The sequence below is a fragment of the Pieris rapae genome, chromosome 11, assembly GCF_905147795.1.
Source record: "Pieris rapae chromosome 11, ilPieRapa1.1, whole genome shotgun sequence".
NCBI lineage: Eukaryota > Metazoa > Arthropoda > Insecta > Lepidoptera > Pieridae > Pieris > Pieris rapae.
In genome coordinates this window covers 2577274-3535888 of record NC_059519.1, presented here as the reverse complement: position 1 = coordinate 3535888, position 958615 = coordinate 2577274, and the positions used below count along the sequence as shown (strand labels likewise).

General features: G+C 33.3%; 49 protein-coding genes, 3 long non-coding RNA genes and 8 other non-coding genes across 100 annotated transcripts; 31 read left to right on the top strand and 29 right to left on the bottom strand.

Moving 5' to 3' along the window:
- Positions 1–1117: 1117 nt before the first annotated feature.
- On the bottom strand, positions 1118–29079 carry LOC110997398 (protein KIAA0100). Its single transcript, XM_022265544.2, has 38 exons — positions 28892–29079; positions 28565–28691; positions 28178–28474; positions 27764–28015; positions 27235–27393; positions 26867–26956; positions 25804–25965; positions 25074–25221; positions 24558–24722; positions 24073–24245; positions 23438–23741; positions 22800–23138; positions 22094–22283; positions 21390–21558; positions 20902–21024; positions 20428–20666; positions 19704–19876; positions 19417–19581; positions 18726–18926; positions 17906–18099; positions 17563–17678; positions 16833–16980; positions 11264–11491; positions 10195–10395; positions 9820–9933; positions 9146–9341; positions 8735–8923; positions 8071–8231; positions 7744–7905; positions 7232–7384; positions 6988–7104; positions 6030–6250; positions 5590–5689; positions 4937–5078; positions 4483–4703; positions 3245–3441; positions 2672–2783; positions 1118–2354 (listed from the first exon to the last, which is right to left on the bottom strand). Exons 1-38 carry the CDS (start codon positions 28948–28950, stop codon positions 2292–2294), a joined length of 6570 nt encoding a protein of 2189 aa, XP_022121236.2. The 5' UTR covers positions 28951–29079; the 3' UTR covers positions 1118–2291.
- On the top strand, positions 4806–4877 carry Trnad-guc. The gene has a single exon. It is a non-coding gene; the product is annotated as a tRNA-Asp (tRNA).
- On the top strand, positions 5441–5512 carry Trnad-guc. Its single transcript has one exon. It is a non-coding gene; the product is annotated as a tRNA-Asp (tRNA).
- A 1863-nt stretch (positions 29080–30942) lies between the features above and the next one.
- LOC110997396 (39S ribosomal protein L50, mitochondrial) lies at positions 30943–32291 on the bottom strand. Its single transcript, XM_022265541.2, has 5 exons — positions 32122–32291; positions 31928–32013; positions 31652–31848; positions 31382–31501; positions 30943–31120 (listed from the first exon to the last, which is right to left on the bottom strand). Exons 1-5 carry the CDS (start codon positions 32164–32166, stop codon positions 31005–31007), a joined length of 564 nt encoding a protein of 187 aa, XP_022121233.1. The 5' UTR covers positions 32167–32291; the 3' UTR covers positions 30943–31004.
- A 320-nt stretch (positions 32292–32611) lies between these two features.
- Positions 32612–81509, top strand: LOC110997410 (mediator of RNA polymerase II transcription subunit 13). 3 transcript variants are annotated; one of them, XM_022265562.2, is made up of 28 exons: positions 32612–32822; positions 44818–45118; positions 62483–62567; positions 64055–64138; positions 64530–64690; positions 65003–65136; positions 65312–65455; positions 66705–66793; positions 67599–67712; positions 68981–69104; positions 69310–69417; positions 69691–69893; positions 70555–70714; positions 71219–71332; positions 71613–71810; positions 72065–72263; positions 72431–72693; positions 72816–72965; positions 73347–73546; positions 74371–74535; positions 74686–75117; positions 75231–75370; positions 75523–75803; positions 75904–76113; positions 76644–76870; positions 77293–77438; positions 78052–78835; positions 78989–81509. In XM_022265562.2, exons 1-28 carry the CDS (start codon positions 32754–32756, stop codon positions 79119–79121), a joined length of 5418 nt encoding a protein of 1805 aa, XP_022121254.2. In that variant the 5' UTR covers positions 32612–32753; the 3' UTR covers positions 79122–81509. The 3 variants fall into 3 exon arrangements, with proteins under 3 accessions (XP_022121254.2, XP_022121253.2, XP_022121255.2); XM_022265561.2 differs by having other exon boundaries at positions 71219–71341; XM_022265563.2 differs by lacking the exon at positions 67599–67712 and having other exon boundaries at positions 71219–71341.
- Positions 81510–82484: 975 nt separating this feature from the next.
- LOC110997417 (sesquipedalian-1) lies at positions 82485–84342 on the top strand. The gene is made up of 4 exons (XM_022265575.2): positions 82485–82853; positions 82995–83180; positions 83297–83437; positions 83749–84342. The coding sequence occupies exons 1-4, from the start codon at positions 82649–82651 to the stop codon at positions 83901–83903; spliced, it is 687 nt and encodes a 228-aa protein (XP_022121267.2). The 5' UTR covers positions 82485–82648; the 3' UTR covers positions 83904–84342.
- Positions 84338–305179, bottom strand: LOC110997415 (protein outspread). Of its 3 annotated transcripts, none has more exons than XM_022265571.2 (18): positions 304705–305179; positions 199054–199134; positions 131034–131099; positions 110121–110309; positions 103505–103577; positions 102967–103134; positions 94277–94402; positions 93460–93614; positions 92808–92982; positions 92331–92509; positions 88677–92219; positions 88379–88548; positions 87738–87905; positions 87363–87515; positions 87033–87129; positions 86536–86605; positions 85682–85795; positions 84338–85421 (listed from the first exon to the last, which is right to left on the bottom strand). In XM_022265571.2, exons 1-18 carry the CDS (start codon positions 304819–304821, stop codon positions 85333–85335), a joined length of 5733 nt encoding a protein of 1910 aa, XP_022121263.2. In that variant the 5' UTR covers positions 304822–305179; the 3' UTR covers positions 84338–85332. The 3 variants fall into 3 exon arrangements, with proteins under 3 accessions (XP_022121263.2, XP_022121264.2, XP_022121265.2); XM_022265572.2 differs by having other exon boundaries at positions 102967–103119; XM_022265573.2 differs by lacking the exon at positions 86536–86605.
- Trnad-guc lies at positions 93863–93934 on the top strand. Its single transcript has one exon. It is a non-coding gene; the product is annotated as a tRNA-Asp (tRNA).
- Positions 94136–94207, bottom strand: Trnad-guc. Its single transcript has one exon. It is a non-coding gene; the product is annotated as a tRNA-Asp (tRNA).
- Positions 121494–123958, top strand: LOC110997418. Its single transcript, XM_022265576.2, has 2 exons — positions 121494–121669; positions 122138–123958. Exons 1-2 carry the CDS (start codon positions 121537–121539, stop codon positions 122656–122658), a joined length of 654 nt encoding a protein of 217 aa, XP_022121268.1. The 5' UTR covers positions 121494–121536; the 3' UTR covers positions 122659–123958.
- On the bottom strand, positions 243416–244686 carry LOC123689543. The gene is made up of 3 exons (XR_006750488.1): positions 244657–244686; positions 244146–244252; positions 243416–243614 (listed from the first exon to the last, which is right to left on the bottom strand). It is a non-coding gene; the product is annotated as an uncharacterized LOC123689543 (long non-coding RNA).
- On the bottom strand, positions 247226–249037 carry LOC123689542. The gene is made up of 3 exons (XR_006750487.1): positions 249008–249037; positions 248497–248603; positions 247226–247965 (listed from the first exon to the last, which is right to left on the bottom strand). It is a non-coding gene; the product is annotated as an uncharacterized LOC123689542 (long non-coding RNA).
- On the bottom strand, positions 251578–253389 carry LOC123689541. The gene is made up of 3 exons (XR_006750486.1): positions 253360–253389; positions 252849–252955; positions 251578–252317 (listed from the first exon to the last, which is right to left on the bottom strand). It is a non-coding gene; the product is annotated as an uncharacterized LOC123689541 (long non-coding RNA).
- A 2909-nt stretch (positions 305180–308088) lies between the features above and the next one.
- Positions 308089–327686, top strand: LOC110997393 (peroxisomal acyl-coenzyme A oxidase 3). Of its 2 annotated transcripts, none has more exons than XM_022265534.2 (13): positions 308089–308432; positions 308786–308920; positions 310148–310309; positions 310421–310579; positions 313919–314066; positions 318265–318439; positions 319252–319394; positions 320133–320266; positions 321196–321318; positions 322935–323054; positions 323968–324202; positions 324627–325066; positions 325254–327686. In XM_022265534.2, the coding sequence occupies exons 1-13, from the start codon at positions 308412–308414 to the stop codon at positions 325344–325346; spliced, it is 2088 nt and encodes a 695-aa protein (XP_022121226.2). In that variant the 5' UTR covers positions 308089–308411; the 3' UTR covers positions 325347–327686. The 2 variants fall into 2 exon arrangements, with proteins under 2 accessions (XP_022121226.2, XP_022121227.2); XM_022265535.2 differs by having other exon boundaries at positions 308092–308635; positions 325254–327685.
- A 191-nt stretch (positions 327687–327877) lies between these two features.
- Positions 327878–344526, bottom strand: LOC110997412 (SH3 domain-binding protein 5 homolog). 2 transcript variants are annotated; one of them, XM_022265565.2, is made up of 6 exons: positions 344211–344526; positions 339917–339979; positions 334049–334226; positions 330658–330776; positions 330501–330584; positions 327878–330419 (listed from the first exon to the last, which is right to left on the bottom strand). In XM_022265565.2, the coding sequence occupies exons 1-6, from the start codon at positions 344277–344279 to the stop codon at positions 329559–329561; spliced, it is 1374 nt and encodes a 457-aa protein (XP_022121257.2). In that variant the 5' UTR covers positions 344280–344526; the 3' UTR covers positions 327878–329558. The 2 variants fall into 2 exon arrangements, with proteins under 2 accessions (XP_022121257.2, XP_045485908.1); XM_045629952.1 differs by lacking the exon at positions 344211–344526 and having other exon boundaries at positions 339917–340237.
- Positions 340278–344212, bottom strand: LOC110997411 (F-BAR domain only protein 2). The gene has a single exon (XM_022265564.2). It carries the CDS (start codon positions 344145–344147, stop codon positions 341478–341480), a length of 2670 nt encoding a protein of 889 aa, XP_022121256.2. The 5' UTR covers positions 344148–344212; the 3' UTR covers positions 340278–341477.
- A 1608-nt stretch (positions 344527–346134) lies between the features above and the next one.
- On the top strand, positions 346135–350889 carry LOC110997407 (sin3 histone deacetylase corepressor complex component SDS3). The gene is made up of 7 exons (XM_022265554.2): positions 346135–346513; positions 346666–346729; positions 346910–347047; positions 347596–347773; positions 348109–348319; positions 348704–348876; positions 349417–350889. Exons 1-7 carry the CDS (start codon positions 346351–346353, stop codon positions 349507–349509), a joined length of 1020 nt encoding a protein of 339 aa, XP_022121246.2. The 5' UTR covers positions 346135–346350; the 3' UTR covers positions 349510–350889.
- Positions 350890–357278: 6389 nt separating this feature from the next.
- On the top strand, positions 357279–389732 carry LOC110997413. Of its 3 annotated transcripts, XM_022265566.2 has the most exons (11): positions 357279–357565; positions 384606–384665; positions 384903–385041; positions 386188–386318; positions 386639–386748; positions 386813–386958; positions 387260–387467; positions 387791–387832; positions 387904–387954; positions 388502–388618; positions 388975–389731. In XM_022265566.2, exons 1-11 carry the CDS (start codon positions 357557–357559, stop codon positions 389090–389092), a joined length of 1131 nt encoding a protein of 376 aa, XP_022121258.1. In that variant the 5' UTR covers positions 357279–357556; the 3' UTR covers positions 389093–389731. The 3 variants fall into 3 exon arrangements, with proteins under 3 accessions (XP_022121258.1, XP_022121259.1, XP_022121261.1); XM_022265567.2 differs by lacking the exons at positions 387791–387832; positions 387904–387954 and having other exon boundaries at positions 357282–357565; positions 388975–389727; XM_022265569.2 differs by lacking the exons at positions 357279–357565; positions 384606–384665 and having other exon boundaries at positions 384910–385041; positions 386193–386318; positions 388975–389732.
- A 1470-nt stretch (positions 389733–391202) lies between these two features.
- On the top strand, positions 391203–396349 carry LOC110997397 (tumor protein p63-regulated gene 1-like protein). 2 transcript variants are annotated; one of them, XM_022265543.2, is made up of 6 exons: positions 391203–391502; positions 391752–391956; positions 392214–392390; positions 392767–392895; positions 393473–393606; positions 393879–396349. In XM_022265543.2, the coding sequence occupies exons 1-6, from the start codon at positions 391304–391306 to the stop codon at positions 394079–394081; spliced, it is 1047 nt and encodes a 348-aa protein (XP_022121235.2). In that variant the 5' UTR covers positions 391203–391303; the 3' UTR covers positions 394082–396349. The 2 variants fall into 2 exon arrangements, with proteins under 2 accessions (XP_022121235.2, XP_045485978.1); XM_045630022.1 differs by lacking the exon at positions 392767–392895 and having other exon boundaries at positions 391204–391502.
- A 55-nt stretch (positions 396350–396404) lies between these two features.
- LOC123689535 lies at positions 396405–398309 on the bottom strand. Its single transcript, XM_045629958.1, has 3 exons — positions 398184–398309; positions 397847–398002; positions 396405–397031 (listed from the first exon to the last, which is right to left on the bottom strand). The coding sequence occupies exons 1-3, from the start codon at positions 398226–398228 to the stop codon at positions 396405–396407; spliced, it is 828 nt and encodes a 275-aa protein (XP_045485914.1). The 5' UTR covers positions 398229–398309.
- A 324-nt stretch (positions 398310–398633) lies between these two features.
- Positions 398634–450722, top strand: LOC110997392 (hemocytin). Its single transcript, XM_022265532.2, has 74 exons — positions 398634–398790; positions 399193–399381; positions 399577–399623; positions 403501–403660; positions 404549–404772; positions 405558–405749; positions 406057–406100; positions 406326–406486; positions 407008–407162; positions 407682–407824; positions 408504–408666; positions 409285–409409; positions 409760–409826; positions 410404–410505; positions 411055–411289; positions 411642–411837; positions 412362–412554; positions 413067–413155; positions 413262–413481; positions 413748–413918; positions 414362–414498; positions 415270–415388; positions 415820–415970; positions 417613–417791; positions 419020–419200; positions 421073–421206; positions 421542–421662; positions 421956–422102; positions 422369–422618; positions 423087–423215; positions 423965–424182; positions 424825–424983; positions 425474–425660; positions 426088–426303; positions 427158–427193; positions 427297–427448; positions 427835–427966; positions 428233–428564; positions 428993–429117; positions 429234–429427; positions 429596–429922; positions 430089–430247; positions 430569–430857; positions 431644–431821; positions 432003–432108; positions 432815–433076; positions 433485–433706; positions 433826–434054; positions 434609–434757; positions 435719–435972; positions 436390–436607; positions 436861–437078; positions 437384–437572; positions 437761–437888; positions 438321–438437; positions 438553–438672; positions 439285–439434; positions 439659–439817; positions 440755–440918; positions 441349–441478; positions 442115–442201; positions 442386–442548; positions 442891–443007; positions 443368–443586; positions 444107–444204; positions 444783–444983; positions 445310–445429; positions 445854–446012; positions 448123–448269; positions 448386–448593; positions 448905–449078; positions 449356–449508; positions 450011–450184; positions 450562–450722. Exons 1-74 carry the CDS (start codon positions 398702–398704, stop codon positions 450657–450659), a joined length of 12150 nt encoding a protein of 4049 aa, XP_022121224.2. The 5' UTR covers positions 398634–398701; the 3' UTR covers positions 450660–450722.
- On the bottom strand, positions 418028–418100 carry Trnaa-agc. Its single transcript has one exon. It is a non-coding gene; the product is annotated as a tRNA-Ala (tRNA).
- On the bottom strand, positions 419591–419663 carry Trnaa-agc. The gene has a single exon. It is a non-coding gene; the product is annotated as a tRNA-Ala (tRNA).
- Positions 450723–451173: 451 nt separating the features above from the next.
- Positions 451174–455257, bottom strand: LOC110997404 (dnaJ homolog subfamily C member 1). The gene is made up of 8 exons (XM_022265551.2): positions 454986–455257; positions 454736–454884; positions 454421–454592; positions 453915–454138; positions 453567–453735; positions 453001–453231; positions 452521–452679; positions 451174–451784 (listed from the first exon to the last, which is right to left on the bottom strand). Exons 1-8 carry the CDS (start codon positions 455112–455114, stop codon positions 451635–451637), a joined length of 1383 nt encoding a protein of 460 aa, XP_022121243.2. The 5' UTR covers positions 455115–455257; the 3' UTR covers positions 451174–451634.
- A 1572-nt stretch (positions 455258–456829) lies between these two features.
- Positions 456830–465315, top strand: LOC111000845. 2 transcript variants are annotated; one of them, XM_045630096.1, is made up of 8 exons: positions 456830–457056; positions 457482–457530; positions 458141–458280; positions 459021–459234; positions 460271–460388; positions 461735–461802; positions 462316–462489; positions 462936–465315. In XM_045630096.1, the coding sequence occupies exons 2-8, from the start codon at positions 457528–457530 to the stop codon at positions 463488–463490; spliced, it is 1272 nt and encodes a 423-aa protein (XP_045486052.1). In that variant the 5' UTR covers positions 456830–457056; positions 457482–457527; the 3' UTR covers positions 463491–465315. The 2 variants fall into 2 exon arrangements, with proteins under 2 accessions (XP_045486052.1, XP_045486051.1); XM_045630095.1 differs by lacking the exon at positions 457482–457530.
- A 249-nt stretch (positions 465316–465564) lies between these two features.
- LOC111000847 lies at positions 465565–470267 on the top strand. The gene is made up of 3 exons (XM_022270434.2): positions 465565–467918; positions 468101–468213; positions 468722–470267. The coding sequence occupies exons 1-3, from the start codon at positions 465608–465610 to the stop codon at positions 470219–470221; spliced, it is 3924 nt and encodes a 1307-aa protein (XP_022126126.2). The 5' UTR covers positions 465565–465607; the 3' UTR covers positions 470222–470267.
- A 3147-nt stretch (positions 470268–473414) lies between these two features.
- Positions 473415–476330, top strand: LOC111000854. The gene is made up of 3 exons (XM_045630137.1): positions 473415–473582; positions 473671–473780; positions 475723–476330. Exons 1-3 carry the CDS (start codon positions 473420–473422, stop codon positions 476284–476286), a joined length of 837 nt encoding a protein of 278 aa, XP_045486093.1. The 5' UTR covers positions 473415–473419; the 3' UTR covers positions 476287–476330.
- On the bottom strand, positions 476328–481564 carry LOC111000848 (solute carrier family 25 member 35). 6 transcript variants are annotated; one of them, XM_022270436.2, is made up of 6 exons: positions 481331–481564; positions 480153–480397; positions 479591–479790; positions 478108–478231; positions 477158–477300; positions 476328–476524 (listed from the first exon to the last, which is right to left on the bottom strand). In XM_022270436.2, the coding sequence occupies exons 2-6, from the start codon at positions 480389–480391 to the stop codon at positions 476337–476339; spliced, it is 894 nt and encodes a 297-aa protein (XP_022126128.2). In that variant the 5' UTR covers positions 480392–480397; positions 481331–481564; the 3' UTR covers positions 476328–476336. The 6 variants fall into 6 exon arrangements, with proteins under 6 accessions (XP_022126128.2, XP_045486089.1, XP_022126127.2 ...); XM_045630133.1 differs by lacking the exon at positions 477158–477300 and adding an exon at positions 476888–477030 and having other exon boundaries at positions 481379–481563; XM_022270435.2 differs by lacking the exon at positions 477158–477300 and adding an exon at positions 476888–477030 and having other exon boundaries at positions 481331–481561.
- Positions 478432–478503, bottom strand: Trnad-guc. The gene has a single exon. It is a non-coding gene; the product is annotated as a tRNA-Asp (tRNA).
- Positions 481565–485012: 3448 nt separating the features above from the next.
- LOC123689567 lies at positions 485013–485803 on the top strand. The gene has a single exon (XM_045630235.1). The coding sequence runs from the start codon at positions 485013–485015 to the stop codon at positions 485697–485699; it is 687 nt and encodes a 228-aa protein (XP_045486191.1). The 3' UTR covers positions 485700–485803.
- Positions 485804–488280: 2477 nt separating this feature from the next.
- LOC111000846 (YEATS domain-containing protein 4) lies at positions 488281–490446 on the bottom strand. Its single transcript, XM_022270433.2, has 5 exons — positions 490321–490446; positions 490199–490253; positions 489832–490113; positions 489289–489475; positions 488281–488623 (listed from the first exon to the last, which is right to left on the bottom strand). Exons 2-5 carry the CDS (start codon positions 490244–490246, stop codon positions 488445–488447), a joined length of 696 nt encoding a protein of 231 aa, XP_022126125.1. The 5' UTR covers positions 490247–490253; positions 490321–490446; the 3' UTR covers positions 488281–488444.
- A 2207-nt stretch (positions 490447–492653) lies between these two features.
- On the top strand, positions 492654–495391 carry LOC111000853 (solute carrier family 25 member 35). Of its 4 annotated transcripts, none has more exons than XM_045630013.1 (5): positions 492654–492772; positions 492959–493071; positions 493689–493764; positions 494381–494523; positions 494765–495391. In XM_045630013.1, exons 2-5 carry the CDS (start codon positions 492963–492965, stop codon positions 494965–494967), a joined length of 531 nt encoding a protein of 176 aa, XP_045485969.1. In that variant the 5' UTR covers positions 492654–492772; positions 492959–492962; the 3' UTR covers positions 494968–495391. The 4 variants fall into 4 exon arrangements, with proteins under 4 accessions (XP_045485969.1, XP_022126138.2, XP_045485968.1 ...); XM_022270446.2 differs by having other exon boundaries at positions 492959–493201; positions 493438–493764; positions 494765–495389; XM_045630012.1 differs by lacking the exon at positions 492654–492772 and having other exon boundaries at positions 492967–493071; positions 493438–493764; positions 494765–495389.
- Positions 495392–495542: 151 nt separating this feature from the next.
- Positions 495543–497354, top strand: LOC111000851 (solute carrier family 25 member 35). The gene is made up of 4 exons (XM_022270444.2): positions 495543–496027; positions 496194–496444; positions 496597–496812; positions 496883–497354. The coding sequence occupies exons 1-4, from the start codon at positions 495753–495755 to the stop codon at positions 497071–497073; spliced, it is 933 nt and encodes a 310-aa protein (XP_022126136.2). The 5' UTR covers positions 495543–495752; the 3' UTR covers positions 497074–497354.
- A 399-nt stretch (positions 497355–497753) lies between these two features.
- On the bottom strand, positions 497754–514499 carry LOC111000849 (solute carrier family 2, facilitated glucose transporter member 5). 5 transcript variants are annotated; one of them, XM_045630008.1, is made up of 13 exons: positions 514207–514497; positions 510325–510425; positions 507260–507522; positions 506522–506668; positions 506130–506290; positions 504813–504937; positions 504072–504212; positions 503553–503690; positions 502869–503062; positions 501871–502083; positions 501166–501268; positions 500370–500538; positions 497755–498880 (listed from the first exon to the last, which is right to left on the bottom strand). In XM_045630008.1, exons 5-13 carry the CDS (start codon positions 506222–506224, stop codon positions 498775–498777), a joined length of 1284 nt encoding a protein of 427 aa, XP_045485964.1. In that variant the 5' UTR covers positions 506225–506290; positions 506522–506668; positions 507260–507522; positions 510325–510425; positions 514207–514497; the 3' UTR covers positions 497755–498774. The 5 variants fall into 5 exon arrangements, with proteins under 5 accessions (XP_045485962.1, XP_045485963.1, XP_045485964.1 ...); XM_045630009.1 differs by lacking the exon at positions 514207–514497 and adding an exon at positions 512795–512830; XM_045630006.1 differs by lacking the exons at positions 507260–507522; positions 510325–510425 and having other exon boundaries at positions 497754–498880; positions 514207–514499.
- Positions 514500–514990: 491 nt separating this feature from the next.
- LOC110997912 (protein HIRA homolog) lies at positions 514991–527964 on the top strand. The gene is made up of 20 exons (XM_045630159.1): positions 514991–515143; positions 515253–515426; positions 515675–515833; positions 516053–516210; positions 516647–516755; positions 517138–517298; positions 517679–517847; positions 518547–518641; positions 519003–519173; positions 519827–519975; positions 520340–520486; positions 521241–521442; positions 522269–522371; positions 522943–523062; positions 523318–523464; positions 523859–523952; positions 524392–524499; positions 525382–525506; positions 527132–527223; positions 527431–527964. Exons 1-20 carry the CDS (start codon positions 515107–515109, stop codon positions 527569–527571), a joined length of 2661 nt encoding a protein of 886 aa, XP_045486115.1. The 5' UTR covers positions 514991–515106; the 3' UTR covers positions 527572–527964.
- Positions 527965–530032: 2068 nt separating this feature from the next.
- On the bottom strand, positions 530033–684744 carry LOC110997926 (death-associated protein kinase related). Of its 2 annotated transcripts, none has more exons than XM_022266314.2 (7): positions 684190–684744; positions 535473–535644; positions 534089–534389; positions 533630–533858; positions 533198–533463; positions 532441–532559; positions 530033–531875 (listed from the first exon to the last, which is right to left on the bottom strand). In XM_022266314.2, exons 1-7 carry the CDS (start codon positions 684333–684335, stop codon positions 531693–531695), a joined length of 1416 nt encoding a protein of 471 aa, XP_022122006.1. In that variant the 5' UTR covers positions 684336–684744; the 3' UTR covers positions 530033–531692. The 2 variants fall into 2 exon arrangements, with proteins under 2 accessions (XP_022122006.1, XP_022122007.1); XM_022266315.2 differs by having other exon boundaries at positions 530033–531863; positions 684190–684743.
- Positions 684745–688744: 4000 nt separating this feature from the next.
- LOC110997908 lies at positions 688745–689146 on the bottom strand. Its single transcript, XR_006750512.1, has 2 exons — positions 688996–689146; positions 688745–688819 (listed from the first exon to the last, which is right to left on the bottom strand). It is a non-coding gene; the product is annotated as an uncharacterized LOC110997908 (transcript).
- Positions 689147–690993: 1847 nt separating this feature from the next.
- Positions 690994–692217, top strand: LOC110997915 (glutamine synthetase 1, mitochondrial). Its single transcript, XM_045630104.1, has one exon. It carries the CDS (start codon positions 691066–691068, stop codon positions 692215–692217), a length of 1152 nt encoding a protein of 383 aa, XP_045486060.1. The 5' UTR covers positions 690994–691065.
- A 90-nt stretch (positions 692218–692307) lies between these two features.
- LOC110997914 (glutamine synthetase 1, mitochondrial-like) lies at positions 692308–693706 on the top strand. Its single transcript, XM_022266292.2, has one exon. The coding sequence runs from the start codon at positions 692421–692423 to the stop codon at positions 693636–693638; it is 1218 nt and encodes a 405-aa protein (XP_022121984.2). The 5' UTR covers positions 692308–692420; the 3' UTR covers positions 693639–693706.
- Positions 693707–694792: 1086 nt separating this feature from the next.
- LOC110997921 (plasminogen activator inhibitor 1 RNA-binding protein-like) lies at positions 694793–696675 on the top strand. Its single transcript, XM_022266300.2, has one exon. It carries the CDS (start codon positions 694965–694967, stop codon positions 696132–696134), a length of 1170 nt encoding a protein of 389 aa, XP_022121992.1. The 5' UTR covers positions 694793–694964; the 3' UTR covers positions 696135–696675.
- A 313-nt stretch (positions 696676–696988) lies between these two features.
- On the bottom strand, positions 696989–768546 carry LOC110997920 (E3 ubiquitin-protein ligase HECW2). Of its 4 annotated transcripts, XM_045630246.1 has the most exons (16): positions 768376–768546; positions 766888–767174; positions 733796–733897; positions 731607–733712; positions 731384–731528; positions 730949–731117; positions 730058–730243; positions 729644–729769; positions 728149–728238; positions 727567–727727; positions 703985–704185; positions 703360–703626; positions 700765–700930; positions 700105–700317; positions 699359–699525; positions 696989–698112 (listed from the first exon to the last, which is right to left on the bottom strand). In XM_045630246.1, exons 2-16 carry the CDS (start codon positions 767129–767131, stop codon positions 697854–697856), a joined length of 4602 nt encoding a protein of 1533 aa, XP_045486202.1. In that variant the 5' UTR covers positions 767132–767174; positions 768376–768546; the 3' UTR covers positions 696989–697853. The 4 variants fall into 4 exon arrangements, with proteins under 4 accessions (XP_045486202.1, XP_045486203.1, XP_045486204.1 ...); XM_045630247.1 differs by lacking the exon at positions 729644–729769; XM_045630248.1 differs by lacking the exons at positions 766888–767174; positions 768376–768546 and adding an exon at positions 764191–764391.
- Positions 768547–770633: 2087 nt separating this feature from the next.
- Positions 770634–773021, top strand: LOC110997910. Its single transcript, XM_022266287.2, has 4 exons — positions 770634–771489; positions 771695–771834; positions 772487–772660; positions 772770–773021. Exons 1-4 carry the CDS (start codon positions 771390–771392, stop codon positions 772926–772928), a joined length of 573 nt encoding a protein of 190 aa, XP_022121979.2. The 5' UTR covers positions 770634–771389; the 3' UTR covers positions 772929–773021.
- A 242-nt stretch (positions 773022–773263) lies between these two features.
- Positions 773264–776717, bottom strand: LOC110997909. 2 transcript variants are annotated; one of them, XM_022266284.2, is made up of 5 exons: positions 776522–776717; positions 776326–776443; positions 776003–776193; positions 774988–775591; positions 773264–774898 (listed from the first exon to the last, which is right to left on the bottom strand). In XM_022266284.2, the coding sequence occupies exons 1-5, from the start codon at positions 776593–776595 to the stop codon at positions 773900–773902; spliced, it is 1986 nt and encodes a 661-aa protein (XP_022121976.2). In that variant the 5' UTR covers positions 776596–776717; the 3' UTR covers positions 773264–773899. The 2 variants fall into 2 exon arrangements, with proteins under 2 accessions (XP_022121976.2, XP_022121977.2); XM_022266285.2 differs by having other exon boundaries at positions 776326–776459; positions 776559–776713.
- A 279-nt stretch (positions 776718–776996) lies between these two features.
- On the top strand, positions 776997–784800 carry LOC110997911 (tetratricopeptide repeat protein 27). 2 transcript variants are annotated; one of them, XM_045630016.1, is made up of 13 exons: positions 776997–777141; positions 778817–778963; positions 779299–779681; positions 779877–780135; positions 780226–780460; positions 780776–781000; positions 781276–781447; positions 781855–781930; positions 782454–782628; positions 782902–783088; positions 783600–783775; positions 784250–784397; positions 784519–784800. In XM_045630016.1, exons 2-13 carry the CDS (start codon positions 778900–778902, stop codon positions 784783–784785), a joined length of 2367 nt encoding a protein of 788 aa, XP_045485972.1. In that variant the 5' UTR covers positions 776997–777141; positions 778817–778899; the 3' UTR covers positions 784786–784800. The 2 variants fall into 2 exon arrangements, with proteins under 2 accessions (XP_045485972.1, XP_022121980.2); XM_022266288.2 differs by lacking the exon at positions 776997–777141 and having other exon boundaries at positions 778732–778963.
- Positions 784801–785166: 366 nt separating this feature from the next.
- LOC110997918 (rabenosyn-5) lies at positions 785167–788219 on the top strand. The gene is made up of 6 exons (XM_022266296.2): positions 785167–785751; positions 785831–785978; positions 786371–786585; positions 786668–786862; positions 787191–787454; positions 788028–788219. The coding sequence occupies exons 1-6, from the start codon at positions 785329–785331 to the stop codon at positions 788100–788102; spliced, it is 1320 nt and encodes a 439-aa protein (XP_022121988.2). The 5' UTR covers positions 785167–785328; the 3' UTR covers positions 788103–788219.
- Positions 788220–788257: 38 nt separating this feature from the next.
- LOC110997927 (dynein axonemal intermediate chain 4) lies at positions 788258–790446 on the bottom strand. The gene has a single exon (XM_022266316.2). It carries the CDS (start codon positions 790444–790446, stop codon positions 788266–788268), a length of 2181 nt encoding a protein of 726 aa, XP_022122008.1. The 3' UTR covers positions 788258–788265.
- Positions 790447–791244: 798 nt separating this feature from the next.
- On the top strand, positions 791245–803541 carry LOC110997916. Its single transcript, XM_022266294.2, has 5 exons — positions 791245–791341; positions 799829–799905; positions 800313–800759; positions 801563–801783; positions 802494–803541. Exons 1-5 carry the CDS (start codon positions 791311–791313, stop codon positions 802921–802923), a joined length of 1206 nt encoding a protein of 401 aa, XP_022121986.2. The 5' UTR covers positions 791245–791310; the 3' UTR covers positions 802924–803541.
- Positions 803542–804148: 607 nt separating this feature from the next.
- Positions 804149–806597, bottom strand: LOC110997919 (THO complex subunit 6). Its single transcript, XM_022266297.2, has 4 exons — positions 805897–806597; positions 805235–805621; positions 804664–804829; positions 804149–804486 (listed from the first exon to the last, which is right to left on the bottom strand). Exons 1-4 carry the CDS (start codon positions 805998–806000, stop codon positions 804166–804168), a joined length of 978 nt encoding a protein of 325 aa, XP_022121989.2. The 5' UTR covers positions 806001–806597; the 3' UTR covers positions 804149–804165.
- Positions 806598–806803: 206 nt separating this feature from the next.
- On the top strand, positions 806804–823126 carry LOC110997922 (peptidyl-prolyl cis-trans isomerase G). Of its 12 annotated transcripts, none has more exons than XM_022266302.2 (12): positions 806804–806974; positions 807152–807406; positions 809485–809589; positions 813997–814209; positions 814729–814788; positions 815558–815678; positions 817264–817313; positions 817439–819592; positions 820108–820194; positions 820798–820887; positions 822629–822645; positions 822754–823124. In XM_022266302.2, the coding sequence occupies exons 2-12, from the start codon at positions 807168–807170 to the stop codon at positions 822891–822893; spliced, it is 3276 nt and encodes a 1091-aa protein (XP_022121994.2). In that variant the 5' UTR covers positions 806804–806974; positions 807152–807167; the 3' UTR covers positions 822894–823124. The 12 variants fall into 12 exon arrangements, with proteins under 12 accessions (XP_022121994.2, XP_022121993.2, XP_022121996.2 ...); XM_022266301.2 differs by having other exon boundaries at positions 820765–820887; XM_022266304.2 differs by lacking the exon at positions 822629–822645 and having other exon boundaries at positions 806805–806974.
- Positions 823127–823744: 618 nt separating this feature from the next.
- Positions 823745–825516, bottom strand: LOC110997924 (peroxisomal membrane protein 2). Its single transcript, XM_022266311.2, has 4 exons — positions 825374–825516; positions 825142–825234; positions 824625–824910; positions 823745–824183 (listed from the first exon to the last, which is right to left on the bottom strand). Exons 1-4 carry the CDS (start codon positions 825460–825462, stop codon positions 824091–824093), a joined length of 561 nt encoding a protein of 186 aa, XP_022122003.2. The 5' UTR covers positions 825463–825516; the 3' UTR covers positions 823745–824090.
- Positions 825390–828611, bottom strand: LOC110997925. The gene is made up of 5 exons (XM_022266313.2): positions 828372–828611; positions 828169–828291; positions 827906–828066; positions 827562–827649; positions 825390–827423 (listed from the first exon to the last, which is right to left on the bottom strand). The coding sequence occupies exons 1-5, from the start codon at positions 828427–828429 to the stop codon at positions 826585–826587; spliced, it is 1269 nt and encodes a 422-aa protein (XP_022122005.2). The 5' UTR covers positions 828430–828611; the 3' UTR covers positions 825390–826584.
- Positions 828612–829773: 1162 nt separating this feature from the next.
- LOC110997906 (thioredoxin domain-containing protein 17) lies at positions 829774–831600 on the top strand. The gene is made up of 3 exons (XM_022266276.2): positions 829774–830115; positions 830549–830630; positions 831076–831600. Exons 1-3 carry the CDS (start codon positions 829971–829973, stop codon positions 831230–831232), a joined length of 384 nt encoding a protein of 127 aa, XP_022121968.1. The 5' UTR covers positions 829774–829970; the 3' UTR covers positions 831233–831600.
- Positions 831601–831867: 267 nt separating this feature from the next.
- On the bottom strand, positions 831868–854609 carry LOC111001963 (SEC14-like protein 2). The gene is made up of 10 exons (XM_045629979.1): positions 854446–854609; positions 842990–843059; positions 841194–841237; positions 840905–841025; positions 839625–839776; positions 837865–838003; positions 834378–834577; positions 833900–834051; positions 832757–832905; positions 831868–832676 (listed from the first exon to the last, which is right to left on the bottom strand). Exons 1-10 carry the CDS (start codon positions 854506–854508, stop codon positions 832525–832527), a joined length of 1242 nt encoding a protein of 413 aa, XP_045485935.1. The 5' UTR covers positions 854509–854609; the 3' UTR covers positions 831868–832524.
- On the top strand, positions 843112–846752 carry LOC111001961 (armadillo repeat-containing protein gudu). The gene is made up of 6 exons (XM_022272044.2): positions 843112–843911; positions 843974–844280; positions 844394–844739; positions 844810–845193; positions 845849–846063; positions 846569–846752. The coding sequence occupies exons 1-6, from the start codon at positions 843313–843315 to the stop codon at positions 846698–846700; spliced, it is 1983 nt and encodes a 660-aa protein (XP_022127736.1). The 5' UTR covers positions 843112–843312; the 3' UTR covers positions 846701–846752.
- Positions 854610–855150: 541 nt separating the features above from the next.
- LOC111001962 lies at positions 855151–856380 on the bottom strand. The gene has a single exon (XM_022272045.2). It carries the CDS (start codon positions 856247–856249, stop codon positions 855287–855289), a length of 963 nt encoding a protein of 320 aa, XP_022127737.2. The 5' UTR covers positions 856250–856380; the 3' UTR covers positions 855151–855286.
- A 3179-nt stretch (positions 856381–859559) lies between these two features.
- Positions 859560–860101, bottom strand: LOC123689534. Its single transcript, XM_045629957.1, has 2 exons — positions 859784–860101; positions 859560–859673 (listed from the first exon to the last, which is right to left on the bottom strand). Exons 1-2 carry the CDS (start codon positions 859994–859996, stop codon positions 859560–859562), a joined length of 327 nt encoding a protein of 108 aa, XP_045485913.1. The 5' UTR covers positions 859997–860101.
- Positions 860102–862865: 2764 nt separating this feature from the next.
- LOC111001960 (probable RNA-binding protein 18) lies at positions 862866–865150 on the top strand. The gene is made up of 5 exons (XM_022272043.2): positions 862866–862974; positions 863094–863159; positions 863363–863452; positions 863679–863885; positions 864259–865150. Exons 2-5 carry the CDS (start codon positions 863145–863147, stop codon positions 864526–864528), a joined length of 582 nt encoding a protein of 193 aa, XP_022127735.1. The 5' UTR covers positions 862866–862974; positions 863094–863144; the 3' UTR covers positions 864529–865150.
- Positions 865151–865293: 143 nt separating this feature from the next.
- On the bottom strand, positions 865294–870398 carry LOC111001959 (RNA polymerase I-specific transcription initiation factor RRN3). 2 transcript variants are annotated; one of them, XR_006750506.1, is made up of 9 exons: positions 869462–870398; positions 869094–869193; positions 868625–868777; positions 867983–868189; positions 867357–867587; positions 867044–867174; positions 866091–866313; positions 865585–865884; positions 865294–865535 (listed from the first exon to the last, which is right to left on the bottom strand). XR_006750506.1 is itself a non-coding variant. In XM_045630138.1 (8 exons), the coding sequence occupies exons 1-8, from the start codon at positions 869868–869870 to the stop codon at positions 865671–865673; spliced, it is 1668 nt and encodes a 555-aa protein (XP_045486094.1). In that variant the 5' UTR covers positions 869871–870398; the 3' UTR covers positions 865543–865670. The 2 variants fall into 2 exon arrangements, 1 of the variants encoding a protein (XP_045486094.1); XM_045630138.1 differs by lacking the exon at positions 865294–865535 and having other exon boundaries at positions 865543–865884.
- Positions 870399–870683: 285 nt separating this feature from the next.
- On the top strand, positions 870684–892444 carry LOC111001958 (guanine nucleotide-binding protein subunit alpha homolog). The gene is made up of 3 exons (XM_045630035.1): positions 870684–871389; positions 879476–879744; positions 887789–892444. Exons 1-3 carry the CDS (start codon positions 870889–870891, stop codon positions 888144–888146), a joined length of 1128 nt encoding a protein of 375 aa, XP_045485991.1. The 5' UTR covers positions 870684–870888; the 3' UTR covers positions 888147–892444.
- A 30128-nt stretch (positions 892445–922572) lies between these two features.
- Positions 922573–928384, top strand: LOC110999373. Its single transcript, XM_045630160.1, has one exon. The coding sequence runs from the start codon at positions 923144–923146 to the stop codon at positions 928070–928072; it is 4929 nt and encodes a 1642-aa protein (XP_045486116.1). The 5' UTR covers positions 922573–923143; the 3' UTR covers positions 928073–928384.
- Positions 928385–958615: the final 30231 nt, after the last annotated feature.

Below are 958615 nucleotides of genomic sequence, written 5' to 3'. Positions count from 1 at the left end.
CTTAAGGATAATGACATTTGTGTCTACATGAATGTTGTTATCCCATTTCTAAGATATAGGACTAAGACTTCTAAGATTGAATAAGCCAGTGCGTAATCTAATTGTCTGAATTTATTACGTCATCGTGACGAATATATAATAAATTGATTTACATTTTGACGAATGAAAAATGATTAATTTATTCATATATATTAATATTGAAGGCTGAGGATACTGACTACGTTTTCTTGAGATCATAATTCATACATAATTTATTCGATTCATACGATTCTATATCAGTAATAATATTCTCAACTATCAATATATTTATATGTCTCCTGATTTCTATTTTTCACCTTTGGTCATAAATATCTTAAATATTAGTAGAGACGCATGAAAAATATACATCAAATGCATACTATTCTAGTAATTTATTAAAAAATACTAATAGTAGATAAAATTTATTTATTTAACTTCCCCAATGGCTGGTTTATTATAAAACCAATGAGATGACAATGGCACATTTTCTGATTGTGTTTTAACCAAGCATCGCAAGAAAACCAGGTATCTTTTCGCCATCATCTTTCGCTTTTTTACAATACACCAAATTAAATTTTATAGAATAAAAAAAAACCATTTATTTCATCACTATTTATTTCCAATCACAACAATAATTTATAAAAATACTAAGTGAATACAAAATTCTTCTTACGGCTAAATATTGATCAACAGTAATTACGTAATATTAATATATTAGATATGAAAATAACATGAAATATACGATTTCGCTATTATAATATTGCATAAACGCTACCTATATCTATTTAGGTAATAGTGTCTTTGATAAGTCTTAATTACACATTTCAACCTTAATTTACTAATGTTAATGTATATATTTGACACTGATCATACCGCTATATAAGAATCGGTAACATTAAAAAAAACAAATATAATTTAATTTCATGTATACATTTTCTTATAATACGAAATAGCAGTATCACACACTGTTGCTTTCTTTAGTTATCTGCCTTTAAAGGAATGTCCAACTGTCTTGTGTCTACCAATTACCTAACCATCTTCCGAAGTCATCACTTACACACTGACATTGTTCGGAACTTCAGACATCAGACTAATTTCATGACGAAGTGATCTGATCTCTTTCTACCACAATAAACACATTTGTAAGAGATACATAAATTAATTGGAACTTGATTTGTCATAAGATCGACTTATTTATTATAACAGCATCTACAAAACAAATATATAAGATTATACATATGAGTATCGGGGATACACTGTATTGAAATTATTAATACCTATACGTGCACGTTACACCAGCGTATACGCACGCAATGAGAACATTGCGTGCGTATATGCGAATATTAATTATTAGCTGAATTTTAAATAAAATAATACTGACATCAATACATTTCTTAAATCATGATTTTACATTCAAAATATTAACCCATTGACTAAAGACATCCTCAATTAATATTTTAACATATTAATGAGAATCAATTCCATTAATACAGTATAATTATTTCATTATTAATTAACCTTATCATTAGAGCCTCCGAGGGTATTTGTGCGTCACCTTAATATGATATTTATAATTAGCAAATTAATAATCATTAAGTATATGAGGCGTATATAAAAATAAATAAATAATAAATATATCCCAAGGTGCTACCGATTCATAATTATTATTTCAAAATACAATACGATTGATATATTTTGTTATAAATCACAAAAAGCATATCGATTGAAATATATTGCGAGATTCCTCAGGTTTTTATTCCCTTCCTTATTTATCATGTGCATTAGAATCACAGTCAAGGCTTTTGGCTGTACCATTTTATGAGAGATCTCTATACAATTCTAATTTGAAAAGGTAAATTTTCGTTGCATTGGTAGTATATTAAAAAAGAAACATTACACTTATTCTGACAGCGCGCTAAAGTTATAAATGTAATCTATTTAAAACACCTAAAGCTGTCTGTAAAATGGATATTAAACGCAGTGTTCAGGCACTGTGATAGCACCTAGCATAATTATTCGTTACGAAACATAAAACCAATAAGCAAACGCTATATGTAATGTTCTATCTAGTTCTGGAAGTCATTTTTGTCTCATATGTTTCGTGATCAATAGCTTTTTCCTAGGCAAAAAGATCTAATTTATATACTCAATGGTACCAGCGACTTATCTTCACATAAGAATTAAGTAAACTTATACTTTATTTTAATAACTTAATGTATAATGCAGTCATCGTACATGGAATTAAGTGAATGGGGTAATTTTTTACCCCTTAGCTATGATTTGGAGAACTTAAACACGCTCGGAACACTTTTCTTCTGAGGCTTGTTTTCAGCTACCTTCAAAGAAATATTGAATAAATTCTAACTCTGATAACATTTATCAACCATTATATCATTCCATGCACATATTGTTTATAGTTTTAATTTCACTAAAAGCAATAAATCTTGAAGAAAATAATATATTTTAGGCTTTCAAATACAACAACTGTCATAAAAATCGCTTCATTAGTTTTTATGGTATCCACTTGTTTTTAGATACGTATAATATTCTGCTAGGTAGAAATTTATTTGGATAGATCATCTACTATGTACTTGAAGTCTTAATTTAAATGCTGCTTTAAATCTCATAAGGAGCTTCATTTGTGTGTACTTACAGTTCTATCTCCTAGAAGTAATCTGGCCTTATCTTCTTCCAGAGGTTCAGGAGCAGCAGGAGCGCGTCGGTGGAGCTGTAACTTCTGTCTAATCGCTTGTGATAGCAGAACTCTGGTAACAAAACATTCGTTTCATAGTGGCACACGTAAATTTAAACCGTCATTTTGATCGGCCTGTAACCTCGAAAAATTTGTTTATTCGGATATCAAACACACGGGTTCTGTTAACCCAACACTCTGCATCGAGAAATCTACTCGAAGAATTAACGACAAATATGTAAATTTTAAAATCCTTGTTTTTATATAAGGCGGCAAACGGAAAGGATGTTCATCTCGTGTTAATGGCTCAGAAATACGTTGCCGGCCTTTTACGTATTGGTATCTTTTCTCGATGGACTTAAATATTAAAAAAAGCAATAGGAACTACAATGTTTTAGGCCTGGGCCTCAGGTTTCTGTTTCGTTATAGGTCATAGGTCATCATAGGTTGACATAGTACTGCTGACTTATTTGCATGTTATACATGAAACAATTTCATAGTAAAAACAAAAATAATTTAATTTCTAGGTCTAACCGGCGTGTGTCGTTCTTCGTAGCCAACAAGAGATCAAGCCAGGTCCAGGTGACGTTGTGGTACTCCAGCGTGGGCAGTAGCAGTGGCAGGTCCCGTACGTCTTCTAAGTTCTTCTCCTTGCTGCCCTTGTATGACACACGTACGGGCACTTCGGGAATCTTAATGTAGATGAACAGTTTGTTCTTCTCTGCGCGCTCCTATTTAAAAAGTCAATTTAGTAAGTACAACGACAGTCACTTGTCAGTGGAATCTTATCTATGACAAAAGACTACAAAGCTAGATATATTAAAAATATATATAAAACGTATTATAAACGTATATAATATAGTAAAAACATATTATGACTTGATATGTCAAATGTAAAAAAATAATTTAAAATTTTAGCAGATAGACAAAAAATTTTGTGTAATAATTAAAACGAATAAAGAGGTCTTTACTGCATGTAAAGAATTTAATAATAATTCAAATATTCATGAAAAACCCCTCCCCATATGTTAATAGAAGATTGATTTTCAGGAGAGGCAGGCAGACATAAGTTAGTGTACAGATCTGTATCTGCAATGCATTACGAGACCGTCCGCCGTTTTAATGCAAAAAAGTCTAAAACCTCAGCTGAAAGTAAAAAGTCTAAAACCTCAGCTGAAAGTAAAAAGTCTAAAACCTCAGCTAAAAGTAAAAAGTCTAAAACCTCAGCTGAAAGTAATAAGTCTAAAACCTCATCCGAAAGTAAAAAGTCTAAAACCTCAGCTGAAAGTAAAAAGTCTAAAACCTCAACCGAAAGTAAAAAGTCTAAAACCTCAGCTGAAAGTAAAAAGTCTAAAACCTCAGCTGAAAGTAAAAAGTCTAAAACCTCAGCTAAAAGTAAAAAGTCTAAAACCTCAGCTGAAAGTAATAAGTCTAAAACCTCATCCGAAAGTAAAAAGTCTAAAACCTCAGCTGAAAGTAAAAAGTCTAAAACCTCAACCGAAAGTAAAAAGTCTAAAACCTCAGCTGAAAGTAAAAAGTCTAAAACCTCAACCGAAAGTAAAAAGTCTAAAACCTCAGCTGAAAGTAAAAAGTCTAAAACCTCAACCGAAAGTAAAAAGTCTAAAACCTCAACCGAAAGTAAAAAGTCTAAAACCTCAGCTGAAAGTAAAGAAAAGGTCGAGAACCTCAAGATTCTACATTTTAGTAGACCAGCTTTTGAATTTATTTAGTGCCTCATATAAACGATGGCAATGAAACATCAAACAACATACCTTCATCTTCTCAACATCGTCTTTATCCTTCTTATCCCGCTTGACGTAGAAGTTAGAGTTGGAATCCTTGTTCTTTTTTCGCGACTTCTTCGAGACAAGCGTTCCGCTATTTCTGCCTGATGCACCTTCCCCAGCCTCTTCTTCTCCTTCCTCCATGGCGTCTGGATCTCGTTCCGGGAAGCAAAACTTCAACATTGTGTTGAAGAACTTCTTTGTCATACCTATGGACGTGTTAAATATGTTTGAGATAGACATTCTACCTTTCCGTGCGTAATTTTCGAATTAACCACAACAAAATTGACAATTTCGCAAGTGCTTTCACATCTTCGGTAGTATAGTGGTAAGTATCCCCGCCTGTCACGCGGGAGACCGGGGTTCGATTCCCCGCCGGAGAGATCTTTTTTAATTTTGAGAAACATAATAATCTAAATTCATCTAAGTAATAAAAACATACCAATCCGAATGGGCACAATATTGACTTCAAAATGTTCTTTCACAGATATTCCGCCTACGGGTGGTCGGTCTCGGCAGAACACGCGTAACGCCGCGCGACGAGCCAATGGTGCCCGTCCGGACGCTGCTTGAGGTACTAAGACCTAAAATATAAAATACCTTCTTTATATGAATAGTATTTTACCTATAATAACATAATACATATATATTACGTATTTGCGTTATTTTAATACTTATCGACTGTTACTATGTGATATAAGCACTGCAAAGTTCAAATAAGATAATTTTCAATTCAATACTAAATACATAATTCTGAGACTAAGCAAAATAATTAATGATAATAATAAACATACAACTAAACACACGTCATGAATACTGATACTAATAAAATAAATGAAATGAAATGAAACATTTAAAGATTATTCTACTTTCAAAAATGTATTCGAAATTCAGATAAACGTCTATACGGAGTACCCAACTCCTAATTTTGCAAACCCTTACGCAATCTTCGGTAGTATAGTGGTAAGTATCCCCGCCTGTCACGCGGGAGACCGGGGTTCGATTCCCCGCCGGAGAGAAACTTTTTTTTTCTTAAAATTTACGTCACATAATAAGTTATATTGAAAAGTGTGTGTAGTGTATTGAAAAGCATACCTCGGGGAATGGTTCATTAGGCAGAAGGTTTGTAACTCGCACATAACCCAACTCTAGTTGATGTTCCACTGAATCATCTGATCGGGAAGTTTTCGTATATCTGAGATAAATAATAAGATAAAATTAATCATAATATTAACATGAATTATAAAAGAAGTGTTGACAAAAATATGTTTATCCTCCTCAATTTTTTTTAAATTATGGTATATTTGATTACATAAAATATTCATAATTTATAAACAAATTATTTTAGATTATCTCATGATCTAAGAGAAAAGAAAACACTACTATTTTTTAAAACAAAAAAAGGGTTAATGTTTGCTTAATTTTTTTGCCTTAAGTGTATTTTAAAATATATTTATATATAATATATATTTTTTTATCTTAATAAGTATATACATATTTTTAAATGGCGTAAACTTATGATAACTTTTACTTACAAGAAGTTGGTAAGCAGCAGATCAGCAATGCCAAGCTGCCCATCTGCATCAGTGAGTCTCCAACGGGCAGACTTAAAGCATATCTCATTATAGCGATGGGGCGGCGCGTGCGGCGATCGCGGCGCAGGCGCACGTGTAGCGCAACCCGCTTCGCGCCACGCGCGTACCATTGCATCTAGCTCTTCGCCTAGGGACCATGCTGTTTCTTTGCATTCATTTACCTACAAAAGATTTTTTTTTATTTTATCAAGTGAGACACTAAATCTCTTAATATATCGCGGCATGACCCCGCTTCTTTTAAATATATTTAAAATAAATATACACTCTGGCATAATTTAGTATTCTATGGGGAAAGAATATTGAAATCAGTCCTGTTTTTAAGTTAATTCATTAAAAGCTGAATAACATAAATAAAACGAACACATAACAGACACCTACAGCCAGCACACAACATAATAATAACACAATACATGCATATGCATCAATAACAAGTGTGCATTGTGCACACTTGTTATTGAAGGTAGACATTACAATTATAAAAGAGATAAGTTACAATACAAAAAAATGAATACACATCTTATGTAAAAAAACTTAACCAATTTCTTAATGACACTGGAAGAAACTAGCGTTTAATATATAGGCTAGGCCTAGTTTAAAGTGCTTATAAAAGTATATTATGTATAAGGTTAACCACAATGAATATGTAAATGTTATTGATGACGGAACAATGGCTGCAACATTTTACAGCTGAAGACATGGAGACTGCCATAAAATGGATCAACCACGCAAATGTTTACAGCGTCGTTTACTGCAGATAGAGAAGTGTTTAGAGGATCATTAGAACCAACTAGAAGTATACATAGAGATATAACCTTACCTCATCACCAATATTTTATCTGCTCAAGTGGTACGCTATGGCGCTATTAATCCCCGAGTCCCAAGATATATATATTCTTACCTGATCGTCCAAACTCTTCAACTCAGCCAGGGCTATATGATCGTTGCCAGTGATGGATCGATTCTTCAAATAATACTCCTTTTCTAACCGACGGAGACGGGCCAGTGTCTCTCTCACCTAATTAAAACAAAATCTAATTAAAAAATCAAGAAAGATATCGTCAAAGATACTAAATTTGACCACAGAACAAAAATAATGTTTGGGCACTATAATAACGAGTCGTTGTATATTGTAACGACATTACCTGAGTCTGCAACTTGTGTATGAGATGTCTAGGATCTGTGTCGCGATGCAACTGTAGTTGGAAACGCATGCGCGCGCGCCGTTCCAACGCTCGACGTCTTTCAGGCTCCACGTGTAGTACTACATTATTTATCACGTCCAACAACATTGCGTACTAAAAATTATAGAATACCTTTAGAAACGGCTTTTATAAGTCGCCGATAAAAGTCTATTTAGATCTACCACACAAACAACTTTATTATTTATTTTTTCCATCCTTTAAAATATTTGAAATAATAGTTTATAGTGATTTTATTTACTCTTTTATTTGCTATGTAGTATAAATGATATATACAATTTTTCTATCAACGTCTAATAGAACTCCTCCAAAACGGCTGGACATAACAACCTTTGTAACTAGTAAATATGGACGAACTCCATTTATAAGATATTATGTGTAAAATCCATGATTACTATTCTCTTGACACAATTACTCTTTTACGTTTCATAATACGGAAAAAGAAATTAAAATACCTGTAACGAATTAGTGCAGACATCAAGATCGTGATGCATGAGGGTGAAGGAGTCGTATGGCTCAGGCGCAGACGCCCATCCAGCTCCCGTGTTAGTACTGCTTTCACTTTCTTGGGACACGTAGTAGAACTCGCAAGCACAGCGAGATACTATCCTTTGTAACTAAATTAAAAAAATATTTAAAAAAGAAGTATAACGGGCTCGCGAGTGCGTCGCCACCCTTAAAGAAGTCAGTACGCTCGCAGTTATATACGTACGTAATTTACGTAAAATTATTTTACGATATGAATAAAATTCAAAAATACTATTCAAAAATTGACAGTATACCTGAGCTAAACCAGTGTCAGCAGAAGGTCCGACGGTCCTGCCAATAACACCGCCGGCCGAGTGGCCGCTGCCAACGAGTCGCGGAACGTCCGGCAACGTACTAATCTCCGCACCTGACCATCTCTCTTCAATCTCCTCTACCGACACCCATTGAATGTTTTCTGTAATATAATATTTTTTATTAATATTCAGAAGTCGTTTAACTAAGACAAATAAGTTGTTGGACAAGCTAGTCTAAAATTATTTTTCTTTATGGTATTATACATAATAATCCCAAAATTTTAAATTATTTCAACGAATACATAGGAACACGAAGATTTAGTATTCAAAAGTGAAATAAAGAAAGTTAGCCATCATTCGGAAGTACAAATTTAATGGTATATTAATACATTAATAATCATTTTAATTATTTTTAATTACAAGTACACCTTACATAGACTAAAACGGATTATATTAAAATTTAATTGAATAAACATGAAAAAACTGTCACATGGTGTACATTTTCTGGAATAAAAGGAAAATTTCCATAACTTCAAAAATACATTACTTAATTTTTTTTTGAATTTTTCTGATAACTGGTGTGACATTACCTATGAGAAAATTTCGACTTGACGTCGACTTTTGGGACAACCTGTATATAAAAAAATAAAAGACTATCAAATACCATCAAGCTGATCACGATCCGCTGCGCTGACCGTAGCGTAATACTGCATAGCGGATAGTGCGCCGCTCCAGGCCGTTGCTGCGGGCGCGCGACGTACACGTTGGCGTACTTCCGCTCGTGCCGCACAAAGTATCACGTATCCACGCGTCTCACAACCTTTCAGCACCACCTGGGAGTTCACTAATTCAACTGAAACACAATTATTGGCTCTTTTAAGTGTTCTTATTCAGGTTTGTAACAATTTCGTAAAACATAGTTTTTCGTTGGGTAATATTTTTTTTTTCAAATCGCTTGACGTGCATTGTGTGAATTAAGAAATAGAAATCGTTTCAAACTTCTGGATATAGAAAATGTAGTTACAGCGTGTTGTAAGATGACAAGATGTGTACTGCTTAACAATTGTGAACTTACTGAGACACGCAGTATGCGCAGTATCGTCATCTAGCACATGCCTCAAATGAGGTGGATGTGGGGGCGGAGCGTCTCCCTCAGCCCCAGCCAACTCGTCACTGAACACGACGGGTGCTTCACCGCCCGCCTCACCTGCCTCTGCCACTAATGCCGCTAACATGCCTTCCGCGCACGATCCGCTACCACCACTACCTCCCTATAAGTAAACAAATGTTTACTCATAATACAACAACATATAATATAGTTTCCTACATACGCTCACAGTCCTTATCCTATAACCTGCATAGATACCGAAATATAATTTCGAAAAGTTTAAATGAATTTTCACAATGAAATGTGCTTAAATGAGCTTAATAATAGACGTAGGAAAATTAGTGGTTGTTGATCGTACTACATCGTATCGATTGTACAAGTGAATAAGTGACAAATATAAATCCTGTGATACATTATCAAACATCCAATAATCATATTATAAAACAAAAAAATACTATCCTTTTTAAAGATGCTTTCTAATTTCGCTGTATTCATTGATAAAAACTATTTTAAAAATCAACTCTAAACAAAACTCAAAACTCTCTTTCCTATTATTTACACTGTAAAGAAGATAGACCAAATAAATTGTACGGGTTTTCTTAGACTTTTTGTTTGATAAAAATCTCGATTATAAAAATTACCTGTGTCGAAGCAGGTGGAGGAGATACTACGTCGGATTCTCGCTGATGTTTTGGCGATGTTGTCGGCTTTTCTTCTTCCTTCAATGCTTTGGTTGATAGATTTTTCTTTAATTGCTGTAAAGATCACATAGCAAAGTTTTTTTGTATTTTTATTTAAACCCCTATATAAAAATTCAATCTGATCTAGTTAACACTTATTCACTTATTGAATTATTGATCGTTTCGTCCCTAAGCGTAAACATAATTCGATACGAATGAAAATTGAATGAAATTGCTTATCCCGTTAGGCAAATACGTCTGATGTTATAAGAATACCGAAATATTTTCAGAAAATGCATTATTTTTTGCAATGAAATACTATTTATTAACACTTACCTGCGTCTTGATATACGTATCGATAAGCGCAAATGCAAGATCCCGGTTAAGTTTAGTCCAGGCTCCGCGTAGATCGTGCACTGCAAGACGGTGCGTAGGCGCAGGTGTCGAACCCGCCCCGCTAGCTTCGCGCCCATACGACACACGCCGTACAGACAGGCAATAACATTTCTCCATAGCAGGAGGACAGAGCATATCTCTCTGAAAAGTAAACTAACCTCGTGAAAACTAGTACGTGAATGATATACGTCACACGCAACGTCACGCACACAAAAATTTAAAGTAAAATAAATCCATAAAGTACAGAAATTGGAAAGCTAACCTAAAATATTTTCAAACCGTTAAGAAGTATTCATAATCTTTTATTTCTTCATGTTTCTTCTTTTATTTTATATTTAACTACTCTAAGTCAAGTTTAAAGTTACCCTGTACGTCAACACTTGGCACGGGCGCCACAATAAAAAATAATTACAGTCGTACTTAAAATGCTATGATTTTTTAAATATCTTTATTTAAACTTACAGGCTTATTGAAAAAAAAATGTGAAATTGCACTGTTATTACTTCAATAAATAAAAATTATAAGACACTCACTAAAATAAATCAAATTCAAAAGCGCAGTTCACGACGTCCTCATAATTTAATTCTACCTAAGTATAGAACCAATTACGGCAAAAAAACATTGAGCGTTGGAGGAGTACTGCGGTATATAGACTCCCAAAAAATGTAAAAAGTGCAGGCAGCCTAGCAATATTTATATTAAGATTCAAAGACCGAGAATCTACGGAAATGAAAGTTTATCCAAGTTCTACCAAGTTTCTTTGTTTTTTTTTTCAAATTCTAACGTTAGCATATAAGTGTTCTCAAAACCTAAGACACACAAGTTCTATAACAAGTTAAAAGGCCGGCAACGCACTGGCGAGCCCTCTGGCATTGGGACTGTCCATGGGCGGCGGTCTCACTTAACATCAGGTGAGCCTCCTGCCCGTTTGCCCCCTGTTCTATAAAAAAAAATAACGAGTTACATAAAATCATTTGCTAATAATTTCATTATGTTACATGTTACATACCTCTTCTCCAGCCTTTTCCTCGTAAGCCTGTTGCGCTGGTGTTTTGAGCCATATCTCTACGTCGTTAAGGTCGCAATTCATGTACAACGTTGCCCAGACTGCACGTGCACGTCGAATCAGCGAATCAGAGCCAGGAACAAGTGACAAGCGGTGACGAGAACCGCACGTCACACGTACACCTAACATCTCTATACCACGCTGCATTGACGATGATGACCAGTAAAAAACCTAAAATGTTAGTTTAGTAAGTTTAATATACATGATAAAACACAACCAGTTTACAAAGACGTACGCACAAACGCACTAAATCCTATGATCTTATATATAAAATTCTTGTGTCACGGTGTTAGTAACCGAACTCCTCCGAAACGGCACGACCGATTCTCATGAAATTTTGTGTGCGTATTGGGTAGGTCTGAGAATCGAACAACATCTATTTTTCATCCCCCTAAATGTTAAGGGTGGTCCACACCTAAATGTTTTTACCTATTTATTTTTTAGACAAAATTTTTCGTTTTTATTTTTTTTACGATACACCATACAAAAATACATGCAACCCTAAATTTTCACCCCTCTACAATCATCCCTTATATATTTTTTGTTAATTATAAACTTTAATTTTTTTGGCACAAAAACATGGCAATACAACGTTTGCCGGGTCAGCTAGTTTTTATATATAATTTTTCATGAATCGATTTCATTATTATCATTATGCAAGTGATATTATCTATTTAATCTTCCAAACGTGTGCAAATTTTTGTAAGGAATAATAGTAACTTTATAACATAGTTGCAAGTGAATATACTGTTACGAAGACGGGTCAACTGCAATGTTTTTAGATTTTTCCACTACTTAGAGAACTTTTCAGCAGGCTGAAATATGATTTATGACCGTTTCAGGAGAGGGTCAATCACATATTAGAAAATCAAAATTTACATAATGTTGCCGTAGTTTTCAGGAGGCTGAAACATTTTTTCAGTCGGTTTCAGAACACGTATAGATGAATGGTACACTTTTCAGCAGACCCGTTTTCAGGCGTTTTCAGGCCTGGTTATACCCCTTTGAAGAAGGAATATTCTAGAACGAATTTTCTAGGTGTGGGACAAGCACTGTTTGATACGCGAAAGAGAGAAAAGATAAGAACCTTCTCGAAGCTAGACCGAGAATTCTAGAACGTCGTACGACAAGCACGTAGCAGTGTGCGAAAGAGATAGCGCTATACGCGCGTTCTAGAATTAGGCGATCGCTACTCAGTAGCGCTCCCGCCTAGAAAGTTCTCGTAAACATCGGAAACATCGTTCGAGATTCTTCCCAGGGATATATAAGCGAGCCAAAACGCGACCACTCAGTTCAGTTTTGAATGCGATTCCAAGCGATAAACAGCGAAGAGAAAAAGTGCGATTAAGTGATACCAGTGATAAAGTACTGAGTGATTTAAGTGATTAGTGACAGTGTTTCATTGTGTTTGTTATTAGTGCGTTTCTGTGCGTAATTTCCAGATACTAGTGTAAACGAACTCCTCGTAGATTTTATTGAAATAAACCCTTGAATAAATCGAAGGCAGTTTCTATCCGATCCCCTAGCTCGTAACATTTTGGTGTCAGAATTGGGGATAGAAAAATGCCAATTACTCCAAGGGAGAGTCAAGAGGAGTTTGTAGCAGAGTCTTCAGCTGCGGAGGGAGTGCAGACCAGGGCACAAGCAGCACGCGACGCCGCCCGGAGACAGAGTTTCGATGCGAACCGCGGAATGGGCGAAAGCAGCGACGCCAACATCCTTCTTGCTCTGCGCCAAATGATGGAAGAACAGGCACGCCGTCAGGAGGAGCAGGCACGCCGTCAGGAGGAACAGGCCCGGCATCAGGAGGAACAAGTTCGACAAATGATGGAAGAACAGGCACGACGTCAAGAGGAACAGACACGCCAAATGGTGGAAGAACAGGCTCAGACACGTCGTATGATGGAGGAACAGGCTCGTCATATAGGAGAAAAATTAGGAGATCTTAAACAAGAAGTTGATAAAAAAATTGAAAATTTGGAATCTGACGTGGATAGCAAGCTAGCGAAACAGAACAAACGGATTCTCGGATTGGAACATGAAATGCAGTGCTTGAAGACCACGGGTGTCGTAACGTCTGTAGCACCATCTGGAAATCTAAAAGTGCCTCCCTTTGATGGTAAATCTTCTTGGGGCGCGTACAAGGTACAGTTTGAGACTGTAGTAGAGTCAAACGGGTGGAATGACGATCAAGCTGTCACCGCCCTTATTATGGGACTGCGAGATGAAGCCCTCACCATACTAGATACCAAGACAGGTAAAGTGACGTTGAAGCAACTGCTGGATGCCCTGGAATCACGGTACGGAGATGCACACTTAGAGCACGTCTATAGGGCTCAATTAAAGGATAGGATACAGCAATCAAATGAAAGCTTGCAAAAATGGGGAGTAGAAATAGAGACGCTGGTTAGGAAAGCCTACGCATCCTCACCAGACGTTGCAGACAAGATGCTGGTTCAAGCTTTCGTCGACGGTATTCGTGACCGTGAAATTCGAATGGCAGTGAACCTTGGTCACCACAAGAACCTGAAGGACGCTCTAGCCCATGCGTTGGAGGTAGAGGCGATTCAGAAAGATCCTCAACCTTACCGCATTAGGGCTGTTACGGAAAGAGCTACTGGTCAACGAGGGCCAACCTGTTACATCTGTGGGGAAGTAGGGCACATGAGGTTTTCGTGCCCTAAGAAAGACTTTCGAGGCGATGTAAAGGCTAGACGTGGAAATACCTTAGTCATCGACGGAGAAGTCAATGGAACTAAGTGTGATGTGACACTTGATACTGGAGCTTCACGAACAGTAATCAGACACCAACTTCTGAAGACATTTTCTAGAAGCCCTTCTAGAGGAATTGCACATCTTGTTACAGCTACGGGTCAACGCATAGCCGATCGGGGAGAAGGTATCGCGACCTTCAAGATTGGTGAACGTTTTTACAGACACAAGGTAGTTCTTGCTGACATAGTAGATGACTGTATAATCGGGTTAGACTTTATGAAGTTTTACAAATGTAAAATAGATCTGGAAAAAGGGATCTTCAAGTGTGGAGAACAGGAAGTCTCCTTAAAAGGCAATTCTTCAAATTGTGGTTATGACATCTGTAGAGTAATCGATGTGGATGGACAGACCAGTAAACAACAAGAGTTGAACGCAGTTCGAACATTTCTGGATAACTATGAGGAAGCCTTGTCAATACATCTAGCAAAGGCAGAGGAACAATTAAATAAATTTTCTGATATGTTATCGACCCATGAAAGAGAGCTAAGAAGGTGTTCAGAGGATGCGTCTCAAAGGCCAAGTGAAAAAGTCACCAAACAGGACGGAAGGGATGGTAACGTGAGGATGCTTCGAACAGCTACCATTCATTCAGATTTCGGTGGGAGATTGATGCAGATAGCACAGCAAGAGGATTGTGACATTAAACCAATTCTGGACTGGATGAAATCTTCAGCTGTCAAGCCACAATGGAGTGAAGTTGCATCTACAAGTAACACTACTAAGAGTTACTGGGCTGAATGGGACAGTTTAGTTCTACATAATGGAGTGTTATGTCGCAAATTGAAAAATGCTCAAGGCGATCATTTGCAGTTAGTGGTGCCAAGATCCAAGGTTCGCGACATACTAGAAATGTGTCATATTGAGTTATCTAGTGGACATTTAGGAGTAAAAGGGACTCTTAGGAAGGTTAAAGAAATATTTTACTGGATTAATTATCGTGAAGATGTAGAAGACTGGATCAAGAAATGTAAAGCTTGTGCAGGCGATAAGGATTCGCAGACTCGGTCGCGATAGAAAAGGATAATGATGAAAAGAAGTGATGATGCTCGGGACGAGCATGTCTAAGGAGAGGGTAGTGTTACGAAGACGGGTCAACTGCAATGTTTTTAGATTTTTCCACTACTTAGAGAACTTTTCAGCAGGCTGAAATATGATTTATGACCGTTTCAGGAGAGGGTCAATCACATATTAGAAAATCAAAATTTACATAATGTTGCCGTAGTTTTCAGGAGGCTGAAACATTTTTTCAGTCGGTTTCAGAACACGTATAGATGAATGGTACACTTTTCAGCAGACCCGTTTTCAGGCGTTTTCAGGCCTGGTTATACCCCTTTGAAGAAGGAATATTCTAGAACGAATTTTCTAGGTGTGGGACAAGCACTGTTTGATACGCGAAAGAGAGAAAAGATAAGAACCTTCTCGAAGCTAGACCGAGAATTCTAGAACGTCGTACGACAAGCACGTAGCAGTGTGCGAAAGAGATAGCGCTATACGCGCGTTCTAGAATTAGGCGATCGCTACTCAGTAGCGCTCCCGCCTAGAAAGTTCTCGTAAACATCGGAAACATCGTTCGAGATTCTTCCCAGGGATATATAAGCGAGCCAAAACGCGACCACTCAGTTCAGTTTTGAATGCGATTCCAAGCGATAAACAGCGAAGAGAAAAAGTGCGATTAAGTGATACCAGTGATAAAGTACTGAGTGATTTAAGTGATTAGTGACAGTGTTTCATTGTGTTTGTTATTAGTGCGTTTCTGTGCGTAATTTCCAGATACTAGTGTAAACGAACTCCTCGTAGATTTTATTGAAATAAACCCTTGAATAAATCGACGGCAGTTTCTATCCGATCCCCTAGCTCGTAACAATACGTTTTGCGTATTTGCCGAATTGAGTAACTAAGTCATATCGATTACTCCTATTGATTTAAATCGTATTCAAACCGAGGAAACAGTTTTAGGGCTATTTAGATATTATAAAAATATATAACGGTATTGGTTGAGGTATTCGTTTACTAGTTTCATATTAGAACTGTAGATGGCAATTCTGTCGCATAACGTCTTGTGCAGTAAACGCAGTTTTTATTTATTTATATTATCACTAGTGACCCGCCCCGGCTTCGCACGCGTGCAATGCTGATACTAAATACACTACAGAAAATCTGTGAACGTTGTATATAACTTAAATATGTGGGTTATCCATAAGAGATAGACATATACGATCACGGACTTTTCTGTAGACCTTTTCAATGTGTACAATACTGTACAGTATTTTGATAAAACTCGTAGGGTTCAGCCTGCGTTTGAAATGTAAGCGGAAAAAATGTAATTATTTACGACATCACATTAGAAACCTCAAAAATAACAGTACTTCTCCACTATTTAATGGATGTTATTATACATATTAACCTTCCTCTTGCTCCTCCACTCTATCTATTAAAAAAAACCGCATCAAAATCCGTTGCGTAGTTTCAAAGATTACAAAGGGACATAGGGACAGAGAAAGCGACTTTGTTTTATACTATGTAGTGATTAGCACGTTTACAGGAAGTAAACAGTGTGGATATAGATAAACAAATACATGGAGTGATCATAATATACATATACATGATCCTCTATCGGGGCTTTAACCTTAGTAATAATAATTATTTTACAAAGTCCGACATGTATACTTTGTATGTACGTACGTTGTTTAAAATGTATTTTTACCAATATTAATTAAGGCAATGAGACTTTGCATACCTGTAAGTTGTGTAAAGTGAGAGAGACGGCAACGTTTCGATAATGTCTCGACAACTGAGGTTTCCTCGGCTTCATGTTTTTGAACACACGTCCACGGCGGGTCGGTCGAGTTGTTCCAGACAAAATCAGTTTTAGGCTTTCAAACCACCTGTTCAAATTTATTAAAAAGTGCTTTTTTTTATCTTAATATATATATTTCTTGTGTGCGTGTGTATGTGACTGAACTCCTCCTAAACGACTGGGCCAATTTTGATGAAATTTTTTGTGTGTGTTCGTGGAGATTCGAGAATGGTTTAGATTCACATTTTTGTCCGCTGGACAATGTTTTTTTTAATTAATTAGTAGTTGTTGATTTTGGAATGTTTTACATTGGATCCGACAGACGGCGCTACCATCGCACTGTCAAATTTTATTCGAATTTTAATTTTAGTCTGTCCCGACAGTTAGCGCTGCGATCAAATTAAAAAAAAGTTTTGTTATCATTGTGTTATTGTAGACCATGTGCTGGATCGTTAGATATTGTCATAACATTTGAATAATAATTTTCATCAAAATGGTCCAGAATGTTTTAGCTTATTAAAAATGGTTTGAAATTTTCAAATTAAAGACGTATAGACAGGACAACGTCTGTCGGATCCGCTAGTATTTCATATATTTTTTAAATATTTTTTTTCGTATAAGATAAATATCATTGACAGACAAAAGGGAGTAATTTGTGTATTCAACATACCTAAGTGTGCTGCCATATAAAAGTAAAACCGGTCCATCATCGTCCATCGGCTTCGTGTCCATACTTAAGTGCAGATCCAAACCTTGTGAGCGAAATGCTCTATATGAGTCATGTTCCTGAAAAAAACACATAATATTTGTACATAAAGCGGGAACTCACGTTGTATAAATTACATGTAATGACTATAATCTTCTATCTTCTATAATCTAGAACTTAAAAGGAAATGAAGGTAATTGCTTCTTGAACGAGGCAAGAGAATAAAGACAGTACAAATTAATGAATACTTATAGAAAAGCAATCGCAGTGTAATATGAGTATTTTCTAGTAAAAAACTAGTTTCAACCTGGTTACTAGAATATTCTGGTAGTCTTGTTGGGGCACAAGGGGCAACGGCGTGATGATCCCGTGGGTCACCCACACACTGCCATCCCAGTTTGATACTGAGCCGCAATCCGGGAACACGTAATACACGACAATCGTCATATTTGCTCGCGGTGCGAACGAAAACCTTCAGCTCACCCAGGAATCCCAACTTGCCTGTAACCATAGACAATAACTTTAATAACAATTAAATTATGGGGCACCTTAGTTCATGAAGTACCCATGCCCGTAGTAGAAGTAAAACCTTCAATAATTTCGGTTTCAAAATAATAAGATGAATGTAATTTCAATTTTTCAGTTTAATATCAATTATCAATTTTGATAAAAACTACAGTGATTACAAAAATTGTATAATAATATGTAAATTAAACTTTTGTATTACCTAATTTCGCTATTGAGTATTAGACTTTTCTTTCTTTCTTCTTCTTTTAAGTTTAATATCAATCCTTAATATTCATAAACACTAAAATATTTAAAGATTGAAAGTCGATGAAACGAATGAAAAACTACAGTAAAACCTTTTAATTAGTGTTTAGAAGTTTTTACTTCAAAAAGTTTTTAACATAAATCATATGAAATTAAAATTTATAATCGAATTAAATTAATCTCTTATTTAATTATATAAATCTATCTCAATGTTTAAGATCTTGTATCCAATTCCAGTAAATAAATTAAAAAAAAAACTTGTAATAAGTAATAGTACATACATACATACATATAAATGATTGAACGAATTTAAGTTATTAAACTAAGTAAAAGAATGTATAAAAAAATATACGTACCGTTGGTCCAATCTAACACCAAGTCACTCCAAGTAACCTCCATCTCTTCTGTAGTGTTATAAGGGTCTAAGGAAACGTGGAGTAGACACGTAAATTTACTGCAGTTGAGAGTGAGTCGCCCGTGGAAAAGAAGTCGCACTTTGTCCCACCAAGTCAAAGGTGCCGATGGATCCAAGGACGGACGAGATACTTGGTCGAAGGCTATCAATAAAAAAATATTTATTAAATTCCTAGTCGTTCTGTCTAAAATCCCTTTCCTAAACGGAATAATGTAAGCATTCTTTTAACATAACTAGCAAAATAAATTCAATCACAATTAGTTAAATGTATTAAATACTTTTTGTTTGTTCCCTTTTCTAAATCTTTTTATAGTAAAATGTATCATGTATTCCATCTTTGGCTATATTTTCAGTGTATTTGTTTGTAATTAAATATAATTTATGTTAGCTGTAGGATTACTAAATAAATAAATAAAATAAAAATTATCAGGTCTCTCATTTTGTAATATCAATAAATATCTTAAATAAACGTGTTTCGTAAGTATATTAGAATCAAAATACTAGATTTTTTTTATTTACTATCTTTTTAATGACTAAACAGGTTTTCACAAACTCTTTTATTCACTATCTATTTTCGCGTTTTATACAAAGAAATGAAATAGATAGTAATTATTAAGTGAAAGTAACTTTACCTAAATTACAATGGGCAATAACAGGCTCCCAGCAAGGTCCGAAAGCGTAGCTATATTCCGTCATCTCGCAGCACAGATCATAATACCACTTCAGCGGCATCATGCTACGTTCTAGTTCAAACTCCCCCCACGGGGCACCTTGTTCTATCACTACTGTGCGAACAGCTAGAAAAAATTAAATATATTTAAATTTATGTACCTAACATTGTGAGCATCATTTCTCAGCATCATCATCACAATTACACATAATTTGAACGAATTTGTGAACTTTCATATGTCTTTTTTACCTCTTGGAGGAGCAGATTCCTCTGCGGCCAACATGGTACCCCAAAGCCGCATTTCACTCATACTAAGCAATGGCTGCGGGAAGTCGCGCAGACGCAGTTGCCATAGCACCACAGATACGTTTATCATTCGGCACCAGAGAGTACTGAACTCTATGCCCTCTTCCGGCCAGGGGCTGCAATTATTTTATGGATATTTTTTGTTTATTGGAATTAGATAAATGACTTTAAAAATTGGTTTCCTGTAAAGTCGGTATACGGGCGAAAGTTTTACGTGACAACGACTTTGAGTGGTAAAATAATTTTAATGTGAATATTCATTCGTATAGTAGGAAGAAGGATGAATCACTTTTTATGTCTGTCTCTCTCGCTCTTAGGCGGGCTGACCAAGCCCGAGTGGAAGGGACGCGTGCCTCTCACTCGCTCTCATTGTGAGCGCATAACGTGAGCGGAGCGTAACGCAGTTTCTTGAAGTGTCACCCGACAAACCAATTTATAAGACGTTGTCACGTCAAAATGATAATAAAATTAAAAATTTCAAAGTATGTCCATGATGACTATAAGAAACAAATAAGTCATGTTGCATTGTTTTAAAAGTTGTCATCAGTTTGAAAATAAGCTATATGTTTTTTTACCTGAAGAAAAATAAGCCGACTGTACCAGGGCAGTCGCCGAAAAAAAGAAAAAAGTGCTGTATCTCATACACCTACAGTTCCTGCATTCTTACCTATCAGCGTCGATCTCCCTTAGCTTCTGGGTGGCATTCTGCGCTCCATGCATCGATGGGTCAGCGAGGGCCAACAACGAGAAGCCTGATAAACAGCAGGCGACGAGGCGACTGCGGGGCGGGGGCGCAGCCCTACATCTTTGCACGTAAATCTGAGCGTCCTTTTGCCGAAGCGCGGAGTATAGTTCCTCCACTTTTCCGGCTGGGAGAAACAGGTGAGGCTTGCATAGCTCTTGCACCTAGGAAATTGGAAACATATTGCTTGTAGGTATCATATAATTTGATGGATTAATTGGAAGTGATTTTTTTAATTTGTAACATTGTTGAAGAATCTGACAGAAATTCTTCATTTAATATTAGAAATAAACAGAGTCATCGACTATTGTCACGATTTATTAGTACGAGTTAATGTAAATGGTAAATTTTTAATTTATTTCAGAAGTATCAAATAATTTTTAGAACAATTTTTACTACCTTTGCATCCAACATGGTTCGACGCTTCTGACTTTCTTTATATTCATCTTCAAGTAACTCGTAGTTGTCGCGAAGTTTGACTTCGAATGGGTCATCACTCATTTCAATAAGTATTTCATCGATCTAAAATATAGTGCGTGATAGAAGTTTGAACATTAACCTTTAAACGTCTAAAATGATTTCAATTATTTTTTTTCGCATATACACTCTAATCCTGTATATCTAATCTAATCGTACAACGCGATATCCAGACTCCATATACCGCGGTACTTTCCGCCTATAACGCTGAGATTTCTCAAGTGAAATTTCTGTAGTGTGAAATTTATAATGATTTGTCAAGTCCATAGATAAGTAGGTGTTTCTAGTTTTTTAATGGAAAAATCCGTTTTCCAAAATTAATCCTACAACGCGGTAGACCCGGATCTGAGGATTACTGTACTACATTCGAGCTTCTAAATCGTCAAATTATCTCAATTCATAAAATATACCTTTATATGAAGATCACTTGGCAATGGACTATCCAGCGTAAAGGGCTTCTTTTTAATGCCGTGTACGTGTTTCAACCATTTAAAGAGAGACACAAAGTCTCCTTGAACAGCTTCAGCAAATCGGTGCTTGTATGGGAATATAACACGGATTGATTCTATATTGACAGCCCTGCAAACCCATTATTACAATTGTACTAATGGTTACATTTCATTTAAAAAAATGTAATAATTATTACATTTTTGGTACAACTGGACCTACAAATATATAAGTATGAAAATTTGATATTGGCCTCAGGTTTTGTGTTTTTTTTTTTAATAGTCAAGTAAGTGAACCTTTTATACCCTGTGAGGGTATAGAAGCTGTCGAAGTTTTCATATCTAAGGCATGCTAATTTCCTAATGATGTTTTTCTTTGCCGTAGAAGGGAGTGTTATATAATATGAGCAATATTGAAAGAAAAGTTAACTTCTTATCAAAATAACTAAGAGGACAACATCTTACAATACACTACCGTGTATAACTTGCGCGATTAATTCGCGATTCATATTCTACTTCATATGGGTCTAATATGTCAATACTACCAATACCACTATTCAGTAGATAGTGAGATTACTACCACCAAACAAACAAGCTCTCATAACTATATACCCCCCCCCCCCCGAGTTCATACGTTATTGCTGTTAAAATAGGTTAAAATTTCTCACCAAACTTTATTCCACGAAAGTACGAATCCATCATTTGCCTTCCTCTCAATCCTTATATCAGGATCATCAGATACACGTTCCTGGGAGTATCCCTCTACTGCTACTATTTCGTCCCCATTCAAAATCACCTTCAAGTGACTCCAGACTATTGACAGGCCTATTTCGTGGTCATATGATACCGTCATATCATCTAAAATTGCATATAAAACTTAGCTTTAGAATTAAATCAGGTGTTGACGGGATTTCATTTGGTTCCTGTCTTGTAGGCTTCTTTTTAGCAAAACACTCAGTATTGGCCTCAGGTTTCTGAATCTGTTTCATGATCATTTTTAAATCTAATAGGTAAGTAGGTGATCAATCTACTGTGCCTAACACGCTGTCGACTTTTTGGGTCTAAAACATATCGATTTCCTCACGATGTTTTCCATCACCGTTCGAGCGAATGTTAAATGCGCACATAAAAAGAAAGTCTATTGGTGCACAACCCAAGATCGAACATACGACCTCAGTGATAAGCGTCGCACGCTGAAACCACTAGGCCAACACTGCATTTAAAAACAAAACACTATCAAATTGCAATATTTAAATGTTATACAGGTCGTCCCATAAGTCCTGCCGAAGTAGGGTGATATGGCACGTAGTAGCCGACCTAAGATTTAATAATTACCAAAATAATCAGTTCCAAAGCTTAGTGAAAATTACGCACCTGTTGAAAACACCATACTATTATCCTTAGACAGCGCTAAACCTAAATTAGTTTCAGTCTTAAACGACACTCTCCAATCCTTCGCCATCTCTTTCTTACGCGAAACATCAATGCTCTCTCTTCTGTCTTTAATTTCATTTCTGAACCCTCTAAACGCTCTAATAAATGTTAATATCTTCAGATGTAAATTAGGGCTCCATTCAAACTCAACATTTTCTAAGAATTGGAAATCTAGGAGAAGAGAATTTCGTTCGATGTTCGGTACGCGTTCAATCCTTGCTAACTTTACGTGGAAGAACGATGATGGTATTTCATCACATCGATGACAGTGTACGTTGCCTGCAAAACACTTTATATTTGCAGGATTTGGTATAAAAATAAGTTGTCAGACGCGCAGTAGTTTTTAAATTTTCCTAACAAAAGAACATGTGCGAACTTAGAGACCAATATTGCCAAACATATTTATAAATATGTATAAATTTGTGTAGAGAGAGCTGAAAATATATAATTACATCTAATATACCAGAGATAGACTTTTCTTAAATTACATATAATTGTGTTCACTGGTAAAATATTAAGCCAGCGAAAATGGTAGAATTAAAATATTTTTACAAAATTTAATATATAATTTATTATACCTTGAAACGGAACGATTTCCACCATTTTCAGTCCAGAAACCACGGCTCCCGTTTTATTTTTGCTTTTCTCAAAAGTAACCGCATCAATTCTCGTCATTAAGCAAACTGTATCACTGACTATGAGGAACAGGTTAATGTGCGATAGAGCCACATTCATAGTGATTTCATGGGAAGTCTGTGTAGGGTTTGTAGGTGATTGCTCTGTAGAACCTCTATATTCGTTCATACAGTCTACGAAAGTTAGAATAGATTGCGCGAGCGACGGGCTCCATTCTAATCGCAGACAGTCCATCATTGCTTCCACCTGGTAAATAAATTGAATAAGTATAATGAGTATGGAAATCTTTAATGTCAGCATTTACCAAAATTACTTTTACCACAATTAGGTCAGAATATGATAAGTCATACTGAGAAACAGTGTACTGGTCATAGATCAGACAATCATAAGGTAAAATAGGCATCAACATTTGTGTGTTAAAAAAATACATTAAATGTATCTTAAAGTAAGGTATAATCAAGAAGAGCATAGTTGCCTAGAATTGAGTAAAGTTATTTGTGTAATACATTCTCAAACTTATTTTTGTATTGGAAGCCTATAGGCGCAAGACACAACAAGCTATCTTATATTTGTATACCTTTGATTGTCTAGACGCATGCGAGGCCCACTTAACAAGCGCAACAGCAAGCACGTGCGAGCCCCAATGGTGGGCTCGTCTCGTCGGCCCCGCCCCTCGTCCCGCCCCCGCCCACCCACCATCCACTAACAGTTCCGCGCTCCACTGACGACCGCAACACGCATACGTTTCTTCTAAATGTAGACGTTTTTTTTTATTTATTAAACGTTAATTAAATACGTTTATTTTTGGAACATAAGATCATCTAGGTATCACTTTGTTTAATTACAATCGCATTTATTTGTTTGTTTGTTATATATAGTTGACCTTTTAATACTGTAATAATGCCTTAAAATAAAAACGGTTTTAAAATAACCAAATTTTAAATTTTACCGATATGCTGAATAGTGACTGAATTCATTACTTAAATATAATTTTTAAAGATACCGGCTCATTTTCAATAATTTTACACATCAATTTGAGGGTTGAGTAAAAATCTCGCTTACCAGTTGTATCCAGCAGCTGATCAAACTTGACTTTTAGCCCACTACATCCAACTCCAAAGGCAGCAATATCGCGGCCACACCTTATTAATACACTTCGCAACTCCGCACAACCTTGTAACGCGCAGCTTCGTGACATACGGGACCACCACGCTTCAGCATTCCATGCTGTTTGTAAATAATATATTTTTACGTAAAAAGTTATAACCGAATAAAAATAACATAGAACGAACTCACAGTATGCGGCCTCGAAACCAACCACCATTCTTGTCAACGTCCGAGCACAAAAGAGCCCTTGACGCACCGAGGCATTTCTATTATAGAAAACTGGTGGGGATCGAAACCCCCTACTGTGGTTTCTACTTATAATAGCAAACGATGCCAGAAGGCATTTCATCCCAGTTTCATAATACATTAATATATTTACACCAGTATTTGGTAAATCATCATTAATTACCTGTTAAAAGTAAATTTGATCTCTATATAGAAATAACAATAAATGTATGAAAAATAACTTACTTTTTTGTGTAAATTGTGTTAACTTCATGGCCTTAGTTTTTTTTACTCTTTGCAACATACTAGAGTACCATAAAAACACGTTGCTATGCTCGTATGTGACGTTCAAAGTACTAATTATGAGGTAAAGATTTAGTGTGCCTTTTTCAAGCTGCAATAAATTTTACTTTTATTAATGAGACAAATATAAATAAAAATTCACGTATACGGCAGATAAAAATAAAATGGAAATACGCCTGAACCCAATAATTAAAAACTCAGATTAAATCAGACCGTGACAGTCGATCGATTTCCTATCTGCATCCCAATAACCAATCCCTACGAAGACAATTCATTTTTGGTGACGGATAGACTGCAATCTCCTCCCTTTTTGTCGTTCCATTTTATAGAGTTTACACTCATATTTGATGATCAATATAAACCAACTAAAGCAAATAAAATATACGTCGATATGTATAAAATATATACATAAGCTTTTTAATTATTTTAAAACTGGTGTAAGTTAAAATCCTACAATATATTGGCTCAGTTGAAGTTACATAGGTCTCTACATACACCGATCCGACGGATTACTTCTATCGACAGATGGCTAATACAATCCGTCGATTGGTTATTGGCACACTTTTATCAACATTTTATCAAGATTAAGATGTCAGATGGTCAAAAATGGATTGAGATAGGTAATTGCGTTTGGGAAATATAGACTTTGAATAGATAATCAAATTTCACTTACCTTAGCATCAAGCTTGACTTTATTTAAAAATATTAATGTACTGTCTTTGGCAGACAATCGTAAACCGTCCGCCTGCAGAGCGACGTATACTTGGGGTAGTCTCATAACCTCTGCACCGACAGCACTAACCGCTACTGATGCTGCACTAAATCGGGAGTTTACCTAACAAATATATCTTATATCTTTAAACGAGCAATTCTTGTATATATATAATTGGAATCTCGGGATCGGCTCCAACGATTTTCATGAAATTTAGTATACGGAGATTTCGGGGGCGATAAATGATCTAGCTAGGAATAAATGATAGAAAATAACAAAAAGGTGGTGTTTGAGTGGTCCCAATTTAAACTGAAAAATGAATCTTCCTGACATCTATCGGCGAATAATAATACTATTTTTTTTAAATTGCTTTAACGACACAACAACACTAAAGCTATTCCAGCATATATAATCTATATTGTTCATATTTCATCATTTTATTAGTATGTAATTCGTACTTATATATAAATTCCAAAAACACAATTTATAAAAAAATAAAAATACCAAGCAAAGCTCGGCCATCCATGTACTTTATTTATTACAAGAGACATTCTTAAAGATTTTAAGAAAAATAGTGCAGTTAAGTAAAAGTTTTTTTTAATTTGACCAGTGTTGGCTTAGTGGCTCTCATATCTGAGTTCGTAGGTTTGATCTCCGGCTGTGCACCAATGGACTTTCTATCTATGTGCCCATTTAACATTCACTCAAACAGTGAACACATCGTGAGGAAACCGACATGTCTTAAGATCTAAAAAGTGCGCTATTTTATATACATGATCTTTCAGCTGTTGCCCTCTGAAGTATTTCCAAATCAATTTGACTAAGGGTCCTTCAAGAAAAGAGCGTACAAATTCTTGAAAGGCCGGCAACGCGCCTGCGTGCTTTCTGGCAATGTAAGTGTCCATGGACAATGGACATATCACTTAACATCAGGTGAGCCTGCCCATTTGCCTTTCCTTCTTTCAAAGTTATTTTATCTATATTTTTCACAGATATACAATATGTAATATAACTTCCCACTCACTTGCAAACTTTGTAAAGATACTTCAAACTTAGTCTTGGTGAGATTATCCACACATCCAATACTTGTAGGTCCAATTTTGAGGCTTAGTATCTGTAAAAATAAAATTAACATAAATCCCATACAAAACAGATATTTAAAAATTACTACTGATTGCATAAAATCCAGAGAATTCATAGTTAACAAATTGTTGCAACAGCCTGGATGGCTTAGGTGATAAAAATTACTTCTATTTGGGACAGCTGTATCACTTTAATCTTTGCCCAAAAAAAAAATTACAAACGAGACAGAAATGCATCTTACAGAGTAACTCTACTCCTGCTTTTCAGCCAAACAGCTATTCATAGGACTACAATATTAAAGGTTCAAACCTTTGGAATAACAGGAGAGAGTCTAGGTATTAGTGTAGCCAGGTGATCTTCACTGGCAGCTGACGGAGCAACTAACTTTATTTTTTTATTTTTTTGTAAAAAGTCATATAGATCATCTTGTAGCACCACTGCAGGATTACTAATCACTGTATGTATTTTCTGGAAAAAAAAGAGATGTAAAACTAAAATTTATGAAGGCTTTAGCTAATCTCTAGGTAAGACTGATGCTATGATTACAGACCCAAATCAATGCTTATGGATCTATAGTCAAAATCTGTTATAAGGACATTGAAGAGAATACTCATATTCGTCATAAAAACCAATAGTTGTAACAGCATGCCGCTATAACTATTGTAAAAGTACATAATACCTTTGATATTTGACAATGTAACTGGCATGTTGTTGTATACAGTATATGTTTAAAATACTAACAATAACATATTGGGTTTTGTTTTGTCAATTAATACACTTTTCAATTGATATTAGAAGCATTTTCCTACAACCTTAGTATTTATTAATAATACTCTACCTCTACATTTAATGGACTGTCGGCTTTAACAGTGCCTTCCACAAGAATACTACAAGCAGCCTCTGCTAAAGGATTTCTACCCGAAATTATTCTAGCCTTAGCATCACTTATATTAGCTGAGAAGACCAGGGCTCGAGCTGGGCCTCCAGCTGCTCCATCTGCATGAACTTCTGATGCTGTTGTATGGAGGTACCAGTCATTTCCACAGTCATGTATTGTAATAGATGCATTAAAAATATGTACACCCATAAACTAAAAAAATAAGATTTTGTAGTTTTATATCAGCAATGAAAATATTTTTTTTATAATATATATCTAATTTTTTTAGCAATCTCATTTTAAGTAGTTATAGTTAACTGGTCCAATTATTGATTGTGTGGAAGTAATAAAATAAATAGTAGACACAAAGTATACCTGCGCAAACATGATTAAACTTGGAGGCAGTTTTTTATCTCGGAAATCCAATAACTTTTGGTGTTTAAGTGAATAATGCTGATGATCTTCTATCTGTCCAGACACTTCTGTTTCCGAATTCTCTACTCTTGAGTAAGAATTTTGTTTTGAAAGAAGAGGCTTTAAAATGGTCTCTACAACTGCATTTCTTTTCTCTTCTGCATTATTTGTTACTTTTAGAGATTTTATTACAACTGAGACAAGTTTGTTGATCTCTGAATTAAAACAACTACTACGGAATGATATTTCATCTATATGCTAAAAACAAAATTCAATTAATAAAAAAATAATATATATATGTAAATACTAAGAAATTCTTAAAACATTCTCTATGCCATAAATGCTTACAACAGAGTACCCATCCTTAGATAAGCTCACATCTCGCAAAATTAATTTTAGTACAGCTATTCTTCCAATCTTAAGTTTAATATGATATTTTCGTTTGAATAGCCATGATAGAAGTGTTGGTAGCAACCTAGAAACCATAATATATTTTTATAAAATTTATGAAGAGTATTCAGGGGAAACAAGTCAACTTTATATAAGAAAAATAAAAAAGAAAAACTAAGAAAGAAACTTATACAGCGAAGTATTTAGGTGAAGACTAAAGAAGAATATGTAGTTCTAAATTTTTTCGGAATATAGAAAAATCAACACACTTAGACCGATACTTACCACGAAACACAAGAGTAAATTATTATAAACCCCAGACATAAGATCAAAATAAAATTCATTGTACTAGAATTGTTTAAAATATATCATTTATATATTGGGAAATTATATAAAAAATAAATCATTGCAATAAATTAGCATCTCGCCAATCGGCACTTTCTCATATACACATTACTATTACTAATGTTTTCTGTTTTTCATTATAATTCCAACAACATTAGTGTTAATTGTCAATTGACATTTAACAAATACATATTGGTAGAGGGAAACGTGTCTATGTTTTAAGATGAGGATCTTTTATCTTTTTTTTTTTTTTTGGAGTTTACGGCCTGGTATCTAGACCTTTAGGCCAAGTCTTGAGTACTTTTATTTGGTTTGGATCTTTTATCTTTTAGTCTTTCCCACAGTATATTAAAAATACTGTGGGATTTAAAAAAAGAAGTGGAACGCTTAATGAAGTATATTTTAGATATTAATATTGCCAATTTCTGATATATTACCTTCCCATTTAATTGCAAAACTAAAATTTTATTTTATGTAAAAATTTAGATACATAATATCTTAAAATATTAAATTTTTATTTATAATTGCGTATTCCATAATATACCTTTAGTCAACTAGGTACGTTGCAAATTTATTTCCCGTTAGGAGTTAATGTTTGAGAACGACTGAGTTTTTGTATGACACTTATATATGACACTAGGAATGGAAAAGATCGAAACTTTTGTATATTTATCTTACCCCTTCACTTTTTTTGGATAAAAATGGAATATTGAGATATATTCTAAATTACTAAAAACAGCCGTATTTTGATGCGATTTCGTAACTAGGAATAAAAAAACTATAACTTAATATTTTTATAAAACAGTCGCACCTCACTTGTAATTAAAGTTACAGTAAACAGGGTAAGAATTTATCCAAATTTATGAAATCCACGCACTCTGGGCGGCTAAGTTCTAATATGGTTTGGAACGTTAGAAGCTGGCGGTTTTAATAAAAATGCCAGCACTCCAAAAAGCCCATTTTTAATCTTGCCCCTACTTACCGTAATTTTCGAAAGTTGTATGATCCGACCCGAAGGACCAATGTTCGTGGTTGGGTAAAATTATAAAGATATTTAAAGGGCTAACTATTTATTTTAAAAACAATGGAATAAACTAGTGGGGTGAGATGAGATTGGGATAATAGTCGCGCTCGGTACGTCTGAAAGCGAACTAACTAAATATAATTAAGTATAATGAAACTGAACACACTGGCAAATCGTATTGCATGTTAGTACGGTTGTATATATTATTGGTCTCCAGCCAAGCGACCACGAATCTACCCCGTAATGATCACTAATCAGTTAGTGCTTAGTGTCTTTAGATATAGAGCTGGTTTAATATCGATTTCTATTATATTGAAAAACATTAGTACACAGGGGTCAATAATTGGGTGGCCAAGTTTTGGTACGGGAAAAGTCCCGTTAGAGCCAGCTCTAACTCAGGAGCACGCAGAACTATCGGGGGAATACCATCAGCCCCGCTGATTTCATTCTAAATTTCCTATGTCATTGTTATGCGTGCCTATGAGAGAATCCTATACTAATGAACACAAGGTCTTGAGAAATTGATCATTGAATTCTGTCGGTGAATTGCGACTTGCGAGTGTATCGGACGAAAGGGATTTCATATAATACCACCATATTCAATATAACTGATCACTAGAGTGTTATACAAAATTGTTTTATTTTAAGAATCTTAATAATCTGTATTCTGTTAAAAAAATCCAAGAGTTTGTGAGGATATGATGAGTGTTATATTAACATGAGCTATGCAAACATTTATTTTATATCAATAATTACACTCACATCACAAATTGCCTGAACATGTTTTCATGGTCCACCGTCATAAAATCTGTAATTTTTGTGGTGTACATGAGAGCACTTGGTTACATTGCGAATCATACCCTTTAATAACCACCGGTCTTAATCACATACTATTGTGATGACATATCACCTAACCTTAAAGTATTAATGGATTTTGTGTCAATCTATTGTATTCAAACAAAACAAAAAGGGTGTTCCTTATTTTAATACTACAACATCACTCTTGCTTCTACAATAAAACCAAAATTTTCAAGGCCATGATCTCTTTGCTGTGTGTCCTTCATATTTCTTCCGTGTTTTTAAACCAGAAACTATAGTTGAACTTTTTGGAAAAGCTGTTGCACCATTAAATAATGCATCTTTTTCTGAAAAAAATAATATTATTTCTAAGACAAACTTATAATAGAATGAGATCCAGCTGCAGTATTAGTGCACTCATCGTTATTTGCAATTTTATAGGCAACTTGGTAGATATACATTATCCTAATTATAAATATACATAAAGCCTTCAGCCATGATAAAATGAGAGAAGAGATTTCTTTTTCTTGAAATGGTTTTGTCATAGACTCAATAGTCATTAAATAGTGTAATTAACAACTAGATCTGATTGCAACTATAATAAATACCTGGATGAAATCTAACATAGTCTTCTTGTACATGCAGATTTTTAGGCAGGTCCATCTTTTTGAGAGCATCAAATGGTGTCAAGACATTGACAGGAGTTTCATAAAACTCTTGCAAATCATCTGTTATCAGAAAATTATGAAATTATTTTATAAAAATTAAATAGAAATCCTTTTTAAATCTTTTTATATTATAATATCCATATTATTAACATTTATGTTATCTTTAATATATTTTATATTAAGGTAAGTAGCTTATAGTTAAACACACACCTACTGTTTCAATAGTGTGAAGCAAAGAGTTTGGTACACCATGACCAGTTTCTTCAAAGCAGGACTTCAGAACTTTGTATTTGATTTCAAGAGAATCAAATTCAGATTTAGCATGGAGACCATTATTAGAACAGATTTTATAAACTACATTTTGAATATCAACTGGTGGGTCCCAAGGTTTATTGGGTCGAAGAAACCTTTAATAACAAATATTAATTAAAATACCTATAACAAAATTAAAATATAAATATAGCGATATTATGGTTGAATTGGTACCCTCTTGATGCAAGAGATTCAGCAGCTGCTTGTATTTTTTTGTCTATCTTTGGAAATTTCTTCTTTTTATGCCTTATTAAAGTTACCTGTCACAAGATGATCAGAATTTAAATACATATTTATATATATATTATACATAATAATGCCATTACAGTCATAATACACAAATTATAACATAATGGTTTACGATTTACCTGGAAATTGGTACGAGTTGCTGTGATAATTAAATTACGCAACATAATAGCTGAATATAGTAAACCAGTATATATTTTTTCTTCTATATTATTGAAGTTGTATTAATATTTTGAATTGGATTAAGATATTTTTCTAACCTAACTGATTATCAATTGGGTAAATCTTATATTTAAGTAAGACAGGATTGTCAATTGTCAATTGACTGCTGACATATTTTTGAAGTAATAAAATATGGCGTTCTGTTTCGTAAACAATACGTTCTAAAATACGAAAAATATGCCCTAATTAAAAATATTTTTTCTATATAATATGGAAAAGTAAGTATGAAAACAAATATTCAAATTTTATAGTTATAAATCAAATGATAGTTGAATAATATTACGATTTTATACAGTACATAAAAAAAGATATGTAGATAGAATACATTTCTGGACGAATGTTGACGTTTTTTGTCGCTATGAGCGCTAGTGTCGGCTTGGGTTGTTGTTTCTCCATCCGCCATTTTCCAGTCGCCATTGAAAGGTGAAAACTTCACTAAATGTCGGTGATGATTTTAAGATTTTGAGTGGTTTCTTTTAGTTTGAACCTGTTTTTAGTGTTGTGATATGAAAATGAAGTGCCCTGGACTACCATGACGCATCAAAATCACCAAACAAACGGTGCTAGTCTCGAGGATTGCCACACAAACTTCTTCGCCTTGGTAAGTCACTTTTACATTGAGAAAGAAGTTGTAGGTATATTACTTTTCTTTTGAAATTATTACGTTTGCATATTAGTATTTATCGTAACGGTATTGTTATGTATTATCGCCTTAGTGAAAGGAGTGAGTTGTACATAAAATCATCAATATTATTCACGTCAAGCAAACGGTCCAATTATCGTTAAGTGATGATGTTACACAAAATTCACCTTAATTGCTATACGGCAATGAAATCGATCAAGTGTTTCAAAGCCTTCGAATGGAAGAATACAAGCATAGTTAGTAAATGACGGTCGCATGTTAGTCATCCTGGCATCGTTCTTCGAGCTGAGGAGTCATGTCGTGTTGCTAACCCATAAAATATCACCGCTATCGGCGAGCGAGGCCACTAGAAGCCCCTAGCTCATAGAGGTCATTTTGAATTCACCTGGCCCTAACGCGGACCGTAATGCGTTCGCAAGACTAGTTTCGCCAGGTCGAGGAAATAACTTTCTTACACTTACATTCTTAGTGCTGCGTTCATTCCGATACTGCGACTTAAATTATGATACTGGGAATGTTTATATCGAAGAACGGTAGTCATTCATTATCGTGGTTTTGTAGTGTGGAGTCGCTTTGCGTAACGTTGATGTAGCTGTCGCGAATGTTATCAGGTTGTATTCTGTGGTGGATTAGCGGGTGTGCGTGCGGGTAGTGGGGCGGGCCGGGGTGTGGTGGTCGCTCCTCGCTCGTCCTCGGAGTCCGTAGCAGCCCTCCGCCCGGCGCCGCTTACACCTGACGCGTTGCTACATTTCACTGCTGCGGCGCGCGCCTGCACCCGTCTCCCTCCGCGACGCCTATGAACTAGCAAACAAATTACTGATTTCTCAGCCTCTCTACTTATTGTCTTATTTATATTTTTCTTCAAGCGATTTTCCACCAAATAGCATCGGCCGGTGGCGGGTTGGTTGGTGACGCATTGACTTACACTAGCCTGACGACAATGCGCCGGGTTCAATACACTCACCACTTTTGTAGATTACATTTTCGCATTTTATTGTCATACGTGCATTCATTGACCATTGACCATTGAAATACTTACTATTACATATAAAAAAATTGGAAAAAATAGAACTCTGATTTAATAGTTATTTAAGTTAATAAAACTTAAACATTTTTAAAATTGGAGTATTATTTATAACGTATATAATACAAATATATTAAAAAAACAGGAATCTTAAAAGCAAACGCACTTTTGGCGTGGACGTCTACATTCATTCACCCGTTCATAAATGGTCAGATCCAGCACTTTCCCATGCCGCCCAAACGACAACACGCGTAAAAGTGCAATTTATAATAAATTAGCGACCGCGTCTTAACTCTCGTAACGTGCTTATTACGTTTTTTGGTCATGTTTTCAAGATGCTCTGAGTATTAAATGCTCAATTCCCTGTCCCATTTCATTAGTTAGATATTGCAGGCTGCCAATCTTGAATATTTTAGTTTACCTGAGCAGTGGCGGTGATATTGTTCATAGAATGGCCAAACTCTACCGAGTTATTCATGCTATTTGGCAACCAAGTCCAATCTTGGTAGTATCTTTCTAGGTAGTGAATAATTAGTTGCACCAAGTATGACATTAAAATATAGTGTGGACTTACACTATGTATATACATAATATTTATACTTATATAGTGTGTATAGACAAAAAAAAATTAAATTACTTAAATTCTAAAGTTCACGGACATCTATGTATCATGGACATCTTTGAAATAAAACTCTGCATTTCTGCAAATTTGACTGAATTTTCATAAATATGCTTCATATTATTTTGTAATGAAGGTCATAGTGACCAACAAATATGCCTCTTGAATATATATACTACCTTAATGTAATCTTGAGTTGCTGATGGAAAACTTGTTCCTTATTTAGACAAGGTAATTGTAAATGCCTGATTACTTAATGATTATAATAAATAAGCTTATTTTATTCCACTATAAGTTAGGTGTAATTCTTTTAATTTTTTCACACAAATACAATTGGAGTAAGAAATTAAATATAGACAAACCTATATAATTTGCTTTGGAGAAGAAACTAAAAACTATTGTAACAACAAAAAGCAAAGTACTACTCATATTATTCTAGCACACAGCTTATATGACTATATATTGTATTATATATACTATTTTGTAACAAATAACAATATAAATACATCTTAGTTTTCTAAAATAATGTATTCACTGTTACTCCATACTACAAGTAGAATCACACATTTCTAGGTTACTTAGCAATAAGGCTTTATATTGCATTAAGCATTAAGATTTAAGACTTTAATGATAACAGCTTAGGTAAAGTAAAAGTATGTAAATAAATAAATTTTGCGTACCTTTTAAGAAAATGATGAGAAAATTATTGTTTAAAACATAAACTTATTGGTCTGTGTGTGACTGATAAAATTGATGATAATAATTCAAATGGTGGCAGTTATATCTAACAGTAAGCAGTTGAATCAATACCATGACTCTCCAGCCTTTCAATTTTTTAACTTGTTATTTTATTTAAATTGTCTTATCTTAAGTTACTGGGTCAAGATTAAGATATATGTGTTAGTTTTAGCTAACAATGAGTATTTTATCACTGTTTATATGAGAACTACCTAGTAGCTTTTCTTGACGTTAAACCATAAAATTAACTAACAGATAACAAAATTGCCATGTGAAATAGATTAAGATACATTGAAAATGTTTTTACACTACATATTTATTTTTTACACAATTAGTTGGTAAGGAATAATTATTTTATGGAAATAAATATCTTTTAAGAAATTTTATTTTTTAAAGTACTTATCTCATGTTCCAGACATTTGCCTTATTGTAAAAAATAAAGTAATACTGACTTGTAAATTGAAAGCTGAAGGTTTGTGCAAAAGGAATTCAGCAAATTACGATTTGCAAACAGTTACTAATCAAAGCGATAGTGATGTTATCATAGTGTCTTTGATCCCGTGTAGCTAGTAACAGGAATAGTTAAATGTTATCTGTATACAACAATTTCAATAACACCCAGAATTGAAACCATTATGACTTATTCGTTTAGGATTGTTTTTTATCCCGTGAAGCATAGACCTTATTAATTTCGAACGTATTTTATTATGCCCTTTATTTATAGACAAAAAATAAGTTAATGCCACTATTCAAACAAAAGTACTCATATTTTTTTAATGACAGAATAAACATAATTTAATTTAAATAAATTACTTAGTTTGAACAGTAGTTTTTCTACTAGGACGCATTTCTTGTTAATGTTAGTAATTTTAGTTAATTAACAATTATCACTATCTTACAACAATGCAGTTCTATTCTTGTAAACCACTTTTTCTATTTGCTTTGAAGGATCGCAAAAGTACTCGTTTCACTCAGTTAGGACCGTCCTTCACCTACATTCTGTCCTCGCGCTTTCATAACAAACTTATTGTAAGCATTTCTGGATCAAAGTGAAACTTTCTCGAAGCTTGGAAAGCTTGGGGTGCATATGTTCATAGTATTGCTTGTTTAACATTGTACCATTGAAGTATAATTGTGTTATTCTTATCTATATTAAAGACTGTGAAATATGTAAATTCAAAATTTTATTTTGCGTTGTATTTTAAATATACAGTAGAGTTTATTTATTATTACACAGAGCTCCTATACTGAATTTTACGGGTATGATTTGTGCGCACATTTTCGTTCGTTTATAACATAGTTTTTTGTTAATATTCGATTTAAATTCCCTAACAGGAAAAGTTAAACCCTAATCATTAGTAAATAACGCGTTATTAGGGGTCATACCAGCGCGTTAGTAATTATACTCCTACAACGCGGAACCAAACGTGTTATAAGAGGGAATACTGTACCTTATAATATGGCTATTAAATCTTGACATATTCTCTTTTATTTTAAATATCTTCTCATACCTTTTTTTATTAAACTTTTATGTTTTCGAAGCGCATACAGATGCATTACTCATATTATGTCATGTCCTTGACCTGGTATTGGTCCTTTCAGGTCAAGGTATAAGGATCTCAAAGTGCCAATCATAAGTGCCATACATGCATTATCCTCAAAAAGAAGTATAACCATCATGATTTGCATAATGCTAAGATGTTTTAACATAAAACTTTGCCTTTCGAACTGTATTTCTTCAAGAAAGCTACGATCGTATTATAAATTATTTTGTTATTTGTGGCGTCAATTAGCAACCTTAGTTTTCCTTCTAAATTCAAGTATTTATTTATAGAAGATTTCTTATTATTGTTCTTCGTTTACCGAAAATGTGTATTTTCTTATCATATCAAATTTAAAAGAATTTATAGCGTAGCTGCGATCCGATGAGCAAATATACTTGGTGTATATCATAAATGTACGTTGTATATCTAGTTAATTTTGCGATCAGCATATTTGTAATAATAAACATATACGTTAGTTAGGAGTGGTTTAAGGGTTGTACCTACTCAGTAGATTAGTAACGAGAGTGCAAACGAGAACGCTCTATGTGGGTCAAGATAACTGAGGAGCCCTGCTTCGTTACAGTGTTATTATTGCTCTTGATTTTATATCAACAACGTTGTCGATGATCTTGAAACAGTTTTTACGTATGACTTTTATTGGTTTCATTTACATTAAACAAATATCCTTATGCTTTGTGGCTTTAGTTGTTTAGGGCTATTATTATGTAAATACATGTAGTTTTCTAGCAGCAATCTTTATGGAACTGTCTTTGGTATTTAAAGTTTTACTTTGGCTTACTTTAGTATGGTTACAATATATTATATTTGTTGTATAGATTATATTTTAAGACAGCACGTATAGATGTGTTTAAAAGTGTTTCTGTTAAACTGTTTTTGAGACCTTGTTTCCTTTTACTAAACTAAGTAATATTATTAGTAACATTTATTATTCTTATAATAAAGTTTTATGTGAAGTACATGACTGGTAGCAATTGATACGAAAACGCACTGCGTTTAGCCTCGAAGTTGTTTTGTAAATAATGTTACAAAGCTTGGCATGACTACGCGTCTCATAAGAAAGTGAGCGTTAAATTTTCCTAACCTGTAACACAAAATGCACACCAATGAATATTTAAAATTGTTAAATACGAATGATAATCAAAAGTAATAAAAAGCAAATAATTTTACAACAAGATAACACGTTTGCATCTGTAATTGAAAATTAAGCATTTAGATTGATTTAAGTGGTTTGCTAGTAACAATTAGTGCCTCATGTTATTGTTGTGTTTAAAACGCTTAGTTTAAACTACTGTGTTTATCTCCTCTATGTAAATAGGTGTGTTAAGTACATAATTATCTTTGAATTGTTCACCTTGGCCCTTCATTTTGGCCATCAGCTCACGGAAAACCAGTTTTCTCTTAACTCCTGTTATTGTACTCTGCACATGCGTAATGAAATAGTTATGTATAATCCAAATTATGACAATATATTTTTGTATTAAATTCATTTTAAAACACACGTTACCGTCCACGCCCACAATGTCTTATGTTATTTTCTTTACTAACGCATCTGTCAGCGGCTTTGTATAATAGAATGTGTATGTGTATCTTTCAGATGACTTACTTTTGATTTACATTAGTAGTTGTATCTAAAGCGGCAGTCTTATGTGCAAGAGTTCTTCTTCTATGTTCACTTTTCCATTTATTTAACTGAGTGATTCTTACTTTTTATTAACATTGCGCCATAAAGTTCTTGAATCAATCCATGTTGGATTTGAAATAAACATGCTATGTATATTCGTGTTTGATATCTGTGACTGTCCCTGTACACATATAATTTATATAAGAAATTCTTCACAAGTATTGTAACTGGGTTACCGTAACGTAAGATTGTCAGTTGTGCAATATGGTATTATGTATATTCAAAGGGCCTTCGGGCCTTCTATCAGTGTCTTACCGAAATTAAGTCAGGAACTCATACTTTCACTTTGCCGTCTTAACTTTGTTAACTTGTGCAGTTCCAAGGTAATTAAACAGATTTAATTCAATCCAAATTAAAAATTTTAGATGTCTGCGTTGTAATGTACCTTATGGTTTTTCTAGTTTGGAGGGGATGAATATTTAGTACGGATTAAAATCCAAACGAACTTCGTAAGCCTATAAAACAGACCACTTTTACATAGGTACTTTTCATTTCTATAAATCTGTACTAATGTTGTTCCTTAAAGAATTGACCATCTCGGTACAGAATTACTTTAAGACAGGGTGGCACGCTTACTCTGTCAAAAGAATATTGAATTTTCGTATCAAGTTATCAGGATTATTTTGCTATAAAGTCGTGTAGCACTAGTGCCGTTGAGCGCGGATGATTGCATAAATTACTACGTATTACTCGTTCTTGACGAGGAGCGTCGTTGTTTAACTGACTTGACTATTAAGATTTATGATCTTGTAATCCCAAGTCATTTCTCATATTACACGATTTTTGCTACCTGAAATTTTTAAATAGTTGCTTATTTATGATCATAATAAAGTGAAATTAAATCATTATAACGAATTCACATCGATGCATTTTACTCGAACCTAAGGTTTACACATTTCCGGTTGTAAAAAAGGTTGTTTGTCACAGCCCTCTCTTTTCCGGCTTGAGTGGTATTGATGTGTATATTATGTTATTGAATGAGAACTACAAGTATTGGGAATTTCCAATTTAAACTCCACGGCACCTTTGACCTTCATCTTTGGGTACTGAACGACAATGCATCTAGACTCTAGAGGTTATTTTTATTCATGATCTAATATTCAATTAGTCCTTATGTCCTTGTACTTAGCGGAACAAATCTGTAATGAATTCTAAGTTTATTCTAATGAATACAGCCTTCGATACGCTTTACATCCAGTCGCCTCCAAAGTACTTGCCGTGTGCCACTTACTAAACAGTGCATAAAACAAGATTTCGTGTTACCATTGAACCGGCAGTAACTATACTCTTGTTATTTACAATTCACAATACGCATAGAAAATATATTTAATTTTGACCTAAAAGGGTTTAATTATTATTGTAAGTTAGTTTATTAGAAGAAATACAATACAAATCGTGACAGTTTTACTCGTTGTATTAACGCTATTGCCCAAATATACTTAATGAACAAATACATTTTTATGTAAAAGCTTTACTCTGAAATGACAATTCTATGTAAAATAAAATATAACCTACATTATTGTAAAAGCACTCAAAAAAGCATTGTTTAAAATGATCACGATGCTTTACGGTAGGTAGGCGGTAGTGCTCGGCTTGTACGATATTATAAGCTTTCAAGTTCCTCTTTTGTATTCATGTAAGCACGGCTTGCGCACGGTGTCCGCTCTCCGCATTATTTTGTCGCAGTAGCTTTACAAGAAACATCGCGTTGTAATATTTAAAACAGCGTGCTACATCAGACACTAAATCTTATTGAATTGCATATACAAAACCTTTATTATATACGTTTTATACTTATATGATTGTAGCTTGTGTCTTCAAGCACAAAGCCTTTAATAAGAATAAATCTAAGCTATCATAATATCATTTTTGAAATATTAATTAGTTAAAGCATGTTGCAAATAACGTTCGTTTAGTGAAGTAGCAATGTTCATAAATAACGTATTAATAAACAGCGAAATAATTATGTCCGATGTTCTCGATACATAACGTATTTTATTACACCAATAAAAGCCATAAACCGGCAAGCCTTATACCCTTACGTAATAGCCGTCCCAAAAAACTGGGGCAAATACTCAAAATTCTAGATGTACAGCGGATCGAGGTTCGTTGACCGCACGCGGATACCTTTACCGTTAGCTGGGTAGTGCACTCGCCGCCTCATCTACCTGCGCCCTGCATATGCACCCTTCATGCTTGCACCCCGTTCTCATATTTTTTGTTTCCATTTCCATTCGCCTTCAGCAAAGAGAAATGAAAAATTCTTATCTTACATCGCGAGTGTATGAGGCGTTCCTTCACGTTCCTTTAATTGGTAGGTTTGATGTTGATGTTCCGCTGTTTATTACAATAAAACATTTCGAATTGGTCAATTATAATTAAGATATGATATTATGGTCTCTTTGCATTTAGAATTATATTTACTAATTTGAATATTAATTTTGCTAATAAAATAAAGTAAATTTAGGGATAGAAAATATTTTTTTATATATTATTTTCAGTCAAACAGTACTGGGTTAATTATCAAAAAAGACACTTGTTCCTCTTTGATTTCACCGCAGTTCGCTGACCCCACCACGAAACGATTACCAACTTATTAATTCTACGCGATTACGACATTGCGAATGCGTGCAAACAATGGAGTGATCACAATTCACAATGTAACAAGACATACCTAATCGAAATATTTATTAATGAGCTTTATTTGGAGAGTACTTTTTGGGAAGTTAATTGTAGTTTTAGGGGTCGTTACATTAATATTAAGGTTCGGAATAGGTAGGTACGTTAAAAAAGTTTCATTTCAATAAGATTAGTTTACAATACCATCTATAAATATTATTGTGGATGTTAGGTCGTTCGATGTAATGAGATTCATAATAGTATTGTTGAAGGATCGGCAAGTTTGTGCCGATTGTATGCGCCCGCGCAGCGCGCTTGACCTCACCGATTCGCGGCGCGTGCCTCATAGCGCACTCAACGCATAGCAATTTCAATTTATACTCCTATTGTACTTGTCTTAGGTTTTATTCATATCTACCCTATCTTAAGCGATATATAAGTTGTTAATAAAAACGAAGTAAACAATAAATTTGCTTTCACGGTTCTTGATAAATCGATAACGAAACCGAAATCGGAACGTCATAATCATGGATTCTTTAAAAGCAATATAATCTGACAGCATTAAGTATCTTCAGGTCAGAGGTAATTGTTTTATCATCTTAACATTGCAGATAACCGGAGTTGATACACGGCTCATTGTGGTACCGTATTATTCGTCTCGCTCGCACACGTTTTTGTTGAGACTAAAATCTGAGAAGGAAATAACGGTAATTGGTTCGTTGTCGCCACCCACACCACCCCATTGTGCTTTTAGATGTCGAAAGAATGTTGTTCATAGGTAACCCTGAACTCTAAAGTCAAAATTTTAATCACAGATTCCGAGTGCGATTTCAACAATAAATTTGAGGAAGTGAAATAAGGATCTTGGTTTTCGTATATTTCCCTGCAATTATTGTTACTATTGTAATATTAAACTAAAAACTGCTCGAAAGTTGCTTAGCTTTCTAAATTCAATTGAATTTCGTGTCTACCAAAAATTGTAATCTTAAAGGCCATAACGCTGTTTAGCACGTAGTAATAATATACGTGAAGTGAAGACATACCGAATTAGTCTTTATTTTTTCATTTGCGAAGTCTTATATTGCCTGTTTGGGGGACGTGTAATTGCTGGTGAAATGCAACATGCTGCACATAATGATGATCGCGGAAGTGCTCGACATACGGTGCTTATGTCACGCACTATGTCGCTGTTCCAGATTGTATATATTCTTGTGACGTAGTATTTTTTTTTGTTTAGTTCTCCATTTAAATCTTTTGTTTTTTAAATATTTTTATCTAAGGTCATCTAGCTTTCTTTGTTCGGAAATTATTTACGAAGATCTTATTCTTACTGTGTAGTTTTATATAATATAGTGCTTGAAAAAAATAACATGGATGGCTTGCGCATACTTTTTTAGAAAATTATGTGGTGATTTAATTTAAATAAAGTAATTCGTGTCATAAGTGTTTGTTGTCCCTGAATACGGGTGACGTCACAAAACAAAAATGCAGTAAACGAAGTGCATGGCCGGGGCGCACGCGCATCTTGCCGTCACATCACCTCGATTGTTTACCCCGCAACTAACGTAACCGGCACCGGTGCGAGGTTGCCGCACCGCATCTCGGTTGCCTCCTCTCACTTTCGCGATGTCGCTTCTCGCTCACGATGATACATCTGTCTCCCTCGTGTCTAGCGGTGTTCGACTTTTTTGGCTGTGCAGTTTTGCCGTTCATGGTTACGGATTGTAGGGTATTTTTGCTACCTTAAAAGGCAGGATGCGACATCAATTTTTAAATAATATATTGATGGCCATTAAATAGAAATTAACAAATACTTCCGCGGACAGACGCTGTGAGGTCAGTAGATCGCACCAATTCATTTTAAATTCAAATAACCTCACTTGACAAGATAAACTTATGCAAAAGCTCGGGCTTTGGCGGATGTGCCTCTTAATATCCGCCTCATTCTCTCTTCAAGAATACATCCTCATTCCTTGCAGACTATTTTTGTAGTAGATCTTTGTGATTATGTTCATTGATTATTATTATCATTTATTTATTTCGTACTTGTTGCATTTTACATAGATTTTAGCAGTCACCCGTATCACCCTAGGTTGTTAAATTTTTATTACTTAGATCCGTGTTTCGGTGAAGACGCGTGATCGCGTCACACAATAGAAAGTGAAGCAGAGCAAGCGGGCGCATCGGGCGTTAGAAAGCGGCCTCCGCGTCTACCGAAGCGAACTCGAATTCTTTCACACCCTACCACTTGATACTTATATAAGTTAATTTATCTTTAGCCCAATCTAAATATTACCAAATATAATTAGATAAAGAGGCCCAAGTATAAGCAAAAATAGCAAGGCTTAGTAGTATATTTTCTATATCTAATTTGTGAACTTATGTTTTAATATTTCCCCGACTGTTCGTAATGATCTGTGCTTTGTAATTAAGTCTATTTAACCAAGAGATTACTAGTATACCTTAAGTCGAGCACTTGAACGAGAGACGCCTTATCGCAGCCGATGCGACCCCACGCGCGTCTGCCAGGTGTACTCAAGGGCCCCTTCCGCCGCAGATGCCAGCGGAATTTAGTACAATGACCTTAGGATTATGGGCTTTGAACAACTACGCGGTTTAAGACCGCAGCTCTATGCGCTAATTGTGATTAAAGGCCTCAAAATATTGTAGAAATGCTAAGTACAACTGGCAACGCAATCGCGAGCCCTCTGGCATTGGATTTGTCCATGGGCGGTAGATTACTTATCGTCAGATGTGCCTCCTGCCAATTTTTCCCCTTTTATATTTATTCATTCAAATTTTCTACCAATGAAAATATATCAGAAGGTAGTTAGAATAGTTTAGTTAAAATTTGTGTTTTTTAAGTATTTTAGAAGTTAATATTTGTTACTAGTCTGGTGTATTATATACTTATATGTTAGGCATTTAGTATAAGCATATTACCGGATTGCATAGCGACCCGACCCACATCACCTTCTAATCACAAGCGGTTGACAGGTTGTTAACTTATGAGTTACATCATTTTACAAATTAACTCGAAGCTTGCACATCAACTGTATTCTGTTGACCTAAAGTTTACATTGCAAAGGTCACATTTAGACGTTCACCTTTTCATTATGACCATACAACAATAAAACGCGTCTAATTTTATATTTTATTTTACTGTATGTTTGAGTGTCAGAATCAAGTAACAAGGCCACAAATATAGGAAACAAAAACATAATTTAATCACTCATTTGAATACATGCAGATTTATCCATGCCCCACGATTACACGTTTTATTTTCTTGTATGGAAATTATAACACAAACAATACTTGTTTGAAGCGCGTTGGTTATTGTTTAATTTATTAATCTCTTCACGACTCGTTAACGCTATTCAACCAGGTATTTTAGCTTTGTTATGTGGAGAATTTAAGACGTCTAGACTTGCAGGGTCAGTTTCGGAATGTTAACCGAAAATGTTGTATTTAGTGCCTTATTATTATGTAAATACACTCGGTCGCTGTTCTAACGATTGTTAGTATTGTATAATACAAAAAATTTTGATTTATTGTATTATACTAATGTGTGTGTGTAACGGTGTTCCTTTTGTTTTTTTTAATACAGTTGCGATGTAGGAGAATTTAATAATAATAAGATATTTTAAATAGTAAATGTATAAGAAATTAGAAATCGCCTGTTTCAATTCTATCGTGTATTCTTTCAGACTGAACTTCACGGCATAAAATGGCGTAAGCTAGTATGGGGCGAGACAAGCGGCGGCGGCGAGACCGAAGATGGGGCGGCGCCTCTGGCGGATCCTGTGATCAGCAGCTATGCGCGGTGTCTTGCTGGAGACATACTGTGCGTATGGCGACGTGTGCCGGACCCGCAACCACTCGACTTAGATATGAGTACGCCAGCGCCGCCGCCGCTTTCCCTGCGAGCCTCCAAGGAACTGTGGATTTTCTGGTACGGCGAGGAGCCCGACCTCACAGGACTCGTCGCTTCCGAACTGCTGGAGAGTCGTAAGTTTATTTTAAAATTTATATATTATATCTAACTAGCACATAATCTGTTTTTTTTTTCATAACAGGACTTAGATCGCAAAAAGAAATTTTGCGATCATTAATACTAGGTATTATTAATGTATCGTTTAAAATACATAACCTATAAAATCGTAATAAAATATTCAAAGACTAAAATATTATCAATCTAATAACAATAGTTGTGACATAACATTATCGCGCGCCGAAAATATCATAGTAGTGTCATGATAACGATAATATTCCGCTATAATACCGATAAACGTTGAAGTTGATTGCTGAAAGCGCTCGATAGCTGCCTCTGTTGGACAGATAATCACCGCTTTATAGATTAATGGCTGTAACAGCCCGTTTAACAAAACCCCGGGATGTTGTAGCATTCGCGATAATTAAGCTAAAGATTAAGATCGTAAAGTCATCATTCAATCGCGACAAACTTGGATAGCGATTAAGTGGAATCATTACGTTAATCTGTGACAAATTTTTCTTAAACTTCTTAATGGCGTATCCCGGTTAAGCACTGTCAAAATCAAATAATAATCAGCCTTAAATCTAAATTTTAGTATATCCCATTTAAGTTCGAGAACCTGTGTTAGAGATGACCGCTCTTTCCTATATGAATGTTGGAATAATATATTTAGGAATTAAAAATGACCCGTTACTTTGAGGTAATAAAGCATAGGGTCTTTTTGAAATTGGTCCAGCAGTTTTTGAGTTTATTCGTTGCTTTGCGTTGTTCTCTGTTGTACTATATTGAAACTGTAGGTTCCGGATTATTTGAGTATCTTACTCCCTTCGATAACTAAAATATTTGATATTAGTTCATGTTGCCAGACTACCCATAAAGATGTAAAAATCAGTACATTAAAAGTGAAAGTAATTACCCGTCTGGCAAGTTACGCCAGTGCCTTACAAAGTTTTATATAAATTGCCATTATTCTGTATACCTATGGAATTAAATATACCTGATACATGTAAACGCTGGCAAATAGTCGTAGCCTGTCCCACATTTTTACAGCGGAGAGAAACTTAATTGTTATTGAGTAATAAAATAATTGTAGACACGATATATTGTGGTTATTTTTGAACAATTGACCGCGAAACTTTCTTACAAAATAAGTTATAGATTTGACACCATTATGCGAATTCCTTAGACGCCATAACTAATACTTGAATCGAAAATTAAATACGCTTTCACGAATACACAAAACAAATATATGTATGTATAAAAAGGCCCATGTATTCATTCATCCCTAACATAGGAAGGAAGGCAGGGAAAGTTTTGTTTAAATATTTGTTTCACTGAATCTGTTTATTTAAATAATATCGGTTGTATTTGAGTGCAAGTTCACCCGACTGCAACGTGGTCTTAAAATAGAATCTGACATAAATCTACATAAACGGTTTGTATTTTTGTCACTGTCGACGCTCCTCTCGCCCTCAATACCGCGCTGTATAGTCTTTTGACTTATTTATTGTTATTATCATTACATAAAATGTAATTTATATCTTATGTCAAACGGTATCAACGCGATTATGTCAAATTGTATCGGGAAGTTGTTAGCGGTGTTTCTGTTGCGTAATATCGCACCTAGGCGCGAAGTGGGCGTAACGTTACGCGTGCGCGCTGCTAAGTGCACCGTCGTAAAGGGCAATATCGAAAATGTGATCGATTTCGTTTCCATTTACCGAAAATGCTGAAAACTGAAATTTTATTTAAGTTTTTGGAGTTTTTTAGATTGTTTAACCATTACAACAGCACTTACACTAAACTGTATTTTCGAAAATAAATATCTAATGTAAGTGAACCAGCAGTTAAATAACGAGATCAGGTGCGTAAGCCTTTACTGTGAATTGTCTTTTTTACATGATTTTTAATAACAACTAGCCAAATTCAAATGTTACTATTCTTGATCCTTATTAGTTTTAACACCGATCTGACGAAATTTAATCGTAAATTCAGTGATAATTGCTTCATAAACTTGGACGGAAAATGGCTGCATTCGATCGAAGGTCGCCGCCGGTTCAACTGCGAACGGAAATAACCGTACCTACAGCAATTTCCCGTCCTGTAGAAGCTACCAGAACTGGACACAAGGCTATTTGAACTTGATAAACACTCGCCACATTATATAAATTTTATATACATAACAAACGTCTTACAATATTATGTTATCTAGTTATAAAGGTTTCAAACAATGAAACTTCAGTAATATGAACAGCAGCCAATAGCTCCTGGTAACAATTTGCGAGGAATCTGACCGAGCCGGCTTTCTACGTGAGCCTATTTGCTCGGAGATTAACAGCTGACCCGGCGGACTCGACAAGGGATAATCGGTTTATCCCATCCCGAGTGGATGGTGTAGAGAGCAGGAAGCTTAAAGTTATTCGACATAAAAACTTATAGAATGTGCTAGAATTTCTAACAATAGTAGAAGCGTAATTTGAAACATCTTATATTGTATCTCGTTAACTTATTAATTCATGAAGTGGTTAATGAATCGTTTATATGATCAATTATGTAGATATTGGTTATTGGAACAGAAGAATCTTAGATTTTTATTTTTATTGATAATTTCCCCCCTGCAAATGTTATAATAGCAAGCTTATAGCGTAATAAAACCGGAGTGAAAATTAAAATCAGATGCATTATAATCCATATTTTAAATTGAATGATTTCATTAGAAGTGGTGTTATGTAGGACATGGTAGGAAATTCGATGGACGTAGGGAATAGAAGGGATGAGGGCGGTAAATGTCAAACGCTCCGAAGAGTGTGCTTAACCTTTGTCATTCAATAAAATGCCTGGAACAGAACTCATCGTGTTTCAAGCACGATTTTTATTTACTACACCTATTCCAACTTCCAATACCAAAGATATTTCTAAGTGTTACATAATCAGTAACGGTTCTGTTTCCGTCCTCAAAAAGAATTTTTTACTATTTGAACGCACGACTCTATTGTTAATCACTTCATAAATTGTGTCACAATTCGTAATTTCTATCTGTTTAACCTTTAAATTCTCTGTGACCGCTTAACAATTAGGGGTTCGCCCATATCTCGGCACCTGGTAACCGGCGGGCGTCGGGGGAGGATCGTTTGTGGGGTGGCATGTTCGCGTTTTATTCTACCGCATTTATTTATTATGCACACCGTTTGTCGATAAGCTGTACTTTAAACGCATCAATTAAGCCAATAGTGTCTAGGTAATTTGTGTATAACAAAATATTCACGTTAAATACCCTTTGTTAAATCAACTGGTATATATCCCGCAAAAGGTTTTCTAATCGAGTCCCAAGTGTTTGTTTAAAGGTCACTTTGGGTCAGTCAATCTGTTTGAGTGTGGGTGAGTTTGACCTAATGGATACTGATGATCTACGCCTACCTGTGTAGCTGATTTATATATATATGTAGTACAGTAATATAATAAAATTTCCTACTTCATGTTACGGATTTTACTCGGATGACATGTAAGATCAGGTATCGCGTATGAGATAGCAATAGCGTTATAAATAAGTTTTTACAGAGTTACAAAATTGATGAATTATCAATAATCATGAAAATGCGGAAACAATTTCGAATACTTATAACCTTTATTTACTTGCTGCGATAGTTATCTTTAATATACTTGTAATTATAATCATAAATTTTATTTACATTTTCAAAATATTGCTTTTTACGGGATTACAGGATGACATGACATCTTCGAACGGTTGTTTCGTTAAATTAATTTATTATTACGTCATACAAATATTCTTCGTCATAATGTAATGGGTTTAAGACTTTTTACATATAAACAAGTTAGTTACAATTAAGTTAGTTTAATAAAATTATGACGCGATCTTACACCAGGCAGATTGTTGTACTTAATTCATTTTTACATATGCGGAGTTGCTACACGTTCTAACACTAAATCTGGCTGGTTAACTATAGTACCCAAGTTATTAATGTTAGTTATAAGCTAAATGATAGCTATTTAAGTTAATGATTAAATTTTAATAAGTGGTACGAGGAACATCTTTGCGCAAGTTGGCTAGCATGATAAGCCATTATTGAGATATTATGCGGTATGCCGGCTGTTTGGCGCCCTCGCCATTTATACGCTCCTATTACAATCATATTGCAGTAGGCATCGGTCATCTTTAACAAATATTCTTCTGTAATTGTTGTTTGTATAGGATCTTAAACAGATATAAAGTATTCTTACATTATCTAAAGTATTGGCATTAGTTTCATGCCTGTTACCAGAAATAATCTGTAATACATAAGCACACATTTCATTGACAACAATCGCGTAAGTCTGATGAAATATGAATCATAGCGAAAGTTACTTCACGTTATGATTCTTCAAGTACGAGAAACTTTAGATAACGACGAGTTAATATCGGTCAGAAAGTTGGAGGATAAAAGTTATATCTCATGAACTTGCTGTAAGTGGCTGTAATATCAATAACTGAACCGTGTAAAACTTGGATTATTCGCTACCGCTGGTGTTATCGGAATCTTAAATTGTTATTTATGTCAACAGAATAATTTAATGTTAGTAAAAAAAATTCAAGACTTCGCGAACTTTGAAAGCTAATAAAAGACAAGCGATACTGTAAAAACAGCTACCTCAAAATTCGATGGGTGCTCATAAACGTTTAAACCGCACCGCATTATATGGACGCTTTAAAAATAACGCGGCATCATAACCGCTGTATACATTATACAAACATCGCGATAAATTAGGTGCGAAGTGGCGCGAAGACGGCGATAAGTGGCGCTGTGGCTGGCACACGGCGCTCAGCCGCACGCTGATCGATACCGGTCACATCGCCGTACCCGGTCCCCGCCTGCATGCATCACAATACAATCTTCGCAAGACACCCGACGGCTCTACGGCTTCGCAACTCCGTTTCTTCGATTTTCTAATGTCACATTTAGAATTCATTCGGAACAAACACGCGAACGTGTGACTATCTGTTTCTAATCAAACGAGATACGACACACTCGTGAAATGAAAATTTCCACTTATCTCAACCTTTATCACATTTTTGATACGTGCTGTATTGAGTTAATTGTTTTAAGAATTGTCTCTATTCTTTTGCTAATTATACTTAAAATATATTTTAATTTTAATTATCCAAAGTATTTAATACTTCCTAATAATTTTAACTATAGCTGATTCCTGTTGGTACTATTAACAAAACCGGAATATGTCTAGACAGAGAAACTCAGTCATAATAAGTTAATTAGACGATTAATGTGCGATTCTAGCTCGTGGGAGATCTACAACATATTGCGTAATTTGACTGACTCGTCGCTGACAGCTGAAAATGTTTAACAAAAGTATTTGAAACAGTGGGTTTTACTTTCTGATCTCTAGAGGTTGGTAACAACTGGTTTGATAACCCGTTTCACCAGGTTTGCCCGCGGTCAGTGCGACACCTGATCCTTACTGCACATGTCCTGTATACGAAATCGTTATGTAGATTGTAGACGCATGCCCTTCGCTGACTTCGGGGCCCCGACACTTCACATTCCGTGACGAACCTCGGGACCAACGGTCGACATGAAATAATGACCGCCTGTGGTGTTTTTTTCAAATAAAACGATGCCATTTTGATTTGAGATACGATTGCAAATTAAACGTTTCGATTTCTTAGTATTCTTGAAACGCGGCAATGATTTAAATTGCCAGATTCTTTATGCGCATGTGCCTATCATTCGCCCAAATTCCTACAAAGAACCCCTTTCCGTCGGTGTATCAATCCCCTTCCCTTGCATTGTTAAGAAATGCAATGTCTACGTATCAGACACTTTCGGGTGTTGTGAAATGTGGTAACTAATACCTACGGATGTAATGCCGTGTCAAATTTTAGACTACTGAAATATTCAATGGCAGCTATTGGTTGCCAGGCTGCGCAGTCGTTGACCCACACCCAGCTCACTCCACAACCAATCCATGTTACATACGCCCTCTCCAGTTTGTGCACTCCTAAATTAAACGTACTGTCTTTAAACAGCATTCTGTAAATGTTTGAAAGTTGTTTCTGCTTTATCGACATCAACAATTTGATTATCTAAATATCTCACGTCCAGCCAAAGGAAATGTTATTTGTTAGTCACGAATTAAATATAAATACTTAGCTATTATTTTTAAACAGCAAATTCCTATTAGTTTGACATAGACCATATTATTATAGACCAGTGCCAATAATTTTTGAAACCAAAAAAAATTACAGTAGGATGAAACCCATTAGAAATGCAGGGGAATATGATAAAAATGACAGGAAAAATAAATTACGGTCGATCCGAGTTCGGGAAGTGGGAGGGGGGTGGCTTTTAAGGGGGAAAAATTGTTAATCTTGATTTCCGGCGAAACTACCAGTCCTATGGAAAAAAGTTGAATGGCAACGTTGTAGGTCATAAAAAGATCTACAACTTTTGTATTTACAATTTTTTCACATAACCTCAAAATTTAGGTGAAAAATTCAAAAAACCATGTTTTTGGTTTTTTATTTATATCTTTTTTTAAAAGTTTTTTTTTTTCTACGAAATTTGGTGAAAACTTACCTTATTATGTCCCAAATATACTGTAATTTATTTGATTAAAAATATTTATTTTTTCGCCTCATTTTAACTTAATATCAAAAAATCACCCTAATTTTCAATCGAAAATTCTGACGTCAAAATTTCAGCTTTTTTCAAAAAGTTTTGGGGCTTTTTGTTCGTTGAAATGTCTACTTTCTGATGGTGTAAAAAAAAAATTACATTACTATAGGAAATATTATTAGAAAATGCAAAACATTGAAAAAACCTCAAATTCGAAAATTTTCTTTTAATTGTTTACAATTGTGAGGTATTTATTAAAATTTACACTTTAATTACTCAAAAAACGTAAGATTTCATGCTTCATTGATAAACGAAAAATTTGCTAATTAAAATATACTTCTATAATTAACAAACAAATAAGTTAATAAAGTTAATATTTAATAATACATATACAATATTTTGAAAAAGTTGTAGAATCTTCTGTAAATAATATTTGTAGATGCCTATTTATTGCTGTTTTAAGATAATTTATATACCTGAGTGACCTTCGGTGAATTTTAGCCCAGTGTAAGTTATTTCATTGAGAAGTGGGGATGGACCTAGGAGGGTCTGGGCCTTACTGCTACCTGCTATTTCGTAGCAGCTGTAAAAACCGTTAGCCAGTATTCGAGATACAGAGTAGTGTACAACATCGTTTTTAAAAATACACCTGCAGGCTGAGTTACTCTAAGTGATTTGTGAGAAATTTACTTTATTCAAAGAAAAATTCAAAATTCACCGAAGGTCACTCAGGTATATAAATTATCTTAAAACAGCAGTAAATAGGCATCTACAAATATTATTTACAGAAGATTCTACAACTTTTTCAAAATATTGTAGATGTCTTATTAAATATTAACTTTATTAACTTATTTGCTTGTTAATTATAGAAGTATATTTTAATTTGCAATTTTTTCGTTTATCAATGAAGCATGAAATCTTACGTTTTTTGAGTAATTAAAGTGTAAATTTTAATAAATACCTCAAAATTGTACATAATTAAAAGAAAATTTTCGAATTTGAGATTTTTTCAATTTTTTGCATTTTCTAATAATATTTCCTATAGTAATGTAATTTTTTTTTTACACCATCAGAAAGTAGACATTTCAACGAACAAAAAGCCCCAAAACTTTTTGAAAAAAGCTGAAATTTTGACGTCAGAATTTTCGATTGAAAATTAGGGTGATTTTTTGATATTAAGTTAAAATGAGGCGAAAAAATAAATATTTTTAATCAAATAAATTACAGTATATTTGGGACATAATAAGGTAAGTTTTCACCAAATTTCGTAGAAAAAAAAAAACTTTTAAAAAAAGATATAAATAAAAAACCAAAAACATGGTTTTTTGAATTTTTCACCTAAATTTTGAGGTTATGTGAAAAAATTGTAAATACAAAAGTTGTAGATCTTTTTATGACCTACAACGTTGCCATTCAACTTTTTTCCATAGGACTGGTAGTTTCGCCGGAAATCAAGATTAACAATTTTTCCCCCTTAAAAGCCACCCCCCTCCCACTTCCCGAACTCGGATCGACCGTAATTTATTTTTCCTGTCATTTTTATCATATTCCCCTGCATTTCTAATGGGTTTCATCCTACTGTAATTTTTTTTCTGTTTTTACCATTTTTGAAGGCTTCGGCACTGGTCTATTATCTAATACAAACATTATCTCACCGTAGACAATCCGTATGAGAAAAGATAACGTCTTCCGTTGAACGTTGTCACTGGAAATATGATAAATTTAACTGCCCTCATAATTATTTAAAACATATTAAAAGTTAAACAAGTCTTAGCGTTAATAACTTTTATATAACAACAGCCCTATTTTAAAATTAATATTGTTACGAGCTAGGGGATCGGATGGAAAACGCCGTCGAATTATTCAAGGGTTTATTTCAATAAAATCTATGAGGAATTCGTTTACACTAATATCTTGAAATTACGCACAGAAAAGCACTAATAACACACACAATGAAACACTGTCACTAATCACTTAAATCACTCAGTACTTTATCACTGGTATCACTTAAACGCACTTTTTCTCTTCGCTGTTTATCGCTTGGAATCGCATTCAAAACTGAACTGAGTGGTCGCGTTTTGGCTCGCTTATATATCCCTGGGAAGAATCTCGAACGATGTTTCCGATGTTTACGAGAACTTTCTAGGCGGGAGCGCTACTGAGTAGCGATCGCCTTATTCTAGAACGCGCGTACTTGCTATCTCTTTCGCACACTGCTACGTGCTCGTCGTACGGCGTTCTAGAGTTCTCGGTCTAGCTTCGAGAAGGTTCTTATCTTTCCTCTCTTTCGTGTATCAAACAATGCTTCTCCCACACCTAGAGAATTCGTTCTAGAATATTCCTTCTTCAAAGGGGTATAACCAGGCCTGAAAACGCCTGAAAACGGGTCTGCTGAAAAGTGTACCATTCATCTATACGTGTTCTGAAACCGACTGAAAAAATGTTTCAGCCTCCTGAAAACTACGGCAACATTATGTAAATTTTGATTTTCTAATATGTGATTGACCCTCTCCTGAAACGGTCATAAATCATATTTCAGCCTGCTGAAAAGTTCTCTAAGTAGTGGAAAAATCTAAAAACATTGCAGTTGACCCGTCTTCGTAACACTACCCTCTCCTTAGACATGCTCGTCCCGAGCATCATCACTTCCTTTCATCATTATCCTTTTCCCTCGCGACCGAGTCTGCGAATCCTTATCGCCTGCACAAGCTTTACATTTCTTGATCCAGTCTTCTAAATCTTCACGATAATTAATCCAGTAAAATATTTCTTTAACCTTCCTAAGAGTCCCTTTTACTCCTAAATGTCCACTAGATAACTCAATATGACACATTTCTAGTATGTCGCGAACCTTGGATCTTGGCACCACTAACTGCAAATGATCGCCTTGAGCATTTTTCAATTTGCGACATAACACTCCATTATGTAGAACTAAACTGTCCCATTCAGCCCAGTAACTCTTAGTAGTGTTACTTGTACATGCAACTTCACTCCATTGTGGCTTGACAGCTGAAGATTTCATCCAATCCAGAATTGGTTTAATGTCACAATCCTCTTGCTGTGCTATCTGCATCAATCTACCACCGAAATCTGAACGAATGGTATCTGCTCTAAGCATCCTCGCGTGACCATCCCTTCCGTTCTGTTTGGTGACTTTTTCACTTGGCCTTTGAGACGCATCATCTGAACTCCTTATTAGCTCTCTTTCATGGATCGATAACATATCAGAAAATTTCTTTAATTGTTCCTCTGTCTTTGATAGGTGTATTGACAAGGCTTCCTCATAGTTATCCGGAAATGTTCGAACTGCGTTCCACTCTTGTTGCTTACTGGCCTGTCCGTCCACATCGATTACTCTACAGACGTCATAACCACAATTTGAAGAGTTGCCTTTTAAGGAGACTTCCTGTTCTCCGCACTTGAAGATCCCTTTTTCCAGATCTATCTTACATTTGTAAAACTTCATAAAGTCTAACCCGATTATACAGTCATCTACTATGTCAGCAAGAACAACCTTGTGTCTGTAAAAACGTTCACCAATCTTGAAGGTCGCGATACCTTCTCCCCGATCGGCTATGCGTTGACCTGTAGCTGTAACAAGATGTGCAATTCCTCTAGAAGGGCTTCTAGAAAATGTCTTCAGAAGTTGGTGTCTGATTACTGTTCGTGAAGCTCCAGTATCAAGTGTCACATCACACTTAGTTCCATTGACTTCTCCGTTGATGACTAAGGTATTTCCACGTCTAGCCTTTACATCGCCTCGAAAGTCTTTCTTAGGGCACGAAAACCTCATGTGCCCTACTTCCCCACAGATGTAACAGGTTGGCCCACGTTGACCAGTAGCTCTTTCCGTGATAGCCCTAATGCGGTAAGGTCGAGGATCTTTCTGAATTGCCTCTACCTCCAACGCATGGGCTAGAGCGTCCTTCAGGTTCTTGTGGTGACCAAGGTTCACTCTCAGCCTCACTTCACGATCTCTTATTCCATCTATGAAAGTTTGAACCAGCATCTTGTCTGCAACGTCTGGTGAGGATGCGTAGGCTTTCCTAACCAGCGTCTCTATTTCTACTCCCCATTTTTGCAAGCTTTCATTTGATTGCTGTATCCTATCCTTTAATTGAGCCCTGTAGACTGGCTCTAAATGTGAGTCTCCATAACGTAACTCCAAGGCATCCAGCAGTTGCTTCAACGTCACTTTACCTGTCTTGGTATCTAGTATGGTGAGGGCTTCATCTCGCAGTCCCATAATAAGGGCGGTGACAGCTTGATCGTCATTCCACCCGTTTGACTCTACTACAGTCTCAAACTGTACCTTGTACGCGCCCCAAGAAGATTTACCATCAAAGGGAGGCACTTTTAGATTTGCAGATGGTGCTACAGACGTTACGACACCCGTGGTCTTCAAGCACTGCATTTCATGTTCCAATCCGAGAATCCGTTTGTCCTGTTTCGCTAGCTTGCTATCCACGTCAGATTCCAAATTTTCAATTTTTTTATCAACTTCTTGTTTCAGATCTCCTAATTTTTCCTCTATACGACGAGCCTGTTCTTCCATCAAACGACGTGTCTGAGCCTGTTCTTCAACCATTTGGCGTGCCTGTTCTTCTTGACGGCGAGCCTGTTCCTCTTGACGGCGAGCCTGTTCCTCTTGACGGCGAGCCTGTTCCTCCATCAAGCGCCGAACTTGTTCTTCCTGATGACGGGCCTGTTCCTCTTGACGTCGTGCCTGTTCCTCTTGTCGTGCCTGTTCTTCCATCATTTGTCGCAGAGCAAGGAGGATGTTAGCATCGTTGCTTTCGCCTATCCCGCGGTTCGCATCGAAACTCTGTCTCCGGGCGGCGTCGCGTGCTGCTTGTGCCCTGGTCTGCACTCCCTCCGCAGCTGAAGACTCTGTTACAAACTCCTCTTGACTCTCCCTTGGAGTAATTGGCACTTTTCTATCCCACTTCTGACACCAAAATGTTACGAGCTAGGGGATCGGATAGAAAACGCCGTCGAATTATTCAAGGGTTTATTTCAATAAAATCTATGAGGAATTCGTTTACACTAATATCTTGAAATTACGCACAGAAAAGCACTAATAACACACACAATGAAACACTGTCACTAATCACTTAAATCACTCAGTACTTTATCACTGGTATCACTTAAACGCACTTTTTCTCTTCGCTGTTTATCGCTTGGAATCGCATTCAAAACTGAACTGAGTGGTCGCGTTTTGGCTCGCTTATATATCCCTGGGAAGAATCTCGAACGATGTTTCCGATGTTTACGAGAACTTTCTAGGCGGGAGCGCTACTGAGTAGCGATCGCCTTATTCTAGAACGCGCGTACTTGCTATCTCTTTCGCACACTGCTACGTGCTCGTCGTACGGCGTTCTAGAGTTCTCGGTCTAGCTTCGAGAAGGTTCTTATCTTTCCTCTCTTTCGTGTATCAAACAATGCTTCTCCCACACCTAGAGAATTCGTTCTAGAATATTCCTTCTTCAAAGGGGTATAACCAGGCCTGAAAACGGGTCTGCTGAAAAGTGTACCATTCATCTATACGTGTTCTGAAACCGACTGAAAAAATGTTTCAGCCTCCTGAAAACTACGGCAACATTATGTAAATTTTGATTTTCTAATATGTGATTGACCCTCTCCTGAAACGGTCATAAATCATATTTCAGCCTGCTGAAAAGTTCTCTAAGTAGTGGAAAAATCTAAAAACATTGCAGTTGACCCGTCTTCGTAACAATATGTTCAAAATTCACATATAGATACTAAAGTTGCTTGTAAATGAGCCTGAATACTAAAATTGGTTTTGTAGTGATAACAGAATACACGGTGATTTGTAATCAATAGTTTCGCTTGGGTTAAAACGTTAAGAGAGTGTAGAGAGGAGCCGTTAACTTATTAATTAGAAGGTAGGGCTTGAGAATGTGTGGGTTGAATGCGCGCGCGCAAACCGCGCTATTATTGTGAGAATGTACTTGAGACTAAGCGTAAGGAACGCATACCAATCCCAACGCATTAAGTTGAATTGTATTAAACTTTACCATTGGTTAATAATAATTATGATTTTTATACATCATTTTTCACTTGACCTTATAGGTTATATACATTTATAAAATCTGTAACACTATACTGTATATTGTGTTTAATTCATAAAATAATATATTAATATAGTTTAATTATTTTTTAACGTAATTTGATTTTTATTCGAGAAAAATGATTGTCCTTCTTCGTCAATTGATTAGGTGTAACTGTATAAAATTAAAATTTACTCACAGAGCCTAGTTAAAACTTTGTAGTACGATCTCGTACCGTGGGAAAGGTGTCGGTCTCTGCGCCGGCGCAGGCTTGTAGTTAACGGTGCTACTGTGGACGCAGATGGTAACTTTTATCTTCTACTATTGAAGATTGTAGTTCGTTTGTTTGCGACTTGTTTTCTATTGAAGTTAATTGAATTGATTTTTATATCAGTTTTCTAAAACAATGAAACTTCGATCGAATGTTATGTAATCGTAATGCAAATGTTGTCGTAAGCGATCCCCTTCCGCGAGGTTGTTGAACGTTAACTGCGTTTGTGTTCGGTGTTTTATTAATAAAAGCTTTACAGTGACGTGTATCGGCCGCCCGCCCGATTGGGCTATTTATTGATGCGCACGCGCAACACTGATCGACTGGTTATCGATCGCTGCATGGTATTCAAAATCTATATACCTACTTTTAGCGTTAGATTTTACCTCTAATGTTTTGTAACATAACGAAAACATTACACAAAACAAAAGAAAATGTTTGACAAATTTAATCTCTGTGGTTTTTTATCACACGACCAAACCGCAGATAGTGACATTATTATTATTAATAAATAAAAAAAGACTAGGCTTGGCAAGTTTAACTATGTCTTATGCTAGTATAATACATTCGATGACGATATAGCGGTACATCCTGTTACCATTACCGACGACCGCCACCGACCACCGTACCGTTACTGCCTTGATAGGCTATTTCACACTGTTCTGTTATGCGGCACTATTATTAATAAGTTAATTTGGTGCAAATTTAAATATGTATACCAAAGTAATTGTATGAACTTCATAATCATTTTTTTTAAAACGTTTTATATACCATTAATTCCATTGTTTGCCTTATGAATAAGAATATAAAGCTTGTGGAAAAAAGAAAGTCTATGAAAAGTCAGGTTAGCCTAAGACTAGTTTATCGGAAGGTGGTTGATGAGGTTCACATAATGATTAGGTGCGGTGTAGAAACAAAGCGAAGGGTGGGCCGGTAAACAGCTGCGTGACTCGGGCCGCGCAGATGGCTCGACCTCGCCGCCTGCCCACTCCGAGACATAACCTCCATCACGACACCATACGTGTCGCAACTCAAACCTATCCTTTACCGTTTCTGTAGTTCAATAAACTGTTAACTTTGTAAGTCTCTATAAGTATCATATCATTTATCAGTACTGTAAGCTTTACTTTTTGTAATTTTGTTCCTATAATTCAAAAATCTTTGATGTCCCTTAGCTGCACATAAAAATACTCTTGTAATTAAGACGTATAAGAAAAGTAAAGAAAGTTATCAACGGGGTAGGGCATTTCGCCCGCATCGGGTTGTTCGCGGGCGGTCCGTGACGTCGTCGGAGAGACGCGAGCGTGACGTCACGTGCACGTGGGCGTGTGCAAGCGAGACGGGCTTAGGGCCGCCAGAGGGACGAGGCCGGCCCTCTGCGGAGGGCGCGCGCGAATTGACAGATTTCTACACGCTCGATACCATCTTGAATCGCATTACCACCCGTTCGCCACGGCATGTAATACCAGTTCAATATCATTCTAGTATAGGTTATGAAATATTCAATATTTTATGAAAGGCTTTATTTAAATTGTATGACTTAATAAATACTGTATTGCAGTACAGTGATAAATGACACCATTGTACACAGTTTAAGCGGTTTCGCCGTGATAAGCTGATGTTTGGAAGCCTCCGGTAGGCGGCATGAGGTAAACAAAACGCGTTTGGATTGTGAGCCCGTAAGCGACGTTGCCTCACCGCGGCTAGCTTTATACAAGTAGCTGTCACGCGCTGTTTACTAGTTTTCTCTATCTTCATGATTCTTTTGATCTCAAAACAATTGTTTAGTAAGCTAAGTAGGGTTTGTCTAATAATCGCATTTAGGTGTGTTAATAAGTAGATATATTTTAGAGTACAAAATACATCGTTTTATTTCCAAAGCACCTCCTACGATGAATAGAGATATATTTTGTAATAGATTTTGCGCTTAGCAAAAAGATGCCTTCAACAGGTATCGAATAAGGGGGGGCGATTGGGGTGGTTTAACGGAGTTTTGCCGAGTGCTGCAGTGTGGGCGGATCTGAATATTGGCGACGCAAATTGATGTATCCACCTTGTATTGGTAGAATGCACGATCTAACTTTTACTTCCAATACATATATATCAATTTCAGATATATAACTTTCCGACGACGAACGACGGACGAATATTTAACAATGGTTCAATTCAAACAGACAGTTAATGCTTAATAGCGTATAGTAATGTAAAATTATATTATTAACTGTGCAAAATTTTAAAAAATAATATCAGTAAAATTATATAAAATCGATTTTGTTTGGCATTTTTAGGATACTTTTCGTAAACATATTTTGTCTCATTTCCTTAGTAATATTTTTTTTCTCTTAAAACTTGTATTTATGTCTGCAATTTAATACCCCACATAATCGTGTAAGCTTAGTAGCCTATCCAAACCCCCTTTTTATATGTCTATTTAATTGTATTTCTTTTCTGGCCACAAACAATGTGACAAGGAGATTATTAAATGGTCCGTGTTACTATAGACTCCCTTTTCATTAAATACTGACATTTTGTAACCTAATTTAGGGTATTGGTGTCTGGTCATAATTGTTCGTCGGTTGTAACAAGCAGCGCGGCGGCGCGCATCTGTCCCGCTATCGATCCCGCCGCTAGGTGGTTCCCACCGCCACAACACCGATAGAGCACAACTATTCGACCTTGAACCTTTGACAATCCTTATAATTGCATGACAATGCAACTAATCACTGTCATTCATCTGTCACTAACATTTTTAAGCCATTTTCTGTGTATGATTCGAGACAATCAGCGCTCAAATGACGTGGTCCGCACTAGGTTGCAACTCCCAAGAGGGACGATCTAATATTTTAAAGGTAGTCAAATGTAGGTCAATGGTTGTAATGTATGTTTGGGAATACCTGTTTCTAGAATCGGTAGATCGATAGTAACTGAACTTATCGCACCGAGTCGTGACTGGCCAAGAGTCAAGACTAACTGATGGCGTAGGTACAGTTCTAAACGTTCGCTTTAATAGCCTTGGGAAGCAATGGGCCGAATAGGCGATGCTGTAATTATTGCAGCGGCACACTCATGTAGGATAAATTCCTCATGACTAAAACGTGTTTTGTACAACTACCGTGTAACAGCTATACCAGTTTATTAGAACACGGATTGTGGTATGAAGTCTTTCGGCATTATTCAAATAGTATTAGAAAACATATTAAAATCCTATAGTTGTATGTATTTTTAATATTTATTAATAACCTAAGTCTGCCATTAACACAAACTAAATAAATCTAATATTTAGCTAAATGACCAATAATTAAAACATGAAATGTGTCAACTAATACGAAATAGATACTGGAAAAACTAGTTCAGTGACTAGAGATGGCGCGCAGTGTGCACACCTGGAGCGCGAATGTCAAGGCTGCGCGCGCGCTTGGAACTGCTCCAGCTGTGTTCACGCAGAAAATACTATTACATTATAAGTTACGCCTATTTCCACCATTAATCACCATACAAAAACTATAATAAACCCTTTATAAACTAATTATTAAAACCATAACAAAAACCAATAAATTCATAAAAGAGTATTGTTTACAAAATCTAAACGTTCTGTGCATAATGTTTAACAATTTCTTAAGGACTTGTAATAAAAATATTTCCATATTCGTAACCTTATTAAAAGGTTAGTAAGGTTGAAAATTAGATATTAATTAGGAGTGAGCAAGTAGCGGTCGCTGACGTTCGCATGTGTGTCGCGCGACAAACACAAGCACGTGCGATCGGGCGTCTGACGTCACAGGGGTCGCCCCCGCTCCGCCTCTTAGAGAGAGAGAGATAGGAGATCTAAGCGCGGCAACGGCGCACGGCCCGTTTGTTTTCGCATGGAACGCCAGTGATAGTTGGTGATAGGCCGGTTTATCTCACAAATAAGAATGCAACAACACCGTGATGCATTTCTCAACTGCAATACGGCCTTATATGCAGTTGCAATATTTACTATATATAAATGTGTTTGTATTTATTTGAATGCAGTGGAAATTGACTCACAATCAATAGACAATACACAGATGACACGAATAACAAAAGTAATAGTTAACCAACAACAGCAGCGATTTACATTTTAAAAATAGAACACGTACATCATATATTAGTAAATACTAAATAAGAAAGCTATTTATATCTATTTAATTAATTTTACTTTAGTTGATATACTATAATCAGTTATAATAAGTTGCGTGTCTAAAAAATACACGTGTGCATATACAACGCCTAGGTATATCATTCAATTATTCGATATCTGATGGATATCTGATAACATTTGTTTTGCGATTAGCCTGGGTCAATGCCGTAGCTTTTACTCGAGGTTAACAATAATTTATTCTGTTACTGGAATATAGATTTTATAACATTTTGTTTTTGTTTCAGAGGGTGACCAGGGTTCCTGGGAAAGTGGACTATCGTACGAGTGTCGGTCTCTTCTATTCAAAGCTCTCCATAATCTCATTGAAAGGTACTTATAAAACTTGTTTATATCCACGATCAAACAAAACTCTTGTGTGTCGCCGAAATCGATAGTGTACAAGCGAGCGGAAGTTCGTGAGTTTTTAATTTTAAGTCAAAGCCGTATTAATACATGTGACGTGACATACTTGTAGGCAATGGTAATTTTTTTAAAAAGGTCAAACGCATCTCAGCGTCATATTAATGAGTATTTCAATATTTGCGATACCGATAATAGCTAATACGATTAACATATATTTTTAAATAGCCATTTATAGCTTGTTAACATAGTTTGTATGGAAATTTAACATCGGTTAGTTAATCTACATGTAATTCAGATTGCAATCGATAATGATCATACATTGTGTTCGTACGTAACGCTTCGTGCAAATGCACCTGGCGCGGCGTGGGGCGGCGCGGGCGCAACGCTCCGCCTCATTGTTACGAAGGTCGTTGCATCGAGACGTTCTAAACGCTTTTTTGCCAAAACACCGTTTTAAGCCACAGATTAGACCAAAAGCGAAAGTATTCGCTGCTATACTTATTACTTGTGATTAATGACCTCTCCGATAGGTTTACGACACGGCCCATCTAACGATGCACGAGTGGTCCGTTGGATTTGAAATAAAATCGGCAACTGCGCGGACGTTTTTATTGCTCCTCAAGGTCATCGTTTGTAGCCTGTTTGTAAACGAAGATAATAAGGCTCGTTTTAAGTAGTTGGAGCGGTTTTGAACATCCCGGGCCGGTGCGCGGTGGAATCCGTGATATGAACGAAATCCAGACGAGTCGTTGACCCCGGCTGCGGCACGTCAAAGTAACAATGCGTGCGTCGAGACGTACTTATCGCGACGACAGTGTATGCTTTAAAGGAAGCACACTCCGCTTTTTCCCACTTAATAATTTTATACCCAATAATTACCTCACGCGCTCACTTCAATGGGTCGGTGAAACGAGACATCTTTTTATAATTTTGGATATCGCTACCGTTTAAAAGATATCTCGAACGCGACATGTTATGATTATTATGGCCAATATCATGAGTAATAATGCTAATGATCGTGTTTTTGATGTGTGATTGTTCAATCGTTCTTCTACATAAAGCAAATGTTTTATGATATGACACTACATGAGCGAACTATTCAACGATGTTGAAGACAAAGAGTTTTGTTACGGCCGCATATCGATCAAGGTGCGCAATCACAAGTTGCAACACACACATCTACATAAAAATATAGCTCCTATTGCGCGTAGATTAAGTACAGACGTCGCATACTTTATGATAGAACCTGACGATAGGTGACATTGATTGGTTAAGTCGTATAATCATTATCTACTCAAGTAGGTATTTAAACGTATATCGACACTGGTTTTGCAATTGTAAAGATTATCGCTTTTGTACGTGTTTGTTTATAAAAATATTGATAGCGATTTCAACATGTAAAGCTTTTAGTAAATATGATATAATCTCATTTATATTGTTATTTAATTTTTCAGATGTTTGCTATCGCGGGACTTTGTGAGGCTTGGAAAGTGGTTTGTGCAACCGTACGATGGAGACGAAGAGGACGTTGGCAAAAGGTACTACTATCCAAACGTGTCGAAAATAAATTACTTTAATTGTTATGTTACAAATTTAATAAAGTATGGAAGTTATATTTGAAGCAATTGTTTTAATGGGTTGTTTTCAAATACACGAACGTGACACTTCCCAAAGAAACATGGAGATTTCTGTGTTGCACTTGTTAAGTAAAGAGTGTAACTTCGTTCCTCTTCACACACTTTATTAAGATATAAACAGTATGGCCTTATAATGCCGTTTTAGCATATATTAATTAGTAATTCAGACTAAACAAATTACCAAGTAAATAGTGTAAACTCGATGTTTTTATTACTTATTTTTTAAATGAAGTAAATAAAGTTCAAGTTTTGGTCCTTCGATCCGGCTAACTTTTACAATCCTCACTCGCAGCCCGTGGCACCTGTCATTCTCGTTCGCGTTCTTTCTGCACGGCGAGAGTACTGTGTGCGCGTCAGTTGATGTTCGCCAGCATCCGCCAGTTCGTACGCTCACGGCTAAGAGGCTTGCGCGGTTGCACGCACCGCCCGCTCATTCACCAAAGGATAACAAGGGTGAGATATTCTTAAGTAAAACCTTTGTATCTGTTTTCGTATATAAAATGAAATGTACTCCACATATCGCAATTAACACAATCCAGTAAATCTATTATAGATTTACTGATGATATTTCTGCTTATCTACATTTGATTAATCTAGTGTATGTCCTGTATCAATAGCGAAAAATTCGATTTTTTTTTATAAGTTTGTTCGTAATCCTGTAACAATCTTGCACACACTGGTCATGTTATATTTACAAAGCTCAGAATTTACAAATCTATTTTTTAAATATTATAAATAATCATACCCATATGTATAATATCGCAGTGATCCTGGCGCCATTCGGACTGGAAGGCCGCGTGACGGGCAGGGAGTGGACCGACTCAGATCCCGCTACTGCCCGTTTGCTCGACGCCTGGAGGCATCTCTATCCTTTGGAGCAAGCTACAGCTGCTGTAGAGGTAAGAGGGTGCTATAGTTTTACTCTACAACAATCTTGAAACTGAAGATGCAGCTGATTTGTACTCATTTTTGCAGTTTTCTTTAGTTTTTTCAATTTAATCAATTTTTTTGTTATTTTTACTCTAAATATTTAGTTTAAATATGGTGCTTTATGAATTTTTATAATGGTCGCAGGTGGAATGTGGCGGCGTGCGCATGCGTTACCCGGTTCCGTACGTGCTCGTGACGGAGATGGAAGCGCATCCGGGTACGCCCCCACCCGCAGCGGAGCTTGCTGCACGCACACTTCGCTCGCTCACTACGCCTATAGCCCATCAGGTACATATGACATAATATACTACGAACATAAATCTTTAATTTAGGTAAGACTAGTATATTTAAGTATATAAAAATTCAAATACGAATCATTAAGAAACCTAGTCTCACTATAATAAAAATAAAATTAATGTATGTTTTTTTTTAATATTACTAGATATATATTGAATACATATTGTAAAAACACTACCGAATTAAAACGTGTTGCATTATCACAAGGTAAACTCGTGATTGTTGATATTAACTCGAAATAGGGTTACAGTAGTTCTCCGAACAATTAGCGACAGCGGAAACCTTAACAGCGTCCTCGTATTTATAATTTACAAAATTGCATTTCCAATAATATCAATCATGGTAAATTTTAAAAAGCAGTGGGTTTTAGTACCATTATTACATTGTAAATTAATTAATTCATTCTTAGAGAAGAAAATCAACCCCAGACAGTGATAGTATATTTAATAATGCTTTTGTTTAATTGATAGCGAACTGTGCCTTTATTAATTAACATAGCCTTTAGGCGTGACAGATGATTGTGTCATGGAATTACACAGCGGAAATAGTATTGCAAAAAATAATCTAATTGATATTCTCGCAGATCCTTATACAACATATGTTAACGAACTAACAACGTGGAAGTTGGAAACAAAGCTTTTTATTAAGATATTAGAAGTTTTGAGTATACTTCCTACATTAAATAAAGATACTAAAAAAATTACAAATCGAAGTCTCAGTTTGCATAATCGTAGGTCTTTGACAATATCATTACGATTGATTTATTAGTGTTACAATTAAATAGTTAGACAAAACTAATTGGTCCTAATCATACTCCTCCTTCTCCGTTATTTATATAATGTTATCACCATTTAAGTTTGATGGCGGTTGTTGAAGCTGGGTAACAACTGGATTGTTTAAAACACGAGATTATAACTGAGGTAACATTAGCTTGCTAGGTAAAGCTGAATTAAGAAAAAAATTACTTGACTTGTTGAAGAGTTGGTAAATCTAAGTGACACTCAAATTACAATTTATGAGAAGTAAAAACTAAAGGGCTCAGTTTGGCTTCAAGTGTTCTATGATTGCTTACATTTTATTTACGCTTCTTTACTTATATACTAAAATATATATTTGTAACTTAACTAATCTTAGATTACATAACTCACTTATCTATCACATTTGTAGGTTATGTTAATGAAAAATTAGCCGTATATTTTATGTCTAACATACAATTTTTAACCATTTTTCGATTTTTCAGACTCCTGAGTTAAGCTTCGCCGAGACATCCGGGGACCCAAGTGACGACTTCGTAGACCCAACACGCAAAACTGGTTGCGCCTGCGCAAAGTGAGTACAAACAAGTTGCATAATTATGCTACCCAATTATCGCTATATTCTTATTTTTATTATTATTTTATTACTTTGGAAGTTAACTATTTATTCAATTAAATCGTTCACTTCCAATCCTTATATACAGTAGTTAGGAGCAGTATAGTAGTTGTATGAAAATTGTGTGTAATGCATTTTATATATAAAATAATATTATATTTATGACGCCTATGAGCTCCGCCATTTTAGCCTTCCGAGCTCTGTTTGGCAGCGTTGCCGGGTGTAGTTGTAGATAGGTAGATGTTATGTATGTGAATGTTCTAGTATATATGTAGTATAAGCCTTAGAGGGATACTGCATGAACCTATCGATGCATTACTGTGTTAACTCTTGACGTTTGACTCTTTAACTCGAGATTAACGGACGTGCGTCGATATCTTCACAGTAGAACGACGCGCGCGCAAGCTTTTGTCACACTTTGCGTGTAGATACGTCTTTCGCTTAAAAATACAGTTACAACAGTTCCGCTTTTCTACCCGACTATGGTGGGGTGTCGAGGGTGTGATAACGGGTTTGATTGCTCACCTGATTAATGGCTATCAATGTCACCATGTCAACAGTAAACAAAATTAGCATGCAACGTAAACCGTAGTCGGGTCGGCGTTAGCTTGCGAACCGCTTGCGGTGTCCGCCAAAGTTGCGCCGCGGGGCTGTAATCGGGCGGCAGTAGGGTATTAGTTGAGCAGGCGGTGAGGCCAAAGTGTGATAAGGTTGCGTGTGGGGCGGCCGGAGTGGAGGCCGGCACTAGCGTTGTGTGATGCAGGTGGCGGCGGCGCCGAGCCCCGCGCCCGACGCCCTTCCACCGCCGCGCGCCGCCCCGCCCGCCCCGCTCGCCACGCTCTCCTCGCGCCGCAAGGCATCACGCGCCCATCCCGCAGTGAGTACACGCCCCACACACACGACACACAACACACAGGACGAGATAAGCTGTCAATAAAGTACTTGGCTCATTAACACGATCACAATCGCCGTATGTAAGTCAATTCTGCTAGAAAGACAAGCAAATAAGTTCTCTAGAGAGGCGTTTATTACGCAGTATGTGTACTGCGAACTTTCCTCAAAATTGGGGAAAATAAAAGCTTATAAAAAAAAACAAAAAATATAAAGCTATAGACGGTTGTGATTGATGTTACGTTACTCCTTTAACCATCACTCCTAGTGCGGCACGAACGATACACAATGCTTTCGCTATCGCATCAACAGATACTCTTCTTACGGCCTGGAACAGCCAGTTAACGCTTAAAAAGGTTAAAAACGCTAATATTGTGATTCGATCGTGACGTAACAAGGACTTTCATCTCGAAGTTTCTTTGCATCTCACGGGTCTGGAGCGTTTTCATAAGTACGTAAGGTTCTTCATTTATTGTTAGACGATCTATCATTACTAACAACACAAGATGCACCTAATTTGTACTAGATCAGGTAAGTGCGAACAACATACACATGTAATGCAATGCCATATATGCATGACGTCTGCCCCTTAATATATTTACATATTGCATTTTATGCATGACCAAATAATCTTTATAAATTGCATGTTTTGTGTTATTGGTATAATAAAAATCATAATAATATACATGTAATTATCCAGTACCTTTGAGAGTGATAACGATTATCATCTGTCTAAACTCACTGATAGCATTATTCGTTATCACTGTAATCTTTTTGGATATTGGCACTTTGCGGCATCTAAAGTAATTTTATGTTAATCTTATTGGTTCGTTGTTGCTTCTTTTCAAACAATTGTTTTATTTGTAAATTAATAAACTATTCATATTAAAATGGTAATTTAACATAAATAATGGATTTTGTTGAACAAGAGGCGTATGAACGTTGAAGGGATTCATGGATGGACAAAATAACATCTACCTCATCTCGGTACATTTAACTCGCTTAAATGTCATTTCATTATTATGCATTTTGTTATTTTCATTTGGTTTGAGTCAAATGTAAAACCATAGTCGAGATTGTCTAGTAGGCATTCAAGAATTTTGGTCAACAAAATATATTACATTGGTCTTAATGATATAAACCATCAGTTCATCATGTTCGCCTATGTTAGTGTAAAGTTGCTCCTCATAACATCACATAAACACTGTATAATGATAGTAAAGATATATCTTCATAATTTTGATTATATTGTAGAGCGAATAACTGCAGTGGCGGTAATGGTCGCGGGACGTGTTCGCCGGCGAGTTGTGGTGGGGCTTCGCCCGCTGCGCCCGGCTCGGCGCCTTCTCCCCATCACACCACGTTACCTTCACATCAGGTAATATTTTTTTGTGTACATATAAGATTAAATACTTAAGAAACCAATCAATTTATATAAGCTTTTTGAACTGAACACTATTTATGAACAATTAAAATATTCTTTGTTATTATATTAATTTACATTGTAAAAGGTAGTTCAGTATAATTGATATTTTTTACTTAGAAGAATGTGAAAATTAATTCACATATATCGGATATTTCAGGGTCCAAACGTACCCACGACGCTGCATACGCCAGCTCCAACGCCCGACCCGCTGGCTCCACCCACACCCGCTCCGCCTTCACATCATAATCATAAGCTGTTTACTCAGGTACACGTCTATAGCCACGGCATTATATAAACGTAAATAAGTATTTTTAAGGTTAAATTAAGAAATATTTTTCTTTTTCTTTTAAGTAAATAGTTCAATAAGTAAATAGTCAAATTATGGAAATTGAAAATATTGTGGTAAAGCTAGTTTAAAAAAAAGTAGATATGATTTTACAACGTTAACATACAAATAAATAGTTGGTTATGTACATTATTATATAAACGGTATATATGATGCGAATTACTTAAGGCACGTCTATTGATTTATTTTCAGGGCGACTCTCCGCCGGCGGGAAGCACGTTAAGTACAACGGGAGGGCAGTCGCCGAGTGCGGCGGGGGCGGGGGCGGGCACTGGGACAGCCCCGGTGCCCTTGCCGCGGCGACCGCTCCTACCCGCTGCTGAGAAGCGGCTAGACCCGCTAGAGGATGAACACTCGCTGCATATGCTCTACGATTATACCACCGTGCACGCCTGGTTAGTTCTTTTATTTGAAAATTCAAAACTTGCAAAAACCATAAACAAAATTCGTAAACAATCTGTCCCACAGACAAATAGATATGTGTGAATGTCTTATGCAACGAAATTTGCTAAATGTATTTATTTAAATTAAAAAGACAGAGTTATGTTTTTTTATTATTTTTACTATGTATATTTTACAAAGTTATATATTTCTTCGTCAAAGTATGTACAAGTACTCATAAAGCGAGAATCACGGTCACATTGAAATGGGAGTAAGTCAATGGGAATTACAATCTCGCAAAAGTATTATGTCCAAAATGCGCATCAACTTTGTGTAAGCTTACAATGGATGTGTTCAATGTTTGGTTACAATTATTACGCCTTTTTAACTTACTCAAATTTAATTTTAAACCTAGCCATTTTGATTGTGGAGTTGGTGTTTCTATTTGAAGTAATTGCACAATTGTATATATACATATTAATTTTATGTAAAAGAAATCATTTTTTTTGTAATGAGAAAGAATGTTATTTAAACATTAATTATCATATTTACGTTTACAGAATAAATATTATAATTACAGAGAGAAACATTAATTAGCATGGCAGAAAATATTTTCCATTTATAATTATTATTAAATACTTTCTCAAGATCGATTCCTTATCTTAATTCACATAGGCTGGAGCACCCAGTGAAGCGATTCAAAAGTGACGAGAACAAGTTCCGTGAGGAGTTGGTGCTGGGTACGACCGGCGTTGATTTGTACGCGGGACAAGAGTATACACGCCCACCGGACTACATACACAGAGTAGATATCAAACAGGAGAAAGTCGAACAGGTATTTATCTTCATATCCTGTAAGCGAAAGTGACTGAGTTAATAAAACGCTGCGTTATTGTAATCTTTGACTCAGGTAACTTTGCTCATGTAGATGGAAATAATATTATATAATCTCCGCCTATTCTACTGATATTTTTAAATTTAAGCCCCTAATCTTTTTATATTTTTGTGTAGTGGCCACTCAAGTTAATAGAAAATATTTATTAAGCCGCGGACAATTTATTTGAGGAAGTCTATTAAGTATGAGGGTGCGCAATTATTGAACCAATTAGTCTAAAATTCGTAGTATTAGCGTCTTTAACCAATTCAAAAGGGCATTAAAGATGTGTATATTTAATGCCTTTAACTAAATTAGGACGGCTGATGGCTACGTGTATCTGGTTTGTTATTAAGTTTCCATTGTGAATATATTTTTTTTGTAATGAGAAATTAAGTTCTTTAAACATTATAATGAACTATGCTTTGAAAGTGTTATAGAATAATTTTGTGATTAAATTTTCAGGAGGATGTAAAGGACTACAAAAATCTATTTAGATTGGACGGTCTGTGTCCGACTTACAAAGATTTGGAACAGATTTTTGACAATTCAGACGACGCCGCTAGCGGCGATGAGACGGTAAGACTTGTGAGTGTTAATTTCGTTTACTATGTCCTATACTGTCCATAGTTTGCATGTTATGTGCTTTGTGCTCTGTTTATATTATAATGTTTGGGGTAAATAACTCATCATTACAATATTAGAAAAAAGAGTTCATGTTCCTTTTTCGCTTTATTGATACATGACTACATGAGTGTTTTTTTAATATTTTAACTTCTGCAGAAAAACTAATACCTTTTTGCTTATTTGTATGTTCCTCAACAGTTAAAACCTATATTAATGTTGCAATAATTGTCAGTTACAAGTGCAAACGCCACCGGACTCGAATAAGTCATCAGAAGTGCGATGCGTACGTGCAGAAGAGCTGAGTAAGATGTTTCCGACGCCGCCAAGTATGGAGGCGCACGCGCAGTCCTCACCAGGATTTTGTGCTGACGAGACCATAACTGCCGGAACGCTTACACGTCATGGAAGTCCGCCTAGAGACCCCATCGAAGTATGTATTCTTCCTTTATCATTATTACATTTAAAAATGCAAAATATAGCTAAATAGAATTAGTATATATATATATTATTTTATTATTTCATAATATTTTGTAACCAGCTGTGTATGATTTACATACATACATATGAAATATATTTTAAAAGCACATTATGTTGGCTGACAATTCATGAAACATATCTACAAATCTGTATGAAGGTTTGTTTTAAAATAAACTCTTATTGATGATATAAATAATTTTTTCTCAGGATTGGTCGTATGTATTCAAGCCAGCAACCGTATACAAGTACGTGGGGTCATCCAAATACGCCCCCTTGACTACGTTACCCAGTCAGCTGTTACCGCCCGTGGTATTGCCACCTCACGCCGTGTACCGCCCGCGATGGCAGCACGACTCTAACACGACAGAACATGATGCGACGCATGCGCATGCAACGACGGAAGCAGGTATATTTATTTCCTTTTAATGTTAAAAAATATTTTAGTGTATGTCCGTGGTTTTTACATGATGTTATAGATAAACGACAGATAAGTTCTGTGATAGTAGACAAGTACTTAAAACCCTGTTTTCAACGATGTTCGTTGAAATTATAGTAATTACCAAACAATTTCAGGCACAACAAGTACAAGCAATACCACAACAACCACCGGTGGGGTGAAGCGAGCTCTATCGACGACGTCAAGTACGGGACGAGCTCGGGCCCTCGCCTCCCCTCGCCGCGCTGCACCCCCACCGCCCTCTCCCGTCTCACCTCGTACCCCTGCACCCGCCTGCCCCTTACTTCTGAACGTGCTTCTCGCGGATACGGTGCTCAATGTCTTCAGAGATCACAACTTTGACAGTTGCACAGTGTGTGTCTGTAACGCTAGTGGACGGGTGAGTTTTATATAACAAATAAAGTTGTGTTTAAGATATCAAAACCAATTAAATTAATGTTTAATTCTTGTTCTACTTGATTAATTTAATGTATATTTATGTAATGTTTATAAACTATATAGAGCGTGGGAAACATTCGAGGCGCGGATGCATCTACTTACTTGTGTGGCGTGGAATGGGGAGGCGCAGACGAAGAGCCAACTCGATGTTCGTGTGGTTTTAGCGCTGTCGTTAATAGACGACTTGCACATCGCGCTGGACTATTTTACGAGGTACCATTACCATAATTCAAGTAATTGAATATTCAATATAAAGACATAAAATCAGGTGATTAACCCTTATTATGCGTAAGTTAACTTTGAATTTTTTTGAATGAAGTTTATTCTCAGTTGTTTTCATTCGTTCTATGCTTTCATTTTAGTACAAGTAAATGTAAATTGGAAGTATTCCATTTTTTATTTTATTGACTTTCGTTACATTATGTTACATACCTATACGAATGAATGATATTTTGATTGTTTTCTTAATTTTGTAATACCTATGTAAAAAATTAAATTTGTAAAAAATAAGTTATATAACGTTATCTATTCCTCGTATACTACCTGATTTGTCTTCACCTTAAATATATCTTATTAATATACGTATGTGCACAGGACGAATTAGAGATAACTGGCGTAGCGGAAGAGCCGCGGCGTCGCGGTGCGGGAGATGCGTTAGGCGAAGTGGCTAGCGTGGTGGTGGCGCTGTGCGCCGCACCCGCTGCCTCCGCCGCCTCTGCGCTGTCCCGCGCCGCGAGGAGGGCCGCCGCGGCCCTTGCCCCCACTCACACCGACACGCGGCTCAACCTGCTCGAGTATGTATAACCCGTCTTTTTCGTTACAAATTGAATGTAAGAAGTAGATATAGTTAGAGGCTAATTAAAAATTACATAAAGTTCGCCCAAAAGTTATGGGCAAACAATAAAATATCGATACTTACTTAATTTTGATTTTCTTCTGTGATGACGAATCAACTTAATCAATGTTATTCTTTAACTTAATCTTTTCAGAATAACGAAACAATTCCTTTTTTTTTACTATAGAGTTACTAAAAACAGAGCAACTATATATGAATTACCATCTAGCCTGTACTATATATAAGGCTAATAATACTATGTAAATTAAAATTTACAAAGTAATGTTAATTAGGTTAGCATCTTTCTACATTAATTGCTGAGCAGGATATCTATCTAATATAGATATATATTTTATTATAAGTTACTAGCTGACCCGGCAAACGTTGTTTTGCCATGTTTTTGGGGCAAAAAAGTTTATAATTAACAAAAAAAACATAAGGGATGATTGTAGAGGGGTGAAAATTTAGGGTTGCATGTATTATTGAATGGTGTATTATTATATTTGTATGGTATAGGTGTATCGTAAAAAAATAAAAACGAAAAAATTTTGTCTAAAAAATAAATAAAAAATTTTAGGGGTGGACCACCCTTAACATTTAGGGGGATGAAAAATAGATGATGTTCGATTCTCAGACCTACCCAATACGCACACAAAATTTCATGAGAATCGGTCGAGCCGTTTCGGAGGAGTTCGGTTACTAACCCCGTGACACAAGAATTTTATATATAAGATTATGTATTGATAATTTAGGTAGGCTAAATAATATGCGCGAATGTAACAGATACTCAGATGGCGGTGCGGCAGCAATGTGTGCGCTACGTGCGGCAGCCGGCGGCGCTTTGTCCATCACGGCCACTAAGAACAAGAATGGAATCACGATGGGAGCGGTGCATCGATGGCCCTTCATTGGTGCGCGTGCGCCGCGGTCTTCAAGGGATGTTGTGAGGTATAACACCTTGGAATGTATAAAGAAAATGACTTCTTTGTGTAAATATATCCTTGTATACTCGGACTAAATGTATCGTTAAATAACTTTAACGATCCCTATATCTTATCACATTCGCTTTACTGTGACACAGATAAATTATATTTACAGATTAATGCGCCGCCTCCGACCATTACTACAAGACGCGATACAGAAGCGTTGCGCGGGCGCTCGTATGTGGGACGGGGTGACTGGGCCGCTCACGTGGCGACAGTTCCACCTTTTAGCCGGCCGAGGCAACGAAGACCGCTGCGAGCCACAACCCGTCCCTCCGCTACTTGTAGGCCACGATCGCGACTGGGTTTCTCTATCTCCCTACGCGCTTCGGCATTGGGAGCGGTTGGCATTAGAACCTTATTCGTATAGCCGGGATGTCGCGTACGTTGTACTCGCTGCAGACGGTGAGGCACTGACGGAGCCGGTGCGAACGTTCTTTAGAGAGCTCTCGGCTGCCTATGAAGCGGCGAAGCTGGGAAGGCATCAACCGATATCCAGGATAGCGAGGGATGGTATTGTGAGGACTGCACCAGCTGAAATTGATAGGTATAGTTCACTTTTATATTATTTTAGCTAAGGTTTTACAAATTACGACGAAAAAGGTAGTCGAAATCGATAATTTTTAAACAACGTCTTTAATATATCATTAAATATTCCAGGGATACAAATTGCGAGGAATGGACGGGCGAGTTACCACCGGGGCGTTTGGGAGAATACGTGCGCGCATACGCCGAGACCTTGCGGGCGAACCTAGTACCGCAACTAGCCGCTTTAAACGTCGATAAGACGTTATTCGAATGTGAGTCTCACCTCTCAATGTTTTGTTTTTGTAAGTCTCTATTTTTGAAGTTTAAATGCATTATATTAGCAATTTGCTATTCCTGCTAAAACGTAAGTAATTGAATTAATCTAAAATAAATCACTAATTTCTATTTTCTTCTTAAATTTTAGCACCAAATAGTACGGGAGCAATGCGACCGCCAGCTGCACCTGACAGACCGGATACTCCGGGAGGGGCGGGTGGAACTGAGCCGGAAATAGATACCGGAACGGGCGGATTGGGCACGGCTAGCAGCGCCTGGGAAGAAGAAGAGGGCGGTCCGCCCGCCCTCGTGCTCTATGTCGTCGAGCCACCTGCAGCACATGCGCATCGCCCACGAGCATTGCACGCCCTTTTACGACTTGTTGCGCAGGCGCATCATCATCTTCATCACCACAATCCTCTTATCAAGGTATGTAAAAGTTCTACGTATTGACCTAAATGTTAACATTTTATGGTTCTATTTCCCATTCCGTTTATGTATATGCTATATATGCAATATGTTGTTACAGATCATATCCCTGGAGGGTGTTTGCGAGACGTGGTGTGGGGCGGGCGGTGGGGGGGCGACGAGTGAGCCGGGTCTCGTAGCAGAACTTCGTGCACTCGCCTTTAGTGTGTTCGCGAGTGCACGCCGCAATCTAGCGCACACGCCCAACGGGAAATCGCTCACGGGCTTTGGCACTGCTGCAGATGCTAATCTCTTCGTTTCTAATAAAGACGTGAGTACAACGGCTATTGATTAAAAAAAACTTAAAATTTACCTTTGCTTCAAAAAATTGCTGTTTCTACAACGTGATATGTACAGTATTGCAATAGTATTACAGAATTATTAATAAACGGCGTTTAAAATCTTTGTCTTAGATCTGATTCTATGTATATATTTATCTTTTAATACTTCAGACACTTTTACATTGAAACACAGTGATATTTCTAACTCCTTTAGCGTATCTGTATGCCCAGTTTTAGTAAAGGCCTCCTACAAACTCCGCCATTCCTCTCTGCACTGTGCCACTCTCTGCCTTGTACAACTCTTTCCCTAATTTGTTCTATCCTCCTTCTTATTTGTCTTCCTCTTTTGTTTTTATTGTACTTTGGGCAATAGTTTATTTCTTGCTCCACTTTCCATGTGGGGCCCATTAACGCTTTTGTTTATTTTTTTTACGTTAAGACAAATAACGGTGGTATACACATACAAAGCTTTTAGGCATATAGCTTAAAATATATTAAGAAATAAAATATTGCATTCCAGGAGAAAAACCGCGCGCCGTACCGTCTCTTTTCACCGGCGTGGGTGCTGGCTCCACCTCGCGCACCCAAGGAGGTGGCAGAGACATGGGGCCAGGCGGGCGAACATGGCGCCGTACTTTACGTGGCCTACTGCCTCTCACACGACCAACGCTGGTTGCTAGCTTCTGCCACTGATGCACGCGGGGAGCTACTCGACACAGCCGCTATTAATATCTATGTACCTGCCAGGTAAAGCAGCAAATATGGATTAGATTTATTTTTTTCTCGAGCAACTGTAAACAAACCAAGTGATGAGTGGAAGAATTTAAGCAGCAGTTGTAAATATTCGAATGGATTTCCATGTTACAATTACAAGCCAATAAATATATGTACTGTTGGTATTGTATTTTATTAATGGAGACTGTGAGCAATTTCTGCAGTAACCCTTCATCTTTTAGTCAATACCAACTCCGGGGAAATAAATATGGTTAATGCAACTTTTTCTACGTGCGTCGGATAAATTTAAAATTATGTTAAATAATTATAAGTTTACAATAAATACATAGCTTCAATCCGGTAAAAAAGTGTTTTCTATAAATATATGTACTGTTGTAATATTCAGAAAGCTGAGATGTCCAATCGAAAACTTTAATAAAATAAATTTTATTTAGATCGCGCCGAAAACGTGGTGGTCCTGCACGAAGGCATGGGCTGACGAAGCTGATGGATTTCGCGCTAGGCGTAATGTCACAGGCCGCTCAACCCTGGAGGCTGGTAGTGGGACGAGTCGGGCGGATAGGACATGGCGAGCTCAAAGGTTTGTACTTATTTGTAAAATACACAATATATGAATATGTATTCATTTTCTAATCTAAGCGTTTTGTTGGTTACGTTTATTAACGTTTAACGTTAACAAATTGGAAGAACTTAATATTTTTGTTTATAAACAATGACAAAGACAATATTTTTATACTCTGTTTTTTCATTTCATAGAATTCTGACATTTTATAACTGCTACTAAAAAAGGCCTCTACCAAAAAAGGGACATTTTTGACCCACTTGGGTCAATAAAAAAAAACGTATTTTTTATGTTTTACCTACTGGTATATCTTTATATTTAATTGCTCTAGTGACCTCATACAAAAATAACAGATATTTCAATATCACAAACAATATATCGAATAAACTTTAATTACTTTATTATTTTTTATTATTATTATTTGAGCACTTAATAAAATGGAATCATTTACTAACAAACAAAAGTATGTATAGAGTGTATATATATGTTCAGACTCGTATTGAAATTGAAAAATGTGCCAATTGTAATTGCAATCGCTTTCATGCCAAAAAATGATAGCTGTCAGAATTCTACGGAATTAAAAATCAGAGTATAGACATCAATATTAAAATGATATCACTTGTGTTTGTAGGTTGGAGTTGGCTGCTGTCCAGGCCGAATCTGTCTCGCCTGTCGACCACACTGCGCGAGATGTGCGGCAGCTGCTCGCTTCTATATCCCACGGGGGCACCCTGCATCCTTTCCGCCTGCCTCGTGTCCACCGAGCCCGACCCCTGTCTACGACTCATGGCCGACCGCTTCACGCCCGACGAGCGCTTTTCGAAGGCCTCCATCCAATCCCACCTGCACACGCCACGCGACGTCACCGCCACGCACATTCTCGTCTTCCCCACGTCGGCCACCACGCAGTCCAACCAGATGCCCTACGAACAGCCCGCCGCCAACGGCGAGGAGAACGACATGCTGCTCATCGGACTCGAGATGGTCGACGAAGACATCGGCGAGGATCAGATGGCTGACTTACTCATCACCGACATGTTCCAATGCTGGCAAGGCGGGGGATCCCCGCGCCGAGACGATGAACCGGGTAGCCGCGAGGGAAGTCCGCCCGGTGGGCCGGCTGCCGCAGCCGTCGGGGCTTACGCCCGCGACCACGAGCCGCAACCCGAGCAAGTGGGCACGGTGCTCCAACAGCCGCTGGCGCTGGGCTACCTTGTGTCGACGGCTCCGCTTGGTTCCATGCCTGCCTGGTGGTGGGCAGGGTGCGCACACCTGCGCGACGCATGCCCCGCCTTCCTCAAGAATGCGCTGCACCTACAGTGCAGCCTTTTGCCTAACGATGACTACGCCTTCACACAGCGCCGCGATCACAACGCGCATCCTCTCGATTCCACCACCACCACAGATGTACTCAGGTACCTAACTCGTTTATTTATTTTTAACAAACTATTATAATAATTATCTATCTATTATAATATATATTATGCGTAATCTTATTTAGCAAGCAAGCGAGTTATGGTGCATCTTTTTTTTTCTGCAATCTTATAGAAAACTTTTAATATTTGCAGATACGTATTAGAGGGATACAACGCCTTATCTTGGCTAGCACTGGACGGAACCACTCACGACCGGATGTCCTGTCTCCCGCTGCACGTGCAGGTCCTTATGCAGCTTTATCACACCGCAGCCGCGCTCGGCTGAAGATGAAATAGGGACCGTGTGTGCCACCTAACCCACGCAACTAGGGACATCAGGGACTATAGCGGACACTCACTGCCAGTGATTGATTCTTCAATGTACAATTCGTAGGACCCCGATCTCTAAGATTAGGCAAGACGTTACGAACTTAAGAAGTCGTATTAATCCAGAATTAGAGAATTATGCGAATAGCATATAACAGATGTAATTTAAAAAACTGATCAATTCAAATCGATTTATATTATTGAATATTTTTAACAACAGTAAACATTAGGTCCTAATCCAATGTATGGCTTTAAATGCTTGTCTTTTATGACCACAAAACAAATTAAAACATCAAGGTTCTTGCAGGCTGGTGTATTTGATAGCTAGCTCTGTATTATACTTTAACATTGAAACTAAAGAATTTTGTAAAGAAACAAATCCAAAAAGCTTAATCCTCAGTTGTCTTCAATTATTTTATGTATTGTGCCAATTTTACTTCTAAAATATTACCAAAATAGATTTTTTTATTTCGTGTTAAATATGGTGTAAGTATTGTATTATAAAAGAGATTAAGCTCGGTTTAACCAAATACAACACAAACGACTAGAGAATATATCTTTATATAAGCCATGTTCTAGAATGTTCTAGTAAATAATCTCGAAGGTCCAATTTGCTAATTAACACCTGCGTCGTGTTAGTCGTAAGGGCATTTTATACGTGCGATAATAATTACTCTTCCATTTGTGTCTTTCTGTTACATTCTTCCATATTGATTCCGTTCAACAGTTTCCGAAACGTACCTCATTTTCATCAATTCAACATTTATTCCTTCGAATATTGTTAGTAATATTTCTAAGTATGTTTGATTCGTAAAATATATCCATAGTCGAGTGCTTAATTTACTATAAAGTACACTTAGGTCCGTAACTCAAAACGTGAATCAAACTTAAATCTAGTTTTAAGATCTGTGTCATATCTGAGAGTTGACACATTTCTCAAGACTAGATTGTAACTTGGGATATGGTTTGAAATATGGAATTTAGTATCACGTCACAATAGATATAGATGATTTCGTGTTTCCCTCCCTTCGTCTTCTCATTAGTTTAATTATAACTCCACGAACTTAGAAATTGTAAATGTGTTGTTGTATTGTACTGTATATATTTGCAATGTTTTATTTATCAAACCGGTATCAATTACCAAAGTTAGATATTTCTTTTAAGGAGTTTTTAGATATTTTTAAACATTTTTAGAGATTGCATCACAGGGTTATTTTTTATGAATTTAAATCAAAATTGTGTTATATCCTTTCCAAATGTGTAAACAATATTTATTTGGTTATTTTATGTTCCAATGATGAAATTCGTAGTCTTAGTGACCGTTTTAGGTCAAATCCGTTTATAAATTGGGAGCAAATGGCAATTTTCAAAAGTGTTATGACAAGATTTTTACTAGGAAAATTTTTGCTACAATAATATATAATATAACCAACTGCCAAGCGTGAGCGAACTCGGGTGGATGAAACCTTTTAACCACCGTCAACACTGTTTTCTTATGTACATGTACCTCTTGGGTTTTAAGTAATTAGGAACACCAATAGTTAGATTTACAATAGATAATACATGAGTTAGGGTCACATTTGAATTAGCATTTGTATATTTAGAAATCGTTTTATATAAAATATTTAAATGTAATGATGATGAGAAAATGTTGGTTCGTCGAATCTCGGGCAGTTTGGTAGTTATATGAAATTTTCTATTTTAATATATTTAATGTTAAAGTCAATATTGTAGAGGTGTGAAGTTGTTATACATGTATAAGTTGAGAGTGATGTGAATAACGCTTTTAAAAAATGTTTTGGGCCTTTAGAATGAAATCATTTATAATCATTTAATTTATTGAAGACAAAATAAAATCAATTTTTATTTAAGCATGACATTATCTAATCAATTACAAAATGTTTTAATAGTATCACTAGCGGCGATACTGGTATTAGACAAATTGTACAGTCTTTGCATGGGTCGGCGGCTGTGTGTCGTTTTTACATAATTTATTATCTGTAGTGTCGCCTCAATGGCGACTTAATTGAATTATGCCTAGTTGAATATGTATGAAATGTTTTAAATGTGTTACAGCATTTGAGAATATTTTATGATGTTGTATATAGTTTATATTTTGTTTTGTAAAAGGACATTCTGTAAATATGCGACGTAACGATGTACCGTTAATTATTTGCCCACTTTGCCATTGTGTAATGGAGCACATTTTAAAGAAACCACTCTGAATATTTTGTACAGTTGTTAAGCGAGATTTGTAGTTGAATGAATTATTTTTAAGATTTCGTTTTTGACCTTTTTTGTTATTGTGAATTGTCAATTTTTTTAGGGAATTGGGATTATACTGTAAATAGACCTCACCATACTAGTTTTAAGATCAAATCCAATGATTGATGTGGAAATCAAATTTTCTAAATGGAGCAATCATTAGGATTCGTAAACAAAATGTTAGTATAATACTTGATATTAATATAACTTTATAAATAACTGAAAATAGGTAATAATAATTATGAATAAAATATTACATATTTAAAATATCTTTCTTTCATATGATGCCCCATTTTTCTTCTCAAATGAAGAGAAAAACTTTTAGGATGTTCCTAATTCATTAACAAAAGGTGAAGGAAAACATTGTGAGGAAACCAGCTTGTCCCTAAAAGTCTGCAGCAGGTGTCACGCACAGGAGGCTGATCACCTACTTATTAGATTAGCAAATGATTATATAACAGCTAAATAAATTTAAGGCCCAGACCTAAAAAGGTTGTAGCGCCACTGTTTTATTTATTTTGATCCTGTTTTGTAAGAACTTACTTCAGAGTTGAAGAAATAGTTTAGATAAATGCCTTTTGCATTTCCATTTACCTATAAGTTATAATTTCAGTATCGATTCGCTTTTTAAACTTTTTCCGAGATCCCGTGATAAGTTTTACTTTTATCTGAAAATATTAAACTAATTGACGACTACCATCATCTTTAATATAGGCGAATTCACTGGCAGCAGTTAATTTATAGGGTAATTACTCATAATTATTATTAAGTAAGTATTTGATCCCAAATTTGTATTGGTTTAGATATATTCTATAGTCTAAGTCTAATTCCCATTTCCCAACAGTAGCATAATTAGAAGATTATTATGAGCCTGCCGTAGATAGAGTATAGTGTATACTGTATACCATACTTGGCTCTACGGAGCCTCCATATTTTTATTGAAATTGATGACCTTTTTCTTTACCTGTATCATCTGTGGATAAGCTCCTGCCAAATTGTATCTCCTAAAGTAAGCTGAGGAAATTTTAACTGTCAAATTATATTTTATTATTTGTTTTGTTTTCAATAATACAAGAATAGTTACTTCTACGTATACGAAATCTACAAAAAAATTAATTTTAATTACATAACATGCTTATTATCAATTAATATTCAGCGTTGCAAGTACTAAAATTATGCAAATATTTTATTAATTTTTGTTATTGATGTTAAAATTTCGCTATGAAGATAAATGAGAAGAATTTGTGTGCATTCGCTTCGTCCGCTACACCAGTGGATCGCGAAGGATGGCTGGATCTACGGGCCGAAGTAGGCAAAAACTATCAGCGACGTTGGTTTACTCTTAAGGGTAATCTTTTGTTCTACTTTGATAAGAAAGGAGATAAGGAACCTGTTGGCGTAATAATTTTAGAGGGTTGCACAATAGGTAAGTTATATCAAGCGAATTATTCGTAGTTTATTATTGATGTTTGCATAATTACATCACTGTCGAAAACAAATACAGAGAAGTTCTTGATGAGATTTTGTTTCTCTAAATTTTCAATATTAATTAGGCAATTTGTTACAGAATTAACAGAAGAGGAGTCTTATAGCTTCAAAATAGTATTCCCTTGTGAAGGAAGTAGAACTTACTTTCTATGTACCAACTCACAGGTGTCTATGGAGGCTTGGATGAAAGCTTTAGCATGTGCAAGTTATGATTATATGAAACTTATGGTTTCAGAATTGCAGAGGCAGCTTGATGAAGCTCAGGGTTTGTATTTCGAGTTTTCAATTACATTATAATTTATCAAATAAAACAATTTATTACTGATTAATTTAATTAAATTAATTTTAAAGATTAATATATATTGCTTTAAAAACTTGCAGCTGAAGACGCAGCAGCACTAGTTACAATTACACCGCCAGAAGGTGAAGAAGAACCTAAGGTACCCCCACGTGGTCAACGACACAACCCATTTAATAAAATGGCAGATGGGGAGCCAAAAACTGTAACAGGCAGTAGGCATTGTAAGTAATTGATGCTGAACAAGGATATTTTTGCATACATTTTGTCTTTTTTTAGGCAATTAAAAATTAACAGAATTGTGCTGAAACCTCTTGTTAGCCAATTTTAGCTTTTGTGTTGTTCTTCTTCCTACTGTTTGCAAATAACTAGTTGATGAAAATTATTGTAGGAATTACAGCATGTAATAAACATTCACCAACAAGTAGGATTATAATTAAAAATCAAGAATAAAAACAGACTCAGAAGTGTGTATGATATTAACTGAAGCAATTTAAATCATAATTATAATTTGAAGTATTGTTGTGAATTGCAGATAAGGAAACTTTAAGAGCTGAAGTGGTGCGTAAGAAGGTACCATTCCGTGACATTCATACTGCCTTTGGACGCAGTATACTGGCTGATCGTAGCGAGTGGCGTGCTAAGTTAAGAGCTAGAGAAGAGCCTGCTCCACCTTTAATCCAGCTTTAAATTTGTAGGACTCAAGGCTAAAATAGATCCATTAATGGACAAAATATCAAGTCAGCTGAATAATAATAATTTGGATTTTTCAATGTCGCCATATGGTCAGACATGCTTGTATGTATTATTTATTATATTAACGTAACAACATTCAAACTGATGACTATGCAAAGTTTAGAGAATTTCATTTTGTAAATACTCTATACATTAATCCACCAAACGTTTTGGTGTTTGGGTTTAATCTATCTCTCATCTCTTGTGTGAAGAATGTTGCCGTTCACATTATTTTGTCTATTTATTGGCCTATAGCAGTATATTAAATAAGGATAGACTAGTACATATTTATTAACTTTTCTATTGTTTATAAATAGTGTAAATTGATTAGAACTTTAATTACGAATATGTTATTGCACTTGCCTTAATAAGATTAAATAAAAGAAATGTTGTATTAAGTAGTTTATTTAAAAATCTTTGTTATATAAACCAACACTTTACAATCAACTACGACAGTTTAAGGGAGATAACATTAATATTTTCGACTTCAGCGCAAAAATTATTTAAATTCGTTGTAAATATGTAAAATAAAATTATGAAAATTTAATTTAAAAAATCTTTGCGCCGACAAAAGATTTTGGTTTGACGCCACTAGAAACAATTGAGCAATCTCACACATACATCCGTGCGTCTGTGTGTCTGTACACAACAAGGTGCTGGAAGACCCTTCGCGGTAACAACACGACTTACAATGGCTGTTATAACAATAGCTATGTTTATAAAAATATTGTTTATAATGAGGCCACATATATTTGAAAATTTATAACAGCCGCTAAACTATACTTAATGTTCCAAAACGAATATCTCCCACATCTGAATATATAAGTATATTAATAAATCTACAAAAAAATAAACAAGGCTATACTACTAAAGCGACACTAATCAATTTCATGTCGAAAACTAAGTGTCATAAAACTCATAAATAAGAAAATATTTGGTAACAAACTCCTTAAGATAAGTGCTAAGGGATAGGCGTAGTTAGTATTTACAATGTTACAAGTTTACAAATCACTAACCAATACTAAAATATACTGAACACGCTACAAGTAACAAGATATACAATTGACTGGATATTGAAACACATCTTCACACTAAGTTTCAATATTCAGACATAATAAAATTAAAAAACAATATACAATGTGGTGGGTGGGAGTGTTCTGGCCACTTGATCCTTTTGATCATATATCGAATATTATAATTACTATATGTTGTAATAACTTAACCAAATACATTTTTTAAATGAAAAGTATTAACAAAAAAGTTCATCAAATTCTAGTACTTTACATAAGTTTTAAGCAAAGTGGCCAGGTGCTAGCGTGGTGGGAGAGGCGTATCAGATAAATATTACAATAATGAATACTGTAATAATCTGTATAAAGATAATCTACAGCTCAAATCGTTTCTTTCTCTCGGCGACCATACCAACGAGCAGGTTGCGACCGCTGTCAGAGCAACGCTGCTTAGATTTCAATTCTGAAAAAGAAAATACATCTTTAGTGTGACTGCATTTTAAATAACTTATTAAATGTTTTTATGTCTTTATTTCCATATAATTTAAGAGAAGACCATTCACGACAATTCAAAGCAAGAAATGAAACGATCTATGTATTTATTATATTGCTATACGCCGATACGCGGTCTTTTTAACGTGACAGTATAACAAAACCTTTATTCAAAGCCTAAACTGTGCGACGCCAATTCGATAATCAAATAATTAGATAAAATGGCTGAACCTGAACGGGAGACAGCTGTAGGTTTCTGGTGGTCTCTGTTTTGGCGTACTGGATCTTCGCTGGACGGTTCGGACGAGCCGCTTCCAGTAGAGGACTTGAACGAGTCGGCCTCGTCTACACATACATTCAATTATTCTAGATGGTATGCTTTTAGATATTTGTACCTAAGTATTAACTGCTAATAGTAGGTAATAGTTCCACTAGTAGGAGTTAAACTCACGTTTCAAGTTATTAGTATGCAATCAAAATGAATGAAAGAAAATTGTGCTATAAGTCGCCAACAAACACTCGAAATATTTGTTAGTTAACTATCAACTAATAAAATAATATATAAAAACTAGTATTTGCTTGGTTAAATCATGCAGTGCAGTGTTAGTTGGATGAAATAGTTTTAATAAACGCTGTATCATTTGAATTTTTAAGCCAAGCCTTATATTGGAAAATCAAGATCAGAAATAAGTCTCGAACTAACTTACTAGCAAAAAATCATTTGACAAGTGTGTTTGTTTATTCGAGCTTATTTTATCATTAAATTTAGTACATTAATCGAAAATCGAAATTTACAATATAATCCCGCTACCCAAAGTAATAATAAGCTTTATATGATTTTTGTATCGAGCACGAGTCCTTGTATCAAATAAATTTTTTTAACGGGCAACAATTTAAAGCTATTTCAAAATGTTGCCCATTATATAAAGCTATTTTTTATTTACAGCATCTCGTCATGTACCAGAACATAACTTCAAAGATAGGGGAGAAAGAGATGAAAATTTAAATATAACATAACAAACACAATATAATATGAATAATATTATTTTTTTAATACTAGGGCTCATGGACAAGTGAAAGATTACCTGCAGCATTGTTCTGCCAGACGGCCGCCAACTGCCTCAAGTGGTCCCAGAGCGGCGCCTCCCGCGCATGCTGTTAGTGCACCCGACAACCGACGATGCAATTATGATACTATATACTACTGCGATCGCATTCATTGAGTACTATTTAGAATTATAAGGCTACTTCGATATAACCACCACTTGCGTTCCAAAAGAAAGTATTTCGTTTTCCCAAACTTTTTACGAAATTATTTAATTGTGAAGAAATAAGCTAAAATAGTGTTTGTAAGGAGAATGACAAAAGGAAGTAGTTTTGAGTAAGCTCAATTTGTGCGATCTTATATGCTTAGTATAGAATATAAATTTTACATAGAATGTCTGTGCATGGACGTTTGTGGATGTTGGCGTGTATGAAATAATTGACTTAGAACTACGACGTTGAATGTCATGCAAGCATTTAGCTACAAGATACTAGCTAAGTTAAGCGATGTTGGTTAAATGCATTACAGGGTACATACCGGCGCAGTGTCTTCTATGAGCTGCGAGAGAGTAGACGCTTCTGAAGCCTTCAGGTCATTCGCTTCAGAGATGAGATGAGCTCGGAGTTGTTTGTTTCTAGAGTGTCCAATTAAAAAAGTTAAAAGTAATATTCCAAACATTTGTTCAAGAGTTTGTTACTTGGAAAAGTATTTTTAATTAGGTTTGCTTCTAGTTTTAAGTCAAAATCATCAAAATCAGAATTCAGTGCAGGATATATAATATATACGTTAACATCTGATGGAATATAAAAAGAGGAAAATATTAATTATTTAATAAAAATCGATTTCAAAGTAAAATTTTGTGCATACCTGGAGTCGAGCTGCATGATGTGATTGTGCGCATGCGCAAGTTGGGCGTTGGCGTTGGCCAGACGCTCTTCCAGCGCTGCGCTTTCCACGCACTTAATAGAATACTTCTCCGATAAGGATAGTATCTCTCGCTTTATCTCGTCCATCTCTTGCCTGCAACGTCGACATTGTATTAACCCATATTTTTCATTTTATTTCAAACAAGAAGAAATCAGAACAAAATAATAACATCAAAGTAAATTTAGGGTTTATCTTGACTATGAGGCAGAAACTTACTGCACCAAAAGACTCTTTTAGTGTAATGGAAAGATTATTATTTACTTAGAATAAATAATATTGAATAATCTAAAGGATATTTTTACTAAATATACTGACTGGTGCCTAGTGCTGATTTGCGAGAGGTCTGGGGCGCCTCGAGCCAGCAATTCCTGCTTGAACTTATCGACTTCTCTTCGGACCTCACTCTCGTGGGCTTTTCTCATGGCATCCAGCGCTGCCAACGTTGCTCGTGTTTCTTCTGCTAGCGCCTGTTCCTTCTCCAACCTGAATAAATAATGAATATTTTTTAATTTATAATAAGCCTTATAAAAAAGTGTGTGTGTGATAGAGAGAGCGCGAGCGATGAATATTAAAAACGAAGAAATGGAAATCCAAGCAATATTTATTTATTTATAATATTGTTAATTTAAAAACAAACGATATTCTTTGTTAATATCGGCAATATACAGTCCATATAATACCATCCTATATGAAAAATGAAAGTACCCACAAGGATCTTAATGTGGATACAGGCTTAAATACGGTGAAACGGTTTTCCTTAGACCACTTAAACGGGCTATATAATCTGGGGCAATCTAAATTCTTGATACATCGGGAAAGAGACGCCTAAAGATATCTGAACATTTTATTTAATAAACTTAGTGTAGTGAATATAAGTGCAAGTGTGATATCTCAAAACACACGAATATAGTGTCAAAACCTTAAAATACAATTACATTAATTCAATGAAAGCAAACCTGAGTTGTTCTCTCTCTGCACGGTGTTTGTCCTCCATCTCTCTGACTATACGACGATGCGAGCTTTCCATAGCCATGAGCCCTTTCTCACAAAGTGCGCGTAGCTGTTCGATCTCCTGCTGGTAACGCGCACGTAGACCATCACCGTGCGTATCTGCCGACACCGCGCTCTGGAAAAAAAGCAAAAACTTCGAATTCTCGTATAAAACCTGGCTCCTTTCCTATGACTCCAACAGTCTAGTCTACTATTTTTATCGAATAACGGAGAATATTAAAGAAAAAATATTACAGGTCATACCTGATAAGCGGCTCGTAAGCTCTCCAACTGAGCGGAGTACTCCGAGTCTAGCGCGGCAAGGCGACGCTGCAAAGTGCGAGCGCGGTCCCTTAGCGTGGCTCTTTCGCGGTCGTGTTGGGCCTGAAGCTGCGCTCTCGCCCGTCTTGCCGCCGCCAACGCCCCCGCCTGTTGGGCCAACGCACACTCGCCTCGCGCGCGTTCTGCCTTCAACCGCTCCAGCGCGTCCTGCAAGCGCGCACAGTGCTGGCACGCCGCCAGCGCCTCGACACGCAGACGTAGCGCCTCCAAGCGCTGTCCCACTCCGACGCCGGGCCCCTCGGACACCTCTAGACCCTCTCCTTCGCTTCCGAGTCGTCGCTGCGCCTCCGCGACCGCCGCCTCTACCCGCTCGAGGCCCTCGCAGATCTTCATCGAGTCTTCACTGTTGCCGGAACAGTCACTGGAGAAGAGCGCGCGGCACTCGGTCGAGAAATGTTGAAACAGGTAGACGAACTCCGCCTCGGCGGCGGGGTCGGCCTCCAAGGAGGTGACGGCGTCGTCAGCTCGGGCTACAGCGCGAGGCGGCGCGGAGGCTCGGTACGTTCCCTCCACGACGGCCACGCGAGCGTCAACGAGCGCCTTGTGCGCTAGGACGTCGGCCAGCCGCTGCAGCAACGCGCGGCTGTCGAGCCCCGGAGAGCCCTCGCGGCGGGCAGGCCTGGCGTGACGATATCGCGCGGCTAGCTCTCGTCCGGCGGCGTCCACTTCGCAGCGGAGGTGGTCGTGCGCGGCCTGCCACCAGAGTTCGAGGTCGGCGCGGTCCTGTGCGGTGAGTGTGAGTCGCAGCGCTCTCGCCTCGTCAAGGCGACGCTCACAGGTCTGTGCGGCGCGACTAAGCGCCCTCGCCACCTCGGCCTGTACTAGTTCCGCCCCCAAGGTATCCCTCGCGGAGGCCCAAGCCTCGCGCACTCGAGCAGCTTCTGTGTTGGCCCGCTGCTGCTCAAAGTCGCTATCGTTCGAATTTGTGTAAGACAGCGCTTCACCAGCGAGCGCAGAACACAACTCGTTCAGTTTGTCCGCTTTAAAGTTTTCAACAGCTTCGGCCACTTCTTTCTGGGACGCTTTCAGGGCCTCTAAATCTGCGCTATGCACTATCAGCTCGGACCGACCGGAGTCCCGATCTCGAGAGCCGTTGATGACGTCAATGTTCCTCGACAAAATTTTCGCAAGGTAATCGAGAGAGCTCTTTGTCGCGTCGCAGTTCTTCCCGCTCTCCCCGTTTAACTTACATTTAAGGTTATCGATTAATTGACTAGTTTCGGTGATTTCTGACTTGATCAATCTTGCAAAAAATCTGCTACCGTTCGAGGACTCCAGAGCTTCTTGGATTCTACCGACGAGAACGGCCTCGTATGCAAGTTTTTCCGCTAAAAGTTCTAAGCTTTTCCTATGGGTCAGCTCGCCGGCCTCGTACAGCGCAGCTTTTCGTTTTGATATATCCAATAGTTTAATCTTTAACTGTTCTTCTAATTGTATCACGACCTGAGTGACACTGTCGTGTTCCTCATCATTTTTAGCTTCCTCGCAGGAATCCAATACACATTTATCGAAACAATCTTGGAGCCTCTTACTGACTTCGGACAAACACTTTTCCATTGACTTCAGACTATAGTTCTTTTCTAAACTGGGTGAAGGTGATCTTTTCGACTTAGCTGCTCGCATTGCACTCATTTGACATAGACAATCGTTAACTTTATTTCTCGAATGTATAACTACACTTTCAAGACTCTGTAACCTGTCTAATAGATGCCTTTGGGATTGGGTGCCGATCGAAGACTTTTCTTGGTCATCATTTGAAATAGTTTTCTCTGTTTGACTAAGCGATTCACTGGAGTTAGCGATCTCGCGACGATGTTCAAGAACAGACGCCACTTTGGTTTCTAACGAGCTTAACCTGACCAACATCTTCATGGGTTCAGAACTTGTAGCACTATCGAGAGACTTCCTTCTGAGACGTGCTGCTAACCGTTTCATTCTTTTCTCATCTGCCACACCATCAGATTTCGTGACTTTCTCTTTAACAGGAGATCCGCTCTTTGATGGTGAATTTATAATAGGCACTGGTTCACCGGTCTCTAACTGAGTTATTTTATTTTCAAGCTCTGTCAGCTTCTCTTCTACTTCTTTGCCGATGGTAAAAGATTCTCTGCCTTTAAGCGATAAACTTCGTCGCTTTTCTCTAGACTCAGTCTTCTGAATTTTATGTTTCAAAGTTCTTACTTGTTTGTCAGATGCAGTAAGTTTTTGTGTCAAGTCCAAAATTCGAGCAGCCATCAGATCTATCTCTGATCTACTGCACTGTTCCCTTAACTTCATTTCATTAACTAATTTCATATTTGTGATCTCCAATTCATCGTACATGTTGTGTGATTCACGAAGTTCTTTCTTCATAACTTTAATTTCTTGTATTGCTCTTAAGAATCTACTTCTTAATTCTACATATTCTTCGATCAGTCTATTTTTCTCAAAAGACTCTAAATTTACATTCTCATTGATATTGCCAAGTTCATGAAGAGAACCAACACTTTTTCTCTTCTCCTTGGTTGGTGATTCCACGATAACTTTACTTTCAAGTTCTCTTATTCTGCCGTACAAATAATCATTATCTTTAACGCTCTTAAGAAGTTTCTCGTTTAAATCAGTGAGCTCTTTTTGAAGCTGCTTGACGGTATCTTGAGCCGAGGCAAGCTGTTTCGTTAACAACTCACAATGTTCTGTAGACTCTTTTAAGAAATTTTGTGTCTCTGTCAATTTGCTCTCCCACATATTTTTGTCCTGAATATAAAGTTGTTTTATAGCGTCTAAGTTTTCAGCATCCTTAGTTCTGATAGATAACTCTTCCTCTTTCTTTTGTAGAGCAATAACTAGTTCTTCCATCTTTTTCTCTCTCAACACAGCATCTGCTTTTATTTTCTTCAGTCGCGCTAACTCAGCCTCGGCGGCATCAACGTCGCTAAGTGCCATCTTCAACTGCTTGCGCAGGTCGTCTATTTCAATAGATTGCTTATCTATTGTCGATATATAGCTACGTTTTCTGGGTTCATTTGGCTTTTCGTTTTCATCGATAATATTATCTGCCGGGCGCTCATTTTCTTTGGCAGCATCGATTTCGTCTCTCTCGCACTTGATATCGACTTTGGCAGGGGCAGTGTTCCTTGCGCGAACCTTTTCTTTAACTTTAGATATTGGCGTCCGGTTGAGTATAGGAGAGGGAGGGGGTTGTGGGGCGACGTCTCCCCAGTCCGCGCTGTCCCTTCGCCCGCCTTCTGAAGCGGTGCGATACTCTTCATCCGAGGAGAATGGCGCCGTTTTCATCGTATTCGGGGTGACAGGCGTGACAGGAGATGTAGACGCTTCGGACGTTTGGTCGACCGAATCTTCTCGTAGAATCAGTGAGAGCGGGCCAGATTCCGGCAAGCCTGCCGTTCGTCTAATGGCCGATATCCAATTCGACCTGATTCCCGCAGTTACTGCTGACAGCACTATGTGTTTGCCGTCCCACGTCTGAAAACCATATAAAATTCGGGTAAAAACTTAGTACTAAGAGTCTGTTTTTTAATGTAACATTTTGTTTTAATAAAATATTTTAGAAATTTAGTATATTGTCTATTTTACCTCAGTTTCAAACGCGTATCCATTTGTAGATGCAGAGGTGGGAAGTTCGACAACGCGTGCGACCCCACTTAAATCGATTACACCGTCCATGAGGCCGCGGTGTTCTGCATGAGGATCTCTAAAGTAAAGCAGAGCTGCACCCCGAAGCACGAACCAGTGTCTTGACCATCCAGAGGGACCTTTAAAAATGAATTAACTAAACTATCATCTATTTAATGATATGTAATCGCTCAGAAATTGAAATAAGGACTGAAAAGTTTCATAATTATAAATCGTTTATACCTTTGAGTAAAAAATTTCTCTATTTTAACCCAGTCTTTTCAAACATTTTTATTTTCTACTAATAATGCATTTTATTTGCAAGAGTATCACTTCAAAAAAAGCATTAAGATATTTCATTTAATATCGAAACTCAATCAAACATTGATTAATAACTGCGACTAACTAGTGGAATAATCATAATTCAAAAAGAAATACCTCTTCGCTGCATCCATCCTGCCCTGGCATGAAGAAGACGTTCAGCTGGCAATTCTACTCGAACTCCGTCAACACTTTCTGCTGCTTCTGCAGCATCAGTTGGCTCGCTTCCTTCACTCGCTGAGCTGGTTAAGCCTTCTTCTGTTGGAGCACCACCGTCTGGTGAACCTCTAGCCTGAAATTTATTAACACTGTATCTATATGGTTATAATAAATAGTTCCATTCCGAGTAGAACAATAATTGTCTTGGAAGTATAACCATTTTTATTGATTCTTGCATATTGGTCAACATTAAACTTATAATTAAAAGTCCTTTCACTACTTATTTGTTTCTATATAGAATCCTTTAAATATATAAACAACAAAAGATATCCTAACAATTTTTATTTCAGTAGGAAAAAAAATTACAATCACTATTTAACAAACGAGGTTTTAATTAAATACCTAAATATAAATATAAGTATCTTTTTAATTGATACATATTAGTATCAAATATATTTGTTCATTGCACCTGTTATTATTATTAAAGAACTCATTTGTTTCATTTGATCTTTCAAAATGCCTAACAAACTAAAAATATACACCCTTAGGTTACAAAGTATATTTTGCTTTGAATAAACACAATTTTAAATGAACCAATGTTTATAATTACCGGTAGTCTGTCTGGCGGTGGTAACCGGGTGGGTCTTTCCAAGGTTGGCGGCAGCGCACGGCGTGACCTGGGCTTCGTTAAGGAAGCCGCGATGTCCCTTAACTGTTCATCATATTGCTGGTGCTGCTGCTGTAGAAGAGGGGATCGGACGTTGGCTGAAAATATAGAAGTCTTTATAAATGTTTGTTTAAATGTTAGTATTATTCGATACGTAAGCGAATAAGAATATATTAAGCTAGGTACAGTATAACTGTTATCAGTTATTTATCTACTGAGTTATCATTATTTAAATAATAAGTAATGTTTTATCGATTGTGCATGAGCAGATAAAAGTTTTTGGATATACCACGACTATTGTATTTTAATTTATTTTAAGATTTATAATTTCGCAATTCACTACACGTCTTCGGTAGTATAGTGGTAAGTATCCCCGCCTGTCACGCGGGAGACCGGGGTTCGATTCCCCGCCGGAGAGATTATTTTTATTATTTTAGATTGAATGTCTTTGACGAAGGATACAATTTTTTTGCGTGCTTTTATTATAGACTTTGTAATTTACATCACGTTATTTTGTAATTGTTTTGATAATTCTGTAAAAATATATTGTTCATATTTATGGTTACTACATATTACTGAATTAAGAAAAAATAAAATAATAAAAAGGAAAAACGTAATTCTCTCCGGCGGGGAATCGAACCCCGGTCTCCCGCGTGACAGGCGGGGATACTTACCACTATACTACCGAAGACTTAGGATCAGAATCGAAATAGGTTATCTAGAAGCGAGGTTTAGATTCCATATAGATGTGTTGTCATACCGTCATCGTTAGAAGCTTGAACTGGTTCTGGCCAAGTGTCCCTGCGTCGTGAGCGAGCCTTTTCATCTCCGTTGATTTTGTCCCGAGTAGGAGGAGACGCTGATGATACAGGCTGGTCTGTGTACACTGAAATAAGTATAAAATTTATAAAAATAAAGTTTCTTTGACTACGTTAATTTTGGAAGTACAAATACATCTGCATTGGTTAATCCAATAATTCTCCAGTAGATATAACAATACGTGATGACAAAATTTACCCCGGATTAAACGGTAATATAATACACAAATCTACAAAATAATTTTATAAACAGCTAGTTAACGATACCATAAAAGAGTAATTTAAAATGTTATGACAAACAAAAGGAAATGCTAACAACCTATAATTTTCAATATAGTGTTCGTTCCTTATTTTTCAATATACACAAGTTCTCAAGTGTATAATTCAAAGTAATAAATCCCCGAGCCGCCAGACATTGTAATCTGCAAGAGTCGAGGAGCTGTTGACAACATTGTCAGCTGATTAAAGACTACATCAAACTAACAACAACTCCATATTTCATCGCACTAGTCGAGGAGCTAGCATAAAACTTAAATAAATTGTCATGAAAAGTCCACTGCTTACAAACCTTTCTCCTATGATAAAATGCACGTTGCTGCGTCTTCAATTTACAATTAATTTTTAAATTAATATAATCAATGTTACGTTGAAAATAAATAAATCCATCTAAACCAAACAGTTTTATCATTAATATCCACAATTCAACATCGTTATGTCTGCCTTGTTTTGGCGGTTTTTTTAACTGTCAGCTGACTAAGACCGTTGCCTAGCAACACAATGGCATCCCAACGAGGGAATCGCGTGCCAAGGTCGACAACAAGAGCACGAATAAGCACCCTTTACGCGATAATTTACTGTTAAGCTTTGTTTACACTTCGTTTCATAAGGGATTGTGTTTCATAAACTGTGTGTGCTGTTTTTAAATAACGAACCATGTATTCGTATACGGTCAAGATTATAATATTTATAAACATTTAATATTGGAGGTTATGGTACGTACGAATCAAACGACACTACATATTTTTTATGTATAGTTTAATACCGATTCTCATGCAAAACATTATAGGCTAAAATCATTTATGTAGCTGATACATTACCTGAAGTGGGAGCACCGACTTTCGAATTGAAACAAATTCTGTTAAACATATTTTGTTTAGAAGAACGTATCTTTTATTCAAACTATTATGTACCAGCCTAATACTGCAATCTCAAGACTGACGATCAATGATATATATGAACCCGTCATTATGCGAAATTGTAGTGCCCTTCCTTCCACCTTTAAGGCTCTAAATGGCGCCGGCGCAACACGCAACGGTCATGAATTATTTTTAACGAAATAGGTTAAATTGCAAATGATCTTTTAATATATGTGCAACAGTTGTTTGAATTTAGAACGAAAATTATTGTTCATTTGGTGTTAGTTTGTTCGTTTTAGGATTCCATATTGTTATTAAAACCGAAATTTATAATTTTACTAAAGTATTTCTCATGGCATTCATCTTTATAATTACTATCAAGCGATTAATAATTTAATTCTGTAAAAAACTACTAATTGGAGCCTAACGTATTAAACTTACGTTAGAAATAAGCTTAAAAATAGTAGTACTATTATTTTTATTTCCTTTACATAACAGTAAGGAATTTTTACCAAGTCAATACCTGTACCGGTTCATTTTTATAAGAATACAAGAATTTTAAATATTCAATGCGAGACACGTTCTTTAGAATATTAAATAACGGTTTTCAACCATCCATGACATGGATACAAATTTGGCCCCATTTTCAAATTAAATCGCCACAGAGGTCGTATCAATAGACAAAATAAACAAAAATGACGTCAACTCAGATGGAAATAGTGCAACCTCTATGAAGATCTATTATCTCTGCACTGTAAATCATAATTATGAGGTGCGTTTATATTCATACAGTCGAGAGCATATTTGCATATTTATTATTTTATGATGCATTAAAATCTAATATCATTTTTAATGTATGAAATTAGTATTTTAACTATATTGTCTACAAACTAGCAGTAATAATAACGTTATTTTTATTTTTATTAAACAGTTAAGTGATTACGACAGATTTTGGAAATAGATAATGGAAGCTGATCGTAAAGCTTATCATTTTATAGTCTATAGTATGATTGCTCATTTTTAAATTTTAGAATTTCGCATCCACCTTTTTCTGAAAATGTTGTATTTTAATAAACAATGAACCCCCTACTTAAATGCGAACAGAGATTCTATGTAGCGAAAGAATATTCATGAGTTATCTCAAAAAACGATGTAAAAACCATCTCGAACGCTAATAGGACCATGTCGGGGTGTCATTCGTGTCATTCAGTGCGATTTATGGCGGAAAAAATGGCCAACTAATAAATATGAATGGTTGCAATGGTGTAAATCATTGACACCCACTGGCACAGGTTAAATACGACGCCATGTGAATAAGAACTCATTATTGCTTCTGCATTTATTTTGTATGCGAGCAAGTTACTATAAAAAAATCTTTAATTGAATATTTACTGTGGCTGATTTTAATTAAATGTTTTATCATATAGAACTTAACGCCAATGTTATTGACACATTAGGAGACAAATTTAAGATAGATACAAAAGTAAAAAGAAGTATTGAGTAAATTATTTTTCTATTGCATTGGCGGTTGATATGAAAAATAGATATGAGATTGTTAAACATAATCTGTTGCAAAGTTCTGAAGATGCATTATATGTGATATTAAGTTGTACTAAAGGCATTGACCTGTGATTACTCATCAATATTCGACGACGGTTAATGGTCGGAAAGTCCTTACTTTTTGCCTTAATTCAATAGCGTCACGATTCCCAAAAATCATTAGTTACTCATCGCTTTATACGCTAGAGGTCGCTTATCGAAGAATGTCGGAAGAATGATAAATGTTTATTTTTATGTCGAATTTAATATGTAAAATTATATAAATTCTGAATGAGGCAGACACTGATCATTTTTATTTATACATGCCATTCTAGAATCTTAAATACCTATATACATAATTATATAGAAATTGTAACCCCAGTTTTTTGATCAGATTTGCGAACGTTTTATTGCAATGTTTATTCACATTTGTCTTCTATCTTGACATTTACCCCGAATTAGCTTTAGGCATGAGACGTTAAAAAAGTCTACAGATTACATACCTTTTCAACACCATCGAAAATATGATTAAATTCGAAGATGAATTTGTAAATAACGGAATAAAAACACGTTCTTGAAGGCCTGATTGCAAAAACCATTTGCATCATTTGCCATGGTGTTTAGATGTTGCCAAGGGCTATCTACGCAAACGTCTTAATCAATTTTGCAACAGAGAAAGTAAGGTTGTGGATATTATTTCTTACTCATTTCTTATTAATTATTCGATATACACAAGTATGTCAAATACATAAATAGCCTCCCAATTTCCAGTTTCCTTTATTGAATATAATAGCAACAATGGTGTTGGAAATCATAGGGAGAAATTTGTAAGCGAATTATGTTCTAAGTGATTCGTTAGTGTGACACTCTCAACTCTGAATCTTGCTCTTAAAATATAACTAGTGTTGCCATTTCGATTTTATACATACAAAATTTATGGTATCCGATTGTTTTTTTTTTTTATAGAACAGGGGGTAAACCGGCACCGCCGACCGATGGACACAATGCCAGAGAGCTAACGAATCGAATTGGTACGCTTTCCTGAAGGTCCCTAAGTCGAATTGTTTCGGAATTAAGTGAACTCTTGGTATTCATGGACGCCAATGTAATGTGTTAATATTAAGTAGGCTATTTTCTCTTGTTAATGATACATTAAAGCACTACTACGTGGCGCAAAGTGCTTCTCGCGATAACACAAAAACGGCGAGATCTTACCAGCGATCTGTCACAATCGTCACGCATCGGCGCAAGCGCATACACTAAGAGATATTTTAGAGGTTTTCAACTTTAATAATTGTGATATAAATAATTTTGTTTAAAAAATGAATGTTTGTATTTGTATTTTTCTATTTTATTATAGTAATTGTTATAGGTTATTTATTGCTTGAATTGTTATGTGACAAAATCTCTAATAATCTTAGTTTATCTGAGTTTCTTCACCGTTTGCGATAATAATGAATTTGTTTCATAAAATCACGGAGCGGAGGGATTTATTGATATATCACGCTCCGTGATTAGTGATAGTGTTATTACACTAAGCTATTTTTTTACAAAATAAACTTAAAGTTATGTATAAAATATTCAGTGTCTCTTCGACTAGAAATGAAAGTGAAATGCGCCAGCACGTGTCACCTGGTTTGTATCGACGCGGCCCCCTTCATGTATTTTGTCTTTTAAATTGGACATATTTTTGTGATTCAATAAAAAGTGCGTGAAAGTTTTCTAATAACTTCACTTACAATTTATTCAATTCATGAAGTTATTATTTTTTTTCATGCAAGTATTGTAAAGAAATTATGTAGCTGTGTTAAACAGTTGTAGGCAATATTTGGCTCTAAAAGATTGACGTTAAAATCAAATTTTATGAAATATTTTATGAGGTGTTTACGGTTTGTTAGTTTGGTTTGGTTTGGTTGCTCGCTCAGGCTTTATTAGTTTTATAAGCGTGGCATTTCATTATTTTGCTTATATTCTGTCGCTGTACGCGAGTGGTTAATATATAGTAAAACTAAAATCCTCTATTATTTAAAACGGTGACGCAGGAACCCTACATTTTGGTCCTTCGAGCCGTATATAAGGAAAGGCTATGTGTTAAACGATATTTAATAAGCTCATAATACAGATAATGTGTGATAAAATGTTACAGGTAAAGGACATCCCAAGACATCCACTGAGTCTTTAAGCAATATAGGAATAATTAGGTTCCCACAGATTTCTCAATACGAGAGAAAAAGATACAATGACAAATAAATTGGTTTAGCGTTATTGTTAAAATATCGGCGAACAGCTATCACGTAGTATTGTAACGACCTAAGTAATTATTCACGTCGCACTACGAATAAATTACTCCATTATAATAACAATATAAATCCCCTGACCTGGCTGCAACCAAAGTGAAACGTTGGCATAAGTTTTTCGATTTGGTTTCATATTTCAATAATGTGTTTTATTACTATGATTCATTCAATCAGAAGAAAGGTTTCAGGTTCCATTAGTTTCAGTTTTTCAAAGTAATCTTGTATTTATATATACTTAGGGTAAGTGATTAAACAGAGGTTCTCTTACCAGTTCTCTTCGTAACCCACAAAAAGAGCTAGGTAGTAAATATTACTTTCACATTGTTGAGAAATTATTTGATTGTTTTTCTTGGGGCATACATCGGTAATTGATACATAAACACTATCAATGCCAGAAGGCTTGCGAATGCGTTGTCAGCCTTATAAGAATTGGTACGCTCTTTAAAAAAATCCTAAAACGATTGATGTCGATACGATAATTTGAAATAAATATTACATTACACAGACTAATAAAACGAACTATTATTATATACATAGAAACACAAGTGAATGAATGTGCCAATTATTAAGACTCGTAGTATCTTGATTTGTAATCTGTAATTAAAGGTTAGCCCTAACGCCGTTAGATCAGTAATTAGGATCAGCCAGGTGCGCACACGCATGCCTTTGCCAACTTAATGTAGATAATCTAAGCGAGCGATAGAGTGCTTAAAATGCATATTAGATTATCGTTTTCGCTAATTAAGATGTGAAGGGATTTATTTTGTATTTAATCAATTAACTTGAGATTTTTACACGGGCCAATTAAAGTGAGAACTCCAATCGAGCGCGTTTTTTCGTATTAAAATATTTTATTTAATATTTGTCAAAAAATATAATTGATTAAAGATATATTATCTTTGATAAGTAAACGTTATGTATAAACTCTGAAAAGAAAATAACCAACTAAAAATTGCATTAACAAGTAATTATATTTATTTATTGGTATTGTTTTAAATGTTTAATACAATTAATTAATTTATATAATGTTTATTCTCAATTTTTAATTTTAGAGGCGATATCTCTGTAGTCTCTGATCAATAGTAATCAATTGTGATATTGAATTAAACAACGAAATGTATGTGCGCGTTAGGTCGAATAAAAATTCAAGTAGTAGTGGTGTACTAGCAATATACAAATTAAAAAAAGCGGTCAAGAAGTTTTTTTGGAGAATTTTTACAAAGTCAATTAGTGGTTTGTCTGCGGTTGCGTTTCCAAATATTGATCTTATGAGCTTTCAAATCTCGATATACGAAGATCGTCAGATAAGTCAGATTTACGCCGTTTGCACATGTACTTTTAGTAGGTACGCGTAAAATTATTATTCGGCGACCCTTAATCACGAAAAGCTGGCAACGCACTCGCGAACCCTCTAGCATTGCGTGATGGACACGTCGTCGCCAGTACTCCTTAACTCCAGACGAGCCTCATGCCAGTTTGCCCCCTGTTCCATATAAAATAATTTAAATTAAAAAAAAAAACAGACGAATAAAAGAGTCTTGAATATTTGTCAATTTACTCGACGGACATAGAAAAGGCTTATCTATGTAATTCATTAACTAAAAATGCACTGTATGATTCAATTTTCAAAAACCTCTGATGAAAGTAAAGTACCAAACTACTTACAGAGACTTATATTTATTTTAGTTGAAATAACTAAACCTTCATTAGCTCAGTAGAAAACGGTAAATGCAAATATATGCAGAACGTGTATTAATCAATTAATAGTGGTGATAACGGTGCAGTAATTGACGCGATGTCTAGCGCATAGACGGATGTTTGCTGTACTTAATATAAACATCGGCAAAAACGTTACTTACTACATTTTGAGAAAGTTACTTGTTTTTTTATGTTATAAGTAATAAACTCAAAGAAACGAATATACAATAACAACAACAACATTTTTTTGGTTGTTTAATAACGTTAAAGAAATATCTACGACTCTCATTGATCGGGCAGTCAACAAAGAATCGTAAGTGATACTTAAGACGAATAGGCTCAGGACTGGGTGGATACTGGAGAAGGATCTGATGCAGCTGAATGCTAGTAATTAGCACAGGGTACACATCCATTTGGGGCAGAATCAGTAGAATTTAAATGATAATGAAGAAAATATAATTACAACGGAATAGCGACACAAAACTACTTTTTCTTCGATTGTAGAATGTCGTGTAGAATAGCTGTAATTTAAACTACACGTCCGTTTATTTACTCAAAGATATTCTCCGCTAATTGACAAATATTTGAATACTTCAGACGTTTCTCAATTATTTAGGTTGCACTAATAAGGCTTGCAATTATAAACTCATGGGACAAAATTTGAAATGCAAATCTACACGAACACCATGAAGTGGGTAGGACTTTAACGGGACGCTTTACGTTTAACCGCCCGTAAACATTATTGTTTTTATTACAACGTGTAAGCGCATTAATAAAAACCAATTTAAGAATTGTCAGTATGACAAGGTAAAATTTTAAAAGGGGTTAAATGTTCTTTAGCACGTTAAACATATAATAGTTTTGTAAGGTATTGCAAACTATTTAAACCATGATTTATTTGCTTAAAATGGCTTATGTTAGTCATAAAAACTACGTCTACGTCGATTTAGGACGAATTAGTTATGATGATGTAGGAATGATTTGCTAATAATTTAACTTTATGTAGTGATTTATTATTGTATATTATTGTTGTAAAATTAATGTTTGCCATAATTGTCATCTAGTCCATGGTAGCATTTACTAAATAAATAAAATAGTGTGGACTCAGTTGCCGCCCATTTGGTCCGTTATGCGTTAAGTTCTGGATAATTTAACCAGCCTAGATCCTTCCAGAAGTTCAGAAGTTTCCCGGGCTCTTTGCAGGTTTCACAGGGCAACCCCAGTACTCCGCGGATTTAAATTTTTGGGGAACCATAACCACACAGTCAGTAACCGCTAAATAAGAGACTGTCTGTCGCTCCAATGACAAATATATTTATTAAGAAGACCCGTAATTGTCCCTAACATAATGTTGTAGCATTGTCTTCTGTTGTACGATTCGTTACGATACATTATGAAGAGTCCCTCATCTATTGCCAAAGCTTGTATCAGATGCATGCACGGTGCTGACGTCACGGTGGGAGTGCCGACTCAATGAAAAGCTACTTCAGGTTATCAAGGACGTGAATTTATATGCAAATAACTGTCAAACGAAATGCGCGGATGTTATTTATTTCTCTCTACTAACGCAATAGTTTATAGCTAGTAGGTAGCACATTTAGTTAATTAATCCATTATACATAGGATATTCGGGTTGAATTCAGATCAATGTTCATATAACTCTCGATATAATAAGGTTTAAGCAAACATATACTCAGCGGTCACAGCATGTTTCGGATATTCGAATCATATTTGGTTTCTAAAAGCATTATTAGCCTAGTGACTTCAGCGTGCGACCCTCATCTCTGAGGTCGAAGATTCGATCTCCAGCGGTGCACAAAGGAACTTTCTGGCTATGCGTATCTATCACTCGGTGGTGAAGATCTCATAGGAATAAACCTTGGCCTTAGACCCAAAAAATTCTATGAAATAAAAATTATCAAGGGAGCATATAGGTTTGTAGCGCCACTGATTTTTTTTTACCTTTGGTGTCGACATTGGTTGGTGTAAGACTCGGTATCTCGGGCTGCGGTGGCTGTACCCTCGGACCAGGCCAGGTGGTGGTTCCCCCACAGTTGTACCGGGGCCTGCTACAGTCTGCAGCATCACGCAGAGTTGATGCATCTGCTGAGTACTCTGCAATCACAGGAGCTTTATGGAAGGTGATACGTTTGTTACTTAGAGATTGAGCCTCGACGTATACCAAGAATATTATAATTGAAAGTGATAAAGACAATTTTTTATAAGGAAGTAATCTGTAATACTACTTAATCAATTTTATTTTTTTTACCACAAATCGATAGGTGGCTAGATTATTTTTTGCGTTGATAAAATACATCAATTGCGTAAAATTCTAGAAAAAGAAAACCCAGAATTCGGCTGTTTCGAAAGTGAAACACATATTTTTTGGGAAAGGCTAAATCAATTTAGTTAATTTAAAAATTATTACATATTAATTTTAATATTAAACTAATTTTATTATCTAGAATGTAGAATATTTTTTTAAAGTAACTGAACTTACTTCTCGTGGTAGTAGACTGCAATAAGCTTGCCGTTTGACCCCCGGGAAACGTTGCATTGCGCTTGTGTCTTCCCTGAATGAGAAATAGATATCGTCATTATATATATTCTTTACATATAAATTAATACTTGGGCGTCGCCAGCTAGAGACGCCAGAGAATCGATAAGCCCTTTTTGAAATACATAATAAATTAGTTTAAATGTATATAGCAAATATATCAAATTAGTATGTTTATGTGTTTCAGTGTACAGTTAAAACCAGTTTTCACTTGTATACAGAATCTGTCATCATACAAACATAAAAAATTGTTACAAAAATTAAAATAATTTATTTCATAATAATTATATTACAGAAAAACAGTCCAGGTCCACCCATGTAAACTGAGCTATGAAACGGAAACATCTAGAATAAGATAATCGTTCGAAAGCGCATTCTTCGATAAATGTGAGCGATATTATGTCAATCGACATTTCAGATTGAATAATTGGCTGCAAATTGATTCTAATAATTGCTTAACAACCTGCCAACATGTATCCAATTTTGCAACAAGAGTGAAATGTTAAACTTCAATTACTCATTGAAGACTCATGCAACGCTTATAATATTTTAGCTTTTGCTTACTGGAAACGAAAATATTAATATAGTAATTACGTAGAAAGTTGAATAATTTTGTTTTTTTTAGAACAGGGACCTAACCTTGGACATGGAATGCCAGAAATAAATGATTATATTTATTCCTGTTTAGGAATCTAAAAGACCAGCGTCGTATTTAAGGGTAGGTATCTACCTAGGGTTAGACCCGAATTGGTTCGGAAACACTTCAGTGGGCAGCTTCCACATAAAGATGGTGCGAGGCAAAAACTGATTTAAAAACGCTCAGTTGTGGAATGACGGACGTCGAGGTAAAACGGTTGGAATTTCGTATTCTACCTTCACGTACGATGATGAAACTTAGCTGCAGGTATTAATACGAAACACTCATCTGAACACTCCGTAGTAAATGTGGTAGAAGATGCAGAGTGAAGCCCAAATCATGACGCAATATCTTGAGTATTTACAGTTATTATTATAAGTTCGCCGTAGGATCATCTAGCAACTAAAGAAATGTGTTTGACATGGGTCGCTTAACCGTGTGTAGTAACCAGTATGGGCCCTATGTATTTCGCTTATGAATTACAGATTTATATTAATTCCTACTATATATAAAATTACAAAATATATATCTAGTAAATTTAAACTTAACTTATTTGCTTTAATATCTTAGGTTTAAATTATTTAAAAGCAATATGGAGTAATAGATACCGACAGCTATGATTCATTGGGATAATAAAATTAATTGGTAAAACATCGAGCTTTGCCGGCGCCGAGTCGTTATCGTTTTGGCCGAGAGGTGAACGCACTGATATCTGTTTATGTGAATTTTTGTTTCATAACAGCGAACAATACAAACGTTTGTCTTATCTGATATTTTTAACAAGTTTAAGGTGTACTGTGCTTTTGTTTATTCGTGATTTTAGTCGGAAGATAAAAGGTTCTCTTACACTTTTTTGATACCAGATGAACGTAATGTTGCCATCTTAAGATTTTATTTTACACCAGTTTTTAAAATAATTAAAAAGCTATTTCATATGTTTTAAACATAGACATGTATGTATTTTAATATTATATGTACGGCATTATTTACTTTATTTGATTTATATTGTAACTGGTTGTAAATGTAAATTTACAGTTAATTTAATTTGTTTTTCTTGACGTTCATAAGTGTACATGTTTACCTTTATGAATAAAGATATTTTGATTTGATTTATTGTTTATCAAATATGAGTGTAAAGAGCGAAGAGATTGCAATCTATCCGTGGCCAAAAATGGATTGTCTTCGTAGGGTTTGGATTGCATTGCATTTGGATGCAGGTAGGATATCGATCAACTGTCACGGTCGGATCTCAGATTGGTTTCAATCTGAGATTGTGGATTAATTATTGTGTTTGGCCGTTAGGCGTCAACTTGCGCCCTTCGGTTGGTTAAAACAAGTTGGAACAGTGAAATAAGACTAATTAAATAACTATCAATTCATTGATTCTAAAATTCAACCCATAAACAATTATCTAACTGAAGTACAAAGTACGATGCACATTAATTAGTCCTCATGGAATCTTTTTCTCTTTAAATTAATTCCGGCCACACTAAATCTGGCCGCGCTAATTGCTTTTCTATCTGGCTTCCTCATCTATATACGGATGTTATGTCCGTTAGTGTTTTCCACTAAGTAATTACACGAAGGCTATAATCAGACATTCCTCTTTCTATTTCGACCAATTAGCTACATGCCGTTTCGATAATTGATGATTTTTCCGTATCTCATGTTTTGAATTTGCATAACAGTATTGCTAATAATCTTTATTTAAAAATACATTTGTCAAGTGTTCGGTCTATACCAGTATGGGCCCACTCCCCACAAGTAATTTAATTTTTCGAAAATTTATTAAAATTAAATGGAAATTGATATTAAGTTTTGAAAATTTACTTACTGTATTTCGTTAACAATTTCCATGTTGTTAAAAACTATGTATTTATTTATATTAGTATAGTATCCTTATAGCTACACAATGAATTGTGATTATCTTGTAGTATATGGATGTATCACAATTAACACGGCTAACCTTCCATCTTGATTGATAGGTATATTGCGCATGCGCAGTACATTTCTAACATACTATAAGTACGAAATCGAAAGTTTATTTTCATCTGAAAAGTCCTTTATATAGAACCTTGAAATCAAGAGCGCGACATAAGGTTATGAAAACAATAACCGCATGCGCCTGAGTCACGCGTAAGACGATCCTGCGCTAATTACAGCGCACCATTTATTGTAACTAGGACAGTCAGGGTTATAAACAGATATAATACATATATATACGCAACATAAGGTTATGTAAAGAACTCACAGGACAGTTTTTACAAAAAATATGTGAATTTCTGTTTATTAAACATGTTCAAAATCAAAATCAAAAATATCTTTATTCATATAGATATATATATTCATAAACAAGTACACTTATGAACGTCAATTAATTAAATTAATTGTAAATTTACGTTTACTACCAGTTCGCAAGTCAAGGGCGTAGAGCGGGCAAGAAAATGTTCAATCGGCAAAGTGTTTTTATCTGTCAAAATATGAGTATATTAAGGACATATGTAGTTAGTTATGTAGTGAGTTATGTAGTGGCCTTTTTAAGTCTGGGCTTCAGATTTCTGATCCTTATCAATTGCTTCACCGTACGAGCGAATGTTAAATGCGAACATAAGAAAGTCCATTGGTGCACAGCCGTGGCTTCAACCTACGACCAGGGGTCAGATAAAGCCAATACTTCTACAGTATTTTATGAATTATTATATACATAAATTTTCTATAACCTCAAAGTAACAAAACGTATTTATGTCAAAGTTGATTCAGCGGCAGCCCTAAGATTCGTTACATTCGTTTGAAGCAATCGACAGAGGATTACCACTAATATAGAAAATGGGTCATCGTTTGATGTTACTTTGAAGTTGCGCTCATTGAAGTAATAATAGCTGGAACTGACCACTTCGGATAATTACATACAAGTGTTCGTCAGTATTTAAATGTCAGAATACACTTGGAAATTTAGTTTTGCGTCTTTAGCTATTTCTATGTAAAAATGAAATTAAGGTAAGGTTCAATGCCACAGTGAGACAGCGTGTTTTTAAGGGCGTTAAATGAAAATTGCTCCCTAGGCACTCTGAAAAATCATTTCAGGCTTTTAGTATTTAGCAGACTAGATCCTTCTCTGTGTACTTTTTGTTTTGCCAATATTACAAATAGATCCACCAAAACTTTTCCATGCCTAAAGTTTCCACCTGTCTGACACCTGCGCAGGTGACAATTAAGTACATCTGTAGCATTGTACTGTTTTTTGAGCTGGTGATTAACAGATCTTGTTTTTAAATAGTTGGGACACGTGTCTACTGCTATATTTTTGGTTTATGGACTAAATAATGTTAATGCCTCCTATGCCAGCCGTTATGCTGAAAGCAGATTGGTGCGATGTTTTTTTTAATTTTAGGCTTGGTTAAAAATAAATAAATAACTCAGTGGCGCTACAACTTCTTGAGGTCTTGGCCTCATTCAGATTTCTGAATCTGTCATTTTTAAATCTAATAGGCAAGTAGGTGATCAGCCTTCAGTGCTTGACACACGTCGTCGAATTTTTAGGTCTGAGAAATGTCGGTTTCCTCACGATGTTTTCCAAAGTCAAAAATCAAAAAGAAAGTCCATTGGTGCGCAGCCGGGGATCGAACCTACGACCTCAGGTATAAGAGTCGCACGCTGAAGCCACTAGGCCAACACTGCTCACACTTTTAGGCTTGGTAGTGTAGCTTTTTATATGTCTCTGTGTCGCACAGTCGAAACTGACGATAAGATTCAGTAACGAGGCCCCCGTATGACATAATCTAATACATTTTTCATGTTTCTGAGTAACTTTAAGAAACAGAGATAAAACTTATTCTTATTAACAGTTATTGTGAGACATTCAATGCCAGGATATGTAATGTCGGTTTTCAACGCAAGGGGAAAGTGTATCACGATCGTTACTGGATCGATTCTGATTTGCGTTATCTTGAGTCGGACTTTTATTATCAACAAATTCATCTAAAATTACTTAAAGGGCTAAATTAAAAAATGAAAGTTTGTCACGACTTTCCAAAAAAATCATTTTCATATTACGTTTTGAACATGTTTATATAATATTGTTGCTAGTATTTTTTAAGCGAAAACAATATGTATTTAGAAGTTATATATTAGGCAGTGCTGCCTGCCTATGTAAGTATATAAAGGCTCATATGTTACCGCCCGTGGACACACACTGCCAGAGGGCTCGAAAGGGCGTCGCCGGCCTTTCAAGAATTGGTACGCTCTTTTCCTGAAGAACCCTAAGTCGAATTGGTTCGAAAATACTTCAGTGGGCAATTGGTTCTACATAGTGGTGGTGCGGGGCAAAAACTGCGATAAGAAACGCTCAGTTGTGGTACTACCGATGTCGACGTGATAGTGATGGTATTTTGTATGCTGCCTTGACATCCGATATATACTGAACCTAAGGCGGAGTGTATACCTTATCATGTATATTATTACTATTAATTTGATTATTCTACTGTACTTAGTTTAGTGTTAATTTACGTTGAAATTTCTTGTAAATAATTTCAAGTTTGCTTGGTGTATATTACTTTAGTACTATGGTCCCAATTGGTCCTGCAGGGGCCTCAGACGTTCACTACATCTAATTTGTATAGTTATTTACGATACAAATTTGTCCTGCTCTTTTCTAGAACAACTAATATAGGAACGTAAGAAAAGTACATGGAGTAGTCAATAAACACAATATAGAATTTTGTCTTGCATATGCTAAACTGGCTCCCAAGACTTTATGAGTCAACTGTGACCGGATCTGAGTAAGGCTTTCGAGGAAATGTTCGTTTAAATAAGCGATTTCTTGTATCGCAAAATTAATATCTGAACGAGCACGACTCATTACGCCGGATTGCGCTTTCATTCATGACTCCATTCACTACTTTGTATGGATAGTGTTTTTTTTTTAATATACTATATTATACTATGAAAATGGCGCTATAACCTTTCTAGATTTGGGCCTCAGATTTCTCTTTATGTTTCATGATCATTTGTCAGTATAATATGAAAGTAGGTGATCAGCCTCCTCTGTGTGGCGTATTCTAAAGAAATTAAGAAAGAAAAGAGAAGAACTGAAGCCGGATTTACAAAATAACTTTTGAGCCTATATAGCAAACTAAACTGTATTCTTAATTAATTTTAACATTGATTTATTACGCGTATCAATCATATAACAAATGACCAACTTGTAATTCAAAGTTAATTAAATCCCACGGAATATTGCATCAGCGTCGACCTGCAATTTGCGCACGCGCCGCTCTCGAAGCAAACGTCTTATTATCCACCGCTTTGCCACCACTTAGATCGTTGAAGACCATATTTTGGACTTCCGCGGAATCAGATATTGCCCGATAAATTGCCCATGAGTCAATAATTACGTTAGTAATAGTCACATTCACGATTATATCATTTCAGTTCCGGTCAATATTTCAATGTAGGCTTCGATAACTGTTTCTTATTTTTAATTATGTTAAGTGGAATAACAGGTGGATTACGTGAGTACTTCAACACCACCTATATATATTGGTATATGATATCTAGACCAAAAATTTCTGCTTATTAAATACTTAGGTGTGTAATTCATGGATAACGACTTGACTTTAATGTAATAAATGTGTAAGTGTGTGTGTAAATCATTAATCTTGTTTATATAAAACCTCTGTGCGTATATATCCGGTACGCAAAATAATTATTTACATTACTCAAGTTTCTGACGTTTCGAGTGCTTTTCAGCAAACATGGTAGCGCTGTCTTGAAAGAAGATAACTTTTCATTAAAGCATACACACACATAAAAGAAATGAGTACACTGATTTTCAGTGGACCCATACTATTCTTGAAACTAACGCGCGTACAGCTCTTAATATAATCTCTTGCTACTCTGCCTTTAAAAGAATATTTTGCTTACCTTGCTTCTGGGATAGACACTCAAAACATCCGCCCACCAGCGCGCCTCTTCTCTGCACGTGCCTTTTACAAAAGTCACTCGTTCTGGCGCAGTAACCGCCAAACTGTGCGCATGTCCTGTCACGCTGTCTGCCTCACTAACTTCTAAGACCGTCGTCATGTCGATGCTCGCCTGTGGGACTGTATCTGGCTGAAACAAGGAATATTTCTATTAGTATATTTTGTTACGGATTTCTTAGGATGCTTCACAAACAGATAAAGAAGAGGACATACGGAAACTTAAACATAATTAGATTTCTCATCTCTAATCTCTATTTATATAAAATTCTCGTGTCACAATGTTAATTCCCATACTCCTCCAAAACGGCTCGACCGATTCTTATGAAATTTATTTTGCATATTCAGTAGGTCTGAGAATTGGCTACTATCTTTTGAACTCGTAAGGGGTGGGGTGCCCAGCCCAATAATTTATTTTTTATTTTTTTAGACAATTTATTTTGGTTTTATTGTTTTATGATACGGCATACAAAAATACAAACAACCCTTAATCTTCACACCTTTACAATTCCTCCTTCTACAATTCTCCTATTTTTTATTTGTTAATTAAAAGCTTATGGCATGAACTCTGAGGTTCATATAGAGAAAAATTCACAGAACAACCTAAAACGTTTTCATTCCAGAAAACCGAACTGTCTCTGGGGTAGCATAGCAAAATTATCCATGTTGGTATGTACTAAAAAGATAGGCTAGGCATTAAGGAGAAACGAAGTTCGCGGGGGCAGCTAGTAACACGATATAATTCATATCATTGATGGATAGCTACATTATTAAGCCGATTTAAAAGCCTTTGAGTATAACGATTCTGTTATTTTTGGTGCAATAGCCTTCCAGGTATCAAAGGCGTAATCCGTTCTCAATGAATCGAATGGAAACTTCAACGAAAATCATGAATATGCAGATGTTTAGAAAGTCTGTATGTTAATAAACCTTTGGATATCCTATTTAGCAATTACTATACAGAATTATTTCCGATTCAGAATGAAACCGCGAACTCTTATGGATTATTGAAAGGGCTGTGGCACCGTTATGTGAAAATTTCGCTTACTATCTATCGTTATTTATTAGACGGTATGATTAATTCATTGTTTAATTTAACGAACAAACAATATAAAAACTATGTAGTACATATCACTGTTTTAGCTTTTGAAGGATGTTTTTTTGTAACTGGTGTGTTTTTATAAATTAGTCTATATATTTTTTAAATAATAGTTGTATGCAAAAACGTTGTATTGTATGTTTTAATTTTTATGCACGTCATTATTAAGAATCAATTCGCGGCTTAATTAACATAACTTATAATTATTCTACCCCGATTTAAAATATTAATTTCGGGCTAATGAAACTGACGCAAAAATGTCTACCACGAGTCTTGAAGCATTACGGGATTTACAAAGGGTTACAATTTGGCGGAAAGTATTCGAAAGGTTAAATTAACAGTAGTCGTAATTAAAACTAAAGAACTCAATTTGTACGTGTTATTTTGGAGACGTAAATTTAAATTAACATAATTTACAAGGAATATTTTAAACATTCATTCGAGTTAAATGCATTTACATAATTTAGCTTAATGTTTGTTTCGTATACAGCAATATTCGAAGTACATTATCAGAAGACATATCTTACATAATAATCTAAGTATATTGTGCAAGAAATTAGACAACATACAATTATTTTGTTTGGCATAAACAAAACAAAGCATCTTCATCCACAGCCTTCACATATATCGTAGACTTTATAAAATCTAAAAATATCTTTACTTAAGATAAATAATATGTAGTTATCTCGACAATTACCGTATCGCAAACACAGGCCTATACCAGATTGTATAGCAGCTAAATGTTATTGAAATGATTATCGCTTTACGACGGACATAAACTGCAGAGTGTATGAAATGGAGGCCCACTGAACCCTGCCTGGGACCTGTTTAATCGTTGGTAATAAGTAATTTAATATTTATCACCACGTTTGACCCGATGCGCCTGCTCAATGCAACTAGGCTCGGTTAAGATATTTTAAGAACGTGTTGAATAAACAAACGCGGTTTTAATTATTAGAAAGCTTCCAAAAACTCATTGTACTCTCAACGTTACTTTCGTTCGGGTTATCGATAGAAACGTTATCGCCAATATCGATCGGGCCCATACTCGCACGACTGCACAGATCCCCACACATTAATCGCAACGGGAGCCGCGGTGAAAGCCCGCCAAAAATAACGAAGCAGAAAAAGTGAAAATAAATTTCACGTAAAACACGTTAACGAAACCAATTAAATTGAGTCGGCATGTTCGTTTCATAAGCGTATATCAAACTTTATTAATCACAGCCAATGCGACGTAAAGACAAACCAGATTTATTGTACGGCTTTCCCGTCCAGAAATGGTCTAATTTGACATTGGATCGCGAGCGATGATATTACGCAACCCTGCCTTTGCGTATGGTAATATCGAATGCAGTACACTGCTCGCATTATTTGCAATGCATGTAAAGTAGCGTGCGTTAGTAGCGTAATGTAGAGAAATGCGGCAATGCAAACGATGCAATTTTGTTTTATGCCCATTAACGATTATGTAATGTTCCCATACGACAGTCTTGCAATAATTTCGGAGTAGCGGGACACAGGCATTCAAGCGTACTGTGAATGGGATGGAATGCCCTCTCTAGCCGAGGACAACGCCTGTTCCGATAGGTTTATGTGTTCTCCGTAGATTGTAAATGTACGTAAGTGTAAAGACAGCTAAGCAGATTTATTATCATAACCTAAATATTAGCGGATTGCTCGTAGGCGTTGTTAAGGAGTGTTCGATATAGCGGGGAATTGTATCTTTATAAAAGGATTTGGTCGACATTGATTTAAAGCAAGGATAGTTTCCGTAATAATAGCTTAGTTATTTTTTATGTGTATGTGTATTGACATTGAGAAGGTACCCTCTTTGAATAACTAAGCCATATTTTGCCTGGTAGGAAATATGTGAGTTCAAAGGGTGGTAGGGTAGAACCAAAAAATTACTCTGGCAACATTCCGGACACTATAACCTAAAAACTTTTCCTGATGTTTAACTAGTAGATAAAATAAACAAATGATAATAAAATAGCTACTAAAACGGTAGATATAGTTAAAATTATTTATTCAACGATTTCACAGCAGAGCGTGAACATAAAAGTAATTTTTATCATCGTGTTTAGTGTTTACCAAGTTGTCGTAAAATTAATGCGAATGCTAATTATAACCGCTGATTTCATACAAACCGTTAGGGTGACCGTAAAAGGACGATTAGTCGCTAGGCAACCAGGATCTCACCTAATTTGTATAAGGCAGTGCATATGGCAGGTTACTAATAAATATATCTGTCAATAACCTCTAATGTTTTAAAATATATAAAACAAAGTCATGTTAGTTCCACTTAAAAGATCGGCTGGGCTAATCTTAGATATCTCCTTTTTAACAGCAGAATAAGTAATAAATGTATATATTAATGTGTGCCATCTGATGACAAAACTACGCATCATTTTACATCGAATTTGTCAGTTCAAGAAATTCCGATCTTGAGGTGAATGCATAACCAGGCTCTCATCTTAAACGAAGACATGTGTTATCAAAAAATATATATCAGACGTGCTTTAACACGCAGTATCGCAATATTGGCGCTAGAGAGAAGAGGACTTATGTGTAAAACTCCCATTCTACTTTCGCAATAGCAAGCAATAAAACATTTCTTTATTTGCAATAAAGTTGTTAACCTTCATGAAATCTTAAATTAAGTTTAACTAAAGATAACACGATATTATTAGACCGTTAGGCAGAACAAAGTATGGCAGGTCAGCTGCTTTAAACATAAGAATATTAAAGATATTGCTTAATAGCTTAAATTTACTTTAAGATCGAAAAAACCCACTCATATCAAAGAAGCCAAGTCAATTCGATACCTCTAACAATTACGAAAATTTACAAACAAAAAAATTACGCTGTCTGCAAACGCTCGTGTGTGACCACTGTAAGGGCTATTAACTTTTACAGATGCCAGGTCCTTAATGCAAATTGATGGTAAACTGTCCCGTACAGGTATTAAACAGGACTGTACTTAGAGAAATTCTATTCCTAATGGCTTAGATAAGAGTATTAAATGCCCCCAGATATTAACCGTTGTTTAGAAATTTTAATCAGATGCTGAAACCTTGAATTCTCTATGTTAATTATATAAATATTGCAGCGTATAGGAAATCTGTATTTAGTGTCTTTAAATACCGATATAATTAAATACGGTTTAATTCAAAACTATTTATTTTGTGAATTTAAGCTAGACGACTTATACAAGACTCGTAGTTGTGTTTTGTTTGATGTTCCTCACACCAATACTAACTTTGCAAAAAACTTAGTTTTGTATCGTGCAGCCCAGACATACAACGACCAATATTTAAGCCTTGACTTGTTAAGCTATCGCGGAATGTGGTTAAAAGAAGTATTATGAATATCCATATCGCGAAATCACCTGCATCATGAGCGTACCCCACATACACACCATCTCGTACATACCCTTACTTACACACATCACAGCCAAATTAGGTTTACACAGATGTATTGAATATTTTTTATTATTTTTTCCATCTTTGGCTACAATTTAAGTGTAATTCTTTGTTTTTGCATGTATATTTTAAATAAATATTTTACATTTTTTTTATTTGTGTAAACATTTTATATTTGTTTTCTTCTATTAGTATTTAAATATAATTAAATTTATTTACGAATTTGAACCTAGCTTTATTTAATTGACATATAGCCTCATCTATATAAATAAAAATGAATGGCAAAATAAGTTGCTAAGCGCAAAACCCTACTTTTGTAGAACTAACTCTGAGGAAGGTTTCTATGAAATGAAAAAATATATATTTTGTTTGATCCAAATAGCGTAGCAAAATGTTTAATGTATTGGTATGTCGCTACTAAAAAGGGTAGGCTAAGAAAAAACCATATGAAGGCGAAACTAAATTCGCGGGGTAAGCTAAAAATGTCTACGTGGATAACGTTAACCTAGTTTCAAATAAAAGACACCGGTGTGACCAAACATTTTTTAACTAATATAGGCTAATAGTGTGTTTAGAAATTCCTATATGTGTATATCATACTTTAATAGTGCAAATCGTAATTGATCCAGTTAAAATCTTCCTTTGCTATAATACCCATAGATATATCGTCACTTAGATAAGCAAAAGCAATCACATAAACAAGTCAGTGGTGCCGTTAACGGTTGCGCCTACGCAGTGGTGCCGATAGCCAAGAGTTAAGGACCCCACGCACTGACTGGGTCAAGGGGCTGGCAGGCACAGGCTAATATTTACGTTTCTGGACATCCAAGTGGGCTCTGGTTATGCAATAATATGACGCACGCAGTCTATGGCGTAGTGGTTACGTACTACCGGAAGTACCGGGTTGTCGGCGACACCGTATCAAACTACCTTAATATTAAGGCAGGTTGATACACTCGGCTGATACCTAGTGTCTTATTTCATTGGGGACCTTTCAGATATGCGACCTCATCTACGTAGATTTAAAAAAAAGGTACTGGAATTACATAGAGTATAGACTAACGTCAGCTGGGAAGCATGTTACACTGTGAACTTTATATGTATACTTAGTGACCATTTATTTTTTGAAAATGTCAAAACGGGACATTGGTTAAATTTTGGTCCGATACCAGTATAAAAAGTTAGTTGCCTTGAAACGAAATTGTTTTTACGAATCACAAGATATAAGTAAATAGTATTTATATATTTCAGTAGGATATTTTTTTTATAGAGATGGTGAAGTTTTTAAATAGGAATGAAACACGTTTTTTTATATTCTGCTGCAAAAATTTTAGAACGGTTTCGGAAAACGGGACAATTTTGCGTCCCATAGTTCATTTCGGGGACACTGGGACTCTTAATTAGAAAAAGGGTGACGTTAGGTATACTCCATATGAGTTAGGGAAATAGAGCATTCTATTTATATACAGTCAAAATCTACTAAAACGTACATCGAAGGGACTACTCAAATTTAGTCGTAAAAACCGATAGTCGTAACAGCCGATGACGTCGTTATTAAGTAATAATAATTCCGGTGCGCCATGACTTTTTTAAATTTAGAATAAAACGTGCCAAACGTTTGGATAGAGTGAAGTACAACTAGCTAAGGAAAATGTATCATATTTTCGTTCCTTAGCAATTAGATCAACAAGCAAACTGCATGTTTCTCAGAGCAAATCACCCATAATTGGTGGTGTCCCATATTCGCTGATGTGTTGCCGGGCGAGTAATGACAGACGACACGGTATCATTTGAATAGGCTATCAGGATATCGGAAGGTTTTCATGTTTGATGTATAAAATGGCTTCGTATTTCCTAAGTATAGATTTTGTGTTTTGTACGGGATTTTAAGAGCAGCATTTTCCTAGTAGCTTGAAGATACGTAGGTTCGAACCCCGGCTGTATACGAATGGACTTTCTATGAGAGCTTTTAACACTCGCTTATACGGCGAAGGATAACTAGGTGATGAAACCAGAAAGTCTTAGACCTAAAAGCGTATGTCTGGCCTACATTAAAAAAAATACCACAAAATAGATATTTGAGGTTAAAGGCGCCACTATTTGTTTTATTGCATCTTTAGAATGTTTGTTGGAAATGTTTTTGTCGTTAATCTTACTATGATATTTTAATTATTAAACAAGGCGGTTTCATCAACCTATGCTCGTAGAAGACACAAGTCACAGTTAGTATTAATTACCCAACTTATCCTTTTATCTGATATATATTGAAATTTCATAAATTTATATACAGTACTTTTGCCAACAGGGTAAAGAGCACGGGTACATACTTTACCTGTCATACATCACTCGCTTCATACACTTTCATGACAATTATCATACCGTTATAACTCGTCTACTTCCTGGTATTTCCAACAAGGTCTACCCGACCAATCTTCACCCCCTTCTCAGTCATCCGTTCTAGGCCAAACCACCTTCCCTTACGTATACTGTCACTAAGTCCTCTTTAAAAAAAATAATACAAGTCTTATAAATATTTTTTGTCATTGTAAAAACCACTGCGGTTAGAAGAAGGCCCATCGTAATATATTTAAGTGATTTCTATTTAGCTCGCATTGAAGTAGTGTTATTTGTTGTGCATATAATGAGAGAGATTTGCGTGAAAGTGCAATAATAACAAAATATACATCAGCGCCGGAATCACAGGCTGTGACGGAGTGATTGGTTGGCATGCTATGTGGTAAGTGGTAGGTGACGAGCGATTTGCTTTCAGACTAAAAGGGGTACAAACTTATTTAGTAATATCTATTCTTGGACCAGGTCCTGATATGATGATGGCGAATATACGGTATGGACTAGAGAGGAATATGATTTGAGATTTTCCAATTGTCAACTGTCTTACGTATGAAAATATAGGACAAAGGGTATTTAATGAAATCTATTCAAATAAAAAATTAATCGAAGAAGGTTTTAGTATGTTTTTTTAACACATTAAGTACTATTTTCTCGGATCCGAGTGGAGCGGGGCCATAGTAGCGGTGCCGCCCACTCGGATCCGTGCGAGCGTTGCTTTCACTTTTTAAAGCATTGCCATCCCTAGCTCACGGATCCGAGTATTCGACACTCAACATGCTGTATGCCGACCACTCGGATCCGAAAATTGTTTTTTTTTTATAAAAATAATAATATACCTTTATAAAAATGTTTAAACATTCATGATTACTTAATCAATATTCCCATAAAAAGTTTTGGTTTACGGCTTTACTTTGTATCCATTGTTTAGGCATTCAATGTGGTTATAACTTATTTTCCAATGTCATGAAATGTAAACTTCAATTTGCGCTAAAATGTCTAACATTCAGTCATTTATTTGAAGCGATTTTTTGTTTGTATAGGATTTTGTTTGTTTTCTTGAGCACGGGCACAGCAAGGCACTTGCTTCGTTGAATTTTTTTTAAAATATATCTTTCATAAATAATGGCGAATATGGACATTAAAACGCTTTAACTTACAACTTGAGGCAATTGCAATTGGCCGTCTACTTCCTACCTGCGGCTTTGTCTGCTATTAGGGCAATATCTATGTTTTTGTATCGACAGCCGGTGACTAGCGGTGATGTGGTTAGCGTCTCCTAGATACTGTTTTTCTTCCTCATGCTAAATAGACTATGAAGTACCAGTGCACGTACATGCATAAACAATTAATGTACGTAAGTAACGGGCTCTTTTTATTATATACCTGGAACCCCACGGTGAATTAATTAATGTTTTTAATTTTTTCGGAAAAAAATACAGCATTGTTTTTATGTTTAATTACCTAAATTTGAACCAGGCTTTCTTAACAAATGTATTATTATTATACTAATACTACTTCGTTTCCTTTTATTTCTAGCCTAACTTTTCACATACCAATATGGAACATTTTGCTATGCGGCCCCAGTGACTGTTGGGTTTTCCGGAATGAAAATTCTGTACGTTTATCTGTGATTTTTCTCTATATAAACCTCAGAGTTCAAGTAATAAGTTCTTAACAAACAAATAAAAAATAGGGGTTGATCTTAGAGGCTAGATGAAAATTTGTATGCTGAATGTATTTTTGTATGCTGTATCATAAAAAAATTATCTAAAAAATAAAAATATATTTTTGGGATGGACACATCTTATCACTTATAAGCCGATTCTCAGACTAGCTGAAGAGAGGACAGAGAAGTATAGAAACGAACATTGTGACACGAAAATTGTGTGTACATATGTATATATTTAATTGAATTAGCTTTCTATAGAGTAAATTATATTTGTCGAAATGTTAATTAAGGATTCGAAATCGAAATGTTAATTCGAAATTTACATGCTAATGGAGCCTTTTTTATTTGTATTTTTAAACTCAAAACAACTAGATTGCAGATTCTTCACATCCAAAATATATTAGTGAGCGACTGGAAGTAACATTTATTGTAATCTACAATTATATAAAGCGCTTTTGACACCATCGTAAATATGATATTAGGTATTTATGGTAATTTGTTTCCGTTATAACTGTAATTACTTTTTAAAATATCGCCCATGCGCGCCGGGCAGGATGCTCTCACCGGAAGTGTCTCCGCAGACAATGCTCTATTGTGGAGTAATTACCGAGACATTCCTCCTCATTGTCATTTGACCCACTTTCATATGTCCCATATGTATACCACAGGTAAACTGCATAAGGTGTGGATACAGTGGGAGGAAGTAAAGTTGTCATTAAAGATTTTCCTTTGAATTGTTATTGTAAATTTTAAGTACACACGTTAAAAGAGTTATTTTACAGATGTGACGCAAATCATTATATTAGAAGCAAATCAAAATTAATTTAATCATATTGGTATGTATACAATATTAAAATTACTTCCATTTCCCAAATCAGGTGTCTTGTTTTTAAATCGTTTAGTATTTGTGTATCATATTTATCGCACCATTCTTTTACTTTCATAACTAACGTTTTAAGCAATCATGGTCAGGCATGACAATTGACTGCGTATCACTGACCACGATAACAGCGAAGGCATAAAGGAAACAGTTTTTGTTTTGATAATAGATACCTTTTTAGATAATAGATTTTTTCCAACTCTTTTTTCTACTCACAAAACGATATTTATATACTCTTAAAATGGCTGGACAGATTTTGAATGACTGTTTCTGAATGGGTTTGGGTAGCGCTCTGGATGGTACTAATGATCCCGGCAGATGGCGTTGCAGTCGGTATCTGTTATGTTGATTATCAGCAAATAAACAGCTGGTATATATATATATATATATATATATATATATATATATATATATATATATATATATAAATATATATCTTCCATGTGTTCGTGATTAAACTCCTAAATGGCTGGAGATAGTGCTGACCAGATAGTGATGAAACTGTTTGTGTGTTACATTATTAGGTTATTTATTGTTCTCTGTATGTAAGACAACACAACGTCTGTTGGATCCGCTAGTGTAATAAATAACGAAGTAATTTCCATGAAGAGTAGGCCGACCCTAGTAAAATATAATTCTTATAATAAAGCACTTACGAAAACCTAAATCTTTACGCGTTGTTGGAAATTATTCATGCAAATAACTGATGCAGGGTATGGGTTCAGTGTATAGCGACCTTCTGTCAGCCCATTTGTAATCATACGTCCCATTACAATACAATGTGCAATCAAGAATCGAATAAATAATGTCCTTACATGAACGTTTCAAACCAACGAAGATTTACAATATTCTTAGCTATCAAAATATTGAATCGCCTTCCCCGGAGTAATAGACTAATGATTTCAAGGGGACGGTAATTTAATGTTTAAATACAATGCGCCTGTACCATTTTCTCAGATGTCAATATAATATTGTGTCGTACCATAAATAGTAAAAAATCCATTGGTTACTCAAAAATGTTTCTCAAAAATATTTGATAAACATACAACAATTATGCAAGCGTGCCGTATATAAATATCCTACTGCATATACGTTATAAATTTAAATATGTGGAAGCGTAAACGTCCTATTTGATAAATACTAGAAATGTACAGCTGTAGGTACAGACGTGTTCCCTTCTAGCAGGTCATAATCAAAGTCCGTTAGCTGCAACAGCTATGACGTTTAAGGCAAATCACTATTTATTATGTTTTCAGCGCACTTTGTATGAATGGACGTTTCGTGTCTATTCACACAACCGCTTATCAACGGTGGTCTCGATTCGATGGTCCATTTATACCAAGGCAAACATACTGCATTATTCTGGCAAGTACAGGAAGAAGAGAAGGTAGAATCTAAAACATTTGAAATCTAATCTTTAATTTTATTAAGCAATAATATTACATTTTGTATGTCGTTTTATATTTTAACCTACATATTTATGATAACTAAATACATTAAATAAATAAGTACCTTTTAAAGGTCACCTTCAGTGTACGTTCCTCGATTTCATACATTAATTGTTTTATATTATTGACTCTTGAGCCCGTGATCTTTTAAAAATGATTATTACCTTCTATATCGAAATATATTTTTGATATGAGATGGTACTTTATAAAAGAAGTTACATATAAGTTTTATTATCGCAATGCATATTACAATAGGCATAAACGATGCATTATGTCAATTCACGCTCAGTCAATCATGAATATATAAAATGGCGTAGCTGTCGTCGGCGGAGGGAGCGTGAGCGGGCGCGGGGCGAGGGAGGGGCGTAGCGGTTGCGACGACTAACGGTTAAGGGGGAAAGGGACAGAGTGATGCAGCGGACGCGGCGGAGCGTCTCAGCGGGGAGCGGGCAGTTCGCCGCGGCGCCCTGACTCGAGCGGTAGCGTCATGTCGTTCGAGGAGATTCTCAACAAAGTGAAGCAGCACCCAGTGCTTTGGGACCCTACGCATAAGTTTTACCGCCAGAAATCCGTTCAAGCAGAGTCGTGGGCTATAATCGCCGCCGAACTTGAATCCGAGGGTGAGTGTTTGATAACTTACGAGATGCCAACGTCCGACGCGTCGGACGCTTTCAATGTTGAATGTGAACGGGCGCGAGCTGTGACGTAGGCGAATGACAGCTCGGACATGTTAGCGTAGTCGGTAAATACCGCGTGGCGCTGTTTATTACCGATATTCAGTTAGATTTGTTAAAGTATATGGTATATATTTGCTTTAATGATAATTATACTATGGTATTTTAACTTTTACACTGTCCTTTACAGCTATTGTGAAATAGTTTTTACTTTTATTAAATGATTATAGAACAAGACAAACATGTTCGATTAAATGTTTACATAGTTTAGTTGTCAGTAAATATATTCTGTTGAAACGGCACTTATTAAACGGCGCAGAGTATTGTGTACAATAAAATATTTCTACTAAAAATTTTCCAACTGACACATACGTAATATATAAGTGAAATTATTAAATAATAAATTTGTTACAGAGAAACTTGTGAGGAGTAGATGGAAGTACCTAAAGGATCAGTGTCGAAAAGAACTTAAGAAAATTGCATCGGGTGAAATAGACAAGTCGAGGTGGCATTATTTCAACCGACTACAGTTTATTAAGAAGGAGCTCCTAACCGAAGGAAAACCTAAACCATACAAAGATGTCAAATTCGAAGCCGAGTCCGAAGAACCGCCAACAAAAAAAGCTAAAAGCGCAAGTCCCGAACCATGCACTTCATATTCAGGCCAGGAATCATGGAAACTGCAGCAAATCACAACTAAATTAAACGAGTTAACCAAGAAGATAGACAACCAGAACCCATTTGACGACGAGTTGAGAAATAATCCCGACTTCATGTTCCTCATGAGTATTTTGCCAACTATACGCGATTTGACTGATGTTCAGAAATTTACGTTTAGAGGGAAAGTGAATGAGTGGTTATTGGAGGCGTTGGCGCAAAATCAATTCCTTTTGAGTGAACAATATCAGTGTAAAATTGAAGACCCGGATTCGTAGTATTCAAAGCTAGGCTAGAGTTGCCAAACAAAACTGCAAAACTGCACAGTATACCCAGTAAACAGTAGTAAGTATAACGCGGTAAGCCCGGACTACGTTATTGGAAATTGCGTTGTAATATTCTCGTAAAAGCGTATTTAGAGCAAAACTAGAAACACGAATTCAATAATGTTATTTCGTTTAATTTTGTAACAACACAATAAAAAGGTGCAATACGCAAAACTAGTTATGACTTGACAAATCATTGAACTTTACGGTACAGATATATACCTTGAGAAATCTCCGCATTATTACTGTATAATACTGTTTTTCACTACATTATACATTTTTTTTTGAACTGTTGAATAACAATAGAGTATTAAAACACATCAGCAATATGCTGTGGCCTACTTAGGCGCAAACATATTTTTTTCAGAAGGAGCTCAGTACAGCGTGACATCACAGTTAATAAAATAATAAGCTAATTTATTTTCATTTTAATTTCTAAAAAAAGGTGTATATTAATAAGTTTTGCGAGAAGCTCTATACAATTTACATATATTTTTAAAACATAACATAAATTTTTCTAAAGTATTGTTAAATATTCATCTTAAAGTTGGCAACCCTAGTATAGACTAAATTACTTCGACATCGTATTGGAATGGGTTAAATTATATACTAAAATTAGATAGACATTTCAGCGACCCATGTGATATATAAAGATATTTATAAGAAATCGTTTTATGTGTAGTATTGCTTAGGTTATACAAATTTAAAAAGAGATAGAAAAGACAAATTTTAATACAGATCTCATAATTGTAAGAGATATCTTAGTTAAGATTTTTTATATATTCTAAAGTAAAGTAAGTAAATACTGTATGGTTGGTTGACTCAGTTTCCGCACTTACTGACTCTCATTAGGTATTGTATGGTACTCTGTTATTTGAATGCATTGTATATATTTACCTAACTTTACGATTAGGATAAGAACTTTTCCGAGTATTATATATTTTTGGACTGTAACGTACAAATATTTCCAAGTATATGCTATGCTTTGTATGACTTGAAATATATAAATATCTGCCGAACGATTTAAGTGTAACAATGATTCAGTAGCACAAACTATACATTCATATTAATTACTCGTACTAGCTTGTACATAATATGGAATATTTAATAAGTCAAAGTTTAATTTTGTACCGTACTTATAAATATATTTTTATACGATTTTGTTGTCTTTATTTACACACAATTTCCTCATCATAGCGTAGTGACCATGTAGGTAACATTATACGATACGAATACCCACAGAGTTACAAAAAAGGAATATTCAGTCCAGGAATAGCGCCATCAAAGGTATACATTATTATTGTTACAAAGTATTAGTCATACTTTACGTTAATATTTTTTAATTAATATTATAAATATTGATGTAATTAAATCTCTCATATGTTCAATGTCATGTTGTTTCCACTTCGTCGCTCAATGACGATGTATCAACCTGTCATTAATTTAATCATTCTTCTGCTTCTCATTAATTAACAATTTACCGTTTTGGTTTACCCGTTTGTATAAGGAAGGTAGACAACTATAAAGGCAATTTTTCCAGTGGAACCTTGCTGAAATATATTTTTAATATATCACTGCCCGATCTTAGAGAAAAGCCGTTATGCCTAAATGATTTAACATGTTTACCTATGCGGCAAACGATATCAAGAAAATTTCAGATTTCAGAATTTATATATAAGCTACATAGGACCACTGATTGCTAAACATTTGTATGCTGTGAAACAAATAATTTACATAGAATATTGTCTATTCCAGATTTGACTTTTACTGTTAGTGCAGTAGAGTAAAAAGAACAAATATACCTTTTTCAAAAAACATAACCGCTACAAGTTATTTGAAGTAATTTGTTTGCTAAGTAATTAAGGTGGCATAATTTCACATGAGTACGTTCAAAAACAAACATGATTGCAATAGACGTGTCCACGGTGTGTAGGAATGCGGCCGTGTTGGGTAAGATGCGCTTGCGCACCTTCCTAGTATCGTACAATACAATACAATCTAAAGAAATACGTAACAGGCTTTAGCGGCTGTATTTACATAAATGGATAAAGAATAAACTATTTGGTAAAAAGAACATATGATTATACGAATTCTCTAAGACATAAGAAGAGAGCCTACACATGGTATATTACTAGATGTGGTATTACCACCAGTTTTGTCAAGCCAACAAAATAATTAAGATTCTTAAGTGGTGATGGCTTAAGGGCGAAACTCCTAATATATTATGTTTAAAATATCGCGCAATATTAATGCTTGAGAATATCAGGTAATTAATATCTCCTTATTTTAATAAACTAAAAGAAACCATGTACTCATTGACCATTACTTAAAGGCTACGGCGATATGTATAACACGTCTAACACAAGGTATCCTCTCAGAGAGACGGGCGGGCAAACCCCACTAAAACATTGTGCATCTTCTTCCCCTGAAGGGGACTCTTGGGCCGCCTTGGTTTTTTTTTCAGAGCCACCGAAATCACCTGGCATATCACCTATTTGCCTTAAATGGTGTCGTCAGTTCTTCTCCATGTACCACTCTATTACTAAAGGTGATGTGATGCCGGTCCACTCCCGTAAGGTCCGCAACCACTTCTTCCTTCTACCAGCCCGTCTCTGCCTTGAATTTTCCAACATTATCGTTTATAGACGAAGATTGCATAGTTATAATTCTTGTGAGTTCTCACCGTTTTGTTTTGTAAATAAAACAAGAAGATTACATGTAAATTGCAATTAGATCATTAGCCAACAAAATTAATGAGTACGTAATCAAATGTAAAGTAGGCTAAATTAACAATACAAGCCTTTTGAAATTGCTTGGAATAATTTGAAATTAATTGTAATGTTTTACTCTAATTTGCACTTAAACTTGCTTTCTTAATATTTTTTTCATGAACCGTACATTTATTACATTATATACAGACTTCTCATTTATATTCTCCGCGAATAAAAGCGAATAAACACTACTTATCCTTATATAACATGACGATTCGAGTAAGAGTAGTTGTATTCAATGAGTTAAGAAAAGAGTGTTTTTAAAAGGCCGGCATTGCACTGGCGAACCCTCTGGCTTTTAGTGTCCATGGGCGGTTAACATCGGGTGAGACTCCTGGCCTTTTCTCCCCTGTTCTATAATGAAGCAGATAACTATTTGAGGTTATTTACACGTTGGCATATAAATGGCATATATACGCGTTATATGAAACCTTGAATTAGTAGAAAAAGTACAATATAATTTGTATTTTTATACTGTTCCATATTAATTAAGCTTACATTTATCTTCAGACTATTACCTCCTGTCATAATCCAATACGATTTTGACGTTCGGAAGTCATACTTAGGACAAGGAGCTCTCATTAGAATCTTACCCGATAATTTTGTTACATTTATTACACACATTACCGGCAAAAATAAAACAATTTAGTTAGGTCAGTACAGAAGGCTAATTCTTGCCTTAGATAAAACAAACAAGCGAGAATTAAAAGGCCGGCAACGCACTCGCGACCTCTCTGTCCATTAAGATCAGGTAAGCCTACCCGTTTGCCCCCTGTTCTATAAAAAAAAAACTTAGTCTAGTTTGCAAATGAGTTAAAAAAGAATTTACTTGATCATACATTCAATTGCTTTATGTACGTAATGCAAAGTATGTAGCTGGACAAAACTCTTAAATATTTATCGGATTGATAGCTCCGTGAAGGAACCAATAAGCCCCAGGCTTAACACAAAGTATCCTCAAGGCTCGCTATTGAATAAATTAAACAATCAATTGACAGTTTAATATCAATTATAACCAGTCTCGAGGGAATTGTCTGCGCGTGATCCATGCTGGTGATTTAAAGACTGCAATTTAAAGTATACAAAGTTTACGTATAAAATCAAATCGTAAAAAAACGCCTTTTAATAGAATTTCTTTTAACTTATTTGGAGAAATATTAGCTAAACGGTCGTGAGAAGGTTTCAATTAGGCGTTTCCGAATAGGTCAGAAGTCGGTTTTTATTTTTTAAATGACAAGGAGAGGTCATTAATTTAACATAGATAATGTTTCAGTGTGCAGATCTCACGATTCGAAGAATAATTAATATCGAAATAATCTTTTGATTTAAGTAAGGTTTGGGAAAATCTTTCGTTAACTTGGGACCCAAAATTTTATAGCATTCGAGGTGAAAAATATTTTGTAGAAATATTGTTAATTACACAATCATCACTTGCCAGATACCTCGTATGAATGATAAATTGTTTTTAAACTATTAGGCTGGAGGCGATTTCGGATTTAATTTTAATTGTGTGCTTGGCATTTGACTGAAACTACGGTAAATAGCACCACTTAGCAGTGATGTAAGCGATCGTTATTTTAATTGCAACGGAATGTTAAGTTATATCGTTGTAATGTCCTTTTAATAGTAGGAATCGCCAAGCTAAATAATACTATGATGTTTATGTTGAATTATTAACATTGAGGGTTGTCTGGAAGAATGTTTAGTAGCGATATAGCTGCCCGTTGCGCTAAGATTTGTATGTACATATATATATATATATAAACGTTTTTTGATAAAATTATAATCAAGTTTGTAGTAAATTTTGAGTACTAGGTACAAATAAAGTAGAAATTGCGCAATTATCGTGTGTAGGACGACACGTCATGAAGCCCCGGCTATATTGAATTAAAAGAGGCCTTACAACGCACTAATACAAGTATTCGCAAGATACATACCAATGTCTTATTCAATCGTTCTATTGAGGCTACGTAACTAGTAAACTCAAGTACGAAGTATGAAAGATTTCATACAGTACTAAATAATCCTGGTTATAGTCATGTTAAAAACATCTCGACTTAGTTTTTAATGAAAGAATGTATTTGATATTAGTCAAATACGAAATTTGTGCAAACGTCTTCAGGCATATACTAAATCATAATATAGTTAGAATAGCTATTATTACAAAATAATTATGTTTGATTAATACAGTACTTTATCTGTGTACCTATATAAAAATGAATTGTCTCGCTAAAACTCGAGAATGGCTGGATTGGCTAATTTTGATGTCGAAATATTTGTGGAAGTTCAGGGAAGGTTTAATCCGTGGGGAATAAATAATAAGTGAACGATAATTGAATGTTACAGTAGTAATTTGGCTGTCATAGACTTTAGAAATTAGTGTTTATATCTGTAGTATGAGTTCTGACCTCTTTGGGTCATCTAGTTTCTTAGTAAGTGTAAGTTAATAACTTAATAAGCCTAGATAATTTGCGTTTAGTACTTTCGTAAAAAGAGCGAAAGAAAATAACGAATAAGAAAGTTAAGTTGCTAGTGAAAAATAAAAACAAATACATCATAAATAATATGCTAATAATGGCATAGTGAGAGTGCGGAAGCCAGCCACATGTGGGTGACAGTTATGAATACAATTATACCGAGGCTTATGGAAATCTGATTTCTACCTACGTGAAATGAATCAACACGTCAAGGAGTGGCGAATATATACGTATATGCATTAGAAAACATATGCCCAACATATTCATGATCTGTTCCGCGTTATATGGCACGCGTTGTAAATGTATTCGCGCTTGTATGATCTCATATAACGCGTTGCATAAAAATAATTAACGTTTAACTTTTCTTGTTAATAGGGATTTCAATTGAATATTAACGAAACACTTTTAAAACGAAATAAATCATTATACATATGACAGTACAGAGATATAACGTGTGCAATCGCGTAGTATGGGGAAATACCCTTTTCATACGGGGGTCCGAAATCGCGTAATATGGAAATGCGTTATAAGAGTACGTTTTATTATGTGGAATACATAATATATACAAAAAGATTCAAACATTTTTGAAATAAAAACCTTAAACTTATTCTGCGGTGTTGTATGATGGCGAGGGTATGTATGTGGATGTAAAATGTTCGTGTGTGTGAATTTATGCAATTGTATTTGTTTTATTAAATAATTATTATTAAAAGATTTTTAAAAACGATTGATACAATGATTACTAACCCAATTTTGAAATTCGTGGTCGTGTATTATTGCTGTTAAAATAATTTCGTTAAAATCACTTAATTTTATTTTTATACAGAACTGAAGACTGTTGTTTGAAAGGGGATGACAGAATCAGATTGTATGCGTGGAGCATTCTTCGGAGTGTAATCTAAAAAAGACTGACAGCGGCGGTCAAGACTCAAGACTCATAAGTTGATATTCAACGAATTAATCGTTCATGAAGAATAGAACCATGAGGCATTTGAGGAAAACCAGCAAGAGTAGATTAGATAGATAGACTAGTAGTAGATGTTCATTACATACAAAATGCACTGGCTGTTGACGTATGTTTGAATGTTTGAGAGCGCTGGTATGTTCGGTTCCCAGCACATGTCGGGGTGAACGTCTGGAGCGATATCGCTAACAAGTCAATTACGCGATGCCCTATACTGGTTTCAATTTGTTGTTACAGGGCTGTCACGTTTAATAGCTTAGCTTTTTTCAGTGAAGTAGCTTTTGAAGGGAAATTCATTTGGAATTTTTAAAAAAACCTATAATTTTGTCTAAGTTTGTATAAAAGTATAAATGTAACATAGTGCCTAGATAATATACTTACAAATAAAATAAACTTAATTACATAATTATTGAGAGGTGTTTTATCTAAGAACTTAAAATAAATATGTATATATTGCAACTCATTAATTACATTTAATTACAGTATAAATCAATTACATCCAATTCGGTTTTTAAAAAAGTCACACGTTTTTTTTAAATATCCAATGTCATGTTTAGAAATAAAAAAATATAATAATAAAATTAAACGATTGGTCAGTGGACAGCCCTTCGAGTACTCTATTATCTACAAAGAGCAAATGTAAAAAATGCTAATTTTGGAATAATAAAATGGTATTGACAACCCTCATCCGACGGTAATGGACTGGATGGATATCGTGCGAGATATATACTATACCTAATGTAAGGAGTTTGCGGAAGTACTCCTTGCTAAGATGCTTGAACGAACAATGGGTTTACGTCAATAGGAAAATAATTATAATAACTGTCTTCGTCATAATCTTAGACTATGTGTCCTTATAAGTCTTGTCTTTAATACATAATAATTTAAACATACAGTACATCCCTTTTCACACCCTCACACAACACTTAGTTAAATGTATTTAATATTTTATTGTTGATTTTTTCCTTTTTGTACATATGTATTCCAACTTTAGCTATATCTTTAGTATAATTGTTTACATATTATACATTATTATATTACATATGATTTACGTTAGTCCATGGACTACGAAATATATACATATTAAAAAAACAAAACATTATGAACATACATATCTATAAATAACATTCACATATCGTTTCAAATGAATAATATTAAATACTAGCGGATCCGACAGACGTTGTCCTGTCTACACGTCTTTAATTTCAAAATTTCAATTTTTAATAAGCCATTTTGATGAAAATTAGATACTATTCAAATATTATGACAATATCTAACGATCCAGCACATGGTCACACACGATATAACACAATGATAACAAAACTTTTTTTAAATTTCGGGACAGACTAAAATTAAAATTCGAATATTATTTAAAATTTGACACTGCGATGGTAGCGCCGTCTGTCGGATCCAATGTAAAACATTCCAAAATCAACAACAACTAATAAATTGAAAATTAATTAAAAAAAACATTGTCCAGCGGACAAAATTGTGAATCTAAACCATTCCCAGATCCCCTTGAACACACACAAAAAATTTCGTCTAAATCGGTCCAGTCGTTTAGGAGGAGTTCAGTCACATACACACGCACACAAGAAATATATATATTAAGATTAGGCCTGGCCTCAGATTGCATCTGTAGATGGTGAGTCCTGTCTGATATATGGATTTTGGATTTGAGCCCTGCCATGATGTTTTTCATCCCCGTACGAGCGAGTGTGAGATGTACAGATGTCTATTGACACAGCCGCGGTTCCAACCTATGACCTCAGACCTTAGTCCTAGCCTCTCGCCTAACACTGCGTTTCGCCTGCTGCTGCTAATTATAATTGTATGTTCTCTTATATTTGATGTGACTTGTCGATGTTACTTTTCTTGAAACAATGTTTAAGCTAAGCATTCGCAGTTTAGCCAGAATTACAAAAATATATAATATACACTTTGTTTTAAAATAAGTGTTGTTTGAGACTACTCTTTTAAAAGAGTATGGGAGTTTTTTATGCCGGCTTTTTCTCTCTCGTAGAATAGGTGATACCTGTATCTTATGTACCATAATAAACATATTTTATTTTAAACCTAAGTCTAAGTTATAAGTGTGTGTTGAAGAAAACTTACGTGTTCATCCAATGAATAGGTAAGTTCGCCATCATCATACAGGACGAACCACCTCCGCTGCCATCTCTGTAACAAAATAACATACATCAGAAAAAACTTCATAATATAACTTATTATAACAAAGTAAAAATATGTAACCGACCATAGCACATTATTAGTCTATTGGCACTGGAGGCAAACAACGTGAGTTTTAAAACCCAGAAATCTATACGTATGCACAGAAAGCTGATCACCTAATCTATAGAAATGAACAAAGAAACGGATGCTATGGGATTTATCGCCACGGTATATTTTACAAATCATCAATAAATAAATAAAAGTGAATCCTAATGATAACTAAAAAGATATTTTATTCAGCCCTAGGTAACGACGGACGTTGTTCTATCCTGACTTTAATACTCGTAGAATAAATTTAAAAAACAATAAAACATATCTTTACAATTAAGTTTTTTTTGTTCTGAATTACACTCAAAGCGACTTGAATAAAAATCGGCCCAGAGGAGTTTATTTACAATCATAGAATTTTTATATAAATAAAAAAAAACACAAGATTGAAATGTTTCGAAGCTAGAAATGATTTGCATTCGAATTATTTATATATTTTTTATTGTAATATACGTTTCTCACCGTTTAAACCTTCCCGGATCTTTTACAAATGAAATGACATAATGCCTACATAAGAGTATCCTAAAGTAACGCTTGGACCTCTCGTTTAGAAAGAAAGTAACTAATTGATACCATTACCTCTTCCAAGCTAAGTGCTTAATTGTCTCGATAAAGGAACAAACAGTGAATGTGATAGCGTGGGCGGTCTTCTGTTCCCACGTCATCCCTGATTGATCACATTATCATCCTTAACAGTTATCCTTAACAGTTAATAAAGACCTTTTGTACTTTGTTATATAACATCAAAGCTATTACAATTGAATTAAAATCAATAAATTAAAATTTAAAGAATATTGTCTATGATGGCGTAATAAACAATACTTTCTAGACTATATGCTGTGTTTTTAATACATATTTAAGTTGCAGGGTGGGAAAACAGGCATAATCGTTAACATATACTTAACTTGTTTGCAAGTTTGTAAAGGTTTTCTTAATCTTAATGGTTAGTTGCTGCGGTTAAGTGTGTCGTATCGTAAACATATCTGGCGATATCTGAAAGCAACTGATATGTGTATTTAAAACGTCAAGATGTATTTAAGTTAGTGCTCGGTTCAGGGAAAAGCTTTGTCAAAAGGTTTGTAAAACCCCGGTGACTGGATTTTAGTCCATGAATTAAATTTGAATCGCTGTCTCACCTCTTCAAAAGTGGAAATAGAAATTGCAACCTAAATAAGAATGGTTGAATGTGTTTAGGGGTAAAACCCTTCAATGAATTCCGCGGCTCAAGAACACAAAATGTTAAATTCATTCGCTATTTCTCTCAGTGAATTTCCATAGATAATTCCTGATTGATCTCTGACACTTCATTAGTATAGACTACAGAACAAATTGTCCGTGACATCGCGTGACTGACACTTTGCGATCTCTATCCGCACGACACATGGACCTACTGTCACTCCAATTAGCCACAGCAAACCGTAACAATACTCGTACTGATTACAAAACGCTAATTTTACTCCCTTTTAGGATTGTAGGCCGTCTTATCTTTGTCGTACTAACGGTTTGGGTGGAGTACAGTTTAAAATAAGTTAAATAGCACCTTTGAACAGTTTTTGTTATATTTAACAATGCTTTGAGGTGTCAGAAATTTAGGAATAAAATGAGGTATTTTTTTAAATCACGTTATTCATGTTAAATAACTGTTTTAATATAACGCGCCCATTAGTTATATTTTACATATAACTGTACTAAATCCCGAGTTCCCAGCTTTTATTATATCATAACAATTCGACGATAGTTTCCCGAAGTCTGATAGTTTTAGAATAAACCTAACATCAGCATCAGCGAGATATTTTTCAGAATTGCTAGTTTATGTTTGTATAAAGCTACTTACCTCTAAGCAATGGACTTATAGATAGAAAAAGACAAGCTTTAAGGATATATTAGTAGCTTATAGACAATCGCTAAGAATCTGCGTTCAAATTCCTAGGGAAAGTCGGTCATGCGTTAATAGGACTGGGCTGGCCCGGTACTTGCCAGATAAGATTGTCATTATCTTCACTGAACTCGCCGGCAAACGGGATTATTCTAATTTCATTTGAGCTCAACTCGTTGTAAAGCATAAAGTGACAGGCAACATACATATACCGTTGTTATATTTAAAAAATTAAGGAATTAATATCAGAAACTGCATTTAAACTATTAAATTTAATATAGAATTCAATTAAGATAAGAAAACTTATTCAAAAACCTTTAAACATATAAATATTAATTTCGACGTATTCAGTAATTTCTAAATACGTGGTCACAGACTGAAAATAGAATAAGCTATTGAAAAATGAAAACCAAAGATAAACTAAGTCTTAATTTTTCGATTTAACGGTAAAGGTTTACGCAAACAGGTTATTGTTAGATTAAAGACAACTGAATATATATAAAAAGGTAGTATTTCATTTAGTTTACATAAATAAAAAACAGGGTAGGTACGTAAATTGCAATAAGTGGAACAGACCGATCGGATAGCTCGGCATTTCTAGCCGATAAAATTCCTATTCAATTAGCATAAATATAACAAATGAAGACAACAATAAATCATCTTTATCTACCACAGGATGCTAAATTCCTTTCAATGAAAGAGCGCGGATCATCGGTGCGCACGCGCCGGTATCGGTCGATCGACCGTTTCGCACTCGCCGACTTCGATCGAGATCCGATCAAAAACTGCTAATGATGCGTATAGCATTCCTTTTAAATCGCTATTTAGATATATCCGCCGTTTGATAGTCAATAAGCCGGCATGATTGTAGGAAATTCTCGTTGTTAATCCTAAATACAAGTACGCTAATACATAATGATAGCAAATAAAGCGAAAGTTCTTGTATCATTATCGTATTGTTTGACAGCAGAACACGTGTAGCAAACAACGATTTCAATTACTCATATTGAAATGAATAATAAATAAAACAATTGATAATAACTGAGTAGCCAATCTTATTCGTTATTAGCACGGCCCTACTCCATTGTACAGAGGCTGTTTCAGCGCAGCGGAATCAGTCCAGTAGTCTGGAATGCGTGGCTGTGGCTTTTCAACAAACAGAAATCCTAGGACGTCGCTCCGTGAAGCCTGCAAAGTGCTCAGGAAATTTCTGAGCTGGAAGGAACCAGGCTGGCGTTATTAGCCAGGATTTAACGTACAATGTGTTGGGCGTCTAAGTGCAGTAACTTAGTCCACACTACAGTCATACGTCATACATACTAGGACATGGAAAATATTTCTATATTTCATGCAAATAGCGTACTCCTTTCTCAAAAGCAACAATAAAAAAACTATAAAAATATATAAAGATACCAGAGGAAAAATTATATTGTTTCTGTGCAAACATAAGTAAATCTCACAATGTTATAAGGCTAGAAAAACACTTTGAATCAAGTTGTTAAGTTAATATACATTTAATAAGCGATGATAAGGCCCATTGTTAAGTAATTCACACAGAACAGCTGCGATTAAATGTGAATAACAAATCAGTTGAACAATGCGGTACGTAAAATCGAAAGTGAATTCTTTGTTAGTGAAAACGATAGATTTCACATAGTAGGTAATTATATGCTAGTGTTTAACTCATGTGAAAGAACGCCAGACTATGTTTGATATATTTATATTTTAACAGTCCTTACGTTATGAGATACGATTTATTTATGATATAAAATGGTGTCTCTCAGTATCGAACATGTGATCTATGAGATCATATGAATGTGTATTATTATTGTTTTTAAAAAATAAACATTTTTCGGATTCGAGTGACAGCACATTGAGTGCCGAATACTCGGATCCGAGGGCTAGGGATGGCAATGGTTTTAAAAAAATGAAGTGGGACGCTAGCAAGGATCCATGTAAAGCGCACTTAATGTGTTAATAAATACGCTTTGTTATTTACTAATAACAGATAATGTTAATTAAAAAAAAAATAGATTAATGTTTTTTTTTAGAAAATTGATATTGAAAAATGATTATAGTATCTCTTTGTGTTACGATAATGTTGAACTAAAACAATGAAACACGTTCTGTAATCGTTTTCAATCTGATGTAATATTGTTATAAATTGATGGCGAATCGGGAACGTTGACCGATACGACATAACGTACATGCATTATTCAATGGTTCTATTTTTTTATGTTGTAATATTATACATATACAGTGATATATTTATACTTAAAATTTTATATTATTTAAATATATATTTTATTATTTCCATATTTATATAAATAATTATATTATTTATATAAATATGGAAATTCAAACAGTCTCTATGGAGTAGGAAAATGTTCTATATATTATAATACAAACTAAATTTATTAAGGCGAAACGAAATTCAGCTAGTGCTTAATAATGATCATACTTTAGCATTACTAGACGTAACACGAAAACTTTTAGACAGACGAAATTTTATACTAAAGAAACAATACGATGGACGTCTGTCTATCACAAGGTTATATCAGCGGGGCGCAGACACGTAATTGTAAATCAATTTTATTGTATCTATGTTATGCAAGGTGATAATTCGATTTGCCATTTTTGTTACGATTGGCTAATAGCACACGCCTTAATATTTTGACTGAGTCTTTAAAACTAATAAACATTGCGTTAAAAATATTTATATTATAAATAACAGAGATTTTTGTATGTTTGTAAGTCACAATCTCGTCTGTCAAATATAAAGAAATTACAGAAATAATGGTTTGACAGATTTAAATTTGATTGACGTTTTAGAATGCAGGCCCATATTTAATAGGCTGTATTTATTTCCAAAATAATATCAAGACATGTCCCGTTGCTAAGTTTTCTATTCTAACTCCCGAGATTTTTTTTTTTTCGTTAACATTTTTTGGTATTAATAAGTGAAATGCGAGGCTAATAATAAGACGAAAAAAATACTGTTTAGGAAAAACTAAAATGAAGTTACAAAGCAATGTCACGCCATTTGACAAACTCGAACGACATACGTCGGTTGCGCAAGCGCAGAACACTTGATTGATTAAAAAGTTCAGTCTATTATTTTCGATCTCAATACTATTGTAACTTAAAGTAAGGTACAGTTCACTAAATAGTCGTAACAACAAAAACCATTTTCTAAGAACATACCTAAGAGAATAGTTTGTGGTCTCTATACATAGTCTTTTTTAATAGTAAATATCTTATGGTAATAAAATATGCCTTCATGAGAGAGTTGTCTAACAAAATGGATATAGACGTGATGGCTGGAAGTCTTCCACAATCTGCTTCAGACAGTTTCTTTTTTGAACTAAGTATGGAATCGACTCCCGGTCTTCCCTGAGAGATACGACCTGCAATAGTTTATTGAACTACACTCCTCTCTGAAAGGCATTTTTGTGGATACCAAAAATGGGCGTACACTAAAAGTAGACCCACCGTTTAATACATTTAATTCTCCAATTAAGAATTAATAGTTTTTAGTGTATTTTAGAGACGGTGGTAATATTTTAATAGAAACGTTTTAGGTAAAATTCTACTAACTACGACGCGAATGTGGATGTACCGTCCTTGTAAACAACGAAGATAATGAAAACTAATGAATAGATGTCGCGATTATTTTGGTTCTGGTCAAATTGAATATTGTATGTCTGCAACTGGACTAGAAGTTGTTAATGTAAAGCAATCGTTACATTTTTTCGACTTTTGTTTTAAATGAAGTGTTTAAAATCATTACAAAATAAGGGCAAAAACATAGACATAACAGCCACCTATGAATTACTAATAAAATATACGAGACAGGATAGCAAGCGGCCGGATGGGATGCCTTTGATCCGAGCTTTAGTATGGAATGTTACTGGTGTGGACACATTAGCCCCGTATCACCTCTTTTGGACAAGCAGAAAAATTTGCGGGCGCAAATAATAAACGGCCCAAATATAAGAGTCTTTCCTCCAACTTTGAAATTCTTGAGCTTCAAGTGCACTGGCGCTAATTAAATATTTAAGTAGGCTCCTGGTAGATAGTACCCTCAGACCCCAGAGCTGGTGCTCATCAAGTAATAACAAATAAGTATCGCAACACGGCAATACTGCCAGCATTAAAGGTACACAGGGACCAAACTTTTTAAATTTGTTTTATTTTTTTATCAATTATTAATTATTGTTATTCCTACTGTATATTGAATATTGTATAACTAAAGTAATAAGAAACCTTAAAAATGTTTTGTTATTTTCTTTCATATAAATTTTATTTAACTTAGTATAATTTTTATGAATAAAAACGTAACACGATTATTGCATTCCGTAATTGTACATTAACCTCCGCAAATCCCAAGTCAAGGTAACCTTAAATAATAAAACGCTGGTAATATGAGTATGGTACAGAATGAACAAAGCAGCAGTAGTACGAGATTAAAAAAAGCCATGAATGATTGAACGTAGATTATGATAAATTTACCTTTAAAGTTAAATTAATTAACGGTTTTAATTGTAGATAGCTTTTCAAACAATTTAAAATCCTTATTAAAATATTTTTTTGGATTTAAGCTGTGAAACAGAAACAGTGTCATTAACATTTATTTATATATATTACTAACCTGACATTTGCTATTTCTGTTTTTAAATTTCGAATATTAGCTTTACCAAACATAATTTTAAGTTTTTTAACGTTCGCACGTTCTTACTGTTCACATACTTAACATAACTTTTTTTGGTAGTGATATTGTCAGGTTTTTACCATAGAAATTGATACGGGACAGGTTTGGCTCGAGCATACGGTTATTCAACAAACATTTGGCTTTTGACCAGAATACGATTTGGCACTTAATTCTACATGTCTTTACAATAAATGTGCTCTCTGTATTATTTGTAGATTTTAACAGTACCAAAGGTATGGAATTTAGAGTAAGTTTTATGCCTATTTTGGCAATAACAATATTGAAAACGCTAACTAAAATAATAATTATTTTAATTAAAACTGAATTTATTTTACGATGTTTCCTGTGACCACGCTAATTATATTATAATTTGAAATTTACAATGGTTTTATTTTGTTTTTGTAATTGCGAAGTTATTGTCATCTGTTTTTTTAAATTAGTATTTCTTTTTCCTTACTAGGGGTGCCTGGAAGAAATCTCTTTTAAGGCCGCCCGTTGCCCCCTTAATTTATGTTATTTAAATGTATTTGTGACACATATTTAATTATTTATAAATAAAATATAATGTTAATGTTTATTTTTAATCGATAAAAGCGCGTTTATTACGAAGAAATTTAATCCAACATCAATCTGTAACATATCGAAACTGGATAATAGTAGTAAAATGATATATTAAATATTGTTCTTTAAGAATTTACACCTTTATTAGTTACATTTGAAAGGTCACAGAACTTTTGGCAAACTGTATGAGTTCTCGGAATTTCAATGCTAACAACCACCTGTCAAGTGCAAAGGTACTGGCTTCAAATTGCGGGATGGTTTCATAAGTGCAAAGAAACCCATTATTTCGGCAGAAAAAACTTATTAAGCATACGAAATTGCATCAAGGGGTAATTTTAAATTGCATTTTTGACAGTTATATTGAATACCTTAAGCTTCACTCGTTTTAAGTGGTTAATACAACAAGACGGAGTGGAACGATTTTGTATCTACCTCGCTTAAAACATCTCTCAGACTCTAAAATACACTCTTACGCACACATTCTCGTACACGCGTACTTAAGGACGGACTTCTTAGTTAATTAACCTTAATAATAATTTTTCTGACAAATAAATTTTAATACATAATTTTTATTCCTTTTGTTTACAAAAAGAGAAGAGAAAACTTCTTAACTTTTTTCTTTTTACCATGCACGAAAAAGCTGCCGTCTTATGTATATGTCACAACTATATTTTGTTCTTAATAAAGTTAATTATTATTTATTGTAATCGAAAATAAAACAACGCGTGACACGCGTGAGTATTGGGTGTGTATGAATGTGAGTTAATGAGTGTGAAAATACTAATAATATATTTTAAAAGGTAAGGTCTTAGAAGTATTTCCAATTCTGCGTAATATGCGTTCAGCATCCATCTTTTTATCGTTATCACTGTCTTATTCAAATAATTAAAAGTAAGTAAACCTATTTTTATTCTAATAAAAGATTTATAAATAAATACAGAAACCGAATACATAACACACAAAAAACTGTCTGATATTAAAGACCTAAAATTATAATATGGAGATAAATAATTATAAAGTATTTCAAATATTTTTACCTACATAATAATAATGCAAAATAATTTTGTTATATAACGTAAAAAGATTTCAACCGATTAAATGAATCAACCTGTGATTCTATTTCATTGTGAATATACCCATGTGGTCAAAATACCTCATCTAAGTAATTTTATGGTACAAAATTATGCATTAAACAAAATACATTATGATTCTCATACGTTACGTAATTCACAATATGTAGACCCGAAATAATCATAGTATCAGATCCCTAATGAAGGGTTTATTGAATCAACGTCAGAGAGCCATTAGACTCCGGAGAGGTTCACCATCAATCAAGTAGACAGAAGTTTATAATGTAGTTTTTTGAACTCTAGTTACTACTTACAGATACTTTAATTAAAACTTACCGAAAATCTCTTTCTCCCTTTTGATGATTATTGAGTTAAAATCATAATTCTTTACGGCTGTTAAGAGTTTTAAGTTTAGTATCTAATAGGGTAGGTCAAAACTGTTTTCTGGACTATTAATACTCATATGTATATCGTAAGAATAAAAAAGTTTTATCTACTTCTTTATTTAAATAGTTGCCAAGGGGCATTACAATGAACCGCCAACCGTTTCTGGATATTATCGACCCCCTTATATTTTATTTGTAGATAGACAAACTAGAAGACTGTATTAAATAGTCTAAGGTAAGTGATACCGTCGCATGTTGACACTCACATTGCCAGAAGGCTGTCAAATTCGTTACCAGCCGTTGAAGAATTGGTATGCACTTTTTTCTTTTGTTTTTTTACAAGATGCATATCATTGTTTCCTTAGCAAACATTGTTTTTACTATAATAATTGGACCATAGACATTTTTAAGACTATTACAAGGTGATCGGCACAATCTTAGAACGAAAAACATTTAAAAGCATCAAACCTCGAATATTTTAGATAATTTTTTTGTTATCATAGAGCTTCGTGAGTCCTTTTAAGCACGCTTCCCTTATCTCGACGTGATTAACAAAAAACCGGTGGCTTTGAAAAGGATCCCAAAATAGCTCCATGCTTCTAGTTGATTATTTTGAATTATGCATTTTTTAAGTCGTACAATCTTTTTAACTGGACAAACTGTATATGATTTGAAAAGTTTAGAATAACTTATATTTATAATTGATTAAAATAATAGAAAAACTATGATGTTGAGTAATAAATAAAAGAATTGTAAAATATTTTGACTGCACAGCGAAAACGTGGCCTTGATTTCTGCTCGTCTACTTGACAACAGATAGTCCAAATTCACCCCATTTAAAAAAGTCATAGAAGTACAAAGTATATTATATTAAAAAAAAACTATACAATTGCTTAACTATTTTCAATTCTGGAATCCTGATAACATTATATTGTAATAATGACAATAGCAGGCAACTTTACGATTTACTTTCACCAATAAACCATTCTTAACTGAGTAAACAAATTCAATTATAAAGACCGAAATTAACGCCGTTAATGTTTCGTCAATTCAACTATGGAGCTGATTCTTTGACATTATGTAAAATGCGATCATTGAGGTAATAAATATAGCACAAGACTTTCTTTATAACAACGATCTTTTGTCTTTATGTTGTGGAATTCAATATATTTCGCAGCATAAAATAAACGTTAGGTTTTTAATATATATTATAACAATAATTACTATATATGTTAATAATATATTATTAACAATAATTACTATGTATGTTAAGAACAGACTGTATATTTGTGTTGGAAATAACTTATATAAATAGTAAAAAAGGAATTCATATCATTAAACGTGGAAAAGCTATGCAGCACTGGTGGTCATTGATCTTAAAAAATTACCCAGCATGTTGGTATTTCGAGATAGGATCGTGAAGTGACGTACCACACAAATGGGTGTGCTTAGAAAAATGATGATTCTATTTTAAAACAACCTGATTCAGGTAGTATTGTGCATGGAACATAGATGCTTTAGAATGCTTTAGGGCTATGAGGACTCTTTGCCTCTAAAATTGGACATTTCAATTTCATCGGTGTACAGATACGCAAATCATACCTCAAATTGAAAATATCTATTGGGAATTTCAATGTTTCTTATAAGTCAATGTAGCATGTAGTAGAACGTTATCTGACTTGTAAATACTGAAATAGTTAAAAAGATATTGTCGTCAAAAAAAGTAAGTACTTTATTGTGCTAAATGAAATAGTGGAGTCGCAAAGATCCCTTGATCAATACCTTCCATTAGACAACATTTTAGAAATATTACGAAATTTCATTTATTACATATGCCTCGTACGAATACGATTATCTGCATAATTCGCCAATCTATCAGGTTTTACTTACTTACGTTCTCTGTTTCGTATATTTGTTCAACAATGTAATCTGTTTTGGCTTCGTTTACTGTCTGTTTTCTTTTATAATATGTATATATATATATATATATATAATCATTTATAAAATAAAGAAATATTGCATCTCTCTGTATTGATACGTATAATCTTATAAGTTTGCTTTAAATTTTTATATCTGAAATACTTGTTTAGACTTCATAAAGTTCTTTATACTTACATAAAAAAACGTTGTACACGCTTCCGTAAACATCACGACCAACATTTCGCAATCAATTGATTGATTTCAGCAAACATTTGATCGTATCGTATGTCGTCGGTTCATAGTGCATGCGTGCGCATATGTCTGCGCGTGCGCCGCGTCACGCCATCAGATAAGTCCTTACATCAATCAACTTGTGATATTTTTATGACGTGGATAATTGGCCGGTTAAATTGGATTTTTGAGTTATGGTCTCTCAAGTAACGAGGCGTGACTCCTATATGAGTTGTATAAACGATATATGTATAGATTATAACAACGTGCTTAGTCAGCACATACATATAATACAGAGCTACAATATAAGTCTATAATCGACAATAGATTACGTTTTTTGACAGGATGCTCACGTGATGTTAAGCAATACCTACCCATACATAATGCCAGAAGGCTCGCGAGTGCGTTACCAGTTTTTGAAGAATTGGTACGCTCTGAAGGACCCTAAGTCGAATTGGTTGTCCTAAGTTTATTTGGTTTTTGGAAAATTGAAGTTAAAGAAGGACGCTAATCATCCAAGGGAAGATGAATTATAAGAGAATGGAAAATAGTAGCGATGGGAGACAAATGGAAGAATATGGAGGAGGACTTTCTTTGGAGGTCCCGTAGGTACTAAAATAAAATATAATACCATAAACTTACTGTAATCCTTATTATAGTCGAATATATGCTAATTTTGTATTATTTTACTTATACAGCTGTCCAAGCGTAGATCTTAGCTTTTATTTTAGAATATATTGAATTAATTATATTGGTTTATTGTGTCTAAATATAGTCAAGGTTTCAACATTATACACACACAAGAAACCACTTGCTCACATTCTCGTAAACCTATACATGTAACGAGGAAATACCGCTAAAATCATATTTTTTATACAGTCAAAATCTATTATTACGACATCGAAGGGTTTTATAGTTTTACCTTGATTTTGGTCAATACAACCGGTATGTTGGTATATAAGTGTTGAACGGTTTTCACTGTATTTCATGAACCCCATGTCGCCAGTAACAGTCTGCCAGTAATTTAGATTTTATTTTAATAGTATGGGAACGAATAGAAACCACATAATGTTCCCATTTAAAACTTCCTCTGGTCACCGCAAGGAGAAATAAAAACAATGACTCGCGGTTGGATTATATTACCCCTTGTTAGCTTTTTACTTGTTTTGTTGTTTCTATTAGTCGACTAGGTAAGTGCTTCGGTTTTACTTAAAAATTGCCTGCGTAAGATTGAACCAAATTATTACCAACACACAAAATAATGTGTTTTGTAATTGAAAATGAAATTCTAATAGTCAAATAAAAGAAAAGAGATTTTTTTTATATGATACGGGGACGCCCAAAAAGGACAGTCATCGCAGCCTATAGAAACCCATTTTATTGTGTGGGTTGCCGGCCATTGAAGGACTCCTTCCGTATATTATTCCGTTTATCTTTAAACACAAGGAGGTCTTATCTCCCAGGGTAGGCCCCCACAGGGAATCGTTTCCACAGTTGGCTAGTTCGCAGAAGAAAATGTCTCGTGAAGCGGACTATGGAAGACTTCCAGCCATCAAACTGATGCGGTTATAATACTTCTAAGAATTAACATAACATGTATAGGCTAAATTGAATTCTATGGAATGAGTTTATAAAAAACTAATTTCTCATACTTATCCTACAGGTTTCCGGGAGAAATGGGAGGAAGAAGAGATTCAAATGGGAAGTTCAGGAGGGTATTTACCCAAAAGATATACAGTAGATCAAGAAGCAATTGGAATAACAATAACTAACGTAGATCCATTTGATATGATTTTTTTATAGCATGAAATTATGGTTTGGTTATTTTTTACTCATATATATAAGGTTAGCAAGTATTTCAATTATACTCATCTATGGTCATAATGGAAACTATAGACAATGGCTTGGGAATCAATTCTAATAAATTTTGAATCACGCTTAAGAATCTTGTGTCCCAAGCTGTTTTTACGCAGTATCCCTAAAATAAAAAACGTAAACAAGGAACCTGATCCGTCACTTGTGGTTCTAACCGCATACGATGAGATGGAGGTGAGGGAGGGGAGACTTTAAGCCGTGATCATAATAGTCACCGTGCTCTCAGAACTCAAATAAAAAAAAATCTGTCGTTCGATATTTAGTTCCATACCATCAATCGTTTTTAATACCATGATGCACATTGAATCTATGACGTTCTTACAATCATTATATTTCTTAATAATGATTTTAAGAACACAGACAAGGATGGAAGATATAGTTCTTCCATAAGGTTATAAATCCAGCGACAATATTTAAGAAGAAATTAATTTTGAAAATCTTTTTACTATAATTACATCATCGTAGTTAGTGCAACATGCTCCCTCGCGAGGGGGATGTTAAGGCTCGTACGGGGCATATGCCCCCTTCAGGTGGTGTTTGGGTTCGCACCCTGCTGAACCTACCCTGCTAACCCTGCTGACAGGGCGTAACGGGGGCGGGCACTATAATTGCGCGAAACGCGAAAGGTTTAATTCGTTACGTTAGCACGAAATGGTGTAGGCGTAACCCAAGAAAATAAAAAATCTTCCATCAATTTTTGTACAGAAAACTTGAACAGCGCTCCGTGGGCGTACTTGGAACAGTCATACAAATCAGTGGTGCTATAACATTTTTAGGTCGGTTTCATGATCATTTGTAAATATATGGCATGGCATCGTCTAAATTCCCGTATATTATACATATCAGTAAAACTATCGCGAAACATACAACAAATTCTACCCCTTTTTTCATAACTATGAACGCATATATTGATCTGTCTTTTTCATCAGAGCTAACATGACATTTGATGAAAAGAGACAGAAGAGTATTTATGTTAAATTATTGAGTTTTTATAACTAAAGACTTAGACCCTTTGTAGACAACACCTTAGCGCCCAGTCAACCTCATCGTGAGGATAACACCTGCATTATATAACATGCGTTCAGACCTCTTTAGGGATAATATTATGGCGATACACTTAATACTGTTATGTGATATGATTTAGTCAAACGATAAAATTCAAGAATATTATTTATGCAAGGAATAACGTAAGAATGTATTACTTAGCGTATTAGCGTAAATGTTCTGGGTATATATAAGGAAGTAGTGCTTCTCTGGTGGCTTAGAAACGATCCCTGAGGTTATAGGTTCGATCCCTGGACCAATGGAGTTTCTATCTATGATCGTGTTAAGACTAGCTCGTATGGTCAAGTAAAACATGTGAGGACCCCGGCAACACTTAAATAGCATGTCAGGTAGAGAATTATTAATATTATTAATTAGATTATTATTAGAAATTTGAGGCTCAGAGGTAAAAATTTCTAGCGCCACTGTTTTTTTTTTGTTTAAATTCCTTGCAGTAACATAAAATTGCATACAAAAACATATGATTAGGAAAAGAAATCTCTTGAACTTGACTTTGAACGTATACAAAATTGAAAATTAGCTTAAAAAAGAATAAAACAACCGCACAATTACGGGCGAGTCGAAAGTTAGTTATGACCGATAATGCAGCCATTTTCCTTTCGAATGCGCGAGCGCGGCACTTATATGCAAATTTATTAATTAAATGCCTCCACGATGCACGAAACTGTTCGTTTCTTATGGGTTTTTTTGTTAGTACTCCAACACCTGAGGTGAGTTAATTTTAATATTCAATACTAAGTGATGCCATGGCTTCATTTGCTTTTTAGTGTTTTGTTCTTGTTGGTATAGTTATGTACCTACCTAAGACTCACTTTAAAGTAAGACTATGAATTGCATTAATATTCTTTATATATTATTACAGGGGGAAAACAGGCAGGAGGCTCACCTGATGTTAAGTGATACCGCCCATGGACACTCTCGATGCTAGAGAGCTCGTGAGTGCGTTACCGGCCTTTTATATCTAAAACATCTACCTATTGTTGGAGCGGCAATCAAACGCGGAACATCCATACACGCATGTACAAAGTCACAGAGTCCGTTATTTAACCATGACATCAAATTTGATACCAAATAATACAGAAATCAAATTCAATAAATTATATTCATTAATTTCACAAAAAAATCGTAGCAATAACGACTTGATTTGGCTACAAATTCCACCGTTAATAGTAGTTATTATCCAGTAGGTAGTCACACAAATCAGAGCACTTGTCTAGTGGTACTAAAGAAGAAACTAAGATAATTCTTATTTCTAAACTAACTATTGCATAATTTGCGTAAACAGCCACTTCTGGATACCTTTTAAAAACTAAATCAATCCATTTACACCGTTTTAACAGATGTCTCTCTTCATCATAGCGTAATTATACAATTTGAGAGAGAGATATAAAATAGTAGATTTGTAACATTATATAAATCTTGTAAGCAAAATAATTATCGTTATGACAGATTACAAGTTCATTTAGTGAAGCTCTTTATTACAATATATTAAGATGCCTTACGGTTATAGAAACAATGGAAGAGGTTGTATGAACGTTAGCGATTGTGAAAAATGATGTCATTTATAACCTTCGCGTATGTTAATGAGACCCAGTTTATATATAACGACTGATTAAGCGTTTTTTAAAATCAATTTCGTTTTTTTCTAAACAAATCTAACCATAAACAAAATACCTGCTAAATTTTTATGAAAGTATGTAAAGTGAATGTAAATAAACAAAGAAAATAAATATACAATTTAAATAAAGAAAACTACTACACTATACTAGGAAATGTTAAATGTTAAGTAAATGTGAATGCATAAAGCTGCTGTAAGAAACACAATATAATATAACATAACAATATTAAAATAAAAATAAAAAATTGAATGAACAAAATAAATACAGCAAAAAAGGACCCTGATAAGCAAAAGTCAGGGGTGGGTTCGCAGCTCCATTAAAAAAAAAAAAAAAACCATAAACAAAATACCAAGTTTAGAAGATTTTAAGTTGTTGACTATAGATAGTGTTTTAGATTGTCATTAATTTTATAAAATCTTTTAACATATACTGTAGATATAGCATTATATTTATGGTATAATATAATGGCACAATATTTTATATTCTGAAGCATATAAGACGGAATTTCATAAAACACCTAATACTATCTTTCTTTACAAAGTGTATTTACATTTTACTCTGTGGTCTTCGGTATTTCAGTAATAATACAGAAATAAATGAGCTGAAAGGGAAGCTGAGGGAATATTTAAGTGTATTAAAAAAACAACAATAAAAGTTACGTTATATAGAAATATTACATTTTATTATTTCAGGGAAACACATTTCACAGAACAGTCGTTTTGAATTTCCAATAGAAAGTTAATTTCGTTTTGAAAACATAGCTGTACTATAAAATTAATCTTTGTCTATTCCCAGTAATAACAGAGTTGACCGTGTCGAATTCAGTTGGATTCCGTTACCATTAGGATTAGTCCCTACTGCAGGAGACAATTAACTGTGGAATGTTGGACGCATTAACCTTCATTTGAGTGGGTGCGATTAGGGATGTCAGAATAATAATAAAACCTACTTTCAAGTCTCGCAAGTTTCGTGTATTTACTTTTACAGCTCTTATTTTTAGGAACTAAATATTTTTGATAGCCCTATATGGGGATGCACGCACGCATGAACACGCAGAGGTTTTAGAAAAACTCATCGTTACTGGCAGCGGCGAGGGCGCCAGACACCTAGGCCGATTCTCTACTCGCTGCATTACAGTTCTTACCATTACCTTTAGAACTGAAGAGTGCGACTGAAGAATGAGATATATGTATGATACATACGACTCTTTGTATTTACATAAACGGTATATTAGACCTCAATGCCAGGAACTGACATGAAATTTTGAGCTTAAGACTAAGCGTTTACTTCACTTTTCTTATTGGTAAGAAGGTTAATTTTTCTACTTATACAGTAAAATGCATAGGTCAAAGGCTAAAGTTCAAAAGCAAGACCTACGAAACAATTATCTATTAGGTAGACCCTTAGACTCAAAGCTCAGACAGGGCACTCTTCAAAAACAAATTTGACATAAATTTTACCCTAACACTAATATTCACGTTGGCAGCCCTAACAGCCCAATTTGATTGAAAACTATCCCTATGGGAGAGTAGGAAATTTTTCTCAGTAAATTTCAATGTGATTGCTCGAATTTGAATGGCCCATTTGTCTTGCGCTATTTTAAAATTTTGAATAAGTATTCGTTAACTTCCTATTGTATTTAGTGTAATTGTGTTTGATGGCGTTCATTAGTAAACTTTATTTATTTATTTATTTATTTAGTACTCCTACAGCTTACATAAATTATATATAATTACAAACAAATATACTGAGAATATAGCCAAAGATGGAATACATGATACATTTAACAGCAAAAATATTTAAAAAAGGGAACAAACAAACAAAAATTATTTAATACATTTGACTAATTGTGATTTAATTTATTTAACTAAGCCTAAATTAGTTGTATTGTGTGATGATGTAAAAGTGTGGGTGTGTACGTGATGGTGTGTATATATTATTTTTATTATAATTGCCATAGCCTAAATAGGCCAGCTCGTGAGCCCTCTGGCATCGATTGTCCATGGGCGGCATTGAATGAGCCCTGCCCATTTTCCCCCAGTTCTATAAAAAATATTGAGAGAGAAAACACGGTTATTTAATTAATTTAACATAATAACTTTATCTGTTTAATATATGTATAATTCTTACTATGTACTTTAAAACAAATGGAAATATCGTATACATATTTGATTATTATGTTATAACTAAATGTTTTCGTAGATATATAATGGTTCGTAAATAATTCTACAGCTGTTATGACACTAAATCCAATCCATTTCACTCCAGTGAGACCCCCGAGTGCTATATTAGGTATGATACGTCTGACAGTACAATATACGTAACATACTGACAGATTAACATCAAATAATTAATTTAGGAGGCCATGAACCCGCGACTTGTAGGATCGTATCAAATATTTACAATATCGTGATCGACCTTCGGCGACGCGTGGGAAAGTGCTTGTGAATTATATCTTATCTGCGCCCGCGCCGTATTGTGTGTTTAGTGTGGGATGCTGCGGTTTCACTTATCTGCGTAATACATACCTATGTCTAGCGAACATATAGACATGCGATGAAGGCAAACATCTTCATTGCTATTAATGATAAATGATTTTTGTCGATTTAAATAAATGAACCTCACTGACACACGACGTCGAATTTTTGGGTTTTTCGCATTTAACGTTCGAGCGAATGTTAAATGCACAAAGAAAGAAAGTCCATTGGATAATTTTATTTACATTTTTGTATTCATAGTAGGCCTTATCGCTGACAAACGATCTCTTCCGGGAAGAAAAATCAAATACTAAGGGCAGTGCATTACTAAATCAAAAAAATGCATATAGCGATGTGGATGTGCACAATTAAAACTAACATGTAAAATGAAAAATAAAAATCTAAAACCTAATCTTAGTCACGATAACAATTAATGCTATGTTTTAAAATTCATAAAAAATACAATAACAAAAGAATTATAATTACAATAGTCATGATACTGATCATACATACATACATCTGTTTAAGTAAAGGCAAGGGATATTTACGTAGACCTATCCCGAAGTTTATAAAAAGCCTTCATCGTATTGACATTATCTGTGGGTACAACAGAACTGACCTATAAACAAGTCCAATAAAGGACAGACCAAGAAAAAGTACACAGTTATCTCCGGAGAAAAAATACGCGATCCACGCGCGATGACATTTCGAGCGCACCTGCGCTTGCGCAAGACATCCCAAACTCGCTATTATCCACAATTAGTGCATTGGCAAATACCTTGTAATCGATTCATTGCATCGTATGTGCGAGACTTATTTTGTGTGCGTATTGGATGTTTCTCGTGGCATGATTGTGCGCAGAATTACACGCACTTCGCTGGTGGGAAATTGTCAGATTATTTGTTAATTGTTTCGAAACTTATACGGGTGTTTATCGCCGCAATTTTAATATATGCATTTTTTATCCACTGTAATCAATTTTCTAATTATAGTCTAAATATAGTCCGTCTTACTTATATATTTTTTAGGAAACTGTTTATCTAGCAATGCTCCTCTAAGCAGAGCTCTTTCAAACGACGCTTTGAGGACATGCGAGGCTGATGCATTTGATGACAGTCTCCATATCTTCAGGCGCTGCTGCAGTCATTGTTCCGTCCAATAACAATAAGCAAAGAAGATATATGTTAAATTTTTTAATTCGTGTCGTGTAAACAATTCATGCACATGCATGTATTGTGTTTTTGTATGCCGTGTGCGTGTTAGTGTGCATTTTTAAAATAAATAATTCAAGCTGCCTCGTTTTTCTTTCACGATAATTACAAATAAAACTATCGGTATACATTGTTTTGATTGTGTTTTTTGTCACCGTAATTTCCATAGTTTGTATAATAAATTAGAATGCTCAGTCCCCCGTGGGAGACGCCTCAATGGGTGGTGTAGGGTGTCCATGTTTTAAATAATTTTCAGTCATAAAAGTATACATAAACTAGATCTTAATGTAGAATTTTCCCGAAATTTTCCCCTTTGGAAATTTATATTATTCTTAAATATTATAAGCATCTTAAATAATTACCAATGTATGGTTCCGATGTTCAGCGTATTGTGTATATGTCACCAGAGGATAATCAAATACGAAAGATTATATTTTTCAAATGAGTACGATTGAAATTAGATTAGTGACTTATCAATCAGAGCGCATACGTCGTTGGGTTATCACTTACTTATTATTTTCGCGTGAGTTCTGTAAGTTTATCAATTCGCGAAATAAAATAATACAATCTATCTCTCGTTTTGTTATATAGGTATAGGTATATATAAAATTTCCTAGCTATTATATATCAAGAATGGATGGAATTCACTACTACATATTAGCCAAGAAAATTATTTAAATGAAGTCGTTATTAAAAAAAAAATTAGTCCCATAGATCCTAGACGGTATGGTGACAGTCAAAGGATTAGATCACCGGTACCTTTGTGCGGTGCTCACGCGCATCCTAATAGTGGAAATAATCAGACTGGTAATGGCTTTTGGATGGGGCTCGGTGTTGGGAACGGATAATTCAAACCTTACTTAAGGTAAACTAGACAGGGTGTGTGAAATGGTTTACTATTTATTCTAAATTATATCTTTTAAACGTTTTACAGAATTTTGAATATAAAATAGCTTATTGCAACAGTAGTGTTAGTTTACTGGCTTCAGTGACTCACATCCCTCAGGTCGTAGGTTCGATCCCCGGCTGTACATCAATGGGCTTTCTATGTGCCACACCGAGTTCTATATTTAATTTGATTTATTTCGGTTATAGCTTCGCAGGGGCGATAAGAAAGCCCGCAAAGGATCACGTGGCCAAGCAGAAGGATCGATCAAGGAAAAGACTCATGGTCCACAAAACTATACACTGTTATAAAAGTGCCGCTGCACAGAAACCGGTAGAAACAGATTGTCAGCTCCAGAAGTTTCCATCCTGACAACAACGCTCAGACATGAACTCAGGAGACAGAGTTAATAGGCTGATTTGTGATGTTATAATAACTTTAAAAAAATTATTCTTAACCTCCATCTTCCCAATAAAGCAGTTCAATTTAGCAATAAAGACGTTAAAAATAAACCTTTTTAAGTAGTCAAACAGGACTGGTTCGAATTCTTATCTCGAAAAATCAAAAGGCGAATTCAAAGTAGCAAATTAAATGAAACCAAAAGTCGGCCCAAAACAATAAATCAGTCTGGTCAATACAGCGTTCAATTCAATTTCTTATCCGATCGACTATACCCGAAATGATGGCTGGTACAGAAAAGAAAAAAAAGAAATCGAGAGTATATATGTGTAAATAAAAATAACATTGAAAGTTTATGTATTTAGTTATTCTTATTATAAAAGCTTAGTTAATTAACATACAATACAAGTTTTATTTTTGACTGTAAGTATTGTTGATAGTAGTAGTAAAATTAATGTTAGTTATTTGAGTGTTCTAGTATATGTATGGCCCTTTACGGCAAAAGCCTCCTCCATATTTTCCATTTCTATTTGTATTGAGCAACATTCATACAGTATTTCTCCGTTAGTATTAAGTTATTGATTGGTAATTAAAATATTATATGATTGCATATTCAGGTGATATTCTAATTCATATTAATTTGATAATATGTTTTAAAAGTGGGATGATATAGACATAAATTGATAAGAATTGACTATCATGATATTATTATCTGATAATATAATCTTATATGTACGTAACTACTATATAAAATTCTACCTTTTAAGACAAATTTGCACGCCATTATGTATGGAAGAATATACGAAGAATAGATTGTACCACCATAGTATTCTTGTTCTTTGAAATAAATAAATAATTTTATTTTTAACAATTTTTGTAATTAATGTCAAAACTTTTAACATCGTTTGTCGTTGGAAATATGCTTTCGAATAATGGTGCACACACATTTATGATTCAATGTCTAATTAGCTAGTAAAACGCTCCAAACAAAAAAGCCAATATTATTAATAATACCACTAATTAATGTAAACATATTTAAATATTCAAGCAACCACCAAACCTTATGCAAGTATATGCAAGGTTAAACAAAGAGAAAAGTCGTATAAAAGTAAAAGTTCACATGTGAGTGCGCAAGCGCAGACCTGTCCCGAATTCCTAATCAACGAAAGACGCATCTTTGCGCTAAACACTTTCTATTCACAAATATAATTTGTACAGATAAGTCATAAATTATAGGTATCGTGAGAAATCTCTAAGCATAAATCACAAGTTGTCCAGGCACAATACTTTAAAATATTAGAAAATAATTTAATTACTACTACTAGTACTCAAATTTCTAATTTACCTCATATGATAATGATTTCAAATAACCCAAACATATTGTGCAGAGCAACCTTGGCCTAATGGCTACATCGTGCGACACTCATCCTTGAGGTCATAGGTTCGATTCTCGGCTTTACACCAATGGACATTCTATCTATATGCGTATTTAACAATGTGAAGGAAAACATCGTCAGGAAATCGGCTTGACTTTGACCTAGAAAGTCGATGACCTGTGTCAGGATCAGGAGCCTAATAACCTACTTATTACATTGACAAATGGTCATGAAACAGACATAGAAATCTAAGGCCTAAATAGGTTTTAGCGCCACTCATAAAAACTCAGTGTGCATACCAAAAAACAGAAGGTATTTTATAATACTAATCCGAGGATTATTTGAATTTTTTGAAAAGTTTTCTTTTGATATGATCAGGCGTTTGGAGTCTTAAGATTGTAATAAATAATAATAAGAAGACAGGAGCTCGCGTGACGCACGCTACTGTGCGCATCTCCGTGTACACGGTACTGTGGTGTTCGGCCTAATCGGGGCACATCGGCAACCATTGGATTTATTACATACTAAGTATTTAGATGTTACAGATTATGTAATACTTTAAGAAAAACTATCTAATTTAAATATAATAAATTTGAAATGACTTATAAATATTTTTTGTTTTATAAATTCACGGTCCTAAAATTAAGATCAGGGTGTATCGGAAGATACACGCCATAAAGAACTAATGATTCGTAAGCTACGAAATAACCGGCTAATAGTGGAAACATATTTTTCATGAATAACGCAATTTATAAATTACTTCAATTTAGGATGAATTCAAGAATATAAATTAACATGTAAATCGTGGATATATATTCCAACAAGCGAATAGAATACATTGGAATTAGCATGCGTCTAAATGCACGCCGTGACATTCAACAATGAAGACAAATTACGCGTTTGCTCAAATGCAAATGCCATAAAAGAAACATGGAACATATACGCACGTATTGGAAATTCTTTGTTTTAAGATTCAGTGGAGATTCCAATTGAGAGTCGATATTGTCTGAAACGCTCCAAACCAGGTGGCCGTTAATTGATGTTAGAACAGGAACTTAAATATTTATTCGAAATAAGTTGATAGTGCTTTGTCCGGTTATTTATTAATAAACATAATTACAACTAAGTATTATCAAATATAAAACAACAAACTTATCAAAGCAAATTAAAACATATAAAAACTACTTTTTCTTCTTACTCTTTGGAACTGGTTCAGGCTCTGGTTCTGGAGGCGGTGTTGGAGGTAGTTTCCTGTCCGGCCATTTACGAGACAAGTAGTCGACCAAATCTGCCAAGTGTATATTTTTAGACTTCGCTAGTACAGCACCTGGGAATAAAATTGTCAACGCGTCTACGATATCTTCATCCAACGGTGCCCCATTGGTTTTTATGGCTCGGGCAAACATTTTAGTATCCATTTGCGCCCCAAATTCTTTATGTATGCCAAGCAATATCAAAGCAATATCTTTTTTTTTCTTTTTACATAAGAAATCTGCCCTGTTAAATAAGATTTCTCGAATATCAACGCCTTTAGGCACAAATACAGGTATAACTTCTCCATGTGTTATAATAGTATCTTTTCGGAATGGCTGTTGCAATATTTCTTTACGAAGAACATCAAATTCTTCTTTCACAATTATATTGTCGAGAAGTAAATATTTTAACTTCACTTTCCTATTTTTCAAGCAACTTAACAATAACAAAGCGTCATCGGGCATTAATTTATTGTAAGATAAATCTAAAGTTTTTAATTTAGGGCCACAATTTACTAATCCTGCGCAAATGGTTTTAACAACCTCTGATGACAATCTATTATTATTGAAATATATACTATGTAAGTTTGGGCATCTCGCTATCAATATTCTAATAGAATTACCAATTCGCGCCCCACTCAATGAATTCCAAGATAAATTTATATACTCAAATGCTTCATTTTGAGCAAACTTTTGACAAAGGCTAAAAACAGAATTAGCCGACATTATATTGTTCCAAGATAAATCTATGCGTTTCAATTTGTTATGAGTTTCAAAAGCGTCACATAATGAAGTTAATGAATTCGGACCTAGTTCATTATAGCTTAAATTTATATCAACGATATCTGCGCCCAAAAATATGGATCTGGCTAAATATTCTAAACCTTTATCGCCAAGTTTATTCTTACATAGATTAAGCCTACGAAGACTTTTGTTTAAGTGAAGATTCGCGATGAGTCGCTTTAAGCCTTCCGGTCCAATACGGCATCCATGGAGATTTAATTCCTCTAAAGTAATATTTTCGATTAAAATCTCACCAAGGTGATAACAACCATCTTCATCTAAGAAATTATCTGTTAAATCAACGACTGTCACAAATCGATTATATTTTAAGGCACACGCAATAGGCCGGACACCTTTTGAACTAATACCATAGTATTTTAAGTCTATTTTTGATGTTAATAATTCACGATAAAATTGGCGTATCGGGTATAGATTACTTTCGTCGCATAAGGCCATATAAAGCTTTTGACCATCCTCTGGATATATGGTTTTAGGTTCAGGTTTAAGAAGAGCGTCTTTAATACCAGGATCAACTATTCCAGGATAGTTATAGTAAGGATGACGCAAAACAGAGCTTGCAGAGAGTGGTAAGTATTTTGTACATATTTCACCACTGCCCGGATCATACAAACCTTCTTCATATCGTATTTTCTTAAAGTTTTCTTCAGGAACTTCGAATTGAAGAGATGACCATTCTGATTTTGGAGGCTCTTGGGAGGAGTCATCAATACTACGCTTATAAATAACTTTTACCACGGGTTCTTTTTCTTTAGACTGGATAGAACTCTCACTTAAAGACATAATATTATAAAATAAAAAGATTTAAGAATATTAAGTAATGTTCAATAACTGTTACAAAAGATATGCAAAACTTGTTTGAAAAAACAATGACAACACTTTGTCATAATGTAAAAAGTATGAATATTGGTACCGTAAAAACTGTCATCTCATAAAAAATGTTAAGTTTCTTCGTTTTAAAAACACTTAGAATATTTCAGTCATATAGCACTATCCAATTCTTAAACATTTATATTACGCTCACTTAGATACATTTGCAATTATTTATATAAGACCTGTATAACTATAATTAGCTATCTTTAAATGCTTTTAAATATTTAGAGAATTTTAATCAAAACAAACGCAGACGTTCTTGACCTATACATTAGTAGTGTTAATATTTGCAAACATGCCTGTTTGCAAAAAAATAATAGTTTTCTGTATAGGATTAGTATATTTTTATTAAAAAGTAAACAGTTAAAAGTTATATAGCCAATTAAAACACATTGAAATAATAATATAACAAATCCATTCAAATATATAATACACAATAATAACTAAAAATAAAACTTATCAAAAGATAAAAGCGTAAATTTATAAAATCTTGTTAATTTTTCTTCTTCGATTTCGACTTTTTAGATTGTGGTTCTTGAGGTGGTTCTGGTTCAGGTTCCGGTTCAGGTTCCGGAGGTGGAGTGGGTGGTAATTTTCGTTCAGGCCACTTCCTATTTATAAAGTCAATTAGTTGACCTAGATTAATTAATTTTGATTTACCCTTTGGTCCAGGAAAAGCATTGACAATTTCATCAATAAGATCACTATCAATCGGGGCATCAGTTCCTTCAATGGCTTCTTGAAAAGCCTTGGCTTGAATTATTTCTTTACATTCAAAATCTTTATATATTTGCAAAATAATTAGAGCGATATCAGTTCGTTTTTTTGGCTTTTTAGTTAAATACTCAGCTCGATTAAGGACTAGATCTCTCATATCAGGACCTTTAAGTTTAAAAGCTGAAACAACACCCCCATACGCAACCACTAGATTTTTTTTCGATTTCATAGCTTTGATTTGTTCCAATAGCACAAGAAAAGCACCATTGACAAAGATGTTGTCCAACATGACATTTTGTACTTTAACTGCATTTGATTTTAATTTGTTTAAAATTAGAAGTGCATCTTCCGGAGTCAAAGGATTATAAGATAGATTATAGGTTATTAACTTTTTAGCTCGTGTGAGATTTCCAACAAGATTTTCTGTAGCTTCACCAGTAAATCGGTTATTACTTAAGTTTAAAATCTTTAAATTAGGTGCCCTCATTGCAGATTTAATAGCTCCAGCAATCCGAACCCCAGAAAGGGCATTCCATGACAAATTTAATTCTTGAAGTAATTTATTCCCACTTAGTTGTCCTAGAAAATTAACGATACCATTTGGTGGGGAATATAGATTATTTTTTGATAGATCTATATGAGTAAATTTATTGTGAGTTTCCAGTGATTCCGATAGAGTCAACAAAGATTTGCCAGAGATATTGTTTTTGCTAAGTGAAATTTGCAATAATCCAATACCACGAAAGACAATATTCGCGAAATGTTCGAGGCCTGCATCACCGATTTCATTTTGATTTAAATTTAAAATACGTAAATTCTTATTTAAAATCAACCCAACACATAGCTGTTTCGCGCCCATAGGTCCGATCCGACACCCAGACAAATTTAACTCATGAAGAGTAGAATTACAAATTAACATTTCACCAAGATGAAAACAAGCATCTTCATTAAGAAAATTATCCGTAAAATTTATAGACGTTACATGTTTGTTGTATTGCAGGGCCATTGCCATAGGGCGTATGCCAAATGGATTCACGCAATAGTATCTTAAGTCTATGCTGCTTGTACGAAGTCCGCGATGAAACGATCTGACGGGGCATTGACCCATTTCGTCGCAAAGAGCAAGGTATAATTCTTGTCCATCATCAGGATATATCAGTTGTGCTTCTGGTGCTAAAAGAGCCGTTGTAATACCTGGGTCTAAGACAGCTGGATAGTTATAGTATGGATGCCTCAGAACAGAGCTTTGAGACATTGAAATGTACTTAGCGCAAACTTCTCCACTTCCCGGGTCGTATAAACCTTTTTCATGGAGTACTTTCTTTTTATTCTCTTCAGGAGCTTTTAAAATAAGTGAAGACCACTGCTCCATGGGTGGATCTTCTTCGGAACTTTGGTCTATATTTGTCTCGAATATAACTTCAGTTTTATCTTCTTCATCGGAAACTTCTGACGACATTTTGATAAAAATAAACAAAACGTACTAAAATTAAAATATTTATAAAATATATAAAACAACAAATTATTTCAACAGTAAAAGTAATGTCAAAAATGATGAGATATTTTTTTTAGCTTATTTATGGACAACGTGATCCTTGTTCTTTTATCTGTGCTTATTATTATATTGCAAGTTATCTATTATCTTGTCAATTGTGAGTATTCTAATAGTAAAATGTTTATCGTAATCTTTAATCAGACTAAGGCTACTTCAGTGTGTACGAATTGGTAATAAGCCCACCCAAAACACAATAATAGAAATATTAATTAATAATAACAGGGTTTTAATTGCAACAGAGGAGCGAGCACGCAATTGTTGGAATTAACATTCTATGATCGTAATTGCTATCGTGTTAGCTCAATAAATAGTTTGCTTTCGCTGTGCAATCTTGGAAGTGAATTATTACAGTGAGGAAATGCGCCTGAGTAGTAATTTAAAACAATTTTCATTTTTATCTTTTGTAGACGTTCATTGCACTAAGTCATATTCTTCTAGATTTTTATGTATTCATTGCAATATTTTTTACACACATTTTTTTATTTTTTTTATTTACATTTTTTATTACAGTACTTTTTTACGTTTTTAAATTTTACTAAAAGTGTTAAGGAAAAAAATTACGTACCACTTTTTTATCAATTTCAGGTTCAGAAATTCTTTTCTAAATAGTAATAATGTTCCATTAGCAAAAAATAATTAATACGCCAATAAAATGTTTAATTTCATTAATTAAACCATAAAAAGATTAATTTATTAGAATGTCTTGTGACCTTCAATTTTGCAACCTGTCCGCGTCAGTGGGTCAGGCAGAGCCCAGGGCAAGAACCTCTTTATTCGAGACCTCTGAGTCGTCTTGTCATAGAGTAATGTAATGAAGACTTATATTATAATTATATAAATGAGTTATATGAAAAAATATATGTCCAATATTGTTTACGTAATATTTGTTTAAAGGCTGATAATAATAAATTAAGTAACATATGCATTTGACAAGGTCAAGACGTAATAGTACGTATTATTATTTTATTAGTAATTTTAAAAGAATTTTAAAATGTAGTCGTAAATAATACACATTTATTTAGGTAGGTCAAATTATAGACTCGTAAAGTCAAAATTGGTGTTGTGACATGTTTGTCATATGACATTTTATACGTAAACTTTATTTTTACTAAATCTCTGAGTAAAGTTAATCTATGTTAATGCCTAGAAATAGCTTGGTGTTTGGGCGGGGCGAGTGAAAGTTAGCTGGAGGATACGGAAACCGCGCGGTTTCTTTGAAAACGTCTCTTTATCTATGCTCATTCATCATGTCTTAAACAGGCTGAACTTTAGGCAACGAACTTTGTAGTACGATGCAGTTAATATACTTGAAACTTTTTTTTAAATTTAATGGCGACGGAGTTTGACGTATTGACGTATTTTTTTTAATTCTATGGCAATAGTTATAACTTTATGCCAGACGTATATTGTAAACTGAAGTAAAAATTTTGGAAAAAAAAGATTAATAAATAAATATAGCGTAAATAGTTATATATATGTATATATATATATATATATATATAAATATTTTTATTTGTACATTAAAATTTCACCGTACCTACTGTACAATAGATAACATGTTATCAATAGATCCGGATCACGGAATCGTGTTTACCCAAAAATAGCTGAAGTAAATCATAGCAAACTTATTTGATAAACGAGAAAACGTTATTCCCTTTTGTACCGATAAATTGTATTTGCTTTTATAATGACTGCCACAGTATGCAGCACATCCACAGTGAGTCATTTTTTTTAAAATTAAAATTCGGTCAGATTTAACAATTTTTTTGAAGTAATGTATAAGTGTGTATAAGATAATTTAAATACAAAAATGTTTTATTGTACACATTTTTGGTATAGAAGGCAAAGATTAAGACTATACAGGACAGGTCTCAGGGACTTACTAAAATGTTAGTGAAATAGCTAATTAGGTTATAATATACAAATACAATACACTGAAAAAATTCATCAAGCAATGTTAAGCTACAGTTAGGCAACCACTGGTTAAACTGTGGCAAACCTGTGGAAAGCTGGCTGATAATGAAACAATGAAAGTGCCTTGTACCGTGTGTTGACTAATTTGCTAGGTCTTATCTATGTCCTATATTACTCTCGCCTCCAATCTGTTTCTAAGACTAGAAAGATTTTAATCGTTATCTAGTGATCCAGTCGAAGTTTGCATTTGCCTTAAAAAACAAAATCATTATAATTAGCGATAAAAAATTCACACCTTGCTCTTTGTCTATACGCTGTATTCAGTATTATTTATTATCTGTATAAAGCCATAGAGTACTGCACCTATACAAAAATATTCTATAATTGAAGTTATAAGTAACTTAAATTTAGATGTCACTTGGTCAACTCGCGGCTAAAATTATAATAAAATAATTCATTAGCGTTTAGTATTTTTAATCGGCTAGTATTTTTATTCATCGCCGTGGCTCGAATAATCCATTTACGGTGTTGTTTTTTGTTTGCGTATGCGCAGTACGCACGAGCTTTAAGGGACCACACACATTTGTCTAACGGATTTATTAATAAGTAATGATAATATTTACACATTTTCTTCTACAAAACATTATACATAAATAATAAGGAGAAATTTGTATTTTTTGAAAAGTTTGTATGTAAATTATTTCTAACTATATATATAGTACCTAAAAAAATAGCCAGCCGTGCGTTGTATAATTTTTAAACCGTCAAAAAAAAAAATATATATATATGTAAAAATTTAAGTTAGTTTTTTGAGGCCTAGTGCTGTCTGTGCCTAGTGTTTAGAGGGAAAAATCCTCCTCCCATTTCTCTTTCTTTTTTTTAAATTGCACTTTCAAGCGTATACATATTAATTATTGTGACGTTATTGTTATTATTTTTCTGTTCCTTGTTTTTCACATGCAATCGAGGGTGGAGCCGGATTACCGCACAAGCCTTGATTCAGATTTAGTATATAATAATATATAGGCCCTTGCCCGTGGGCACACAGAATCAAATCAAATCAAATCAAAATATCTTTATTCATTTAGGTAAACATGTACACTTATGGACGTCAAGAAAAACAAATTAAATTAATCGTAAATTTACATTTACCACCAGTTCGCAAGTCAAGGGCGTACAGCGGGTAAGAAGAACTGGCAAGAAACTTTCCGCCACTCTTTTCAATCGCCAAGTTTTTAATACAAATTGTCTGAACTGGAGCAAATCAATCACAAGGATTAGGATCATTTAAGTATTCGTCACATTTATAAAAGGCTTTATTAATTAATTTACTTTTAACAAGGGCTTTGAATTTATTTAGGGACAGTTCTCTAATTAAGTTAAGTGTTAATCAGTTAAGTATTATGGAAAACAATATTTATAATGCATATATTTTATATTCTAGTAAAAGGCTATAAATAAATAAAATATCTACTAAATCATTTGTTTTTCGTACAATCAAAGTAGTAATAATAATAATAATAAAAAGTCTTTATTCATTTTAAGCACATTTTCTTTTAATAGTGTAAGATTTGGAAACCCTTTTAAGTAGGTTCTGTCGTGATTGGATTGGTTCGCATTATAACTTAGAGGGTAATTTGACGAATAGTTATGAGGAGTCCCCATTCATCCCGAGCAATTAGCATCATTGTTTTGCCCTTTAAATCTTTCCGTTCCCGATCGGAATACACCGTGTAAGCACTTAAGCGTTTTTGCGCTTTGTCTTTGAGATTTTTCAAGACCGCTTTTATTTATGGTAAAGGTGAGTTGCGGTGGCAATATTAAGTGTTTAGATGTGTTTTATATTAGGATACGCACGATTTTGTGTAACCAAGCCTTTATAGCAACTAAATGCACAAGTTTTCTTTACGTAAAGGAACAAGATAGTATTATTGAAAACTCAATCTTAATAATAACAGCCAAATAAAAAATACACTAATAAGCCGGTAGCACACTTGCGAACATTTTGTTGTTGCGTGTGTCTATGGGCGACGGTAAACATTTATCTTTGAATCCTACTCGTTTGCCTTCTGTCTCATAAAAAGACACGACACAATAAAAAGGCAAGTCAGAAAACTTTTTGGAATAAATAAAAAAGAAAATAAAAATAGTCTTTTAAATTTTACCTGGAAGAGATCGCTCGAAATTAAATTTCTAGTAAATCGCTTACCTTTCTTTATTTAATTTTTCAGTTAAACCTGAGAACTGTAAGTCATTTATTATGAAATAACTAATATTTAAATATTACTGGACTTAATAAATAATACACGTATATTTATTTACATAAACCTAACATCAGGTAAAACAAAATAGAAGAATGGTATGTATAAATACAACGAGCAAAATCTTTAGAGTTATTAAGAAAAGAAAGCGTGATCGCAAACCGTACTAAATCATAACCATAACGATTCGTTATTATCGTGAAGTGTATCGATAAAACAATAGGTAATTACATCTCGATGAATTGCTATAACAATATGTTTCTATATCGCGACTTTAAACTATTTATATGTATATCGAAATATATTAATAAAAATTCATCGCAAAATATGTTGGTTTGATAAAAACTTGGACGACTGAAGCGAGCAATATTTTCGATATATTTCCTCAACTCTGAGGAAAATATTCATTTATTCATTTATAAAAACACTCCTGCCTTACAACAATAAGTAAACAAAAAAACAAACTTGAAATTAATATACATGTATAAGGTATGTATATTTATATTGTCATTATAATGCCGCATCTAGGTACATTAAGCCGTAGTGAGTCGCGATACTTATGACTAAGTATCGGTTTACACACTCGTCCTGCCCCCTTCCCTGCTTAAAAGAAAACCACCAGAATAGGTTATGAGAATTACTGATTTTTGGGTCTGTTGTCCTACCCACTATCCTGCTCACTACGGCTGATGTAAATGCGGTATAAGAAAGTCTAAATTTAAATTTCAAAAGCTTAATTGCCAATCTACAAATGATACGATTAATCTTGCAAATGTAAAGCTAATTAATAACTTCATTGCTATTATACAATAGCTAGCCATAAATTACATTTCAAATATTTATTAATTACTCAATAGGTTAATTCGGCAATTTAATTACCTCACAACTTTTTTTATTATCAAAGGTTATTCGACGGTAATTACAGAATAATGATTGCGCCATTTATGGATTGAACAACATATGTCTCGGAGTTTATTTCGTTTTCCCGTAAATAAAGCGTTCTTCCAAGTTAATTTTAAGAGATTTTCACTAAGGTCAGTCTGTCAATACATCCAAAACGTTTTATCAATATAAGTTGGGATAATTCAACTTGTAGCGATGATAATTTTCATATGATTTCGTAAAGTGTTAGCTGAAAATATTGTCAACAGTTAAGGAGTGGAAACGATTAATTCAGGCGCCAAAGTATTAGGCTTTTGCAACTCCAAAGAAAACACAGGGTCGCACTTGCTAACTGGAGCAAGGTGAAAATGTTAATTATTAATCCATATTGGTTTAATTCGAAAAAAGTATATTTTAATCTTTATGTAATTGAAATAGAGTTAAGTTTCGAATGGCAATGATGCGGGTGTGGGACACTATACTGCGAGGTTAATATTGTGTACTGAACAAACAGTTGTTATTTTAAACCCTTTTAAGCCGATATTTTTTTTGACTAGTATATCGAAAAAATCATTATTTTGTATTTGCCCATTCGGGTTACACGCACTGTTATAAATAAAAACATTGCCACTATTGGTGCGTATACTGTATTCTAGTAATTCATTACCGATGCGTACGAGTATCGATTAAATCGAAGCAAGAAAAAAATATGAATGGTTGGTATTTCGCTCCAAATAGCTTTGCTTTAGAAACGCGTAACAAAACGCTTGGAGGCCTACAATTTATATGTACTTTTAAATGTTCTTTTTGTACTATGACATAGTTTATATCACTTACATTGTCGGCTTCTGGCTATGGATAGATTAAAAAGATCATTTCTTTATTTATTTATAATTAGAATAGTACTGTATTCTGAACACGTTTAATTAAAATAATTTCATACGAAGAAATTAGTTCAAATTAATGTTTCCAGCAATAAAGGTGACAAGAAATTTTAAATGTGTTTTAGATTTTTTTAATCAATTTTTAATTTTGATTATGTATGTTAAGAATATTGTATATACTGTTGTTTTGTGTATTATGAATAAATTAGGTAAATTCTAATTTATATTAGCTTATTGCTGATATTTGAAAGCATAATGGTATAACCGTCTCCAATTGAACCTTTATAGTTCGACAAGTATTTTATATACGCAGATGTGCTATTAAATCAAACCACAAAAGCGGCAGTTGGCTTACTTCTGTTTGCGTACGGCTTGCAAATCAATTATAATAAAACCAAAAACCCCAGCCCGATACGAATCACCTCTAATAATACGTCCCTAACCGCTAAATATTTCGTCTTTTTGGTAATCGATTATGATCGAAAAGATGAAAGAGCCGGCCCTGGATTTTGCGGGTAATTACGTTTTTGTTTTCTTTTGTATAAAATTGAAATATGAATTATGGTTAATTCCGGAAAGGAGTTTAAATATGGTAATTTTGATGTGTGGCCTTCTGTGTGCTGATATAGATATGTAAAATTGTTGATGTTCACTTTTTGTATGCTACTGTGCACATACTATATTTGCATGGTTAGATGCGAAGCCAAAGCTCCAGTCGGATCCTCACGTAACTTAAGTGATATACTTTATAGACAGAATATAATAGGATGATAAACAGGCGCAGATTTTTTTCCTTCATCTTTAGTTTAATATCGGTAGAGACTGAATCTTCAGTGCTATATATATATATAAGATATATAATCATTTACCTACAAACATTCTACGAACACTTTAAAAACCAACTTAACAATTTTTAGAATAAAACATAATTCTATAAATTTTTGTAATATTAATTTGATATGTTAATATGTATTTTTATAATTTGATGACGTAGTAAGGATATAAAGTGTCATCTAATATGTAATCTAAAATTCTACTATATATATAAGGCAAATTTTCACGACAATTTATATATCTGATTATGCGAAAAAACTCAAATTATTACTGTAACACAATAAAAGATATACTATTATTATTAAATTTTGACGGGTGTAAGGGTTACAATACGTCATCGAAAATAAAACATCATAAAAGATACACGTGTAAAAGATTTTCTTCGTACTGAATGATAATTTTACAAACTGGATAACTCATACAGAGGATCATATTAAATATACCAAGTGTATAAAACTTATCAAGCATGACACCATAACGAGTAAATTATTGCATACCAAATGTCATAATTCGCACATAACCGTTTCGATATCTTTGTGAGGTAATAAAAAAATTATTTATTTGTCCAATAACATCTCTACTCTCGACACCGTTCCCTTCCAAGAATAATATAATCGTGTATCTGATCGCTATACCGTTTGATTTTAACCAGATAATTCGTATTTTTATTAAAAGTTAAATTTCGTACATTTAACACAAAAGTAATACTCTCATAACTATAATATCCATAGGAAAACTTGATCGTTATGTGGCGAAATATGGCGTTAAAAAAACTACTAAGGAAATGCTGCAGATTTAAATAGTACAGGGATCAAACAATTTTTAATTTATTTTAATTTTATAAATTATTTTTACTATGTAGCTTAAAAATATTGTGAATTTATTTTATATGTGTGTGTTGATAATAAATTATTATTAAAAATAAAACGACGCTTTTAGGTCATTTTTGGATCTGGTTCATGATCATATTTTGTTCTATAAGCAAGCAGGTGATTAGCCTACTGTGCTTGACAGATGCCGTGGAGTTTTTGGGTCTAAGGCAAGCCGATTTCCTCACGATGTTTCCTGTTACCTTTCGAGCGAATGTTAAATGCGTACATAGAAAGAAAGTCCATTGGTACGCAGCCGGGGATCAAACTCACGACCTCAGGGCAGGGCCAACACTGCTCTTAACTTTTATTAGGTATTAATTCGATATTTTTTGTTGAAGGCTATCGTTAAGGATGCAGTTAATCTATATCGATATCACATTTCCAACCAAGTTCAACATTAGATTGTCTAGTGCTAGATTAACTATCAATTGCTTTCCTTAAATCTGATCCCAAAATGAAAATCAAATCGTCATTAAAGATCATTTTAAAGCCGCGTAATTTAGATTAATTAAAATAGGCAATCTTACATCCAGCCCACCCATAGCATAATATATACATTATACATTGCCTATGAATTATTGGATGTTACAAATTGTGCGTATAATCGACATAATTGGCGTATAATTGGAGCATCCGAGCGCGCGGGCACGAACCCATTGACCTTGTGCATCTCATGTCACAAACATCGGCCTATTGCGGCCTGTGCCGGCGCAGGATAATCACAGCTGACACAGATTAACGCATATATCGATTTAAGATACTAAAGAAATGTTTTAAGTTAGATTTTTAGAAAGCTTATATTACAATGAAATAAGTAATAATTATTAATAACCTGTACTTCATAATAGTTAAACACTAAGAAGGTTTTATGTTGGTGTTACCTGAAACAAAAAACATTCAAATAAGTTTTACAACATTCAAATATTATTATTAAATTGCGACGGGTTTATGGGCACAACACGCTATCGAAAATAAAATATCATAAAACAGTCTGTACATGTAAAAGATTTTATGAATGATAATTTTACAAACTGGATAACTCATCAAGAGCATCATATTAAACATACCAAGTGTATACCAACCAACTTATCAAGCGTGACACCATAACGCGAAAATATAAAAATTAATAAAAAAATTAAACTGATTCATAGTACGTATTACTATATACTATCTTTTTTATTTGATTCTTGATACAAGGAAGAATTTGGGCAGGCATTTCCAGGAATGAAAAGCGTGAATAATGATGAAGTAATGTTATAGAGGTGCAAAGTGAAAGTCATAGTTATGCACGATTTTTACAGGTTTCGCGATTTAAGTATAATCGATTACGTTGATATTTTATAACAAGTTTGTAGAACGGAAGTTATTGCGTAACTTAAATCATGTATAGTTCTTATATCCGTAACACTAATTAAGGTATTTGTAAATGGGCGTAGTTATATCCGGTCAAAATTTTAATGATATTTAAAGTAATAAACTCAAAGACAGAAACTCACTGATTTATTTACTTCATTAACCTTTGTAACCAAATCGTTAGTATTTGCTAAAATCTGATGGATTTCAGATGAGATACGATTCCAAGATTTTTTTGAAAGAACAGGGGGCAAACGGGAGGCACACCTAGTATCAAATGATGCCATGATCTCAAAGCCAGAGGATTCGGGAGGTGACGACTTTTTAAGAATTGGAATACTCTATTCTTGAAGGACCCTAAGTCGAACTGATAGTGAGCACATAATGGTGGTGGGCGGCAAAAACTGCCTTACAAATCGCTAATTCAACGAAATTTGGTTGAGACTAGCAACATTACTGGTGCTTCATGTATTATATAAAGTATATATATTGCAAACCGTACCTCCGATACTCACTATTTGATTCTCATTCAGATAATGCTTTGTTCTAAACGGTGACTGATCGGTTGTCGGCGTACGATCGATTCGATACAATTGCTAATTCGATTGTTGCTACTCCACGTTTCACGCCGGCCGACCCTATTTGTCTCACTGTCTTTGCATTGGTCATTTGTCATGGTAATTTTTATTTTCTTTAATCGATAAGGAAATTTATTTTGACACTTGATGAATGGTTTAAGTTGAACTTTGTAATTTGATTAACAAATGATTCAATGATTGAGGATGGAGCTGTATTAAGCACATTTTGGTCCGACCGTACATATAGTAAATTTAAATACAATGTGTACAGTACGCTACACCCTCTGTCTTCTTTGTATGAATTAACACACCCTGTGTTCGCTGACTTGACCAGATATGCTGTAAAAGGGGTTCAGAAACCTCGTTTACCGATCCAATAACAAGAGGAAACAATAAATCCCGGTTCGCGAGCCATTCGTCTCTGATCTGTCAAACCGCATTATGGCGAAAATAAAACGCGCTCAACTATTTCCCATAATTTATGGTCGCAGCTCGTAATAATTTTCAATTTTAGGTCATGTTCTGTGTTAAATGTAATACTTGGGACGTGAGCTTTAAGATTTGCAAGACAAATAAATTTGTTCACAATAGGACTGTTATATGCGCTTTAACCTTAAAATTAAACCTTAACTTTATTAATTAATCACTGTGGTTTTTATATAGAACAGGGGGCAAACGGGAAGGAGATACCGATACTTCTACCATTTATTTATATCTGTGAACGAGTGTCTAAAAATTATTACTATTCATTAGTCACACAGTGCGTGTTGTAACATCGATTCAACCTAAGAGCGAATGTTAAATGCGCACAATGCAAGTCCATTGGTGCACAACCGGGAATCGAACCTACGAGATTCGACGGCTGAAGCCATTAGGGTTTTTATTTTATAGCTACTCAAACTACGGAGAACAAAAGGGTTATTAAAAAATTATAAACAGTGGGAAAAAACTTTATACCTCCTATGTTTGTATTTAATTATTCCACTGCGCGCAACATATAATTTACACTTTAAATTAAACTTGTTGAATATTGTGTAACATTGCATAGATTTTCTATTTCTCTACTTAACAAATATGGTAAACGAGGAAGACGACAGGTCATCAGCTCATCTGTAAAGAATACCGCGTTCACACAGCGCGGAAGGCACGACCCGGCATTTGGATGCGCTTGCGCCGTTTGACGTAATACTTTCTTGTGAAATGTGATCAATTACTCGAACACTTACACCACTTGATGCAATGTATATTGAGAAACATTACAATTACATTACAAGCGTGAATTAATATAAATGAAATACATTGTTAATTTTATAAAAGAACAGTATTTTTAATATGACAGGGGAGGTTCATCTTGCCATTGATACCGCCGCCCATTGACACTCAATGCCAGAAGGCATGTGCGTTGCCGGCCATTTAAAAATTGGTATACAGATTAACTTAGTTGAAGATTGCTTATAAGTAACATCTCTATTCAATTTAACAGCAAAAGGCGAGTACGTTAAGTGCAAGATTTGTTGAAATAAGACAGTGTGTACGGAACGATAAAGTGACGCGAATTCAGCCCGCCGATAAATATTGTGAAGATATTTCTGGAGTAGTCTTCCGTACCCGGCGGGTGACGCCAAGAAACTTAGTTTAAGCAAATAAAGTCCCTTTTTAGGGGTTGGAAAAGGGGTGATTTGACACTCCCCTGCTGCCTGGCTTTCGACCACAGATCTGCCTGATAGTCTAGTAGAAGCCATATGTACCAATAACCTTTAAACGTATTGCTGAAACGTAGATAGGAATAAATGTAATTTACATGAACGAAACAGTTTTACAACATTCCGTATAAAATCAACACGCAGCTTACACAATCGTCTATTGTTTGGAGCCGAAGTTTGTGAGAATTCACTATTTGTTGTATTAACGGATTTTGAGAATCGAGGTCGTTGCGGTCATGAAAAGATGTTACTATGACCTACTAGGGTATGTATATCGCTGTTTGTTTGATTTATTAATAGCATTTCTTAATATATGTATGCCAAGTTTAGAAAAGGAACAAGTAACGCGCAATTACACGAAACCATTCGAGATACTTCTGACCCCATCACAACTTTAAAAAAAAGTGACGCTACAACATTTTTAAGTCTGGGACTGAGAGTTCTGTATCAGTTTCATCACGACTTCATAATTAGTCAACTTACTCAATTTACGTGTAATTTGGTAATCAATTAAATTCACCTAGTTCTGTATATAATTATTGGTAATTAATTTTAGAAAGAATGGGAAAGGGCCAGAAAGCTTATCTGATGTTAAGGTATATCCGCCGCCCATCAACACTCTTAATGCCACGCGAGTGCGTTGCCGGCCTAAAAATTGGTAGGCTATTATAGTTGTATGAGCAAATCTTGAGCTTGGAATACATTCCAAGTGATTACAAAATTTAGCATCTATATACATAAATCTTGAATTTTTGGGCGGTGAAGTCGAGTACGACACATTTAATCCAAAATTGGACTCTCATATTGAATGAATCTGATTTGAACCAACATTAGATAAATGATGGCATAAAAGCGTACCTATATGAAAATAATTCACCTCAAATTTAATCCCCAATATGAGATTCTGAAGTCTATGACAGCGCAGCTATTACTTTCACCAAGATCGCAAAGCCAAATATCAGGTAATATTACGTCATTCACGGTGATTAGATGCACTGAAGTGTTGAGATAAGACAACCTGACCACTGACCTACGTGTCAGTCTACGAATATTAAAAGATTAAAACCTATTCAACAATAATCATAGTTACTTGTTTCGGCAACATAAAGTATGTAATTTTAATATGGCTTTTTTGTGTAACGTAGAAGAATTAAAAAAGGATCAAACATAACAAATACGTTTTATTTCATAATCTAACTTTTGTATGAGTTTAGTATTTTTTATCATAATTAAAACAATGGAATTAAAACACGAAGCCTGAAGTTCTTACGAAACAAGGCCCCCCAAATTCTCCCATCTCCTGTATGTATGTGTGCCTAGCTCCTTTCATCGAGGCACTTCGCAGGCTTTACGGAGCGACCAAGCATTACAGGACTACGTGAGTGACTAACTCTTCAGCGCTGACATAAACTCTGTACAAGGAACTGTCTGTTGCGCCATCTACTCTTGCATATGAATGAGGATAAGCGACACTTTGATGTGTTAGTTCAGTGAAGCTACCACTGGCCCAGCCGTTTGCTGCCGTGAAGTTAGGAATAAAAAGAAAAATCATTAATTAAACCTAATGGACTCAAGTCTTGTAAAGGTTAAAAGGTTCACGATAACTTGACAATTTACGGCTTTGTCTTCAGTGCAAAGAGAAATTAATGAAGCATTAGAAACTTTTACAGAACTTGTAGATAAATTCATAGCTGATAAGTGGAAAGTAAGAGCCTCCAAATAAATCGGAGTGATAGGTATTAAATCAAAGATAAGGAGACAATAGAGAGAGTGGGACATTTATCTTGGTTGGGTGCGTCTGCGCACGTTTGAGTTAGTAGAAAAAGTTTACGTAGTATCATATTACGAAAGTGATGCTCAATTATATAATATTAATTTTTCGAATTACATTTTAATCTAACTTGGCTAATGGTATCATTTTATTTATTGTCAGAGTCATTATGGTAAGATGATAGTTAATATCTAAACAGTTATTGATCAAATGTAAAATTAATAACTATAACAAAATAACAGTCGTTCCAAAATCTTTAGCGCGTCTGAAGTTGCTTCTCGAAATCTATACATAGCAACCATCAATCAGAAAGCTATAATATTCATTTCTTACGACATTTTTACTTCAATAAAAACGACAACGACCTCACCGCCTTCATTACAACAAATCGTATAAAGTAATTGAATTAGGTTTAAAAAATCTGCTGCAAAGGACGAATGCTGTTACTCAATCCTCTGCTTTATTGGCTTGCAAAAAGGTTCAAAATGTGATAACATAACCCATGCACTTGTCGGCCCTGACTCACATTATGATCATTATGTAGTTAACGTTAATTACAGACGATGTTTAAATCATAACGACATATGTCATGACGAATTAATTCTACTAAAATTTAATTTAGTCCATTTGAATCATAATTTATATAATTTCGGATCCTTAAAAATCATAAACCTATTATGATACAGGGAATTTGTAACAGGGTAACTAAAATATCTTATTGTTATCTATATAACAATCTTACTTTACTTCATCACACATAAAGTATACAGTCAGAAGTCAGAACTGTTAAAACGACATCGAAGGCACTATATTTGGTCGTAAAAACCGATAGTCGTAACAGCCGATGATGTTATTAAGTACCTAATACACTAGGATTCAGCCGGGACCTTTGATTTTAGTCAATATAGTCTGTATATTTTTCTAAATATTGTCGTCTTAAACGGTTTTGAATGTAAATGTTTTATCGCAGAGACAAAACACCCTGGGCGTTCAGGATAACTAAACAGGCATATATTATATTAAAATATGTAAATTCAATGAGCCAAACATGAATTACAATACTCGCTTTTCCTTCACATTTAACTTAATGGAAATTTTCAATACATCGTTCATATAATTACGCTTTTGTTTATGAGTTGCAATTTATTAAATTTCTTGAGCCAAAGATAAGTGCAAAAGTTCCATCATTAACACATACGTGTTGTTTAAGACAATTATAGCATCTATTACGATGGCAATAAAGAAGAAATTCCCATTGAATTTATTGACAGTGGTAATGACAATACGATTTGCCAAGGAACCGTGTGACAGTTTTAAAATTACTCTCGCGATGTGAAAAATGACTTCGATCGAAATGATATTTTTAAAAACAAAACGCGCTCTCTATGCAAATTAAGTGTGGATCCAAGGAGTTGATAACGCAAAGGCTTGAGAAATGCACAAGTTTAAGGTTCCTATTATAATTATATATATTCAGAATTTTAAATCAGATACTACAAAGTGTCCAAATATAAGAAAATCAATACAAACACGAATTTATTACATAATCAACACGTTCTTTGAAGTCTTAGTTAATATATAAGGCAAAATTAAATTCAATAATGTACATAATTTAAAATGACAATATATTAGAATAATATAATCTAAAACATGATAGGTTACAGACAAATATAATATAAAATAAAATTATATTTCTTCATTATAAAAATGCATTTAAATCTATAAGATAAAAATACCTGAAAAATAACTGTGTCTTATTAAAATAGCTCTTCCATAACAAACTTAATAAGTATTTGTTATTTTAAAGTACAATTTTGTTTTTTTTTTAACTGTTTACAGCTACTTCTCCTCCTACTTCATCTGTGTAATCAATCGAGCTTCCTTCATCTTCCATTCGTTGTTCTTCTCTGGGTTACCGCAAATTGACAGAAGGATAGTATCAAAGGCCTACCTGTCCTTTCCATTTGACATTACTTCAGCATGTATTATTAAAACCTAAGGGGTTATAACATACATTCTTGTACTCGTGACGCATCGAATAATTTAAATCGTGAACGCATTGGCCTTGACTGGTTAATCCTCGCGACCGATGGGTCAAGATCGTTTTAATACCGCCTGCGCTTGCGTACTGATACCATTTAATGACTTAAGGTGTTTATATGAAGATACTGCAATTATTTGTATATTATGATTCAGTTGTTCGGTATGCTTTGCCTCGTTTCACAACGGTTTCCATAAGGCAGTTTTTGCATCTGCAATACTTCAACCGTTTTAGGCCAGGGCCTCAGATTTCTGTATCATTCTGGTTTCATTATCATTTGTCAATAGACGAGTTGGTGATCACTCTTATGTGTCTGTCAACCACCGGCTACTTTTGGGTCTAAGGCAAGCCTGGCTTCTGACGATTATGCTTCACCGTGCGAGCGAATATTCAATACGTACATAAGGAGAAAGTCCACTATTGCCCATCCGGAAATCGAACCTACGACCGCAGGGATAAGAGTCGCACCCTAAAACCACTAGGCCAGCACTGCTCTGGTGATTACGAACAAAAAAGCTTAGTTTACACCAATACGAGCAACAACAATTTTTGTTTAGTATTTAATCTTGCTACGTACGAAAAATAAGCCCACTTACATTGGCCGAGTCAACCGAATATAAACGAATTTTTTATTGGTTCATTAGATGTTAGGCGGAGGTCAGATGTCTGTGGGCGGTGAAAGTAGATGTTAATTTTGTCATATTTTCTTTTTGTTACGTAATTTGCGAACTTACGTAGTGTTAAATTATTTCTATAAAGTGATTGTTGTTAACATGCTTTGATTAAAAGCTTTCATTAGCTTTCAAAAGCAGTTGGCATTACTTCCCTGGATGCCAACGCTCATTATTATATTAGTATTAAAATATGCTCAATCCTGAATAAAATTTAAATAAAAATAATATTTTAAATACACGAACCCTAAGGAATTTAACCATACCTGGGATAGACTGACACATCCCTTTCCCATAGCGATGTAAGACGTTAATAAGTGAAAGCGATTTATGTATTATAATATTAAAATATATTAACGAATTATAATTATAAATTGTTTTTAACAAAAGCATGAGTAACACAACTTATAAAACACACGATACATACATACATACACAAAATACATCAATTTCAACAACGATTTTCAAATGTTTAATACATTAAGGATTTTGTTTAGTCGTAGATACAACCTCTTGGAACAGTTATTAATACCATTTATTTTATTTCATTTGATCCGCTCTCGCTAAGCTTTAAGTTCAAACTACGCGTGTTATAGCATAATTTTTCGAATAGTAACAGCAATTTATTAATGCATCGCATTAATAGATGAATTTTACCTTTACGTTTTACGTTAGTTTTCATGATAATCCAATACCGGTACAACATATTTTTTTGTGCAAATATACATTTATTACTAATATCAACGCATTCATCTTAGCGGATTGTTTCCCGCTATCGCTTTTATCATAACAAACCCCCTTCTTCACCCGTCAGTATTGTGATGCAACTCGCGCATCGGTTCAACAAACGCTCTTCATTGGCATGCGGGCGCAGGCGCACGATTCAATCGCGTTGTCTTAGCAAATGCCCTTGTATGCCGTTGTAATTTGTATTTCAATCATAGATATGTCTAAATATTTGTACACTTAGACAACATAAAGGTCAAAACCCCAATATTGATAACGCGTATGCGATTTTGGTATTTTAATTCACGAGATCCTTATAACGTTATGTCAAGCAAGTAGCAACGTAGTAGGTATTATACTTTGCCTGACTAGCTAAATATGATTCTAACATCAGACTGAAGAAAAAGTAAAATGTATTTGATTTACAAATCCAATCTTCTTATAAATAATTTCTCATATTCAAAATTCAACAAAAAGTGAATTTATTTAGACCGATTTAGCCACAGTACTAATCTGTGCCATAACGTTATAACAATTTGAAAGGACGAGACGAGAAATACTCATTTTGTGTTTATGCCAAAGTGGTATATATATTGTATATGCCAGACTTAAGGTTCATAACACTCACATTCGTACATGTCGACGTCGACTGTCAAATCCACCGAAGTTTTGACAGACTAGTTCTAAATGATTTGGATTAAGATTTATCTGTAATTATTCATTATTTAAATTCTTACCTCTGCTAGCAATAATAAAAAAAGCTTCATTCAAATTTCAAGACAACGTGACTTAAGTAATCAATATAACTGTTCGAAAAATCATTCAAAATTGTGTGTCCGTTATGTATATGTAATTGCACCAATCATTGTCACTGTCATTGTCATTTCATGGTTTGGCATACCTAGGCAGTGACTAATACATCATATTATATTTTTTACTTGCTTGCTCAATCGAAATAATTGCTTCGGTAATGTGTATTTTTTATGATATCAAAAAAGCTGTTAAGCAAAAACAATCTTTATTTTGTGGGAATACATTTCAATTTATTATTTGGTAACTTCTTCGAATGTGTGGAATTTAAGGCTTTTTATATCAGAGCGCTTTTAAAACGTGCGTTTACCATCCAAGTCGATCATTTAGAGTTAATATTGTCAAACTATTTTGTTTCTTTTTATATACGAGCCTGTGGGACGCCCAGAAAGGTTTGGGCGTCTTTTGGCTAATGCTGTCATTAAAACGGTCGGCAATGTTGGATCATGTCGGTGATATGGTGTTAGAAGATAAAATTCATCTTTTTCTTAATAATTATTGCAATTCTAACAAAAAGTATGAATGTGTCACATTGCGCCCTGGTATCGTAATGAAGATATAACATCTTTATTTTCAGCAGTTTTATGTATTTTTATTTTGATGAGGCTGACTTGACTACAATGTCTTTTGTATATAAAAATACCCAAATCGATCCTTAAATACCCAAAAATGCCATTAAAATATTCGTATCACCTACCCTTAGGACATATAATTACGTCCGTCACCCTGCTCCGCGTGTGGATAATTCGTTTTTACCTGTATCTCATTTTTTGTTTACCTGGTAATTACTGTGCTTCAAAGATAAAAACATTTCGACTGTTTAACTTAATTACTAAATATTATATCCTACGGTCGGTAAAGTTGGTGATTTTTATCTGATTTGAAATACTTAATTCAATATTTATTTTTAATATATTATATATTAGACCCACCATTCTAAGCCATTTTAGAAACTAAGTCTGTATTACTTATAAAATAGCTTGTGTTTATACCATAAAACATGCTATTCATAAATACGTACACTAATCTAGACTTCTCTTGTGGCACAGATTTATTTAAGTGTTAACCAGCTAATTCAGTTACAGTTACTATGATAGAGGCTCGTTGGCACGCGAGGCGCAATTTTGACAATTGACACAGTGGCTAATGCTGTCATTAAAACGGTCGGTAATGTTGGCTCATGTTGGTGATATGGTGTTAGAAGATTACGCGCTATAAAATATTATATGGCTATGCATTTGTACCACAGACATGTTTGATAAAAAAGTGAAAAACTAGAAAATCTTTTAATATTCTATTAGTTTTAGTATAACATCGCTTCATACGTTTTCTCGTTAGATTATTTTTTCGGAGATGATGCGGGTAAAATATCATGGCTCCACGCCACTAAGACCATCTTTAAGGGAATCGTATATGATCATAATTGTTTTAAAAATATAAGTTTTAAAAGATCTGACCGAAGACATCCACAACAATTAGCAGTTTTCATTTTAGGGACAGCAATTTAAGATATTAACAAAAAAGATCGTATAAGGCCTTTCTTCTAATATTTATTAGAAAAAAGCAAAGCCTTTGAAGACTCCAGCTCAAAATCTCCATATAAAACTCCGATGACTTGCAAAAATCACCCGGACGCAGGCGAAGTCGTGACACTAAGCTAATTTGTTTACAAGCTCAACTACAGCCGGTTCGATTCAAGTTCATGATAGCATCAAAGTAATAAATCATTTTCTAAATGCTAAGTAGAGGCTGTATCGGTGCTAATTAGGTGACACTGGGGAAAGTTTGAAACAGGATAGAAATAGGTTTATACTGACTCGTCTAAAAGTATAATGTAATAATAATAAAAATATGTTATATGTAAGTATGTATTACAATGTATATTTGAGGGTTCCCAGCTCTTCTTCTTCCCATATATATTTTTTAATATTATTTCAATGATTTGTTTAAAACTGTTTATATTATTTTCTTTTTATGACAAACAGCATCACGCGCATAACACCCGTAAGTGCATGAATGTGTGGGTGTATGTGACTGAGTGTAATGTGTATGAATGTATAATTACAGGTCTTAGTAGCATTTAAAAATAACACGATATAAATTTTTATTATAAGTATATTCCTACTGACTTATTTTGGTTATTACGCTCGTATTAAGGTTTCGATTTAGTTTTAGTTTCTGCCTGTTTTATTTCTTGCTTGTTTGTAATTTCTGTGTTCCAATATAATTGATGTGTGTGTGTGTGTAAATGTGACGCCATATTTTCATGTATTTGCTAAGCATGCATGGTTTTTTACATATAAAAAAATAAAGTAAGACAACTCGTTCTACAGTTATGATACGCAGTATGACAAATTAACCAACCTTTACATATAAAAATAACTTATTATAATTTACCTTAACAATTTATTATAATAATAAATGTAGTCTTAGCAAAAATCTAATCTTAAAGAAATGTGAATCATCCGTTATTGAGAGTAATCCGAATAAAACATGGCTTAAAAAAGCGTAATGGAGTAAAATAATACGAAACGGATACTGATTAGTCGAATCGACACTGAAGTATCATGTCTTTGTCTATCTGCTAAACATTTTCTTTGTATTTAAATATGTAAAACATACTGTCTTCTTACAAATATAGTAAGTTTAATGATATGTAATTAAGAAATGACAAAAAATGGTTAACCTTGACGTTTGTTTACATGTTTTCTGGCAAAGTGCGTCGTAGGGACTAGTGCGACGCCATCTTGTCTAGGGAAGCGTTTTGGCGGGTTCTTGAATTTATTAATGTTTGATTCAAAAATTTAAGCCATTTCGTACCACAATATTCGCGGTCAATACTTGCGAATAATCTGAAATGGCTTTTTATAATCTTAAATAGCCCATTATAGAAAGTCATATCGTCGCTGTAGAATTATAACCTACTACTAAAAATGATTTAATTTCGTAAATTTATCAAAATATTATTATGTGCTCCATAGTTCTGGATGGTAGAAACGACTTATTTATAAATAAGTCCTTATTACATTAGAGTATACGGTATACCAGTTAAATTGCATAATATCTAGAATAAAAAAATAAATGTTTTTTTTGACATACGAGGTTATTTTTATACGATGACGATATGAAATCCACATTTTACCTACATTCATTGATTGGAAATGAATGATATAGCCCTGTCATGTAGACATGTTGAAAACATGTCATTATAGCACAAGCTTAAGGAAAAACAGTGATTTAATGATTCCAACACTGTATTTCTCATTTTTAGAAACCCTAAAATAAATTCCTCGAACTTCAAGTTCGCTTATAGTAAATCGATTATCATTTACGTTAGTAAATAATCGAAACGATAGTATCGATGTTGAATAAATCACGATCGGACTCAAGACCCGGTTTCACTTCCGATTAAACTGATTTATTTTTAACTTTGCAATTTAACTTAAGCATTTTTACTTTCATCTGCTCATATTTGCTTACTTTAGATTTACCTAAATAATTAATACGACTATGGATGGTCTGCAAGCCTTCCTGTATAAATGAAGTATGCAACACAAATATAATTTTCCTATCCGCGTTTTTTCAGTTGATTCAAATCGACTATCTACCGGTCTTAAAAATATCAGTAAAATAGACGCAAAAACACAATAACTAATGTAAGATTTTTACCGATTCTTAATTTAAATCATCGTAATTAAAATTTCCCGTCTTAATAGAATATTTTTGTCAATGCTTTTAGATGGTTCTCTCGCTCTCGGAGGCCCTCTCTCTCACACTGTTCGCCCTCGTTATTGCCAACTATTTAAAAAAAAGATCAATAATATTATCTTAAGTGCAACTAAAGCACAAATGTGGAAGTTTTACTACGGATATTCGAAAGCGAAACCGATGTACAGCGGAAGTCTGCTTCATAATGACGCTAAGAGAACGCTTATTACACTTTTTCCTGAAAAATTAACTGCAGGCATCAATGTCTGCGAATTACACGTCATTAAGCTGTTAGTCGCATCCGAGACGAAAGTGGAAATTAAAAGTAATTAGACATAACGAGATGGAAAGTGGTATAATTTTCACGACGCTTAGGGATGTCATACGTTTGAAATATACACTTCTGTTACACTCTTTAAAGAGATAGCTTTATAATTGATTGAAGTAAACAATCACAAGTCTGATATTCTTGTGTTGGTTACAATACTGTCCTAAAAATTATATTAGTTGGTTAGCTTTAATTTAAGTAGGTCATGGTGCCCATATTATTAAAGTTATGTTTGTCGTTAAAAATATTTATTTTCATAATCTTAGTATACAATTAAGTTATTTTTATAAAATAACAGAAAACCTTAGCTATGCGTTAATATTTTCTAAGAACATTAGTAATTACGTACGCCTCACGAATAGGTTGCTTCCCGGGGAAGAGTTCCGAAAACTATTGTAACCTATGAGGAACTTCCAGGAATTTCAGTTACATAAACACGTATTAAAGATACAAACATAAAGATGTAAAAAACTGTTTATTTAAGATTTAAAATGTGGATTTATAAAACTTAGCTTGCATAAGACTAAAGTTGCATTATCTGTGTAAGTTTACGTTCCAAAACTCTCATAAATTTTTTATTAACCACAGTCCAACCATGAACGACAAACGCATGTTCCGAATAGCTGTGGAGTATAATTTGCACAACATTACCTCCAAAATATTTAGAAAATTCAGACATTAAGACAACATTTCTTTGAAATGGATCTCCATCATTTGTTTTGAATTAAACGTTTTCACGCAAGACGACGTCAAACTTAAAGATTAGATACAGGCCACAACCCGACGACAGAACTTCGCTAACCTTCTCCGTTTGTTTCCATCCAAGCCGGGAAGAGCAGCTCTCGATTAAACTTTATGGTTAATTTTTGTACGTGCCGCAACTGCCCATCAGCATTTAGTTACTTAATTAAAAAAGTACCTTAATATTAACTTGCATCTCAAATTATAAAACGCGCAAAAAAATAATAATATTTTTGTTATGTAACAATAGGCAAACGAGCAGTCGGCTCATCTGATGTTAAGTGAGCGGCCGCCCATGGACACTCACATTGTCAGAAAGCTCGCAAATACGTTGCCAGCCTTTTTAGAGTTGGTACACTTTTTTGCTTTAATTTGAATTATTACTATTACCCTAAGTCAAAGCTTTTCCACTAAAATGTATTTAATATTTGTATAATTTGTAAATGTAAGTTTGCTTTGTTTTCTAATAGATGTTGGATAGTAGCTGGATTTTCAGCAAACACCGTTACCACGGTAACTATCCATCATAATCAGCTCTTAAAGGACAGATCGATCGAATGAGCACAATAGCAGCAATCCTTTGACACGCAGTGCGCAGGCGCACTCAATGAGCTATAAATCATGCACTGTAATATAACGGTTCGCGAACATTTCGAGAAACTGTTGCCTCTATTATATTGCATTATGACATCATCAAAGCTATAGAATTGTGTTCTGACTTATGTCATAATGACCTGACATTGTTATGAAAGGCATTGGCAGACCATAGGATGTGTACATCTAAGGGTCATAGTACTATAAAAAATCATACTACTACGATAGATCATAGAAAAGAGTCGCAACATGAACATCTGTCATCTGTCATCTATTGGAATTACCCACTAATTAAAGCAAGTATAAAAACAAATTTTCTAAGTAATGATTCTATCTTTCGTAACGCGTTTGATAGCAAGCAATGCAGCAAGCTAATGCTGCCAGCATTATAGGTACACTGTCACAGGAACTAAACTTTTTAAATTTGTTTTATATATATCTGTTTATCAATTTCTAATTAAAATTATTCCTAACTTACATGGTTAGGAATATTGTTAATACTATATATTTGTGTGTAGGAAATAAATATAGTAAAATATTATAGTAAGCTATATAATATGTATAATAAAATAACAATCCAAGAAGGCGCTTACTATACATGAGTCAGGAGAAATGCTAAATCAATTATCCATGGTTTAAAATAGTTGCACTACACGTACGGCATTCGAAAGTGAAATTGAATTTAATCGTATTGATGACCGCGTCGCTTTATTTTATACATAAGCTATTGTGTGGGTTATATAAGTGTTCAATCAAATTAGACATACTTTTGAATATCTTACGACTTTCTTCACATGAATTTTTACCTGCAACAAAATAGTTTTATTAATAATTTATTTTATATAGAATACTAACCTAGCGAAAGAATTGATAGCTTCGTAAAATTGTTGAATTACAATCGTTTTAGTATCGCTAAATTTTTTTTTATAACAATTATCTAAATTATAGTTAGGTTTTGTAAATGTAATGGGTACAGTAAATAGTTTTTGTACTACGTTTAAGTATACAAAATAATCATCATTCTTCTTTGGGTTTTTATTTAACTCGTATTTGGCCAAAAGGGAATCTGTCGTGCTAACGACAGCACCTAAAGCAGATTTTGGCCCATTTATTGCTAAGGTTTCTATATACTTAATAATTTTACAAGAATTAAATTTTTACGACTCTTCCACTCTAAAATGAGAGAGAATTCGTGATGCTGATGAAAGCAACTTACAGCAGACTTATTTCTATATATTTTATTTATTTTTAATGTCTACTAATAAAAAAAAATATATAAAACCTTTATGCTTTTCTACTCCTATTAATATTACACTCGTGACAAAATCGCTCCATGTTTAAGGAACTTATCAAGATGAAAGCCTAGATGATAAAACCTAAGAATGTAATTTAAGACAAAGTTAATGGGCAGTTAATCAAGGTAATTCTCACTAGTTACAATAACTTATTGGATGTTGCCACGGAATGAACCCACTTTCCCCGTCTCGGTGGGCGCGGCTCGCTTCACTTTGTAAATCAACTCTGAATTATGGACAAAACCATTTAGGCATTCTTTGTTCTAAGGGCTTTAGTTTCGATAAGCCCCATGCTCTAAAAGGTAACTCGTTTCTAGAGCTGTCAGAGTGTAACTTTATGAAGGTCTATATTGTTTATTATGCGCTTTGTTTTTTTATAGAAACAGGGGGCAAATGGGCAAGAGCTCACTCGATGTTATGTGATACCGCCGCCCATGGATACTCTCAATGCCTGAGAGCTCGCGAGTGCATTGTCGACCTTTTAAGAATTGGTACGCACTTTGTTTAATCATCTTTTATGATATAAGCTTATTAATGTATTTGCTGTATTAGAATACCCATCAAAACTTGCGCAGACAAATATAACACAATGTTAGCAGCAACTTGTTATAAAACGTGTATTTTAATGTTCATTCAAAATAAAAGGCCGGCAACGCATGAGTGTTCATAGGCAGCGTTTTCACTTTACATCAGGTTAGCCTCCTGTCAGTTTGCCCCCCGGTTCCATAAAGTGTCTGTTATCACAATTATTAATAATTTCCATCACAATTTTACAAAAAGCTCGCTTTTGAGTAACAAATTCCAATGTATTGTATGAACAACATTACAGATTTCCCTTATAAAACAATGTATTAAACACAAAAAAAAACAAAAACATTGTATTCGGCTGTTTCGTTGGCTTGGTTACGTGATAGTTGTTGACAAATTACAACTTTCGCCGACAGGTGGCCGCCACTTGTCCACTTTCGTTGCACGTTTACTAACTTGGACATTAACTAGCTGTAATTCACCTGGAAGGTTGATTTGTCACAATTTATCAGCTTAGGATGTAACTTACGTAAGCTAAAGACGTGAAAGATGCCAGCCATCATTTAAAAAAATAATGTTATAAAGTTAAAAAAAATATTAAATCAAATGTTATATGTTCTATAGGTGTTTACTCAGGTCCCAGTGTAATCGGTTCAAAAAATTTTTTATTCATACTATGTACTATTGATCGAATGTCAATATTTTAGGAAGATCCTACTGACTAGTTCTTAAATGAATGGTGTAGCAAGACACTCCGCCACTCTCAATCGCCAACTTTTTAGTTTACAAAGAATTGCAACCATTAAAACAGAATACGAATTTCTCCCGCGCAGTTTATTCTTAAACGACCGGCAACTTCAAAAGCCGGCAACACACTCGCGAGCCCTCTGGCATTGAGACTTGAGAGCGTCCAAGGGCGGTATTAGTTACCATCAGATGAGCCTAATGGCTGTTTGACCCCAGTTGTATAAAAAAATAAACGATTACAAGATCAATGTGCTTCATTGCCAAATAGAAAATATAATAAAGAAAGGTTAGAAGTAACGGATCGTTTTACCGTCACACACAGTGGTATATACATAAGTATATACTAGATTACCGTTATCAATCACTACTGACAATATGTCTTTGACTATGCTAATTTCTATAATTAAATTTTTGCTAATTATTCCTGCTCGCTGACTTTCATCGTTACACAATATACGGGTTTATTAACATAATGCTGACATACGTCCGTCAGTATCGTTCAAATTAAGTTGCGGAAATAAACTTGTTTCATACGTAATGTTAGGTAATTACGATTTAACCTACATAAGGGGAATCATTTACAGGTTTTGGGAAGTATGGTTATTTATTAACACAATCGAAAAGGTACTTTAAAAATTATAAAATTGCTGTTTTAAATTATGAAACTAACGATTTAATTACGAACCTTGGCACCTGGTACCTGTGACCCCACAGCTAGTGCTTTCCTCGCTCAATAAATAGCAATACATGGAGGAAATGCTGCCAGGTACAAGGTTTTACTTAATTTTAAAAATTATTATTATTAATATATAGGTTAGGAATATTGTTAATATTGTATATTGAGTGCTGGAAATATTTATAAATTCATATATTTCAAATCTTATAAATATTATCCGTAACATATCAAACAAAATTAATTATATCTGTAACAAGGAAGCTTATAAAGAAAGTAATCAATTACTTTCGAGCTTACTTCCCGAGAAAACCCGCCAGAGGAGACTATATGATATTTTTAGCAAGCTTCCGTGAACAACTATGAAAGCGACACTTGTACAGTCACAGCCATAAGTTTCCATTTAAGTGATTGACGAAGAATTCATTAGAAATTACTTATTACGTCTATACTACAATCGGTAAGAAAATACAATTTCAAAATATATATACATATGTTTAATTTCAATTCTCGATCATGAAATTTATTGTTGAATTTATATTATGAAAACGGTTATTGAAAGATTGATTTGATTGCAATATCTTAGGTGTTAAACTATTTTAACTGTCACAAAAAGTTCAGATTAATACCCGCAGCAGAGTTTCATCATCGGACATCGAGGTGATGCGGGTGAAATTTCGTATTCTGCCTCGTCGTTCTGAAGTTTCATGACTACTACAATTAATCTAAGACTTACAGCATCAAGAAAATACCGTATTTTCTACTCGACTATACATTTAAGGTTACATCAGCTTTCCTAAAGAACTCGTTTGAAAAATTTACGCGCGGATATGTATTGACAACTCTTGCGCACCCGTTTGGACTAACAAGGAATGTATTAGAAAAGACTGAACAAGATATGTAGCTAATAAGTTTTTTAGTGGAAAATCAAGTGAAAACTTATAGTGAGTCTAATTCAACTTACTCGTTGGAAAGAGGCACAAAAAGTATGTTTTCTTTATAAAAAGCCATTTTATTACTTATAAAAGCTGAGCCTATATTGTATCTGCCTATTTACTTACAAAGTACTCTTTCGAATTGTAATTTTTTCGACAATATCGCTTGCGTAAATGGAATGGCCCATCTCAGTGCCATTCCCGGCGTAAATATTATCAAGTGAAATTACTTCTTAAACCAGCTCTATCCATGATACTCAATGAGAGAACTGCCACATCGGTTTACTAAATTACACTCCATTATAAAAATATTGATTCGAAATTTACATTTACCTGCAGTTCTCAAATCCAGGACATACAACGGATGAGAGAATCTCGCAACTCTCCATCACTTTAAAAAAATATTTGGAAGGAGCTACATCGTGCTCATCACATCTCAAAGCGATTAATTATAATATTAATTTAGCTTTATATCTTATGTAGTTTTTCTTAACTTTAGCACAGTGTTTACCTGCTACGACGTGTAAATAAACAAATACATAATAATTCAATGATCTGTAATTTTGCAGACTCCACACACCAAATCCTACTCCCAAGTCCATTAAATGTAGGGAGTAAATATTGACCGAAAACCATTCCGGATCGCTAACAAGCAGACATAAAAACAACTCAATAAGTATAAGTGGGCACTAATTGTCTCAGTTAACACAACCTCAACTAACGGTGATGCAAGTAAATGTTTGAACACTCCAATATGATATCCATATGGGCCTATAAAGTACTTTTTGAGCAATTATACAAAATGATGTAAATTGAGTCTGTCTTGGGTAAAGTAGCAGATATGTATCTATGTATATATGTATTCTTTACTGGACGAATTAAGGAAGATGTGATGTTGTGCAGCGAAAGGAAGTAAGGTAGCAGTAGCAAGGTCTGGTAGACAGGAAGAACTTCCTAAATTAAAAACATCGGTTCGAATTTATAACTATAACCTAATTTGTGTTTACAACAAAATCCATATTAGACAAGAGAATTATTTTTATTTCATTAAAGAGAAAGAGAAAAAACACTCATTAAAAGTAAATCAATCAATAAGCTTTTTATAAATTTTACGATTATTTAAACATTGTAATTCTTAAGATAGATTTGCTCCAGTTCAAACAATTTTTATAACTCTCTGAAACTTGGCGATTAAATATTGTGGTGGAGAGTTTCTAGACAGTTCTTCTTATTCGCTCTACCTTTGGCGTAGTAAATGTAAATTAAGCATTTAATTTAACATATTTTCTGTTCACGTTCATAAGTGTATACCATGTACTTGATGCCTTTATTTATAAAGTTATTTTGAGTTTGAGTTTGAATTGTTATTGTTTAATTCAACTCGTACATAATACACCGCGTAAGTGAATATATAATAGGGCAAAATAATTAAATATTACAAATCTAATATACTTTTTGTTGGCATGTACGTGCGTACATCCGTACGTGATCGTTGAACGATATATTAACTTACACGCAAATAGAAAGTTCAGTGACCCCACTTCGGTTGAGGATTTGGAGATCTATTGTAAAGTAGGTATTTTGAAGACTAACTACGAAGAACGTAAAATTAACTTAAGTAGCTATGCTATTTGTACGCAATGGTTTATAAATTAAAATTTAGATAAAAAAATCTAATTTAGATGCAATGCAAACTTAATATTACTGTTATTATTTTAGCCGTTAAAAATGTCTTGGTTAATTGGCCACAACAACATATTATATATGTAATCTATTACTTAAGGAGGTGCAAGAAGCGTCCTAAGATACATAGCAATATTTTTCACAAACGTTGTTCTTGAATACTTTCTTAAAGTCTGTACAGACATCGTAGATTTAGTAACTTTTCTGGTTCCTTATTCCAAAATTAAAATTAAACTAATAGTAGTACTGTGTACCTTTTTTTCAACCATTTGATCGACGTAGGTCGTTCAAGTAGACTGAACAAATTTAGGACGATTTCATTTAATGCATTTCTCATGTCCGGCAATCATATCGTCTATGCAATTTCTATATCGTAAGAGTGTGGAATTAGGGTCACTCGTTAGTGTACTTATTATAATTATTATTTTATTTAACAATATGTTTAACAAATATTTCTAAATATGTAATTATCCCTATTTATACAAAAATATCGTTTAGTTACGTCACATTATAAATGTAACACTATAATTTGTAGGATAAAAATGAGTACATATTTACTTTATATAAGCACAGAACATTAATAAATAATAATAAAAACCTAAGTGGAAGTTGGCGGGTCATGGGCCTTACAGATCACATGTGGACGAAAACAGTAACTACATGAAGAGGCCCACCAGGCAAACGGTACAGAGGCATACCTTACGCTCAATGTGATGATGACGTCAAAAAAATCGCGGGTCTCCAATGGATGCAAATTGTTCGGGATAGATAAAGATGGCAAACCTTGAAGGAGGCCTTTACCGGAGAGGTGTCCTGATATATATTAACTGTTAAAAAAATTACAAACACATAGGATAACCAGTTACTACTGTATCTGGGAATTATTTAAGGAAAAAATAAAATAAATGACATAATTAAAAAGTCATTGAACAATATCCAATCAATTACATTATGCAGAAAGTCAAAAACGGAATGAACATTCTAACAAAAGCAAAAAGCACAGGTTTACTTATTTATACAAAAAATATAACAAAGGATATATTTCATATAAAGGAAGAATAACAAAGCCGTTATTAATAGGTAGCAGAGATTTTTAAATATTATTTTAGTATCTATTTGCTGGTAATTTGTGTTAGAATCTGAAGGTATACGATACATGTCTGAGTTACTTAAATAGTTTGTATTAGACCGAGGAATTTGGGAACTATTCATGTTGATACTGCTTGCAGCATTGAAAAAATGCAACGTTTTCAAAGGCATTATTATGTGAGGATAAAACAAGTTTACAGGTATGAAAGTAATTTTGAGCCTAGCATTACAAATTATAGGTCTGCGGGGCTGTCAGACCGCAGTCTTCCGCATTCTGAACGAAAACAATTTGTTTTGTGAATCTTTATTGTTATGCAAATCCTGTAAAAAAGATTTGTAAATTATAACCCAGAAGATTAATATTGTTTTATCGTATTAGCTTTCTATTTCTTGGCTAGTCATAGTTAAACAATTGTTTTGAGTTGAAAAGTTATTACTACTGGGGACTTCGTAAAATGTTTTCGTATAATTATATAAATACTATTCACATCTAAACTGTAACAGTTTACTAAGTCTAAAATTAAAAAAAATACTTTTGATTTGATTGCTTTAGTATAAATAAAACTGGCCAATTTTTTATCGAATAGCATTTGAAATGTTTTGTTAATATAGTTAATAACTTGGAAAATCATAGTTACCTGGCCAAAACAGTGATTGTAATAATCTTCAATAAATAATACGTATTCTTTATAGATATTCAACATTTAGTCAGAAAACTACTGAATGAAACAAATATATTCCTAACACTACTATAAACTCCAGTTGTTTATTAATTTTAAGTTGTACCTACGTGACTCGGCATTCGGCGAGTAAAAAGTTAATTTACACCTAACAGGTCCCAATAGATAAGCAATTTATTACACTCGACCCGAATATTTGTGTTTCACCGTTAATCCGCTATTACGTGAGTGTACGTTGATTATTGATGTTGTGAGTTATAAAAAGTTATGCTACAATAGAATCATAAGTTTTCATAATTATTTTGATTCATTTACGAATTTGGGTGTTTAAATATTATATTGTGATATAATAGTTATTTAGAATAAAAATGCGTGCTGCATCGTATATATTTAATATTTTTTAAATTTATATATTTAAGGAACTAAATCGAAACATTCAGGGCGTAAACTGGATAACCGCTTATTGACACTCGCAGTGCCTCGAATTCGATATGCGTTGCCGTTCTTTTAAGAACTGGTACGCCTTTTTCTTGATTCAAATTCAAAAATCATTAATCAATATACATTTTTATAGATAACAAAATCTACCCTTATGAACATCAAAAAATAAATATGTATAGGAACGAAATGCTTCTAATTTTACATTTACTGCGGAAGAGAAGGAAGAGAAGAACTGGCAATAAACTCTCCAACACCGTTTTTTGAAGGACCCTAAGTCGGATTGGTTCGAAAATACTTCAGTTGGAAGGTGGTTTCACATAGTAGTGCACGGGAAAACTTCCCTAAGAAACGCTAGTCGTGGAAGGACTATTTATTTTATTGACGATAATATTTTGTATGCAAATGATGAAATTTAGCTTCTGATATCAATGCGAACAACTCCACTAAACACCGAGAAAATCTCAGTCATGAAGTGGCATCTGAGGAGTTTTCAGCAGCATCGCAAAATCATTGTCAGACTTTTCCGTGCACATACAAAGAAATGAGTAAATAATGCTATAAAAACTTATGGCGTTATTAGGGTAGAACGCATTTCTATAATTTCACAGAGCAATGCTAATTGTGGCACACTTTCTACCTCACATCAATCGCATGCTGTAATCTGACGCGACAGTTAACAGGTAAACAACGATACTTTTTGACAGCAATTTGTCGACACCTGCCTTTAACGACTACAATTTGTAACAGTTATTAGTTCTACAGATATATAAGTGTAACAGAGCATTGTCTTTAAATAATATCGATTTTGAAACTACTTGTAGTAAATATGGTTTTTGGCAATTTATGTGAATAGGTCAAGCTAAAGGTGGTGACTGGCATCGAATTTTTGCTCCATGTGAACGTTCTCATGAATATTTGTTCGTTGCTAGCTGTGTTGTGAGCATGCTCACACGCGAATATTTCGCGATTCGCCTGTGCTCCATCTCATCAACAGTTGCAGTCAAAATGGCGGAGTTAGTGGTTCATTCAAAGAGATTTGCCAAAAAACCGACAGCCGAGTGGAACGCGTTCGGGCGCTGGTATCGAGCTGCTGGGCTCAATGTACTGACATGCCGAATATTTATTGTAACGTGCTCACATCGACCGAATATTCAATGTCAGTCGCCACCTTAAAAATGCAATCAGAAAGCTGGGTTCCTCAATCCTAAGATCCTAGGCATTTTTTTTGCGAACTAGCGAACTGTGGAATCCACTCCCGGTGGGGGTATTCCCTGAGATAAATGACCGAATAGACGACAGGAGAGCACCCACTAAAAATGGATGTCTATGGGCTGCGATGACTGCCCCTTTTTGGGCGTCACGCAGTTTGCATATTATATAAAAAAAAATAGAAGAGCAGTGAGCAAATATGAGGACAAAAACGATCCGCATTGGTTTTATATGGGACGAAGTAATTTCTAATGAAACTATGTTTATATGAATGATGAAGGATTTTTACTATTCATACAAACATTCTAATTCCTATAGTCTATATTGTGTAAAGCTCTCCTGCGGGTAAAAATGTCCTGTTTGCTGACGAGTTTTTAATGACACTAATGCATAAATAATGTATACTCTGCGTCTCTGTCATGTAAACAGTGATGTAATATCCTTATTCTGTATATGTTCATTTCAAATGTTAGATGCATTCTGATTTGTATAAATATTAATCGAAGCCCTTTAAGATAACGAAAATTACCACACATTATTAATCATATTATTAGACCGTATAATCGTATAAAGAATGTCCCACTAAATGCAATGTTAAATTAATGGTAACAAAGATTAGTGTATTTATCGATTCTATGACCAATCAAAAACAAATAGTTTTTACAAATTGGGGAAACGCAAATATTAAAGTGTATTATTATTTCCTTACATAGCACTGTCGCTGTCCATTATTGGTTGTAAAAATGAGAAAAAATCTGTAACAGGAAGTCATAGTTATACGCCGAAAGAATCCGCGATCACTATCTTCAATCTTAACTGTCATTAATACGGTGAATTATCGAACCCGCCCTTCCACATTAGGTATTAAATTGCTCAGGGGAAAGCGAGCTATCATCCAATCAGTTTAGTTAAAAAGATCTACATCGCACAGGTAATTGTACGAGCTATCGATTTCTAAGCTTAATAACTTGTGACTAATGTTTGTAAAAAGTAGAATTTTGTGATACGTAGACGGAAGGCTAATGTGAAATCCATGACATCCGCTAAAATATAGGATTTATTGCTTTATTAATTTATATTAATATACACTTACATTGATTTTTTAAAGATAGGGTAGTGATTAGTACATGAGACCTTTAGTAATCAGAATATCCTTATAGTCTTTAACAATCTGCCACATTATAATCGAATATAAGCTCATATTTTATTACATTTTTATTCCTATCGTCGGCAATCAAACTTAGGATCTCTAGGTGCAAACTAAGATATAATGATCAGAATATTAATAAACGTAACTATTGTATTGTAAATTTTGTATTACAATAAAGTTTGAGTCGTGTTGGCCCCAGCCTTTAAAGTGCGAGCCCCATCCCTGAGATCTTAGGTTCGATCCCCGGCTGTGCACCAATGGACTTACTATCTATGTGCAAACCGCATTATACGATGATGGAAAATATCGTCAGGAATCCGGCATTACGACCCAAATTTGACGGTGTGTGTCAGGCACATAAGGATTACCTATTAGACAAAAAATATTACGAATACAGAAATATGAGGCCCAGACCAAAGAGTTGCAGCGCCACTGACTTAATCTTCTAGAATACTAAATAATACCTTAAACTAAGGTAATGTTCAGTAAGTCAGTATTATAATACTCTGACAGGATATTCGTTTGTCAGTCCGCAATTGCACTTTATACACATGTTTTTTAGTAACTCACAAGTCTTTATATTTCTGTTGCATCATGTTTGTATATTGAAAAAGCAAATATGTAATAATAGTATTTTGAATAAGCAACAAAAACTAGAAAAGCTAATCGTGATTCCTGTTTCACCTTATAACCTCTTAACCTTTCTGTTGGTTTTAATATAACCAAATAATAAATTGGCGCGATCTGGCAATATTGACTGAGTACCTTGATTATTTGCAAACAAACCGGACTTGCACAACACGTTGCTTCATATCGTAAAATACACAAAGTAAACACAAGTTTTCATTTAAGTTTTTCTATGTACAGTAAAAGAATATCAAAAAAAATATCGATAGAAAATAGATGTATCTTCGTAATCGTAGTAAAGTATGATATGTTTTGTGCTTCTCACCGTGGTCTTTAGAACTGCTTGGATTTTGCTTAAATATGTACTGAGTTTAAAATTCAATAAATCCCATTTTATTTTAAGCATGAAAAATTTAAATAACATCTTACGTGGCACTGTTTTTTTTTTTGTTTTATTTGTGGATGTACTTGTTGAAAGAATAATAAGTAATGAAGTAGGTACATACATATATACATATCTACATACGATATTTTTTTCTAATTGTAAACACACATATATTTTATTTTTATATAGAACTTAGCATTGTGATTTATATATGATTATCTTTTTTATGGAACATGGGGCAGACATGCAGGAGTCTCATCTGATGTTAAGTAATACCGCAGCCCATGGGATGTCCATAGTCCATGGACACTCTTAATTCCAGAGGGCTCGCGAGTACAATGCTGTTCTTTTACCTTTTTAGCATTTCGCTGTTATTGTACTTGTATAAGTCTACATTGTTATTTGTAATTTTATTTCTTCTCTTAATTTTTCTTTTTCCTTACTAGAGTTTCCTGGAAGAGTTCGATGCAAGGCTGTCTCTTTGATTTAAGTAACCGGAGTAGGTTAAAAAATAAATACTTGTATATCCCTGAATAGGGCTAAAAATATGTACATCGTAACAATGCGTCTTAAGCAAAAAATTCTTAGTAAAAACTTACATTGGAAGTTTAACATTTTTTGTGTATTTTATAATATTTTTTGTAAAATTTATGCTCACAGTATTTTCATGTATTTTAGAATAGCGTTATAAATAATGTGGTGTAATTTAATAAATAATTACTTATTAATTTTGGTTATTTTATTTCACTTACCACTTAACAGTACTAGCCACGAAAGTGACCACTTATTTATAATAAATAGTAAAAAAACATAATAATTAACGTTTATAAGCAACCTTTGTTTTTGTTATTTAGCAATGGACCACTCCTCAAAACAATTTTAATATCATAACCCGGCGTGACTCGCCGAGACAGGTATGGGAATCGATATTTTAGCATCGATTACTTTGTAAACAAACGGTTTATTGACGAGATTGTAAGAATTTATGATTACGATCAATTGTTTATTTAATAAACCTGCGTATGACTTGTTCATGAACATTTGGCTGTATTTTAATCTTAATTTAACTACTTCAAGTTTATTAAATGTTTTGTCACTATCTTTTCATATTCTTCTTCTTTTTCAGGTGCCACTTTCTTTCTAAAGGCTGACAACTTGAACATCTTGCGCTAGTCTAAACAGTTCCTCGGCGGATGTGATGCCGATCCACTTCCGTACTTTTCCCAACCACGACTTCCTTCTACCAGCCCGTCTCTTTCCTTGAATTTTGTCGTATCGATGATAACGCCAAATGTGGCCGAGATATGCGGCTTTAGCAAACAATTGTTATCGATTAATCTAGCGTTGCCTTTACAAAATCGTATCAAGATATTAATTATTTTACAACGATTGTCAAATGTGGAAGGTCACTAACGACATCTCGCACCAGCTCCAAGTTTTCGGTGTCTTCGGTGTATTTTGGGTTTTCTACTGGCCCTTGTCTCTAACGAATACCTTTGGGAGCGCTGCCTAGAAACCCGGATTAAACGTCTAAGCGACGTTGATAGAAGTGGATAGAATCACTCCGAATAGTTTGGAATAAATCCCTAAGCAGGTACTTGATTGGAACCGGCAAGGAAAGCGGAAGCGTGGCCGGCAGATGAGGTAAAAAGAGCCAGAAAGACTTACAGCGAGGTGAAATACGAGGATTATTTACACATTAAAAATAGCATGAGCCAATAGTCCAAATGGAATATGGGAAATTATTTTATTCTTTTCTAATAAAAAAAGTGCATTTCAAAGCAATAATCATTCTGGATTCGAAGCGACAGGTAATCAGTATTCAATTTCCTCATATCTATATTATTTTTAAAAATAAATTATCAGTGCGATAATCTTAAGAATGACATTTTAATTAAATCCCTTGCATTTATCTTTTATCGTAATGCGTGAGATTAGTTATCATTATCTACAAAAGACTCTAAAGTTATGTTAGTTCTATAAAAACATTTTTAATTGTTTTAAAGCGAAAGAAAAGATGACATAGATTATTTGATAGCCAGTAGGTTCCTGGTTGATTATAGCGGAAATAAAAATCATTAATAAGGGACATTATTTATATTTTACATTAAGAGTTTTCAGGGTATTTGTTATATATGTACTATTTAATGCTTATAATAATAATAATAAATAAATTATTATTATTATAAGCATTAAATAGTACTTAGAATATTCTAGAAAATTTCATATGATATTTCAGTTCATTGTGCTTTATTTACATAAAACTTGTTCAAATTAGAAGCAAAATACACTTCTGTTTTATTTTACATTGCCTATATACATGTAAAGTTCTTATGTTTTCTTCTTGAATCAATAAAAAAACCCAAAGCGATCTAGCATCTGAGTTCCTTCATGAGAACTCAGAACAATATCTAATTATAAGTTATATTATAATATATCAAGTCCAAACTTCTTAACTGCATACTTAAGTTAATTTGAATGAAAATTTGTTTATAATGATAAAAGGTAATGAACCTAGGTTGGTAAATCACGAATGCCTATTCGATAAATCTAAATTCCATAGGCTAGGAGTATACTTAGCGATTTTAGATCACAAATCAAATCATTTATTATTTTTAAATAAAACTTAATAAGGGGCATTGTGCCAGATAGTAAAAACAGGTAAAACGTAATCGGAAGAATATATTATTGTAGATTTTTATTCCGTCTTCCAATGGCTTAGAATTTGTATTCTGTGGTGCTAAGAGATAATGTAGCAATATATTGGTGAAATTATTATTGAAATCGCTCCAGTAGTTTGTGTGTCTCATTGTAACAAGATACATCTTCATCTTTATATATATGTGTATATATGTGTATAGGTAGTATTAAAATATTCACTTAGCGAGCTCGTTTTATATTTAATAACATAAATTGGATAATTAAAAAAAATATCACATATTTGAAACAATATTTTCTTTTTTTACGTTGCTTTTACAGTTGTGAAAATCTTAAAATATTTAAGTTGGATCTAATTAAGATTTAAGTATCATTTCAATATTTGCTTATTAGAAATCCTATGTGTTGCGTAGTATAACCCTTAACGTTTAACATTTCAAGCGATATTTATCAGCTAACAAGTTCTAAATTGTAATAATACAAGACAATACCTCGATCGAGCTGATTATGAATACTTAAGGTTAAATTAGATAACATTTAAAATCTTAATGTTACTTAAACTACGGCTATTTATTTTGATTATAATAATTTCTTCTAATTTGGCACTTCATTAATCGCATTGCAAAAATAATAATTTTAATGTAAATTATTGTTAATATTAAAACTGCGTTTCTTAAATAGTAATAAATTGATTATGTAATGTTTATATCGTTATATTTAAGATACAGATATCTGATATTTAAATATAATAAAATATACGTACTTATTATACTCAACGAATAACTATCACCATACAGCCAGGAAATGTTGCCACATTTAATACACAACCATAGGGACTAAACTTTTTTTTTAAATTTTCTGTTTATTAACTTTAAAACCTTTAAAACCGGAAACATCAGAAAGTAAACTCTGCACGTCCTTAAGCGTTTAGAGATAAACGTACCTATATGACCTATGAAAATTGTTCCCGTTTCTCACTCACCCACAGACCCAATAACCCCTATGAATGGTGGGTGGCGACAACTCCGTCACGATTCACTCCACATTTTATTTCTGGTATGTGACATGGATTCTTGATCTTTTTGCTTATTTATAATACAATATGGAAATGATTACACGATTTACCCCAGTTTCTATGTGTGAAAGAGTTTTGATGTAAGTCACGAACAATTTAATACCTTATCAAAGTCACGCACAACGGACCTGCTAAGAGTCTAAGTGCGGAAAAGGAGTCTCTACATTCTACATTCTACCTTATCAAAGCTATTATGTTTTTAGACAAGTCGGCACTGAAACAGCATTTTAACCGTTTTAAAACTCGCTTTGAGTGTGATAACACTATTTATGTCTGTCATCACCTTGATCGCTATAAGTCTTCCACGGCCCGTTTCACATTTGGCATTTTCCTTTGCAAATTGTGGAATCGACTCCCGCTGGGGGGTCTTCCCTGAGAGATACGACCTCTAACTGTTCAAAATTCGAGTGTACTCCTCCCTCAAATGCCGTCAACTCACCCACTAAAACTGGGTGTCTATGGGCTGCGATGACTGCCCTTTTTGAGCGTCCCGGCTCGTTTGTTTTATACATTTACATAGCTTCAAAACAAAAACATTTATTATTTGGTGCAGTAAAATAAAAACGTTTCCAATTGAAAATAAAGAAATAGTGTACTTACAGTACAATATATGAAAAGTATTTAAATATAGAATGCTCCTTGCATTTGCAACAAAGAAAAATCATGATCTGAGATTGTGTATAACAATTTTCCGAATACTGCCTGGGCCGTCACAGGGACGGCATACACAGTTCTGCAATATTTTTTGTAACTCCCAGACATGAAATAAACGAAAAGTAAGCCGTGAGTGTTGCACGAGGCAAACAATTCAACCCAGCAAACAAACCCAAAAAGGAAAAAAACATCCCCTGTTCCCGAAGACCGAATTGATAAAGTCCTGCAATTGTTGTGATTAATAATTCAAGTTAAATTCGCGCCTGAGGTCTTTTTTGACACTTTTTGGCGCCGTATCGACCCCCGTCGGGCTTTATCGCGATCGAGCAGTTTTGATATAGACTGAGAGATGGGATATTGAATTCAACATCAATGTAATATTTCGACTTTTATTAAAAATACATATGAGACAAGAACATCGTTGTTGTGTTATAACTAATTTAAGAAGAAACGTACAAAATATTATATTTTTGTAAAATATTTAAATTTCAGCGAAATATTGCATATGTTAATAATTCGTGGCAATAGATGGCGTTGACAGGCTAAATGATGTTTAATGTTGCCAAGATTTCAATAAACTCTAATCTTAACGCCAAGTTATCTGTCAAGTTGAAGTGGGAGACCATGATTGCTGAAAAGCACTCGAAACGTCGAATAATGTAAATAATGTAATAAATTCGCTGTTGTATTCGTTTAGTAGTACTATCGTCCAACCGGAGACAATGTTAAATAATTATCTTTAGAATAATATTTTATGTAGGCAAAAATGCCCACGCCAGTTCTATTCAAATATGATTCGTAAAATAGTTCTTTGCGGTTTCTTTGTCAACACTTCTTGAACATGCTTTTCCCACTTAATAAAGGTCGTATTTCATGGATATAACTTATTGTTAGACCTTACTGTTTTAATCATACCTTAAGACATTGTTCCTAAACAGAAGAAAATTACCGAAAGAAGTATGAAATATTCATAATTTATTTTATTCAAAATAAGAACTAGAACTAATTGCCAAGTACTCACAAATCGGAAAGGTTGTGGAACTCTTAAAAAACCTATAAGAGTCAAGTGAATTGACTTTTGATAGCTGATTTTATGAGTTTAAAGACCTTAAAGTGCAATATTACCTTATCGAAGTTTTATCATTTTAAAAATATTGACAATAGTTTTAATGAAATAAGTAAAATTATGTGTGATTGCAAAAAGGCGAAAGTTTTCCGTAATTGTGATAAAATTCAATGTTATCATTATAAATTATGATAAAATGACGTCTTGAACTAAATTCGCAAAAAGAATGCATTATTTCGCTACTTTATTATTAATTTTTTATCAGATAATATTACGATAAGTGGCTGCGTGACACTTTCATTTTCGTAATTGGATTTTAAATTCGATTAAAATTATTATTTTCCTGTCAATGAAATTTATAAATAAGGAGTTATTATAGAAGACTCTGAGTAAGGATCAGAGAACGCAATATCACTACCATAAGACATAATTAATTACGTTTTTGACATATGGCAGTCATCATAGTCGACTTCGATCTATGAATCGATTTTCCTGGGGTAACAAGGGTCGAGAATTACCTTCAGACATCCCAGCCTTAGCCATAGTTATTGTTTTTTTTTTAATCTACGGAAATAGAGTTTGTGTGCCTACAAGCATTTCTCATTATCCTCAATTTTTTTTTATTGTATACCAATCTCGTCCATGTCTTAGTCTTTCTAGCCATTTCCATGATTTCATCGGGCCGCCTTTTAAATTTCCTATCTCTATTTCTTTTAAGGATGTCCAAAATTTACGAAGCACGAAGTTTCGTTACATGGTTCCTGATCATGTCAGATTTCCTGCTAAAGGTCATTTCAAAAGTTATTCTTGAAATTGGCAATTCATTCAATGTTTGTTTTTCATATCTCAAAGTAAAAAGGCGAGTTAGATTTCGAGGAAGGCTAATACAAAATTATCTTTTGTTTCGTTGAATCAGACATATTTATTATCGACGATAATGTTTTTGTTTTATACTTTTTTGCTTAAGACAGTACCTAAAATTGTTACCTGCTTCCCCTCAACAATAAACGTGACGGAATCAAGTATCAACGTTCATTAGGGGTACTGTAGGAATCTAATGGTGATTTTTTTGCTAATTTTACTAGTACCATTAGAGCCTTAAAAATCAACAAAATTTAAATATTCAATAAATAAATCTACCGCATTTGCGACTGGGAGCTTACCTTTTTTAAGCTATTATTAGAATTATGTGTGTAAATTTATTTATACCTACATACGATACACAAAATTTTTGGTCAAATTTTGCTATATTCCCACTTTTGACGCAACAATATTCACATATCCGAATAAAAATTTGTCAATGAGACAAATGAAATGTCACTCCAAACGTGGTTATGTGATAAAAAATACACAACATTTTTATATTATTTCTTTCATAAGTCGTGAAAGATTTTGCTGTGAACATATAATATATAATATATACAAACCTTTGTCCTGTAAAGCGGATTGGAGAAGTCCCAGCCCGGCGCGACGAAGAGGTACCCGCATTTTGATATCTTTCGACTTGCCTGAAACAAGACAATTTTATATTAAACAGTGTTAATGAGTATGGTAACTAAATTCTTCTATTACACAGTTTTTAGTACAAAAAAATCGTCAAGCACAGTCGAGTGACACTGGTACAGAACCAAAATTCGACAATCCTTCGAAGTATATTTTTATATTGGTATCATTCACATTATTAAGTTCCGGTCATTTAGCTCGTAAAAGGTTGTAAACTTCGCAAGCTAATAAAGAATTAACAAAACATCAACAATACTGGCTGTTTAATAATTAAGTTCATTGTCAATTGCAAAATCGTGTCCAACCTGTTTTATTAATTCTTTGACCTAACACATGAAAGGTCAAATTATTCGTTTTTATCAGGTGTTTTTGGTTATCAATGCAAATTACCGTATATTTACGATTATGGATTTCTTGTTATTTGTCCCCAATACGACATGCGATTGTTTCAATCATATTTTTTTATAAATATGTGTGTACCAGTAACAATATTATAATTGTTCAAGAATCTTCTTTTTGAGCATTTCTCATTTCTCATTCATTAACCCTATTTAAGCATATAGCATTTAAGTTTAGTATTGTATATTCTAGTGTAACATGTTACTATTTTTGTTAATTTAGTAAGGCATTTCTTTTACTTTACCCTTAGTAGGGTTTTCTTTCATTTTTCCATGCTTGGGTTGCCTGGAAGAAATATATATTGAATTTTTTTAATGCATATTTGACTTTTGACGTGTCATTTGAATTAAACATAGTATATAACAAACCAGTTGTATACAAAGATCGTAGATACAGCATCCATCACAAACGGTAACTGTACACTTTTTGCGGACAGTACGTCGACACTGGCATGTCATTAAATAATGAGAGGGTTCAATGAACTGCCTATAGTAAACTTTGACCCGCAATTCTTGAACATCAATCATATATTTTAATATGTGACAGACTACAAATAAATATTGTGATATATTTGCTATAGAAATGAGAATCGTGGTTCTGTATTTTAGGAAAACTTTAAATAATATTTTGCCTTTTTGCGGCACAATATTATTTAAAGTTTTCCGGGACAAAATATCACATTCGCTTAGGAATTGACTAGAATTATCATGTTTCGCTGTTATTTTCATTGCTTCATACTTTCAGTGTCACAAACATCATTTGTCAATTGAAATGATTTTTTTATGATCGCAAAATATTTATGTAATTAAGCTATAATGATTTGGCGCGAAATCCTGTTACTCGGTGGTTAATACGCAGAATAGGATATAGATAAAGATAAAGATCTTAAAATTAAAGCCTTTTCATTGGTAAAATAAGTTTCTTAATCGGTTTAGTACATCAGAAGATATCCCCTCACAAACAGTTTCTTTTTAAAATATTAGTAGTGATGTGACAAATTTGGGGGATTATTCATAATGCCTTGTAGAGCTTTAGGAGCTGATTAGTCTAGTACTTAAAAATGGCTCATTGGTATATTAGCTAGCAGTTTATTTATTTATATTAGCAGTTTTGATAGCTAGGCTAGATCTCTGATCTCGGGTACGCAATCAGGAATTTCCCTAGACGTTTCCTTCAATAGTACCAGCGTTATAGAACAGTCAATGGCCAATGACAATATCAACAAATCCGTCGTTCTATAAAAAAAACTCATCATTATTATTTGGATACTACGTATTACCATTGATATATGTACATTGAAATTATTTAAATAACATAAATTGTTCATACATTCCACTCAATGTAACACAAAAAAACTACCCACCTCTATTAAAGTCAACCGGACAAAGATACCTCATAAACATTTCAAATTTGGAATTCCTGACTACCGTCTTACCATAGAGCACGAGAGCTTAACGCTAAATCTGGGAGTTATTTCCCTAACAATCGTAAATTCACTGTGGACAGGCGTAAAACCGTCCTGGGATTGGTGCGGTTTGGTTATTTATTTATGCTTGGTCTAAGTTATTAGAGATGGCTTTTTAATTAGAAAATTACTCCATAACATTAAATTATTAGGGATTTAAATAATTAAAGCACTTCAACTATAGTGATAGCTACTCATAAACAGTGACACACTAGTTTGTAAGATAATTCGATTTTACAAAATATAATTTCCTATATGTTTTTCATATACGAGTCACACTTATCAGTGGTATCATTTTTAGCGTGCGTATCCCTTAGGCAGGTTCTATGACAATCTGTGCACCAATGAACATTCATTGAATCAAAGAAACGATAAAAGTCTATTAGAAACAAATGATAACACGGTCATGCGCTCAGACATTAAAGATCTATCTAAGAATAGCGCTGATTCTATCGAATAGCCAGTCTATTTTCTTCTACGGCCGCTTGTAACTCAAACCACACGTCATAATGATATCCACCTCGCATTGACATAATTTATTCTCCCTAACTCCATATAAAGCTGTATTAAGATGACGTATCACTTCATCAATTATACCCTTTTGATTTACTGTTTTTATACATTGCTTCGTCTTTTGATGGAAATTAATAGCCGCTGCATTAACGCCTTCGAGATAATGCCTGTCCGGTCCGAAATCTTTTGAATAAATTACATTACAGATAAAAAACTTATATACAATGTTCTTATGACAATTCGGGATCCTTATTTGCCGACCGATTTTGAATAAGCATTTAAAATATAAATAAAAAATGATTTCTAATGTGAATTCTACATATATCCGAGGTCTTTTTATGTGTAATAAATTAGGATAATTTCAAATGATATATTAATTAGGATATATAATTAATATATCATTTGAAATATTCTTAAAGGTTTTGTAAAGACACAAAAAAGTTATTAATAGTTTTAATTTGCTTCGTTGAATGATGCAAACAAAATATAAAACATTTATTTTAAGTGCCTTTAAAATAAATGTTTTATATTTTTTATATATTTAAAAACGAATTATTAATAAGGTAGCTTATCGTACACACGCTAGTCCCTAGATACATCTCGGGCAACCATAACCTACACAAATTTTTGTACATGTAATATATAAAAATATATATATTTATACTTTTATTAAGCAAGCGTCCTCTCATTTACTATATTATGTATCTACCATAGGTATATTTCGACTAAAGCCTGTCACTTTTGGCTTTGAAATAACTAAATCAGCATAGAAGTCATAGCAGAGTTGGTTTTTAAGAAATGCGGTGTATGAAACAGATCAAAGGCAATTGCCAAATACGCAAAACTATCAAAAATTACCGGCGAAGACGTCAAAGATATCATCTAAAAATCAAAGGAGTCGGACGGCGAAGATAAATCGATCAAAACCTTGATTACACGCATTACTTAATTCCGTAGGGATCTGACATTATATTATTAGATATGTACTTCACGCTTAAATTGCAATCACTTTCTTTTTTTTACATACCTTGCCTCATAAAGAACATTGGTCATAGATCTTTTTTCACACACATTCGATACTTTCGTATGAGTTGATTTCGCGAAAGTGTAAACTATGCGATTAAATATCGATTGAAGAGGCCGTGAGAACTGGAAGACTTGCACTTTCAACGGCGCATGCTATAACTAGGGCAACCATATTGTTCATAATTTTCAGGATATTTGACAATGGTAGAATAATTACGGTTTTTTAATTTAAACATTTAAATAACGATTTAGATGGAGAGATGAAACAGCAATGTTTTTTTTTAATTGAACTATGTTGCTCTATTTATGTACTTAGGATAAGAATCGGAGTCAAGCTCTGGCTCTAAACTCTGAATTTGTCTCCCAAATTTTTAAAACGGAATTAAGAGAGATTTTAGCACTAAGTATGACTTTCATATGTCAACAACAGATTTGAGAGAGACCTTCGTTAAGTCTCTATCTACGATCTCATAAATTAAAACTAGAATGTGTGTTGTGCTACAATTTGGGTGTTAACAGTATACTTAATGAATAGAAGTCAAAATGTATCATATCATTATTTTAATCCTTATCCGAGTGTCATCGAAATTATAAGCAAGTTTAGTGTGCGCGCCTTTAAGTCTGCGCACGAGTCACTAGATTAATTATTTGGCTAACATGCGAGGATTTGTGAAAGTCGGAGAAATGCTCCTACAATGAGTTACTGACAAGTGACACTTCGGCGCTATTTTATGATCCGATATCATTTTAATATTGACGTTTATTATATAACAAATATCCACAGATATTTATTTAATAAAAACCCATGAATAAAAAAATATGCTCAATAATAAAAGGAAAAGTGTTCATACAATTATGAGTTCAAAATTTTTGCAGCTTAAAGATTCAAGTCACGATCAATATACACTTCAGTAGATAAAAAAGTCAAAGAGAATAATGGGAAAATCAACAAAGTGTCACTTTCACATTGAGAGAACAACAAAGCGATGTCAAGTTTGAAGAACCATAACAATAGTGTAAATATCGATTGAATCACGACTTTTGTTAATGAATTTTCGCACTATTGACATTGGAATAATAGATCTATTAATTTGATATTACACAGCAATTAAATGCTCTAAATGGAAATGGAAAGTTTTTAAACTTCGCGTCATGAATCCCTTTAGTACATAGGAACAGCAGCTTTCTTTTTCCAAAATCTAATGTTTTTATTCAATCTAACAGTTAAATACATTTTATCTGGCAGCAGGATAGTGGTTTCGGCATGCGACTCTCAACCCTGAGGTTGCAGCTTCGTTCCCCGGCTGTGCATCAATGGACTTTCTGTCAATGTGCGCATTTAACATTCGCTCGAACGGTGAAGAAAATGATCGCCGGATTTTTCTCTCGGCCTACACCATCTGTCTTCTTTGTCGATGAGTAGGAATGCCTTTAGATTTTGAATCTTTAATGAATGACGTGGAATGAGTCATCAATCTTATGTTTCATAATAAACATGTTTTTTTTACCGACTTGCCTTAGACCCAAAAAGTAAGTAAACGGTGTGGGGCAGGCACAGGAGGCTGATCACGTACTTGCTTATTAGATTGACAAATGATTATGAAACAGTAACGGAAATCTAAGGAGCGGACCTATTGAAAAATATTAAATACTAAATGTTTCTAGCCGTGTTTTGTTTATTTGTATTTCTACAGATTCTTAGTCGTGTTGCCAAGTGGTTACCGACGGGCAGAGCTCGTCACGGATTCGCTACCGGCGCAATTATCGCATCTAGACCACTCTCACTGAATCAAAAAGAGCAATGTAAAGAATCAGGTGCGCGCCCATTTCACTTTCCAAATACATGTGCTTGATGAATATAGGCTCAAAAATTATTAAATAAGGTTCACTTTACACTGGACGAAGCAAAGCGAACAATTATCAAGATCTGCACGGAACCCCCATAAAGATTAATAAGCCTTCATTCTAGTAATGTTTAAAAAATTAATAGTTTTGTAACTAGAATGGTTTTACGTGTTAATTTCGGGTGGATCATAAAATTTCTTAAACCTTTTTTTTTTTTTTTTTTTTTTTTTTTCGAGGTGGAAATGCATTTGCGCATCCCCTGCCCTAGGAAGTTGCAGGGGTATGTGGGACTCGACCCACACCAAAATCTCTGCTATTCAGAGACTGGGTGAACAATACCCACTAAAAACACCTCGACAAATACCTACAAAGCCGCGTTACAGAGGCTCCGGGGTCGCTATCGCATTCTACCGGGACCTCAACGGCATAATACACTCAAAAAGCTTCGGTGCAATACACTACATAGGAGGTAAGAGATGGGCATATCTTCTCCTATTTCCTCCCCGTCTTCTACCCCTAGGATTCGTCCTAAAGCGCTCCCTTTCTCGTTCTGCTGACTCCTTCTGTAGCATTACATGCTCACAGAAGGATACCACTGCATTCCATACCTCGTCACTGCCGAGCATTTTATTTACAACACAAGGTAAAGCAAGATTATAACCCACCACAGAACAAAGATTATGACGCAACTGAGACCACTGTGGACAATCCTCCAACGTATGCTCTGCAGTGTCATCATTTGCGCCACAGTCCAAGCAGCTAGTTGTTGGTTCCCGCTGCACTATGTCATGCAGGTACCGCCCAAAACATCCATGTCCTGTCATTACCTGCACAAGACGAAAGGTAAGGGTACCACTTTTTCTGTTTGCCCAGTCACTAAGTACTGGACGAATAGCCTCTACCGTTCTATGCCCTGCTATTGGATCAGCTAAGTTTTGGTACCACTTCTGCATTGTAGCTGTTCGCGCCAATCGTCTCAGATCCTCAACTTCCCCAACACCAGTGTAAACACCTTCAGCCCTCAGCTCCATCCGGTAATGGTACACAGCAGTGAGAACCTCAGCCTCTAACTCCCAAGGTGGAGTGCCAGCTAATACACAAGCAGCGGTGAAAGACACTGTTCGGTAACAACGAATAATTCTTCTTGCCATAACTCTTTGCGGTCTCCTAAGAAGGATTTTATTGTTCAAAGTAAGGGAGTCTTGCCACACTGGGGCTCCGTAAAGTGCCATGCTAGAAATGACCCCACAGTACAGCCTCCGACACCGTTCGTCAGGTCCTCCTATATTCGGAAGCAGACGACTCAGTGCCCCTGCTGCACCAACCAGTCTCGAACCAAGGGCCTTAAAATGATCCTCAAACTTCCACCTACCATCAAGAATGAGCCCTAAATATTTCATATTACGACCCACCGACACTCTAACTTGATTAACAATAATTGATGCCCTTTTAGGTGGGCCACCTCTTGGCCCGTGAAATAAAAGCGCGTTAGTCTTTTCAAGAGCAACCTTAAGTCCTAGTAGGCCAATCCTATCAACTACTAATGAAGTCCCAACTTCTACTAGACGTACCACTTCCTGGAAGTCTCTGCCTTGCGCTACAATAAGAGTATCGTCTGCATAGCAAATCATTTTTAACTTAGGTAGCAACGTACCCCTAAGCACCCAATCGTATCCCATGTTCCACAGAAGAGGGCCCAATACTGAGCCCTGAGGAACCCCGCATTTCATTGGCCACCGAATCAGCTGTCCTAAATCATTTACATACAGAATCTTACGATCTTCTAAATAACTTCTAACAAGATTCTGAAGATAGAGGGGCACCCTATAGAAACGCCTCCATTATGACTGTAAACGGCAAGCTATTAAAAGCATTGGAAATATCCAGAGAAACTGCCAGGGCCTTCCCTCCACTACGGACAGCCTCCATAGTAAAATCTTTCAAAGCGCCAATGGCTTCTATTGTTGACCGTCCAACTCTAAATCCATACTGAGCGTCTGCTAAGTCTGGACCAACTCCAGATATATGTTGACTTAGGCGCAAAACTATTATCCTTTCTAACAGTTTACCCACCTCATTTAGTAAAACTATTGGCCGATATGCTGAAGAAATGTCTTGCGGACGGCCAGGCTTGCGCAATAAACATAGACGGCCCTCCTTCCATAGTTGCGGAAATTGTCCAGTAAGAAAACAAGCATTAAATGCTTCCCGCATTTCATCCTCTAGATATTCAACAGCAATTGCCAATACACGCCCGTGTATACCATCTGGACCTGGGGCTCTCCTACGTTTTTTTATACGATCGACTACATCTGAAAATTCCACATCACTAACCAAGGGAATATCTCCTTCTATTACTGGTCTCATATCAGATGTCATGCGAGGAGGAACTATGTTGGGGTCAGCGGGAAATAGCTCAGATACAATTCTGGCAACAAAGTCTAAACGGAGTGTCTCAGTTAGTGGAGGACCTCCTGTCTGCAATTTATTTCGTACAAGACGGTATGGCCGCCCCCAAGGATCCCGATTGAGACTTTCAAGAAATTCATTATGTGCTCTATCCTTAGCCTGACTAATAGCTAGTTGGAGAGCCTTCTTATGTTCTACAAATTGAGAGTGAAGTCGTTGCTCTTCAGTAGAATCACGCAAATGTCTACGGCGATTGCGGAGATATGCTCTCCTAGCACTGTTGCACACTTGACGTAAGTGGGCAATATTCTCGTTCCACCAATGAACCATTTTACGCGGTGGCTGGCGCCTCCATTTTGACATGGCGGCGTTAGAAATCGCTTTTGCCGCATGACGAAGATGACTAGCTGCTTCATTAACATCCGTAGGCCGAATAGCAGGCGAACACCAGGCTTGTACAATTGCCGCCTCTTCTGCTAGATCCTTATTTAGACTGCTCAGAACCCATCGTGGGAAGACCTGTCTATTTACATCCGATTCATATATCTGGGATTTAAAAATATTGAACCTAATATAGCGATGGTCCGAGAGAGTCTCTATATCTTCCACAACCCTCCAATTTTGCACAGAGGATCCTATACTTGGTGAAGCAAATGTTAAATCGACCAAGGATTGCCCTTGCGACCGTACGCAAGTTGGAATGTTCCCTCTATTAAGCAGAAAAAGTCCCAATTCTATATACCATTCTTCTACAGCCTTACCTCTATCATTAGTAAGAGTATCACCCCATGTTTGAGATCGGGCATTAAAATCGCCTAATACTATCACTGGCAATTGTGCTCGTTGAATTGGGAGACATAAGTTGTCAAGAAAAGTAAGAAACTCTGATAGTTCTCTATTAGGAGAGAAATACACTGCAACTATTAAGAGGCTGTTCCACTCAGCCACTACATAACCAATTCCCTGATCTTTTAAAATAAGAGGATATCCACCAGGACGAGCAATTATACTGACGAGGCCAGTCAAATCTTCTAACCAATGAGATAGTGAAGGTACAAAATATGGCTCCGAGACAACAGTAATGTCGATATCCCATTCAGCCCTAGTCTGTAGGAGAAGGTCCTGTGCCCTAGCGCAGTGGTTTATATTCGCCTGAAGAAAGTTTATATTTGCCCTATTAACCATTATTGAGACATAATATCATCCTCCCGAGGCAAAGCCTGATTTACAGTGCTGAGCCCTCTAGCCAAAAGCGCCATCTTTGCCTTCACAACCGGAGGATTACATTTTCTTCCCCTCATTATGTGGTCCGCTGGTTTACCAGCATCGCCACAGACAGCACAGTGCGCTATAGCAGCTGTACATGTTGCAGAGTGATGTCCATTCTTTCCACATCTAAAACATAAAGTGCTACGATCTACACCTGACGGACATTTCACACTAATATGGCCTAAACCAAGACATTTATAGCATCGTAGAGGGCCATCTTCTACCACCTGAATGTGAGCTGAACTCCAACCTACAAGCAATCTACCTTCAGTAACTTTTTTTGCCGCAGTGACTGGGCATTGCACAAAAACTACATTGTTTCCACCTTGGCCCCTTACAAGAGTGCTCGCCTTAATCAAGTCCGCCTCACATTCACCCTTTGCAGCTATTGCTGCAATGACTTCTTGGACAGACACGGAATCATCCAGCCCCCCAATACGAAGAGCTGCACGCTTCACCGGCGTATCTACCCTCACATCTTCTGAAAGAACGCTGCGGAGTTTCTCAGCAAGTTGGTTAGCCTTTTCCGCACTTTGAGTTCCAGGTATCTCAATGATTCGGGCTCCTGTTGCAGTCTCTCTAATTCTGACTTCACTTACGCCTAATTCAGCTAATACGACATTGTCTCTAGCCTTCTTTAAGATACCCGCATATGTTACACCTTTATCTACTGCCTCCTGCTGCAATTTAATGACAACCGCAGCAGATCGCGGTGCAGAAAGTTTAACTTTTTTTGGGGCTTCCATCACCTTCGCCTTTGTCGTCTTATTTGAATTGTTCTGTGCTAGATAAGGGTTTTGCACAGTTGCAATGTCCGCAGGAGTAGTCGATATATCCATCTTACTTTTGCGCTTAGAATGCGCAACAACTGACGTCCAGGCACCATCTTGCTCCTGGGAGCAACTTGGAGTAGGGCAAAGACCCTCAAGCACCTGAACTGGATTACCAGTGACCCTTTTTTTAATAGACGGACCCAACTTCGAACCTGCATCAGGTAGCACATTGACGGATGACCCAACGGGTCTCTCTTGCTCTCTTTCTTTTGAAGCTGCAAGGGGTGGACGAATGACAGTTCTTGGTAATAACCGGTCCTCCATTCCCGCCAATTTGGCATCAATCATTGCTCCCACCGAGCGCATAACCCCACCTTGTATCTCATCTATTAGGGTCTTCATAAAATTTGGATCCTGTGAGGTGTTAGTTATGGAAGAAGAAAGAGCTGATCTTTCAGAGAACTCCCTGCGCAGTGACTTTAAAGATCCTTCCAGATCAGCCACATGAGATCGCAGTCGTTTATTATCGGCCTGCAGGCGGCGAGTCTCCTCTGCGACTGAACGAGACGTTAAACATTTCACTATCTCCTGCAGGTCTGCAGCCACCTTTTGCAGATCGTCAGAGTTAGTTTCAATAAGACTCCCTGGATTTTTAGCAAACTCCAGGAGCTTAGCTGTGCTTATCTCCGCTCTCTGTCGTATTTCTTCTGCTCCCAGAGATTCAATGTCTCCATCAAGAAGAAAATTCTGTTTAATCACAGACTTCTTTCCGACATCCTTGCGAAAGGTCTTACTTCGTAAGTGCCTCTCAAAAGCAACTTCCTCCGCTTCTTCCTTAGCCTCCTTTAATGCTTTCCTGGCCTTACCAATACCGACACAATGAGAACTCGTCTTTTTCTTCACAGTTTCCCTCCTTGAGACCGATTCTTCTGTCTCAGTATCGGAAGCAGATATACCGTCGACAGCCAGAGGAGACTTGAAGAAAGACCGTTTACGCGTCTTTGCCACCCCAGATATGCTTGATTCCGAGCTACAGTCATCCATTTTGAAATGACTAAAAACTAATTATCAAGCCAAAATATCATTACAAAAACAAAGGAGAAAAAGTAATAATAATCTCGGACAACAACAACAGACAGACAACGACACAAAAGACAACAAATATTAACTAATTACAAGACGAAAATAACGTCAAGTGGTTAGATAGTTTCACCAGATCTATAAGAATTAATTATTTGTACTTATAGTTATTAGGTTTACTATACAATAAGCTGTAAAAAGTCAAGTGACGTGTAGCAGTGGGGTATACTGGACTAAACTGGTTTTCAGGCTATATAAGCACGGCGCGCTGTATGGTCGGGCGCACTTCTTCGACGCTCGCACTAGATATAGGACGTTACTATTGTTGTTAAATTTGTGGTTATTCGTTGTGTAATTTAATTTGGTTATTTTTAGTAATTTTATTTGTTAATTTCTAACTTCAGTAGTGGGATTCGTTCTCATTTCTGATTAGTTTAAATTAACGCCCACGTGGTTTTATTTTAGTCAGTTTGAAACGCGAGTGTTATACGTTTAATAAAAATAATGGAGGGTAGGCGGTGAACACGTAAAAAAATGACGGTGTGCCCGTCTCTGGGCTTGAAGAAACGTTACAGTCGATATTAAACCGTCAACCGACGCAAGCGACTGAGCTATGTCCACCAGTGGTGTCACCACAACAGTGCTCAGCAACACCACCGCGAGGGGATCGGCCCTTTGCACCGACATGCGCAACACCATCGGATTTGCTGCTTTCTTCCTTAAGTGACACTCGTTACCACCTGGTACTGACGGTTCGCACAATGGTACTGAGAACGCTCCGGTGCCAAGTTCAAGCAGCGCATGCGAGTCAAGCACTGATCTGGTACTTAATCAGGTGACCGACAAACTAGTAAGTGCGTTGAGCACAATTCTGGTAAGATCTAACTCCATTTATATTTCTAATTTTGATCCGTCTTTCAAATATTTCGATATATGGTGTGAGGAGGAAGACTGCGCGGTTGTCTAATTATTGGGATGACCGTGAGTGTGTATCTCTGATTGGATACTGTTTGAAAGTGGATGCTAAAGTGTGGCTAAATGAGTGGCTTAGTAATGATCATAGTTGAGAGAATTTAAATAGCTTTTTCCGTAGCGAGTAGACTTAGCAAATATTTTATTCGACGTAATGACAACAGACTCTGATAGTTATCTCACGTATTGCGTGTTGTACGAGGAATGAGTGAAGAGTTAATTGTCGCAGTAGTTATTTGGGGTATTAAGGACCCACAAGTTCGCGCCGCCGCGACTTGTGCTAATTTATCATCGGAAGGCTTAGTTAAATTCCTCTCATTATATACCAAGCCCCTAGAACCGCGCTCTATAATACAAAATCACGTTAAAAGGCCAAATTTTCGAGATAATTTCTGAAAACGAGATAATTTTCAGTCTAATATTAACTGTTCATGATTCATGTAGGGAAATTGGTCATATACAAATTTTGTGTCCTAAAAAAACTAAGTATGAAACCGCACCAGAGACTCAATCTACAAACAATTCAAGTTTAGAAAAAAGGCAGTTTTCTAATATCAAAATTATTTGCACATTTTGTAAGAAGGTAGGACATAAAACGGAGGACTGTTTTGTTCGACAGCGTTCCGAGTCGAGCGGTAGGCTAAATTAGTTATAGTTTACCGCCCTTATAAAATGTCGTATGATGAAAAATTACGCGTTAGAGATATCATAAAAGATGTGTTAAATCAATAAATAATTAGAGATAGAGATTTGTAAAGAAAAAAAGCGATTCAGATAGGCTTTGTGCCGACTTTAAACTTAAAACTCAAAGACACTTAAAATACCCGCTTCCGTTAATTGAGGACCATATTGTTTGGCTAGGTAAAGCTACCTATTATATTTACCTTGATATGGCTACTGGCTTTCACCAGATAAAATTAAATAAAAAACATCGACACCACTCCGAGATTCGTAACACCTGAGGGTCACTATGAGTACATAAAGATGCCATAAGAATTAGGTAATGCACAGGTTGTATATCAACGAATTATATCAAATACGTTACGATTTTACATAGATTCAGGCAGAGCCCTTGTGTGTTGTAATTGTGTATATGACGTATTATTACCTAGTAAAACAATAGAAGAGGGTTTAGGTACATTACATGATGTGTCAGAGATGGGGGTAAGGGTAAGGGACCCAGACAGGCTTTTCCATTAATTTAAAAAAAAAAATGTAACTTTCAGACTACGGAGATCGAGTATCTATGCCGAGTCATTAGCAATGGTCAAGATATGAAGACATCGTGCATTGCGAGGTTGACTCGCAAGGGTGTGCATTTCAATGGCGGCGATTTTGTATTTGTGCCAAGCTGTTGGTAAGCTAGACTCCTGTATGCGCGGACCATATGTGGTTTTAGCGACGTTGTCGCAGGACAGATATGAACTAAAATTAGTCGCTGGTTCTTATGGTAAAGCTGCCGCGGAATACATGTTGCCCTGGCGCGGGGAATGGACCCCTGATGTGTGTGCCGCATTCTTTGAGAGTAAGTAATTTTTACTTGCCTTTTCAAAACTTATGTATGTTGATAAATGTTTGTGAGAACTGTAATTTTATTAGGACTGCTTATCATATAGGTAGTACCTATTTTGGTAAAGACCTGCGGGAGTCTTGTGTGATAGTAATGGAGTCGCTCTTACTATCAATAGCAATGGATTCGCTCTTGCTTAGTGTGATGTACAGTAATGGAGTCGCTCTTACTGTTAAAGCAATGGAGTCGCTCTTGCTTAGTGTGATGTACAGTAATGGAGTCACTCTTACTGTTGATAGCAATGGAGACGCTCTTGCTATGTAAAAAAAAAAATGAACTAATGTTGTGTCGAGAGTAATGGATGCGCTCTTACTTTCGATGAAGTTATGTTAATTTAACGTTATAATAACAAAAATCATGTAATTTTTAGGTGGCGCTGATGATGACGATAGTCCTTCACCACAACCTCCGCACGTGATACAAGAGTCATCAGCAGGTCAAGTTTCAACATGCCAACCTGCCTATCATCACACGGGCGAGGACGCACCGTCGTCAGGAGAGGCCGAATAAGCTGTAAAAAGTCAAGTGACGTGTAGCAGTGGGGTATACTGGACTAAACTGGTTTTCAGGCTATATAAGCACGGCGCGCTGTATGGTCGGGCGCACTTCTTCGACGCTCGCACTAGATATAGGACGTTACTATTGTTGTTAAATTTGTGGTTATTCGTTGTGTAATTTAATTTGGTTATTTTTAGTAATTTTATTTGTTAATTTCTAACTATACATTAACGAATTTCATACACCAAATATATAAATTAAGAACTACGAATACTTCTAGACCTAATATCCAAAGACTGCGCAAATGAATCCAAAATTTCTTAAACCTGAGAACGGGAAAGGCGTGACATATTTTAAAACTACTGCATCGGTTTTGACGAAACTTGACCCTTAAACTACTTGAATAAATTTTTATAAATGTCGATAGAATTTTAGCTTTGGAGGAACTACATACAAACTGATCCCTTTTTGAAGTCAATTAAAAATAAAGCCGTCAATCGCAATTGGAATAGTACTTTCATTTCAATATTATTATTCGCACAAAAAGTGAATGAAAGCGTTCACAAAGCGTAAACGCAAATATTTTGTAAGGTTATCGTAGATCATAGATCTTGGCATTGTGCGCGCGCACCTAATGACAGACCATTTAGTTCATGTTTAGTATCGATTGAGCTGTCCGCATCAAATTTGACACATCATTACTTTATTTCATGTCGAAGTAGATCGTTTTGAAAGTGCTTGATTTATTTAGGCAGCGATGGTACTCGCACGGGGCTCTTGGTTTTTAGGTCATAACTTATGAGTTATAGCGAAGTTAAGTCCTTCCTGATATTGAAAAATAAGTTTGCTAAAGAGAATCAAATAGCTATTATAAGTATATAATTAAATCAAAGCAACTCAAAATTATTTATTCATTTGGATACGAGAATGTACACGTATGACCGTCAAAAAGAAATACATAAATGCTTCTAGTACATTTACTGCCAGTTCCAAAATCAAGGGCATAGAACAGAAGAGAACTGCCAATAAACTCTCCGCTACTCTTTAAACCCAACCCAACATCATCATTACATTACAAATGGGTTAATATTTCTTAATAAAATGAATTAATTTAAGGAATGACAGTAAACTACTAATTTTATTTACGAAAATAACCATATTCATATTATATACACAAAACTCAAATCAATGTGAACAATACAATTTATGTGCGAAGTATATCAATCAAAAAGTTAATACTACTGTCAAGGTAAATTGTCTTAATTTATTCTTAAGTTTGACATTCTAATTGTATTTTTTTTTATATATCACCTTGATGTTAACGTCTTTATCGGCGAATGCATTATGAATCGTATAGCACAATTTGTTTTATTGTTATATTTTTTTATAAGAATAAAAATATGTATATGAATAAAAATGTTAAGTAGGTACAATTCCAAGACAGTACAATTTTACTAAAGCTCTTGTGTGTTCGATTTATCTTTAAACCAAAAAAGAATACAACAATAAGCTAGATTGCTTATTGTTCATTACACGATTTGTTAATGATTTCTAAATTTTTCGTTATCTGTATAACGCCGAGTTAATTAACAACTATCAATAAATTTAATCAATTCCTTATCAATTGTTACAGACAAAGCTGCATTCCGATCGGTAAATGTTCAAGTTTACCTTCCAACTGAATTAGATCAGTTTAATGAGGCATAATTAATGTGACATTCATTTTACGCCTGGCAGTAGCCAGAGACAAACTAATATGTCAACCAATAACAGACAAAATGGTCTGTTGCCGCTCCGCCAAAGTCGAATGTATTAAAAAGATGAACGAATCGAGAATGTTTTTACTTTCTACAATGCGAATAGTCAAGTTACTCAGGCAAACATACATTTATAAATCATATTCTTACGTACAGTTTTTTTCATCAGTCTTCCTCCTGGAGTCGAGGATATATGCTTATTATTATTATTAGTTACAACTGCATGATCTAATGAAAGGGTTCTAACATTAACAATAGCTTAATTAATTAGATTTTCAACAAGCCGTTTTCCAGACGCCGACACGTGACCGACACCCACTTGACTTTCCACACACAATAGTTAGGAATCACTTTCTACGTCAATAGAAATCATCGGTGATTAATGTGCTTAAATATAAACCCTCTGACGTGGCGAGAAGGTTGCTTTTGGGTTATCTTAATTGTTATTGACAATTTCTTTAGTTTTTGTCAACCTGTTAGCACCGCCATTCAAACATCTCATGTTTCGAATTTAGTCAAGATTTACGACCTTAAATTCTGCCAGAAGTTTTGATGTACATAAATACTATATTCTGATCCTCGCTGATATATAAAAGATTGAACGAATAAGTTTTAAGCTAACAAGCGTTGTTTTAAGACCTTTTACAACGCGATAGGTACTCAATCACTAGTCCCAATGCCTAATACATTACTATTTGTGGGCCGTGTTTTGACCCACTCCATCCATGATAATCTATTAAAACGTCAGATGCAATCAGAGCTGGCATGAAAATCGACGGTGTGACACAGACTAATGTCTTACATTTTATCATTCAAAGGTTAGTCAGGTTGAGAGTTAAAATATTTGTATTAGTTACAGTTTATGGAGAGAAGGTTAACGATTACAAATCTATATAAAAGTACCTGATTTAATCGTAAGAAACACTCTTAACTAGCTCTTCACAGTTGAGTAGTTAAGAGTTAACTGCCACGTGTAATTGCTCTACATAAAAATCAAGTTACAAAACAATTCGCGCAAACGAGACCATTTCATAAAAATAACACAGTTCACAAGCGAAAATAAGAGTAATGTCTGTTACATAAGACGAAATGTAAAACGTGGGACACAAAGCAAATAGGTGTGACGGACCATGTTAGACAATGATTACTTTATAATCACAGACCTCCTGATTCTCACACGGTAATACAAATAGGAAAGGGAATCGGCAGGGATAAAAACGGATTATCTGTTGTAAAAAAGAATGTTGATTTTGATGAAGGAAGCAATCTTGCTTTTACTTTGTAAGGAAATTGTCATTCTAGATCGTGATGTTCGGTGATTGTGAAGAGACTGTATTTAAAAAAATATGTACATAATCTATGAAAATGTTTAAAATTTTTGTTTTGAAGGTAGGACATAATAATTTATTAATTAAAGTTTGTCGAAGGTCGTTACCTCATTGCTCTAAATAGACAGTGGAGCAGGCGGGAATTTTAATGGGGGCATCTTGCGAGGTGCGCAATTCTGCCGATGTATGCGTACCTTTTTTACCGAACAAATTGTTGTGGTTAGGGCTACTTAAACTTATCTTTTAGACGGAATTGTATTTATATTAACTTAAATGTTAGAAACATTATATTTTATAAACTGTTGTTGTGTAATTATTCTGTATGGGTGTCCTTGATTCCTTCACGGTATGAACAAGTATAAATTGCGTAATTAGATAATACAAACCTATTTCTGGTATACAATTACGATAATATTTACGGCAAAGATATATAGTGTAAGGCTGTCGTGGTATACATGAAATGACAGTGTTCAATACGAATCCAAAAATGTCGATTGGCAACCCTAACCTCGAAGTACCTTAAAATTACTAGGCAGTTATAATTTATAAATTACTATTTTATAAAAACTAACAGAGTGGTACGTGCCTTTGGCTATAAATATCTAAAGGACAAGATGCGTTTTCATGTTGATCGCGGTATGTACCTTATATGGACAAATATTTAATAATAATATCGATATACATCGACTTCTGTTAATTAGCTTAAATATAATAAAGTTTTATGAGGAACGCTTAAATTACTTAAATGAAACTTATAGGATACCTAAATACAGCTTTGATATTATGAAGCTCCGTTTGCTTGAATGTGCAGTAACAGATTCGAATTTAAATAAGTATTCTTGAATTGGATTAAAAAATGCATCGATGAAGACCGTATAATACAAAAGAGCGTACCAATTCTTAAAAGGCCGGCAACGCACTCGCGAACCACCTGGCATTGAAGGCCCATGTATCACTTAACATCAGATGCAGCCTCCATTCGAAAAAACCCGCTAAGATCGAATTACCGTTGATAAAGAATACGTTGCACATACGTACCGTAAATAAAGCGTACGTTTGATAAAGATTAAGCAGATGATCTTGTGCAACGAATCGTAGAAAACCCATATATATTATGTAAATTCCAATATTAGCTATAACTTTCACCTGAAGATGAGGCATTACGTAAAGTAATATATATTTATAGTTATCTATAAAACTAATTGGCGCGATAACCTTCCATGTTCAAACTTTTATACAATCTTTTCCCAGCAAAATTATAAATTAAAATCGTATAATACATATAACATTTACATAACATTGGTTTTTGAATATCATTTGTGCTATAATAAATCTAATACTTGTAAACCAATTTAATACACTCATATAAGTTTATATTCTGGTCTTTAATGTGAAATCGTTTTATAATCTCGATTTAGAACTTATATTTGTCAATATTTCAGCTTTAGCCCGTTTACAATTTAAAGCATAATCTATACTAATAACACATTTGTAAAAAAGCTTATTTTTCTCGGTGTGTAAACAATTTATAATATTTTTTTTATTTAGTTAAATCTAATAATATTAATAACAAATTTCTTGAATAATAATAGTAACACAAGAAATTTGTTTAAACCACGCTTTTAATTCGTTGTACGAGACTTTTAAAATCAGTGGCTACAACCTATATAGGTCTGGGTATCAGAGATCTATTTCAAGATACTCAATTAGGTGATCAGCCTGACACACGCCGTGAACTGTTTGGGTCTAAGGCAAGCCGGTTTCCTTACAATGTCTTCCTTGACCAGTCAAGCGAATGTTAAGCGCACACATAGAAAGAGAGTCCATGGTTGCACAGCCAGGGATAGCACCTATTTACACATGAGTCAACGGTGAATTTCGTGACTATAAATACGAAAGAAACAATTAGGTCAGGTTTCGGGAACAGACAGACGCAATGGCATGCGATCTATAAACACCTTCATGAGTGACGTGAGTAAAATTTTAACGCGCGGACGCATATTATTGAAGTGGTTTTGGCATTTTACTCCCGTTTGAAACCCGGCTTGCACATCACACGTTTAATTTATTTAAATATGTAGTGAGTCAATCTTTGGCAGTAAAAAATATTACCCGCCAGCGCTTAGCAGCATTTGAGATGTGGTGTTATTATCGCATGATTCTTATAGGCTGGATCCAGAAGGTCTCTAATGAGAAAATTCTTAATCGAGTTGGAATGTCGAAACAACTTATGCAGAAGGTTAAACAACAGAAAGCTTGAAAGGTTGATTAAACAACAAAACCCTGGGCCACGTATTGCGCGGTGACCGCTACCACCTTAATTTGTTAATTAACTAAAATGGGTAAAATCTAGGGTAAACGGCGTGTTGATAGAAGGTAGAAATAATGTTAGTAGTTAGGGAGTGGATATTGTGACTGCGGAAAAGTAGCTGCAACTGGCACAGGACAAGACACACATGACAAGACTGACGGCCAACCTCCAGTAATGGAAAGGCATCGAAAGAAGAGATCCTAAAATATACACTTTACTGTCACGGGCTTTAGTATTAATTCAGTCATAGCAAGAAACTCATAAGCAATCATTTTTCCAGATTTCATTGCCATTAATATGGACCTTAATTTCGGCAGTTTGACAGATTAAATATCTATAATACAGTAGAGTCAGTAGGCTTAAGTATGTAGTAGACTAAATCCTCTTCATGTAGTAACAGAAATTATTAAAAAAAAGGTATAACCTATATAATTGATGACACATTATTCATAGCACAGCAATGTGTCAAAACCACAAACTTAAAATGTATGTCGCATGCCAATCGTACTTATTTTTATGCGTTACGCACATTCTAAAATACATTGATAATTATCTGTGGATGGCACCAGTTAACCGAGACCTCTATAAGCAACAGACCATTAAGCGCGTCTCCATTCTTTAGGGAAATTTGGAGGTCTTTTATTTCAGTGGCGTTCGGGCACGTTCTATGGCGCCGTGTGTTCACGAAAAACAATGGTCATGAATACAATGGTGTATTTTGTGTAAAATATCATAACAAAGGGAAAGGGATACATTCATGTGCGTATTCAATGATATTTTTCCCTCTAGAACATGCAATTTATCAGCCATGCCTCCCTCGTCACAGGATCTAAGCCCTAAATGCCGGATTCCTTACGATATCTTCACATATTAACGCAAGGTTGGAGCACACTAAAAAACTATAGAAATAAAAACCGATTTTTTATGGACTGTTCTGAATAATTTTGTATATCTATATCGCATTGTTTACTAGCCCAATATCGGCGTATATAACAGTAGGAACTAATAATTTAGCCGATAGTGAAATTGCCCAATGTATGTTCCCTCTGTTGTCTTCCAGCAACTATTTTTTATACTAGACTATATATGTTAATATGTTTGTAACGAAATGGCTCAAAAAGTACTGGACTGATTTTAAGAATTCTTTCACTATTTGAATGCTACATTATCACTGAATAATATTTTAATTGCAAGCTACTAAAACTACAATAATGTTACCCAAGATGAAAACACTGCCTATAAAATATCTTTCATGTGCTGCGAAAACTATTGATGATAGAACAAAAAAAAATCCGCAATATTAAAGAACATATCAATATCTACAAAGATTATTTAAAAAATGTCTACCAGTGGGAATCCAGGACGGGCTACTAGTACTAGATATTTGAAGCGGAATATTTTGGGCACACCTCACCGATTTGAGCATGCCCATAAACCTATTCGGGCATGAACACATGCACTGGCCTACTCACTACTGTTCGGTTGCTCACCACGTTGTATATGAAAGCGTAGTTTTTATAACGGTTGTTGACATATAAATTTATTCTTGTGTATGAAGAATGGTAGTGTCAGTATTCATAGGCATTTGGACTATGTTATGTGGTTTGTGAACACATCTCTACTAATCTACTACGAATGACTGTTTAGTTTGTTAAACGGGTTGAATTCATCTTTGCTTTTATTGGCAATAGTTTTAGAGTAGAAACACAAAAAATATAAACTTCAGTCCTTTGGAGTAGCTCCAATGCTCATTGTGAGGGATTCACAAACGTCTTAGAGAGATATTGGGACAAAAACTATATGATAACCCAATTTAAAACCTTTTCCTTCGGTTCTTCACATTTGTTGGACAGAGGTGAGTAAAATATGGTATGCATATTTATTCCTTAATAACCTAGAAAAAATTTAGTACACATTTCCGTATCCGTAACCGCAAATATAGATACATTCTGTTTTGAAGTAACTTCTGTGGTGATACTGATTAATCTCAATACTTGGAATTAATTGGTCACATTTAATTTTCCTGTATTTTACATTCTGCGAAATATTTATTAAGTTACATATAACATTGATATAATGTAATTAAAATCATAGCAAAATGCGTGTTTTTTATTACAAAAAAGCTCAAATATCTTTTATACGTAATATAACAATTATTATTAGCCATCAGAGATTATTACCAGTTTTTATAAGACGACCCTATACAGTGCGACTAATTCAGTAAATATATAGAGAAAAATATGATATAACGCATGGGATTAAGTACTGGATTTCTATAAACCAATTTCGTTAAAGAACTCGTTAAGCCATACAAGAAAGGCTTAGATAAAAAAGGTAATGCGTTTTATGCAATTATAATCTTAATATTACATAAATCTGATCTTATGTAAACAGCTTATTTTTATAAATTCAGTTTATATTTTTAATATAAATTATATTTTATAATTAACCAGCAACGACCTACTTTGCTCAATATTTATTTACACCTCCAAAAAAATTTTTTTTATTGATATAGGCTCTTCTATCAACGCACAGAAATCCTCGGAGCATTGTCACTCCGTGAAGCCTGCAACTAACCTGCCATCACAACAACCATTTTAACTATTCTCTCTTCCTGTCAATTTGAATTGATGAGATGGAAAAAGAAAAAATAGAGGTGAAACGTCAACATTTTAATTATCAATTTTGCAGTCAGAACAGACAACGGATAAATTCTTCCACCTTAATAATAACCACCTGTAAATTATTTGTTGTCAAGTACAAATTGGACCCTGTTCACCTGACAGTGAAACAAAACAAACGTTTATGAGTTTCACTTAAAGTCGGCCAACCGCTTTTATATTTCCATTTTATGTGAAAGCCTTTGACACATCACAGCGACAGCTCTTACCTGAAACAAGCATAAATTAATATTAAGTTTCTTTCAAGTGTTAAGTATTTTTTTGTTTAGACATTAATGTATAAATTATAAAGAATCGAAGGTATAATGAGTAAATGTTCGAAATCCAGCACCAAGGGACTTTTGACTGACGGCTTAGAGAAAAAAAGTAATGGTTCCAAAAAAACATTGCTTTTTCTTTAATCAAAATAATAAGTAGTTTAGGTATCAGTTCTCAAATAAAGTGCGTTGAACGAACATGAAGTAAATGTTTTTCAGAAAAATTAAATAAATATAAATTTGAAGGAATGAGAATTGAATGCATGCTACAAACCTTGACAGAAAAAACTATGAAACATGACAGCAGACAGAAAACCCAAGCAGGTAATGCAAATCAACAGTAAAATAACAAAAAAGTTTTGGAAAGGAAGTTGTACATTTTCATCGATCAAATTTAATAATTCGCACAATCAGCCAATATAAGAGTAGGCATTCAAAAGTCATATCACTTTTCATTAAGAAAGAAACTGATCATAATGTCATAATAATAAGTTTATATCGCTCATATATATATATTGTCTGCTGTATAAATGCCGTAAAAAATCAGGTAAGTATTCATATCTAAATTGCATAATCTAACTCAAATGAGAGATTAATAAAATTACGTAAATTACTTCCGTTATTAATTACTTTGTACTTTATGACATGTTAACGTATGTAAGTTTATGTTAATAAAATCCGTTGTATAATCATATACTTCCTTTAACAGGTGTTAAGACTTAATTTACCCGATTTATATAGAACATTTGCGTGTGTTTTAAATTAATATCATTTACCTTTGTTTTTATTATGTATTATTTTTAAAAATGCAGACTAATTTATTACGGAGAATGTTCTGAATTATTTGGGCCAGCCTGCCTTAATTCTCTACCGTATTAGCCGAAATATTTTCAAGTTTTATCCTTACCACGACGTAGGCTGGAAGTCTTTCAAGATTCGCTTTATAAGGCTTTTTCGAATTAGCGAGCTGTTGAATTAGCTTCCAGAGGTCTTCTCCGGGAGATGCGACTTCCAAATTCAAATAAAGAGCATAACCACTAACTATAGACAGCGGTAGCTGCCGTATACCCTCTGTCTTCTTTGCCGATGAGTAGGGATTCCAACAGGTTCGAATTTAATGACGTGGAATAAGTGATACCATGATGATCTTATGTTTCAAAATAAACGTATTTTATTTTATATGGCTCGTTTCGTATTGCCTATCATAAAAGTATTTATTTATTTATTTATCCTTTATTGCCTTATACAAAAACACACAACAAAAATAAAAAATAAAAAAAAACAGTTACAAAAGATATAAGGCAAAATACATTATTTATTAAATATAAGTATATTTTATTCTACCAAAATATATGATTTCATAACCATGCTTCATTTTACTGACAATAAAAACCTTATCGCACATCTGTGTGAATAAAACTTTTGTTATGAATTCAGTGGCTAAATTTAACGGTCATTCACCATGAAAACATTGTTCATTAGCAACACATAAAGAAATACATTCAGTGGCGGAGTGGCGAATAATCACCGCATCTGGCTGAGGATAGGTTATGACTGGTTCTGTCGCAATACGGGTTTCGTATACCTTTGATGGTAATAAGATAATAAATGAGGATACATGATATTCAAAGATTATCCGTTGGTATAAGAAAACCTAAGCAACTAGAAAATATCTAAAGTACGAAATAAGCTAACTAGATGACTGTATATTTATTATTATATCCAGGAAAATTAAGCTTAACTTAAATTAATCAATAAGGAAACATATAACACATTGCATATACAATATATGTAAAAAAAATATATATATACTTAATTAATATATAATAATAATTGAATAAGATTTTTTATAAAAAAGGATGATCACAACCTAAAATTAAATTTTATTATAACGAATGACGAAATAACTAATGAAACAGTATTTATAATATTTTAACCTACATAGTAATTAAACCAGGGAGTTGTTCTTTGAATCATTGATAATCAAATCTAATCGTGTAGTCACTTTCAGTAAGTCAAAGAGTATTTATGTAAAAACATTATGTAAGTTTTTCGTTATTCCAAAAATTACAACATTATGATTTGTTTATAATACAATAAAATTATAAACCGCTAACAACCGGGCTAAAGAAACAGATCGACAATATGATTTGCAATGCCGTATCTTCGGTTAACATTTCGTAATAGCTGCTGACAAATCGCCACTTGTCCGGTTTAATATTACCTTCTAGATATGCTAATTCTACTAATGCACAGTTTGAAGGGTGTAATTGTTATAATACTTTGAAGCGACATTCCTTGTGTTGTGAAATTATTAAATACAGCTGTCCAGTCTGGATATTTGGAAAATTACGTAAAATAAAATACTGACTTGATATCCGAAGCATACACAGTGGAAATCTGTGATTTGAATAAAGAACTGTTTGCACAGTAAGATACAATAAAAAAAGTTTTGACAGACGTCTTTTTTTCCTGTGACTGTAATCTGAAGGTCATGAACGCGCACTTGGAACATCACAGAATACTCATCTATAAAAAGTATTTATGTGTCGGAAAAATTTTCTACCTCATATCCCGTTGGGAGGTTAAGGTACATAAAACACACAAGTGTTATCTAAATTCGTTTAACGCCCGATCCTTTAAATTGGCTATAACATTTATTTCTAATAGTATAAAGGGTCTCAGTGCCATGTCGTGGCCATGTTACAGAAAATTAAATCTAGCTATTGTAATTTTATTGCGTTGATGTCGTGACGAGGTGACGGCTCGCATCACGAGGTCTGTTGGTTGTCTTTATTTCGCTTTACTGGCTAAGTAGTTCTATAAAATTGCGAAATATCTAATACAAGAACATTGCTCCCTTACCAGCGAACGACAGAATAGTTTTAGTTAAAAGGAAAAATGGTTTAAAACGTACGTGATGTAGGCTTAGTGAGTCATGGTAGTTTTAAAATTTATATTACTCGTAGAATAATATTTACTTCGTTAGAGACGTTGAAGTTTGATAATATACAGAAATATCACTGTATTATACTGTTCTAATAAGATATCAGTGGAACGCCAATGTCAAAATGAGTGCGACTGAGCGGTCATTTTAACTTAAACTTATAATAACTATTTATCAGTATTAGTTGATAATACAATTAAACTGAATAAAGAATGACATTTCGGAGACAAATGGTTCGGTTCTAGGAACCACAAGTGACAAAATTAGATTGAACTTATCGAACTCTTTTATGCAAACGGATAAACAAGGTGATTGGGAAAGACAAAATGTTACGGCAAACCCTAAAGTTGATAAACAACTATGAAAGTATTTATTTTATTTATTTACACTTCGTTAGGTACCATATACAAAATCCTACATATAAAAAAGAAGGTACTATTCAATCACACACACACAGGATATATACAAAAAAATGTTTGAGTTTAGGTAACTTAATAGAACAGACTATTGCTTTAAAAACATATTATAAGATAGAACAAAATCTTTATTTTATCACAATCTTCAGAGATGCTTAGTTTATATACAAAAAAGTCTGAACCATTTTTTATGAAAAGGCTCAAGTTACTAAGGAGCCGAATATTGACAGGAGACAGCAGAACATTAAATCTGGAATGCCAAGCATTGAGGTGGACAGTGTCATCTCCAATTACAGTTAACATAAGCTTCAGAAATCCTTGAATCTTTTCACAATAGGTGTTCGCCGGAGGTGATGGTAAATAAAAATGGATGGTCATTTAATTAAAAATATCTTAATATTTAAAAAAATAGTAGTTACCTATTTACTATCTACATACAAACATAAATAGATTGTCAAGATCAATTGGTTGCTGACAAAAACAAAAATATGTAAAATTATATTTTACATATTTTTGTTTTTTAAATACTATAAACTTTAATTATTTTATTTTTGTCTCACAAATATCATATCAAAAATAACTGTTTCATTGTTTCTTTTTATTACTCTTTAATGTATAATATTCTACGGTTTCGATATTTGTAAATATGTGAGGAACATGTATACTAACAATGCAATAATAGACCTGCATAAAAGTTTTATTCTAGTACATTGTCTTCACATACAATTATTTAACCAATGCAAACAAATACTACTATTAATAAAACTTTTGGAAGGGGCAACATGAATCATCTATATATTTTATTTAACGTTCAAAAGTGCGTTTTAGGCAGATCTAATTGGTATAAATGATTTTACTTTGACTTTATTGTAATATCTGAAAAATATGGACAAAATAATATTAAGAATACAATTGTTATAAAAAAATATTTTTCCAAGAAGTTTGACATCTTTTATTAACTGGATATGAATTGATATAAACTGTATCTCGTAGTGTACTTTCTTTGGACAAATCTGCGTATAAAATATGGTCATGTCGAATTCGTTATCAATATATGAAATCGAATCAATAAAAACCGCTGTGAACTAAAGGGAGCCAATGAAACGGTCATAACACGCCAAATATGATTTCGAAACCTTGGTGTCACGTAAAATACCACCGACCTGTTCCCTGACCTACTGAGTTTTTGCAAATATAGTATCGCCTTGCGACATGGCTCGACATCGGCACTGTATGATATCCGTAAATGACGTATTGATTACAAGTTAACTGAAAAGTCATGTGATGAATGAGTGAAATTTGCCATTTTTTATTGGAAGCAAAAATTCTTTCCTGTAAAGGTTTCGTTACTTCCGTAAGTATTACATTATCATGACCGATATTATATCATTATGTCTAACACTGTGTACTAAATTATTGTTTATAAACCAACAAAGTGGAATCTTACTATATGCATAAAATTGGTACAAAATGGTGGTACAATCTAGACATCCCAAACATAGCATATCATCATAGTAAATTCTTATATTATTTTAACTCTACACACACATTATTAAAACATAGTTTCAAATAATAAGAAAAAGGTGTCTCGGTTGAGATATTTCCTGCTAATGTTGGAAAAAGGTCCCTTAAGCTACTATAAACACACACCTGTTTAAAAAACTCATTTGTAACATAGCAAATAAAAATAAAATGAATGCAAGTAGTTATTGGCTACTTTACCTCGCAAAAACCGACATCCGTTCTTGTATTAGAATAAACTGCCATTTCTAATTACCAACCCTATACGTAATCAATATGGAGTTTTATACCATATTCCTTTAATATAAGGACGGAATTAGCTTACATTTAAAATACATTATTTAAGTATTAGTAATTAGAGACACGCCCTCACAGTTGTCTCCTATAATTACAGTAGTCCATACATTATATCCTTTGCTGCGAACGAAGAACGCTGGTATTGTATCGAATGTGCTACAATGATGCCGATATAATAAACTTTGTCGAAAAAAATAAGTCAAAATGTTTGCTTTCTCTCATCTCAACCCTATTACTCGTTTTGTAACAGTGAGTCGAATTGTTAAATGAACAGGTGATCACGTGCAAGTGCGTGGGTTAGACAAATGTCAATTTTATGAGCGAGCGAGCCAGGGCTGTCACTCAAGACAAAATAGCGGTCATGTCCGATATAAGGAAGTGCTTAACACAAGCCATATTAGACCTTCAATGTCTCGTGGTTAGGCGGTCGATTTCACGCTGTCAAAGTCATTTATTATCACTTCAAAGGATTATGACATGGTAAAGATTTTTAAATGTGCTTAGATTTTTACTTAAGAGCAGCGTTATCTTGGTGGCATTAATTTGAATCACGCCATCAATAGACTTTTTTTTCTAAATGTGTGTTTAACACTCGCTCTTACGGTGAAAGAAGCCGTGAAGAAACCGGCTTAATACACAAAAAACGGCGTCTCTAGCGGTAGAATAATATAATATAATCAATCATAAATTAATCACTGGCCTATTTAAAAAAAATATCACGAAACTATAACAGAAATCTGATGCCGAGACAAATTCGCCACTAGTTTTTTTATGATATATATGTCTAACACTCAAAATATTACGAGATCAATAAATTTCATTCCTCAGAACGGAAATTAAATAACAGTTAAACTGAATTATTAAGAGCCATTACAGGCTATCGATTTCAAAGCATTTATCACAACAATTATCATAAACAAAAGATCTAAACGTTTAATTTTAATGGCACTGCAATAAGTCGATGCGATTTCGAATGAGCAGAATCCGAGGCATAAATTGAAACGGGATAACCGACACCACTGGCCCGTTAGACGGGAGTTATTGTTTATCGAAACCACAAAACAACACTTTAAATTCATATAATTCAATGAAAATATCAATAATTGTAATATCATTTTGTAAACATATATTTTTAAGTGCATGGAGCCTATAACTAATGAACACTTATTCAACTGTTACAATGGTTAGCAAATATCTGCTCAAAGTTTTAAAATCAGCCATGAGCACAATTTCCTTAAAATGATTTAATTGTCATTAGATGGCGCTTTAATAAAGTTTTTCAAATAAACTTTTACAAAATATTTGAAGCGCGAATTTTCCTATTGAAGTTCTCGTAAGAAGCAGACCCGAACTTCACGGATAGAAAAAAGTTACCTTAAAAATAATATTAGACAACATACATTAACTAACAGTAGTTAATTTAATATAAAAAGCCTTGTGGTAACCCTGATCTGAATATTGAATACGTCCGAATTGTGCACCAGTCATGTTTATATTATTCATTCAAGATTAACTTGAAATATGTATGATTTTATTTTTGACCATCGAAGTATATTTTACATATTTGAGTAATGTGTGCTTACGTAAAATATTATGTAATTTTTTAACAGATATTTTAATCGCCCATTTAAGGTATTAGGAGCAGTCAAAAAAGATTCTCTTCAAACTATGTTACTCTTTATATTACGCTAAACCTTCCTCAAGAAAGAGTAAGAAACATTGTGTCTATGACCATTTTGTTTTGCAAGTAGCTAATCATATTTTCATACAAATGAAAACGAAGATTTACTGGCCTTTAGACTATGCAGCACAAAGACTTTACGTTTACACTGTTTTTCTTAATTATTAATCACACTGTATCTATGTGGATTTATGTAATCTATACTGAAAAGAGACAGAAAATGTTTTAAGACCTTTTTTATAGAACAGAAGGCAAACGGGCAGTCCTCAATACCCTTTCATTATCGGTACGCTATTTTGTAAATGACCCAAAGTAGAATTAGTTAATAAAATATTTCATTGATCTCCCATGTTTTATTTAAACATTGAAGCCCCTATATATGATACTTATATGCTGTAAAACGATTTCTATATAATTTATATTCATCAAGAACATTCATACGTGCAATAATGTATGTTTGTATGCGTTGACCCGTCACGTATGATCTAACGTCGAACTGCGGTTCACTGCGCATGCGACCGCACTAATTGTCTAGATCTAGACTCAAATCTAACGGTAAACCTAATTTACAGTCAAAATAGACATGACATATTCCTTCCGTTGCAAGCAGTCTCTTGGGAATATTTATATTCAATTATTTTTATATTTAATTAAAGGATATTTAAATATTGAGTGTATTACGTTAAATATTATGTATTTAAATGATCACTAAAGTTAGTAGTGTATTTGAAGTGATAGTGATTTTATAAATATTTAGACAGACCATATTATGTTACACAATTGTAAAAAAAAGGTTTATCATTGTTTCTTCTTCTATGGTTTTAAATAACCTCAACATTTTGTTAAGTTCCTATAAACTATATACAGCTCATCTCTTTATGGTATTATGAACACATTACTTATTGAAGTGAAACTTCTTTATCGACGCGGCGTTGGGAAAACATTATTCCCGTCACATTTTTCCGTTACGCGCCATCTTTTTCTTGTCCCTAACACGGTTGATTCGCAGAGATTCGAAGCCATTAATACCAAAAATATATATTAAAAATAACTATAGTAATAATTCTATTACATTTTTTTTTAAATTCTGTATAACGTTAGGTAATATGAAATAATTGTCTTATTTGTATTTATGTCTAAGATAATAAGAGCCTTTTGTTAATCTTTATCTTATTTAACTTTATTTAACCAATTTCTATAAAGTTGCATATAGTAACTATATTCAACTTTACAGAAATTGGAATTTGAAAATCTAAAATTTGAAAAACTAGAGACTAGATTATAGTAGATAATTTTTCGTAAAATAAGGTCATGAAGAAGTTTCAATTCTTCCGTGTGTACACTAGTACCCGCGCACCGACATTACAGACAACTGTTTTTTAAAATTATTATTAGTATTTCTAGAATATTATAAATACTGTATATTTGTGTGTTGTAACGTAAAAATAAAATTATTTATTTTAAGACAATATCAAACTAAAATTGGTTACTACTTGATAACAATGTGGCATTAATAAGAATATACAAAACATGTTTGGTGTGTATTATATAACTCGGATGTTACATTAACCATAGTTATGAATAATGTGTAGGAACAAGGAAGCGCCGGAAGTTGTTATCTATGTGAATTGTGCGAAATCTACGCGCATTTTTTGTATTTACACAATGAATTGTGATTAATTGTTACATTTCCTAACATAATTCATGAGAATATCTTAGATAAATTAAGAATGGGCATGCAGTAAGACTGTCAGACAAGTAGATGAGTGAGGGACCATAATGGCGACCTGGAAAATGAAAACAGCTCACGAGATGGGTGGATGACATTATGAAAACGACTAGAGCTGGATGCAGCTTGCAGAGACACCTGGAGGAGGAGGCGTTTACCTGCTGACAGGAACTTGCAAACTAATTTAAAAAAAAAATACTTAATACAACTAAAAGTTAGTAAAAATTTAGAGTAATTTATTTTCTTTAAAAAATATTAATAGTATTAAAATAACGTTAATTTTGCAAGAAATAAAAGGCTTTTTACTTTATTATTATTTATAAATGTAGCCTATTTCTAAATGTGTAAATTAGTATTTGCGTTAAGCAAAGTTCGGTAGAACAATTCGGCGAGGAACAAATTAAAAGTGCTATGAAAAACGTTTAAACAGTTTAAGCTTGTAAAGTTAGATCGACAGTATAAATTTTCAGCTTATCTACTTGTCACTTGTGCAAAGCATAGAAAAATCTGTATTAATATAACACATTTAAGTCTGCGTGAAGTACATTTCGCATTAGAGTAAGCTACAGCTATTTGTCTGGCGCGGGCGCACGCGTAATTATTGGCAATGGTGATCGATGTTGTCTAATGACGGCTCGCGGCCGAGAGACACCTCATGTCGCTCAAGATTGATACCAAGCATTTAGAATAGAGAATAGCAAGCTTTTTATTTAGTCTTAGGCCTGTTTTAAATCTCCAACTGGATGTATAAGAAATAAATGTTGATGACGGTAAAAGATGAAGATATTTTCTGAAACTGGTCGGAGCACGAACTCGGTTTTCGAATAGAAATTCGAACTAATTTTAACGTGGGCTTATGACACAGATATCACCCAATCTACTATTCTTATGTAAGTAATTGTCTGTTATTTCAATGCCTTCAGATTTAAGTTCGTTGGTAGATAGTAACTGAAACCCTAGAAGCACTGCCATAGGAACCAAAGTTAAAATTAAATGTATTTTAATTTTTAATTTAACTTTTTTAATTATTATAATATATGTTACTAACTGCCCCCGCGAACTTCGTTTCTAATTTGGGAACGAACATTGTTACTTGAGAATTTTATATTGAGTATATATTAACAATATATTTAGATTATATGATATTATTCCTCAGTATACATAAAATAATTTATTATTGTAAAATTTTATTTCATAAATAACTAGTGTCGGTGAATAAAGATCTTTCCTAATTGGCGCGTTATCGTTCGTCCAATCGATTCGATTTAAATGAAATGAAACGAGTAATCCCCATTAAATGGACGCATTAAAGCAATCTGTTTTATTAAGCGATGAGCTCTCAGCTGGTATTTTATATTATTAAGTGGAGAATACTCTTGAACTTTTTAATACAATTCCAGGGGGCATAGTAATCAAAACTGTCTTCGTTCTGATATGTTCGTCGTTCTTCGACCGTACGTGATGCTACTGGTATTTTTGATTTATTGATTTTGTACTTAAGAGAACTAAAAATATACAAATTAAAATAAAATAGGAATAAAAATTAGTGCAACAAATGGCGATATCACAAAGAAGTGATCTCATCAAACCAACCCAAAAATTAAAACTGATGAAAATATGAAACTGCGTAAAAGACAGAAAAATATATGCAATAAGCTATCTATTTTTATGTTTATTAAAGACTGACATTTTACTCAATATTACTACAGTGGTCGGTTTTTATTTAAGATCAATTTATAAGTTGTTTTGGCTACGTTTGTTACAATTTAGCGCCAAATACAATAACTATAAACACATTAAATATTTTAATAAACGACAAATAATTTAATTAAATTATTTACGGTTCAAGTCAACATTCCATGTCCATGGGTGGCATACTAATTGCTTGTTTCGGTTTGCGAACAAATGTCTACAGTCCCTCGGGCGATTTTAACGTGTTGTGGGCAGATAAGGATAACAAACTAGTTAGCGCCGCTGGCGTTTCACGCATCGACTCAGCCCCTGGTATTTGAAAGAGTAATGCGATGGAATAAGATGATGAAGAGCAGTGGCCACTAGATTTAGCATGCGACTCTTATCTCTGAGATCCTAGGTTCTATCCCCGGGTGTGCACTATTGGACTTTTTAACGCGGTGGAGTAAATCAAATGCTCTGTATATACTATTAATAACATACTTTATCCCCCAATCAACTAAATACGTCCGATAAGATTTTTCAAGACAAAGTACATAATATTAAAGTAAAAAACTAAAAGTATAGGAAGGCTTAGTTGTATATTTCTGCGTAGTATAAAAAATGCTTTCTCAATTTTGTATTCTATCTTTGAAAAAATCATCTTCTGTTTACACGAAGTATCAGCAATTTTTACTATACACGATTTTATAAAGCGTAAATGCTCCCGTATCACATTTGTGAAAACTTTTGAAACTTTCTTTTAAATGTCTTGTTTGTATTTTACGATATTATAACGACGTATTGACCTTTACATATAAACCTTATTTAATACCTTTCACTTAAAGCAGCTACCTACACGATCAAAATCGACTTTAGGCTAAATTATCTTGTATAACGTGAAAAATATGTAAATGGTGCAACCATTTAGTGTTATAATTAAGAAGATAATGACCACTGTCGACTGATTTCTCCGTTTTTAATCTTTGCATGGATATCACAGAATAACGCGATCAAACCCTTTTTAGGCATGGGGCTCAGATTTCTAAAACTGTTTCAAGTAGCTGATCAGCCTCCTCTGCCTGATACACGTCATGGATTTTTGCGAAAATCCATTATTGAACAGCCGGGGATCGAACCTAATACTACCGGGATAACAGTCGCAGGCTGGAGCCACTGAGTAGTGAGATCCTTTGTCTGCGAAGTGCCCAGGAAACTTCTGAGCTTCTAGAAGGAGCAAGTCTGGCTTAAATTAGCCAGAGCTTTACGTACAACGGACCAAAACAAAAACAAAAAAAATGCTGAACGAGATCATTGCAAAGAAACTGAAAATTCTCAAATCAATTTAACATGGTGTCAGATAGAAGACTCATCGCTTACTTGTCTATGAAATAAAAATTATCAAAGAAACGGGTGCAATCTGAAGCCAAGTAGCGACACTGGATTATTATTAGTAACTGGACTTCAAGTATTGTTTTCTACGGTAACAAGTGAGTGTACCAGTAAAGTTCCGATAACGGGAGATATCATTAGCGTCCAAGCGGCGCTAGTATCCATTCTTTACACCCTGCGCCTGCGCCTATTGTGCGGTAATAACCAATTTATTGATTTACTGCGTGCGTTTGGTTTATAACTAGCTTTCACCTGTAACAAGTGTCTCTTGAAATCGTTTATTAAATTTGAATAAATAGAAAAACATACAATGCTACGTATTCATTGTAGTGTATGAAATTATTGCAGAATTGAAATTATATTATATATTTATTCGGATGTCATGAAAGCGTACTTCATGTTTGGATTGAACCTAATAAATCAAAGGCCAATGTGACTTCAAGTATGGAACTACTCAGTCAGCGTCCGCCCTGCCCTTCAGGAAAATGACGGCGGCCCAAGGAAAACTTTTGTTTGTCATATAGACTATTAGCGGCCCGTTCTGCCTTTCCACGGGTGGAAATTTATTTTTCAAACAATTAGTGATAATGTAGCATCCAAATGGTTAAAGAATTTTTAGAATTGGTCAAATACTTTTTGAGCCAATTCGTTACAAACATCAAAATCTTTCCTCTTTATAATATTATAGTAAATATAATATTGCGCACATATAATTAACAAGACTAAAGTATCATAATTTATTATAATAAACTTTAAACAATTATTATTCGCAAAGAATACTTTTGATGACATTTTACAATTCAACCTTAAGAATTATTAACATCTAAATGCTGAAAATAAGTTCCCGTGAACGCCAGGATCTTACCCAACTCCACATAATTAACAATAATACCAATGGTATAAATAAACAATAATTGACAAGAGTTTCCTCCAAGATACAAATAGATAATATAACGGTGCACGGTATTTAATGCGTCTGCGCAACGTGGTTGCGTTACACTTGTGAAACTGACTGGATTACTAACTACTGTGCAATATGTCTGCAAAAATATGTCGTGTATTGTGATTAAATAAGTTTGTGATTTTATCAACCTTAATATTCATAACTCTTATCATAGATCAATCATGTATTTTCAAGCAAATCGTTGGCACCAATAATGAATTAGTTACAATATTTGAATTCTGGGTCTCAAATTTCTGTATCGGACTGACTCGCTGGTAGGGAATGCAGGGGTAATCACGATTATTTCATTCACTGTAGTACAGATACCGGCAAACATCTTGAACAAATGTCCTTGGCTGCGAAAAAGCCATTTTTAGGTATCACTTGAGAGTGACGTGTAGACTGCGTGATTGGTAAATCAGTTGACGTTTGGGTCCTGCGCTTCAATACGATGCGCAAACTTTCCCCCACTCCCTTGTTTATTGCTCAGGTAGTTTGCCGGTATCTGTAGCGGTTGATAAGTGCGCACATCCACAGCACAACCGTGATTCGAATGTATTGCGGTTTAACGCAATCGCAAATTTAACATTTTTGTGTCTTTTGCAATGTGTTTTAAATTCACCGCAGTGCTTTAAAATCTAGTTAATACAAAAGATCCCTAGATTATGGGGCTTTCTAGACCCACTTTGCCCGTATTACATTGACATTCCTATACTATCTTTGACTTTGACAAACGCCGGCAAATGCTAATTAAATACTTTTAATTTCATTACATTTAATTGTATTTGTATCTGTACTGAATACCGAGGTACTGAAAGTTCGCGTGTAACACGAAACTGCGGCCTATCAGACCGTGGCGCTTGGTTTACCTGTGTGGCTTAAGTTTGAGGCTGAAGCGAGGAGGACGAACTTTGATTTATATACCAATCACATGTTTACTCTCTTGTTTAGGTGACACTTTTTTATTAATAAGCAACAAGTAACAATTATTGCAAGATACCGGTCAATTCAAGTATCTAGCTCTCAACAGTTCCTCCGCGGATGTGATGCCGGTCCACCTTCGAATATTCGGAAGATATTCCAACGAAGACTCGTTACTTCTACCAGTCCATCTCTTGCCTTCAATTTTGCACATCGTTATAAGTTGCTACAAGCCAGATCGATACAATCCCCTTCAATATAAGTAAATTCTTAATTTTATTTTGCAAATACTTTTTGGTCTATGAAGCTGACAGTTATCAGCACTGTGTTATTGATTATTCAATATTTTGGTTTAGCTTAAAATTGATAAGGATTATTCACACATCCATATAATCCAAGACACTTTTGGCTACGGTTATGTTTTAATAAGCTTTGGAACAGCCAATTAACAACTGTTATATTCTACCATAGTTGAACTACCATATTAGTTAAATAGACCATAATCGCTTCCGCCAATGCCTGTGATTTGTGGCAGTTGATACGTCTACTAGAGTGTGAAGTGGAGAGCTAGTAACAAGTACTATAGCGGACGACCGGTAGCCGCTATCCATACAATATACAATTACGGTTATCTACTGTATTTTACCTTACGACCATTGGACTATGCTATAAAAATAAACAATTAACACGTGTTTTAGCAAAATATAACTTCGTACAACTACATTAAATTTTCCTAAAAGCTTCCATTTTGAAGTTACATTTTAATTTCACGTTGTCTAGTAAAATTGTGTTACATTTTTTTAAACTTAGAAATCTAATATTGCTTTCTTTATTCGAATGTTATCACAAGATTAAAGTACGTTTTTATAAAAGATAGGTAAGGTGTTTGGCCACAATCCCACTTGATGTTAAGTGGCCTATTGTAGAAATTTATGCCTGCTTTGTTTGCAAGTCTGTTTTCTAATCGCGATCTTTTATTTGTGTTATGCAAAATATATAATACGGGCGTTTGAAAAAAGGAAAGTCAACAACCTGGAACACAGTACCATCTGGTCTGAAACTCAATGAAAGCTTTTCCGTCATCATTAGTAGTTTACGTAAATAAAACAAAATAAATCAGTGGTGCTACAAGCTTGTCAGGAGTGGGCCTCAGATTTCTGTTTCATACTATATGATAGTCTAATAGGCAAGTAGGTAGTCAGCCTGTCTTTATAGTCCGAGCGAATGTTTAATGCGCACAAAGAAAGAAAGTACATTGGGGCCAGCGATAGAACCTAGGACCTCAGGAGTCAGGAATTGTCTGTCTTAATGCTATTGCTAAATACGATTTTTAATTAACAAAAACTTTTGAGATGCAGTTTACTGATTGTTTTGGTATCCCAAGTTATGTGTTATAATATCAAAAGCTTATAGTAAATTACTAGTTATGACAAACCTATTTTAAGTTTGGCCGCAATACACAGATACCGCAAACCTCCCACGACATAATATACATAATATTATAATTATAATGTATGAGAATTTAAGTCAAAGGTTAAGCTTTTACTAGGTCAAAAAGAAACAACAATAAATTTTGAGATTATAGCTTACACGTATTTTACTAATGTTTACATTTTTATCGAATTACTTCACACATATGAATAATCCAAATTTGAAGATTTCCTACTTTTAATCTCTATTTTCTATATCTTAAATCATATAATATATTTTCTGAAATTATAAATATTCATATAATTACAGTTATATAAATAAATATTCTACATGGAATATTATTCAATTATAGATATAAAATATGAACTGCTATATGCATGGATTTCGATCACGATCGAATCGATTTCCCGCCGTCACTCGATACATGATTTATTCGATTCACACATCGATTTGCCACGTAACAATCGCTTTGGTATGTACCGCGATTTCATGTGTGTATATAAATTATGAATATACAGACCACACACAGTTTTATGAATAGGAAATCGGAGCCATGCAATGCACTTCGCAATAAAATAGTATTTATGTATTTAGCCAACTGTTCAAGGAATGTGCTTCTAAAACTATTTTCAGGATCTAGTCTCTGTTTTTCACCATTCGTTCTTACTCCCCAAGTCAAGGTGTGTAAAGCAGTTTCACTTCAATAAAGTACTCAAATCTCCCATATTTAAAACCAGACCAATGTTAGGCTTAACGGCCAAATACGATAGATAAGAACAAAATACCAAACAGCCAACTGTCAGATTTTCTAATGTATGCAATCGCGTCTCTGTTAGCGCAAGATCATCACGCGCTTTTCATCTGACGGTCGGTAAAGCTCTTTGTCAAAAGGCGCTCATACACTTTTGCCCTTGCCAGTCGATGTTGAAAGCCAAAAACATCTATTCTAATCCTAATCAAGAGTTCACGAACACACCTGAATACCAAAGGCATGAAGCGTTAATTATGAGCTCTGAATATCCAGCAGCTAACATGACAGCTTACAAACAGTTAGTACGGTATTTTCAAGCCATTAGTCAACCGATGTTTAGACTTTGGATCCGTCACCTTATGACACTTTATCGATGCGAGAATTCGTAAAAAAACAGAACCAGTTGAGATTTGTGCTAGTTGACTGCCGACAGTTACTCGGCTCAGTGATTTAAATATTTAGGAGCTCAGATGCTTATCAACGATTGATGTTTAAGGCATGGAAGTTTTAAGCGAGAGAATTGTGACCTATATAAAACTGACTGAACTATCCGATCGGCCAAATCAGCTAATTTATATTAAAAAGGTCATAAGAGTGCATAAACATAAGCAGAAAACTGTAAATGTCTTGGTAAATAAAAAGAAGACAGATTCAGTCTCCTCATGGTAGAAATTCAGACAGGACATGGTGCGATTCCTTGCATGTGTGACTAAAACGATACACACAAACAAAGCGAGACACCTTAGAATGTCTAATGTTCGCAGCTGCCTGGAGCAACAAACCGATAGAAGAATAACACTGGAACAGTAAGCTAACTAATTGAAGATTAGATACAAAAAAAAATATTTATAGAATATTATCGAATAAATGTTGTGTCTTCCCGCAAATACCATACCGTATATATATGTACCGCAAGTAACATACCGCGTACCATCAAATATTCTAGACGTTAACATATCCTGGACTTGGGCCAAAGTAAAACGATACTAATAGCTTTAGCGTATTTTTCAGACCAAACAGATTTGAACCCAGGAACGTCTGCTGATCGTGCAACTTCTAGACCAATATAGTAATTGGAATATATATTTACATACATGTTGTACTAAACCCGCGCCTAAAAAAGGCGACCTACATATTAACAACACTACTTAATATTCATGATTATTCGTATTAAAACCTAAAACCATTTGTAACTATTTTGCGGTTGATTAATGGCGTAACAATTTTTTATTTCAATGTAGAAAAAAAATTAAAAGTTTCTGTATTATTGAACCACCATGGTTTCTTAACAGTTTTTATGTCGCGACCCAAGAAAAAGTTATGTAAAACAGTATTGCGACCCCGTTAAATTATAATAATATGTACATAGCTATTTTTAACGAATCTTTTTTACCTATATGTAGTTTTAACAGACTGCGAGCCCCTGATAGTCTCCCGACCCCCTACTTAGAAACGATGAACAGAAGGATTTTATGGCAACGATGGGAGCTAGTCGATTCATGGTGGTTTTCACCAGCAAAAAAACAAGACTGCACACACTAACGAAAACATTAAATATATTTTTTTGAAACTTTGGATACTAAAATGTTTATTTTCATCTAGCAAAACAACTCTTAGTTTTAATCTCCGATTACTTTATGCTATCGTTTAATTTTATTACTATGTAAGTAGGTGACCAACCTTTTGTGTCTGACGCCTGTGATTTAAGTCTGAATATGCCGGTTTCCTCGCGATATTTTCCATCGCCTCATGAGTGTTAAGCATATAGACGGGGTTTGAACCTACGACCTCAGGTATGACAGTTGTTCTAGGCTAACTAAAGGCTAAAATCACATAGGTATCTCCTGTCAATTCAATTCAATAAATCTATTTGCCGTTATTGGAAGAGTTAAAAATTTACTCAATTAGGTGAATACGAAAAATAAAAAATCCACTGAGATGACGTCGGCCTTTGTAACATCCATCATTCACCGTTTCCAATCTCAACTCTTTTAGACTTCAATTTTGTACAATAAATCAATCGATTCGCACTGAAAAAACTTGTAATTCATCAAACATCGTTCCAACCACAGTATACAGACAAAAATAACTTTAAACAAGGCGTTTATATCTTTAATTTTAAGACGCCACATTGAATTAAACATTAAATAAATTAATATAAAAACGCCTATTTATTCTGTACCAACTGTAACGATACAGCTACAATTAATATTTTCAATTAAAATGTAACTGATTTAAGAAAACACTATAGAATAATAAAACTTTATCCTAGTCAATTATTAGTTGTGAAGACCTCTTCACGAGTAAAATTCTCCTTTGAACCACCCTATTTCTGTCCCCGCCAAGTCTAGCCATGAATTTTCTTAATAATTCCAGTAGACCACGTTTGCATTGGCCTATCTCTATTTATTTTTCAAGGAGGACCAAACTATTTTTTTGTCCAAATGGCAACGCTACGACGAACTGTCGAAGTGTCGATAAACACAGTTTACTTTAATTCATTTTTTTAATAATGAGTATTTTGTTATTACTGATTAGCAGATATTTCAATTATCCTTCAACTTATATATTGAATAAGCTTCAAAACATCTGTTACAACACGTAATTAACCGTACTTCAACGTTCGTATACTGTGGACGTACCACTGACCCATATATAACATTGGGGACAGAAATCAAGTTTTTTCAAAACCTGCCCAGTTTTTTACAATAATTAGATATTTTTTCATGCGAGTTTACATTTATTACTTGAAGCTCTATTCTAAATTGTATATTTATTGAAATTAACCGGTTTATAGCAATTGACATTTAACTACGATATTAATGTATGGATTTCCGCACTGACAGTAATTACCAATATAAAGATTTGAACACAGAATAATTACTAAAAATCAAAGATTTTTAACGCTTTATTATCTCAACACGAAACAAAACTAACTTATACTGAAACAGATTATGATACTATTAAGCAACGGTTAAGTTTCCTTCTGTGCGAGATTCACGTACTTTCAACAGCGCGTTCTAATCCCACATAGTAACGGAAATTTCGTGTGAATATCTAATAAATATCTTGTTAATGCGCTCGCATGTAAGGGAGAGTTTATTGATGGTTCAATAAAACATAACAAACTCGTAATAATATCGGTTTCATCGAGTTGGAACCGAATACCGCGCGTCAATCATGACACGAATCTATAGAAACTAATAAATAAATTACCAATTATCTCCACTAAAACACAGGATTCTCAAAACAATTCGCAAAGATAATTACGAATGCTAAAGTGAACACATTAACGGTTCGAATCTCAAGGTCTTGATAAACCTAGGCTTCAGGCATTCCAAGTAACGCCTAGGTCATAAAGAAGGAAGCGAGTTTAAGGTCGACGAGTTAATTCCTTAAACCAGTTTAAATATGAAGATTTAAAAAAGTTTATAAAGGGTTTTACATGCTATTTTGCACGTATGTTACTTACGATACGATAAAGTACTTTGTGCTGACAAATAATAGAATATTTTACGCCTAATCAAAGGTACTAAATGATGGTTAGTTACTAATGGCTTTTAAGGGAAAATCTGCCCAGGATATCCAGTATACAGTAAGTAAAGTCTTGGGAAGATAATAGACGGCTTTAATTTTTTAATTATATTTTTTTGTTGTCTGTGTTCGTCATGATCGGTATTGTATCGGTTCGATGTAGAAATACTGTGTCCCCAAGTACTTTTCAATTATTCTTTAATTTAGTATGGTATCATGTATAGCTTTGGTTAAGATACTAAAAAAAATATCAATAACCCCAATATTGATAATTTCCCCCTCACCAAAGAAGCTGTGATATTTATTTGAAGATGCGGGCAATGTTACATTTCAGTTTCTTTTATTTTTTTTTATTACTCACTTCAGATGTCTGTTTCATATAATATATTGTTTCTCTATATACTCTATTTTGTTTTATATAATTTATATTAGCTGTAAGATTACTAATAAATAAATATTAATAAATGATTACCCGTTTCATTTATTTTTATATTATAATTTTTTGAGCAATTACTTCATCTAAAAATACTAATATAATTAATTAAATATCCTTATCTAAATATTATAATGGTATGTAACATATTGTATTACAAATTCATCGGTTATCACTGTGCTAGACAAAACACGAATTAATAGATAACAGTCCTATAAACCAGACATATAGAATAACAATATATACTTATTAAATACACATACATTGAAAATATGTTATGTCGGCATAATAAGGTAGACATTTTTCTTCTTGTGGTGCACTACTGGAGGTTGACCGCTAGTGTTGTTATGCGAGATTTTTTCGTATGATTTAATTTTAAAATTTGAATTTGAGTTGAGATTTACTTTAAGACATGCCGGTTTCCTCACGATGCCTTCACCCTATCGGGGATAGACCCTACGACCTTAAGGATGAGAGTCACTCGTTGCAACCTCAAGGCCAAGAGTGCTTCATTATTTAACACATAAAGGTTAACAATACTAAATTAAGTAGGAAGCGAAAAACGCAGGCAATATATTTTATTAAGTGTACCTCATTTCTAAAAACCTCAAAAGAGTAAGAGAGTAAGTTCGTAAGCAAACAGTTCCAAGTAATATATGTAATTACGGACATTATATGTTCCTGTCAACACTTTTAACTTAACAATCCAAGTAAAAACAATAATACACAAATAATACACATTATTACACAAAGTTCACAGAAAAACCATAGAAGGTATCAAATGGAATTTATTCTGACCTTTTGTAAACTGTAACCTTAAATGTCAAAAGATCATCAAATAATTAAAACAACTGCCTTATAAGGTTCATACTAGAAACAACCTACCCACTGTGCGCAACAGGAAAATGCAATGCGAAAAAATTTAGAAAATTAATAAAAATAATATATCTGGAACATAATACACATTGTACAGTATTTACAATATAGCCTACAAGCTTATAATAATAATAGAAAAATATAAAAAGGAAAATTAAATTTTTTTTTTCTTAACTGCTCCCTGTGGCTTATCGTTTAATGCTGGCAGCATTGCCTCGTTGATCGAGTGCTGCTGATGTATTTTGTGTGGTTTAAGTTTCATTTATGTGTTATAATTTGCCTTTTAAGTCTATTTCTTGGTTAGCTTGTTAGTTGTCTGTATTAATATTTAATTTAGTTCGCCGTTTATTTCCATATAATTATTGTATACGTCTCTATTCGCTCAATAGTCCGCCAAGTCCAAGTATTTTTATGACCAAAACCGCATCAATAATTTTTATTTGAAAAATTGAAATTATGACGCTTAAGCAGGAAAGTTCTCATTAAAACCATATTCTCAGAATAACGTGCATAAATCATTAATCAATTAGGAAGTCTTTTTTGAAGTTTAAGACTGTCTAAATTTGCGTCATAATTATACAACGTATCGATTTTTATATGTTTGAAAAACTTTATATTTTTTACCTTGTGTAGTTGTTTAATAATTTATAACACGTCTTCGAATACCGCACAGTTGGCTAAAAAATCTGGCTTCTCTGAACTCTGAAGCAAAAACGACTGGCAAGATCTGTCACTTTTGATAGGCGTTCGTTTCATCACTTGTTTCTGTATAATCACCTCAAAGAATTTTAAACACTGACAATCTGTCTTTACAAGAATCGTTTTAACGGCAATGATTTTCCTGGATTTTTGTACTGATAAATTCAAAGCGCAGTATAATTTTAATTAGCTATAAAATGCATTAAATCAGAAATGATAAGATTTATATAGAATAGAAAATAAGACTTATTTAAAAGATTTCTTAAAGAATATTACTTTTTTTTTAAATTAGACTTTTTTTATAAGATTTATACAAAAATCAGACATGTGTGTGTTTTTTTTTAATGTTTTTTTTTCGCATGTATACAGACAACGGATTGCGCAGTGTGTTAACAAGGGCACGTTTGGTGTAAGGCGAACCAGCTCCCTTACGTATCGATGAAGGTAATTTGACACCTCAATGCGAAGCGGAAATTGATTTTTTGTCGAGGATATCATGTAATTATTCATGAAAGGACACTCGTTATGTAATTAATATTCTTCGATAATCAGAAGAGATGCAGCAAACAAAAATATTAAACTAGATTAAAAAAGAAAATCATAAAACACAAACTCTGTTTAAATGTTTAATTAAAATTGATTTGTTAAAGATCAGGCGTACGTGCTAACATACAAAACTTTAGCTTTCGTATATATGTGTACACTTAGCCATATACAAGTAATAAGAATTTCTGTTTATTTCCAATCAGTTAAAAAAAATCCATTTATTTTACTTATATTTTTTCTATGATATTACACGCTGTCTTTGCTTCCTTCAGTATCATTGATCGAAACCACATCGCGGGTCTCCAAACCTCTGAACAAACAAATGATTGTGATATGTGTCAGATTCATAGGTTACTCACAATTCGTATACATTTTAAATAATAAATATGGATTCCTGGTGTGTGATTAAAAAATCGGTAAATGCGTTTATTGGTCCGATAGATTGTAATGAAACATTTCCATCCCGCGGCCATAGTAAATTGGGCCCGAAGACCACAGCTAAGTTGCTGCTTGTCATCTTATTTAGGCAGCTACGATCTTGTACCTATAAATATTATCTCTAGTAGGACATAAAACTTAACAATTTGAATCTAGGATTTATTTAACTATGAGAATGTGTGTATATGTTCCTGGCATTTCATAAGTAGTTGTTCAGTGCTTTCCAAAACTTTTGCTGGAAGTATGTACGAAATTTGTCTAAGTAATTTACTTTTTGAGGGATTCGTTATTTACTGATAAAATTTCTTCCAAATATTTAGAAGAAATCTTTGTATTGTAGGTAGTAAAAAAACTTAATGTATTGAAGCATATAAAAATAATACTAATTCTTTTGTGAAATCCTTCAGTGTATATATTTCAAATTATTTTAACTTTATTGAAAGGTGTATGTATTATATGTATAACAATCTAAAAATAATCAAAGAAATACAAACAATTATTTCATTTAGGTTTGAAGTGCCACAAATATTAATCATCATTTTTTTAAATATATAGCAAACGAGCCTGCGGAACGTCCAGTCAGGGACGACTCGATTTATTTTTATATGTTATAGTAAAATTAAAAAAAGACAAATACCTTCCACAAAAACTGCATAATATACTTTAAAATCTTGTAATTGTCTAGAGGTAGCTTTTCGAGAATCAATATTTTCACCTTTCTTGCCTTCCTAGGTATTACCCAGGCTGAAAATATAAATTAAATACATTCCTTTAATTATAACCAACTTCATTAAAATTAGATTAACAATTCTACTCGTGTTTTGTACATATATTTTCTGTTAAGAAAAACTAATATTTTTATGCCTAGACAGAAATAGTTGTTTCCTAGAACTTTAGGACGGAACACGAGGGTAGTTTATTATTTTATATGAGTAAATATATTTTAGGGATTAACCTTAGCTTTATAGTATATACAAGTAAATACACAAATATACTAAACATGTATTTAGTAAAATCTGTAGTACATTTTAATCACATATTATTGAATTTTCCATCTATGAGTTTTATTCACTAATTGATTTAAATAAACTCGGTTATCATGTTATAAAAATGTAACAGATTTTAATGTATTGAAAACATTTACTAACCTTCATATTTGCTAACTACGTCATATAAATATTGGTTTTTTATGTTATTTATTTCTGAAATAATAAAATTTGTTTTTTGTATTATGAACATACTATCATAATTGTACTTAGTGGGTATAAGAATTTGCGGGTTATCTATGCATATTTTAAGTAAATTTATTTGTAGTTTTCAATACATTAAAATCTGTTACATTTTTATAACATGATAACCGAGTTTATTTAAATCAATTAGTGAATAAAACTCATAGATGGAAAATTCAATAATATGTGATTAAAATGTACTACAGATTTTACTAAATACATGTTTAGTATATTTGTGTATTTACTGTAGTAGGGATTCACGGGTTCTGCCTCACTCGCTGCCTCAGTCAACCTAACCCCCCGTGCCGGGGACTGCCTCACTCGCTGCCTCAGTCAACCTAACCCCCCGTGTGTTTCTGGCTCAGCGGCAGTCCCCGCCTAAAAAAAAAAAAAAAAAAAAAAAGTTTGGTCTCTTTCCCCACTAAACAGACCGTGCTGAGTCGATAGCACTCACTCCCGAAGCGATATTTCTCTCTGTTTCGAAGTTAGGTTTTGCTATACGTTGCAAATTAATCGATTTACTAATCACCTCATAATAAGAATGTAACGTCTCGTCCAAATCCTCATTTACTAATCACCGAGTCAGTTTCGTATGCATAATTAGCAAATTACCATGCGCATTTACCTGCAAATGCACCAGGACAGATGGGAAAAGGATTTACTGAACATTAAAAATATGATTTCCGTGTTTTATGTGTTTATTTGCATTATGTTACAATACAACTTTACTAGTGTCATGTCATTTCTTGGTGAGTCATACGAAAAATTTCTGAGGTAATCTTCCAAGCTGAAACCCCAGAACTTGTAGTACAAATATACTACACAATACTCCTTTATAGCTCCATACCCGACAATTTCTTCTTAAAAAATCCGCTATTACTCTAATAGGTTTACGTCCAAATGAATCAAAATATTCTCCAACTTTTTCGTGGTTGATATGAATAGCTACCCAATGAGATCCTGGTTGTGAGTCAGGGTCAAGATTGCATATAATAAATGTGGGTAAGTGTACGTGCATTGGTAGGCGATTCGAGGGGTACACGCTATACTGGATGCTAGGATGTATTTTATGGAGACTCATTTGCAGTATATTATTGTATCATTTGCAGTTTGCAGCATTTAATGTATTCATTTTTACTCCAACGCGTTTGACCTTCTACTCTTTGTATTTAACAAAAACGGAAAGGACCCTTGAGAATCACGTTGTGCTTACTTAGCAATTTAATACTGTCTTCGAAAACTATCGGAAGTTTATCAGAGCGAATTCGCAAAAGCGACATTAAATCCATAACTGTTAAGATACTTGTATATTTAGAAATAAATAGATCTGCTTACGTTCAATATTTATTCATGATTTGACAAACTTACAATATTTAAAAATTACACAAACACGGATAAAATCATTACATTACTTATTGTACATACGTTATATGACTGTTGTATTATTAACAAGTTTGGTATAAAAAAATAAAAACATTTTGATTACAATACACTATGATAAGAAATAACAATTATTTTAGTATTCAGAGAAACTTATTTTATATCAAAACATGACTTAAAATGAGTAGACATACTTTTATGATTGCATTAATTATGACAGATTCACATAATACTTTCTCTTTTCATAAAATACAAAAGTAGAAAAGTTGCAACGGAATGTAACAAAAATGAGATTCTGTAGTTGAAATATTATTATATTATCCCATACATTTTGAGATAATGAATCAGTCATACATAATAAAAACTTACAAAATGTGATGTATCCTAACTTTAGTGACAAAAAATAGCATTTTTTCTTTTAAACATTATGTTTGGCGGTTAAATAGAAGCAACATTTACTAATAAAATGTATTAAAATAGACAGAAATTATAATAACATAGGGCAGGAGAAAGTAAATTAGATATTTAATTATAAACTATAAAGTCTTGTTAAACAGTAAAAATATTAACAGGATTAATGAAGATCTAAAACAATAACAATACTTGTCTTTTTGTAATAAAAAATCAAAATTGTTATACAATTATAAGAAGAAACTAAAAAAAATTAAATACTATTACCTATTTTAACACCAACAATAAGATTTAAAATTTACATGTTGTAAATTAATAAATATTTATCCTAACTATAATTTTTTCAGAACTTTACAATTACTTATTTTACAATTTAAAGCTAGTCATTTGTCAGGTTATAATTTTTATGATACATTGAATTCCTAATTACCCTAAGACCATAACTTTGATTACACTACTTATTTATTAAAATTATGATACATTTATATATAATACAATTATAAATCTTAAATAATCCATAATACTAGTATTGGAATCTGTAATTAATTATTAACCATAAATATATTTATGTTGTGTTGTATAGATCTCTCAAAATCCTATAAGTAATTAAAATGTCATAGAACATAGACAAATCGAAAAGTGTATGTAGATAAAACTCATGTGCGTATTCTAAAATATTTTATCTGAATTTTTTGGAGTTTAAATTATATAGGTACTGGTTTCGAATAAGCCTCTTAGACCTTTAATGTGAATAGCAGAAAAATAATAGCAATAGGTGAACAAACAGTCTACTAGTAATAAATAAGACGCAAATGTTGACGATTTCTTAACACAAAAATAATCACATAATCTGGAGTTCCTCTTAGAGTGGAATAATATAGTTTTATACACTTAATTAGTTCTTATAGTGTTTTAATGTCATCCACCAAATTAAAACTTACACAAACTACAAGGTACATACGCGAATGTAAATACAGATATTAGTTTTATAAACTGTTCTATTAAACTGGCATTATTACAAGAGTTACGTTTAATTTTGATACAGTGACGTTAAATATAAGTGGGTTATTTGTTTTAGTCTTTCAACGTCACATATTAATTTTATTAAAAGTTATTTATTTTTTCACATAACTGGCCGATAATAACAATGGAACACAACGGTAGTTTACCAGGTCACGTAACAATAAATAAATCAAAAAATAAAAGAACAAACAAATGATTGTGATATGTGTCAGATTCATAGGTTACTCACAATTCGTATACATTTTAAATAATAAATATGGATTCCTGGTGTGTGATTAAAAAATCGGTAAATGCGTTTATTGGTCCGATAGATTGTAATGAAACATTTCCATCCCGCGGCCATAGTAAATTGGGCCCGAAGACCACAGCTAAGTTGCTGCTTGTCATCTTATTTAGGCAGCTACGATCTTGTACCTATAAATATTATCTCTAGTAGGACATAAAACTTAACAATTTGAATCTAGGATTTATTTAACTATGAGAATGTGTGTATATGTTCCTGGCATTTCATAAGTAGTTGTTCAGTGCTTTCCAAAACTTTTGCTGGAAGTATGTACGAAATTTGTCTAAGTAATTTACTTTTTGAGGGATTCGTTATTTACTGATAAAATTTCTTCCAAATATTTAGAAGAAATCTTTGTATTGTAGGTAGTAAAAAAACTTAATGTATTGAAGCATATAAAAATAATACTAATTCTTTTGTGAAATCCTTCAGTGTATATATTTCAAATTATTTTAACTTTATTGAAAGGTGTATGTATTATATGTATAACAATCTAAAAATAATCAAAGAAATACAAACAATTATTTCATTTAGGTTTGAAGTGCCACAAATATTAATCATCATTTTTTTAAATATATAGCAAACGAGCCTGCGGAACGTCCAGTCAGGGACGACTCGATTTATTTTTATATGTTATAGTAAAATTAAAAAAAGACAAATACCTTCCACAAAAACTGCATAATATACTTTAAAATCTTGTAATTGTCTAGAGGTAGCTTTTCGAGAATCAATATTTTCACCTTTCTTGCCTTCCTAGGTATTACCCAGGCTGAAAATATAAATTAAATACATTCCTTTAATTATAACCAACTTCATTAAAATTAGATTAACAATTCTACTCGTGTTTTGTACATATATTTTCTGTTAAGAAAAACTAATATTTTTATGCCTAGACAGAAATAGTTGTTTCCTAGAACTTTAGGACGGAACACGAGGGTAGTTTATTATTTTATATGAGTAAATATATTTTAGGGATTAACCTTAGCTTTATAGTATATACAAGTAAATACACAAATATACTAAACATGTATTTAGTAAAATCTGTAGTACATTTTAATCACATATTATTGAATTTTCCATCTATGAGTTTTATTCACTAATTGATTTAAATAAACTCGGTTATCATGTTATAAAAATGTAACAGATTTTAATGTATTGAAAACATTTACTAACCTTCATATTTGCTAACTACGTCATATAAATATTGGTTTTTTATGTTATTTATTTCTGAAATAATAAAATTTGTTTTTTGTATTATGAACATACTATCATAATTGTACTTAGTGGGTATAAGAATTTGCGGGTTATCTATGCATATTTTAAGTAAATTTATTTGTAGTTTTCAATACATTAAAATCTGTTACATTTTTATAACATGATAACCGAGTTTATTTAAATCAATTAGTGAATAAAACTCATAGATGGAAAATTCAATAATATGTGATTAAAATGTACTACAGATTTTACTAAATACATGTTTAGTATATTTGTGTATTTACTGTAGTAGGGATTCACGGGTTCTGCCTCACTCGCTGCCTCAGTCAACCTAACCCCCCGTGCCGGGGACTGCCTCACTCGCTGCCTCAGTCAACCTAACCCCCCGTGTGTTTCTGGCTCAGCGGCAGTCCCCGCCTAAAAAAAAAAAAAAAAAAAAAAAAGTTTGGTCTCTTTCCCCACTAAACAGACCGTGCTGAGTCGATAGCACTCACTCCCGAAGCGATATTTCTCTCTGTTTCGAAGTTAGGTTTTGCTATACGTTGCAAATTAATCGATTTACTAATCACCTCATAATAAGAATGTAACGTCTCGTCCAAATCCTCATTTACTAATCACCGAGTCAGTTTCGTATGCATAATTAGCAAATTACCATGCGCATTTACCTGCAAATGCACCAGGACAGATGGGAAAAGGATTTACTGAACATTAAAAATATGATTTCCGTGTTTTATGTGTTTATTTGCATTATGTTACAATACAACTTTACTAGTGTCATGTCATTTCTTGGTGAGTCATACGAAAAATTTCTGAGGTAATCTTCCAAGCTGAAACCCCAGAACTTGTAGTACAAATATACTACACAATACTCCTTTATAGCTCCATACCCGACAATTTCTTCTTAAAAAATCCGCTATTACTCTAATAGGTTTACGTCCAAATGAATCAAAATATTCTCCAACTTTTTCGTGGTTGATATGAATAGCTACCCAATGAGATCCTGGTTGTGAGTCAGGGTCAAGATTGCATATAATAAATGTGGGTAAGTGTACGTGCATTGGTAGGCGATTCGAGGGGTACACGCTATACTGGATGCTAGGATGTATTTTATGGAGACTCATTTGCAGTATATTATTGTATCATTTGCAGTTTGCAGCATTTAATGTATTCATTTTTACTCCAACGCGTTTGACCTTCTACTCTTTGTATTTAACAAAAACGGAAAGGACCCTTGAGAATCACGTTGTGCTTACTTAGCAATTTAATACTGTCTTCGAAAACTATCGGAAGTTTATCAGAGCGAATTCGCAAAAGCGACATTAAATCCATAACTGTTAAGATACTTGTATATTTAGAAATAAATAGATCTGCATACGTTCAATATTTATTCATGATTTGACAAACTTACAATATTTAAAAATTACACAAACACGGATAAAATCATTACATTACTTATTGTACATACGTTATATGACTGTTGTATTATTAACAAGTTTGGTATAAAAAAATAAAAACATTTTGATTACAATACACTATGATAAGAAATAACAATTATTTTAGTATTCAGAGAAACTTATTTTATATCAAAACATGACTTAAAATGAGTAGACATACTTTTATGATTGCATTAATTATGACAGATTCACATAATACTTTCTCTTTTCATAAAATACAAAAGTAGAAAAGTTGCAACGGAATGTAACAAAAATGAGATTCTGTAGTTGAAATATTATTATATTATCCCATACATTTTGAGATAATGAATCAGTCATACATAATAAAAACTTACAAAATGTGATGTATCCTAACTTTAGTGACAAAAAATAGCATTTTTTCTTTTAAACATTATGTTTGGCGGTTAAATAGAAGCAACATTTACTAATAAAATGTATTAAAATAGACAGAAATTATAATAACATAGGGCAGGAGAAAGTAAATTAGATATTTAATTATAAACTATAAAGTCTTGTTAAACAGTAAAAATATTAACAGGATTAATGAAGATCTAAAACAATAACAATACTTGTCTTTTTGTAATAAAAAATCAAAATTGTTATACAATTATAAGAAGAAACTAAAAAAAATTAAATACTATTACCTATTTTAACACCAACAATAAGATTTAAAATTTACATGTTGTAAATTAATAAATATTTATCCTAACTATAATTTTTTCAGAACTTTACAATTACTTATTTTACAATTTAAAGCTAGTCATTTGTCAGGTTATAATTTTTATGATACATTGAATTCCTAATTACCCTAAGACCATAACTTTGATTACACTACTTATTTATTAAAATTATGATACATTTATATATAATACAATTATAAATCTTAAATAATCCATAATACTAGTATTGGAATCTGTAATTAATTATTAACCATAAATATATTTATGTTGTGTTGTATAGATCTCTCAAAATCCTATAAGTAATTAAAATGTCATAGAACATAGACAAATCGAAAAGTGTATGTAGATAAAACTCATGTGCGTATTCTAAAATATTTTATCTGAATTTTTTGGAGTTTAAATTATATAGGTACTGGTTTCGAATAAGCCTCTTAGACCTTTAATGTGAATAGCAGAAAAATAATAGCAATAGGTGAACAAACAGTCTACTAGTAATAAATAAGACGCAAATGTTGACGATTTCTTAACACAAAAATAATCACATAATCTGGAGTTCCTCTTAGAGTGGAATAATATAGTTTTATACACTTAATTAGTTCTTATAGTGTTTTAATGTCATCCACCAAATTAAAACTTACACAAACTACAAGGTACATACGCGAATGTAAATACAGATATTAGTTTTATAAACTGTTCTATTAAACTGGCATTATTACAAGAGTTACGTTTAATTTTGATACAGTGACGTTAAATATAAGTGGGTTATTTGTTTTAGTCTTTCAACGTCACATATTAATTTTATTAAAAGTTATTTATTTTTTCACATAACTGGCCGATAATAACAATGGAACACAACGGTAGTTTACCAGGTCACGTAACAATAAATAAATCAAAAAATAAAAGAACAAACAAATGATTGTGATATGTGTCAGATTCATAGGTTACTCACAATTCGTATACATTTTAAATAATAAATATGGATTCCTGGTGTGTGATTAAAAAATCGGTAAATGCGTTTATTGGTCCGATAGATTGTAATGAAACATTTCCATCCCGCGGCCATAGTAAATTGGGCCCGAAGACCACAGCTAAGTTGCTGCTTGTCATCTTATTTAGGCAGCTACGATCTTGTACCTATAAATATTATCTCTAGTAGGACATAAAACTTAACAATTTGAATCTAGGATTTATTTAACTATGAGAATGTGTGTATATGTTCCTGGCATTTCATAAGTAGTTGTTCAGTGCTTTCCAAAACTTTTGCTGGAAGTATGTACGAAATTTGTCTAAGTAATTTACTTTTTGAGGGATTCGTTATTTACTGATAAAATTTCTTCCAAATATTTAGAAGAAATCTTTGTATTGTAGGTAGTAAAAAAACTTAATGTATTGAAGCATATAAAAATAATACTAATTCTTTTGTGAAATCCTTCAGTGTATATATTTCAAATTATTTTAACTTTATTGAAAGGTGTATGTATTATATGTATAACAATCTAAAAATAATCAAAGAAATACAAACAATTATTTCATTTAGGTTTGAAGTGCCACAAATATTAATCATCATTTTTTTAAATATATAGCAAACGAGCCTGCGGAACGTCCAGTCAGGGACGACTCGATTTATTTTTATATGTTATAGTAAAATTAAAAAAAGACAAATACCTTCCACAAAAACTGCATAATATACTTTAAAATCTTGTAATTGTCTAGAGGTAGCTTTTCGAGAATCAATATTTTCACCTTTCTTGCCTTCCTAGGTATTACCCAGGCTGAAAATATAAATTAAATACATTCCTTTAATTATAACCAACTTCATTAAAATTAGATTAACAATTCTACTCGTGTTTTGTACATATATTTTCTGTTAAGAAAAACTAATATTTTTATGCCTAGACAGAAATAGTTGTTTCCTAGAACTTTAGGACGGAACACGAGGGTAGTTTATTATTTTATATGAGTAAATATATTTTAGGGATTAACCTTAGCTTTATAGTATATACAAGTAAATACACAAATATACTAAACATGTATTTAGTAAAATCTGTAGTACATTTTAATCACATATTATTGAATTTTCCATCTATGAGTTTTATTCACTAATTGATTTAAATAAACTCGGTTATCATGTTATAAAAATGTAACAGATTTTAATGTATTGAAAACATTTACTAACCTTCATATTTGCTAACTACGTCATATAAATATTGGTTTTTTATGTTATTTATTTCTGAAATAATAAAATTTGTTTTTTGTATTATGAACATACTATCATAATTGTACTTAGTGGGTATAAGAATTTGCGGGTTATCTATGCATATTTTAAGTAAATTTATTTGTAGTTTTCAATACATTAAAATCTGTTACATTTTTATAACATGATAACCGAGTTTATTTAAATCAATTAGTGAATAAAACTCATAGATGGAAAATTCAATAATATGTGATTAAAATGTACTACAGATTTTACTAAATACATGTTTAGTATATTTGTGTATTTACTGTAGTAGGGATTCACGGGTTCTGCCTCACTCGCTGCCTCAGTCAACCTAACCCCCCGTGCCGGGGACTGCCTCACTCGCTGCCTCAGTCAACCTAACCCCCCGTGTGTTTCTGGCTCAGCGGCAGTCCCCGCCTAAAAAAAAAAAAAAAAAAAAAAAGTTTGGTCTCTTTCCCCACTAAACAGACCGTGCTGAGTCGATAGCACTCACTCCCGAAGCGATATTTCTCTCTGTTTCGAAGTTAGGTTTTGCTATACGTTGCAAATTAATCGATTTACTAATCACCTCATAATAAGAATGTAACGTCTCGTCCAAATCCTCATTTACTAATCACCGAGTCAGTTTCGTATGCATAATTAGCAAATTACCATGCGCATTTACCTGCAAATGCACCAGGACAGATGGGAAAAGGATTTACTGAACATTAAAAATATGATTTCCGTGTTTTATGTGTTTATTTGCATTATGTTACAATACAACTTTACTAGTGTCATGTCATTTCTTGGTGAGTCATACGAAAAATTTCTGAGGTAATCTTCCAAGCTGAAACCCCAGAACTTGTAGTACAAATATACTACACAATACTCCTTTATAGCTCCATACCCGACAATTTCTTCTTAAAAAATCCGCTATTACTCTAATAGGTTTACGTCCAAATGAATCAAAATATTCTCCAACTTTTTCGTGGTTGATATGAATAGCTACCCAATGAGATCCTGGTTGTGAGTCAGGGTCAAGATTGCATATAATAAATGTGGGTAAGTGTACGTGCATTGGTAGGCGATTCGAGGGGTACACGCTATACTGGATGCTAGGATGTATTTTATGGAGACTCATTTGCAGTATATTATTGTATCATTTGCAGTTTGCAGCATTTAATGTATTCATTTTTACTCCAACGCGTTTGACCTTCTACTCTTTGTATTTAACAAAAACGGAAAGGACCCTTGAGAATCACGTTGTGCTTACTTAGCAATTTAATACTGTCTTCGAAAACTATCGGAAGTTTATCAGAGCGAATTCGCAAAAGCGACATTAAATCCATAACTGTTAAGATACTTGTATATTTAGAAATAAATAGATCTGCTTACGTTCAATATTTATTCATGATTTGACAAACTTACAATATTTAAAAATTACACAAACACGGATAAAATCATTACATTACTTATTGTACATACGTTATATGACTGTTGTATTATTAACAAGTTTGGTATAAAAAAATAAAAACATTTTGATTACAATACACTATGATAAGAAATAACAATTATTTTAGTATTCAGAGAAACTTATTTTATATCAAAACATGACTTAAAATGAGTAGACATACTTTTATGATTGCATTAATTATGACAGATTCACATAATACTTTCTCTTTTCATAAAATACAAAAGTAGAAAAGTTGCAACGGAATGTAACAAAAATGAGATTCTGTAGTTGAAATATTATTATATTATCCCATACATTTTGAGATAATGAATCAGTCATACATAATAAAAACTTACAAAATGTGATGTATCCTAACTTTAGTGACAAAAAATAGCATTTTTTCTTTTAAACATTATGTTTGGCGGTTAAATAGAAGCAACATTTACTAATAAAATGTATTAAAATAGACAGAAATTATAATAACATAGGGCAGGAGAAAGTAAATTAGATATTTAATTATAAACTATAAAGTCTTGTTAAACAGTAAAAATATTAACAGGATTAATGAAGATCTAAAACAATAACAATACTTGTCTTTTTGTAATAAAAAATCAAAATTGTTATACAATTATAAGAAGAAACTAAAAAAAATTAAATACTATTACCTATTTTAACACCAACAATAAGATTTAAAATTTACATGTTGTAAATTAATAAATATTTATCCTAACTATAATTTTTTCAGAACTTTACAATTACTTATTTTACAATTTAAAGCTAGTCATTTGTCAGGTTATAATTTTTATGATACATTGAATTCCTAATTACCCTAAGACCATAACTTTGATTACACTACTTATTTATTAAAATTATGATACATTTATATATAATACAATTATAAATCTTAAATAATCCATAATACTAGTATTGGAATCTGTAATTAATTATTAACCATAAATATATTTATGTTGTGTTGTATAGATCTCTCAAAATCCTATAAGTAATTAAAATGTCATAGAACATAGACAAATCGAAAAGTGTATGTAGATAAAACTCATGTGCGTATTCTAAAATATTTTATCTGAATTTTTTGGAGTTTAAATTATATAGGTACTGGTTTCGAATAAGCCTCTTAGACCTTTAATGTGAATAGCAGAAAAATAATAGCAATAGGTGAACAAACAGTCTACTAGTAATAAATAAGACGCAAATGTTGACGATTTCTTAACACAAAAATAATCACATAATCTGGAGTTCCTCTTAGAGTGGAATAATATAGTTTTATACACTTAATTAGTTCTTATAGTGTTTTAATGTCATCCACCAAATTAAAACTTACACAAACTACAAGGTACATACGCGAATGTAAATACAGATATTAGTTTTATAAACTGTTCTATTAAACTGGCATTATTACAAGAGTTACGTTTAATTTTGATACAGTGACGTTAAATATAAGTGGGTTATTTGTTTTAGTCTTTCAACGTCACATATTAATTTTATTAAAAGTTATTTATTTTTTCACATAACTGGCCGATAATAACAATGGAACACAACGGTAGTTTACCAGGTCACGTAACAATAAATAAATCAAAAAATAAAAGAACAAACAAATGATTGTGATATGTGTCAGATTCATAGGTTACTCACAATTCGTATACATTTTAAATAATAAATATGGATTCCTGGTGTGTGATTAAAAAATCGGTAAATGCGTTTATTGGTCCGATAGATTGTAATGAAACATTTCCATCCCGCGGCCATAGTAAATTGGGCCCGAAGACCACAGCTAAGTTGCTGCTTGTCATCTTATTTAGGCAGCTACGATCTTGTACCTATAAATATTATCTCTAGTAGGACATAAAACTTAACAATTTGAATCTAGGATTTATTTAACTATGAGAATGTGTGTATATGTTCCTGGCATTTCATAAGTAGTTGTTCAGTGCTTTCCAAAACTTTTGCTGGAAGTATGTACGAAATTTGTCTAAGTAATTTACTTTTTGAGGGATTCGTTATTTACTGATAAAATTTCTTCCAAATATTTAGAAGAAATCTTTGTATTGTAGGTAGTAAAAAAACTTAATGTATTGAAGCATATAAAAATAATACTAATTCTTTTGTGAAATCCTTCAGTGTATATATTTCAAATTATTTTAACTTTATTGAAAGGTGTATGTATTATATGTATAACAATCTAAAAATAATCAAAGAAATACAAACAATTATTTCATTTAGGTTTGAAGTGCCACAAATATTAATCATCATTTTTTTAAATATATAGCAAACGAGCCTGCGGAACGTCCAGTCAGGGACGACTCGATTTATTTTTATATGTTATAGTAAAATTAAAAAAAGACAAATACCTTCCACAAAAACTGCATAATATACTTTAAAATCTTGTAATTGTCTAGAGGTAGCTTTTCGAGAATCAATATTTTCACCTTTCTTGCCTTCCTAGGTATTACCCAGGCTGAAAATATAAATTAAATACATTCCTTTAATTATATGTTATAAAAATGTAACAGATTTTAATTTATTAAAATCTGTTACATTTTTATAACATGATAACCGAGTTTATTTAAATCAATTAGTGAATAAAACTCATAGATGGAAAATTCAATAATATGTGATTAAAATGTACTACAGATTTTACTAAATACATGTTTAGTATATTTGTGTATTTACTTGTATATACTATAAAGCTAAGGTTAATCCCTAAAATATATTTACTCATATAAAATAATAAACTACCCTCGTGTTCCGTCCTAAAGTTCTAGGAAACAACTATTTCTGTCTAGGCATAAAAATATTAGTTTTTCTTAACAGAAAATATATGTACAAAACACGAGTAGAATTGTTAATCTAATTTTAATGAAGTTGGTTATAATTAAAGGAATGTATTTAATTTATATTTTCAGCCTGGGTAATACCTAGGAAGGCAAGAAAGGTGAAAATATTGATTCTCGAAAAGCTACCTCTAGACAATTACAAGATTTTAAAGTATATTATGCAGTTTTTGTGGAAGGTATTTGTCTTTTTTTAATTTTACTATAACATATAAAAATAAATCGAGTCGTCCCTGACTGGACGTTCCGCAGGCTCGTTTGCTATATATTTAAAAAAATGATGATTAATATTTGTGGCACTTCAAACCTAAATGAAATAATTGTTTGTATTTCTTTGATTATTTTTAGATTGTTATACATATAATACATACACCTTTCAATAAAGTTAAAATAATTTGAAATATATACACTGAAGGATTTCACAAAAGAATTAGTATTATTTTTATATGCTTCAATACATTAAGTTTTTTTACTACCTACAATACAAAGATTTCTTCTAAATATTTGGAAGAAATTTTATCAGTAAATAACGAATCCCTCAAAAAGTAAATTACTTAGACAAATTTCGTACATACTTCCAGCAAAAGTTTTGGAAAGCACTGAACAACTACTTATGAAATGCCAGGAACATATACACACATTCTCATAGTTAAATAAATCCTAGATTCAAATTGTTAAGTTTTATGTCCTACTAGAGATAATATTTATAGGTACAAGATCGTAGCTGCCTAAATAAGATGACAAGCAGCAACTTAGCTGTGGTCTTCGGGCCCAATTTACTATGGCCGCGGGATGGAAATGTTTCATTACAATCTATCGGACCAATAAACGCATTTACCGATTTTTTAATCACACACCAGGAATCCATATTTATTATTTAAAATGTATACGAATTGTGAGTAACCTATGAATCTGACACATATCACAATCATTTGTTTGTTCTTTTATTTTTTGATTTATTTATTGTTACGTGACCTGGTAAACTACCGTTGTGTTCCATTGTTATTATCGGCCAGTTATGTGAAAAAATAAATAACTTTTAATAAAATTAATATGTGACGTTGAAAGACTAAAACAAATAACCCACTTATATTTAACGTCACTGTATCAAAATTAAACGTAACTCTTGTAATAATGCCAGTTTAATAGAACAGTTTATAAAACTAATATCTGTATTTACATTCGCGTATGTACCTTGTAGTTTGTGTAAGTTTTAATTTGGTGGATGACATTAAAACACTATAAGAACTAATTAAGTGTATAAAACTATATTATTCCACTCTAAGAGGAACTCCAGATTATGTGATTATTTTTGTGTTAAGAAATCGTCAACATTTGCGTCTTATTTATTACTAGTAGACTGTTTGTTCACCTATTGCTATTATTTTTCTGCTATTCACATTAAAGGTCTAAGAGGCTTATTCGAAACCAGTACCTATATAATTTAAACTCCAAAAAATTCAGATAAAATATTTTAGAATACGCACATGAGTTTTATCTACATACACTTTTCGATTTGTCTATGTTCTATGACATTTTAATTACTTATAGGATTTTGAGAGATCTATACAACACAACATAAATATATTTATGGTTAATAATTAATTACAGATTCCAATACTAGTATTATGGATTATTTAAGATTTATAATTGTATTATATATAAATGTATCATAATTTTAATAAATAAGTAGTGTAATCAAAGTTATGGTCTTAGGGTAATTAGGAATTCAATGTATCATAAAAATTATAACCTGACAAATGACTAGCTTTAAATTGTAAAATAAGTAATTGTAAAGTTCTGAAAAAATTATAGTTAGGATAAATATTTATTAATTTACAACATGTAAATTTTAAATCTTATTGTTGGTGTTAAAATAGGTAATAGTATTTAATTTTTTTTAGTTTCTTCTTATAATTGTATAACAATTTTGATTTTTTATTACAAAAAGACAAGTATTGTTATTGTTTTAGATCTTCATTAATCCTGTTAATATTTTTACTGTTTAACAAGACTTTATAGTTTATAATTAAATATCTAATTTACTTTCTCCTGCCCTATGTTATTATAATTTCTGTCTATTTTAATACATTTTATTAGTAAATGTTGCTTCTATTTAACCGCCAAACATAATGTTTAAAAGAAAAAATGCTATTTTTTGTCACTAAAGTTAGGATACATCACATTTTGTAAGTTTTTATTATGTATGACTGATTCATTATCTCAAAATGTATGGGATAATATAATAATATTTCAACTACAGAATCTCATTTTTGTTACATTCCGTTGCAACTTTTCTACTTTTGTATTTTATGAAAAGAGAAAGTATTATGTGAATCTGTCATAATTAATGCAATCATAAAAGTATGTCTACTCATTTTAAGTCATGTTTTGATATAAAATAAGTTTCTCTGAATACTAAAATAATTGTTATTTCTTATCATAGTGTATTGTAATCAAAATGTTTTTATTTTTTTATACCAAACTTGTTAATAATACAACAGTCATATAACGTATGTACAATAAGTAATGTAATGATTTTATCCGTGTTTGTGTAATTTTTAAATATTGTAAGTTTGTCAAATCATGAATAAATATTGAACGTAAGCAGATCTATTTATTTCTAAATATACAAGTATCTTAACAGTTATGGATTTAATGTCGCTTTTGCGAATTCGCTCTGATAAACTTCCGATAGTTTTCGAAGACAGTATTAAATTGCTAAGTAAGCACAACGTGATTCTCAAGGGTCCTTTCCGTTTTTGTTAAATACAAAGAGTAGAAGGTCAAACGCGTTGGAGTAAAAATGAATACATTAAATGCTGCAAACTGCAAATGATACAATAATATACTGCAAATGAGTCTCCATAAAATACATCCTAGCATCCAGTATAGCGTGTACCCCTCGAATCGCCTACCAATGCACGTACACTTACCCACATTTATTATATGCAATCTTGACCCTGACTCACAACCAGGATCTCATTGGGTAGCTATTCATATCAACCACGAAAAAGTTGGAGAATATTTTGATTCATTTGGACGTAAACCTATTAGAGTAATAGCGGATTTTTTAAGAAGAAATTGTCGGGTATGGAGCTATAAAGGAGTATTGTGTAGTATATTTGTACTACAAGTTCTGGGGTTTCAGCTTGGAAGATTACCTCAGAAATTTTTCGTATGACTCACCAAGAAATGACATGACACTAGTAAAGTTGTATTGTAACATAATGCAAATAAACACATAAAACACGGAAATCATATTTTTAATGTTCAGTAAATCCTTTTCCCATCTGTCCTGGTGCATTTGCAGGTAAATGCGCATGGTAATTTGCTAATTATGCATACGAAACTGACTCGGTGATTAGTAAATGAGGATTTGGACGAGACGTTACATTCTTATTATGAGGTGATTAGTAAATCGATTAATTTGCAACGTATAGCAAAACCTAACTTCGAAACAGAGAGAAATATCGCTTCGGGAGTGAGTGCTATCGACTCAGCACGGTCTGTTTAGTGGGGAAAGAGACCAAACTTTTTTTTTTTTTTTTTTTTTTTAGGCGGGGACTGCCGCTGAGCCAGAAACACACGGGGGGTTAGGTTGACTGAGGCAGCGAGTGAGGCAGTCCCCGGCACGGGGGGTTAGGTTGACTGAGGCAGCGAGTGAGGCAGAACCCGTGAATCCCTACTACTTCCATATTGTATGATAGGACGAACGAAATATTTCGTTAGAATTAACTTCGACACATTTTTCGTTGGCCTTTCTAGTTGAAAAACTTTTACTTGATGTGTAAATTATAATACGAAAACAAGGACCACATTCCTAACTGTTTGATAATAAATTGACACCTGATGTTTATATTTTTCATATTCGTCAATAATCATAATTTTTGTATTGTCGTTCGAATCAACAATTTATACAGTTACACCATAACCTCGATGCTTGAAGAAAATATATTTTGATAGTTTTATTATTTAATTATAAAAAGAAATTTATTTTCAATAAGAATCTCTGTGGGAAGTAAATTAAGTGGTTTAATCAAACATTAATAGACGATGTGACAGCATCACACTTTGATATTGTAATTAACATATTTTAAAATTTAATGATTAATAAAATTCTAGAACTTTACAGAACATGTTCGAGTATTGAATTTTATTCTCTCATAAAGTCATATATTGTCATTTATAACGTACTTATTTGATAGTTGCAAGGTATGTATAATAAACATAGGAACATAGTATATATGAAATAAATGACTCTAAGCAATAGTCTATGTCGCGGAAAAGAATCTCGTGTTCCATATTCAAAATTTCAACTTCCTAACCGTAGCTGTTAGGATGATAGTAGTTGATTTTTCTAAAAATATGATATACTCGGGCAAATATATGTAACACACATAATAAAACCATACACAATGTTGGAACTAGATAAAGTACTTAGCGGCGTGTCGTTAGACATGTATTAGCAGTGTCGCAACTTGCGATGTCTTGTGAAAGAGGAAATGCTTTGGTGCCAACCGACAAACACCAATGTAAAATATTATATAACATTTATCATATATTTAAAGTTTTGATGGTGAGTGAGTTTAGTGGTTTTTGTTTTTATTTTATTTCTTTGGTTTTCGCCTTTCAATTGCGACTATTTTTCTCGTTGAATTTAAATAATATTTACTTTCGTTTCTATCATTTGACTGTATTAAGTGATATCTTCTTATATTAATTTCTAAAACTAGACTAGACTTAAAAAAACTAGTTTTGATAGTATGATGTCGTTTATGACTGATTAGAGATTTATACAGTTTTTCATAAAAAAACTGTGACACGTGACAAATGTTATATTTAATGAAATCCAACATAAAGTAATAATATTATAAAATCGCGACATATATGACTGCAACATACAAAAAAAAATGTTCGTTGATTTGAAGAAAAACAGAAACTAATCAACGAAGCCGGTATAGCGTCAATAACGTGAAATCACGTTACGCGGGCGCATAACAAAATGTCCAAACTCCAAAGGCTAGATCAGTTGTATCAAAACCTGTCGCGGTAAAAAACATATTGACCCACTTCGGAGACACAAATAACTATGAATTTTACACAGTCCACTATCAAAGACCCGTTATCGTTTTGTATAGAAAACCGTTTAGGGCACTTGATGAGAATATTAATAACTTGAAATAACTTTGTCGATAAATAATTACTGTTTTGCCGGCTTTTGTGTTGGCTTTCACATCCGACTTCACTTGTTGGACATGCTTATAGGGTTAAGTTTGGATTCTAATAATAATCTAGTAGCGTTAAAATCCTAGTCTCAGCTACACTATTGAATCAGCTGATGACAGATGGCTCACCTGTCATTATGGGTTTTTGAGACATGCCGGTTTATTGCCTCTACCATAGAAGCAAGTGTTAATTGCTTATATAGATATAGCTATTGCTTCAAAGCAATTTTTTATTTAAAGGCATAAACTTTATGCTTAATACGCCTAAGCCACTAGGCCAACACTGCATTGATTTTAATATAAGTTTAAAGTTGGTTCACGTGCTTTCACCTACTAAACGTCATTTATGTTTAGTGAACAGAATATCCAAATATTTGTGTTTCTTCACATAGATTTGTTTACTTTTTAATTAAATAGTAAACAATAAATGTATTTTTAACGGATTAGCGCTGTGTGTTGCTACTAAATGTAGCAGATTACATGCGGGAGTGATAGTTCGCGCTATTTTTTTCACCTTCAGGCCATCCTGCTTTTATGAAAAGATTACGTTTAATAGGCCAATTTCTTAACCGCCTAATGGGCTTGAACCCACAGAATACCGCTATTCTACATATTTTCGATTTACATTTACGTTTTAGTAATTTTAAAAAATTTGGGCATTAATTATACCCAAATTGGCTAAATCCCAATTTAGTTTACCGGTATTTTGTTGCGGTTGATAAATGCAACCAAATTAAAGATGACCAAGTTTGTTTGCGTAGGCGTTGATTTTATATCATAGAGGAAAACGATTAAACAATTTCTTGATTAATAATGACAGTTAATTTAACTAGACAGGTAAGATGACTATGGGAAAACTTCAAAGACAATTGAAATGACCGCAATTTGAACTCAACATGACATACATATATTTTTTCATCCGTTTGATTTTTGTTTCAATGAAGATACACGAAGTTTCATACCAATAACCTACTATGACCTAACAAACAACAATAACTATTTAACAGGAATAATTTTATTTAAAACATCTCACGTAGACCAATTATCCACATGTCATATTTGCGGTTAAGTTAGGTTAGGTATGCTTTAAATTATTATTATTATTTTTTATAGCATATGGCACAGCTATCCAGCCTACGGCACGCCCAAAAAGGAGTGTCGTCGCAGCAGAAGACTTATTTAAGTGGATGCTTTGCCAGTCTTTAAGGGAGCAGTATGGTCATTTTTTTAATACAAATTAATCAGCTAATATAGGCAACCGTTTTGCTAACACATAGTAAAACATACAGCAACTTCTAGCTGCCAACAGCATGTTAATAAATAATGGGATGACGCTCCATCATTTCCCACAAATATTACAAGGTTTTGGTGTTGGAATAAGTTTAACTTTCTACATTAACATACACATACCTCGTTTACATATCTTCGACATCTTAAAACATTTCACACGCATTGAGCCACATAAGGTATGTCAACGTTCAGTGGCGGGTTAACACCCATACAAAGTAATTGATAGGAGTTTTTGTTCTACGTTCGCCCTATCACCTCCAATTGAATAGTCGTTGAATAATTCAAAGCGTAGAAGATGCTGTCTTGTTGATATTTCAATGCTTTGAACTTTGTTGTCTTCTATGGATTTTTTATATAGCAAGGTAGCCTACTGCAGCCAATGGAGTGTTTGTAATATAACTGGCCTTTTAAAACCTTCACTGGAAACCAATTCCACAGCTCGCAAGTTCGCAGAAGGAGATACGTAGAGAACTGTACAAGACTTCCAGCCATCGAAGTGTGGATGAAATATGGAATTATTTCGGAGGTTGGTAGGTAGGACCGGTGAACCCAAACCTGGTGGTTTGTTTGGCAGGGACCAAACGTTTTAAATTTGTTTTTTTTAATTATATTTCATTTCATATACATATTTTTTAATTTATTATTATTATTGCTATGGATTTAATTTATTATTATTATGAATAGGAACATTATAAATAATCTATGTATGTTGAAAATAAATAAATATATAACTGTTTTTATTTAATACATCTCACACCCACGAATAATTCGCAATAAACTGTTTACACATCACTAATATGTAACGAACAAATGGGATGTTCTCACAACATCCCGAATCGAGAACAATACAATTACAATCGAATTAATCGCTCGCTATCTGATGAGGGCGATCTGTACTTTCTCGTTTGCCAGCGATTATCGATTGGTGGAATCGATTAAACTATCGAAACCGTTTACAAATATTTCGACATCAAGATACAGATCTGAGGCGTTGAAACGGGTTTAATATTAATATTAATCCGCCCGCGGTTTCGTTTACCTAGACACGATATATCAACATTTCTCTTAATTTAATTATAAACCATAATATGCATATTGTATTACAATCTTTAATAATACGTATAAATAGGGGTTTTTGTTTATATAACGCAAACATAATTATTAATCGCACTGTATCTGTATAACAGTTGTATGTTTTAAAACCTTTTTTTATCGAATAGGAGGCAAACGGTCAGAAGGCTCACCAGATAATAATAATTTATTTTCTCCCATATAACATTCACAACAATAAAGAATAAGTAATGCCCCCCATGGATACTCTTAACCAGAAGGTTTGACTGCGTAGCCTTTAAATAATTGGTACGCTCTATTCTTGAAGGAATCTAAGTCGAATTGGTCGCAAATACTTCAGTGTACTGTCGTGGTAGTGGTGCGCGGCGAAAACTGCCTTAAATAACGCTAAGTTCCGGAACGACAGACGTCGAGTTAATACGAGTGCGATTTCCTATTCTGCCTCGATAAAATTCATCAGCATTTGCAGCGTACAAGGGATCTACAAAATTTTATTTAACACGTTCTACATTTGGCTTAAACCACTTTTGTAATTTACAAATTAAAAAAAACTGATATTTTAACTTGATTTTTAACTATTGAAGTAACAATTAGTTTTTAAATTTGTAAAATTTATGATTTATGAAGCTACAATATCAGGTTTTTAAGTTAAAACAATTTTATTTTAATTTTTTTTTAAATCTTAAGAATTTTATAAAAAAAATTTTAAAAATCCTAAATAAATCGGTGGCGCTACAACCTTTTTAGGTTAAGGCCTCAGATTTCAAATATGTTTCACGATCATTTAGTCAATCAATAGGCAAGCTATCAGCCTCCTGTGGCTGACATACGCCGTCGTCTTTTTCTGTCTAAGGCAAGGCGGTTGCCTCACGTAGTTTTCCTTCACCGTTCTTAGGTTTAAATGCGCACATAGAAAGGAAGTCTATTGGTGCCCAGCCGGGAATCGAACATACGACAACAGGATGAGAGTCGCACGCTGAAACTACTAGGACAACACCGTTCTTAAAGAAATTTAAAGTGTCGTAAAATAAATTAACTTTTAATATATGAGACGTATGCGAAGATCATAATAAATACAACTTTTTTCTTTGCGTATACAATGAACTTTATCAATTACATATATAATTAAATCTTATAAACAAAAAGTATCGAATGTACAGTTTTACGAGCGTCCAGTGATTTATTGGGACCCGATGAAATGCCCGATTTATTGAGCCATTAAAATTTTTGATTAATCTGAACCGACAATAAAACTACCACGGCTTTAATTTTATAATAAATTGTGTGATTTTCGGTCATCAATTTTGTAGTGGAACTTACGGAATCTTCATTTATTATGTAAAAATGTGGAACAACCAACTCCTAAAAATCTGATGGAGGAGATTTACGATTTTATGCGCCAGTTTTGTTGCTTAGTATGAACGATTAAAGGTAGTCCATAACTATTAATTGAAGATTATGTTAATTGATTGAAACAAGAGAATAACTGGCATCGTCTTAGCTAGAAGCCGATGATTATACATTACAACTAAAAAAAATAAACTTCAGTTGCATATAACAATTTACTTTAAACAGTATAATAATAATATATAGGTACATGATAAACCAAGTGGTGGTCTTAAATTAAACAAAAAAATATTGGCGTTTTTTAGGTCTGGGCCTCAGATTTCTGTATATTTCCTACACTGTAATACCGAGTGTCAATCTCTGGCGAGGGTGGTCCAAGGGCAGCGGGCTTAATATCAGATGAGCCCTTTTCCGTTCTGTTATATAAAAAATATAGTAATTACTGACAGCTGTAAGCTATATCACTATACGTAATGTTGTGAGTTTGTAAACGAGCTTAATACACACATTTTTAAGTTATTCATGAAAACAAACTGGTCAAGGTAAAAAGTGGAACAATCGTAAATTGAATCGTAAACAATAAAAATGATTTATTGATAGAGCAATATCGATCCGTTTTCGGTGGATTCAGCTTTAATATATCTTAACGACATCTGTCATTAATTAGTATGGATCTTGACCGATATAACTGTTTCTATGTTTTAATTAATTATGAATCAAATAATTTACAAACTGGCTGTTTCTATTTAAAGTACTTTTTGTCACGTGTATTGATGATTTTTTAATTTGCACACATATTAAAATCCCTTTAATTTTTATAATAATCTGTTTTCATAAAAGTACATCCAGTCATTGTTGTTAAAAATAATAATAATGCATGATGAGAGGGAATTCAAAATAGCATATTCTGTTTGATGTACAGATGGATATATAAATCGACTCTCATATGTTTTAAAAGGCAAACATACATATAGCAATAGCTTACAATTTAACAAATCTTGAAATTTCCGTGACAGGCATTAGACACTTCTGCGTCACTTTTAGGCAAGTGTCTATAACAGAAATGCGGAAACAAACATTGTATCAAGGGTTCACTCAGTTGGCTTTTAAATGTAATTTAAGTCGTTTTTATAGATTAGTCTGATGTCTAGTTCAAAGCTCATTCAATGCTGAATATTGATGTATGATGTACGCGTGAGAGCGTTGTATAATGGTAAAAGTAATTAAATCAATATCTCGAGTGAGTATCGCGAATTTTCTCTCACCTGCAGACACTGTTGGAAAGTGAGTTTCACTGCGCACGTAACGCAAGGTTAATCGCATGATTTGCGATTTTCCATTAATTTATAACGACCTGCCTGACTCTACTTCCATGGTCTATGTTAAATGTGACCTTCCGCAAAGCGGATCGACAAAAGTGGCTTGTTCCGTGAGGTTTATTAAGTAAGTACTGTTCAACAATATTTGTTTTATTTTTGTACAAATTTAAAAAATCATTTATTCATATAGGTACTGTACACTTATGAATGTCAATAAAGACACATGCAAGCAATAGCAAAGTACGAGAATACATTTAAGCATTGGCAATAAACTCTCCGCTCCTTTTAATCGCCAAGTTTTTCTTGAGCTGAAACCATTACACCATGTTCCACATGACATATTTAAGTAATTAACAATAATAATAAAAACATATATATACGAAAAAAAAACAAAGATTTGTCCTCTATCCGCAATAGTGGTATAAGAGCACGCACTTACATTGTCGATAAGACTATATGGGCCATTTATAAAACTAGATATTCAGTCAGTTACATTTGATTTTTGGGTCTAGTAACGAGGAAAATCGACCATGGATCGATGAATGCATCGATCCATTCACTGCTAGGATCCACCTTAGAGTTAAGAATCGCTCGCGTAAATCATTTATAATTTTAATTTAATGAAATTTATTTAAATTTTTGCGCTACCTGATTATTATTATTATACTTAAAATGCAAATATTACTTATGTTAGCTTAATATCCTTTGCAATCCCACCTTAATTAACGCATTAGATAGAAATCTCTGATCATGGATAGGGATTCCTGTCAATATTACCTCTTGTATGGTAAACTGAACGCAAACCGGTATTCATAATCTCCACATAATATAAATTTGTAACTGGAATTTATTAAGAAATTAAAAATCACGCGAGTCTTATAATGTACGGATTTTTAATGCACTTGTTCCAATAAGTCAAGTAATCTTAAGTTTTAAGGTGGTTTTGCATATTTTTTGGCAAGTTTAAATAAATGTTATCTTTAAATGTAGCATTTAAACATTATATAATTGATTAAATTTAGTATATATTTGTTATAGAATATATAGAAATATGCTTTCACTTCGGTCCTAATACCCACAGTCCTTTTTTAACTGTACTATAATTAATTTTAAGTTTCTGCTACTTAGTAGCAAATTAACTTAAGTTAATCTTGTAGTTTAATAATGTAATTCTAAACAAAGGTGCGAAGCAATATCAAGTCCGTAGTTATTATTATACAGGGCATGTTTACTTATCCCCAGGATGTACTGAAGCCCTCACTTCCTTTACTTGTTTATAAAACCACGTTGTCTGTATGAAAGATTTGCTTAAGATCCGATGGCAAATAATATAAATATATCATTATTTTATACATCTAATTTATTGGTTTACGCATAATGGCTTTATCTACATTGATATTGAATTTGTCACTTTGAAATACAATTCAAAAAATTTTGGGAAATATCAAAAAAGTCAGTCGATATCACAGGATCCGAAGAGCTGGCACTACCTCGGACAAAGAATTAGTCTAGCTATTCAAAGGAGGAACGCTGCCAGTATCTACGGAACCTTGCCTAAAGGGACTCCTTTTAATAATATAATTTTAAGCTTAGTTTGAGGTATATTATTAGAATTAACTACAATCATATTTTTTATTGATAATTTAGGCATTTGAAATATTGTCCCTATCATTAAACTGACACATCTTTATTAACCTTATATATGTATATCATGTAAACATATAAAAATAAATTGCTGTTCGTAGGTATGTCTCGCTTAAACTCAAGAATGGTTGGACGATCGAAAAAAAATAATTGAAAATTTAAGGAAAAATCACATTCTATTATTTGTGAATCAATCGATATACTTGACATTTGCCGACATTAACTTACGGTAGATTTTGACTTATGCTTGATTATTCTACCAATAAGTAGGAATAATATGGCAATATTTTTTATAGGTTAAATAGAAGATATCCGTCCTCATACGCGAATTAGTGGGCAGTATTTTTAATAAAGAGTAAGTACTTGATTCTGGTCAAAAGGGTTTGGAACCATTTTCCAATACTAATAAAATTCTCTGCCTTTTTGCGAAGCCTTTACGACGGGCTATTGAGTTTCAAATCAATTGCATTTAATACCTTTGTTGGCGCCATTCATGAAATAAACCTTCGAAGGACAAACAAATGAAGTTTTGCACTATAAATTGCTTGAGTTAAAATAGGTTTAAAAGGATATTTTATTTCCTTTCTATTTAAACGTATAATGCGTATAGTTGCATTATACGTTTTGGTTGAATGCTTTTAATTTTAAATTCACAGCCAGTTCTCAAATGTTTATATAAAATAAAATACAGGATATTCTATTAGGATCTTTAGAACGTCAGTATACGTGGCACAAAAGTGTCGACCCTTTCAGGGAATGGTAGCATTCCCTGAAAGGGTCGGCAACACATCCGCTAGCCTCCGACGTTGCGGGTGTCCATGGCGGTTACCACAGTATTCAAAGTGTCTGTTCGTTTACCTCCTTTCCCATAAAAAATACGAATAAACATAACGAGTTTGTAGTGGTTAATTGAACAAACATTTTTGTGCATTATCGTTATAGTAACAAGGTTTATTTTCCTAACCGAAGACGAAGTCACCAGTACAGGTAAAATAAACAATGTAGGCAAACAGAATACTACAAGCTTTCAAACGTAGGTCTCAACAATGCATGAATATTATTTGCGAGTGTAAACACTGCCTTATGCACTAACGAATGTTTGATTTGGTACAAGTGGTGAGAAAATACGAATCCATAGTTATATTTATGTTTTAGTTTCAGCAGTGTTGACTCTTATCCCTGAGGTTGTAGGTTCGGTCCGGAGGAGCTAGGTTCGGTCCACAGTCGCGCCAATGGACTTTATATATGTGCTTATACGGTGAAGGAAAATATCGTGTGTCACACTGAAGGTTGATCACCTATTTGTCTATGAAAAATTAGCAAAACGGATGCAATCTGAGGCCAAGACCCATATTGGGTGGCAGCTGCATTATTACTTCATTTATGTATAGTTTATAAATGATTATTCTTAATCATGTCCATATTTAAAGTTAATTAGTTCCTCCCTGTAAGATTTAAATAATATTTATTTAAAGTTTTCGGAATATGAATATATTTTTAAAAGCCGTAGTCATACAAATTATTTTTTAAATATAAACCTTGAGCTTTTGCCTTCATGTGAGCCCACCCCGTAGACAAATATACTAACGTAAACATACGCAAGTGTTAAAAAAAAAATTGAACAAAACTTTATGCAACACGAAGGAAGCAATTTGCAACGGAAATGCTTTTAAATATTTTCAATTTATTTCATATTAGGAAGAATAAAAAGGAGCGAATTTCTTACATTATTTACGTAGTTCGTTGAGCATCTCAGATAATGGTGCGCAACTTTCTAATTTGGTTGGATTATTTGGTGCGCACCATATTGGTTGGATTATATTAAAATATAAATGATAATTGTCAGATAATAATAATTACATAATTTATCAACATTCCTAATGAAGTATTTGTGCACATCTGAAATTGACTATAGTGAAAAGTTTAATGTAAAATATTTCGCCGATTAGTTATAATAAATGTATATAAAATGAATAAGTATATATTTATAAATATATAGTTATATATTATTTTCATTAATTTGTTAATTTACCCTTTCATATGGTATTAATCTTATTTTTAGTTGGATAAATTCTTTTTGCGAATGTTTAGACAATCGTACTTAAGGAGTAAACTCCAGTCGTGCGTCGGAGCTGACACACACAATTTTTTAATATTATTGTTTTTTATTTATTACGACAGTTGCAGCAGTCTTGTGAAAGCGTTGTGTTACAGTTTCTGTGTCAATTCCACACTACTGTACTAAGTACTGTTACCTGTCAATTGTCAACTTTAAGCTTCAGCTTTGGACCGAATGTGGACCACATATAGACTTACCTGAAAAACAAGAAACATTTCGTTAATAATTGATAAAGTGCTAGTTAATTATTAATTTATACAACTACATATTTGCATAGTTATCAAATATTGTAAGTTTTCGGAATATGATAACATTGGATAAATGATATCAATTTTTGTTTCGTCTATTTGTCCATTATATTAGTGAACACATACTGTATACAACTAGAAGCATTAAAAAAAATTATGTACATAAACTGACACAATTTTCGCTTGGTTCAGAACTGTGGAAACACCACAGCCGTAAATGCGATGAGGTCAGTTCGTGAACTCCATTAAGATGCTTTCCCGTCTTGTAGCAACTCAGACATCATACAGCCTGAGCGCCTGGAGCATACTGTCTTTTCCACAATTGAGAAAAAGGTTACGGAAAATATACTTAAAGTTCTTTGTCCCCCAACTGGGACAATGGGCATTCAGCGACGAAAACCAGCCTGCTCGGGCCTAGGTTATTAATCGCACTTCACGTCATTCCAGCTTCTCTCGCCTCTGAAATGATGCTTCGTTGCCAGAAATGTTTTGGGCAGCCATTTTCCTTTTGCTTTGAGGGTTCCAGTCAAGGGCTTGCTTGGCAATGTGACTTGGATCCGGAGCATATGGTACCCACACTTTTGGCGTCAAATAAATTTTAAACGGCGTTCAGTAAATATTGATGAATATAAATTAAATGTAACAATATAGAAACGACTTTTTATCATAATTAAAATAATCTATCGACTTTGTCTATCTATAAATTCATCGAACGCTTGACAACTCTGATAACAGTTGCCGATAGCCGTAGAAAGATCGATACTAACGTGAATAAATTACCGTTTCCTTTAAAAGGCTCAAAATCACGTTACCTTTAGCTTATCCGTAATGCGTCAAGTGGCTTTAGTGATAATAAGACCTAGATTTCCATTTCCCATACATGGCGTTTATACGTAATTTATAAATAGATACTTAAAGAAAGGAATTATTAAAGTATATACTACTATAATTTATCTAACTCTAGCTTATCAGCTACAGACGTTTAATCTATATATATCTATATATATATATCTACTGTTAGCAATTATTCTTTATTATGATACCAGATTGATATTTACTTTTTATTTTAAGTTCGAGGTAACTTTTTCCTCTTTCTTTAACAAAACTTGGACTAATATTATGCAAAATTTTATTTTCCATAGCTCGACTATAGGACCCAAAATATACTCTAGAAACGAATCTACACTAGACAGACGTAACGTAGGCAAAAAATCTCCGTCGTAACAACCGACTCGTTGCCAACATCTAATCTGCTCTTTTCTGTGCATTTCCGTTCCAACAATGCAGTCTTAATTCCACACTGTACTTATCACAGCCATTACATCGTCAATCGCGCCACATAACACTAATTAGTTGCCAACGGTATCAGCAATCGCCACTTAAATATATGTTTTACAGTGCAATGCTATGATCTTGATACTTGAACTATCACCGAACCTGCGTAATTAAGAGTAACTATATAAATTTGGAATTGATCGACGGTATAAATATAACGCCAGAATAATTAATAGTCGACTAACAAATTATGACTTGTTATTTAAATTTCAGTATTGGGTATTATTATGTTTAATAATGATATATAGATAAAGACAACACTAGCAAGGGATCACCTGGGAAAATATTATGGGCAGGCCATAAGTAGCTGATAACTTGATAGAAATAGCATACTGGTGGCAAAGATAAAGGCCTGTTTAGCGTTGGAAGAAGGGAGAAATGGAAATTAAGGATATTTAATTAATGATGCATTATTAAAGCTGATAAGATATATCTTCTAATCCGCTCAACAAACAAAAAATATGTACCATGTAGTTAAATGCATTGAATAGTTTTATTGTTTGTTTCCTTTTGTAAATTTTTTAACCTTCTTGTGGTTAAATATTATGTATTGCATCTGTGGCTATATTTTAGTGCAATTATTTGTTATGACAAATTTTTGTTTAAATAAATAATAATGAATTTTGTTGCCTCTTTCTGTAACTTGCAACTTCTAGTTTTATTGCACTTAAACAAAATATATATCAGAATGCTTTTAGTCGAGTCTTGCCCAGCTTGAGAGTAGTATGAATTGTTGTATTATTTTATATACTTACAATTCTTTATATAAATTAGTATCGGGATACTAAACCAAGATACAAGTATAAATAGTTTAACCACAATCTTGAAGTCAACAAATCACCTATATTAATTAGATATCAAGTGTCAGTAGTGTGCAGTAGCTCGGATCTTGATACTGAATCAGTAACCTCGAAGGTCAGATACAATCGCAGTGACAATTTAATATAATAGATGTGCGCTATTGTGCGTTATCGTATTCAGGTACGAATATCTACTTTAAATCAATTTGATATAAGAGAAATTTCTTAATATTAGTTTTTCATTACATTACTTAGTTACTAAGTAAGTAAGTACTAAGTCTTAGTAGTAACATCTAAGTATATGGCTGTAAATCTTCAGCCAAAAAGCCGGTGTTTAGGCATTTAATTACAACCACCACGAAGAGAGTATTTGGTTAGTCAAGAAAGAACTTGTCCCATACATTGACTAAATGGATGTCTATGGACTACGGTAGTTAATTTTTATGACCGTATGCACACTCATATTGTTGTCGCTTTACGCGAGTAATACACAGTAAACCTTATTTCATGGATGGATGGATTTGCGTTATATTAATTGCAAAACTGATGTTTCAGTTGCATTTCCGCAATAATGGATGGCGTATTCGTTGGAATAAAAAAGCCGATTTGTTTTTTATGAATTGTCTTTATAAATTTTAACATAACGATCTAGCCTAAACTTTAATTTACTAAATTTAACATAAGATAGATAAGACACTCATAGTTGTGTAATATTTAAGAACAGAAAATGACATTCTAACTATTTACGGTATACATTTATCTATATTATTGACGTTGTAATTATAAGGTTACATTCAAAGTACTTGGTCATATCCTATGACCCTTATGGAATTCAATTTAATGTGTTATAAGTACCTCGACGCTGCATAGTTGCGATGAAAAACATGTTAGATACGACCAGCTATATAAGTCGCGAAGAGCCAACTGGGAGGCATCTAACGGAGTGCGTGACCTTCTATTAATTACCGTTCAGGACCGGACCCCTTCCTCGCTTTCCATAACAGTAGAAACAGTTTTTCTGAATATTGAATAGCTCTTAAATGCCCAAGAGTACCAGCAGTCTATGCAAAACTAGACAATGGTCACTATTAAACTGAAAAAAATTAAGTGTGTATGTCTATAGTAATTACTTGTAAAAATTTATTCGAAAACTCCATTTCTCTTTTAATAAATTCATATTTGTTTGGTTTTATTGTGTGTAAATAAAAATAGAATATCAGGTAATTTATACACATATAAACTGCGAGCACAAATAATTAAAACTGTCTTTGAAACTTTCATTCATCTTACAATAGCACATTATTGGAATTTTAAAATGCCACTGTTTGAGCTACACGCACTTGGCAATGAAATAGCCCAGGAGATATACAAATTACATAGAAGGAATGTACCTTTTGGAAGGGGCAACTAGAGTAACTTTTTTTTTATTTTATCTTTTAATTTTGACTTTCAAAAGTTCCTTCATAAATAGGTCTGAAGTAAATAATTAGACTTTTCACTTTATTAATAAAATGTATAAAAAATATATCTATTCTCTATGTGTGTACATCAAACTCTATGATTCATAATCATGTAACTTCTTAATAGACAACACAATTCTAACAATAGATTATACGATAATCTGTGGTAAATAGAAACCAAAAATAAATCCTACCCAATGATAATATTTTAAATAAAAACACATATATAACATACACATATATAACAGAAAAGCCAACACATGGGATACAGGAGTTAACCATTTTATCGAGAGTTCATCAAGGAGTATTTATGTGATTGGATACGGGAGAAATCCAGTGATAACTGTCACCATTACGTAGGTATATTGTGATGTACTATGGTCATTTTCTCTTCCGGTGATCCTTAGGCCATTATCTCCTATATAAAACGTTGGGGATAATCTAATTATAAACGGGTTTTACATTTGAAAACATTATTCTGTGATGTCCTAAGCTTCGTAAAAATACCTTATGCATCTATATCAATCATGAAATATATATTTAGGATTGGATAAGGATGGCTGCCCCAATTAAACATAACAGACTTTAAAAAATAAGCTGATATCCATACTATCACATATTGTGTATTTATTAGTTAATACAACGGAGATTCAAAATTCGAATTCGTGATTGGTACTTGTATAAATATCGACTTTAAAGATTATTGCGACTAATATAATGTATGAAATGATTTCTAAATTTCACAACTTTTTTTTGCTTTTTTGCAATTTTTTTTTTTACAAAAACGGTGACATTAGAAGAGATATTACCCATGGCAAGGCGCTTGGACTATAGTTTCTTTTATTCAGAAGCCGAGTTATTTCGAAAGTCAGCATTTGCATGGTCCACAATGGCCTGCAATTACTCGCAATTAGCTGTTGGCTTTAATTTATGGCTTTGTAATGGTGCGTCAGCCTCCCGAGGGTCTAGTTTTGTATTTATTTTAACACAAGCTAATACAATGGCGTAAATCGTTTCGAACTCACTGTTTGTTCAGGAGAGTTCTTATGTAAAGATTATCGACGGTGAGGTTTTGAAATTATTTTTCAGGAGAGTTAACAAATAATCAGTAATAACGCGATATATGAAATGATGTAAACATATATAGTGTAGTATTGGCATGGAGCCTTCAGTGAGCGACTATGAGAGTCGTAGGTTCGATCCGGCTGTACACAAATGGACTTCTTTCTATGTGCGTGTTTAACATTCGCTCGAACGGCAAAGGAAAACGACGTGAGGAAACCGGCTTCCCTTAGGCCCAAAAAGTCAACGGCGTGTGTCAGGCATAGGAGGCTGATCACCTACTTGCGTATTAGATTGACAAATTATCACGAAACAGATACAGAAATATGAGGCCTACACATAAAAAGTTTGTAACGCCACTGATTTATTATTATGTTATGTTGGCATGTCAATATTATCTATGAAGACATTAACGCAGTGGATACGTCCGGATTGCGATGAATTCGGAAATATCAAATGCCCGGATAGCCAAGTTTTCTTTTTCTGTGACTATATTGTTCCCTTGTTTGCGAACATGAATGTAGACGGGAATTTATACTTAACACAATTTACCCATTGATTTATGCAAATATTTTCTCATGTTTATGCATCTATAAATCAATATAAAACTTCTTTAACGGTCAAAGTACAAATTTGATGGCACACGAGGATCTTTGTTAAAAGAAAGCAACTCTTAGATGTCGTAAATATGGAAAATAAAAATATTAGGGATGCAACAACCTTTCCGCTAACAAACGATATTTTTCTCGCAACCCTACTAAGGAAAAAAATAACTACTAAGCCTACAGTGCAAGTGCATAATAAACAAGAATAAGATTACAAGTAACACTAATTATAAAAAAAAATATGTAATAAAGTCGCGTTTACATCCAAAAACCGCGTAAACCAAAAACAAAATCATAACCTTTCATTCAAGTTCTATTTTATATATCAAGTTATATTTCTGCAGCCTTCACTTAATGATTTCGTCGAACGCTTATAGTAATGCCACATGGCTCGATTAAAGCATGTTTCATAATTTTTCCGTAACTCCGCGATTCCAGTGATTTAGTGTTACGAAGCTGAGCTTTTTGCTCGACTTACGGAACTCGGGGGAATGTGGGTTAGAGTGTTTAATAAATAGTGACAGAATAGCTGTATGCCTGGCACAGTAGCTGGTCGTGATGTCGGTTACCTCACCACAGCCCGTTTGTAATTTGCGTGAGTTACGTGGACTGTTGGAACTTGGACGTGTATAGTTGAGCGCATATGATTCTTGAATTAAAATATATTTTAGTTTTTCTGCCATTTTGATTCGAATAATTCGTATAAGGAGTTGGGTTGATAGACACAAAGACTGTCTTATTTTCAAAATTATTCACCAAACATACACCTTGATTGTTTGTTTTGCTAGTATCTGACTAGAAAGAAATCGGACCCAGATGTGGACGAACTATGAGAGCTCGCAAAATAGATTATATTATTGAATTATTAAACTGGGATAAGGATCAATCACTTAGTTAACAAGAAGAAAGAATAAATAAAACAAACGGGGTGAGCTAAATAAAACCGTTTAATAAGCGTAGTAGTTCAAAGTTCATACAAATAATTAACTAACGATATTTTTTAGTAAATGTCTGGATAAGATAACCACATACATTGTTCTTTTATTTAAAATCGTAAATAAGGTCGCAACGTTTTCATAATCGCCTATTCAATATATAAGCTATAATGTCATTTAAGCTGTTTTTTACATCACCTACTTAAAATCTTAATCAATTAAATATAAAACAAACTCGTTATTTATGTCGCTCTTGCAAGGTCCATTATAACGTGTCATACGAAAAATAACTTATAAAATTTAGTATTTTATTAGACTACGTTACCAATTAAAATCGCAAAAAATATATTTATTTTCTAATTAAATTATGACCGAATATTTACACAAAATATATCTCTTACCTAAATTTGTAAAATTGCAGAAATTATCGTATTTTCATCATCATCTCGTATATCATCAACAAGGAAGTTTTTGAGTTTTTAGTAATTTCTATTTAAATATATGACTTGGTATTACCAAGAAACACGGAAAGATTTTACTACATCGACGCCTACCTTGTCTATACTATCGCTTAGGTCACCGACTATTTTTGCTCCAGGCTTCATATAAATGTTGCCGTAAACAAATAACATTATTTTTTAATCAAGTACTGATTAAATACACAGTACAAAGATCTTTCGAGTTACTAATTTGCTGTAAAGTTCATTGTATGTCTGGACGTCTGATTTAATAGTCTAGCCGGCATAAATCTAAATCCGTTCGTGGAGCTTCACCCTATTTGCTTTTGTACAAGATTTATGTTATAAGCAGGTCATTTAAATAGTTTTTTTCATCTTCTCCGTCTTGTAGGGCTATTTTTGATTAGCAGTTTATTTGTTAAACGTATACAATTTATTTATTTATTTATGTGCTATCGTTACTACAGGTTACATTATTTTACAGTTTCTACATAGCTACGTATATAAATTAATGAATGGTAGTAACGAATCTCATCACCATTTTTCGGTCACGTATCTCGGCGTGGCGATCAGTCCTTAGAACGCCTTGTCGTCCAGGGGAAGGTGGAAGGCGCTAGACCGCGCGGCAGGTCACCTACACGCTGGACTGATCAGATTAAGTCCGCCGTAGGAGAAACACTGAATCAGTGCAGCAGGATGACCTCCAATAGGCAGCGGTGGCGGAGCGTCGTTGAAGCGCATCACATCTGCGCCTTCTACTTCTACTACATAGCGATCACGACCGCTCTGCCAAGAGCGAAACGAATGAGAAGAAGTAACGAATCATTACATGTGTGTGTAAGTTATTAGTTATTTTCAATTTGTTTTAAAAGTGATGATCACCCTTTAATGTACCAACTAGAAACAATAATTTTGTTATCAAGAAACGAAACCTACCTAAGTACCTTCCTATAAACTTTACACCGTTATAGAGGGTTCTCTAGACGCTGTTAATCTCTCCATGAAAATGCACACACATTGCTGGATATCGAGATTCCATGGTAATATAAGTCCCCTGGTAAATAAATCAAAATTTGAAATTTTTCGTGTAATTAGTTAAATAAAACCATCGTTTATTAAATAACAAAGCCAAAAGTTAAGAAAAACATTCCTCCGAACCGTCACTGAAAAATTTTAATAATATGTACATAGCGAGCTATTTTTAACGAATCTTTTGTTTAAATTTATTATTCTTCAAAACTTCCACCCCCTTTTAAAACCTCAGAAAATTTTGAATTAAACATTTTAGATTATAATGAAAAAACATATTTTCAAATACAATTTATTTTAAACAGAATGTAACATTTAAAAATAATCGCATAAAGATTCATCTTAGCATTCAATTAAACGGGTCGAGTTTCGTAAAATAAGAACTATTTATATAATCTCGATAAATTAAACCCGATAAAAACCAATTCCGAATTTAATTACACGAAATATTTACGCGGGCATTATAAATCTTTAATCATCATTTGTATGAAATGCTTACACAAAATTAGTTGCATCATCAAAATTAATTTGTGCCAAGTTATTTTCTGTCAAATGACATTTTTGTTAAGGTTAATTTATAATGCAGCCATTCTAATAGGCTTTTGATTGACATGTGATTTATATAACGTCATTTTTGTAATATTGTTAATGACGCACGAGCAAATTTACATTATTATTAATAATTAAATTATTATAATTATTTCAAGATTAGAAGGATTTAAGCCTAATACATTACAGAAAGTTCCAAAAACACATACATTATATTTCTAAAAAGATTAATTTGAATAGGGAAAATATGCATAACGAAGGTGTCATCAGAATTCACGTGGACGACACTTAATGGCAATAAATAAAGGATTATAAAACTACAATATACCAAGAATTCGTTTACGATCAACCATCAAGACTCGCATAAAATTAATGCTTCATCGGGCCACGATTTATTTTGAATCGTTGAATGTAAAGTTAAAACGTCCTTGAATGCATTTCAATGTGTAATTCGTATAAATATTACATAGTTTTTTTATAGAACAGGAGCAAACGGGACAGAAGCTTCTGGTGTTAAGCGACACCGCCGCCCACAGACACTCAGAAAGCTCGCATGTTGCCGTGCTTCGAAAAGGTACCCTGAAATATTGCTTATATTATGTACAGTTTATACTACTAGTTACGGCTTGGAAAAATGAAAAATAATCCATCCATGAATTCTAAGTTTATAGGATTTGAATGGAAGATTTAATGAAACAGTTAAAATAATATGTACACTACTCCCCCGTGCTAGATACGAGAAAAAGTTACTCTTCTGAATAAAATTTTGTAAATAGGCGCCAGACATTTAACGGCTACATGATACACATTCATCAAAATCTAATACCAAATTAGCCACGGTAAAGCTAGCAAAGTTGCCTATAAATACTTGGAAACACAAAGTAAACAACAAAATGTGATCAAAGTGACAAGCGCGAAGCTGGCATGCGCACGATTTATTTCGGTAAACGGGTCGGGTCGATGCCCGGCGTCGCGACGTCTAATAATACGGATGCGTCGCAGGTGCAAGGGTGCTCCTAGGGATGCCCCATACAAATTTCTGGATGATTCCATCGGACTATGGAAATCCTAGTAAAAGAGATCGATTATTGAAATAGCAATGTCGCCGTGCTACCCTACATACACTCGAACCCTGAACTGAACCGTTCTTTCCATGTAAGCAGTTAAGTTAAAACTTACTCATAGATAAAGTAAGGAGACAGAGAAGGAAAATTTGTGTTGAGCACAGACGTTTAATCAGCCAGCTTCATGTCTATAATGAATACCAATGAAGTAAATACAGAAATTAGCCATAATGAGTTGTTGCGCCACGTTGTGGATGGATAGAAACTCCTGTATACAAATATTTACTATAAAACCTTTCTATGCTTAAAATTAAGAAATTATCAGGCCATACGTGTTGCAGCCCTAGCCATGTTAATCTAATAAATCAATTTGGCATCCCTTGTTGCGACTGTAGTTGGGCACAAATAGACAAGTGATAGAAGACGCCGACATTTAATTGGAACTTGGAGGTTTTGGGAACGCTTAGCATCTTAATTAACCAAAATGTTTCATTATACCGAATTAGAATTTTAATGAAGACAAATATAAAACGTTTATACATTCGATTTTTTGTAGCTTTAAATCTAATTAGAATTGATATCTTTAATTATAAATAATTCTTAATGTTTAAACCCAAATTTATTTTTAAATTAATACAAGGTTTACTAAAATAAATATTTAAATTGAATAGAATAGTAATAGAACAGATTTATGTGCTCAAATGGTTCACCTCAAAGTCAAATAAAAAGTTAGTTGTCGTGTAACCAAGTACACTTATGAACGTCAACAGAAAAGATGTTAAATTGATTCTAAATTAACATTTACTACCAGTTCGCAAATCAAGGACGTAGAGCGGGCAAGAAGAACTGGCAAGCAACTCTCCGCCATTATATTATATGATATGCCTGATAGAATAAACTAAGTAAGGCACCGCATTATGTACTATTTTTTTGCAATAAATATTTACAAATATAGTATATTGCAATGCTTTATTCTTAATTTATTTCATAATCTATAGCTTTTTGTTCTATCAGTTCTTATCTTTCAATGTTAGGTAAGCAGTATTAGTGATGTTATCAAAGACTACTGTTCAGACAACAAATAGATCTAGTTTACGTAACAGATCTGTATCAAAAATGATGACGATATTATTTCATAATATCTTACTATATTACGACGTAAGTTTTGGTGAAATACTTTGATTAAACAAATCATGTTGAAGGCTCTTCTTTCCACCACCAGCCACCACGTCATAAATCCATAGAGCCGCAATATTCATGAAAATGCTAAGTTTTTTTTAGAGATACAAGCCTACCAGAAGCCCAAAAAGGACAGTTGTCGCAGCCCATGGACACCCATTTTTAAGGGAAGAGCCCCAATGGCAATCGTTTCCTAAATTCGCCAGTTCGCAAAATTTTTTGTGAAGCGGACTGATGTAGACTTCCAGCCATCAAGGTGGTGCTGATGATACTTTGAATAATTATTCTTGCCAATAATCTTAATGCCACGAATTCTTGTCATTTTCCAACCGTAGGTCCCGTGATTATATATCAGTTCAATCTTAAAAAATATTATTAAATTTTAGTACTGCAAACATTACGATAGAGGTAGAAATCATATAATTTATGTACCGAATCAAAACTTGAAAGACCATAAACAAGAAAATGCAATAAAATCTCTATGCCTATAAATTAATAAAACATTAACATGTACTAAAGACCATAATAATCGTAATTATTAATTGAAATATGTTTCAAATAAGCAATCAATTCTGAACTATTAGGATTGCAAAAATGATATTTTAATTAACGAACTTAAGTCATCTTATTTTTTAGTAGGTAATTTTGTTGAGCGTAATGCAAAATTATTCAGACGGCTTTTTAATTTGTTTTTTTTTTCTTTGTTGTATTGTGCGTTTTGTATTTGTTTTGATATTTGCCAATTTTATTATTAATTACGCTCTCAGTAATATATTATTTCGTGTTTTTTGAATACTGTGAAGTTTACGATACCGTATGGCTTAGTATGTATATTAATATCAGTTTACCCGCACTTCGTTTCCAAATCTTTTTCATTGGTACCACGCGTCCTCTCCAGCGTACATAGAGTCACCACATATCGTTGTGGGCAGCTGGCAGCTTCAAGGAACCAGTCATATGAGCTTTATAAGTGATAACAAATCATATGGCATGTTGGCTAATGTATAAAATATATTTCAATTACAATATTTATCAGCTAATCGGATTTTACGTAAAAAATTACAAAACGATGCAATATTAATATATTTTAAGCACGACAGCGGAACCAATACTCAATAACGTTACATTGCTAAAATTGGTATGGAACTATCAAAATTGAATAGCAAGTAGCAAGATCGAAAGTGAACGTAGGCACCTGCGCCGGCGCAGACGTGACCGGTCGCTGCGTTTTTTGCCGGGTCACTGTTACACTGATATACCGTTACAGTTTCAAATTTACAATCAAATCATTCTGGATGAAAAATCTATTTGTCAATCATACTACAAATTCATTATAGACATATAATTCAAAATATATATTTTTATATTAATACTAGCGGATCCGACAGACGTTGTCCTGTCTACACGTCTTTAATTTCAAAATTTCAATTTTTAATAAGCCATTTTGATGAAAATTATTATTCAAATGTTATGACAATATCTAACGATCCAGCACATGGTCACACACGATATAACACAATGATAACAAAACTTTTTTTAAATTTCGGGACAGACTAAAATTAAAATTCGAATATTATTTAAAATTTGACACTGCGATGGTAGCGCCGTCTGTCGGATCCAATGTAAAACATTCCAAAATCAACAACAACTAATAAATTGAAAATTACTTAATTAAAAAAACATTGTCCAGCGGACAAAATTGTGAATCTAAACCATTCCCAGATCCCCTTGAACACAAACAAAAAATTTCGTCTAAATCGGTCCAGTCGTTTAGGAGGAGTTCAGTCACATACACACGCACACAAGAAATATATATATTAAGATATTAATATTATATATTCTTTTAAATCAATTGTTTTCTAGTCTAGCCTGTGCCAAGGTCTAGTTTATAAAAAGATATATATTGACATTTGTTATCTATCCATTAATAGCAGAATTGAGTCACCAACTCCCGCGCTTTTCGTTCCAATTTCAAAATCTATGACATGACGGCAGCCATGTGACCATGCGTTCAAAATCGGCGTGGTTAAAAAGCCGAAAACTCGCCGTTATAGCCACAAACATGATTAAGTAATATTACATGAATTATTTACGATGTGGTAACTTCTCGGTCAGCCTTTTTAGGCGTTTCACGGCGCAGTTTGAAAGATATACGGGTTGAAACAGAATATTTACTTTTGAACGGGAATTTTAAAACCTCGCATTTTGGATAAATGTACGTTGTCAAGCCATATTCGATTTCGGAATGCTATAAACAGAGAATCGGTTCTTTTTTGATCCTTCAATGAGGTTTTTATTTGGCTTAGTGAATATTGACAATAAAAGCAATGTTTTTCTTTGTGCGACACACAATAACTTCTATACATTTTCTAAGATATGAGACCAGAGACAGACTGTTTATAGCAGAATCGTTACTTGATGAAATGATGATATGTACCTATGCAATTTTTTTCCTTGCTGCCTCCGCGAGTATCGTTTTGACTTTTGATTACCTTTTTTTCAAAATTTTCTCTCCATATAAACCCGAATCAAGGAATGAATTAAAAAAATATCGAAATGGTCCAGCCATCTCGACTTTTGCGATTAGCAATATATTTTTATTTATTTATTACCTAGCTTTTACTTACTCTCTTTTACGTTCCTACCCTTGTATAAATAACTACATCGGTATAGTTGCTTTGTTTTCAACGCCGTCTCTAAGTCGAATTGAGAGACTTATATAAGTAGTTACTTGAACTATTATTATTTTTTTATAGAACAGGGAGTAAATGGGCATGAGGCTTTGTCCTTTATTTAAGACTTTATTTAAAATGTCCTTTAGTTAAGACAATTTTCACATCTATTTTTAATAAAAAATCAAGTACATGGAGATACAATTCGGTATCTGTAATACGTTCCAAAATTCATTTCACTTCTGTAGAAATCGACTAACTTTATAACAAATGAACAATAAACTTGTTAAATGACATTAATATCAGTAAGCTTACAGTCAACTACGATAAAGTAACATTTCGTGACGTTGTTTCCAATAAAATCTGCGGTTCGCCTCGTAAAACGCTAAACATCTCCATTGGAAGTAATGTCTAGTTAACCAAACGCGGTATACTGACCCACTCTGTGTATTTAATGGTTTATCTTTTCATAGATAACATCTCAATAGAAGGATTTTCTACTTCTATACGAACTACTTATATTATTAACCGTCTCACTCCCATTATTGTTAATACATACTACGTCGTCCATATGTATGCATTCACTTCGACTTGCGCCATTGGACAAACTGTTTTTAATAATAACTAGTATTTTGGTAAAAGTCTCTTGCAAAACTAGATTTTGTAGAAATATAAGGAATATTAAGTAAAGGTCTTTAATACCTTAAATTGTTTATTATATTTTGGACAAGGCCAACTTAAAGATCGTAGGTACATTAGGACATATTATATTGATCAAATTTAAAATTTAATTTATTAATAAATTGTTGTTTTATGTATACACAAAACAGGTAACAAACACCTACACACGTCCCTAAAATCAAAGGCAATATGGGAGACACCAATGAAGGAAGTGGTGGGGAACAAATCCCTATTATTATTAGTATTTACCTAGAGTGCCTTATATCGCCTTGTGTGTAGGCAAATCGTACCCTAATAATTGTCACGATATCGCCACTGATTTTAGAGCAGTGTGCTTTTAGTTGTAGCAGTTATCATAATTTGGTACAGCAGACACTCATGATGGAGACCCGGATTAAGGAAAACCATTACCGCCCCACTCGTCCGTAGTGAACAGTTGGGGCTGTTAGGTCTTAGGGGGTAGGGGTCCAGTTCACCACACGGACCGACCCCCACATTCGTTGCGTCACTTTTAAACGTTGCCCGGGCGCGGTCAGTCCTTTTTTCATATTATTTACTTCATTAAATCAAGATTTGAGACAAGAAATTGCTAGCACCTTAGTGGTTTTTAACCATAGCCTTTAAGAACCATACATAAATAAGAATACTTAAAAAATAATCTACGTTATTTACAACTTTACAGCTGTAAACGTCATTGCGCTTAAAAATACGAGTTTTTAATATTCTATCTTTCGTATGACCCGATAAAGGGACAATCATTAAAAGTGTTTTAATATTTATGTATACGATAACGATCAGATTATATAATACAGCATTTATATTTATATAACCTGTAGTCTGCGCATGTGCAACTTTTAGTTTAGCCTGTAAGTAAATGCTTTTCATACAAATATATTTTCACGTTTCATACTTTTTCGAACATGGAAGAGATAAAGCCTAAAATATTTTTGGATATCCCTTATTACTTAAGGTTTGGAAAGATAAATAGTAGTCGATTCTCAGACCTACTGAATATTTATAATAAATTTCATAAGAATAGATCGAGCCCCTTCAGAGGAGAATGGGAACTAACATTGTGACACGAGAATTTCATATATATATATAGAGATAACCATAAAAATTATGCTAAGGCTAAATACCTATTCTAGAAACATATGTTACATTTCATTGAAACTTTTTGCTTCATAAAATGCAGTAAAAACAAGCAATTACCTGGCAATTACATTTTTTCAATTCAAGTACATGTGAGATATCGGAAGAACAAGATTGTTTTTACCTTGATATGCGGAAGTAATGAAATAAAAAGAATAGTAACAACTAATCCTTATATAGCAGTAATTAACATTATGTAAACCCATCTAAAGACTTTAATAAAAATGGGACTTTTAGTAGTTACTGGAGTATTCATCTCTTTTTGTCAAACAGTGTTCAGGCTGTGTGAAAAAGAGTCAACAATAATTTTAAAATTTAATTAAATCTTAAATAAGGAAAAAGTTGTCGACGTAGTAACCTCTTTGGAGTTTAAAAAAAAAGAGAAATTAGTCTTACATGAAAAATTAGTTGAAAGATCACATTTATAACATATTTCAGACTTCCCGTCTACATCATTTTTATTATCCTGCTCAAAGTTAAAGATAACGGTACGTGCATAATAGGGGTAAAATATTAATTAATCAAATCATACACTTACAGTCGTATTGAATCGATTTTATTGAACTGTAAAACCATAAAGATACGAGTAATTTATTCGACATTTGTGATAATCAACCTCCTTTATGCGGTCTTATTGAATTATTCAATTCAAACATTTCGGAAGATATTGAGATTCAAATTTCAAAATTGTGTATTTATACCATATAGAAACTAAAATTATACTCAATGTGTCCTTATGAATAACTTCTGTAACTTAAATATTAATATATATAACATATATATGCGAATTTTAAACTATGTGCGTTTGTGTGTGTATGTGTGTGAATGTGTAATTCAACATTACACATTCACACACATAACATTAATTTTATTAAATATGAATAACACAATTTTTTTTCTTGTATATATATATAAACACCTCCATTGCACGGTTCTAAATTTAAATTCAATTACTCATTTGTCATTTTTCATCACAGCGAAGAAATAGGGTATTAGTTAAAAGACTTAAGAGACAGAGACTGATTTCTATCAAAATAACGCCACAATATGAAAAGCACTACAATGTGTATCTATCTTATTAATAAGACCATAACTAGTAGTTTAAAAATAGAACTCAATTAAAAAAGCAAAGCGAGATAAATCACTAATGAACAAAGATAATAATTAAAACATTGATTACCGCATCCTTTATTTCTTATCAAGTTGAAATTGTATAATTAATTTATCCCAGACGAATATTTTAGATAAATTTGACAGTTCACGAGCTATTACAAAAGTGTTTGTTGTTAATGTTATTTCTATTTATATATACATAAAACGGTTTATATATTACAGAAACATTGTATGTTTTTATTTAACACAAATTTATAATTTATAGAAAAAAGGCACCGATTAACCGGCCCTAAGATTTCTAATCAGAAAAATTGTGTTCTTAACTAAAATTATTTTAAATATTAGGCACGACAAGAAGATTATAAGTGAGTATTAATTGTTTTTTTCAATAATTTTATTAAAATCTCACTTGACTCATGAAATAAAGGTATATACAAAACCAGTGAGTAATGACCTCTTTCAGTGACAAACAAACATAGGCAGTAGGCAGTGGGTGAGTAGTAATTGTTGAATCAGCTGTACGTAATTGGCCGATTATTTATTGTTTTTGTTACAAAATAGCTTATTTCAAGCACTAAAACTTAATTTGACACATTTTCCTATAATTTGAAACATACAAACTAGTAGGTACTATGGAAGTTTTTATTACATTTAATAGCACATATATTCGTGGTTAAAAAAAATGACCACGACCCTCTAAAGGAAAAAAATAACACTAACATGAAAAACAAAGTAAATGACATCCACATAGCAACTATTAACTGTCGATCTCTTAGAACACCTGAAAAACTCCAAGAACTAGAGCTGGCAATAGAAGAGTTAAAGTGGGATATTATAGGTATTAGCGAAATGCGCAGATTTGGAGAAGGTATAGAAAACCATGGCAAATACGTACTACATTATAAAGGGGAGACGCCCGGGCTGTATGGAGTTGGATTCATGGTGAAAGTAAATCTAGTCAACAACATAGAAGAACTTAGTGGATTCTCGGAACGTATTGCAATCCTTAATATAAAACTGCCCGTGAACGGAGATAAAGAAGAGAGATGGTCTATTATACAGGCATATTCACCAACTGAATCTGATAAAAAAGAGGACGTAAAAACAATTGAGGAATTCTATGAAAATCTCCAAAACGCTATTGATAACGCACACAAAAACGTCATCGTGATGGGAGACTTTAATGGACAAATTGGGATTCAAAATAGTGGGGAAGAAAATACCATAGGAAACTATGGGTATGGAAATAGAAGCAAAAACGGAACAAGACTAGTAAACTTTGCACTGGAAAACAGATTAAGTATTCTAAACAGTTTTTATAAAAGGAAACCATCAAAAAAATGGACATGGATCTCACCCAATGGACAATATAAGAATGAAATCGATTTTATTATGTCTAATAATAGAAAAGCCTTCAAGAACATTTCGATCATAAACAATTTAAACTTCCACACAGACCATAGGATGGTTCGAGTTGCGATGTCAGGAATGTTCAAGAAAACAAGACGATTTCAAAATAAACAATTAGCGGTACAATACTCAGGTGACCCTAAACTATTACTTAATAATCTTCAAACATCTCTAGATGCCGCGGAATTAGAGAAGAAAGAATATCCATCGATACAAGAAAAGTACAACCTATTACTAAATCAACTAAAAACAGTAACCAGAAAAACAAACAAAAGTATCAAGAAAGAAGTCTCACTTACAATCAAACAATTATTACAAGAACGAAAAGAACTTTTACGACAAAAGGAAATTAAAGGAAACCGCCAAAGAGTAACAGAAGTAAGCAAAAAGATCAGTGAACAACTTAGGAAAGAAAGAAAAACTAAAAGATCTAATACAATGAAAAGTTACATAGAAAAGACAGGAGGAATAAAAAAGGCATTGAAGGAGTTAAACTACAAAAAGGACTGGATACCAAGTATGAGAAAGAAAGATGGTAATAGTACAGGTAAAAGACTCGAAATATTAAAAATCGCTACAGAATTCTACCGAAACTTATACCGAAGTCAAAAAGAGAAAGACACTATAAAAGAAAACGACGAAATAACTAATGAAGAATATATACCGGAAATAATGAAGGAAGAAACCATAAAAGCAATAAATACACAAAAACTCGATAAAGCCCCTGGATCTGATCTTGTTACAAACGAACTTCTAAAAGCAACGTTACCAGTAATCGCTCCAAGACTTACAGATATATTTAATGAAATTATCAATACGGAAAACATTCCAGAGGATTGGACAAAATCTACAATTATACTACTACATAAAAAAGGTGACAAAGGAGATATAGCAAATTACAGACCAATCAGTTTAATGTCCAATATTTACAAAGTGTTTTCAAAAATAATATTATCTAGAATCACAAACACACTTGAAGAAAATCAACCCAAAGAACAAGCTGGATTCCGTAGACATTTTTCAACAATAGACCACATACACGCCCTTAGACAAATACTCCAGAAATTTAAAGAATATAACAAAATTTACTACATAGGGTTCGTGGATTTCAACAAAGCATTCGACACACTTGAACATAGATTTATCTGGGACGCACTAAAAGATCAAGGCGTACATGCAAAATACATACGGATACTGAAAAACGTATACACAAAAAGCACCACACAAGTAAAATTAGAATCTATAGGCGAAGAATTTCCGGTTGAGAGAGGTGTACGCCAGGGAGACCCAATTTCACCAAAAATATTTGCAGCAGTTCTGGAAATGATATTCAGAAATCTGGATTGGACGAATAAAGGACTAAATATAAATGGCGAAAATCTGAGTCACCTACGCTTTGCAGACGACCTAATCTTATTTTCGGAAAACCCGAAAACCCTAAAGGAAATGTTGCAACAGTTAGCGGAAGAAAGTGAGAAGGCAGGCCTGTCAATGAACTTAACGAAAACAAAAGTAATGTCTAACTCCTCACAAACAGAGTCCATAACAGTAAATGATGAAGAAATAGAGTATGTAAAGGAGTATGTGTATTTGGGACAGTTAATATCTACTGAGGAATGTATGCAAAAAGAAATAGAAAGAAGAATAACTAATACTTGGAAGAGATATTGGTCACTCAGTGAAGTCATGAAGAACCAGGATATGTCTATGAGGAACAAGAGGAGAATATACAATATGTGTATCTTACCATGCTTACTATATGGGTGCCAAACATGGGCATTGACAGAAGAACAAGCAAGGAAAATAAAAGTTTGTCAGAATGGAATGGAGAGAAGCACAATAGGAATTAAAAGAAAAGACCGAGTTAAACTAAAATGTATCAAAAACAAAACAAAATTTAAGAATGCATACACAACATACAGGTGCTTAAAGTGGAGGTGGGCTGGGCATATGATAAGAGAGAAGAAGGAGAAATGGACGAGAATAATAACTGAATGGCAACCACGAGATAGTAAAAGAAACAGAGGCAGACAGACTAGAAGATGGGAGGACGACATCAAAAAAGTGGCGGGCCCAATATGGACGCGCATAGCGAAAAATAGAACAGAGTGGAAATCTTTAGAGGAGGCCTATGTCGAAAGACAAGCTGAAATGTAGAAACGACCGTTTACCGATACCTGATTTATGAAAAGAAAAGAAACTGTTAAAAGTTATAAACGTATTTGTAAGAAAAATTACTGTAAAAATAAGTTCAGCAATAAAGGCTATTTTATTTTATTTTATTTTATTTATTTTATTTATATTCGTGGTTATAAAGGAATATAATAATAATAATTAATGTAATAATAATAATAAAAAAATGAAGTTCAAACAAATAGGACATTTAAGACCTCGAGAAAGAAATGAGTGTTTAGTTTCATTCACTACGCAAGATTTTAAGAAGACGATTCTGGTAGCATAATAATTGATCATCATTTAGAACATCGATTTATGAACGGTCCCTCTACTTAAATAGATCCTTCATACATAAGCTTATTTGTATAAAAATGGTTGTGCTAGTGCAAATATTCAATAATTGTTCAAGCCTTCTGTTGTATCGAGGCGGTAAACAAGTGTGCGATCAACAAAGCACCCACACACAAACATATTATGATGGATGGCTTGCAATGCGTGGGCAAGACAGCCGGCGAGAATGCTAATTTAGACTTAGAGATAACGCCTGCTATGTTATAATGTCTTTTACTGCACAGAGATAATATTTTTCTTAGAATAACAAACGAGATACACGATCTATATAAACAAAAAACCTTTTAACTAAGTATGAAAGTTTGTTACGCCACACCTTCCGAGTATAGATTTGAATAAACTAATTGGTGTAATTCTTAAAAAAAGGTTTAACACCAGAGGTATGTTATATTGTTGGAATTATGTGACTTTATATGTGTGCTAAATTACATGTATGATTGACGTCAAATTTCTCTGAAGCTGAAGAACCATCGAGTTATCAATATCAGTTCAGTTTTGAGATAATGTGTTAACAAGTATTTTAAATCGATATTTTTATTACCAATTTGTACCAAATGTTAACAAAATTGTAATTCTGTTTATGATGTACCTTATGATGACTCCATTAATGAATTCCAGCCTCATAAATAATTATTCTATTTTTATTACATACATAATATGATTGTACCTGTATAATATAGATTATAAATGTGATTTCTATAGAGAATTAAAACAATACCTTATTGAATGCTCCAAATAAATATTCCATATGTGTTCGCGAAGAATGTATTCATTGTTATTCAGAGCAATCAATGTTTAAAGTTTACATTGACATCTGATTCTCTGTAAACTAAACATAGTTTATGAAATAACAGTGGAGAAACATGAAGTTGGGATGTAATGCGTACCTAATTTGTATATAGATTGAAGTACCGTGTTACGATGGTTACGATGTTTTCTCATAAAAAAATGGTAACCATGGTAACAAATACCAAAATTAAGTCCACAATTAAGGTCGTATATGTATGTTGCAATTTCACAAGCCTAAAAACTTTGGTATGTCGTTGTTAGATATAAAGAAATATTATAATTACAACCTCTTAATATTAAGATTACTTGTATAAATGTACTGAGTACATACATACATAGATAAATATTGAATGCGATAGAAATCTAGCCTAGATTGGTAATTGTCAATAATTGATTTTATAGTTTAAATTTTTCGAATTTGACACCGCAAGTTGCAACTAGAAACGATGATAATAATAATAAAAACTTATGATTAAAACTGTTTTTTTAAGTAGTTCTACTGTTACAACTTATCAAATACACATCATATAATACTTTCAGTATGCGTTAATGTGCGAGTATGTGAATGTGTGAGTGTAGGTGAGAGTTTTTATAAGTGTGTCTGTGTTAGTTAATAGTTAGTTTAATAGCACAGGTCCAACATACCGCATTTATAAAATGCTTATATATGCGAAATACCACGTAATTCAGTGACAAGTTTGACCACTGTATATCCTCACGCGAGGATGTAAACAATGATGTTATTGGTAAATTCACCAGACAATGGTTGCAGAGGTGTTGAAATACAATTCTGTTTACAATCTGCTCGCTGATTGCAGGATGTATTGTGAATTGTGATGTGGAGAAGTTTAAAAATAAATTCCTCTTTAGATGAGAACATTGTTCTGAATGAATACAAATAGTCTTATTTAAAAAGGCGATAAAACAGGGAACGTAATTTTTTTTTATTTTTTAGAAACAAATTTATGATCGCTTATGAACTTCACAGAGCGTGCGACTCTTATATCTGAGGTCGTAGGTTCGGTTCCCGGTTGTGCACCAATGGACTTTTCTATGTGCGCATTTAACATTTGCTCGAACGGTGAAGGAAAACATCGTAAGGAAACCGACATGTCTTAGACCCAAAAAGTCGACGACTGGAGGCTGATCTACTTGTCTATTAGATTTAAAAATTGATCATGAAACAGATTCAGAAATCTGAGGCCAAGACCTAAAGAGGTGCCACTGATTTATTTATTTATGAACTAGGTTTATTGTTTTTACAGGCTACATAGCGCACTGTGATTGGAAGAAAAAATCAAAAAAATTAAATTTAATCATAATTTCAAATAATATAGAATCAGACAATTGGGTCTCCCCAGACAGGAAACGTTGCACTATTCTACTGCATCTTTCTCGAAACAGTTCAGGCTATTTTTGACTCCCCATATAAAGTTGTTGCAGATTCAATATTATATTACATTATGTTTTATATTTGAGTTTCATCGCCAAGTCAACTTGTTTATTTAAAACATTTAAGATTTTATATTGATATGGTCACTACAAGATATTGTTAACATAATTACCTAAAACCTTCTGGTCTCTTAGGACTGAAGAAACAGACTTGGTATTACATAGATCTCACAACTTTTTATGACGAGACTTAATTTTTTACTTGTTTTGTTTGTGATGGCATAATTTGCGTATTCCAAGACAACTGAAAAGCTACAGTTCGTTGGAACTGTGCTTTGAGACAGCAAGGGTGAGAAAATATATAATCCATGAAAAAGTATTTATTTATTAATTAAATTACACTATAACACAATGCATTTCCATAGTATAACGTTACAATCTTTACTAAAATTAGGGTTGTCTGGAAGAGATCGCTTGTTAACGATAAGACCGCCCGTTGCATCTCTTGTAATTCTTATGTATTGTGTCATTTGTGTTTCTTTGAAACGAATTACGGCGAACTAAAAATTTTAAGTATTAGTACTATGTACTTAAAAACGTTGTCTAACCACAAATACAAGAAATCACTTAAGTATCCATCAGTAGGTGCCCACTGTATTAATCAATCGTATACTATAAATTTATTCAATTTTATTAAGAGTTATTAATCCATCGATATCCCATGAAAGGTTCCATTCGATATAGCATTTACTAAAGAATTTACATTTAACTTTTAAATGAAATATCGTAATCACGTTATTTATCACTGGTCTTAATAAAAATACCGACGACGCAACGTTATTTTACAACTGCAACTTGAATTGATATAGCATGCGCATACGCAATAAATGTAGATGATAAACTTTGATTAGGTTGGGTTAAAATGTTAGGTTATTTATAAACTAGCTAGACTGTCGTGTTATCGTTTATTTCTTGAAGATAAATGATTTTGTTGTGTAAATATTTTTATTACTTAATGGATAATTAAAAATTTAACGTTATACGTTTATACTTTATAATTAAAATTTGTAATTCAAAGCTTCAAAAAACTGTATTTCTCATTACAAAAATGATATTTTTTGATATGATTAACTTAATTTTACAATACGAACGAGATGCATTTCGCCAGCAGACAGCAGCAGCAGCAGCTGACAGCAGTGATCTTAGTCTACTGGGCTCCTTCTTATGAGGTTACAAACATAGTAACCATGATTGCCGTAAACCAGTTGAAGTTGGGACAGTTCAATTAAAGATTAACCATAACTGATTTTTTTTGTAATATTAAAAAAAATCTCAGATTTCTGTATCTGTTTCATGACCATTTCTCAATATAGTAGGCAAGTAGGTGATGAGCAACCTGTGCATGATGCACGCCGTCAACTTTTTGGCTCGGTTTTCTCACGATGTTTGCTTTTACCGTTCAGTGCTGCACAACCGAGGATAGAACCTACGACTTACAGATGAGGGTCGCACGATGAAGCCAATGCACTAATACTACTCTCTAAACCTTTTTATAATTAGGCTGCGATTTTAAACATTATTTTTATGATGACTTATCTACTGAAGGCTTCACTTATCACGTCAATGTCGGGTGGACACCTGACCACGCCTTCTATACATTTAAAACAGGAATTTACGTTTGATCTCCAATTTAAATGTAAAATCATTGACAACCCTGTCTCCGTACAGTCAATAACAGCAAGATCAGTGGCGGACCCGCCCCAGGCTTCTATGTTCTAGTTAGCAGTAAATTACTACTTAATTAAATATTCAAGCTCTTCTAAACACGGCGCCGGACAGACGAACACCATTATATGTTTCTAATACAAAAATGGCGATTGCAGTACTTCTTGTTAACGGTTTTACAGTATTACCGAAACATCAATGTCATTGGTCTCTTGAAGTTTTTTGATTGACAAAAACGATGAGCCCTGAGTATAAAAACTCTGAGATTACCGTAGATTTCTTGAGCACTAATTGAGGTGCGAATTCCAAATAGCATTCTTATGTGATCAATATTTAAGCCTCGACTTGTTTTCGCTATCGCGAAATATTGATATGTAGAATATTAACAATATCCATAGCGCCAAATCACCTGCATCATGAGCATACTCCACATACACACCTTCACGTACTTACCATCCCCCTAAATCATACACCAGAAATAAATTAGGTACCACTTAGTTACAACGAAGTTAACATACATTGAATATTTTATTATTTCTTTTGTAAAATTTTGAACATTTATGTAGTTATATACAGTATTATGTATTCGATCTCTGGCTATATTGTAATTGTTAGCTGTACGCAATAAATAAATAAATATCAAAAAGCGCTAAACTCAAAGCCATTCCATTTAAACCTAATAACCTTTCAGACGACAAAACCTACGTCAGCGCAACACGCACAGTAATTTACCCGGTGCATATTTTATGGTTTCGCATTTTAAATATAGAAACAGTCACGTACCTATTACAAAATACCTCTAACACCGGTTATCGCATGTATTAACGGTACGCGTTGGTCAGAACATAGAAGTTGGACTGACCGAGATCTTTATCCAACTGTCAAAGGAGCATACGATTGAGTGAAAAAACTGATGAATTAAATGCAAATACCGCATAGATGTGGTGTTACCTTTAGCTGGATCCAGAGTGTGACGACTGAGTCCTTCAATGAATCGGGACGAAAGTTTATGCAGACTGTCAAAAATTCTTGACGTCTTGATGATGAAACTCAGCTGCAGGTATTAGTCCGAACAACGCTCTCCAGGGTAAGTTCGGCAATTAAAGTTGTTTACAGCCAAAGTTTAGCAATGGAGTGGCACCAGAAGAAATAGATTAAGGCTGGTGGGTAGGTCCCATAGAAGGCTTAAAAGAATGACTATTTTTCTATGGAAAAGCATAGTTTGTTGTATACATTATCACACGTTTCATAGCTATTAGCAGCTTGCTATACGTATATTGCTCATTGCGCAAGATAGACACGAGTTTATACTATGCCCGTAATTTGCGCTACGCGGAAAGCACTGACGGCCTGATGGGATGAACTTGTTAAATATGTGCTGCCAACTGCCAAGTACCAGCTGTTACAATTTTGTATTTAGAATGGAATTTGTTACTTGCATCGGTATGTTGTAGTACCGGTTACAAAACACGCGGATAGACATTATTCTGTCAATGAATTATTGTTCAGGGGGATGTAAAATTTTATATCGATGTAATGGATAAGTCTATATTAATAACATATTTATATATGCTTTGAGATTTGACCACCAAGGAGTTATTGATATCCTATACTTTGAGTTGAATATATTTTGTTCTACCTTCATTTCGTAAGCGCTGTAATTATATGAATAAAGCTAACCTATGTACGCCGACATGGCATCTTCATACTTGATATTATACTGTCCAAAGTCCAAAGGAGCTCCTTTGTAATTGACGGTCATAGATTGGGATCCTTATAGCTTTGTAGTCAGTACAATTTCAATATTGGCGCGATGCAAGCTCAATACTGAATTCTAAATCACATAGAGATATTAAAAAGCCTAGAAAAATATACATTAGTATGCACAACCATATATAATACGAAATAAATGTAAAGACAGAAAAATTGTGTATAAATATGCTTTTTAATGTTTTAATTAGCGATCATTTCTATCTCGATCATTATCAAAGCTCACAAGTTCATGAATATGTATATACGCATGACTCAGATGCATACGTGGTTGATAGCATAAGTAAATAAACGCTGGTAATGTCTCCATTGAACAGATAAAGATGTTTACGCATCGACACTAATTGGGACCTGCTGTGACTATTATTAATTATTTGGTTATATAACGGTTTCAAATATGCTTTTAATCTTTCACTGTCAGAACTTTCAAGGGAAGTCATTGCTTTTATGGAAATTTATAAAATATGTACGTTTTTTCAAGACCAGCCTATTAACCACACGATTGTGCATAGTTGTGGCCTGGAAGCTAACAGCATGATAATGACTAATGAATCAGGCCATCAAACCGAATTTTAGGAAAGAAAGGAGCTTTATTAACTTAAGCTAGGTCTGGTGTGCATTGTGTCTCTCCGCCGGGTCCAGGCGACTGTTAGTCCAGAAATGTATGATTAAATGTATACTTTAGCGGCAGACCTACTCTGTAAATTAAACCTGATTTCCAATAATTGACTCTTGACTCTAACGATTCTCCGATTCCGAATGACCTTACGTCATAAATAACCAATTGCAAGGACTGATATGGTTGTTTGTATAAAAACGTATTATTACTGGCTTTGCTGATTCATCGTTAATTATGTTAATTAATATTGCCAGCAAAAAGATACTCAATATATAGATATTTTGTAAAGACTAATTAAATAATCCTTGCAAGTCTTTCTTATCACAAACTAAACATTTGTAGACTGGAATTAGACCAGCCTAAACTTTGATATTGCGTCATCGCTATGCGGTTTAGCATTACCTTATCTGAAGGACATCGAAAGGTCAAACAGAGCTTACCGTAATTGCCAATATTTTAGCTTGAGATGTTCACTGCATCATAAAAATACAATTTCTACGGAGATTTATGAAGGATGTACACTTTTTAGTCTACTGAAGGTTAATCAAGTTTACAAAACCGCAGGGGTTCTATTTATTTCAGAAAGGATGACCCTGAAATAATATACCTACTTATGAATCTTAAAGACCAACTGTATTATTGAAAAGTGAAATGTGCTTAGAATTAAAGACATACCTAAGCATTTAAACTAACTATAACAATATGCATTGGACAAAAAAACAGGAGAAAAAAGTTTTTTTTAACAGTATTCAGTTTAGTTTAATAGAAAAATGATCAGTTATGGGTTCATATCAAAGGTTGTAAAATTTTTCTATAATAAATGTTCGATTCAGTGTTGGTACTCTACAATTCCTACTAGCGATCCTAACGTCAATTGTGGCATATCGAAATTACGTAACATAAATCCGTATCACTAACACTAACACACGGGACCTGTTTCGATGCCAATCCCAAGAAAATAGAATTGTTTTTTAAATGATTATCACATACCCCATTTATTTATTCCATGGGCCATGGACCAATCTTTCGGCAAACTATACATATCAACCGTGTATATCGAATTCGATACAGTCATACTAGAAAAGGTTTCTCAGAAAAAGCGATTTTTGTAAAACTATACATATACTTATACAACATACGATATTCTTGTAGCTATCTAAACTGTCATATACAAATACCACCATTAAACTTTTGTCTGAGTCACATAAATGTTAAATAACGATTCTCAAATCTTGAATGACTCACTACCACACTATCACCAATTTCGCCATTCTTTACATCTTCGGTTCCGACTTGATTGTGTTCCAGATAAGTTATCGAAACATACTCTTAACATAAACATTTATTGTTTTGTTTAGGCAATGCGTATCCCAGAACCGCGTTTTTAAGGTAGTTTTTGCCACGCACCACCACTATGTGGAACCAACTGCCGGCTGAAGTATTTATGTACTTAAGGTCCTTTAAGAAAAAAACGTACCAATTATTGAAAGGCCGGCAACGGAATTTCGAGCTCTTTAGCAATGAGTGTCCATGAGCGGAGGTATCAATTAAAATTAGGTGAGCCTCCTAATACATAAAAAGACTTTGCAATAACAGTATCTTCTTCGGGTACGTTTAGCGCTAAACGTTTTTGGTTAAAACAAAATACATTTCTCGGTGAGCAATAAAATGGATATCACAATTACGATCGCATCGCATTAATCCAATGCTATTTGCAAACAGGGTTGACTTTAATTGTTCGTCTAACCTCTTGTCTCGACCCACATATTATTGTTAGTAACCCATTGTAGTACTAACGGTAAGAACGATATCGCGTAAATACTAAGGCGCTTTAATGAACGCCTAAAGACTACACAAAATCTATTCGATATCTTTACACTGTATCTGACTGTCTGTTATATATCTTGTTCAATATTTTCCTACATGGTAGCGAAGTATAAATCGATACTAATCAATGGGTATATTTTACGATGAAACTACAGAAATTAACAGAATTAATCTTCTTTGATCGTTTGATCTTCTCTTTTAACATAAAAGAAATTCTGGTCTTTTATAAAAACGGCAGATGAATAGAGAAAATCTCCACATTTGTAGTGATTGTCTTCCGAAGTGAAAGCTAGCAGACCCTCCTACCTAAGTGTGATTTCGACTTGACTAAATAAAATTTCAGGTATTAAGATAATTTGTAATGTACCTACCTAATAAACAATACTGATGTTATCAGACGCTGATATAAAATCCGGGATTCCTTTCAGGGACTGCGATTATACTAAAAAATGTTGCCAGATAAGTAATTGGCGCTAAAATTAAACCAATCCGGGTATCACACATCCGGCTCACAAAAATGCTCAGGGGGCGTGGCACGGGGCCATTGCACCTGGCGTAGGCGCATTCCTTACGCACTCCTTGCTCTGTGTGCCCCGAACTAATTTGAATATAATTTTGAAACGGGGTATATGGGTTACATGTTACTAAAGCACTTGACAAAGGCTTATAAACTAACAGGATATGTAGTTAGATCTGAAAGTAGTTCGGAGTCCAATATTCCTAATCGTACTGTAATAAAAAAAAGGCGGCGCCACAACCTTTAAAGTCTGGGTTTCCGATTTATGTTTCTATTTCCTGATGATTTGTTTACTTTTAACTAATAGGCATGTATTTGGTCACCCTTCAGTGCTTGATACACATCGATTTTTTGGATCTAACACACGGTGTCCTCACAATGTTTTCCTTTACCGTTTATGCAAGCATCATATGCGCACATGGAAGAGAGAGAATAATTACACAGCCGGGATTCAAACCGACCTTAGAGAGCCGCCCGCTACCACTTATCCAACACTGCTATGTTTCTGCAATGTTAAATATAAATCGTAATTAGCGAAATACAATTTAATGAATGAAAAGCATGAATATCTATTATATATATCGTAAAGACGTGAGTCAAAGATTTTTTTTAGTTGACTGCGGTTTTGTGGCGTAAACGTAACACAATCCTTAAATGGTCAAGGTAAATTTGTCTAATCACGACCTTGGCTTGTCAGAAACAATACTAAGGCTTGTATTCCATGATTGAAACTATTTCTAAGATGAATGTGTTTCGTATATAGTCGTGACTAAATAAATACTATTAGATTGACAGAGTATTTTACTTCGCTTAAAATATTAGCATATAAACAAATCCTTTCTCAGGATCAGAGTTAAGAGTATGACTCCCGTAAGTAAAATAAATACGTTTTTGACACACGAAAGTAGACACCACTCTTATTTTATTTAGCGGGTAAACGACGCTATACAATTTTCATACAAAGCTGACAGCGTTTAAAACTGTAACTTACAGCGGAACAAGTGGCCTGAAAAGTTTTAATATGCCCCATTTAAATTGAGTTATTAAATAACTATCTATTTGTGGTTTGAGAACTAGGTTAACAAGACCTCTTAACAGTTAAGTAGTGTCTTACCATGTAATACAAATGAAAAGTGTGTCAAAGTACTAAATGGAAGTTAGCTTACGCATTAACCGCAAGTGTGGACCGGCGCCATGCCACCGTAACGAAAAATATTTAAAACCTGTTCCGGCAACGATTTAAACAAATACATGTGTGCGACCCACAAACATACGCGAAAGCGGGAAAACTAATTTGACTTTAAACTGCCGTAATGTGGGTCTCAAACGACCAATTCTGAAAGGGTTTCGTGAATTTTCCGTAACATTTATGCCTTTCCAGAAAAGTCTATGGCTATAAATGTCGTATCCGACTTTCACATTGCTAGAAGAAATTAACATTCTATTTGATTATCAATCGCCTGCTTGACGCTTCCCATTCGCGTCATCGAATATGGACTATGACAGCTCGCTTCGTTAGCGCAGCATTTGTCAAGATAATTGCCTGGAGTGCGCCATTTGAGTCGTTTCCGCAGCGGTGTATAATTCAAAAACGATCTATTGCGATGGCATAGAAGCTAATATTGTGTGAACTTGCAAAATTTCAAAGCCTTGACTTTGACATCTTGTCACGTGTACAATATCGAGCTGTTTTGTCCTAAATTGTCTTGGTATTCTTGAATTGTCCACTTAAGGTTAGACAGGTAATGTATTCCAATCAGGTATTTCAAAAGAATGACGAGCTCACTGAAAATCTCCGCATAAATAATGCCAAACATATATAATATACATTGCCACGTTCGGCATTTAGCTAACAATAAATCATAACAATAGAAGCATTTGCTTAATTACATACTAATTAGGAAGGTTATCCAAAACGATAAAAACTAAACGACCTTATGAAATTTTTGTGTCAAGAATTCTAATTCAAATTACTTTAGCATTGATCGTGTTTCCTGTTCTTTCATTTCGATAATGCGAGACCATGAATCACCCGACATTTCTCTCACAACTTTATATAGGCGGGATCTGCGTACTTATATTTAAAAGGAATTTTTAGATAATTATAGAGGAGCAATCAAGCAGCGTATTATAATTGTATGGATATCTGATACCTAATGGAAGCTAGATAATACATAAAAATAAGAGTCTGAAAAATATTTTTTATCGTACAAACCGATTTCAAACAGGAATTGTTTGCAGCACTAATATTAATACAAATTAATGTCAGATAGGACTTTTAAAGAACAAATCCAATTATAAAAATATTCGAATAGGCAACGTGAAATTTCCCACTATCACATTTATCTCATACGGTAAATAAATGTAATAAAACTCGACTAGATTTCTAGATCTGAATACTGAATGAAGCTTATCAGATAATGTCAATAGTAAACGTCCAAACAGACGTATAATTTACGCAGGTGTTTAACACGTAACCCCATTGAGGCCCGCTACACGGACGATAATCGATATGAAAAACATGAGCGAAAACTTCATTAACCTGTACTTAGGTCAACTGTGATACTTCAGAGAAATTTCATTGTACTGAGCTCATAACCATTCAAATAGAAGTAACAGGCCAAAGTAGATTTAAAAACATAAACAAACTGAGGTCAACAACTTTATAAATAGTCTACATGCCAAAATTTAAAAAATACCGCCTGAATATATATAAACTGGTAATAATAATAGGATATATAAATAGTTTTAATTAATATAAAAAGACTGACGGAGGTGCGTGATGATATATGTATTTTATATTTAGAACAAAATCGTTTCTAATTTTAATCTCGCTTCCCTGTTTATATTTTCGTATTAAACGTGATAGCCTAGTGACCTCTGTGTCAATAATATTCACACGTTCCCAGTATTTATCAATAATTGTTGGTTTCTATAATCTATGACCGATTATAAAATACAAGTAAACATATTATGATTAAAAAGTGTTATTTTAGATCTAATATTTTAACATATTTGGTTTAAAAAATCTAGTATAAAAAACTTTCTTTGCCAATGCAACAAAATATTACTTAAGTTTGAAAAATCATTAGAAAATACGTTATTTGTCGTACAATATGGAAGCAATAGGTTTCTATTTGATACAAATCGCATTTGTTGACCGAACCTTATTTGGAGCGAGCCATAGATACCAGAGGACCCGACCAGAGATGCGCATCCTGCTCACAACGGGATAGTTTTTGTTGATAGTTTTGTATAAAAAATATCCATTCGATAAAAAGTTGTTTGACTGTTATCGTTACACAATGTTACATATTATATTTTAATACGTGAAACTATAATATGTTATACTTGTAGGCACACGGAATGCTGAATATCATGTCATATTCAACAATGAACGAACGAAAGATGTGAAATATGACAACACAAGTAGGTACAGAGTGATGCAGGTAGGTACTAATATTATATTTATGAGGATAAATCCTGATTTATAAGTTTTATGATTTTAGGTCCTTATCTAATACTAACCACAAAACCCCAGATGCCTAGTGTCGAAACAGGTAAGTGATTTGCTTTTTTATTACGATTTCTTTACCAGATTGTCCTTCCTTAAGGTAAGTATTGTTTATCTATTTATATGTAATTTTAGCGGAACTTATGTTATATATAAAAAAAACATTCAAAACGAATATTATTACTAACTCATTATTTACTTACTTGTAGGTAATTAATGTGTGACCTTCTAAAAACTGATAAGGGACAAGAACGAATTAGCGAATATAATATTTTGCTTCGTCAGATTTTATCATGAAGCGATAGGCGATACAGCAATCATTATATTTCTAAAAAAAACATTAAAATTAGTCATGGGCTCCCCAGCATAGCTGCGTTAAATAAATACCTCCAATTATTAGATTTTACTATACAACTCATACTCCGTTAGATCAACACCTGAGAAGTGGTCAGCGTACCCACACAGATAAATCTGTAGCAATTCACAAATACAAGCGCACCTCGATTACGGCGATTGTACTGTAATTTAAGAAACATTGATTTATGTCGGAAATATTTAAAAAAATGTATGTACCCGATTAGATTCCAATGCCTCAGCACTATGTTCCTCCTTCTGTCGGAAGCAATTGGTGCATTTACTCTTGTTGAAGATGTTTGGCGCGAATTTTCTACAATCCGATCGCCCAGACATGATTGTCAGAGGTCAGGGCCTATTTCAACGTTCACTATGTCACAGTACACAGCATGGTGCTAGAACACACACTAGACGGCTTTTTTAAAACCGAACACGTAGTTTATCACGCGCACCAACCGACGAGTGAACTATCAGCAAAATCACAGCAAGAAGTGAGTGCGACCGTTTAGATAAAACATATACACAACACTATTTTCATAAGTACCCGGGTACCAATGAAGTCAAACAATCGCGTAAACAAAATTTGTTTTTACGTCAAAATAAACATCGATTTAATATAGAACACGCAGAGTTAGTGAGCGCACATGAACGCGACAACTCGACCATTTTACATCTGATAGAAAAGTACGAGCAAGCAGCGAACCGAGTTGTTGTTTTACAACTTCTCTTTTCTTATTACGTGACGTTGCTTACAGGTGCATTAATGTGTGTGTTGTTTCCATGTTTGCGAAATAATATGTACCTCTCGCTCAGATGTAGCGTGATAGGCATAAGAGTATCGCTCTCACTCAATTTATTACCAAACAAACATCACCCGCCCTCTATCGAACATGAACATATCCACCGACAACCTTACAAGTAAAGAACCTGGTTATTGGTTGAGTTCAGTTACGTTGGTTTCACTATAATCGTACAGATGGCGCTTTACATATCCATAAATTAAACTATGCTGTAAAAGCAACAACACCATAAACTAATAGATTAGAGCATTCTAAATAGAATATAATAATTAGTACTTTATACTTTTATTTTGGACCCAATAAATTAGGGAAAACGCCTCTCCCAATCATCTCGACAGGTCGAACGACCTATAAATTAATTACCCAAATTTTGCAGTAGTTCTCTATCAGCTATGAACGTCCCTACATGTCTGGATTTAAGTAATGCAGCCATAGAAAGACTGCCGCTGACTCGACCCCATCATGTTAAGCCTTTTTTAAGCCCCAGGTAAGCCGTTTCAAGCAGCAGCAGGATTACGACTTGAATCTTGCGATCTAAATATCACGAAATCAACTATGAATATTGAGAAAACTACATTAAATTGCATACGGAAAATGAAAGTTGAAACTCCAGGCTTCATTTCAGGTTTAGGCGGCACTTGCTTAATAGGTCTACAACTTTTTTTTAATGTTACAAGAGGTAGGGTAGGAGGCGCACTTGATGTTAAGTGATGCTGCCCTTTATGCTACTCACACTGCCAGAATGCTCGAAAGCGCGTTGCGGATCTTTTAAGAATTAGTACGCTCTTTTCTTAAAGGACTTAGGTTACATTGGTTCGGAAATACTTCGCAGTTCCACATAGTAGTTGTGCGTAAAAAGTCGTATTTGGATGAAGGACACGTTTATATGTAGTAGTAAGTAGTAATGTCCATTCACCTTTTTAAACAGTAAATAAAAAATCAGATATTTTTTTGTTAATAACGCCGACAAATCGTGTGTTTGAGTCAAGTTAGGTAAATACAATTATAGATGGGTAATTCAATATAGACAGTGTTGCCAACTCGGATTTTAAAAAATTACATAGGCCAGATTATAAAATTACGTAGATTTATTAATAATCGTATAGAAAAAGTTCGTTAATCTATGTACTTTTTTTTAATTAAAATTAATGAATGAATGAATTGAAGAGGGTAAGGAAGGTAAAACTTAATAAAACTAGTATTTTTTTAAATATTCAATATTACTTTCAGGTAAATTAATTTTGTCCATGTTTTAGCACGAATCCTATGAAATATAAAAGTCACAACACTTAGAAATTGTCAGAACTGGACCAAATTCGACTCATCGTTATTTTTTTACCTACTGTACTGTACGTACCTTCTTCCATAATCCACCATATATTCTTCCTCTGTCTAGTCTTCGAAAGTAATAGATATTATGTCCAGTCAGCCTAATAAATTTGGATTTTGTGCAAAATTTGCTGCTGCAATCAGATCTAAATGATGTAAGCTCACGGTGTGTCTCCAATGGTATGGAACTGAATGTCCAAAAACGTAGCTTCGTTCGTTTCTCCAGAAAGACAGACATTATAATTCACAATTATCATATACGTAACATAATGGTTCGAGAAGAAAGAGTAATTCGTGACTTAGGAATTCTTTTTGACAGTAAACTAACATTCTCAGAACACCAGGACATTATAATAAAGAAAGCATCTAGAATGCTTGGTTTTGTCCTGAGAAATACAAAAGGATTCTGAAGCATCAAAACTAAAATTATTTTATACAATAGTCTCGTGCGCAGTATTCTCGAATAATATGCTTCAGTTGTATTGAGACCGCATTATGCGACGCATATGTTACGTATTGAAAGATTGCAAAAAAGGTTACTGTGGCATCTGCTTTTCTCCAGTGGCATCTCAAAAAAAAGCTGCCAACATACGAGACTAGGCTAGCGCACTTTAAGATGATTTCATTGGAGAACTGCAGAAAAGTAATAGATACCTATATCGTTGGCAACCAAGATATTTCATAATCAGGTTGATTGCCCGAACCTTCTGTCTAAATTCATATTTTGTGTACCCTCTCGATACCCCAGGCATCTCATTATTCCTTTTGTCGCACCATTTCGTAGATCGCGTTTGGCCAAAGCTCACCGATATAAAGATTAAGCATTTTGATAAACGAGCTTGGTCTGGATATCCATAGTTGCTCATCTCACACATTGAAATTGATTTTTGTTTAGTTTCTTAAGTTTATTTTTTTACTAGTGTTTTTTTGTTTTTGTCAAATAATGTCATGTTTGCCTACAAGTGTTTGTCACATTTAAAATTGTATTTAGTGATTTTCTATTTTTAGCGATGTAACAGTGTGCCAAGCGTTGGCACTTGGCACACTGTTACATGCAACTTTTTATCAAAAAAAAAAATCACGCTTTGATTAAAAATACGATTCTGTGACTGAAGTTCGTAGGTTTTAAGGAAAGCTCTAAATTATGTAGATCTACGTAAAAAGACATAGAGTTGGCAACACTACGTAATTTAGAGCATGCAGAGCGCAAATTGCACAGATTACGAAAAAATTATTAATTCATGATATACTTACTAAAATATGTGAAGCAAGATTTAGATTTTAATAGGATTAAGATTAAGGATATCCACACTAGTACTCATTATTTCAGGCTTAAGGCTGTATAGTTCCAATTCCAGTTCGCTAGAAGTAATAGTGTTCTGTGATTCCAGTTCTAGTTTCAGCTTGTCGACATCTACTGCTATAATTTTATAGATATCGGGCTCACCTCTCAATTTCCAGTACATCCGCGTAGGGATAACTTAATCATTATCGAATTTATAATCAAACTTAAAACTAAAATGATCTTAAATTTATACAGAAACAATAATTACTATCATTTAACAAAATAGTTTAGCAACCCTTTCCTTAAAATTGGGATCACGTGGTACGAAACTTATAGAAATTATCACTATTCGGTATACACTATTTGAATTGGAGTATTGCTATTGGAAGCTTAAGATATATAGCTCCTAAGCTTCCAATAGCAATACTTGAGCTGCCGGTTATTATAGAGCTAGGGCCTAGCCCCTAGGAGCCTTTTATCGGTTGACCAGTAGGCAGTAATCTACGCTGTGTATGCGGCGGCGCGGCTCGACGGTATAGTTCCTTAAATACGCTTTTATTTCCTCATAAAATCACTCGTATAGTGATAACTTAGAGAACCAATTGAATATAAGCTAAATAAGGCGTTTCCTCGGCACATTAATGATTAAACTAGTGACCAGTCTACTTATTGGCGACATCGAGACAGGAAGTGTAGTGTAATAATTTCTGTTAATAAAATTCACGTTAAATTCAAGGTAATTTTCTAGAAATATTTATGTATTCACATTTAAATGTATTAATACTTTTATTATTGTAATTTATATATTATTATTACGGTAGTTGATGTGAAAATGTAAATTATACTATACCACTTTATAATAGATAATATTTTTTATATATTTTAGATTGCAATGGAAGATTTAAGTTTCATCCCTAACTTACTAAATGGGCCTTTGGATGTTTATAGAAATACATCATCATTTGACTGGAAACGATTAAAGTTAGCTCTTGAAGGAGATATTCAGTTATTAAGACTTAAGGTAACTCTTTGTAATTTTATCAAAGTATTTAGCAAATTATTTTAATAGAAATTAATCTTTAATATTTGCTCATACACGATTTTCATGTCTTTTTACATATTGGTTACTCTCATTTTGTTAGAAGAATAATAATAGGTTTAAACCTAATTATTTACATCCTTTTTAAAAGATTTATAATATTAACAAATGCATCTAATTTATCTGAAAGCTGATTAGTTGTTTGTTCACATAATTAAATGATTAGCACTAAGTTAGTAAAAATATTAAGTACTCTATACTCTGATAATATGCAAGTATTTGGCTAATCTATTGAAATTACTTAACATGATGTAACATTAGATTTTGAAAGAATTCAACTATAACAACTGGCCTGTTAACCTTGGGTGTTTGACTTCACATTGAACTAGTTAATATTTTTTACACATTGAATAGCCTTTTTATCAATTTTGATTATTACTAAACATAAATGTTTAGAAGTGATATTACCATTAAATCTTGATGCTAATTACAGTGTATTTAGTGCTGTAGTACCATATTTACCATAGAAATATGGATTAAGCAAATAGTAGATGTTTTGTAACCTAAAACAATCGAATAGGTATTATGTTGAGAAATAAACTTAGGACCATAAGATGCATGGGCCAGAGATGTGGATTTTGTTTGTTTGTAATAAAATAATTGCTGTCTTTATTTAGTATAACAGAACTAATAATTAGAAAAAAATATATTAACTAGTAGGTAATGAGTGATTGGGTATCTCAAATATGAAAAAAAAGTTACTTTATTAAATTCACAAACTTTATGACTAATAACACAGTTCAATGTTATATGTATTGATTACAGACAAACATTAGCAATAAACTTTCTTATCCACACAGGCGTGACAATGCATACTTTACCTATTTATTGACATGCAAACTTCCTATGTTTAAGTTTATTTACTTATACTTAACTTTTAGTAACTAGCATTTTTTAAAGGACTACTTATTTCTAACAAATCAATCTAATAATAATATAAAAATATATATTTAGCTTGTGTAGTGATGGTCCGAATGCTTAAGCTGAAGCTTACAAGTTTTATACCTGGTTTTTTAAGCCAACTTTATATTTTGATCTTTTGTGTAAAACATGTTCTTGAATTACTTTATTACCATGTGCCCACACAGTCTACGTACAAATTTAAAAGATACTCATTAAAATTATATTTATATTTTTTCATGTAAACAGTACAAAATATGGCATACATTAGAAAACGACCCTCTATTTGCACACAACATAATCACACCACCTGTTGAAGAACAGAAGAGAATAACACAAATGCAACTGCAGAAGATCAATCAGTACAAATTCTTTACTGATGAAATATTTAATGCTGGCTACAAGAAAAGGGTAAGGTTACTAAAGATATAGTTGGCATAGGATATTTACTCAAAAATAGTAAAAAATCACAATTGTCTTAACTATTTGTACTTTTTAATATAAATAGGATTTTCTTTTCAGACACGCACATTAATGACAATAAATGAGGCTGTACAGTCACTAGCACCCAGTGTTTCAGTAAAGATGGCAATTGGTATTTATTTGTTCTCTAATGCAATTTTATCCCTCGGTACTGAACGACACAGACAGTTTTATGAAGCCACTATAAAGGACAGAAAGGTATTGAATATTATGATTAAACACAAGACAAAGACATAAAACTATTAATTTAAATGAAGGAATTGGAGCCTGTTTGTATTTTTGCAGCGATGTATTTTTCAACCACAGTAATCTAATCTAAATTACATACACAATAAGGTTTACTTTACTAAAACTATGGGTGACCATTAGAAGTCCTTGGACAGTGCCTAATTAAGGAATATGTATTTTATCACCATACATTTTTATTGGGCAATTTTGCTGACAATTCTAGTCCAAAAGTTCCATTAATTAATCAGTAATCTATATAAGAGACAATCAGGTTTATGTCTAAGCCTTGTGTGACAATGAGATGTGTACCAACAAATACAGTTGGAACCTAATTATGGAATAAGGACTTTATTTATTATCCATTTTCACTAGCCCCATTTTGATGACAATATGTTGTTTATCACTAGTGCTCAATAGACAAAATTTAATTTCAAATCATTCCTGTTTGTAAAAATTAGGGCAGATCTATTTCTGTCTCTTCCGTTCTTACAAAGTAAAACATATTTATGGTACCCAACCTTATGGTTATTGAATGTAAGAAATACTACCTCTCTTCAAATTCTTGTATATAAACTGTAATAAGAATTTTTATTTTGTAATTGTATATGCAATTTAATGTCTTAAATTTAGTCATGTAGTGTTTGCACTTTATTTAGTTTATTAGTTTTTATTGTTCTCTTTTTCCTTATTACTGTTGCCTGGTAGAGATCGTTTGTTAGCGATATAGTAGGGGAGCCCAAGAGGGGATTTCGGGATTTACTCAAGCGCGGCAGATTAATATACAGGGGGATACCTTGTACCCGGTTAAGTACCTCCACCAAATATGAGGCCCATATATAAGGCCGCCCGTGAAGGATACAGGATCAGATTAGTAAAAAAAAATTGATCATCAGACATTCTCGAGCGCGTCAGATTAAGGTAGTGTGAGTTAATCACATCCTAAAAAGTGTATATTCCACTAATCTGACAATTTGAAAGTGACGTAAAGAGAGGGGAGGGCAGCAAAGTTGTAAAAAAAAACGTCATCTTGACATTCTCGAGCGTAGCTAATTTTTTTTTTATTTTGAATGAAATAATTCAAGAATATTGAAAAATATATAATCTGACGATTTCCGCAAGCCGAAATAACAAAATTTCGTCGATAAAGTTCGTGCGATAAACGCGTGCAGCTGCGTGATGCCTACATTTCCTTCTCCGCGTTTCCCTCAAAATTAGATTTCATGTGAATTTGAACCGATGGGGACCGATAGATTTTGAGAAATTTTGAAAAATCTAAAAAATAACAATTTGTTTTTTTGAAAGAGTTTTTTTGCAATAACTTTTAAACGGCTTTATCCATCAACTTCAAAAAACTAATCCATCTTTAAGCTTGAAAAACGACGTCGATCGCCACCAACTGGTCAAAATCGGTTGATTCGTTCGAGAGATATCGTGAACGAAAGTAAACCGAAAAAAGTGTTTCTATCACATAACTTTGACATTTCATATCGGATTATCGTTTTTGATGAAATTAAATAATTAGAGCTTAAAAAATGCGTCGATCGCCGTCAACCGCGGGAAAATTGCTTGATCCATTCAAAAGTTATTGGGGTTTGAAAATTTCAAAAATAGTGTTCTATGAAACTTCTATCAGACTTTCGAGCTGGGAGAACTCAAACGCATAGAAATATTATTTCTTTGAACTCAGCGAGCTCATAAGTACAATTTTAAGCGCCCAGGAATGGAATTGCAGGCATAGCCTTTAGGGTGAACCGTTTTTCTAATATTTTTTTGTCAGATCAGGCAAATCCCTCTAGATAATCGTCAGATTATGAGACAGTACGTTTAGAATATAAATCTGAACCATATATATTTTAATCTGACGCGCTCGAGTATTTCAAAATGGCGATTTTTTTTTGCACATTATAATAATGGCTGCGAGTTTGCGTCAGATCGAAATCGTCAGATTATTGAATGAGAGCTTTTTTTTTGGTGCACTTAACACCCCCTTAGAAAACCTGACGCGCTCGATTAAATTTTTTTTTTTTTCATTTTTAACCCTTACGTACAACCACCCCCATCATGCAAATGATCAGATTAACATACGTACATTATTAAAAATACGTAGGACATTGATGCTATCAATATCTGACGCGCTCGAGTATGTCCATGCAACAGTTTTTTTTTACATATTTAAACATCTATAGCCGCTCTCCCCACCGATGAAAAGGTATATATCATATAACATTTTTTTCTTCTTATCATCTAAGCTTTGCAACCCAATAGGTCTCCACGACGCTCGAGTAAATCCCCATTTAGCATCGTGGGCTCCCCTACCAATATATATACCCGTTGCCTCCTTAATTTATGTTATCTGAATGTATCAAATATGTAATGCAACTAATTGTTTTAAATAAAATAATATCAAACCTTAGTCATAGCGATTGAGGTAAAAACAATTTATTGCAAGTAGGATTTACGTAGTAAATCAGTACTTCATTCCTTCCTCCCCAATTTCCTTATTCGATTAACATAGGGTAAAATATTTGTCCTATTGGATTTTCTGTTCAAATGCATACGTAAGTATGCAAAACACCAGGAAAATGCTTGCATTTAAAAAAAGTGCACTAGTTTTATAAAATAGAATAAACAGAAATTAACTTTAGTAAAGTGATTTTGGATGCTAGTGTTTAAGCGTGAAACTTAAGCCCCTCGAGCCTTTTTTTTCGACAACAACCCAGCCAAACCAAAATAGGCACATATTACTGTGTGGTAGTGGCCTATGTTTAGGATTATTATTTATTTTGTAATATTTCTAAAGAAAATAATGTATAGACCGACAATCTATTATAGATATTTTTTTCCAAAACTTGGATACATACCCTATATATAAAATTATTTATTGACTTGCTTAACAGTATTCCTACAGCTAATTATTATAAAATATCTAAACAATTTCATTATACACAAAAGCCAAAAACGGTAAACATATTCATATATAACGTAAAACACAGTTAAGAATTATTACATACTTATACACAAATATATATGAATTTAAAGATGCATTGATCATTATAATATATAAAGGAGGAATAACAAAGTCATTATATCTAATAAATATTACCAGAGTTTTTATATATAATTTAAGCATTTTTAAGTTAAATTATGTATGTATGTCTATTTGCTGGTAATTTGTGTTATAATCGGATCTGTGGTGTGACCTCATAGAGACAGGATTATATACATAAATTGAGGATTATTTATATACATTTCATGAGAAAAAATTAATTACAATTTAGAATTAACATTAAACGCCCAGTTTATTTTTAGTATGTCGCAAGTTTTGCACTTACGGAGATTGCGCATGGCTCTGACGCTAAACTCATGCGCACCACATCAACTTACGACCCTAAAACCAAGGAGTTCGTCATACACACACCAGACTTCGAAGCTGCTAAATGCTGGGTTGGTAATCTAGGTAAAATTTTGTGTGACATTTTATTTTTCGCTTTTCTACTCTCTCACTGCTTGAAGCCTATTCATTCCGACTTATTTGCCTTTTTTTCTCTAAGTTCGTACAATCTCAATGCGCGAAATTCATTATATAATATGCATACAATACATTTCATGAAATTTTAGCTAAACTGGCTTATTTAATATATACCCGTTATGAACTTAATTTAAGTGTGTCCTGTGCAATAAAGCGTATTGTTATTGTAAAAAAAATAATAGGACTAATTTATTTTTAAAGAACATACTTTCAACGGAACTTATATTTTTTTAAATTATGTAAAATAATTATAAGTTTATAATAATACATAGCTTCAATTCGTTGAAAAAGTGTTTTCTTTAAATGTGTACAAGTTATATTAATAAAAGATAATACTTTATTTTTTTTGGTTTTTCAAGTAAATCTAAAATTTATGTTATTTTACGTTTTGTCTGATTTTAGTTAATAATTTTAAATTTCTCGTTTGACGTCAGTTTAAAATTAGCTACACAAACGACAATCAATCGTGTTTTTTATTTGAATTTAAAAATTTTAAATGATTTTAGTAAAAAATTAATTATGAGTGTTTTTTGCATTATTAAGTAAATTGCTTCCTTATTACATTCGATTCATGCGAAATTTATTTTTATTACGGTCTAGGATAGTTTGCACGCTCCATTACTTTGCACTTTGATGCTTCGTCGTACAAGAAAATTTGCTAGCCAAAACAGTGATGAACCCCTACAAAATGACTCCTAGGACCAGCTTTAAATACCCATAAACATCAAAAACCCCTATGTTTTTGTTGTACACTTGATTTGAGTAATTGCAAATATAAATTGAAAATACGTTCAATTAGTAAAAAATAGCTCTTTTAATTATGTAAATACATTTTACAAATTTTTATATCTTAATCAATGACCCAATAATATTAATGATAATAACAATGAGATGAAACGATTCTTATTTTTTTATTTCTAAGCTTTTGTTTCTTCGAATTCAGTTATTCTTAACTATTCTTAGCTGGCAATTTCTTGCATAACGTACCCCCTAAAACACATCGTGTTTCCCCCTAAATTTGGGGAAAGTCCCCCAAGTTCGCATCACTGAGCCAGAATACTAACGGTAGTTTTCACAGAAGTGCCCCATGCCAAACTCTTATCAAAAGATTTGGCTATATCCAGCCTACGCGGTGGTTTTGATTTTGATCGTGAAACAGGTACAAAAATCTGTCGCCCAGACCTAAGAAGGTCGAAGACCACTGAATTATTTATTTTTATTTAAGAAAATGCATCACCATTAAGTCAAAAATAACGACGTTTGACAATTTGCTGACCGACGCATGTCTCGATATAACTAAAATACACATTTATTATTTGAAAACTGAGTCATTATATTAAAATTTAATAATCTAATGTTTTAGAATGTATAATATCTTATCAGGTTTCTTTGTAGACTTATCGTTCATCTATTGCGAGCTATTACTCATTAAAAAGGAATTATTCAACAATTCCTGCAATTGATAAAACCCAATATTACATTTAAATTTGAGACATTAGAATAAATCACTATTGTTAAAAAAATATGATATTTTTTTTGGATTAAACCAAACGCTACCGATACCCATATATACCGCAAATGTCGGAATATGTAAGTTATATAAATATAGTTCACAACATTGCATTCACGTACATTTAACGTATTATCTATAAGTGTTTTGATTTTGATTTATTGCCTTTGTCACTTTTTACTAGTTGCATGAAATGTAATGTTTTATTTATTTATTATTTCCTTATTTCTTGTTTTTACAGTAATTAAATACTAATACAATAAAAAACTAAGTTTTTACATGTTCTTAATATAACAAGTAAAAACTTAAAACCTAAACTGTTTTATAACTAATTATAAATAATGCAATTCTTGTGAATTCAGCCAGTAAATACATCTGTCACACGCAATAACATTTAGGGTGCGCAAGACACGCGTAAATGGAAGCACCATTTACAAGCAAGCACCTCTGAGTAGGTTTGTACGCGCCTGAAGTACTGCCAGCAATTGAGATCACTTACCACGCCAAGAGTGGTTATTTGGCAAAAGCAGCCCCAGTCTCTCCAGCATTTCTGCATTATATACTTTACCTCTTATGTGACTTCGACTTCCATTTTAACTATTTGGGGCTTATATATTTATTTTTGTTTTAAAGGGGCCTGTGTGAGTTTCTAACGTTTGGTCTAGAATTTCGAGTTCATTTAAATCAGTTATTTATAGAACAAAAAGTTATTATTCGGTTAAAACAATATTAGATCCTAGTTACGCTTAACCTTGTTATAAATTATCTGTGGATAGCAATGTTTTTGTTACCATGGTTACGGTTGCACTGCCCGAGTTTCTCTAGTTGCCTCTTTTTCTTCATTCAAAGAAACTATCAGGCCTTCAAGAAAACATTATTTTACAAACATTGTCAAATATTTTATCTATGGAAGTTATGATAAAATATGATCTTTAAACATATACCTTTAATGCGATTGTTAGCGTTTCTGAATGTTGCGTAATCTCTTATCAATGTCGCGGTCGTTGTGACCTCGCGTTTCGCTTTTGCACATAATATATCGATTATTTGATAAGAGTTAACTCCTATTCCATATCCATTAGATTCATATTTGAGCTTAAAATGTTATCTACGGATAAGGTGCGGAAACGAACGCGTAGTCTGACTTCTATAAGTCTAAAATTTATTGTATTTTGATTTACAATAGTTCGCACTTAGTCCATTTTCTGAATCAATTTTAGTTGTATTTGTCTGGCCTTTGTATAATTGCTTTTTAGTTCAAATTCGTTCGCTTTTTAATCAATCGTAATAACAGCCGCAATTTAATCTTAGTTTTTCTTTGTTTACTCGGGCAATTTGTGCAATTTTTTGCTTAGTGCAGAGTTCCTCTTCGCTTTCTTTCTTTGTATTTTTATCGCGTCCTGACTGAATGAATAAGACTCGTTTGTCAAAGCCTACATTTTTGTTGTTTCGTTTCAAAGTCTGACCTTACGTGTTCATAACAAGAGAATTTGAATTTCGGACAACATCCTTTTTTCACCCCACCCCCTAAATGTTAAGGCTGGTCCACGCCTACAATTTTTTTTAGACAAAGAAATGTTTTATACAAAATTACATACAACACATAATTTTAACCCATCTATCAACCCCTATTTTTTATATATAAATTATAGAGGAAAATTAGACAGAAATGCCTAAACAGAAGTCTGGGGTAGCTTAGCCTATGTTCCATGTTGATATGTACTAAAAAGGTAGGCTATGTAAAATCACATGAAGGAGAAACGATATTCGCGTGGCAGCTAGTGTTAATATAAAATTTTAGTTGGCGCGTTTCTTTGTAATACTTTTCTTCCTAAGTTATCACACAAAACTATCTATTTTTACGTTACCAACTCGTAACTAATGCGATACCACAAGTAATAAAATTAACATTAACAATAACTCAAAACTCACTTAACACAATAATTAATTGAATAATTATTTGCATTATTATTTTGATAATACCAATTAACACTGTGTTATTTCCCTGTATGAGTAATACGCGAATCTGTTGTTGGTAATATTCTAATTATAGGTACATAGTTGGCAATTAAATTAAATATTGTCAATTTCGTATAGTGGTTATTTTAATGGACTTAGATTCTTAGTTCAGTTCCGTTGAAGTAATGCTTTTATTTCAATTATATAAAGAGTAACAGAGATGCAAGCAAATATTTTTCAACACTCTTCAGAAAATCCGTTGGAGGAGATTTTAGATAATCCATTCTTAAGGAAATTTTGGCGCACCACCACGATGTGGAACCAGCTGCCCACTTAAGTATTTCCGAACCAATTCGACTTAGGGTTCTTTAAGAAAAGAGCGTAAAGAGATTCTTAAAAGGCCGCAGCGCGCTTGCGAGCCTTCTGGCATTGCGAGTGTCCATGGGCGGTGTCACTTAACATTCGATGAGCCTGCTCGTCAGCCTCCTGTTACATAAAAAAATAATATTAACAGCCACTATTTAATCTTAGTTTTCTTTTGTTTTACCCGAGCATACATTTATGCAATATTTTGCTTACTGCAGAGTTCCTCTTCGCTTTCTTTCTTTGCATTTTTTTATTATGTTTGAGCTACGAATGAAACCCAAATGCTTCCAGGTAGAACGTGCACGCACACGCTGCTTTTCGCACAGTTGATAACTCCTGATGGCAAAAATCATGGTCTTCATGGATTCCTGGTACCGATAAGGGATCCTCATACTTTGGAGGTGTACCCTGGACTCATTGTTGGAGACATGGGAGAGAAAATCGGTGTTAATGGAATTGATAATGGGTATGTTTTACTAACTGGTCTGAATTTCGCCAAATCCATATGATTCTGATTCACGGACAACGGAATAGACAAGAAACATTCGTATTAATGCCTTTTGCTCAGATTAAAATAAAATACGCTTCTGGTATGGTGCATGGTTACTTAACCTTGTATAGTTCGCGGTAGTTATTTATGTATATGGATTTCTACTTAATAAGTTTATTAAAAATAAACTAAATAAAAAAAATGTATATAATTTATGGTTTTTCCGCCACTTCATGTACTAAACCAGAGTTCCCCAAACTTTTTTGTGTCGTAGACATCTTGCCATTTTTTTCCGTTTTGGATAGATTCCCTACTTACTTGATATTGATTTCCTGTAATTCCTTACTGTAGTGAAGTTTAGTGTTATAAACTTAAAGTAAAAACACATGTTAATTTATATATTTATTAATTGAATTATTTTTTTTTGTTTTTACAAGTTGAACATGTATTGCGACCACAAAGCGAATACCAACATCCTACAAATTACAATTTTATAAACATATATAATATTTTTTTTACTTCATAGGTACTTTTAAAAATAATGTATACGTTTTTATATTATAAGATAGTATGATGTAAGTAAATAGGTACTATCAGTGTATGCGTTGAGATCCACGATCGTCGATCGATCGTACCCCCATTTTCATTTCATAGACACCCAAATTTTTTTTTCGCTGACGTTAGACCCCTTGCAGGTTCGCATAGACCCCTAGTCGATATAGACCACTTTGGGAATCACTGTACTAAACAATAAAACTAAATAGCTGTCTTGCGTTTTTGACTTGCAGATTCGTAATGTTCAACAAGTATCGAATACCTCGCGTAAATCTTCTAAATCGGATTGCTGATGTCACAGAAGAAGGTGTCTATGAAAGTTCCTTCTCTGAACCCTCACGGATACTTGGAGCTGCGCTGGAGAATCTTTCAGCTGGTAAAAATATATTGTATTTATTAGCTGATCCATGACCGGAAAGAATTTTATCGTACAATATCTTTTACAAGTCGGATTTATAAGAGTTTGAAGATCAGGATTAAATTTAGTGCAAACTTGTTATTAATACTAGTACTACGATATTGTGACAGGTATACTTTACTATATATAGACATACCCTTCCGTTCTACGCCCCTAATTTCAGAACAGTAAATGTAAAATTAGAAGCATTTAATATATGTATGTTTCTTTTTTGACGTTCAAGACTTTCATAAGTGTACATTGTGTTACCTATATGTATATATTACCTTTTATGATATAATATAGAATTGCTGTTCGTTTGTCTCGCTACAACTCGAAAATGGCCGGACCGATTTGGCTATTTATGAGCTTGAAATATTTGTGTTAGTTCAGGAAAGGTTTATATGGTGGGAAACATCAATCATTGGTAATGAAAAATACTAAAAATGGCAATTGAATTTTTCATTAAAACTTCCTAGCAGACGTCTTATTAAAAATAACATTGTCATTTGTCATTGTCATGCTTGACATATATTTATAGGCGCGCCTTCAGAAATTTGTATTTCATAACTGAAGTATAAGATCCCTCTTTGGTCTGTTTTGAAAACTTTGTAGGTATACGAAGTTTACGAGGTCATGTAGTACTTAGAAAAACATGAACACGTAATTTAGTTTCCACAGCTTAGGTAATACTTATGTTAAGAGGTTATTTTTCAGGTCGTATCGGAATAATGCAGGAGAGCTGTCACTCTATAGCTAGCTTAGTGGCGATCGCAATACGATACGCCGCGACGCGTAAACAGTTTGGCGAACGACAAAACGAGACAGCCCTAATTGAATATGAATTACATGTAAGGAAATTTCTAGTTTATTACAAAGTAAATTAAATGTCCGAGTATTTTTTCTAATTAGATACCCAACATCGGGTCTCAAGGCTTGGATTATTTGCTAGTACATAATTCTAAAGTTCAAATTATTATTTTCTGGTGCTTAGAAATTTTTTGTGTTTTTTTAGTAAGTTATTTTTTCCTTTACAAGGCTCTTCAAGGCTTAGTTTCATTTTATTTTTAGATATATACATCTAAGGCTAACTAGAATTGTCGGGAAAAGATTAAATTTAAGTTAATGTAATTTTTTAACTTAAAAGTCTCCACATAATTAAGTAGGTACTCATAAATTTAATGGATCGGTACAAATAAATAAAAAATAATCCAGATTACCTGACGAAAACAATAAACGCTAATTGTATCTACAGTAGAACCTCTATAAGTCTAACATCAAGGGAGACGCCAAAAAAAATACGAGTTATAGAGTTTTCAACTTGGATTTCGACTTAGGCGGAATTTGATTCGACAAAAAGATTTTGAGGTTTATTCATATAAATTTTGAGTACTAAAACTATTTCTGACAGTATTTAAGTCGAAAATAAATGACTTGCTTAGCTACATTTCAAAGGAAATCAAAATTGAACACCTGACACCAAACGTTGCTAACGTTGCGTTCGAGATACAGAGGTCAAATTTAATATGTACCAAAATGGCTTTGACTCGGTGATTATTTCGACAAACAGAGGATCAAGATTTCAAGTAATGGAGGTTTTGGTGTTTGAAGGGAAGGAAAGAAAACATTTTTTCGAAATTTGGAGGTTTTGACTTATCGAGGTTCGACTTAACGAGGTTCTACTGTATTATATTGTACTATTTATGCAATTTGTTAATGAATAAATAAGACGTCTGCCTGATTGTTTGACCCAGTAAATAGTTAGAATGAATATTTTCAGCAATGGCGTCTTTTCGGGTATGTCGCGGCCGCTGTTGTGTTCCGGTTCTACCTGCAGAACTTTGCCAATGTCTATCTTCAGATAGTCGAGAAATCTAACAGTGGTGACGGTGTCGATAACTTGGTAAGTATACTATATGCTGCGAAGAAAATAGCCATTTTTTGGATATTTTACGTCAAGCATATATTACATTAGGGTTTTTTTTAAATATTTAATTTGTATAGCAGTGATGTAAAAGAAGACAAAATCTTTTTATATGTTTCCTTCTGAGACTACTTTTAAATTTTGCACTACTATTTTCTTTCAAGGTAAATTCTAGATCGTTATAAGGCATTTTTTGTTGTTTTGGCGTATTAGGGAAAAATTATAAGAGTATAGAGTTATATATAAATGATGTTGAGTTATACGATACGCCCGTACACCATCACAAAAACCGACATAGTGAAGTTAGCTATAGTCCACATTTTGGTTTGCTTTTGGCGCGTTACTGAAAAATGATTGGAGTAAATTTTTACGATGCGCGCATACAGTCTGAAAAATCCGACACCCTAAACTTACCTATATTAAACATTTTCTTTTTTTCTACAAACCTAAAATGAGAAGAAAATTAAAATTTTTGAAAACATTTTTATCTTGTTACGTCAAAGAAGTATAACTTATAGCGCGTGTACATAAGTACCAAATTGTAGTGTGCATTGGTAATGATTGGTAATGTTAATGATGACTACAAAATTCTATTAGTTATAATGTCTCTGGCCAAAGTCTAATTGAATATTTCCTTAAATTATTGAAACATCAGCTATTTTTATCGTAGAAATTTTTTTGCAAGTTTAAGCAAGTTATCTAGCGATTAGAAATAAGTGGTTATTATCTATAAATACCCGACTTGCTCTTTGAATTCAGCTTTTCCGCGTATATTAATAGATTAGATTTGTAGTATTTTTACTAAGGAGAATCGAAAACGAATTTTGATAAGATGTATTCGTTTTATCGTAATCTATTTGTTCTTGTTAAATATATATTCTATATTTTTTTTATATATTACCTCTTTATTAATGGCATATTATGTAAGGCACCTAGTTATATTAAAAGCATTTTATACCGCCTTGATCGCTGGAAGTATTAATCGACTCCCTGGAAGATACGATTTCATTCTAGCGTGCTGATTGAAAAAGTGAAACTTCTTTAGAATCGTGATCTTTAACAAGGAACTTTTTCCAACATATTTTTTTTTAAAGTCATCATCCAAGTGCCAGATATCCTTTCAATTTTGTCGGCTCATCGCCCTTTTGGTCTGACCTTGTTTCTTTGTCTTCTGACCCATCTTCATTTGAGTTGTTGGGTAACATGCCCGGGCTCAGCATCATTCAAAATAAATATCTATTTATTATTATCTATTTCTATTTAATTTAATAATAATAAAGCCTTTATTGCTGTATTTACAGGTACATAAAAGTGTGAAATACTAATAATTAATCGGCAAGCCGGTAATAAAATCATTGCACAGCTTGTCCTTAGACATAGGCCTCCTCTAAGGACTTTCACACTTCTCTGTTTCGGGCTTTACGCATCCAATAAGGGCATCATCTTCCCATCTTTTCATTTGTCTTCCTTGTTTTCTTTTGTCATTGGGAGTAAGCCATTCGTCACTTTCTTCGTCCATTTATCTTTATCTTCTCTCATAATGTGTCCTGTCTAGTTCCATTTCAATATTTTGTTTAATATATGTATCTTTATAGACTGAAGCAGTATCAGAAATCCATGCTATGGTGTCCTGCAGTAAGCCCTTGCTGACCTGGACGGTGCTAGAAGCCGCTCAGCAGTGCCGGGAAGCCTGTGGTGGACACGGTTACTTGAAGGTATTTAATTTTTTATTCAAATTAAAAAATCATTCATGTAGGCAACATAATGTACACTTATGAACGTCAAAAAAAGAAATATACATTAAATGCTTCTCATTTTACATGTACTGCCAGTTCCCAAATCAAGGGCGTAGAACGAAAGACATCTGGCAATAATAATTTATTTCCAACTTATGAGAAAATCTGACTTGTATCTATATCCTACAAATCCTCCTACGCGAATATTAAAAAAATAACTTCGTATTTAAATATCGGTTTAATCTACTATTAAAGCTACTTAATTCACTATTTATTCGTATTTTTCGACCTGATTTAAGTGACTGTCTTGAGTCCCAAATTATGTATAATAATTCCAAATACTTGTTTGAAGGTATTGACTTAAAAAAAATTAGCGTGTAGCCGAGACTTCAAACTCCTACATATATCCCAATACGTTATTGTCTCGGTCATACTCAGTGAGGTCTGAACATTTTTCCTTTTTGTATACCAATGTCGCCCAAGTAGTCTTCAGCCATTTCCATGACTTCATCCACCCATCTTTTAAATTTTGTTACTCTTTTAAGGCCTATAGTGTTACAATTGATACAATTATCTATTTAAGAGGAGCAGGTCTACTACTACGGAGTCCTCTTTAGGAACTTTATCAGACTATTAATGAGTTTTAAACAGTAATTTTTTTTATAGTAATAATAATAATTCAGTCTCAGATTGCATCCATTTCTTCTATCATTTTTGTTTCATAGTCCAGTAGTGTAGACCCTAGTGATCAGCCTTCTGTCTGATATATTTTTGTGTGTAAGCGGTGCCGTAATCCTCACGATGTTTTCCTTCACTGTACGAGCTGGTGTTAAATGTACACATATACAGAAATGCCATTACACAATTTGTAATATAAAAAAAACTTTGTCAGGTTGCCAACATAGGTGACATTCGCAGTAACCACGAGCCAACAGTCACATATGAAGGTGACAACAACGTCCTCTCCCAGCAAACAGGGAACTGGCTTCTTAAGCAATATGAAGCCGTACTCAATGGACACGATGTGGACTCGCCCTTAGGCACAGTCACTTTCCTGAAAGACATCAAGACAATACTCAATAGCACCTTTACCTGCAAGAGCACAGAGGAATTGAAGAATCCTAAATGTAAGTAATGTAAATAAAAGTTTTCTATTTGTTTTGCTTGATATATAGAAAAATAAAAGTACAGAGAACATAAAAAAAGACTCAGGGTTTTACACTGAACGGCTTCACAATAGTGTAAATTAAATTCCTTTCAAAATCAAGAGTTTGAAAGAATCAAGAGTTTGAAATACAATTAATAATATAAGAACGAAACATAAATATTATAAAAGAGAGAACCTTTGGATTTATTTTGTAGCTTAATTAATTTTCACTATGTTTTTATCATATAGTTTGAAGAAGATTCTCTGGGATCTATTTTTGCATAATACAAGATACATTTTTAAAATTAAATAAATTTGAAAATTGTATACGTCATTTAGCGTTGTGCTCGCGTGCGAGTATCATTTTTACAGTATTATTACGTGGTCGATTTTTTTAATTCCAGTCATATTGGCTACATACAAATGGCTTCTATGTTGGCTTATAAAATACACGCACGAGAAGAACGAAGCAGAGTTAGCAAAAGGTCTAACAAAGATGCAGGCCAGGAGTCAAAGTCAAGTATACCGATGGAGAACCCTCACGAAGGTCTACGCTGAGTACCTTGCCCTGATCTTCTGCCTCGAGAGCATAGAGAAGACCGAAGCACAATTACTTCCAGTTTTGAAAAAACTATTTTGTCTTTATGGCTTATGGTCGTTAGATAAACATTTGGTGGAAATGTACCAGGGAGGGTTCTCAAAAGGAGAAGAATTAGCGCGCCTTTTACGAGCGGCGATCTTGGAAATGTGCGCGGATTTGAAGACCGAAGTTGTCAGCGTTGTGGATGCGCTTGCGCCGACCGATTTTGTGCTCAATTCGGTTTTGGGAAAGAGCGATGGAAACGTAAGTAATAATTTTATATCTGATAAAAAATTTGACAAATATGCACATGTTTTAATTTTTTTATTTTGTACGATAGTCTTTATTTTGATCGTAAAATTAAACAAAATTATTGTATAACATAGCACATCTCCAATAATTTTAATATTTTAAATTATCTACTAGCTACAACGGGCATTTTTATTTTCAGTTATACCAACACTTGCAAAAAGCGTTCTTCAGCCACCCCGGCGCCTTCGAACGAGCTACATGGTGGAGAGACGTCGTCAAATCCAAGTTATAAACCATGGTTACATGTGCTGGTTGAACATTGGAATATTCCCAGTTATAGATCTATCGTAGTTCAATGTTGCTTGTGGAAGTCTTGATCATATTCTTGAAAATGTTTCATACAAATTAGATGTAATTTTATATATTATGTCAACTGTCAAACTCATAAATCAAATTAAACGTAACTATGACTTGCTGAGTAAAAAGTACTTAAAAGTTATGCAAATGATGCAATCAATTTTTTTTATTAACTTAACAAACGCGAATTTATTTCGCTTCAATCAAAATCATTTAAAGTATTTTAGTAATTTTGTATTAAAGTGAAATAGTCAATTGAAACATCAAACTAAAAAAGATGTTTTAATAAATGTAATTATGACAAGATTTCTCAAGTATTTATGTAAACCAAATCTTAGCTGCATTTATGACATTACTTTGTGTGTGTCATGTAAGCGTCACTGTTTTAGTGTTATTTTAAGTGTTTTATATTGTCTGTTACAAGTCAATGACTTCTGTACTTGTTTGTTATTAATATCCCCAAGAGGTTTTTCACTAGTATCTGATGTAATTAATACAAAAAAAAATTCAGGAACTCCACTTGATCTTTAAAAAAATGTCTGTCACAAATTATTGGAGTACATCATTTCATTGTAACCAAAATTCTTTACTTAATGAAGAATTTTTCTATATTTATAAAAACTATGATTACTAAATTTGGACTAAAGATAATGTGGTTGCCATAGTTACCATTTTGTACATAGTAACCATGGTAACAAACTCGGTGTCTAGGCTATTTTTATAATAGGACCGTCAGACAGTCTTATTTCACTTCAACTATTGTAATTTGTCTCTTTATTTTAAATTGTGCTAAGGCTATGATAGAAGGAGACAGTAGACAAATTGTCATAGTTAAAATAGTGCAATAAAACTGGTATAGTTTTTATATAATAATTTTAAATGAACACTGTTATTTTATCATTTTTAATAGTACAAATCTATACTGCGATTCTGACATTAGTTTTTGTATCGAGAAATGTGTTGTCTTGCCCTTATAACAGATACAAATGCTTTTTTTATATATTACAAAACTGTTTAATTAATATGCTGGGCATTTAACCTGTGTTTGTTTGAAGGCGTGTTTCATTGTTAATTTTCAATGTCTCCTAAATATGTTAAATCTTTTAAATTTGAACAAAACGAGAGTATCTAAGTCAAAATGCGCTCCATAGATTTAAACCAAAAAAATATACTCTTTACATAGTAATTGTTATATTTTTGTATTATAATCGTAGAAAATATGACAACAGTGATTCAATACACCTCACTAGGTTAGAACATTAATTTCCTATTTATAATTTAGGAATATTTAAATAGTTGCAATGTTTCCTTCTTTTTTCCCGAAACTACTGGAATGTTCTCGAATAATACGAAATAATTGGTTGTGATTGTTTATGGATTGGCGCAACATGTAAGAGCGATATATATACATTTATTTTTAATATTATAGACCATATTTTAATCCAGAATATTTACAGTACGAAATTTATGTTGTCTATATATTCTTAATGTGTTTCAGCATCAATGTGTTAAAATATTTTATATGATTTTTAAACTTACAAATTTTTAAAGATCTTCAACGTTCTTATCTTAATCTATTTCAAAATTCCAATTAATCCACGTGTTGTTTTAAGAAATTGAAGTAAGTTCAAATGTCAATTGTCATCTGTCAAACGTATACACACACATTTAAAAAAAGTTGGCGCGATGCGTGCTCAAAATTGTGTAGTTTAAGAGTCATTGTATAAAAACCTCATTCCTTCTATAAGTGTGTAATTTTGCTCTTGCAAATGACGCCAATTGTTGCCGTGGTGAAATGTTCAAGTCGTTGTTGCACCAATATTCATAAATAATCGAAAATAATACTTTGTTTATATTAATATCGGAATGTTTGCATTTGTTACAGCATTTTTGTACTTTTGCATTTTATTATTTATATGCAAGCTAAGCTTCAATAGAATTATATTTTTTAATTATTTTTGTATAACAATTAACGCCAAGTATTTTATTTAAATTGCATTATTATTACTTGTTCATACGATATTGTACGTTATACGGAATATAAAAATTGCTTTCAACACAATTCCTAATAAGACGTTAACTTGGTTTTAAATATATTTGAAATATAGTACAGGGTATGAACATATACAGTATTTTAATGAAATTATAGATAGATAAATGTATCTTTTTTAATATTCCAAATTTCTATATATTCTCAATGTGATTCAGCATCTCTGTGGTAAAATATTTTATTTTTATATGATTTATAATTAGTGAAATTATAATATTTTTAGTGCCTTCCTCAATATAATTATGTTTGTCTTGTTTATAGACTTAATATTATTGTTCTTTATTCACAGTTCTGTGAAAATTATTAAATGTGTAAAAAAAAGAATTTGTTTTTTTTTAAATTGTGTTTTATACCCTATAAAGAAGAATGGGACATGAATGATGACTTGTGTATAAAGGATCTAATTAAACAATTGGTTCAAATAGAAATGTCTTTATTGATAATTAAGTACAGAGAAGTCTTCTGAGAAGGAACATAATAGTATATTGCAGATCGTAATTTGTACCAAGGCCTATTTTTTTTATATACGACACCTGCTATAAGTGGGATAACGACAGAAATCTCGATCAAGGTTTGCTTGATAGGAGATAATTATGGGCAGGTAAAATAAACCCACGATAGTATTAAGCCAACTTTATATAAAACTTATTAAACTAAATATATTATATAAAGTATTCGATAATACGACAAATAAAGCTCTTTAGAAGTACCAGTATCAAATTCTTTTGCAAAATTGTGAAATTCATATTAAAACTAAATTTTACCATTATTTATGTCGAATTTATTATATACTGTATGAACGCTATGACAGGTATTATTTAAATTGTTCACAAATAATAATTATAACCTGTTTGAGATGTGTTAAAGAAATATATATTGCTATATTCTTGCCTACGCTAACAATAAATCTAGTACCTTTTGCTATAACTTGCACAGGAGAAATTACTTTAGCCTTCCCCTAACATAATCGGTGACCATCTTTCTAAATGCAATATTATGCGATGTACAGAGTATTCACTTGGCAGTTTATTGCTTAAATAAAAACTACAAAATACTTTGATAAAATACAATAGAAAATTACTAATATCAAAAGGTTGGTTGCATTGATTCATTATGATTACATTCATACAGCGATATGCTTACGGCAGGTAAAAGTTAGGGGATATATTCATTGTAGCACTATCTTTAAATAATATCATAATTACAGTTAAAAATATATTTCCTAGTATCCGACGTGTGTTCGATTGAAACGTAGATTATATTATCATCGTCGCCCATTATCCATTTGTAAATAAAAAATGAGATACTATTTTTACCATTATGCATATAAACTGATATTTCGATTCGAGAACAATATATATATATATATATATATTGCTTTGATATTGTTGCACTTATTTAATAATATCAGCTGACCCCTCGACTGTCTGTGTAATAAGAGTAAATAGTTAAAAATCGTGAATTTGTGTACTAAATCTATCAACCACAACTATATAGTATACTATTTATTAAAAACAATTCAATTGATAGATAGCGTCTTATATATATATATATATATAATTTTCCATTCAATAAAAATACAATTATGAAAATATATACATTATTATTTGCAATCATCCATATTTTTAATTTAGGGGCCGTTCAAGTATTGTGTTAGCATTATTGGGGGGGAGGCTTCTGTTTTCATATTTGGTTACTACGTCAACAGATATATTATTAACCTTTCTATCCTCTAAAGCCAAATGCATTTTCGAGAATTCGTGCGAAATTTAATACGTTTATGTATGCGAGAGCTTTACTTACTTTGACAAGGGGGGGGGGGGGTTAATTTGAGTAAATCTGCTTACGTAATACTTGAAAGGCCCCTTAGTGCATTAATCTCTAAATGCACTTAAATGATAAGACTATCACAAAAGATAAATCACGAATGTGAGATTTAATCCCACGTATAAATACTTGATTACAACCATAATTTTCAAATACGAAGATATTATATTTCAAGAAAACTACCGTCTTATTATAGACTAAAAATTTAGAACCTATATAATTAAAAATTAACTACAGTGCAAGAGATTAAAAATTTCTATATTCGAGTATTTAACTATTATCACTATCAGTTACAGTGGAACTAGTCATTCTGATTATAGGATTTTGAGTGGAGTCACTGGAGTCACATTCCACCATCAAAATATCATCAGGACTGTCATTTCTATCAGAATTGCTTTCAGTGTACGTCCCAGTGGGGGATTTATCTTCGATAACCGCTTTGAGATAAGATTCTCTATCCATTATGGATGCATCACGCGCCAAAGCCAGGACGTCTAAAGACATCATACTTTTAGATTTATCACTGGTAAGAGGGCCAGGATTATCATAAACTGCTTCGCGGCTTCTTGACTTCATTCTTGATATATTTGTTTTCGGGACATTTGTGCTTGTCGATGGCGCGCTAGCGTTTTTAGATAAGGTTAAATTTGATTTCTTTTGTTGGTTATTCTCTTTCATCATGAGGAGTTGGTCCAGTTTGTTGATAGTTTCATTTAACTCTTGAGCCCATGCATCGTCTGTTTCTATGTCTCTGTCTATAGGTTTTGCTGCTAGTTCCCTGACACGCATTCTGAGTTCCTGTAAACTGGTATCTTCGTCTTTATCCATTTCAAGTAAGGTTTCGTCGTTTATTGGGTCTTTCTCTGCTCCGACTCCTGGTTCTCTTGGTCCTACCGGTATAAAATCTTTGCCAGGAGGATAATCACCTCTGCGCTTGTGAATTTCTTCAGATATTTCCTCTAAAGCTTTGAGAGATTTCGAGTAGCGGTATTTGGCGTCCGCAATCATACGTTGAAGCTTCTCAATTTTTTCATTTTGCATCTGCAATTGTTCGTCGCACAGTTTCTTTTCATCGAAGTAAATTCTTGATTTTACAATATTTCGTTTTAGATTATCTTCAAGTTGTGTCACCTTAAAATATATTTAATTAATTAATCCTTAGGCTATACTAACATAAGTTGTCTAAATGATCAGGTATGCATGATCAGTTACCTTTCTTTCTGCGGCGATGTAAGCAGCAGCCTTTTTCTGATGTTCACGACCGCTTTCCGCTTTCCTCTTTTCAGCATCCATGACCTGAACATTATAAGGACTTTTAAGCATTTTTTCTGTTTTATTTAACTTGAATTAATCTTAATAATTTTAATACCTTGATGATGGCATGGTTGAGCACTTCCTGCCAGTTGCTATCGAACTGCCACTCGTCTTGTTTGCTAACAAAGCGCTGTTCCGCTAATGTGACAGTTTCCTTCGCGGCAGCATGCAATTCTAAAACAATAGAGAATTTATAATATTTAGAACTATATTAGGAACCTTCCGAATTAAAAAAAATGGTTAACATGGGAATTTCATTTGATGGTTTATTTAAGGTTCGGACTCCAGACAATATAAATATATTTAGGAATTAATGAAATATAAAATACGTAAATTCCAATTTAAATTAATAAAGTATATTCACATTATCTATATACCATTTAAAGTACATGTGTTATCACAACGAGTGTTTGCCCAGGCCATATCTGTGTAGCAACAAAATTGTAACATTAACATCAAAAGTCAACCGTCACAATAGATTGGCAACGCCCAACCTGAGGTCCTACGTTCGAGGTCTGGCATATTTGTGGTAAATAAAACGTCACAAAGGTTACAAGCGTCTTATAAATACAAAATTATCAATTGAGGCAGAAATGTCCACCCCACGGCCATCGGAAAGCTTGAAACACATGAAATTATAATAATAATAAGCCTTTATTCATCCTAATCTTATTGATATGTATTTAGTTTATTTACATTATGTAGATATATATTTATATACGTTATGTAGAATTTTACTACTGTAACATGCGGCCCTGTCCGTGAAAAGGCCTCCTTCACATATGAAATTAGTATCATGTAAATCACGAACGAAAAGAAATCTAATCAATTGTAAGGGCGATTGTTCTATCATAGCACTTTCACATTGGTATATTAACCTTATAAATTCCAATCATATTAGTATGCAAACAGACGAAGAACTATAGAGGGAATACACCTTTTTATTAAACAAGCCATTCTTGTTTTCCATATAAGGAAGATAGGCGTATTACTTAGTAGTTAATTAGGGTTCGTAGCCAGAAATTTGAAAGGAATTTATGAGCAGAATACGTGTAGTCAACATCCTAATGAAGCAAAGATTTGTGTTCGTTTTTAGTTTTATTTTTGAGTTACCCGCTTTCTGAATTAACGAAGTCGAATCAGTTGTTGCTTCGCTGGAAATCGCTTGAGCCACAACTGCTGAAAAAAGTTCCGCCTTCCTTTAAGAAACATATATTGTTTCTCTATATATCGAATAGACTTTGCGCGATTTAGTAGTATCAATACATTTTAATGTTTTGCTTTCTTCTTGTTAATTTATTGTTGATTGGTGTATATAAAACTGAAATGCTACATAAACACGCAATTCCATATAGTTTCTAATATCTCTATATCCATTGTAATTATATACTGATTACGTAACAGCGGTGAGAAGTACTGTGTAAATTAATGGTAATTTATAACACAGACGCTCATATAGATCATATATCAGTGATGTTATCATTGTGTATATACAATGCCTGCTCTCACGTACAGTATTTAACAATATCTAACAAGTAGATTTCCATATCTATTAAACTATGTATCCAGAAAATTTTGTCTATTTGCAAGCATCACAATTATAAAGGAGAAAAAGTCGACAAAGCTTCCGAGTTGTTGTATTTTAAAACTGTAAATGTGTTCACACATAGATATAATATGTCAATCTTAATATAAAATATGGAAAAATCGTTACACATACACATTACTACTGTGCAAGAAAATTTTCATGTATTATGACTTATTTGAGTGCACCATATTGTTTTGCTGACAACATAAAAGATTATATATATTATCTAGATGACCTATGCTCACATTATAGATATACCTTAAGTCTGTCCTTGTAACATAAATAAGTATTTCTATGTAGCTATTGAAGTAAATTGAAATCAAATCATTTTTCCGAGAGAATTACGAATTGTTTGTGTATTTCAACTATATAGCGAAACCTACATATACGACGCAGCGTTTAAGTCACATACAAGGCAAAATTATAGAATGAACCGCTCGATAATATATTATTCTAAAGTACTCAACCATACCTTTGTGACATGCATGAGGGAGTAACAGCTGTGTCCCAACGCCTGTCCTCACGACAATTATATCCGTTTAACCATTGCATACACTCATACATATTGTTTAGTTCACTTGTGAACTTATTATTCCTGATCGTATAAAACCTAATTTACAGGCGAAAATATTGAACATTTACGTTACAAAGTATTAAACGCTTACCTACTCGAATCGATTATTAATATTATTATTAATATTATATGTCTGTAAGTTGGTTTAAAAAAGATTTAATAAAATCTATTTGTGAATTAGAGTAGGTAATGTTGTTATCTAGGAATATGTTCGAATCTCAAAGCAGACGGCGACGCTAGAACCAAATTTTAATTCCATGTGCGAAGTTTATATATATGAAGTAAACATTTGATTCTACGGAAAACCTTCGTAAGGACTAAGAAGAATTTACTGATGTAATGCAACTAGAAATGTATTAAATGACATGTCTTAGTTCCAAAAATCACATAGGTTCAGTTAGCTGGTTACCTACTTGCAACATAGAAATGTATCTTATCTGGGTGCTGCAAGACTTTAATTTAACTGGTTAGATTATTTTTGTTATCATAGAAATAGACACGAAGACAGTACATATCTTATTGTAACGGTACAACGCGTAGCAGAATGCTACAACGTATTAATAATGAAAAAGTGTAAATAGCACTATCTAATCTAAGTGCAGATTGTCTGTTTCCTGTGGGGGCCGCGCACTTGACTGACGAAGGACAGCTGGTCAAGGTTTCATTCAGGATACAAAGGCTGATCTATGTTAACCAAATTCAAATTTGTGTCAAACTCTCTCTAAAAAAAATTAAACAAAGCGTTTTGTTTGATCGTTTAATCACACCTCTCCCATCGCGCGACGCAATTCGTCCTTCCGTTAGACCAATCACAAGGGTCGTTTTCAAATTTGGGGCCAAAAGCGAAATATTTGATTAAATTACAATAACCTTAATGTTACCGTAATTATCAGTACTGTAAATTAGTTGTCTTGACGACAGACACGTTGTCCTATAACTATATATTCATGAAAACTGTAAAATAAGGAGTTATCCTGTAAAAACCAACCCAAATCTCATTCGTATCACTGGTTCGAAATTCGAATTCCAACTTGTTTCCTTTTTATTTCAATAATGCGAATTGGAATTCGGGTTTTTTATATAATTAATGTATAATACAATTATAAAAGAATATTAACTGGATATTAGGACATTTATAAAAACAAAAGAAATACGATTTCTAAGCATCTTAATAAAGTTCCTATTTACTGTAAACAAACGAAACGCGCTATCGTTTTTGCCTTTGATTTTCAATCAATATAACTCTTTGTATCTCATTTATGCGTAGTTAACCACACTTCTTACCACTAGCCCGCTGAAACTGCACAGCACCCCGTTGACACTCAGCACGAGCGTTAGCAGCGGCTGCAACAGCGTCGTAGTAGGGCCGAGATTTGTCCACACAGGTTCCTAGACGTTTTGTCAACGCTTGTAGACGGCGTGATGTCTCATTTAAAAGCAAGTGAAATGTTTTCACTGATTCCTGAAAAAAAATGGTCATTACGATATATTTCTATAACTTAAACAATTCGAATACATACAATTCCTTAGCAAAATCACATTATTACCATTTGATAGAAGTACGTGGTAGTTAATTAAGAATAAGAAAAAAGAAAAAATTTCAGATCCTACAAAATAAATTTAATTAAAAAGTCTTTTTTTTCTGCTTTGTCCACTAACAAACTATACTTTGACAATATATAGGTGAACATTAAGCAGGTGTACACAACTATCATTTAAGTTTAAAAAGTTACAAATACACACGAGAATTTAATGTAATTTTAATCCCACACGATTTTTCGAATACGCCTGCGAAGTTTTTTGGTAGATGGACTCTAATGCAATGACAGCGTTAAGTCAAAGTCAAAACAACTTTATTCATATAGGTAAACAAGTACATGTAAGAACGTCAGCAAAGAAGCTAAATTAAGTCTAAGCGTTGGAGTGATATATTTCATTTTTTATACTATTATTTTTCTCATGTGACATTTGTTTTATAATAATAACCTAAAGTAAAATATGTTTGTATATAAATAATCACTGAAAAGCGATATCGATGATCGTAAACGGCATAAAAATCAATGTTTATATAGGCATAGTTGTAGCCTTAGCTGTAATCCCTGTTTCTAAGAAACAAAACATCCGTGACATTCCGTCACGAATCTTATTTAATCTATTCAATTTATTCTACCATATCCACATTAGTTATTATAGTATTCAGTAGCCACTGATTTTCGTATTGTTTCTGGTTGTTTCAGAATCAATGGCACAATAAAGAAGCCTTATTTTAAAATTGATAAATTTCTAAATTTATATTGTATTTAATGATATTCTAGTACAAAACGCTATATGTAAGTATAGTACCAGCGCTGTGTTCATATTGTATGCTCCCCGTGCTTTCAATCGACGCGGAATTCATGTCAATCATAACGGGTGCAATTGACCCTAACAAACGTGTGTACAGCGCGCAAACACAGTTACATCATTCAATTCAATCAATTGGCATTGATTAGTCAATACATTAGGCAGGCTTTGTATTACATTCTTCTTATATTATAACTACAACTCAAGAATGGAAAGCTTCTATAGAATATGAGCTAAAACCAACTTAATAGACGTACTTTATCATGCTCGTACACAAAAATGGCGATGGGCAGGACAGCTAGCGAGATACAAGGACTACAGACAAGGACATAAGAAACCACAATATGTAAAGGACCTGCGGAAAAAGAAAAAGACGTCAGACAAAGAGAAAACCAAAAAATAAAAAAGGGTGGAGTGAACTAGAGGAGTCCTTTACCCTACATGGGGTTCCAATAACACAGTTTCAGATGAATAGTTATAACGTTCTTGAAAATAAATGGGCTTTATTATTATTATTTAATAGTGCATGTATAATGGAAGCTTACATATTATATAGGTTAAACCATCACGCTACGACCGAATTGTCGCGGCTAAAAACGCGGGGCACCGCTATTAATTGCATATCTAAGGCACTACGCAACTCAACGACGAAGTTTAATTAGACTTATTCTCGACAAATAGGTAAATAGGAATATGCAAGGTCTCTTATATTAGAAATGAACAGGATCCATTCAGCACAGCTTGGGTTCAGACGCCCACAGAGACCTTAAAGGGTCAGTCGAATGCCGATCATACATTACTGAATGCAACAACTTATTCATTTACACATCTCAAATGCACTCATTACAGGTACATAGGGATCGCAAACTGGAATAACGTGAAACAGGATTCCTTTCATCTCGTTATGCAACAGTTCACTCCGCGTACGAGTTAATATAGGTAAACGCTCTATGCTAATAAATTGATTTGACCTACATTGATAGTCTAAAAAGACAAACATACAATAGTATGGCAACTAGCTTGTTCTGGCCCGTTCAAGGGAAATCATTGGATACCTTACTAATATTCATTAATTCCAATTGCTATTCGTATCTTTTATTTCATATTATATATTATAAGTATAAAATGTTATAGTTACATTATGTTTGAATAGATATGCTTCTATAAAAATCATAAAACAGTACGATTTACTTGTATAAAGGGTGTAAATTTTATCGAGTTAAACTGGTAGTCATTTTCGTGTAAATACAGTATATATATTAAAGAAATCGCGATAAAATTTAGAATTTGATTTACCGAGCTCGCAGATATTTGATATTCTTCCTCGCTTTTATCTTTTTTCATCACATCGTAAACACAGCTTGGCAGAAAGAGACAAATGTTCCACGTTATTTTAGACATATGTACTTGTATTTAACAGGTAAAATTAAACATAGACAAGCTTGGGAAATCTATAGGTTATTCCTTGGTCAGAACGATGAGTACTTATTAATAATCCAATTAAGAACAATATTGTACAAGTGAAGTAGGGCGACCCACTTCTGGCATTAATTAAAATCGAGCTAATCGTATAGCTATAGTTAATTATATCAAGATCAAATTGACAAGACACGCGAGCGTTTTAACACATTACTTTTTCATGTTGATTACAATGATAACATTTATCAACAACTATGAACAACATTTTTTATGAATTATTATGTTTGAAATGAATTTATTTCCTGTTCAGTTTAAAAGTTATGTTTACTACATGGTTCTTAATAATTACATAAAAATAAAATCAATTCTAAAATAAAGGACTGAAAACAAAACTGAAATTATCAGTTTTAATAGCTTTTTTTGTATGAATTAGATAGAGATAGAGAATTAGAATATTTATACAAATATAAAAATAAGCTGGATTACTAAATTTATAAAATAGTTATTTAATAAAAAATAGAAAAACTAAAAAAGCAACATTGATTTATTTTAATTGGACTCAGTACAATATCCGGTTCTAGCATAAGTTTCCATCAAAATACATCTTTGATAAAACTCGTCACGATGACGTCAAATAAGTCGTTAAGATGATATACTTTGCTACCGGAAGTTCGAACTACCTTGAGGACTTTCATCGCTCCGACTACCGGTTTAAACGTATTGTGTGGAATTTAACTACGTTTAACCGTGTATTGACTCAACGAATATGAATTCTCGACGGTGACTCTTATCTTCTATATTCAAACCACAAAAGAAACAAAGACAAAAATAAATTGCGTAAGATTTATTTAAATTATATAATAAATTTCCATTTTCAGGTACTCGCCCGAACCAAACACTCGCGTTAACAATATACACATACGTAACACACACCATAATATGTTACCTACTTAGTCGACAAGCCGCCTTGTTTTTCCGTCGAAACATTATACAGTATATTAATTTTTAATCCAATTTCACATAAACCTTTTATCAGCGAACCCCCGCATTACACTCACGTTACATAACATGATGCAGCATTTTTATACAACGAAATTCGACGGCGACTCATTTAGAAAAGGCTATTTCATAATACTCTGCTATGCGGCCAGACAATATGGCTACTAAGCAACTGCATATCATATACGTTTACGATTGTATAGCAAACAATCATACATTGATAAAATTAAAAAAAAAACTAAAGATTATCACCAAATTTTCCTGTGTATTCAATTGATTGATTACTGTAAGTCCAGTCATATCCGGTCAACACTTTTCTCTTTGTTTGAAGTGACATGTGGCAGATATAGAAAGCTAATAAAACCTCCAGATTAATAGTACGTATAAGATTACAGTTTTTAATATATGTATCATTTCAATCTTTTTAGGGCCTCAAAAGAACTCAAAAAGCATTAAATTATATATCGAGCGTAATGATCCACACATACAATTTTCACTCTAACCTAAATACGCCAAGTTCATACATTTCTGCATATGGAAATCAGTTTTTACCGCCTCGACAGGTAAAATCTAGGGCAGTTTACAAAACTTTACAAAGTACTCAAAAAGTAGGCTAGCTTCATACTTTTAATACCTGATAAAGCTTAAACCAAATCTACACTCATAAAATATATTAACAACAGGATATGGAAATACACTTTTCTTTTTTTAACCTCCGACAGAGTGGTTGGGCGCGATCAGTATAGTTCTTGTGTAAAATGAAGATCTGTCGTGTCATTACCTCTTTGCTATGTGGCAGAAACCATACAAACATATGTATTACCTTTGTAGTTTTAACATTTGGAATACTCTTGTATAATATAACCACTGAGCTATTCTCATTATGGATTTTGATGATTACTTTAGTAAGTTAAATCATAAAAAATATGGCAAACCACCAATATAATTAACCACAAGTTGTTTTAAATATACAAACTACGCATAACAATGCTGCAAGGTCCATTCAATTGTTCAAGAAACTCGCGACGTCCACGTAAGACGGAGCAAGAAACTCCTTATCTAAGACCAGAAGCCTTATGGAATTGCATATCGATTACGATGCAACGTAACACGTCTACTGCAATCGTACCGACCGGGGAGGCGATCGTCTTACCTCTCGGGTACTTCTAGGTTATACGAACAACGTCCAGAAAACTCAACCGTGACGAATAATATATGTATAAAGGTATCTCCAATACAAAAAATAGCATAGGTATATTATTATTAAATACAAAGACAATTTTACTGAAAGTAAACTATAGATCAGCGTAGATAGCTTTACTGCTGTGCACCCATGGACTTTATTTCATTGTGAGCATTTAACATTCGCTCGAATGGTTATGGAAAACATCGTTAGAAAACCGAATCGCCTTAGATTCAAAAAGTCGACGGCTTATGTCAGGCACAGGAGGCTGATCATATTCTTGCCTATTTGATTAACAAATGATCATAAACCAGATACAAAAATCTAAAACCCAAATCGACTGCGTCAGCGCCACTGGTTTTTAACTGGAGAACACGTTTTATGGATGGAGCTCGATGTGACGTAGTCTTTCGAGATATTGACATCATCTCTTCCTCTAAACAGTAGCAAGTCTTAGGTATATTATTTTAAAGTACATTTGGTGAGCACTTACTAATTAGTATGATAAAAATCTCCAATAAAAGCTGATCAGTTCTAAGGTAAACGGTTTCCTTGGCTGCCGATCTCACTGTAGTTTATAACATATGGTTCACAAATGTACTAAGCTATGCACAATATGAATCCATCGGATAAATTTCCTCTGCCGCTGAAGGATATAAAGGAAGAAAACTAAGGATATTACCTTTAACAACGCGCTATAATTATTTCCTTCGACGATTTAAAATTAGATGTTTCATTCGATTTATGATTCTGATTGGCGTGAGTCGTCGTGAGTGTGAGTGATTTCGACTTGTAGGAAATTATAGACAAAAATAATTTTATTGCACCTTAAGACATCATCAGCTAAAGTTCATCTCGGGAACTCAGATTATGATGAATTGAACAATTCACATTCACATTCACAATTATATTTGTGTTGGATGGTCCTAGGCTATACAAACAGCTTAATAATCACTAGTCACTTTACACGACACAGCCAGTATAGTCGGTAATGAGGTTAACGATTTAAAAGTGCAATATAGCAGATACATCGCTAATACATCACACAATCATGATTATACTTAGTATAACTTGATATAAAAAAATATTTCGATTTAAAACTATACACTATGTACATATTTAAAAAAATATGAATGAATAAATGTATGGGGTATGTAGGTTAGGTTAATTAGATTCCATTACTGATACGATGTGAAAATAACACTTACATCAAGCTCCAACTCCAATTTGTTTATCTCATCTGTAGCCGCATTTAATTTTTCCAATTCCACCTGAAAATTTTTGAAAAATTTAAGACAATCACATGGTACGCGTACGCGATATTCCCAAACATATGGCAACAGCAAAGAACAAGTAGAGACGGGAAACATACGAGACATTGTAATGGCTCTACAATCTTATCAACTATTATCTCGGGAGATAAACATACTTTTATCTATATGATGTATGTACTTTTAACTATTTGTACCTTATAGATTGTTTCCTGTCCCTACAAAAGCTAACTTCAACAAATTTATACTTACATAAATGAACTCTTGTCTAGATTTTGACGCAATTAAAAGAAAAATATTTCTTAGATTTATTTTATTTCCGATTACATTACAAATTTCAATTACATACCATAAATTTAACAATACAAAAATAGCATCGCAAAATTCAGCTTCTTGCAATTAACTTATTCTAACAAAGAGAAAATTATGCGAGCTCAGTACTAATAATTAATTTTGAATGTGAAAGACAATATTACTTTATAAAGAAAATAATTATTAATGGAATGGATCAATGTATTATTAAACAGAAATTAGTTAACATTATATTGGAACACGCCACTTTTGGAGTGAATTTATTATAATATTCCTAGGCCGTGCTACAAATGTATAAGAATTAATATAAAAATAACAAAATGAGATTACACTCGAGTACGAAAATTAATTTCTAATGCACTAAAGTCAATTTTTAAAATAAATGAAAGACAAAAATAATTCCTCCATATTACCTCAATATCAGAGATTCAGTGATATCAATTATATTGATATGAATCTTAATAATTCATGTTATTACAATAAAATATTTTGCCAGCAGAACATATTAAACACAGTGTTTTTTTCTAAAAAAAACCCATTGAATTATAATAACCATTCTTTAATCTAATAAAACAAAATCACACAAAATAATATGGTTGATATTGACATAATATATAAATGTAACTGACCAACGAATTATGGAGAACGAAAATATTGCACAAACTGATGTTTTCTTTATGTATTTTCTTTAAAACAAAAATACAGATACAATATACATATTATATGGTATATATCAAATTCATATTGACCCCAAGAGGTAGATAGCAATATTTAGATATAGTATTAAAAACATTTACTTTATAATTTTGCTGATACATAGTTTAATCAACTCACTTTCTTAAAGCTTATTTTTCTTGGTGCATTAACTAATTTTACTAATGTACCTAAAATGTGATGGTTTTCTTTATACATGGATGTTTAATTATACAGAGTAAGAATAATGGCACATTACTAATTTGAGAAAATAAGTTAGTTCAGGGAATATACTTTAATTATAAAATGCTGTTTATAATTACATTGAAGTAACTATAACTATAGTTATTATCGAAATTGACAACTAACTAATTAAATTAAAGAAACAAATTTTTGTGGACAGGAAACAGTCCTATAAGGTACAAAACTTAAATATTCTTCAAAACTTTGCCTCATATACCTACAGTTTTTTAATTAAAATGTACAAAATATATCAATGCATGTCACTATCACATATGTATTTGCCAGATACAAAGCGACGTTTTACAAGTGAGAGGCGGTAACCACTTCCGATGAGCTCAAATTCAATTCCAGATAAAGTTGCGCCCTCACAATTAAATTGAGCAGAGATTGTAGCCTTATTTGATGGACCTTTGTCTAATTCAAACCTAGCCTTTAGAGACCCTACACCGCGATCTTCAGAATGTTGGGAAAGTTCAGTGAATCGCCAGAAAGCTTGTTCCATTTCACCATTCCAAATTGTCTTTGGCATGGCTATTACATTGCGGACTGATCCAGTCATTGGCACACAAACTGATACATTAAGCAAAGGAGAAGGAGGACTCATAGCATGCAAGTTGTACTTGTAATCCATTTTAAGATCAGTATGATCTTGCTCACATTTCCAATAAGACACCATTTGCAATGGACATGAAGCAGCTCCAGCTTTTGGGCGAATTTGATATTTCAAAATATCGACATTGAAGTATTGAGCTGTGGGATTTTTTTCAGATTGTCGTTTCAGTAAAGATGTCAATGATGGCATGTTAAATTCCAGTACAGTGCTATCCCTGGTAGACATCATGGTGTTAATACTTATTAGTTGTTTATTTGGCAGTACATTGTCCAATCTGTGAATATTTTTAAGTCTGAAACAAAGCTTTGCTGGATTTGGGTTATTAGCCAGTACTCCAACTATGCCAGTAGGGAAAGACAACATCATGTCCCCAGACATCTTCACTTGGCACTTTGATTCTTCTGTTCCTTTAAAATATGAATGGATGATTTCATGAAACGCAACAGCTAGTGGAATAGTATCTGCCATTCCTATAGTTAGTGGGGAAGGACCCCTGGACCCTGATGAACCCGCAGTACGAAAATCTCCTTCTGAGCGCCTAGAAGGTGGGCGGGGAAGAGAAATTGTAGATATTGTAGGTGTTGAAGTCCTAAAATTGGATTGAGTCACATCACCAACTTCTGTGAACATATCACTAACATCATTTGTACATGTAACTGGAGTTGGGCTTTCTAAGAAATGGGATTGATTTCCTTGAAGCGGTGCATATGGATTGGACAGATTAGCATGTGGTGATGTTGGGTTACTAACACTGGGACTTGGAAACAAGTTCAAATCAACCAAGTCTGTACTAGCTTTACTGGCATTTGCATTTGACCCACGTCTTGTAGTACCGATTTTGTAAAGAGAAATATTTTCAACAGTAGCTCTCAATTCATCAACACTTGCAGACATGGGTGGATTTCCATTGCTTATTGGTTTAATTTCAACATGAATTTTCTGTTCCCTTTCTTCGTCTGAATCCGAGTCTGTTGAGGAATACACACTACCTTTATCATCTTTAGGTCTAATACAGTAACCTTCTTCATCAACTTCTGGAGAATTAATAGCATCCTCCTTTATGTTTCCTTCTTCTTCTTTCTCTTCTAAATCAGATTTCTCACCAGCATTAGAGTTTTCTGATATTTCATCTTTTTTCTTTTTAGATTTTTTTAATTTTGTCTTAGTTCTACGGAACCATTTTGACTCTCGCAATGTGGACCTGTTCATATTTTCATCCTTTTCTGTAGTCACTGGTGTAGCTGGAGTCCCACTAGGACTAGAAGGAGCTGAGCAGGGTGCTCCACCCTCTGGGTTAACACTTGGCTCATCCTTGCTTTGAAAGTTTGGGGTAAACAAGTTTAACAGAGATGTAGTTCTTCTTGAGGTTTTTGTAGCAAATGATGGTTCCTTTTTTGGAGCCTTTGTAACTGGAGGTTTATGTGAACCATTAGATACAGAGGAAATTTGGTCTGTTTCTGAAATTGAGTTATTTGCCGAACTTGGTTTAGGTAATGTAGGAGGTAGTTCAACAAGATTACCTTTCTCAATGGCAGAGTACTTTTCCATTAAAAACTGCTCTAATAATTTTTCAACAGTTAATTCTAAGCACTGATGTTTAAAATCCCTATGCACTTGACCCATGAGGTCGTGATTGTTTTGTATGAGGTCAGCATATGAATTAAAGAATTGTTTCATTTGTTTTAAATGAGCTTCTTCGACATCTTGAAAGTGCTTACAGGTTTGAGTCATCTTCTTTTCAAAGTCTTGTTTTACAAAGCTATATTTCTCAGCCAACTGTCTGTAATCTTCATGAAGCTTTTTCAATTTTACCTCAGCTTTCTCTATATCTTTAGCAGATGAATTATCTTTACGAAGTTTCTCAAGTTCTCCAGATTTTGAAGTATATACATCTTTAGCTTTCTGTAGAGCTTGTTTGGTGTTTTGAATCAGTAAAACAACTTCAAGAGTACTTGATTCAGAGTCTTTAACAGCTTTATGTTTCTTGTGTAGTTCATCAGCATAACGAGCAACATCTTTCACCAATTCACTGACTTTTTGAAACATATGCTGGTGTAAGTTTGACAACTTCTCAGCAGAACACTTGAGAACGCCCCAGAATGGAGCGAAAGTGCCTTGAGCACAGTTGCTATTAGCCTGTTTTGCAAGTTTTGCTAAAAGTTTCGAATTTGATTCTTCTATGTTGGATCTCTCCCTGAAATACTCTGAGAGTTCTTTACTAGCTATGAGTCCGTATTTCATGTTTTGATATAGAATATCATATCCATTGTGTTCGTTGGCAAAATAATCTACAAAGTTGACACTCATCTTTGCTGTTGCACTGGCAGCGTTATAATTTTTACTCAATACATGATACTATCACTGACTGACCTGTATTCTAGGATCGAGCTCAGTATCACCGTTGTCTTCAGCTGGAATAGTAAATGACGATTCTTCCATTGTGACGCCTAGAACTAGGAAGCCACCCAATCTAAATTACATCACCGACACAATAGAGTTAAGCGTCACCTTCACTACACTTTTGCTACAATCTAAATAGAAAAAACATACAGCGTTTATTAATTGAATTTCATTTCCGAATTTGTTTAAGCAATGTAAAATCACATTTTATATATTACACTATATTTAAAATAATAATATATTTTTTGTAAATTGAGATGACGTCCACCTCTCTTCTTGTCTTAGACTTGACAGCGGCGCTTGACAGTAAAAATAAATGCTTTGGTCGTTTAGTATTGACAAATAAGAACTATAGACAAATCCCATTAATATTTTCACAGACTGACAAGTTATCTCTTAGATTTACCTCCTTATTTATGAAAACTAAATCAGTTTTTAGATTTTATTTTTAAATAACATACTCTTTTGCTTAGGTAAAGAGTACTTACGTAGCGGCAATTCTGCTTATTCACATGTTCATTAAGATGAAAATGAGCTTCATCTGAACAAGATGTTGATAAACGTTGAAAAGCGCTCAATTACCTGATTTACGAAGTCAAGCCTCTCACTGGCTTCTTGGGGGCTGCGGCTTTACTTCTTGAATTTTTGAATTCTGTAAGGGTGCAGCTTTAGATCTTAAAGCGTGGCATAAAATGTAGTGAAGTGAAGATTTATGCACATTTAAACTAAGCTAAAAAAAACATATGTGCAATTCACACAGGTAGAAGTGAAACCTTCAAAAACAATTTTTTTATTATTAATCATATATAAATTAATCATTTTCCATTATCTAAATGTGTGTGTTCTTTTAAATCAGTATATTTTAATGATAAATTTTAATTTATAAGTTTAATATAAATTTTTAATTTGGCAAAAACTAAAACATCGAAAGTTTGAAATTCGATCAAATGAAAAAGCGGCAGTAAAGAGTGGCTGTATAATGCCTGCTATTTCATTTTCTCCCACGTTAAATCTTATGAATTAATCGTAGATAGAGTATAGAACTAGATAAGCTTCTAAAATAACAATAATAACTAAAGAGAGAAGATATTAACGTGAAATACTTAAGTGCAAGCGAAACAGAGTATCAGTTATTCTGTCTCTATTTGCGTATCGGGTTTTATTTGTTTACCACCGAGCCCTTGGTCGGCTTGGTGGTTCCAAACATATTTTACAGTGCAAACCGACTAAATTGCGAATCATGTTACCAACGTTAGGTAGTTGCCACACTTCGTGCCCTTTGTAAGTAGTTGGATTATAATATTCGCTATACGCTGAGTATAAGTACGCTGCTGCCTGGTCTATACCATAGTCCGTCTACGGAATTAATGTTTCTGTCTCTTTTTACTGTCGCTATTTCAATTGCATTCGGTTTGAAATTACGATTCTAAAGATGATTCTCTATCTATCTCATTTTCTTCCACGTCAAATCTTATGAATATATGTTTCTGTCTCTTTTTACTGTCGCTTTTTCCGTTGCATTTGGTTTGAAATCACAACGATTCTAAAGAAGTTTCACTTCAATAAATGTAAGCTTTCTTTTGATACACCTGTTATTAGGTGGTTGATAGCTATCAGCATTCAGTTGCCTATCAAGAAAAGACAAAATAACAAAATTAAGAGAAGACATAAAATATAAAATTAGGACACAATAACTTCCGGAAATAAATATCATTACAAATGAATTACTAAAACTTATTTTTACTTTCTTATTGTAAGTTACGCATATACGTTACACGCGTATCTCATCTCAGTTTATTATAAAGATCTGTGGCGCAGATGTGCTTAAAATTTTAGGCTGACACTTATGTCAATTATTTGATTTCAAAGCGACAGTGACAGTATTGATGTTTGATACGAGTAACGAGATGCTTCAATCGCATCACATAGAGGTCGACACCAATTCTTATCCGTAATTTAAATGCTTTCTAAAATCCAAGATACAACAATTCTTTGATCTCTCTATGAGTAACAAAAGCTACTTGTATGATTGTTTAATTTACTAGTTCTCCTACGTTGCAATTTTATTGCATGTCTGCAGTTTACAAACGGTACGACGCAGTCAATCTGTATGCAACTGTTACGCATCACCTCCACTATGTCTTTCCAAGGATCACCTTATTCGGGCCCTGGTGATGAATACGACTTTGAAGACGATGGGTACGACGATATCGATGAGTATAGAGATCCAGCGGATGCATTACTGCCTTCTCTGGTAGACGACAGCGATGAAGGTATTTATTGCCACTTGATTGTATCTGGTCTATTTAAGTATCATAATTATCTTATTTTATCGCTTCTTACATTGTTGTTATTTTACGATGAGGTGCCCCTTTCAGATTTGTAAAATACAAATTTTGTTGTAGTAAGAATAATTAATTTTCAGATACAGAGGAAGCAAGTGAAGCAGAGCTGCCTAACAATGATGAACCCCAAGAACTCAAGGAACAGTAAGTGTACAAGAAAGAAACTATACTTTTTAAGCAGTCTTTATCTTGCATCATATTAAAACATAGTATCTGTGGAATCAAAGTATTGAGGTGTATATGCCTCAATACTTTATGTAATCATTTTTAATTATGATTCAATTAATAATTAAATATATATATATATATAATTTTTTTATTTAGGATGTACCAAGATAAGTTGATGAATCTTAAAAAGCAATTACAACAATTAGAAGAAAATATTTATCCAGAGTTCACAAGAAGAGTGAAACGTCTGGAACATCAACTACATGAGCGATTACGCCTCAATAAAATCTATAAGTAAGTTCTAAACATATTGTAATAATTTTATAACATAATAACAGAAGAAAGTTCTTTAATTATAGGCAGATCAGACAAAGAGACAGATAATACAATAGTAAATAAATATTTGTATCTTTACACTAAATTTAATCAATTTAAAGTGTGTTCTCAAGAATGTGGCTCTTCATACTAAGGGATCTCTGTATTTTTGTAATTTAAAGTTCTTGTATTTCCAGAGGCTGATTCAGCATATTTTGAAAATCAGTTCCACCGTCATGTGCCTTATTTATTATTTTGTGTGCATGTTCAGACTATAAGATAGATGAATAGTTTGTATATTTATCTACATAGTTTTTTGAAAAACAAGATCAAAAACTTGTAACCACTGGATTTACAAATACAATTTCACCAAATAAATTTCACAAAATAAATGTAAATGTACTATTTGCAATAAGTAATTATAACTAAATATAACTGAACAGGTTCTTAAGTCTAACAGTTCTAATCATACTAGTCTCAATTCCAGTTTCTTTTCTTGGTTTTGACCAAAATTTTACCATTTGCAGAGAACATATGTATGAAGTTGTTGAAAGGGAATACATAGCAGAGAAAAAGGCTGCGGCTAAAGAATTTGAAGATAAGAAAATTGAGCTAAAGGAAAACCTGCTTAAAGACTTGGAAGTGAAACGAAATGTGATTGAGAGTGAAAGAAATAACATGGAACTGAATGGTGACTCTATAGAGGTATATTAATGCTATAAAAAAATTTATTGCTTATAGTTTTAATTAATTATATTATCTCTTAAATTTGTTAAAAAATATTCCACCTGATATGAACAGCCAATTTGTTTTTTCTTATGAAATTTGATACAACAATTTTTTTTAAAAATAAACATTTAAGAATAGAAATTAATGCATAGTATTACTTGTATGTTATATTCCAAAAAGTATTGGCATCCAACAAGAAATGACTGAGTTTGTATTGCATTAAACTACATTTGAATATGAATTTTTAATTTAAAGTAAACATTACAATAGATAAAGATACAAACTAACATACACTGTTGCATTCATTTTAGGTAAAGCCCCCAATGAAGCGAATATTGAGAAGACGTGCTAATGAACCTGCGCCAGCTCCTGAAAAGCGACGTAAACCGCTTGCTACTACACTTACTTTCCAGCTTGATGACAGAGACATAGACGCTGACCTTAGGGCTATTTCTAGGAGTTCACCACCCAGACACCACTCACATAATACAACACAACCCAGGAAACATCTCAACTCAAATTGTGAGTTCCTTTTTTAAAAAAAAAACAAATATGTATTAAAAAATTATAAATAGTTTATTATTTTTTTTGCTTTTTAGTCTTCCACAAATGTTTTCTTCTTGTGGTGATCTAAGTCCAGTTAACAGTTATACATAAAACATTCAGTGGCTTCTTAGTATAATATTTATGTGGTATTACACATCGCGAGATACCGGCATGGCATGCCTTAGACCCAAAAAGTCGGCGCCGCGTATTAAACACAGAAGATTGCTCACCTACTTACCCAAATATATACAAAGATCTGTGATTCAAAATTAAAATGTTGTCTCGATCACGATCTAGTATAACTAACACAATCGTTAATTATATATCAAATTTAATTACTAGTAAATTTTATTTTTTCAGGTGAGTCTCCAGTCCGTGAATCGCCCCCGGATCGCGAAACGGCAGACACTCGAGTTGAAGACGGGAAGCTATTGTACGAGCGCCGGTGGTTCCATCGCGGACAGAGTGTTTACGTTGAGGGAAGAGATATGCCGCGTTTCCCAGCGCATATACACGCCATTACCGATGAAGCGGTCAGTAATATAAACAAAAACCGCTACAACCTTGAAGGACTGGATCCGGAATCTATTTCGTGATCATTTGTTTTTTTTTATAAATAGGTGGCCTTGGATAACTGATGCTGGTAACTCGTGCCAGTGTGATCTTGGCTTTATCGTACGAGTCTATATACCATATATAATAGTAAACATCCTACCTTTGAGTATGAGACTTAATAAAAATATATAATATTAATACTTTGAAACTATAGTACTCTTTCGTCTCTTTCTGTTACGTTGTATTTATAAGTAGCGGCACGAAACTCTAGCGCTGACCATTATTGCGCAAAAGTAAAATATAAGGTACCTGAGTAGGGCTAGCGGAATGAAGAGCGTCGATTGGCTCTCCAGTGGCATTCCGGCCCTCGCACCACACACATGCGCAGCAATCACCTCCACGTATCGGCCAGCGCTAGACTTACGTGCCTACAATAGTACACTGTGATAAGATGGGACATATGAGTGTTGTAGTTATGAGGTGCAATTCGAATATTTTAAATTATTTTATATTTTCAGGTGTGCGTTAAGAAGACGAATTCGGAACGTGTACGAATCTTCGTATCACAACTCGCCAGAGGCAAAGTGACGTTAAAAAGGCGCGCTTCATAATTTTAAGGATTGTGTATAGATGTACATATTATATTATATACATTGAGCGCGTGTATAGAAAAGAATCCTTAGCACGAACACTTCGTAAAATTGTGTACGTTATAGCGTATTTCGAACTCAACTGTGGCCGTCTAAAACTAAAAGTTTAAAAATGTTTTGTATCAGATTTTGGATTTTATATGGTAGCACTTGTTTATACCTAATGTAATGCGGTCGAAAGCCATTCGAGAATTACGTAAGCAGATGTACTGCCATTTGTTCCCCCTCTTTTTAGCATAATTAAGCAAAGCTCTCAAAAAAAAATACTACATAATTTTTTGTAGGAATCTTAGAAAATGCATTTCGTTTTGAATGCAATATCTCTAACAACATTATTCTTTGTATGAATTTTAAGTGTTTTCTGTGGTCGTATTTAGACTTCGACTAGCTCTTTATACAAAAATAGAATTTCTTTTGAATTGTCAATTACTTTATATAGAAATACGTTTGTGCTAAGGGTACTAGTAGATTTGCGTTTGGCCAATATTTGGTCAAAGACTATATTTTTGTAAAAGACTAAAATCTTTAGATGTAATTTTACGCACTTTTATTTAAAATACAAGTCGTATGGCTCGAATTCTAAAATGAACTTATTGAAAATAATCAAAAGTTCGTTGTGGGAGCATTTCCGTTATAAAGTACGGGTTTATTAGACATATAAGAAAACTAATCAAATTGAAAATTTGTGTCTCAGAAATTTTGGTTAGAACTTTGATTGATGAACCTGTTCGTAAGTACCTGCTCTAAGATGAATTCATTCGTATATGAAATAAAACAACTGTAAAATAATTATATAAAACTAAACAGTAATTGTAACAAAATCATTTATTTCCAGTTAGACAAAAGATTCAATTTTGTTTGCACACAAATAAGGTACTTTCTGATAAGTCACAGATGAGCTTAATTTAAAATGTTTCATCAGACTGTTTTAGTTCAGACTAAGGGGGTATAATCGATGAATATTAGAATTTTAATTCACTGTTTAAACAGAAACATAGTATGCCTTTTATCACTGGTTACATATTTAAGAATATGAATGTGTCAAATATTCTATAAGCTTATAGTTCGTTTATGACTCACGTATGATATAATTAACGTAAATTAACGTTACGAGGGACTAAAATGTTTAAGACTATTTGCATGACATCGCGAAAACAGTTGTATGAATAAAGTTGTTTTATTTATTTAAAGAAATATGTGATCTCGTGTTGTATTTAAAAATCAACTAAAAGAAGTTATTTTTGACAGTTTTTAATAGTGAATTGTAAATATGAATAACTATGAGATGAATCTTTTACAATATATCAGAACAAAGATCTTTATTAAATGATATAATAAAAGTGTTTTGTTTTATTCATAAGCTTGTTTCTACTAAAAAAATCCACGTCTATTTTATTCATTTAACATATAGTACTCACCTGTCTCTTTTTGACACAGCGTTAGCAGAAAGAGACAATAGTAATAGGCACTAGTTTAATGAGGAAGTAGCCTTTAGCCTCATACCACTCATACAAAAATTTGATGAGTTACTGATACAAATATAATGTGATATGTGACAGAACTCCTGCTACGACAACATATCATAGACATAAACATATTTACAAGTCTCCATGAACAATTTCGTTACTGGCTAGAGAATTGTTGAAGAACCCGTGATCCATTATGAGTAAATATTATTATTAATATCCTAGGTACGCCTCCATCTTAGGCGATAAACCCCATTTGACGCCTAGCATCTTTTTACATTGCTAAAAGACGATCGTTACTTTGGTTTGTTTGTGATGACGAGTAGATTCAAAATTCAAAATCATAAAAATTTCCGAGTAGATTTTTTTTTATTTTGACATACATTGAATTTTTTGGAACTGATTTAAGTATATTATTACTTAGTTGGTATTTAAGTTGAAACACGCGAAACTTTCGGTAAACTTGAATTGTAATTAGACACATATAGTATTAATACATTCAGCTTTAACAGGTTACCGTTCGATAATTGATGGCTTTACCTACACTGCTCAATGTAACGTTTTAATAAATGTCACTTTTAAGTAATAACCAGAGACCACAGAACTCATCTTACTGTACGATCCAGACAATTACATATATAAAAAATATTACTTATAAAATCATCTGTTTTATTTTTATAAAAAAGTTATAAAGCTTCTTCTGACGTAAAATAGCGTTGTCATGCCATGCCCCACCTTATCCTTACTAAAATTCTTATGCCAACTATTCATACTTTAAAAAAAATATATCGTTAAATTAAAGAAACAAATGATACCTATCATATTTCTCCTTTTCAGTAAGAAATTACTAGAATTAAATTAAAAAATATTTTTTATAAGTTTTTGAACCCCCTTTGCAATTAAATTGCCCCCCTTGTGGGGACGTACGTTGGGAATTACCGATTATCTAACCTTACACAATTTATATCAACACAATCACAATTTTATGCAAGATGTCTCCGGTAGTATAGTTTTTGTTGTCCTCATAATTTATGATGGTCCATAGGATATGCGGCTCGAATTTTTATGCGTCCTTAATTACTCTTAAAACATTCTTTCATACGGTTAATTAAGTAGTAATTAACTCAGAAAGTTAATATTGTTTATGGAGTGACAAAAAGTAGCCATGGGGGTCTATAAATACACATAAGACATTGTTTAAAACATACTAAAATATCGAAGTCGTGTGTGTCACATTTATTTATTTTGAAACCACCAAAGTGTAGTAATTTTACGGCTATTTCAGTATTAACAATGATTACTAAATAATCTGATGTAAATATTGAACATATAGTAATATTTTTTTCGGATTCTAATTTAAACGTGCGTTATGTCCGGTAAACTTAAATTATAATTAGCAAAAGGGTCTTATAAATTTGTAGATAATAAGGCTGCGATACGAAACTAAGGGTCGATTTTCGTTCCTTTTTATAAAGTAATTCACTAGCCGTTACGTTACTTAATTAAATGTTAACATTGATGGTTGAACATTTTATGACTGCATATTTGATATAACATTGTATATTTTTGTTGTAGAAATTGTGATTTTTTCTTATGTCTTGATAGCGAAAAATTAATTGCATGATTTGGTCTAAATACTTAAGATAAAATAAATCTTAGATAGCCGATTAGGTCACGTGATATTAGACTATATCCATTTGCCTTTTTCATGGAGACGGCTTATACCCGGAAATTGTTCATAATACAGCTTGTTTTGTGAGTTTCGGGTAACTAAACAAAAAATGTGACTAGTTTTAATGATTACAATTACGTCTTTATACGACAAAAAACGAAATATCCAAAAGTGATGGTTGGTAACCTTTTTGTTGGTATCAGAACGTGTTATGTCAATAACTAGATTTCTGTAATTAAATACGTAAGTTATTTCGATTAAACCAGTCGCTATCTACATCCTTTATAATAAGCGAAATATACTTCATGTACTTAGCTTAAAGAAAAACACTTTAGGTACTGGATTAAAAATTGCGTGTATGCCTTTGAAAACTCTCACGACATCTTTCGCACTTTACAGCAAACCCTTCGTCTCTGGTCAGTCAAGCCTTGGCCAAGTTTCTTAAAGTTATGTTTTAAGAACTCTTTAGAAGTCATCAGATTATTTAGTAAGATCGTCTCACCTCGAAATCACCACTCATCCCTCACGAACGTACCTACGTTCCTAATTCAATAGAGGTTCCTATAATATGGCAGTCATACATGCATTATTGAAACCTGAAACAGTTCATTTATCATTGTTGTAAGAAGCTGTCGCCCATAAAGAGTAAAAACTACTAATTGTACGCGAACAGCTGTTAAAGGTAATGTCGAGGCGTCAATCCGAATACAAAAGACACTTTATATTTATAGCTCTTCAAAAATCGTAATGAGATCCGATCGCGTTTGGATCACCGCGTAATAAATACATTAAAGCGAAAGGTATTTTGTTCGGAATTGTTTAAAGGTTATGAATGCATGCTTTGTTTATTATATTTGTTATATACAAACGTATACCAAGAATCTAATTTAATCAGGCATCCGCAATAATCATATAAGCACACGGAAAGTTTAGGTACATATTTAAAAAAAAACCTACATAAATGTTTAACAAGTAACATTTTATATTTCTCATAAAATATTGATAATGAAAGAAGATATTATTGTTATTTTAAAAACAAATAGTAGAAGTGAATGGAATATGCAATTAATAAATAAAATATACAATTATATGACTTGCTCGAGTGTGTTACCCATCTGTGTTGCCTCTGCCATATTGAAAATAAATTTATTTGTTATTTCTAAATATTTTAGTTTGCATTTTTTTCTGTTTATTAGCAATAAATTCCCTTGTTAATGGAGGGGTTTGAATTTGAAATTTGATGGTTTCACTCATATGAGATGATCATGACCGCACAGAGTCGTTCCACAAGAGTTAACAGACATTTAAAAAATCATCCAAGATCCAATTGCAGATAAAATATTGACCGCTATATAAAATAAAAAATGAAAATCATTTATTTATATATGAACGTCAAAAATAAATATATATATATGAAATGCTTCTGATTTTACATGTACTGCCAGTTCTCAAATCAAGGGTGTAGAACCCAAGAGAAGAACTGGCAATACACTCTCCGCAACTCTTTTTATCGCGAAAAATTTTCTTTTACACAATGTTTGTAAGATAAGCTGCAACCATTACACCAAATTTCACATGACATCTCAAGTAATTAATAGTTAATTAATAATAATAAAATAAATTAAAAAGAAAGATTTGTCATCGATCAGCAGGAGGCATGGTGAAACAGGAGCACACAGTTACTATGCTTTACTACCTTATAACAGAAAACTTAACGACGCCCATAGTCGTATAGGGGTTGTATTTTATACATGTAATTAGATAGGTGGCTTTTATTTTCTAAAAGACAAATACCGGGAGCGATATGATTATAAAATATTAAAACATTGTATCTACAAGAAACAATTTGCAAAACATCTTTATAACACATTTAATTTTTTACTAGCTAACTCCTACACAACGATAAACATTCAAATTGATTAGCTCGTGACATTTTAAGATACCCTTGCATTATGTTGCCGAATAGCGATATAATCAAACACCTTACCAGCTTGTTTTGTGCGGAACTACATACCTGATTAATTTATTGATAAAATTACGTCTGTTTAAAGTGTTTTTAGTCGATTGATGTCTATGGTAAAGATATATACACGAATTGAAATGAGCTTAATTCAGGTCAGTTTTGTTTAAGCCTAAAAGGAATTTAAACTAGTACGATATAAAAATGTTTATTCAGTATTCTTTACGATGTACAGATGCTGAACTAACAAGGATTAAAAGAAATAATTTCCTTTAAATCTATAAAGATTCTCTAAAATAATTATAATATATATTTCGGCTATAATACAGTCTTCTAAGACTGGAGAGATCCACTGATATATTATAAGATTTAACAATAGTTTACATTTAAAGGTTTTGTAATTATTGTTTATTGAATATTATAACGTCTACCATATAACTGTCCTTGATAAAATAGTTTATATAAAAGTTTAAGTATATTATTGGCTTTCGGTAAAAACCTTCCTTCAGTACTTAAACATATTTAATTATAAGTTATAAAGGTTGCGTTGGCTTTAGGTATCTCCCACGAGCATATTGTTGGGGTAAAAACAAAAATGCAACTTTTTGAGTTAATTTTATTATTAATTTGTAGTCATGTACACGTTTGTTTAAGTGATTTTGTTATTTACTATATGTCGTGTGGAACACGATCTACGGAATCGTGTTTTATTATACTGAAAAAGTACTTAATATTTTAATAACATATTTGCTAGCTTTTTTTGCTTTTTGTTAGCTTTACACAACTAAGCTGTCCGCGAAACCCTGTGTCGTGCGTTCAAACGCTGCTAATAAACAATAAAGAAAAACCAAGGGTTGTAGAGCAAACCTTTTTTTTAATAATACGATGAAGACTACAAATGTTATGACGGAATTTTGAATCGCCATTAATCTTCAACTCATTTGTTTTTGACAAAAAATCTACATCACACATAAACTATATATAATAAATAATACAACATAATAATTTTTGATAATGGGTCTACAAATATGCATCAATTAAGAACACGGCTAAGCTTTTTATTTGCGCATACTTTGTTCTAAACGTATCGCTTTATTATAAAATTTATTGCCTCCTCGTAATGATGTTAAGTTTTTCTCTCGGCAATTTATATTTGTTACTATTTTATTACTTATCAATTAATATTTACGATCTAAAGCCGTTTATCGTGAATTAAATTTGACCTTTTTTAGTTATTAAAATTAGATTTCTTGTCGATGCTTCTGATCCTTAATTCGTGACTATGTATTTTGTATAAAAAGAGATGTGTTGGATATTATAACAATTATTCTTTGGGTAAGCGCATAGGTACTTGGTATACTTATATTATTTTTAGTACGGCATATCACAAATAATTAAAGACAGATAGAAAATATTATTAAAAAATTATAAATGCGACAATTATAGGTAAACATAAAATAAGGCAAATGCTTATAATAACTAAAAAAATAAATGAATCAATGGCGTTACAACCTTTAGGTCCGGACCTCAGATTTCTGTATCTGTTTCATGATCATTTGTTTATCTAATTGGCAAGTTGGTGATTTGCCTTCTCTGCCTGGCGCCTTTGACTATTGGGTCTAAGACACCGTCACCGTTCGAGCGAATGTTAAATTCGCACAAAATTCGGGGATCGAATCTACAACCGCATGGATAAGAGTCGCACGTGAAGCCACCAGACAAACACTGCGTTTTAATTACTACAAGTGCTTAAAGAAACTAAAAATAAAACAGTACATGAAAGAAAATGTAAATATATGTTTAAAATCTATACAGCGTTGTACGTTAGGTACAAAACATTGGTTTTATAGATTACCTGAGAAATAATGATACCGGTAATGATTAAATATAAATCCTTACAAAAGTTTTTAAAGACGACCGGAGGTACAGTTTAACTAATTATACAGTCAAAAGTAAAATCTTTTAACTCGTCTCTTACGAAAGTGTGCATAATTGTATAATGAAATTTGTTGGCGAGTGTTTTGGGACAAATTTTTCACACTGTGGACACAAAGTACGAAATTATGTACGCTGATAAATAATATATTCTATAGTATACAAGGCCATGTAAATCTTAAATAAATTTTAACTCATCGTGTAAAATTTTACGTTAGGAGGCGCAGAATTTATAACAATATTAACATTAAGGCTATTTTTAGGAAGTCGGTGCCAAGTCCATAATAGTTAAGTATTCTCATCGATTTCGTTACTGATTAAATTACTATGTTCAAAGGATGACGATTGTAGTTATTATATTGAATATGTATTTAATTTTGGCAATATTAAAATACACTAGATGTGAAAGGTTTATTTAAAAGTGTTGCAAAATTACATTAACATTTTGATTGTTTATAGTTATTTTCATTTACGTATAGGACTTTATGTTATTCCTTTAAATACATTTGTAAATTTAATTAAAATTCGCTTAACTATGACGAATCTACCTACGTAATCTATTCACAAATTGTCAATAACACATCAAGAATGTCTAAAAAACCAGGTTAATGAACACATCAATTCAATCATGTTCGGCTCAATCGGTACATCACCGAAGATACAGTTAGTCGTATTGTTGTGGACAAAGTTTTATAAAGTCGATGTCCTGGGTCTTCGCCTATCAGTCTCGGATGTACCGCGGCGCTGTATAAACCGCCTGCTCCAAAAATCCTGAATACATTTCAATTTTGCTATTAGCATTCGCTACGCGCGGCTCGCCCTAGGCCGTACGACGCACGCCACTGACACATTTCTGCTGTTACGTGCGTTTATTGAATTTAGAACAGTTTTGTTTTTTTTTAATCGGTGCAATAAACACTCTGTGACACACGTGCTCTAGGATCTTTGGTGTTTCACGGAAGAGGTTTACTTGGAATGATGAAGGTAAGTTTTTCAGGCGCTTACAGTTAACGTGCTGCTACGAAAAACACTTAAATTGGGTTATTTTGATTAAAATATAATTACTCTTAAAACAACACCAACATACATAACATAATCGATTGTGACTGTCATGCTTCATTCGTTGAAAGTTCGTTATGTGCAGTTCTACACATTTTGAATATTTATTCAAAATGTATTTACATTCTATTTAATATTCAAAGTGGTCAACCAAGTGCCATTCTCCAATTTCAAGAAGCTTACGGCCAATCAACTCAAATCTTTTCAATAATATTGTCCAATTTTTATTTGATTTATTTATAATCGAGCTATCTTCAAAACTAGTTCCAGCTAATAAAAAAACTTAATTATTCCTAAGCTTTTTAAATTCCAAACAAATATTTACCTAAAACACAAAGATCAAGTTCAAGGCTACCCGATAAACTCATTTTAGTTCGAATAATATTGAATAGGTACTAAAAATCTTTTAAGACAAAAGTACCGACTTTGTAAATAAGTGATAATTGCTGAACAAACTTGACTCATTTGCTAAACTGAGACTTATAGAGTTCTGAGATCGTGAAAAATAATAAGTTCGCATATTTGTTGAAGCTAATGAACTAAAAAAACAATGTTTTAAACGAAAACCGGTAGAACTATATCTGCTGACATTTCCAATTAAAAAAAGACGTTATTATCTTGGTTGGCGCGATGGGCGCAACGACAGGTGGACTATGCATTAATACTTATTGTAAAAACTTGATCAATGATATATAAAGCATTACTGAAGGTAATATGAGTTTGATAAGAAATCTTTTTGCTGTGTAATTTAATATATTACTTAATTATTACGACTTTGCTGGAGGAGTCGGAATGACTCAGCTTTTTGTCTTCTAGTTACGCTTTTGTGTACATATGTATATATATATTCATCTAGGTTTTATACGTATATTATTTTAAATTAAAATACATTTATACTTTATAATAAAATTCACCAACAGAGACCTCATAAAAGTGTTCAAGGGAATAAATTTATAATAATAAAAATCTGTTTTTATAAATTGCTTAAACGTAATTTAATTATCGAGTCCAATAATGTTTGCGTGAACATTTAAGTACAAAAAGCGAAACTGTGTCTTTAACATTTAAATGAAAATCATAAAATACATTTTACTTAATATGTAAACTTTATAGGTAATTTACTGATAAGAGATGCCCGGTTTGTTACTCTTTAAATTTAGTTACTTGTTCGCTTTATAAGATTTATTAGCGATATTCTTAATAGAATGGTTATTATTATTTATTCTTTGCTCCTGCATTTATTAAAACTTTGTATTCGTACAATTTAATTTTTACATTTGATTATTAAACATCTTAAAAGTCTTCCAAGGACTCTCCTTTACAATTCCTTGTGTGTGTTTTGTTATAAAATATACAAATTACCTTATGAAAACTACTTAAAATATTTATGGCTTCACTTGGATTCTTTCCAAGAGAGGACATTTCGAAACGACAGGACTTGTTTCTTAGACTTATAACGAAAACAAACAACTGGTAGCTAGTCCTGTGATTTATATGTCCTTCACTATTTGTACACACACCATGACATATGTATCTGTTAATGAAGTCATTGACTTAAGTTGGGCCTAATTATTATCGTCTGGAGGATTTATAACGAAAAGGATGGGAGACGCCACATCTGTTTCCGTATAACTAAATATGGATATGTGTTCAAAAATACAAATGGATATTTATTAGTAAAAACCAAACGTTTTTCAATAAATTCAGACGTTCAGAAAAAAGTGGAATTTTGACCGCTTCATCTGCGCATGTTTATAAACTGTAGATCAGGAATAAAATGAATAGCGAAGTAATATATTAGCCATTCTATTTAAATCGTTGATTAAATATGCAAATACACGAAAGAGTATTTTTCATTGTCGTTAAAGGGCAGGTTCAATATACAACCTACTCTATGGGCATGCCTTTAGGCTGTTCACATAGACAAGTTTATAAATAAGTTTTTTGCCCCTTTGATATACAATTTTGTTGATGATTAAATGTAAGATAATTTAGTGAATATAAACATAACATAAAATTTATTTAATTATATTAATATACAATTAATATAATTAGTGAATTAATTTATTTAGTGAATAAGACGTGTAAACATTATAATATGTTAGTTGTTTGTACGTCATACAAACATCGATCTATCGTAATTAATGTTTGATGATTTATTGTATCAAATACAAAGGAAAATATTTCTAATAACTTTATTTTTGTGAACACACAAACGCGTGTGTGTTCTTTTGTACAGGTCTTTTGTGTCATTGGGAGCATTGTCTTCAGCGTGCGACTCTCATAATTGAGGTCGTAGGTTCTATCCCCAGCTGTGCACCGATGGACATTGGCTTATTTAACATTCGCTCGAACATTGAAGGAAAAGATCGTAAGGAAACGGGCCTTAGACACAAAAAGGCGTGCGACAGTCACAGAAGACTGATCACCTACTTGCCTATTATATTAACAAATGATCATGAAACTGATACATAAATCTGAGGCCCAGACCTAACAAGCTTGTAGCGCCATTGATTTATTTTTTTATTGTATTTGGAAATAGCTACTTACATAATAATGATACTTTTAAAACCCTTTATCGGTGCGACCCAAAGGTTTCTCTATATTTTCACGTGCTTCCTTAATTTAGAAGCACTCTTCATAAACAACTTATTGGGGAGCCATTCGGTCTATTCAAAAGATATAAAGAAGTCACGTAAGAAACATATATAAGAAGCGCACCATAAAGATAGTATGTAAGCGTTTAAGAGCGTGTTGTAATTTATCTTACATGTAATAAAAATTCATACCAGCACCTTCTGATAGACGACACAAACGTATATCGAGAACCAACGGCAAGTAATAGTAATAGGTTTTATTTTATTTCGATATTTTGTTGTTTTTTTTAATGTCTTTCCATTTAGGTAAAACTTAACAGTTAAAAAAATTTATACAGCTTCTGCGAAACTTTTTACGATCGTAAAACAGCGCTGCAAATACTTGCAAAATTTCTCTATATTTCAGAGCACATAATAAACTCTTCCACAATGATAATAAGATAAAACGTTTTGTGTGAAATTCTTTGGAGATGGTATCACATTGAACTTACGAGACGGACAATGACTGGAAATTCCTGCTTACTGAGAATTGTAATAAACATCTATCCAGCAATTTAAGAGTCAAAATACGTTTACGATTTCGATTTTTTACTATACCTTTTCTAGATTTATTTACACAAATCGAATGTAAAGTATCTTTGAGAATTATTTTAATAGAAAGCTAGACTATTGTTTAGAGACAGACTTTTGAGAAATATTCAATAAATGATTCTCTGTTTTCTGTTAGAGATTATTTATCTCAGTTTTGTAACATGAAACAACTTGAGATCTAAAAACCTCTAACAAGAAAAAGGCAAAAGGTCGATAGCCCAGTTTCAAATCTTCATTAATAACGTATTTTAGGCGGCAATAGAATTTTTATTCTCATTTTGTTTGTTATATTAATTCGTGGGTAAAGGTTAAACAATATATTTTATAAATATTAATTATTACACAAAATAATTAATATATATATATAGTATGGAATAATAAAATTATTCATGTAATGACTCCAACTATGTAGTTCTTGTAAAAAAAAATTCTTAATTGATACGTGTAAAAATGAGTTTACACCAGTAACTTTGACAAAAACTATAAAGTTAGGCCTTCTTTTGGAGACTATTGATTTTATACTTTCTTAAGTAGGTAATAAAGATTTGCAAGTCTCCATTATATCAGCATCACCTTCCTTTAAAAGTACTATGGAACTCCTATATTTTTTAAGTCTGTAATGAAATAGAAATATAGAACACCTTAAATATTCGCTCTGCTTTTGCCAAATAATAAATGAAGAGTTGCGGAATGGTTTAACTGTAAGCCCAAAATAAATCTTTAGATTTACTTACTAACTTATCAATGTTCGTATTAATTTCTCCTTCCTTCAGCCTTTCTGTAACCTATTTCAGACTCATTTCAATACTCATTTTATGTAAGTGCCGCACCGATAAATTAAAGAACCCCGATGTCATATCTATACATACATCACGTGGACTTTAGAGACCGCTTTCAATGTAATTATGGGTTAATTAAAATTAATAAGACCCCGGTTCGTTTATCATCTATCTTGGGTTACGCCATATACCATTTTAAAATGAGTCTTGTACCATGCAATTTGGTTATGTATCTTATATCACCCTCCCACCAGAGGCGTTGTCATAATAAATGTCCAATAAATAACATTTATTCATACTTAATTGTTTTGATCTTTATGATTTTATTTATTAGAGTACTTAGTGCGGTAAGCGATAATTACATATACTTAAAACCTATTAAACAGTTTAAAGCATGTCTCATGAGCATTAAAATTATAACCTTTTTCGTGTGGCTTTTGTTTTCACCGCAAAAATCTTAATCGATATTTTAATTACCAAAAAAACGTTAATTACCACACTCAGTTGACAAGTTAATGTGTTGACTTAATACGTTAAAATACTTACAAATTAGAGGGAAAAGGTGTGACATGAAATGCCACCGCATTGCTTTAATTTTGAACAAATCAGTGCCTTCAATTGTTTTAAATTAAATATCGAAACGTTTGGCAATGTCAAATAACAGACGTATTAATTCCTAATCATATATGTAGGAAAAGCACGAAACATGGATATCAGACAAACTTATACAAAAAGGTTTTTTATATAAGTGAATGACATATTATGAAAATCTACTAAGTGTTAATGCTGGTAGTTAAACTTTTACTTAGATGAATCAGGACGAGTTCGTTGTACATAATGATACACAACTAAATTATTATTACTATTCATTTTATTTTATTCATATTTTGAAAATCATTAGAGACGTTTAATTACCAAATGGAAATAATACTTCTATAAGAAATTGATATGTTGTTGGTTGTTGGACACTATTTGAGATTAAAACGTATTTTATAAATTTATTGAAACAAAACATTTCGAACCGTGATTAGGTCAATTAAAACTTTAAAAAAATAAGTTTTATTATTCACAGTTTAAGACGACTTTATGAAGTTCTTTCAGATAATAAAATAATAATAGATCATTGTTGTATCGACTTTACAAAAGTACGCCATGAATCATTTTAAAACCTGCAAGAGTAAAGGATGCGAAATTGTTAATAAAGATCGTAATTTGGAGTCACTGTTTTGGATATTTTAATCATTCCTTTACTGAGAAAGTGTCTTCGGTTCCGTATTTTTATATTACAATGAATATTTATATGTTGGCCTATCACAATTGAATTAATAAAGAAAATTCTAATATTTCAACGATCAGCCTAAAGTTAGGCTTAAGTCTCAGAAACAGGATAAAGAATACAGCGGTACGACAAAGAACAAAAATAATAGATGCGGCTAAAATGGCGTGCCGCCTGAAATGGCGTTGGGCAGGGCACACATCAAGGAAATCTGACAACAGATGGAGCGAGAGAGTGCTGCACTGATAACCGCTGGCCACAACCCCGCGCCGACGCTGGGCAGATGACATCATCACCGTCGCCGGGTTTACCTGGCCGCGCCTGGCCCGCGACAAAGCCGAGTGGAACAGGATGGAGGAGGCCTATGTCCAACAGTGGACAAACCAAAACCTAACTAAATGATCATTCCTAAATTTAATTTCTTTTTTTGGAAATAAAGGCTATTATTATTATATTATTATTTATATGTTCAAAATAGACTTGAATCAATCGAATTGTTGATAAAATTGATAAATGTTATTCAATAAGCTCTAATTTATATCTCATTATAGCCTTACTTTGCCAGATTCTACAGCGAAAACCGTTTAAAACATTTGAAATATATACGCTATACAATACAGTAGATTTATAAACAAAATGTAATAAATTATATTAAACCTAAACCTTACGTAATGAATCGTTATTATTATTTAGGCATGAAACAGTTTCAATATCTAAAGATCTGTAGAAAACGCTGTGTGGTTGTTACAAAAATTTTATTGATTTGACGTGAACTTATTTGGATATTTGTTATAAATCAGTTATTTCGATATTCACGTATTCGTATACTTAGTACATATTGTAAAGTTTGCACTTAAAATTACTGAAACTTTTTTATCGTGGAACCCAAAAAACTTAAAAAGGCCCTTTTGGCGAGTGTAATTGTGCTTTGATTGATAGTTATGCGTTGACAGCTTGATGGAAACAACGTGTTATTAAGGTTTGGCATTTCCCAAGTTTATCTTCGGCTTATTTTCCTTATACTTACTACAGAACTACAAAGATCAATGATTGTATATTAATATGTATAATTATCTGGATATTGTGGGGTATTTGCATCATCAAGACATCAAATTGGTGGAAAAATATAATTTTGTTTTTTATATATAGACATTGGGACTGCATAAATTAACCAATCGACATAATTATCCTTCATCTTTTTAATAAAAATAAAATCAGTGGCGCTACAACCTATTGAGGTCTTGGCCTCAGATTTATGAATCTGTTTCATGATCATTTTTAAATCTAACATGCAAGTAGGTGATCAGCCTCCAGTGTCTGACACACGTCGTCACCTTTTTTTATTGTTTAAGACATGTCGGTTTCCTCACAATGTTTTCTTCACCGTTCGAGCAAATGTTAAATACGCACATATCCCGGGACGCGAAGAAGTTTTGGAAGTATTGGGATTGCTGTAAATGTTTACGAATATAATAACATAATAAAATACACATAATATTACATTATAAGTAAGATAGCCTTTTTACTAAGCTCTTGAAAGCTTTTGGAAGACGACATATGCTGAATATGGAGTCACAAAATCTCTCTTACTTGTTCACGTACGTAATTATTAAATCTAATTGATCAATTACATTGAGTCAGTGACAAGTGCCAAATGAAATGCCACTAGGGACCAGTTAGAGCGCGATGGCCATGACATTTTCATTTAGCTTTTACGAGCACTTTTATCGCTTGAGCTATTTCGGCACTTGCCCAGTACCCTTTACTTCCTGTTTGTGACATTTCTTTTTTTTCGTTTCTAAGAAATACATATGAACCCTCTCAGAAGTATGTCAAAAAGCAAAATATGATTTTCTATGTTTTATAAATACAGGAAAGATATGGGGTGGTAAAGATACGAATAAATGGATGATCTCTGATAATAGTATACGTACAGCACTGTATAGTTAATAGTGCTTAGGTAACAGTTAAAGGAAAATATTTTTTCCTTAACGAAAAGGTTGCATACCTTGGTAATAATTTTATCGTCAATCAAAAAGCGTTTAGCTATTACATAAAAAATGTCGTATAAAAGCGGATGTAAGTCAAAGCTATGATGTTCTATTGCCAACAAAACTTGGATATAAAAAGACCAAATGTAAACAGTCTGTTAAACTACTTGGTCCCATAGACTAGGAGGGTTTTTTAACTTTAAGGGGTCATAAGTTAAGCAAATATTTAAACTGTAACTGAATTCATTTTTTATGTAATAGGAGGCAAATGGGCAGGAGGACTGTTGTTAAGTTTTAAATTTATCATTTAAATTTAACATTGCCAGAAGCTCGCTAATGCCTTGCCGACCTTTCAATTCGAAAATACTTCATATTCAATCTAAAATTTGCCAAAATCTTAAAAGTCCAATGTTCGTTTCTTTGTTCGTATATCCATTTTAAGTTTTAAATTTAAAAGTGCGAATTCAGATTAATCAACAAATTTTAGTGCCTTGCCCATATCCTATCTGTTAAAGTTAATTTAAAGTGTAAAGAGATTAATTTAAAAGATACAGCGAACAATTTAAAATTATCGGTACATAAACGTTGCATTTATATTTTATTAATTAAACGAGTTGCGAAATTACAAGTTCACTGTTGAAGCATGAAAGTGGAAATACCCCTTACTTCAAATACCCTTTATGAAAATCAGTTTCCTTTGAGGTTAAAACTTTTTGTCTTTATTTTGAATGAAAAAAAAAGTGTTCTCTGTTAGGGTCTATGTCTGTGTCTTTAGGTTCTGTGTCCGTTCTAGTCCGCGCCATAACCGCGTTAACATAATTTTCGTACGTAGCGTTGATAGCTTCAAAAAGCCTAGAAGTTGTACCTGAAAGCAGACCACATGTAGACTGTAAACGTCTAGAGCTTTCCGTCTACATACCTCATATGGTCCGTAGAAAGATAACCTGTTAAACTTTATAATACAGTTAAAACATTGTTATTCTTAGGGACTGTTTCACAATGTATGGATAAAGTACTAAATAGCTATGCAACACATAAATTATTCGAAAGATAAAAATTCCGAATAAGATACTTCGCATTTCACATTTCTATCCCACAGTCATGAAACGAAAAATTACTGTTTATCCAACCAATAAGTAATAAATAGCTTATTTGGAACTTATCCGGACATTGTGAAACAGACCCTTAATAAATCGATTCTGATATTTAAGGAAATCGAGGGTAATTTACCGGCTACCAGAGGCAGGACTTAATACATAACATGAAAAGACAGTAGGTAAAAACACATAAATAAGATAATAAAAAAAAAATTAACAACATTTATTTTCTGTAGATTATATGTTGAATTTAATTCTAAGTTAATAATCAAACATATGAGCGTAACGTCAAGTTCCCGTGAAACCAAGGTATAGTTAGTGGGTTCAAATAGTTATTTTCTTCTTTTTTAAATGCTAGTAATGTTACACATTCCTTATATCGATTAGGCCGTACAAAGACATGGAAACACACACTGCATTACAAGTTAAAGATGAACCAGCGGGACTTTGATATGATAATGTGGCGCCGACAAGAACCTATTAACAAACTGTGTTCATTTACGAAGTTCCAATATTAAAGTAGGTATATATTTTTTTGTTATTGTAAATTTTTATGCCCAGGAAACCTAAGACTTTAAAATCACCAACATAATTTTACGTGCGTTGAACTCTTTTGTACCCAAAATAATAAAAATGGATACTGCACCTCATTTTATTATTTTTTTTACTAAAGCTCATAATAAACCATTACATTTCTCTATACTTGTTGAAAAACAGTATTTACTTTATAAATACTCCAAATTAGTAAGAATTATTTACAATGATTTATAGACACAATTATATTTCTTCAATGACCTGTGCTTAAGACAGTAAGTACTTAAGAATAATGCGGTGTTTTAAAAAGACATCAGTGATATCTCAAACATAAACACTTAAAGTTCAAGAGTCGAACCTTTTCTTTAAAAACGTCCGTATATCATTGGATATCTTCGCGGAGGTCGCCATCACATTCATAAAACGATCGTTATATTTTGTTTCGGTACTAAATAATTATTGAGGAATAATAAAATTGCGTAACATTGTAAACATTTTGTTTAGTTAGTTGCATTTATGCAATGTATGCAATTGTTTTATATAATATATAAATAAAAAAACAATAATTAAAAATAGAAAGTTTATTTCATTAATTGACGACGAAGCTTTTAAAAACTTGACTTATTAAAATATTATTTTATTTTATGGAATGTGTGTACATTTTTTAACATTTTTCTTGCGAGATTTTAGACGAAATTTACCCCAGGGCATAGTATCGCTTGAACAAACAAGTGTCTTATTTTTTGTCTTGTATTTTTTTGCTTTATTACGATGCTTTTCATGTTACTATTTATATCTACGTTGTTTTAGGTTAATTAAAGAGAAATATTTTTAATTAGATTATTGAAAGGTACTATTAAAAAATTCTGTACTTATTTCTGTAAACATGCACTTGTAAAATGGCTATTTTATATAAACAAAATGTATCTACTGGAAACAGATGAATTAACAATATATTTATCAGCTTGTGTGATTTTGCAGTCCCAAGCATTGAGCCGTTTACAAAAATTATTGATATTACCAAGACCCTTTTAAATTAATACACCAAAGTTAACACGGAAATCTTTATAGCTGCGTATAATTTAAAGGTGTTCAATGTTAAAAAGACAATCCATACACAATTTACTATAAAGGTATTTTTAACAAGTTCTGAGTGAACCGAATGGTTTTGAATTTCATGTGTAATTTAATCCGTGCATTTGTTTAATGATAATATTTATCGGCAACCTGTATTTTTCATAAAATATATATCTATATCCTCGTGTGTAGAACGTGTAGAGAAATCTGTATTTCAGGATACTGGCTGAGTAAATAAAACGAAATTAAAATAATATAATAATTAAAAAAAAAAAAAAAGTTTGGCCTCTGTGGTAGTGCACCTTTAATGCTGTAATAAATTCCTCGCTGTATTATGACACTTATTCCATCAGCGAAAAAACCTCTAAAAACTTGAGGGTCACCGGTACTATCTACTATGCACCAAGTTAAATCTTAATCTTACAATTTCAATGAATTTAATAATTGGTAAAGTAAAATAAAATTAGCAATACTAATTGTTCCTACTTAACTATATAATGCAGAAGATTTTTCACTTCTTTTTATTAAATGATGAAAGCTTAGGGCCATCAATAAGAGATTTTATTAAATACGATTGAACTTCCAAATTTCAATTAAAGTTCTAAGTTTTATAATGAGATGTCTAGCTAATATCGTAGACTATTTCTTTATTCTCCTTACGTTAAATTTTAATTTAACATACATTTTCCAAATTGCATTTAGTTCCATAAATCTTTTGATTTCTATACTTGCATTCGTTAAATTAGTTTAGCATTTTAGTATTTTATAGACGTCATAAAGTTATATGGCTTATCCAATTGAAAAGTGATGCATATCATTCAATTATATACCAAATATCAGTAGCTTATTGCTGTCATTAGTAACGTAATAAAAATGGGTCACGATTTACGTGGCATTTAAAGATACATAAATACAACTAATAAGCTTGTTATTTATTGATAACAGTATCTGCTTGTATACCTTTAATGATGATGAGGCAGACTATCCAAAGATCGTATTAATGTAGGAGGCAAATGATATTTAACACGGAGTTCTTGGCATCAATTGTTGTCGAAATAATAATGTGTCAGTAGGCAACAGTTCGATAGACGAAAAATATGGGATAGAATGTATAGATTTAAGTGTGTTTCCTATAATTAGGAACAGGTGGGAAAAAAAATACAAATTTATTACAAAATAATTTTTAAATTCATAATTTATACGTACTTGTTTCTGATGTACATGCACTTGTTAAATGGCTATTTCATGTAAAGACAATTTACAAAAAAGATTTATGTCTTTACCGATAACATTCCAACAAACCGATAACTACATACAAACGATACCCGGTTTTGTTCGATCGCGTCAAAAACAACTCAAGTGCGAATACAAAATCTACTTATTTGCAGAAATTGAATTTTATCTGCGTCAACGTAAGATTTACCGCTTCATCCACGCTTGTTATTTATTGTAATTTAACCTTTGTTTTATATATGTTAAGGTCCATTGTTGTATATGTTTATTTCGTGTAAAATTTATAGCTAGTGTGGCTACTTTTTGCCGCCTGATCGCTTGTAAGGGATTAATTCAATCCGGTGGGCTTGATATTTAAAGAAAGGTCTGAGAAACAATGAGGTGTAATAAATTTTAATTGTACCTATTTTTTATTTATTGGCCTTTGTATGAAAGTTTAAGGCTTATCGTGATCTTGTATTGATTTACTTTGTGTAAGTAACTAATTACGTAAGTCTACACTTCAATGTTGCTGTCATGTCTTATAAAAAGAAATGAATCTGTTTCACGATTATGTCAATTAAAAGGCAACTAGATCAGCCTCCTGTGCCTGACACAATCCGCCAACTTTTTGAGTTTAAGTCAAGCCGGCTTCCTCATGATAAACCATTTTTCATCATAAGTCCAACCGGAATCTTGGACAACCGTGGATTGAATCTACGACCTCAGGGATAATTCCACTAAGCCAAAACTGCTCTGTGGATACTTATATTGATATATAATTAATAAAAAACCTCATTGTATCGTTCATTGAAAATTTTGCTTAATTTTTTATTTTCATTCAAAAAGTTTTTTCCTAGTAGTTTCTGTACCTAGTAGCCTATACACGAACTCAATGTAATAAACCATCATTATTACCACCAACGTTAGTTCACCTTAAAACTGTACGAATACTATTCGACAGCGGATGATTTGAGCTGTAGCATACATTACTTTTCACTTTTTTTTTGCAATAAAAATCTAATTCTAACTTCAGTTTATTGACACGAATATAGCTAACATATATTTCGACAGCTTATAATATTTAACTTTAGTATTAATTCTTGCAAAGCTTTAAGTATGTGTGTAATAAATGTCATAAACATTTTTCTTTTGTATCTCCGCGGGATATTTTATCTTCTCATAAGCTTCAGGTTGCATTAATCTTTTTTAAATTAAATCCTTGGTTTTAAAACCCTTGTATAACAGAGTGCTACTCATATTAAATCATACGAACTATATTATTAAAAAAAAATCTTTTGGATGGAAGTAGCAATTTTGAATATTATGTGTATATTTTCACTGAATTCTATATAACTGAAGTATGTTTAGTTACAAAGTCAACACTAGTTGACAATAACTAAATCTTTGTGGAGCCTTGTTGCGTTTCTGTGTCATAACAGATAAGTAATGGAAGGATGGGAAAATAAGTTGGTATACAGTTGAATAAATTCGTTTTAAGTCTCAAACATATTTAATTTATATCAGACTAAAATGCTAACTATTGCCCAATTCATAAAATTCGTATTAAATAACTTTTTCTGCCAATGATCTATTTATTGATACAAATGCATCATGAGTAGAGAAAAATAGCGGCATAACATTGAACAACTTTTAGGGAAACGACCTTTAGCAATAGAACTTCGAAAAGATGCGGAGATGCATTCACATTAACAGGTCTATAGTTTTATTATATAATCGATTATTTTATGTATAAGTACATTAATTATTAAATGCCCTTTATGTCATCAAAGAAAAGTATTCACCCACTTGTTAAGTGATTCATTTGAACAAGTCACGATGTATTTTGTCACCGTCACCTTGTAGTGAACGTGTGTGATTTACATATTAAACTTGGCGATTGTCTGGCCGTCCATGTGGAACCACAAAAAGTGGCCATGTGAATCAATGCCTCTCCAACCCGGAATGTAAATATTTCATGAAATTTCTCAATTTTGGTAAATTTATCGGGCGTAACAAGGCATCAATTAAATTTTTTTTTAATATCCAGCGAATCGTAACATTCGTTTTAAAGTAGCTACAACACTGTATGGGTCTGTATGTATGCGTTTCTTTGATCATTTTTATTTATAAAGATAAAATTAATTATCAGCTATCGTACATTTTTAGGTTTAAGACGTGCGTACATAGAAAGAATAACTAGTTTTACAGCCCTGATTTAAAAACCTTAGGCATGTGATTCATACACTAAAGCCAGCATTGCTGTCATATTATATATTGGGATTACTCTTGTTTTCATATTTCTTTGTATTTGTTTCTTTATCATTAGTTGTAGTGTTACTATGTTGGTGAATATTTTCTTTATTTTAAATATATGAGACATGCAATGTGCATTCGTAAATCAATCATAAGTAAGAAATATATGTTTTGTATTTGAAAAGAAATTGAATTATGAAAAATGTTATTATTATGTTTTGTTTTATTATCAGTTTTTAAATGTCCAGTATGACATAAAATATATTCTGTTATTAATTTCAATTAATGTATTCGGCGAAATTAAATTTTTTATGTTATGTTCACAAATAGTGGTTGAGTGGTTGCCTGGAAGAGATCGCTCGAAAGCGATAAGGCCACCAGTTGCTTTTCTTTTCTTTTAACTATGTTCAATTTTTATATTGTAATATAACGAAGTGTTAAATGAATAATTAAAAAAAATATTTAATCCACTAAAATATGAATTACTTCATATTTTATTTTAATGAAACGATTGTGTTTATATCCAAAAATAACAATGTATTAAATAAAAGAACTGTCATTATATTAATTTAAATAAAAAGTGAATAAACATTGAAAAGCATGAATTTACAGAACGATTTATTTTAAAATAGTGTTGAGCGGTGACTTAAATTGTTTAATTATGCTAAGAAGATCCCACTTTAGACGCGTTTTTTTCATGTCAATGACTTGTGACATTAAAACCTTGTTAGGGTATTTTAGGAATTTTCTTCGTATTAAAGGACGAATTTTCATTACTAATATTTCTTACCATTTATTTTTTGAGAAATAGCCTCCAGTATCAACACACCTCTGTGTACCTCTATATTTGCAAAGGTGAGATTTCTGAGAATTAATGGGACGACCTTTAGTAATTGGAGAGACACTAAAGGAATTTACCCTCATATTAATAATTGTATCAACGGTATATTTATTTATTTAAAAAACGTGCGACATTACAAAAAAGCTTATTTTGGAGCACACGAAAATAACAATGGAAACCGATGTTAATTACAATCTTAAAAAAAGTCAATCACAACATGACTATTGTTAACTATGATTATTCTTACAAACTATAAATATGTGATCTAAAAAGCGAAAGATATGATATACCTAATTGCCAAATTTTGGAAAAGATAGCTCTGCGAAACTGTCAGTGTACTAGTATTATTTAAAAGTACTTTAGTAGCGGTACAGGTAGGAGCGTCCCTCATCAATCAAGGAATGCCTTTAAATATCTATTTCCCTGATCTTTCTTTTAAAATTATTTAAGTTTTTATAAATATATGAAGTACTACCCACAAAACAACAAATTCAATCGTTAGCCAAAATTACAATCGATACTTTATCGATGTATCTGACATTTGACTGTCCATGAAAAATGAAATATGGTTGCATAAAGGTTACTACAATTTAAAGCTTCAACAATACAATATATATAAAAAGTATTAGAAATTTATGTTTTATTTAGCGTGTGGATTTGCAATCTACTTTTGATATCAGTAGGTATATATATATTGATTTTTAGCTGTTTAGGAGCTGCTATGTATATCGGCATGATTGTGTCACTATAAATTTGAATCGTAATGTCGCCTATACGTGGGTAACAATGTCTGTTTGGAACTCGCCAGTTAGAAACATTGCTAATAAAAACTTTTTATTGAATTTCAATTTAAGAACCCATTGGTAACCAAATGTAGTATAATGCATTCATTTGTCATTTGCTTTAGTTAATTTTCGGCAAATCTAAAACTCTGGTTACACGTAAAAAAACATGCCGGGAGAAAATGTTCGGTCAATGATTTATTAACAACAAAGCTAATCATAGCTTCAGGAGAGAGATCCGACTAAAATTATAAGATTTACTGCAATCGTTTAACGTCACAGAGTAAATAAAAATATTAGTGTGGAGATAGAAGGGTTATTTCTGCAGTGTCTTCCGGAATTATATAACGTGCCACGATATAAAATAGACTATGCAAATAATCTGACAAATTAAATTATGGATATCAAAGCTTTAAGAGAGGTACAAAAATGTACCCAACGCCTTAACCATATCTTTACCGAAGTGTTAAAAATGTCCTACTCCGACTTCCTTACACCCAGTTAAGAACGTAATTCATATAAGTAAAAGTTGTCAAACGCAGCGGCGTTTATAATTACAGCAGCTTAAAGAATTCAACTTATCTTTAATTATATGTGTCCAAAAAATTTAAAGAGGCACTTTATCAAAGCACCTGTCTTTTTCCTTTTTATCTGAAAGTGGTCATTGTCGGCAATAATCATACGAATCATTTTGACAATATAATACACCCGAGGTATCGTAACGTGAACTGTTGTCAATCAATTTGAGTCATTAAACTTATTGAAATTGGCTATCTTAAGTTAAATTAATGATATGACCTTTGATAGTCAAGAAATATTGAGAAACACGATGTTATAGTTAATTGTTATACATATTTTTTCATTAATTGGTTCGTTCTTCTTTATTGGTTTTAAGAGACTGATTGAGAGTTCTGTCCGCTCTACTCTATATTAATCAGCATGCGCCCTTTTATTTTTTCTACCAATTTAATGCTTTAAAAAAAACACTTTCTATGTACATTAGCGGGAGCGCTGCATGTTTATCCTGGTGGAGTTTGGAGCGCAAGTAACTTCGCCGCTGCAGTTGTTAAAACCCATTGTCAAAATAAATCTAGCGAGAAATATAATATTCAGTCGTTAAATTATTTGGCATAGATTTTGGATTTTTACGATCTCATTATCAAAAGATCTATAGATTTTTATCTGGCCTTGACATACTCAAATGTAATAGAAATAAAAGGTTAAATTTGTATTTAGAGATCAGTGCTTTGTCATTGATGTGTCAATTGTCGATTGGCGAAATATACATTGCAGGCAAAGTTTCACAAATATCCTACAGTAATATAATTAACGTTAAGATCCCACACACAGTAATAACATCTTGTTGCAATTAGTCACTTAAGAGTTAATTTTATAATGTACCAATTTTTCAGTCATACATGTAAACAGTTCTATATTTAAATGTTTACTGTATATTTTTATTGATATAAAATTATACAATTATTATAAACTTGAATGTTTACATTTAAGCTCAAAAACATGCGATTTTATTTTGTGCTATTAACTTTGTAAATATAATAAAACAATGGAAATTGTGAAATATTTATGTGCATTTTGCTTATTCGACCTTTAAGAAGTTTATTATCACTATAACAAAATTCAAATAATTTATTTTACTAGCAATAAAATAATTGGTTGCTATTTTGACAATGCTACCATTTGTTGAAACTGCCATTTTATGTTAATTTTCTAACTAATATAATTTATGTCTGTTGGTTTTAGCTGTCTGTGCAAATATTAAATTTTCATGAATTTCGGAAATAAAATATTATAATCGTTTTTGGAATAATTTTACCTACGTTTTCGTTATCCAGCGAGACTCAGGTACAGAACTGAAAAACCTTACCTCTGCAATTTGATAATATATTTCAAGAATTATTATTAATTAATTACTAATAGGAATAAAGTATTTCTATCGTCGAAGTTCGAATTAATGACAGTACCGAGATTAATAAAAGCAGCCATTTTAAAGCCAATTCAAACTATCACCGACTCATGTGTTATCAAAATACACAATTTATTTGACGTCTTCGTAACTCTAAAATACTGTCAATTAAGACGAAATAGAAAGCTTTATTGAACTTGTATAAATCATTTGTTTTTGATACGAGTACAGAATATGTAAAATTATAAGATTGTATACAGGCATAATATATATCCACAGACTTACTCTCTAAAACCGCAAACAATGTTTCTTTGCGTATGTTATGTATAAGAAACATTGAAGAAAGTGACTGTTAAATCTATTTAAATGCATCAAAAATAAACGTGAGGGTGAATGGTAGTAATGTAGCATTTACTATGCATACGGGTAATGGACCCTAAAAACCAGTATTCAGTGTTTACATTGCTAAGTTGATCCAGTTAACATTTGCTGTAGCATTTATTATTACTTTATTTAGTTGTTTTTAAATATTTTTGATACGTGTTGAAATATGAAGGTAGTTTGTTTGAAGTTCCTTTTGCGTAACCCGCAAGGACGCATTAAGCTTTATACAACATATTAACACAAAACATTTATTGATTCACCAGAAATCAAACAACATTTCGTGCATCTTTTTCAACGTTTTGACCTACCTAAAATCCTTGCATTCAATGAAAATTCAGACTTCCAGACTTATATAGTATACGTGTTTACTATAGGAGATGATTCAGCCGAATATTGCATGAACGAACATTCCAAGAAACAGATGGCAAAATTTCAATATACTCGAATCATTATTGTGACAATTACATAAAAAAATAGCCTTAATTCGAGAACTATATTTAATAAGGAAGGATTAAGTTTATATTTTTATATTTATTATTGACCTAAGACGGAGTGAAAGCCTCAGTGCTCCAAATTCTTCCATTTGTCTCTCATCTTCTCTACTATTTTTCAATTATTCCTCGCTATCTCTTTTATTTCGTCTTCCTAGATTTCTGGTGGGCGTCCTCTTTTTTCTTCCCTTCTTTAAAAGCACATGAAACGTCGAGTGATTTTTATAACTAAAATTCCCTTTAATATTTGTTAAAAAGTTATTCAATTTAAGGTTACAGTTAAATTCTTTTTTTATTATATATGAGAAATCACGTTATGTCAAATTTTATTGATTGAAATTTGACATCGTATAGTAATATATCATAAAGTTAAGAATAAATTAGCCATTAGATAGGCCAAACTAATTTTATTGCTTAGCGAACGATATTAAATATTCAAAATTAGCTATCATTGTAACGGGACCACTGTGCGGGTTTATTATACGCGTTTCGAATACATCACTTCGCTTATTTATATAATATTAGGAATTTCTACCAGAATATTAGTTTCCACTGGACTGTTATAAGAAATATGATACGAAGGTTTAAGCGACTTATATATTATTTTAAAATAATTTTAATTTTACATAAGGGTAATTTAGTATAATATTTTGATTTTACTTTAACTAGGAGTAACGTGGAGTTTAAACTAAACATTAACAAAATTTAGCCAAAATGGCGGATCATAGCGATGTAAAGAAATATCGAGAAAAGAAATTTAATTTTTATTAGATTTTATAGATTAATAGGCATAATAGCCAATGACTGTCGGTATAATATTTTATAGTAAGCATTTACAATACGTTTTATCAACAATTGATATGAATGTTATGGATGTGATTACATATTTTTATTCAGAGAAGAAAAGAAAGTTTAAATTTATTAATTGTTTTCCAAACTCTTAGTTGTGTGGAAAATAAAACTTTATACCTAATTCGGGTGTCATAGTATTTATTGTAAGTTTAAAGATCTTTAATAAGCTATAATTTATCTACACTAATATTATAAAGAGGAAAAGTTTGTTTGTTTGTTTGATTGTAATGAATAGGCTCATAAACTACAGGACCGATTTTAAAAATTCTTTCACCATTCGAAAGCTACATTATTCACGAGTAATATAGGCTATATTTAATTTTGAACAAAAATAGGGTTCCGTAAGATATAAGGGTTTTTCGGACACAAGGTGAAAAAAATCAACCAAAAAAGTTACTTATTTTGCGTACCCTGCTTAAACTATTAAGAGATAGAACCATAAAATGTTTCTATCTCTTAATAGTATATATATAAGTAATTGTAGATCTTGTAAATATCTACAAAAAAGTCCACGACACACTATACCTATCTATGTCGAGTGAGGCACAATAACCATAAATGATATAAGTACATGGCAAAACGATGTTTGCCAGGTCAGCTAGTAAGCTATAATTTAATAAAACGTTTAAACACATTTTATAACATTTTCAATGTGACGAGCCCCCATTTGCAATGCCGCGGCCGCCCGAATGCCAAGGGCGTGCGCCTGCGCACAAAAACAGCTAATTATATCACTTGCTGTACTAGATCATGTTTGTGACTCTACTTCCTAGATGCATTCCACATAGGGTCAGTGGCGCCTTAAGAAAATATTTTAAATTTATTACTAAAAATATATTTATTGTTTATGTTGTTCGTTAAGTTGTCTTTATCTTATTATTTTAATAATATTTGTGTATTAATAAATCAATAAGGAAATATGACACGTGATAATTACAAGGTATTTAAAAAATATACACAAATTATAAATATATACGTAGAAGTGTTCTTAAATGGTTTCAAAGATAAGACAATTATTAAGGCCGGCAACGCACTCCCGAGCTCTCTGGCATTAAGAGTGTCCATGGGCGGCGGTATCACTTAACATCGGGTGAACATTCTGCCCATTTGCCCCCTGTTCTATAAAAAAATACTTTTTTAAATAAAATTCCAAGTAACACGAATTACGAGTTTATTTAAAATGAAAACATTCACAGGTACGAGAATATTTCATAAAATAGTACATACACAAAAGGCAAAACATTCAGAACAACGATTTCAAAAGTCGCTTGAAAGCATTGACGGAGTACGAAAGCATAATTTAAAAAAGTTGGTGTTAGAGGAATAACACATTTTATATATGTGTCTTCGTTTATGTTTATGTTAATGAGAAATTTCATTAGTCATATAACAAGTGGTACCACTATTAAAATAATCCGTAAGTCACGTTTCTGAACGTAAACCTCAGTACTAATTATGATATGTTTAATCTCTGTGAAGTATTTATTTATTTATTTATTTATTTATTTACACTTCGTTGCTAAAGAAATACAAATAACACAGTATATATAATTTACAAGGATTGCAACGGGCGGCCTTATCGCTAACAAGCGATCTCTTCCAGGCAACCCTAGTAAGAATAGAAATAAATAAAGAAAAATTATGGGTGCAAGAAGTGCAGAAGTTATATAAAAAACAAAATAAATTTATATTAAAATATAGATCCTTAATCTATTAGTAACTATATATATTATAATAACTAACTAAAACTAATCTTACAAATTCAAGAAAATAGAGAATTATTATTATTTAAAGGTAAGAATCCCATGCATAAGACACACGAAAATTGAGGTTCGGAAACTCATTATTAAGGAAATTCATAACTACATAGGGACTTTATTTACGTAAACTACGTCTATTTAAGTCCTTACATATTCGTTGTATGGCTTCAGGCTTTATTGCGAGTAGTAACGCCAACCCCAATGCCTGGAGGATTTCAAAGCATTGCCTTTTAAAAGTGGTATCTTTACTTGAAGTATTAATGCAGTTTACCACAAGTTTCTCAAAAATCGTTAAAAATTATTAAGCTTAAAATAAGATTAATTGCAACCAGTATTTTTTTACATTGGTCAGGTATTTTCTTGATAAAAGGATTCGAATACCTATCTTAGTTGGACGATAGCTGTGATACTTTACGAGTTGGCAAGTCCTTCCTCGACCTTTATCGAAAGATCTTTTATTTTTCGCATTTATAATCAGCTTATTATCAACGTACATGTATATACCATATAAAACCCAAGAAAATAAGGAAACCGAATTTTGTTATTACCAAATGCTTTTATTTGAGTAAACAATACTAAGTTAAAGATACAGTTCTAATTAAAAGTGGTAATAAACTTAGTTGATGTGTAAACGTCATAAGATACCATGCCATCAGAGGAAGATTATTGTTACAATTTAGCATATGCATTATTATGCCTAAAACGTAATATATTTATTATATTAACTTTCACTGTTATCAGTCTAGTGTTTAATGGTTTTGGGACTTACGGCCCGATATCCTTTAGATAGATTGATATAATTTTATGAACTTATTTTCATCACCCTTCGTATATACAGTTACAAATTTGTATCGTATGAAATACATACGCGAATGCTTTTTATTATTATGTTCATCCTATTGATGTCATTAACCCTGTCATGATTATTATTAAAAAATTGAGATGCAAGTTGTCTATTTCTGATTTTGACGTGTAAGTTTTTATTAATGTTATAATAAATAAATAATCTTTTATTATATTGTTTAATTACAGTTGCTTTCTGTTGTATAATAATTTAAGTGCTGCGTTATCAAAACAGTACCTGCGCATTTAATAAAAAACATTTCCAATAAAAATGGTCAATCGGAATGTCGGCGAAATATAATTAATATCTACTTTCAATAAGCATAAAAACATGTCTGGTTTTAAAGAACAGTAGCCACGAGGTAATTAGTATGAAAATAAATTTTATATTGAATATATGAAAAATTGCAATTCAATTAAGTGCCGGCTGAGTGATGTTTCATTCATATGCAAATGTATTTTAACATATTAAATTGAAAGACGCGTCTATAAAATTACGCTAGACTTTTTACATAGGTGTTATTTAATAATAGCAGTTATTATTATTAAGAGTCAGATTTAAAAATATCTTTGCTTGGGATTGCTCACGGATAGTAACGACAACGATTTTGATAGTATCGGAGAGACTAGTAGACAAAAATCGTCTGTAAGAATGAAAATTTTTAGAGAGATCTATGAACACTTTTAATAAGAATCCAAATAATAATAATAATCAAATTCCCTTCATGGAAGTCTTGGTATGAAATTGCACCCGTTTATTCAATGTTTTTTATTTTTATAGAAGTAGGTGATCAGCCTTTTTTATCATCGGCAATTTGAGCATTTTGAGGCAAAAAGCAAATATTATATAAAGAAAATTCAACAACTCAACACTGCTCCTTACATTCAATCCCAGCCTAAAATTGAACTTTTGAACGTTAAATAAAATATAAAGATAATTCTAGTTGCCCCTTCCAAAAGGTAGTGTGGTGAAGAATGGGCAAGAAACTCCACATAAACTCTTTTAAAATATAATTTACAATATTTGTATACATTAGTTAAATAATTATATGTGAAGACTATGTACTCCTATAATAAAACTGCTTTACAGGTCTTTTATTGTATTGTTAGTATATTGTAGGCCCTTAAAGTTGGCGCCTGGTACTGGTGACCCAGAGCTGGTGCTTTCCTGGCCCCACGAATAAGTATCACAATACAGTGAGGAAATGCTGCCAGCGTCAAAAGGTGCACTACCACAGGGACTATGAATTTTTATGATTAATTCATGGGTTAAGAAAATTGTATACTGTATTCTTGATTGTTATGCTTATAAAACATTAAGCAATCATAGGGTTCTGTAATACGCATTGTCTCTGCTATATTTCCGAATTTCATGCAATCCATTCCACAGACAAATAAAAGTCGCATTTCATTTCCAGAAAAGTTTATTTACATAAAACTTTATATTACAAAATCACGTGGTGTGGCGACGTTGGAGCTCAATTCTTTTTGGATACAATTTTGCTATGCCTGAAATAAATAAAAAATCGTTTACTGAAACGAAAACTGTTGATTATTGCTATGTATATGTCAAATACTTATAATTAATTCTAAAACTTTGTTCTATTAATTTATTCAGCTTTGGGAGATTTATGTACCTATATTCGTTTGGCAATTTTGAGTTACATTCATTTCTTTTTAAACGTATTTGCAAAATTTAATTTATATCTGACCTGTCCAAATACAAGTGAAAACCAGTATATAATACAAAAAATACAAAATATTTATGAGTCTCACAGTGTATATTCATTTATCATTAATTCTCAGTAGCCCATAAAATTGTCGTTAAATGGTACGTTACTCTATCAGTGTAAGTTATCGTTATTTCATAAGGTCTTTTACCCAAATATGGATGGGATGGTATTTAAAGTGTACCAGTAATGTGAAGATACAGCTATTAACTTTTGATAAATTGATGCAGATTAGGATCAGCCGCGGACAAGTAATTTGGAATGACCATTAATTAGTGGGTGTACAATTTTTGCACAACATCTTTTGTCCAGAACCGCAGTATGTCTAGTTTATCACAAATACTAAATCAGTTTTATATATCTTTAACTATACTAAAGAATGAATATTATATTTATTTCAATAAGTAAAAATTAATAAATATAAAACTAAAACAATTTTAAAAACAAAGTTTAAATGTAATTAAACTTGTACCTTTAAAAATTTAAACCTTTAACACTGACAGCATTTCCTTGTTGGAGAGGAAACACCAGCTTTGGGGTCACCAGTACTATTTGCCAGATGCCAACTTAAATCTTCAAATAGCGTCTGAGCACTGGAACCCCAAGGCCCAAGAGTCGCTACTCAAAGGGGAACAAAATCCAAGTTGGTGGAAAGACTCAAAGTAAAAAATTCTAATATAATCAGATGTTAATAATCAGATGTTAATAATCAGATGTTAATAATACAGATCTAAAGAAAACCACTTTTTTAACGAATTGAAGTTATGTATTATTGTAAACTTATAATTATTTAAACATAATTTTAATACAGATCTAGTCCACTATTAACAAGAATAGCTGAATAAGCCATTTAGCTAAATTTAAAAATGTATGTAAGTACTACTAAGTAGTAGTAATGTAATTCGAGTTTAATCATATAACCTTACTCGTCTATCAGAACAAAAGATCAAAATCATTAAGTATAAGTCAGCTGTTATTTTTCATTTCCACAAACAACAGATAATTGAGTACGTAAAGTTGGTTATAGGTCGATAACACGACGTTTTATTATTTTCGTATAAAATATTGACAGATTTTAAAAGTATTTTCATTAAAAAATGTTTTATTAAAACCTTAAAACCAAAAGAATTTATGTATAAAGCGTATGTATGTATCTTATTACATTATTAAACTCTTCATTACCAACCACTGACGTAAATACACACTTACGTCAAATTTATTGGTAAATTAAACTTCATTCTCAAAGGACATTTAGAATACGATTAAAAAAACGGTTTCCTTTAAAACTAGTTGTTTACTGAATTAAAAGTAAATGTAGAAGCGGTTTCATCAATTTACTCAAAGGAATGAAATAAACCAAGCTATGCTATTTAAATAATTTTTTAAATACAGCAAACATGAAAACTATTCAAGTCTGAATATAAAAAACATTTAGTGACTTTTATGTGTAAAAATCATGTCCTACAAGATAAAAATAAGATTTATAATAGCTGTATTAAATAGGAATTGGGTTAATATAATTAAATACTGTGTTTTGAAGCATGTAACATTTTATGACGTCGTCCATGCGTCGGGTTGTCTCTCTCCCTAAAATATGGCGAGGGGGCCGATGGCTGGTCATGCGTCATACTCGTGAACGGGTGCTACTTGTGGTGACTTGAATTCGTGTATGTATGTTGTTCTCACGATAATGTAAGTGCGTGCTCCTATTTCACCATTCCTCCTGCTCATAGATGACAAATCTTTATTTTTTATAATTTATTTTATTATTCTTGATTACTCAAGATGTCATATGGAATATGGTGTAATGATTACAGCTCCTTACAAACGTTGTGTAAAAGAAAATCTTGGCAATTAAAAAGAGTGGCGGAGAGTTTATTGCCAGTTCTTCTCTTCCGTTCTACGCCCTTGATTTAAACTGGCAGTAAATGTAAAATTAGACGCATTTAATGTATATTTCTTTTTTTGACGTTCATTGTTACCTACGTGAATAAATGACTTTTTAATTTAAATTTGAATTTATAAAAAATTGTTTCAGGAATTGTTTAAGGTCATTCGCCCTTTTGCTAAGAAATTTTAACTTGGCCCGTCGGCTGTCTCAGCTATATAAATTTGTAATTGTGGTTATTTTATAGAAGAGTAGTATACCTAAGTTAGTTGTCCAAGCTTTGTTCCTTACAATTTTTTTATTTCGTTTAAAAGGGAAACGAACCAAGTATTGCACATACTTATATATGTGCTTAAGTGATTTTTGATTAATACGAATAGATAGTCACATACGTATTGTCATTACAAAAGTCCTATGAGCATAAGGATTATATAGAGGATAAAAATAAATATGCACTATTATTATGTATGTATTTTATAGTATTGTAATTGTACCGTTTTGGAGCGAATTTGTAATTTATGTCTAATCTACGGTTCGATGGTAAATTTTTTTTGGGAAATTGGTATAGCTTTTATCTTTTTTGATTTTATCAATCGATACAGTAGGCTTCAAACCACAATATATATTTTTTTCAAATGCATATGAGCGACAGTTCTTCCAACAATTTAATTTAAACTAGCCCTAGTTGACCGATTTGAACACTGTTCAAGCCTTAAATTACTTTTAATGTAAAATAGAAACTTACTGTAAATCTTTAACTTGAAAAATAAATAATAAATAAAATATTTTATAATAACAAAGAAATCTTGAATATTGATAATTAAACATTGAAATGCAATCTCGTCTCGTATGTTAGAAATGGAAACAAATATACTTCAGATAAACTTGAATTATTTATTTAATAGACATAGTCTTAAGACTATGTTAACATTCGTCATAGGACTATTACGGGTCATTGACTAACCTGCGTTTGATTACTTAATGAAGGAGGTCAAAGCTCTAACCATGATCGTGACTTCATAATAGAAATAGTTGAGGTCAACAGCAGAATTGATTTAAAGACACTGTACATTTATACCTAGAAATAAAACACTATTAAAAGAATAATGTCTTATTCAACAGTAAAATGTTTGTATTTTTTTGTATAACTGGATGATATGGACTATTTTGAAATAGTTTATCTAGAAATAGAGATATCCTAAAAGTTGACAATAAAGTGCTTTGCATATTAACTATTAAGTGATATGTTTTCATTCATCTGGTTAAAAATACTTTCTATTACGCAAAACAGGGAATATACTCAGTACATAGAGAGTAGTAGAATAACAGTTAGTACTTATTTTTAATATATGTTGAAGCAGTCTCAACACATGCACTTAAAACAAAATAAATTGATGTTAAAAAAGCGTAAATAAATTTCCCTTATTTGCAGCAACTGGTTAAATCAATCGAGATTAAGTTGACTTTAATACTTTTAAAACCGATAAAACGGGACTTAATATACAGAAAACAGTTCTTAAACTTTAAAAGCTTTCTTCCATAAATGTATAGGAAAGTCTATAATTTATAGTTCATTGTGAAATTATAATTCTTTTATAATTTCACAACGAACATCTGGCATTTTAAGAAAGCTTCGCGTCTCATTATTAATTTATGAATTACTGATCTCCAACATGCCTGCCTACAAAGAAATAATTAATAAACAAATACAACGTTTTGACACCAATAGTACGGCAACTGAAATCAATTGAATCTTTTAAACGTTACGTTACGATTCCAAAAGATAAATAATTTATATTCTCGAGCGCTATAAATAATTTACAATGAACAGTTGTGAAATTTATAATTATTTACGCTTACAGACTACTTACAGTGATTTACTTATTACGAAGATCCGATCATTATTAAAGTTAAATGCTCATAAAGAAACATAAAATATTTAACGCTCTTCCTTAATTGTCACTGTTGAGTAGTTTTTTATTTATCAACGTTTACATGAATTTATTTTATATATTGAACAAATTATTGTAAAATTTATCATTATGTTTCTTTCTTTACAGATGCTTATTAAAAGGCGCAGTGATCCGTCGTTCCTAACCGTATGGATATTTTTATTACAAGTGAGTATATTTTCTATTGACAAGTAGTATTTTTTAAAGATCTATCTTTCGTCAGCGCAGTTATCAAGCGGTATATTATTAATAGAATAGTCAACATAATAGAACTGCTATTTAAAGATTAGCCTTCCATTCCTGATCCCTGAATGATTTACATACGTGGCACACAACCTCTGGCTATACATATGACTGAGGCTAATAAATGAATTTTTATTTTAATATAAATGACATGTATTGCAGATGTTGGGCAGTGGTCATCGTGGCGCTGAAGGCCACGGGAGACTGATGGACCCTCCCGCAAGAAATTCTATGTGGCGTTTCGGTTTCCCGAATCCTGTCAACTATAACGACAACGAATTATTCTGTGGAGGATATGCAGGTCAGTTTTTATACAATATTACGCAGGTTTTAAATAGTAGTCCAATGGCGCTGCAATGATTAATACCCATTAATAATTTTGGTTTAAACAATAAGTTTTCTTTATGAGTAGCTGATCAGCTTTCTCTGTCTACCATACCACGTTTCGACCTCTCCACGGTTTCCCTTTCCATTCTCTGTATTATTAAAGAAAATGACATTGATGCAAAACATGGCTCACGTCTTACGACCTAAGCAACGTAGGTCTAAGCAACACACGCTTAACAACGCTTCATGTTACTAAGTTAGAATAGATTCCCATCAACTTCTGGTAGTGTTCGTTGAAGCGATTATGATGATACATATATGTAAGTATTCCCTAAGTTGTTTCAAAAACATGTTTGATTTTAGTATGCGTATATATTGTTCACGCTTAGATGGCGACGAGACGATTATATTAGACGAATATTAAGCTAAAGATGCATAAACACATTTGAATTAGACTATGGTCGAACTCTATATTGTTAGAAAAGTTACGCGATTGCGATTTGTAAATACGTAAAGTGGATAACTCAGAATTTATGATAAATCACTTCATAGTTATAATAATCTTCAAGTTTTCCGTTTTCGGTGGTTTATGTTTTTATTTTAGCTGCATCACACAGATATAAAGATGAACTTAATGCGAATTAATCGAAATATTCTTAAAAAAATATTGTTTTGTGTTTTCATATATATATTTTTCCTATTCATAAATTCAGGTAAGTTCGCTTAGTTACTAATCACTAAAGCTGTTTGCCTATACTTATGTACATACTTATACGGTCGTTCACAACTCGTCAGGTTTTTCTTATGACAAACATTCTAAGAATACTTACGTCACTTTATTTGATGAAATTCAATAGGATCTTGCATACAATGAATGGGTATTAAAGTTTTTGCCACTTTAAAGGCTTTTGGAATGTTAAAATTTAAATTAAACACTTCAAAGTATTAAAAGTCATAATACTCGTTTAAGCAGAGATAGAGGTCCTATTTTCCACATATTACATACTACTCTACAAATTATCTTTTTGAAAACCGATTTAGTATGAATTGTCCTATGTTGTACCAGTCGTACAACATGGACCTAACAATGTGGTTGTTGGCTGATGTAGCGTATGTTCAGTCCAGTGGGAACAGAACCAGGGGAGATGCGGCGTGTGCGGCGACGCGGACCACATCACAGAACCGCGACCCCATGAGGCTGGCGGGATGTATGGCAAGGGGATTATTACACGACACTATAGCGTTGGACAGGTGAATTACTGTATATTAGTAAATGATTGCTCTGTGTACTTGAACTTCTCTTGAAACATTTGAACATACCTATATGATCACTATATAGTATCATTCAAGTGTATTCCAGTATAGTTTACACTAAGTCAATTAACTCGATTATGATTATCATTTTATTTAAATTTACTTAAATATAACGAAAATTTATAAAGAGATAAATTCACACGAATTCCACGCGGGTAAAATTGCGGGTCTCGTAATCATATTCGAAAAAACAGGAGTTCAAAAAGTTAGTTTTGTTAAAACGGCAGTATGATAAAAATTAAGATTTCGTTTTTCAGGAAATCGAAGTGGAAATCGAGCTGACAGCAAATCATCTCGGCACGTTTGTTATGAAATTGTGCCCCAACAACAACCCTAAGCAAGAAGCTACACAGGAATGCTTTGACAGGTATTTGCTTTAAGCAAAAAAATGCCAAAGACAGGAGCATGTTACAAACTTGTATTAATTGCAGGTATCCTTTGTACGTGTCAGGCACACGAGAAGATAGGTTCCTCATTCCTCTGGATACGGCAAAGAAAGAGGTGTTCAGATATAGAGTTCGATTACCAGCCTACATTACGTGTACACAATGCGTGCTTCAATGGACATACTATACAGGTAACTTTTTGTTATAATTTAGGTTTAGATTGTCACATACATAGTCAACGTAACCAATTTATTCCTAATATAGTCCAGAAGGAACCGCGTTGTCCATGGGATTCAAACGTTAATTTTGCTAGTTTTGATAGTAAAGACGTCAAATGTTAGCTTGATTCCACATATCAATGTTATACGTAATTTTAAGTAAAACTTGGCTGGAATCACTGATTATTTTTTTTCCTACTAAAACACAATTTTATTCAAAAATTGACCTTGGGTCATTAACATAACAAAAAGAATTGTTCTATTATATTTCCAGGCAATATGTGGGGTATATGTCCGAACGGTACAGAAGCGGTAGGATGCGGACGTTCTGAAACATTCAGGAACTGTGCTGATATCAGCATTATCACCAGTACGGGTGGCCTACCGCCAGCATTCGCCGGAGACCTTCGACGGGACAATCCATACTTGTTGTACTACAGGGATTACAGTATGCCACAGAACATCTATCCTCTTGTCGTCAGGTGCGATAAAAAAAAATTAAGCAGATTCAAAAATGTACATATGAATACATTGAATTAATAAATTTACGATTGCAGTTCTATTTAAACTTTGAATCTCACTTACTAGCGATAACTTGGTTCATATGTAATCCAGTTCAAATCGATTTTATATACTTATATAGGCTAGACTTGACTAACTTTTTAGTTTTAAGTTAAACTTGATCATGATGTTCTAAAAAGAGATGTATTAAAAAAACTATTTTCACCACACATTTATATCAAACACTCGTATTTATATTTCACTGCTATCCTATAATATTTAATTACTATGCTTAATATTTCAGCCAATACAAAAGTTTGTACAAGGAAAAATTGCAAGACGTTAGGTAACATGATTCAGCAATAATTTATTTATTTATTATATGACATCGCACTACATTATGTATTTTTCTTTCAGCAATGATATTTCAGACCTAGAAGGAAATCTAGGTCCACCTATAATAATTAGGTATTTACGGTCACTAGTGGGAGTTGTTTTGCTTTGTGTACTGTAAATAATTTATTTGTGTTTGTAGTTTGAATGTGACTAACTTTGTGTATGTGACATTAATATATGTAATATGTACTGTCTTGTTAACTACTTTAAACGTGTTTAACAATTAATGGAAAAGTATTCTTATGATTTCAATTTCTAATTTAACAAAGAACGTTAGGACACATTTTTTGTTTATTTCGTCCATAACTATCTGTATCATAATCTGAAGTAAAGTAATAATTCTACTATTAGTATAACCAGGAACAGTCACTGCCAGAAGGCTTGTGCGTTGCCATTCAGTAAAGTAAAAACACAAATAAAAATATAATTAATTATTATGCTCTGTGCTGCCCTAATCCATTTCATAGAACATTTTTTCCATCTAATTCATATAATTTTTATTTTTTATAAACTACGCCAGATACAATGTTTGTATTTAAAACAGCAAACTAAAGGGTACATAGTGTGTTTATTGCACAAGCAACAAGCAATTAACAATTACTATGTTTTATAATTTCAGAGATCAAGTGTGCCTGCCCTCAGATGGTTTCCGTATGCTGCCAGGAATGCAGAATTGGTGTCAAACCAATTGCCTTCGATACCCGCCAAATTGCCCCGATGCTTTATGTCATTGCCCGTAAGTAGTAACACGACATTCTACTTATATATCTATGTATCTGGTTTTTTTAAATCAGCTGGACAACCGAAGATTTTGACAATGACTATTGCATAGTTTAAAATTGCCAAAACGTTTGCTCGGCTAGGTGAAGTTCAAAGGAAGAAGAGTTAATAATAGGAACACGAATCTGTTGGGAGACAGTCCTGTATGATAAGATTGTTAATAAAAAAAGAAATGATGGCGTATTAATTTTTTATAATAGTATCTCTAATAAGACAGACACGAGGTTGAATCCTTTCTTGGACATTATTAGATTCTTGTTATATTTGTTCTTTATTCGAAATATTTTATAATTGTTTTTTTTTTGTTTGCAGACAAGTTTGCGAATCCATCGGCGAATGGGAAGGGAGAGACGGAGCTGATGTGTACTGCATGGACTTATGTATCGTGTACCCACCCCGTTGTCCTAGGGACAAGTGCCTTTGTTATTGAAACCATTAAAAGCATTAAAGGTGATAACAACAGAACAACTCTCAGTCTTATCTCATAACTCTCATAAATACATGAAATGTTTATAACATCTTTAACTAGCAATAATAGTCTTTCAATGCAACGAAGAATGTAAATATTCCAAATGTTACCTTTGATGTGGCCTTTATTAAACATAAATATCAATTTATTCAAACTGCCGAAGGCTGAATTAATAAAGAACTCGAAAATATTTAGACTTCGGGTAAGTTACAGACGTGAAGTATAACATATTTTTAACATTGTAAAGATTTGATTCTTAGGCCACAAAGATTCCATTTTCAAAATCATAAATTAAACAGAACAATATCTGACCTATGTTTGGCGTCACCATAGATCGCCATAGAGCAAAGTCTAAGTTTTATAAACAGCCTCGATAAATAGTTTCGCCAAACTCTTTGGTAATTAATATTATTATTAATGTAAGTCAAAACAAAAAAAAACCTTTTTCCTTCAACTATTTATATATTCTATAGAAAATCTTAAATAAATGGAGTAGATAAGAACTAATCTCATTATATCATCATATTGATATGTAGGTATAAAATATATTTTACTGTAATAATTAAAATATTTTTGTACAGTTGTATATATATGAATATTTTCATTAAATTGCTGCCAGAAATAACGTTATTATTAAAGTTTTACGTTTTAAGATGATTGTAAATTAAATGATTTAAATATTACATAGTATTTTATTTTTACGAAACCATTGAATATATTAATTACCCACGTATTAAATAATTTTTTTTTTATAATTCAACCACATAGTGAATCTATTTATTATGAGTTTATAAATTAATTAATTAAACAGCAGGGCATTGAATATGTTGTCCTGGATACTTATAGAGTCAATCGAATATTTTAATTCAACAGTCTCTTATTTAATTTTCATGTTCAGTTTTAATAATGAACATAAGTTTTTAAAATAATTTCTTCGATAACTAATAAACTAAAATACTGGTTGTTTCAGCTTTTTTAAACAGCGGAGAACTTATTAGTTAAAGAATGGTGAAGGAACAATAATAATTTATGTTTTTCCAACTTGCTTTTTTAACTTACTGAATTTAGATTATTGTGTATAAAGAAAACGTGGTAATATTTTTACTAAAACTAAAACTGTGCCTTGGAGATTTATAATAATTTATTTTAAATATGAATTTATAGTTTTAATGCTTGTATAATAACAAACAATTAAAATGTAGATATCTTTTACTTACCCACCTGTGATGATGTTATTTATTTTGTAACAATGAAACAACTATATGTTTTATAATGAGATATGCATTTATTATCATGTTTATTAAATCATCAGTTATACAGACGACAATGTATAGAAATATTCGCTAAAGCGCGAAATGCTTGCCGCAGAGTCGCGACAGGGGTCATCCACTGCCGCCAAAAAAATTATTTGAAAATGATGGTCATCGTATCGTAACGTATCAAGCGTGAGCTTATGTCATTGTCAGATAAATTTATTTATCGTTAATGGGTCACTACTGTCAAAAAATGATTTTGTTTCTAGACCCTGATATAATTACACGCAGTTTTTTTTTCCACATCAAAGTCTTAATTTGCTTTGTTTTGTACTTGTGTTTATATTATATAACACAACCGATGCATTTTGATCTATAACTACAACACCAACTTTTTCGATAAGTACTTACATTCTTTTATGACTTTGTTTGCGCCGTATACTGTGAATAGTTCAATCTCGTTCGAACTACTCACATTAATATTTCAGAAGGCGTAAAACAATTACATTTCAGCAATTAATTTTTTATATCGAGTTTTGCTCAAAGTTATATAGTTGCGTTTCAATAAAAACTTTTAGTTTTTTCTCTCATCTATGCTTGGATGACTAAAACAAGTTACAGTTGTAGGTACTTTTAATACCAAATTCAATATACATAACATGATTGTTTCTAAATTTTTTATAATATAATACAAAGTCGGGTATTTTCGAATATTGTTCAATTATAATTTTCTAGCATATTAATTTAGAATCATCGAGTTCGCCTTGACAGCAGACACTTGAGTCTTGACAAACAATGACAGCCGACAGGGGATGTCTTCGAACATTAAATTATTGTAAATTGTAAATGGATTCAGTTCTAACTTCTAGCAAAGATTGTTTTGATTTCAATACTTAATTAAAAGGCGATTAATTAAAAAATGAGTGATTTAATGGAAGACGGTATGGAATTCCGTGGAGGTACACTACAGTTATCAACAGAAAATAACGTGGAGAACTCTGAAAGCAGAGCCCGAGGTGCGACTCAAAGTCATAATAAAATCAAAACACCGATAAGTGTTAATCCATCGGTGTTATCGGGCGCTGATTCTCTATCATCATCTGCATCTTCTTTTGCAGGTAATTAATACTATAAGATTTTATGCTATCAAGTTTTGAGCAGCTAATTCCTAAGATCACTATTAAATCAACATTATTGATTTTTAGTTTTCTATGTATTTCAGTGTATTTTAAAGTACCGTACATTAGGTAAAACTTTAGATAATATTTACAAGTCTTACTTAATTAATGATCTATTTCTCTTCTTATATATTTCACAAATACACACTGTTGTTTATTAACTGTACAAATTAAATTTTCTTGTTAAAGATGCTCGTCAGAGTACATCAAACAATGATAATGCCGAGCAACCACAAACTGTATATCCGCGTTATGATGTACCATTTGATAAAGAGAATATCAAAGACTTTTTTACATTCCGAAAGGGTGTTGTTGAAAATGCTATTCAAGAATGTATCACTGGTCTCTTATTTCCTGAAGATGGTGAATATTTGGGATCATGGCTCTTAACTGAGTAAGATATTTCACATGTATACAAATAATGTCTATAAAATTACATGTTCTACACTTTAGTGCACATATTTTGTTGATACTATAATTTTTAATACATATTTAAATGAAATTCAACTTAGTCTGAAACCTGAAGGTTCCATAGAAATATAAACAAATTAAGGTGTCATTATGAGTAAGTCCATCAGCATATGTACAAATGTAATTTGATTTATAGCAATGAAATGAATTTAAGAATTTGCTAGACTAATATATTTATAGGATAACACTATGGGATAATGAAAAAGAAAGGATTGTGCTGCTAACATCACGGCTTGTTATGATAATCAAATATGATTTTATTGCTATGAAACAAATGGACTTCAGGAAAACATATCTTGATGATTTAGATACTGTGGTAATAGGAGAACTGGTGTATCCACCTTCAAGTCTTGTTCCGTAAGTTAACTTTTACTATTCTATTTTTGAAAACAAGCCTTGTCATATGTAAGTGTATAACCAATAAGCATTTTGAATTTAGGAAAATTTATATTACTCAGTTTATCTAAAAAAACAGTTCTTGGACCAGTGTGGCAAGGATTCACACCTAGCCACTTCATTAAAGATGCAAATATAGGCTGCAATTGCTAAGATGAGGGCTAGGCTCTTAAATGTTAATAAAGTATAAGACCACCAACCCACTTACTAGCAAAATACTATTAATTGATCTACCTATTAAGGTTGAATCTGTAAAATTTAAAATAAATTATTAAAAAAATTACCAATTTTTTTCTATATATATTATTTTATATATTAACCTTCTAACAAATTGTAGTCGACTAAATGGTATTGCAACTGGTGTAACAACGGTTGTTAAAGACTGCGTGATAGATCGACTTTGCCGCCGACCAACCTCTACAGATGATGAAACTAAACCGTTTGATCCCAAATACTTTGAACCTAGGTACTTTGAGTTGCTGTAGACGCGCTATTTTTTTACAAGCTTAACCATATCTATAACCATTACTATGTTTTGGAAACTGTACATGCACTAATTATAATTTATCTTTTGACTTCCATATTGAAACTAATATGTATTACTCTTTATAGATAGCAAGCTTGTGTGGTCTTCTGGTTGATTTCTTTTTGTTGTCAAAATAAATCATTAATAACATTAATCATACTTTGTCATAAGCTACATAGTGCTTTTTTGCCTTTTACACTTTAAAAAAATTCTTCTTTGTATTAATAATGTAATATTAAAAAAGCATATCAAATTATATTCTTATTTCTTGATTTGTCAAGCTTAGCTATGTTTAAATCTAATTGCATGTTGTACATAATGAAAATGTAGTTAAATTTATATATGTATTTTCGTTTCATAATAGAATAATCTATGATAGTTATTAATTTAATACATAACATAATGATGAATGATAATTATGATTTGCATGCATTTTGAAAAAATCTTCTAATAAAATAGTGGATGTAGTATAGTTAGTTAATAATTATCCTATGGTTTTTTTTATTTTTTTTTTCAGAGAAAGAAATCTCCGCGGTGTTCGGATGATGTGGAACAAGGGAGAACCTTTGCCACTGAAGACATTATGGAATCCTTTTAGTCAGGAAGTGCCATTTATAACCTTTGCGTCGCATCCAATATATTGGCACAGAGGTATAATTTATGCACCTTCTCCTTATGCACACATGCCTATGGCACGCACACAATATGATCTTATCTAGATCCATTATTATTCATATCCAAGTAAGTCAGTTACATTCGTTATTAGGAAACGGGCGGCCTTATCGCTAACAAGCGATTTATTCCAGGCAACCATAATATGGAACAATAATAAAAATAAACACTTATAGAGTGCACACACAGTTCCAATTAATATTAGTCATTTAAATCTGTTATTTTTGTGTATGTCATAAATATTATTCCAGATGGCAACATAGAAGAGAGATCAACATTTGACATGGAGACATTTGCTCAAAAACTTCAACGGGCCATTGAAAATATACCCAGCAGCGCTTGTTGTATACATCATTCACCTATTGTGATACAATCGTACCTTGGATTAGCCTCTCTTCTCCATAACAAGACAAGCATGGGTTTCTTCAAAGTGAGAGGAAAGTTCAGCTTTTAGTTCATTTTAGTTTTGATTGTTAAATTGGTATGCCTAGATATATAATTAGAAATTGGCTTAGTCATTGAAAAGTATTGTTTATTAATCTTACATTGGTACAATATACATCAGTATTGGATTTTCTTATTACAAGTGGTCACGATAAGAGTACCTAGTTTATTTGGTACAAAACATATTTAACTTGTTTCTGGCATGCGCAGAGATATCATAGTAGAAAATGTGTGCCCCTTAAAAGTATTTACTGTTTTAGCATTTTGATAATACATATATATGTATATGTCGCAGAAGAGATGAAACTGCATGTAACGTTTCTCGACTTAACGACCATCCCATTAAGCTTCGAAATAATTCGGCTTTTTTGGTTAAGCATGTCTTCCGGTCCTTCCTCAATAACGACAATTTAATAATAAAAAGTACTTTTTAAGTGGACGAAATAAGTAAAAATTGGGAGCTGTGTATGTTATTTTGTCTCTTTATGTCTCTTAATAAACTCGACTATAGGCATCATACGTACCGAATTTTCTAATAAATTATTTCTTTTGTTTATAATTTTGGTTTGCTTGAACGTGCTTTATCACAAAGATGCCTTAAAATCGCGAGATATATAAAAAAAAATAACGACAACTCTTTGTAACGTCAAAATATGCACATTCCCTTGAGTGTCGTTATATATGGGTATGCGCATATGGCCTAGCTCACTTCTGGCGCTAGTTCAATTTACTTTTCAAAATTACGCGCATATTAAGGATTATTAAAGAGATTATTTATTAAATATTTTTTTTAAGTTTTAGGTATACGTAAATGCAAATTTGTACCTAACAATTATACATTCATCTGTAAAGATCAATATTGTATGAGTAGTAGCGTATGGGTTAGTGAGTTAATACAAGAAAATAGTCGAGTTACTTATTCCTAGAATTAATAATAATATGGTAATAATGACAAAATAATATTATGTAATAATTAAGATATGTTATTTAATAGAGATTGAAAAATTTACATATTTTGCTTAAATGCATTTAACTTACCACCTGTTGTAGCTTGTTTGTTGATTGTTATTCTAGATGTAGCATTTATATTGTTAGGATTTATTTAGTTAAAAAAATTACAATAATATGTACGGGTTTTTATTATTTACATATTTATATATGACATTGTTCAGATCATACTTGCAGGATTATTAAGCTCGTAACATACTCTGAAGGTTATAGGAAAAAAATCTATTGTGACATATTTTCTTTCTAGCTTGTCTACATGACTGATCATTTTAAACAACTCATGTCAATCGTGAGATATTGGTTACAGATTACAAATATTTATTATATTAAAGACTATTGTATGTTATTAATTGAAAGTAACTGTTGTTAACTGAATATATATATATATATTAAAATATTAACCCTTCTATATTAATAATATAGTAAAGAAAATCACTAACACAATATTAAAGGTATAAAAAGGAGACATTTCACTCTTCCCAGCTAAGATTATTCATCGAAGAGAAACAGTATTCTATTGTGGCGTATATGTTAGGAAAAACTACTACGCCATCTGGCGCGTAATATCTAGATTTTACAATTGTAAAACAAGCTTTAACACTGCCCATATAGATCCTTTGTCTCCATTTATTTCATTTTTATCCGGTTTCGAGTTATTGTTATGTAACGAAAGTGTTATTATTAATGTGATTTTGAGGTACTACAAGGTTAAATGTACCTATTGATACATATTTATTTTATTCGTGAATTAATACCAACTAGATGTTGGATTGGGCTCCATGAACATGTTTTTCACTTATTATGTACTAATAAAATTTATAACTACAATGAAATTAATTATGAAAGAGATAATCATAAACCTCAAAATAGGAAAATTATAATATGCTAGGTTGAATTCATATACATTTAACTTCAACCAAGGTAGCTTTCATAACTCATAGGATATTTAAATTATAATATATTGTTTATAGTCAAATTATTTTATGTACGTTCAAGTTATTAACAATAAGAACATTATTTTTTTATGTAAAATTGTTTATGCAAAATGAGTATAGCGACGCTAGACCTAGATAAAGTTCTATGAAATTATAATCAGTGTATTTCCTTTACGTTACCAAGTACTAATATGGGAAAACTCGATTAGTAATCGGCTGTGCGATGTTTAATAATAAATTCTAGTAATTAGTTTTTAATGGCCTACATAAGGTTATTTTATTTCGTAAATCTATTATTATAAAAAATCTTTCATCTCGGTATTGTCTTTGAAATAAAGTTTTAAATCAATGGTGTGAGTTTTATTTAAAAAAGTTTAATATTATAAATAATCACTCAAAACAAAAGTCATTCTCGTCCCAGTCTTGAGGAAGTTGAAAATTATCCCAAAACTTTCCTAAATTCGATAGCTTAGGATCGAATTCATCATCTTCAACGACTCTAACGTATTTCATATTGTCTATCCAAGACAAATTCTTGGCGTTGTTTCTTCGCTTTTTAGGTAAATGATGACTTTGTTCAATGTTGGTATTTTGTTTAACTAAAGATATATCGACATCAAGTTGTTTATTGTTAGAATCATCTTGAGACGGTAAACTGATTGTTTCTGGTGTATTATCGACAGTTTTGATGTTATCGGAACGTGTTAGTGTATTCACTACGGCGCTTGAGAGATTAATTGTAGGGGAATTTGTTGCTTCAAAGGTATTTGACGTGCCAATTAATTGAGTATGATCTAGATTAAAAGTAGGGGAACCTGCTATGCTGGTATTTATATGGATGTCTGAAGATCTTTTGGATTCAACTTTTTCAACTGTATTTGTTGCTACAGAAATGTGTATGTCTTCATCATCTACGTTGTCGTTAAGTTGATTGTCATCGTGGCATACTATTCCGTTCAATACATTTTCTTCCTCTCTAATAATTCCTTGTAAGAGGCGATTTTGTTTCTCAATAATCTAGAAAGGATCTGTTGTAAGTACTATTGTCTAATCTTTCCTTAACCCAATAGAGCTGTTTAGGGGCCGTTTCAAGTATTACGTAAGCAGATTTAGTGCAATTTATACCCCGCCCCCTCCTCACCTCTTAAAAATAATAGTATATAAACGTTTTAATTTTTGTAGGAATTCCTTAAAATGGGTTTCGTTTTCAAGCATAGACAATGTATGGGTTACCGATATGTGAAAAAAAGTAATAATTACTGTTAATGTAATCATAAAGTAAATGTGTTTGTCTGGAAGAGATTGCTCGAAAGCGATAAGGCCGCCAGTTGCTCTCCTTTTCATTTAACTATGTTCAATTTATAAATAAATAAGAAAATCAAAGATGATCCCCCCCAATGGCGCTTACTTAATACTTGAACGACCCCTTAGCTATTTTTTTAGTGAACTCCAAATCACTTTACCCTGCCATTGGCTGCAGCCGTGTTTAGTGAATGCTACGCAGTGCGAGGTCACAGGTGTATTCTGCAATCAGGATTCAGAAACCGATTTAAACCTCTTTTATTAATTCCTTCCAAACTAACTCCTCTCAGCACAGCGACATTTCGTATGACGGCGGTAAAGTGAGTTGGAATCGATATTTATTAAATTTATATATTTACAGTGTAAGAAAATGTCAAAATATACTTAGTTATAAAATTGAAGGAAATATATTTAAATTACCTTAAACTACTATCAAATTTTATAATTAGGTATTTATTTACAGATTTACCATAATGTTAAGAAATACCATAAACAAAAAAGAGTTTGGAATATATTTTCTCCGCATTTACCTGTAAAGTGCGAACATCTTTCTTCGTTAGTTTTTTATAGGTACTCAGCTCATATTTCATTTCCTTTGCTTCGCTTATGGTCATAGGTTCGTCATTATATATATAATTCTCAGTTCTTATGCTTATCTTTAATAAATTGTCATTTATTTGCTTAGCCTAAATAAAAACAATCATTAATATTTACTTCATTACACTTCTATAGTTGCAAATTATATTAATTATCCATAACATTTTTTTTTTAATTTTCTGTAAAATACATTCATAAGATTTAATTATATTTATGGTAATTATAACAGGGTAGTAATTCATGACTCGTACAATTGTAAACAAAACTTACAACTTTAGGATTGCTCAATTTGTTCTTCCTTGAACGTCCTACCATTATAAAACTTTAACACTTAATATGCTTTATATGGAATTGAAAAACCAAAATTATAGCAACGTAACGTACCCGTTGCCGTTGAGTTAGCAATTAAGGAAACTCGAGAACGCCATTGTCAACTGTCATTAACGTTCCCGCCAACTTTCTTTTACTTTTTTTATTTTGCTTATAGAAGAAAGTGGTACGCTAAAACGAGTTTATAGTGCACCATTTTAAAATATTATGTATACATATATGTAAATTATCACTCTAAAATTCTGCTGGGACATAGAAAATATGTAATTGAGAACCCGCAACGGATAAATATAGAACCCTATTAAGCATATTGTTTATCAGAAGGATTCAGTTGTATGAATTTCCTGATTTATAAAACGAATGATAACACTTTTGGACAAATCAGTACAGCTTGAAATTTTCAAGCTGGTGATTGTATTTAGTATTTTGATAAATGGAATTAATTAAAAATTAACAAGATGTTTTTAATCCTTCATGGATTTATTTTTTTATGTAGTCTATGGATATCAGATGCTGGCTATGGAATCTATTCTAGTGAACAAAATCCGTAAGTTTCAATATTTAAAAAGATTTTAATTATATTAATAAAAATATACATTTTTTCTACTGCTATATGTATAATTATATACTGTCTTTAAAAACGACACGGATTTAAAATTTATATTTTAAGTACTTAGAAAAAAGTATTGGCGGGAAGTGAGAAGATTGTATAGTGGACACATACTATAACGATCTTTTTCGTAAAATGATAATTTATTTCAAATTTTTTTTGGCATTACCTGCTTATATATATATTATGTATATTGCTATAATATTAATAACAATTACTCCAAAGAAGAATGACAATTATTTAGATACTTTACTGTGACATATCATGTTATGAAGTTTTGTAATTTATTGTGAGAAATAAATAAATATTATTATTATTCCTTTTTCATACTTTCTTTAGCCAAGCCGATGTACAGGCACCTGCATACATACCTGCGTATTTGAAAAACCAGCAATTCTCGAAAACCCCGTATACTCGGAGGTACACTGGAACGAAAACTGTGCCTAGGAAGACTTATAGTGGCACTAAGACCGCTGGGACTAAAACTGCGTATGGCGAGAGGAGGTCGTGGCAGAGTTCAGGAATGGCGTAAGTTTTCTTTACATTTGTTTCTATTATGAATCTCGAATTATATGCGTGTCTAAATACAAGTAACTGTGTGCGACAATATCTTTATACCTACTAATTGTAAAGTTCATATCTGTTGCCTTGCCTTAATATAAAGGCACTTATGTAATAATGATTAGCTGAAATTCAATTAAGTAATATTATAAAATATTTCAGGCCAAATTACAAGGAATTCTACGGCAACGCCAACTCTGCTTACACCGGTAAGTGAGCTATAAAAAAACCCTAATCTTAGCGAGTGAGATTTTTTTATGTCTGCATCAATAATAAATTTCTTTACTGGCAAAATGACTGATTTCTGTTTATTCAAGTAAAATGCATCTATCAAACGGTAGACTAACTGAAGCACAAATACATAAAATCTAATACAGTAAGACTGTTACGTTTTGTAAATTAAAGGTAACTGTTAGCTTGATTAATTAAACAATAATACCAGCTGCCCACTGAAGTACCTATTTCCGAACCAATTCGACTTAGGGTCCTTCAAAAAAAGAGCGTACCAATTCTTAAAAGGCCGGCAACGCACTCGCGAGCCCTCTGGCATTGAGAGTGTCAAGGGCGGTGGTATCACTTAACATCAGGTGAGCCTCCTGTCCGTTTGCCCCCTGTTCTATAAAAAAAAAAACAATAAATCTATTTTGGAGGCTCCAATAATGTCTTTCAATTTTGATGTTTTTAATTCAAATTAAATTACATTATATAAATACGAGTATTTCTCGATTTGTTCGCGTGTCAAATAAACATCAAAATATCCTGAATTACAGTTGCGGTGTAACTTATATTTGTAACCAGCACGGGCTGAATTAATATACTGAAACTGCTATTGGCACAAAAATTTGTAATACATGTATACCTAAAACGCGAGCATTGTAGGTCTAGAGGCTTGAGAATCCAATGGATTTTTCTATCTATTTGAATCGTCTCGTCTGCCTTGTCTCACACTCAAAAATGTATTAAAGGGTCATGAGCTGCCAATCAGATTCAATGATGTTACCTAAAACAAAAAAAGAAATATAATTTTAGTGTGGATTATATAACATTTGCAAAGTTCTGAATACATCGGAAGCACTCTGCGGATATTACGTTATAAGTGATAATCTATAAATTCCAAGGTTATTTGAGCTCGGGATGAGCACCCGTTTGCAAATATTCTTGTCGTGCAAATGTAGATCATATTTGGTTTAGAATGGACCTAAATTCAACATCTCCAATACTCTTTCCTTTTCTAGATTCCAGTTGTAAGTTAGAATTTAATGTAAAAAATCCCATATAAATCAATATTTATTCTAATAGCAATATTTTTGTCTAATGGCTTCAAATGGTCATTGTAGCGATCTATTTATAACTAGTATATAGCTTATCAAACTGCGCTTACATAATCTACCTAAGTCCGATGCATTAAAAAATTTAATCCTTAATTTAAAAATATATTACTATAACTAACAACGCCTAATACAGAATTAGGTTACTAATACTTAAGATTGTAGCATACCACTTGTTGAACGTAAAGGCTAAAACTAAGTTAAAGGCTCTAAACTAGTATTTCCCTTTTTTTTTCCCATGCCCTACTTTAGCCTTAAAATTCTTATGTAACAACTACAAATTTTAATATTAAAAAGCGAATGGTTTACTTAAGTAACTTATGTTATAGGACTGAGGAAGAAATTACTAGGAAATTGTTAACGTCACACACTAAGTAAATTTTCAAAACAATAATGAAAATTTAATTTACGATTCCCAGGAATTTGAATAAATTTTTGAATGACAATCAAATTGGAGGGTATGGGCCTCACGTTGTGAAACCCCTAAACCTTAGTAAAATTAACTTTTTGTTCCGATGAAAAATGTATATAATATGTAGTTCAGTCACAGGCATTTTGCAAATCAATCAAATCAAAATCAAAATTCGTGTTTTGAATCTGTTGAAAAGCAGTTCCAATATTTAACTAGGAATCATGTTATAGCAGCATAAACTAAGCTTTATTTTCTGCAACCTGTAAGATAGCTGGAAAAGTTTTCCCTTATTTCTTGTATTATATATTGCACAATAGCAATTGTGAATGTCACTATTCTTTAAAAGAGATTTAATATTACTACGCACGAAAACGATACAGTTGTAGATATATTGGGAAGGTACCTTGAATACATTTCTAAATATCGATTTCCTTGAATACATTTCTAAGTGAAGTGCCTGGTTTCAGGCAATAAATTGACGTAAAAGCACGATTACATCTTTTACAATTTTCAAATACGCGTACTTTTATATTTAGTATTTATTTATTCTATTTAACCTATGTATTTTAATTTAAAAAATCATTAAAAGCTTATTTGATTAATTGAAATTGATACTGGTAAAAAAAGTTGCAAGAAAATCAATAATCTTTTTTACTGAGTTTAGTGAGTATTAGAATAGTATTAAATACATTTGAAAAAGTATAAAAATTAAAAAACAAACTATTTAAAAATAAATATAATTTATAAAGCCCTTAACTTTAACATTAAAATATACACAACATAATGACTAAAGATAACAATGATTAGCAACAATATTTGTATGTAAAGTAATAATATATTTATTATAAAATCATTTTTAACTAAAAATATCAGTCACATATCATGACCTTCATATTTTAGTGCACAAATAAAGCCTAAATTAAACATTTAGTGCTTACTATCAGTGCGTGGGTGGGTATCAACGGATGTTTGAGCTAACATCGCCGGTTGTTGGACCGTTTTTAATTTTGCGACCTATATAGGTATCAATGTCATAGATAAAATGCATTTGTGCATCTTGCAAGTGTGTCATGGTTCTTTTTTGTAGAATCTGCAGAGTATGATTGCCCGATTCCATTTGCATTGCTACAGATAAGTGATTCTTTTTGGAACGTGTTTCCTTTTTACACTTTTAAGTATAAGGTCTTTTGTGATGGTATAAAATTGGGCATTTACCATTATCATTATATAACCCTAACACACGAGGTGTTAAACGTTCTACTACAATAAGAAAATCAACATGAGTTTGTTCGTGAAATTTTAAAGATTCTTGAATATTAATATCTGGCTTATAGGTAATCTTACATATATTTATGAAAATATTATGTATGTTTACAAAAATAGTGATAAGTATACTAGAATAGAACATACGCACAATGTTAATACTCGGAACAAACGCAGGCTACAGCTTAACCGTACTAGACGATCTAAAGTTAGTTATTCTTTTTTGGGAAATGGGATACTCAATAAGGGATAATAAATTAAAGAAATGTATTAAAGAAAAGCTGTGTAAAAAGGCTTACTATAAAGTTAGCGATTATCTAGTTGATAAAAGGACCTAGTGCTTGGCAGGCTACTTCAAATTAATTTGCTATATTTATTTTAAAATAAGTATTGTATGATGATTTGCTTTTTTAAAAGTGAACCAAGAGTTTTTTACGCCGGCCTTTTCTCTCGGCCTATAATCCTCTGTCTTCTTTGCCGATGAGGAGGGATGCCTACAGGTTCAAATTAAATGACGTGGAATAAGTGATACCTTGATGATCTTATGTTCCAAAATAATAAACGTATTTTTATTTTATACGAAGCTTAAATAAATGATGAATTTAGTAAAATATGTGGCCCTTTGCACCACATAATTTATTAGCTTTCCCATTTTAATAGATTCGGCTCATGTCCAGTACGCGTGGGTGGATCAGACAGGATTTTCCCTGTAGATATAATTAATTTCGGATAGGCGAGTTTTGATTATACTGTGAAATAATTATTTGACTACATTAAAGCCTAGGGCTCGTAATTCGAGCTGTAGTTATAATATTTTCTTGAGCCCTGCTTAATATGTCATGAGAGGATTAGTAATTAAAATGAGATACTTTCGATATTATGACGACTAATATGAAAATAGCCCGATGTAACATGATCCTGGCAAAAGTAGCGATGTCTATAATTATATAAGTGCTTTTTTTAAATAATGGAATAATAAAAAAATGTTTCAGGAGTTATGTTGTACATTTATTTTTCTCAATATACGACATGAAAATGTTAATAATAGTTTGATTTTTACCATTATTAAATTTTATATTTTAGCAAAATGCGATGTAGAATGCAAGAACAACGGCATTTGTATCGATACGAACACATGTCTCTGTCCGCCGAACTTCGATGGCAAGTTTTGTGAGTTTGAAAAGAAGCCTTGCCTAGTCTACCCACCCACTCCACAAAACTCAATCAAAAAATGTTCAGCTGAGTAAGTATCGCTTGAGCTTCATTGTGATTTATAGATTTCTGTGTCGGAACTTTGTAACTTCCAATATATTGAGCAATCCCAATATTGTGATGAGCGCTACGTATATTATGGTCTAACGAACGCTGTTCCGCAGACTTACGGAGTAGAAGCAAACCCCATATCAATGCTTGGTCTTCAATTTCTTCTCCCGTAGATGGGGATTCACTCTCTCCCACCTCTCCATGGTATTGCGCATGATGCGATGCGATTTATTTTATGTATCAAACCATAAATAAATAAATAAAAATAAATAAATAAATAAATGTATACGTAAAACTACAAAAAAAGAGAGTGCGTGCTTTCTTTCCTAAATGCACCAATAGATGATCAGGTACCAATATAAGATCACTCTATGTATTTATTTATCTATATTGACACTGTATACGTGCTAATGATAATATACATTTATAAAAAATCTGCGTTTACTGCACAAGACGTTGTGCGACAGAATAATTGTCATATTAAGTATATGTAACTACTAAATGAATACATCAACCAATAGCGTTTATTTTTCTCGACCTCACTAACTCTCTTTCTATCTTTCTCATTATACCTCTCTCCGATCTCTCGCTCCATTACACTGGGCGTAATGCGACGTTCGTTCTCTCTCACTCTCTCTTTCTCTCGATCTTTCTCACTCGCTTGCTCCCTACTCTCGCTCCATGGCTATTTGTTTCTTCTGTAAAAAATTATCATGCGCCTAAAGAAGTTTTACTTCAAAACGTTAGTTACCAAATGAAGCTACAGTTCCCACGCTGATGCCAAGATAATAATAAAAAAACAAAATACATATAATTTTGTATACCTTGGTATTTGTGTACCTAACTAATATATAATGTTGCTTCTCAGAATGTGTACAATACAATGCGTCAAAGGTCACAAGTTCATAGATGGAACAGCGGTGGCTAATTTGCGTTGTGTGAATGGCCATTGGCAGCCAACACGTGCGGATATAACTTCGATTCCCGACTGTGCACCAGAATGTGATCCACCGTGTGTTAATGGAGGGGTGTGTCTCGCTGTCAATACTTGTCAATGCCCCTCAGAATACAGAGGACCGCAGTGCCAATACGGTAAGAGTAATTTGAAACATACTAAACTACACATTTAATGTCTTCCTCAATGTTCTAACTCTATATTGTCTATTATAATGTGACGTATGCCATTTGAACTTTAAAAATCAAGAATCCTGAAAATATTATGAACAGGCGATACAACCTTTTACGTCGGGGCCATAGATTTCTGTATTAGTTTAGTCATCATTTTCTTTCTGTTAGCGACACACACCATCGACCTTGTGGGTCTAAGGCATGCCGGTGTTGTTTGTGTTATAATTTTGAAGTGAATCTTTAGGCGAATAAAGGTAATATTTTATACGCATGACACGCAATAATAATAATATTAGCATCACGAAGATGTGCAGCGTTTTTGTCGCAGAAAGAGAGAGAGCGATTGAGAGAGAGAGAGAGAGTGAGAAAGGGCGAACGTAGCATTAAGCAGATAGCCATGGAGTGAGAGGCGGGAGAGATTTATTATTAGAAAATTACAGAGAGATCAAGGGAGATCGAGAAAAAATGCATATTACAAGATTGATTTATTCGTTATAAGTTATATATTAGAACTTAAGATGGCAATTCTGTCGCATAACGTCTTGTGATAAACGCAGATTTTTTGTAAATATATATTATCATTGGCGCGTATACAGTGTGAATATAGATAAACAAATACAATGAAGACAATTATATTGTAGTCATTATCGTATCGTAGTAAAAAAATTAAATGTTATTTTTTTATTCCACAGCAGGCCTTTTGATACGTTATTAAGAATTGCAGATTTTATGTTTCAAACTATTTTCAGCTGCAACCGTTTGTGACATCCGTAAGTTGGCGTTCAATGGTGGCTACAGTTGTTTTGGAGATATGGAGAAATTCTCTTGCAAACTCACTTGCCCTACTGGCGCGTCCTTCAGCACTCCCGCTTCTGAATTATACACCTGCTTATATAGTACTGGAATATTTGAACCACAGCCTATACCGCATTGTGTTTTTGGTAAGATAATTCAATTTAATTATTAAAATATTCTATATTAACACTCGTAATTGCTAGTAATCGTACGTCTTAGGTTCATATTTTAATTTGTATCTGAAGTCACATACAATCTCGTTTTGATCGAATATGTGAAAAGTTCATACAGGAAAAATGGTTTGACAGCTCTTGAAACTAGATAAATATATTTATATATAATAAATTTGATTGATTTTATAGAATACGGGCCTTAATCAACGAGTAATAGCAATTACGCCGCCATTTAAGGAAGAAACGTTAAATTATGGTATCGCATTTCTTTTGTTTTCAGACGAAGTCGTCATTATAACACCAAGCAACCATCACTATACTGATGTAAGTGGGGTTTTAATATTTCATAGCATCAATAAAGTATAATTCTATATTATAATCTATGGCAGTACATAAAAGTTTATTTGAAACGTAAAATAATATATTGTAACTTGCTACGTTTTGTTCTGAAATTATTAAATATTAGTAATAATCGTGCGGCACTCATTTTTATTTACGGCGTGCTTTTCTATATTTTTTGTTGCATAAAGTAATACACTTTTCTTCTAGACGTACTATTCAATATACACTCCAAATGCTACTGAGGTGACAACCCCGCATTCTGTGGAAGGCCACCCAATAATCGTGGTACAAGATTTGACTCCCAAAGGAGGAAGCTGTTTGACCTGGGCTGGAACTCATTATAAGACCTTTGATGGCAAGATTTATAGGTACGTTGATGGAATTCCTGTGTCCAAAATGTGTCAACATAATTATAGAGATATTCTAATAAGTATTTGATATATATTCTCATTTAGGTATTTGATTATTTTATTAAAGATACTTTATAAGAGATTATTTCTTTGTAATTTGATTTTGTGATTACTGAACTACTTTTTTATATGAGAAAGTCTATTTAACACTTATTCATAATATAAGTACCTTACCTTTAGTTATGTGATACCCGTCCATAGACAATCACATTACTAGAAGACGCTAGATATAGACGAAGATATGGTTAATTGATGTCGAGAATTTAATTTATCATAATGTTTAAATATCGAATTTTCTTATTGCACTACGACTTTAAATTATATTTCTATTATTAACATAGGTCGACGTTTCGAATCCGTTTAGGCGCGTTGTTAACATCCTTTTATAAATTTCAGAAGGTTTTTAATAAAGTGTTATAACCCACCCACAGTACCCATTGTTATATTACTTTGTAATATAAATAGTCTAAATTTTTTAGCTTTGAATCTCCCTGCCAACACATCCTAGTGCGTGATTCTTTAGACCACAAGTACACTGTGGCTATCCGACAACCAGAATGCAAGAGACGAGGATATTGTCCCTCTGAGATCACCATATATTTAGAGGATAAGATGTACGCGCTTAGTATTGGTGGTAAGTTATATTAAGAATTTGCATGGATTTGATCAGAAATTATGTTAATTTCTTGATGTAGGTAATCTCTAAATAAACTGATACTTTTAATTTTTACCAATTTCTAGCTCAAGCAACCCAATGATTTCATTGTGAACCCAATCTAGCAAGTTTGATCTCGTATTAAATGTTTTTTAGCTCTTTTTTCCGTAGTTTCTTCGAAACGTAGGCAAGGAGTTTCTTCTATTAACGCAGAAGGGATATATTCGAAAATGCTGACAAGGAAATTCGTCTGCCAACGAATGTTAATTGTTTGTTTTATCACTCAAAAACTGATAACTAGTACTTTCCGGTATTTTGACTTGTTGAATAAAAAGGCCGTGCACAGCACACACACATGCAGGGCGTTGGTGCAATTGCAAGGCCAGCTTAAAATATTTTGTTAAGCACTTCACTTCTACAACAATAGGTTTCGTTAGCCATAACGTTTGCATTAGGACAAATGACGCAATTTCTCAAAAAGATCCTTTAATGTTTCAGAGGATAACGCAGTGATTTTCCGCAACACAAAACGTTTGATTCCAATTCCTGCTTCTTTACCCGGAATAAGAGTGGACATGCCAACGGACCTGATCATTGTGAACCTGGACTTGCTGGGAGTGACTGTCAAGTGGGATCTCAATGTAAAATATTTTTAAATGAAATTCAGAGAGTTATATGTGCTATCATATATATCATAACAAGCAGTGCTACTCTGTAAATTTAATTTTTAATTATTAATTTCAATTTGAAGTATAGTTTATATATATATAAATTATTTTACTTTTAATTACTAATAATTTAATATTATTACATTTTATAGCATTCGGCTATTGGTTACAGAGTAAACCTGCTACTTACTAATTCTCGACCTGTTTCACTATTCTCATAGCTTCAAATGAAAAGTTCAAATTAGATTCCAACTTAACATACATTAAAAATTAATATTTATATTTATGTTTTTTTCCGTTTTATTAGTATCTTCATATTTTTTTGTAACTTTAACAATACCGCACCAGCAGTTTATTATAATAGAACTATTTATTGTCCATACTTGCAAACGACCTCTTACTGTTTAATAAATGAGCGTAGTCTTCCCTCAAATGCCGGCAACGCACCCACTACATTGCGTGTCCATGGGCTACGATGGCTGACCTTTTTAACAACCCGCAGGCTCGTTTGCCCTCCAATTAATAAAAATTTTTAGTAGGTTAAGATCGTTTGAAAATTATTATTATTAAAAGTATTATTATTGCTGCAAATAAATTATATGCCCAAATTGTTCATGCTAACAGAGGTGTCAATAATTTGTTCTTATTCCAGAATTTGATAATAGTAGAAGGCACAGTGTCTCTTTGGAATAAGACTGAAGGTCTATGTGGAACGCTGGACAGCAATCCCGAGAATGATATGACTACGAAGGAAGGACACATCGCCAAAACAAAGTCCGTTATGATTGCCTCCTGGCAGCTCAATAAAATTGGTGGTATGTCTTTCAAATTTAAGCCTTAATGTAATACATGTGCGTGGTGCTGAGTTCGATTCCCGAACACAAAACCTTGATTATATAAGTTTATACCGTTTTACTAAATACAAAAAATTGCGTAATAAATTTAAGGTATCTTATGGGCACAAATGATCCTTATGACTGGACGGATGAGTTATATTCAGTCTTCTTAAGAGAAAGAGAAGTTGCTAATTTACTCACTCACTCACTCCGCTGGCTTTGCGACCTAAAAAAATGTCTTAGCTCCCTCTCCTGTGCCACCTTCCTTCAATTGCTGGCATTTAATCAAGGTCCACTAATGAAATTTTAAGCATTCTTTTATAAAATTTTTGGGTTTAAAAAAATTATTTAACAAACGTTATATGTTACAGTGGGTTAGATAATTGTATGATTGTTACGTATACAAACTTATATAATGTAAAAAAAACACAGAATCATTTAAATAAATAACGAGACACTTATAAAATGCGCACGCGCAACACTAAAATCCGTAGCATATGTGAGGTTATAATATCTTATGAACTCGTCCGTTTAATATGCTCATAATAAATATGCTTTTTGGTTCCTTAATGTATTTATATATTTTGCCCGTTTTAGATATATGTGACGGCGCAACAAAGGAAATGAGCGCGTGTGCAGAGGAAACGGACGTAGCTGTCAAGAAGGCGGTACAGTTCTGCGCGAGTATCTTCAGCAAAGACAAGTTTAGGAAGTGCTCTAAGGTAGTGTGGTTTTTTTTATAGAACTGGGGGCAAACAGGCAGGACTCTTGCTCACCTGATGTTAAGTGATACCGCCGCCCATGGACACTCAATGCCAGAGCTCCAAAGTTCGGACATATAATATTCGTATAAGACAATAAAATGTAATCATTAAATATATGTTTAAATATATTAATTATATCGAGGAAATTATTTTGGAAACTGATATTTTTTGCTAAACACATGTAGTTAATAATTGATTGACTTAAACGCATATGCTACACGTAACTTTGTTAATAAGTTCGGTTCCTGTTGAAACTATAAAACAATTGTTTAGTATTGGGAACAGTATTGATGAAACTTTTCGTCTAGGTAATGGATGTAAGTCAGCTGCTAGAAGCATGCCAGTGGGACTACTGCGCCTGTACAGAAAGCTTAAGTAAGTTTTTGAAGTGAAACTTCTTTCGGCGAATTAGGATAGTTTTTTTTAAGGATGAAACGTCACGAAGGTGTGCAACGTTTTTGGCGAAGAAAAGGGAGAGAGCGATTGAGACACTCTATTGGTTGATGTATTCGTTTAGTAGTTTCATATTAGAACTTTAGATGGCAATTCTGTCGCTAAACGTCTTGTGTAGTAAACGCAGATTTTTTATTTATTTTATATTATCATTAGCACAGTGTGCAAACAAAAATAAATTATAATAATTAGTATTACTATTACTTGTTTTAAAAATGGCAATAAAAGTAAAATCATTTATATAAAAAAGTTTATTGAAGTTTACTGTATTTTTGACAAGAAATTAACAAAACAGTATATAATATAGAAATGCATGTAACGTTACCCAAGTAAATCTCAACAATGACTAAAGAAAAATGCGCGGATCGGCCGAGTAAAAATATTTTCATGAGCCTCATAAAATATTAAAAAATAAAAATTATCTATTTCGAACAACTATTGACAGTAGTAGTCAAATTACTACATTGTTCTTGAATTATAAATACAATATTCACTATAGGTGCAGAAGAATGCGCATGCCGAACAGTAGCCGTATATGCTAAGGAATGCTTGAGACATGGAGTTGAGGAGATGCGGGCCTGGAGGGACTCAGAGACCTGTCGTAAGTCTAATCGGTCTTATACATAAAAATTAAAATAAAAAAGGTCAAGGGTCCAAAACTATGTTAGAATTCAGATGTTAAAGATATGTTTTAACTGTTTTTTTTTAAAGAAAACAGTTCAAAAATAGTATTGTCTTTTATTAACATAACTTTTACACATTTAATAAAACACTTTTTTACGGATTATAGTTATGTATTATTGTATTTAAACTTATAATTATTTGGACATAATTTTAAATTTAAACCGACGTTTCGCGTGCTTTACAGCGTGCGTGGTCACGGTGGTCGGTTTAAATTTAAAATTATGTCCAAATAATTATAAGTTTAAATACAATAATACATAACTATAATCCGTAAAAAAGTGTTTTATTACAGTTCAAAAATTCTTATTTCAAAAAAATTGTTACGTCGTAATTTTATTTCGAAAATCGAATGATCATTTGACGTTTGACATTTGATCACAGCGCCAGTTCGTACCTAACTAGTATATGAACGTATAGCGTAAGAGCCAAGCAATCCACAAATATTGACATAACTATTTTGTTACAGCCATGAACTGTCCCGCCGGTAAAATCTACCGTTCATGTGGACCTGATACCCAACCCAGCTGTGCTTTCCCATACGCTGCGCCGCTGAACGATTCTTCGTGCGTGGAAGGTTGCTTCTGTCTTGAAGGTTTTCTTTTGGAAGGAGGAAAATGTGTGCAAAAGAGCGAGTGCCCTTGTAGAGCTAGGAACCAGATCTTCCCACCGGGAGCTGTAGTTCCCAAGAGCTGTAACACTTGGTAAGTCTTTTTGGATGATCTGCTATAGTTAATTATTTATGGAAAAAAGGAAAAATCGTGACAGTTCCACTTTAGTAGTATTATTATAATTGACTAATATGATTTAAAAAGTTAAATAGAGAAGCTAACAAAGATTAACAATTATATAATAAATATATTGTTCATATTTTTTTAATATATTATTATGTTCCACTGCTCAAAAGTAGAGATGCAAATTGCTTTGGAAGTTACAAAGCAAGACAAACTTGCCTGTAATTTTTTTTTATATCATGGCTTAATTACCTACTAAAGAAATCATTACAATTAAATCATGCCTTATTTTATATGAATATTTTTATTCTTTCCCTTCAAGTACATGCCAAGCAGGCGAATGGATTTGTACGCAAACTCCGTGTGGTGCACGTTGTGGTGCCGTTGGAGATCCCCATTACACAACGTTTGACGGACTGAGATACGACTTTATGGGCCATTGCACATATACCCTGCTCAAAGCTGACAATTTGACCATTGAAGTTGAAAATGTCGCCTGTCTAGGGTCTATTACTGAGGTAATGTTTTATATTTGTTGAACTTGTGATGATTTTTTATTAAATTTAGATTATGTTAGACATTTTTTAATTCTTAAATTCTAATCAATTATTGATCAAACTATAAAAAAGTTTTCTTTAAGTTTTTAAAAGTTTCAGTTTTTATTTGTTCCTTTTATTTTATATTTACATAGACTTATATAGACTCCATGTACGTCGACACTTATCACGGGCGTCAATCACAGGATCTGTGGACGAAAAAATTGTGACCTTATGTTCTACATTCACATATTTTATTGTATTTTTTTCATCAAATAAATGGATAATGAGATATTTATAAACTCTAACACAAGCCCGAAAGACAAGATAAAAAACTGTTTAGATAGAAAATATGGGTTTAGTAGATACATAATTTGTTAAATTTTTTGTATATGGTAAATTAACATTGACTCTTCGATAAATTCAGGAGAAATCAAAATAATCATGAAACAAAAATATTATAAGTACGAATTACCTAAGTCAACAAAAATATTTTTAATTTCTAGGCTATGAATCTAGCTCCATACAAGGGTGAAGGCAAGCCATCATGTACGAAAGCTGTAAGCCTTTCTTATAAGGGAGCGAATATTCATATGAAACAAGGCGGGTTTATTCTGGTCAATGGGAAGGAAATATCGTCACTTCCTGTCACAGTCGGAGATATAAGGATACGGGCAGCCTCGTCTTTGTTTATCATTAGTGAGACCTCTTATAATATTTTTATCATAGTTTATATATTGAATATAAATAAAAAAGTACAAATCTTACTTAACCACCTGAAGCATAGATAATACAGGTTTTATGTATTATGATACTTTTAAACACGGGGTAGTTATTAGAATGGGATTCAATAATAGAGAATGGAACATGGTGTTGAGTATGTAAAAGGTTTCGTTCGGTTGTGTTTGGTCAAATGGACGTGTCATTTCGTACTGGACTAGACATGCTATTGATCAATTACAATATAGATATAGGATGTTAGTTAGCAGTTATGGGTCGATAAGCCGGATTATATGTCCCTGATTGTGTGTACTGAGTACGTGTTTGATTGATATATTGGAGCTGTTGATATGTAATAAAGGTGCTTTAGAATTATTAATATACATAAAGAAGTATTTGGACATTGAAGAGCAAGTACTAGGTATTAGTACTGATATACTGTTATCACGCAAACAGTGTTAGCTTTTTTTATAGCAATAATGACTTTTCAGTTCAACTGCCGATCAAGGTAGACTTATGGTGGGATGGCAATACAAGAGTATTCGTCGATGTTCCTCCCACATTCACTGATAAAACGGCTGTAAGTGAATATTTTAAAATACGTATACCTAACTAGTATGCCAGTTTTATTTCTTTTGTCTCAGAAATTTCCGAATGTCTGTGTCTTAATTAAAAACATGTTTCAGGGTCTATGTGGAACATTTAACCTGAACCAGAAAGACGATTTTCTCACTCCCGAGGGCGATATAGAACAAACGGCTCTAGCGTTTGCAAACAAATGGAAGACTCGCGAGTTCTGCGATGATACTGCGATAGTCGAGCCAGAGCATCCGTGTAAAGCTAATGTTGAGAATAAGGCCGCCGCTGAACAGTATTGTGCGAAACTAAAGACGAAGCTCTTTGAATGTAAGTTCATTGAAACTAATGATGTGCTTATTACAGACTTGTGAATTTCTATATGTGTTTTAAACGTTTTATAGGCCAACTTTAAGAAATCTCAAAGTCTAATAGTATATGGAAAAACTTCCCTGGCAGGGGAGTAGATCGAGAAAAAAATTATAATTTTAAAAATATTTAAAAAAAATCTTAATATTTTTAATGTTTAACTCTGTTAAGCCTACTTAAAGTATTGTTATGTAACAATATTTAATCAAATTTATCTAAATTAACAGCGTGCCACTGGTACGTGGACGTTGAGCCGTACTACGAGGCGTGCGTCTACGATATGTGCGCGTGCGACGGAGATGTATCGCGCTGCCTTTGCCCCATATTGGGAGACTATGCTATGGTCTGCGCTAAAGCTGGCATCATGATACAGTGGAGATATAATGTTAAGGAGTGTGGTAAGTTTTAACATTAAGATTTCTTTGATTATTTATCGTATTATAAATATATTTTTTTTATTATTGTTTTCTTTACTAAGGGTTGCCTGAAAGCGATAGCTTGGTCGCCCGTTGCGCCATGTTTTTAATTTTTTTAAGTTATTTAATGCTGTGTAAGTAAAAAAGTGTAAATAACTTTTATTCAAATAATGTAATTAAAGGTCTTTTAAACATATATTTAAGCGTTTGAAGACTTGTTATTATATATTAATACATATAGATTAAAGAAACATCTTTCATATAATTATATTGTGTAGGAACTTTTGTCTAGCTTTTGCAAAATTGCACTGTTTTAATAAAATATATTCGTCTCTTTCTATCAATTGTGTTTACGCTGCGATTTAAAGTGACTAATTTTCTGACGTTAATTGTCAAGTTTAGGTGAGTATATGGTTTTTTTGTAGAACTGCAATGTACGGGTGGGCAGGAGTACACAGTTTGCGCGGATAGTTGTCTACGTACTTGCTCTGATTTGGCGCTCTCGACTACGTCACAATGCAAGCCATGCTGTGTTGAGGGATGCGCTTGCCCACCGGGACAGGTGACTTACAAAATAGAATATAGAAATAATAGATAAAAACGTATATGTATAGTTAACAATTAAGAAATAAAATTACTTAAAAAAACACGACTACACCAAATTAACTAGGTACACTAAATGATATAAAAAATAAATATTTTTTATACAGCACATACCTACACGTCAAAATAATAGATACAAACTTCAACTTCTTCTTTTCTGATGAAAACCAGATATCCTTCGTCACATAGATTTTCAGTTTGTTCTTGGTTCCTGGATTCCTGAAATATTTCTGGTTCCAGGTATGGCTTGGGAGAAGAACAGAAAATCCCCGTGGCACTATAAATTTTTAGTCATGACATTAAATTTCTGTATCTGTTTCGTGATCATGTTTTGTTTCTTATAGCTAAGTAGATGATCAGCCTTCTATGCCTAATACACGCTGGTAAGACATGTATGTATATTTCACCGTTCCAGCGAGCATATAGAAACAAAAGTCATGACCTCAGGGATACCACTGGAACTCTCTAGCCACAAACCCAAATCATATGTAGACTGGTTTCAATACCAAAAACGGCTCCTTTTAAAATTCAAATTAAATTTCTATTCCGATTTTCAATTGTCTCATAAAATGTTTTACTTTTATTTTAGATAGGTGTTTTGTATCATTATTTACCAGACGAACAAACCATTATTAAAATTAAAACTTATTAAATTATTTCTCGCACATAACCTTTTGTTAAAGATTATTACTATTTTAGATATATGAACATTTCTATATTCTTTCTTTAGGTATTGGATAATAATAACGAATGTGTACCAACTGGCCTGTGTCCATGTTACCACAAGGGAATGGAGTTCAAATCTGGGTATAAAGAAGTTCGCGCTGGGAGACGAGAGCGTGAATTATGGTAAATATGACTTACGTGGGTAACACTGAAAATGTTTAAAACTGGCCAGTTAGAAACATTGCCAATGAAAACTTTTTCAGGATTTAAATTTTAGAACTCCTTGGTAGCTTAATGTATATTGCATTCATTTGTCATTTGTTTTTCGGAATTGGCGGCAAATCTTAAACTCTTGTAACCCGTGAAAATGAACCTAACGCGAAAAACTTTTCGGTCAATGATTTATTGTGACTTTCCTTGTTGTGGCTTACTCGACAACAAAGCTATGATAGGCTGCGATTAGATATTTTCGATCGAAGCGATTCTTAATGAAGCTCCATCTCGTGCCACAATTTACAATTGGTTTAACAAGCAAGCTCAATGATGATCTGCGTGAGGGACGTCACTGTGTTGGTAAGGATGTGCTATATAATTGATAAAAATTATTTCATTAGCACGTGTGTGGGTGCGAAATGGGAATGTGTGCCAGCAACACCCGCGGACATAGAAGCGTACCCGCCAGCTGAGGACCTTCGCAGTAACTGTAGTTCTGCAAACAATATGGACTTCACCACTTGCCTTGTTGGACAGCCACTTACATGCAAGGTATGTTATTTTCGTTACCATAGCCAATTTTTTTTCGTTAGTTAGTTTTTCTGTAGTTCTAAAACAACATGTATGCTTATATATAAGGAAATATTACGTTACAAATTTTACAAAGATGTACGTGAATTATATTAGAATATAGAAATTACAAACAAACAAGTAAAAACACATAGGATAACAAAAATTAAGGGTAAAAAGGAAGAATGTATCGCATATTTAATATTTTCTATAAAATTGAGAAAGGTTTTGTGTTTTTGTTTCTTCTTTTGTGGTTGTTGCCTTATAAAGGATATTTTTTCTTTCTTTTATATTTTCTTTAATATTTTTATATTATAATAACAAATTAGTTTTTAGGAATTGTCTTCTTTGATGTACTGCGTATTAAAACTTAGAAAAAAACAATTAATATTTCGATACTTCACTTCCTAAACTTGTACTCTGGCACAGCACCCGATCGTGACTTACTTAGAAATTAATCTAAATCGTAAAAGCAGTAAAACATACACTTATAACTAAGATAAATAGAAGATCTTATCAGTTATTTTAATACGTCAAATATTTACCGTCACATTAATATTTGATCACATTTTTATCATGTTGTAGATAAATAAATAAAAAAATGTATTTACTTTCTAAACAAACCGTATTGATTATTATTTATGTTTAACAGATTTCTTGGACAGATATTTAGTCATAATCTCGATAGATTTTCCAAACCAAATCATAATTTATATTAATGTTTACATAGAATATTTGACCAATACCGAGGCGTTATCGCTTTATTCCTTAATCCCACAAGTAACAGCCGATAAATATATTATTTAACGTTATCAGCATAAATAATCGGCATTGTAATAAAATATGGTTTAATCACTACATATTATAAAACAAAGTCGCTTTCTCTGTCCCTATGTCCCTTTGTATGCTTAAATCTTTGAAACTACGCAAAGGTTTTTTTAATAGATAGAGTGATTCAAGAGAAAGGTTTATATGTATAATAACATCCATTAAATAGTGGAGAAGTACTGTTATTTTTGAGGTTTCTAATGTGATGTCGTAAATAATTACATTTTTTCCGCTTACATTGCAAACGCAGACTGAACCCTACGAGTTTTATCAAAATAATGTACTAAGTATTGTACACATTGAAAAGGTCTACAGAAAAGTCCATGATGGTATATGTCTATCTCTTATGGATAACCCACAATAACTTTTTTTTGTCATTTACTCTTCGCTCGCTAGTATCGTATAATTAATAGCCAATGTTTCGGGTTTTATTGAACTATGACATCCATTATCAGGATATTGATCTTTTCCACCTCAAAAAGAAAGATGTACTTGCAAAAGCGAGAAGACTCTGATTAGTAGTTTTAAATTCTAAAGTGTTATTTGTTATTTATAAATGTTAAATTTCAGTTTACTTTAGTAGTTGTTTTTTAAATCTATCTTTTTCTATTAATGTTTTCTGTTTTATATACATATATTGTTTATCTATTTTGGCATTCTGTACTGTCTTTGTGTTTTGTCTTATAATATGTATAAGTATAGAATACTTATAATTAAATAAATATATAGTAAAACTTGCTTGGATATATCTCTTCGGTGATGACCTGTATGAATTTTTTAAACAATAAAATTACAGAACATGCATCTACCCCAATCGGTAACTACAGAAGAATGTCGTCCGGGTTGCCAGTGCAAAAAGGGTTATGTACTCGAAAGCACAACGAAGAAGTGTGTGGTGCCAGAAAGTTGCCCATGCCATCATGGTGGCAGAAGTTACCCCGATGGACACACAATGCAGGAGGAGTGCAACACTTGGTTTGTATTTTAATCCATAATATAGATGTCAATTAACTATATCTGTGCGTATCTGTATTTAAATTATAAATATTATCATATGGTATTTTTTTTGATTACATAACATTTTATGAATCTAGTTTTTACTTACTGGAAATACATCTATATATTATCTATGCAAATATTAAATAATTTTAATAGCTTTTTGTTTTAAAAAGCACGAAGAAAAATTTAAATAAATCTCATTCTAAAAAGTTTGGAGGCGCCGGGTATCGATCCCGGTACCTCTCACATGCTAAGCGAGCGCTCTACCATCTGAGCTACGCCCCCGATATTCATATCACCAAATATATATATAACAATATAATTTGCTAAATATCAACAGTCGGCATACTCGCAAAACACCTTTCACTTACGTCAACAGACTGGTTATAATTGATTCATTAGTCGCCATTCATAAAGATATTTATTACACAATGCCTAAAATGAGGCTTTAACTACTGTTTATAGTTGACTATATTAAGGTGCCTACATATTGATTGTACCGTCCCCAATGGGATAGATCATATATTACATAAGCCGTCAGTGCCAACTACCCATAGGAAACATTGTTCCGCCAGAGTCTAATATCTACATTCTACAGCTATAATCTTTGTTATGTTTTACCATGAAATGCGCTAACCAAGTTATTTCGTCTGATAAATATATATACGATTTCTCGACGTTAGCCACTGGGGACTTCGGGCCGTGATAGATAGGAAACGCAGCACCTTCCAACATTCACTAATCATTGAGTTTTACGACACTATCCGCGACGGAGCTCATATCTTACGATACGTTTATAGAACACATCTATTGTATTTCGACTTTGATTGGGATATAATACTTATGACCTACTTACGAAAAGAACATATCAATCAAATAACCAACGCCCCATCGGATTGTTACGGAATTTCTATAAATTATTTTAGTAACAGAATTTATTCTTAAACGACCGGTAAACGACTCGCGAGCCCTATAGCTCTGTCCATGGGCCGCGGTATCATTTAAGATCAGGTAATCCTACTGCCCGTTTGCCAACTCTTCTATAAAATTTTTTTTTCCACGAATCCTAAATTAATTTAAAATGCGATTACAGTTTCTTTATTTCTTCTCGCGTGTAGATTCCCTGCCTTTTACTTGAAACTGGCATACAGCCATTGCCATAAAATTAAAAAAAAATGCGATTACTAGGATGTATTTCTTCCAGCACCTGTGAGAGTGGGAAGTGGGCCTGTACCAAGCAGCAATGCTCAGGAGTTTGTACGGCCTGGGGAGACTCACATATGATCACATTCGACGGATCAGAATTCGACTTTGAAGGCGTGTGCACGTATCTACTAGCTAAGGGTGTGTTGGACGGACAAGATGGCTTCAGCGTAGAAATTCAGGTATGACGAAGACTGACCAATTGTACTGTTGTATCTAAATTGCTGTTCTAAGGAAACTGAAATAATAATCTAGTTAAAACGATAAAATAACACAGATTTCCGAATAATTTAGTAGTTTCTTTGAGTCGCATTTGATTTTTTTTAAATATGTTTCGGATTTTTTACCTCCAATGTTTTTTTGCTGTGTATGATTTATGGGCCGTTAGTCACTGTTCTTTATTTGAATTACCTATGTACATAAAATAAGATCGCAATTATAATAATAATAATTTTGCTGATATATTTTATCAACATCCATATATATCAAGTATATCTAGTAAGTAAATAGCAGTAAATCGGATATATTGCATACTTGTTCTTTAGCCCTGAAACGAAATAAAAAAATATATTTGGAGGCGCCGGGTATCGATCCCGGTACCTCTCACATGCTAAGCGAGCGCTCTACCATCTGAGCTACGCCCCCGGTACATAATGAGTCGAAAGAGTGCAAGAGATTGAAAGTAATTCATAATACGTTGCGTAAATTATTGTGCCTACGTGTCAAAAATTATGTATGAACGTCCGAGTTTCACATCGTGATAATATGAATGTTTTATATAGCTTGCATTTTAGCATTCTTTGCTTTACCATTGTTCGTTCGTTTATTCGTTTTCTAACTGTCAAACATTCTCGAATTCTTAACCTTATTTTTGGTTTGCTTCGTTATACACTTCGTTCGTAATACAAATTTTTATTTTATAAATTTGAATAAAGGATTCATAATATTTCTACACGGCCGATCGTTACATTTGATTGGGATGGACCGTTAAAATTTTCAATTTAATTATATGTTTGCTTTTTAAATTATTAGTTATGCCCTCCATAAAAACTTCTTGAGATGAGGGTGCATCGACACGACTTTTTTAAGGCAAAGTGTTAGTTACCTAATATTAGTCTAACCTCTCTCATTATTCCCTTGCCAATTTTATCCTTACGACTGAACATTTTGTGCCTTCATGTTACGGATTTGAGAACATGAGATTTGATTATAGACGATATATCTACATACATCGTACGTTATCAGAGCTACAACACTTGTGTGTGATCTATTTTGAGCGAACTATTTTTACACGAGTTTCGTAATAACTCATTTCGCAGCTATTGTTCCCTTGACTTGGGCTTAACGCTTATAGCTAAGGTCTTGGGATCGATTACAGTTGAACTCTGGCTGTGACAAATAGATTTTTGGATCAACATCTCACATCTATAGGCTGTATATAAAATATTTGATAATAATTTAAATAATACTGTGAAGGCGATTGTATTGCCCATGAAAACACGATGGTCACAATGCGACGTAAAAAGCAAGAGATAATGTTATAAATTTATCTTTATATCTGAATTATTAAAGAAGTTACATGCGACTTTCAATTTATATAAAATAAAGTTGTTTATTTTTTTGTTAGACAATACTACTCGTATATACCTATATATATAATATTTGTAAATTTAAAAAGATAGTTCATAGTAAATACTTGTAACCTTAATTACTAATTTAATTGATTAATGTATATGTATATACATGTGTGTGTGTGTATGTATATATATATTTTTTCCTTTATTTTTTATTTTTTTGTCATTCGGTTTGATATGTGTATGTTGTTTAGTTGATATTTAGTGTAAATGCTGTGTACAGATATAACTGGAAGTCAGATTTTTAAATGTTGTTTAGTATGTAATAATTTTATGTATGTAGTCAGTCTGTTTTCTGTTTTTGTACCTTAATGTGAAAATAAAATAAAAATAAAAAAATATACCTAATATTAACCAACCTCTCAAGTATTCACTATACTTGAAAGAATTAAAAGTTTTTATACGTATCTCATTATACAGAATGTTCCTTGTGGTACAACTGGAGCGTCATGCTCCAAGGCATTAACGCTTAAAGTTGGAAGTGGTGGCGCTTCTGAAGAAGTCGTCACACTTGCGAAGAACACACCTCTACCTGATGGCAAGAACTTGAAGAGGTGAGTATTTCATTATTAAAACATAAATAAATATACTAGTTCCTCTGTTATTTTTCACAAAATAGATGTCATTCAAAAAAAATGTGAAATTGTGTGTGTATGTGTGTGAGTAACATTTTTAATTTGTCCTATGTCGAACGAAACGACATTTATCGATTTCATTTTTAACTTTTCTATTAAAAGTCTCCTACAAGTACGAGCACAATATTGGTTTTAGTTTTTGAATCGCATTTATAACACATTCAATAAAGTAAGTGCAAAGAACCTATGATCGAAAGTGTTTATAATAAATCACAAAAATGTAGTATGTATTATATATGTAGTATATATTACAGAATTAAAATTCGCACAGCGGGTGCGTATACGTTCCTGGACGTACCATCTGCGGGCGTGAGCGTGCAATGGGACCGCGGTCTTCGTGCCTATGTGAAACTAGATTCTATGTGGCGTAATAGGGTAAAGTAATTTGTTAATAAGATGTATAGTTAACAACAGGAATAATTAACAGATTTATACAATTTTCAACTAAATTATTGTAAATTAACGAGTTTAAATGTTAAGTAAATTTAATATTGAATGCACGTGTTTTATTAATTGTAGTAAACAATTCAGTCAATTGACTGTCTAAAACTGTCTAAATCAGAATAGTTCAGATAAAATGTGATTTTAAAATTGTTAGTATTCGTTAAATCTATTAATAGATGCCATCTTTTAAAAAAATTAAAATAAATGTTTAAATAATTTTTCAGGTGAAAGGCCTCTGTGGAAATTACAATGGCGATACCCGAGATGATTTCCAGACGCCCTCTGGCGGTGGTCTTGCAGAAACATCTCCACTTCTCTTCGCCGATTCCTGGAAACTAAAAGCAACATGTCCAAAAGCCGTTGAAGTTACTGTAAGTAATATTTTTATCGGTTTTATCTATAAAAATCTACAATCATTTTGTTTACACGTTTTTTTTATAACATACTATTGTTTGGCGGTTTAACATATTTTTGAAGTTGAATTCAATAGTTCGTCTTTTGTTTTCGAATATGAAATTCAAATAACAATGTTTGACTGATATATAAATTTAAAATACAAGAAAATTAGAAGAAAACTTGAATGTTTACTATTATTAATATAAAATATATATCATAAAATATTGAATCAAATCCGTAGGATCATTGCAAAGATCGACCCCATCGCAAAGAATGGGCATCGTCAACTTGTGGGGTACTAAAAATGTATCCATTCACAATGTGCCACAGTGAGGTACCTGTAAGTGGGTTCGTATCGCGTTGTGAAGCGGACGCGTGCGCGTGCGACTCTGGTGGAGATTGCGAGTGTGCGTGCGCGGCGATCGCAACGTACGCGCACGCGTGCAACGCCAGGGGCGTACACGTTAAGTGGCGCCATCAGGAGTTGTGTCGTGAGTAGTTATTTTAACATAGTTAAATGATAATAAAAGAAAAATGCATTTAGCGATTCTTTGGTGACACGAAGTTGTCTTTAATCAGGTAAATATATAATAAAGCACAGCAACATTCCCAATAACTAAATTTCGGTACTTGTATAATAAGTATGTTATTAATAAAGTTTTATTATTTTTGTTATAAAGTAGTTTAGAGATAAATAAAACTAAATTAATAAATTTATCAAAAGCTTTTTCGCCTTCAAAGAATCTATATTTTACATTTTATTTCTATCACATATCGGTATAAACTTGGTATAGACATTTCTGGATATGTTGTGAGAAATAAGTTTCATACTTAAACACAAAACTAGGTGATTCCAGAATTGTACTCCGTCCATTTCTGTTATTTCTAATTTCTATTTTAAACATTATTGATATTTTGGTGTAATGTATATGCAATAATAATAATAATAATAATTTTAGCTATGCAATGCGACGAAGAGTGCTCCAACTACAACGAATGTATCTCTGCGTGTCCACCTGAGACGTGTGACAACACACTTGACTACGCTGAAATTAAGGCAGTTTGCGAACAAGAAACTTGCGTTGAAGGTATAAAATTTTTCGAATATTATTTTGACTCTTTACCACGTTTATATTTTTATGTAATGTGTCCCATAGAGTTTATTTGTAATTTTTTACTTATAATTTTCCCAGCCATAATTATTTTTTTTCTAGCTGCCGTATTTTTTTAAATAACACATGTTACAGGCAGTATTCATATGGTCAATACATATCGTGATCCTTCAGATCTCGTCAATATAATCGATAATATTGAGCATAATATCATAGCTAGACATACAATCTAGTTTTTTGTGATCCATCAATAATTGTAGACTGTGAGTATGTGCGTGTTGATTTGGATGAGCACTCAGAGTAAAATGTGTGTATATTTTTGTGATTATTCCTATTATAAAAAAATCAGTTTCTGATTACGTATATATATTGTTTTAATGAACTTACCTTAAAGTATTAAGGAAAGTTAAAGTTTGGTATTATGCCATTACTGGCCTTACATTTATCGTCCATTTGTACGAACACGTCTACTCCGAAAAATGATCTTCTGACAACTGACGATAATAAAATCATTAGTGATATTGGATCGCGATATTTATTGACCGTCTGACCCCTGACTGTCTCGGAAAAAAATATTAGTTAGATGAAAGCGTATTAATGAAAGCATACAACATTATTTTTTACTTAAAAGGGTTTCCAATTCTTACACTTTGAAAAGAAAATGTACTTAAATGAATAAAGACTTTTTATTATTATTCAAAATTTTAAACATCTATTAATTTCAGGTTGCAAAGCAAACAAAACATGTCCAGAGGGTACAGTTTATTCAAATAGCAGCTTAAAGGAATGTGTTCCTCGGTCAAAGTGTAAACCAGTTTGCATGACCCTTCCCGACGGCACTGAGATATTGGAGGGAGAAGTCATAGAACAGGACACTTGTCACACTTGCAGATGTTCTAAGAAAGTTCGTGTTTGTACTGGACAGCCGTGTTCTACTGAAGCGGTAAGATTTTTTCAACAACAATTTGGTCCATTCATACGGCCTTATAAGCCAAAAATCGTTCTTAAAAGATGCTTTATATTGAAAAATTACGATTAATTATTAAAATTAGACTCTTCAACAATTCCATAAACAAGACCATTCCTATTTTCAATAAAAATTGTATTATGAAAAGCATACGTTTGGTTTGGTCTACATATATTTGTCATGACTTGACTTATTGTCTTATTACCCGTAGATAGGACAGAGACTCCAAGCGTTCGGTATTGAGACTATTTCAAGTCGCTCCAACTCTTTTTGGATCCCTTTGCCTCATCTGCAACTGTAGCTTGCGTAGCTTGATCTGTTGGCTAATCGGAGTGTCTCGGCAGCGCTCCCAATGTTGTTCGTTAGAGATCTTCTCGAGCTAGTAGATACCCAAAATATGGCAAAGACAGCGGTTGAAAAAGACTTGGAGCCGATGCAACAAGTCTTTAGTGGCCTTATCATAAATAAAAATAAAGTTATGGATTTTACCATGATTTTTCTTTAGAAATATATACGCGTTGCAGGATTGATTGGAGACTTTGGGGTTAGAACAATATCTTGTTAATTTAATCAAAACTAGAATTGGAACAATATACATAAAAAATGAAATAATTTCAGACAACCCCAGAACCAACATCGCCACCAGAAACAACGCCTCACGATGAAGCCTTCAGATGCAGTGATGGGTGGAGTGAATGGATAAATCGTGGCCCATCTGAGATCGGTCCCACCGGTGAATCTAAGGATGTTGAGCCATTGCCATTACCTAAAGAATTTGTAAGTATCATTCCCAATGTTGAAATATTTACGAAATATTTTGTTGTTTTCAAATTAATATTTTTATCATTTTAACTTTTATTACATCTTTAGAAAGTACCTAAATACTCTAGTCGTATCAAGATGATTTCGTCACCCAATTCAATAATCGTTGTATCCGTAATTAAATCAAAATTTCACCGTTTTTTGCGCAATAAACTATAACTTATATCTTGTTAGTGCTACATATGTTGGTCCTTCGAACCAGAACCTTATCCCCTCGGATATTTAGCCACACGGTTGGGTTCCATCCTTATGTGGTTGATGTCAATTGAAATCCCTCCCTGCGTCTGTTTTTCTAGAAAATGATGCCAATCAAAAAGAGACCATATAGGCATATTTTAGCCAGGCATGACTTACCAACTTAGCCAGGTATCACTTCCATTAAGTAAGGTGCAGGCAAACTGTCCTTGTATTAAAAAAATCGCCAAACCAAAAAAAATGTTTACAGTTAAGTGGTACGCCAATGTGCAAGCGAGACAACATGACAAAGATCGAATGTCGTACTGTTGGTGACCACAAAAGCCCGAAGGAAACTGGCTTAAACGTAGAATGCAGCTTAGAGAAGGGTCTTGTCTGCAGTGAACGGGAAAAGACTTGTCCGGACTTTGAGATACGCGTCTTCTGTCAATGTGAAGGTATATATTTACATATAATTAAAGGTATAATAAAATTGAAGGTTTATATTATCATTTATTAAAACTATTTTTATTTTATTTTAGCATTACCTTCAATTCTTGTGTACTGTTAGTACTTAATATTAAGTTGTAACTCTTTCTTATCTTATTTATCATATGGGTTTATATGAAAATGTACTCAAAAACTGTTGGACAGTTTTATTTTATAAGGCAAAGATAATCCTTATCGTAATGATTATTTTATAAATTATCAAGAAAAAAAAGTGACATGCCGTTTATGAAAAACAATTATATTATATTATGTAAAAAAATATTGTAGGTATGAATGCAGATATTTTTATGGATTAATAGTAATATACACTGCAACTATAACTTAATAATTTTAAAATATATTTCTTGCGATCCTGTCACATTAACAAACTTGCAGAAATATTCCAATGCTTGGACTCGACTCATCCGAACCACCCACATCCCACGGACTGCGGCAAGTTCTATGAATGTATTCCAAACCCTGGAATGCCCCAACCTCACGCTGTGCTGAAGGACTGTCCTCCGGGACTGATGTACCACTCTACCTTAATGGTATGTGACTGGCCGGCGGCTGTCATTGCCGATAGACCTGAATGCGGAGAAGAGACTACCGGTGAGTTTTTGAACTGCAATTCAAATAAGCTAAACTGCTATACCACTACTCCTTGAGTTGGTAAAATTTTGCGTTAAACTATATACGGGTATACGTTGTATACCCAACATATATAGTAAAGTATGTACAGTTGATCATGGTATATTGAAACCATTGTTATTTGTATTAATGTAGCAATAGTAGTTTTGTCAGGTGCGCGACAAACTCAAATAAAAAAGTGTGTGTGTACTTATATACGCGGAAGAAGTTATAGGACTTCTTTGGCGTATGGAAAAAAATAACTAAATCTATAGTAGTGATTAACGGTAAATGTTAAAATTAATAAAAAGATTTTATTTATATAAATAAATTATAGGTAAATACTATCACCGTCGTATATGAAATTGATTTAAAAACACCATAATAATATTTATTTATTTATACAGTTTAACGAAACACGAGTTCTAAATATAAAATTACTAGAATATAAATAAATAACTGCTAAATCGATAACTTGAACATAGTTATAGATTTTAATGCCATCTAGACCTAACTTTACGATGTCGAATTTAGGTGTTGGTGTGCGCGCGCATCGTAAAAATTCACTCATCATTTTTCTCCATCGCGCCAAAAGAAGTATAACTTCAACAATTCTTCAATTTGTTCCAATCTAATAACTAACCAGGTAGTCCATCTTTTAAATAAAAACTTCAACGTTCTCTCCATAACCATTGATATTATTTACTCTCGTACAGATGCCAAATTGCGTTGCAGCATTTCTTAAAATACTAGCGAACATAATCCAATATATTCACTAGATTTTTGATCATTGTCATTTGTCACCTTTCAATATCTAATAAACGTTTCATTTACAGTACCTTCAACAAAGATAGCCACAGAACCAACAACAGGTAAACTTTCATTTATGTTTAATGTCTTTAATCAGTCTGGTAATAATATTTATAAGTACCTATTTACCTTATTTTTATTTCGTATATTATGTGATATTTTTAGTAAGAACAACTCAAGCGACGTCAAGTACAGAATCCACCACAAGTATTTGTCCGCCGGGTCAAGTGTACAAAGAATGCGCGTACCCTTGCGACAAACTTTGTGATCACTTCAAACGTGCTCTGCAAGATAAAGGGCAATGCTTTATTGGAGAGGTAAGGTTTTTGTAACAAAAAATATGTTATATTTTAATATATAGTCTCGATTCTTATGGCAAATATGTTATATCTTATATTATTTTCAATGATTTTGTAAATCTACGAGTAGAATGTTTGGAAGAAAGTTCCCTCCAGTCTGGCAAGTAACATTCGATTTTTATATTTAGGTTACCTTTTCTACTTTTTATTATATGTTTTATAATGTAAATAAATATTTAAATATTTAATCATACGAAGAGGTATTTCTTATAGACTTATTCTTTATAAATAGAATGGTCCTTCGAGGATAGGTTTATGTATTTTATATTGATCATTAAATAGACTTCGATAGTTTATCAATTAAAAGTACGTTTTTGCCTTCGTATAACTTTAGCTTTTTTCAGAAATGTATAAGCGGCTGCGTAGACCAATCAGTCGATAATATGAAGTGTGAATTTGGATCCCTCTGGCGAGATGAGAAGACCTGTGTTCCTGTCAAAGATTGTACCTGTCAGTACGAGGGTAAAATTATAAAGGTATTTATATTGGTATATTTAAATATTTCCGTTAAAAAATGATTGCCCTAGTGGAATGAGCCGTATAGCTTGCAAGCATTTTAATAATATATCTTATATACTTTGTTTGAGTGCTTTTTTAAATTTAGAGTAGGCTCTTCACACTGCTTAAACCGTAATATTTGAAACATTTAAACAGTTACAATTTAAAAACGCCACAGTTAATTCACGACTTTTGTTTATAAGCCTTATGGTATTATTATTAATATTAATATAACATTTTACAGCCGGGTGGTGTCGTAGTAGTTGACGACTGTACAAAATGCCAATGTCTGGACAACGAACTTCACTGTGACTCCAGTGACTGCGTATCTATCATTGTTCCCATCAAGGGATCCACTCATTCACCAATGATCTTCCCTGAATCTCACAAATCGCCTTCTACCACTACAATATCCACTACAACCACTAGTTCCACCACTACTCCTGCCACTATTCCTACGGTACCTAGTACATCAACTAAAGCTCCTGATACGACACCAGTTCCTTCTACCACGGAAACGACAACTGTTTTCATACGATCTACAGTAACACCGCCACCAAAATGTAACCCAGATAAGTAAGTTCCTTATTATCTTAATGTGTATTGTAATATATCCTTCTACATTGTTTTTATTAATTTGATCGCTTGAATCTCGGGAATTCAGGAATAACTTTTGTCTTTTGGATCTATCATGTCTAGATAAATGTTCATTCCTAGATGATACATTCCTAGGAATGGGAATATAATTTGGGATAAATTTATTACACTTTACTAATCTCCCTTTTTTTTTAATAAATATTTTCGAGATAATTCCCCGACTATGTAGTCGTCGGAGGTATTTAATAGCTTACATAAGTGGTATTGGTAACTCCGATGATAAAACACTACTACCTATTTACTAATCTCTTTTTTTTCTCATCTCACTTTTTTTACTAAACTCCTTTGCGCATGTTTTACTGTATGTAAACTTTGGGAATTTGATTTTTAATGAAAAATTCTTTTAGCTATAAAAATCTACTATGGGAGGGCACTCCGCTACCCGCTAGCGCTTTTACGGCAAGTTCCGCTGCTAGTCCTATGTTCGAACCCTATTTCACTCAGCTTGATGGTCGACCTTCTGAAACTTCTGGTATGTACTATAAAGAATTGTTTTCTTAATGAATATCTTCACCACTATAAAAAGAACACCTTATTCTTTGCTTCTCTGATGATATTAAGTAGAAGTAACATTTTATTTTACTTTAGCTGGAAGCTGGAACCCATATCCAATAGATGACAAGCAATATGTACAAGTGGAACTACCTGAAAAGACCCCAGTTTACGGTGTGGTGATGCAGGGTAGTCCACTTTTTAACCAATATGTTACTAGCTACGAAGTCATGTATGGAGATGATGGAAATGTATTCTCTTACGTTAACAGCCCAAGTGGCAAGCCACAGGTCAGAAAATATATTTTTTTTTTAAATTTTGTCTTAACACCATTTTTCAGACAAGAGATAAGTTTTCGCTTTTACATTAACCGTTTTCCTACAAGTTCATGTTATCAAATTTATTTATCCACGACCTGGACAGTGTATAGTAAAAAACAATAATATTTATTATTTCAGGTATTCCGTGGTCCCGTAGATCATACGTCACCACTAAAGCAGATGTTTGAAAAGCCATTTGAGGCTAAATTCGTTCGTATTCACCCGCTCACCTGGCATGAAGAAATTGCCGTCCGCTTTGAACTTATAGGATGCGAGGAGTTTACTACCACTGCCACTACTCCTACCACAGTTACGACTACTCCCACTACCGTTCCTTCCACAGTAAGCACTCCTCCCACTACCGTTCCTTCTACAGTAAGCACTCCTCCCACTCCCACTTCTACTACACCTACTACTTCTAGCTCCCCTACCACAATCGTTCTGACAACGCTGGCCCCAACTACCGTAAGTTATTTTAATTTGTTTTGATTGATTTTTTTTTATTGAAATTTTTTAATATATGTTTGCGTACTGTACTAACGCGTCAAAAGTTTAATAATTACAAGTAGAAATTTAGTTTTAAAATTTAAAAATTAATTACTTTTTAATTTGAGATAAAATTTCTAAACAGCCCGAACCACTGCAATGTACGGAGCCTTTGGGATTGGCAGCTGATTTACCGATAGATATGATTGAAGTGAGCTCTAACAATGATGGCAGACCCAACTTTAAGCTGGAAGGCATCAAGGGCTGGAAACCAGCATACAGTACTCCTGGAGAATGGATTATGGTAAGCATTTATTAAATATTCTCATGATTATTACTTTGTGGATATTAAAGATTTATTAACTAAAAGATTATTTGAGTTTTTAAGTTGATTTACTAATATTTAAAAATGCACGAGGTATACGCATTTTTTGTACGGTTATGGATGTGGTTTGAAATGTGTTTGATGTGTGTATTGTTACTTTTATTCCTACTTGCTTCTCCTGTTGGTCTATTTACTCCCTTCTAATATAATTTGCTTATTAAATTCGTTCGTTTATATATTTGCTTTCTATATCACTATGATCTGTCACTAGCGAACTTCATTTATACTATTAATTTTCAGTTTAACTTAACATCTCCTCGCAACATAACTGGCATCAAAACTAAAGGTGGTCCTAGTGGGTGGGTCTCAGCATACAATATCATGTACACCTGCGATCTTTCCACATTTAACCCAGTGGTTGATGAAAATGGGAAATATAAACTGTTCCCTGGCAATTTTGATGCGGATTCAGTTGTTATGAACGAGTTCAGGCCATCTCTACGTGCGCAGTACTTGAAGGTCCTACCGCTTAAATGGAATGAGGCTATTGAGATGAGAGTGGAGCCCATTGGATGCTTCGAACCATATCGTAAGTCGTGTTTAGTAATCTCATATTTAAAAATAAATTTGAAAATTGCGTAGATAGGACTAACAAACTCGGACACATCTAAGAACACACATTTTGTGTTTCCAACTCCAAAACGAAGAACTGTTTTTGGCCAACGCTACTTTGCATATAGGGGTTCCTTTGTGTATAATACATTTTCCAAATATATGGATTCTGAGATAGTCAAGCTAACCAGATACAAGCTCGAAAAACACATAAAATTACATTACCCGAATTGCATTTCGAATCTACAGAGGCCTTACTACGTATCTTCTTATGACTCTGTAGTCTCAAAAAAAACACAGGCACACGGCACAAACAAAACAACTTTCAGCTACACTCTTAAATACCCACCCATTCACACACTCACTCGTTCACTCATTCTTAATTTTTAACCTAAATATTTTTTTAACTGTTTTAAACTGGTACCACGTACCACGGAATAATTTTTTTTTGTTACCCACAACACAAGGCCTTCCTAGTGTGAAGACTAGCGATATATGATTTGTCACAACCCTCTTATAATAATTATTTTTATTATTAATTAAAACATAATTAGATAAATGAATGGGATGGAAAAACTTGCTATGTTTAGGAACTTAATATTCTTTGTCATGCATTTTGTTTTCTAACTCTTATTATCAACATGTTATCAAAAAATATATTTTAAATTTCCTTAATAGCATAATAATTTTTGTACAGCAAATCTAGGTAAACTTATTTCATGCTCACCAGCAATTTTTTAAATATTTATTTATAATTTTAAAGCATTACCTGAAGAAGCGAGGGATGAACGGGTTCCCTTGCCCAAACCGCCGTGCGAAATGTGCCCGGACGTACCTGTTTCATCTCTAAGTCATAAGTGCGCTTGCACACCACCTTACTACTTCGATGGCGAAAACTGTGTTCCTAGGGATGAGTGTCCTTGCATGGTTGGATTTATGTCGTAAGTATTTTATTAACCCTTTAATTAAAAGTGATTTCATTACTCAAATAAAGCTATGTGGGCAAATTTCTGCATATTTTTCTGGAACTTTTAAGGTAACTGGAAATTTGTTTCACCAATTAAATGATCAAGAAATACTTCATGTGCGTTAGAGCCGGTACACATACTCTTAATATTTCAGATATCCAGTAGGATCTGCTTTCCGTGGCGACAAGTGTGACGATTGTATGTGTAAGTTGGGTGGGGTCACTGACTGTCGGCCAGCCGCGGACTGCATATGTGCACCGGTGAGTAATTTGTATGACCAACGGAAACCCAAGGTGTATTAAGAAATAGGACTAAGGAAAAAAAATGGAGACAGCATCGCCGTTAGACCGTGCAACGCGTTATGTAACCAAGGGTAAGCCGACGCTTCAGCTGAGCAACACGAGATCATGCGTCCAAAAGAAGGCGTGCTGACACCTGCAAGCATTGATCCCGATCTCCCCCAGCTCTAGAAATTGGCAAATTGGCTGATGTGTCAGTATGGCCCTTGCTGTGCCAAGGTACATTCCATATCATTCATAGCCATAGGTGGCCGTGTTTTTAACGACTGATCGCGTGGCAGAATATGCACATGGCTACGCTGTTTTTTTATAGAACAGGGAGCAAACGGGCATGAGGCTCATCTTGATGTTAAATGAAACCGCCGCCCATGGACACTCTCAATACCTCGCGAGAGGGCTCGCAAGTGCGTTGCCGGCCTACCGTGTCCTATTCTGCTTCGTTACTTAACGCGTCACGGCGCCAGTCTGTCTAGCTTCCCTTTCCGTTTGTAGCGGTGAGTATAGAACCTCAAGCTAAAACAGTTTTTAAAAGTGATTATAAAAAATATGATGACTGAATCAGAAGATGATCCTCGGAACATTACAGAATTAAAAAGTTAAACTTAGAGTAGTTTATGTTGTCACTTCAATCGGGCGTCCCAACACATTTTTTTACGCTTTTTTCTAGGACCTTGTACCTCATTTATCACCTGCATGCGAGTGTCTTTGCGAGCCATGTGCGAATGGTACAAAAATATGTCCGACAAGCAAACTATGTCTTCCGTTGGAAAAATGGTGCGATGGTCTACAAGACTGTCCTGATGATGAACGCGACTGTACCACACGTGCTCCTGTCACGGAAACTGTCATCACGACTGTACTCCATACTGAAGCAAATACTCCACCAACGGTCACAACACCTGCAACTACCATTGCTACTACGGAAAAACGTGAGTACCTTAGCTCTACTACTCTTACCCCAACACATAGTAGAGATATCAATTATTTGTATACGTCAATATCAAAATCCACCTGAACTGACACTCTCTGTCTCTCTCTCTCTTTCTCTAAGGATACAGTGTAATTATTTCCATTTAGCTCTAAATAAGTTCATGCAGCGGTACTCAAGTTTTTCAATTATATATTATATGACTATTGATATATGTACGTTTTATAAAAACATTGTGTGTGGTTTGTTCACGTTTCCTTTAAATTTTCAAGTAATTAAATTCGAGGGTCGTTGACGCCTAAAACACTACTAAAGTCACTTGTGACTTTAAAATAATAGTAATAGTAAGAGTATATTTGAAATCGAAAATATAATCTATTATCATTTTAATTGTTTTGTATGTTAACAGCGAAAGAATGCCCGAAAGTTGAATGCCCACCTGGCTACACTGTCTTGCATACCTCAAACACCAGATCGAGCTACTCTCGTAGTACTTCTGACCTTCCACCACCAAGACCCAGATACTCCTACCAGCGCTACTACCGGGGTGGTTTTGCTAAAGGAGGTTTTTCAAAGGGCGGATTCGCGAAGACTGGTTACTCTAAAGGAGGCTTCTCGAAAGGTGGTTACGGTATGTCTATTTAATTAAAAACTATTTTTATTATAGTACCAATTATAGAAACATTTGATATTGTTTACTCATAAAAAAATATTATTGATATGATTATACTATTTCCTATCGTGTTAAAGGTCCACCCGCCCCTCCGCGTCAGAACCAAGCGTTCTCATTGGACAAGCCATCACCAACGAACAACACGAACAAACAGGAGTGTGCCCAATTTAAGTGTATCCCCGCTCTCCCCCCACCCTTCAAACCCGGATCGACACCCGCTCCAGTGGTCTGCTCCACACCAGCTTGTCCTCCTCATTACACCCTCAAAATTGAGAGCGTACCCACTGAGATCAACAGATGTCCACAGTAAGTAGAAAATATTAATCTTATAATCCCACTTTCCCCTACGTATCGATACTTAGTTAAATTCAGTTAAGTAAGGTTTCCAACAGAGTTTTATATATTATTTACCTGTGTATTTATCCATATTTGTGACTAAATTCTGGGCACATAAAGTTTGCAAAGGAATAAAAATGTCTGATAGTGTCTTCTTTCTTTTTATGAAATTAAACACGCTATCTGCCAATTCTCAGTAATTTTGAAATAAAAGTAAATTTTGGATTAGTCGATAAAATCTTGGAAAACGTTTTTATTTGTAAACGTTACAATTTTAAAAATATGCGATGTAACAAAAATTTAATGATGATGGGAGACGGAATAGAGTTCATCAATTATATAGACGGGAAGAGGATCTGCCAGAAAGATGGAAATCAGCCCGCAAAAGAGACACAAGGACTCCGACATACGCTTCCTATGTGGGAACACAACTTCAAGAATCAACTAGCGTGATACTCTGTCTACTATAAAAAAATCGTTAAAATGTATGTTAGGTGTGTACGCTTATGTTAATTTTTTTTAAGATACGTGTGTGTACCACCCCCGGAGAGACCGGTCTTCTGCAATGTTACGGGACGCACATTTAATACATTTGACGGTATGGAGTACAAATTCGACGTGTGCTTCCACATACTCGCTAGGGAGAACCGATTTGATGCTTGGACAGTGCTCGGTATGCCTTTTCCTTATATTTTCTTAATTAAATTTTTCACCATACTTTTGATTAGTAACATGAGCTTTGTCTAATAGTAGTTACACTATATTTCGTCTTAGATATTACATATTTCCTTTACATTTTCACTTAACACATTGAATGACATTAACACATGACATTTTCTTTTGAATTATTGTATGTAAAGGGAGGATAAAACTTGCTGAGTTTCTTGCCCGTTCTTCTCAGAACAAGACCTCCTGGTAGTCTTGCGAACGGATGGCGTAGTTTTGCTCTTTCGCGAATTTTGTAAACGTTTTTGACATTCATAAGCATGCCTTAAGTCGCATCTAAACTGAATAAATAAATTTTGATTTGATTTGATTGATTTGAATGCTTAAACAATGGATACAAAGTAATAGCCGGAAACCAACTCTTTTTATGGCGAATATTGTTTGAGTAAATATGAATGTTTGAAAATATGTATGAATATGACCCGAGTGGTCGGTATACAGCACATTGGGTGCGAAATACTTGGATCCGAGAGCTAGGGATGACAATTGTTAAAAAATGATCGGGACGCTCGCACGGATCCGAGTGGGCGGCACCGCTACTATGACCCCGCTCCACTCGGATTCGAGAAAAGAGCGCTTAATGTGTTAACCTTTATTGTCATAGTATTACTATAAGATCGGGATCTTTCTTCTAAAAGAAAAGGTCGATCAAGGCCTATTACACTTTTACAAAACATACTATTAGTTATTCATTATTATGCGGATACTAGAGGACCAATATTGTCTAATTATAAAACTACACCATTCTCGAATTCATTTTTCACTTCACAAAAAAATTCATCAACATCGGTCCAGCCGCTTAAGGAGGTTATTACACATCCACGTTCAGAACTTTATAAAGGATAATTTTATATAAACGTATATAATTAATTGAACTACGAATTTTGTATTTAACCATAACTTTATAGCCCGCAAGAAGTGCTCAGTAGACCAAGGCTGTGCAAACGAGTTGTTGGTCCTGCAAGATGACCAACTAATCGTGGTGAAGCCAAATCTGATGATAGAGTATGACAACTACGAGTACACCGTCGAGCAGACCAGCAAAATCTGCTTCCAGAAGAACAGCTTTGACGTCTTCCGTCTTGGTAATGGACTGGCAATACAATCAAGGAAATATAACTTCACAGTTCTGTACTCTACGGATGGCGACGTTAAGATTGGGGTAAGTTGGTAGTGATAACTTCGTCTTTCTAACACCACAACTATTTATACTTGCATAAAGAAAATATTTTTTTCTGAGTATTTTATTATTATTCTAAAATCAGGTTGTATATTTCCATTTGTATGTACGGGTATTAAACAGTCTGTAATGTAATTATGTGGTCATAGATCAGACAATGATTAATATATTTTTGCTCAGTATGACTTATTTATATATCGAGTGTTTCATATGAAACTGTCATGTAACTGTATAGGACAGTTACATGATAGTTTCATGTAGTAATGAAATTGCATTTATCAATTATTCTGACCTATGGCCACTGAATTATTTTGAGGTAGATCTTTTATATTACTGAGAAATATCACAGTGGCGCGTACCAATATTCTAAAGGGTGGTATAAAATTTATTTATTATCAGGTATCCAAAAAATACATGGGCCACGTAGACGGATTATGCGGCGCATATGACGGTGACATCTCGAACGACCGACGACTACCAAACGGTCGTCTCGCTCAAACCATATCAGAATTCGGAACAGCTTGGGCCAAACCAGGGCTGCCACGAGATGCTTGCAAGACCAAAGTGATTTCACCACAGAAACAGAAACGTGTGTGGGATCTGTGCAACGTTATCACGTTAGTATTCTTAAACTTCTTAACTGTCTTGGTAAGGCTAACGCCACTGCGGCAATATATTTGATAAGAATTTTAAATTTTCTACAAAAGTTACAAAACAAATGTTTAGAATAAAAAATAACTTTAAATTGCATTACGAATACGAAATGACTATGGTTCATGTAAAATGAAAAACTATATCATTCAATCAACAATCTTTATCAAGGATTTTAATGTTAGGAACAATAAATTTTGAACGTAGCATATCTTACAGCCAGGAACCATTATCGGAATGCGCGAAAGTTCTACCATTGGACAAATGGCGTAGTATATGTCTAGAAAAGATATGCGAGTGCGCAGAAATGGTTATCAACGGAACAAAGCGTACTGAGGAACAGTGCCGATGCCTTCTCCTAGAACAAATGGTGGCCGAATGTCTCGCAGCTGATAAGAATATTAATGTGGATACTTGGAGAATACAAAACGATTGCCGTAAGAATTAAACTTTTTTATTCTAAATTACTTTGAAAACTGACAAAAAATTAAGTCCCAGAATTGACTCTTGCGGTATCCATATTTAGAGATATAACGATATAGTTGAAGACAGTCTTGCGTAGCTTTTACTACTAAATTGGACCAACAGTCCAAGTTATGTAACTATTTATAAAATTATTATATAAGATACCATCAAATGAAAAGCCAACAACAAAAATCTCGAATAATTTGTGGATATCTTAAAATCGATATTATAACTGACAAATATATCTCAACACCATTTTCTGTCATTAAAATTACAGCTGCCGATTGTCCCCCACCTTTAATCCACTACGACTGTTACCGCAAACGTTGCGAGCCTTCATGTGGTCCTCTTTCTGCGGTTTCTGACTGTCCTGCTGAAGACGGACAATGCTTCCCCGGATGCTACTGCCCTCCAGGAAAATTAAGAAAGGCTGACCAATGTGTGGCGCCTCACGATTGTCTAGACTGTGAGTAACAGATGATACAGATGCATATAAAAATTACACACATACATACATTTAATTCCAAAAAACAGATCTAACCTGTTAATTCATCGGCAATTCAATGAGGTGCCCTCTCAGTTTCGTCTCTTACAGTTATCTAACCAAGCAAATCTTTATTTTTCTAAAATTCCTGTACTAATTGTTTCCTTCAGGTGTGTGTACGGGTGTGGGTACGCCTGCGAAGTACGTGACATTCGAAGGTGATGACTTGCCGTTCCTTGGTAATTGCACTTACCTTGCCTCCAGGGACCGCAATGATACCGGACAACATAAATATCAGGTATATATACAGTTATATATCCCTACCCCTTTATGAAGTTAAGTAACGTTGTATTTTTGTACAAGCAGATATGATATATCACAATTTTAATATATAATCTCATCTCTATTGATGTAAGTATTATTGTGGCTAGTTCTCAAAACAAGGCCTTACAAAGGATGAGTAGAACTGACAAACTCACTTTTGTTTTATAAGAAGCTTTTTAGGTGCTGCACCATTATACATTTCTTCAGATATCACGGAATTAAATATGATTCAATAATAAAAAAAACAAATACTTAATGTCTTACAACAATGAACATGTCAAAATAACTACAGTAAATCTATTTCCTTCAAAGAAATACTCAGAGAAATAGGTCTGCCTCTGGGTAGACTACTAATGCCACATACTTTGTATTTAAGAAGATGACAAACAATTCTAAAATATTTTAGGTTTACGCTACAAATGGACCCTGCGAAGAAAACAGCGGTGCAGTTTGCACAAAGGCGGTTCATCTTATTTACGAAAAACATGTTATACATATAACCAAGGATCCAGATAGCAAAAAGGTAACTTGATTATAATTATTAAATATATTGCCTAATGTTAGAAAAATTTATTATAACCTTGTTACAAAGTCTTGATATATACAATATATAGTTTAACAATTTCTTATATTTACAGCTAATAACATCAGTGAACGGACAGCAAGTGTTCCGCTATCCGCTCGACAACGAATGGGCTGAGATTTCTCTCGTGTACGGACAAGACATCAGTATTATCATCTCTGACTTACATGTTGAGGTAATTTTTAACTAAGTTACGCTGGAAGACAGTACTGGTTTAATAGTCATAATTGCTATAACCCAAGTCGGGTTTCTTGTCAGCTGTCATGTTCGTACAATTATGAAAATACAAGCATTTACCTACAGATTTAATTATCTATGGATTGACGCGCAATTATAAATTTAAATATTTTTTTCCGAAGGTGTTACTTTCAAATTCAGTCATTTGTTTTTTTGTTTTAATGTGGTATTTTGGCACTGAAATTGTTTTAACGTTTTAACTACCACTAGTCCCCTCTGGTCTTCTACAGTAAAGAGATAAACAAACTGCCACTAAATATCAGAGAATTTGGTCCAGTATTTTGATTAGCTGAAATACAAAAATTGATATTTTAAAATTTTCATACTAATCTTCAATTTCAAATTGTAATGATTATTTTTCTGTAAAACTATTTAATAGTTTCACAGTAAAATAATATGAGCATTCATCCAATAATCTAACTTTAACTTTATTTGCCTTCTTCCAGTTTCCATGCTTAATGTTAACCATATACTTTCATCAAATCAGAGACTAAAAATTTTAAGTATTTGCAACTTACATAATCTTTTATTTGATATATAAAATTTACAGTTGCAAGTGAAACAAAACAAAATGGAGTTCACAGTACAAGTACCATCATATCTATACGCAAACAAAACGGAAGGTCTTTGCGGCGTATGCGCAGGTTATCAGGAACATCTTCTAACAAGCAATGGAACTGTCACAGATAATTTCGATACGGTTCGTATTTGCTTGTTTTCATAAAGGGGGCAAAAATGATATTTGTTACGTGTTTATACAGCTACGTCACAGGGACAGGTGCGACGCCATCTTATTAAAAAAAAATGACAATTTGTATATGTTATTCACTTATAAAAATATGAAATAGTTGTCAAATATCCTATTGTAGATATTTAATTTTTCATCCGTAATATATTTTTATAAAACCGTAATCAATATCTCAGTACGGCAAGAGTTGGCAAGCTGTACCCGATGTTCTGAAAACACTGGAGATCCCTCCACAAGAGCAATGCGGGGAATTACCTCCCACACCGGAATGCGTCTCTCCTCCACCCGAATCTAACCCCTGCTACAACATACATAACGTGGACAAGTTTGGAGCTGTAAGTGTCTCTAGTTATTATTATTATACATTTATATTTCAGAAGTCCTTATCAAGCGTGTAATCGACTGGATCAAGTTTGTTTAATAATTAATGCAAACACACAAAATTGAAGACGAGATTTCGTATAAAATCAGCAAGCCTCACTCTTAGACGACAAAAATGTGATTGTTTTATCAGTGTCGTTTCTGAATCTCGCCCTTAATGTATACCGAATATTATATACTAGCTGACCTGGCAAACGTCGTCTTGCCAAACTACTACCTTTAACTCAGCGCCATCTGTTAGAATTGTATCAAATAATAAACAAATGTTAATGTTATCGTAATTTTAGTAAGGATGCCTATTTTTTTGAAAATGAAATATAGCCTATGTCACTCAGGAATGATGTAGCTTTCCAACAGTGAAAGAATTTTTCAAATCTGCCAAGTAGTTTCGGAGCCTATTCAATTCATACAAACAAACAAACAAAAAATCAAACCTTTCCTCTTTATAATATTAGTATAGATGTACAGTCAATAAGCAGTGTTAGCTTAGGGGCTTCTTCGTGCAACGATCACGAGGGCGTAGGTTCGATCACAGGCTGTGCCAAGAGACTATACTATGTCTATTAAAAAAAAAATCAAGTAATGGACAAAACTGAGACCAATACTCATTTAGATTTGTAGCACCACTGGTTCATTATTATTTAGCTAACAGGTAAATGAGTAAGTATAATATAAGAGTTGATTGAGATTGAGTAATTGTAATATAGAAATTATCAATAGAATTCTATTCTATCTATCTATTCATACAAACATAATCTTCACTTAATTAATGTTTATACATTCTCAAAAATTTTTGTCCGATAAAAAAGTATTAAAATTTACTTTTTATTTTTTCTAACCAACAAAAAATCTTCACAAATGAAAGTCATACAATAAACAAACTTTGTTCAGTGTCACGCGTTAGTAGACCCGCAGTCGTACATAGAGAGCTGTGAAGCCGAGCTTTGTGACTTAAACACTACGAACGCGTGTCCAACATTGGAGCGATATGCGGCCGAATGCCGTAAACAGGGTGTGTGTTTGGATTGGAGGACGGATCTTTGTCCGTATGCGTGGTAAGTAGATTTTTTTCAAATTTATGCTTTTGTAAAATAATATATTTCTTCTTTTTTAATGCATAAAATATTATTGTTTTAATCAAATTATATTAATGTCAAGATAAGAAATTGTAGCGACATTTCTTTAGCTGCAAAAAGTGCGATGGCGTGTGACGATCATACCCTGAAACGCGTTGACCAAGTTATTACGGTCCCTATGGATATTCTCGACCTTCGGGTTGGAGAAACAGTGCCCCAAACTTTCTCCACAAATTACTTGATTTATATAGCATATACAAAAGACTAACTCACGCATGACTATACTTATTGTAAAGCACATGCAAAGTTTTTTAAAGTTATGCACTTTGAATAATGTCTATAAAATATATGATTAAAAAATGTGTATGGATATTAATTCCTACTGATTTACATAAATATGACTTTATAGTGAGAACCCTCTCGTATACCGAGCGTGCGTGGATTGTGAACGTACTTGCGAAAACCACGATGAGCTCGAGAAGAATCCTAAGAAGTGCGATCAAGCACCTGTTGAAGGCTGCTTCTGTCCTGAAGGGAAAGTGAGTATTCAGTTATATTAAAAAATACGTACTACCATTCATTTCCTATCAATTCAATTCTATGAAAATAGACATTGTTAGATTTTAAGAACTGACGCAGAAAAGAGCGCTGTTATAAGTTTGACATGTTTGTCATGGTAGCTCTTTGGCATGGGTACACCGATAATGATGCAGTTTTGATAAAATGTATACGACTTGTTTCTTAAGTACAATTATTCTTAAGAGGTTTCGAGCTCATTAGTTATCCTTTTGTTCCGGCAAAATTAACAAAACTTTTGCTATTTTTACATAAAATTCTACTGTACGTGTGTTTGACACTGATCTCCTCTTAAACGGATTGACAGTTGTCAATGAATTTTTTTGTATATGTTTGGGTGGTGGCGTCCTGAATGGCTTAGATTCACAAATCACCCAGTTCACATTTTCATATTTTCTTTAATATCCCAATTGCTTTAAATATCATCCAGTAAAACGTCTATCACGTCTGCTAGATTAACATACTTTTCTAAAACGTTGTGTTTCGCTATACTATATACAAAGTACAGTTTTAGGGTTACCATTTATCTAGATCCTGAACCTACCACAAAGTCGTTATATTTTAACCAAAATAGATAATTATAAATTTAATACGTTTAGGTCCGAATAAACAGCACCTGTATCGAGCCATCAAAGTGTTTCCCTTGTGATTCTAACAGCGAACATTATGCTGGCGATGAATGGCAGGTGAGTGCCTTTAATTATACAGAAAAAATTTCCTTAATCAAAGGGAAAAACACCTGATTCCACTGCAAAATATACGTATACACACTTTTAAATACCATAGATAAAAAATATTTAGAATCTAGAAGTTACGATGAATTTAAATTTATTGCCTTAAGAATCTATTGATTATTTTAATAACGTGCAGGAGGACGCATGCACAAAATGCACGTGTAGCAAAGTAACGGGCAAGAACATGGCGCACGTAGCGTGTACGACGCAGACGTGCACTGTGCCCGTTTGCAGCGAACAGGACGACCTCGTCAAGATGGCTACTAAGATTGGAGCGTGTTGTCCCGAATATATGTGTGGTAAGATCTTACGTTTTTTTTTTAATTTGAAAGGTGTAACGGTACTGCATTTTAGTCAAATTTTTGATTGAAAAACTCCACGAAAAAAAAATTTTATTTGGAAAATCATTTGGTAGTTTTACTCCTTTGTTGCCCCGAGGCTTCCAGGCCTCTAAGTCTGGCCCTGCTTATATGTATAATGATTATCACTATGTAAATAATATTGGCATTTTTTAAGAAGTCTGACTTATCGTCTAGTTTGTTTCTAAAGCTTACCCTACATTATTTAATAAAATAATTTAAAAAACCATTAACGATAATATTATATTATATTGAACTTTCTAATACCTTTTTTTGTTACAGTGCCAAAACCTAAGAAACCAGAAATCAAGTGCGAAGAGCCAAAGAAGATGGATTGTGGATTTGGCCAAGTACTAAAACAGAAGACAAACTCGGACGGATGTCAGGAATTTGCTTGCGGTATGTATATAGTCAATATTGTATACTCGTATGGTAATAATTAACTTTTACTTTAAGTATATTGAACCCAAAAATCATCATAGAGAGATGCTTGTTTTTGTATATTGTCAATAAAAAAAATGTATCTACCCCATACCTCATTACTTACTCAGGAGGAAAAATGGCGAGTTGAGTCGCTGTTCTATTAAACGTTATTTTTTCTTTACCTAAGGAAGATAATTTCGACTAGTTTCCATCCATCCATCCAACCACTTGGTACAAGTTGATTTTTGTTCATTTTTCTCTCACATATTATGTCTTGCAACCTTTATATAATTCTTTTTTTGTAGCTTTTAAAATGTAATTATATTTATTTTTCAGAATGTAAACCCGCCAACGAATGTGAGGAAATTCCCGGAGAGAACGAAGTGGAAATGCTCGAACCGGGTATCGAACGTGTGATCGACCGCACCGGATGTTGCCCCAAAGCGCAACTCGTGTGTCGTCCCAACAATTGCCCTAAATCTCCTGATTGTCCCAAGTTCCATACTCTAGAAACAATAAATGGCACTGGCCAGTGTTGCCCGGAATATAAATGCGGTGAGTTATCAATTTCTATATTTATTTAACACTCCGTTGCAAATGTCTTATCGCTTTCGAGCGACATCTAGGCAATCTTTATTTTTTACCCTTGTTCTTAAAATTTACGTATAGTAAAAAAGAATATAAAAAAACTATGCCTACATAGAAATATAGTACATAGTGAAATTCAGGGGCGTATGAAATCTTCAAGGTCAAAAAAACCGGCAACGCACTTGCCTCCTGCCCGCTGTTATTACATTAAAAAACAAATTTTTGTTACGATTTGTATAGTGGTAACTGATAGACTCATAAAAGTACTTGACTGTATTTTCTTTATTATTATACAATAAGAATTTCCCTAAGTAACTAAACTACTTAATGCAAAAACTACTAATAAACCTAACATACTTATACAGACCGCTAGTCAACTTTATTACAGCAACAGCAAGCTATAATAAATACCAATAATTTAATAAGTCATTTTATAGTAAGTACATCATCTTAGGGATATTTAAATAATATAGCGAATATATTCTAGAATTGCCAAAGGACAAATGCTTGGTGACCTTGGAATGGGAGGCAGCTTCGCGAGGAGGAGAGAAACCTAGAACGACAGCACAGGTCATGCTTAAAGAGGTATGGTATATATGGCACTTTTATATTTATGTGGGATATTATAAAATATTTGCACAGAAATACGATACGTACATTACTTTGATCGACAATTATAGCTTCGTTGGATATCTTATTGATAGTTTTTCATGATTTCGAACTTTCAACTCAAACGCAAAGTGAAACCCAAACTTATTTTTTCAAATTTGTTGCTAAGTTTGAATAATTTTAAGCTACATCATTACCGGCTGCTCTCTATACTCCATGTATAAAGTAAAATTATTTCCAATCCATATTTTCGCAAAAATTCGTATTAGATCCAAATTCGATCTGTTGAATTCTAAGATATTTTACAAAACCTATCCATCGATCGGTTATTAAAAGTATTTTATGAGAAACGGATTGAAATATCAAATGTCTAGTTGTAAAAATTGGATTGGGATTAAAAGCGGCCGTAAAGTATCAATCAGCGTCAGCATGTGATGTTAAGGCAGTGCGTTTAAACTGAGGCCAATAGACTTTTTTTTTAATTACTTAATAAATAAATTACTATTAACTTGCAGCATAAAATTACAGCAAATTAATATGGCTGGATATTACAGATAGACTCATCTTGGCTTGACGGACCTTGTCGATCATGTCGTTGCGTACAATCGAGTACTGCGCACGCACAATGCAGTGTCACGGAATGTCCTGCCATCGTCTCGAGTGAACAGTTTGTGGTCGAAGCCCGACCAGTGCCGTTTGCCTGCTGTCCAAGGCCTGTGCAAACTGCCTGTAGACAGGGAGATGTTATATTTAAGGTTTGAAGTTAATTTAGATATAGGTAATTGTAATGTTTTGTCATGTAACTCGTCGCCAACAGGTTTCGAATACTCGAATCGTTTCGTAAGATCAGCCTACCGGTAATCAAAGAGGCTGTCAAAATATTTAAAAAAATATATATGCCAAAATGTCAAAAAATTGCTGTCAAACTAATATTGTCAAAATAAAATCATAGTGGGCTATCATCATCTAACTGTTTTGACATTTATATTCATTTATATATAACAATTGTTTATGAAAAGTTTAGTTGTTTAATGAATTTTTTGTACATGTAAAATAATAGTAAAGAATATATAATATCCAGGTCGGCGAGAGTTGGAAGTCGCCAAACAACGCTTGCGAGTCATACCAATGCAAAGAAGTAGCGGGCGGAAATTTGGAAATCGTCACCACTGTACAGAACTGTGATAGCACCTGTCAGCTTGTAAGTGAACATCTATATATATTGATTAATTTAATTAATGTGAATACCAAGTATTAATAATGAGTTTATAAAATAGGCTTTTATCTATATTTTTTTCTATTTATTTTAGATTTTCAAAGTTCATAGTTTTCTCCGACAAAATTTTTTATTCACTCTAAAAATAGTTTAATTAAAAATTACCAGAGACTCTGGAATCGGTCCCTGTGAAATGATACCCAAGAAAAGTATGTGCGAAATAGATTTATATAATAATAGAAATGAATATATAAATATTCATTCGTTTCATATGTAGTGTATAACGGTAACAAAATGTTTACTTTATCTGTCGTCATAATGAATTGGACGTAATAAATAAAAGAAAACGTATGTCTGGATTAGGATTTCAACATTTAAAATCATGTATGTACGTAATACGTATACGTAGGGCTGGGAATACGTAGCAGCGAGCGTAGACGGTGGCGAGTGTTGCGGACACTGCAAGCCCGCTGCTTGTGTCGTCCGAGGGGAGATACACAATGTGTCTGACACCTGGACTTCTCCTGACTTCTGCTCCAACTTCACATGTGCTCTCGTCGACAACACTGTGAGTATTCGCGATTTTATGGCATGAATATATACTTTATGATAACTTCTTTCGCCAAGTCATATTTGGAGGCAAAATAAATATCAGAATATATATTACAATTAATTCAGAAATATATATTAATTTATTGTCCAAGCACTTCTTTTAAGGTAGAAATTTTAGTTTTTTCACAATTTCCTTTTGCAACAATATACTTATGAAAATAAAAAAAGATTCGATTGTAATTCGTTCCTAGGTGTATACTATATAGGTACTTAATGGCGCTTCTAAACGGGCCATGTTTTGCTGCAATTGATGGCTGCAACACATGGCCCGGCAACATTGCAAACAATGTCAGCCACACTATGCAATGTTGCAGTAATGTCCCGGCCATATAGCCAAACATGTTTTGTGTAGCCACTTATGGCCGATATGGCCCCGATGGGTTGCCGAACGATCGCTAGGCTATCGAATTCAACTGCAATATTGCACAGCCAGTTCTATTGTTGTTTCAGTCACTCTCTTTGTTATGGCATAGTGTATCCTCTTCTACGCGACATGAAGTTTGCTATGAGTGAAGTGTGCCTGTTGCTATATTCTGTGTTTTGCGATCAGCTGCATTTTGACAACTACGTAAAAATGGTTACTGGTCTAACAAGACAATTACTGATTTTATTGAAGAAATACATTTGCACCCCGAGTTGTGGGATATAAAAACCGGCTCATACAAAGATAGAAATTCTAAAAAAGATGCATGGAATGAAATCGCTGAAAAGTTTGGCATAACAAGTAACGAGGCTTACAAAAAATTCAGAAGCCTAAGAACTTACGCAAATAATGAGGAGAAAAAGAAGAAAAGTGGTAGTGCTGGCGGTAAAACAGTAAAGTGGTTTGCTTAAGATGCGATATCGTTTCTCTTTACTCAAAATACCACGAATATAGGATTACATAGTGAAAATGAAAACTTCTAACGTAAGTATCTTTAATAAAATATTTTAGTCATTATAAATGTACATATCTCTGTATTACGTATGTATCATATCGATTGATAAATTGAACTTCTTCCCTCGAAATCTTTTGCAACTTGTTTCTATTCTGTTACTCCTGACGGCATCTGAAAGGCTTAAAGATATACTAAAAATTTTATGCATTCACAGGCGACTGAAACTACATACTGACATCAGTGCTGACCCACGTGAAGTCGTAGAATCAGAAACAACCGACACTTTGGAAGCCGTCGATACTACTCCAAAACCACGTACTAAAAGGCTCAAAATATTATACGCGATGCTGGCGAAAATAAAAACGAATATGCTGCTACTAGATACCTATTATTATTAAATTTAAAAAGTACATAATAGTTCCTACCTATGCGTAACATATTTAATAAACCTATGTTAACTTACCTTGATGTATTATTTTAATCCTTCTATAATAGCTGTACACACCTCTGGAATAAAAGTTGAAATCTAACACTCGGAACAGGTACATAAAACTTTTAAATAAATCTCCTGTTGCCAAAAACCGTAGAGTTATCGCAAATCTCGTGATGGCGATGAAACAGGTATTGCTGTTCTCATGTTTGTATCATTTCTTTTTATTTTTGGTCCAATTTTGTTTAAGAGAAAGTCAAAGTCGCCTTTTGAAATTCTAGCCAAGTTCTTGAATAATTTATTATCAAGGCTTATTACTGCTAGACTCAAATTGTCTACAGTTTCACGCCTATTTAAATAAGGTCGAATCCTCAATCTCTTCTTTTTCTGTTCTTTTAAAATTAATATAAGCTGCTGCGACAAGTGTGATTTCATCAGCCATTGTTGCCGGTATGTGTGGCCCGTTTAGGAGTCTGCATCATGGGCCATACTATTGCTGACATATTGCAACACATGGCCCGGCCATAGATTGCTCGGCCATCATCTGCATTAAAACATTTTTGTGATGGCCGGACAATTAATTGCCAATAGTGCAGCCATCAATTGCAGAAAAACATGGCCCGTTTAGAAGCGCCATAAATATATTAATATAAAGATATTTCGTTTACATATGTTGGAATTTTGTTAAAATTATAAACTGATAAGTATGCATAATAATTAAATGCTACTTTATCTATAAAGAAAATTACATTTCGCAGCTTCAAGTATTATCAGAGAATGAGCAATGTCCCGAAATACCAGAATCGATGTTGAAACAGTATGTGTTGAGTGATGAAAAAGTTCCCGGAAAATGCTGTCCCAAACGGGAGCCAACTGCTTGTCGAGTCGGAAACGAGATTTATCAGGTATTGATTCTGTAATTTAAAGCTATATTGAAATAAAACGTATGTTTTTATCAAAAAAAATTTTTATATATATTATATAGACATTAACGTTTCCTCACTCTTTTCTTCATCAACAGGAAAGCCAAACATGGCCAACATCAGACCCGTGTAAGAACGTGACCTGCAGTCGTGATGCCTCTGGAAAACTAACCCAAACAGAGGAAGTACAGAGTTGTGATACACAGTGCAAGCGTGGTTGGGCATACAAGACCCCGTCTAAGGATAAATGCTGTGGGCACTGTGCCCAAGAACAGTGTGTAGTCGCCGGGGAACTGAAGGAACCTGGTGAATACTTTATGTTTAAAAAATGTGTTTACTTGGCGTAAAAAGATAAAAATCTTTACAAATAGTCTTTCGCCTTCTACGTTTTTAGAAAAAACGACACTTACAATCCCAATTCTCTGTCCCTAACGCGCTAAAAGAAGTATAAACTAAGAAGAGTTTAAAATGTGGACTATAGCTAACTTTTGGAGGTCGGTTTTTTGTGACGGTGTGCGCACGCATCGTAAAACATACTCATTCTCACTCTCATTTTCATTAAAAAAATTGTCAATTAATCAGGGACTTACTATTATAGATAATTATTATTGTCACAGGTTCAACATGGAAATCATTGGATAACTGTACAACGTACACGTGCGAGAAGTTAGAAGAGGAGGTGTTCGTGACGTCATCGCGCGTGCAATGTCCGGACTTGTCTGCGTGTGCGCCTGACGATATCGTTACGGAGGACTGCTGTCAAGTTTGTCGAGAGAAGCCGAAATCGCAAAGTGAATATTTTTGTATTTTTGGGGTCGCTTTCAATTTACCAAACGTAATCATTACAATCTAAAAGATAACATAATTGTAACAAAACTCAGTCGTTACTCGATCACTAATAGCGTCGAGTATTTTAAATATTTTATATACGCGTTTAAATTCGTTAACTTTGTAAATCAAAGACAATATTTACCAATAGGAAGTAAATTCACTATGCAATTGAATGGGGAAAAATCTTAGTTAAGTATTAACTTTTTATGGGAAAAACTCGTTAACTTGTAATTTCAGGCAAGTGTGTCCCCGAGGAAGTGAGTGCCCAAGATTCAGTGGGTCTGATACGAATATCCAATGGGTTACATGGTTTGTGTGTCAATAAGGAACCATTGGCCGGCTTTCGAGAATGCCGCGGCTCCTGCGATTCGGGAACTGTGTATAACAACCGTAAGTAAAGACATTGGCTCATGCGGCGTCCAGGCCGATTGTATGAACACGTATCTATGTATAACGAAAAGCGTTTGAGCGTTTTGAATTCGATTTTGCCGTCTTGGATAATGAACTTCCATTGAAATCCGGCAATGCTGCAGAACATACGAACCCAGGGGAAAAGGTAATCAAAAAAGAGATTGACAGTTAAAAAAAGTTGTTTATTTATGTTATTTGGATTTTGGATTTATATTAAGCTACCGTTACTATTAATCCAATGCGGTACTCAAAACAATATATACACAGAAAAAACAACACAACCATTAACAGTAATAGATTAAAATCTTTACATTCATTTGTAAGGTTTACCTAAGTTGGACAAAATCGTTGCGTTGGCGGTACGTGGAAGCGAACAATGAATAGTATTTAAATTTCTACATACACTACTGTTAAGGCATCAAAATGCCCCATGGTCGTTAGGATAAAAATATACATATACTTTATTATTGTGTTTTCACAGAAACGGGTTCCCACGACTCTCGTTGCGAATGCTGTACAGCCAGCAGATACGCTCCGATGGCTATCCTTCTCTCTTGTGACGATGGAACCAGGCTTCTTCATCGCGTGGCTACTCCGGCAGAGTGCGTGTGTCGTCAGTGCGGGGAGACCACAATCTATTGGCCCCTACATGCAAGTAAGTGTTAACTGAACTCGTAAATCATTTATGTGTGCACTGTATATATGTAATTCGATTTTTAAACATTATATTATTTATGTATATATTAAAAGAAAACGGTTTTTGGTAACATGTTTGTTGTTTAATTATATCATATGATCAACGAATTAAAAATATATTCGTTCCAACTTTAGTTTTAAATTTATAAAGCAAGTTTGATTTTAAGAGACACTTAGAATGAGAGAAATTTGTGTGAAAATGCGAAATTGCATCATGTCCTTATTTTTTAATTACAGACTAATAACTCAACTTTTTTTTTATTCCATTATTTTTAATAAATTTTAACATTTCTTTTTGTATAACTACTAAAAAATATTTTTTTGTAAATATTTTAGGTCCCCGACCCCACTTAAGCACACAAGGCTACAAGGGCAGAGGCGGGAAGGAAGTTGTACCAGATCTGTACAAACGCTTCGGTGCAGAAGACTACTAAATATCAAGAAACTTTAAAACGTTAAAAAACAAGAAAAATATATACTTAATTATAAATAAATAAATATATTTAAACCGATTTTAATTTAATCCCTTATTTACTATAACGTATATATGTATGTTGATATATATGTCATAACTCGCAGTGGCCTCAGGTTGCATATTTCTATGGCCGGCTTACGTACCTACACAACAAAGTAGCTCATGTATATATCAAATCATTTCAATAAATCAGATCAGAGCAATAAAAGGTGAAATAATGACGTTATAATTTGATTTCAATGATCTTTTAATGAGAAGTAAAAAAAATTAAATATGAAATGGAGTGTTCCCTTTTCGCTTAAATTATTAAATTTATCCTATACATATAAATTTAATGATAAATTTCATAGTTGCAATTATTATTTATGGAACGATGGATCATCGTGTGAGTGTCATTGATTGGACTGCCGGGATTTAGACCGCCGCTAGTTTATTTTTTTACTTAACGTTAGGTTTAAATGAAATATTATGCATATATTTTAACAATCGTTTATATCGTCGTAATGTACAAAATTACATAGATTTACAATATATCTATAGAACCTAACAAACCTCAGAATTATTCTATATTACAATTTTGTAAAGCAAATTTTAGTGGCACCATCTCGGAAAAGCTAAAGTAAGAAAAATATTTAAATACCTTCGTATGTATTAAAAAAAATCACAACCCAAAATGCAAATTAAATGCAAAATAATGCACCCCGGTTTGACAATTAATAAATAATTATAATTTGTTTCATTACTTTGTAGAGGAGCAACAAACCGTTTTATTATATACAAAATCACCATTTTTTATATATTTTTTTGGAAAACGTGGATTTATTTTATTAACTGGCGTGAAGTTTTATCTAAAATTGATAGTAAATTAAATTTAATATGACATTCTATAGAATTAGGAATATTATTTTCGATTAGAATAATTCTAAACATTGCATCACAATAGAGGTTCATCTTCTTGGGGTGTGCCTTTATCTGAAGTATCTGTGGGACTGGAACCATCATCTCCGTTCTGTTCTTCCTCCTCTTTTTGTTTCTGCTTTTTGAGCATGTCCGATAAATATTTACACCGCTGCATACACTCTTCCTGAAAGAAAAAACTCATTATTAATGTAGTTTGGCTATTTTTTAATATGCCCATTTATAACTTGAATTTATTGTTTCTATGGATGCCGATTTCGACATGCACTAATTGTATGCATACAAAATAATATACAACGAAATCCATATTTTCTTATAACAATATTATTCTAGATCCAGATCTTATACACAAAATAGCAATAGAAAACTATATGTAATCAATAAATAATATATATAAATATAATAACTTAAATAAAAGTGACGGACAGTTTAACTTTTGTAATGTTCAATTGTATTTTCAGTTTTACTCAATATTAGCCCAGCGTTTGTTATGCAGATACGACTGCAGCGTATTAATAGCATTGCATATTAAATAGAAAAACAATTTCGGTAGAATGCGCAAGCGCAGTGAGAAAAGAGGTACTCTGATATTGGTACTACTGACCTACAAAATAACTAACTGTTACAAACTTTCGCTATTGCATTACTTTACGTGACAATTTAAAATATTTTTTTTCTGATTTAGTGAATTCATGAATCCAATGACCCAATCCATGAATTGGAAATATTTAAGAAAACTTTTGTTCTAAAATTGAGCGATAAGTCTAAATATCATATATCATATCAATGAAAGCATAACTATAATTAAACGTTTATACATATTTTTCGTTATGTATTTATTTTAGAAAAAAATACCCATTCATTTAAAAGAAGATTAACTAGATGAATAAAAATATACTTACTTTTGTTTTCCCTGGAACATTATTAGCGATTTTCTGCCATCGGTCCCCTGCCCCACCTTTGGGGTATTTGGCTAACGAACTTTCCAACGCTTTCTGTTGGGTTTGGGACCAATTGCTTAATGAACTGACCGAGACGTCATCCGTCTTACGGGTTTTTACCTTAAAAATAATATTTTATTTAATGTATTATTATTTTATATTAAGGTAATTATAATACAGTCCTTATATTACCTTATTTTAGTCGTGTAACATTTAAAACACACTTTTCTAGGACGAAAATCAATTAAGTAGTTTAGCTGAAAACTCTATAAATTCCTTTTAGGCTACTACGTATTTTTTATAAGTTTGTCATATTTTTTTTTAATTTATCTTACAGTAACAAATGCTTATTCTTGATAAGAATACATTTATTATAACATAACATTTATAATGGATCTTAGGACAAAACATACATGTACAAAAGCCATAATTCTTTCCTACCTTTTTAGGTGGTTCGGGTGGCACTTCCGGCGTCTCCTGAGCAGGCAGCTTATAACAATTTTCCTTTAATTTAGCGGCCATATGCGTCACTTCCGGCACAGACCGGCCCATACTATCTGCTATTCGTTCCCAACGCTCTGGTGCACCAGGCGGATATTTCTTCACAAGTCTGACTAACTCTACCAGATCATCGTCTGTCCATAAACCTCCTGAGATTACTGGTGGTGCTGGCTTTTGAAAATTAACAGACAAATTTAATTTAAAACAATGCAGGGGTATTTTTTTTATTAATAATAAAACGGTTTTGTAAAAGAAGTTTCTAGCCAATGTTAGTATATACCAAAGAGTTGTTCGAGTACAAAATAGTGTGGTCTCCTGGTTGACATTCAAAATTCTTCGATACCTGCCCATTTACGGGAAGTTATATGTTATTACTTGTACATTAAGTGTTATTTATTTTTATTTTATTTATTATCCATTTATTTTGATTGTTTATATGAGCCATATGACTTGATTATATACTGATATTAATATAAAAAACTACAAACTTTTTTTGGAAAACCAACCTCTTTCATTGGTTTCACAGTTTCATATTCGTTTTCCGGTTCATCTACAGGATCCAGGACACATTCTCTTTCCCGGGGAACAAAACCGCGTCGTCGCCTTGGCCCGCTAGCAGCTCGAGTCTCCGCCAATGCTGCTTCACGTTCTTCACGGGCTTTGTCTTCCTCCTCTCTGAGTAAATATAATTATTAAATAAAACTTTGTTACCAAGACTCACTTGGCATATGCACTTCATATACAAAGAGAACCGAAACCGAAATAAAAAAGCATAGCTAAGAAATTAAATTATAATTATAATTGTATATTTTAAAATTTTAAGCTATGAAAATTTAAACAAATTATGAACTCACTTCTTTTTCCTCCTCTTTTCTTCCTCAAGTTCCTGCTTTTTCCTTTCTTTATAAGCTGCTATTACCGATGGCACAGCAGTAATAGACCACCATACTGCCCTTGGTATTTGGAATGGTAATGTGTCCTTTACACTTGGCTTTGGTAATTGATCTAATATTTCAGCTATGCCTGTCTCAAATCCTGACCTTTTTTGTTTTCTACCTCTTGAGTTTAAAATTTGTTCCTATAAAATTAATTATCCTTCCATACAAAATAAATTAATTATCTCAAAGATTAAATAAAATAAAAAATTTGTAATAGAATATGTTCTGTCTGTCTTTGTTTTCAGCAATTGTGGTTTTATAATTTTGTGGGTTACAAATATTATGTCAAAGTACACATTATATTTATTCAATCTTTGAGGCTAAAGATATCAAGCTAAAAGGAGGAACAATTGTTTTAGATTTACTCTTATAATCAGTACATTTCATTAATATAATTTGCATAGAAGAACTAATATACTCACTGCAGTGTATTTTTTCTCTATATAAGCAGCCCAACCAACCAAATATTGACCAAATGTGATGATAATAAATAATATAATAGATCCTTCAGCTAGGCCCATTTTTCTGACATGCCGGTAGTAGTATATGGCTGATCTCCAGTTAGGAAGACCATTTTTGAGAACCTCATTATACCTATAAATTTTCAATAATATGAGTTGAATTAAGAGTTATAATAATTATTAAGGAGGATTTAAGGATATTAATAATTCAAGAAATATACTTTTTTAGTGTTTAAATTTAATCTGAAGATGTTTAATTAACAGTATAAGACTTACTTTTCTCTCTTTCCCAGATCTTTTAAAACATTATGAACCGAGACCAAGTTTCTAAATTGAACATCAGCATCAGGGGCATCATTCTTATCTGGATGTAATTTTAATGTTAATTTTTTAAATGCACTTTTTATTTCTTGAGCTGAGGCGTCCTAAAAATAAATAAGTAAAGAAATTACTAGATAATTTATAATAGTTCAATTACTTGTTAGAGCGTAAAAGGAAAATAAAGTAATGGTTAGAGTTTATTTACCGGAGAAACTCCTATTAATTCATAGAAATTCTGATTCACTTCTTCCACCACGTCGAAAACTTCCAAATCGTCCTCGTCCCATGCTTTTACGCTTAGCGAAAGACAAACTAATAAAATCAAACACCGCATTGTAACCACATTTGAAATAAAATATACTAATTAGTCTAATATTAAGTTACGTTAGCTCGTATACAACGAGATAAATTATCCAATTCGAAATATCCACATACTTAAAGCAGCTGCTGTTGACAACCGAAATCTGTTTTGACACCTTACAATCGGTTCATTTCATTATTCATGAAACTGTCACGTCACACTGATATCTGACATTTGTAACATTTCTTAGAACATGTAGGTTTATCAGTCAATATAGGTTGTCATGTGTAAGTTGGCGTGTGGCAGAAAAAGGTACTAATTTTGACAGTTGTGTTGACAGTTCTAACAGCTTGGTAGCCTCACGTGTGTCGGTGCTAATAATTTGTGTTTTAAAGTGTAAAAATCATTACGAAACATGCCAAAAGTAGTGCGGAGTGCAGCTAGAGAAATTATTCTAGCTGTAAAACGTTTTTGTGAAGAGGAGAAACGTAACAATGGGCCGATTATTCCATTTCAACAAGTGAATGCTCGAACAGCGGCTTTGACAGGTAAAGTATTACCAGTTAAAAGTGATATTTATATCCCCAAATTTAGGGAAAAATAATAATTGCTTTTGAAAGTAAATGTGATTGATGGATAACTTAAAATATTTTTTGTTTTATTTAAGGTGTTTCTGAAAGAACCGTGAACCGTATAGTTTCAGAGGGAAAAATAATGGAAAGTAATTTTACAGCGAGAACTGAAGTCCCTAATCAAGCAGCTCAAAACCGCCTTGAAACAGTAATGGAACCATTTTTAATTGATTTGAATAGCAGCGACTCAGATTCTTCTGACACAGATGACTCTGAAGAATTCATGGAAGGAATAATGCCTCTAACAGACCATAATTACTATAAAAAATAATTTTTTGTTATTGAGTTTTTTATTTACCTTTAATGTAATATCTAAGAATATCCATCAATCCAAACTAAACAAAAAAAGTGGCAACACAGAGGGTTGTAGGAGGCGCCGCCACTGGAACGCCAACTTATACTTGACAGTCTATATTGGCGGTTTATAAATTGGCGTAATATAGCAAATTTAACTTCATCTACTTACATACTATCAGGAAAGCTGCTACTCTATGCTTTTAGAGTTGAATCCCCCAACTATTATTTCTCATAACTTTATTCCTAGTAACTTTATTACTTCCTCCAAATCTACTCATAAAAATGGCCTTAAGAATTTTTAACTTACTTAAGTCGTTAGTTGAAATGCCAGTTCTGGCACGCACCTAATTTTCGCAGACCTAATTTTTTAAGAATAAGGTAACATCAACTAAACATCTTTGTTACAATGCAATGGCGGTACCATAAGGGCTACTATACTAAGGGCTTCTGATATAATATAGTAAAATATACTCTAATTAATTTAGGAAATTAAAGTAAAAGAAAAAAAAAATTGTTACGTTATAACTTTTAAATTGACACTGTTTTTATATAATAGGGGGGAAAACGAGCCTGCGGGACGCCCAAAAGGGCAGTCATCGCAGCCCATAGACACCCATTTATATATAATTTAATTTATATTTAATAATTACTGTTATTAAGTTAAGCGTAACCATCGTAATGAGAGCTATATCCATCCTTATGTTTCAACGCAGACGTAGAGGACGTGATATTTAGGAGGGAGGGCGGTGGGTCAAGGTGACTAGTTATACATACAGGGTGCCAACCGCGCCGGGTGGATTACGTGGGTGGACAAGAAAATTCAGTACCGTGCGGCCCCTTTCTGGGGTGAAACGTGACGCAGAGATGAAACTCATAAAATAAAATAACGTTATTTAATTGTTACGTACAGTGCACCAGTACTAGTTTTCTAAATGTAAGAAATTAACATCTTGTGCTCCATGCATTGCAAAAATCCACTTGTATTCGCAATGCTTTTCTTTATTCTTGGTGCAATTTTTCTTGGAATCATGTCAATTGACTCCTTCGTAAGTACTTCTGGTGGTAACTCAGAATCTTATATTGATAAGCTTAATAATACCTAGTTGTGTTTATTTTAATATTTTTTAATGTTTTATAAACAGCAAATTAACCAGACCATTTTCTGTTGGCATATTAGTATATTGCAAGAGGTTCCTAGTATATATTTTTACTAAATTTAAAAAAAAACATTCGAAAAATGAATGTAAATATACTTAAATGTACGTTGACAGAACAATCGATCGGCGGGAAAACATGCGCGTTACGTTTTCAGTTTCCCGCGTAAACACGATATAATTTACTCTGTACAATTATTTAACGAGCATACTAATAAGTACTTAAAGTAAAACTTTATTATTGTGTCTGTATCATGATTTTTAAAACATTTCTATTCATTCACACTTACTTTAATTTCCTTTATTTCTTGTACCAGGTTTACAGTTCTCTTGGGTCTATTCCTGCGTGAACAAACGAAGAAAATGGTACAATATACATTATTGATTTAACTAAGCTTTCTTCCAGCTTTTAGTATTATTAAGTAGGTATTTAACTAAGCCTTAATACAAAATTGCTTAAGTTATCGTTATAACAACATGATAGACCTAAATATAATGTCTAGAGGTCAAATTTCATAGTAATTCACTTATTTAAATTGTGATTAATCGTTATACAATAATTATAAAGTATGTGTATTTGATATGTTTTGTCACAAAATTAATAGAGATAAAAGGTGTATATTTAAATAATATACACCTTTTATCTCTTAAATTGTATGAAGAGCCCTAGACGACACAGAATAATATATTAGAAGAATAATATATATTCAGATTAATATCAGAATTAATATAAAAGCTTCTATTGCTAAGGCCTAAAATTAACCTTTAAAATTCAATTCATGATCTATATCAATACATTAAAGGAACTAATCTATTCGGTGTTATGAAAAATTAATCAGATATAAATTAATAAAAATAATTTTAGTTTTTATAATACAAATCAAATTGCTTACAACATAATTATGTCATACCAGCATTAAATTCGCCTTTATATGAATAGCCTATGTTCTGGTCTGGCTTACACAATGTTTCTCAGTGTGCAGCTCAAACGCCTTGTTCCGACGGTCAGCACTGCCCACCACACTGGTTGTGCTGCAAGGAAGGATGCTGTGCACCAGCCACTGTGATACCCAGGCATACACCAAGTATATATGACGACGATTGGTATTTGCAATGGTAAGAAAATAAGAGTAAAAATAGACAAACTTTTTTATATATTTAAATATTCGATATATATTCGAAGTAAGATTGTCGAATTTAGTATTTTTTTATTTATTTATTAGTAATCTTACAGCTAACATACATATTATAAAATAAAACACTAAGACAAGATTAAAAGCCAAAATAGATTACATAGATGAACCACATAAACAGAAAACATAAGTAAGTAGGTACATTATTAGACAAAAATATTAATAATTAACACTTAAAGAATACTGAAATTTATTTCAAAGAAAAATCTAGAATGTTACTGCTTAAACAAAGTCAACTCATTCCGCCTCTTCAAATATTTTCTCTTTGGTGAGATGGAAAATATCTTATGTAATATTATATATGTATATAAAACCCGAAACATTAGCGAATAATGCAGGTAAATCGAGTTCTTACGAGGCACATGGAACAATCTAGTCGCGTACGACCTTACACCAAAAACCTTTTTGGTTATTTAATACTTATATATCTTCTTATATATTTTTTTTAAGGATACCTAACAGAGTAACTTTTAAATTATTTTGATATAAGACTTCTGTGCTTCTGGAAGGAGCTAGGCTGGCTAAAGTAGCAAAAGCTTTACGCAAAACGGACCAAATTTGAGTCTAGTTGCATAAATTGAGTCCACCTACCTAATACCTAATTGCTGTATAATATTAGAAATATAACATTCCAAAGTTAATTTTCTGGTGTAATTTTTTCAGGCAAATACTATCTCTTTTAGCAACAGTAGTTGGCTTAATGGCCATCTTTCTATGGTACGTGGTGTCGAAACGGAACGGCGGAATCTACATGTGCTCTTTGTCTTGCTGCTTCCACCGTAATGCTTCAGAGAGAGATTCCGCGGGCTCAGTATATCCGCCACCAAGATATAGTCGGTGTGGCTCTTTCCATCAAGCGCCGCCGCCGTATTCCGAAGTATGTTTTATTTATTTATAATTTTTTCTTATAAATAGTGCCTGCATTATGTACATTCAAGTTAAAGTAGTTGTATTATCTATGGATTTCGTTCTAAATTCAAATTCCGTTGTCTGTCATAGAAATATAAATATTTTCTCGGACGGCCCATCCGACTACAGGAAGGGCATGCGCAGGTTTTTGCGCAATGTTAGTCATTTGAGGTATTTTATTTTGTAATCCTATAGTAAGGTTTCTCTGTGTAGACAGTGATTGTAAACATTGCCAGTAAATCCCAAAAAAATAAATTAAAACTATTACAATAAATGTACTTAATTAAATATGATAATTAAAACGGCCCGATATAAGGTGCAATGAATACTTTATTATGTACTAGATATTCATTTGAGGTATCCGATCAAAGCTGTCGTACCAAAAAGAGCGTACCAATTCTTAAAAGGCCGGCAACGCACTCGCGAGCCCTCTGGCATTGAGGGTGTCCATGGGCGGCGGTATCACTTAACATCAGGTGAGCCTCCTGCCCGTTTGCCCCCTGTTCTATAAAAAAAAATTTAAAAAAAATTGATTCTCGTTGTGTTCTGTTGCTCTTAAGGGCAATAATTAATTTTAAAATTTAATGTTCGAACCCAGACTGTTCACCAATAGACTTTTTTGTACGCATCAAACACTCACTTGTACGGTAAAGGAAAACCAGCTTGGATTAGATCCAAAAAGTCAACCTTTTGTTAAGCTGATCCCCTACTTTTTTTAAAACAAAAATTTGAGACTCCTGCAATTTGGCAGGAGAGTCATTAGTGATACCGCCGCGCTTGAAAACTCTCAATGCCAGAGGGCTCACGAGTGCGTTGTCGAAGTTTTAAGTCGAATTGAATCGGAAATACCTGTCAGAAAAAATAATGTTCATAAAACAGATTGTTTCTGTTTGTCTGTTTCAACGTCTGGGATCTGAGAATTCTGTATCTGTTCTGATTGTAGAGTCCCTTTTTTTAAATGCTTATTTACTACGCCTTTTTAATAAAAACGTATGTTGTTCTAGGTAACATCAAAGCCAGATCTATATCCCCTCGTAATAACATGTAATGAAGGGGAGGGGAAATCTGGTGGTAACTACCTCATGGTTCACTACTTCAGGAACTACGTTATTCGAGCGCCCGGTAATATTATTAAGATTAAGAGAATTTTATTAGGTGTAGTCATGTTCTAAGATTAATCCTAGAGTTAGAACTTTATAAGACGCAGAGAAAATAGAGATAGAAGATATGTCCATCTCCTACCTCCTGTGTGTACTGCACTGGAAGCTTCTGAGCGTAACATAAAATAAAATGTGTTTATTATGGTATTAGATACAGGTATCATCTATTCCACGTCATTAAATTTGTATCGGTAGACATCCCTACTCATCGGCTAAAAAGACAGAGGATGTAGGCCGCGAGAAAAAGCCGGCGTTAAAATCTGTCGGTACCTACTTTAAAATATCAAATCATCATACGAAACACCTGGTCTGCACCCTGTGGTGTCCCACATATCTCCGCAACTTTCGGGGAATTTCCACCTCGGATATTTAAAAAATGTGTAGTCATGTTCTAAAGAAAAATACCTTTAGATTATCCATACCCTTTTTGCGAATTGGTAACGGTACAAATCAGTCCCTGTCGACTAAATTTCGAAAAATTATTGGAAAAAAAAGAAAATTGAAATAATTGATTATTGTGTGAGGTGTTGTAATTCAATAGACAATATTCTACATACTTCATATTAACATGTGTTTTCGCGTGATTGAAATACTATTTTCTTTTACCTATACCAGAAGATTAACGGGCGTGAGGCTCATCTGATGTGAAGTGATACCGCCCATGGACTTACGTTGATCGAGATTAAGTTAATGTTTTTACCTGAGACATTATATTTTTATGCTACTATACTAATGTTAGGTTATCTTAATATATATATTTCTTGTGTGCGTGTGTATGTGACTGAACTCCTCCTAAACGACTGGACCGATTTAGACGAAATTTTTTGTGTGTGTTCAAGGGGATCTGGGAATGGTTTAGATTCACAATTTTGTCCGCTGGACAATGTTTTTTTCATTAATTTTCAATTTATTAGTTGTTGTTGATTTGGGAATGTTTTACATTGGATCCGACAGACTATCCGCTACCATCGCAGTGTCAAATTTTAAATAATATTCGAATTTTAATTTTAGTCTGTCCCGAAATTCCCGAAAAAGTTTTGTTATCATTGTGTTATATCGTGTGTGACCATGTGCTGGATCGTTAGATATTGTCATAACATTTGAATAATAATTTTCATCAAAATGGCTTATTAAAAATTTAAATTTTGAAATTAAAGACGTGTAGACAGGACGTCTGTCGGATCCGCTAGTTTATATATATATATTAAGCGCACACAATTGAATATCTAATATATTCTAAAATAAAATAGCCGTAAGCTGGTTTATGAATGACACTTGAAATTGGAAATCATGCCCTATCTTTTCCAGGCTCTCTGTCCGCGACTAGCACAGCCGAGTCACTCAACTCAAGTTATATGTGCAACGCTGTTAACGAGGTAAGCGACTTCAAAGTGGACCTAATGAATGATAATGATATTAAAAATATATTTCTCATTTTTGTTAGCGTTAAATTCACACGAGGTGAGTGTAAAGTGCCTAACACATACCCAAATTTAAAAATAGAATCGCGGTAAAAACGATTGAAATTTAAAAAACGAATTATTCAAATTATTTGATATAAATACATGACACTGTACGGAGTGAAATTAGCTGCTACCGTGCTTGTATTCGTAGCAGTGAATTATCTGTTTTATGTTGACAACACTGGTAGACTGTTAGCATTTTGATAATAGAAAAAAATACATGTTTTGTGGATACTCTTTCTTTTGGAATAGGCTTCCGGAAAGTGTAATCAGTTGATCATCATTAAACTGTTTGAGAAATAGATTGGATCGTTTCTCCAAATCTAACAATACGCTCGCATCAGCTTATTAAGCTGCTAGTGTATTTATATACATAATAATAATAATATATTATATGAGTTGGGTACGTACTACTCTTCTTTCTAGGCTAACACAATGGTCCCTCCGCCGTACTCGTGTGCGAGCAGTTACAACGAGTGTAGTATGGGCTGCGGTCGGACAGTGTTGCGGTCATTGACCTCGCTTGCTGAACCAAGGCGGAGGGACTCCAATAACGCTACCTTTAGGGATAACCTTATCAACTCTCCAGTTCAGCCAATGGTAAGCTTATAGCCTTTTCGTGGGGTAAGGTCTAATTAGTAATCTCTTATATCTAGAAGAGTACTCAAACTGGACCGTTCCCATTGACTAGAATTCACTAATATTAAAGTCTTCAAAACGTACTTTACTAATATCTTAAAGTATTATTGTATATTATTCCAATTATTATTAGCTATTTTAAAGTACAATGTCAAATAATGCAATAATAATGTAAATGTTTATGTATTTACTATAAATAATGAATAACTTCTAAACGTTTCGTTTTCAATTCAGTATTTAATGTGTTCGTTTCATAGTAACCGAGTCTAAAATTATAATCTGTTTAACTGTCGAGTAACTTACCATTTAATGAATTCTATTTTCAAATTCTGCTACTCAATTATTAAAAAGGTTGTTTTTCTTTTAAATTAATAATTTTATCTTTAATTTTTAATTTTATATTACAGGATCCATCGTACGATCTAGACTTAGAACTCATTGACTGCGAAATGTACTGCGACGGAGGCTGCAAGCCGCGTCTCGGTGCATCTCCGCCCTTGCGCCATGCGCACTCCAACTCCGAAGACACCATCTTCGACCACGAGGCGTACGGCATTCGACATCTGTTCCCTTCACCCGAAGCTGGAACCTGTGAATCTCCCCCTCAGCCTACAAGTCCTACGCAAACCTCAAGAGACTCCACTTTACGACGACTAAGCGAGGATCGACGCCTCAGACGACTGGACATAGGAAAGAAATCGTCTAGAACGAGAAAATCGAGCTTATACATGCCCCTATCGGCCGGCTACAGCGGTAGGACTTCGAGAATTTCGCCGGGGACCAGAATCTCTTCGCGATCGGCTCCGGCCACGCCCTGCGGGGCTCTAGTACCCAATTTGTTGAACCTCACCCAGAGGGTGTCTGCTTCAAGACTGAGCTCGCGGTCTTCGAGACTGGAGGAAGAAAACGATCCGTTATTGGCTACAGATACGGAAAATCAGATCTCTGAACACAAGTTTTAAAACAACAAAAACAAAAGATTTATAAGTTTAGCTGTCTGTTCATTTAGTATTACGATACCGATATCTAGAGCACATTTTGATAATAATAATATTAAATGGACTGAGCATAATATTGCAACAAACTTTGCGAGAACTCACTGATAGGAAATTCCTTGTAAATGGAATTTCCAGGAGCTACTATGACAGAACCATACACTAGTTACATGTCGGGTCTATTTTAAATCATTATGTCCCAAAATAACCTGAATCTTTTTAAACTGTTTTAACTAAATAGTTGTTCAATTCGTTCAATTTTGTTAAATTCTAATTAATAAAAGTATCAGACGTGTGTAAATTTGCGAAATTAAAGATGGCCTCATGTCAAAAGTGTTAAACATGGCGCGAATCAATCCCATGCGTCAATTATAAAATAAAATAAATCACTAGCGCTACAACCTCTTTACGTCTTGGCCTCAGATTTCTGAATCTGTTTCATGATCATTTTTAAATCTAATAGGCAAGTAGGTGATCAGCGATGATCCAGTGCCTGACACACGTCATCGACTGTTTGGGTTTAAGATATGGCGGTTTCCTCACGATGTTTTCCTTCACCGTTCGAACAAATGTCAAATTGAAATAATGTCAATTATAAGAATATTCCAAAAGTGTTCAAAACACTACATTTTATTTACTTTTTTCGTATTTCTATCCGCTCTTTAACTAAATCTTAGCAAAACAGATAAATGAACGGACAGCTAACGAATAGATGGATTATATCAACAGAGTAATTGAGAATTATTTAATCCATATATGAACTATTTGAGATTGCCTTCAACCGATAAGACGAGATCAATTTGATGTTGTGATTGTATTTGTAGAATATGCTCGTACGTTTACACTTCCATGTATGCTGATTGGTACTTAACAGGAAATTTGTCGTGTATTAAAATTTCACTTCGGATTTTATTTGAATTTATTTAAATAAAACGGCGCTATGATTTGCTTATATTTTTTATATTTGGTTTATTTTTCGACTCTATATGTAATATAAACAGACCAACATATTAATTTAATAATTGAAAATACAAATTTATTGTTTTCGTTTTCATACAAAACACTATTTTGTAGTAGATTTCACCCAGCCTAACTTCTAATAACGTGTCTGTATGCAATTTAGATATAGTTCAACAATATCGGCTGACAATCTTGACAGGCGTTACTAGAAGCAGGATAGCAATTGCTATTTTATGTAACTGAATGCTGTCTGACTCTGTGCATCTTGAAGCATAATTTTGGACGTGGAGCTTGTAACGACAGGCCGTCTACGGCCAGGTTTTGAAGTGACCAAAGGATCACGCAACGATTCTGGGGGTCTAGTCAAGACAGATTAACAGAAGTGTATTTAGAAAGTCGAAAACTAAATTTGTATGAAAATGACAGCTAGTGTCGACAGTTGGTACCAACTACAGCTGTCATTTTCATACAAATTTAGTTTTTGGCTTTCTACATACACTACTGTTAAGCCGTTTTGACTAGACCCCCTTTACTTAGTATCTAATGTCACGGAGCAAAAGATTTGCAAGGCCTACTTTTAAAGCTTACTTCCAAATTTCATTCACTACGACGAATTAGGCATGGCCTAATAAACGTATTAGGAGAACTTAAACAAGTGTAATGTTTTGTACCGACCAGCTTGATTAGTGTTTACCAGCGACCTAGGTAGGTAGATAAATGTTAATTAAATATTTTATTTAAGTATAATTAAGGAATCGAGCTTGTTGGACCATTGTTCACTTGCAATAAAATTATGTAATAAAATACTTCAGCCTAATCGTTCTATTTATTCCCCTAACATAAGCGATGTGTTTACAAAACAAATTGTCGGCATAAGTTATTATAAAATATATTACTTTTCGACTTACTTTATTACTATCATAGCAATATACGATAATGTTCTTAATAATTCAAATAATTTTGATTTTGTAAGGTCACCTCTACATGAAGTTTGATCCATAAAAACTTTTTCCTAATGTCACTAGCAAAAAATCCATTTACACCTGTCAATCATGTAAACATTTTATCTATTTACATTTTTAAATTTTAGTAAAGTTTAATATAAAAATAGAAAAAGAATAAAAATGGCAGTGTCGACGGCAATGTTTTTATTCGAAGTTGTTGTTGAAAACGTCAAAAGCTTGGTTGAAAGCCGTCAGATGATGATAAAAAGCGAATTTGCTGATATATTTTCCCTTGAGTTAAAAGACCCTAAACAGATGCATATCGTTATGCCAGAGCCACCACCACTACCCCCGGAGCCACCAGGGAAGAAAAAGGGTAAAGCGAAACCGAAACCTAAAAAAGGCAAGAAAGGCAAAGAAGAGGCACCACCACCCGAGCCTGTGATACAATCAGGGCAGTCAGTGTTATTTACAAGTAGTGCAGAATTTTTAATACAAACCATGAAAAAATTTCCCTTAGAGCTATCTTTATGGAGCAAAGAAGATAACTTTTCGTATATTGGAACAACCTACGTTCCATGGGATCAAATGTTCTACACTTACTTAGATAAGATCTGTAATGCTCAAGAAGCAACTCCCGTTACCTTAAACGAAGAATACAATATATTTGAAGAGGGTACAGCGAAATTGATGACTAAAATATCCATACAAGTCAAACTAACCTATCTTACAGATAAGGTCACTACCTGCTTTCGAACACTTTCGGAAGATTCAACGATCAAGAAAGTTCTTTATACAGGACTTAATTCAAAAACAACCTCATATATGTGCACAATGAAAACTACTGATGAAGATTTCGAAGAAAATTGCAATAAAGTTGAAAATAATTACATAGTAGATAAACCAAAGTCAAACAAAATCGTTTACGCAGATTACAAAAACGCCCCTGGAGCCAATCTTACATTTTTCAACGATGGTGATTATTGTTGCATGAGCAATGCAGACAAACCTCCTGAATCTATATATAAGGCACCAGAAACGTGTCCCGACATTAATTTCATCATCGACTATGTAAGAAAAATTATAGTATCATGTAATGACAACATGCGCATGCTGACACCGCGTCCTGCAATCAAACCAAGAATAAAAGCAACTGACATCGATAGACTTTGCTACTGTAAAGAAACGAGTTGGCCTGGAGGCCAATTCGCTGAAAGGTTCAGAAAACAAGCACAGTCTGAACCATGCCCGGTATGTATAAACGCTGGGAAGAAACCAGAAGGATCAAGAGCTGCAACCTTTGATATTGCCAACATAAGAGGCCCTTGTGGTAGACCTGATTGTAGAATCGCTAGAGACTTAAGAGCTTACATTGAGAAACTTGTCGAGGAAGACAATAAAGAAATCAATATTGAAGATATTATAGGACCATGTGGAAGCAGCAAGTGTACAATAGCTGAAAAAATTCAACAAATCTTACGGCATGAGGGAGATTTTAGTCAGGGTAGCAATTTGGAAGGTTTGTCCACACAATGTGCATGTATCAAACAAATGCAAGATGCATTGAATAAAAAAGAAGAAGTTTGCGATGAAGTTTGTAGCAAGGAATGCGATGATAGCGACAGTGAAGCTAGTCGCTGTGATGGGGAGGCGTGCCCTTTTAACAAAACTCAAAAAGTTTATGATGTATATTATTTCACAGTCGAGCATGACTTTTCTAACGGATCTGGTACAAATTCACCTGACACAGAGAAATCTTCAAAATACAAATATTGCTCTACTGATTGTCCAAGTGCAAAAGCTTCAGAGAATGTATCTTGCTCTAAAACTACGTGTTCTTCTCTCAACAAAAAAAGTGAAGAGCAAGCTATGGCCGAAGAAGATAAATGTACAGATCTTGTGTGCCCAATCAAAGGTGTCTTTCCACCTAGTCCGGCTGACAGTGACATAGAAATTGATTTTAATGATATACACAACCCTTGCTGCGTTAAATCATGTGATGTCGCAGAGAAGGTGAAGGACTTCATAGTAGATGGAATTTTGAGCAAAAGGAAGAAAACCGTCCAAGAAGACGACCCATGCTATTGCGACTGTGTATGTACTTTTAAGTTTTCTAAGAATACTACTTATTGTGCGGTCTGTGGTGGTTATGAATGCTTAGGTGAAGATGTAAAACAAATGCCTGAATATGCAAAACCTCATCCATGTCCTGTTTACCATAAGCTATACGATAAAAAATACATTAAAACGCCAAACCCATGGCCAGAGGAAGATTCAGCTTTAAAACAGCCAGATACAATGAGTAATAAAAGTTCAAGAACAACTGGATCGAAATTAACAACAGCCGAAAAAAGATTAACAGTTTCTAGATCCACAAAATCAATCGGTGACCGTAAATCTGATAAGAAAGAAAAAAGTACCGAAAAAGTAAAAAAAAACAAAGAAGAGAAAAAGAAAGTTGGTAAATTTACCGCAAATGTACCTGAACCTGGTAGGTATTTATACAAATAACAATGTAAATGTATAATGTTAATGTTTGATAAATTTCTGTATCTTTTCGAGTCACGATCTTAACTTTAATCTTTTTAAAAATTAACTATCATCCCTGGTGAGGTCAAAAGATATTTACAGTATAGAACACAGTACATAATATAATTGTTTAACTTTATCTAGCGGCTGCACAAATAGTAGCTGTTGAAAAGAAACCCGAGCCTAAATATCCTTACCCACCCGTTCCTAAGCACATGGGCTGGAATTGGACAGCAGAAGATATTCCTGGATTAAAGGTAACTATACAAATAGATATTAAAATTTACAAGTGCATGTAACGTAAGACTTGTTTATACTTCTCATTACTTAAGCGTTAATTTGAGTTGTGTATGGATTTCACTACGCGACTACTAATAAAACTCAGTGATCTTTCTTATAAAGAAATGGTTGTAGGAAACGATACTTACACATCGCTATTCAGTAGTTTTAACATAAAAACGCTGTCGGGAAGCACGCTGATTCAAGATAGGTACACATGTGTGAACTAGTTGGCATTGCGCAGCTAACTAAAACTAATATACATATAATGTGTTCTATAACTAAATATTAAAAGCACAGGTTGACAAGCTCCCATATATTATGTTATAATATAAAAGACAGCGACTCGTAGAGCGTACGAAGCCCTCACAAACTTCTACCTTAGGGCAAAAATCATCGACTTTTTTTGTGAATTAAATAATTTATTTTAAAATTATTTAAAAATAAAGAAATGTATTTATGTAAAATTAAAAAAAATGTTTTCAGCCTCGACCAATGTGGAGGCCTGGTGCAGCCAACAAAATTTTAGTTAGACGGTACAGAGCTTTACTCGAAGGAGTCGATGTTGTAGCTAAAAAGAAACGCGCTATGATGCAACGAAAAAAGAAAGTAGACATCAAACCTACTATAATAGTGAAAAAACAGGACGGTGAATATACTGTTCACATGGAGGTCTTAAAGAAGTATTCTAAAGAAAGACTATTGTTCCAAAACCCGTATGATGATAAACCACCCCTGATATATACAATAGGGAAAACTGAAGAGGAAAAAAATAAAATTAGAAGACAGCGTGAAAGGCGAGAACGTCGAGAAACAAGACGCAAGAGTCGGTTACTGCAATCGACATTTAGAGATAAATGCCAGGAGATCTGTTTAAAGGCTTACAATCAAGCGATTGGTTTACTGCCGCTACCTAATCCTAACAGTCCTGATTGTCCGTGTCACACAGACGCTGCACAAAATGTTAGTCCTCCCATAGATTCATGTTCATGCTCTGATGAAGGCTCTATATCCAGTAGCGACACAGATGGTGATGAGTGGGAGATCCAGTTCTCACCTCCCGCAGCTCGGTGGGATGTAAAAGCTAAGCATCCACCATCTGTTTTGGATAACGAAAGTCAATATACTTATCTAGATTATAAAGTTAAATTGCTTGATAAAAGTGGGAATCCTGTTCCACGATTCTTTAAAGGCCCTGATGGAAAGCAAGAGTGTAGTGATCTAGGAGGTTTCTGGGGACCAGGTCACGTCTGGTTAGAAATAAACAAAGACGGCTACATAGGGCCAGATGTTAGGTGGGTACCTATGAACTTTATTGGGCCAGATGGAATGTATTATTCGGCTGAAGAAGGTTTCTTTACTGAAAGTACTGGTAAAACCCTCAAAATTGGTATAGATGGTTATATTGATAAAGATGGTAAGTGGGCGTGGTATTCAAAACGAAGATCCCGAAGTCCCAAATCAACTATTACAGCAACAACAGCTGAATCAAAAAAGTCAGTTAGACCAGTAACCCAGTCTAAAGCTACTGAAGAAGCAAAACCAAAAGGTAACATTCGATCTCAAGGAAAAGAAAGCCCAAAGCCAGCTTTAGGAAAAGGGCCTTCGGATAAAACAAAGAAAACTGTTTCGTATTCATCAAAAGCAAAGAGTCCAGTTGTAATGAATGTAGCAGTTAACTACGATAAAAATAGATCACCACTCTCTGACTACCCCAAACATAAATTTATCGAACCTAAAACACTAGCAAAGTATAAAGAAATAATGAGAGATCTCTCAATATATGATGATTTAATGTTTGATACAAAACCTCCCATTAAAACGAGCCGAGCTTCAAACACACCAAAAAAACGATTAGGATCATCGTGGAATAATAGGGGTAGAAATACGGCGTCCCATATCCCTGCTGTTATTTCCCCAGATGGAACTCACGCTTATAATGTCCATGATGAATATTTGAATGTTGTCTGCTCAAAATGTGCTTAAGAATATTATTAAAAATGTTGTGAAAACGCTTTACGGCTTGTTGTTATAACGCTTTATCAAACTACAGCTGGTAGTATTCAGCATTAAAATCGTTATTAAATAAATAAATATTGTTTTAAGGGTCTACAGTTATTTGAAAATATTTTCTTTATCGAAGCATAACAGACGGATCGCATGTTGCAGCCCAGACCGACTGCTCTAGAGGTCGCCGCAAGCCGATCTGCAGTTTCCATACTAATCATATCCGTAATACGCGGACCGCTCGAGTAGTTCCTCAGCGGTCGGAGCAGTCGCTCTGCAGTCGAGTTTCGCCGTGCAGTCGACCGCTTAGAGCTGCCGGACCCACGGAAATATACGATGCTGTTCTCTTGATTGCAGTTTCGGACGCACCCACATACTATGGTGTCTTCTGCGCCTACGCTTGCGTAGTACTAGAAGAAGTGAAATCCATCTTGTAAAAGAACTCTTATCAGTATTATTTTGCGGTCAAACGAAACTGCTCCAAGCAGGCATAGACGACTGCATTATGCGGTCGGGTAATAGTTGTGTACGACTGCAACGTGACAACTCCACAGCAGTCGGTCTGGACTGCAACATGCGGTCCGTAAAGTCCGGTAGGCAGTAAACGTCCGTAGGGAAGGGTTGGGTAAATATATCTGCTACAGTATACAAGATATAAAGCTTAAAGGAAAATGGCCTAAAACTACAGGTTCTAAAACGCCGAACGTACGGAACGTAAATGGGTAACAACGTAACGTTACGTAATTTTACGTAACATGATGTAACGTTACTCAATATAATATAACAGCTTTAGATTTTAAAAGGTATTTTATTAACGCTATCAGTCTTTCGGCCAACAATTTTGAAGTTATTGTTATTACAATAAGTTCTTATATGTCGATTGGTTTATTAATAAGCCCAATGTATTGCAACATTAATCTCACAATAGATACAAATCCAAGTTTATCAATAGTATGTTTTCCGAATTCTGAATAGAAGAATAAATTAGGAATTTATATCTATTTAAAAATTATAGGAGAGCCAAGTATATTGTATTGAATGTGAAGATCTTTTGCAATGATTACCACTTAATCAAAAAAGAAAAGTAATTTTAATAAGATAATTAAAAAAAATTGAATGATTGATTTATTTATAAGAAACAACATGCATGTTTAAAAAATACCTGGAGTTATGAACAAAGAAGTATTAATTTTTATACACATACCTACACACATGGAACAAAAATATAGGCAAACACCAAAAATAAGAAACTCAAATTGAAACTGAATAATTGTAGCATTCTTTTATTCAGTTATTAACTTAAAATTCACACTTTACTATTGTTTCTTAATAATCTACAGATCAGGAAACTTATTGTTTGGGGGCCTATTTGTCTATTGCAGATACAACTTGAAATTATACTCTTTTTATAGTGGCATAGTTTATAATACGTTTCAGAGAGTAAAAAGTATAAAAAAACTTTTTTATGAAAAATACGAAACACACGAAATATGAATGCTTGACATTCTTTCATTCATTTATTTTCGGCAATGTAAATTAAAAGTAAAATTATTTTAAATTATATCTTGTAGAACTATAGATAGTAAGGATTTTTTATGATTCATGTTGAGGTAAAATTGTAACTTTAATATGGCTTCTTCGGATTCAATGTTTTTATTTGAGTTTATAGTTGAAAAATTTAGGAGCGGCTTAGATTTTGAAACCATTTATTTCAAGGCCAACTTCAAGGACGTGTTTGATATATCTTTGGACAACCAACATGAAATCAAATCTAAGGTAAAAAGGAAGAAAACTAAAATTAGAACTATTAAATCGAAAGAAGACACACAGAAAGTATCATTAACTAAGATTAAAACAGGAGGGTCAATATTAATAAGCATGATACCGCAACAACTTATAAATAGTATGTTTAGCAATGAATTGGAAGTATCTCTTTGGAATAAAAATTTAAATAAAAAGCTCGGTTCAGTGATGATTCCTTGGACACAGTCATATTTAAACTACATATCAACTTTAGAATACGATCAAAATAAGATACCCGTGTATGTGAAAAAAGTATATACCATATGCAACAGCTTTCATAAAAAAATAGCTTTAGTAAAATTAAACATAAAGCTTTCTTATTTCGAAGCACAAAGAAATAATGAACTAATACCAAAGACTCTTTCTTATGATGTAACAAAGTCATCAAAGCTATATTCTAATATAAATAACATTGAACAAACATTAGATAAACAGCATGGCGTGATCAAAACAACATACAATGGGAATAAAATTATGAAAAGCACAAAAACAAATAAAGATTACAAATCAAAACTAAAGCCAATTTTTAATAGTCAAAGTTCAAAAAATGTTGAGAAGGAAAAGGTTACAGAAGAAAATATAATTTCTGAGGAACAAGGAAAAGATAATGTGAAGTTGAAAATAAGAAATCCAAGAGTTTTGAGCAAGTCAAAATCTTTGGCAAAGATTGAAAAAATCCGTTATAAGCCCTTGCATTACATATTTGGAGACCCAAAGGGGCAATTTGGAGGCAAGACATACTATGTGAACTATTGTACTGTGGAAAAAGATTTATCAAACCATACATCTAAATCTTCTATACCTGACAAATCTCCATCGAATAAATCAATCCCATCCAAAGCCAAGTTTAAATTTAAGCCGTGTGATAGCGAATGTCAGGTTATGAAAAATAGATCGGGCTCTTGTCCAGCAAGTACGTGTACGTTAGACCTTCCTGAAGAAGCCGCTCCTTTAATTAGTATAGCGAAATGTAAACAGGTAGTTTGTGATAACAAAGAGCACAGAGTACTTCCGCCACCAGCAGATGATCGGATTCTATTAGATCTATCAAGTATGGAAAGAGATTGTTGTGATCGAACTGATATGTCCCAAATGGTTGAAGAGGTAGTTGGTGGTATGACAGCTAAGATGAAAGTTGGAAAAGACCCTTGCTATTGTTCATGTGAATGCAGATTCGGTTTTATGAAAAAAACTACGTACTGCGGAGTATGTGGCGGTTACGAAATGATTGGAGAAGAATTAGCCGGAAATCAGATAAAAGAAGTATTTCCATGTCCTTTTTATCATAAACTTATTGATAAGAATAAGTTAAAAACATTGAGCACTACTGGAAGTGACAGTAAGAAGAAGGGTGACGATGTAAGTGTAAAAGCGATGAAAGTAAGTTCAAGCCAGAAAGCAACAGCATCTGAAAAACGCACCCCTACTCAGGCATCAGGTGTCACTGAAAAGAAAAGCGTTGAATCCGAAAAAGATAGCAAAAAAAGTAAAAAGAAAAAGAAAGATGATCGATTTAAATTCAATTACGGCTATAAAGGTATACGTACGTATTGTACATTGGTATATTTTTTAATTAGTGTTTATATTTTTTAAATATGGCTTTGAGTAATAAAACATTATTTTAGCTCCTCAAATTGGACACAGTAGATGTGCATTTCCTTGTACTGGCACATTGAATAATGTGCCGAAAAAGATGGGTTGGCTCTGGACTGCTGAAGATGTACCAGGAATGAAGGTAAATACACAGTAGATTAAAACGTTAAAAAATGTCTTTGCATTTATTTATTTTTACTTAGTTTTTTTTAAATTTTGTTTTATTTTTTTTAGTTTCGCCCAGGCTGGAAACCTGGTGCCACTAATAAACACGTGGTAAGATTACTTAGAATGGCCAGAAATCCGGGTGAAGTTTTGCTGCCTAAAAAGAAAAGACGAGAAGCGTCAAAGAAGAAACCTTTATTACGCCCACTTCTTATAGTTCACAAGAAAGAGGGTGAATTCACCGTAACAATGGAAACAATGAAGACTTACGCTAAGCCCCGAGCTGTTAATCAATGTCCTTATGAAGATAAACCCGTGCTAACATATACAATAGGAAGAACTGAAGAAGAGAATCAAGAAAGAAAGAAGAAAAAAGAGCGTGAACAAAGACGACTTGAAAGAGCACAACGGCAATTTATTCAAAGCGCATTTAAAGATATGTGCCGTGAAATTTGCTTGAAAACTTACCAACAGGCATTGGGTATCCTACCCGACGCGGAGGACCCCGAATGTACTTGCTACCCGGCTTTGCCGTCAGCAGACAGGACTAATTTAGATCTTTCATGTTCTTGCTCACAGGATGAATCTTCTATTGGATCTGATACAGATTCCGATGAATGGATAGTAGAGTTTACACCTCCATGCGCTACATTCAAACCTACTTCGAAAACCAAAAAAGTAACTAAGTCAGATAACAGCACCCAGTATACTTACTTGGATTACAGAGTAAAATTACTAGATCGATTTGGTAATCCTGTTCCTAGGTACTTTAAAGGACCAGATGGTAAACAACAATGTAGTGACTTGGGTGGTTTTTGGGGACCAGATAAAAAATGGCTTACTATTAACATTGATGGTTATATAGCGCCTGATGGACGTTGGGCTCCTAATTACTTTATTGGGCCAAATGGAGAGACAGTCGAAGGTGCAGCTGGTAAATTTCAATCCGCCAATAATAACTGGTTAGTGGTTGGTGTAGATGGGTTTGTAGACTGTCAAGGTAGATGGAGATTCTATCCAAAACCTAGAGGAATGCTGCCTGATAAAAAACGTCAAGAATCCAAGAAAATAGGCACTCGTACTGGTGCTACCGACAAAAAGAATAAAGAAGACATGGCTGCTTTCAAATCTGAAGCGAGCTGGAGTTGCTTTGGCGGTGCTTCGGCTACAGAACTATCCAAATTAGGCATCATTGGTCATGGTCACGACAAAAAGTTACTTTTGACAGCCTTAAAGGAATTGCTGGCCCAAGGAGAAAATGTTAAAATTCCTCAACCATCGACAGTTTATCGTCTACCACCTTCCAAAAAGCGCCGAAGGATGACAACTAAACAGTCTCGGAATCGCTATGAAGAACGGTCAAAATGCACGCATTCGTTGCCATCTGACAAGGGTATAGTAGCAGTGGATGATCAGGGGAACAAAACTTATTTCCGCTTAAAAGGAAGTAAAAACGTAAGGCCTAAACAAAGGCTGAAGGAACTAACAAGGCGTGGTATAAGTTTGAGCTCTTTCCATGTTCCGTGTTTACACTCATTTATAGGTACAGAGTTGATGAAAAAACAGCAGAGGGCGCGCTTAATAGCCCTGTCCACTAAGAATGCTGGCACTCAAAAGTTTTAGGGGATTCGCACGTTAATTGTGTCCAACAGTTATTGTTTTAATGTAAGATTGTGTGTGGCGATGTGGAATATTATTTTGTATTTGGTATTGTACTAAGTTAAATTTTGTAATGTTTATATAAGATTAAGTGTCATTAAGTTAATGTAAAGTAAATTATATCCGTTCTATTTATTTTTTTATTTAGGCATAGGTAAGCAAATATTTGAAAACGTACAATCATTAAAAGTAAGCATATTTTTTTTTATTTCTTTAACATTTTCGTAAATCACTAATAATAACAGCTTTTCAATGTTTAGGTGAAAAATGGGTGGAAACCTGGCGCGATTTCCAACCATCTCTTGAAAATGCTTAATAAAGCGAAGTTACGAAAATCTGTCGTCACTGAAGTAAAACAAGTTAAGCGACAAAAGAAACATACAGAACCCAAACCTCTTATAAGCGTTGGCAAAACAAACGGTCAATACCATATTGAAATGCAAGTTTCTGAAAACTACGAACACACACCGCTAATATACGACATTGAAAGTGTGAATAACAAAGCTAAATTGAGAAAGAAGGAGAAATTACAGAAATATCTAACATCCAATGCCGTCAAAAAGGTGTGGTCGGATCCATTTCATCCACAAAATTGTGAAAATATATGTCTTAAAACGTTTTACGAAGCGATAGGAATGACAGCGCGAGAGACAATTCCAGAAAATATTGAAGAAAATAGTTGCACCTGTGAAGATGAAGAGGTATCTTCTAGTTGCGATTCTTCAGAAGCCGATTGGGTGATCCATTTTACACCGCCCATATCGAATTATCTCCGTTCACAATTATCTAATGTTGAAGAAATTAAATTAAACCAACAGTTGTAATGAATTGCGTTCGGATTTGCGAAGTAAATAAAACACATCAATATCTAATATTATCTCTTTTTTTCTAACGTTATGTTTAACATGTCCCATATAACAAGTGATAATGTTGTGTGTGGAGCTATTCTTAAATAAAGTGGTCCAAATCCTTTATAAAGTCCATATACACCTTCTGTCTTCATTATTTTCTTAAGGCAATCGAAAACACCTTTGTACATTAGATCACCTTTTGACGCGGTACCTGTAATATTTTTTTATCTAGTTATTCTTAAACATATGTTCTTACACTTAGAGAGTAAGTTTATTAGTAAGTACACCTAGTTAATTATATAATTTAATCGTATCTCTCAGTAATATTAATGAGACAAGTTACCCATTGGGGTACCACCCATTACTATAAACTAGCTTGCTTAATATAGTCTGTGGTGTAACTCTTGTAAAACTATAAATGTAATGATATCATATCAGTGCAGGAAAAAATATGATAAAAATGGTATTACACAAATAAAACGAAAACATAAAGATGACTCGCAAATGGGCTGAAAGGAAAAAGTAATGCAAGGAAATCACAATAAGTGAAGAAGTTTTGACAGTTGGACATTACCCTGATTGAATATACGTGTACTGACTACGTCCAGTGGGGTTTCCAATAGGACACACAAGATGCCACATGCTAAGCTGGCGACACAGGCTAGAAGAGCTGGTGAATTCTGACAGAAGCCATTCGCGAGAAGTTGCTCTTTCAGTCTGCAAATCAAATCTAGTATCGTAACACACATCGAATGCGATTTAATGATAATTAGTAACAACGCGAACAATATGAAATATTAATAGGTATGAATATATAGGCTATGAATTCGAGGGTGATAATTACCCTGATTATACAGTCGTACTGTGACGACGTCAAATGGACATATGACCGCAGAAACCACGGCTCCACTAAGAGCACTAGCCAGGAACGCTAAGCTTAGCCTTGAATTTGTACTTATTCCGTGACTCAGCAAGGTTTCTTTAGCACTGCAGACAAATTCTGTGTTAACTGTATATTCTCTATTTCGTTATAAAATCAAGGATTTTCATTATAAATATATATTATCCGATTTATACATAGAAGTGAGCAGAGTTGGCCTAGTGGCTTCAGCATACTTTCATCGAGGTTCGATCCTCGGCACCAATGGACTTTCTTTCTAAGTATGTGTGCGGAATACTCAAAAACTTAATGAGGAAGACTCAAAAAGTCAAGGGCGTGCGTCAGGCACACAAGGCTATATATAGATCACCTGCCCATTAGATAAGGGAGCGTTCAAGTATTACGTAACGAATTTTATAGGGGCGGGATAAAATGGTACGCATGATTGAATTATGCGTTATTGTTAATATTATTTTCGACTTTCCGATACTTTACTATTATATACTTTACAACAAACTTTACGGTGTAATGAGTCACTGGTTGGTAACGATCCGTTTTACTATTGGGTATAGAAGAGCGTTACGGCGCGTTACATGGGGGGGGGGGGGGGGCAAAAATGCGTGACGTAATACTTGAAAGCTCCCTTAACAAATGATCATGAAACAGATACAGAAGTCTGAGTCCCAGACCAAAGGCTGTAGCGCCGTTGATTTATTTTGTATACATAAATATACAAATTATCGGAGCAATAAAATTTATCGATTGAAACTAAGAGTTTTGGAATCGTGTCCATGAAATTTAGATATGTAATATATGATAATTTTTCTTGTCATCTAAAGGTTGTTGACTTAGTATGTTCATTGTACACTATATGTTATATTTTTATCTATAAATTTTTCCATATTATTACTTACATTGAAAATGTGGTTAGCTGTGCGGAACTACCAATTGCTAATCTAATACAAGTTGCATGGACGCCTGCGAAGAAACCGCCAAAGCCCTCGGTTTTGTAAATCTTTATTAAAGCGTCTATTGTGCCTGGAATTATTAAACACGTCGAAGGTTAACAAATGTTTTTTTTTAAATCGCTCTCTACAGTATTATACAAAATAAATGTATAGATTAATTTAAAAAATCGCTATTAAGCGTGAATTTTCTTTAAGTGAAATTAAATCTTCAGGCTATAATAATTATAGATGTACTAAAACAATTTAAAATAGAAAATTAAAAAAGGAGTTCTCTCCGGCGGGGAATCGAACCCCGGTCTCCCGCGTGACAGGCGGGGATACTTACCACTATACTACCGAAGATATGCACTGAAATTCGAATTTATCTAAATAACTTTTCACAATATTTATTGTACGTAATTATTTAAAAACACAATTGTTATCAAATGAGATAAATCGCTTGCTTCGGGGACACAGTCGTAACAACATTTTTTTCAGGGTATATTAAAGAAGGTTAATATTACTAGAAAACTAGGTAAGTATATATACCAAACGCTATTTTTTTCATATTCGAAGATTTAAGGATTTTATACAAACAGTGTAAAGAGTTCAAAAATAACTAAATATACTTTACAGTAATTCTAACTCGACTCTCTAATTATCTAATTAGACTGAAGACCAAAGGCGTTTAACAATTCTTTTACTGTTTAAACATAATGACGGACGTCACAATAACCAACCAATAATTAATTTATTACAGCTTTTAACTGTCGCATTAACTTCTATGACTATTTGGTAGAATTACAATCTAAACTAAAACTATTTTCATGGTTGTTGCTATATATTTTAGAAAAATAACATTAGGTGAACGAGACACGCACAAAATAATTTCCGTATGAAAAATACATTCTTGTGTTTTATATTATAAAACGTTTTGTATAAAAATTTGAACAAAATTACAGTTACCCAAGTGTATTGTATAAGCCATAAGGTACAGAATGAAAACTGAACACGATATGTCAAAGTAGAGACATAGGGTGTTTTATAAATGAATATTAAATAAATAAATAAATCAGTGGCGCTACAACCTGTTTAGGTCTTGGCCTCAGATTTCTAAATCTGTTTCATGATCATTTTTTAAATCTAAGCTAGGCAAGTAGGTGATCAGCCTCCAGTGCCTGACACACGCCGTCGACTTTTTGGGTCTAAGACATGTCGGTTTTCTCACGATGTTTTCCTTCACCGTTCGAGCAAATGTTAAATGATCACATTAAAAAGAAGAAGAAAAGAAACTCCATTGATGTACAGCCGGGGATCGAACCTACGACCTCTTGTATGAGAGTCGCACGCTGAAGCCCTTAGGCCAACACTGCTCTATCTGAATATTACAATTAGCAAATTATCGTTAAAGAAGGAACAATTTAAGTTTAGTGTTAAATATGTAACTAACCATTATATATATGCTGTCGCCCAACCGCTACGCTAGGATGCGCCGCGGCTTGCAATCTGGTTTTCACAACTGACATTGGGTTCGCAACCAAACCGCTCATAAAACCGCTAGCGCCCGCCCAAAACGCTGCTTTCTGAACATTTACAGAGCCATTTGATTGTGTCCAACCTTGAACTTCGGCTACATGATACGTTCCAAGTCTGGAATGATCATATGACTTAGGCGTGCGTCCCAGGCTATCCGATTTGTGGTCGATTTTATGATACACATTTTAAATTATTCCTACTTGTAGAAACTACTTACTTCACATATTAACTATGTATAGTCTAAATCTATCTTTTCTCATCTGGGCGTAAGCACATAAATAGAGACAAATGTAATAATTCTGCTTCTAATTGCCTCAATCTATTACAAAGCGATTAACAAATTTGGTTTCCTCTTTTTATTCCAGTTAAATAATTAAGTTAATAATAAGAATATCGTAATGGTATTACAATTTTCTTTGTTAATTAATAATCGCAATGATAATTAATAACAAAAATAACCGCGACAAATGCGTTACCTAACAGAGTTCATACAAAATCCGAACACCATGGCTGGAGTAAGACCTTTCTGCAGTGCCAGCACCCCATCTGCCTTGGCGATCACATAGAGCCCGTGGAAGAGGCCCCTATATTGTCTCGGCTGCTCTTTTCTAGACCGCAACTCGCCTTGCAGCTGAAGTCTGGTTTTGACGACATCCATCGGGTTCGTGAAAATAGTGGCACCCGCGCCGGCTAGACCTCCTATTATGAAATCCATTGCTGACTGGAAACATTATATAGTCACAAATAAAGCATGCGGTACGGGGAAGTTTTTTTTATTACCTTACTACAGTTAGATTGTTAAGTTGTAACTTGAAGGAGTGCTTGAGAAAAATCTAATATGCGAAAGTTTATGAATAACTATTAATATATATATATTAATTATTATATTATATTATTGTTATTGATAAACTTATATATAACTATAATTTGATTGCGAGTAGGTACATTTTAATAAATATTCAGATTTTCAATGATTTGTCACGTTAAACACACGTATGATGAACAAACAACAATGAGAGATTATATACAAGGCTGATAACTAAGTCTAAATCATATAAAGATATTACTGTTTAAAGTTATATAACAATTATCTGGTAAATGAAATATTTAAGTTTATTTTCTACCTACATAGCGGGCACAATTTTTGTAACTTAATTGAGGTACAAAGAAAAACCCGTTTCAAGATGACAGTCTAAGGTAAGGCGTGTACTCTTTAGCAACAAACTGCAAGCACGAAGCACACATAAAGAATGATTATATAATCATTTGAAAAAAAAGAGATTTTTATAGTACTGGGTCCTCCATTTCTGTACAAAATTCAATAAGTGAAGCCAAAATCGTTTACTAAATTATATCATACAAGCCATATTTCACTATATTTGAAATACAAAATATCATTCTATATATGGTAACATACAGTAGAACTGAGGAAGACTTGATGAAGACGAAACGTCACAAGTGTACCTAATTAATCATCCATACTCCTATCGCAAAATACTTTTATCTAGGCCTTTGTATTAACGAATATTTATTGTTGAAAATTTTGTATGGTCATAAACTAAACGAATACTATTGGAATTTTAATGACCCATATTTTTTAAAATACCAATAGTATTTGTTTACTTTCAATAAAATTAAACGAAAATTAACTCACCACAAGCAGCAAATAAAAGACCGATCGTTTATAACATCAAAATCTTACGATCTAAATTATTTCCGTCACTCCACTTAAACGATTTAAATAACATATATCACAATTGAACATTATTTGATTAAAAACACAAAAAACACGTGCCTTGCGGAAATTAATCAACTGATACTATTTCGTTACGTATTCCATGACGCTACATCGCGTGGCATTGACATGAAACTTTGGCCGTGGACGAGATTAAACAACACTTGCCCTTAGTCAATGATAAAGAAAAACTTACCGATTTATTATTGTATATTAGTGATTTGTCAATATTGTGTCAGTCATATAAATTATTAAATCATTTTTAATTTTTATTAATTTTAATTTAAGAATATATTGTTGTAGTTAAATTTGTTTTTATACTTAGTATTCTTTCAAATTTAACCATATGTACGGTCACCAGGTGCTTTAAAATATAATAGCGGTTTTAGTTTTAGCACTCGAATGAAGTGAAATAATGAAATGTTAATTGCTATGTAACGAATGAATACAATGTCGAACAGGCTTTACTCTCGGGGCTGACTAACTTCGACAATTTAGGAAATCGCCACGTTATGGAACTAAGAAAGCGTGAGTGAGCAAAATGTACAACCTTCGCTCGAACACAATATATACATGTATATCATTTTAATTTCAGACAGATATCTGTATACAAAATTTAGTTATGACGTATATTATATATAACGTACAAAATTTACTAATTTGTTATTACCGGTAGGTGGTAGTAATAAGAATACCGGTTTGTAATTATTGTTTCCTTTTCGAATAAAACCATAATGACGTCACCCAGTTTGGCAAGAAGAGCGTGCGTAGGAAAATGACATGAATGAGTATTGATTTCCAAGTAACAATAAACAATTGATAAGTATTTTGAACCTTATGTCAAAAGAACAAGATCGCTATTGGAATTGTTGGTTTCATACAGATATAATATCTCAGATAACTTTCAGAAGAAAATGAAGTTTTAAACATCACTTTTTCCTTAAGAATTGAATAAATTTATGATAAAGGACATCGGGTGATTGCAATACATTATTTATTTAACAAAATAAATAAATTCAAGTGGTAATAGGCGGGGCATGGCAAGAGGAACACAAAAGTGGAGCAAAAACGTACTAAACTGGTGACCAAGGTACAAAAATGGGGAAACAACTTAGAAGGAGGATAGACTAAATTAAAGAAACAGCAGGTGGGTACATTACAAAGAGTGACACATTGCAGAGAGGAAAGACGGGATTTTGAGGAGGCCTTAGCCAAAAAGGGGCGCATATACTAAAAGACGAACACTAGAATCGTGTAAAAAAATAAATGTATCTGAGTTAAAGCCCATTATTGTTTATTTATTTATCACTTCGTTGCAACGGCGGATCTACTTAAGTGTTATCTATAATTAAAAAATCTAATCATAAGGTTGGAATACCTGAGATCAATCAACTCATATATGCGATGTGCGTCTATCGAACGGAACGGGGAATTCCCCGTTTCTTGTTTTCGGTCGCTGTATTTTTTCACATGTGCTATCTATTACGGATGACCTACAAATTCACAATCTGCCCATGGTTCGTTGCAATCACCAATTCGACTTCTTCAAAAAGCGTACCAATTCTCAAAAGCCATGCAACGCACCTGCGACTTCTTGCAATGTGAGTGTCCATGGCCAGTTTGCAGCAGCCTTTGTTATACAATAAAAGTGTGTTATGCACATACTTTTTTTTAAAAACAAAGTACACATGCCAAAACTTCTTTGTAAATTAATAAAGTACTGGGTAAAAGCCCCAATAGATGATCATGTACCAGTATATATGTATATGATCACTCTACTCACTACATGTATTTGTATATCTATATTCACACTGTACACGTGCTAATAATAATATAAATAAATAAAAAATCGGCGTTTACTGCACAAGATGTTATGCAACAGCATTGCCATCTAAAGTTCTAATATGTAACTACTAAACAAATAGGTACATGAACAAATAGCGTGTATTTTTTTCGATCTCCTTTTCTCTGTTTCTCTCAGGTCTTTCATAATTAGTTCTGTTACTACCGACATATGGTTCTTGTTCTTATGATCTCATCATACCAGCGCGCAACCTTAGAATATGGAACATGAATTGTTATGTTCCATATTCTAATGTGTGTATTAATAAGTCTTGATTTGCGCTGTTAGTAAAATAATTCAAGCAGAGATATTCTATTTTAGAACTTCAATTTTATGTATATTTAAGAACACAAAGCTAACAAATTAATTCAATTTTTAATACAAACAAGAGACATTTGATTTATTGAAGTGAAACTTCTTTATCGACGTATGGGAGACATTTTGTAAGAAAACGTCACGTTTTTCGGTTACGCGCCATGTTGCTTTTATCGAAGTTTAGTATAGTGACGTAAAGAATATAATGTAATATATGATAATAATAACAACAATATATTAGTTTTGAAGTTTGGTTTGAAATAATTTGAAAGTGATAAAATAAAAAGACTTGTTCAAATTTAAGTGAATTTACAAGAAAAGTGAGAGTGATTATACATTTCGTTTTATAAATTCAACACGTATGAGCATTATTTTAATATTAATTTGAGGTTAACCTCACTTTTTGATTGTAAGTATCAGAGAATGTATATAAATCCGTTAAAATTTGCAAGTATTAATAAATATGACTGAAAAAATTGTTTTTCGGCTTAAGCCTTATGAAAAACAATGGAGTAGCCATTTTCGTGAAGTTGCAAATAGTAGAAAAATGATATGTCGTAAAGAAGTTTCACTTCTTACCTGTGTACTCTGGTGTACACACATATTTATTTCTACTATTTTTAATACTAATCCGGACTATCTATGTCTGTCAGTATTTTAATTTTTCGCATTATCACAATTGATTGAACGACCCTCGTATAGTAAAATCTTCTAAAGAAAGAATTTTCTTTTATCGTTTCTTGGATGGTTATTCGTAAGTTTAGTTGGTTTAGTACCAGCAGGTATGATTAACACAAGCTCCATAGAATGACTCCATGACTTTCTTAGTCATATAATAATAAATCATTATCTGAACCCAACAATAAAGTTGAAGGTCAGAACCAAATTCGATCGATGAATAATGACGGTCGTTATACCTTTGGACAATCTGTCACGGTCATATGGAAAGTAATCATATATTATTTACACCACTTGCTCATAGTGCTTAATCGGCTTACCAAAAGTCGCTAAGTCAATCTTTAGGTGGGCATAAGCTGAATTTTTTAGTGGAGGAACTACATCTGTCGAACTACATAGCTTGACCTTTCCGCCTAAAACAATATATTATGTACTTAGATTAATTAGATTTCTTACTTTTGGTCGATAAGAGTTGGTAGAAAATAATAAAACCTTTTTAATATTTAAAAGGTAAAATCGATCGAGTACAAATACAATCAATATAAAAATGCTGGCCAATAATCAAACTTACAATGTCATGTTAACGTCAAATGCAATAAAAATTAAAGCAATATTAAAATAAGTGTCCTTTGAAGCACTGTATCAGGTGTCGTCAATCGTTTGGATGCCGTCATTGCTGCGTGTTGTGTCCGGCGGCTTCGGGCAGTGAATCAAATAGCTGTCCCCACGGCGCCCAAGGTCAGAGGTGGGCGGAAGGCGGCAAACATGCTGCCCGGGCCACTCGCTCCCATCGACGCTAACAAAACACGCGCCCTCACAACGATCTACGCTCCGAGGAAACTTAAAACACGGAAGCATAAAACCGCGCAAACTAGGATGCTGGAAAACGACATCCCTGTCAAACCCAGTCTCTCACCCTTCCACCCACTCCCAGCGATCGGCCAGAAAGCGGAAAAAACTAAAGTAATTGTCTTCGATTTAGACAAACCGATCTCGTTTCACGAAGTGATGCAACCATTAACTCCTCTCAGGATACATAGCTTACGGAAGAATACTTTTAAAAACTACAACGCGAAACCACATTTAGTCCGTGAAAATACATACGATGTGATAAATCCTATTTACGTTAACGCGCCAACGATCGACAAAAAGGATTGCTCAAGAAAAACATTTTCGCAACCAATCAAGGAAGTAAAAATGTCAGCTAAAACGAGATTCAAAAACGCCGCTCTGCAGGTTGCCAAGTTATCGCCAATGTCTAAAGGTAAACTTCTATGTTTAAGGGAAAGTGAAACATTTACCTTATGCAAAAATAATGACGACTCGTGCAGGCTACAGAGGATACCGAAGAGTCCGGCGCAAAAATTAAATAAACTTTCTGAAATATTTCAAAGTCTGGAGCTGCAGGGCCGGCAACGAGATAGGTTGCAGAAGGAAAACAGCTGGTTTTGATTAGTGTAAGTGTTTAACTGAATGAAAACTAAGTGATAAGTTGTGGTAAAATTATTTTCGTTCTTCGCAAGAGCGCTTCTGTTTTCGCTCTACGCTAACATAAAAACGCGTAATCTTTACGTCAATGTGTTTAATTAAAGTGTTAATTTTCTAAATTTTAGTTTTTTTCTAATACTCCTTATATTTAAATAAGTCTTCATTGGTAAGTCGTAGATTCAAATAATATTACATTTTTTTTTTGTTTTGAGCTTTAGAATACTCGAAAATTCGAATAATTCAAACTATTTTAGCAATATAATAAATTATTTTTTCATCAAGAGTTATAAATATCGACATCAATCTCGTACGAGGACCAGGAAATTCAGTATCATCATCATCATAATTTTTCGAACGCTAGCAAAAAATTATACATTCATAATTTCAAGTTAATACAAATCTAACACATTTAGCTCTGTTATTAATGATATGAATAAAAGCTGACTAACATTTGAAAAGCTTTTAACACTTTCCTAAAACTTCTGACTTCTTAGTCATTGCACTGATTGCTTCCTGTTGAAAAATTTAATACATTGTTGTACTGAGGTCGAATATTGAATGAGGACAGTTCAATTCTATAATGAATCCTTGAAAGTGTAGTTATATATTTCTTGAAAGCATGACAGAATTGTTAACTAATTACGAAAAATAGTACCTTTAATATCGTTCTCTTTTGCTTTATTTCATTATATATTAAGTAAAATTCAATTAAATGAAAACCCATTTAAAATATGCAACTGGATAGCAGTTTGAAATAGAGGGGTTTACAACTTTTTTATGATTCTATAAGCAACTAAAATCTTTCGTTCTATAAAATACGTCGTTATTTACAAAGCACTTTTGATCATGTTATACTTTCTTATATTATGAATTGTGATACCAAAGGCTTAATGTACTATACTGATACGCGTTATGGACTACACTGTGATTTCTATTCGTTGTTTGCTCGACAGAAACAAGGCCGAAGTAAAATTTTCCTCCAACTTTGAAGTTAGAAGAAAATCAATCAATATTCAGTTTACGACGACGTCGTTTAGAAGTTTCGGCTGAATTCTATTGTATTAGGTTATTAATAACGTCATCGTCTGTTACGACTACTTATCGGTTTTTACGACCAATTAATTATGAGTAATCCCTTCGATGTCGTTATAACAAATTTTGAGTGTAATATACTTCATACATATTATATCGTTTCATAATCAATTTCTCTTTAAAAACCTGTAGTGTAACCTGGAGTGTAACCATAAACACAAACGAGTCATAGTTTGTTAGTAAATATAACGAAAGTATAATAATAAAATTAATTTACCATTGGAGTGGGAGTGGGGTACGCCCCCACAGAAATTAGATTCGGGGTGTTTCGATTATTGTTCCATGTAAAAGCACGAACAAAGCTATTGTTATTCTTTGCTATTCATGGTGAACAATATTTAAAAAGGTTGTATTTAAATTTTATTTTCTACTTTGATAACGTCTCATGCCCAACGATGCATGGTGCAGTCACAATTCCTACGATTTGTCCAATCTTTCGATTATTGCTGCTTTTGCTAGTATCGTATATGCAAGTCTTGAGTACCTACGCAGGGAAAGAAGTTTCCTTTTTTCTATGGTCGAAAATGTATGATTTTTTCTAATTCACTAAGCTCACAAACTTTAGGTGAAGAAAACAGATAGTGCCGTCAATGATAAATAACGTAAGTGCACACGAATGTTTGCATACAAAAGTCATAACATTGCGAAACCACAGAGGTTAAAATGTTCGAAACTGGCATAAAGTTAAAACTATATATAAATAAAAGTGTAAATGTTATCACAGAGCTTTGTGTCAATATTGATGAAAAAGTATAAAGTACATAACATCTGTAATGTATAAGAATTAAAAAAAAAGATTGTTTCTAGTATGCTTCCAAAATTATTAAAAACATTATTAAAAGTTTTGTTTAATGTCTTATATATATTCCTCAGCTACTACAAGAGGTTATTCAAACAGAAAGACGAAAAAAGTTACTAGAGTAAGGGTTTAACGCATTTTCCATACTTTTTTATTGTTTGTGGAATATAATATTATAGTTATATTGACCGATTGCCTTGATACAGTTGCATTTAGGTCATGCATATTGCACGCTTGCGTTTGTCTGTTTTGATCGCGTGACGTATCAGTAGAACAATCAAAATATTGGTTTTCATAAATATTTAAATTGTATCTATCCCGTTATCTTTTAGTTTTATTAGTGGAATCTCGATAATTCAAACCTCGTTGAAAGCCTCAGTAAGCCGAAAAAGTTGACTACCTTCCCACAAATTGAATACGCGAAATCTCGAATTATTTAGACCTTGTAACTATAAAAATGTTATTGCCCTACGAAGTATTGATAATGAATATTTATACTCTATAACTCGAATTTCAAAAAGGTAAGGCGCGCCTATAATATACCAACGACGTCTTACGTGGAATTCCCCGAAATATTAGCAATAATATTAATCCAAAATGGCTATTCAGGTTTGGGGTTTCTAATATATTGTTGATAAATAGTCTGACAGTCTGTATTCAAATGCGTAACTTCTATATTTATGTAAAAGTTTATTTAAAGTAAAAACTTCTCTAAAAATCTTAAGTCTATTGGAAAATTGTAAAAAGTCAATTTTTTTAAAAATAACACTATTTTTAAATTACTTAAATATTAATAATACTTGAAGTACGTAATAAAATCAAATAACTGATAGGAGATTGGATCCTGGATTATTTTGTAATTTTGCTATTTCATCTTTGAACTTTGTTATTGTGTCTTTTGCCAGTTGCAGTTTATCTTTCAACTCTGATATTTCACTTCTCACTTTTGTTTGTACAGCAATAATTTTTTCTAGTGTCTTTTCCTTTTTATCCTCAACTGAAAAACAAATATATGCAATACTCAATAAAGACACCATGGAAGTTGTATAACATATAATAACAAAGCAAAGTTGATAATTATCATCCAACCATCATACTTAGTAAAATCATTGAATCAAATGTGGTCCTATAAATTAAAAAGCTATTAGAGCTAGCAAGCCTAAGACAATTCATTTGAAAATATATGGCAATACAAACATGGAGATTGAAGTAAATCATTTTTAAAAGATGATACTAATGATATATCTGCCTTTACTCATAAAAACTAAATCACTATTACTTTAAATGTTGCAAAGCATTTTAAATATAAATTAGTTGAAGAGATAAAAAGTAATTGAGTTGAGAATACAATTAGACTGATTTAGTTTTTATGAATAAGTGGGGAGGAGTCTATACATGACCATGCAGGCTCTAAAGCATGAGAAATATTAACATTTTACGCTTTTAATTTCAAGTCACTGTAAATGGTATTTTTTAACTCCTGTATTAAAAGGTATTTTAAATTTATCTACCCATTATAATTAAGACATTATCATTATTCAAATTTTTTATGTATACATAATTTCTTTGAAATGTTTTTTAATTTATGTTACTTTTCTTTCCAAAAATATATTGCAATGTTGTATGTTTAAAACAGTTATATTATATAACATAATAACTTACAATCTGTATCGTGACACCAAGGACCATTAGTTATTGGTTTAACATTATTCAAAAGATGCTGCATTAACTGAGTAGGTTCTTGGAAGACAATTTCTTCATATGATTCACTAACCAGGGCTCGTCCAACTTGAGGCATTCCCTCACTAACAGGTGATTGGAAAAGTTTCAAAATATGGTACAATGTCACCTGTAATACCAATCAATCAATCAATCAAAAATCATTTATTCATGTAGGAAACAATGTACACTTATGAAATACATATACATTAAATGCTTCTAATTTTACATTTAGTGGCAGTTCTCAAATCTAGGGTGTAGAACTGAAAAGAAGAACTGGCAATAAACTTAAGTATAATAATAATTAAGGAAAATACATTTCTATTCAACCAAATAGCTTAACAGTATAGTTACAAACCAACTTATTAGCTTGCTGGTAATTTAATCCTTTACCAGCTGCAACATTTTCTGTAGTAGCCATATAGAAGCTTGTACGATACAGAAGTCACTTTTTATTTAAGAAGCATATTTAAAGAATATACTTACTGGTCTTTCATTAGGATCGTGAAAATAAATTTTTATTACTATTTCAAACTCTCCCCAGCCAGTTTCCGTTAGTTCGTAGGGTGGTTTTGTTATTATTCGGTTAGGGTTAGCATAACTTTCGTGCAATTTAAAGTGAATTTTTTTAATATACGCTGACATATCCTCATTTGCGTAAGGTTTTACATACACCGTCCACTGATGTGTATGGCCATCTTCTTCGCGTTTCTTCCCGAAGTACCGAGCAACGTTCCCATATACTATTGGTTTTACAATAACTAAACCCTGTAAGTATTTGATAAATAAATGCATCCTTAAGTTATAAATATAAATTGTTGATTAATTTTTGAGACATTATTGTATTAGGTACCTTTACTCTACCGCCTGAATCAGGACCAAAGTCTGTCGGTAAACTCATTTCAGCGCTGTAATTAATATTAATGTTTGAATCCACGGTGGTTATTTTAAAGTAACTTTTACAAGTTACATCACCTTGTTATTAACTGCCAATAACGTAACTATAATAAATCTTCTTGTTCAATAAATAGTCACAAAAGTAATGTTTATAATATTCTAACACACTACACAGCCTAGAATATTAACAGAATTTGACAATTTCAAGAAGTTTGTAAACATTCTATCTACCATCTGTATTGGACAGACTAATAATAATTTCAAAAGTATAAAAATGAAGATATTTTAAAAGATGAACGAGCAACTTGAACTTAAAAACAATGTTGGATGGATTCCATTTGATTTTTAATATACGTAATTTCAGTAATCCTAAAATCTCTGGTTGTCACCACACACATTGTATTCTGGTATAAATGTTCTGTTTGCAAAATAATCTTAATTCAGCTAATTTTTAAAATATTTTTCTTTCTTATTGCAGATTTCACATGATTTAACGTAACGCTTAGGTTCTTTGATAAGCTACTGACGTACTGGGTTGTTTAAATGTTTTTCTTGATTCCTTGCCTCGAATTCTCAGTCGAATAATAAAAAGTATTGAAATTTGAAACGGTGACTTGGTAAAGCGTAAGCTTATGTTCGTTTGGCGTTAATATGTCAATAGCCCAGTCATATTAGGGGTTTCACCTCGGAATGAAAGATAATAAGCTGCAAATTGGTATGAACCTTTGTTTTGTCATTCTAAATGTTGTCTCAAAAGTCACAATCGTTATCGTGTCCGCGTCTCAAGATATTCAAGGTCAAAGGTCACAAAAATCGGTTTTTCGCGAATATCTGGCTTCCTATCGGTTAAATGAGATTTGCATTTATTATAAAAGTTGTAGGCTATAAAATTCCCTACAACTTTTGTTTAAACTTTTTTTTCATACGACCAACCGTTTTGAAGGTAGAGCGCGAAGTGCACATCGTACAGTCATATACGGCCTAATGCAAGGTCAAGCGTGAGTTATGGTTATCAGTACGTTACAAAGTCAATTATTTACAATAATTATAATTATTAAACAATGCCTATTATTTATGTTCTAACTGTTAATTATTTATATTTAATTAATGTAAGTAACTTGATTATTTATATATAATTATTCATATTTAACTATTTAAGTATAAAATATTATTAATTCTGGATTATATATTTTAGTTTTATTTTAAGTTAAAATGATAGTAAGAGTATATATTTTACACATATTTTGATTTATTATTAAATACGGCATAATATACATTTATCAAAATGTGAGTTCAAATATCAAAAGTATCTTTGTTGATTTTAATTGTAATGAAATTGGAAATGGAAGCTAATTATCTTCTTCTTCTTCGTCTTCTTCTTCTTCTTGTCGCTCAAAAATGTTCGATTCATTGTCATCATCCTCATTACCTGTCATGTTCATCTCCAAACCTTCCAGAATATCGGGATCATATGTATTTTCTTCATCGGGATTACTTGGATACAGTGAAGCGTTGAGGCAAGCTTGTCCGTTGCACTGGCCGCAAGCTAAAGAACATTGTAGCCCTGATTTTCTGCATCCACAGCGGGAACCACAACCATTTTTGCAATTGCAAAATATTACGTTTAGTAGTTCGGCTGGTGCTGGAGGTAATAACGTTCGTATGGGCTCCAGGATTTCATTTTCAAGCATCCAGCCCCATTCTTGAGGTTCTAAGTCCTTCCCTAACCACGTTTGAATCTGGTAGTAGAAACGTTTTATGTGTTGATGAGCTGCTACACTTGTTGGTGGAAGTGTTGACAGTTGTACAGGTTTATGACTGTACGATGTGCACTTCGCGCTCTACCTTCAAAACGGTTGGTCGTATGAAAAAAAAGTTTAAACAAAAGTTGTAGGGAATTTTATAGCCTACAACTTTTATAATAAATGCAAATCTCATTTAACCGATAGGAAGCCAGATATTCGCGAAAAACCGATTTTTGTGACCTTTGACCTTGAATATCTTGAGACGCGGACACGATAACGATTGTGACTTTTGAGACAACATTTAGAATGACAAAACAAAGGTTCATACCAATTTGCAGCTTATTATCTTTCATTCCGAGGTTGACCCCTTTTCTTACCTAATATGACTGGGCTACAAGCATTTCGAGAAAGGAACAATAATTTAGAATAATGAATTTTAATTATATTCTTGTTAAGCATAAAAATATTAACAGGAACAAGACGGAACAATCATATAATATTTTATAAAATCTTTTCAATAGATTAAATTAAATTTTACCGTAATTTACGAAAATTCATATAGTCTCTTTATATACAGATAAAAGCAATAAATTATGTCATTTTATCTAAAGATGTAAATAGTCAATTTGAATTTTGAACGATTTGTTAAATTGTCAACTCTCATAATTTGGATTTGAAAATTAATTTCAAATTTTGGTGGCAGAGTCGTAACTCGTACTCGTGATCTTGTTACGAAACCTTAGAATATGTGTATTTGTTTACATATTTCCTGTTGAATTTATCCGGTAGGCCTTTTATTTTGTAATACAAAAATAAATTGTATATTTATAAAGCTTGATTCAGGTTTTTATAAAATTAAAATTTTATATCTCCAAAATAGTAGCTAAATTAACCTAAGATAAAATAGGATAAAGATTTTGAGAAGAATGTCAGGTGGCACAAAAAAACAAAGTAAACAATTTTTCTTTAAGTACTATGGACTTTCTCATTGGTGGACTTGCTGGTGTTGGTGCTGGTTTCTTCAGCAACCCTTTTGATGTGGTAAAAACTCGCATGCAGTTACAAGGAGAACTACGAGCTAAAGGTCAACATGCTGTTTATTATAAAAATATACCACATGCCATTTACACCATTGTAAAACATGATGGCATAACTGCTCTACAGAAAGGCCTTGCTCCAGCACTTTGGTTTCAATTAGTAGTAAATGGGGTAAGGTGTGTTACCATTTTAATAGAGGTTTAAAAAGAACTAGGTTCTTACTAGATTGAATGAGGGTTAACTTCTTCCGCCCCAAATATGTTTAAGTGTAATCAGCATTAACTTTAAGTAGACCTGTAAAGGGTTTTCTTACTGATGAATAAACAACATATTTTGAATTAAACAAAGGTTTAACAACATTGCTAATCAAATGAAGTTCTTACAGTTACATTAAAAAATAAGTAATTTACAGATTGGGAATATATCAACAAGCTGACAACTATGGGCTTCTAAGAGATGAGAAGAATAACACTAAATTTGTTAACAGTGTATTTTTTGGTTCTTTTTCTGGCATGTGTGGTGGTTTCATGGGCAGTCCTTTACAACTTGTTAAGACCCAACTAATGTCACACTCAGCTAAGCAAATAGCTGTAGGCACACAACATGCCCACCCAGGAATGATGAATGCCTTATCAAAGACTTATAGGAAAAATGGTCTTATAGGTTTATGGAGAGGAGCCCATGGCATGATGTTAAGAAACTCTACTGGTTCTGCTTCTCAAATTGTAGCATATGCAATGTAAGTTTACAATGTATTAATGTTTGTTTTAAACTAACATGGATACTTTTATTACTATGACATAAATGTGGGACTTTTTTGATGATGCAAGAATGACTTGCAAAGGCCAAAGTCTTCATATTTAAAAAAAAACAAGTTTTTATTCTTCTGTTGGATGGAAGTGTTTACACAATTAATATTTGTGTTATATTTCTACTGATCATTTATATTTGGAATTTTATTTACAAAAAGTTATTATCATAGAAATAATTTAAATAATGTTTATCACTCAATATTGACTTTCTGATGTAATATTTAACATCCAACTGATATATAAAGATCAAAAGTTCCTTCTAAAAATTGAATAATTGATATCAATAAAATTTTCTATTTTTAATTCATGGTCTTTGTTGTAGAAACTGTTTATCACTCTCCTATTTGACTTTCTTTTAGGACTATAAGAATACAGTTTAGGAATAATGTATGAAGAAAATCATCATGTGCCTTTATGGGTTTATTGCTTTCTCTGATTGGAAAACAAAAATGTGATGGCATTTTCTTAATTTGTACTCCTACCTACCATATACTGCTTGTTATTCTTTGATAGCATTCATTAACAAATTAAAATAAATTACAGGTGTAAAGAATGGATGGACAACAATAACATGTTCCAGCAATCCAAATATCTTCCTGCTTTTTTAGCAAGTAACATTGGTGCTATTGTTAAGACCATCACACTAACACCAATGGATGTCATTATGACGAGACTCTATAATCAAGGTATATTTTTTTTAAAACACAGTACTTTTTATACTAAACCTGAATATGGTGTTAATTTAACAATCCTGCTTATGTATGCTGCATATGATAGTATTTAAAGCTTATAAAAGTTTTAAAAACAAACATGCAAAATTACTGAGTTACTGAATGACAGTATATGCATAAACTGAGTTTTTCACTTATAAACCAAAACCACCAGGAGCTAATAGACATTTCATACTCAATAATACTTTAATTTCAGGGGTTGATGCACAAGGTCGTGGTCTGCTTTACTCGGGATTGGCAGATTGTGCAATGAAAATTACTAAAACGGAAGGTGTTTTAGCTTTCTATAAGGGAATCGGACCATCTTATTTCCGCCAAGCGCCTCATTCGGTACTTTTACTTGTATTTTGGGATATGTTAAAAGATTTACAAAAAAGTTACCAACCACTTTCAGTATAAATCAATTCTATTGAATAATCTCCTTAATTGCAAATTTAGTACCCATAGTATTATATAATAAATAGGATAGTAATTGCTGTGATTCTGTAGATACATAAAAACAATATATAGGTTATTATTACTTTACTTTAAGTATCAGAAGTTCTTAAATGTAAGGAAATAAATAATAATTGCCTAAACAATAAAACTAAGTGAAATAAATAAAATTTATTAAACACCAATGGCGTCGGCGAAACATCTGTATTTATAATTTATTGTTATATCTTTGTATAAAGTACCTTGATAATATACATAATACATTAAGTAAATATCTTTGAACCAAATGGAGATTTTATCCATTTTTTTTAAATTGTGATACAGTATTAAATGTATGTTACTTATTAAAAGATCTTTGAGACCAAAGAGTTAACACGTTTTAAATGTTTAATAAATTGTTAAATTATAAATGGTATTTTTAATGGCCTGACAAAAAATTCTATGACGTACTAAAATCAAAGTACGTATCGAATTTTAGATATTTTAAATTTGCCGGGTTTTTCACGTTCGGATGTTAGAACTAGTGAAGTGTCAAAATCATATGGTTTTAATAAATACATCATTTATTTTCATTTTAATAACAATAAAGAAAATAAACAGCTTGTTGCTTATTCTTGAATTTATGATGTCAAAATTATTATACTTAACATTAACAAATCATGTCGGTGTTTTCCTCAAGTAATTACTAAGTATAAGTTGTGCTAGCTAGGACTAAGCAATTAGCATTTGGATTAAGATTGTAGGACAAAATGACAACACATAAAGATGGAGTTAAGCGAGATATCACAGACATGGCTATGGGTGGATTGGCAGCGATGTTTGCAACTATATTTACAAACCCAATAGAAGTTGTCAAGACTCGGCTTCAATTGCAAGGGGAGCTTGTATCCAAGGGCAAGCATGCTATACATTATAAGAATGTACCACATGGATTATATGTCATAGCAAGAACAGAAGGACTCATAGCTTTACAAAGTGGACTACCAGCCATGTTGGGATTTCAATTCTTTCTGAATACATTTAGGTGTGTTTTATAAACTAGAAATTTAATAAGTCAGTATATATTGTTGCCATCAGCTGACCTTCTTGACTCTTAAAATTTATTTGCAGTCTCTACCTGCATGTCATGTCAAAACAAAGTTGTTATGAAATTAAGTCTATATAGACAGATGATGAACATTTTCTTGCAGATTAGGAGTCTACCGTATATGTGATAGGAGAGGTCTAATTACAAATTCAGATGGTCACACGTCATTTGTTTGTGGGGCACTAGCAGCAGGCATTGGAGGAGGCATGGGGTCTATTGCTGGAACTCCTTTCTTTCTAGTAAAAACCAGATTACAGGCACAAGCTTCTAAGACCATTGCTGTTGGACATCAACATCAGCATAGTGGCACTTGGAATGCATTGACACATATATTCCACCGAGAAGGGGTAAAAGGTATAAAGGAATTGATTTAAATTATGTACTGTTTACTCAAGAATAATATTGTTAATTTTATTTTAATATACTTTTTGTCATAAAAAATGTTTAATATGAAAACCTATATATATATCACCTGACTTTTATAATGCTGTAATTATAATTTAAAGGTCTATTTCGCGGTGTGGGCCCCCAAATTCCCCGTGGTGCAGTTGGTAGTAGCTCACAAATGGTCAGTTTTGCATATGCAAAAGAATGGTTAAAGGATCATAACTTATGCAAGTCGCCACTACTTCTATCATTTATGGGTGCCAATCTAGGTGGCATTGTGATGACTCTTTGTTTAAACCCTTTTGATGTCATGGCCACTAGACTTTCAAATCAACGTAAGTTTTACACTAGGGAAAATTGATACTACAATATAATTTATTTTAAATTTTTCTGTTGTACTTCTAGCGGTGGATGCCCAAAACCGTGGTACACTATATAAAGGTATGGGAGATTGCTTCATTAAAATACTTAAATCTGAAGGGGCTGGAGCATTCTACAAGGGCATTGAAGCAAATTATATGAGACTTGGCCCACACACAGTGCTTTTATTGGTTTGTTGGGACCAACTTAAAATATTAGAAGAATACATAAGATGATAATAGATGAAGATGTTTATTTTGTTAACTAATTTTAAGATTGACCATGCTTTCTAAGTTATATATACTTCTTTTAATAATTTGATTAAATTTATTTTTATTATATTTCAAAGGCAAGAAAGAGACCATTAAAATGGCATGTTGTATTTTTTTATTCTTTATATTTAATTTTTATCTACCCTACTTGAGTAGTTGTTACGATTTAATATAAACTTTTGTTAGATTTGGGTTTTTAAAATATGTCATTTATTTGATTACCTATTTAAGTACATACTTTTTATAGAACTTTGTTAAGTAAGTTAAGTATCAACATATATGAAAGAGCGTTCATCCCTAACACAGGTTCTAGAACTTAAAAGGGATGTACTATTTTTTTTGTCTTCCAATACTTTGTGGTAATTTTTTAAATTGTGTTAATAACAATCAATTACATTTTTGAAGTTTTTATTGTCCTAAGCTAAGAATATTTTTTATAATATATTTATATGTTTTAATAGACAGAGATTTTTCTACAATTGTGTTATTTGAGTTTTAAAATAAATCAAAATACGGGTTTCAAATACAAAGTACCTTAATAGAAAATAAAATTTGTTTTTATACAAATGTTTTTATTACAACCAAAACCATATTTTAATTTTATCATAATGATTTAAAATGGAAATATTTTACAAATTTATTTTTAGATCATTTGTAAACTTTGCTTTAATTACTCTTTAAGAATATACTTACTAATATAAATCCTTATTTTAAATTGGACGAAATTTAATTGAGATTTTAAATACTGTGTTACAACTAAAATACAGATTGAAAAATAAGGCCCCGCTCCATGGGTAACAATGAACATTTATAGGGATAGGAAAAGTCAGAATTCTATTATAAAAATGTTCATTAACATAAAATGTACTTATAAAATACACTTAAGTCTAAAACGTTTAGTATTATAGATGGCAGTCTTCCCAATTTGTTAGTTATTATGATACATTAAAATGTGATGCAAATACAGTAATCCCATCTATAACGGGTTTTCTCTCCGCCACAGAACGCAATATACATTTCTGAAATGTATAATTCGTCAAGTCCATGATTTGTAACAACTTTCACAACCATTTCAATAATTAAATAAAACTACTGTTTTATATTCGTATTCCTAGTTTTTATATTGTTCAAAACGGATTTACGAGGATACTGCTACAAAGGGATTTCCTATCCCGTTATAGGGGGGATTTCTGTATATAGGAAATTTACTAACACATTCCACAGAATTTAGTACATTTTCACATCCGATTAATTTTAGTGATTCAAACAGATACAGAACACTATGTTTGATAGTTATCTATTCTATATCCCAATTACCAGTCGCAGTTATTACGAGTATATATTAGAAACAGCCTTTTGTATTAACACCTTCATTTGAACATTTCATATTTGAGATTTTAAATTAAATAACAACTAAGGATTTTCTTTATATTTATTGAACTGCGTTATCCAGTAAAGTTAATTAATATAAACTAGTCGAGATTTTAAGTCAGTGAAGATTTTTTTAATGATCTACATCCATGTATGCCTCCAATGTTTAATATAAACATTTTAAACTTTGTTGTTACATCCTAACATTATACAAAATTTCTTCTCTTATCTATCTTATAAAACTAAACAAAGCAAATTTCATTATAAGTGATGACGTCATCCGCATTCCTGACGTCAGACGTTACGATTGGTTACCGCTAGAGGGCGCGAGCGGAGTCCGATACTGCAGAGTTCTGTCACTTGAGTCGGTGTTTTCCCTCGGGTTTCTGGGAAGTACAATCTGGAAAACATTTATTAAGATTAAGGGCCTCTTTCACAATGTATGGATAAAGTGTCAAATAGCTATGCAACACATAAATTACTCGAAAGATAAAAGTTCCAAATAAGATACTTCGAATTTCATGACGTATAGCGCTATCTGACAGTCGTGAAACGCAAAAATACTATTTATCCTACCAATAAGTAACAAATAGCTTATTTGGAACTTATCCGGACATTGTGAAACAGGCCCTAAGTAAAATTAGCAGTCAAGAACCGAGGGACCCACAAGCTCCTAGAATAGAGACCTCAGCAGAACAAAAGACGGTGCTGCCGCCCACCACCGAGGCGGACTAACGACACCGCCAATGTGTTTGGCTCCCAGTGGATACAGAGGCTAGTGCAGGGCGTACTTGAGGGAAATGGATAAGGCCCACGTCCAAAAATGCATCATCAGATACTGATGATGATGACAATAATAATCAGGTTATAAAAAAAATTAACAATTTGTGTTAATTTATAATAAATAGAGATATAACAAAAGCCACGAAGACCAGGCTCGTGAAGGCACTCATATTCCCCATATTTCTGTACGCAGCCGAAACGTGGACTTTGCGAGATGTGGAAAGGCAGAAAATAGACGCTCTCGAAATGTGGTGCTGGAGAAGGATGCTTGGGGTATCGTGGACCGAGTTTCGTACAAACGTCTCGATACTTCAAGAACTCGGTGTTAAGCAGCGTCTATTTTCAACAGTACAATCTCGCATCCTTACATTCTTCGGTCACGTATCTCGGCGTGGCGATCAGTCCTTAGAACGCCTTGTCGTCCAGGGGAAGGTGGAAGGCGCTAGACCGCGCGGCAGGTCACCTACACGCTGGACTGATCAGATTAAGTCCGCCGTAGGAGAAACACTGAATCAGTGCAGCAGGATGACCTCCAATAGGCAGCGGTGGCGCAGCGTCGTGAAGCGCATCACATCTGCGCCTTCTACTTCTACTACATAGCGATCACGACCGCTCTGCCAAGAGCGAAACGAATGAGAAGAAGAAGTTAATTTATATTATTCTAGAACGCCAATAAACATTGAATCTGTCAAAGTGGCAAAGGCAAGATTGTGACTTGAGGTACAAATTTATATACAAATGGTTCTAATACGATTGTCCCGAAAGCTAGTTCATATACTCCATAAAGATACAATAAATTAGTCACTTGAGCATAACATTGTGACTTCAAAAAATACCAAGTGAAAAACATGACACTGCAATAATAAATAATTTAATTATAGATGGAAATATTCTTTATGTCTTTGAAAAGACAAAACAGATATAACATAAATAAATGTATATAATATAGAATATATGTGATAATACATACAATATAATATAGAATAATTACGCCTCTTCAAGGTTTTGAAGGTTTCGACCTTCAAAACCTTGATTGAGGGGCAAAAATTTGATCAAAGTCGGTCCAGCCGTTACGGTTCATGACATACATAAATGTTCAAACTTACTTATGGAAGACAGTTAATGCAGCCGTCACAGCTGAGAACACCAGGAACGAATAAGCACCGATGTAATCCCGCATGGTTGGGAAACACATCGCCACCAGGAAATTCCCTCCCCAATTGGCCAACGACCCCCATGCCATACCAGCACCGCGGGGGGCTACTTCAAATATTTCTGAAAATTAAAATTAATCTTAAATGTTTGAATCGTTAATAGGACAAGGCAGAAACATCTTTGAGACTGTTTCTATAGGAAGTTCCTATTCCCGGCTTGCTTTTGCAGCTGTTAAATCTATTAAGTTTTCTGGAACTTTCGTTGGAGTGCGATTTATTTGTAATTTTCGAGCGTTAGGTAAAAATGATGAGAGACAATTTTTACGATGCGCGCGCACATCGTCACATAAATCCGACACAATGTATGGTCAACTAATTGTTTTTAAATATTTAAATAAAATTTATATTTTATTTAAATATTTGATTAACTATATAATGCATTATATAGTAAAAGTAGTTAAATACCTTTTTTATATTGTTAGTGTAGTTTTTTCTACAAACGAAGAAAACAATTTTTGAAAATATTTTTTCAAAAATTGTTTTCTTCGTTAAGTATAACTCCTAACGCGCCTTTAAAACACTTAATCAGGATATTATTTCCAAAAAGATGATCTATAATAAAAATAAATTAAAAAATAATCTTAAGCTAGAAAATACTGCTTTTTTCTCTGTATATAAGAAATAAGTTGAGTCAAACTTGATGGAGTTAAAATACTGGTCGATATTTCAATTAAAATTAGCCACTGACCTGAAGCAATAAAATAGGGTATGGGCCCAAGACCAAAACCGTACACAAGTACGTACGAAAGTACGGCTACCATCGCAGCGTACGGCATCCATGACACTGCGTCCTGAAATAAAAAAGAAAACACATTTTACCCAGAAATTAATTTTCACTGTACATACGGGTTATGTAAATAAAAAATGAGTGGTGCCTTTTGAACCGTGCTTGACCGACCGTCGACTTTTTGGGTCTAAGGCAAGCCGTTTACCTTACGATGTTTTCCTTCACCGTGCATTTAAATGCGTACATAGAGAGTCTATTCGTGCACAGCCGGGGATCGTACCCACAACCTCAGAGATGAGAGTTGCATGCAGACCCAACTTTTTTCGTGGGGAAATGCGTAACGCACGCAAAAAAGTTGGCATGGTTGCCTGATGAAGGGTTATGTGGGACTCGCTGCTGTGCATACCCACTAAACCCCACGGCGCCACCAGTATACGGTAAAAACGTAAGCCGTTAAGCTCACAGTTCACGCTGAACCCACTTGGCCAACACACACTGCTCTGCCCGGATTATGTATAAAATTAAAATACGCTTCGTAATTGCTACTAGTCGTAAATTTTCTATTACATGTATTGTGCTTCGTATTTGTTCCCTGTAGTCGACGCAATGCATACTACGTACGTACGTGCTCTTCAACAAAACAATATTAAAAAAAAAACAACTTACAATAAACTTCATTGCAGCGGCTAACAAAGTCAAAATAATCGTCGCTCCAAACATAGATCCCAGTAACAAAGGCCGCCTGCCCGTCCGCGGTAGTAGGTAGACCATTATCACAGCCGTGCTTACATTTATAGCCCCGCAACCGATTGTTGCGAACTGCGCGTCCTGAGGCGACAGACCCGCTTGTTTGAATATCGTTTGTGAGTAGTAGAACACCTAAAAACATTTATTTATTTATTTTGTACTCCTACAGCTAACACAAAATAAATATAATACATACAAATAAATACACCGAGAACATGGCCACAGATGGAATACATGATACATTATAACAAAAAGATTTACAAAAGGGAACAAACAAACAAACAAAAAAATGTTTATTTAAGATTATAAGATGCAGGTATCACTCATTCCACTTCATTAAATTGTTCATAAAAGCTGTTTTGACTAAAGTATTGAAGTTTTTTTTGTTTCGTAATATTATGTACGCCGTAATTTTCTTTTATATCTTTCCCTGGTTGTGAATAAACCATTAAGTATTCAAAATCCAAAATAATTTATTCATGTAGGTATATAATAATATGTATCATAATGTACACTTATGAACGTCAGAAAAAAAATACATTGAATGCTTCTAATTTTACATTTACTGCCAGTTCTCAAATCAAGGGGATAGAACGGAAGAGAAGAACTGGCAAAAATAATATTAAATTGTTATATCTGAAAAATCGTATTTTAAAAAATGTACTCTAGTATTTGAGAGGGTAGATGATAAAACAACGGGTTGGGCGGTAATTGTCGTATATGAGATGGTTCTGTAATACAAATTATTTAATTTATCGATACCACCTATCTTGCTACGCTCCTGACATACCTCTTCGCTTCATTCACTTTCATGATATTCACCAAGCATACGACCCATTCACAATGCCATGTATATTCCACATGGCCAAATAACATTATTATTTTTGTGAAATATGTTCCCATTTCTAATTCCTTACCGCATTAATCCCGCTAGTCTGTTGGCCGGCCTGTGAAGTACACACTAACAACAATGGCAGTAACAATCTGTGATCCTTAATTGCCGCCCACATTGAGTACCGATCGGTATCATTGTTGCTACGTACTTCCTCTCGTAATACATCTAATTCCTCTGTTAATAAACTCGGCGATACGCCACGGACGCGGCTTAGTTCTATAAAAAATGATCAAACGTTGTACTATGAAAATTTTTTGCTATAAAAAGTTATCAATCTCAATCATAATTTCGAAGATTTAATTGCGTTATTTTGAATCTTCGTCGACCGCCTTTTCGAACGCGCTTGATCCTTTAACATTAGAGATTTGGGGTCCCTCTGCATCCTCTACTGCATTTATCATGGAGTGTTCAGAGGAGCTGATTAGCTGAGTTTTATCATCGGGCGTCGAGGCAGAATTAGAAACTACCCATATCACCTCGGCGTCCCCCGTTTCACAACTGAGCGTTTTTCAAGGCAGTTTTGGAAGCGCACCAATATTATCAGCAACCCACTGAAGTATTATTGAAACAAAGCAACCTAGGCTACTTCAAGACAAAAGCGTACAAATTCTAAACAGGCTAGCGGTATCACTTATCAGATGTTATATACTCAAAGTTTCAAAATGCCGTTTTTATTGAAACAGCAAATCAATGCGTTTTTACTCACCTCTTAAAGACTCCGTCTCGTTTTTCTTAACTACATAAAGATATTTTGGACTCTCTGGTAATATAAATAACACTGGTAAACATATTATGACTAGTAAAGCGTAGACAGACAAGAGGTAGGGCCAGTCGTTGGGTTTGCCTGAAATGGTAAATGTGTGAAAATATACTCTCTCTGTACAGAAATGAAGATAACCAATTTATATTTTAAACCATTACACACAAATGACATAATTAATTCAATTAAAATGTTAGCTGGCTAGTCTAATTTACATATTTATACAGATTAAAATAATTTATCGATTTAGTTGAGCGAATATGAACTTTATAGTAATAACACAAGTCTCAACTTTCATTGGCGTCATTTAGCAACATTCATCCTTTAAATTTAAATTTAGAAGAATTCTTACTTTTCTTCAGTGATGAGCCCTCATTAAAGCTAGTCCATACAAAATGTTTATATAATTTCAGTCTGTACAAATGAACGATTCAAATACGAAATTTTAGATAACAATTAAAATACCTAATAAATCTTGTAGTCCCATAACCTGTCCCACTAAAACGCCAACATTTACTCCCATAGGACAGACAACACCCATGGCCCCTGTCAGACTGGGTGGGGCTAACTCGGTGAGGTACATTGGTACTATACTAGTTGTAAGGCCTGAAACAAACAGAAACACACAACATCTTTTAAACCGTGTTAGTATATTAGTACAAAAAGTTTCTATCTACTTATTTGACCTTTCGAGTATCGGCTGTCAAATTAACTACATAGTGATAAGCGCTAACGTAAATTGATTGTGCGAATAAATTATAATATAATAATAGATTTGTTAAATTAAATTACATATATATGATTTACTATACTTTACGCAGAACAAAATGGACACAGCTGATATTTAAATTTTCTTAATTTTTATTAGAAAGTATTGAAAAATACCGTATAATTCAACGGTTTGTCAGCGTCAATATATGTATAAATATCGCTTAAATTTACGGGACACACGTATAAATAAAGCATCTTTAATGAATAAAAACGAGATATTATAAATAAAACTCAAGTTAATGACAGATGTCATCAACTTGACAGATTATGCCGTATAAACGCCATCTTTGGCCCCGAAGTTAGCATTTGTTTGTCAACTTTGCAATAATTTTTTTCATACAATATAACAAAGTAAACGAATTAGTTATGCCTTCATGATTTCAAGTTAATAAAATTTTATAAATATTGGATTCCAAAATTTTATATGTAACTTACCAGCGGATAAACCGACGAGCAGTCTACCTAATATAAGCATTTCGATGGAATTCGCAGTCCGACATAACACAAACATTAGAGCACCTGCCAATGACAGTATACTGGTCATGATTGTTGCATTCTTCCTAAAAATAAACAACAAATACGAAGTGATTGGATTTTCACAACTTCGTTATTGACATCCACTGCACAATTTGAATTATCTTGTTAAAACAGCAAAGATGGGAACCTTCTCAATACCTTCAATCTACCCTAGGAATAATATGTGCTTTCCAAAGGACCGCACCTAACTTTACTCAGCCGCCAGTAATTACAGAGCTTAAAACAATACGATATTTTCCATATCGCACTTTCGATCAGATACAGTTATCATTTTTGGGAAATGTTACTCAATTCACTCAATTCATCAATAAGTTTTATTGAAACAAAGTGATGGCAGTTAGTGTAATATTACAATATATAAAAATAATATTGATATAATACACATGTATTATTATAATTATTATATTATAATTACATTATTATTTCATGAAATAAATATATATAACAAGTTGGTTTGCATGGTATTCTCGTTGCAATAAAAGAAGTAGATGTTTCTCCTGAACACATTCTAACTTTTGAGTTTTTATACACTATTATTTCGTAGGTGTGATATCATAAACACTTATAGACTGTCACATGAATATGCGTTTTCTCGGTGAGTTGACATCAAGAGTTGATGTCAAACTGAAAACTTTTATATTAAGGCATTAAAATAATAATATTAACATTCTATTTGGTTGTGTTATACCTCCAATTTTCATCTGTTCTCAACTATATTTTGTCATACTAAAAAGTTAAAAACACAAAACAAACACAAATTGTTTTAGTGTTTGTAGTAACACAGTAAAAATAGTAAAGCTACTTTAATACCTACCACAAACAAAACAAAATTTCATAGTTTTTTAAATACCGAATTGAATCAAAATATTATACTTTATACAATAATGTTGAACTTTGAATAAATAATAAATAAATCAGTGGCGCTACAACCCCTTTAGGCCACAGATTCTTGAATCTGTTTCAAGATCATTTTTATATCTAATAGGCAAGTACGTGATTAGCCTCCAGTGCCTGACACACGTCGTCGACTTTTTGGGTCTAATAAATGTCAGTTTCCTTCACCGTTCGAGCAAATTTTAAATGCGCACATAAAAAGAAAGTCCATTGGTGCACAGCCGGGGATCGAACCTACGACCTCAAGTATGAGAGTCGCACGCTGAAGCCACTAGGCCAACACTGCTATAACTTTGAATGAAGACATACAAAAACCATTACCTTCCAAGTTTATCAGCCAGCACTGACCCGAGAATGGAACCCGTACATCCTCCTACGATAAAGATGGAGACAATTGAAGACCAGACGATGTTCATCCATGCCTCATTTAAGTCGATGTTAAACCTCTCACGTAGATTTTCATAACAGAACTGTTGTATTAGCTGTAATGATAAAATTTTGAATGGTTACTTCAATATCTTTGACGACTTCCAATTAGTAAAACACAGTACGTAAAACTCCGAAGAATAAAACTAGATCTCCGATGAATTCTAAAAAATAATCTCCACTACATTTCAAAAGAATTTCAGTTGAACAACGGTTAATTTCTATTAGTAATTGATTTCGCCATCAAGCAAATCTTCTTATGAGTTGAGAACTAAATATAATCTTACATCAGCCGGCGTATTAACTACACCGATATGGAACCCAACCGGCAACGACGAACCAAGGGTTGTAACCACTCCAGCTAACACCAAGTAGAACGACCATCCTGCTTTATAATCGTGTGTTTGTGTCAAGTGCTGGTGCTCATTGGTTACCTGTAACAATATCGCATTTTTTTTAATTTCGTCAGATAACACAAAATGATGCGGTGGTACGGGTGAGGTGTTTGAAAACCAAGCGCGTGTCAACATGCAAATCCGGTGAATACGCGTGAATTATGATATTGTATATAATATTTAAAATCATAAATATATATACCGTTGTGGTTGCTTGTATAGAATCTGTTGGTTGAAACGGTGAATTAATCTTCGGGTTAGAAGATGCGGAGTTAATAGAAGATATGCCCGTCTCCTATGTGTACTGAAGCAGAGGTTTTGAGTGGAACAAGGATGCCATTGAGGTCTTGATAGAATGCGAGTGACCCCAGAGCCTCTCTAACGCAATCTTATAGAAACTACCCGAGGTGGATTTAGTAACCATTGCACACCCAGTCTCTGAATAACAGTTTCTGGCGTGGGATGAGTTCTAAATACCATTGTAATTTTCGGGGGAAGGAAATGCAATACCAACTTAAATATAAACAGTGTAAAACGGTGAACATAAGTAAGCGTACATAAAAACAAGTGATTAGTGTCACACTATAATATTTACTATTCAATTTATTTAAGTATTTTAACATAACTTACGTGATAGTAAAAATCTTCTTTTATTCTAAACCTAAACTAAATTAAATAGATGTGGGAATAAAAACAAAAAGTGACCTAAGAGCTACTAGTAAGAATTGTGGATCACCACTTAGACGAGCATAATACTACCACCGCTGTACCGAGATCAATACAAGATGGAATAACAGAACAGAAGAAGAAAATTGGCCAGAACCAGTCGCAGATCCAACCATCTAGCACAAAGTAGGTTAGGGTGATTGAAGCGAACCCATGTCCGGCGATAGCTGATAAATGTGATGTAAGGAATATAATCGTTTTTAAAGACTGGCAAAGCAAATTGAAACTCTCGTAGAATAAGTCTCCATGGGCGATAGCATAGCACGTGAGCCTGCCTGTTTAGTTGTAAAGTATACATGTTTTACGGTATATATGCCCACAATATGACGTCTGGGAAGACTCACGATTTAAGGTAGCAAAATATCAAAAAAAAAATTCTTAAACACTTGCAATTTAAGGCCAAATTCGCTGCCTGATTACAGAGCCCGGTGTAAACATTTTCACATGTTACCATTGTCATTACGACGTGATATTGCGGACACTATCTACCTTATGAAAATTGCTACTGGCGAGGTCGATTGTACTGAGCTAGTAAGCAAATTAAGCCTTCGAACATATAACAAAACACTTAGAATTATGAACGTATTGCACGTGCCGACACAGTAAACACAAATTACAGAGGGAGGAACTTTATGGTTAGAGCAGCAAACAAATTTAATAACTTAACGGTTGACATTGATTTGTTCGCTTGGAGTGTGGTGACAGCAAGGAGAGCTTTGGTACAAAATTATTTTAACCAGGATGAATGAAATGTATTGACTTCCAGCCGTAGGTATCATGGCAACGATTAGGTCCCGTGAAAAATGTATCCTTAATTCGATCTAGCGCTCTATGTTCCTCGTATAATACTACTGGTTAGACAATCTAAAATACTTCATCGTATTAACGCCTAAATAATTGCGACACAGTTACGGCTTTTCCATAGCAATGATTTGTAATGATTTGCCTATTTACTTTGTCTTTGCTAATACTAAGCACGTGTTTAAAACAATTCACACAGCAAACAATTTAATATTGGTATTCAACCATAATCTTTAAGCACACTTAGATCCACTGATATGAAAAGCTTTATTTGTTCAGATTTAACTATATTTACACTATATAATTGTGTATGTTTAGAGAATGTTACTACATCCTCTTACGCTATTAAAAGTTGAAATGAAATATTTATTAATACATAATATGTAGGGTTGTAATCGATTAATTTAGGAACAAATATATAGTAATATTTATTCGTTTTCAATTCAATGAATTCATTCACATGTTTGACCTAAATAAGACTGAACTGGCGCGATAGCCACTGAATTGACATGACCGAAGATGACTGGTAAGTTTATTTACAAATTCATTTGTAGGACACATAATAATGAGGCATTATTCTTAACTTATAACTATTTAATTACACTTTAAACAGATTAATGACAAAGAAATAGCGTTGTGTATAGCATTTTATTAGGCATTGTTAAACAGAAAGTACATTACAGGATAAACGTGACAATGTAAGAATCTTTTATCAGATCAATACTTGCGGAAACAAAACACAATATTGAAACGATAAAACAAAACGGAATCAATAAAATTGTATTATTAAAGAAAAAGTTTTGTTTTTCATCGAATGATTGTTTACAGCAATATGCATTTTATAGAAATCGATAATGATATCGATATGATCGAATTAATGATACAATTCCATTTCCTTATTTTCAGTTCATTTAAGGCGTCATTCGTACGTAATAGAATATTTTATTTAAAGAATGGAGTGGAGTTAAAAAGTATATCTTATCCTACATTTTATTTATTTATAGTTGTGAAAATCAAGGTGGAATTTTTTTGAATCAATAGTATCGTAGCTTTTCTAGGTTATCCTGGCATCAACACAAACAAAATTATTCTGACAATCTAAAGTAATATAAGCAAAATATTTTACTGAAATTTATTTAATAAACAATGATGTAGTTTAAATATGTTTATTATGATAAATATTGATAATAACTTATTAACTTATTTTAAACACCGATGTTTATTAAAACTTAGTTAAATAAAGCTTATTGATTATTGGGAGTTAAACTCTGCGATAATAGCGGAATTAAGTAGTTAATGTAAATATTATGTATTCCAATTATGTTTATATATCATGCAAATTGTTTTTTCTTATATTTAAGTTAGCTGTAGAAGTACAAAATAAATAAACAAATAAATAATTCTTTGATATATTCCTTTAAAGAACTATTATTAATTATTTTTATATCAATTGTTAAGCTATGTAATACTTACACTATATTACTATTCAAAGTTACCCATGGGTGTTATCTGTTAATGGTGTTAAATACAGAAACGCGCGACTCCTGAACGTCAAAAATGAATTGTATTTTGACGTACGGGAGTCATTTGCACTGTAAAGCTGAGATATCGCTTTATAAACGCATTATGAGGCGTATAAAAGTAATTTATATATATGTATGGAATTGACTTCTTACTCTCAATTCCTAGCATGCATAATAAAGTGAAGGTACTGAACCGATTTTGGTGTAACTAAAACGATGATTACAAATGATCATCTTTTTACGAAACTCATATCAAGTCACATTTAGTGCATTCACCATAAACGAAATTTATCCTAATAAAAGCGTCTTCAGACGGCCGTAAAAAGAGGCAATATCGGGGATCTCGTAGGACAATCGTACCCTACTTGACGAGTGTAGAGTATGCTACTGCCAATTCGAAGTACTAGCAGATTTCATTCATCCCAACCACCATTGCCTTGATGCCATTAGATTAGGGATAAGGGATTAGTAGACGATTTAAACCGAAATAGTTCAACATACTGAATTATCCAATTTCAATATAACGTGTATATGTATATCAAACTCTATATTATTTTTTAGGTCGTTACCTATACCTTCTTATACCAGTTATATGACTATAATTTAAGTGCAAACTTCCACATTAGCATGTCTTTAAAAGGATACAAGTCAATGCTACAGACGGAGAGAACATTGTTAATCCAAAGAGAAATGTCAAAAACTCAATCACAATTAGCACAAGTGACGCGGCGAGACCCGCAACCAATCTGAAACCATCGAGTTAATGAAAGTCTTAATGTTTGCAAAGTATTATATAAAGCGACCTCTCTGGCATTGAGTGTCCATGGGCGGTATCACTTAACATCAGGTGAGCATCCTGCCCGTTTGCCCCCTGTTCTATAAAAAAAAACGAGTGATATTCCTGGGGTGATATTTAAGTCCACCACCACGTCACCACACGCACGTACGGTGAAGTAAAACATGAGGAAATGGCATGCCTAAGACCCAAATAATCGAGTTTGTTAGGCTCAGAAGGTTGATCACCTACTTGCCTATTTTGAATGATCACGGAATAGACACAGAAATCTGAGGCCCAGATAATAAGGTTGTAGCGCCTTTATCATATCTATTAATGCATTGTTGTGAAGTCACAAAATCTGTGTATTTTTCTGTATTTAAAATAAAATTACAAATATTATTTGTAATTGTTTTCACAAATAAATTACATATCTTGGAATAAAGGTAAGGCCTACCGAAATATGTCGAGTTCGTTCTGCCAAAATAAATATTGTTCTAATTAAACAAAATTATAGTATAAACTAATACTAAATGGGTATTTGTTAGGTTTTTAATCTCCGAAACTATTGGTTTCAATTTAATGGGTATAAAACAATTAAAAAAGAAAGCGTTATCCAGAGACGACCATGGGCCTATGGCTGTAAAACATAACTGAATGAATGCAGGAGGAACCGTCACTGATAGGAGATAACAAGGGTCAACACAAAGTTTGATACGTAATTAGAGCAAAAAATATATTACATAAAATGTTTGCTTTCAAAGGAGACTGATTAAACGATATTTTTCAAAATCTGTGCTTTTAATTTTAAATTGAAAATGAAATCATTCAAATTAATATGTGAATGTAAATAGCCCAGCACTGATCACGCGGTATTTTTGAATGTACTAAAAGTAATTATTATTTAAAATGTAATACAAAATGACAACTATATGTACTATCATAAAAGCAAGCTTCATAACAAAAATAGATCCTTTTCTTTTAATTTTTGTGCATAATTTGCAGAAAAATCTGAAAATAAACTTTAGGACAAAGAACGTAACTTTTTTCTAGAGTCGTGTCGTCGTTATTTACGCAATTTACGTTATGCATTGTTTTGTGTCATTCTGCAATGACGAAGAAGGAAAACATTATTAGAAATAATAATGCGCTAAGTTTATACATTGTTCTATATTAGCTTACCTTTTTAATATTTAAATACAGCTTATCCGGCAAATTATATGTGTATAAAAATACAGATTTAAAAGCTGAATAATTTTCATGTATAATTCGTATTTATGTTTTGATTAATTATCGCTGATATTTTTTTTATCCTGACTCTGCGGTATTTTATATATAAGAATACTAACGTATCTACCAGATATTGTCCCATAGGCGTTTTAAATACAAAAAGTTATTGCAAACCATTTTAAGCCATTAAAAACACTAAATCTTTCACGAATCAAACACAAATAAAAAATCGGTAGAATTTTTATATACAAAGATTTTCATAGTCGTTATCAATGCTTGAATTGCACATTTTACACACAATATTTGTACATAGAGAATTCGTGTTTTTTCTTAATTTTCTTGTTTATTTTTTAATAAACATCTGAAATAAAGTTTATGTGCCTAATTAATGCACGATAATAGAGTTTTTTGTTAATAATAATGACAAATGAAGGTTTGCAGTTAATACAATAAAATAAAAAACCGTAAAAAAATATTTTTACTTTCGTCACTCAAGAACTTATTTATGTATATAAAGTGTTAATGTTTAATTAAAGATCGTATCCTATAACGTCTACGGTACTTTAGTGAAAAGAGGAATTAAACTGATTTAATTGTTACGAATATTGGAAAAAGTGTTTGAATTAGTAACGAGCGCAATGCAATGCATTACATTTGAATCATTTTTATAATGTGTCACTACCAAAAGCCCTACTGTTTAAATAAACGATACCACTTCTGTGCTCCAAAGCCAACTTGTTATTAAATAAATAAGAAAAACACTATATTATACTTAATTGCAAGCAACATATTACTGTATAGTGCAAGAAAATTGGCATATTTTCATAAACATGATTAAATTATATTCTATCATATAATTTCGATTTAACATGTCAAGCAATATTTTCCGATATAATAATCTTATATTAAAATATAATGTGCTTAAAAAAATTAACTAAACACGTTCATTGAAAATAACAAAATCTCATAACCTCCAATTCGACGCACTCCGAACATCATACATACATCTTAAAAATGACATTACTTATTAATAATAAAATAAAATATTTTCGTAGTCGAATAAATTTTTGCGAATTAATTCTGTGTTTATGCATAACTATAAAAACAGACCTTGCTTTTCTCAACAACCATAGTAAAGTCGCACACGCACAGTCACTCGAACTTCGATCGTGAATGACGAGTCATTCGCGTTACTGTGGTTCATATAGGTAAATTATGTTAATGCAACGTTTGCCGCGTCTTGATTATATCCATTCAGTATATAAGAGTACTGTTCGTTCACACATCAATACTTCTTAACTATGGCAATGTAATCTTAAAAATGACCCTGACGAAACTTATTTTCAAGCCTTTGAAAAATATGTATTTGTAATATAAACTGTTTCAGTTAGGATTACTTAATCCCTTTTATTAAAATTTGTTCCATCATAATATAAGCTCTATATGGTGATGCAGATAGGAATGCGCATTTTCTCATCCATCCATCCATCCATCCTGTAGTTATTTATTAAAATGTAAAGTTTGTTGACAGAACAAACTGAATATTCAGACATCTTTCAATATATATAAATGAATGTATGTCACATAAGAATTATTAATACACAAATTTCGAGTAAAAAAATTATTGTCTACAGGGTAATGACCCAAAGATGCCTAATTGAAATGAATCAATTAATCACGTGAGGCGCTCACGTGATAGACATCGGCAAACCGATGCGAATACGAAACCACACTACTATTGTATCAGCTTACCCATATACTTAATACCTCATGTTTTGTAAACACCTGAATGTGATTATTACTGCAATTAACTGGTAATAGGGGTGACTATAAGGTGGTAGTGTTTGATCTTTTACAAACATATCAGTCTAGAATCGTAAATATAAACAATTCATTTATCAATAACATTAATATTCTTTCTTGGCTATAATGTACTTACAGCTGAATCTACTTTTTTTAAATACCTAACCCTAACAGGGTTACAATTTATTGAATTTGAAAATTAATCTTTTAATGTGGCTTAATAGATGTAATTATTGTATGATACTATAAACATTGATTATCATAATGATCTCTTTAAATACAATAAACATACTTGTTATACTAATTAAATGATAATAATTGTCTCACAATCTTTTATTAGGGTTTAATTTATGGATGCAGTAGTTTGAAGGTTAAAAAGTGTAATAATTTATTGTATGTTACAATTTAAATTATTTTTGGAATTACAACAATGTGTTTTGTTCTTTTCTTCTGCTATTAAAATATGTATTACTATAGTTTTTCATAACCAGTAGAAAATGTATAGTTTGTGTATGAATGTCAATACATAATACAAAATTTTAAATATTTTTTTTTAATACTGTTCTAAATCTTTACTCCAGAATAGTTATTCTGGAGTCTAATTAGACCAAACAGATTAATTTATTAAAGTGCAACAACTTAATTATGTTTTTTATATAACTGTTTGTGATATATTGATTGATAAACCAATAACTTTTTGTCTTGGTATTTTAGCTTACCGGCTGTGATATATCGGCAAGAATGTCTCGTGATATTGGCTCGGCAAACAATGACGAACGCTGTGTTTGCTCTCCCATAATAGAGTCACCAGCACGCACAAGTGTCCCAGGAGAGTGAGAAACCGTGCTGGAATCAATGTATCTGATCCTCTCATGCCGCTTTCACGTTGCTTATAAATTATCGCACGGTCCACAATTCACTGAACCTTGACGATTGATAATTTGCGAAAGTAAAATAGAATTGGGTACACAACGTTTTTATTTAGCTAAACATAAGGTAATAATTATTTATTAATTTTCTGTTAAAAAAATATAATTTTTAAGAAGAATGCACTAATAAATCTAAATTAAAATTAATACTATGTGACGAAATTTAACTTTAATTAATACTCATAAGCTACCGTAAACACATATTATTAATACTAAATTAGAAAACTAAAACTAAAAGTTAAAAGTATCAACAAATAACTGTCAACGTCAATCATCAATGTAATCGTAATTCGTAACGTAAGCCTGCTTGTGGTTTCTCAATGGTAAAGTTTGAACTGAAAATTGCCAATGATATTTCTAATTTTTAATCATGATGCAGATCAAAGATCCTCCTTGTAGGTCGGAAAAAATTTACAACGGTCTTCCTTCACATTAAAATTAAAAAAAATCTTTATAAGAAAAAGTTAATATTTTCGTCTACAGATTCTAGAAACCTAAAATATAGTATTCATTTTTTTGCCCAACTAACATACGTTTTCAGTGTCAGCTGTCATTCGTTAAATTTGGGTCTGTGTCGTGAATTCTTAAGTGATTCGCACTGTTAATGTTTACCTGAGGATTTGCGGCATTAATCTAGAGCTTGATATATAAAAAAATAATTACCTTACTATAAAAATAAAATATATTTCAATGAAGCTTTTGAAACCTATTTGGGTCAATCATGATGGTACGAACTTTAGACATTATTTATGTTATTAGAATTAAGGTGTAAATCGTCATATAAGTTGTTGTGCATTATTTCTCGAAAAAACGTACATTTTTAACATAAATTTCAGACAAACCAATATTTTCTGTGGATATTCATCCAGCGGGGAAGCGATTTGCCACAGGGGGTCAGGGTCTTGACTCAGGCCGGGTTGTCGTGTGGAACTTGAATTCGGTGTTGTTTGAAGAAGTAGAAGTGGATCCTAATGTTCCAAAAATGCTTTGTCAAATGGATAATCATTTAGGTTAGTTTGTAGAAAAGTATATATGTATACCTTATGAAAAAAGTTATCCAGAGATATATCGCTACCATTTTCACTGTTCTGTAGCTAATCTAAATTTGAAACCCTGAGAAATCAAATTTCTTTAGCTTTTATAGTCCAAGAGCATCATCTTATTGAACACTTTAGAAAATAGATGTTGATAGGGTCTTATCTAAACTCCTCAGTGTCTGATCCTTTTATATGTGCAATAAATTGTATGATTTTTTTAGCCTGTGTTAACTGTGTACGATGGAGTAATGGCGGTAGATACTTAGCTTCTGGTGGAGATGATAGACTCATCATGGTATGGGGACTCAGTGTTGCTGTAGGAGCTGGAAAGCATAAAGCAGAGACTTGGAGATGTTTAGCAACATTGAGAGGGCATGCAGGTGTGACTGACAAATATTATAAACTACCAGAAACTTTGTTTTAATATACATATATTGTTATATAATGATATTTTGAAAACTGTAAAACTATCCTTACTAGAATATGATGAAAAATTTATGATGCTATGTCTATTGCTAGAAGTATAATTGTACTTCATCCTAATTATTCAAGACTTATTTATTTAAAGTTATACAAAATGTTATACATATATATTTCAGGTGATGTATTAGATCTGGCATGGTCACCATTAGACAAATGGCTTGCTAGTTGCAGTGTTGATAACACTATAATCATATGGAATGCTGAAAAATTTCCAGAAATGGTCTGTGTTCTAACTGGTCACACTGGACTTGTGAAAGGAGTTGCATGGGACCCTGTAAGTTGAGAATTAAAGTTCCTACATATTGCATGACAAGTTGTTTGTTTATTATATTAACTTTATGGTTTCATAAAAATCCAATACTTATATCTAACATAAGTGCAGTTTTTACTTTTCATGTACATTACATGATTTTTTATATATTAGTGTGCCTAGTCTAGAAAATTTTAATATATGGTACTCGCCTCATGCACACAAATACATAAACTATTAAGAATTATGGTTAGGAAAAAAATGTATGTTATAACCATATGCTTAAAATTGGTATTTATCATCACACAAGAAATTGATATAGTGTAAAGCAGAATTCTTTTTTAAATTTATAGCCTTAATGGTTTAATTAGTTCATTTTTTTCTTAGTAATTATAAAAAATATAACATTATGAGCAGTACTTTCTAGATGATATATTATTATATGAGTCTGTTTGGGCAGGTGGGGAAATATTTGGCATCACAGTCAGATGACAAATCGCTGCGTGTTTGGAAAACAGTTGATTGGTCTCAAGAAACAGTAATTACTGAGCCATTTGATGAGTGTGGAGGTAACTATTTAATAATTAGATATATTTTTACTACATATGAACTTATTTGTTGAAAAAGAGGAAAGAAATTCATTTAGTTGTTTTCTTACTGCATTGGTGTAAAGGAGCAGTAGGCTCACATGTTGTTTCGTCAACTATGGTTATACTGTTTTCTCAAAATTTGGTAAATAACAATTTTTATTGATTACAAAGAATATTTTAGGTACATTGGGCAATAGATGAATTATAACAGATTAGAAAAATAGGTTTTCTAGAATATTATTTGTATTCTACTATTTCTTAATAATTATTTCCTGGGTTCATAAACACTTATCAGGTTATAGTATTTTTATAAACTGGGTGTTCCCGACGTGATGTATGCATAAGCTAATATAATTTACAGGTACAACTCATGTGCTTCGACTATCATGGTCACCAGATGGTCAGTATGTGTTATCAGCACATGCTATGAATGGAGGTGGACCAACTGCTCAAGTGGTTGAGAGAGAGGGCTGGCGATGTGATAAGGACTTTGTTGGACACCGGAAAGCTGTTACATGTGCTGTATGTTAATTTGTCTATTATTCTCTTAATTAAAATGTACTCAATATTTTATAATAACTAAAAATTAATTACTACAAATATCGGTCCACTGAAAAGAAAATATACTAAACCAATTTTGAAAGTTTCACTGTTTCAAAACCAGCCTCCTGATGAAGAATCATGTCGATAGTTGATCCAACAAATTGTTGGTCAAATATACAAAAAAAATATTTTTTGTGAAATTACATGGTTATTACTAGTAATTACATAGTATATGGTTGTCATCAAAAATTTCTCAGCTGTTCAACCAGAAAATTCTAGAAGTATTTCTATAATTTACAAAGTTTTCACAAAACAGAGAAGTAGAGCCAATCAGTTAAATAAATGTTTGTTCTTTATAGCGTTTCAACAGCAACATTTTCGTGAAAGAGGGCAAGAAGTGTTGTTGTGCGGCGGTGGGGTCACGTGATAGGGCTTTGTCAATTTGGCTCACGTCTCTGAAGCGGCCTTTGGTCGTTGTACACGATCTATTCACCGACAGTGTGCTCGATCTTTCATGGAGTTCTGATGGTAAGTTTTGTGGGTATATCATTGCATGTTATTTAAACTCAAAAATCATTTATATTCATATTCATATAGGTAACAAAATGTACACTTATGGACTTCAAAAAATAAATATGTATATAACAAATGCTAATAATTTTACACGTACTGCTAGTTTTCAAATCAAGAGCGTAGAAGAAGAGAGGAACTAGCAATAAACTCTTCGCCACTCTTTTTTTTTCACACCAATGTTTGTAAGAAGCTGCAACCATTACACCATGTTCCACATGACAACTTATGTAATTAATAATAATAAAAAAATTCAAAAATAAGTCCTGTTGCAAGTATCTATCTCATCTATCAATCCTAAATAAAAAGCATAATATAATCCTAATAGAAAGAAAATATCCAAATATACTTTATTATATCGGTATAGGTATCAATGTACACTTATGAATATCAATAAAAAAATGCAATGCCAGCAACATTTACTGCCAGTTCGCAAATTAATATTTGAAATGTTGAAAAACTAGATACAAATTTGATAAATGTTACGCGATACCGTCCCGCCCCACCCATGGATAATCTCTCGGGCTCGCGAGTTCTTTGCCGGCCTTTTTACCTATGCCTGATTGGCTTTTTAATTCAGAAAAGAAACAATAACAAATACATTGGTTTGTTAGTAGACTATTTCTCTATAGAAAGTAATAAAGAAATATTTTTTAGGTTTAAATTTGCTGGCGTGCAGTTCCGATGGTACTGTCGCGTGCATACAGTTCACAAATAAGGAAATTGGTACCCCACTGACACTAGAAGAAAAGGTTTGTATGGAAAATATTTTACCTAATAATTATAATGATTAGAAAAGTTATTAAAAAAAAATTATGACTTCAAATATATGAAATAAAAGTCACATATTTAAATTTTGATGAAACTTGGATTGTTTTAGTGAAGTTTTTTTTTGCTTTTCTGTTATCTTTGCCTTAACGTGCATATTCTAGCTCTTTCTTATGTATAATTGTTAGCTTTTATCACACTTTTAATTAACAATAAAACAATGAGATTCATTAAATAATAGTTTTCAAAAATAATAAATATTTTTTTAATTTGTAAATTCCTGTAATAATATTCAAATAAATACAAATTTATTATATTGTTGTAAAAGAGAAATAAATATTTCAGAATTCCCTATATGAGAAAATCTACGGAAAATGTCCAGCCAATGAGTCCGGGGGTGACCTGTCTTCCAATCTTTTGGTTGAGTGTCCAGAAATTCTACTCGCTCGGGAGAAGCAGGAGGCCAAAAAGGAAACGCCTAAAGAGGAAACTACGCCTAAGAATGATAAATCACAGGTACAGGTTGAATTTAAGAACTAAATTAATAAGATTTTTTTAAATAAAATGTCAATGTTATAACCCTATATAATATATATGTTTATATATCGCGCCCTTATCACTCATTGCGGTAAAATCACCGACGTGGTGGAAAAAGGGACACAAACGATGTTGTGACTTTGAAGTAGATTATAATCGTTCTGTATGATAGGGAAAACAAGAAGAGACAAAATAAAGAGTACAGTATTAAGGAAAATAACCAAGGTAACAGATGTTACAACAACGATCAAGAAGCTAAAGTGGAAATGGGTGGGACACATCGCAAGAGGTACAGAAAAGTGGAGCAAAAAACTGCTTAACTGGTGCCCAAGGTACAGCAAACGCAAAAGAGGGAGACAGCAGAGAAGGTGGATTGACCACATTAAAGAAACGGCAGGTGGTACATGGCAGAGAGTGGCACAGTGTAGAGAGGAATGGCGGGATTTGGAGGAGGCCTTTGCCAAAAAAGGGCACACAGATGCACCAGAATTAGATTAAAATGAAAATTTGTTCAAATGTATATAAAATATATAATGTAAAATGTATCTGACTAAAGGCTATTATTATTATTATTATAATCGTTCTGTGACCATGCAGTAATAATTATTGTGTGGCGAATTTATCTGTTTTAGCAAAAACCAATATACACACCTTCCCCGATGTCCACTCAATCGAGTCCGGCGCCTCTACGTCCAATGGACCGGCAGATAGAGACGCGCACATCGGATGGCAAACGACGCATCACACCTGTCTTCATCCCGCTCACACAGGCAGACGCCAAGTGAGTTAGAGCGAGATAGATTTATATTATTATATTTATACAGTATCCTTGATAACGGTATATAAAAAGTAAACTAAATGTAACTAAATCTTTTTATATCTGTGTAATAGAGTATTTACTGTATTCCATACTCTATTAAATTATATCTAGCGAGTTGACCATGCATTTCCTCTTATGTTAGTTAACATGTACTCCCATCGCTTATGTGGTCTGAGGTGTGGCCTTTGACAAACTTTTATATCGTTTTCAAATATTACACGTAATCACGTAACGTATTTAAACGTATACGTTGTTAGAATGTTACGATCGATTATAACCTACCTTATTAAAATAACCAAACTTAATTCATATTTTCATATTCCAGTGAGTCACTTGGTTCAATACCTGGCGGTAATGAAAACTGCTTCAGTACATCGTCGCAGAGCAAGTCACGCATCATAGTAGAGAGAAGAGATGACATCATCATACATCCAAATGTCAGTAACCACGCACTTAGCAGGAGTAATGATAAGTACGTATTTTTTTTTATAAAATTAAGTTTTCTGAAGTTATTTTTTTTCTTTTTTAAGATACATCATTTATTATGGGTATGAATGGCAAATAAAAACCTAGCAAATTATAAAACTTTGCGAAATCTAGTATTTATGAGATGATAATTAAACGCGGCTCTAAAAGGGTTATGGAGTGGAATAACTTGTAAATTTTCAATAATTTATAAAAACATGATAGTTAAAAATATTGACTTACATAAGTCACTCACATGACACAAGGTCAAATAAGTCGAATCGACGATGACGTAGAATGCTTGTAAATAATACGTTTCCTGTTTAATACCAATACTGTCTTGGACTTTAATTTCAATGAAAAATGTATTTTTGTAATTTGGATGTTTGTTAACGGGTTTGCAAGCATCTTGTTCAGGGACTTAAAATTGTTAATGCGTATTTAGAATTTTTAAAGACTTAATATAATTGAAAATAAAAATATGCATGAGTTCTATACATATGGCACAAAAACCTAGATCTGGGCCTCAGATTTTTGTATCTTTACCGTGAGCATTTCATACGTAGCGATTAACCGTCTTTGTTCACACGCCGTGGGTCTATGGTATACCGGTTCCTTCACGTTGTTTTCTTAACTCTACATAATATGCGCAAATATATAGTAAGTCCAGGTGCACGGCCGGAGATCGAACGTGCGACTCCGCCTACGCATTAACTGTCAACATTCGATAAATATCAATCAATAATCGGTCAATATTCTAGCGGGTTAGACCAACGTCTGCGAAAACGTACAACATCGACCCTCCCAGGACCGAAAGCTGAAGATCTTCAAGCCAAGAGATCGTGCACATCTCCAACGGAGCAGGTTTCGTCCCGTGGGGTATACTTGGGACCGTCCCTGCCCGTCCCAGCTTTGGGAACGGCTGGGCCAATTGTGAGAGCCGCTGGATTGTTGAGATTACAGGTACGTTATTTTTATCAAGGTATTAGTAATCTATTCAATGAATTAATTAGTTTCTTATAATATTTTAGTATTTTCCATATATTTGCCTTGAATTGAATGTTTTATGTATTCTGAAATAGATTTAAGCTGTGCTTCAATAAAATATTCTATGCTTATCGGCTCAATTGATGCGATTATTAAGAATATATAGAAAAAAAGAGCTGAGACTAATTTTACATACTGAGGTAAAAGAAATATGTAAATAATTAACAAAAATACTTATTTTCTCACAATAAACTTCACAAAAAAGAGGGTGACTTTACATGAATTACAATCTAGGTTATACAATAATTATGACTTATACCAGACCATTTATAAGCATCGTGCTTTAGAAAGAGATACTCGGCTAGCTTCGTATAGCGCCGTCTCTGTCACCCTTGTCAAACCTAATAGATACCGAACTGTTAGTGTTTCGTCTGACAGAGATAACGCTCTACAAAGCGAGTATCTCTTTCTAAAGCACGATGCAACTTAAAAATGGCCTGGTACTGTAGTGTTGGCTTAATTTTTACAATACTAGTGAAAAGATGTAACTAAGGTAAAGTATAATAGTAGTAAATAATATTGTACTATTGTGTTTTGACACTACGTTTTGGAAGGGGCAACTAGAATCATCTTTATATTTTATTTATCATTCATGCCAAGATTGAGAATTGACTTAGAACGATGTTGTTGTTGATTAGCTATGTTTTGTATCTGTAATAGTTTCGACTCTATGGTAGAGATCTCAAAAACGAGGATTAAAGTGATGCTGAAAACATAATGCCTAATTATTTTTTGATTACAGGTGGTGAATAAGGCATACAACACTCCATATGGAAAATTGTCTCGGCTTGAGTTGATACCAAACAATTCTGCATCAAACGATCCAGTTTGGGATGCTTGTTTAGGTAAGATATTTAATTGTCATAAAATTGGCATTACAATCCTAAATGAATTTCAGATTGATGCATACTTTATATAATAATGCATGGGTCAAAGACTGGTGATGCTGAGTTTCTCAATTTCTTAAAAAAAATAAAATTTAAGTAAAACAGTCTTGCTACCCCGTCAATGTAAAATTATAATTTATTTTTATAACTCTAAACATTAATTATTCATTCCTTCAATAAACGATTCTTTTGTACTTCCGTGTAATTTGTGTTTTAATCGAGTATTCATTAATAATATTAAATAACTCCTCCGTTATAAAACACCGTTTTTGTTTAGAAATAATTTTTCGAACGAATATATTTCTTAATTGAATAACATAATTATTTTGAAATGTTTAAGTTATGCATGTTATGAAGTTATATGATTATATACGATCATATAACTATATATTCACAAAAATATTTATATTATATTTTACTATCTAAACACGGCGTCTTTTTTATTAAGCATTTATAATTGTATTTTTATGTTAGATTTTGGTTATAATTTATATAATGATAACAATAATGAAGTTTTTTTATGTTACAGGTTCACCCGTAACTTGTATATCGTGCGACGCCCGTTGGCTGTGCGTATCTTGTACGGATGGATCGTTACACGTGTGGAGAAACGCCAAACCGAAGCCCTACAGGGCTTTGCCCCCACTCGGTAAATACTATTAGTCAGCTCGTGTACTATAAAGGTTTAGTTAAATTTAAAAAAAAAAAACAGAAAACTTTATTGAAATTATAGTTTTTACTATTTAGTTCCAAATTCGCCCACGGAGCACTGCTCTGTTTAAAACCAAAAATATGTTGTTACTATTATGACAGATATGGTTAATAGTTTATTTCCATAGAAGATTTTTTTGCTACAGGCAAGATTCTAACGCAGGGTTGAGGATATCTTTAAATATTGTTTCAGCTTTACCATCTCCGGCGCACAAATTGTCCTTGAACGGAGACACCCTATCAGTGGTGACGTCATCAGCGGAATTGACAATGTGGGACCTTAACAACGCAACTTGTTCCCTTCGGTCGCTGTCTTTCAGGAATTTACTTTCGAATAACGGTATGAATTTTAGTAAAATTAACAAATTAAAAATATTATTACAGTTATACTTAACATTTTCTTCAGCGATATATATTGTCTATACACAGTGTTGTTTGGTGTATATGTCGCAGGAAAGTAGTTAAATCAGACAGTTAATTGAATCTCTGGACAGTTAATTAAAGACCTGTCAGTATGAGTTTTCCAAAGGTGCCGAAATATTACAAAACTGGAGATAAATGCTTGAAAACCTCTTGGTGACATGTAGTTCTTTGGACATTGCTTTCATGCGCAGCATTCATCACATTTCGAAAGAATTGATTCGTCTAACATAATTATTATGATACGTGATTCGGTGCCATAGAGGAAAATTATTTTTTTTTATTTCACAAACGTACGTTTGATTATTTTGCAGCTACCGTCACAAATTGTTCGTTGGTGGACGGGAACCCCATGATATCATTGAATACTGGCAAAAGTTTTATTTACTGCAAGAAATTGTGGGCTTGGTGAGTAGACATTTTCAGTTTGCATTTTTATTTAAATGATTATAATGTTTTTGCAATAGTTATAATTTTCATTGCAGCTCTTATGTTACTAATCAAAATAAATACATCGTTCATCGTACAAATAGCCATATAAAATAGGCATGCAAATTTTAATAAGAACAGTTACGATATTTATATTTGTTGTCTAAACAGTCGGCCATAACAGCACCTTGCTTCTAAAACTCTAATCACGTTCCCTTTGAAAGCATTACACGGCAGTATTGTATATTTTCTGAAAAGTAATATATTTTTAAATACATCTTGACGCCATATGGACGCCGCCATATCCGTGTTGGATTCTGGATTAAAATAAATGTTTAAATTAAACTGGCTTCTGTTTTAAATTGTCAGCACTTGTTACGTATTATACGTGATGTAAATTGTATTAAATTGTTTCCAGGGTATTATGGACAGATGGGGGAGATCCGGTGAGACGTGCGGGAGGCGGAGCCGGAAGTAGCAGAAGACCACGTGTTTCCTCCCAATTACAACATTCTGCTACACAGAGGTAAGTATAACAAACAAAATCGCGAAAGTAATTTATGTGATGGTCTAACATAAACACACAATATGTTTTTTTGTACCTGATTTCGTAATACGGGCTATTTGACCACATTATAAAACCATTTCTGATATGTAATTTATTACTGACTATAGAACCTGTACAAAGTATTTTTTAAATTCTGATTCTGCTACAGAAATTATAAATTAAACATTTGTAAATTTAATTACTTGTTAAATTGATTGTAAATTACAAAATATAAGTTTCGCCAATGAGTCAGGTACTTGATGCTAGAGTTTTTGTCTGATATTTTTATGGGGTTAGGCGCTGTATGCTGAAATACAGGTTCACCTGCAGCGTCAGATAAACCTGACTAATTTTATTTATATAACTAGCGCAATTAGATATAAGTTTTTCCTGTAAAACAAACTTGAAATAAATTATTATTATTAAAAAAAACTCTTAATTCGATTCTCTAGGCAAAATGGCGTCGCCCTAGTCCCTGTGACGTTGCTTGTTTCCATAACAAACGTCAAGGTTTTTTGTACATAACATTTCGGTTCTTAAATTACACATAATATTATGTTTAGTAATAAAACTTCAAGACAGTAGTTGGATTAGAAAGGCGAAGACATGCGACGTCATCATTTCTACTAATCTGTGATCATTTTTTTGTCACTTGACTAACGTATAAAAAAATATATATTTTTTTTTTAAATATTTTATTATGTTATACATATTACTCTCATTGATAATTATTATGACTAAGATAATATATTTTTGATATTTTATGTATAAGATGTAAGAACGATTTCTGTATTTAACGTGAAGTGGGTGAAAAACAATGTTTTTTTTTCAATTAAAATTGAAATTTTAAATTTGTTTCAGTAAATACAACGCGTGCGCTGCCCGTAGCTGGTTAGAGTCACAGGTGTCTGTGTGTTTGCATCTCCGTTTGGCGAAGGACTATCGCCATTGGATCAACGCACTGTTTACGCATCTCATAGCTCATGGTAAACTATATTCTAGAATGTTCTAAATAAATACTTCGATATAATGGCTGTACTGGATAGAATTGAAGAATTATTTAATTTTTTAAATTTAGATATAACTAATCTTCAAGACATCAGCCACAGGTTTTACGTAGATAAATATTAATTTTGGTTTATATAATACACTAGCTGACCCAGCAGACTTCGTACTGCCTCATCGATAAATAAAAGACCTAATCTTTTGTATAAAATGATTTTAAAACAAACAAAATAATTATTAATGAAAAAGCATTTATTGAATAAAGCATGAAGTTTTATTATTATTTTCGATACATCATGTTGCTTACTTAGAAATCAGAGTTTTCCTGAAATACTGGCTATTTATAAGGTTTAAATTTGATATTCTCAGACACACACTGTGAAAATACAGTCTGTTAATTAATTTAAAGCTTTCTCATAAACTATATTTTTTGTTTTGTTTTGTGGTGTGTAAATAAACAAAGAAGACGGTTTTCCGACGCGCGAACACGCGACGTATAATTGTCCATGCGCGAAACAGGGAAACTCCAAGTTGATTCCACAAACTTCTAAAGACTGTCCTTGCGATTTATTTATGGTCATCGCAAAGGCCAGACGTACTGGAAATTGTAAGCGTTTAAAATCGAATGGTAAGTCCGTTGGAATCATCGGTATCCGCGGGATCAAGACATCCTCTCCTTTGTATTTTCCTTTTATGATTGTCGCCTCAATGACGTTATTCATCAGTCTTTTCACAGCCAGTCTTGTTCCATTGCATAGTCGAGGTTGATTAATGTTACGCAGCATGATGACAACTGATCCTACTTTTAACTGCAAATTGTGAGGTGGTAATCCAGGCAATTCCAGTGAATTTAAAAACTCAGTGGGATAGTTGATTACGTCATCCTGGTTCATTACGGTGTCGACTGATTTTAAGGAAACCATAATTTAATTTGTCTTTATTATTATTGATTTATCTTTCGATTTCTATATAGTCTTATTAAAAAAATAATCGGACAGAGTAACAACTTAAGTTAGCTAAAATAAAAAAATAATCGGATAGAGTAACAACTGAAGTTAGCTAAAATTGTGTTTATTTATGTACTATGTATTTTGAGACTATGCAATTTTGTCGCGTTCGCGATTCACTTTCACTTTTGTTGAGTTTCAGAACGCGATATTAGGTCCTCCAACGCGCACGCGAATTTGAACTTTATGGAGCGGTAATAAATTACAAATTGACTCTCCATTTTATTTAGAAAACGTTTGTATGGGAAATAGAAAAATGCTGTTTTGAGGATTTTCCCGGCAATTATTCGAATTTTTCTCACCTTTTAAACCTTCCCTAGACCTCCACGAATAATTCAAGACCAAGATAAGATAAATCCGTTCAGCCGTTCTCGAGTTTTAGCGAGACTAACGAACAGCAATTGATTTTTATATATATAGATTAAATAAAATCGATAGTATTAAACATAGTAAGTGAAATTAGTCTTTTTCCAAACTTCCAATAAGTTTTATTAATTTTCAAAGTCAAGTCATATAAAATTACAAATGGCGTCTTAGTTGCGTAAAGTACTGTACGTACGTTACATTAGACACGTATGAGAGAGACTATGACGTTTCAGGCACTGAAGATCAACTTAGAACCATTTTGGATGATCTATTGGGACCTAGTCATTGTATTTCGCAGCCTTCCAAATGGGAATCTAATATATTGGTTAGTATCAAATTATAATTTTTAATTTTATCTATCTAAAAATCTGTTGATTCGTATTTGTATCCCGATGTATTTCCGTAGGGATGTTATTTTTTCAAATAAATAAAATTTGTAATTTTTAAGAATTTAAAAAATGTATTTAAATCTCATTTTGACGTAAAATCTAAGTCATTTATCAATTTAATAAGTTTTTTATCACATTTTCAGGGAATCAAAAAACATGAGTTATTAGAAGAATTGTTAGCACTGCTTGTGAGGCAACTGCGCTGGCAGAGGCTGTACACAGAATACGCGGATCAGTTGAACGAAATCAAACAAAAAACGCCTCTACTCAATGGACATACGTAGCATTGAGGGTAGACTGAAAAAAATAACTATCAAAAATCCCGTACTACAAAATCGCACGTCAAGGTAATAATAATAAGTTTTTGAAAATACCTTCAATTTTCGAAGTCACTTCCAGTATAATGCTTCCATACGGTTGTGATAACTACTATACCGCTGGATTAGTTTTAATGAGTTTTATGTGTGTTATGAATTACAGCGGTACTAAATGTCGTCTTACGCCCAAACCCAATAACCTATCTCAATCCATTTTTGACCATCTGCGATTGACATCTTAATCAAAATATTGATAAAAGTTTGCCAATATCCAATCGATGGATTATAATAGCCATCTGTCGATACAAGCTATCCATGGTAGGTCGGATCGGTGTATGTGGATATAACTTTGTATAAAAATGACAGTTCAACTGTGCCAATATCGTATCTTAAGATTTTTAACAGACACCGGTTTTTTTAAATAATTAAAAAGCTATTTGATATGTTTTAAACATTGAACGGTTTTATTTACTTTATTTGGTTTATATTGATTTTTAAATATGAGTGTAAAGAGCGAAGAGATTGTATTATATCCGTCGCCTATAATGGATTGTCTTGGTAGGTTTGGTTATTGGGATGCATATAGGAGATCGATCGACTGCAAGGTCTGATCTCAGATTGTTTTCAATCAGAGACTGTGGATTAAATATTGGGTTCGGGCATTACTATTTCTAAGAACGTGGCAATTGAGCGAACTATATACCTACAGTTAATTTACTGAATGACGCATGACTTAATAGGACCCAATGTGCTGATGCAAATGGTCCATTTTATCTGCTTAATTAAAACTGTTTTGGGGATTAAATAAAACAATTGACTGTATTATCCCAAAAAGTTTTTGCGTTGGAAATGTTAGTCATAATATATATAAATTATATATTCAATTTAGATTACTTTTGAAATTTCTCTTTGCTGTGATTTTAAATAAGAATATTTTAAGGCGTTTTATAAGGTTTGGATCTAATTTGGTGTTAAGTCGATTTCATAGTATGCATGCGAAAACAGTTTTGTTAGATAAAGCATGTTTGAATTACGTATTACTGAATAATATAAATGAAATTATATATTATATATGATATTCTAAGTCCTCAGTACATAAAATGACCCCTGAGTGAAGGAAATTCAACATTTCTGAGTAGCAGATAACTGTGGTTAAATTAATGGCTGGATATATACCATATAAGTTGAAATTAATGTTTTTTTGTGATTTTTTCTTTGTCTTTTACGATTCCTATAAACGACTAGTATTATATAGAAACGGGGCGTTAGAATATTTATTATATAAATAAGTCGAAAGCCCCAATTAGGTTATTCTCATTATTTGCAAGGTTGTGAAGTGGAAAATTGTATTCAGTTATATAAAAATATTGTGTCAAGTAAGTGTCATGTATTAAAATCGTCAAAATTGACTCATTACAGATTTATTTACGCGCATATCTGTTAGATGAATCAATTAACTGCCATTTTTTTCTAGTACATTATCATCAATGTTTTACACAATTATTTTTATTAATTGATATAATGTAACGAATAATTCGAAAATTTTCGTCGATTTGTTGAATATTGTAATCTCCAATTAATAATTTGAAGGAGTAGTAAGTACTCTGTACATAAGACTGTAAATACAATAAACTTTTTTTAGATATTTCTTAGTTTTATTTTTTATAAACTTCATTTATTATTAATACAAATGTATGAGGTAGTTACTTTTTAAAAGTGAAATTATTTACAATCGGTTCAGTGCATTAGTTTGCCCTCTCTCTCCGGCTAAGACTTGATTTAGTAATTTGATTTACACAAATTGTAGATTAAATCTCCTTACACTAAATCTTTAAAGTCTTTGGATTTAGAATAGAACAATTCACGGATATCTTTGTAGGTTATACAGTCTACGCCTTGTATATATTCTTATATCTTTAAACGAGCAATTCTTGTATATATAAATGTATAATTGAAATCTCGGAATGGGCTCCAATGATTTTCATGAAATTTAGTATACGGGGGGTTTCGGGGACGATAAATCGATCTAGCTAGGAATCATTTCTAGAAACTGTCATTTTATTCGTGTTTTATCACACTCATGATTTTTTTCTTTAAATAAATAGTTTATTTATTATATATAATACATATTTTTTTATTATTCTGTCGGTTAGATGGAAAAATATTATTCATATTTCATCATTTTATTAGTACTTTCCAAAAACAATATAAAAAAATTCCGGACATCCAGGCACTGTATTTAGTCTATGCATGGTTAAAAATAATATTTTTATTAGCTGCTGTAATTTTCTAGCGATATAAAGACCTTTTAAAATCAGTCGAGTGGTATTCAAATAATTGCTTTACAAAAATCCTAGCTTTTTTCTTCAGCAGAAGTAGGGATTTTGTCGGTTATTTACAGTGTTTACAGGAATAAAAGGAAACCACATTTTTGTATCACAATAATTTATTTTTACAAATGATTTATGGATCACAACAGCTCTAAAGGCAAAAATTAGTTAAGTCGGACAAAATATATTAAAACGATAAGAAATCATGTAAACGAAATAGAAAAATTAACACAAGCAAAAAATGAAAAGACTAAGAAAGGAATCAACGAGGCGGCGCGAAGGCACTGAAATTCCATTAAGCTAACACGTTTCACAAACTAAACCTTACGATTTGAGCTCATAATAATCCATCTTAACAATTCCCTATCTATAACAACCCGAACGGTCACTCACAGTGATAAAATTTTATAATTACAAACTTCACCGATATGGAATATGCGACTACACGAAAAAATTTTGGTCCCATTTTTGGGTCAACGAGCACGTAACTAGATTCGTCCTACAAACACTTAACCTACATTAAACGGCTATCGTTAAGTATAACAATATTACCTAAGTAAGTATTAGCGCCGAGACGTCGCACCTTTATTAAATAAATTAACACCGCAATATTCGATTATGTACAACTCGGCGGTTGGCGCTCTCGGCCCGCTTAAGTGAGAACACATTTTTACAAGCTCCGTACTTTGCTGGCGTATAATTATGCATTTTGTACCGTCGACGTAGGAACGCGATTACTACACGAACTCGAAACTTCTAAAGCCCTCAAACGGCACGTTCAAAACTTTCATAGACTAAGCGACGCAATCGCAAATGTTGGTGAAACATATTCGTATCGCCGGCTCGAGTTCGCGTAATCGGGCCCCTACTTTAATATACACAAATTGACTTATTCTAAAATATCTACACGGCCGATGGCTGGTAAACAATTAATACGTTTCAACAACGCGACGCTTCACACTCGCGATCACAATACAACGGCAATTCATTTAAATATTTATTTCAAAACGGAAAAATTTATAATTTTATATTGTGATATAACATGTATGTGATCCATAAACTGCAAAAAAAAATCTATGAAGTTATGAATGAATCGCCGCTGTTATGTGCCCAAAGAATCATTTCACGAAAATACGCTGTCATTCGTTGATTTTTTCAATATAAATATTTCCACCAAAGTGTTATCGTGAAATGAATTTAAGAGTTTAAAAATAATGTGATGTAGGTAATATAGATCTGCACCAGTTTAGGTTATTTTTATATATTGGCACTCAAGAGGCAAAGCGTAAATCCGTCTTAATTGTACTTATAAAGGCACATCACTAAATTAATTTATACTTCTACGACCTTATACAAATTTATAAAAGATTTATAAAAATCTCGGACCTCATTAGGTATTCTCATAAACTAACTTAACGGGTTTGTATTAGTTTAAACCTTCAGCAAACTTAACATCCGCTAATACAATTGTTAGTACGCCTAAGCTAAATTTCGGTTATACGAGGATTTTATGAATTATCTATAAACCCAATAAAGGAGAGTGCCCAAATCAATAGTTAAAAACAATATATTTACATTATTAATTATTTAATCAAATATTTAATATTACGCAATGTTACATACAAATTTGGTGGAATTGGAAATTATAGGCAGTCTCCTTTATTAACAAATAACTTTACCGAAATGCTTAAGGTGTTAGCTCGAAGGTTCGCGAGTGCGTCAGAGCCGTTATTGCCGCCAAAGGCAGCAAAGCGCTCGCTAGCAAAGTACAGCCCTGTCCTGTGCTGTGCGCAGACGCAGGCAGGGCGCCGGGCAACCGCAAAGCTCGCCCCGGGCGTGACATAACTTGGCCGGTTTCTCATAATCCGGCTGGAATTTCTTGCAGAGCGCGAGCACGGACGGCGGCGAAGGATGGGATTTGCGCGACACCTGTAAGTACACCTGTATATGAGTTCGAATTTTCTGTACTCGAGTGGTTTTATTAGCGGCTGAAAAACTATACAGTAAAACATTTTAATCGAAAAAATAGGTGTGCAATTATATACAAAAACTAAATCAGTTCAATGGCACTTTTCTATATTAGCTACTCTTTCGGCTCTTTCTGAGTTTTTTTTTAAGAATTTTTTTTTTAATTTATATGATATTGTTATAATCAGTTATTTTTCAGTATAGCTATCAGCCTGATTTGTTTTTGAAATTGTTTACTATCAAAATACTCTATTCCATAAAGAATGTGCTATTTATTGCAGACAAGACAGAAAGAGAGGCTTTTTAAAACATAAAGAAATGATCTTAAGTGTTAATATAAAAATAGAATCGATCATTCGTACAAATTATGTCATACGAAAATTATTATTACAATAATAAAATTAACATGTCACAAACCCACAGCAGCTATCAGTAATCACATAAATAAATATATTTTCGTATAAATTCTATACTTTACGCATTTTTGTCCATGTACCATCAACGTGCGTCTACGTAAACGCGTACGTTGTGTACGTACCTTGGGCGTGGAAGGCGCGTCCGGGAAGGGCGGTGTAGGTGAGTCGTCTCTCGCGTGTTTGACGGCTGCAGCTCGTTCTTCCTCTTCACGTGGAGTAGGCGATGCACGGGGATCGGGCTCTGAAACCAAACATATTATTTTTTATTTATCCATATATAGACATACCAAAACTTTACTTTATTACTATATCGTATGGGATAGTATTGAAAGGTTTTCTTGGTTGAAATTTAATTCAATTACATGAATATAGGATTAATTTGTTAGCTAACATTCACAACATTTTAGTAACTGATCTTGATTAAATTAAATTTTCAGTCCTTTGAAGATTCAATTTAATGTTTTTAGGAATCCAACCATTTTAGGGCACCGTACCGTAACCGTAGGGTGCCCTAAAATGGCAAAATTTTACTATAGGCAAGGATATTGTTAATAATCATGCGATTTTTTTTTAACATTTTTATTTATACTTGTAAAGAAATTATATTTCTTTATTTCCTGTGGAAGTTTGACATATTACAATTTGCCACGGGGGATTATTGGCGTTAATTGAACTGAATACATAAGGAAAGTAAGATTTTTTTGTACAGCTTTTGTAAGCTTAGCCTCATTTCATCTGTTTTATTAGCAACACTTACTATTTGCAATTCCTTTTAATTGAATCGCCTTATATATACATAAGCAATATTCCATTTTTCCATCACAAGTATAATTTCGTGTGTATTTAATTTACTGTGTGTAATTGACGGCAAAAGCTAACCTTTATCTTCATGTGTTCCATTTGTTGTACCATTACATTTGCTAACACCGTTATGCCCGTTGACTCCGTTGACGCCATTAACGCCGTTAACTCCTTTTCCATCGCCGTTAACTGTCTCGTCATCGCCGTTATCTGTGCCGTCATCGTCTGCTTCAGAGCCTACTTCGGAGTCGGCGTCGAAGCCTACCCCGACTATGACTCGTGGGATGTCCGCATCGTCTTTCAACCAGGGGTGCTCCAGGCACTCTTCCACTGTAAGACGGCCCCTGAAACAGTCAAAATGTCGAGTTTAATTTCTTGTCAATTGCTTATTATTGTTTGAAGCTAAATTTAGCTAACATTTTTTATGAAAATGTTAATAAGAATGTTTATATAACAAAAACGAAGAATATAATAGATATAATTTAACAATTTCTCTACAATTAAACTTACATAGGATCAACTACTAGCGTCTCTTTGATGAACTGCATGGCGCGTTGAGACACGCCCCAGAAGAGGTCCTTGGGGAAGGACAACTGGCACTGTGCGATGTTGAGGTAGGTCTCCTGCTTGGTGTCGCCCGCGAAAGGAGAATACCCGCTTAGAAGCACGTAGGCTAACACTCCCACCGACCAAATGTCTGCTGCTAGAGACAACGGCTCGTATGACAGGATCTCTGGCGCTGAAATAATATAGGCTGTCCTATGAACTTTGATCTTATTTTTTGATTTAACAAATTAGAACTGAATTTAACCACAATTAGCTCTACCCAGGTAACAAATGAATAAAGGGTATTAATGCAATTATTTGAAAACCACAGATCAGCGGATCATGTTACTGTAAAATGTATTGGTGACGAAAGTATGTACGGACATGCCAACTGGAGAATTTACTTATTTGTTCTGCACTCACCAACATAGTCCCTCGTGCCCAATATCTCCCTGACATGTGCGGCGGGTTGTATCGCACGACTGATACCAAAGTCGCAGATGACCAGCTCCTCACCGCCGGCGGTGAGTAACAGGTTCTGCGGCTTCAGGTCCAGGTGTGCAACGCGGCGAGCATGGAGATGTGCCAGTCCTTCTAGCACGTGGCGGAGGGCTCTTCTGGTAGCCCCTTCTGTGAGGCGCTCCTCTTCATCCAGTAGACGTTGAAGTTCACCACCCGCACATAACTCCAAAACTATGGCTACTTCTGTGCGTGTTTCGTATACCTAGAATTTAGAGATTTGCCATAAAATAGGGGACTTTATAAACGAAGCTTCTAACTATCTTGTCTTTTATACTAAGCAGTTTTCTATAAAAGTTAACATAAGTAGAACATTATTATATTATACATTAGCGAGTATCGTATTTTTGAAATAAATACTGCTAAACTAAGGCTGACAATAAAGTATAGATTTGTGTGCTTTTTTTTTTAAATTCTATTTATTATTTATTTTTGTTGTTTCTTTGAATTCTACTATCTTCTTAAACCATTGCGTTCTTAAATTATAATGTACAATCGAATTAGTCGGAATGTTATTGATTTAGCTTACGCCTGTACGTGTTTGCGGTTAGTATCAGTAATTAAATACGGGTAGGTGTTATGTCGCATTCTTGTCCTATTTATAATATAACATTACCACGTGTCTAAGCACGTGCGAAATGACAATGGGATAATGCGATAAGTCGACAGTTAATTTTATTTCGTACATTAAGTACTTCACATACAGAGACCTGAATTAATAGCCTGCGATAGTTAAGTCAGAACTGTTAATAGCATAAACAGGTCTGACTCTAAAATGAAACGACTGGGCTAATTGTTTTAAAATATTTCCGACTATGTATGTATTAGTATTAATATTAGTAGTATTTTTATTAAACCAAAAACCCATTTATAAATATTCAAAACTTTCAGCTATTATTATATTTCTAATTAAACTATGCTTTTGTTGGAATATATTTTATTTACTATCGTAGAATTTTCTTCTTTTTCTTCTTTCATTCGTTTGCTTGTGGACGTCAAATGCAGTATGTATATCAAATAAATCTAGGACGTAGGCCTGTTATTAAAAAAAAACCCTTAGTATTGTGTTTTATTACCACAACTTTCACATATTTAAAAAACACGAACGGATTGAAGCTATGTATTATTATAACTTATAATTATTTTACATAATTTTAAATTTTACCTTTTGTCTTCAGTCACCGTGACCACACACTCCTTAAGGCATGTAAAAGGTTGGAAAAATTTAAGTTTTAATAATACATAGCTTCAATCCGTTAAAAAAGTTTTCTTTAAAAAAATCCCTTACCTCGTGTAAGCGTACAACGCGTGTGCTGTCCGAGCAGAGGGCTAGCACGGCGACCTCGTGCTGTATCTCGCGTGTGGTGTCGGCTGCGCGCCGCCTTTTGCGGATAAATTTGGCGGCGTACTCCACGCCGGACACCAGGTGACGGATCTTTCGGACTGACGCAAATTTGCCCCTGAAAATAAACATACAACTGTCAGAAAATATTATCCCTAAGTTTAGACACGGGATGAAATAATATACACGCCCATATCGATCACTAGTAGGTTAAAATATATGTTTATCTATCTATTTATCTAACATTAAAGACAAACAAAAAAATATACTAAATATTGGCTACCGTGAAGGCAGTTAACATGAGCCTTATAGCTTGAATCGCGATACAAAAATAATATGGAAAGGACATCAATCTCTACATTATATCCACATTAATTCCGGATATTAATCTCCCGCAGTAATACCGCATAATTTTATGATCAACCGGCGCTTGCGTCGTAAAATAAACGCTTTGCCAAATGGGAAATCGCATAAACAAGAGCACATCATCACCTTAATGAACAATAATTTCAACGCATAATTTACTTTTATTATGCACCTATGCTATTTTAGTTCGCTAGAATTTTACATGTGAACATAAATCAAGATGAAACTCACAAACAAGCCAATAAAGCTTTTGCTCTTCTATGTACAAAACAGAAGAGATATCTAAAAAAGAACCGATGTAAAATCTCTCATCAGAGCATATACAAGCAAGCCGAAAACACCAACATTTAAAAAAATAGGTATTATTTGAATAAAGGACAGCCATAAAAGACAGCTACCGCAGCCCATGGACACCCATATTAGTGGCTTCCTGCCAGCCTTTTAGAGAGGAATATGCTCATTTTTTAAAGGTTCATATCTTTAAATACGCAGAATAAAATAGGGAAAGTTAAGTTTAACCTGGTGTGAAATCGAAAAAATTAACAACAAAGTTCTTTAACATATTTCTGTCATGAATAAATGTTGTGTTGTGTGGTTTTCAATATTCTATTATTATTATTTATGTGCATTAAGAGCACACTTAATATTACCTTATCACTTAAAAACGAAGCTATGAAGCAATGAAACAAAAGAGTTAGAAGGAATCATAAAGACAGGAATGTATAGCCATGGGTCAATTTTGTAAATTCGACAAACATGCGATTAACATCTCGTAACAGCGCAAACATTTATCACAATAATTGCTCGCTTCTTGACGTGTCTGCACTAAATTGTGGATAGAAATCATCAGCCTGTCCAAGAAATAGCTCCAAGTGAATTATTTTAGTATGAGCGCATTCCATCTAAATTTACAGCCCTTATACATATGTATCTAAAGTTACGATCGTTTTAGTACAAAAATGTCAACTGTTAACTGTTTAATAGGTTTAAAATTAGATTCTATAATGGCTTTCATTTTACTGATATATTTATTTTGCCTTGGAGGAGGCTTTTAAGCGTGGAGAGTACATATAAATACTACAACTTTTTTAATAATAATTGTTTATGTCTTGTGTCGTATGTTTATTTGTGTTATATTTGGTTTTATTAGCAGGACTGATAAACACAAAAAATAAGAAAAAAATGTGATCCAATCGTTTTTAATTTGCCTGCTAACTAATGGCTGGTAATTATTCAATTAAAATATTTAAATCCTATAAACGTGAAACGGTTCGAAAGATCTTTAAAAATATAATTCAGATATTTATTTGGGTTATTCGATTGTAAAAAAGTTGCATGGATCTATCTGGTTAGCGCTGCGCCTTTTGCGTCATTTTCACACCTGTATATCCTTGTTTCAGCATAATTGCAGTCCTATTTGACTGTCTTAATTTCAACATTTTTGAGAGCATAAAAATTAAAAAAAAGTTTTACTTCTAATAAAAATACAGCTACTAATATTACTCCACATGTATTTCAGTCGATTTGTTACACCTAAGGTCATAAAACAAGATGCGAGAAAATCTAGATTCTAAAGTCTAGACTAACTAAATGTTTCCAGTTATTAACAGTGTTCAACAAGGCATTCGTTTCGTTACGGTCTGGAACGAATAGCTTAGCTCCAAGTAGAGAATATGCACTTTCGTCGCAATTAACAGGCGCCGCTTCTTCTAAGCACGCTGTCAGCGTACAAGTATGGTGTTTAGATAAACAAGTGATGTATGGAACGAATTGTATTCTCATTTTCAAGTGAAGCATATAATAGCACTAGTGCTCATGAATTAAGTTTTAAATCAGTTTTAAATTTGCTCTGTAAATTAATATTTTGTTGAAACCACTTATAATTTTATTAAGAAAAATATACATAAGTTACATAATCCATTTGGGAGGAACAAAAAAATCGTTTTTTTTTAATAGAATATATTTAATTGACCAAAGTATGTAACATTGTTATCTATGCACTTCTGCCATCTTATACAGAGGTCATTGATCCCTTTACTAAAAAAAACATTCCGACGGTAGTCAATAAAATCTTTGAAGGCGGAATTGAATTAAAATTCAAAGATTACAAAAAACATCTACGTAAAGTAGCGGTCATGTCTAATAATGCCATAACTAATTAACAGAGATTACCTAAGAATTACCAACCTGTTGATGAGCATCAATATCGAAACTATTTAGAACACGTCACTCAACACCTACATAGAGACCGTACATTTATCATCTTAATAAAGTATGTGTGAAACTGTATGTACTTTAAATGTAAATATGTATTTGTATTTTAAAAAAAACCATGGCGCTACAATCATTCATGAGTTTAAGGGAATAAATATTATGACACTATATGGTCTATTAATTCTTGTGGTCCTGTTTTATGCACAAAAAATATTAACTATTTTAAAGCAAATGGTGACTGTCACCAGTATAATACGGTAAACAGAACTAATTTAAGCGTACGACCAAACCAGTGTTCAGAAGATAAACCACTCCATATATGTAAATTGTCTTTATTTTTATAACATACTCCCAAGTGAAATTAGAGAATTATCACTAAAAAACTTCAAAGGTCTCGTTAAATGTAAGTTAATAAAGTTTATTTATAATTTCACAAATATTTAAATGATGACTCAAAACTTTAAAAAGAGTGGCGGAGAGTTTTTTGCCATTTAGAGTTAATTTAACTTATTTTCTGACGTTCATAAATGTATTTTTTTTCCTATATGAATAAAGTTATTTTAAGTTTAGAGTTTGAGCTTGGTCTAAGATTTATATTTTACTTTTATATACAACGTAAACACATTCTTCATAGCCTCCCTCGTACACAAAAAAATATTTTTTTGCTGGCGCGGTCGATTAACTCTTATTAACGCTTAAATAAACGAATTCCTTAGCTAGCTTAGGTTATAAAAAACTCAAGCAAAAACTTATCTCATATTAATTAATTTCACACACAATAGTTCCTGTATGTAATACATTCCAAAAAATCCCACAGCGTTCCTCGAGTTTTATTTTTACCAAAATGGCAAATCATTACGTAAGTAATTTAATTTAATTTATCACTATTAGTAGCGACAAACTAATACATGTATATATGCAGTTAAACAATAATTTATACATTTGAACGTAAATTGCATTAAGTACATTGTATGGACCTCCGTTAACGTTACTACTTTACTCTCGTTAAAGTAACATTTAATCAATTACTGATAAATATTCACGTCATCAGAAGTTATAGGCGATAGGTAAACAGGGTTGTCAATAAGAAATTAATAATCTTATACTTCTATGACAAAGACAATCCGGACTTTTTATCATAGATGAGCAATCAGCAAGTGAGGTTTTGGAGGATAAATAGTTCAAACACGAAATAAACGTATTGTTTAAGAAGGGTTCCAGCTACAGCTACCAATCAAACAAATAACACTTAATTTTCTCCCCTCTACAATCAACCCCTATTTTTTATTTGTTAATTAAAAACTTATGACTTTAATTCGGAGACATTGATAGAAATTCACAGAAAAACCTAAAAAGTTTTCATTCCGGAAAGCCGATCTGTCTTTCAGTCTGGGGTATCGTAGCATGTTTCATGTTGGTATGGACTAAAAAGGTAGACTATGTAAAATCACATTAAGGAGAAACGAAGTTCGCGGGGGCAGCTAGTTTTGTATAAAATTAGTTTTTAATAACTGTAAAAAAGTATTATTAAAACTCATTTCACTCATTTAACGACGCCGGCGAGTTGATTAGCAACTGAACGGAACTGTATAGGTACTTAAAAATTACTAACGAGTATAATATCAATACTTAAATTAACCTCAATAAAAGCTTCCCAAAATATTTCACAATTTATTTTTGACAACCCTTGCGGTTCACGCAACAAGCAGGCATCCCGCCCTATTAAGAAATTAATATAATAATTTCTCTGATCGGTCGTAAAAGAGCGCGCATCTCGAATGGATCGATAATATTGATAACGATCGTAATCGAGTTATCGGGTTTAAATTGTCGACGCTCAATGGCGCAAGTTCATGGTTTGCGCTATTACGTAACGATATCTATGATGACTTTACATTTCCTACGAGCTGTACTAGAAACATCTTATTGACAAGTCGACAGCCGCTACGTTCTGTTAAAATTATATCAAAAAGTAACTACTACAGCTCCGTAACTACAGTCTAAGTATATTAAAAATTAGTCTAGTATATTAAAAGAGACATGGAGTTCTATTAGTTAATAAGAAATCGTTAAACGCATTCAGATTCGTATTAAGGTTTTATACGGCTATGTCATTTGCACTTTCCTTGTGTCACTTTGTGTTTAAATAATGTGACAAAATATTGCCGAACAGCATTTTGGTACACAATAACATATTATATTTCAAAAAGTCAGAAAAAATCATAACAAGAGCTTTTCTTTCGTATTATAGAAAATCTAGCGCCTTCGTGGCTTAGTTAGGTACAGCAGCCCGGAGCACATTAGTTTAAACGGCGCACACGGCAATATAATTCAATTGTGCTGGGAATAACAATTGTGTGCCTGTCCAATGCTCTAAAAGTACCGACACGATAATTTAAATGCGTACATAAAATACTATAATAAGGACGGCCCAGATGATTTAATATCCAATGTAGACATTACTGACGCCTAGCGATGACGTTTTATATGGAAAAATGAGCATTTTATAAGTCGCTCGCATATTCATCGCGACTCGCAGCTCGTAAATACTTGTTGGTGGTCGGTCAATTGATGGTAATGGCAATGTATTGTGACAATGTACCAGACAGCAATGCACCCGCGGCATAACTACTTCAATTCCTCAATAACTGCTCGTTTTGTGTCATTTTATTCAAATTAATGCAATCATTCTTTTCATTCTAGGCACTATTTAACATTTAACAACAAGAGAGAATTAACACAATATAACTTCTGTAACCGTTATAAAAGCGAATCTTTTATATAATTAAGAAATTAACATATACCTAAATAAATATGTACAAAATAATAGTTTAAGTGAAGATAAGATTATCTATTAAAATGCCATCAATACAATGTAATACATGCTTTATTCCGTGACCAAGCATTTCTGCCTTTCATCTTAAAGATTACAATTCAGACGTCTTATTCAAATCGTAACAATGAAACGATCGCTTCGTTCACCAGCTGCCACGGCAGGTGCTCTTCGCCGAATATCGTTTTTGCCGCCCGCACATCTGCTCCCACTGATACAGAATCAGGAACAGAACAAGTAAATCGTATCTTTGCATATTTATAAAGACCTAACAAACAGGTGTTCGTTAAGAATTAAGCCATAAATAATTGCACCATAGGTCTAATGGGATACACAATGATTCCTTATATTTATCTTATCTCAACGTATACAAGAAGAGTATCTATAATAGAGGCTGTAAGTAGTGTTATTGACACTTTCTCATGCTAAATATAATTTTTTGTAAATTAGCGTAGTTTTAAATTTTTTAGTCCAAAGGTAGATTCGCAATGTTCAATTTGTTGCCCAGAGACAACTTATAAAAAAGGCATAACATTTTGTTGATAAGTCCCATCGTGCCTTATGCATCGTAGTTGTATTCATTTATAAATTGACAACATATCTATATCTATATGCCTAAGAACAAGACGGGCCAACTAGAAAAACTTTATAGTATAGGGTTTTCTTATAAAGTCGACGTTCATTTCTGAGCCTGCAAGAAATTCTCTTAAAAGGAGAAAGAACATACTTTATAGGTTAACGGATCGATTATACACGAGATGGCGGGCAGTAGGTAACCGTCGGCAAGGTCGCAAACGAGTTTGACCCACTTACCTGCCATAAGGGTGGGGATCTTTTGTATCGATTTTGACTCATGACATACTTCAACGTTCAGTTATATCAGCACTGAGTGCAACATTCATAACATATATTGAAACAAACAATTGTCGTTGTAAAAAAATTAGCATAAAATGTTATAACATACGTATACTTGATGATGATTGCAATACCTTATTAAAGCACAAATTTATATGCAAAGTAAAACACATACATTTTTTTATAAAAAATTCCATACACAAATAACTTGACTTAACTTTTGTGACTTAGAATCGGTGCACATCAGACATCATAAGTCCCACTTCTCATTCAAAACAGAGATAAAAATCCCACTCATTGGAGCCCATAACTTCAATTTCCCGCGAAACTTGACCCCTGATTGTTATTCACAGCTTTATAGCCTTTGCTTGTGTGTGCAGTTAATATTCAGTCTAGAAATTGACTTTGAAATGCATACTTCATTATACAGAGTAATTTATTCGTTAAGTATATTACGTATATGAAATGGTTAAATATAAATGATCAATACCTATATAGATAGATATATTACCGCAGTGAAATTGAGATTAAAAAAAAAATAGTATTCACATTAAAAAGTGACTTGAGTAAAGTATTAAAATACTATAAAAGACAAATCATAGTATTTTAGTACTATGATTCCTGAGGGCGTTCATCGCCGCTATGGTTATCGGTCAACTATACATAGCCAAGTTCGTTTGGGGCAATCTTGTAGGTTCGAATCACATATAAAAAGGTTTCTATCGAAAATGGTACTTTATATTCATATTTGCATACTATTATTAAAAAAGAACCAGTGGCGCTACGACCTTCTAGGTAATAGGCCTCACATTTTCTTTGGCTTTGTCATCATTATTTTAATAGCCTTCCTACATGCCTAGCAGCCGTATATAACTTCAACACGTGGTCGACTTTTTGGTCACATAGAATGTCCATTAGTACACCTGGGGATCGATCCTACGACACATTACATACCATTCATTATTACTTTCTATTAAAGTGTATGGCCAGGATTTATTTCGGTGACATATAAACAATTCATTGTTAAGCCACTATGCTCAATAATACTAGTTTATATACAATAATGATTAAATATATCGGTCACGGTTAGTTAGAATATAATACCACATATTAACTTACGACTAAACATTAAAACGCAAACCTCGCAGTTATATGCATTTCTATCTTTTTGTAAAATATTTTATTCATAAATGTAATAAAGCCACATATTTTGGTTTTTAACAAAGTAAACTTATCCAAGTTCACTAGTGCATTGGTTTATTTATATACGACTGAAATCTGTTTATTTTTAGTAACTTAAAAGAGGTTATGAGTTAGGCCTGTAGGTATTCCAACTTTATTGGATATTTGAGTATCTTCGGAATCTATGAGAAACCTACGTAAAGTAACGTGTGACAAATTCTAGAAATTTCTGAAGACATTTCGGACATTTGTTCAAGATGTTGGCCGGTATCTATAAACTAAAAGATATCTAGATAAATTGTTTTCAACGTAACGAAATTTCATTAAATACAGTTATATTTGATCTAATCTAAGTACCTTACCTAAATTAGATTATATCGTTAACAGGATTTTTGTTGGCAGGTATTTGACGTCGGTGTAACTTTTTAAAATTGCTCATATTACATTTGACTTTATTTTTCTTTGACGAAGCAATATGTATACGCTCTGTATACTGCATACACTGTGAGCGACGAACAATAGATATGTGAGGGTTGAACCGCACGCAATCAAGTTTAAAATTGGAAATACCAACCACTCCACGACCCCTGAGACTTATTAATAACATTTTTAATTGCCGCGTCAAAAACAACAATTTAAAATGTGATTGTAATGTAACTTATTGTATAAGTAAACTGTTTACATACAAATTCTTCCTGCTTTACATCTATTCAGTTAGCTCGCCAACCAATATAGTATCGACGAAGTATATAAGTTAGAAAATGAGGCCTTACTAAGTATTGTAAACTGTGAAATGATAAATTGTATTGCAAAATTGTGTAAACCCATGTAATAGAATTAGGATATACATTAAGCTTTTTATTGACTAAGAATAAATAATTATTATGCTTTGTAAATAAAAAGGCGTCATTTTAAGCATACCATAATTGACAGAAAGTTAATTTAAATTTCGAAAAATTCAAAAATATCTTGACCTAAATCATACGTTTTTTTTTTTTAATTTGTAGGGAAACGGGCAAGAGGCTCACATGATGTTAAGTTATACCGCCGCCCATGGACAAGCACATTGCCCGAAGCCTCGCAAGTGCATTGCGGCTTTTAATAATTGGTACCTACGCTCTTTTCTGAAGGACCCTAAGTGGAAAATACTTCACTGGGCACCTACACATATCACATAGTAGTTCGAGGCAAAAACTGTCTTAAAAAATGCTCAGTTGTGGAAAGACGGACGAATTATTAAAAATTAATTCGAACAACTCTTCTGAACACTGTACCTAGTAAATGCGGTAGAAGATGCAGAGAGTTATCAATCATTATCTGCCTTATCATGAAAGTGGATAAAAACAAGTAAGTACCACGTTGGTCGCTATGGTTACGATGTTAATATACGTGTAACTAATTAAAATCTACGTTTTAGATTGTCACTATACATTTGGATTTATACACCGTAAACACTGAGTTTAAAAAACAATGCTAATGATTAATTATAAGTTAAAGCAAACGATCCTTGTCGCCGCCTGCGCATTGTGCTGACAAGCTACGCACGCGTCTAACGACGGCTAATCGATACAAACAATGGAAGATGCGCACTACCGACATCCTTAGTCATCATTGATACGATATTTGTATTTTGTGTTAAACATATTTACCAACCCACATTGTTTTTTAAATTTCTATGCTGTGTACCAATTTAAGTAAAATTAATAAAAAAGGGGCTTTAATTTACAAATTTGGTGATTACGTCAACAGTAATGATTTACTTTTTGATACATATTACCCACACATTGTCAATATGCTTGAAAACGAAATGCATTTTCGAGGATTCCTACAAAAAATTTAATACGTATATGTACTATTATAATATATATACTCAAGATGTCATATGGAACATGGAAATACATTTAAATAATACATGTTTTTTCACAATATGTTGTATTTCCAGTCAATATCAATCTTATTTGCACCAGATTTATAATAACGTCAACGTTTACAACGTTAGGCAAAAATCGAAGAAATAAGAATCGTAAATATTTAAAAGCATATCAAATTAATAGAACACAGTCGTTATTAAAACATTCTTTCAAAAGAACGAGCTTGTTTTAGATATTTCTACGTTTTAATGATCATCATTTATCAATAGACAAAACAATAGGGGTTCCTTGTTTGATAAGGATAAAAAGTACACATTATATATATATAAATCTGGTTTCTTTTTTAATTCAAATTACGTTGAACACTTAACAATTTCATTCGAGAACAGATTAAATCGAAATATTCCACTCGTGAGCCTAACAAAGGCTGCAGCTGTATCGTTAATTAGGCGGGCGCTAATTAAGAAAATTCTTAGATGAGAGAAAGCTCCTTTACAACTTGCCTCTTTGCATGAAATGCTTTTTCTACTACTACCTTGGTTCTGGCTTTTTATCGCTGTCTGTTCTGTGATAATTTCTTTCTAATAAGCAACTGGATCTGATCTGTCTCAGCTTTCCTTCACAGCACGAACGATTGTTTAAATATATTATATATGAGTAGGCTAAAACTGCTCTCTACTCTGTTAATATTTGAGTCTTACCTCATATATACAGCATTTTGTTTAAATTTAACTATTCCTATGTTTTACACTTAATTAGTCTTACATTGTCTTATCTAAAGTACTTACGACACAATATGAAGATATGAGAAATCTCTTACTAACATTTTTCTTCTTAATACTTATGATGATTTTTAAAAAGAAATTCTATTTGTTGCCTTGGATATTAAAGTTATATACGGAATTGAAGTTATTTAAGAATTACTCTATTTAATGTTTTTATAACTTCATATATTTATATTTTAAATAAATATATTTATTTATATCCAAACAATAGCAAAAAACAAAACCTTACTTCAGTGATATTTTCAATACAAAAGACCACAACTTCTATAAAGCATCACAAACATTAAATCAATAAATGAATCCGTAAAAAAGACTGTGAAGGTAAAAAATAGGTTTCTGTATACATTGTTTATACGACTTTCTCCTGTGTATGTATGTCTGTTTATCTATTAGTTTGCGAGTGGTCAAAGAGCAACAACAATGGACGTCGTGTCGCCGTGATTTGCTCCCACGACGGCTATCCGCATCGATACACTTTAGTGATGTATTTTGTACTCAACAATATTATCGACATCGATAATCTTGACTTAGTATCCAGAATGTTTATCTTTATCTAATCTCAGACGTCTAGAAGGTTTTCGTTTATCGCAAGTTTAGAACGTAATTTATTGTTTCTCTTTATTTAGTATTTTAGTAATACCTATTTGTTATGTACTAACTTTTCGTGTAATATTAACTAACTCAGACTGAACTAATCAACTAGGTATTATGTAAAAACGATATCACTTTCCATAACACCTTAAATAAATACTATCATAATTAGAAAATGGATTATGATAGCGTACAATTCATTTTTCAGTTAAGACAAACACTATTCTGATTATTGACGCCAAGGTCATCGACCAGTCAGCACATCACCATACACCACGAGAACTGACCCACAAAGATGCGGAACTTTCTCTAACCTTTCCGGGACGATCTGCTCTGACCTAAGGGCCTCATGTTGTTATGGAACTATCTAGCTCACTTCATAAACTTTTTATGTAAAGCTTAGCCCAACTACACATAAAATGACATAGTAGATTCTTCTATTAAGAATGGTGTGTCGACGTTAACGTAAACGGCTTGAAATTATTAGAACTGCTATTATTTATACATCTAGTAATAAAATACTTATTTCAGTATGTCCTTTAGATTTCTGTATCAGTTTCATGACCATTTTTTAATCTTATAGGCAAGCAAGTAATCATCAACCTTCTGTGCACACGCAGTCGACTTTTTTGGTCTAGGTCTTTTCGGTTTCCTCACAATGTTTTCCTTCACCGTTCGATCGAATGTTAAATTGGTGCACAGCCGGGGACCGAACCTACGACCTCAGGGATAAGAGTCGCACGCTGGAGCCAATGGGCTAACACTGCTCAGAAAATAACTCCATAATAATAAAATAGCGGAATATCATACATCGAAATATCAAATATGTTAGACTGTCTGTTGATATTATGTTACTATGTCATAAATCTGACACGAAATCATTTCACAATTAATAAGAGCAATCACGAACACTTTCGCTAACATTCAATCATCGCGAAACCGCATTTGTCCATTAGACTACTGTGCAACACCGTTCGAAGGACGCTTTTACTGTACAAAAATGTAGAGCAATTCAAAGGCAACTGAAAAAAATCAGTGGTGCTTAAAGTCGGTTTACTGATGATGGTTGAACGTGACAACGTCATTAGAAAATACTGATGGAATGGTTGCACTATTCAAATGAAAATTTTAATTTTATTTGTTTGATAGATATTTTGTATGGATATGGAGAAGGAGGCAAACGGAAATCACAATTGAATTGATCTAGTTACTCGTAACGTTACTTATTCGTAAACATAAATACAATTATAATAATAATTAATAAGACACAGATGTCGAACGCTGCCCAACGCGGAGGCCGATTGTGCCTTTTTGTTGCTCGTTCCACGTTCTTGCTTGCACTTAAGACTTAAATTAAATCAAATGGCACGCCTCAGAGCGAGGTACCTCCGCATACGACATATTATTTCGTGCGTGCAGCCGGCTCCATCGAATTATAAGACGTTGGCACGTCAAAAAATCTACGCAATACGTATTGTCAACAGTCATTACGCTATGGGCGGTCATCGAGACCCCGCCAATAATGACCCACAACCCTCATTATTAAGACAAAAATGACAGAGCGATTTAGCCAAGGTCACAGATAATAATTGCATCGCGACAGGCGACCGGCCGATGATTGATGCGAACCGTTAATTGGCTATCTCAATAATTGAGAAGTGCGTTCTCCGCTTTATCTAATGGTGAGATAATGATACAATAAATCATGTATGAGAGGCCGCCGCGCCTGGAGGGAAGCGTGAATGATAGCAGCGGAAATGGATATTATGATAACGATGCCCGCGCATCAACTCGCCAGATTTAGCGAGCCATTTGCAATCGAGCTAGTTGAATCTGATTGCTCGTATACGTCAAGGCGTACTTATATTTTATTCATCCGTTGTTGTAATTTTAACTTTACAGTCAACTGACTGTCCAACTGGTAATATGCGAATTTATAACGAGATGGAAGATAGGGAGACAGAGGTAAGTAACTCTTTTGTAATTCGACGGGCGAGTTCCAAGCGACCCATATAGGTGCAGCAACGGTTAATTCGCCGTTTTCGTATTGTCCTTGTTAGATGCTTGGAGTGCAGCAAATGCCCTTTGTATAACCGCTAACTGTAAACGAAAGACAGCAAGACATAACCCGTGACGTTAATATTCAGAGCGTTGCACGCGGTGTTGCCGTCGCCTCAAAGACATGCCTGCCATTAAGTTCTTATCTCACGGACAAAGAAGGTCCGCTGTATGCCCATTGCCCATATAATGAATGAGCTGGCTGCTGAAAGGAATTAATTGATTCTATTAGTAGTCGATCCCCGTCCGTGACCTGCCTCAATATATAGGTCACTGCCAACGTCCGCGCGGATTTTACGATAATCGCGTCATGCGAAACTTACACATTGGCAAAATTTCAAAATTTCCAGCGTCTGTCGTAAGTCTAACAATGATGAGAAGAAGCGTGAATCATAAAGCGGCCGAAGATCCGCACAATATGGAGACCTCCCAGAGTTCTTTCTCCATCTTCAGGTAAGGAACAACGACTTAGAGCCGTCTGCCATATAGTCGTATTTCGTATGATCCGATTCCCTCCCAACTCTATGATATGTGGCCGTAAATTTAGAATAACGGAAAGCGTTTGTGGCGGCTGCGTATGCGTTTTATTTCCCCGGCCTTCACATGAATGAGATGCCAAGCGGTCAACGCTCAGAGTACTAATTCGAGGCGCGGACACCCAATAATAACGAATGGATTTATGGCTCATTAAGCTGTGAAAACAGGAGTGCATTCCGGACCGGTGCTACGATAAACACGGTGTCGTCGACCTTTGCCGTGAACTAAAAGAAAAGTGAAAGCGCCCGGTGACAAATCCGCCGGCACGTGGCTACTCCGTCACAGTAGACACAGATTCAGCAGTATCCCAGTTGGGCATAGCAAATCCTTCGATCACTCAAACTCTAATATTGTATGTACAACGTTCCAGTACAGCTGATGGGAGCACATTACTCCTGTATTAAAGTTCGTGGTGGTTTCTTTTAAACTTGTAAGAAGGCAGTGATACAGTTCCCAATAGTACAGACAGGACAATAACTCAGACGGTTTTAGTCAGTATTCCATCTGATTCATACTGTTATGCATCTACTGTATAGTCACGAGGTATTTGTCGTCAGTGGAGGTAGAAAATAGATGGCGCGCTTTATTATATCTGAAGCGCGCTCAGACGGGCGTCATGTTAATAATAGTGGTGGACGTGCCATGCTGTCACTTCTCACGTGGTAATCAGACTTATTGGGATTTTTATCACTTACTTTTTTCTGTTTAAGATTAAATTCGTTAAGCTCTACAATGAAGATATATAAACTAAACTTTTGACAAATTCAAAAAGGCATTAAAGATGCATGTTAGTGAGAACATAGTAGACTAAAATAAATTTTTGGAATGAAAAATAAAGTTATTTAAACATTTAACTTTTCCCATATATTTTTTAAAATTAGTAATCGTAAATTGTTACATGTGTTTCTATCATTATTCTTAGCACACATACTATGAAGGTGATATAACATTACGTCACTGAACAAAATTGAGTTGACTTGAATGTCCAATACGATCCAACCGACCCAATGGACTATCTGTCTATTTACAATATACTGTATATTTGGGAGCAGTGTTGTCATAGTGGCTTCAGCGTGCGGCTCTCATCCCTGAGGTCGAAGTTTCGATCCCCGCCTGTGCAACAATGGACTATCTATGTGGACATTAAACATTCGATCGAACATTCAAGAAAAACATCGTGCGAAAGCCGGCTTGCCTGATATCCAAAAAGCCGTCGTGTGTCGACTGATTAGATTGACAATTGATCATGAAACAAATACAGATATCTGAGACTTAAAAAGGTTGTGCCACTGATTTATTTTACAACAATTTATTACCTTCAATAGGCTAGATTACAGAAGTTTAAAGTTAAAAACCATAGATTGACCGTAGTCGTTTACTATTATAGTCCAACTACTTTTGCCCAGCATGGTCACCATTGGTGCATCTGGATCTTCAAGAACATCGAATATAATAGTCTCGACTAAATCGATTCGTTTAATGCGAACCCATTAGAGCTGGTACGGAATGCGTGCAAGTTTATCATAATGGCGGCTTAATGATATTTCAGTGCACTTTGGCTGCGAGAAAGTTAAAAGTAAACCTTATGATGCACTTACAAAATTAACATAAGCCGCATAATATATTTTGAATACGATCGAGTATGGCAGCATTCCTAACAACATATTTGATTTTATTATGAGCAAATTATCTACCTAGTCTTGCCATAAATACTGAAACAAAGAAAAATATTTTTTTTTCTGTTGCAAATAACATTTATTACTTTTACAGTGTGTTAGTTTAATACATAAATAAAAAACAATTTATAATATAAAAAGCTTATTCGAAGTGGTCTCCATTGGCTGCGATACGGTCCTTAAAACGTTGAGGCCAGGTATCAATAGAAGCACGCACTCTTTCCATGGGCAAATTCCTCACTGCCAATCGTACGAATTGTTTTAGGGCCTCCAAATTATTATGCCGTTTAGAGCAGGCCATACTCTCTAAAACTAACCATAAATCATATTCTAGCGGATTAACATCGGGACTAGACGACGGCAAGTCTTCAGCGCTGATGAAGTTCGAAACGTTCATTTCCAACCAAGACTGCGTAGACCGAGCTTTATGACCCGGTTCCGAGTCTTACTGGAAGGATCATTCTTTGTTATTGAAAATGGTGTTATTAAGGGGCTTCACTACCTTCTCAAGGATGGTATCTTGATACACTTCTGCTGAAGTTTTGCTGCCTTTTTCACAAAAGTATGGCTCAGTTACTCCTTCATAGCTAATACCCCACCAAACCATCACTAAAGTCGGATAGTGCCCACGTTGCACTCTGATGACTAATTGGGAAGCTTCCTTAGAGCTTTGAGGATAAATACAGTGATTTTGTTTGTTAAAATGTTGCTCGATTGTAAAATTTTCCTCATCCGAAAACAATTTTTTTCTGTGACCTACCTTTGCGTACCGCTTCAGAATTTTTTTCGATTTTAGCACCCTAATCTTTTTTAAATTATCAGTTAAGAAATTACCAGTACGTCTCTTATAGGATACATGTCTAAGTCATCTTTTAAAATACGCCACATGGTTCTAGGATGATATCTTCATCTCCCGATATAAAATCTTTTGCTTGCGGACAGGATTTCTTCGAATTCTTTCCCTTACTGCTTTGACCATCTTTTTTGTACGAACACTACGTGGACGGCCAGATATTTTTCTGTCACAAACAGAGGAGGTCTCATTGTACCTATTAATAGCCCGGTACACAAATATTTTTCTAATACCAAGCGTATGGAGAGTTTTAAAAATTGCATTTGGCTCCATACCTACTTTGTGTAATGCAATCACAGCGATTCTTTTCTCTTCATCACCCCACTGCATTTTAATATCGCAAAATATGAAACAAGGTATTGGCGCCAAAATGAGAAAACGTAATGAACAATCATATAAAAATGACTGATTCAAAATACAAATGAAATATTTTGTTTATTTTTAAATGGATCAGTATTTATGGCCAGACTAAGTATAACAGCAAATTACTATTTAAACATTTGGTTTGGACAAACAGACTTCATCCGCTGTATTCCGCGGAGTTAGATATCACTTAGCGGTGATTATATTACAAAATTTAGAAACGTTAGACACAGACGAGACCTAAACTATTCTCAGTCAAAATCCAATGTCCTAGAGGCCAAGTAGACCTCTAGGACTCTCATATGACTGAAATGAAAAAGTCTAAAGGTACTTCAAGTGCTAAAGCGAGGAAAAAATCAAGCACTGTAATATAATAGGAATAATAAATATTGTATAAACTATTGATGTTCTTGTATGAAGGAGCATTTTGTGCGTGTATTGCGAACATGGAAGCTGGTAGCACGACCAAACGCAATTCTAATAATGGTAATATGTATTTGCGTAATACTGAATTTACATAGAATCTGCGCTGTGCCACGAGAAACTAATACTGTCAATAAACAAATACAAAATTGTGGACAAATTTGTCAAAGCTTCTAACTTGTTTTCGAATATACACGTACGACTTTAATTAGGCTTTAAATTACATCTTCCAGTCGTTGCTTAATCTAGGGCACAAGGAACGGCAAACGAAAAAGATGGAGACCACTTAGAAGTTGGATAGACCAAATAAAAGAAACAGCAAGTGGTACATGGCAGAGAGTGGCACAGTGTAGAGAGGAATGGCGGGGTTTAGAGGAAACCTTTGTCAAAAAAGGAGACACAGATACAATGTATCTTAATAAAGGGTATTATTATTATTTTTATCCAATCAGGTAAAAAGCTTTCGTACGCAATTTCTAATAGGAAGTGAGGAATTGATTAAAAGAGAAACCGCAGTGGAATACATCACTATCAACAATCGTATCTAAATCGGTCCCGTCGGCGATAACTCGTGTCCAACTCCCGCAGACTCCGGCGTACAATAAAGTGCTAATTAGAACTACAACGGCCATTGATTACGTTACAATGTTGGATAAGGCCGACCGGGGACGAGGAAGTCTATTTTTACCCACTGATTATTAATAGTAAACAATACATTTCTATTGATTGGCGCCTAAGATATGTTACACAGACGTCGTTGTTATTAATATTAATTTTATCATATAGCGCGACTCGCAGTAATCATTTCGATACTACAAATGTAATCCATACTACATTGTATACGCAAAATACCAATAATTACGTATATATATTTAAATCTAATAATTAGTTCAATATTAAATAAATCAGAAACATACTACGTCTCTATCTCGTAAATCAGCTATATATTACTAAATTCGTTTATATATGACATTAATCAAGTTCCATAATAATCTTCATTTGCAATATCGTCATACTCGCTGAATAATGATAACAAAGCAGTAAAAAATCCCATACAATTCATATACTCGACAGTTAAAAATATATAAGTATGCAAACCTTTAAGCAGAATTAAACAACGTTACCCTAGCAGATTCAGCATCCGCATGACTCACCTGTAACAAAAAAAAAACAAAAATTAGATTACCGTGTACAGAAAATTGCTAATACATTTATGTATGCAAATTATACGAAATAAATCAACGATGTGTGTAGGTAGAACAGATTACCTATAAATCGGATTAATTGTGTGCAATAACATACTTTTGGCTTGTATTATTTTGCAATTTGTTTCATACGAGAGACGTCTTTGACGACGAATAGTTTATTCAGAATTTTAGAATTTAGAATAAACATAATACATTTCAAGCAAATAATCAGTGTGCATTTAAATGCCCATCAACATTTGTGAATATAATCTATTTGCTAAAACAGCTAAATGGTTTTACTACAAAAAACTACATACAAAATTCAGGCGATAATAAAAATACCTCCAATAATTATTGCTTTACATTATGAATTATTTTGCTTTTGTCTAATCGCATACTTGAGACGAATACAATCCTCCGACTTATCAATTAATTTAAATAGTCGTAAGCGCATTAAATCTTAAGAAGTATAAGATCGTCAGTGAAGTGCAAAGTCAACATCTAACACCTAACTGGCAGTGGGCGGCGGTCACTAACCGCACCCACGTGCTCCTTTCGTAATGTTTTGATATAAAAAAAGGTTATTGTGGGACGAATTTAATTACATTCGCAATATAAAGTCTGTACATTCGTTTCACACAATATAATAAGGACACACTGCATACATTTCTGCTATTAAATCCACTATTAAAACTATTAATTCCACCAAGACCATAACTTGTAAATAATGATTATGATATGGGCATTAAGAGAAAAATGTTTGTTTAGTACGAAGTAATTTAACTGCAACTTTACCAGCTTTAATTACAGTTCAATGTGATATAAGAAGTAAATATGTTATATCAATCTTAAATATACTTTATAACAGACAAGGTCTCATTAATTTATTCGTGGCATTGCATTTAAAATATTTTCTTCTATTTGCAATTGATCAATAGATTAGGCAACATTTATATATCATGTATGATTATGACATGGCAATTATTTCAATAGCACATTTTAATGATATTCAAAGTACACTTAAAAGCCTACTTAAAATGCTTAATGGATTAAATTAGAGGTTAACCGTTTATTTTTATTTATTGCATCTATATAATACAAGAGCTATTGGCCCCGACAGACGTTGTCAGTCTGATTTGTGAGTTTAAACCATCCAGGACGTTATATAAACGCATACAATACAATTTATTCAAATTGGTCCAGCCGTTTAAGAAAATTCAGTGACATATATAATTAAAAAGAAATATATTTTCGAGTATATTTCACGATTGGAGCAATGTTGGGCTGTTGGCTGGAGTAACTATCATCCCGAAGGCACCAACGGAAATTTCAGTCTATATATTTTTTTAAATTCTGTATCTATTTTACTTTGTTAACTTTCGACAAATTTAGCACATAAGCTAAAACTTTCATGAACTAAAAATTGCCCAGACCAATGTCAGTATTACAAAAACAATGTTGACAAGCAAATTCAACCCTAAATCTCCAAAACTTACCGCCTTTCTCCGTAATAGATTCTAATAAATAAACCATCGAATAATAACACAAAATTTATCAGAAATACGAGCGAGTTCGTCGCTCATTTCACCGCTATTCATGTTTCAATCAACACACGCAATGACCTTATATAACTTCGCCGTCTAAATGCGGGCGGTCCCTGTATTTATTTACACAATTCCGTTCCGGAACGAATAAGGAATCTATCCGGATGTCGGACAGCGACAGCCAGTTAGTGCGGCCTCATATAAATGTCCGTTTCATTTAGACGTACGTTGGTTTAGTCTTGTTGCGTTAAGTCTAGACGCTGCTAAGGAATTTATATGGCTTAGAGACTAATTTGTCACCGATAATAACTTGATTTCTGAATATTAAAGGGACGTTTATCAGACATTGTGTAGCACCGGGACGTCAGATATTTATAACAAATGTATTTTTTGAATAAAGAGAAATTAAGTACTAAGTTTAATGTGACAAGCACTTACAGTGAAAAATCAACAAAATTCTAAAATATCTTAAAGGCAAAAGACATAACCCTTTAATTTTCTACGATTTACCAATGATAACATCTAAAAAGTTCTCTAGCCCGGTGTAGTATGTTGGCAACTTGTTTTTTGAGATGCCACTGCAGCAAAGTGGTTTCATACGTTAAGGCTAATTAAAAGGTATTTAATACGTTTTACTTCCTAGTTATCACTTCCATGAATAAGCAATAACATTAACATACACACAATCATTTACGAATGACTAAAGCACCAAATGCATTCTGAAAATGTATGATACTTAATAGTTCTTTATTTATTTACACATACATATAAAAACATAAGTTATTAAGCAACGAGCTGCCTTATCGCTACCAAACTATTTCTTCCAGCAACCTATTATTTATTACCAACCCTATTATAGACAAAATGAAAAAGAAACACCAGCTGAGTGTAAACTTCAAAGAGTGCTGAAAAATACCCAAAAAAAAAATTATGTGTAACACCAGAAATACATACAAAATGAGGAAAAAAGGAATGTAGCGAGTGGCCTTATCGCTAACATGCGATTTGTTCCTGGCAACTCTAAAAAAAAGAAATATGATGGGTAAAGTGCAAGAACAAAATCAAATAATATAAAACCATTCTTGATCTAAAATAATAAAAAAATATTTAAGTATTAATATAATAAACTAAAAAGCAAATCTCACGCATTCATGAATTGCTTATTTAATACTTAATATATACTATTACCTTAGTTATTTTACTAATATTAATTTATTTCTTAAACGTAACAATATAATTAAAACACTATATACGATACGATATTCTTCCTAGACCAGCAAAAAACTATTTAAAATTGCTTCATCGCCACTGAAAGTGAGAATCACTCATAATCATTAATAAAAGGTGCGCGCACGCATCGTTACATACCCATTTGTTAATTAAGTTATCAAATAAGGCAAAAAAAACACACGTTATGAATCAGAATCGATCAAATGTATGACTTACTCTTATAAGTAAGTTTTATTGCACTGAAACACAAAAACATAAAAGTAACTACTATTTTATATGGATTAATTATATAAAATAAATAGATCATTTTCTATCATGAATTTCTTTCCTCCAACCAATTTTTTTAGTGAAATTTGTATATATTGCACAGTGAGGTTGTAGGTTCGATGATCCTCGGCTGTACACCTGTATTTCTGTGCGCAATTAATATTCGCTCTATGAAACTGGCCTGCCTTAGACCCAAAAAGTCGACAGCGTGTGTCTGGCATAGGCCTATAGGCTGACAAACTACTTGCCTATTAGATTCAAAAATGATAATGAAATAGTAATCTGAGTCCTAGAACTAAAGAGCGCCACTGATTTTTTTAAATTTGTATACACATGTTCAGTGTCCATTTTTAACAAAGCATAATATTTCAAAGTCTAAGCCACATATTTAAATACAGTATGTATATTCTTTGACCATACACAGCTTGTGTGTGGTATAGAATATATCTCTATTTAATAATTGAAATTTTGGTAATTGACATGAATATTAATTATTTACAAAGTATGTACACGGAGAACTCTATTCTGTAATATATAATATGAATAAACAAGATCCGAGCTTGTATCGCTTTCAAAAACTGTGTGAAAAATTAAGGTAAGTATGTAAATAATAACTATATACTGTGCATTTGTGATGGCCTTGTTGGAACTACCTGAAGTTGTTCTAATTGTATAGCAGAGTTTCTGGAGTAAGAAAAGTCCCACGCATCCAACTTTAAAAAAAAATACTCTAATATATATATTATAGAAGAATTTCTTTACTGGGAAAAATACTAAGATTTTATATGTATGGCGATTGAATTACACCGCTTGTACCAATTATGTGTCCTGATAGAGTATAAGCCCGTATTTGGTAACGAATCATCAGGAATCTCATCCAAACCCTTTTATGGTAAAATAGTTAGGGTTGCCCGTTATTAGTAAACATTATCATTTATAGGCATTATTTTTTTAATTTTTGTGTCCCTAGTTGTTCATATGATAACGAGAAAATATATAAACTTCACAAAATATTGTACTATCTGTTTTCTAAAGGTAATTGGTGTTTTCCATTACCAGAAAATATTACGCAAGATCTGTCATTTAAGTTTAAAAACTTTAACAAGTTCTAATTTTTTAGAAATTTGTTACACTAAGCAAAAGCAATATTATCGTATATAAGAGAAAATGGTCAGTAGTTGAACTAACCAATAAATAAAGAGTAAATCTTGTAGACAACCCTACGACAAAGGCGTTAAAATTACCATCATTGTGAATTAAGCGATATATTTAAATCATATTATTCACAGCGTTTAATTAAGTTATATCTCTTAAAGTCACACCCATAAATCGTTAAAATTGAGTCCCATCGATTATATCTCAATAAAAGTGCAGTGATCTCGACGGCTATGATTTAAGGACACTTGCAAGGCAATTTATACATTGTCTTGATTTCGTTGATATATTGTTTCGCTCTTTTACTTAATTGCAATGTTGCTGATTGAAGTGGTAATAATTGACACCTTTACCAATTACATAAAAATAATCAATCAGTTTGAAGGGTTTTCCCTTATATAAACTTCATTGTGTAATTTCCGATAAAGTCCTTCCAATATGTGAAAGTTAGGATAAGGTTTGATCAGCCTGTGCCTGTAAGGCCCATATCCCAGTGCGAATTGCTGTGTCAGTGTCACGGGGTCGAATTTAATGACGTGAAATAAGTGATACTATGATAACAATTAGTTATGTAAAACATTAAATTATTGTAATGTTGTCAATTTTTTTCTGAAATAGATTACTTGGGATACAATATATCGTGTAAATTTCAGAATCATGTTCTATATAAAATGAATTCAAAGTGTCAAAAATTGGCTATGTTTGGATGTTTTTCTGTCGAGCAAAGTTATTTAAAGTCTAGTAAGTAAGTAGCTGTCCTGAAGTGTACGGCGAAGAGAACTATTGTTAGAAAACCGGCATGGCTTATCAACGATGGTAATTAAAAAACATGTCTATTAACGCCCGAACCCAATAATGAATCCACATACACCGATCCGATCTACCATGGATAGCTTGTATCGACAGATGGCTATTATAATCCGTCGATTGGTTATTAGCACACCTATCAATAGTTGAATTAAGATGTCTATCTCAGGTGGTCAAAAATGGATTGAGATTGAGCTTATTGGGATTGAGCGTAAGTCAAATAAACGATCATGATACAGAAATGTGAGGCCCAGACCTAAAATGTCAGTAAATGTTTTTATTTGGTAAGCCTATTGCTACATTGCTTGACTTCGGATACATGAGACATGGGTCTTTTGTATGAGTTGGTTTAAATTGTCTATTATTCCCACTCGTATATCGTCGTGTTTGACTAATAAATGTCGTCTTACAGCATACAGATGACTCAATGACATTACTATTTAAAGCCCCGTTCATTCATAAGATTATGAAGAAAGTCATTCATGCTTCCATTCGGGCCATGATCAGCCTTTGAGTTTTGACCTGTTCATTCTGTAGTGATGAATGCACTGTTCAAATCTGAATAGCGTCAATGTTGTTAATAAACTAAAGATATTATTAAATAATAAATTAGTATGTTAAGTGATTGTGCATTTAGACAAATTTATTTGACGATAATTCGTTTTGATATGGTTAGAGGACATGGTGTAATGGTTGCAGCTCCTTTCAAACGTTGTGTAAAACATAAAAATCTTGGCGATTAAGAAGAGTGGCGGATAGTTTAATGGCAGTTCTTCTCTTCCGTTCTACGCCCTTGCTTTGAGAACTGGCAGTAAATGTAAAATTAGCAGCATTTAATGTATATTCATTTGTTGACGTTCATAAAAGGAATATACATTGTGTTTGTTACCTATATGAATAAATGATTTTTGACTTGTATAATGCATTATGGTTTAAAATTTTCCTCCACTAATTAGTTTCATTATGGCTTAACTGAATGACGTCATTTGTTAATTTTGCAAATTTTAAAACAATAACTGCAAACAATAAAAATATTTTTCCAATCACTCAATTCAGTTTAATACTGATTTGTCACTGTCAATATCTTCCAATATATAACTAAAACATTAATTTAATAACTACATTTCAGCCCGTCGGTCATGCATAATAGTCACCCATAATTATTTGGATAATATCAGAGAGAATTCTAAAATAATTTCCTCAATCACACCGAATTATCCGTACTCAAATCACACGGCCTGACCGAGGAAATCGTTCCCTTCAAACTAGCTCGTGAGAAAATGAATGCGGATCTCGTGAACAAAGACTAAATCAGCGATAAACGTTTTACGAGTTTTATCATATGTTTATTACGTTACGGGGTAATTATGTTACATAATTTGCTTTACATAACAATTAACGTGTTTACATTCAACAATACCTGCTCTTACTATACGTATTATTACTAGATAAATCGCGGAGTTTATGATACAATATTTTTACTGAGCGTTTTTGAAGCAGTTTTGCCGCGCACCATAACTCCAAACCAATACGACGATCCTTCAAAGAGCGTACCAATTCTTGACTTAACAAACTTGCGAGCCTTCAGGCAATGTGTGTGTCGATGGGCGGTGGAATCAATTAACATCAGATGAGCCACCTGCTCTTATGCCTCACATTGCATAAAAAAATTACACACAGAATTCGGCCCGATAAATTTTCTTATTTCTACTTGCGCTAATATTATGGTACATATACATTTATGGTGTCTCTATGTTAAAAATCTCCGTATAACAATAGTATGCGAAAGTAAATAAACTCTCCTCTTATATGATGTTGATACAATTTAATTTCAATTTCTGGCCATTCAGGGCCAGAGTAAGCAAAACCCACTAAAACCAACTCGAGTAGTTTATACAAAGCTCATAACTTTATGAAGCTGTCTAAACCAAACGCTGTAGTATCTACTGTAACACCGTGTTAAAATATTCTGTGTTAAAATTTTAAATATATACATGCCTCTGAAGTCGCGGACATTTTAGCTCTCTGCATCATAGAACCAATTGAATACAAAACTATAACTTCAATAAGAAACGAATGGTCCGATAGCATTCAGCCGTCCTGCGAGGTCCATTCACTGTACGCGTCTATTGCTCGATAATGTCGAATAGAACGAAACATCATTTACTATTGCCTTAAGATTTATGGTAACAAGATCGTAAGGATGGTTATACACGAGTTAAACTACTGCTTTTGTAGCTTAGTTCGGTGTAGCTTTTTTAATTATTTAATACACGAGTCGTAACAAAGCTAAAATCATGGTAAATTATTAAGCTCGAGCGTTACTCATAAGTAATTTACATAATATATTAATGAGGATATTTAAAATAATACAGTGTCTTATCAAATCTCAATTTTTCTCACTTACCACTGTTTATCACTTAAGACTTAACTACACTAACACTAATTGTTGTAGTGATTTTTTTAATTCCTGGCGGATTTAATAAAAAAAGTAACCCAATGTGACCTTGGTCGCAAAATACCTAGACATATCTATCTATATATCTATATCTATTTACAAACATGTTCAATGTGATACGATCATGCGAATCCATAATAATCAACCGAAAATTGTTGTAAAAATATACATATTTATCTGATGCTATTAATATACATATACAGACAAAATCTGTTTAAACCACATCGAAGGGACTACTCATATTTGGTCGTTAAAACCGATAGTCGTAACAGGCGATGACGTTGTTATTATATATATGTATGTGTAGGTTTATATATATATGCGATTAGTTAAAGATAAGTATCAATCTAAACGATCTTTATTATTTCTTGTAAATGCTGATAACGATGTTTAGAACTAGTATTTCATAAAAAATCTAAAATACGTTTATTACTAAAACTTCAACAACAACTCACCTTCTCAGGAAGGTGAAAAAGCATTAAAAAAATACTTTATGTGTAAACCAGCCTTATAGGCCATTTATTGTATGAAGCACTCTCTATAAAATTTGCTCCTGTCTGTTTACGCGATACGCAATGAAAGTTAAACGGTAGGAAGAGGCCTCGATAACGCAGACACTTCTGAGGCCAGTATTTATGACTTGGAAATCATCTTTGCATGGGAAACTTGACAGTGCACTTAAATATAACGAATGACTACAGTATTTAAAGGGTTATTAAACACTAGCAAATAATTATGTAAGAATGGAAATATTCTTTTAAAAACACTATTTATTAAACATAACAACATTACATAATAACAGTATATTGTTACAAGCAACCTTTTCTAAAATACCTGACAATTACGGTAAACATAAATGTTACAAGAAATAAAAATACAATAACAATATTACACTTCCAATTTTTAATTTAGTAAACAGCGGGTTAGGTTAGACAGGCACTTAACAATGTGTTTTTTTTTTAATTATCAGCACACAACCGAATAGGCCAAGCTCTGAAGAAACAATGTTTATTTTGTTATATCCGCGAAGAATACGAGCGAGTTGAACTGCTATGTTGGTTTTTAAAGGTTATTATTAAAGTAACCATCAAAGTTACAGGGCATGATAAATAGAAAGGAATTCTTTCTCCTATTCTTACTCCTTAGCAAACTGTATGAAATCTCAAAGAAAATCGAAAGTATATTTATGTGAAATTGCATGTCATTTGACCAACTAATTAATGTTAAAACCCGTTCAGATGTTTGCATTGTCATCGCGTCATTCCCTCGCCTCCATTTGGCACGTCTGCAGTCGAGGCGCCTGCCAAGGTCACTAAAGGTCACAGACATTCATCTAGATGGACAGCAATCTAAAAGGACGCGCTTTGTTTACGTATTAACAAAGGGGAGTGGGAAAAAATTAACGCTATGCATTGAACTTTAACAATATTTATTAGTTGTATACGAAATCTCATAATCCTACAATGCTGTATGTAGCAGATGGTTCTGTTTCAATGATATTTTTAAGTAATTGAATCCAGGACAACTGGGTAACGTTCTATAATAGACCAGTTATAGTGATGATTTTATCACATTTTATTATACAAATAGTATATTTTACTAGAAATTCTTTTACTTAGAAATACATTTTTTTTTAATTACCACAGCATTACTCACACTTGAACATAAACTTAAATATGCGAAATACATATATATATTTAGACGGCTATTCAGTCATGAGTGAACTAAAGGAATGTGTATGACCCACTCTATAACAAGAGCGATGACGTTTCATTACTATAGTATATGTACGAATTATAAAGACGCAACTCAACCCTAACGAGTAGATCTTATGTCTTTATCTTGAGGGCACTTGGAGTTTCACCGCATCGAGTACCCTTAAGTTGACACCGGAGTTGAGTGTTGAGCTTTTTAGTCAAAGGCTTAAGAAAATAATAAGGGTAGGTATATCAAACATTTACTTAATGAATGCGTTTTGAAAATTGTTCAGTATTAAATATAATTTATTGAAATATCAACGATTTTGGAACCTCGTACTCAAAAACTGATACTATGATTCGTCTTAGAAATAAAAATATTAAATAACAAAACATATATTTTTTGCCTTAATACCGTAACCGTTTCTTTGTTACGCCCAGCATTTTTTACACAGTACTAGTGCTTTGTGTGGTAACAAAGATTAATAAAAAATAAATTTTCTCTACTCAACGCAAGCGCATTCCGAATTGCTTGTACTATTGTATAAGCTTGATCCCGGTTCAAATGGTGTTAACCCCTCGAAGCGGATACAAGCGTCTTGTTAGCATAAAACGAGGATTATTGCAGGTTATATGATGTGGCCGTTTCGACCCGGAGGCGATCGCAATGCACCATAGATACTAGGGTCAATAGTAGGGTTACAAGACCTTTCTCACGTTTCGTTTACATTGTATTTTTATAGTTGTTGCTTTTTTAATTATCAATGTTTTGTTGTAGAAGTTACTTAAAAGTTATTGAAAAGATCGGTGACTGAGATGTCTTTACTTGGCAATTTTATCATATTATTTGATAGTGGAGTTTATAAACGCTGCTTGCTTAACACACCATGTATATAACGTGTAATCGCGATTTTTCAATGCATCTTTAATAGTATTGTACCTGTGAACATTTCAAGTAATTTCTATGGCACCTTTTACACGCCTTGTTAATCGCGAGTGTTTGTAAAAGTATATACTTATGAGTAAATGTTTGTTACTTCACGTAAAAACTACTAAACTACTACTACGAATGGATGCTTATTATTACAATAATATAGCTTCATCAGAATAACACGTTAATTATCCAAAATATCAAGTAAGTAGGAAAAAATATATCATTTGCAAGCTATTCTGGCGTGTGTTGGTAGTAATAATTAATTAAATTCCTGAATGAAAATATGTAGATACTTTTATCGCTTCTGATATTTAAAGTAGCTAAACATTTGGAAAAATATAATTTTATTCTTGCGCAGACGAATTAGCGGGCACCTAGGCTTCCATATTTAAAAAATCTACTACTAACGAGTCAGTTACGTAAGTGTTCCGAACTACGAATTTCAAAAAAGGAACTAACTTTGTTTAGGGGCGTGGGAAAGTGGTTGTAACTTAAGTCGCGACACTTGTTGACCCCGCGGCTCTAGTGGCAAGAACCTAGGCCCTAGAGCGTTCCTTAACCGCTGCTGGCATGTTTTGTTCGTAGTACGTTTTGTATACAACTGTATTATTTAGTGAGGTCTGGGCTTGAAATTGTCTTTACTAAGACAAATGGATGTTTGAGGTGCATTTATGTTGGATAATATTTTAAAAAAACACTAACGTACAAACGTTATGTTTGGTATTAATCACTATATGTGTAAATATAATGGATTAAATAATAATATTGGATAAAATTTATTATTTAACTTCTCTATGTTAAGTTATTATTTAAGAACAACTGAAACCTCATACAGATATTCCTATCCTTTAACAAAATAATAGATAATTAAGACTAAAAAAACAAAGAGTCGCTACACAAGTGAAATATAAAAAAGTAACTTTATTGTAAACAAACAATAATTTATGTTACATCTTGTCAACAGCCATCATAAACCTACGCGCTACAAAAATGGCGTTCGCAATAATTCTAATCCGCATGCCGACACAATTAAGAGATTGCCATACATCGATTATTATAAGATCTGTCAGTGTGGTCACAAGATAATGATAGGGTTGTTACACATTAAATAGCTAAAGCATTAAAAAACAAGTTAAATTTTTTATACGCATCTGTTGCTACAACTGCTATTCTTACATTGATACAAATCACAGTGGTTTTTTTAATGTAATACCATGATTTAGATTATATTATTATATTAAAAAAACTGAGATTTTTTGGTAAATCTAAAACCCTTTTGTACATGAGTTTAGTTGTAGAATGATCATCAAAATGGTTTGGGTAAAATTTAATATACATATACCAGAGTGGTTGTATCTTCGAGCTTTAATCTCTAACAAGAATCCTCATATCATTCTTAACACTTAGTATATACTCATTTAAGCTTTAAAATAAATTGAATTAAAAAACAACCGATATTGATAAACAATTCTATTGCTAGTACTTCTAAAGTGGGTTAAGTTACGGTACAGTTGTCATCCCTTAGAACTCTAGATGCGTCGCAGTTAATACACAACCGCTAGAGAATGCATAATTCATTACCATTATAGCCGTCGCCTGTATATATTTGCACACTTATATAATAATCGCCAGCTTCTTTGTCCCGAGTTATGTAAGAAAATAGGCCAAAGCCGGCTATGATAAATCTCTATATGAGTATTATTATATTTTTGAATTTAAAAATAAAATCATTGCTTGAATTCTGAAGACTTATTTACCGAATGTAGTAAAAAAACATATTACGTATATATGCCATTCAACCGTTAAAAAATCATGGGCAGAAGCTTGTCATAAATAACCTAGAAGGGTACACTATCGTACTCTGTATTCCAGTTGGTAACGCCGATATGTCCTCGAAATTTTACAGAGAAGTTAGCTCTTTAGGTAATCATTCCAAACTGTTTTATAAATTCCTAACTTCGAAAATAATATTAGCAATGATTTCAAAAACTGTCCAACCATTTACATGCTAAATACTGGCAAGTGTTTTCTGTAAATGTTATAATTTATATAATATATTTTTTTTATATTAAAAATTATTATACTGAAATATTTGTCGCGTTTAGTATAGATACAAAAAGTTGTATTAACTAAAAACTATTTATTAAAAATAAACTGTCTCAAGTAAAACGGTCACATCTGTCTTTATTTACTAACAATTCACTCTTTACTAGTTAAAATTCCTTCCACGTCGCAAGAGCCTCCAGTAAATAGTACAACGAATTTTGTATCAATTAAAGTCAGATTTTTCCCGTAATTGCAACGATACATCAGCCGATGACAATTGTACATGCGTGAACTTTAAAAATTGGCTCCCGTTTCTCCTATTTTGGCGTCACAAGTCAGGGAGTCGTTGACGGGTTAATAAATCGTGGCGACGCGCGCGCCGTTCGATGTATGAAAACGTCTTAATGATACATGGAGATACCTTGTGATATATGCGCACGCATGTCGATCGTAAATCTGCTTTATCTTATTAATTGTAAAGGAAAGAAATAGTTGAGATGATTTCTTTTGCTACCCAATTTACGACGAGGAAAACAAGTGTTAATAAGTGTCAATGCAATTTCTTTTTGAAACTGTACTTTGTACTTTACTACGTAGAATTATTTCTCTCAATGTTTTTATTCATCGTTTCATAGTATCGTTCTACTGAAGTATATGTATTAATTAAATAATTCCCTCAGTTATAAAATTTTTTAAAGCAGCATATTTGTAATTTTTAAGTCCCGATATCACGATTTGTCAGTTTTTATTTGATAACCACTGTTTGATTCTTTGCAGTGACGCACTCGTCGCGCCGGCGCCCGTGCACCTCATACAATATTAATCGACTGACGCCGATTAGCGAACGACCAATTAAACACGAATCGCACAAAAAGACAGTATTAGACAAACTGCATTGATTGATCTTAATCGTTTCGCTGAAATCATTGGCTATGCGTATGTAGCTTGCATAGAAATGAATCACACGGAACCTACAAAAACTTTCAATGTTTATTCAAAATTGGTCAAATATTTTTTTTCACATGTATTTTTTTTTCTTAGATAGCTTATGAAATTGTATTACAAAAGCCCAATAAATTTACTATCATAAATAGTTGCTTAGAAAAATTAATGATAATCAAATGTTATTGAAATAGAATTCACATAGAAAGATAGGCCACTGGTGCACAGCTGGGGTTCGAACCTGCGACCTCAGAGATGAGAGTCATACCCTGAATCAACTAGGCCAATGCTCCTCTATTACAAACTAAACACCAACCCAAAAAACACCTAGCGTTATTACGTACTGGGAAACAATTATGACACTGTAGCATTTCTACGCTTAATTACCGTTAAGTGACGATTTGTATGTGACGGGAACAAAAAGTAGTCTATGTCTAGTAGAGTCTAATGAGGACGTATGAAGGAGCATTGCACGAATATCATAACTAAGATGGCTTGGTGACCTGACGGGGCTCCGTGTCGGTATTTTAATATCTCTGTATCTAGGTGTGGGATGCTGATGTTTTAATAGAACTATCTCATCATAGTGAGCAAAGCAATAATTAGATTTTAGAGCTATTCTGAGATTAATCAAAAGACAGTCAAAACCGATTACGACGACATCTTTTAGAACAACATCCCGCTTAAATTGACCAAAATCGAAGGTTCAATTATATTGTATTATGTATCGCAATGTGGTCGTTTACAAACCGATAGGTTTATGGTTTTTACGACCAAATATGAGTGGACTACTCACTTGTCGTTATAACAGATTTTGAATAGTAGATACTCGATTATTAATTCGTTTCTTGTCTGTTACCTTCATTCTTATTTTATACTCATAAACGAGGACTATCGAACACTTTTAAACTATGTGAAAGGTATAATAAAATAAATAAATAAATATTTTTAGGTTTAGGCCTCAAATTTCTGTATCTGTTCCATGATCAAACGTCAATCTAATAGATAAGAAGGTGATCAACCTCCTGTGCCTGAAACCACTAGGCCAACACAGCTCAGACATGTAAATACGTGTGAAAACGACATCAGACCATGCATCCTCGTAACATTGACGTAAATCTTACTTCTACCTTAGCATATCGATAAACAATTCTCCAACGCTTAAAATTATAACCTAAAAATCAACATTGTTGGGCAAGGTTTAAATAACTCTTCGTAGAAGCAACAGGAAACAAATAAGTATTCGTGCGAACAAGCCGATCAAAACCGCTACGCTCTTGCATTTCAATAATATTTCCGATCAATTTATGGCAACAATCGATTCGTATCGAGTTATCGAATAAGGGCGGCGAGTGAAATCGAGCCACTATTTCTATGGACGTCAAAACACCGTGTAAATTGTTTTTATCGAATATAAACGTCAGGCTGTACCGATTCCGGTGTATTTAACTCTTTTATCTACTTTACTGTTTTGATTTTATAGGCGACAAGCGATATTGACTTTATGCTCTTGATTGAATACACAATTTTAAGCTTAGTGGGTTCGAAATTCTAGTTATAACAGTGTGTTTATATAATAAATTTTGTATTTTAATCAACTTTAAATGTACATAAAATGCATCGTGTTGTAACAATAGCGACGTTAAAATTAGATATTAATAAAAATATACAGAGACAGATAAAAATACTGTGTTCCAAGCAAACTTTTCAATATACGAGGACGTAATTGATATATTTCTCATACAGTTTACGATTACTGTTCTATCGATATAAAAATAACTTTGGATTAATCGTTACATTTACAAATTGATTTCCGTAAATTTCAGTTAAAAAATAATAAATTTTATAAACGTTTTTGCAGGTTAGATAAATATCCAATGTTCAAGTAGATTAATATCTGCGTCTGCAACAGATTTTTCAGTGTACTTCAATCCTAACGGAACACCATCGTTGAAACTCATCAAAAGCGCCGCTTTGCATCTGGCGGTTTTTTGCGTGAAATTATCCGGAACGGTCACGAACCCGCGACTAGGGGGTCAATGCACCCGCGAAAGAAATATCAACTTCATAGTATCGCATCAGCCCGTGAAATGATACAGAGCGTGATACAATAATCACAGCCACAGAATACAACGTAGCAAAATCTTAAGAATAGCAGGCTACACAAACGAACTACAGCAAATCCTTAGATAATTATGTAAGGGCGTTAATATTTTTTTATAGAACGGGGCAAACGGGTTCAATTAACTGCCATAGAGACTAACAATGCTAGAAGGCTAGCGACATTTCATGGATTGGATCGCTCTATTCTTGAAGGACCCTACGTAGTCCCTTGGTTCGGATATCTCATTGACAGTTCCACATTAAGATGAAGCGCGGAACAGAAACAGCCTTAACAAACGGTTATTTGACCAACGATGTCCATCATCTTCGTGATAGGGTTAGAATATCCTATTCTGCCTCGACGTCGGGTGATAAAATTGTCTTATGCCAGCTTTGTCATGCAACACATTTAAAAAAAAGAACCCAATTTGTGACTTCACACTAAGAAAAATTATATTTTCACTAAGTATAAAGTAATTAGTTTCTCCTGTTTAAATGCATACAATAATCCCCAATTTAATCAAAATAATCCTTTGCTTTTTTATTAGACCTTTCTGGGAAGTTAATTTTAAAAAGTTCATGCATCGTGTGTGTTTCGCGGTCCTCATCAAAGTCAGACCGACTGACTCCACGCGTCTGGTCGTCGCGTGAGTGCGTGCGAGATTGCAAGATATGCCGAAATTGGGTGGCCGAATGTTAGGGATGTGGTACACAATACGAAAATCCAACAAACAATTAAACTTGGAAAACAACCACAAAATACAACCTCCCTGAAATAAAAAATATACACTTGACGTTTTATATAACTATAGAGCTATATATCTTAAACGGGTTTACTGCATTTGTATGGCTAGGTATACACTTAATATATATCTCATTTATAAAACATTAATTAGAGAATTAAATATAAAAATCTATTCCATATAAGTCCAGACGTACCGCTAAATCCCGACTCTGAATCTTATTCTTAATACCAATACAAGTAGTATTAATCACTTAAGTATATCCTTTCCTTAATAAAACTAAACAACAATAACCAAAGGTAACATAATCCGTGTGAGAGCCTTTGTAATACCAACGCGGCGGTCTCTTTGATATTTCGCCCAAAAACTATATGTTACATTATGTACACGTTTGAAACTTACTAGATTGATTCTTACGCTTGTATATTAATTTATTGTATAATTTTTAGAAACTACTATATCGATTGTTCTTTTAATTACTTCTGATCAACGAAATATGTTGTATTTATATTCACACGTTAGTCTTGAGCTTGGCAGACAGCCACATTTGACTATTACAATGGGTGTAAAAACCCTCAAATACATCAATAACCTCAAAAAAATTCAGTAAAACCCTCTAACCATCATCACCATCATCCAGTGGCTCAACTGCTCAACTGGTCTCGATCCTTAGCGACTCTGTTCCAGTTCTATACCTTCCAATTACTTTTCAAGTCGATGGAATCATACCATCTATTGCTGGGCCTGTCTCCTAGCGTTTTCTAGTCAGGCGGCGTCCACCGAGTCATGGTTTTTAGTGCCATTGTCTCCGACATTTAGTTAATGGCCTGCCCATCTCAGCCACTGGATTTTGTAAAATATGAATTCATGGTTTAGGTACACTATTTCATGGTTCATGAAATATCGATTTAACCTCTCACATTACTGATCATTAACTATTACGGGTTAATCAGATGATGTACTTACCCGCAGAAGTATGTCCCCCCCATATGATAACACTTTACGCCTACGAACTAATAAAATACAAGTCAGATAAAACTCATTCAAGACAGGCGACCGCCCGCGGTTTCTGATAATTTTATAGAAAATTTCTTTTCATAACAAATAGGTGCCTCGATGTGGGTTGGACACGGAATCGTTTGTGTGGGTCTATTTCCTGTTAAATCGCTATAATAAATTATTGAAATTAAAGTTAATTTTGAGTTATTATGATTATTAGAATACCGTTGTGAATGAAATTGGACCAAAAGGACGGCTATCAATTTAATATATATTTTAGAATAAGCGCACGCAACGAAATATGTTACATAATATGCTTATATTAATTTATCTTCACCTTATAATATAATTATAATTCATCTTCTACTTTTGTACTTAATTAAATTTAAGCAATTATTTTTTAATACATGTTTTTTTAGTATTGTCTTTTATTTACATTTTTTTGACATTTAACACCTTTGTCTTCAGTCACCGTGACCACGCACGCTGTAAAGCACGCGAAACGTCGGTTTAAATTTAAAATTATGTACAAATAATTATAAGTTTAAATATAATAATACATATCTATAATCCGTTAAAAAAGTGTTTTTCTTTAAACATGTTTTTTTACTATAAGACATGGAAAATTACGATCTAGTCTTGTTTAAAACTAGTAAGTAATTTAGCCTAATCTAACTTACTAATAAACCGTTCGAGCAAATGTTAAATGCGCACATAGAAAGAAAGTCCATTGGTGCACAGGCGGGGATCGAACCTACGACCTCAGGGATAAGAGTCGCACGCTGAAGCCACTAGGCTAACACTGCTAAATGGTTTATAATAACTAAAATTACAAAATTAATTGCCAGTTTCTATATTACTTCTCTGTTTTATTCACTTCAAAACATTTATTTGAGCACATAGAAACACCTCCGGAGCTTCAATAGGGCAAGGACAAATCAATCTAGAAAGCGGTAACATAATCCTCCGCGTAGGTTTAACTTGACATCGATACGGGATATAAGCCTTAAAAAACTAAGACATTTATATTTACATAAAGTCCACAACAATTTATATTCAATATATAACAATACGATATTTTACGGGTTAATTAATTTTACGGACATAAATATTTGCTTGAATTTTTGCCTTGACTTATTTAAGCTATCGCGGAATATGGTTTAAAAAGAGTATTAAGAATATCCATAGCACATAATCATGAGCATACCCCACATACACACCTTCACCTACTTACCATCACCATCATACAACAGAGCCAAATTAGGTACGACTTAGTTAAATGTAATTAACAATTTTTAATGTTGGTTTCCTTTTGTAAATTGTTGAGCCTTTATGTAGTTAAAGATTATGTAATCCATAATATAATTTTTGTTAAGACTTCACTTTAATATAAAATCTATAAAAAAAAATGTAATACGAGTCTTTAACCGCCGCCCATAGACACCTGCAACGCCAGGGTCTAGCGGTTGTGTTGTTGCCGACATTTCTGGGAATGGTGAGCTCTTTTCTTGAAGGTTCCTTATTCATGTCGAGATAGAAAGGATGGAATTTTCTGTCTCGACGTTCGATGATGTTCATCATTCATGATGAATTCTTTTAAATAAACGAAATGGCCCATATTTTTATCCAAATATCGTTTTTATTTAATTAGTCGATTCAATATGTATTCGGGATGTAATAATCGGGAATAAATAAAAAAAAATAAATAAATGTTTATAATCATATAACTATATAGATCGTTATATAAATTACAAATTATATAAATAAAATAAGCCTTTATTGTTGAGCTAAGTGTAGATTTTTTTCAGTAATTATTATTAACATGCAAGCATGTCTCTCAACAAGGCTTCCTACAAATGTCACCATGTACCCACCGGCTATCCTTATGTCATCCACCTAACGCCTCAACATTTTACTCAAGATACTATTTTTTGTGTATGAAGCCGACAAACTGCAAACGTATCAAACATTAACAAATACATCAAAATCTAAGGTTTCATAAACTTAAAATCAATGGACAAGTTCACCTACCTCTATTTTTATGGTTTCTGAAAATTAATTAAGGATTTAAGATTTTGTTACTGTTTTGAAAAGTGACATGTTAGCCTTATCCTTCTTATATTCTTTCTTTTGTTCAACATAAATATAACATACATATCAATATTTAATGAACGTATTATATAGTGGTCTCTTATCGACAGTGCGAATAAAGTATTAAATTCGTGTTTCTGAGATAAAGTTCAAAAAAGTAATGAAAAAATCCAAAGGTATAAGGAACGTAACGTCTAATAAAAATATTACATCAAAACCTATATAATTTATTTTATAATATAAATTGATTACATATATATTACCTCGGTGCCTTTATAACAGCCGCGAAACCACAATATCTGTTCTCATATATCATGAGTTCAGGTAGCCGTGTCTTCACTGACGGTACACAAACTACAGCAACTGGCTAACCCTGTAAGCCTTTAAGGCCTTCTATACTCTATGTAAAAAATATCTATGTTTGCAACCACTTATTTTTACACGTTTTTTTTTCAATGGATTCTCGCTGTTGGCTTTAGTGGCTTTTACAGTTCAGTTCGGGTTGTTTTGGCGAGGGTAGTTCGGCCGGAACCTACGGCGCTTTTCCAGCGACTAACGCAATGGCGTCTCCTGTGAGACTCAGTAGTGGTCAGTCGCCAGCTGGGCAGGACGGAAGCTCACTCAGCGAAGTCCAAAGTCAATAAACGAAGTGTATACAAAAGAAAGCAAACGAGCCTATGAGACACCCATAAGGGAGGAGTACCCTCATTTTTGAAATACCTGAAGGTCGTATTTATTCTTCCATATTAAGAATCTCATGTTAAAAAAATACAAGCTGTATTTTGTTAAATTAAATGCATTTATATTTTCTTCAAACAAAAAAAAAACGGTGAACGTTAGAAGAACTCATAAAGCTAGTTTAGATTTAACCTTCAAGTTAATATAGGTAATAAGTAGAGCAATTTATACAATTACATCTTTACCAGATAACGCGTTTCATTATTTTACCTTTATACAGACAATTTTAAAACAATTGCATTGTAAAACTATGAATTCACAAAAGACAAACAAAACAAACTGAATGATACAAAAATCCACTGTATGAACGCCTAAATATAAATTAATGACTCGAATAGTTGTTTACTAGAAATTCGCAAACTTACACACAATCTCACTTACCGCGCAAGGCTACTTGTTACTGTATTTCTGTTTAACTTCCGACGCGGAAATGTATATTATTGAATTTAAATTACGATTTGCTGTTTACAATGTTAAATGTCAAAGCTTAATGCACTAGGCTGGTTAGATAGCCTTTAAAAACAAAAACTCGTTTTGACTAAGAAAAATATCATTAATAAGTTGTATTCACTTTCTTCTGCAGTCTGTTATTAAAATTGGAATTAAATTTAATCTTTTGAACAGGGCATGCAAAAAGATTATCGTATCGGAGAAGAAATATGTACACAAACTTTGTTTAATGTATTTAGGTTTACATTTTGTTGATTCTGGTTTGTTGTCGAACTGCATTTTCAAAGGATTCCTAGAAAAAATAGACAAAAGGAGCGGGAGGGGGGGGGTTTTAATTGCAGTTAATAAATCGGCTTTCGTAATTCTTGTACCCCTAACCTGAGATAAACACGTAGTACATAATTAAATTGGCATTACCTACTATTGTCCCTAATACACCGAATACCACAAGTGAAACTTCACAGGTCAATTATCGCCTTTACAACTCACTAAATAATGTACAAAATTGCATCAATAAATACCGTTGCTTAACTTGAAATTATCGTGAGGTTATTTAAATATAAAATCTATGTAAAGTGAGTAAGGTTGCTACTTGAGTGACATGTTTTGCTGAAACAACCGTTCAAACGATGGAGGCTCTTTGGCACCTCATAAGAATTAATGTTTATTGTATCGGAAGGGATTAAACGGTTCGAAAGTGGTTTTGACACGATAAATGCATTAAGAACACAATAGAATACTACAACGCACTGTTATGGTGACAAAATATTTTATTGAAATTATGTTTTGTCAAAGGAGTGACTATTTCCTTTCGCTTTTCACTTTGATAATGCATAATGCGATGTGAATGACAAACGATCACTATATAGCCCGTAAAATTAAATCACTTGTAATTCCTAATCTCTGTAATACGTACAAGAAAATTAAGACATCTAAGATTTTCTTCGTGGGAATGTGAAAATTTTCAGAATGCGTTTCGATAATTAAGCGAAAATAAAAATTGAATTATGACAGTACGCAAACTCAAAACTGCCAGGGAATACGGAACGTCGTTTGTATTAAATTCTTAGTGGTGATACCAAAGTAATGGTCAAAGTAAGTTAATTTAATGTAGCCAAGAGGCTAGGTCGTATTATATGGTAGTGATAATTATCTCTTCATCAAAAAAACCTACTAGTATAATCCAAGTTTAGTTTGATTACAAGAATGAATAATTAAGGAATTTACGTGTCTTTCTTATAAATACGTTTATACGTTTTATTCCAGCAACACAGCCTTCGTTGAATTAACTTAAAACGGCGATCACGCAACATCTGAATAAATGTCTCGTTATATATAACTTATACTGTTAAGACCGTACTACAAATTAGTTATTTATTTAAATTTAGATTTTCTCATTAAAACATTAAATATCCGAACAATGTTCTTTGAACTTCAGTTTCCACACTATTTGCTGTCCGTGTTTATTCTAAAGAAAACCATACATAAGAATATGATTACCTTAAGTCAAGTATATTTTAATAGACAATTAGAATAACAGGCATGGACATTTTTGTCTTATGTTTTCCCAGCTACCTCCACTAGGACTCAGGCGGTTTAACAAAAGGCAGTGTTAAGCTGCATAATGCTTAACAGTAAAAATACCTTCGTAACGCATCATCGCATGACAAACAGAACTCCGTTACTTGTTTGTCAATGGATTCCATAGCACTGAGCCATGCTGGCGACCAAACAAACCGATACACAAGCCATTCTCGGCTTTATTACCGGGACATACGGTCGAGTGTAAAAAGATAAGGATCTAGACAAACAGACGCTGAGCTTTTTCGATGCATCTCATTAGCCAATTCTCCGTAATTATTACGCGGCTCGCATAAAATAGGTTGTAATTAATTTCGATGTATTGCAGGTGTAGATCAGAGTGTTCTGTTCAGTATTCTACATTCATCTCTGATCGCATTTAAAATCACGAATAATATAATTTACCTACGGTAGCAGTAAAGCAAGTTTTGGTATTTGATTTCAATTATTAATTTTAATTTTAAGGACCTAAAAGTAAATTTGCCTAAGTAAGTAATATACCTTATTCTAAATGTTCCAGGAGGTTTTCTATTCTTACCTGAAAAAAAAGCGCGTGTTAGAATAATCATCACAGTTAAAATTAAAAAACAAATACAATACAAATCATATCATACAAAACTGCTTTTATTACGGTAGATGCCAGAACTTTCATGATAAATGCTTGTCTGCAAAGTTGCCAGTATCATGAAATGTACCAAAGATGGTGAATGTTGCCAAATTTAAGCCGATAAGAGTTTGAGTACATTTTGGCAGTGAGCCGGAACAGGCGAATACCAACATTTTAAAATGTCGAATGTTAGGGCTTTCAAACTTGAAAAGCTTAGCCAATATACATAGTTATCCATTTACTTACGTTTGTATATAAAAAAAGATGCGTTCTTCTAAGTAATTTCTTAACTAATACTAACTTCATCATAAGCACACCCCACATACACACCACGTACATACCCTCACTTTTACACCATCACACAACACAGCCAAATTAGGCTTATTTAAATAAATTGAATCACACTTAAGTTAAATTTTATTGTATACTTTTTGTTTGTTTATTCCCTTTTATAAATCTTTTTGTAGTAAAATGTATGATGTATTCAATCTTTGGCTATATTTTCAGTGTATTAGTTTGTAATTATATATAATTTATGTTAGCTGTAGGATAACGAAATAAAAAAATAAACTCTTACTTAGGAAACAAACATTTCCATAAAATTATGTAACCTGTCTTACTGCAATTAAATAAATATGAATTTGCATATTAGACATACATGGCATAACTCCATTCAAACGAAGGCTTCATGCAACATATTATTAAAATATTTAAATCATCTTATAATGTCTTTATCCAGAGCACTCCTTTTTTAATACAACCATATTTAAGCAATAATTATTCTCACATGTATATGGTATAAATTACCGTATTATTTTTTTTTATATATAAATGCGTAAAGATTCGTCCTAAACTGCTAAAAGTTAGACCGATATTCTGAAGGTATATTTCAATGATTCCGGAAAAGGTTTCGTAATCGACTGGGACATAACATTAACCGCAATAATAAAATTACCATATAAATATTCATTTTATTCATAATAAGCGGAACCAAACTGACTGTCTCTGCTTAGTCAACTTGGCAACGATATTGCAATGAACATTTTATGTGGTTTAACTGCCAACTGGACTTTAGAAAAAGACTACGTATATGCTTTGTTGTGGTTAAATATAATATTGTATTGTACCACACAATTAGAAGAAAATACAATTTAAATCGTGATCAGGGTAAGAATTGTGATGTCTTATCACATAATATAAAATAAACTTAAGTTTAAATACACCTAAGGTTTTTATTTGATTAATATATAGAAAAAATATTCCAATTATATCTCATATTTAAACAATAAAATATCTCAGCACATTTTCGTTAATCCTTGCTGCTGCAAAATATCTTTCGTAACCTCAAAACTGAATCACGTTATAACTTCTACATTTGCAGTAATTGGCGCACAGTAATAAAACCCAATCGGTGAAGCAATATAAGATTTTTATTATTCCCGAGATTTATAACGCATGCCAATCCAAGGATATTGGATTAATCCGAATGTAAATTCAATTTATAGCTACACTCTTGAGTATAAATGGAGCTAAGGATAGTAAAATTACTTGTTAAAGTTTAAACCATAGACTAGTTAAAGTCCATGATAGAAATACATACAAAATATAGTAATATTTATTTCCAAGACACAAATATACAGTAGGTATTTAAAATATTCTTAATCTTAAACTACCTATTTCAACATTCATTTTGTTACATTTGGAGACTTTTAGGCTGTGGGGTTCAATTGCACAAGTGCTAATTAAAGTATTAAGTAGGTCTGGTAGTAGTACCAGTAAGTGTGACCCCACAGCTCTTCTCGTTCAACGAATAAGTATCGCAATACAGCAAGACACGTTCCCAACATTAAGGTACACTGCCACTGGTACCAAACTTTTTAAATTTATTTTAATTTCTATTCATAAAGGAATTTGATTATAATTATTGCTATGTAGCTTACGAAAATTGTACACACAAAATTAAGACAATTATTATGTCACCTACTAAAGCTACAAATATGTTTTTTTGATGTGAAACATCTATAGCCGCAAGTAAAACCGATTTCTGGCGTGGCGACGCGTCGCCACACTATAATATGATATACAGTCTAAATGCAGTAGTAAATTTCACATTAAAAATATTTAATGAATATAATGTTTTTTCAACAAATAGTCATCGTTATCTGGAAAAAAATCGTAATATTTTATTTTATCATTATAACATATTTATTTCCTATCACAGTCTGTTCTTTTCTGCATATTACTTTTTAAAAAATAATATCGATGTTTCACATCTGCCAGGCGTCCCGTGACGGTTCACATTTTTTTTAATATGACATGCACATCACATTGATGGGGTATCTGTGTCAGATTTGATGCACTCCTAGATTGCTGTAAAAAGATTCTGGTTTTCCCGTTAAGGTTAAGGTATTAAATTCCATAGTTGACATACCGAAAATAACTTTGCATTATCTATATATATTGTATTCGTTTTTATATGCAAGCTCACGCATAAGTTTAGCTTAAACGGCGAAGTATTGTGTATGAGTGAATAAACGGTAGATAAATCATTATTACAAGTCGATGTTCTCCGGCCACCGGCTATTCAAAATATTCAATATTCATATGCATTGATTGTCATTTACTGAGAGGCTTTCTAGTCTGAGAGCTATGTTTTATCCCATGTACCTGGTTATAAAAATAACCTATGACATAGAAATTGCTGTACTTCGTCTTCTTTCTTCTTTTATACATTAATTACTATTATGAAGACAATTTCAATTGTCTCGACAGTGGCCACTTCCAAATGTCAAAACTTTGGTATGCGAGTAATTATGAAGTACCTAATAGCAATTGACTGACAAATTAATGTCATAAATGCGAAATAATTTAATAAAATACGAAATTCTACTTTTATTTACTTACGTAGTAGTATTCTGGAGGTTAAATTTTATATGAATACCAAACAATCATTTCGGAAGGTTTATTATAAACTACGAATCAGAACTTAAACAATAAGAAATTATTATAAAGAAAACACGTTTTATAGGCCATAAGTCACAGAATTTTATGGAATGCTATTTAAGTGAAGCAATATTAGAATTAAAAAAAAAACAAACAATTTTTGACTCCGACACTATGCGCACACGCATTTGGAAGGTATTATCTCTGGCATTAAGTTCCGGAAGAGAACGTTATGCGAAGCTATCGATCATGCTTTGTTTGTGGATAGTGCATGACCCTAATGAAGTATTTGACGTCACAAAGTGCTTTTGACATTATAATAAAGATAGGCTTGTCTTTTATATACCGTTGTTTTTTAAATAATTAAAGGTAATTTTCCATACACTCGGTGACAGAAAAGTTCCCAGGAACCCAGGTCAAACCCAGCACCTCTGTGCTAAAAACGTAGTGCTTTAATTTAAAATTTACTGAAAATACGCACGGTATTTTCAGGTCCCAGGCCCCCGAACTTATATCGGGGCTGAGGTCTGTCCAGCTTTCCTGAACCGCAGCTCTTGAGGATTATGTCGGATGTAAGTCCCTTGAACTAAATGAGGAAACCAGAGGGCACATCTTAACCGTAACCGGAGGGTGGAGATGATTTTAGTGGGAGTATCCGCGTGAAATTCGACGTCCATGGAGCGGGCGTAGGTAAGCGAATTTCCACCTCATTAATGCTATTAAAAGTTTTTTACTTTCCATTCATATAGACACATTTCCTTCACATTTAAAATTTAGTTACGCTCAACATTCTTAGGTTAAAATCTTGCGGATGAAGCAATATTTCTTAATAATTGACATATATTAAATAATATTTTTTATACATTTTAAAATAATTTATGATCCTTCTGTATGGCGCCAGACAAATGGATCATTAAAAAAGCAAAAGTAAGTCACGGACGCAAGAATGACCTGTCAAAAGTGACATAGGTTTAAAGTAAGATCGTGCAATCTTGCTGAGTGAATGATTTGACAAGATCATAAGAACCATGGGGTATATGCATATGTATTTTTAATCATTCCTATTGTATACTGCTCACAGAATATCTATATAAATAAAAATGAATCGCAAAATTTATTGCTAAGCTGAAAATTGGTAATTCGAGCATATGTATTTATAAAATTATTCCTTTAACTCTAAGGAAGGTTTTCATACTTAGGTTTTATTCCGGAAAAGCGAACCGCCTCTATGGGGTAGAAAAGCAAAATGTTCCATATTTGGATATTAAGCTACTAAAAAAGGAGGCTAAGTAAAAAATAATATTAAGACGAAACGAACTTCGCAGAGGAAGCTAGTAGTTTATAAAAAAAATCAAATCCTATTTTACATGTTAGCATATAAAATATAATAATTATATGTATAATATACTCAGTCATAAAATCTTATCGAAGAGTCATATACATATAAAAAAATGTCCGTCTCCAATAAGATATCTGTCTCAATAATTTTATACGAAATCATGGTTCTGCGGACCTTAGTGCAATAAACACAAAACATGTAGCCAGAAATCTAATTTAAAGGAAGTGATAAACTATACGTTACGTACCATATTGTTGCTGGTTTTGTATTCTTAACTATTACGGAATCTTTATGTCTACTTGATGCAAAGAGATTTCAGAATTAAGTATTAATTTAATAAACTTAGTAGGTACTATACATTTTCCTCACACATGAAATGAATCTAATTATTACTTTAATGTCTTGTGTACTTAAATAAAATGTGTGCATTATGTATATTGCTCTGGCCATAATAATAGCAGGATACTGCTTGTACGCTGAGTAATAAAAATAAATGACACATATCTCGTCTGTCAACATTAACTATTTTTTACCCGATATAGATTGTATATAGCAACACAATCCGCCTTTTGTTCCGATACAAAATACTTTACAATAGCGTAGTATTTGGGTCGAATATGGGCTGAGATTAATTTTGAAAATGGAATGGGGAGCACTGTGCATAGGATATTAATTCTATTTTTAAAAACCGATTCCTTTTGTCCAACTAAAACGATTTTTAACATAACCTATGTTAACTTTTTTACGACAACCTCTCTGATCACACAAAAACATTAACTAAGGTTAGTTACATACATAGATGCGGAAACAATTCACGTTAGACAATCTTAAAATGTTTTATACACACTTTAATAGGACGTTAATTAAACAATAACAATTGTATTCTCAATCAACTGAATAAACGCATAGCTTCATAAATCAAGCTTCATTAGCCCACTTTAAACTTTTCCATAGAAATTTCATTTTCATTTAGCGCCTACAATTTCAAAGTGAAATTTAAATTTATAAATTAATCCACAGCCATTGATGTGATTTAGCAAACCAGATATAAAACTTGTTTTAGCAAAGACGTTTGTAAAAAATTAGAACGAGGTTGCGATCAACGACTTAAGTGAATTCCCATCACATTTTACGTTCTTATAACTACTTAGGTGGTAAAAATCATCATTTTTGGCTAATGGGCAAGTAAATATCTGTGCCTTTCTTAACCTTTTTGTGCAGTCTTAGTATAACTAAAATTCTTCCCCGATAACAATTTTAAATAATGTAATTAAAAAAAATAGCCTGTATCTGAGTACATTAAGTTTATCTAATATTAGTTCACGGCTTCCTCCAAATTCTGGCGTTTGTCTCTAATACTCGCTACTATTTTCCAATCTCCCGCAATTTCTTTTATTACATCTTCCCAGGTGGTTGGTCGTCCTGTCATTGTACATCCTACTGGGTGATTCCAAGTATAGGTCTTTTGACCCATCATCAAAATCGCGGCCAATGTTTTTTTAGTTTATTTAAATATTATGTTGATTTTAAAGTCTATAGAAATGTTAACAAAACCTTAAATTACCATTTTAAATAGCAACATTATGCCTAGATGTTAATTTACCGTAGCCCCGCAAGCTCAGTAATAACTTCCCCGTTGTGCTTAATGAGAACATCGCTAAACAACTCTGCAATTTTCATCTCCGATACAGTTACCATCACTTCCCAGAGGTCAGCTTTTTATTGTTCGTATTAAATAGTTATTAGTAATCAACAACAACACCATTAGATTTACTAGAGAATAAATATTTTTTATAGCTTTACATCCGCAAAATAATATCGGGTTGCTAAAAGATTCAATAAAAAAATACCCTATTGACAATATAAATGTCAATAGGCAAAAAGCCATCTTATTGAAATAAACCAGAAATCTTTATAAACTTGTCATTAATTATAACTAATTCCACGATTTCAAAGCCTACGAAATCGCACTTAAACTATTAAACCCGAGAAATTAGAAGATTTTTGCAAAGTTTTAAAACCATCATTAATATTTGTCAACATTCGAAAGCGTTTAGATTCACTTAACCTAAAACAAAGAATCCATTAACTAAATAGAGATTAAATTCTACTTAAGAAAAGAGAATTAATACTTGTCAAAAACAAAAGACTCGTGATGGATGCGCGTGCGAATAATTTATCGTTAAGCACAATGACAGTATTATCAATAAACATATTTTAAACCGAGATTACAGATGTTAAGTAACATGTCTTGAATAATAAGACACGCTAGTAATAAGCATACCTAAGCCTGTGTTTATACTGTAATACGAAGCGGATATACATACATACTTTTTTGATCAGTAACAAGCTGTGTCCGCTTTCCTGCATTAATTTGGTGACACAAAAGTCTCAAAGCCTGATAATAACAAGTATGAAAAAACAAAATAATGCAACTTGCTGTATTGCACAAGTTGCCATCATAATTTTGATATGATAATGTGACTCTGATGTACCTATGTAAATAAGATTGTATTTAAAAAAATGACATAGATATTTTTATTCTATGCCTTCAGGTCGGTCCACATAATAATATTTATAAACTTGTGAATAGAAACCCTACCCTACAATGGTTGACACATCAACCGCAAATGCACATAGAAAATGTAATCTCCTGATTTCCTACATTCAATGTTATTATAAACAAAGAAAGATATTTACATAATATTATCATAAGACTTCAGAATCTGTGAAAACAATTTATTAACGTAATAGGTATTTTAATATTTTTTCCGCCAACTGTGGAATCAGGTATGTACCCACTATGTTTGCGAACAACTTCGGCTTGGGCTCCTTGAAGAAAAGAGGGTACTAATTCTTAAAAGTGCGGCAACGCACTTGCAAGCCTTCTAGAAATGATTCCGTGTATCACTTAACATCACGTTAGCTTTTTGTTTAATGATATATAAAAATAAACAATATGGTTGCTAAAGCACTAGAGCCTGCAACAACCCAAGTGAGAAAACCATTTTAGTAAAACTTATTTAATAATTAATATAAAATGGATATTGTCTGGTCTATTAAAGAAACCCTACAACCAATTACAATTTTCTTCATGAAAAAGCATCGCAAGAATCATCACGATATCGTGTCGAAATCGAAAGGGCAACAATTTACATTGGATTAACTTTTGAAAGGTTGCCAAAGGGACCATCGCTTACAATATTATGACCAACGTATGAGCGATTTCGCATCTTTAGCATGACAAAGCGATGCTCATTTGTTTTAAATACAGTGTAAATTCTATATAACGAAACTCAAGGGACTACAAATTTTGACGTTAAATGGAATGAAGAAAAATCTGTATTAGAAAAACCAAACAAAAATGATTACCGCCTTCCATTCTAGAATATCTACAATCCGTGATGATAAGCGAAGAGCGAAAGTCAACATATCAGCCATACTGAAGCCATGAAGTGTGTATTGACTGAGAATCTTATAAATTGTAGGTTAACAACTATTTAGTAACTATAAATGCGCTTTTTTTATTTTATTTACGCCACATTTAACGCCATCTTATAATTACATGAACACCGATGAATATCTTTTACATTAGACAAGAATGATTTATTCGATCACTCTATAACGGAATTGATTCAAGCAATCTTCGTATCAGCGATCGAGAGCACGCAATGTAATCGATTCTTAATGATATTCGAAAAAATCGTATATCGAAAGTGGGACGACGCACGCATGGTTAGGGCCAGACTTTCACCTTGATTGGCCACCAATTTCCTTTTCAGTTTTGACAGTTCCAAAAAATACACGAATAATCAGAAACATGTAAAAATTTACATTTTTATTTATTCCATGAAACAATTAAATCAAGAAGAACTTATTCTGCTTAAACTCAACATTTAAATTAAATTTTTGGCAATACATATGCCCATATATCACCTTGCTAATATGTTTCTCTTCACAAAGGAATTGCTCATACTCATGTAATCAAATAAAGCAGTGATATTAACCAAACAATCTCATTTAACGTGAATAAGCCATTTAATACGCGCTTACCGTTAAATTTCCTCTTAATGTCGTCCATATAAAGGTTTACCGTGTAAACGAAATTGTTTTAAAATGATTGTCATACCTTATATTTCTTTAAAACCATTATACGCTGATATTAAATATTGTACGGCATCTATATTATTGTACGAGATTCTTAAGCCTTCCTTAGCCAGCTTACCAGGTAACATCAGTAACTAGTCTGGCCAAAAATACTGTAAAAACTTTTCAACTTTTTAATTACACTTTGAATTTGGAACACAGGTAAGTATATAATTTTTTTTAATTCTTTCGAATTTGCGCCATTTCACATATTTTTTCGTGTTCATTATCAAATTGCTATATGGAATGGGGTGTTAAAGAAAATAGGATTGTAGTGATCGCCTCGCACAAAGTGGTTATGGAGCCATCGCGTCGGTCATATTCAACACACTTCAACGACGCCTTATGTTCGACAATATCGTAATATCAACAGATACAAGAACATTTCGCTCGTCGAAGAGTCTCTTAAAAAATCTTTGGAACAAGCAGTAGCGAAAATTAAAGCTTCAAAACCTATTAATGTAGTTCTTCATGGACTACGACTTAACTAAATTAACTTAAAAGGCCTACAACGCACTTGCGAGCCCGCTGGCAAAGTGGCCATGGGCGGCTGTATTACTTAACATTATCTGAGCCTCCGGCCCGCCTATTATTTTTCAGAAAAAAAACTTGCCAATAAATTTATGTTTCCCATCCATTCCGTAATTCATCATCTCTTATGAAACAAACCAAATAGAATCATAAAAAGTAAACCAATGCAATAAACTATGAAACTAAATAAGCTCATTAATACTTGGCCACTTATAAACGAGTACTCGATCATAAATATAATTATAATTATTTCATAGCACCATACTAAATTTCAATTCTGCATAGCGAAACAATAAAGTATACGTTTAATTGTAATACGCCTTTACGTCTAATTGCACGTCAAAGTGCGGCCGAAGTGCTAACTCGAGATCTTGGTACAGTTTAGGCATTTCATTCGCGAACTTTTAAATAATCACGACTATTTAAATGCCCCGTGTTATACATTAGGGAATTTCATATTTGACCTTATCAACGAACATGGTCATTTTTACAGCGAATAACAATGGTAACAAACACTCACACTTAATACACTAATTTTCATTGAATAATCGTACTAACTTAGTAAAATGATTTTATATTTCTGTAGACATCTTTTCGGACGTTCGACAGACAAGCGAACTTTCAATACAAGGATCTATACTCCTAATGATAAGTAGTATAAAGACCGCCGCCTAAAGTTGAAATTACATACTAGGTTGCTAACAACAGTTAACAAAGTTCGTTCAAGCAGGCCTACCAAATACATCCAAGTTAAGATTCCGAAGGATAGTCGAGGAAGTTTTAAAAAATAAGGAGACAATTAGACAAACATTGATTGACAATAATTTATCCAATTATTGGGCTAATTGGACTTTGTAAATAGAAGAATATAATGAATAATATTTGTACAATGACGACATTCACATACAATGTTCAATTAATAATGAATAATATGTAGAGGATCTTATTAGGTTTTGTTTATTTTCTGGTCGAGTTACTGGGCTGGCCTAACCGCGTCATAACATTGGTACATTTATGTTCAGACATGACGTTTAGCAGGTAATATCCAACGGGCTTGAATAACTAATTGCAGTAATTACCGGCCCCGTGCTGAGTGGCTGTCGCGACCATTATGATTCTAGATAAGTACACTTCATACGAGCCATGCCTTTGTTGAAGAAAATCTACTAATTAAGTAATACCAGTAGGATTCAATACTGACGGGAGTGTAATAACATGGTCGTTAGTACATTAAAACGTATGTAAGGGGAAGCTATTTCTGCATCTAAGCCACTGCACGTTCTCCTTTTCTTTATAACTGGTGATTCATAAGCTTTCTTTCTGTGTCGTCCGACCGAAACAGTCATTATAGGAAATCCAACCGAATGTTATAATGGTACAACAAACTTATTAGGTATGGGCCTCATATTTATATATCCATTTCATGACCATTTGTTAGTGTAATAGGCAAGTAGGTGATCAGTATCCTGTGCCTAACACACGCCGTCGGGTTTTTAACTCTAAGGTAACCTGGTTTCCTCCCGATGTTTTTCGATCACCGTTCGAGCACATAGAAAAAAAAGGTCTATTGGTACATAGCCGGAGATCGAACCTACGACTTCAGGGATGAAAGCCGCACGCTGAAGCCACTAGGACAACACTGCTCAATTAGCCCATATATTTAACCAAATATATGACACATCAAAAAACCCAGACATCGAGTAAAATATTTGGACATCAATATTCGTGGAAAACACACACGCCGTAAAAGAATCGCTTTCCAAACCAAAATTATACGTCTTGCAGCCGCCAACATATATAGAACGTATATAGGTATTAATTTGCGAGGAATACGATTTTATATGACATTTAATCTTTACCATATTTGGTCATTTTTATGACTTTATTTACGCGGCCAGTCCATCTCGACGGTAATTTAATTGCTGCTCTATATTTATCGAATACGATTTGTATGAAACTGAACATCAGCGCACATAAAAGGTGTAATTTCTTAAAGGTCCTCTTGGAACATCGATGTATTTTATAGTCATAATAAAAATAACAGGAATTTCGTATTTATTGTGTTTACAGATATTGAAGTCTAGTTTAGTTAGTCACGTTTAACGCGATATTCATTGCCCAGAAAGAGAAAATATTTGCAAAAGGCAAAAGTAGAGAGAACTTTAGTAACACTACGGCAGTTATGTATGAGTATGAGTCACTACAGTCTGTCCCAGCGTGACACTACCGAACACAATCCCAACAAATTGTTCCTAAATTTAAATTCACAACACTACAAACATCAAACAAATTTATTTTATATCTGTATGCAATAAGAGTCATTTTGGTGTACAGTAAAAACTGTGTTCAAAAGGTACATGTTTATTAAATCCCATTGTGTGGCAGACATTAGGGGCTATTGTTTCACGAGAAATGATGGGAGGCAGGTGCACAGCGGGGGTCAAGGATGACCAGCTTATACCGGGGTATATTATTACAATTGCACCACAAGAGTTATGGAACTAAAACTGACAAGACAGTGTTATTCACACGAGTAATACAATGTAAGGTCTGATCAGGTCTCTGGCTTAGGTTACATTTATTACGACACTACGAAGTGTAGCCTTACATTTTGCTGTTTCATTGTTGGTAACAAACTCACCTCCTAGTTGGATTTGTCTATGTTTCTTTAGTCGCTTTCAGGTAGGTATATAATAACGGACGATTCACGCTTCAATCTTGGCAACATTCAAATTCAAACTTAACTTTATATTTATTCGTATAGGTAAACAAGTACACTTATGTACGTCAAAAATTAAGTTAAATTTATTGTAAATTAAACGTAATGTAAGTCAAGGGCGTAGAGCGGGCAAGAAGAACTGGCAAGAAACTTTCCGCCACTCTTATTTCAACTACACTCTAACTTCATTGTCATATGACAGGTCTTGAGCTAGCTGGATTAACCAAAATGGATGAATATAACTCGAAAAACGTCCTTATCTAATACAAGAGTAAAACATACCGGCTGTCGTGAGATAGTGGACGCGTAAAATGTCACTAAAATAGTTGTAAAGTTGTCAATTTATCGACACTTATGAACAACGGCATCGTGTGTGGCAAAACGTACCTGGAACAAGAAAAAAAGGTTATTAGGTCGTGTTCACAGTGGAATAACATAGATAGAAACCGACATTGGTCAAACATACGATAAACAATAATTTCATAAATATTAACTAAACATGTGACGATGTTATATTATTGTCTTTTATTAACATATCTTTTACACTTTTATACTTATGATTATAAGTTTCTTATAATACATAGCTTCAAGCCGTTAGAAAAGTGTATTATTTAAATGTGACTTTATAATTAATCGACTCAATGTTAAGCATTCACAAAAAAAATGGACGCGTAATAATAAGTCTAAAATAATATTCACAATTATATTAAAATATATTTGACCTGACGCATAAACCTGCAGGCGCCACATGGCGGAAATAATCTTTCAATATTTACAAACGATTGTTGCACAAAATTACATTTCGAGGAAGCGCAATACGATTTGATACGATTCAAAATACATACCTACTAAAATTACAGCCCAAACAAGTGTTGCAATATATTTACTTCAAGTAACCCACAAAAACTCATCACCAAATAATTCTCAAGGTTCCTACTCAAAGCTTCTTTGGCGTAACTCTTCCGCGTTCCCGTCGAGACGAATCAGTGTTCCTACAACAGCAATCAATGACCCATTAAACGACCACGCTGAAATTAGAAACCGTGTACAATGCCAATTATAAATCCTTCCGGATTATTAGGCCTTGGTACGTAATTTTGAACACCATACACGGCGGTCTATTACGATAAATAAATTGATCGCAAAATTGTCGGTTCTAATACAAATTGTCTAAGACGTTGAAGGGAACTGATTGTTTCAATGCGATCAAAGCTCAAATGCCCCCTGTTGAGTTGCGGAGAGCGATGAAATTGAATAATATGTCCATTAGATTCTATACCTGTATAATAAGCGTACCCATTACTCATTATTTCGCTTAATATAATTTGATTAGCGCCTTTTCAGTACTTGGCAAGTTAAACGCCATTTATATAATTTAAAAACCCCAATCCCGAATAAAACAAGGCCGGCATAAAATACTTTATGGCCAAACGATCGCCATATTTGCGCAAACGCAGGTCGTTGTAATTTTTATTACCTATATAAAATCCACCACACACACACGAGATCTGTATCAAATGGAAACGTTCCAATCATATCAGATAGAAAACGTATTGAATATGAATTAGGCGAACTTCAATTTTTTGATGATAGCTTTCCGCTTCTCTTATAGACACTACGTAGACTACTAGATTTTCAAAAATATATTCTTTCATTATTTATCATTTCAATTCATATGAGCAACGTCTGATATTAATAATTTAAAATACCGAAATATAAATTACTTTATTATTGCATAAACGCTTGTATCAATGGGTAAATCGTAATAAATACAGAGTTTGTTAGTGCACAGTTCAACGAATTTCAATGTATTATTCAACGAAAATTCTCAAGTGCAAAGCGATCGTTAAGTCGAATAGAAGTAGGTATCGTGAGTCACACCACGTGCTGTGACGTCACCGTATGATGTAATATAATATATGATCTTGAAGATTCATGTAGCATTATTTCGGTGTATCACAGTTTTGGAAAAGTGTTAAAAAAATTCTATTGAGACCACCTATCTGGACTCGTTAAATGATAAGTCTGAGATATTTTGCCCATTTATTATATTTAAATCAAAACCATTTTGGTAATTTTCTAAAGTAGAAATACTGACAATGCGTTAGTTTGAATATTTTTGAAAATAGATAAATTTAATGAATACGACTATTTGAAACATTCTCAAACATATTACGTAATTTTGCTTAAGGGTTTTAATATTGTATATTCGCTTTCCTTTCTTACATATTAACACTGATTTAGCGCGTCACCCAAGGGGCAATATAAAATCAGTGTAAGAATCTTCTCATTCTCTAACTAATTACTGAGTAGCTTCTTCGCCATAAATATTACAATATGCAATGAAGTATAGATTTTTTTCAAAATTAGCTGGTGTAAGAGTCTGTACGACTCCTCTCGTACTCCTTTCTATGATCGCAATCGTAGGAGCGGCTATCGAAGGCCACTGGCTGGTCACGTTTAGAGAGAACACCAAGGTCCATCGTGACTTACGCTAAGGGTCGAGTCGAGATGTTATCGATCAGCGAAATGGTGAGGCTTAGTGTTTAGAAACGATGAAGAAATAGTATAAAACACTTCTCATAAACTAATTGCTTAGTAATGAAATACTATTTAAAAGCTTGATGTATTAAACATATTTTTAGACACAATTTGCGTGCACAGTACACATTTTTGCATCTTATTTTCATGATACAGACCAGTAGTTCCTCTCAATGTCTTCTCAAAATGAAAGAAATTTAATATTGAAATATAAATTTAATACCTTAAATATTTAATTTATATCGAAAAAAGCTAAGCTTATTTATGTGGTACCTGTTGTAGTCGTGAATAAAAAAATAATATTTATTTTATTTAAAACCAAACCCGCTTCTTTCCTGTAGGTGAAGAAAGAAACCACGGGTCTCTTCTTGCTGCGATCTTGACATACCTCCCACACTTCATCCACATTCATAATATTCACCATGAAATCTATCGGGTATGCATAAGTACTTTTTACTTGTCCTAAAATTAAGATATCTACAATAATTTTTATTATTATACCATTAGCCATTACAACTAATTATATCTCTTATTTTCCTCAGATCCTTGCGCTTATTAAAAAACGCAGTAATTCTTTATCCTTGAACGTACGTACTCGTTTTTTACTTTACTGTGTTGGGTAAAAACAACAACATTTACATAGTTTCAAACAATTTAAAATAAACGTGTTTACTTGAGATCGCAAAAAATGCCATGTGAAACAAAAACAATGTTGTCTTGCACGAAAAGCTCATCGTCTTTTGTTGAAATATTTCCGCATACTTCTGTAATTGTAACAAAACATCTCATGACATACATTTTTGTACGCAATAATACGTTTTAGTTGCGGTATTTCTTTCAATAAATATATACCCTATTGCATCATACGCGCATCGTATTGAAAAACACAGTTACAAAATACAATTCAATTAATTAATCAATTACATCCATATCACCCACCCGTACGATGTACCTTTTAGGAAAAAAAAATCAGTGGCTCTAAAACCTTTTTAGGTCCAGTCTGACGGTCAACCTGACGAGATTTCTAAATCTGTTTTATGATCAAACTAATAGGCAATCGGCCTCATGTGCCTGACACATGCCGTAGAGTTTTTGGGTCTGGTAAAAGATAAACCGGTTTCTTTACGATGTTTTTCCTTCACTATTTGAGCGAAAGTTTAATACTCACATAGAAAGAAAGTCCATCGGTGGACGGTGGAAAGAAATCGTTGTACAGCCGACGTCGAACCTACGATCTCAAGGAATGTGACTCGCACTCAAAGTCACTAGGCCAACACTGCTCATTTATTAGGATACAAACAGAAATATTTACATAAAGATGTGTATATGTTAAATCAACAGTTAGTTGATTCCTAAAGTACAGTGGCCTTTAAGTAGAAGAATAGATATAATAAATTAATAAATAATCATCTGAGTAGTATATTATACGTCCTTATAACTTCTTTATATTTATTTTTCGATATAAAAATAAATAATTAATTAATATCTATATCAAAATCTATGCCACCTATTGTTATCGATACAGTACATCGTGTGCAAATGCACTAAGTGTTAGCACGCAATGCGCAAGCGCAAGCCAAAGTGGAGCGTGCGAACCGCGCACTGCCCTGTATGGAAGCCGCGGGGGCAATCATTATGCTATGTGTACCGCCGTAGTGCACGTAGAATGGGATCATTCCCTTCGCTTACGAAACCTAGTTTCTTAAAAAGCTCTCTTAAGAAATCGTGACACGCTGAAAGTTTTTGACATTCTCAATTTTCTATTCATCTGGCGTGGCATTTCAAGTCACGCAAACTGTATAAATGAACAGCATTTAAAGGCCTGAACAAAATATTTGCGACTAAACACACACAAGCTGCCTCATCATTTCAGTTATTAAAACTGGGAAACGGAACGTTTATTAACAAGTGTACGATACAAAACTCGATAAAAAGTTTTTTTTTAGTTCCACTGATAAAGAGAAATAAAACTGTAATCTAAAAGCGAAATACAAAGATACTATGTGTGCTAGAATTGCAAAGAAAAACGTGATATCAAACGCTTCCTTATATAACCCTAACCTTGATTAGGATAGATAATAACCGCAATAAAAACCGCGTACACCGCGTGACAATGCAACATCACTGACGTAACAGTTGGCATACTGCAGTATAAACAATCGTTATATGAACACTTAATTGAGAGACCTTAGACAAAGAAGGTAGCACTTTGTCAAAAACCTATTGATTTTAATATCACACATATTTATGACAATAACTAATTTAGACTCATTCATCAAGTGAAATTGTATAGAATACATTTGGACTGAATTGGAAAAAATAAATTGAATGCTGCAAGGTACGAAATACAACTAAGGCACATCCATCAAAATTTAATAAATAATTGTGTGCTTGCCGCTTCTATAAGTAAAATAGTCTTCCAATACACAGTTAAATAAAGTTGTACACCGAAATCGCGCGCTTTATCACAGGGATTTCAAATACAATTATAGGTCTATGGTGTCTGTATACATATATATTCATATGTATAAACACCTATATAAAATAATTTAATCCTAAAGAGTGATTTAATAATTATGTCCACTAATACAATAAAATGTGGATCTAGCTAGCCTGTCGAAGTATTTTCCGAATCAAAAAAAATTAGGATCCCTCACGAAAACAGCGAATCCTAAAGAGGCTTCTGGCAGTGGCAGTAAACCATTTGCCCCATTTCAAACACAGCCTTAAAAAGATATTACTTGAATATGTTTCCAATATCGTATAATTTTTCATCATCATCAGTTAGAATCCATGCATACAGAGAAAATTACTTGACGTACCTATATATACCAGAAAAGGTAAAGAATTCACAAATAGTTGAAGCTCCTTTTAAAACAATCCTAGGCGATTTACGCAACATATAAATTCCTATCATCGGACACGTATACTCTAGGTATCCTAGGCACCTGAGGCAGACAGCGAGATGACATTTAAGCTCGTGACTTCGTAATGACAAGTCGTGGCATTCTCAGAGATTTTTCGCGTTTGCGAAAGGAATCGTGATCGGTAACAATCGAGTATTGCTCAATGCGTACGAGATTGATGTTGGAGGGAACGCGTTAGCATAGAATGCTACGTTTACACAGAATAAATATTTCTTTGAATTATTGAGACATAATAATATTTTAGACACCAGCCCGCCTTGTTTCACATAGGCTTATATATTTAAATTATTCTAGATAAAATGGGAGGAAGGAGGAATAATAACAAAGATACGGCTACGATGTGGATTCGAACTGATAGAGAACACCAAGAAAAATTTATAGGAGGCCTTTGTCGAAGGACAAGCTGAAAATAGCATATAAATAGCAATACCAAGCAACTTTGGGACCACTGCCGAGAAACCCAGTTCAGCTAGCAGCTCAACTGAAGAAACCCTTTTATTGCTGCATTACATTCTTTTCTAATTTCATTTGCCTACACATATGCATTATGAATTTCCATATGAAATTATACAACCCCTTACCACACTAATTTTCATCATACGTTTTACAAAAAACTACGCATTTTCAAAGAAAAGGGTTTTTACGGGTCAGACATTTATGTTTCGATATAATTACGCAAATTCCCTTCTTGTGGGGTATACAAAGTTGAAAAACCGCATGATATTCCATTTAATGAGAGCTAAAATAAATCTTTTTTCTTTCGGCTTTAAACAAATTTAATATATAACATATTACTTAACTCTGATATCTACTTTAAATACGTTTGTATATAAAATCAAGATGTGATCGTACATTATGTTTTAATACACCTATAAGGATGCCAGTCGTTGATTAGTAAAAACATTTCCGTCAACAATTCAATAGAATCCAATCATAATATCAAATTGTTATATGCTAACTTGATGTAGGGGTATCTCTCTGAGACTCAGAGATAATAGAGATGTATACCTATCCAAACTCTTTGAATATCAGGCACCACCACACACGGCCACATTCACATTCAATTTTAATTCGAATAAAGTTTTTACGATCACGGAATGTCTGAATACGTCGTTTATTCGCAATTAGGCTACCATTACGCGTTTGTTTCGCCCACGTTTTAATCGCATGTTTTTGCTTCTCGCCTGTAAGCAGCCTTCTCAATGGGGTTTCATTAGTATACACAATGAAACTGGATTCTGTTGGTGAAACTGAGAATTAGTTTGTTTGAAAAATTGCTGGACGTACTAACCAGACATTTAAATTTCTTTTGTTTGCTTGTCTACTATATGTATTAAGTCAAATATATAGAAATTCTTAAATAAATCTTTCTTAGCGCACAAAAATCACATCGGTCTTTATCGTCATTTGCTTTGTAACTATGAGCTGACTACTAACTATAATGACTGAAATTTAGTCAGGTTCAATCAGTTTTTTTTTAGGATGGAATCGCGCGGTTGATCTTAAAGGCCTTTACACCTCAGCTCGGGCTGTTTTGGCGAGCGTAGCTCGGCCGGCCTAAAGACACGTTTTGGGACGCAGATTGAGCGAAGTAAGAGTGAAATATTTAAAACGTCAATATAAACATAGTAGTAGCCAAGTCTAATTTTCCAATTTAGCTACAACATTAGTCGAATACAACTTTTTATTGCTCAAAGTGTTTCGGAGAAGAGAATTCCCGGTGGCACTTTTTATGTTTCACTTTATGGTCGCCCAAACGGTCACTGCACGTGATTGCGGAAACTAATTCGGTTTTACTACTTTGCATTAGATTTCGTAATTTAAATAGAAAAACAATACAAGTATATGTTTAATAAAAACTATAGAACAAAAAGCATGTAAGTATATATTTCAGTAATATTAAGTTTTGGTTTGAGGGTCGCGTACAAAACAGCTTTTTATGAATCAAAATCAAAATTCGTTTATTCAGTTTAGATCTTAGGGCATGCTTATGAATACAAAAACGTTTAAAAAATTCGCGAAAGAGCAAAACTACGCTTTCGCAATTAAAGCGACTGCCATGTGGTCAATGGTATAAACGGAGAGTAAATGCGATAAAGAACAATAACGTATTTAGCAATTGTATATCACTGGCTCCTTTTGTGTACGGGACTTATGAAAGCAAAATGATAACAGATGAATAATTTTTTAAAAACATTTTACTGAGGTTTAGAATATATATCCTTATTTTTTCTTTCAAATAGCCTTTATTAATCAGTAACAATATATTCAAATGTGGAAAGAATTTTAAAAATCGGTCCAGTACTTTTTGGGCCAATTCGTAACAAACATACTCCCGTACAAATTTTTCGTCTTTATAATATTAGTATAGGTATAGATGTGAGCGTGAGTATCCATGGGCAAGCGGTTTCACTAAACATCAGATCCTGCCTATTTTCCCCTTTTATATAGAAAAAACAAATACACATAATTGTCTGATGTTGCATTCCACTCTAAGCATACCCATTCACTGCACTTCTAAAGCGAAAACATTGTTCCCACTCTAGGCTAAGGAGCCTAGAGACGTTTTCAATCAGCACCTTCAAAAGGCTTTCAGGGCAGAATAACATAGGGCGGAGGGTGCATAAACACTAAGAATCCATCATGTCGAGATGTCATGTGAATTGTTTTAGGGTTGAAACTTGATGGATTCAAGATAAATCGTAGTTTTAATTTAGTAAGTTTTACGTCTGAATTGGTTTTGGATGTGAAAGCTATTTCTCGAAAAACCTTCTGTTTTTATATTATACTATATTTTATTATTAACTTTACTGTATATAACAGAGCAACTACAACAACTAATGCACACAGAAATCTGCAGTATCTAACGGCATTATTTCCCAACGTTTCCAGAGAGGACAATTTAATTGTTGAGATTAAAATTTATAAAAAATATTTGAATTTCGATTTGAGTTTTAATTATGTTTAATATTATAATTTCCTTACTGTGTATCGTTTACAATTTCCTAGTCCTTAAACCTAAATATTTATTTAAGTCTCTTAAATAAATATTTATTTTTAATATTAAAAATTATGTATAAGCATAAGCGGCCATAAGAATTATAAAAGGGTCAGATGGGACATGGCACAGATGTTTATATATAAAAATATAATGACATATAAGTAATTGTGGTGATTAAACTCATTGTTAAAACTGTATATTTAGCATCAGGTAAAAACTTCTGTCTAACTGACAGCCTCCTACATACCACTTGAATGATGAATGATAACGATGGTCTTGTGTATATTTTATTAATTAAACATACGAACAGCGAATTCGGTTCGTACAATGAACTCATCAGAGGCAGACAGCCCTAATCTCCGAGCTTTCCGGCCGTATTCAAAGTCTAGACTTCAGTCTATAGACTAGACAAGATAGAAGCCGTAGCAGGCAGTTTTATTAAGGGAAATGTGGCGACGGAAATTAATTCGTCGTCTGTTGGCGTTTCAGCACTTCTCTACAAGATATTCAACTACACACTGCAATGTACGTAAGTGTTTTACGGAATTAATACGGTTTACGTAACACGAATCATACGGAAATGAAGTAATTAATACCAGTCCACTAATCGTTGTTTCTTATTCTAATTCCAACTGGGTTACTTAGGATATCAAATGACTAAAATGTTTTTAATACAACTTGCAAAATCTTTTGCCGGCAATCTATATACTTGGTCTTATAAATCAAACAATGCGTAGGCGCCTGCCATAGAAGCTAAATCGAGACGATTTATACTCTCATTAAGACACCAATATATAGCTACGACAGCGTATCCACACAAAAACAATTAAATTAATGCCTTCCTTGTTGCGTTACCTTGTTTACGCTGTAATGAACTGGGTGTTTAAAGACGACAGGTTAAAATATTTCACTCATTACGAAACTATGCATAAATGATCGTAGGTAGGGCATTTATAATGATAATTGCATTGTAAAACTAAAGTTTTAAATCAGGCACCAATACTAAAAATTTAAGAAATAACACCAGTTATCTTACCTAGCCTACTAGAAAAAGACTAGTGACACTGTTTTGGTCGTATTATTTGGCTTGTTTTTAGAACTTTTTTGTTTGTAGTAAAAAAAGATGAGGGCATGCGAGAAGCCCAACTCCGCCGATAACAGGCATAAATAATTATGATACAATATCACAAAAAAACATCCATATATAATTGATAAAATGGGAGCGATGACAAAAGTTTGATCATTTATAACCGAGATAAAAATTTGTGTTCCACCTAGTTCCAGATGACATGGTAATGGACCTACTCCAGGTTTTCACTATCAAACAACCGCACCTCAGAGGCCCTTATATTTGACCTCTGATTAGCATCATGTATACAACAGAATTCCAGAACAGCCCGTCGACATGGTTACGTAAACAGCCGGCGACATAACACCGCAAGATGAATTTTTATCATCCATTTGTTTACATCGTGCATCTAAACGGGCTATATACAGTTAGGAATCTGAATAACTTTTATAGCGGAAACAGCAAAGAGTGGGCAGACATAAAATGTCATATGTGACAATATTAAATACAAACAACATAATTTACTACATACATTAGATATATACATACACAAGCCTTCACAAGTAAGGCAATATAGTATTTATTCGACCGCTAAATTATAAAGTTTAATTACTAATTAATTTAATTTAAACAAGTACACGTGCTGTGAAATAATATTTAAAGTTTCCCAAGATTTGGTATCAGCAAATATTTACTATAATATACTTGAACAATGTTATTATATCAATTTAGTAATATCAATTTTTAGGACGCATCTTAACTCAAGCCAGTCAAATATTTAATAAAATCAAACCAACAAATTTCTTCCAAAGCGTAATTGATAATTCATCGCATCCGCGAGACTTTTGACAGGCAGTAAATATAAATCCTTATATTTTATACATTAACATTGTTTTCTCATATTCTTATTAATAAAATAATATAGTATTAGTTTGTCAATAAATGCCCATAATAATACGACTTTAGATTATATCATGCGGGACATAAAATTAATTTTAGAGTAGAATAGTGTAAATGTAAGATTTCATAGACCTCACATTCAATTCAGAAATACGGTTCGTGTTAACTTATCAACTAAACATGTTATTTTATTCCTAACAAGATTTCAGAACGACATTTCTGTAATCGTTTCATGGCATATTACTAGCAGAGTAAACGTACGATGTGAAGCTTATCTGAAAAATAAACTTTAGGCCTGACCCTCAGATTTATGTATCTGTTTCGTGTTCATTTGCTTTTTTCTAATAGGTAAGTAGCTCATTTAACCTTTTCCGGTTCCGCTTCATGCCGGTTTCTTCACGATGTTTTCCTTCGTCGTACCAGCGTAAGTAAATTAGTGCACACCCGGGCATCGAGATGAGAGTTGCAGGCTGAAGCCACTAGGCCAACACAGCTCGCTCAAGTAAAGAAACTGTACCCATACATATGATGGATTCATGGATTTTTGAACTTTTCGATTGACTGTCAATAGACCATAACTAATCAAATTTTTTATTAAAAAAATATTAAAACAATACGATGATTAATAAATTTACTCCTTGTTTTAGCCCTATTCCTATATAGAGCGCATTTATTTGCCGTACTTCTTCAGAAAAAATCCTACGAGTATTTAAAGTATTGAAAGTCTATGAAATAGAAACGTTAATTGAATACACGACTACTATGAAGTACTTCTCGACACCGTTATATTTGCCCACTTTCATTCAGTTAAGCAATGGGCAGTAAAGTGTCTGTTATATTTGACAATACACAAGGCTAAAGAGACATTGCGAAATGTCGAGTAATCACTAACTCTAGTTTATGTTGCTGTTAACCACAGACTAGAATAGAATCAAAGGTCAGGTTACTTGAGACCAAATGTCATATGCTGTCCAAAGTCCAACCATTGATATGTAATAATATCATCTAACTAGTATTTAATCTATGCTAATATTATAAAGATGATAGAGATGAGAGAAGTATGTGAGGGGTTTTCTCTGGCTTTATTGAAGCGATTTAAAATTTTATTTCACCAATGAAACGTTATTTGGAAATCGAACCCTAAAGATCATAACTTACTAACTGTAACTAAGGGTGCCTGTACTGTTAGCGAGTTAGAGCGAGTTAGGCGATACTATTAAAAGAATACATTCTACAGGTATGAGTTACCTAATTCATAAAATTGTGCGCCCACTATCTACTGACCATTAAGGTGAGATTTTAATCAATAACGTCAATACAGAAGTCCTTGACATAAAGACCTTAATCCGAACTCTTCCGTCATAACTCAAGGAACCGCCTACACTCGACGTTTAGTTATGGCAAATTCACAGCAATGATTTTCTGTATTATATATATAATTTATTATATTTCTTAAACAAGCTTTTTCTCTTCTACAATTCACTTATTAGAAGGTAAATAAGTAATTGAGTCAACTCACTTTTAAAATTGTAATCACTTTTTCAGCCAATTCTAGTTTAAAGTTGGTATTTTTATGATTGATTTAGTCTTGTGCAAACATTTCAATAGGACTTTAAAACCCTGAGGATAATAACATGAAACATAATATATACATAATATATGTTAAACATAAAAATAAAATAAATCAGTGGCGCTACCACCTACTTAGGTTCTGTTTTGTTATCATTTGTTAATCTAATAGATGATCAGCCTCCTATGCCTGACGCACTTCATCGACACTTTTCTTCACCGTTTGAGCGCATGTTAAATGCACACATAAAAAGAAAGTCCATGGGTGCACAGCCGAGGATCGAACCTTGCAATACTTAAAAAATATCTATGTCGTACTCCTTTTTAAGTATATTTTGGCAAAAAGAATATAGCATATTCACTGCTCAGTCATTAGTTCCAGGGTCCTACATTAGGGCCACATGACAAGGGTGTGGCACGCGACAACATTAGATCAGCTTGCGAAATAAACAAACATTAAGGGATGCGTGATGCACACGTGACATAGGCGCCGTTGCGTCGCCCAATGGCTTCAGTCAATACATATGTTATTAAAGTTATTAAATTATATTGTTGCAAAAAAAATTGTGACGGAAACCTCGAATGTAATACGTAAGTTTAGGATTTCCGTGTAAGCCGTAGGAAAAATCTAGTAAACCGTTAGTATGTGCGAAATGAGTTATGGTGCCATGCAAGTGTTTAACCATTTAAAACAATTCTTATTTCGCCAGCACTCCATTTTGTTTACTATCCATCCTGTTAACTACTAAGCCAAAGACAAACCACAGATCAATAAATTAAAAAATACGTATAGTCGGCATCACTATTCTCTAAGTGACATACTAGTTACAATAACATCGCCCGCATCCCTTATCATTGTGTGCACTGTGCACATAAAATGCACTGTTTATTACACGCCGCTTATTTTCTCCCCTTTGTTTGTTATATATAAATCTTAATGGCGGACGAACGAGCAACAGAACAAATGGATGCTTGCAATCTGTTGAATATTTACCGTAAAAATTTTCACCCCACTGTTTACCTAACCACTACATAGTTTAAGCAGAGTACTATTGTGTGCACTATGGAAATAAGTAAGTAAATTCTCTCTGTTGAAGATATTAACCTCAATGGGTGTAATATCTACAATAAGTCAGCTGTAGATGTTTTTTTATATAGAACAGGGGGCAAACGGGCAGGAGGCTCATCTGATGTTAAGTGATACCGCTGCCCATGGACACTCTCAATGCCAGAGGGCTCGCGAGTGCGTTATTGTGTGTATTCACCAAAAATTTAATAACTTTTTTTGAAAGAGCCTTTTTACCTTGTGATAGATTTTTACTATTACTATTTACTATACAAAACTATTTAACTATTAAACATAAGTCTGTTAAGAATAATAACGTCGTAAATATAAATAATAATACAAATGGACTCACCATTCCAAAAGCGGCTTTGATGGTTTTTGCATTTCGTTATACCCGTCATACAACATTTGCTATTGTCTCCAAAATCACCATATTCAAAACCCGATTCCAAGAAAAATCTAACGGTTAAACCTTTGATGTAGTACAATGCTGAATACATTTCCACCCACCGTTGACATAGTAATTAATAGGACCATTAAAGATATATCGTTACATATATACCGCCGATAGATATTATTTATGTAAATTGATTAAAATTTTATTTATTGCGTCGCCCACAGATTGTTCTGCGGCAAAGATTTATGAATAACTCACGTGCGTTAAACGACAATTTAGGTAGTTACATAAAAAACGTTTAACTTTACACCCTATCCAATTAAGGGTTTTTATAGTTAATAAGTAAGTCAAGGTAATGTTATCTGTGTATATCTCATAACCTTGACGTCCACGACTGACCGATTTTTAAGGTTCTTGCCGCGCCTTACGGAACCAGCTGTCCACTGAAATATTTCTGAATTCGACTTAGGGTCCTTCAAGAAAAGAGAATACAATTACTTAAAAGGCCGGCGCACTCGCGAGCCCTCTGGCATTGAGTGTCCATGGGCACTATCGCTTAACATCAAGCCTCCTGCTCGGTTAGCCTCTGTTCTATATATAAAAAATACAATTCCGTAGACGACTTTCGTTTAACACGAATTTTAGCTTCTCCTCAGTTTCGGGGCATGTTACTGTCAGTTCACGATCTTTAACATATAAACGTACTCATAAGAGAAATTGACACTTCGACTTTGGTAGTTTCTTTACATTAAAATTAATACATACCCTATCACAACATTATTATCTCTATGTAATAAATTCTATTTCGATACAACTTTTTTTTTCTAAGCCGTCTGGACTCTGTCGGCGATAAATCCAGTTCGCAGGCAGCCCTCAAGGGCGAAGCGCTATAAATAGCCTGGATGAAGGCCGCGTTCCCGGCGCCCACAGGACGCGGAGTTAGAAAAACAAATCAATTTTAGCTAAACAATGGTTTCTAAGAATTATAAGAACAACTCTCTTGAATTATATTATTACTATAATACATAAATTTATTGTCTACATTGTTTGTGTTTGTTTATCTTCCTTATCATTTAAGACCATAATACCAAGGCATTTTATTAAGTTAAAACATAATAACTATCTATAGAATAAACGTTTGTCGTACAAAACTATCCAATTGAAATAGTTCTAGATATTTCTAACTGGTTGTTAAACCTACCTGTTAAAATTCAGTTTCACCTCAGTCGATTGATGGGTGCTGAGCAAATTTAATACGATTCCGCGAAAAGGATCAAAGAGCCGACCACAGTATGGGGAGGTAAACTAGTTATTCAATCAACCAAAACGAGCGGCTCGTATAGATTTATCAGAAATATCGTAAAGTTAGAACTTAAAGGAGTTACACATGGAGAATGTCTTTGAAATATCACATACAAAATACTAACAACAATACAACGGACCACCTTGGTGACTTGGTGTTAAAGATAGCTTTATCAACTTATCCTGGTAGATTCCCCGTATTTAAGTAAGTACAGAAAGGTGCAACCCATGCCTCTTGGTCAAATGTTTTTAACGACTAATTTAAGAGATTAACATTATTTTCCGTTTGAATCTTTTGTAACCCACTACTACTAAATGTCTCAACACTTGGCTCTTAGATTCCCGTTTCCATATCCAAAATACGAGTTGTAATTTCTAAGATTTTTGTTAATGTCGAGTGCATTTGACAACGATTCTATATCATAGAAAAAAATTAGGACTCTTGGGGGTTAAAATAACAAGCGTTCATAAATTCTGTGTATGTCTGAGATATTACCACAAATCGTAAACAGGCCATCATTTTTACGCTTTCCAATTTCGATTTCGCACAATAAATGTTCTCGTAAGAGATATCTGAATAATGCGGAATGCATCCCATTATGTCATTCATGCATTATCGCTGATGCAACGTCACACATCTTAACAAATTGCTTTACAATACGAGAAGCGGAACGTAGCTTGGATATTATCGAGGTCAATTTCAAGTATATTGTATGGTTTCACCAACTAACAGAGGTCCTTTATTATAAAGATCCGTCAATAGTACATGGATTTGACAAACTATAAAATGCTTAGGTATTAAGAAAAAAAAAGTTTGTTTCATTAAAAAGAAAACACAATCACTTTAATTCATTTGGGCCTAACACACATTTTACACTGGTTTTCAGTAGACCTCATTCTATCTTGGAGTGACAGCTATTTATCCTGAACAAAATAAAAAATTTAACGATTGAAATAGAAAACAATATTATGTTAAAACTGAATACAAACACAAACCATCATCATGATCATAATGATATTAATATTTTTAACATAAAACAATTTAGTACATTGCCCTACTAGAGGAGTCGTTGCACAGGTCCTGGTAGCAAACTAAAACGAATACATAATCGACTAGTAAACTTAAATTACGAAATAGCATAGGATAACAAAAATACGTTGTGGCTTAAAAAAGAGCACAACACAACAAGTTTGCTCCAGTGTATTCAACCCACTTGTCAAGGCAACAGCAATGATATCGCTAACCAATACACCATACGTCTCCACTCTATTTCCACACTAAAGAAAAACGTTTCGCAATCGACGTTATCGTATTTAAATACACTTTTACCACTTAAATATGAATTACGTGCAGTCTCACGTAGTTGCATCGTATTAAGCAATCGCCGAGTGCATCGCTGTAATTCCGTTGTAATGGTTATTGTTCTATAGTCTATGAGATCGGAATGTCACTTTTTATGGGAAAATTACACTATCAAGGTTTTATGGATGTAATTTTACAGTGGCAATCAGCGGCAAATGGCTATTAAATGATATAAAATTTGCCATCTAAAATATATGATTGATAATTTTGTGTTTACAGGTACGTAGGCAACGTTGGGAATAGGAGACATATTATAAGCTGGGGAGTGACAATTAAAGTATCAAAATCCCCATAAAGGTAACGCAGGTTTAGGTAACGTCAGAGTGGGTTGATTCCTTGACGTTACGTAGAGATACAAGAGATGGAGCTGTCTGCATCTTTTTTCGCATTCGCCATGGAGAGTGTTCGGGGGATTTGTTCAGATTAATACCTGCCGCTGAGTTTCTATAAATATCGAGGAAGCTCAGTTGTCGATCGGCGGACATCTTTGACAACTGAGCATTTTTTTGGGGCACTTTTTTCCGCGCTTTGTGGAAAGCAATATAATTACAATCACGGTGACGCGAATCATCTTACTGTAATCGTTAAGTAACAAAAAACAATTTAACAATATCCCTTTCACTATAAAAGCGTTTTGCATATACAATTCGTGATAGAATGTCGCAACCGCTCGACATCGACATATTATTAGGTGCAAGTTGCAACATTTGAATTATAGTATTATGGGAGTGTTGCATTTGATAGATCTGATACGAAATCCCATCCACGATTTGTTACTATCGAACCAGGCGTTAATTTCGCATACACAATGCACAAACTGGTACCATTTTCTTGACGCCGTGATATAGGCTATTTGAGATAAAAGGATTTTTTTTATTCCTGCTGGCACTCAACCCACACCAGAATCTCTGCTATTCAGAGACTGGATAAGCAACACCCACTAAAACCACCCCGAGAAGTTCCATTCTACCGGAGCCTCAACAAAATAACTATAACGCCACATCACCTATGAACATCCACAATGTGCAAAAAATAGTTAAAAGTAATATATGCCAAAAGATCCCATGCATAACATAAAAAGAAAAATTAAGTTACAGCAAAGGCCGTTAAACAAACATTTTAAAGCCAGTGCCATTCTACTGAAACAAATCTAATCTTCCCTAAATGAATATAAGAATTTCCTCGCAACACCTTATAGGTCCCAAAGGCAGACGACCTGGGTAAATTAAAACATAAATCACAATGAAAGTTGCAACACCAACATTTCCTATTACATCGCTATTTGTATAGCCTTAGAAAAATTCCACAATACCTGTCTATACTATCAGCGCAAATAACCTGTGGAACCTGTTGGGTGCGCAGGCGCAATAAAAAGGGTTGTTGGAGGCTCGCATCGGCCTTCGGGACCCCGCGCCCCGCTGCAAGGCCGCCGTTGCATAATCATGCGTAATGGATATTGATTCTAGATACCGAGGAACTTATTTTCAAAACCGGAAAAATTCTTTCACATGTATTTTTTATATACTGCATCAAGTAGAGAAAGCCAGAACGGGTAAGCACTTACTTACAACATTACATAGTATAATTGTTTTTATGTATAGATTATATACTAAAGATATGGCCAAAGATGGAATACATAATATTATCAAGGTTCTAATTTCATCGGTTAACAAAACCAGTTTTATAATAAGTAAAAAAAAGCACAAAAGTTACAGGTTTTCATGAAAATAATAATAAAATTCATAAATATGTGTGCCTTAACATACAAGCCTTAACATTATTTATGTAAGTACTTTCATATTATAAAAACCAGCTCAATAAATTTAAATCATTAACTTCCGGATTCATTATTTTATATAGATTATATAAAATAAATATTATATAATATTTATATAATTATATAATAAAAATTATAGATTAAAAATTAAACTTAAGTATTTAGATAATTAATAACTTAAATAAAAGAAAATTAACTACTCTGTAAGTTACTAGATATCTCAATCAAGATTCTTATCGCCTGCAACTTTGTAATAATTAAAATATTGTCGATAAAATGGTACGACTTAATTCAGTAACCGGCTTCGGGCAAACGGAAATGGCCCATCGTAAATACTATCGCTATTTTATAGTTATTTTGATAGCATTTTGATATTTTACTTGAGAAAACAATGCATGAAAAAATAGCTGATATTGTCGAGATTATAAGTTTCTTTTTAAATGATTTATATTTATTGTACAAGTTATCTAGTGACTGGCAATTGGAGTATATCGTTGAATAAACAAAACTAATATAGTTTACAAGTCAGTATCAAAATATATAAATATGTTTCTGATTGCAATATATAATTCCATCGTATGTCTTATTAATATTCACAATATTTATAGTCCCCAGGTTCCAATGGACCGCACCTGACTGCTAATGCACGCCGTAGGCTAATATACCCTCCGGCCCAACCAATACACTAATGAATTGATACGAGAAACATTATAAAAATTACTTTTAATTGCTAGAATAAATGTTTACGATGATTGTATTAAATGACGCATATCGTGATATAGGCGCAACAAACACAATAAAGCTAATTCACCGACTGGTTTACCATAATTACTTTAATAATGAATTTTACTTCACGTAAAAATAAAAGTTTAAAATACAAGTACTCTATCTTAAATTGTCGAAAATATGTTAATATTTTTGTAATAAAAGAAACTCTCTATATTTTACTTACTGTAAACAAGAAAACCATAGATGAGCATTCTTTTACCTGAAACAAACAAATTAAATAAATATATTTTTATAATTTATATTTTACCAAATTAAGTTGAATGGAGGTATGCGTCAATATAAGATTACATTCCCTATTCCTATCATATTATTAAATTAAGCATCTAATTATAATAAACGTTCTAACAATCTTAATTTATCCAATGAATATAAGTACCAGTTATATCAAGTATTTGTCCGTATCTAACATGAGCGATCTACGTCGTGAACAAAGCCTTGCAAAAGAGCCGTAAAACCTTTTCAAAATATCAACACAATTTCGCAAAGTGCGCCATTATGATACACCTACTGGTATGTACACATACATATTGTACTTATATAGGCTGAGATAGCGATCTTTTGTACCGAGCTATATTATAACTGAGAATACTAAAAACAATTTAATTTTCTTAAGTTCAATATACTTTGCTTGGTTTCTATAAAAATAGAAAACAAAGAAAATGTGTAAATTTAAATTGTATGCATTTTCTGCTTATCCCTTATTGAGAAAGAATTACTGCTAAGAAAAGTAATGTGTATAGACAATCATAATTGTCTTCAAAAAGGTGTTTAAGTTTAACAAAAAACGGCCAGTTAAATATTGAAAACGTGGACTTCCAAGATTCGTGAAGGTAGAATATTGACCGGACCTTGCAGTTGCGCGTTTTATTAATTTTTTCACGTTAATTATAAATATTTATACCAAGTATGAAATAACTGAAAATACCTAAAGGTCTCTTCCGAGGTTATCTTAAATTATATTTACTTGATAAATACATTACATATTGTTACATTTTTATCGTATCCATATCAACTTGTTTCCGAGGTGATTTTTTGTCGTTAATTTAATTTTACGTAAATAACTGTAATTCGATATGTGAGAGACAAATTACTAATATACGCGTATATATCCGCTTCCTTCAATGTTTTTTTTTCTTTTATTACGGTACCGAAACCGTAAAACGATTTTTGCAAAAAGTTCAGTTACGGCTATTTTAATAACCCAGTAAAATGAATTTATCTGGGTTAATATTTTTCTAGATGTAAATGAAATGTAATGAACATATTATCATAAATTTACCCATAATATGGAACTACTTACTTATTTAGTAATTCTTCATAAATTAAAAAAAATATATACGAAAGATATAGGCAAATACATAATATATTACGTAAACAAGTCTGTAAAACCTTTAACCTAGCTAGGAAACATCTCATAAATATAAATCAGTCTGTCTCCTTGAGATTTATTAAACTATGTATCTATGAAATGCGGCCAAAAGTAGTGATAACAAACTCTTTCTAAAAGAATACAGATGAGCCAATATTTCAGCATGAACCGTTACTATAATATCAACTGGAGGCTTCCGAGAATACTTTCCAATTACACCAACTGTTCATGTCAAGCCGCTTGACAGTGAATTAACATTAACCTATAAAACCTATTATTTCTGATTATATTTATTACATTATTCAATACACTTATATTTATTCAATTCGAGCAAATACATTTTAATAATTAAAATTGTTGTATACCGTTATAAAACAAGCAGAGATTAACACGCGATTTCAGTGGAACATAATGCAATTCGTGATTTAATATTCCGAAAGGGATTTTCGTTGCGCAAGCGCAGCGTGCATTGTCATTTGACAGGCATCGACAGTCGATTTATCAAACGGAATGAAATCGCGACCGTTTAGTCACACCTCATGCCTGTCACACGCTCGTCTCGGTCATTTGAGAATAATACATATGTATGACAAAATAATATCTAAATTGTTTAATAGCAAAATGCGATAACTGTTTTGATATGAAGAGAGTAATTTATTGAGTCAAAGCCTTAAAATTTAACGACTGGCCACGGCTTCTTTATTATATGAGACAGCTAAGTCATTTAATTAATACTTATTATATTAAGTGGATACGTATTTATGACAACTATTAGGAATGTACAGTTAACCGTTAGACTAAAGAATATGGAACCGAGTGGATTAATCGGCCCTTCGTAATAAAACCTCGGGTTCATTCAAAAATTCATTTATCATTAAATTTTTTCAGGAATCCTAGTCGGTCGGTCAGTTCCGTCACTTTTATATATATCACATGAATATATTTAAACATTTCTACCTTGTTTTGTATAGAAAACGGGGAAACGAGCAGGAGGCTCATCTGATGATGCCTGCCCTATTATAAGAATTGGTACTTGGAAGACCCCAAGTCGAATTACTTCCGAAATACTTGTTTTATTATAAGTTAAAGACTACACTACATTGGGCAGCTGGTTTCACAAAGTGGTGTTGCACGGCTAAAACTGCCAATAAAAACGCTCACTACTAATAAAAAAATGATCTACCTAGAAATAAATTAATTTTCAACTCCTGTGAAATATTTCGACAATATTTATGATATCTGATATAATCGATGGTTCCGAGTAAAGGCGCGAAATTGATTCTCACGAGAAAATACCTTTCGATGTTTGGCATTGAGCTTCGTATTTACAGAAATCGTGTGAGCGTGTTTAAAATAACATTTGGTATAGGGCAGGGGAGAATATATAGCTTCCATTTTATGTTATTTAAACCTGAAATAATATTTGGTTTTGAATAGCTACAGTAAAAAAACTCATTTTTAATAAATTTGTTGGAAAATCTACATTTTGGCAGTTAAAGTTATTTATAATTGTATGTAATTATAGTTATGAAATACCTACCCACATATTTAGTTTCCTTTTCAGCACTAGGATTCAACATAATTATACAATACAGTAATTGATGTAAACACATACTCCAAACAACTGAAGCTAAATATCATCAACAAATTAATAGCGAAGCCTTAGCTTATAATAGGGTCAAGTCTACCGGAAGTGGCCCGCACGCGCGCCATTCAATCTCAATCACAATGGAGCCGCGCATTGCTGCATTTAAGTTGTAATCAGATAAACATTTAGTAATACATGCCTATCCGATAATTAATAATATACAAGGTCAAAGTCCCATTGTAGTCCAGAAAAACCACAGTCGAGCCTTAACCTAGAAAATTATATTGAATGAATGAAGTTTATATAATCATATTCTACAAATTATTTGACTACTCGGCTCGAGTGTGCGATTATTTTCCCCGAGGCATCCAATAGAGTTTTTTTTCGTACATTTATTTATCGGTAGTGATAAATTAAATTAAAACATAGTGACGGAAAATATCACGAGGAGACCGCCTTGCCTGCGCCTTAGACCCATAAGTACTATTAATAAAAAAAACATCACAAAACAGATACAGACATCGGAGGCCAAGATCAAAGGGCATTGCAAAACCAATAAGAAGACTATTCGCTTTCGAGCGATCTCTTTCAGGCAACCACAGTGACGACTTTTGTAAAATTAAGTACGAGCCGTTCTTGCAAGAACTACAAATTTACATAACATAGTATAACAATTACTTGGACACACCAATCAAATTAAATCATACGTAAACAATGAAAATGACATGACTCAGTTCTAGTAGTCTTTCTGCTGCAAGTCACTAATCCTAGTCCTACATATTCAGTTTAAATAAGTTACATTTAATAAATCTTATTGTTTATGTAATAAATTTGTACATTCACTCTATATCCTCTAAATTATACACCGAAATCTTCCATATCAGGCCCTTGGAAAGTGAAATCAGTAGGCTAATAAGCGTATAATAAATTGCCTATTTCGAACGATTATGAAAATAAATTTCACACGATAACTCAGATAAAATCTGATTTGCATCACAGACGAAAGAGCCGAAATTTCCCTAGATTTTTCAATAACAACCGTACATCAAGAGATTCAGGTCGCAGACTTCGTGAATGGCTATAACGTGAAACCACATTTGCATATGTCGTCGTCACTCGCGGTAAATAACTTTGATTAATACCACCATAATGGCTCTAATGGATACTGTTCGAAGAAAACTCGTCTTGTCAACTAGTGAAGGCTGTATATTTAATTAAAATTATGTTTTTTTTATATTTGTTAATATTTCGTTGCAATAGTCGCAAATATTTGCGTTGCAGAAATCAACATAATTAAATGATGAATATCGCTTTCAAGCAGTCTCTTCCAGGCTCCACTACTACCTTACTTATTTAATAACAAACCACGAGTCACATAAACGTTACCAAATATCACATTTCATTTGATTTATTTATCAAGAAGGCACCTGAAGCATTTACTTATTGTTATTAAATCGTCATGCGTTGTGAAATTGACGAAATTACCTACAACAATTTTATTGAATTCAAAATATAAACTGTCATAACCAAACGCTTTTGTGAAATAAACAAGATCAAAGTAAGTCTCCACAGAGCTTACCCTAACCCGGCAGACACCTACGTTCATAACACCCCTCCTATGCGTAGGTGCTTGAAAGTATAAAGCCACGGAAGCTCTTGGCTCGCGTATTTCAGTATAGATAACATCTGTGAAACTAAATTGTCTAGCTAGTTGGGTTATATGCAATGTAACTAGGTAGAGTACGCATCGTGTGGCATAACAAGGCGCCACGCAAGGACGCTCATTAGTGCGCCCTTGTTAGGGCTGCCAATCAAACAAGATATCTTTCGAGTTCAGAGCAGCATAATAACAACATTGACCTTAGACCGTATTTCTAACGAATAATCAATCAAACCGTTGCCACAAAAATGTTTCTCCCCTTCCTTAAAATGGCAAAGCGTTCTCTAGTGGTTCGTGTATTTCACACCGTACTTTTTGAGATGAGAGGTTGGTTATTAAGCATTAACTTTTTTTCGAGACAAAATAAAATTATTACACCAAATATACATTTTATAATTAGTTAATTACATAATAAAAATAAAAAAACTTTATTCATAACAGAAATATGGTTGTGACAAAATTGATCTAACGATTCCCACATTAGGAAACCCTGTGATGTGGTTAACTAGATTTCAATTATTCCGTGGTACAATATTTTATTTTTTAAACAAGATTGGTTTAAGTGTTACACCTAAAACAAAATTCGTATAAGAACTAAAGTATGCGTGAATGTATGAGTACCTGAATAGGTATGTATTCGTATTATACACTTAGTATTTGAGTGGCTGAGAAATATTAATAAGCTTACGCTAATATTTAGTACCTCGATCTAGTATATGTTATATTTTGGTATTTCAAATTTTAAAGTTGATATTTTTTGAAAAATACAGTTCAAGCAACCCTAGCGGTAACTCGCGTAGATCTATGATAGCAAAACGTAGGTATAACTAGTAGGCGAAGAGATAAAAAAATCTTAACAACGAAAATAGTTTCGTCTAATTAGGCTGGTCAGATTTAATGCGCTTGTAAAGTATTCTTGGCCCTCTAATCTTAAATCTGAAACCAGTTAAAAAAATGCTGTGTACATTAGTTTGTTATCATATATGTACTTCAACTCGTACCTTGCACTTTTTATTAAATTAACCATACATAAGTCACACAAATATTTACAATATTAATAAGCACTATTCCCACCGAGATACTACGAATTCCTACTATAGAATAAATAGCTTGTACACAAAAAAGGGGAAAGTTTAAAAAATACCGTCTAACGATTTCCTAGAGTGGATACGATAAAAAATATCGGACAGCTGGCCTGGTTACGACACGGAACCGACACCCTACTGTACTTCACCTACTTACCGAATGGCCTTGAAAACTGAGTACTTATAAAGGGTATAATTATTGTCGAGAGACATTATTGTGCATCAATCGCGTGTGCTTTAAGGGATTGGGACTCGTAATTTAAACCTTTAGACCCTTTTAATCATTAACTATCATAATAGAATGATACATATCGCACCCTCAGTAAATTAAAGGCATAATTCGAAAAAAGAGAATTTTGGGACCCCTGCGTTTAAAAAATGTACAATTGTTCTTGCGGCTTTGTTTTTGAAATAAAATGCTTTTTATTAAAGTCATGATTATGCAACTTTACAGAATTGTTTGTTAATAATGTTACTTAAGGTCACACAGATCAATTTAAATCTGAACAAACTATTAAAATAATAAAAAATTATAATTTCAGTTTAGTAAAAAAAATAGACAAAATTATGTAATACTCTACTATATGAGTGAGTAATAATTAGTATATAAAATAGTTTTTGGCATAATTTTATTACATATAAGCCCTAACTGTTATATCGCATCAAATGCGAAGTGCGTTACATTTGAATTGTCTAATTTCTTTTTTTAAAGAAAACACTTTTTCAAAGGATTAAAGCTATGTATTATTATAAACTTATAATTGTTTTACAAATACAATTATGTAAAATAATAATATGTCTAATTTCTTTAAATATGGAGAGTGGAGACTACAAATTAGTGACTTGCAGCAATGAGAACTGGGGATGCCGAGGTGTGAGTGAGGCGCAAATATGTTTACCTAGTTAAGTTCGATTTCTTTCTCTCTCAGCTCTAGCAGCTGGACAAATTTGTGCCCTTAGATTTTATATTCTTTACCACAAATTGTTGTTAAGTTAGGCCACTATTACAACTACATACACATTACGAGTTTTCGCTACTATTTATTTATTGCAATCTGCTACAAACAATCAATCTACTCTAAAGATCTATTAAAAAATCCACATTCTATTTGTGTTTTCCGTTGGCTTCCCTTTAAGTTAGAACACAGTTCAACAAACTCATTGTGAAAACATGAGTCATTTTTTGCTCGGTCTGAGGTTTTGCACGAAACACGCACTCCAAATATGTGATAATGTTAGATGCTATCTGTATTTTGACAAGTACGACATACATATTGGCAAAACCGAAAATAATAGCACGGAGTATGAAGTCATCTCAAACGTTAGAGAATTAATTAACAATTTTAAATAAACAGGACTATATCGTAACCTTTAAGTAAAGATCAATATTAGGGAATGTAGTAAGATTTTATAACTCATAAAAGCTTTGAAGGTTTATTGATGTTAAAATAGTTTCTTAATAATGTTGAAATATAAAAATCGAAGGTCACCGAAATGACAGACAACTTTTCAATGACAGGCTTGTATGACATTGACAGCGTGTGGGGCGTGTCAGCGCGTGGGCAGTCTATTGTCTCTTGACAGATGTAGACTGTATTAAAACAAAATTTGCCAGTAGCAAGAACTTGTTATTTTGAAATATATTGTATAACCAACTTATTGTACAATGTATTTAAATACATTTTCAAGTCAATCGGGATTTAGTGAAATCCCGAATGACAACGAAACGATTACGAAAAAAAGTATTATTTAAATCCTAAAATGTAACAAATATGTAATATAATATAACATTGCACGAACGATTACTTAAATGGTCAAGTCAAGTCAAAATAACTTTATTCATATAGGTAAACAAGAACACTTAAGAACGTCAAAAAAAAAACGTTAAATTAATTCTAAATCAACATTTACAATAGATTCCTATATATTATAATAGTATGTGAAAAAAGTATCATTTCAATCTAACAATGTAACTAAGTAATATATTGCACATGGCACGAACGATTACGTAAATAGTCAAGTCAAAATATATACTATCTTTATTTGTGTAATATCATAAACATATTTATTGATTGGTTAGCCAATCACCACCGTCGACACTCGCAGATATACTAAGGCCCGCACGGTATATTACGTTTAAATCGTGTTCGTTTGATAACACCCGTGCGGTAACCTAAGTAACCTCGGTGCGGCTTTGTATACCGGTGGGGTTTGACTACGTACTCGTTTGTCAAGACGGCTCGACGTAACGCTGGTACCGCCTCGACCCACGCACCCCTGCTAGTGCGTAATTGTAGATGTTGTCTTGAAATGAAACTGCGGCTTGTTCTTGTTTCTTGCTTCGCCGATTATTCTTGGATCACAGCTCGTTGTCACGGGATAGAGGAAAGAGCCCGAGTCTCTACGCGCGTCTGCACCGTGTCACGTCTGAACCGAGACTGCGCGTGTGCACCGTGTCAAGTCTGAACCGCGACTGCCCCGAGACTCGCCCGCGCCGAGCCTAAGTACTACGCGAGTATACCGCGACGAGAGCTACGCTTACATACATTTGCGCCGGTATACCGCGTCGAGAGCTGTGACCCTTTTATTCGGCGAAGTATTCTATTTATTTATTTAATATATTTACATCCATAACTGAACCATATTTCTCACTTAAATCTGTATACATATTTTGTCTAACTTATAACTCTTAACACTCGCACTTAATTTCTATTTATAGAGTTATTTATACAATTTTCAAACCTAACTTATAATATATTTCTATTTCTATTTATGAGTCGCCAACATTCTCCCCCTCGTGCGCAGCACCGTCGTTTCTGCACGGCGACTCCGCAGGCACCAAGATCAGGATCCTCGACGATGGTCTTCGTAACTCTCACTCCCCCTTTGGTTGCGACGTCCACGATTTTGGTTATTCCGTCGGGCCCGGGGTATGTAGTTTCGATAATTCCCCTCGGCCAAGTGCATCGTAGTAGCGTTCGTTTTACGATAAAAACCACGTCGCCTGGTTGCAGCTGCTCGCCTTTCTGTAGTCTAGTCGTTTTCCTGGGCAGTAGTTTGGGCAAGTACTCCCGTAGCAATCTCTTCCGAAAGTGATCAGAGAGTCGTTGGACGGACTTCAAATCTTTTCTGCCCACCAGCTTTGCATCAAAAAAATGTAGTATGCGCGCAGCTCCACTGGATCGTCCAATGAGAATGTAGTTTGGTTTTAGCGTCTCCTTTTTCGAATTGTCAGCTAGGTTCGTGTTTGGTCTAGAATTGTCTATGTGTTCTGTTTCCAACAAGGTTGCTTGCATTTCAAGTCTCGGCGTAGATATTGATTTCCGAGACTTCACTCTCGAATTGACATCGACGAGGTTTACTAAGTATTTGCCATTACTTCCAGTTGCGGCTGCATACGCTGTCTCACTCGCGTCTGCGACAGTATGCAGCTCCCCCTCAGTGCAGAATAGTGACATACATCGCGGCAGCCGTTTGTCTTTTATTTTACCGATATGCTCTAGGTAGCTTTTCCCAGCTTCGGTGTTGTCTTCAACGATCACTCTTTTGTTCGACGCCCATCCTCGTAACTCAAAGTGCGCCTTCATGTGGATCAAGTTGACTGGCTGTATGACTCGTTGGTAATCGTCGACACAGTGAAAACTTTGCAAATAGTCATCCATATAGCGATATTTCTCTATTGCTTGCGCTGCTTCTGGATATTTATGTACGAAGGCCTTTGCATTTTTGTTTTTTATATAAATCGTGGCACAAGGTGACACAGATCCTAAAATCACTGATAACATTCTGTTATCCTTCACTAGCGCTCTCTTGTCTTTTTGCCAAAGGAACCTGACACTGTTTCTGTCTTCTTCACATATATTCACCCGCAGAAACATTTCTTTTTTATCAGCCGCTATTGATACGAGTCCTTGACGTACTCGCAGTAACACTCCTAATATTGACTGTAGACCGGTCCTGAAGTGCGGTCCGGACAGCAGAATGTCGTTGAGGCTCACTCTGTTGTGATTGGCTACACCGTCGAACACAATTCTTAGCTTTTTCTTCACTGGGAAGTGAGGCAGGTACCACTTTTTGTTCGATGCGCAGTCGGCTGTTACTTCTTCAGCGTAGTTGCTTTTCAACAGATCTATTTGCGTGCTATATTCATTTTTAAACTTAGCGTCCTCACGCAGATATTTTTCTATTCTTTGAAATCTGTTGAAGGCCGCTGAGAATTTGTTTGGAAGTTGTACGTCTTTCCTTTTCCACAATAGTCCGACCTCGGGTCTGTCATCTTTCAATTGTTGACTATTTCTTTCCAATATTTCTAGTGCTCGCTGTTCTATATCGGTTGAAGGCTTCTTCGGCTGAACCCACAAAGACTCAATATTAAGATGTTCTCTCACTGGCTGATTTATTTTGTCTTCGACGACTCTTGCATGTGCACATGTGTTTACATAATTTATCGGAGACACGCCGTTGTTATCGTAGCCATGGATAACCCATCCCAACTTTGTTCTTGATGCCACCGGCTGCCCTGGCTTTCCACGTCGTATCTGTAACGAGACAATATATTGCCAATTGTCTTGGCCAATGAGCAGCTTCGGCGCCTCAGCTTCGTAACACACGTCCTGCAGTAAACCCCGCAAGTGATGACACTTCTTAAGTTGCGTTTTATCGATAAATTGTGGAGTTAATTTCAGCTCTTTGATAGTCCTTGCCCGCTTAAGTGTGCTCTTCTTGCATTGTCTTATCCCTTTCACTTTGATATCTACAATCATTGATTCGTAATTTTTCATTTGTCCTCCGCCGATAGTTTCTATATTTAAGGTTTCGCGAGGACCCTTAATGCCGATGCTTGCAGCCACATTTTCGTCGAGCAGTGTCACCGTTGAGCCTTCATCTAGCAGCGCCAGTACTTGTTTGCTCCCAGTCGGTCCGTAGATCTCCACCTTAACCATCTTTAAAATACCTTTCGGAGTACTAATTGTATGGACCGTCGCTGTCTCGGTCGCTGTCTCTTCATGACATTGTTCGCTCTCCGATGTCACATGTAATAAGCTGTGATGCCATCTTCGACACAACTTGCACGGTGGTCTTCGGCATGTTTCTTTCCGATGCTTTCCAACGAGGCACTTGAAGCAAACCCTAAGCCTCTTAACCATTTCCCATCTATCGTTGACTGCCGCATTTAGAAATCTTTGGCAGTCTTTGAGCTTATGGTTGCCTTCACAAACAGGGCACTTGATTTCTTCTGGTCTACTCTTTTCAGCAATATTAAAAGTAGCCTGTTTCAGCGGTCTTCTTATCGTTGCGCTCGGTCGTACACTTTTGCTCTCTTCAAGTACCGCGAATGCACCGCATTTATCCGCTTCTAAATTGAGGAAGTCGCTTATTGTTTGAATATCTGAGAACGATTCCTCTTCCCTCGCAGCCGTGTAGTCGTACCATCTGAACCTCAGAATCGCAGGCATCTTCTCTATGATAATTTTCACAATTTCCGGTGAGTAGAGATATTGCGGTCTCTTCAATCCTTTTATGGCGGCTACACTGTTGTTTATTTGGCTTGCGAAAACGCATATGTCGCTGGGATTTTCCGTTGTTCTGTGAAGCGTTTTTAATTTCTCAAGTTCGGCTAACACCAATGCGTCGGGTCTTCCAAATCTTCGGCGTAAAGCGTTTATAACTTCTTCTGGCTTCGCTTCTGAGTACAAGAGGCTCTTAATACTCTCTCTTGCCGTGCCTTTAATCGCTTTACGTAGCCGCGCCATGTTCTGAATGTCCGAAAACATGGGAGATGTATCTTCGTATATATCGGCTCAAATTTATATATTGTTACGAAAAATATTAATAATGTTTGGGATTCATATTTTATGATAGTCTGTAGTAATTTTATATTCTTTATTATTTATGTTACAGCAATGGCGTGTTAGTGTCAGCTGCCACTGTCATTATCATTTAATGACATCGAAGTCAAATCTCTTTAAAACCGTTAATATGACTAGTTCATTTAACTTGTCAATGTTGTTAGATCTTATAATTAATCACTATTCAATGATCGATAATAATTCTGACTCCATAGTCATAATTATTATTATGGAAAGTTATTTATCATAATTTTAAATATTGGAGACTAGATAACAATAAATATTAAAGTAATCTTTGACACTCGTTCTTATGACTCTGTTTGACTCTGTGGTCTATTCGGGTTCGGTCGTGGAACGAGTACCCGAAATGTTACGAAGCTTGTTTATTACAAATTCTGGTTGTTATAAATACAGGAACTGATTGGTGCGAGCCTCAGTTCGATTGAGCGGTCGAACCAAGCAGAAGCCTTTAAAGTGTAGACTCTAATGTCGAAATTAAATGGCAGATGCCAACAAACTAATCTATGACACCAGTATAACTGACGTCATTATCTTCAATAATTTAATGACAGCTTTAATTAATCTGGATTCGTTATTTACAGGCCCTTCGCGCCGACAGCAGCGGCGGGATCACACATCTCCAAGAGACTTCGGGAGAGCTGATCCATACGTTAGTGACGTGTAGAGTTTCGGTACTCGATTGACGTGCCGAAATGGCGCAACTACACTTCGGACCAAGCGAGCCGTTACGCAGAGTATGCTACAATGGCACGGACGTTTTTTTAAGAGGATTCGACCATATGCTACCGACGCCGACGCCGAGGTAATGGTTGCGGTGATCACAGGTATTTACCCTGAGTTTTTTCGATCTGAGTAACTGAGAATTACCTCCGATTCACTAAATAAATTCTTATCAGTTCTTATAATATTTCGTAGGCGTAAAATCGAAAGTAGAGTAAATATAATGATATAACAAAGATCCCGTGTTATGGTATCTTCAAAATATCAATTCGTTCGTTTCACTTTCTTAAACCGGGTCGTTTGTCGTTGTCGTATTACCGGGACTGCAAAGTGAGAAATTCGTCTAAGCATAACGTTATTTCGTCATAATTCAGTAACAACAATACCGGTTTTCATGGCACAGTTTATTAAATGAGATTTCTGCCGTTGTGTGGGTCATCTAGAGTAAAATTGCTACTACCGTCAAAATGACGAATGTAACTCGCTAAATTAAACTATTAAGTATTGTTCATTTATTAAACTTACTACAACAAAATATGTAATTAATTGTTCAAAGAAAGGTATAAGACTTTTTAAAACTATTAAAATTGTCAATTAATTCGAGAAAGTCATAATAAGATATGAATTTTATGAATCGAGAAAAAGAACGGGACGAACCAACTTTGCGTTGATCTTTGCGTGTTGAATTCAAGTGCGGTTAGAGATATTAGCAGACCAAATTTAGAGATTAGGCAGAGCCCGATATTACAGATGCTTAGATATAGCATCTGGCTTTCACGGAGTTCCCTAATCAGATGACACTATTAAAAAAAAAACAGCTTTTGTGTTTAATATTTACGTATGTCTTTCGGTAAATTTATGTATTTTTACTTTTCGTCATCGCTGAAAGTGAGAAGAGAATTTTATATCGGTCATTATAAACATTCTCTAATATTTTGCACATATGGCAAAGTAAAATCCAAATCAAAGTTGTAAATATAAATTTGAACATTCAAATATTTGGAGACGTTAACTGCTCGCAAAAAAAAAATTAAATTTGATTTGAGTGGTTAAGTTACTAATTCTTTTTGGGAAAAGGGATACTCTTCTTTAATAAAAAATCCTAGAGGCTCTTGTATCTGTCTTTTAATAAATTTGGGAAATGTATTAAATAGGAGCTGTGTAAAAAGGCTTACTATAAAGTTAGCGATTATCTAGTTGATAAAAGGGACTAGGACTAGTGCTGGGCAAGCTACTTCTAATTAATTTGCTATGAGCGTTGTAGTATTGTTTGATGACTTATTTTATTTTAAAAATTACCGAGAGTTTTTTACGTCGGCTTTTTCTCTCGGCCTACACCCTGTCTTCTTTGCCAATGAGTAGGGATGCCTACGGGTTCGAATTTGGTGACGTGGAAAATGTGATACCTTGACGATCTTATGTTCCAAAATAAACGTGTTTTATTTTAATTTTATTCATAGTTGTCATGACAAATATCAACTTTGTATGAATACTCAATCCAAAACGCTTTCTCTTCAGCTCAGTTACATTCTACACATCAAAATGCAGTGATTTTTGTCTACCGTACGTTGCGTATTCGTTCTACCCACTTTTCGTTCTTATTCTATTTTGCTGGGTTTGGCCCATTACTAAAAACTTAAGTGTGCATTTTATATCAACCATCATAAGCGAAACATTCCATACCATTTGAATTTAAGTTGTAAATGTAACTGTAAAAGTAATTGTAAAATTAAACCTTCTAATATTTTTGACGAACATCAGGTGCATGAATGTAATTTGATGTGAATAACTAATGTGATAATAGTGTGATGACAAAAAAAAATATATCAAATATTTTGTGATACCATTTTACTGTGGGTTTTAATTTTTAATATATCTTTTTTTTAAAGAGAACGGGTATCGGTATATTCTGTCATTAGACTGCTTTTGAGAAGAACTGCTTTATAATTCTTAGTCTAGATGTCAGCAGGCCGAGGCGGTTTACATGTTGTGGTTGGTTGAGTAACCAATTGGAGCAATTCTTTGAACGCCATGAGTTTATACTTCAGTCGAATTGACCGTATCGGCGGAAGATTTGTCGGAGAGTTTTATGTGAGGAGGCCTCGACCTCTTCTACTGACGTTTTTGGATCTAGGTAATTGCATTGAATTACTGAATAACTAATCTAATTAAAGGTAATAATTATTTTATATGCATTGACATGTTTATGAAAAAATAAAAATGTGTTTTACCTATCCAATATCCTTCCTAAAACGCTGGCTGGCCACCATGCGTATCCTTGATCCTGGTCTTGTTGGCTGAACCCAGGATGGGTGATGCCTTGTGTGGGCTAGATCTCGTCATGAGTGATGCCTTGTTTAAAGTTGTTGCAATGTAAAGCAGCGCAAGGGACGCGCTGGAGTCAGTATGGCCGTATCGGCTCAAATTTATATATTGTTACGAAAAATATTAATAATGTTTGGGATTCATATTTTATGATAGTCTGTAGTAATTTTATATTCTTTATTATTTATGTTACAGCAATGGCGTGTTAGTGTCAGCTGCCACTGTCATTATCATTTAATGACATCGAAGTCAAATCTCTTTAAAACCGTTAATATGACTAGTTCATTTAACTTGTCAATGTTGTTAGATCTTATAATTAATCACTATTCAATGATCGATAATAATTCTGACTCCATAGTCATAATTATTATTATGGAAAGTTATTTATCATAATTTTAAATATTGGAGACTAGATAACAATAAATATTAAAGTAATCTTTGACACTCGTTCTTATGACTCTGTTTGACTCTGTGGTCTATTCGGGTTCGGTCGTGGAACGAGTACCCGAAATGTTACGAAGCTTGTTTATTACAAATTCTGGTTGTTATAAATACAGGAACTGATTGGTGCGAGCCTCAGTTCGATTGAGCGGTCGAACCAAGCAGAAGCCTTTAAAGTGTAGACTCTAATGTCGAAATTAAATGGCAGATGCCAACAAACTAATCTATGACACCAGTATAACTGACGTCATTATCTTCAATAATTTAATGACAGCTTTAATTAATCTGGATTCGTTATTTACAGGCCCTTCGCGCCGACATATACGACCCGGAAAGCCGTCCATTCGGAGCTGTCCCCTTCAAATATTGGCAGCTCTTGAATGTATTTCGGTTGCGGCATTACATGGTTCGTCATGACTTCCTTTATTGCGTCGGCTATTGCTCGAATGTCGCTCTTTGTTTCTATTTCTTCTGGCTTTTGTTCCGATGAGCGCATCCAGTTTGCTACCTTTTCTTCATGGTCAATGTTGACGTCTTCTATAACGGAGTCTTCCTCTTCCGTTTCTGCTTCTAATCGTAATCTGGCCAGGTGTGCTGCTGCCTGCGCTTCCCGCAGTTCGCAGCGAGCCAACTCTTCTCTGGCCTCGGCTAGTCTTCTTGAGCTGGCTTTTGATACGGCTCTCGATGCGGCCCGCCGGGTATAACCCGCTGGTGTCAGAGTCAATGCTTGCTCTGATTGGCTGGCTGCGCTCGTTGACGTGGACTGCTCAATCGTTTTCTCTTCGCCTGTGGTCCGAACTTCGGACCTAGTGGCGGAGGTAACAGTCAACGTCGATTCTCCTCGCTGCATCCCGTTCTGTGATCTTGTGACTGGCCTTTTCTTCTATCAATATTCACTTCTTGATTTACTCCACTATTATTGCAGGATCCGGCTCGAAGGACCACTATTGATTGGTTAGCCAATCACCACCGTCGACACTCGCAGATATACTAAGGCCCGCACGGTATATTACGTTTAAATCGTGTTCGTTTGATAACACCCGTGCGGTAACCTAAGTAACCTCGGTGCGGCTTTGTATACCGGTGGGGTTTGACTACGTACTCGTTTGTCAAGACGGCTCGACGTAACGCTGGTACCGCCTCGACCCACGCACCCCTGCTAGTGCGTAATTGTAGATGTTGTCTTGAAATGAAACTGCGGCTTGTTCTTGTTTCTTGCTTCGCCGATTATTCTTGGATCACAGCTCGTTGTCACGGGATAGAGGAAAGAGCCCGAGTCTCTACGCGCGTCTGCACCGTGTCACGTCTGAACCGAGACTGCGCGTGTGCACCGTGTCAAGTCTGAACCGCGACTGCCCCGAGACTCGCCCGCGCCGAGCCTAAGTACTACGCGAGTATACCGCGACGAGAGCTACGCTTACATACATTTGCGCCGGTATACCGCGTCGAGAGCTGTGACCCTTTTATTCGGCGAAGTATTCTATTTATTTATTTAATATATTTACATCCATAACTGAACCATATTTCTCACTTAAATCTGTATACATATTTTGTCTAACTTATAACTCTTAACACTCGCACTTAATTTCTATTTATAGAGTTATTTATACAATTTTCAAACCTAACTTATAATATATTTCTATTTCTATTTATGAGTCGCCAACAATATTGATAATTGCCGTTTTTAGAGTTATTGTTAGGCCATAAAACTACTTTGTATTAACAAAAACAATATCTGCGCAAATATGAAAATTACCGATAACTTATCAAACCTGTTACGTATAGGTTATCTTTATTTACTGTCTCATTTTATATTTTTCTTATTCTATGGAACGAGAATCTTTTTAAATGATTGACTTAATTGGAAGTGACACAAATATTTAACGGAAACTTAATCGTGAATAAATCAGATCACGATAAAACGATAAAATGAAACCTACGTTGCGATGCTGCATTTATTTCAATAAGTGGTTAATGTGTAACAATTTATCAAAGCGATTGCTAATTATAGGCTTGTAAAACACGGTGCAGATAACGATGATATTAATTATTGCCGTCAGCAAAACAAACTACACTAAGGATTCAGAAAATAAGAAACATTTTTTATTTATGTTAGAGCATGAGATCGCCATAGAAGGGATACTGACGCATCCCTGCTAGCATTGTACGCGTCCTCGCCCAGCTTTACAAATCAGGGCGAATTGGCCGATGTGAATTGCCTTTGCTGGGCCACGGCCACATTCACATCATTCGTGGCCATAGAGGACCGTGATTGCATCGGCTGATCGCATAGCGGGATGCGGGTAAGGCTTTCTGTTATCGTGTCCTGTCTCGGGCGATTGCTGGAGCGCTGTGGGGTGGGCATGCATAGCAGCAAGTCCCACACAACCCTTCACCACGAGGCAACCATGCCGCGAAGGGTATAAAAAGAGATCGCCGTAAGGACCACCTGTTCTCTACAACGTACCTACTTATAATTTTATTGTGCAATCAACTGTTAAAAGTAAATACGATCTTTACATAAAACCAAAAATCAAGGCGCTTATTAAAATAAATAGCTATAAAAACTCAACGTATTTTCCAATTCCGTGCATTAACATCAATTAGGAATCCATTCCGTTGATCGCCGGCGCCAATATCGAATAATCAAAGTAAATAAATGTCCAGGAAAAGCTCACTCGAATGTCAAACACAACATAAGGCAATAATAAAAGAACAGGCTAAAGTATTTTATTGCTATCGAGTTCACAATCGACTCGTTCAACACTTTATAACTTTTCCATAATTTGCCAAATAATTTAATTTAGCTGTGAAGGTTGGCAGACAGCTGTCGCCATGCAAACAGTTCCTGCTTTAATTTAACAAGACAAAATGTATAACTGCAATTCCTTATAAGCACAAATCGAGATATAAATCGAATTGGCTCTATTAAGTATATCGTTTTAATATAACGATAGCAAGAATAGATTCAATACTTTGTATACAGTGTGTAGTTACTGTAATAAATATCTCATAACGATAAGCCGAAGTTTTTGGAATGAAATAAATATTTTTTTTCTCGAGAGACAAAACCCGGTAGACCGAGACTGCGTTGGTGGGATGGAGTTGGAAAGACCTCGAAACAATAGGTGTTCGAAATTGGACATGAATTGAATTGATGGCAAAATACACACCGAATAATTGAGAAGCGATTAATGACAATGATGATGACGATTGAATTAATGTTCTGCATAGGTATCACTTGTGCTTATGCAGGCATGCCTGAATACCACAAAGCTATATTTCATTAGCGATATAAGGAGTCTTTCTTCACTAAAAAACTCTAAAAATTTAAATTTAAATAGCTACTAACTTATCAACCCAGTCGTAAAATCACACAAACGTATCACTTCCCGGAAACTGCACCTGTCATCTTGAAATAACTCGAAATCAACAGTTATTGAGAGGTTTTGTACACACTGACCTCTTTCAACTGTCCCAATGTGCACGCCGTTTTCTGCATTTATCTTTGAAATATTGCAAACGTTTCATGAATTATTATATTACAAAGAAGAAAAATTGTTTTTTGATTTGAACTAGACGATTTACAAATACGATTAAACATATGATTTAACAGCAGGTTAAGTATGTATTTTCTTTATAATAATATATATTACTATGATAATTAAAATAGTATTGCTGCCAAAAAACAGAATTAGCCGGCTAGAAGAATTAAATGAAAAATGGTATACAAGTCGAGGGTTCTAGGTGCGAATACACAAGGTTAATCTGCGTATAAAACGTTACACAAACATATCACAGGTATCCATTGGGTTATGTTGAAAGGTCGATTAATGTTTACATGACATTACCCCGGCCTCGAGGGGTCAACATTCAACACAGTGAAGTTAAATCACTTATCACACAGGGTATTTAAGTTAATTTAAGCTGCGTTAAAGGCGTAATTAGCCTTCCTTGGTCTTTATCTAGTATCATTATGGCTCAATATATAATTTTCTTAAAGTACTCTTAAGCTTTATACGGGAACTTAAGTACTTAACATAATATTACACATATGTCAGAAAGTTCTTATCTCTAACATAACCTTCGATCCGAACCATACATTACACACGCGATTTTCGTTTTAATAAAATGTATACCAAAAGTTACCATATAAACTGATACGCCTACTGAATAAGGTTTCAACGTGTTTTAGAATTTTTATTCGGTGATATATTAAAAGACGGGTCACCGCCCTCCACCTCCATTTGACAAAAGCAAATAAATCGTATCAACACACGTCCCGGCTACCGCTATATCACCCGCTGCGAAATGCGGAAGTCAAGATTTGGAGGCTTCCTTAACTCGTTATATTCATAAGGCGCCCAGGTGGAGCTCTACTCTCAACAGTCAATATAGACATATAAGAGTCAGAGAACATGTTGTACATTTCCACAACTGTTCACATTGATTGATTTACCAAAAGAATATATTGAAACTGTAAGACGCATAAATTTCCTATTGTTAAATGAAAGTAAAAGTTAACTTAAATTACTTAATACATTTTTAATAAATTAAAATGGCCCTGGCCTCTGCCCGTTTTATTTTTATTATCGTAGACAAACTTATTTCTAAATCTTAAAGCTTTATGTACAGAAAACTGAACAGATGACATAGCTAGATGGAATACGAAGTTTCACAATAGTGTTATCGTGTGCTCAGCGATAAGGTCCTGAGAGCAAACGTTGTGAAACTGGGACGAAGGCTGTTACTCGTGTTTGTTTTTAGCAATATGTTACGTTTCGATACCATCTATAATATTACGTACCTACAAGAATGACTCACAATTACATTTGCACATACGTCCGTTTTTCTTTTATTTACTTTAACAATGAAAAGGAACAAATTTTATGCAAAAAACCCCGAAATACAAATTCTTTGACACGATCGCAAGCAATAGAATCAACAATACATCAACTTCTTTCAAACAATATACGTCTCTATTTGTCAAATATAAAGTCTAGATTTGGACGAGGGGACATTTGTTGCAGCGTGGGAACAGTAAAGCAAAAATGCGACAATGCTCTTTTGTGCGAGACTTTATTTCTCAGTACGCCAGTACGTAACAAAGCTTATTCGTGACAGTATGCTCATGAATGAGATGATTTTTTTATTATACTTTAAAACAATATTGCTCGGGTTATTGTCTTTAAACGCTGACCTAGTTTATAATCGCCATTTTCCAGAGCGTCGGCATTCTTACGCGGCCTATTTATTATGCAAAATAAGTTTATGATCCAATTAACAGACCGAATTTGTGTGCAAGTTACTGATCTCCACACTTAGCGTAACTTAATATATGATAAAATAATCTAATAATTTTTTACAATTTTTTCTCTAAAAAAATTATTCTCTGCACAAAGCCATCATTTAACTTTTTTTATAGAACCGCCGCCTATTGACACTATTAAACTAAAAGTAGTTAGACATGTCGAACTAGCCTAACTTAAGACAAAAAATACTTACGAAAGTATCCAATAACATTACTTACAGGCTCTATTAAGGGGAAGACTCTCTGTTGTTGTGTACCTACTATTGTTTTCCAATTAGCAGTTAAGGATCTATTTTAAACTACCAAAATAAGCTCTGAATATAAACGTTCCACCATTTCTATGCCAAGCCTATAAAAGACAACGAGATGACTAGCTTCGCACCAATTAACAACTTGCCAACTTTCCGGACCGTTTCGAGGCCAATAGCTTCTCAAATCGCTTCGACGTTTTCGGTACACTTTCGCAAACTTATATTTGTCGATCAATGAACATTGAACACTTTCAAATGTCCAGTAGTTGAGAAATGGCTTTCAAAATATGCAAGTTGCACGGTGAAGTCTTGACTAAAGACTCGACTCTGAATTCTTGTAATTCCTCTTTCAAGAGACCATTACAGTAGTCGTATTACTGTACTAATATGCACTCTACGACTGCACTCATAAATTGGTATTTGCATTTGCAAATTGCTCGTTATTCGAATATTACCCTTTATTAAATGGAAATAATTTATTTATATTAAAGTAAAAATCATGACATCACAAATAATAACAAGTTACATAAATGATTAGGAAAGCAACGGGCGGTCTTATCGTTAACAAGCGATCTCTTCCAGGTATACTCAGTTAGGAAAACCACTGAAAATAAAAGAAATTCTATCAAAAAATCGTGTTGGTAAAAATCTATATAACCGATTTCTTACCTACATAATTTCGCGCGGTTAAAGCCATATCTATACAAATATGTACAAAAATAATATCAGTGACCTAACAAATTCACTATTAAAACGTGCGAAATGATTTTATCACTTAATATGTTTGCTCAAGTATTCTCACACACCTAATGAATAATCGCAAAACTAAAATCTAGTTTTACAAGCTGTAAAATTAATAGATGCAACTGATTCGCGGTTTCACTGTTATTTTAATTGCAACAGCGTGAAATTAATTTGAATGGTGGTCGTGAGAGCTTTTGGGCAATAAATTTTAGGAAATACAACATGAAACATAATGAAAACGTGTTTCGTATTTGTTCTAAGATATTTATTGTGATATATTTAAGAATAAATTTCTTCTCTTTTATATTTTTTTAACTCAATTATATTATTTGATGTTGCTTTAATTTGAATCGCATATGCTATAACATACATAATTTCGATTCTAAAAAGATACTTTATTACTCAAAGAAACATTCACATAGGAAATTTAAATTTAATGAAATTTAATATAAATTTAAACTATGTAATGAAATGATTAGAAATTAAGCTATATAAAATTTTAAAAAATCGTTGTGTAATTTTAATTTTAATCAGAGATTGAACAAACAATTTTGTGGGCGCTAGATCATTATATTAGCAAAGTAACGACTAACCACGTATACTTCTTTGATTTCCGTCCTACTACTTACCTATATGGCCTCTGATACAAGAACGTCTAAAACGGTCCGTTTATTCAAATTATTCGCACTCGTTAGCGTACGGGACTCGCGATGAGTCATAGTAATCACCGAAACCGTTGCTTATAAAAATTGAAACACGTTTCGCCAGACAAACCGACGTCCAGCCGCTAATTGGCATCTTTATATGCGGGCTCCATTCTGAGATACTGTCTGAGGGTAGGGCTGTCAAATGTCACGAGAGCTATAATGCTCCGCTGCCAACCATGGTATTATTTCATAGAATAGGGGGCTAAACGGGCTCATCTGACGCTAAGTGATCCCGTCCCTCATGGATAGTAGATGTCAGTGGGCGCGCTAGTGCGTTGCTGGCCTTTTTAGAATTCGTACGCTTTTTTGTTAAAGGACTCTTGAGTCGAAGTGCGTGGCTGAAATAATAATTGTGGAACGATTTGATAACCTTACCAAAATGCAGCATGCAGTAATTATATGGGTTTACTAATAGCTCAAAATAACTAAAAAGTGAATTACTTTTAATCTCCAACCGAAAAGGTCAAATATTTCGACAACCCTGACAAAACAAACAACATACTGGTCAAACGAGACGTTATTGTCAACGAAATGTTTTCGTTCTGAAATCTGAATTAGTTTTATGTTCCACATACAAAAAGTATACAAAAACTGGTTTACACCGAGTTCTCGAATGTCACAAAGGCAAGCCGCACCACTATCATTCTTAAATTTTGTTTCGTCAGTTTTTGTACTATTAGCATTTTATTCACAATCTTACACATTATTTTATTAATTTTTAGTTACTAATAAGTTTAGAAATGGACTAGATTTATATTCATTTCCTTTAATTAATTTAATTAGTGTGACTTCGAAAAATTTAATAGATTAAAAAGTCCTTATTTCTTTTTAACCTTTATTTTCTACTTTTCAACAGAACGTGGTAGCAGTAGATTTTTATTCACATTAAATGTTTAATTACACAAAAATTCAAACTTCTAACAAGTAAAATAAAATAAAACAAAGATATTAATTAAGAAATGCTGCAAGCGTTAAATATATACCTACCTACACTGCCACAGGCAACAAGCATTTTAAATGTGTTTTAATTTTAGATTTATTTATTTTTGATATTATTACCATGTAGGTTAAGAAATTTATAAATATCGTATATTACGAAAAACAAGCTAAAGATATTTATAAAATAAATAAATACAGCTATTGTAGGAATGAGGCACGAATAGTAAAATTTTTACCGTAATTTAGTTAGCCTATGTAATTCGTTGACTTATATATAATGCAGGGTACAAATGCTATATATATTTTTAGGAGGTTAGTCGTAATATATAATCTTAGAGTTCTTCATACTTATCAAAATATTAGCATTATTTACTATTAAAAAAACAGCTATACACGATATGTTGTTAATATGAATAAAAAACTGGTAGAAATTGGAGACGACAGGCAATTAGCGAAGTCACTTCCTCTTTGAATAAACGCTGACACTCCCACCCGCCCACAACACACTACTTCTATTAACTGGCTTTCCACATAATTGCTATAATCGTCATGTTTTATGACAAGCAATCTATAACAGAGATTTGTTTGCCGATCTGTTTGCTCTTCAAGGGTAATTTGCATTTGCTGTACATATTTCTCCTAGTCTTGTTCTCAAGGGTCTTTACGAGATATAAACAAAAACACAAGGGCTGCCGCTCTCCGTAGTTATTGACATAATTTGTTTTTGTTTATACGAGCCTACGGAAAATCCATAAAAGGCAGCTGCAGCCCATGAGCCCGATCTAAGCTGTAAAGATTTTATAAAAAAGAAAATGAACACATTAGTTCGAACCTTCAGAGGGGCATTTTTTAAGGATCACCACAGTCGAATATAAAACTCGGCAGTTCGCAAAACGAAATGGTAAATGCGTATAAAGCAGACAAACTTCACCATACCGGCGGCGCGGACGAAACCTGGAATTATTTCTAAGGTAAAATCTTTTAAAAATATTTTATCGTCAATATTAAGCAAAACTACTATCAGGATGATAGTTAAAAAATAGCTCGTATTTGAATTTTCAAAGATATCCAACGAGAAAATGGAAATGCAGTAAACGCAAACAGTCTTGACACTTGACATCAAGTATCAATGTCAGTAGGTCGACAGAGGCCGTTGCTTTACAACATTCGGCAAAGAATCGATGTAACGCTAACAACTAACGGATAACTTATAAACGAGGACACTGATTCATATTTGCAAACTTTAGCTTAAGCAATTGTTAGCCAAATGCAACTGTATTTTCAGTTTCGCGAGTCGAGACTTCCCGCTGACTGACTACACAAAGGTAGTGAATTTTGACATATATAAGAGCCATAGTTCGTAAGTTTAGTCTCACGTTGAATAAAGGAGAGTTTATATGTATTTTTTTCGCTTTTATTGTTTGTCAATAATGCTTCAAATCTAAATAAACCTAATAAATAAAAGCAATATCAATATATAATCAATGATAAATATTAAAATAAACGACAACGGAATTTTAATATCATTGGAAAATTATCGTGAACATATTAAGAAAAAGAAGTAATCTAAGACACCCGTCTAAGATTATTATCCAGTCTATGTAGATCAAATAGAGTGGATAAGTAACAATTTCGACTTAGATGCTAGTTTAATAGTTAGCAAAAAAAACAGGTTAAATACAATAAAATATAATAATAAACACTACATTAGGCCTATATCCACAAACGCATATTTCCTATAACTCAAATTTGTAAATTATCTGCTTTAAAAACTAAGGATAAAGAGAGTTGAGACTTGCCGCAATTTATATTAAATCATAATATATTAAAATACGTTTCTGACATGCGGATGTCATAATTGGCGCTAGACATTCATTTACCCTTAGTAACAGGAGCGGTGTGTAAAGATTTAGTGCAAGGGAGGTTCGTAACATAAGTAACATAGTATATTTGAATTTGTCAATAAGAGCATTACGGCCAAACGGTGCCAAATTCAGCAAATTAGCATAACCTTAATAACATAGAATACACACTTAACCTTTGACTCGTGATCGATAAATATATAACCTGTAATTTAATTCTTGCTTTATAGCGAGTATAGGTTAAATGTTTATAGGTTAATATATCAATAAATTGGTGATATACTAAACGGTTGGTCTACTTAAATATTACACTATGCTTGTTTGTTCACACGAGAAATGAACTCCGTCTTTGCAGCGTTTCTTCCAAAAAATTATAATTGACGCTGTCGCAGAGAAGGGCACGGTACCTTAGCAGTCAAACACCTGTCTAAAACCTGGAGATATTGCTCAAACTACGTGCATACAGCCGCTAAAACGACATCATTAAGCAATTTCATTAATAGAGCGATGTTAGTCTAAATTTCCATATTGGTACATAAGTACTAAAATTCAGCCATATAGAGCAGCGGCGAGGATATATTAGAATTGTTAATAAGAACCACAACTTGTACCCTGACCATCATTGAACAGTAAAAGTAATATATTCAAATCACAGACATCGGCCTCCTAATAGTATCTAAGTAGGTGCTATTATGGCTAATTGTCGACATAAAACATGACCATGCCTATTATTACACTACGCACAGAAGCCTTATAAAGAAACATGTTCATTCACATACAAATGCACTCCCACAAACAATTTTCATATTACCAAATAACTTCACGTCATTCATAGATATACATACTTTATAAGCTATAGAGAAGAATCTTTCAATTCTCACAACTACATTACAATTACCACTATAATAACAAGTTCTTAACTATTTACCAACACAAGTCGTATATTTATCATAATAAAATAAACTGTAATAAAATGTAACCATGAAATTAATGTATACATAATTATAACCTAACTACAGTTGAAAGAAATAATAGTATATATGTATATTGCCTATTGTCAAGTGTGCTTGTAAATGAAACATAAAATATCCGAGCCTAATCAAAAAATCCAACAGAACGAAAAAAGCATTTTTGTATAAAAGCTGTGGCTTTATAACTAAATTAAAACCTACACAACGTTTACTAATTACCCACATAACCTCATAAACAAGTTTAACCGTTCAAATTAGTCACTCAAAACACAGATAAATTTGTTCGACGATAGAAGCAATCTGATCAAATATAAAAGTAACTGTTAACTCTAAGTTTTATAATTACAAAATTGCGGTAAGTAAAGAAAACAAAAAAAAATCCTTACATTAATAATAATAAAAACTTGTACTACAACCCTTGGTAACCCCCAGATTTTGATGTATATTTTTTTAAATAGACATGTTGGTCGTCTATCAAACCCCGTCATCAATTTGGGTCTAAGGAATGGTGGTGTACTCATGATGTTTACCTTCATCGTGACGCTGTCTATTTAATAGTTTGAGCTGGGGGCGACCCCAGAAATGAGAGTAGCTCGTTTATGTCACTACGCCAACTCATATCGGATATATGTAATAATTCTCCTATAATAGAGGGTCAATTCCAACGACCCAGATGATGACCGCCTCGAAATTCAATTCAAAGTTTCTCCAACGAACCGTAAGAAATTACTCAGCCAACAAATCAGTACGCGACCTTGTAATTGTATTCTAATCGCGAGTAAAATATTTCTATTGTGGAAACATTCACTGTTTCGAGGACAGGCTGGCATTTTACGTCTCTATCTTAGAATTATCCTGTCGTTATAAATTATGGGCGCACCTACAATTATGTACTCTTTAGATGTTAGATATCGTTATTGGCTAATTGAGACGGTTAGATCTGCGTAAATGCTCTATGGCTGAACATAAAGTGCCTCACTATAATTTATGGCAATATAACTCTACGTGTCATAAGGAAAATGTTTCGTCCATTGTCAACATCATTACTCAAACATTATACTTAAGACCTTACGGTTCTTCATAAGATTTATGCACACCAAATAAACAAGATCAATACAATTAGCAGATATTTAATAAAAAAAGATTATATATATGTATACCTATATTTAACATGCTATTTAACATGCGAAACCATGGAACATTTTTTTAATAATTTCAAGAAAACATTTAAAATTTTTAAATAGACAATCTTTAATATCATTTCTTCTTGATATTTATTTTAATCGAGAGTTCCTATTCTTTTATAAATTGCACAGAAATACGATTTGAAAGATTGGCTTACAGGCTGGTTTTAAACTGATCCTATTCAAAGACATTAAATCTTCTAAAATTGCAGACTCATAAACAAATCGAACCGAAAAACTTCACCCTGATTTATCGAAACCAGTCCACCTCTTGTTTTCAAGTGCGTGTGAAGGGCAATGTGTCACTGGGCAGATGTTTTCGACTAAACGTTCAAAATTTTGCTTTTCAAGGTCCTAACAATAAACGACCTTAGTGCATCAGCTGTCTCATTAATAATCGCTTAACTTAGGTTAATAAGATAACGAACATGGTACAGTAAAAGTATATAAAAGCTAGAGAAGAGTGAAACACATAGTATAGTTTTTTACTAACATAACTTTTATACATTTAAAGAAAACACTTTTTTAAGGGATTGAAGCTATGTATTACATACTGTTTAGTCACCGTGAACCGTCGAAAAATTAAAAATTATGTAAAATATTATATTAAAAGTTTATAATAATACATAGCATCAATCCGTTAAAAAAGTGTTTTCATTAAAAGAGTAAAACACTTTTCTGGACATATTCAAGAATTTTTCAAGACAAAAACTGTTACCTACTTGAGACATGAGCCTTACTTTGATTTGACTTATGCACCGCCTATTTCGCTTCTCTATATGAAAAGACAAAAGTTTTACCTAATATACATTAAGAATCATAAGGAGATTTAGAAAATAGTGATACTAATGAAATGAGTAGCGCCTTATTTCATTCCGAAAAAGCGCCTGGTAGCCTGCACCTATTACAGAAAACTATGTAAAAAATTAAATATCATCTTAATATTACCATAAACTGTACCATACTCTTTCACGTTTCTGTTAGTGTTGCTACAAATGACACAGCGTAATTAAAGAGCTTTGCAGCTTAATTACATTTCCTACAATTTATCTAAAACTCTATGCGCCGGCGCCGGCTGAAGGGAAGCGGCTCATTAAGACAATTAGGAGCTGATCTATTGCTGACGCTGTTCCGTCTAGATACACTGAATTGTTAACTTAATCGCTGTCTAATTAAACGTCAGTTAAACCGTTAACGGCGTGAAAACATGCTCTTGTAGTTATCTCACACAACAGTTATTAAGTAGGTGTGATCAACGAATTATTGACTTGATTGTGCATGTATGATGTGTATGTGCGTTTGTTTTTACAGGGTTCACGACTTTTTATTGTTTAGTATACATGAGTAAAGTACTTTCCAGATTTTTCATTGTGACAGCTTTTAAGCTTATCAAAATGGCCTGGTTGTTAGTAAAACTAGATTTTTGTATCTCGTATTCTGCCACGTGTTTGAGCCGCTCACACAAACACTTTCCATTTAATTTAAATCGGTTTCACTTCTATGTCTTGTCCCAACTCAAGCTTAAACACGCAAATAATAAATATAAGATCGAAGGTGGGCTAATAGATGCTATTAGACATAAATAATTTAAATCAATCTCACCTATCCATCACTCATTAAACGTAGCTAAATGGCTAACCATTCATCTTTTAGTAAAGTAGGCCATGCGCACCTTTGAGAGCTGAACTTTAATCTTAATTAATTTTTATCGATGAAAAGGTAAGTAATTGTAAATCAACCATTACTTTGAATACAATAATATCGTCCTTCTGTAACATTATAATTAATTGAATTCATTATGTTTCAATGTTATTTCTTTGGTAACTTTGAAAATACTCATTTGTATACACATTTTCAATACACATCTAATACTAATTTCAAAACTGTATAGTAATGTAAAAAAAGGAGTGAAGTCGTACGCCTTTGCGCATAACATAAGATCAAAGTGTGCCCGCACATCTATCGGCACGATGCTCGTATAATAGATTAATTAATGGTCATCATCCTGCAGGGTCAGAGATGTTGAAGCGCATTCACATCAGATGCTTCGGTTCATAGATCTCAATACTTAAAGTAGCATTGTTTCGTAGTCGTATTGACCTCGAATAACCCCATTATATACACTCTCACTTAAACTATACATACTTAAGCAAAAAGACAATCTAGTGTCATAATAAAGATAGATAAAGCTGTAAACAAAGTATATAATTTATAGGTATTTCGCCGGGCGATGGTTACTATGTCGGCGAGACGCTACTTACAAGTACATACTACAAAGTTTACGATATTATGAGTTTATGACTATGAGTTCTATCATTGACTGAAACACCGACAAAGAATATATCACATATTTATTCTAATAGATAGGAAAGTGTGAAGGCATCAATATAATTTAAATTACGAAATTTCTAAACACAAACACCGGAAACTAAATCACAATGGATCGTAAAACCGAATATTTCCAAAGATCACTCAGTTCGTTTAATTTACGAAACGAACGCCTGTTAATAAACGAGCCATTCAATTTGCGGGAACAAAACACCCGGTTAGGGGGTCAAGATTGATGCAAATATCACTTGAAAATAATTGTCGCATTCGTAGAAAATTTCGTTACGCCATGAACAGCGTGGTATTGGTACAGATTTAATCTTAGTTTATTATAATTATTACTTTAGTAGAAGTCTCAGAGAATCACCAATCACACATCAGAAGTCACATACAATTCAACAATTTATATATTTGTTATGATTCAATCAGAACCTAAAGCTAGACTAGTTCTCACCCACGATTGACCCTTCATAATGATTATAAGACAGTCGCTTGTAATACACAAAGTGAATTCATAAATTATTTTTGACATCAGAAACGCTAGCGAAACTTAACAGATTTAAATCACTCGATCGTGTTACAAAATTTGTGCAAATAGTAAATCACTGGTATTTACGAAATTGTTATATAAATACAACTGCACATATAATCAAGAAAATTGCTTCCTTGTATATGATAATATAGATTTATCGATAAGAAAATCCAGAAGTGTCAAAACGCTATCCGTTTAAGTAGACTGACTAATCATTGGGCATGATGAATAGTCTCAATGATAAACATCACTCATATTCTAGGGAGCATTCAAGTAGGCCTCGATAAACGGCTTAGCCATTTCAAACTACGGTAACTGATGCCGTCAGGGTGGTCGGCTAATATAATGCAAACCAGCCAGAGGCCATCCTGACTTGAAATATCGCAGAATCTCCTACAGTTGCAAAATATTTCCTCATAAATTAAATCACATTAAGCTAAATGGATGGAAGCCGTTAAAAATCTCTAAAGACTCGATAACCTAAAGGTTATAATAACCTGGCGAAACAAATTCTTTTTTTTTTTTTTTTTTTAATTGGACCACAAAATTAGGACAAACACATGTCAACATCAACTTACATTCGAAATATAAAAAAATGCGGTGCCGTCCTTAGGACATGTGGACACGACCAGCGAAATTAAGTGAATACAAATTCATGGATTTTATTGCAGAAAATATCAAGATGACAACCCACGCCGCACTACGTGTTTTCTCAAAAGTGCTCATTATCCAAAAAAGGCGCTAAGCAAAAACAAACAAACGGAAAATTACTAATACATAAACAGATAGCCAATCTCGCTTCCTAAATAGGATTTCTTATTAAAAGCGTAATATTTAGAATTTCATATATACAAACATGGAGATTTGATGGGTTTAGGTAGCGACATCTCGGAAGTCATTTACGTTCCAACTATGAAGATGAGATAGCTATCTACGGAAGCGTTACTTATGGTAACTCTCGCTAACATTGTGAGAAGACGCCGGAACAACGGTTGCCCTCTGATCTGCGTAGCGACCGAATCGAGAACAGAATACAACAATGGGTTCCGACAATATACGGGAATTTGAATAAATCAGGAAACGTTCCGCTCTGCATTTTCATCAACGTAAAAGGTGAGAGTCGTTTGACATATTATATTACAGTGTCCGTTTCGAATGTAGCGACCGCGGATGTGTAACTCGAATACTGTGAAACTGTACTTTTCACGTTGAAGGAATGGGGCTGGAGCGATCACCGCAAACCACGGCCTTTGTTGACATCTAATAATTCACAGGGATTAGTAATGTTCGCCCTAGTTGCCGATGCCTTGCGGTGGCACCGCTACTTTAGTCTAGATATCCAGTTTGCTGTTGTGGGCCGTTTTTCACCGAGATGATGTTTGCAGGAGATAACTTAGCACGTAGACAACGATAGTAAATGCCGGTTCGATGCCGTGCCTATCGGCCGACGTATCGGATCCTATCTGGCCGAGCCACGCGCGACTCTAGACAATATTGCATTCCGACATTCATAAATAGTCCAGCAAGATGGTTGCAATAAAACTAAGTCAATTGAAAGGATCGCAATTGCGGCTTCATTCTTCCATCTCGTAGTGAGTTGTGTTCCTGTACAATGGGGAGCGATTGTCGTAAAAGATGGCAGCAACTAAATAGACTGGTCGTTTGAGCGATTGGCAATAAAGACTGCTGTGTCCCGTCTCTGCATTGGACGTCGACGATTTAATGCGAAGGAGCGTGATGGATGCAACATATGTTTAACATAGTCATGCTTCGGTCTCGCTATTTATTATCCAATGACTAGTACCTTTATTGTGGAGACGATATAAATTCTTTAGTCCAGACTTTTAGTTTTATTACCTACTTACAATGCAACATTAGATTAGCTCACATTGAAGTATAATTCATATCCAATAAGCCAATGCAGAAATGCTCTGTCATGACCTTTTAAAGATTTAGAGGCCTTTAAAGATATCGATCAAAATAAAAGTTGTACTCTACATAAACACACGACACTAACATGTAACGAATTATAAAAGGCATGTGTTAAATAAGATGATCGTAATACCGCGATGGGCTGCGCGTGCGACACCGATGTCGTGTCGTCACGTTAGCGGCCCACTGAGCGACCGTGATTCATTCGTCAAACCGTGCTCGTGAGGTGCGCGGGCGCATACTAATGTGACATACAGCACTCCCTGAATAACAACCAGGAGTCGGGAGGTGCGATTGCTATCATTATACTACCAAGTACAATAATCTTACATCCAAATTTGGTGCCAAGCTGTAACCATTGCCTCACACAACGAAGTGTTTTAATACCCTTTTAATAAATACAAAATGCATCTCCTTATATTACAGTTTTACATACCTTAATTTATGTTCGTATTGAGTTAAGCGTATCTTATGAAAGCTCTTACATACCTGAAAAAATAAAAACATATTAATAAGATGGAGCCATTACTTTGTTAATGAAGTGCCTTGGCAATATCAAAAGGACGTATAAAATGGAATTGTTTACTATACAATAATTTCATAATCGATTAATCCTCTACAAGGCGTCCTCATAGTTGCGTACAACTAAAAATAGTGGCAAATTAAATTTTCTCCTATTTAAATTATTATTCCTTAATATTACAATGACTAGAAACGAGATTGCTTTACTTTGGACTACGAAATTTAATAATGCAGTTGTCTTCATTAAATATATACTTATAACTATATGCCAATACCTATAGAGAAAAAAATACTAAAGCAACCCATAAAATAACTAAAAATTATGAAACGTTTAAAATATCTAAGATTAAATATCAAATACCGTTCAACATCCAAGGTGAAAAATCTAAATAACAAAAGCGTGCAGGCAAAATAGTGCAACAATTGCCTAAGAGGTTGGCCGAGAGCTGCGCGGGAGTTTCGCAAGCGTTTATCTAGTGTCTATAACTATTCCAATGTTGCACTGACATTTACATGTGTTTGGATAATTGAATTACCGACACGAATCGGTAGCTAAATAACTCCCGGTTTAGATAAAACTTATAAATCTCCACGTAATACCGTGTTTCCAATGGAAATTCGACTCGTTTATTTGGAATGGAAAATGTCGTCGCTTTTTAGGATAAAACAAAATCAAAATGGTGACACATAAACCTAATTATTATTTTTAATATCTACAATTAACATTGTGAAACGTAGAGGAAGAGTTCTGATCTAATACTGTATGTCTGCTGAATAAAACGCTATTAATTCCAAAACACATTTTTATTATTTATGTTTTTCGAGGTGCTCGTAAAAAAATATTTATACTCTCATAGCAATTTGTCAGTTCAATATTAAAAGGCTTAACGATAAATCTCTCATCAAAACTGGCCTCGACCCTCCTAACATTAATTAAATTTAAACAATAGCATGAACTATTAAATAATTTATTCACCCAACAAGAGTATTATGCAACTTAGAATGCCTCAAGGTGACCTTATTGCACCATATCATACTATAGATTTACAAAAAAAATATTTACTTACTGAATCAATGGCATCTACTATTTCGAGAATACTGAATTTTTAGGATTCTAATTTAGCCGTCAATAAGTCAATGCACTCAAAGACAGTCAATTTCTTAATTTTTAACAAATCGAGGCATTACATTAACAGACATACTTTACATTGTTTTAGTCCCAAGCATATTATTTAACCACATTATAAGACAATATGTTTTAGTTAGTAATTTGTTTTTACAAGAAATTAATAATTGTAGTAACGACAACATGACACAGTGAACTTCGTATCACTAACATGTATTTGTAACAAAACTTAATATAAAATTTTGAAAACAAAAAAGCGCTTCAAATATAGTAGTAGTACCAAAGAAATGGTTTCATTGGAAAATTCAATTGTCGTTGTATTGTTTTACTTATTATATTTCACTTCCCTGAACTTCCACAAATAAAACAAGATCATACTTTGCCAAATCGGTTTTATCGAGACAAACAAATAGCAATTCATATACGTAAATAAACTAAAAAAAACATGGTGCAACGGGCCTATCACTACTAAGCAATCTCTTACAAGCAACACCAATTAAAGGAAACAAAAAAGAATTGTGAAGAAGTGCATAGTGCGAATCTTTATAAATAAGTATGTCAACATTTCACTGGAAAACAAACCAAAGTCCACGTACTTATATTCTAGCTGAACGCAAGCAAGGAGACTACAGAAATATCTCTCATATACCAAAAACGTATAATACTGTGATTCATAGTTTAAGCTATACCTCGACTGAATCTTAAAATCGCTATTACATTAAACGTGAGTATGGATTTCGTGAGTGGCAAAAATAATGGACCGCGTTAACCAAAAGTTAACAGATTCCGAATAATATCGACATTAAAACTGTATATGTTTTTAATCCTGCACATTCTGTGTCTATTAAAACTTCCATACATTACTACGATTATAAGCTTTCAGGTATGACTGCAAGCGCTCTATACAAAAATAATTAATTCACATACAAAAACATATAAACATAATATCATGCCTCCATTTGTCAACCTTAAACTACAGTTATTTTAAACGGTTGTATCGACAACTCTTTCATTTTGAAATGTGATATTCAAGAAACAAAACCTTTTGCATAATCATTTAGAGTCGTCTCCGATCACGAATCGCGATGTGACATTATCGAAAGAGAAATTAATGTTCAAGAATGACATTCAACATTAATCATTACCATAAACTGCTCCGTGACTTAGCTGGTACCGTCACGTGGTCAAATCAGACTGAATCCAGGGTTCAATTCCTGGAAACCGCAGTCAACCAAAGCTACGGGCATTTATTAATGTAAAAACGTATCCTTGAAAATACAGAAATGTGTCTGTCTTAAGAAAGGTTAAAGATTTTCTTTACGATTGTCAACAACCACCAACTATCCTCAATCTATAAAACATCATTTAAAAGATCTTAATCATAACTAAACATATGCCACATTAATAACAATAAACTATTGAGATTAGATGCATTGAAATATACACATATATGAAAAGCGATAAAAAAAACCATATATACAAAAACAGGTATTGGCGCTCCGTAAAATTGAGATCTCAGATCGTCTCATCTTACAATGTAACATACAACATACATCGAACATGAGTACATGCCGGAAAAAGATATATTTTAAATCTTGATTACTATCACTGTTCTTGAAGTACAATGTTTAAGTTTACGACAGCTTATATGACGAGACGGATTGTTCCGCGAACCTTCACTAACAGTATGACAGATATTGTATATAATATAAGCGGGTAGTCCGAGAAATATAATCATATTGATAATTAATTACATTTAAGGTACGATGTGGAATTCTCAATAAACAAGCGAAGATGTTAATTAGTCCCTACTAAGTCATGTGATAACTGTTGTCATAATGACGATAGTAATTATAATTGTAGGTGGTCGAATAAAAGTGAAAATAAACAATATGCGGTCATCATAATATCCGGTTGCTTCCCAACGAATAGTGGGCCACATCGCTTTCTAGGAAGACGGTGATATGACGGACGAACACAACGCATATTGAATAATAATATGTATTGCAATACATCCTTTAATAACGATTAATCATAATTCATAACGTCAAGTAATCCTAGAATATTGGTATTGATACACTCGCACAACTGGCAATTTTATTTAGGACGTACGATGTACAAATATAATTATTTACAAACCCCAAGTCCACTTGGTTACAATTATTACACTAAGGTATATTTAACTTAAAGATTTGATTCATATTTTAAAGTACATATATTTTTGAAATAAGAATCAAATCTTTAAGGTACCTTAGAAAACTTCTTACCATAACTCCCTTATCGTATTTACCTTGGCGACAAACAATAGGCATTTTCAATCAGATAAAAGATGCATTTCAATTTCCTAATGCCATGCATGGCAATTCCGGAAGCATGTGGTCCCGGTATAAAGGACCTTAGCAGAAATATTTGTAAATACTGACTCATGCCGTGGGTGATTTTCATAGTTTATTTAGCAAAGCGACGGAAGGTGATCAACTTAAGGCTAGTCGCGCCTACGTTTATTTTGCATTTTAATAATACCAAAGCTGCCTAAAATAATTCATATTTGACACAACATGATGACGATAGAAAAGACTAAATAATAAAATGGCGCACGACTTTACAGATCTTGGCCTTAGATTGTATCAGATTCCTTGAAAGTTATGCTTTTATAAGCAAATAGGTAAACAGCCGTATCAGCCGTCCCTGACGCCATTACAAACAAGAAAGAGCATAAAGAGAATTTTATATCCGCAAAGAGCAAAATAGTCGACGCAGTGTGAACTGCAAACGGAAAGTGTACATTTTGAAAAAAGAATCGTATTTAAGGTACATTATAAAAGTTCTTACAACTCCCTAAATGTATGACGTCATAACAAAATTGGTAAAATGAGAATACTTGAGTACACGGTTCTTAAATTCTCTTAATAATATTTCGGTTTCGTTGCGGGCTGGCGCTCCATTGGTGAACGACCTCAGTCTATCAAATGAATCTGGACATGTACTCAGTTGATACACAGTTAACTTAATCATGGCAATTTTTTAACCTTTTTTTATAGTGAACGAAACAAACGAAAACCGGGACTTTGCGATACGGCATTATGTTAAACTAGATGTGCTCTGTGGATCCAACCGCATTCATTTGGCCGTAGCACGATGTTATATATCCTAAAGCTTTAGTCAGTATGTATACTTTAAAGTGCAAAAAAGGTAGCCTATATATAATATTGCCCTTTGTTTCTATATATTATTTTTTTCATAAAACACTATATCACTTTGCTCTGTTGTTATAGTTACTGCAGCTTACGAGATTTAGATTTTTTTACTTTTCTCGTTTTTTCATAAACCTAATTTTTTTAACTTAACTTATGGCTGTATTCATCAGGGATAAACGACGGAATGATTTTTTAATCAGTCCAATAGTTTATAGAGCCTATTTGATGCAAACAATTAAATCTTTCTTTTTTATAATATAAGTAAAGATTACTCTCGCCCACTTATGAAAATACAAAACATTACAAAAAAATATAAAACCCGCGGGATTTCAAAATAGTACTTTTTAAATGCACCTCGTATTTAATACTAAATAAAAGCCGACCGATAGATTGCATCCGAGAAACAAAGGTCACATCTAACGGAACGATTACTAAACAAGAGGTTTACAATCTCATTAGTATTCAGTAACAATTTATATGTATTGGAATCATCATTTGATTCAAACGGTACAAACACCCATGACCTCTCCATTAACTATTTGGAGATGACAATATAGCATTTATTTAAGTATTCATGCTGATTAGACATAACCTTGTCTACGTTAAATTCTAAAGCATACAAACGATAAGAAAATCTTTCGTCCTCACGATGTCAATCTAAAATTTTATATCCAAGTTTTGTCTATTCAACCTTGTCGAGTTCGTCTATTATTTGTGACCTATACGGTCATTGTAACACGATTTACTATAAGTACATTAGGAATATTTTCATTCAACTGACATTTAATCCCCTTGGGACATTAAACGTCGATCAGTCAAAGAAACGGAGGCGTTTTCTAATTCAAAACAGATTTATTGATTACTTTTTGGGTCAGTGTCATCCGTGAATCAAAACTTAATCTTATCTCGACAAGAAATTTTGAAATAATTATAAAATTTAACACCTATTTCGTTTCTACCTACGACATAATGCCTATCACTTACATTGAATTTAGAAGATTATTTACATTTTTTATGTAACAGGAGGCAGGCGGGCAAGACGCTCACCTGATATTTAGTGATGACCACCGTGCATGGACACTCGCAGTGCTAGAAGGATCACAAGCGCGGTGCCGGCCTTTTAAGAATTCGTACACTTTTTCTTGAAGGACCTTTAGCTAAATTGATTCGGGAATACTTCACTGGGCAGTTGGTTCCACATAGCAGTTGTCCGCGGCTGAAACTGCCTTAAGAAACGCTCCGTTGTGGAACGACGGACGTCAAGGTAATACGGATGGTTTTATGTAATCTGCCTTGACGTCCGATAAGGACTCTTAGATGCAGGTATTGGTCCGAGCTCCTCTGAACTCTTTCCATGGTAAATGCAGTAGAAGATGCATAGAGATCCCATCTCTACGCATCGCCAAGAAAGATACATTAATAATAAATAATTTGATCTACTGCTGTATTCCTCCCATGTCTTAACATTCAATTTTAACAAATAAGAAATATGTTGCAATAATAGAACATCGTTATACTGATTATGGTTCGCTCATTAATGACCTGAGCGATAAAACCAATTTCGTGGTAAAATAAATTGTATTCTAATAGAAAAGTGCGGTTTAGTTCCCATCATCAATCAAATAGGATGTTAAATGGTATAATGCTATCGTAAATTATTATGTTTGAAAGCGACTATATGACTATGGGAACTCCAAACAACTCACTATAAAGAGTAAACATCTCATAAATAGCGTCACGGTTCCGACACGCCATGTTTCCGTCTAAACATGAACCTTCACACCCTTTATGTCACCGTCTCATCACCGGTAATATTTCGGAAGTTACAAACGATTTGGTTACAGATTTTTATGGTCCACTTAGTGTATGCGACTGGTTGGCTATAAATAAGGATCACGTTCCAACGTTGGACTGAAATTATAATTAAGATTTTAATCAGCGTGCATAATATTGACAAATTTATTAGCAACTTTGATAAATTGAACTGAAACATTATTCTGATATTCTCGGTTAGAAGTACGAAACACAGCAAAAGCCTTTACATTATATCTCCAGAGGTGTTTGTTAGTTTACCTAGATAACAATATTGTTTATATGGCAATAAAAGATATGCAGTTGTTGAAATTTGCAAGTTTTTAATCATTTCTGCAAAAACTCTTCATCTTTTAGTCGATATCAACTCCGGCGAAATAAATACAGATAATAAAACTTTTCAATAAAACTAAAGCTGTGATACTTTTTAACATTCAACACCCCTTTGTCTTCAGTCACCGTGATCACGCACAATGTAAAGCACGCAAAACGTCGGAAGAATTTAAAATGATATAAAATAATTATAAGTTTACAATACATAATTATTTTACATGTACAATATATATATCTTCAATCCGTTCAAAAAGTGTTTTTGGTACAATTTTAAAATTTATGTTTGCTTATGATTTTGTATATCACTAAGTAGTCGGTGATAATTACACTGCATCTGTATAACAGCTAGAACCATTATCTGAATTTGACGTAGATTTTATGCGACATTGTCCATTGAGCCATGTCACAGGTCGAAACCCATAGGGCGCGCGCTAACGACGGTGTTTGCATATCATTTGCATGATTCGCCGGCTGACAAACGACCCTGGAATGCTGTGGAGACCAGGCCCGTTTGGCCGACCGCCCAAACACCAGCTAACTCTTTATGAACCTATTCATCGTTCGTGAACAACAATCGTGACTCATCCGTATCAGACATTTACAAAAGGTCAAATTTAAACCACTTATATTCAGAATGATTTAAAAATCGAAAAGAAAATCTTATTTCGAAAGAAAATTTATTCATGTTGCAACGCGATCCTTTGACGTCTTGCCTTGACTTCGATGGTGATGTAAACAAAATGCGCAATGGAAAAGCAAAATTTTAGAATGCCACGACATTGAGAATAGACCGTAACACCCAAATAGGGCATAGGCGTAGTCTCGCATCAACGCACTTTCGAAGGAATCGAAATACTGATTTACGTATGTTATTAGAATACAACAAACAGGTGTACCGAGGTGATAATTGCGTCCTCGGGCGAAGTGTAAGCGATTGGCACGTTTAGATAATGATCGTCGCCATTTGCGTGCGCAATGCTATCCTTATTGCCTCTTATCTGTCCGCGGTGAAGGCGCTTTGACAAACAACTGGACTTTTAACGAGTTTGTGCCATTTATGGCGTGTGGCTTGCTTGAAAGCGCCGCATTGTGATTTCCCATTTTCCATAAATCACATGAAACTTTAGCATACAATAAGACTTTAAAGGCTTGATAATTTTAACTATTGCCATTTCTATAAAATAAACAGTAAACATATTTATTTTAATAAGATGAGTTTATATAAAATAAGTTCATGCTACACACTCTACCATACAAAAAACAAACAAATAAAACATTTAATCAATCAGAAACAAAGGGTACAGTTAGACATAGACGTAGGCGGAAGCATGCCTTCCGGCGCGTGAATATTCACCACTAATTAATACTCGCCTCACCCGGGACCAGATGTTACACCCTCAGGATACGGGGACAAAACAAGAAATGTTATTGCTTTCATTTTTAGTTTCGTTCTATGAATACGTTACGATTCGTAAACAATTTTATAACGTATAAGCAAAAATACATATTAATTTAAACTTTCCTAGTTATTTCACACACACTCGCTCGTGACTAGGGTGTAATCAAGTGTAAAAATCAATAAGAAAAATTGTCTTTTTCTCGTTCTGTTTGTATTAAGTCAACCGATGTGAGTATTTCTCACGACTGGGCCCTTTCCTTAGTTCCGCGCTACTACCTTCCACGGCTAGTGATCCCTTTAATGACCGAAACATCATTCCCCTTGGCTTAACTATTTTATCAACGTATTAAAGGTCGAAAGGTTAAGGTTAAATATAGGCTGGTGTCTTTTTTTATTTGGTTCGTGATTTCTTCATACTTTGACAAATTCGGTATATACATATTACATGTAACTGTTGCAGATGAAATAGATGATATATTATTTTAACTTAATATGTTAGAAATAAACTAAAAGTTAAGAAACGCAAAAAACTGCTTTTTTGTATAATTTATATTTACCTTAATTGTCATACATTTATATAAAATAGTTTGTAACATATATCGTAGATTCAGTATTACTTAAGTTATAGGTAAAGTTTAATAAATAAATATATACTCTTTTTACGTTTGTGAAACAATTACAATCAACATTTACTTTGTCTAAAGGAAGTTCGATTTTCAATATATAGCACGCTGTGCCGGGCCAACAAACGAGTACTTAAACCTTTGACCCATGCTAAAATAATAGTTACCGTGATCGATGTCTATCTACATTATGTCATTGAGGGAAAGTCTCGGAAAAGGAAAGTACGGCAGGTGCAGGTGAACCCCGGGGGGGTGGGGGAGTGGAATGCAACTATTATTAGAGGAACCGGCGCCGGCGCACGACGCTCCTACACAGGGTGTAGAATAACTTGTTATTAAAACTGCATTCTTGCTCAAACACGATAATATGCGGTATGATTAGCTAACGTAATAGAAAATGTGACTATGTAATTATTTTATCGAATAAAAATGTTTGTTCCAAGAGAAAAACTTGTTATAAACGTGTTCATCAAAACGTCACTTATAATCAACGTATCTTTAAAAAGAATACCATTTATTGCAACAATTGAATTGGCTTAACAGCGACTCTCCTAGTCTCGTTTCCAGTAACAGTATAGCAAACGAATATCACCTGATGTTTAGTGATACTTTCAAGAATCCACAAGGCTCGCAAGTGCATAGCCGGCCTTTTATCGATTTTTCTCACCTCCATAGCCAAATAACTACAGCCTTCAAGCCGGAATTAATTAGCATTTTACCACGTAAAGCCCAGAAAAACCACCATTATCTATAATAATTCTCCAGATGCGGAGAACAATATGTTCCTCGAAACCATTAACATAAGTGCTTTCACAATTTACAGGCATTCTTAAAACGGCAGCACTGAGGATTAAAAACCTTTGATCTTGTATGGGCTACGTGCCCCAAATGTTTGCCCTTTAATTTAAGTGTTCCTTTAATTACCGGCGAATACAGCATTACAAACATCTGCTTTGGAGCGTGTAAAAACATCAATTACTAAGTAATTATTATAACATTAAGTTTTTGTCCGTCAAGGTTAATTTCGATCCGCAGCCGATCAATAAACTTTGGTCAATTATGTGACAGAGGTAAGAAATCAAACAAAAACGTTTAATTACAAACAAATTTCTAATAACTATTTCTAAATGAAAAGCGATGAAGTGAAAATGAATAGGCTATAAACTTCGAAGAGATTTATTTATTTACAAAAGCTTGCCAACGCTCGGCAGTCGTGCATTACTACATAAGAAAAATAAAATTCAAGATGTAATGGGACAATCACTTTTAGGCAAACATCACAAACACGAAGCGATAAATACATCGATTTATAATTCATAAAAGCTCAAGGAACATTTTTTACAAATGTGAGGGGGTATCGAATTATATCCCAAGCAAACCACGCGTACAGTTGCGAATGAAGCAGAGAGCCGGATAGACTAACAGCGAGGTGAAATACGAGGCGAATGCGATGCAGACTCACTGTGGACGCCCAATAATTAAGGGTTATTAAGATAATAAGAAATAGCTGAAACTCGTACGAGTATTTCAGAAAAAAAAATGACTAAATATTTACTACTATAAATAAACTTAACTATAGTCTTAGCCGATTGGTAAAACACAATTGCCATAAGTCCAAGGAAATCATCTCATTACAAGCACATCCTATAGCCGTTATCGGAACCTGCGCCTGCGTTACGAAGCTCGATGGCGCCATTGTTACTACATCGCCACAGTCTCAAGATACACAGTGTGTATTCTATCTACCAATATTCAGGATAAAATATAAATAATGTTGGATAATAAACAACTTGGAATCATTTGCTGTGGTGGTGCTATTAGTTTATATTTAGTAAAGGTCGGAATTAATCACAAAATAATTATAGCACAACAAACACGTATGCCGTAAGTAAACGTCTACAGACATGGGGCTGGGATTCAAAATAGCTAAATAAGATAACTTAATTCTCTTTATTTACTTCTTTATCTATGAAAAATACTACTGGATTTGATTATGAAGATTGTATATATTGTGGACAAATATTAATGTGTTTTGAAATAGCTTTCGCTCTTTTCAATACTGTTAAACAAATAGACTGGTGCTCTAGTGTGCCGCCAGGCAACGCCCGATAGGACCACGAATAAGTGCTTCTTTGGCGCTGGCTTTAAAATAGCAATCATTGTCTGGCTATCCACCACCATATTGTAAAGCCTAACGATGAGTTTTCATGCTGTCATTTTATGCTTCACGCATTGCTTAAATAATAGCACTAACATTGTAACGCGTACAATTGTAATTCACCTTTTCAGTAAAATATAATAAAAAATAACCGTGGTAGTTTTGAAATACAAGAAGAAAATATATAAATCCTTCACCACCATTGCAATATAATAAAATACAAGAATCGTTTAAACTAATATAAATTCAAAGGTTAAAAATTTAGTTATAAACACAAAACGTCCTTGCTTTTGAAAGTTGATCGTGTATATTTAAATAACATAGTTCAATTACTCTTTCTCTTCTATCTTGATTTCAGACTTTCCCTTTGTATATCAATTACATGCAAAACCAGATAACCTTACTTGTTCGATACTGATTATTAAAATGTATATTTAATCACTTTATTCGTAGAAATCACATACAGGTTTGCGATAAAAAAACGAGAAATTCATTTGTTGTGTCTTGGCTTTTTGGTTGAAAAATAATCGCCATTATGGGTCCTCCCATTTAGCACTTCAACGTATTCAATAAAAATATACTAGCAATCTCTTGCTTTGAAACAAATTAGGACTACATTTATAAAAGTCGTCCGTACACTTCTATCCAACTTCACAAAATCAATATTTAATTAACTATTTTATCAACGTATTAAGTTATACGTATTAAATACAAGTAAGTCATCTATGTTAATAACCGTGAAATGGCCTCGACTTAACATAAGGTCTGCGGCCAAAGGTCTGTCCAAATTATATAAAACTCTTCATTGGAAGTCTTCGTTCCTACTAATCCACTAATGCATAGCAAAGGGTACATTTACACAAAACATTAGCGGAGATTGGGCAATCCTTCCTAGTACCATTCGTAACGTTGACACTTCCTGGAACCTGGCCGTCTATGTACGCTGTTGAAATGTGATATATCCCACGATAGATAACTCGTGTACATAAGCAAAAATATCTTTCTTAGACTACAGTACATATTTTTTTCTATCTGATCCCTGTCCATATCTCATTATAGGTTTCCTATATGTATAATTTGTCTATTGAAACGTAACATTAAAGTTATACAACACAACGATAAATATGTAAACAAAAATGTACCAAAAGTAAAGAATTCAGAAACAAATTTTTCCCAAAGATTCCAACGTTATCTCTAAACGTAAAATCGTATTTTGGTGAGTTTCGTAATGACCTTGAATAACAACTATGTTAGGCAATATCGCTGGCGATAAAATTCTCCCATATCAATTAATTACCTTTATCTAAAGTGTACATTAAACATACCACTGACGTAGCCAAGTTTACTGCGCACAATATCTATGAAATCTAAATGGCCGTTTTAGGTACAGAGAATTACAGATTCTTTAATTACTGTCTTCAATACGTTATTAATTGTTCTATGCTTAACGCACACGTTTTAAATGTAAATTACGAAATAGAAGAACTCAAGGTCTATCTGTTTTGTGAAAAGATTTTAATTCGTCTATACAAACTTGATGCATCCGCGAACTTTACTTTACTTAATATGATTAACTACCCTACCTAGTAGTTACATACCACAGCAGATATGGAACATTTTTCTATGCTACCCCATAGCGATTGAATTTTCCGAAGTAAAAACTGAAGTACTACACAAAACTAAATTCTTATTTTTTTATAATTTTACATACCTATAAAATCTTTTCTCAGAGTTCAAGGTTCCAAAGAATTCAAATTTTTGCCTAGCAACAAATTTTTCGATTAATTTTCATTTATATAGATTATCGTATAAACCGTAAAATATGTTTTCGACAATTAGAAATCTCATTACAAAACAAACAACTATCTAACGATTGCGTATGTAAAACAATAACCATTAATTAGATATTATCTCGAATTTCGCCTTCAAGTGGCAGCTCAAGTGTCACCATTATAAATCATACGAGTTTTTCCACTATACATTACGATATTATACCGTGACGATCTATATTGCGTGAGTTCAGAATGTTGCAGTTCAACAAATAATAAGAACAGCAAGTTTTATATGCCTACTTGACTTGGCATTATTTTAGACTTTGAGATATGATCAATTGATATAGTATCTTACTAGAAACGGATGCGTCCAGCAACTTTAAAGCCCTTTTTATGACACAGAAGGAGATGCAAACCGGCAACACCAGGTTTGCAAGTGCGTTGCCGTCATTAAGATGTGGTACGCCCTTCTAAAAACCATTCTTCTCCACTCTCTAGTCTCTCTCTTTTTAGGACACTCTCAAGTGTCTTAAAAAGGTCATGGAACGAGTGGATGATGAAATTTTGTCTCAGGTATTAATCCAAAGAGTTCTTCGGAACACATCCTACCGTATATGCGATAGAAGATGCATGTCTAGCACTGTAATCACAGAATCGTTTTAACCTAAACCTTTCTTATAAAACTATATTTTCTAACAGTATTAATTATTTGTATATATTCGTCTGACCCCATTGTACCGTACTAGATTTCAAGAAAAGAGAAAAAATGAGCATATATTGTTCATGTCGTAAGAATTACAGAAATCCTATACTTATCTTCACATTTATGGATGACAAAAAACCTTCCAAACAATGACAATTATTTACATACTATTAGGCTCTGTGCACACGTACAAAAACTCCCATCATTGTTCACCTGCCAACCGTCAACCGTTTTTGCAAATTTGTTCGATTAACATAGTTTCGACGGGATTACACGATAAAAATTAATATTCCTTGTTTTGTTTAAATTATCAAATACATGGTTGTAATATTTTGACTTAAACTGTTAAAAACGTACTAAAGTCTATGCTAAAAGAAAACCGTCGCTGGATTCGAGGTCACAGCAGTACTAAATTACCATATTTGGTAAGATGACAAGACTTTTGAATATGAAAAAATCAAAAGTATATAACTTTTGCGAATAATTAAGAATTATATTTTATAACCGACTCGCCGATTAGGTCTCTACATACTATAAACCTATATATATGTATAACTATAGAAAGTAATAAGTATCACCTGCATTATCCAGTCAACAGACGCGAACTTTAATATATCGTAACCCTTTTCAGACTTTTTGGCGTACTACACAAACAGTCAATTATCTGTACAAAATACTAATACATTAATTGGTTCGAAAGAAACATCTTTTGCAGTCTAGACCCGTCCTAATTCAAATAGTAGTTTTCGTAAGAAGTACAGTTACAAACTCATTGAGCCATCAAACCCAGTTTAATATCGTATTAGAGCTATCTTATCTACGCGCAATTAAGGTCAACGCGAAATGAGATACTTTAAGATTCGTGTGTAAGGTGATGCAAAATTTGTGTTCGCGTATTTCTGTTGTTATGTAAATTTTTCGTTTGTGAAATGTAATTTTTATTTATAAAAAAATACAATCCTGTCATAACAGGACAATAATGTAAACCACTTTAAACAATTGCACACGAATCAAAAAATAAACAAGACATTAGTTAGTTAGAAGTTTTTGTCAATTCACTCACCGGACTTTCAAAATGGTACAGCTAATGATATCAGCGAATATAATGTAATTGTTTTGCGAAATTTTTTTTAGTGTATTAACATTAAGCGTTACTCTGCTTATCTTGTAAAAATGTTTTGGTTGGATAATCGCAAATTTCTTTCTTTTAACCGCTTCCGTTCAAAAAAATAATTTCTTCAAATTGTTACATAAAGTTTTGAAATGGTTTGATATCTACAGTCTGACAAGAATAATTAAGATAGTCCTAATTTAGCGTTTAAAACCACGACTAAAATATAAAATTAAGTAACAGCATACCGTTCATTAAAAAGTAAATATATCGTTTTCTTATGACACGACACATTACATATATTGTATGATAATATATTGCATAATATATCTATTACGCACACACTTCATTCCGATGAACTGCGCATATAATACAACAGAGAAATAAAATATTAATAAATTCACAAAGGACCAGTGATAAATGACTGTAAAGTGGATTTATAATTCCTATAAGTGTTCATGCTATGTTTATCCTAAATAGGCGTATTTAAAACAAGATATCATGGCATACAATAATAGGCCTTATTTATTGGCATTGTAGAGCGATTGTAACTTAATGTTCTAAGTTTTTATAAGTCGATAAATAGCGCCAGCAATTAAAATGGTCGGTCACATAATCATTTATAATTAAATAAGGGCTGCGAAAATACGATTTTACGATTTTGTGAAGATTGTCTATTTTATGAAGTTATGAAATAAATGATTTGATTTTACGCCAGTTTTTATATAATAAAAAGCGTATGTAAGAAGCTCGATTTTAATTTATATAGCAGTAAATTTATATATTTACACAAATAAGTACTTATAACTAACAGAATTTTTACAAACTTTTATATGTGATCTAAATAGAGAGAGATAAAGATAAGTATTGCTTGGAAAACGTAAATACAATTCAAGATTATGAGAGAATATTATGCTTACGATATTTCACCAGTTTTCTCCTATTTGCCGTATATAAATAAGGGCAAATAATACAATACAAGGAAGGAAGAGTACGACTGCAAACCGCAACAAAACAAAATCGTAGTATTTTAGGAACTTATGAGTGAGTGTTTTGTTGTTTTATAGACCTCAAATTGAACCGATCCCAGATATTCTACACAACTTGTTAGTATAGAAAATAATTAGCTAAAACTTGTTACTGAAAATACTGCATTTGTGTTTTTTTTTTTTAGAACATGTTGCAAATGGGCTCACCTGATGTTAAGTACCACCGCCCATTCTCAATACCAGTAAGCTAGCCTGTGCGCTGCCGGCTCCATAGTGACATTGAAATTAAACGTGTTTGTTATAGAATATTGTAATATAACAATCTACTGCCAACCCTATTCAAATCGAATAGCACAACAGCGAAGTGAACGGTATGCAAATCCTCGCTTTGGTGTCACGGCAACCCGATCGGCCGAGACGTTTACATCTCACCTTAATTACACTTATAAAAAACTTTTTAACATGGTATGTACTTTTATAGAAACTTCTTGTTGCTTCGCGCTCCTGGTATTGCAGTTTAACTTGTGTACATTCCATTTACAAACCGTATTGTCAGCGACGGACAAAATATACTATTTATCGAATTGAATTAAGAAACAAAACAAACATAATATTATTATTATTATTTATTTCACTTACTATGACAACTTAATATGACAGGAGAATGGTGACGTAAAGACATACTTTAATATTAAGGAGATTATATTTAAAAAGAAGACAAAATATTATTAATGACAATATTTAAAAGATACGGCTTAAGAAAATTATGAAAATTGTTTTAATATATTCTACTGTTACATATTCTTTCATTTTTATTTTTACAATTATAGTACTAGTAATAAACAAACGTATGCATGTAAAACGTTGTATGACTTATTAGTTTATAATAATAGACCAAATGATCGGTGGAAATTTTCTGCTGTAAAAATTGTATTCACAATCTTGCTGCTGCATTTCATAGAATGTGTGACCTAATAAACTTCCCCTGAAATGAACCCCTTCCACCTCCCTTACTCACAGAACTTTTTTAAATCTTTGCAATAACTAATAATTTCCTCTCTTAAAAGATCATATATTTATAGTTTGTAAGAATTCTTTCGTTAGCAATACTTATTTAGTATAAATAACGCTGCGTTTGCCTGTTATAGGTTTTATTGTTATTTTTGTTTGTATATAGATAGATATTATAAGCTTTCACTGAAATTACCGTTGGCAAAAACCTTTGTTATATTTATTTTTACTTTGAAAGACGCTCTACAATGGTACTAAAATTATATAGAAAAATAAATAAATGTAATAGTTGATGCCAACCAAACAGAAAGTACTTTACAGATTACGTAAAATATTTCTATACGGGGACTTTTAGCAATCCAAGTCACGCGATAACCGTGTTACGGCTAATGAGATGAATTAGCATTTGTTCTATTTCGTAACATTAAAACCCTTTAAGAAATATATATAAAAATCCCATCTTTTAGCGAAACTCGAAGTTTCCTTAGAACAACCATCAATGGTATTTGTTACACGATAATTTCATACATTACATGTGTCAAGTGAGAAACAAACATATGTTCAAACATTGGGTAAACTGACCAAATATTTGGCCCGTATCATTAGACGTTTGTCAATAGGCCTCGACCCATTCGATACTTCTTTTTCCCACAGTAGCGTGAAACTAGTGCACTGTAGTACATAATCTAAGAATAAAATAACTGTTTACGGCAGTGGTACAAAATAATGCAGTTATCTGCTAACAAGCTAAAACAACAAATGTTATTAATTTCACAGCTAACATAAATTATATATACCAAAAAACGTACTACCATCTTTGGCTATATGCTTAGCCAAATTATAATATCTAAGACCCATTTAGTATAATAAAAAAAGGTTCAAAAATTTACGAAAGGAAAAAGCAATGAAATTATTTAAATTTTATTATGTATTAAGAATTATGTACAATTATTCAGAAATGTATATTAAAAAAAAATTGAAGTACGTAATCTGTGTTTGAGTGAGCAACTTCAGTCAAGGACAGGTATGTATGTGCATGATATATATAATTCAATATATAGATTGTAGGGGAGGCTGGACTTGCTGATATTATCACATGTTAGAGAGCAAAATACCATTCCTTCAACTTCAAATTACCGAGGGGATTAATTTACACTGATTTCAATCAATTTATCGAGTATTTTTCATGGAACCGGAAAATATGATCAAATAACAAGTGTCAAATTATTGTGAGTCGACGGTATGTAGGTAATTTAAAAACAACTCTACCAACCCAACTACTTCAACAATTTAAACGTGCACAGTAATTTAAAAATAGAACTGTGATAGAGATGGTACTTACCGTCTTATTTAAACCTACGATCGGCTAGCGCATGCGCATATCAGAATAGGATCAGACATTTCAATGTCAGAGAAAGTGATAGTACATTTTCTAATCGTTTCCTATATAGCTAGTTGGGCCTGTTTCTGTAATGTCGAGTAAGTCATGCTTATGTAATGAGACGCTAATGACAAACAGTGTTTAATACAACGATTAATTAGAAAGGCTTTTAACATTTAATGAAGACAAATGGAGAATACAGGACCCATACTAGGGTTAAATTAGTTAGTACAAATAAGGGTTACGGTTGTGAGGAATACTGCTAATGCTATGCTATCCCTTAAGTCGTAGGTTCTTTCTGAACTTCTGAACAGAAAGAACTTTCTGTCTAAGTGCGCTTGTAACATTCGCTCGAATGGTAAGTGAGGAAACGGGCTTGCCTTAAACCCATAAAATCGAATGCTAGTGTCAAGCACAAGGGGCTGACCACCTACTTGCCTATTAGATTGACAAATCATCATGAAACAGATACAGACATCTGAGGCCAAGACCTAAAATCGTTACAATACAAGCCAAAAAACCGGACTAGCTTAAAACGAAACTTATTCTCCAATTCGAGCTGTACAGAACAGTGGAATTAGATTTTATCAATATTCACCAAATAATACTTTAACATTACTCTGAATTGAATGAAGAAAAAAAAATACGAATCCATCATGGCATACAAAATGGGCCCTTGACATTCACCTTTCCTGCGCGCGCGACTTTCCGGTTGGCGCGAAAGTGCGTGACGTCACGATTGACAGGCGATCTCAAGATAAGGCTAAGCCGTGTTTACAATAGCTAATGCGTGTCACATGTGACGACTCAAGTGCGACTATCTCGATGATAAGCTTAAAGCTAACAGGAACTTTAAAAAAATAAAATATAAAAATCACTGGCGTTGCAACCTTGTAAGGGTCTGGGCATCAGAATTTTGAATCTGTTCTACGATCATTTGTCAAATCTAATAGGCAAGTAGGATATCATCAGCCTTCTGTTTCTGACACAGCGTCGACTTTTTCGATCTAATACAAACCGGTTTTCTCACAATATTTTCCTTTACCGTTCGAGCTCATGTTAAATACGCACATTGAAATAATAGTCCATTAGTGCACAGCCGGGGCTCGAACCTAAGACCTTTCAATGATAAGCATGGAGTTACTATCATTTGATGCATATATACTTAAAATTGAAAAAATAGATGTTACAAGTTGGGACAAACCCAAGACACGTATAAATAATAATGTTTAGAAATAAAGGAATATTTCAGTTTGGAAGAGTAAAACAGAATAATAAAAGTTTGTAAAACAGATATCATTTTCACTAATCAATTAAACAATATTATCATTTAAATCCACATAATCAGCCTACAAATAATCAATTACTGAACACATTTATCCAACGCATCAATGTTAATTCGCCAAGTCACGAACACTTTAGACAAAGAAAAAAGCAAAAGCAAGTTTCAATTAACACTTATGTATATGATCTGCGTCAAATTTAATTGTATTGTATACTTAAACGTTACAACACAATAGGTAAAAATTAATTAATTAAAAAATGTTTATGTAAATACATTAATTCGTATAAGCTTTTTTTAATTAACTAAACCAATTCCAATCCCTCTTATTGAGTATATAAAAGATATTGTAACTAGGGTTTAATCTATTAAAGCTAGGAACTAAAGATATAACTACATATATCTAATGCGTATTATCTTTTCGTAATCAATTATTTACGTATAAGAAGTTACTGTCTTAATAAATATATAAAGTCGAACATATCACCCACGTCGTACGCTGTTAATGCATTAGAGTCCATCTACAAAAAAAAACTAAAGCTAGGAACTCAGGAATTAACTACATATATATACTAATTCGAAATCGATATTTATGAACATGTAACACGCAATTTCCATAACCTCTTAATGGAGCATAGGGCGATATCATATGTACCGTATGTTTTATCATTTCGATCATTTTATGTATGGTGTTAGTGTTTAGCCATAGGTATTAGGTAATTGACCGAAACGAAAACAAAACGAACGAAACTATGAAAATCCCTTTCAACTTTACAGAGCCATAGGACAAAGTAAAACAAATTAAAATTTATTTACTATACATCGCCATGTTTTGTCGAAAAGGCAATTGTAAGTGCAATTTATGTTCTAAAAGCAAAATATGTTTCTCTGTGTTTACTACCGAAATACCCAATTATAAGAACAGTGTCATAATTCAACGGAATCAATTCAACCAATTTGCAAACAAATCGTTATTAACTCGAGATCGATAGGCAATCGTCGAGTAGGCAGTCTGGGCGCCAGCCGCCCACCACCACAAACTTACGAATCAAATTAATACTATCGCAATATTGCTTATTGACTTGCATAATTGCCATCGTAATTAAACTCGTAACTCTGTCATGGCGAACACGGATAGAGTACAAACTCGGCTAGACATGAGTCTGTTGGGAATTTTGAAATAACTCGCAAGGATTGTACAATTGAGTTTTTAAACATACTTCTTTTACTAAATAATAGCTTAAACATCAGAATAAATTTCTAAAGACGAAAGATGTTATTAAAAAATATCCAGCATTACAAATATAATTACCGAAATTCTATACTCCACAAAGACACCTTATAATAATAAAAGATTATTAATATTAGAAACAAATCACCGAAACACAAACCGGTGTTTAACACACTGCAGAAGAATATTTTACCAATACAATGTATAGAACCTTGAGAGAGCTTAGATCCATTAGGTAAGCGTTTGAGACGCGATTATTCTATCGGATTAGTAATTGAGGATCGTAAAACCCTACAATGTACTGGGATCATCCACATTTATGTCGTGAATTTCATTTGATACTTAATGAAGTTCTATTTATAGGTGCCAGGTTTACAGCCAGTATGTCATAGGAAACGTTGCAGAATTTTATTAAAATTCTAAGACATGGTAGTTGATATGTATAATGTATAGATTCCTAGGATTATAAGCAGAAACTATAGACATAGCTAACAGGCTTTCTTCTTTCTTTGTCAATAACCCCATCCCTATGTGGCTTGATTTACTGGACATTTGTTCAAATACTGTATATGTTATTTCTACGACATATGGAAAGAACTTTTAGCGTACTATTATACAGATATTTAAAATAGTATTATGAATAACTAATTAGATTAAATACTTGTGAAAGAAACAGTATACTAGTTTATTTTCGCTTACAAAGTGAAGTAATTAATAATCCAAATGTTAAGATAACAATCGTAATTGTGCAGTTTCGTGGCTCAGATTAATTATTTCAATAATGACAACACATTTTGACATTTCGATTTAAGGTCAAGCAATATTCGTACCTCTAACGTCAAAAGGTCGTATTCAAAGTCATTATTACTTCCGTGTACCAACGTCATATTTAAATTAAAGGTTATAATTTTTCTGTTATCTATAGAACAAGATTAATTATTGGCAAATTATCTATCATAATCATAAGTGTTAATTAGTTCAAGAATGTTTTATAGATTAGAAATGAATCAAGACTGTAAGCTACATTATATGAGTTTAAGGTTGAAATATGCAATAAAATTTACATGAATACTTTCTTTAAATTTCCCGATGACAAGTAAATACGTTGTCTTAAAAATTACAAATATACATATTAGCCCTGTCCTTTCTACTTTGTCTTCGTATTTTGTTGAATAATTTATGCCAAAAAACAAATGAAAAATGGCACACCAAAAACGACCACGTCCAATTATCGGAACGATACAAGATTTAGCGAAAGTGGTGTGACGGTATGCAAGTCAATTAACAGTAATCTTAAGGCGATAATTCTGAGAATACTTCGCTATTGTGATGCACGTGTTGAGCTGAGTAATACCCTTCAGAATTCAGCTTTTGTATCACTACACGAATATTCAATTGTAACTAATTTAAATCCAGATTAACCTATGTTAAAAATTAATCCTTACGTTTTAAAGTTCATTCTTCATAAACATTTAACTATACAAACCTCAACTAATATTATTTCGAGATGTAGAATTGTTTGAAGGATCCAACATAGATAACAGCTTACCTGTAACAAATAAAATCAAATAAATATAGATGAATAAGTTTAAAAATACGGTCATATTATCAGTCGCAGGCACTTCCTTTATTGGCATGTGATTAATAAATAGCTTTTCTTTGGTCCCTTTGTAGAAAAATGGGGGTTGGTAGTAGTGTGTTTATAATAATTATAATTATTATAGAAATTTGTCATAAAGAAGCCCGAAAAATAAAAAAAAATGTTAAGGCACTCGTATAATTTAGGATTCAAAATGCTTTTCTCAGATCCACAGATTATACACTAAAATTTCATAAAAATCGTTGCAGAAGATTTTTTTATTAGAAAGATCACTTCATTGCACCTACCTAAGCTAAATAATAAATAACATGTGCAGTACCGAAATGGTCTCCTTTAACGAACATCTTTATTATTATTTATATTATTCGTGACTGCTATTATAAACTAATAAGCAAATAACGGTACGCAATTGAGAGCATGTCGATTGGCGGGCTGACCCGCGAGCCAATCACGGTTAATAAATACAAATTAGCCATAGAGCAGATGGGCAGCATCACGGAACTGGGACACGAGAATTGTCAACTGTTTGGAATCTCAATTACTCGATCAGGTTACAGGGCACTAACGACGACTATCTGTCTGAGTGTATCAAATAAGGATAATCTTCTTTCTGTGTTCGCCCAAATTTGTTGTTTAGAGCAAGTCAGAGCTTATAAATTTTATAATTAAAGAATACATAAATTTGGTAACAAACATAAAAAGTATATTTACGTATATTACTTTACGTACTTTCGCATGGCTGCTCTAAGAAATTGGTTTGAAGATTTCTGCGTAAGAGGGATCCCATTCGGGATAAGCTCAGCTATTCTCTGCCTAAGTTCAGAATCCGTCAATCGAATCCGTCCGACCGGCATTCGTCAAGTTTTAGTGGGTAGTGTAAAGTTTGATTGCCGCATAATCACTGTATGTCCCAAGTGCTATAGGGACATAACAGCATTTCTGACGTTAAAAAAGGTGATATGCGCTCAGCTGTTGCTCTATCATCATTAAATGTCTCCGGTTTAAAGTGCTTAAAAATATCTTTATCTATCGTTTAGGTAAAAGCAAAACACTTCGTATTGTAAAATAATCACAGTAACTCAGGTCGGCTATAATAATTATCTATTTAGAAATGCAATTTATTATATCAATACAAAATGAAATTTATTTATTTATTGAATATATGATCTTAAATAGAAAAGTAAGTTAGTGTGGTGGAAAAACAAACTGGACACAGCTTTTTGTCACCAGAAAGAAATTGGGATGTATTACATCTCGGGTTGTCTGTCAGACGTTCAATAAATAATTAATCTAGGATCGTGGAAGGGCTAAATTTTGCAATCATTGATTATCACGCTTACCGATAAAATCGATATGCGATTCGATTCATTGTGCCGAGTACATTACTCAACGAATTTATATCGGTCAAGGGTGTGAAGAATAGGAATTATTAAACACCCAATTAACTGTAATAAAACGACAATCGAAATCTCAAAGGTCAATAACGTTGTCAATACTTCGATTAAAATATGAATAGATAACTTTATCTAAGATATGTTAAACACTGGATTTAAATTTCGTCACAAAAGATAGTATCTACATAATTATTATGACACGTATTTAATTATTTGAATAGTTTCTGTGACAGACAAGTTAAGTGCTTTCAATTAGGCTATTATGAATGACCTTGGCACCTTTAATAACTGCCTCGTGATTGTGTAAATAACTTAAACTACTGGCAAATTTATGAACAAGTATGAAAATTATACATAATTTTAAAACCGTTTTGCGACTGGTTGAAATGCTTATTAACTTGGCCAATGACTAAATTAACTATTTTTTGAATTTCGAATATTTCGCTCAATAATTAGGCCACAAGTCATCCTTCCCAATTTCGTGAATTGCGCGATTTCAAGAACAAACTGACATTGACAATTGTAGATAACACTAGCCAATTAAAACGTGGCAACCCTTCGACAGATTCATGTTTCATACGCTATACGATTCATTCGTGCGCATTGGAAAGCTGTCGTGACCACCGCGTCACATTTGACAGTTGACACACGTCGACGTGATAATGTCGTCCTTGCACTGACCAGTGGCTAAGTAAATAACCGCTTATTACACGCAATAATGTATTGTTCATTAGCCACTCTAATTAACTATTGTCTGTTCTTTAATCAAAATCAATTGACTGCACTTGAACATTTTATTCCTTCTACAACGCAATAGAAGTACATAAAATCGTGTTTTTACAATCTTCAGCATGATGTGCTGGAGTAACATTTGTTTATTATAAAAATCATCCGAGCTACAAACTTTTTAGTTTAGGTCCTCAGAGTTCTGAATCTGTTTAAGATCATTTGTCAATCTAATAAGCAACTAAGTGATCAGCCTCGTGTGCCTGACACACGCCGTCGACTTTATTGGGTATGAGGCAAAAAGAAAGTCCATTAATGCCGGGGATCGAATCTACGGCCTCAGGTATGAGAGTCGCACGCTCAAGCCAGGTCACACAACACTTCATTAAATTGTATCTAAATATATATATATGATTCTTTATGAAATATAATCTACAAAAATAAGGATGTTAATAATGTGATATGTTATAATTTTTTTGAAACAAACATAATACATGATGACAAAGATTTTGCGTTAATTTATGAGTGACACTTAATTAATATTTACGACTCAGCCATATTTATGTGAAATATTTTATAAATCCGTTTTAATGAATGTCAGAGGTAATGTTATGCTGATGTTAAATATGCATATATTGTCTTCGTAGAAGATTACAGCGAACATCTGAAAATTCTTAAATATATTCGGCGATTTTGATTTTTCAAACATTACTTAACAAAACAATATTTTAATTTCTTAAACTAAATAAAATAAATTCTAAATTTCTCTATAGATAGAACTGTGTCTATCAGTTTATTTTAGTATCACATCTATTATTAGGCAAAGAGTAAAGACATTATTAGCCACGCTAAATATATGGCATATTACGTCACACGTAAGCAAATATCGGGTTCGCATCAAATTAGGTCAAATGCAGTCGAGGCTTGCGCCGGCGCCGCGACGCTGTAATCATGCATAAGTGCACCGTGAGTGTATTAATAAAACGGTTAAGATTTCGGTAATTCATATCTTAAATTAAAACTTCAGATTGATTTAGATAATTATAATTACAAGTGAAACAGAAAGAGGACAGACTGTACGGACATTTCCTTAACACTGTACAGTTAATATAATATTAATATCGATTAAGTTTTAGATCTGTTTACACCAAATATCATGGTGTATGCCTATATCAATACCATATTCATATATATGTAAAATATATGAACGACTGCAGGTGTAATTTAGAATTATAAATCTTATTAGGGATTCTTTATAATTAGGTATATTATAACTAAATAACTCCGAGTAATAATTTTATCAAGAAATAAAGATTACTGCCAAATACGAACCAGTAAGATATAATTTATCTTCACATTTATAAATGCAAAAATGAACAAAGAATATATCTGGTAAAATGAGAAAAATAATTTAAATCTTTTAAATCCCAACCTTTTTGAAGATAAATTTTATCTCTGTAATAACTAGTGTTGGTTTTGTCACAGTTAAAGGCAGTATCATATATCCTCACAAATCAGGATATCATGGCACGATACTCTCACCTGTAACCTTTACTATGAACAAAGAGCCCCTTTGTTGACGAGCGAAACCTGACACCGTTTAAGGTAATTAAGCAATAAATACTCCAACAAATCCGCTTAACAAACAGAATAAAATATATCAATGCCATAGGGCTGTCTTTAATAAAGCTTTCGACACGGTAATATATGTTGAAAAAGTTACAAATTATTTTGCATCTACCAGCCCTACAGATAAGCAGTCTTCCGCAATTAAAGGCGCCAGTTCCAATACATCAGTTCCCACTAAGGTTAAGTGCATTAAGCACATTTTTACCTATCACAGCAAAAACTGTGATGGGAAGCGTACGGGGAAATGACATGTGACGCAAAGGAAAGTAACATGCGATTGAATATTTCCGTTTGTCTCTACGTGACCTTTGTAGACGCGACGATAGAATGCTAACGTTCTTCTATAACTTAATATATTAATTTACAATTATTTATTGTTTAAATTTACAATGTATCTCAGTCATTTATTATAGTTAAAGTAAATTACACTAAAAGGGATCCTAATAAAACAGTAAGTTTTGTTTTACAATTCTTTATTTTTTATAAATAATTAAAGTTTAAGAAAAAAGCACTCATCCCTACAATTAGCTAAACTCTGCAAGGAATAAATAGGCAAAAAAATATCCGTTTGTCTCTACGTGACCTTTGTAGACGCGACGCACACAAGGCCGGATTACTTATTTACGATGCCAAAAATATAATTTTACAATGTGCACAAACTTAACAAAAATAGTTGGTTTAGCTTCTCCAATAAACGAACAATAGATTTACAAAACAATAAAGCCCACGGAAGCAACACAAAAGGCTGTGCGAGCGCCCTTTGTATCCCTTTTTTCAAACGGTACAAATGTGAGTCAGTTGCGTCCGAAACCGTGATAAGTAACCACCCTTGTGTCGCGCTGCAGTGCGTATTAATTTTGTGTTTTAAAATGGAGAGTGAAGCATCAGGTATGTTCCTTTAGTTCTTATTGTTTAATTGTCAATTACTTTAAATATTGAGCAGTAATATAATTTTGCATCAAACACTAATTTTATTCAAAAATATTTAGATTCACATGAGTTTGCATTAATTTGAAAAAAGTTCCGCATAGTTCCATAACATTTTGTTATTTCTCATAAACTATGACCCATGAAGATGTAAAAAAAGCAAAAATGCCGTCCCCTTATTTGCCCCTTTGTTAAATCTGACTCTTTGTTTTCAGGTAGTCGTGTTGAGCCCGTTTCACAGCAGAGGAAGATCTATAGAAATGAACTATTTATATTGTTAAGAGATGAACGTTTTTTTGGTTTTTCGTCATTCAAGTGTAATGAACGCTTATTACAATACATAATGGACAAGTGTAACATAGTTGATCCGTCTGAAACTTTGATAAAACAATTAAAAGATGTCGTAAAAGTGTTTGTGACAAAACTTTTAGGCAAATGGCGTGAATGTAAATATATGTTTGACCGTTTTAACAACAACCACGCCAGTTGGCTCAGTGAAGAGTTCAAACTCCCGAAGATGGAATCAAGACCACAACCTACTTCTTCAGAGAAGAGGAGAGGTAGGCCCAAAAAATTGTTTGCAGAATGCGCTGATCGCAGCAAAAAAAGAAAACTTAAGCCTCTCGTATCACGATTTACGACTGAAAAACTAGGTTTAGCGACTGAAGCCAGTCTGGTAAGAGCAGGTAAAAGAAAAGCAGCTCAAGTTCTTAAACTTGCAATAACTTCAACACCAAAGCGTTTAAAAAAAATGGAAAAGGCACACACGTGTTCTGTAAATATTGTGCCGTATACTGCTGAAGAAGCATTAGGTCTCATAGTGGATCTAAATTTAACCAAAGCAGAATATAAGACGATGCGTGTAGGTGCTAAGAAAAGAGGTGCTGATATATATCCCTCTTACCATGTGATTGCAGACGTAAAACTAAAATGTTATCCGTTGAATTTGAGAGTTACTGAGAATGAAGCTGTCGTGCCGTTACAAGATCTTTTGGATCACACCATACAGAGACTAGCACAAGTACAGTCAGAAGTAATTGTATCAAACATGGACGACAATATCGACACTTTGGAAGTCTATTATAAGTGGGGCCTAGATGGGAGTGGTGGTCACAGTATATACAAGCAAAACTTTACAAACAATTCAATGTATGCTGATTCCAATATAATACTATGTACAATTGTGCCTCTGGAAGTATCGGAAATGAGAGAAACGAAAAAAAAAATTTATTGGAAAAACATGACTCCATCTTCCATCAGATTCTGTCGACCAATTTCTTTTAAATTAAAAAAAGAAAACGACCATAACACTAAAGAGGAGTACAATGAGATCGAGAAGCAAATAAGGCAGTTACAGCCTACAAATATTATTCTAGGAGGCAGAATGATACATTTTAAACATGTGCCCATTTGCACAATGCTGGATGGCAAAACGGTTAATGTCTTAACAGAAACTAAAAGTACACAAGCTTGTAACGTGTGTAAAGCCACGCCAACGCATATGAACGACTTAGAAAATATCAAACAAAGAGTATGTAACGAAGATACTTATAAATTTGGGATTTCCGTATTACATGCTCATCTTCGTTGCTTTGAATATTTATTACATATTTCTTATAAATTGGAGTTGAAACAATGGCAGGCTAGAGGCAAAGAATCTCAGGAAAAAGTGAAAGAGCGAAAAAATAAAATCTGCCAGGATTTTTATAAAGAAATGGGACTTGTTGTTGACCAACCAAAACAAGGAGGAGGCAACAGTAATGACGGGAACACAGCCCGAAAATTTTTTAAAAACCCAGAGCTTGTTTCTCAAATAACAGGTGTGTCCAAAGAATTGATCGAAAGATTTTCAAACATTTTGTGTGTTGTTTCCTCCGGACATTATATAGACGAAGAGAAATTTAAAACTTATTGCTTCACCACAGCTGAAATGGCGATAGATTTATATGGATGGTACAAAATGAGTGCAAGTGTACACAAACTTTTAATTCATGGTTCTGACATAATTAAATCTCTGCCTTTGCCCGTAGGTCAATTGTCAGAAGATGTGATTGAAGCGAGTCATAAAAATTATAAAAAAATGCGACAATATCACTCCCGGAAAATGTCCAGAATATTTACTAATATGGACATTCTCCACTGGATGCTTATATGTTCGGATCCAGTTGTGACTATTCACAGGCCAAAACCCAAGAAACGAGGAGAAAAATTTAATGATATTGTTGTAGGAATGCTACGAACCCCTACATATCTATATAGCGAAGAAATGGACGATAAAGACAGTGAAGACTCCGATGATGATCTGGACGATCAAGATTAGTTTGTAGCATAGAATATAATTTAGGGATATTTGATTTGTATTAAGAACAAAAAATAAAGATTTTGCACTTTTTTATTTTTATTATTATCTCAAAACTGTACTTACCTATAACAATATAGTTTTATAATAACTATGATACCTTCTAATAGTTATTATAAAACATAATTACCAAGTTAGATCGTAAAAAAGTTACATTTTATTTTTGGCATCGTAAATTGGTAATCTGGCCCTGTGTGCGACGATAGAATGCTAACGTTCTTCTATAACTTATTATATTAATTTGCAATTATTTATTGTTTTAATTTACAATATTTATCTCATTCATTTATTATAATTAAAGTAAATTACACTAAAAGGGATCCTAATATAACAGTAAGTTTTGTTTTACAATTCTTTATTTTTTATAAATATTTAAAGTTTAAGAAAAAAACACTCATCCCTACAACTAGCTAAACTCTGCAAGGAATAAATAGGCAAAAAAATATCAAGCATAAAAGTATATAAAACAATGGCTTGGAAACTCAAGAACCTTACCTCAAACTAAGCACGTCGAAATTACTGCCATTTTTTAAGCGATCGCCTCGGGGTCGGGACAAATCTTCCCGCTGTCTAACAATCGGGTCGACTCATGCGTGACAGGGCTATCGTGCTTCCCAGTGATATATATGAGCAAACTGTACCGTAAGGGACCCAGTAACGTCGCAAATAAATCGCGTGCACGATAACGAACAGAATTAACGGTAAGCGACCGAATTCGGTCCGACACTCGGCAATCTGTCAATTATAAAACTAGAGTGACGGTACGTGTAGAAAATTCATTCAATTAACAAGTAGCGGTTCAATAGACGATCTTTCAATTGTAATTAAGTTATTTCAAAGTATCGTAAACGGACGTAATTGGACATCTCAAGCGGGGTACTTTCTAATTTGCTAGTCTCAGACCAAATTATTTATGACAGACTACGATGATACTTCGTAACTAATTACTGGGTAATTTATCCAGAAATTAATATTAAAATTGAAAATTTTCCTTGTCTCGTAGGATTTTACGCAATACGTAAATGATGACATTACTACACATTATATCCCTATAATAGTATTAATATATAAAAATCATGTGTCACGTTGTTTGTCCGCCATGGATCCTAAACTACCGAACCAATATCAATCAAATTTGCACACCGTGATCAATTTGATCTAACTTAAAAGATAGGATAGCTTGCATCTCAATTTAAGCCTTATTATTATTTTATTGCAAATATTTGTTAATTATTTGATTAAATTGTAACAGATGGCGCTGTGTTAAAAGTACCAATGTTTCACATAAGCTACCTACCTTTCACATAAGTTCTCCTACCATTTCCCTTGATTAGATTACTACTCTGTAATATGACAAAAACCTTAGCCACAGCAACGCTGTAGTCTAGTAGTATTAATAAGGAATATGATATGTTAAGGAAATGTAGAAACTAACACAGTGCTAAAGTAAATAAACATACCAATCACATCATTTCAAGTTATTAAACCCTTATCCAGCGATAACCCAAGTGGTTTAATGTTTTCATAACAACCACTGGTCATTACTATTGGAATGCGCCACAATGGTTAACCTCTTATCGTAATCTGCTGACCATTAAATGCTACTACTGGTTACAGGAGCAATTTGTCTCTCCAACACCGTCAAGACATAAATATCTATGTAACCGAGACGATATATGTTTTATTGGGTTTGAAGATGCTCAGCATTTCCAGGACAGCAAAAAACTAATATCTCCATAGAGATGCTCGTGACAATTATCAAGGGATTAAAAATACTTTTGACACATGCAAGGCACAGGACTAGAAAAACTCAGGATGCTCGATAGCGTAAAAAGAACGACAACAAGAAGGCAAGCGCTATACAAAAGTAAAGAAAGTATAAATAATAATTTATTACTAGTATAAAAAATTATTTATATTACTGAAGTGCAAAATGTCAATTAAATAAAGAATCGAGGGATATTTAAAAACCTAGATCCGTAACGCTCAGGTCTATTAAATATTATCATCATGACACAATCGCATTCAAGGCATGTATTCTCAGGAATATAAACAAAATGTATTGACAGAGCGCGTTCCTAGAGCACAAGTGTTTCGTTGTCAGCCGTGCACCATGAATCATGTCATCTGCACCTCGTGACTGTGTTATTTCTACATAATATCGCACCGACTTCACAATTCACTCAGTTAACGATGAGAAAACTCATTAAAGGTGAAACTACTAGTTAAAAGTCCACTATGGCGCTTAAAGGACGCAGAACTAGTAATTTAAGTTAATTTCCAACTCAAACTTGAATCATCCATGCTTATTATATGGTTCCAGTTTAAAAACAATAATTAAACTTCACCTTCATTCACTAATGGGTTAAATAATGCACCGTTAAACTGCTTAATGCGATTGTGTAATCCATTATCACACTTAAGGTACCATTAAGGCTAGACAAATGTGGGCTTCCACAAGGCCAAACGAACAAGCGAATTCAGAAGGCACATCGCCATGTTTATCTCGTATGCAAATTACGTGAAACATTTCTCATGTACATTTTTGGATATATTTCACTGGATATATTATTAAGAATCAATTTTCCCATCAAAAAAGCAACTTATGACATGCTATTTCAGTTCCCCTTGTATCGTCTCGAGAAATTCTTCCGTGAAATTACCTCCTATGATTGATTGTGGAAATCATCATAAGAGGTGTCAAAACAATCAGGAGTTTCGGTGGATTAACATTTTGACAAGAAAATAGCCTACTGAAGGCAAGGCTTTCGAGTACAGTTAAAATTTCGCAAACAACTTGTAACGGAACACGTCTCATTAGGGAGAACACAAGACATCAAATGGTACGTCAAAACAATCTTCATTAGAGGCACGGGCATAGTCGACGTCAGAACCTGTTTAACTGGGAAGTGGAGACGGCGGGGACAGGTTCACAACGGGACACGACTATATCTTCAACTTCAACAATGCACATCCAAAATAGGAAAACCAAGCTCGTCAATTGCAAATCGCCACCTGTCGATGACCCCTACAAGTCAAGACTAACGGGCACCCCACTAGGTTACACGTCCATTTATGTATGAACCCTTTCTATACCCGCGTCCGGAAAGATTTAAGTCGCTCTCGCAGCTCTTGCAAAATTGGTGATAGGATATCCCAAGCTTTTAAATAAAGGTCGTCGGGTCGAAATCACGGAGCGAATAGTTACCGTCAAACGGATCTTGAGCAAATGTGTTCCGTATAACTGTACGAACAAACACTGGTAATGATCACTGTTTTAAAGACGCCGTGAGCCCATTCTTTATCTATGATCTGAGCTGGTCCTACATTTGCATTGTGCGATGTGTAAGTAATTGGATGCGTCCCAATTATGGTACAAAAACTCGAGAGCATGGATCCGATCCGCCAACGAGTATTGTTCAACATAAATTCATTAATAATTAAAGCAAGAAAGCAAAAAACTCGACCAAAAGCTTAATATTTATGCGATTTTAATTCAATAAAATTCGGAGATGTTCTTGAGATTTGCTGAATATTTCGCAAGTGTTTTGTGAACATTCCGTTGTGTTCGTTATAAGTGGACGTAGTGGCCCTTCCTTAGTGCCACTCCATTAAATTATCAATTAACCTCTCATCCACGGCAGATAGAGGAATGTTGTAATTAATGATGTATCCGATATTACCATCTGAATATATTGACAGGCTATTTCTTGCCGAAACTGGAAACTCATTACGCGCGATTCACTACGTTTTATGTAAGTAATAAATTAATTATTTATACAATCTTTTTCGACTATCTTCGTCAATTATTGTGAATTGGAATATGAATTATCGGGTTTTATTTAATTACATGAAATAAGGAAGGGCTGCAACATACAATTAAGGGCTTAAATTGTTTTGCGTTAATACGAAATTCACAAAATAGTTTTAAACGACGCAAAAATTTCATACCTTTGGCGTACAATAAAGATAAGCACTCGAATACAGAATGTTAAACACGTTCAATCAAACGTGACGATCTAATTAAAAAAAAAACAATTATAAATGTATAGATACGCATATATGTTGAGATACGCAGACAGTGTATTCACAAATAAAGATTTTGAGCTACGCTGGAGGTAACACAAATATATTGTGTTTGTGGAATAAAAAAGTATGCTTACCACACACATCGTATTAGAATAGAGAAGGATTTAACAGGTTAACACATGTGTACGGAAGCAGACGGGAAGACTGGAATGAAACGATTGTAGATTTAAGATTTATTTTTGCGTGTCCTTTTAAAACGATCAATCCAGTTTAAAATGTCAGACATTTAATTTATACATCGATAAACCCGATTCATGTAGCTAAGTTCTTTGCATTTTTTTTATATACGTTGTTCAAGTTGTTCTTTTTTATAAAATGATTTTCAATTACACAACAAATATGTCGCAGTAACACAATTTTGTCTTTTAAACAAACAATTATCGCACGTCTTTATCCGCGAATGATAACAGCAATTATTTAACAATACAAGCCTTTATAATAAGTATAATTAGCCGTTTAATTACTCAAAACGTTTACTTTCAAATAATAGTGTTTATTTGGACACAGGCGACTGAACGCATATAGGAAATTAAAATACACGAATCAAAAGTCTAACATATCATCCTCTCTATGGTCCTGACATTTCAATTAACGCTCAATAAGAACAAATTTAATTATTCAGCGAATACATTTGTCGCATTATGCAAATCCTTGATAAGGCGTGAGACGAATAGTACTCCAATTATAGATAAGAAGCTTAACATCTTCCAATTAAAATTAATCATATATTCTGTTATACACATTTTTTCTAGATAAACGCGTAAAAATATATGCAAACCTAACCCGTCAGTATTTGTAATCTAAAAGCACACATCTATTCTTAAGAACGTTAGGGCAAAGTTCGCGAGTGCTGAACTTGAGACACTTGGCATTCTTCCATAGATAATATAGAACTAAGTAACTAATACCTTCTTTATAGTCTGTGCTCTATGTTTATGGTATGGTTCATGCAAGCTCACCGACATTTAAATTTTGTACGTTTTCCTTGACGTGTAGCTTATTCCTAGTAACACTGACGTTCCAATTAATTAATAATTATTATAAAATCATAACGTAGTTAAAAACAATACTGCTCATATTTTAAATAACACAAAAATGATTCGAGGACAATAAAAACGAGAAACGAATGAAGGATATTCATCGTATGCTGATTGACACATGGCACGCCCATCTGCACAAGTTAACATTACTTTAAAAATAACATACCTAGCTATTATCCCAGAGATTAACTTGAGACCGTTTATGTAAATTGAAGTGAGGTGAGAGTGGGAAGTCACCGCAGACTGTATTTACTTACTGACACTTAATTTCCCTTTTAAAATAGGTAGGAACACTGAGTTTATAAATAAATGTTGTATAAATAAAGTTTTAATTTAATATATTACTGCTTTCTAGTAACTGGCTTTCGTTCAAAACACGACAGGGATCGACAAAGAGCTAAGAGTGGTAATGGTATTTGCTCTAAGAAACAAATGCTTTTTAATAGAATTTATTTCGTAGTATATTAGGCATATTATTTTTTTAAAACATTACAAATTTCGTCAAACAAAACTCAAGCAATTATCAATCTTGACATCTGATACTCATTTAAGTAATACAATTACTACTGTATACTGTATTAGAAACAGCCAGTTACAATTTGTTATAGTATATATTATTAATATCCTTAAGATACACGAAACATTCAGATCGAAACACAAACGACCTTGCACATGGAACACTTAAACAAAGACCGAACGCGGACAAACAAGACGTGCCGGACCGAGCATGCTGCGCAAACGCATTCCTGATTCGACTTGCATACACATACACATCCCACATACATAGGCAGAATATTCACGTGAACAAACAAAATATAACCTCATTTGCATGACGTAGCCCGGCAACAGGTGACAACTGAGGCGCCATCGTTCATACTACACTATCATATGACAAATTACTTTATATTTAATTGTTATTGGATCTAGATGCGTGTTACATGTCCGAAAAAACACAGGATGCGTTGGTAACAATAGTGTCGAAAGACGATTTGTACAAAAACGAAATTAAATAGTTGAAATTAAACGTACAGCTATCGTCTCGTTAATGATTGCTAGAGAAATATTGTTGGATAATTATTTAATCAACAACCAATCATCCGATTCAGTGTCAAATGCAGCGTGCAATTAGCAAAAATACCAAAGAGAAAACCGTGTTGCGCTATCGTCACGGAATCCACACAAAAAGCGTGACGGTAGCGACTGCTTCACTATGCCAAAGGTTCGCGTACATAATGGCCGTGACCTCTCCGATATCGCTGAATGACCAGTCGGACCCGCAGTCGCTTTCTTCTGACCCCCTTTTCATAAACAATACTTCGGCACGGCTCGACGTGAAAGTGTTCAATATGAAAGCATTATTGAGAGGATTATTCGACATGATTGATCTTAAATCGAAAATAGTTGGTCTCTCATAAAGCCCTGCGTAACACCTGAATGATACATGTGTCTGCTATATAATTTATTCGAATAAAGCTATTTAGAAGTATAAAATCGTCAAATTTTCAACCAATACAACGTATGTTGCTACGGAAAATTCCTAAAACATATTCTCTAAACCTTGTAATCAAATATTTTATTTTTGTTATAACAGCACTTCTTAAACAAAATATGTAAACTGACAAATCATTTTCCCAAGGGACGTTAAAGTATTGCGGAGAATAAAGCAGATGTTCCATCTCCCACAGCTCGTAATTACAAAGCCATATCGACTGTTGACGATCTATCAAACAGTAATGATGACGTCAGCGACCATTGCCATTAGAGTATAAGTGAAATAAAATATAAAAACGAGATCCATTATAAGTTATTAAAGGATTTCATAACTTAATGAGAAGGATGTAGGAGATCGCAAACACAAAACAATGAAGGTCGTAAATCACAGCTTCCTTCAAGTAATAGTTGCATCCTACAGTCTCTGCGGCAATCCGGCGCACTATCTAAATTGATGGCTTCCGGTGTACATTAGAGCATTGAATCTATCGCACAGATGTCTACGCGACACACTTCATTTGGAGCTGCGCGTGCGCCCATAGAAAGTAACGGGTGCGTATCGTCAATATGCATACTATGTGTGATATTTGTTTTTGATCTTAAAGCATAATTATTCAAAAAGCTAAATGTTCAAATAATTCCAGTAAACAAACAGAATTATTGAATTAAATCGGCTTCATAATTTCAGCACCCGCAAATATAAAATACAAAAAAATCTGGCATAAAATACTGACATTGTTAATATAATTAATCGTTAAACTACCTCAGAACCTACCGTTAATGTCTAAATTTACTACAAAAGTAAAACGGAATTAATTAAACTTCGTATATAGGCCACACAAAACGTAGTATCGAGTTGCATTCATTAAACCGAGGAAGATTCACCGCCTGAAATGCGGCAGAGTGACGACGCCTAGACACTAATGACCTTTTTACACTACCCACATCGTCGCTTCATCAATTCTCTACGCATTTTTCATCCTAAAAGGACGATGACCCTACAACGCCCAAACGGAAGAATTGTTCAGCAATAACTATGTAAATTGTGTTAGTCATAAGAAAAAGGTTAATGAAATCAAATCTAGCTTAGCACCAAGGCGACAGTGACTCAGCATCAGGAGTCGGTAGATTTGTTGCCGGTTGCGTCACCTTGATATTATCCTAAGATTTCTATCATTTTTTGCTCACAACAAAACATAGATGGACAGGACAAAGAGAGAGGACGCTGATGGATAGATCTCCACAACAGAGTTTAATAATTTCTAAAAGTTTTTGATTTTTTACTTGTTTGACCAAGCATATATCCTCAAAATGATGCATAAATTTGTATTCTATGTTAGAGCAATATTTATTTAAGTATTTATATTATAACTCCTTTTTCCCGAAGGCAAAATGGAAGGTCCTGGCAAACCTTACTTCATCTACTGAATGTCATGACGACATGCACCATGCTCGTCTTTTACTAGTGCTTTTAACTTGTCTCTTCTCTAGTACCTCCTGGGTTTGGTCCAGGACAAGACCTACCCAACCCGATTTCACTATTCACGGTTGTCTACTTGTAAACCGCTATTCATTCAATAAAATAACACTGCAGAGGACAAAGAAAACCAAATATTAAATATTCAGTAATTTAAAAGAACAAATCCACATAATTAAGGTCAAAATAAAGGTCATGGGTCACAAAATGTCGGTAATTCTACGTCTTCTTTGCACTGTACACGTCAATAAAACCTTAAAGTACACTGTTTACAAGGGTAACAATTCAGAGCGATTGACAAATGAGTGAAACTTCTACTAATAAATTAATTCCTCGTGTAAATTTAACTATTAAAGTTTTCCTTATCGTATTATTCATATAATTGGTCATGGAGAAACTATAATTTAAATTCTTCTTAGCCGGCTAGAGGCACAAATAGCTCCGTACTGGGGGCGGTACTGTACTGCACGGTTTATGCTAATACATTGTCGGCACAATTGACCACCCTTAAGCATATTCGTTCCATCCAACAAAATGAAATTCATGAACAAAACACGACTTCATACATATTTTCTTAAGATCCAACCGTAATTTTTCAAATAATAACAATAAACATGCGAATAAAATCACTTGTTGCAATAACGAACACAACTTTTGACGTCATGAAAAATAAGTATTGTGTTCGGAAGGATTGTATTACGACACTTGAAACAATGTTAGGCCTATTAAAGGACGTTGTTCATTATTATTGCGCTCTCTAAGCGGAATGTAGACAATGATATATTTCGATTGCGCAAAAGATTAATCGAGAACGTTGCATCGGCTAAAATAAATAGAAGATTTTAAGCTTCGAATGCTTCAAAGTAACAAAGGTGACAAATGTTATAAATGGGAGTTCGTAAACGTTCCACAAATGTTAGGAGAATTTAAACTTTGCAAGTCTTCTAGAGAATCCGAACATAGCTATCTCTTGTTGTAAAGTATGGGCGGGAGATCATAGTGATTTCGCCCCGGCCTATTGCTACGACATTCCACTTCTTAGTAGATTGAGTCGTCCTAAGCCTACGAGATTTACAGCGGTAATAGCTAGCGCTCTTCCGCCGATCTGATAAATAGCCTCTTTAATTATATTTACGCAGCGCCGGTCGAAGCTCGATAAATCCTCCAAGAATGCTAGAATAACGCAGTCGTTTACGGCCAATACGTAACGGCAATAAGATCAATCACCGGCGACGTACGTATTAGTTGAAATTAGGGGAGGGATAAATTGTTTCGACGTTTTCAGTAGCTATTTTTGTTTACAGATTCATCAGAGGGTGTTCACATTGGGGAGCTATAAACAGCGATATGTAAACATTGAGGATGCGTGTGCCATACGATGTCCTAGGTCCTGCAGCGCTCCGGATGTGTACAATTAGACTGTTTGTTGCGATGTCACTGAACCCGCAGCAAGGTTAGGAAAGGGAGTGTAAACAATCTAGACGGCGAACCACATCCATCAAGTGTGCAAACAATGAAATCGAGACGTCAATATTACCTCGCCCGCTCGCTCCATCATACAACAGTCATGTTAATTCGCAATGTGAGATAACGCAGCTGTGTGATATAGGCGCCAACCTATTAGTTCTATCGTTCCCATATTATACATATCATGTTTAAAAGATTGTTATACTTTACTTTAGCTGTTTTATTAACTCAACTTCTCACTTATCAAACATACTTTGTTTATTTCACTATTGTTTACTTAATTCAACAGCTTGATTACAGTTGTGATTCTTCGAATTCGGGAGGGCCCGGGTCACTGTTACATCATTTATGATATTTTCATAACACCGTGATTCATACCCCAAATGATTCGACATTCCATTTTTATTCTGGGTCAACAGTATCCTTATCCAATTTAACTGGCGTAATCTCGTTAAAGAACAATCACTATGAGTTATGACATCTGCAGTATCTAGAGGTAAGTAGCGACTATAACTTTTTTTAAATACCAACTTTAAATAAAGTAATATTCGAGCGCCTAACGTGATTATATCGAAAGAAATATTTCTTCACCGAGAGTTCTAAATCCTAGGAAATTCCATTCGATTACTACCAGCGCAGACAATTTACAATTTTGATCCTATGATAACAAGGATCATAAATAAGTGACACGTCCATATCTGCTGAATGTAATCGGAAACGTGAGATCGGCTCTCGAGTCCACTCTGTGACACATTTATTTGTACTCAACGTTGACATATCTTTATCACGGCTTCTTATTTGAGACTCAATCTCAGGTGTTTTAGCCCTGAAGTACTTGCCGCCGCCTATATCGAGGCGCCGAAGGTCGACTAGACTTTCGCTGTGCAACGCAGTACCAACATAATATATTACGCGAGTAGCCCAACCCGAGTCAGAAAATCTAGTCGCCTACGCGAACGCGACACGAATATGCAATGCCGGCGTCTATCCTATTATCATAAAGGTAATCGAAACTCATTATGGTAGCCATCTTGACATTGGCTCGTTTGATACATTCAGTTTGGTAACAATACCAGAGGCCCGCATTCCATCAATGAGAAGCGATTGTTCTCATTCGGCAAATCACCCACGTATCTTTGTAGCGCTGGTTGCACAAGTCGGTCGCGTAACCGCGTTTTAGAGCAGGTGAACATTTGCACACCGGGCGACCTTGGTTAGGGAGGGAACCCCTTATCAGTCCAGGACTTACTTCACGCGTAACCAACAGAGCGTTACCCTTAACAGGCGTTTAAGTAATACGTTATGACAGGAAGTTAAAAATGTGAGATAAAAACTTGGCCTCTAATTAGAACGGCTGTAAAAAGTTCTTCTTCGGTTTTGTAGATAACACGTCTACGAACCGCGGGCGAACGGACGCGGCGACCTCGCACACACCGCACCATACAGATCTAGTTTCTTTCCGCAAAGTCGAGATAACTGCAGACCGAGAATCTGTTCTCGCGCTCGTTGACTTTGAACACACAGCTTACCTTATTCTGTCCTCTTTTAGTCGTCATTCAAATAGGAAAAGGGAGGTCGGATATAGTACCTAAATTGACGTGGAAGTTTCCTCATGCCACCGGTGTTAGTCATTTCAGCGACGTTTTAAATTAACCTGCGGCACAACTAAAAGCAGCGTTCTAATAATCGACATTATCTAAAATAGCCGGGTGACCAACGAAACCGAAAGTGATGTGTGATGCAACGCTCCCGAATTTAGTTGGAGCGGGCCAAAGCGGTGCATCGGCCGCAAGGGAACGCCGCGGCCGGGGGCGGGCGCCAGCTGCCAAACCTCTGGCATTTCGCGCTAATGACACGAATAAGATATTAGCGCGGATAGTCTATGAAGAATCTAAACCAAATATTCGGGGCGCGTGTCGAACTTAATCCACTGTAAATCTACAGCAGAAACTTCTTTGATCTATAAAAATCCTTATAAGGCACGAACATTGTATCGACCTCACAACGAAAATATCATAAAAATAAAAGTTATACGACACGAGAATGAGTCAATTGTAGTCCCTCAAGTCATAAAAAAACAATATTACAGTAGCAACATAGGGCTTTAAAGCAAAGCAGACTTAAACAACAATATATTATACTCCATCATTCCATCACTCCATGAAAGTGAAACTTGATCGAGTGTAGAAAGCCACAGATTACACGAGCACAAAATCTGCTCCCGTGTGCCTCAAGCAACGAGAAATTACCAATAAACGATCCCTTCCGAAGGCGGAGAATCTAACGATGAAATGAATTTCACTTTAACAGTTGCTATAGGCACCTGATTTACGGCAGCCTGCAATTTTCGTGAATGTAATTTTGACGTTTTAAATTAAATTTTATACGCACCAATGCGATAGATTTGAGAATCGTGATTAATCTAAGATAAAAAGGATGATAAAGATAAAATATTACACGACACGCCTGTAATAAAGCGTTTTGTTATTCTGTAGTTTTGTTACAAAGAAGAACAATATCGAATGTATTATTTTATCTAATCAAAACACCGCTAGCAATAAAATGAAGAGAGATAATGAACGACGCAAGAACAATGACTTATTAAAGTTCCGTAAATGCTTCACAGTACGAGACAATTATGAACTTGACACAAAATCTAAGTTGTTGTAACAAATTGTGCATTTCGCATCTAAAGAATGACATCAGTTGAGGCTCAATAACAATATTTAAAATTCTCATAAGATATTGACTAAAACAACGACAAAATACTGGTCTATGATTACTTACTTTATTTTCAATGTTGAAGCATAATACCAAATCATAGCATCATAATAAGTAATATAATAAAATAGAAAAAACAGTGAAAAACTGCCTTCAATCGCTTAGTTACAGCGAAGTTAAATAATGTGAAAACAATTGAATAATGTAATGGAAAATAACGATAGCTGTTACCAATTAATAATATCACGTTAATATGTGATAATTCAAATATTATTGTGCTAGTTAAAGAGGTAGTAAATACACGCCTAATTAAATATTATCCCATACCACAAACGTGTCAATAATATTGATGTATAGGATATCTCTCTAAATAAATAATTAATAATAATTGCATTTAAAAAAATCGCTAGGATCCCTGGGATGGAGTATTGATTTAATTTTAACCTCTCTTTAATAAGATCATATCGGAGCCCCGTGGTCAGCAATGACTCTCTGTTTCCATCGGTTGCCCAGTGCCTGTCTTATGACAGTCTACGTATAGTTTTGAGGACGATGAGTCCTTCACTTGATCAGTTCATCTGTTTGGTGAACGGCCCCGGCCACATATATTTTTTATTGAGTCAAGCATTTAGCAGATAAGAGTTAGTACGCAAACAATAGATCTCAGAATAACAACATGTTACAGACTGATCTAAAACCATATTAAACAAACATTGAAAAACAAATGTTTCAAACATCGTTTACGATGCGACGACGGAACCCTTACGAATGCTAGCCTGATTTTGATAACGAGTCCAAAACGGGTTAATTGTTTAGGAGTTATGCTGACCCCGATACGATCTCGACCTATTTATTGTCTAAACATTTCGTTTCCAGTAATACTCGCAAAATTATATCGCAAATAATGTACGCCGTAAAGTTTTAACGTCCTATCTCGTGTATGAACATTTATTTTTTTAAATATATATATATTATATTCGTAGGTATGAGCATTAATACTGCTTTTATTTGTTACAAGTACACATATGTTTCCGCATCCAATAATATTAATCAATACTAGATTGCAGTATCGCTATCACTGCTGAATTTGCATTTAAAATTATTTAAACTTTTACGTTGTTTCGCGTACTCACGGGTCGCAAGATCACAGGTTGAAAAACCCTAATATTTCAAGGAATTTCCTGTAGGAGACAATTAAGACACACTAAATTGATAACCATATAAAAAATCAAAGTCAGATAGAATTTGTTTCATAAAGCAACTTCTGTTAATATATATTTATGTTAAGTTGGAAAACAACAAGAATAGGCATATTAAAAATCGCAAGAGAAATTCACTAATTACTAGTTGCATTATTTTCCAATTTCCAATTTAAAAATATGAATATTTGTTTGTATTGATTATTTCATAATCTGATTTGGGGTTTTAAGAATTGCGTTTTAAGCATTACTTACTGTCCACCGCACTACGTATTAGTTTCATAACAGCCCTTTATTAAGTAAAATTATTGTTCATCCATGTTTACGCTATGTATTTGCATGTTAATTACCTTATACTTACTTAAAAAAATAGGTCATACTTAAAGATTACCCGGTGATAAAATAGCTAGCAGCGGTACAGTTAAAAAACATATTAATACAACTAATAGGTAAAAACTGATGATTATATAATTTCAATGTTGTTATTAATATTTTTACCTAGACCGAGTTATCTGTTTAAGTATATAAAATACATTCACATATCCAATGTCAATGCCATAACGCTAGCAAAACGTTTGCGAACATTATTGTATGGATAAAAACCAATGAGTCATTTCTTGAAAGGTCGAAAACAAAACATGGCGCGCTGATTGACGACAAGTGGCTATGTATAGTGTTAAGACTTGTTCTATTACATGTACCGTTATAGCCCTCGCCTGATCTAAGACATTCTTTTTACTTCAAGATACTCGGAGATACTAGTCTTGAATATCAAAACGATATGAATAAATTTTAGCCATCCTTTTCAGTAAGATATTTTACTAAGAAAAATCCATCGAAACATTCCTATCTGTAACATTTCGTACATTCTGGTAAAATACCTTTGTATTCAACAAATATACAATGAATTAAAATAACGCAAATAATTTATCTATCTGATATGGTATCCGTTATCAGTATGATACGTAAAGCCAGAAGGTACATAGAAAAAACACAGATAACGTGTTACACTGAAACACAATATAATGATATCATTATAAAAGAGTCTGGTTTAGATATAAATCAGTCCTTTAAGAAATGAAGTGGTCAACAGCTAACAGTCTTTCTTAGATAATTTCGTGAATCTTTTTTGTTAATAAATTGGCATCGGTTTTGATAGTACATTAGTAATGTAAAATTATTATAGATTTGTATGTAGTAAAACTACAAACCCGTATTAGAAACTGTGTAACATTGTTTCGTGTCGGATAGATTTATAATCGATTATATTCGATACAATAATCAAATAACAACTTCATTTCATGATTTATCACTTGCAAGTTTTCACTTTTGTTTCCTTTACTATAAATAAGGTCAAAGTGTGTGGATAATCGAAAGTAATAACAAAATGTTTTACTTCTACTCTTATTTAAAAAACACAAGGCATGCTACAAGGAGTCGTTTTCCAAGGTTTGCCTGAGATGGTTGTTTAATTATATTTCTCCTTCACATATTTGTTATACAGTGCTTACTCGTACGATATCCCACAATATTTTAGAAATTTAAAAACAAACTAAAATTAAGCATGCACCGTCACTATTAAATAATTAGTTGCTATGGATTTTAAGTAGGTATCTTTGGGGGTTAGTTTCTATGTTTTGCTAGGTGGCTATTCTGCTGTAATGCAAACTTAAAAATACTTTTAAGATGCATGAGGGTCAAGCAATAATACCTTATCTAATGGATTGTAGCCAATTTATGTTAATGATATTAATGAATGCTAAAGCGTTTACTTTCGAAATCATTAATCATTTATGATTGGCTGGCCATAATACTATGATTTCATTCAAGGTGTTCTACCGTTATGTTATCACCTCACTTTTCTTTTAAATGTGCAGTACTAAAACCTACTCTCATAAATGTTCCACCAACAAGAAGTATATTGCGTTATTTGAACACATTTAGCATAGAATGTTTTTTTAAGTACAAACGAGACCGAATACGACTTAACATTCAGTGGTTATTTCAGTTTTATGAATTAATATTTCTGAGAGATTACACCAAGTACGTCAGTAGTAAATTCACGGGGTTAATGTATGCCTGCTAGTGACCGCACGGTTGCGTCCAACGAGGGGAAAAGTTGTCGAGCTTGTCCGTGTTACTTTGCTTTAGCTTAATGTTGCTTTCATATATCAAGCAAGACATTAAATTGAATTATCATAATAAACTTAACATGCACCTAGCGGGCAAGGAAAAAAAAAAGAGAGAATTTAGAAAATAAAGTAAGTTTATTATATATAGATAGGCTACTGTAATCATTAAAGAAATAAATATAATTAGCATTGTATAATTAAACAAAATGAAGCAAAGAATAAAGCAAAACTTATGTTTTTAACAGTTAAAAAGAGTACATATTTAATAAAAATTAAGTTTGAATGGTTTTTGTTTAAACATTCTTAAACTTATTGATTCCATGTTAATGAAAAACTTCAAACAAATTGAACATTGAAATGGACAATATTTATATTTGTTTAGAGAAATCATTAAGGGATGAAAAAAATTATTTAAAAAGTAAAACCATCCTAAAACAACAAGATTCAAAATATTTTATAATATTGAACATTTCTCATAAGAGTAGAGCTAGCCATGTTTGATTTCAGCAATTCAAAGAATCAAATGAGATGCAGTTAATGTTGTATGTCTAAGATACATTTTCAAAAAAAAATTGTAAAATTTGTATAATGGGTAAGGGTATTCATTATAAACAAATGTTTAAATCTAAAACTTGACTGAATTCTGAGATGTAAGGAACATTTTGCATGTACCAACACAAATTTGTTATTTACCTCAATCATAAACTATTTCATAATTTTATCTACGGATACAACTTCAAATATATATATATCTATACTCACAGGACATAACATAAATAGTCATTATAAGGAGATTTTATTTTCAAAACCAAAATTAAGAATTAAATTTTGTCACAACAAATGTATTGGCATACATTCATTGCTAAAAATTTAAAACATTAAACACAAAATACATATTTCTCATGACATGTATAAGAGCTGCTTATCATAGTACATAATGTATTATCTTAGAGAAGTAAAATGTTATCTTATTAAATTATCAAGGTAAACTCCCTGCTCATCAGTCATTTTTATGTAGAGTTCTTTCCACCTAGTAAGTTAAGAATTAAAATTTAACATCATACTGAAACACTTTGAAGTTATGCCTTACATATTGCTTTCTTATAATAATTTAAGGAGCAACTTTGCATACGAGCTATTAAAATTGAATTTAAAATGTTTACATACTGTTTATACTAGTAGGAGGTCGAATTAAATTTGCTGTCAAAATTTAAAAAACAAACCCTTGCCTCACTTAAATGAATAAAGACTTATTATTATTATTATTACGTTTTTTGCAACTTCGTACTTTGAGTTGTTACTAATTCGTTATGGAACTATTCACCTTGAGTGAATGATATATAGCATAAAATTGATAAATGATAACTTGTGCTCTGACCTTGCAAACGGAGTCTGTTCCACATGATAAGTATCTGTGATGGGCTCCGACCTCATGATGTTGCGAAGCTTCTCTTCTGAGAGCTCCAACAGTCCATCGCTAGCCGTTTTGAAGTCAGCTTTGCTTAAACCACTCAAAACACTCATTTTGAACGTGTAGACGACTGACGAACGGAAACTTGTAATGTCACCAACGAACACTATTTAGTCCTTATTACAAACGAATACACTTATACGTTTACAAAGGCATCAATTAGGCCATAAGAAACATTTTAAATGCCTCCGGTTTCTCAAATGGTAACTGAATGCTCTCCCTTGTCATTGCGAGAAGCCGTTACTGTATGAAGGCTTGAGCTATACGTAAATCAACACGTTTAAACAAACATTTGCATCACTTCATATTTGTAAAGAAATAAAACAAACTGTTTATTTACACACGCGTTTCGAGAAAACTTTAAATTAAATTATAAACGCGGCAAGACAGCTGCGCATCGACGAGTCGATCGCACTTCGCCGTACACGTTTCTGCCAAGAAAGCAAGTCGCAACTCGCAAACTCCCGTCTCCTAGCGACCGTAAATGTTGCCACGTACAGCCAATAAAACGCATAAATATAATAAAACTATAAAATAAAAGTACGCATCGCGTATTAACGCATCAAAACGTGAAATGTTTTTAAAAGAAATTGTAAAGTACTCTGGAATAAATTAAATATTAATGACTTTCATGTATTTTACTTATTACAGAAACCTCCTAGGATAGTGATCAGCCGCATAATTTATTGAAATATTGATTGTACTGAAATTTTATTAACCATACCAATTTAAATTATTTAAAACCAAATATCAACTTTTAGATAATAAATAAAATACCTATATTGAATAGCAAACTGAGTCTAACCTGTATTTTCCCTAAAATAATATTAAGAGTTAAACTTACGTTGGCAACATTACCGGTTTCAAGCGTATGTCTAGTCGTGCCATTTGAAATTGTCTTAGGAGTCTGCTCACATTTATCTAGATGGCGCTTTTCACCGCACATTATTTCATGTAATTAAATAATCAAATATATAACATATATATATTTAACATATAAATATATAATATATATAACATATATATATATATTTCATTTCTGAAATTAAGTCTGGTATACCCTAATGATGATGATGATAGCCATAATGTTTTTTTGTCCCTAGTCAGATACATCATATAAGTACTAAATTGTAGCGACACCTAGATGCCAATTATATACAACAACAAAAAAATTATAATAGATGGCGCATAAGACGACTTTAATTTTTTATTAAACATTACATAAGCGGAATTTACGACAAAAAATAGTTTGTCATATGTGCCATAGGTAATCCACACCGAATATAGACTAATATGACTTCTTTAGAATAAATTACATTTATTACTGTAAAATAAGCATTATTAGGTCACTTTAACTTTATTTTAAATTTTACATTGTATTGTATATAGATTTAGTTTGTAAGCTTAATCAAATCACATGCCTGGAATTTTAAATATAAAAAATAACAATTGCTTTTGATCTTATTAACTAGCTTGTGGAAAGATTTCATTTGCTGCACCAATAATCTCCTTTACATCGTTTTCTGATAACCGTTCTTCACTCTCTTGAACAATCTGAAACATATGGGATTACCTATTATGTTATTGGCTACTACAATGCAATTGAATCATCAACCAAAAAATTTATTTAAATATAAAATCTATATTTAAAGAAATACATTAAGTAATTATTATTTCTTTAAAGATAAACTTAACTTATTTTTTACTTTTTTTCTAAACAGTTAATTCAATTGAATTTATATTATTAGTCCACTTATTAAAGAAAGCAAAATAGTAATATGATATGTGGTCTACTAATGTTTTATGTTTATTACCAGTTGTATTTCAAGTTCGGTCCTTGGTGGTGTATTGACCATCATTAATTTTTCTAATTTGGTCAATTTGAATGTCTTTATTGATTCCAAGAAATTCTTAACTTTTTCACTACTTTGATGTTGACATTCTGTGTCCTGTAAATATCTGACAGTCTGTAAAAAATAATTTCAACACATTCAAACATATTTAAAGAAGAAAAAATCTTTTATTATATTTCAAGTCACGCTTTTGGCTAGTCTTGGTAACGATATAGAAATACGTCACACAAATTGGGAGTTGCGAGTGAGACGGGGGAGTAGGAGAGATCAATATAATAATAATAAAAAAAACAATATAAATCTAACCTAACCAAACAATAAATAATAAAAGGTTTTTTTTGATAGCGAGGCACAGATTGAATAATGCCTGTGCTTTGTTACAGCAGGTGGAGCCCCAACCTGCTTTTCCTTCACGCCTATAGATTAAAAATAACTCTCTAGGAGTAGAAAGCAACAGATCAGTTGAGGTTTACTGTTGTTGTCATTAATAAAGACCTAATTTAAGTCCTAGTTTACATGTAGATAAATATGAATGTAACATTAAAAAATGTTAATAGTGTGCTATACAAAAAATTTAAATTAAACAAATGCAGAAGCACTTACTTAATTTGGATTGGAGTAACAGAAAACTATAAAATGTATGTAAAGTACTTGGATGGGTTCCAATCAAGGACCACTGTAAAGACCCCGTGCAAGATTTCCAGCCATCAAGGTGATGTTGGTGAAATTTAGTATTCATACGGCTCGTACGATGCTGAAACGCGGCAGGAGGGATCATCCCAAACAATTCCTCAGAACACTCACCATAGTACAATTTATATAAAACGCAAGAGACGCTATGTCACTGCGTAGACAGTGAGAATCAAGCTGATCAGTAAGACATTGGTCATTGATAATTCGACAAGCCCTTCACTGAATTTGGTCAAAAGGAAGAAGCTGGTATTTGGGAACACCGGCCCAGAGATGTGAGCAGTATTTCATATGAGGACGTACTTGAGCCTTTAGAGCTGCAGATGTTGTGCCTCAGTGAAATACTGCTTAGCCCTACCCAAAACACCAAGCTTCTTGGAAGCCAGTTTGGCTCTTTCTTCTAGGTGACTGCGGAATTGGACATCTTTCGATATGCCGACTCCAAGCATACTGAGGCGACGTACGAAGGAGAGCGCCTTCAAATTGAGATGCCACGACAAAAGGATCCTTCTTGGCAGAAAACGACCAAACCTGACTCAAAGATTAAACTCAAGAAGGTTGCTACTACCCCACACAAAACTTATGGTTCTCATCAACTTCAGATCTAGACATGTTCTGTATAGAGATGATGATAGATGGCCAGAATATAATGTATTGATGGTGCTGTCATCTGCATAGCAATGGATGTTGTCAATATTCAACAGGTAATTGATATGCAGAAGGAACAAGGTGGGCGATAGGACACAGCCTTGCGGAGCGCCTGCATTGATGGGTCTAGGATTAGAGCATGTTCCGTCAACTAGGACTAATATGCTACACGTCCTACAAGAAAATCCCTATCAAAGGCCTTAGCTGCATCCAAACTTGCAGCTAATGCTTCTCCCTTACTTTCCACAGCTTCGCCGATCTATGAGTCAGATAAGCAAGAAGATCACCAGTCGAGCTACCTCGGCGTAGGCAATCTGACGATCTAATTAGCTGGTGCTCCTCTAGATATCGCAAAACCTGCTTATAGATGATATACCTTGAAACATAAATAAGTGATTGCGATAGGTCTGGATGTTTCCGAGCGGTTTGCTTTTTTGGGAATGGAATTAATATGGGCAGTCTTCCATGAGCTTGGAACTACGCCCGAGCAGTACGATAGTCGAAAGGGCCGCGTAAGCACCGGAGTCAACTGAGAAGTATAAGTCTTAAGAATGATCGAGGGAAGGCCGTCAGGACCACTCGATTTGTAGTTATCAAGAGAGATTAAGGACTTCCGCACACGAATGTTCGAATTTAACTTCAGGCATTGAAAACCCGTAAAGCGGAATAGTAGGTGGTAAGGAACCTGAGTCATCGAGTGTGGAGTTGGATGCAAAGAGAGAGCAAAGGAGCTCTGCTTTCTCTTTCGCCAAGTTCATCGAGACATCCTCCTTTCGCAAGGATGGTAAGGGGGCTGACAAAAGTTTCCCTGAGTTGCACATGGCACAATGGTACACACCAAGCAGTGGTCAGAGGACCCAAGTGGGGCATCCACAGTAACCTCAGAAAAGTGGGTGAGAATGTGACTTCATCTGGTACTATTTAGCAGATTAATCAAAAATATGTTATGTTACAATAAAGTGACTTATTTAGTACTAAAACAAAAAAATACCTCATATGTAACAGTTGCAAGAGATGCTTCTCTTTTGTGCTTTTTTTGAGTATTATCTTTCAATTGCTGTAAAATTTGCATAACTTCAAAATTTGAAAGAAATGCAGTATTTGGATTTATTCTGGAATAAAAGAGTAACCATTAATACTAGTAGTTAAGTAGGATAAATAGAGGTGGTTCTTAAATTTTGGAAGATAAAGAATTGCTATAGTTATTATTGGGTATGCTATTTAACTTGTGTTTGCTTTTATATACTAAATTATATAAGATTTAAACTTACATTTCCATTAGAAATAAAATGAGCAGATTTATATTACTTTTGTATGTTTTCGTCTAGTATGCAGAAGAAATATACCTGAAAATAAAATTATATAAATATGAAATCGAATACTATTTAAGAGTAAGTGATTCCAATTAAATAACCATCTTTATAATTTCTTGAATCGTTATTTTTAAAATAGCTTTCATTCCAGAAAAAATACTAAATTAAATGTTATTGGAATTCAGAATAAAAATAATCACGGTAACTACCATTTTAAATGTATTTTTATGTAATATTTAATTTATTCGCCTTTAGGACAGGCTAGTCATAAACCATACCACCATTTCGTTTCTATTACTTTTTTCTTATATAATATATATTCCCCTATGTATTTTTTATAAAAAATAGTTTTACAATTCTTCTTACATTAACAGATAATGCTCGTAGGAACTTAGAAGTTAGAACCGTTAGAACTAGAAAATAGAACGCTTGACAGACTTTGACATGACATTTGTCACACGACGTCTTTTTATATAAAACTAGCGGACCCGACAGAAGTTGTCCTGTCTACACGTCTTTAATTTGAAAATTTCAACTTTTTTTAATAAGCTAAAACATTCTGGACCATTTTGATGAAAATTATTACTCAAATGTTATGACAATATCTAACGATCCAGCACGTGGTCTACAATAACGCAATGATATCAAAACTTTTTTTTAATTTGATAGCAGCGCTAACTGTCGGGACAGACTAAAATTAAAATTCGAATATTATTAAAATTTGACACTGCGATGGTAGCGCCGCCTGTCGGTTCCAATGTAAAACATTCCAAAATCAACAACTACTAATAAATTCTCCGCCCCCTATTCACCGGCAACATACCGATCCGCACCAAGCTCGCGCTGTACAAGCTGTACGTGCGCCCACATCTCACGTACGCGGCGCCGGCGTGGTACTCCTACACCAAGGAGGCCCACCGGCAGAGACTGCGCGCCGTGCAGAACACCTGCCTGAGGCGCGCAGTGGGGGCCCCCCGCTACGTGAGAAACGCCACCATAGCGCGAGACCTGCGGATGGAGTCCATCGACGAGTTCGTCGCGCGACTCGCGAAGGGGATGTTCGATCGAGCGGATGGCTCTCAGCATCCCCATCTCCAAAACATCGCGCCATGGCACTCCAGGCCGCCAGATCGCCTGCGGTATCCGCGTGAGCTACTCTCCGCGGATGCCGATACCACCGGACATGACACCAGGGCAGCAGCCGCGGCTTCGACCGCTGGTCGCCTCGCTGGGCCTCCCCCGGGGCTACCGGGGGTCTCACCCGGCGGAGCTTGACCGCGAGCCGCGCAGCGCGCTGCCCGATACCACCGACTACGACACCAGGGTCAAGTCGAGATTACTCCTTGACCCCACATTACCACCGGATTGACACCCCGGACAAGACCCCATCGGCTGCGCGCAGCGAGTCGAGCCATTGTTCCTCGCGCGCAGCAGCCCCCACCAAGGGCTATTAGCCCGCCCCCGTACCGCCCTGTATCAGCAGGGCGCGAATAATACAAGCCACCCGAAGGAGCCTCATGCTCGAACGGGCTTAAGCATCCCCCTTGCGAGGGAGGATGTAACAATTACAAGTCGAAGTACTAATAAATTAAAAATTAATTAAAAAAACATTGTCCAGCGGATAAAATTGTGAATCTAAACCATTCCCAGATCCCCTTGAACACACACAAAAAAATTCCTCAAAATCGGTCCAGTCGTTTGAGAGAAGTTCAGTGACATACCTACATACTCACAGAAGAAATATATATATATAAATAAAGATTCCCTTTGGCTAAATGTCACAGATTATAGAAATTAAAAAAGCACGATATAGATATAGATAATGCATGAGAGTATAAAATATGCTTAAGTTAAGAAATCTATTTATATTTTGTAATATATTGGATATTTAAGAAATATAAAGTACAACATATAATTTTATTTGTTAAATGTCCATTATTAATTAATTGATGGCTTTTAAAACAGATATACCTACGGGATTATAAAAAGCTTCACAATTTTTCTGAAAGCATAGTAGCAGTAGAAGACTATTAATAAAATCTTTAACATTTTGCAAAAAGAAATAAGTATTATCTAAAAACAAGAGCGGTAACTTTAACTAAAGAATGGTACCTGCCGTCGTAAATAAGCATGACTAAACTTTTAAAGGCCAATGAGATAATTGTTAAAAGTTCAATATTAGATTTTATTATTCTGTGAATTTAAAACCTACTAGATTTATTTTTAAAATTTGTAGGAAAACCAAATTATTTCAATTTTTCGATCACGTTGTTATTAAAATGCTGAAGTTATACAGTACTGGAATGAAAATTTTAAATCTTCAAAAAACGGGAAATATTTTTTTTCGTCATAGAACAACTACACCGTTGGATACGTACTTTAATCATTATATAAACTTACCTTTAGCAAAAGATAAAATATTAGCAACTTATGTATGGATTGATGGAAGTGGCATAACAATGCGCTCGAAGGATAGAGTATTAGAAAAACTGCCTTGCGAACTTTCTTCTGTGCCAAAGTGGTCTTTCGACGGCAGTTCTACAGGACAAGCTAAACCTGAAGATTCAGACACCCTATTGATACCATCTGCAGTGTATCGTGATCCATTTCGTAAAGAACCTCATGTAATAGTACTTTGTGAGACGTATTATGGAGACGGAACACCGACCGCAACTAATCACAGAGCTAATTGTGCAAAGATACTTAGTAAAATATCAAACCAAGAACCTTGGTTTGGTATAGAACAGGAGTATACAATGTTCGATTTTGATATGTGGCCCATTGGTTGGCCTAAATGCCGAGGCTATCCCACAACGAAATCTCTTTTTTCTTACTGTGGCGTAGGAGAGCACGTAGCTGGGAGAGAAATCGCAGAGTGCCATGCAAGAGCTTGCATTTATGCTGGTTTGGATTATGCGGGATCGAATGCTGAAGTGATGAAAGGTTCATGGGAGTATCAAATAGGCACAACTTTAGGAATTAAAGCTGCTGATGATTTATGGATTGGACGATATATCTTAAATAGAATAGCAGAGCATTTTGGAGTCATTATCAGTTATCACCCAAAACCAATGGGAAAAGACCAGCCAGGTATTGGATGCCATCATAATTTCAGCGTAAAAAAAATGCGTAGCGATGGAGGTTTAGCTGAAATTGAAAAAGTGTGCAATATTTTATGTGAACGACACACTGAGCTTATTAAGAATTATGGTCTTATGGATGGAGAAGAAAACAAAAAAAGATTAACAGGTAAATTTGAAACTGCAGCATACGACTCATGTAGATGGGCTGTCGCAGATCGTGGCGCATCTGTCAGATTACAAAGAAGTGTTGTAGCAAATAAAAAAGGATTTCTAGAAGATAGACGACCTGCTGGTGATTGTGACCCATACAGAATATGCGCTCTCCTTGGAGAAATATACGTAGAATAGTTTTGAATATTTTTTTAATATTCTGGCTGGTCCATACAATTAAAAAATACAATCCTTTTCGAAAATAGAATATACCAATTAATGAAAATTTTGGACATAACTAAAATTTTTCGAACAGTCTTAACAACAAATTTTCTGTAAAAATTGAGTTATACAAAATATATCTTTAATATTATAAGTATTACAAAAAATAAAAGATAATTATGGAATGTTTGATTCAATGCATCACACGGAGTCCTATATTACAAAGTTTTAAAAATGTCCGTGTATCTTCAAACCGAAATATGCTAAAGCAGTCTATAAATCATATTATGAACAAGAAAGTAATGGACAGGTATATGCGACTACCTATGCCATGTAATAAAGTTCTAGCAACTTATTGCTGGATAGATGGATCGGGCATTAATATGAGATGCAAGGATAGGATTCTATCCTGTACTCCATATAGTGCCGATGCCGCACCAGGCTGGGCTTTTGATGGCAGCTCTACTGGACAAGCAACAACTGCAAACTCTGACACTAACCTGAAAGCGTGTGCTGTCTATCGCGATCCGTTTCGATTAGAGCCCCATGTCCTTGTTTTAGCGGAAGTATATATGGGTGACGGTTCAGCAGCAAAAACTAACCATAGAAAGTTTTGTAATGACCTCTGTGAATATCACAATGCTGAAGAGCCATGGTTTGGTTTGGAACAGGAGTATACAATGCTAGATGTCGATGGATGGGGCTTGGGCTGGCCAAAAGGTGGTGGTTTTCCAGCAGTTAATTATGAGTTTTCCTATTGTGGAATCGGTGCAAAGTATATTGCAGGTAGGGATATATGTGAAGCTCACACTAAAGCTTGTCTTTACGCAGGATGTGATTTTGAAGGAACTAATGCAGAAGTAATGTTTGCTTGCTGGGAGTGGCAGATAGGAACCACAATTGGGATAAAAGCTCCTGATGATATGTGGATGTCTCGTTATATAATGTCTAGAATATCTGAAGATTATGGAGTTGTAGTAACTTATCATCCAAAGCCAATGGGTCCGAAACATCCTGGTGTCGGCATGCATCACAACTTTAGTACAAAACGAATGAGATCTGACGGGGGCTATGCTTTTATTGAGGAATGTATTAAAAGGCTAGAAAAAAATCATATGAAGCATATGAAAAACTATCAACACGATGAACAAAGTAATAGAATGCGTCTGTCTGGAAAATTTGAAACTGCACCCTTTGATAAATTTTCTTGGGGAATAGCAAACAGAAAAGCTTCTATTCGATTGGGAAGAAATATTAAGGAAAAGGGTAAAGGTTTTATGGAAGATAGACGACCAGCCGGTGATTGCGATCCCTATTTAGTATGCGGTTTACTGATGGATACATGCTTAGGATCTGTTGGAAGTGGTGGCGGCGGCAAAAAAGGAGCTTGTAAGTGAAGTTTCTATGTAAAGTTTAAAATTCAATAGTGTAGTTTAATTGATTGTCAAGAAACTTAAAAAAAATATTTTTTATTTATACAAGAATGTAATATTTTTGGATGTAATAAAATATTGTATACATATTGGTAGCACTTTTATATTCTCATTAATTCTATTCTCGACAAATCAAGAAGTCTCATCGCATGTAACCCGACCAAATGTTTTGTATCTAAGGATTTTTTTCAACTAATTAAAAAAATCCAGTAAATTCCGATAAAATGCAGACAGCATATTAATAATAATGCATGCGGTTATGCAAAGTTGTCAAATATACAAAAAATGTAATATATTGATATGTGCGCTACACAGAAGTCGGTAAAGATCATCTATAGTAGGCTGGTAAACAATCACATACATTTTATATATTTAAAGTAGCACACATATTCAGTAAAGTGACATATTTGGTAAATAACCTAAAATTAAAATGTAAAAAATAGTCAACCTCCATCGCCTCGGTCTTTCTATTCGTATTCTGATATTATTGCTTTATAATCTGTCATAGTATGCTTCACTGAGATTGTCTATGTACAAAAAGTATTGCCATTTCTTAGCGTTTATATTTTTATAGGGAGACTGAATTTAAATTCTGAATATACAAGTATATCGTTTAATACGAATGTAGATGAAAACTATTAGAGCTATTGTAATAAGAACTTGTTAATAATTATATTAAACGACTGCTATCATGTACCTTAAACGTTTGAAAATTGTATAACCTGTGTGCATTAAGTTTTCTAACTATTAGCATTAAGGTATTGGTTTTTAAAACAATGAAGTGAATTATATTTTATTCATATAAATTAGGCTGCAACTATAGTGGACTGTCAAGGGAAATAACTTGCTTCTGCAGCTGTAAAAATATTCTGAGTGTCATTCACATTTTCCTGACGAAGCAAACCGTAATATATTTAGGTCGCATATTTTGTTTGGCATATTGTCAAGTTGCATAACATTAATTCAAACGAAAAAAATAGTTATAGCATGCTTAGGCTACGAAATTAACTAATTTTACGACCCTGATTTTGTTTATTTAAAAATATTTTATGAGCTGGAAGCATTTCGGAATCTTATGAATTAAGGAATTAAAATTTTATAAGCTGGCAACATCAGAATCGCGGCCATTTTCATTCTTTTCTCTATTCCTGCCGTCATATGGCGTACAGTGTGTTAGTTTGTCCGCCATATTAATAAATCAATAAACAGCAAAATGCCGTCTTTCTAAGTGTGTTAAATTAATCCAACCACATCCAGTTTTTGTGTAGATAAAATATCTACTCCATCACAATGGAGAATTCCTACGGTGTGGGTATTGTTAATAGATATGCTCTTTTCTTGGACGATGAGTCCGATCCTCTGGATGCGTTAAAAGCGCGAGAGCAAGCAAAAGAGCAAAAAAAGAAGACCAAAGAGGCCGAAAAAGAAAATAAGGGCAAACCTGAGGCCAAACCTAAGATCGGCAATGTCGTTGTGAGGAAAGGTATTAAGGAAACTCAAAATGTGAAGTCTCAGGAAATTAAGAGTGGTGATCAACAAAAAAACAAGGGGCCGGCGCGGAGCAACGACCGCAATGCGGAACGTCCGCCGCCCCGTCGCCGCGAAGATCGTCCTCAGAACGGGGCTGTAGAAGGCAAGGAAGGAGCTAGGCCGCCTCGTCGTGAGTTTGGAGATCGCAAACCTAATTTTGAGCGACGCAACTACAATGACAACTCTGAAGGAGGTGAGCGTCGCGGTCCGAGGCCTCCTCGTGAGCCCCGCGAAGGACAACGCGGTCCTAGGCCTGGTTTTGACAACAGGGGAAAACGTGAGTTCGATAGGCGGTCGGGTTCCGATAAAACGGGAGTTAAGCCGGTCGACAAGCGGGAAGGTGGGGGCCCACACAACTGGGGCACCATCAAAGACGACTTGGAGGAGGAATTGAACAAAACTGGGTCCGATGGCGACGTTGGGGAAGAGAAGCCCGCGGAGGCACCGGCTGTTGGTGCTGGAGATGGGCAGCAGCCCGAGCCGGAGCGCACGGTGCCTACCGAGGAAGAGCCTCGGGAGCTGACGCTAGATGAGTACAAGGCGCTGCGAAACGCTCAACGTACCGCGCCTCAATACAACTTACGCAAGGCTGGCGAGGGCGAGGATCTGAGTCAGTGGAAGAACTTGGTGATGCTGGAGAAAAAGAAGGAAGGAGGCGAGGACGATGATAGCGATGAGGAGTACGACATTTCTGACTATCCGCAGCGTGTGGGTCGTCAGAAGCGACTGCTGGGCATCGAATTCACGTTCAGCGACGGCACGCGGCGTGGCGCCCCAGGTGGTCGCGGTCGCGGTCGGGGCGGACGCGGTAGAGGCGGGCGCGGGCCGCCACGTGATGAGGTCCCGGTGGAGGAGCCCCGACCCATTGCCCGCTCGCAGGTGGCACCTCCGAAGGTCGATGACAGCAAGGATTTCCCCTCTCTCAGCTAGACTACTAACAGTGAGCCTTTACTCCCCTTACTCAGAATACATAGAGATACAAATTACTGTACTGTTATTTTTTTGAAGTAAATATACAAAATATTTACAATGTGTATTATATTACATTGAATTTTAGCCTTAGTGTTGACAATGAACCTTTGCTAAGATTCAAGAGATAAATTTTAGTGATGGGAATTGACTAAGCACACTCAGGTAGTGATGAGGGGGAGGTTGTTTCATAAAGTATAACAGTAGCTTTTATTGTAATCGCATCAGCTTATGGTTTAACTTTTTAATAAGTTGTATGAATAAGATTTTAAACTCTTGACTGAGACATGCTATATTGAATTAACTCCGTCACAACTTAGATTAGAGTATTTGTGAAAATAACCCTTGTTGCATTTTGTCGTGAGTTTCTGTTGGCAAAATAATGCAAACTTAATCTGTAAATAGTCTTAAAATTTTTAAAAGATAAGGTCTTTAAATAACAAGGTTGATTTTTGTTGTTACACAAACTTCTTTGAAAAATAAACATTTTGTAAGTGTGAAATATTGAATTTTCTTTACTCTACTTACAGTCAAATAACATCCTCCCCCTAATATAAAGCATTTGTATGATATTTCCAGATCCAATTCAGCTTTTAGACTAACTAGAATTTTGGTGGTCTTATTAATAATTCTTGTTTCATGAAGTCTTTGATTGATAGACCATATAATATTATTTTATACTACACGTGGATGTTATTTTTTTATATAAACTTATTTTTACTGGATCACTTGTTGGTATATTTAGCTGTTGAAAGTGCAGCAACTTTTTAACCAGTTAATGACTTTGGGTTTAGGGTTAAATAAAAGTATTGATGTAATTATTATAGTAGGTATATTGACACATTTTATCACTTTCACACAAAAACAAGTTACATAGAATTTTTACATAAACAATACTCAAGGTAGTTTAAATATTTAACATATAAAACTTACAGAAAAGAAACATACCTACACCTGTGTGTATCATACGTACAAGCACAATAAATAATATATTTACATTAAATTAAAGTTTCATAATAAGAATCTTAGGAAATGCTACTTTTTATTCACATTTACCATTACCAAAGAGAAATTATGTGTTCTGTACATTTTATAAATAAATGAGGAACATCAATATTAGTGATCATCACAACATCCACATATTCTCATTATTTATCTAATAAAATATAAATAAAGAATATCTACAGGGAAAGCAATACTATATTTGTTGCCAATTTTTAATATTTAGTTGACTAGGAAATGGATGTTATTTAAGAATCTATAGCTTCTCTGTCTTAGCCGATAAAGAGTTTCATTATCCCTTAGTATTCACGTTAACATATCTCTTAAGAATAATTAAAGTATTATTTTGGTAGAATAGTGTTGAGTAATGCTGATAAATAATTTTTGATCATGTTATAAATTATTAGTAACATAAAGCATACCTAAAAACTAATCTTGGCCCTGGGGCCTTTTTCACAGCCACAATACAATTATTATCTTACAAATAAAAGCAGTAAAGTACAAACCTTGACAGATACAGATAAGTGGCCTTTATATTGATATAGGTTTTATATGACAGTTATATATAGATATTGAGTGCATCAACACTATATCAGCCTTACTATCATTTATCATACATAATTATAAGGGCACAATATAAGACTTGTTACGCCAGTCTACAGATTAATATTTTGACATTTATTCAATTCCAAACGTATTTGTTTCTTCGACAGCTAAAAGTAATTTTTCATGTAATAACTGGGGTGTTGGGTATGGGGGCAGATCTAGACGGTTGAAGCAGGTGTGAGCTCTTGGCAACGACTCTACTCGTCCCCACCGCTCAATACAGAACCTTCTGGGCCCAGTTGATCCTCGCAAGGCAGAGAAACCTTCGTAAGGTATTGATGAAGTTCCAGTGACAAATTGGACAAGACGGAGACGTTGTTCATTTGAAAATCTGTAAAATACCAAAGATTTTAATTTTCTAATATGTCATGGACATAACATTACATAACCTAACTTAATTTTATTTTTCACTACACTGTTAATGTAATAGCCACAGTTCTTTTTACATTTACATTTGAACAGCATAATATACTGTTCAAATGTATTTTTATATAAAATGAATTATTTAATTGTAATATTAGTAAAAATCATTATCATAATAATGGCACATGGTTTTACAACTATCTTATCACTAACCACAATGGCTGTCATATATGACCCAACAAAATTAAAGACCTTGATATAAAACGTAACGAGTGACTAAATTAAGTTACTCCGCAATTTATGACTGAATAACGATACTAATAAAATAAATACTGACTTACAACAAAAACTTTTTATTATTACTATTGCTATTGATTTACTAATTAAAATACTGTGTATTAATAAATAACCTATTTCTAAATATGAGATGAAACTAAGAGTAAAAAATAACCAGAATAAGGATGCAAATAAATACTTTTACCTAATCCTTATAACACTTGTACAGTAATATAGTAAAAATTAGTTTAATTTTCTTTTTAGACAAGTATTTCTGGTTATATATGACCTTGACTAGCTAGGTTTAACGTATTTAACATAAATTTTAAAACTCGTTTGTGTCGTACAAATCCACTTTAATATTGAAAGGTTTTTGTGGAGTTTGAATAGTTATTATAGCAAGCTTAGTTCTTCAGCGTAAAAACATATTTCGTCTGGTGTTATTTTAGAAGATTAGCTTTAAGGCTGAACCAGTAGAACCTGCTCAGAATTACTTGCAATTAATTTTGGCTGTTCTATTTGGATGGCGTATATATGTGTATGTATACACATACTCAAAATCTAGAAACTTTGTGACACACGTTTATCTCAAGACACAGTGGCAGAGATTTTTTTGGTCTTCGACGGTCTGACACCTATAGCAATGATTACAATTAATAAAACCTCTGCCATTAGACAATGTAAATCTGTGTAAAAATCTTACAGTGCCTGCTGTCGTTTACGAGCAACACGTATTTTTTATGAATTGGTGTAACGTAAATACCTCTTAAAGATTACTTTTATTGTAATTAACTGTGTTTATTGCGCTTCTATTTCGTTTTGTGTGGGATGTCCCGAATGACCTATTAGAAAATCAAAAAAACGATTCCTCTGCTTTATTGGCGCTGGTGACATTTCTTAATTTTGGCGGTTATATAGAGGTTATTTGTTTTTATTACCTGTCAATAGCCTGCCAAAACCAGACAATGACAGGGTGTGCGTCATGGTATCCTCCTCTGTATTCAGTGTTATTTCTCCAATCCGCTACATCCAGTTCTGGCGCACCTGCAATCACCAGTTCCAGTTCCCGGGCGTCAAATGCACCGACTAGTCGTGGGTCTACCACCTGGAGAACATCATAATAATTAGGTTTATTCCACCTGTATAAATCTATTCGTTTCTTAGGATAGCACAATTTCAGTACACACATATATAATAGGTCAAAACAATAGTAACAAATTGTTTAGTTTATAATTAAATTTTACTTGGGGCTTGATATTTGATTCTTCAAGTAGCAAGTATTGTTTCATTTTAAAACGCATATTGGCCGCATGCATTACTCAATATTAGAAATATTATATATTTACATACAATATTACTAACACATAATCTACTATGGAAAATTCAGTGCCTCATGACTTTTTCAGTTTAATGAACAAGGCAGCTAAATTAATAACAAGTTTGTCATTTTACTAAAATATTTTCTGAGTCTCGGTTTTATCTTTGTCGTTTGTTTGTGTTTCACCGGAAATTTATAAAAAAGTCTATTCGATTTCTTATGTATTTTAAATGAATTCTCCATACCAATAATACGAAATATACAACACATAATTTATGAAATTCTTAAACCGAAATCTAGACTCCATTGATTGAGTATGACGGATGTACAATAATAAAAATCACAATCACAATCACAATAACTAACCTCATGGAATCCCCTAACAAGCCACTCGCTCTGTTCCGCCACTCCTCTTTCCACCCTCCATCGAACCAGTTTCTCCAAATATTCCTTCTTGTTTCGTTCTGTGACTGCGACATCTCTTCCGCCAGGTTTTAAATCTCTTTCCAAAACTCTTCCGTCCGCAAGTCGCTCGGACACCGCGAAGGTTAGTTCTAGCGATGAGACGCAACGAGCCGACTGTAAAAAAATAATAAATTAAATCCGTGGGATAAGAAAGTCCCGTCCCCTTTGGTTACTAAAATGTAATTAATATTACGATGTGGACATTTTATAAGTAATGTTTCAAACGGTCATAACCAAATCGAAGGATTACGTGTCATAATGCATCATTTTAATTTCAAAACAGTGCATCATAATTAATTTGTGATTGTAGTGTATATTGTATTTTAATAACGTTGTTCATGTATCATCATTGGGTACACTGTTTTTAAACAACCTTGTACAATGAATACACTACACGAGTTTGCCCTCATATTTAGTTACAACTAGCAGGCTTACAATCGTTTCACATTTAACACAAACATTTAAGCAAATAGATGAGAATTTAGAGTAGGATTTTTCTATCATCTGAAAATTGAAGCAATGTTCCATGAGATGAGGAGGTTTCATGATATATTAACTGACCTGTAGCCACCGCAATGAAGCAGCAAACTGTGCATCCAAGGCATCCACATCTTCAAGGGCTGGTGGCAGTCGTAAAAGCGCCCGATACAAAGCACGCGTGAACCACGCTTCTAGAAGAAAACCATGGACGAGTGCCAAGCCTAAGACGCGACCGGAGAATCTGAACCTGTAGAATATCAATTTTTATTAGTATTTTCATAATAAGTTATAATTAATAAATTGAGGATGAAAAATCATTATACCTAAGTATGTCCTTTTAAATATACACGCACTATTTTTCAATTTATATTAAGTCCCCTTGCTTAATACGCATACAAATTTTTCAATTTCAAATTAAAAAAAAAGCGCCTTAACGATCCAATTTACACCTATTTTTTATAAAAGATTTACCGATTTTGTTGGTAAAACTGCTTTTTTTTACAATCGTTTATTGATTTTTTTTGAGTCCTTACTAAGCTACACTTATAGTCTGCGTTCAGCGTAACGTATAAGTAATTTTATATGAAGTCACAAATAATATACAATTACATGAGAATCGGGTGACGGAACAAAAAAACGCAAACGCGCTATTATTTGGGAAACTAGATATGTGTAACTTGACCGTTTTGGGACGTAAAGGCATACTTTATATTACATAACTTTGTTTACTTGTTTGAATAGGTTAAGATTAACGTGACATTGCTTTATTAGTAACAGTATTATTTTGAGACACTTATTATCATTGTAATGCTTTCATATACACAAAATACTCCGAGTATAGACTAAATCAATAATTATATTTGCCTAAACATGTTTGTATATGCATTTAGATCGTGACAGTATTTCAGAATTTCGAACCCCAGCTGTTCACCAATGGATTTCTGTCTGAATGTGCATTTAGCACTGACTCGTAAAGAAAACATCGTGAAGAAACCGGCATGCCTAAGATCCATAAGACGGCATGGTTCTGACTGTGGGAGTAGATACTCCTTATTACAAAAACAAATGCAGAAATCTGAGGCCTAGATCATAAGCGTTGTAACGCACTAGAATAACAGTCAATATGATTTACAGAGAAATGATTTTAGCAATAATGATTTTCCTGTCATGTCTTTTTTTTAACCTAAATATACTAGAGGCCCAACAAGTTACGTTGTATTTTAGGATATCGCTTTAATGATAGCTTCTATGATAACGAAATTGTTTTTCTTTGAGGCAAAGTACAAATAGAAAGCACTTTTGGACTAATTACTTTAAGTGAATGGTGACGTCCCGAATTTACCGTTAGATAATTATATATCAGTATGTATAAAAAGAAGTAACATAAAACATTGTATATATCAATCCATGTAAGTGTATATTTAGTTACATACTATAACAATTTAAATCAAATGAAGAAAAAGTTATATGTCAAAAACATTTTAAAATAAGCCGTTTATAGTTAGAAACTTGTATCATATTATCTCGAAAATGTAAATAATGTAACCCGATCGCATCCTAAATACGACTACAAAAACCGTTTTCAACTTAGGAATTTTCAAAATTCTCTTGGCAATTCTACCATTTTACATCAAAAAATCCCTACAAATGGACCTGCTGTATTGAAAACATAGTTTATTTGTTGAGTAACACAGAGTTGTGAGATTTGAATTTAGCAACGCACTAACAGATGTCGCTGTTGTAAGGCTTCATTGTTTATGTTTTAACAAAAGCACAATCAGCGGAAGTGGGTGAATTAATGACAATTATATCCTTACTTAACAGTGCATTGACCGCTTAAATAACGCGTTTAGAATTTAAGTACTCAAACAAGTCCGCGTGTATAGAAAGGCATTGCTCATATATCGAAAAATAGTAATCGTCCAGATAGGCACAAAATGTATGAAACATCTTAGAGTGCCTTATGCGCTTTCAATATTTTACGACTCGTTTAATATTTGTCCAAATCATGATACTTTTTTGTTTATATAATAGGAGGCTATTTTGATGTAAAGTGATACTACTGGAGTAATAGCACATTTCTATTCAAGCATTTGAATTTATATCATATATTTTTTTAAAGTGATAAATTAATCTGATTATTTTATAGTATGTAACAAATGTTCTTTCAGATTTCTACTCAGACGAGCAAGAAAATTTATTATTCCTTCCGTATTCAAAGAGATCTTGCAAGGGATAAATTTGCAATTAATTACTTAATATGTCGACATAATTCATTATTGACCATAATTGTAACAATTGTTCTTTGCATCCATTGTTAGTGTTAAGTAATGCTAATAATTTTACATAATTGTTTACAAAAACAAAACATTGACTATCAATTAATAGATGTTTTATGTTTTTTATTATATAGTATTTTCTTTGGCATGAGAGGAATTATCAGCGAAAGGGTCACTTGTAGTATTAAATTTGTTTTCATTTTTTGTACCAGGCAAAATATTCGTCATAGATTTTAAATATTTATTTTTGTCAATTACTTCAGTGTATTGTCCCTGGTATATCTTTAATCTAGGCTGCATTTGTGCGATTTACTTAAATTTGTAACTTATTAGATTATTTTTAATTACAAAACCATTTAAGCTTAAGACAATAAAAAAAACTAAAAAAAAAACTCACCATTCATGATGATTGTCGACAAACGCCGACATCGGTGAAACGTGAACTGTATATGTATCGTTGGCGGAATATTCAAATAACCCGTAATAAGGGTTAAACAGCTCCCTTGATAGTAAAAAGAAGAACTCCCGACTGGGTCCACCATAGTCCAGGCCTTCTTCGCCATCCCAAATGACGCAAAGTTTCCCCTTTTGCAGTTCCTTTTTGCTACACGACATAATTCGCCTGAACGCGTCTTCTAGTAAATGTTCACGGCGTATGTGTAATCTGGAATGTAGTATTAAAAATTAGTTATTTATTTATGACTATAATAATCTCGCGAGCCCTCTGGCATTGAGAGTGTCCATGGGCGGCGGTATCACTTAACATCAGGTGAGCCCCCTGCCCGTTTATTTCTTTCTTACATAATACTTTAATTTTTTTGTATAGGAATGACTGTAAAAGAACAATCATTCTTGCTGCGGAAGTCATAAAATATGTTATAAATACAGTGTTATCAGAAATACAACATATATTTTTCCCTTTTTTTTCGCAATCAAAAATTTCAACACGACTCAACAATTTTGTATTCTTCGAGTTAATTCAGATAAGATTCGTATGAGAAATCTACTTTTAGAATACTCACTTTAGCTTTCCTGGGCCCTGTCCATAACCCTTGCTTTCTAATTTCCTATAGAAGGCGCGTAATTTGGCCTCAAAGTCTCTTCTTTGAGGCGCTGGGGCCCTGGTACTCCTTGCGGCGGCCGGCGACGCAACAGGAGATGGGACCACACTGGAACTACAACCTGTCGCTGGCACGTAGCTCATGATCTCCTGTTCAAATAGGCTGGAAAGAGATACAAATTCTTAGTTTCTTGTAAATTGATAACCAAATTCTTGGGAGTTTTAGGTGTAGATCAAAAACTCTATTGGCGCTTTGTCTGTATTCGGTGGTCATCCTTTTTTGCTAAATCTTACGAAAAAAAATATCCGAAAGTACTCAAAATTAATGAATTATATTAATTGATTAATTTATATTAATTGCAAAATGAAACACAACCATGGTACAATCCCTATTTATTGCACTCATATGTTATAAGAAAATTTGCATAAGAAAGAATCTCCCATCCCATCTGCCCAATATAAAGCATTATAATTACTGTGTAGCCGTAACCTTAACCAAGATGATCACGGTCTGTGAAAGTGTATGTTAACAGAGCGTAGAGCATTAAGACAATCGTTGGTCCATATATGCGTATACGCGGTACAACTTTTCAGATTATATTTTATTGCAATATTACTATAATACTTATTTATGAGTTACATCTTTTTGTAAATAATTATTTGGTATCGTATATAATCTAGGTAACTGAAAAAGAGCTATAGTCATATTATATCATACTCTCGCTGATTATAACAAGAATTCTGTCGAGTCACACTAGTAGATGAAAACTACAATCAGGTACGGCATGTTAAAGTAACATGTCCAATTTTATTTTTGCTCTGTGAGATTAAAGGAAGTTTAGAAGGCCTAAAACTATTTTATACCCATTGTAAATTATTGTATTCAACTATACCTATACTATACCTTTCAATATACCTACTCTAAATATTAAATTATTCATTCGCTTTTCAAGAATCCCTTCCAATGAGCGATTCATACTTAGCCAAAACCAAAACTAAGTTATAATGTTTCACATTAATTACGAGTGACAATGAATAAATTTTTTGTAATAACACTGTTCTGCTATGCTGGCTCCAGTGTATTTGAATAATATGATAAATAAATAAATAACATAATTATCATTTAATTTTCCTTACATTTTTTTAAAATATTACATAGTCATTTGGATTAAAGACAAGATAATCTGCAAAATAAATTAAGAAGAAAACTGAGATTCACACACAAGGGGAAGTGGTTAAGACTAGGTTAGGCTTTTTATTAGGAATGCCTATAATTAAATTAAAGCAAGACAAAAAATATATTTTACAGCTTGAACGTGCGGATTCACGCAATAATAATTTTTTAATTAAAAAACGGACATCCGGACCAGAAGGACCATAGTTGCGAAACAATACCAAGGTATTTTTATATAACTTATATCAATGAACTAAAATGTATAAATTACCGTTTAATATAAAAATTAGTACTCAAATGTTAAGTGACTAAACCAAAACTTTCGTTATTTATAATGCATTTATTAAGATAATAAATATAGGATACTAATGTTCGATGTCATGGATAATATAAATGTATCCGCTGTTAGGTAACCTCTTACGAAGGATTGAGAAATCAAAGGGCTATTGCTAATGCATTATGGAACACGTTTCTTTATAAATGAATTATTAATAAATTAAAGCAAAACAAAAGACATTATTTTGGTTTTTTTTCTACCCAAGTTCAAAAATAATTTTAATATGTAATTAATAATTTTAATATTAATTGTCTTAATAATAAAATATTCAAAAGCTACAAGGTGTTAGGTAGACCATAACAAAATTCAAGGTGAGGCTAACTAGAAAGAAAACTTAAACAATACTTTGAAAATACTAGAATTACGATACGAAGTAAATAAATAGATACCAACATCATTGTCCGGTCGATTAAGTATGGTATGATCGATTTGACGCAGGTTTAATGAAATAAAAACATATTGTTCTGAAGACACGAAGAAAACGAAGAATCATGAAAAAAATATGCATAAAACCAAAGGAGAATCATAACAGGAATTTAAACACATTGGTACATAGCAATACAAAACTTCTGACCTGATTTTGATTTTAGCAGTAGTAGACCAAACATTTCGGCGCATGCATAAACCAATAACACCGATTCTTCGAATATAATTTGACCCTTATATAGGCCAGCCTTGAAATAAATATAGCGACTACAATGAAGGATTATGGAGCTATTATCATGACAATATAGGGGCAGTTAACTGTTTTGGGTATGATAATGGCTGTATCGATATTAGAATAACAATGGAGCAATTGACTTGAAAATTTGTATTGCGAATATAATATCCAATAAAGATGATTGAATCGGTATTTCTTAGATGAATGTTTTCTTAGTAACCTGTATGAAAATCGTTTCAATTGTACCGACACGGTAAAGTGTATCAATTATGTCACAGCCTCCTTTGTACCAGCAAATGAAACCAAAACTAATACGTGCATTAAAAACAACACAATAAAAATTATATTCGTTAAAATCACTCATAATAATACATTCACCGTAGTCATTACAAAAACATCCGACACATCCCAGCCATATATCATTGAGGCTCCAATTTCCAAAAACTAATGACCATAGGAGGCATTCCCTCAAGGCGCACGCGCTATGGGCCTCGAGCGCGCACGCATCTTAAGACCCAGGGAAGTACGAAAAATACATTTTCGATTCTGTTCCATTATTCTTTAGGTACACATCCGTTTGGTATCATCTTCGGCAACAGGTGTTCATTTACAAGGGTCTTCGACCATCTTGTCGACTGACGCTTCAAGATTTTGTCCGCCTCTGTCTGTCATGTATACTTTTTATTTTGAGAATTTAATTCAATCCCTTTTACATTTATTATATCCTATACGTTGCGTTTGTTTTATAAAACCTATCTACTCCAAAGTAAAATAATCTTTTTACGTATTTTAATAGTATTGTTATATTACTATATTACTTTATTGTTATATTACTTGGAGAATCATTACACAATTATAAAGGAAATGTCATAAACAGGTGATTTGCATTGAACAAGACAATCGCAGAAGATAATTATTGCCAACGTATTTGCCAAATGTTATTTTAAATATACCCGGAAATATAAGTGTACTTGAAGACACCTGTGCAATTATAATGTAAAATGTAACGGACGAAAACCCTTTATATTCGTAACAACCTTTTACGGGCAGCTGTTCGCGCCTTCGTTTATAAAAGATTGGGGTAAACATCTATAACAATAGTACAATTACATAAAATCATATTAAACATATAATGAGCAATTAAACAAAAACTATAGCTAGTTGTGGAAGACTTTAAAAAAGCAATATTGACCAAATATACTTGACGAAATAATAAATAAGACGGTAACCTTTTCCAGTGAACATCAGACAATATTAAAACACTTAATTCAAATTACAACATAACATAAAAATAAAAAATAAAAGTAAAACCTAATTAAGACATCTATTACTACACTTTTTAATATAAAATATTTTGAGAATAAAATCCGTGTCAAGTAAATACGTTTTGTCCTCTATTATCTATGATATAATCGTATATTTTTCACTATAATCACAGGGATCTGAGTTGATTTCTTCCCGCGATTAAATAAGATAATAATCACTAATAATACTAATAAATGTCTGGCCCTTGGCGTTGCAGCGATATTATAATATCAACCTTATTATACAATTTTCGAAAGTATAGTTATGAAGTTATTAAACGTGTATTCTATTTTCCTATGTCATTGTTTGGTACTGATTATAAAAAACAGTAACAATACACAGAAACAATGTTTTAAAAGATGCGGGGGCAAATGGACACTTTCCAGGGAAGACCATCACCAGGAACCGATTTCAGAATTCGCTAGCTCGTAAAAAAAAAATTCAACGTTAAAATTTAATGTTCAAAGTGATCTACCAAGAATAGCCAGTCCAGTATACCAAGAGTCAACACAAAAAACAATTGACCATCACGTTATTGTTCATTCCGTTATAAATTTGCCTTATGTTTTGCATACACGTAAAAGCCTTTGAATGTGTTTGTATCTCGATCCAATATCACGCAAGTTGGTCCTAACAAAGCTACTAAAAAACTAAATTTAAGAGGTAGAATGTATTACACTAAATTATGTAACAGGTGGCATTGCTCCGACCTCAGCCAAAATCGAAGCGAATACGTGCTTAATTTCGTTACAAATTACTTCCTCTGGCGTCGCTAACATGAAAACAAAAGAACGCATTGTACGACTATGCTACTCAATTTGGACCTTGACGCCTGAAATATTATTTAACGTGTAAGCTAAGCGCTTCTCATAACGTTAATTACGTAATTAGTTTTGGTACAGTTTATGCTCTGTTACGAAGTTAGTAAACACAGTTGTTTTGTTATGGTAACTAGTTTATAATAGCATTCATTAGACGCATAATTCATATAAATTAATTTTGCGTCTAATGAGAATTCGAATTTCGAATTTTTTCTTCCTTTTTTGAATCTTACGTATTAAAGTAGAACGCATCTCGGCATCCGGCATCGTCGTTGACGATATACTGAAATAGTCCATAGCTTAGAGTTCTCTTCTGCATTGATCTGCACCATTAGTAGATACGTTGCTTATAAACATATCTGCTAATGGAACGATTAATTCTCTTCCAAGGTGCCATCCATGGTTAACCGGAAAGCCAATTTTTCATACATAATGTAATCAATATTAGGTGTACATTGTAGTGTTTTTTAAAATTACTGAATATAAATATTAAGCAGACCAAGGTTTTTACTATTTGCATAAGAATACCACTTGTTAATGAAGATTAACATACCTTGTAAGTAACTATTATCAATTTACAATGCTTTTGAAGAATTATTAGGTGGATTGTATATTCTCTGACCACATATACACATCTCTACGTTATTATCCTCTTTATAGAACTACAATATTTTAAGCCACTTCATTGCAATACTACTAAAGCAAATATTTAAAATTATAAGGACCTTATTAATTTTAATAAATACAAAATGACTCACACAAATCTACAAATTATAAATTCACCCTTTATATTTTACACCTTTTTGTGAAAAAAGCTTGCCTTTAATTAAGCAACTATAGGGAGTCAGGCTTGAGTGGACTCTACCGTTGTGTTGTATCCTGTCATGTACATAAATACAATTGAGTCATACAATGTTTATATACATATCACCACAGTTACTGGAGTATTTTTCTCATTTCCTAACACATTTTTATTTTCAATCAAAGGGACCATCCCAATGTTTCATGGAGGCGAATTATATAGAAGGTTTTGCCCCGCTCAAAAATCCGGACTGTGGAGGAAGGATGGATATCAATTATCAATTTAAAAAAAGGTTTCTTAAGGTACCTAATCCACATCACTCAGCGAAAAATACTAGCAAAAACTATGCAATTTTTATACAAACATAAATTTTATAAAAATTACTAAAGTTATTTTTTATAAAATTTATGTTTATATATGTCATACATTTTAGAATAGATAACATATAATATATACGATTCATAATTAGTTATATAGTGGTGTATAAACATACATATAAAATTAGATGGAAGCTCTTCTTTCGAACTTCAATCATCTACTTTCTAACTTAATTTTAGATCGCTTCCGTTGGATAAGACAACAGCTTATGCAGCAGCTTACACATTTAATATGTGATATTAACAATTTACTTTTTATTTGAGCTTTCAGCAAAAAATAAAAACACATCAGTGATTTATTCACGAAAGCGTAACATAACTTTCGTATGTTTTATGAGTGCGAGTAACATGGTACGCATTTCTCACCTTGTATCGTTGGTTAACATGTATACAGCAATCCAAATGAGTAATTATTTAATACTAATAGTTGTTATATAAATAAATCAATGCTTTCAAGTCCAAGTGTAAATCTATGGTTTCAAGTTAAAATCTTCCCTTGAGCAATGTCTAATACGTCAAAGCATTTAAATTGATTAGTGATCTAGAAGATGGGGTAGTGTAAGAAATTATTTGTAGTATGCATTCAATGTTCCAGACCTTAATTATTTTTATATTAAGTAAAATTTACGTTGCCTATTTTTTTCGATACCAGACAAATACCGAGCCTTCAATTCTATAATGGGCGTTAAAGGGTTTCAAATAAGCATTTGAAATTCATTATCTTCCGTTGTTTATATAAAATAGACATATAGAAGGGAAGTAATTGACCAATTCCGGCAATGTTATATTCACTTTGCATTTGCATTGTAATGATAATAATTTGTAAAAACCTTGGCTCTGACATTGTTTACGCTAACGTGATTGAACGGTTTCTTGTATTCGACAACAATTTATATTAGTTATGAATAGTATTGATTGGATTCTAACGTACTAACAAAGTACTTTTTCTAAAGAACAAACGAGTTAATGTATATTATGGGTAATGTCGATGGATGATGTCGCTTTTATGTGAGGTTTTTTCTTGAAAATAAAGTCACACAGAAAACGATTGTTTCATTACAAAACTTTTTCCTTCCATGAAAAAATATGGTAAAGTTCATTCTCAAATAAGACTGATGGTATATAATATAAATAAGATTTATGGAAAAATTTGTCTCATTTAGATAGATAATACTCGTATACAAATGGAATTAATAGGTAAACATATGTATTTCGTAAAATATATGCCACGTATTTTGCAAATTACATATCTCACATTTTATTAACCCGTTCTGTGCGTCCTTAATTAAATTTTGGATCGAGCTCTATCATTATAACACATTAGGGTTCTAAGAGTTATAACATTTTCAATTTTAAATAATTTTGGAATATTAAGGTCTATGGGTAAACGGTGTGAAAATACCACGATTTATATCATTTAATTTTTAAGTCAGGGTTGTTATGAATAAAAACAAATGAAATTTTACGTTTGTTATGTACTAATTCTACGTTTGTAGAAAAAACGACACTAACAATGGAAAAAAAGTATGTAACATTAAAAGTTTTATTTTAACGCAGTAACTAGTTAAATATATATAAAAACAAAAAAAATCTACATAATTAAAGAAATGGACATTTTTCATTCTCAAATGTTGACTATGCTAACTTCAGGGTCTTTTTTTGTGACGGTGCGCGTATCTTAAAACTCTCACCACTTTAACGCGCCAAAAGAAGTAAGACTTCAAAAATTATCTTAATTCGAATTTTAAACTTTTTATAGTACATGTTCAGCGTCTATAATCTATATATAATTAACATGAGGTTGTCAACAGACAGTGAACACCCATTGAGTCCATCTAAATAAAACCTTCTTATTTAAAAATATACACAAACAGTAATGACCGATACGATACGAACAACTTTTTGCACAAACGGGAAGTACCTAATGCGAAAATGTGTAAATAACATTATCAAAGGTTGACCGATTACAAAACACACCTACAGTTAATAATATGACAAAACTAAAATCGATGAAACAGCTCTTCGGATGCCTATTATTTATTTATTATTACAGGTACAGATAGTAGAAAATCTACGAACTAACCAAAAGTTTGAAATACGAATGAATTGTTAAAAAATGAAAGAAGCAGCGGCGCTTCAACTACCTATTGGTCTTGGCCTCAGATTTCTGTATCTGTTTTGTGATAAGCTCTTATTTTAAAAGGCAAGTAGGCTTCTGTGCCTGACATGCGCTGTTTAAATGCGGACATGAACCATGTTCCAACCTTCGTTCTAGGGACGAGGGTGGAACTAAGCCACTAGGGCAAGATTGCTTTATAAGTTAATTACTGTATTGATTTATATAAAACAAGCCTGTTAAAAGCATTTCCTTTTTATTTGACTATTCATACATGTCTATCGCCATTTACGGGACATAGTTCGGGGTAAGTCCCGACTATGATTCTTACTCAAAAAGCCTAAAATTAATGACAGAAGTCTGGAGTCAAGAAAGATTGCATGGAGATACATACTGTTAAATGGTATATTCAGATGAAGTTTGAAGCCCATTACACATATATTTAAAGTATTAGAGCATTGGACGCAAAGCGGTTTTCCTTGGATCAGGAATCAGGTCATACTTGTTCCAGTTGACAGGACATCATTCGACTCTTTAGCTCTCAGTTTAATTGTGGGATAATACTTGTGAATAAAAACTTCACAAATTGAGGTTGGCCTTATTTTTACCTAGAACAGTGAGTGGTAGGCAAAATACCCAAGTAATTACTTTCAAACTAATAAATCTGTAAAACCAAAAATTATTTTGCCTTTTCAATCTCAACCATATTCGCACACAACAAAAGTTGAAATGTTCAAATTGTTTTTAATCGTAATTATTTAATTGCAGTATCATATTTGTCCTTATTAGATTATCTTGATCTAAAACTAAAAATATCTGATAAAGTATCAATTAGTTACGGATCAATAACTGTATCAGATATACTAAGCGCACGCAATGTAATGTACTTCGGGAATAGATCCATCAAAACAAATTATACAACCTTCGAGTCAAATCAAACAGAGCAGAAAAAATCACTATATTGTATTGTTTTTAAGAGCGATGGCCATTTCACAGATACAGTTGATAGACATATAGATAACTATCTCAGGTCAAGACCAAGGGTTGTATCACAATAGGTTTATTTCTATTTTGTGGCTATTTACTTATGTTCCTGGCAGTATTGACAGCGGTAGTCAGTAGAAATAAAAAACTAATTTTATTTTTGTATCGATATTGATGTCGATTTTGGACAAAAAATTTTTTTTCCAAAATCGACATCAATATCGATACAAAAATTTTAACTATGTTATAACAAACGCTATAGAAGCGTTTTAAAGTATGCGATATGGAAAAGTTTTATTTTATATAATACTTGAGTTTTGGACGGGAGTATTATGTTATTTACTAAACTGGCAAATACATTTTTGCTATTAAAACTATAAATGTAAATATATGTTTAAAATTATATTCAAAATATAAAGCAGTGTTAAATACAATGTAAATTAAATCAACTGTCGTCTATAGACTGTTCCCATGTCGAAGTTAGATTTAGATTACATTCGAGCCATTTATTATTTTACAACCGATACAAACGGCCTGGGGACACGAATCGTCACGATCGATTTACGATTTTAATTTTATAGTAAATCACACATGATTAGGGAGCCGAATAAAAAATTCTAAGAATTTTTTTTATCAGCGAAGACTCGAAGAGTCACAGGATATAGGTGATAAATAGAACAATAAAATTGTGATAACTGGAACTAGTTAAGTTAATGCTTTCAGATAAAACACAAACGAATTCACTACGCTTGCAAACTATAATGTTTCTTATAATGGATACAATACATTATGAATACCAAAGTCGAAGACAATTTTCAACGATACCTGCGCTCCCTTTCTTCACTTTCTAAAATGAGAACATTAAAGTTGATGAAGTACAAAAGCGGGAAGGGTAAATTAAAAAACTGTTATCCTAATCTTCAGAGCCGGCCGCATTCGCCGGTGTTATATAAAAGGGACAAAACCAAATCTGTAATAGAAACAGGCCGAAAAGAGTAACGTTCTGTAACTCTGTTGAATAATCGTATTTATAGTGCGAGAGTACAAAAAGATTTACCACCACACGAAAAGACTCCTTTATATCTAAGCATATTAGTATTTGATATATCTAAATAATCGTTTGTTTTTGATACTTTACGGGTAATATGGAAATAGGTATTTATTTTTAGTTACCATCAATCTGCCATCCGCCATAAAGCCATCGCACATCTTCGAGCATTGACGTCATCGTTATAAAATCACAGAGGCATCCAAATTATGGCCCAAACCTATGATTTGCAGATGTTGATTGAATTGGAGCTTATTCGATAGGTTAATACCGTTATCTAAATAGAAGATACGAAATACTTTGCGATAATGTATTGTGTGCTTAGAAACATCTGACTGACAAGTTGTACTTAGCTTATGGAGACTACATAAAATGTAATAAAGAACTCTCCATCTAACATTTAAAAATTAAAAAAAAATTAAGTGCAACCAGGGTAGAATCGTTTTGATAAATCAAGCAATCAAAATCGAGATCCAAAATCTGTCAGAATATAATTGTATAATTCATACCAAAATAATTTTGTCGGAAAGAATTCCGTGCGGCCAATAATTATTTATTTTATTCAAAACCATAGAAATAACCGAGTAGACGGTAAAGAAGCGGATACGAATAACAACATAATAAGGGCTGGTGTAACCTCTAGTAATTACATCGTAATTACAACCAGTAATCAGCACGCTATCTAAAGAGGACAATAGACCTCTGGTTACAGTCCTGTGAGATAACATTCACACTAATCTATGTACAAACTCAAACTGGACATAAATCATAAGATAAATAGAACATCCAAATAAAACGATCCAATAAATTCAATAACAAAAAGGTTTTAATTGATTTCTATTACTTAGTCTGCTGCTATTAAATTTCCATTTCCTTTTCTTTGAAGACTAAAACGGTTTTCATTTACTGACCTCATTTCTTGATAAAATATGAGGAGAAAGCGGTATACATATTTTAAATTGCTGGGAACTTAATTACAGCGGGAGACAATACACGGGAGACCGAAATTATGGTGTAGTTTCGTAATATTTGCATAAGTGTAATTGAAGTGAATCGCGTGAGAGTAAAGAGCTTATGAATGACAGGAGTGTTGTTGCGAGAAGGAAAGTGCTGCGTGCGAATAGATGCGCTTGCGCAAGCTAAGCAATAGACCTTTATTTCCGCTTGATAAATCGTTAAGATTACTCTATACGTTACACTTGTGAATGCAAATGTTTACTATATATATTTCATTTTAATTGAACTTACCGGCACTGTTGTTTTAACCGATAAAAAAATTACTTATAACGCATTAAAATTAAAATAAATAAAGTCGTATTTTAATGTCGAAAATTGTATAATTTAAGAGCGTAACAAATACGTAAATATATAAATTATAAGAAAACTTACAGACTGAAAACGACGCCAAACGTCTTAGATATGACACCCATGGTCTTCTTCCAACCCTTGACGAACTGGCGTCGGCGCACCCCACGGGGTGACACCGCGCGTTCCAACTCCTCGTACGAGTTAATCTTGACTGTTTCCAAAGGAACACTGCACAATTCAATCGTCATAATCCTTCAGAGTACACTACCGGACTACCTGCGCCCGTCATTACAAAAAAAATTATCTACGTGAGGAGTGGACTCGTGCGCTCTGTACCGTGGTTGAAACGACACTGACCGTACTACGGTCTAATCTACGGCGCTACGGGGGTGGAATCTCTGATTCATTGCCCGATAATTGCTTTGGATTTATGCATTCATTGATATGTTTTTAATACAATTGGTGGTTTTTGTATGGTTAGTTTAAAGTTTATCGTTAAATATTTTCGTATAGTATATTAATAATAGAGGTTACTCCAGACGTTTTACGTGTTTTTGACGGAACTAATTAAACCTACATACAGTTGATATAAAATGTCAAACACTAGTTTACTTAACCTCTCAATATAGTTATTAAAAATAGAATACACTGCAATTTTATCATATTGCTCGGAAGGAGCCCATGGGCATCGAATATCTTGTGACACGCGAATGCGTTTGACACGCAAGCATTCTTACGTAGCGCTTATCGCGTGTCTTCATGTCAACGTCCTATGGCCCTAGAAGCAGCAATAACCCTTGCTGGATGAACGTATAATTTTGCGTCCTAATAACAAGTCAGCTAGTTTCTAACAAAGCTTTTAACGCCCTAATAGCCTTTATAAAATTTAATTATTTCGCTGAAACATATCAAAGTAGATTGAAGAATACAAATTCTTAAAACGAGCCACCAGCTAACTCTGTTTTGAAGGGAAAACTCAAACTTAACTACTAATAGCTACTTTCTTTAACTTCAGCGTCAAGTATTCAAGAGCGTATAGAAATATTGTATACAATTGCAGTTGAAGTCAGCAGGCATTTAATTTTATTTGAAATGATTGATTCGTTTCGTTTTGTAGATTAATGTACATCAATTTATATAGAGAGAAAGTGCTTTTGTATCTCATTACTAAGTGAATTATATACATAACTTATTTACTTTGTTAATTAATATATTATTAGTTAATAGACATATTTTTAAATTAAATAATCCTATAAATACTTTCAATGTTGGCTTTATTTGATCTTTCCAGAGGTAGTAGGTTCGATACTGGCTGGTCAATGAAATTTCGCTCTTACGGCGAAGGAAAACGTCGTATAGAAACTGGCACGCCTTATCCCAATACTTGTCTATTAAAAAAGTAAATGATGTCGCAACGATAACAAAAATCTAAGCCCCAAACCCAAAAGATGGAAGCATTGAAAATTGTTTAAGACAACATTGTGATTGAAGCATTGAAAATTGTTTAAGATAAGATTAAATGTGTTGATAACAACACATTTAATAAATAATTTTCCGCATTTTATTTCCTATTATCTAGAACAGATTCTTGCAGAGAGAATCAACTTATAAGGCTTTCATGGTGATGGAAATTACGAGTTCAATCTAACAGATAATTCCGTTAGTGGAAACTTAGTGTCGTCTACAATATTTCCATTAACATATTCATAACGTCACTTTTCTTTTAAGGAGCTTACGACACGTCATCGTGTTTAAAGTTTTTATTTTACGACGTCCGCACACACGTTACTATTATTATTTAAATATTAAATACTTTTATACTTATTTCACCTATCGTTTTTTCTTTGGCAAGTGAACATTTCTAATGATAACGATAAACGTAACCCGTGTAATAATAGTCCTTGGTTATACAGAAAGTATATCAAAGTATACCAACTAAGCAGAAGGCATTCGGCTTAGTATATCAAATCAGATAAGCTAAAACTTTTAAAACTTTATTACCCGAAAGCTGACAAGCGCAGAGCTATTGGTGAAACTCGTGAAAACTATATTTGTCTCGATTTGTTTTGGTTTAGACAATAAACAGTTATTATTAATAAAAATAAAACATTAAAATTGGTAAGAATCTTTACCTTGTCTGCGCCGATCTATGTTTCATTACTGCAGTGACTATATCATTGTGAGATCATTATATAATATGAATCACACTTACTCTAGACTGTATGAATTCATACAACGAAACCTGATTAATGACATAATGCACTTATACGCTTAAACTTCAAAAATTTGTATAAAAAGATACTTTTCGTCCTGCAACGACTAAAAAGATCAGGGGAAATTGGTAAGGCTATGGAGCGCGTTTCTCCTTTCGAATAAATTTTGTGTCGCAGATCCAGCGAAAAACTACTATAGTTAAAATAAGGTGGTTGATATTTCATGTGAGTAAATCAATAAATACCTCATTGTTTTAATAATACCTGCGTGTCAATAATGCGACAAACAACACAAATCACATTTTCAATTATTATCACGCAGCTTGACAATAATTCATTTATACACAGACAGTCACTCGCGCGAGTACTTCAGTAAATTGCGGAGATCATACAGCACGTATATTAAAAAATAAAACAATGATTTTAAATGCTTATTAGCAGTAATTGCTTGATTACCAGTTTGATGGATAGCAAACTCGTATGAATTTCTTTATCTTACGTAGAGAAAGAGAAAAGTTGTTTGTCCAACGTAGAATCTCCTCAAACTTATGAGCCCAGTTCTTAATCGTTTGAACACTAGAACACTGCCTTAATTTCGAAATTTATGTCAAAAACAAAATAGAGCACATTTGCATGAAGTGATTTTAAAACAAATCCCTCTATGTTTACATTGTTTTTTTTTTCAGTTTAAAGAACTTCTGAGACAACCTGTAGTATTGCTGTTCGTAGTAGACTTTGCATCCAATAGTGAAGAGTCACTTGACTAGAATTCTTAATACAATACTCGTACTGTCTCAATGTAAACAGTCCATGAACTTGACTATTGTTTAAAAAATACTGAATAATTCTATAATCGAGGGCGTGGCTGTAATGTCAATTAAAGTAATACTTCTTCCATGGAATGAAACAAAGAAGAAAAACACGAACCCGGTAAGTACTTACTTACGGAGGAGTCACGCAATGATTATACGTTTTACGCATTTGCAAATAAAAATATAATCAACGCATCCGTTGTTTTCAAGGTTGGCAAAGATTTATAAGCGTATACATTATTACACATCAAGGACAACAAATAGTCTAGGGATAGGGAAGCAGTTTAAAGAACTAAGTATATATGAGTCGAAAAGTATAAGTCTTGTTTAAATAATTTCCTACTATCTTGATTTATACACAAATTAAACAGTCCCTTATTGTTAGTCAAATAGCGTAGAACAATGCGTGTGCGCACGTGCGATCCCATCTTATGGGATCCGAGACCCTCATGACCCAAATCTACCAATGTTATGTAACCCCGATGTGAAATCGGGAGTGTATAAATACATACAAAATCGTGCTATTTTCAAACAGATTGCATCTACTGACATAGATATGCATTGGGAACACGGAAAGTCTTTCAGGCTTTCATATTATATTCTAAATTTGTTTTTAGTGCTAGGCTAATGAATGTCGAGGCTATTCATCTTTTTGACACCACGGGTCTAGAAGGACAAAACTATTCGAATTAGTGTGAGTTAGCGTTAGAGCTAAACATTAGTAAGTGAAAAAAAGAGTACACAAAAATAGTGTCTTATCCTTAATAGAGATTGTAAGTTTTGTTATTTGACACTTTCTTATAAAAAATATCCTTTTAAGAAATGAGGTAAGTTTAAAATCGTTAGTCTCAGGTTAGGTTAGAGCGTAATGTTAAATGATGTCTTGTGCAGATACAATTTATAAACAAAAATTGTTAAGCTAATAGATAATAAGGAAGGTAATGTAAATATATAATATAGAAAAGTACAAATGAGACGGTGCGACTAAAGGAATAGTTTCTTCTCTAGTTTTACCACATTATTATATTTATAAAACATACTTAATTTTAATTCGTCTATTGCTAACATCACGAAGTTTAAAACAATTAAATTAAATTAAACTTGTACTTTTTGACCTGACGTGTCCCTAAACACAATTTCGTAGTATTTTCGTCACCAGGATATATTCCTTGTTGGATATATTGTTTAGAAAAATATACTACGCCCAGATGCCAATAAAAAATAGCTTCTCATATGTAATACGCAATATTGAAAACGGAGAACGCATCCTCATTAGTAACACTTTCAATTGAAGAATTAAATCGTTACAATTGAAACAGGATGCAATTAATAAGCTCAAGCACCTACAATAAACTATGTGGGCTTAAACGAGGTCTATGATATTTGTATAAATTCAATTAATAAAGGGTAAATGTACAGTAATACTATCCAGGTAATGTAAAGTGTATAAAGCCTTCTGTTCTCATGTCAAGACAACAAAAAGTTCGTACGAAGAGCTGTAATTTCCCAAAGCGTTTTTTTTGTATTTGTCTTTAATTGATATCGATCTTCATCATACCTTAATTGCGTTGCAAAGTTTAAAAAACGCATGATTAGAATTTGAAAGGTTCTTAGATGCTAAAATGGTGATGGCAGCTTTCAGTTTTTTAACTTTATAACACCAGTGTTATTCCAAAACTGCCACGTATTAGGGCTTCCTATGTCATTAGTACCGTAAAATTTTATTAAGGACGCACAGATTGTCCTTATGTAAACAGCACAAATATTTATCGCAATATTAGTTCAACTCTTACTTTCACCATAGACAAAGGAATCTTTAGAAATAACGATGTCAACTAATTACACCGTACTTAGAAGGGAAAGGGTTTGCTTTGTTACAATTTTATTGTTTCCCTTTGCTTTCAACAACAACTTGTTTTTTTAATAACAAAGAAACATTATAAAAACATTCCAGATATGTCTAGTGAAAGATGTCTTAGGATTTTTCCCTCCCCAATTTCAAAAATTACAATTCAATAAAAAGCAATTTAATCAAGCATTTTTCTACTACCCAACAGAAATGTTTATAACTGTGATTATTGTAACAATCGAATCACTTAGAAACGGGTGCGCAGGCACAGCCGCGTCTACCTGCTATTCAATTCGACCGCGTACCGTTAGTCGAAAAAAAAAACGCATGTAGCATTAGACATAAATTGATCGTATATCAAGTTCTGAGCTATGCTCGCCAAACAGCCCGTGCTGAGCTGTAAAGGCCCTTAAGGCCAACAGCGAGATTCCTTTCAAAAAAAAAATTCTTAGCTAAAATAGAAGTAGGTATAGATTTTTACATATATAATCCTTCATATATTTGTTACGCAATGTACTAACAAACCTATTGAGTTTATGTTTTGTTAAGTTTTAAGAATTTTAGGTAAAATATTTTTTTAATTAGGTACCACGAACGGCCTACCCAACAAACATAAAAATAATTTCTGCAACAGTCTGTTTGCAAAAACAACTGAAGGCGAAAATATGCAATAGGTTCTTCCTACATTTTGATTTATCTAAACATTATAAAAATTTCTTTCAATACATCTGCAAGTACACTTTTGAGAAATCTATTGTGGGTGTGGGAATATTTATCATGAATACGAGTTTTTGCTCCACTAACGGGTTCAAATAACAAGCGATTAAGGGATCAATAAAAAAACATGCTTCAATGGCATATGTCGTAATGTATTAAGCAAAAACTAGAACAGTGTAGAATAATGTTCAGTTGAGGATTCCATGGCAACCAAAGCTTATCGTGAATTTGTTTATTGAATTTTATTTATAAAATCGCAACCCTGAAAAGTTACAAGAAAAACAACTAATACAATTTAGTTCAGCAGTGAAATATTCTGAAATGCAAAGCAATTATTAAACTAGCTGAATGTGATTCCAGAATACCATTCCCGATATAACTCCATCCGGTGTTACATTCCTTAGAAATGGTCGGGGACAGTTACTGATACAATGTTCTAAGATCTACTTGTGAATAGCGACGTATGTTTATCATATTTAATTAAAAATATAACTTATGGAGTCGTAATTAACAATACATATATAACCTTTGCAAAATTGTAAGCCATGCAAATTTATTTATTTATCGCATCACCAATTAGTTTAATGGGAACGTTTAAACTATAATTCTTCGGAACTTGCGCATGAACTCAATTAATAAATTTTGAGATACTTACAAATTACCAAAGGCAATTTTAAAGTATCTAAATAAAGCGTCATTTGTTTCACTTGGCGAAGAACCATCGGAATTGGCTGGAAATAGACGCGCAAAAATAGCGACCTCCACAAGGAATATTTTTAAGTATTGTTTTTGATGGAATATTTGAATTATATGAATAATGTGTTTAATGTAAGATTCAAAGTACAAGGGGTTTAAATAGAAATTCAGAATTTGACAAATACAAGATGCCACAGAAATCAACACAAAACTCGTTGTGGACGTTAGCTATATATAATCGTAGGTTGTTAAAAAAGCTCATAAATCATTTTACACACGTTTGTGAGTTGTTAAATTCGCTATAAGTAGACAAGAACTCGTAAACATAAAGCCATTGTTTAAGCGTCAGTTAGCTTTGCCAATTCAAAATAATGTTATGACGAACGAATACAGGTCAAATTTAAAAATAAACACTAAGTATTAAAAAGTTTAACCTCACTTTAGTCTCCTAAATTTTTATAAAGGAAAATTTGAGACTAGTTCAACTTTTAAAATGATTATTTGATACGTATAATAAAATATCTTATGACTAGCTGCCCCCGCGAACTTTGTTTCTCCTTAATGCCTAGCCTACTTTTTTTAGTACCAACATGGAATATTTAGCTATGCTACCCTAGAGACTGTTTGGTTTTCCGGAATGAAAACTTTTTAGGTTTTTCTTTCACTTTTCTCTATATAAACTTCCGAGTTCAAGTTATAAGTTCTTAAGTAACAAATACAAAATAAGGGTTGATCGTAGAGGGTAGACAAAAATTAAATGAGAACTTGTATCACCATTTGGTTCTATTTTGTTCAAAGAATAATGATTAATACCAAAGAAAAACGATTTCCACGGAAGTTTCCACATCGTATGACTCACACATGATACTTTATATCTCTGGCATAAAGATTATCGTTAATCAATTGACCAGATTTCGATGACGTTTGAATGTAAATCAAACTGAATTGAGTTCCTTTGTTATAATTTCGTGTGAAGTTATGTCTGGAACAACTCAAGAAGTCATGATGAAAGGTGGAAGTGGTTTGAAATTTATAAGAGTTACATTGTTAATATGAAGAGCGTTTTATTACACTTCCGTGTAAGAATGAGTACACACAGGAACACATACACGAGAGAAATACTAAGTATTTGATGATGATGGGCTAATTCAGTGACGCTTTATTGTGTTACTGCATTTGAACCAACCTTTCGATAGTATTTCTTCGTTTTCATACGTTTTGTATAATTTACAAGATAAATTAAAATCATTTATTTATTCATATATATATAGGTATGAACGTATTTATTCACAATGTACACACTTATGAACGTCAAAAAATAATTATATATTATTTGCCTTTTTACCTTTAAATTTTACCTTTACATCCAGTTCTCATCAATCAAGAGGGTAGAATGGAAGAGAAGAACTAGCAATAAACTCTCCGTAACTCTATTTAATCATCAAATCATCAATTCAAACATTTACGAATCTTAGAAAAAGATAAAAATTATTGAATACTTTTAACTAAGTAATACTTAATTCGGTGTGTGTTTTGTGATGTTATGAATGTCAGGCTGTATACGATGGAGTGTGTTGTGGGTTGGATTCATGATGCGGATTATTAAGTGGTATGGACATTCTGAAAACTCCATTTTAACATATTTCGCGATAGCTTAACCCAGTCAAGGCCTAAGTAGTGGTCGTTGTATGACCGGGCTGTGCATAGGATATAACAAAATAATGTTGTTTTATAAAAAATCAGATAAGTTAATTAAAATGCAGACATTCAATGAATACGAGTTGGCAAGGCCGACGATGTGCTGATAAAGCTAATATTATTTTAATAACAATAAATTAAGAATTTGCATAACAATCATGAACAATAACAATTTACAATTTAAAAAAGCTTTTGATGCGTTATAGTTAATATTGTAACATACACTAAGAACTTACCAGGCTTATATATAACCACAAAAGAAGTACAATTCGCGTACAAGTGGACAACATACAAAAAATTGTTAACAGAAAAAAATAATACTTGTAAACTCTGGCTTTTTTAGTTTTATAAGCGTGGCCATTAACTAAATCTGCCCGAGAGTATAGGCAGATGCAGGCACTCTCTGCAGCATTACATGTAAGCATTAAGCAACCAGCAATGTACTTTACACCAATGTTTTGTGGTGTAGAACAGACCGCATGTGCCAGCTTTTGGAATCGCTTAGACTATATGTGCCTGTAAAGTATTTCAGATCGCGGAGTTGCCAGAGTGGAGCTCATGAACTCTTCCCAGTAGTCACCTATTCCGCTTATCTCGCAGCTTAACCGTTTTTTCAGTTCTGCCACCAGAACTGGCTGTATTTGTAGGTATGGAAAAACTGAACAATATCACCTGTTTTTGTTTTTTAAGTAGAATTTTTATGTAATATGTATATAAAAATATTCTTTGGCATGATTGCCGTAAATAAATAAAGCATAGCATTACGCTTGGTAATATTTAAATAGTTATCAATATTCTTTTTTCTACGAGATTGGTGGATTTAGACTGAAAATAATATCCTCTATTATTTAAAGCATATTTATGTTTGCAAATGATATATGTTATTCATTATCTTCGACAACATAGTCAGTGAAGCCAAAGAAAACAAAGCGGTCATCATTATAGTAGGTAATCCGTTTTAATAACAATTTTCCTTCAAACTAACAAGATATTCTTGATAGTAAATATATAGATATATGTCTGATATCTGAAAGCATTGACGTTGATGTAGCTAGGGTATTGTAATAGAGGCGATGCCTATGCAGTATCTAGGACACGCAAACAAAAAGTGAATAACAACACGAATTAAAGGTATTTTTAAGAAGACTTTACAACTATAGGCAAATAGATAATTTATTAAGAAATATTTATTTTTTAATTACCAGCTATTACGCTCGCACGGCTGCGTAAATCTAACCTAATCGCTAAGATGGCGATTAAGTCGCGTATTTTTTCTTATACAAAAGTCAATTGTATTTTTCAAGCCAAACGAAGCTTATATAAATAATGTTAATTGGTTAATTATTCTCAATAATAACCTATTATTCACTTATTCCAAGAAAAATATACAATTACAGTTTTTGCAAATGTTTTAATATTCCATAATAATTAGTAGAAATATTATCTAATAACGTCAACTCTAAACAATGTTGGTTACTGATTGGTATGACATTTTTTTTCATGTAATTAACTTATACGATATTTAAACGTATAACTTGTGTTATATACAAATATCAAATCACTTTGATGACACTGTTTTAACATCTAATTTACGTTTAGTTTTATTTTAACATTAATTTACTATTTATGTTAATTGAAAATGTGATAGAATTAGACACTAAGCCTACGTGATCTGTGTTGAGGCCAATAAAGTCCCTGTTTATGAAATGGGGGATTCGACACTCCCCTGCTACCTACCTGTTTTATAATATACTAGCGGACCCAACAGACGTTGTCCTGTCTACACGTCTTTAATTTGAAAATTTCAAACTTTTTTTAATAAGCTAAAACATTCTGGACCGTTTTGATGAAAATTATTATTTAAATGTTATGACAATATCTAACGATCCAGCACATGGTCTACAATAACACAATGATAACAAAACTTTTTTTAATTTGAGCGCAGCGCTAACTGTCGGGACAGACTAAAATTAAAATTCGTATATTATTTAAAATTTGACACTGCGATGGTAGCGCCGTCTGCCGGATCCAATGTAAAACATTCTAAAATCAACTACTACTAATAAATTAAAAATTAATTAAAAAAACATTGTCCAGCGGACAAAATTGTGAATCTAAACCATTCCAAAATCGGTCCAGTCGTTTGAGAGAACTTCAGTCATACACACTCACAGAAGAATTATATATATAAAGATGGGACCATGTATTAAAATAATATATTCGTGTTAGTGGTTTACTTAAAACAGAATGATTTATATTTTCGTATAGTTATAATCCACACTTCTTTGTAAGTCATAATATTTTATTTTCCACAAAGGCATATATTATCACTCACACTCAACAAGTGAGGAATTATAGATTTTATTAGTAGTAAATTAGTATGTGACACAACTAATTATTATTTCGCCGAAAACTAATATGGGGACATAAAGCTCTATATTCTTAGAACCGCCAGACTGCGTTCGAAGAAGCTCTTAAAATATTATCACCATCCCATGTACTATGACTATTAGCATGTGTGTTATTATATTTTACAAAGCACTAGTTCATATTGCTTACCAAGCCAATTGCGTTATTGAGTAAAAAACTGTTATTAATTTGTCAAAAAATCCATTATAAAAAAAAATATAAGTCAATTGCATATCTGAAAACTTGCTTGTTGTGAAGACATGTCACTTCTGTCTTCACCTATCTAACGTAATACAGTTTGAGCTTTCATTACAATGGAGATTTCGGATAAAACTAATTGTGTAATTTAAGAATGACAAATGCACCGTAAAAATGGTATTGTATGTAATAGGGACTGGTGTCACATAATCTTGTCTATGAAAGGTTTTGGCGGGTTCTTGAAATAAATATTTCCAATTAAAAATAAAAAAAATTATAGGTCAAATAGACTATTATATCACCCATCGTAAATAAACAAAGTTTTCAAAAACGTTATGTATAGCTTTTATCTCTAGTATCATCTTGAAAAGGTTTACGTTTTCACAAAACATCGCAATTAAAGTATATAATTTTAAAAGCTTTTTAAAAATATAACTACCGTATTATTAAATTTCACACCAATAGAGCTGCCATTTAAAGCTTAAAATACAAATTTTACTGTTATTAAATACAACAAGAGTCCAACATACATAAACAATAACGGGAAATTTGGCATTACGCACTAGGACCAGCTTGTAGCGGCCTGAATGTAAAACGGCAGATCAAGGGCGAGATATCACTAATATTCAGTACATGATAACATTTAAATCTTACTGTTAGATGCCTTAATCTTTTCTGTATTCTAGATAAACTGTTTATATAAATTTATAAAAGAGACGCGCTTTATATTCATATACGAGTACATAGTCGCGGTATTCCGTGTTCTTGGCTCGGTTCTGAAACTATCATATTTCAAATATAATTTCTTGACATATTTCGAAGTATTCTTTTTTTGAATATGGAATCTCGCTGTTGACCTAAAGGGCCTTGACTCAGAACTCAGCTTGACAGATTTTGGCTTGGGCCGACGTTGTGATGAATTGAATTTTGCCTAGCTGCTAGGCTTAGTTTGTCAAATGTGTTAAGATGCTTAAGATATGAAAATATAATAAAATAAAATATGTTTATTATGGAATTTAAGAGATATATGTAGCGACCTGTATTCTACTAGAGGTTGTACACTGCGATGACGCCATACCCTGAAACGCATTAACGAAGTCATTCCGTCTATATACAACTACTAGAATCTAGATCTTAGCCACTGAGGCCTTCGGTCTGGCCAGCCAGGGGTTAGAGAGTATCATTCCTTTGAGTTGACACAATGTTCTTCATTCACATAAACATTGCCTTCGTTTTATAATAAATATAAACAAACAATACTTATGTAGTCATCAGCAGTTCATATAATGCTCAATATCCACACAGGATAATTCCCATAACAGTCACTATGTTCCATAAAACAAAAGTAATGTTATGCAAGAAACCATGTTAAACTGGATTCAAGAACAAGTTAACTATGGGAACGGATCATATTCCTTGTGAGCTAAAAATAGACAAAACCGTCTTTTGTCCTTTTTAGTTCAAGTGCAAAATGCAACCAACCAAGATTCCACTACACCATTTAATAAAAAAGGATACGTTCCAATTAATCACAATTATGCGCATTTATTATAAAATCCAAACACGGTTGCTAATTGTAGCGCCATCTTTTGGTCATTTTAAAATAGCATTCTGTTGAAGCAAACCGTAGTTCTGGACTTTCAAACTAGGTGGTGCTGTTATAAACATTTTAGGTTTTGTATTTTAAATTTGAATTATTTTGATCGTAGAAGATATCTCGCCACTAGCCCGTTTTTTTCACCTTACATGATGTAAACCTTCTAAGGAAAGATAATACTTAAATACGGAGAATTAAACGTATAAAATTTCTTATTTGAGATATATTTTAAATTCCTATTTTATTATGTCTCCCCACTACCATGTCCGCAATATCTTGCCTCGGATTCTTAAAATTGATAAGCGAATTTCTTTAAAGGTAAAAAATAAATATTTTCATTTGACCATCCAAATTCGATTTTGCATACATAAAAAATTACTTCTTCATGCACTTCCTAAATTGGGGTTTAGTTTTGCACTTACCTGAGTAAGCAAGTGAGCTGCACATCATTCTGGTATCGTGCTAGAGCTGTTGCTCCCTCAACTCGTACTGTATTCACTTTATCCCGTAGCGAGTTGTTACAACCGCCGCACCGTTCTCGTAGTATTGACATTATGTTTGGTTGTCTAAGAAAAGCTACCACCTGTTTAAAAAATGTTTGTTCAAGTCCAATAGTCGTCGTAAAGAGGAAAGAGTCAGACATATTATGTTTGATAGGTAACTTTGTATAAAAAGCTGTGTTTTTGATAATTCATATCTTAAGTGTGACCTGATCATTAATTTGATTTTTATCGTAGGACGAGCTTGTAGCACAGCCATGAGCGGGCAGTAAACAACGGCAGGAAATGCCTAATAAAGCAAACTATAGAAAACAAAAGACGCCCTGGTTACACACCATGTATTTTTACTGCATATCTATTATTATTAATATATTTGTCATTAGGGAGCCTAAATTATCTGTATATGGATTAATTATTGATTTAGGACGACAGTTTATAATAGCGTATAAGAATACCTAAGTGGCTGTGTAAAAAGTTTATAAAAATTAAAATAGTAAAACATACCTTATCGTTATACGCAACAGGAATTTCTTGAGTTTGGTGTGTATATGTGTCTGAGGACGAAATTGGCGGCCGAGGAGGTGGAGTCGGCGCCTGCACAACAAAATTATTAAATGATGATGAGAAAACTACCAAATCCGTTACTAGATACGTAATCTAAATGTAGATGTAAAAATGTATATAATCCATTTAACTGTAGTTACAGTTAGTTGTACATAAAACGGTAGAGAAATGAATATTCAAAATACATTAGAAATATGGCAATACCATAGTTCATATGAACTACGGATTTGATGAATATATTGCAACAAAAAATAATAATAAATAAAATACATCCATTCTTGGAAGTCATCACTTGATAAATATAGTCAAATAAACTATACTACCTATATAATAAATAGTACTACGTTGGAATTAAACTAATCTACTCACACATTACAACGACACAGAATAAACAACGAATGCAAACAATAAACACAATATATCCCTTACTTATAAAATTTTGTACCATTTCTATATAGTTTTAGAATATAGATTTTAATGAAAACATTGCTACCATCATAACGAAAAAGTTATAATATTGCATAAGTAAGGGTGCGATAATACCTTTATTCATGAACATACATTAGCCTCAGATTGCTTTTGAACTGTCATTTTGACATTAAAGAAATGACAAGACATTCAGGCTAATATTACTTTATGAATAGAGGGTACACAAGAACACATAACTAGCAAAACTTATATGCACACGATGCAGGTAATTCGTGCAAAAATACCACGATGCAAACAGAAACATGCTGCCAAATGTAATATATAATCCAACGTTATCTTTACCTTCGTTGTCGTTGGTTAAAAATTTAATTTAAACCGCATACAGAAATATGTACAATACTTAAAGCCATTCAAAACTAGTTTAATTAACTACACTAAATTTTAGTCCATTAAAACACCTAAAAGAATGTGATGAAGAGTTTACGAGGATTCAATGTAATGAAGAAAATGTTAATACTTGTCACAGTTTATGTGCTATATACTCTGTTACTGTCAATGGCGATTCTAATGGTGAATCCAAATAATCAAGTTATTATTGAGATAAAACATTTCAGCGCTTTTCCAAAGAGACGATATTGATGTCAAGTTAGGTTATCCTACTCATAGATGACGCAATTTTCTTAAAAAATTAATAATGTTATACAATTAAATAATAAATTACATAAACATTAATGATTAAAATCAAGAATTAGTACATAAATTAGAGGATCATGAACGCCATCTCTTATTTAACGACAAAAATATACTGTGCTTAGGATTAGCTAACTTGACACAATTCGGCGCTCTTTTTCAATTATCAATTCTTCAACTCTAATACTGTTTTTTATATCATCAATATTAATTAATAACTTAAGTGTTAATAATACTATTCAGTTACAAAGTATGGGCGCATGTCTCAAACGATTATTTTTAAATGTAAAGATAACGTTAGAGTAATCCGCAACACCTGTTCATGATGGAGCAGGCGCCTACGCGGTGGCAACAGCGGGGAGAAAGGCCCCGCTTGGGGCGCGCGAGGCAAACGAGGATCGATGAATGTCGTACGGCGCATCACGTGGTCCACGAAGAAACACTAACGTATTGTAAAATATCAATTCGCTGATAATTATCAAGCTATCCTGCCTGAAGTAATGTCTAAAGATTTCCAGAACCAAGCGAATAATAAGAATCCTAACCGAGAGACTTCTCAAGTATAGGATAAAAACGTTAAATATTGTTTAATATAAGTAATGACTTGTACTCGTCTCTAGATAAGGTATAAATATCTATAAAGATGACAAAAAAATATTTGATATTGAAGTTAAAGTGGAAAGGTTTTGCAGAGGAACTAAAAACTTTGAATCACGTGAAAAATACATACCTTTCCATTTCTGTCGACTTTTGTATCCCAACCGAGTGGTAAGTCCCTATCAGAATCGCTGAACATGTTGACTAAAGCGACGAGGTCCCTATTATGTTGATATCGTTCGAAGGAAGCTGTGTCCCGACGAATCTTTGATATCATATGCTTTAAGGTCGAGTTACAGTTGTATAGGGAGGATGCTTCCTGTAAAATAAAATTGATATCTTTACCACCAAAACTATATGTAATTTCATATTTTAAAATTAAAATATGACAATTTAAACCAATAAAGTATTATTATTTTTTCATCGTAAGTTCAAATCCCGACTGTAAACCTAATGAACATTCTATGTGCGCATTTAACACTCACTGGTACGATGAAGAAAAACATTATGGCTTAAATCCAAAGAAGTCGACGGCATCGCACAAGAGAATAAACAATAAAATAAATCAGTGGCGCTACAACCACTTTTTGGTATGGGCCTCTGATTTCTGAATGTTTCATGATCATTTTTAAATCTGAACAGACTCCAGTGCCTGATACACGCCGTCGCCTATTAGGGTCTAAGACATGTAGGTTTCCTTACGATGTTTTCCTTCACCGTTAATGTTAAATGCGCACATAGAAAGAAAGTCCATTTGTGCACCGGGAGTCGACCCTACGACCTTAGGGATGAGAGTCACACGCTGAAGCCACTGGGCCAGCAATGCTCAATCGCCATTAGCATCTCACCTACTTGACTATTAGTAACAGATTTTTGAGTCTTTAGTTATAGAGTTATAGCGCCACTGATTCTAAGATTTGTATTTCTGCTGGAAATGTACCACCTAATGTTAAGATTTAAGAACATGAATTCTGTCTCATATCCCTTTGGTAAATGGACGTATGTGAATGTAGCAAATACTTACAGCATTCATATGCAGTATGGAGTAAAAATCTGGTCGTGCCAGGAACTCAGCCGCGGGGTGGGGTGCGGGCGGGGGTAATGGCTCACGGGGGGAAGGCGCGGGGGGAGGAGACGAGCGATCCTCTTCGCCTAACTGAGTACGCGTCATCGTACGGCGGATTGATTGGTATCTGGAAAAATATAAAAAATGGCAATTAGAAGCATAAATGTATTATTTCTTTCTAGGGTTGCCTGGAAGAGATCGCTTGTTAGCGATAAGGCCGCCCGTTGCATCCCTTGTAATTTATATATATATTGTGTTATTTATGTTTCTTTAGCAACGAAGTGTAAATAAATAAATAAATAAAATGTATAAAAACTCAGGTAATACAGGAAAGTAATTTTAATATAGAATAAGTAAATTGTTTCTTCATCTGTATTATGAAAATTGAACTACCTTCTATCTAGCTGCCTCCTCTGAATTTCTGGAGCAGGTGACCTTGGAGAGCTGCCATTAGCTGCAGGTCTCTGCCAGGTGGTCGTCCGATTGATGTGGTCGATGTAAAAAACCCTACCGTGGCTATCCATACGCGCTTCCCACCCTGAAATTATTAATTCACATAAGAACCAAAACAAATAACAAATCTATATCGTGTGTGCCAGCTTAGAAGGATGCTTACCAGGAGGTAACGGTTCTTCACATTCAATAATCCCGCCAATCATATTAGCAGGAAAATCTCCAGTTAGTGCCATCTGCCGTGACGCTCTTTCTGGTATAGAAGGTAGTCTTATTCCAGCCATATGCCTTAGAGGTGTCGGTGACGCTACAGCATTGTCATTATCATCATTGTCATCATTTTCTTGCTGAGGTCTCCTCAATACAACATCATCAGGTGGTCCTGCATGAACTATTGTAAAATGATTACTGTTCATAAATTCTAAGTTTGGAGATCTTATCTCCGACGTTCTTAACTCATTAGTAAATTCAACCATTTCAAAAGTATCATGCCGATTCTCGATACTCTGTATCGGTGGAGGATGTAAGTCCGGTGGTGGAAGAGGACGCGGCCTTCTAGCGTGATGGGTCGGAGTAGGAGGACACTGCGGTACGGCCGTGCCTGCTAGGGCTGCAACACGGGTTAAAACCCTTGGATGCGGTCGTGCTAGACTCTCCGGATTATCTTTCAAAAAGTTCGTCCGGTTCGGGGAATGTTTAGGAGTAGATTCACAGCCAAGGTTCTTTAATAGGTGTCTTGGTAAACTTGAATGCCTAGGAGTAGAACTATCACACGAATATTTACGGTTCATCAATAAAGTACCCACAGTAGGCATTCCTTTACACCCCTCTTCTACAGGAGACGTTGAATGTGATGAGTTACAAGAACTACCACCATTTGGGCTATTGCTTCCGCTTTCCCGACTAGGGCCATCTATATGAGACGAATTAAGAAACGCTGTCATCATTGTAGGTGTATTTGCTCGTCCAGAATTTTGCCTAGTCAGAGGTTTGTGACCTTTGATGGTTATTTCTTTTTCTTCAATCTGGTTTCTGTTATCATCTTCGAAGTCAGTGCTATTACTAATATCGTTGAGAAAGGTATGTTGAGCCTTTTCTTCGGACTTTGCATGATTTGGTGTTAAATGAAAACCATCTACTACATCCTTCTCTTTTCTTGCAAAGGTTGTGGTTATATAGTTATCGGGGCCTATATCTTTTATAAACATAATATTTTTTCTACTTACACTAGGTGTGCCTTCAGGTACCATATTTAATTTCTTGTCGTCTTCTATTTTTGATACTTTTACAGATGATAATGTCGATTCACATAAACTGCCTTCTGTCTCCGGTGTTGCTAATGGAGCTACGTTTTGAGTCTCTTTAATATTTGCAACGCTGGCAAGAGGATGCTGTTTTCCGGAGAAGAATTCACCGGGTTTAAAATCATTCAAGTTACCTTGTAAACCAGATGAGTTGGAAATATTTTTATCAGTAAAAAATTGTTCATCCGTATCAATTAATTCAAAAGTAAAAGCATCTTCAGGTTTGCTTATTTTTTTCGGCTTCCTATGCCGTTGTACTGCAGGAGGTAAAGCATGCATTCGCTCTAACGGTTTATGTGATTGTCTTGGTGGTAAAGGCGGAACCGGCGATTTTTGGGCATCGCTAGGTATATTAGCACCTTCGACATCATATACAAATTTCATTATTTTGCAAGGATTTTGAGGCGACCAGATTTTATAATACTCTGTATCAGGCGACGATGGTGATTCCAAACCTACATTTAAATTAGTTTTTTTCTTAACGCCATTTAACGGTTGGCCGCCTCCGGTGTCGACAGGTGGTGGACACTTCTTTTTTACGCCTGACGATGTTGGCTTACAGTCAATATTACTGGGAGATTCACTATTTAGAGGAGATTGCTTACTTAGATTACTAACTAGAGATTTACTAGAATCACATTTTGCAGGGTCGAGATTCGAGTTCCCGCTTCTATCTAAAGAACTAATTGAGCATTTATTAACATCTTCGCTCAAATGCTTAATATCTTGATTTGGAGTAACACGTTCAATCCTTGGACTATTTTCTGAATTCATTTCAAAGCTTTCATTATTGTATGAGAAGGGTGACACGTGATCACCACTTCTCTTTCTAGAGATACCCTCCTTGAGTCGATGAGGTAACTTTTTGAGGTCGACTTTGATTCGATGAGGGAGAGAGGATGACTCAGCCACACACTCATCATCTTCACCATTGTAATAACGAAAACAGAGGAGCTGCTCACAATCTGAAATTGAAAAAGGATGTGTTAGAGATTTTTTGTTACTTTACATGGAAATTTAATATGTGTTGCTAAGCATAAATAATTACCTTCATAAGGTTGATTGGGCTCATCAAGCAGCCACATTATGTGCCCAGTGTCGCATCCGGTCGCCGGCACGAGCCTGGCGATACCGGCGATGCTTGCGGGATCTGTAAATCAATAATTGACACTGTTATCATTATATTCATGACATAAACTAGCGTTATCAATAAACATTCTTCAAAGAAATCAACACCCGCTCCGGAAACTGTGATAAGTCAATCACCATTAATTAAAGCCCGCATACAATTTAATGAATAGATAAAAAGACTATTTAAATTTTTCACTATGTGTCTATTAAAAAACGACAACAAAAAATCTAATATAGATACGGCTAGCCGCGGGTATCAGAGAGAACAAAAAGTAAAAGGTTACGCACAGGTGCAGAAGACTCGCAAAAACAAACAATTCGATCGCATTGATGAAGAAACAGACTGCGGCAAACCCTTCCATTTTTTATCTAACAAAAATCAAGGCGTAGGACGCACGGTTCGGCGCAGGCGCAACACAATTTATGCGCCAGACTTAATCGCCGGATGCGGGAGTCGCCCGCACATTTTATGCGAAATAATCGCAGCCACCGAATTGTCAGTTAATTGAAAAGACATGCCAATAAATTTCAGAGGAGGCAAATTAATACCGCGCTGGGATCCGAACGGGAGCGAATTAGAATTAACATATTTTGATTGGATAAATATCGGCGCATGGTTAACATCTTCCTGCAGTTGATTAAGTATTTGGTGCGCTCGTAAATATGGTCTGGGTGGATGTTTACGTCAAACATTAAACTTTGTTCACAAGCTCGGATATAATTTATAATAATATAATAGGCTGCGGAAATGAAGACGAAGTATCTGAAAACGTGTGTATACGAAATTATTACTAAGGATAAAAATGAACTTCATTATATCAACTAACTCAAACATATGGTTTTTTAATCATCAGTATAACATGACTGATTATCACCATTACTTTTTATAAGCAGCTGTTTATTTCAATCATTTGCTAGGCACATCGTTTGTTAGTTAAGCACGTATGCGCACTGAATAATATTTAATTACTGTCATTTCCCGCCTGCTGTAAGCTTAAGCCATCATAATATTACAGAGACGGGATTAATGCAACTGAAACGGAGCTTTTTAAATGTATTTTAGCGTGCCTTGGTAATAAAAGTACTATTTAAAGTTCAATGTTTAATGTATAACAATTTATCTTCAAAATAATAAAAATAGAGATTATTTATCAGTAACCGTTTTCATGACGGTTTCTTCACTGTCGGCAGTAGGTATAGACAACAAACAAGCGAAAACTTCTTAACAGTCCCGCCCCCCAGACGTGGTGATTAGTCAAGTGACGATGGTGACGACATACGGTGACACAGAGGGCGTGTATTTCCGGCGGTGACGTAACATCCGCACACTTCCGGAGGATACCACAGATACAACGAGATCAACTGATGAGCTTCCGCGGGATTTTGCGGTTAACATGAAAAACGGTGGCGGGATAACGTCAATAGATTATCTTTGACGTTTAAATAGAATCTGTTACCCTAATGAGGTATCAGAAAAGCTATATTATTTGTACAGAAAATTGAACTGAATTAATTCAATATATTGTGGTACAATGTTTTTACGCAAATCTCTTAAAACAAATCATTATAAGGAACAAAAAATACACCAAAACAGTCTTTACTGTTGTTGTGATTTTTATAAGTTTACGTGCGATGAGGAAGGAAAGTGAAACTATGATGCAAATACCCTCTTCTGCGTAGTACTGTGACACATTCAGTTAAAAACACGTAATTAAAATACCGAACTGTGAACAATGTGAACATCGACAGGAAGAGCATAGTTAAACGTCGGTCACTGTGACCCTTGTAACGCCTACGTAAAGTTTTAACCTCTTTAGAATTTATTTGTGATAATCGGCTTCTTTGAAGTTAAAAAACAAATTTGTTACGTCAAATGTCTCGCTATAACAATATAGATTTGATATTTGGGACTAATCAAGTATAATTTCATTGACAGCGGATACAGAGCGTGGCGGTAATGCGAATATAATTTTCATTTACGCGTCATTTAATTTGTACATTATTTTTAACAGTATTTTAGAGATATCACTATCGAACTATAATAACGTAATGATCTTTTCAACATAAAAAATTGATCATTGCTGTAACCTCGAATCCTACGACGCGGGCGCTTCACTTTCCCCACAGACCAGTAGCATCATAAAGTCCAATTTTAATGTAATATTGAAAAATGTATTTCAATCTAATTTGACTGCGCCACAATCGCGCCTAGAGCGCCGTCATATATATCCAATTTCATACAGAAAAAACCATTTGACAGCTCTTGAAACTAGACTTAAGTTTGATTGACACCAAAATCGAACACATTTCTATGAAATATTACGTAAGAGAAATCCTTTGTCCAGTGTCCCACTTCCAATTGACACGTCGCATTTGTTGAAAAGGAATTTATCAACAAACTATTTCCAGCACTTAAGAGCATCCGCGTTGAAATAACATTTGGACGCCAGGAAACGAGAGTTTAAAGGGGTCGAGCCGATGACAGATCCCCATTAGTGAAGTGACGATTTGACAGTTTCACTACGCGGTTACAATACGACGATAGCAGTTCACACGATCTTCCCTCACCTATTAAGACTTGACGAAAGATTTAACACAGGTGACTATTGTTAACAGCGGTAACATTACCAAAAGGCCGTTAAACAAGTAGTAATAACTTTATATTATACATATGTTTCAAATTAATTAAATTTAATACTGAACGCAAAGACGGCCTTTTAAATTCGAAGTGAAAAGCAATTGATTTATTAATGTATTTATTGTTTTTAGGTTTGAAACATAACTACAGATATTATATTTTTATTCCATTTTAAATAAAAAACATTATAAAATAAAAAAATTCCATATATATTTAGATGTGGCTATATGAGGTTCAGCCATTTAATCCGGTTATAGGTATATCAAACTTTGACTAAGGTAAAATATGTATAAACTATATGTTTTAAGGTCCTAATGACATATAATGCAGGAAATGGAGAAACTTCTAGTAAACATACATTGGACTAGAGAATTATTACAATTCAAAACATTTACGATTAGTATGAATACAATTTTAATCAATGAATTCTTAATTCTTTTCTTTTAACCCATTCGCTTAGAATCCCTTAATTCAGCCAGGCCATTAAAAGACCGGTTCATTTAACGACTATAGACCACTTAACATTCAGACCGGCACCGGATATTCAGTGTTTAAAATGATATAACACCCATTTGTGCCTTCCGAGATAAACATGTTCCAATTTTAATTAATCATCGGCAGAATAATTTCCTTTGTTAATTATTTCCTAATATCAACATCGTTCATCTTTAATTTAATCGTTTATCACCTAAAATTTTAAGTAGTTCCCAAGGTCGATTACCCAGGGAAATACTTAAAATTCAATAGCTTATTTTCTAGGAAATTTATACCATTTCAAAGTTTAAGAAATACTCCTTAGTTCGTTTGTGACTCATTATCTAATCGCTATTCTAGAATACCTTATAGACCTGCTAAACGCACTGATTCATTACACTTGATTTATTAGCATTGTATCGATGAATGACCAATAATTTATGCAAAACTTAATTTAATGCGGATGGACGTAAATTGTTTATTGTGAGCGGAATAAAATGTAAGCGACACGAGATTATCCTTTAAGTAAATTGTTCACTAGAAATACGATATATATTAATTAATAAACAATGGGAAAAATTAAAGACGACTACAGCCATTACACATATCTATTTTACAATCTATAATAAACGTAACTTATCTTAATTCAGAGCAGTGTTAGCCTAGTGGCTTCAGGGTGCGACTCTCATCCATGAGGTCGTAGGTTCGATACGCAGCAATGGATTTTCTTTCTGAGTGCGAATTAACATTTGCTCGTAACGGTGAAGGGAAACATCGTGAGGAAACCGGCTTGCCTTAGACCCAAAAAGTCGACGGAGAGTGTCAGTCATAGGAGGCAGATCACCTACTTGTCTATTAAATTGATTGCTCCAACCTAAAAAAAGGTTGTCGAGCCACTGTTTCATTTATAATCTTAATTCAACTGTAATAATAGAAACGGCAAATAATGAATTAAATATTACTATCTCTTGCGTTCGGTGGCAGACAAGCTGACCTCTAGATAAGGGCTTATTATGGTAAAGCCCACCACACACTTGCCATATATGAAGGAGCTGGTTACCAAGTAGGGAACGCGAAGGAATCGCCCGTTATCACCATCTTTGGTACCGTCTGATATGGTATGCCAATAGTGCAACTTATTAGGCTTCGGAGAAATCATTTATTTATTGCGCCGAATTTCGACACGCGAACACGAGAATTGAATAGATTATTGTATCTAAATAAGATACAAAGTTATTTATACAATTTGAAAGGATAGAAACAAATACGTACATACTTATAATGTCTTTCAGGCTAGCCAAACTAAAAATCTATAGTTTGGCATTAAAAATATGCTAAATTCACAAATCTTTTTTGTTTCGGCGATTTTATGTTGTTTTTCTGTTAAACATTATTGAGCTACACACACGTTACACATTTATAAATACTAAATTAGTCTTACACTATATCTAAAGTTCTCTTTCTCTTTCTTTCAAATTCTGTTCACACTATGATAACCAGAGACAGATGAGTTTCAGACTTCTATCAAAACGCTGCAATTTGACTTATTCTATATGAATAAGGGGGTTTAAGTTAGGCGGTAATTGTCACAAAAGATCTAAGAAAATGAAGGAGGTGAACGATAATTCTATAAACCTATCACGAATGACAAGCGATAAGCGTCAAGAGTCATTCAACCTTTCGTCTTGGATCATCTCAAGTTTAAACTTAGCGATAAAATTACCATCAAGATAAGATATAAACTGGATGTTTTACGTGTCCCGATTCGATTACATCAAGCTTTAATGGGAGCATTTAACTGTCAATTATCAACCCGGCACTTGATAATGTAATAAATTATGCTATTGTTGAAATGAGGCGATTGCACTTACGCAACATTCTCATTGATAAACGATGAGTGTAGAAATTATAGGAAATATTTATCTATGCATTTTTAAAGGATTTAAAATCTTTTAACAAAAAGAGATATTCCAAACGTCTCTTGACTACTTACGGGGGCTGTCTCATACTCATGTATTAATGTAAAATTTGAGAAACAATAAACATTTTTATTGTATAAAAAGTGTTGAAAGTATGTACTATGGGTCTTTAGAAATATTACAACTTTCCAAATTTGGACTTTGAAATAAATCTTATTCACAATCAATATATATGTCATGCGCCTTGTATTTTACCACCTTTCCGGCTCTCTTTGTATTCTCTGCAACTGTACGATGCCAGGTTTACTTGAATATCAATAATAACGCGCCTATACGCACAATCTCACTCCGCATGAGGGCCCGATGTGACAAGTATAAAAACATATCATTTCCCTTTCCAACAGTAGGCAAAGCGTTTGAATTTTTACAACATATTTGTCATGTTACATATATACTACTATACTTTCTAACATGAATACCGCCCTGTTCTAATTACCATATCCGATTGATCGGCGCGTGCTTATTGATCGTGGTGGGGGTGCCATTCATAGACGCCCGCGCACCTTGGCGGCACGACATTCCATAACACCTCGTCTGTGTTATACTTGTTTTATTATCAAAAGCTACACGGTGAGTGTGACACAATACAATTTAACTGTTGAAAGTAACTGTAGACTATGCGACATGATTAACACTTTTAAAATACCTACTCATATTTGGTCGTAAAAACCGATATTCGTAACCGCCGATGACGTTTATTAATAACTTAATACAATAGAATTCAGCCGGGACCTTTGATTTTGGTCAATATAACTGGTATCTTCTAAGTCTAAACGATGTCTTCATCAACGGTTTTGCCTATGTATATTGTATATATTATACATTGTTTATCGCGCCAATCTTCTTAGGTTGCGGTGTTTAACTAGCCGTCGAAATCGCCTTACACTTTTTATTCTAATTTAGAATCGACATTATCTAGGTTTGTTTGTCCTACAAATTGAAGTTTCTAAGTACTGAAATGGTTAAGTAAGCTAACTCTCTGAGTTTACAAGCATATTGTTTGGTCATACAGCCCACAGCAGCAAACAGGTACGATATGTTAAACAGATTAGGTAATAAGGTAAATGGTATGTCAAATTGAGCAAGTATTCATATTTGCGGACACCTACATACTGGTTAGGTCCTAACGACTTATTGAAAAAGTACGAGTCAAGGAAAGCGCGAAAATTTGCATTTGCTTATTTAACAACTGGCCGTCATCTATGCCCATTTGCACAAAAGAACTTTGAAAGGTTGATTAAAAATAAATCAGTTGCGATACAGCCTTTTTAGATCTGGGCATCAGCATTCTGTATCCGTTTCATGATCATTTGTCGATATTATAGGCAAATAGGTGATAGCTGATCACAGCTGACATCATAGCTTGACACACAATTTTTTGGGTCTAAGGCAAGCCGCTTTTCTCACGATGTTTTCGTACATGGAATAGACATAGAAAGTCCATTGGTGCCAGGGATCAAATCAAAAGTGCATGCTTATGAATGGCAAGATTGTTTAGAAAAGTTGCCTAAGAGCAACACTACGCCATCCGTTCGCAAAACTACCAGGCCTTGTTCTGAGAAGAACGGGCAAGAAACTCGGAAAGTTTAACCCTCCCTCTACATTACAATTTTTCAAAGGAAAATGTCATAAACCACGACGACAAATCTTCCAAAACAGTGGTTTTTGAATGGTTTTATACGTAGCGTAAAATTCAGGCTCAGAGTTTTATGTTACTCATGTTTCTGTATAAAAATGAGAGCGTTAAAATCCTTATCTTTTTTCCACGGTCGATTACAATACATCAGTTTTGTATTGCACAGTATTCGAAACGAGTAATAACAATGAAAACATTAACACAGCTTTTACCAAAATGGTGAATTTCATTGAACTACTTTTCCATATACACCTTCTAGAGGTGTATGTAGGTTGAAATGTGCACGATTATAGTAATCCTTATCTTGAATTATCAATTTATATGTATATATTTGAATTATTTATCACTAATTTGGTGATGAATTAAGACCTGAATAATTCAACAACAACTAATTCAAACCTACTCTCGCGGAAGATAGCACTATTTATTTGGATGAGTGACTTAACGAAAAGAAAATATCGATATTCAAAAAGAATATAAACCAAAAAGTATAAAGGAACTTTTAATTAATTTAAAAAAATATTTCTTAAGATACGTATGTGTTTTATTTTTTATTAAAACTCAATTTTATTATGAATCAATAAAAGTTTAAGTTTGATTTCTAGTAAATAATTATTAAACTTGATTTAGGTTGTATGAATAATTATTAGACACAAGTCATAACAATACCAAAACCTGCAGAATAAACCTTTGAAAAAGGACTAAAAACATTCCTCTTTGATAAACATTATTGCATTTATTATTACAGTTACATATTATAACTATGTTCTACCTATTAGCAGTTACATAGTAGAACTATAAAGGCTAACAGATAAGAAACTTAATAACATATAAAAGACTCAGACACATAATAAATATTGTTTCATCGTAGCGAAGTCGTCCATCAAGAAAATTGTTTCTCACAAATATTATCGCATGATCTGTGGCTATTTCGGTGCCCCTATGACGTACTTATCGATTTTATTGAAGTTTCGCAATGTATCACTTGATCTACGTATATTTTTGGCCTTCATTTGAAAAAAGCTAGAAGCTAGAAGCTTTCCCAAACAACGTAGAAGTCTACATAATTGTGTAAATAAATTTGTTCATGAACGTGACGCAACCGCCACGCTTTACGTCGTAGCGTTTGATGTACGACAATTTCCCATACACATGATCGCAATTTTAAAATGATTGTAGGAAAATGTGTATCATAAGATAAAAATTCATTCAACGTTATCGTCTATGTGCTAATACTACGCAAAGAGAATCGGGATTCCGCGAGCGGTATGCAAAAGAATAGCTATGATCAGACAAGAGCCGGGACGAACGACCTCACCCGCTGCGGAATGAATACAAAACACCAAAATCTTGCTCGAGTTACATGACCTTAAGTTGATACATTTTCCTAGACTTTGGAACGATCTGAAATTTATACGCAAACTTTGATTGCTTTCGAATTATCCGCTGTTCTATCTAGCTATCAACAAAGATGTTTCCTGTTTCAAATTCTTTATTCATTATTACGGCAGTTTCAAAATATCTTTATATTTTCATCACTATATATTTATAACTAATTACTTTCCATTAAGTAGTTCTGCACCTACTATCGCGACTATTGAATTCTCGCACGCACTTCCTGCTTTTGTTAAAAATTTTGGCAATCAAACTACGTGGTATCGGTCAGGTACTTGATAGAGCCAAATTCCTTTACTTCGTAGAAAATATCCGATCTAATCTGAAGGATTTCCGCGTTTGTATTTAATTATAACTAATGCTACTCCGTTCTCACGTATAGAATATTCGAGACAGCTTTTAGTGCACATCGAAATTTCGTGTGAATCAGCAAACAATGGTTTCGCAAAAAAATTGCTGTTTGCAAACGCATTGGATTCTCTTTAATAAGTCATTTATTTTTATCATAACATTTCGTGCTAATGATGAAGCAAGACACAATTTTGAAATTAAAATGGTTGCCGTGCGAAGATATTTAGCAATTCCGTATTTTATCCAGAGCACCTCTTATTGTATTTAAATTGTTTAAGTGGAATTTAATTCATTATGTCTTACCAAAGATTAAGAAATAAAACTTTATTGATAAATTATTCCAACTTGTAAACCTGACATGAGATAACCGGAAATAATTTTCAATGTAAAAACCTTAAATCTAATAATAACATGTGACCTTGATAACAGATAACTGTTTAGATAAATCAATAAAACCAACGAAATCCATATCATTTAACTAATTATTTGGTTAATATAAGTTACTTAATAGTGTATACAGTCAAAATGTATTATAAGGACATCGATGGGACTTCTCAAATTTAGTCGTAAAAACCGATAGTCGTAACAGCCGATGACGTTGTTATTAAGTACCTTATACAATAGAAATTAGCCGGGACCTTTGATTTTGGTCAATATAACCGGTATGTTGTTCTAAACGATGTCGTCGTAAAGGGTTATACTGGACTGTATTTTGAAGATAAAGATCAATATATAAGATTATATACATAATACATATACGTTAATCACCTCGTGATTCACCATAACCATCAACTGAGAAACCTGAGCACACAGTTTTATATTCTGTTGTGGTCTGCTAAATAGAACGTTCGGTTCTCATATGATAAGCCTCTTTGTCTATGCGAGGAAATTGATTTATCTTCATTGCAAGATTCATTTCCGTTCGGCTCATACAACGTGCGAAATATTTAATCGAATATTCACTGAAATTGCCGTTTCAATCTCTAGAGCTGCTAAAAGTAACTTTAGCTAAAGCGAAATTATACACTTTACGACTTTACTTAATAAAGGTTTAAAAATGAAATTTCCTTTGGGTGAGAAAATATTTCGAAGAATTAAAGTTCAGTGGCTAATTTTAAAAATTGGAAATCGCCTTACATCTGCCAACATGCGATGTCGTAAACCTATCACATTTAGGCCTTCGTGACTTCGTGACTTCGGGTAATGCATCGTATTACAGAAATCGTATATGAACCTTGATATCCTCTTAGGTGATTTAAATAACTTATTCATCCTAAATTTATGGTATAACAGTCAAAATTTATTACATATTTTTAAATATTTATTTCGCTAATATTTTCTGTTTAAATACATTTTTAAATAATAAAATATTCCCAAGCTAAGCTAAGCTGTTACTGTATTTATTTATTTGTCTATTATAACGCTAGAAAATTATTTTATTTATTCTTTTATCTTCATGCCTTTTTCCTGGAGGGGTACAGAAACCATGGATCACAACTACCTTCTTGACATGCCTCTGTCGTTCCATCCACTTTCATGACATTCACCATACATGAATCCGACTTGGTCCTCCTAGACTAGGTAAGTCCGTCCAGTCCAATTAATTTAACTAAATAATTGAAATCCGACTTTTATAAAATTGTTTATAAAACTCAAAAGAATAACATGTTAAGTAATGTAAGAATTAGCGCCGTTAATAATTCGCTAATATGCTTCGTAACTCCATATACCTATGAATCCCACATAATTCATATTAAAATAGTATTACCCAAGGACGTACACGAACCGCAATACAAACTAGGTTGTGATTTACATAGTGGGGGCGGAAGTCAAGTGCCGGTTGGCCGAACGTGGTCAATTATTGACGTGCCAAGGCTGAACACAGTTTTAGCTTTAACAGGGATTTGAGGGACAAATAAGCATCACGACCCATCGCGGTGAGATAAGAGTGCTAAAAAAATGTGTGTTTCCTAGTTGGAAAAGTTTTCGACAAACAAGGGTACATACATAAAATCATTCAGATTTTCGTTTTGAACATTATAACGAAATCTTTCTAGCATTTTTATAACACCGAATCCGTGGTTTATCCGTTAAATTTCTAAAACATCTAGAGCAGGCGTTAAACGATCTACAGCAGACAACTAGGCGCATAATTTGGCACGTCGTATCGTCACATCCGCCCTCGTTGGTTGCGCAAACGCGGCCTATGGGCATTGTATGCAAAGAGTCCGAATAACAATGTAACGGTGCGTGAGCTGTTCATGAAAAATATGAATATTGACACAATTGGGTGCATTCTTCCAAGATTTTATTACAATTAGTGTTACTTCATCGAGACAGAAACATCTACAAGCCGTTAAGACGGTATTTTTATGAAGATACATTTGACAAAAACAATTGAAGAGCTGTAGTGCAAGAGTGAGGAACAATGACAATAGGTCCTTAATAAGTCTGCTCTTAAGTGTCTCTTAAAGAGTCCGTGAAGAGTTAAAAACCTATGTCACATGGATGAACAAAGATTATTCTGTTCTTCGTGTGAACAAAATGTATTTATTGAACAAATTAACAATTTAACCGTAGCTACGTAGAACGAAACCAGAAAATTATCGATGACATCCAAGTTCAAAAGAGATTAATAACAAAAAGAAAATATGATGCATCTTGCAACTAAAAAAAAACTATGGAAAAATCGGAAACGCGCAGACAAATATTTACAGACCAGTCGGCAAACACGGCAGCGCTTTGAAAGCACGTACAGTTTAACACATAAAAAGGACCGGAAGGATTTTAGCCACATTCATAAATTTATTTCACGGACCGACGTTCATTCTTTCGGTAAACATCGTAGGTAATATTTGTATCCTGATAATCTAGCGATTCCGTAATAATACATGAGTTATGTGTTATCTTTATGGCATTTAATAACTAAGCCAATAATACTACGTATATATATACCCTTACTGTTGTAGCAGTGTACAGAAGGCAGATGACAGATGATGAAAATATCAATGAAACAGTAATCAAAATGGGTCCTTATGACCCACTAAGACTTCCACCACAATATCTCATCTATGACCATGTCGAAATTTGTAGTATTTGAAAGATAAGACATTCATTATAAAGAACTTCATCTTACATAGATATTTCAATATATTCTAACAAATATCGTCTTGATCTGACGATCCCGAGGAGTCGGTTCGTGTGAAACAAATCCTGACCGGCACCGGACATCCGTCTTTGTCGATATTCCCGTTCTACATCAAAGGCAACACAAACATACCAAATCATTTTCGACCTTAAGTTTAGTAGGACAGAGATAAAATTTACACAACTGATAAGTGAGTTCGTAAAACTGCCCTAATACCTCACTTGAGAGATGATTAAATTGTAGTGGACATCACAATAGCGGATGCGGAAATAACTAGTGTTACGAAATAGCTAAAGTGTAATTGTCACAATTGTGTGTGAATGAATATAAGTTAATTGTGAAAGTGAATTTAGGGAATTGAATTGTAGCCAGTGATTGACATTTCAAAACGATACCTATAAAAATATACCAGCTACTGGTCAAAAGCTTAACTAATGCTTAATTCATCAACTGCATAATCTGTATCCTGGAAAGTTACAGAAAGTTCACGTTAAACGAACTAATGCAAACGGATGTAAAGGCGTGGGAATGTGATTTATATAAAGATGTCTTTAAACCTATAGGTTTCAATAAAACATTAACGATTTCATTACATCAAAGAGTACAAATATAACGGAAATCTTGAATTTAATAACTCACGAACGGACGTTTTGATTCATTTATCACTCTGACCTTAAGATGCCGGACGCTTGAGTTTGAAACCAAGAATTTACCTGAAAGAAACGAAAGATAAATTTAAATTTGCCGGACAGAAATAGAAAATACCTACAATGAGCATTTGTCACATGCGTTAAAGTGAGGACCATTATCGTAGGCGTCGCCCACTTCTTTGCTTCGTCTTAAAACGATAATTTATACACCACATATATAATAGAACCTCAGTTACAATTTGACTAAGCTTTAATGACGTCAAGATGGTTATCGCTGTAAATCGATGATATAAGAAGCATTGGCCTTGGTCGAGGTCATATAGAGCGGACGTGTACGCTCGTAAAATAAAAAGGAATTGCAGCCGCTAAGACATTCATAATATATGGCGAGACGATTGATGGTCAATAGTTTCTCCGACAGCACGGCGGCATCCGGCACTCAAGGTGACACAAACCATCCTTGCAGATCCGGTCTGCCATTATAAATTAATTAGCATTTTTAATTGTTCTGAAATTCATCATGCGCTTATATTCAACCAATTTGCAATTCTCTTAAGTTAGTTGGCAATCAATCACGCGCCTATATTCAAACTCAAAAACCTATCTCGTACAAAAACTACCATTAATATTTTATAAAGTCACTAACTACACATGATTCCGACATGACAGTACCACCCACGACGCGCAACATAAATTAAAGCAAAAGAAAGGATTCATTATTTTAGTGAATAATTTTACATTAACGTTGTATTATTTTTTAAATAAATAAAGATTTAGACGGCTTTGAGCCATAAATCAAAATGCATCCACTGATTCCGGAATTAAGCCCCCGTCAAATCTAATCCGGTATTTAATGGTTGTGTACCAGTAAAGTAACACGTTGTTGACAGGGAAGCGGATTGTCGTCTCTTAGCAGCGGTAAGCTGTTAAATTAAATTAGAGCACACCACTGGCATGCGCCCGCGCAGTTCGACGACCGTCGCCCACAATTCGTGTTTATTGATCTCGTTCAAATCGATCCTTCGTGATTGATAAACATAATGGTGGGTGTTTGTCGTATGTCCAACACGTCCTAGGAATGTTGTGGTTGTGTAAAGTATACGTCTATTACCGCTGAGGCTACAATGTAAATCACACGGACAGATGCATTTGTATCATTGCTTCATTGAATGCATGAATATTTTAGATTTTCACAAACGCTTTAAGAATATACACCAGAAAGACAAATTTCAACAATAAATTTTTTAATGTGAACTCAGTTTTCGTACTTAAACTATAAGTCCTGGGTGATTAAACCTAGCTTCTTCCAGACGTTCAGAAATTTCCTGAACACTTCGCAGGTATTACCGAGCGACCTCACTGCTCCAAGGATTTATATTAGTTGGGAAGCCAGAGCCACGCATTCCAAGACTACATACTGTTTCCTCTACGCTGAAACAGCACATGCAACTGTCTGTCGCGTCACAGACAAATAAATGTTTATTACATACATGTAATTGTCTCTAGCAGTTGTTTTAACTGTTCTATATTAAGGCACTTTTTGCAGTTGATACGAGATATGATATTTAACAAAACTGCGTAAAACTAGTTAAAAAAATACGATAAAAACCTGCATACACTTACATAATGCTTTTAGCTGCAATCGGGAAGTGTACACTGCTAGTTACGTAAACAATATTTTCTCGTTTACGTCATTGGACTGTGAATGGAGTTTTTGTCAATGAGTAATATATATATTTAACCCGCAATTCAAATGATCAAGGCTTATAAATAAAACCTTCAGAGATCCTGTTACATATTGTAATAATATTTTGTAATATAGACGTTCAGAAACAGACTCCGACTCTTGCATATGGGAAGCAAATAGCACATTAATGTGGGATTGTTCTTTTATAAAACGTGTCTAAATTAATAGAAAATAATATGGACCTTTTGTTAAACTAACTGCCCTTAAATATTTATCTTCCTGTATAATTTACTACATTCTCAAGTCAGACGGAAGTTAAGACTCCGACGCAACCGCCCCCGTTCTAACAAACTATGGAACATCGATGATAAATTACTAAACCTCACATATGTATGTAATTTTATTTGAACTCAAAATTTCAATCCTTATACCTTATATAATTAAGTATCTGAAATTAAATTCACAAAATCCGTGATACAAAACTGATATTACAATTGTACTATATGAATCTACTCGTTTATAATAACATTACTATGTTGATATATAGATTTTACTTTAACACGACACGTTTGTCAGTAATTACTACAACCCAGAAAAAAATAATACATTACCTTATTTTAGTATGTTAGACAAAAATAAGATTGTCAGATTCACTTTAAAACCATTATTTAGCCATTGTCATTAAACTAGTACTTGCACGAAGATCCCTGACACAGGTATATTTTGCCTAAAAGGGTCACTAGGTCTTAAAATAATAATGCATACTTATAAAGAATGAATACATATTTAAACGAACAATGTAATAAATACTAATAGAATAGAATTTAATTTGCTATTCTCTTTTTTAAATAGAAGCCTAATTTTGCCTAGACAATGAGGCATTTAAACTCACAACCACAATATAAAGAACCTCAACAATTTCCACATTAATAGCGCCATAAACAAAACGATCAATAAATTATAAAAACCGGTTTCGAAGCAGGAAGATCGAGAAATATTAATATCGACAGTATCGAAGCGCAAAAAACAAATGTAACTTTACAAAAACTATTAAACTATGTATACAGTCAAAACCGTTTTGACTGTATACACGCGAGGACAGCGTTTAGTACGACACACCGGGTATATTGACCAAAACCCGGCTGATTTATTAGTCCTTAATAACAACGTCATCGGCTGTTACGACTATCGGTTTTTTCGAACACATATGAGTTAGTCCCTTCGATGTCGTTAAAACAGATTATGACTGTAGATCTAATATTATAGTATCAAGAGATGATAGTGTCACAGTTTAAGATGAGAGAAGACTGCAAAACGATGGTTTAATGTTTAAAGTTTATAATTATTTGTTTTAGGCACTATTAATTAAAACAAGTTTATGAATGAAATTTTGAAGGTGACATAGTATACAGTCTGTATAGCTGTTGAAGCTTAAACGAAGGCATGAGCATACATTATGATATAACGTGAAAATTAATAAGCATGCAGAGAACCTTATCAAAACATTATACTCACATCAAATATATTTAGAACGTATTTAAGTAATGAAAAATAATTCTCGAGAAGCCTGTGCACTAGTAAATGGGTGGAATCCAAAATTTACGCATCAAAATTTTGATTGCGATTAAATGCGAATACGACTTTCTAAACAGGGACATTCCGCTATCGGCTATTAAAATTTGCCATCGATGAAGTCATCATGAAAGGAAAGCACCATACTACAATGCTTTTGGTTTTGCTGAAAGTGTGTTTATAGCATCCGACTTCCTGCCATATAGCGACCAAAATACCGTTACGCCCGCACAACTAAACTTCATTGATTTACATACGCAAATCATGACGAATTGCCCGCATTGCTCTAAAGTATCTTTGATATCGATCGACAGATTGCTGCATTCCGCATTTTAAGCCTTATTTTTATAATATAAGGTCGGTACCTTCTGTCTACCAATGTAGATTGGTAGGCAGGTGTCTAATAAAGTGTTAGTTACTAAAGAAAATCAATAGTTGTCTACACATCGCTCTACGGAAAAGACATATCGGCCATTTAAATATTAACAAAAATAAATAGTATAGTTTAAAGAACTTTATTTCTCATTACTAAAAATATATTTTTTTACATGAGAAACTTATATATCTGCTATCGAGATACGCGTCGCCATCAGCCGTCATAGTTTTAGTCTACTAGGCTTATTCTGAAATGCTTTTTTAATGGCCTTTTGAAATGGTGAAACGCAATTTATTAAATAATTGCACACCCTCATAATTAATGGACTTCAAAAATTGTACGCGGCTTCGGCAAGATAAGCAAACTCGCTCGACCAGTATTGCGTGAAGTGGTGTTTTAGAAAACGTGGTGCTACCTTTAGGTCTGAGCCTCATATTTCTGTAGTCAATAGGTAAGTAGATAATCAATCTACCTTTTGTACCTGACACAAGCCGTCGTTTTTTAGAACTAAAACATGCAGGTTCCTCACGTTTTCCTTCGCCGTACATGGGCGTATGTACATAGTCTATGCAACCGTGATGCAAGATGCGTTAAAGCACATATTAAACCAACACTCTGAATCGTAAAATTAAGAGTGTCCATGGGCGGCGATATCACTTAACATCAGGTGAGCCTGCTGCCAGTTTGCCCCCTGTTATATAAAAAATAAAAATAAATAAAAAACTATTAAAATGAAATTACATGATATGTTTATGACTTTGCAAGTGTTCGTCGCATCTTCCCTTCATTTGCGCCATACATCAATCAATCAGTGGACCGTACAAAACAAGTACATAAAACGGTTTCTAAGACTCGGTACGCGACAGTTAGATAAAGCCATACAGGAAACTAACTTAAACAAAACAAATCGCATGAGTATTAAAAAATTTACGCTCGTTAGTGCATCCGGTGAATTACGATTACGTCTAACCTTTTTGCAGAAAGTCCGATTGTAAAAAGATACTGATCGGCACAACATAGCACGGCCAGGGATAATATCCTGCGTCGGCGGGATGCAATCCATGAATGGTCCTAACGAACCTGTCGGCCTTGGGCAGCCCAGCGAGTCCCACCTTGCCCCATAACGCGACTAGCCGATTAAAAATTCTGCACCTCACAATTCACGCTTTAGACTAAAAACCAAACATTCAACTAATTGCGGATTTAAAGGGAAATCAGAACCGCTCCATTAATAACTGTCTTACACCGCCAATTAGAAATCAGCGATTATTTTACACGGGTTTAAAATCTTATAGATCGACTATTGCGTAGTAGAACATGTATAAATGGTTACCACAACAGGAAACATTTGAGCTCTTGCGTTATACAAATACAAACACGTATAGATCCATACGCGGTAAACATCTCATTCACGGGCCTTTGATTGAGTTTCAATGAGTGACGTGCTCTGCGTACAAAATTCACAGAGTAACAGGAAATGAAACGAGTCCAACTATATCAAGGACGCTATATCAAAATTGATAGTGTATAGCAATTATGCATAGACCAAGCCTTTCTTTTTTACAATCACTTAAATAACCAGTTATACTCGTAAGATTCATAGGGTAAGGACGATTCAGAGTCTAGAATAAGCGTTAAAAACTTTTGACCTAAGGAAGTTTAAGTTTCGTGGAGGTGGATTTTTTATGTTAAAAAATAATACATCATAACTCATCATTTACCAGTTACTGCATAAAGCAATGCAAACAGATGTTTGACAAAATATTACTCAAGCTAAGATTGAATGCACCACAAAAGGATTTATCAAATTTGCTTCACATTGTGTAGAAATAACAGTCCATCATATCCACCCACTCCAAAGGATACAAGTTGTATGGGCATCCGTGGAATTGGTTTATTATCATGTAAATCTGCTATGCGACCTTGAGTAGGAGATCGACATGCTAACCTAATTCACAACGTGGATGCGCATGAGTTTAGAAGATTAGTTTTTATTAATTTACACGCACTTTAGCAATATTTGTCATACGTGATCAATCTTCTAAAGACGGGATGATAACTTCAAAGTACATTGTCACTTACTTTTTTCTTCAAAAGAATAGAAATTTCTAAAGCATGAACATAAAATACTGGCACTGTACAAAATGCAAAAGCCGTACCGAGGGTACTCATGTTCCATCTTTAAACTCGGTTCTCCAATATACATTTACAATAAGCGACTTTACCAGAGGTCCATAAACATCTTCCGTTCGTTTATGTGTCGCTCCATTACTCTGAACATCGTGGTCAGTCCAACGTTTTATTTTTATTGTCACTACACATCCGGAGATCTTTTATTCTTTTTACATGACCTTTACATCAGTTATCCAAACACATACATTATTAATTTCAACTGTATTTATCCCAATACTTTATTTATTACATTCGACAGACAGGACAAAGGTATACTGTATGGCAATAATTATTCAAGGGCTCCGCTTTTTAAATCAAAACCAACAAGTGTGACCTGTTCTCAGGCACAACCCGGAACATGCGGAAACCGTCACGCTACGGATACTTAAGAAATAAAACATTTCTTTAATTCAAATTGTTACTAGTTGCCGATGGATACGTACAAAAAATGCAAAATGATTTTGAGCGATTTTAATGTGCATACAAAAAAAATGGGGTCAAATCGTGATCTATGATTGACTACAGCTACAACGAATCTTGGTATTCGAGCACGAATTCCGTTTATTGCACTTGAATGAAATGCCAAAGACATTATCGTTTTAACATCCGAGATCCGTGAACGGGCGTCGACCTGAATTTATCGTGAAAAGCAAACTAATGCAAACTGTCCAATGAAACCGAATTGATTAATCAGAACGTAGCTTCCCAATGGTCCGCAAGTGTATCCTGAAACAGAATAAGATTGGAAGAGTCGGATACTTCCTTACAATCGAACAATGCCTCATTATAGCACAGTTAATAACTGAACTGAGGAAGTCGATATCTATTCGCAAGCACAATAGGTGAGCGACATCCGAACCTCATTACTGAGCCCGTTTCCGTTTGTGATTTACACGCGAGCCGGTTTATTGAGCTATCCAATGGTCAATATGAACTAGACCACTTTATAAACTACACAAAAACTAATTTACATATATCTCAGTAGAAGTAACCGCGAGCGGCAATCATCAAATTACATAATGATTTCGTCTTAAATGTCGATGTTTATACTTAATTCATTTAAGGATTATTACAGTAACACATTTTTAAATGTCATACTCGTGAAAGGGGTGCTACTTGTGGTGACTGGTCATACTTGAATTTGTGTATGCGGTGATATTAGTTGTTTCGACTATGTATTTGCGTGTTGTTTCCACGAGAATGTAAGGTGCTCCTATTTCACCATGCCTCTAGCTGATAGAGGACAAATCTTTGTTTTTAATTAATTTTGTTATCTTACTTACTTAAGATAGGTATCATATGGAACATGGTTGCAGCTTCTTACAAACGTTGTGTAAAAGAAAAAACTTGGGGATTAAAAAGAGTGGCGAGAGTTTATTGCCAGTTCTTCTCTTCCGTTCTCCGCCCTTGATTTGAGAACTGGCATTAAATGTAAAATTAGAAACATTTAGTGTATATTTCTTTTTTCACGTTCATAAGTTATAATGATACCTACATGAATACATAAGTTTTGAATTTGAATTGTCTATATAACATAGAAAATTAGTAAAGTCGTAAGCTCCGGTTGTTAAACAAGTATCACGTCATATAAACAGCGGCGGCCTTGATGTGAATGTTCTACGATTAGCTAATGATGTCGATGCTAAACTTACGTTTCTAAACAATAGTACTGAGTTTAAACAACTGCATTAAGTGAAGATTAATTTCTTAATACGTTGAATCTTCCATCTGTTAAAGATATAGAAGGAGAAAAGTCTTAAGCTCTTTCTAGGTCACGACTATCTGGTCAGGCCAAACCTAGGTCGCTCAATGGCCAGCGGAGCTAACGCGCATGACACTAGCGAAAGCCAAAATTCAATATTGTCTTTATTTAATATGGAATATTCACATTTATAACTCATAAGTTTATAAACAATTGCTACACACTACATTAGAATCAGAACGGAAGTTCATAACGTAAATAATGGAAAAATTCCACTCGTTAGCACATTAGTCTTAAACACCTACATGAAGTTGACACTATCCATACATATGTATAACTATTTGAAGAGCATCAAATACAATATCCATAAGCCGAGCAAACAAAACGTGAGGACGCAGCATAGTAAGGGCAGGAAAGAGTAAATATTGTGATTTGTTACGTGCAAACATTGGTACGGCGGTTCAGGCTTTATCTACGCCTGCGCATGGTGGCACAAGAAAGGAGCGTGTTCCATGCGACAAACATTTGTCAAGTAAATATTAGCCTGAAGAACCTACACCACAAGAGTTTCCTCAATCACAATATTAATAACGGTTAGAAACTACCATTTGCAATTACTAAGTCGTGGTCTTATAATTTCTCTGGTATAACGGTCTCTTTAGAGTTCATACTAAAAAAGATAATAATTAAATTTATTTTGTAAATGTACATAGTAAATTATTTAAAAAACACTATAATGTGTGGGCTAAATAATTTTCATACAAACATTTTAAGCACTTAAACGCATAGATACATGAGAATGCATCTCGGAAATCGTCGGAAATAAATATTATTATTTATTATTAATGATATCTTATTAAATACGCAATAGTTTAGTTGAATCCTTTTATTTGACTTCGAGAAGGTACAAAAACAAATTTATTTAACCACCCATTTCTGCATCTCTTTCATTAATTTCTTTCGAAGGCAATGTAATCCTTCAATCATTTTACTTTTTATACGCCATTTGTTACATACGTTTGAAACACACAGATACAAACACACATAAAAACGTTCCTCCTAGTGACAGGCGAAGTGTGAAAGGAGACTCGAGTAAAACCCGTGGTCGCAGTTTTAATGAATATATTTATACAGGGCAGTACAACCGACGGCGGAAAACGCATAATGACTTCCGTTGGCCGAACGTAAAAACAACAAAAATAAGTCTCTAGAGGAATCCTAAATCGATGCAGCTGATTAGGACGGTATTAATTATACATTTTGAACATTAGTAATTTAAATTGCCAAATACATCTTTTTATTTTAAACGCCGAGGGATGCCGGTAACAGGAGGAGAGAGGTGGAAGTTTTCATAATTTAACGTTGAATTAGGATAACTCGAAATATGCCCAAACCCAATAACCTATCTCAATCCATGTTTGACCATCTGAGTAGACATCTTAAACCAAATAATGTATATAAATAATAATAATAATAAAACTGTGCCAATACCCAATCGACGGATTGTATTAGCCATCTGTCGATACAAGTTATCCATGGCAGGTCGGATCGGTGTATGTAGATAGACCTTTGTATGAAAATGACAATTTAACTGTGCCAATATCCTAGCTTAAGATTTTAAATTACACCAGTTTTATTTGATATGTTTTAAACATAGACATGTATTTTTTACTTTATTTGGTATATATTGATTATCAAATATGAGTGTAAAGAGAAAAGATTGTGGATTAATTATCGATAAGCATTTAGGACTAACGCCCGAAGCGTTAGTCCTAAATGCTTATCGATATATGTAAATCTGATTATAGACTGTATTGTAAACAACTGTTAATAAATAACTCGTCATTATTTTATTTATAAGGCAATTTGAGTACAACAAAACTATTATAAAAATAAAGTGCTTTTTATAAGGTCATCAACTCAATGGAAAACAAACAATAAATTTAGTATTTCTCACCTATTTCGTATAAACATTAAGAATTGCTTTCAGATACATTTGAAGAATTTTAACAATCTTCTAGAATCTTGCTGAATACAAATTACATTTACCGTATAAATTGAAATAAATTAGGGTAATACGCACTCTTCATAATAAAGTATAATCTTAAAACCATTTTCTTTAAACTTTCATCAAACTAGCACGTTGAAAAAGGCAGACAAATCGATGACCTTTTCTACCTATTACGTAAAAAACTGTTTTTAATATTAATACATATATTCATAAAACAATGCGCATGAAAAATTTAATTCTCTACAAAAAATTATCTTTATCTGATTACGTAATTCCATTTTAAATATTGTATTATTTGCCAAGTAGACAACTCGTGCGGAATTCAAAGAAGATCCGGTTATAATATTAATTTTATTTATATACCTACAGTAGCGACTACTTATTACCAAGTCTAAACTAAAGTTTCTAGTACTTAGTGTGTATATGTATTTTTTCTTTTTAAAACAGCAGTCTTGTCCACTTCAGGACCAACTGTCCTATCCAGGCTTACTTCCCAATTGCAATATAGACACAAACATACTATATTTTGTTAAAAATTTGACTCAATAGCGCAATCGACGTAACAACACTCATGAGACGGTCACACTCGAAGACTTCGTCATGGGACGTGAAGCTCACATCAAAATCAAAGTAAAAAGGAAATGTAATGAATATTATCATCCTTCGTGGGAATCACGAGCAAATGGAACCATTAATAATCTTAATAGCTTTGAAGTCTATAACTAAAAAATTCAAGGCAGCTTAAAACTAAAAACCTAACTCAGGAATTATGGCTTCTTTAAAGTATATTAAAATTAAAACCATAAAGACACTGGACCGTAAGAATTAAGAGTATTTTTATAATTAGTAAGAGTCCATATTCACAGACCCATAATGAATTAAAGTTTAGTAAATGGCCTTGTATTTGAAAGACGTAATTTTTGTCTTAAGTGTCACCCGATGTCACGAGAGAGGATGTTGAGGGGTGGAAAGCGGGGGGATACACGATATCCCTTTTACGCGGACCAATTAACGGTCACCGACGGACCGGATGTGTGTACACATATGCATTAGCACCTCCACCCTTTTAATCTTTTTATGTGCACGAAATCAGCTTGGGAACTGCGCCCACGGTAAAGAAATTACTTATAAAAAAATACACAAAAGATGCTCGACACAAAATATACAATTCGAATAATAACAATAAAAATGGAAAGATTTGCACGTATTTCCTGTTTTTCTTCTGACGACTGAATTTAAATTGTTTTAAAATTGCTTAACACAAAGCATTACATAAAATCCTTGGCTTTATTAGCCTATTCGTCAGCTCATTGACAACACATTCATGCACAATGCACTTGTATTCAACATGCGTATAACTCTTCTTAAAGGACGCGCATAATGGGGTCTCTTATCACTTATGGCATGGACCGAAGGCCGTATTCAATAGGACCGATACCACCAGGTACACTGATTCAATGCATTGTATTTTAAATGAAGAAGACGAAATCAAAATAATGTATGTAAGTCAAAATAAGTTAAATAATTTGTTTGTTTTTGTTATGTCAATAATGTTTTGCACTGGCTTGGTTATAATGTATGTAAACGAACAACAAAGTATTTTTGGTAAATAAATTGTAAATTTGTTAAACGTCCTGATCGACCGAAATCCTATAAATTTTATAAATAAATAAAATATCACTAACTAAACTGCCTCTATAGTAAACGCACTTGGGATATACGTTAAATTATTTTTACGCAGAATTGTCATATAATATTTTTTTTAATTTATAGACGTTTAGTTTTAAATAAATCGAATCACGCACGTCAATGAAGTCGCGGACATCAACGAGTCCACGCCATATATCTACGCTATAAAAATTGTAGTTTATTTTAACTTCCTACAAACCGGAAACGCAAGCCCGTGCCAACAATTACAGTACGGTATGGCGAGCGTATGTCACTTCCGTTTTCGCCTGAGCGCATTCCACCCCAGTTTTAAGGGCTGTTCCGGAAGGGATGGATTTTGAAGCCAACGGATTTCTTGTTCCGATTTTAACTTCCGGCTAATTGTTACTAGATTTTGTATTAGTTATAATGGCCAGGTAATCTTTTGTTTAAGTTTCTAATCAGTTATTGGTTTAAATAATCTTTATGACCAGTTCCCACGACGGTTAGTTATTGTACAATAAATGGTGTGAATTTTCTTTGTAGTTGATACTGATAGTTGACATCTGCAGATAAGTTTTTATACCACACACCTGGTAACGATCAATATCTATATAAAAAAAGCAATAAGAAAAACATAAACATATCAAAATATGTAATAAAAATTATATTAAATTAACCGCGGATAATTTTAACATCCATCAATGAGTCTCCCAACATAATATCTTGTTTCAAAACGCAATTAACAACCAATAATATACTAATATTATACGAAAAAATTGTATTTTCCTAAGTTTGACAGAAATGCTAAACTGTGTTTCCCAACGTGGGGCCCATGCCCCACAGTAGGTCAATTGGATTTTGTTGAATTTTTTTTTAATATTATTTGGAATTTGTTTTAAAAATTTACTTAGTCTGTTTCGTTAACAATTTGCTAGTATTTTTTTCCTAAAACTATACCTATTGTAAAACAAAGCACCACCACTAAGCCGGACAGGGCTATAAAAATATCAAGATATAATTTCCTCAGGTGAATGACGTAGGTGCAAGGATTCAGGATCGTAATTCGTAGCCATTACTTCGAACATATAAACTCCGAACATAATTTATTGTTTCCTCTCAGTGTTTTTCACCCGGCAACAATGCTTTCAAGCTAATGCTTTTACGAGGTGTCGAGGACTAATTTGCTTTAACGATCTCTTCGATGATGATGAAGACGGCAAGTAAAAATTTTACCTATATCTTCTATACATTTCACTAGCGAAAATAGCGTCCCTTATTAAAGAGGCACCTTCGTACTTTAAATATCCAAATATTTATGTTTGTAGATTATCGATGACACCGGATGAAATTTGTCTGTCTAGAAAAAATGCCTAGTGTTAAAATATTTAAGAAATAATTAATTCCCAAATCACATAATTTCAGGAATCGCAATGAAATGGTGAATGTGTTAAAATTGGTGATAAAATTAATAAAATAGAAGTATACGAACACCAACCAATTAAGTTAAATAAAAAAGTATAAGTTTATTAAAAGTCGGCGTAAGATAAAATACCTGGTAATTTGGATTTGGTTTTCAGTTAGTTAAAAACTCATAAAACACCTCAAGATTTGCACAAAATCGCGTCGTTAAATAAACATTTTAATTACGCAAATTGTTTCGAATTGGTAGTTAACCTCAAAACAATTTAATAAGAATGTTATAGCTTCCTGTATCATACTTAAATAAAAATAATTGCGGTAAACGACTATGCGATATAAATATTTATATTATTAACACCGTAAATTTTGAGAAGTAAATAATGGTAACGGATTCCTATATTAGAAAAAAGCTATATACAATCAACACCGTTTACGGCGACATCGTTTTGAACAACATACCGGTTATTGACCAAAATCAAAGGTCCCGATGGGTAACAGTATTAGGTACTAAATTAATAGAACGTCGGCGGCTGTTATGACTATCGGTTTTTACGACCAAATATGAGTAGTGCCTTCGATGTTGTTATAATAGATTTTTACTGTATTTGCAAATCAATTTGTTGCGAGTTAAAAATCTAAATATATCATATATTTATTAATAATAGAAATTCATCTTTAAACTTTAAAAATATTCCAGGATACCATTCGAACTACTATGTTCCAACCAACTTATATGTTAAAAAAAATTAATTACTCTTCTGTAATTCTACATGTACATATATACTGTTTTGTAAAAATCTTAACGGTTATAATACCTGACGCCATTGAAAGTAATAACTAATAACAGATACTTGCTAATACAAGTCACTCTAATCATATGACATGATAATTTTTCATATCCCAAGAACTGGTTCCGGTGATCTAGTGAACTGCTTTCCTGATTTCGATAGAAACCCGGATACATTAAGGTTCTTTAATGTTTATTGAAATAAACATAGAAAACTCATTAATATAAATGATTTTTAATGACATCCATAGATAGTATAAGTAAACAGAGATAATAACTTCCAAGAAAATAAAATGTCAAAAGTAAAGAGTATAGACCGTTTATTTTATTGAAATTTGTTCAAAATTTGCGAAGTTACAAAGCAAAGACAAATTCGACACTTTATTAAGAAAGGAGGCAAAGTCATTATTTGGACGGAAGTCGTGGCACAAAACTGATTTCATTATCGCAAAAATTCGCCAAAGCCTTTAAAAGTCACTTTAAATTAGTTACAGGAGACAACTTTAACAGCGGGGAGATATCCGCTTAAAATGTTTCAAGAAATAATTTATAATATTAATCATTATATTCTGACAATTTATGACCGGCCATAACTTCTATCTATATTTGAAAATTTCAATTCTGACCCGGCAAATGTTGTTTTGCCATGTATTTTATTTCTAGTATTTTTTTTTGGTTCATTTAAAATAACTATCTACCATAATAAACAATTAGGCTTGTTCGTAGAGGGTCGAAAATGATATGTTGTATTTTGTATACTGTATCATAAAAAAATAAAAACAAAAAAATATATAAGAAATAAAAAAAAATATTTCATTGGGGTTGGGTACCCCTTATCACCTAGGAGTTTGAAATATAGATAGTAGCCGATTCTCAGACTTACTGATTGTGCATTAAAAATTCATAAGAATCGGTCGAGCCGTTTCGGGGGAGTATGGGAACGAACATTGTGACACGAGAATTTTATTATAGAGATTCATTCGTTTCTTCTTCTGACATAATAAAACTGGGTATTTATAACCTAGTAATATAAAAATAGTAACTAGCTATCGAATCAAAAAAGTGTTCGTCGAAATTTCGGAGCATACATTAGATCCGAAATGAGGCCTTTTCAGTAGCCTCTTAATGGTATATGGGCGAACCCTTTAGGCACTGAGAGAACTAAACAATAAAACCTCACTAAAACAACCTCGAGTGCTTTCCGCACTGCCGTGAAAGCCTTTAAGTGAGCTTTCCAGTTTTGGCTTATTGCCATATCGTAGTACGAATAGCTTTAAAGACACGTTTATCTAATAAATCAATAGTTCTACTTATGTTACAATTGGAACGAGGACTGCACAATCAGATATAACTTCTTTAATCGATGGCAATGGCATTTTTTACAGTATAGTTTAAAATAATAAATTAAACAAACTAAGTTCTATATCTCATTTTATGTACGATAAAATTCTACTCATAAGTGCAATACAAAGGCTGTCATTATATTATGTATTTAATGGTACATAATGTGGGAGCGAGGCTTTGTAGAAACTTCGTGAGAACACTAATACAATAGTAAAAGTAACAGTACTGCAACATCTACATTAAACTTATAAGAAAGTTGTAATTAACAATGATTATAAGACAAACAAACCGTTACCTACTTCTTGTTATAATTAAACCTTTTTCTCTTATATACTTTTTAATAACCTTGCCTTGCAAATAGTATTTTAATAAAACCACTTAGTATAGGTTAAGATAGATCAAAGTCAAAGTCAAACATCATTTATTCATATAGGTAACATAACGTACACGTATGAACGTCAAAAAAAAGAAGAAGAACGTCAATAAAAAAAGATCACATGACATTCATAATTCATCCCATCTTCAGTTCAGTTCAAAGCTTAGGCACGTCAGATATAACATAATTTTCCATACGCTTTTGATTGCGATACTTAATTCAAAAACAAAATGTGTAAAATAAAATTAACATTTGACAATTCACGCGCAAAATGAATTGTGATATTAGCAATGGGAAAAATTCTATATTATTTATTATTATTAATTAAAATATCAATATGCTCTCACGCTAAGGATAATCGCGTTTACATAATAAATGTTAAAGGGTACCGGATGTTATACAATCGAAATAATGATTACTAATTGATATATTCGTAGATAGGTAAACTATAGAATATAGAGATAGACAATAGAATACAAATAAATTAAAGCGATTATCTTGGTCAGTTATGGTTGTTGTGATTACTGAAGAATAAATATATTAAACGTAAAAAAGAAAAAATACTTATTAGCTACAAATATATTGTATTGTATTTTATTCAAGAAAATAATATACAAAATACTTAGAACGTATTTCAAGCATTTAACTGGGCCCCGAATCTATTTTTATATGAAACATGTGAAGAGGATGAACTTTTCAAAGTATTTCGAAACTCATTAGAAGGTAGAAGTAATTGACTCATTGTATTTCTACGACCACAATTACTTTTCTATTTGCCGTGTACAGGAACTTATAAGGAATAACTATTAACATTGTATAAGAAACAGTTAAAAAGAATAAAATAAATAAAATAGTGGCGCTATCATCTCTTCAGGTCTGAGCCTCAGATTTCTGAATCTGTTTCATGCTCATTTTTAAATCTCCACTTTCACTATACTTTCATACAATCCCACTTTGTGGAACCAGCTGCCCACTGAAGTATTTCCGAACCAATTCGACTTATGGTCCCTCAAGAAAAGAGCGTACCGATTCATAAAAGGCCGGCAACACACTCAAGAGCCCTCTGGCATCTAGTGTCCATGGGCGGCGGTATCACTTAACATCAGGTGAGCCTCCTGCCCCTATTCTAATATAAAAAATCTATATAAAATAGGCAATTAGGAGATCAGCCTCCTGTACCTGACACATGCCGTCGTCTCTTTAGGTCTAGGCAAGCCGATTTCCTCTTGATGCCTTCCTTCACCGTTCCATCGAATATTAAATGCGCACATAGAAATAAAATGCTTTGGTGCACAACCGGGAATCGAACCTACGACCTCAGGGATAAAGTTGCACGCTGAAGCCACTTGGCCATAATATAAGAATACTTTATAGTTCATAGCTTTTGTTATAAACTCTTGTAATTCTTCCTGCTTTAATCATGCTTAAACCGAATCACAAAATGCAGTTTCATAAGATTTTTAATAAACCGATCACACCTAAGAATAACTTTAGGCAAAGCATAAAGTTATTGTAACGCCCAACAAAACTTTAGTAATAAGATTTCTACATAGCCGATACAAATTACATAATGACTGCCCCCCCACGTTATCATTTCATAAGAAACTTATATGATAATCAAGTCCAGGCAAAAGGGCGTATGGTAAGTAATGAGATGGAGTGCTCGAGTGAGGCGTGTCAATTTAATATCCGCCGGTGGGCTGATGATGGATGGCACTTTTATTAACCCAGCCGGACGTGCGTCGGTTTACGACGTAAGCTGGTCAATTTCTTAAGAAATCTGAGTACTACTTGAACGTACGCGCATAGTTAAAAGTAAATGGATACCTACTTGTAAGAAGTTGACAATACGAACTGAAATCCTTCTTAATAAATCCTTCTTAGCGTATTGAAAATAACAATACTTGCTTTAACTAGGGAGTTATTTTTAATAGGCCGATGACGGCCTTATATTTGGAGAGAGCTTTAGCAGAAAACTGAAGGCAAGGAAATGGACAAGACGATCTTTATACGTCTAGACTCCAGACATTATTTTATAGTACAATTTTTGTGCTGTTGAATTTCAACAATCATTTCATCAATTTCATATGGATGCGGGGTGATTCAAGTATTCGGTAAAACACCTTCAAAATTTTAATTAGGCATGGCGTTATCGATCTCACTAACAATGGTGTTCTCACTAGACAGCCTCCAACCATTTCTTTGTAAATGTCGCAAAAACCCTGCAGGTATCGTGGCGCCTTTTAAACGATGTATTGTATGAGGCGCTTGGACAGAATTTTTTTCCTCGCCTTAATCAATTTAGTTAAGAGCCATGAGCACACGATACTAGTAGGTACACGAGTGAAAATCAGCACAGGCACTTTATTTTCTCTAATATTACTTGGATTTTAAATAATACTAGGTCTGTGTCAATGTGTGTGTGGTCAATTATTAATTGTTTAATTTAATATATTGTATAAGTAAAATATAATTTGTCTGTGAAATAATAACAGAATATATTGGAACCGGTAACGTTCTGTGCGAATTGAGCAACTGGTTTATGTCTACTGGCGTAAACGATAGGTCCAGTCAGTTACTATTAAATAAATTAAAGAAAAATTCTCGATCGATCATTGTAGTTGGGAGGACCCTTAACACACACTAGTAAAGAATCAGTTTAAAGCCATTCCCTCACTGAACAGGACAAATTTCGTGTAACTATAAGATTACTACCTACATATACACCTACCGCAGTTATCCTAATGAAATGTGTCTGATATCCAAGATGGTGTAGCATATTACATGTTACATTTATACCATATTAAATATTGGAACGTGGGCACCCCACCCACATTACAACCCACCGTATTTTTCAATGAGCCTAGCCTACGTGTCGATAGAATAGGCATATCTAGATAGAATAGGCCTCCTCATAGTGAGAAAATTCGCTTTTAATTACATACCGTAAACGGATATTGCTTTCCTGCCGAGCCGACTGCAGCGGTGGTCCACACACTGCGATCACAGTAAAACCTTTGCGGTAAAAATCCTCAATTAACAGAAAAAAAACACAAATTCGCGCGATTTCGAATTTCGATACGTCGAATTCGAAATAGGAACATGCGCTCGCGTGTCTGCGCGGTTCTCCACGACTGATCGTGAATGCCGAGGCACGCGCGCGCCGGTGCCTTCATTCACAAATCGAATGGCGGGGAGCGGGGAAGCGGCCCATTCATGAGTCTACCGAGGCGTGGTGATCTGCGCCTCTTCAAACATAAATCGTGTACTGCGAAAAAGCGCAAAACGATTTAATTAACTGTTAACTAACCATTCAGAGTGATCATATATTTTATAATTGAACTATACATAGTGAACTTCGAATTCTTATTAACCTGTTTCTGAGGGCCCGGAAACATCAGAAGGCGACTTTACTTTATAAGACAATAGATAATAATTGTTTCTGAAAAATAATGTCAAATAGGCAGTAGGTTATTTAACAAGGGTCTGTTAACGTTTCCTGTTGACCGTTTGTAATGCGAGTTCGTGACACGAATTCAATTGTACGGCGAAAGTACGGTGAAATTGAACTCTGAATATGCAAATATGTAAAATATATTTTTGCTTACTAACGGCTGACAGACTCAACAAAACAAAAATCATACAAAGCAACGCAGCAAGACCGCGTCATTCCTACTAATAGTAAAGGACAGTCAGATGTATCAAGTACACATCTGATAAAAATATAAGTTAAACGGCCTATGTATATGGCTCCAACGCTATTCGCGACTGTTAATATCCACTTAATTCGCAAGAGAAAATTACACTAATAAGAGCTGGCCACTTGATTATGTAAGTGACAATCGCACGTGCCTTTACCAATTTCCTTTGTTTAAGAAACAGGAAGCCCACACAATCTGCTTCTATAATATATGTATTTATTATTAGCAATATATTAGCAGTTACTCTTTATTTCGTTTGTTAACGGATGCAATTTATATGGGACCAACTGCATTATTAAAAAAATAAAGATGAAATTAGATTTAACAGGCTTTGTAGTAGGCCAATACGGTAAGGTTTAATCTTTATTAAAATAAAATATGTATAATATTTGCTGATACTATCACAGATTATGATATGATTTATATGATTCGTAATCATTCGTAATCGATTATAAGTTTATTTTAATATTATAATAATAAATTTAATAAATAACATAATACATTTTATTTAAAATGATTTACACAATACCAAATCAATATACCCTATATAAAATTATCCAAACACAATATATCGTTTAATATATATTATCCAAATCTTGCGTCTTTTAAATGTGGATTATACCGCGTTTATCAAATGATATAAAAATACTAATATAGGTATTTTAAATAGCCAATAAAAGCTTTAATTATAAGTAAAGAAATCCATTTATTCTTTATCATTCCCTTATAAGAATTACGGCAGATTATGAATAACACAAAGTGTAAACCATCGCCGCCAAAAATATTCAAGTTAATAGCACATAATTGCAACTTATAGCACCTTTTATTTGTTATATCTGAATCATAAACAATAAGAATAACTGCTGTTTAAAAATCATGCTCGCCTTTATTATTTTTGGTATCGGCGCATCTGAGTCACTAGTATATTACGGTTAATGTACGTGTAAAGTAATAAAAGCAGTAATCAATTTGCAGTATAGCATGCGCGGGCACAATAATTAAGCAACGTGGGCGTTGATTGCACTTTCGTGAACTTTTAAAACCTCATTGATTTCTCGATACAAAAATGAAATTTCGTCAACAGAAATGATACGTTATTTTGTCAGGTATCATTGAATTAAATTTAAGGTTTTTATATAAATGAAAAACACAACGAGATAATTTATAAAGAAACATATACTCTTATATAGTAAGAAATTCGGGATAAGCTTCTTTAAAGTCGTGTAGGTTACGTATTTAAATTACCGGAGTCCTTAACGTTGTCACGACTCTGCAATTTTACCCTTGACTAATTTATCTTTATAACCATTAATACTTAGGCACCGTTACAAGTAAAACAGAAGCAATACACTAATATAACTGTATAATTACCTCAGGTATTATTATCTAAGGGGTGGACATTCACTTCCCGTGGTCAATTAAAGCGCCGGACTAGGCCGACATATACAGTTATAAACGGGTACCCTTACTGAGATGAGGTAAGAGGAAAAAGCCTTTTAACGAACTATATAAATCTCGTAAAGCTTATACATATATGATTAGATATTGATTTCGACTTTATACTACGAGAAATCCAGTAGTAAAATTTTGTAAGAAAGCAAAAAAAAATTTTTTTTCTAATATTTAAAAACCTTAGCGTTTACATTAAAATGGATGATAATCGATTCGCGATTGACCGGGTATAAAAAAATATTATTTGCTTGAAAACTTAATTTTTAAAGTTATATCTGCAAAATCACTGCAATACTGACGTAAGTTATAGCTATAATGAAAATAATGAAAAAGTCACATGTGCCAATTGGTAAGCTAATTATTTTCTCATATTTTACATTGTTACGTATATTGTATGTGGTATAATCAGACAGGGCGCGATGCTTTACCGTAACATCGTAATGCTTCTCAACATTGTAAAAATAAATACTAGGTACAAGTAAAACTTACCTTTGAGACAAAGAGCAACATAGTCCTTATTAGTAGCAGTTCCTTCCAGCAAGTTCCACGATACGCGGAATTGAGATCCCTCTTCAGTCCAGGATAAAGTTCCTTTTTTGGCACCAATGTCATTCTGACAATCTATGGCACCTATGCTATTGGCACATGGTTCTGGCACTACAGTAGATTTATCAGTCTCACTTTCATCGGTTATTTCACTTGTAACACACTTTTTGTCATGTTCTTCGGACATGACTTGATGACACTTATGATATCATTTTTTGGTTTTCAATAAGCTGTTTAAATTTAAAGAATGAATGTGAGCAAATTAAATAAACAAGCTACTTGAGAAGACAGTATGGTTAAACTAGCTAATTTAAGAAACAAATCTTAAGTGTGAGATGTTTAAGATATTGCTTCATACTAAGGGAAGTGGGCTGTACTCTTAATACATGGGGTGGTATGGGGGAGCGTCGCGACGCCGTGACGCCAGCCTGGTTGGCGCCGACTATAATGCAGTGTATTCAATACAGAGAGAATTTAATTTTCTTCTTTGACATTTAATAAATCTGTTAGATTTTTCTTTTTAAACAAAGAACCAGAACCTTTTTTTTGTTAGCCCATTTATTTGATCCACAAAACAACCCAAGCTATAAATTCCATATGCTGAGCATTAATAAATTACACTTTTTAAAATTGTTTACCAATGTTGTCGTTAAAACTGTTCCTTAATTTGATAATGTTTAAAATATTTTATAATTAAAATATTCAAGGCTAAAGTATCCTTTTTATTTTTTAACTTTTTGACAAATTCATTAAAGAGTGGAAAAATGTATAGGAACATGTAAAATATCCATAAAGCAGTTGTTATTTTTAAAAAATTTGTTTCTGTTTTATACCAAGTTTGATAATTGAACTTCCCTATTCTATATATTATTTATTAGAAAATATCTCAGAGAAGACCTGTAATAGTCTCGACTAAATTATTTAAATGTTGTGATGTACTCATGTTCCTCTTTTAAACTCATAATTGATCATTGTGCATGTAATTTAAATGTTACAAAGGGTAAAAAAATGTGATGCACTACATAAAATATATTATTAATACAAAAATATAGTTGGTATAACTAGGTCCAAAATGTGGCACTAGTTCTATGGTATTTATTCAAACAGACTAGTAAAATTGCTCATAAGTTTATGTAGGTTTAAAAATTAATTTAATTAATTATTAAAAACTTCATTAATTTGAAAACTAAAAAGTACAGCTATAAACAGTATAAAGAGCTCTAAAGTTTTAGTTGAATTTCATTTGCAAAAATAGCTGTAACATTTTTTGAAAGAATGATTTAAGTTAAATTTCTGATGGGTAAAATTACTGGATCGTTCATTTACATATGAATAAGTTTTTATTACATCTAATACAACTTTTATGTTATGATTATAGAATTTATAGTGCGTGATCAATAATTTGAACATGAACACTAAAAATAAACATACCGTCACATAAAAGCTTCACAAAAATTGCTGGTAAATTCACTGATGCAACACAACTTAAACAGCTTATATACGGATAAGGCAAAATCATATAAATAAGTCAGAATTCTACTAAATATATACAAAATTAAATAATTATATTTTTGGTATCATTGTTTTGCTCTGGTTTCGCAGTTCGCACGAAGTACTAATTTCGATTTGTAGGTGTCAACCGTCAAATGATAATTTCATCGATAGTTCTGTCAAATGTTTAGGGTTGCCAAATTCTTTAGTGATCATGTTTGGTTGACTTAAACTTATGTATTTGAAACTATTATAAAGTTATAACTAATACCATAAAATGAAAAACAACAAATATGTATTTTTTATTGAACATTCGACTACGCGGCAAGACCACGCCGATATCGTTCTATAAAAGAGAATTTTTGAATGTACAAAGTATTTCAAGAACCAACCACATAGATGAGTACCTTCCCCCTAGATTTACAGGTTTCTCAACCGAGTAACCAATTCAGATACCATAAGAAATTTCAAATACACGCCAAGTACAGTTTTTCTATTATATATGTATTACGTTCTGATTTTGTAATCAAATTAAAGTACGAACACATGATAAGAATAGGATCCGTGTGTTTAAGCTTACTTATTGTAATTTTATTTGAGCTGTCAAAGAATGTGGTGATTTTAATTCCATATAAATTCTATAACATTAAAATTCGGTAACTATTTACATATGTAACTATAATAACTCTACACAAAAATTATTATATTTTTTTTGAAGAGCTTTGATTATTTCTTTTTTTACTAAAAATATTCTATACCAAGTGTCACATTGGCTTTTAGGTGGTTCTATTGGTGATCTAGACCTATCGGTGACATCTGTCCTAAACATGATGATGGTCGAAGAAGGGTTTTTCACAACTGGTAAGGGAATCCTAGGAGATTTTTGGAGGGAAATCAAATTAATATGAGGGTATATCACCGAAACCATCTGGCGACACTGGCAGACACCTTATTCCACTTATGGATGATCACATATTGACATCCAACATCGATGTTCGATTTTTATCGAAAACCGAATGTATACATCGATGATTTTTGAATAAATCATTGAGTAAGAAATATAATTTAATATAAAATAGTGATTTGGTTCAAACTTTATTAAGGAACAAAACAAATTATAACATATTCCAATAGTTTTTATAAACTGACTGAATGAAAAGTAATGTTGATAAAGAGTAGTAAGGAAGTATGAGAATAGACTATTACTACCTTAAAAGAGTGCAAAGAATGAATACATGTTCAAAATTTAAAAAAACATGTTTTGTGGATGCCTTCATAGAAGACATAATTTCTTTCGTAAGTGGCATTGGGCGTGTGGGAGACCGTGAGTTAGTCCAGTTGGGAGACCATAAATATAATAAAATCCATGTAACTGAATCGAACATCGATGTTACTATATTTTTGATATAGCAACATCGATGTTTTTGCTTTCAACATCGATGATCATCGAGCATCCCTAGAATCGAGATTCGAGACCCTAATTCCACTTACTCTATGGTTTTATTATGTTTATATGTACTTTAAAATCGTAAATATTAATTAAGAATCGGATAAATTATTTTAAGCCTAATGGGAAAAGTTAATGCGAATTAAATTACTGCTATTAATTACAAATTTGTTTTTAATCGAACAGTGTATACATCAATTATTATGACATCCACATTTTCCGATTCAGACCTGGAGTCTAATGTTAGTGGTTTTATACGCTACAATGATAAAAATTTCAAATATCTTTATGTATCAATGATTCAGGTATGTTTGAACTTCTAGTTGTAGCATCATATACTACAGATTAAGGATAATAATGTTAATATCGATAATAGATTCCACATAACTTGAACCTGAAGGCGCTCTTCTCAAGGCACTTTAAGAAAGTCCTGTTAAATCTACGGATCAACTCAAAACTGTAGGGTTGTATAATATATAGCATATTATCCCTACAATTTTTCATAAATGCTAACTCCCAAATACTAATAAGACTAATCCTATTAAACATTTGTTGTACCTGAAAAATTATTTTTTATTTAAATATGATTTTTAAAACATTCACAGAATATGGAACTTATAAACCAAGATCTGCTGCAAATAGAGAAGAATATGAAAAACATTGTCAAGCAAGCTGGGCCACTAGAGAGTCAGCTAAATGTATTGTTACAGTCGCTACCAAGACCTGATGTGCCTCTGCCCATGGAAACAGATTGATAATTTGAATATTAATATAGTACATTGATATGGAATATGTGAATATGATATGGAATGGTTTTGGAGATTAAAATTTTCATAAAAGTTTTCTTAATTTAATGTTCTGTTATTGATTAAATTTAAGTATAGTATTCTAAAGATAATGTGTGTTACATTTCACACTGGCAATAAAATATAGATAGATGTACTATATATTAAGCTTATTAATAAATGTATGAAATTGCTACTTCTCATATTGTGTTGCAATGTGATGCCTTGTTGCCAATGGTAATTGTTGTTTTAGCAAATTTTTAAAAGTGCATTTGTTCATGAATGCTCATTCATTACCTATCGTTTTTTGGAAAATATTCACATTATTTGTTTAATTTTATTGTTTTATGTAGACATTTTCTCTTTTTTATAATAAATTATGAAAATTGAAAGAATTTTTTTATAGCAAAACACAGTTTTAACCCTCAGTTTGTGAAATGTTATTCCAGATGGCAAAAAAATGTATTCAAGTCATGTGTTAAGTTTCTACTCTAACTAAATCTTACTCTTTGTCTATCCTGTGTGATGTAGACTAAAACAAGGACATGTATTGTTTGTTGTTAAAAAAAGTAGCTAAGAATATATAAATTAAAACCACAGATTTAAATAGTTGCAGGCTGCTATTACTATTCTATGTATATATTATAAGTACCCTAGTTACTTCTTGTCATTATATTTTTTATATTCAATTGAAATTAATTTACAATACAGAAATAAACAATATGGCTACAATTAGTACAAGAGCTAAATCACCACTCCGATCTGAGGCAATTATTAAAGCTCTCCAGCGAGGGCCAGTTTATGACACAGGAGTTCTTTTAGGTACTATTTAACAAAACGTCTAATCCTATTATGGTTGTGTTTGGGTAGTTTGGAAAAATATTTTGTTACAAAATTATGGCTTGGAAGCCTGGATAAATAGAATACCATACTTTATAATTTTTAAAACTAAATCTACTTTGAGGAATTGTATGAAAGAAGTGTATGCCCATCTAAATAATAACAATAAATAATAATTTGATTTTAGGTAACTGGGTTGAGGATAGAATAGAATGTCCCAAACGCGGAACATTATATTTTCCACCTAAAGAAGAGATTGATTATGAACAACTAAAGCCCGAATCACGACAACCCGATTTTCGACTGAATAAATTAAACAGTTTACAGGTTTCGAAGCTCGTTTTTTCGTTTATAACCGCCGTCAAGGAAGATATTTCATGCGTTGGAATCTATTATTTTCATTCTTAGACTGTTTTTATTGTAAAAAGGCGCTAAGTTACATCGAGCTACTGATTAAGATCATCTTGAATTAAGGCATTGGTGACAGATTTAGCTTTAGAAAAAAGACTCACGTATTTCTTAGGAGATTTAAAGCAGAATATATTTGTATATAAAGGCACACCTTACACTAGGATACACTTAATCATAATTTTTCTAATTTAGTAAACAAATCATGATCATTAAGAAAACTTAGAACATCGTGCTACTTTCAAAACTGTAACAAAAACGTATTTTCTTTTAAGAGCTTTCAAACATTTTTTTTCGCATTATCTTAAAATCGGTAGAGAGAACTATGGATTACTTGAGAAAATATTGTTAGGGCTATATAATCCAAGTATTCTTTAAGGATTTATTAGGCTATGACCAAATTAATTTAGGTTTAACCGCAAAGCATAGCCGGTGCCAAATAGTTTCCATATCGTTGTATTTACGCCTTCAATACCTACTGGATTCGATTCTCAGGAATACAACTTCAAATTTTAACAGCTTTATAGTTTGCTTAGCAGTTGTAGAAGGCTTAAAGAATTATGCTTTACAGGGCAACGTTCATTCAATAATTCGACACGACAGTCACGATTCGTGCAACAACTACGCAACCACAACAGACTTGGTATACAACCATCTACCGAAGCCTTTGTGTGGACCGCAACAGCGTTATTACAAACGTAGTGCTCATCAATTCTATCCCCAACCGGATTTATTTAAATGTTTTGTAAGTAGTAGATCAGTGCAACAGAAACATTTACTTGATGGACGTGTGATAAATAGGCATTTAATTGTGTTGTGTTTTTTTAATCAGCGTTATTTTGTATAATATACAGGGAAATGTAACTGAATGGGGTCTAAGAAAATATCTACAACACGAATGGAAATGTACTGATGTGTCTGATTACGCTTCCACCTTTTATGAAGATACTTATGTACCGCCACAACCCCATCAATATCTCCAGCGGTGCGAAAGAAGGGCACGCAATTCGTAAGTTATAGTTTGTTACGAATTTGTTTCAGCAGTATAAGTGGCAATCATGATAAAATATTTAATTTAAGGGTTTCACACACAATAATAGGATTTAGGGGTTGGGTTTACAATTCAATACCTTGAATTTGATTATACTGAGTATGTACGAATCTAAGCGTCCAAAAAACGAATTATTATCTAGTTCGGTTAGGTTAGGTATTGAGTTGTAAACTTTAACCGGATTTAGTAGTATAAGACAAACATATTATGTCACATTGTCTCAATTTTTTTTTTGGTGTAATTATGATTAGGGTTATTGCTTTACACAGTGGATATATGTTCTCGAATAAAACACAGTTTGATACATTTTCATTTTATTCCAGGAGCTTTACAAAAGGTTTCCGTTTCAAGATGACGAAACCCAAAAACGAAACAAACAAAAAATGATAACATCAAGAATCATTAACTTCATTATCAGAAAAATTACTAGTCTTTACATATCACATTTTGTTTAAAACACTCCGTGCACATGATTAACGAGTAACGGCTTTTGTATTGTCTTAAATTTTGTAATAATTACGTATAAATTGTACGTATAGAAAAAAATATGAAAATAAAACTTATTCGACATAAGTATCACAAAATCTACACGTTCATATTTAACTTTACCGTCAGAAATTCACTCAAGCAGAAAGTCTTTAATAAAGCTCATCGTCAGAAAACCATGTACATCGAAAAAATAAGGACAGTGACGTCCATATAAAAAATTGTAACAATTCTTAATGTTTTCATAGCGTCGCCCGGCACCACACGAGATCAGCAAATTATTACTTACGCCTACTTATAATACACAACCACTTACATACTAATGAATGTGATAACTTAACATTTCTTAATTATAATGGCAGTCAATGGAACTTTAGTACAAAAAACATCGTTCAAAGAATAAAATATAAAATTAGTCGAAAGTTAGTAAGGACTAGCTGTTGAGCATTAGTTAGATGTGAATGAATCTATTTGGGGCAGCTTTATAATTCCGGACCTGCCGGGAATTTTAAAATTGTGCTCGGAACTATAATTATTCGAGAAACTCTGAGGGAATCTCGGCTGAGGTATTTTTACGTGGTTGTTATATTGCATTTGAGGGAAGACGGGTGTCGATAATGGGGCAAAGTTCTGCGAGCTCTGATAGTTCATATTGCAATTTTGAAATCTGTCTAATAGAACCGAAGATCTATCGGGTTCGCCGCATACGGACTCCTCTCGAGAAGGAGGTTGAGAAAAAACATTTCTCTGAGTCATACTCGAAGTTTGGGATTCGAAACCGGAACTTTGGCTAGAAGAGCGACTGCCGTTTATGTTAAACAAAGACCTTTCTCCGTCTGAACCCCAATAACCACCGGCCACCCAAGAGGTGCCTAATTTACTGGGCGATATTAAAGGTCGACCGCGATTAATCGGCATAGGTGTCGCGAAATTCGGTGACGCTGTAAACTTTCTTAAAGCAAACACGGGATTTGTTTTCGCGGATCTCTTTTTGGGACTGCTTATACACAAGGAACTTATACTTTCGTCGAGATCGGAATCGGACTCGTCTTTCACTAATTTCTGATATTTATTGAATTCCGGCTTCACAAATACTGTCTTGGCAAACGGTGATGGGCTTTTGGCCATTGAATTAATAGTGAACGTGGAATTGTGCATCGGTTTATTCCACAAGCTGTCATTACGGGGAGTAAAAGACCTTCCACTTTTGAAGCTACTGTTTAAAGGGCTTAGAGTTTCATTAGAAGAGCTAGTAAAATTGTGCAAACCAAATTTACTAAGGGAGACATCATCATCTGTGTCAAAGGAAATGTCTTGATCTTGATGCATCTTAATTGATCCAATCATTGGTTTCTTGGTTTTCTTTGGTGTTGTTTCTAGATCATCAATTTTATTGTTTGATTTGATACTATTGTAAATAAAGAGTACAGCTACCACTGCACACAACTGAAAAGAATTGTTAATTTAATTTAATCTTTTTGATATATGAACTATAAAAATAAGAGAAAAAGAAAGTTAATAAACATAATACTTACTTTAATTGAACTTATTATTAATAAATGTCCAGTCAACTTGTGATATAAAAAGGTAGCTACAAATACTGTCCACAGTAAGTCAATACCAATAGAATATTTTAACTTATTTATGTTCCAGAAGTGTCCAATTATTTGCATGGCACATACAAAGCCACTTAGGGCCTTTTGGATCACTCTGTTATGTCCAGCAATTAAAGTTATAAAATCTACATACAGTGTATTGTCAAAATCATAAAAATAGTGCTCTAATTGAGGGAATGTCATCAATGTCTTCATTTTTACTATAGATAAAACTCTTTCTATTAAGTTATATATAATTACTTTGACATTGTTTATTGTACTGTATATATTATCATGAACTTTGATGTTTTCATAAAACTCAACAGTCACTAGTACTATAAGTATCCCAGCAACAGCTTTTGATACATTATTAATAATGTGATGGAGTAAATCATTTCTTTTTTCCTTCCGTGTTTTAGATTTCTTAGGTGTGCGATTTTGCAATAATTTTGAACCAAGCATTGATTCTTTCTCTTTGTGCAATTTCATTTGTATGACTTGTTTGCATGGACTACATAATTTGTAAGCTTTTTCTAGTTGTGATCTGTAAATGTATTAGTGTTAAATTATTAATTTTTTTAAATAAAAACTATAATATATTTATTTTTAATATCAGGAATATAGATACAAGACTTAGCTGATAAAGTAAGATAATTTACTTTTGTTGACAACACAATTTACTGAACCAGTAGGAAATATGAAATTGGAATGTTTACAAACTGCCACAGCTTATATTAATAGTGGACTTCTGTAAAGTTGATATTTTACAGAATTTATCTCTTTACCAAGGATAATAAGGCAAGATTATTTTATATCTAAGTAATCTCAAAACAAACAATCATAAAATTACATAATACACAAGTTTTAGCTACATACAATGTTGATAATATAATAATCTTCAATACAGTTACAGTGACTTGCCAAAAGAACAATAATTGCATAAAACACTACTTACTTATACATTTCAATTTCATGTTCAAAATTCTTCTCATTCATAGGAACAAAATTAGCAAGCTGTGTAACTTTTAACTGTTGGTTAATATTACACATTTTGCAAAGCCCATTTTTAGGTGGGCTTCTTTTAAAGGCATTTGGTGCTTTAAGTTCATTATTTGCAGTTACAATTGGTTTATTATAATCACCATCCTGAAACATTGTCACAGTCTTACCCTTGCAAAGACTAGAATCATTAAGTAATAATTATAAACTACAGTTGAAACTGGAAGGTTAGTTTAACAACAATTTCGAAAATTTTCTACCTGAATGTATAACACTTACCTTTGTAAATCCATTGTACTGTTCGCAATTTGGACACGTCCAACTATTGCGGTTAATGAATTTAACCCAAAAATTACTATTACAGAACCAACAGTTTACTCGCCATCGCAATGTTGACCTAAAATTTAAATTTTCTGGAAAATTAACATTATTTGTGAGGCGGGAAAGACCTAAGTATAACCTCTTTAACACTTACCGTAAATTGTAAATTAATTTTAACAAAAGTAACGTACATAACACTGTAGTAACTACAAGAAGCACTGAATCCATTTTATATAATAACTATTTTTGGATGATTTCAGTAATATTTTATATTAAATTCATATTGTTTGCACTTAACCTAAAACTTCATGACAGTCACCCACCATTCCTATTTTTTCTTGGCAGTTGCCAGTTGGTCTAATGTCTGTTGTCAGGTGTCGCCACACACCACAGAAAATTTAAAATATCACAGTGAAAACGTACAAGCCATAGATATAGCACCAATAGATAATGTAACGGAAGCGACAGTCTATACGGATGGACTCTTATATCTCTCTCTCAGCTCTCTTTCATCGTAGTATTTTGGGTGGGTTTCGGGTTGGTTATACTCTAGGACGTGTAAAAACTGGGCTTATATCGAAGGCATTTCTTGTCCAACTATACAGTACACTATATAGTATAGTGTACTGTATAGTTGGACAAGAAATGCCTGAAAATGATACTACAAAAGACGGGGAAGAAAACTTACTTATGGCCAATTTACAAAAAATAAACAATGGCAAAAGTTGTTTGGTCTTTTTCATCGAGGATCAGGGAAAGCCTACTTCTATTTAGGTCTTGTTCTTGTTCCTAATTATACCTATAATGAATCATATGAAAGTCTTAAAGGTAGAACTAGTTTAATCTAATCTAATAATAAAATCTCCAAACCACAGAATAGATTAAATTTTTGTCATTTCCACATGTTTTTTTTACCAGTTACCACTTACCTATATCCATAAATATCCATTATCCTATCATATACATATCTTTAAAGTATAATCTCTGTGATTATAAAGTCGAACACAGTGTGACCAGATTTAGCAGAATTCTGCGATTTTAGCAGAATACGACCTCCAATTCACAGCGTAGCATATTATGTCGCAGATTTGAAAAATTTGGCAGTTATTAGCAGAATTTAGAAAAATATAAGCATAACATTAGCATTATGCAAACTTAATAAGTTAACTTTTATATATTTCCAAAAGAAACAACCAATCTACCAATTCCAATTTATTAAACACTATATATATTCATTAAACTTTATTTTTATGCCCTATATTACATTTTACCCATCCCAAATAAAATGAATGTAATATTTCGAGGGGAGTAGGTATTCCACAGCACAAAGAGTACCTATACAAAGATTCAGCCGATATGCTTGTTTTACTTCTAAGCTGTTATATAAAAACGACCTACTTGAGGAACACACATCCTTCGGACTTATTTACTTATTTTTTACCTTTAAATGATATCTATCTCGTAATATATGTCAGTAAACTAATTAAAATATTAGCCCAAGATGCCAGACAAAAGGCAGAAATCTTAACATTCCAGCAACGTATTCAATCATTTTTGATCCAACTTTGTGTTCAACTAAAACAATGTTTACCCCTGAATAAAGAGTTTGAGTAATTGCTCAAGTTCTGTGTGTTCTTCATTGTAATTACAATGTCTTGATCCACGAATGTTGTCTACAAGGATTTTTCAAGTCTTGCCGATTTGGTATCCCAATTTCCAAATTTGATCCATGAACCTGACGTACAAATTATTGACAGCGATAATACAGGGAGCTGAAATTGGATAAGGCAGCTGTTAGAATGAAGTGGAAGCTCTAACCCCACGCCTATGAATACTGAACGATTTTTGGGCCACATTGCAAAAATGACTCGAGCAGATGGAAATAAGTACACACAGTTTGGTTGATTTCGCGAAGGCCATGATGATTTTACCAATGTCCAATACAGCTTGTGAAAGAATATTTTCTCAGGTGAATAATGTAAAAACAGGGAACACAGGAACAGATTTAAAAATGAACATGTGTCTGCAATCCTACATGTAAAACAAGCTGTAAAAGAACAGGATGGATGCGTAAATTTTACGCCTACAAAAAATATGTTAAAAATAGCCCAAAATTCAACTAAGTACACTTAATTCAAATATTGACGAGTCAGATGTCACGGAAAATTAAGGAATTTAGATATAAAATTAAATTTTAATTTTTCAATAAAAAAAAATGATACCTACAAGTATTAAACCTTTTATTTTATAAAATAGCAGAATTTTAACAGTTTTTAAAAAAAGGTTAGCAGATTTTGGCAGATTTTAACCAAGTAGCTACTAGCTAGCATAATGACAAATTTAAATATGGTCACACTGGTCGAACATCGATTCTTATTTGTCTTCTTTATTAATTCATTAGATTCTTCATTGATCTTGTTGTTATAAATTATGTAGTATTTTGTTTCAGCCAAATCAATACAGTTCGAAAAGCTAAAGAATAAAAGAAACACAATTCATGAAAATAACAAGATCTAAAGGTTTTGAAGAAAAATGATTTTATCAAGAGAAAAATTATTACTTCTCTGCAATTTTGACACCCAAATTCAAGATACAGGTAGGAAACGCAATAATAATTTTTATTCTTTCTCTACTCTCGAAAAACTTTTGGCATTAGAAACATCCCTCAATAGCCAATAATAACCAAATTTTTTAACGTATTAACCTTAATATTTTTTTTAACCTCAAACTAAAAAAATCATTCATATCAGTGATACTTTGTAATTAATAAATTACTAAGTAATTTCATTGGTTAATATTTTTGTATGCTAGTGGATTGTATGGAAGAAATCGCTTAGACGTTATAAGGCCTGTCTAATGTTTGTGTTTTATGTTTAATCTATACTTGTGTTTCATTTATTATAAATAAATACAACTACTTATGGTTTTCAGATTCACAAGCTATCAGAAAGCTATGGAGTGGTGTATGGTATATTGAAAATTTTGATTTGTGTGAAGAGTTATTAATATCAGGCTTAGAAATTGATCAGCTGAAAGAAGTTTTAAAAAAATACAAAGATGAAGAACATACTTTAAATGATATTCTTCACTTAGCTATAAGTGCATTTTTGACATTTTGTGAAAAGAATTGGAATCCACATGCAGATGAATTAAGTATAAATAATTATTTTAAAAGTTTGTGGCCAAGCAATCTTGATGCAGCTTTAAAGTTACAAAGTAATTCAGAGCCAGTTCATAGTAATATTGTTTGTCCTGAATTATTATATTTCTCAACGCAAGTTTTATCTGCATTATGTTGTATTCAAGAAAATTTGGTAAGATATTTTTAAATTAAAACAACAAAAATCATAATTTCTTTTTTTTATTTTTAAATTTAACACAAAATTGTTGATATTATTTGTGAACTATAAATTATGGTTTACTTGGCTCATTGTAAATAACAATATCAAAAAATTGATTTTTAAATTTAGTTCAACAAACCATTTAGTAAAATATTTTAACTATGACAGGTAAATAACTGGTGGTTGTTAAGAAGTAAAATTGTGCATCAAAGAGTCCTAGAAGACAAAACTGCTGCCCTGTACAAATTTATTGACTTAACTATAGCAAAACTCTATAATATGTTTAAGTCTATAAATGATCCTAGACTACAAGTGTTACTTTATTTAGAAATTGCACAAGCATATGTTGTATATGATAGAGTAGAAAAAGTGGAAGAATATCTATTGAAAGCCAAGGAGATGGCTGGGTTAAAATTGGAATTGACAGGTATTTTAGTAGTCTTCTCACATTTTTAATAAAAATATTTATTGACTCACATATAATTTACAAAATATTAAAATTTATTTATTTTATTAGGGATCTTGGGAAAACGTACAAAATTTCAGCAAGAGGCCCTCCCACAACTGGCATTGACAAGTGAATTAGATTCTAACATTGAGCGGGTCTCAGCTGAAGACAGCCACGGTTCCTCAGATCTACCCCATGATGTTGAGTTACAAGATGATGTGAGATTAAATAAAATTGAGTTTAATGAGAAGTTAAGTCAAGCAAAACTGCCAAGCTTAGAACAGACACTTTGTTTATTAACTGTGTGAGTAAATATCATAATTTATTTTCTTCAAACACATCTCAATTTTCTGAATTTGGTTGTTGATAAATTTTATTTATAGGCAAAGATTGTAAGAGATACTATTAAAATATCAATAATCAATAATAGACAAATAATGTGAAGCATGTTAATAACATTATTATTTGTCTTGTAATCATCAATTATACAAACCAAGAAACTAACCATCAAAGTTATTTGAATTTGAAATATACCTAGGACTTTCTAGCTTGATCTGATGCAAATATTTTTTTAATATTCTTGAATTCTAATGCTGATATCCATTTCCACTTATTTTAGCCAGTACCTCCAAAAATCTCAGCCAAAAGATGCTTTATTAGAAGAAGAACTACGTCCGTACATAGATGCTGTATTGAATCAAAAGAGTGGGCCTTGGGCTAGCCGTGTTGCAGCCCTTTTAATCCGTTGTAAACTAGAAGGTAATCATAAGAGAACTGTTGAGAGAGCAATGTTGCAATGTGAGACTATAGTCAATGAAAAAGCTGTAGTATCTACTACTAACAGGTAAGCGTAAGCTTAAGTTAAATAGATCCTAAACCCAGTGCTTTACAATTTTGTTTAAGCTAAGTTCAGACTAAGTTTATTATTAATAATAGTTATTTTTATTTGGATTTGAATTTTACAAAAAAAAAAACTTTTCATTTGTCAACAAACGAAAGGTAAACTACCTTTGCTGCAACCTCAAAATATACTACTCTCATTCCACACAGACTGCAAATATTTACCGCAGTTGTCATTGAGTTATATTTAAAATTGGAATTACTTTAATTTTTATACAGACTATCATACCTCTGGGCATCAGGATTGCCATGTGCATGGACATGGCGGCAACAATTAGCTGATTTTTATCTTAGTTTGGGTCTGGTTAAGGCAGCCTTAGAGGAATATCAGAAGTTACAGCTTTGGGAAGATGTAATTGTGTGTTACACTCTACTTCAGTTAAGGCATAAGGTAAGCTTTTGGCATAGTGCAATTGTAATTAAATTTGTTATTTCAAAGAGTTTTGGGTAGAACAGTTGGTGGAATAAGGTAAGTACATATATAAAAAAGAGTTCAGTGATAGAGAATCTCAAAAATTACTGAACATATTTTCACAAAGGTTACACTAGAAAATACAGTTATCGTTTTTTCCACTTTGTGGAACCAGCTGCACACTGAAGTATTTCTGAACGAATTTGGTTGCGTCCAGTTGCGTTGCCACAGATGGCATTGAGAGTCTCTATGGGCGGCGGTATCACTTAACATCAGGTCCTCTTGCCCGTTTGCCCCGTTCTTTAAAAAAAAAGAATTATTGGCTGCAATGATAACTGTTCTTATTGTATGTTCTCCTATTGTATGTTATCGTGATAAATTTATAGGCTGCAGAGGTAATTCAACAGCAGATTGACATGCAGCCAACAGTGAAGCTGTACTGCCTTTTAGGAGATGCTACAGGTAAACAATTTTTAATAATATTTACCATTTGTATGCCTAAAAAGTTTTCATTTTAAAAGAATTTAATGAAAAATAAAATCAGTTTGTCGTAACATAATACACACCATACATATAATTTACTGCATACTAATAAATAATATTGTTCCCAAATAATCAATAGGATTGTTAGAGATGTAAATATTTTCCAAGCATATTAAACAAAAATGTTTTAGATATTTATTAATGATTATAAATATATCATCCATAGCTAAATATTGTACAATGATTATAATAGTTCCCTGATCTTAGATTTATCGATAATCGGAATTTTTAACCGTCAAAGTGCTTTATTGTTGTTTTTAATTCACACCTAAACGGATTTAATTAAATTTAACATACATAACGACAAACAAAATGCAAGTTGTGTGCGAAAGAGATAACGATATATGATACCTAAGCTGATGTCTCTTTCCAAAGATGTGTTTTTCTCGGACTCTATGGTTCGAAATGCATCATCATTACTATTCCTTTTTATCGTTTTTAGATGAAGTAAGGTGGTATGATAGGGCCTGGGAGTTTTCTGAACACAAGAGCAGCCGAGCGCAACGACACTGGGGCAACTTTCTTTTCGACCGCAAACGATACGATGAATGTATTCCGCATTATGAAATGTCACTCCAAATAAATGCTATACAAGATCACATTTGGCTTAGACTGGGGTAATTATTTAGATTTACAAAATATGCTCTGATTTTGATTGAACGACGATTACACGTTATTTTTTATTATAACTAGGAATTAATTCAATATTTGTTATTTATCAGCATTATTGCTTTAACTGTGACGACGCCTCATACAAAACAATCAAATTTAAAAAATGTAATAACCTAAAAAATATGTACAATTTTTGATTTCCTAATACTATTTCATAACTAAATAGACCAATTCTTTAATATTAATTGAATTGCTTTAAAAATACTATATTTTTTTAGCTTCGCCGCTCTTACCACAGAGAAGTGGGAGTTAGCTGGAAAAGCATACAGGCGATATACGTATCTACAGCCGAATACTTTTGAAGCATGGAACAATTTGGCCAAAGTTTATATGATGCAAGGCGAAAAGGAGAGAGCCTATAGAGCCCTAATGGAGGCTTTAAGATTTAATTATGATAATTGGAAGGTAGTTCATTTATATAACTTTTATATACAGCAACTATTACAGTTTGTATGTTTGTGTGACTGACATTCGTCGTAACCACTGAACTGATCTATAAAGAAAATCCTTTATGAGAACCACACTGAGGATATATAGATTATATATATATATATATATATATATAGATGATATAGATTATAAAAAGCCCACAATATAATACAAATCTTGAGCTGTTTTTTAAATTACATATTTTACTGCAAAAATGTGTTAGAATATTTTTTCTAAGTATGAATTTCAAAACGTATCCAGTCAAATTATTAATTCATTTATTAATTTTTTTCAAATCCAATTCCTATTTCGATTTTTTAGGACAGTTATTGTTTCTTTTTTGTTACATCACGGAAAGAATATAGTCTGAACTATAAGCCATTTTACCTAAAAAAATAAACTGCTAAAAACGAATAAGTAATACATATATGTAACGGGATAAACCCTATTAAATTGTATAATATTTATAGAAAAATCTTATTTTTAGTTATGGACAAACGTTATAACAGTTAGTTTGGAGACGGATCATTTTGATGACGTCATTAGAGGCATACATCGCACAATAGACCTTCAGAATAAGTACGAAGATGTCAAAGTATTGGCTTTACTCGTCAATGAAGTAATAAAGGAAAGGGTAGATTTGGACAAGGAGAGTAACGAAAGGTATACACTTTATGTAACAAAATTCTTGTTTGATGAGGAAATTGATTTTTATAAAAACGCGTACACTTAAGGGCAAGTTATTAGTACTTAATGTTTTACTCCATTAACCATATATATATTTTTTAATTTTGTTCATATTAATAAACTGTCAATTTCTACAAAATGTTTAAGTAAAAAATATATTTCCATATTCATTATAAACAATATGAAATGTTCAAGGAAATCAATTAACACATAAACGGTTTTATACCTAAAATATTATCACTAATATAAAGTTTTGTTATCCACTATTAAAATAGGCCATAGGGCCTATTTAAATACACATTCATAGGAATTTGTAGATCATGAAGTAGAGTATCTGTAGTTTATCTCTGAGCTGCTAACTTTAAAGCAATAAACATTTGTTCAGACTAACTCGAGTCTAACACAAATAAAAAAAATGTTTAGAATTATGCATATTTCCCATTATTTTAGATTTAGAAAACGAGTACAGGAACTATTTGGACGGATAACATCAATTCATCCCAATAATGGGGAGATTTGGCAATTATATTCTTATATAAGCCCTACATACTTGCTGAAGGCACAAAGATTGTTAAAAACCTATGGGTGCATTGCACAGGTATGTCTTATTATACATACAATTTGTTTGTTATGTAATTAATATTTCTATATAGTGTAAAATTTTCTGCTTATTTTTATATAATACAAAAATATGTCATGTATATTTTTTGCCATTTCAGACTGGCAAATGGGCCAATGATCCGAGTACATGTAAAATGGTAATAGACATATCTATGGATATGATAGAGTACAGTATAAAGGCTCGCCAAGAATTGTCTCCAGAAGAAAATGGAAAAATACTTCAAGCTGATCAGCAGTTGTCATCTGCAAGGCTAACAGGACAGGCAGTCATAAGGATTATAGAAAAACAATGGCCTGACTTAGATATCAGTGAATTAAAGGAAAAATTTATTGCTGTTACAGAATTTATTAAATCTGTTATCTAAGTTGTGTTTTTATTTTTCTTCATTAACACAAAAACTTCTACATCTTGAAGGGAGCAAGAGCACAGCAGTTTACAATCAGTATTTTTTTTAACCTGTATAGTCCTGTAACCAAACTCAAAATCGAGTATAGTAGCAGGTAAACATCTTCAATAAATGTCCAGGCGCAGGCAGACTTGTTTCCAACTTTCCCCCAAACCCTTGTTTGATGTTCAAAAAATTAATATGTTTATGTACTATTTTATGCCTTAAAATACATGATAAGTGTTGGTAGGTGATAACTGCTAACACGATTCTACCGACCTTTTTTGTCTTGTCTATATTTAAAGTATTTATACATTATATTTTATTTTACATTGATATCGTATAGAATACTATATCTGTAGCATGTTAATTGTAAAATGACAACCTTACTGACATTGACGTATTATGACAGCTTAATATTCCAAATAGGGGAGGATTTTCTATTTACAGTGAAAATTCAAAAATAATATTTTGTAAGATATTTTAAATATGTAAGAACTTTAAGAAAAAATAAATATTAAAATGGCTGCTGCAAATGATGAAGAGATCCTAGAAGGATTCCTCTGCCCTATTTGCAAAGCGGACTTAAAATCCGCTACCCAGCTTACGAGTCACTTCGAAACCCAACACGAAGAAGAGCAAGATTTACTGAGGTCCCTCAAAGATATATTTGGTAAAGCTAAGAAAATTATACTAAACGCAGATGAAAATGATTTAAGGGAAACATTTGACCGTGCTTTGAAGTTCAATATTCAGGATACATTTTATGCCCAAGAAGAACAAACTGTCGGAGTTTTTCGAAGCTCTATTGACTATTTCCGAGCCGTGAGAGCAGCTAGGCTAGAACGATATGCTACTGAAACGAATAAATTACTGATTAGGCTAGACAAATTAGTGTGTAATATGCCCAATGAAGCAAGCCAGAGAAAACAACACGAACAGGAGGTAATACTAATTGTTTCCTTTTTTATTGATCAAAGTTTGAACATGTGAACATATCTGTGATATTTTATATTATTTTAAGGTTGTTCCATGGCTAGATGGATCTTCTGTAAAGTTATGTCCCAACTGTGCTAAATCATTTAATCTTACTAGAAGAAAACACCACTGCAGGCTGTGTGGTTCTATACTTTGCCATGACTGTTCTCTGTTTTTAGACCTCAATGTAGCTAGTAAGTTGTTTCTGTGCTCATAAAAATACTGTTTTAAGTTAAGTTAATGCTGTTCTTAATCCCTGATACATTAGTTTATAAATAGTAACTATAAGCTAAAATTACAAATATAAGCAACTTTGATTTATTTTCCCATTACTTTAACTTAACTTTACATTTCTATTATTACACAGTAATACCTACACCAAGATTATTCAATATATGTACTCAAATTTTAGATATACATCTTATGACTAATAATAAAACAAGTAACTCTTGTGAAGTTAGCAAGAGTACAAACAAATAAGTCTCCCACAATAGGATCCTTATTTATTATATGTACACTCTCAACATTATACTAAGTTTGTGTGTGCATATGCTGTCATTCATAATAAAAAGCATTCAATTTTCAGAGGCAATAGTAGATCCTTCTGTTTCACAACCACCGGCTACTCGAGAAGTGACAGAAAAGACTGGTTTGCGTCTTTGTGAGCATTGTTATAATCTAGTTGAATTACGAAAACAAGTCCAAGAGAGTCGTAATGCTAAAACACCACTAATGTCTACTTATGAACAGATGAGGAATTTGATGGACCAAGCAAAACCAGCTGTTGCTATGTATGAAAAGGTTGCTATAATGCTTGTACAATTTAATATGGAATCTATGTTCTATTTGGTAATTAAATAATTAAAATAATTTATTATTTCAGATGTGTCAAAGCCTCTTTGATGGTGAGACTACATACAATCTGCAAGATGTTAATGCAATGAGAGGCAAGATTGGTAAACAAGCAGAGGGTATTGATATGCTAAGCAAAAAGATTGCAGGATATCCAGCTGAGCCAGGGACACGGCAGGCAAAACTACAGAACTCTATAAGACAGGCTGCAGCACATTATATCAAGGTTGAGAATGTTTATTTAACTTTAAATCAATGCATTGTCATTATTTTTTTAGTATTTTTTTCATTATTTTTTCATATTTTTCATATTAAGTAATTTCTTTGAAAATCTTTTTATAGCAAAGAATTACTTAATATACTGATTATATACATATATATAATATTTGTCATGATAAAATTATTCCAAATGGCTATCTCCTGAAATGTATTTGTAAATTATTATTAATTTCTTTTTTGATGCAAACAAATCATTGTTTGATATGTTGTTTGCATTCCTGAATGTTAATGGTTTGCCTATAGTTAAAAGATAATTTAATTTATATTCATTTTAGGAAGAATTACTATCATTACGTAAACTCCCAACGGAATCCCAAATTGAAGAGGTTCGTAAAGAGAGATATGAAAAGGCCCAGAGACAAGTGGAACTCGAGAGGAGACGCGCAGAAAGAGAAAGAGATTGGAAAGAGGGAGAGGGAAGTGGGAATGGAAGTGGAACAAGCAACATACAGCTAGATGACGATAATCCATTGCTAGAGCAAATGAATATTATTAGAGGATACATAAAAGATGCTCGAAAGGAACTGAGATTCGAAGAGGTATATTTTATAATTTGGTTTTAGTTAATTAACAACTCGTAAGCGTTGAGCGTGCGACTCTTATTCCTGAGGTCGTAGGTTAGAATCTGAACAAATTTTTTAAAACTCACATATCGCGAGGAAACGGGATAGACTAGATAGGGACTTAGACCCAAAAAATGGACAGCATGTATCACATGACAGCAGAGATAGAAGGCTGATCATCAAATTACCTTTTTTTAAAATGCTTATAAAGCAAAAAAATCTATCCTTGTGTAAAAATCTACTGTTAGTATGTTTTCTTAAAAGGCCGGAATGCACTCGCGAGCCCTCTGGCATTGAGAGTGTCCATGGGCGGCGGTATCACTTAACATCAGGTAAGTGAGCCACCTGCCCGTTTGCCCCATTTTCTTTTTTTTTTTTGCCCCATTTTCTATTAAAAAAAGTACACCGAAGGATGTATTTCACTTAGATTAGGTTATTCCAGTTTGGTTTTTATCATATTTCTTTGATAATTTGTAAATAATAAGTAACTACACAATCCTTATCCTATTTAACAATTTTTTATTTTTTTAAAACTAGTTATTGTTTCAGGTTGCCATTCTTGAAACTAATCTCAAGGAACTAAAAAAGGAATATCAATTCCAAATGCTGTCTAACAAACCCTAGTCAAATTTTGTTGTTATTCTATTTATACTGGCATTTTTGTAATCCAAACACTAGTTAATATTTAATTTATATTTAAGTATAATGTAAAATGTTTTATAATAAATATATTAAACTATATCATAATTTGTTTTATCACAGTCGTAACGTCAAATGACGTAATTCCTCACTTCTCTTTCATTTTCTTTAACTTGTCGAGTTGCTTCAAAAGTTGAGGTCTCGTACATAAAGCCTTCTTAATCGTTTCATCCAATAGCTCCTTTTGGTAGAATGGCGGTATCGGGGTATCTTCCAAATGGAAGGTGTGTATTCGCCCTAACGTGTCTCCAACGAAAACATTATCACCGGATGGTGAAAATTTAATATACATTAAAGATACACTAGGAGGAAACGTGTATTCGGCACAAGGTATATGCGTTTTCCGGCGCAAATCCCAAATCGATAATACATTACCACTAGCTGATATCAAAATTGTCGAATTAATAGGACAAAATGCAATGTCAAATACAGCACTTGGACAGTTCAATGTCATTATTACATCATCCATACCTTCTATCCACAGCCTAATAGCGTTATCGGCACCACATGATACTAGCAATGAATCCATAAACGGTGAATACTCCATACTGTACACAGGCCCCGAATGAGCCCTATAAACATCCATATGTTGGTTTAAATAGTGTGTCGAACATTTGTGTATACAACCTTCATCCGTTCCGACAAGATATATGTGTTCTACTAAAGGATGCCACTTCATACACAATGCAGCGGGGTACCTAGTGATAGGAACGTCGACTTTTAAACATTGTTTGGGTGTCTCTAGACCTTTCATCTGCCCTTCAACAGTCGATATACGCATCATAGGTGTGCATATGAAATCATGAGTTTTGGTACTAGTAAATCTATTAATTCTTCCATCTTGACAGGTAGTCATCAAATATTGGTTATCCTTATCTATGTCACGCCAACATATTGCCCAAATTGGTTCAAAGCATGGGTTTGTATCTCTTTTACTCCTTGCAATTGTTTTTATTGTATACGAGGTGACGTCTAAAATTAGGACATCGCCATTTGCAAATCCACATCCTAACCAATTAGCATTTTTATCCGAAAATGCTACTGAAGTTAAGGGATCTTGAAAATGATATGTTCGTTCTGGTTTACAGGGATTTTTAGTACACCATATACATACTAAACCAGAGAACTGATCAGCATATGTGTACTTTCCATAGCCTACGGCTAGAATATTTTTATTTTTTGGGTTGAAAGATATGCTTGTTATCGGTCGGTTAGCAGTTTCATCACATTCAAACGTCCAAAGAGGTTTCAAGGAATAAATATAAATTAAATCAAGCGAAAGAGGATCAATACTTACGAGGCCACGAAACTTCTTTTGTTGACTTGAATACTCGAGGGTTGCAAGAACACGTTCTGTCAATAGAACAGCGTCAAAGAACTCTGGTGTGTTTCCGATTTCAGAAAAGGTTTTATCTCTCTTGCCATTGGTGGTGTCTACTACCTTAGTTCTTTTGCGAAGTAACGTCGGTGCCGCTGACTGGTACATTACCATTTCATCAGGCTCCTCCGCTGGTTTCACCCTCGCAAGTCTAGCATAAGTATCGTGCATATCCCACATTGATGCGAAAACAATGGCATTCTTCTTTTGCGGTCTTGTAGTCAATGTATGACGAGTTTGAGTCACAAGTTGTTCAGTTTGCGTCTCCTCGACAACCATTTTTCTATTTCTGCCTTTGCCGACTGTTATATACTGATAAAATTCGTTTTCTTCTTCTACAACGGCAGCTTCCACAGTACCTTTTTCGAAGGTGAAGCATGGTAGTTCAAACATAAACTGAGTTTCTGTTTCTTTAAGAACAATAAGTACTTCTGGGGGATAAGACATGATAGGATAATCTTTCGGCAGATAAAATGCTGAAGGTGCTAATTCTAAGTCAACGTCGTCTGGAATGACCCCTTCTTCGGTGTTTTGTGTGTAATCGATATGAATGTCGTCAAGGGAGATAGTGGTGGCGAATACTTTCATACCCATATCAGCTGTTGATTTAGACTTGCCTTTGAGTGCGACTTCGCTACGTGCTCTAGGTTTACTTTCAAAAGCAGCGTGTGAAAATGTGTCAAACATAGTGACGTAGTCAGGATCCACAATATCGTCAGGTGTAAAGTCTACGCCTTTCTCTATTACGTTATGATTTTGTCTTGCTTCCATAAAAGAGAAGGTGGCCCTACTTACTTTCGATAGGGAGTCAGCAATACTTAACTTTGATGGATCAGTGGTAGCAGTGGAACTTGGTCCCGTGGATACTTCAGCACTCTCGTCTGAAGCCATGGCTTAGTATTTTTTTGAAACGGGATATTAATATTAAATTATATTACAATTACGCAACGTTTGAATATAATAACGACGCTAATGGTAAATATCTATTGACAAAAAATCATAATGACAGACAATAATATTTAATAGTCTAAAATTGACGTTACAAAATATAGATAAAAACTTTGATGACGCCTGCTTTTTATTTTTTCAACTTATTTTTAGTTTAGATAAAATCAGAACAGTTGTTAAAAGAAGTGTAGCATATCGCACGAAGTCTCATCGGTCGTCGTGCTTTGTGGAGCGCGCTTCCGCCCACACATCCCGAACATTTTGCCTTCTCCTTATAAGACGTGTGCTTTATTTAGGTACTTATTTAACAATGCTGGCTGTGAACAAAGAAAACTCGATATCGATAACTTTAACAACCTCAATGAGTACCAGTAGCAAAGTACTTTAACAATCTACTGGTCCTTAAACGCTTCATATGAGCCTTCTTTCGTCTTTTACAATCTTAAATAAGCAGCAGATCATAGCTTTCTGTTAGCACAGGCCTTTGGTTGGAAAATTTGTCGATTTCCTTGCGAAATTTAATTCGTACGCATGACTACAGAGTCCAGAACCGCACGCTTAATCACCAGTAGCGTACCAAAAGATGACGCTGCATTTGTTTTAAATTCTCTTTAAGGACATTTGCAAATTAGTGAGAAAGGCCTTGATTCAGTACTAATACTTTCAAAGCTTGTGACTAATGTATGAGTAACGCCCTTTGCAAGTTTGTGCACCTCGTGGTCCGTGACGTACCCTCGTCATCAGAGCGTGACGCTGCAGCCGTCGCATTAGTGCTTCAGGCGCGTGCCAAATAGCACCTGCTCAGATATGAAGAGGTTTCTGCAGAAGCTACGTGAGAGTAAGTCATTTTTTTTTAATTTTTGACTCCATAGCTACATTGTTGACACAAATTTTATTGCTTCTAGACTGGAATAGGATTAATTTAGTAGCAAACAGAAATTAATAATTTTACATATTTTATTTATTGCAAGCATTGAAGTCATGCTCAGAATTTCTTTATTAAAACAAGACAATGTAATTGCTCTACCAAATGATTCAATGGACGGACAAACAACGTCATACGTGATATGAAAAGAGGTAGGTATTCCAAAGCGTGATTGCCAAAAATTCACCGTTCTATGCCAAATTCTATTGCGGTAATATTCTACTACAATTCTACTATTTTAAATGTATTATAACCTACTCTGATATTTTTTAAATGTAAATTAATTAATACTGTACTTACCATTTACTCCTGGGAATTGAAATCAGCACCTTCAGATTATACGTCATATGCGTTAATAGCCGTTAAAGCGGCTTTGGAATGCAATACTAGGGATAGGTTCTTTGCCTTCCTGGAAAAGTGTCAATTAGCACTATTGCTAATAAATTCTCTTTATTGTCTCATAATTATATGCTTTAGTTTTTCAAAAAGAAACCTCTAAATAATTTCGGCTAATACAATATATTATGATAAAACCCAACCTTATAATTAAAGATTTTAATGATCCGAACATTGTATCAAATCTGAAAATTGTTACGTCTTTAATTTGATTATTATACATTTATAAACATTTATTTTAGATATGTATGTATGTATCCAAAAGCAATCTTTATGATAAATTAAAACTGAAATATCCACAGATATCTTTACAAAAATGTAGTTTGTCAAACAAAAGTAGTAACAATTCAAACAAGCACAAAAATGCCAGATATTTTGCATTACTTTTATCTTTGAGTCTATCAACATTATTAATAAGACGTATCCCACGGTCTTCTGGGAGTTAATTTTACTTAAAACAAATAAAGATCTTTGTATATGTACATCTGGGTACCTAATTAATTTAAAACATAGTCATTTGCATTTATTAATTTAAATTTTCTGACGTTAAGAAACCCGTTTGTAACAAAAAGTAGGTGAGTTCGTGATCGCAAGATAATTTAAAGGTGTAAGTCAATTTTGGAATTCTTTCGCCGGCCAGGGTGAGGACAAGTATGTTACAGTGGATACAAAACAGTAATTCAATTGCTACAATTTAAAAAGTAATACTTAAAGATATACAACTCTATAACTATAGCACTGGCAGTTTGTTACCCAATAAAACTCAGTATTAGAGAAGAGGGACTAAAGCAAAGGAAAAAAAAGTTTTTATTCGCTTTAAGTAAGATCATTTTCATTCCTAGGTGTAAGATCTAGAAACCCTTTTAAGTAAAAAATACCAGTGTCAGGGTTGCCAGCTCTTCCATAAACAAACTTAATTCTTAATTCCTTAAAATAATTACAGTATTTAACCGGAAAAGTTCTTGTTCCTAGTGAAAATAACTTTTACGTAACATACCGTAAAACTTACAATGATTTCACCCTAACAGAGTCCTGAGAAATATATGTATATGACGTGTCATGTTAATTCATTAGAGGATGATCTAAATTATCGAAAATGTAGTTTTACTATACGAAAGTTATGCTGTGGCGTCGGACCGGCTGGGTCGTAGGTCGCCGGCGCAGACTCCACGCCCAGCTAATTGCGCCCACAAATAAATAATTTTTATCCATTTCATAAGTGCACTCTTGACCGTACATTTTTCCACGTTCAAGTTTTCTGCAAAGATCGGAATTCTGCGTGTGAAGATTTATATCATTTATTATTTTCGTAACTCCAACAATTTACTTACCATTTAAAGATTTCGCTCAAATAAATTATTTCATGCACTCTTTCCATATATTCGTGAAATATGGGTTTATATTGTTTTGTTATTGATTGATACTAACAGCATCGATCACTTTTGGTTAACGTTATTTGCAATACAGGAATTAAAGCAAAAACAATAACGAAAATTGTGACATCATCAACAAGATGGACCTACCTATTTGGACTTTAAATTAATCTAATTAACATTAAGTTCCTCGTAAGACTTCAAACTAAATACCTCAAATTCTTCTAAATAAATAATTGTATAAACAAAAAGCTTCTATAAAATAAATAGTTAAACATGCATTGTTAACATCTTAAATAATGTGCAATACTTGATACTTTATGTGATAGATGGTTGCAAATCTAAAATTATGTGTTAAAAATCGATTTTCCGATTTGTATAGCATACTTGTAGCTAGCTCGCATTCCAGACGGTAAATATTTTTGCTAAACACGTATACCGGGGCTATAGATAGAATTTAACACAAGAAACTGCTAGTAAAAATTGTTTGGAAGTCTTACCATGTTTTGTTAAATTATTTTGGCTCTCATTGCTAAAGACTTAAATTAGTACGCAATGCTATAGCCCTTTCAAATTATAATCAATAATATCAATATATAAACGGCTTGAATACCTGTGCGAATTTTATTATTTTTTGCGCATAACCATTGATTTTTTTAGCCATAAATTTAAAGTATAGTAACGTAAGATTTTCTGTAATGTATGTCGCATTTGAGTTAAAAACGTCTTCTGGAAACTACTTCATTAAATTTTATGACACCAGGCACAGGTGTATTGTCATCCATCCATCCAGGCCGTTCTAAAATACGACTTTAAATACGAAACGGTAAACTATAAAAAATGCTAATCATTTTATTTCTATTGTGATTTTCCCCCGTAAATAAAGACAATTTAACAATAATGTTCCGGTTTAGAATTTAATAGCCAAACCAAGACCTTAAATAACTTGTAAGTAGAATGCTTGGCGAATTTATTTGTATCTAGCTGTCAGTCGGAGGCTGATCCATGTCTAATTCAAATATCATTACTTATTCGTCACAGTGCGGAGATTTGCGACACTTGAAAGTGTTCCACTGACCGCAAGATTCCCTTTCATCTACTATTTAGAAATCTATACAGAGCTCGGAAAATAACGTTTTATTTAAGACCATATAAATTACCAAAATTGATCAGAGGTCAGTTTCTAGATACTGGATACCACAAGACAAATAAAACATAACCAAAAATAAGTAATTAGAAGGTAAACTAAGATAACATCAAATTAATTCGTCTGACAAAAATTGTCTTCTTGGATAGCTCTTCATCGCCTGTGCGAGAAAAATGTTTTTCAATCTTAATGTTGATAAGTTTTCGACGTACTCAGTACAGAACGAGTTACTATTTCATGGATTGCATTTGCGTGTCTTGTTCTTGCTGACTCGTATATAAAATTGGGAGGGTTCGCAAAATCAGTTTTTAAAAATTACACACCTAATAAGACTTAGGTATAATTTCTTTTGAATTTTTCATACATCTTCACATTTATTGTTTTAATGTACATGTATCACTTATCCCAAAATCCTATCCTGATCCATTATGAAACCATTCAGGAACAGTGTCATATTATGACAAATTGAATTCTAAAGCCAATTTTATGTATATTTCTGCCCAACTCATTTATATAGACGCTGGTGCAACATTTAAAACAATATAAAATTCCTCAAGGACTTCGGGAACTTCTAAAATATACTTTTATTACTTTCGTGCTATCGCTTACGCATCGGTTCATTCCCACGGCACAATTATCGAGAGCACCCTTAATTTCATCTCGGGCCCTACCAGTCCCGACCAGCTTTGCAATCATGAACTCTTTCGCACTTATCACTGATTGCATCCTAATATACCTGCGCAATTAGAGCTAAGATAAATATTTTGATGTAGAAACGTAGACTATTGATGAAAAAAATGTATGTCTAATTTTTTTTTATAGAACAAGGGGGTAACCGTGCTCGTGGAGGCTCACTGATGTTAAGTAAGGGCTCCCGAGTGCGTTGCCGGCCTTTTAGGAATTGGTACACTCTTTTCTTGAAGGACCCTAAGTCGAATTGGTTCGGAAATACTTCAGTGGGCAGCTGGTTCCACAAAGTGGTGGTGCGCGGCAAAAACTGCCCAGAAAAACGCTCAGTTGTGTGTCGAGGTGATACGGGTGGAATTTTGTATCCTGCCTCGACGTCCGATGATGAAACTTAGCTGCAGGTATTAATCCGAACACTCTTCATGGTAAATGCGGTAAAAGATGCAGAGTGACCCCACATCTCTACGCAAAACCAAAGGATCAAGCCGCTCGGAGAAGCATTGGTCGTCGAAGATTCGAATCAAGTGGAAGGATTTGGTACTAGGGGGCCCCCGTCCAGAGGTGCGAACAGTACTCTATGTGGGTCCGAATTTACATTGTATACAGATGCAAGCGGTTGCCCGGAGTGAAATACCGTCTTGACTTGCTGAGCACACCAACCTTTTAGGAGGCTTTTAGCCTGTCCCTTTCCAAATGACCGCGAAACAGAACGTCATTCGATATGTCAACGCCAAGTACTCTGATGCTGGCTATGGCTTTAAGCCAAATTTGAGCCAAAACGTAAGTCTTTCGTTACAAGTTCAGATTTTTAACCCCGATTAACAGAACTTATAAATAAATAAAATAGCATCATATTTTTTTTACTATTATTTTAAACTATTCATGAGAACTGCTAAATCATTCTTCGAAAAAGAACTAACACAATGCTAAAGAAAGCGACAGTATAGCTCTTGAGTAGCTCTAGAGTAGAATGACCAGTATTAGGATGCAACTAACGTATCTTCGTAAATAAATTCTTAGACAAAATCCAAAAGATCCTATAATTATTATGTATATAAAATGATAGGTAATCACATTACCCACGTTACACAAACAAAAATTAATTAATTTCGTATGTAATATGGCAATGTAGGAGTGATTATTACGTTCACATGTATCTTGTATCTGATGAAGGCGTTACTAACAAATCGTCTATGGGCTTAACTTTATAATTTTTTGATAATGATCTTAGTTAAGATGCGTGGGAGTGGGTGGGTTGACCCCTGCCCTCATGAGGTGGCCAATATATTTTTTGCTTATACACGAATTTCTTGTAAGGAAAATTTAATTTTTATAAGTAACCTACTTACATTCTTATGTTGTAATTATTTATAAAATTCGAAAGAAAGCTACTTTCGCGTTATGAAATAGGTTTTCTGTTACGGATATATCGCCTATATCCCGAAAAATTTTATGCTTCTGGTTACTTGTATATTTTATCCAAACTTCCAAAATATTTCGCGCCATAAAAATTATAATTTGACACAACAATGGGCGCGTGCACACAGCGTGTCACGGTGTGTCACTCGTACGCACGTTTTCGGCAGTCGTGAATCCTTCGCATTCCCTTCCGTAGGGCGCGTTCCTGGCATACCGATACTTTTTCCTTTTGGTATTGTAAATATTTTGATATCCTTTGTTACATTTTATAGATCAACCCTTTCGAAAGGATCTTTATCAGGAAATAGTGTTCAAAATGGAGATATACATAACCCATTTTTTTAATTTAATTTTGTTGTCTTTTTTCCCTTTCTGTGTTTATTGACACGGGGTACCACCAAACCTCGGATCCCTGGATAAAATGCCATAATATTTTTATGGCTACAAGTTGGATGATATTCACTAGGCATTATGTAAGCATTCTTAAACTCATTATGAATGTAACAAAACAGTCTTGAAACATATAACTCATTAAGAGTACAATGTAATAATAAAACGCTCATTTTATTTCCAAAAACATTACATAATGGTAATAAACTACACTTACAGCAATAAAAATTTAAATGAAATAATAAAAGCGTGAAATGAGAGGCGTTGTGGCGACGTGACACGAGCAAGAGTTTTAGCGAATAGCGGGATTATTGTGGTGTCGATTGTCGCGGATAACCAATACGTATCATTTTCCAATTTCTCCGAACGAAATACATACAAATCATGTTCCGTATATAAAAAGTAATTAAATATATTTATTGGGTTTCCGGCGAATCTAAATCCTTACCTTTCGTGTTATTTATACAATTAAAACCCCATTGTCAGCTCGTGTTATCTCCATATCTAAAATATAGTGATGCAAATCGTTTACATTTCTTAATAGTAGTACATTCAATAACAAGAATTATAACTACAAAAAATAAACAATGTTTCCTTAATAATACTTTCCTGTCTATACTTAATAGTACCAGTATCATCCCAATACTCATGCGGTGTGTGAAAAAGCACCAATCTTGGTGTCGCCGGTATATTAAGGCGTCATCTTAAAAGTAACTCGCAAAACATTATCGAAATTTGAGAATACTCTATTTGCTATTATCGTTTAAGTATAATTATTTCGCGTGCGGTTGGTACAGTGAAAGAGACGAATCAATTATGAAGTCCAAAGTAATATTTTTAACATCGACAAAGTAATTCCATGTGTACAAAGTTATTAACGAGTTACTTGGGCGGCAGTCTTCGAAAACCAATAGATTTTAATTACTCATAATAAAGTGATAAGAAACAAGCTAGAGCACATAAAAATATCAACTTTGCGTAATTATATTCGCATTACGATTTCAATATAGATTAAGATGCAGCATAGCAGCTGAGATTACATTCAAAGAGAAAATATTTCATATTGTATACTTTTACCGTTTGTATATTTTTATTAAGAACTTTTGATATAAAACACTTTTGATTAAATATAGAAGGGAAATAATGTATTCATGTAACCTAATATAATTAACGTATGTAAAGTAATCCTACAGCTAGCAATTAATATAACAAAAAACAATTACTAACTTTTAAAAATATATTATTGAATTGCAACTAATTCTATTTCCGAGATAGCTGACAGCTCTTCGGTCTCCTGTGATGTCCACTAACCTTTTTGCGATTTCCTTAAAAAGCCTTATAGCGCTAGGACCCGACGGACCAAGGGTCTTGACACCGAATGGGACAAAATCATATTCGGAGCCTAGACCATATTTGCATTGTTTTATATATAGAATATATTACAATTTAAAATTAGATTAAATATTTTTTTTATTATTAGTAACGTAATGGAGAGGTCCATTAGCTAAAGTAGTTGTTATAACGACAAAAGCACATAAAGCAGGATTTTATCCTCGTAAAACTTTTTTATTCCCCCAATAAAACTATTGTACTTTAAACTATAGACTAGTCAAAAACTTCTTTGTTCAAACGCAGGTGTTGAATGCGATCTAATTTAAAAGCGTCAAGTGGAATGTTTAGACTACCTTTTAGCACCGGTACTCATTACTACATTTATGTCTAGCAAACCATGTACCTCATATACTTTGCTAATTAGTGGTACACGCGTAAGTTTTTGAAAATATAACTAAAAAGGCTCTGTATAGTAGAGTATAAATTCTAATATTTTAAAAATAGGCTATTTATTAATTAGATGGTAAAGTTATAAACATGTTATATATATAGCAATTTTCTTCAAGTCAGATCCTAACAACTTCTGTCAGATATTCTTTAATTTAAATATGAAAATCATTGAACAAATGAACAGAACACAAAAACAATTCTAATATGTACGCATTTAATACTTAGACGTATCCTATATTCATGTTCTGTACCTATTAAATGCTATCAGTAAAGCAAGGCAATTTTTTCATACTGGTCAGACAATATCGATCGTTGATAATGAACGACCTTTGAACCGCAATAACATATTGTTACGCTCGTATATCTAAATTAAGAAAGTGAAGTATAATGAATGATTCGTGACCGAGGCACTGTCGAATGGCGAGCCTCAAGGCATTTAGCGTGCGTATTCTCAAACCGCCTCGTGAGAAATCGCGATGATTTTTTAAGATCCAATTATGGAAGTACCATATTAGCAGATAGACTGTTATAGACGAGAATTTGTTCTTATCCGTCTTACAGTTAACCTAATAAATTGATACAGACATTACGATAGACATAAAATGTTAATAAATGCTGCAATGGAATTGTTTAAGCCGATAAGGGAGCTATTATTCGCTGAATGTGCAAAAAAGCCTACAACGTAATGATAATAATTGAATTAATTTTATATACTTTAGCAATGTGACGTGTCAAGTAATTGAACTTTTCAAATATATAGCTACAAAAGTTCTAAATGTTTAATTTCGCTACGAAAAATATTCACCTCTACGCTTTCGTAGCTGACAAATAAATCTCCAATATATATATATCAAGACAATAATTTAGCTTGGAAAGGATCTCTGCCAGTTTCGAACTTGCTTCCAAGCGCGACGGTAGGCGGTCTCAAGTCATGACCGCACTCGTAGTTCGGTGGCTACATTGTTCGATCGGCTCATTGTTTATAATTGTTTATGCCCAATAATTCGCTCAGTTGAACATGGTAATAACTCATTAATCATATCCGACGGTGTTGTGTTTCATTTTATTGATTGTATCCCTTTGTAGAAGATTTATAGTGTAGAGAAATCGATTCGAAACATTTATGTTGGCATCATTCTAGTAGTTCTTTAAAAATAATACCTTGTTTTTTATAAAAAAGGTAATAACAATATTATATACTTTCAGAAATATTGTCAAAAGATCTCCCACCCCCTTACAGTGTGAATGACGAGGGATTACAAAATGACGAACAACAAAACGAGGTGAGTTTTATTTGTCACTTAAACAATTTTCTTAGTTAAACATAAAACCTATTCATTGTAACGAGATATGCATTTATTGCCATTCATTATCAAAAATCATATATATGTATTGGCTAATTCGATTATTATGTATATTCAATAATATATTAGTTCGAGACGATTCAAATAGTAAATAAATACCTATCGTTTTTCGCGCAACTTGAACAGCGCATTTCGTGTTTTTAAAAAGTAAATTCTTGAATTCGTGAATAGCAAAAAAGGTCTGCCATCATTACGCATTTTTCTGTATATAGTGTATTTAAGTGTCAGTAAAAATAATCTTCTCAATCAAATACTATTAAATCAACCTTCATGCTCTTACCACGCATATTTATGTTTCACATAACTTTAATACATGTTTTTTATAGGTTCCATCCACCCCGACCCCAGTACACGAAGTGATAGATCTATTAGCAAATTGCAACATCACCAATACAAGTAGCAATTTTTCTGAAGCGGAGTACGCTGAAATTGGTGATATGGGTCTATGGCACTCCACGCCGCTTCCACACAGGCACAAATCAAAAATATCTCTCACGTGGGTGCTAAAAGAGAATATAGATAAGAAAATCCATAGCGAAAAGTCTATATACACAGAGGAAAAAGATAGAAAAAGTAGAGAGAGACTGAAAAATGATTGGACGAATCGCAGATTCAAGAGTGCATGTGATGAATTCAATGGACTATATTCATGTTCAGATTCCAGTGATGAAACAGAATATGTAAGGAAGAAACATAGACACAGACACAGGAGAAAGAAGAAACACCCCAAGTTTGGGTACGATATAAAAGATTTGGACAGCTTTTTAAGTGAGGTATGCGTACATATTAGAACAGTGTTAGTTTTTATGAGTTTTATATACAGTCTTCAATACCGAACATAACGAAATATTTTGATTTATCATTTAGGAGGCCAAGGCCATAAGGTTATTCACCAGACGCTATAAATATCAAGGAACTAAAATAGATCAAAAAATAAACTAAACTGGGTTATTTTTTTATTTAATAAACCGTAAATTAATCATTAAATAAACAAAAAATAATTTTAGGTAAAAAAAACACATAAAAAACATAAAAGTAGTTCGTTTTGTTTAAAAATCAATTTAAATTAATCTCTGTTTTGACTTTAAGCAAACCCTAAATTGTATGTAATTTGCGAAATATCGATGGATTTTAATAACGTTTTGCGGTTAACGAGGGTACAGGTTATCCCATGTAATTTAAACCAAATTTTCGTACAATATGCTTGTGGTATTCGTGCAAGAATTTTCTCAGAAATCAAATGATATTTTAGGGCAAATATTACGTAAGCTTTGTTTCTTCTTAAGCTACTACATATAAGTATTCAAAGTATTTTTTGCATTTCAAATTTATCAATCTACGATGATACCGAATGGGATAATAAATAAAGAAACAAACACAACAAAAACAACACAACTGTAGGAAGGGGTTTCTTGCCCATTCTTCTCCAGACGCAACTTCTTTTTGGAAGGGCCAACTAGAATCATCTTTATATTTTAGTTAATGTTCATGCCATTTTAGGTTTTCTAATTGGAGTAAATGATTTGATTTGGAAACATAAAGATTATATGTCTTAAAGCTTTGATATTTCCGGCAGGCAACATTAGAACGTCCAGGGAACATACCAGTGGTGATCGCGTTCCCTACCACCTTATACCAAACCCAGAAAAATCTTCAACGAGAGTTGTCGTTGCCTTTGGGGACGGTGGTCAACGCAGTCTTTAAAAACCAACAGTGGTTGTATACGCAAACGCCACACGGCGATGAAGGCTACGTGTTATATACCGCCTGTCTTCCCTTGGGTATATTACCCTCAAGGTATAGAATACTGTTTGTTCTAAATAAAAATATGATTTATTTAATAATGCTTTACCTTAAACCAAAAGAAAACAGCTGACGATAATTATTTTGTGTGTCTAAACTCTAAAGTGATCGGTCTGGCGTTGACAAATTTAGTCCAGTTTAACCCAAAGAACGCAAAACTTTGCATATATTATGCCTCCAGCTGACTATCATCATTGGACGTCGAGGCAGAATATGAAATTCCTCCTCATCACCTTGAATTCCGTAGTTCCACAACTGAGAGTTTTTAATAGCAATTTTAGCCGCGCGCCATCGCTTTGTGGAACCAGCTGCCCGTCGAGGTGTTTCTAAACCAATACGACTTAGGATCCTTCAAGATCAAATATTACTAAATCTTAAAAGACCATAGGTATCATTTAACATCAGGTCACCTGAGTAATTATCAAATAACAATACTAAGCCTCACATTTTATATTATACTGAAAATGTGAAGGGGAGTTCCATACACCCCGAAAAAAACGGAAAGTTATGGTTTTTTCTCAAACAAGAAGATTTTGCCTTGTCTCAAATTAAAAATTTATTTTTATAGCAACGACTGCAATAGAGTAGTGAAACAATAATTTTAAGACCCAACAGTAATAAGTCTTTGGGTCAGAAGAAATTCCCTTGCGTTTACTTTTTGAACGCGAAGTTTAAATTAAATAATAATTAGTTATGTGTTTTAGGAGCTCCCTTCAAAAGAAAACTCCATGTTGGGAGAGCAGCACTGACTTGTACCCTCAGCCATGCGGGAATCTCACAGACACAGAGAAAGAGCAAATACGTGGCAGAACTCGTTCAGAATGTAACTACAAACGCAGGCGATATAGAAGCTCCTGCGCAGAAAAAGACTTTGATACTTTATACCTAAAAACAAAATCTGTGTCCGATATAAGAATCGATAAAGATTTTACAAGACAAATGTTATTAGTTGTAAACAGTGATTACGTTGGATGCGTATTGAATAAAACGTTGACTGTGTGTAAGGGTGATGTGGTTACGTTGGTTCCGGGATTGGGTGAAAGTGATGTGGACTCAGAGTGGTTTTATGTTAGAAAAAGCGATGGAAGTGAAGGGTTTATTCCTGCTGCCTTAACTGGAAACGGATTTATATAAAACAAGGTGGCATGGCGTATATCGTTCCTCCAAACATTTAATGAATTAAGTGATATCTTTTAGCTAAATTAAAAAAATATCTATAAAGTTATTCTTGTCTTTGACTATGGGAAAAGTCTTTAGTTCCCTATATTTTTATATAAAGTTTTTTTTAAGTCAGTTTTTGTTACATAATTTCATAAAAAATCGGAGTTTTAAAAGTCGTAACTAGCCCGACTTTGTTTTATCTAGATAGATTTACGAACAAATAGTTTACAGTGGACAGTAGACCAGGAGAAAATGTACTATTTATAAATAGTCCTTTTACCATGGACCCGATAAAACAATTACATATAAAGCTTTCCTGCAAAAATCTGTAGGTACTTTGTAAAGTACAAAAACTAAATCGCCGCTTCAATTACCTGTTTTAATTTATGACACTTATAATACATAAGTATTTAAATGTGCATATTCTATGAAGTATAATTATTAGAAGTATAGTTAATCTATGACATAAAACCGTTTAAAAAATGAATAATTCTTCTATTTTGTTAAATAAATGCGTTTTATTTGAATAGTTGTCTATTTTTGGGTTCGGTTTCACGTCAACAAACCTTACAGACTTGTAATACTACTCTGATACAGATTTTATAAAATTATTTTTATGTTATAATATAGTTTAATTTCTCTCTAGCTGCTACCAACGAAATCGACCGAATTCGAATTTCAAATAATTTTGATTCTATATTATGCAAGAAAATGAGAGCTGAGTCTGGCTACATATCCATTTTTAAGATGTGTCGGTTTCTTCCAGTTAGGGTTAATTTATTTGTGCACAGAGGTGAACTCGCAACAACATAGTTACCATGCGCTTAAGCACTAGGGTGACACTGCTTTAAGATTTCTTCTTTTAACTATTAATACTATAAAATACGTTATTAGAGGTAAGTTATACTTTTTCGCTATATATAACAATGACATTCTACATTAGCACCAATTCTTCAAAGCCGGACAGCGCACTTGTGTGAGTTTCTATGGGCGGCGTTGTCACATTAGCATCAACCTTCTGCCCATTTTCATATAAATTAAATGTTTTTTTTTGTATAATTGAACAAATTACATAAACCACTAACTAAGCCCGCGACTCCTTGTGTATTGATAAGTTAAGTATCCTAGTACATCAGCTTCTTATTAAACTCCTCGCGAAATTTAAAAAAACAATAATTAGGTTATAAAAATGCAAAAATAGGCAAAATCATTTAATCATCTAAAATGTAACACTTGATCCCTATAATTAAACGAAGTACACAGATCAATGTCCGTACTAGAACCAGCAATGGATATAACTTTATTTGGGCTTGTCCGTACAATGGCAGAGTACACGGTTGTTGAAGACACAGGCAGTTCAACTCTAACATCTCCAGAGTAGCTGAGCTGATAAAGATGTTGGGCCGTTCCTCCCGCTAGAACACAATCGTCAAGGAAAGACGCCACATGAATGCCATGATCGGGGATATCGAAGACTGTAACAGCGTCCAAAGAGCGTAGATGCCATAACGCAAGACGTGGGCCTCCGCCACATACCTAAAAATTAAATTAATAATAAAAGTAATTGGTTAAATAAACATAGATTTCTGAATATTGACGGGATTTCTGGTTACATCAGCTAATCACAACTAATCAATTTTTTATATATATGTAAGTTTTTTTACAAAAGTAATACAATTGATATTAAAATGGTATTGAAGCTTTGGTACTCACAAGCCAATCATCACTTAGTGATGCTGCACCAACCCACTTGCCCACATCAGGTCTAGCAACTTTACTATTCTTATATGGTTCTATTTTATTTTGACATTTGCTAGTTCTCAAATCCCAGAGTAGAACTAAGCCATCTTCACCAGCGGAAATGAGTTGTGTAGTATTACTGTAAGGGAATTATTATAAATATTGGATGCTAATAAAAAAATAATATGACTAAGAATGAAAGCATTAAATATTTTCTTTAAGTAAATAATTATGATATTAAAATAAAACATGCATTATAGTTCCAGCAAAGGATATGCTAAATTTTCCCCACAATAATAAGTATCCTTACTATTCATTAAAGATTAAATTTTGTCATATCTCAAGTGTGACCTTGCAAGTAAATAAATAAAACAACACAAACTAATTCAGACAGCATCTTAATAAATAAGACTGCAAAATTAAGTATCAAGTATTTTCTCCAAATAATTTTTTTAAAGAAAACAGTAAATGGTTCCTCCATATAGTTTTTTTATTCTAAAGAAATACATTCTGTGTTGCATATTAAACATATCAAAATACTTACTTGCCATGCACACAGTGCACAAAGTTGTCATGTCCACTTAATGTCTGTACCAAGCTACCATCTTCCAAGTTAATAGCATACACTTTATTGTCACCACAGCCCGCGTACAACCTCTCTTCATTGTCAGTCAGCCAAAGGCAATTAATATCACATTGTACTATTGATTCTGATTTTATCCGCATGGTCCATGCTGGTTTGCATAATTTCACATTGAGGACAGATTTCCAATCCCAACCATAAATTTCATTGACTGTTCCAGCTATTAAAAACTTTTTAGTACTTACAAGACTACATATTTGTTTGCCTGAATCAAGGGTATGAATTTGTTTAGCTTTATTGTAGTCTGGTGATAGTAGCTCTGGGTTTGGATTAAAAATACAATCTAAGCTGAAAAATAAAGCAAGTAATTGTAATTTTAAAAATGCAATATTTCAATGACAGGCGGATTATTTCAATGAAAGGGACGCCCTTTACAAATTTAATTCAAACAATAACAATATAAGTATTAGTTTTAATTATTGTATAGAGCATAATGAATAATATAACCTAAAAAGTTCTTATGAAAATAAAGACAAAACATAGTAAGAAAACAATGATTTGCAAATGACTAAACCTTCCTTAGCTTATATATACTATATTTCTTTAATATTGTTATTACTTACTCAAAAACTGCTAATTGACCGTATATATTACCGGCTACTAAATATTTACCACAAGGTGAGAAACTTTGGCATAATACAGTATTGTATAAGATTTTGTCAAGCATTTTAGTATATTAAATTTAATAAAAGCTTGTCTGGAACTCTTTCTCTCCAATGATTCAAACTATCGTAAAAAGTCCTGTATATAGATATTTATCGTACCTCACGAATGATATTGTGAATTATGAATAATTTAATAAGTAGGATCTACAAAAATTGAAATTACACTTTTTTAATACTAAACAAAAGTATCAAGGAAAAACAAAATATTACAACAATATAACCATAGAGTACAACTAACTAACTTACTACTTAGGCAGACAGTATAGTATATACTGAATAAAATCACAAAAAAATTGACTAAATATTAACTAATAAGAGTAAATATAATGAGTTTCAAACTTGGTTATGAAATTATGGACGATAAAGGCCCTTTGAAACTAATATTAAGCCTTTCGAATGGTGTAGTGACTTTAAGGAATTGTGCCTCTAATAACTTTCTCATTCTCTTTTTCTTAGCTGTGGAAGGATATTTTAAGGCATTTCAATAAAAGTTTATATCCTATTCCTCTCTCATCCTATTTATATTTTATTAGATAGGAGCACATAGAGCTAACTTAAACAACCTGGTAATAGCAGCATTAGAACTTAGGACGATTTTGCGAAAGGGAATGGCAAAACTAAAAGGTTTAATAGGAAAGCGAGCAAGACTACAGAGCTAAATAGTGAAATTACAGCTGATGCATCATGATTCGTCTTATCTGTGGAATGCAAGAGATGTGCATTTATATCGATATTTTTTCATATACATTTCCTACCTTAGGCGCAATTTTTCACCTTTTTGTTGTTCAATTTTGTACATTTTTAATTAGTTTAAGTCTCCTTTAATTATTTCATGTACAATAAAGGACTAATTCTTTACCGGTAAAATTTCGATGCCTTGGACATCCCTAATCGGCAAAAGATCTTAACTTTCTATCAAAATGGACGTGTGTTAAAAGCGCAGACGATAGGAAATTATTTTTATTCCATGTTATTGGTAAGATATTTATAATTTCAGCTCTATATTTAATTTTCAGTACTTTGTAATATTCTTAGCTTCGAGATTCCACTTATGGCTTCTGGGGAATTTTATCTAACAACTGCCGAGATAGACAAGTCGCATTTTGCAAATTTAGTTTTTTTCTTAGTGCGTTATGAGTTCTTCCTTTTACAGATAAATCTCTGACAAGATGTATAATGGAATCGGGTTACAGACCGCTCGAGGTTCTGGAACTAATGGATATGTGCAAAGAAATTGGGCATCTGTTAGAAGAACGAAAGATTCTGTAAATTATCGTACTGAAGACGAGATAGCTAAATTGGATTCTGCGTCAAATAAACAACCAAACCAAGAAATTCTTGATCATGAGCGAAAAAGAAAGATAGAAGTTAAATGTACTGAGTTAGAAGATAAGTTGGAAGAACAAGGGTAAGTTGCATAGTTTTGGTTTGAGGTTAATAATATATAATGTAGACCTAATACATTTGATCATTGATCCTTTCTAAATCAACTATTAGAATATTTCTAAATCCAAACTATTGTTAATGTACATTTTTGTATGTAGTAAATATCACAAAGGTTTTAAATATACTATATACTAAGAACTGTAACTTATTTTTTCTCATTTTCATCACGCAATCATATAAGATTTGAGATAATTAATCAGTGTTATCAATGATGCATAGATTGCAATTGGTATACAGTGAAAACCGTTTACAATGACATCTATTGTAAATTATTGTAATAGACAGTTACTTGGCAATATTATTTGACTGTGGGTACTTGATGTTTAGAATAAATAAATGCATTTTTAGTTAACATTACTCTTTACCAAATATTTGTTTGTTTAAATACATCCTATAGTACCTGTAATACATATTTACTGTTTCTGTTACTCCGTCTCTTTTTTCAACAACAGTATATTAAAGTTATTGGGATTAGGATTACATAGTTGTAACTTGAGATTGATTTATTCTATACCCACTTTACAATCTCTACAAAAAATACAAACTCTCCCCATAGAACTCATAGAAATAAAGTAAAAATAAAGTCTTTTAAAAAATACACCGAAATTCCTAATGTTCTAAAAAACACATTTTATGAGAGTGTTAATTCTTTAAAAGATTACATTAACAGGTGTGAGAACTTGTGTGAGGGGGACACAAGTTGTACTGCTTTAAAAATAAAAAAAAAATTAAAAGAAGTATCTTTAAAAACTGCAAATACATATAACTTTCATACAAATATGATAATTCTTTATATATATTATAGCTTGCTACTACAGATTTAAGGCAAACCCTCACAATTTGCTATTTTATGACCAAAATGGATAGTGTGTAATATTATCATTCCCATAAACATCGGCTTCCCAGGCATCCCAGGTTCCTGATGTAGTAAGAACAGTATATATATACCAGTTAAGGAATATGATGCCACTGTATTGTTTTATGTGTAAAGCGGAAGATGTTGTAGTCAAGACAGCTTTAGTGATATGTAATATTAAAGAATATTTGGTTTTTTGCCAAAGTTGTTAACTCAAAAGCAAATCCATGATGGAAACCTGTAATTAAATAAAAATGATTTTATTTTTTATATACATAAATTATGTACGATATATGATTCATACATAATTTATACACTTACAATTCACACATTACAATATTTACACTTAAATAACTCGTTCAGTGGCAACATAGGAAAATAATTATTTGCAAAAACAACTCTTAGAAAAGCTATTCTCAATAATATGTTATATATATATGTATATAACATATTAAACAAAAGCACATATATATGTATATATATGTGTTTTTGTTTACTCAAGTACTACAAATTTTAATAAATCTTATTTAAATAATGTTATAATGACGCTCTATATCCGCCGTATAATTTTTTTTTTTTTTTTAATTTATTAATATTTTTTTAAAGTAATATGCGATCAAAAGATTTGGGAGTGTTGGCAAGATATTGCGAATTTTTTACAGAAACATCTAAAAATCTTCTCAACAGAAGGATAATTTGAAAAGTCGCTATTTTAAAAAAAAAAAATTCCTAGGAATTGAATGCACTTGTTATATTTCCTATGACAATTATTGATCTCTACCCTAAAAATCTATTACAATAGAATCACCCCATTTGGGGGCAACAGCCCCTGCGCACGAGTCAAATCAATAATTCAACGGAGCAAATCACCCTTCATACAATATTCAAACCTACCCCAGTCGTGTTCAGTTGACGGCCGTACGACATGAACGTCTTATCGCTTATTTTATGGTATTTGTAAAAGTAATTTCGCGATTACAACACCGCAATGCATTGGTAGGTTCAGGTGCGATGCGAAGCAAACGCTAACCGTGAATTTATTTTTAAGTTTTCATTACACATCGCTTGTTCGTTGGGAGTCTACGTAAATTGTGGCATTGCGAATACGCGATGTTTTATTTCCATATCTAAGAAAAATAGTCGTTTGATTTAATAATGAGTGTCTCATTGGTGTGGCTACGCAGGTTGCCGAAAGAGGAGATAGCGGCGCGTGTGGCGGCTTTTAGGGCGAAGCTGTCGGAGTCTAGCGGCGATAAAGACGTACAGAAGGACGAATATGGCAGAGTTCTGTGAGTACTTACGTAATTTTAAATTGACGTCGCTGTTTCTGTTAGTGATGGTTTATTTTTCTAACGTCGGTTTAATAGATGTAAAGTAAAAGTGCCCCACTAAATCACTTTGATACAAACTAAACTAACAAACTAAATTTATGTGCAGAAACGTACGTTCGAGTCTATTAATGTGTTCGCTTCTTTTTGTATGTTTTTTATAAGATATTTCGATGAAGAATTATATTTTTAAAAAAGATTTCTTTCTGTATTATAAATTTGGTTTCGCTTATTCAAAATGATTTATGATATGATTTTTAAGTTTCGTGTACCTACATACTAAATTGTAGATACGTACTAGTCGTCTCTTAACTACCTCATTTAATGTGCTGAGAATGTTACTTAGTGATCGGCCTAGGCCTACACCCTGTCTTCTTTGCCGATGAGTAGGGATGCCTACAGGATCAAATTTAATGACGTGGAATAAGTGATTCCTGACTATCTTATGTTCCATAATAAATGTATTTTTTTTGATAATTCTGTTCTTATAATACCTATTTTTATGATAAAGAATAATATATATCAAGTGCCTTTCTATATACCAACAAATCTTAGGTTTTCTCAAATAAATTCTAGAAAACTATTCCGTAACATTTTCTTACGTGCATTCGCGATTCCTACTTTCGTTATACGGGCCAAGGTCGATGAGAAGTTTTCTTGAATTTGAGTTGTTACGTGCAACTACAAAGACTTTCTTGTTGTCCTCAATCTTGAATAGCATCTAGTTTTTATTTAGAGAAATTGTGACGTATTTTCTTACGTATGAAAAAATAGCCTTTGTATCTATCTATATACATAGCAGTTTAGAGTTTTACTAGGCAATCTACAGTTGTAGGTTTTCCAAGTTTCATTGAATTTGTAAATTTATTGATGTTGTAAATTTTTTTTAAGACATCATTAAATCAAACAATAACATTTTAGCATCTCTCTTTATGCATAGGTTTTTTTTATTAGAAAGTTGGTCAAGTAATTTAACCTTATGTGTTCAGCAGCGAAACAATCAAATGTTTTACCGGAAATTAAATCGAGGACCTAAAGGGTTAACGAATTGAATCCACCAACAGCTTGAGCGCTTAATATAATAATGTTAAGTGATTTTATATAAATTACACATATTGTGACATATTTCTTTAATATTATCGCAAAATTTTCCATTTTAAAAGAAACGATACGGTAAATTTTACAGCAATAATTAACTATCACCTGAATCATTATTGATTCCACGCATACGATATGTCCTTCGAGAAGACACATAAAAAGAATTAATATTTTTAAAATTTTATTCCATTCGTATATGAATGCAAAAATCTTAAAAATAGATAAATATTATGATTCCAAATTATGTAACCTAGAATTCCTACTAGAACAGATCTTATTAAATGTTGAATGATTTATTGTAGTAGAAGTATATTTTAAGCATTGGTATGCATGTTATTAGATATACATATATGCTGTAAAACTATAAACGTAGGGACAGTTTAATAATTTTACATCTCTAAAATAATAATGAGAGATTTGGAAATTGAAATGCATTTTAATATGGTGTCGTTTATTAAAATGTGTGGTATATATCCCGTAAATAAAACTTTTTTGTAGCTTTTTATGTTACTAACCGCTTAGTTTTATGAATATATAGATTAACTCAAGGCATAACACCTGCGCGAAAGCGGAGTTTTGCTACTCCTGATCCAGAATTTCCCCTATATCGATCGGACTCAACCCTATGTAGAGGGTTATTACGTCAACGAGTCCCCTTTTGTTGTAGAAGAGGTTTTATTAGGTCAATTATAAATATTGTTCTTTTTTCACAAGTTTGATTAGGTATTTTTTGGTATCCAAATTTTTTTATAATGTATTTTTAATAGTAGTAAAATTTTTCTCAAATAAAGACGTAATATGAAATACAAATACAAATGTAAATTGGTAGCTATATTAAGAAAAGTAACTCTTAAAATAGCTACCAATTTACATTTGTTGCTTTTATCGAATTATCCATTATAATTAATAGATTAGCGCAACCTCTGCCAAACTCCACGCCAGTTTGTTGTGATTAGCTAAAGATAGAGAAATGAAGACACTAACTCGTTACTTTTGGCAACTGTGCCTATCAATCTCGTATACAAATTTATTTGTCTGGAATTGTATATGCTAAAATATTGCTTCACTCGATAATGTAGAGTAAAAAACCACTTAAGATATAGGAATGTATAAACAATTTTTTTACGTCTTCGCGCCTTAATTAATGTATAGGAATGTCAAGCTCATACGCAATTTAAAAAAAATTACAAAAAAAATAAATAATAAGAATAAATGTTTACTTGCCACCACTGTGGATAAATATAGTTCATTGTTTATACCGGCGATTTTATATACGAATACTCTTTTAATATCATGTTATGAGACAAGGCATACTGACGGGCATCCGTTAACAAAGAGGCGAAAAAAAGTATAACAAAAACATAACAAATCACCTAGTATGTAGTGAAACTACTAACAATTTTGAAGTAGGAAAAAGTAGTTTTTAGAACTTTAAGGTTATATGTAAGTTAGTCCATAATTGAAGCTTAGCAAGAATGGTGTACTTCATTAATTAATATATATTTATAACAAGCTAAATTAAAAAAAAACTCAAAATTTACTCCGAAGTTAAACCCTAGTTACCAGGCCCATTTTGTGCTAATATAAAACAAATTGATTTATGTTTATTTTTAAAGCTAATAAAGTATTGAAGAAAAAATATCTATAATAATAATCTAAATATTTCTGATATGTATGAACAAATATTGTCTTAACAATTATTAATATTGTTCACAAATTTTAACCTACGATGTTGATCAGTTCATAATAACGAAAGGCATTAGGATCCCCAGTATTGTATGGTTTCATTAGTTTATATATATTAAATTCTTTAGCTTTTTACGTATTGTTTAATGAGTGTATAGTTTTGCCAAGAGTTACGTAATCCCCAGTTGATAAGTGTTTAGGTTGTGCAAATACTTTAAAAATACATAAAATTTTACTAAATATTTGAAACGAATGCCGTATTAAAGTTTTAAATAATATTTGTTCATGTTCATGTTCTTTCATGTATCCAATAGTTTCTTACAAAAATAACAAATTGCTATAAAACGTCAAGATTTATATGAATTTTATTGTTTGTTTCGACGAAAGAGCGATAAATAAAATCAGCGCTTACGTTGGAACACTACAAGTACAGCAGTTTCCAATAATCGCTGTGCCGAATCGATAATTGGCAGAGAACATTAAATGGCGGTTTACAGAGATAATTTTACATTTCGATAATTAATTAAGAAAAACTTGTACTAATCCTTTATATCAAAGACTGGAAAATCGTAAAGAAAATTACAGGATGCCATTATACAAGGGTTCATACGTTTAGTGACGCCTCCCATTAGACGCCGAGGGTTTGCGCAGGGTGCGCGCGTCGCCGTACATCCTGTTATTTCCCAGTAGCGCCGCCGGCCCGGTTCCGGCCGCTTCGCAATGTAGTCGCACGACCCATGCCTTGAAGTCTTCCAGTAGTTTTAAGCAACCAAGTCTTCCATTAGATTAAGTAGTTTAAGATGCATAGGGACAGTGTGGCGCGACGCGAACATAACAAAATAGTATTTGAGAGGCTTTGGCGAGGCACGTTTCAAGCAGTGCTTGCGGGACCTCGGCGACCAAGAGCGTCCTCCCACGACCCAAACCCCGATATGTCGATGGTTCCGACTTTGGGGCATAACGAATGCAACATGGCCGATTCTCTTGAGCCCGCGCTACGAACTATTCTGGCTGCCTGTCTAAGGCCTAATAACTGCTGCTGTAGATGTAATTGCGCCTCCGATCGCAATCATGTTAACAATTTGCAGGTCTGTCCCTCCGCGGAGGAGAGGAAGAACCTACGCTCAGTTATAAGGTGTGCATTTATCGATTTGTTTGTATGTAGGTCGCCCATTAATTGATCGCATTACAAAAGGATTTTACACTTGGCTGCAAATAACTAGAGTCGTTTACGGCGTTTCGGATCGCATGTGTGCCTAATCTTATCGATTTTATTTTATGTTGGTAATTAATTTTCAATTTTCCCAATTTTAGCGCACTTAGGTGCAATTCAGGTAATTTCTTTAGCATTCGTATGATTTCCAAACATAAAATTAACTTTCGTAACATCGGATATCCGGTTTAGATCTTTCAAATCGTTACCAAACATTGGCGCTTGATTGTAACGTACAAGGCAATTTTTTAAAATAAATAATATATTTAAAAAAAAAATCTTTAAATTATACCCCTTTGCAATTTTTGATGCCGAATCAATCGAGACTTTATTTTCTTGAAAACTGTTTTCATAAGCCTACGTCTTTCCAGCGTACGTGAAACACATGCTGTGGCTGAAGCCCAACAAGAAAAAAACGCAAGATTACGAGATGCGTTCGGCATATCACCTCGTTTCGTGGAGGGGACAAGTCTTGACCCAGAAAGACGAGCTAGGGAGGAAGCCCAGAAATACCCGTTGGTGAGAACTCCCAGCCATGAGAAGGAACAACGAGATCAGGTTTCAAAGAAGAAAAAGAAGCGGAGGTAGGTTTAAGACCGCATTATGTAATATATAATGTATTAATGGCCTGAATGTTGTTATATAGACCACGTTTTACGTGTATACAGTCAAAACCGTTAACGACGACATCGTTTACACATACCGGTTATATTGACCAAAATCAAAGATTCGCATTTCGAGCAGTGTATAAACGGGATGGAAGAAGCTGAAAATTCAATAATAAATATTTATATGTATAATAAATAAGGCGATATTGTAAAACTGAACAGCCAGATGGTTTATTGTTTCCTATTAATAGCACATATATTGTCCCCCTAATTGTTAGAACCACATTTTAAATATTTGATCAAAGTGGCTACCGTGGCAAGTGTGTTTACATACAATAAATAATTTATAGAAATATTTAGTTCATTTATTCATCGTAAATAATAAACTGTATTCCCTACATTATAGAATTGTTTTAAGACCTGATGGCGTTCAATCTCACACCAGATTATCCAGATAATTGTATCAGGCCATGTAATTGATTTTATTGATTTCAGTGCATCACCAGAAGTCAAAAGGTCAAAGAAGAAAAAATCCAAGAAAAATAAAAAAGAGAAGTAAGTTGGTCGTATTACATAAATATTTTTAAATACTTACCCAAACAATTATTGTTTTTGTATTTAGACAGGTGAAACTGCAGTTAACGCTAGAGTAAGTATATATATACTTACATTTAATAATTTAAATAAATTACCATTAAAATAATGTAATTGAAAATTTCAGCGAAAAAAATATTTTATGGCGGCTTATACGTAGGTATGGTTAATTTTTATCAGGAAATATCTTCGTAGCTTAATAGTAAATTCTAAGAGAAGATGTAAAAAATGGATTGACATATTAAAGTAACATATCTTAATTGTAAATGATCGAGACCGCGGCAAAGGAGGTTTATAATATTGAAACAAATAAGTAAAGATACATAAAATTTTTATAATACATATAATATGTATGTGCCAAAAATTTTGCAATGTAATGCTTTCTAGCGTGTAGTAATTCAAAATATATAATTTTTGAATACTGATTATTATGTATTTTATTATTTATGAGCTTTTGACAGGTGCAACTCTTGTTTCCATGTGCATTATAGATGCACCTTAAGATTATAGTTTTTATTTTTATAAATAGCTTTCCAACATACTTATGTTTTTACAATCCTTTACTATAATAACCTAGCCGATCTAATTTTGCATCTGCTACTCATGGTAGTGCATTCAACTTTGAACATCTACGCAGTTCTAACTTCTACAGCTCGTCTTCAGGACTAGAGTTAGCGATTACTGCATATGCTTTAATAAATTAATATAATTAAACAAATATGTTTTTCAGGAATGAATCCAGTAAGAAGAAAAAGAAACGCTCCAAATCTTCTGATTCTGATTCGTCCACTAGCTCCGAAGGCAGCGACTCCGAAAGTTCCGCCGACGATCGTCAGAAGAAAAAGAAGAAGGTGAATATTTACAACGGTTCCATATTTTTCATTTTGGGACATGGGAATGTTGAAGACAATGTTTTTAAGAATTTTCTCATTTACGCCTTAAAATAATGTCTTCAAGTACCTCAGATCATAGACTAAATGTTGCCATAAATAGAATTTTTCTTTGTGACTTGACACCGGGTATCACACACACACTCGAATAGTTTTTCTGAAAGGATTGTTAGTAATAGATTCTGGATAGACTTAGCACTTTGCTTTCTTTTCTTTTTTATTTAAAAAAAAAACCACTTCAGCCTGATACGATGTCTAAGCACTTTCTTCCTGCGGGCTTAGTCATTTGAGGCCCACCTCTGATTCTTTAATGAATTTTTATTGTATAACATTCCCGAGCTTTAAACCTAATTGCTGTGACGCCCACTTAAATTTCCGTGTCGCGGCTAACCCATTTTTATTTTATTTATTTTTCTGTAAATACAAGAAATGGACAGTAAAAATTATCTGTTTAACTGTGCATCATTTCATAGGATAGCCATCTTTATCTGAAGAAATAACGTATACTGTAAGTATATCACAAAGTAACACACACACAGTTAGGTGAACTAAAATATACCTAAGAGTGCGTCGACATTGTGACTAACTGTGAGAGTAAAGTATGGGAGGCAAAGGGCGATTGTTCGGTTAAGTGTGCACAGTAATGCATGGTGTTTGTAGTTACGATGGTGGTATTTCGCGTTCCCTTGTGTGTGGTAAAACGTGTAAAATATATCAATATGTTCTTGAACAAATTAACATTTGAATTATAAACTGATTTCATTTCAAATTTCCCCATAGCCTAGCGAAAAAGCGGTTAAATAAAACAAAGTTTTAAATCAAATGTGTTATAGTTTGTACATCTGATGTTGGTTTAATTTTAAAAATTTGTTCAATTAAATTGATTTATGCCCCTCCCTTAAAACCCTCTAGGGTTCTGTCAAAGCAATTTTCACGTTTTTACCTCACATGTATTGTATGATATCGTGACTGATTTTCAAGATGTTAACTAATCCATAACATTCTCCCTTCTCATTGTCACAAAACTAATTAAGGATGCTCAACATGTTTAAATGGTACACTACCACCACCGTTTGTTTAATAAGGTACGTCCCGATGTGTCTTATATTTCATTCAAATTTGTGTCATAAGTATATGTATTTAATCAATTGTATGTGTCACTAATTTAGATGTTGTAAATATAACTGCACTAGTGCCAAACGTCCTTTAAATCACCTGTTTTATTATTTTTATTTTTGAAATGAGGATGTTATGGATACATTTTTATAACGTAGGAAGGATAAATTTCAGAGTAATTGCTTTCGTGAGTAGCTTTTAATGTACACTTTGAAAGCCTAAATTTATTTAAAGTACATGCATGAAGAGTTTTTGTTTGTATTTTTTTTTACGAAATTCTTCAGTGACGGTTTTAAAAATGGCGTATGAAGGATTTCTGTTAGTGAAATGTTTAGTTGCCATAACCACTAGTCTTATTGTATTGGCACTGGTGTTTTGAATCGCTTTATTAAGTTCATATTCTTATACTTGGTTCTTGAATTCTATACAGAAAAAATCAAACAAGCGGCGTGCCAGCAGCATACAATCCAGCCGGGAGAGGTATGTTGAACGATTATATTAATTTTTCTAGTAAAATAATAAGTATAATATATTTTTAAATACAGGCAGTATACTTTTAAATCTTTACCAAAATAAATGAGAATACATAGTGAAATATATTTCAGTTCACCTGAAAAGCAAGAAAAAGACAAATACTCTGAGAGGCCCATTGAGATTCAAGATAATGAACGAGGAAGGTACCGTGACCGTGAAGACCGAAATCATAGATTTGACGACAGTAAAAGATCGCGACAAAGTGCTAACAGACACCGCGACAGGAGCCCATCTTATGAAGGGCAGTCTCCAGAAATTAGATCGCCGGAAAGAAAGCAGAAATCGTATATTACTAAAATAGAAAACAAAAAGAAAATTGACAAAGATGAATTTGATCTGGAAAAGCCAGTAGAAAAGAATAAGCGGGATCGACGGCGATCACCGTCGTCTGATTATGAGACAATTCCAAAGAAAAGTGACAAGCGCGACAAAAGAGGTTCTAGTGAGTCTCCGCCACCAGAGAAAAGGCGACGTCGCAGTCCTTCCTATAGTAAAAAAGATGATCAATACTCACGAGAATCAAAACGCGATGACTCATATTATCAAAGAGAATCTAAGAGAGACAAATATCAGAAAGAAACTACAAAAGATGAATCCTACTTAAAATCATCTAAAAGGGATAATGAAAGATATCATCGTGATAAATCTTATGAGAATAAAAGATCTATAAGAAAAAGCGAGTCTCCTGATTACAGACGAAAAGATAGCAACAGAAAAGACGAGCGACCGGATGAAAGAAAAAGATCCGATGTTGAAAAAGGGAATTATAGAAGTGAGCGCTATGAAAGATCTCGTAATAATAGAGATGTGGATGATTTAAAGCGAAAACGAAAAAGAAGTAGAAGCGCGTCTGAAGAAAGGAGAAAATCTCGAGAAGTTTCTCCAAAAACTAGTAATAATAATAAATCTTATAAAAAGGATGATCATAAAGAACCAGAAAGATATTATAAAAACTCACGACAAGATAGATGCCACTCACGCGATTCGAGTTTAGATTCTCCGCCCCGACAAAGGCAAAGCACTGTTACCAAAGTAACAACAAAAGAAACCTATTACAAAGATAGGGATCAAACTCCTTCAAACGACCGCAAAAAACGTAGTCCTTCACATGATTATTCTAGGAAAAGCCCTACGCCTCGTAATACTGATAGAAAAGCAGAGAAATCCAAAGCAGTGGCAAAAGTAATTGAAACTAAGCGTAACCGGAGCAAGTCCCCTAGAAAATCTCCTTTATCCCACGAAAATGATCGGTTTTCTAAAGAGAAAAGAAGGTATTCTCGGAGCAAGTCTAAATCAATGTCTCCTTTAAAACGCGCGTCTAAAAAAGACAAAAAGAGTATTACACCAACCAGGAAGTCTGATAGACGTACTTTATCTCCCAAAGTAGATCGCCGAGATAAACGAGCGGTTAGTTCTAAAGAAAAACATGAAAAAGATAAAGATGTAAAAGAATCTCAAAAGGAAAGATCAAAGTCGCGATCAGACCCAAAGAGCAGAAGCTCTTCGAGCCTTAGCTATTCACCAGCACGTCGTAGCCCAGAGCGTTATCGGGACATCATTGAGAAATTGCCTGAAAAGGACAAAAGGAAATATATTAAGTCCCCGTCAGATTTACAACCTAAGAGAAAGAAAAACAAGGAAGATTATAAACCAAAAACGGTTTGTATGAGGAGTTCTTCCAGTGAAAATGACGATTCTGAAGAAGATTTTCTTCGGATGGACCTTCACGCGCGTCAGGAGGAATTGAATATGAAGGAATTGGATAAACTGAAGCAACGACTGGCTAAACTGACCAAAGCCACAATGGAACGTATTAGGATCGAGGAAGAGAGTGGTCCGTCCACTTCACAAGGACGCAGTGAACAGAAACTAGAATGGGAGATTGCCAGTAAATCCCCAAAGGAAGCTGAGAATGAAATTAAAACTCAATCAATCAAGTCAATCAGTCCAGTGAAGATTGACAGCTTAAGGAAGGAAAGCCCTGCATTGCACGTTGAGAGCTCTAAAGTGAAAGATGGAAAGAAGAGCAAGTCCCGTAGTTGGTCGCGAACCTCTTCTCGGTCACATTCAAGGTCAAAGTCGCGGTCACGGTCAAAATCTAGAGTGAAATCGTCACGGTCACGGTCGAAGAGCCGCATGAAGTCATCACGGTCGCGGACTCCGTCAGGATCACGGTCACGTTCCAGGTCTTCGCGTTCAAGATCTAGATCCTATTCATCATCAAGGTATTACTTATAATTAGTTACTGACTGCTCAATAAGAACATATCGTATACATTATTAGAAATAGAGTTTAGCGTTATTATAAAGAAGGATTTATTTTCTGTATTAATTTGAATAAATTGAAGAAATTCCTATATTACAGCTAAATTATGAATATAAAAAAGCTCATATGATTTACAATTATTAACCGAATTATTGAACATTACATTTTATTCTTTAGATATTCCTTTGGTTGCATAAAAGTACATCTTTAATTTTTCTTGACTAGGTATGGTTTGAGCCTGAGCAAACTGAGCAACAAAGGAGAGCCATCTTAGGCTTAAGCAGTACTAAATTACCTTTTTTTATTGTAACAACACTGTTACGCCATTATAGTTCGAAAGCAATTATAGATACTTAATATGAAAAAAATAAAGTTAATTATTTTGTGCATAAAAAATAATTATATTTATATTTCTAGTAACCCTATACAATAAATCATTCCCGTAGCCAAATCTATTGTGACCTTCGTTTTATAGATCTCGTTCTTCTCGATCCAGCTCGTACAGCAGCAGAAGTTCTTCTCGATCTTCGCGTAGTTCATCTCGTTCAACGCGATCTTCGAGGTAATATATTCAAATACCAATTAAAACAATTTAACAGCTAAATGATTACACTTCACATCTGCCATCTAATTAAATAGGTCTCTTAGGTATAAAATGACTGCACTCAATTTAATTTACGTTAATAAAAAATTTATATTCAAATGATCATCATTCAATTGTTTTATTAATATACTAGGTAACAGTAAAACAGATAAGGTGGGACAACACAAAAGTGTAAATAATTATATTGCCCCAAATTCAGTTTCCGCAAAACTTTTCTTTTTTGTAAATTCACCTTATTATCTACAGACATTTCATTGATTCATAAAAATAAATCCGTCTTCGCACTGCTTTAACTACAGTGCTCATTTGTCTCCTTTCATTACAACATAAAAACTATTTGAAAAAGAGATTTAGTTTTTATTGTTTTATATCCTTATAAAATACTGTTTATTTCAAATTCCTTTACCCCAATATATACCTATTCCCGTTTATATAACTGTACACTAAATTAAGTGTAACTAAAATCAATTAACGCAAGCACTAATAATTTGATACTAAACGCGATCGTTGATACACATACGTAATCAGAACAATGACGGGCGTGTACGCGGATTACCGCAGATCGAGTTCGACGCGCTCCAAGTCGCGCTCACCGTCCATTCCGCGACGGGCGGGTTCGCCAAGCTTCCTCGATAGGAGGCGGATCACGAGGTAGCGCGGGCTGTCTTTTTGCTCTCATCGCTGATATTATTGTAATAGTCACATTAGGTCATGTTCAAGTATTATGTAGATGTTTTTATTACTCTCCCAAAACTAAAAGTCTAATCGCACCGTGATGTACGCATCTCTTTTTGTCACAGCGGATTTACAAATTGCTTGAAAGGGACGAAAGAGTAACTTTTATGAAGGTGGTTCAATTTAAAAAAAATGCACGTAAATTTGCTTACACCTACTTGACGGTTTTCTTGTTTGAATTTATTGATATATTATTCATTGAACCTAATAAATGTTGCAGTATACTTAAAATTAGGCAATACAAAACCAATTTACGTAATACTTGAATGCTTTTTTGTTGGAAAAAAGTTGTACAAGAAATAATTATACAGTTTAATAAAAAATAATTTCTATAACATGTGTCACATTTAACCTCGAAGTCAGTTCTTAGCTTGATTTATTTTTTTATCTATTAATATTTTGAGCTAAGAACACGTTGATTGTGTATATCCAATCTTAGAAAATATTTTTTCTTTATAAATATATTTTATTGATTAATGAGATTTTATATTGTAAAGGCCGTATTTTTGATCCTGTACAGCTTTTCTTAAATAACTACTATATTTAAAAAATCTAATTTTGATTTATCGCAAATAATATTAGCTCAAGAGCACTGTGTCGCACATTTTCTTTCACACGATTTCTTTTAGTAGGGATATTGACATTATGTTTTAATTCGTATAAACCGGCATAATGTCAATGTCTAGAGTGTTTTAGATGTTTTTTTTTTTGAGTGCAGCTTGTTTATGCTAACTAGTTATGCTTCATGAAATGTCGTAATATTTTTTAAATTTTACTTACTACCATTAGTGACGCGGAAAGGATAAAAAAATATTACGACGTTCAATTTTTTCCTTTGCTGTTGTGTCACATGTTGTTTTTCTTTATTTATAGAAAAAAGTCACGCAAATATAGCACCGGTTCTGAAGATTCTTCTAGTAGTCGCTGAATGCAGTTTTAGGACATTCTTAAATTATTATTATATATATTAAGAAAAATAAATAACATTGTAAAGAAGTTTGTATTGAAACATAACATTTTTAATTATATCGGATTATTTTCTTTACAATGTCTGCCTTTTAAATAAACTTGAATGTAGCCATTTTATAAGTGCTCAATTTTAAAAAAATTCTGCTTGTGGTTATGTATTTCTAACACTGTCCAATTAAAGTTAATATTGAAAATTACCATGTGTGAGAGTTGATTAATATTGGTGTGACACTTTCTTACTAATGGGTATTAATTATTATTACTAGGTTATTGTAAATAATAATAGATAAATTAATTGTGAGTCACTTTAGTTTTATTATGCATTTAGAGAAACAAAAAGACTATTAACCTTAAAAAGTAATGTTACTGAAATGAGTTAACAGAGTTTTTTCTTTCCTAGCGCACCAATTATAGACGTAACTTATTCCTCCAAGAAATACAAATACAGGCGAAGATGACTACGTAATCATATTATTTAGGGATAAGTGACAGTGTTGCCAGTTGTAGAAATTGTTCTATTTTATGGACATTAGTTTCAAGTGTGTTTTTTTGTTCAATATTTGTGTTATTAAAATTTATTATACAATTATTATGTTTTCATTTTATTTACTTGCATGGTAGAGATCGAGCTTTATCATACACTCCAGTAATGTTATTGATACATTTTCTTTTGTTCCTGTATTGCTAGTTATGGCTTCGACAAAGGTAAGCATATTTTTATTACGCTACTAATTATTGACACGTAACAGTTTTCCTGTTTTGAAGCATGTTACTGATTTACTAACTGTATACTAACAGTAATTAACAATACAGTGCACGTAAAAGGCCGATTCCCTATCGGAGACCTACCCCATCGACACCATCATCAGGAAGTTACTACAGCAGCAGAACCTCAGAACGCAGCTGGTCGCGATCACCGCGTCCCGAATAAAAATAGGACAAATATACGTTGAGTCGCTATTAATTTTTCCGTAGAAACTACGGATATAGAACAACATTATGTATTGGCGGGATTTTTTTTAATTATCGTCAGTTATTTATTACTATATATATTTTTAGTCAACCAATAGAGAAATTTAAATTTTTACTCGGCAATAATTAACTTGAGATTGATGAATGTATGAAATAGCAAGTACAGTATAAAGGGGAGAATTTATATTTTAAAAAAAAAGGTAACGCCTATTAATAATTATTTGAATCTTAGTACCAAATACTCAATTATTTACTTGTGTCAGTCTTGAAACACATATTCTAGTCATGTTCCAAAATCTAGTCAAATACTATTTAATAATTTATTTTATTCCTATTTTATTTAAATTATTTTTTCCATGTTATTTTTATATTGTTGGTAATTTTATTAATATTATTTTTTGGAGATGCACCAGATACTCAATACAATAATACTCATAAGTTTTAGGATAATGTGCAATATATTTATTGACAATGTATTTCTATAAAGCTAGTCATTTACATAAATAATGCAATGATATTTTTAAGTTAAGTCAGAATTTTTAATAGTTAAATAAGTAGTCAAATAGTCAATCTACATACTTTGTAAATTACAACATTAATTAATTAGAGATTAATGTTGTAAAATTAAAATTATTATCTCTGGTGTAAAAATTAAAAATTAGTGAAATTCTGGACAGTTTCTTAAATTGTTATCCTTACAAATAATTTTCATTTCAAACATTCCAAATATTTTCTTATAGTTAATGTTTATAAGAAATTAATATTTGGTTTACATTATATAGTATCTGTTTGATTTAATACAGGAAGTAATGGAATAAATAATACTTGTAAATGACTAAAATTAATTTTATTATGAACTTATAAAATGCACATAAAGTTACAAAGTTGTATAATATTATTTAACCATTGAGCCCCAACATCAAAATAGATAATTTGAAATACAAATTACACTATTTGTGAGTAATAAAATAATTTATTCCAAAAATGCTTTTTACTAACAAATATTAAATTAATTTAGAATGCTTACATAAGACTATAGAGTATCACATTCATCACATATGTAATAGTTATTAACCCCTGTAATGTAGAGTACAAGTGGTGTTAATATCTTATCAAATCAACCAGATATGGATAATTCAGCACCGTTAATACCAACACCAATTATTAGATATGCATATTTATGAGGATTCCTTTTTCTGAGTCTGTCTACGTTTTGAAGCTATGAACATTGCCCAACCAAATCCAACTATGTTCATAAATAGTACTCTGAGCTATAAGGAAAAAACATAATTATTAACCTGTTTAGATGTAATGTACAAATTCCAATTACACAAGTCAAAAATATTTGTAGCTCGAAATGTGATGACCTTTACACAGATAAGAATGTCACTACACTTATTACCATCAATTCCCACTTCAAACTACAAATAATTTTTAAATGTTATGTATGAGGTATTAAAAATTTACTGCTTTAGAAATAATTATTTTGAACAAGTGGTACTGAGCATGCCTATTTATTGTTTGATAAGCATGAAACATGAATGATATTAGTATGCTTAAACATTATTGTATCTAGGTTTAAAACTTTTTGAATAATTACTTGAAACAATGTGAATAAAAAAACTACAGATTATATTTACAAAAATATGAATATGGAAATTTTTTAACAAAACCAACAATTTATAGATAGAAACTGTTTAAAACAAACATACCATTGGGGGTACAAAGGCCAAATTTATAACTTGGAAAAGTGTTAACCATTTCCAGTTTGCTTCTAATACAGTCAAGTATAGTGAATGCAACTGTTTTGATGCTGCTTTGTGATTCTTTCCTTCAAATCTTGCAAGGGTGTATAGAGAAAAAGCTTGCATGAGTGGTGCAATAACTAGCCTTTCAAATATAAGCTTTTTTGCAAGAGGAAAGGCAGTTGCTTCATGAGGAAACAATCTTTCTATGAGCTCATAAAAATAGTGAGGAATGGTTCCACCAAATATTAACCTAAAATCATTTTGAAGTAATTAATATGGTAATATAAACAAGAATATTTATACTGAGATGTAATTCATGATCATGATATTTTCTTAACAATACATGTTTCCTCAATAAAGGGGTCAAAGTTCAATGATAAGAGTTTGTTCTATTAAAATTTGTTGAAGAAGAATTTGTTCTATTAAATGGAAGTAAAAAAGATTTAATTACAGGTGTTCTTGTCTATATTTATATACTCACCCATAAAGTCCAAATGCAAAGATTGGGTCCAGCTTTATCCGTTCACCTGCAACAACTTGTGATGCAATGCTGCCTGCGCAGCCAACAACACAACTGAAATTAAACATAATTAAGGCAACCAATGATCAAGAATATATTTATCGATGTTAAACAAAAGTTAAAAGAACCGTAATTAAAGCGATACATTTAAAATATTTTGATCCTTTATTTATAATATTTTAATAAAAATTACCTTGATATCGATTTTGTTTTTATTGGGTGCAAGTACAAGTTTTGTAAATAAGATGCAACTAAATTCATAATAGGTTTTGATAGAGCCATTTTAAAAAATATATTTAGCACTAAAACTTAATCGCTGCTGATATTAAAACGATTGTTATATATTGTTGATAATGTTATCACTTATCTCTAAAGCAACAACACGTACAAAAAAAATGCTTATAATTATTGTTCACAATGTCAGAAATAGCTTAAGAGTTAAAGTAATAATTTATTATAGTCTAGTTTTTAACTAATTATATTACAATTATACAAATAATAATATAACAAATGAGAATTGATTGAGACACCAATGTCTAATACAGATTGTTCATTTTATCAAATATTAATATAATCTATATAGTTCAAATTTCTGACAGCGCCTGCGCAGTGGCCGGTATTAATGTATTTTATAGTCTTTGAATTGAATTTCGAACTTTAGCGGTATTTAGTATATTCACAAATTATATAGAGTATAGACTACTAATTACATTTACCTGCCGTCGTGGACCTGGAAAGGCCTTTATTTCTTGTTGAGAATTAAAATTGACAACACTAAAGCTTAATGGCAGCGTTAAACATTTCTGTTCTAATTAGTTAATTACATTCTATACCTACAACTATTTGTTTTGTCATATTATTATGTTAATATTTTTACAAAATAGACTACATACCCTGTCGGTCAAAATAATAACCGAGAACACCAGAAGTTGCATTACTTAGAAAAAAATATGAATGAAAAAATGAACTCTGACCTAATAATTAAGATAATCCTACCCCTACAATTAAAAGTAAAATCTTAATGTTTATTAAAATGATTGTTATACTAGTAGTTGGTAAAATTGTGATAGAACAAAATCTGACTAGGGATTTTCATAGAAATTTATTACAAAAATATACAAAGGATATGCCAATTTCATTATAGTGCACTAGTAGTGGTAGCAAATGTTACGTCTTAAAAATAAAATAAAATCATAAGGGTTAAGTTATTAGTGCCTTGAAACTTATTCTGATAAATTTAAATTAATTAATTTGAAAAATAACTCGAATGTGTAAATGGACATGATTGTAATATAGAAAGAATTAATTTTGGCCTTTACTGTATTGCAATATTTATACTGAAGTTTTCTAAAAAATTAAATTTTCTAATTTCAGTCTATTAGATGTTTGTGAGTCTGAATAGCATTATGACTCACTGTCATTGTACAATCTATTTAATTGGGATTGCAGGTTTTTCTTTATTTGAACTGGAGTGTCAGTTTCATTATTTCGTGTCTTATCTATCTTTGGTGTGTTTAAAAAATTTAAATTTCTTTTTAGACCCATATAAATATTTATAGCATCAACTTTTTCAACTTTCGGAGAAATAAGGCATTTTTTAGGGGAGTTTTGGAAAACAATTTTTTTTTGTATTATAAATGATGGTGATTTTGTCCTGCAGAAATATTTTGAACTGCTACCCATTAATTGTTTTCTATTATTATAAACTGTATTTTCTTTTTCAAATTCTTCTATTTCTTGTAAATGTTTGAGAGCAACCTCTATAACACTTATTAGGGCTCCTCGTTCTTGTTTCAAATCTGTTTTTTGACAGGTATGAGAGATGAGTGCCTTCTTAAATGCATCACATAGAGCCACAACCGCATTCTCATTTTCACTTACATTACTAAAATCTAGGATTGTTTTGTCCTTCTGAAGAGAGTCAGCATCAGATGTTGGAAAGTACTCTAGATGATTTGTAGTCTTAAAAGGTGTTGATGATGGTAATGCAGCATTTATATCAATGTCATTTTCTATTTCCTTTTCCTGCACCATTTCATCGATTTCCTTTTCGATACGAAGAAATGTAGCATCACCATCACAAGATTTTTGAGAAGGACTTGAGCAAGATGTATTTTGAAGAACTTTTTTCCGAAGAATGCTCTTAGGTGTCTTTATTTGTAACGTTTTTGGTGCAATTTCTTTACACTTAGGTGTGACGGGAATTCTTTTTATTCCACTTAACTTAATTTCATTATTTAAAACTGAAATAAAAAACAAACATATTAAGTTTTATGTTAATTTAATAATATAGAATTTGATTATTTTATTAGTATCTTTCTAAGTTAAAAAGATTCAGTTTAGATCTTTCTTTTATTTAGTTCAAAACATTTGTTGTTTACCTGATCCATCTTTCTTGACTTTTGAGTTTTTGAATGTATGTAATTGTGGTGTTGCTTTTTCAATTAGAGTTTTCCTAGTATTGGTTGGCTAAAAATGTAATAATATATCTGTATAAAAGATTCATATTGAATTATAACAAGTTAGTTTGCCTATAAAATCCTGCCTAACTTTATTTAGGATAAACAAGTACTTTAAGTATAAACAATTGTTTTTTTTAAAGTTTTGTTTAAATATTGTGACTATCTTGACAGCGTAAATTCAAATCATATATTACTTTAATCAGATTTTAATATGTTTCACTAAGCCTAAAATATATCATCTTACTTTAGTTATGAGGTCTGACCTTAGCTTTACAATTGAAGTTTAGTGTTTTTCTTATATTGGATTTTATCTCTGTCATTCTTCGTTCTTTACTAACTATTTTAACAGAGGAATTCCAGTTATTTTTCTTTAATGAGGTCACTGGTCGTGCTGGTGTCTGCCCAATACCACTAGGTTTTAATGCTATAATAAGGGATTAAATAATATTAAAGGATTAAAATATAAATTGTGTTGTAATTGAAGAAATTAATAAATATTTCTTTTTGTTCAGCAAGTAAGAATTACCTTGAAAACTTAAATGTAATTGAGTAGGAGGAATAGGACTGAATCTGACTTTTGTATTTGATTCAGTGGCCGATTGCTTAGGGCGCTTTGTCTCCGACATTAGCCCGATGTCTTTCGCAAATGCTGTAACACAAATGTATAGATGTAAACATCAGGTAAACTTATTATAGAATCAAGATAAAATAAATATTTCAATGTCTTACCACAATTGTGCGCCCAGTCTGCCAATCTAACTGGTTCCAACTTAGGTTTGTTCTCCATTATATAAATAAAGTATACTTTGAGAACTAGTTTTAATTTATTGTTAATAATAAACTTACAAATCTTTATTTATTTATAGCTTAATTGTTTCAAACAATTATCAACATTAAACACGAAAACAAAAATATTTGTATGGTTTTCATTTTAAAAATAGCTGTTGACCGTTGTTTTATTCTTTTTTTTTAATTCTATGACCTGGTCTAGTATAAGTTGTTTGATTCATATTTTATACTTCACAGATAAAATTACAGCACAGATTACGATGTGTTCAATGGGAAAATCATTATAGTGCGACCAATGAGAGTTATTTTACTTGAAAGTAAAAACTGGCATAAAGTTATAACTATTGCCATAAAATAAAAAAAATAGAGTTATCGCTGGAACCAATGTACCATGTACATAATAAATGTATGTACGAACGACACATTTATTATTTTTTTAAAGATTATATGGTATTTAAAATATCTTCATTCTCATTAATGAGTTTACCACCACAAAGAAAATAACACATGTGTATGAAGGGGCAGGATGCGCCATCATGTAATTTATTATGGCCTGTGTCCATCGTTCATTTATCTCGACGCGACGCGATTAAATGATTTGCAGTAATTCTGATTCGAATAAACAGTTTGCATTGGTGCTACCACTTTAACGGATAGTCACATTGTTGTGATAACGGCTCTCCTACCAATGTATAAAACATTACTTACTGTTTTTTTTTAATATCCGAATCGAAATTAGGAGTCAAATAATTACAATCTCTTATTCTTATCTTTAAATAATTGACTGTACATATAATTTTATATTTAACAATGCTAACACAAATCATAAGTAAAAATTAAAATAATTACAACGGCAATTGTTTACATTTTGAATTTAACCGTAAACAAAAACGTGAAAAAATCCACATGTAAAAAGCTCCTAAAATCTACAAGTTACGAATTTTTTTTCCTTTAATTGAGATACGAATGAAATTTATTACTTTTTAACCTAGGTATTACACTTCATATCATATCTTCATATCTTGACCCTAGTAACAGTCTTCAGAAATTAACCGATTACCAAGTGTCAATTATGAATGTTCTATGAGACCAATATTAATTATTATTAACCGAGACTTCGCAATTCGCTTTGAGTCGGTACTCGGTAGTCTGTACCGTCGTGCGGTCAATAATGAATAATGATTAGTAGGATAGGATATAGCGGCGATGAACGATTGTTGCTTAAATTTTTTTTAAATATAGAGGTGGCAAAGGGGCAGTAGACTCACATGGTTTTTACGCTGTCGTTCTTGTTATATCTATGTATCCTGAAATGACGACAACATTTGACACTGAAGTTTGAAAGTAACAAGCTCCGGTAATGGCTAGAATCAATCAATTTACATGAATGCAAAAATTCCAATATACTTCAATTTCATCAGTCACCTGTAACGACTAAAGTTTGTAAGATTGTTAGTGTCTGCGGAGGGTGATTTCTAAAATCATAGCATAATAAATACCTGGTTTTAGTTTTAAATTAATTAAATTATTGTGAGCAATATGGTAACTATAGTAAATATTAAAGGATTTGATGAGTTTGCTAGTTACACCGAACACATAGATCCAAATGGTCCCATGACTCTTTTCTACTTCAGCGGTTCAAAGACGAATAATGGGAAGAGTTGGTGTCCTGATTGCGAAGTGGGTAAGTGTAATAACCGTACATAATTGCGTCTTTGTAAATAATAAATCTTATTTCATTTTTCTATTTATTTTGTTAAGAAAGCCTCTTTACATTAAATGTACGTAAATTTTTAAATCCCACATTGTCACTTGCATCATTGTCAGTCACAAATTTTCGGAGATAAATTCAGTAAATGTGTTTGGAATATAATGGGCAAGAAAACAACCATCCTTGACTTAAAAAACTATGAAGAATTCACTCAATTTCTTGAAAATTTGCCTAGTAAGAAAAGAAATGTTTATTTTTTCTTTACTGGCAGCAAAAAAGAAAATGGGGCTAGCTGGTGTATTTATTGTATAATGGGTAATTTAAACAATAGTACCCTTTAAAAATTCAGTTCAATTAAATTTCTCCACTTTTTATTATTTTTTATTTAGGTTTATTTTTTTTTCAGCTGAACCAATAGTAAAGGCATTTTTGGGTGAACTGAAGAAAAATGTGACTTTCGTGTTTGTTGATGTTGGTGATAGAGATTAGTAAGTACTCAATGCTTACTACATAAGTTTTACTCTACTGGAATTTTTCTTTTGGTAAAATAAAAACACAATAATCATACATGTTCTATATTGGATTAGTTCTGGGCATTAAGGACTATGTGAAATTACACTATGATTAAAAAGTATCCTAAGAAATGATTAATAGATACCTAAATATTTTCTGTTTATTTAAAAAAAAGAATATGTATAATAGTTTGTTTTAATAATATTAATATTTTTAGTTAAATTTTGGCTACAAATAAATAAATAGAGATAAAGTATTATGTACCTAAAGAAACATTTCAAGTTATCGAAAATTTAGGCCTTGCCTAATGACCAGAGGAAGGAATGTGCCTTCTTCTTCTTTGAATAAATGGATATAGATATATCCATTTATTATCTGATATTATGGTATACATAAATTAGAAATATTTTATTGTTACAGTTGGAAAGAAAAAACATGTCCATTCCGATTGGATAGTCGCACAAGACTAATGGTTATTCCAACAATAATTAAATGGAAAGGTGTTCAAAGACTTGAAGGTTCCCAGTGTAACAATAGAGAACTGCTACAAATGCTATTTGAAGATGAGGATGATTAAATTTTTTTATTGAACATATAATACACACTAATAATGTTGAATGAATATTTATTATATTTGGTATGTTACAGTACCTTTTTTCCATAACATTCAATGTTTATGGAGTGTTAGTGTCTGTTAGTATATTTATTGTTGTTCAATAATTTTGTAGTGGGTATTATTGTATGTAAATTTGGTAAAAGATAGGTGTAGAGATATCTTTTGTAATACAATATTCAACCTGGTTAATAGAAATTAAACCATTTTTGAATTACGATTATAAATCTACATCCTTTTTTTGGGAATTTTTTTTATGTAGTCTCTTGTATAAATTTATTCTTGAATTGTTTCAGTTTTAAAAACAGTGATGTAACATGGAATTTAATATCTATGATTGTTTCATTTATCAAATGTGTACATACTATGATAAGGATAAGAATAAATCCTTTTGCATACTTGAAATGTTTTTTGTTTATTTTATAATCAAGTTTATATAAAATCTAATTCAGGCCTTATGACTTTTCGATACTTTAAATAATATGTATATGTCAATTATTGACAAAATAATTACTCACATTTCAATATTGTTTGCCTTAAGGCTTCAAGTTCATAGAATGTGGGTAAGGATGAGTATTAAAAAAAAAACAATGGTTTGATAAAATGCTATAAGTTTCAACAAACATTTGTAATATATATTTAAAATATATGCATACATAACAAAAAAAAAAAGTATACAACCTAATAAAATTATTAATTTAATAAATTTCTTTACCTTACATAATTCTTCAAGTTCAAATGATTGAAAAATCTAGTCAAAGCAGTCATAACATAGTAAACTATCACAGAATAACTATATTTACTAGGACTTAAAAATAACTGGAATAATAATCATAATTGCAGAAAGCAAGCCTGCATACAATTAAAAAAAAAATCCTATCATTAATCACATTTTGTTTAACAAATAACATAGCTTTGAGCAATATACCATACAAGGTGACACAGCAATCATAGTAAACGCTGAGAAAGTAATATTTATGTGTAACATTATATTTACTTGGATTCTGGTTATTATGATACCGTTTATATTTTATTTTTCCCAATTTTGACTGAGTGCTGTTACACTGTATACATAAGATTCTACTTAAATGTTGTCATCATTTATAGCGTGACGAAGCATTAAATAAAAAACAAACTTCGTCGACTTGTCGCGCCATCTGTTCAACTAGAGAAATGATTTACAAATAATTAAATTTACATGGTTCATGAATCAGTCTATTGACTTATTCAAAGGACCCAAGAGTTTTTATTTAATTCTAATTGGAAGCTGAAGTCGCGATATTTAGGTCCGCCATGTCCTCAGGAAGGTCCGTCATGTCTAGATCTCTCTCTGGTATTGATATTATTAGGTTAAAGTATATCTTCTTACTTCGGAGGAAGGAACTTTTGTTGTCGAAAATGACAGAATCTATGGAAAAAAACAACATTTGAAAATGGTTAATACCTACAAGTGTATCTAAGAGTTATACAAAGAAAGAGGTTACTTACATGTAGCAGGCCCAGTGACGGGCATTACTCCAACATCAGCTGGTCCTTCTGCCACTCGTCTCGGCCCGTGTACAACGCTCTCATTGCCTTCCGCGTCTCGCTTTTTTATCACGAACTTAATATCGTGGCTTTCTACTCCGAAATCCCATCTAAAATTATTATTGTCAATGGTTATTACATCTGGCAGGGAAAGACCAAATCAAATCAAAAATCATTTATTCATATAGGTAAAATAATGTACACTTATGAACGTCAAGATATACTTTAAAGTTTAAATGATTCTAATTTTACATTTACTGCCAGTTCTCAAATCAAGGGCGTAGAACGGAAGAGAAGAACTGGCAAGAAACTCCGCCACTCTTTAATAGCCAAGTTTTTTTACACAATGTTTGTGTAAAACAAGGGAGCTGCAACCATTACACCATGTTCCATATGACATATTGAGTAATAAAGAATAATAAAATAAATTAAAAACAAAGTTTTGTCCTCTATCAGCAGAAGGCATGGTGAAATAGGAGCACGCACTTACATACTCGTGAGAACAACACGGAAATACGTAGTATAAACAACTAATATCACCGCATACACGAATTCAAGTACGACCAGTCACCACAAGTAGCACCCGTTCACGAGTATGACGCATGGCCAGCCATCGGCCCCCTCGCCATATTTAGCTTATATTTAGCTTCAATCCGTTGAAAAACTGTTTTCTTTAAAAAGTTTATTGTTTTAAAGTACCTAGGGTAGATATTGGATTTCAAGTATTTCCTGAAACGGGCATCGCTTAGGACTTGACAGCGCCTGGTTGAAAAGGCATAAGTATCATTTATTTGTCTTATTTAATATAGGTATAATTTTTTTGTAAATAGAAAAAAAGGGTTTCGTCATTTGTTTTTTATTAAACAAAATCATTGACTTTATATATGCCTCAGATTTCTATATCTGTTTTAGTATGTTTTTTCCGGTGAACAGCCGACTGTGTCTAATACGTTTCAATCTTAAGTCTCATATACGTACGAGCAAACATCAAAAATTAGATAATTATGCACAATGTATAGAAAGAAAATCTAACTGATTTCGATTAGAACGTGTGGTCGCTTCATATGTTTTTAATATAATTTTAAATAAACGGCTGTAACTTACTTAAGCACACTCTCGTTCTCAGGACAAAGTAGATCAACTATGTGCTTTTCACCAGTTTTAACGGTGACACGGGTATACCCTTCCGAGCTACTTTCATCTTCTTGTGCGTTACGCAAATAGTACGACTTGGGGACTTTCCCACCGGGTTTAACCTGTAAATTAACGAAGCAATAATAAAGTAAGTAATAAGAATACTAAGGTTTTTCAGTGTAGTGTATACTAAAATTCAATCTCTTGTGAGATAATATAAAACAGAGCCTTCTATCAATATAGCGATTAATATTTAAATATTTAAATTATATTTTTAATGTTCATCGATACGAATTACATTAAAGCATTATAATAACTGTTTTGGTGGTGGTAAATTTGCCTAATTTTAAATCTTTGATTGTATTTTTCTACGAGATTTTTCCCCTTTTGTTGTATTTTAATATAATAGAGGGTATGTAAATGTTCTTTAAAATATAAAGAGCCTTACCATAGAGCTGCATTTAGGGTCTCCATTTTCATCAACCAAAGTGCCACCATAATGTGCGGGAAGACTATCCTTGTCGATGATAGCGAAGATCTGTGGTTGATATTTCTTTGGGTCTGTGCCGAATATTCTAATTTTTGATATCGTATATTCATGCATAAATTTCTTCACAACGGAGAATGCGAGAGAAAAGACTTTCGGTGCTGAAAATGCAAAGCCACTACATATACAAAATAATAAATAAAATTATTCCTGCCTTTAATAGCTTTTTATTAGATAACACTTTTTGATTACATTTGAAACAGTATTTATTGTTATGTCACGATACTGTATATGAAAGTTGTATTACGTCAAAATGATTCTAGAATTTAATGTCAATATAGTATATTTCATTACAAGTGCGGAAAGCCTGTCATTGCAACGAGTTCCGATGAATGTCTACCCGAGCCGAGGCGCAGCCGAAGGTGAGGGTTGACAGTCGGAACAAGTTGCAATGACGGTACCGCACGTGTACTGAACGACTATTTTTAATACAGTTGCGAAAAAATAAAGCAATTTAATTAAACTATTTGCTTTTTTTCTATTCTCTCTACGGAATAAATTCGTTGCACGTAGATATGTAGCGACTTATATGTTCCCGGTAAATTGTTGTCCGAAGCATTTTATGCAATTATACTGCGTTCGGGTGGTATACATTCAAATAAAATATCGTCGAAATTACTCATTTGTAATCACATGTACATCAAGTGCAACAAATAACTCAACTCGAAAGAACATTTTTGGAAAATGGCGCCAACCGCAAAGAATATGAGCAAAGTTTGTTTTTTCTTTTCTTCACCCATTCTGGGTAGGCAAAGGGAACTTGGCCCATACAGCCAATTCTTCAGTAGACTATTTTTATTGAAAGAAAACCAAATCTAACTCATTGAGTCCAATCATTAAATCTGATATTTAAACAAATAGCTATAGCTTCTTTTTAAAATATTTGCATGAATCATAAAAACTTCTGTGATTTTTTTTAGTAAAAACTTCATGGTTAGTTTTTTCTTTTTAATATTTTTTTTATTGATATGAAATATAATAAACCTAACCTAACTTATAGAATCTAATTATTAGTAAACTTTTTAAAAATACGTATTTGCATATATTATAAAATTCTTTTTAATATTTTTTTAATTGATATGAAATGAAAAGAAACCTAATCGACCTTATTGAATCCAATTATTATAATATTTAGAAATCATAAAAACTTCTATGAATCTTTTTAATAAAACCTTCGTGGTTGGTTTTTTCTTTTTAATACACATTGTTTTGACAGTTGGCAAAGAAAACGCACGAGTGCGGGAATGGCAAAGAAAAAAGCACAAGTGTGTAATAGCCCACTTTCCGAACGCTATACCTCCCTGCAATATGCCACTTTTTGAGCAACTGTATTAAAAAAAACATTTCAGTCCATTTTTTTAATATTTTAATAATGCAAATATATGTTGTTTGATTTATTGCGGTCAGAAACTCAGTGACGGAATGCAGAATTAACCTTCAATGCATTCTAGGTACCAGTACCTACGGCCTAAGTTATTGACCTTGCATGCAAGTATTTATCCCTTCTCGGCTGCCAATTTTTGCACGGTTATTAATAACATAGGTCATTGTCGTTTCAAAAAAATATTGTACTATACAATTTTTAAATAAAAATTGAGAAAGAATGTTTGGTTGTAAATGAGATTTTCTTTTAAAATTCCACCTTTTGCTATAGGTACATATACACAAAATTGTTTCGTGTGCGTCGTACGAAGTCGAATTACCTGGATAATTTTCCAATGTTTCGGGTTTTTTCGAACTAAGAGATCCATTATCAGGATATTGATCTTTTCCACCTCAAAAAAAAGATACTTTGATTTTGTTTAAGTAATAATTTTAAATTCTAAGTATTTGTTGTCGTTTTAAATATTAAATTTCAGTTTACTTTAGTTTTTTTTTAATGTATCTTTGTTTATTTTGTAATCTGTTTTGGCTTTCTGTATTGTCTTAGTGTCTTGTCTTATAATATGTATAAGTATAAGCTGTTAGGTTACTAATAAATAAATAAGATTCAAAGGTTAATTTAATAATTTTAAATAACGCATTTTTATTAGTTTAAAAGTTATAGTTCCTCTCAGAGCAGTCATGATTTAAAAATTCTTGGAACAATCGTAATTTTCACCTAAAACAAGTTCGTAATTATTAAATTTAATGTATAACACATTAAATTTAATAAAAATTAATAAAATATATACATAAAATTTGTCTTAAAATGGTAAATGAAAAGGGATTATGAATTGACGATTGAAATTTATTTTCGATTTTAGAATCATAATTAATAAGTTATTATAAGTACTAGTTTCGGTTTATGATAGTACTAAGAATAAGCACTAGCGCTATCGGTGAAATTCAGAAGCGAGACTTAGTTTGAACTATGACTCCCGAAATCTAATACATTGTTGACGTACTTGTATTAGAATATAAGCCCGATTCGAATCAGCTTGCAGATTCACTAAAAGTGTGCATGAACAATGAACATCTTTCATCGCACCAAAATATGGTCACGATATATAAATACCTAACTAGTTATAAGATTATTAACGTAATTACTTCTGTGCTAGCGACATTAGCAAACATATAGTTATGGTAAATCTACTTTGTAGTTATAAACCCAGTTCTATAGTTTGCAACATAATTACATACATCTCGATACTGGTAATACAAATTTATAATCTTGGCTAATAAAATCTAATTTATAAATTTATAACGCGGCTTGAACGAGTATTTCCTAGAGTTCTTTTATTCTAGTATTACCATAATAAAAGGTTTCTAGATAATGATTAGGTATATTTAAACTTGTATTTTTCCGGAAATCAGAGCGAACAGCCTTCGAAGAACATGCCACTCAGAGCACGTACGCTAACATAGCTAGACGATTTCATTCATATTACAATAAATATAAAAAAGCAAATAATACAACCAGTTAAGGCTTGGATAACACCGTTTGTTATATATATAGACTAGGGCCGATAATTTTTGAAACAAAAAAAAGTATACTAGGATGAAAACCATTGGAAAATGAGGAGTAGGTATATTATTATTTATTTTCAATGCGTAGATGATATTTTCGAGTCTAGATCCCACAAAGGGCGTACATTTTGTCAACTATAAAAGCCTTAACAATAACATTGTTTTATGAAAGAAAAAATCAGTTAACTAACGTATATAAGCCGTATACCACTAATAATAATTAATTTTATTCATAACAATATATGATTATAACAAAATTAATCTTAGGTATTTAAAACCTAAGGAACATAATTTATATATGAAAATATTTTTAAGAATTTTTTTTTTGCCAAATCTAATAAATGTGACTCAATAAATTGTCATTTGAATAATACTTAAATAGGTAAATATAAAATACGCTTCCTTAAAGGATGTATATTTTGAATGTCATAAGTCTTACCATTTATAAGAAAGCAGGTCTTCAATATTTCAGGATAGTTCGCTTCATATATTTGCAGCAATGTGAAAACCATTTCAGCAGCTGGTTTCCACGCGTATTGTCTGATGTTGAAGCCTTCCAAATCAAAAACTACTGTCACCTGTGAATAGTATTTTTTTTTCTTTAGTCGCATAATGTCCATACACAATTAAAAAACACAGTTTTTTTAAGGAAAAAAGGGACGGTATGACGTACAAAGTAAATGACGAATTAAATGTTCATCTGACAGTTTCACGATGATGACAGATATTCCGAAACACGACTCACAAAAAACGTTGTTTGCACTTCCTAACTTTTGTACATGGCTGACGCACAAACCGTGCAGGCCAAGAAAGGGGAAAAAAAAAAACGTTGTTTCTGTGATGTCGTCTCTGTATGTTGTAATATTTTCGTTTCGTTTTGTTTATGAATGGAATTTTCATTTTTTAACTCTTTATAAAGAATTTAAAATTTGTACTGTTAATTTTAATTTCAGTTTTACTGCCTTCAACTTAGTTTTGGTGTTTTCCGTTCTTTTAGTTTATTTATAATATATTAAGTAAATAATAATAAAAAAAACTGTTTGAAATTAATACTTAGCAACGTAGGGACAGCCCTACCTAACTACCTACCTTTATACCTGTTTTAATTGTTTGTTTTGCTTATATTCAAGTTAAAAATAATAACTGCCTTTATTCGAGTATGCCTATGTATTCGATGCCATAAGTGCAGCTTCATTAAGTTCACGGTATTATTTATATTTAATTCTAAACATGACCTCAGAAGGAGCAAAGGCCTACTCTAAATTCGTCCACTTGTATTTCCTCTTCGCTACTGTTTAAGTTATTGTACCTATCTTATGTAGTACTTCACGTGCACTTACATTATTTTATTTTTCCTTAAAAGGTTGCCCTACATAAAATATCTTTGTACAGATCCAACCAGAGATTCTTGTTTTTTTTATTTATTTATTAGCCAGTTGAGATTCTTGTTATTTGTAATTTCTATTTATGTTCTACTTTTTTGTTTTTTTTTATGAACTTCAGAGATTATCATTATTACCTATAATTGATATTGTTTGAATAATATAAGCGTATGACAATTTATATATTTAGGCTTCCAAGCACGTGAACCTAATGTTGTAAATGTATGGAGACTGGACATACATTTCTCGGAAACTAAATATCTAGAACATATCGAAAATATTAATTTATATGATAAGGATAAGGATTAGTGCTGTATTGGTTAAATCGCTTTGAAAATTAGCCACTATTTGTCGTTAAAAGTAAATGACAAAAAATGTTATAGTGGATGGTATATAACCACTATCACGCGGAAATTTCTGTAGACCTTTTGAATGTGTACAATACTTAGTGCATTATTTTCATAAATCTCGTAGGGTTCAGCCTGCGTTTGCAGTGTAAGCGGAAAAAAGGTAATTAATTACGACATCACATTAGAAACCTCAAAAATAACAGTATTTCTCCACTATTTAATGGATGTTATTATATTACATATAAACCCTCCACTTCAATCTATCTATTAGAAAAAACCGCATCAAAATCCGTTGCGTAGTTTCAAAGATTTAAGCATACAAAGGGACATAGGGACAGAGAAAGCGACTTTGTTTTATAATATGTAGTGATTGTAAAGTGATACAGTATCTGAATACAGTAAAGTACAATATTTTTAAACTTTATTCACAATGAATGTTTGATGTATCTTGGAATAATAAAGTATACCTTTAAGGCTGCTGGTCCATGAGTCGATGCCTGTTTTCTGCCAAGCTCTAAATAGTTCTCCAAATGCCGTAAAATCATTCTCATGAGGTCAGTCCTGCTGACTGAGTGCAAGAGACCCCATACATCCAAACCGACAAAAGGTACGATAATTACTGAAAAATATAATACTAATTATTGCTTCCATTTTATAAGTTTTTATATGTAGATAGTTAATGATCAAGAAAGTACTAGATGTAGTTAACTAGGCACCTCGCCAAATAAGTTAAGTGCCAAGTTGATCTTGTAGTAACGCAAAAGCAACAACTATAAAAAAACCTAGGAACCCAACATCATACATAGTAGCCCAGTGGTACTAGTATAAGTGTTCCAAATATGATAAAAGATATTGTGTAAGATTTTTTTCACCGCTGACTAAAATTTGATGACCTTGATAACTAGATTGTAGCTTAGAATCTCTAATTGCTATCTATCAAAAGAAACATCATACATCAAGCATCATAACCGGTTAACTGGTTTAAAAACACACATGAAACACATAGCATCTTTTAACGTCGAAGTGAGAAGAGATAATGAAACGAAAAACATATAAAAGCTAATAGCATAATATGCATTTGCACTCACAGTGCATAACGACAAAATTAGAATATTTAACCAAGGATTTTAAGAAAATCAAAGTTTTAAACAGGCTAAATTATTTCGCAAGAAATTTAAAATCAGTCAATAATTTTACATTTAAAATGCTGTTTACTTATTTATTTATGTGGGTTACGTAAATAATTAAGGAATATTTACAAGGTTGTGAACAAGATATTTCACGGCCCCGAAAGGTACTTGACCGGGTCACCGGAAAATGATATGCAGATAAATCTAAACGCACGTTGTTTTTGTTTCATCAAGGTCACGAGATTTTTTTAATGAACATATAATGTGTTTGTAACTACCTTAATAAATACGTTACGTTATTGCGAGTTTTTTACATTAACCTTATCTTTAGAATTTAAAGAGGATTTTTCTTTTAAGATTAGCTAAGGTAGTATGTGCTGCCTACATCTGCACTGTTATTACTTATTTATAATAAAAATTGCAGTGTTGGCCTATACTATAAGCTTCAGCCAGTTAAACTCCGTTGTTTAGTTAAAAGGCTAGGCTTTTAATTGTACGGCTATTTAAGCTAGTTAGCTGCGACATCTGAATGCATTTAACTCGTACGGTGAATGAATACATTGTGAGAGAATCGGCATGCCTCAGACTTATTTTTTACGAGAAAATGAAGGACTTACTAGGAGAGCCTTCCTTATCAAATCCCGTGGTACCACTTGGAAAATGTTTTTCCAAAACCTCTGGGGCCTGCCATGATTGTAGAGTTGTGTCTATGCCCCATTTTTCCCGCCATATCAAGGACTGAAAAATAATTTAATTTTTCATAAAATATTTGAGTTTTTTTACCAATATAGCGTTATACATTTTGTATTGTTTGTTTTTGATAATTCATAATAAAAATAAATAGATAAGTTAGTATAGTTTTTAACGTATTTTAATTAAAACGTTGCTCATCAAATTGATACCCACATCTCTGAGCATTTTTTCCGCTGCTTCCGGGTCCCATTGTCTTGCTGCAACAAACAATATCGTTATTATGCATGTCTTTTCGTTTTGCACTGAAATATATAAAGCAAATAAGTGGACAAAGATATAAAGAGATAGACAAAGGGCGGAGAAAATAAATTGATATTTCGAATATAGTATATAGAACTAGAGTATGTATATATAGAAAACCTTTATTAAATCCTTTATATTTATCGCTGTATAACTTCGTCACCTAACAACTACCCAAGTAAAATATACTTAAGTATGTTCTGTTATTTGGTTTATGTTAAGTCTATGTTTGTTACTACTATGTTGTTGACGGTTATACAATAAAGGTTAAAACTGTAAGAGAATCACGAAAATTTGATGAGTTGATTATCGAATATAAAGTAAAACTTCGAATCTACGGTCATTAATTTATATTCAACTACTGAGTAATGTAGCATATACGTATTACCAAAATTTAGAATGTATATGTGAACAAATATCATCTTAAATATTAACAAGGCTAACGGTTTGGAAATGCGAGCATAAGCAATTTATGTTTATTATTTACATAGGTATGAGATTAATAAAGTTATATGTAAAATAACATTTTAACCAGGACTTTTGTATCTTATATATACTAAAAAATTATGTAAAATGTTACAAAAGCTACAAGAATGTATAATAGATTTAGAATTCTTAACTCTATCAGGGAATTTGCGCCTACAGTATGCTGCCGTCATTTTTTTTATAGGACAGGGGGCAAACGGGCAGGAGGCTCACATGATACGCATACCCTTCGAGTGCTGAGTATATACACAGGATCTTAACATTAGTTGTGGCATTCGGGGTCAGTGGTTAGACTGGTTGTTCAGCACATTTGCCTTCCTCCACGAGAAGGGTCTACATATGTGTTGTTTTATGTATGTTAAAAATCTATGGTAACTGGAGAACATAGCCTACTTGTCACTCAATTTATTACTACATATGTATTTAATTGTCATACATAACTTGTTATGGTCAAATATATCATTATTTATGTGAATGGTTTATGATACAAACTCATTAACCTTTAGCATTAGATAAAATATATCAGAAACTGTTCTATCACGAAAATAATAATAATAAAGAAATAAACAAACCATTCACTAACAAATGATTGCAAGAAATCGTGATTTTTTGTTTGCTCTGATTTTAAGATGCCACGACATTATGTTTTTATTAATGTTTAAAATATTAAAATTATACATAGAAACACGACTTGAATGTTCAGGATTAATACGCTATAAGAGTTGAAGTATTGACATGTGTAACTGTTACGTTCTTGCGGTTCATCTCCTAGTATAACCGTTTCTCTTAAATTAATTTAACTTTCTCTATTCTAACGAATAAGAGCCGCCCTGTTGCTCAGTTGCGCTCGTAGTTGGTGCTCAAATAACGTGTATTATTCTTGGGTTTGATAAAGGTTTAAATAATGTGCGTATGCCCTATGTCTATATATACTGAGGTATTACCATCTGGTGGGTTATAAACATTACTGTGGACTATAGACTAATGAGTTAAAGTTGTATTTAGATTCATTCATCATGTTATTTATAAGGCTTGCAAATGTTTAGTACAGGCAAGATTGCTACCATTAGTGTGAAAAATATGGATACAAAAGGCACTTTTACTTTCGCGATAAGTCTGCTAGATTTAGCGAGATTTCATAAAAAATATGAATAATGCTTACTTTCTATTTTTGTGGCATTTTACAACGCTTCAAAAGCCTTAATGATAAAGTCATTACTCACCTCTCAGCCACCTTATCAAAAACTGGTCATTATGTTCTGGTTTCAACACATCTTTGACACTTCTTCGGAACTGAAATAGATAATAATAATTAAAAAGTTAGAAATAAAAAAACTCAAGAGATGTTTGAAAGACATAATTTTAATAAAAAGTACATATTAATTTAGAAATTATTTTATTGTCTGTCGGATGAGTCACGCAGTCGCACTATGGTTGTTTGATCGTAACCATAGCCACTAAAATATTGACAAATCAACAGTCAAGATTGCTTGAGTTTGTTTTGAGGATAGTAACTTTTTAATTTAGATCTCATTTATTTTTGAACATGGCTGAAGGCGATAATGTATCAACGTTTAGTGCTGATGGTGGTCAAGATACAGTTGGTTTACCCAGAATAGTAATGGTAACCGAGGGTGATGACACTTCAGCCTCATCTGCCTCGTCTACCTCATCATCCGAAGACAACTGGGGGGATCTGATAAAGTCTTCTGAAATTCCTCCAGAATACTGGCACATACAAAAACTGGTAAAGTATATGAAAGCCGGTAACCAAACAGCTACTATGGTGGCCCTCTCCTGCTTAAAAGACCACGATTTAACAGTAGAAGTGAATCAAAGAGCGATACAAGAAATTGGTGGATTAGAGCTTTTAGTAAATTTGCTTGAAACACGTGACTTATGCTGTATAGTGGGTGGTCTTGCTGTTTTGAAAGATATAACACCGAATATGGAAATAAGGAAAAAAGTTACGGATCTTGGCGCAATACCGTTACTGGTTGGGTTATTATCAGATCCCGCAAGAGATGTGCAGATATTAGCTGCTGAGACTATTGCAAATCTGGGAAAAATTCGTAAAAGTAGAAAATTCTGCCGAAAATTCGGAGGACTGCCCAAACTAATCGACTTACTGGACATTAAGGAGAAGTAAGTAGCTATTTAATACATTTTTGTATTATATTCTTCAACCAAGCCTTTTTATGTTCCAGATGTCTAACAACACCACGAGAGGAACTAAACCAAGACGAGTTACAGTTCCTTGACATCGGAAGAGCTGGCGCAAAAGCTCTTTGGTCTATGTCATCGTCACAAAGAAATAGAGAAGCGATGAGAAAGTACGGAATGATACCATTGATAGCAAGAATGTTGAAAACAATTCATCTTGATGTAGCTATTCCAGCTGTTGGGTTATTACAAATGTGCGCAAATGAAACATCCTTCCAACTTGCCATTCAGACCGAAAAGATGGTGGAAGATCTAATTAAACATTTAGCTAATGAGGATAAAGATTTAAAGGTCAGTATAAAATTATTTTATATTAATATATATTAATTAACATATACTATATTTTTTTTATATAATGCTAAATTTACATTCTTATTTTTATTTAATTTATCTGGCCTTTTAAGACATATTGCAGTTTAGCAATCTTCAAATGTGCAAACGATCCTATTACAAGAGATATGATACGTGAAGCAGGTGCTTTAGAATTTTTAGTAGAGGCCGCTCAAGATAGCACAAACAGAGCTAATAAGCCTCTACTGGCGGCTGTGACCGGTGCCTTATGGAAATGTGCTAACAGTGATGCAAGCGTAAGAAAATTGGACACGCTTGGCGCAGTTCCGATACTTGTAAGATTACTCGACGACGAAAACGATGGCGTTCTTACAAATGTCGCTGGAGCACTTGCTGAGTGTGCTAAATACCCACCGAACCGTGATAAGATTCGATCATCTGGTGGAATTCCTATGTTAAGTATGAAAGCTTTATATTATGAAAAACAAAAATACTTACTACAGCTAGTTATATTACGCAATTTTTTTAGTACACCATCTGAATAACACCTACAAGCCGCTGTTAGAGAATGTACCTTTGGTGATAATGGAATGTGCAAAGGAGCAGAATTGTATGCATGAGATCGATGACCTTGATGGCGTAAGGCTAGTTTGGTCACTTCTAAAGAATGATTCCAAGAAAGTACAGACAAACGCTGCGTTAGCGTTAAGCCCTTGCGTTCAAAATGCAGCTGATTCTGGTGAAATGGTTCGATCCTTTGTTGGGGCTTTAGAACTGACTGTTGATTTATTAGACTCAGATGATCATAACGTCCTGTCAGCAGTATGTGCCGCTATTGCAACAATTGCAAAAGACAATGAAAACTTGGCGGTAATTTCTGACCACGGTGTTGTTGGGAAACTGTCTAAATTGGGTACGGTTGAAATCTTTTTTGTAATCGTCACGGTATGCAATTAGACGTAGATAAACTTAATTTAGTAGTCACTGTATCTCAAAATGCGCTTGGTATGATGTAGATAAAAAATAATAGGTACATCATACAATCGTACATTTATGATGGCCGAAATTCGTACAGTATTATTAAATATAAGACACATAGCTAAAAATGCCAGTGCTTGTATTATGATTTATTTATTTACATTAAAAATTATTTTTATAAAATGACCAGAAAACCTTTTGATAAACATTCATATTTCAATGTAGTTAGTACGTTGATGTTGATAAATGATAATGAAAAATAATAAAACAAATATCGTAGTTTTAGCAAACATTGAGTTGATTTGGTAATAATTTATTATTCTACTAAAACATTGTTAATTAAATCCAATCACGATCGAATACTTAAAGCCTTCATAAAACCATGTAATTTACGACTAAAAGGACCTAAATAAAATTATTACAAAAATAATAGTCTTTACGTGGAAGTAAAAATATTTTAACGATAAAAATGCCTTATACTTATTATTGAACTTTATTTCCATATTATTTTCCTTGTACGTTCTTCTACTACTTCTACTTATGGGAGAATATCATGGCATTTCTCTTAATACTACGTTTTCTTTTTTTAGTGAGTACTACAGATGACCACCTTCGCGCCAATTTAGGTGTTGCCATCGCGTATTGCTGCGATTGGGCACAGAACCGGCAAGAATTTGGCAAACGGGGTGCCATTACACCACTGGTCAACTACATGACCTCAAGGGACCCCAATGTCCATAGAGCTACTGCTCTAGCTCTCTACCATCTATCGTTTTATTCCGTCAACTGTGTCACTATGCATGCGGTAAGAAAAAGTATTTGGAAATATTGAATGTTATAAAAATATTCATCAGGCTAAAATACACAAAGTATTATTATTTTTTTCTTACAAATATTTGGGTCAATGAACTTATATCCAGGTTATGTAAATAAATGTAAAAAAACTGTCCATAATTAAACCTTTTTCTATTTTAACCCGTACAAATTACTGAAATTGACTAAACAAACAGCGACAGCAATGAATTATGAGTATTTTGATTAATAAAGCACTGACTTCACATTTTTTTCTAGGAAATATATAAAATAATCAATTCTCTAATTTCAGCTATTTTATAAGCGAGACTAAATAAAAAGATTTTATATGACAAATAGGTTTTTTAAGCGAATATATAGAAGTTTCTTTTTTATTATTTTGGCGACATTGATAATATTATTTATGAGCTTTAAATTACAAATTATGAATTAAAAAATATATTTTACGTTCTTTGACTTTATTCATATAAATGAGAATATTTATTGTCTTTTTGCAGGCTGGTGTTGTACAATTTCTTTTGGAAACAATAGGCTCCAAGGATCCAATCTTGCAAGAGGCATCTGCTGGTTGCCTTTGTAATATTCGAAAGTTGGCGCTCGCCACGGAAAAAGTCAAGCTTAAACAATAATTGCTTTATAAATGTGATAATCTTTGTTATTTAAATTAAAATTTAACAAGTATTTTGAGTTTTTTATTACTTTAATTTTATGTTAGAATGTTTCATCAGTAAGAGGTATTTTTATGGAAGTCGGAATTATTCACAAGCGCAAGCATAAGATTCGATTCTATACAATAAATACACTGACTACAATGTTTCAGTGAAACATTCTTTATCACATTATAAAACAAGGCTGGACCTAAGTTCATTCGCTTATTAATCGACACGATAACTCTATCATCATATTCCGTTCTTATTTAGTACATATATCAAATAATTTTTTTTAACAATTAATTTAGTCTAATTGAATCGATGTACTGAACTCACATTTACAATACATTTAAAGAAATTCAATTACCTTCACGGGCGAATCGCTTAGTATTTTATAATAGCTTCGAAAAATTCTGACGGGAACCGAACAGATTTGAACGAGTGAGAGAACACTTTTACCTATTTTCATACTCGATTACTTTACTTGCTTTTGTTAAAGAGCAATAAATAAAATACCTAATATCTCTGAAAACAATCTATAATAATTGTTATACGTATTTGATTATATATTTCTAAATGTAAACAATAGCTATAAGTTAATAAGGTTTCTAAAATTCTCGTGTCACGGTGTTTGTAATTAAATCTCTCCGAAATGGCTCGACCGATTTTCTTGTCCATATCGGTTAGGTATGGTCATCGGACCATATCTATTTTTCATCACTCAAATTTTTATTTTTAGACATAATTTTTTTTTATATTTTCATACAGCATACAAACATACAACCCTCAATTTTCACCTCTCTGCGATCAACCCCTACTTTTTATTTGTTAATATTTGAACTCTGAGGTTTATATAGAGAAAAATTCACAAAAACTTCTAAAAAGTTTTCATTGCTGAATCCCGAATAGTCTCTGGGGTAGCATATCAAAATGTTCCATGTTGGTATGTACTTTTTTTCTCTTTATTTTACAAAATGATATAGTATATCACAATATGTTACATTAGACAACCGCTGTGGTTTGTATTAATGTAACTTAAAAGGTGTGTGGAAAGAGAAAGAGAGGTAGACCACAAAAAAGTTGGGACGACGACATTAGACAAGTCGCGGGAACAACATGGGGTAGACAGGCCATAGAAAGGCCAGAATGGAGAAGATTGGAGTAGGCCTTTGCCACCTGGCAAACGGACACGCAAGAGTGGAAGAAAAGAACAATCTACGAAAAATAAAAAATAAAAAATTATAATAATGTTATGTCCGAAAAAAGGCTATTATATATATTAACTTAAAAGGTAGGGTGAGTAAAATCACATTAAGGAGAAACGAAGTTCGCGGGCCATCTAGTTTTCTTAGTATTCCGTACTTCCGTTGTATGCGCAGCTTCAGGCCTCATGTCCACTTTGCGCAAGTGTTGCGCAAACACCTTGACCTTGCTTAAGGTGATTTTGCAACGCTATGTTTACTCCGCTTATCCTCGATGGGATTACAGTGCAATATTTAACAGCTGATTTTCATCTTTATACGAAAGCTATATGTTGTGATAGTTGTGATGATGGATATAAGTTAAGTTTAGTCGGATATTTATATAGAAACTGCCAGCGAACTTCATTTCACCTTTCATGATTTTTTAACCTTTCTCTCCATAAAAACCTTCTTCAAAGTTCAAGGAATGGTTTTATAATAACATACTCGAAAAGGTCCAGCCGTTTCCGAGACTTGCTCTTTGCCCACATTTGGTGATTCATTTTTATTACATAATAATTAAGTATTCACTGTCCTAAATTAAATTGGTGGAAAAATCTGCATTACATCTTACTAGTGTGCAGGGTTCATGAATTTGTAGAGATACGAAGTTTGGCTATATTTTACATGTTTTAGAGTTTTTTTTACCAACGCGCAATGAATATACTACCAATATATATATATATATATATATATATATATATATATTAATATTCTATTAATATCCACTATAAATATTCTACATTTTCAAATTGAGTTTTTGGAACTTAAATAATTATTCAGTGAATATTTTGATAACTAACATTAGCGTACAATACATATGTTTAAAATATATAATAACTAATAGGAAGTTAGATATTACACTTAGTTACGTATTTTTATTGAATACATATGGTCGAGGTTCTGAGATCGAATCCTGGCAAAAATGTTATGCTGTTTAAATGATAAGATTCACGAGAGAATCGTCTTTTTACATTAGAGTAAATTTTCGGTTGAAATTTCATACAAAAAACAATTTTATTTTTACTCGGAAACAATATAAATAAACAATACTTTATTTTTTTGCTACTTAATTCCTTTCCTTGACAATACACAATAGACAATAAACAGAATACCTAATCTCATCAAATACTTTATTATACGTTATCATAATTATAGATAATATAGACGATAATTACTATAAAAACAAGGTTATATATACGTGAAAGTGTCAAACATCATCAATATTAAACGTAAATCAATTTAAATATGCTTAATCGTGAATGGAGAAATATGCATGTACCGAAAAATGTTTAGGTTTTATTAGATTAAATTAAAACGATTAAACTAATTTTATCTTTAAACGCTAAAATTCAGACAAAAAATTAGAGATGGAAATTAGTATTTAAACAAATTGACACACCTCTACATGCATACTAATCACGCCGAGAAGCTACCCCTGGTTTAAATTCCTCTAACATTTACGGACTATGTATGTTAAGATATTCCACTATGCAAAATTTCTGCCGTCAAATAATTTTACAGCTGTTATGCGCAATTTAAAATGCTCTTATATAAAAAATATTATTATTTTACAATAAATCTACACGCATATAAATAATCACGTCTTCAAGTAGTAGTACCTAAGGGCAACACGTAAAACAAAACCAAATGAGATTTCAAAGCAGGGATCTGGATTGCATATAATTTTAGAATATAGATCGAGTGTAGAAAGCGGCAAGACAGCTGTATAATACGATAGTATCTATATAGATGGAAAATCCAGCTTTGCCACATGAAACCGCAAGTGTACATAGCCTACTTATTCTCAGGGCTCTCTAAACATAATATACCGATGCTTTTAGCACTTACGTGATAGAGAATATTAATTAAAGCATTATGTTCTAAGAGCTTTCTATACAACGATAAACATATTAGTGTTGCCAGTTTTCAATTACCGATTAAGGCAGTTTTTTTATAGAGACAAGAGTTAAATAAAAATAAATTAAGGACCAAATATAGGTATATATATTTTTTTAATATTTTAAATGGTAAGAAAAAGTGTCCGAGATACGTTTTAAAGATACGATGTTAAATCATTAAATGTTAAACCGTGGAAGAGTATTGTTTTATTTTTGGTGACGCATCATGATGGCAGACAATAATTACATTAGGAGACAAACAGAAAAAATGTTAATTATACATATACAATAGCGGTACCATCTTTTTGGTCTGGGCTCAGATCTCGATCTGTGCCGTGATTATTTCTAATTAGCAAGTCGGTGATTTTTCTTGTTCTGTGCCAAATACAACCGTCGACTCTTTGGGTCTAAGGCGTGCCTGAGACGCACGTTGGAACCACTAGGCGAAGACTGCACAAAAATGTTAATTAATAATACTTAAATGCGCCAAAAATGTTTATAATTACCACGACGTACGTAAATTTAGAAAGTCGCATAAATGTAATTAACGTTATAATAGCGAAAAACGAAAATATTTCTTAACCATTAAAGAGTTTACAAAAATTTACATGAGAATAATAAGCAAGTCAACTGTTCTCCATGACCTTCATGATCTTTAAACACAAAGTACTTATTTTAAGTTGGCTCATAAATCATAATGTACATGCAAGAAATAAGTTAGCGGTAATGAGGATAAAATAGTTAGTGGGTAATTTGTATGAAAAAAGCCGATTTCAAACGCATATTAAGAGTCACTGTCAGAGTTGCTTGGGTTGTTTGTTGGCTTAGTTTTAACACCGTTCTAGCCGTATGAATTCAATTTAATCCGTATTGCTTGATGTCTTGGCGTCTTCCAAGGTTCGCTTCACAAGGTTTTTTATTTTGTGATCTAGCGAACTGCAGAATTGATTCCCGGTCTTCCCTGGGGTATACGATCTCCAATTGTTTAGCGAAAGAATATAATCCTCCACCAAAGGCCAGCAACGCACCCACTAAAGTAGAACATGGGCTGCGACAGCTGCCCTCTTTGAGCGTCCCATAGCTTGGAATACCCCGGGCCCTATAACAGGGGCCCGCCAAATGATGTAAAATTAGGCACAGACTCGTCATTTGATGGAGGAAAAGACATTCCGTCAAGAGGAGCAGGCTGATCAAATGATCGACATGGTCACCATTTAGCGGAAATACTAGGTGAACTAAAAATACAATTAAACGAAACAAATCGTGTCGTGAAAGGGTTAAATCATAGTTCAGCTCGCTGAAAACGCCTAAATTGTAGAAAAATTTCATTTGACCCATTGTCATAACACTACCTGCAAATGATCCAATATTCGCGACAAATTAAAAATGATTCATGGTTACTTGTTTGATGAACATTTAGGATAAAAAAGAACTCTTAAAGATTAAAAGTAATAACCTAGTGTCAAAACATCTATCTACACTATCTACCTACACTATCTAACACTATCACTCACCATGAATAGCCTCTTATAAAGATCTTAGTTTAAGCTATTCACTATTATGGTAGTCAACATAATATTACTTATTAGCCATAATTGTTGTAAAGTCTAGATTCTTATTCATGTAAAGACGCATTCTTTTTTGGGAATTTTATTGTAGGAAAAAAATATTAAAGAAAGTTTTGTTTTTATTGGATACACTATCGCATAGATGTAGAAGACTCTGACTAAATCAGGAAATTTTAAGCTTGTGCGGCTGTTTGGGATCCGCAGGCTGGAATTAATTAAATAGATGCTATACATATTAACTAACACGACACTATGATTGGTCCAGATATATAATGTCAACGTTGTGTTGAAATCTTTAATCAAAGAACGTCGCAGTTTCCATATATTGTTCGTACCAGCAAAGAATAAATAATTACGTTCTCGTCAACGTACTTATCAAAGGTTCCTTTATAAGTAGTGTTACAATGACAATAGATTTAATGCATGCAAAAAGTCCATTGTACAAGCGTTCTCTGACGTTGGCCTTCGCTTCATAATAGAGTGGAATTTTGCAATTTTGTTCATATCAAAGTTAGAAAGTGATTTATGGTTAAATTGTGATAACTCAAAGAACTATGTCAAGTAGCAAAGACTTATGTTTCGTTATTTCATAATATATAGGTAAACGCACTTGCTAATGTCAAGTCATTACTTTAATAACCAGCAAGAATACATCGCTCTCTTTTGCAAAGATCATTTGCGCAAGGAAAATGTATATAGCAAATTACATAGCTGCTCAATATGAATCGAGAAAATTATTTAACGTACCTATTGAAGAATATTCTCCATTTCTTGCATAAGATCCTGCCAACATCATGACCGACGTAATTTCAAATTATCAGGGAACATAGTAGATTACGTATTATAAATATTCTTACTAGGAATTGTATGAACTGGTACACTGGGTACGCTTTGGGTATATTACTCGGTACTCACATCAGTTTTCTTTAGGAAAGATAAGAGCCATTTGGTGGAATTGAAGCGGTGAGATGGGTAAATTATGGCCGCACTAATTAAATATGCACTATATTTAAGTTAGTTCTACGAAAAAGAAACATTTCTAGCTAGTAAAAATTTTGTTTTACTTATGGATGCAACTTTTCATTGGACAAACAGTGTACGTAAGTATTCCAGACATAATGATATCTACTATTATTTATAAATAAAAAAATGCTTAAAAGTCAACACCACCAAGCAATTTGTAATCTAAAAAGATCATATTTTTAAAAGGCTACCGAGACAATTAACATTGATTCAACCAATAACAATAAATGTTAAAAAAACAATTAAATACCGAATTCCCTAAATGATGCAAGTTTCACAAAGAATGTCGATAAAGTGCCATGAAATAAGTTTTATTCGGCTAAAGAAGCAGGTTAATGATAATTACAGTGCATAACGAATGGTCTACGAATAATCAAGAAAGTGCCGGCAACCATATTTTCATTTACGAAAATTATTTTCTAGATGAGCATTAAATATCCTTTTTATTCATTTTGCAATATCTTTGTCATAAACATTTCTACAAGGTGTTCGTGTGTATCATATATTTTTTATTTGCTATTAAATAATTAAAAAGTTTTTATCGTAAAGGTATCAAAACAGTTATCATTATACGGGTATGGACACGAGCTGGTAACATTCAAAAGTCATACTTTCCATATACGTCATCTTTATTATAATTGAATTTTCAGGAAAGTTTTAATTATCTACGTATTTAGGCTTTTATATGTAATTACTATACCCACCAAAAGTTATGTACCATAAAGCACAAATATACACTGAAGGGCACAGATGCAGCACAGCACATTCATGAAATCATATGGTAACATAGTATTTACTATTTACATACATATATATTATGTAATTACTATAACAACCCTAACGTCATAAGATGTTTATATGGACTTTACAAAAGGTATTTATTTAACTATGCAAAGATTACATTCAGTATATAAGGGGTAGGTAACCCCTTGTCGAAATGATATTGGAAATTATTTAAGTATCCTAAGATTACATAAACCAATGTCAATATTGTTTTACGTGTCTTGGTAAAATTATATTGTAATTATAGCTGGTTAGGTAAAGAACGTCTTTAGGTAGTAAATAAATTTTTGAACTTTAGTTAGGTATAATTGTTGTAACGTCTCAACATTACTCATTTTTTAATACTAGCTTTTTATATGTACCTAAAACGATAATATTCCTAACGTAACTAAATAAATTTAGTTTTACTCTTTTAGTCTTTGCTCCAAAACGAAAGGTTAATTATTAAAAATAATTGGTATGCCTATTGAATGACGATAAAAGTAAGAATGAGACAAAAATATATACAAGTACTGTTTTTTTACAGCATGGTTGGAAATTCGTAAAAATTAATTGAATTTATAATAAATTTTTTTTGGAATCATTCATATTAAAAAAGCTTGCCATCGCTTGGCTGCACAAATACATTGATTTTGGAGATAAAGATTATGTTAGACCTACCTATACCTGTTCCATAGACGCATCATAACAAGTTGCAGTAAAGATATAACCACATTCATAGAATAAACTAAAATATGAAGGACTATAGGAACAATAATTTTTCAGGTTGAGCAACTGAATCTCTTAATGTATGTTAAATCCGGATTAAGATTTAAGAGAGTATAGGCCAAAACGTGTCCTTCGGAAAAGAAGGGATCTATGGGATGACTGTAATGACTACATGATTAATTTTATAGACAACTAATATCTATAATGCTGGAAGTAGGTTAGCCAAGTACTTAGGTAGCTTTAAGCATTTTATTAATTTCTTTAAGATATACTTATTTCCATGTCTACCACAAAGGGTTTTGTTGAATATACTGGGAGCCTGCCTGCTGGATATAATCAAAATATTATGTCCAGCAGTCAGGCAGAAACAGTAATAATTTAATATTAATTTGCGTTTACCGTAACTTTTGCCTACTTAGCTGAACCTTTTGGCTAGTAGTGTTTATAAAATAGTTTTCATTGTTAAAAAGAAGCGATAAAATAAATCTATCTATACATACCTTCATTAAAGCAAACCTCTGGTCGTCATCAATTCCCATAACAGCATTCGAAGTAGGTGGCATTGTCTAAACGAAATAAATATCACACACAATTAAATCGATCTTGGCTGCTTACACGTCCTAACACTGCGCGCGCTAGCACGCGAATATAGCCAAACTCTCAAAAACCCGACGTAGGCCGAGCGATTTGAAACGTTTGCGATTTGCGAGTGACGAATTAAGATGAGATTAAAACAAAATAATGAATTACCCAAACACAAAGCGAAATATAGAAGCATGATAATGAATAGTTACTCCTTAGTTATAAGCAACCGTATACACTTTTATTTTATGTTGTTCTTAACTATGCATTGCCATAAGAACTAGGTGTTTCTCCCCAACCAAGGTTATTCTAAGAAGTACACATATTACTTTTTATGATTTGTTATCAATAATTAGTCATAGTTCTGTATGGCAATTCTATCATCCAACAGGCTTTTATTTCAGAGTTCATTATTAATTTATTTAAATTTCACTTAAACGCTTTAGCTAAAAAATCATTTTTGGGTATGAAAATAATTACTTTTTTATTAGCATATGGTACATTCATATTATGGCACAGAAGTAAAATGCTTTTAATCTAAATATGTATATATATTATTTTAAATGAATAAAAAAAATCAATTTATACATATATATATTGGATTATAATACAAACAAAACACATTTAAGTAACAGACATGTTTATTTTAAATATATTTTCCTATGTAGCTCTGTTAGGCAAACACTTTACACTTTCCTTCGTGTGTGAATATTTACACAAGATTCTTCATTAAATCAATTCCATAATTATTTACCACAATCATTTCATAACTGTAAATATGACACCGCCTCTTTCTGGTTCCTCATCATGAACTTCTTTGTCACTCCCTTCAGTATATGATTCTGATCCAGAATCATCACTGTCCATTTTAGATCTATAGTCTCCAAACTTAGAAATGTCTTTAGGTAATTCAGGCATTTTGACACCAGCTTTTGCAAATAACTTTTCAGCAGCATGCTGGGCTTCAATTGCCTTTAAATGCATATTATATTCTTGTTGAAGCTTTAGAGATTCCTCAATAGACAGAACTTTTGCTGGACCATGAACTATTGGAGGTGGTGTAGCAGATGTTATTTCCCAATTTTTATGTTTTTTCCGCTGAATTTCTTTTTCTGGTTTATGAACATCAGACTTTGTTGTTTTATATGGCTTGAACTGAGCATACGGTTTAAGTTTATTATTTTTCTCAGTTATTTGGACTATATATTTAACATGTGGTACTTCTTCTATGTTAAGGAGATCTTCAGTAGTTATTAAAGGTTCCTCTGGCCTTATAATTTTAACTATTTTCTTATCAGCTGTATTTTGGCTTAAAATACTTAAAACATCTTCAGGTTCACTGTCATCATCGGAATCTAAATAAGTATCATTATTATAATGAGCTACTTTCCCTTTCCACTCAATGTCTTGCATAGAACTTTTATCAATTGTATCTAAATTCATTTTGCTGAACAGACAACATGCTTGTTCCTCATCTTGTTTTAATTTTATTTCATTTTCTATTTTATTGTATAAAGAACGAATCTTTAATCCTTTATCTGGTAGCTTATCAATAAACAATTTGTTATTTAGTAATTTTAATTGACGGTCACGTAATTCTAGAAGTTCTGGTAAATATTTTGAGGATAAATCGACTAATTTACTGTCCATTACACTTGATGAAGGCCGAGTTCCAGGTAAATCTTTATTTATTGTTTTCTTCATTATGTCTATTACTGTCATAGGAGTATATATATTTACTAACGTCGGTCGTATTTTTATTTGTGATTTTTTAAAGAAGGAAATTGTGTATTCGGAGTCGTGTTTTGAATATAATTATTGTTTTGCTCAGTTATCTAGATAATACGGCAGTGTGACCATTTCAAAAATAGCGAATCTGCCCGATATTGGCAAAAAATCTGCCAAAATCTGCCAAAGCTAACTCCAGAAAATGCCAAAAATATGCCATCATATTATAGCATCTAATGACATTGAAGACGGGTATGAATAAATAAAATACTACTATTCAAAGGAATTCCTTTATTATTCAACTATAAAAGTATCAAAACTTTCTCCGCACTCTTCATTTTCGTAAATTGATTTTGACGACATATTTTTAATCATATTCCTTGTTGGTTTAAAGGAGATACAGTCTCCATGTTCCTTTATACCTTCTTTTGTTGTTATTAACGCGGATACATGTTTATTTTGGAACCTGTTCCTTATTTTTGTTTTGTTCAAATTTACTTGGGAGAATATTCTTTCGCAAGAGGCATTTGACAATGGCAAAATTAATAGAGCTTTTGCAAAGTTTGCAATATTAGTATATTTTGGAGCTCCATTTGCATCACGCATTTTCCCAATCGCTCCCCAGAATTTATCCACACTTAAATTTGTACTGGTGCTACTCCCACCAGATTCCAACAAATCGTTACACGTTACACTTTTGTCAAATTTAATTTGTCGAAATTCGTCGTCAACTTTTTGAAGATTATTTTCATCTACTATATTGGGAAATTTATTTGCAATGTTTACTGTTGATACAAAATCTTTGTAAACAACATTTTGCGGGTCTAAAAATTGTAAGTCTTTAAAAAGATTAGTCAGTGGCAAACGTGTTTTTAACTGATTACAGAGTTCAATAAAAAATGTTTGCATTCTTTGAAGGAAAGATTGAATTCCAGGTTTAAGACTAACATCTGCAGATAGACGACCGATTTCTTTACTAACGTTCACACCTAAATACAAATCTTTTAAAGGTAAAAAGTTGACGTTAGATTTTGGATCTATACAAAGTGGATCTGTGGTTTTCAAATAATTACCTTTCATATATAACAACTCAAAAGGCTCATGTACACCTCGGAAATGTCTTTAAATGCTGTGTGGACTGTCGTATAATCTCCTTGAAATATAGTGTTCAGTTTGTTAACTGTTTGCAGTATATAATCCAAAGCATAAAAATAAAGTTTATATATCTTGTCATTCAAACTATTATATAAAAAATCAGCTGAAATATTTCAGTCTTCCAGAAACTGCGATTGAAAAAAAAGTTTGAGGGCATCCCATTGCTCCAAAATTCTTTTAATACATGCATGCAAACATAGCCATCGAATTTCGTAATGTTTTAATATTTTATGCTTTTCAGTGCCAATAAAGTCTTAGAATTCAGCAAATTCCCTTTGCCTTTTACTACTATGTGCAAAATATCCATAAACCTCTTGCACTATTTGGTTAATAGCCCTTGGTAAAGAGTTTTTACTGGCGTGAGATACACACAAAGCAGTAGAATGACATACACACTTAATGAATATGCAATGGGGATTTACATATCTTATTTTGGCCATAATACCACCTTGTTCGCCAAACATAACGTTAGTAGTGTCAGCTCCGAAACCAATTGCATCGTTAATGTTAAGGTTAGCATTGATTAACGCCTTGGAAAGTGAATCGAACAAAGCTTGGGCTGATGCTCCTTGCAAGTCCACCAAAGTTAAAAATTTTGTTTTTACCCTTAGAGTATTAAGCCAGAAAGGAGTCGCCTTTACGCGCGTCCCCCTCTGTCAAAGTACGAACCCGCTGGACATACCCGTTATATAAAACTGTTTCTCGACCCTTCCGCGCCATTCCGGTACGACGCTTGTTCGTGTAAAGAGCTCCGACAAAAATGACTGGATGCAGTGTATTCGGCTGTAAAAAAAGGTCTGACACATCGAGTGTACAAAAAGACATCGTGACATTTCATCTGTAAGTATTTTCTTAAGTAATATTATCGTATATTATAAGAATACGTGAAAATCAAATAAATATTCATTGCCGAGTAATGCCGAGTCAATGTTGCCAGTTTATTGTAAAGTTCCGCACTATGACGTTTTTTGTGGCTTAATTTTTTATTTGCATAATTTTTTTACTAACAGATGGTACTTACATAGGGATCATATTGTTCAATGACTTAAGTAAATATGCTTTACTATTGATTATTAGTTGTCCTGTTCGTGGATTCGCTCACAAGTACTTTGAAGGTTTACCCGACACTTCAAATTTTCTTATTATACTAATGTCTTTAATTAATGAAGAAAGGGCGTGAAAAATTATAAAAATTTATCACATGAATTTATCCTAATAATGGTTATTTTCCTAAGTTGGTAGTTAGCCACACCAACGCCGGTTTACGTCATTTTAGAGAGGGGACACCTTCTATTTTTTATCGATAAATTATTGAACGAATGAACAATATACTGTAATTATGGATACATTTTTTTAGTTTGAAATAAAACAGTTTTATTTTTATTATAGTATAGTAGCAATAAAAATAAATTGTTTTAATGTCAAATGATTATGCAGTTACATGATGTTTTCATATTAATAAATACTTTGATTGACAATGTGTTTAGAAACCCCCTGTTGTACTTTTTAACCTCTTTGTAATAAATATTTAAGTACGTAACGTAAAACGTTAAAATATTTAAAACGTAACAACTGAATGATTGAATGAATAAATTTTATCGACATTCCTTATCGACATGGTGGTAGCTCTAATTATCTCGGGATTGTTGCGTATGTGTGCTGTACATGTAACGTGTAAAGATACGATTTCTTTAAATGTGTGCGTTGCGGTTACTCTTGTGTAAGCAAATTAGGTTTGTGTGCGTGTGTACAAACATTGTGCAATTTGTTTCTGTAGTAAAATTTTGTCTGTGTGAGTGCCTCGTCCCCCGCCGATGTTTTGGCAGAAAAATTAATTAGCATCGTTCGAGTGATGGCGTCTCCTTTCTGGCTTAATACTCTAAGTTTTTACCTGAAGATCTTTTTCGGAATAATATTTGGTAACAACTGCAAGCGTTGATGTGGTTGTTACATCTGTGGTCTCATCTATAACTAAGGAAAACATTGGTGTACGAGTTTTAATGTTTTCACATGATTTTAAATCGGCAAGCATCTCTGCTTCTAGCTCTGGCTTTAAAACATTATACGTTACCGCTGCTGCTTTAGTTCTCTTGCAGGAAAAGGACTTGGCAATTTCCGAATCGTGAAAACATTTTGAGATAATTTCACTTTAATGATCCATTAATCGGAACGGTAAATTATGTTCCACTAACATAGCACAGATATTAAGTTCTGCTTTTTTCACTTCCTCTTCTATTGGAGATTTCTTAAAAAACTGTTGCACCTGAAATAATTGTTTGATATTAGTTTTTCTAAACTTGCAATAGGTATCTATTGAAAACGTATTACATATTTACGTCTATTAAATATTTCCATTTATTGCAAAGTACTTACCGATGATTGGCCGCTATACCCAATCATATGCTTCTTATGTTTTTGGGATAACACATGTTCTTTTAATGAAGACAATCTTGTAACTAATTTACAATTGCAAGCTTTGCAAAACGCAACATCAGGATCCTCCTTTGCTCTGGAAATCCAGGACGAAAGCAAAGGATCTTGCTCCCATTCAGGTCGGTACGAACGCTCGTATTTTCTCTTCATCATGCACGGAATACACAACGCACTGACACTGCACCACAACGCCAAATGAGAATAACGTGGCAGTAGACAAAACAACAAACATTGTTTTGAACCTCGATCAGTTATATCATTAAGAAAATAAAACTTATAACTGATTCATTACCGTTCATAATCGTAAGGCGTACCTACATAAAAACAGAATAAACGGGGATTCCCGTATTATCTGGCATAGGACAAAAGTTGCCACCTCAGTAAATGATTTCCTACCAAATAAATGCATAATAAAAAATAAAGGAAATAATAAGACAGAAAATTATAAGTATTCTAAGTAAATAGAATTACATACATTCAAACGTATTTTAAAAAAATTAGGATTTCTTTGAAATCTGCCAAATCCTGCCACTTTTTTAAATCGTCAGCTTGGTCTGCCAGGGTTAAAATTTAGGTACCAAATCTGCCCAAATGGCAGAAATCTGCCACAAATGGTCACCCTGTAATACGGATTAACCTATAACTAACAGTAGTGAATGCAGTGTTGCCAACTCGGATTTTAAAAATTTCGTATATTTTAGTAATAATTGTATAAGAAAAGTTATTCAGAAAAGAAAAGTGTTTTTTTAATGTTCATTACCAGAAAGTATCTGTACCAGGTATTACATAATAATATTTTTAATAAAAAACTAAACAGCATTGAAATTGTCAGAACTAATTATCCGTCCGTCGTTCCACAACTAAGCGATTCTTAAATCTTAAGACGATTTCTGCCACGCACCACCACGATGTAGAACCAGCTGCCCACTAAAGTATTTCCAAACCAATTTGACTCAGGGACAAGAAAAGAGCGTACCGATTCTTAAAAGGCCGGCAGCACGCTTGCGAGCCTTCTGACAGTGCGAGTGTCCATGGGCGGCAGGGTCACTTAAAAATCAGGTCACTCAGAATCCTGCTCGTCTGCCTCCTGTAACAAAAAAAAACCTATTTTTTTATTATACTATAACCAAATTTGAATCAACAAAATTCATTGGTTCATCCAATGAAAAGTTATGATTTAACAAAACCAAATACATATTATGTACCTATATATAAAGTGAAATTGAGAACCTCCTTCTTTTTTTTTGAAGTCGGTGAACAAAATTGTTTTTTTTAACAAACCAGTGGGTGGGTAAATGCAGTAGCATATATCCGAATTTGTACTTATAGTGTTTTTAGTGCAATTTTGAAAGCAAAAAATGAAATACTAGGGCCAGTATCAACGAAGAACATTTCATCTTGTTTTATTTTCGTATTGTATGTACCTTGTTTTGATTCGGTTTTCGATTAATAGCCACCATCCAGCAACTTCTCTTCCTCTGTTCAGTTTTCGAAAGTAATAAATATTACCCTCATGAATTTGGATATCATGCAAAATTTTACGATTTGGTTACACACACATTACACATACGTAGATTCTGTGACTGTTTGTAGGTTTTAGCAATAAGCAAAAATCTGTGTAAAAGTAACCGTGGACCTTGCTATCTGGCTCTAAATGTTATATGACTTTTATGTATTCTGTACATAGACATAATACACCTCATTCACACTTTTGTCCTTTTTTGCTTGGTGGTCGTAAAATTATTATTTAAACATTAATGCTTGATATACATCAATCGTATGTAACATAGTACAGTATGTTAAAGTAAGTTATGTAACAAAATTATACACATTTTTTTGCATGTGCTGTAAACGTTACTATGTTATACCCAATTAAATATAATTCTTGTATTTTTAAAAAAAGCTTGTGTTTTTTATATCATGATAAACGTCAATAGATCATAAGAAAATTGTATACAGTAGAACTCCAATTATCCGAACTCCGACTATCCTAATCGCCGATTATCCGAATCACAAAAAATTAAAATTTTATTTCTAAACTTGTACATAAGTACATTTTATTTATATTTAAAACAAGTGAAAATTTCATTTTTCTTTCATTTAATTCAATAAAAAAATAGTACAATATCAAAACGTAGCTTTTATTCTCTCCAATGGCTACTTTTTTTAAAAAAATCCGATTATCCGAATGTGTCCCGGTCCCCATTAATTCGGATAATTGGAGTTCTACTGTATATGTGCTTTTGTTTTTTTTCTTTGATCAGACAATTGGCAACTTTTATGTGATCATGTTTCACCTTTAGGATGTTATAACGATTACCATCCACAAATCGTGGAATATGTAATGGGAAAAGAACGGCTGGATTAGGGGTCGTTTTTTGTATGCTATACAGTCTTCCGTTCCCAGGAAGCTATGGTTTGCCGTTTGGTAAAACTGCCACTTCCACTATAACCCGTATGCGTCTGGGATATACGTATAACAGCTTTCCAGTTCATTTGCACAAACTTGGTATCGTAACTAGTACCACCTTAAGTAGGTAGTACCACTAGTACCACCACTACCATAGTGAGTGTGGCGAGAGTAATTCTGACTTGAATCATGTTTTCTTTTCTTGTCCTAAGTATGACCATTCTTCCTTATATACTTCTTTAGTTCCCCTTCCTACCAATATTTTTTTACTTCTTCCAGATTTAAATCCCCTTATATATAGTATTATGTTATAAGTATGTTTATTGTAAATAATAACATTAAATTATAATTTTGTTTTCTTTATTTCCTTATGTAATTATTCTGATATTTTTGTAAATTTAATCGTTTTCAAACATTTATGTTATGTCGCGATTAGATTCCTTCGTTTTATATTATACATAAACTGTAAATAATTAAAACAGCGAATTATAAAAATCTCATATTTGACGCTGGCTAATGCCCATACCGTGCTAGAGCCAAAAGGAAAAAAAAACTATTGCCATAAAATAAAAATAAAAAACTAGGATGGCGATGGACCAAAGTTGTTAGTAGACGTTTGACAGTTGACTAAATTTACAATTAAATTAACATGTAATATTTTAAATTATTACAAACAAAGATTAAATTACGTTCGTAGATTCGTCGTGTAATTGATTCTATTGTACATTACAGTTGTACTATTTTGTTGATTTCTTAAAGTGTACAACCTAATCTGATGCAATGATCAGTTTTAAGAAGTTAAGAATACTTTTGTGAAGGGCTGTTCAATTATTTTTCTAGAGAATTTGCAAGCGGAGAATAATACGCACAGGCGATACGCCGTGCCAAAAGATGGATAACGCAACGGTAAACTAAAATTTAATTTAATAAATATCAGGAAATACCAAAGTCACTGGAACGAACATTTTCCATTATCCCTGTATATAAGTAGGAATTTTGAAATTCAATAATGATAGGATAAGTTCCCAGTTCGAAATACTGAATATCTTTGTTTACACAATGTTTTAGTAAAAACAATAACTCCTAAGTAAAAATGATATACTTTTTAGATACCACTAAGTCTGGAACCAGTGCAGCACACTGATGTCTGTGAGAAAAGGCTTTGGGTTGGAAATTTGGATACCAGAGTTAATGAGTATGTTTCTGCCTATCTACTTGTTAGTATTTTTAGCTAGTAGTTTAATAAACTAAATTGTTTATACTTTCAAGTAAGTTTTATTATTGATAAAATGTTGTTATTGTCCTTATCCTTGTTATAATGTATATTACTTAGTTTTGATTCTTTATTCTCATTACTTAACAATCGCATAACTTAATACAACAATTCCTTTTTATTTAACTATACTCACTTTTTATTACCGGTATCAACTACTGAAAATGGTCCGTGTGTATGGTAATATTGAGAAGCTGGATATGTTATTCCACCGGAGTGGGCCAAATGCTGGTCAGCCAAGAGGGTTTGCCTTTGTGACATATAAGTTAAGGCAGGATGCTATAAAGGCAATGAGCTCCTTAAATGGTCAGCTTTTGGGGAACAAAAGAATTTGTGTGAAATTTGCTAAAAATGCTTCAGTAAGTATGTTTTTAATAATGTCTTTCTATTTTGTTATTTATTAAAAATTATAGTAAACCACATGCACCTGATTTGTAGTATGTTTGATTTACATCACTAATCAGTCATTATTTCTGGTTGTAAGGTTCAAGATGCAAGATATAATATCATTGAGTAGGTATGGTTGTCAGAAAGAAACTGCTTTTTGCAGTAAAGCCTATTTATATGCATTATCTTTTATTAATTTTGCTATTTTATGCCATATGTAATGTAAATGAAGTGTTAATAAAAATATTGGTAAATATATGGACATTTGTTAATGTTGACTGAATATTTGTATATCTGTGGTCTTCAGTGAGACATTTGACGATTTTTAAAATTTTTGTCTATTAGGAGGATCAAGAGAAACCGAAACCAGAATTAGGTATACCTGCACTGACAGCTGGAAAACCAGAGCTAAAACTAAGCAAGAAAACTGCAATCCAGACTATTGAGGCTAAACTAAAATTGTTAGAAAATATGAAAGCTGGAGATGATTTTGTTATTAATAAGTTAGCTGCAAATGAAGCTCCAGTTATAACTCAATATCAACTTAAACAGCACCAATCAAATAAAACTAACAGTTCATTCAAAAGGCGACATCCTTATCATAGGAAAAGATAAATACTATTAAAAACTTTGTTAAGATAATTAGCATTCTTTAAACTATATCAGTATTTCACCTTAATAATTGGCGGGGGTGGTATTATTTAATAAAGTGCAGTCTATAATTTCTAAACAATTGGCTGAAACTAAAGGTACATTCTTTAATAGTAATTGTATCACAAGTAAAGATTAATTAAATTTCAATTTTTGGATTTATTTAATTTTTTAGAAACATTACAAGTGAAATTATTTCCCCACATCCTCACATAGCTTTAACATGTGAAATTATTGATTTTTATAGTAGTTGAATTTTATAGGTTTAAGTGTACATTATACATGGCTTTAAGTTTATACCATCCTTAGTTAGGTATTGAAGGCACAAACAATACAAAATATCGCTACAGCTATTAAGCTAACAGTATATATTAATATTTTTTAAGCTTCTGTCTGTCTGATTATAATGAATCGTAGTCATAATATTAACTCTACTGTATATTATTTATGAATATTAAATATAAAATCATGTGTTCATTAGATATTGCAATCTAATAAGTTTTAACATTTAGCAGTGGTATGTTTATTTGTATGAAATTATCATAAGAATTGGTGTGTGTGTGTAAAATAGATAAATAATGTTAAATATGTTCTTTTATTAAACCTACCAGCAATGCAGATAGTTTTTTTAATACTATGCATTACAGAGTATGTCTGTAATTGTACATATAATACCTAATTAAAGGTAGCAATACAAAATCTCCTGGGTAATGAAAAACCTTTTTAATTATTAATATTTTATTACTATAAAAATTTATTGAATGCACTTCAAACATCCTATAAATGATAATATAACTTTAAAAGGAAATCTCGGAAAGAACCTTTTAATACAAATAAATAAGATTTAAAGCCCTTTGTCCCTTCACATTGAAAACTTGTATTAGTTTTTATGTATATTTTTAAAGGCAGGCAGGCTAACCTAATGGTTATTGTTACTGCTGCCCAAGGACACCCCCAATGCGAGAAGCTAGGGAGTGCGTTGCAGACCATTTATGTATTGTGTATATTGCTTTCTTCTAGTTTGATAATACATGTATAAAGTTTACATATTACATTATTTTATGATAGATTTACGAGCTTAGCATAGAGATCTAGTTAAAAATTATTTACATCATACTAGTGTCACTGCTTTTGAACCCTGGTGATATACAATTTGTTAAGGAGCTAGGCAGTCTTTGCCGGGGGCTGGGAGATATTTGTAGGAAATCGTCGTCTTCGCCGTCAAATTTGCGTTTTAAACTCTTGTACTGCGTTTCGTCGTCACCTCTTTTCAACCAGTCCTTATATTCAACGCATAGGGGCCATATCTTTTTACCTGATCTGGAAAATAAAAACGTTTACTATCATTTTGAATTTTTTAAATCGTGATTTGAATCTATCAATAAGACAATCAAGAAAGAAACAGTTAAGGTATCACTTATGAGGTGAGCCTCCTGCCCGTTTGCCCCCTGTTCTATAAAAAAAAAAGATTATCGAAGATTTTGAATTCTGTGAAAAATTAAATTATTTTGTAACTTTATACTTACATTGGTAAAGTGTATGGATCATATGGGAACCACTCATCATATTGCACAGCATTATGTAAGGAGAACCGAAGGTTCTTCTCAATTATAGACTGGCAGTAGACCACCTGGTGAGATCTGGTGACTGATGCAAAAGCCTGGGTCACTTGAGGAGGACATGTTCGCAGAGGGTTTAAAGGACAGGTCACTAGACGGGGAAGGTTCAGGGACTCAACGAAATTTAAACCTGAAATCATCAGAAATAATATATATAAATATTTGATGGTTTGGAATACAAATTACTTTTAATTTACTTAAATCTTTAACAGTTTGTCCTTTAAAAGCTCACTGTAAATGAGATATTTTACCTAAACCTTTTGTATTTATATATTTGACTAAAATAAAACTTTATTTACATTAAATACAATATCTGTCAGTGGAAATCTGACTTAAAATTAAAATCTTATAAAACATAAGTAAGATCTTTCACTAGATAATAAAACAACACCTGGAAATAATTTTAGTTAAAGAGTTGTTACTCTTAAAGTAGAATAATAGATAAAAATACTACAAAATAATATAATTTAAATACAATATAATTTTTCTTTCAAATGGCCAGAATCAGCTAAGATTTACTAGTTTTCAGGGGCGCCATTAGGTTCGAATGAATTTTTTTAATTTGTTAAGTAAAAAATTTAAAACGACGACGTCCACCGTTCCACAACTGAGCGTTTTTCTAGGCAGTTTTTGCCGCGCACCACCACTTTGTGGAACCAGCTGCCGACTAAAGTATTTCCAAACCAATTAGACTCAGGGTCCTTCAAGAAAAGAGCGTACCAATTCTTAAAAGGCCGGCAACGCACTCGCGAGCCCTCTGTCATTGAGTGTCCATGGGCGGCGGTATCACTAAACATCAGGTGAGCCTCCTGCCCGTTTGCCCCCTGTTCTATAAAAAAAAAAAAAGTAATAACACTCACATTCTTTACTCATAAATAGGTGATGGTTCTTGAAGGCAACAAGATAAAATATCGCGTGGCAGACTGCATGGAAGGCACCATGTACTTTAGTATTATCGTGAGCAGAGGTCTCTTGCGTTGCTGTTATGTACCTGAAATTATAATTATAATGGATGATATTTGATTCATTACATAGTTTGTATTTTGATGTTCCCCTAATTTTTTGTTTGTCTAAATTAATGGTTTTTTTCTTTTATATAAATAACTTTTATTTAAAGCCATTAGGTTAAATTACTTGAAAAATTAATTTAAATCATAAATTATGATTACTCACCCGTGACACCAATCTGCCATAGTCTTCAAATAGTGTATTAGTCTACTATTAGGAATTCTTACACATCTTGCAAGAAGACCTGCTAAGTGACTGGCAGCAGTCTTACGTGTGGTTAGGGCACCAGGCCCTAATCCGTGGAGACCAGCTGTTATTGTCCACAAATTATTAAATATCCTATCAGCACATTGCTGATTTATTGATATAGCATATAATAATAGGAATTGGACATATCTGTAATATTATTCAAACTATTACTGAAGTATCATCAGCTTATTTATCTTTGTTTTCTCTTGCATTGCAATGTGACAGCAATTTATATTTTAAATGGCTGTCTTTTTGCATTTACAACCATAGTCTATGTTTTGTGATATCATTAAGTAAATAAAGTGTTTATTATTAACAATATACCATCATATCAATTATTTTATTGTATTTCTTGTGAGCTAAGAACATAAAACATAATTTTCTTTATTATATTTTATCTTTACAATCAAAAAATAATAAATATCAGTAGAGACCTAATTTAATATTTTGACTATAATAATATGGTGTAATATGGTGTATTCAATCTAAATATAATAAAAATATAATATATATAGTTGTGGTCAAAATAAAATGCAACTCACCGAATGCCATAAGTAGGAAGCATAACCCTTTCAAATACATTACACAGTATTAATAATACAGGTTCTCTTTCATCTTCTAGCCACTTTAGCATTTCCAACATACAGTAGTCTAGTGTAACACTAGTCTCGTCTTTTTCTAACTCCATATTAAAGATTGTTTCTTGCTTAGTCTTTTGGTCTACCACATTTACATCCATTTCTATCATTCTGAAACGTAACCATCAATAAAAGTTAAAATAATGTATATTTTTTACCTTTTCAAACAAATAGATTTGTTTATTATCATTGTGTTGAACAATATTTTTATAGGAATGTACAAATGGACAGACTGAAAGAAAAGTGTAATCACAAGGTACAGAAAATAAGATTAACTAAAAAATTAATATAATTATTTATTAAATATAAATACTAATACAATATAAAGCACCCCAAAGAGCAAATCCAAAGTCTTTGGAACTAAAGTGTCACAATAGAATAACTACTAATAATTACTGTTTTGCCTGAATCAAACCAGAATTCCCAAGCTATGTCATGAGTGTTAAATTCATAGCTTTGCTGGCAGTCCAATAAATTAATAAAAGTATATTAAAACTTCTGAAAGTGATTCACTTGATCTAAAAAAAAATATTTAGCAAAACTCACCTGTGTACTATAGCAGACATAATTTGTTCCTTCAGCGAAGGAATATATCTACTTATCCATATTAAATTGTGTACATAGGCTCTGTTAAGGTAGCAACCAGCTTTAAAGTATGGGAAATTATCCATTACTGTTTGCATTAAGATATTGCTTGTCCTAAAAATATAATATTCATGTTAATTTCATGTATGTAATTAAATTCTTTAAAATAAATGTTTCATACTCAGTTTCTTATACTAATAAATTTTTTTGGGCCATAAATATTTTAAATATAGTATATAATATAATAGGGCTATGGCTCATCATTCTTTGCGGTTCAGATTAAATAAATCAGAGGGCATCAGTCCCAAAAATTAAATTGTGTAGAACAAAGTAAAGCAAACTGTTATGTCAAAATCCTTTCTAATTTTATTATGTTTGTTCAGAATAAGTATGTATAAAAGTGAAGTAAAGTAAATAAACAAATACTTACATTGGCATAAAAGCAACTATTTGTGCTATTAGTGAATGTATATTAGCCCATTGTTTATTCAGCTCTTCAGGTGGATAGTCATCCCAATTCTCACCTTCAACTGTAATTAAGAATATTTCATTTATAAATTGTTCGACATTTATTAACTCAACTAAACTACAGCATGCTATATCTATGGCATATGATACAAGCTCTTTTATCTAAAACATATCACAATTTTGGTAAACATAAATGTTAACATTATTGAAGATAAGAAAAAATGTTACACCATATGGGCACAATAAATGAGTGATGAACATTAAACTATGACTATACTAAGACTACACTTAAAATAACAAAAAATAAATACTATTATTGAAAATATGTACCTTTGAATAAATTGACTAATGCTGTCATAACTTTTGGACAATGGTAAGTGTGTGCTGTTACTAAACTAACTATAAATTTACTATACACTTTTACTAGTTCTGGGTCTCTGTTTACCCATTGAATATCACATAGTAGATCAATAAATATCTTCCAATCTTTTTCAAAATAAACTGTACATGATAAACAATCTTCAAACAACACTAGGAAGTTTCCATCAGATATTTGCTTATCTTTGAGGATATTTATTAACTCATTGTAAGGTCCATATTTTCCCTCCTGAACATAGTCAACTATTACTTGAGTTATTTGTTTCTTTTTAAAACTAACTTTCATCCGACTAAGCGCAGCCTGTCTATCTAAGGTTTTTCGCATAAGAAACTCAGCGCTTTTTCGAGCAGCCACTGCCATCGCTAATTACTTCTTTAAATCTGTTGATAAAGTTTTCAAAAATGCGATTACCTCAGGCTGCCTTAGCAACTCTGATTTCTTATGATTTAATACTTCTCGAAGTACGTTACTATTACCAGTTTCTTCGATGCTCGGAACTATTATGGGATTTGGCTCATATACTAAACCTGAGCTCGGCTTATTATATATTACACTAGTTTCAGATGATTCACTACTTCTTTTATCTTTTAAATATGACTGTAAACGTTCTAAAACCACTTTACTATCACTCTCTTTCTTTTCGGTGTTATAACCTTCTTTGGACATTTCAAAGTTATTTTTACATTTTATCGTTTTGAAAGCGACGAAACAATATTCTTTTACACTTTCACTGAATTGATTTACTTTCTGTTAAACAGCTGGCCTGGTAGTTACTAAAAAACTTATATATCTTTTTAAGTATAATACACGTGCTAAACTTTAATGCGCGTAACTTTTTACTTTATTGTTGGCACTTTAATTATTGTGAAGTTTACGAAACCTTATACGAAATGTAAAAGCATGACATGGACAGCATAATCTTTTAAACAGATACACAAAATTTATCAGAATTGATGGGCAATAAAACAAATGCAGTACTAGTTTTTTTATAAAATGTAATATTAATAACTTAGTTGATTTAACATTTATGCACTCAATACTCATTTTTATAATAGGAATTAGGAATCTTTCCTGTAATATACTGTTCAACAGTGACAGTTTGACATTTCCATTAGTTACAGACATACTTTTGACAAATGAAATGGCAACTCTGTTGTGTACTTTTCACGGCTAAATTTATTCTCCTTTTATTTTTCTCAATGAGTTTGGGAGGGGTGGAATGCGTGCGTACGTTTTAAGACGGACTTATGTAAAACGTATTTGTCATTTTTAGTTAAGTGCTTTAACAAAAATGTGTGCAGTGTTTTTTGTAAACTATTACAGCGGTGCAATATACGCGTGTTGATTTCTTTCTCGTGAGTGTCGCTAATCATGCAAAATGGCCAACGATTTGTGGTCATGTTCCTGTTGTACAGAGGCTCTGACTTGTTGGCTGCGCCTAAAGCTATCTCCAGAGGAGATAGAGCAGCGGTACAGAAGCAAAGAGATCGACAGAATACTTGAGAAAGACAAACAAACACTTCGGCGACAGGTCAAACTTTTGCTACTTGGTGCGGGTGAAAGCGGAAAATCGACATTCCTGAAACAGATGAAAATAATACATAAAGTAAAGTTTGAACCGGAACTAGTGCGCGAGTATCAGCATGTGATATATCAGAACATTGTTAAGGGCATTCAAGTGTTAGTTGATGCGAGGGATAAGCTTGCTATTCCTTGGGAAAACCCGCGGAATTTGGACATTGGTCAGCAGGCACTGTACTTTAACAGTTCAGTATCACTTGATAGCCGACTGTTCATGCATTATGCACCTCATATACATTCCCTGTGGTTAGACAGGGCCATAAAGAGAGCCTATGATAGACGGAGAGAATTTCAATTGGTATGTATTGTCCAATATTTATTATGCAAACAATGTTATTGAGTTGTGTATTTAAGTGTTATTTCTCTAAACTTTTCAGTCAAGAGTTATCAGTCAGTTATTACAAATTTAAATGATTATAATCAATCACTAGTGCTTAATTCAAATTAAAATAAATGTGAAGTGTAGAAATAAACATACCTTTATTAAGCTTTAATAACCTAAGCATTTATGAACTGATATAACAAAATAAGCACTAGTGGTGCTATTTGGTTAAGTAAAACTAAAAAACTTTTACTTGAACAAGAAAACATTAATTAACACTTTAGGAGAACATTGAAGAACAAAATTTACTTATTTGCTGTAGGAAACCAAAAGTATTTGTAGGGTTTTATGATGTGCATATATACAGAAGCAGACTGACAGATAAATATGTACTATTATTACTCTTACAAACAATGGTAGTGCAGTAGACGTGATTAATGCAATTTAAAAACATATAAGTTTTGTAAACTATATGTAGGAACTCTTACTTGTTAAAACAACAAAAGAATTAGAAATGCTTCTAATTTTCAATTGATTTGATTACTTTCTTATTATAGTAATTAAAACTATTTTTTATGGACAGTAATTACAATAATAATTAGAAAGGTTTGAACAAGGCTGCATACCAGCCTATTGCTATTTTCTAGCTCTTTTCCTATAAAATTACACTTGGTTAAGAGTGTAGATCACATTATTTATATAATTATATATTGTGCAACAATAATTGTTTTTTTTTTCACAATTTTTGTCAATGTAAACAATTGTAAAGGGTTACTATTAGGGGGATATTGTATTTGCTGTTTATCCATAAGGGCATGATTAATTTCATTCAAATACATTTTTGTGAAATAGATTTACTTACCTAATAGCTAACTATTTCAAATGAGTTATTTTTAACCGTCTTGCTTTTAGGTATATGGTACCAGTTACTTCTGTAATTATTTTAATTTTTAATGGGTGATTTCACAAGATTTCCTGACACAAATAAACGATTACACTATTCATTATCTACATATTAAAAAATTAAATAATTTCCCAACACCATACAAGTGTAATAATTATAATTGAGTTTCTTATCTAATTTCATTAGTCATAAATGTAATGCGTCATGTGTCACGTAGGGAACTTGATGGAAATGCACTCTTGAGAAACAAATTAATCCAATTTGTCTGTTTCAATAATTTCTCTATTTTTTGTTATAAGACATCGTCTTATCGATTAGGTCATTGTACCCGCGTACCTATGTACAAGTTCTAATACTTTGCGTACGTACGTATGAAATATCGTCGGTGGCTGTGACCTAATTAAATTCTAATCGCACAATATTTTGTATATTGGTTTTATTGTAGCTAGCATATATACGTTCGTTGTTGTACAACAAATTTTTCCTTTCTTATTCCTGCATAATATTTCTGATTTTGTTTGCACAGGGTTTAAAAAGATGCAATAAGTTATTAATCCGCGTGGGAATACGAAATACCATTAAAGTTCTACTAAATTTGGTCTAAGTCCGCGTCTCTGATAACATAAACCAAACTAGAAACTCCTCATTATAATTTATAACACACGTATTTATTAGATTACGCGGTAATTTTTTCAATCGTTATGCTTTTATACTGAAAAATTAAAATTACTTTCATATGGAATGTTAAAAATGAGAGAAATGCCGGCCGAGATGTGTGTAATGTATGTGTGCCATTAGACCGGAACGTATCTAATAACGGCATAGCTTCGTGCCATAATTTGGAGTATTCAATTGACTTTTTAATATTTGTTGAACTTTAGAGTGGTGGTGATTAAATTCTGTATAATATATATATTAAACAAGTGAGTAGTAGAGTTTAACCCCAGGTATTCGATCAAATATCGAATTAGATCACTTGCAACAAACAGTATTTTAGTCATTTTCGTATATTATTTATCGTATTGATATTGGAAAAAGCATGTCTGCTATAAAAAATTTAGTCCGCGATTAAAAGTATACTTTTTAGGTCATTGGTTCCAAGAAATTGAATGGGAGCAGGTAATTCGTCCTTCACGATCTTTTGTTTAGAACGGCGTATCTAATGGTAGGTTTCCTATAAAAGATATTTTAACTTTCACTGATTCATTTATGTATGCACCCATGTATTGATTATATAATTAACGACGTCATTCCGACGTAGTGATTTTTATTACATCTATCACTATTGTTTCATTCCGAATTAACGAAAATATAGTTATATTTTTGGGTCTGTCTGCTACTTTATATAAAAATGCGCTCAAAAAAATGACCCTATTTATCCAAATTAAAGTTTATGAAAGTGTTGTTTGTTATTCATTTTTATAGTTGTTATAAGACATTCAGTCCATGAATTTAAATTATATGAACATTGAAGCTCTATACAGCTGTTAGAAAATATTTTAATGAATCTATTGCTAAAAATATGCGAATACTGTGTCGATTACAAGTTTATGTTGTTTTACGATTGAGGTCGACGTAAAGTTAATAATCTATGCTTCATAAATAGTAGTAAATGTTACCTGCTGTTTTTAGTCTTAATTTATATCTGATTAATATGTTGCTAACATTAAATATGTAAAAAATGAGCGTGCTAATATAAGCTTAGGAAAATTATAGCTAAACGTCGAATCTGTTGAATGAGGAACTGCATTATCAAAGTATTTCGTGAATTTATAGGTTGAGTTCTATATAGCTAATTGATGGCCATTTGTAGCAAGTAGCAATGGAATTCGAATCTAGAATTGATCTTAATTTAAGTCTTGATGTACCTATGTTCTTTCTAACATATTATTATTGATTGTACTAATGTTCAACCTATATTTACTGGACAATTATACATTTATTATTATTATTATATCGAAAAATAATTTCATCTCCAAAATGTTGCGCGTGAATCATATTTTTGTTTCAATATATTGATACTGTTTTATATTAAAAAACTAGTCCTTATTGCGACGAGCCGTATATTCTTTCAGCCCCAGGCTCATGTAGTAAAAAGTAAGTTGAAAAAGAACTAGTACGATGCATTATTAATAAACAATGTTTTGCGAAAAAAATATTTTCAACGAATCATATGTATGTAAGTATATGAATACTGAGACACCAAAGAAGCATATGACAGCTAGTTCACGGTTAGACTTATTACTTAATCGATTTATCTAGTCGATTTCGATAGTCTTAACTAAAAACATATGTAAGCAAATAAAAACGACTAGAAGATTCTATTGACTACTTATTATTACGTAAATTGGCATCCTTTAATACCACATAATTGCATTTTCTTTAGTTTTATGGGTTCTTGTAGAACGTGCCCGCTACGAACTGGTACTAATAAAAACTTGTGTAGACTTTTTTATCATTCAATATGGTAAAGTAGTCTTAGGATGTTTTATTAAAACGGACATTATCCTTGTTAGCAAAGTAAATTTGATTTTGTTCTCGGAATTGTATGAGTAATACGTTTTTTTGGGTAGGTATGTAATAATTTTGTTTTTAAACACTTAAAAATACATAAATTAAGGTTAATTTAAAGACAAGAGGTCATTATTTAATCTTTACCGTAAAGCGGTTTAAGTGAACCACTTTTTTTTTTTTAGAGAACAAGGAGCAAACGGGCATGAGGCACTTGATGTTAAGTGATACCGCCGTCCATGGACACTCAATGCCAGAGGGCTCGCGAGTGCGTTGCCGGCCTTTTAAGAATTGAAAAGATATTAACAATATTCGGATATTTATATCTACATAATTCCCGTAGTTTATATTTTTTACACGTTACTATAAACAGACAAAAGCTTGATTTTTATTACCAGCGCGCATTACTGAAGTGAGTTCTTTGTTTAACGGCATAGCATTGTTGATTTAGAAGCAAAAATTCAGTGGCTCTACTCTAGTTCCACAATTGTTTTAACTAAAAAAAATATACGTTGCCATAACCGACGAGTATGAATGTCATGAAAGTGGATGGAGCAGGATTTTCGGTTTGGGCCTTAGAGTTCTGTATCAGTTTCATCATTTGTCAATCTAATAGGCAAGTAGGTGAACAGCTTCCTTTGCTTGACAAATTCCATCGGCTTTTTGGATTAAAGACATCAGTTTCAAAGTATATGAAATGAGAACAAATATTACTTAGGAATAAAGCTGTCTATGATATTGCTATGTTCTATTTTTGATTTTGGCATTTGAACAATTTAAGTGCCGGGGTTTGTATAGGACAATATAACACCTATTTTTGTAACATTCATTAAATGTTGTGTATTTTCTTGGAGGTGTTATCAGTCGTATACTGAAAAGAAAGGTTCTAATTTATAGAATTCAAAAGTAATTCCCTTCCGGTAAAGTCGTTTTAATAATAATAGGTTCCGAATGAAGTAAGAAAGTAATTAAATGCACTAATGGTGCCTTTTTATTAATATGCATACTGGGGTTTCCCCCACTCATACAATATAATTAATAGTTCAAAGAAAATTTCCTGCCCTCATAGTCCCGCTGGGTTATGCCATATTTAAAAATCATCAACAACCTGTACGAATTTAAAGCGTTCAGTATCATGTAGAGATATATAACATAACATAAAAGTGATTGTTATTTGCTATGTTACAAATAAAATCCTATACGGTATTTCAATTAGATTTATATGACATAATGCCGTAAACTAAAAAAAAGCACTTGTTTAAAATAATTGGAAACGTTTTATAAAATTAAAAAAAACAACAGTTTTTTCCAACTATTTGTACAGGAGAGACATTAATTAGGCCTTGATGCGGTATAGAAGGCATCCATCACAGGCACAGCTATGATTTTTTTGAATATGAATATTGATTGAAATAGGTCCTTAAACAACGTTTATAGGAATAGATGATTATATTATTTATGATCACGTAAGAAAAAACATAAATAGTTTAGACAAAAACAAAAACATACGAAAAAGCCCGGCCACTCAATATTATGCTAATCTGAGACAATTACGAAGAGTAAGAAAATAAAAATCGAAAAAGACGTAACATGTTTCCGTTTCTATTCCTTTTTGCTCTCAAAAGAGGTCGGATGAATAATTTAAGTTAATTTAAAATGAGAGATAATTTCACCAAGAACTGAATTATTCGATTATATTTTGAATCCTTCTTTCAACATTTGTTTGTAATTTCATAAATAATTTCCGCGTTAAAACTATTACGTCATCGACATAAAGTACGTATCCATTGCTCTTAATACATGTGGCTTATTAACTGGCAATGCACTGCGATTTAACCCATATTAATGTTGCTATAATGGTGTACTTCATAACTCATGGTCATAGAGCCTAGAACATTATTACCGTAATTATTGGTTATTAGTTTACTATGCATGGTTTGATCTGTTTATATTCATAGATTACATACATGTGTAAAAATTTAAATGCAGATAAAATATGCACAGCTGTATATGTACTACATGAGTTATAATCGATGGATTGTATGTAATTATTGTCCATATTGCAAATAAAGGTAGGTATTAAAGACAGTGTTAATTAACTGAAGTTAAGCTGAGTTTATACAAACTCTTTTTACATTTATAAAGCGTCAAAGTGTCTTTGTGTCATAATGAGTCATCCGTACCATCCCAACATAATATAAATTGTTAATATCGATTACGTTTTAATCAAGAATTATCAAATACCACTCGTTTTGAAATGTACGAACTCGTTTTGAAATGAACGCACGTTTTTCTACGGATGCAAGAACACTATTCGTTTCCAATTAACCTTCATTAGCGATATCTTCTGGTTCAGAATGTTCAACATATTTCCCAACAATGACATTGATTGTTGCTAACCCTTTTAATTGTTTCGCAATGCGATAATCAATTCAGGAGGATATTGTACCTGTTAGCGGTGAATTAGAAGTGTGGAGATTAATATTTGACCCTATTGGCATTTGATACATTCGATTGTTTATTGGCTGGAATTTTATCTGGCCTGAGGGGATTGTAGTCCTTTGGTTCGTTAATTGTGGACGTCGGTTAACCTTGAGAGAACCAGGCTAAGTTGTTATGTATCGTTGGTCGATATTCCGAATTTTTTGTATTTGTATTAATTTAGTTTTATGCAAAGTTGTAGCAGGTTGTGATAAGAACGACTTTTCAGAATTTAATACCTTTTATCGTACCATTAACAAAACCGGTATCGATTAACTTGAATGTAGTATGTCATTTTTAATAATGCTCCTTTAGAATAAATTTCTCTATTAGCCGAACAGGAAAGCGATATGCATTCGCCGATAACACTGAGTTGCTTGACTTTATCACTTTCCAGTTTGCAATAAAGCCTTTGTCTTTATCCTTTAAGCGTGTCCACATCGTCATTCATATAACCTGCCGTGTGTTGAATAATTGAACGTCATCTGACAGTTCTTGCGTGTTGACTAATTATGTCACAGGTATTTCTTGAGCGCATGCCAATAATGTTGATGTTGTATGAATTATAATCGGCTCGATTCGCTTTATATGCGCTGGTTTGCTCCATTATTGCAATAAGTAGGTTTGTTGAGACGCCAAAGTCTCCGGAAGGTACCGTTTAAATCTTATTACGTTTGCTATTTCCCATCCTATTTATCGTGTCGACGACAATGACCTCTTCCAATTCGTTGTATGCTAATTGCGGTTTATCCAATGTGCCAAGTTGGCATAGTGGTGTGAAGTTACTTGGGGCAAAGGCACAGTACCGTGTCGACAATCACCGCGTCAGTTTTCATTGTGTACAGTTAAAAACGTGGATTGTGGGTGTGACGCGGAATAACCTGTCATCCTTTATTGCATCTAATGCGACCATTTTATTGTGCTAAACAGATAGCATTTTAAAATGATTCACCGCACCTTGTAAACATTGGATTTCTTTGTCTACAGTTATGTTGTGTAGACGAAAATACGTTTCAATAAACATATTATGTAATGTTGGAAGGCGAAAAAAGTCGTTTTCATTTTATCAAAATGCCACAATAAAGGTCTCCAAAGAGGTAGCCCTTGAGGGAAATAATTGAATAACGTTTAAATGCTCTAGACTGCCTGGTACTTCACACTTGCAAATTCACTGTCCACTCAAATCCTGTTCCATTTGACACGGTGGCCGTTGAAGTCGTAAATCTAGAGCGAGTGAATTTTATGAATTCGTTGCTTTATACATTTATTGATATGAGTTTAGTAATGCTTGAATGAAACAGATGTTTACGTTTCGTTTCGTTTGTTACAGCTTACTATAAATGTGTGGAATATATAATAACTAATTGGTTGGACTTGAGCCAATTTTGTCTTGTTTATGTTAGTTATGGTCGAAAGGTATGAGTGATACAACTTGTAGTTTCATTTATTGATAGGTAGCGAGCCAATAAACGTATTGCAGCAGTTAGATTAGATACTACTTTTTAAATCAATTATTTTTCCATAAATAAACAGAATTTTCAAAAATAACACGCTCTGGATCAGGCTGGCCCGTAAAGTAAAGGCTTATGTAAGTAGAAGACTGAATTCAAGACTGGTAGTTGAAGAATAATAGTTTTTTTAATTATTTGTAATTGTTTTGTAAATAACGCATAAATAATTTATTTATTATTTACACGCCTTGGACTGAACTCATATGCTGGCTTATGTAAAGTTGACTTTTAGGCTATGTAAAACCTGTATATGATGCACTTATCATAAATGAGATTTTTAGCCTGCCGTTTCTTATTTATGTGAATACTACAATTGTCTCTAACTGTAATTGTATTTAAATTTAACATTCAACAAGCAACAAGACGCACTTTGCTTGTTGGATTATACTTGGCGATTAAAAAGAGTGGCGGAGAGTTTATTGCCAGTTCTTCTCTTCCGTTCTACGCCCTTGATTTGAGAACTGGCAGTAAATGTAAAATTAGAATCATTTAATGTATAATTACTTTTTTTTACGTTCATAACTGTACATTATGCTACCTATATGAATAAATGATTTTTGATTTGATTTGTTGTTGGTTACATAAATTGTATAAGATTTGACAAAGATTTTATTGTGACAAATGTATTTTAACATAACGTCTTCCCTGCTTTCAGAGCGACTCAGTAAGTTACTTCTTTGACGAGCTGGAGAGGATCGCGCGCTCGGACTACATCCCCTCCCATCAGGATATTCTGCATTGTCGGAAAGCCACCAAGGGAATAACAGAGTGTCCCATCCTCATTAACAACGTGCCATTTGTCTTCGTCGACGTCGGCGGTCAGAGGACGCAGCGACAGAAGTGGACACAATGTTTCGACTCTGTTACTTCGATACTATTTCTAGTATCGTCGTCCGAGTTTGATCAAGTTCTGTCTGAAGACAGGTGAGTTATAATATTCTGTTTTTTCGGCAGGGAAGTCCATGTATTTCCTGCTAAGTTGCTTGGGAAGTTTATAGGCTGGGTAATTTTAAGCGTAAGGGCATAATATAGAAGAGAAACAGAGACAGAGTAGGTCACCAGCGGAATATTAATGACTTATATGACGCGTTCCTAAGACTGCTATGGTTACATTTATACATAATGCACAGGAATTCTCTAATGTAACATATGATTTTATTATATAAAAGAAAATAAAAAATCACTTAACATCCACAGCCTCCTGCCCGTTTAACCCCCCCAAAAAAAACAAAGAAAATCCATTAGTGCACAGTCGGGTACCGCACGCTGAAGCCACGAGGCCAACACTGCTCTGATTTTATTATATATTTGTGTAAAAAAATTTGAAACAAAATAAAAGGCATTTTTCAATTAGAAAAAAGGAAAGTGCCGAGTATTTAAAGAATTCTAAAATTCTGGGTGATGTAGTAAGCTCCGTAAGCTGGAAATCAATTCGGGAATAGAAAGTATAAATTATGATTTATATTCATATTTTATATGAAGAAGAGAGATCTTGTTCGCTGAAACAGACGCAAATGTATTACGGCAATAATATTAATAATAATGGACAAGCATATTTGTGCATACATTATTGTAGTGTAGTATTTATATATGACGGAAACGATCTGGTTCTGAAAACTACTAAGTCACGATAAAAAATGTATCTCATAGCAACATTTCATTAAAAAACAATTGACCTTATTCATATTTTAATTTAATTACATATGAATTGATATAATTAATAGAAATCTTAAAATTATATGATAGAGGCGAAAATAACTTACAACAAACGAATCAGTTTATTATGTTATATAGGCAAACAAAACTTGAAATCTTCGTACCAACCCTACGTGGTTACTTTTTGTAAAATCATTTTGCATGAATATATCGTACAGAATTTGTTTACATAATATATCCCCAAGAATATAGTCCACATGTAACGTATACAGATTCTAAATCTAGCTTTCCGGCTGATAACGTCGCAAGCCTTTGATCACATAAATACATTGTTATACAACGTGACTAGACTATCGTGTTATTTAAATTTGCTAGCAGAAAAATGATCACCTGATGATGGGAAAAGGAATACTTTGTATCACAATCTCAAACAAAATCACAATAACATGTCTATATCGTAAGGCCTATGTAAAAAAAATTAGGATCAAATAATTCTAGAAAAAGTGGATTAAATCTTTAATTTGGATCACGCATATACACGTGATAAGGATGGTTCAGACATATTTTTTTTTAATTTTTAGACAAAATATTTGTATTTTTTTATGATACATCATACTAAAATTCAATACCCTTAATTTTCAAATTCTACTCTCATTTTTTTTATTTGTTAGTTGAGAACTTATAATTTGAACTCTTGAGGTTTGTATAGAGAAAGACACAGAAAACCTTTTGGGGTAGCATAGCAAAATGTTCCTTGTTGCTATGTACTAAAAAGGTGGGCTAGGCGTTGAGGAGAAACGAAGTTCGCTGGGGCAGCTATATACATATATGTATTTATAAATCCAGTAATCCGAAGCGGAAATGAGCCTCACAGTGTTGATGGGACTTTTTAATCTTATTTGAGTAATCTGTATTAGTACCACTATACATTAAGTGTCTTATCGCATGCAATGTCGCAATGCAGTGCTATTGTTACGATTCCCACTTTGGGAACACCTATTTAGACGTCTATAAACCGTCTACAAGCATGTCTGGGGATAATGAGGCTAAAACGTTTTCTCTGTGTAGCGAAAACGTTTTTCTTTCTCTATGGTGAAATTTTTCTGCGATTTTTTACACATATTTGAAACTAGTTAAAAAAATATGAATAGTTGAGGATTCGTACAAACTGTTTAGACACGGTTTGACTAAAGTGGGGGGTTTGACTTAAGGGCACTCTTAAGGGGCGAGGGCCCTTAAGAGTGTATGGAGGGCTGTTTTCAGTAACGACTATAGACCCAGGCCCATCCCCGCGTCAATCTCCACATCCATGGCGTAGGCCTGCGTAAGCGCATTTTACGTAATTTCAACAAAAAGTGAATTACAGTGAACTTTACATTATTTTCCAATGAAATATAGACAAATGAATGGAATTATTTTTTATTAAAAGAACTGGATGTATTTTTTAAAAGAGTACTATTATAATTAACTGACATGAAACAAGCATATGCTGAAGAGTTATTCTTTATTTGCTCTACTTTACTTTCGATTACTGAGAAATATGGCCGATATTTTACTGCTACTAACCTTGTAAAACTAATATATATTCATGGATTCAGAGAAATAGAGACATTGTACATATCTATTCCAGAACAATAAAATCGTGAAAATAGTGAACAAGTTTTCATTTATATGTAAAGTTTATTATGACATAATTCTGTCATTATGTGATAAAATTAACAACGAATGATATGCTTTTCGATTATAGATAAATTGGTTCTCAAGTTTATGTCTTATAAGACTATTAGACTTTAAGAGTATTCTAGAAACCGATTCAAACATATTTTGTTTTTTTATTGTCAATAGGTAATAATATCGAGCAGGATGAATAATTATTAAATTAATAAAATGACTATTAAAAAATTAGAGTTTGTGATAGAGGGGTAAAAATTAAGGGTTGTATGGCACATTATAAAAAAAAAAAAAATTTTGTCCAAAAAATTTGTGAGGTGAGCCTCCTGCCCGTTTGCCCCCTGTTCTATAAAAAAATAGTACCATGAGGAATAACGTAAATTAAAAAAAATATGCTTAGTTCATGACAATTTCATATAATTTACGTTAATGAAGAATATTTGTATGCGCAATCGAGTGAATTGGTAATTCGCATCCGTGGGTGCTCTTGAATAGTTCTTAATCAATTAGTTGTGTCGGTCATATTAATTGTCTGGTAAAGAACACCTACGCAGGATTTTACTTGGACGTCAAACGTGATGTGAAAGTTATCTCATTGTATATAAATTTATTTACAACGCGTGTGTCAAGTTATTGAGTAGGTAGGATATATTATGGTTAAGATATATAACATATATTTTGATTTAATTGGTCTTAGATTTTAGTGAAAGGGGGTGAGGTATTTATGACTTAGTTTTCTCTTGCTTTTCTCTCTCTTCCTCTTGCTGTGGCTTTTGTACTGTTAATTTTTTTTTGTTGGGTACATCGACATACTGACCCTAACTCAGATTTTTTAAAAGACTACGGAGGGACGACTATCACCTAACTATTATTGTCATTATTAATAATTAACGGTGAAGAATCGTGCTTCGATATGTTTTTTTTTATATATAAGTATTAATACTGTTACTTTTAAACTTAAAAGCACCGTTTTTTAAAATGGAATAATAAACTCAACCGAACACAACTGGGATTGATGTCAAAGATTATTTATGTGTTTAAATGCTTCATTTTCCCCGAGAGGCTATATTTATTTAACTATATATATATCAATAAATGTTAGTAATTTGAAGGCAATTAAAATGATTTTGCAAGATTCCAATGTTTATTTTCAAAATATTTCACGAATTTTAGACTATTTTTAACATAATAATTAACAAGGCTAGAGGTCGCTTGTGTTTGGATAACTAAAGAAATTGGATTATTCCGTCTTAATAATTTTGATATGAAATTATATAAATCATACAGCCTTGATTTGCTGAAAACAGATTTCTGAAACAGAGCATTCATACATCATCAATCGCTTCAATAATGTTTATTCATCACGGAATCGTATAAAAATTATGGCTCACGGTATAAATAAAGTTCCAAGAGGATCGTTGTGATGTCGTAAAGACAGTAATAAATTTCGTTAGTATGTTTATGTAGACAAACCGCCGAAGGTACTATATGGTAAGGAATTGATAGGGCTAGGTATTATATATTTAAAAGTTTCCTCGGCGCGTCTGTAAATTAATTTATTAACCAAAAATACAAAAATTATGTATATTTTTGCTAATAACCTAATTCTATTAATCAATTTCGATCTTCGTTTCCGGTAAGAAACGTTACATTATATTGAGAAATAAGAAAATATAGAAATTGATTTATGTAAATATTTAGTCGGAAGTGGGAAGTTACGAAATTAATTATATTTTCTTTGAAAACGTTTACATTTAACGTTTCGTGCTACGTATCGTAAAAAACTGTAGTACATTTTTTTCATCCATAATTTTATTTAAAATTAGAATATTACAAAATATTTAATTCTTATTACCTACTTGAAAGTCTTTTAATTAATTCTCATACGAATGAGTTTAATGTTATCGGTCAAAAATAGTTTTCTTTCTTTGATACATTTGAGGTCTCGTTATTACGTTTCCTTATGTATATAGCTACGTAATTATAAAAACGCCGTCAGACTCGATTAAGATTACTCGATTATTTTTATTTATAAATAGTTTCTATCATAGTAAAAAGTATGGTTAAAATAAATTTTTAATCACACCCCTGAATAAACGAGGCATATATTTGTGGGCATATAGTGTCGAAACTGCGGAAAGGCACGCCGTGACTAATCGGGCGGGATGTAAATATCAGAGAAACTTCATAAATGGCATGTCTCACTTTCATAATATTTCGAAGGTCGCAGGTTTTGTCGTATGATGTTGAGGATATAAAAATATAAAGTGTAAATAGTTCATAGAATTTCATTGGCTGATAAATTTCGTTATAATATGTAGAAATGTTTTGTAAATTTCATTCGCTGAAATTAGCAACAGTTGCAGTTTGAATTAATTTTGTATTGAATTTTTAAATACAAAAAGTTTATGATAATCGGAAAGTTATTGTATATGTATATTATGACGAAATCATATGCAATGATTTTTCCTGTTTTCCTTAGACAAGTCTCCACGATTATTTGTTAACGTCACTTTAACAGTTTTATCTAATAAAGAGGTCTTACAAAACTTAGTAATTTTAGTTTAATTATTTCGCTGTGGTTCTTCATGTGAATCATGTTAGCGTAAATAATGTCCGGTTATTGTTTCTTATCAAAAATAATTGTTTCGGGAATCGAAATCAAAATGTCAAAAAAATCTATACATAATATATATCAATAATGATAGTAAGTTTAAAGCAATTAAATTATTTTGCAAGATTCCGATGTGACCAATCGTTGTTGTTTGACTAAAACGTGCATAATCAGTTATTGTTGTTACAAAATATAATTTGTTATATTCGTTCCGTCTAATGCGTGTTTCCGATCAATTAGTTTCATTATTTTTAGAGTTCCGATTAAGAAATCGCTCCAGAAATCGTTATCTGTAACATCTGCCAAGTTCGTACACAATGCTCGTGTGAATGAATTTGTATGGATTCTTTTCGAATTTACTGGAACTGATACTTAAAAATAAATATAGCTATTAATAATATACCAATGATACAGTGTGAACTCCATATAACGACACTCAAGGGACTGTACAAATTGAACATTACAAAGAGTCGTCGTTAAATAGAAAGCTTGTTGTTGAATTGCTCTAGTAATTTTAATTAAATTCGTTAAATGTCTTTTATCGGTATACCTGGGTAAGGTTATATTAATAATGATTATAGTTTTGTAATTTTAAATTGATCCATTTGGATATAAGCCTTACCTCTCTCACTATGTCATTGGAAAACGTGGTAGAAAATAGTGCCACGTTTTCCCTCTCTCACTCTGTCATTGGAAAAAGTGGTAGAAAATAGTGCCACGTTTTCCCTCTCTCACTCTGTCATTGGAAAAAGTGGTAGAAAATAGTGCCACGTTTTCCCTCTCTCACTCTGTCATTGGAAAACGTGGTAGAAAATAGTGCCACGTTTTCCCTCTCTCACTCTGTCATTGGAAAAAGTGGTAGAAAATAGTGCCACGTTTTCCCTCTCTCACTCTGTCATTGGAAAAAGTGGTAGAAAATAGTGCCACGTTTTCCCTCTCTCACTCTGTCATTGGAAAAAGTGGTAGAAAATAGTGCCACGTTTTCCCTCTCTCACTCTGTCATTGGAAAAAGTGGTAGGAAATAGTGCCACGTTTTCCCTCTCTCACTCTGTCATTGGAAAACGTGGTAGAAAATAGTGCCACGTTTTCCCTCTCTCACTCTGTCATTGGAAAAAGTGGTAGAAAATAGTGCCACGTTTTCCCTCTCTCACTCTGTCATTGGAAAAAGTGGTAGAAAATAGTGCCACGTTTTCCAGACTTGAGCAACTGTAACCACCCAACTGAACTTTATAAATATAATTTACTTTCACTGAGCTAATGACGTCATATGATAGATTATGTGACATTTTGAAAAATAAGTGTGCTCCGAACTATTTGAGCTCTTATCATCCAATGTTCCTGCCAGGTCTACCTATTCCGTAATTGATTGCGCGCGTCTCTTTATAGAATGTATTCTCTGCTTCATGCTTACATTTATATCGACCAGCTTTCGCCCTCCTTTACTACTTTATTTATGAAGAAATTAAAACAATGGTTATTATTTTCTAAGGCTTTTATTTCGTTGTTATTACTGTTTTTCAACTTCTTATCTATGACTTTAATATTTTACTGCATATATTTAATATGTATATCTACTTTTTGCTTATATTAAAATGATGTATCTATTTGTTTCTTAATATATACGTATACTGCCGTTAGATTGTTTTTTTCTTTGTTGACATATATGACAGGGCCATCACTATCGACTTTTAAGAGTCCATCTGTCCTAAGGAAAGTTACTAGCTAATAATTAGGTTTGCCCATTATTATTATTTAAATTCCATTAAATAAATATTTGTAATTTTTATAATTATTGCATGGAGATGCTAAGCGTTTGTTTCAAAATGTCAAATTATTGGGAACGATACATATGTGACTGGAAAAATGGTATAAATGGTAGCAGTTCTATACTATAAAATTTCATTGTAAACCATCCTGGCCTGCCAGTTCTGATCGCCCGTTCTACAACATTTTGGAACTGGCATATAAATTTAGAACATTTTTTTCAACATTGACGTTCCAAGTGTACATAGATACCAATATGAAATACAATTAGAATAACTTAATTTTAAGACTTCGGTTTCTATGTAAAAAAAGCCTGACAGGAATTAAAATAATGTCATTCGCCGGTTGATTTCAATGCGCTTAAAAAGGCGGATCTAGATTTTTATTTAGTCTAAAAAACCCGATGGACTACTTTGTGCAAGTATTTTAAATAAAAATTCGAAGTATTTGAAACTGGCTCGCGTAGGTATATTCCGGCTTCCTCGTTACGCGATAATTCGGATCGCCAATTAACCACAAGTGGAGCAGTGAATGTGCTGTCACTTTCATCTCAATTGCGCCAAATGACCTATCATTGAGATAATTTGACCGTTGACCGCTTCGAATTTGATTTTTTTATTAATAGCAATAAATATTCCTATACTAAAGTTCCGATGACATTTTTTGTTTTTAGTTTTGGTCCAGCCTTTCGTTTTAGAGCAACCAAATATTGTTAAGAATAAAAATCATTTCAGAATCTATAACTAATCAACGAATATTAATTTTCTTAATAAATATACCTTCTTCTATTGAATTACCAAACCGTGCTGTGTCCTTGGAAACAGCTCTAGTCCTCAGTTATTTCTGCTGGCCATTGCGAACTTTAATGCTTTTATTTTATTATTAAAAAGCCGCCAATGCACTCGCGAGCCCTCTGGCATTGAAAGTGTCCATGAGCGGCGGTATCACTTAAAATCAGGCGAGCCTGCCCGATTGCCCCCTGTTATATAAAAAAAAATATTATTTTTTTGTTTGTTTATTGTTGAGGTTTTTGTTACTAACTTAACATCGTTATATGATCTTAATTTTGTATAGACATATTAAGCTAGAGGTTAAATAATACACAAATAACACTTTTAATATTTAAAACAGCCATTACTTGTCTGCCCAGTGTTGCTTTTGTATTTAGTCCAGGGGAATCGTAGGGTGGGTTCAATAAACTTTGAATTTTAGTATCACATGTAAATTCATTACTTAATATTAATTAACATCGTCTTATTTCAGAAAAACAAATCGTCTGGAAGAGTCGCTGAATATCTTCGACACCATCGTGAACAACGTTAACTTCAAAGGTATCTCCATCATCCTCTTCCTCAACAAGTCAGATCTGCTTGCGCGGAAGGTCGCGAGTAAAGAAACGGATATCCGCTGGTATTTCCCGCATTATACGGGTGATCCGCACAATGCACGGGAAGTCCAAATGTTCATACTAAACATGTTCGCAAATGTCCGAAGGGAACCAAAGACAACACTCTACCACCACTTCACAACTGCCATAGACACGCACAATATAGAAGTCGTCTTTAACTCCGTGAAAGACACGATATTAAATCGAAATCTTGAATCGTTAATGTTACAATGAAGTAACATTTATTGTAGACTATATGTGATACGAATGACTGATGCGATTTTTTTCAGGTTTACTCTTGAAACTGGACAAGGGAAAATCGTATTTTAATTTTCATTTATAGTTTCTACGTGCACTCAGTTGTATAACTAGTTTCCCAATAAACTCTTAAAGTAAATTTAGCTCTTATTCAAAAATATATGAAAAAATAATTAAAGTAAATCTACACGTCCCTTGCTGTCGAATTGTTTATAAGCTGTGGTAAAAAGGTACAGATTATTTCATTTAAAACAATGCAATTAGACTTAGTTTTTATGAATAAGATGGTTAACCTAGCACAATTGTGAATTTTCTAAAGGCCCATTCCAAATGTACCTGAAATGACAATCTGGTTTCTTGTCAAAGTCCATAGAGAATAGTTTGACAGTTCTTAAGAGATTTGTCTATGAGTTTTTCAATACTTGTCCAAATGAGGTTTCAAGATTAGACCAGTTGTTTGTTTAATCTGTTGTATCTAGAGTAAAAGACAAAGTATGAGGCAAAGGCCTACATTTGTAGTATGCTGTATAGTATATCATATTGTAATGATAAATTTGTATATCAGTATATTTATGACCAAAAATAGATTTTGCACTTGAATATAACAATTTTGGATAAATTTATATATATGCGCTTTGTACACGTTTTAAAGGTTGAAAGGTAAATTGTCTCTCTCTGGCATTGAAAGATAGAAAGAGATAGAGCTTGTGAAGCGAGATAATTGTAGGTGATTTCAGCATTTACTATTTCCCTTAGAACTGCCAATTGAGAATATCTAAGTACTGTGCCAAGGTGTAGGAAGATCAGCTTATTGGAGATGTGTTAAGAATAAATAATCATGCTTGTAAAAAAACAGTAGAATTTGCATGGTTTCAATTATCTAAGTATAGTCCAAATTTGTAATTAAAATGGCATGATTTTAATCAAGGATCATATTTTAAAACATTCTTCTCCCTCGAGCGCTGTTAAATGTCAGACACCTTATTTATACAAATAAATTCATTGAAAATTGTAGTCTTTCGTCTCTCTCACTTCAATTGTGTTTACCATGTGATGAAAAGAGACAGATGCCTTTACTTTAAATGCTGCATGTTGAGTAGATTGATTTATTTGTTTGTTTGGCAGATCTTCGATTCGATTTTTGTTTTAGAATATGGTCCTATGATTAAAAATAGATCAAAATAGCCGTATTTTAAGATGAGGTCGGAATGCAGAAATGTGTCAAAAACCCAGCTGATGTTCACATATACTATTGCTCATACACAATATTAGCAAGACTTGTATCCCATTAGGGGAGTAAAGATAGAATAGTCTGTGATTGGAATTTTATTAAGGCTGTAAACAGCAACGAACGCTGTATGGGCACCAAATTAGATTAGAAATAATTTAAACACGCGGGTCCTAATGTAATTCCAAAATAGAGTCCATGTTTTGACAGATTAAAAATGTTGATATTTAAAAACGTTCGCGATGTAGTTTCCTTGTGATTTAAGCCATGTTGCCTCAGTATAAGTGGCACGCTAATTCACATGTGTCAAAATTTTATCACAATTTGATGGGGGAAGGATAATTGTCATTTAAATATTTTATAATTCAATAACTTGAAAACAACCTCTTGAAGTCTTTTTTAAATGAGTGACTTAGTTCGCACTTAAACATGTTTAATGTAAAATATTGGAATAATAAATTAAAATGAAATCACTAACTTTGACAGTCGTGATTGACAATATTTTTTACATTACATTTCCCGGCAAGGTTGACCCGGAATTTGTTTGGAAACGGCATTAGTTGTTTGATCACGTGATCGTTTAGGCGCGAGACAAAATCGCTCGGCGTTAGTGGGCCACGACTGTTGAAAAGTGATTTTGTCTCGAGCCCCATTATAACGATACCATGTCATGCCTACTGCTAAATCCTTTTGTCTATGGCCCTGATGTGCATAGCGTTTAGCTAAAACATGAGATGGAATTTGGAATTCAAATTGATTGTGTCAAATTGACATTTATAATCAACATTTTTAGAATGTCAAATTAAACGTAAACTGCTCAGTAATAGTCTTGCATGGAATTAGCAACGCTTTTGTAAAACAATTTAGATTTTTATACCATTTTTAAAATGTAGTTGAATTAGATGTACGATATAGCATTGTACTTTTTTAACATCAATATTACATAATTGTTGAATGGGATATCACGAATCATAATGAATTTAAATAAATAATCCAGCGTTATCATTTTTCTCTACTATAAAAAACTAAGAAAATGAATTGGTTTTTCTCCTTTGATTTTTTCTTAACTGTTTTATTTATTAGGAAAAAATACTTATGGAACTTGTAATATTTTTAATTTACGGTTTTGTTTATAATGAAATAATGATAATGTTAGAGATATTTAAATAAATAATATCATCATACAAATTCCGTCCCTTCGCACAGATGTAACATGTAATCTCAAAGCTTTTTATATTTTTACGGTTTTAGCAAAGGGCACAAACTATGGTAACTCAAATGACAATCGAAATTGTTTGTTCTTGTCTCTCATATTGTGTATGAAAGAGCAAGCAACACAAACTGGAAATTTTTAGGGCACTTGTTTTAAAGTCATTAGACCATTTTTTAGTATCTTTTATATTGTTCGACGTATGCTTGCTTCTAATCTAAATAACATTGTTTGTTCAACAAGTAAGGCCTAAAATTCGTTCCGGTAATTTTGATTGTCAATTGTCTATCCTGTCAGAATCTTCATTTTAAGTACATAAATCATAATAATTATACTCATTTAGTGAATAGTTTTCATAAGCTTTAGTATTTTTATTTTGTGTTAAGTTGGGTACAATCATTGTGGTTAGCTATAGTTTCTATTTATTGTGTAAATTTTTATATAGATTTTTTTATTCGAGGCTATTATGTAAATACCTCTTAATAAATTTCTTTATTTTTAGATGGTATCAATTTTGCGGCCCGATTTTGGTGGGGGTTAAGTGATAATTTTGCATTTAAAGTGCCATTCTTCAATGGCACACTGGAATACAGTGTGGCCAATACCTAACGTCCGTAGAGGGCTGGAAGTAAACATGTACTTTACGGACTTTTATTGGAAATAGAACGAATGAGGAACAAACAATTGCAACTGACAATGAAAGGTCAAAAATGGCTGTGTAAAACAAAAGACGAGTGATCGCTCGTTGTTTTTTTTTATTGTAACTTGTCTAAGAGAAAAACGAATCACGCAAGTCTGTTATTGTATAATAATATAAAAAAGCTGAAATATTTAATTTTATAAGTACATTTATAATACAAATTTTTATTGCCTTCATGCGAAATGTTTGTAAGACTAACTGTTGGTTTTGATAATGAAATATACAAGTCATAAAAATAAAGTGGTATCTTTAGCAGAACATTTAAAGGCACAAAGAGAATAGACACAAATAACCAACATTGTCAGTTGCTCACGTAACCATTGAACATATATTAAATGTGATAAAATCTGTTTACATGAAATGTTAAATCCCCCAAAGCAACGATGAAATCGTGAATGGGTATTTTATAGTTGTTTATTGCAGTAAGCTGTTATGATTAATAAACCCAAATATCAACCAATACAATAAATTTATATGCGCGCCATCTACATTTAACCAGACAGAAACAGAATCGTACTAGGGACAGGAAGTTTGCGTTACAAATTGATTTCAGCAATGTATTAAGATGATATATGTCTTCCTGTTCTTATAGTTTTGTTTTCGTAATTGATTGATGTATGTATTTTTTCGTGTGTCAAATGTCAAAATGAAATTATTTAATCGAAGAGTCGATCTGCAATAAATGTCTTCAGTACCTGAGAGGTGATTATTTATTAAGGAATTAAATTATTTGTCTCAAATGCTTTTTATAGTGGGTTCCGGATTGGAACTCCGATTTTATTTTTCTTCTTAAGAGGGGTTCATTTTTACTACGAAATTGCCGAAATTTACTGCGAATTTTACTACTGAAATTTTAAAGTCATATGGCCTTAATTTAAAAAATGTAATTTGCCCTATTAATGATTTTGGTATTAGTAAAAACCTATGTAAAATATTATGTAAATTATAAAAGGTAGGATATACAACCTCCCGAGGCTGATTGCTAAATAGTTATATGTTACGAATTTTAAGTATGTTAGCGGTTTACACTCATGTTAATGTATGCTAGTGTTGACAATATCTTTTGGAATTCCTCTATATTTTGTATACACCCCAAATTTAATGTACAGTGTAATAAATACCATGCATGATTTAAATGTTTTCTTTTATTCCTTATATCCTGGTAAATAGTTATGGTTGGGAAGGCACAAAGTTACCTATAAGTACTCTGTTAATTCAGTTATGTCTCTTTTCGGCAACTTTTATACAGTGTGAGACAGATTAGGTAGTGGTTGCCTGGAAGAGATCGCTTGAAAGCGATGAGGCCGCTAGTTGCCACACTGTCACAACAGTGTGTTCAGTATCAGATTTCACACCATGCTACCTGAGCTCGACATGGCGCCGGCTTGTAGCCGGGTTACATAGATTTACATTCTCATAAGTGTTTCTTTCCATGTGATTTCTTGGGAAAATAGTACAGTGGTTTTCCCTTGCCCTTTGCACCGCAGTAGTGTTGTTAAACACAAGGTCTTGCTGCCAATGTTCGACATCCAAACTTAAAGTATTGTAAACCGGACCCCCTTTCTCCTGTCTGTTAGTCGACCTACCGACGCCCAACTATCCAACAATCCAACAGGATTGGATTCCAGAGTCTTAATGATAGGTTACTGGACGTAGCAGGGTTCGCCGTATATCAGAGGGAGTGATGTTGGTGAGAAGAGGCTAACTGGCTGTTCTTGTTATACCGCCATGTATTTTGTATTACCAACCCGCGAATCCTTTGACACAATTTATATGATGATATACAATTAGAGTAGCGATATTTCGTGTTACTTTTATGTTATTTGCTCCAGCTTTCTAATTGCCTTCATTCAGTTCTTCCTTTGGCAACATTCTAGAAGACAAAAGTAATTACTTTTCATAACACGTTGAAATAATTATACACGCACGACTTAAAAGGCTTCTTTATTTAATTATTGTTAATAGATTCTAGTTTGATATATTTCCCATTAAAAATATCATTTTAAATATTATTTTTCAATAAGAGTATGTATAAAATGGGGTTTCAAATAAAATATTCCGCATTTTTAGCCTCTATTGCAGACTATAAAAGTTGCAAACCAGACATTCCTACTCGGAAAAAAGAACTATTGTTCACTATCTTGTGCCGTCTAATCTAGATCCCAATACAAAAGATCAGTAAATAACGTTGTCTAATTCGCTTAATTGACACCATCAAGTTAATGTGCTGAGAAATATATTTTCAAGACTTAATTCACTTGTCTAAAGCCGTTAACAAAGCTTGAATGTACAGTATTAATTACTTCCATTTGTAATTCTCTCATTTCTCGCTTAGGTCTTAGGAGAAAAATGTTCAACATTTTACTGAAATTTATAAGGTCCTAAATTACCAGCCTGCCTTTTGCTTTACGAAAGATTAAGATTGTTTTTCTGATAAGAGACTGTGTTTGGTATTTCATTAAAACGCCTAATATTCAAATACATAGGTATAAGTGTGCGAAATATACTTTTATTGAATTTTAGAAACGCGGACATTAATGGCATATATTTTGTGAAAAGAACGAACGTAAAATTGCCTAATAAAAGTTTTATGTTGTAAGTTTTTTTATGCTGTATTTCCTGTAAATTATTCTAGACTATTATTAATTTACAAAACATAATTACCTATTACACGTCCGGGTCCAAGCACCCGAGTAATCAGTTGAGATAGTCATCAGTCTGAGCAAGGAGTCAGTCCCGTCTCGTCAGTATGATATCAGTCAGCACGCCAATGTCCCGGTCCCATTAAAATTGTCGTATTGCACGCAATTATTGGCACGTAATAATGGCTATGTATAATCTTATATATACATACTAGCGGATCCGACAGACGTTGTCCTGTCTACACGTCTTTAATTTCAAAATTTCAATTTTTAATAAGCCATTTTGATGAAAATTATTATTCAAATGTTATGATATATTACAATATCTAACGATCCAGCACATGGTCACACACGATATAACACAATGATAACAAAACTTTTTTTAAATTTCGGGACAGACTAAAATTAAAATTCGAATATTATTTAAAATTTGATACTGCGATGGTAGCGCCGTCTGTCGGATCCAATGTAAAACATTCCAAAATTAACAACAACTAATAAATTGAAAATTAATTAAAAAAACATTGTCCAGCGGACAAAATTGTGAATCTAAACCATTCCCAGATCCCCTTGAACACACACAAAAAATTTCGTCTAAATCGGTCCAGTCGTTTAGGAGGAGTTCAGTCACATACACACGCACACAAGAAATATATATATTAAGATTATACATACAGTTTTCTTCTAAAGTGCTGTTTCAATTGGTTTGGTATGAATAATAATTTGGTACACTGATCGCCTTTCACGTCTACGTAGCATTATGATATTGATTATAAATATTCAATGGACAGTTTCATTTGTAGGGTAATTTCGGTAATTATACTCTGTTCTAATAAAAGTTGGAAATCCAAACAGACCTTCATTTTTGTGTGGGATCAGGAAAATATCTCCAAGAAGTTCTTTCTCATTTATGATTTTTACATCTAATAAATTATTCATCGTCCTAATAACATCTTTGGATCGAGAAAAATATCAAGATTTTTTTGATATATTCAAATATATTTTAGTTAAAAGTAAGTTATATTTTGTTAATAAAACAAGTTTAGTATTAATTCTCTGAGATTAGAAATTGTTACCCTTATTTAGTAAAGTACCAACCAAAGTACCTACAGTTGGAACGTACTTCATATTAACTTTGTTAATACCTGCCAAGCTTCTGAAGTAAAAGTCATATAAGTTTTAATTTTTTTAATTGATTCCTGTTATACGCATTGTTTTGTTTGGCTGGAAGTCTTCTAAAGTCTTCGCTTTATAAGACATTTTCTTTTGTGAACTAGCGAACTGTGGAATCCTGGTGAGTGTCTTCCCTGCGAGATACGACGTCCAGTTGTTTAAAGTAAGAGTATATTTAACTCTTCCCTTAAAGGAGCCACTAAAATGGGTGTCGATAGGCTACGATGACCAATACTGACAGAGCTCTTTTTAAGCGGTGTCACCAAAGATCTACTCAGAAACTTTGTAACTCTTATTGAGTCTAGGCGTGACAGAAAGCCCCATGTGCAGAGGCTGTCTCAGCGCAGAGGAAACAGTCACCCACGTAGTCCTGGAATGCGAGGCTGTGGCTAAACAACGTAAAGAAATCCTCGGAACAATGAGGTCGCTCCGAGAAGCCTGCGAAGTGCCCAGGAAGCTTCTGTGCTTTTGGAAGGAGTTAGGCTGGCTTAGTTAGCCAGGACTTCACGCACAACGGACCAATTGAGAGTCTAATTGCGGAAACGGAGTCCCCCACATACATACACTCTTATTGAGTCACTCGAGCGATCCCGACTTCCGTGTTTAGTGTTTATAACAAGCTGGACCAAGCGACATCTGATCTATGGCTATTAAATGAGTTAATAAAAGAGTTGAGATTGGCTTTTATTAGAAGATAAAGATAACCAAGAGTACCACTTCAGTAATGGTTAAAATACGAATTAGACTGATTTTTTATGAGGGTGTAGGTTTTTACTCAAAAGTCATTGTCATGCCAATTTGAACATTGAGGACGTGGATTGGCAAGTCCTTAAAAATGAGTTTTCTCTCAACCCGTAAGTGGCAATCTAACTTCCTAACTGATTACTTACATCGTCGCCCTATTTCAAGTGACCTTTGTATTTGTTCATTCAGTAATGGAGCCAATGGCTCTATTTACTTGGAGAAATGTAATTAGAAGGGAAACGAAGAGTATACATATAATTAATTATTATATACATAATTTGTGAAACCAATATTACCAAATGAATATTCCTATAATAAAACTGCATTTTAAAATATTCCGTTCATAACCATTTAATATTGCCTTGATCAAAAGCAAGCTCTCGTAAGCACGTTCTGCTGTTTGTTTCACGGACCCGCGTAACATACAAATGTATGGATATTTATTTGTGCGTGAACTGAAATCCAGAAAGAATTATGATCTTTGTATAGAACAAGTGTTTATGGTATTTTCATAATTAAACGTATGTGTTACATAATATATGAGACTAATCTCATTTTCAGTTACTTCATACATTTACATACATTTCTGAAGACTGCTAACATGATAAATATTAGAATGCCAGTATCTTGATATATCTAAATAGTGGATTCTGAATTGAATTAAAGAATCTATACCTAAATTTATCGTTTTTGTCTTTTATCTATAGTCCATGCTGTCGTCATCGGAATTTGTATGTAATTTACCTGGTTCAGATATTAAATTATTCTTTTTCATTTCTTGTGTTATGAGAAGATATTAAAAAAAAAAGAAAAATCATTCTATTATACAATCTGTTATTAGATTAAATACTTTAGAACCTAAATTTCTTCTAAGGATTTGTCATTCAAATGTTGTCCAACTCAGCTACAGCATGTTCACCGCTATGTATAGATTTTTGTTTAACAGATTTTCAGATAACTTACCTGATTTTTTCGATCATGTACGCTTTTGTTCCAGATATAATATAATAATACCGCAATTGTTTATATTTAACCCCGGATATGCGAATTTTATCGAGGCTTGTCGAGATAAAATTTTACATAACGTCCCATACCTTTGCCGTCGACAAATTTATTGACCTATTAATTTCGTAAATTGAGTATTTATGCAAATTATTATATGACCATTGTTACATAGTGTAAATGATTTTCAATAGCACATTCCATTTAATCATAATGACGTACAATAAAATTTATAAATTTAATACTTTAATTTGGATTTTGTCCTCATTATTTTGATATTTTTAGTGACAAGTAATTCTTTAAATTTATAATTGTAAGCCTTATTTATACAGTAAGCGTCGATGTATGTAACGTCTTGCCCTTGCACTATTACCCTTCAAATTATGACGCCGGGAATCGAACTTCCGAACCAAGGCATAAAAAAATATGAATTTGAGAGTATAACAGCGCTGCGCCAACAGTATGCTTTGTGAGTAGGTTGGTTATATATATGTATGTTTAAATTAATAATTTTCATATAATACTAATAATGCGTGTGTAAAAAAAATCTGGAAGCAGGAAATAGAAGTGGATGTATGTCTTCTGTGCTGTTTCTGATCTGCAATGCTGCTGTATCTGATCTGCTGAATCTGATTTACAATAAAAACAATTAACAACATGCTGGCCACTTTGAGAGCTTAGTAAGAGCGAAGTTTATTAAAAATCGAACACAATATCTCTATCTTTCAAAGTATACTTTTAGCATTATGCAAAAGTCGCGGGCAACACATGGTAATAAAGGTTCATTCAAATAGAAAAACAATACATAGCAGAGCTTAAATAAGTGGTTTGATACTGAAACTGTTGAATGCAAGACATTTTCCGAAATCGAGTAATTTCAACTTAGATATAACTTTTTACTGGTACTTTGCGTTAAAGTTACCTCGGTCTAAATAGTTTTGTAGATTGCACTACCGTCTAACATTAATTGAAAACCTAATTTACGTCAGTTGTGTATTTAAATTGTATAATATTTTGCTATGAATGCTCTCGTGTCAATTTGTAGAAACGTGATAAAATATTATTTATTTATGCCCGCCTTTAGCACCATGTTGGAGGACGCGGCAAATGTTCTTTTCTTTCGGTGGCCAAGGTGGTTTTGGGGTCCAACAGAGTAAGAACATTTATGAGAGATGTATTAAAGTACGATATTAGTACTGTAGATATTAGACCACGGGGATCACGAGATTAAGTGGTCCCCTTACGTTAGAAGCCCTTGCAAATATGTACTTTTCTCTCTATACGCAATTACCATCACACGTAAGATGAAAGAAAACATTGTAAAGAAATATATTTGAACCTGAACTCAACGTGTGTCAGAGCCTGAAGCTGAATGATTACAGCCACCGTCACCTATAATCTATTGCACAGAATATTATAGATATAACCAATATAGCGCTGGTATCGGATGCCAATTCTATTATAACTACAGACTATCAAAAAGTCTATTAATTTGTAAATCTATTAATATTGGCAAATCAAATAAAACGTATAACGGACTTGATTATTAAATAAAAATGAAAAAAGCAGCCGATACCAGTGCCATTGTTCCGACATACGACGAATTGTATTACATATATACTAATATTATATTAGTTACAAACTGAAAGTACTACAAAAATATAGAGACATACTGTATCGTATGCTGGTCTTGGTAAGAACTATATTATATCAAATAATTTGTGTATAAAATAAAATAAATAAATCAGGGGCGCAACATAGGATTGGACTCAGATTTCTGAATACGTTTCTATATCTCACTCAAATAATAAATTGCCAGAGCAATTCGCGCCTGACGTTTAATTTGAGGTTTCGTTGGTCATGATTTATATTAGCAATCAAATTGTCAAGTACCTATATTTTTATCTATAAAAGGCAAATCTCGGACGGTAAGGATAAAAAATGGCCTAACTCATTAACGCTTTCATTAAGCATCAATTTTGTCATGTGGAACATGGTGTAATGGTTGCAGCACAAACATTGTGTAAAAAAAACTTGGCGATTAAAAAGAGTGGCGGAGAGTTTATTGCCAGTTCTTCTCTTCCGTTCTACGACCTTGATTTCAGAACTGTTAGTAAATGTAAAATTAGAATCATTTAAGGTATATTTCTTTTATTTTTTGTCGTTCCTAAGTGTACATTATGTTACCTATATGAATAAATGATTTTTGATATGATTTGATTATTTTGTGTAATAAAATAATACTCCGTTTTTAAATTTAGCTTCCAATTATGTAAATGATTCAAATAATAGACCTTATTCGATGCTTGGTATTTTAAGATATATCTTATATATGTTTGAAATTGCCAACCGTCTGAAACAGTTGACTATCGCTAAATATAAAAAGCGCGTAATTGCGCCATTAAATTTTGCCATAAATTTGTTAAGGGTTTCATTATTGAGTTACAGTATGAGCATGAATTAATGCTTCTTACTTAGGATGACTTCTAAAACATCCGATGATTCCATTCTAACATATACGAGTATATCACTACTTTAATCCATATTGTTAGCTTTGATGTAAAATTAAAAATGTTGTTCACTTTTAAAACGCACCTCGTTTATTACTTGTCTAACAGCTTGACACAAATTGAATTTATTAAGCGGAGAGAAAAGCAAGCATTTATCTTAATATATTTAAGAGGTGGTAAATTCAATTTCGTTTGACAAGTTAATTTTCATGAGGATTTCAAACGATCCAAAGGGTTAATAATAGGAATACACAGGAAATTTAATGAAACTATGCGAGTTTTATTTTAAAATAGTTAAGACAATCGCCATCTTTGAAAAAAAAATATAATCGCAAGAGGTAATTCAATTTTTAAAATTGACTGATGATTGATGTATTATTGTAAACTTATAATTATTTAACATAATTTAAAATTTATCCGACGTTTCGCGTAAAAAAGTGTTTTTTTTTATTGTGTAAAAGCTATGTTAATAAAAGACAATACTATCTGCTATGACGATAAATTTAGGTTCTGTGGTCTTGCCATCTATTGGTTCAGAAAAGAAACTTTGACTCCTGTATGACAAAATGCATTTTTTAATTACTGTTTTGAACAGAATTAGTACAAAATTTATTTTCTGAAACCCTGAGTACCGCTCCCTGTCTGCCGGTCTCTCCACAATTTTCTTCAGCGAGTATTAATTGTACACATTGACAATCAGAATTGAAATGAACTACTAGACTACCAGGCGCACTTGAAAACTCGACACTCTATTTTCCTATGATAAACTCGAGGATAGAAGATATGATGCAAAAATATTGCATTTCCAAAGTTAGTGCTTATATTAAAGTCTAAGGCTATCTTTATGACAGCTTGACTTATACGCGAATGTATGATTCGATCTTGCTGTACTTGAGAGCTTCAACAAAAGTTTTCTTTAGCACACTAAAGACACACACACACACTGTTTCGTTTGCAATGGGTTTAGTTTAGGTTTAATTAGATGCTTTAATTTTGCTGACCGGTGTATTAACCAATTGTGTTGAAACATAAAACTGACAGTCAAAAGAAGGTATTATTGTTAAAGCGAATGAATTTTAGGATAAAGTCTAGATATATTTATTTAATTAAATTATTGTATATGTTTTTGTGAGAAATAAAATAAATATATTATTATTATTTATACACAGTATCACTACATATTTTACAACAAAGTCGCTTTCTCTGTCCCTAAGTCCCTTTGTATGCTTAAATCTTTGAAACTACGCAACGGATTTTGATGCGGTTTTTTTAAATAGATAGAGTGATTCAGGAGGAAGGTTTATATGTATAATAACATCCATTAAATAGTGGAGAAGTACTGTTATTTTCGAGGTTTCTAATGTGATGTCGTAAATAATTACATTTTTTCCGCTTACATTGCAAACGCAGGCTGAACCCTACGAGTTTTATCAAAATAATGTACTAAGTATTGTACACATTGAAAAGGTCTACAGAAAAGTCCATGATGGTATATGTCTATGTCTTAACCCACATTTTTATATACAACGTTCACAGATTTTCTGTAGTGTATTTAGTATCAGCATACACCCGTGTGAAGCCGGGGCGGGTCGCTAGTATATCATATTTTCTGCAGCCTTCCTGCTTCGTCGGAAATCTATGATAGAAATCTTTTTACTAGAACCAGCTCCTTTGAGCCACGATCTCGTAAAAAAAATACTACGTACAAAGACATAAAGACGCCAATGCAGTTGATGAGGATTCAAAGTAATTATGGATCAATTTTGCTAAATGTAAAGAACGTAGATTAACTATAGGTATATATGTAAGCCGTGGCCCGATCGTAGCCGATCAATTATTGTATATTATTTACCATCAGAAGGGCTCATATTTAGGTGGCGATATTAAATAAATTATGTACAAGTTAGAATGTGCTGACGGATAAAGTAGGAGGGAAACTTAATAATAATGTCCCTATATTAGGATGTCAGGAATTCGACACATTTCGGTGTCGATTTATAGTTGATTCGTTGGAAATCAATCATAGGATGTCTTTTAGCTGGCACGTTACCATGACAACTACTGAAAGGTAACTTTTATTCTGGTGAAGAGTAAATAATAATGGTCTAAGAGCCCGTGGGAGGTCGTCCTTCACCAATCTGATAACCAGATGAGACGTATTTTTTATTAAATATTTTTTTATAAACAAATATGCCTATAATTGCTTGCCTATCGAAAAGTGGTACTGGCTATTTTTAATTGAGTTAACTTTTATCGATTTTTTTTCATCACCTTCATCCTTTTGATAACCAAATGATATTTATTTGACTGATAGTTTTTGATACACAGAATATGCCTACTCATTTTAGTGTATAACTACTTGGCAAACAGGTGTAAACAGGTAAGTCAAAATAGGTGACTCCATCGATCTGCTAACTTATCTAGGCATTACCGAAAATCGATTAAAGTTCATTTAATTAAAAATAGCCAGAACCACTTTTCGATAGGCAAGCAATTATAGGCATATTTGTTTATAAAAATATATTTAATAAAAAATACGTCTCATCTGGTTATCAGATCGGTGAAGGACGACCTCTCACGGGCTCTCCTACTATAAATAGATAATTAGGTGAAAATCGTAAAAACGCCATTACATGATAATGACAATTAAAAATAATTTTGCTAAATTAAATAATGTAGCGGTATAATCTATGCATGTAAATAAATATAAAATAAAGTTATCATTTAATAATAAAAAAGTTGGTTTACATATTTCATACTTTTATAGCAAAAATTACGAATCAATTGGGTAAAAATTTTGTTTTACATATTGATTCGTGTTGCAGTATGGTCCCCGTTTTTTTTAACGGCTGATCGCGGTGCTGGATGCGGTCAAGGCTAAGCTTTTACCGTGTCCTGCCTCGGGCGATTGTTGCTAGCACCGTGGGGTTTTAGTGGGTATGCATGGTAGCAAGTACCACATAACCCTTCACCACCAGGCAACCGTGCCGCGGGATTTCCCCACGAAAAAAAAGGTCCCCGTTTAGCCCTCCCACTGAACCTTCGGATCTGTTTTTTTTTTGCTTTCTATTTCTCCCCTGACATTTTATAATATAGTTTGTTAAGTTATTATTGAAAAACATATATGCACTAGAATAATAATTGAGTCTAAAGATTTAAGAAGGATTTCGTTCAAGTGGAAACTTCGTCTATAACTCATAGTTTTCAGTAGTTAACTTATGACACGATGACAACTTGTGGAAAATTATTATTTGATTTATGGAACTTTAAGGACCACTTTTAGAAAAGAACATAAATTACTATTTAACACATTTAAAACTAACTGCGCTCAAATATTATATATGTACTAATACTAGCAGACTCGGCCAAGCGTTGCTGTGGTTAAGGTTTTTGTTATATTACATATTAGTTCAAGGGAAACGTTGGTGCTTTTAACACAGCGCCATATGTATTGTTTATATTAAGATGAAAGCTATCCTATCTTTTAAGTTAGATCAAACTGCACACGGTGTGCAAATTTTGATTGATATCAGTTCGGTAGTTTAGGAGTCCATCGCGGACAAACATCGTGACAGGAGATTTATATATATATTAAGATTAAACTAGGAATCACAGAAATGCGTTCCGATTGACGCAATAACAATATTTCGTATTCCTTTAACAAAGTGTTAACCACTACCTAAAATGTTAACTATTATAACTACTTTGGACGGTCTGCTAAACTTATTTAAGGCTTTAGTTAGTTTTGCTAGTAATACGGTTAATTATATTGGGTATTAAGTTCTATTATTATGCCTCTAATTGTATTCAAAAACCTTGTACACACAAAGCATATATTTTGACGATTGTTTTTTTACCAGAGTTAAAAACTTTTCCGTGAGAAGCGATTATTGAACTTGTGCATAGATTGGTATTATTCCAGTGTCTAAATAATCTTTAATATCATTATATTTCATTTCCAATTTATTTATTTATTCACACTTCGCTACGTTTATACCGAAACAAAATACATAAAATTAGAAGGGATGCAACGAATGGCGTATTTAATAAGAGCGTACCGATTTTTAAAAGGCCGGCAGCGCAATTGCGAGCCTTCTGGCAGTGCGAGTGTCCATGGGCGGCTGTGTCACTTAACATCAGGTGAGCCTCCTGCCCGTCTGCTTTCTGTAACATAAAAAAGTGAGTGTTAATTAAAACATAGTTTTGGTCAGTAGGGATTCAATACCAGACATGTCATCGATTTTTATTCTATGTCGCCATTACGTTTTGGGTCACGAACACGTGTTAACTACATTAAGCTCTCTTATTAATGCTCTTCGGCGATGGGTGTTTATTTATTGCCGCGCTAAAACACATACTAAAAACAAAACAGGAAAGACAGAAGCTATAAAGTTTACAACCAATGTGTGGTGACGACGAATAACAGATGATGACGGCGTGCACAAACATTATGCAATAATGTGTACAATTAGTTAGTTTACAAAGATATATATTAATGTTTAAAGAACTTTATTTCTCATTACAAAAATGTATTTTATATACATTTACTAATATGTTTACGAGGGAGACACACGTCGCCATCATCCGTCACAATTTTTGCCCACTATGTCCACTCTAACATGCATCTTAAATGCCTTTTTTAATTTGTTAAATTACTTTAAGATTACAAACCTTAAGTTATAAAGCATAGTGAAAGAAGCTGAGAAAGTGATAAGAGAATGCCCTTCCTGTAATGGGATGGGGGATTCAAAAAATATCCACTTTTATTGTCGTAATTAATATCTCTACCTAAACGTGCATATCTCCCGGCAAAAGAGACGCACGAGACAGGACGCATTATACTTCAGTTGCCTCCATTCATACATCATAGCGGAAATGTGACTGCACTTCAAGGACTTGTTAAAGTTCGTTCAGTATAAACGCGAATTTCCGACACATTAAATTGTAAATCAGTGAATGCAGCCAATCATGAATAGGCGTTTGCGGCTAGACCGGGCAAACTAAATTATGCATCGAAACCTGAGCCTGGCGAGAAATTATTTTCGAATAATGCCGATGAACCAATACAGGTACAGTCATAAACAAAATTATTTACAATACAGGGCATCTAGGCTCTGAATATGATATTGTCACTTTGGGTGTCGAGACCCTTGGTCTTAAAGATCGCTATGACAAATGGTATTTAAGATCGCTATTAAATCGGTTGTAGCTTTGACACCACGAACTTTATTGTCCATATAAGAATGATTGTAAGTTTTGACACAGCCGAAAAACGGAACTGAAGAACTGACATTGAAGAAAAGAGAAACGAGATTTTTTTGATCGGCGTACGTTAGAGGTTTAATAAAGGAGTCCCTTTCACTTCGAAGACTACGCCTTGGAACATTAAAATTGGAATAGGCTTAGCTAGCTAGCTAATTTAGCAGTAATGCTTACTAAGCCATAAGAAATTTATGATTTTTAAATTTTATGCATAATACTCTTGTATTCTTTATTCAAATTTCCTTGTTAAAAATAACGAAAAATTTTGAAACTATCTAAAAGTTTCTACTTTTAATTTTCTATAAAAATTGCTCTACTCATCGTCATAATTCATAATCATTTAAAATTCTTCAAGCGTCGGCAGCTGGGAGCGAAGTAATTTTCGTAAAGGTGAAAAAATGTGTGTAGATACGAGCACAGGAATTTCTTAATATTATTTACTGTGTATGGTAATGCTACAGAGTAATCTAGGTTAATATATTTTGTTGCTTTTATTTTTCCCGCAGAGCTTACGAGAGCTTATACACCTCAAAAATAAAACATCTAACACGAACGAAAATAACTTATTAAAATCATTAATAGCCAAATGGCTGGCCGCGATTCCCGTTAAGTATACTTGTTCATAAGGCTAAATGATCTTCGTCAAAGGCTTATAGAATTGATATTGATTGCCTTCCAATAAAACACTTTTTTTTAGTATTTAAGCTTAGTAACTTATAATTACATAATAAGCCATTATTCATGCACATCTACATACAGACATATTTAACAAAAACAGATATAAATACATTTTTATTATTCTAAAATTCGAGCCCTATCTGGAAGAGACCTTTTCCATCTACATCCATTATATTATTATTATATTTACATCTTATTTTAATTTGTGCCATCATCATCCAATTGTTTCCAGCTAACCTTTCTCGTCCCGTCAGCCTATCGGTCTATTGGTCTGCCCTTGTTCTTTTAGACGAGCCCATTCGGTTACAGGTGACTAACTGTTATCTGAAGTTAGTAATTAAAACTAACCTTTTTGAAAACTATTCAGTATTTTAAAAGATTTATTAGCTGTACCAACTTAGTCTCATTTACTAAAAAAGGTTGCCAACGCTACTTATACTAAATATTATATTATCTAAGATAAAATGCTAGGTGTGAGGCGCCAGGCGTAAACATTAACGAAAATCAACCACATTACGGTGTTTCTTATGAGAAAAGCTAAAGTAGAACCTTTTTCTCTTCCTGTCCTTCATTTTGAGTGTAAATTTGTTTTTGTAGGAACGTCTTTTTTTCTAAATTGATACAGTCTGGTTGAGTCTATTTAATAAAAATGTGCTATGAATAAAAAGGAAATTTTTTTAAATTTGTTATATGATATGTCCAACTATTTTCTAAGCTTTTCTATAAATTGCATTTTGTGAATCGATTCCGGTTTACGATACGTCATGACTGGGAATATTGTGTTTGTCATGCGATAACACGTGTGTCTGGCATTGCGAATAAAAATAGCTTATCGTTATGTCACAGTTTTGCAAAGGCTTTTTATTCGACTACAAAGACTATCGTTTTTGTGAAGCTATCATTTATTTTTCATAAAGGAAAGAAAATCTACATTACACATAATGAAAAAGAAAATGACGATTTGGAATATCCCTTCACTAAGATTCCAAGTGTCGCCGACATCTAGTTTTTTTCCATTTTACATACTTATGATTAGGTACTACTTTAAGAATTTGTCTTTTTAATATTACATATATTTTATAGAATGTTCGTACGTAGAATTTTCAGATGAATACCTGAGTTGTATTGACGTCGGGGTAGCACCACCACTATGAGCGGCCCTTTGAAGTATTTCCGACTTTTTCGGGATTCTTCTAGAAAATATATTATTCTCTGGCAATATAGGTATCTGCTGGCGGCCGTATCCAATATCAGATATCTCTATAAAAAAAAAACAAAAGTAAAGTCCATCCAAAAACAATCCAAAAATGAATTTACAAATGTTTGTTAACTTTTTTCATAAACATTTAAATGGGCAATAAGAATTACTGGCACAAGTATCCGACACAGTCAGAGTATTTAAAAACTTTTAGATTTAAGAATGGTCTAAGTCGAATTCTAAAAAGTTAAAATTCCTCTCAACGTTTTCTTAAGTATTCTCGAAAGCTTCAGATTGTTCTCGTCAAAGCTAACTTTGTCCAACTTTAATGTGCTAGTAAGCCTCAACTCACGAAATGCAATGCTAATGTGATCTAGAACATGGCTTCCCAAACTTTTAACATATCTCATTAAAATAGCATCAATATAAGTTCTGAAAATTATTATTAAAAATAAATAAAACATGAATTTACAAAAATATATATTACTAGCTGCCCCTGCGAACTTTGTTTCTCCTCAATGCCTAGCTTACCTTTTTTGTACATACCAACATGGAACATTTTGCTATACTAACCCAGAGACTGTTCGGTTTACCAGACTTACAACTCTTTAGGTTATTTTGTGAGTTATATTAACCTCAGAGTTCAAGTTATAGGTTTTAACTTGAACAGAATAGGGGTGGATCGTAGAGGGTAGATGAATTTTAAGGGTTGTATATATTTTTTGATGCCACATAATAAAAAAATATAGATAGTAGGCGATTCTCAGGCTTACTGAATATGCATAAAAAATTTCATGAGAATCGGTCAAGCCGTTTCGGAGGAGGGAACGAACATTCTGACACGAGAATTTTATATATATATATATATATATATATAGATTAATTAATGATTTATGTAGGCGTGCACTATTTCTTAAGCCGCTTATCCCGCACAGCATCGTAATACTAGTAGTACATCGTAACAGAATATAGCGAGGTAATTAATGCTGACATCATTAAGGATAATACAAACATGTATATTTTTTTGTGTGAACCTTATAAATAAACTAGTGACCCTCCCCAGCTTCGCACGGGTGCAAAGCTGGGGAGAATGATGAAAAGCAGGTTTTTATTGTTATTTCTGTCGCTGAAAAGCTCCGATAATATACGCGTTCGATCGCTGCTAAATAAGCTGTAATAGGCTTTTGTAGATCTATATTACATAAACAATGTATTCAAGGTATTTCCTTTTTTTGGTTAAGGATTGATGCTGTATTGGTTAAAATTGCTTCGAAAATTAGCCAGAAAATTAGAAAGTTTTTGTGGGTTATCCATAAGAGATAGACATAAACCATCACGGACTTTTCTGTAGACCTTTTCAATGTGTACAATACTTAGTACATTATTTTGATAAAACTCGTAGGGTTCAGTAAAAATGTAATTATTTACGACATCACATTAGAAACCTCAAAAATAACAGTACTTCTCCACTATTTAATGGATGTTATTATACGTATAAACCTTGCTCTTGAATCACTCTATCTATTAAAAAAACCGCATCAAAATCCGTTGCGTAGTTTCAAAGATTTAAAGATACAAAGGGACATAGGGGACAGAGAAAGGGACTTTGTTTTATACTATGTAGTGATATAACCTTCACAACAATCTTATAAGTTACTATCTGATTTCTACTAAGTTATTAACGAAATTTAGTCAAAGTAAACGTAAATAATTTCTTATTCTTTCCTAGTCACTTTCAGATACAAATTAGGCGTACGTATTTTGAATAATCTCGGAGAAGAGTTTAATCGAATACTTCGTGAATTCCATTCGAATGTACTTTAGTGATTTACTTGTTTGCGAAAGGATTGCTTGTGCTGTGTAAGCCCTGGGCAGTTTTGACCAAACTTTCTTACAAACATGTACTTGGTTGCGTTATTTCGAACATGTACGAAGAATTTTCTTTGTTAAATGAGTTTACGCCTCTTGTGAGTTTAATTTTTACTTTAAAGACTTATATAATCGTTTAATGGTTATTAAATGTAATTTGCTTGTACTGTGCATCTAATTAATGGATCAAAATTTGTTGAGATAAGTCATACATATATATGATTTATGCATGTATTAGATAATATATATTTAGAGACAATAATCCTGTATAATTATGCATGTATTGTAAAACATGGTACCTAACCTTTTAATATCTCTTAAACTAAACAACTTATTGTTGAATGCGGTTTCGATATGTAATATTTTTACATTGTTTTGAAGAAACTTTTTGTTACCTAGATCGTTTGAATTATGTTTTCCTATTTCCACAAGATTCACGCGGACCTGCTTCATTCAAAGCAATACCGAATCACAATGTATATTGCCATTGGGGACACAAAAGATATGGGGGATGTTCTCGCGTAGTCCAATAATATCCAATACTGTTGTTAAAATGGCCAGAATATACAGTTTCATTTGTTTCGTGCATCGGACTCATTAATAAACAGTACATACATCTTTATTAGTATTAACTAATAAAGAAGCGGACGTTGAAAGCTGGGAGATAACGGACTTTACTTTCTATATTATTAGGAATATGCTATTAGCTATGCACCTCATCTATTTAAAAAAAAACAGGAAACAGCTACACTGGTTTTAAATGGTTACAAAGAATAGATGAGCACTGTCCAGGAATACTTAAAATAAAATACAGAAATGGATATATATAACATAAAATGTAAGGAAGCTTCTGATCGACATAAACTACAGCAAGAAATAAGATATTTTACTCACGAAACACGGAACTGACTTCATAAGAACTTTCGCAGCCTCATTAACTCGTATAGCTCGCATGTACAAAGATTTCTTTCATAAACTCTTGCCTTTGTGGTGTGAAATAATACTTTCATTACAGCTTATGTTAAACACTTTCGTAGCTTTTTAACAGCTTGGTTATTTGAAATATCTTTTATTAATATTCCTATTATAAAAAGCTATTTAAATTCAGATCTATAAAGTCAACAGTGAAAGCACGGTTTTGTTAATTTCGCGGACTTAAATGAATATTGTGTTGGTTTCATGATTTTTTAACGTAGGCTTTCAATTTTCGAATTTGAACCTTCTTGGATTTGAGCAGCGTATTTATAATAAATAAATACAAATGTTTTTGTTAAATAAACAGAGGTATTTCGTTCCGATATTCAATTGAGATTGTGGAATAACGTAAAAGTTAACATGAAACCATAGTGCAAATATTTTAAAATGAAATACCAGATATATTCACTTAAATGGAAAATGTTTTTAAAATGAAAAATCTCGGCTCAAACCGTAGTTTGCAACAGCGTGTCGGGTTCGAGTGGAGTGTAAGTCAGAACGACACGTTTTACACATCCATTGTGCAAAAAGTGCGACAGAGCGGACATACTGGGACTGGACGTGATGAGACTGTTGTTTTTGAACCTTTTGTCTATGGAATTTGATTTGACTCTGCGACGCGATCTTTATTCAAATAACTTTACCATCGGGTTAACGTTTTCTACACTTATATTAGAAAGAGGAAAGAGTTGCTTTACTGAATTCTACGTCACAGCTGATTATCACAGACTATAAAGCAGTTCTGAAGAGGTAAGGTTTTGTATGGAATTACGATAATCCAAGGTTTGAAAAATTCCAATTCTCATTAGAAGTTGCTGGACTATCAGTTCGCAAAGATTCTCCAGGTACATTCTGTGTCTGGGGTGTGTTATTAACTGGGGTAATGAAGCTTTTGTCAGAGCAACGTTTGTTTTCTTCTACACAATTACAGTTTAAACACAACAGACTGACTAAATTAAAAACTGTGATAAGACCTTATAAAAAAGGCACTCTACTTCTCATCATAGAAGTGTTTTAAATGGCTTACAACATACAATTCGTCTTATATGTAACGAGAGTAGCATATGTTGCGTGACGTATGACCCTTTCGGAGTCGCTATTACGTAGATTGGCTCTCCTAACAGGGTACTAACCCTAAATGATGAAGCCTGACCGTTTTATATTTTGGCGATAGGTACCGTCTGTTTAGAGTTCATTATTGATGATTTACAACGCATTTATCGTTGGAAATGTTCGCTTTTGAACGGTTTATGAGCTAGTTAAGGTAATAAATATAATGCTCACTTGCAATTCGCCCAGGCTTCTCTGTTTATAGCTATAGGGTCCATATCCTTTCAGATATAACTTACCAGCTCCTTGGGAACAGTCATGAAGTAGTTAGTGGTAGATAAATGACACGGGTGTTTATTATACTTATAAATTCTCATCTGTATCTTTTCTTAACATTATCTACCAAAAGGATGGAGAAGGTATGCCAAGGAAAGGGAGATGTGGAAACAACTGGGGGAGGCCTATGTTGACAGGCAACCTGACCAGTGGTTGCTAGTAAATTTAGTATTTTTCTACGTGAATTAAATTTAAGAATACTACTGTTTTATAAGCATGTAGTGAAAATAAATAAATAAATTATAAAAGATATAAATTATAAAGTTAAAAAGCTCAACAAATAAACGGGCTTTTATTATGAAACATTATTGGCAGAAAAAGACGAAAGTTAGTAAAGCGATGATACTGGTTTACTTTTTTTATTAAAAAAATTCATATAGTTAATTAAAAAGAAATGGGCAAGAAGTGATATCGTCGCTGCCGCTTATGGACTGTGTAAATGGAAGAAGTCTCGCGAGTGCGTTGCCGGCGTCCTAAGAATAGGTACGCTTAATCTAGAAGGACCCTCAGTGAATAAAGGGAAAGTTTATAGGGGTGTTACACCCGAGCGGAAAAACACACGTTATAAGATTCAGAGTCGAGAGTTAAGCCTTTTTATGCAGACTATCTTATGTTAATCAGCTTATGTCAAAAACGTATTTAATTTTACGTAACTAATCCATAGTTGGCGATCAATTTTCATTACAGATATTACCCAAAGTTTTTTAAGGGCGAGAGGTTTAAAGAGACAGTAAGTCTCTTTGAATAATTATTTTAACATAAAACCATTATGGTTATCAATCAGCTTTTAATGGAAGAATAGAAAAGTTATATTTTTTTAATTGCACACATGCCTCTTGTACATAAGAGGTATTGTTAATTGGCAATAACATAATATATGTAATGGCTGTTATGAAATAATGGGTTACACGTTTAATAAAACCATTCTTCAAAGGAAGAGAAAATGTGTTTTCACGTGAGAATAATTGCGGAAATTAGAAAACGTGACATAACAAAATGAACATACTCAAAGCGGTTTTTTTAATTTTGTTGTACGAGGATTTAATACTAAGAGGCCTCAAATTTTGAATTCATCCGTCCAGTCGTGCACTTTTAATTCATATGTTTTGCATGCTTATCTAAATATTTGATCTTTCACAAAAATTCTCGAAGTTTATTCTCTAATCAATTGTATTGAGTCTTTGTTACATGTTTAAGGCTTTATCCCGATTTAACCGTTTCAGTAATAAGGTATGTAACTAGCTGACTTGATAAACGCTGTTTCGCCTTTAAAAGTTTATTATATCGTGATAAATTAATAAAAAAAGAGTGTGTGTACTTATGTACACGCGTTAGAAGTTATACTTCTTTGGAGTATGGAAAGATAATAACTTAAATGCAGTAGTGATTAACGATAAATATTAAAAGTAATCAAAAAGATTTTATTTAAATAAAAAATTTTTTAGTAAATACTATCACCGTCGTATATGAAAATGGTTAAAGAACACAAAATAATATTTATTTATTCACACTGTTTAATTGTACTGTTACGAAACACGTGTTCTAAATACAAAAATATTAAAAAAAATTGAACATAGTTATCGATTTCCATGCCACCTAGACCTAACTTTACGATGTTGAATTTAGGTGTTCATCTGCGCGCGCATCGTAGAAATTCACTCTCATAATATTTCACCATCGCACCAAAAAAAGTATATCTTCAAAAATGTTAAAAATTATGCGACGCACTTATCACTTTGGGGTATACAATTCTATATAATATAAACTTGCCGTGGTTAAATAATTTTAATATCTCTGCTGAAGTTTATTTTCCTTTATATATAGTCTTTGCTACAAGTTAAGAATTTCACGCAAACAGGAGTTTAATGAAGTTACTCTTATCAAAGTCGTGCACGTCATTTCCGTGTAAGGAAGGACGTGATTAATACAAAGTGAGGAGGCACCTCTCGCCATGAATATCATATGTCATGTGCTATCATCATTATATGCTAAATTTTAGCAGATCCACAGTTTATACGAAACTGTCAGTTAAGAAAGTTTATTAGGTCTATAACGCTAGCATAAATCTTTTACTAAAATATTGTTACGAAGACGGGTTGACTGAAATGTTTTTTGGTTTTTCTCAATAGAGACGGTTTCAGCAAGCTGAAATGTGATTTATGACCGTTTCAAGAGAGGCCCTGTTACATACCAGAAAATTGAAATTAGCATATTCTTCTTTTATTTTATTCTTATTTCTTATTTTATTTCTAGGTGTGAGACAAGGACAGATGATACAAGAAAGAGAGGGAAGATCAGAACCTCAAAACCATACTGATCTATATAGAACGATGTGCGAAAAAGATAAGAGTGTCTAGTTAAAGATCGTCAGAGATCCATCTCCCAACTTCCAAGCAGCAGTGCAGTAATATTACGCAACGAGGTCGAGAGCATCACGACGCTTAGCAGTGTGAAAGCGGTCGGATGAACAATTCATTACTATATGTTTAGATGCTCTGGTGATACTAAGTATAATGCGTTAAAACTTGGAACCACTTAGAACTTAGTTCTCTATGCGGTGGTGGTTTGATAGCCGGCAATATAATTTGTAGATTAATTGCTTATATGATATGTATCCTGTAGCTTGAGAGACATCTAAGAAATGATTGTTATACACTGTACAATGATAAAATTATAGTTTAGTGTTATATTTCAATACTAGTCTTTGATTTTAATAACAATAATGTATTTATTTGAGCAGAAAATCGTAACTAATGGTTATTATTGTGTTATATACCATATTGTTGTACCCTTGCGCAAGTTTAATACCAGGCAGCAGCTTTAAATACTTAGTACTTCGTATACAACGAAAAACGGTTCGAATCATTGACGACAAATTCTTGGCGTTGCATAGAGATGTGGGGTCACTCTGCACCTTTTACCGCATTTACCGTGTTCAGAGGAGTATATTGATATATATAAAGCTAACCAACTTAAAACAAACAATTGTCCTAAATCTTTGGTGTTTAGCTATTGTTCATTATTTAGGGAATCACTGAGCCAGTAACTTAAACTATTTAGTTTTCTTGTACATTTTTATATTTCCCTATGTCCTTTCCATGGTCAAATTTTGTTTTTATTTTTATAAAACGGGCAGGAGGCTCCCCTGATGTTAAGTGATACCGCCGCCATGGACACCCTCAATGCTAGAGGGCTCGCAATACCGTCTTAACTGTAATCTTATTAAATGTCGTAAATTATGTATGCGAGAAAATATATTATTATTATAAGTCCCACGTAAGCTAAATATTATATAATATGTATATTATTTCTTTACCAAAATTATCCACAACTTAAGATAAACAAACTGAACGACAATGACGCAAATTGTCGCTAAAACAGCTTTAATTATAAGATGTATCTTTAATGACATGCTTCATTGGGCGGATAATGACCGAAATAGCCCTTTTATCCTTTGATACACAAAATGACGGTTATATTGTATTAAGCGGCAATTTTCGCCATGACAGTCATTTGTTTTCAACGTTATTACACATACGTATTTTTTAACCCGCATTGGGCTAAAAAAATAAAAATAAAATTATGATTAGATTTGTTTTTTTAAATCAAAACTAGTGAGGCCAATTTGAAATCTACTTATCAACTGGCTTTTTATTTACACTTATATTACAAGGAAACATTTGATTGTTTTGTTTTTGCATTTTAATGTTTATTATTCATTTCTATTATTATTCCTGACGTACATAGTCTATAGAAAATTAAGAAAATGTAAGTAAGAAAACTTCGGTACTGTAACCCAAGGTGTCAAAACAAATGTTTATAGAAGACTTTAATATCTAAAAAAAAATTTTTAATACTATATGTCCATTACATATTTAAATGGACTGGAAATTTAATACGCCAAGTTCAAAGTCGGGACCGAATATAATTTCACTTCTTTTTGCTGACAGTCAATTACTTTTCAGTCAGTCTTTTACTATTTTGGTACTTTGTAGTTTCAAAGACAATTTCTTTATTATGAGTATATTAATAAGGAATCATGATAGATAAATCTCAAATACAATATATCTAAAATAAATATACACAAATTATAATAATAGTAATGTCCTCAAATTGTTTCTCAGATAATATATTTTTTTATAAAAGTATGTGTATCACAACTTAGAATGAAAAACATACAGGCATGAAAATGTAAATATAGCACTTTGTAGTACATACCCAAAAAGACAAAACAAAAAATAATACATCAGCAATACAGCATATCCTATTGACATAAGTTCACTTTAATTCTCTTCGGTACATAACTTTAAACAAAAACTTTATATTACTAAAGTAATAAAATGTGTTGGACAATGCATATAAACAGATGTAACACATTCCCAGGGAGCAATACATGCTTCAGTTCTAATAACATTGCAACCGTTACGAATTCCGCCATTATGCGAAACACTCCTCCATTGTCGTTAGTTCTTTAATTAAATCGCCCGTCAATGGATGGACGGACGACTGGCCTGCATTATGCTCTTATATTAAATCTAAAGGAATCTTGAACGGTGCATTTTTTTAATAATTAGTGATCTTTTCAATCCACGTCTGTAATTATTCGTATTGTGTGAATTCAATGTACGACTCTTTAGTATTAAAGTGGAGAACTAGTTGTATTGGGCTCTAGCATCAATGGATTTTTTCTCGTGCGCAATTAACACTTGTTCATATGCCACACTTATCGATCACAAATCACCCCTAGTATCCAATCGCTAATCGAAGGCAGTTACAAATATTATTTATTTTGATTCAAAGAGTTTAACAATGAAGTGTTTATGGGCATCTTTTAATTTCATGACCATATAGACTTTATTATAACGTTCTATTTACGAAATGTAAGATACTTTTAAAACTCGATACTAATAGACAATAAAGTACCTAAAATGTAATTCCAAAATCCTTATTGTATATGCTAATACGGAGACGTAATAGTGAAGTGCCAAAAATACTCCCTCATATCATTTATTGCGTTGTAAAACAGAGAACTTAGTTACGTGAAGTTCTAGCTACCCAAACAATATTGTCTGACAGACTGACATCTGTAGTTGAGCATCGTCACCCCGCTACCACGAAATCTTGAGAACAAGTTTTTCGCTTTTCATCATATTCATTGCTGGTTATGCTACGCCATGTTTCGAAATTATTGGCAAACCTTCAATGGATTATCTGTTTATTGCAACAGTGTTACAGAGATTGTGAACATATTCAATCGAATTTCGTAAGTCGGTCACGCGCAAACTCGTTCGCACGAAACGAGAGAATCATTCCGGGAAAATCGTCTCTGTTATTCAAAACTTGACACTTCGGAGACGCCGGAGAATCTATATAAAACGTTTCTATTGAGAACTGATAGGGACACGAGATACTTGACATAAAGAAATGCTTTGTAACTGCGGTCCTTTAGCCTTGTGTGAATACATATGGATTTTATTTTCTTGGAACTTGAATTATGATATATCGTTTTATATGCGTAAATTGCCGAAAGTAGATTATGTAATTTTGATGTGAAGTTGTAGTGTGGACACAATATTCGTACTTAGACGCACGTTTGGTCCCATGGGCGTACATTCTGGCTAATTAAGGTAGCCTAGCTCTTTCCGGACGCTCAGAAGTTTTCTGGGCACTTTACCAGGCTTCACGGAGTGCTCTCACTGCTCTATAATCTATTCATTAAAATAGGAACAGAGGATGACACAATGTAGATTTAGTAGTTGTTTTAGTTTCATACATTGCCATTTTTTACATTCACTTACGAATTTAAAATGATTACACACTAAAAATTATTACAAAAAATAAGTGTACCTTATCTATTTTTATGTATGATATAAGTGAATTGATTTTATATGGATTAAGTTACTTTTTTTTATGCAAGAAATAAAAAAATATAATAAAAATGAAATAGATCAGTGGCGCTTCATCTCTTTTTGATTTTTAAATTTGTTTCATGATCGTTTTTTAAATCTAATAGGCAAGTAGCTGATCAGCCTCCAGTGCCTGAAGCCGTCGACTTTTTGGGTTTAAGACATATCAGTTTCCTCACGATGTTTTCCTTCACTGTTCGAGCGAATGTTAATTGCGCATATAGAAAGAAAGTCCATTGGTGGGCAGCCGGGGGTCGAACCTATAACCTCACGGTTAAGAGTCGCACGCTCAAGCCAACACTGCTCGAAAAAGTAAAAAGGCTTTTTTATTACTATATTTATTTTACTACACACATTGCCTTCGACTACATAAAAGAGAAAACACACAGCACTGTCACATATAAATGTCCGTGATCGTCACTCAAAATCTAAATTACGAAAGCCCTGGATAATGAGAACGTAAAATATACGCAACACCCAAACACCGAATTTGATTGTGATTGGTCAAACAGGCGACAACGACAAAATATACATCAGTATGTATGTACATGGTCCGTATTCACCAATGAGAATCAAGCGAAACGTGCGGTCATTTCGTCTTTCTTTAAAGTTTAAATACTCTAACTTACTCTATGAAACCTTATCCTATCGCCGTAAGTTATCCCAATTATCCAGTTATCTTTAAACGTGGTTTCGCTACATTTTTAATAACATTGTGGCCACGAGTAATATGAGACTGTTATTACTTGGGATAAGTCATAAATTTAATTTGTCTTCTAAGAAAGTAATGAAAGTGCTCGTAATGATAGTTCTAGATTAAACTTTAGGATTGCCTTTATGGAAAGGTATTAGCTTTTATGGTGCTTAGTACTTAGTAGATGCTAGACGTGATTGACATATAAATAGAAAATTTCTTACCAATAAAGTAAATAATTATCCACTGGCGCTACAACCATATATCAGGTCTTGGCCATAGATTGCATCTGTTTATTGGATAATTTTTACTTTATAGACAAGTTTTTTGAGCTTTCTGTCTGACACTTGTAATTTATTTAGATTTGACGAAGGATTCCATCCAGATGACATAAAATTATTTGTATTTCTTCACCATACGAGCGACTGTTAGAAAACCATTGCTGCCAGGGACCGAATCTAACACCTCAGGGATGTGAGTCAGACCACTAGACCTATGCTGCATATAAAAATAAAAGAAAAGATTTTTAAATTATTGCGATTACTGCAAAGTACTGCCTGTGTCTGTTACCATATTTATTATATTATTAGCTGCCCCCGCGAACTTCTTTACGCCTTAATATGTATTTTACTTAACCTACCTTTATTTTATACTTTTCCATTTTTAATTATTATTATTCTTATAGATTTAGAAAATTGTAAATATATTTGTGTGAACTAAAAAAAATATTGATTAGTTTAGATTATTATAGGATGTAGGATAATATTGTAAATACAGTATATTTGTGTATTGGAAACAAATCTTTCTTCAAAGGAAAATGAAAATTGAATTTTTCACTCCACTTTCCTTCAAGGAATAAAAAAATACTCAAGCCGTCTTCGACTATTAGCAACATATTTTACGATTCATTTTTATTTAAATAACTATTTTTGAGGATTACATTTATAATTAAAGTTCTTTAAAATATTACTGCATTATTTTACGTAAAAATTTATAAGCGATAAAGGACAATGCACTGACACAGACTACATCAATAAACAAAATCATTTTTTTATCACTATATAACCTATCTTAAAACTAATAAACGTCAATATGCAGTGAGAAATTATTTACATATTATATTAAACTTCATTAGTATTTATCAGCTATATTATTTTTATTCAATCAGTAAACACAGCGGAGCTTCATCGCTATTTCCGAGATTTCATAAAACTCGACTGAGTTTACGAACGCGTTTATGTGCCTGTGACGTGTTCGGTTCATTTCCTTTTTATTTTGTTTTTAAAATTTTCAGATAAAAAGGATTTAGTACACATATTTATTATTAGGAATTGAATTAGATTACTGGTGATCGTGACTGAAAAAGTATTTTGACAATTAGTTATCTATATGAGTTTGACTTGTCGCTTTAATTATTTAGAATTTCTTGTCATCTTGATGAAAAAAAAATAAAAAACAAATCATTTATTCCAATTAGACCACCTAAAATGGCACTTTCAAACGTTAAAAAAAAAGATGATTCTTGTTGCCCCTTCCAGAAGGTAGTTTCGTGTGGAGAAGAATGGGAAAAGATACTTCACACTTACTCTTTTAAAATAATCAAACTCGTTTAAGAATCTTTTTCTGAAACACTGATCAATATTTATATGATTAACCCTTAACTTTCATATGGAGTATCAAACAAATAATAACAAATAATTGGCGGCATCTGCTTTATTGGTAACATTTATTTTTAAATAAACGTATGTGATTTATTTAATCCTTTTGATGAATTATTAAGTTTTACTACTAATAAGTATTTAGGTCAACCATCAGTCCCTTCTTGAACCGAACAGCTACCGTAGTGTATTGAAAGAAAATATTGTAACTGCTATTCCACACAACGCAAGCATTCTAATGCTGTATTTTTAACATTCACGTTGACTGAACTATCTCAAGGAAAATATTAAACAGAGATAAACGTAGATTGTTTTAACCGTAACATTATATATATTTTGTTTAAATCCAGAAGTATTTGTATATGCAATCGTGCATTTCTAAAGTCGTAGAAGTTTCTGAATGTATGTGACATACATTATGTATGGGTATTTATATATGTTTGTAAGGTTTACAAAACTTTGTAAAAGGTAATTTACAGTTTATAGCGTTTTTATTCCAAATACAGCGGTATGTAGACCAATTAACAAACGTTTTTCAGGCCATTTTTAAAACAGTTACTAAAATCTGAAGGCGGAAAGTCAGATTTAGTACCTCGATTTATGTATGAAAATATATCATCTAAAATCAAATTAAATATTTTGTTTGTAATATGGTTCAATAAAAATAGCATTAAATTAACGAATGGCTGTTGTCATACAACGAAATTCCGAACACAGATTATAATGAATAAAAGAAATGTTGTGGAACTTTGTTCTTGTTTTGCAGAAAAATAATCACGAAGAGAACAAATTTGTGAGCAATTTAAATACTTTATTATTAAGTCGATTGGGGATACCAGTTTTTCACGCAATTTCCCCGACACAATTTGTTCTGTTTTTGGCTGATTGTTAAAAATACACTAATGATACTTGTGGCGAGAATAATGTACTATTTTGTACAAGGAGGTTTTATTAAAAATTTAAACCATAGTAGGAATTGACACACAATACGATGAGAGGCTTTATCTCATAGGTTTATTGGTTACCCTTTCGACTGTAGATCAAGAGGTCTCGGGTTCAAATTCTGGATGAGGTCAATAATATTAAGATGACATTTTTGGGAACCGAAATAGTAATAGGGAGAATTAGTTGGTGGTGTTAGTGCGATATCTGAACCTGTGAATCACACTTATACATATGTCCCGTCTAAATACATATTAAAATCGATCTAGTTAATTTTATGTCCAGTGAACTTGACCCGTAAACCTGATTATTTTTTTCAGACTCAAGAGAGATATAATCCGACTTTATGAGTCCCATTACAGTGGTTAGGTAAGTCCTTGTAATTTAAAGGGCGAATGGCGTTTATCGTGAGAAAGTGATGAAGTACGGGTAGGGTTTTACGCACATCTAAGTCTAGAGTGTAATGATTCCTATTCAGAAAAAGTTACTTCAATAAAAGTAAATTTGAGGTGTTTGAATTTGGTTAATAAAGTTGATTTTTATTTATTTAGTTTTATCAAATGTTTTGTGGTTTTAGTATATATTTGTAAAGTGTGTAAATAAATATTAATCATCGAAATTTGTAAACCTTGTTTTGCTGGATAAGTGTGGAGCGCAAGTAACTGTTTACAAAAGGTCTGAAAAAGATCTTTCGCCACTGCAGTTGGTAACACTAATTGTCGAAAAAAAATCTTGATAGTATCTCCACATCGCGAACATACATGAAATATTAAAACTTTTTATTTTAATTGCAACTAAACCCTTGGGGTGTTCTGGCAGAAATATAATTCTCGGCGATGATATTAGATTTAAAAAAAATGCGGCAAATGAACGCATTCTTCTGCAAAGGTTTCTCCTGAATTGGTTATTTGGTAGATGTTTTTGAAGCTTTGTCACATTTTTAGTACTGAAGAAGAATCGATCTTTATCTAATTTTGATACTAAAATTTGCCATCTGCTTGTAGATCCAGTTCGCAGTTCATTCAGTGCTTTGTCCGAGACAACACTAGTTGACATATGCAGGGGATGATGCTAGCGAAAACGCGATTTCTGCGCGCCCCAGAATTTTTCCAGAAGATTCCCCGGGATCGTCGGCCCCAAGGCTGCAGCCTACTTAACCTTAGGGTTAAGGTCTCTGGGCTGATAGTACCGATGACCCTAGGGTCATCAGCCCAGTAAAAGCTAGATGCTTTTCTCACTTAATGAAAAAGTATCGCTAACAGTACACTGCCACATAGACAACATTTTTTTAATTTGTTTTAATTTTCTTATGAAGTGTGAAGTTGCAAATAATATATATGATTATAAAATTAAATTATATTTGTCTTTTTTAAATCCCATGATAGGAATAGCAAATCAGTAAATGTGAAGTCTATTTACATATATAACTATGACCATATTAATATGGGTGAAGCCACAGCACAGGTAACTGACTAAACTTAGAATAGGTATAATAATTTTCTTCGAAAGGCGGACACTTAAACACAAATATCTCTCTGTTTTATTAATTTCTCCCGTTTATTGCAAAAGTTTCATTCTGATCATATCTTAGCTATAAAATAAAAAGTGTATATAATATTGTAACTTCGTAACGAAAATTGAATAAGCCTCTAGGCTTTTAAGAAGGCATGTCTTACATACTTTTTTAAAAACGTTAATATGTACACACTATCTCGTATTTTAAAGCACTAATGGTTTAATCAATAATGATGCGGCAAACCAAGACCTCATGAAACGTAAACGTCGTTAGAAGCGTGGATTTATCACCTTGACAATAAAAAAACAAACGCATAAAGCCTTTCCCAAGAACTATAAAGTACTTTGCTCAAACGAACAGGTTTCGTCACGATGTTTTCAGTCATATTATGAAAAATGAAAATCCATTGGAGTTTCAACGCATTAGTTGAAAGAAATTACTACAACTTTAATAATTTTATTTTATTTAATTCACACCATATAACACAGTAATGAACTTGTCATTACCGATATTGCTAACTTTCACTAATATTATTATTGTAATTTCCTACTATGTGTTAATATTGTTACGAGCTAGGGGATCGGATAGAAACTGCCGTCGATTTCTTCAAGGGTTTATTTCAATAAAATCTACGAGGAATTCGTGTACACCAATATCTGGAAATTACGCACAGAAAAGCACTAATAACACACACAATGAAACACTGTCACTAATCACTTAAAACACTCAGTACTTTATCACTGGTTCGCACTTATTCGCACTTTTTCTCTTCGCTGTTTATCGCTTGGAATCGCATTCAAAACTGAACTGAGTGGTCGCGTTTTGGCTCGCTTATATATCCCTAGGAAGAATCTCGAACGATGTTTCCGATGTTTACGAGAACTTTCTAGGCGGGAGCGCTACTGAGTAGCGATCGCCTAATTCTAGAACGCGCGTACTTGCTATCTCTTTCGCACACTGCTACGTGCTTGTCGTACGGCGTTCTAGAGTTCTCGGTCTAGCTTCGAGAAGGTTCTTATCTTTTCTCTCTTTCGCGTGTCAAACAGTGCTTGTCCCACACCTAGAAAATTCGTTCTAGAATATTCCTTCATCGAAGGTGGTGATTCAGTTTTAAGTTGTCATTATACATTCAAAAGTTAAAGACGTGTTTCTCTAATTGATCCGCCGGCACTAGCAAAATTAAACCCGACACTAGCAAAACTAAACCTTGCGACCTCACCATATGGTCGACTTCGAGCCACATAAAAATTGTATCTATTGTAATAACATTGTATCGAGAACCGGTTTCAGCAAACAAAAGAACTGCATTCCTGAGCGAAGCGAGCGCCCGGTTGAAGCTAAGTGTAATTTAAAAGACAAATAACTTTTGAATAACTGTGAATTAGAACGTGCAAGTGACTTTAAAGTGATTAAATAATGGCAAATGTGGAACAATTGTTAAATGTACTTGAAAATAATACCGAACTATTAAAAAAGACTCAAATAAACATTAAAAAATGTGCAAAGGCTAGACTTACAAAAGGTTATTTACGAACACGGATGGAGTGTATAGAAAGTTACTGGAACACTTATAAAAGTGCACATTTAGATTTAATAAAAATTACGCCGCGTGAACAAAAGTCAATTTTACCATATTTTGTCAATGAGGATTATTATTTGATTGAGGATTTATATTTATGTATGGTATCTGACATCAAGGATATGTTAGAAGGTCTTGAAATTCAAAGAGGACAACAATCCTGTATTCAGGGGGACGGTTCCACTGTAGTCGAATACAACGTACAATCCCAGGTTCGACTCCCACACATTGAATTACCTACTTTTTCGGGTAATTATGAGGATTGGCCGTCTTACAAAGATATTTTCGCTGCACTGGTACATGACAACACGTCACTATGTAATGTTCAAAAACTACATTATTTGAAATGCAGCATAACAGGTGAAGCAGCGACTTTATTGAAGCACATTCCAGTAACCAGCGCCAACTACATTCAAGCATGGGGAACGCTGAACCATCGATATGGGAACGAGCGTCTAATAGTGAATGCATTGTTGAAGCGACTTTTTGCCCAGAAGAAATGTACCAGCCAAGCCGCAACACCACTGAAATCTCTACTCGACACCACCAACGAAGTATTACAAAGTCTAAAAAATTTGGAGGTGTCGACGGAGTCTTGGGATCCAGTAATTATATTTCTGGTCGCACAGAAGTTGGACCCAGAATCTCAGAAGGAGTGGGAACAAAATTCTTACTCAGAGAACTCTCAGGATTTGTCGACTTGGAGGGATCTGCGCAAGTTTTTGGAGGCAAAGTTCAGAACATTGGAATTAGTCAATTCCACCACTACTTCAAAGCTTGCCAAGGAACGAGTCCTTCACGTTATAGCCACAGAAAGACCAAAACAAAGAAATTGTGCTTTATGTACAGATGCGCACACGTTATGCCATTGTAACGTATTCACCAAGATGTCACCAAACGAACGTAGAGAACATGTTAAAACAAACAAGCTCTGTTTCAACTGCCTCGGGGTTGGACATTCGGTGTTTAGGTGCCGTTTGCCAACATCATGCCGTGTATGTAAGAGACGTCACCACACTCTTCTACATCTATCTAACTACGGGGAGGCATCGGCTTCTCATGTTGTAGCTAATCAACCGATGTCATCCAATCAAGCAAATGTAGAAGAAAAGGAAGTTCAAGCAATGGTTGCGTCACACTATCACGCAGGGCGGAAACAGACAATTTCACTATTAGCCACTGCAATTGTAATTTTAAAGAATGAACGTGGATATACTACTACATTGAAGGCGCTAATAGACTCAGGATCTCAAGCATGTTTTATAAGTGAGAAGGCAACTCAGATCCTGAAACTACAGAAGAGAGCAGTAGATCTTATCGTGTCTGGACTTGAGTCCACGAAGGTTAGAGTGAGGCATGAAGTTAATGTTAATGTATCATCACGATGGAACAATTTCATTTTACCTATTAAAGCCTACGTGATGACGAAGCCCTTAACCTCTAACATACATTCGGGCACAATAATAAGAAGAGATTGGCCGCACCTTGCTGGCATTCAACTGGCAGATGAAACATATTCCGCATCCTGTAACATTGATCTGCTGTTGGGTGTCAATGAGTATGTAAACATTATGAAGAAGGGATTAATCAAAGGTCCACCAGGTACACCATGCGCACAAGATACATACCTGGGATGGATCCTTATGGGTGGAATTGACATCAAGGTCAATCATGAGCAATCCTTAACGGTCATGAAACAAGAAGTTGATATAGAAGATTTACTGAAAACAATATGGGAAGTTGATGAAGATACGAAAAGAAACCTAACACAAAACGAACAGTTATGTGAAGATATATACACTAAGACACAGAAGCGAGATAAATGTGGAAGATACGTTGTCAAATTACCATTCAACATTGAAGAACCTAAATCAACAGACGGAAACACGAGAGAAATAGCAATGAAAAGACTAATGCAATTAGAAAGAAGGTTCAATCAAAATAAAGAATTAAAGCAAGAATATAAGAAAGTAATTCAAGACTACATAGATCTAAAACATATCGAAGAAATACCTAAAGAAGAAATAAATAATAAATCAGTCTACCTACCTCACCATGCCGTGATCCGTAATGATAAAGAAACTACGAAGACTCGTGTCGTATTTGACGCCTCGTGCAAGGGCTCTAACGGTGTCTCTCTCAATGACGAACTGTTGACGGGTCCTGTACTGCAAGACGATCTGAGAAACCTGATAATGAGGTGGAGAACTCACGCCATTTGTTTTGTTGCTGATATCCAGAAAATGTACCGTATGATATGGGTTGACCAAGAAGACACAGATTATCAAAGAATTTTGTGGAGAAACGACCAATCTGAAGAAGTTAAAGACTACAGATTGTTGACTGTTACATTTGGAACAGCTGCTGCTCCCTATCTCGCCGTAAGAACCCTTATGAAATTGGCAGAAGATGAAGGCGACCGGTATCCAGAAGCTGCCAAGATATTGCGTGAAGATTTCTACGTGGATGACGTAATGTCTGGAAGTGACAGTCTGCAACAAGCAATAAAGAATAGTCAAGATCTTAGAGAACTTCTTCATTTGGGCGGATTTGAACTAAAGAAATGGTCGTCCAATAGCCGAGAATTCTTGGAAACAGTTGATCCTAGCAATAGATCGTCTAATGCTAATCTGGAACTAAAGATTGATGGAACAATAAAGGCACTTGGCGTACAATGGAATTTAGGAAAAGACAGATTCGAGTACAATTTAAACTTACCTTCAATCAATGAAGTGATCACGAAGCGAAGCATTCTGTCTGACATCCAAAAGCTGTTTGACCCACTCGGCTGGATTGCGCCTAGCATCGTTCTGACAAAAATACTAATGCAAGAACTATGGCTGGAAAAGATAACCTGGGACGATGCATTGAATTCAAAAATAGCCAGCAAGTGGACCACATTGCGATCTGACCTTGAACATGTGAATGGAATCTACATAGAAAGATGGGTAGGTACGACGTGCGCCAACAGAGAGTCCATCGAACTCCACGGTTTCAGCGATGCATCCATCCAAGCATATAGCGCTGTAGTATATTGCAGAGTGACGTACCCAGACGGTACGAACAAAACGACGCTTATCGCAGCAAGAACAAGAGTGGCTCCATTGAAGACAATATCATTACCTCGTTTGGAGCTCTGCGGCGCGTTGTTACTCTCAAGATTGCTTAAGCAAGTTGGTCAAGCAATGAGAATACCTGCAACTCAAATTTATGCTTGGACAGATTCGTCCATTGTCCTGGCATGGTTATTTGGAGAGCCAAACAACTGGAAGGTGTTTGTGGCAAACAGAGTTGTTGAGATTACAACCAATGTATCTTGCAGTCAGTGGTATCACGTTCAAACTCAAGATAATCCAGCTGATGTTGGTTCCAGGGGGATGCTAGTAGAAAATCTTAAAAAGTGTGATTTATGGTGGCATGGGCCAGACTGGTTACAACAATCGAAGATACAGTTCACTCAACCCAACATAATACAAACAGATATTGAAAGGAAAAATAATAAAATACAAAATTATAAAATAACTTACAACAAAAATGAACAAGAGAAGAGACTACTCACACAATTTGAAGAATTTGATACACTATTAGAGCTACTTAGAACAATCACATACTGCCGAAGATTCCTGAAACAAAAAACATTAAAGGACAGAATAGATAGTAAAATCACGACTGAAGAACTACACATGTCGATGCAAATCTGTATAAAAAGAGCACAAGAAGAAGAATTTACAGAAGATATAGATTCGTTAAAAACAAAGAAAAGAGTTAAGAAAACAAGCAAACTAAAAGCACTAGATCCTTACCTTGACAAAGATGGAACCCTTAAGGTGGGCGGTCGGCTCAGGAACTCTGAACTAGCTAATGAAGTGAAGCACCCAACCATTTTGGGTCACGCAAGTAGACTTACCTATTTAGTGGTCGCAGAAGCACATTTGAAGACGCTGCATGGAGGAGTGCAATTGATGATCACTTACCTTCGATCGAAATACTGGATACTCCGCGCGAAGTCTCTAGTAAAGCAGTGTATCCATCGATGCTTAATATGTGCCAAACATGGGGCTAGAGTGAAAACACAATTGATGGGAGACTTACCAAGTTTTCGGGTAAAACCTGCTCGGCCATTCCTTAACTCCGGTGTCGACTTTGCGGGACCAATTCAAATTTTAATAAAAAAAGGCAGAGGAGCCCATACTGGCAAGGCGTACATAGCTATTTTTGTATGTATGTCCACGAAGGCGATCCACTTGGAGTTGGTTGGTGATCTGACTTCAGCTGCATTTATTGGTGCCTTTAAACGATTTTGCGCGAGAAGAGGCAGATGTACAAACATGTGGAGTGATCAGGGAAGAAACTTTGTTGGTGCTAACAAAAAGCTAGTTGAAGCCTGGAAGGAAGCTCGCCTTCAATTTGATGGAGAAATAAGTGAATTACTTGCTAATGATGGAACACAATGGCACTTCATCCCAGCCTACTCCCCAAATTTTGGAAATTTATGGGAGACGGGTGTGAAATCTATTAAGCACCATCTACGAAGAATCCTTAACACTAACCTTACCTTTGAAGAGCTTACTACGGTTCTCTGTGAAATTGAAGCGTGCTTGAACTCGAGACCGCTGTGCCCGCAGGAAGACAGCACGTTGGAACCATTAACTCCGGGTCATTTTCTGATAACCGAAGCCCCTGTAACCGTGCCTGATGTGAATCTGAAAGACGCTCAAATAAGCAACCTAACACGTTGGCAATATACACAAAAACTGCTGAACGACTTCTGGTCAAGATGGCAAAAAGAATACTTGACGCGGCTGCAACAAAGACCGAAATGGTTAAAACGTGAAGACGAATTCAGGATAGGAGACATTGTCCTCATAAAACAGGACAATTTGCCACCAGGAAAGTGGCTTATGGGACGAATAACCGACAAGCATCCTGGCCCTGATGGTCTTACCAGAGTCTATAGTGTAAAGAATGGAGATCATATAACAAAGAGATGCGTAACCAAACTATGCGCGTTGCCCATCGAAATCGATTAGTGCTATATAGTTGATAACATTTATTATTTTACTATTGTTCTTGTATAAATTCTTTCTGACGCATCATATGCCTATACATAATAACTTAATGATTGTTGTAGAAGCAAACTCAAAACATGTGATTAATTACAGATAAATTTTGTTAATCTTGCTTATTTTGAAAGGACTTTAGTAGTCCTTTGGTGGGCGGCTTATGGTGATTCAGTTTTAAGTTGTCATTATACATTCAAAAGTTAAAGACGTGTTTCTCTAATTGATCCGCCGGCACTAGCAAAATTAAACCCGACACTAGCAAAACTAAACCTTGCGACCTCACCAGAAGGGCTATAACCAGGCCTGAAAACGCCTGAAAACGGGTCTGCTGAAAAGTGTACCATTCGTCTATACGTGTTCTGAAACCGACTGAAAAAATGTTTCAGCCTCCTGAAAGCTACGGCAACATTATGTAAATTTCGATCTTCTAATATGTGATTGACCCTCTCCTGAAACGGTCATAAATCATATTTCAGCCTGCTGGAAAGTTCTCTAATTAGTGGTAAAATCTAAAAACATTGCAGTTGACCCGTCTTCGTAACAATATATTCTTTTTTTGCGACTGAGGCGCAACCTAGCTGACGTGTTCTCTGGCAGAATGACCAGCGCTGTAGAAAATTCTGCTCCTCAGCATAATGCTGAGCCAGGGTCATTTACAGCCACAGCACACACGCATTACATGCTTGAGACAAACCGAATGGGAAAAGGAAAATAATAATATACCTCTCATTATATCTTTTATTTAATTTTTTTCTTTGATTACTGCTATTTTGTGTGTGTATGTGTGTGTGTTTTTTAATAAATAATATGTCTATGTCTAATTAACGGTTAATTTATTTTTATAACGGGGCAAATGGATTCACCCAATGTTAAGTTAAACGCCGCCCATGGACACTAACAATGTCACAGGGCTTGCGAGTAGTTTGCCAGCCTTTTCAGAAATGGTATGTAAATAAATTATATAAAAAAACATTTTATACTATCGTTTTCCAATAATTTTACCTATCCGGCACAAATCATTTTTTACATGGCAATGATTGTTCGCGTACATGCTTAATGTTCATGCAGGTTTAGCTGTAGTTAATTCTTGTTAGCACAGAATATCTATGGCTGCAAAGGCGTTTGTGTTTATGGATTCCCGATATGTTTAATGAGGCAAGTGAAGACGAGGGTTGACGGACAGGTCCATCCTGTGCCAATTGCGGAGCAAATGGATCTCCAGAATTTTCTCATTCTTTTACGTTATAACAAAAACCTGTTTTTTTTTGTATATTTTGAAAATGGCTGTAAAAGGTATCAAAAGCTGGATAGTAATCCTTTTGCAGTCCAATGGACAGATATTATTAAAACATTTTTACATTTAAATGTGAATGAGAAATCGAAACGAAAATATTTTAAACGCAGTTTGTATTCGCCGTAAAAATATCAGTGAATTGGGCCCAACAATTTCAATTTGCATCTTTCATACGGATGTCCAAAGAAACTTTTAGTTAATATTAAATTTAAAAAGGTCTAAATTTTTGTTCGTCGTCTATTGAGCTTTTTGACGTTCATTACTCGACATAGTTATAGTGTGGCCTTAAGTTTCAGTACGGCTGGCACCACTTTTTTTTATTTAACAGAAGGCTCTAAAAAACTAAACTCTCCTGATGTTAAGTCATACGGCACCCATGGACACTCTCAATGCCAGAGGGCTCGTGAGTGCGTTGCCGGCCGTTTAAGAATTGGTACGCTCGTTTCTTGAAGGCCCCTTAGTCGAATTGGTTCGGAAATACTTCAGTGGTACTTATTTGCATCCAAACATTTTTGCTACAATATCTAATCGGTATATGGCATTTCATTTGTAAAGAAAATTCCTGCTTGTTGAAAAGGCTTAATCGAATGTATGAAAATAATTAGAAAAACAAAATTGGCATTAAAAATATTATGTTATTTGTTTATCTAAATCTTATCGTATAAACTAATTAAAATCTAAATATAAACCGATATAGATTTATATAGGGCTTAAACAGTTTGAAAATAGTTTAATTGGCCTTGGTTATTAAAAGAAATAACGAAGGTGACAAGACTCACGTTCGTTAATCTCGAACGGTAAAGGCGTGTATCAGGCGGCGACTGATTACCTACTCGCCTATTAGATTGACAGATGATAATGAACCAGATACAGAAATATGAATAGGCTGTAGCATCACTGACTTTTGAAAGAATAAGTCACTTTAAAACCATACATGGCTAAACCTGTTAAGCCTATCCATAAAATATTATTGAATTTTAAGCTGGAAATCGCGATTGGCACAAGTCCAAGTCGATACAGAACAATCCAGTAAGGTGCTCTACTTACTGCGCAATAACTATTAGGTACGTCATTCTTGTACCAAGATAATATAGTACTGGATGTGTCTTTTTCATTTTTCTTAATAAATCCTTTTTAAAGACGAAAAACAACAAAAATAATTCGAAATTCAAAAACGTAAAACTAATAATTTTAGTCGCAATTCATTTTGCATACATGTTAGTAAGAGAATGGCAGCTTAAGTGAATTATGGGAAGGACGCAGTTTGTATAAAAAGTAAATTAGGTCCAAACATTGACTTGATATTTTGTCGTTTGTCTGTTTATATTTTGTTTAATTTCTAGTGCTTTCATACTTAAAAATACAAAATGAACTAATTCAGATTTTGTAGGAATTGAAAATAACAAAGAACTCAAATTTTGAACCAGAAGGCAGTAAAAAACCTTAGACCGCCTTATGCCGCACCAGAAGATTGACATATTATAATTTATTTAATATTGTCATTCACGTTAGTACGTGGGTAATACTGAAAATGATTAAAACTGGCCAGTTAGAAACATAGGTAATGAAAACTTTTTGAATTTCAAATTTTAGAACTCTCTAATGTGAATTGGCGGCAAATCTGAAACTCTTGTTACAAGTAAAAATGAACCTAACGCGAGAAAACTTGGGCTTACTCAACAAAAACGCTATGATAAGCTGCGATTTGCAATTCCTAATGAAGCCTTAATCTTAATATTGCACCACTATGTAGGTACAATTGGTTTAACGAGTTTAACTATCTATATCGTATAACTTTTCATTATCTAAACATTGTCAGTTATCTAGGTTATCAAGGTTATATTTTGGTTTGATCGTTAAAAATAGCTTTTATAATTTATTAATATTAAAATCCGTATATTACACGTTATCTAGTAACGTAAGTCTACGTTCAATAGCGATTATATTGACTGGCGATTATCTTATATTACCTGCTTATATTATTCATTCGTTCATGCGCAATAGAAGATTCTTTCATTGTGTAAGTGTTCTCTTGAAAAGTTTTGTCAATATATTGATGTAGGCATTTAAACTTCAAGAAATAAAATGTGGACGGAAAACATCCTTACGTTCTAAAAAAAATTTAAATGGTTTTCAAAGTATTAGCAAAAAATAGCAACTTTTGAAGAAGAAGCTATTCGCGTGGATGTGGCTGGCCGTCTTAAAAATAATATTTTTTAAATTACCTAAGGACTTATTTTGACCAGATTATAAGTCCAATCTGATGCAAAACTTAAGTTCAACCTCTTAGTCAAGTCAGTGAGAATGCTAAGAAAAAATTCTACCCGGTACCGAAATGTTATCATCAATTTTATCGCGCCGTACCAACACATATTATGTATTTGTAATTTAACTGAACACGGAAATCGGCTTTATAAAAATGTACAGAAGTTTAAGCCTAAAGGGTACGTATTACATTTTCTTTTAAAATTCCGCGCCCGAAACGAAAAATCCAAAATGGCGCTCTTGCTTGCAGAACAATAACGAATGAAGCGTGATCCGGATTAAGGCGGCAAATTGCGTTAGTTCTGTTCAATGCAGATAGAAATGGGAGCTTTGAGCACTAAACTCTTTCCGTGTCATCAAGCGCCTTTGTGATTTATGGGTAAATTTTAAAAATAGAAGCATTTTAAGACGGATCATAGATATTTTTTGTGGTTTGCTTTTAAAATAATGTAGACAGGTTGTACGATAGCCAGATACAACTGCTACGCCAATAGCCGTAACCCGGCTGATAATTATGTATCATAAATATAATAATAATGGATGGCATTTATTGACGCACTTTTATATGAGTTGATTTAAAGCAAGGATTACCATAAAAATTTTATTTATTGTGTAGAGTGAATGCGTAGTATATTTATAAAAGTTATCTATTATAAACTACACAATTACATAAGCTTAAGATAAGAAACGTAAGACATATCTTTGACATATTTAAATGATTTTAATTTTTGTTTTATTATACTGGCTCGATTAATTATGGTATATTCAAAGACTTCTTGTTTAGTCTTCCGTAAAATACCTTTAAAATTATTATTTATTTCTAATTTTTTCAAACTATGTAAATTTTTTTTAACCAATTAGTATGAAATTCATCCATTGATTTTATATTGAATTTTTAGAAAACTTTCGACCGAGAGAACTTTTTTTTTAATAAATATCGGTGGCGCTACAGCCTCTTTTAGGTCCTGTTCTCAGATTTCTGAATCTGTTTCATGATCATTTTAAAATCTAATAGGCAAGTAGGTGATCAGCCTCCAGTGAATGACACCTGTCGTCGACTTTTTGAGTCTAAGACATGTCGGTTTTCTCACGATGTTTTACTTCACCGTTCGAGCAAATGTTAAATGCGCACATAGAAAGAAAGTCCATTGGTGCACAGCCCGGGTCGGAACCTACGACCTCAGGTATGAGAGTCGCACGCTGAAGCCACTAGGGCAACACTGCTCAACTTTTTTTTTTAAATTATCTGAAATTCTCCGTACGGAATAAACGTTTTTCTTCAACCAGTATAAAGGGTTCTTTGCTTTACATTCGACGGAAGTCTCATATCTTATTATCTCCAATCCTTTGGGATAGCCGTTTGTTTCCGAAATGTAGGTAAATTCTATGAATATTGTATTCTTTTTTGTTACTATAGAGGGTGGCTTGGGACTTTTATACTTTTACGTCGAGTTTTGTAATACGTACACTGTCATTTGTTGTTCATCTGTGCATTAGGTAACGTCAGGAGCGAATCAATTTAAAGGCTTTTTGGGCTACAGCCCAGGACTCCGTGGATACGAAGGGCCCCAGCCTCTATTGAAAACAATAGGCGATATTTTTAATTTAAAAAATATCTGAAATTTTAAAAATTCCTATCATAATATTGGAATTCCTGATTTCAATCAACTCATGTGCGATGGGCGTCTATGGAATGGAACGGGCAATTCAGCGTAACAGCATATGGGTCACGTATATATTGAGACACAAAGAATATTTAAAAATTTAACAGACCATTGGTAATATGCATATAATCCTTAGTAAAAATAAATAGGTGGCGCAACGATATTTTTACGTTCATTTCTTTGATAGTGTGTTTTTTTTAATTATAAATATATTAATATTTAATGCGAAAAGTTCATCAAGGTAGAAAGGCCACAAATGCATGGCAAAGATTAAAATTCAAACAACAACTGTTATGTCCATGGGAAAAATGGTAACCATGGTAACAATCACAGTATTATAAATGCACGCTCTGTATAAAGATCAAGTCTCTTCAGTACTCTTTACACGCCAGGAATAAAGGCGCGAGCAGAATCTATTAATTATACAATATGGATTTTGTCGTTTCATACTCCTTAAATATCAATATTGTTGAAAGATGACACTTAATCTTTACGTCACAATGATAAATTTAAAAAAATGACGCACATAAAAAATTGAGTCCAAAATTAAATATTTGTTTGGTTCGTATACGTAAAAATACCTTTCATACAATTGATATTGTAAATGTAACCGACACGGAACATTTAGAATGATATATGCGTATATCGGTATCAAGTTACCATACTTAATCACGACTGATATAGTTTTAGTGCGATAAATAATAGCACCATAACTTATCGACAGTTATATTCGATATTAATCTCTAAATATATCGTAAATTCAATTAACTGCCAGTGTTAGATTGGAATAACATACATCATCATTATATTATACAATAATATTCTAAGCTTAAGTTTAAGAGGTAATCCAAAAAATGCTGATATTCTTTTTAAAATGTATTTTACCGAACAAGAAAAACCTTCTCTAGAGGCGTTAATTAACAATGTTTTTAGCAATACTAAGTATATGTTTCAAAATATTGACAAAAAAATTGACATTTGAAGAATTTTGCTCCATGGTTTTCCTATGCATAGAGCAACTATTTATATATTTTTTTTCAAGATTTACCAAAGAACTTAGAGACGAGTAACATTACAGTTGTTTATAACACTCAAGCACAACGCCTGTAATTAGCTGGGCTTGTAGCTTGTGCTTTGTTCCATCCAAAGGACACTTAGTTTTTGACAGTTTAGAAGTCCTCTCTATGCAGCTTCATGACTTCATACATACTGCTGAAACTCGACACTGTTTAGAAGTGTTAAGCAGTCAGCGTAATTAATAATTCAAACTTACACTACATTAGAAAAATGTTTAGTTTAGATGTCTTAATTGTCTATGTATTGTTCATGTGGTATGTACTGTCGTGTATTATTTTTGTAATTTATTCATAAGAAATCTTACGACTGTTCTAAAATTTTTATAATGAATTTATCATCCACAGAGGACTTAATATTAATAACGTTTATCACTACTATAAAATATACAGTATTTACAATTTTCTACCCAATATAATAATAAAAAAAATTAAAAAAATTGAAACAAATTTAAAAAGTTAGGTCCTGGTGGCAGCGTGCACATTTAACGCTTTCTATTTCCTCGTTGTATGTGGCTTATTGGTTGAGCGAGAAAAGCCTCACTTGGGTCACTGATACTATCCTCTAGGCGCTACCTTAAAATTTTAATTAATAAGAAATTGTTTCACCAGGACTGATTCATTCAATCACAACATACCTTTATTAATACTGAATCGTTTCAGTTTGGCCTCACGTACGCGTGGTCACCTCAAAGTTTGTTACATTTTTTAAGTTTCTGCCAAAGTTTGTATAGAAATTTATTTCAGAGTCGTGAGGCGGTTTTTCGGAAAACTTTTGGGACCTTCATTTAAGAGCGGACAGTTTGTTGGTTATTTTTGACGTGACGTTAAAAGTTAAGCTAAATTACTCGTATGAAATAGGTAAACCGCACTAAATAGTTGAAGAATAATTTAATTTCAACTTTACAATCATTGTAAAAGCTTTACTATAATTGCCTAATTACTACGTTTAATAACGGAATAATATACAAATTTTTGCTATAAAAATACGTAAAAAAATGCTATTTTCGTCCCAGATTAGATTCCTTTACAAACCCTATAACCATTGTTAGCAAAATGTATCGAAATATCGAATTTAATGCTTTTACAAGGCATAAGTACAAACATTAACCTATAAATACGGCCATAAAGACGCCTAGAAGTCTCTTTATAATCTTTTTTATTACCACATTACAGGTTGGCGTGTTTTAAAGCAGGTGCGAGTGCGATATAACGAAAAGTGTTTGCAGTACCTATTTCGGTAATTTATTATTGCTAAGTAAATGATTATTTGAAGCATTAAAAATAATCCAGTGGAACTAAAACTCACGGCCATAGATTTAGATTGCTTGGGTTTGTTAGATATTTTTAAAGGCCAATACGTGATCGGAGGCTTAAACGTAATTGTAGTGGTTTTAACGTGCGACTTTCCTGGGATCGAAGGTTCGAACTAATGGACTATAAAACATTGTGAGGAATTCGGCATGCTTTGCTGACCCAAAAATCGCCAGGTATAGGAGGTTGATAACATATTTGCCATCAGAATTGATCACGAAACAGATACATATATCTCAAGCTTAGACCTAAAAGGTCTACTACTTTGTATTTATTTGATCATTATCAATATTACAGGTAACATACATATTGTAGAACAAAACAGAATGACATTATACAAAGCCAAAACAGTATATATTGAGAAACAATATATATGAAACAGAAAATAGTAGCAGTAGTCCATTAAATAAACAAAAATATAACAAAATGAAAGAAAACTGAAATTTAACGACAAACAAACGACCAGTTAATACATAACATTTGAAAGATTAAACTAGATTGTTACTGCTAAACAAAGTCGAAGTCTTCCCGCCTCTTCAAATATTTCCTTACATCTTTTCCTCATCCTCGGAAAATATCAATATTCTTATAAGTAGTGTCATTTAATTCGTATTCATAAGAGTTGATTGTGAGCATCTTGTCGCATACGATGGGGTGATTCTTAAAGAAATTAACATTGTATAAATGTGATATGCTTTGATTGAACATACGATATGGCAGTATCAGCTAAAATTATAAAGCTATCACATTGACCTATATTTATTACGTTTAATATTCGACTAAGATATTCCAATAAGAAAGCTTAATGTTTTGAGTGACACACAGTTTGTGGAACGACACTTTGCATGTTCCAGAATGTCTGTAAAAACCTCCCGAGCGCGCACGTTCCATAGAATTGGATTTCTCAAGCGGAGAGAAGCAATAAAACTTGGTACCATTATTCGCCACGTTATTATAAAACTTTACTGGAACCTGCGTGTAATTTATATGTCGTGATATTTGCCCAAATAAAGCAAAAATATCGTTAGAGGCAGCAAGCTGTAGTAGTTGCCAGTTATCGCTGTGCCAGAGAAAACATTGGCGGACGTGTGCGAACTTTCTGATATTTTTTATTATTGTCTAAAACTAAAAGTACAAAAAACACTTATGCTTTATGTTGGTGTTTGGCTAAACCAAAATACAAATTAAACTCCTTATAAATTAAAGAGTTAACAAAAATTAAAAAAAATAAACCTATTCATAATATTATATCTATTGACAAACAAAACTATTTTGTAAACCTGTTTCTGTGAGTGGCATATATAAATTATTGAACAGTAAAGTGGGAATTAGTTTCTGAGTGATTGAAACAGAAAATATAATCTTAGATTCATAAAAAACCTTCAAGCAATTTATAAATGTAAATGAGTTAAAATTAATGCGAAAAGTCAACTTACATCATATTTTTTTTCATTTATTATATTTTCGTAAATAATTTGTTAGTAATAAAACTTTTTCTGCAAGGCTTAGTAATATTATGTCTAACGAGCTGCCACCTACAGTTTCGCATGAGTAGTTGTTGTGAATTTTAGCAAGGTTTATTTCAAACTCTCGTTATATACGTGCCAATCTACATAAATATACCAGGGGTGCTATAACTACTGGTATATTTATGTATAGGAGACGACTTACTCTAGGATGTATGAAACAGTACAAGAATGTCTTTTCATATTTTTTTTATTATGAACTTAAAATCTGATTGATTTAGGGCCTGTTTCACAATGTCCGGATAAGTTCCAAATAAGCTATTTGTTACTTATTGGTATGATAAATAGTATTTTTGCGTTTCACTACTGTCAGATAGGGCTATACGTCATGAAATTCGAAGTATCTTATTTGGAACTTTTATCTTTCGAATAATTTATGTGTTGCATAGCTATTTGGCACTTTATCCATAAATTGTGAAACAGGCCCTTATATTTACTAAATCACAAAGTTACCGATAACTACATGAATGACACTTAGAAAATTCATAAGAAATAAATGCCTTCAATTCCCTGTTTTAGCTAAAGTTTTGTGTTTGAACGCAAAAACCATTCGACAAAAAAGTATTTATTGATAAGCTTATTTTAAGAATATATAGCGTGTTACTTAGGCAATTAATTCGCAGTCTGTACTAATAGTTGCTAATTTATTGTTAAGGTTTATGTTGGTGTCGGCTTAAAAACCCAGCTACATACGTCAGCCCGTACGATTAGTCTGCAACATTTGTCAATTGTCATGAGTTTCTATGGAATAACTAGGCTTCTAGGTAAGCAGTTTGTTATACTGAAAATTAAACCGTTGTATGAAATACGGACGTTGTGTGAAAAAAATATGTTTAAAACCGTTTTATGCGTTAAATATTATTAAACTTTTATACTCGATAAGAAATAAATATTTTCTATTTGAGGATATGCATTTTATTGCTTACGTATTATAGTATATTAAAAAAAAGTGGTTTATGTAAGTCATATATTAATAATTAAGGCAAAAATATATTTCTATACAAAATTCCTTACTGCTTATAAATACCGGTGAAAGTATAATATTATTGTTAGGTAGGCTACAATCGTTACATTAAACGCTAAAGCCCTATTTGGGTTTTAATGCTTTAAAAATATGTAAATTTAAAATAATAAAATCATATTATGAAAAAAAATAAAAATAGCCTTTATTCGACTTAGTACTCGCTCCTCGAGTGTTACCTAGGTATTACTGCAAAAGTCTCAAAGTGCAAAGGCAGAAGTGGTTCCAAACGTTACATTCGTTGCCAAAAGTTTGTTTTGCGGCTTACACGTAAAACAAGCATAGATACAAAGTTCTAGGACACGTGACATTTACTTACGTCTTTTGTTTTTGAAATATTTAGTTTATAGGTCACAGACAGAAGTATCGTCATACTTACGATACATACTTACATAGTAATACCTGTAAGGGTTTAGCTTCATTCCAAGACATCATACATCAAAAAATAGAGAAATAAATCCGCAGTTTTTAATAAAAGTATTATCGGATTTAAATGAGGGATCCCATAAGGAAAAACTTATCTGTATTTGTTATTAAAATCGTCTTCCCAAATTTCTGTACTAACGGAGAAGAAAATATAATAACAGAATCATATACGCATGTATTTTTTAACTAAATGAAATAATAATTCCACCCGTATCACCTCGACGTCCACCGTTCCTCAACTGCGCGTTTTTCTAGGCAGTTTTGGCCGCGCACCACCACTTTGTGGAACCAGCTGCCCACTGAAGTATTTCCGAGCCAATTCGACTTAGGGTCTTTCAAGAAAAGAGCGTACCAATTCCTAAAAGGCTGGCAACGCACTCGCTAGCCCTCTGGCCTTGTGAGTGTCCATGGGCGGCGGTATCACTTAACAGGTGAGCCTACCGGTTTGCCCCCTGTTCTATAAAAATATAAATAAATAAATAATTGTAACAATAACTGTTATTGAAATGAAATTATTTTCAACATAGCCATTCGTCAACCGCCTCTTGATTATGACAGGATCAACATGCCAAATTAAGTTTGTGTTGATCGACAATTTGGTTTCATTTTGCCAATAAAGCTGAAAGCAAATATTGACCAAATGCAATTATTGAATTTAAATGTTCCATTTGCTTTTTGTGCATTTAACATATTATTATAACGGGAAAATGTTTCAAAATTATATGTAAACTATAAAGGTTCTAGAGCAGTGTTGGCCTAGTCACTAGGCCAACACTGCTCTAGGCCCTAGTGGCTTCAGCGTGCGACTCTCATACCTGCGGACGTAGGTTCGATCCCCGGCTATGCATGGAATTTCTTTCTATGTGCGTAATTAATATTTGCCCGAACGGTGAAGGAAAACATTGTGAGGAAACCGACATGTCTTAGACCCAAAAAAGTCGACGACGTGTGTCAGGCACTGAAGGCTGATCACCTACTTGCCTATTAGATTTAAGAATGATCATGAAACAGATTCAGAAATCTGAAGTCAAGACCTAAAGAGGTTGTAGCGCCACTGATTTATTTTATTTAATTATAAAGGTTCTAATCTAATACATATATAAAATTTCCGTGTCACGGTGTTTCTAATTAAACTCCTCCGACATGGTGCGACCGATTTTCGTGACATTTTGTGTGCATATCGGTTAGGTCTGCAAATCAGACAGCATATATTATTGATATTCATATGATGATGATGATGATGATGATATTCATCCCCCTTAATGTTAGGGGTGGTTAACCCATAAACATTTGTTTTTATTTTTATATGGTACAGCATACAAAAATACACACAACGGTTTTTTTCTCACCCCTCTACGATCAATACCTATTTTTTATTATGGTAGACAATTCTTTTATCGAACTAAAAAAGTTTTTCCTACAGATATACATAGCAAAACAAAGTTTGCCAAATCAGCTAGTCAACTATAAAACATAAATTGAACAAAATTTGAACATAAAATTGAATGAAAACTTAACAGTTATTTTTTGTAATTACAGATTTTATATTACTGTAATATGAATTCATTGATATGTAAATAGAAGTGACGACGCAAAGTCCGCAACGGAAACGCTGATTATGTAGGTTGTTACACTGCTAGTTCCGGAAACTTACATTGTTAGAGAGTAATTGAGTGATATTACCCAAAGCTTAGGGTAAGAGCTGTTTTATCGCAAATTATTGTTGTCAGTGTCAAGTGGTGGCTTAAGTTTGGTGGTTGAATTGTTATATTTTTTTTAAATTTATTTCTCGATTTTTTTATAACAAAAACAATTTTTTTTATAGAACAAACGAAACAGGCAAACGGGTAGGAGGCTCATCTGATGTTAAGTGATGCCGCCGCCTATGGATACTCTCATTGCCAGAGGGCTCGCAAGTGCGTTGCCGGCCTTTTAAAAATTGGTATGCTCTTTTCTTGAAGGACCCTAAGTCGAGTTGGTTCAGAAACACTTCAGTGGGCAGCTGGTTCCAAAAAGTGGTGGTGCGCGGCACGAAACTGCAATGAAAAACGCGCAGTTGTGGAATGGTGGACGATGTGACTAGATTTATGATTCTCGTTTTAGAATGTGAGCTGTAAAAATTGCTAGTTGAGAATTATACTAATTAGTGTTTGGCGTCGGCGCTTCACCTTAATATATCAAACACTTGTACAATTTATGACTAAATTTTTTTATATAACAAAGAAGTTATAAGTGGGAGATATATTAACCAAAAAATTGTCACTGCAATGGCTCTAGATTTATGTATATGTTTCGTGATCATTACTGAGAGGAAAGTGGGCGGCGTGCCTGAAACACGTCGTCGTCCTTTTGTGTCTAAGGCAGTTCTATGTGTTGTGTTATCATAGAACTTGTTTATAGAACAGGGGGCAAACGGGCAGGAGGCTCACCTGATGTTAAATGATACCACCGCCCATCTCGATTTTATTTTAATAAGTGTACATATGTTACCTTTATGAATAAATGATTTCTGAGTATTGTAAATTTTTGAATCGGCGTACCCTCTTCCTTCCACTTCCCTCACGATGTTTTCTTCACCGTACGAGTACCATGCGAACATTGACACACAATGTGTGAATAGTTATTTTACACCCTTCTTCAACTTATGAAAAAGCTTCAACCCAGGAATTCAAATACGGTAAACATACGTTTATTTAAAATCTTAAAGGCTTAACTCGTCTCGAGATTTCCCCGTTTCACATGCAAAACTTCCCTAACGCTATTTGCTAGAAAATGGGTCGTTTATTTTTTATCTTTATTTTAAGATGTATGGTAATGAATAGAGCTTTTGTGGAACAAGTCGGCATGTATATAAATGGGAACTTCTATTTATATGTTCGCTTATAGAAGAGGATAAAAGTGCTTTTGTATCTGCTTCGAATGTAAATATTACATTGGAGTAAATAAGCCAAGCGGTATTTGGACATAGCTTTTCTTTAGTTTTCAATAGATTACTTCTTTAGTATAAAGTGATAAATGGGTTGATGCATTCATCTTCCCGAGACAAAAAAGCGAATCGCCTTGTCTATAGATGCCATGAAACATTCAAGTAACATCTAGAGTAAAGAGTATTAGAGATTTAGTATCAAACACAAAATCAGATTGATGTGAGCGCTAATATTTTCTAGAAACATGTGGCTTGAGAAAGACAAAGGATGGCTTAGGGGTTCAAAGATAATTTATAAAAAATTTATAAAAAAGACAAAAATAATTTATTCATATAGGTAACATAATGTACACTTATGAACGTCAAAAAAAGAAAAGAAATATAAAATGATTCTAATTTTACATTTACTGCCAGTTCTCAAATCAAGGGCGTAGAACGGAAGAGATGTGGTGTGGTTAAGAATACCGTAGACTATACGCACGAATACATCTTATCATGGTTGGTTACACAGTAGTAGTAAGGGAAAAGACCATGTGACCTTGCACGCCAGATCGATTAAGTGAAAGACTCATGATGCCCAAAACTGTAGACCGTAAGAGATATAACAGAACAGGTAGAAACAGTGCCTTAGACGATTTGTTGCTGACCACGACAATTTGATGATCTACCGACTGAAGAGAGATAAGAAGACAATTATTGCACCAAATCTAGTAAGAAAGGCGCAATTCATGTTTAATTATCTTAAAGTAATGATGAACCATTAATATTGCAACGCATTTACAGCCAAAAAAACTAATCTGACGTGCTCAGGGGTGCGTCATATACATAAAGTTCAAATATTCATAATTAAATGTATTTAGGATACAGAGAGCGTTTTTTCTATAGAATCTATTTGAAACTGGCTTTTTTTGAATATTGTATAATCCTGGTTAGCTAAATGCCTTCTTGCTCTAATGAGTCATAAAACAATTATAAAAATAATCAATATATAACATCTATCTTTAAATAATACTTAATTGTGGAGAAATATATAAAACAGGTATCTTCTTAGTAATAGGGAGGTGAAAATTCAGATTCGTATTATTTTCGCGATTTCGCGAGAAATATGAAGATTTAACCTTTTGTCATATTGGACGATTGTAATGAAAATCTTTTATGTTCCGACACAATCAGTTTGAGAGAGCATAATATTCTTGAAATTCAACAGTAATTACAATTCTGCAAAATTATAAAATTATTTTGTTTCGTAATACTCGTAAAGATTTAGTTATTTATATATCCTTTTAATATAAAGAAATATATGTTTAACACGTAAAAACTGCTGGATCGATTTCAAATTCTTTCATCTTTTTTGAAGTAAAGATAGGTATTATGATAGTAGTGAAGATATTAGGTATTGACCAAGTTAGATAATTTAATAATAGAGGCTAATACGTATCTGCTTATAAAAATCACTTTTATTAAAACATAGCAAACTCGGCCAAGCGTTGCTGTGGCTAAGGTTTTTGTTATATTACATAGTAGTAAATTAATCAAGGGAAACCGTAGGAGAACTTATGTGAAACGTTGGTACCACGACACGGACCTAAACTAAACTACCTTTAACTCAGCGCCATCTGTTAGAATTGTATCAAATAATAAACAAATGTTAATGTTATCGTAATTTTAGTAAGGATGCCTATTTTTTTTGAAAATGAAATATAGCCTATGTCACTCAGGAATGATGTAGCTTTCCAACAGTGAAAGAATTTTTCAAATCTGCCAAGTAGTTTCGGAGCCTATTCAATTCATACAAACAAACAAAAAATCAAACCTTTCCTCTTTATAATATTAGTATAGATGAATTAGACTAAATTCAGTGGAAACTTGATGTTTTATCTTTATTAATAATTTAATTAACAAAATTTCAATGCGATACAGAAGATAAGAGCGCCTTGTAGTATGTGTCAATATTAATAGTAATTTACCAGTAGTGACACTACAAATTTAATTTAAAACCAATATTTTTTTCATGTTTCCTTGAAAATGCAAGTAAAAATTATGAAAATAAATCACAAACTTTTCCGAGGCTTTTTCCAATGACTTCTAAAGTTTGTCTCAAGTATTGTATAACGATAAACAATGGTATTGTATTTCTTATTAACAAGAAACTTATATCTTTAGCCACTTTTATATTAAATATTTAAAAATGACTTTTTAGAACTTTAACATATTGGAATTAATTTCAAAATAAACTATTTTAATACAATCATCTGAATTACAGTACTTCTTATAGTAGTTTTAGTAACAATTATTATTATTCTCTTATTTACTATATACTTTTACACTGAAATCTTCCACGAATTCTTTACTTACCCTGTTAATCGTAACTATTACATATGTTTTTCTACATTATTATTATTACATTCTTATCTTAAGGCGCAAACTAAGTATTGTAGTCTTTAGCAGAATGACCGCGCTATGGAACACCTCTCCTCCACAGAACACTGTTCCAGGGTTAGTACAACAAGCACTCTTTACACACTTAAAATGTACCATTTTCCTTGAAAATCTTTTAATTATAATTATTTTGTGTTTCTGTTACGTATGCCCATTTAAGTATACGAGAGTACGTTACAATTATATTAATCGAATAAATAAGGTCATTTAATATTTGAAAGAAATGTAAAAGTCAATCGCCGTAATCCCATAGGGAAGACGTGTGTGTCTTCTTTATTTCTTCACAAGGTTTCTGTTTCGATTTAAGGATATTCAGGGTTGAGACCTATGATTTTTAATATGTTAAAATTATATAACATTAACATTTTTGTACGTTTTTCATTTTTAAGTCTCGAATAGTAGATTTTTCCCAGTTCCGTCTTTAGGTAATAGGTTAGGTGGACTAAATTTCCGCAATTAGATACCAATTTGGTCCGTTTTGCGTATAGCCCTGGCTACTTTAGCCAGCCTAGCTCCTTCCAGAAGTACAGAAGTCTCCTGGGCACTTCACAGGCTTCACGGAGCGACCTCAATGTTGCGAGGATCCCCAGTTCCGTCTGCTAAAATATACGATTTAGCATTACTGTAGATATAGGATTACATAATATATAATGTGGAGAATGGTCTGTAAAATATAGCATAATAGTCACTGAATATGTTGCCGCCCATGGACACTTACATTGCCAGACGGCTCGCTAGTACGTTGCCGGCTCTTTAATTTTTTATTGAATTGGTTCGGAAATACTTCAGTAGCAGTTTCACATAGTGTTTTCACGCGGCAAAAAATGTGGAACGATGGATGTCGAGGTGATACGATATTAGTTAGTTATAGTTAGTTAAATTGTAATATAAAATAAAATAAATGAATATTTTAAATAATATACGAAATACACACATGTATATTGTATATAAAATAATAACAAAACAGAAATAAACATCAGTTTTAAGCAAGTGCTGAATTTTCATCTTACAGTGCAAGCATGACAAAGTTTCCGTATATTTTAAATCCGAGTGCACCATATGGTCAAGCACTTTACGATGAGCGTTAACTGGCAATAAAATGTCCTTTATTTATGGCAACACTGAATTACATGCAGACTAGTTTTACAGCTCCACACGGAAATGACGAATTTGACTTCGCGAATATTGCCAGATTGAAAATGAGATCGATTTACATAATAAACATGTATTGCAATGTATTTATTGAAAAATATTCCATATAGAAAACAAAAAAGTACAAAATAAAACATAAATACAATTAATCGAAATGATGACAAATCGTTTTTGGCGCTTAATTTTATAAGTACAACCATGTTTAGTAATATTGCTACTAACTCAGGTAGGTCCTGGGACAGAATTTAGTCCTGTGGGTGTCAAAAGAACGTGCAGTCCTTCCTGCTATCTAAAGGGAACCTTCTTTGACCAGCCTAACCACTAAGGCCGCCTTAATGCCCCAATGGCTATGGACGTGAACCTTAGCGACCGGAATAACGCATTTAAGGGTTGACGTCATCGCAGTGATTGTAGCTGTTACTACAGCATAATCAATATCGCAAGAATCAAAGTATAGACTACTACTTACATAACAATGAAAGCAAAAAGTAATGTTCAATTGTTTATTATATTTTATAAATAAAATACTTATAAAACTTTTCCACGTCAAACGATACCTACCAGTGTAAACAGAGAACAAGATTTCGACTTTAATTTAAATTAATATCATCTGGTCTCACTATTATAATAATTTCAGTAACTTTTGAATGTATGAAGCTACCTCGGTATACAAAGTTTCTAATTGCTTCGTAAACAGATGAACCGATAGGAAATCTTGGCGGTTCTCAAGATTAATGACTTGGACGCGTTTGAATGTCTGGAGGAGATAAATTGTGTGCCACATACAACATACTTTATAATAACGATGTATTGATCGATTAACGATGTTCATATGTATAGGGCATTGTATTGTGTTATGCTAGCCGAGTATTAAATGCGATTTTTAACAATATAAATAGTCTCGCCAAATTAAGGGCAATTTTTTTTAATGCATAATTTTAGAAACACCAAATCTCGTTAAATAATGATTGTTATTCTCTGTAACAAAATTTTTACTATCATACTTCATCATACTTCATTATAAATATCGATATTATAATATGAAGACATAGTGAATATAAATTAAATAGAAAATTAGCACATAGAACTTTTTTTTTATAGAACTGGGGGCAAATGGGCAGGATGGCACTTGATGTTAAGTGATACCGCCGCCCATGGACACTCTCAATGCCATAGGGCTCGCGAGTGTGGTGCCGGCCTTTTAAGAATTGGTACGCTCTTTTCTTGAAGGACCCTTATGCGGATTGTAACTATATTAATTCTTCTAACTACTTCGTTTGTAAACTTAAAATTCCTTAGTGGTAGTAAGATTCGATTTCGCGAGAAAACAAAAGCATCCTTATTAAAAAAGGATCCTTTTTATTATAGTTTCATATTCATAATTTGAAACTATAATAAAAAAGATGTTGTTTTTCTCTGTCTGTGTGTTGTGTATACATATAATTGATACACACGTTCTGTGCTTTTTAGAGTAAGAATTATTCTGTGAAAAATGTGTATTGTTAGTGTATGTCTAAAAACAAATAAATATTATAGACGCTGATACATTTATTGAGAGTTACACTCCTTTACGAATTACCTCTTTTCAAAGAGGTAATCCTACGATCGTGGCTAAAATAAAAATAAAGCCAAAGCCAGAACAAAAGGGCGGAATACCAAGCACCAAAGTTATTCATGTCAACTTGTATCATCAATCATGAAGTCACAACTTCGTTCATTGTGGGACGATTATTATGGCTAATACATTTTAGTCTTTGTTAAAGGGTAACCCGAGCGTGATTGCACGAACTTTAGAATCTTAAATATGGAAAATAAAATCACGGTTATTGTGATGCTTGTTGTGAGCTGATAAGGCAATCTAATTTTTATATCTATGACCTTACAGCCATTAAAAAAAATAGATGGATATAGATAAATATATGGGCTATAGTAGAGAACACATTTTTCAGTAGATGTAAAAGTCGCATACTAGTTGTAAAAAAATACGTCGTTATTGATTGGTCGGTGGTATGGTGTAATTCCTGACTTGGTCAAACGGGTAGTAATTTCCGAGTAAAATTCTTTTAGATCAGAGACAATAGTATAAATTGTATCAAAAGTTTAATCTAAAACTGTTTCAAATTAAAAAGCGGAAAATTATGTATCTTACTTTGGTTGACACATCTGTGCACTAATGAACTTTCAGTTTATGTGCGCATAAACTGACATATATTTAACACTCCAAGAGAGTGATGATGATGATGATAAGATGAAGAAGAAAATCGTGAGTAAAACGGCATCAAAACCTAAAAAATCGGACTGAAAAGTCGACAGCGTGTGTCAGGCACAAAAGACCTATTTACCAATTACAAAAAATAAATTAGCTTGAGACAGATACAAAAATCCCACACATATAACGTAAAGTTTTTTCAAAATAATCACCCTTGTCATATATAAAAAAATAAACGAAACATGCAGTTTTATTTATTTTGACTAGTCCCTCGGTAAAAGTTAATATTTCTTTTATAAATTTTGAAGAGTTAATGCCAAGCTTCATATAACATGCTTGCATTATGGCAATACAAGGGTACAAAAAGCGGTCAGCGAGAGTTATGGGCCGTATAAAGCATACCGAGTGGAAAATTTAACCGCCTCACGGAAATATCGCTGGCGACGCAAATTGTATCAGGTTCGTAACCTGTATTAAGAAAAAACTAATTACTATACCGTGGGGAAATATATATAATATTTTGTTGGAACGTGTAAGTTTATATTTTATTAAAATATCGTGTCTACATAAATAATAGAGTACGAATTTAAAACATCACTTTGTCGTTTGACAGATTTTTATCGAGATGAAAATGTTGACACATCCAATTGACAATTGCTACTTGATATTATACAGACAGAGCTAGGTATATGAAAGAAATGTAATTAATTGACCAGTTAAATCAGATGTTAGCGCTTTGGAAGACAAAATGGTGAAGAAAACAATATGAGTAAACCAGCAGTATCTGCCGCAGATAGAGATTGATTTTTTTTGTATATTGTTATGTCCTTGTATTCTTTCCAATTAAATTTTATCGATATACCTATATATATATTTTTTCTCTTTATTTTACAAAATAATATAGTATATCACAATATGTTACATTAGAAAACCGCTGTGGTTTGTATTAATGTAACCATAGCAGTCTTCTTTAGGGAGCGCGACAAATGCATATAAAATACTACGCAAATATTTCTATTAGAAAAGGCCTTCCTTATTGACAAGGCGTTCTTATTTTCTTCCACGACCTCAATATGCTAATAAATTCATCTCAAGCTTGTATTTACTGCATACCGATTTCGCGCTCCAATGCGCCTTAGACATGAATAAAGTTTGGCGTTATAAGGAAAAAATTGTGCGGAACTTTATTTTATTAAACGCATCGATGGACAGGAAAAACAATGATCTCACTATGAAGTACGATTACTAGGTAATCCATAATATATAGGTTTACGTTGCCATAGCCAGAGACTACAATATGAGGTTGACTGATAAAAAATGTTATTATAAATACATGCTCTATTGAAGTGTTAAGTGTAAGTACCCAAAGTTGGTATTTGTAATATTGTGAACACTAAGAAAATCGTTATCTGTCATGTTTCAGTATTAAAGGATAATAGATTGAACTCCAAGTTGTAAAATATTATCACTGAAATTTATCAATAATTGTTTTGTTCTTTTTTCAAATTCTGTTGTACAATTATATGCCAGAGAATTTTAACAAAAACATAGTTTGTAAAAAAACAAGAATATTTGTGAAAATTCTAGCTTCTACGATGTAATCACTCGAGTTGAGGTTCGTGCTAATCCACCAAAAATGTTTCGTTGTAAATTGATTAATGACTTGACAAGCTTTAATTACGGTCCTAATTTTGTTTACGCCATTTGATTACTGCAGGTCTTTTGTCACTTTCTTCGTAATATTTGGGTCTGTTGAATTTAATTAAACCAACCGTTACTTGGTAAGAAATTTGTAATCATTATTATACAGACATTAACCATTTGAATTAGCGTTGGTGCACTTTAGTCTTAAATGCTGAACAGTGGTAAGTGCGAAAATAGATCATAAGAAGAGAGTGTCTTCCCCTTAATAAAGAAGAAGAAAAAAGAAGTGTTATTAGACACTTACGTTCAATATCTTTATCAGTAAATTAGGATACACTTAAATTATTTATCAGTCTTCACTCTGCACCATTTTGGTCGAAGATGCAGATTGTTCGGAGGAGTTCGGATTATATTTTTTCACCATCGCATGTCGAGACAGAATACGAAATTCCACCCATATCACCTCACCGTTGTAAGGCAGTTTTTGCCGCCCACTACCAGTGTGTTGAACTAGCTGCCTATTGAAGTATTTCCGAACCAATTCACCTTAGTGTAGTTCATGAAAAGAGCATGTCAATTCTTAAAAGGCCGGCAACCTACTCGTAAGCCCTCTGGCATTGAGAGTGTCTACGGGCGGTATCATTTAGCATCACATAAGTCTCCTGCCAGTTTACCTCATTTCTGATTTAAAAAAATTGAAGATAAAGAAATGTAATCTCTTTCTAATTACATGTTTTAATAAAATGTATAATATTAATCACATTTTAAGCACAATGCATTGTATAATTTACAACATACCCGATTAACTTTGTGAATATAATAACCGCAATTTAAACTTGACCTCTGATAAGAACAATGCATGGTTTAACTACATTCAGGAAGAGAGGTCACTTTACTCTGGCTGTGTTAACTCAATGGCTCTTCTAATTATTGTTTTATAAGTTTTACCCAAAGCCTAAGTCACAACAAAGCACGTCTTCGCTACATTGTGCGTTAATACGCAAACGAAACTTTGCTTGATTAAGATAGCTGTTATATAGACCAATGTGTAATATGAATATTAATATGAATATAATGTGTAATTACACCTTACTAAAAATCTATCCGACCATCTGACTAAAGAAAGATTTTTATAGACAGTGCGTTAATGGCGTTCCTGAAATCTGTTTTGAATAAAGAACGCAAGAGTACATAACGATAATGTTCAGAAAAGATTGTCCTAATGAACTTTCTTTTTAAAGTGAAATGTTTTTGAATTGGATTTGGAGTGCATTATTATCAAGCGTAACCCAGGGAGCAATGGAAATAAGTATCAAAAAAAGAAAAACTGACAAAATAAGTAGCAAGAATTTAAGAGGTGAAACAGGGTTTGCTGACGTTACATATAAACCAAAACTAATACTGAAACGGAGCTAAGAGGTGGACCGATGAAATGGCTGAAAAGACTTGGACCAGGACGAGATTGGTATCAGGAAAAATTGAGGACAATGGAGGCCATTGCCCGTAGGCAAACAGAATCGGCTATCGTAGATTAAGAAAATCAATAACTATAATGTATATGTACATATTTTGTATTTCTGATATGAATAACAATAATGATCGGCTATAAATAATAAAAATAATAATAATTGAAAACTCTAAACTGTAAAGCCGGTTCTCAAGATTACGAATTCAAACTTAATTACTTTACTGTGTATATGGCAGACTCATACCATTATCCAGAGAACAATGTTATACGTTCATTGTAAATAAATAAGCATTTAATTGGATTTTATAATAGTATCGAAATATCGGAGTTTACAGTGCAAACAATTTGAATTGTTCGTCTGAATCAGCAGAGAAAATTAAAGTCTTGTTTAAAACGGAGGTTTCATTAGTGAGGCCTTTCATTCATTCGGATAACTAAAATATCGCGCTTTGTGACTTTCATTAAAGGCGGGAAATTATGAAAAATTCGTCGTCACAGAATGAGACAGGTACAAACAACTTTCCAATTAAGAAATTCTATATACGCATTATTATTTTCCTAATAGGAACATTTGATTTGCGACTTTTTTGTCAAATAATATTTATTTCATTTATTCTTTTGGCGCGTTAGTATGATGAGAGTAAATTTTTTATAGTCAACATTTTAGTTTTTTTGTGATGTTGAAATAAACTTTATTTAACTAGATTAATGCGTTATAATAAAACTTTAAATGTATTACATGCCTTGTTTCTATAGTTAGTGTTGTATTTTCTCAAACGTAGAATAACATTTTTATCTTGTTACGACAAAGAAGTATAACTGCTAACGCGTGTACATAAGTACATAAAGGTTTTATGTTTTTTTGTAAATGTCGACATTTAAAATATATAGCTAAAAAACAAACGATATAAGTTAGACAAATTGTATGTTCTTGTCAAAAGATATTTGATGAGAATAGTCCTTTAAACATATGTTGAAATATAAAATGAAATAAGGAAAAGTATGTCTTGCGTTGCGTTTAAAATTCTGATATAAAATTATGTAGTACGACAGTTGCACGAGACGGTCCAAAAACAGCAAGGTGACCTTCCCGCTATAGAAGGAAGAAAGAAAAAAATAGTGACGGATTATTATTATACTCCAGTCTGTAATTGGAAATACCAGCCTGGTTTAGAATTCTTAACGCAATAAATTACATTTTTATCAAAGTAGGCTTCGCGAAGAAAATTCCTAATCATTCGAACATTTTGTTTCTCAGGTAACCTCCGTCAGAATAATCCTATTGACACGACATTGATTGATTTGCTCTTTATAATCAGATCCTGTTCATGAACCTTTGAAATTTTTACGCATTTAAAGAAACTTACCTGTAAATATTTAAGCTTTTCATACGTTTTAGGTGTTTGGAAATATGAAGTATTATTTTTCGGTATATAAAACAAAGTGATCTAAAGTATGTTATCCTAATAGTACATCAAGCCCTATTACAATGTAAAATATTTCTTAAACTATAATATTATGTACCCTTAAGAATGTCAATATTAAGATTACAATTTATTATTTTACTTCCAGTTTCTATATCAAGGGCGTAGTTGACGATAGAGGTAAGAAACCCACCTCTTATAATGACCAAGATTTTTCTTCACAAGGAAATTGTACTACAAATTGTGCTACAATTACATCATACTACATTATTGACATAGAAATAATGAGTTATAATAATAAAATAATACAATTTTAGCATCATGAGTTTTAAGCGATCATGGTTAAAGCGTGTAAAATAACTGGTTGTCATCAATAATAATATCACTAAAGTCCGTTACTTGATTATTCGTCTAACAGTAATTAGGAAATGTGTGGGACAGTTTTTACTTTTTTGTGATAGAAAAAAAACAGGTTCTTAACTTGACACAACTACGCCAGTACTCTGTAGTCTACCATAGGTAAAATAATACCGAATTCAACTCGTTTTTGTATGGGATTTCAATGCAGTTCTCTCAATATCCGTAGCACTGTGAAATCTTGGGAGGGCGCGGAACTAAAACGCAGTATTGAGTTCTGCTGGGAGCTTCAATGTTTTAAAGTTCCTATCGCGTACATGTTTGGAAGTTTTGTTATGTTTCAGTTCCTAAGTGAAGATCACAAACGATCATTTATTCGAAAGTAAATTTTTTTAATCGTTTTAACTGTAACATAGTGTAATTTTTTGAAGAATATTTCTTTATATTAATAATTGATTTATAAAAATTAAAAAGCTTCGTGAAACTTTACAGATATTAATTGCAACAACAAAGTTGTGGTTGAGTAGTAATTTTTCGTTTTAATATTGTTTTACGAGTGGAATCTGAACGGTCGTAGGGCGGGCGGCAAATGTCGGACGGGCGGAAAAGCAAGATAATACGCCACTTTGCCATATTTATAGCTGTATTGTTTTCCGTAATACGATTATAACGACATAAATTGTCATCTAGAAACAGCTTGGTTTTTGCGTGTAATGATTAAGATTTTGTATTTATATAATATTTTTACTCAGATCAGTTTTTGCTTAGGTCAGCGTGCGAATATCATCTTTGAGATTATTCTTGTTTATTAACTACTTACTAAAGCGGTGAAGGAAGTTGGCATTCCTTCAGACCAACATCCCACTGGTAAGATTATTGTAATGGTTGTTAGTGATACATTAGAGTTAGAGTAAAGATCGTAAACATACGAATTTATAATATTAAGATTAAAAATTATTAATAAATTGTACGATCTGTGACTTGTCCGTAGCTATTTTTAATGCGACTACAACATGTAACTACGACAAAATTAATTTGAAATTATTCAGTACTTGTGCATACGTACCAGATGTAAGTTTGATCAAAAATATAATGTTTCAAGGTGGTCAAATTAAAACGTTCCGAGCCGTATAAAGAAGAGAATTTCTTATCATGGAGTTATTTTAAATCAAATACAAAGTAAAGCATAGATTTGTATTATGTCACGCTTGATAAAACAAAGTTACGAAGACGGTTATGATATGTTTGACGGAAATCAATTTCTGATAAAACTTACTTCAGATTGAAAGTAAGAAAATCCCTAACCGAAACAAAGAAGACACCAGCATCTTATTAGATGAAAATGTATATCCTTAGCCTATATAGACAAGTGAATATATAAACCAACGTATATAATTAAACCGACGCGACGTCCCAATCACCGAAATACCAACGGAATTACATTAACAGAATAAATATTCGAAACGAGCTGTCATACAAAATCCGTATCATATTTCGCTAATGCTCGAATATATTTTGCTGTGACTTGTGACTTATCTGTTGGGTTACCATCGTTTTTCACTGTCATATTATTATTTGATTTAGATTTTCAAACAAAGCTATTACGTACATACAAAGATATTTAATCAGAGTCCCGGATGAGATCTTGTGTCCATGACCCCGAAATCACAGTCTTGTGTCATGAAGATTTTGTTAAGTCTTCTTACTCAGACAGTTATTGTTTCCACGGATATACAACCTAGGACCTTGTGATGAGTCTTCTGAGCCTACCCAAACATTGTTGTTCCGACGGGTATCGAACCTGAGTCATGAAGGTGGTTAGAAATATAACTAAAATTCAAAAATCACTAAAATCTTTCTAAAAATATAGGTATAAATTTTATGTCTAAAATGTCAGTTGTATCAGGTCATCTAAACGTGGTTTTATAGTTATGTAGATTCTAATTTTTTAACAAAATGAGAATCAACCGTTGCAGAAAAGAAGGCAAAATAGCAAAAAAGTAACATGTTAATAAATTTCGTTTGTGAAGTAATGAGATCTAGTACATTTAGGTTTGACACCGACAAACGTTTAATATTTTTTGATAAGTTTAATGAAGAAATTTAGGATTTTCACTAACAATAACAATCAGACAGACAGAAAAGCACAATTGACTTAAAAACCAAGTGAATACGCACTAGATTTAATTTTAAAAACTTTCAAGTAAGTTTTAATAACGTTTTATTTTTGCTATATATAAATTAAATTTGATCTAAAGTATATTAATTCTTTTCTAAATTATTCAGTTTTACTATACTTCCAGGAAAAAGTTTTAGAATAAAATATTAGTTTTAAAAGTTTTTGATTAAATTAAATATCTCTATTATAATCGATATTAGTATGATGCAAAATTATATTTTATGGATGTTTAAGCTTTTGACACAAAATTTCAATTAATTCGGCAAGTGACCATTACTAGTAGTATTCATATTTGTGAAGAAAATAAAACGAATTAGAGAAAAAAATATTTACCTACGATAATCCATAAGTAGTCAAAATATTGATAAATGGTTTTGTTAATAACAATAATAAAAATAAAGATAAATTTATAAAAAATTAATCTGGGTATATCCTATTGAGGCATACCAATTACAATCTTTTAGGTCTGGACCAGATTTCTGTATCCGTCGTCGACTTTTTGGGTCTAAAGCTTTCCTCACGATTTCTGAGACTGTACGGCCGAGTGTTGAGTGTTAATTGCACTGGAATCAAACCTAAAACTCCAGGGATGAGAGTCGCACGTTGAAACCACTAGGCCAACACTATTGATGCATACTCATAAAGAGGAATTGAAATAATAGCTATTTGCGGAGATCTGTGATTAAAACTACATTTTTTAAATGTCTATTAATACAAGTTATACACAATAGCTGTTTAAAGGGTGGAAAATTGGAAAATGTGGCGTATTCGTGTCGAGTTGCGAGATGCATATCTTACTATGAAGATATTATATTTCGCATTGTGCCACAAGATAATTTATTGTTTTGCTTAGAAGGATAAACCGTTCGTGATGCTACTTCTAAAACAATATTCAAGACGTCTTGGACGTGAATAAAATACATATTTCCAAGAAGACCACAGCTATGTACAATGAAAATAATTTAGCATAACGCTGAGCTCTTAGCCTCTTTGTTTTATCTATGTGATATTTCAGATTTAAGGTTTGAAAGAAGTTTGGCCTTCTTTTAAAATGGTCTAGCTCTGTTTGTTCAAATCGATTTTTTTGATCCATCCTGATTTGTTTCATCACCTTACGAATCGATGAACTTAAAATTTCATCCGCATCATCTTGATGGCTGAAACTCTTTCGCAGTCAGTTAAATATAACTTTAAATAGCAATAACTTACTAGTGAGACAAAGTTGTGACCATGGTCCCTACCGCATTTTTTGTATTAGCGTAAGTAATGGACCATCAAAAACAAAAAGATTTCATTAATTCAGAACAAACAATGTCTTGCCGAAATATACCTTACCCTTAACCTTATGTTAGTTATAGGATTTACGCGTATAAGTTTAATTTTTTAATGTTTTTATGTAGGATAATTGGTGTGGGAAACTTGGTTGGTAACTATTAAGATAGAAAAATGTAGTGGAATAAATAAATAAATATATAAATGTTTTAAGTTTAAAAACGTAAAAGTGAAATACTATATTATTATTATGTATATAAACAAACTAACAGCATAATAAACTGATGCGCGCGTATTTTGAGATTTGGAGAAAATATCCAATCTATTTTTAAAAGAGTTCAATGATGGTGCACTGATTACCCTTTCCGGAAGCCTATTCCAGTCGGCCACTAACTGGTTTGGGTGAAAGTTTTTTAGGGAATTTGTTTTATATTGAGTGGAAGTATTAAAGAATTACCCCTCAAATGTGTATTTTCTTTTAAAATAAAGCTTTTGGAACATTAAAGTGGCCAGTGAGTATTTAATAGGTTTCAAGAGATTTCCTATTAATCGCCTACTTCCTAAATCAGTGAGGTCAAGTGCTTTCAGACGCTTTTATAAGATTTGTTACTGATTGACCTGATCTATACTATAATTCATTAACTTTATACTGTTAAGCTGGGCTTATTCTTTCCCTTTAATTTTTTTAAATTATAAAGTAGGAGAATTTTGTATAGACTTTACGAATGACAAATGAAATCTTGACAAGGTGAATTATACTAATCATGTTAAATATTTGCAAATATTTTTTGCAAAATATCCTCTTGATTCCTGTGTAAACAACCTTATCCAATACCGAGTAATTTTCTTTTAACAGTAATTTATTAGGAAGCACGGGCCCACGCTCTGCCGCTGGTAATGTATCACTTACATCCATTAGATACGTCGCCGAAACGTTGATAATATCATATTTTTGGCAGAGGTTTTTGTATCATTTGCATCGTGTTTTTATGATAATGGAGACATATTTTCCTGATTACACGTTACAGCTTCCTTTTATTTTTATGATGAAATTGTTGCAACTTTGGATTAAAGGTACACGCCTAATCAAAGTCTTCGACATCAGCCATTTCAGCCAGTCTATGTATTGACTTGTTGAGGGTTTCGGTAAAAGGAAGTTTTAAAATTTTTTAACGAAGCAGAAAATTCACTAGATGTTAAGTGACACGACCTTCATGGACTCTGCTCGAGAAGACTCGAAAGAGTATTGCCAGCCTCTTAATAATAAGTATGCACTTATCTTAATATATAATAATATAAATAAATAAAATAAATAAATCTTACCATTACTCGAATTGGTTATAAAAGTATACTCGGTATGATGCCGGTGGAATTTTTTCCTGATCGTCCGATGATTAAATGCAGCTGCAGGTTCTGAAAACCTAAATGAAAACCAAATACATATATGAATATATCCGAATGGATATCCGCAAAGATTTTGCATAATTAATATATAGTGGTACATACGAGTTCAATATGTTCTGTAATGTTGACGAATCTCAAAGCAATTTTCCCTATTTAAATTAATTCAAATACCATGAATCCGTTCCATCCCAAAAAACCATCTCGTTTGTTTATTTTAAGTGGTTTGGATAAAAAAAAATATTTCAAGATTTAATTCAATAGACGTCATCTAAAAACTTTGCCAACTAGACAATTAACTAAACGACTTTACAGATCTCTTAACGGCTAAAACTGTTATCTATGAGAAAACAACATGGAAATTCACTAACAGATGTCAAAGACACAAATGAACTGTGAAAATGAAAATGCCAAAAAGAGACTTATAAATATGTATCTCGCTGGGTGAACTCTTGATGTATGCAAAAGGACACAATTACGTTCAAGAGACTGCATCAGTGCAAGATTGTAACAACATTACCCCTGAATGGAGCGCTTGGGATGAGGGCGCCTTACGCTATGTAAATACTTCAATATTTTGAAGCTATTTCTTATTTATGAGATGTGAAAAAATTTATGTGTTTTCAAGTATGAAACCTCGAATATTATATTATAATAAAACTTGAAATGTAGAACAGCGGAGCGTCGCGCGTCGAGAAGACTGGATGTCTATTGTGTTTCAAAATTAATCATTTGATATATATTTGATTATATATTCAAACCTTTCAACCAAATTTCCAAAATTCAAAAGTGAATTTATAAAAACACGAATAGTCATAATTTAAATTTTAAAAAATGGAGCAGTTTTGGCCTAGTGGCTTGAGCGTGCGACTCTCATACCTGAGGTCGTAGTTTTGATCCGGGCTGTGCACCAATGGACTTTCTTTCTATGTGCGCATTTAACATTTGTTCGAACAGCGAAGGAAAACATCGTGAGGAAACCGACATGTCTTAGTCCCAAAAAGTCGACGACGTGTGTCAGGCACTAGAGGCTGATCACCTACTTGCCTATTAGATTTAAAAATGATCATGAAACAGATTCAAAAATCTGAGGCCAGGAACTAAAGAGTATATTTGTATTATTATTATATGAGGAGTATTACTATTAGTGTTTTAACGTATAGACGTTTCTTATAAGTACATATTACCTGTTTTAAAATAATCGGGCAGGAATTCAGACAGCGTAAGAATAATTAATCTATTTTATTATTTTTAAATAAAACACATCTACATTTTTAAACAAGTTTAGTTATTTATTTATTTACTGCATTTTAGGAAGATTGATAGTATTTTAACCGAATGTAAATTATGATTACAATAAAATAAAAACAATACTAATTACAAATATCCACCTATAGATAAACCATAAATACCACAGTGAGATAGGAAACTTTATTACTTAACAAGTCTCTGTTGA

What these genes read in the sequence shown, in the direction of transcription:
- LOC110997404 (XM_022265551.2), bottom strand. Translation starts at nt 455,114, where the DNA reads ATGCGGTGTTTGATTTTATTAGTTTGTCTTTCGCTAAGCGTAAAAGCA. An exon ending in CTGTGAAACCAATGAAAGAG is followed by an intron (nt 453,232 to 453,566) that starts GTTGGTTTTCCA and finishes AATTTTCAAAAG; the next exon opens with CCAGCACCACCAGTAATCTC. An exon ending in ATGTTCCAGGGAAAACAAAA is followed by an intron (nt 451,785 to 452,520) that starts GTAAGTATATTT and finishes TTTTTCTTTCAG; the next exon opens with GAAGAGTGTATGCAGCGGTG.
- LOC110999373 (XM_045630160.1), top strand. Translation starts at nt 923,144, where the DNA reads ATGGTATCTGACATCAAGGATATGTTAGAAGGTCTTGAAATTCAAAGA.
- LOC111000847 (XM_022270434.2), top strand. Translation starts at nt 465,608, where the DNA reads ATGGCAGTGTCGACGGCAATGTTTTTATTCGAAGTTGTTGTTGAAAAC. An exon ending in CGCAAATGTACCTGAACCTG is followed by an intron (nt 467,919 to 468,100) that starts GTAGGTATTTAT and finishes AACTTTATCTAG; the next exon opens with CGGCTGCACAAATAGTAGCT. An exon ending in AAGATATTCCTGGATTAAAG is followed by an intron (nt 468,214 to 468,721) that starts GTAACTATACAA and finishes AAATGTTTTCAG; the next exon opens with CCTCGACCAATGTGGAGGCC.
- LOC111000846 (XM_022270433.2), bottom strand. Translation starts at nt 490,246, where the DNA reads ATGAGTTTACCGACAGACTTTGGTCCTGATTCAGGCGGTAGAGTAAAG. An exon ending in ACGATCCTAATGAAAGACCA is followed by an intron (nt 489,476 to 489,831) that starts GTAAGTATATTC and finishes TTGGTATTACAG; the next exon opens with GTGACATTGTACCATATTTT. An exon ending in TTGGTGTCACGATACAGATT is followed by an intron (nt 488,624 to 489,288) that starts GTAAGTTATTAT and finishes TTTGTTTTTCAG; the next exon opens with TTGAGGATAAAAAGGAAAAG.
- LOC111000848 (XM_022270436.2), bottom strand. Translation starts at nt 480,391, where the DNA reads ATGGATTTCATAATAGGAGGTCTAGCCGGCGCGGGTGCCACTATTTTC. An exon ending in GCGACAGCATATATATAATG is followed by an intron (nt 478,232 to 479,590) that starts GTTAGTTACATA and finishes TAATAATTCCAG; the next exon opens with GCACAATAGACGCTTTAATA. An exon ending in AGTACGACTGTATAATCAGG is followed by an intron (nt 476,525 to 477,157) that starts GTAATTATCACC and finishes AAAATATTACAG; the next exon opens with GTACCGCGTCAAAAGGTGAT.
- LOC123689534 (XM_045629957.1), bottom strand. Translation starts at nt 859,996, where the DNA reads ATGATGAAGAGAAAATACGAGCGTTCGTACCGACCTGAATGGGAGCAA. An exon ending in GGTATAGCGGCCAATCATCG is followed by an intron (nt 859,674 to 859,783) that starts GTAAGTACTTTG and finishes CAATTATTTCAG; the next exon opens with GTGCAACAGTTTTTTAAGAA.
- LOC110997393 (XM_022265534.2), top strand. Translation starts at nt 308,412, where the DNA reads ATGCGGCGGCGCGGCTCGACG. An exon ending in CCACTATAAAGGACAGAAAG is followed by an intron (nt 310,580 to 313,918) that starts GTATTGAATATT and finishes GTTTATTTTTAG; the next exon opens with TATGTCGCAAGTTTTGCACT. An exon ending in GCTGGAGAATCTTTCAGCTG is followed by an intron (nt 319,395 to 320,132) that starts GTAAAAATATAT and finishes GTTATTTTTCAG; the next exon opens with GTCGTATCGGAATAATGCAG.
- LOC110997924 (XM_022266311.2), bottom strand. Translation starts at nt 825,462, where the DNA reads ATGGCTCTATCAAAACCTATTATGAATTTAGTTGCATCTTATTTACAA. An exon ending in AAAACAAAATCGATATCAAG is followed by an intron (nt 825,235 to 825,373) that starts GTAATTTTTATT and finishes GTTTAATTTCAG; the next exon opens with TTGTGTTGTTGGCTGCGCAG. An exon ending in TGGCCTTTGTACCCCCAATG is followed by an intron (nt 824,184 to 824,624) that starts GTATGTTTGTTT and finishes TTTTCCTTATAG; the next exon opens with CTCAGAGTACTATTTATGAA.
- LOC111000849 (XM_045630006.1), bottom strand. Translation starts at nt 514,284, where the DNA reads ATGGGAGAGCAAACACAGCGTTCGTCATTGTTTGCCGAGCCAATATCA. An exon ending in CCGCTGCAATGAAGTTTATT is followed by an intron (nt 501,269 to 501,870) that starts GTAAGTTGTTTT and finishes TTTTTATTTCAG; the next exon opens with GACGCAGTGTCATGGATGCC. An exon ending in ACCCTATTTTATTGCTTCAG is followed by an intron (nt 500,539 to 501,165) that starts GTCAGTGGCTAA and finishes TTTAATTTTCAG; the next exon opens with AAATATTTGAAGTAGCCCCC.
- LOC123689535 (XM_045629958.1), bottom strand. Translation starts at nt 398,228, where the DNA reads ATGGTAGGACGTTCAAGGAAGAACAAATTGAGCAATCCTAAAGTT. An exon ending in AATTGAGCAATCCTAAAGTT is followed by an intron (nt 398,003 to 398,183) that starts GTAAGTTTTGTT and finishes GTTTTTATTTAG; the next exon opens with GCTAAGCAAATAAATGACAA. An exon ending in AAGATGTTCGCACTTTACAG is followed by an intron (nt 397,032 to 397,846) that starts GTAAATGCGGAG and finishes GATCCTTTCTAG; the next exon opens with ATTATTGAGAAACAAAATCG.
- LOC123689567 (XM_045630235.1), top strand. Translation starts at nt 485,013, where the DNA reads ATGCTGCCCGGGCCACTCGCTCCCATCGACGCTAACAAAACACGCGCC.
- LOC110997413 (XM_022265566.2), top strand. An exon ending in GAAAAATTGCAAGACGTTAG is followed by an intron (nt 387,833 to 387,903) that starts GTAACATGATTC and finishes TTTTTCTTTCAG; the next exon opens with CAATGATATTTCAGACCTAG. An exon ending in GGTCCACCTATAATAATTAG is followed by an intron (nt 387,955 to 388,501) that starts GTATTTACGGTC and finishes TTATAATTTCAG; the next exon opens with AGATCAAGTGTGCCTGCCCT.
- LOC110997925 (XM_022266313.2), bottom strand. Translation starts at nt 828,429, where the DNA reads ATGGAGAACAAACCTAAGTTGGAACCAGTTAGATTGGCAGACTGGGCG. An exon ending in ACTTCAATTGTAAAGCTAAG is followed by an intron (nt 827,650 to 827,905) that starts GTCAGACCTCAT and finishes TTACATTTTTAG; the next exon opens with CCAACCAATACTAGGAAAAC. An exon ending in AGTCAAGAAAGATGGATCAG is followed by an intron (nt 827,424 to 827,561) that starts GTAAACAACAAA and finishes TTTTTATTTCAG; the next exon opens with TTTTAAATAATGAAATTAAG.
- LOC110997927 (XM_022266316.2), bottom strand. Translation starts at nt 790,446, where the DNA reads ATGGCTTCAGACGAGAGTGCTGAAGTATCCACGGGACCAAGTTCCACT.
- LOC110997396 (XM_022265541.2), bottom strand. Translation starts at nt 32,166, where the DNA reads ATGTTGCGTAATTTAATTATCACAGCAACTCGTACCAATTTCCAG. An exon ending in GAATCTCTTGCATCAAGAGG is followed by an intron (nt 31,849 to 31,927) that starts GTACCAATTCAA and finishes TTGTTATTAAAG; the next exon opens with GTTTCTTCGACCCAATAAAC. An exon ending in CTATGTTAGATTTCATCCAG is followed by an intron (nt 31,121 to 31,381) that starts GTATTTATTATA and finishes TATTTTTTTCAG; the next exon opens with AAAAAGATGCATTATTTAAT.
- LOC110997914 (XM_022266292.2), top strand. Translation starts at nt 692,421, where the DNA reads ATGGAATGTTTGATTCAATGCATCACACGGAGTCCTATATTACAAAGT.
- LOC111001962 (XM_022272045.2), bottom strand. Translation starts at nt 856,249, where the DNA reads ATGACAGTAATAGACATAATGAAGAAAACAATAAATAAAGATTTACCT.
- LOC110997921 (XM_022266300.2), top strand. Translation starts at nt 694,965, where the DNA reads ATGGAGAATTCCTACGGTGTGGGTATTGTTAATAGATATGCTCTTTTC.
- LOC110997915 (XM_045630104.1), top strand. Translation starts at nt 691,066, where the DNA reads ATGCTGAAGTTATACAGTACTGGAATGAAAATTTTAAATCTTCAAAAA.
- LOC110997398 (XM_022265544.2), bottom strand. Translation starts at nt 28,950, where the DNA reads ATGAATTTTATTTTGATCTTATGTCTGGGGTTTATAATAATTTACTCT. An exon ending in GGAAATCGTTCCGTTTCAAG is followed by an intron (nt 23,139 to 23,437) that starts GTATAATAAATT and finishes AGTGTTTTGCAG; the next exon opens with GCAACGTACACTGTCATCGA. An exon ending in ACGATGTTGAGAAGATGAAG is followed by an intron (nt 3,442 to 4,482) that starts GTATGTTGTTTG and finishes CTTTTTAAATAG; the next exon opens with GAGCGCGCAGAGAAGAACAA.
- LOC110997411 (XM_022265564.2), bottom strand. Translation starts at nt 344,147, where the DNA reads ATGAGTGTCAACTTTGTAGATTATTTTGCCAACGAACACAATGGATAT.
- LOC110997417 (XM_022265575.2), top strand. Translation starts at nt 82,649, where the DNA reads ATGAAGATAAATGAGAAGAATTTGTGTGCATTCGCTTCGTCCGCTACA. An exon ending in TTTAGAGGGTTGCACAATAG is followed by an intron (nt 82,854 to 82,994) that starts GTAAGTTATATC and finishes AATTTGTTACAG; the next exon opens with AATTAACAGAAGAGGAGTCT. An exon ending in GCAGCTTGATGAAGCTCAGG is followed by an intron (nt 83,181 to 83,296) that starts GTTTGTATTTCG and finishes AAAAACTTGCAG; the next exon opens with CTGAAGACGCAGCAGCACTA.
- LOC110997906 (XM_022266276.2), top strand. Translation starts at nt 829,971, where the DNA reads ATGGTAACTATAGTAAATATTAAAGGATTTGATGAGTTTGCTAGTTAC. An exon ending in GTGTCCTGATTGCGAAGTGG is followed by an intron (nt 830,116 to 830,548) that starts GTAAGTGTAATA and finishes TTTTTTTTTCAG; the next exon opens with CTGAACCAATAGTAAAGGCA. An exon ending in GATGTTGGTGATAGAGATTA is followed by an intron (nt 830,631 to 831,075) that starts GTAAGTACTCAA and finishes TTATTGTTACAG; the next exon opens with TTGGAAAGAAAAAACATGTC.
- LOC111001959 (XM_045630138.1), bottom strand. Translation starts at nt 869,870, where the DNA reads ATGGCAGTGGCTGCTCGAAAAAGCGCTGAGTTTCTTATGCGAAAAACC. An exon ending in CCTATTTATGAGTAAAGAAT is followed by an intron (nt 866,314 to 867,043) that starts GTGAGTGTTATT and finishes TGATGATTTCAG; the next exon opens with GTTTAAATTTCGTTGAGTCC. An exon ending in GATCCATACACTTTACCAAT is followed by an intron (nt 865,885 to 866,090) that starts GTAAGTATAAAG and finishes TTTATTTTCCAG; the next exon opens with ATCAGGTAAAAAGATATGGC.
- LOC111001960 (XM_022272043.2), top strand. An exon ending in ATACCAGAGTTAATGAGTAT is followed by an intron (nt 863,453 to 863,678) that starts GTTTCTGCCTAT and finishes TATTACCGGTAT; the next exon opens with CAACTACTGAAAATGGTCCG. An exon ending in AATTTGCTAAAAATGCTTCA is followed by an intron (nt 863,886 to 864,258) that starts GTAAGTATGTTT and finishes TTTGTCTATTAG; the next exon opens with GAGGATCAAGAGAAACCGAA.
- LOC111001961 (XM_022272044.2), top strand. Translation starts at nt 843,313, where the DNA reads ATGGCTGAAGGCGATAATGTATCAACGTTTAGTGCTGATGGTGGTCAA. An exon ending in TGGGAAACTGTCTAAATTGG is followed by an intron (nt 845,194 to 845,848) that starts GTACGGTTGAAA and finishes TTCTTTTTTTAG; the next exon opens with TGAGTACTACAGATGACCAC. An exon ending in ACTGTGTCACTATGCATGCG is followed by an intron (nt 846,064 to 846,568) that starts GTAAGAAAAAGT and finishes GTCTTTTTGCAG; the next exon opens with GCTGGTGTTGTACAATTTCT.
- LOC111001963 (XM_045629979.1), bottom strand. Translation starts at nt 854,508, where the DNA reads ATGCCACCTACTTCGAATGCTGTTATGGGAATTGATGACGACCAGAGG. An exon ending in TGATAAGGAAGGCTCTCCTA is followed by an intron (nt 839,777 to 840,904) that starts GTAAGTCCTTCA and finishes TATATTTTTCAG; the next exon opens with TAATTATCGTACCTTTTGTC. An exon ending in ATGGACCAGCAGCCTTAAAG is followed by an intron (nt 838,004 to 839,624) that starts GTATACTTTATT and finishes TACTATTCACAG; the next exon opens with GTGACAGTAGTTTTTGATTT.
- LOC110997919 (XM_022266297.2), bottom strand. Translation starts at nt 806,000, where the DNA reads ATGCTTGACAAAATCTTATACAATACTGTATTATGCCAAAGTTTCTCA. An exon ending in GGTCAATTAGCAGTTTTTGA is followed by an intron (nt 805,622 to 805,896) that starts GTAAGTAATAAC and finishes TTTATTTTTCAG; the next exon opens with CTTAGATTGTATTTTTAATC. An exon ending in GTGCACTGTGTGCATGGCAA is followed by an intron (nt 804,830 to 805,234) that starts GTAAGTATTTTG and finishes ATTCCCTTACAG; the next exon opens with TAATACTACACAACTCATTT.
- LOC110997415 (XM_022265571.2), bottom strand. Translation starts at nt 304,821, where the DNA reads ATGTCTGGGCGATCGGATTGTAGAAAATTCGCGCCAAACATCTTCAAC. An exon ending in TCAAGCTTCTAACGATGACG is followed by an intron (nt 93,615 to 94,276) that starts GTATGACAACAC and finishes CTATATTTTCAG; the next exon opens with CCAACGTCCGATCCCCTCTT. An exon ending in CAAATCAGCACTAGGCACCA is followed by an intron (nt 87,516 to 87,737) that starts GTCAGTATATTT and finishes TCGACGTTGCAG; the next exon opens with GCAAGAGATGGACGAGATAA.
- LOC110997926 (XM_022266314.2), bottom strand. Translation starts at nt 684,335, where the DNA reads ATGAGTGTTTTGAGTGGTTTAAGCAAAGCTGACTTCAAAACGGCTAGC. An exon ending in GAACAGACTCCGTTTGCAAG is followed by an intron (nt 535,645 to 684,189) that starts GTCAGAGCACAA and finishes GTTTATTTTCAG; the next exon opens with GGGCAAATTTGCGTCAGTCC. An exon ending in TGGAACACATGAAGATAAAG is followed by an intron (nt 532,560 to 533,197) that starts GTTAGCTTTTGC and finishes GTTTGGTTTCAG; the next exon opens with AGCCCGATCCCCGTGCATCG.
- LOC111000854 (XM_045630137.1), top strand. Translation starts at nt 473,420, where the DNA reads ATGAAAGTAAGTTCAAGCCAGAAAGCAACAGCATCTGAAAAACGCACC. An exon ending in ATTCAATTACGGCTATAAAG is followed by an intron (nt 473,583 to 473,670) that starts GTATACGTACGT and finishes ACATTATTTTAG; the next exon opens with CTCCTCAAATTGGACACAGT. An exon ending in AAGATGTACCAGGAATGAAG is followed by an intron (nt 473,781 to 475,722) that starts GTAAATACACAG and finishes TTCAATGTTTAG; the next exon opens with GTGAAAAATGGGTGGAAACC.
- LOC110997918 (XM_022266296.2), top strand. Translation starts at nt 785,329, where the DNA reads ATGGCTGCTGCAAATGATGAAGAGATCCTAGAAGGATTCCTCTGCCCT. An exon ending in CTGTTGCTATGTATGAAAAG is followed by an intron (nt 786,586 to 786,667) that starts GTTGCTATAATG and finishes TTATTATTTCAG; the next exon opens with ATGTGTCAAAGCCTCTTTGA. An exon ending in AGGAACTGAGATTCGAAGAG is followed by an intron (nt 787,455 to 788,027) that starts GTATATTTTATA and finishes TTATTGTTTCAG; the next exon opens with GTTGCCATTCTTGAAACTAA.
- LOC110997911 (XM_045630016.1), top strand. Translation starts at nt 778,900, where the DNA reads ATGATTTTATCAAGAGAAAAATTATTACTTCTCTGCAATTTTGACACC. An exon ending in ACACTTTGTTTATTAACTGT is followed by an intron (nt 780,461 to 780,775) that starts GTGAGTAAATAT and finishes CACTTATTTTAG; the next exon opens with CCAGTACCTCCAAAAATCTC. An exon ending in GTAGTATCTACTACTAACAG is followed by an intron (nt 781,001 to 781,275) that starts GTAAGCGTAAGC and finishes ATTTTTATACAG; the next exon opens with ACTATCATACCTCTGGGCAT.
- LOC110997392 (XM_022265532.2), top strand. Translation starts at nt 398,702, where the DNA reads ATGTTTTTAATCCTTCATGGATTTATTTTTTTATGTAGTCTATGGATA. An exon ending in CATTGCTACTACGGAAAAAC is followed by an intron (nt 433,077 to 433,484) that starts GTGAGTACCTTA and finishes GTATGTTAACAG; the next exon opens with CGAAAGAATGCCCGAAAGTT. An exon ending in GATCTTTGTCCGTATGCGTG is followed by an intron (nt 440,919 to 441,348) that starts GTAAGTAGATTT and finishes ATGACTTTATAG; the next exon opens with TGAGAACCCTCTCGTATACC.
- LOC110997412 (XM_045629952.1), bottom strand. Translation starts at nt 340,087, where the DNA reads ATGTCTCGTATGTTTCCCGTCTCTACTTGTTCTTTGCTGTTGCCATAT. An exon ending in GCAGTTTCAGCGGGCTAGTG is followed by an intron (nt 330,777 to 334,048) that starts GTAAGAAGTGTG and finishes CTATTGTTTTAG; the next exon opens with AATTGCATGCTGCCGCGAAG. An exon ending in ACATCGCCGCAGAAAGAAAG is followed by an intron (nt 330,420 to 330,500) that starts GTAACTGATCAT and finishes ATATATTTTAAG; the next exon opens with GTGACACAACTTGAAGATAA.
- LOC110997407 (XM_022265554.2), top strand. Translation starts at nt 346,351, where the DNA reads ATGCAACTGTTACGCATCACCTCCACTATGTCTTTCCAAGGATCACCT. An exon ending in GAAACATCTCAACTCAAATT is followed by an intron (nt 348,320 to 348,703) that starts GTGAGTTCCTTT and finishes TTATTTTTTCAG; the next exon opens with GTGAGTCTCCAGTCCGTGAA. An exon ending in ACGCCATTACCGATGAAGCG is followed by an intron (nt 348,877 to 349,416) that starts GTCAGTAATATA and finishes TTATATTTTCAG; the next exon opens with GTGTGCGTTAAGAAGACGAA.
- LOC111000851 (XM_022270444.2), top strand. Translation starts at nt 495,753, where the DNA reads ATGACAACACATAAAGATGGAGTTAAGCGAGATATCACAGACATGGCT. An exon ending in CCACCGAGAAGGGGTAAAAG is followed by an intron (nt 496,445 to 496,596) that starts GTATAAAGGAAT and finishes TATAATTTAAAG; the next exon opens with GTCTATTTCGCGGTGTGGGC. An exon ending in CACTAGACTTTCAAATCAAC is followed by an intron (nt 496,813 to 496,882) that starts GTAAGTTTTACA and finishes TTGTACTTCTAG; the next exon opens with CGGTGGATGCCCAAAACCGT.
- LOC111001958 (XM_045630035.1), top strand. Translation starts at nt 870,889, where the DNA reads ATGGCCAACGATTTGTGGTCATGTTCCTGTTGTACAGAGGCTCTGACT. An exon ending in GACGGAGAGAATTTCAATTG is followed by an intron (nt 871,390 to 879,475) that starts GTATGTATTGTC and finishes CCCTGCTTTCAG; the next exon opens with AGCGACTCAGTAAGTTACTT. An exon ending in CAAGTTCTGTCTGAAGACAG is followed by an intron (nt 879,745 to 887,788) that starts GTGAGTTATAAT and finishes GTCTTATTTCAG; the next exon opens with AAAAACAAATCGTCTGGAAG.
- LOC110997397 (XM_022265543.2), top strand. Translation starts at nt 391,304, where the DNA reads ATGAGTGATTTAATGGAAGACGGTATGGAATTCCGTGGAGGTACACTA. An exon ending in GGATCATGGCTCTTAACTGA is followed by an intron (nt 391,957 to 392,213) that starts GTAAGATATTTC and finishes ATATATTTATAG; the next exon opens with GATAACACTATGGGATAATG. An exon ending in CCCAAATACTTTGAACCTAG is followed by an intron (nt 392,896 to 393,472) that starts GTACTTTGAGTT and finishes TTTTTTTTTCAG; the next exon opens with AGAAAGAAATCTCCGCGGTG.
- LOC111000845 (XM_045630095.1), top strand. Translation starts at nt 456,970, where the DNA reads ATGCATTGCAAAAATCCACTTGTATTCGCAATGCTTTTCTTTATTCTT. An exon ending in GACGATTGGTATTTGCAATG is followed by an intron (nt 458,281 to 459,020) that starts GTAAGAAAATAA and finishes TAATTTTTTCAG; the next exon opens with GCAAATACTATCTCTTTTAG. An exon ending in ACTCTCCAGTTCAGCCAATG is followed by an intron (nt 462,490 to 462,935) that starts GTAAGCTTATAG and finishes TTTATATTACAG; the next exon opens with GATCCATCGTACGATCTAGA.
- LOC110997916 (XM_022266294.2), top strand. Translation starts at nt 791,311, where the DNA reads ATGAAGAGGTTTCTGCAGAAGCTACGTGAGA. An exon ending in ATGACGAACAACAAAACGAG is followed by an intron (nt 799,906 to 800,312) that starts GTGAGTTTTATT and finishes TGTTTTTTATAG; the next exon opens with GTTCCATCCACCCCGACCCC. An exon ending in TGGACAGCTTTTTAAGTGAG is followed by an intron (nt 800,760 to 801,562) that starts GTATGCGTACAT and finishes TATTTCCGGCAG; the next exon opens with GCAACATTAGAACGTCCAGG.
- LOC110997910 (XM_022266287.2), top strand. Translation starts at nt 771,390, where the DNA reads ATGGCTACAATTAGTACAAGAGCTAAATCACCACTCCGATCTGAGGCA. An exon ending in TGACACAGGAGTTCTTTTAG is followed by an intron (nt 771,490 to 771,694) that starts GTACTATTTAAC and finishes ATTTGATTTTAG; the next exon opens with GTAACTGGGTTGAGGATAGA. An exon ending in CGGATTTATTTAAATGTTTT is followed by an intron (nt 772,661 to 772,769) that starts GTAAGTAGTAGA and finishes TATAATATACAG; the next exon opens with GGAAATGTAACTGAATGGGG.
- LOC110997909 (XM_022266284.2), bottom strand. Translation starts at nt 776,595, where the DNA reads ATGGATTCAGTGCTTCTTGTAGTTACTACAGTGTTATGTACGTTACTT. An exon ending in AAATTAATTTACAATTTACG is followed by an intron (nt 776,444 to 776,521) that starts GTAAGTGTTAAA and finishes TTTAAATTTTAG; the next exon opens with GTCAACATTGCGATGGCGAG. An exon ending in TAATAATAAGTTCAATTAAA is followed by an intron (nt 774,899 to 774,987) that starts GTAAGTATTATG and finishes AATTCTTTTCAG; the next exon opens with TTGTGTGCAGTGGTAGCTGT.
- LOC110997418 (XM_022265576.2), top strand. Translation starts at nt 121,537, where the DNA reads ATGTCGTTCGAGGAGATTCTCAACAAAGTGAAGCAGCACCCAGTGCTT. An exon ending in CGCCGAACTTGAATCCGAGG is followed by an intron (nt 121,670 to 122,137) that starts GTGAGTGTTTGA and finishes AATTTGTTACAG; the next exon opens with AGAAACTTGTGAGGAGTAGA.
- LOC111000853 (XM_022270446.2), top strand. Translation starts at nt 492,963, where the DNA reads ATGGACTTTCTCATTGGTGGACTTGCTGGTGTTGGTGCTGGTTTCTTC. An exon ending in CAAATTGTAGCATATGCAAT is followed by an intron (nt 493,765 to 494,380) that starts GTAAGTTTACAA and finishes AATAAATTACAG; the next exon opens with GTGTAAAGAATGGATGGACA. An exon ending in GACGAGACTCTATAATCAAG is followed by an intron (nt 494,524 to 494,764) that starts GTATATTTTTTT and finishes CTTTAATTTCAG; the next exon opens with GGGTTGATGCACAAGGTCGT.
- LOC110997912 (XM_045630159.1), top strand. Translation starts at nt 515,107, where the DNA reads ATGAAGCTTTTGAAACCTATTTGGGTCAATCATGATG. An exon ending in TATTTGGGTCAATCATGATG is followed by an intron (nt 515,144 to 515,252) that starts GTACGAACTTTA and finishes CATAAATTTCAG; the next exon opens with ACAAACCAATATTTTCTGTG. An exon ending in TCTTTCATGGAGTTCTGATG is followed by an intron (nt 517,848 to 518,546) that starts GTAAGTTTTGTG and finishes AATATTTTTTAG; the next exon opens with GTTTAAATTTGCTGGCGTGC.
- LOC110997922 (XM_022266301.2), top strand. Translation starts at nt 807,168, where the DNA reads ATGTATAATGGAATCGGGTTACAGACCGCTCGAGGTTCTGGAACTAAT. An exon ending in GATAAGTTGGAAGAACAAGG is followed by an intron (nt 807,407 to 809,484) that starts GTAAGTTGCATA and finishes GTGGCTACGCAG; the next exon opens with GTTGCCGAAAGAGGAGATAG. An exon ending in GACGAATATGGCAGAGTTCT is followed by an intron (nt 809,590 to 813,996) that starts GTGAGTACTTAC and finishes ACGTCTTTCCAG; the next exon opens with CGTACGTGAAACACATGCTG.
- LOC110997410 (XM_022265561.2), top strand. Translation starts at nt 32,754, where the DNA reads ATGACGCATCAAAATCACCAAACAAACGGTGCTAGTCTCGAGGATTGC. An exon ending in GAAGAGGACGTTGGCAAAAG is followed by an intron (nt 64,139 to 64,529) that starts GTACTACTATCC and finishes CCTCACTCGCAG; the next exon opens with CCCGTGGCACCTGTCATTCT. An exon ending in TATACCACCGTGCACGCCTG is followed by an intron (nt 69,894 to 70,554) that starts GTTAGTTCTTTT and finishes TAATTCACATAG; the next exon opens with GCTGGAGCACCCAGTGAAGC.
- LOC110997920 (XM_045630246.1), bottom strand. Translation starts at nt 767,131, where the DNA reads ATGTCCGAAGAACATGACAAAAAGTGTGTTACAAGTGAAATAACCGAT. An exon ending in TGTTGCTCTTTGTCTCAAAG is followed by an intron (nt 733,898 to 766,887) that starts GTAAGTTTTACT and finishes ATTGATTTACAG; the next exon opens with ATCCCGCAAGCATCGCCGGT. An exon ending in AAGTCGACAGAAATGGAAAG is followed by an intron (nt 729,770 to 730,057) that starts GTATGTATTTTT and finishes ACAATACGTTAG; the next exon opens with TGTTTCTTCGTGGACCACGT.